This window comes from Mustela lutreola, chromosome 8, assembly GCF_030435805.1.
Source record: "Mustela lutreola isolate mMusLut2 chromosome 8, mMusLut2.pri, whole genome shotgun sequence".
Classification (NCBI taxonomy): domain Eukaryota; kingdom Metazoa; phylum Chordata; class Mammalia; order Carnivora; family Mustelidae; genus Mustela; species Mustela lutreola.
The window spans coordinates 130,841,930-131,938,056 of NC_081297.1; the positions used below are offsets into that span (position 1 = coordinate 130,841,930).

The 1,096,127-nt window shown below is 38.3% G+C and overlaps 8 protein-coding genes across 21 annotated transcripts; 5 read left to right on the top strand and 3 right to left on the bottom strand.

Moving 5' to 3' along the window:
- Window positions 1–61,947: 61,947 nt before the first annotated feature.
- NR1H4 (nuclear receptor subfamily 1 group H member 4) lies at window positions 61,948–125,114 on the top strand. 3 transcript variants are annotated; one of them, XM_059186639.1, is made up of 11 exons: window positions 61,948–62,136; window positions 71,506–71,636; window positions 72,292–72,436; window positions 88,515–88,880; window positions 103,703–103,855; window positions 105,763–105,896; window positions 107,484–107,582; window positions 107,911–108,010; window positions 111,946–112,092; window positions 122,328–122,441; window positions 124,501–125,114. In XM_059186639.1, the coding sequence occupies exons 3-11, from the start codon at window positions 72,370–72,372 to the stop codon at window positions 124,737–124,739; spliced, it is 1,419 nt and encodes a 472-aa protein (XP_059042622.1). In that variant the 5' UTR covers window positions 61,948–62,136; window positions 71,506–71,636; window positions 72,292–72,369; the 3' UTR covers window positions 124,740–125,114. The 3 variants fall into 3 exon arrangements, with proteins under 3 accessions (XP_059042622.1, XP_059042619.1, XP_059042621.1); XM_059186636.1 differs by lacking the exons at window positions 61,948–62,136; window positions 71,506–71,636; window positions 72,292–72,436 and adding an exon at window positions 81,806–81,933; XM_059186638.1 differs by lacking the exons at window positions 61,948–62,136; window positions 71,506–71,636; window positions 72,292–72,436 and adding an exon at window positions 81,806–81,933 and having other exon boundaries at window positions 103,703–103,843.
- A 6,899-nt stretch (window positions 125,115–132,013) lies between these two features.
- On the top strand, window positions 132,014–172,495 carry GAS2L3 (growth arrest specific 2 like 3). Of its 3 annotated transcripts, none has more exons than XM_059186641.1 (10): window positions 132,014–132,147; window positions 132,482–132,617; window positions 146,003–146,050; window positions 152,413–152,581; window positions 154,042–154,157; window positions 156,380–156,521; window positions 161,563–161,626; window positions 162,294–162,432; window positions 166,792–166,899; window positions 168,446–172,495. In XM_059186641.1, exons 3-10 carry the CDS (start codon window positions 146,027–146,029, stop codon window positions 169,751–169,753), a joined length of 2,070 nt encoding a protein of 689 aa, XP_059042624.1. In that variant the 5' UTR covers window positions 132,014–132,147; window positions 132,482–132,617; window positions 146,003–146,026; the 3' UTR covers window positions 169,754–172,495. The 3 variants fall into 3 exon arrangements, with proteins under 3 accessions (XP_059042624.1, XP_059042623.1, XP_059042625.1); XM_059186640.1 differs by having other exon boundaries at window positions 132,104–132,208; XM_059186642.1 differs by lacking the exons at window positions 132,014–132,147; window positions 132,482–132,617 and adding an exon at window positions 132,639–132,829.
- Window positions 172,496–191,531: 19,036 nt separating this feature from the next.
- On the bottom strand, window positions 191,532–191,993 carry LOC131838003 (guanine nucleotide-binding protein G(I)/G(S)/G(O) subunit gamma-12-like). Its single transcript, XM_059183647.1, has one exon. The coding sequence runs from the start codon at window positions 191,946–191,948 to the stop codon at window positions 191,751–191,753; it is 198 nt and encodes a 65-aa protein (XP_059039630.1). The 5' UTR covers window positions 191,949–191,993; the 3' UTR covers window positions 191,532–191,750.
- Window positions 191,994–252,923: 60,930 nt separating this feature from the next.
- On the top strand, window positions 252,924–722,330 carry ANO4 (anoctamin 4). Of its 6 annotated transcripts, none has more exons than XM_059186643.1 (30): window positions 252,924–253,146; window positions 266,918–267,001; window positions 275,110–275,361; window positions 471,054–471,245; window positions 490,293–490,397; window positions 505,651–505,787; window positions 508,790–508,948; window positions 550,740–550,840; window positions 554,817–554,861; window positions 565,220–565,351; window positions 601,130–601,236; window positions 625,827–625,882; window positions 628,805–628,926; window positions 633,273–633,407; window positions 634,482–634,578; window positions 639,072–639,132; window positions 663,655–663,737; window positions 666,153–666,293; window positions 669,437–669,601; window positions 675,759–675,795; window positions 678,084–678,195; window positions 679,184–679,241; window positions 679,391–679,488; window positions 681,228–681,370; window positions 698,640–698,792; window positions 699,749–699,896; window positions 706,358–706,477; window positions 717,415–717,520; window positions 719,176–719,375; window positions 721,565–722,330. In XM_059186643.1, exons 1-29 carry the CDS (start codon window positions 253,026–253,028, stop codon window positions 719,365–719,367), a joined length of 3,462 nt encoding a protein of 1,153 aa, XP_059042626.1. In that variant the 5' UTR covers window positions 252,924–253,025; the 3' UTR covers window positions 719,368–719,375; window positions 721,565–722,330. The 6 variants fall into 6 exon arrangements, with proteins under 6 accessions (XP_059042626.1, XP_059042627.1, XP_059042628.1 ...); XM_059186644.1 differs by having other exon boundaries at window positions 719,176–719,371; XM_059186645.1 differs by lacking the exon at window positions 490,293–490,397.
- A 13,749-nt stretch (window positions 722,331–736,079) lies between these two features.
- Window positions 736,080–796,453, bottom strand: SLC5A8 (solute carrier family 5 member 8). Its single transcript, XM_059186650.1, has 15 exons — window positions 795,572–796,453; window positions 790,337–790,402; window positions 788,872–788,923; window positions 782,208–782,275; window positions 780,998–781,152; window positions 778,283–778,423; window positions 774,801–774,930; window positions 772,176–772,264; window positions 771,184–771,296; window positions 767,021–767,088; window positions 753,590–753,676; window positions 750,146–750,351; window positions 743,267–743,370; window positions 739,917–739,996; window positions 736,080–739,661 (listed from the first exon to the last, which is right to left on the bottom strand). The coding sequence occupies exons 1-15, from the start codon at window positions 795,920–795,922 to the stop codon at window positions 739,536–739,538; spliced, it is 1,836 nt and encodes a 611-aa protein (XP_059042633.1). The 5' UTR covers window positions 795,923–796,453; the 3' UTR covers window positions 736,080–739,535.
- A 67,516-nt stretch (window positions 796,454–863,969) lies between these two features.
- Window positions 863,970–961,134, top strand: UTP20 (UTP20 small subunit processome component). The gene is made up of 62 exons (XM_059186651.1): window positions 863,970–864,174; window positions 865,119–865,199; window positions 868,556–868,622; window positions 868,755–868,887; window positions 869,971–870,159; window positions 872,868–872,949; window positions 873,705–873,842; window positions 874,308–874,463; window positions 875,028–875,174; window positions 875,258–875,392; window positions 876,609–876,686; window positions 878,544–878,722; window positions 885,128–885,283; window positions 885,427–885,515; window positions 886,925–887,030; window positions 888,722–888,872; window positions 889,524–889,586; window positions 890,347–890,505; window positions 891,922–891,998; window positions 894,859–894,938; window positions 895,175–895,415; window positions 899,486–899,671; window positions 904,212–904,302; window positions 905,281–905,366; window positions 905,990–906,115; window positions 909,729–909,895; window positions 911,886–912,094; window positions 917,503–917,646; window positions 918,355–918,434; window positions 919,923–920,140; window positions 921,865–922,009; window positions 923,243–923,330; window positions 924,174–924,317; window positions 924,728–924,778; window positions 925,124–925,276; window positions 927,306–927,461; window positions 927,732–927,872; window positions 928,970–929,107; window positions 932,537–932,676; window positions 932,889–932,971; window positions 935,486–935,775; window positions 936,835–936,974; window positions 937,202–937,358; window positions 941,719–941,817; window positions 942,701–942,868; window positions 944,230–944,396; window positions 945,096–945,237; window positions 946,104–946,220; window positions 947,624–947,794; window positions 947,999–948,130; window positions 948,872–948,982; window positions 950,911–950,990; window positions 951,431–951,500; window positions 951,622–951,804; window positions 952,526–952,657; window positions 953,183–953,315; window positions 954,610–954,797; window positions 955,465–955,536; window positions 958,110–958,409; window positions 958,638–958,764; window positions 960,373–960,518; window positions 960,800–961,134. Exons 1-62 carry the CDS (start codon window positions 864,130–864,132, stop codon window positions 960,953–960,955), a joined length of 8,379 nt encoding a protein of 2,792 aa, XP_059042634.1. The 5' UTR covers window positions 863,970–864,129; the 3' UTR covers window positions 960,956–961,134.
- A 3,577-nt stretch (window positions 961,135–964,711) lies between these two features.
- On the bottom strand, window positions 964,712–975,088 carry ARL1 (ADP ribosylation factor like GTPase 1). Of its 2 annotated transcripts, XM_059186652.1 has the most exons (6): window positions 974,860–975,086; window positions 972,492–972,629; window positions 970,027–970,108; window positions 968,699–968,810; window positions 965,846–966,024; window positions 964,712–965,131 (listed from the first exon to the last, which is right to left on the bottom strand). In XM_059186652.1, exons 1-6 carry the CDS (start codon window positions 974,861–974,863, stop codon window positions 965,101–965,103), a joined length of 546 nt encoding a protein of 181 aa, XP_059042635.1. In that variant the 5' UTR covers window positions 974,864–975,086; the 3' UTR covers window positions 964,712–965,100. The 2 variants fall into 2 exon arrangements, with proteins under 2 accessions (XP_059042635.1, XP_059042636.1); XM_059186653.1 differs by lacking the exon at window positions 972,492–972,629 and having other exon boundaries at window positions 974,860–975,088.
- Window positions 975,089–1,018,243: 43,155 nt separating this feature from the next.
- Window positions 1,018,244–1,029,159, top strand: SPIC (Spi-C transcription factor). Of its 4 annotated transcripts, none has more exons than XM_059186655.1 (7): window positions 1,018,261–1,018,314; window positions 1,019,350–1,019,461; window positions 1,019,891–1,019,916; window positions 1,021,030–1,021,126; window positions 1,021,858–1,021,970; window positions 1,023,839–1,023,947; window positions 1,027,655–1,029,159. In XM_059186655.1, the coding sequence occupies exons 3-7, from the start codon at window positions 1,019,914–1,019,916 to the stop codon at window positions 1,028,080–1,028,082; spliced, it is 750 nt and encodes a 249-aa protein (XP_059042638.1). In that variant the 5' UTR covers window positions 1,018,261–1,018,314; window positions 1,019,350–1,019,461; window positions 1,019,891–1,019,913; the 3' UTR covers window positions 1,028,083–1,029,159. The 4 variants fall into 4 exon arrangements, with proteins under 4 accessions (XP_059042637.1, XP_059042640.1, XP_059042638.1 ...); XM_059186656.1 differs by having other exon boundaries at window positions 1,021,033–1,021,126; XM_059186654.1 differs by lacking the exon at window positions 1,019,350–1,019,461 and having other exon boundaries at window positions 1,018,244–1,018,314.
- Window positions 1,029,160–1,096,127: the final 66,968 nt, after the last annotated feature.

Consider the following 1,096,127-nt stretch of genomic DNA (forward strand, 5'->3'; position numbering starts at 1 on the left):
ACATCCCCCACCCCACCCCAGCTTTTCTAGTGTGCAGGTTCACCTGAACTGAGTAGCCTGTCATAATGGACGACAAAGTCCTTTTTACTTTTATTTTCACAAATTCTCTTGAACAGATTTATCTCTCTAGAGATAGTGTGGTAATAAAGCTCAAATCTCAGTGGCTTAATACAGCAAATGTTGATTTCTCTCTGATGTTGCTAATCGAGTGTGGGCTAGTTGGGTGGCCTGGAAGCTTGTTTCAAACAGTCACTCAGGTATCTAGGATGTGTCTTTTTCTCCACTCACATCTTACAGTTCACCATTTGGAACATATAACCTCTGTTATCACCATGCAAAGGGGAAGGAAGGCACATTGGCTATTTACTGCCTCACTTGGAAATGACACTGTCATTTCTTTTCTTTTCTTTTTTTAAAAGTTTTTTTTTTTTTAAGATTTTATTTATTTATTTGACACAGAGAGATCATAAATAGGCAGAGAGGCAGGCAGAGAGAGAGAGAGAGAGGAGGAAGCAGGCTCCCCGCTGAGCAGAGAGCCCGATGCGGGACTCGATCCCAGGACCCTGAGATCTCGACCTGAGCCGAAGGCAGCGGCTTAACCCACTGAGCCACCCAGGTTCCCCTAAAGTTTTTTATTTTATTTTATTACTTATTTTTATTAACATATAACGTATTATTTGCCCCAGGGGTAGAGGTCTGTGAATCGTCAGGCTTACCACTTCACAGTACTCCTCATAGCACCTCCCCTCCTCAATACCCATAATCTAACCACCCTCTTCATACCCTCCTCTCCCCAGAAACCCTCAGTTTGTTTTTTGAGATTAAGAGACTCTTATGGTTTTTTTCCCTCCTGATCTCATCTTGTTTCATTTTTTCCTTCCCTACTCCCCAAACCTCCCATTCTGCCTCTCAAATTCCCCATATTAGGGAGATCATATCATAATTATCTTTCTCTGACTGACTTATTTCGCTTAGCATAATACCCTCTAGTTCCATCCAAATCGTTGCAAATAACAAGAGTTTATTCCTTTTGGTGGCTGCATAGTATTCCATTGTATATACATATACCACATCTTCTTTATTCATTCATCTGTTGATGGACATCTAGGTTTTTCTGTAGTTTGATTATTGTGGACATTGCTGCCATAAACATTTAAGTGCACGTGCACCTTCAGATCACTACTTTTGTATCATTAGGGTAAATACTCAGTAGTGTGATTCCTGGTAGCTCAAATTTTTGATGAATCTCCATACTGTTTTCCAAAGTGGTTACACCAGATTGCATTCCTACCAGCAGTATAAGAGGGTTCTCCTTTCTCCGCATCCTCTCCAACATCTGTCATTTCCTGAATTGTTAATTTTAGCCATTCTGACTGTATGAGGTGGAATCTCATTGTGGTTTTGATTTGTATTTCCCTGATGTCAAGTGATGTGGAGCATTTTTTCATGTGTCTGTTGATCTTCTGGATGTCTTCTTTGCAGAACTGTCTGTTCATGTTCTCTGCCCATTTCTTGAGTGGATTATTTGTTCTTTGGGTGTTGAGTTTGAGAAGTTCTTTATAGATTTTGGACACTAACCCTTTATTTGATATGTCGTTTGCAAATATCTTCTCCCATTCTGTCAGCTGTCTTTTGGTTCTGTTGACTGTTTCCTTTGCTGTGCCAAACTTTTGATCTTGATGAAATCCTAATAGTTCATCTTTGCCCTTGCTTCCCTTGCCTTTGGTGATGTTTCTAGGAAGAATTTACTGTGGCTGAGGTTGAAGAGCTTGCTGCCTGTGTTCCCCCTAGGATTTTGATGGATTCCTGTCTCACATTAAGGTCTTTCATCCATTTGGGGTCTATTTTTGTGTGCGGTGTAAGGAAATGGGTCAGTTTCATTTTTCTGCATATGGCAGAAAAATTTCCCAACACCATTTCCATTGGACATTCTTTCCTGATTTGTTGAAGATTAGTTGGCCATAGAGTTGAGGGTCTATTTCTGGGCTCTCTGTTCTGTTCCATTGATCTATGTGTCTGTTTTTGTGCCAGGGCCATACTGTCTTGATGATGACAACTTTGTTATAAAGTTTGAAGTCTGAAATTGTGATGCCACCAACTTTGGTTTTCTTTTTCAACATTTTTCCTCTGGCTATTCGGGTTCTTTTCTGGTTCCATATAAATTTTAGGATTATTTGTTCCATTTCTTTGAAAAAAATGGATGGTATTTTGATAGGATTGCATTAAATGTGTAGATTGCTTTAGGTAGCATAGACATTTTCACAATATTTGTTCTTTTAATCGATGAGCATGGAAGGCTTTTCCATTTCTTTGTGTCTTCCTCAATTTCTTTCATGAGTACTTGATAGTTTTCTGAGTACAGATTCTTTGCCTCTTTGGTTAGGTTTATTCCTAGGTATCTTATGGTTTTTGGGTACAGTTGTAAATGGGCTTGAATCCTGAATTTTTCTTTCTTCTGTCTTGCTCTTGGTGTATAGAAACGCAACTAGTTTCTGTACATTGATTTTATATCCTGACACTTTACTGAATTCCTGTAACATTCTAGCAGTTTTGGAGTGGGGTCTTTTGGGTTTTCCACATAAAGTATCCTATTATCTGCAAAGAGTGAGAGTTTGGCTTCTTCTCTGATGATTTTAATTTCTTTTTGTTGACTGATTGCAGAGGCTAGGACTTCTAATACTATGTTGAATAGCAGTGGTGATAGTGGACATCCCTGCTGTGTTCCTGATATTAGGGGAAAAGCTCTCAGTTTTTCCCCATTGAGAATGATATTCGCTGTGGGTTTTTCATAGATGGCTTGATGATATTGAGGATGTACTCTCTATCCCTACACTTTGAAGAGTTTTGATCAAGAAAGGATCCAGTACTTTGTCAAATGTTTTTTCAGCATCTGTTAAGACTATCATATGGTTCTTGTTCTTTCTTTTACTAATGTATTATATCACATTGATTGGTTTGTGGATGTTGAGCCAATCTTGCAGCCCAGGAATAAATCCCACTTGGTTATGATGAATAATCCTTTTAATGTACTGTTGGATCCTATTGACTAGTATTTTGGTGAGAATTTTAGCATTTGTGTTCATCAAGGATATTGGCCTGTGATTCTCTTTTTTGATGGGGCATTATCTGGTTTGAGGATCAAGGTAATGCTGGCCTCATAAAATGCATTTGGCAGTTTTCCTTCCATTTCTATTTTTTGGAACAGTTTCAGGGGACTAGGAGTTAATTCTTCTTTAAATGCTTGGTAGAATTCCCCTGGGAAGCTGTCTGGTCCTGGGTTCTTGTTTGTTGGGAGATTTTTGATGACTGCTTCAATCTCCTTACTGGTTATGGGTCTGTTCAGGTTTTCTATTTCTTCCTGGTTCAGTTTTAGTAGTGGAATACATCCATTTCTTCCAGATTATCGAATTTGCTGGTGTATACTTGCTCATATTATGTTCTTATAATTGTATTTCTTTGGTGTTGGTTGTGATCTCTTCTCTATCATTCATGATTTTATTTATTTGGGTCCTCTCTCTTTTCTTTTTGATAAGTTCACCCAGGGGTTTAACAATCTTATTAATTCTTTCAAAGAACCAGCTTCTAGTTTCATTGATTTGTTCTACTGTTCTTTTGGCTTCTATTTCTTTGATTTCTGCTCTGATTTTTATTATTTCTGTTCTCTTGCATGATTTAGGCTTTCTATGCTGTTCTTTCTCCAGCTTCTTTAGGTGTAGGGTTAGGTGGTATACTTGAGACCTCCTTGTTCCTTGAGAAAGGCTTGGATCACTATATACTTTCCTCTCAGTACTGCCTTTGCTGTGTCCCACAGATTTTGAACAGTTGTGTTTTTATTATCATTTGTTTCCATGAAGTTTTCAATTCTTCTTTAAATTCCTGGTTGACCCATTGATTCTTTATTAAGATACTCTTTAGCTTCCATGTATTGAGATCTTTGCAACTTTCCTCTTGTGATTGAGTTCAGAGCATTATGGTCTGAAAATATGTAGGGAATGATCCCAATTTTTTGGTTCCAGTTGAGACCTGATTTGTGACCCAGCATGTGATCTATTCTGGAGAATGTTCCATGTGCACTAGAGAAGAATGTGTACTCTGTTGCTTTGGGATGAAATGTTCTGAATATATCTGTGACGTCCATCTGGTCCAGTGTGTCATTTAAGGCCTTTATTTCCTTGTTGATCTTTTGCATGGATGATCTGTCCATTTCAGTGAGGGGGGGGTGTTAAAGTCCCCTACTATTATTGTATTATTGTTGATGTATTTCTTTGATTTTGTTATTAATTGGTTTATAAATTTGACTACTCCCATGTTAGGGGCATAGATATTTAAAATTGTTAGATCTTTTTTTTTTTAAAATTAATTAATTTTTTATTTTTTATAAACATATATTTTTATCCCCAGGGGTACAAGTCTGTGAATCACCAGGTTTACACACTTCACAGCACTCACCAAAGCACATACCCTCCCCAATGTCCATAATCCCACCTCCTTCTCCCAAACCCCCTCCCCCCAGCAACCCTCAGTTTGTTTTGTGAGATTAAGAGTCACTTATGGTTTGTCTCCCTCCCAATCCCATCTTGTTTCATTGATTCTTCTCCTACCCCCTTAAGCCCCCATGTTGCATCACCACTTCCTCATATCAGGGAGATCATATGATAGTTGTCTTTCCCTGCTTGACTTATTTCGCTAAGCATGATACGCTCTAGTTCCATCCATGTTGTCGCAAATGGCAAGATTTCATTTCTTTTGATGGCTGCATAGTATTCCATTGTGTATATATACCACATCTTCTTGATCCATTCATCTGTTGATGGACATCTAGGTTCTTTCCATAGTTTGGCTATTGTGGATATTGCTGCTATAAACATTCGGGTGCACGTGCCCCTTTGGATCACTACGTTAGATCTTTTTGTTGGACAGACCCTTTGAATATGATATAGTGTCCTTCCTTATATATATTTTTTGGTAGAACAGAGTTCTATTCAAGTGGGTGAATAGAACAGAGCTACCCACTTGATTTTTGTTCTATTTTGGTCTCTTAGAAGAAACTACCTCCCAAAATATTAAAGAAAGAAAAACATATATATATATATACACACAAAAAAAAATAATGGTAAACATGATAAAGGGATGGAATATGACTGTAAAGATGAAAATTTAAAAAAAATACTAAGAAAGGAATTGATAAGATAAGTTGGTTGGAAAAAGAAAGAAGAAAAAAGAAAAAAAAAAAACCCAAAATCTAAACAGTGGAGAGTAGAGAATGTGCTCCAGCTGGAGACTTAACAAAACCCTGTGCTACATTTAGGGCATATTTTGATGTATTAAGAGAAATTGTATCCCAAAAAAGAAATTTTTTTGAAAAAAGAAATTCTATATGTATACAAAAAATTAGGTTAAATACAATGAAGGATGAAGTATGACTATAATAATGAAGGTTTTATTTTCATTTATTTTTTTAAAAAGATTTTATTTATTTATTTGACAGACAGAGATCACAAGCAGGCAGAGAGGCAGGCAGAGAGAGAGGAGGAAGCAGGCTCCCTGCTGAGCAGAGAGCCCAATGCGGGGCTCGATCCCAGGACCCTGGGAACATGACCTGAAGGCAGAGGCTTTAACCCACTGAGCCACCCAGGCACACCAATAATGAAGGTTTTAAAAGATCTTTTAAAGAAAGTTATTATTAAGATAAACTAGTTAAAAATGTTAAAAGAGGAAAGAGGGAAAATTAAAAAAAATTAGAAGAAGAAAAAAAATTAAAAAAATTTAATTTAACTTTGCAAGGCTAAAGGGTCATGGGGAGAAAGCCATGAATTCCATGCATTTCTTTCCCCTATCTCTGGAATTTTGCTGTTTTCCTTGATCAGTAAGCTTGGTCTTGGCTGGATGTTCTTTCTGATCTTCTGCAGGAGCTGCCGGTTGTAGTGAGTATCAGAAGTCTTTGCCCGAGGCAGAATTGCACCACCCTTGCCAGGGGCCACGCTCAGAAATCTGCTCAATTTCTCTCTTGGGAGTTTTTATTCCCTGAATGCTTTCTGTAGAGCTCTGGAGGATGGGAATGAAAATGGCAGCCTCCCAATCTCCAGCTCAGAGGACCTGAGAACTGGGGGCCCCCACTCCTCAGTGCACCTTCAGAGAAAAGCGCTCAATCCCTCCCATTTCCCTGGTCTCTGGTTGCACTCCGTGCTTACTTGGGCTTTGATCAAGCATTTCTATCTCTGACCCACAGCCCCATTTGGAGTCTCCAAACCCAGCAGATTTCTGCCTCCAGAGGAGGGTGAGTATCCCTGGATCTGCCACTTGTGGGGACCCTGCTGAAAGAGCAGTGACCCGACTATGCTGTGGATCACAGTTTAAGGTAACCCCCGAGCTGAGAGCTCACTCCTCAGCTCTGTTGCTGTAGTTGGCTTCCCTGCTCCAAAACCTTGGAGCTCTGCAACACTCAGATACCCCTGATCTTTCAGTGATCCCGCAGGTCATGAGACCACACTGTCTCTGAGAGGGCTCCACCCCCACTTAGCCTCTGGAGCAATATCCCTCAGTGGAACAGACTTCTAAAAGTTCTGATTTTGTGCTCTGTTGCTCCACTGCTTGCGCGGAGCCGTGGTCTATCTTCCTGTTGCTTCAGATTCACTTCTCTGTACATCCTACCTTGCAGAAAGTGGTCAATTTTCTGTTCCTAGAATTGCTGCTCTTCTCTTCAATCTCCTGTTGAGTTTGTAGGTGTTCAGAATGGTTTGATAACTATCTAGCTGAACTCCTGTGACCTGATGTCATTTCAGTCTGCTACTCCTCCACCATCTTGACACAGTCATTTCTGCTTCTAGTCCATCAACCTACACTAGTCATATAGTTCCAACCTAACTTCAGAGGTGGCTAGGACATGAAGGAGAGCCTGTGGATCCTGAGAATGAACACTAATTACATCTCTACTCAGCTCTAGCCTAGGTTCAGGGTCTTTTGAACTCTCAAGTGGCATGCTGAATTAGTTCCCTAACTCCAAGTGCCATAAATGATGTGACTCCACTTTGTGGCATTCTGGAGGATCTGAACTAGGTTGTAGGGAGCAAATTTTATAAGGGAGGGAGTTTTGAGCCCTATCCAGGAGAGACCACAAACATACCAGTTCAATCTCATTAGAGCAGAATAAATTCTGGCCTGATTCAAATCTGACTTAATAACTACATGGACCTATTTGAAGGACAAGGAAAACTACATCTTTCTTTAGATTTCACATATTACTATGTCCCAGACCTTATGCTAAGGCTTTTCCATACATGGTCATTTAGTTTTCATGACAATCCCATGAGGAAGGTTCAACTATTTATTTCAAACATTTGTTAATAAGCAAGTGGTGTTTCAGTGCAGAACTTAAATGTAAGACTCTAGTGGACATACTTTAATCTTAATTCTTAATTTTTAATCTGTTTTCCACTGCTTCTCCTGGGCTGCAGTAATTCCAGACAGTGGTGATTCTCAAAGTCAGGAGAGTGTCCCAGTTATCTCAGTGAGAATGAGCCAGCTGATAGAATGAGCCCTGGTAGCTTAGTCTAGACCCATGCACCAGGGACAGGTGAAACAACAGATGAACAGGTGAGATCCCTCTTCTCATCAGTTACTGGACTAAAATGAGATTAAGAATCAGAGGCCCTGGGGCGCCTGGGTGGCTCAGTGGGTTAAGCCGCTGCCTTCGGCTCGGATCATGATCTCAGGGTCCAGGGATCAAGTCCCACATGGGGCTCTCTGCTCGGCGGGGGGCCTGCTTCCCTTCCTCTCTCTCTGTGATCTCTTCCCTTCCTCTCTCCTACTGTGATCTCTCTCTGTCAAATAAATAAATAAAATCTTAAAAAAAAAAAAAAAAAAAGAATCAGAGGCCCTTGTCTTTTCCCTATTTCCCTGACTACACAAAGTATAACATGGGAAGTTTGAACCCAATGTTTACTGGGCATGTGTGTCTTGGGGAGTGGAGGCAGGTTCCAGAGGACTGAATTTCTCCCAGGCCCGGAAACCCCAGTTATGGAAACACAAACATAAGAAAGGAGGTGAAAATTGCATTTAGGAAGTTGAATGGGGATACATCAGTCTTAACTGAACTCAGTAGAACTGAAGGAAAAAGAAGGAAGCTGTTTTGAGTTACTGCACCCACAGTAGCTAAAGAATTGAAGGCACCAGCACCAAGTACCTCTGAAGGATGGGGAGGGGCAGGGGTAGAATGAGATCAGAGGAAGGGGGCTGAAAACAAGGATTGGTTGAAAGTGAGAGTTGCCAGATTTCCCAACCCTGCTGAAAATGCATATACAGAGCAGTTATAACCCCAGAGTCTGTGCCTGATCAGCTCAACCAAGGAACTGTTTCTATCCATACCTAGTGAAAATAGGAAGTTAATCTTCTGGACAGGAACTCTCTGGACTCAAGAACACCTGTCATAGTTCAATATAAGCTTCAAAAGGTAGTGATTTTAGTCTGTTGTGGTCACCGATATATCTCAAGTACCTAGAACAGTGCCTGGCTTTAATAGTCATTTGGTAAATATTTGTCTAAGGAATAAATTAATGAACCTTACTAAACACAGGGAAAATAATTAACGGTTTGCATACTCAACATTGAAAGCTTTCGACCACCTTTGGGAGCTGAACTTCCAGAATGCTGGTAGCCAGGTTTATAGTCCCTAGGTAGGAGATTAGAGGAACCCCGGGGTGAGGGGGGAAACTCACTAAGAGAATGCTTATAGCCATTGACATTTGGGTTTTTTTTCTCCATCAAAATAACTGCTCAGTCACTCCCTGTGGAGGCCACCCAAAGAGTCCTGCTATGGGAATAGAAATTCCATCATTCATTCATTCATCCTATAATTATTTAGAACTGATAATGAGCACCTCAATTATTGAGTACCTACGATGGTCCGGAAACTGGGAATAGAAAATAAATTAACAAAATAAGTATCTGTTCTTATGGAGCTTGCATTCTAGGGGGCAGACAAAAAAAAAAAAAAATAAGCAGGTTGATGAGTAAATCAAACACATAATATGTCAGAGGATGATAAATGTTAAAAACAAACATAAAACAGGGTATGGGGGATGTGGAATGTGGAGGTTGTTGGGTTATGTTGAGTGTTCAGGGATAAAATGAACTTTGAGCAGATAAAGGAAGGCAGTGAGGGAGGAAGGCAGAAGCATATTTGGGCAAAGAGTTTTAGGAATAGGAAAAAGCAAGTACAAAGGCCATTAAGGGTGAACACACTTGGCATATTCAAAGAACACCAGTTCCTTGAAGTTCTGAACACATTTTGAAGGAAGATGAGATATTTACTAGGAGGCAGAAGACTGGGGAGAATCAGGATTGGTAAAGAAGGGATTAAGAAGTTAGACATGTTTGATTTTGAAATTTTACTTGCCTATTGATATCTATGTGGCCTTATGAGGTGGACAGTGGAAACAGTCTGGGATTCAGAGCAGAGGTCAGATCTGAAGTTGTGTACTTATGCGTCATCATCACGTCTCACTGGTAGTTAAAGCCACAAGACCAGATGAGATCAACAAGATTTGAACATGACTGAACCTGGGGAGTGCTCCAACATAGAGAGATCAGGAAGATGAAGGGGAATCAGCAGAAGAGATGGGGAAATGGAGGACAGAGGGAAGTTGGGGAGTGGGCTGAGGAACCTAGTGTCCAAGTGAGAAAAGCATGGCTCAGAGGGAGACATAGAGTTAGGACATGATCAGTTGTCCTAAGGAAGATGAGGACTGAGAATGGATGTTTGAATTTAGCAACGTGAAGATTGTTGGTGACCTTGACTAGAGCAGTTTCAGTGTCATGGTAATAACAAAATCCTGGATGAATGGGTTAAATAAAAGGTGGGCCTTTTATTGTCTGTGCAGGGATTAGAATAAATCTTAATCTAAAGGGGAAGAAAAAATACTGCATGCATGACACAAAAATAGAATTCTATTTTTTAAAAAGGAAGAAATACCCAGAGAAGCAGATTGGGCTAGATAAACTCTTGAGTCTGGGACATCAGTTAGGAGTCTGCTATAATAATTTAGAAATGAAGGCAGAGCCAGGATTGGAGCAATGAAAATGGGGAGGAAAGGGTAGTTACAGAATACTTAAAAAACTTCTTTTCCCTAAAAAAAATATGAACACGCTCCTTTATAATATTATAGCAGATTTACATTATTTATATTAGCATATATATGCTAATATTATAGCAGATTTAATTATTCTTGCCATTCAGCACATGTGCCCTAGTCTTTCCTCTATACATATGTATTTTTCAACAATCTGGGATCATACTGTAAGACACAGTTTTATGTCCCGCTTTTTGCACTTAACCTTATATAATAAATTCCTGTGTCTTTAAATATTCTTTGAGAACATGATTTTAAAATAATCACTGAGATGCAATTTACATAGAGTAAAATATGCAAATTTTAGGTTTACACATGGACGGATTTTTACTCATGTATACATACCACCTGTGTACTGCCCCTATTGGTGATCCCTATTCTGATTTCTATTATTGTGGGCTAATTTTAGCTGTTTTTGAGCTTTGTATTAATGGAATCATATAGAATCAACTCTTTTGAATCCTATTTCCTTCCCTTAGTATAATATTTTAAAAATTGATAAGTGTTACTGTGTTTATCCGTAGTTTCTTTTTAAACAAAATTGGTATATAGTATTATTTTCTATGGCTATAACAAAAGTTGTTTATCCATTCTTCTATTGATGGGCATTTGGATTGTTTCAAATTTTGGGGAGAGGAGGCTACTGTGAATAAATCTGCTATAAACATTCTTGTCTTTTTGTAGGCATAGGTTTTTATTTCTCTAGTGGTGGGACTGCTGGGTCATAGGGTAGGTGTAAATCTTTGTAAGAAGCTGCCAAATATTTTTCCACAGTAGCTATTTCATTTTACTTTCCAATCATCATGAATATAAATTCCCATTGTTCCATATACTTGTAGATAAAAACATGGTTTTTAAATTATTTTTATTTATTTATTTCCTTTTTAAAAGATTTTATTCATGTATTTGAGAGAGAGCAAGCGAGAGCACAAGCAGGTAGAGCTGCTGGAGAGGGAGAAGCAGGGTCCCCGCTGAGCAGGGAGCCTGACATGGGGCTCAATCTCCGGATCCCAGGATCATAATATGGGCTGAAGGCAGAAGCTTAACCAATGGAGTCACCCAGGCACTCCCAAAACATGATTTTTAAAAATGGTTGATTGGTATCATTTCATCTTACGTGCCTAGACCAGTTGTTAGATGTTTTAGGCAATTTCTAAATTTTCACTATTTAAATAATAGTTCTTGGTTATAAATCCTTGACTTCATCTGTAAGAGATATTTTCCAGGGAAAATTAACCTGACTTTTCATTTCTATTTATCATTCTGTAAGTAACCAGTTAAGCTTATTAGCAGCAACAACAGAACAGATGATGCAAAAATGTGGCTGTCTGAAAAAAATTTCAAAGTGGCTTTGAAATGCATTTCTTTAATAGTTATATATAAAGAGACTAGGTAACTAAAATTTCAGGGTCTGAAAGTACTTCAAGCACAGGAATAGCATGTAGTACTAGTGTTTTCCTCTTATCTCTCCCTCCCCTTCCCTGCTCCGCCCCTCATCTCCCCTTACCCTTTGGTCTCTCTCCCACCAAATGACAAAAATAAGCAATTTATTTACTTTTATTTATTTATTTCTTAAAAGATTTTATTTATTTATTTGACAGACAGAGATCACAAGTAGGCAGAGAGGCAGGCAGAGAGAGAGAGAGAGAGAGAGAGAGAGAGGAGGAAACAGGCTCCCCACGGAGCAGAGAGCCCGATGTGGGGCTCGATCCCAGGACCCTGGGATCATGACCTGAGCTCAAGGCAGAGGCTTTAACCCACTGAGCCACCACCCAGGCACCCTTTACTTTTATTTTTAATTAAAAAAAAACAACCCTAAAACAATTCAGTAATGAGCTTGGTGTCCTTTATTCCAGGGAAAACAACCCAAAGATTGTGGGAGTCCAGTGTTCCACAAGCAGTTGGGACACTGTTCCTGAGGGTTTGGGCAAGCATGAGTTTTAGGGAACATTAGAAGAGGCAACATGGAAATAGGACATGACTGGCTAGGAGGTTAGGAATTTTCCTATAAGGCAAACAGGTCCTATTTTCTAGGGTCAGGTAAGCCGACTAACGCTGCATTGCAGAATTGTGATTGGTGTGTGTTAGGTTTCCCCAACAAGTGTTTTTTCTGGCAGGCTGGCTCGGGTTTAGATTTGTGGTGTGGGCTGGGCCACAAAAGCTGCCTTCATTTTTGGGGTCCTGATGTATGAATTAACTTTATTGTTCTACATATACACATCCACTCAAAATGTGTGAATTCTGAAATGAAGTTTGAGTTCCGTCAAATAACTAAGGCATCCCACCAACTTACGAGACTTTCAACTCTTTCAGCCCTCTGTGAGGCAGCTTTTATGGAGTTTGCAGACTGGCTTGAGATTTGCTGCCAGGTGATTCCACTTCCTTTCTTCCTTAAATTCTTCCAATGAGGGTGAATAGTACCACCTTTCAGCCATGGCCTGTGGCAGGACAAAAGTAACCGCCTTTACCTGGACTAGGGGAGGAGGCTGAGCTTTTCTGGCCAAGTGCTCACCTTGCCACAAACTTCATGTGAAGGAAGTATCACAAGGGAAAGAGTAGTAGTTATAGTTGGATCCTGAAGCCAAGAAAAGCCATGGTGGTTCCGGATAATGTTGGTGTGGGAGAAGCTACCTGAGCACCTTGACGTGAGACCTTAAAACTTCTCAATTTTGGATAGAACACCAAATAACATAGAACACCCTCAGAAAACACGAAGGAAATGGCAAGCTCAATTCTGCCCAGAAAGAGGATCTATCTATATTTTATAGCTGTCATCATATTCTCAAAGTTGTCCATGACTCAAAAGAGGCCAAGATTTGCCCAGAATGAGCTACAGGTGCTGAATGGAAGGCAACCTAATTGTTACACAACAGCTGTAACTGACATGCCGTTTGTGAAAGCTTAATTCTTTGGCTCAAGCATCTGGCCTCATCTCTCCTCTTTTCCTCATCTAACTTCCCTGGTTTATTCCCTCTCATTTCCCCTCAATTCCTTCCTTCACTTGGACACACCTTTCTTCATTTTTGTCTATTTCTATACTCCTTTTCTTCTTCTTTCTCTACCATCATAGACTGAGCAGGGGAGTTTGTCTTCAAATGGTGGGGCAATCAGGTAGGTCAGAACTTCTCTAATTTATTTCTCTCCCATCCTTTCCCACTTTTCTTAGAAGATATGATTATAAGACATTGGAGTTAAATAGGTAAATTCATTTTGAAAGTACTATGCATAGTTTTTTTTTCCAAGCCGTATACCATTTGACCACAATATGTGCTCAAACATGATGATGAGCACCCCAGGAAGATAATGTTAACATTCTTGATAAATTACTGGAAAATACTATGAGATACTGTGAATAAATACCCATAGAGCTTGGTTAAATATTATCACTTAAAGAGCCATTTACAAAATTATGCTATTTATATACCAAAAGTGAATTCCATTTCTTTGCAGATCAAATAATTATGCACAGCAAGAGCAAGCATCTTGGCTTTTACTAATTACACAAATAGCTTTTTGTATTTTAAGAGTGCTGGTTGTTTTAAAGTTCTTTCCGAGACTGTACGTTCAAAGATCTCTTTTAATCTTTTTTTAATCTTTTACATTTTTAAGAATGATGTAATCTTTCACATTTTTTAGAATAATGTAATGCTTCTTTATTTCACCATAACATGGAATCAAAGCTCCAGAGTTTAGGATTCACAGATACTTCCTTTTTAATCTTCTTTAGAAATACGTTTCATAATGAATTCTAGTCTAAAATGCTATCCTGGTTTTCATCAGATTTTTTCTCATACTATTCTTAGCTGAAATGGGGTAAAGAGTCAAACAACTTTTGGCTCCCTTTTTTGTGTAGCATTTGTGGTTTCACATGGTTTTAATACGCTTGAGGATAAGATTTTATTTTGAAGAGAAGGGTTTAGGCCCCTGTGGTCCAACATAGACCTGTAAGCAGCACTCTCTATAATGAAGGCCATAATATTTTTATCTTTTTAAGAAAGACTGAAGACCATGTTTTTTTAAAATTCTTTTAAATTATTTTTATTTATTTTTTGAGAGGGGGGGGGAGAGAGAGCATGTGCATGTGTAAGTAAGGGAGGAGGGACAGAGAGAGAGGGAAAGATTCTCAGGCAGGCTCCATGCCCATCATGGAGCCCATGTGGGGGCTTGTCGTGGGTCTCGATCCCACAACCTTGAGATTATGACCTGAGCCAAAATCAAGTTGGATGCTTAACTGACTGAGCCACCCAGGTGCTTGTAAGACCCTGTTTTTGGTTTTTTGTTTGTTTGTTTTTTTACAGATGGATTCATCAGTGTATCTGGGAAGAAATTGTTTTTTAAAATGATAAAAATCTGATTTTACTCCTTATTTAAAACTCCAAAGATTTTTGTAGTGCTTGTTATCACTGCAGAACAAGCTGCAACTGAATTTTTATGTTTTTAAAACAAAACTATGTAATGGCCCCAGTCCCATGGATCAGCAATTTGGGTTGGGCTCAGGCAGGTGGCTCCGTTGCTGGTCTCCCCTGGGGTCACTCACGTGAATTCAGCCATCTTGTGTTTGGTGGTGTTTGGATGGTCTCATCTTCCAGTTGAGAGGTCTGGGCTTCTTTTCATGGTAGACTCTGGGCAGCATTATAAGGAGGAGAATATGGAAGCTACAGGGCCTCTTGAGGCCAAGTCTCAGAGGTCCGACAATGCCACTTCTGCCACATCCCCTTGGTTCCAAGGCCAGCCTCCTCAGTTCAAGGAGAAGGAAAATAGATTTTGCCTCTGGATGAAAGAAGTCTCAAAGTCGTTTTGCAAAGGCACATCCACACAGGGATGCAAGGATTATAGTAGTTGTCTTTGCAAGCAATCTACCACACCTTCTCGTCACATTTAGAATTAAAACCCAAACTTTGCCATGACCTACAAGTTGCTACCTCATGTGCCTTCTTTATCAATCTTGTATTGTTCATTGCTTTCCTTTGTTTACTGCCCTTTTTTCTGTTATTCAAACTGTACCACATTGTTTTCTCAAAAAACAACTGTTTCTGAATTGCTCCTTCCTATTATCTTGGCTCCTTTCATTATTCGGGTCTCGGTTAAACGTCACTTAATATCTTTTTCTTCTTCTTAAAACCACTTTATTGAGGTATGTAAAAAGCTGTATATATTCAATATGTACAACTGTATGAGTTTGGGGATAGGTATAAATCCATGAAACCACCTCCGTAAGACCAAAGACATGTCCATCATCTCCAAAAATTTCCTCACATCCCCTATTGTTATTGTTATTAGTGTGTGGAACACTTAACATATGATCTACACTTAGCAAATTTTAAGTATACAGTACAATATTGCTGGCTAGAGGTTCTAAACTACATAGTAATGTCCAGAACTTATTCGTGTTGCATAACTGAAACTTTGTACCCTTCAGCCATCACCTACTTATTTTCCCTGCCTCCACCCCCAGCCTGTGGTAACAACCATTCTACTCTTTGCTTCTGTGAGTTTGACTCTTCTAGATTTCACATGTAAGTGAGAATTCTCATCATATTTAAAGTTACCCTGTCTAAAGTTGCCTCTTCCAACTCTCTTAGCTACTCTTCATTTTATTACCTATTTGCTTTTATCTATTTTGAAAATTACTCTCTGAAATTACCTTACTTTAAAAAAAAATGCTTATTTTCCCAGTGCAATATGAGTTCTATGGGAATTAAGGCTTCATCTGTCTTCTTTATTCCTACATATAACAGGATAAAAATATGCCTAGCGTAATGGGTTTCAACCTTGGCTACTCTTGAAATCCACCCCAGGGGGTGTGGGGGTAATGCCCAGATGACACTCTGGATAACTGGTAAGCCAGCAGATCCCAAAGAACAGCCAAGCTGAAGGACCGCTGGCCTAGCCTGAAAACTTCACAGTGAAGCAGGAATGAGGGCTGGGTCTTAGAATGAAGGCAAGATTCAGAATAGTGAAGGGAGGAAGAAGTCCTAGGGAGAACAGACATAGGAGGAGCAAGGAAAAAAGGAAATGGACGTTGCATAATTAAAAAAATGTCAGGAATAGGCTGGTATACTTGATTCAATAAACAGTTCATGCATCAACCACTCTTCCTGAATTTTCCAAGCTAGCTCTGATTTGAAATACTGTATTCCATATTTCATGTAAACCAACAAAACATCTTTTGACACTTTAGCATCCAAACACCACTTCTAAGGCAGAAGCAATATAAAAATCATAGTTAGATGACAGGTTTTTTCGTTTTCTGTTTTCTTTAGAAAATACATTCTTTGACATGGGATATGCATTGAGTAAACAACTTCAGATTCTTAAGCGGGGCACAGGAGTGATGAAAGTGGTGTCTTGTGATTGTTCTGTTAGAACAGATTGAAGATTAGAGACAGGAAGAAAAAAGAGGTAGGGGCTCCAGCCAGGCTGATGCATTTATCCATGTGAAGTAGATAAGGGTCATGGTGATAGGGACATATAGTCAAGGGTATATATGAGAGACATTTGGAGGAAAGAAACAAGTCACAATCACAATCCACTCTCCTGGATTAAATTATTCTGGCTGAGCATTGACTAGTTTCACAGAATTGACTTTGTTTAGTGCTGTGCGTTTCCTGAGGGGAGGAGGGTGACTGGGCAGAGAGCAGAGAGAAGTAATTTTATTGGCACTGCTTTCCAAAAGTCAAATCTCTTATTTAAAAATTTGAGATTAATTCACATACCATAAATTTTATTCTTTTAAAATGCAAAATTCAGGGGTGCCTGGGTGGCTCAGTGGGTTAAAGCCTCTGCCTTTGGCTCACGTCATGATCCCAGGGTCCTGGGATCGAGCCCCGCAGTGGGCTCTCTGCTCTGCAGGGAGCCTGCTTCCTCCTCTCTCTCTCTCTCTCTGCCTGCCTCTCTGCCTACTTGTGATCTCTGTCTGTCGAATTAATAAATAAAATCTTTAAAAAATAAAAATAAATAAATAAAATGCAAAATTCAGTAGCTTTTAGTATATTCACAAAGTTATTCAACCAACGTCATTATCTAATCCAGAACATCTTTCATCACCCCAAAAGAACCCCACATACCCATTAGCAGTTGCTCCTCATTCGCCCTTTCTCCATTTCTTGGCAACCATTAATCTACTTTCTGTCTCTGCAGATTTGCCTGTTGTGAACATTTCATATACCTGGGTTCATATATGATCTTATGTGACTGGCTTCTTTCATTTAACATAATGGCTTCAAGGTTCAACCATGTAGTAGCATGTTTCAGTACTTAATTCCTCTTTATGGAAGAATAATATTTCATTATATGGATATACCATTTTGTTTTTCTGTTCATCAATTGGTGGACATTTGGGTTGCTTCCACTTTTTGGCTATTATTAGTAATGCTTAAGTTCTGCATCTTTGAGATAGCCTTTACAACTTTCATGAGCCCTTTTTATCTTAATTTTTTTTAACAAAGCAATTTTGGAGTGTTTTTCTTTAAAAGATTTTATATATAAGTAATCTCTACTCCCAAAGTGGGGCTTGAACTCACAACCCTGAGATCAAGAGTCATATGCTCTACCAACTGAGCCAGCCAGCCACCCCTTCAACAGTGCTACTGGAAACATCACATTGCCTCACACAACTGTTAGAATGATGCCATTAAAATCGAAGAGCAAGCCTTGCTTTTCTCAAAACCCCTCAATGGCTCCCTTCTCACTAATCGTAAAAAATGATCCAGAGCACAAATCCAAGACTTCCTTTGATCTATTCTCCTAACTGTGTCTCCTGCTTCTGTCCTTTGTCTAAGCCATCCTGACCTTCTAGTTGCTCTCCAGAGATACTGGGCATGCTTCCTCCTCAGGGCCTAGTCCTCTTCTCTCAGATGTCTCAAGGGATCACTCTGTCACTTCCTCCAGATCTTTGCTCAGTTGTCACCTTCTCGGTCAGAACTTTTTCTAACCTCACCATTACAAAGAACAATCCCGTGCCCCTACTGTGTTTTGAGCATCCCATTTTCCTTCTTGCTATATGTTTCCCTTAGAACTTATGCTATCTATATATTTTATTTATTTATTTTTCTTAATTGTCTATCTTCATTAGAATGTGAACTCCATGGGGATAGGAATTTTTATGCATTTTGTTCACTGCTTTATCCTAGAATAGTATCTGGCAGATAAAAGGGGTTCATTAAGTATATGTTGAATGAATGAATGTACTTCTAATTAGGCTGCTCAGGCTGTGTAAAATATCACATTTCTTGGTTTGTAGCTCAAATGATAATCATGCAGTGTGAAAGTATGTCTGCTTCATGCTGATTGGAAGTTCCAATGAGCATAAGTCTTTGACTATATTCGCTAGTTTGACTAATGTAAAATACAGGAATTATCATTGATACATCAATTTTTTTGGTAGAGATAACTTTGGACACCAGGACATCTATGATGGAGGCTATAGGAAGTATTGGGGATGTCTAGTGGTAAAAAGTTTGATAATAACTACTCAAAACAGCTGTCTAGAAGGGTCTTGGTTAGTGCAGTTAGTTAATTTTGAGAAATTCCAGTGGAGGGGGTGGGGAGCTGCATTCTAAACAAGTTTATCAGCATGTGCCATTTGACTGGTCTCCTGTTCAAAGGTTCCTATTGCAACTCCTTTTGCATCACATGCATAAAACTGAGGCAGCAGTAAGTGACAAAGGTTTTATTTATCTCCTGTTATTATCTGTTGACTTTTAAAGGGCTGGGTAACGAACAGAGGCAGATTAGCTAACCCACTGGGAAAGATGAAGCAATGTCTTGTGAGGCCCAAGGTTTCTACCAGTCCCTTTGGAACTCTCCAACCCATGATCATAGGCTTCTGCTGAGAGAACATGGCAACAAACACTTTTGTTACATGGCTCTGTGGACCCAGGCTCTAAAGGGGAAGGAATGTGTTCAAAGCCATGCTGTTAAGTAAGAATCTCGCCAAGGAAAGCAAAACTGTTACTTGAGTATTAGTTTGAGATATTCACACTATTGTCAATCAATATTAATTATGCTTGGAATGCACCACCAGATACTGGCTATATATCACATCACTTTACCCGTCCTGCAACCTTTTGACATAGGTATTAGTTTTCCCATTTTGACATTCAAGAGACTTGAAACTCACAAGTCACTGAGTAGCTGGCCCAAAGCCCCAAATAAATGGCAGAGCTAGGATTCACATCTATTATCTTTGACTATGAAAATTTTTCATATACTTCTCTGAAGTCCAGTGTCTCCAAGTGAGAAAATCTCTTTCTCTAAAGGTCTCATAGTTCCTGCCCCTTGACATTCCCAAATAATATCAATAAAAATTATTATTATAATGATTATATATGCTGGGTGCCTACAATATTCCAGGTATTATTCTAGTTTCTGGGAATACATAAGAAAATAAGTGGAAGAAAGACTTTTGACTTTGTGGAAGAAGAAAGGCCAGGAACATAATATAGAAATAGTTTATATAGTTTTTTGCAAGGTGGTAAGTGTGATACAGAAAATAAACAGAGCATGGTAAAATATACTGGAAGTATCTGAGAGTGTGGCAAGTTCAAATAGAGTACTCAGGGCAGCCTTCACTAAGAAGATAATACTTGAGCAAAGACGTGAAGATGCAGATATCTGGGGTGAAATTTTGAGGCAGAGAGAAGAGCTGGTGTAAAGTCCCTGAGGTGGAAACATGCCTTATGGTTTGAGAAAGATTGAGAAGGTCAATGTGAATCAAAGAGGAGAATGAAGGAGAAGTGTTCAGGTGAAGTGCTCAGGAGGCCAGATTGTGAAGGGCATTGTCAACCAACATAAGGATGCTGGCTAGTTTTTACTGTCAGTGAAATGGTGGAGTCTTTGTAGGGTTTTGGGCAGAGAAGTAACAATATCTAACTTACATGTTAAAAGGATCCCTCTTGCCATTGTGATGAGAGAAGTGAAGAGGAAGGAGGATGGTAGACACCTAGACAAGAGATGAACAAGGGTTAGGCCAGAGTATAGCAATGGAGGTAGAGGGAGGTAACTGGGTTCTGGGTCAGATTTGCTGAGGGATTTGAGAGAAAGACTGGAATCAAGGGTGTCTACAGCTTTCCCACCAGGAGTTTCCAGAAGGAAACCTCTAAGCAACACTGTCACAAGAATGGAAAGTTCAGCTTTCACCCTGTGTGTGTGACATATGGCAAAATATTCTATAGTTTGAGAGGAAACCAAAACACTGAAAACGATTTCATCTCTATATAAGGAGATCTCTCTATACAAGTGACCATGTTTTATTTTTATTTATTTATTTTTCCAGAGGTACTTAGTTTATATTGGGCAAACTTGCAATCATAAGAAAAATAGGAAATATACTAAACCCCTATCACCAATACAATAATCATCTATATTACATTATATTTGCTTCATTGGCTTTTTTTCAATACATTTTTAAAATTAACATATGATTTATTATTTTCCCCCAGGGGTAGAGGTCTGTGAATCATCAGGCTTACACATTTCATAGCACTTACCATAGCACATACCTCCCCATTGTCCGTAACCCAACCACCCTATCCCTGCCCCCCCATCCCCCCAGCAACCCCCAGTTTGTTTTGTGGATTAAGAGTCTCTTATGGTTTGTCTTCCTCCCGATTCCATCTTATTTCATTTTTTTCCCTCCCTACACCCCATGACCCCCCGCCCTGCCTCTCAAATTCCTCATATCAGAGAGATCATATGATAATCTTCTTTCCCTGATTGACTTACTTCGCTTAGCACTATACCCTCTAGTTCAATCCACATTATTGCTAATGGCAAGATTTCATTCCTTTTGATGGATGCATAGTATTCCATTGTATATATGTACCACATCTTTATCCATTCATCTGCTGATGGACATCTATGTTCTTTCCATAGTTTGGCTATTGTGGACATTACTGCTATAGACATTCAGGTGCATGTGCCCCTTCAGATCACGACATTTGTATCTTTAGAGTAAATACCCAGTAGTGTGATCGCTGGGTCATAGGGTAGCTCTATTTTCAACTTTTTGATGAACCTCCATACTGTTTTCCAGAGTGGCTGCACCAGCTTGCATTACCACCAGCAGTGTAAGAGGGTTCCCCTTTCTCCGCATCCTCACCAACATCTGTCATTTCCTGACTTGTTAATTTTAGCTATCCGGGCTGGTGTGAGGTGGTATCTCATTGAGGTTTTGATATGTATGTCCCTGATGCCAAGAGATATTGAATGCTTTTTCATGTGTCTGTTGGCCATCTGGATGTCTTCTTTGCAGAAACATCTGTTCATGTCTTCTGCCCATTTATTGAGTAGATTATTTTTTCTTTGGGTGTTGAGTTTGAGAAGTTTTTTATAGATTTTGGATACTAGCCCCTTATCTGATATGCCATTTGCAAATATCTTCTCCTATTCTGTCAGCTGTCTTTTGTTTTTTTTGACTGTTTCCTTTGCTGTGCCAAAGCTTTTGATCTTGATGAAGTCCTAATAGTTCATCTTTGCCCTTGCTTCCTTTGCCTTTGGTGATGTTTCTAGGAAGAATTTACTGTGGCTGAGGTTGAAGAGCTTGCTGCTTGTGTTCTCCCCTAGAATTTTGGTGGATTCCTGTCTCACATTGAGGTCTTTCATCCACTTGGGGTCTATTTTTGTGTGTGGTGTAAGGAAATGGCCCAGTTTCATTTTTCTGCATGTGGCTGTTCAATTTTCCCAACACCATTTGTTGAAGAGACTGTCTTTTTTCCATTGGACATTCTTTCCTGATTTGTTGAAGATTAGTTGGCCATAGAGTTGAGGGTCTATTTCTGGGCTCTCTGCTTCTGTTCCATTGAACTATGTGTCTGTTTTTGTGCTAGGACCATACTGTCTTGATGATAACAGCTTTGTAATAAAGTTTGAAGTCTGGAATTGTGATGCCACCAACTTTGGTTTTCTTTTTCAACATTTTTCCTCTGGCTATTCGGGTTCTTTTCTGGTTCCATATAAATTTTAGGATTATTTGTTCCATTTCTTTGAAAAAAAAAAGGATGGTATTTTGATAGGATTGCATTAAATGTGTAGATTGCTTTAGGTAGCATAGACATTTTCACAATATTTGTTCTTTTAATCGATGAGCATGGAAGGCTTTTCCATTTCTTTGTGTCTTCCTCAATTTCTTTCATGAGTACTTGATAGTTTTCTGAGTACAGATTCTTTGCCTCTTTGGTTAGGTTTATTCCTAGGTATCTTATGGTTTTTGGGTACAATTGTAAATGGGCTTGACTCCTGAATTTTTCTTTCTTCTGTCTTTCTCTTGGTGTATAGAAATGCTACTGGTCTGTACATTGATTTTATATCCTGACACTTTACTGAATTCCTGTAACATTCTAGCAGTTTTGGAGTGGGTTTTTTTGGGTTTTCCACATAAAGTATCCTATTATCTGCAAAGAGTGAGAGTTTGACTTCTTCTCTGATGATTTGGGTGACTTTAATTTCTTTTTGTTGACTGATTGCTGAGGCTAGGACTTCTAATACTATGTTGAATAGCAGTGGTGATAGTGGACATCCCTGCTGTGTTCCTGATATTAGGGGAAAAGCTCTCAGTTTTTCCCCATTGAGAATGATATTCGCTGTGGGTTTTTCATAGATGGCTTGATGATATTGAGGATGTACTATCCCTATACTTTGAAGAGTTTTGATCAAGAAAGGATCCAGTACTTTGTCAAATGTTTTTTCAGCATCTCTTGAGACTCTCATATGGTTCTTGTTCTTTTTTTTTACTAATGTATTGTATCACATTGATTGGTTTGTGGATGTTGAGCCAATCTTGCAGCCCAGGAATAAATCCCACTTGGTTATGATGAATAATCCTTTTAACGTACTGTTGGATCCTATTGACTAGTATTTTGGTGAGAATTTTAGCGTTTGTGTTCATCAAGGATATTGGCCTGTGATTCTCTTTTTTGATGGGGCATTATCTGGTTTGGGGATCAAGGTAATGCTGGCCTCATAAAATGCATTTGGCAGTTTTCCTTCCATTTCTATTTTTTGGAACAGTTTCAGGGGACTAGGAGTTAGTTAATTCTTTAAATGCTTGGTAGAATTCCCCTGGGAAGCTGTCTGGCCCTGGGTTCTTGTTTGTTGGGAGATTTTTGATGACTGCTTCAATCTCCTTACTGGTTATGGGTCTGTTCAGGTTTTCTATTTCTTCCTGGTTCAGTTGTGGTAGTTTATATGTCTCTAGGAATGCTTCCATGTCTTCCAGATTGTCAAATTTGCGGGCATATAGCTGCTCATAACATGTTCTTATAATTGTTTGTATTTCTTTGGTTGGTTGGTTGTGATCTCTCCTCTATCATTCATGATTTCATTTATTTAGGTCCTTTCTCTTTTCTTTTTGTTAAGTCTGGCTAGGGGTTTATCCATCTTATTAATTCTTTCAAAGAACCATCTCCTAGTTTCATTGATTTGTTCCACTGTTCTTTTGGTTTCTATTTCATTGATTTCTGCTCCGATCTTTATTATTTTAGTTCTCCTGCATGGCTTAGGCTTTATTTGCTGTTCTTTTCCAGTTCCCTTAGGTGTAGGGTTAGTTGATGTAATTGAGATCTTTCTTGTTTCTTGTGAAAGGCTTGTATTGCTCTATACTTTCCTCTCAGAACCGCCTTTGCTGTGTCCCACAGATTTTGAACAATTGTGTTTTCATTATCACTTGTTTCCATGAATTTTTTCAATTCTTCTTTAAATCCTGGTTGACCCATTCATTCTTTAGTAGGATGCTCTTTAGCCTCCATGTATTTGAGATCTTCGCAACTTTCCTCTTGTGATTGAGTTCTAGCTTCAGAGCATTGTGGTCTGAAAATATGTAGGGAATGACCCCAATCTTTTGGTACCAGTTTTTTTGTGACCTAGCATGTGATCTATTCTGGAGAATGTTCCATGTGCACTAGAGAAGAATGTGTACTCTGTTGCTTTAGGATGGAATGTTCTGAATATATCTGTGATGTCCATCTGGTCCAGTGCATCATTTAAGGCCTTTATTTCCTTGTTGATCTTTTGCTTAGATGGTCTGCCAATATCAGTAAGGGGGAGTATTAAAGTCCCCTACTATTACTCTATTATTGTCAATGTGTTTCTTTGATTTTGTTATTAATTGGTTTATATAGTTGGATGCTCCCATGTTAGGGGCATAGATATTTAAAATTATTATATCTTCTTGTTGGATGGACCCTTTGAGTATGATATAGTGATCTTCCTCAGACCTTAGAATCTTTGGTTTAAAATCTAACTTCTCTGATATAAGGATTGCCACCCCAGCTTTCTTTTGATGTTCATTAGTATGGTAAATTTTTTTCCACCCCCTCACTTTTTCTTCATTTTTTTTTTAAAGATTTTATTTATTTATTTGACAGACAGAGATCGCAAGTAGGCAGAGAGGCAGGCAGAGAAAGAGGAGGAGGCTCTCTGCTGAGCAGAGAGCCCAGGAGTAGAGAGCTCTGAGATCATGACCTGAGCCAAAGGCAGAGGCTTTCACCCACTGAGCCACCCAGGTGCCCCGTCCACCCCCTCACTTTAAATCTGGAGGTGTCTTTGGGTCTAAAATGAGTTTCTTGCTGACAGTATATCAATGGGTCTTTTTTTTTTTTTTATCCATTCTGATTTCCTGTGTGTTTTGATTGGGACATTTAGCCCATTTACATTCAAGGTAACTATTGAAAGATATGAATTTATTACCATTGTAATGTCTGTAAGGTGACTTCTACTGTATATTGTCTCTGTTCCTTTCTGGTGTGTTACTTTTGGGCTCTATCTTTGCTTAGAGGACCCTTTCAATATTTCCTGAATGGGGGCGCCTGGGTGGTCCCGGGGTCCTGGGATTGAGCCCCGTATTGGGCTCTCTGCTCGGCAGGGAGCCTGCTTCCTCCTCCCTCTCTGCCTGCCTGCGTCTCTGCCTACTTGTGATCTCTATCTGTCAAATAAATAAATAAAATCTTAAAAAAATATATTTCCTGTATGGGTCATTTGGTGTTTGCAAATTGTTTTAGTTTTTGTTTGTCCTGGAAGCTTTTTATTTCTCCTTTTATTTTCAACGAGAGCCTAACTGGATATAGTATTCTTTTTTTTAAAGATTTTATTTATTTATTTATTTGACAGAGAGAAATCACAAGTAGACAGAGAGGCAGGCAGAGAGAGAGAGGGAACAGGCTCCCTGCTGAGCAGAGAGCCCAATGCGGGACTCGATCCCAGGACCCTGAGATCATGACCTGAGCCGAAGGCAGCAGCTTAACCCACTGAGCCACCCAGGCGCCCCTGGATATAGTATTCGTGGCTACATATTTTTCTCATTTAATGCTCTGAATATATCATGCCAGTCCTTTCCGTCCCTCCAGGTCTCTGTTGATAGGTTTACTGCCAATCTAATATTTCTACCATTATATGTTACAGACCTCTTGTCCTGATCTGCTTTCAGTATTTTCTCTTTGTCACCGAGACTTATAAGTTTTACTATTAGATGACACAGTGTGGGCCTATTTTTACTGATTTTGAGAGGGGGTTATCTGTGCCTCCTGGACTTGATGCTTGTACCCTGTGCCTAATTAGGGACATTCTCTGCTATAATTTAGTCCACTATACCTTCTGCCCCTCTCTTTCTTCTTCTTCTGGAATCCGAATTATTCATCCCTGCCGTGTTCCTGACGTTAGCGGAAAAGCTTTCAGTTTTTCTCCATTGAGAATGATATTTGCGGTAGGTTTTTCATAGATGGCTTTGATGATATTGAGGTATGTGCCCTCTATCCCTACACTTTGAAGAGTTTTGATCAGGAAGGGATGCTATACTTTGTCAAATGCTTTTTCAGCACCTAGTGAGAGTATCATATGGTTCTTGTTCTTTCTTTTATTAGTGTATTGTATCACGTTGATTGATTTGTGGACATTGAACCAAACTTGCAGCCCTGGAATAAATCCCACTTGGTCGTGGTGAATGATCCTTTTAATGTACTGTTGAATCCTACTGGCTAGTATTTTGTTGAGAATTTTCACATCTGTGTTCATCAAGGATATTGGTCTGTAGTTCTCTTTTTTGATGGGATCCTTGTCTGGTTTTGGGATCAAGGTGATGCTGACCTCATAAAATGAGTTTGGAAGTTTTCCTTCCATTTCTATTTTTTGGAACAGTTTCAGGAGAATAGGAATTAGTTCTTCTTTAAATGTTTGGTAGAATTCCCCCGGGAAGCCGTCTGGCCCTGGGCTTTTGTTTGTTTGGAGATTTTTAATGATTATTTCAATCTCCTTACTGGTTATGGGTCTGTTCAGGCTTTCTATTTCTTCCTGGTTCAGTTGTGGTAGTTTATATGTTTCTAGGAATGCATCCATTTCTTCCAGATTGTCAAATTTGTTGGCGTAGAGTTGCTCATAGTATGTTCTTATAATAGTTTGTATTTCTTTGGTGTTAGTTGTGATCTCTCTTCTTTCATTCATGATTTTATTTATTTGGGTCCTTTCTCTTTTCTTTTTGATAAGTCTGGCCAGCGGTTTATCAATTTTATTAATTATTTCCAAGAACCAGCTCCTAGTTTCATTGATTTGTTCTATTGTTTTTTTGGTTTCTATTTCATTGATTTCTGCTCTGATCTTTATGATTTCTCTTCTCCTGCTGGGCTTAGGGTTTCTTTGTTGTTCTTTCTCCAGCTCCTTTAGGTGTAGGGTTAGGTTGTGTACCTGAGACCTTTCTTGTTTCTTGAGAAAGGCTTGTACCGCTATATATTTTCCTCTCAGGACTGCCTTTGTTGTGTCCCACAGATTTTGAACCGTTGTATTTTCATTATCATTTGTTTCCATGATTTTTTTCAATTCTTCTTTAATTTCCCGGTTGACCCATTCATTCTTTAGAAGGATGCTGTTTAGTCTCCATGTATTTGGATTCTTTCCAAACTTCCTCTTCTGGTTGAGTTCTAGCTTCAGAGCACTGTGGTCTGAAAATATGCAGGGAATGATCCCAATCTTTTGATACCCGTTGAGTCCTGATTTAGGACCGAGGATGTGATCTATTCTTGAGAATGTTCCATGTGCACTAGAGAAGAATGTGTATTCTGTTGCTTTGGGATGAAATGTTCTGAATATATCTGTTATGTCCATCTGGTCCAGTGTGTTGTTTAAGGCCTTTATTTCCTTGTTGATCTTTTTGCTGGGATGATCTGTCCATTTCAGTGAGAGGAGTGTTAAAGTCCCCTACCATTATTGTATTATTGTTTATGTGTTTCTTTGATTTTGTTATTAATTGGTTTATATAGTTGGCTGCTCCCACGTTGGGGGCATAGATATTTAAAACTGTTAGATCTTCTTGTTCGACAGACCCTTTGAGTATGATATAGTGTCCTTCCTCATCTCTTATTATAGTTTTTGGCTTAAAATCTAATTGATCTGATGTAAGGATTGCCACTCCTGCTTTCTTCTGATGTCCATTAGCATGGTAAATTCTTTTCCACCCCCTCACTTTAAATCTGGAGGTGTCTTCGGGCTTAAAATGAGTCCTGGAGGCAACATATAGATGGGTTTTGTTTTTTTATCCATTCTGATACCCTGTGTCTTTTGATTGGGGCATTTAGCCCATTAACATTCAGGGTAACTATTGAGAGATATGAATTTAGTGCCATTGTATTGGCTGTAAGGTGACTGTTACTGTATATTGTCTCTGTTCCTTTCTGATCTACCACTTGTAGGCTCTCTCTTTGCTTAGAGGACCCCTTTAAATATTTCCTGTAGAGCTGGTTTGGTGTTTGCAAATTCTTTCAGTTTTTGTTTGTCCTGGAAGCTTTTAATCTCTCCTTCTATTTTCAATGATAGCCTAGTTGGATATAGTATTCTTGGCTGCATGTTTTTCTCGCTTAGTGCTCTGAAAATATCATGCCAGCTCTTTCTGGCCTGCCAGGTCTCTGTGGATAAGTCAGCTGCCAATCTAATATTTTTACCATTGTATGTTTCAGACTTCTTTTCCCGGGCTGCTTTCAGGATTTTCTCTTTGTCATAAGACTTGTAAATTTTACTATTAGGTGACGGGGTGTGGGCCTATTCTAATTGATTTTGAGGGGTGTTCTCTGAACCTCCTGAATTTTGATGCTCGTTCCCCTTGCCATACTTGGGAAATTCTCCCCAATAATTCTCTCCAGTATACCTTCTGGTCCCCTCTCTCTTTTGTCTTCTTCTGGAATCCCAATTATTCTAATGTTGTTTCGTCTTATGGTGTCACTTATCTCTCGAATTCTCCCCTCGTGGTCCAGTGCTGTTTGTCCCTCTTTTGCTCAGCTTCTTTATTCTCTGTCATTTGGTCTTCTATATCGCTAATTCTTTCTTCTGCCTCATTTATCCTATCAGTGAGAGCCTCCATTTTTTATTGCACCTCATTAATAGCTTTTTGATTTCAACTTGGTTAGATTTTAGTTCTTTTATTTCTCCAGAAAGGGCTTTTATATCTCCCAAGAGGGTTTCTCTAATATCTTCCATGCCTTTTTCAAGCCCGGCTATAACCTTGAGAATTGCCATTCTGAACTCTAGATCTGACATATTACCAATGTCTATATTGATTAGGTCCCTAGCCTTCGGTACTGCCTCTTGTTCTTTTTTTTATGGTGAATTTTTCTGCCTTGTCTTTTTGTCCAGATAAGAATATATGAAGGAACAAGTAAAATACTAAAAGGGTGGCAACAACCCCAGGAAAATATGCTTTAACCAAATCAGAAGATATCCCAAATTGTGAGGTGGGAGAAAGGGGATAAAAAGAGGTTCAGAAAGAAAGAAAGAAAAAAAGGAAAAAAAAGAAACGAAAAGAATTAAAAATAAAATGAATAAAGAAAAGTATAAAAAAGAAAAAATATATATATTAAACTAGTTAAAAAACGTTAAAAAAGAAAAGGGTAAAAGTTAAAAAAATTTTAGGAGAAGAAGAGAAAAAAAATGAAAAAGAAAACAATTGAATTAACTGCAAGACTAAAAAATCACAGGGAGAAAGCCATGAGTTCCGTGCTTTGCTTTCTCCTCCTCTGGATTTCTGCTGCTCTCCTTGGTATTGAAACCGCACTCCTTGGTAGGTGAACTTGGTCTTGGCTGGATTTCTTGTTGATCTTCTGGGGGAGGGGCCTGGTGTAGTGATTCTCAAGTGTCTTTGCCCCAGGCGGAATTGCACCGCCCTTACCAGGGGCCGGGCTGAGTAATCCGCTTGGGTTTGCTTTCAGGAGCTTTTGTTCCCTGAGCGCTTTCTGTAGAGTTCCGGAGGACGGGAATACTAATGGCGGCCTCCTGGTCTCTGGCCAGGAGGAGCCGAGAGCCCGTGGCCCCACTCCTCAGTGCACCCTCAGAGAACAGCGCCCAGTTACTCCCGTCTGCCTGACCTCCAGCCGCACTCCGAGCTCACCGAGCCTGCGACCAGTTCAAGGTAACCCTGAGCTGTGAGCTTACTGTCAGCTCTGTCTCTGTAGCCGGCTTTCCCGTTCCAATACCTGCAAGCTCTGCGACACTCAGACACTCCCTATCCTTCTGTGACCCTGCGGGACCTGAGGCCATGCTGACCCCGTGTGGGCTTCGCCCCGGTTTAGCCTCTGGAGCGATGTTCCTCAGCAGAACAGATTTTTAAAAGTCCTGATTTTGTGCTCCGTTGCTCTGCCGCTTTCCGGGAGCTGGCCCCTCCCCCTGGGGTCTATCTTCCCGTCGCTTTGGATTCACTTCTCAGCCAGTCATACCTTTCCGAAAGTGGTCGTTTTTCTGTTTCTAGAATTGCTGTTCTTCTTCTCTTCGATCTGCCGATGGATTTGCAGGTGTTTGCAATCTTTAGATAAGCTATCTAGCTGATCTCCTGCTAGCTGAAGTAGTCTCAGCCTGCTTCTTCTCCGCCATCTTGACTCCTCCCTCCCTAAAATTAAAAAAATTTAACTTTGAAAGACTAAAGGATCATGGGGAAAAAGCCATGAATTGTATGTGTTGCTTTCCCCTAGCTCTGGAATTCTGCAGTTCTCATCAATTGGTGAACTTGGTCTTGGCTGGATTATTCTTGCTGATTTTGTGGGGATGTGGCCCATTGCAGTGATTCTCAGATTTTTTTGCCTGAGGTAGAATTGTACTGTGCTTGCCATGGGCCAGGCTAAGTAAACTGCTCGGGTTTGTTCTCGGTAGCTTTTGTTCCCTTAACGCTTTCTGTAGAGCTTTCTAGAATGGGATTGAAAATGGTGGCCTCCCAATCTTTGGTGCCATAGGAGCCAAGAGTCAGGGGCCCACTCCTTAGTGAGAAAAGCAGTCAATCATTCCTATCTCCCTGGTCTCCACCTACACTCCAACCTCACCCAAGCTGTGACTGAGCATTTCTATCTCTGGCCCATGGCCCAGTTAGGAGTCTCTAAGCCCAGCAAATTCCTGCCACACCCTCCCATGTTGCTCTTCCCAGAGGAGAAAGGAGGGGTCTCCCTGGATCTGCTACTTGTAGGGTCCCTACTTAAAAATCAGTGGCCTGACTCTGCCTTGGATCATGGTTTAAGGTAACTCCTACCTGAGAGCCTACTTCTCAGTTCCATCTCTATAGCTGGCTTCCCCATTCTGATACCTGGGAGCTCTGCCACACTCAGAAACCACTGTTTTTTTGTTACCTCATGAGTCCTGAGACCATACAGTCCCTGCAAGGGCTCCACTCCCTGCTTAGCCTCTGGTGTGACATCCCTCAGTGGATCAGACTTCTAAAAGTTCCAATTTTGTGTTCTGCTGCTCTATCGCTTGCCAGGAGCCAACCCATCACCCTATGGTCTATCTTCCTGTGTGTTGCCTTGAATTTACTTCTCCACATGTTCTACCTTTCAGAAAGTGGTCAATTTTCTGTTCCTATAATTGCTGCTCTTCTATTCAATATCCTGTTGAGTTTTTAGGTGCTCAGAATTGTTTGATAACTATCTAGCTGCACTCCTGGGATTGGATGATATTTCAATCTCCTACTCCTCCACCATCTTGCTCCTCTCCTGCTCAAGTTACCATGTTTTAAATTCAAGTAGCAAGATTTAGAATCTAGTGCCATTATCTCTGATCATGATTAGAGTCTTTAAAGCAATCTGAACCTCAACTTATTTATCTGTGAAGTGGGAATTATTGTCCTGCTGTCTCAGTGGTGAGATCATGTGAACTCCATGGAGCCATGTCAGTGTTTGGATTACTGCTGTACCGAGGCACTTAGAGTGGTGCTTTGTGCATAGTAGGTGCTCAATAAATACTTGTTGAGTGAGTACATGAAAGAGAATGTACTCAAAGACCTTTAGGAAAACTGTAAAAATCTATGTTATGTTATGTTATTAGTTCTTAGGTTATGTTATATTATGTTATGTTAGGTTATGTTATTAGTGAACTAAGATAACTGTGGAGACCAGTAGCTTTTGGGGAGGCCAGAATTAACAGCATAATTACTTTGTTTTGACTTAGCCTGTCAATTCTAGTTGCCCATATAATAGGATAATGAGGACATCCCCTCAGCATTTCTAGCTTCTGGTGCTCATATGCATTTTCATAAGTCAACAGCACCTGGACAGCTTATGTAAGAACAGATTTGATGAGCATCCTATTTTTAATTAAGGATGTCTGCTTTTTAAAATCAGTCTCATTAGAGAGTTTTTTGCATCATGAGTCTGATCATTGGTGAAGCTGATAATGAAAATACAGAAGGTACATAAAGCCAGGGGGAATTGAATTCTAATCTTGAGTCAATGAGTTAATACATGAAAGTTCTTAGAATAGCACCTGGTATAGTAAATGCTTCAGAAGCATTAACCATTCTTATTGTTATCTATAAATTTATTCATTCATTCTTCTTTCCTCCTTTCTCTCTACCTTATTTCTCTCCTTCCTTTTATTTCTCCATATTTCCTCCCTCCCTCCCTTCCTTCTTCCTTCCTAATTCATTAATCTTCTCATTTTATGACTGTTTTCTGACACCTGTTTTGTGGCAGGATCCTGTGGGAAGTGTCAGATATATGAAGATTAACGGGGCACTCATGAGATAGTCACATGAAGCCAATTAGAAAGCAATGTGGAAATGGCATCTATTCAACCCATTTTTTCCCCTGATATTGTGTTAATGTAACATAATTGCCTGAGTGGATATACTTAAGTTCTCCAGACTTTTCTTTTCTTTCTTTCTTTCTTTTTTTTTTTTAAAGATTTATTTATCTTAGAGAGAGCAAGAGTGGGAGGGACACAAGGAGAGGGAGAGAGAATCTTAAGCAGACTCCTCACTGAGCACAGAGCTGAACATGAGTCTTGATTTCACGGCCCTGAGATCATGACCTGAGCCCAAACCAGAGTCAGACACTTAACCAACTGCACCACATAGGTGTCCCATGTTCTCTAAACTTTAGAGAACTTTTCTCTTCATATGGTAATAAGATGGCTCAATCAGTGCCCTACTTCAGTGCTTTCTGAAGATTCCTGGTAGTCACGTCTAACTCCAGTTTTTTTCCTGCTCTTCATTTGTCATCTTGTCTCCTACTTTCACTGTGCTAGATCTGAATGGATTTATTCCAAGCAACCCAAAGCACAACTAACTGAAGGTTACTATGGATAAGAGATTTTTATTGTGTTTTGAGTGGATAATGGGAAGTAGGAACATAACTTCATATGCAATGTCAGACTCTGGTATTTCTTGAAATGTATCACCTTTCCTGCAATTCCCCCATTAAAAATGCTCCTCTTTAGACTTTGGCTTGTTGTTCTATAAATGGAACCTTATTTTACTCTCCATAGTTTTCTCTGAAAACCCCTCCTCTGGTCCTTCTAGGGATGCGGATGGAAGTGGAGAGCAAGTGTGGAAACTAAAGACTGGAAAGAAGGCTAGGGTGGAAATTCAAGTGCCAGATGACAGTGATTTGGATTATCATAAGGGGAGGTTGTAAGCAAGCAAATAGATTCAGAACTCTTTTGAAGGTAGAGATGACACATCTGCTGATATGGGATCTTTCAGAAAAATGATTTGTGGTAGCTCCAAGATTACTGGCTTGAGCAACAGAAAAAATAAAATTATCAAAAGTGACTCATGCTTAATGCAGAATATCTGGGAAATATCTAAAATATAAGTAAGAAAACAATAATTACCTCAAATTCCTATTACCTAAAGATAAACATTGTTAAAAACTTGGTATTTCCATGTGCTCATTTTTTCCTCCCTTATTTACTATTGTAGACATTTTCCTGTGTGTGTATGTATACATAATTACAAAAATACACAAATATATATATACACTGGCACACACACACACACACACACACACATCCTGCTTTTTAAAACAAACAAACAAACAAACAAACAAACAAACATAGTGAAAATATATCTGAGCTATTGATACCCAAAATTTTTCTGCTAGTGGGCAGTGTTATGCAGGCAAACTTCCCTATAGTGTTATTTTCTAATATTCTGAGTATTTCCCCATGTCATTAGATGGTTTTGGAAAACACTTTATTTATTATTTTTTGGAAAACATTTTAAATAAATGCATAATATACCACAATACAGCTGTAATATAGCTTTAGCTATATTCTTTAGCCATTTCTTTATAGTTGGATGTCTAGGTACCTTCCATTACTGTGCTATGAAAAATCATGCTGCATTCCGTGTATGTAAACACTTGGTGTGTCTCTGATGACTTCCTTGTAAGAATTGTTGAGTGTAAAATCAGTAGGTCAATATTTTTAAAGGTTAAAAAGAAATGACTTCTTGATTATTGATTATTTCTCAGCATTATACCTAACGCATCATGATAAGCTGAGAGTTAAGGTCCCCAACAGTGAATCATTTAAGCACTCACTTACTCAGTGTCTCACCAGGCTTTTAAAACCTGTCCCTCTTCCACTTTTGATTAAACTGAAAAAGCTAACTATAATTAATCTTTGTTAATGAGCATGAAGAACATTCTAAAGTCATGTAGAAACTGATGATAATGAAATCTTTTCATCCAACATCATGCCTTTTATTTCACAAAAGAAGAATTTTCTTTTCCACCAAGCCTAGGCCGATCAATCTCTTTGGTAGGGCATACTCCTGATCCCAGTAGCAGATATTTCTAAAACTAAGAGCAGAATATAAAAATAATGAATATTTTCCTAAACCTATGTCATCTTCAAATGCTAGCTAAGGTTGTCACAAAGGATGATGACAAATAACTGAAGCCCAATAAAACAGAGGGCTCCATATACGCAGCCATGGAAAAGCATAACCAAGTTAGGTCTCTGGCTAGGAGGCAGTCTCAGGCTTGTTCAGTGGAAACTTGCTGTACAGTTTGGACTCTGATTTGACCTTGCAGAGATCCAGCAAGTGTGGCTCTAGTATTCACCCAATACAGTTAAGTTCTCTTGTACTGTTTACACCCCATTTTGGGTCCTCCTCTTCCCCTCCCCTCAGTTGATGTTAATTGGTTATTTCTCTTTTGGCTTATGAAACATGACAATGATTCTAGGAGTCAATGTTATCCAAAAGATGTATTCAGAGAAATGTCATTACCCTTATCCCAACCACCCCATGCCTCCTCCCCCATTCTTTCCACACCATTCTCACCCACTCTTCACAGGTAGTAATATCATTAGTTTCTGGTTATTCCTTCTTTTATTTCTTTTGCACAGATGAGCAGAAACATTTCTTTTCTTATGTACTTTTCTTTTTTACAGGAAGGATAGCATACTATATATACTTTTTGTACTTTTTTTTTCCAATTAGCAATATCCTGGAGATTGCTCCCTATCAGCTCACAGAAATCTTATCATTCCTATACTGAAATTACATGCTGTGATGTGGTTGTATCATAGTTTACCCAATCAATCCCCTATATATGGGCATTTAGGTTGTTCCATATATTTGCAGTTGTAAACAATGATGCAGTGAACATACATAGAATTGAAGATTTACCTTCAAGAAGTGAGATTGCTGGTTTGAAAGTTAAGTGCACATGTAGTTTTGTCATACATTGCCAAATTTCCTTCCTAAAGTTTTACCAGTTTACATTCCACCTGCATGTATGAGGGTGTCTGTATCTGTTTCCCCAGTCTTGCCATACTTTTTAACTTATGTCCATCAGATAACTGAGCAATGATGCCTCCCTAAAATGTGATTTCTATATCCTTAACTCAACCAGATTGCCAAGTGATTTCTGTTTGGCAGCAACCTCCCTGCATTATGGCCTGGAAATTGCCTCCCAACAGTAAGCTGGACTGATCCTAAGTCTCACCTCATTTGTTTCACTTTTCTCAGGGATGATAGTCCTAAATTCCATTATCCAATGTCTAATACCCACCATTTCTGATATTTTGTTCAGTTTTCTAGTCGTTTAAGGCAAAAGCATAAAGTCAGTCGCTGTTACCCAATCATGGGTAGGCGGGGAAGCTGGACCAACACTCGTCTGATAAGATTACCAGACAGAGAAAAGAGATAATCAAAGATTATCAAGACAATAAAAAAATTCTGAAACTGAATAGACATGTTACATTGAAATAGACATTCTTACAGAGAATTGTAAAAAAAATTTTGTAACAAACTCTATCTGGTGAGAATTCCTCACCCTAAAAGAATAAAGAAAAAGTTAGGAAACTTTTATAGGGGGGAAAGAATACAATAGAAAGGGAGGCTTTCTCTACAAAATGGATAGCAGCTAAGTAGTGACAGACTTCTCATTGGCAGAATGCTGAAAACAATGTACCAAATTTTCAAAGATCTGACAGGATTTGATTTTTGAATCTAACATTCTATACCCAGGCGAATTAAAATATGAGTGATAACTGAATTTTAAAAGAGTATTGTGAAAAGCTTAATAGGAACAAATTTGAAAAGAAAGTTGCAATGTACAATTTTCTTAGAATATATATATTAGGCATGCCAGGGTGGCTCAGTTGGTTAAGCCGCTGCCTTCAGCTCAGGTCATGATCCCAGGGTCCTGGGATCAAGTCCTGCATCAGGCTCCTTGCTCAGCAGGGAGCCTGCTTCTCTCGCTGCCTCTGCCTGCCTCTCTGCCTGCTTGTGTGTACTCTCTCTCTCTCTCTGGCAAATAAATAAAATCTTAAAAAAAAAAAAAGATTCTTTAAAAAAAATTTATATATAAATATATATATAGAAAATATATATATAAATATCTATATAGATATTTATATATAAATATATCTATAAATATATCTATAAATATAAATATATCTATAAATATAAATATATCTATCTATATAGATATCTATATCTATCTATCTCTATCTCTATCTATATAGATATTTATATATAAATCTCTCTCTATATAAATATATATATATATAGTTAGCAAAATTGACTCAAGAAGAAATAGAGAAATTGAATAGAACTATATTTACAAAATAAATTAAAAATTTATTTCAGCTATTACCTTTTAAAAGGCACCAGGCCCAGAAGTATCTATAGAAGAGTTTTATTAAACGTCAGGGAACAGATGAAAAAAAGAAAAACTTTCTAACTCATTCAAAGAGGTGACCAGACCTTGTTACCAAAGCCAGACAGGATAGTGGACCAGTGAAGGTCCAGTCAGGGGATAGAAAACTTGCCAGTTACTGAAAAACAATTAAATAATGAAAGAATGGGTAACTTGATATAAAATTGTTACCCAGGTAACTGAAAGGCTAGCAAGAGAACTATTAGCATTGTAGCTACAGCAGAAAGCAGGTTCCATACCAGGGCATGAAGAAATAAAGGGAAGAACTTAAATTTATTAAAATACAGAAGTTTAGAGGAGGGTCTATATGAACTGAAATTCAGATCTCTCCAGAGAAGCTACTGCCCCACTTGTCCTGGTGTCTGAGATGCGGTGGAGTGGAGATGTGGATCACGCTGAGGCTGGTTCTGCAAGTATTGAAAAAAACCCTACCAACTGGAGTCAGCCGTTGCTATGGGAAGGAACTGCTGCTGCCTGGGTCAAGAATCGTTGCCAGGATATCACACACAGGAAGAGGAGCAAACAGGAAGACCACAGCAAGCTGTCAGGAAGGAGTAAATCCCCTCTTCCTCTTCTAGCCCTGTAGTCTTCTTTGTTAGAGCCTAATAAAAAGCTAGCTGGCAGAGCAGAAATATGGCTTGCAAAATTCTAGCACCACGAATCAAAGTATGGAAGGGTAGCCTTGGACCTGAGCGACAGTAACTCGAACTATCACAGAGAGCACCCATGCAGAGGAAAATGTATTCCCACCCATTGATAAATGGATGAAAAATTCTTTTTTTCCCCCCAAAGATTTCATTTATTTATTTGACAGAGATCACAAGTAGGCAGAGAGACAGGCGGGGTGGGGAGTGGGGAGAGCAGGCTCCCTGCTGAAGAGAGTCTGATATGGGGCTCGATCCCAGGACCCTGGGATTCTGACCTGAGCCTAGGGAGAGGCTTTAACCCACTGAGCCCACCAGGCATCCCAGGATGAAAAATTCTTAAATAAAACACTAGCCTATTAAATCCAGCAATGTAGAGAAAAATAATATTTCACAAAAAAATTGGGTTTATCCTAGGAAGACAAGAAAGCTTCAATATTTGAAAAGCTGTTTACTAACAGGTAAAAAGTACATAGATACTGAAAAGGCTTTTCATATGTATGTAGCTCATCAAACCACTCAACAAAAGTAGGATTGGAAAAAAATCATTATCCCTAAAGGTGAAAATCCGAAAATTCCTGCTTCTGTCAGATACTAGACAAGGAAGCCCATTATCACTGCTACTATTCAACATTATTCTGGAGGGCTTAACACATATGTATAATGAGAAAAAGAAGAAAGTATGAATATTGGACTAGAAGAGATAAAATTGTCACTTTTCATAATTTTTTTAAATTTCAAGAGAACCAATAGAACAACTAGGCAGACTAATATGAAGATTCAGAAGATCACACATGATCACACAAGAAGCTAGAAACCATAGCTTTCTCATGTATAGCAGTGAGAACTAATTAGAAAGCATAAAACTCCTGTTTATCTTAGTGATAAAACTATAAAATGGGCATCAAAAAACCTAATAAGAATTGTGCTTATGACTTAAAAACTATTATACATATATATATGAATAAACCTAATTAACAAGAAAGGTGCAGAAAGCTCTTTTCAAGAATACAAAATAAAATATATATTTTTACAATATAAAAAGACATTTTGAATAGGTCTGGAAGGGAAGAGTGATTTTCATAAACATGTCAGTTCAGTCCAATCTCAATAATGTTTATAGCTGAATTATTTTTTTTTGAAAGAAAGCTAATAAACTGATTCCAAAATTCATCTGTTTGAAAAAAATTGGGCTAGAATAAAAAATATTTTGAGAAAAAAGAATAATGAGGATCTTGCCTTACCAGATATTAAAACATATTGTAAAGCAGTATTTTTTTAAAGAATTTATTTATTTATTTGACAGACAGAGATCACAAGTAGGCAGAGAGGCAGGCAGAGAGAGAGGAGGAAGCAGGCTCCCTGGGAGCCTGATGCAGGACTCGATCCCAGGACCCTGGGATCATGACCTGAGCCGAAGGCAGTGGCTTAACCCACTGAGCCACCCAGGCTCCCGTAAGGCAGTATTAATGAAAACAATGTGGTACTTAATGTGGAAATAAATAAATTGATCAATGAAGCAATAAGTTTAGAAATGGAGGCATACATTTACAGAATTTAATCTATGGTAAGGTTGTCATTTCAATAGTAAAGAAAGATTACTGGATATTGATTTGGAAAAGAGATCATAATCTAAAACAAAGTATCAGATTATTACATATATGTAAGTAAGACAGTATTAGGACAAAATAAGGAGCAGCATATTTAAATCTTAAAAATGAGAATGGCTTTCCTAAGTAAGACATAAACAGAGAAGCCCTAAGGAGAGAAAAATGGATGGACAGGACTCAGAAAAGTGGAAATTTTTTGCCCAAAGTAAAACACTATATATAAAGTTAAGAAACACAAGAATTCTTGGGAGAATGTTTTTGCAATGTAGTTAATAGATAGTTACTCTCAATAATCTTTTCCAATATTAAAAACAACTTGTAAATGTTTCATTTAGGATTTTTAATTATCAAAATGGACTATAAGCCAGGCACTGTGCTAGCTCTTTCCAGACATGATTTAGTCCTCAGAACTACCCTAGGGAGTTGATACTATTATCTCTCTGGCAGAGCAAAAACTGAGATTTAGAGAGTCTAAGTAACTTGCTTAATTTCTCACAGTTTCTAAGTGACAGGCTGAAATTCAACAGCAACTCTGACTCCTGAGCTCTTTCCCAGGCCCTTTCTTCTTTCCAGTGGTAATTAGTTTACCTTAAACATTTCTAAAATTGCAGTATTATCTCCCACGAAGTATTCCCTGACCTCATCTTTTACGCTAGATCTGGCAGAGTATTATTCCCTTAAACCACCAATAACACAATGACTAAATAAATGCATTATATGGACAGGGTAATGTCAGTGAGTGTACAAATATTTATTCTAAGTGAAGGGAAAGAGATAACCTTATTGTGTCCATTCATAATTAAAAACTTGGCAAAAACAGTAGCTAGTTGAGAAATCTGAAGTTGGCCAGTTCGCTAATTTGGTGTGTGATGTTGTCAGAATTATTCATCAGCCTGGCTTCATGCTGACAAGCAATGATTTCTCCAGGGCCAAGTGATTTTCATGACCCAATCCCATAGGAAACTCTTAGGCAAGGAATTTGAAGATGTTCACTTTATCTATCAATGAATGTCTCCATACTAAATCAATGGGATAATGGGGTGGGAAAAAAAAAGAATAAAGTTAAAGTTATCAGAATTTTAAAAAAAAGTTTATTTAGATAAAACCCTGTGGCTCCTGTTTTCCACCTTATCTTGGTCAAATATTTGAACAGATTGGCAATTAAAGAGCTAAACTGACAGTTTTCACTTACATTTCTTCCTTGTGTGCTGCTAGATTATGAGTACTGTTGCCATTGTTATCTGAGAGTGTTAATGTCTGAGCTGGTCTTTTAAACATCCCTTGATAGATTCCATTCCCTCCTGTCTGTACTTTTAATACTGGCTTTTTTCAGAGTCCTGCCCAAGGCTCTGGTCTCATCCACTCCTATAGCTTCAGTTACCATGGGTATGCAGATTATATCTGCATTATTTAGGGAGACTTTGGCTGCAGACATCAGAATACCCAATAATGGCCAAACAATGATGAACTTTAAGTGTCATCTCACAGAACAAGAAGTCTGGAGATAGTCTGTTCCAGGGTTGGTTCAGGGGTTCAGAGGTGTCACCAGGTACCAAGGTCTTTCCACCTTTCAGCTCTGCCATTCGAAAAAGGCTACCTCAGAGTTTCAAAATGGCAGCTAAAGCGCCAAACCTCGGGTTCCCAAATAACACATTTAGAGTGGGAAGGAAGGGGGTTTTGAAGGCAGAAGAGAGCTTTCTTCTCATGCTGCTCTATGTTTTATCAGAGAGAAAGATCCCTCCTAGAAGTTCCCCAGTAGACTTCCCTCTCCTTAAAAATGGGTAATATCTGCAAATTCAAAACTGCTTACCAGTTTTGATAAAAGATAAATTTTAGTTACTGATGGATAATACATGTTTGAAAAATTTAAGCAAGTGCTCTTAGTGTAGGATCCCCTGGAAAAGAGAGTATGAAGCAAAATTTCCATGCAATGCTTACTGAAGAGGGTGTAATCCTAAGAATGCTAGAGGGAGGGAAAAATGGAAATAAGACAAGGAAGGAGGGAAAACAATACAAGTTGGTATGTTGCCACACTTAGACACACTTTCTCAGGAATACATGGCTAGCTAATGTGGGACATCTCCTGAGTGGCCACATGGATTCATGATTTCTTAGAATAGTCCACTGTGGAAGAAGAATAAAGGCATGGCATTTATCTGCAAGCCTATTTCCATCTTCTGCTTCACTGGGGAAAGCCTGCCCTATAGGGCACCAAGTTTCACTCACTTGCCTGATGTTGCCCTTTTCAGCAACCACTGGCTGTGATAATCAGGTTGGGGCTGCACCCTAAACCTGCTGCTGTTCTCACATAGCTGGTGCAGAGAGGAATCTGTGGCTAAACCCAGCCCTTATCCCTGGGGAGGCTGAGAAAATTGGAGATGTTGGGATATGAGGTGATGGTGGCAGCAGCTGGGATGTGAGCCATCTCTGGGATTGCTCCAGCCTGGGAAGAAAGGCAAGTGGCCAAGGCTGCAGGGTATGTGAGGATGAGCAGATCTGGAGTGGAGCAGAAACAGAGCTCAATACACAAGCTGAAGATCCTATGTTGCATGAGAAATGGATGAAAGACTCTGAAGAGTGCTTTAACAGTGATGTAGAAAGAAAGAAATATGTATGACTTCTTTTCAGAGTTCTTTCAGCTACCTCTGATCTTTTTTCTGGACTCTCTTGGGTGTCCTTTCTACTTTTTCATAATTTTTTTTTTTCTTTCACAAGTCCTCCAGTTGTCATAAAAGCTACAATTTGGTATTCTTAGAGTTAAAAGTTTTTAAGTTTAAATTTAGATTTACTTCTCCATGGATTAAAGGCCCCTATTTGAAAAGAAAAACTATAAAATTAATGGAATAAAATATTGAAAGATATATTTTTATGGCTTCAGGTAGGAAAGGATTTAAGACATAGCCACAATTTATAGAGAAAAAAATTGACACTACAGTGTTCAAATTCTGTGCTTGAGAGTTTAAAAGACAGACCACAGAGAACATATTTGTAATGCATATCACTAGAAAAATTTAAGATTCCAAATATGTAAGGATTTAGTTATAAATCAATGAAAATCCAAACAACCCAATAGAAAAATGGGCGAAGAATATAAAGAGGCATCTCACAGAAGAGGAAAACTGAATGGCAAATAAACCTAAACAGTAATCAAGGAAATGCACATTAAAATGAGATACTATTTCAGTTTCATGATTTAAAGTAAAAAAGTAAGCAAAAAATAAGAAAGCTGACAAGATATGTTAGCGAAGATGTACAGAAATGAGAGTATAATTGGTAGAACAAGTTTGGAGAGCAATTCAGTAAAGTCTATTGAAGTTTAAAGTGTTCATACAGTACAATGCTACCATTTCAGTTGCACGGACATATCTTATGAACCTGTGCCTCTGGAGTTAGACGTGAGAATGTTCGCTTAAGCATTGATTGGAATATTTCAAAATTGAAAGCAACCTTAATGTTCATCAGTGGGAGAATGGATATATTTCAGAATAATTATAAAAGACAATGAAAATGAATGAACTAGAGCCTAATGTTGAAAGAAAAAGCAGGTTGTAGGAGAATATGTACAAAGTTTAAATGAACCAAGGATGAAAAAACCTTAAGATTTCTTGAAAATGATTTGTTAGTGATTCTTGGGGTTTGAAAAAGATTTGTTGTTTCTCTGTATAGTTGAAGATTTCATGCAAAAACACTTATAGAAGAAAAAATCTGAAAGAAATAAAAATTTTAAGCTTATTTAAATTTAACTGAAATGTAAACTAAAGCTAAATTCAGAAGCATGCTGTGTTAATTGGAAATGTTTGAAAAAAATCCCATTGCATATAAAATGCTGAACTTTTTATTTATAACCCAAAACAATAGAGATCTGTCCACTTGATAAGAGTTGGCAGAATGATTCTACATGAAAAAGGAAAACAAAACAAAAAAAGCAGTAGAAAGGAAATGAGTAGGGCTTACTCTAATGGATAATCTGATTAGAATGCCTGTCACAGTATTTACTGATGCGGCTTATGTTTGCCAATATCTGTATAAAGAGGTGTATTGGGCAGGATATAGTTTTAATAGCTGTCACAAAGAACCAAAATAAAAATTGCTTAAGCAAGGGAAAAGTCTATCTGTTCAATCACATAATAGCCTTCATGTAAGTGGTTCAGGACTAAAATAGCAGCTGTGTGGTGTCAAGGACCCAGAATCCTTCAATCCTGTTGCTCTGTCTTTCTCAGCACACAACCTTTTCTCATGGTTCAAGATGGCTGCTCCAGCATTCTCCATCATGTCCACATTTCAGCCAATAGGAAGCAGGAACAAAGGATGTACTAAGAGGTTGCTCGTATTAGTTCTGCTCATATTCCATGACTATACCTAGCATCAAGGAAGACTGAGAAAGTCTTTATTCTGTGTCTCCATGTACACAGCTAAATTTCAGTAGTTCTAATTTTAAGCTTATAAAAGGAGATTGGCTATTGGGAAAGAATTAGGCAACTTGGTCCAAGTGGTGAAAATCATTATTTTATTTATTTATTTATTTATTTTGAAAATCATTCCTTAATAGCTATGAGTCATTTGAGTTTGAAAATATAAGCATCAGGGCTAAGACTAGGAAGAGGAGGTAAAATAAAAGGAGTTTGGATATTTCTCTGCATAGGCAAATGAAGGTATTAGGAAGAAGAGAAAGGGAGGGGTACTAAGTTACTTAACAAAGAAGTCTAGACTCCCCAAACTTTTATCAGGGTGTTATTCAAAGAAAGGCTCTGTGAGGTTGGGTGTTATGTGTGAGTGGGAATCCAGGAAGGGGCTGAGTTTCACATGCAAATTGATATTGTGCGTGACAGAGAGACCATTTGAGAAAGCAACCAGTTCATGAGCGGAAATACTTAGCATCACCCCCCCAACACACACACATACACACAACTTTCCATGGGCGTGGTGTCCTCGAACCCAATTTTGGAAGAGTTATTTCCCAAGAGTCTCCTGGGTGTTCATAGATATTGAGCCCCTGGCAGGCCTCTTTCACGTCTTCTAGACATGAAGTAGATTTGAGTTCTAGAAAGAACACAGCTCAGTCTCCACCTGCAGGCCTTGCTAAACTCAGTCTGATTTTGGGAAAGTCCATTCACCCACCTCTGTCCAAGCTTTCCCTGTCACTGAGAGAAATAGTGCAATGCAAAGACTCCAATGTGAGAATTTCATAAGGTTTGTTTGAGAATTTTGATGAAAATAGTTACAAAGATGGCCATGGCTTTGAAAGTTCTCTAAAAAATTGACTCTGGATTTAAAAAAGTTATTATTTTGTGGCTTAAGCTGAAAAATTATATTTAAATTGTTACTATTCAAAAAGTTCTTTGTATCTCAAGTGGACTCAGCTAAACATTCATTTATTATGATAGGTGCTATGGGAAGATAACACAATGCATTAGATACGGTCCTTGGCCTCATGTAGCTTTTCATTAATCAGTTAGATCATTCATTGATTACGTGAATATTTATTGAGCAACTACTATGTGCCTGCCACTGGAGTAGGAAATGGAATGGAATGAATGGAAATGAGAAATACTGCCAGCCCTCAAGAAGTTTCCTATGGGTGAGGTAGACATGGAAATAAACCATAAGACAGTGTGATTTATGTCATCAATGAGGCAAGCATAAGGTGCTATGCTTGTTGATAGCAAACATACAACTTTTAAAGCCAGAGTCATTTGTGAGGTCTTTAAGATGAAAAAAAGTGCAGACTGGGAGGGCCCTTCCAGTTTCCAAAGCATCTGTGATTTCTCTGGTATTGTTTATAGAACAGAGCCTGAGAAAATCTTTTCTGCTAACAAGCCAGAATTTAGTTTATAATTAGACAAGAGGGCTCAACAACCAGGGGTGATGGAACATTGCCGAGAATCTTGGAAAGGACCAAAGGGAAGAAGTTTAACCTTAATTTAAATTTTGAGGTTTTAAAAATGTCCATTTATTTTCCATGGAAAGAAGGCTCACCCCACCTCAGAGACTGGGTATTTATGGGTAGGATTATTTGTTGTCTATTTATCTGCTTTAATCCCAAGTAGGAATTATTAAACATTTACTATGTGCTGGGCAGTGCCAGATGGTTTGTATATATTATCTTATTTAATCTTTATAGGCATCTTGTGTGGGAATTCTTAGTCCCATTTTATGAAACAGAGGTTCAGAAAGTGTAGTTTGTTTCAGTTTACACAGTAAGTGGGGCAGAACTGAGATTTGAACCCAGAATCTACAAGATTATAAGCCCTGTGCTCTGAGCCGCAGGATCTGTATTCCAGATCCTATGATTTTATTTTTAAAAGATTTTGTTTATTTGACAGACAAGAGATCACAAGTAGACAGAGAGAGGCAGCAGAGAGAGAAGAGGGAAGCAGGCTCCCTGCTGAGCAGAGCCTGATGTGGGGCTTGATCCCAGCACCCTGAGATCATGACCTGAGCAGAAAGCAGAGGCTTAACCCACTGAGCCACCCAGGTGCCCCCCATTTAGTTACCATTTACCTTTTATATTCTCCTGACTACTTCCAAAAACCCATGTAATAAAATATATTATAATAAACATAATAGCAAAGCAATTACAGTAAAGATAAAAAGGAAATCAAAAGCCCTTTGAAGTAGGGACAAATAATCACACTAAAATAATCACTTTTCAGAAATGTTTGTTGAATGAACAAATGAGTGAATTAAAGTAAAATCAGAAATTTTAAGCTTATCTAACATAAGAAAACATGTAATCTTGGCAAAACTAGTTATTGTGTGGACTTTAGTAACAGGGTAAATACAAATGGTGATATCTTTAACTATAGTATTTTAGAAGAAACAGAAGTGGTCTATATATAAAAGTTATTTTCATGGGACGCCTGGGTGGCTCAGTTGGTTGGATGACCGCCTTCGGCTCAGGTCATGATCCTGGAGTCCCGGGATCGAGTCCCGCATCGGGCTCCCAGCTCCATGGGGAGTCTGTTTCTCTCTCTGACCTTCTCCTCGTTCATGCTCTCTCTCACTGTCTCTCTCTCAAGTAAATAAATAAAATCTTTAAAAAAAAAGTTATTTTCTAATGGTATTTTTAAAAAAGACAATAAATCCTTATGAAGAATTTATGGAAGGAGCTAAGCTAATATGCTCTAGGTAGGTCTCTTTCTGGTATTCTAATGTAATGATTTGGGTTCTCAGAGGGAAAGTCCTCTTGCCAGAGAAGACGTTGCCATACAGGGGAAAGAGTGGTATTGGAAGGCTGTTGGGTTTTGGTTCAAACCCCAACACTTGGACTTTTCTGGCCATTTAGCTTTAAGCAAGCTTCTTAGCCATCTTCAGCTTCCTTTGCTATAAAGAAGGTAACAGGATCTACTTTGGAAAGTTTTTTTTTTGTATCAAGGTAATTATACGCAGAATGGCAGGTCAGGACATAACGAGAATGATGATTATTGTCTAGGTTTTTTATTACTACTTGCAGCCGTGGATGCCTGAATTTGTTTCACTTGCTTTTGTGCTTATACTTTTTTTCATGTTGTTTGTTTATATAAAGTAGATTTGGAGTTTGCTAGATAATCTATTTCGTAAAATAGGAAATGCTTCATTCTTGTGCACTGTTGTATACCTAGTGACTGGTGCAGAGCAGGGGCTCAATAAATATGTATTGAATGAATGATTGAATAAGTGAATGAATGAATGAATGAATTAGGGTGAAGTGGGGAGTGCTTGTGCCCCTAACTACTACTTATCCTCATTATACCATGCATCAAGGCTTCTGATTTGGAAAACATCTTTCTAAATCACATTGTGCCTAAGGATGAGTGGTCTGAACCCTCCCTGAGATCTCGAGGGTCTGAGTGATATTCATTTGCTCCCTTTTCTACTGTTGTTGAAGATCTCTTTGATTTTCATAATCACCTTCTCTGTCCTACTTCCTTTTACATGTAGGAGGGAGAAGAAGAACTCCAGCTCTGGTTATAATTTAGATTTCATGTAATATGTCTATATGTTATAGACATATTTTGCTTATTTTATCAAGTAGATAGTAGCTTTGCTTTTTCAATATAGTGCATTCATCAATTAAGCCCAGGGAAAGAAGCCTACATTTGTGGATATTAATATTATGCTATTGCTATTAATATTATGCTTTAACAAACTATCCATTATCTTCACAGAGAAGATATTACCAAAGTGATTCATAGAGACTGATGCTTAGGACTGAATTTTAAAAGTCAATTAAGAAAAAATGTTAATAAACCAGGAATTTAATACTCACAGATAAGAAATCATAAAATGAGAAAGGATGAGAGAACATCCAAGGATGGGTTTTAGAGGAAAAAAATGAAAGGAGGTGACATTGACAAAATTAAACCTAGTAATTAAAATCCAATGAGCAATTATCTATTTTTCTTTATAAAATTATACTGGGCCTCGTTCTGATGATAATCTGATTCTCTTTGGTAAGTACAGTAGCAGAGAGGGACAAAGCTTTGAAAATGGGCTTTGTTAAAGTAACAAAGCATTCACTCTTTTCAGCTTCATCCATGATATCTGATCCCCAAATCTGATACGGACACACTCCCTTCCTCTGCCTGCAAATAGAAAAGAGGGGGATGGGCTGACAACATCTTATGTCTGAACAATTTATCTTTTTGCAATGAGATTTGTTACCTTGTCTTATATCCTCTTCATATAATAGATGATGATGTATTATTGGAGTAGGAGTAGGAGTTTATTTCTGAAATGTAAAATCCCAGAGATGGGTATAGATTTTCAACCCAAATTTGCCTATTGCCCCAGTCCTGCTTGTAAGACACCAAACCAATAGCTTATACTTAAGGTATAAGCTTGCTGTGCTGGACAAGGGGAGAAAATAGCCTGATCTGGTAGAAGAAGTGTTCTCAAAGGCTGTAGACTCCATAGTCCAGGAAGGAAGATTTCAGCCCCATCTGCTGAGGTGCCACCAGAGTGTCAGGTCCAGGACCTAGAAGTTTAAATTGCTGGCCAGAAACTCAAGTGTATGAAAATAACCTATTTTCCATTCTGCCATGCTGGAAAGATATTCGATCCTGGTCATTATTGGGACTCTACTCCGGTGTGGTGTCAAGCTCTCATACACAGTAAAATTTCATCAATCATGGGACACCATCCATGATATTCACCCCTGGTGTGCCCATTGTCCTAGCCTGCAGGGGCCTTTTCTGCAGTTCCCTGGTTCCTGCACCACTCTGATGGTGCCCGAATCTTTGGAAGGTCTTGGAACCCCTGGGCCTAGAGCCCAAATTTTCTAGAAATACACTGGAGCCATTTCTTTGGAAGTCCCCCTATTGCTCAAAGCAGAGTGGGGGTTATTACTAACCTTCTCCTTTGCAGTCTTGGGAATATATTTCCTTTCAAGTATTAAGGGCTAGATAAACCCCAAAGTAGAATAGTCAGTTAGGGTACTTGCATTGCAGGACTTGGACACATACACACACACACACACACACACACACACACACACACACTTTGAAAATAATTGATACTACAAAAGATCATTTTATTGATCAAAAGAAATCTAAAATCAAGTAGATTTCTTCTTTAGGGAGGTTATGGGTTAGTATTGTTTCTATTTTGATATATGTTTGGAGGATGGTAATGTTGGCACTCCTTTCAGTCAGGATTTCTAAAATTTTTTTTTTAAGATTTTATTTATTTATTTGACAGAGAGAGATCACAAGTAGGCAGAGAGGCAGGCAGAGAGAGAGAGAGAGGAGGAAGCAGGCTCCCTGCTGAGCAGAGAGCCCGATGCGGGACTTGATCCCAGGACCCTGAGATCATGACCTGAGCCGAAGGCAGCGGCCTCACCCGCTGAGCCACCCAGGCGCCCCTGGATTTCTAAAATTTTTAATCTTGCTCCCAAACCACTTTTCTGTCTCTCTCCTCTCAGGTTACCATTAAAATCTCTTTGAAGATGTCCTTCAGGCATATTCTTCTTTCTTGTCAGTTGGATGTGTGGGGCGCTTGGGAGAGGATAGGCAAAGAAAAGGAAATACATGAGATCTATCTCCCTTAGTAGAATGGTGGCTTTTCTGGAGGAACTGGAGAAGAGAGCAACAACACATGCAAATGATCATTCCATTAATATCCTGCTTCACGGGTCATGGTAAGAAGTTATAATCATGATAGAAGCAAAATTTGACAACTGTTTATATTTAGTTCTTTTGGGGTCGAGGCAAAGAATTATAACTGCCAGGTTAAAGGGGGCTATGTTTACAGGTGAAATGTGCATCTCTTCTTCCTGCAAATTAATTGCAAATGACATTGATATTTCTTTCATTTGTCTTAGCTGAAGGAGGAGATCTTTTCATTAATTTTTCAGCACTCAAGATGTACTCTTTAAGAAACAATATGTTTAGTTATTTTTTGTATTTTTGCCACTTGGAACAGAATTTTTTTTTTCCTAAAGTGTATTCTGCTCTACCCTGCCTTTTAAATGGAAGAAGAGGACATAACATACCTCTCTTTGCAGCTCTTGCACACTCGTTCTCATCTGGGCTTTAGTATTAAGCACAGTCCATTCATGTTTTGGGGAATGCTTCAGTTTCTTGCATTGTGGCCACCTCTCACCTTGCTCTTCTGTTCTCTTCAGGTTTGCTGATGAACATTTGTTATTGGAAGGTAAACCAAGCACCTCGACTGGATACCTACCAAGTAAGAGCATATGGGCTCTGGGCCAGACCCTTTGCCCAACTTTAACACAGGAACTTCAGGATGACCATTTTAATGGCATAGTCAACTTTAATTGAGGAGGGCTATTAAATAAATGTTAGGCCCAGTGTTACTTAGTGTTCTAAATTAAACTTTATAAATTAAACTAAATTAAAACTTTATAAGACACCAAGATACTGATAATTTAATCCCTTTTTTCTAGTAGACCCTAGAACAGGTCAGAAACTTGCCCAATGGTCTTAGACTTAACATAAGTTTTTCAAACTACCTGTCACAATCCATGGATGGGTCATGAAAACAATCTAGTGGGTCAAGGTCAGTGTTTTAAAAATCAGAATAAAATTAAATAGAAAATATCAGTACAGATACACATAGAAAGCCTAAGCATTTTTTTTTTTTTGCAAACTTCCATTTCAGTTACACATGCATGAATGTGTGTGTGTACATTTGTGTACTGTATTGTGGTATGAAATTTATTTGTTATCATGGGTCACAATCCAAAATATTTGAAAAACTCTTGTCCATACTCCCCCATAGAATAAGGTTGTTAGAAATGTGCCTTCTGGGAATGGCTGACATCAGAACTCCTGACAACCAAAGCAGATGAGAAGAATAGTCTACTCGTTATTCCAGAAAGGGTAGAGTTTCCTTATAAAGCTGTGGACATGAAACTATTGATGAAGCACTTGGGATATTTGGTTGAATTAAAAAGGCCATCCGGGACCATCCCAAGGAATCATCGAAATCACTGAAGACCTTCACGGTTAGTAGACACTGTCTATCTTACCATAAAGGACAACAGCTGTTATTGTCCAGAATTTACTGTAGAGTAGACCCTGTTTTAAATGCTTTACATACAGGCTCTCTTTTCACCTTTATAGCAACTTTTATGAGGTTGGTGTTACTGCCTACCGCTTAAGGTAAAGACCCTGGGATACACAAAGGGTGACTAAGTTGGATGCAGCTTGGTGTCTACACCATCACGTCTAATTTAGAGGAAGGGAAATTGATACCCTATCTTCCCTCAGAGTCTGTTCCCTCAGTGTTTAACAACTTCGTATTTTTCCTGATGAAAAGATTTTCTCTGAATGTAATTCAGATTGCTCATGCGGCAGTTGAAGCCCTTTCCCTCTTTGTCTCCTTTGTGGCGGCAGAGAACAGCTGGTCACCATCCCACTGACAATGATATGCCGTCAAGTAGGGGACAGTCATTGTCCTCCTTCCGAACCAACAATATCAGCTCCTTGAACCATTTTTCCTCAGCCCCATTTTCCACCAAACCTTCAATTATTTCTTTGTTTCTTTCAGTTCTTTGAGAATGGCTCCACAGTTTAACTCCTTACCAGACCTGGATGTGAGCCAGGATGAGGTTCAGGCACTTCTAGTTCATGTTCCTCTGAATTTCCCTAAGATGGACACCACAAGCCTGATTTCTAATCTGCATTCAACCTCAGGAGCCCCTCCCAGAATGTCAACACCCAGATCTTGGCTTCCTATGCAGGCACTCACAACCGTAGAGGACACAGAGATCTTCAGTGACCTTCACTTCATTGTGTGCTAAAGCTTATCATGGTGTCCTTAGTTGTGCCCCCTTCCCTGGGGGTGCCCTCTCCTGCCTTCCAAATAGCCTCACAACTCTCCCTTTCTTTAAAGGCTCTGCTCTGCCTGATGACCAGGAGAGTGGACTCTCACTCACCTCTGACAAGATGCACACATTTTCTGTTTCCCTGTAAGCTCTTTTGACTTTCTGCCTCAGAATCTTTGTGTATATATCATTCATTTAAAACATTAATTTGCAGTTTAATTTTTAAAACAGACAGTATGTGCACATAGTATCCAATTCAAAAGGTACAAAGAAGTACACACTGCAAATATTTTTCCCTAATATCTTGTACCCCAGAGGTAGGCAACCAGAGTTACCAATTTCTTATGTATCATTCCAGATACATCCTATGTATCCCATTTGTAATTTTATGTGTGTGTATATGCATACATATACATATATATACATATACAAACATGTATGTGTATGTATATAATTACATATGCAAATGTGTGTGGATCCACAAATTGGATAACTACTACAAACATTTTTCTGTACCTTCTTTTCAATGAGTAGTTTAGCTTGGATTCTGTTCCATTATGAGTTCATAAAGAGCGTCCCCATCTTCTTTATGGCTGTATAAGTTTCTATTCCGTGGATAGACCCTAATTAATGTCAATCTCTACTGAGGCACATTTTGTTCTAAGAGCATAGGCTTCAGAATCAGACTACCTTGACAGAGTTCTGGCTCATCACTGATTAGCTATATGGTGTTGGGTAACTTCTTCGTGCCTCAGTTTTCTTCTCTGTAAAATGGGAATTGCAATAGTACTTCCTCCCTAGGGCTGTTGTGGGGATTAAATATGATAATCAGTGTAAAGTGCTTAGAACAGTGTGTGTCACATAGTCAGCTCTCCAGTAAATATTAGCTTTTGATTGTTTCCCAAGTTTTGCTATTGGATTTTATGCTGCAGTGAACAGCCTTGAATATAGGAGTGAGATCAATATCTAATAGCCCTCCCAGCACAAGCAGAGGTCAATCAGAATGAGGCTGGGCACGGGGCTGACGCATGGTCCTGGCGGCCCCTGCGGTATCAGGCATGACCTCTTGAGTTGCCCTGTTGCAGCAAGGTCAGGGGGTTTGAGAGGAGGAGCTGAATGACAGGGCAGAAGTGGGGTGCTGGGTGGGCTCAGGGCAGCTGTGTTTACCAATATATCAGGAAGAATTTCAGTATTTTAACAATCAGTGCAGCACATCTGGAGCATACCAGGTGAATTTAGCTCTATGTTTAAGTATCATTTCACACATGATTGTATGAGTATTTTTAGGATAGATTCCTGGAAATGGGATTACTGGGTAAAGGGTTATACACCCTTGCAATCTGTCCTTAGAGATTGTACCAACTGACATTCCTACCAGCAATAGATGGGAGTGCTTGTTTCTTTATCCTCACTGGTACAGTATGTTAGCAGACTTCTTTTTAATCTGTGCCCATCTGATGGGTGAGAAATGATATCTCAGTGTAACTTGCATTTCTCTTATTACAACTGAGTGTAGATGTCTTTTTATGTGTTACTGGCCATTTATTTGTCATTTTTTGTCTTTTATTAGGATTCTTATTATGATTGAGTCTCGATGTCATTTTATATGTGTAATGTTCATGTGTATATCTTTTCTATGTATCATATTTGCATGTGGTTTACCCATTTTTCTTTTGTGTTGTTGAACTTTTTTTTTATGGATTTGTAGGAGCTCTTCATATATCATATGTCATTCATTTGCTTACTTACCATGGACTTTTTTTTTTTTAAAGATTTTATTTATTTATTTGACAGGCAGAGATTACAAGTAGGCAGAGAGAGAAGGAAGCAGGCTCCCCGCTGAGCAGAGAACCCGATGCGGGGCTCAATCCCAGGACCCTGGGATCATGACCTGAGCCGAAGGCAGAGGCTTTAACCCACTGAGCCACCCAGGCGCCCCACCATGGACATTTTTTGAACACCTATAGTAGGCTTGGTTCTGTGCTAGGACTGGAGAGAGATTGAAAAAAAAAAACAACAAAACACTTCAGGACTTGCCTTCAAGGAGCTTACAAACTAGTGAGGGACATACATAAGGAAGTAAACAGTTGCAATAATGAATAAAAAATATGTTGAGGGGGTGAACATGGGGTGCTTTGAGGGTACAGAGAAGAGATAACATTCATATGAACTATGCTGATTAGGGAACTCTGCAAAGGGTAAACAAAACCTTTGAATAGCAGATGTTTAATAAAAGATTGTTCTATGTGTAAAGACTGATGTTTTAAGTACCTGGTTGGCTCCTGTGTTTCAGAATCATTTCTAAGGAGACCAGCATCATGATTTTCATCATATCTGATTCTGCTCCATAGTTATGGCCTATATTCAGCCTCTGAAACACAATAGGAATAGTGTAAATACAGTATCACCACCACTGTAGAGCTCTGAAAATATGCCTTCTTGACGATAAGTAGCCTTGTCCCCACTGAAGAAAGATAGCTTACCATTGAGCCATCATCTGAATTTCCCCAACAGATGGGGGCCTTTTCAAAATAAAATGGGCCATGTCCCCAAATGTGTTCTTTGTTCTACCTATTAATAATCTTTAGCAACCTTTGGGTTTAAAATGCAGGTTGGCCATAATACAACACTCAGGCCCAACACTGACCTTCATCTTTCTATTATATCTTTTATTGAGAACCTGCTGTGAATATTTCACATCCAATTAACCCATATAGCAGCACATGGCATTAAATGGGTCATCCTATTCTAAGACTTTTTTTTGGTAAGAGTTGAATGCAGTTTGGACAATCCACTCCAGCTGGGGCTAGAACAATTGAATGCAAGCCTCGGGCAGAACAAAAGTTCTAAACAGCTTCCCTTATGTGTTGTTCCTAGTGCACAGCAGACTTTTGAAACAGGGTAGGTCATAAACCTTCTAAGCAGCTTGTAATTTATCCACCAAGGGTGAAAGAATGCCATGTTCCTATTAGGAAGACTTCATGTCTGCATTAATAGACTGGACCAGTTACATAAATTGTGGGGCTCCATGGAAAATGAAAATATGAGGCCTTTTGCTAAACAATTATTAGGAATTTTTAAAACAATAACAATAGAGCATTCAAACACACAGGGCCTACTAAGTGAGGGACCCCTTGTAACTGCAAAAGTTACATGTTCATAAACAGCCCTGTTAATGAACTTCAAGAATCTGCAATGGGTTAGCACAGACCCCTGGAGCCACAGATGTGGAAGGGACCTTGGCTGTCATCTGGTTGAACATCCTCATTTGGTAGGTGGGGAAATTGGGTTTTAGAGAGATTAGATGAGTTGCCCCCAAATACCAGTAGGGAAAAGCAGAGGCAAATCTGTAACTATAGACCTATAGACATGATGTGCCCAAAATATGTGAAGAAGAGAGGTACAGATTACTTGTCACACCCTGAAATTTATAATTTCACCTACTATAAAACCATGACTTATGTTATAGCTAATTTTGCGTACCTTTGAAAGTTCTATTACGTTTCTGTCCATTGCATTTTCCTACCAGGGAATACAAATGGGATATGTGTCCCTTCTCTGTTCCCTGGGCTTCCTTCCCCACCAAACTATGCCCTGAATCTAAGCCTCATTAGCCCAGATTCTATGATCTTTTGACTAAGTAATGCTCAGTCTAGATCTAACCAGTGTTGAGTTAGATTTACTCTGTGATCTTACAACCGTGTGTGTGTATGTGAGTGTGTGTGTATAGTATATATTACATATATAGGCCTCATCAACACACACATATGTAAGTAAAATAAAAGCTCCGTTAATTGGTACATACCTTTCTACTTACAATGGAAATATTTGCTATGCTATTTTAAAACATATGCTATTTCATTGAAAACAAGCAAATGCTGGTCATCATCCACTAATTTGATTTTATGAACCACTAATGGGTCATGTCACACAGTTCAAAAGACACTGCTTGAATGTCCATGTTGCTTCTGTACTGGGAAGGGTGAGGACTGAAGACATCTCAAAGGACATTTCCTCTGAAAAAAGAAGCACCCACAAGGCCCCCAAGTGTTGAAGAAGGACAAGAACTAGACATATTGAGATCCTATTGGGAGAATATAAATTAGCATGATGTTTCTGAAAGCAGTTTGCTAAGTTTATTGTAGAATCTTAAAATGTGTTCACTCTGAACAATTAACTCTAGAAAAACAGGCTATAATCTTAGATATAGCCAAGGATTTAGCTACAAAGGATGATCATTGCAATATTATTTATAATGGAGGAAAATTGGGAAAAAAGTCAAAGTTTCAATAGTAGGCAATTGATCAATGAGGGCTTTATATCTATGAACTGAATGTTATATTGCCATTAAATTATGTTATATATGTAATGAAAGATTCAGTGATATTAAAATATTTCTGATATAATAAAAGAGGAAAGCATATTCAGAACAGTATATAGCACATGGTATTTTTTTATGAAAAGAGAAGATGTGATATATGATATATCTATTTGTATTAAAAATTAAGAAGAAAATAATATCAGTGTTAATAGATTATTCTATGATCCTGTGGATTGTAAGAATATAAGTAAATTTTATTTCTTTCTTTATGATTATCTGTATTTTCTGTTTTTACACTAACAGTTTCTACTTATCAGTTAAAAGCAACAATAATAAAGGACCTCTCCAAAAAAGGGAGGGGCAGGGAAGATATAGAATGCAAAGTGCATTTGATCTAGGATGAGTGGAGAAACTAGCTTCTAAAGTACAATATAGTAATGTTCTATCTTATGGGTTAAAACGGGTTGTGAATATATATTTTTTTATTTGAAGAACCAATATTGTTTCTTTTTAAAAGTTTTTTAATTTAGGGGTGCTGGGTGGCTCAGTTGGTTAAGCAACTGCCTTCAGCTCAGGTCATGATCCTGGAGTTCCCCGGATCGAATCCCACATCTGGCTCCCTGCTTGGTAGGGAGTTTGCTTCTCTCTCTGACCCTCCCCCTTCTCATGCTCAATCTCTCTCTATCATTCTCTCTCTCTCTCTCTCAAATAAATAAATAAAAATCTTAAAAAAATTTTTTTAATTTAAATTCATTTTAGTTAATACATAGGATATTATTAGTTTCAGAGATAGAATTTAGTGATTCATAAGTTTTAAATAACACCCAGTGCTCATTCCATCAAGTGCTCTCCTTCATGCCCATCACCTAATTACCCCATACCCTCCCCCACGTCCCCCTCAGTAACCGTCAGTTTGTTTCCTATAGTTAAGAGTCTCTTATGGTTTGCCTCCCTCTCTGTCTTTAATCTTATTTTTCCTTCCCTTCCCTGATGTTCATCTGTTTTGCTTTTTAAATTCCACATATGAGTGAAATCCTATGGTATATGTCTTTTTCTGACTGACTAATGTCATTTAGCATAACATCCTCTGGTTCTAGCCACCCTGTTGCAAATGGCAAGATTCCATTCTTTTTGATGGCTGAGTAATATTATGAATATTTTATTTTTAAAATGCTCTGATCATTAAGACTGGCTGTCCAGGTTTGGATGAGTGTCCTGCTGTGTATTTCACCATCTATAGGATGGCTATCCCTGCAATGTGAACCTAGTGAATTAGTGAGTCATTTAAAAGTTGATTGCAGAGAGATGGGTCAGACTCCCATGGTTTCTAGTTTCCAGAAGATTTTACATTTTATAGTGGGGGGCTTGCTAGTGCTTCTCTTTGCTGTTTTCATGCCATGCATTTCCATGTGATATTTCATGTTGATTTTTACAGTAACCCTAAGAGTCGGGCATTGTTTCCCATTATATTATTTTGGGGGAGGAAACTAAGACCCCAAAATTGACTTGCTTAAGGTCATGTGACAAGACCAGAGTCAGGACTCATACTCAGGTCCCTGACTCCAATACCCACACTTCTGGCACTGCCCCTACCATGTTGTCTTCAGTCTTACAAATTTTCTCTAGTTTTGAGAGCACAGCCTCTTTAGGGCTATAGTGCCTAACCAGAGAAAAGAAGTTACTTAAGGCGGTGGTATAAGGACTGATGCAGACTAACTTCTTAAAGACTTGGTTTTGGGACAAAGATTCACTAATAGCCAGGCCTGAGCCAATGGAGAAAGAGCCCAACTCAACTCTCCAGGCTTTCTTTCCTTCCCTCCCTTTCTATTTTACTGTTCTCTTTGTGGTCACTGCCCTGTGAAGCTGCGTGCCCTGTCTCTGTTCTCTGACTGTGGTGGTCACCCATGTCTCCTGCTCCTAGGTTAGGTCAGACCTTTGCTATTTTAACATTCAAAGTTTACCTGTTCTGCTTCGCATTTGCTTCAGGATCTTTGGTGCTTTTGATCTATGAGGAACTCATTCATTAGGGTGGGTTGGGGAATTTTCAATTAAAAAAGGAATCTTTGAGAAGATAAAGAAGCCAAAGCATTAATTTAAAAAATGGGAATTTCTAGGAATAGAGATTTTTTTTTTCAGAGTGGCTTTTATGTTATACATCTACTATTATACCAGAGTTGATCACTAACAATATGTTAATGACTTCCTTCATCTCTCTCTTATTCAGCAATTAATTAAAATATCCCAATACTGATAAGCATTTCATAAATATTTTGATCTTACTTTGCCAGCCGTAATAGTGTAATAAAGTAAAGGAGGACTATATTAGCTTTGGAGAAAACCAGTCCAAGTTTAAGGTCCCAGCTTTGTTGCTTTTGACAAGTCACTGATCACTAGGTCTTGGTTTCCTCATCTGTAAAATGGAGATAACACTTTCTATTTTCTAACTTACAAGGACTAGATGGAAGAGGCCCTCGTGCCCTTGGTGGACTGCTGAGTTGGCTTTCTCTGGCTCACAAGAGCCATTTGTTAAATTTTCAGGAACTTCTGAGTGGGTTGGTAAACATAGCCACATTAAAAAAATTAAAGTATAGAGGGGCGCCTGGGTGGCTCAGTGGATTAAAGCCTCTGCCTTGGGCTCAGGTCATGATCCTAGGGTCCTGGGATCGAGCCCCCCATTGGGCTCTCTGCTCAGCAGGGAGCCTGCTTCCTCCTCTCTCTCTCTGCCTGCCTTTCTGCCTACTTGTGATCTCTGTCAAATAAATAAACAAAATATTAAAAAAAAATTTAAAGTATATAAACTTACAATTAAATACATTGTTTTAATATTTTATTTATTTATTTATTTGACACAGAGAGAGAGAGAGAACAGAAGCAGGCAGAATGGCAGGCAGAAAGAGAAAGAGAAGCAGACTCCCTGCTGAGCAGAGAGCCCAGGACTCTGGGATCAGGACCTGAGCCAAAGGCAGACACTTAACTGCTGAGCCACCCACCCGCCCGTAAATATATTTTTTAAAAAGATATGATAAATGTTTAAAACTCCTCACCTGCTGGTTATTGTGCTGTATTTTGCAATTATATATGCTCCTGTGGTTATTCATATCTACTGTACCCATAAGGTGGAAATACTAAGTAATAATGTACCAATGAACCTGTTTCCCAACCTTGTGTTAAGTACCACCTGGTTGATAGTTTGACCATGATGAGAACATTTACATGACAGAAATGAGCAAAAAATCCATGAATTTGATTTGATTTGATTCATTGTTTTGTCTGAGGCAAGCAGGGCTGGCAGACAGAATTTGGTCCATTGATATTTTGGAACAACCTGCAAACTAAGAAGAGGTTTTCTATTTTTAAAAGATTGTAAACTATGACAGAGACCAGATGTGGCTGCAAAACCTAAAATATTTATTTTCTGGCCCTTGCAAGAAAAGTTTGACATCTCTGGGCTAGGTGGAATAAAGATTAGAAGTGTGTCCTTAGAACTTAGAAGTGTGTCCTGATTATAGCTTTACATTGTGAGGAGCACATACACAAAAATGAAGGCATGTCTTTCAAGGTCTGAAAACTATTATCTGATTCAGCCAAGAAGCTGCTCATGTTACTGATTAATGAAAGAGTTTCCAACATATATATTGGGACTGAAAGAGGGTGAGATTTAATGGATATAATTTGTTTGAGGGTAGCAGTTCAACAATATATCACACATGTGATTTCATGACAGCAAATGCATTGGGAAAAACATTCGTGGAACAGAATGCAGTTCCGTTAATCAAATCATGGTTGAAAATCAGTGAGCAATACAAGAGTTCGGCGAAGCTAAGTGAAAGCATTCTGTGAGGGTCAGTTGGGCTACATGGAATTTACAATATACAAAAACTTTGTGTGATGTTATTATTTGTGAAACATGTTACACATGTCTAATATCTAAAAAGTAACATGAGCGCGCGCGCGCGCGTGTGTGTGTGTGTGTGTTGTCTGTCTTTGAGAGAACGTTCCTGGCATACCTACCTCCCCATCCATATTTCTTCACAACTCCTCTGTGTTCTTAGTTGAAAAACACGGGCCTTCCCTCCTTCATGGGATTCTGCAAGCTACTCCAGGCTCAGAGCTTTTGCTGTTGCCTTTTTCTTACCCTGAAATTTTCTCCTTCTCAATACCTTTCATTCCCAATGCCAGAGATCCTTCAGATCTAGTTCTGGTTAGGCAGATATGATAGCATCAAATGCCCAAGGGAAAAGAGTAGTGACTAATGCTTAGTTGGCAAGTCTATGTATCAGACACTCTTTATGAACAGCACTTTGCACATATTAATTGATTTAATCTTTACAATAACCCTGTGAAATAGGTAGTAATTATATGTCCATTTTACAGATGAGATGTTAAGTAAAATCCTAAGGTCTAAGGTCATACAGCTCACAGGCAGCAGAGCTGAGATTTGAACCCTAGTGATAAGTACCTGAGTCTGCGTCCTCAACCATCAGCCTCCATGGCTGCTAGGGGGAATGAAATCACAATACAGGCTCTTGCCATCCAAGAAGAATTGGTCTGGGAATCATGCAGGAGTCCTTCGGTTATCCCAGAGCTGCAGAGCAGGGGGAGTGTCGTCACAGACTCTTCAAATGGGAGGGGAGGATTTATGGGGCTGGGTTCCCCCTCTTCCTGTGATGAAGAGTGTGTCTGGGAGCATGCTTCAGTACATAGGGAGTCCATGGGTTTAGGGAGTGTGAGCCTGGAGGACCCACAGAGGCTACTTAATAAAAGTAAAATGTAGCACTCCTAAGGGGTTTGAAGTAGTAGACCTTCCACTAACTTTACAACGGGGAACATTGGTAGATGCGCATATACAGACACACACACACACCACACACACCCATGTGTGCACATGCTGCCTTGGAAAGTTCTTCTTTTCCCAGCTCACTCATTGATTTTTGCTAACAAATAATTATGCAGTAGTTTTCCATGAAAGCACTATGAGAAGACCAGGGATGGATACAAAGGCAAGTTGACTACCATGCTTTTCCTCCAGAAATTTTGTTCTTTTAAAGGGGTATGTAGGGGGCACCTGGGTGGCTCAGTGGGTTGAGCCGCTGCCTTTGGCTCAGGTCATGATCTCGCGTCCCGGGATCGAGTCCCACATTGGGCTCTCTGCTCGGCAGGGAGCCTGCTTCCTCCTCTCTCTCTCTCTGCCTGCCTCTCTGCCTACTTGTGATCTCTCTGTCAAATAAATAAATAAATCTTTAAAAATAAATAAATAAATAAATAAATAAATAAATAAAGGGGTATGTAGGTAACTATTATATACAAGATCAGAGGAATTAAGGGACAATGAGAGAACTACAAATAAAGGATGAGAAAGGTTTGGTGGGCAGAGTAGGGGAAGATGAGGCATGGGGATGGCTTCAGGTAGAACACAGCACTTGTGGTGAACCTGCCAGACCTGAGAATATGAAAGGAAGGTGATTTAGGTAAAAGGAGGAACTTGAGCAAAGGCACAGAGCCAGGAGAGGTTGGCATAGGTGGGTAAGAGGTTAAGGTCTCTTGAAGAGACAAGATGTAAGAAAATGTTAGAAAGATGGATTAGAGCTAGACTTCAGATGATGAAAGGAGTTCTCAATGTCAGACCAAAGCATTTAAAATTTATTTTTATGGCAGTGGGAACCCACTGGGGGATTTTGATTAGCAGAACACCTAGGAAGTTGCTTGCTGGGTGCATAGTATGCAGATGACCATTTAATATCAGTTCAATTGATAAAACAATTAGTTCAATTGATAAAACAAAATTGAAACTTATTGGGTGCTTGCTGTAGGTCAGGCACCTTTCAAACATTTTGCACGTTTTTAACAATGCATGTAATTCTCACCACAGCCCATGAGATACTGTATCTCTACCCCATAGAGGAAGAAACTAAGACTCAGAGAGGCTATATGTCTTGCCCAGGGTTGTGACAAACAAGCCGGCATCTGACTGGAGCCCATGCTTTATATCGCCATGCAACTTGAGAAACGGAGGGAAAAAAAAAGTAAAGAGAAAAGAGGTATGAGGCCGATGCTGTTCTTCAGAAAGGAGGCTGTGGTAGGCCCAAATTAGCAGAGGAACAGGGTGGGTTGGAAATAAGAGACAGTCCAAAGATAGAATCCACATGGATCTGTTATTACTTGCTATAGGAGGCCCAGGAGAGGGAAGGGTCAAGAAGGCTCAGTTGCTAACCTCAGTCCCTGGGAGGTGGTGGAGCTATTAAAAGAAATTAGGGGGGAGGGGAAAAGACAGTTCAGTTTCAGACCAGCCTGCAGACACCTGGGGACTCAGAACCCTACCAAGGAGCCTGAGGAGATTCGCTTTAAAAGCTGAGCTTCAGGGTTTCTTGGACAGGTCCCATTCCTTTCTTTGGGGCTGTGGGAGTTTGTCCTGGGAATCTCGAGGCCCTCCCAAGGTTCCTTTCTATGTTTATATCATTTATCGGGGAAAGGATTGTTAATGACTAATCTGTGTTCATGAGGCACGGAGCCAAGGAAGAGATGTTGCTGCTGAGCCAGAAGGCCGTCGGTGATCATCCACAGCTTTTACTAGAACTCCCTCCTCTTTCTCCTCCTCCTCCTCCTCCTCCTCCTCCTCCTCACCCTGCTGTCTCCTGGAATCACCCCAATGCAAACCCAGGTTCTGAGCATTTGTAGCAAAAGTGCTGTGATTTGGAGAAGAAGATTGGCCTCAGAATCCTCCGAGGGCCTTGAGAGTTCATCTCCAACCTGAAACAATCTAAGTGAGTACCTAATTCCTCTGGGGCCAGGTATCCATCTGAAGGCAGCAGAGGGGAAGTTATCATTTAAAACTTCTCTTTAATATCAGGAAGTTTGATCGATGGATGAATTCTAAGCTACTAGAGTCTAATGCAAAATCCTGAAAACGAGAAGGGAAAGAAAAGGAAAGAAACTCTAAAAACAAACAAGAGGAAGCAGGAGTTCATGGGTCTAACAGTTGCTTACCTTATTGACAAATTATTTAGGAATATCTTTTAAACATTGTGGTTATCCAAGAGAATCACAGAGACAGTGAATTTCGGAAGTTTCTCTGTTCTGATTCCATAGACAATTTGACCTGAATAGTATGCTCTATTTTGGTGATTTATCAAATCTTGCTGTGAGTTTAGGAATACTGCTAATCTCAAATGACTTGAGATCTAGGGACAGGACGATGTTTAAGCCATGTGTAACTGAAATAAAATTTTTCCTAGAAGAAGAGTAGGTTTAAAAAGCTTTCTCTTTTGATTTTGGTTGTAAACTTGGTTTCCACTTATAGTATTAATATTGGATGGAAACACTAAAAAAGATGGAAAATGTTAGGAAGAACTTTGAGATTAAAATTGTCCAAGGTCTGAATCTACAGATAAAACATTGCCTTGTCCACTTACTGCCATAGTGAATTAGGCAACTAATTATAAGGTGATTCTGGATTGTTTCTCTTTATTGAGTTTTTATTTCAAGGTGGGGAGGGGATACTCATGACTCACTTTGGATTCTCTCCTTGGGAAACTCACCTGAGTTTTAAAGAAATCTGATATTGCCTCTGGGGCTGCCTTAGATAAAGGGACCTCAGAGTATCGACAAGAGAAGTAGAGCGAGCCATCACTGGGTTTCTAGCTGTGATTTTATGAAATGATAAACACTTCATCTTTGAGTCACCCCCTCCTCCAAATGATGGACCTATGCCATTTGCACCGTGGACTCTTCTGTTTTGCTGAGAATGTTGCAATGTGGCTGATGCAACTTGGAGGTAGCTGATAATTACCACTTAGGGACAGCACACACTTGTTCTGAGACCCTCCCTCAGTATCTGCAACTGTGTTTTCCTCCAGACTCCTCTGCCCTCTTTCCAGAGTCTGAGAGGGAAAAGAATGTACTCTGGTCTTCCCACAAGTTCCATGCCTCCCAAATCTGGCCAGATTGTGATGCAACACCTGGTAATACTTTGTAAGGAATGGAAAAGAAATATGTGTGTCCATGAGTGTGTAGTGGAGTTTGCTGATTTTGAGTGTCTACTAATATGTCACAGGCTTTCCCTCAACTGCTTGTTTCTTTCTCACAATGAGCCTGCTTGGGAGTTTTTCTTATATTCATTTTACAGATGAGCAAACAGAGGCTCAAAGTGGACAGCTCATTTTTTTGTTTGTTTATTTTTTGAGTAAACTCTACCTACAATGTGGAGCTAGGACTCACGACCCTGAGAGCAAAAGTCACATGTTCTACCCACTGAGCCAGGCAGGCTCCCCCTCAGAGGACAAATAACCTATTCATGATCACACAGTTAGGAAGTCGCAGGTACTGAACATGAGGGCAGGTCTTTCTGACTCCAAAGTCCTTTCCTTGCTACCCTGACTTTGTCAGAAACTGGGAAACGTTGACATCAGGACTAATGGGAGAGCAGGCAAAGCAGCCTGTAAACATTTTAGTGGGAAGGGGTGACGTGTTAAGCCCTAGCACAGCTGTGAGAAGTCCTAAAGCCTTGTAGAGTGTTTTCTAGTAGCTGCGCCATTAGCAGCGGTAACTGGAAACTTCCAACCGTATTTAACCCAGAGATTAGTCTAGGAGCACTGGTTGGAGACTTCAGTCATCAGTATTTTAATTAAAGACTCCATGAGCCCACCATGGTGCTATGATTAGGGATGTCCGAGAAGAGCTTAGCACTGCTGTGGTTCACAGAGTCTGAAGGTTATGAAAGCCAGGAGAATACACATCACCATGTGACAGATTCGAACAGACTCATGCTGTCCATAGGTGGGTGGATGAAGGAAAGCATGAAGGAGTATGTTCTTTTCTTTTCTTTCTTTCTTTTTTTTAAAAAAAATATATTTATTTATTTATTTATTTGACAAACAGATCACAAGTAGGCAGAGAGGCAGGTAGAGAGAGAGGAGGAAGCAGGCTCCCCACCAAGCAGAGAGCCCGATGCGGGACTCGATCCCAGAATCCTGGGATCACGACCTGAACCAAAGGCAGAGGCTCTAACCCACTGAGCCACCCAGGCACCCCGGAATATGTTCTTTTTTTGATAGTGAGAATTTTCCCCTTGTTTTTCTAAAGTCTCATTTTCCTCTTTCATCCTAGCAACAGAGAGCGTGAAGGGGCTAAGAGACATAGGAACAATTTTCTTCTTCCCAGCTATTTCTTATTGCTGTATTACTTGCTGCCAGAGGAGTTGTGGCCACAAGGCATCACTATATATGAGTCCTTAGTTACCCAGCTGCATGGGGAGGAAAAAGTTGTCCTTATCATTTCTTATAATTCTATGGGTTGGCTAGTTGGTTCTGCTTTTTCCTGGGCTCAATCATGCAACTGATTTCAACTGGAGTATCAACTAGGTCTTACTTCCACGACTGGGTCCTTGATGTTGCTGTTGGTTGGGATGCTTGCAATGGCTAAGTCTCTTTTGCCTGGAGTATTTCATTCCCCGTCTCTTTATGGTGTGATGGTCTCAGGACATCATTCCAAGAGGGTGAAAACAGAAGCCACAGGTCTCTTGAGCCTTAGCCTTGGAATAGAACAATTCTGTTGGTCAAAGCAAATCACAATAATAACAACTCATTAAAGGGGTGGAGAAATAGACTTCACTGCATAGTGGGAAAAACTGCAAAGTCAGTTTTTGGTTCAAGATTACATTGGTATCACTACAGCAATTTGCGTAACATTTTCTGGATCTTTTATGAGCCTTTTAAGGACTCACTCTGTGCCTGAAAACAACTTCTTGACCATTCTGAATATAGCAGATTGTAGGGAAAAGGAGACAGCTTTCCTGACTATGAAGAGTAAATATTAAGAAGACAAAACACTATTTCTGGTAATTCTCAGGAAAGAGAAATTAACAAAAGGAGATTTGGGAGGGTTATTAAAACTATTTCCTGGGGTGTTCAATTCCATGTATAAAATGGATAAGAGATTTTCAACAGGAATGGATACAGTTCACTAATTAGGGATCCATTGTGGGAAAACAGCCTCAGTTATCAGGTTTTGTATGTGATTTAAAAAATCCTTCTCCAGGGCGCCTGGGTGGCTCAGTGGGTTAAGCCGCTGCCTTCGGCTCAGGTCATGATCTCAGGGTCCTGGGATCGAGTCCCACATCGGGCTCTCTGCTCAGCAGGGAGCCTGTTTCCTCCTCTCTCTCTCTCTGCCTGCCTCTCTGCCTACTTGTGATCTCTCTCTGTCAAATAAATAAATAAAATCTTAAAAAAAAAAAAAAAATCCTTCTCCAGGAGCACCTGGGTGGCTCAGTGGTTTAAGCCTCTGTCTTTAGCTCAGGTCATGATCCCAGGGTCCTGGGATCAAGCCCCACATAGGGCTATCTGCTCAGCAGGGAGCCTGCTTCCCCCTCTCTCTCTGCCTGCCTTTCTGCCTACTTGTGATCTCTGTCAAATAAATAAATAAAATCTTAAAAAAAAAATCCTTCTTTAGTTTTTATGTGTTTTCTTGGACATTTCAATTCACTAATGATCCTGTGGCCCAAACAAGACTGATTCTAAGGTGGTTGGTTATCTGTGAAGGTATACTATTCAGTTTCCATTTGTGCATTCAGTTAGTTTATTCATCCATCCTCTAATGCATTCAATCAACAATATTTCTTGCATATCTACTATGTGTCTGGCAATCTGCTAGGCACTGGAGATCCTGGGTGAACTTTCCTAGATCTGATGGTACAGTGGGGAAGACAGACAATCAATCACCACAAATGAAAAGACAAAATTAAAACTATGACAAGAAGAAGTACTCAGTGGTATGAAAACCTCCTGAAGGGTAATGCTAGTCAAGAGAAGCTGGACTGGGGCTTGAGCAAGACAAGCAAGAGGCAAGTACAGAATAGAGGGAATACTTACAGTCAGGTTCATGGCCCTAGGGGACTCAACTTTTTTATCCAGTTGGAGATAAAGCTCAGCCACTCTTTAAGCCCCATTGTATAACTCCCATATGCAGAAACTCAAAGGGCTGTAGAGGCTGTAGGTATTTTTGGTTCACAATACCTGAAGGTAATATACTTTTAAATGGAGACTTGAGAAACACAAAAGAAGAATTAATATAATATAATATAATATAATATAATATAATATAAATATAACAGGCAAATCCTTTACAGGCTTAATTAATTTGTACATATGAATGCATTGACTGCCTTAGGCAGAAGTGACTTTGCAGAACTGCCGATTCACCTCACTAGGGATTAGTAAGTGGTTAGTTACAGTCTCGGTGGGAGAGCTGCATGAGTGAGCATGAATTTAGAGTTAGATGTGGGTTTACATCCCTGTTCTGCTTACCACTAGGTGAGAAGGTCAATGTGTCAGAGTGACCTTGAGAAGCATGACCTTGTGAAGTTTGCTGAATCTCTTTGAATCTCAGTTTTCTCATCTATAAAGTTTGTATGTTAATACTTGACTAATTATAGATTAAATGAGATAACATAGTATGGATGCTGACACATAGTAAGTACTCATAAAATGATAGATATTATTTTTCTATCTCCCCCCAAATATGTACAGTAATAAATACTGTTTTGTTCCTAGAGGGCAACACTTTCAGGGTAATGTGATCACAATGACCACACTGGCTCAAGGTCATCCTTCCTGACCTCTGGTTGGTACCGGTCGAACATTGTCTTATACATCTCTCTGGACTTTGGGAAGGATCAATGTACCTTACATTGTATTCTTGCCCTGAAAAGAATTACTTCAGTTTGAGTGCTTCTGGGAAGACCAGATTTTTCTTTTTTTTTTTTTTTAAGAGTTCCTTTCTCTTTTCTCTTAAGAACATTCTTCCAAATTTTAGCTGAATCCAGAGCTTCCCCTGGGCATGAAATAATGACATCTAGAAAAAGCTTACTTTTTTTTTTTTTTTTTTACTGTTCTTTAAGAATGCTTTACATATTTAACTTTGCCCTCAACAACTAAGTTCATCTGAGAAAAGCGTCACCAAGGATGGTGTCCTTGAGTGTGAACAGTTTATAGAGGACCAGCACATGTAACTGGTTTTTATCTTCATCTTCTGAGAACTGAGATTCTTCTAAATCAGAGTCAAAGCTGTTTAATTGAACAGGGTTTCTCCAAGGTATCTGTTTGTAAATGGTTTATGCTGCATCAGAGGAGATCCACACCATGAACTTCCAGTGACACAAAGTATCTAAACAAGTAAAAATTGATAACCAGAAATTTGGAGTCTAAGTTACCAGTCACTCTGTGTCTTATCACATTAAAAACAAACAGTGTGAATGATTTCTGAAACTGTTCTTGGGTCCTTAAGTTAAGACTTAGCGTACAGCATCATACAAATAAACATGAAGTAAAATAAACATTTTGTTCCTGCTTCTACTGATACTCAGGGCTTAAGCTTTGAATCATCAGGCTTTCTTCTCCCTGCCCCCTCTTTATGTTTGCTGTATTCAAGGCCCCTATTTTCCATTTCCCAAGACCCCATAAAGTGAAGCACGTGATCCCCTCACTTCAGCCACAGATGTCTGCCTTTCACTGCTTACCCTCCTCATCCTACCATCTCACTAGAGTACTCTTAAACATAGATCTCATTGTGCCATTCAGTGCTTCCAGTAGTGCCTCACTGGCCACAGTTAGAGTCCCCAAACATTCAATGGAAAGGAATACTTTTGGGGCACTTGGATGGCTCAGTCAGTTAAGCGTCTGCCTTCAGCTCTGGTCATGATCCCAGAGTTCTGGGTTTGAGCCCCATACTAAGCTCCCTGCTCAGTGGGGAGCTTAGTTTCTCCCTCTCCCTCTACACCCCTCCCCAACTCATCCTCTCTCTGTCTCTTTGTCAAATAAATAAATCAATAAATAATTTTTTTAAAAGAAAAGAATACTCTCTCCTCAGAGCCTTGAGAATGTGTAAGGAGGACAGAATCATGTATGAACTTGCATAACTTCACAGATGAGGAAGATTTTTACATATATAATTCCATTCAATCTTTTTCATCATGAAATATTTCCCACATGCAAAAACATTGAGTAGTATCATCAACCCCCTTGTATTTACCCTCCAGCTTAAGAAGGAGAGTATTACAGATGCTGTGGAAATTTCCTATGTATCCACCCAAGCCTTCTACAACACTACTCTGACTATGGATTCAACACTTCCATACATGTCTCTGTAGATCAGAGTGGGGATCACAAGTGTTTTCTATAAAGATCAGATAGTGACTATTTTAGGCTTTGCGGACCGTGTGGACTATGTTGAAACTTTTTTTTTTTTTTTTTTTAAAGATTTTATTTATTAATTTAACAGAGAGAAATCACAAGTAGATGGAGAGGCAGCCAGAGAGAGAGAGAGAGGGAAGCAGGCTCTCTGCTGAGCAGAGAGCCCGATGCGGGACTCGATCCCAGAACTCTGAGATCATGACCTGAGCCGAAGGCAGCGGCTTAACCCACTGAGCCACCCAGGCGCCCTATGTTGAAACTTTTTAACTCACCTATTGTGTGAAGACAACCATAAGTATATAAGCAAAGGGGCAAGCTTTAAGTGTACTGTTTGATTTTCCTACCATGTGCTTGTGTTACCACTATGAAAATTAGAGTTTCCTTTTCTTTAAGCCCCTTCAGGAATCATAACTCCATCCAACCTGGTTTGAGCAGACTCTGCCATGGATTCTGGATCTGGAGGGCTTTCTTGTTAGCTAATCAGGGGGAACCTACATAATGGATCTCCAGCCAGGGGTAATAACCCAATTGCTATAGAATTAGAGTAACTGGGCTTTCATTTGGGTAAGAGATTGATAAATTACGTCCTTTGTGCTAATAAGGATAATCATATCCTTATCTTTTGCCACTTCCAGGAAGAACATGACAAATGACAGGGAACTGGACAGAACAAAGTAGGAGAAACAGTTAATACAGGTTATTTAATTGAGCTAACATTTCTTGAGGGCCTATTATGTGCCAGGCACTTGAAGGTACCAAGTTATATGAACATATACAGGAAAATATAGGAATCCAACATGAAGATGAGTATACCTGGAAAACACTACAGAGTTATCATATGGTACAGAAGTATGAGGGAGCTTGATGAACATGACTAAAGATTAAAAAAGACAAGTGTGAGAAAAAGCACAGAAGGAAACCCAAAGGAAGAGACAAAGAACCAAAATCTCCTATTTTTTTTTTTTTTTTTTTTTTTTTTTAAGATTAGAGTATATGGGTCTTAAATTACAGGGCATACGTTTGGATTGAATATTAGGAAAATAAGAGTCTCTATATATTGTGGGTTCCTGGAAATTATTATTTTGGGAAACTGTGGGATTTTCTATTCCAGAAGAGGACCTCTATCTAGAATAATAGTTGTCTGAATTTGGGGGATGTTTTCAATCCATTTATTATACCATATGCAGACATGCACACACAATTATTACACATAATTAGTTGATATATTAATATATACACAGTGAATACATACCTATATAATTTATATACACATATTAAACGTTGATTCTCCCTAATCTGCAACTAGCTTGTGAGTCTGAATGAGGTCTCATTCAACTTTCACTGGTTTATTCCTTAGGACCTTTAGCTTTCTGTCAAAGTCCAAGTATTTCAGAAATGCCTTAGGGTATCCTGTTGGTTCATGATCAGGTTTGTTCTGGCTGCTGCTTCCGTTATTTCTTGTATCCATGAGTGAGAACGGTGGCCAACCAGTAGTCACGATTTCTCTGCTTTTCTGTGGATTATGGTGAGACCTAGCATGCTGCTCCTATTACACAATTTCCCCAGAAAGGCCCTGGTCCTCTTGGGGTCAAAGTTCCATTGTGATATGTGGCAGAGTGGTGTGAGAGTGAGGGTGGCTCTGAAGCAACTACTCTCTCCTACTTGTTGGAAGAATTCTGTTGGAAGGGTCTACCTCTACTTTTTACATCAATGTTTCTAGGTTTCATTTTTATTTATAGCTTTTCTTTTCAGCTTATAGCGGTAGGAAGGAGTTTTGAATCCAGTATGGATTGGCCAAACACTGTGCTACAGTGAGAATTACACATTTCTCAAATGACTAAGGTTTGCTTTAGGGTGAAGGTCATGGTTCTTGGCTCCACCTGCCTTTAGAATGGGTTTTCTCCCAGCAGGCTCCTTGGCTTCCTGGAGAATAGATTCTGGTAGGGCATGCCATTGGTTCACTAGATGGGCCCAGATCTGTCTGTATTCCCATAGTGGGTATGGTTTGTGTCCTGTAGCAGGAGGTTTTCTTTCTTTCTTGTGTCTTCAACCACCCCCTCTCTAGTGTCTTCTCATCAACTCAGATGTACCCTAGTCTTGACCGTCTTTAGAAACTGCCCTTAAAACCATATCCTTCATCAGCATTTTCCATATCTTGACTCCTTTTCACACTAAAACCTCTCTATTAGGGCCTTAATCTTGGGGTTATTGTAATGACAATCTGTAATCATCTGTGTATACATGTGATTTTAAAAAAAATTTTTTTTAAAGATTTAATTTATTTATTTGACAGACAGAGATCACAAGTAGGCAGAGAGGCAGCCAGAGAGAGGGGGGGAAGCAGGCTCCCTGCTGAGCAGATAGCTCGACATGGGGCTCCATCCCAGCACCCTGGGATCATGATCCAAGCCAAAGGCAGAGCTGCCTTCACCCACTGAGACACCCAGGCACCCCCGTGTGATTATTTTTAATGTCTCTTTTCTTTATTAAGCTTGATGTCATCAGTCATAGACATTTCTTTTTCCTTTCACTGTTTTATCTCCAAAGATCCAGCCCAGAATTTAGTACTGAATAAGTTCTCAATAAATGTTTTTTGAAAGCATGAATAATGGAATGAAGGCAGCAACATAGTCTCGTAGACTGCCTTACCAGTAGTAGCCCAGTGTATCTGAATCTCACTTCTGCTTGAACTAGAACATTCTGATGAGTGAAAGAACAATAAATAAAGACATAAATGGCAGGGACAGTCTAAAGAAATAAATATTTGCTCTACAGAAACCCTATATTATCTTCCTGAATAGCAAATATAGTTACTTATTTGTAAACAAAATGATTTCTTGGTGGAGACAAGATCAAGAGGTTTGAATATCATCCTTGGAAAACAGCCTTGGAAAAGAGATTCTGATAACACAAGTTTTCATTATTTGACCTTTTAAATTACTTCTGCAGGAAAGTGGGAGAAATATTGGAAGGCAGGAGGAAAAGAAGACCTAAAAATATAACTAAAAGTAAACATTGCTTCTCTTGGGCTCTTGGATTCATTCTGGACATTTCCTCATGATGAAACTTCAGACACTTTGGTGAGATCTAACATTATTTTTCTTTTTACCATAACTTTTTTTTAGCTCACATAAATATAAACCATGGGAGACCCCAAGAGTGAAAATGCAAGCCTCTGAAATTTTCTGACAAAAGCAAAAGTTAAGATTCTGAGACAACACTTTCTGAATTTTTGATTTGCCAACATAGTGCCTACTCAAAAAGATTCCAGCAGGAAGTGGTCTTAAATCACTTTTGTGTCTTTGTAAATACCTGCTCAACTTTGGAATAAGGTTTAAGATAATAAGTTATTGATTTATCACATTTTTGTCCATGACTTTCTATTTCTTTCTATTTTTTCTACTTGTAAAAGAAATAAAGAAATAACCAAAATGTCATCAAATCTTGCCCAAATTTCTCAAGTGCTGAAACTTAAATGAAAACATATGGTGTTTTACCAGACATTAGAGTCTCTCTTTTGAAGGCACATATCCTGGGCATTTGTGAGTCCAAATGAGGTGTAAAAATGATAAATATTGAAAGCAGATATGTACTGAAAGGCTATGGCAAAATGTCTACAAAGGTATCTATTTGCTATTTTGTGTGTAAGTTTTTGTTCCCTCCTTCTCTCTCACTCTCAACTATCTACACTGCCAATCCTTCCTCAAACTCTCTACTTATTGCTTTGTCTTTCAGAGTTTTTTTGGGTTTTTTTGAAGACCACCATAACGAAGGGGCGTTCTCTCCAATAGAACAATTTGGTTGGGATCAAAAATGAATCTCATCGAACACTCCCACTTACCTGTCACAGAAGAATTTTCTCTTTCTGACAATTTATTTGGTAAGTTGTCAAGTTCCCTTGAATTTAAATTAAAAAAAAAAAAGGCAACCTGGAAATATAGGGGGGAAAATGTCTAGATGATGAATCCAGCAGAGACTGGCAAATGTTTTTGTTCCTCCCAAGTACTCAGTAAACATTAAGTACTATGCCAGATTAGAGTTGGATCAGACCTTGGATTTATTGAACCTAATGGTCTTCTTTTTTATAGATGAGGACTGCAAGACTGAGAGCTTTGTGACTAGCCCAAGGCCATGAGGCTAGATAATTAACAGACGTGAGAGTAGAAATGAATTCCTGTTACAGGCTAATTCTGATATTATTATAGCATGTACTAAAGTATGAAATCATGCTTCTTATGGTTTAATATTATACCTATGAAAAGCTGAGATTACTTAGATTACAGTTTCCACTATTCATCTCATGCTGGGGGATATATGGCATAGTGTCATGATTAGTCATTTAAATTGGATTGAGGACAAACTGTTCTAGGTTATTTTCAGTAGATCTGTAACTAGATGACACCATAAAATGATATATTGCTTCACTTTATGCATTTATGAAAAAACTGTCATTATAAAGAGTTTTAATTGGGAACACCAGCAAACTCAACAGCAGCAATATTTGGGATGGGGTAGGGATGCCGCCTGCCACTTATAAAATACTTCCCTTTTGTACAATAGCCCTGCTGGGAGACTTAGATGCTCCCAGTTTTCTACTATCCTACTCTCCATCAATGCATGGAACATGGTAGACTATGATAGTGAAAATGCAAACATTTGAAATTCCACAAAATTCAGTGTTTGAAGGGATGATCCCCTATTTGGTTGCAGACATCCTTGAAAGAGATTCATTAATAGCTTATGCTATTATTTACTACTCATTAGTATCTTAGTGTACAGTGGTTTAGAGGGTCATTTCCAAGGAGAGTTCTTTTATTTGTATTACCTATTTACATATCTACCTGCCTCATGCAGTATAATAGCATTTAAAGGCAATGACCATATTTTATTAACCTTAGTTTGCATTTGTTAATAAGAACCAAGTAATAACTAATAAAAGGGAAGGAGAAAAGAAGTTTAGAGAAAAAAAAGAGATATTTATGAATAATGCTCAGAGAGACCTAAGGCAGTAGTATCTTTTATGAAATGCCAGTTGTCAGACATACTTGTCTTATTTCTTCCATGTACATGCATTCAAGGCCAGTGAGCCCTACCTCCATGGCCGGCTACCTGATTATTTGCTTCTGGTCTACCCTTCTATTAGTTCTTAAAATAAATGGTGCATGGACATCTTCATAATTCTTGTCTACTAATCAGAACTCAAGATAATTAGAACTATAAGTGCATATCATAAACTAAGGAAAATTTCACATAAGATTATTTTTTTACCTCACTGAAATTTTATGACTACGTGGTAAGACCCTCAAGCAAGCATGTTAGATTGAAGGCTAACCTCATCAGCCATGAAGTGAAAAAGATGTGAGCAGAGAGAGCAAAATTGTGGGGGTGCTGTCAAGTTAGAAGCATCTGGGAATGATTGCTTAAGGAAGCACTGTGACTCATGCCTCCAGTGTTGCTTTTCCTTTAGCTCTCCTTTGCTAGACCATATTCTCATCTTGTTTCCTAACACTGTCATTGAAGATTCCTGAGAGCACAGGCTGCACATGCTATAAGCACAGCTGTTATTCCTGGCTGGAGCAGTTTTCTCAAATATTCATCTGGTCTTCTCTCCTGGTACGCCAGTATCTGGGGTGGCCATGGGGACACTTTTTCTTTTTCTGCATTAAGTTCTAGAGCTAGCTCTAAGCATTATTATTACATCTCTTTCCTCCCAGGCCCTTGATCTCACTCTGCTTAACTAACCTGAGCTAAACATATGCCAAAGGGGTGGATAAAGACTTGCATTTTAATTTCTTTATTCCTCCTCCTCATCTTTTGTGTCCTGATGACACTGACGGATTCTTTGGACTTCCACCCTGAGCTTAGGATGCAGAGCTCTAGGGAAAACATTGTGGCCCATGGGTGAGTAACTGGCAATGCTGAACTCACCACTCCTGGATCTTGAGATATACCAGAGATTCACAAGTGTTAACCCATGGGCCCAACTAGCTGGAGAGTGGAATTCTTTTCTAATGGTCTGTGTAATGAATAATAGCTATCATGTCGTTACAACAAAGGAAAGTGAGGCTGATGGTAGAGAATATGGATAGCCATCCTTTCTTCTGCCCAAAAGTTGTTGAGTACCAGCTATATACTAGGCATTGGAAGAAAGCAGGGAGTAAGACAGGCAAAATCCTAGTGGAGGGTAGACTCACAATAAACATGCAAATAAATAAATAAATAAATAAATAAATAAGCAAACTATCATCAGGTAGTGGTGAGTGCTATAAAAACAACAAGACAGAGTGATATTAGAGTAACTGGAAGGATGGGGTTGCTCTAACTTCTGTGGTTGGGAAATGCCTCTGAGGAGTTGACAACTGAGCTCAGACTGACAGGCAAGAAGCCAAGGAGAACATTCTAGATGGAGGAAATAGTAAATGAAAAAGCTCAAAGTCTGGAATGGACTTCCTTGTCTTTTCATTTTTACTTAGGGCAGTTGAAATGGTCTAGAGAATGGGCTCTGGAACTTGTATTCTCATTGGACCCTTGTATTCCCAACTAGTATGGGTAATGGGAGATTATTAGACTACATATTCTGGAACCTCTGTATAGTTTTAACAATTGAGTCCACAAATTGCTACAGTTGTGTCAGAAAGTGGCAACTTGGATTCATTGGTACTCATCTGACCCACGATGTGACTCTTAAGGTGGCCTTAGGTATGGCTGTCCTCCCTGCAGGTGATTAAAAGAGCCATAATGAAATCCCCGTGTTGGGACATTAGGAAGGTGATATGAAGATTATTCTGCAAATACTGATGAGCACTCACTAATGGGCACTGGAGACAGTGATGACCTCTGGAGTGAAGACTTTCAGTGTCTTCCACAGATGGCTATGAACCCCTCACTCACTGAAGGCTTTGCTTAAGGTGAAGGGGAAGCAGCTCCACATGTATAAATGGTAGCCCTGAAGAGAAGAGCCCAACGCAGGGACTTGTATGCAGGTAATCCATGTGAGAGGTGATCATGGATAGTGGAAGCAAAAGACTGGGGTCATGAGACAGGGAGAGAGGAAAACCAAGACAAGATGAATTATGAGGGTCACTGCTGTGGAAGGGAACCTGACACCCCTGGGGGTAGCACAGAGAATTGTCTTCGAGGGACCAAGGGCTGGGGCAGTTCGTAACAGGTTGAATATCACCCCTGAAGACATAAGGTCTCCAGCACTTCTGGGTTGTGCTTCTATTACTCCTAGTGGAATCAGGCCAAGTGGTCTCTTGTGATGTTGGAGAAGTTCTGGGCAGAAAGCAAAAAGATGTGTGGCATGCTCCTGAAATGACAGACCGAATATGAGGTGAGTCTGAACTCAGGTGTGATCATTTGCTGTGGCTACAGCTGAAATGAGGAGTGGGCTGAAGGATGTGACACTGCCACCAGAGGGGTTTGCCACACACTATAAATGGGATTTTTCCCCAAATCAGTTTAAGTATTCAAAGGAAGGCTAAGATTTTGAGGGGGGATGGTACAGATTTGCTCTATAGTTCTGTTTCTTAGGCTGCTGTTTGCAGGAAAAAAAGGAAAGAAGCCTAGACAGAATAGAGTTGTAGAGAAGAGGCTGGAATGACCTTGTGAGGTCCTTTAATTTATTCTGCTGTCACACGTCCCTGACAAACTCAGATGGGAATCTAGCTCATTGGTAACTCAATCCACACACAGAACTCGGCATGGAAGGACATGGTGACCCCAAAGAGATAAGTCTCTTTTCCTTTGGGACATCCTGCAAGCCAGGAAGCTTGGTCAAAGATTAATTTAGTGAATTGAGAACGAGTTCCCTGATGAGTGAAGAAGGCAGGGCCTTGATGCAATTAGTGCATAATAAAAGGTAATGATGGCAAAGTCCATAGCTTCCTGTGGTTTGGTATGGAGAATAGGGTAGGAGATGGTATGTTAAATACAACCCATGTATTCTTTTAGTGAATTGTGCTTTAAGAACTCAAAAAAATCACAGAATTTCAGACTAATGGGAAAGCATTCTAACAATAGCACAGAATAAGCAATAGAAGGTACTGTCTTATGCTCCCGTATCTATCGTTCCCAGTACAATGAGTCCTGGTTCTTTTAGCTCAGTGATATTGGGGAAAATTCCCTGAATGTGAGTGGAAATAAGCAATGAAATTGAAAGAAATAGTCTTGGAGGCCATGGAGACACTCTGAAGTTTAGTTTTGTCCTTTGTAAACAAGGATAATGACGACATGTCACAGCTTGTTGGGAGAATTGAATGACTGTCTGGGAAAGTGTTCTGAAGGCATCACATAACATAATTAATCTAGAGTTAATTAATCTAGCAACAACGTAGTTGTTGCTACTTAAATCGTTGAAATGACAAACACCGCTCTACCCATTAAGGGAAGGAAGTTCTATTTATTTTAACATTGTTGAATGCAAAGAATCTTCATGGAGCCAACAAACCCCGACAGCATGGAAATAAATGTGTGGATGCCCTAAGAAAGGAAACACATACTCTATCTCATCTTGGTATTATGGCATTGCTAACAATAGCTGTGGAATCCATAGTTTTATATTATTTTTTATTAGGGTATCTAATACTCCTTCCAAAGACCCATTCTGAATGAAGTCCAGCAAGTGGTAGGAGGCCTATCTCTCATCGTCCCTTTCCTTTAGCTATTTTTGCATTACTTTGTGCTTCTCTCAGCTACTGATGCCTGTTTTCTCTGGGTAAAACTTTATTTTTATTAGAAGATACTCACTTTGGAATCTGATTCTTGTTTATGTATTTTGCTTAAATTGAAAGAATCTTTCAGATGTTACAAAATCAGCTAGATGTTTTAAAATACAACTAAAGAGGGGCGCCTGGGTGGCTCAGTGGGTTAAGCCTCTGCCTTCAGCTCAGGTCATGATCTCAAGGTCCTGGGATCGAGCCCCGCATCAGGCTCTCTGCTTGGCAGGGAGCCTGCTTCCTCTTCTCTCTCTCTGCTTGCCTCTCTGCCTACTTGTGATCTCATTCTGTCAAATAAATAAATAAATAAATCTTTTTTTTTTTTTTTTTAAATAAAATAAAATACAACTAAAGGTCTTTAGATGCAGTTTTGTGGAATATTTCTGAATTTGACTTCAGGTATCTGAAGTCACTGGGTTTATCTCACTGGGTTCAACTCAAGTGAATGTAGTTCTGTTCTAATGGGTAAATCATAAACAGAAGTTTCCAGAAGATGGAAGGATACTATTGGCTCACATAGCCCCCACAAAATGGGAGCTATGTTTTAGCATAATTTAAATATTGTTTCTTACCCACATCTTTTCTGCAGATTTATGCAATATATAAGATTCTTATTAATTCACTATGGGTTGGTTTTTGTTCTTCCAGGAATCTCAGATCTGATAACTCTTGTTAGTGGAGTTAAGAAATGGAAGAAGGTAAAGAACTAAGGACAGAGACTTTACTTATGACAAAATGGACTACTGCTTCTTTTGATAAGGCATGAATAGTTTGGAAAAGGCTGGAGAGAGATGAAGAATTTTAGACAAGTGGCCAGCTGGTGGATAATACCATCCAGGTCCTTGCACTCAACCTTGCAGACTAAGAAACAGATCTCAATGGAGAGTTCTAAATTCCAAAAGCTTTAAAAACTAAACATTTTAACCAAGCCGAGAAAGGTTGACTATGAAATCAGATTGCAAATGTATACATCTACAGGGATTTAAAAAAAAATTGTGACAATGGTAACAACTACTGTTTCTTGAGTGCTTTAAGAAATAGTCAGATACCATGCTTAAGCACATTTTAGACCTATTAGCAGATTTCCTGCATGCAAGTCCATCTCTGTCATTTACTGGTACATGGTCTTGGGAAAATTCCTCAACTTTACACGAGTGACTTGCTTTATTTAATCAAGTTCTCAGAAGAATGCCTGGCACATCATAAGTGTGCTATAACTATCTGCCATTGACATTAATTCTCGCAACACTCCTATGAGCTACATACAATTATTATTCCCCTTCTACTGGTGAGAAAGTGGAAAGTTAACAATGTTTAATAATATGCTTAAGGTTCTATAGGTATAAGTGGCATCCAAAATATAATCAAGACAAGCAATTAGAATTAGATGGTTAAGGATCCAGGCAAACAGAACACTCTTCTTAGCCTTCTCTGTGGAAAAAGGCTTTCCAATGAGATTACATTACTCAAAGTCTTTGGCCAACTTCTCAAGGATAGTTTTCAGAAAAGCATTGCCAATATTTGCTCTGGGACTTCCCTTTTTTCATGACTTCATAGCTGATGCTCCCACTTACCATGAATAATGCATCATTCATATTGCTCCCAAGTACCATAGGCATAGGACCAACAGAACTTTCCATGATGATGGAATATTCTAGATCTACTTTGTCCAAAATGCCATAGCCACTATCCACATGTGGCTATCAAACCCTTAAAATAAAACCAGCATAACTAAGGAATTTATTCTAATTTGTTTAAATTAATTTAAGTAGCCATCTATGACTAGTGGCTATTATTTCAAAATTCAGTACACAGAATGGCAGAGGAAAATGTATTTTTAGAAAAAAAAGCATGAGGCTGTTGGGCATCACTGAGAGAGAAGCAAAGGTGTCAAGTCCATCTTATGAGAATATCCTGTGTGAATTTTACTAAGGAACAACAGTTTGCTTGATCAGCTAAATTGTCCTACTCGTTTCCTTGTTAGTATAGCAATTTCTGAGGACAAGAGGTCCATTTGTTTGACCATTGAGGAAGTCAGTAGAGAATTCCTTTAAAACAAACAAAAAAAGGATTTATAAGGATGATTGGGTAGCTCAGTTGGTTAAGTGTCTGCCTTCAGCTCAGGTCATGATCCCAGGGTCCTGGGATTGAGCCACACACTGGGCCCATTGCTCAGTGGGGAATCTGCTTCTCTCTCTTCCTCTCCCTGCTGCTCACCCTGCTTGTGATTTCTCTCTCTCCATCAAATAGATAAATAAAATCTTTAAAAAATAAAATGAAAAACTCATAGATAGTTTATCCTGGTTTACATTCTCTGGGTAGCTCTCTCACTCATGATCCTCTCAAGGCAAGGATAGCTCTGGGGTTGTGAGGAGAAGATCATGAGGTCAGAAGTAGAGTGAAGATTGAGAATAGCTTTGCAAATGGTAAGCCTTGATTTGACAATCCAAACTAAAAAGTAACCATAGACCATCACTCTTTTCCTCTTTCTTGGCAATGAGGGCAAGTGTGCCTTAGTGTTTCAACCACGGGGTTTGAGTCAGAAGACCTGGGTTAAAGTCCTAACTTAATGCCTCACTAACTGCGTGACTTTCGACAAATAACTTAGTATCACTGGCTTGCCTTGTGGAGTCTGTAAAATATGGTAGAAGATAGAGGGCATCATAAATAATACCTTCCTCAGAGGGTACAAGTAGGATCAAATGATGTAATGCATATGGAACCACTTGTAAAAGTGTGAAGGCCGTAGAAATGTCTTGGCAAGGATGATTGCATTTATACAGATGACTTTTGCCTTTCAAATTGCTCTCATATTTACTGTATTTTTATCTTCACAACACATCTATGAGGGGAAATAGGGCAGGAACTATTATCTATGTTTTACCATCTGTTGATGGAGACAAATGAGGCCCACAGAACCTGAGACTGGCCTCAGGTTATACAGGGTGTCTGGCTGCATTAAGTCTGAGCTTAACCCTGGGCCTACCGAATCCTATTTTAAAACCCTTTCTTCCAAAAAATAACCAACAGTCACAAGCTTGATAGCCACAGATTATGCTGCAGAATTATTCCTACTCAGTAAGTAAGCCACCCTACAACCTGAGTCCAAAGCCAAATAATCATAACATTAATGTAGTGATGGTGGGTAGCCATTTACTGTGCTAAGCATTTTATAAATATTATCTTATTTAATGCTCATTGTAACTCTGTGAGGTTGTATGGTTATCAGCCCCATTTTACAGTGAGAAAATGGAGAAATAAAATGGTTCAGGAATTTGTCCATGTCCACAGCTAATGAGTACCAAGGGAGTCTGGAAGTATTAGTTTGTTAAAGAGGCTGTAATGAGGGGCACCTGGGTGGCTCAGTGGGTTAAGCCGCTGCCTTCAGCTCAGGTCATGATCTCAGGGTCCTGGGATCGAGTCCCGCATCGGGCTCTCTACTCAGCAAGGAGCCTGCTTCCTCTTCTCTCTCTCTCTGCCTGCCTCTCTGCCTACTTGTGATCTCTCTCTGTCAAATAAATAAAATCTTAAAAAAAAAAAAAAAAGAGGCTGTAATGAAGGACCAGACTGGGTGGCTTAAAGAACAGGAAAGGATTGGGTGCCTGGGTGGCTCAGTGGTTTAAAGCATCTGCCTTCAGCTTAGGCCAGAGTCCTGGGATCCAGCCCCACATCAGGCTCTCGGCTCAGCAGGGAGCCTGCTTCCCTTCTTCTCTCTCTTCCTGCCTCTCTCCTACTTGTGATCTCAGTCTGTCAAATAAATAATAAATAAAATCCAAAAAAAAAAAAAAAAAAAAAGGATTGTTTCACTGTTCTTGAGGCTAGAAAGAAGTCCAAAACCAAAGGGTTAGCATGTTGATTCCTTCTGAAGGCTGTGGGGTAAGGGTCTATTCCTGGTCTTGGGGTCTATTCTTGGCTTATAGATGACTGCCTTTTTCCTTTATCTCTTCATAGTGTCTTCTCTTGATGTCTGCCTGTCTCAGTGTCTACATTCCCATTTGTATAAGGAGACCAATTATATGGGATTAGGGATCATCTTCATGAATATTTTAACTTGATTACCTCTATAAAAACCCTCTCTCCAAATAATGTCACATGCTGAGGTCTGGAGGTTAGAACTTCAACATACCAATTTGGGGGGGTGGAGAACACAATTCCACTAACATTGAGTATAAACCCAGATCATTTGGTCTTGTACTGTTAAGCATTATGCTTTGGTGCTTTCTGACATAACAAAATTATATTATTCTGTACACTTTTGATAGGAACAAATGTCAAGACACAGAGTATGGCACTTGACCCCAAATCCACTTTTAGAGCCACTGAACAGAAATCTACTCTACCTATTAAGTTCTAAAACTCGAAAGTGCTCCCCCAAAATATTTAGCTAAAAGACTGGTTTCCAGCTACTAGGCAACTTGGCATCGAGGTCTTTTCTCATAAACATTTACAAATATTCTGCTCTGTAATGAAGTTAATCAGTAAGCCACACAACCTCTGGCCTCTATCGCTGCTTACCTGGTCTCATTTTCAGTTGCTGTGAGTAAGCTAAGAATGGTAATGCAGTTTCAGGGGTTAGAAAATCCAATTCAAAGTAGTCCTCACCATAGACACGCATCATCAGGATTTATTATGGAAATGATGAACATGAAGTCTGATAAAGGTAAGACACTGTTCACAGGTGCTCTTGACCAAACTTCTGCAACTGGACTGAGGAAGTGGAGGGCTTTTGTTTGAGATTTTAGCAACGGGTGTCTGTCAAAGATGTCTTAGTCAGAACCAGAAGGCTGGGGTGAGAAGTTGGGGCGGGGTGATTTTTGAGGATTTAGGGAGGTGAGTATCTCATTGAGATAAAATCTAAGTATGTTTCCCCTAAAATTGTTCATTAAATATTATGTAAAATTGCAGGCTTTTCTCAAGTTAAACACTAGGCAGTTCTAATTAATGCCTGTAGACACATGAAAAAGTACTTTGAAGTACGTACTTAATGCAGTGTTTTAAAAATGGCACGTCTCAGATCCCAGTGGGTTACGAAGTCTATTTGTGGCTATGACCACCATTAAAAAGTTAGAATAGTTTAGAATAGAATAGAATAAGAGTAGAGTAGCATAGAAATGTCAGAGTGCACTTCAAGAAGTAAGGATAAGTGTTATTTTGTGAAAATCTTGTTTCAATTACTTCTACATATGTTTAAGTGTATACAGGAGTTACGATATAAGATGTATTTCTTCTTCTTTTTTTTTAAGATTTTATTTATTTATTTGACAGAGATCACAAGTAGGCAGAGAGGCAGGCAGAGAGAGAGGAGGAAGCAGGCTCCCCGCCGAGCAGAGAGCCCAATGTGGGGCTTGATCCCAGGACCCTGGGATCATGACCTGAGCTGAAGGCAGAGGCTTTAACCCACTGAGCCACTCAGGTGCCCCAATATAAGATGTATTTCAAACTATGGGTTGTGATGAGAAAAGTAAAAAGAGAGATTGAGAAACACTGATTTACTGAATTGGTTTCATAGCAGATTTCTCCCAAATTGATGGAAAATCAGATAAGTAAAGAGTTCAGTTTTAGGCTTACACTATTTGTTTTCTCTGAAGTAAAACATAGATATATAATGAAAACATAGACCATAACATGTAATATTGTCTATTTTAATATTTTTTCAAAACAGAATCTTACCTCTTAAATTTTTAGTTAAAAGAGGAACTCTAATCATTTTTACAATAATTATAATTTTAAATATATGATTGTAGAGTTAGCAGCATACTATTTTATTTAAATATGTTTAAAAGTGATTGACACTGTATTTACAAAATCAGTTAGAAGGCAGGAAAAGCAAATCTTTGTATCATTTCCATTTAATAGGCATTTATTAAGCACACTGTATCAGGCTTTGTGTAAGGCACCAGGAATGAAATAAAAAAAGGGGGGGGGGAATATAACCCAATATATTCCCCAAAGAGTTCACAGACTAACCACAACAATAAAAACACATCACAAACTCCTTGGAGCTGTACTATCTAATATAGTAGTCACTAGCCACGAGTGGCTAAGTAATTTTTAATTTTAATTATTTAAAATTAAATAAAACTGGGTGCCTGGCTGGCTCAGTTGATAAACGTCTGCCTTTGGCTCAGGTCATGATCCCAGTGTCCTGGGATTGAGCCCTACCTCAGGCTTCCTGCAGAGCGGGGAGCCTGCTTCTCCCTCTCCCACTCCCTCTGCTTGTATTCCCTCTCTCGCTGTGTCTCTCTCTGTCAAATAAATAAATAAAATCTTTAAAAAATTAAATAAAACTTAAAACTCAGTTTCTCAATATCACTAACAACATTTCAAGTGTTTCATATTCCCATACAGTTAGTGGCTACCGTATTGATGGTATAGAATATTTCCATCACTTCAGGAAGTTCCCTTAGATAGTACCCCTTTAGAGAAACTACTGACTGCTAGAGACTCTACCCAGAAGAATTTTGTTTTCCTTTGCACGGGGTCTCAGACTTCCCAGGTGTCTATACATTCATGTGTTCCCATTTAAAAGCTCTTCCTCGGAGCGCATGGGTGGATCATTGGTTAAGTGTCTAACTCTTGATTTTGGCTCAGGTTATGATATCAAAGTCGTGAGATTGAGCTCTGCATTGGGCTCTGTGCTCAGTGGGAGTCTGCTTGAGATTCTCTTCCTCTCCCTCTACCTGTGCCCCTTCCCTGCTCACATACTCTCTCTCTAAATATAAATACATAAATACATAAATCTTAAAAAAAAGAAAAAAACACCACTCTTCCTAAACGCTCAGGGAGCATTTCCCATCATAAGGGAATCTAAATTCCCCCTCCCCCACTTTGGGATAGACTGATTCTGGAAAAGCACTGATAAATCCAAATTTATAGATATATATTAATATATTATTATTTACTTTAAATTGTAGTAAAGTAAAAATAAATTTACTTTTATAGAAATCATGTTTTAAAGTTGACCCATCTCTGCTCTTTCACATCTGTGCTTTATCAGAAAGTTCTGGTATTTGTTTGCTTGTTTTTATCCCAGTCCTTGATATCTCTATACATACACACACACACACACACACACACACATGCACACACGCACATGCCTGCATGTGTAGGGAATGACTGGGGCCCTTTTTATCTGTATTCCCTTTGTCTTGTTCACTGTTTGTATCCTCAGAACCTAACACATTGTCTGGAAAATAGCCATTATCAATACAATATTTATAAATGAAAGGAGTATCCTATAACTTATGTTATCAAAACAGACTAAGATAATTACTAATTAACTATCAGTTAACTATTAAAATCGGGATTTTGCTAGGTTTGCTAGGAACAAACATGTTTTTTCATGACATTCAACTTATCAAAACGTTTCCTCAACTACTTTATTTTATACTCAGAAATACCTTATAAGATAGCAAGGCTGGCTGTTAATAGTTCCATTTTATAGAAGAAATGAAAACAAAAAATGTTAAGCAGTTGTTCAAAGTCTTACAGTCAATTCATGATGGAAGTTGTTCTAATCCCACTATTTTGGGTGCTGTTGACCATGCTGGGCTTCTTATTATAAGTTGCCTGCATACTGTGGAAATTTGGTGGGGACACTGAAATACTACATGTGGATGTGCTTTGAGGATAGAAGCATTATTTAATAATATTATGTGCTATTCTCATATTCTTACCATGTTTTCTTGCTTTCGTATAATATTGTCAATGTCTTTGTGAAAGCTTTCCATTTTGCTTGAAATGATTCCAAAGGACCGATAAGATTTTGATGCCACGATCTGACTTTAGTCAGGACTACATGCTATCTATTGATTATAAGAATACTAGCTTAATTGAAACAATGATTTGAGATCTTGGAATTGTCACGTGAGGAGGAAAAATTACACATTTCCCTGGATTTTGTAAAATCCAGTGTCTGTCATTAATTGTTTGACCCCAGGCAAGTTGCTTTAACTTGCTGGATCTGCAGGGGTCGGGGGTGGAAACCAGTAATTGACAGTATAAGATCGGTTGGGGGATAAAATCCAGCAATAAGTATAAGTGAAAGTAATGCTTTTAATGCTTTTCAGTTCTTTTCAAACCCATTCACTCCACAAATTTTAGTCATATTTGGTTATAAAATAGATCAGAATTTTGTTTATATTTTATCTCTTCTTTTTGTTGTAATCATATTCTATTTCATATTCTTCTATTTTGTGGTAGTAAGACAAAGCACCATTGCCAAAACTTGGTCTTTCAGATATAATCACTTAATGTTGGTTTTATATGGAGAAGTCAGGCATAGAAGACAGGAAGTTAATTTTTTCCCAGATAGTATATACTTTGTGCTTCGACAATCTTTTTCTGGATCAATGCAGAAAGCATTCTTTTCAACAAACTTTTGGTACGCATATATTCTACTTTGCCATTGTAGAAAAGCCTTGAGTTCTCACGACCATAGTCTTTTAGTTATTCACTAATGGAGATTTTAGATATAAAGAAGAACTGTGAGGTTATCCAGCATGAAGTCTTTTCTTTAGAGATGAGCAAAGGGCAGCCCACAGAGGATAGGTAAGTACCGTGTAACTAAACTCAGAACACCCTGGAACCTAGAGTCAAGGAAGACTTCCTCAAAGAAGCTATCCTTACAAAGAAATTTAGAGATAGATTAAGTGTAGAATAGTGAGATGAAGCTCTGTGAGCAAATGGCTGTATTGTAGACAGTTCTAGGCTCAGGAAGCAGTGGAGCTAGGGGCAGGGAAGGGAGGTTCTGAGTCTGGAACCTGCAATGCAGATTCTAGGATTAGGTAACTCAAAACATGAGAAATGGCTGGAAGCGAAAAGGTAGGATCATGTGGCACCTTGCACACCTGATTGCAGCTTACCTGCAAGCAGAGGTATTGAAAGGACTCACCAGCTGAGGTATAGAAGGATGAAGAGAAAACTGTGTACTCTCATGCTTTAAAGCATCACACATCTGAAATTATCCCAGAAAGGAGTGATTCAGCACATGGTTTGGAAGTCAGACTATCCAAGTTCAAATCTCAGCGATTTAGGAATGTAGGAGTAAAGTTGCCTTCCTTCTCTGTGCCGCAAGCTACTCATTTGTAAATGAGGATACTCATGTTACCCACCTTGTAGGATTTTTGTGAAAAGAATTGCAAATATACAAGCGCCTGGCACTAGGATGGAGTTTCTCAGAGTTTTCTGACAGTAGTAGTAGCAATAATAACAACCACAGCAATTTTGGGGGGCACTGCAAATGTATAGATGCGGAGCTCTACAGTCCCTAATGGACAGTTCTAAATTCCAAAAGCTTTAAAAGTGAAACATTTTAACCAAAATTTTGACACAAATTTCTCTGGTGGCAAAAACCTGACCCGAATGGATGGGAGGATATTAATGGTCTTTATTTATTTACTTATTCTGCATCGTATGAATATTTATACATTTCACCATGGAAGATTGCTGTGTTTGATTCCGAGTTCTGTCCCAGACCACACAGGGAGAAAGAACACTGTGTTCTGTTCTAAAACACAGTCAATCAGTTCTGAATTCCAAAACACATGTGACCCCAAGACTTTCATAAAGAACTTAAGGAATAAGTGGAATAATCCTGTATTACCTCATTCAATCCTCAACATAACTCTGGATAGATATTTTCATCCCGAGCTTGCTGCCATTAAAACTCGGCTCGTCAGTAGTTCAGCAAGGCTCGTCAGTAGTTCAGCAACTTGCCCAAAGTTCCACTGTTCAATGGAAGTGGAATTGGAATTTTGGTCTAGGGTTGCCTGACCATGCTTTGAAGAATCAGACACATTTGTACACTCTCCTATATTTTATTTATGTTCGTTAAAATTTTTAACGTTTTGCATAGCTTAAATATTTTTTTTTCTAAAGAGTCATTGTTTGTGTTTCTAGGAAATAGAAGCACTTTCACAACCTGATAGTTTTCTAACATCTAGAGGTTTTATAGATAAAAAGCTCATTTTGTAATAATGGCAGTAGGAATAATGATTATTACTACTACTTTAATGGCAACTCTAATTTATCTGGCACTCTTTGTGTGCCAAACATTTAGCAAAGTGTTTGGCATACATGATCTTGTTTAATTCTTACATCAACCTAATGAGGTAGCTATTATTCTCTGTTTTATGAAGAGAAATTTGATCCCTAAAGACATTAAATAAATTGCCAAGATGCACACAGAAAATAAGTAACAGGACTAGAATTTGAACCATACTCACAATTCCAGGCACTGCATTCTTTTTTTTTTTTTTAAAGCTCCTTCTTTGTTTTATCATGATTAAAATACTAATCTACATGGCAAAGTTACGAACAACATAAACACCATGCAACCTCCTACCCCAGAAAACAATGGAACAATCTCACTTTCCAGTCACCATCATCCAGTTTCTTTTGTATCGTGCAGAAATTTGCCTTGTACACATGCGTGTGCACACACACATTGTTCTTTTAATACCCACATAAATATATATATTATTCTATAAGTTAATATTTTCAAATGTCATCATATCATAGAAACCTTTCTTTATCAACACCTATAGATCTAAATTCACATCTACATAATATTTGAGTGCATGGACATAATGCAATTTAATAAGACTCCTATTGATGGATATTTAAATTAGTTCCTGATTTATAGTTTTTACAGATTTTCCTACACATGGATATCTTTATAGAAGCCTTTCACACAAATACGTGCCTGTTTCTACAATAAAATTTCCTTGCAGTTTCTACAATAAATTTCCCTGCTTTAAAAGAGTATTTGAGTTTCAAATGCTGAAAGATAATGAATAATAGTCCTCTAAGAATGTTTGCTTTTCTGAGTGTTCTATTGAGCATTTTTAACCTTTACTTATTTGAGGATGAACATGGTCATATTTTATATTGCAATTTAAATTTAAATTTAATTGTTGATGAAGGTGAATGCATTTTTTTATGTTTATAAAATACTTTGTGTTTGTATTTCTAAAAATTGTCCTTTCATATCCTTTATCACCATCACCCATGAGGTTGTTGAATTTTTCTTATTGGTTTGCAAGTGCTCTTTATCTGTTAGTGATATGAGTCTTTGGTCTATCTTTTATGTTGTAGATATTTTTCTGAGTTTGTAATTTGTCATTATTCCTTTTTATAGTTTTTTTGTTTTTGTTTGCTGTAAAGAAGTTGTCAATTTTTATATAGTTAAATTTTGGTCTTTTCTTAGACATTAATTCCAATTTTGTTACTCTTGTCCAGGTGTACTAACAGAGCAAGCAGCAGGACCTTTGGGACAGAATCTAGAAGTAGAGCCATACTCACAATACAACAATGTTCCGTTTCCGCAAGTTCAGCCACAGATCTCCTCGTCATCCTATTATTCCAACCTGGGTTTCTATCCCCAGCAGCCCGAGGAGTGGTATTCTCCTGGAATATATGAACTCAGGCGAATGCCAGCTGAGACTCTCTACCAAGGAGAGATTGAGGTAGCAGAGATTCCTGTAACAAAAAAGGCCCGAATGAGTGCATCAGCAGGGAGAATAAAAGGGGATGAATTATGTGTTGTTTGCGGAGACAGAGCATCTGGTTACCATTATAATGCACTGACCTGTGAGGGCTGCAAAGGTAAGCACCTCTGGTTGGCCATTCTCTCCTTGAGGTTTTACTCTTTGAACTGATTGTTGAAATCCCTCAGACTGAATTCTTCCCTTTTTCCAGATAACTTCCCATTTTCTCTTCCTACATGCCTACCTGTTATAAATCTCTAGGAAAAGCCTTTTAGTGTATTTAGCTTATATATAAGTAAAATATTTTCTAGTTACAACCTCACATATGGTTAAAGAAATTAAATAGATTATGGGGTTTTTGTTTGTTTTTGAGAGAGAGAGAAAGCAAGCAGAGGAAACAATAAAGAGAGAGAGAGGTAGAGAGAGAATCCCAAGCAGGCTCCATGCCCAGCAGAGAGTCTGACGTGGGGCTCAGTCCCACAACCCTGAGATCACGACCTGAGTTGAAATCAAGAATCGGACACCACCCACGCTCACCTGTTGTTTTTTTAAAAGAAAGAGAAACGAACGCATCCCTTTTAAAACTGAGATAAAAGAGAATAAGACTCTATTAGTTGATGTGTTTATTAAACCTCAATAGTAAACTTACTAGTTCTAATACTTCATTCCCATTTTATAGATGAGAAAAGTGGGTTACTTCCTCAAGGCTTCACAGCTAATTAGGGGTGGAGCTTCCAATCTATAACTGATAGGCCTAACTCCAGAGCATTTGCTCTGGAGTTAACCACTAGCCTATCCTGTCTTTTGATCCTTGCCACTATGAGTGGTCATTCTACTCTTTGAGCTAGTTGCTCAGGACTAATATTGACTAAATCAATGGATAAACTATTGGTATTATCTGGGCCAGATAATAAACCTCTGAAGTCAGTAATCTGAGTCAGGTCACTTCCTTACTGGTGAACACTTTGTGAAACTTGGTCCTCCTGAGAAGACTCTGGGGCATCCAGTGTGAATGGAGTGAAATAAGTGTGCCTAAGACAACCCCCCAAAACACTGACTTTAAAAGTGGGCAGGGGAGGGGTGCCTGGGTGGCTCAGTCATTAAGCGGCTGCCTTCAGCTCAGCACATGATCCCAGGGTCCTAGGATTGAGTCCTGTGTCGGGCTCCTTGCCCAGCAGGGAGCCTGCTTCTCCCTCTCTCTCTGCCTGACTCTTCCCCTGCTTGTGCTGTCTCTCTCTTTCTCTGGGTCAAATAAATAAATAAAATCTTTAAAAAAAATAAAATAAAAGCAGGCAAGGGAAGAGTTGCCCCTAAAAGATATCCAAGGAAGCTAGAAATGGGAGGGGACCAGGAAAGTACAGGATCACAGAGCACAAGGGGACAGAGAAGGACTCAGGAGAGAACCCATCCTTGGGGAGATTCAGGAAGGAAAAGCTGGATCTGGATGTGGATATGATTTTTAAGAGCAGAGAAAGGTTGAGCTTTTTCATTGATTCTGACTTGAGACTTTGCCCCCATCATGGGAGCAAAAGGATCAGAGTGCAGGGAGAAGATGAGATGGAGTGAGGAAGAACCTGTGTTCTACATCAGAGGCTGGCAATGTTTTTTCCCTGTACAGAGAGAGTAAATATTTCAGGCTTTGCACCATTGCGGTTTCAGTTGTGATTACTCAACTTTGCAAACACACCCACATAAAGAAGGGGCATAACTGTGGCTTTATTTAACCTACAAAAATAGGCAAGGAAATTTAAAAAAAAAAAAAAAAAAGCAAATGGACAGTAGGTTGAATTTGGCCCATAGGCCTGGCTGTATTTTGCTGACCCTGTTCTAGACCAATGGCTATGGAGGTTGAGTGCGAGAAGTAACTAGAAGCTGAGTAGCGAGAGAGTACAACACTCAGGGCATGGATACGGGACACGTAAACTCATTTTGTATGGCTGGATTGAATGGTATAGCTGGATTGAAATCATGGAAACTATATTTCATTGAATTCAGGATTATTCTACTCATCCCCCCCCCCCCCCGCAAAAAAACCCTACCTTTCTCTGGGGTTTTGTCTAAATTCTATGATTACGCAGTGCCCTGCAAGGATTGAGCACTGCAGGGGAGGCTCTGGTTTTCACCGTTGTTCATGCGGTGCAGCATCTGCCGGGTGTTATTCTAGCTGGTCTTCAGTCACCAGTCGGAAGGGTTTCTGAGGCTCCATTCTGGGGTCTTGAGCACACTTCTCCTTCCTGTCTGCTCTGCCTGCTGTTCCGCAGCTCAGCTGGGTGGGTTCCTGATGCTCCTCCCGTGTGGTGCTGACATGCCTGGCTGCCCAGAGAGGCATTTCACCTGTTCCTATGCCGCCCTGAGTACCAGCAGACCCGGATGCCTCTCTAGGCTGTCTCCAGGAAAGGGCACAAGAATTCTTTTGTTCTAGGACTCCTGAATGACATGGAGTTGCTATATTCTTTCAATACACACATCCCAGGGTACAATCTGGGCTTGAAGGTGGGAGGGACAGAAGTCAGGGCCTTCTCATGAACTTACCATGACTTGGCTTTTTTTGACTTCTCTATTTGTCTATCTGTCCCAACTTGGGGAAATTTAGTGTCTGGGATCTTGATGCTTAGGCTTTTGTGACTGAAAAGCCAATAATGAGCTCCTTTATGCTTTGTATATGTTCTCCTGAGGAAACAAATGAAAATTATCCTAGCTTAGAGAATAGGAAGGAGGCTCACAACATAGGGTAGACTACAAGGGAAAGAACCAGTACCCCGTGCCAGGCAGGTCTACTTGGCCAACTTGGCCCCCCACTCCACACTCCTTGGATATCTGTGCTTACCAAATACAGAATGAGTCTTACTCCATAGCTTTCCATCAAAGGAAGGGTGTGGATTTTGGGGTTTCCTAGACTGTCATTCTTGGCTGAGTAAGCATGTTACTTAATATATTGGTCAGAGTTCAGTGAAATAAAACAAAAATTTCAAACAGTAAGGAATTAACACAGGAGAAGTTGGAAGGGTAGAGGAGCAGGTTCTGTGCTGAGTCTCCAAGAGGATGCTCAGGGTCACCCTGCAGAACTGGCCTGCCAAGGACTTGCTATGGTCAAGAAGATGGGAAAATGGGAAGCGAACACAGAGCTGCTGGCTCCAGAAAGACACCACCATAGCTGCCATCCAAGGATCAGAAAGATGCCTCCCCCATAATTACTGACTCCAGAGCAATGGCTTGCCAGCTAAACTTAATATACCCATGACGAATACCCTGTGCCTTGCCTTTCAGTGCCCTCGAAGTTAGCAATGGGAAACCAAGATGCTGCTATAGCTCAATTCCACAGCCCTGCTTGCCCGCAGAAACAAGTCTTACAAGGGCATCTGTCCTGCAGAGCTTAAATCATATCCACAATGTTAGCTGCAAGGGATTTTGGGAAAGATGGTGTCCAGTTTTCCTGCCTTTACAATAGAGAATGTACCCTAGTGTAGAAGTGGGTGCCACGGATATCCGGCCAGCCAATTCTTAGTTTGTGGAATACTTGGCTTCTCTGAGCCTTCACTCTGCAAAAAAAAAAAAAAAAAAAAAAAAAAGGGTAATATCTATTTCACAGGGTCTGTGTAGAATCAACTTAATTTTATATGTAAAGGTCCTGGCAGCTCTCTTTCTTTAGGACTTCACTGCACGTCTGTCAGATCTGTGATACTTACACACACATACACACAGGAGGAAGTTTTTAAAAACTTAAAAACAGGGACAGGGCGCCTGGGTGGCTCAGTGGGTTAAGCCACTGCCTTCGGCTCAGGTCATGATCTCAGGGTCCTGGGATCGAGTCCCGCATCGGGCTCTCTGCTCGGCAGGGAGCCTGCTTCCCTCTCTCTCTCTGCCTGCCTCTCCATCTACTTGTGATTTCTCTCTGTCAAATAAATAAATAAAATCTTTAAAAAAAAAAAAAAAAAAAAAAAAAAAACAGGGACAGACTGGGTGGCTCAGTTGGTTAAGCAGCTGCCTTCGGCTCAGGTCATGATCCCAGCATCCTGGGATCGAGTCCCACATCCGGCTCCTTGCTCAGCAGGGAGCCTGCTTCTCCCTCTACCTCTGCCTGCCATTCTGTCTGCCTGTGCTCACTCTCTCCCTCTCTCTCTCTGATAAATAAATAAAAAATCTTTAAAAAAAAATAAAAACTTAAAAACAAAACAAAGATCATGGCTAAACATCCTGATTTCATTAGTCTCATATCTATTTCTTTTTTTTTTTTTTAAGATTTTATTTATTTGACAGAGATCACAAGTAGGCAGAGAGGCAGGTAGAGAGAGAGAGGGAAGCAGGCTCCCTGCTGAGCAGAGAGCCCGATTTGGGGCTTGATCCCAGGACCCTGGGACCATGACATGAGCTGAAAGCAGAAGCTCTAACCCAGTGAGCCACACAGGAGCCCCTCATATCTGTTTCTAATTATAATGAATGTTTTATTGTCAACACTTATGGCATCAATGAGAGAAATTCTAATACATTTTTAAAGAGCAATGATTCTAAGAGCACAAGCATAACGCACTGACAATGTCTGCCATTTGCTCAGCATCAGATTACATCAAGAGTTTTCTTTTCTCCCTCTTATCAGTGGGGCATATGAAAATGTGCTCACATGTGGGTGAATTTTGATTCAAACTTCAAACCTCAGCTAACAAAACTGATCTGCATCTGACTGGAAGTTTCAAATGGCTGCATTTCCAAATAGGTCAATGTCAGTCACATCCATCTCCAGGCTGGGAGAGTCTACACTTGTCAGTGAGAGAATGGTAGAATTCTTAAAGGGCATTTTAATGAGTAAATGGGTGACCTATCGTCCTTTTGAAAATATTCTGACTTAGTTCTGAAGTTCTAGAAAAGACTCCATAGTTGTTGAGTCTATTCTGATGTGTGGAATAGATGCAGAGTGTTTCCAATGGGCCCTTTGTTTATGTGTCAGGGCTGAGGCGCCCTGACTCACACATGAACTTCCTGAAATCCTACTTGATTTTGAGGTCTGAGTTTATAAAATTTGGTCATGATCCTACTGAACTCTGTAGGTCCAATTGTCTTGGAGAGGGATGCAAGGGGGTGGGGCTTAAACTATTTCACCACATTGGAAGCCTTTTGTAGTTAAGTGTTATAAAAGTGGCAAGAGGAGTCATATTCTGATGGCAGACAACCCAGATTTCAACACCCTCTTCCTGTGCTGCTGATTCTCTTCTCAGATGTTCCAAGTTACTGAATGTGTCTGGGCTTCAGACTTCTCTCCTATAAAGTGAGGATAGTAATAAAGATGAGGAGGGGGAGGTGGAGGTTGAGATGAGGATGATGGTGATGCTGGTGAGAAACAGATAAGGTATATCAAATGATTATCATGCACAGGTTTTATCTGGGGCTTTACCTGTACTAGCTCATTTAATCCTCAGGACCATGCTTTGAGGTAGGCACCTAGGAGTTGGTGAGAGGATTAAAGAAGATAATATGTTTAAAGCAATTAACATAGTACTTGCTATGGTACTCAATAAATGTCCTCCAATAAATGTCCATTATTGGTTTCACTTATTTGTGGAGCATAAGAAATAACATGGAGGACATGGGGTGATGGAGAGGAGAAGGGAGTTGAGGGAAATTGGAGGGGGAGATGAACCATGAGAGACTATGGACTCTGAGAAACAATCTGAGGTTTTGAAGGGGCGTGGTGGGGGTGGGAGGTTGGGGGAGCCTGGTGGTAGGTATTATGGAGGGCACGGATTGCATGGAGCACTGCCTGTGGTGTATAAACAATGAATTCTGTTACACTGAAATTAAATTAAATTAATAATTAAGAAACTAAATGTCCATTATTATTACTATTATCATTAAGTTACTGTGAAGACAAAAATGAGACATTGTTTTTGAAACATCTAGCTCTATGTCTGGCACACTTGAATGTTCAGTAAGCATTAGTTTTTGCTCCTTTGTTGGTGAATTCTTATTATTTTATTGTTGTTATTCTTCTGTTCATCCAGACTCTCAAACTTTGATCATACACAGTCTTCGAAACTCTCTCTCTTCCTATTAGTTAATTAAGTAAGCCTCCAGCTCCTGAGCGTTTGAATTCATTAATTCAGTTCTTTATTCAGCAACTATTATTAGGTACCAACCATATGCCAGGTTCTATTCTAAGCATAGGAGATGCAGTGAACAAAACAGACAAAATTCCAGCTCTCTTAGTCACCATTTTAAAGCAAAGCAGGGAAACAGTTTATATAACCGAGCTAAAATAGACAAAAAGAGAAAACAGCAAGACAAAAAAAATAAAAGATTAAAAAATATAAAAGCAATGAAATAGTGTCAAAAAGAACATACAGAAAAATTAAATGGTAAAAGAATGATTTCCAGTGGATAAAAATTGAAATTTCAAATAAATTTATAGTTAATGTGCAAGAGAAATAGAGACTATAAAAATTACATTTAAACAAGAAGGCATGTTTAAAGTAAATACATAAGCAATATGTAAATATGAAAGTAGTTACTAAAAAAACCTCTAGTTAAGCCTCCAGCTCCTGGGAGTTTGCCCACCTGGGAGTCTGAATGGCTCTTAAAGAGATGCAAAATCAAGCTCACACAGAGCGTTATTACCCCTCCCCTCATTTTCACAATCTAAAAGCATTGACCTCCACCTCCATCATCTTTGAGATGATCCAGTGTAACCCTTTCAATGAGGGGTTGAAAACAAAAGCCCAATGCTAGAGTTATCTTATTTTAGAGGTAGACGACTTTAGCTTTTGTTTTATCAAGTGAACATGGAAAAATGGCTACCCTCTTGGGATGGGAAAGAAAAGTAAAAAAAAGGCAGCAGTGGGGAGAAAAGGTTAACCTCCCAAATAGGAAAAAGAACAAACAACAAAACATCCACGAAACACTCAATAAGTTATTCTTTCATATTAGCATTGCTAAAATTATTGAAAAACACATAAATGGATGCAAATTATTGGGGAAGGTAATGAGTCTCTGTTATGGGCTGGTCAATTCCCAGCACAGACTGTTTATTTCATTTACCTTATAATGGTTCCAGTAGATGGTATTATCATCTCCTTTTTTGCAAATAAAGATACCAATATTCAAAAACTTGTCCAGGCCTCATGGCTATGAAAGAATGGAGTAGAATTGATCATCAGATCATTAGGACTCCTGAGCTATATTTTATCTCTGTGCTGTCTTTTTTTGTATCCTTCTGTCAATGACTTTCCAAAGACAGCACGAAAGCATATGCAAGGAAAATGAGTGTTTTAAAAGTTGGTTCTGTTTAGAGAAAGAACACACCAACAAAGAGAAAAACAAACAAAATCTAGGTGATGGGGAATCCAAACCCATTTGTTATTTGACAAAATGATCTCCTGACACAGAAGCAGGCACAACCATAAATTATTGGACAATATTCATTTGTGTACAAAATAGACCATCTTCTTAATAACTAAGTAGGGTCGTCAGCCACTTTCACACATAGAAATAACAACCACTGGTCATATCACTTTTAAAAATAAAGAATGAGGCATCTAAGTATCTTCATTTCTAATTGTGATATATATGAGCATTAGAATATATAATTTAAGAATTGCCTTTGTGGGAGCTTACCTTGAACTGTCTTATACTTTGACCCTGCACCTTGTATTAATAGGTTATGGTGAAAGTAGGAATAGACCAAGAGCTGCCTCCCAGGCAAACCCCCACAAAGGTGATCCTCAAATGATTTTAGGAAAGAGAGTGGTTTCTTTAGGTAGCCTCTGAGATTCCCTGTTCACTCCTCTGAGATGCTGTTTGTGTTTGTGCAGCCTGCTTTTAGCAGTCTGGAGGGAGGACAAGACATCTGGCTGGATAGAATGTTTTGGTCCTTATCTTCTAGGCACAAAGACTCCCCATTCCTTCTGGGCATTGCCCTGCACTGTGGTTTATATTTATTGCTTGAGACTACAGGCAAATACACTGTTCTTGGGGCGCCTGGGTGGCTCAGTGGGTTAAGCCGCTGCCTTCGGCTCGGGTCATGATCTCAGGGTCTGGGATCAAGTCCCGCAACTGGCTCTCTGCTCAGCAGGGAGCCTGCTTCCCTGTCTCTCTCTCTCTCTCTCTCTCTGCCTGCCTCTTTGCCTACTTGTGATCGATCTCTGTCAAATAAATAAATAAAATCTTAAAAAAAAAATACACTGTTCTCCATGACTTAGATGGATGGTGAACTTTCGTAAAGGGCCAGATAGTTAATATTTTAGGCTTTGTAGGTATTAAGGTCTCTGGCACAACTACTTGGCTGCCATTGTAGTGTGAAAGCGGACATGCATGTAAATGAATAAGCTTTATAGTTGAATAAAGCTTTATTTACGGACACTAAAATTTGAATGTCATACAACTTTTACATACCACAAAATAACTTCGAGGTTTTTTTTTTTTTTCCACTCACTAAACCATTCTTAAGTTGCAGATCATGCAGAAATAAGCAGAAATGGAACTTGCCCTGCATTTCGTAGCACAGTGTTCCCGCTGAATGCTTACAGGCCATCAGCATCTTGTACCTGAACTCAGTTTCCTCCATTGCTCCTAATCCTGCATTCTCTGCACCTATTTTGGGCATGTTTTTCACAAATTTACTCTGTTCCCTGGCTTTCAGAGATTAATCAGCTTTTTTTATACACTGAGGTATTTGTATTCTAACTCTTAGAGATTATGCTGTTTCCATGAACTTTTCTCTTATTTTGTGGTATTTTTTTTGACAGAAGGGAGTATAGAAGTTTGGTGAATGCCCTTTGACTACTAAGTTGTTTGTAGATTTGTCTGCTCTGAAAGGAGGTTAGCCAACTTCTCAAAATAATTCAAAGTCAGTCTTTTAAAAATGTATTTAAGAAAAAAAATCAATACAGATTATAGTTGATAGAAGTTAAGTGTTAGAGAAGTCAGGTGAATTTTTTTTTTGTCTGTCTGTGGCTCTCCAATAGGTTAAAGGGTGAAAACCTCAAAGTTATCAGCAGGTACTAAATAGCCGATAATGATTTTTATCACAAGTAACAGCTGGTAGTGGTGAGAGTGTGGAGAAAACAGGACCCTCTTGCCGTGTTGGTGGAAATGCAAACTGGGGCCGCCACTGTGGAAAACACTATGAATGGCCCTAAAAAAGTTGAAAATAGAACTATCGGGTGATTCAGTAATTGCACTACTGGGTATTTACCTAACGAATACTAAACACTAATTCAAAGGGATACATACACCCCTGTTTATAGCAGTATTATTTACAATAGCCAAGATATGCAAGCAGCCCAAGTGTCCATCGGTAGATGAATGGATAAAAAAGATGTGGAATACGTATACAAGGGAATATTATTCAGCTATAAAAAGAATGAAATCTTGCCATTTGCATGGCATGGGGGGAACTAGAGAGTATTATGCTAAGCGAAAGAGGTCAGTCAGAGAAAAACAAATACCGTAGCATTTCACTCGTTTGAAATTTAAGAAATAAAACAAATGATCAAAGGGAAAAGAGAGAGAGGGAGAGATAGATGGATCAAGAAACCAAGAAACAGATTTAAAATTATAGAGAACAAACCAATGGTTACCAGAGGGGAAGGGTTGAGGGGATGAGTGAAATAGGTGATGGGGAGTAAGGACTGCCCGTATTATGATGAATGCCTGCTGATGTTTGGAAGTGTTGAATCACTCACCATATTGTACACCTGAAACGAATAGAACAGTGTGTTGACTAACTTGCATTAAAATGAAAGCTTAAAAAATAGTAAATTTCATCAACTTCATCTCAGAAGTTTGAGGGATGCTTTTTCAAAAATAATAGTCTGACACCGCTTTTGTGAGGTGATCAGGAGTCTATAAACAAATTCTAAAATGATTAATGTCTAAAGACAGTTTTTAGCAATGTAAGCTCCTTACTAAAAGGATAGCCTAAAGCACTAATTAAAGGCATAGAGTTTGCCAGTGAGCATATCAGAGTTCAAATCTAAGCTCTACTGTTTACTATCTATAGGATTTGGAACAAAGTGCTTCATCTCTGTGATACTCAGTCTCCTTAGCTGCAAGAAGAAAATAATAATAGAATCTACTTCATAGGGGCGCCTGGGTGGCTCAGTGGGTTAAAGCCTCTGCCTTGGGCTCAGGTCATGATCCCAGGATCCTGGGATCGAGCCCCACATTGGGCTCTCTGTTTGGTGGGGAACCTGCTTCCTCCTCTCTCTCTCTCTCTGCCTGTCTCTCTGCCTACTTGTGATCTGTCTGTCCAAAAAAAAAAAAAAAAAAAAATCTACTTCATAGGATTGATATGAATATTAAATGAATCACCATATGCATATGTTTAGAACAGTGCCTGATACAAAGTAAGCTCTAAGTAAGTGAGTGATGGAGTCCTTTTTATTTGACAATGTGCTTAGATAGACCTGAAGACTGATTCTATTTAGGCTATAGTGGATGTAAAGATCACTAATTATTCAGCTATGTGCATTTGTTGCTGTTTAAAAAGTGTGGAGACCCTGAAATGTTTTTTTAGGGTTTATTTATTTATTTATTTGAAAGAGAGAGAGAGAGAGAGAGCAAGCAGGAGAGGGACAGAAGGAGAGAATCTCAAGCCGACTTTATGCAGAGCAAGGGGCCTGACATAGAGCCTGATCTTACAACCCTGAGATCATTACCTGAGCAGAAGCCAAGAGTCAGATGCTTAACCCACGGAGCCACCCAGGCACCTCGAGACCCTGAAAATGTTAAACAACCAATATTTTACTGATTTCAAACAGTCATTACTGTCAGTCACTGGAGTCTGATGTGTGCATGAGCATGTGTGCTTGTGTGTGCACATATATGTATATATGCATTGGAAATAGGGCATAGTCTATGAGTTATGTCTATATAAAGAAGCAGAGAAACAGGATATGCAATATTTTGCACACTTGAGGGATCCATTTTCCTATCCTATAGACATTCTCCTGCCACCACAGGAATTCCCCTAGTGCTACACCTTCCTCAGATGACAATGCCAGCCCTGTCTACTCATCTTTCATTATCAGGGAGTCTCTGTTCCTCAGTGAATTTCCTTTCCATTCATCTTCAAATTACTTTTCTGGGCATTGTTGAATATGCTCACGATAGAGTCAGAGGTACGTGTATGGATAAATTTGCATAAGTATAAATATAGTATATGCACCCATATTTAAGTGATATAATGATAATATTGTGTTGCCATCTCAGAATGAAAGCTAATTAATTCAGCTAGCTATTGAGATGATAATGATTTCTTTCTCAGTTAATACCAAAGTTCAAGGAAAAAAAACAAACCTGCAGAATTGTCCTAGCACTGTTCCTTTGATCCATCTTGGAATAAGGAGGTTTATTTCTGTTAACTATTGTGCTATCAGTATCTACAATTTTTTTTAACATTTTATTTATTTATTTGACATATCACAAGTAGGCAGAGAGTCAGACAGAAAGAGAGGGGGAAGCAGGCTCCCCACCTAGCAGGGAGCCTGACGTGGGGCTTGATCCCAGGATCCTGGGATCATGACCTGAGCCAAAGGCAGAGGCTCTAACCCCCTGAGCCACCCAAGTGCCCCTGGTTTTTTTTTTTGTGGGTTTTTTTGTTTTGTGTTGTGTTGTGTTTTTTGTTTTTTAAGATTTTACTTGTTTATTTGACGGAGAGAGACACAGCGAGAGAGGGAACACAAGCTGGGGGAGTGGGAGAGGGAGAAGCAGGCTTCGCTCTGAGCAGGGAGCCTAATGTGGGGCTCAAATCAAGGACCCTAAGATCATGATCGGAGCCAAAGGCAGATGCTCAAGGAATGAGCCACTCAGGCACCACACCCCATGATGGTTTTTTAAATGGAATCTTTCCTGGGAGGGGCTAAATATTCATGTAAAGATGGACTCAGGTTGACTAAGGAACATCATTGAGCTCACTGATTTGGTACAAGGAAGAAAACTAACTAACTTCCCAACTTCTTAACTTCCTTCCCTCCCTCCTCCCTTCCTTTCTTTTTCTTTCTTCCCCCCTTCCTATTCCTTCCTTCCTTCTTTCCTTTTTTTTGCCTAGAGGCTCTTTTAAAATGCGTGCTTTGGTATTTGCACTTCCTGTATCAATGTTGATCTGAAGCACAAAGTCTTTTTTTAGACTTGGTGTGGTTGGATTTGACATTTAGGAAAATGGTAAGATCTTTCCTACTGAAAGTTATACCAGCTGACAGATTCACAAGCAAGTCTATGGCTTTTTTAAACCTTGCTATCTCTAACTTTTTCTTCAGGCTCTGTTTTTACGTTGAGTTAGTTTAACAAGTCCTGAGTTCCCCTGTTTCTTCTTCCCAGTTCTCACCATCTAGTTCAGGCACCAATCACCTCTCAGCTGTTTCACATTTTTCACTTTGCACCAAGGATCCTTCCCAAGATGCAGGCTACCCTCTTCTGCCAAAACCCTCTAATGGCTTCTCTCTTTCTGCATGGTAAAAACTCAGCAGTTTTGCCTTGTGTTGAAGGGCATTTAACCATATTCTGTCCCACTGATGCTCTTACCCACCATCCACTAATTCTCCCTATACTCTACCCTCCCACCAAAACAGATCATCTACCCCTCCTTGGTATTTCCATAACTTTCTCATTTCCCAGAATGCCCTTCCTCCCTCACAGTCCATGTTTTAAAACCCTGCTTATTTCCTAATGCCTGCCTAAATTCTACTTCTTTAATGAAGTGCTCTCTGATTTCCCCTCAAAGTTAATCAGGGCCATACCTAGCCATATAATGCCTTTTCCTCAAGACACTCAATTTCTAGCTATTGGGATATTGTCATATTATACTTATTTTACCAGAACAATTTTTATGGCCTTCTGCTGGAAAAAAATTGCCATAACTAATGTGCAAATCTCCATGTCTGTGATGAAATTCCTGCCTGAGTTTGAATCCTCCTAATCCCCTTATTAACCATGTGATCATGGCCAAGATGCTTAATCTCTCTACCTCTCTTCCACTTCTATAACATGGGAATATATAATATTATCTTCATCATAAAATTGTTATGAAGGTTAAATAACTCAATGCAGGTGAAGTGGTTAGAACAACAGCCAGTGAGTGCTTGATAAATGTTAGCTTTATTCCAACAGGCTGTTAAAATAAGAAGGACTCTTGCTGTCTCAGTTTCAGCATTCTTGAAGATTAGGTGCTATATCTGAAGTGAGTCCATCTTGCAGTGGGTAGTTAAGAAATAGTTAAAACCTTACCTACTTTGAGGGTATGAAGTGGTCAGGAGTTGGAAATTCTAGAGTAGTCTTTAAAGATTTTGGAGCATGTGACTAGTGCACCATAAATCCCATATCCCCAATGCAGAGGGGGAAGGGTGTGGGATGCAGGTATCTGTCTTGGGGACCACCACTGAAAGTATGGTACTTTTGTGAGGATTAGGAAAATGTGTCCCCCCTTCTCCAGGTGAAATCTATACACTAAGGAGGCCCTGCTGCCCCATGCCCAATGAAAGGGTCTTCAACAGGATCACATGAGGAGATTGATAAGTATCCCCTACAGCTGAGGAACACAGGAGACTGGCACCTGACTTTCACCTGAGAAGGGCCAGAGGTATGGCGACTGCTTATGAATAAGTGGGAGAGATTCCGCGACCTCCTCCCCAGTTTGGGGCACCAGAGAAAGCTGGCACAGGGTTATCTTAAGCTCATGACAAGAAGGCCACATGGAGGGACTTCAGAGTAGAGGATGGTGGTAAATTGCTAAATTCCTAGATGCAGAAGAAAGGGATACAAGTCATGGGCTAGAATAGAGATGTATTTGCCCCCATTGAGGAATTGCAAAGGAACATAAGGAACATGTCCCAGTGGTGGGCATCCTCTAAAGAACCCAACCCAAGGGAGAAGGAGTCAATTTCAGAAACTTGCTGGGCACAAGCCAACTTCTAGCAGTACAGGCAACAAAGCACTTTCCTATTACTTCTTCCCCTTGCCTCCCACAATCCTTTCCTTATTCACTACTTCACCTTGACTCTGGAAGTGTCAGAAATTGCAGTTATCCAGGTGGAGGAGAAAGAGTAGAAGTGGCAAGTGGGGAAAAAGAGAAAGGCCTTCCCGCCTGTAGCTTAACTGTGGTAGGCTGCCACTGCGGCCATATACATATTTGCATTTAAAGCAAGGTTGGCATCTGTATTATTACACTAGGCTGGGCATCTTAAATACTGAATGGAAGCCTTCAATGTGATCTCTCCCAGGATGCTTGGTAAATAGCAACTTGTTTTGCAAGGCTTAGCTCAACACTTACTTCCGAGTCTAATCTCTTCACCCAGAACTGACCATTCTCTTTGCTTCCTCAGCCCAGCCCAGCCCAGGAACACTTAATTTCACTTGTTTGGTTGTTTGCATGGGTTTGCCCTCAACCAGGCTATAAACTCTAAGAGGGCAGGGATGACTTCTTCATCGTTGTACCACTGGCACCTTGAGCTCACTGGCACACAGTTGTCTCCCTAAAGATATAAGGAAAGTAACCTGCCTTAAAAAAAATTAAGGGGCACCTGGGTGGTACAGTGGGTTAAATGATGGACTCTTGGCTTCAGTTCAGGTCATGATCTCAGGGTCCTAAGACTGAGCCCTGTGTCAGGAAGTCTGCTTGAGATTCTCTCTCTCCTTCTCCCTCTGTCATTCCCACTTCTCTCTCTCTCTCTCTCTCTCTCTGAAACAAATAAATAAATCTCTAACTACCCCTCACAAATTAAGATTTTTCTTAAGCGAGGCTATGATTCAAACATCTTTATCTTTGAGACAGACGTTAACAATAGTTGTCTTCTGGACGATGAAGTGAGGTTGAAGGTACCTTTGTCACCTGTACTCTCAAGGATGGCCTGGGTGCTCTCCATTGAGAAAATGCTCTAGCATCCCTTATTCCTAATGTGTTTTTCTGAACAGGAGTTGTTATGAGTCCTTTTACTCCTTTCTATGTTTCCTTCACAGGTTTCTTCCGGAGAAGCATTACCAAAAATGCCGTGTACAAGTGTAAAAATGGGGGCAACTGTGTGATGGACATGTACATGCGAAGAAAGTGCCAAGAATGTCGCCTAAGGAAATGCAAAGAGATGGGAATGTTGGCTGAATGTATGTATACAGGTATTCACATCAAGCAATTAAATTCCACTTAAAATCTCTTAAGGAGGCAGATACAGGTAACTCATCTGATTAGAATGGTACTTCACATACTAAAGAAGGGATGAACTAAACTGTGGAAGTTCTGGAAAAGGATAAGGAACGCCTGAAATTAACCAAAGTATCAGTGAAAAAGGATTTTATTCCCCTGAAAGAAGCAGCTTTTTGCTGTTCGTTGTTGCAAGGAATCATATACGGAGTAAAATGGCATTAATCTGCAGTGAAAATAGCATGTTGTAAGAAGCTACCAGGAATAAAAACAGCCAAAAATTTTCTCCAAATTTGATTTAGTATCTTTCTTATTGTTTAATTAGCATAAAAATTTACAGTTGTGGGAAATTAAGAATGTTTTATAAGGTATAACTGCCTCTGAATTGTCTAAATAGAGTTTTAAACCAAGTCATTTTATTAGAAGTCCTTCTTCTCTTAGTGCAGCTTTGAACCAATTTGTATAGGTTTACACAGGAAATTAACTACTGTGAGTTTTAATATAATTTGGCCCTTTGATCTGATAAAGAGACACTGTATTAACTGCTGGTTTTGTGAGGAACCATAATCTTCATCAATTTGGAATGCATGCTCATATATAACATATTAATTTTTCATTCTGCAAATTCTACAGACCACTCAGATTTTGAGATATGGCCTATTCCTCCTCAAAACACAAATGACAAACAAATGTCACCAAGGGGATGATAACATTCAGGGAGGGAATGCCACATGGAATAAAAGCCTTTGGAAGGTGACTCCAATTCTATTGTTTCCACACTGTACAGGCGACTGGGATGGACCCAGAGAAATAATGTGTGCAAGAGGGGGAAAAATAGGCCAGTGTAAATTATCCAGCTCTGGGTAGATGAAAGTTTTATAGTGGATGATCACTATCTCCTCTTAGCATATGAAACAAGAGACTGCAGTAGGAACGTCTGCTGGAATCCAATCTTGCAATGGAAATGCTTACTTTGATAGTGGGGGGTTCATGTTGCTCATCACTTATATATGAACTCGTTCCAATGGGAGCACTGAGGACATTTTTCATGATTCCGCCTACCAGAGTCTATACTATTATTAATGCAAACTTGCCCCATAACAGATGCAGAGTTTTATGTGATCTTACAAAATAAATTCCTGGACAAAAAAGTTCCCAGAGCTTAGTTTCATTAACATTGAGAGGATAAGGACGTTAAATGGGAATATGGAAGATTGTTCTGCATTATTTTTTATAGCTCTGTTTTAGTGTAAATTAATGATGATGTTATAAGATTCTTCAAAAGGAAATTTCAAAGTCCCTTTGAGTTATTTTCATCTCTGTGTTCTCAATAATGTACACAGTTCTGAAAAATGACGAGATTTAAAATTTTCCCTAAAGGATGTTGACATTTGTTTTGCTCAGCATGTGTTTACTTATGTGTGCTTAATGTGACATGGAATATACTTTTTAAGATACAGTTACATAAACATGGATGAAAAATAATATTAACATTATGTTATACAACACTAGCTCTCAGGGTCCCCTAGACCAAGAATGGGGACAGTGTCCTTCACTTTTTTATTGACTGAATACCATGCATTTGTACAATGCTTTCGTGTTACAAACTCTTTACATAAAATACAACTTTTTTTAAAAGACCCAATTACTCTTAATCTATACAAAACTCTTTGAGGTAGATATTTTTCCTATTTTATCAATGAAGAAACTGAGATTCACAGGGGGAAAAATTTCTTGTTCAAGGCCAAGTCTCAAAATTCAGAAGGATTAGAATTAGTGCTGTGCCAAATTGCAGAGATGTGAGCCAACTACACATCAGCTGCCTCATGACCACAGGCCCAATAGGACTCTGGGCTGAAATCTCTCTGTTTTATCTTTTCAGGCTTGTTAACTGAAATTCAGTGTAAATCTAAACGACTAAGGAAGAATGTGAAGCGGCATGCAGATCAGACCATTAGTGAAGACAGCGAAGGTCGGGATTTGCGACAAGTGACCTCGACAACCAAGTCATGCAGGGTAATAACGTGCAATGGTGTCCGCTGAAGCCCACAGCAGCTGAGCTTCTAGGCCTGTAGTGACCTGGCTGAGAGGCTTTAAAATTAGAGCCACCGTAAGCAGAATTTCATTCCAGTTGTGCATTAAATGGGTTTCTTCTTTTTAGTGGAGAAAGTAAAATCTGCTCTGGTGTAGAAATTCAAATACTAGCAGTAAATAAAGCAAAATGAATGCTCTCCGTTCCCCTGGCTCCATTCCACACTTACTCCCAAGAGAATCCCAGTAGAAATGGTTCAGTGTAGAAAATGGATTTTTCAGGTTGAGGGTTTTTTTTTTTTTTTTTTTTAACGATTTTATGTATTTGATAGAGCCCGCGTGCACAAGCAGGGAGAGGGAGAAGCAGGCTCTCAGGGAGCCTGATGTGGGATGTGGGCCTGGATCCCAGGACCCTGGGATCATGATCTGAGCCAAAGGCAGACACTTAACCTACTGAGCCACCCCGGCACCCCTCAGGTTGAGTTCTGATGACAATTTTCTTTTTTCTTTCATTAAGAAGGGAAACTTAAAAGTGGGAAGGATGTGTATTCAGTAGAGGTTTGTGGGTTAGTCCCTATCAATGGGTAAAACTGAGTCGATACACATCTGTGGAACAATAGAGAAAAGCCTTTCCCATAGATCTCACGGATTATGCAAGAAATCCTTTGAGCAACCTGAGACAAAATAGAGGAACAAAACAGCATTTTGGATGATTGGTTAAACACATGGTGATAATCCACAGAGTATATGGGGAACTTTAATTTGCCAAAAGCTGAGAAAACAAAAATCCATGATTGTTTAAATCACACTCTTCTTAATGCTTATGATACTACTGACAAGGAAAACTTCATCCACAATTAGTTTTCCAAGTATAGTATTTCACATTCACTTCAGAAAAAAATACTTTCATATTATCTTGCCGTAGGACATTCACACTTTGATATAAGGAAGCAAAGAGTTGACAGATTAACCATACTCTTCAAAAGATGCTAGTAGGGAGAAAGGGTTGTTCAGGGTCTGAACTGTGCAGATTGATGACTCTACTTCAAGGTTAGGCAAACACTTTTTTCTATAAAGAGTCAGATATTTTAGGCTTTGGCCATAGGTCTCCATGACAACTACTCAAGCCTGCCATTTTCGTGCAGAAGCAACATAGATAACACATAAACAAGTGAGTGTGGTTTGTTCCAATAGTCACAAAACCAGGTGGATTTGGTAGATGGGCCACAGTTTGCTCAGAATGCTCTTAAGTGTGGGACATTTTCCTTAGTGACTAAACCTTGAACTTTCACTGAACTTCCCTATGAATGGGCTTGATAGACTTCATATCCAGACTATCCTATATTCCCAAGAAGTACATGAAATGGATATTTTGTTACTCCTATTTTACAGATAAAAAAATCAACAACTTGGGAGACATTTAGTGAAAGGGTATAAGGCTTGCCCAAGGACCCAGAGTAAGCGATTACAGCACACAATTTCTGAAATTAGTTTATTCCAGATGGATGCACATATATGAAAGATGCCTTATAACCACCTTCCCTAACACCTTTTATTTTTTTGCCAGTGTAGGAGAAAACTGAACTCACCCCAGATCAACAGAATCTTCTGCATTATATTATGGATTCATATAGCAAACAGAGGATGCCTCAGGAAATAACAAATAAAATTGTATGTACAAATACCTGAAAATAGTTTAAAGTTAATGTTTTCTGGAGCATTTAGTATTTTGGAGATAGAATTTATATATGAATTTGTTATTTCTAAATGATTACAGCTGAGAATTTAGTTTATATGTTTAAACTTTTAGCAGCATTGAACAAAGAATAAGAGGTCTCATATCTGTCTAGGTGATAGTAATTGTTCTCTGGCAATCTGAAAAATATGAACTGAAATTTAAATTGTATTATCCAAATCTCATTCTTTAGTCTAATGATTTTGTGTTATTTATCCTTTTATCTACTTATTAATCATTTGATTTTTTTTCCTTAAAATTTAGTTGAAAGAAGAATTCAGTGCAGAAGAAAACTTTCTCATTTTAACTGAAATGGCAACTAGTCATGTACAGATTCTTGTAGAATTCACAAAAAAACTGCCAGGTATTTTTATATGTAGATACTTTTTTGTTATACTGTGCAATATTCTTGTGACATTGAGAGAATCAGTTCTGTTTATTGTAAAGTAGGGATTATTTTACATCCGATTTAAATTAATGTGTCTAGCAATTATAGACATGAAATGTTAGAACATTTCATGTTCTATTTCATGTGTTAGAACATAAGATATGTGAAATCATATATAATAATTCTTCTGAATTGATAAACTAAGAAATTGAGACTTTACAGATTTGTTATTCATCCATTTACTCATTTAAAAAGCATTTGTTGATACCTATTTCATGCTAAGTACCTAGCTATTACCTTCAAGGGGGTGTCTAAAGAAAGGCTATAATAAAAACAATTATATACAAAGTACTGTTTGAACAGAGAGGAAGTGGTTGCTAATTGTATCTGAGAAAGATAGGGAGACTTCAAAGAAAACAATATTTTTTTTTAAAAGATTTTATTTATTTATTTGTCAGAGAGAGAGCGAGTGAGAGCGAGCACAGGCATACAGAGTGGAAGGCAGAGTCAGAGGGAGAAGCAGGCTCCCAGCGGAGCAAGGAGCCCGATATGGGACTCGATCCCAGGACGCTGGGATCATGACCTGAGCCGAAGGCAGCTGCTTAACCAACTGAGCCACCCAGGCGTCCCCCAAAGAAAACAATATTTTAATTGGGTCTAAAAGATAAAGCATTGGGGAGGGTATGGGATATAATGAGTGCTGTGAAATGTGTAGGCTGGATGATTCACAGACCTGTACCCCTCAGGCAAATAATATATTATATGTTAATAAAAATAATTAATAAAAATTTTTTAAAAAGATAAAGCAGTTTTTTTGGTGGCACAGAAGAGAAGGAAACTTCCAAGTTGAAAAACCTGCTTGTGAAAATATAAAATATAAGGCATAAGCAAAAATAGGATTTTTAGAGATGAAAGAGGAAAATTCAATGGGATTACAGCATAATGTGGTGGGCTCCTTGGTTAAACATAATGTAGTTGGTACCAGACTGCTAAGGGCCTAACTAAGGAATTTAATCATCATTCCCTGGATTGTAGAGAGCTTTCGGTGCCTCTTTGTTGTTGTTGTTGTTTGTGTTGACAGGAAAGTTATGGATTTATGTTATATAGATATGACTTGATCAGTTTTATATAAGATGGATTTGAATAGGGAGGGACCACGGAGGAGGGGTCATTTAGGATGCTACTGCAGAGGTCAAGGCAGAGGGCTTGAAATAAAACAACAGCAGTGGGAGACTAAAGAGAAAACAAAATGAAGAGAGATGCAAAAATTGAAAGTACTTAATGAACAATTTTATTTGTGAAATGAGGGAGAGGAACGTATTCATAGTCATTTGCCAATACAGAAACTGGAATTCAAGATTCTTGTCTCCCAGCTTCCCAATTCTTCCAACAATACTACCAATGCTATCTAAGCCACTACATTTAAGTTGTTTCAGTGTTTTAAAAATATATTAGTACAATAGAATTCCATGATCTAGGAGAGTATAATTAATACCTTGTATAAGAGCATAACCTTGTAATATTAAATTACAGAAGGTAACTTCTGATGTAAGATTTTAATTAGGTTAATTTGTCTTCTTTTGCTGACATTATGCAGTTATTTTATTAAAGTGTCATGGATAGACATAAGCCTACATAAAACTCATAAAATGTGAGGAGAAAATGTTCATTATCATTTTAACATTAGTATTCTCTCATTTCTTTATTAACAACGAAAGAAGGACTTAATTTGTTATATGCTAATTAGGGCAGTCTTGATCAAAAGCAAGTGTATACAGGAGTGGAAAGTGTGGGAGGAGGAATTGGGAGAAAAGGAAAAATATGATGTTTTTGGTTGTTTGTGAAAAGAGAGTTTTTCAGTTCAAATTGTCTGTTGATCTTGAACCACAAAATAATTGAAGAAAAAATTCTTCTTCATAGAATGTAGCTTATCTGAAGGCAACAGCAATAACTGACATATCTCTTTATTCCCCATGCTTAGACTAGTTCATGAGGGGAGGAAAGAGTACAGTTAATGTATGTTTAATGGGTAAAGCAAGGGCACCTGGCTGGCTCAGTTGAGAGAGCATGTGACTCTTGATTTGGGGGTTTTGAGTTTGAGCCCCAAATTTGGGGTAGAGATTACTTAAGAATAAACTTTTAAAAAATGAAAAATATTTTAAAACTTTTTAAAAAGGAAAAAAATAAAATACAGGAGGAAATAAAAAAACACAAAACTCGTGAGAAAAATTTTAGCAATAGTAACAATATAGTTAAATTAATATTTTAACAAAAATAATGGAAATGGCATTATTATAAATAGTAATAATAGTGCTGTAACTCCAAAAATGAAGGGGTTTTTGTGAAAGATAGATGAATTGTTTCATTCTGTAGTTCATTGAGCATAAGCTGTGCCAGGCACTGTCCAGGGTGCTGGAGACCCTGCAGGCTTGGCTCCGGTCCTCAAAGGAGCTTTTCAATTCACCAACATAGTGATTCTTAATCCTTCACGTTTCTCTCTTTTCTAAACTTCCACTGTTATTTAATACTTTTCTAAGCCATTTGAACCCTGATGATGTTAGTTTATTTTTATATGTGTTGTGTGTGTGTGTGTGTGTATACATGTGCATAGGAGCTTGTGTTGTTTTCCCATTTATTCAGTTATCTAATTATTCAACAAGTAATTCTTGGCTGTCAATTATGTGCCAGGCACTGGGAATACAAAAATGAAGAGAACGGCAAAGTCTCTGACTCCAAGAAGTTTATACTCTATTAGATGTGGCAGACAATTAGCAAATATGAATAATTTTATTATGTGAGGTAGTGGTAAACTCTATGAATAGAAAATAAAGCAGGTAGGAACCAGCAAATTCTGGGGGATATTATTTTAGTAGGATTACCTTGAAGCAGAGATCTGCATACAGTACATGTCTGTATACAGTGAGACATGGGGATAGCTGGAGAAGAGCATTTACCCTTGAGGCAAAACAACATACATGTTCATAGTAGAGCCCAGGGTCAGTGTGACTAGAGTGCGGTCAGTGAGGGGAAGGAGGAGGAAGAAATGATGTCAGAGAGGTAGCTGGGGACTATGGCATATAAGCCAGGATAAGGACATGTTCCTTCAGGTTATCAACTCATTCCCATATTTCTCTAATTTTTTTCTACCCTGTATGATAGAGTGCTGAGCTCAGAGCAGATATCTTAACATGATCTTGATTGTTTTATTAATTTTTTTTTGAAAATTCCCCCATTCTCCAGATTGACTAATGAGCCAGACAAATAATCCCTTAAATGTCTGGATATATGTGAAAATTTTTTCTTTTTTTTCCTTTTTTTTTTTCTTTATAATTTATTTATTTGACAGCGAGAGAGATCATAAGTAGGCAGAGAGAGAGAGAGGAGGGAAGCAGGCTCCCTGCCAAGCAGAGAGCCTCACATGGGACTGATGTGGGGCTCGATCTCAGGACCCAGGGATCATGACCTGAGCCAAAGGTAGAGGCTTTAACCCACTGAGCTACCCAGGGGCCCCTGAAGATTTTTTTCTGTTTTGTGGATGCTTCCATTCTGCAGAGTTAACTCCAAGACACCAGATGCGACTAATATAATAGCTCAAAGAGTATCTGTTTGCTTCTAATTTCTGAGGGTTGCTTCATCTGGATCTCTGCTCTGCCATAATATATATTTTTGGTGTGGGTCTGACATCCTTTTTTACCCAATTTATTCAACAAATTCTGCTTAATAAAGATAAAAGTCAACATCTATTTGGGAGAGAACAATAAGCACTTAATGGCTCAAACTACCCAACCTTAAAACAATTATAAAATCACTTTATGGAAATGTTTTATCAATGGGAATGATAACGATGATGAAATACTGTTATATAAAATTCACAATTCCCTCACACTGATTTGATTATCATCTTCATCCAGGATTTCAGACTTTGGACCATGAAGATCAAATTGCTTTGCTGAAGGGGTCTGCAGTTGAAGCTATGTTCCTGCGTTCAGCTGAGATTTTTAATAAGAAACTTCCAGCTGGACATGCTGACCTATTGGAAGAAAGAATTCGGAAGAGTGGTAAGTGATTTGGCTAATGGTAAAGAGTTTGTTCCTGCAAGTAAGAATTTGTACATCCCACAAGATAGGCGTCTTGTCTGTCTTATGCAAAGTTATGTGCCCATTGTGATTAGTATGGAGAATGGCTCTAAAAAGATATGTGTTAAATAGATGAGGCCTTTAGAGGGTTGGTTCAAAAATCCTTGTTGTATTAGCAAAATACTAAAAATACTCTTTGCTCTATATTAAGATTAAAGGTCGAAGGAAAAAATTTTTTTTAAAGTTCAGAAAACTACTCTGATAAAAACAGCATACAGGAGCTGAGGTTATTCAGTCCAAAAAAGATTCATTTGTTCAAAACCTTCACGTCTGAATGACCATGGATCAAACTATTATCTATCTCTATTCAAAGTAAAATAAAAGGAACTATTAATAGCAACATTTATACACCATTTACTAGGTTTTAGACACTGTTCTAAATACTTTACATATATGATTTCATCAAATCCTTGCAAAGTCCTCTGAATAAGTACTATTATTATTCAAATTTAGTAGATAAGGAAACTGACACAGAGAGTGCCTAATAACTTTTCCATCGACAGACAGGAAGTCTGACTTTAGAAGCCCTGTGTCTAAACTACTATGTTACACTGTCTCTCAAGAGACAAAATGAAATAATAGTATGAGTTGAACTTATTACAGAGGAATACTGGGACAGAAAGCACTAAGAGATATTGGAATGAATTTCCAGGAATTCTGTGCTATTTATCTTAGAATCTGAGTCTTAAAATAGTATAACTTTTCATTTACCTGAGAGACTTTATATATGGATTGGGAGAGAAGGGATGAATGAGATGAAATGATGGCTTAAGATCCTTTCTTCCCAAAGTATTATCTTTTTATGAATTACTAGAACAAGTTTAAATATTTATAAAATTAGTGATTTAGAATAGAGATTGGAAGGAAAGTTTTTAGGAACTTCTGCATTTGCAATATAAGGAAAATAATTGAAAATAATTTTTTTAAAAAACAGCCATCCCATAATTGTTGTGTTTTCTTCTCTTAAACACTGAAAGCATAATTATCATCATTGTTAGATTTAAAGGATATACATTTTACAAAGATGCATTCATTATTCAAATAAATCCACTAATTTATTAGTTTAACATATATTTAAGGGCAAGACACTGTGGAGGTAGTGAGAGGAATCAGGCATCTTTCTTCTCTTAGGAAGCTTATAGTCTAGTAGGGAGATGTGATCTGTACATTGATAGTTACAATAAAATGTGGAAGAGAAATGAGATGGGGTGACATCTTGTTGGTAAGGCTCTGGAAAGATTTCATTGGCAAGCTGGGCCTTAAATGATATTTTATGTGACTATTCAGAGTGGAGGTACAAGAGAAAAGGACCAGCAGAAACAAAGGACTGAGGCAGGGGAGTTCAGGTTATACACACAAAGAAGAATGAATATTTGAGTTTGATTAGATTAAAGGTTACATCAAAGGGAAATGGAATTTTTTAGAAGTCAGAATCAAATGTTTGAGGACCTTGAATGTTAGGCTAAAAGATGTATCCTTCATTTTCTAAGAAACAGGGAGACATTAAAGATTTTTGAGAAGGAGAGGAAAAATGCCAGTCATGCTTTACAAATCTGCCAGCAATGTTAGGATAAACCAGGATGGGAGACGCCTCTCAGGAGGCAAGAGGTTTCAAGAATGTGCTCCCAGAAGAAATGAAGAGAAGGGAAAGAGTCTGAGAAATACATTGTCAGAGATTTCCGCCCTTTGAAAGACAGTATATTAGTAAGAAATATGGGTTCTGGTTCTGGACAGATTTTATTTTACATTTTCTGGAACATAGTGGTGTGTGTGTGTGTGTGTGTGTTTTCACTCATCTGTGCATCTGTCCAGGCAGCTGGGGTAAGGGAGAAGGGTTGAATCAGGTAACCTCCACAGTACCATCCAGTTCTAATTAGTTCTTAACCAATCAGTTTTTCTGATTGCTGGGTTAACCCGTCACTTGGGCAGCTACTGAAGTATCTTGATTTTTTTTTTTTATTGTGATAAGAACACTTAACATGAGATCTACACTATTAGCAAAAGTTTAAGTGTACAATACAGCATTTTTGCCTATAGGTATAATGTTGTAGAGCAGATATTCATCTCACTTAACTGAAGATTTATGCCCATTGAGTAGGAGGGGGAAATGAGTTACTAATTAGTAAGCATAATAAAGGAGATCTTTCTATTCAACAAGTATACATTGAATACTTGATTTGTGCCAAGCACTGCACAATTATTGAGGTATGGAGGTGAGGAATTATGATCTCTGTCCCCCGGGAGCTTACAAACTAATGGGGAAGATGTATAAGTTAAGAATTCCTAAACAATGTGCAGTGTAATAGGGACTATGAGGGATGTATATGCAAAATGAAACTGAAGCAGAAAGATGTGCTTGACTTCCCTGAGTCTACATGGTGAGTCAGAAAAGGCTTACAAAGTTGACAAGTGAACCATGGAGGATTGTTGTGAACTCATCATGCCACAAAAGTCTGAGAAGGGTACTCCAACAGCTATAGCCATTAAATAGTAATACAGAAATTTAAAGTGCAAAAATGTGGAGGTGTGAGAGCATCCATGTGTTAGATCCACAAATACTGTGACATTGCTGAAAAATAGTATTTTTGAAGGTGAAATGTAATAATGCTAGATTTTTAAGGACCTTGAACACCACAAAAATAGATTAGTGTAGTTCCTGTATAATGAGTCTTGTAATGGTCTGAGCATATATGACATGACCATAGAAGTACTGTAGAAAGGTCTTTCAAGCAGTAATATGAAGGAACTTTTACAGGGATTGAGACAAGTCTATAAGGAAATCAATGCAATAACTAGGTGAGAAATGGTGAGGATCTTGCAGGTTAAAAACAGGTAAAAAATAGGAAAAAAACTTGCTTGATTAATGTAGGTTTCAGAACTTGTGATTTTGCAAGTTTCAGAAAAGTTCCAGAATGAAGTTTTCTAGAATGCAAACTATATAAATAACTACGTGTGTCTCTGGTTCATAAATAGATTACTTTACCCAAACATCAACCACATATTGTGACAATAAAAACCATCGAAACTCACATTCTGCTTCATATTTTATTATCTATAATGATGCTTCCATTTATTAATATTTATGAATTTGCTTCTCCCAGTGGATTTTCAGAGCATTGCCTCTTCCATACACCACATAAAAACCTGATCTTGCAAGATGACCTTTCAGAATAACTTTTTATTCTTATGCAAATATAACACATTCTTCTATTGTACATTTAATTCTAGAGAAACATAGCATCTCAAAGTTGCCCTGACTATGCCTACAGAACTCTTTAAAGAATATAATGTGAAATTTAATTTCTTGTTCTTCAAATTTGTACTCTTTTGTTTGCTATTATTAAATAAGTGACTCTTAATCTCACGAAACAAACTGAGGGTTGCCGGGGGGAGGGGGTTTGGGAGAAGGGGATGGGATTATGGACATTGGGGAGGGTATATGATTTGGTGAGTGCTGTGAAGTGTGTAAACCTGGTGATTCACAGACCTGTACCCCTGGGGATAAAAATATATGTTTATAAAAAATAAAAAATTAAAAAAAAAATCTCAATTACATACACAAAAGTACTGTCTCCTGAGATACATTTACTTAATGAGAGCTATAGTGCTTATTTGTATTAATTGAAGCTTCAGAATATTATATCTGACATAACTTGTGGTTGGGTTATTTCTATATAATTCTAGTGCCTCAATTATATTATTTCTAATGTACTATTATGCAAACTAGGTTTTAAAGCTGAAATATTTGTTAAAACTAGAAATAATCATATGATACCATAAAATATGACAGCACTGAAATTGCTAACATTGAATGAGTTTACATTTTAACATTAAGGAAATTAGCAATAACTTTTCACAGACCATGAAACTTGTTCTGTTAACTTCAAATATAACCTCTGAAACATATTTTTTGGCTTTTTTTTATTCCCATAACAGACATAAATGAAATATCCAATCCCTAAGTGCTTATCAGGATGACAGTATATCTTAGGATTTTGCAGTTGTTAACTTATATACACATCATCTTACGTATATTCTCAATGGTCCCCAAAGGTGGGTTTTACACTCCTGTTTTATAGATGAGGAAACAGTCTTAGAGAAGCTAATTGACCTGCACAGTGTTGCATAGCTAATCAGCAGATTGCCAGGAGATGAATGCAATTGATCTAACTCAAAACCCGGTGCTCTTTCTATATGTTGCACCTGTCACTCACCATGGTCTAATATTTGCTCTACTATCCGCTAGTAGGGAATGCAAAGACCTAGTAAAACATAGTTCCTGCCCTTTGGTTGAGAGGGAACATATAAGGAGCAGGTAGCTATTTGAAATTGGCTTTAGGTAAATGATAAAGTGAATAGAATCAGGGAGATCAGAGAAATGAGAGATCCTTATCAGCATGATGGAGTTGTAGCTGGTTTATGGTAGCATGGTCAAGTGTACTCTATACCTTACTTATTTTTCTGCTTTGTAACTACACATAATTTCATTGCCTTAGCTTTGGCTACAAATGGAAACAATTCTAAGAACTAACTTTTCTAAAGAGGATGATGTAAGCTGATTGTCAGTTGAGATACTGACTTTGAAGAAAGGGCTGGAAATGTTAAGAACAAATAACAGAATATTTATAAGAAAAGTAAAATGCATAAATCAAAATTTGGAGCCCTTTACACCACATTTTGCTTTTCAAATTGATTATGTAATAATTATATTATTATAATAATTATATTGGCATAGACCAATGGGGGTTCAATCTGTAGGAAAAAGGCATTTTCAAAATAAAAGAAAGTATTAAATTAATATAGGAGTCAGCATTTTCATTGGCTCTCAGCTGTATTCAGTAAGCCTTTTATACTTGACCAGTATTGGACAATATGTATTTATTTATGTATCTGTTTCTTCCATTAGTCTGTTGACTGCTAGAATGTTATTCCCAGCATTATCACAGTGCCTGGGGCACCGCTGTTGTCAAAAATTGGTGAATTTTGTTGAGATGATTTAGAACCTGACGATCCAAACCCTGGCAACTCCTAAGCACCAGTGAAATATAATTTAGCCACATAACCTTAGCCACTAGGACTAATGGGAAGCACGTTATTTATTAAATATTTCAAATATTTTATTTTGAAAGTAGTAATTTTTTTGAATTGCTAATTTGATGGCAACTTTTAACTTAAAGCCAACAGCATGGCACAAATGACTGACAGGGTAGAATTTGGCAGTTGAAATAGAGGTTAGGGTCCAAGCTTTTAACATCTGAGAATGTTTCCATGTCCTAAGGGCATCCCTTGCCCCCATGATGTCTCACAACTATGTCACCTTTGTCACAAGGAACTAACAAAACAGAATATTGCCCAATTTAACAAACATTTGTTCGTCATTATCATGTCTCCAGCAGGATGCTGATTACTGAGTAGAGCACCTTTAAGTAGTCAGGCAGTGTGTCAGGCACAGGGAGTACGATGTTGGTTCCTATTCTCAAAGTTTTGTTTTTTCTGGTATTTCACACTCCATTGGGAAGGAGAGATATGAATTGTGATACATGCATAGAAATAAACGTAGAGAAGAAAACAACTAATTCTGCTTCACTGTGACAGGGAAAGCTCCACAGAGGAAGCAAAATTTGAGTGTTGTCTTGAAACATGAGTGGTGTGTCCTAGCCTAATAGGGATCCTGCCTTATATTTTAAGCAAAAAAGCATGAAGACTAAAAATGTATCTTATTTGGTAGAGGAACTATCTGTTAGGATGCCCTTGGCTGATGATCATAGAAAATCCAGTTCAATATAACTTAAACAGTAAGGACATTAGCTCAAATGAGAAACCCAGAGGAAGGGTGGCAGCAGAATTGGTTAATGAAGTTGCTCAGCAGGTTATCAGAAAGACAAGTCTTTTTCAAAACTTCTGCTCTGCGATCCTTGGTGTATTAGCTTTACCCTCAGGCTGATTCTCTTCCTGGCCACAGCATTTCCAGGCATCACATCCAGGGGCAACTGTGCCCAAAGGAAAAAGAAACTTCAGAAAGGAAATTAATGACCTCTTCCTGAATATAGAAATCTTTCTTGAGACCTCCCAAGTAGACTCTCCTTTGCCTCAGTAGCCAGAATTGTACTGTTGCTGACTATACCAACAGTGGCTGGACCTTGGGCTGGAGCTTCCATCTTTTCCTCTGCAATAGCACATTGGCCATGGCACTGGAGGGGAAGAGAGGTAGAGAAGTGTAGACTGACGTAATTCGGCTCCAGGAACCAAGAGTTTCTGTCATTACCTCACAGGGAAACTACTGGGATGGAGAGAGTTTTATAAGGAAAGTGGAAGGCAAACATTGCTTTGTGGGGCATGTCAGAGACTTATACCTTAACTTCTATGCTATGGGGTGGTGCCCTTTCTAGGAAAATGTCAAATTACATGGTTTTGAGCAAAAAGCATCATTTTTAGTAAGATTCTTGGTCTATCTTGATCCCATCATTTATAATAAATCAGATAGAGGTGTTTAAAATACCAGGAATGTTGTCTTATATACTATCTTGTATCACATACACACATCCCTCTGCTTTATTTTTTTTTTTTTAAGATTTTTAAAATTTATTTGACAGACAGAGATCACGACTAGGCAGAGAGGTAGGCAGAGAGAGAGAGGAGGAAGCAGGCTCCCTGCAGAACAGAGAGCCTGATGCGGGGCTCTATCCCAGGACCCTGAGATCATAACCTGAGCCGAAGGCAGAGGCTTTAACCCACTCTCTGCTTTATTTTTTGTCCCCAGTTAAAATTTGGAAGTTTAATTCGGAAATAAAAGACATTTACAATTCAAAATAACTTAAAATAGCATAGAGTTGATTCTATCAAGTAGTTTTTCTCTGACTGTTTCTGATTAATGAACAATTAATTGTTCAGTTACATACCTCTTTCTCTAGAAAGGTAAAACAAGAAACAGAGAAGCAGAGACACACTTTTTTTTTTTTTTTTTAAAACAACTATGCCCTTTTCCATAGTAGTCTTTGTTGTTAAATTAGAAAATAGCCCCACCTTGTGGCCAAAAATCAGCTAATTGGGTATAGAAACAAAAAATGAAATAGACTTAAATCTCCAGAAAGGAGGAGGCAGGAAAACAAGAAAAGATTGCCCCTTCGGAATGATATTATTATTACATTTCCTAAGTTAGAAATTGCTGGTTCATAAAACTTAAAGTACCCCTTTGTTGATTATTAACTTCAATTCTAAAAGCAGATTTATATTTGATCTATGCTATAAGAAATTATTTTTAATTCCACTATTTTCTATATTTTCACTATATTCACTGTTAGCTTGTACAATATATATAATATAAACAATCATAACAAATATCTTTACCTCTTTTTTGCTCAAAAGTATTAGCTATAGTTAGATAACTAATGGACGTAACATTTTTGTAAGGTTAATGGATATTTAGAAAGACAAAATAGGAAATTAGGTAGTCAAATATGTTTTCTAAAAATTAAATATTTTCAAATCAACCACCTTTAATATTATCATCAATCTTTGTATGCTATTTTAAAATATAGCATGGAGTTATTATTTCAGGTAGCCACAAATGATGGGTGTAGTCCCTGAATGCTGAGGAAAGCCTAAAGACTGCCATTTTTCTTTTTTAAAGTAAAAAAGAACATCCTTACCAGGAAAATATAGATCTTAGTTTAGCTTTAACAAGTTTTCAGTGTTTTAGAAAAACACTGAAGCAGATCACTGATCAGCCAATTTATATTAATCTCTAGGGAGGTCCAGAATGTAAAAATAAAACAAAAACATAGCTCTGTAAACACAAAAGTAAATGAGCTGTCTAACTAAAATTGAGATAAACTGAGATAAAAATGAATTAATGAACTAACATTGATCTAATTTCTTAAATAACAATAATAGTATTTGTGCTAACATTCATTGAGGGTTTGCTATCAACCAGGCATTATGCTAAGCACTCCACATATATTATCTCATATAATGCTATTGTTATAATTCACATTTCACAGATGAAGACACTGAGGCTTATAGAATTTAAGTATTGTGACCAACATGGAGTCATAGATCAGATTTCAAACTGAGCTGGCTCACCAACTCTTAACCTCCTCACTAATTCTTAACCAGGACTGATATTCCCAGGCTCGCAACCTTCTGGATTTTAAGTTGTGTCTAGTCTGGTTGTGGGTATTCAGCTCAATCTGTAAAAGCTGGAATCTTCCACATGATGCAATACCCAAGTTGCTTAACAAAGACACTACTGTTAAGAGAGCCCCCTGGGGTCGATTAAAGAATCAAAAGTCAAGGGGAAAGAAGAGTGTGGCATTTGGACTAAAAAGAGAGAAAGGCCAGGGATTCAGTTCCGGAAGACTCTTTAGATTATTCTAAAGGCAAGGATTTGGACTTTCTGATTCTGCGAAGCGTAATATTATATGAAAATTGTTCTCTTTAGGGTCTGGAATCCAGCTGCATTCTGGTTTGGTTTGGCCAAAGCTGTATGGCTCCAGGTCTGGTTGGAGATGGAATAGAGCAGTCCATTTTTGTGTGGACCAACTCTGGGAAATTCATCCTCATCTTAATTCATCCATAAATCACATCACAGTCTCTCTCTCTCTCTCTCTCTCTCTCTCTCTCTTTTAATTTCCATGGTCTTTTTCTTTTTCTTCTTCTCCTTCTCCTCCCCTTCTCTTCCTCCTGTTCCTTGTCCTCTTCCTCCTCCTTCTTTTCTCTATAATTCCTTAGTCACAGCTCTTCTGGAGTGGAGCCATGCACAGAACAGATCCAGAATTAATACTTGTTGAAAGACTGTAGGAAGTGACACAAAGGAGTCCTAAGTTACGAAGAAGTGCCAGCTAGATAAAGGAGAAGGAGACTATTCCAAGTAGAGAGAATGTGAAAACTGGGCGATGTGAGTTATTTAGAAAGCTCTGAGTAGCTAAACATGGCTGGAGTAAAGGCTGTGTGATAGAAAGGTCAGGCAGCTTAGTGACCGCTAAGAGCCAGAACTCTGGAGCCTGCTAGTTTCGAATCCCGCTTCCACCTCTCACCAACTGTGTGTCTTTGGGTGAATTATCTAACTTCTTGGTGACTATCTCATAGGGTATTAGGAAGACTGAATTGGGGAGACAAAATGTGATTTAAATGTTAAGATTCTGGGACTAAACTGAAGACAGGAAGACCAATGAGGAGGCAGGTGTAGTAATCCAAATGAAAAGAAAGGACTTAAACAAAATCAATTCCAGGTGCCACAGAAAGAAGAGAGAGCACCCAGGGAGAGGTAGCAGGTCAAATCATAGGACTCACACCTGCCAGAGTTAAGAGGGAGGACTGAGTCTCAGTTGTCAGGCAGGGGCAGCTGGTGGGTGAAGGTATCAGTAATTGAGAATGGGAATTGAGGAAGGGGATGGATTTGGAGGAAGATGGGGAGTTTAGTTCTGTACATGATATTTTTGATTTTGGATGTATTGACTTTGAAGAGAACAGCGAAGTACCCATGCCCTAGTAGGCAATGCAACTCTGAGAAGAACCCTAGCTGATGTATTAAATGAAGATGTTTATACCTCTGGACTTAGGAACAACAATTTTTGTTCCTTGTTTAAGATGCTGCCTATACCTTGATTATAGATATTAATATTAAAAAGATTAAACCATATCTAGAAAATGGTTGGGAGATTCTTTGGGCAATTTGAGAATATTGTCATTTACTGGCGAATAGTTGTGACTGAAACAAAGGCTCTGCTGAGGGCAACTGGGTGGCTCAGTCAGTTAAGTGTCCGTCTTTTGCTCAGGTCATGATCCCAGAGTCCTGAGATCGAGCCCCACATTGCTCCTTGTTCAGAGTGGAGCCTGCTTCTCCTGCTTCCTTTGCCTGCCACTCCTCTTGCTCGTGCTCTCTCTCTCTCTCTCAAGTAAATGGAAAAAAAAAAAAAAAAGGCACTGCTGAAATTAGGAACACATAAATCACTGATTAGGTGATATTTTGAGGATTTTGTTAATTGACCTTCTTTGCAATGACCTGCCTTTGACTGGAGCCATAATATACAGTCATTATTTATACATTTGTGCATAAATATTAACATGTGTGTATATACAAGGTGTCTATAGTTCTACACTTTTTTTCATTTAAAAATTTTGTTATGCCTCTGCAATTTTTCATCTTTCCACCATAGGTATCTCTGATGAATACATAACACCTATGTTTAGTTTTTATAAAAGTGTTGCAGAATTGAAAATGACTCAAGAAGAGTATGCTCTGCTTACGGCAATTGTTATCCTCTCTCCAGGTAATTTTGTTGCTACATTTTTATTTATTTATTTATTTATTTATTAAAAGATTTTATTTGTTTATTTGACAACAGAAATCACAAGTAGGCAGAGAGGCAGACAGAGAGGGAAGCAAGTGCTCTGTTGAGCAGAGAGCCCCGTGTGGGGCTCCATCCCAGGACCCTGGGATCATGACCTGAGCTGAAGGCAGAGGTTTTAACCCACTGAGCCACCCAGGTGCCTGCTACATTTTTATTTTTATGCCATTTGTTTGTTCTACTCCCTCTCCAATGTAATAGTAATAATGTTTCTTTAAAGAAAATCTGGAAGACACAGCAGTGCAAAGAAAAAGTAAAATGGCCTGTAATCCCACCACTCAAATGAAATCATTGTTAATATTTCAGTGTAGTTCTTCTCAACCTTTATTCTAAACATAGTACTCGTTCATTGAATAATTGCATTTTGAACACATACCATGCATTAAACATGGTTCCAAACACGGGGGTGTACAGCAGTAAAGAAACAGGCAGGAGACAGCTGCATGGAGCTTGCATTCCAATAGGGTGAGAAAGATAACGAATGAGTAGACAAAAATAATTTTCAGGAGGTGGTAATGTTAAATATATATATAATATAGATGATAAATTTTATAATTTAATTTATATATCATATTATAATTATATATGTATTTTCATATAATTTTTGTTTTATATAATATATAAAATAAGTAAGTATATATTTTATATAATACATACTTATATATAATTTAATTTATATATTGAGTTATAATTATATAGTATAAAATTTATAAATAATATTTATATAAAATATATAAAGATATATGTTTTATATATCTTTATTATATATTTATATTATATATATTTATATATATGTAAAGGTGAGGATATAAGGAAAGAAAGTGGCAGCAGGATGTTGCTATAATTAGTAGTCAGGAAAGGCTTTTCTAAGGGTTTGATATTTGAACAGGAACCTAAATGGAATTACATACTTTTTAACACAATAGAGCACATATTGTCTTTTTTTTTAAGTTTATTTTCCCATGTCATTAAAAATTATACTAGCAATGGGATGCCTGGGTGGCTCAGTTGGTTAAGCATCTGACTCTTGATTGTAGCTCAGGTCATGATCTCAGCGTTGTGAGATTGAGCCCCTGTTAGGCTCTGTGCTAGGCATGGAGCCTCCTTAGATTCTTTCTCTGCCTCTCCCCCTACCTCCTGTGTGCACACGCATGTGTTCTCTCTTTCTCTCTCTCTCTCAAAAAAAAAAAAAAATTTATATATATATATCAGTAAAATTTGTTGTAATATATGTCTCCATCATATTGATATACAATCATTTACTGGTTAACATTGTTGGGTCCCCCAATAATGGGTCCATGGTCAAAGGAGTGAGACTGATACAGAGCGAAGGTCAAGCAAAGCTTTATTTTGTGCCAAGCATCAAGAATCAAACCAACCATCAAACAGACCTTACAGATAGGGTGACCCCTCCCTGCCTCACAGACTAACTTTTATAGAGAAAAGGCTATGTTGTTGGGCCTGGCCACACACAGATGGCGAGTGAGATTGTAACACACAGAGAAAGCTGCACAGTCATGCTAGGTCACACATATGTGACCAATTGAATTACAATTTACCCTATAGTAGACATTTGAACTAGCCTATCACCTTGGTGTGAATTGGCGCCCAAAAGGTGGGGCCCGACTCCTTGGTAGCTAGGGAGACCTTATGCATGCTTTACTGATTGGATGTCTCCACCTGACCTGACTCATCCCCGCATTCGGGCTGTTATCTCCACCTGACCTGACCCACCCTTGTATTTGGGTTTTGTTACCTGGGACTGGTTTCTTGGACTTGCTTTTAAGTAAGGGCGGGGGGGCAGGGTCAGTTTAAGTTTTACTGCATAAACAACAAAATGGCTGTTTAACCGGGGTGGGGCCACTCTGGCTAAATAGGCCCTTACATTTACATCGCAAGCAAGTTACTGTTGCTACAGTTACGCCAAATTAATACTTCCCCACTCTTTAATTTTGTCTTTTTATCTTAAACCTCAAAACAGACAGACAATACATAAAGGACAGAGAAGCGGTAGAGAAGCTCCAGGAACCACTGCTTGATGTGCTCCAGAAGTTGTGTAAGATTTATCAGCCCGAAAATCCTCAACATTTTGCCTGTCTCCTGGGTCGCTTGACTGAGCTGCGGACATTTAATCATCACCACGCAGAGATGCTGATGTCCTGGAGAGTAAATGACCACAAGTTTACCCCACTTCTTTGCGAAATCTGGGATGTGCAGTGATGAACACTGCAGGGGCAACAGCATCTAGCTCTTGATTTTCCTCATAATATAAATCTGATGTACAACTTTCTTTTATTTCATTTGTACCTGGTCTCACACAAGAATTTTGACAAATATTTATGCAGTAATTCCATAACTTCCACAGTTGTAAATATAGAGCTAGATAGAATGAGTTTCTTTACATTGTATTTTATAAGGCTTCAGGAAATCTTTCGTTTAACTGGCATGCCCTGTTTGCCTAACTAAATGGATCACTCTTTACCTCTATCTGTTAAAATAGGGAAGATTTCATTTTGCTCTTTATCTTACCTTATTTGCATACATTTTATCAAAGAGCTGGTTTCAATTTTGGCAATAAACTGAACATAATGGCAACAGGCTTTTCTTCTGGAACAAAATTTGAAAAATATACAAACTCATTTCTTTAAATGGTGAATCACATCCTAAGGGGCCCGGTGTGTATCTGGGAGGTGGGGTGGGGGGTGGGTGGGTGAAGGGTAATTTACAAAAAGATAAACTCTCACAACACAGAGGGTGTTTTTCTCATCCCTGGAGAAGTCCTGGAGAATATTCATTTATTTGTAATAGCCCTTGGATTGGTTCATTTTCTTTGAAGTTCAAGGAGATAATATATAGAAAAGTTAATGATTCTCACATAAAGCATTTCCTCAAGCAAACCCTTTCACAGACAGAGTCTTGAAGCAGCATTTTCTTTTTCTTTTTCTTTTTTTTTTTTTTTGAAGCAGCATTTTCAAATACGGAAGACTCCCTTGATGGGATATTCCCTTTTCTCTCTTAAAAGTATTCGCTATTGGCTTCAGTGTTTATAATTAATCTCTCTCTCTCTCTCTCTCTTTTTTTTTTTTTTGGTTTGTTTTGTTTTTGGAAAACAAACCTACAGCTGGGTGCACAGCTGTTGTATACTTCCCCCAAAGCAGGAATTAGTTCATTTCCTTCATTCATTGTTATACTGTTGCATTCTTCTCCCCATTAGTCTTTGGTGAATACAATAAAATACCCTCTGTAAGTAATGGGCCTGTATGTTCCCTTCTCCTGGAATCAGAGAAAATGGAGCTAGCTAAGCATGCCAAAAGATTTTTTGTATTAAAATATTAGAGCAACCCCAAAGTCCTAAATATAGTAAAAGAGGGAATACGGTAGAGCTAGCTTTGATTGTATTCCATTTGATAGGAGAGGAAGACTTGAGTCCTTGCTAATTACAAGATGCCTACAGGGACACGGTAACTGCCTGGAGGGGTTTACAAAGAAGTGCTGCGGCAAGTTCTATGGGGTCACTGGGCAAGTCTCATGGAGGAGGTGACCTTTCCCTTGGGCTTGGAAGGGTATTCCAGACTTGGATCAGGGTGAGAGGAAAGGGGATTCAAGGTGAAAGGGGCAGCAGGAGCAAAAGCAGAGGCTGGTGAGTTGCGCAGCTGTTGACAAAGAACAAGTAATCTGGAGAGGGATCACCCTTAGCACAATCCTTTCTGACCCTTAGTTTCACCAGGGTGAGATGAAGATACCAGCAACTACCACCTCTAGGGATTGAGCTAATGAATGAAAAGTGGGAAGTTGCAGGCCCACCAAGGGAGAGGGGTGGTAAAGAAAGGACACTTCAGACGGAGAAATCAATTTCTGAATGCCTGAAGGAGGAGATCTAGTTTGAGGACCTGAATGTGGGTCGGTGTTGCCCAAATTATAAGGCATCTGTGGGGAAAGTGATGGGAATTGAGTTGGAACTGAGGGGGGTCTGTAGACACAGCTAGGAGTTTATAGTGTAGGTATGGATTTATTCACATAGTGAAGACCTTATAATAGTAAATAATATGCTTCTCCTGTGGAAAACTAATTGTGATAAAATTACAAATATATATATAGGCTCTTTGTCCCCAGTTCCTGACACAGAGGTTCTAAAACCTTTGGAATTTTGTGATAGGGGTGAAAGGAGCATCTTTTGTTATTCATGACAGCTCCTTTCAAAGGGCCTGAGTTTACAAACAAGTGATGGGGGTGGGACTATGGAGCTTCAGCATGGGGGGTGATTGCTAGAGTAATCAACCCTGTTGATTAGAGAGCTCCATCTTTCAGCCCCATTCCCAGAATCTGAGGAAAAAAAGATGATCCCAGAGATTGAGGTCAGTCACAGTGGCCAAGTATTTAATCAAATAATGCCTATGTAATGGATCTTCCATAAAAACACCTAAATGATGGGTTTGGAGAACTTCTGGGTTGATGAACACATTGAGGTCCTGGGAGGGCAGTGTGCTGGAGAGAGCATGGAAGCTCATGTCCTCTCCCCTACCCCCATACCTTACCCCATGCCTCTTCCATTTGGCTATTATTGAGTTGTACCCTTTATAATAAACCAGTAACAGTAAGTAAACCGTTTTCTTGAGTTCTATGAACCATACTAGCAAATTATCAAAATTGAGGAGGGGGTCATTTGTAAAGACCTTATTTCCAAATAAGGTCACATTCTGTGGTTCCAGATGGACATGAATTTTGGGGAGGGGAGACAGTATTCAATCCACTACATACATATAACACTTTACTATTAATTAGAACTGTTGTTATAAAGTTTTATAACATTGACTTACTTATATTAATATAAATCTGCAAGATTTCTTTAAGATAAGCTTAGTATTGTTTTTAATGTAGTTGGTTCTCAATAGATTATCAGGTGAATGAGTAGTTTAGTTAGTTATGGGTTACTCAAGCCCTCTGTTGCCCCCAAATTTTATTCCAATACTTCATACAAGGTATAATCCATAGACTGACACTCAGTAATGTCAAGGCATTAAATGCAACAGCAGCGGCAGCCACAAAATGCAGAACAAAACAACTAAAAAAAACATCAAAAGCAAAAAAAATCAATCAATCAATCAATCAAGAACTATTTCTTTTTTTTAATTCCAGTATACTTAACTTACAGTGTTATATTAGTTTCAGGGATGCAATATAATGATTCAACAATTCTACATATTACTCAGTGCTCCTCCTCAAGAATAGTATACTCTTTGGGGCACCTGGGTGGCTCAGTGGGTTAAAGCCTCTGCTTTCAGTCTGGTCATGGTCCCAGGGTCCTGGGATTGAGTCCTGCATTGGGCTCTCTGCTCAGCGGGGAGCCTGCTTCCCCCTCTCTCTCTGCCTGCCTCTCTGCCTATTTGTGATCTCTCTCTGTCAAATAAATTAAAAAAAAAAAAAAAAAAAGAATAGTATACTCTTAAACCCCTTCACCTATTTTTACCCAACCCCGCACCCTCCTGTCTTCTGGTAACCATCAGTTTGTTCTCCACAGTTAAAGAATCTATTTTTTGGTTTGTCTCTTTTTACTTTGTTCATTTGTTTTCTTAAATACCACATATGAGTGAAATCATCTGATAGTTGTTTTTTCTCTGACTTATTTTATTTAGCGTTATACTGTCTAGATCCATCCCTGTTGTTCCAAATGGCAAGATTTCATTCTTTCTTATGGATGAGTAATATTCCACTGTGTGTGTGTGTGTATGCATATCTATATATATAAATATATATGTATATTTATATATATATAGTCTACCTACCTATCTATTTCTCTATCATCTATCATCTATCACATTCTTCTTTATCCATTCATCTATTGAAGGAAACTGGGCAGCTTCCATAAATTGGCTATTATAAATAATGCAGCAATAAACATAGGGGTGCATATATCTTTTCAAATTAGTGTTTTTGTATTCTTTGAATAAATCTCCAGGAGTGTAATTACTGTATCATATGGTAGTTATATTTTTAGAACCTCCATACTGTTTCCACAGGGGCTTCACCAGTTTGCATTCCCACTAACAGTGCATGAGAATTCCTTTTTCTCCACACCTTTGCCAACACTTATTGCTTCTTGTATTTCTTGTGGTTCTTTGCTTTTTTTACTTTAACCATTTTTTTAAAGAGAGGGGGCTTTAGGGGAGGAGGTAGGGGAGAGGGAGAAAGAATTTTAAGCAGGCTCCATACCTAGTATGGAGCCTGATGCATGATCTCAACCCCTGAGATCATGACCTGAGCCAAAATCAAGAGTTGGATGCTTAACCAACCAGGCACCACAGCTTCAGCCATTCTGATAGGTGTGAGGTGATATCTCACTGCGGTCTTGCATTTCCCTGATGATGAGTGATGTTGAACACCTTTTCATTGTCTTTTGGCCACCTGTATGTCTTCTTTGGAGAAATGTCTGTTCATGTCTTCTCATTTTTAATTGGATTATTTTTTTGGTGTTGAGTTGTATAAGTTCTTTATATAGTTCAGATACTAACCCTTTATCAGATATGTCATTTGCAAATATCTTCTCCCAGTTCGTGTGTTGCCTTTTAGTTTTATTGTTTCCTTCACTGTGCAGAAGTTTTTTATTTTGATGTAGTCCCAATAGTTTATTTTTGTTTTCCTTGCCTCAGGAGATAAATCTAGAAAAAATGTTGCTATGGCCAATGTAAGAAAAATTACTGTCTGTTCTCTCTTCTAGAAGTCTTATGGTTTCAGGTCTTCCATTTAAATCCTTAATACATTTTGGGTTTATTTTTGTAACTACAGTATGTTTTAAAGCAATAGAGCATTCTTTCAGGGCTGTGAAAAAGCCAAATCATATCTCTACATCGAAGGGGTATATGATTTTGAGAGGCTCTTCTGTCTGATTAGTCAGATAAGTGATTATTCCTAATGTAATAACTTAATATTTAGATTTCCAGGCATGGTGCTTTCTTAAAATGGGGCACATCTTCACAATTCTGGCAAAGCCATAACTAATAGACTTTATCATCTGATGAAAACAGGCTGGTGAAACTTGCTCTGCATGTTGCAACCATGGCAATTTCAAGTAAAGTAAGAACCTCTAAAATATAGCTATTAGCCTAACCACCAATTAGAAAACCTACACATGAAAGTAGATTTCACCTCATTAGGTGGAACCCTCAATTACTAATTGTAGTGTTAAAATCAAGATAGGTAAGATGGTGAGTGCACTTAAGGAGTGGGGTACTAACCAGGAACTAATGTAAAAATGAGGTTAAGAAAGCATAAGAGAACTTTCTTATTTATAATACAGAAGGGAAAATCAATAAGAATCAAATAATTTAGAAGGAACTCCTCACCCAATGTACACATTTAACCAGTGAGGGATATTGACTTAAAGAAAAGTGATTTGCTTGGACTTTTTGGTTGCAGATTCATTTTCCTCCTGTCTTGTATCTTTATAAGGTACAGAAGTTACCAAGACAAACTACACAGACAATGAGAATAAAAAGAAAGCAAGCATAAAATGCCTTTCAGTCAAAGTTTCAGTAAATAGTTCAGAAATATTAGGTGGGGTGTGTGTGTGCGTGTGTGTGTGTGTGTGTGTGAGAGAGAGAGAGAGAGAGAGAGTTTATATATGTATATAAGTATAGCATCTTTCAATTTTTAATAAGTGGTATTCAAATGTTTAGGCACACAGTATGCATGTAAGAAAAAATAGTTAACTAATGACTCATCAAACAACTCTTAAATTTCTGTAGAGAAGTGTGCAGATTTTGATATTAGGTAAAGCCCAATTTAAAGCTACAACTCCACTTTGAAATTTGTCTATATGAAGTAATATGATAAATTGTCCTTAGTTTTAAACAGAAACACTATAAAACATATATTTATTTGAACAATAGGTAAAAATTGATTTATTGTAGCCAGGGGCACCAAAGGCTTCTGGGATCAACTGCAGTAAAAAAGGAAGGCCCACTATAGGGCTTTAGGTTCAATTACCTGAATATGTCCAGTTTTGGATGACCCTCTTATCTACCCCAGAATGTCAACTCTGTGAGAACAGGACCCTTTGTGCTAGGATAGAGTCTGGTGTTGGGGCACGTACTCAGTAATATTTGTTGAATTAACTTCTCAAATCTGTATCTCCTGCACCAACCAATTAAACCCCTCTGAGCCCCTCTACCTGCATGTTCCTCTCGCACTTCAATCTGAATACACCCCAAACCAAAGTGCAGTTTTCTTTTCCGATGGTTGTTTTCCTTGTGTTCCTTAGATTGGCACAATTATCACATGATTACTAAGTCCAGATAAGTCAGCTTCTCAGGTTATCTCCAGAGACCTCGTCCTCTCCATCCATTTTGAATTTAGTTTAGATAATTCTTAACTTCTAGTTTTTGGAATTGTTGCCAATCTCACTCTATTCTTCAAAAATCCTTGAAAAATTTTTTTTTCTAAAACACACCATCATATCATTCCCTTTTGATAACCAATCCCAAATAACTGCAAGAAAAATTCTGAACTCCTCAGCACCTACCAGACCTTTCATCTGTGCCTACTCTTTCAGCTTGATCTACCTCCCAATCTCCAGTCTTCAGTCTTTCAAGAACTACTATTCCCAGGACATTCCAGGTGCTCTCACATCTCTGGAACCATGTGTTCTTTGCCTGGAAAGCGCTCCTTATTCCCAATTATCCTTGCTTTTGCAAGATTCCTAACCATCCTTCAAAAACTCAGCACCTTTCAAACCTCTGACCATCACCTTCCAAGACTGTTAGGTGTTCCCTTCTTTGCAGACCCCATTAAACCTTTACCAAGGTACTCAGCACTTTAAAGGGCGGCATTGTCTTCTTCATTTTAGTCTCCTCAGCAATGCAGCAGCAGAATCTCATTTTTTTTTTTTTTAAGATTTTATTTATTTGATAGAACCAGCACAAGTAGGGGGAACAACAGGCAGAGGAAGAGGGAGGAGTCTCCCCACTGAACAGGGACCCCGTCACGTGGCTTGATCCCAGGACCTGGGGATCATTACCTGAGTCAAAGGCAGACGCTTAAGGACTGAGCCACTCAGGTTCCCCATTCTCATTGATTTTGATGAGTGAAGGAAAGAAGAAATTCTAGAGAGAGAGAACATCACTCCACATCAACGCTCTCATTTTACAGATGGGAAACTGAGGGCTAGAGAAGGGACATGATCTGACCAAATCGAACTAGAAGGGAAGGGTCTGGGCCTCCAGGCTTTTGACTACTGACCCCTCCCCCCCACCCAACTATTAACAAGTCACATTACAGTTGCAGTTATCAGACCTTTTTTTATTGCTACACTGAAGTCCAGTCTCTGCTCGATTTCAACCCTCCGAGCTAGTAAGCATCCCTCATTGTGATGAGGTGAATTTTTTTTACCCCCGCCCCCGTCTCTTGGGTTTCCTGAAGTAAGAGCCAACATCCTGTTTGCTTCCAGTTGTGGCCGGGAGCTCTCCATCTTTCAACACCGAACCTCACAGCGGGAGGGACCTCTCTCTCGGGAAGGTTTCTGCTTAGGACTCCTATTCCTATGGGTGACAGTTTGTCTCCGGAAACCGTGGCGCCCGCATTGCAGCCGGATCTCCAGCGGTTTACAGCTGGGAGGGGCTCTTAAGGGATCTGGGTACGACCCGGCAACACCCTTGTACTCTACCCGGCAGCTCTCCAGGATGTTTACAAGCGAGGTTGATTCACCTCTTCTGCCCATCGGGACAAATTTCGGGGCTGTTGATGTCGCCGGGATGCCAGATGGGGGGGAACCTGCTTCGAGACCAAGACACTTCCCTTTTCCATGAAAAGCGGGGTTGGCCACCAGACTTGGAAGGCTCCAAGGGGTGGAAGGCGGGGCGCCCCGGCTGACTGAGGCGCGCGCGCGCGGGTCGCGTGCTCCCTGCGGCCTGGGGCGGGGCCTCCAGCCACGCCCTCCCTCCGCCTTCTGATTGGTCCTTTCGAAACAGGCGGCGAACCGCGGCGAGACCGGAGACCCAGGCGGAGGCGGAGGCGGCGGCGGTTGGTCAGGGGCGTGCCGGCTTCGCACAGATTGAACCGAGATGTCACCCCGCAGGGAGAAGTGACCATCCCGCGCCTGGGCGCGTGAGTACTTCCCTGTTTGCTTTCTCTTTTCCTCGCGAGCCTTTCCTCGCCTTACTGGGGCTGTCGCGCCTCAGTCTGCGGGCTCGAGGACCCCCGGCGCTCCGCCGAGTCGAAGCGCCGGTTTGGTGGGATCTCTCCGCGGAATCCAAGACGCTCTGCGATTGGCCCGTCGCGGAAGCCGCGTCCTCTGATTGGTCCCTGGGGCTGTCAAGGTGACGTTTTGCCTGCCCCGTCTTGCCCACCTTGGTGCGGCTAGAGGGGCAACAGGTGTGCAGGGGAGGGGAGGGGGGGCAGCAGGTGCAGACGTTGTAGGCTGGGGAAGAGGTGTCAAGCCGCTATTGGTCTGCTTTAGAAAACGAGAGGGAGATCAGAACCTGAAGCTAGTTGAAGGTCTCCAGGGGCACCCTTCTCCGCAAGCGCCCGGCGCATATAGGGTCACTTGATTCCTCAACACCACCTTTTGGAAGAATTAATAAAGTCATAGACCTTGGAAAGAGAACGACACAGACGTTCATTTTCTCCTCTGGCAAAGTTTACAGCCTCTTCCCTATTTGTTCTCTTCAGTCCGGGCAGGGCTTTGCTTTCCCAGCTGCATCCCTTAGTTTGGAGGGCTGCCTTGTGGGGTAAAAGGAAGGGAAGGCTTGTAGATTGCCCTGGAAATCTGGGGAAGCTCTTGGAAGGTGTCCTTCCTGATGCAGTCACTCCTGGTTCCTAACTAATCTTTTCAAGTTGAATTTTACGGATTTAAGAGTGCTGTGGTATGCATGGCGGAGTTGCTGATCCAGTCCTTAAGTGAAGAGATGGTTTTTTGCAGGCACAGTCCAAGTCACACTTTGGGTTTTGTTTTGCTCGCGTGAAGAGCGCTGACAACTACTTTATCAGAAGATAAGCAGTTGGTGAGCTGCTATGTGATCACATTTCTTGGAATTTAAATTATTAGGAATTGGAATTCTAGCCACCTCAGATTTTCTTTGGGAGGGGATTGGGTTGGATTTGAATGAAAAAGTGGAAACTGATGAGAATCTTCTAGCATATATTCTGATACAAGTTGTCTGATTCATCTGTTTCAAAAATTCCTTAACAGCTTTGGATAGTAGGTGTCTGCTATTTTGACATTATTGAATTAAAAGTAATATTTCTTTTTAACATAGCAAAGTTGCTAAGCATGCAGGTTCTGAAATCAGGTTTACCAGGGGTATGGCCTTAGGCAAATTTTTTAATCTTTCTAAGCCTAAATTTCCTAATCTGTGAAAAAAAGTTAACAATAGTTCCTGCCTTATTGATGGGAGGATTGTCATGAGGATTAAATGAAATAAGTAATCCACGTAAATGGTTTAGTACAGTGCCTGAGATATAGCTATTATTATTTCTTGCTGTTTAATTTGGATTAAGTTTCAAGCTACACCCAAAGGACTGAGAGGCACAGCAGGTAAAGATAGTGATGAGTTCTTATTCATTGATTAATTTAATACCTGTAAGCACTAAAAATAGTAATTGTTGCTATATATCAAACACATTATTACCTAGATGGTGCAGGTACGTGTTTTAGGTGCTTTACTTATATTAATGTAATCCTGTAATGTAGTTGGTGTAATCTGCACGTTATAGGTGAGGAAAATTAAGTTCAGAGAAAGTAAATAACCTACTGAGTCCACTCAGAATTCAGTCCACCCCGTTTTTTGTGTGTGTCACACTGCCCTTCATTTATATTCCTAGTGTTACATAACTTCTCTGCACAGAGTTGTTTGTATAGCACAGGTTCATTTCTGCCATGTATAGTTTTATTTTTGAATACTTCATAATAAAAAAAATAGTAAATAATTTGTGATGGTAGATCAAAGTGTGTGATAAGAGAAGAATGTCAGCAACATACATGCTATTACTAAAAACTAAATGAGTCTAATGGTGTTTGGAGAATTCACCAGTTCAGAAGTAGTGTTTCCTAATTTGTACTTAGCTTTGGTGTATTCACTCTATTTTTACTATGCAGCACTCTTCTATTATCCCCACTCCAACCCCCTGTAAATCTCAAGTTTAGTTAAGAAAGTTCAGTTATTTCAATAATTTTTCTCAAGCCAACTATTGAGGAGGGAAGTAAAGGATTAAGGTTAATATGTATTGTTATAGTTTACTTTCAGTAACATGTCCGTGTATATCTGTGTTTATGTGTTTTATTTCCTTATTACCTATTGCCTTCTATACTTTGATATCAGATACACCTTTATATACCTAAAGAATCATGTTATGTACATAGAATTTGAGCGAATAGGTAATTTGAGTCTGTCAGTAAGTTTATCTCACTTCCAGTTTCACAATTTTTAATCAAAATTTAACTGCCATAAAGAAATGGCTCCGAAGGCATGTTTACACGATAAGGCAGTCAGTCGTTGCATTTGTATTTCTTTAGTGTTTCTCCTAAAAATACAAATGTTATTACATTGTTACGTACTAGGTTGTTTTAACAGAAAGTTGCCATTCATCTTATCAATAAATTACTAATTTCTAAAGAACTAGGATGTAATAAAATGTAGCATATGCACTAAACATTAGTTTCATCTTTGATGTTGAAAGCATCTTAGGAATTTATAGTACTATGACCATTAGTCATATGGTAGATATTGCTGAAGTGCTGACTGATGGAAATTTCTGCCCACTATCACACAACAAATACTTTTCTGTAACAGTATACAGTTAACTATGGTTGAAGAGCTCACTTTATGTAGTTTCAAACATAACGACCTTTTTTCCCCTCTGATGGGTGACATGTTACAATTTTGGATCCTAAAAATAAAATTGGCTGTTGAAAAACTTGTTTGACTGTGTTCAGAAGTTTTTTTTATTTTATACCCTCCCTCCCCCAATTTAGAAAACATTGTGATCCCAATAACATAATTATACATGCTGTTCCGCAGGTTGCTTTTGGTCACATAACATCTTTTCATATCAGTAGATATAGCTTTTATTTTTTCAAGTGGCTGAATAAATCCACTGAATGAAAGTATGATGACTTATTTGAGCAGTTTCTTGTTAATAGATACTTTATATTGTTTTTATATTTCTTTATATTAGTGTTTGTGTATGGGTATGTTTTCCGTAGAGTCTTTTAGTTTATCATATATAAAGGCAAAATGTTTTAAGTTCTTTAAAAGTTTTTTGATAAATGAATAGTTCTATTGAACATAAAATTAAGTTATTTAGGTTGAATCTCTATGAAATATTGCAAAAGGAAAATTTCAAATAGAAAAGCAAAGACTCCCCACAAATGAATAGTCTTTATAATTTTGCAAATAACATGTGATGTTTTTATGAAGCTGTAAGAATCTTATTTCTTTCTCTTGAAAAATCTTTATCTGCTTTGGAAGCTGCATTTTCCTTTAATGAGTATACCACAGATTTACTTCATTATTGTTTCATATTCTCTTTAGTGATAAATGTAACATTTACTGTATTTAGGAGTAATTCTGGTACTAATTTTAGCACTAATTTCTACACAGTAGTAGAAGAAGTAGAGAATGTTAAGGGTCTTATTTTAGAAAGTATAGAGTAAAATAAAAGCATATATTGCTGTGTAACCTAAATTAGGGAGGAGTTTGGGAGGTTTTTTTTTTTTTTTTTTAATTTTTTTAAATAGATGAATTGAATCTGAAATAGGTAGGAATGAGTCTGGAAGAAAGGAGGAGGAAGATTGTTGCATGTAGATAGATCATCACGCAAAGTCCCAGAGATGAGGGAGCATGCTTGAAGGGTCTAAAAGAAGTTCAATATGGCTGGAGTGTGAGGGTCTAGAAAAGAGGCTAGAGGGGATTTATCAGGCTTTGTTAGCTTTGTTGAGGAGTTGGGGCTTTATCCTGAAGGCATTGGAGGGTCATTAAGTGCTTTAAGTAGGGAAGGAGAAAGGTATCCTCAAATAAGGGTTTCTGAAGGATCAATCTGGCTGCAGCACATGAAGAACAGGTTGGAGGCTTGCAAAGCTGGGAGAGGGTGACTGTTTGGAAGCTGTTTCAGTAAACCTAGAGAGAGGGGTGATGATGACTTGAACTAGAGGCGTGGCCATAGATACTGAAGAGGAAATTTAGAGGTAGAAGCAACAAAGATGTGGTCACTATTTTAACTGACAAATGCAAGGACTCTGTGAAGGTGTGGGAGAGGAAGGAATCATGGATGATCTATTTAACTTGGTGACTGTTGGTGCTATTCCCTGAAATAGTAAACATAGGAAGCCTTTGTAAATATGTAAATGAGGAAATGAATAAATAATCTCAGTTATACAAAGGCAGGGCCATTTGATGATAGTGATGATGATGATGATGATGATGAGATGATGCTAGAGAGCACATAGCACAATGGGTTTTACCTATAAATTTTGCATTTTTGTTTGTTTGTTTGTTTGGTTTTTATTTATCTTTTAGCATACTATACAGACTAGTGTCATTTTTCTCACTGCTTCAGTATGTTGGATCGCTCTATCTTCCAGTCACGTTCTGGGTGCATATTGCTTTCTTGGGGCCAAATATCTTGACCCTCTGGGCATAGCTTCCTTTCTCTACTATTACTTTCCTATTATTGCTGGAACAAATTACCACAACTGTAGTGGTTGCAAACAACACAAATTTGTTATCTTATGGTTTGGGAGGTCACAAATATGAAATGAGCTAAAAAAAAAAAAAAAAGATGTTATTAGGGCTTCCTTCTTTCTGGAGGCTCCAGGGGGAAGTCCCATTTCTTTCCCCTCTCCAGCTGTGGAGAGCACCTGTGTTCCTTGTCTCCACCTTCCATCTCAAATCTGTTTCTCTGCTTCTTTGACTTTTCTTCATCCCTCTTTTTAAAAAATGTATTTTTATTGAGATACAGTTGACATGTCACATATTAGTTTCAGATGTACAACATACATGCTTGATATTTGTATATATTGCAAAATGATCACAATGAAAAATCTAGCTAGCATCCATCCCCATACATAGTTATAATTTTTTTTCTTGTGATGGGGACCTTTAAGATCTACTCTCTTAGCAGCTTTCAAATGTGTAATACAGTATTATAAACTACAGTCACCATGCTATACATCACATCCCCATGATTTATAAACTGTAGGTTTGTACCCTTTGAACCCCTTCACCCATTTTGCCCACCCCCTTAATTCCTACCTCTGGCAACCACCAATCTGTTCTCTTTATCTATCAGCTTGGTTGGTTGGTTTGTTTAGATCCCACATATAAGTGAGATCATATGGTATTTGTCTTTCCCTATCTGACTTATTTCACTTAGCGTAATGCCCTTAAGTCCTTCTATATTGTCACAAATGGCAAGATTTCATTCGTTTTTATGGCTGAGTAATATTCCATTGTATCCATACACCACCTCTTTATCCATTTATCTGTCATTGGACACTTAGGTTGTTTCTGTATCTTGGCTATTGTAAACAATGCTGTAGTGAACTTGTGGATGCATATAGCTTTTCAAATCAGTGTTTTGATTTTCTTTGAATAAATACCCAGAAGTGGAATTGTTGGATCACATAATAGTTCTTGTTTTCATTTTTTGAGGAACCTTCATACTGTTTTTCATAGTGGCTGCATAAATTTGCATTCCACTAAGAGTGCAGGAGGTTTCCCTTTTCTCTACATCCTCACCAACACTTGTTATTTCTTGGCTTTTTGGTAAGTCATTCTGACAGGTGTAAGGTGATACCTCATTGTAGTTTTGATTTGCATTCCTTGATGATTAATGATTTTGAGTGTCTTTCCATGTGTCTGTGGCCATCTGTATGTCTACTATGGACAAATATCTATTCAGGTCCTCTGTCCATTTTTTAAATTAACATATAATGTATTCTTTGCTTCGAGGGTACAGATCTGTGAATCATCAGTCTTACACAATTCACAGCACTCACCATAGCACATATCCTCCCCAATGTCCATAACCCACCCACCCTATCCTTCCCACCCCACAGGCCTCAGCAACCCTCAGTTCTCGGTCCAGTTTTAGACAGATTGTTTTGCTACTGAGTTGAGCTGGATATTAACTCCTTATCACATAAGATATGCAAATATTTTCTCCCATTCGGTTGGTTCCTTTTCATTTGTTGATGGTTTACTTTCTTGTGCATCAGCTTTTTAGTTTGTGTAGTCCCACTTATTTATTTTGGCTTTTGTTGCCTTTGCCTTGGGAGTTTGATCCAAAAAATCATCTCTAAGACTGATATCAAGGAGCTTATCACCCATGTTTTCTTCTAAGAGTTTTATGGTTTCAGGTCTCACATTCAAATTCAAGTCTTTAATCCATTTTGAGTTAATTTTTGTGTGTGGTATAAGATGATGGTCCAGTTTCATTCTTTTGCACGTGGTTGTCCAGTTTTCCCAATGCATTTATTGAAGAGACTGTCTATTTGCTCTAACATATTTTAGGCTCCTTTGTTATACATTGATCATAAATGTGTGGGTTTATTTCTGGATTCTCTTAATTTTTTCCATTGATTTATATATTTTCATGCCAGTACCATGCTGTGTGTTTTTTAAAGATTTTATTTATTTTTTGAGAGAGAGAGAGAGACAGAGACAGAGAATGAGCAAGCATATAAATTTTAGGATTGTTCTGCTGTGTTTCTGTGAAAAATGCCATTGGAATCTTGAGAGAGATTGCACTGAATATGTAGATTGCTTTGGGTAATATGGACATTTTAATTGATTCTTCCAGTTGAAGAGCATGGAATATCTTTTCATATTTTGCATCTTTTTCAGTTTCTTTCATCAATGTCTTACAATTTTCAGTTTGTACAGGTCTTTTACCTTCTTGGTTAAATTTATTCCCGGGTATTTTATTCTTTTTGATGTAACTCTAAATGGGATTATTTTCTTAATATCTTTTTCTGATAATTTGTTATTAATGTATAGAAGCAACAGATTTCAATGTATTGATTTTTAAATCCTGTGGCTTTACTGAATTCATTTGTTAGTTCTAAGATTTTTTGATAGTCTTTAGGATGTTTTATACATAATATCATGTAATGTGTAAATAATGACAGTTTTACTTCTTCCTTTCCAATTTGGATACTTTTCTTTTTCTTGTCTAATTGTTTGACCATGACTGCCAAATACTATGTTGCATAAAAGTAGTGAGAGTCGGCATCCATTTCTTGTTCTTGATCTTAGAGGAAAGCTATTCAGCTTTTGACCACATGATATTAGCTGTGAGGTTGTCATATATGGCCCTTATTATGTTAAATTATGTTCCATCTGTAACAGCTCTGTTGAGAATCTGTCTCATAAATTGGTGTTGAATTTTGTTAAATCTTATTTCTATATCTATTGAGCTGATCATTTGTTTTTTATTTTGTTAACATGGTATATCATGTTGAATGCTTTGTGGTTTGAACCATCCTTGCATTCCTGAATAAATCCCACTTGATCATGGTATATGATCTCTTTAATGTGTTGAATTCAGTTTGCTAATATTTTGTTGAGCATTTTTGCATCTATGATCATCAGGAATTTTGGCCATGGCATTCCCCTTACATAGACTCTTGTGATTTTGTTTGACCTACCAAGATAATCACTCATCTCAAAGTCTTTAATTTACTCAATCTGCAGTGCCCATTTTGCCCACAAAGTAGTGTATTCACAGGTTCTGGGGATTAGGATATAAACATTTTGGGGAACCATTATTCTGTCTACCACAAATGGAGTTCATTAAAGATGGGATAAAAGTGTACTTGTTCACTGAGACACACAAGTTCCTGAGTAGCTCATTGCTTCCAGAATTCATGCCCCTTGTCACAGCTATTCTATGCTTTTCACTTGGACCCTCTGCCTATACACCATTCTTTTTTTTTTTTTTTTTTTTTCCTTAGTGATTCCTTTGGTTATCAGGCATCTCAGTTGGCCTGCTGGTACTTTGACTAGTAACCATTGTACATATTCCACCTTGGAAATGCTGGCTGAGAGGCAAAATAATTTATCAGTTCATGTCACATGAAAATAATAAAGAATACCAAAAATTTAAAAAAAAAAGGTCTCCCAGTAGATACTTGTCTATGATTTAGCTGGTTCCAAGCTGCTGTCACATTTTGTTCCATAGCAGAAACACTGTGGAGAAGAGAGACAACCCAATTTTCCCTAGAGATTTACCAAAAATGTTTCCTAAACTTTAGGCTTAAATACTCTTTCAATACTGCTAGCAGCAGTCTAGGAACTTACAATATAGTTGGCAAAGCAATGCACAGAAATAACACAAAATGATATGAAGCAGTGTAAAGGCAAGATATTGGGGAAATGCTGTGTAAATTCAAGAGCTAAAGATAGAATCAGAAGTAATTCAGGCCAGTCAGGAAGGGCTACTGGGAGGAGGTTAAACAAATTATAAGCCTGGGTTAGTTAAGATGATGAAGAATCTTTTCAACTGTTCTTTCTCTATCTCCTATGCTAACTCCTTCTCAGGACTAATATTGGATTTTCTGTTTTTTCTCTTGTGCTTAGGCCCTTATTACTGCTTTCTTCATTTCTTTCTCAAGACAGAAGAATTATCTCATTCTTCTTAATAGCTTTACCTCCCAAGTATTTTCTGACAATTTCTACCTTCTCTTAAACTTTCTTCTCGGCTCTAGATTAGTATTACTATCTGCCAGACAAACACTTCCACTAGAATGTCTTTAAAGTCTTCTCAAATTAAACATGATCAAAGCACAGTGCTTTTGACCTGTCTGTATTGTGTTCCCTGCCTCGATTTGTTCACACTCTTATCATCCTCACCTCAATAAAAGCTCCCACTATGTATTTGCTCAATTGCTTAAGCCAGAAACCTGGGAGTCACTTTTGACCTTTCACTCTGCCCTTCCACTCCTCGTCTCTAACCATTATCAGGTCTTGGTTCTGACTAAAGTGGATATCAACTCCATCCGCTTCTCGAAAGTGGAGATAATGTTGCTGTTCTAGCTCACTCACTGTCACCGAACTACTGCAGTCCTGCAGATTTTCTAACTCTTCCTCTGCCAGGCTCCTCTCCATCTCTTTACCTGTGTGCTCCCATTTCCTATCTGGTCTCACTGTTTCTGTCCTCTCCATGTCTCCTCCTTTCATTGTTTGCCCTGGTTCTTTTCCCCACATCTCTAGCCACTCCCCTTTCTGTTTCTTTTCCCCTTTCTCTGTTAAACCCATCACTATTTCACTGCCGTCTTCCACTCTCCCCCTCAAAGAGCTCTTTTGAAACTCGGAATTAGATTGTCTCTCCCTTGGTTAAAGCTCTCCCATGGCTTCTCACTGCATCTAGAATAAAATCTAGTATCTTCAGGAGGCCTAGTGGGATGGGGCTGCTGCCTAACTTTTCAGTCCCCTTCCAAGCCACACTTTGTTCTTGCTGCAGCCATGCCTGCTTCTTTCGGTTCTAGGAATATGCCATGTTCTCTCCTCAGTCTTCGCAAAAATTATTCTCTTCCTCTCATTCCCTAACTCCTACCGTTCTTCAAATTCATGTTTTCCCTTCAGTTAAACCATTTCTAAGCATTCGATCTAAGTCTCAGGTAGGCCCTGCTGTTTCCTTCCCCGTTCTTTCCTTCAAAGTAAAATGGTCAAGATTTAACTCTGTGTATTCATTTGTGTGATTGCTTTTTAAAAATTTCCCAACTGGTGTATTAGTTCCATAAGAGCAGTCACATGTCTGTTACGTTCATTACTGTGTCTCTTGGTTGTGGTCCTAGTTCATTTAAGAGGAAGAGTAAATGCTTGTTGAATCAATGCACGAGTGTTCACCCCATGGAAAAGCATCCAGACTGAACAGTGATGTAGCCACAGAAGTGAACAAATCTGAGGGAGGACAAGGAGCAGACAGACTGAATGGAGCAAAGGGTTGATGTTAGATAAGTTCCTGAAGACTTGTATTCTAGCAAAGAGAACTGTGAGTCACGGATTCATATCTGAGTATCCTCCCCATGATGACCTGGCTATTTTAAAGCTTTTGCTTTCACTTATAACTATATTTATTTATTAGTAAAAGAAGCTTCCCATATTATGTTTAATGATTTCTAGGTATTACTGGCCTTATCTCTTTTTAATTTGATAAGTTATATTAAATGAACTATAATCATGTCTCGTCAAAATATTAATCATATCAACTCATTTGTTAAGTGGTAGTTATGTGTCAGGTACTTCATGTGTGTCATCTCATTTGTTAGAATAACCATGTGGAGGAGGTGGTGGTATCCCATTTTACAGATGAGAACACTGACAATCAGAAAAGTTAAGCACCCCAAGGTCATATAGCTAATGTGCTGGACCTGGAATTCAAACCAGTTGTATCTGCTACTTTCTACTACCAGAGCTGGTGCTTTTATGATGTGTTATTTTAGTGCATATTTTAAAAAATGAAATATCTTTGGTATGACTGTAGCATTTCTATTTTCCCTATTAGGCAATTAGGAAATATTCAGCCCAAACTTTAAAGCTAAGAAAGTCCCCCACCCCCCGACCCTGAAAAAAATCCAGATATCCTCTGCAGTTATTTTTCTAAATGAAGCATTAAAAAATGATGAAATGGTTTTTTACATACAGAAAGGCATACAGACTAGTATAATAACCCCTGTGTTCTCAACATTTATCTTGAAATAAAATCTTACCAGTGCATTTGAAAAGCTTCTGGGCATTTCTTCCCAGTCTCATCTTTCTCCCACTCCTCAACAGTAAGCATTATCCCACTATCCCAATTTTGGCATTTATCGTATCCCTAAAGTTTATGTATTTTGGCAATAATCTGGTGTCTGAGTGCTAAATGTGGTATGGTGGCAGTTAATGTCATTTTTTTCCTAAAAAAACTTACCTTGTTTCTTTGCTTTTTCGTCATTTTTTTCCCAAACTCCCCCTCCCCCATTTGTACCGGGAATGTACTATTCCACCTTATTACCTCCCGTCATATCTTACAATGTGGGTGGGGGATAAAAATGTACTCAGTTTCAAAGCCTACAGCTGTGGGAAGAAGGATCTGTTCAACAGGTTGGCATTTTCTGCCATCATGATTTTAAGTTAAATTGGTATGAAGAGGCTAACCATAAATGATCTTGAGGACCTCATGACTGAACCTGTTTCTAAGATGAGTAGGTTAGGCCCAAATTCTGTTCAGGTTTCAGGTGGATGAGTGAGTGCCTTTTGTGTTTCTGATTTCCTCAGACTGTAAAAGTTTAGTTCTCTTCCTTTAAGATCTCCAATCCTGGTCTTGTGAATGATTCCCAGCAGGGTTACAGTATAGTTTGGTCAAATCAGAGATCTTCTTGCCCAAATCTAAGGGAAAAGACTTCCTCAAGTTGTCAAAGAATTGAAATAGGCTCCTCCCAAAAGAGAGAAAGACAAAAACAAAACAAAATAAAGGCAATAATTTGCTGATTAAAATGCAGCTCCAAAAATGAAGTGTTGCTGATTCATCATATTTGGTTTATGTGAGAAAAATAGAGACTGAGACTTTTAGGGAAAGATAGAAGGGTAGATAGTAACAAAATGAATGGGAGGTAAGAATTGTGATTGTGATGCAGACTCGGGATAGGGGTAACTGTAGAATAGATGCTACTGTTGGGATTAAATACCTGAGGACACAAAAATGGTTTAGAAAAAGAATAGTAAATGACTAGAAAATATCAATAACTGGCTCTCAGGATCTGGAACATGATGAGTACTCATTAATTAATTGAGTCACTGATACAATCTCATCAGTTTATAGTTTTCCAATAAAAGCATGTATTTGTATATGTGATAGTTTTTCATATATGAAGTTACATTATTGCCTATTTGAGTACAATTTATTAGAAAATTTCTTTTTAAAGGTAATACAGGTGGTTATATTTTTATCATCCTAAGAGTAGTTCTTTGTATTACACAAGTAGAATGCTTTGAAAAATATGTATAAAAAAGACTGTTCTGCTAAAGCTCAAGTGACTGAAGGTTGTGCACAAATTCTTTATTTGTTTCGTAAAACCAGTTTTGTTGGATTTTCCATAAAAAGTGCAACTACGAAACATTTTTGTGATAGCTTCTTTGTGAATGTGTCACTGTTCTTGATTTGCAGACGCCTTATAATTTAGGCCTTCTTTTGTTTTGGGTTGGCAGTTCCAACTGTTAAAGCTCTTGTCTGATTATGTGGGACTCCTTATTTTAATGGGAGCAGCTTCTTTGCTGCATTTTTAAAAAATAGTCTCGGAAGCTTCTTACTGTGGATCTTTGTTGAGGACAAAGAATTATTTATGCCAAAGGAAAATGTATTCTCCACTGAATTAGCTCGTGGGAAGCATAACAAGCTCATTAGTAATGCTCAATTGTACTTTGGCCTTTTGCTATGGTAGAGAGAAGGAAAAATGACATCAAAAAGGACATTCTGCTGTCCTTTGCTTTCCTGCAAAGAAAACGTGATGTAATATTAGACTTTTCAGTTAGATTTAGCTCAAGTTCAACTTTGGTACCAGAAGAAATGTTCCTGAAAGGAAAGTCGTATGTGTAGTTGATACTGTGCATGAGGTATGTTTGGCAAAACTTAGAGGAGAAAATAACTTTTTCTTGGAAATTGACAGCATTATAGACCATTTTAATTTTTTTATAATGTTTTAATGGTAGTTTATAATAAAAAATAGACTAGTATATTATGCTGCCATAAGCAATAAAAAATCCTAGGTTTTATATAGTCTCTTTTATTCTGAGTGTTTTTAAGCTCTTCACCTTTTTTCCCTCTAAAATTACATTAAATAATTGTACTAACCTAATTAATTAAAATTGTATTTTTTTTTCAATAGATTCCAAAAGTAGTACTTTGGAGTTAAAATTGCTGTTTCTTTTTTTTTTTTTTTTTTGTCTTTAGTATTTTATGTAGAAAACAGCTTATGAAAATTTATTATGGGAAGGCATTGAGTATTGTTTTATAGTTAAAGTTGATATCTGTCTTTTCTACCTTGTTGTCTGGCAGAAGAGGCTAATGGCTAAGCTTGTGAATTTCTGCAGAGTCCAGATGAATTTATATGATCTCTTTATAAAAATCAGATGAGAGATACTTGACTTCAGTTGTTGTGCTGTTGGTGTTTGCATTATAGTTTACATTATGTTTACAGGGGAAATTTTGGGGAGACTTTTATATATGCTAAGTTTTATTGTCAGTTTTATTTTTCTAGCCAGATGCTTCCAGAATTCCCTTGATATTAGGCCAGAAACTGTTTCAGGTTTTCCTCTTTTAAATGAGGAGTACTTTCATAAGTGAGAAGCTAGGAGTGATTATTGATTTCTTCTACAGTCACACTGTTCTAAATAGAAGAAAAAGTTTGAAGTTTTCAGTCAAATAGGAGACTAAAGCAGATTCCTTAAAATTTGGGGTTTGGGGAGTAGGAAAGCTACCATTATTTGCATATTAATGTTTTGTTCTATTTTCAGAAAAGCAGTTTCATTTCAATATAGATGATCATGCAACCTGCAACTCAAGTAAGTGTTTTTCTTGGGAAAATATGTATTTAAATTACAAGATAATAATTATGTGAGGTTATATAAAATTATAATAATTAGAATACTAAAATTATCCCAAAATGCTTTTACTGTACTAGTTCTTTTAAGCATGAAATTTTAATAACAGAAATGACTATATTTTAACTTTCTAGTTCTGGAAAGATTTTAAGCTTTCACTTATACAAATTATTTGTAAAGAGTCAAAAATTCCTTAATCTCAGGAAACAAACTGAGGGTTGCTGGGGAGTGTGGGGGTAGGTATAGGGTGGCTGGGTTATGGACATTGGGGAGGATATGTGCTATGGTGAGTGCTGTGAATTGTGTAAGACTGATGATTCACAGACCTGTACCCCTGAAGGAAATAATACATTATATGTTAATAAAATTTTTTAAAAAGTCAAAAATTCCTTAGAATTGGTGTGTCAGCCCTACTACCCTGGGAAGGGAATTGGAACATTTTATAATTTTCCTTTCCTTACAATTTAGTATGTATTTGTAATTGAACGAGTTCTCAATGAAAACAATTATAAATTATTTTAGATAATTATGCCTGTGCCCTGTAATGCCTATAAATGACCAGACATTAAATCTTAAAATTTAAAGTGGTTTTTTTTTTTGCTTGTTTATTTGTTTTGGGTGAAGGGAAACAAGATGGAGATAATTAGACAAACCAGAATAATCTTACATTTGAATGATTTCCAGAAATGGTATTTGCTATATTACTCTTATATTCTTTTAAAAGTTTTCTTTTGATATAATTAGAATATGCTTGAATCTTAATTTAAAGATAAAAATCACATTGAAATTCTACCTATAAAGATGCAAGCCTCTGATAATAAAATTTGCTTTGTGAAGTGAGAACTTCAGAATCAATCATTTCTGGTTCTGGTTCTGCCAACTCTGTAAGATTCTGAAAGTTTATTTTACCTCTGCATCTTCACCTCCAAGATGAGGTTGTTGTTCAGGAAATCAATGGAATCGATGAGAGAACATGAGCAAAGTGCCTACTAGAATGTATGTTGCATAGTAGACACTTCAGCAGTTTGATTGTATCATTGGTATAACCAAACTCTCCACATATAAAACTGGAGATTATACCTATGTCATGAAACTCTTCCTTCCTTCCTTCCTTTCTTTTTCTTTCAAAAGAATGCTTATCACGATGACAGTGGTGAATACTAAAGATGATTTATTTATCAAATGTTAACAACAATTCTGAATATGATCCTGCTTATACTCCCTCCTATGTGTGCTATGCAGCTGTATTAATAAAGAGTTCTATTATACTCTTTCCCTTTTGGGACTTGGGAGTCCATGGCAGTCTCCCAAAAGGTCTTATGCTTGCTCGTTGGGGCCTCTCAAATCCCCATTGAGTATGCTCAAAACTCCTTTATTACTCAAAACTATTTTTTTATCCAATTATTTCAATTTGTTCTCTTTTGATCTAAGTCTCAGAAGTGTCATCAGTTTCATGTTAATTATATTTTCTTGATTCTTTATTGGGTGCTTTTTATAATTGCTGCATTGACTGTTTTTCTCATTCTACTCTAATGCCATTAATATTTTCTTAGCTTGGTGATTTTTCTTTAGAGTTTTGTTTTATAGTTCCATGAAACCTTCTCTGATCTAGAGTCTATAGATCCATCTTTATTAATTCTTTTCTAAGAGTACTCTTGACATGGATGTTTCTGCTTCTCTCTCTGATGAGTGTGAAAACTTTGTAGGATTTTCACCTCTTTCTCTGCTAATTATATTAGACCATTGTATAGTTATTCATAAGTGCCTCCTAGAGAGGAGACATTCAGTAGGTAGCTTATTAGCTGATTTCTTGTTAATTTAATACATTAAGATCTTCCTTGCTCCTTTTTTTTTTTATATCGTTCATTCTGATTAGTAAATAAACATACGGTCTAAAAAAAATCAATGAACAATTGTTCCTGATCTCTTTTGGGTCATACATAGTCCCCTTTGAGAATCTGACAAAAAGCTATGAACTGAGAAAAGGCCCATTTGTGTATGGGCATAAAAGTTTGCCTACTTGTAAGTTAAGTTTTTGTATGTACTCAAGCTCATCTATAGATTGCCTGTGGATTAACAGTCTTTGCAGTATGACAGCTTTGACATGTTTGAGGTCATTTATATATACAGTTTTTGCTGTTAACATCTAAATTTTAACAACATGAATTATGGTACTGACTAGCCCATGTTATTGTAGTCTTTTTTGGGCAAGAATAGGAGAATCCAAATACTCTTTTCCCTAATGTGGCAAGAAATTAGAATGGCTTCTGTTAATGTCAGCCTCTTCATTTTCACAAACAATTTTTTTCAAAACCACCCTTCTAACTGTATCACATCCTTCCTTGACAAACACTTGCAACTGCTCTGCCTTTTTTCAGCTCAGCCAAATTGTTAAAAGATAAATAACATTCTATTTGCTATAAAATATCTTCAACTGTAAGATACATCTTTATTTTGATGGTGCAAAGAGTCATTTGCTAATGTCTTCAATTATTTAACAAATATTTAACTGACTACCATGTGCTAACAAAAATAAGACATGCTTATGAAAGGAAGATTTAAATAGTCAATCTTTGCTATACTCCCTTTGAAATAATTTTAAGAGAATTCAGAGAAATAAATAAAAAAGACATCTTGTCTTTTTCCTATAACTTTTAATATCTTTATATATTTAGGATTTCATTCCCTAATCTACTCTTGGTTCCTAAAATAATGGCCCTCTAATAAGTTATTTATTTATTTTTAATCTTTTAATATTTTTATTGAGTTTTGCTACTTCTGCTTCCCCCTTGTGGTATGTATTCATGCCCCCCGCCCCTTGCTTTGGGATTTTTTTTAATGATTTGCTTCTCATCATAGGAACTTGGAAACAACTGTTTTTTTTTATTTTTCTCCAAAGTTTGTCTGGATTAACAATGGTGTTATGGATTTTTATTTTGTGTAGTAAGACTTGCCTTAAATACACTTCAATAAGTTTAATATATATATTTTTTAATTTTTTAATTTTTTATAAACATATATTTTTATCCCCAGTGGTACAGGTCTGTGAATCACCAGGTTTACACACGTCACAGCACTCACCAAAGCACATACCCTCCCAATGTCCATAACCCCACCGCCCTTCTCCCAACCCCCCTCCCCCCAGCAACCCTCAGTTTGTTTTGTGAGATTAAGAGTCACTTATGGTTTGTCTCCCTCCCAATCCCATCTTGTTTCATTTATTCTTCTCCTACCCACTTAAGCCCCCAAGTTGCATCACCACTTCCTCATATCAGGGAGATCATATGATAGTTGTCTTTCTCTGCTTGACTTATTTTGCTAAGCATGATACGCTCTAGTTCCATCCACGTTGTCGCAAATGGCAAGATTTCATTTCTTTTGATGGCTGCATAGTATTCCATTGTATATATATACACCACATCTTCTTTATCCATTCATCTGTTGATGGACATCTAGGTTCCTTCCATAGTTTGGCTATTGTGGACATTGCTGCTATAAACATTCGGGTGCACGTGCCCCTTTGGATCACTACATTTGTATCTTTAGGGTAAATACCCAATAGTGCAATTGCTGGGTCATAGGGCAGTTCTATTTTCAACATTTTGAGGAACCTCCATGCTGTTTTCCAGAGTGGCTGCACCAGCTTGCATTCCCACCAACAGTGTAGGAGGGTTCCCCTTTCTCCGCATCCTCGCCAGCATCTGTCATTTCCTGACTTGTTGATTTTAGCCATTCTGACTGGTGTGAGGTGATATCTCATTGTGGTTTTGATTTGTATTTCCCTGATGCCGAGTGATATGGAGCACTTTTTCATGTGTCTGTTGGCCATCTGGATGTCTTCTTTGCAGAAATGTCTGTTCATGTCCTCTGCCCATTTCTTGATTGGATTATTTGTTCTTTGGGTGTTGAGTTTGCTAAGTTCTTTATAGATTTTGGACACTAGTCCTTTATCTGATATGTTGTTGCAAATATCTTCTCCCATTCTGTCAGTTGTCTGTTGGTTTTGTTAACTGTTTCCTTTGCTGTGCAAAAGCTTTTGATCTTGATAAAATCCCAATAGTTCTTTTTTGCCCTCGCTTCCTTTGCCTTTGGCGATGTTCCTAGGAAGTTGTTGCTGCAGCTGAGGTCGAAGAGTTTAATATATTTTAGAAGGAAAAATGATCTACATTTAAAAATCAAGAAGAGAATAGATGCACTTGGTATTAACTATACTCATACCTCCTTTTTAAAATTAAAAAACCTTTATTTTAAGGTAATCACAAACCTACAAAGTAGCTGTTAAGTGTAGAACAGAGATATTTGTTTGCTAAACCATTTGAGAGTAAGTTGCCAGTCTAATGCCCCATTACCTCTCAATAGTTTAGTGTGTATTTCTCACAAATAAGGACATCATCCTACACAACAGCAATGAAATAATTGGAACCAGGATATTAACATTGGTACAGTATTGCCACCTAATGTCATGTCCCTTAATCTCTCTAGAACAGTATCTTTGCTTTCTTTAATGACCTTGACACTTTTGAAGATTAGAGACCATTTATTTTGTTAGATGTCTCTCAGTTTGGATTTGTCTGTTGTATTCTCATGATTAGATTCAGGTTATGCATATTTGGCAGGAATATCACAGAGGGATACTGTGTTTTCTCACTGCAACCTTTCGGGTAGAATGTGATTTCTGTTTGTCCCATTATTGATTGTGTTTACCTTTGTCACTTGCTTAAGTTGCCGACTGTCAGGTTTCTCTACCGTAAAATTACTTTCTTCTCTTTGTGAAAGTATTTTGTGGGGAAATACTTTGAAACCATATAAAAATCTCATTCTTCGGGGCGCCTGGGTGGCTCAGTGGGTTAAGCCCCTGCCTTCGGCTCAGGTCATAATCCCAGGGTCCTGGGATCGAGCCCTGCATCGGTCTCTCTGCTCGGCGGGGAGCCTGCTTCTTCCTCTCTCTCTGCCTGCCTCTCTGCCTACTTGTGATCTCTGTCTGTCAAATAAACAAATAAAATCTTAAAAAAAAAAAAAAACTCATTCCTCATCAACATCCCAGTTTGTTCATATATTTATATCTATATGAACTGATAGTTTTCTATTTTATTCAATGTCTAATGCTCAAGTTGCTCTTGATTTATCCAGTAGAAGTCCTTTCTTGCTGACCTATCATTCTTTGAGCCTTCTTTGCTTTCTGGTAAGATATTCCAGTCACCACAGGATTCATTCTAGTTTTCTCTTATTCTGAAAGAGTTGACCTTTTACGGCTTGTGAGAAACTTGGCTTCAGTTTGATAAATCCCTGTGAATATAACAATCTCCCATTGTTGCTACCACCTACTCCCTGAGTTGATGTTTTTCTCAGCTCAGTTGGGCTCTGACACCCTGCACTAGGATGTTCCCCATCTTCCCCTGGGGACGCCCTCCTCATCCTACTCAGGTTCTAATACTGTGCACAAGGCTGTCCCCATGTGTGGATACACTCTAATATCACTCAAGTTCTGGTCCTCCATTTCAAGCTTCCCTCCAGTGAGGATCCCTAATCAGTTCACTTGGGCTCAAATACCCCTTCCTGAATTGAGAAATTAAAGTCTTTTCTCTAAATAATCTTACACTAAAGCACTTCTAATTGTATTTCAAAATTTTGCAAGTGTTGGTTTGGTATTATGTTTAGGTCAATTTTTATTCTTAACATTGGGATTGGCCAGGTAGTAAATATTCTTGGCTTTGTGAGTAAGTAGGCAAAATTGAGGCTATTACATAGGTACGTAGATAACAACATGTAAAAACCATTCTTAGATTGTGGGCCTTGCAAAAATCAGGTGACATACCAGATTATTTAGAATTTTTTAAAGATAACACTGTTATTATGATCAGAAGTTATAAAATGCCATTTATGCATTTATTCATTCATTTATCCATTGTATAACAAATGTTGTTAGCCCCAGTGCTAGATGCTACAAAGATGTATCTTGTAAGGCAGATACCATTGACTGATTCTATAGCTGAGAAGCTGAAGCTGTGGTTCAAGTAATTTATTAAACTTAGTTAGCTAACAAGTGAAGGAAAAATATTATTTGTTGACTTTAATCCTGTAGTTCAATAGTAGAATCCATTCATTGATTAAGGATTCATTTATATTTACCACAGTATTGAATATTGAAAATGTCTCGAGTTTCTGGATTAATAGTTTGCTTCTACTTTATAACCTTTCTGTGAACTGCCACAGTTTTATACATGTGCATATTATGTATGGTCTATAATTCATCATATAAATATAAGTGTGGGTTTCACTAACTTTTAAAAAGGTCACATCCATTTGGTTGGTATTTTCTTCAGGTATGGTTTGGAGAAGACCTGCCTCTAAGTCCACGGAGTCCTCTGACCCCCAGACATGGGCCAGGTTTGGCTGATGTTTGTCAGTATGATGAGTGGATAGCTGTGAGGCATGAAGCCACCCTGTTGCCCATGCAAGAAGATCTGTCGATCTGGCTATCTGGTTTATTAGGTAAGGCTTAAAGAGATACTCAAAATTGTAGTTTTTTATTTACTAAATATTTGTTGAGAATCTTACTCTTTGTTAAGGAGTGATTGTTCCAGAGGCTGAGGATACTCTAGTGAATGGAATATTTGATATGCTTATTCTTGCAAGCTTACATTCCTATTGGGGAGATATTTCAATTCACCCCGAACCTTAGCGCTTGGATAGTAAGAAAGGTTGAGGCTTAATAGAAAAGGTATATAGTAATCTTTGAATAATCAACATTTTCACTGTTAATGTTAAAACCTTTTTTTTTTGTAAATATATAGGTCTGATTTGGTATCTCTATTACTGATGTGCTCCCCCCATCTCATATAAGCATGACATTCTGAGGGGAATATATATTGTAATTAAAATGATTACTACTTCTGAGGGATTGAGGGGCAAAGTCATGTGAAACCTAGAAGGAAGTGTCAGCTTGGAGAATATCTGGCTTCATATTTCTTTATCAGTTAGACTAGGAGTGCTCTGAACTATCTCCCAGAAAAACACTTTTTTAAAATTTAGATTTTTAGGGTGCCTGGGTGGCTCAGTTGGTTGAGCAACTGCCTTCGGCTCAGGTCATGATCCCGGACTTCCGGGATCGAGTCCCACATCAAGCTCCCAGCTCCTTGGGGAGTCTGCTTCTCCCTCTGACCTTCTCCTCTCTCATGCTCTCTCTCACTCATTCTCCCTCAAATAAATAAATAAAATCTTAAAAAAATAAATTTAGATTTTTATTTATATATATGCACAGAGAGAGAGAGATCAGAAGTAGGTAGAGAGGCAGGCAGAGAGAGAAGGGGAAGCAGGCTACCTCCTGAGCAGAGAGCCCAATGCAGGGCTCGATTCCAGAACCCTGAGATCATGACCTGAGCCGAAGGCAGAGGCTTAACTCGCTGAGCCACCCAGACGCCTCTCTTTTAAATACAGAATTTCATCTGTGGCCTTCCCAAGATAATTAAATACACTATACACTCTAATTATCTCATATCAGTTTGATGATTTGGATAGTTTTTTAAAAGCTTATTATGTAATAATAATCATCCTAAAGAAGGGATTTTAGAGGCAAAAAGTCTGGTATTCCCTAGGCGTTTGTTATACTATTATCTTTAATTTTAAAATCACAACAAAGGCCATGTTTTTTTGGAGAATCTTTTTCTTGTGCAAGCAGTAGTAATGTGCAGTAAATATTCTGGTTTTTAAGAAATGAAATAAAATGTCATTTTATTTTTTCTTCTCCATCACAGATATTTTTGTTTCTCTTGTCTTTCACTTAATTTCACATTATCTATTTTAACTATAACTTCTAAGAATGAATACTTGGAGTCCGATCTAATATTTGTCTTGTGTTTCAGCTATAATCTAATTACATTTAATTAAATTTTAACCATATTGTTTGAATTTACTGTTTCTAGTAGAATCTTGACTTTGAAATACGTTTTTAGGTATTGAAGTTAAGGCAGAAAGATTATTGGAAGAACTTGATAATGGAGTACTACTATGCCAACTGATTGATGTTCTTCAAAGCATGGTGAAAACTTTTGAGTCTGGAGAACCCAGGGTAAGAACATGTTTGACAGGAGGTGATTTTATCTATCTGTCTGTCATCTATCTATCTATCTATCTGTCTGTTCATCTGAGAGAGCAAGCAGGAGGAGGGGCAGAGGGAGAGAGAGAGTATCTGAAGCAGACTCAACACTGAACCAGGAGCCCAACGTGGGGCTCCATCTCATGACCACAAGCAAGGTCATGACCTGAGCTCAAACCAATAGACAGACACTTAATCAATGGTGCTACCCAGGTGCCCTGACAGTGATTTTATACTTTGGTACATATTAATTTGTTTTTGTACATTTCTTATCATATCTGAAAAGTTGCAAACTTCTACCCAACTATGTATAAGACCTTAGATAATTTACCTAATCTTGCAAAATGGGAGAGTTAATATTTATGTTGTCAGATTTATTTGCAAGGATTTAGTGAAATTAAATGAAGTAATGTATAAATGGTATTTAGGTTAGTGCCTAGTGTAAGTAAATATCCAGTAAGTAGTTATATCTCCTTGAGAACAATCCTCATATTCTCACTTGTTTTGAGAGTTAAATGAGAAAAGAGCTTGTGATGGTTCCTGGGACACAGTTATTATTTTTACTACTATTATTATTACCATTATCATCACCATCTTTATATTCCCCATATTTTGTCTTGGTGGTAAATTCTATAATTTGATTGAATGAATAATAATTTCTTTTAGGTAGTGTTCCTCCATTGACCCTGAAATGATTTGAAATATTCAAATATTCAAATGATTTTAACTAGATAAGGTTTCCTTTCTTTTTATTGAATGTGGGTCACCTATGAGATCTGGAGTCTGTGAGTGTGCCATCTGGATACACACGTAGGGTTAGTAGAAATATAAATTGCTATCATCTTTCTGGGGGGTAGTGGGTGATATATATCACATTGAAAGTAAAGTATATCTTTTGATACTAACATAATTCTCCCAGGGATTTATTCTAAGAAAATAACTACAAATTCACAAACGTATTGTGCAGAAAAATTAAAGAACAACATAAATGCTCATCAATAAAGAAGTTGTTAAAAATTAATTATGAGGGGCATCTGGGTGGCTCAGTGGGTTAAAGCCTCTGCCTTTAGCTCAGGTCATGATCCCAGGGGGATCAAGCCCCACATCAGGCTCTCTGCTCTGTGGGGAGCCTGCTTCCTCCTCTCTCTCCGGCTGCCTCTGCCTACTTGTGATCTCTGTCTGTGAAATAAATAAATAAAATCTTAAAAAAAATTAATTATGATGCCTAAACTGAGTGGAATGCTTATCTATTCATTAGAAATTACTATTTTAATCTGTTATTTTTCACCCCAAAAGATGCCTGCAGCCTTTAAGTGTGTATGCACACATACACATATAGATCAGATTGCAGACTAGCGTGTTTGTGTGGCATTCTGTATGTACAGATATGTGTACCCTTGTGTGTAGAGATGCTCACTAACATGTAAGTGAGAAGATTTCAGTTCACAATGAGAAGAACTCACAAGGCCATTTTAATTCTGGAAAATATAACAGGAAGGCTATATAAAGAACTGGTATTAGTGGTTATCTCTAGGAAGAGAGAGGAACTGAGTGGTAGAGGTGGGAGACAGACTTGTGCTCCATTCTGCCTACTGCAAAAAAATCTTAGCATAAATTGCTTTTTCAAGTAAAAATTTAAAACAGAACTAAAACCCCTGTCTCAGCAGGATTATCTAACTATTCTTGGTCCAGATAGTTAAAAACTTAGGTTTCTATGTAACTGTTAATTTTCAAAGACTTGAATTAAGAATGGGCTACTACTTCCTTATTTGACAGTCTCCTCAAGAAACTCAGAACCATATTTATGAATCTGTAAATAAGGAAGTAAGCAAAAATGAGTGTTCCATTAACCTTTAACATGGCAGTAATTTTGTGTTGTATTGAACTGTGTATGGAAAGACATTTAGAGATGTGCTTTGGAATTATTAGACTGTCATTTTTTGTTTTAATTAAGACTCTTGTGTCATTTTAAGAAGAACGAGGTTAGAGATGCTTGATCTTACTGCTAATTTTGACTTCCTATGAGTCATTTTCTGGAATATACTTAAAGTAATTTTTGAAGATACATTTCCTCCTAACGTGTACTTTTTAGTCAGATTCAATACACTGAACATTTATTTCGTAATATTAAAATGGATATCTAATGAAAATATCCTTGATATGAATTTTTGAAATTAGTCTTTCATCTTTTTCAGAATTTTCCAATGGGAAAAGTGCCTTGTAAGAAAGATGCTGCCTCAGGTTCATTCTTTGCTAGAGATAATACTGCGAACTTCCTTTACTGGTGCAGGCACATTGGGGTTGATGAGACTTACCTCTTTGAATCCGAAGGTCTAGGTAAGTGTTGGTGTGATCATTGTGTTTAATGTTTATTAGGGTATTTTTGTATGTCTCACGCCTAATTTTTTTTTTTTTCCAAATAAAGACTTTTTTCCAAATAAGGCCGTGTCTCATTTTCCTAGAAAAACTTATATTTCAAATATGTGTAAAACAATCGGAGAATCAGATTCTAAACAATATAGATTAAGCTTTTCATTTATAGTTAAATATCTTATATATTTAGAATGCCCTAGAAATATTTTACTTCCTAAATGAGTTGGCCAAGGAAAGGTTCTGGACTAATGCTTTGCTAATTAATGTTTTCATCAAGAATGACTCTACCAAAGTCTAAATTACTAGTAATTTCTTTTTGACTGGATAATTATAGAAATAACAAAAGGTCAAATGATGTATACTCACAGAATTTAGATTTACCTTGTACACAGCAGTTGCCAAGTTGATCATCTAAACCGATTCATGTTTTTGACAATTCATTTTAAAAGTCATACTTTGCCAAAGAATTATTGACATATTATCTCATTTTCTTTAAGTCAATAGAATCGTCTTTGCAGTGACTAATTTGAAAGCTACCTAAGTTTTAGACTACTATATATATATTTCCTTAGAGCATTTATACACATACATGCATAGAATTTGTAACATTTTGAAAAGAACAGTAGTATACCAAGTGTGGGCGGAAATCATGGGAGTAGTAGCATACCGTGGTAGAGAGAATTATGTTATCACTGATGTTGTTTAGAATTGCTGGTTCATGGTGATAATAAAAAAACAAATTTTTAGGTGGTATTATTATAGTTTGAAAATTCTCTGGGCTAAAGAAAAAGGAATAACCAGTTCACTGCCTTAAGCAAAGACTCAGGTTATTAGGTAACCATGTTTTCATAGTTCCCTACCAAACATAAATGGACAAAATGAACGAAAAACAGAACAAAATAAAATGAAATTTTCTGACTGTGCACACTGTTGTTTTGTTGCCTGTGTGTGGGGTCGGCTGCTCCCACTGCTACGCATTTGATATGCCTCTGGATATTCCTATCCAGTATACAATAAAAAAAAAATGTAATGGATTGTTATTTTACTTCCCATTTTGCACCCTGCTTTAATCCAGGTGTGCTGATTTTTATTGACAATGAGGTTGATTTAATGGCATATATAAGTTGTAGAGATCAAAGGAAAGAGGAAATGCTTTGAATTCTCTAGTTTCCAGCTTACTGTTTCTGAAAGGATATAAAATTGTATATTTCCAATTGTTAGTAGAAATTAGACAGTCATCTTCTGACTCTCCTGAAGGTCAACATAGGACTAAATAAAGCACTGCTGATAACAATAACTGCTTTCTAGGCATTGAACTGATGAGCTAATATTTTTACTTACTAAAGGTTTTCAGAGGTAAAGCTCTAAATTTTTACATTTTGCTAGGAAATCAAAGCAAATAAAAGACCCCAAGTATGCTGTGGTTAAAGTATGCTTTAAAGCTACTTTTTAAAAAACAAGTTTAATAAAAATTTCAAGACAGATTCCTTTTGGTATGAATTTAAGATTCAAATATAGGCCTTCTTATTACATTGGAAGGGTATACTTTGTGCTTTGGGTATATAATAGATAATATTCATAAATCAAAGGAGAACTGCCATTTTCATTGGGGGAGTCAGTGTGCATGTTATGTTATTCATCATACATGCCATTATTCTGTTAAGTTTCAGAAGTTTTCTAGAGCATTTAACTCAAGAACAGGAACAGAAAGGTAGATGAGCCACATCTGTAGATGGCATCTATGGGTTTGCATATTGTGGACACTTTGAATAAATAGAATCATACTATATGTGGCTTTTTGTGTCTGGCTTTTTTCATTTAGCATGTTTCATTTACGTCATTGCATTCAACGGTACTTGATTCCTTTATAGGGCTGGATGACTCGATGTATGGAGATACTGTATTTTTATTTTAAGATTTTATTTGCCTATTTAACAGACATCACAGGTAGGCAGAGAGGCAGGCAGAGAGAGAGAGAGGGAAGCAGGCCCCCCGCTGAGCAGCAGAGAGAGAGAGAGGGAAGCAGGCCCCCCGCTGAGCAGAGAGCCCGATGCGGGACTCGATCCTAGGACCCTGAGATCATGACCTGAGCCGAAGGCAGAGGCTTAACCCACCGAGCCACCCAGGCACCCCCCTGATGGACATTTTGATTGTATTTTCTTTTTGGTCAATATGAATAATGCTGCTGTCTACTACATTTGTTTACAGGTTTTTGAGTGAACATGTTTTTAATTCTCTCAGGGATATACCTAGAAGTGGAATTGTTGAATCGTATGGTAATTCTATGTTTATCTTTTTGAGGAACTACCATTCTTTTCACAGTGGCTACACAATTTCATATTCCCACTGGCAGTGCACAACTTCACATCTCTGCCAACACTTGGTTTTTGTTTTTTCTTTTTTTCCGATGACTGTCCTAGTGGATATGTGAAGTGGTGGCTCATTGTGATTTTGATTTGCATTTCCTTAATGACAAATGATGTTGAGCATTTTCATGGCTTATTGGCCACTTGGTGTGTCTTCTTTGGAGAAATGTGTCTTCAAATCTTTTGCTCATTTTTAGGGGCTTATTTGTCTTTTTTTGGTTGACTTGTAAGTTTTATTTATTCTGAATACTAGGCCCTTACCAGATATATGATTTGCAAATATTTTCTTTCTTTTTTTTTTAATTTTAAAGATTTTTATTTATTTATTTGAGACAGAGAGAGAAAGCATGAGCAGGAGGGAAGGGTAGAGGAAGGAGCAGGCTCCCCGCTGAGCAGGGGATCATGACCTGAGCTGAAGGCAGATGCTTAACTGACTGAGCCACCCAGGTGCCCTTGCAAGTATTTTCATCCAGTGTTTGGGTTACTATCACTTTCTTGATAGTGTCCTTTGGTGCATGAAAATTTTTAATTTTGATGAAGTTCAATTTATTTTATTTTATTTTTTAAAGATTTTATTTATTTATTTGATAGAGAGAGAGAGAAAGATCCCAAGTAGGTAGAGAGGCAGGCAGAGAGAGAGGGAGACACAGCCTCTCCGCTGAGCAGAGAGCCCAATGCGGGAGGCTCCATCCCAGGACCCTGAGGTCATGACCTGAACTGAAGGCAGAGGCTTCAACCCATTGAGCCACCCAGGTGCCCCTGAAGTTCAGTTTATCTTTTCTTTGACTGCTGTGCTTTTGGTGTCATATGTAAAATACTATGGCCTAATCCGAGGTCACACAGATGTTCACCTCTTTTTCCTCCTAAGAGTTTTAGAGTGTTAGTTTTTAAGTTTAGGTCTTTAATCCATTGGAGTTATTTTTTGTATATGTTGTGAATTAAGGATCTAAATTCATTCTTTTGCATACAGATATTCAGTTCTAGCACCATCTGTTGAAAAGACTGCTGTTTCCTTACTGAGTTGTCTTGCCACTCTTTTTAAAAATCACCTGAACACAAATGTCTAGGTTTATTTCTGGACTCTTAGTCCAGTCACTTGTCTATATGGCTGTCCTTATGCCAATAACACACTGTCTTGGTTACTGTAGCTTTGTTGTATGTTTTGATATGGGGAAGTGTGAGTCTTCCAACTTTGTTCTTGTTTTGGCTATTCTGTCTTTTATAATTCTGTATGAATTTCTGTAAAAAAAGACTGTTGGAATTTTGATAGGGCTTGCACTGAATCTGTAGGTCAGTTTGAAGAGTTTTGTCATCTTAACAATATTATGTCTCCCAATCCATGAACACAGGATGTCTTTCCATTTATTTGTATCTTACTTAATTTCTTTCAACGATATTTTGTAATTTTCCATAAACAAGTCATAAAATCCTTTGGTGAAGTTTGTTCTTAAGTACTTTATTCTTCTTGAAACATTGTAAATTGAATTGTTTTTTAAATTACATTTTCAGATTGTTTATTGCTGGTGTATAAGGTGAAATGATTTTTGTATATTGATCTTGTATCCTTCAACTTTGTTGAAACTAAGATTGCTCTAATACTTTTCTTTTGTAGATTCCATAGGGGATTTTTATACAAAGGACAGTGTTACCTGAATGGAGTTAGTTTTCCTTCCTTCTTTCCAATCTGGATGTCTTTTATTTGTTTTTCTTGCCTAAATGCCCTGCCTAGAACCTCCTGTACAATTTTGAATAGAAGAGGTGAGAGTGGACATCCTTGTCTTCTCCCTAGTCTTAGGAGGAAGAGTCTCAGTCTTTCACCTTTAAGAATGATGTTAACTATAGGTTTTTCATAGATATCCATTTTCAGATTTCCTTCCATTCCTATAAAGTTTCCTTCTATTCTAATTCGTTGAGGCTGCTTTTTTTTTTTTTAATTGTGAAAGGAAGATTTGATTTTTGTCAAATGCTTTTTCTGTGTCTCCTGAGATAATTGCACATTTCTTTTCCTTTATTCTGATAATATAGTGGATTATATTGATTGATTTCATATGTTGAACCGACCTTGCATTCCTGGGATAAATCTCACTTGCTACTGGATTCAGTTTGCCAGTAATAAACTGAAGATTTTTACATCTATATTCATAAAAGATATTAGTCTTTAGTTTCCTTGTGATGTATTTGTTTGGCTTTGGTATCAGGATAATACTGACCCCAGAGAATGAGTTAGGAAGTACTCCTTCTTTTCTGATTTTGAAAAAGTTTGAGAAAGCCATTAACACATAGTCTTAAGCTAAAGATAGTTTAGAATAAAATTGAGGTGGTATATCTCTTCAAATAATAGCTCCTGTTGAGAGATCTGAAATATAAATAATTTAATGTTATTAAGCCCTTAGTCTTTTAGACTTAAAATGCTACCAGTTAGGGTACATGCTAAATTTTCATCCTCTTCTTATTAGCCAGTTTTTTAAAAAAATTATGGATGATGATGATAATATGTAGAGAAAATGTCTTTTCTAAGTCTCCAAACAAGTAAACCTACTGTCTTCGTTATTCTTTTTTTTTTTTTACTTCTCCTATGCCAGAAATTTATTTCTCTATTTAATTTGCCCTTTAAAATATGTGGTCTTATTTTTTTACAGTTTTGCACAAAGATCCAAGACAGGTGTATCTTTGTCTTCTTGAAATTGGTCGAATTGTGTCGAGGTATGTATTCCACATTATTTCAGAATTTCAGTGTCACTAATTTTATAAAAGCTACTTTATTTTAGATAGAGCACTATTTTTTATAAATAAAAGAAAATAATTTTGATTGAAATAAAACAACTTAATTTCCTTTTCTTTCTTCCTTTCTAACTTTGTTCTGTTTGCATGAGCTGTGTCGTGTGTCAGCATCTGCTCACCCATTTAACTTGTTGTCATTTAGTATTAAACTATAAAAGTCATTGCTTAAATTTTTTAAACTAAGAGTAAGGTAAGAGCATGTAAAACTCTCGTAGCAGTTGAAGGCAAGGCAAATCTTCTGGACACAAAGAGGATCTGATAAGAAGGCTTAGGCTTAGTGTCCTCCATACCTGACTCAGCCCCATCTTTACTTTCAAGCTAGCTTTAAAGGTGGCTGACTTTCAGGATCTCTAGTTGAATACTGGAGCATCCAGTAATCCCAATAAATGCTATAATGTGAAGATTATATGTTGAATTTTTGATGGTCTGTGGGATATTAAAAAGCATTTCCAAATGTCCCAGGAAACAGTTGGTAGAAGAGAATCAAATAGACTTCACTTTAAAAATAAGACATAACCTATTGTGATATGCAGGGAAGTGAATGAGTCAAACTTTCCTTGAATTATGAGATCTCCTAACTGGTTTTCAGATATGGGGTTGAGCCACCAGTATTAGTAAAACTTGAGAAAGAAATCGAACTAGAAGAGACCTTACTTAATACTTCTGGGCCCGAAGATTCCATTAGCATTCCGAAATCGTGCTGTCAGCATGAGGAGCTACATGAGGCTGTAAGTAATCACTGTATTTTCTCAGTTGTGATGTGTCAGAGTCTCAGTTTGCTGCAGGTGATGCTGTGTTTAAAAGAGAATGTTTCTTATTCAGAACATATACCAGTATTAACTACCACTCCCTGGCAAGTTTAGGGCACTGTATATTAAAGGTGATGCGTTGTTCGTGTATGATGAGGAATGGATGTGTATGTAGTTGAGGAATGGGGAGGTAAATAGGCTGGAATCCATCATGAAGGGAACTGGAGGTCACAGGAATTCATTGATTGTTTTTTTAATCATGGTAGTGGTATAATCTGATTTGCACATTGTAGGGATTACTCTCATGGTCATGTAGAGGTCATATTGGTTTTGTTGTAATAATCCAGGCATACAATGATGAGAGCCTGAACTTGAGCAGCAGTAGTGAAGGTGAAGTCAAAGGGACAATAACAGGACATATTTAACAGGTAGAATTGGAGAATCCTAATTCTGATAGGGAGGGAGAAAATCTAGGATGATTTTTGAAGTTTCTAAGTAAATAGTACACTGATACGTGGAGAATATAGGAGGCGAAAAAGTTCTGAGAGCGAATTGATGGGGTTTGGGGAATATTCCCCTGACAATGTATGCAGACTTTTAGATGATGGGTCTCAGCTGGGAAGTCTTTGAGCTTTACCTGGTCGTTGTTATGTAGAGGTCACTAGAGCTGCAGTTGTCCTTGGCTGAATCTTCTGTAGTGACTCTAGTCTAGTAAGTGATGGAGGTGAACTGAGTAGCAAACATTTTTTTTGCTTACACTGTTGTTTAGAATTATGGTCTTTTTCAGACTGTTGTATTTTATGAAAGTGCTTAATGTACAAAATTATTTAAGAAATAATGAGCAAGTCAGTACTGATAAACATTTGGAAAGTGTTGCTTTGATTGTTTTGTTTAATGTAATGAAAGTCTATAGTAAAAGATTTGGATATCCTTGCAAGACAGTTTAAGAAAATGTCAGCCTGAATATTCTTTACCAGGCCAAAATATACTTACTTATATTATATTAATGATTTATATGATGACTGTCAATGTCCATATGTGACACAGTGATAATGCAATAGGTTAAAAAATAAAGCTTACTTTAAATCTTATATAAACTAAAATATTGATAATTAAATAAAAAAGAAAACATTGGCAAAATATTTTTTTAGGAATTGGAAAGACTATATACAGTTTGATAAGAAAAGCATTTCCAGGGGCACCTGGGTGGCTCAGTGGGTTAAGGCCTCTGCATTCGGCTCAGGTCATGACCCCAGGGTCCTGGGATCGAGCCCCGCATCGGGCTCTCTGCTCAGCAGGGAGCTTGCTTCCTCCTCTCTCTCTGCCTGCCTCTCTGCCTACTTGTGATCTCTGTCAAATAAATAAATAAAATCTTTAAAAGAAAAGCATTTCCAGAAGGTAAATGGGCAAGGACTGTTGTTCACACAAGAGGAAAATATAGTGTTGAGTCTTGCTGAGAATGAAGGAATTAAGATACACAACTTGCCTCATTAGTAAAATTTCTTAAAATTATAAAACCTGGTGCTGGTAAATTTTGTAAAACTATACTTAGGGATTGCTACTGGTGGTGGAAGATGATGTAAACTTTGAAAAACAGCTGACAAATGGTTATCAAATACCACAAAAATGTTCCTCTTTAATTTTTTTACAATTGAAGGGGAATTAAAAAGTAGAATAAATGAAAGTTTTTTTTGTGCTATATATAATGGTGAAAATTAAAAGCAGTATGAATACTCTCAGAGCAATGGCTAGGTGAATTAGGATTCATTATCTTAACAGAGTAATCATTATATGTGATCATTATGAAGACTGTGTAGCAACAAGAAAAATATTTTGTGAAAAGTATGTATATATGGACAAACTGTAAGAAAAAGAAGGAAAATAATCGATAGTAGATTAGTGCTTTTGTAGATTATTTTAATTTATGTTTCCTTTAGTGTTTTTTTTTTTAAGATTTTATTTATTTATTTGACAGACAGAGATCACAAGTAGGCAGAGAGGCAGGCAGAGAGAGAGAGGAGGAAGCAGGCTCCCTGCCGAGCATAGAGCTCAACATGGGGCTAGATCCCAGGACCCTGGGATCATGACCCGAGCCAAAGGCAGAGACTCTAACCCACTGAGCGACCCAGGTGCCCCCCTTTAGTGTTTTAATATTAATAATACAGTAGATAAAACCAGAAGAGAACATTCTTTATCCATAGCTCTCACTTCTTTTAGGCTTACTCCTTTCTTTAGATTGTGGGTTAATGCTAATTTTTACTGCTGAATGTAAGTGGTATTTGGATATTTTAAACAAATAAAGCAAGTGACTTTTCATGTCTACATTCTTGTTGTGAACACTAAAAAAGAACACATTTCTTTAATATGCATATGGTATTTGAATACATTCAGTGTCCACCTCTATATCCATGATCTACAGATTTTGCAATTGTGTTTAATGTAAGGAGTAATTATCATCTGATTCATTATTTAGAGTGCTGTATTCAGCTATATTTCTGATGCTTATGAAACTTTTATTGATAGAAAGTAGTGACTGAAAAAATACCTCCTTTCAGATTACTTTGGTTAACATGTGTAAATAGTTCTAATAATTGTGAATTCTGTACCCATGTTCAGTTTACGTTTAGGCATTTTATTTATGCCTGTGCTGTGTGAGAGCATGAATGTGTGTGTACACATGCATATATACTAGGCTATGAACAAGAGAAACATAATTGAATGGCTTATGATAGTTCTATTTATGATCATATTATTTGTTAAATGAATGATGTGGGAAGATAAATTCTGGGACCTTGTGATCATGTCCTGGTGAATCCACCTGTGACTGTTCATTTTGGGTAGATAATGAAGACAGTCATGGATTTCTATCAGTGCTTAGCTAAATTAGGTGTATCTGAAGAGACTTTGGTTTAATATCATATGCAAATTCAATTAATGAGTTTGTGTAGATATAGTCTGTGTGACAATTGAGAAAAATATTCATGGCCTTGCTTTTTCCAAAAATGTAATTTTTAGGAAAACAAAATATTTTCCATGGTGACTGATAGCAACTTTTTTTTCAAACATCTCAACAGATGTTTTTATTTTTATTTTTTTCAAAGATTTTTATTTATTTATTTATTTGACAGAGATCACAAGTAGGCAGAGAGGCAGGCAGAGAGAGGAGGAAGCAAGCTCCCTGCTGAGCAGAGAGCCCAATGCGAGGCTCGATCCCAGGACCCTGGGATCATGACCTGAGCTGAAGGCAGAGGCTTAACCCACTGAGCCATCCAGGCACCCCAGATGTTTTTATTTTTTAATCAGTTTATAATAATTTCCTTATTTTAAATATAGAACTCCTAAACTTCTTTTTATATTCATTTTTATAATTTTTTAGATGTTTACTGCAGTTAAAAATTCTGTAAGCGCCTTGAGGGATAGAAGTAAGGACTTGTCTCCAGTTCTCATCTACTTAGCAGACTATTGAAGCAAAGTGGGCACTTTTAGAAAAATGCCTCTTGAATTGAATTGTTTAGAATTTCATCCAGTCTTGGGTGAATAGATATAAAATTGCCTCTGGTTATTTTAATAGTAACTTTGGAACAATCTAGATATCCCCCTCCAAATGTTTAGCATAGTGTTAAGGGACAAGTGCGAATTCCTACTTTAAGTTTATCTGACTGGCCTGTCTTTGACTTGACACAGATATATTAATCCAGGGCATAAAACAATTCAAGTTCAATAATAAACTCTTGTGTTTCCTATGACTTAATGAATGTGCTTTGAATTGACCTTCCTGTTGTTCAGATTCACAGACCTCCAGTGCTCAGTGAATCCACTAGGACCCTGATTAGACTTGGGCAGAGAGAGGGAGAGAGAGGGAGAGAGGTGGGGTAGGGAGGGAGAAAGGGAGCCTCAGACTTCATCCCTAGGGTTCCTGGCTGGCTCAGTCAGCAGAGCATGCGACTCTTGATCTCAGGGTCCTGAGTTTGAGCCCTACTTTGGGTGTGGAGCCCACTTTGAAAGCTGAGAGGAAAAAGGCTGTCACTGTCAGCTTTTATTAGATTAGTTAACGTCTAACCTCAGTATCTGTCCAGGAGCCTGGCTGGCTCAGTCTGTGGAGTATGTGACTCTTGATCCTTAGGGTCATGAGTTCAAGCCCCATGTTGGGTGTAGAGATTATTTTCTAAAAAATCCTAATTTCAGTATTTGTCAACAAGTAAAGGAGAGGTAATAATAAATGGTTCAACTGTCTTTAAATTTTTATCTTTTGATTTCCCATCTATCAAATAAACCTTGCATTTTAATGTTAAATATTTTTTGTCATAAGCACTAAATTTTGTTTGTTTTTAATCTTAGGTTAAACATATTGCTGAAGACCCCCCCTGCAGTTGTTCCCATCGATTCTCTATTGAGTACTTATCTGAAGGACGGTACCGACTTGGGGATAAAATACTCTTTATAAGAGTGAGTCCACCATTTATATCCTATTTCCATAGAGGTCTTATTTTGAAATTGGATTTATTGTTTAACCAAATTCCTTTTGCTTGCCTTTTACTTTTTAAAAAAATTCAATAGGGAGTGTTATTGATGGAAGAATTTTACTGTACAGGAAAAATATGGAATACTTGCTTTCACGAGTACATACGAGTTTTGGTAGACACCTTTAACACAATAAACTACTAAGGATAGCGAAGACTATTCAGACATTTAAAATAATTGTGGGGAAAAAAATCTTTATGTACCCAACCTGTTTTATTCCATGTTTCAAATTTTCTAAAAAGGCATGATTTCCTATAATAAGAAGAAAAAACTAAAACAGTACATGTAATAAGATTAAATATCAGTAATAAGAAAAGGAAGTTGAAATGTTGCAGTTTATAATAATGTATAGATTGGGTCTTAAGTATCAAACCTTTTCTCTTTGACACAGCATCAGTGTATTTCCCAATATCCTGATGTGCATATTCATTTCCTTCCTTTGTCCCACCTGTGATCTGCAGTTGATTAACTGTCCCCTTTATTGGTAAAGAGATTGAAGTTTCACCTGTTTGGCATTCTGTCCACTTTTATTTCCAATCTAGGAATATAATATAAAAATATTTAAAAATATTTCACCATCCATATTTAAAAATTTCATATGTTATCATTACCTCCTCACACCCTGCCCAACTTGCTTAGAAACATTTCCAAGACTTTTTGTTTTTTAATTAGCTTTCTTTTTTTAAGGCAGTCTGATATAATGATGGGAGCATGGGATTTGGAGTTAATGTTTGCAGGGCAATCTCCTACAATGGTGAAGAATTGCTTGCCGAGTGGATAGGGACCTGAAAATCAGCTGGGACTATGCTGGCCTACCCAGGATGCATCTTGGCTGCACAAAAGCGCCATTTGAGTTGTGCAGCCTGGTATGTTTGAGGCCAGGCTCAAGCTGTGTGATTTGAGACAATTTCTTCAACTTTGCAGAGCCATAATTTTCTTGTCGGCAAAGAAGGACTAAATTGTAAATTATATTAATTTTTTTGAAAGGTTAAATTGCTAAATTATATATATGAAAGTAATTTATTAATTTGCAAAGTACAAGTTTTAGTTGTTTTTATCTTTCCTCCATAATTTTTTTCTTTATTATGAGGCATATTTTCTGTAAGTCCTCATTTCTCCTTCTCTTCCTTTCCTTCTGCCTTTCCTTTCTCTTTTCTTCCTCTTTATTGAACAATATTGCCCTTGCAATTTTGTATATTTGCAATTTGGATTTTTAGGATGCAGGTTGTGTGCAAAAATATTTCTTACAAATTAGAGGACCTATTTTAATTGCACAATTCAGTATGAATTAAATTGATAATTTTAGTAATGTAAGAAATAGACTATCAATTTATATTGAAGCTGCTGGCAAATACTCTCAATTTCATAGATCATAAACATCACAGGTTGTGATTGCTAATGAATTGGAACTGTGAACCTTATGGGCTTTTTGTTTATTTGTTTGTTTTTTTACTTTCTTTTGGGGGAAAAGATGCTTCATGGAAAACATGTCATGGTCCGTGTTGGTGGAGGCTGGGATACTCTTCAAGGATTTTTGCTTAAATATGATCCCTGTCGAATATTACAATTTGCTACACTAGAACAAAAAATTCTAGCCTTTCAAAAAGGAGTTTCCAATGAAAATGTACCTGATTCGTCTGCCAGGACACCTCAGCCTCCTGAAATGAATCCTTTGTCAGCTGTTAACATGTTTCAGAAACAAAAATCAAAACCTGGCATGCCAGTTGGTATTCCAAGAAGCAAAGAAAAGCAGGTACGTCCACTGGATGGGTTGCTGCCAGCATCTTCCCTGAAAGGAGGGAATCTGGGCTCTGTGTCAGTCCGTTCCAAATTGCCAGATTCTCCAGCATCATCTTCTCATCTTAAGCTCAAATCTTCAAAAGGCATCACAAAGAAACCACAGGCCCCTTCAATCAAAGCAGTAGGTAAAAGCACTTCTTCACCAGCTTCATCCAGAACCACACCTTGTGAATCTCAGTCATTGAGAAAACTTATCTCATCACACGATACTTCTCAGGCCAATCTTGTTATGGCCCAGAAGCCCAGAGATGTGCCTGAGTCTGCACTTGTGCCAAATAAGTCTTCTGGAAAAACTGAACCAAAGCATTTGAAACACACTCTGAAATCTTCCAGGGATAATGCAGAGTCTCCTTCAGCGGCACATTCAGATTCATCGTCAAAGCATCCAAAGCCACCTATGGCAAATATACATGTAAGGCCTAAACCTTCCCCCTCTCTCCATTCCCCTGCAAAAATAACAAAATCCAGTTCCAAAACTATACCCACAAGTCTAGGAACACCGTCTCAGCCCTCTGATAGAGCCCCACAAGCTGGGGCAATGCCAGCACACAAGCTTAAGTCAGCCTTAAATTTAAACCAGCCACTGTCTGTATCCTCAGTTGTACCTACAAAAACTGCACAGGAATCAAAAGATAAGAATATGGTTTCAGTTGCCAAAAAGCAGCCTCAGAATAAAAGTCCATCCCAGAAGATAGGACCCAGCTCCTTGAAGTCCCCTGGCCGTACCCCACTGTCTCTCATGAGTCTTCCCCAGTCCTCTGTCAAGACACAACCTGTATCAAAGTCAGCACAGATGGCCACTAAGAGCCAGTATTCAGCAAAAGGGCCTCCAAAAAGTGGCAAAGCCCCAGCTGCAGCCAGGAAACCACCCTCATCTGGTAAGGAAGCAGTTAGTGGAGATAAAAAACCTACCACAAAGAAAAAGGAAGACGATGACCATTATTTTGTTATGACTGGAAGTAAGAAACCTAGAAAATAAGTACAAATGCATCCTTTAAGAAAACAGGAAAAGAAGAGAGTGAAATATGTTAGCATCACATCTTAAAAGTTTTCTCCTGTGGGTGTTTGTCCAAATAGGTTCAGATATTAGGCACAGGAAGGTGAGGGTTGGAGGTTGGGGATGGGTAGAGTGTGCATCAGAATTCACATTTCTGAATTCGCCAGAGGTACCCTTTTGAGGCAGACAGTTGTAAAATCATCAAAATGTTCTTATTAATAATAGATATTGATATGATTTTTAATACATAGCATCTTTGTTAATGTCTGCCCTTTAAGGGAAATGTAGAGCTAAATAACACTACTAGAGTTATAACTATAGTTGTTGAATTTTTGAATATGTATTAAATATGGAGGTTTTATACTGGCTAATAGCAACAGTGGTGCTCTTAATCTTAATATTAGTTATTGCATTTTGATAAAATAGCAACGGTTTGGCACTTGTCTTACAAAAGGCACCTAATTTAATTTTTTGATCAGGATTACCTGATTGAACAATACTAAGTACCAATAGCTGCTGCTGATTAGCTTGACATTACTCTAGGGTTGGTAGAATTCTATTACTTAACATTTTAAGCTTTCCAAATCAGAAGGAATGGTTTTTAACTGGCTTATATTAAAGTTGTTAATATTTTATTATATTTTTGGTAAAAAAAAAAACCATTAGATATTGACATATAAACTGAAATTGGTAAAAAAACAAAAAGAAACCCAAGACTTTTATATGTTATTTATAAGAATCTACACCTTATATTTTAGATGAATGCTGTGCAATGTGAAAGGGGAAACTGAGTTAGTAACTTTTCGCATATTAAAAATATTTTTACTATAGTTTCCTCTGAGTACAGATATGAATTTTTACATTAAAATAATGTTTTATATATCAGAATTATGTGTTAACAATCCTAAAATTAAGGTGTTACTAAAGCATCTTATGGTGATGCTATATAAAAATTCTATCATGTGATTATTATTTTTCTTTAGAGAGCACAATGCCAGTTTTAATTAGACCCTTCCAATTATATTAATTTTCTTTCATAAAATCATGCTGCTTTCAGTTTTTCAATGGCAAGTGGACAGTATAAATGCAGTGTTTTCTGCTCTGTAGGTAGACTCTCCAAGGAACATATCCACATCATGTAATGACTGCATAGGTTCCACTGCTCTAAGATATTTGTAAATAATTTGTTTTTTAAGGGATTATGGCTATTTAAAAAAATCATTAATGTACTTTCAGAAGTTTTGGGGTGTGTTTAATGACTTTATAGTATTATCAGTTATCATAGGTTATTATATTCAATATTGAGGTTTGTGTTTCCCTATTAAGCTAAAATGTGTTTTCTAAAGAAAAACAATGGTTTACACAAATGTGCAATTATAAGATAATCATCTTAAGCTCACTAACATTCTGTAGATTATAAAGCAAGAAAACTTTGTATAAAACGAAGTGATCTTTTGTCTGAGGAATACAGTTAAAATCAGAGATATAGGCAAGCTAGTTTTTGGAATAATTGATATTTCTCTTCTTAAAAGAGACAGTCACCAAATACTTGGTTGAGTTCTGTTGCTCTGGGCATTGAGAGAATATTTACATTTTTGGAAAGTGAAATCAGTGTTCAAGAAGTGCTAGAAGCTTTACATTTTTAGTAATCAGAAATGTTTAATGCATCTTTCAAAGAGAAAAAATTTAATGTTCAAGAAGTTTATTCCCTCATAAGATCAAATAATATTTTGGTATTGGTAACTTCTAGAACTTAAAAAATAATGCTATTCCAACCAACCTATGAAATAAAGTAGATTTTACAGTATTAAACAGTAACTTTTGTATTGAGAATAATCAGGAATAAAAGTATCCCATAGGCATCTGGCATAAATTCCAAGAATTTTTTTTTAGAAAATTGGAAGTTAATTTATAAATGACCCTATTTTTCATCAGTAGGGAATTTCTCCAATTATATTGATGTTGCATGATCCCTTTCAAGATACCTTTGAAGCTTATCCTTCCAAGATAAAGATTTTTAAAAATAAACAACAGTTGAAAAATACTTTCTTCAAATATATTTTGAAGTGCTCTTAAAGACCTTCAAATATATTGTTTTTGATCATTTTCACAATTATTAAAATACAGTGTTGAAGTTGGAAAGAAGTTTTCACTTCTTCTAACTAAGAGTGCAAGATTTTATAAGATTTTTCATGCTTCATATTTAACAAAATGAATTAAGCTTAAATTACTAAAGCAGCTGGTGGAAGAAATAACATGTATTTTCAAAAAACAATGGAACGAGTTTTTATTTTGCTTTGCCAAAATTTGTGAACATGACTGGTATATCAATTTGATCTTAGGAGGAAAATGAAATGCTGGTTATTTTTAGATTGTTTGGGTTTACAGTGGGCATTTATGTCTTACGTCTTCAAAATATCTTGATGCATTATGTGACCTCTAACTTTCCATGTCACACAGAGTTTACAATTCCTAGTGGACAAGGGAAATTTTTTGAGAAACAGTTACTGTTCCTTCTGCGATCTTTTAATCCTTATCTGATTTAAAAATCTCTTACTTCCTTTAAGGCCTTCAATAACAGGTTGTTTTGATACATTTGTACATCCAGGTTCACATACTGACTCTATTGATATTCAAATGTGTATATATTCTTTTCTTGTGCAGCAGTGTTTGTATCAGATTTTAACTTTTGTTTTCTCAAGTATTAAAACTTAAACATATGCACTAAGTTTTCAGTGTGCTTTTTTGTGTGTTGGAAATGAATTCTGATCACTCGGTTCATGTGAGAAATTGCATATATCAAGCACTCATAATTTGAGAATAGTTTTGATTTTGCTACCTAAACTGCCCTTTTCATACTCGTGGAATTCACTTCACTGCTTCGAGGAAATTGTAAGATTCTGCCATTAAATAGCAGAATTTGTTCCCTAAGTTGCTGTATCTGTTAGAAGTTTGTCTCAATAAGGCTCATACTTAATAATTACCAAGATAATAGAAATAATTATTAGAGTTATTAGAGTACAGTTCAGTAGATTACACCAGTCTTATGTTCATGGAAGGCTCCTGACAGTAGGAATTTCCAGTGCCTTTGTCTTGATTTCACACTCAGACACAAGTGAAAAGAGTCTTGAAATACTCATGTTTGTATATTCACGATCAGAGCAATTATAAAAAGCAGTTCAATATGTGTTCATTAAGTATTTCCTGTGATATTTCAAAAAAGAAAACAGGAAAACACCACTTGGGCAAAATTCTTATTATATTTTTCTAGCTATTTGTGTGTGTAAAATTTTAAACTTAAATTCATGAGTTTATGAAATTTGGGGGAATATTATGAAAACATTAAAAAACAATTGCCAGTAAATATGAAAATATAAAGAAATGTTTTATTAAATTTAAGCTGCTTTCCTATAAATATACTGATTTTTTTCTTATAGAAAAACACAAGACTTGATCTTGAAGAAATAATACATGCAAAGATTTAGCAGTAAGTTTGTTAACTATAGCACATAGTAATATTGGTATAACCATAAAACAGAATACAAATAGCCACTAAATATGATGTGGACATTAACTTGTCTTTTTTTTTTTTTTTTAAAGATTTTATTTATTTATTTGTCAGAAAGAGAGAGAGAGAGAGAGCACGAACAGAGGGAGCAGCAGGCAGAGGAAGAAGCAGGCTCCTTGCTGGGAAGGAGCCAGATGCAGGATTTCATCCCAGGACCCTGGGATCATGACCTGAGCCAAAGGCAGATGCTTAACTGATTGAGCCATCCAGGCGTCCCTACCATGATTTATCTTAAAAGAAGTATGTATGGTGGTGAAGTGGTTTGTTTTTGCAGGACTGCTGTGATACAACATTAATTCAGAATATTTTCTTTATTTTGGGTGTTCAGTCAGGGTTAGCACAAATCTTATTTCACGGGATGTGATATCTAGGTTAATATAATTAATCTCTTGTGGATAGTCCCTTAGAGTTTCATATAATACATTTTATTTAATGTAACCAACTTTCTTAAGTTGCTTTCGGTAAATTATACTGGAATGAATGAATATAATACACTAATGTTGGGTATGACTGTGGAGGACCTCTAGTGGTCAAATGTGATAGTATTGGGTACTTGTATCTACTCAGATCATCATTTAGTAAAACCTACTGAATGGTGGAGATAGAATGAAGAAAAAAGTGGTTCTCACATTCAGGAGCCTTGGGTTTACAAAGCACTTTGCAACTCACAGAACGCTTGATTATATTAATAGCCAATCTTCCAAGCATTCCCATATTAGTATTATTATCTTCATGAGACTGTTAACACCATACAGACAGGAATTGCGTCTGTTTTGTTTACCACTGTGTTCCCAAAGCATAAGCCAGTATCTAGCACATAGTAGGCATTTGGTACATGTTTGTTAATAAATTTAGGAGTGAACTCTCTTTTTATAGATGAGGAAACTAAGGCTCAAGAAAACTGACAGTAAATATAAAAATACCTACTAGGAGTGATGGATTGAGCTTAAAGGATAAATTTATTTTTACCTATTTACCCTTCTCTACACATTTGATTTGTTATCTATGTTTATATGATAAGGAAATCAGGACTTAGGTGGCATCTTTTTAAAAAATCCATGGAAATACAACATCCTGCTTTGTTTTATTTCTTCTGAGAAAAGTTTTCTTGATTTAATTGTTTTTGGACTTTTCTATAAGTATTCTAAACTTGAATAGATTTAGAGATTAGTATATTTTTATATCTTTAGTTTATAAAGCTCTTAACTATGTTCAAAGCATTGGATGTAGGACAAAGTGATGAAGTAGAGGTGCTCTATAAATGTTTGCTGGGTGAAGGAATGAAAGAAAATTAAATTTAGTACAAAATAGTAAAATTAGCAATTAAAATCAATTTCCTGGCAGTGCAATGGAAGTAGATATTGGTAAAAGATACCACATTGTAGATGGCCCTAGGGGCTCCATTAAAAACAAAACAAAACAAAAAACTTTTGAAAATAAGTGACTGTCCTCTGAATGAACAGGTTTCATATGCTTCTTCCAGAATGAATAAATAGATCTCTCTCATGCAGCCCTGCAAGTGTGCTACAAAGTCACGCCATGCAGATCTCTCCAATAATTCATTGCCCTGTGCTGGGTGCTCTGGGACCCAATAAGTAGCTGTGGAAGAATAGGCCAACCTGTGGTGTTTATTGGAAGAGGAGGGGAACGTGACATTTTAAATTTTAATCCCAAGCACTGAGGTAAAATGAAGGCAAGTGCCTTTATTTATTTACTTTTAATTCTAGTGTAGTTAACACACAGTGATATATAGCTTCAGGTGTACAATATGGCAATTCAACAATTCTGCACATTACTCAGTACTCATCGAGGTCAGTGTACTCTTAATCCCCTTCACCTGTTCCCCACCCCCCTTTATTCACCTCCCCTCTGGTAACCATCTGTTTATTCCTTATAGTTAAGAGTCTGATTTTTGGTTTGTGTCTTTTTTTTTCCCTTTGTTTGTTCTTACATCCTATATATGAGTGAAATCATATGGTATTGTCTTTCTCTAGCTGACTTACTTCACTTAGCATTATACTCTCTAGATCTATCCACTTCATTGCAATGGCAAGATTTCATTCCTTTTTATGACTGAATAGTATTCTGTGGTGTATATACCATGTCTTCTATATCCATTCATCTATCAATGGACACTGGATTACATAATTTGGCTACTGTAAATAATGCTGGAGTAAACGCGAGAATGCATGTATCCCTTTGAATTTGTGTTTTTGTATTCTTTGGGTAAACACTCCATAGCATGATTACTGGATAATAGGATAGTCGTATTTTTAATTTTTTGAGGCCTCCATGTTGTTTTCCACAGTGGCTGTACCAGTTCACATTCCCACCAACAGCGCACCAGGGTTCCTATTTCTCCGCATCCTTGGAAGGCAAGTGCCCTTAAACAGCAACATGCAGTAGTTTCCATTTACCTTAGGCATCAGCAAAAATGTTTTTGATGTCCATGAAGTCCCAGGTCTCCTTAGAGGTTAAAAAAAGTCAATACTGAAAATTATAGCCTTTGAGATCAGCAAAGCTCAGAGAACAAGTTAAGCAGAGAGCGTAGTTCGGTGTCTTCAGAGAGGGGAGATGCTATTCCCTTGACTACCCACACCTTCCCTCACTCCAGCCCCTCACCTGGCTCACAGTTAACCTTCATGTCACAGCACAAGCATCACTCACTCAGAAACCCAGACCTTCCAAGCCTGGGTTGGATGTCTCCAGCGTACTTTCTCCCCAACTCACATTTTGTATCATTACATTGCACCAAACACCAATCTCCTGCTTACTTGCCTAAATCCCTGACCAAACCCAGAATAGGAACCCCATATCTCACTTGTTCATAGTTGCATCTCCTGCAATTAGTGCCTTCATTTAGTGCCTAAATGCTGATGGAAGGAGGGAAGGAAATACCCTTTTACTGAGGGAAATAAGCATCAGTGTGTATAAAGGGAACCTCTAGCTTAATGTTGTGGACCCACCTACTGTGAAAGGAGTGTTTTCCAGAGAAAATACCAGGGTAGAGTTTGAAGTCTGCAGACATGACCCGCTCATTTTGGAAGAAGAGAGGGAAAGAGAACAGTAATAAGAGGGGCCTTAAACTTACTGATTTCTTTCATTACATTAACCACAGACTGCTACAGTTTCACAGAAGAAAATGTTAGAAACTTCCCTACTTACTAGCCAGGTTTTTGTTTAAAAATATGTATTTTCAAAAAAAAAAAATGTTCAGGGATGTGAGAGAACACTCAGAGTGAACAGAGATTACTGAGGGTCCTGCAGCTAACTACTTCAGTCCTCACACTAACAGATGGGGAAACTCAGGTCAGGGAGTTTGTTGTTGGTAGAGCCCATTAGCTGCACAATTAAGCCAATCCTTTAAGCAGCAGAGTGAAGTCAAATGGCATAGGTAGTTGTCCCTTGGGTGTATGAATTATCCCAGTTCAATGGCCCTTTCAGTGGGTCCTAAATGCATTGGGTCCAGCCCAGCAGATTCTTTGTATTACCTATAATTGTGATTGCTTTCTAAAGCAATCTATGCAGCCACAATGCAGCAAAACATTTATTCATTTGCCAGCTAGCAAACAGTTTTTCTGAGTGCCTACTCTGTGCCGGACACTAAGTTGTATGCTGGGGACCCAGTGACAAGACCGGCCACTGTTCTCCAGGAGATGACAGTCTTCATTCAGGTCACTTTAAAAAAAAGTGCGATTTTTAAAAAAAATTTATTTTATTATTATTGTTTTTTTACTATAGTCCACTTGATTCTTTCCTTGTGATTTATTTCACCCATGGGATAAAATACCTTGATGAGAACATCTTATCTTCTATTGCTTCAGACCAGGAGCCTATAAAAGAAAATGGAAATTTGGTATTTGTACCTGAGCCTTGAGGACAAGGGTCATTTGCCATGAATTGTTACTTGGAAAATAGAGCAGTAAGAATCAAGTCTAGGGGCGCCTGGGTAGCTCAGTGGGTTAAGCCGCTGCCTTCGGCTCAGGTCATGATCTTTGGGTCCTGGGATCGAGTTCCGCATCGGGCTATCTGCTCAGCAGGGAGCCTGCTTCCCTATCTCTCTCTCTGCCTGCCTCTCCATCTACTTGTAATTTCTCTCTGTCAAATTAATAAATAAAATCTTTAAAAAAAAAAAAAAGAAGTCTGAACAAGGGATTGGAAACAGAAAGAGACCTGAGCTTTTGTTGGGTAAGCCATTACTTAAAATCAAGAAACATACATCTTTAACACAAGGCTGCTTCTCTTCTATAGTATTTCCTTCCTACCCTTTCCACTAACCTCCACCTCAAGTCTTAAGTGTACCACAGAACAGAGATGAGCTCTCCACATGGCTGCGTGGAGAAGAAGGCTGGTCACCCTCCAGGTACCTCTGTCATGTCTAGAGAGTGCAGTTTAGAGATGCTTCCTGGGATTGGACTTCTCAGTGCCTTGCCCTACCTGATGACAGAAGAAACATGCTCTTGCTGTATATTGCAGAACAACACCTTCTGGGCCTTTGCTGCATCTTGTCTGCTGACCTATAGCTCCACAGAACCCAGAGGCATCCTGTAAAGACCTGGTGTATTGGCCACATATCCAGCAAGTCTGGTCTGTGGTATGCTGGTGTACACAGGAATAACACAACATTTCACCCTCTCCCAGAACCAAGACCAACAACTATACCCTCTCTACATCTTCAGTTTCTTTTGCCAGTTTTCCCCCTATTCCTACAAACATGCTATGGTCTCAGATTATGCTTTTTCTCCTCACTCCCTCATCCCCAAGTGGCAACCATGAGTTGGTCAGGGTGAGCTGGGCTTTGCTGCAGAAACAAGAAAACACTCGTCTTGGCTTTTAGCAACAAAGGTAATTTTCACTCATGCTAGATGTCCTTTGGGTCATTTGGGGCTCTGCTCATTGTAGTGGTTCAGGGACCCAGGCTGATGGCTTATTTTATTTTATTTTATTTTCAGAAAGGGAGTGAGAAAGAGAAGGGGGAGGGGCAGAGGGAGAGGGAAAGGAAGAATCTCAAGCAGACTCCAAGCCCAATGAGTAGCCGGACATGGGGCTCGATCTCACAACACTGAAATCATGATATGAACCCAAATCAAGAGTTGGATGCTTCACTGACTGGCCCTCCCATGTGCCCCTTGACAAATACTCCAGCAATTACTGTTGAGGGAGAAGGGGGTATGGGAATGGCCAGCCCCTCCTTTCTGAAACTCCTCCTTGGTCCTCCTGACATGATCCTGAATTTTCTCACGATTCTTTGATTCCTCCCTCATCAGTCCCATTTTCTGACTCATGTGCCCTCTCTGCGCTTTCCATGTAGCTAATCCCTAAGGAACATTCTTTGGCCCTCTTCTAGCACATATTTTCTCTCTTGCCAATTTCTTTCAAACTGTAATTTCCAGTACCATCTCTGTGTGAATGATTTCCAGATCTGTATTCTTAGCCCTATTTCCCTAAGCCCCAGTTCCATTGTCAGCAGCCACCAGCCTCCTCCCATTACTGCCTGAAAATCTCTTGTCTGAAAAGGAATTTTCTATCTCCACCAAAGCTACTCTTCCTCCAAACTGCCCTCTTTCTGTTGACACCTCTTCCTTTCCCCACACTGAAACTTTCAAATTATTTTACAGTGTGTCTTAAGTGTCTTAGATCTGCTGCCTTCCATTACAGCCCAAATTCTTGGCACTTCTCTCCCAGAGGGCAGAAGCTCTTTGGCCATGTTTTCAGCTTTTCTCCATTGCTCAAGGCTGTACATGGTGCAACTCCAGGGAGCACCATTCCAGGTGAATGGCATGCCCTAGAGTTGTGCAATGCAGTGGCTCTGCAGGCCACACTGTGTCCGTAGTAATCTGCCTACAGCTCAGCTTAATCATGACATACCACTGTTCAAAAACCTTCCTTGGCTTCCTAGTTCAACCTGAATGCCTTGGCTCTACCCCCACAGGTCATGATGGAAGTCACTCTTCCTCTTCTGAACTGACATCTTTCCTATAACAAATAATATTTTCTATCCTGCAATATAGTGATTTAAGAATAGTTTTTCCTCTTATATGCTTGCTAAGTGAGAAATTACTTCTTACTTGAGGTATTAAATTAATAAATCAAAATGGTGAAAAAAGTCAAAATGGCTTATTGTGAAAAAAGTCAAAATGGTTTACGTTTTAAAAGAGAATGCATTGGCTCACATACATGGGAATGGCAGAGGTTACACCTATTGTTTCAGGCATAGCTGAATGCAGGGCTCAAGTGAGATTCTTGGGATTCCTTCCCTCTTTCCATCCAGGAAGCTGAAATTACAGCAGGCTTGTCTGGCGGCAGCTGGAGCCAAGGAGGAGATGTGGCTACTGCTAGAGATGCTGCCCAAGGCAGATAGGGAGAAGAAACATTACAGCTTCTTCCTTTTCCTGTTCTCTGGTGCCTCCCTTTGGCTGACCCCAGAGTCCAGGAACTGTAGGGCTCAGATGAGATCAGGGGAAGACAAAGGGGGGGGAGTGGTGTCTCAGAACAAACAGGCAGACCACCAGCACAGGTAACTCACTCAAAGCTAGACAACAGTAGGTGGTGGAGCCTATCTTGAACCGTAGCAGAAGCTCTGAGTCCTCCCTATGCTGCAGCCAGCATGAAAGGGCATTCTAGTTGGAACATCTGTGTGAGCAAAGGCACAGGGGGAAATTCTAGAACACGTATGGAAATAGCAGGGATTTCCCTTGAGCTGCAATATGGGGTGCTCTCAGAGGAACAGTGGAGGAATAGGATGCCCACTATAAAGCCTTAAGTCTGGCTCAAGAATTTGGCCTTTGTTTGGAAGCAAAGGGTTAGTTTTTGAGGGAAAAGAAAGAGTTAAGATAATTTATTTACAGCTATAAAAGCTTCAGAAACAAAGGAAATGCTGGGACTCTCTTCAAACAAAAGCAAGTACAAAGTGAAATAATCTTCAAGAATAAAGATTACAAATGTGGTAGGGTTTATTTTTCCCTAATTTTTGTATGGTTGCCATCTTTGATACTTATAAGAAAAATTGGGAAGGAGCCCTCATTCATTCAAGTTGAGGACCTGCTGTGAGCTGGGCCTTGTACTGGGATTTTAGAGTAGGCCAACCGGAGTCATTTGTTGGGTTATTCTCATATTTCTCTTCTGGAGTTGCAGGAGCTCAGTCCATTTGGTCTGAAAAGAGATCTGTGGTGTCCAGAAATTACATAAAGATGGTTGTTCACTTTGTACTTGTTTGTGGTTTTTAAATCTCAAGATCATAGGCTCTGGCTGGCTTTGAAGTTAAATGGCTTGAGCTCATTTGCAATGATATTGGCAGACTGTGAATAAATACAGTATGGACAGGAAAGGAAAATGCCTCTTGGGGAAAAGCATTTTTGTGGGGTGAGATTAAGTTAGTTATTAAGCCCCTTGACATTTCCATTTCTTTAACCACAAACTGAAGACACTCACTATTTAATAAGTTTATTGTCACCATCTTCAAAAACATAGATGCAACAGCTAAATGCCTGATTGTGAGCTGTACAACATAAGGCACATCACCAAGGGGGACATCTTATCATAAAAGCTGAGTTTCTACAGAAAGCTAGCTTTGCAATTTTTAATCAACAGACAGTACATAAAAAAGTATGAATCCCTAGGTGTTTGGAAAAGTAAGTTCAATTCCCCTCCCATGACCTAACACTTGCAATTCATTCATTCAGTGTTTATTAAGTACTTTCTATCTTCCATGAATCCAGCAAAGATTGATTGTTTATATGTATTCGTCCTTGGATAATGGTGAACAAAATAGTTATGGGTGGACCCTTTGTGGAGCTTGCAGCTAATGGAAGTACAATGTCCTACAGAATAAAAATCTGGTGAATATATACATTTTAATATACTTAAAAAATAGTGGGGAACAATCTAGAATTTTTTTTAAAAAAGAAAACAAAACAATCAATCAATCAGTCAAACTAGAATCTTAGATCTCTTAGATTTCAACATTTTCAAAATCGGATAATAGTAAACTTTGGTAAAGACAGGCAGCAACATCAGCCCTCAAACATGGTTAGTGGGGAGGAAGATTAGAGCACTTGCTTTGGAGAGCAAGTTTCTGGTTATTAGTAAAGGTGAAGATGTGCATGCAAGACAGGCTAGCAGTTCTACCTCTACCTGGAAAAACTCAGACATGTGCATAGAGATACAATAATACCCCTTGCAGCATGGATTGAAATAAACAGCCAGAAACAACCAAGATGTCCCATCAAAAGCAGAATGGATAAATAAATTGTGGTGTATCCAAGCAGTGGAATCTTCTGGAGCTGTAAAAATGAATGAACTTGAGCTATAATTATGCACATGACTCAGTCTCACAAATATTATATTTAGCTTTTAAGAAGGCAAGTTGTAGAGTGATAAGGCAACATGATTCCATTTACATAAAGCTTAAACATAAAATATACATGATTTGTGAATTGTTACATATGTAGAAAAAGTATAAAATATGTTTGATAGGGTGACCAACCATCCTGGTTTGCCTGTAATTTTTACTGTTTTATTACTGAAAGTTTCATATTTTGGGACCCACCCACTGGCCCCCAGTTCCAAGCAAATCAAGACAATTGGTTACATCACTTGAAAAAAGGGAAACATCAAGCTTAGAATGGTGGATTATTTCTTTTTTTAAATTTATTTTTATTTTTTAATTTTTAAAAATTTTTTATAAACATATAATATATTTTTATCCCCAGGGGTACAGGTCTGTGAATCGCCAGGTTTACACATGTCACAGCACTCACCATAGCACATACCCTCCCCAATGTCCATAACCCCAACCCCCTTCTCCCAACCCCCCTCCCCCCAGCAACCCTCAGTTTGTTTTGTGAGATTGAGAGTCACTTATGGTTTGTCTCCCTCCCAATCCCATCTTGTTTCATTTATTCTTCTCCTAACCCCTTAACCCCCCATGTTGCATCTCCACTTCCTCATATCAGGGAGATCATATGATAGTTGTCTTTCTCCACTTGACTTATTTCACTAAGCATGATACCCTTTAGTTCCATCCACGTCATCACAAATGGCAAGATTTCATTTTTTGATGGCTGCATAGTATTCCATTGTGTATATATACCACATCTTCTTGATACATTCATCTGTTGATGGACATCTAGGATCCTTCCATAGTTTGGCTATTGTGGACATTGCTGCTATAAACATTAGGGTGCACGTGCCCCTTTGGATCACTACATTTGTATCTTTAGGGTAAATACCCAGTAGTGCAATTGCTGAGTTACAGGGTAGTTCTATTTTCAGCATTTTGAGGAACCTCCATGCTGTTTTCCAGAGTGGTTGCACCAGCTTGCATTCCCACCAACAGTGTAGGAGGGTTCCCCTTTCTCTGCATCCTCGCCAGCATCTGTCATTTCCTGACTTGTTAATTTTAGCCATTCTGACTGGTGTGAGGTGATATCTCATTGTGGTTTTGACTTGTATTTCCCTTTTGCTGAGTGATGTGGAGCATTTTTTCATGTGTCTGTTGGCTATCTGGATGTCTTCTTTGCAGAAATGCCTGTTCATGTCCTCTGCCCATTTCTTGATTGGATTATTTGTTCTTTGGGTGTTGAGTTTGCTAAGTTCTTTATAGATTTTGGACACTAGCCCTTTATCTGATATGTCGTTTGTAAATATCTTCTCCCATTCTGTCAGTTGTCTTTTGGTTTTGTTAACTGTTTCCTTTGCTGTGCAAAAGCTTTTGATCTTGATGAAATCCCAATAGTTCATTTTTGCCCTTGCTTTCCTTGCCTTTGGCGATGTTCCTAGGAAGATGTTGCTGTGGCTGAGGTTGCTGCCTGTGTTCTCCTCAAGGATTTGATGAATTCCTTTCTCACATTGAGGTCCTTCATCCTAGAATGGTGGATTATTTCTTTTTTTTTTTTTTTTTAAGATTTATTTATTTATTTGACAGGCAGAGATCACAAGTAGGCAGAGAGGCAGGCAGAGAGAGAGGAGCAAGCAGGCTCCCTGCTGAGCAGAGAGCCCGATGTGGGGCTCGATCCCAGGACCCTGGGATCATGACCTGAGCCGAAAGCAGAGGCTTTAACCCACTGAGCCACCCAGGCGCCCTGGTGGATTATTTCTTGATGGAGGAAGAAAATGGGATTGGGTAAAACTACACTGGGTATAATTCAACTGAATTTGTAATCTCTTTTTTTAAAAATCAGATTATGGATATGCAAGTGTTTGTTATATTATTCTCCATTTGTATATCTGAAGTATTTCATATTTAAGAAAACCCAAAAAATCTTTTGTGGATGCTTTGGTGTGCCACCCAGATTCACCCCTGCCTTTTGGGGCTGGAGCCCTCACTCTTCCGGCTGCCCAGAGTGCTGGCATGTTTACCATCTGACTCCCAGTTGAGGTTTGAAGTTTCCCAAATCCCGATTGCCTTTGTTTGTCTAGAGCACTTCACTTACGGGGGCAGTCTGCAGTCAATGACTGACTAACACTTGGGCATAAGGGTTTATCCCTCTTTCCTTAATTTGGGACCCTTCTGAAAGACAGTCCAGGCCCCAGTGCTCCCTGTGGGATCAACTGAGATGTCAGTAGTGACATCATCACAGTCCATCTACTACTTCCACCCACTTGTGCTTCCTTCCTTTCCCTTCCCTTCCAGGTGCTGATCAGGGAGCATTCCCCAATAAGCAATGATGCATGCAAATCTCCACCTCAGAGTCAATTTCCCTGGGCCGCTTGACCTGCATTAGTGTCCTTCCAGAAAGGGATAGATATAAAAAGAAAGAGAGACTAAGATCACCATTAAATTGTAAATATAAAGCCCCTGCCTCTGTTTTTTTCTTTAACACCTCCCCCCCCCCCCCCCCCGCCTTGTATCCTATTTTATTTTAAAATCTCAAGCTGACATGCTACACAGAATTTGAGGTGTGGCTGAACAGAGTCTGGCTATAAAAAAGGCCCTCAGTAAATTGATTAATTTTCAATGAACAATAATAAAATGATACAATTTTTTCTTTTCATAGAGGGATTTTGTGTTAGAGAACATTCTGGCACAGTTTTTTAATTTTTTAATTGTTGTTCTTGTTGTTTTGTTTTTGTTTTTGGCACATGATTTTGTTGTTCCCGCCAAATGAATCATTCAAGGAGGGCAGGTGATTTTTCCATCTGAGCAGAGTTTGTCACTCTGCGAATAAAATAAAGCAGTCTAAAACAATATATAATGAATCACCAAAAAAAAAAAAATCACTAACTTGTGTAATGTAGATAATAAATACTCTTAGGATAGAGAGGAGAAGAAAATCAGAGATAATGAATGTGGTCAGGCTTAGAACACAGACATGGAATAAAAGTAAATGGGAAAAAGAATGAGCATCTCAGTGCGGTCCTCTATAAGCTAACCAGATCTTAAAGAAAGGTCAATTGCTTGATCTTGGACCACAACCTAAAAACTGCCAAGAGCACAGGCTGCCTCATCTGTCACCACCATCCCCTCCTAGTCCTGGCTCCTGTAACCCTGCACACTCCAGAAGGACACACACACACATATACACTCCCTACAGTGGTTCCTAAACTACCTGATTCTATCTCAAGTGTTCCTAGCCAAGTTCCCTGGGGGCAGACACGGTTTGGTACTGCTCTCTAAATTCTGCTGTCAGGAAAGGCCCCTGGAAGCTAGATTTAAATCACAGCACAACCAATTACTGGCTGTGTGAACTTGTTCAGGCACCACACCTCAATTTCCTCAATTATAAAATGAGAATATGGGGTGCCTAGGTGGCTAAGTCGGTTAAGCCTCGGCCTTTGGCTCAGGTCATGGTCCCAGGGTCCTGGGATTGAAACCGACATCCAGCTCCCTGTTCAGCTGGGAGTCTGCTTCTCCCTCTGGGCTGCCTTTGCCTCAGCTTGTACTCATTCTCTCTCTCTCAAATAAATAAGTAAAATCTTAAAAAAAAAATAAAATGATGATTAAGCCAGAAAATGTTTCCAAATCATTGAGTGCAATGCTTGGAAAACATGTATAGGGTTTAATAAATGGTCCATAAGTTGAATTTTAAAAAATTAAAAAATAACAACTCTAAAAAGGTGTAGGAATGAAATACATATTTCAATACTATGCAACTTATTTTAAACTGACTGTGATGTAGGATTAAAATAAATCTAGTGAGGAAAGAAGGGAGAAACAAATCTCACATTCTTCCCAACCCATCTGTAGAAATGTTAAAATTAGAGCATTCTTATGACAGAGAATTGTCATGATAGTTGAACTAAATTGTGTGTGGAGCGGGGAATGGTCAGGTTCTGTTTAATGTAACAATTCCTATGAGAGTAATTAAAATCTGAAGTTCTGTTTCTTTTTTTAGAAGTGATGTCTGCTTGAAATGAGCTCTAATTGTCCCTATTTACACATTGACTGCTGAACGCCCATCTTGCTGCAGACATCTCTGTAATTAGCTCCATTCAGGAACAAAGCAGTGACCATCTCTCAGCTGCTTCCTGGCTTTTGAGCTTCGGAGGCAAAGGAGAGTTTTTGGCAGACTTGCAAAATGGAATTTAAATCTACCACAAAGCAGTCAGTCGCAAGGGTGATAATTGCACAGTTCGTTACAATTGATTTATACAGGCTCCAGGAAAGAATGATCTTCTGGCTAAAATTATCCAATGAATAACAGTAATATGTGAAATTTTCCCTCCTTGGAATTCGAATGGCTGTATTTAGAATAATGCGGTAATGTTGACCTATTTCTGATGCAGTGACTAAGCCAGCTGATACTTGGGGGTGTCTCTTAATCATTCTCATAGATAACACCTTTTTGAATATTCACTTTGATCCGCTTCACATTCAGTATTTTGCACTTTTCAGAGAAGCTTTCAAGGAAAAAGAATGTAACTACCTGAATTACACCTTGTAAAAGAATATAGGCAAAAGTTAACATCGGGCTACTGGGCCCACAAAACGTTGAAGTGCCACCAAAACCTTTTACAAAGAGCCTATAGACTGAATTAGCATCCTCTCTCTGCCCGCAACACACACACACAGCACAGACATACACATATACACTCAGAGGAAATGGAAAGTGTGTCACACGGTCACACGTAGATATCTTATTTTGTTTGTTCCAGTCAACCGAGGAGTTTCTTTATCCTGTGAATTTCATCCATCTACACTATTGTGATTGCTGATATATTTGGACTATCTCAGGTATTTTACCCCGAGTTTCTATTTTCAAACTTTTTCTTTTTCTTTTTTCTCCTTTCCTACCTTCTGCTCTCTTTACCCCTTTTGCTTTGTACCAGGTTGTGAACATTCTGGTTTTATTCTTTTAATGGTTACATTAAACATTTGAACACATGAGAAAAAATACAACTCTCAAAGGAAACAAGGAATTAGCTATGTTTATTTTCCCTCCTAGCCCCACCCATTGTTATTTTTCATGCTACTAACTAGAATTTTAGGTACCATCTTGTCTCCAAATAAGAAAAAAATAATTATTATTTCTATCTTTCCTGCCAATAACTATTTCTATTTTATAGGCAATAATTGTGCTCCTCACCTTACTTGTGGATTTATTACTTGGGATTTTTCTTCTGTTTTGTTGTTGTTTGGTTGGTTTTTGTAATTTTGTCAGGGAAGATCTTTAGATAATAAACTAGTCTTTGCTTGAGAATATCTATTTTTTTTCTCTTAAAAATTTTTTTTTTTAAATTATACTTACTTTTGGGAATGAGGAATACTTATTTTCACATGACACAAACTTCAAGTGAGCCAAATGTTTTAATTGGGTATAGAATTCTGGATTGAGTATTGCTTTTCCTTGGCACTTTGCAGACAGACTTCCATTTATTCTCTCATGTTTCTGCTGATTAGAAGTTTTGAATTAGTCTGATTGTCATTCTTTGTAGATTTTCTATGGTGGCTTTTAAGAATTTTCTCTTTTTTGATGTTCTGCAGTTATGCTTCTACAAGGTATTTAAGAGTAGAAGTTTTTTTAAAAGTTGTCCTGCTTGATATGCCTTGATATACAGTTTTATATACCTTTCATAGACCTTCTTAGTCTGCAGACTTATGTTAGAACCTTATAGTTTGTCAGGTCTCTTTATTTCACTTTTAATTTCCTGTCACTTCATCTCTCTGTGTTGTATTTTGAATGATGTCCTCACTTTTAATTACTGCTTTTTTAACTGAATCCAGTAAACTGTTTTACTTACTTAGGTCAATGACTACTTTTTTATTTTCCAGAATTTTTTTAATTGGTTGTTTTTCATAATTCCTTCACCTTAATTATAACCCCCATCCTTTATCTCTTTCAAGATTTTAAATGTAATTAAAAGTCGCTTCTGTATATATATTTCTTTGAGTATATACTTTCTTATTGGTTTGGTTTGTTGGCTGTCTTTCATGGGTTTGGATCCTTGTTTCATTTGTAAGCTTATAGTCTCAGTTCTCACTCATTACTATGGATGACTCTGTTCCACAGAAACTTTATTTTTAATTGTGACTATATTTTTAAGTTTAAAAATATATATAATTTTAATATTTTGGAGTTAGAAAGGAAAGATTCCATATACTCTTACTTCTCTATGTGACTGGAAATCAATTAATTTGAAATCAATTAATTTTTAATTAAAAATCAAAGAGTATAAGAAAAGATAGAGCTGAAAAATGTATAAAATGCATTTGGGTAGAGTTAAATAGGATACAATGAAAAAAACTATAGACAAATTATAACTATAAGACATTTCTATATAAACCTGAGGTTCTGTCTGTGTTGGATATGTGTATTTAATTGCAATATTTCTCCAAAGATAGATAATTAAGAATTATGAAGTCACTTATTTATATTTTGAATTCAACAATTATTGAATTCCTTGGCCCAGAAGTGTAGTAAGTGTAGTTATACAGAGGCCAGTAAGTTTAAGTTTTGCATCTGTAAATGGGGATCATAGTATATACCATGCAAAGCAGTTATAAAGAGTGGAGATGAAGATGATAAAGTTCCTAGGGGAGTATCTGGTAACATGGTAGGCAACTAATAAATTGGAGCTTTCCATACTGCTATTATCATCGACGGACGCTGTCATCATGGAGATCATGTTGATTTGGGAAAACAAACAGGTAAAGAAATACTTAAATACACAAAGTCTTATGAAACGTAAAGAAGGGACCAATCAACTGTGCGTAGGATGGCTAGGAGACCTGTGAGGAGAAGACACATGAACTGGGTCTTGAAGATTGTGCAGGTGTTTGCCAGGGAAAAATATTGGAAAAAGTGGCAAACCATGCAAACTTGAAACAACGCATTATATTCTGGGAACTGAAAACACTCGATACAAGTGGAGGACACAGGTGAGCAGAGCTAGAGGAGATACATTTGAAGAGGTGGGCAGAGGCCAACAAGAGAGGGAAGGGCATCTCAGTTACAAGCTGTAACGATCTGGAAAAGAGATGACCCCAGTTTAACAAAGACGGTAGGAGGGAAGAGATGGGAACAGATTTTGAAAAATAGGAGAACACACGTGCAGGACTTGGCAACTGATAGAATGTGGAAATTCAAATGCTAGGAAGGCCACTTACCAGCTGTGGGACCTGCATAAGTTATTTTACCCTCTGGGCCTTAACTTCCTCACCTGTGAAATGGGGAGAAAAGTTAGGGCCTATTTCATGAGACGGTCCTGAGCATTAAAAGACACAAGACACATAAAGCATTTAAAAGAGCACCTAATTCATAGAGAGTATGAATACAGGATAACTTTTATTTTCATATGGGAAGTAGAGGGTGCTGGAGGAGCCACAGTGAAGCCCAGATTTTTCTGGCTTAGCAACTGCAGAGTTGCGGCTGCTACTTTCAGAGCCTGTGACAATGGAGGAGGAACAGATTTGCCTTGGATTTCCTGCTCATCAATGAAGAAGAGCCAAGCTATTGTGAAGGATCAGCTATAACAGGTCTCCAAGGAGTGGGTTGTTTCCTTCATTAGAGAACCAGTGCAGAGCTTACTCCTATACCCTGTGGGAAAGCAGAGTGCAAACACAGTGCGAGGAGTGAGCTGGGGGGCCTGAGTCAGAAATGTCCTGGAGGTCCCTGGGGAATCTCTTGCCAAAAAGAAATGCACAGGAGGTAGGGGAAGGAACTTGGGAGCATTTTAAGAAACAAGTCCACAAATAGTTGCATGCCGCTTAAAAACTGAGAGAAAGAGACCATCCACTAAGAGATCAAACTCTTGCTCCTGTGATTTTCAGTTAGGAGCTTGTGTAAGTTTTTCCTCTGCTAATATCATACTGTCCTGCTGAGAGTCTCTTATGTTACATTACTTTGTATCATCTCATAAACACTTTGAAGAATAAGAAGAGCAGTTATTATTTTACTTTCCAGGTGAACAAACAGGCTCAGGGAGATGCTATTTGCTCGGGTCTCCATGCCTGAACAACAGGCAAAATCCAGACTAATACCAAATATTTTGACTTCTAGTCTCTCTTACTGCTTCTCAATATGCCTCGTTTTAGTGGGGACCTCTTTTTTCTCATCTCCCATTGTTTCTTTCCCATAAAAGCCAGTCAGTCATTTAACCCGGCCTCTCCCTTTCCCCACACCATGCTAGGGAAGTAGCAATTTACCTGATTGGTAAACTGAGGAAGAATTCTCCCTTCATTCGTCTTGGGAGGGAGTCTGCCACCCAGAGCAAATTTCTATGCTGCACTGCAATGCAGGAGCTATGGGAGGCAGGGTGAGAGTTTTTTTCTGGTTCATTCCTGCCTGGAATTTGGGCTTGAAATCATCTAATCCAGGCCTCAGGCCCACTTGGTTAATACCATAAATATTACCCTCCCATTGAGCTTCTATTATGAATAAGGTCAATACGATATTTTGGTTTCTATCTTTTTTTTTTTAAAGACTTTATTTATTTATTTATGAGAGAGAGAGAGCGCGTGCACACAAGCAAGCAGAGTGGTAGGCAGCAGAGGCTGAGAAAGAAGCAGGCTCCCTGCCGAGCAAGGAGCCCAATGCGGGACTCAATCTATCCCAGGACCCCAGGACTGTGGGATCATGACCTGAGCCAAAGGTAGCAGATTAACTGACTGAGCCACCCAGGCATCCCTTTGGTTTCTATCTTTACTCGTTGTTTTATTTCCCAACTTTCTCAGAGCCTGAACAAAGAATAAGGTTACTATTTACTGGGGACCTGCTACATATCTGCAACAGTCTCGAGAGTCTGGAAATAAGAATGAAACCCTATGACCAAGCATAAAATAGCCACAGGAATATTGCGTGACTCAGAAAATGCACTGGACATCTACAGAAGTTAGCTTGGAGAATCTGCTGATGGTACAAGTAGCAAGTAATAGTTGGAAATGCTGAAAATGAAACCCATTCTCTTAGGACAAAAATCAATGGATCAGATAACAAATTAACCTCTATTCACTGTTTAAGTCTCTAGGAGCAAAAATAAAATCAATATGTACCAAGTATGCAGTGGTTCTAAAAAAAAAACAGCATCAGAAATGAAAACTAAGGTGAAGCATGAGGCTTTCGGGGAAAAAACAATTTGTATAAAATAGGCTTATATGTGACCTTCTTTACTTAAAAATTAACTGAAGTTCCACTTCTTCAGTGCAGCTTGCCTAGAATAACCATACACAACTTTTTTTTTCTTTAGTGCTAACTATATGCTAGATAACTCCTGACACATAAAAATGTACACAAAAGGGCAGAATGGGGTTCCTTACTGAAGAAAGAAGTTTAGCAAACTTCTCAGTTGGGAATGAAGAATTTACAAGAGAAAGAAGACTCTGGACTTTGGACCAGGGCTGGCTAGACCTTGAATGTGTGTTTGCAGATCCCTGTTCTTGTAGATTCAAATGTTAGAACCCAAGCACATTCCTGCTCAGGCCAGAATAGATACCCCATAGCAAATTCCAGAAGAAGCAACTTGGTGTGTCTCTGGATCTTTCCTACTTTCCCGCTTCTCTGTTGGAACCCTCGAGAGTGTTAGGTCAATGCCTCATTGACCTAACTAAAAAAAGCCTAAAAAAAAAAAAGGCTTTTTTTTTTTTTTTAAAGAACTGAAGTCATTCTTGGCATTTTAATATAGACAGCTACTTAGGTAGCTGAGGTCTGGATATAGCTGGCTTTTTCATATATTTTAAAGTATATAATCGTCTTTTTTTCAAAGGCCCAAACCAGTATGACACCATCATTATCAAATGGGAAAGAGGATTGTTATTCTGGATGAAATCAGTAAAAGGTGTTTTAGAGAAAGGGCAATTTGGAAAATAAAGACGTCAGAGTCGATTATTCCAAGTTAGAGTATTTTAGTTATTAGCAGTGGTTACCAAATAAGCTGAAAGTAAATTTCTTCCAAGGAGCTGCTCAACATTTGCTTTGCTGAGAAGAGGCGAGGAGCCACTTCAGCGTTCCTCTATAAGATGATGCAAGTTTTTTTTTAATCCTTGAAAGGGTTTTCTGAGGTCGGTATCCCTATCAGCAAAGGGTCGCTCCTGGCGTGCTCCGCACAGTAGGACAGGAGGTCCGCGGACGCCTTTGAAACCTTTATTCTCTCAACGGAGGCTTCCATTCTCAACTGTTGCACTGTCCTCCTGGCCTGGGCAATGTTGTTGGTGCTTGCTGGTTTGCGGGACATCTTCAACTATTGTTTCTACCTGAAACCAGTAAGACTTCCTGGGGCCCACCATTTTCAGGTTGTAACTGGCAGAGTTCTGTATAACGAATTAATTGGATTTGATTGGTCCTTTCTGAATGGATTCAGGGTCAGGTAGTCTGAAGAGTCTCTTCTGTTTACATAGAGTTCGAACTATTCATACAAACAGACATTCAAGGAACATTCACTGAGCTCACTACAGCTGAGCCTCAGAGAAGAATGTTCACCTCAGGATGCTTATTTACAAAGACTCTCTCCTGAGTTTCTGTTGCATTTTCATTTACTAAGGAAATAATACAAGACCAGTACTCTATCATGATAGAAACTTGCTTTGAAAATGGTGTGATGAGCATGTACAACAGATATTTTAAAATAGAAGTGTTACATTTGGTACTTTTAATAGTGATTGCTTCTTTCCTACTTTGAATTTTTGTTTGGCTGTTCCTAAAAATGACTTACACACTCTTCTACTAGGCTCTAAACTTCCTGGGGGGCACGGATTGGGTCATATTAATCTATGTAGCCCTCCTAGTGGTGTGTGTACAGATCGTGCTCAATAAATATTTGCTAGATGAAAGCCCAGCCACATTACAAGAGAAGAAAGAACTCTAAGCCATCCTGAGGTTTAGTTGTTACTTTAACTTCCCATCAGGCTTACAATACTTCTGAGAATGCATTCATATGGAGAATAAAGATGTCTTGCTGTGGGCCACAGAAGTAATGGCAGCAGGAATTTTTTTCTAGATACCTAAAAAGTTTGCACATCTGCTTTAAAGTATATACTAGTGGTTGCAAAAAATGAGGACTTCTTTAATGCAACTAATCTTAAAAGATTTTACTTGTCAGAAATACCTTAATTTTATTAGGATTACTGGTCAATAGTAAATAAAATGTTTTTATACTTCTTGATAAATATCACCAACTGTTTTTGAAATAAGTTTTCTTGGTTTCTAATACCATCAGAGGGATAAGAACATATCTTTCACAGTAATCTTTCCCTTCCTCAACTCTGGGTAGTCATCTTTTTTCCCTTAAAGTTTTACTCACTTAATAAATTAAAATGCAATGTTTATTGTTCTTTTCATTTGCATTTCTTTTGAGGCTGAGCAATTTTTCCTATTTTTTAAAAAAAGATTTTTAAGGGGCGCCTGGGTGGCTCAGTGGGTTAAATCCTCTGCCTTCGTCTTGGGTCTTGATCTCAGGGTCCTGGGATTGAGCCCCATATCGGACTCTCTGCTCAGCAGGGAGCCTGCTTTCTCCTCTCTCTCTGCCTGCCTCTCTGCCTACTTGTGATCGCTGTCAAATACATAAATAAAATCTTTAAAAAAAGAATTGAACCTGACAGAATGGCCGCTCCCGGACCCCCCACCCGGCTCTGGGCCAAGAGATAGCAGCCATCTAGTGCCAGAGAAACCCCCACCCAGAATTGGATGTGACAGAATGACCGCTTCCATACCCCCCCACCCAGCTCTGGGTGCAAGAGATAATAACCATCTGGCACCCCGCGGCTTGACAGGGAGACCCTGGCCAATCCTAAGGTGACACATACCCTAGTGGCACCAACCAAGCAGTTTGAAGAATGACAGCCCTTTGACCTAACCAATAATCTGTTCCCAGCCTTTTCCCGCTCTGTAGCGCGCCAGTTATATTATAGAGTTGCTTTATGATTTTCCCGAGGTACGTGGCGATTTGTTACAAGATACTATGATGTATGCTAAGTCCCTGCCTCCCCAAAAATAGTGTATAAAAGGTGTTGTGATCCCAAGCACGGGACCTCTTAGCGTCACTGTGCATAAGGCTCCGCTTAACAGGTGCGCGGAGGTCCGGGTTTGAACTCGGAATAAACGACCCTCGCTGTTTGGCTTTGACTCTGGACTCTGGTGGTGGTCTTTGGGGGGTCTCGGAATTTGGGCATTTCAGAAGCAGGGTCCCTGTTGAGCAGAGAGCCAATGCTGGGCTTGATCCCAGGACTCTGGGATCATGACCTGAACTGAAAGCAGAGGCTTTAACCCACTGAGCCACCCAGGTGCCCCCCCCCCCCCAATAAATTTTTTTAAAATTTATTTTGAGAGAGAGAATGAGAGAGCACGCATGCTCATGAGCTGGGGATGAGGCAGAAGGAGAGGGAGAGAAGCCTAAGCAGAGTTCCCCTGAGCAGGAAGCTTGATGTGGGGCTTGGTCTCACCACCCTGTGATCATGACCTGAGTCGAAATCAAGAATCAGATGCTTAACTGACTGAGGCACCCAAGTGTCCCAGGAATTTCTCCTATTAATGTCCTCTGCTCGTTTTTATTCTTAGCAGTCTTAGTGGCCTTCTTGCTAATTTGCTTAAATTTTATTACATAAAGTTGAAAAATATTAACCCCTGCCTTTGTGCTTGTTGTATATGTAGTTTTTCTAGTCTATTTGTCTTTCGTCTTATTTTTTTTTATGTGAGGAAGTCTTAAATTGTGTGCAGTGAAATCTCTCACTCTTGTGATTCATTCAGTCACTCCCAAGTTTGGACTGCCCCTCAGAAGTTTGATAAATATTTGTTTTATTTTCTTCTGCTTTTTGAAAAATGGCCCAAGTTTTATATATAAAGACTAAATCTGTTTGAAATGTATTGGGATGAGTGTGTGAGATAAAAGTCTAAATAATTTTTCTACCAAATTGCTAACTATTTCAATACCATTAATTGAATTATTGTTCTCTTCTGTATTATTTGGTGATGTCTTTGTGAAAGATCACATATTAAATTCTTATATGTAATAGGGTTTATATCATCTTTTATTCTAGTCCAATGATCTGTCTGATTTTGAAAGAGTACCATACTATTTAAATACTGCTTTAGAATCTTCTACTATGTAGGACTCTTCTCTCTACCCCACCAGTGTTACTACTGCTTTTTTGGAAGTTATTTTATATTTTCACCTTTGTCTATTGTTTCACATGAGCTTGAAAATATTTTTGTCTTCTCTCCCTAAAAATAGTCCTGTTGGATTTTTGTCACTGATCTATAAACTAATTTGTGAAGAATTGACATCTTATGCTATTTACTTTTTCAATACGGTGTACCTTTCCATTAATCAAATATCTAAAACTCTCCTTAAATTTTTGGAATTTCTTTGTAGAGGTCATATACATTTCTCATAAAAATTAATCCCAAATACGTTTTCTTTTTTTTCTGTTTTTGCTACTGCATCTGGAATTTATTTCTCATTATATTTCCTAATAGCTTCTCAGTGATATATAGAAATGCTATTGATTTCACAAAACACATTTAGTTCTTACCCTGCCTTTTATTTTTTTTTTAAAGATTTTATTTATTTATTTGACAGAGATCACAAGTAGGCATAGAGGCACAGAGGCAGGCAGAGAGAGAGAGGAGGAAGCAGGCTCCCTGCCAAGCAGAGAGCCCGATGCGGGACTCGATCCCAGGACCCTGAGATCATGACCTGAGCCGAAGGCAGCGGCTTAACCCACTGAGCCACCCAGGCGCCCCCTTACCCTGCCTTTTAAATCCATGATTTCTATCTTTTGTAGAGGGATCTTAGGGGAAGCATTTATGAGAAGAACATTTCTATGTCATTTGCAAAATCCAGAGTCACCATGTGACTCAGTGCCCCTCAGAGGAAAGATGCACCTAGATTTCTTTTGGGGCAAAGAGATATATTTATGTCCTTTGCATCTCTGGTCCTCAAAACACTGCTTTCCTTCTCACCCCAGGGCCTCCCCTGGAATTCCAGCTGTGACCAACAGCTGTTACGCAGGAATGCTCTTTTGTCTCCTGGGTTTCTCTTTGGGGTCACTAGGCATGGTTTGCCCAGTCGGAATGCTTTTGTGACTTGCAGAGTGTGGCCTCTCATCCACATCCTCATGAGGCCACTCTTCTTGTTTTGATGTCTCCAGCTGCTGTCACTGAGTGACCCTTTGTTTCCATTTATCCTGCTCACCTGGGAGTCCTTCCAGCCAGACTATACCTTGGTGAGACTCCAGGAGCAACGGTCCATCTTGTTTCCTTTTGTTGCCCAAGAAACCCAAAGTTAAACTTGTGACTGTTTAACTTACCTCTTGCAAATCTCTCCTCTTGATAGTTTTTTCAATCTCAGAATTTTTTTATTGTCTTGCTTTATATAGGATTCAGTATCATAAACCACATCAAATCTTTTTAAGAAAATAGGAAAGATATAAATCATTAACAACTAGAACTATTAAATAAATTGCACCATGTACACTATTTGTACTAACAACATTTAAAAAAAAGAGGAAGTAGTGGGGATATGGTACATAAAAGTGTCACTACGTGGCTAATTTTCCATTTGAAAAACAAGGTAGAATACCTTCTGTGTATATGTGTGTGTGTGTGTGTGTGTGACTGTGTGTACCATATATATGCATGTGTACAGGTTGGTATTCAAGCATACATGTGTGCACAGGTGATGAAAACATTTCAAATGAAAATGAAAAATATTTTAAGCCAATATGGTCATTGACACCTGGAACTGGATTATTCTGTTGAATTCCCTTAAAAAGTTTTTTAAAAGAGGGGCGCCTAGGTGGCTCAATGGGTTAAAGCCTCTGCCTTCAGCTCAGGTCATGATCCCAGAGTTCTGGGATGGAGCCCCCACACAGGCTCTCTGCTCAGTGGGGAGCCTGCTTCCTCCTCTCTCTCTCTGCCTGCCTTTCTGCGTACTTGTGATCTCTGTCAAATAAATAAAATCTTAAAAAAAAAAAAAGTTTTTAAAAGATTCCAGCAACTCTATTTTAACAACATAATTTTTGTTCTGGAATGAAAATCACTAACCAATGCATCAAACTCTTCTTCCAAATACTTCCCCATTGAACTGAGGGACATTAGGTTCCTGAACCCCAGGACTCTGTGCAGACAGCTGCTGAGACCGCTGTCCCAGGAGGCAGCCCCTGGATGCCAGTGCTCCCCATGTGGACTCGACCCAGACTACCTTCACCTCAACCTGCAATTCTGCTTGGGAAGTAGGAAAAAGAAGAATGGGTCTCCTTGACCCAGATCCCGGGCCAGACCCCACAAATCGGGTCAAGGAAATGAGGTCTACTACCTGGAGCTTCCTGGAATCACTACGGAGAGGACCCAGAACACCACCATCCTTATTCAAGCTGAAGCAGACAATTACCGCCAGGTGGCGCCAACCGCGGCGTTCCGGACTTAGAATAGGTTTGGATCTTGCTGCTCTGTCAAAACTGTTAAATCTCGCCTTATTTAATTAGCCTGGCAATAATGACCCATTATTTACATGACTCGAGGGTTTTTATTTTATTTACTTCTCATTCTGTATTATGGATGGGAGAATTGAATTTTAGGTTATTATGAGACTGTACCTTACTTTTTTCCCCTTTCCATCAATATTTTATTTGGCAGCATTTGAAACCTAGAGAAAAATTACAAGAACAGTACAATATGTAATGAATACCCATATACCTTCCACCTAGATTCACTAATTCTTAATATTTGGCCTCATTTTCTCTCTCACCAGATCTATGTGTACATTTTTTTCCCTGAACTATTTGAAAATTAGTTTCATCGTCTTCACCTTTCATCAACTAAATATTTTAGCAAATTGTCTCTTAAGAACAAGGACATTTTTCTGCACAACGGACACACTCAGAAAATGTGACGTTGGTACGGTACTATTATTAATATATAGATCTTAGTATTGAATTTCCTAACTTGCCCTGGTAATGCCACTTAGAATTTTTTTTTAATCCAGGATCCAATCAAAGATCACACTCTATATTTAGTTGTCATAACTCCTGTCCTTAATCTGACCAGGCATGGCTCCTCAGCCTTCTTTTTTGGGGAGGGGGGTGTCTTTTATGAAATTGACATTTTTAGAAAGTCCAAGCCATTTGTGCCGCCCCCCCCCCCCCCTTTTTTGGCAGTTGTCTGATTCTTTCTTTTATTTTTTTCTTGAATAATTTTGGGCTAAACATTTTTGGCAAAACACTGCAAGGTGATGATTCATTGTCTTAAAAAATAGTTTTTAAAAGGGTCCAGCAACTTTATTTTAACAACAAACTTTGTTCCAGAAGGAAAACCGTAATTATTGGCGCTTGCTTTTTAAACACATAAAAACCTTATTGGTACTTCCAAGTTTGTCACTGCATCCCACTTCCATAAGTAGATAACATTACAGAGAGCATGTAAAACAAGAGGAGATTAACATTGAAAATTGGTAGACCCAAGTTCATTAGGAATTACCTATAAATTAAGTCCCAACTAGTTCTATTAAATTTTGTTTCTGATGGATACCTGCCTTGTTTGACCAACAAGATTCCTTTCAAAGAGCTACCACTTCCCTCTCTACATGGCCCTGGATGGCTGTCAGTCATGGGATTCAATCTCCCTCCTGTGGTGATTGGTTCAACGATAAGTGGGATTCAACCTGAGCAGAGCCAGTGTCTTCCCTGAGAAATTATGGATTCTGGAAAAGAAAGTCTCTTTTTCTCCCGGGATCATGAAACGAAATATAACACTGGCTAGACCCATTTGTGGTCATCTTTCTGATCTCAAGGGGCAGAGTCTACAGAAAAAGAGAATAAAATCCACACACACAAAATGAAACAGTGGCAAGCTGCTGGGATAAACAGATCAACGGAGAGGTAGATTTAGTCCGTGTAACTTTTTTTTTAGTCCATGCATCTAGCCATGTCTGACAGTAGTTAGATCATCTAAGAGTTCCTCTCTCTTACCCACAAGCTATTTGAGTTGGGTTTCTATCTGTCACAACTGAGTTTTGACTAATGCACTCATGATTAAAAGACTTGGTCAGAACATCAGGGGTATTTTCTTTGTGATTGTGAAAGCCACATCAAGTCACTGAGGAGCCCCAGGTTTCTGGGCTATACGTAGGGATGATAATAGCCACATCAGGACTGGGAGGAATAAGGAAGGAATTAAGTCAGTCCTTCACAGTGCCTGCATCATATTAGGGACTCGGTGAGCTCCAGACATGTATACAAAAGTGTAGAGCATCTGCCAGCCTTCTGCCATTTGCTCTGTGCCCTTGAATTTTCTCTCTGTCTGCCCAGACTAAGTCAAACTTTGCTGAGAACACTGCTTGGTCAGGTAATATTAATTGCTCACTGTCATCATCTTGGTCATATTCTCTCCATTTGTCCTATAAATGCAGCAACACGAACAGAGCGTTGAATATGTCTGGAGGGTATTCAGCATTTGTTAGGTTATTATTGTTCCAGGTGAGGGAGAAGCCGTGAGTGAGGCTAAGTGGAACTTAACTGCATTGACATTTTTGGCAGCAGGCACTTCCGGCATAAGCTAAACCTGAGGCTGGGGTGAGGGGTGGTGGAATGGAAGGGGAGGGGCAGTGAGAAAAAAATGTTAGGGTTGGTTTTTGTTTTTGTTTTTTTGTTTTGTTACCATTTGTGTTTGTTTTGATCTCATTTATTTTCTTCTGCAACAGTTTCCAGAAGGCAGATTCTTCTGTCAGCCACAATAGCTTGGGTTTGTTGCTGTCAAAGGGATCAGTGTCTAATAGGCTTTCAGAAAATAAAGGTCCCAGAGAAGAAATCATGAAGTTTCTGTAAGCACCTTCCTGACTCAGGCATATCATAGGGATTCAAGAATTGCAAAGACCCTCACAATTGCTACATTTTTCTTGGCTCTTGCTCTAAGTACCTTAACAACTGCTAAGAAGGGACCACCCCAGACAGGAACAAACAGATGTTCTGGTTGACGTTAGACCTGGATGATGAGAGGAGGTGACACAGAATTGCTGGCTGGGGCAGACTGTCCCATGGCATGAATTTCCACCCATCCTATGGTGTGCCTGGAGTAGGGAGCAAGGGTACAGCAGGGTCCACTCATGCCTGAATAATCAACCTCATGTGGAGAAAATCTGCTGGGTGTGATTTGTTGAAGTCAACCAATTCAGTTTGCTAGCAACTTCCTGTATGTTTTGGGGTTGAGTGATGGTAAAATCAGGGTTGGAAGCAGATGATTTGACTATATCAGTTTCAAGGGTCCTGATTGAAGAGTAATCTTTTTTTTTTTTTTTTTTTAATTGCATGGAAGAAGGACCATGGCATAAGCCTGGCAGAAACTCTTTGCTGGAGGGGCTGTTAGATCCTCCTGGGAAGGAGTTGGTGCTCAGGACAGGTGCAGCACACAAATTCTGCCCAAGAACAATGTCTCGATGGTCTGAGGCAAGAGTGGTTTGAGTATAGTGCAGTTTACCTTCCAGGTATTCCCAAGAGAGTCCTAGAGGAGAAGCTACAAGTAAAAACCCAAGAGCTTCTCTTACACATCTCTATGAATGTCTGGAACACGAGTCAGCAGAGTTTCGGGCCATGCTTGAGGAAGGACCCAAATACACAGAAAAAGCGTTTCCTCTTTCTAGCAGAGTAGCTATAGACATCACAGTGAGACTTCAAGGATCAATGCAGGGAGCATGAAGGATGGTGGCAACATTGGTGGTCATCTAGAGGGACCTGAGTGCAGCTTTTGTGGGTCCCAATACCTCCATGAACCAAGGCAATTCATGGTGTGATGGAGACAGCACTCCACATTGGTCCCAGAGAGAATAATGCACTGGCCTTGGTGGCTGAGACCTGGACAAAGACCTCTGTGAGGGGGGGGTGAGATGATGGGGGGAGAGGAGGAAGCACAGAATTCTGTATTGATGAGCTCAGGAGTGCTCTTGCCCAACACTTCCCAGTAATAATGGGGACAGGAGAGTGGGACAGATGTAGAGAAATATGGTTTGTCACAGTAAATGTAACCCCATTGTTACCCCTTTTCTCCCAGGAAGTGGCCGGGGATGAGGGGAGAGGGGTACGTGGGTTCCATCTGTAATTTCAAGTTGACTTTCTCCGATGATAAACAACTCGTGCTACAGAAGAGGAGAAATGATGCAGGGTTGTTGTACTTAATTGGCTAGGAAGCAGAATTTGGAGGAAGCCTGATCTGCTCTTGGGAAGATCAGCTTGTGGCTTTCCCTTAATTCCCCCTGAGGGCCCAGAGTCTAAAGGTAGATTTAGAAACATCCGGGGATTTTGTAAGCAAATCTTCTTAGGAGATTTGAGCCCAAGAACTAATAAGAGGAACGATCACATCTAAATCAACGTCATATTTTGGGGCAGCATTTAGTGGCCAGTCTCAGTAAAGGAACTATTACATAACTGACGATAAAGTGAAGGAAAGAGGAGAGAACAATACTCAGATGGCTCCGCTACAGGCTCTTCAGAAATACCATTTGCAAAAACAGTGACTGTCTTGGATTGCCTGTATATCATCTATTATTCTCTAGTGAGACTACTTTGTGCACAGAATTGTATATCCAGACCATGATTGCTGAAGCCATCAAACCTAGTTTTCTGATTTTTTTTTTTTTTTCTGATTTAGTGCTTGGGAAATTCAGTGTGGCAGAATACAAGGACATTTACATTTTAATCATAACCTGGTTTGCTCTACTTTTACCAGCTTGTGTGCCCTTGGGATCACGTGACACCGCTCAGCTTCAGTTCTATAGGACAGGGAAATGCAGGTAATAACATTTGCTGAGTTCCTGTTAGCGTGTCAGAAACACACAATTCTAAGTTTCAGCAGGAGTTATTAATACAGTATAACATTTATTGCGGTCTGATTCTAACAAAGAGTGTAAAGCAAAAATAGCTCTAATAAGCACACGTTGCAGACTGAGCCGGTCATGGAAGTGAGAATGAGAGGGGCTGACATCCAGAGACCCAGGTTAGGCCTGAGCTGCTTGCTCTTGCTTTTCTATTGATTGCAGCTCTGGGGGATGCTGAAGACGAAGCCCAGCAACTCCAATTTGAATCACAGCAGTCATGGTTTTAAATCATTTAAACCTTGGTTTACCTACTGAGGTAAGATGGTTCAACGTTTTAGAAAAAGGCCACTCCAGTACTTGAATTGAGGATTGTGATTATGCCACATCAAGCATCCAGAAAACACCAAACCTGATGGGGAAATGGACTGAGCTCTAGTTGTGCTGTTTCATTCCAGGTTCTACCCTTGATCACACATAAGGTCATCCTCCATGACTGCACTTTGTGGCTGAGGTCCCACAAAATCTGGGTCCACTCTTGATTCGGATATTCAGAGCATCATGAGGAGGAGGTAAAATTAGCAAATGAGGCTTAAAGGTTGAGGAGGGGCAGGTCCATGAAACGGGTAGAGCAGAGCAACATTCCAGACAAAGGGAAGTGTCCGTGTGAGCAAATGGATGGATGGATAGAGAGGAGGAGGAAGGGAGACATGCCCTTTGATAGAAATAAAGTTATCTCCAACATATGGCTGGAGCTTATGCTGCATAATAGCTACTACGGACTCTTCTCCCACTGGAAGTATCATGGCTAAAGTCACATCTATTGTATGATTGGCAAGACCCCTATCTGAATCGTGCCCGTGCTGGTTACGTGTTACCTGTGTGGTCTAGAGTTTGATATTTCCTGCAATCTCCTGGGCCTCAAGTGTCTCAATTAAAAGAATGAAGACATTAATATCCACTTCAAAGATATGTTCTAAGAATTAAATGAAAATTTGTAAGGCTGTTAGTGCAGTTCTTGGCCTGTATTAAGTATTGGATAAATGTTAGTTTTAATCATCATCATCATCATCAACAGGTAATTTCCATCCAAGAAAAAGCAGTGACTGATTACAATAGCCACCTGAACCACATTTAACAAACACCAGACTGAGCTAAATCATCTCAAAACCAGAGATTTCCAGGGGCACCTGGGTGGCTCAGGTCATGCCTTCGGCTCAGGTCATGATGTCAGGGTCCTGGGAATCGAGCCCCTCATCGGGCGCTCTGCTCAGCAGGGAGCCTGCTTCCCCTTCTCTCTCTGCCTGCCTCTCTGTCTACTTGTGATCTCTGTCTGTCAAATAAATAAATAAAATCTTTAAAACAACCCCCACTCCCCACCCCCAGATTTCCAGAAGAAATGCACAGGGATGTTATCTGAACATCTTCACTTGCCCAAACATATGACCTAGCCTGAGAGATCAGAGCCTGGTTTGAGATGCTGGTTACTGAATGGGGCACAGTGAATCAGACACCATGCACGGTGTAATCAAAGCTGGGTTCTGTCTGGGCAGTACAAACAGAACGGATCGTCTGGAAGAAGGTTCTAGGGATTGTGGTCCTTTGTAAGAGCTGTGACTCTGGACTGTAATTTTTGCCCTCCACAGAGAGTAGCAGCATGTTCAAAACAGACGAGTTGGAATACTGATTCCTGAGATTACTGGCTCTGTAACCTTTTGTACTATTTCTTGTGTTTCTTCATCTTTAAAATGGTGATGCTCTACTTAACTTCCAAGGTTGCTCTGCTCATTGGATAAATGACCGAAAGCAATGGATACAGAGGTTCTATGATTAGCGCTGGTGGGATTGTGACCCAAAGGTTTCCAATGTTCTTAGACAACGTGCATTTCTCAGAGAGCAGAAATGCCACCTGCCCATAATAAATAATTCAGGGAAGCTGAATTATTTATTTATTATATACTTGGGTTTACAAGGAAGGAAACTGGTTTCTTTAAAACAATAGCATTGATTGGCTTAAATGGCAGAAACAGCACTCTTCCATCCTTATTTACAGACCCTGGACTGAGTTCAAGCATGCAGTGGCACATTATGGATGTACCTTCTGACCTGAGTCCAATATGAGGGTCAAAAGATCAATTAAGTAATCTTAACTCGTGAGTGGAGGGGAAAATATTTTGGCTAAAACATTGATCTTGGTTCTGAAATGAAAGACAGCGGAGCTAAAGAAGTTCATGTATTCACAGGCAGTGGCATCACTTTCTGGCTCATATCCCGGCCGTGGGGATATATGACTGATGGAAGGCAAAGGGAACCCAAGGTTGGGAAAAGAGGGTGAATGGATATTTACTTAGCACCTATTCCGGCCAGGCACCCCTCCTGGCTGTTTCATGCAGGCAGCTCACCTAATGTCTTTTAATCTCTGGGTAGTTAATTTCCTTATTTCTCATTTTTAGGTAATACAACTGGCCAGTGGCCGATGTTGCAAAAACCAGGACCTGACTCAAAGACCAGTCAGTGTTCTTTGTCACACCCAGACTGACTATTCATTTAATCAGTCAACAAGCATCCATTGGGCTGCTTCTATGTCCTGGGCATTCAGGAAGCAAAGACACGCCAGGTAAGGTCTCTGCCCCCAAAGAGCTTATAGTCCAAGAGAGACAGACAATTAAATCTGTAATTACAAGGCAGGGTAGAAAGGATGGGGTCAGAGGGAGATTTATTCTGAATCTTAATCTTGAAGGCTGCTCATTTTTATGTGTCCCTTCTAAATAAGTAATCCACTTGTATGCCTACATCTGTAATTTTTAAAATTGTTTTCCTTAAAGGGGTTCCCTCAAATTGTAAAAGCTTCAGAACCCACTAAGCCTGGGTTCAGCCCTTGGCAGGATAGAGTGAGCACCACGGACATGGAGATAAAACATGTATCAGCCAGGAAGGGTCCTAAGAGCTGGCACATGAAATGAGACTTGAGTGAGAGAGGCATTTTTAGCTACAAGAAGTGGAGGTCAGGTGTGGGGTGGGCAAAGAGAACAACTGAGAGTGTGTTAACTTTTTCAGGAAGCCATGAGCTGGGTGGTCGTCGAGAAAGGTGTGTTGGCTGTGGGGTGGCCAGCAGGGGATGGGGTATTGGTGAGGAAGGGCCAGGTGAAATACTGGGCCAGTGTAGAAAAGAACTTATATTCTGAATTCTCCAGAATTTTAACTCTTATCCTTCAAGCTGGAAGGAACTATTGAAGGATTTTTAGGACTCCTTTTTTAGGTTTATATTTTGCAAGCATTCCCCTGGCAGTAGCATGTAGGATGACCTGGAATTAAGGTGACCAACAGTTACTCAGGACTCTACTGGTTTTAGAACTGACAGTTCTGTATCCTGGAAAACTCCTCAGTCCCAGGGAAACCAGGACCGTTGGTCACCCTACCTGGAGGAAGGTGGACCCAAAGCAAGAGAAGGTGCTTTTAGTGATCTCTGCTGAACTTCCGAGTTGTCATGCGTGTAGCTACCCACTTGGATGTCTAGTTGGCATCTCAAAATCAGTGTGTTTAAAACATTATGGCCTTTGACCTTGCTGTTTCGTCTGCCAGAAATGCTGTTCCCAGATACCTCATGGTTCACCCCTTCAACTCCTTCAGGCCCTTACTCAATCTTACTCTCCCAGGGAGGCCTTCCCTGAACTCCTACACTTGCTGTTTCCTATCCTTACTTTGAATGTCACTCTTTGAGAGAGCATGGAAACTCTATACCCTCTTGCCCATATCTGGCTGTTTCTGAGTTACATCCTCTGATAAACCGGCGATCTAGTAAGATGTTTCCCTGAGTTCTGTGAGCAGATTAACTGAACCTGAGGAGGCGGTTGTGGAAATCTCCGATTCACAGCCACTTGATCAGATGCACAGGGGACAACCTGGACTTGGCTGTTGGCATCTGAAGTAGAGGAGGGGGTGGTCCTGTGGGACTGGGCCCTTAACCTGTGGATTCTGATGCTATCTCCTGGTAGACAGTGCCAGAATTGAACTGAATTGTAGGACACCCAGTTGGGTGGGTTAAATAAATGTTGAATGAAGCATCTGCACAAGAAATGATGAAAATCTGAAGTAGAGAGGGAGAAGATGTAACACCTACTAAGGAGATCTGAACTATATGACTTATTGGAAAGGAAAAAAAAGACTCCAGACCCATTACAAATAAAATAATAAAAATAGATTAATTTAAAATTAATAAAAGAGCTTTCATTTCATTTAAAAAAATAGTGCTAACACCTTTATGAACCAATTTTTTTTCCCTCTTAGAAAAGGCAGGAACTTGGGTTTGCTTGTCATATTGAAAGAACTAATTACCCTCCTCACTGGTAAAGACAGTGAGTAAGCTAGAAGCATTATTTCAGAAAAAAATTTCAGGAAAAATGATCCTTTCTCTTCTCCCCTCTTTCTTGCTAGTGTATTTATAAACCTCCAGGCAAGGAAGCGTTTTGCTGTTCAGACCTTCGTGTTGACTCTCAAGAAGCAAATCTCTCTCTCTTTTATAAAGATTTTATTTATTTATTTATTTATTTTTTTTGAGAGAGAAAGCAGGAGAAGGAACAGAAGGAGAGGGACAAGCAGACTCTACACTGAGTGCAGAGCCCAATGTGGGGCTTGATCCTAAGACCTGAGATTATGACCAGAGCCGAAGTCCAGTGTCAGCCCCTTAACTGACTGAGCCACCCAGGCACCCCAAGAAGCAAGTCTCCTGAAGGTCTTTGCAGAAAGCCCTGTTTGCTCTTGAACGTGCTGAAGAATATTGCTTCTTTCACAAGGTCTGTTTTGTGTCTTCAATTGATAGATGTTACTTTTTTCCTATTTACCATTCCTTACTCCTTCCTCTTGGGGTTCCCATGTCCTTCCCTCTTCCCTCTCACAATGCTCATATCTACTGAACTTGCCGTGTTCTCCATGTGTGATGCAGGGCACATGCGTCATCTCTAATTTCTCCGCTGCTCTGTGAGGTGCTATTATGATTCCCATTGTACACATGGGGAAAGGTAATGCTTACAGAGCCAAGCAGTGTAGCAGGTGCTATCAGTACCCTCTCCCATGTTCCTCAGGTCTTCACCATCTTGGAAGATATTGGCTGACTTCCCACGGCAAGGGTCTGCATCTGTTTCCCTGGCCACCACAGTAGCCCAGAAGTGCTAGAGAATTATGCTCATTTCCCCATCCTAACACCCGCTTCGCCACCACCACTAGTCTTTAACCAATGATTGATGAGAATGGCTGTAGAAATACCCCAGCTCCAGGCCCCTGGGTGGCCCAGATGGGGAAGCGAATGCCTTTGGGTCATGTCATGACCCCAGGGTTCTGGCATTGAGTCCCACATCAGGCTCTCTGCTTGGCAGGGAGCCTGCTTAACCCTGTGCTTCTGCCTTTCTCTCTCTGTGTCTCTCATTAAAACAACCACCACCACCACTACCACCAGCACCTCTTCCCCCCCCCCCCCCCCCCCCGGTCCCTGGCTCTTTAAGTGGGATAGAACTGAACAGCATTTCTTCATGCTGCCTCCCAGGGACTTCCAGTAAGATTATGCTCCAGTGGCCTAGAGGTAACTGTTTTGGTAATGTACTTTTTTTTTTTAAGTTCTTTATTTAAGTTCCAGTTAGTTAATATACAATGTAATATTAGTTTCAGGTGTACAATATAGTGATTCAACAATTCCATACATCACCCAGTGCTCATTACTAGTGCACTCCTTAATGCCCTTCATCTATTTAACACCCCCACAACCTCCCCTCTTGGTAACCATCAATTTGTTCTCCATAATTAAGAGCCTTTTTTGGTTTGCCTCTCTCTCTATTTTCCTTTGCTTGCTTGTTTTGTTTCTTAAATTCCACATATGAGTGAAATCAGAGTATTTGTCTTTCTCTGACTGACTTATTTTATTAGCATAATACTTTCCAGCTCTATCCACATCATTCCAAATGAAAAAATGGCAAGATTTTGTTCTTTTTTTATGGTGTAATAATATTCCATGATATATGTAATTCCATAAAATCCATATAGACCTCACATCTTTACTCACTCATCAATCAAAGGATACTTGGGCTGTTTCCATAATCTGGCTATTGTAAATAATGGTGCTATAAACATCAAGGTGCATTGAATTAGAATTTTTGTATTCTTTGGGAAAATGCTTAGTAGGGCAATTGCTGGATTGTAGGAGAGTTCTATTTTTAACTTTTTGAGGAAACTCCATACTGTTTTTCCACAGTGGCTGCGCCAGTTTGCATTCCCATAATACAAGAAAATTCCCTTTCCTCCACATCCTTGCCAACACCTGTTACTTCTTGTGTTGTTGATTTCAGAAATTCTTACAGGTGTGAGGTGATATCTCATTATAGTTTTGATTTGTATTTCCCCTGATAAGTGATACTGAGCATCTTTTTCGTGTGTCTGTTGGCCACCTGTATATCTTCTTTGCAAAAATGTCTATTCATTTCTTTAGCACATTTTAAATCAGATTATTCATTTATTTTTAGTTGTTGAGTTGTTTAAGTTCTTTATATATTTTGGATCCTATCCCTTTATCAGATATGTCATTTGCAAGTATCTTCTCCCATTCTATAAGGTTGCCTTTTAGTTTCATTGACTGTTTCCTTTGCTGTACAGAAATGTTTTTATCTTTTGTTTTTATGTAGTGTCAATGATTTATTTTTGCTTTGTTTCTCTTGATTCAGGAGACCTATCTAGAAAAAAGCTGCTATGGCTGATGTCAGAGAAATTATTGCCTATGCTTTCTTCAAGGACTTTTATGGTTTCAGGTCTCACATTGAGGTCTTTAATCCATTTTGAGTTTGTTTTTGCATATGGTGAATTAGAATGGTACAGTTTCATTCATTTGGATATTCCTGTCCAGTTTTCCTAGTACCATTTATTGAAGAGATATTTTTCCCACTACATATATATATTTGTGCCAGCACCATACTGTTTGATCACTATAGCTTAGTAATATAACTTCAAGTCTGGAGTTGTGATGTCTCCAGCTTTGCTTTTTTTCTTTTTCTTTTTTTTTCTCCAATATTGCTTTAGCTATTTGGTTTTTTTTTTTTTTTTTGTGGTTTCATACAAATTTTAGGATTGTTTGTTCTAGTTCTGTGAAGACTGCTATTGGTTTGCATTAAATGTATAGATTTCTTTGGGTAGTGTAAATATTTTAACAAAATTCATTTTTCTAATCCATGGGCATGGAATGTCTTTTCATTTCTTTGTGCCATCTTTGATTTCTTTCATCAGTGTTTTATAGTTTTCAGAGTACAGCTCTTTCATCTCTTCTGGTAGGTTTATTCTTAGGCATCTTATTATTTGATGCAATTGTAAATGGGATTGATTCCTTAATTTCTGTTACTTCATTATTGGTATATAGAAGTGCAGCAGATTTCTGCACATTGATTCTTTATCCTACAATTTTACTGAATTTGTTTATTAGTTCTAGAAGTTATTTGGTGGAATCTTCTGGGTTTTCTACATATAGTATCATGTCATCTGCAAATAGTGAAAGTTTTACTTCTTTCTTGCTGATTTGGATGATTTTATTTCTCTTTGTTGTTTGATTGCTGTGACAAGGACTCCCGGGATTATTTTGAATAAAAGCAGTGAGAGTGGACATCCCTGTCATGTTCCTAACCATACAGGAAAAGCTCTCAGGCTTTCCCCATTGAGGATGATGTTAGCTGTGGGCTTTTCATATATGACCTTTATTATGTTGAGGTATGTTCCCTCTAAACCCACTTGTTGAGGGTTTTTATTATGAATAGATGTTGTGCTTTGTCAAATGCTTTTTTGGTGTATATTGAAATGGATTTTCTTATTCTGCTGCCTTCTTTCTTAGGAAAACTATTTTGGAACTTTCAATGGATGCCTCCATATCCCTCTCTCACTTCCCCCACTGGTGTTTCCTGGGATCACTTCCTAAAATTTCTCACAGTGGAATCCTCATCTTAAGGTCTGTTTCTAGGGGAACCAAAGATAAGTCCTTGCTTAAAGTTGAGTAGCTACCAGAGGGCAGAGCTGAGCTGCATACTCAAACTGTGTGATGCCAGAGCTTTTGTGCTTAATCACAGTGTTTTAAACCTTGCCTTCGCTTTATTATTTTTTCTCTTTATTCTATCTCTTATAGAGATAACTTTTTCCTTATGTGTCAAATCATAAGAAACAATGCTTTTTTTTTTTTTTTTAAACTATCCCGATAAACCATCTGGAATATGATAGCATTTTGTTCAGGTTGAAATTTTAGTTTATAGTGACAAATTTAGGTATGAAAGGACCAGTTTCTGAAAGTCCACAACCTAGCATTAATGGGAACACCATATGATATGAGTCATGACAGGAACATGAGATAGGGTAGACTCATGATAAGTTAGGGGTTCTTGTTAAGTTAAAACTGAACTTGCTGGAATGTCTTGGTCAGATTATGGAATTGAGAGAAAAGCTTCACAGTCAAGTCTCATAAAGGACAGAAAAATAGGGGTAGCTTTGGGGAATGAGAAACTCCTGGATAATCTTTTTGGTATTATGGTCAGGTTGATGAAGCTTCAGTCATTCTCCATCTTGGGGAAGAAGCTAATTCCTGGGAAAGAGGTGTGATTGGCTGAGCTGATAGATATATTACTGATTCATATAGCACTTTGATTAACACAAGCAATGGGGGGAAATACCATTTTCCCTGCAAAGAAATCACCTTGCTGCTTTAGAAAAGGAGTGGGATTCTGGGCAGTCGAAATGGCAAATGCTCTTCAGGAAGAAAGGGGAAAATGACTGTTATGTAAAGAAAAGAGAAGAGGGAAAATGACAGCACACAGAAGAGACAAATAAGGCACGGTATAACAAAAAGTGAGTGTGGATATTCCCTGCTGTCTACAAAGACCATGCAGTGTGTCAGTTTCCTTCTGGTGTAATCTCCTGCTATTCTCCCTTTTGTTCGTTCTGCTCCAGACACACTGGTTTTCTGGTGTTCTAGCATACCAGATACACTCCTGCCTCAGTCCATTTGTGCTTGCTCTTCCTGTTCTGGAACATCAACTATCAGCATGGCTGTTCCTTTATCTCCTTCAGACCTTTGTTCGTATTTCACCTTCCAAGAGATACTGTTTCTGTTCACCATGTCCCCGGACCCCCTCCTCTGCCTCATTTATCTCCATTTAAACTGGATGCTATCTACTACCATGACATGTTTATTTACTTTATATATGTATTCTTTCATGAGAATAAAAACTCCATGAGGGCAGAGATTCTGTAACCTCAGTTTTCTAGAGCACTCCTGACACATCATTAGTGCTTGATAAATATTCATCAAATGAATGATGAATGATCTCTCCCCTTTCCCTTCATTAAGTCTATCAACTTTGAATATCAGGTTTCAAAATGACTCAGAGAGACAAGGTCAAAATGAGGTACTAGGGCAGGCAAATGGGGGACAGAGGCTGTCTAGTAGAGGCCCCTGTGGGCCAGAGAATTCTCTACTCCTCCAACCCCTGAACACACAGAGAAGCCACAGGCAGATGCCATTATTCTCTCAGTGTTTTAATTAATTCCTGTTAAAGTTCGGTTTTATAACCTGTGGCAATAACAATATTAATTTATTTAATGATATATAAAAATAACAGTAACCCTAAGAGGAATGGTTGGATGATTATCTGTTATTTTATGGATGATTATCTGTTATTTTATATATTAATAGGGGCTCTTGGAAAGGAGGAAGGATAGGCTAGCCAATATATGAAATTAATTCGTGAGAAACTCATTAAAGTGTGAACTGACCTCAATCTTACTCAAATAAAAAGTAATCCTTATCAATCTTGAAGACCCATTTTCTATGAGGTTTTGCCATTTCTTTTATCTTAGAGTCTCCAAATATAAACAGCTGAGTTGTATTTCTTATTTTGCAAGTCACCAGACAACAGCATTAAAGCTTTTATTTTTTTTTGTTTTTTTTTGTGTGTGTGGAGGGGGTGAGTGGGAGAGGCTGATTTGGGTATAAGTCTGCAAAATAATGTTTCTAAGTTAAACACATCTCAATGTTTTGCTCCAAGTTTTCTGAGAATTAAGTAACAACAGATTAGTTAAAGTCCGGAATGATGAAAAATAAGTATAGGTCATCAAAAATTGGTTTAATGACCATTAAGACATTTATCGAGCACTTAAAATATACCAAGGCACTATGTTATGTGTGTATGGTTGACAGAAATCAGCTCATTTAGCTCAAAAGACTTTTCAGTTTCAGGTCTATAAACATTAAAAGGCTCTTGTGCCAGGCAGTGAATATACAAAAATAAACTACAATTTCTGTCTTCAATTTTTTTTGTGTTAGATTAATTTCTCTTATGTTAATGATATAGTGTGGAAAAATATCCATAAATTTGAAGACACATGTGCCCACGTGATCTTCATGTGGGCACACAAAGACCTTCATTCTGAATTCATGCTTGTTTATCTTCCCTGCCTCATTGTCTGTTTTCTCCACAAATTATATCTAAATCCTACTCATTTATCTAAATAAGCCATATGATTTCACATCCGTAGGAATTTATACATGTTCTTCTCTTTGCTTTAAATTCTCTGATCTATCCACTGAATGCTGAATACCCTTCAAAACTTATTTCCCATGTCAACTCCTCCATGAGATTTTCCTTGAAATCCTGTCCCCATGCCTTGCCCACTAGAGCTGACTATAGTTGTGGATGTTTTGCCTTTCCCATATCTAGTCTATCTTCATTTGGCAATAGCACCCATTTTTCCTGATGAAGCCACTCCTCCTACTTTCTGTCCATAAGGTTTAGGTGAGACTGATCCCACCTCCAGCTCTCCAGAGAGGGTAATTGAGTTTAAACTCCCAGTCCAGGGTCCCTGTGAGTGGCTCAGGGATGGGCACATGACTTGCCCAGACCACTGAGAACCAGCGTCAGCACTTTTGTTAGAACTGTTGAGAAAGAAGCTCCCGACTTCAGCTGAGGGTGCCCAACTACCAGACAAACCTGGTGGCAGTCTTGGGCCTATGCAAGGAGAGCCTGAAAATAAATCCAACACAGAAGAAAGCAGAGCTTAGGAGTAGACTGAGAGAGATTTCTAGAGATGAAGATCCACTTTTAAAATGCTTGAAAATTTTAACTGTAGATATTTCAGCATTTTCTTGTTGAATAAATGAAGGAATGAACCTATAAATTCTCCCTTTCTTGAAAGTTGAAACCCAACTAGACTGCGTTGGGTTTCAGTAATTTGCAACAGCAAGTATTCTGTTAAATATTCCCTTTCTCACTCTTATATGATAGATAGATAGATAGATAGACAATGTTATAGAAAACAACAAAACAACAACATTGTTTTCAGTATCCTGGATACCTGTTCTCCCACAAAATTGTGAGGTTCTTGGGGTGCCTGGGTTAAAGCCTCTGCCTTCAGTTTGGATCATGATCCCAGGGTCCTGGGATCGAGCCACAGGTCAGGCTCTCTGCTCTGTGGGGAGCCTGCTTCCCACCCCCCCTCTGCCTGCCTCTCTGTCTACTTGTGATCTCTGTCAAATAAATAAAAAATAAAATCTTAAAAAAAACAAACAACTGTGAGGTTCTTAAGGAAAGAGCATGTCTTGTGCCTCAGTGTATCTTTAATAGTAGCATAGTGTTTGTTGAATAAAAAAAGGAATTAATTCTTTCCTTTTTCTCTATACCAGCATAGTAGAATGCTACAGAACTTAAAATGGACATAGGAAATCCCAGGCACCTTCTGAATCATACTTAATGCATTTATGTTATGTCGATGATGACTTGTATAGGTATAACCCTCATAATCTCTGAGAGAAAGTATTACAATGATCACATCTATCAATTTCATAGGCTTTTGATGAGATATAAAAAAAAAAATCCCTGCCTCTAGAAAGTTATAGTAGCATGTGATATGGGTCAAAATTAAGTATAATAATAACAACAACATTTATATGGTACTTACTATATACCAGGCTCTGTTTCAAGAGCTCACAACAACTTTATAAGGTAGATACTATAATTGTCTCCATTTACATCTGGGGAAACAGAGGCATAAAGGGGTTTACAACTTACCCAGACCCACACAAAGAGCACATGGCAGGCCCTGCCTGCAGGAAAGGATCAGTTGAAGATGATAGATGGTGAGTCAATAAAGGCACCCAGAAAATGTCTTAACTGAATAGAAGGAGAAGAATATGAGGAAAAGGTTTAATTTTACAGGAAAAAAACCCCAAAAGACTCAGATTCTGTTTCATTAAAAATTCAGGGCCAACATTTTGCAAAATAAGTAATTAAAAGATGTTTGTAATTTGCACCTATATACCTCCTGTTCCAGTGTCCAACCAGGTACCCTCATGGCTCCATCACATTCCAGTGTCCTCTATGTATATAAACTTGGACAGTGTCTGGGCCGAACCTATGACTCTAGTCGCACACTTGGCTGAAATGTCTCACTTCTTTCCCTGGTTCCCAGGATGCCTCATACACACAAGATCAATGAATGCTAATATATTAGTCATTTCTCCCTTTTATTGGTTGCCCCTTCTAAAGGATGTTTGGATTTTAAACAGAGGACTCAAGAAAATAGGAATTTCTTAAGCTAAAGGAATATTTTGGCTTCTAATTTCCATGTAATTATAGGCATAGAGATACAAAATAACTTGGATGTTTTTTTAATCTTTAATTTTTAATTTTTTATAAACATATAATATATTTTTATCTCCAGGGGTACAAGTCTGTGAATCACCAGGTTTACACACTTCACAGCACTCACCAAAGCACATACCCTCCCCAATGTCCATAACCCCACCCCCCTTCTCCCACCCCCTCCCCCCAGCAACCCTCAGTTTGTTTTGTGAGATTAAGAGTCACTTATGGTTTGTCTCCCTCCCAATCCCCTCTTGTTTCATTTATTCTTCTCCTACCCCCTTAACCCCCCATGTTGCATCTCCATTTCCTCATATCAGGGAGATCATATGATAGTTGTCTTTCTCCACTTGACTTATTTCACTAAGCATGATACGCTCTAGTTCCATCCACGTTGCCGCAAATGGCAAGATTTCATTTTTGATGGCTGCATAGTATTCCATTGTGTATATATACCACATCTTCTTGATCCATTCATCTGTTGATGGACATCTAGGTTCTTTCCATAGTTTGGCTATTGTGGACATTGCTGCTATAAACATTCGGGTGCACGTGCCCCTTCGGATCACTACGTTTGTATCTTTAGGGTAAATACCCAGGAGTGCAATTGCTGGGTCATAGGGCAGTTCTATTTTCAACATTTTGAGGAACCTCCATGCTGTTTTCCAGAGTGGTTGCACCAGCTTGCATTCCCACCAACAGTGTAGGAGGGTTCCCCTTTCTCCGCATCCTCGCCAACATCCGTCATTTCCTGACTTGTTGATTTTAGCCATTCTGACTGGTGTGAGGTGATATCTCATTGTGGTTTTGATTTGTAGTTCCCTGATGCCGAGTGATATGGAGCACTTTTTCATGTGTCTGTTGGCCATCTGGATGTCTTCTTTGCAGAAATGTCTGTTCATGTCCTCTGCCCATTTCTTGATTGGATTATTTGTTTTTTGGGTGTTGAGTTTGCTAAGTTCTTTATAGATTTTGGACACTAGTCCTTTATCTGATATGTCGTTGCAAATATCTTCTCCCATTCTGTCAGTTGTCTTTTGGTTTTGTTAACTGTTTCCTTTGCTGTGCAAAAGCTTTTGATCTTGATAAAATCCCAATAGTTCATTTTTGCCATCGCTTCCCTTGCCTTTGGCGATGTTCCTAGGAAGATGTTGCTGCGACTGAGGTTGAAGAGGTTGCTGCCTGTGTTCTCCTCAAGGATTTTGATGGATTCCTTTCTCACATTGAGGTCCTTCATCCATTTTGAGTCTATTTTCATGTGTGGTGTAAGGAAAAGGTCCAATTTCATTTTTCTGCATGTGGCTTTCCAATTTTCCCAACACCATTTATTGAAGGGGTTGTCTTTTTTCCATTGGACATTCTTTCCTGCTTTGTCTAAGATTAGTTGTCCATAGAGTTGAGGGTCTATTTCTGGGCTTTCTATTCTGTTCCATTGATCTATGTGTCTGTTTTTGTGCCAGTACCCTGCACATCATCTTGATGATGACAGCTTTGTAATAGAGCTTGAAGTCTGGAATTGTGATGCTACCAACTTTGGCTTTCTTTTTCAATATTCCTTTTGCTATTCGAGGTCTTTTCTGGTTTCAAATAAATTTCAGGATTATTTGTTCTATTTCTTTGAAAAAGATAGATGGTATTTTGATAGGGATTGCATTAAATGTGTAGATTGCTTTAGGTAGCATAGACATTTTCACAATATTTATTCTTCCAATCCAGGAGCATAGAACATTTTTCCATTTCTTTGTGTCTTCCTCAATTTCTTTCATGAGTACTTTATAGTTTTCTGAGTATAGATTCTGTGCCTCTTTGGTTAGGTTTATTCCTAGGTATCTTATGGTTTGGGGTGCAATTGTAAATGGGATTGGCTCCTTAATTTCTCTTTCTTCTGTCTTGTTGTTGGTGTAGAGAAATGCAACTGATTTCTGTGCATTGATTTTATATCCTGACACTTTACTGAATTCCTGTACAAGTTCTAGAAGTTTTGGAGTGGAGTCTTTTGGGTTTTCCACACATAGTATCATATCATCTGTGAAGAGTGATAGTTTGACTTCTTCTTTGCCGATTTGGATGCCTTTAATTTCCCTTTGTTGTCTGAATGCTGAGGCTAGAACTTCTAGTACTATGTTGAATAGCAGTGGTGATAATGGACATCCCTGCCGTGTTCCTGACCTTAGTGGAAAAGCTTTCAGTTTTTCTCCATTGAGAATGATATCTGTGGTGGGGTTTTTCATAGATGGCTTTGATAATATTGAGGTATGTGCCCTCTATCCCTACACTTTGAAGAGTTTTGATCAGGAAGGGATGCTGTACTTTGTCAAATGCTTTTTCAGCATCTATTGAGAGTATCATATGGTTCTTGTTCTTTCTTTTATTGATGTGTTGTATCACATTGATTGATTTGCGGATGTTGAACCAACCTTGCAGCCCTGGAATAAACCCCACTTGGTCGTGGTGAATAAACCTTTTAATGTACTGTTGAATCCTAGTGGCTAGTATTTTGGTGAGAATTTTTGCATCTGTGTTCATCAAGGATATTGGTCTATAGCTCTCTTTTTTGATGGGATCCTTTGATGGGATCAAAGTGATGCTGGCCTCATAAAATGAGTTTGGAAGTTTTCCTTCCATTTCTATTTTTTGGAACAGTTTCAGGAGAATAGGAATTAGTTCTTCTTTAAATGTTTGGTAGAATTCCCTCTGGAAGCTGTCTGGCCCTGGGCTTTTGTTTGTTTGGAGATTTTTAATGACTATTTCAATCTCCTTACTGGTTATGGGTCTGTTCAGGCTTTCTATTTCTTCCTGGTTCAGTTGTGGTAGTTTATAATAAGGCCATCCATTTCTTCCAGATTGTCAAATTTGTTGGCGTAGAGTTGCTCATAGTATGTTCTTATAATTGTTTGTATTTCTTTGGTGTTAGTTGTGATCTCTCCTCTTTCATTCATGATTTTATTTATTTTGGTCCTTTCTCTTTTCTTTTTGATAAGTCTGGCCAGGGGTTTATCAATTTTATTAATTATTTCAAAAAACCAGCTCCTAGTTTTGTTGATTTGTTCTATTGTATTTTTGCTTTCTATTTCATTGATTTCTGCTCTGATCTTTATGATTTCTCTTCTCCTGCTGGGCTTAGGGTTTCTTTCTTGTTCTTTCTCCAGCTCCTTTAGGTGTAGGGTTAGGTTGTGTAACTGAGACCTTTCTTGTTTCTTGAGAAAGGCTTGTACTGCTATATATTTTCCTCTCAGGACTGCCTTTGTTGTGTCCCACAGATTTTGAACCGTTGTATTTTCATTATCATTTGTTTCCATGATTTTTTTCAATTCTTCTTTCATTTCCCGGTTGACCCATTCATTCTTTAGAAGGATGCTGTTTAGTCTCCATGTATTTGGATTCTTTCCAAACTTCCTCTTCTGGTTGAGTTCTAGCTTCAGAGCACTGTGGTCTGAAAATATGCAGGGAATGATCCCAATCTTTTGATACCCGTTGAGTCCTGATTTAGGACCGAGGATGTGATCTATTCTGTAGAATGTTCCATGTGCACTAGAGAAGAATGTGTATTCTGTTGCTTTGGGATGAAATGTTCTGAATATATCTGTGATGTCCATCTGGTCCAGTGTGTCATTTAAGGCCTTTATTTCCTTGCTGATCTTTTGCTTGGATGATCTGTCCATTTCAGTGAGTGGAGTGTTAAAGTCCCCTACCATTATTTTATTATTGTTGATGTGTTTCTTTGATTTTGTTATTAATTGGTTTATATAGTTGGCTGCTCCCACGTTGGGGGCATAGATATTTAAAAGTGTTAGGTCTTCTTGTTGGACAGGCCCTTTGAGTATGATATAGTGTCCTTCCTCATCTTTTATTATAGTTTTTGGCTTAAAATCTAATTGATCTGATGTAAGGATTGCTACTCCTGCTTTCTTCTGATGTCCATTAGCATGGTAAATTCTTTTCCACCCCCTCACTTTAAATCTGGAGGTGTCTTCAGGCTTAAAATGAGTTTCTTGTAGGCAACATATAGATGGGTTTTGTTTTTTTATCCATTCTGATACCCTGTGTCTTTTGATTGGGGCATTTAGCCCATTAACATTCAGGGTAACTATTGAGAGATATGAATTTAGTGCCATTGTATTGCCTGTAAGGTGACTGTTACTGTATATTGTCTCTGGTTCTTTCTGATCTACCACTTGTAGGCTCTCTCTTTGCTTAGAGGACCCCTTTCAATATTTCCTGTAGAGTTGGTTTGGTGTTTGCGAATTCTTTCAGTTTTTGTTTGTCCTGGAAACTTTTAATCTCTCCTTCTATTTTCAATGATAGCCTAGTTGGATATAGTATTCTTGGCTGCATGTTTTTCTCGTTTAGTGCTCTGAATATATCATGCCAGCTCTTTCTGGCCTGCCAGGTCTCTGTGGATAAGTCAGCTGCCAATCTAATATTTTTACCATTGTATGTTACAGACTTCTTTTCCCGGGCTGCTTTCAGGATTTTCTCTTTGTCACTAAGACTTGTATATTTTACGATTATGTGAGGGGGTGTGGGCCTATTCTTATTGATTTTGAGGGGTGTTCTCTGAACCTCCTGAATTTTGATGTTTGTTCCCTTTGCCATATTGGGGAAATTCTCCCCAATATTTCTCTCCAATATACCTTCTGCTCCCCTTTCTCTTTCTTCTTCTTCTGGAATCCCAATTATTCTAATGTTGTTTCATCTTATGGTGTCACTTATCTCTCGAATTCTCCCCTCGTGGTTCAGTTGCTGTTTGTCCCTCTTTTGCTCAGCTTCTTTATTCTTTGTCATTTGGTCTTCTATATCGCTAATTCTTTCTTCTGCCTCATTTATCCTAGCAGTGAGAGTCTCCATTTTTTTTTTTAAGATTTTATTTATTTATTTGTCAGAGAGAGATCATAAGTAGGCAGAGAGAGAGAGAGGAGGAAGCAGGCTCCCTGCTGAGCAGAGAGCCCGATGCGGGACTCGATCTCCGGACTCTGAGATCATGACCTGAGCCGAAGGCAGCGGCTTAACCCACTGAGCCACCCGGGTGCTCCGAGATTCTCCATTTTTGAATGCACCTCATTAATAGCTTTTTTTGATTTCACCTTGGTTAGATTTTAGTTCTTTTATTTCTCCAGAAAGGGCTTTTATATCTCCCGAGAGGGTCTCTCTAATATCTTCCATGCCTTTTTTGAGCCCGGCTAGAACCTTGAGAATTGTCATTCTGAACTCTAGATCTGACATATTACCAATGTCTGTATTGATTAGGTCCCTAGCCTTTGGTACTCCCTCTTGTTCTTTTTTTTATGGTGAATTTTTCTACCTTGTCATTTTGTCCAGATAAGAATATATGAAGGAGCAAGTAAAATACTAAAAGGGTGGCAACAATCCCAGGAAAATATGCTTTAACCAAATCAGAAGAGATCCCAAATCGTGAGAGGGAAGAAGGGGGATAAAAAGAGGTTCAGAAAGAAAGAAAGAAAAAAAAAAAGAAAAAAGAAAAGAAAAGAATTAAAAAAAGAAAACGAATAAAGTATAAAAAAGAAAAAAATGTATATATTAGATAAACTAGTTAAAAAACGTTAAAAAAAGAAAAGGGTAAAAGTTAAAAAAATTTTAGCAGAAGAAGAGAAAAAAAATGAAAAAGAAAAAAAGTTAAATTAACTGCAAGACTAAGGAATCACAGGGAGAAAGCCATGAGTTCCGTGCTTTGCTTTCTCCTCCTCTGGAATTCTGCTGCTCTCCTTGGTATTGAAACTGCACTCCTTGATAGGTGAACTTGGTCTTGGCTGGATTTCTTGTTAATCTTCTGGGGGAGGGGACCTGTTGTAGTGATTCTCACGTGTCTTTGCCCCAGGCGGAATTGCACTGCCCTTACCACGGGCCGGGCTGAGTAATCTGCTTGGGTTTGCTTTCAGGAGCTTTTGTTCCCTGAGCGCTTTCTGTAGAGTTCCGGAGGTCGGGAATACAAATGGCGGCCTCCTGGTCTCTGGCCCGGAGGAGCCGAGATCCCGGGGCCGCCCTCCTCAGTGCGCCCTCAGAGAACAGCGCCCAGTAACTCCTGTCTGCCTGACCTCTAGCCGTGCTCCGAGCTCACCGAGCCTGCGACCAGTTCAAGGTAACCCCGAGCTGTGAGCTTACTGTTGACTCTGTCTCTGTAGCCAGCTTCCCCATTCCAGTACCCGCAAGCTCTGCGACACTCAGACACCCCCGATCCTTCTGTGACCCTGCAGGACCTGAGGCCACGCTGACCCCGCGTGGGCTTCGTCTTGGTTTAGCCACTGGAGCGATGTCCCTCAGCGGAACAGACTTTTAAAAGTCCTGACTTCGTGCTCTGTTGCTCCGCCGCTTGCCGGGAGCCCCCCCCCCCCGCCCGGGGTCTATCTTCCTGTTGCTTTGGATTCACTTCTCCGCCAGTCCTACCTTTCAGAAAGTGGTTGTTTTTCTGTTTCTAGAATTGCTGTTCTTCTCTTCGAGCTGCCAATGGATTTGCAGGTGTTTGCAATCTTTAGATAAGCTATCTAGCTGATCTCCTGCTAGCTGAAGTAGTCTCAGCCTGCTACTTCTCCGCCATCTTGACTCCTTTCAACTTGGGTGTTTTTGATAGAGAAAAGACCTATGGGGGGGACAAAAGACCTATGGGTAATATTCACTAAATGTTTACTGTGAGCAAGTTGTGCCTAATGTTTATATTCTGTGGCAGAGACCATTAATTTTCTCCCAATATGTTATTTATTTCTTACATATTAAAAGGAATCTGGTTTTTAGCTAGACATTTGGCTGGCTGGAATAAAAAAAAAATTCCCAGCTTCCCTTGCAGTTGGAAGTGTCATACAATTACGTTCTGGCCAACAGGATGTTAATACATGTTAATGTGGTGTTTGAGAAGTATCCTTACAGGAAGGAGGCATGCCCTTCTGTGTGCCCGCCTCTTTCCTGCTGGCTATATTGTGCATCTGATAGGGATACTGGATATTGTGATATATAATAAGAAATATATATTTGGTCTTTATTATTGCTTCTGGCACAAAGCTCCTAAAACTTTTGGAATTTCCTAAGTGATGAGAGTGCTAACAGTGTCTTTTGTTATGTTAATAAGTGATTTTCAGAGCACCTAAGGATGGGGCCTGGTTGTCTGGAGAACCCTCCTTGTGTTTAGAGGGTTGGAACTTTCAGTCCCTCCCTCCTGACCTCCAGGGAGGGAGAAGAGGCTGGACGTTGTGAGGAGATGGTTGTGAAAACCTCTGATTCATAGCCAACTGACCAGAAGCACAGGTGACATCCTGGGCTTGGCTGTTTGCATCTGAATGGAGGAGGGGTTGATCTTGTGGGAATGGACCCTTAACCTGTGGATTCTGACGCTATCTCCTGGTAGATAATGTCAGAATTGAACTGGATTGTAGGACACCCAGCTGGTGTCCAAGAATTGCTTGGTTGTATGGGGACTGCCCACCCCTGCCTTGCACATCCACCCAGCTGGTGTCTAAGAATTGCTTGGTTATATGGGTACTGCTCACCCCTGCCCCATACCCCCACCCAGCTGGATCTGGGTGCAGAACCTTTAAATGCTCAAGCAACTATCTTGGCCAGTGATGTTTGATGCCATGTGCTAGGATGGCAGAGTCACACACGATGAGCTTCTTCTCCTAAATTCATCAATCACCTACATTACTCCTCCTTCCGTGGGGATCAGAGAAAAGCCAGGAATGTGAGCCTAATGGAAGTTTTCCAAATGGGAACATGAGCAATGGGAAATTGGTGTTACATGACACAGTACTTTTTTAAATCTTAATTTTATTTAGTGAAACTAAAGTAATACAATAAGTATTATTGTACAGTTCAGCCTGACTCTAAAACCTATGTCCTTAACCACTACAGAGACTGCATAGGTTACCATTACTAATAGTAGCATGCTGGTAAACAGTTAACAACCAGCTGCAGGTAGTGCAGGTACACCAGTTCCTTGGTGTACATATTCCCATCAAGTCAGTTTTAAGCTACAAATGGTTCAACAGTTGACTTGCAAAATTCCTAAAAATTTAACAGTCTGGGCCTTTATGAGCCAGCTCTGGAACCCATCTAAAGTATACTTACCTGAGCCTAAGAGGAATAGCTACAGGCAAAGAGCAAGATGTTTCCAGCTGTCCATCCTAAAATCCAGATTTTATGGTTCTGGGTCTAATTAAGATAATGGCATTCCAGAGCAAGTAGAACACCTCGTGGGCCCTCATGATGTTGGATAGGAAGTGATTAAAGCACAATAGCTTGCCCTTATGGCCTCTGAGGAACTACGTAACAGTGTCCTGGCTTACCTATTTCTTTTTGATGGGCAATCCATTTTCAGAGAGATAACATGTACCAAGTGACTCTTCTGGTCAAAAAGAGTTTCAAGTATTCCTCCTGTTGACAAAATGCTAAGAATGGCATCCTTTAAGAATGCATTGCCCGACTGAGGAATTGTAGTTCTGCAGAGAAAAGCAGGACCAGAGAGCGCTTGGGTGAGAGAGAGAGAGAGAGAGAGGGAGCGCTCTGTTGTCACAAATCCATAGTTGATATCTTGCAGGGCATGTTGGAGGGATGCAGTTCTTCCTCCAGTCATCAATGGAGGGCTGTAGCTCAATGAGGTCTGTAATTTGAGCAAGTGCTGAGAGGAAAGACTAAGACTCTTTAATAAGTTGTCTGTGGTGACAAGGGCAAAGCAGGGCATGCAGATGAGGATTTGGACAAAACTTACCCGAGAAAGTTCCCTTACTTACCACATCCTTAGGAGAAAGGCTGGAAACTGTTATTGGAACCCACTGTACATCCTCTGTAGTGTGTGGATGGGGAGTTTATGCCACAGCTGTAAATAGTTCTCCTAACAGAGTGGGCTCAATCACACTCAATAAATCATTTTGCTAACTACATAAATTCCTGAGTTGAAGAGGCTCTTCAGCTTCACTGGATACAGATTCCAGACCTGGAGGCCCCTACTCATGGATGAGAGGCTCTGCACGTGAATAAATCAAGGCCTTCAGCCCCTCCCAGGATTCTAGCCCAACTGAGGCCTAATCCTGTCTGTCTTCCTATGTTACATAAGCAGGATGTTTTGACCTGACTGTTCTCCTTCGCATCCCTCTGCTCCCTAAGAGAATCTGTTGCAAGGCCCCAGTGTTTTTGATCCACATCACTTGTTTTGAATCTGTTTTATTGCTCCCAAGGTTGAATTGCAAATTTCAGTTTTCTAGTGGTGACATAGTGGTTGTTCAGTAACAGAATTGTAGACTTCTTTTTTTTTTTTTTTTAAAGATTTTATTTATTTATTTGACAGACAGAGATCACAAGTAGGCAGAGAGGCAGGCACAGAGAGAGAGAGAGAGAGGGAAGCAGGCTTCCTGCAGAGCAGAGAGCCCGATGCGGGGCTCGATCCCAGGACCCTGAGATCATGACCTGAGCCGAAGGCAGCAGCCCAAACCACTGAGCCACCCAGGCGCCCCGAATTGTAGACTTCTTACATGGAGATATTAGAGAGTGAGGGTCTTGTCCTTTGGTCCCAACATGTCCCTACTTATGAGGCAATAATGCTCACGTATTAGTCCACAAACAAGCCTCAGAAGGACCATGAACTTCTAATTTGCATGGATCATGTCTCTAAGTCTGTTTTTTGGGGTAGTGGGCCTATCAGATTCTAAAAGTATTTTGTGACCCTTCCACCCCGAATTAAGATCTGCTGAAATTGTCCCTACCTTTTGAAAAATGTATTTGACTTTGAATTAGGTCTTTTTGATCCTCTCCTCATTGACATTTTCTTTAACCTTAAAAATGTGAGTTGTCGTCTTCTGCATTCTGTCTACATGATCTTCCTATCCCTATCCTTCTCCTCATCATCATTTTATTTTAGGGCTTTTCAGTGAAGGCTCTTGAAAAGTAAGTAACAGATAAATGGATGATGTTGAAATTAGTATTCCTGATCTGAGTCACAGGGTATGTCATATAAAAATATTTAGGTGTTAATGAGAAATCTCATTGTACTCTGGAAATCAGAGCAGGGGTCTGTGAGTGGTGACTATGTGCTGGTTTTATGCTAACACTTGATGTGGATTATCTCATCAATCTGGTAGTCCTTTGAGGTGGGTACTGTCACTAACCTTATTTTATAGTTGAGGGAAATGAAGCTTGCAGTTAGAGTAACTTGCATAGGTCTCCAGCCTGGGTCTGTCTGGCTCCAAAGCCTAAGCATTTAACTGCTGCCCTGATTAGAGCTTTTTCTGCATCTAACAAGAATCCCCTTTCTTTTTCTAACTTTAAGCTATGAGAGCGTGGATCACAAAAAGGAGCCTTGAAACTATCAGGTAGGATTTTTTTTCCTTGCCAACTTTTATTTTAAAATATTTCAGACTATGGAAATATTATGAGAATCATACAATGAACATCCACATATTCTTTATGTCAATTCACAAGTTGTCAGCATTTGCACATTGTGCTCTTTCTCTCTACGGAGAGATCTTTTCTTAACGATATGAAAATATGTAGCAGGTGTTATGACATCTCATTCCAAAGTTCTTTAACATGCCTTTCCTAAGAAAAGGTCGTTCTACTTTTATAGTGCCATGATCACGTATAAGAAAATGAACAATTCTCCGTGATCCAATATACAGTCTGTATTTAAATTTCCATAGTTTTTCTTTAGAACATCTTTAATGCCTGTTTTCATTCCTTTTTTTGATCAGGATCCAATCAAGTTTCATGACTTACATTTTCTTGTGATAAGTCTCTAGTCTGTTTAAATCAGAACAGAACTTCTGCTTCCCTGGTTACTCTATGACATTGACATTTTAAGAGTCTGAGCCAATTGTGTTGTGGTCTGTCACACATGGTGCATTTGTTTTGTTCTTTCTTTGCGATTAGATATTGGTTAAACATTTTTAACTGGAAAGTGTTATTGGTGGTGTTTTATTGTATCAGATCAGTAGGTACCTCATGCCAGGTTGTCCCACTATTGGTTTTTACAAAGTTTGACCACTTAGGTAGTGTGATGGTCACAGACCTTTCATTGTTAAGATTACTTTCCCAATGTAATTAATAACTTGTGATCATTTGAGAATTTGTGAATGTTCTCTTTCCCAACTATCTCTCATCCAATGGTTTTAGTTTTTATTAATGACTTGCCTTAAACAATTAATATATGGAAAATGACAAAACTGTGATTTTTTCCCTATTATTTCTTACACTTTCTTTTTTTCCTTTTATTTGGTGATATTATTCTTAAGAAACAAAACAAAACAAAACAAAACCAAAAACCTTCCCCCTCCTCCTTTTTTGAGTATCACTATAGAATCATAATTTCTTAAAACTAGTTCATTGCTTCTTTGTCCTTTTGACATAGCCCCATTAATCTTTGAGTACTTCCTTGACATCTGGCCCAAGATGTCTTGGTATCACCTTTTATGTTCCCTGCCCTGGGCCTGGAACCATGCCCATAAGAAACCCTGGTTTCCTCGAATGGGAAACGGCATTACAAACAAAAAACTCAGTGTGAGGTATACTCATTACTCCTGGAGTATTACTGTTTCTGGTTTTATAGAAAAAGCTAGAAAAAATATTAAATGATGAACAATAATGATTCCTCAACTGAAATAGAAACCAATCTAAAACCTTAATCCCACACAATATATATGTATTTTCCTTATCCCATAGTGAAAACCTTGGTTTTCAACATTAACATATTTACATGTTTATACTATCATAAACACAATAACACAATAAACACAATATGGTGTCAAAAACACAACAACCAATAACCCTGTCAATTATGAACCTATTAAGCTCAAGATGTCTTTGCAATTATTTTGATCTTAAAATATATTCTATTAAAAATGCACAATCTTAGTATTATATTTAAAAGTTACTTGAATTAATTTATTATCCTATTTGGTGATCTTATTGTAGATTCATTTCTTTCTGTAGTCAGTGTTAAGGTTTCTTTTTTATTAAATTTTATGATTTGACTACATAAAGTATTTACACATTAAACTTAAGACTAGTAAAAAGTTCTAATCAGAAGTCTTGCTGTCACCCTTATTCCTTATACCCCACCAGCTGCCCCCTATGGGCTCTTTTTAATTTACCCTCCCTGACTTTCTTTTTGCAAAAATAAGGAAATATATACATATACGTTTTAAGTTCCTCTTTCTTATACAAAAGGGCATACTATGAACACACTTGTACTTTGCTCTTTATCAGTCGCCAGTATTTTCTGCAAACTACTCCGTATCAGTTCATAGAGATCTTCCTCATTGTTTTGGATGGCTGTGTAATATTGTGTGGATTTACCATAATTTATTTATTATGCCCTGTAGATGGATATCTGGACTATCCTTAATGTTTTGTTATTACAAATAATGCAATAATAATGAACTTGCATATATATTTTGCTTTGTGAGGGTATGTTTTTCAAGGTAAAGTTCTAGCAGTGAGATTGATGGGTCAAAGGGTTAATATATATATAATTTTGCTAGTAGATGCCAAAATCCACCTCCTTTTGGGATGTACCATTTTTCTCTCTCACCATCAATATACAAAAGTTCTCTTTCTTCCCCATAGTCTTGCCCTAAGTATATTATCCAGTCTTGAGTTTTTTACCAACCAGAATAGTTGAGAAATGGCATCTCAGTGTAATGTTAATTTGTATCTCTTTTATTATGGGTAAAATTGAATATTAATATATATTTAAAGGCCAGTTGTGTATCTTTTTCCATGAACGGTCTGCTCATATCTTTTAGTATCCACTAGATTTTTAATGGATATCTTAGCAATCATCAAATTCTATTTATAATGTTGGAGTTTACAAAAGACTTTCACAAGTCATCCTATTTGATTCTAAAAGATTTTGAAAACCTCAGAAAGAATAAAGACAGCACTGGTGAAATAGAACAGTCTTGTTAATCTGGAAAATATGGGAGTCCCTGCAATTACATATGAACTATCTTGTCTGATGCTGATCGAGCCCTTGAGCAAAATGTTTCAAGTAGAAGATTATTAATGCTGCCCAAGGGAAGCTTGTAACATCTGTATAATCATTTAATGATCATCCTAAAACATCCAGAGTGGTCACACAAAGCTCCAGTTGTTTTCTGGTTACCGTACGCCTGAAAGGAACAGTGGGATGGAAAAGTGGGTCAGCAGAGCAGCAGCCACACCTGTGAAACACTACAGTCTTGTGTCTCTGGTCACTTGGCTGATTTTTATGGTTGGTTTTTGGAATTTTTGCTTTTATTCTCCCTTTTATTCAGAGAGTAACTTGAATTCTCCTCAATATCTAAGCAGTTGCTAATCCCCAGCAATTTTCCTTAAGAGGCTCCCTGCTGAAAACGTTCCATTTAGCAAAATGAACCACTAAATGCTATTGTTTGGCCAATATAGAATGAACCACCCTGCCATACTGTGACCCAGAGAAAGGCTTTTGGAAAATAAAGATCTTTCCTCCGTTGGAATAAAACTGCTCTGCAAGGAATCAAATTGTTCCTCTTGTCAGCATGATCTTCTTAAGTAAAGAGAAAGATGAATGTGTTCTGTCCACAATTGAAGTTGGCCAGGCAAGTTGGGGGGGTGGAGTGGGTGTGGAAAAAGCCTTACTAGCTTCCCGATTGATCTGAAAATCACCTTCTCGAAGAAGTAAGGTGAGAGAGAGAGCACACATCTCTACTTTACAAACCACTTTCACTCATGGGCAGGAAGAAAGATACAATATAGTGTCTCCATTAAGCTTACACTATCCTCAGAAATCATGCCAAAAATGAACACAGCGTTGGAAATGGAGGGAAATGGATGACTCAGGGTTTCTCATGAAGGATGCAAAACAGCTACTCTCAGACGCTGTCCCTTGACGAAGGCAGAGGTCAGAAATGACTAAACAGAGCACCTGGGTGGCTCAGTTGGTTAAGTGTCTACCTTCGGCAGAGGTCACGGTCCCAGGGTCCTGGAATCAAGTTCTGCATTGGGCTCCCTGATCCACAGGGAGTCTGCTTCTCCCTCTGCACCTCCTCTCACTTGTTCTCTCAACCTCTCTCTCCCTCTTTCTCTCTCATATAAATATAAATAAAATATTTTTAAAAAAGAGAGAGAAAGGACTAAACACAGTTTCCATCTGAAGTTATGCACCACAGACAATGACGTACTTGAGGCTTCCATATTTCTATAGGGTAGGTTGTTACAAGGGTAAACACCAGGTCCAATAATAAATATGAGAGACAAGATAGTGCACGTAGATCACAGGAGATTAAGAGGTGGGTGCAGGAGAGTTCATATACTTTTAAACTAACTTGACTAAAGTATCATTCATAAATAATAAAATGCATACATTTGAAGTGTAGTTTCAAGAGTTTTAACAAATGTATATACTCATACCACCACCACCACTGTCAAGATCTAGGATGTTTCCATCATCCCAATGATCCCAGTGATCCCTTGGGTCATTCTTGGACCCAAGCAACCACTGACCTGCCTTCTGTTCTATAGATTATATTGAAATTTTCTGTGAGTTTCATGGAAATGGAATCCTGTAGTATTTATACTTTTGTGTCATGCTTTTCACTCAGCTTAACATTTTCAGATCCATCCATGTTGAATTTTGTACCAGCACTTAGTTCCTTTTTATTTATCCATTGTTTGGGTATATGACACTTTGTTTATCCATTCACAATGTCAATCCATTGATTGACATTTGACCTGTTTACAGTTTGGGACTATTATAAATAGTTTGGAACTATTATAAATAAAGTTGCTGTGACCATTCACATACAAGTCTTTGTGTGGGCTTTTGTTTTCATTTTTCTTGGATAAATAATAGAAGTAGAATTTCTGTGTCATGTGGCAAGCATATGTTTAACTTTGTAAGAAACCACCAGACTGTTTTTGAAGTGTCTATAGCAGTCTACATTCCCACAAGCAATAAATAAGAGTTTAGTTACTCCACATCCTCACCAACACTTGGTATTGTTACTCTTTTAATTTTAGACATTCTAATGGTGTCTTGACTTGCATTTCTCTGTTAATTAATTATTTTAACATCTTTTCATGTGTTACTGGTGGTTTATATATGCCCTTTACATATTTTTTTGCCCATTTAAGAAATGTGGGGGGAGGTATTTGCATTATTGTGGTTGTTAAGAGGTCTTTAGAGATATTTTTGATTTCTTGGTACAAATTTTTTTTTCATCTACTTGTATTGCTAATATTTTCTCCTAGCCTGTGTCTTGCATGGAGTGCTATTGGTGGACCAAGACAAAACAAAAATAAACAAAACAAAACAAACCAGCACCCAAACAAGAGACAAGAAGAAACACTTACTGTAGGAGGAGGTGACTTTTGAATTCAGACTTGAAAGAGGAGTTAGTGGGTGGTTGAAGCCACCGTAGTGGAGGTTTCCCAAAGGCATCAAAAAATGACCGAACCTTACGTTGTTCTTTCCTTTCTCGTAGATAAAGCTCCAGTGTGGGCTGATATCATTAAAGTAGTTGATACTAATACTTGAGTCACTATTAAGGATATTCCTGCAAAGAGGTAAATACTAAAAATAACAATCTTCTTGCCAAATTACTTTCAGTCTACTCTTTTTTATAAATCTGAAACTGATGGAATTATAGTGGGGGAATTTTGGAGAAGGGTGACTTCTGGCTTTGTCTGTAAATGTTTGTCAATAAGTGTCTATCAGTAAACTGAAGAATATGCCAAGGCAACACTTAAACCATTTCTTTCAATTTCCTTTGTCCTATAAGTGGCAAAGTAACCATCCTTTGTAAATTGTCATTGTCAAAGTATTAAAGCAATCTATGAGTCACCTGGCCAGGTTATGGCCTTGATGGACAGTTGCTTCATTCCCTTTTCTGTAGTAACAGCTAGAAATACTATGAGGTGAAGAAACACAGTAGTTCCTGGTCACAGAAACTGAGAGATAATAGTGACTGTTTCCCTGGGATAATTGTTTTCTGTTGGTGTTTCCAGGGATTGAACTGGCCCTTTCCTTCAAAATGATGGAGATTCCTGAGATAGATAATGGGTATATAGGTGAATGGGTGGATAGAAGAATAGATAGAGAATAACTGGGCAGCCAGAGGGAATTTTACCCGTCTATCTGTGAGGATGATAGATGAAGCAGGAGTAGAAAGAGTGGGCATTGAATGGGAAGGAGTGAAAGGAGGAATCAAGAGATAATAGATCACTGTGGTGCTACTAAGGAAAAGCAGAAATAAAAGCAAACAGAAATGGGGTGCCTGGGTGGTGAAGTGGGTTAAAGCCTCTACCTTCAGCTCAGGTCATGATCTCAGGGTCCTGGGATTGAGCCCCACATTGGGCCCCCTGCTCAGAGGGGAGCCTGCTTCTTCCTCTCTCTCTCTGCCTGCCTCTCTGTCTACTTGTGAACTCTCTCTCTCTGTCAAATAAATAAATAACCTTAAAAAAAAAAAACAGAAGAAGCTAACTGTAAGCAGAGGACCACATGCACCTTAAAATACTCATAACTGGGTGCCTGGGTGGCTCAGTCATTGAGCATCTACCTTCGGCTCAGGTCATGATTCCAGAGTCCTGGGACTGAGCTCTGCATCTAGCCCTGCATTGGGCTCACTGCTCAGTGGGGAACCTACTTCTCCCTCTCCCCGTGCCTGCTGCTCTGCCAACTTCTGATCTCTCTCTCTCTCTCTGTCAAATAAATAAATAAAATCTCTTAAAAATACATATTACTGGAGGGACTATGAAAGGGTAAGATTTTTGAGAGTTGACTCCGCAGTGGCCTTGCCGTACAGCTCATCAGAGGGTGAAGCGCAAGGCTGCCAGGCAAGAGAGAGGAGCACCCTTGCCGGCCCCCTTCCCTCTAAACTCCACTCGCTCATATTCCACTGTCTCCTGCTCAAATGAAAAAAAGATGAGATCTTCTTTATACTCATTACGGGGTTTTATTTTGTTTTATTGACATATTCACATAATATGAAATCAACCCTTTTAAAGTGTAGAAGTTGGTGGTTTTTAGTATAGTCAGCAACTTGTACAAATGTTATCACCATCAAATTCCAGCACATTTTCATCACCCCCAAAAGAAATCCCAAACCCATGAGTAGTCACTCCCCATTTCTTCCTCTCTTCAAGCCCTTGGCAACCACTCTCTACTTAATTTTTTTTTTTTTTTTTAGAGCAGCCTTAAGTTTACTAAAAAAATTGACATGAAGATAAAGAGATTTCTCCTATACTTCCTGCCCCAACACATGCATGGTCTCCCATATTATCAACATCATCTACCAGAATGGAACATTTTTTACCAAGGATAAACCTACATTGATACATCATATTTGCCCAAAGTCCATAGTTTACATTAAGATTCACGCTTGGTGTTGCATATTCTATGGATTTGGACAAGTGCATAATGACATGTACCCATCATGATAATATCATATAGAATACTTTTGTTTCTCTAAAAATCCTATTCATCCTATTCATTTCCTAATACACACTATCTATCTACTTCCTGTCTCTATCGCTTTGTCTACACTGGGAATGTCATATAAATGGAATCAAGCATATGGCATTTTGTATCTGGCTCCTTTCACTTAGCATAGTGTGTTTTTTCTTTTTTTAATTAATAAATTTTATTTTTCGGAGCAGTTTTACAGAAAAATTGTACAGAAAAATTAAGAGGAAATAGGGAATTCTTGTACCTTCTTTCCCCATGCCTTACACAGTTTCCCTACTGCCTTTATTAATTTTTTTTACCATCTTACTCATTTTTACATGTACAGTTCAATAAAGTTAACTATATCCCAATAGTTGTACCAGTACAGTGATTTTTTTTTTTAAAAGGTTGGGACGGGGCACACCTGGGTGGCTCAGTGGGTCAAAGCCTCTGCCTTTGGCTCAGGTCATGATCCCAGAGTTCTGGGAACTGCTTCCCAGAAGCAGGGAACCTGCTTCCTCCTCTCTCTCTGCCTGCCTCTCTGCCTGCTTAAGATCTGTGTCTGTGTATCTCCTTAAGATCTGTGTCTGTCAAATAAATAAATAAAATCTTTAAAAAAAAGGGGGGAAAGCAGTCTTTTCTTTTCTTTTTTTTTCTTTCTTTTTCTTTTTCTTTTCTTTCTTCCTTTCTTTTCTTTTTTTTTTTTTTTAAGAGAAAGATAATAGGGTAAGGGGAGAAGGAAAGGGAGAGCAGGCTCCATGCCAAACCAGGAGCCTGATGCAGGGTTCCATCTCCCGACCCTGAGATCTTGACCTAAGCTAAAATCAAGAGTCAGATGCTCAACCAACTGAGCCACCCAGGAGCCCTGGAAAGTAGTCCTCTCAGTCAAGGAGAAAGAAATTGTGCTCTCCCTAGAACTGGGAGCTCCTGACCTTTATAAGACACTCTTATTATCATGTAGCACCCCAGAGGCAGCCCCATGTGGCTGGGGGTTCTCTCCCCCTTGCCAAGCCCCATTAAAGGCCTGAGGAGCAGTGGTGACTCTCCAAGTATGTGCATGTCCTTCCCTGACCTTGTAGCATTGATTTGTTCTCCTCCACTTTAGTAAATATTTTAAGGTATTGAATTGGATTTTAAGTATCAGAGGCTTATTTTTATCTTGAATAAAATTTAACTGAATTCATATCGAAAGCACTAAATGATTCAACTTTAAATACTTGTTGAGTGAGTTCTTCCTAAAGCAACTTCAACTGTTTATTTGTAATATATTTGTCTCTTGGTGCACAGAGGCCGACTGTTCTGGAATATTGATATTGATATAAGTTCTGGAAAATTGATAATACTCTTGAACATTGGAGATTTTTGCATGCATGCAAGGTAATTTAGGAATAATTCCCATAGGACTGCATTACTTTTCTATGAATATCAATGAAAGGATAAATTGAAGAAAAAGTATAAGGGCATAAAGAGCTCTCTGCATTTTTAGTTTATCTATATCCAGTAGGGAAAAAATAACCTCACTGGATTGGAAATAATAATTGTTACAATTTTTTGAGAGATTAATATGTACCAGGTACCATGTTAAGCATTTTTACATGTGTTTTCCTTTTTGAAACTCTTAAGAGTCATGAGTTAGATGTTATGAGCATTTTTTATTGAAATATATATATATATATATATTTTAAGATTTTATTTATTTATTTGACAGACAGAGATCACAAATAGGCAGAGAGGCAGGCAGAGAGAGGAGGGGGAAGCAGGCTTCTTGCTGAGCAGAGAGCTGGATGCAGGGCTTGATCCCAGGACCCTGAGATCATGACCTGAGCCAAAGGCAGAGGCTTTAACCCACTGAGCCACCCAGGTGTCCGTATTGAAATGTATTTGACATATAACATTTATATAAGCTTAAGGTGTACAACATATTGGCTTGATACATATTTGAAATATGATTGGCATTGCAGCATTAGTCAACACCTCTATCATAAAATAACCACTACATCTTTCTGCACATCTTTTTAACAATCTTTTGCATATGCACATTCTCATGGTGGGAATAATTAAAGTTCTGGTCTCTTACAAAATTTAATGTTTATAATATAGTTTTGTTGTCTGTCACTACTGTACTGTGTATTAGATCTCCAAGACTTATCTGTGCTCTAATTGCAAGGAAGCACACTTAAACATCTCATGACTTTTGGAGGTAAATTTAACTTCAGAGTCCAAGTGTTCAAGCACTTTGCTGACATGCAAGTTAGATCAAGTAAATTCTCATCCTGATTTTGTGGCTCAGTGTAATTGGGTCTCATTTTCCTCATCTGTAAAATGGCGATATTGGCTTATGTCCCTGATTCTTAATCTGTGGTTGCCTTGGAAATGTGCTGAACCATGCAGTAGGGAACATGGTTTACTAACAGTCCCCAGCTACTTCCTCTGTGAAACTAAGGCCATACTTTACCAGGCTGCTTTCAGCCAATGACTGAACATGGCAGGAGTACTAAGGCTGGCCCAATCTGGGCTTCCTCTGATGGGCAGGTTTGGCTCAGGGACTCCAACATCTGGGCAAGTGATCCTCAGAACTACACTGCAGTCTGAGTCTCTTCCTACCCAACCCTTTCTACCTTATACCTCCTTCCCTGATACTAGACCAGCATCATGATCTGCAACCTCTCCAAGCCTACTCTTGTCCACATCCCATTATCCTTCCAGAAATATCCTTCAATAAAGGATATTTTTTGCACAGCTAATCTGGTCTTGGTATCTGCTACTTCGAAGACCAACTTCCAACCTGGGTAGAAGGGTCAGGAAAATGTTTCAAAGGGTCCAGAAATTCCACACTCAATAAGCAATGTCTTTAGATTCTATGAATTCTGTGTATTACATTTTATGAACCATTGTTCTCCAAATGAATATGGATAATAAATATAATGTAGAAAATAATATAAGAAAATTATTTTATTTATAGTTATTTTTGTTACTATGCATGTTTTCAACCATGAATTTTAAAAGAAAGATAACAAGAGTCTTTTTGCTTGAAAATTTTGGGAGCTACTGGGCTCAGGCTCACTCAGGGCCTCTCAGATCTGATGTGCTTCAGTTCCCTATTTGGGCTGTACAGCACAGTGGTCACAGAGCAGGGCTGAGAGAATAGGCTTTGGCACAGGGCAGACCTGGGTTTGAATCCTTACTCTGTTTCTCACGAGCTGTATAAGCTCAGGCAAATTGCATAACTTCTCCAAATCTTTATTTCCTCAACTGTGAAATAGAGATCTTAGGATTGACTTCTGCACAGTATGGTTGTGGGGGTTAAATATGAAAAAAATGAGTGTAGAGTACTTTGCCTGGTGCAGAGTAAGTGCTTTGTAAAAGTCCACTTGAGTTATTAACATTACTCATTCTTAGTTTCATTTTGTGTATTCTTCTTCGCTTCTAACCAAAAGATCATTTGTAGTGTATTTCATAGGGTTTAACTCTACTTCATGAGAAGAGGAGATAGTGTTTCTTAGCTTCCTAAATTATGTGTTTCATCCTTCCAAAGAAAGTACATCTCATGTTGAATATACCCCCACTCCTTTAGGCTTAGACCTTTGTAACCAACTCTACTTTCATTTAATCATCTGGAATAATCTGGATCTTAGTGTTTTCCCCCATGTGGTTTCCTTTCACAGCCAATTTTGTCTTTAATGCTTCGACTGAATAATAACACAGAGAACTGAGGAAATCTATCGTTCACATAACCCCATCTCAAAGAGATGACAATTTCAGGCAGATGTCAGGGTTTGAGGTTTGGAAGCAGGGCAGCTTTTGGAATAATATAAATGATTGCTTATCTGAATGCTGATTTTACATTTGACAGCAAAAAGTCATCTGGGGTGGCTCATTAGTGAAACAGGTGCACGGGCAGCTGTTCTAATTAATGTGTTTGGAATCCCCACTCTTGATTTCTATTAAGGATTAGAGAAAAGCTTTGCTATCTACCTGATTATACAAGACTAGGATGAGGTCATATAACCACTAGGAATGTTGTTAGCTGAAGGTAATAAAATACATGACTTCAGTGGCTTAAACAAACAAAAGTTTATTTTTCCTATCAAAAACAAGGTCAAGAAGCAGATAGTTGTTTGTGCTGGTTTATCAGCTCAACAATGTTTATGCAGATCTCCCTGAGATTCTTTTGGCCTTTCCTTCATTGTCTCAAAATGGTTATAGGAATTCCAATCATCATGTTCACAGTCAAGGCAAGAAGAAGGAGGAAAGAGTGGGGAATGAGGAGGTCCAGCAGATTCCCAGCAGACCATTAGTATGAGCAAACCCCATGCTTATGTCTCATTGGCCAAGACTGTACGTGTGGCCACGGCCTTACCTGAAAAAAAAGCTGGGAAATGAAGTTTTCAGCAGAGCACTTTGCTATCTTATACACAATCAGGATGCTATCAGTTAGGGAAAGCTGAAGCAGGTATGTTGGGAGGGTTACCAATTCAAGGAGCTCTCAGAGACAAGTCTAAGAATGTTATTGATATTTATGTCTTAGATCCACCTTGTTTTCTTTGTGGGGAGAATGAGAGGACTAAGAAATGATGTAGTGAATAGCGATCAAAACATATCACAACAAACCTGAAAGAGGCGTCTGCTGCATTCTATTTAAGCTTCCACTATATTGAGAAATACTTGTGGTAAAACTTAGTCATCTTATCTTTAGTAACGAAGAAATGTTTGCGGTAACGATCTCATGTCAATAGGATTTACTGCAATCACAGATATAACAGAGATTCTTACAGAATTGCCTTGATTTCTCTGAAACAATGAGATATATTTAGGGGACAGTATATCCTGGAATGTGACAGGCAGTTGTAATTCACTGGAATTAGTTGTCCCCAAATTCACAATTTAGTTTTAAGTTATAAAAAAGATTCAAACTACATCAGGAGCTTAAGCAGAATATAAATAGATCTTAGAGTCCTGAGGTGTGCAATATAAAATAGGCCATGCCTCAGGAGTTTCTTGTGAAGATGCCTGCAACATGAACTTTTGGACCCTGATTCTGCAAAAATTACACATCTTCAGAACCAGGTAAAAGTGTGAAAGGTGGGCAAGTATCTATCTGAGCTCTTTCTTGTTTGTATGGTATTTAGCTGCCTTTGTCAGAAATTATAATGGATATATATAGTTTTCATTTCTATTTGAAATATTGCTTAAAATTAATTATATATTTGTCATGGGTAAAACCAATGTATCTACTTGACTTGTAGCATTTATTTGCATTGCTTAAATAATCCTCTTTCCTGATATCTTTATTATATCATCTTTAAATGATCTAGGCATCAGATTTCCCTTTAAAAATTAATGATATTTGGAAATTGTTATTCACGGAAAATTTGAAAATTACACAAAAGTAAAAAAGAAAACTTCCTATTATTTAAGACACATTTAGATGTGTTTATTTGATTCACGCCAATGACCACTTGTAGCAGTGTCCAGGATATCCAAGATATACACAGATACATAGTGATGTTATATGCCTGGAATGTACCAATACCTACTTAAATCTGGACAGATAAAATCATATTCTAACCATGTACCAATTGATGCATTTGGTGAGAGCGGTCATTTACAGGCCAATTTGAAAATGGAAATGAGGTTGAAGATGGCAGTTAAGAAGAGGCAGCTAGAAGAAGCATTTTATCATTTATCATACTATGAGTAGACCTGGTAATTCATTAATTTAAAAATATATGTAAATACATATAACCAGAGAAGTTAGGTGACATAACAGGACACAGAGACAAAGAATCAGAACTAGAACCTGGGCTTTCTTATCCTTACACTAATGAGTTCTCCCACTAAAAATGGATGTTCAGATCATGCAAGTGAACTACAAACCTATTCAGCTAAAAGCTCCTCTTTTTTATATTTTCATATTTCGTATATGCTTGAGGATATGTTTAGGAACTAGAACTATTTTAAAATAATGTCTGTATTTCTTGCTTTGTTTTCCTTTCTCTTCTCTCCCTCCTTCCCTTCCTTCCTGCCAGGTGAGTGACCAAGAGATTTGCATGGTCTTGGGAATCAGACTTGGATTTGAATCTTGGGTCAGCTGCTCACTAGATATGGGATCCTATGCAGTTTGTTTAAACTTTCTATGCCTCAGTTTTCTTCACCTACAAAGCTGATGTACGTGCACTTGTCTTAAAGTATTATTTAGTGTGTAATGGTGCAATTATCCTTGATTCTACTGCAGCAACAACTCAGGTTTGTTTCTTGTTCAAGCAAAGTCTATTGTGGGTCTGGGTGACCCAACGTTCAACATTCCACATTGCCTCATTTTTATGGCACTGGAATATTAACAGAGTCTTGTATGATCACCACAGCAATTAAATATTCAGCCTAGAAGTGACATGTATCATTTCTTTTTTAATTAATAAAGAATTTCATGGAAATTCCTGACTTGAACAAGCTAAAGAAGTGCAGTGTTCCCCCTGTGCATGTAGAATGGAAAGCACCACTTGTTGGTAAGCACCACTTACATCTACCCCAGCCTGTTTTCCTCATCAAGTTTTCTGTGTACTCTTCTCTGCACACAAAATCCATTCATTCTTCCCCATGTTGACAACCCAGTAGTTCCATCTCTCTGAGTCCAGGATGAAACACACTTGAGATCCAAATTTTGCTAATCTTAATCCAGAGCCAATGATTTAGAGTTCATGGAGTGCTTCGTGCCTGACACAGGGCAAATTCATTATGACTAGCAGTGGGGATAGCAGGTAGACAACAGCAGCAATTATAATATCTTTCCAATCCTGCTATGACATAGCAACCCCTTCTTCATCAGGGTATTTTTGTATTTCAAGATACCTTTTGTTTCAGCAGCTAAGTATCAAGTTCCCTTTCTTAGGGAATTCACCTCTTTTCAGTTGAGTCCATGTGATTTAGATGGGAGTGCTCCTGCACTCCTACCATGAGGGGTGGGCGTATGACCAAGTCCTACTAAAGAATCGATTTATTCTTGTCTTACTGGCCACTGAGATAGGTTTACTGAGATAAGTGCTCCACTCAACTTGGTTCAGGGAGTCTCAATCCTTAAACTTTTACTGGAAAGTGGGGAAAAACCCACTTTTTCTTTTAGGATGTTGAGAGGTTGAGATGAAAGTCTGTACCTGCTGAAGGTCATCTTGTGACCAAAGTGAGAGCCTTCTAGAAATGAAATAAAAAAAGAAGAAATGTCAAGGAGTCATGAGAACCAGTTCTGCTGGCAGTATTTGAACCACTGGATTCATGCACTACTGATTCTCTGGTATTTTCAATGACTTGAACCAGTAATTTCTCCTTTTGGTTAGCTTGGATTGTTTGGGTTGTGTTGCTGATAGTGGTAGATTACAAAAATGGCCACATATTCTTCCCCTCCTTATATTCATACCCACCTGCTATATAACTTTGAGAGTTTTCCCCATTGACTCTGGGCCTAGTTAGGTGATTTGCTTTGGACAAAAGATTCCCACAAACAGGACACAGAAGAGGTCTGAAAACCATGTATGCAACAGTTTTTCCTCTCTTGATGCTTTTTAGACCCCTCATCACTGCTGCTATGTGAATAAATGCAGACCACCTCCTTGGGGAATAATGAGAGATCATGAAACAGAGAACTGCCTTAGCTGAGCCATCTCAGATTAACCAGCCCAACCAATCTACTAACTAACCACTGACACATGAAAAATACAGCAGAGATCAGCCAAGCATTGTTCATACCAGAAAAACTTCCCAGAGGATCATGACCCAAATAAATGATTGCTTATTTTAAATTAACAAAATTGGGGGGGGGTTGTTAGGCAGCAAAATCTGATTGATACATTTGCCAACAAAAGTGTGCTACCTGCTATAACCACCTTATGATAGTCCTTTATACTTGTCTTGCCTTTTTGTTTTATTTTTAAAGATTTTTATTTCTTCATTTGAGAGAGAAAGAGAGAAAGAGCATAAGCAGGGGGTTGGAGCAAAGTGAGAGGGAGAAGCAGACTCCCAACTGAGCAGGGAGCCTGATGTGGGGCTCAGTCCTAGGACCTTGGGATCATGACCTGTGCTAAATAAAGGTAAATGCTTAACCAACTGAGCCACCCAGCTACCCCTTGTCTTGCCCCTTTTAAAGCATACCAATTTTATAATAGTTTAATGAGCATGTAAGTAAATGCTTGAAATGAATAGGGGAACTTAAGGGTCAATATCTTGCCCACAGAATTGATTCCAATGTTGAATGTTTTAGGAAGGAAAGAACTGTGGAGGGAAGAACTGTGGGGATGCTGACTATCTTTTTATGCATTTATTGACTATTTGCAATCTTTTTTTTGCAAAGTGTTCAAATAGTTTGCTCATTTTTGGGGATAGGTAAGGGAAATAGTTTATCTTATTATTGAGTTGTAAGAGTACTTTATATATCCTAGGTACAAGTCCTCTATTAGATAAAAATATTGTTAATTTTTTTTTCCAATCTGGGGCTTTTTGTTTTCTTAATGGTGTTTATTGGATAGCAAATTTTATAATTTTTAAGTCTAACTTATCAGTATTTTATTTTATGTTTTATTTTTTTAAAGTATTATCATTATTATTTTTAAAAAATATTGTTAATTTTTTTTCCAATCTGGGGCTTTTTGTTTTTTTCTTAATGGTGCTTATTGGATAGCAAATTTTATAATTTTTAAGTCTAATTTATCAATATTTTATTTTATTTTTTATTTATTTTATTTTTTATTTTTATTTTTTTAAAGTAGGCTCCACACCCAGTGTGGAGCTCAACATGGGCTTTGAGTTCATGACACTGAGATCAAGACCCAAGTTGAGATCCAGAGTTGGATGCTTGACCTACTGAGCTACCAAGGCGACCCCTAATTTATCAATATTATAAATGGTCCATGATTTTTATATCTTATTTTATAAATTTTTACTTATCTCAAGATCACAAAGATTTTCTCCTGTGCTTTTTCCTGGAAATTTTTATTGTTTTAGCTTTTTACATTTAAGGCTGTGATCCATTTCAAATTAAAATTCGTTTTGGTGTGAGATAATTTTTCATCTTTCCCTTCTGCTCCCTTCCCTCTCCTTCCTACCTTCCTTCCTTCCTTTGCATATGAACGTCCAATCATTCCAGAACCATTTGTTGACAAGACTATCCTTTCCTCATTGAATTACCTTGGCATCTTTGTTGAAAATCAATTGACCCTATAAGTGTGGATCTATTTCTCGGTGCTTTATTTTGTCCCATTGATCTATATGTCCAGGTTTATGCCAATACTACACTGTCTTGATTCTGCAGCTTTAGAGTAAATCTTGAATCAGATAGTATAATCTCCCAGGACGGTTTTTCTCTTAAAATTGTTTGACTCTCCATTGTCATATAAGGTTTAGAATTATCTTATTATTATTATTGTTTAAAAGACCTGCTGGAGTTTTCACATGGATTGCATTTAATCCATTGTTCAATTTGGGTAGAATTCACATCTCAACAATATTGAGCTTCTCAATCCACAAACATAATATATCTAATCCCCTATTTAGGTCTTCTTTACTTTCAGCAATGTTTTCTGGCTTTAAGAATACAGATGTTGTACAATTTTGACAATTTTATTCTTAAGCATTTTTAATGCTATTATAAGTGGAGCATTAAAAAATTATTGCTGGTATTGAAATAGAATAACTTTAGTTTTGGTAGTTTGTGTCTCTAAAGGAATTTGCCCTTTTCATTTAAGTTGTCAAATTTGTTGGCATGAAGTTATCATAATATTATTTTATTATTCTTTTTATTTTATTTTATTTTAAAGATTTTATTTATTTATTTGATAGAGATCACAAGCTAGCAGAGAGGCAGGCAGAGAGAGAGGAAGGAAAGCAGGTTCCCTGCTGAACAGAGAGCCCGATGCATAGCTCAGTCCCAGGACCCTGGGATCATGACCTGAGCGGAAGGCAGAGGCTTAACCCACTGAGCCACCCAGGCGCCCCCATTTTATTATTCTTTTAATATCTGTAAAATCTGTAGTCACTGTCCTTTCATCTCTAATATTGATCATTTGTGTCTTTTCCCATTTTTTCTTCATCAGTTTACCTAGATGGTCTCAATTGTATTAATCTTTTCAAAGAAACAGCTTTTGGTTTTATTGACTTTCTTTATTGCTTTTATGGTTTCTATCCCTTTGGTTTCAACTGTTATCTCTATTATTTCTTCCCTTCTACTTGCTTTGGGTTTAATTTATTTTTGTTTTGTAGTATATTTAGGTGGAAACTTAGATCTTTGATTTAAGACCTTTCTTATTCTTTAATATAAGCAGTCAGAGCTATAAATTTCCCTTTAATTGCTAATTGAGTGTACACTACAAATTTTGACATGGTTTTTGCCAATTTTTATCCAGTTCAAAATATTTTCTAATTTTGCTGATATGTTCTTTGACCCATAGGTTATTTAAAAGTGTATGTTTCATTTCTAAGTATTTTGAGATTTTCCACGTATCTATCTACTATTGATTTCTAATTAAATTCAATTGTAATTGGAGCACACACTCTATAGGATTCAATCAATTTTAAATTTGTTGAGACTTATTTGTACACAGTTGTGGTTTATTTGAGTGATTATTCCATATGCAACTGAAAAGAATATGTATTCTGCTATTGTTCAATGAAATGTTTTATAAATGTCACTTAGGTAAAATTGATTCATGTTTTTCAGATCTGTAGCCTTACCTTTTTTTTGTTCTACTTGTTTTATCTTTTACTGTGAATGTCAAAGTAGCCAACTATAATTGTGAATTTGTTAATTTATTTCTTTAGTTCTATCACTGTTTTGCCTCACCTATTTTATTATTAGGTCCACAAATATTTAGGATTGCTCTGTTCTTTTGATGAATTGGTTCACCCCCCCCCTTTCTTTTTAAGATTTTAATTATTTATTTATTTGAGAGAGAGCGACAGAGATAGTAACAGTGATAGTGAGAGAGAGTGAGCAAAAGCAGGGAAGAGCAGGAGAAGCAGGCTCCTTGCCCACCAGGATGATGTAGGGCTCCATCCCAGGACCCTGAGATCATGACGTGAGCTGAAGGCAGATGCTCAACTGACTGAGCCACACCGGAGCCCTGAATTGGTCCTTTTAACAGGAAATGTGCATCTTTGTTATTGGCAACAGTCCTTGTTTTAAAGTTTACTTAATCTGATGTTAATATATCTCTTCTAGCTTCTTATTAGTATTTCATGTTATATTTCTCTCACCTTTTAGTTTTAACCTATCTGTGTCTTTATATTTAAAACACATTTCTTGTAAATAGTATATAGTTGGGTCTTCCTTTTTTGTTTCATCTAAAAATCTCCTCTCTTTAATTGGTATATATAACATTTAATTGTAATTGTTTTTATTGCTGGGTTTAATTTTACCTTCTTGCTATTTGTTTTCTATTTGCCCAATATGTTTTTTTCTTCTTCTTCTTTGGGATTAATTGAGGTTTTGTTTTGTTTTGTTTCACTTTATCTCCACTATTGATTTATTAGCTATTATTCTTTGTTGTACTTTTTGCTTGAGAATTAGAGCAGGCTTCCTTAACTTACCATATACCAGTATGAATTAATTAATAAAATGCCTCTGCACATATAATGGAAGAATCTTTCAATACTCTATGTTACCTTTATCACCTTTTCTATTATTATATATTTTATATCTATTTTATAAATCCTGTAGTACATTACTATTGTTTTTTATCTTTTAAAGAAATTAAGAAACTATATCCTCATCCTTAAACAAATTAGCTCATGACTAGTTGAACACCATTAGTTGATTTGTTTAAGTCTGATTAACTGAATTAATCATTGTCCAAGGGAGATGGATTTATCTTTAGACCACTCAGACCTATAGAAACACTAACCTGGACACACTTTTTCTGACTAGCATAGGGTTTTTAGAGAAGAAATAGAAACACGAAGAAACAAATTTTGTCTGTTTTAAAAGGAAAAGGAAGTAATTGATGTGGTCTAGGTAGCCAACAATGGCCACTGGCTCGAGTTATTTGCTTATTTTTAATGGGTGTGGCTCCAATACTTTAAGTGGCTGTCATCCACTAGAAACTCACACAAACATACTCTAAGAAAGACCAGTTCTGTATGATTTGATTGATTAGGTTTCATAGGTATCATTTAATACCATTATTGTACAACACCAATGTCAATGCATTTTATATGAGTTGCAGTTAATTTTAAGGATGGCGGGTATAATGCCTCTGTTTTGAGTAGCACTCCTGGGAATCTATGACATATAGGACAAGAATCTTACCATAAAGTTTATCAAGAAGATTAACAGAAAATATTAAAATGGAATATCGAGGAAGTGGTGATGCAACATGCGGACTTAAGTGGGTAGGAGAAGAATCAATGAAACAAGATGGGATTGGGAGGGAGACAAACCATAAGTGACTCTTAATCTCACAAAACAAACTGAGGGTTGCTGGGGAGAGGGGGGTTGGGAGAAGGGGGGTGGGGTTGTGGACATTGGGGAGGGTATGTGCTTTGGTGAGTGCTGTGAAGTGTGTAAACCTGGCGATTCACAGACCTGTACCCCTGGGGATAAAAATATATGTTTATAAAAAATAAAACATTTTAAAAAATGGAATATTTGAATATCAATTAATGTAATCTATCGCATCATTAATCTAAAAACGAAAAATTACATGATTATATTAAAAATGCAGATTATACAAAAAATTCAGTAAACAGAAATAGAGAGGGACTTCCTCAACTTAATAAAGACTATATTTACAAAAACCTCCAGCGAATATCACACTTAATGGTGAGAAACTCAAAGCTTTCCCACTAATATCAGACACAAGGCAAGGATGTCTCTCTCACCACGACTTTTCACATCATATTGGAAGTTCTACCTAATGCAAGAAGAGGACACAAAAGGTATCTAGATTGGGAAAGAAGACTGTCCTTGTTTGCAGATGACATGATCAGCTATGTAGTAAAGTCAAAAGAATTGACAGCCCACCTCCCTCCAAACAAATAAAGTTCTCCTGGCATTAATAAGTTGTAGGATATAAGGTTAATATACAAAAATCAATCACATTTCTATATACCAAGATGAACAAATATAATTTGAAATTAGAAACACACATCCCCTAAAAATGAAATGCTCAACTGTAAATATGATAAATATGTGCAAGACCTATGTGAGGAAAACTATAAGGCTGGTGAACAAAATCAAAGAAGAAATAAATGAAAGTTTTTCCATGGTCATGGATAGAAAGATTCAATACTGTCAAGATGGTCAGTTTTTTCCAGCAAGTTATTTTGTGGATATTGACAAAGTGTATGGAGAGGCAAAAGACCCAGAATGGTCAATACAATATTAAAGGAGAAGAACAAATTTGGAGGCTGACATTACTTGACTTTAAGACTACTGTAAAGCTACAGTAATCAAGACAGTGGTATTGATGAAAGCATAGACAAATAGATCAATGGGACAGAGCAGAGAGGCCAGAAATAGACCCACATGAATATAGCCAACTCATCTCTGACAAAGGAGCAAAGACAATACAATGGATCAAAAATAGTCTCTTCAACAGATGGTCATCTACACGTCATCACAGGAAATGCAAATTAAAACAACAATGAGAAACCACTATATACTTATTAGCATGGCCCAAATCCAGAAAACTGACTATATCAAATGCTTGAGAGGATTTATGGAGCAACAGGAACTCATTCATTTCTTCGGGGCCGGGTGGGGGGGGATGTAAAATGGTATAGCCACTTTGGAAAATAATTTGGCAGTTTCTTACGAAACTAAATATACTCTTACTATTCATCCTTCGTATTTACCCAAAGCAGTTGAAAAATTATATCCACAGAAAAAAAACTGCACATGGATTTTTATTGCAGCTTTATTCATAATTAGTAAAATTTGGAAACAATCAAGATGTCTTTCTGTAGGTGAATGGATAAATAAATAGAAGTGTACACCTAGGCAATGGAATATTATTCAGCACTAAAAATAAATGAGCTATCAAGCCATGAATAGACATGGAGGAAACCTAAATGCATTTTACTAAGTGAAAGAAGCCAATTTGAAAGGGTTACACACTATGTAATCCCAACTATATAATATTCTGGGAAAAGCAAAACTTTGGAGACAATAAAAAGATCTGTGGTTGCCAGGAGCTGGGGCAGGGGGTGAGGGGAAGGATGAATAGGCAGATTATAGAGGATTTTTAGGGCAGGGAAAATATTCTGTATGATACCATATTGATGTATATAGGTCATTATACATTTGTCCAAACCCATTGAATGTATGCTATCAAAAGACTCTAATCTATGGACTGTGAAAGATTATGATGTGTCAATATATGTTCACTGGTTGTAACAACTGTATCACTCTGGTGGAGAATGTTGGTAATTGGGGAGGTTATGTATGAGTCAGAGTAGGGCTATATGGGAAATCTCTATATCTTCCCCTCAATTTTGTTGTGAACATAAAGATGCTCTAAAAAAAATGAAACCTTAGTGAAAAAAAAAAAGGAAGTCTCTTTCTTCTTTATTTCTTTCTCCTCTCTTTCTCTCCTCCCCTCCCCTCTCTTCCTTTCCTTTCCCTTCCCGTATCTTCTTTTTCTGACCGATGTACCTAAAAACCAAAAGCAAAACAAATGAAAAATGTTCCATTCCAAAATGAGATGTTATATTTCTCATTGAAAGCTTGCAAGTGACGTGGTTACACACTGGTTTTGCAACCTTGAAAATACAGTATTGAAAATGAGAAGGGTGAACTACCAGAGTCCTGAGGGCTGAGAGACGAAGTACTAGCAGCTAGCCAGAGGAGAAGATTGCCTGTGTTCTGAGAAGTTTAGATGGATATTCCCAGAGGGGAAATCTCTGAGGAACCTACAAAATGGTCCCACCAGGTACAGAAAGATCTAACCTGACATGAAAGGCTGTTGTCACCCAGTATTGGCTCTCTGGGCTTTTGGATGTTTCACCAAATGGAGAGCCATGAGTTCAAGACAATGAATGGAGAACCAGGGAGCTCTTTGATTTAACATGTTCTTTTCACTTAAGGACTCTCCTGCCACTGTTGTTTAAATCTTCTCTGGGTTTTGTTTACTTTTTATTTCTTAGTCTGCTTTTCTGCAGTGGAGGCAAATATTTTCCTCCCTAATGACCATATTCTTCTCACATGAAATTTATTCTCAGAAGACAGCTAGCAAAATCCGTTCAGCATTTCTCTTGGTTATTAGTTTTATTTTGAATGAGTAGATGTTATTTTAAGCCACTTTTCCTTATACATGTTGTATCAAAGAGATATTTAAAATATCATTTTTAAAGTGCTCATAAATAGGGGGTTTATTTATTTACTTTTAAAAAGACTTTTTAAAAATTTATTTGGCAGAGAGAGAACAAGCAGGAAGAGAGGCAGGCAGAGGGCAAGTGAGAAGCAGACTCTTCACTGAGCAGAGAACCAGAAATAGGGCTCTATCTCAGGACCCTGGGATCATGACCTGAGCCAAAGGCAGATGCTTAACCAACTGAGCTACCCAGGTACCCCATAGATAGAGGCTTTAAATGTCTCCCCCAAATATCAGTTTGTTATGTACATTCCGATAATCCCATTATGTTTGCTTTCACTTCTCTCAATAGGGACTTAGAAACTTAAATATGCTCCAGATGAGGTCTAATTTGTTCTTCAGAGTCATTAGGGAGTTCAGTGACTTGGATGTCTAGGGTGGGCAGGTGTGAAGCAGAAAGATATGCAAAAAGAACACATTGCTACCAGTCATAAAGTATTAAAATACCTCCATCCTTGGTTGGTAATAAACAGGCATTGCCCCCAAGACCACCATTGCTTGGCATCTTGGTTTCCCTAGACTTCTCCAGCAGCAAAATGGGTAAGCCAGGCAAGCTTGGGGTCCCTGTTTGACTAGTGGTGCCTGCACAGTATTGTCTGTTCAATATTATGAATGCCACCACTTGATGAAAGAAACGGAAAGGAATTACTCCTTGATTGGTATTCTTAAGGGAATCCTGAAAAAGTGGACATGATAATCATAACTCATTTAAATCCTATGCTATAACTATTATTATTATTACCTGCATTTCACAGATGAGGAACTGAGGCCCAGGATGGGTTATTCGCCCAAGGTCACACAACTAATTAGTGGAGGAATTTAGAATTTGAACTCAGGCTGACCCCAGAACCAGTGTTTTTTTGTTTGTTTGTTTGTTTTTAAGTCTCCTCATGGCTCTGACCTTCTGTGAGTCTCTAAGCAATAAACATTTATTGGGCTCCTGCCATGTAAAATACTGTGTAAAGCACCATGGGTGAACTAAAGAAAAATAAGACGTAATCCCATCTTTTCATAGTTTACCATCTAGCAAATTTGGTCATGCTCTTTTTCTCCCGATTGGGACAACACAAGTAGGGCATAATCCCTTTCTGTGTCAAAGAGACCATGTGAAGAACAAATTCCAGAGGAAACGTTGGGTGCATAGGACTCTTGTTAAATGGCGTTCACTGAAGATCAGAAAGGTGATATTTTCAAAGGTTATTTTCTGGGGCACAGGAAGTAGTTTTTTAATGTGGACATTTTGGTTTTTCACATTGAGAAGGAAATTTGTGATAATGTTTTTCATGAATATGAATTTAGAATAAGGTAGATCAAACTGCATCCAACCAAAAGGGTTTGAATATAAAACATTTTCATCTATCTGCAATCATCTATCTGTACAGCTATTACAACACTCAGAATTTTAGGATGAGATACATGTGCCTGTTTTCAGAAAAATTCTGTCATTTATTTAACAACATAGAGTATATTTAAGGTAAATGTGATGGGATCCCCCCATCCAAGTACTAACCAGGCCAGACACTGCTTAGCTTCCGAGATCAGATGAGACCGGGCACATTCAGGGTGGTATGGCCATAGACTGTGATGGGATCCTATCTTAAATTTTCTCTGTATTAATGCATGGGATTTGATAAAGAGGTAGTGTCCCCTTAAAGCAAGTTCTATTAGTGTGATATGTTATGAAAGGCATTCACGCAAGGACAGAATGCCTGAAGCAGACTCCAAACATTTATTATTGGCAAAATTTTTCTGCTTTAAATTGAAGTGAGATCTTCATGACACTGAGAAATGGAGACGAGGAAGACAGAAATAAAATAATCTACTCTCAATAAAAAAATTATAAAAAAAAATAATCTACTCTCTTCTTCGAGATAAGAACTCACTGTTCAGGGGTGCCTGGGTAGCTGAGTGGGTTAAGCCCCTGCCTTTGGCTCAGGTCATGATCTCATTCATGTCCTGGGATGGAGCCCTGCATCAAGGCCCTCTGCTCAGCAGGAAGCCTGCTTCCCCCCACCCTCTGTCTACTTCTCTGCCTACCTGTGATCTCTGTCAAATAAATTAAAAAAAAAAAAAAAAAGAAGAAGAACTCACTATTCATGTTTACTTTTGCAGGGTTATTCAACTGGCTGGCCCTGATATACTTAGGAAAACCTCACGTAGCCTCTTCTAGACCATCACACCTTCTACCTATCAGTGCAGGTTACCTATTTTTTCTTAAGGGAAAAACTATAAATAAAATGGTATTTTAAATAGATTTAGAAAACAAGACAATCAGATGCTTTATATATATTCAACAACATTTGGGAACAGGCTATCATGAGCTCTGGAATCTGGTTTCAAATCTTGGATCCATTCTTACTAACAGTTAATTAGTTACTCTGGGACTCAGTTTCCCTAACTGTCAAATGGTCAATAGTATCTATTTTGTTAGTCTTAATATTTGTTAAGACTATATATATATTATATATACATATATAGGACTTTACATATGTACTTAAATATATATTAAAATGAATATGTATACACATATGTAATTAATTATATGTAAATAATTGTACCATTAATTGTTACAAATTTGCCACATTTTATAGAATGTGTTATAAACATTGATTTAAAGTCCTAAAACATGAACTTGATGTATCTGTTTCTTTGACATCTTACGTTACTGGGTTTTTGTTTTTGTTTTGTTTCAGAAAAATAGTATGGGGATTTTACATTTCCATTTGAAAACCCCAGATTTAAACATCAAGGATTAAATGCTTTATATAATTTAAATTTATTTAATTTTGGAATTTTGAAAAATGAGATTGTTATTTCACTTTATCTATATGTATTTTTCAAGTATGACAAATTAAAGCATGGGTCCAAGGGAGTCAGATTGTTATAACAAAACGATCTAATATGTAGTTATAATTCTCTATTGTTGCTATAATAAGTGATATACAAGTATATTAAGTGTTACAGGAATACAGAAGAGGTAGGGACATAAATTTTGATCAATCATTAACAGTGGTATTTTAAAATGTCCAATTTGTTAAATTTTGATAATGGACCAAACTCGGAGTCAAGTTGATCATGGGCAAATGAAAACTAAATTATGCTTCATAGTTTAAAGAATGAGTATTTACAGAGTAGCTACTAAAATCCAGAATTAAAATATTATTAAAAATGTTTATCACAGAGAGTCAGTCTCTTCCACTGTCAAATGCAATATAATCACATTCAGGCAGTTAATAGTGAATCGAATAGTTCTAGCTCAGGGCATGCTGAGAAGAAAACTAGTTTTCCTCAGTCTACTATCTGAAAAAAAGCATTTCCTGGAAAGATTTAGAACACAGCTTTCATCAAGGTTGTGGCAGTTCATACTTTACTCCCCAAAACATGGCAGATGAATAAAACATAAGAAAATTTGAATGACAAGCCTGTCTTTAAGAAATTTTCCTGGCAACAACACAAATTCTGAACCTCATCTTTTAAATTTCATTTCCTTGGTGAAGTCATTTGTGAATCCTGCAAAGACAGAAAGAACCACTTGCTCCTGGTGGCCAGGTTTCTTTCATAGCCTATGCTCCATGACAGTATCATAATTCTTTGTTGATATTTGTTACCCTCAAGAATGTGAGATAGGGAGACCACCCCCTCCTGCTCCAGACTGGGAGGCAGGAGGCTGCTTAAAGATGTCAATGTCACCAGACAGCACAGGATTCTTAACAAATCTAAGATGTATTTGTCCATCAATTCCTCAACCAAGAGGCCTGGTATTTTCAATCTTAGTTTTATTGAGGACACTGAATATCTCAAGGACTTGGAGTGGTATTGTTTGGGCAGAGGTTCATTTGGCCTTAAGAGAGGTTAATTAATTAGACACTATATTTTAGTTCTTGCTAATTAGAAAGAGCTGCCAAGAAGAATTAAAGTGCAATTTGTAACTCATTTTGATTGTCCTTCTTCATGACCCTACCTGAGCTAAGATGTGGAGGTAAAAGGAGAGGAAAGCTGGAAGTCAGAAGACAACTTGAAAATGGCCTTGGGTAGCAGCAGTGACACAGAGAAGGACCAGAGTTGGGAAAGGCTGACACCTGCTCCCAGACTCAGGTGCTAAGGAGCTAGGAGTTTGGGGGATAGGGAGGCTGCTGAGGTCCTGGAGGATGAACTGGGGGAGGTCCTTGGGGTGCACTGGGGGAGGCAGACCTGCTCTGAAGCCCACCTTCCGGCTACACCGGTGTCCTCATAGAGGATCTGAGGCAGGTTTCCACATGCTCTAGGCCTGGGGACAGCAATTCAGTGTGGGAGCAGGTGAGTGAGAGGTTGAAGAGAACTAAAGGGAGAAGCATATGGCAGCTCTCAGGAGGCAAGTTCAAGGCAGGAGCAACGTCCAAGACAGTGCCTCAGAGGCCTCAGGGATGAAACCACCTGCATTCCACCTAACCCCAGCTGTCGTCCTGTGAGGTGGGCATGGCAGTAACAATGGCTACCCTCACTTTAGGGATGGGGAAAATGAAGGTTCAGAGCGAGTGTCTCGACTAAGCGTCCACGCTGGTGGTTGGTTGGCCTAGCCAGCATAAACTGTCAGATCTATACGCTCTCACTCCCCAGGGCGCCCTTTCCCCGACGCCCTTTCCACTTATTACAAAGGCGAAGGAAGTGTGGGCACTGATATTTCATCCCTGAGCCTCCACCACCACGGGTCACCTAGCTGCCCTCCCAGAAGAGCAGGAGAGGGGGAGGGGCAGGAGGGTCGTCAGAGCAAAAAGCAGATGATAGGGTTAGACCGAGCACGCCCAGGGTCTTCAGCCGCCAGAGCAGGAATGTGCGGAAAGCTTCCTAAAGAAATGCCCAGTCTTGCGTTCCATAGATTTCTCTGCCCTCTCTGTGCCTCCATCCGAATTGGTACAACCCCAAACACAGTTGATAGCCTCGACCTCTTCGCCATTCAATTTGTTGGACGCTGGTGGATTTCAAGGCCGCTTCCCTTGGTGACCAGGCCAGTGGAAAGCCCTCCCGCTCCGCGGAGGGGCACTCATGGGCTTGTGAATTCACTCTTGGGACTAGCGAAACTCCAGTCCTCTTGACCTCAAGCGCGTGCGTCACTGGATAGCCTCTCCCTTTTTCCTGTTCTCCCAACTTCTTACCAGTTTGTTCTTGGGAATGGCAAAGCTCCACGTGCTTCTGGGTCATTGGGCGGCCTTCCCTTTTTTCCTGTTCTTCCTTGCCGCCTTACTCGGGATCCCAGGGCTTCCCACTCTCTTTCTCCTCCCGCTTGCCCCTGAGCTGATTCCAAAAGGAGAACCCACCCACGCAGTAGGATGGGTGGGCTTCCCGGTAGGGAGAGCTGGGCGGGGCTAGAGCATTCAGTCACTTAACAAATAACTGCGTTTTTGCTCTGTTTGAAGCACGGGTAATCACTGTGGAACAGGGCACCGATCAGAGCCTCGTGGGGGAGACAAATGCACCAATGAAAGTGACAGGATGGTGAGCTGCGACAGGTCTGGGCTGTTGGGGTCAGAATTCTGTACTTGGTGGTGAAGGAGTTCATTAATAAAAATCCACAGGACTCATTTGCCACTCTCGTCTGGGCTTTGGCCTCAGAGGCAAACCCTTCCTGAGACTGTCTGTCCTCTAGGCTGGGAATTGCGCCCCAGAGTTATAGGCGGTCAGTGCCACCACCTGCTTCTTTAGGAAAAGAGCTGGAGGCTTGAGGTCCGAGAGGCTATGGCGCTGTGGCGCGCTCCGGACTCCCCGACCCCACGTTTGCCCGCGTGACTCTACCGCCTCCACCTGGAGGGGCACCCTGCTTGGAGTGGATCCAGTCGGGTCCCGCCCGACGTCTGCCCGTAGGGGCCGCATCTGCCGCGCGCCCGGCACCTCCCACGGCTTGCTTCGCTCCTCCTCTCTCCTGGTCGCCAGTCCTGCGCTGCAGGTTCAATCCCCGCGGACACTGGAAGTGCGGGGACCGAAGCGCGGCTGACCGTCTGCGCCCTCGCTCCCCACGCCCTTGCAACCGAGACCCGGCCGGGGGCACCTGCGAGCCGCGGGCACCTCTCCGGGGCGACCGCGGCGGGCTGACTGGGCATGCTCAGGAGCGGGGCGGCCGGGCGCCGCGGGAGCCAAGCGCATGCACTCGCGGGGCCAGGGGCCGACCGTCCAGGGGCGCGGCGTGCAGGCGGCCGCTCTGGCCGACGCCCTGGCCAGCTTGGGCAGGACGCGAGCCAGGATGGCCTCCCTCACGGCATACGGTAACGGCGGGCGGTCGCCGACTCTCGGGGAGGCTGGAGCGGGCGGGGCCGGGAAGCCGTCCGAGCACCCCGGGGAACTTCGGGGTTCGGCTCCCGGGAGGGTCAGGACGGAAGGGAGGGGGGGGTGCAGCGCACGGGGGCGTGGGACTGGGGGCGGGGTGGCGAGGCTTTGCGGGGTTGGAGTTGCCTGAAACCTGGGAAGGGGGTATTAGCAGAAGGAGTTGATGGAGTAAAAACGCCTGAAATGTAGGTGTCTGGGAGCTTTGGGTCTCCAGAAAAATTCCACTCGCTTCAGACCACAGAAGGGAAGGGATAAGGGCGTTAAGTTCGTTTCTAGCGGTGCGAGGCTTGGAATTAGGAGGTCTTCGTTCAGTCAGGGCTTATTCTGTCCCTGACTGACCTTGGGCAAGTTATTTAAACTTTTTTGTTTGTTTGTTTGTTTTTGTATTTCTCCATCTGTAAATTAGAAATGAGAACATCTCTGACAGATGCTATGGGGTTAAAATAATATGTACCAAAATACGTTTTTAATGCAAAAAAAAAAAAATCAGCTTGGAAATAAAAGTTCCATGGAAATGGAAGGCATTACCCCCCCCCCCACCACCCCATTTTGGCTAAAGAAATATATATTTTTATTATTTCTTTAAAGGCATTGCAGAATTCTAAGGAAAGCAAAATCAAAGTATGAAGGTTTCCAGCTCAGCTAGAAATCCCAGCACACTGGGGAAGCCCACAAGGCTTTTTATCAATATTACTGCTTGTGTGAAAAAAGCAATTCTGTGTAGACCTTTGTCAGAGATGCTGCTGAGATTGGTTATAGGAGGCTGAAACTCAAGTAGACCTCCCCCACCCCCTTCCCGGGCTTGCAATCAGTTGCTGTGATAACATCTAGTTTTGGCGTTTTAAACGTGAAGATAATGAGAATTGTTGGAGAAGGTTTTGCGGGGACCTCTCCAAGCCTGGAGTTAGTGGGAGGGAATTTGCTGCTTTTTGGTGTGGAGACTTCATCTCCAGGCCAGTGATGTCACCTGCCATTTTCCCAAGGTTAAAGCAGTTGGTCTTTCTTTTGGGGGGGGGGGTGAGGGGTAGGGGAGAATCTAAACTGTTTAAAATGACCACTCAGGTGGTCCTGAGGGTTTGCAGTTGATCTTTGTGAACTGATAAAGAACTGTGAGAAGATTACAAACTGCATACTACTGGTGTGTGTGTGTGTGTGTGTGTGTGTGTGTGTGTGTGTTTTAAACTTAATGCATCTTCTGCTGGGCTGTGAATTGTTCTTATTCCTCCTGCACATTTAACACATAACATTGTTATTCTTGGGTTGCCATCTAAGGATAATCCAGCATTCTGATAGTCTTTTAGGTATATTCATTGGCAGATATCTATTTTTACACTTCTTTTCTATCAGAAGTATCCATTATGTTAGATTTCGCATGGTGCCCTGTGGATACTGTCAGTGATAGTAATAATCAGTTCTTTAAATTTCTAGAAACTTCAAAAGCTTAATTGGGCACCCAGGTAGAGAAAATGAATTCAGAAAGAGTGAAATTGTTTTTTGAAAAGCAAGTGTATTTCAGTAATTAAAAGTGTGACTTTTGTGGGGGTCAACTTACACAGGTTTCTCTTTAGGACCTTAAAGGGAACTAAAGTAGATTTAAATAAATATATCAATTAGAATTTGCACTATTTTAAATATATTCTTCACACTTGTCTTCCTTCCTCATCCCTAGAGTGGTGAATACATTTGACCACAGAGTAAACATTAATTCTTTGGTCCATAGCGAAGTGACCCAAGACATGACAAGATAAGTTAGTTCATCAGGGATTCCATCCTGGTGAATGAGTTAAGGAAAAACAAATTTGAGCACAGTCAACATATTCCTTATCCGCTGAATGCTGTTGAGATCATTATCTGATGAGAGCTTGGTCCAGCTCTGGAACATTCTACAAATCATCTCTGACAACTGAACTGCTTTAAAAAAATGTTCCCTTTCAGTTCTGTTGGATTTGGGTTTAGCTATCATGATGGGGGATGATCTAAGTTTCTTACCCGGGATTTATAGGTTTCAATTTTTATATTCATTTGACTGATTTAATAAAGGCCTTAGTCCTATCTTTAGCACCGGGGCTGCCAGGAGAATGAACAGTTATACTGTAGACTGTGTGTTTTAGGATCCTGAGGGAGAAATTTGGCTTATGTATGCATTTCATTAGCAGCAGCCTCCAGTAAACCTCATTAGCTTCCCATCTAAATATGCATTTTTGATCCTATATTGGAACTTGTTCTTTCACATTTTAGCATGAATTTTTACTTTCAGACAACCATCTAGACTCCTATCTTCTAGAAATGTGAAATGAAATTCAGGTAGTCAGTAGCTGTAATATGCACTCTAACAAATATATGTTCAATGGATGATGCAGTTTTAAAAATTCTGGATTTTTAATGCCTCAACCTTTTGTACTCACTGCTGATTTTTCTTTCTTTGTCCTTTAAATGGTTTGGGTTCTTAACCACTTTTAGCTTATTATATAACCATGTGCATGAGACGAAGGATGGGTGACAAGTCTCCTTTAGAGAGAAATGACTGGGACTTGATTTGTTCTTGGCCATCCAAAAGAAGGCAGAGGGGCTGTGTTCTAGTCTGAACAAGAAAATGACTTGTGGTTGGACCTGTCAGCTTCGGATCTGAAGATGCTTAATATGAGGCTTGAGGAGCTTACAGAGCATAGTGGGGCTATTTAGGGAAAGTGTCTCTGAGGAGATATTTGAACAGAAGGGACAGAAACAGAATTTGAAATGAAGGGATGGAATGAACCATTCCGTTATGTAGGGAAAGACTATTCCTGGCAAAGGGAATAGTAAGGGCAAAGGCCCTGGGGTAGGAATGAGATTGTCATGTTCAGAGCTAGCTAGAAGGTCAGTGTGGCTTGAGCAGAGACAACAAGTAGAAGATCAGAAGGAAATGTAATCAGAGCCAGTATTGTTCTTAAAACTATTCTTTCCTCATTTTCCTCCTACCTCTTAAGTCGCTTCTTTGTGGAGTCCCTCTGTTTATGTTGGTGTTTTCCTGGGTTCTGTCTTTGCCTTTATAATCTTACTCTCAACCATTTGGAGGACATTAATTAGACACCTACCAAATGCTGGACAATGACCCTAAATGCAGAGCTAGTCCCTTGTTGGGAGACCTTTAAATTAGAGTGACAAAGTTTTCTGCATTTTAAAGTGGAAGTGTGGGGCATGCTGGGACATAAATAATTGATAATGGTACTCTATATGAATGGCCTTGGTGAAATTTCACAAAAATCTTTAAGAAATTGGTCCAGTGTTACCCTGTTATCCATTTGAAGAAATTGAGGTATGGATAGGTCGAGGAACTTACTTAACCTCACATAATAAATAGGGAGCCCAAATATAGATTTAGAGAGTTTGGCTCTGGAGACTTGGGCTAAGGGTAGTTAGGATGAGGAAGAAAATGAACAAATGTGTGTGTGGGTAATTCCAGACAGAAGGTGTGGCTTAAGCGAAGTTTAAAGACCACTGGTGACCAGAAGTTCAGTATTTATGATTAGAAGAAGGTATGGGAAATGGGTATAGTAAGAGCCAAGACTAATCATACAGCTTGAGTATGAAATGAAGCAGAGAAGGGATGAGAGCATGGGACACAATTTTTCTTCCCCTGACTTTGTCTTTATTCAGGTGATTTCCCAATGGAAATCTCCAAGTCACCGACTCGGAACTTTTTTGTGTGTGTTAGCTTGTATAACTAGTTGTAGGCTCACCTTCTCTATATATGTCTCTCTAGCATCTCAGTTTAGCTCAGTGTATCCAACACAGAATTCCCCCCCTCCCCCCAACATGTTTCCCAGAGAATAACTTCAGCTCTTCAGCTGCTGAGCTCAAACTATGTTTCAGGCTCTAGCCTGGACCTTGGACGGCCTGGATGAGTGAGATTTCATTCTTTCTCTCACAGATGGCGCTATCAGCTGGAGGAGACAGACTTCTAAACTGAGGATTATAATGCATTGCTGGGGGATGATGGGGACGGGGAGAAGTGAGGGATAGGTCAAGAACAGTTCCCCGGGGGCGCCTGGGTGGCTCAGTGGGTTAAGCCGCTGTCTTTGGCTCAGGTCATGATCCCAGCGTCCTGGGATCGAGTCCCGCATCGGGCTCTCTGCTCAGCAGGGAGCCTGCTTCCTTCTCTTTCTCTCTCTGCCTGCCTCTCAGTGTACTTGTAATTTCTCTCTGTCAAATAAATAAATAAAATCTTTAAAAAAAAAAAAAAAAAAGAACAGTTCCCCGGAGGAGACAATGTTAAGAGGCTAATTGGGAGAAGGAGGGCATCCCAGGAGGGAAAATAGTGTGAACAAAGGGGAGACATGCTAGGGGGCATAAAGGCAGGTACCAGGAACACATGTTGGTAGAGCTTGACAACCTGGAGAGGTTGACAGGGGCCATTGTGTTCTCTCTAGGCACCTAGGCCAGAATTCTGGGAGCCCTCTTTGAGTCCTCTGGAACATACTAATCATAATACCTTGGGTAAAGGGATTCATCTCCTGTGTCTTATTTGTAAAATGGGGTCATTGAAGTAGTACTGTAGTTGCATATGGCTGGTACGAGGAAGCATTAGCTAGTTGTCACTGTCAATGGCTCTCCCAGCCAGTATACTCTCAATCACCAAGTCCTGTTGATTCTTCTTCCTTAAAATCTTTCTACTGTATTTTCTCCTCTCTGTGCCCACTGCTCTTACATTAGTTGAGACCAACATCATTGTCATTCTGACTGTAGCAGCAGCCTCCCAGATGGTTTCTCTGCCTCCAGTCCTGTGTCTTTTGGTCCCAATGGCAAATCTCATCCTGTATTCTGCTTATAACATTTTGGTAGCTCCCCTCTGCTCATAAGTCAAAGTTTAACTTCTCTCATTTGGCCAACACGGTTCTTAAGGAGCTGACCACCCTTCTCTCTTGTGATCTCAGCATCCCACCTTTTAGGGACATGGGTTGTTTAGCATGACTAATTACATCAGGCTTTCTCAGGTGTCTGGACCTTGGCCCATGCCCTGAAACATAGCCCCCTCCTCCCTTACAAGGTTCACTTTTCTTCCCTTCCTCTTGACTTGAGATGTCTCATGGGAAGTCTTCTCCCCCCAACTTTTCATGTTGTCCTATGGATTTTCCCCTCTGTGGGCTGTAATATCCCAAAGGACAAGGAACATATCTTGTATCTTTGTAATCCTGCACTGTGCCCTGCACAGTGCCTGACGCATAATAGGAGATCAATCCTTGGCTGTCTGACTGACTGAATGGACTCTATCAGGGGGGCAGTGCACTACATACAAGTTTTTAAAACCTCACTTTCCTATGCAACTAACAAGCAAAAGGACTTTTACCCTTCAGAAAAGAGGAACAAGCAAAAGACCAAAAGCATCGACACCATGTGGTACAATCAGATGTGTGCTAACTAACTGGAACTCATGCTTTATTTACAAAATAAATCCAAGGAGGTATTTGATGACTCCTCTTATTTTTGCCTTCTACCACCTGGCATGCTTGTTATTATGCAATGCAGAGACTCATGGTCAACATTGATTAGGATCCTTTTGATTAAGAAGCTGCAGCAAAACATGTACACATTATTCTTTGGCCTTCAGTCTCCACATTTTAGAAGTCTCTTTCTGGGATAAGATCAAATTAAATTTTTATTTTGATGCTGTGAAGAAGCATTTTAATCTTTTCTTTCAAAACACTATGTTCTTGGGGTTTCTGGGTGGCTCTGTTAGTTAAGTGTCTGCCTTTAGCTCAGATCATGATCCTGGGGTCCTGGGATAGAGCCCCATGTTGGGCTCTCTGCTCAGCGGGGAGCCTGTTTTTCCCTCTCCCTCTGCTGCTCCTTCTGCTTGTGCTCTCTCTCACTCTCTCTCTCTGTCAAATAAATAAATAAAATCTTAAAAAAATAAAAAGCCACTATGTTCTTTGTAACAGTCATGTGAAGTCTTCTATTAGAACATAGTCCTAGACAAGTAGTTCACAGCTACTAAGGACGTTTCTAGAACAGACAATTGAAAATATGTTTTGTGAGTGCTCACTCTGTGTCAGGCACTGTTGTAGGTTCTGGAGGTAAACGAAAACCAAAAACTACTTGTTTTCCTCAATCTTACATTTACTAATAAGAAATGGATCTTTACCTCCTGGCAAAGTGAAATAGAATGTAGGATTGTCAGCACTGAAGCAAATAGGTAAAGGGGGAAAGAAAGGAAAGGAAAGGATTTTCTCTAATTAGGCTTCAAGACAGGGCTTTTGTAGCTGTGGAGACTGTGAGAGTGGAATCAAAGGGAAGCTGAGATAATGAATATCAGGCACAGTGTTTAAAATTCAGGAACAGTGATTAAAATTTTTGAAAGCTTACTAAAGGCTTTGGCAAACATTCATTGTGCCTTCTATGCATTAGGCAGAGCTAGGCACTATGGCACAAGACACTGCCGTCTAGGAGTTTGGGTCTAGCTCAGTTCCCTTGGGCGATGCAGAGGCTGCTACTACCAATATTGTTACAACTAGTGCCTGTCCTGCTTGTCTCCTAGTGCTATTGCCAAAATCACATGAAAGAGCAAATGCAGACATTTATGAAAACAAGAAAGCCCTATAGCAATTTAATATACAGCATTATGTGTTGCTTTTATTGTAGTAATAAAGAGATCTGGTCTAGGATCTGGTATAGGTTTATAGGAAGTGCTGTGTTGAGTGGAAACACACTTACTGCACTTTGACTGATTCATCAGCACCTTAGTGAGACCTCCCAAGACACCAGTTCCTGCTGGGGGCCAGCCTTGTCTACTGTATGTGGTGGGCAGTCAACACTTTTTGAATGAATGAATTTCAGTCACAGTGTAAAGGAGGAATTTAAAGCCCAGGGAAGTTAGCTGATGATATACAGGTTATATGGCTAGGAGGAAAGGCTGGGTCTTGAATATTAACTTTTCTGTAAGCCTATAAAATATATAGCAAATGTGGAATAGATCACATCAATATTTCTGAGCAATAGATACATGCATATATACATACACATATTATATATATATATACGCATACATATATTCTACTAGTAGGTTCTCTAGAGCCTTTTACAAACAACATAAAGTGATTCTTTAAAAATTAAGATGCAGTAGGCAGCTCATGCTATACAATGAATATGTATTTTATAAATTATTTCCAGTGCACTAGTGTGGATAGTTACAAAAGGAATTGTATAATGTTTGTTTTTGTAGAGCTTGTAGTTATGTATCATTTTTCTTTTTGGTAAATTCTTGTTTCATCTGTTCACATGTATAAGTAGATTTATGATATGATTTAAAGGGTTTGGTGAAAATATTTTCTTTCCTTTTTAAAAAATCCCCTTCCTTTAATTGTTGGCGAGATATTTCCCCAGGCTTTGTGGATTCCAGAGGGGGGCTATACCTGTCTGCAGTCCCTCTACCAGCAACGTTGGCACTAGCTGAAAGTCTTTTCAAAATACAATTGTCAATTTTATCTCAGTAAAACTTAAAGGAAGAAAAAGAGAAGAAATACCAAATTAAAGGCCCACCCAAGACCTACTAAATCAAGATCTTTATTTTTTTTAAGATGATTTTAATAAAATGCTCAAGTGATGTGTAATCTTAAATTTTCCTTTTTAAAAGAGATTTTATTTATTTATTTGACAGAAATCATAAGTGGGCAGAGAGGCAAGCAGAGAGAGAAGGGGAATCAGGCTCCCTGGTGAGCAGAGAGCCCGATGTGGGGCTTGATTCCAGGACAGGACCCTGAGATCACGACCTGAGCTGAAGGTAGAGGCTTAATCCACTGAGCCACCCAGGCACCCCACATTTTCCTTATTTTCACTAAATTTTTGCTTGCTCAACCAGTTATTGTGTATTGAAGTCTCTCCATATGATGGTGAATTTGTCAGTTTCTTCCTGTAGTTCTATTAATTTTTGCTTCATGTATTTTGAGGTTATTTTATTTTGGGCACACAGAGGTAATATTTTTCATACCTTCCTGAAACATTGAGCCTTGAACCTTTTATCATTATTTATTGACCCTTTGTATTCTTAACAATGATTTTTGCCTTAAAGCCTTTTTTATCTAAAAATAACATAGCTACTCTGGCTTTATTTTGGTTAGTATTTGCTTGCTATTTTTAAAATATTTTTTACTTTTAACATTTCTGTGTCCTTATGGTTTAGACATTTCTTTTATAAGTAGCATTTGATTTTTTTAAAGAAATCTTTCTCACAATCTCTTAAATAGCAAATATCGACCATTTACGTGTATTGTGATTACTAATATATTTGAATGAATTCTGCCATTTTACTTTGTATTTTATTTGTCTTGATTTTTATTCTTGTGCTTTATTCCAATTTATTTCCTTTTCCTAAGTTAACTTTTCAAGAAAAAAAAAATTTATTGTTAAATCCTCTCTCTCAATTTTCCCTACCATCTATCTGTCTCTCCCTCTAACACAATCACCTGGCTTGAAATGCAGTTTATTTCTGTTGTTTCAATAACTACTCTTCTACTTTCATTTAAATCATGCCTAACAAATCTTATACCTACTCATTACACATTAACTAACTCTAAATTTAATATGTTGACCTCACCCCTGAATAGTCCTTTGCCTTTGAGGGTCCAGCTTCTGGATTGTGTACTATTATTATTTAGTATTTGATTCCTATCCTTTGTTTTTAAGTCTCCCAAATTAGACATCATAATGATCATTTTACACTGAAAGTTTTTGTTTAGGTTTGCCTATGTATTTCCTAGAATTCTGCAGTCAGTGGAAAGACATAAGTAGGTGTAGTGCTTTCTTTTTCCCCCTGTGGTTAAGATGAAGGTAAAATACATTAAGTGTTGAAATGGGTGAGGTTTTCTTTTGTTATAAGAGGGTTCTGTTAATGAGTATGCCTAAAATAATTTGAGACAAAAAAGTGTTAATTTTGTCATAAAATTTCTGTTAAGAGAAATATATAGGATGATGTCCACCTTGTTCCCTGTAGACTCTCAGTGCTTATCACATCAGATAAAGGACTCTCAAAGATATAGCACCAGATACCAGAAGAATCCTCCTAACACAGCTTGTGATATTAGTCTGTCCTCCTCCTGTCTTCCCCTCTGCTCTCAAATATTTGTCTAGTGTTAGACAAACCTGGGTTTTAATTCCAGCCTCATGACTTCTCAGAAGTATGAGTCTGTGCACATTCCCTAATTTTGTGAGCTTCTAGTTCCTCATCTGTGTAGAGGAATAATCAAAGAGTTGTTTTGGAGCTTAAGTGAAATATGGATGTAAATTAAATAATCAGTGTTTAGCGTAGTGCTTGGTAAAGAGCCAAGCTCTCAATAACTGGTATTATCTGATTCTACCACCATCTCCTTTTCTTTTTTTCCTTAAGATTTTATTTATTTGTCAGAGAGAGAGATACAGAGAGTGCACGCACTAGTAGGGAGGGTGAAAGGCAGAGGAAAATCAGGCTCCCTGCTGAACAAGGAGCGCCATGCAGGACTCGATCCCAGGACCCTGGGATCATGACCTGAACCAAAGGCAGTTGCATAACCCACTGAGCCACCCAGGCGCCCCACCATCTCCTTTTCTTGGATTTTTTTTTTTTCAGAATTTTCATTACTGGTTTGCCCTGTCATGATTTCTTTTCCTCTTTATTTCTTAAAAACAATTACTGTGAGTTAAAACACATATAAAAAAGGAGGGGAGAGAAGTTTGTAGTTTAACAAATACTTACAAAATAAATATTGTGTAATCACTACCTAAATCAAAATACAGAACATTTCCAGTACTGCAGAACCTACCCCCCTCCCCATCCCCCCTCCAAAATCAAAGTAGCTTCTTGTCCACCAAAAAGAACCACCATGCTGAGTTCTGTCCTAATTATTTTGCTACTTCTCTTTATTGTATTACCATCCATGTGTGCATCCCTAAACGATATAATTTAGTTTTACTGTTAAAATTTTTCATCAGTAGGATCATGAGTTTTGGGGTGGTTTCTTTCATTCAACAGTGTTTGTGGGATCTATCCATAATATTTTGTGTAGCTTTACTTCATTTCTTTTCTTTACTATATGACATTCTGTTTTATGGATATCCTTGCTTTTTTGAAGTATAAAATAAATCATAGCTAACACTAATTGAACACTTTCTATGTGCTGCCTTACAAGGTAAGTGCCTTTATTATTCTCATCGTACATATAAGGAAACAGAGCTACATAGAGGTGAAATAATGTGCCCAAGGTTTGGAACCAGGTGTCTAACTTAGATATTGATTCCAGAACCCATAAGTTTTATTAATCTCAATTATAGTCTCACATTTTCCCACTAGTTAACCTGATTTTTTTCTTAACTACAATTATCCCTAAAGGATTAAATGATATTTAGACACTCCCTTCAAAAATTTAGCATTTTAATTTTAATTCCTACACGGGAGAAGTATTTTTTTACACAGAATGCCATAACTTGTGCCGAAACTACCACAGTCTTTATACTTTTGTGTTTTGAGTCTTTTCAGACTATTGCCACCAAAATTATGCCCCAGTTTTACCATTCAGCTTTTATTCAAATTTCAGTAGCTTTACCATTAAGTTTTATTTATGGCCTCTTCCTGAGCATTCATTCCTTATTCAAGCATCCTGCTTCTTTGTTGATTGCTGATTTCTGAGTATGCTTTTCTCCTTCATTTCTTTTCTTTTCTCCCCATGCATAGCCACTTCTGGACTTACGAATTTCTCTTTATATGTACTTATTTATATATCAGCTTTGATGCTGTTGACCTTATCCCTGGCAGTTCTTGTCTCTTCCAAAAATCTTTTAAGGACAGATCATTAGCAAAGGGTTTACAAAGAAATTAGGAATGACAACTTTAGAGCAGTTAGATACGTTTTAGGTCTGGATCTTGTTGATTCAGCTGATTCCACAAATGTGTACTGAATTATTTGCTAACTATGCATTTGTGTAGCCAATTTATTTTTTATTAACCATATCGTATCAACTCCCCCACCACTAGCAAAAAAAGAAGTGAGATAAGCATTATTGTCACCATTTTCAGGTAGAAACAGCTAACAGTTTGACTAAATTCTAAGAGTTCTTGTGTAGCAGAAATGGGCTTCAAACATAGGCCTATTGTCTCCCAGCCCAGTGTTCTTCCTCTAATGAAGTTACACTAACAGAAAAGGGAAATTCATGCATCCTTTTAAAGGATTTAAAAAATTTAAAAAATTTCATGCATCCTTTTCTCTTTCTTTCAACCAACAAGCAGGTACTGAAGAGTCAACTGATGGCAGGCACAGCACTAGATTATGGAAATCACAAACTGAATAGTGCATGGCTATTCCCTTGACAAGCCCACAGTTTAGATCTGTGTAAATCAGTGCAATTTCTCCTGCTCAGTGCTGGCGTGGGGGCGAGGGGTGTCTGAGGATATGGGAGTACCCAGACATGCTCAGGAAGTACCTTAGAGAGTGCAGATGGTTTGGGAATGTTTCTTGGAGGAGGAGTTGGCCACATGAACTTGCTGAAATTATGTCTCCCACATTAAAAATAGTTCAAAACATTTTCTAGCATCATGTTTGTGGATGTACTGTGGCCTTGACATAGTTTCTGAGGGCCACCACCATTTCTCTGCCCTCTGGATCACCATCTGCTTTTGTTAATATTTCCCAACTGCTCTCCAACCACAGGTATATAGGGATACCCCTGCAGGGGCCTCTCATTTCCTTCCTTCTGTCCACGTATCCGCTGTTCTTTCCTCCCAAGAGTGTTCACGTACCATACCATCTTCTCTACTGGTCTGCATCGTGGTCTCATTAAAATATGATTCTCAGAATGTATCTTTGAGTGCAATTGACTTATTCTTTTTTTTTAAGATTTTATTTATTTAATTGACAGAGATCACAAGTAGGCAGAGAGGCAGGCGGAGGGAGGGGCGGGAGGCAGGCTCCCCGCTGAGCAGAGAGCCCGATGCAGAGCTCAATCCCAGGACCCTGAGATCATGACCTGAGCTGAAGGTAGAGGCTTAACCCACTGAGCCACCCAGGCACCCCGCGATTGACTTATTCTTAATAATTATGTCCCCTAGCCCGATAATTTTCACCATTTATAGATCAGAGTTTCAAAGTTTTCCTAATATTGGGTGCCTGGGTGGCTCAGTGGTTAAGCCGTTGCCTTCGGCTCAGGTCATGATCTCAGGGTCCTGGGATCGAGTCCCGCATCGGGCTCTCTGCTCAGCAGGGAGCCTGCTTCCTCCTCTCTCTCTCTCTGCCTGCCTCTCTGCCTACTTGTGATTTCTCTCTGTCAAATAAATAAATAAATAAATCTTAAAAAAAAAAAAAAGTTTTCCTAATATTATATAACTTAATATTCCAATAGTTCCTTTATATCAGTTTGGTAACCATTAGTATAATGACTCTTTGTCTCTAACCTATAGAGTTTCATATTAGAAAATCTATATTTACTTTGATATTTTAAAATCACATATTTATGCCCTGCTGTGTTTCCTAAACAGTTTGAAGTAGTTCTGATCTCCATGTGGTATCTGTTCTGCTTCATGCTGTGGTGTGGCCCTGGGGGCCAGAGCCATCTCAGCCTTCCCATCAGAGACTGGGGTTGGGGTGGGCAGGGTTGATGCCTGCTTGTTCTACCTCATGCGTGATGCGATGTGGGTGAAAATGCTGGGATGCTATGTCAGTGGAGCCTTTGGGTTTCTTTTGTCCCGAATGCCTGGAGCATTTTCTGTTCACAGTCATGAAGAATTTAGTGTGGTGTGTTGTACTTTTAGCCTCAAAGGGAATTGTTTCTATGTCTCTCGTCCCCACTGACCTTCTCCCATGGCTCGGTCACCCTCACTTCCGGTCAGGATGATTGCAGCAGCCACAGAAAGAAGACTCTTTGCCTCTTATCTTGCTTCTTCCAGTATATTCTCCATAAGGTCACAGAGTGATCTTTCCAAAGTGAAAATGGGATCCTTGTATCTAGGCAAGATCCACACTGGTTAATGTGGTTTATAAGACCTGTCATAGACTAGCTGCTATTTATCTCTCCTCTTCCTGTGCTCAGCTGCCAACTCAGGAGGCTGCCTATGGCCTCAGCCTCCATTCTTGAGGAAGCCTCTCTGTTTGGATCTTTTCCCTCAGTTCCTCCCCCTTTGGCCTAGTCAGGCAGTACTCACCTTTAGGTTTTAGTTTATTTATTTATTTTTTTTTTAAGATTTTATTTATTTGCCAGAGATAGAATGAGAGCGAGCGAGAGAGAGAGTGAGTGCACAAGCAGAGGGAGGAGCAGAGGGAGAGGGAGAAGCAGATTCCCAGCTAAGCAGGGAACCCCAATGCAGGAATTGATCCCAGGACCCCAGGATCACGACTTGAGCCCCGGGCAGATGCTTAAAGGCGTCCCTAGGTTTTAGTTTAGATGTCACTTCCCTGAAGCCTTACCTGCTACCCTCACTAGATCAGAGGTTCTCTCACCTGTCCCTGCACCTTTGCCAGCATCCCTTTTCACCCCCATCATAGTAACAGTGGCACCCCACTGAAATCGCCTGTGTGGGGCAGTCTAGGTTGTTTGCTGAATGTTCCAAATGCCTGGCGCTGAGCACTAGCTAAGCATCAGTGAATTGAATGAATGAAGGAGCAGGAGACTGCCCAGAACTGGGGGCTGGCTCATCTACCAATAGATGACATATTCACACTGTGTTCATGGTGTCTACCAGGATATAACCAACCTTCTCTTTTATTTTCTTAACAGACAGAGATGTGAGCAGTGGGAGTTATAACCTTTCCTCTGCAACGACAGGCAGCTACTACAGTTGTGTCAGCCAGATCACCATAGGTGAGCAATTTTGACATTTTGTTTTATAAAAACTATTATTGCTTGGAAGTGCGTGGGGTGGAGGTGCTGAGGAAGAAGTAAGTAGAAAATCTAAAGGCGCCTGTATTTTCAGAATCAGAGCAGGTGCTCCTGGTTCACCTTGCTGGAGCACCCTCTTGTGGATTCTTACTGCTTTTGCATAGGTATTTTTGGAGGAAATGTGGTCCAGAGAGCCAGAAAAACAAAAACAAAAACAAAAACAAAGAAACCTCTATGTTTTCCAAACATTTCATCATTTGCTTTAACTTTTTAATTTGTATATAACCTGTTTTATTATGTATACTTGATATTAAAATTGACTTCCTTTTTAAGGTTTATATTTATCTACTGCTTCTGTTGGCCATTAACATGCATTATTTTGCTTCATCAGGGCTCTATGAGGAGGACACTGTTACTTTCCCATCTCACAGATGAGGAAATATGATCTTTTCCACCTAGGCAATAATGAATGTATCCATGATTTCAATCCAGATTTGTTTGACACTGAAGTTCATGCTCTTAAACACTATATAATGGTTTCTCAAACCTCCGTAATGTGGACTCCAGTGAAAAGAAATAATAACGATGAACCCCTAAAATTGATTTAAATTATTTATATTATAATGATACTTAAGTATGTTCAAACATAAAACTAAGTATAAACACCTTATTCATACAAATATCTATGTAAATCAAATCGAGTTTTAAGTTTTATTTAAATAAATAATTATTTGTTTATTATATTTATTATTTATAATAATTATTTATTTAAATAAAACTTAAAACACTGTCAAGCAAAAAATTACAAATCTATCACATTAATTTACTATGATAAATATTGGTATCTTGCTGACGTACAATTACTTCTTGTAATGCAGCGTGGTATTGGCTGCAGCAATGTGGGATCTTTGAGTTTAGTACAGCTTTACAGCTAATTCATGATATCTCTGCTCTGCCATTTGCTTTCTCTGCACAGCCCACTATGAAATCTTTGCTGCTGCTGAGGTTATTGGATCTTCCTTTGGCATGAATGCTCCTTGACATATCCATCTCTCTTCTTTTCTCATTGAGTGTAGCAGTTAGTGCCAACTTGCTGGAAACAGAGAAGAAAATCTAGGCCCTAAAATTAGATGGTGGAACTGGGTCCACAATACGCATCTATTAATTTTTAACTGGCTATATTAACTTTAAAATGAAAAACAAAAACAATTAAAAAATTCTTGTGGAGACTTCATGGACTCTGGTTTGAAAATACTAAATACCTACAATGACATTCCTAAAGACATTTGTTAATTAGTGGGAGGTTCAGAGGAGAAGGGTGACAAGATGAATGCATGGATGAGAGAAGGGATTCTGTTGATGGATTTCACGTGTGTGTGTGTTGGGGTCTGGTGTTATAACAGAGTAAGTGGCTGTGACTTTATCCTTGACATGAGACAGTAATGAACTTGATAGGTGGGATAAAGAGCAGGTCTGGAGGGACAGATGTGGGAGAGCTGGCAGGACTAGTCATTGACTGGATAAGTGGAAAGACAGGTGTGTTTGAGTCAGGTGACAGGGGGTCTGAGCCATGCCTAGAAATACAGCAATCAGGAAGAGGACTTGATGGCTATAGGTTAGATACATTGGGCTTGAGGTGCCTGTGAGACTCCCACCTCAGAATGACCCACAGGAGAGAATGGGCAGGAGATGAAGATACTGGAATTCTCTGCATAGAGAAGTCAGTTGAATTTTTGCAAGAGGGTTAGATCATAAGAGTCAGTACATGGAGTGAGTAGAGGGGATTTCAACCTAGGTAATCTAGCTCTCACTGGATGACACTCTTGCTATTTGCTATAGGCCTAGTGCCCTTTCTTGATCCTTTTTGGGTTCCTAGACTCAAGTCCAGTGTGTGTGGAGGTTCTCCCCGGCCCCGCAGTACTAAGAAAATTTCAGACACCAACAGAGTGTCTGAGATTTCAGTTCAGTTCTGACACCAAAGCCACTTTTGTTAATAACCATGTCACATTTATGGCTCTGAAACATTTTCAGCAACGGTAGATGAAGACCAAATAGACCTGGAAAATATGGTCTCAATGGCCAAATATATATTTCTTGTATGTCATTTTAGTGCACATAGTCAGCTTCAGTCACTATGTTAAGGTATTATGGGTTGAATTGTGTCCCCTGAAAAGATATGTTGAAGTCCTAACCTCTGGATGTGACCTTATTTGGAAATGAGATCTTGGTAGATGTAATCAAGTTAAGAAGAGACTCCATTAGGGTGGACTTCTAATCCAATATGGCTGGTGTCCTTACAAGTAGGGAAGAAGAGGCACAGACACACACAGGGAAACATTACGTGATGGTGGAGGCAGAGATCAGAGAGTTATGTGTATAAGCCAAGGAACACCAAGGATGGCTAGTAATGTCAGAAGCTACAAGAAAACCATAGAACAGGTTCTCCCCTAGAGACTTCAGAGAGAGCACGGCCCTGCTGATATCTTTTCAGACTTCTAGCTCCAAAGCTGTGAGAGAATAAATTTTTTTTTTCCACTCTGTTTGTGGTACTTCATTAACAACCCTGGGAAACTAATAACAGTAGGTCTGTACTATGCAGTCACCTCTGAAGGGGCGGTGGGTATGACAGACAGTTTTCTCAGAAGATGACAGCATAACTGAAAGCCTCTTTAGTGTTTCTTCAGTTCCCTAACTCAAAGTGGCTGAAATCATAAGGAAATTTATTTCACATAACAGGAAGACCAGAGGCAGGTCCGTCCTCAGGATGGGTTGATTAAGCTGCTCAATGATGTTGTGAAAGACCTTCTCCTCTTTGCCTTCTGGGAGAATTTATCTTAGTGTGGCAGCCAGATGGCTGCTATGGTTCCAGGAATTACATCCAGACATGATCAGAGGGAAAAGAGCTTTAGTGGCTTCCTCAGCCTTTCATTTGAGGAGCTGACACTTTCTCCTGAAGCCCTCAGACACTGCTCCTATCTCATTGGGCAGGATTGGGTCACATGACTCCCCCTTAAACCAGTCATTGGCAGGGAAGATGAGACAGGTCAGAGTGGTTGGGGGGAGGGATGGGGATGATGTCAGGTTGCCCTCATTGCTTTGGCTGAGTGGGGGGTACGCTGAATTCCCAAAGTAGAACTCTGTTGGGAGGAAGGAGAGGGATGGATTCTGTGCAGGCAACAGGCAATGTCTACTATCCACAGTTTTTTAAAAAAGATTTTATTTATTTATTTATTTGACAGAGAGAGAGAGAGAGAGCGCGTGTGAGTGCGCACAGGCAGATGGAGCAGCAGGCAGAGGGAAAGGGAGAAGCAAGGAGAGAGAAGCAGACTCCCCACCCAGCAGGGAGCCCCACATGGGGCTAGATCTCAGGACACTGGGATCATGACCTGAGCCAAAGGCATATGCTTAACCATCTGAGTCACCCAGGGGCCCCTCACCACCCACAGTCTTTCTAGTACAAAGCACATGGGCAATATTTATAGTAAAACCAGAAAATAAATAATTAATGGCCTTATACTCAAATTACTAGAGGGAGGACAGATCTGTGGATCACCAAGCAGTTCTTTTTTTAAAAGCTCTTTTTGGTCTCTTTCATCTCCTATATTTCAGTCCTTCTGTTATGGAGTACTTACTCATCCATTCCATTGTAAGAAATAGCATGCCTGTGGACTTCCTGTTAATAGTTCCTTATAGGAACCTATGTCCTACCAAAAGAAGAATTGCTAAACCAAACAACAATAACAAAACAATTAAGAACCAACAACAATAACAAAAACAACTAAGGAACAGAATATAAAGACTCCTGAAATCTTTCTCTATATCCATGAAACTCCTGGATAACTCCTTATTTTCTGATAGTAAACTCCCACTCTACCTAAGTATGAGAGATTTAAACATGTCATAGTTAATTAACATTTTCAGTTTACATTAACATTAATATTAACATTAACATTTCAAAACAGCTTACATTTTGAGTGTCCCTTACATGCCACTTCTCATGATTTTGGGTGATACTTTGACATAGAACTCCAAGGGAACTGAGACCCCTGTTCCTACCCCACTCGTCATCAGGGGACAGGATGGTAGGTAAGGGAGGATGGGTCGGCTACTAATGTGACATTTCTGTTACTTGCTTCTTGGACATTTGGATGCCAGCTGTTCCCCTGGATGGTTGGTTATCCTCTCAAAATACTTTGACCTCATTGCAAATTTAGGCTGGTCCATTTATATTCCATTATAATCACACAGATATGATTATAGTTAATTTGTATCAATAGCATGGATTAAAATATTTGCTAATGAACTCCATTTCTGGAGTAAATGATGTGGTAATTTTTGAAACTAAAAAAAAAAAAAGGGCTTGCTAGCTATGTGAATGATGTTTCAAAAATTAACTGTAGGGGCAACTGGGTGACTCAGTGGGTTAAGCCTCTGCCTTCGGCTCAGGTCGTGATCTCAGGGTCCTGGGATCGAGCCCTGCATCAGGCTCTCTGCTCAGCGGCGAGCCTGCTTCTCTCTCTCTGCCTCTCTGCCTACTTATGATCATTGTCAAGTAAATAAATAAAATCTTTAAAAAAATTAACTGTAACTATAAGTCAGTTCTTTTATAAAAGAAATGGTAAAATCTGAAATTGTGGAGAATTCAGATTTTATTGGGACTTTAAAACATAACACTCTTGCTCTGTGCTTTATTCTGTACAGTGGCTCCAGAGAAGCTTGGGAATGTGGAAAGAGAAGAGGGGTTTAAGTAAGGTTCTGAATGAAGCGACAAGCAAGGGAAAACAATTAAATAATAAAATAACAATAAATAATATGTAGAATATGTATATAGAATATTATTATTAATAAACGAACTATATTCTTGTAAAAGGATTGTCCAGTGTAAATAGAAGGTACTACATCTTCAAGTTTTTTAACAAATCATAATGGAATGTCAAGTTAAATGGAGAAATCAGGAATTTCATTTCTATGGTCCAGTGAGCTGTGGGAGAGTGTTAGTCATACAATCAACAAATTTGTGTCAGAAATTTAGTCCAGGGCACCTGGGTGGCTCAGTCATTGGGCACTGGCTTTCGGCTTGGGTCGAAATCCCAGGATTCTGGATCAAGCCCTGCATTGGGCTTCCTGCTCCACGGAAAGCCTGTTTTCCCTCTTCCACTCCCCCTGCTTGTGTTCCCTCTCTCGCTTTCTGTCTCTGTCAAAAAAAATAAATAAAATCTTTTAAAAAAACGTAGTCTAACAAACATGATAAGGGCAGGCCTGGGGTCTGTAGCATTCAGTTCAGTCCTCTACAGCTTTGGCTCCATTGCAGTTCTAAACATTGAGAATTCGTGTTCCCTTTGATTATCTTCAGTGGCTCCAAAGCCCACACTCCCGAGAGATGCACTCACCTTCATCATTACATTCTGCATAGTAGAACTCACCTTTTAGGAAGGTGACCTACCAAGAAGAGTCCAAACAATCCAGTGGGCAAGTTCTCATGTTTGTAACCACTTCCTTTCCACGATCATTCTGTCCATTGGGATTTGTCTAAAGTTGTTGAGGAAGGAATAAATAATCTAAGAGTGATTTGTGGGGCTGGGATTGGGGGGGGGGGATAGGCCCCATTTCAAGGCCCCAGAATCCCTCTTGCCACCTCCTCTCTTAGGCACCCGTGTTCATCTTTAGCGAGCCTGGCCTTAAATCTTAACTGTTGCTTCTGTAGAGCTATTGATTTTGAGGAAGTTATAATGTCCGCTGGCCTCATTTTCCTTATCTGTCAAATGGGAATATTAGTAGTATCTGCCTGACAGGGTTATTGTGAGGTTAAATGAAGTGTTGCTGGTAGGTCCCTTAGCACAATGCCAGTAAAAATTAGTTAGTGAATTTATTATTTTATTACAATGATGTTACTTTTTCCTAGGCCTCACCTATGATTTCTATGTGGGTAACTACTAAATTTATGGCTCTGGTCTCAGTTCTCCTGATCCCACTTCCATTTTTCTCCTAGCTACCTGCCAGATGTTTCCACATGGATATTTCCATGAAGGCTCAAACTCCTCATGTCTAAAAACACACTCAACCTTCCTCAGCCCTTGCAAGCCAGTCCTTCTGATTGCCACAGTTAGGATGAGGAAGTCTGTTTTCGTTTGTCACAAGTCTTCTCTGATATCTTGCCAGGGAGGGACTGAACTACCCCAAGCTCTTTCTTTGGTCAATATCATGTATCTCTCTGGACTTCTTTTCCTTTCCTGCTGCCAACACTTAAATGTGGTCCCTTAGTAATACTCCCCTAGCCTCTCCCTCACAGCTTTTTGCATTATCTCCTTGCTGCTGGCATCGAGGAACTCAGTGAACAGTGGGTATCCATTGAGTGCCATTCCTAAGTCTAGCTTTGTGCTAGGGACTGGTAGAAGAGGAAAGAGGGAAAGAGCCAAATAGACATTGGAAGGGAGTTTCAAAGATGACTAAAACATCCTTGAACCTTGAGGAAGGCTCAGTTCATGAAGGACCCATGTATGGAAAGAATAAAATGCTTGGGTGTAAAGTGTAGGCATTGATTATTTGACACATACCCTGTTCAAGATGGCCCCAGACACCATGGTTGGGCTGTAGAATCTACATAGATGTCCTCCCTTGTTACCTCCTCTGGGCTTTCTTTTATTTTCCTTCTTTTTAAAGATTTTATTTATTTATTTGACAGAGAGAGAGATCACAAGTAGGCAGAGAGGCAGGCAGAGAGAGGAGGAATCAGGCTTCCCGCTGAGCAGAGAGCCCAATGCAGGGCTGGATCCCAGGACCCCAAAGTCATGACCTGAACCAAAGGCAGAGGCTTAACTCACTGAGCCACCCAGATGCCCCATCCTCTGGGCTTTCTTGATTCTTCAACCTGCCCTCCCCAGTTTGAACTTTCTCTTCCAATACCTCCAGTACCCACACACCAGCACTCTGTAGTGGGCTATCCTTCACAAATGGTTTAAAAAGCTTGGGGGTGTCAGTGGAGGCCTCCCAGAAGAGACAACCACCACAGCAAGAAGGGACAGGTTCTGGCTACCTTTGTTTTCTTTAATTTGATTATGCTAGTCCTCACTTCATAGACTTTCAGGAATATTGTTTTACTTGCCAAAAAATTAAGTTTTTTTACATTGGCATTTAAGACCCTCAACTGTCTTGTATCAGCTTACCTTGCCATTCTTCTTTTTCCCCTGGATTATACTTATATTCCTAAATTCTATATCCAGGTTGCAAATGTAAAATCCTGGAGAAGTTAAGAATGTAAGACAAAGGAGTAAAACAGGCTGGGAGTAAGGTATTAGGGAGTGGTGGGGACTGTGGCAGACTGGAATTCCCTCACTCCACCTGAAGAAAATAGCTCCTGGAGTTTCTCCAGCTGACACTTGCCATGTGGTAATGTGGTCCAGTTTCACTTGCTCTTGAGAAGAAGATCAAGAGATTTTTCAAGAGAAACTAGAAAGCTGGATTCTCTTGAGAACTCTCTAGATTTTTATTGTTGTTAATTTGAATTTGACTTTTACTTCACCTTAAGAAAAGAGTGGGCCAGATAAGACACATCTGCAGAACCGATCTGTCCCTCTATTTCCTCTGGCCTCTAGGTTGCAACGCTTGCTTATAAGGCCAAGTTTATACCACCTTCTTCATGAACTTCCCTTCACCAAGAAGAACTTTCTCCCTTGAGATCCTGAGGGGGTACATTTCTGTCCTACTTGAAACTATCTCTTTCACTTTATTTTGTACTGTAGTCCGTTGTGGTTTAGAGGAAAGAACACAGATTTTGGAATCAGACAGATCTGGGCTTAAATTCTGCCTCTGGCACTTCCTGGCTGCTTAACCGAGGGCGAGTTGAGATCCAGTTTCCTCATCTACGGAACTGAAATAGTAACAGTCTCCTTGTACAGTGGCTTCCTAAATATATGTTGAACGGTGAACATGACCCATGAAGTGTGACGATTCCTGCTTCTTTGTTAGTAAGATGCATCCTTATCTCAAGTGGTATTGGGTTTGATTCACAGCTACGACTCTGAGAAATACGAAAGCGGATATGGTAAGAGGCGTTGCTTGCTGCTTCTAACCTAATGTGTTTGTTTCGCCAGGTTATGATGTTGCTGGGCCTGTTGCAATTGGGCTCACCCACTGGAAAAATCCATATGCACAAGGCAGACCTACCCTTCCATCAGATCTGCCTCTCTTTGTCTCCAAAGATGCGGGCCTCCCTGTGTACCACCGATCCTTCACCCGCAAGGCTGAGCTGGCTACACCTTTGTCTTGTCCAGCCTCACTGTCCATCACTCCAGTGCCTTCTTACAGCAGCAGCAGCCAGGAAACCCTCAGTCAAGACACGACAGGTAATGGTGTTCGTTCCCTGTTGGAGATTCAGGACTCAGTGTATTTAAGGTTCCTTCACCTGTTTATTTACCTGCTGAACAAATTGCATCTGCTTTCCTGATTATATGGTGCTGTGGACTCCCAACAATTCCCCTGTATTCACTGGTCTTTAATAGCTTGGCTGTACCTGAAGGAAAGATGTGTTTAGAAATATTTGATCTAAGTGTTAGTTCGATCATCTGGAAATCAACTCTGAATCAGAATTCCAAGTTTTGTCATATGAATTTTTGTTTAATGTCTTTAATTTTATGTTTAGTGGCAAGCCATCTTTCTTGGGCTAAACTTTTATATTCAGAAAAGTTATCAATAAGTCATTTATGAATACCTTAGTTACTACCAATTCATGTTGCTCCAAAACTGATCTTTGTCACAGGTCTGCAGACTGCTGCCAATGGGCCAAATCTGAGCCATCCACCCGTTTTTGTGCAACTCAAGAACTGGGAATAGTTTTTACTTTTTAAAAATGATTAGTGTCTTTGTTCATTCATTATGTCTAATTTCGTCTTAGTTAGAGTGGCTGTAACAATACCTAGACCAGGTAGTTTATAAAGAACAGAAATTTATTTCTCATAGTCATGGAGGCTAGAGGTTTGAGATCAGGGTGCCAGCATGGTCAGGTGAGGGCCCTTTGTCAGGTCTCAGACTTCTAATAGTATCCTCATACGGTGGAAGGGACGAGGGATCTCTGTGGTGTCTCTTCTTTGAGAACGCTAATCTCATTCTTGGTGGTTCCACTATCATGACCTAAACATCTCTCAAAGGCCTCATCTCCTAATACCATCACTTCAGGTATTAGGATCTTAATGTATGAATTTGGAGGTGGAGGGGGCAAACAGTCCAACCATACAGTTAGAAAAAATTAAAATAATAATAATATTTTGATACATGTGAAAGTTACATGAAATTCACCTTTCTCTGTTCCACATTTCAAAGTTTTATTGGGACATAGCTACACTCATTAATTAATGTATTGTCTCTGGCTGTTTCCCTGTGATAGTGGCAGAATTGAGTAATTATGACAGAGGCTGTATGGCCTCTGAAGCCTAAAATACTTATGATCTGGCCCTTTGCAGAAAATGCTTGCCAGCTGCTGATCTATGTGATCTTTGGGAGTCATGACTTAACCAGTCAGGGCAAGAAAAATGCTCACAACAACACATTGCCTTAAAATTTATCACTTACATTTCACTTTAAATGTTACAGGAAGCTTTATGCAAGAATAACCAGTTAATTGTTTTTATTTCTAAAGTCTAAGTTGGAACTTTAAATTATGAAAAAATCTATCCTGCCACATTTTTCTTCCATAGATATAGCACTTAGGAGTAATGGCTTAGTTGGACAAACCCAATGTGTAATTCCTGTTCTGGAAATAAATCTTTGAAGTTGACAGACACTCAACAGTTGCAACAACATGTAACAGTTCACGGATGCTGCCACCTAGAGGTGAGATGCTGATGTTGCAGAAGTTCCAGATCAAAAGCAAACTGAAGCAGTAGATTGCTGACGTAGCACGAAGTGTGTAGGCTCACCATTGAACTTGTTAAAAATGAAGATTCCTGGTCTCCTCCAGAGGATGCTGTGTCCATGACACAAAGTAAGCTTCAGCAGTCTGTATTCGGCAGACTAATCTCTCCTGGGATTTTGGTTTCTGAGGTTCACCCCTCCAGATGTCTTTGGTTAAGTGGCTAGATAGTACTGTTCACCATTGAGCGTGGAGGGACATTTGCATACCGTTAGCCCAGCCATGGCAAAAACAAACTATCTTTCTACGATCAACTTGATAGTAGAAAAATTACAATCTGGGCTGAACTTTGAAATCCTCTAGGATTTGAAATTATCATGAATGAAAATGGATTCTGTTTGCTTTAAAATTTTAATACAATCTGAAGTTAAAAAATGAAGTGCTGCCTTTGGCTGGGGTAGCTGCAGGGTTCTGGTATTTCTTGGCAAAGAAGAGTGTGAAATGGCAGCTGCCAGATTAACATTTTATCACGTTTCTCTGTGAGTTGACTTCTTTCTTTCCATAGAGTGCCATACTCAGAAGCAATCCAATTTCTAGAGGAGGTTTCTATTTTTAAAATGCAGATTTTCAAAAACAAATTAAGAGCCCATAGTTTTCTTCATTCCTGGGAATTTTCCATTAGCAATAAAATACTGTATTTTTTCCAAGCAACTGTTTATTATTTTTATTTGTATACTATAAATATTTTTATTTGTAGCCTCAACATTTAAAGATATATTAAACAAGGATGTAGTATTTTTTAGTTAACATATAATGTATTATTTGCCCCAGAGGTACAGTCTGTGGATCATCAAGCTTTCACATTTCACAGCACTCACCATAGCACATACCCTCCCCAATGTCCATAACACAGCCACCCTATCCCTACCTCCCTAACCCTCAGTAACCCTCAGTTTGTTTAATGAGATTAAGAGTCTCTTATGGTTTTTCTCCCTCCTGATCCCATCCTGTTTTATTTTTTCCTTCCCTACCCGTCAGACCCCACCTCCGCCTCTCAAATTCCTCCTATCAGAGAAATCACATGATAATTGTCTTTCTCTGATTGACTTATTTCACTCAGCATAATACCCTCTAGTTCCATCCATGGCTATTGTAAATGGCAAGATTTCATTTATTTTGATGGCTGCATAGTATTCCATTGTGTGTGTGTGTGTGTGTGTGTGTATCACATCTTCTTTATCCAATCATCTCTTGATGGGCATCTAGGTTCTTTACATAGTTTGGCTATTGTGGATATTATTGCTATAAACATTCGGGTGCACGTGCCCCTTCGGATCACTACATTTGTATCTTTAGGGTATATACCCAGTAGTGTGATTGCTGGGTCATAGGGTAGCTCTGTTTTCAACTTTTTGAGGAACCTCCATGCTGTTTTCCAGAGTGGCTGCACCAGCCTGCATTTTCAACAACAGTATAGGAAGGTTCCCCTTTCTCTGCATCCTTGCCAACATCTGTCGTTTCCTGACTTATTAATTTTAGCCATTCTGACTGGTATGACGTAGTATCTCACTGTGGTTTTGATTTGTATTTCCCTAATGCCAAGTGATATTGAGCACTTTTTCATGTTTCTGTTGGCCATTTGGATGTTTTCTTTGCAGAAACCTCTGTTCATATCTTCTGCTCATTTCTTGGCTGGATTATTTGTTCTTTGGGTGTTGAGTTTGTTAAGTTCATAACAGATTTTAGATACTAGCCCTTTATCTGATATGTCATTTGCAAATATCTTCTCCCATTCTGTCAGTTGTTTTTTGGTTTTGTTGACTGTTTCCTTTGCTGTGCAAAAGCTTTTGATCTTGAGGAAGCCCCGATAGTTCATTTTTACCATTGCTTCCTTTGCCTTTGGTGATGTTTCTAGGAAGCAGTTGCTGTGGCTGAGGTTGAAGAGGTTGCTGCCTGTGTTCTCCTCAAGGATTTTGTTAGATTCCTATCTCACATTGAGGTCTTTCATCAATTTAGAGTCTATTTTTGTATGTGGTGTAAGGCAATGGTCCAGTTTCATTCTTCTGCATGTGGCTAAGCATGTAGTGTTTTATTATAGAAAATTGAAGATGCTGGGGTGCCTGGGTGGCTCAGTGGGTTAAGGCCTCTGCTTTCGGCTCGGGTCATGATCCCGGGTTCCTGGGATCGAGCCCCACATTGGGCTCCTTGCTCAGCAGGGAGCCTGCTTTCCTTCCTCTCTCTCTCTGCCTGCCTCTCTGCCTACTTGTGATCTCCGTCTGTCAAACAAATTAAAAAAAAAAAAAGAGAAAATTGAAGATGCTGGTATAGCTTCTATAAACTCAATTATGATTTTATATAGGTTGATTATTATATTTATTTGATTTCATACAGTAATTTATTGATTTTATTATGTATTTTCTGTGTGAAAGCATCCAGTTTCCTTTCTCCTTCCTTTTCTTTTTTTTAAGTAGAGTTAATGTCATTATTTTCTTATATTTTATTTTTCGCTTCTCTTGCTAGTTTGAAGAAACCTGTGGGGTGAGATAAGTCAGTTCTGCTACACCAGGATTTCTTAAGCGTTCCAGATTTTGCCAGACATCCCTTCACATTTCTAAGTCATCTTTCTTCTGCACAAACTGTCTAATGGGAGGTCAAATGGGAGGAGCTGACAAGTTTTAGTCACAAAATCACTCTACACTTATTTATTGATTGTTGGGATTTTCTTATGTTTAAGAATTTCTCCAAACATACTTAAAAATAATATTTCCATTTTATAAACCCCACCACTCTACAATTCTAGAAGCAACTAAAAGACACAGAATGCCTAGAACTTACCTGGGATTGTCATTTTATTGAGCTGTTTTTACTCTTGTCACTGCCCTATGCTATTATCCTTTCCCTTCATTGTATGACTAACCTATACAATAGCTTCTCTTGATTTGACTTTACTTAAACCTGTTTGCCACCTTGCACAGTGAACAACCTGTGAAACTCTGCATGGTGGCCCTGGACATGGCACTCCTTCCTCATGGTGGAGAATGTTTTAAACGGTAAATCAACTGTAGCAGGTTAAGTTGGAAAAGCAGTCTCCATTGTTCGGCTGGCTCCATCCATTCATCCTTCCAGCCATCCATTCCTCTGATACATACTAAGTTCCCACTCTGTGCCATGTACTGTGATAAGTCCTTGGAATAGAAAGCTGAGTAAGGAGCTCAGAGTCTACAGGAGGGGGCATATAAGTAAATCAAGTATTTTAATTCAGCATACTAAGTGCTAAGAAGATTTCACAAAAGTGAATAACAAGTAAATAACAAAGGAAATAACAAAAATAACAATACACTTTTTTGTTATTGAATTATTTCATTAATATACTATTAAGGGGCGCCTGGGTGGCTCAGTGGTTTAAGCCGCTGCCTTCGGCTCAGGTCATGATCTCAGGGTCCTGGGATCGGATCCCGCATCGGGCTCTCTGCTCAGCAGGGAGCCTGCTTCCCTCTCTCTCTCTCTCTCTGCCTGCCTCTCTGCCTACTTGTGATCTCTCTCTGTCAAATAAATAAATAAAATATTAAAAAATATATATATATATACTATTAAAATACAAATGAGGTATTAAAATATGCTGTTATGAAAATGTAACATTAAAATATATTTATCAAAATATATTGAGTACAAAAGCTGTTATTGAATATTTCATCAATCAAAAGAAGGTAAATTTGAGAGAACCAAAGGAAGGAAGTCTGAAACTGGCTCTCAGATATTCTGTGTAGGTTTGATACTCAGTTTTTGATGATCAGGCTTTGTAACTTGCTTCGCTACCTGCACATGGCTTGCATTTTTGGTCACTCTGCCCTCAGCTAATTCTCGGTCACTTTCTCCTATTGTATTCAGTGCCTCGCTGCAAGCTCATGACTCTTAAGTGCTATTACCATGTCTGGTTTCCCTGCCAAGCTTTAAAGATGTATTTACAACTGCCTTCCAGAACATTCAGCCTGGATATATCCCAGACATCTCAAAACTATGTGCCACAAAAAGAACTTGCTTCTGGTACCTCTCAGAGTTGAATTTCCTACTCTATTTAATGGTGTCACAGTCTGTCCAGACTCCTAAGCCAGAAAGTCAGTGTCCTCATGCTCAACTCTCTGCTGGCCATCAGCCTACACAGCCAGCTGGCTGACACATGCATTATGTTCGCCTTAGAAATATCTCTAATTAAGAGCATTCTCATCATCCCTGCGGACACTATCTCCGCTCCATTTCTTTTTTTTTTTTTTAAATAGGTAGGATGATTTTTTTTTTTTTAAAGATTTTATTTATTTATTTGTCAGAGAGAGAGCGAGCGAGAGCAAGCATAGGCAGACAGAGTGGAAGGCAGAGTCAGAGGGAGAAGCAGGCTCCCTGCGGAGCAAGGAGCCCGATGTGGGACTCGATCCCAGGACGCTGGGATCATGACCTGAGCCGAAGGCAGCTGCTTAACCAACTGAGCCACCCAGGCGTCCATTTCTTATCATCTCTACCTGCACTAGTATAGCAGTCTTCTTAATTCCTAATTGATTATTTAAAAAATTCTTAATTCTTCCATATCCACAGGTGTCACTTTTCCAAATTCATCTGTCTGTGTTTCTCTCTTGCTCTCCTCTTTCCCTGCTCTATTACTGCCCTCTCCTTTCACTTGGGAAAACTTCTCCCATTGTCGATTTCATATATGGTACCGGAGGACTTTTCTAACTAGCGTACCAGACCCCCTAACACCTCTCACTACTCTCTTCAGATGTATCCACACCGTGGTTACAGGTGGTTCTTCACTGAAACTCAGAGATTCATGGTTTTACACACGCCGTGCCATCCGCGTGGAGACCTTTCTTTACACTCTCCTCCTAGAACATTTTCTCTTCAAGCCTACCTACAAGGTGCCCTTCTCTGTGAATTCTTTTCCTTTTCTCCTCAGCGTATTTAATCATTTTTTTCTGTTTCTGGCAATTTCTGTTGACACTTTGAATTCTGTTCTTGTTAGATTGTAAAATAGGTTTTTTTTTTTTTTTTTTTTTTTCCATGTTGGCCGGCTTAGTAGATATAAAGATCTTGAGTTGAGGATTAGTGTCTTAATCATGTATTTGTTTGGTCAATGGAGATCCTGGTATATGGGAAGTATATTTTCTATGACCATTTCAACTGCAGATTAGACGCATTTAAGAGAGAACTAGGCCTGAAAGATAAAGCTGAAGGAATTACCCTAAATACAAAATAGAGGGGATGTAGTAAAACAAGGAGGAGGAGATTGGAATATAGAAGACAGAATGAGAAAGTCCAAGATACAATTAATAGAAATCCTATTCTGGAGTAAGAGACTAGGAAGAGTGGAGACACATAGAATATTAAAAAAAAAAAAAAAAAAGACAATGAGAATTTTCCAGAATTGATGAGAGACACAAATATTTTGATTCCTGGAACAGTGAATACCAAGCAGAATAAGTAAAATAAGCAAAATCCACTATTATTATAAAATAAGTAAATCCACTATTATAAACATATCGTGGTGAGTCAGCAAAACACAAAGATAAAATATTAGAATTCTGAGGGGGGAACAACAGATTTCTTGCAAATGAGAAAAAAGTGAGGAAAGCCTTTCCAGTAATAATGATAAAGGCCAGAAGACAGTGGATTAGTATCTTAGAAGTGCTGAAGAAATAACAGTCAATTCAGAATTCTAAATCCAGCAAAATGATTATTGAAGAGGGAGGTCAGTATAAGAACATTTTTGGAAAAAGAATGGGAAAGTGTACCCAACACAAGCCTAGTGAAAGAATGACTGAAAAGCCCGTTATTGAAAAGAAGGAAATTGAACCTAGAAGAAAGATGAAAGAAATAATGAGGGGGGAATATATATGTATTTTTAATTCAGGAAGGTCCCTCTAAAAGAATGACTTTCAACCAAAAATAATTTGGTTTCATGGTGGACATTTGGCAATGTCAGGAGATATTTTTGGTTGACACATGTGGGCAGGAGGTATTACAGGGTTTGAGGCCAGGAATGCTGTGATACATTCTGCACGTGACCTGGTCCTTAACTTATTGTTCCATTAATTCTTTTTTAAAAAAAAAAATTTTTGTTTATTTATTTGACTAAGAGGGAACACAAGCAGGGGGAGTGGGAGAGAGTGAAGCAGGCTTCCCGCCAGCAGGGAGCCCGATGTGAGGCATGATCCCAGCATCCTGGGATCTTGACCTGAGCCACCCAGGCTCCCCTCATCACTAATTCTTAATGCTCTTCCTCCCTTTGAGTTTCTCTTTCTGTGTGTTATACCATGACATTGCAATGGGCCCTGCCTTTGTGGCATTTCCAGGACTCTTCGTGCTGCTCTATCTGCGGCCGTTCTTAATAAAATACATCTTTGGCACTTTTGATTTTCCCTTTTCCATACTTCTTCCTGTCCTCTAACTCTTCCTAAATTTTATTTCACGCTGCCCCTAGGCCTTTTCTCTTCTTGTTCACTTACATCAGTTTCTCAACCTTGGTATTATAGACATTTTGAGCAGAGTAATTCTTTGCTGTGGGAGCTGTCTTGGGCACTGTAGATGTTTAACAGCATCTCCGGTCTCTATCCAACTGGGTGCTGGTGGGACAACCAAAAATCATCACCAAACGTTGCCAAGTATCCCTGGGTGGGGGGTGCAAAATTGTCCCCAGTTAAGAACCACTGATTCACATCAATTAAATCTGGTCCTATTCTTTGGAGTTCTGCTTAGTGGGAGTAATCTGGTAACCTAATTGTTTAGAATGTGTCTGTGGGTTGTAATGGATTTTACCTTATATTTAATAAGAGCCTTTGCAAATCGTATCCTAGTTGAAAGCAAGGAGGGACTTCCTTTCTGAAGATGGAGATTCCCACCCCCAAGTTTAAAGTGTCACCTTTAAAAAAATTTTTATTTATTTATTTATTTATTTAAAGTTATGTATTTATTTATTTTTAAATTTCTTTTCAGTGTAACAGAATTCATTGTTTTTTGCACCACACCCAGTGCTCCATGCAATACATGCCCTCCTTAATACCCACCACCTGGCTCCCCCAACCTCCCACCCCCCCCCCCCGCCCCTTCAAACCCCTCAGATTGTTTTTCATATTTATTTCTTTATTGAGAAAGAGAGAGAACATGAATTGTGGGAGGGCCAGAGTGATAGGAAGAGAGAGATTCTCAAGCAGAGTCCACACTGAGCACAGAGCCTGATGTGGGGCTTGATCCCACAATCTGGGATCATGACCTGAGCTGAAACCAAGAGTTGGATGGTTAACTGACTGAGCAGATTTTCATTTGTGACAGGAAAGGAAGGTGTGAAATGACTATTGTGTTTCAAATTGGTAATCATTTCCCAAGAGTCGAGCTTTTACCTGTGTGCCTGCAGTCTAAGCAAAACACTGTGTCTCACCATGGGATGGAAGGTGTTCACTTATGTTTCCTAGCGACCTCGTAAGCTTACCAGTGCTTCTGTGTGTGGACTCTGACATCTAGAGATATGCCAGACTCGTGATGCTATGAATTTGTCTGAGATAGAGAGTACCTTAGAAGAGGTATCTGTTTGTGTGATTTAATTTCTTTCAACAAATTGTGACCAGATACATTCAAAAGTGATGCTGAAGAAAACAGGGGAGTTTTAAATTTCAGAGGTAAGGTGCCACAAAAAAGTGACCCTGCAACTTGAGCTCCTGATGTGACCGTGAGCGTAATCTGACCCAATTGGGAGCTCAGTGGTCTCCTTTTAGAGATGCCTAGAGATGCCCATTGGCCTGCTCCTGCTTGTGCACTGTGTGCCCAGTCAGGCAAAACCCAGAATTCTGCTTGAGTGTCAGCCCAGCTCAATTCATGATACAGAGTAATGGAAGGATAACTATAAAAAACAGGACCATATAAATTAGACATAGTTTTTCTAAGCCATTATATTTTTTAAATATGAAAAAGTTTGAAAGGTAGAAATGAAAGGAAAGAAAGAAGAGAAAAAAGAAGGAAAGAGAGAAGATTTCTTACAGACAACATAGAGTTGGGTCTTGTGTTTTTATCCACTCTGACAATTTGTTCTTTAATTGATGTATTAGACATTTAAAATGATTGCTGATACAGTTGGATTAACATCTACCATGTTAGTAGCTGCTTTCTACTCATTGCATTTGTTCACTGCTTTTTTTTTTTCCTTTCCTTCTCTGTTTTTTGTTTGTTTTTTCCTTCTCTGGTTTTAATTGAATATTTTACATACATCATAATAGAATGGGTACCTCCCTGCTTCTGTCTCTGCTTTCAAAATTTTTCCTCTTGTCAACATGTCCCTGAAGGAGTGTTTCAGTTTTGTAAAAACGATATTTATCTACTTAACTTTTCAGAGCACTATGCACACAGTGGGAGGGGTAGTAAAAGAGGGAAAAGAATCTCAAACAGACTCAGTGCTGAGCCTAAGGGCTTGATCTCATGACCCTGAGATCATAAGCTGAGCTGAAACCAGGAGTCGGATGCTTAACTGACTGAGTCCCCAAGGTGCCCCAGGAGTGTTTCAGTTTTAACTTTACACTGTGGAAAAGATCTCCTGATAAGGGTTATGTGAAATGTGGGTCTGATGATTAACCTATGTAAGTTGGGTAATTGTAACAAGTAAAAAACCACTTGTCCTGGCTTTTTGGAAGGTGATTTGTGGTTTTCTAGAATACTGGTGGGGTAGAAGATATCACAGTAGAAGGGCAGGCGTTTGAGGAGAGGTTGTTCAGATAAGGGACTGGTGTTTGAGGCAGTAGGACAGTGTATGGAGGCTGATTCCAGAGCAGCTGGGAATAGCTGTATTGTTCTATTCAAGGTTGAGCACTGAATGCGTTGTCCATAGAAATACTGTTACATGTGCTAGCTGGGTTCTCTCAGGCTAGTACTCCGGTATTTCCAATGTTTTTTGGCATTCAGTGAATTAATTGACATTTGTGATTAGGTCCAGAATCTTAATTACCATGTATATGCCACTTCTCTGAGAAAAACTCACATGGAGTTAGGGACTACTTGCACTTTAGGACTAAGAGGATCATTGGAAATATTCATTTGACAAGAGAATTGGCTAAGAGAAATAAATCAGTGAACTACCTTCAAGTTTCTGAATTTCCCTACGTTCTCTTATATTTGGCTGTATTGTTCTTCTCAGAATTCAAGGCCATGCCCTGTCACTTGATTTCTGATTCTAGCACAATCCTTCTCTGTTAATTCCTTCTCTGTATGTGGTGGTTATTTAGTTTTAGAAGATTGAAGCATCAGTGAATCAGGAAATGATTAATGGCACATGAAGACAAAGTCAATTAAACGATGCAGCTATGAAGTTACTTGAGGATTTCTGATATAAGAAATTGAAAAGCTTGACTTAAAGCTGTGTTAAATCTGATTTGCAAAGAATAATATACTTTAGAATCAAAGACACGCAGATGCTCCAAAAAGCCATTCATTCATCTAGTCATCTAAACTCTTGCTACTCCCAGTTTTGTCCTCAAGAGATAAGAGGGCCTGATTGAAATAGTTCCAAAGGCATAGAAATGATGGGCATTTTGGAGATAGCTTCAATTGGACTTGTGATTGGTGGATGAAATATGTGAGTGAGTGGTGATCCCAAGTATTTCCATAAAGTTAATATATAATACTGAAGCTTGGAAGCTTAGACCAGTGGTTCTCAAACTTTAATGTGAGTAAAAATCACCTGGAGATCTTGTTAGACTGCAGATCCTTCTTAAGTAGGGGTGTATGTGGAGGGGGGAGGGTGAGATTCTGCATTTCTTACAAGCTCCCATGTGTTGGTTGTGGAGCTTGGAATTTAGTATGAGATGCAGATAACAATATTATACCAAAGAAAGTATGGTTACCAACGGGCAGGTGCTGTGTGAAGAAAAGGATCTTCTTAAAGATCCTTGATAGTATTGTATTGATCAAAACATGTGTCTGAGTTCCCAAAACAGCACTGCATAACCACCAGTTGTAAGTGGGAGGTCTCTGATGAAGGGAAAATTATTGACCTGTGAGGTATAGATGTTCTCAGTTTTTCATATACATTGTTTAGGTCCTAAAAAGCAAGCCAAAAAACCAACGGCCCTGGTAAGAACTTGAGAGGGAGCTTAGTTATCTTAGTTTGGGTTCTCTGGGAAATGGATTCTGAGCGGGAGATGTACATGTAAGAAATTTGTTAGGGAGAGCCCATGGGATCAAGGTTGTGTGTGTGTGTGTGTGTGTGTGTGTGTGTGTGTGTGTGTGTGTTTAGGGGGGATGGAACAGAGGAGGATTAGGCAGAGGTGGATCTGGACTGTAATGATGCACAAAGGCCTCAGTCCATTGCAAAAAAAGATCTGGAGCTGGGATGACCCTTCAAAATGGTCCCATCCTGGGGTTTTTGGACACTCCCATCATTGCCTGAATGCAACCTGCTACAGGGAAGGGGGGGAAGGGGGGTGATCTTGAGAAATTTTGTTTGGGAGCAAGGTCTGGAGGCAGACACTCAGCCGAGAGCCATACAGTGTCAACACCGGCAGCAGCCGGGGGAGTAAGAGGACACAGGCTGGCCTCCACTATGTGGGCTGGTTGAAATGAAGGCAGAGGATATAAATAGGAATGAGGTGGAGGAACCTTGCTGCCCTCAAGCTTTGGGTAGGGTAAGTCTCTGCAGATCTTGGTGGGATCGGGAGGAGATGACTTGCTGCCTGTTTGTTAGAGTGCTGGGTGGAATCGGGTTGGCGTTTTTGAGATGAGGTTCATCAGAGTACATTCAGGAGGTTTGTGAGTACCAGCTGATTTGTAAGTAATTTGGAAAGGCAAGACCAGGTAGAGGATCAGGGCTTAGCTCTGTGGAAAGAGGTCCGGCGTCGGGGCAGATTTTATGAGCACCTGGATTCAGGTTCAGTATGTAGCTCTCTCCAGCAAGGAGGAAGCTAAAATAACCCCCTTCTGTCACTGTTCACCTTGTTATGAGCCTGTATATTTGGAAACTTGGTACAGTTTTTTCTTTTTCAGGAAAATAGGATACCACTGACTTAGGGTTGTAATTGGAAAATGGGAGAGTTGGCTGTAGTTTTCTCTTTAGAGGTAGAGTGATTCGTATTTATTCAAGAGCTGTTCCCTCAAGTGCCTCCTAATACGCGCCACTGCCGCAGGTCCTGGGGATACCGTAGTGAACCCTGGGCAAGGCCCCTTTCTTTGTGGAATGATGGTGATGCGGGCTAGTGGATGCGACCGATATTAAGTCATTGCACAAACAACGAAAATCTGGTCAGCTCAATGAAAGACAAAGACACTCCCCGGGATTTACGGAGGGTGCTGCTGGTGGGGCGCTGCGCAGCCCCTAGCCCAGGTCCCGGCCTGGACTCGCAGCGGCGGCGGGCAGCGTGGGCGGCGCCTGGGGCTCCGGGGACTCCGCGGTGGCTGCGGCAGGCTGGGGCAGGCTGGCGGACGGCAGAGCGCGGCCGGGGAGCGGAGGCGGGCGGCGGGGGTGTCGCCGGGGGCCCGAGTGATGGAGGCGGCAGCGGCGGGCGGGCTGACGGTAGGTGGAGGCGGTCGAGGCGGCGCAGGTGGAGCAGCGGCCGCCGGGGAGTCTCGGCGCGGCGCATACAGCAGGGCCGCCCCGGGCGAGCCCGGCCACCTGGCGGCGCAGTCAGATCCCGGCTCCCACAGCGGGCGCAGAGCCTGCTCGCCCCCAGCAAACGGAAGCGAAACCCGACTAGGAGTGTAGCAAGAAGGGGTTTAGCTTAGATTTTGGAAACCGGTGCAATCTCTGAGTGTGGCAGCAGGCGGAGAGCGATCTCAAAGGTGCACTGGAGCTCGGGAATGTGGACCTGGCTTCTCTCCCAAGCTGTGTCACTTACCATGTTACCTTCGCATGAAGGGCTTGACCTCTTAGAGCTTTGATTTCTTCATCAGTGAAAGGTGCTATTTTGAGACTCAGATGAGGTGCAGTAGGCAAAAGTGTTTTTAAAATCCTAAAATGTGAGTGAAAGCTGCTATTAATTACCCGGGCTTACCGATTGCTTCTCTTCTCTTACGAGTCTTATTTCTCTTGGGCTGGGCTTGGATGCCCAGTTTGGTGGGCTGTAAAATGTTATTCAGCTGTCTTCTTTCAGCTTGTGGCTTTCAAGTTTGGGGTTTTTTGTTGTTGTTGTTGGTGGTGGTTTTTGTTTGTTTGTTTTTCCTTTGCTTTGACTCTTACCTAAAGTGAGAAATACTTTTGTATTGTGATTCCCCCCTCCCCTATTGCCTCTGAAAAAAGTTTCAGAAACTATTTAGCCTTATTATTTGTCATGTATTCTGTTATCTTTCATTCCATTCTTACTTCCCCTCCCAAAATGCTCATCAAGATCTACCAAATCAGGGGCACCTGGGTGGCTCAGTGGGTTAAAACCTCTGCCTTCGGCTCAGGTCATGATCCCAGGGTCCTGGGATAGAGCCCCTCATTGGGCTCTCTGCTCAGCGGGGAGCCTGCTTCCTCCTCTCTCTCTCTCTCTGCCTGCCTCTCTGCCTACTTGTGATGTCTCTCTCTGTCAAATAAATAAATAAAATCTTACAAAAACAAAAAAATAAAAAAAAGATCTACTAAATCAATGTCATTCTTACTAATGAATTACAACTTATACATTGAACATTATTAACTTGATTCCTTCTGAAACCATATAGGGTTGTCATAGGAACAATTTTTTCCTGGGGTCTGTACAAGGTTTATTGTACAAGGAAATTATTTCTTTGAGGACTAATTATTAATGTTCCTTAAATCCTCTGTGATGCCTGTGATGACAGGACTATCTTGAAGCCGGATCCCACAAAGGGGCTCTAGGTTCCCTGATGTTTCCACAGTGTTGAGTCAACAAAGAACTGTGGTAAAGAAACTCGTTTCAGTTGATCATCACCATAATATAATACCATATATCGAGGGACAGCAGAACCTCAGTGGCCTATGACACTAAGCATTTACTGATACATCTGCGATGAGGTGGCTCTGTTGATCTGGGTGGAGCTCATTCAGTGTCTTAGCTGACTCTTGGCTGATCTAGGCTGACCTAAGCTGTAGCAACTGGATGACTGTGCTCTGTTCTCTAAGTCTTTCATCCTCTAGCAGGTTATCCCCGGTGTGCTGTCCTGAAAGAAAACTTTGCAAGCTTCTGATGGCAACATACTTGCTCATATCCCATGGAACAATCCATGTTAAATGGCTGAGCCTGGAGTTAAGGATGGGACAGAATGTCTCTCAGTGGGAGGCATTGCAAAGTTACATGGCAAAAGGATGCGGAATTAGGGAAAGATAAAGAATTAGAGCCAATGACCCCATTTATCACAGCTTATCTTCACACACTTTGCTTCCTTGATTCAAAGGAGGCCCTTTCTCCTTTCAGATCAGACTCCTTGGGCCTGGACTAATGATATTTGCCCAAAAGAGACCTAGTGCTGTCCTCCTCATACCCTGATTATATTGTTGTCCTTTACCTGAACTTCCTTTAGAAGCCCCTCTTTTCCAATGCAGATAATCTTAGAAAAGTATGCTTGCATGATCTACCAACATAAGATGTGCCTGGGGTTGCCTGAGTCCTAGCTATGGGCATAATTTAGATGAAGCCATGACCCACACCACTGATTTTACTCATTTTCCCCAGTACTTCCTAGGAAGTAACAGCATATTACTTATGACATTGTATTATGGTATTTTGAGTTAATCTGTGAAGTTAGATATCAAAATGAGAGATCCTAATGAGTAAGGCTACCAATAGTCTGTTTCAAAATATGGTCTTTTGTCCCGTGTTTTCCCCCTGAGACTTTGTTCTGAATTTCTAGCTGTCTACTGGACATCCTTACTTCTGTATTTCCATTAGCACCAGTCTAAACCATTTCAGTGTTCCCTGTTTCAACAAAATGTATCGCTATCCATTCTGTTCCTCACAGAGTAAGAAGTCCTTTTTACCTCCTCATCTACAGTCATGCTCTGTCATTTCTCTTACAAATAATGTCGGGTATCATTATTCAGACAAACACGACATTGTTCTTTGATTACCTATGGAGCAGGTTCCCTGTTAAGCACTGGGGATGAGAGGGTCACTAAGACATGACTCCTCTTTGAAGCACAGCATTCATTCAAGGACATGAATTGTCAGCATAGAATTCATGCTCTAACATAGAGCTATGAATGATTTCTTCCATCCATTCCCATGTTTAGTTGTTTATCACCTCAGAAACCTACCCTTTTCTCTTCACTCTTGTGGTCACTTCCCCTGCTGTGGATTAAAGTTTTCTATGCTTGACTAGGGCAGTAGCTTCCTGGATGGCCTCTTGGCCTTCACTCTTACCAGTCTCTTCTGTCCTGGCTGGCTACACTGGTTAAAACATCAGTCCCAACGTGCCATTCTTGGCTTGAAAACCATCAGTGGATTTGGTACTTCTACAATAACTGTAACAGTGAATTATTGTATGACCCAGGAATCCTCTTAGGTACATAATCAAAAGAATTGAAAACAGGTGTTCAAACAAAAATTGATACACTAGTGTTTCTGGTGGCAGTATTCACAACAGCCTAAAGGTATAAACAGTCTAAATGTCCATATGCTGATGAATGGATAAGCAAAATATGTTATATTCATACAATGGAACATTATTCAGTCATAAAAAAAAGAATTAAGTACTAATAGATGCTATAATGTAGATGAACCTTGAAAATATTGTGTTAAGTGAAATAAGCTGGACACAATAGGTCATATATTTTATGATTCCATCTATATGAAATATCCAGACTAAGCAAATCTATAGAGACAGAAAGCAGATTAGTGGATGCCAGAGGCTGGGGGAAGGAGAAAATGAAGAATGATTGCTTAATGTATATAGGGTTTCCTTTTGGAGTGCTGAAAGTTTTCTGAACTGGATAGTGGTATGATTGCACACATTATGAATATACTAAATGTTTCTAATGATTAATTTTATTTGTCACACAAATAAAAAATCAAACTATCTGTGGTTGGGGACCACCAGTAATTTGAGTCTGAACTTTATAGTATGGAGTTTAAGATTCTTATGCTCTTGCCTTGGCTGTCTTCTTATCTATGTTGACTTCAAATCTCCTATGTTCTGGCCCTGATGGTGTACGTAATGTCTTCCTGCCTTTACTTATGCCGAACTCTTACCAAGAATGCCCTGTTATTCCTTCTTTTCTCCCTGATAAAATTTAAGATCTGGATCAAATGCCATTTCTCTATGAGGACTACCCCACACTCCTTCCTCTGTGCTCCCATAGCGCCACATTCAGACAATTAACCACAGCAAGTCCTAGTTGAGTATATATCCTCACCCTGCCAGATGGTGAGTGCCAGGGAAGCAGGGAAAATGTCTGATTTGAATTTGGATCCCTATGGTCTTGGACAGTAAGTGATACATAATTGTTGATAAATATTTGTTGAATTAAAGACTTGTTTATTAAAGTCTTGGTTTTGTCCTTAAACTAAGGCTGTATCCCTAATCCTTAAAACTCTTTGTAATAATCGTTATCTTTGGATTACAGTCATCCTTGATTTTCTTGATTTAATTACAATTAATTGACTTAACCTTAAACTTGTTCCCAGTTTACTAGCTCCTGCTCAACACAACGATTGGTTTTCTTGGCACTTTGAGCATTCACTTCGCTTTTGCCGGCTCTCACATTTGCTAATATTGCAGCTGATGTTGTCTTGCTTCCCTTTCCTAGGCACAGAAATCCTTTTGATATTTTAACATTGAACCATTTTCTCTATTCTAGGATAAGTGTGACAGAGGACAGATCTTTTACTCCTTTATCAGAGCATCATTTGGTCTTAGAATAGCGTAGTTTGCAAAGAGGGTCTGTGTGGTCAAGCATGAAAAGGGTGGTCTTCTCGACTTTATCCCAAGTCAGGGTTTCAAGTGTCATTAGTAATACTAGTACCATTTTATGAAGCATTAGATATCATTTCTTTCCTAAATAAAATGCAACCAGGAAGATTTAAAAGTTCCATCTAAGTGATTTTGAATATTGTGCATTATCCATTATCCATCTGTGCTGCTAGCATTTTCCTCCCAGTTTTGAAATATAATTGTTGTATAACATTGTATCAATTTAAGCCATACAACATAAGGATTTGATACATGTATTCTATAGATTGCCTTTTCATTTTGTTGGTAGTTTTCTTTGGCTGTACAGAAGCTTTTAATGTGATATAATTCCACTTGTTTGTCTTTTGCTTTTGTTATCTTTGCAAATCCCCAACACCAAAAGGTCATTGTTTTGACTATTAAGGACCTTACCACCCCTCATGTTTTCAAGAAATTTTATGGTTTGTATTGATAGCTTCAAATTACAACATAGCAAAGACAGCTAAAGTTAATATTTTTGAGTTGAAGATTCAGGATGAAATTGAAGGTGTCACTTTAATTTGTGCACAGAAAATTATTTTATAATGAGGTTTAAAGATGGAATAGGGATTGACCAGAAAATTCCAAGAATTAACAAGGGACAGGGGAAGAGTTAGGTGATATACCTCATCTCACCTGACCCAACATTTGATTTTTTTTTAATCTGTCTTAAATCTTGAGGAAAAAATTGCTGTATAAATTCAGTTGTACTACTTACTGAGATATATTCTTATCATTTGACTAAAACACAATAGTAGCCAAAAAATGTGAACTTTCAATTTGGTCTTATTTGCTCTGAAATTTAAAAATAAATTAGGGATGATGATAATACCTACACTATAGTGTTTTTGTAAGGATTCAGAAAGTCACTCAACTTAAAGTTTTTAGGACCAACAGACACACAATTACTGCTATTCTCATGACCATAAATCTAGTTAGGTACTTAATTCATCTAATACTTTCTGAGTACCTCCTATGTGCCTGCCATTGTGTAAAGTATTGAGGATGTAAAAATGAAAATGTAGGGTCCCTAGCCTACATTTTGAGGCTTCCAGAAGAGGAGATTGTTATGTAAATAGTAACGATTCACTGGAATACACTCCTCTCTCATCAACTGCTTTCCTGCCATCCTTCTTTGTTTCATGGCTGCTCTTTACCATAGTGGGTTCTGTTCCTTTGGCCTTTTCAGGTATTTTACCTTTTCAGTTCCTCTTCTTCCCAATTAGCATATATATTCACTATATATATCCTATAAACAAAGAGACAAAACTCAATTCTCAATCTGTTAAAAAAAAAATGCACCCCCAAATCCCCCAACAAAATAAGCAAAACTCAACTCTTAATCCCCTCTAGCTACTGCCCATTGTCCCGCTCTTCAGAGCCAAACTCATCCGAGAGAAGCCAGCGCTCATTCTCTTCCCTTTTTTGATCTTCTATTCCTTAACTCTGTATCTGACATCCCCTCCACCCCCACATGAGATATATTCTTCTTAGGTCTTCAGTGACCACCTCGCTGTCAAACCCAACAGATATTTTCTCATCCTTACCTTTCCTTCTCTCTGTGTGGGATATTTTAACTCTTGGGATATCTCTTCCTTAGAGCGCTGTTGCTATGAGTTTTGTCATACTTCTCTGTCCATCACTAGACCTTCTCTTACATATGTCTCTTAACAGTCTACTCAAAGTCTGCCTTTTGCATCCTCTTACTCCATCTGCCTTTCTGGTCTGTAGCCACGAATCCTATTTCATCTGAGGTCTGTATTCTGTATTTTAGGCTCAGATCTTCCACCTGATCCTTTCTGACTTCTTTCTGGGCATGTCCATATAGATGTCGCACAGCACCCTAACTCAGGTTAACCAAAAACCATCTTTTACCTCAAATTCTTTTCTGTCCTGTCTGTATTTTCTATCTTGTTGAATGTACTCCGTTGTCCAAGGCAGAAAATTAAATTAATCCTAAGTTCTTTGCTTTGTCCTATTCCCCACATCCAGGTGGTAAGCCTTGCTGAGTCTGTGTCCTCATTTCCACTCTCCCTGCCTTGGTTCAACCCTTTGCACCTTGGTCTGGACTATATTTAGTTCCTGGTCTTCCTTGCAGTCTCTCCAATCCATTCTGTACATGGCTATTGCCTTAATCTTTCTAAAGGGCAAATCTGATTATGCCACTCCCTTTGTAACTTTACTGGTTTCCAGCTTCTAGAGAATAAAGTTAAATCTCTTTAGCCCTTTATGATTGGGTCTCTGCCTTTTCATCTTCTCTCTGATTACTGCTATATACTCTTCTTTCCCTGGTTTAGTTGCTAAAGTAGGCTTGATTGTGAGAGCCTTGAGTGCTATATGCCAAGAAACTTGACCTTATGTAGGAGGGAGTGACTGAAAACTTTGCATTTAAGGAAGGTGAATTTCAGAATTGAGAGAAACCTTTGAAGCCCACTGAGTCTACTCTGTTAATTCTTGATGAGTAGATGTCTCCTCTCTGAACACCGTTTGGCAGCCTGTCTCCTGTTCTTTGTTCTGATTTATAAAGTGGGAACACCAGCTTCTATTCAAGCATATTATGAAGTCAAAAGTTACCATTAAATTCATCAGAGATGACCATCCCACCGTTTTCTTCCATTCCTTTTCCTTTAGGGTTCCTCAAGAACTTTTTCCTTCTGTTTCTTCCATCCAAGATGTTCTTTCTGCCCATTTACACTGTATGTCTATGAATTTCAATGAATGTATATCTACTCTCCATTCCCTCAAAAACTGTAGATTTTGATATAAAGGAAAATAATAAACACCCAAGACACCCTGGATAATGTTATACCTGGGAATGTACTAGATGAGGTTTCTTGGATCTGAGATTGACAGTTAAGGGCCTTGCCTTGGGTCTGCCCTTCTTCAGCCTGGAGCTGATTTGCTCTGAAATACTCTGACCCAGATGCACTGTTTGCAGAAAGACTGGCCCCAGAGTCACCTGCCCTTGTTCTTGGCTCATTCAGGTTTAGAGTAAGGTTGACATTGAACTATACTTGGATGTGAGTTGTTGGTGCAGATGGTGACCTCAGAGTGGAATGCTTGCCATGTGGTCAGTGTCTGAAAGCAGATAGGTGCCTTCTTTGAGGAGGAGGCAAGTGTCAGCTGGTGCACAAAGGCATATCATACAAGTGGAGTGAGTAGGTCTGGAGCCGGCAAGAAAAGGAGGCAGATCTCAGCATTCTAACAGTCCTATCTGGAGAAAGCTGCTGGGTATCTGTCCTTAGGAGCAGATCTAGAATTTGTTTCTTCACAGAAGATAAGTTACTCTTCCAAATTCTGTGACTTAATGACAGCTACCACATTTAAATAGTTCACCGTGTGCTTTCACATGCATGATCTTATTTGATGTTCACACTGACCCTGTAAAGTATTGTATCACTTTCCTAGGACTGCTACAAAAAATTGCCACAGACTTAATGGCATAAAACCACAGAAATTTTTTTTTCTTCTAATTCTAGAAGCCAGAACCCTATGAGCAGGGCTGTGCTTCTTCCAGGGAACTCTAGGGAAGAAATTCCCTTTTCCAGCTTTTGGTGACTCCTCTTGGTTTGTGACAGCATAACACCAGTCTCTGGCTCTGTCCTTGCATGGCCTCCTCTGGGTGTGTCTTCCCTTTTCTGTCTCTTTATAAGGACAACTATTACTGGATTTAGGACCCATTCTTTCTTTCTTTTTTTAAGATTTATTTGAGAAAGAATATGTGAGCAGGGGAAGGGGCAGACAGAGAGGTAGAGAACCCCTAAGCAGACTCCCTGCTGAGCAGAGCCTGACATAGGGCTCGATCCCAGGACCCTGAAATCATGACATGAGCCAAAATGCAGTCAGATGTTCAACCGACTAAGCCACCCAGGCACCCCTTTAGGGACCATTCTAATGCAGGTTGAGCTTGTCTTGAGAGCCTTACCTTAATTATATCTGCAAAGCCCCTACTCCAAGTAAGGTCACATTCTGGGCTTCTAGGCGAACATATATTTTAAAAAGCACTATTCAACTTACTATAATTAGGTATAAATCAGCTCCTTTGAGGATGTGGAAACTTAGAGACACATGGAACATGTGTCTTTTGCTCAGGGACACATGGAACATGCTAAGTCTTCGGACAAGAAATCTCTTCCTTTCACTGGGTCTTCTTAGTCCTCCATCTCTCCAAACACGGGCCATCTGTATACAGTGGGGGTACTGATTTCATTCTGTGTATTTAAGAACCTACTGAATTCCTTGTGAAATGCATATATCCTTGTCAAATTAAGAACAGACTAATTTAAGAGCTTTTTAAATTTTGGCTAAGATCAGAATGAGGAGAGAATGAGTTCATAATGGATTCCTGTGTCTTGGCTGATTTGTTTTTTCTCCCCTAATTCTTTTTTCCTACATCTTCAGAGCTATCAGGAGGGGCTGGGCAAAGCCTAGCTGCTAAGGTCTGTGATCAGTGTGGCTGAGCCAACTCAGTGAAGACATGTGACCTTTTCAATGTTGCTGTTTTTGTTGTTGTTGTTCCTGGACAAAAGGCACTTACACCCCAAACCTGAAGTAGGAAAGGAATATAAATATAAGTAATGTTTTCTGTTTCTGTATACATTTCTCTGGGCCAGATGAAACTGTGATGGGGTGCAAGGTTGTCCTGTATCCTTCTTCTTGAGCCTGTTTCCCCAGGGACCGTCCCACTAACCCACCATTGCTGTTCAGGACCCTTCCCCTGGAGCAGTTCCCCATACCCCCAAAGTTTTCCCCTTTTTTTCCCTCTTGCATATAATCTGTGGTTCCATGTGCCATTTTCTCAAGGACTTATGTGTTTTACTTAAACAATTCATTATGAAATATTTCAGAGATGAGAAAACACTTTAAAATAGGAAACCCATATCCATGACTTACCCGAGGACCTCAAATATTGCTGGTACATTTGAAGCCCTTATGTATAGTTCCTTTCCCCCCAGAGATAAGTGCTATTCTGAATTCAGGGTTTTTTATTCCCATGCATTTCTTTTTTGAATAGTATTTTTTTTAAGATTTTATTTATTTGACAGAGAGATCACAAGTAGGCGGAGAAGCAGGCAGAGAGAGAGGAGGAAGCAGGGTCCCCGCTGAGCAGGGGACCCACTGAGCCACCCAGGCGCCCCTCCCATGCATTTCTTTACATGGTTACTCCATTGCTCTATTCCTGTGACACACAGTCTTGATCCCATGGGAATGCAGAGCTTCTCTGGGCTTTGAAGGAGGCCATTTGGGGTGATGTATCGGGGAAAGATAAGCTGCTAATATTGGTGCTTACTGTATATTGGGTCTTGTGTTTAGGGGTCTTTTGTGTGCTCATCATGACACTGGCAGCGTGGACATCAGCCATCAGCATTTGGAGTCATTATCCTTATTTTATAGCCATGAAAACCAGGAACAGAGATGGGAAGTAGTTGCCCTGAAGTCTCACAGTTAGTATCTGTCTAACTGCACCAGGTTGTTCCTCAAACTGCAGCTCCTCTCTCCATATAGGGTTCTAGTTGGGAGCCTGGCTGTATGACTCTGAATGAGTTTCCTCACCTCTCTGGTCTGTCTTCCTTTCTAAATGAGTAGCTCCTGCATACCCTCCGGACGTGGTGCAGGAGGATCTACTGGTACCCAGAGTGCTTCATCCTTAGTTCATGGGTCTGGGTGCTTTATTTTAGTAAGGAGGCCTTTTGTGAATTGGCCTTGAATTTTACCATGACTTATATACCCACTTTATTCACCAGTCTACCCCACATTTATTAAGCATGGGCCAGCACTGGGGCTTCACCCTGACAGTCGAAGAGGGGTACATACTCATTAGTCATGTGCTGAGCTTCCTTTCTGGGTTCTGAACAAAAGGCCTAGTAACTCCTTCTTTTCTAAACTGAGGACCACCTCTTAGCACCTCAAGGAGAAAATGCAAGGACAGTGTGTGGGACGTGCATATTTGGGCAAGAACATCCTCTAAGGAGACCTAATACATTTAGCTGCAGACAACTTTTTAAAAAATTTATTAATTATTTTTATTAACATATAGTGTATTATTTGCCCCAGGGGTACAGGTCTGTAAATTGTCAGACTTGCACACTTCACAGCACTCACCATATCACATACCCTCCCCAGTATCCATAACCCAACCACCCTCTTCAAACTCCCCCTCCCTCCAGCAACCCTCAGTTTTGTTTCATGAGATTAAGAGTCTCTTATGGTTTGTCTCCCTCCCAATCCCATCTTGTTCCATGTTTTTCCTTCTCTACCTCCCAAACCACCCCCTCTTGCCTCTCAAATTCATCATATCAGGGAGATCATATGTTAATTGTCTTTCTCTGATTGACTTATTTCTTTCAGTCTAATACCCTCTAGTTCCATCCACATCATTGCAAATGGCAAAATTTCATTCCTTTTGATGGCTTCGTAGTATTCCATCATATATATATACCACATCTTCTTTATCCATTCATCTGTTGATGGACATCTAGGTTCTTTCCATAGTTTGGCTATTGTGGACATTGCTGCTATAAACGTTCGGGTGCATGTGCCCTTTCAGATCACTACATTTATATCTTTAGGGTAAATACCCATTACTACGATTGGTGGGTTGTCAGATAACTCTATTTTTGACTTTTTGAGGAACCTCCATGCTGTTTTCCAGAGTGGATGCACCAGCTTGCATTCCTACCAACAGTGTAGGAGGGTTACCCTTTCTCCGCATCCTTTCCAACATCTGTTATTTCCTGGCTTGTTAATTTTAGCTATTCTAACTGGTGTGAGGTGGTATATCACTGTGGTTTTGATTTGCATTTCCCTGATGCTGAGTGATGTGGAGCATTTTTTCATGTGTCTGTTGGCCATCTAGATGTCTTCTTTGCAGAAATGTCTGTTCATGTCCTTTGCCCATTTCTTGACTGGATTATTTGTTCTTTGGGTGTTGAGTTTGATAAATTCATAATAGATTTTGGATACTAGCCCTTTATCTGATGTCATTTGAAAATATGTTCTCCCATTCTGTCAGTTGTTTTTTGGTTTTGTTGACTATTTCCTTTGCTGTGCAAAAGCTTTTGATCTTGATGAAGTCCCAGTAGTTCACTTTTGCCCTTGCTTCCCTTGCCTTTGGTGATGTTTCCAGGAAGCAGTTGTTGTGGCTGAGGTCAAAGAGGTTGCTGCTTGTGTTCTCCTCAAGGATTTTGACAGATTCCTGTCTTACACTGTGGTCTTTCATCCATTTGGAGTCTATTTTTGTGTGTAGTGTAAGGAAATGGTCCAGTTTCATTCTTCTACATGTGGCTGTCCGATTTTCCCAATGCCAATTGTTGAAGATGCTGTCTTTTTTCCATTGGACATTCATTCTGGTTTGTCGAAGTTTAGCTGACCATAGAGTTGAGGGTTTATTTCTGGGCTCTCTACTCTGTTCCATTGATCTTTGTGTCTGTTTTTGTGCCAGTACCATGCTGTCTTAATGATGACAGCTTTGTAATAGAGCTTGAAGTCTGGAATTCTGATGCCACCAACTTTGGCTTTCTTTTTCAATATTCTTCTGGCTACTCGGGGTCTTTTCTGATTCCATATAAATTTTAGGATTATTTGTTCCATTTCTTTGGAAAAAATGGATGGTATATTGATAGGGATTGCATTAAATGTGTAGATGGCTTTAGGAAGCATAGACATTTTCACAATATTTGTTCTTCCAATCCATGAGCATGGAATGTTTTTCCATTTCTTTCTGTCTTCCTCAATTTCTTTTGTGAGTACTTGATAGTTTTCTGAGTACAGATTCTTTGCCTCTTTGGTTAGGTTTATTTCTAGGTATCTTACTGTCTTGGGTGCAATTGCAAATGGGATCGACTCCTGAATTTCTTTCTTCTGTCTTATTGTTGGTGTATAGAAATGCAGCTGATTTCTGTGCATTGATTTTATATCCTGACACGTCACTGAATTCCTGTACAAGTTCTAGGATTTTTGGAGTGGAGTCTTTTGGGTTTCCCATATAAAGTATCATATTGTAAACTTGTATCTGCAAAGAGTGGGAGTTTGACTTCTTCTTTGCCAACTTGGGTGCCTTTAATTTCTTTTTGTTTTCTGATTGCTGAGGCCAGGACTTCTAATACTGTGTTGAATAGTAATGGTGATAGTGGATATCCCTGCCTTTTTCCTGACCTTAGGGGAAAACCTTTCAGGTTATCCCCTTTGAGAATGATATTCGCTATGGGTTTTTCATAGATGGCTTTGATGATATTTAGGAATATGCTTGCTATCCCTACACTTTGAAGAGTTTTGATCAAGAAAGGATGCTGACAAAGCAAACTGAGGGTTGCCAGGGGGAGATGGATAGGGAGAGGGTGGCATTGGGGAAGCTATGTGCTATGGTGAGTGCTGTGAAGTGTGTAAACCTGATGATTCACAGACCTGTATCCCTGGGGCTAATAATACATCATATGTTAATTTAAAAAAAAAGGGAAAGGATGCTACTTTATCAAATGCTTTTTCAGCATCTATCGAGAGTATCATATGGTTCTTGTTCTTTCTTCTATTAATATATCACATTTATTTTGTGGATGTTGAACCAACCTTGCAGCCCAGGAATAAATCCACTTTGGTGAATAATCCTTTTAATGTACTATTGGATCCTATTGGCTTATATTTTTGTGAGAATTTTTGCATATGTGTTCATCAAAAATACTGGTCTGTAATTCTCTTTTTTGATGGGATCCTTGTCTGATTTGGGGATCAAAGTAATACTGTCTTCATAAAATGAGTTTGGCAGTTTTCCTTCCATTTATATTTTTTGGAACAGTTTCAGGAGAATAGGTACTAATTCTTCTTTAAATGTTTGGCAGAATTCCTGTGGAAAGCCGTCTGGCCCTGGGCTCTTGTTTATTGGGAGATTTTTGATGACTGCTTCTATCTCCTTACTGGTTATGGTCTGTTAAGGTTTTCTATTTCTTCCTGGTTCAGTTTTGGTAGTTTATATGTCTCTAGGAATGCATCTATTTCTTCCACATTGTCAAATTTGCTGGTGTATAGTTGCTCATAATATGTTCTTATAATTGTATTTCTTTGGCGTTGGTTGTGATCCCTCCTATTTCATTCATGATTTTATTAATTTCAGTCCTTTCTTTTTTTGATAAGTCTGGCCAGGGGTTTATCAATCTTATTAATTCTTTCAAAGAACCAGCTCCTAGTTTCATTGATTTATTCTACAGTTCTTTTAGTTTCTATTTCATTAATTTCTGCTCTGATCTTTATGATTTCTCTTCCCCTGCTGGGTTTAGGCTTTCTTTTCTGTTCTTTCTCTAGCTCCTTTAGGTGTAGGGTTAGGTTGTGTACTTGAGAACTTTCTTGAACTTTCTTGTTTCTTGAGAAAGACTTGTATCACTATATACTTTCCTCTTAGGACTGCCTTTGCTGTGTCCCACAGATTTTGAACAGTTGTGTTTTCATTTTCATTTGTTTCCATGAATTTTTTCAAATCTTCTGTAATTTCCTTGTTGACCCATTCTTTAGTAGGATGCTCTTTAGCCTCCATGTGTTTGGGTTCTTTACAAATTTCCTCTTGTGATTGAGTTCTAGTGTCAGAGCATTGTGGTCTTAAAATATGAAGGAAATGATCCCTTTCTTTTGGTACCAGTTGAGACCTGATTTGTGACCCAAGATGGGGTCTATTCTGGAGAATGTTCCATGTGCACTAGAGAAGAATGTGTATTCTGTTGCTTTAGGATGGAATGTTGTGAATGTAACTGTGATGTCCGTCTGGTCCAGTGTGTAATCTAAGGCCTTTATTTCCTTGTTGATCTTCTGCTTGGATGATCTGTCCATTTCAGTGAAGGCGGTCTTGAAGTCCCTTACTATTATTGTATAATTGTCAATGTGTTTCTTTGATTTTGTTATTAATTGGTTTATATAGTTGGCTGCTCCCATGTTAGGGGCATAGATACTTAAAATTGTTCTTCTTGTTGGACAGACCCTTTGAGTAAGATATAATGTCCTTCCTCATCTCTTATTATAGTCTTTGGCTTAAAATCTAACTGATCTGATATAAGGATTGCCATGCCGGCTTTCTTTTGATGTCCATTAGCATGGTAAATTGTTTTTCCACCACCTCACTTTAAATTTGGAGGTGTTTTTGCATCTAAAATGAGTTTCTTGTAGACAGCATATTGATGGATTTTGCTTTTTTATGCATTCTGCTACTCTGTCTTTTGATTGGGGCATTTAGCTCATTTACATTCAGAGCAACTCTTGAAAGATATGAATTTAGTGCAATTGTAATGCCTGTAAGGTGTCTATTATTGTATATTGTCTCTGTCCCTTTCTGATCTGTTTCCTTTAGGCTCTTTCTTTGGTTAGAGGACCCCTTTCAATATTTCCTGTAGGGCTGGTTTGGTGTTTGCAAATTTTAATTTTTGTTTGTCCTGGAAGCTTTTTATCTCTCTTTCTATTTTCAATTATAGCCTAGCTGGATATAGTATTCTTGGCTGCATATTTTTCTCATTTAATGCTCTGAATGTATCATGCCAGTTCTTTCTGGCCTGCCAGGTCTCTGTGGATAAGTCTGTTGTCAATCTAATATTTCTACCATTGTATGTTACAGGCTTCTTGTCCCCAGCTGCTTTCAGGCTTTTCTCTTTGTTACTAAGATTAGTAAATTTTACTATTAGATTATGGGGTGTGGACCTATTTTTATTTATTTTGAGGGGTGTTCTTTGTACCTCCGGGATTTGATGCTTGTTGCCTTTGCCATATTAGGGAAATTTTTCTATTATAATTTGCTCCAATATACCCTCTGCCCTTCTCTCTCTTTTTTCTTCTGGAATCCCAATTCTAATATTGCTTCATCTTATGGTATCACTCACCTCTCAAATTCTCCCCTCGTGGTCCAGTAGTTGTTTGTCTTTCTTTTGCTCAGCTTCTTTATTCTCTATCATTTGGCCTTCTATATCTCTAACTCTCTTCTGCCTCATTTATCCTACCAGTACAAGGCCCCATTTAAAAAAAAAAAAAAAGATTTTATTATTTATTTGACAGAGAGCTCACAAATAAGCAGTGAGGCAAGCAGACAGAGAGGAACACAGGCTCCCCACTGAGCAGAGAGCCCGACAAGGGGCTCAGTCCCAGGACCCTGAGATCATGACTGGAGCTGAAGGTAGTGGCCCAGCCCACCGAGCCACCCAGCAGCCCATAAGCCTCCATTTTTTTTATTGTGCCTCATTAATAGCTTTTTTGATTTCAGCTTGGTTGGATTTTTGTTCTTTTATTTCTCCAGAAAGGGATTTATTTTTCCAGACATGATTTCTCTGATATCTTCCATGGCTTTTTTCAAGCCCAGCTAGCACCTTGAGAATCATCATTCTGAACTCCAGATCTGACATATTACCAATGTCTGTATCGATTACATCCCTAGCTGTCAGTACTGCCTCTTGTTCTTTTTTTTAGTGATGAGTTTTTTCACCTTGTCATTTTATCCAGATAAGAATATATGAATAAGGGAAAAAATAATTAAAAGGGTGGCAAAAACCCCAGAAAAATGTACACTAACCAAATCAGAGGAGACCGCAAACTGGGGGGCAAAAATGGAGGTAAAAAGAAATAAAAAAAAAATATATATATATATATTTATATATTTGTTTATTATTAGACTGGTAAATAGTACAGAGCCACCCACTTGATTTTTGGTGTATTTTCGTCTCTTAGAAGAAACTACCTCCCAAAATTTTAATGAAAGAAAAACATATATATATATATTTACACACACACACATATATATAAATAAAATAAGGGTAAACACGAGGGTTGGAATATGACTATAAAGATGAAAATTTTAAAAAATTCTAAAAAAGGAATTGATAAGTTGGTTTGAAAAAGAAAGAAGAAAAAAAAGAGAGAATGCGTTCAGGCTGGAGACTAGAACAACGCCCTGTGCTAGATTTAAGGTATATTTTGATCTATTAGAAGAAATTGCATCCCAAAATTTTTTAGAAAAAAAAAAAACCCTATATGTGTACAAAAAAAATAAGGTTAGATTCAAGGAAGGATAAAATATGACTATAATAATGAAATTTAAAAAGATATTTTTAAAAGAAAGGTATTGTAAAGATAAACTAGTTAAAAAATGTTGAAAGAGGAAGAGGCAAAGTTTAAAAAAATTAGAATAAGAAAAGAAATTATAAATTTAATTTCACTTTGCAAGACTAAAGGATCATGGGGAGAAAGCCATGAACCCATGCATTGCTTTCTTCTCTCTCTGGAGTTCCACTGTTCTCCTTGATCAGTGAGCTTGGTCTTGGCTCCACGTTCTTGCTGATCTTCTGGGGGAGGGGCCTATTGAAGTGATTCCTAAATGTCTTTGCCTGAGGCAGAATTGCACTGCTCTTGTCAGGGCCTCCTCTAAGAAATCTGCTTGAGTTTGCTCTCAGGAGTTTTTGTTCCCTAAATGCTTTCTGTAAAGCTCTAGAGGATGGGAATGAAAATGGCAGTCTCCCATTCTTATGTCCTACCTTTCAGAAAGTCGTTGATTTTCTGTTCCTAGAATTATTGCTATTCTTTTCTTCTGTCTCCTGTTGAGTTTGTAGGTGTTCAGAATGGTCTGATAACTATCTAGCTGAACTGGGACCTGATGTCATTTCAGTCTGCTACTCCTCTGCCATCTTGCGTCTCTAAATCTGCAGACTAATTTTAAACTGGAAAACCATCGGATACCCATGGATGGTTGGGCTAATTGTCACTTGATCATTTTTGTTCATATGCTTCCTCAGAGCATCATTGAACCGAACATGTGTCCTGGAAAGTATAGTGCTGGCAGTGTGTAAAGTGACAGCTAATACTCTTGGTCATACTCTTATTGGGGATGACAAGAGGTGAGTCCAGAAGCCATGATTATAGGTGAGTTAGTGGTACTGCTTGCTTGATTATACCCTCATTCCCGCTATTAGGGTTTGCAAGGAGAAAGGCGCTTGAGAAGGACTTCAGTTAAAGTGAGTAAAAATGTCAAACTGCTTTGTTTATTTAAAGAAATGTACTGAGAAGGAATGAAAATGTGGTAAAACCTTGTTTTTCTAAAACTGGGAAGAATGAAACATTTTACTGATCTCTTGAGGGGTGGGGACAACAAAATAAACTTCTCTGGAGAGGGACTGACTGCTAGACAGTTTGAGTTTGGAGTCAGGCTTTAGGGGTCTAAGTCTTAGCTCTGTGACTGATTGGCCAGAGAATCTTACATCTCAGTTCTTGTTGGATAATGCCACACCTTATTCACATGAAGCTGCCTAGAAGGGCCTTTTTTTTAATACTGGAAATGTAAAGTTGTTTAACATGACATTAGGTAGAGATATTCAGGTAGGATTGGAGGAATGCCAGGACCCACAGTGCTTGAGACCATGTGGAATGGTAGTGATGGAAGATTTGAGTCTTATTTGTATGTACACTGTGTATAGTGCTCACCTAAGAGCTGTGTTCTCCTCTAACTTGGCCAAAAACAAGGTCCAAACCCACCAGAGGGACCAGACAGAAGTCCTCATGCTTTGTAATATACATATTTCACACGGTGGGTGGAATGAAGGTTGTGGAGATGAAAAATTCATTGAAACCCAGGGAAAATGTTATGACTCTGACTTTGTACATTTAACATTTATTTCAACCCTCCTCACACTGCATTTTAATTTATGTGCTTACATATCCAACTCTCTTGGGTCTCTGAGTGCTTCTGGGTCACAAACTTCATCTTATTCCTGTATTTTCAGTGTATTTTTAACACCACGCCTGGGCATCATAGGTCCTCAATGCGTTCATTGAATTTAATTGCTTTATTTCGTTTGTTACAGCTTTGAGCTGTAAATGCTGTATTTTAAGTTAGTTTTTGCTAGTATTTTTGAATGAAAGAAGACAGGATATTTTTCTGTGACTGCAAATGCTACAGTTTCCCCCAAATTCTCTGATTTCCCCACACTGAGTTCACATTATACTCAGATGTATTAGGTGGAGTGGGAGTAGCATTAATTTTAAAGGCAAAATGATGTTTTTATAGAATCTGACTTTGACTCCTTTAAATCTAAGTAATTACCAGATATTAAAAATGTCATGTCATGAATCTCTGTGCCTATGATAGCATCTAATGTGTGAGGAACCATCTGTTTAGGTAGCTATTTACAATGTGACAAATAGCTTCTCTCTTGAAACCAAGAAAAAACCAAAATATGTAGATAAAGAAATTTATTCATGGAGTCATTTTTTAAATGAAGAAAATACTCATGCCTTCACATAGGACTTCAGAAATCAATTTTCTTGGGTGCCATTGACAAAATTACACATTCTTGTCAATCTCACTTTTCTCATCAAAGATGCAGGGATATCCTGAGATATATTTGTGATTTAAAAAAAAAATGACATAATGTATTATTTGTCCAGGGGTACAGGACTGTGATTCATCAGTCTTACACAATTCACAGTGCTCCCTATGGCACCTGCCCTCCCCAGTGTTCCCCACCCAGCCACCTAAACCCTCCTACCTCCCTCAGTTTGTTTTCTGAGATTAAGAGTCTCTTATGGTTTGTCTCCCTCTCTGGTTTTATCTCGTTTCATTTTTTCCTTCCATTCCTCTATGATTCTCTGTCTTTTTTTTCCTCAAATTCCTCATAACAGTGAGATCTTATGATAATTATCTTTCTCTGATTGACTTACTTTGCTTAGTATAATACCCTCTAGTTCCATCCACAGCATTGCAAATGGCAAGATTTTGGGGTTTTGATGGCTGCATAGTATCCCATTGTGTGTGTGTGTGTGTGTGTGTGTGTGTGTATAATCACATCTTCTTTATCCATATTTAGAATTTTTCCATATTTAGAATTTATCCATATTTAGAAATTTATCCATATTTAGAATTTTTCTAAGAACTGTAAAGGAATATACAATAGAATTATCATAAAAGGGCAGGTCATCTGGATTGTAGATTACTTCTAGGAAATCTTTGTCAGTTCTGTGGACAAAAGAAAGTACAAGTACATCTAGAATGATACTCTCATCCCCTATGTCTAATATGACCTCTTTGTTTCCCACCCATAGGACTATGGTAGGGCTCCATTAAGTTTGTTGAAACTTAATGAAACTTAATGAAAGCCATGTCTTGGGGAGGCTTAGGAGCCAGAGCCAGAATTCTAATTGTTATAGGACATTGGCTTCACACATTACTTCCAGGAGTAAAATGAACTTCGAATTTTATTGACTAATACTATTTTTACATTTTTTTCCTCAGCCAAATTATTCAAACTTTTAGGAGATAATATTTACATATTTCAAGTAATTCAGCTTAGAGACTGTTTATTATATAAATAGTAATAAAAACACATTATATTAATTTTAGAATTTATAAGATATTTGGATAAATATAGTGATAGTTATATAATATACCATGTTTCCCATTTTGCTTTGGCTACCAGAAAACACAAAGCTGAGCTTTCGATTATAATGCTCATTTTAGCGAAAGTCAGTTTTAAGAGGGCTGTCCTTAGACTACTAGCATCAGAAATCACCTGGAGTGCTGTTCATATGGACTCTGGACCTCACCCCAGATCTGCAGTAGATTTCTTGGACCCTGGGCCTTAATCTGCATTTTATTTTATTAATGTTTTTTAAGATTTTATTTATTTATTAGAGAGAGAGAGAGGAAGATCACAGGTAGGCAGAGGCAGGCAGAGAGAGGAGGAAGCAGGCTCCCTGCTGAGCAGAGAGCCTGACGTGGGGTTCCATCACCCTGGGATCATGACCTGAGCCAAAGGCAGAGGCTTAACCCACTGACCTGCCCAGGCGCCCCTTTTATTAATTTTTTAATTAAAAATGTTTATTGAGGACGAGAGAGCACAAGAAGGGAGCAGAGGGAGGAGAAGATTCCTCACTGAGCAGAGAGCCTGACATGAGGCTAGATCCCAGGACCCCAGGATGATGACCCAAGCTGAAGGCAGATGCTTGACTGACTGAGCCACTCAGGTGCCCCAGTAATCTGCATTTTAGATGAAACACTGGTTATTCTTAGGCACATTAAAGTTTGAAAATTCCTGGCTTAAGATTTCAGAATCTTGATTCTTCATTTCATTACATGAGTTTTAACTTTTAATAGCCATATTTTATATCTTATAATCACCCATAGCCTTTTTGGAATAGGCAAAGCAGAATAACTAAAAATATTTATCTGTTTGGAAAAGATTATTCTGTGTTGGTTTTTGTAATATACATTCTGCCAGTTTCCTTGTATTTCCTTTCCTGAGGTGTAAGGTCTTCAGATCAACTCCTGTGTTGAAGGAGGTGAGAAAGAAGGCTTGTGGGTAGGAACTGCTAGCTCCTATTTGACCCCTTTGTTTTGGCAGGAGGACCTAAAAAGGCTGGACATATATCTCATGGTTAAGAGTGTAAGAGGCCCTGTCTTGGGGTGGGTGCGGTGTGCATGTTGCATCTATTAAACTCTTTCTAGTGCAATGCAAGGATCCTTGGGGGCGGGACTTTTTCAGTCCCTTGAGGATGGCACAGAGCCTGGAACTAAGACTGCAGGGGGAGGGAGGGAGGAAGGAAGGAGCAGAGGTGCTGATTGGTGTCCAGAGCCTAAATTTAACCTATTGGTCTAAGTTGCTGAGAATTGTTATATCCTTGGATATGCCTATTTTTTAAAATATACATTCTGAGCCAAATCTAAATGATTTTAGAATATGATTGATTCTGTAGTACCCCCCACATCATGGACTCTATTGAAAAGGAATGGGTTAAATTAGCAGATTTTGGCCTGAAACCAAAATGCTCTTTGGTTTTCTTGAAATATTCCTATTATTCTGTCTGGCCTGTATTCCTTCACTCCCAAATCTCTGCACTCTTTCAGCACCCAACACAGATGGCATTTGAGTCACAGGGAGACCATGTGGCATAATGTAATGACTTATAGGCCAAGAACACCTCAACTCAGGGATGCCAAACCCTCAGGGAATATTGACACTTGGAAATCTGTGACCAGGCACACTAATTAATTGTAGATTTTTTTCCTACCTTGGAATCCAATGCAGCTGCAGAATCCCAAGGCTGTGCCACCAACTAGGTTGATAAAAAAGAAACCTATTGACCTCCTTTCCTATTCCTCCGTCAGAAGTAACCTCTCTTCCTTTAATTCTTTTTAAAAATAGGTTTATCAATTATTAAGTAGATATAAAATATTTATAAAGTATACATAAGGTAAAGAATGACACAGTCTTAAACACCTGTTTATCCACTACCCAATTTAAACAAAAGACCATAAACATTGCCTTTGAACACTCCTGTGGCCTTTCCCTGATTGTATTTTTTTCCTCTTCCATATTAAAAGTAACTACTCTAATAAATTTGGAGATTTTTATTTTATTGCTTTATTTTACTTATTTTTTGCTTTATTTTATAGTTCTACTATACATTCATATCCCTAAACAATACATAGTTCAGTTTCTTAATTTTGAAAATTTCTGTTTCTTAAAATTCAAGGATAACTAGCATGTATCATTATACATAGTTTAGTTTTTGAATTTTATATAAAAAGGAACAGTGTATTTTTGAGACTTTATTTTTCACCTGAAGATAAATTGGAGATTCATGTAGGTTGTTATGGACTGGTGTAGTTTATTTGTATCTGCTCCTGTATAGTATTTCAGCATACTAATATACTCAACATGTCTATTCTACCATTTACAGACACTTGCACAATTCTAGTTGGGACTATTAAGAACAATTTTTTTTTACATAGCCATCCAAGCCTCACTCAAAAAATTGAAAAATCCCCAAAACACCAGCTCTCTTTACACCATAAAGAACTGGAAAATCACAACAGATTATTTCCCTTCTTGTGCGTGGGGTTAGCTTAATCAAGATTAGAGCAGAGATCAATGAGTTAGAAACTAGAGATACAGTAGAAGACCTCAGTGAAACTAGAAGCTGGTTCTTTGAAAGAACCAATAAGATCGATAAACCACTGGCCAAACTAGGCCAAAAGAAGAGAGGACCCAAATTAATAAAACTATGAATGAAAGGGGAGAGATGACTAACACCAAGGAAATAGAAACAATCATCAGGCATTATGGTTAACAGTTATATGTCAATAAGTTAAGCAACCTGGAAGAAATGGAGGTATTCCTAGAAACCTATAAACTTCCAAGCCTGAAACAGGAAGAAATTGACAACCTGAATAGACCAATATCTAGTAATGAGATTGAAGCAGTGATCAAAAACCTCCCCCAAAATACAAGAGCTCAGGACCTGATGGATTCCCTGGGGAATTCTACCAAAAATTCAATGAAGAAAAAATACCTATTTGCCTGAAGCTCTTTCAAAAAATAGAAGGAAAACTTTTGCTATGAAGGCTCTTTCTATGAAGCCAGCATTACCCTGATCCTCAAACCAGGCAAAGACCCCTTAAAAAAGGAGAATTTCAGACCAATATCCCTGATGAATATGGATGCCAAGATTCTCAACAAGATCCTAACTAAAGATTATCTAGCATGACCAGGTAGGATTTATCCCTGGGATGTAAGGGTGGTTCAACATTCCCAAATCAACCAATGTGATAGAACAAATAAGAGAAGAGAGAAGAACCACGTGGTCCTCTCAACTGATGCAGAAAAAGCATTTGAGAAAATACAGCATACATTCTTGATTAAAACTCTTTAAATTATAGAGATAGAGGGAATATTCCTCAATTCATAAAATCCATGAAAAATCCACAGTGAATATCCGTCTCAATGGGGAAAAGCTGACAGCCTTCCCTTTGATATCAGGAACATAACAAGGATGCCCACTCCTGCCACTGTTGTTCAATATAGTGCTAGAAATCCTCGCAACAGCAATTAGACAACAAAAAAAGTATATATTCAAATTGGCAAAGAAGAAGTCAAACTCTTTCTTTACAGATGACATTATACTTTATATGGAAAACCCAAAAGACTCCATCCTCAAACTACTAGAAATCATACAGCAATTCAGTAATGTGGCAGGATACAAAATCAATGCACAGAAATCAGTTGCTTTCTTATACATGATCAATGAAAATATAGAAAGGGAAATTAGAGAATCAATTCCATTTACTATAGTACTAAGAACCATAAGATAGTTGGGAATAAACCTAACCAAACAGGTAAAGGATCTGTACTCAAGGAACTACAGAACACTCATGAAAGAAATTGAAGAAGACATGGAAGAGCATTCCATGCTCATGTATCAGAAGAATAAACATTGTTAAATTGTCTATACTGCCTAGAGCAATCTATACTTTCAATGCCATTCCTATCGAGATTCCATTGGCATTTTTCAAAGTGCTGGAACAAACAATTCTAAAATGTGTATGAAACCAGAAAAGACCCCGAATTGCTAAAGAAATATTGAAAAAGAAAAACAAAACTGGAGGGCATCACGTTGCCTGATTTTAAGCTTTACTTCAAAGCTGCGATCACTAAGACAGCATGGTACTGGTATAAAAACATACACTTAGACCAGTGGAACAGAGTAGAGGGCCTAGATATGCACCCACAACTCTATGGTTAAATAATCTTCAACAAAGCAGAAAAAAGATATACAGTGGAAAAAAGACAGTCTCTTCAATAAATGGTGCTGGGAAAATTGGACAGCTGTGTATAGGAGAATGAAACTTGACCATTTTCTTACAGCATACACAAATATAAACTCGAAATGTATAAAAGACCTCAATGTGATGCAGGAATCTATCAAAATCCTAGAGGAGAACATGGGCAGTAAACTCTTTGACATCGGCCACAGCAACTTCTTTTAAGACCCATCTCCAAAGGCAAAGGAAACAAAAGTGAAAATGAACTTTTGGGACTTCATCAAGATAAAACCTTCTGCACAGCAAAGGAAACAATCAACAAAACAGAGGCCACCCATGGAATGGGAGAAGATTTTTGCAAATGACACTACTGACAAGGTCTGATATCCAAAATCTATAAAGAACTCCTCAAATTCAACATTCAAAAAAAGATAATCACATCACAAAATGGACAGAAGACATGAACTGACACTTCTCCAAAGAAAACCTACAAATAGATAACAGACACATGAAAAAATGTTCCTCATCATCATTAGCCATCAGGGAGATTCAAATCAAAACTACATTGAGATACCACCTTCACCAAATGGCCAAAATCAACAAGATGGTAAACAAGTGTTGGAGAGGATGTGGAGAAAGGGGAACCATCTTATACTGTTGATGGGAATGCAAGTTGGTATAGCCACTTTGGAAAACTGTGTGGCGATTCCTTAAGAAATTAAAAATAGAACTACCCAATGGCCCTGCAATTGCACTACTGGGTATTTACCGCAAAGATACAGTTGTAGTGAAAAGAAGGGTCATCTGTACCCCAATGTTCATAGCAGCAATGGCTACAATTGCCAAACTGTGGAAAGAGCCAAGATGTCCTTTAACAGATGAATGGATAAAGAAGATATGGTCCATAAAAACAATGGAATATTACACCTCCTTTAGAAAGGATGAATACCCAACTTTTACATCAACATGGACAGGACTGGAGGAGATTATGCTGATTGAAGTAAATCAAGCAGAGAAAGTCAATTATCATATGGTTTCACTTACTTGTGGAGCATAAGGAATAACATGGAGGACTTTAAGAGAAGGAAAGGAAAAGTGAACTGGAGGAAATTGGAAGGGAAGATGAACCATGAGAGACTGTGGACTCTGAAAAACAAACTGAAGGTTTTGGAGGGGGAGGGATGGGGGGAATAGGCGAGCCTGCTGGTGTGTGTTAAGGAGGGCACCTATTGCATGGAACACTGGATGTGGTGCATAAGCAATGAATCTTGTGACACTGAAAAAAATAAAATTTAAAAAGAGAAATATACCATGCTACATGATTGTTGGATTCAATTTTATGTTGTCAAACTATAAATTCTTCAAATTCAATAAATACATAAATTTAGTCCAAAAAAAAAGAACAGTTTTGTTGGGATGCCTGGTGGTGCGGTCAGTTAAGTGTCTGACTCTTAGTTTTGGCTCAGATTGTAATCTTGTGGTCGTGATCTCAGAGTCATGAGATGGAGCCAGGCATTGGGCACTGTGCACAGTTCAGAGTCTACATAGAACCGTCTCTCCCTCTGCCTCTGCCCTCTCCCTTCTTCAAGTAAATAAATCTTTAAAAAAATTTTTTTTCCTTGTAAATCCTCTTGTATATGTTTCGAGGTGCAAGAGTTTCTTGAGGGATCTATCCAGGAGTGAAATTCCTGGGTCGTATGCATAAACCTGCTCAGCCATATTAAAGGCCATATTGTTTTCCAAATTGGTTATATCCATTTACACTTTGACCATCATACATAATTTCGAAGAGCATGATGATGATGGATGGCTAACTCACACAGTTCACTGTGCCTGGTAGTCCTCTGAGCACTTCACACCTATAAACTCATCTGGTCCCTGCAGCAGCTCTGAGTGTCCTCATTGCACTACATGCCTGCCAGCTCTGAAAGTGTCCTTTATATTTTGCATATCTAGTGGATGGGGATGATAAGTTATTATGGTTTTTATTTTGTATTTCTGTGGTTACCGATGACATGGAACATCTCTTCCTAGGTCTATGGAGTGCTTGTTCAAGTCCTTCCCTCATTTTTAAGTTAGGGTTTCTTTGGTTATCTTTAAGTCCTAATACCTATACTTTTTCTACTTTCTGTTGTAACTCTGAATCCTATCTTATTTCTTCCAATAAATTGTGAGCTCCCAAAGAGACTGATAGTGTTTTAGATGTTTGCGTTCTCACAGAGCCAAGCATTATGATTTGCACCTGGTCATTGCACAGGAATACTTACTTTTGAAAGTTTGTACCCTCTTACCAACCTCTTCCTATTTTCCTTAGCCCACAAACATCACTTTTCTATGAGTTTCTTCCTTCCTTCCTTCCTTCCTTCTCTACATATAAATGCTACCTTGAAGTATTTGCCTTTCTCTGGCTGGCTTTTTCACTTGTGTATTTTACTCAAGGCTCATGCATATTGTAAATAGCAGGATTTCTTTCTTTCTCATGGCTCAATAATATTTGTGTGTGTGTGTGTGTGTGTGTGTGTGTCTTGGTGTGTGTGTGTGTGTGTGTGTGTGTGTGTGTGTGTGTATCTTGGTGTGATATTGTGATTTATAATAAGAAATTTGGATTTTTTTGGTCCTTTTTTCTGGTACAGAATTTCTAATACTCTTGGAATTTTCTAAGTGATGTGAGCAATTAAGTTCTTTTCTTAATGAGGTAACTTTGGTAAAGCAAAATGGGGGCTGCTTGCCAGTGGAGTTAGCCATGTGATTAGAGGGTTGGAACTTACAGTCCCAGAAGGGAAGAAGAGCTGTAGGGTTCATCAGTTGCCAATGACCAATGACTTAATATGTCATGACTATGTAATGAAGCTTTCCTAAGACCCTAAAAGGTCATGGTTCAGAGAGCTTCTGGGTTGGTGAACACATGGAGGGACTGGAAGTGGAGTGCACCTAGAAAGAGAATGGAAGCTCTGTGCCCTTCCCCATGCCTTGCGCAATGCTTCTCTCCCATTTGGTGCTCCCAAGTTATATCCTTTTGTAATAACCCAGTAAGCAAAATGTTTCTATAGGTTCTATAAGCTGTTCTAGCAAATTAATCAAAGCCAAGGAGAGGGATTTAGAAACTTCTTTTTATTATCTAGTCAGTTAGAAGCACAGGTAATATGTAACCTAGACTTTCAATTGACCTCTGTGTGGAGGATTGTCTTGTGGGGCTGAGCCCTTTTATCTGTGGAATCTGATGCAGTCTCCAGGTAGTGTCAGAATGAAGTTAAATTGAGTTGAAATCTTGGACGCCCTGCTAGTGTCTGAGTATTGCTTGTTGGTGTGAGGAAACCTACACACAGTGCTGCAGTGAACATGAGAGAGCAGATTTCTCTTCAATATCCTATTTTCATTTCATTTGAATATACAGAAGTAGGATTGCTAGATCATATGGTAGTTCTATTTCTAATTTTCTGAGGAACTGCCATACAGTTTTCCATAATGGCTATACCAGTTTATATTCCTACCAACAGTGCGCAAGGCTTTCTTCTTCTCTGTCCTTGCCAGTACTCATTTATCTTCTTGATGTAGCCATTCTATTAGATGTGAGGTGATATTTACATTTTGATTTGGATTTCCCCGATGAGTGATGTTGAATACCTTTTCGTGGATATACTGCTTAGCCATTTGTAGGTCTTCTTTTAAATGTCTGTTCAATTATTCTATCCAGTTTTTAATCAGATTTTTTTTTTGACTATTGAGTTGTAGGATTTCTTATACTTTGGATATTAAACCCTATAAATACTTTCTCATCTTCTGTGGGTTGTCTTTACATTATGTTGATGGTTTGCTTTACTGTGCAGAAGATTTTAATTTGATAGAGTTCCACTTGTTTGGCTTTTGTTGCTTTTGGTGTCCATGAGAATATTTATTGAATGAAATAAAGACCAGTTTTGCTTTATAAAATGGTAATCCTTTCCCCCAGTCTAGCCTGAAACATTTTCCGTCACAGATTAACTGAATACTTGCCAGGGATGTTGCAAAAGAATTCCTCCATTGGGAAGGAGGTTGGACTATGTAACATTAACTTTCTTCCAACTCTAAAATTTTTCAATCTCTGTGAAAATCTTTGTCCTGTCTAGGAAAGTTCCCTTTGTATCTTGCTTCTAAGCCTTGACCAACCAGCTTCCTAGATCACTTAGTCACTTACTTAAAAACAAAACCCAACTTTATCATGAAATATAAACACAGATATGCAGACAAGTACATTAAAGTATATGGATAATTATAGTACTCAATTTTTAATACAACCTGTATTGTGATGTTGGGTAACAGGTCAGCCACCCTTAGAAATTCAGCGTCTTGGGATGATCTAGAGTGTTGGCAAACTGGTCTGTGGGCCACATGTGGCTCAATGTCTGGTTTTGTAAGTAAAAATTTCTTAGAACACAGTTATGCTAATTTGATTTCATATCCTCTATGGCTACTTTCATGTTACAACAACGGAGTTGAGTAGTTATAGCAGAGACATATATGGCTCACAAAACAGAAAATATTTACTCTTTGGTCCTTCACAGAAAGTTTGCCAACTGCTGTTCTAGAGTCTGACTTGGAAAAACGAAACTGCTTCTATGTCCTGTGTGGTATCTTCTTCTCAATAAAAGTAGTCTAGAAAACCTTTGTTTAAGAAGAGGAAGTGGGGTGCCTGGGTGGCTCAGTGGGTCAAAGCCTCTGCCTTCGGCTCAGGTCATGATCCCAGAGTCCTGGGATTGAGCCCCGCATCAGGCTCTCTGCTCAGCGGGGAGCCTGCTTCCTCCTTCTCTCTCTCTGCCTGCCTCTCTGCCTACTTGTGATCTCTGCCTGTCAAATAAATAAATAAAATCTTTAAAAAAAAAAAAAGAAGAGGAAGTTAAATAATTATAACATTCAAAAATGTTAAGCTCAAGGATCTATTTTAATGAAATCTTTTTTTTTTTTTTTAAAAGATTTTATTTATTTATCAGAGAGAGAGAGGGGGAGAGAGCGAGCAAAGGCAGACAGAATGGCAGGCAGAGGCAGAGGGAGAAGCAGGCTCCCTGCTGAGCAAGGAGCCCGATGTGGGACTCGATCCCAGGACGCCGGGATCATGACCTGAGCTGAAAGCAGCTGCTTAACCAACTGAGCCACCCAGGTGTCCCTATTTTAATGAAATCTTAAGAATAGCCAGAAACTAAACCCCAAGCAAATTACCTCTAAATCTTGACCTCCTTAAGGGTGTACTGAACTGCATCAACAACATTTTATAACGAAAAGACTGGAGCAACCCAATAATTTTTTAGGTCACAGGGTATAACTAATTGAATAGAAAGAGATCAACATCTTGAGATTATATCCCTGGAGAAGGCAACACCTGAAACAGATTGAGTTTTTTGATTAACTTATTCCTCCGTGAGTAGAGGTGAAACATCCCAAACAGATGAAAATACTTGATGGGAAATAGAGCTAGAGCATGCATCATTCTGGAATTGACATTTAGGACGTGCACATGCACACTGCCCCCTTCCCCACACCACACACACACATACACATGATGTGTTTAGTCAAATACAAACCAGGAGGAGAGGATCCCTGTCTGTATGTTTTCTACTTGGACAAAGAAAGTTTTGGCTTTAGTTCTTTTTTACAACTGTCAATTTCACTACAGCAAAATCAGTCTAATTTTCTTTGGACCATCTCACAAGTGAAAAAGTAAGGAATAATTTTTGCTTAACTGCCTATAGGGTAAGTGCAGTTGAAGCCCAATGATTGTGTCAAGTTAATTAAAGAAAAAAAATTCCAGTGTAATCTCTCCTCCAAGCTGTATTTCAGTCTAGAGGTCTGATATGCTCAGGGGTGGGATACCTTTCATTGTGTTTCTCTGAGGTGAAGAGTGAGTTGTAATTTGAGAAAGGGCTATACAATTCAATGCCTGATTATACCACCTTCTTCTCCTTCCTTCTACAATTAAAATACATATACATATATGTATCTTTCCAAATTTGCATTTGAAGAATGCTTGTGTAGGGTTTCTGAGTGAAAAACTAAACACATTAAAATAGCTGTCTTTGAAATAGAATTTTTTTCCCTTTCCTCCAGAATAACTACTGGAAGTACAGCTCTTTGGAAATGTATTTCTTTCTTTCTTTTTTTTTTTTTTTAAAGATTTTATTTAGTTATTTGATAGAGCAAGAGATCACAAGTAGGCAGAGAGGCAGGGGGAGGGGTTCGATTCCAGGCCCCTGAGATCATGACCTGAGCCGAAGGAGAGGCTTAACCCGCTGAGCCACCCAGGCGCCCCAGGAAATGTATTTCTTAAAAATGATGTGTGGAACATAGGTGAGCTGGAGATTAGAAGGAGGCCACAGACCCTCTCTTCTAAGAAGAGCGATCCATGTTCACGTGAATACGTATCTTTTGCATTATTAGTTCCTTTAATATCCTTCATCAAAGCAGGTATAAATGACAGGTGGCAGTGTGATACAGTGGTTGGGAGTTCAGTGTTCGTTATCACACCTGGGATCACTTCCTGATTGTGTGACCCTGGAAAAAGCTGTTTGTCCTCTCAGAATTTTAAGGAGCTCAGCTGAAAACTGCTAGCAATACTGATGTCTACCATAGTGTTGTTTTAAGTATTAAATGAAATAATATTTATAAAAGCCTTAAAGTAGTACCTAGAATATAGTAAAGGAGTAAGAGAAAAAATGAGCAGGACACTCACAAGCTTGTTAGTTGCTACTCCAGGGATGAAGCTACTGACAAATGGTATAGATTGTGTGTGTGTGTGTGTGTGTGTGTGTGTGTGTGTGATTGTCATTATGACATTTTAGAGGTAAGAGCCTTTTGTTTGTTAAGGAAAACATTTAATAGCTTTCTCCCACCTGTGTTTTCAGATACGTAGATTTTTAAAAATTTGCAATCCATACTGTAACCACAGACTTCTTACCAATCACTGATTAAAAGCAGCACTGAATAAAGGTGCCAAAAGGCTAAATGATGATAGTAAACATTTAGTGAGTGCTTGCTATAATGCCAGGTGCTACTTGTTAAAGAACTAGTTCTCTTAATCTTTGTAAGACCTTAGAAGATAAAAGTTATTATTCCCATTATGCAGGAGGGGAAGTAACCTATCCAGGTTACACAGGTAGGAATGGGTAGACCCAGAGCTCAAGGCCCCGAAGTCTGGCTCCCGAGTCTGTTCTGGGCATGCCATTGTGTCCTGGATGCTCAGATTTTCCTGACGTCTTCTCAGCAGTGAATAGAGTGGTTTCTGGGGCTGAGGCTATTAGAATGAACTCCTGGGAGAAGTGTGCAGAGATCTAGACCCATGTTCGAACTCACATAAGTTAATGGTTTGGTTCAAAAATCACCCTAGGGATTCAGCACCAGAAATGACTCACGGCCTCCCTACCTGGGAAGATGAGGTCTTGCTGTCTCAGTTTACTTTTTTTTTTTTCCTAGATCTTTCATTATGGGGGTCAAAGAGTATAGACTCTGATATAGTTGTTGGAGTCTGTTGATAGGATATCTTTTGACGACCTTTTTAATGTGAAGGGGCTACTTGAATTTGTCATAAAGAAATACTTGTAACCTTTAAGAGTTGTTTCTAAGGATTAATTTAAGACTGAAGAAAATCCCCTTCATCTTCAGGGCCCACCTGGTCAGTTGATTTTTTTTCTTTCTTTTTCTTTTTTTTTTTTTTTTGCATTTATTTCTTTTACAAATACTAATCAAAAAAGGAAGAAGGAATGCCTTTTCAAATAACTCCTAGCCTTTTCTTTTCCTTTGGGGTAATTTTCTTTGCAGACTACGTTTTTAAGAACTGGCTAGGAATGAATAGAAGATGAGCAAAGAATGATTACGTGGGAGAAAAATATCCAGGTAGTCCTATTTAAGATTATTCCTTAGGGACACTGCCAGATGTCTTAGATGAGACACACAGGTATTCATTTTTTTAATTTAATTTATTTTTTAAAGATTTTATTTATTTATTTGTCAGAGAGTGAGAGCCAACACATGCACAAGCAGGCAGAGTGAGAGGCAGAGGCAGAGAGAGAGAAGCAGGCTCCCCGTTGAGCAATGAACGCTGTGTGGGACTCGATTCCAGGACCCTGGGATCATGAAGGCAGTGGCTTAACCAAATGAGCCAACCAGGTCCGCCAACACACAGGTATTCAGTCCAGGATTTTAGCATTGTGAGGCCCCTCAAAGACCATGTAGTCCCCATTTTTGCAGGTAAGGAAGCTGAGAAAAAGCAATTGAGCAACATCTTTTCGTATTTTGAACTGATTGCTGGGAAGAGCAAAAAGCCATGACAAGAGGCAGCTCCCAGAATTTTCCCTAGGCTGGCAGATGCAGCCTTAACATTTAGTTTCCCTAAAATTTGGGATCTTTCACAAAGAGAGTCTATAAATTAGACATTTTCTAAGTTGTATGTGGGAGAAAGAAAATGTTGCCTTTGTTGCATGTAAAACTTGGCAATAAACAGTGCCTTATATTTTGCAATGATAGTGCTTGGAATTCAGGCTTATTTAATTTAATCCCTGTCTATCTACTTCCTTCCACAAAATGAATCTTTGTGTCTACAAAGATTTTCCAGCCTTTTACTTATACTAATATCCCCCATTCAGAAATTGCGATTTACTCTTTTTTTGTTGTTTTTTTATTACTTTTTTATTTTTTATAAACATATATTTTTATCCCCAGGGGTACAGGTCTGTGAATCACCAGGTTTACACACTTCACAGCACTCACCAAAGCACATACCCTCCCCAATGTCCATAATCCCACCCCCTTCTCCCAACCCCCCTCCCCCCAGCAACCCTCAGTTTGTTTTGTAAGATTAAGAGTCACTTATGGTTTGTCTCCCTCCCAATCCCATCTTGTTTCATTGATTCTTCTCCTACCCACTTAAGCCCCCATGTTGCATCACCACTTCCTCATATCAGGGAGATCATATGATAGTTGTCTTTCTCTGCTTGACTTATTTCGCTAAGCATGATACGCTCTAGTTCCATCCATGTTGTCGCAAATGGCAAGATTTCATTCCTTTTGATGGCTGCATAGTATTCCATTGTGTATATATACCACATCTTTGTGATCCATTCATCTGTTGATGGACATCCTGGTTCTTTCCATAGTTTGGCTATTGTGGACATTGCTGCTATAAACATTCGGGTGCACGTGCCCCTTTGGCAATTTACTCTTTTGATTTTCACTTGCGACTAGGAATGCTCTTTTTAAAATTAACATATAATGTATTATTTGCTTCAGCAGTACAGGACTGTGAATCATCAGTCTTACACAATTCACAGCGCTCACCATAGCACATAGCCTCCCCAATGTCAGGAACCCAGCCACCCTATCCCTCCTCCCCAACCCCTCAGCTACCCTGTTTGTTTTGTGAGATTAAGAGTCTCTTAGGGTTTATGACTAGGAATGTTCTTACATAGTCATTTCATTGCCATTCCTCATTGGCTTTAGAAGATAGTGCTTAATATTTTTGAAAATGTCCTTTTTCTTCCTCTCTGCCATAGCAAGGAGTTTCAATAGACTTTAATATTTTTGAAGGCAAATGAGGGTGAATGTATGCTTGAGTTTTCTGTGGAATCTTATAGTATTTGAAGGCAATGGGAGTCAGTAAGGTAGATAAGTATAATTTAATTAACATACACAAATTAGAGATTATAGCAGCTGAGTTCCAGTGTTGTTTTCTGCCGCAAGGAAGAATCAAAATAGAAGACTCCTGGTCATTTAAAGTCCAGAAAAGACAACTCCTGTGTCTCCTTTCCTGGTCTGCTCTGGGCCTGCCCCTCCTATTGGAGATTGCATGGTGTGCTGGAAGGAACACTGGACAGAAAGCTGTATGATCCAGGTTCGTGGGCTGACTCTGCCCCCTACACCCTGTTAGGTTTGGGGTGCATAACATTACCTCTGCAGTCCAAAGTTTTCTCATTTGTCAATTTGGGTTATGGCTAAGACCAGTGATTATGTCCTGGCTATGCATCTTGATCAGTTGGAGAGATTTTGTTTCCTGGATATTTTATTGACTGTATTAAAACAAATGTTGGTTGAATTTTATAGTGAACACTCACCACCTGGATTCTACCATTAACACATTATTTTAAAGACCCCACCCCACTAATAGATTAAACACAGATTCACTGACCAACTCATACATATTATGGAATAAATACCTCTGGGATTAGGGAAGGTGAAGAGGGGAAATTTCTTTATATACTTGTGTTTGAGATTTTGTTTCGTAGTGAACATGTATTACAACTGCTATTATTGCTATTACTAAAAACTTCCATAGCAAAACAAACACTTACACATATTATTCTTGGACTCCAACCTCCAAAGAGTGATACAGCCGGTCTGGGGTCAGTCTTTGGCATTTCTATTTTTCTGAAAAGTAGGCAGGATTGAGAACGCAGAACTATGCAGTCACTGAAGTGCCACTGAAGGTTTAGTATTCTAAGGGGCTATGAACTCCCTTTTTTTGTTTACCAGAAGTCCCCTCTATAGCAGATTGGTTTCAGTTTCCTCTACATTGGTTCCATATTTTTTCCTGGTTCATACACAGGCATGCAGCTGAGAGCTGCTATTGTCATAGTGATGAGTCTGCAGCATAAGGAACATCCCAATGTAAGTGGAGGAAACCTCAGTTTCAAGCAATGCAACTGGCTTCCTGCCCTCTTTTTTTACTTTTTTTTTTTTTTTTCCAATTCTAACTTGGGACAGTTTGATATCTCTCTAAAGCCCTTAAAACTACCTTCTTTTCCTCTTTCTTTTAGATGATTGCCAGTTTGTTATGATTCAGACCATTGCTGTTCTAGGTGGCTTCCTATTCTCCTCCATTGGTTCCGTTCAGACGTGCTTGCTCCCCAGGGAAACTCTCTTTAACCTCTAAGATCTGGGCTGGGTGCACTAAGCTCCCCAAACATCTTGGCCATTCCTCCTTTTGAGGTACTTTTCTCAGTCCTGTTGCAGTTGCTTATCTGTGCTTCTTTGTGTCTTCCTTACCGTGCTGTCTTATGTATCTTTGTTCTGTCTTTTGGTGGCATGCAGTAGGTGCTTGATATCTAGGTTCCAGACATTTCTCTCTCCGTATCAGTGACCTATGTCAATAGGAGTTTCTTGCTATCCTTGATGAGACTTTTGTGTTTCCAAAAGACTATGTATTTGTCAGCCATTTAAATACTAATATTTTATTCAAGTTACTAATTTAAAATTCTAGTTTTTCCCTAAACTTTTAAACTCGAACTTTTTATTCAATTTTAAATTTATAAATGTTAATAGTCACAAGGAATCTGGTTATAGTTTGGTCTCATTTAGTTAATTAAATTCTCTTAAACACTCTAATGCATTAATAATTCTAAAATTGTTTTGTTTTTAAGACCTCGTTTTCCTGCCTAATAAAAATGTTCTTAATTCTTACAAATCTAATAAGTGTATAATGTGGTGAAACTTCTCCTAAACCTTCCAATATTGTAACAAGCTTAGCAAAGTTCTGCCTTACTTTTTAATTTCAAGGCACAGAATCACATAATTTACATTGGAATTGCAATGGTCATCTGCTAGCTAATCCAATATGCCACACTCTCTTAAACATTATAAACACTTCAAATATTGAACTCAAAAATACTGATATGACAGATTTAATTTAAAACATTATTTACATGAATTTCTAGGTACTCCCAGCCTTAAGGGATGTTTGCCCACCAAAAAAAGGAATTCTACCATCAACCATTCCACTAGGTTTCAAGGTCAGGAGGTGCTGATGTCCAGGTGGATTTTTCTTAAAAATATGGGGGACATGTAGACTGCTCTTTCATAGTTGGTATGCCAGGGAGGTCTCCAAATCCATGTATCCACATGGAATGAATGGTTTTACAGTCCTCATCTGGTGGATTCTGGTTATATCTTCTGTGGTCTGTTTTAGGTCTATCATCCTCCATCCTGGTTGCTTCACTACTAGACTGGTTAAATCCGATCTATTTACTGCTTGATTGTATTCCATTTTCTCTTTTCTCAATCCAATGTTTGTAGCTATTTAGATAATATCTGATTGTATTCTGTGTGTTTCTGTAGTTCTGCTGACATAGTCTTTGATGACAGTTAATAGTTGTTTTGCTATGAAGGACCCTTTTATTATCCCCTACCACGGATTTTGGAAGACTATGGGGGAGGGGAAAGGGCAATATTTAATAAATGATAATTACTGATCACTTTATTTTGGCTGACCAAAGACAAATTTAACTTCCTATCAGAGTTTCTTATTTGCATGAGTTAACCGGTACTACAAAATGGATTGATAGAATTCCAATCAAAAGGAAAATTGTTTGTTTATTTGTAGCCTGATCTGTACATATGCCTAACATCTGTTGGGCTTATTGGCAAATGAAATCATTTCTCAGGTCCTCCTCATTTCCTCTGTAGGTATCAGGGGGTGGACTACAACTAAATCTTAAAAATTTATCTGTTTTCCTTCCCTTCTCAATGGCTGCTTCATTCTTTCCATCTTTTGGGGACCTTGCTTATTCACTGCCTTTACCCATCACATCTCTGATTTCCACCTTTCTCTCTTCTCTTTGGCCCATAAGCATCTTGCCCTTGTTAAAGAAGTTCCTGCTTGATTTTGAATTCCTGTGAGCATTTTTTCATCTACCCTAATTTATTGTTCTGCTTAATTGGCGATTATGTTCTAGTATTTTCTCTACTTCTCTTCTTTCCTCTCTGACCAGTCCTTTGTCACTTTCATTAACTCTTCTCATAGAGGCCGAGGGAGAATAATGAGCACAGGTTTTGGAGTCAGACAGATCGAGATTTGAACCTCAGCTCTGTCATCAACAGGTATGTGACCTTGGGAAGTGCCGTACTTTGCTGAGCTTCAGTTTCCTTCTCTGTAAATGAGAACGATAACACCTCACTTAGAAGTCATTATAAGAATTAAAGGACAATGTGCATATAGTGTCTTAAGTGGTGACTGGCATTTTATAGACTCTTTTTGTAGTTTCGTATTAATATGTGTATTAGCCAATCTTCACGGAAGCATGGTCTTTTCCTTCCTTCTTTATGAAGCATTCAGCTTTTATTTTGTGCAGTAATTCCAAAATTTCTGTCAAATCTATTTCCCAGCCTCCAGATTTCTGTGTCTACTGGTGTGCTAAATATCTTCACCCAGATGCCCCATCTGATCCAAGATTCAACATTATTCAAGCAATACTCAGCCTGTGATTACTTGGCTAACAGAATCTCATTCCTCACAGTTGCTCTGAGGCTGGAGATTTCCTCCCTCCCTTTTTACCTCCTCCCTTCTATCCACCCAACCGGTGTGCACTGAGCATTCTTTTATGGACTGTTCATTGTGCTCTGCGCTTAGGCTACAGCAAAGAGCCAGAAAGTCTAAAGCCTGAAGAGAAGGATGAATTTTAAGAAAGTGTGATAGGTCCTATGATGGTGAAGAACAGAGTACAGAGGACCCTGGCGGACTTGGGATGAAGTAGGGCCAAGTTTAAATTTCTTCTCCCATCTCCATTTTGAATCAACCCAATAAATTCTACTTAGGAAAATTTTATTTCCATTCCTTTTTCTCTCTTCCCACTACAACTCTTGTGTTCAGTCTCAGTATTCCAGACACATTGGTCAGGCTGGACATTCCTAAGAGTTTTGCAAATTTGTCTCCACTTTGTCCTGTAAGCAGCTGCCAAGGTCTCTTCCTGAAGCACAAATCCAATCATATCTCTCTTGCTTAAAACTTTTTTTGGCTATCTCTATCAAAATTCAGTATAGGAAACAGAGGTCACTCTAGGTATTCTAATCATGAAAGGATTTAACGTGGGGGATCAGGGATTATAAAATCAGAGGAAGATTAGAGGAGCAGACACAGGAAGGATACACCAAGAATCTACCTCTAAGGTCTCTACGAAAAGTCTGGAGTTAAAGAACCTCAGCCGTAGTTGTTCATCAATCAGGAAGCCAGAGGTGCTACTGCCGCTCAACTGCCTTTCCTTACCCAGAAAGACAAAGTACCCCAGACTGGTGCTGCTGGAATACATCATTTCTCTGTAATCTTACCAAATTGGAAAGCAGCCAAAAGAGATCAGAAAATGGTCTCCTTTTAATTTCTACCTTCCAAAGCTCATGCAAATACATCAAATTCATGGAACCTGATTTTTCTTCTGGGTCCTGGCTTCAAAGAGTCTGGTAAATGTAGGTTTTAATTTGCTAGCCTCTGTATGGGAAGAGAGACTAGAAAGAGGGAGGGGTTGAGGATGAGCAAGGCACTCATGGCATCCATCCTGCCAGGCTCTCTGCTGCCTATAACAATGCAACCTAATGTTCAAAGCTGTGTGCAGTTTCATACATGCCCATCATATTTTGCTTAACCTCTTATACCACCTATAATGTCTGCCACTGGCAGGTGCTAAAAAGATGTTTGTTGAATGTCTGAATGAATGACTGAATCCATTCATTCCTGATGCAGTTCTCTCCTGCTTCTGGCCATAACTTTATCAGGTGTGATCTTCATGGCTGGTCCCAACTTCTACCTGCAGAAAGCCTGCCATTTCTCTGAGGCCCAGCCAAATCTGCCCTCCTCAGAAGGTCTTCTAAAATTCCCCTGCTCCCTGCTTGTACCTGTATCTCAGAGCTCATCACCATCTATCTATGTTGCATATAGCTATGTACTCATGTTTTTTTTTTTTTAACTACCATGTTGTGAACTTCAGGAGAACAGTTATTGTTTTATTCATGAACATGGCATTCTTTCCCTCCATGCTTCTTCCCTTCCACTTTTCTGACCACCTTCCCCTTTCCTCCTCCTTTTCTCCAGATAGAGCCACTCCAAGACCCTTCTTGGAGATTTTCCTTTCACTTTTCTTATTTTCCCATATTGCAGTTGAAACTTGATAATTTATAGGTGTGGTTAAATCTTTGTAGCTGCCTTTCTCTTGTCTTGCATGAAGACCTACATGCCCATTTTTTCTTAACCTAACACATTTTTCCTGTTTTGCTCCAAGGCAGTAATACAGAATAAACCTAAAAGGGGAAGAGCCTTAGAAGGAAAGAGGATAAATTTTAAATTTCTTTTTAGTTTTTTAGTGGAATTCACAATATGTTCAGTGTTCTGGTTTTGTAGGCCTTGACAATAGAAACTGTATTAGTGGAACATTCCAGACATTATCATATTCATAGCTGGGATTCTGAGGTATAAAGACAGAGTCATGTGATTTGTCTGTGTTAGCCACAGTCAAGTTCTTAGAACTTTACTTTGTTTGGAGTATGGGAATCTTCTCACTATTCGTTCAAAAAGTTCATTTTCCAAAGACCTCTACCTCATAGGACAACTGAAATTTGTAAAACAAAACCTGTAGTCTTCAGGGAAAGTGAGTTTTTCTTTTTGTGCTTAAATAAACTTTTAGAGAAGTTTTAGGTTCCCAACAAAACTGAGCACAAGTACAGAGAATTCACATATACCTCTGTCCCAAATCCATTGCCTCCTCCCTTATTAACATACCTCACCGTAGTGGTACACCTCTTAAAACTTATGAACCTACATTAATACATCATCCCCCAAAGTCCATAGTGAATATGAAGGATCACCCTCAAGGTTATACTTTTGACAAAAACCCATGAAATATATGATGTATCTATCATTACGTTTTATAGAGTAGTTATAGGCCTTAAAATTCCTTTGTTCTCTACCTATTCATCTGCCTACTTAACCTCTGGCAACCACTTATCTTAACTATCTTCATAGTTTGGTGTTTTCTAGAATTTTATATAGTTGGAATTATACAGCATGTACCCTTCTAATATTGGCTTTTTTCACTTAGTAATCACATCCAAGTTTCCTCCATGTCTTTTCATGGCTTGATAGCTCATTTCTTTTTACTGTTTAATAATAATGTTCCATTGTCGGGATATAACACTGTTTTTGGACATTGACCTGCTGAAGGACATCTTGATTTTTTCCAAGTATTGACAATTATGAATAAAGCTGCTATAAATACTTGTATACTGGTTTTTGTGTGGACATGGGTTTTCAACTCATTTGATAAAAAATAAGCACAGTTTTGGATTGTATGGTAAGAGTATAAGAGTGTGTTTTAAAGAAACCACTAACTTGTTTTCTAAAGTGGTTGTATGACTTTTGCATTCCCACCAGAGATACAGATTAGTTTTTATTAGAGGTTCAAGGGGCCGCTTAAAGATTCATAAATGGAAAAATCCATCCCTACAAAGGTATAGAATGGTCAGTGTATGGCCTAGTTTCATTTTACCAAAATATGAGCCTGTCATAGTTATTTCAAATGCTCATTCTGTTTCTCCTCTCAACTCAAATAATAGAACTCAAGATTGGTTACAGGGAAAATTATATTTTAAAAAAAGGCAGACTAGATAATCACATCTGTAGCACTGATACTATGGTTCATTCTTGACTTTTTCTGCTTGTGGATAAGCAACTTTGGAAGAATGAGGAATGCAGGTGTTCTTCTGCTCCCCACCCCAGCTGACTTGGCCAGGTGTCTGCAGTCATTTGGGTGGACTTCCTTGCTGATGAGGCTATCACCCAGTTGGTCACACCAAGGGGAAACTAGTTCCTTAGGTGTTAGTGGACATTGCAGCTACAGACTGAATTTTATTCCTATTCTTTAGATCCATTGTAGCTAACTTTCTGTGAGAAATTAGATAATAGTCTGACTGGGGTGGAGGGTCCATTGTAAGGGCTAGATCTTGCCTTACTTCCTCAAGCCGCACCCCTTCTTGCAGTGGTGCCTTTATACTGGGTGGGGTACTGGATTTTCAAGTAACAGCCGCAGACCATTGGTAGCCTCACTGTTAAGAGTGAAATTCTGCACTCAGGAACACAGGACTCTGTCCCCTCCAAACTTAAAGGCTGGTGAAATTTCTCCAAGAAGGCCCTTCTGCTCAAGAAAATCAATAGCCTTTCCTCTTCCAGTTAATTCAAAGTAGAAATTATGTTTGGAATGCCTTATTGCTCCCAAGGTGCCCTAATTAGTTGGGTTATCATTAAAAGCCAGGAGTTTCAGAGGTTGAATCTTTGTGGAGTAAATTAATGCCTGTGGTGTTCTATAATTTCAAGGAGAAGGAGAATTCTTAAATAAAAAAGTGAGCTAATTAAAAATCATTTCAGAGGGATTTTTAAATTTTTTGAACTGAAAGATTTTTTCCCAATCATATGAAAAACAATTCCACAAATACACAGAGTATCCATATATACCAGTTAGTAAGCTGAGGGGCTAAAAAGACAAGATACTCTTACATCCCTCAGGAAACACAGACTCTAGTAGAAGAGTCAGATACAAAGAGGAGCCTAGTCTCCCTATTACCATTTATTTGAGTGTGAAGAGGGAGAGTTCATCTGAGGATGCAAAGATAAATAAAACTCAGGACTAAAACTTTCCTGAAGGAATCTGCTAGGAAGAGAGAATATCATGGGATCAGTGCCATAATGTAGAAATGGTTAACTCTAGCCTGTAGGGAGTGGTGTCTGGGAATGCTTCAAGGAAGAGGGAGATGTTTGAGTTGGGTCTTAATCAGTAGGAGTTCAGGAAGAGGAGGGCAGGGAGAAGAAATTCTCAGCAACAGAAAAAGCTTGTGACAAGACCCTGGAATTTTAAATAGCTTGGCAGGTCTGGAGCTCTGAATATTAAGACATAGATGAATGGGAGTAGTGAAATGGGAATATGAGAGTTAAGGAATACCCTTCATCCTGCACATGGTAAGAAGCAAGGAAGAGTTTTCAGTGGGAGAGAGAACAATGGTGTTTTCACTTAAAAATCCTTAGGTAGTTGTGGGGGATGGATTGGACAAAGTGAGATTGAAGTCTTCTGAGACCATCACATTAGCCCAGAGGAGAATTGGTAATGATCCTGGGGTGTGGCAGTGGGTTGCTGATGGACAGAAGAAAGAGATGTTTTGGAGTACAGTCAAGATGAGTTAAAGAATGATGCCTGGGGGCTGCCTGGGTGTCTCAGTCAGTTAAGCAGCTGACTCTTGATTTGGAATCAAGTCATAATCTCAGGGTTGTGAGACTGAGACCTGTGTTAGGCTCCACACTCAGTGGGGAGTCAGCTTGTCATTCTTTTTCCCTCTCTCTCTCTGCCCCTCCCTCTGCTTGCTTTTGCTCTCTCTCTAAAATAAATAAATCTTAAAAAAAAAAAAAAAGAATGATGCTGAGATATATACGTACCCTATAGAGTAGCCAAAGTAGTCTTCTACATAAAGGTCAATAAAAATTTTATTTGGTGCCACCAACGTTGGCTTTCTTTTTCAATATCCCTTTGGCTATTCGAGGTCTTTTCTGGTTCCATATAAATTTTAGCATTATTTGTTCCATTTCTTTGAAAAAGATGGATGGTACTTTGATAGGAATTGCATTAAATGTGTAGATTGCTTTAGGTAGCATAGACATTTTCACAATATTTATTCTTCCAATCCAGGAGCATGGAACATTTTTCCATTTCTTTGTGTCTTCCTCAATTTCTTTCATGAGTACTTTATAGTTTTCTGAGTATAGATTCTGTGTCTCTTTGGTTAGGTTTATTCCTAGGTATCTTATGGTTTTGGATGCAATTGTAAATGGGATTGACTCCTTAATATCTCTTTCTTCTGTCTTGCTGTTGGTGTAGAGAAATGCAACTGATTTCTGTGCATTGATTTTATATCCTGACACTTTACTGAATTCCTGTATAAGTTCTAGCAGTTTTGGAGTGGAGTCTTTTGGGTTTTCCACATATAGTATCATATCATCTGCGAAGAGTGATAATTTGACTTCTTCTTTGCCGATTTGGATGCCTTTAATTTCCTTTTGTTGTCTGATTGCTGAGGCTAGGACCTCTAGTACGATGTTGAATAGCAGTGGTGATAATGGACATCCCTGCCGTGTTCCTGACCTTAGCGGAAAAGCTTTCAGTTTTTCTCCATTGAGAATGATATTTGCGGTGGGTTTTTCATAGATGGCTTTGATGATATTGAGGTATGTGCCCTCTATCCCTACACTTTGAAGAGTTTTGATCAGGAAGGGATGCTGTACTTTGTCAAATGCTTTTTCAGCATCTATTGAGAGTATCATATGGTTCTTGTTCTTTCTTTTATTGATGTGTTGTATCACATTGATTGATTTGCGGATGTTGAACCAACCTTGCAGCCCTGGAATAAATCCCACTTGGTCATGGTGAATAATCTTTTTAATGTACTGTTGAATCCTATTGGCTAGTATTTTGTTGAGTATTTTCGCATCTGTGTTCATCAAGGATATCGGTCTATAGCTCTCTTTTTTGGTGGGATCCTTGTCTGGTTTTGGGATCAAGGTGATGCTGGCCTCATAAAATGAGTTTGGAAGTTTTCCTTCCATTTCTATTTTTTGGAACAGTTTCAGGAGAATAGGAATTAGTTCTTCTTTAAATGTTTGGTAGAATTCCCCCGGGAAGCCGTCTGGCCCTGGGCTTTTGTTTGTTTGGAGATTTTTAATGACTGTTTCAATCTCCTTACTGGTTATGGGTCTGTTCAGGCTTTGTACTTCTTCCTGGTTCAGTTGTGGTAGTTTATATGTTTCTAGGAATGCATCCATTTCTTCCAGATTGTCAAATTTGTTGGCGTAGAGTTGCTCATAGTATGTTCTTATAATAGTTTGTATTTCTTTGGTGTTAGTTGTGATCTCTCCTCTTTCATTCATGATTTTATTTATTTGGGTCCTTTCTCTTTTCTTTTTGATAAGTCGGGCCAGGGGTTTATCAATTTTATTAATTCTTTCAAAGAACCAGCTCCTAGTTTCGCTGATTTGTTCTATTGTTTTTTTGGTTTCTATTTCACTGATTTCTGCTCTTATCTTTATGATTTCTCTTCTCCTGCTGGGCTTAGTGGCATCACAATTCCGGACTTCAGGCTCTATTACAAAGCTGTCATCATCAAGACAGCATGGTACTGGCACAAAAACAGACACATAGATCAATGGAACAGAATAGAGAGCCCAGAAATAGACCCTCAACTCTATGGTCAACTAATCTTCGACAAAGCAGGAAAGAATGTCCAATGGAAAAAAGACAGCCTTTTCAATAAATGGTGCTGGGAAAATTGGACAGCCACATGCAGAAAAATGAAATTGGACCATTTCCTTACACCACACACAAAAATAGACTCAAAATGGATGAAGGACCTCAATGTACGAAAGGAATCCATCAAAATCCTTGAGGAGAACACGGGCAGCAACCTCTTCGACCTCTGCCGCAGCAACATCTTCCTAGGAACAACGCAAAAGGCAAGGGAAGCAAGGGAAAAAATGAACTACTGGGATTTCATCAAGATCAAAAGCTTTTGCACAGCAAAGGAAACAGTTAACAAAATCAAAAGACAACTGACAGAATGGGAGAAGATATTTGCAAACGACATATCAGATAAAGGACTAGTGTCCAGAATCTATAAAGAACTTAGCAAACTCAACACCCAAAGAACAAATAATCCAATCAAGAAATGGGCAGAGGACATGAATAGACATTTCTGCAAAGAAGACATCCAGGTGGCGAACAGACACATGAAAAAGTGCTCCATATCACTTGGCATCAGGGAAATACAAATCAAAACCACAATGCGATATCACCTCACACCAGTCAGAATGGCTAAAATCAACAAGTCAGGAAATGACAGATGCTGGCGAGGATGCGGAGAAAGGGGAACCCTCCTACACTGTTGGTGGGAATGCAAGCTGGTGCAGCCACTCTGGAAAACAGCATGGAGGTTCCTCAAAATGTTGAAAATAGAACTGCCCTATGACCCAGCAATTGCACTATTGGGTATTTACCCTAAAGATACAAATGTAGTGATCCAAAGGGGCACGTGCACCCGAATGTTTATAGCAGCAATGTCCACAATAGCCAAACTATGGAAAGAACCTAGATGTCCATCAACAGATGAATGGATCAAGAAGATGTGGTATATATACACAATGGAATACTATGCAGCCATCAAAAGAAATGAAATCTTGCCATTTGCGACAACATGGATGGAACTAGAGCGTATCATGCTTAGCGAAATAAGTCAAGCAGAGAAAGACAACTATCATATGATCTCCCTGATATGAGGAAGTGGTGATACAACATGGAGGCTTAAGTGGGTAGAAGAAGAATAAATGAAACAAGATGGGATTGGGAGGGAGACAAACCATAAGTGACTCTTAATCTCACAAAACAAACTGAGGGTTGCCGGGGGGAGGGGGTTTGGGAGAAGGCGGTGGGATTATGGACATTGGGGAGGGTATGTGATTTGGTGAGTGCTGTGAAGTGTGTAAACCTGGTGATTCACAGACCTGTACCCCTGGGGATAAAAATATATGTTTATAAAAAATAAAATAATAAAAAAAAATTAAAAATTTAAATTTAAATTAAAAAAAAAATTTTTATTTGGGCCACACAGTAGAGTGATGCTCTTAATTGGAAAAAAAAAAATCCAAAGGAAGAACAGGTTAGGAGGAAAAAATTGTTTGGTATCAAGTCTAGGATTTTTTTCCCCCTTTTTAAAAGACAAGACAAAACTACCTGATTCCTGCCAATGACAAATCCATATGCCTGTTCTGTAGATTGGCATGCTATTGCTAATTGAAAATATTCTAATTGAAAACGATGTCCTTCCGATGACCATTGGAAAGTAACCTTCATACATTATACAGGATTGCCATGGTTATTTATTTATTAGGCCTCCTCTCAGGCTGGGCTAATCAGAAACAGGGATGATGTGGTCAGGCTCGGGAGGATTTCTGTATTTTGCCTTCGAGACAGCTCCCTGGGAGGGGAGAGAAATTGCCTAGATTCCCGGACTGCTGGTAGTCTGAAAACCATTTGTTCTAGTTGATGCTTCAGAGATCAAGGACCTTGTCAACTTCTCAGGATGAGCTTGGACCAGAGTACTTTAAACATTAAAGAGAAGGAAAATGCAAAATAAGGATCTAGTAAAGCCCCTGATTTATGAAATAAACATAATTTAACATTTTTGCTCAGTTCTTTTGTTCCTGTGTATAGGTGAGGATCAATATGCCATTCTTGGTAATTTCTGTTTCTCATGGGGCAAGAGTTGGCATATGACATGTAGATGCCCCCATCCCTGAATAATACTTTAACGTCTGTTATACATTATTAAATATCTATATAAACTTGAATATTGTGGTATTGTCCTGAGTATCATATTAAGTGACTTCTGAGATTTCATTCCACCTCAATAATCATGGATGATTAGAACTTTGGATAGATGTAGTTAAACAATATATACATATTGGTCCTGCTGTAAATATTTAAAACATATATACTGAGTACTGAGTGATATAGAATGAGTACTGAGTACATAGCATGTTCTGGATACTTATTTTTAGGCTCTGGGGACATAACAAGCACATCTTGGCCTGAAGGGAGCCTTCGTTATAATGTAGAAGATAAAATGTTAAATCAATAATCATATAAGATAGTTACAGATAGAGGTAAATATGTAAAGTCTAGAGAGGAATGTGCTGAAAAATGATTGGCAGAGTTAGGGAAGCCTTTGCTTGGATCTGAGGCAGAGAAAACCCATACAGAGATCCTGTAGTGAAATGAGCTTTGTGATTCAAGAGACAGAAGGAGAGCAGTGGTTGGGGTATACGTAGATACCATAGAATGATGGAGAAACGGCTTTTTCCAACGAGCAATAGAATGCTTATTAGAGACTCAGATTTATGTATGCTGCATATAAATGCCTATCCCATCTCATTCAACAGCTTAGTGAAATAGGCATTCTGACTCCCATTTCTGAGATGAAGGACCTGGGTGTGAGGGACTAGGTTTCTAGGACCCGAGTCTGGGCATTCTGATTCTTCCACTGTCCCTAACAGCAGACCCGCAGGATTGAGCAAGGCACTTGGAAAGAAATGCTGAGTCACTGGCTTCCTAGGCTGCCTTTCAGAAGATATTTGTCTTAAATTTTGTGATGGCTTTGATGGGCTATTAACGATGATCAAGCAATGATAGTGGTGGCAGTAACTGCCAACTAGCATAGAGTTTTATAGTTTGCCAAGTATTTTATGTGGTTCCGCATTTGTGGCTCAGAAGAGCCCTCAAAGGTAAGCAGAACTTGTTTTATTCTTCTCATTTAGGTTAAGAGATTACCTGAGGTGACACAGGGGACAGGGCTGAGACTTGGCTCCTCTGATTCTAATTCAGGGCTCTTGCCTTAAACCACAGAAGCTCCTGATGGAAGGAGGAGATATATATGGCTCATAAGCCTGTAGTCCTTCAGACTTCCAGAAATCAAATTTGTGCTTTCTTTAGAGTGCTTTTGCCTGTGAAGAAGAAGTATAAAAAATGGACTCACTCATGAGTTTATTGAACTCCTATTGTGTGCCAGACACTAGGAACATGAAAGGATCTCAAATAGGTTAAAAAATACAAATTATTTTAGTACAGTGTTTCTGGCCCTATAATACAAGACTAGAAATAATGCTATGAAAATGCAGAGGAAGATGTGATTAAGTCACTTTGGGGAAAACTTCATCAAGAAAATAACCATAGGGCACCTGCGTGGCTCAGTCGTTAAGCATCTGCCTTCAGCTTAGGTCATGATCCCAGGGTCCTGGGATCAAGCCCTGCTTCGGGCTCCCTGCTCAGCAAAGAGCCTGCTTCTCCCTCTCCCACTCCTCCTGCTTGTGTTCCCTCTCTTGCTATGTCTTTCTCTGTCAAATAAATAAAATCTTTAAAAAAAAATAATCATAAACTGGCTTTAAAGGGTAAACAGTAGGGTTTTTTAAGGGAAGGAAGGTTATTCTAGGAAAAACAAATAGTTGGTGTTCCTCAGATACTCTATTCCTTTATCATGGTAATTGGGTGTATACAGAGCATGGAATATACAAGAAGGACTCATGGAAAACGATGAAGTTCAGTTGCAAAAGGCCTTGAGTGCCAGGCTCAGGAAGCTCTGTATTTGGTCTGAACTTCACAGGTGTTTTTAGTAAGGCAGTGGTATGATTATACTCACTGTGTTTTAGAAACCAAATGCTATTAGCAAGGGGATGCCAGGTTGGGACAAGGGAGAAGTCAGAAATTATCGTAATAGTTTGGTAGAAGGAACAAACACCTGAATTGGTTGTCATACCTAATTATACATTGAGGAGAACTGTAGGAGTAACAGTGAGACTTAAAGATTAATGTGGAGACAAACCAGTTGAGTTTTTGAATGCACACACTGTTTTTTTCTTTTTTTTTAAAGATTTTATTTATATATTTGACAGAGATCACAAGTAGGCAGAGAGGCAGAGTGGGGAGTAGGCTCCCTGCTGAGAAGAGATTCCCAATGCAGGGCTCCATCCCAGGACCCTGAGATCATGACCTGAGCTGAAGGCAGAGGCTTAACCCACTGAACCACCCAGGTGCCCCACACACTGGTTTTCTATCTGAATGCACAAACACCTTGTTTTGGTCTCCCTAGACTCAATCTAATTCTCTGATTCTTTAAGCCACTGTTGATTTATTTTTCTATCTTCAAAAAGGAGAGAAAAAGTTTTAGGTCGGTGATCTTAGGGATCCTTTCTGTGTGATGTGATTGTTGATTCCATAGGATTCCTCTGGCTGAGAAATGCTGAGTGCAAACACATCCTTGAAAATTTGGATGCTATGACTATATTTATGTATTGCAGATTATTTACCTTTTATGTATTTGCAACTGTTAATGCATATTTGAAAGCCCGCCTACTAAGCACTTTGGGGAAATTATTTTCATCCAGTGACCCCTGGTAGGTAATCATTAGCAGAGCAACATACTCTTTGAATTTCAGGCTTCCCACTGAAGACTGAAGGAGAATTTAGGTACGAAGTAAGGGATTATACTGCAGTATTTACGTCAGATTCCACACTTTTCTGGAATATTCTCTGCTCTTCTAGTAAGTAAGGACCACTCATCTTGGTTTTAACATGTAATGTAGAGTTAGATTTGAGAAAAAGAAATCAACAAATACCAATTGCTTGTTCTTCAAATTCTAAGCATCAAGAATTCATTTCTGTTGTGTAAAAGGGTTACACTTAATCTGAGGTAAAATTAGTGTTTCTCCTTTAACATGGAGTTGTCCCATTCCTACTCACCCAAATTCGCATAACACTGTAGGAAGAGTCCCTAAGGCATCTGGCCTGTTTGGTCAAAAAGATTTTAGGGGTTCTCCTATGCCCAAGTCCTGGGTGTCCATGGGGAAGAGGAAGCATTTGAGACTGCTCTGGTTGTTCATATGCTGGTATTAACACCTGGGCAAGGAAGCTCCTTCAGCTTCCTGGATTCCCAGTTACTGCACTGAACATAATCTTATTCATGTCCTGGGAATGTTGTGAAGACTAAGATATGTCAGTCCATTTGAATGAAGTTGCATACATAGTAGGGTTCAGAATATATTAGTTCCTTCAGACACTGGTTTATGGGAGTTAGGTAAGAGACAGGCTTTTTCTTTAGGAAGATTTTAACTTTGTTTTCAAAACCATTGATGGGCAACATGTTACTTAGAATTCGCTGGTTCTCATACCTCTGTAAACAGATTCTGATGTCAAAAAATGGCGGTATATGGCCAGTTACCCTCTTGGCAATCAAGAAAATAGGTATGTTTTTACTTTTTTTTCTTTAGACTGGTTATGGAAAATAGAATCATTTTAGTGTCAAAAGACCTATCTTTAGGAATCCTGGTCTTTCAGACTTTTTAAAGCTGTGTCAGCAGGCTTCTCTAAAGCAGATTTTCTGAAAAAGCTATCTTTTTTTCTTTTAAAACACATGGCAGGTATAGGTACATATTTCAAATTACCTTCCAGTTTTTGAAAAGAAGTGTTAGTAGTCCCAGAAATTGTCCCAAGTATAATTGACTTGGATATTTTGTCCTCCACAAAATTTAATTGGCATTTGTAGTTATCTGAAATGGAAGGTGGTTCTATCATCTTTTGAAGAGGGAGGAGTGGAATAGTGGCCAAACTTTAAAAAATTAATTGCATTATGGTAAGTGACTGGAATACCCATTTTCATTGACCTAATTGTATATCGATGTGCAAATATTTAATCTAAGTAATTTGTACTTCTGTGGTTTTATCGTTTTCATGCTTCATTATCACCCTATATAGTCAAGCTGTTGAACCTGTTCCATAAACAGTATTAATCTCAATTACTTTGGGAATTTTAAATAATATTCCCTTATTAAATATATTCTTTGTTATGCTGCCCATGTTTTTGCAGTGTCAGAGGCTGTTGATGCTGATAAAAGCAAACATTTAGTTAAAAAACCCTTTCATGTTTTAATGAGATTAAAAAAGAAAAACACACACATTTCTATTTTCCCAGGGTTTTGGTTATGGAAAACACCTTGTTAGGCTAATTTAGAACCTTGGAGTCCAAAATCCAACCTCATGGCTTGGTTTTATTTGAGGGACATTAAAATAGTAGATCATTTTCAGTCTTGGCCAGAATGACAGTGTTGATATTTTGAAAAGAAGAATTTTAATTTGGGGCACCTGGGTGCCTGAGTGGCTCAGTGGGTTAAAGCCTCTGCCTTTGGCTCAGGTCATGATCTCAGGGTCCTGGGATGGAGCCCTGAATCCAATTGGGATCTCTGCTCAGCAGGGAGCCTGCTTCCTCTCTCTCTCCGCCTACCTCTTTCCCTACCTGTGATCTCTGTCAGATAAATAAATAAAACCTTAAAAAAAAAAAAAAGAAGAAGAATTTAAATTTGTCCATGAGACTATAAACTTCTTGAAGGCAGGTTCTGTCACTTTCATCTCCCTACCTCTGACACATAGTTGCTTGTTTTTTAAGTGTTTGCTGGTTGGAGTTGAACTGAAGTGAATAACGAAACAGAATTTGGGACTCTATGTTCCAGATTTTCCTTATTTAATGTACATAAGACTACCCTGCAAACCATCCTTTCTTCATTTCAGAAATTCCATTTTATTATGTTCATCTTTGATGTGGAACATTTTTATGGCCTCCTGCTGTGACTCATTTGAGTGAGTTAACTGCTTCCTTGGAGCCCAGCCCTTCCTTTTAAGCTGTGGTATTCAGGTTCCCCAAAGTTAGTTTGCCTCTGGCTGGAGATCACAACAAAATGTCCAAATGATACTTCAACTTCTAGGTAAAGAAAGAACTAAATTAAAACTCTGCATCATGTAAGTCACCTGTAAAACAAAACTAGGAGCATTTGTGTCTTCCCATTAACTCTTGACTAGCACAAGAGAATTAATCTTTTGTGACAAGATAAAAAGGTGACCCAAGGCCATTCTACCTACATTTAAAAAATAGTTCTGAAGTTTTAGTATGGAGTCCAATTTGACTGGCATTTAACTTGAGAACCTACTCCTCTATCTAATTTAACTGTACAACCCCAAACAGATTCAGATTCTCCAGAAAGGGGTTTGCTCCTGTGCCTCTTCCATTAGTCTAGCACAGTTTGTCACACTTCATTGTGCCTATGAATTGTTGTACAGGGTTGTTTACCCAGTACCACACATTCTCTCTTACCAGTGATTTAAGAGACCTCAAAGGGAACTTTTAGCTATCTTCATACATTCATCTCTAACAACTACTTCTGTGCATATATTACACAAGAAAATGATGACATCGAGAAGCAAATTTCTGGGGAGAACTTTTCAGCCTTTTCTGCCTAAATTTTGGACTTGTGTAATAGGGAGACCAATCCTGGGTCTCCTCATCCTGTGCATTGGCCATAAAGAAGCTCATGTCCAAGTTGCCGTCCCCAAACTCAGGACGACCTCTCCGTGCACATGAGCAGGTTGTCTGGTCTGGATATGCCAGTAGATCTCATTTAGGGTGGGTTTCAAATCTGGATTCTTGCAGAGATGCTGTGGGATGCACAGGAAACTTCCTGAACGTCTGGCTCTCTATGGGGTTTTAGACCTTGTTTTTAATAACAAGCAAATATGAGCAGCAACTGGATGGAGAGCGAGATGCCAATCCTGCCAAACTTCTTTTAGAGGCAGGGGGCTGTCCTGCCCCTCTCAGAACCGGCTGACTTCCGATGCTCTCTTGTCACACTGACAAGGGCCCCGTGGCTGGGCTGATTGGTCACCGGCAATAACTGATATGGAATACTGATACATTCTCCCTGGCAGTTCCTTCCACTCCAAAGAGGCTCCTTTCCTCCCCTCTTCTCATGTTCGCGACCCCAGCCTGGTGCCCAGCCAACCCCGTCCAGGACGCCCCTGCACCCGGGGGAGGACAAGTCCTGGGCGTGATGCTCTGAGCCGGCGGCGGTGGCGAAATCCACCCGGCTGCTTTTCGCTCCAGCTCGCTCTCCGGAGAGTCCTGCTCCAGACTTCTCAGGGTTTTTACAGCACAAACAACTGCATGCGGGGCACAGGGGAGGCTGAAAAGGACTTGTGTGTGGTGGTTCTATAGCCTTTGCTGGCTTCATCCCGAGCCTTGCCTGGATTTCTTTCTGCCAAAGACACGGAGGAAAGATCCCTTCTCCTTCTTTTGACTCTTTCTATTTTTATGGTAAGTGCTTGCATTGAATGAGCTGCTCTGCTGCAGTGAACTGGAGGCTCTCGCTGGCTCCCTCTCTTCCCAGCTAAGCTTTAGTGACCTTCTCTTTGCGTTGCTCCCTTTTCTCACGGATCTGTGTCGGGGGTGATCCGGTTAACTAAAATGCCGGGGGTCATTGGTCTGGGCTGTTTGTCTTTTAATTTCAGTTTTATTTATTTATTTTTCATAAACCTGAGCTGCTCGGCTGTGATGGAAACATTAGCACTCTCTCTTTGTCCTTGAAGCAGCAGCCTGGGGAATGTGTTCACGGTGGTAAACTGCAGCAGTGTGCAGGGAGTCTGTGGAGGGTGGCTGACAAATTTGGGCAAGATGAATCCTTGGCGTGCTGAGGGGGCACTCTCGGAATCCAGAAGGGCTGGGGCTGGGCTGCCCACACAGCAAACTCTTCCCTCTTTCCAGGTGAAGATAGCACCCGTGTGAGTTACGTTGGAGTCTGCCCTAGGCAGCGGCACTTGAAGTACCTGTCCCCTGAGTCCCCGAGTCCAGAACAGCCCTGTATCTTGTGGGCTTTACAACTTGGGCAGGAACATTCACGGCAGGCGGAATCCTGCACTGGCAGATGGAGTAATTCATGACCTCATTGCTGCTTTTCCTTTGGAATCTCAGGGTGCCTGTTCTGCAAACCCTATTTTACGTCCTCTTCAGAGGCCGGTGGGGCAATGGTGATAGGAACGTTTTTTTGAGTTGACAACATAGTTTCATCCTCCTGGGAGAGAAAATGCTTTGAGGCTACTGGAATGGTCAGACTTTTCTAAGTGGAAAATGAGCAGGTTTCTGGGAAGAACGTGCATGTTGCGGTATCCACAGGCAGATTGTTTATTCCAGAACATCACTCTTAGAAGAGTGCCCTAATTTTTCACCTGGTCTCCCAAGGCTTGCTGCAGACAGAACCACAACTTCAGGTCTGTTGCTGGCTACCTGCCTCTTGCAGCCCATAGGAAACCAAGAACATTTTGGTATAGTTCTTACTGGTGGTTGATGGGAGTAGCTCTCTTCACAAGGGGGTTTTCTTCTCTTGTTTTTTAGTAGCAGGTGTGTTGAATTGTTTTGGCATTTCAGAAAATAAGCCTTACCATAGTAATGCTGCTTAGTTCTTTTCCAGCCTTGGGCTGGAGCTAGGTTGTCTTATTTGATTTTGTATGGGGTTTCCAGTTCTGGTCCATTTCACTCTGGGAAAGGTTCTGATCAAATGTAATTCAGCCTGTGATTTGTAAGATACTGCACTAAAAAATGTGATTTTTGGTAACAGATGAGAAAAAAAAAAGTGGGATAAAATGTCTGGTCTTTCCCCCTGTTGATTGGGAGTTTGGAATATAAAGTTCCTTAACTGTTTTGCTCATTCTCACCACTTTTATTTCTACTGCCTGTGTGGATTTTTCTTAAAATAGTGGTGATGACATCCGGCATATGCTTTTATTCTGTTCGTTGGGTTCAAAGTAGATATATTTGGTGGAAGGTTTTTACATGAAAGCATACATTTAAATAAAAAGCAAGAATTTGTGGATGTTTACACGATAGCCCAGTTGCAGAGTGAAACCCACAAATAGGTTAACTGCAACAACAAAAAAATTAGAACCCTTGCAGACTGTAGTCTCTGAATCCTTAAGTAATGTTTGAAATACTTTCAGCATTGTTTGGATTAGCTGTTCTAATATCTACTCTTTTTCCTACACTCAATTATGGCTCAAAGCAACGTCGTGATCTGACTGGTGGACTTCTTGGCTTCCTTTGATCATTCTTTCATGCTTACTTGTTTACTTTCATCCTTAATGGTGTTTTCTTACATTGTATATTCCTTTTTCCCCCTCCAGTTGTAAGGATTTTTATCAGGTGCCTGGCAACACAATTTCAGGTATTCATCAAGATGGAAAGAGAATCAGTTTGTATGTCATGGAAAGAGACTCCGTATTTCACACTGTGAACAATTTTGGATGCATTTAGAAAATATTTCCCTTTAATTAGTAGCAACTTAAGCTTTGAGAGAAAAAGCTCCTTAGGCTTCTTTATCTGGCTGAACAGAATGTTTGCTTATGCAAGGAGAATTTTGTGTGTGTGTGCATATATGTGTGTGTATATATATGTATGCAAACATATACACAAATGTACTGTTGGTCTATTATGTGAACATATTTTTAATAGTTGTAGCATGCCCATTTAGAGAATAGAACAAAATTCCCAAGCTATTGCTTAGCATCCTCTAGCTAGCTTTTTTTTTTTTTTTTTTGGTAGGGATTTCCCCACTTCTTACACCCCTCCTCCAGATAACGCCTTTGGGAATTTCTTTGAATTGGGGGAATGCATTCTACAGCATTTTTTTTGTCTCACAGCATGGTGTGATGTTAATTCCTTTGCAGGGTCTCTGAAGGCAGGAGAAATTGAAACTACTGCAGGAGAAATTGATAGAAGCGGTGCTGAGTGGAGTCAGTAGCCTCTTGGTGTGATGAAGTCACCACAACATTTTGTATGTGTTAACTTAGCTGCTTTACCTTGCAATGGATTTTGCTGATTGGAAATGGGTCTAGAAGCACCTAGATTGGTGTAGATGCACTTACTCATTTTTCATACTTCTTAATTATAGCTATTGTTAAAACCGTGCTTTTACTGTCCCTGTTAGTGGTGGTTTAATATGAAACCTGCAGCTTCTGTTGTCTATCAGTCTTCCATGTTTATCCTCTTCATTTCTGTGTTCTTTCCTACTTCTGCTTTGTGTATGTTTCTACGTGTGAGCACGCATACGTGTACACATAGGAACTCAGGCAGTGAAAGTTGATGACTAATGAAGAGTTGGTTACAGCTTCTTTTTTAGTAGCTGAACTCCAGAGTTCAACCTGCAGTCCTGTTCATGAGGGAAGAAATTGCCCCCAATAATACAAACACAACCTCATGCTTCTGCAAGCATTCTTGTCATTGAAACTACTTTCCATAGTTGATTACCAGTACCAGGAATAGAATCAGTTTTGCATTTTAATTAATGACATTCTAGATCTGTCTAGGTTGGACTGCCCTCAAATATTGACATGCTTACTACCTACAAGGTCTTTGTATTAAGAGGAGGAGTTTATGGAGTTCATTTTTATAAAGCAAAAAAAAATTTGATTATGTGACACAGCCTTCCTTTGGGAGTTAGATGAACCAGATTAAGGATGTTGGCTGAATTTTTCTGTTGCTTTTTCCAGTACAATTAATATACTTCCTTTACCATCTCTCTCCATGAGTCTTTTTTTTTTTAAACAGAGGATAGAGGGGAATGTACAACTCCCACATAAAGCTGTTTAGGGCGAGGACTGTTCTTTAACAGAGGTTCAAGACCACTTCTAACACCAGCTATGGTGATCTACTTTGAAAGGAACTTGCTATTCAATTGGCAACTTAGATTTTATAAAATAGAAGAAATGCTTCATGAGCTGTATCGAATAGTGCATTTTTGATCTGTGCCTCCCTATTGAATTCATGTAGGGCTATAGTCATTAGACAGCTTTGCAGAAGATAATCATGTCCTCAGTAGCATAATAATCTAGCCAGACTGTCACAAATGTTTTTGTTGCAAGTTATATTTCTTGGGTTGTAGAGGGAGATGGCAGAATTTTGGAGGAGAACCAAATCACAGCCCCCAAATTCTTCCCTTTATTTAGCATTTAATACTCCAGTCAAGCTGTTTGCTCTTAAGTCTGAAGATCCAATAAATTGTTAAAAACACATAATGACATGTTTTGAGAAGCCTTTCCACTAATAGAAATCTTTGACCCTTAATTAGGCATCTGTGCTAAGACATCAATGACCTTTCCGCTTGTGTGAGCCAGCAGCCATTCTTATAGAAAGCAGACATCTTGTAATACAGCAGGAATTTACTTACTTACATTTTTCCTGTTTGTCCCCTACTGGGGACCTCCTGTGAGTGTCAGAGGGAATGAGTGTCTGGAGATAGTCAGAGAAGACAACTAGTCACAGTGGGATGCCTTCAGAACCCAGGGTTCCAGTACAGCCCCAGGCACCAACTGCTGTGAGACTAAGACTCCTATTTGCCTCCTTGGGCTTGGGCCAGATAATCTCAGAGGGGTCTCTCAGCTATTGAAAACTATGAACTGTTATTTTACCTCTATTTTTTACTAGATGGATGGTACTTTTTAAGGCAGTTGATCCAGATTAGACATTCTTGGAGAGAAGATGGGTTATACATTCTCTCGATCCTAGAAGTTTGACCATGGCACGAGCATCAGTATTATACAGAAAAGTGTGATCATGGTGAGCCGTCACGAACAGAGCTCCTGTGTATGTGATCACTACCAGCTTACCCTGGGATATTTTGAAATGTTTCTCTTTATCGTCAATAAAGGACCTTGAGGAGTGTCTTATCAAACCTCTCATTTCCTAGATAAGGTACCTAAGGCTCAGGGAGGCTAAGTGCCTCCCCAGGGTTGGAGACCTGGTTAGCACCTGGGCAAGATATTTTACTGCAACGTGCATGAATTTACTCAGATCTTTGTTCCATTCCTGGTGCTGGGCCCTTTCCACAATACACAGCTGACACTTACTGTGTCATTCATTGCTCACAAAACTGCTTTGTGGCATCTAACTCACTGGTGTCCATTATTTCTGGGTTTGTTTCATGCAGATTACGTGGCTGTACCAGTCAGAGTGAGTCACATCAAGCCAATATTTATGGTAATTTGTTCATGCTTATGTAGAAATGCATTTTTTTTTTGTATTGAAGTTTTGCTTTTCTTTTGAACATTTAAAAAATTTAAAAACACTCTGCTGAGTTTTTTTCCGCCTGCGCTTCAACTATTTAACTGATGATCAGTTTTGTAGAGAGAATATTTATGGATTGAATCTTCCATTCATTCACCTAATACTTATTGAGCACCTATTGTGTCCATCCAAATGCCACACGGCAGGGGCGCCGTGGTGAAACAGCTGGACGCTGCCATTTCTGAGGTTATTCAGAGTCTAGCTACGTTTCATGGAGTTTGTCTTGACTCCTAGCCAGTGACCTGTTTCACATCGCTTCTCAAAGAATCCAGCTGAAAAGCCGTTTGCTTGGTCAGTTTCTGCCTTGCGATTATTCCACTGACAAGTTCTTTTCCTGAAAAGGCACCTTTGCTGTCATTGCAGCATGTATCATCCAGTTTTCCAAAACCCTGTTCTTAGCTTCTGTTCTGTTACCTGACTGAACAAAAGAGATTAATTGGCTAAACTTGTTTGTAACTGTTGTGATTCACAAAATGAGTGTTCCCTTCTTCGGAAAAACTGTTCCCTGGAATCCTAAATGGGTAGTCTAGATAGCATGGTGTCTAGGGAACTAATTGCAGGTTAAAGACCAAATCCCTTGGCCTTGCATAGCAAGCCCATTATTATGTACAGATATTTGCTTGTTTTATCTCTTGTTCTGAAGCTCCTGTGGAATGTTTCAGAAGCACCAAACCTATTGCAGTGCCTAGAGATATGCAGTGTTCTCCCTTGGATACAGTGCCTTTGCATGTGCTGGTTCCTCAGCCTGAAATGTTTCTCTTCTCTTCAGACTAACTTTCGAAGAAAGTTCGGATACCATCTCTCATGAATGCTTTGTGATGTTTACCCTCTTTACTGACCCCTGTTGTACAGAGCTGAGCTAGGTCGACGGTGTCTATCTTAACATCCCTTAGTACAAAGATCCCATAGGACTTGATAGACTGTATTGTGATTATTTGTCTATTGGTTCTCTTTCCCAAATAGGTATTTTGTTCCTTGAGGGCAGGGACTCTATTTTCATCTCTATATCCCAAGGCCTAGTTCAGTGTACTGCAGATACCAATAGCTAGCAGATTGGGAATCGCCATATGAAGCCTATGGTGCTGGTATTGGCAGCTACTGCTCTATGTGGAGAACTTAATTTTTCAAAATAATGTGACTATATGAATTAGGCTACAAAGGATAAAGAGATTGGCAGTCATCCTAATGTAATCCATTAGAAATTTTATGTAAAACCCCCCAGAAAATGATTATCTCCAAATCAGTTTCAGTAAAGCAAACAAGAATTAAGTGCCTTCTCTAAACAAAGCATTGTATTAGATCTCTGGGAATGAAAGATTTAAGAAAAACCATAAGCTAGTAAAGATTTGTTTCTTGTATAAATGGTCTGATAATAAGGCAGAGATTCTGCTAGGCTGGAGATAGGCATATAAGTTTGGAGGTAGAAGGTGCAAGGTGCATTCCAGAGAGAGGAGCTGGCTTGAGCAAGAACCTAGAGATTTGATGGTCAGCAAGAAGATGTCTTGGGTAGTGGTGGTGATGAAATGGAAAAGGCAGGGGAAGACCAGAGACCTTTGGGTGGGGGAGATGGGGATGGTATCAGAAGAGCTAAGTGACACCTTATTATTTCCTGAAAGACAGGAGATAATTAATGGGGCCTGGATAAAGCCAGAAAGGAATCTCTCCTCAGGTTTAATTAAATCAAGTCTGTATTCAGGGAAAGAGAGCAGTTGCTCAGTATATAACCACATAAAACGTTTGCTTCTCCCCCAGCCCGTTTACCCTTGAGGGTACACTTTGACATTCAAAGTCATCACAAGGAAATGAAACCAGGAAATCTAATCTGAATCAATCAGTTTAGACCTAGAGAGAATTTAGGATGGAGGTCACTGAAGTGCCTGTGAAAATACTGTCCAGAGTGTAAAGAACCCCATGGTCCTTTGGTGCTTCATTACTCACACCTTCTGTTTCTTTTTCTTTGGCAATTAGCTTTGTGCTATTTACAAAGAATACAATCATTTTATTAATTAATGAGGTTATGAATGGAGAAGCTGCTTTCATGTAGGTGAAAGAGTCGCTTATTAAAAAACTATCTGTAGGGCGCCTGGGTGGCTCAGTGGGTTAAGCCGCTGCCTTCGGCTCAGGTCATGATCTCAGGGTCCTGAGATCGAGTCCCGCATCGGGCTCTCTGCTCAGCGGGGAGCCTGCTTCCTCCTCTCTCTCTCTGCCTGCCTCTCTGCCTACTTGTGATCTCTCTCTGTCAAATAAATAAATAAAATCTTTAAAAAAAAAAAAAACTATCTGTAATCACTTCTATTCATCCCTAAGGTGTGATCTCTCCTATGCCTCTTCCCACTTTCCTTTTTTCTAAAAGAATCAGGGAACAAATGTTTAGGGAGTGGTAAGTTAAATTTTGTGCCTCTGAGAATTGGATCTGGTCAGATGCCTCTCTACCCTGGATGTAACCTCAGAAGATGGAATTGTAAGGATAATCTCTAGATCCCTTGGCCACAGCATGAAAGCAAAGAGATTCTGAGTGAGAGATGATGAGGTAGAAAAGAAGCTCATTCACTAAACAAGTGCTTATTCAGGCATAGTTCTGGGTAGAGAAACAGTGAACAAAACCACCTATATTTTGCTTTCATGGAGCTAACATTCTGGGAGAAAGGGGAGAAAGGGGAGGGGCCAATAGACAAACACATTAGCAGATACAAAGCATGTCACAATGGTGAAAATAAAGAATGTTTATGCTACTATTATAGTCATATTTGGGGTTTCCATTCATTGAACATGTTCATAATATTTAATTTGGCCCCATGCATTGTTTTTAGCTTACTGCTTTTATATTTACTTTCTGACTAGGCTACATAAACTGCAATCTTGAGGGGTTTTTTACCCCCCTAGGTAAGTATAGCTGTTGAAATAATTGGAGTACGGTGAACAGAAGTTATAATCAGGCATTTAGCTCTGGAATTGACTTCAAGAAAAAGTAAGATGGACATCAGAGCTCATGAGTATTTTTCTCAACAGTAGAATTGTCAGAATTCAGATGAAGAATATAGGATAGAAACAGACCTGTCTCTCACTTGAGTCTGAGGGTAGCAGATTGGACTGCTCTTCTGGAAGACTGGGAGCTTGAGTTTAGGGGGCTCTGGCACTGGGAGGGAGGCAAGGAAGTGGTGGACACCACCGGTGAACACAGCTCCTTAGGAAGAGATGAGAGTGATCTAGTAGGTGTTCATACAAGAAATTTAGCAAGAAATTTCAATTTGGGTGGGAAGGAAGGAAGATAAAGTCAGTGAGATGCATGTACCTCAAGGAGCAGCACTTGTAAAAACAGGTCCTGCCCAATTTAGAACATTTGGGTAATAAGTCATAGAAATGATGTCTTGAAACAAAAAGCAATATTTATGAATTTTTAAGAATTCTTACACTATTATGTGTGATCTTTAATTCAGTGTCTGTGTTCTATTATATTCCAAGCAAGATTTTGGTCAGTACTTTCTACCTTTCTTCTAAAATAATTAGGATTTAAAGGAAAATTTCTCCTGGTGGTGGAAAGAGACTGGGCTCTGGGGTAGACATTCTGGTTCTCATCCTGGCTCTACCACTTACTCACCTTTGGACTTTAGATAGGTTGCATAGTCTCCTTGTATATCATTGTCCTTCAATTGTAAAACTCAAACTAACAGTCCCTACCTGATAGAGTTATTGTGAGTGTTAAATGCAGTAGTACATGGAAAGCGCTTGACACAGTGTCTGTAAGATGGTTATGTTGCCCAACAATTGTTAACTCATTATTTGTCTCTCTTGTGTTAGGAATTTGTGTGTGCATATTTACCTGTTGAGCAGACTCTTTGAATGATCATGATCACACTTTCTTCTACATGTTTGGATGAATGATTTTATGATGAAGTTTTAGAAAGAGCTCTGTTTTTGCTATTAGTCTTTTAAATGCTGATTCAGTTTACTTGAATTGCAAGTCTGTATCACAGTGACCTATGAACAGGGGAATTGAAGGAGTGAATGACCACAGGGGTCCATGAAGGAAGACCACTAGACATAGTAAGTGACTTTCTGTCAGGAAAAGAGAAAAGGGGGGGGTAGGAGCAAGATAGCAGTAAATAAGATTAAATTCCTCTCACTGGTACAGAGGAGTTAGGGATCATTTCTCCTTACATGGTGCATGGTCTAAGCAAGCCACTGCTACAGTGTTGTTTGCTCTTTCTAGGAGAGAATAAGCAAGGAGATGGGATTGGTGTAGATGCAGGGCAGGATGGTCAGGGTGGTGTTGTTATGTGGCAGTTTGTAGGAAAGATTTCTAAAAGCAGAGTGCTTGGGTCACAGTGTAGATGGGTTTAAAATGAACTCTTATCAAGTAGCTAGTAACAGAAGTATGCCAATTTATATTCCCACCAGCACTGAATGAGAATGCCTGTTTCACCAAATGCCTGCTGCATCAAAATGCAAACATTTTGATCTCTGCTACTCTGCTAGGTGAAAATTAGTACCTCATAGTTTAGTTCGAGCATCTTTTCATGTGTTTAACCCATATTTTCTTCCTTTGTGAACAGTCTTTTAATGGTTTTTGCAAGCTCACTTTTGAGTTTTGGTCTTCTTGATTTGGAATAAAGAATTTAACATTTTCTTATGATTTTACCCCCTACTTTGTCATCTGTCTTTTGATATTGTTTGATATTGATATTGATATTTTGGGGATAAGAAATTAAGTTTTATGTAATGAAAGTTGTCATGTTACTTCTGTTGTTTTTGGGTTTTGTATAATAATGAAAAAGCCTAACCCACTTTGGTATCATAAAACTGATCCAACGATGTCTTTTTTGTATTTTAATGACTTCATTCTTATTCACACATATTTTAGTTTAATAAGGAAATAGAAATTTATTTATTCCCAATGACTACCTAGTTGCCTCCAAACATTTTTTGAACAATATATCTTCATATCTTTTCTTTGCCTGTGATAGCTTAATTCTTGAGAAAGTTGATATTTACTTAGACCAGGGTGGAGGTGACATGAAAGGGTAGCAGGAAAGGGTGGCATCATCTATTAAATCCCCTTCAGCAGTTTGAACTGTTTGGGGAGTTTGCTCTGTTTTATTAACTGTTAGTTTCTTAACTAGCTCTACACTGTTAATTTCTCTATTTTGTTTTCTCTACTTAGCCTTATTATCTGGTGTGGCTAGTCTCCTCTTATTATTCTTTGTTCCAAGAGGTTCCTGGATCTTCTTACATGCTTGTTTTTCTATATAAACTTTAGAAGTTGTTTAGTACTTAAAAAAAAAAAATGATGTTTTGGAGGAAGGGTTAAATGTATAGGTTAGTTTACCAAGAATTTATGAAATTGAACCAACCTGTGCCCAGAGTTCCCATTTATTCAAATCCTTTAGGATCTGACTAGTGTTCTCATAGTATTCTTCACATGTCTTGATAGTAGTTTTTTATTTAAATAATTTGATAGGTTCTTGTCTAATCTTCATATGTTTCCAGGTATTGAGGGATGAGAAGGGAATAGGAGTGTTCTTTAGGCACCATAGAATGAGTAAATAACCTAGGGGAAAAAAATACTGAAAATTTGCATAGATTGACTCATGTTTCTTTTACCCCTCCTTAAAAACCCCATCCTTTGAATTGTTGTTCTAACTAAAAACATGTATTTGCCTTGAATCTCTAACTGTGTTTAATACATGTTTTTCTCATTCCCAGATTGAGAACACCAATTGCTTGGATCCTTTTGCACAGCGTTCTGTAACATTGTCTTTTACTAATTTATTTACCCATTAATAAATTAATTAAGGAGGCATTTAACAAGTACTTACTATAGGTCAAACATTAAGAATATGCTAATGAGAGGTCCCTTTCATCAAAGGGTTTGCTGTTCACTAGTAGACTGGCCTGAAAACAAATAATAATAATGTACTTCTTGAAATTATATGAAGGGTGGAATTGAATCCTGGAGTTGGAGTGCTTAAGGCTATCCTGGGGCAATCAGGGAATGCTTCACTGAGGAAGTAGCATCTAAACTGGGCCATTTAAATGAGTTGCTGCCAGGTGGGCAGAGCAGGGGAAGCTGTACCAGAGAGAAACTAGCAAATACCAAGTCACTGGGATATGAGTGAGTTACAAGTATTTTAGTTTGAGACAGGAAGGAAATGACGCTTAGCCAATGTGCAGGTACTGCATTTCAAAAGACTTTATATAACATGTAGAAGAAGTTTTCCTTATTCAAAAGGCATTGGAGAGGATTTTTGAGCAGAAGAGACTAGGTCAGATTGTAGACTGCCTCACTTTGGTAGCTATATGGAAGATAAGTGAGAAGGGCAGGGGTATACACTCAGGAATACTCCTGTGGAGGTTACAAGACGAAGCACAGTGAGAGACTATTTTCTCTTAAACTAGGGCTGTGGCATTAAGAATGACAGGGATCCCATGTAATTCAATGATTCCACAGTTATTTATTACATTCACGTATAGGCCAGGCTTTGTACTAGGCTTCTAGGATGGAACAGCATATAGGATAGATATGCTTTCTACTTCTAATGAGATTACATTCAAGTGGGAGGAAACTGACAAAGAAGCTGATAAATAATCTGATATGACAGGCACTGGTAAATGGAATGGAGCAGAATGAAGGGGAGAGGCAGGGTGGTGTGGAGCATGCTGTTCAGGACACAACTTTCAGCAGAGTGATTGTTGAATACAGACCCAAGGTGGGGTTGGGGAGGGTGTAAACCAGAGGTTGTATGGGAAGGACGGTCTGTGCAGAGGGAATGGCTGGTGCAAAGGCCCCGAGAAGAGACTGTGGTTGGCATGATTAAAGAATAGCAAAGAAGCCAGGAGGGCTGGAGCTGAGTGACAAAGGAGGAGCTGGGAGCCAGAGGTCATTGTGGGAATTAATTAGATGTTAGAGTGAGATGGGAAATCTGGCAGTGGTTTGAGTACAGGGGTGTAATGATTTGTCTGGTAGCATTGAAAGCATCTTGTTTGTTGCTACATGGAGAACAGATCATTGCGGGTTAGGGTATAAATAGATCAGTCAGGAGGCTAGTCCAGGAATCTAGGAGAGGTGATGATGGACCAGGGTGGTGGCATTGGATGTGATTGAAGGATGGCAGGATTATGGATTTGCTTCCAAACCGAAGCTAAAAGGATGCTGCTAGAAATGCCTAGGAAGTGAAACTGGCAAGAATGGATAAGATAACTACTGCTAAGGAAATTTGCAGTATTTTCAAGGGAGATGAGGAAAGAATAGTTCGGAGCACCACTGTAGCACAAGCAGTTAACACAGCCAGTGTGGTGAGTGGGCCATGGTGAACTCTTACCGAGTCCTTCCATGCATCTGTATACTTGTAAGCCACACTGGAATGTGTGAAATGATTCAATAGAGAGTTCCTAGGATTGCCTTACTCTAAGAGGCTGTTAAATAGGGTTAATTGAAAGTATATAAATGGTGTCTACTTTCCTGGGCAATAAAATTGATAAAGAGACTACACTTAAAGTTAACTTTAAACAATTTCACAGGCTGAGAATTTTCAGCAAGCAGTAATCAGAGCTTTGGTAATGTAAGAAATTGGCAGCCCATTTTGTATTGACATGGGTCAGAGGAACATTGTGGGGGACACAGAAAAGGACCCACAGATCATGGATCTTAGGAGTGTGGGGGGAAATGAATTAAGTATGGTTGAAAATTATAAATTGCCTAACCTTTTATCCAGGTGCTTTTAGATAAGTGTTCTCTCTAAAGCTTAGGTACTTTTCTTTACTAGCAAAAAGGTTATAAAATGTTCCAGAGAGTCGAGTCAAGGCTAATTCCCTTATCTTTGGACGTTATCTTTGAGTGGTGCAGGGCTGTCTGTTCCAATCATAAGTATATTTCTGTAAATCATGTGGTGTGTTCTATTATGAAACAGAAAATACATTCATGAAGGTTTTTTATGGGTCCAAGCCAGGTACCCCTTTTTTCAGACCTTGCCTTTTGAAGAATTTTAGACTGTTCATAAGAATTCAGGTTCCCCTTGCTTCCCCTTGCAAAATTTAGGATGAAAACCATGCCCAAGGCTGTTGCAGTTACTGTGGATGGGGTAAATTTCCACAGTAAGACAAGTTAGAGATCAAAGCCATATAGGATTGAAGACTGTTCTCCTGGCCATAACTGATCAAGGGCTATAGTTCAACACATATTTTTCTCCAGTTAACTGTATATACAGTCAACCATGCACAATCCTCATTGAATTCGGTGGGTTCATTCTTTCTTAAATTCATCTGTTTTGTCATCATAAGTCACAAAATTAACTCACTATTATAGCCAGAGTAACGGATAAAAAAGAATCTCTTAAACCACAGCAGTTAATGTAAAAATCTTTCTTCTGTTAGTTGGCTTGTTTTTATAACTTTGTATAGGCTTAGGTAGACTTATATCATTGTGTTAATGATGTACTATGCATGTGCGTGTGCATGTGTACATGCATGCTGACACATATACATATGTAATTCCTCTCTTTTCCTCCCCAGACTGTAGTAGTCTTTCTGAAACATGAACTCTTCTTACGTTTTTAAATTTCTTTTCATCTAGCTTAGTGTCTGACACAAAGTAGGAGCTCAAAAAATGATTGTTACTCAAAACATAGAAACATTGTATTTTATTGTTCTGTTGACTATACGGTATACCTTGTTTACTTTTGAAATACTGATAGAGACTCTAATGATTGTACCCTGTGTTCTTGGCATCTTGGTTTTATGTGACAGTCTATGACATATTCATGACTCCAAACATTAAAAAGGCAGCCTTTTTAAAAATTTTTTTAAATTTTTAAAAAATATTTTATTTATTTGACAGAGATCACAAGTAGGCAGAGAGGCAGGCAGAGAGAGAGGAGGAAGCAGGCTCCCTGCTGAACAAAGAGACCCATGTGGGGCTCCATCCCAGCACCCTGGGATCATGACCTGAGTCGAAGGCAGAGGCTTTAACCCACTGAGCCTCCCAGGTGCCCCAAAAGGCAGCCTTTTTAAAGGGAAGTGACTCTGTGCATGAATGTAGAAGGAGCATATGAGATTATGAGACAAAACTCTAGTACATATGTACATATATAGGTATTATAGGCTTATTTTCTCCTATTAGAAGGAATTTTAGGCTGCTGATAGGAATAGATGATATTTGATGTAGTGAAAGTTCAAAAGCAAGGAGGACATAGTGGGAACAAAATGGAACCAGGTATGCAATTAAATTGCAGGTCAGAATGATCTAACTGTAGGATATAGAGGCCACAACTTTGGCTCTAAGCTTTCTGTCAGCCAGCAGGAAGAGGAAGTTCTTGACGAAGTAAAGAGAAGCCAGTTGCTCAGAATGATTATAACTATTCTTGGCACCAACATCAGACAAGAATTTCTCCCAAGAGTCCCCGTAAAGAGTACACTGTGTTTTGTTTTGAAAATGATCAAGTCTTGTAAGGCTGATTCTCCTGAAACACATTTGTTTTAATAGTGTTGCTTCAAAGCCGATTTTGTAAAAGCAACTGCAAGGTTCTGTCCAGGTACTCCATTCTCTAATGATGTGGTTTAGCCCAGAGATGTGAAGAGCAGATGAACTACTTGTCCTTCAATCTACCCTGTGTACTGTTTTTCTCAGCAGAGGGTTTGAGAATTATTCATTAACATCGAACTTAAAGGTGGCGTTACTGCCTCCTACATAGGCCTAGATTGCAGCAATTCCTCCTACATAGGCCTAGATTGCAGATTATAGAGAGATACGGTACCCTAGCAGAGTGTCAAGTTAAAACTGGGCTTTAGCATCCTTTGGAGTGAGCTGAGTTGCTAACAAAGACATTTGCCTGAATAGAAAGTTGCCCTCCTTATTTCCAAGGGTTGCGTGGTGGGGAGCCAAACAGCTAGGCCAGGATTATACACAGAATATTCTCTACTGGGGCACCTAGGTGGCTCAGCTGGTTAGGTGTCTGCCTTTGGCTCAGGTCATGATCCCAGGGTCCTGGGATCAAGCCTTGTATCTGGCTTCCCTGCTTTTCAGGGGAGTTTCCTTCTCCATCACTCTTTGCCCCTCCCCTAACTTGCGCACTCGCTCTTTCTCTCTCTGTCTCTCTCTCTCTCAAATAAAAAAATAAAATCTTTAAAAAAAAAAAAAAAGTTCTTTCGTACTTAGATAAAGGGGATGGTCTACTCCAGGGACTTTAAACAAGTATTCCTGGGGGTGTTTCTGAACAGTCAGGAAAGTGTGGAAAGTTCCAAGGGCATCCGTTTCCAAAATCTGGACTGTGTGCTCAGTCTTGTTTCTCCTCACCCTTTCACAGTTACTCTTTTCGCATTTTAGTGAAGAAAGGCATCTCTCTTATCTGTCCTAAATCTTGCTGTAATGTGTTGTGCATGGGCATAGAATCCACCTGGGCACTGAACAGAGCAGCAATTTGAAATATTTTCTTACAAAGTAGTATGGTAGTGTGAGCCATAAAAGACTCACTAACATAAACATATGCTGTCTCGGGATGAACTTCTGTGGGGAAGGTAGACTGATGTTAGAGCTAAAGAGAAAAGCTTGCCATATACGTTTTCCAACTAGAAAGGAGGAAATTGAATTTATTTATAAAGTTGATGCTGGTGCTTATATAAGGGTTCTCTAGAGAAACAGAACTAAATAACATACATAAACACACACACACACACACACACACACACACCCCTGGTTGTGGATAGGGCAGAGAGAAAAATGATAAGTGAAAAAGAGATTAAGAGATTATAAGGAATTGACTCATGTCATTATGGAAGCAGAGAAGACCCAAGTTCTGCACTTGGCAAGCTGAAAACCCAGAAGAGACAATGGTATAAATTTTATTCCAAAACCCAGCAGGCTTGAGATCCAAGAAGAGCCAATATTTCAGTTCTAGTTCAAGGACAGGAAGAGACCAATGTCCCAACTGAGGGCAGTGAGGAAAGGGTTCCCTCTTAGCCTTTTTGTTCTGTTCAGGTCTTCAATTAGTTGGAGGAGTCCCACAGGCTTTAGGGAGGACAAACTGCTTTACTCATTCAAACATTAATCTAATCCAGAAACACCTGTACCAGAATAATGTTGGACTGAAAATCTGGATACTGTGGCCCAGTAAAGTTGAAACAATAAATTAGCCATCATGGTGGGAAATACAAGTTATGTTATTAAAATTTAACTGTCTACTTATGACATAAATTATGCTTTTGTAATTCTATATAAGTTTATGATGATGTCAACTTTAAACTTCATGGGGTGAATTAAAACTTTGGGAGAGGATACTTAAGTTTTTGTTTGTCTTTTGTTTTTATTTTTTAGGATCTATATGAACAAGTATTTGAAGACCATAAATTACTCCCTATAGTATGATCAAAATAATTGCTAGCTTGACACATGCTATATCCAAAACAAAATCTCAAAGATAGGTCAAAGTTTAGTTCCCCTTTTTTAAGGTAAAGAGAATAGGTTCAAACTATGTCATTGCAGGAATTTTCATTATCACCATCTTGATCAAAGTCACAGTCCTTTCATGACTGGATCATCACAGCAGCTTCCCTGCTTGACCTTGACTGTTACCCTGTGTTCTCAGCACGGATGCCCAGAGTTATCTGGTTAAAACAGAAGTTGTGTCATGCCAGTCTTTTGCTCAAGGTCCGGTTTTGATCTTCCTTGGACCCAAATGATTTCCTCACTCTGTCTTACACTATTTCCCCCCATACTCAGCTGGCTCACTGTGCTCTAGTCACAGTGGCCACCTTGCTGGCCTGGAGCATGTCACCAGGTGATTTACATTCTCCCATCTTTGCCTTATTTCCTGTGCCTGGGAACCCTCTTCTGTTTCTCCTCTTAGCCAAGCCCTACCCTCAAGTCTTTGCTCTGTGAAGTCTTGCTCAACCACTCTCTGTACAACTGCATCACCTTTTACCTTTTCATATTCTCTGCATTGCAGCTTAACTTTTCTTCCCATATGCTCACTTCTCAACAATTTTGTGTGTCTTATTCACTGGTATTCCCCAGTGATTGGAATAGCACATAGCAGGCACATGGCAGCCACATAGTAGGCATAGAGTAAGTATTTATTCAGTGAGTAGGCCTATATTTTGTGTAGTTTTCATAGCTCAAGTTCATTATTTTATCTCCCTTTTGACAACTAACAAGATAGGTAGTAAAAAAAAATGTATAGAATCTTGAAAAGGCACAATTATTATTTAGTGTTTTACTAAATTTGAGTTGAAAATCTTTACTTACCCCTGTTTTCCCTGTTCCTTGATAATGATTTTATCTTAAATTATATTTTCTGTGCATTTATCCTGTTTGAATTTTTTATCAAAAAGTGTTTATTTTGAAATCTTGAATACCTGTATTTCTTAAAAAGTCAAATCCATTTTAGATGAATTGATGTAAACATAGCCATGCACAGCTGGGCTTTCTGGATGACTGCAAGGTCAGGAGGGGCTATTGCTCAGGGGTGCTCAGGTGTTGACTCTGTTTCTCCGACTCCTCCCCACTTTCTTACTGTGGCAATATGGCCTTGCACATGTGCAGCTGGGCTCACGAACCAGGAGATGTTTTTAGCACCACTTCAAAAGAACAGGTAATGTTGTTAGCATAAGTTCTTCCAGAGCAGTAAACTAAACCTGAGAAAGGAAAGGGAGGGAATCTGGTGAGATTTAGGTTTGTCTCTCAATTCTGGCAGTACCCTGCCCCCATGGAGAAAGAGGGTCATTGGTGGCACCAACATGCCCCATAGGGAATCAAAGAAGAAGAGAAACTCTGTGCAAAGATATGCTGCATCTCCCACTACTTCGTATAGGTACCTTCTTTTTTTTTTTTTTCCTGTTAAATTCTCTGTGCTTGCTAAATAAATTGGGAATTTATAGCCAAGAAGCGTGTCTATGTGTGTTGCTGGTGGTGATGGGGTTGTTGGGAAGGTTGATGGTATTGGAACTGTTGGTAGTAGACTGTTTTGATGGGGCTGGTGGTGCTGAAGGAGGAGGACGAGCTGGTGGTATGCAGAGTTTTTTCTATCAATCCATAGTAAGACCCATTGTGCCGTATGACCTAAATACAATTATTGCCATTTATATATATTTGTATATACATATATAAATAAATTATTTTGGAATAGCTATAAGGAGACTCTATTAATGTATCTTTCAAGACATCCTAAGATTTCTAGGAATTTCTTTGAGTCCAATAAAGCCACTTCTCTGTTTGAGGTCCTTTGGACTCTAGCCTTTAAAAAGTTGTTTATCTGGTGGTTGTTCATACACACATGCTCTCTCTTACTCATAAGGATTCTCTGTCAGGGTAAGATATTTTCAGCCTAGTGTGTTACCATCCTAAATTCTTCAAAGCAAAAGCAAATCTTTTGTTTCCCCATTAAGCCTGTTTTCAGGGTTAGCATCTTGATGGTACAATGCATTTTCCAGCTAACTTCACACACTCTGTCCTGTTGTGTCTTTACAATAGTTATGAAAGGTAGGCAAGGATTACTATTATCTTTATATGTCATTTGAGGGTTCGTTTTATAGATAACAAAAATTGAGACTCAGATAAAATGGATTACTCAGGTCAGTAAATCCCAAATAGAGTGAGGACAAAGACCTGCATCTTGCAACTCTTGATCTTTTAATCAGCCTGTTTTTCCTTTTCTGATCCCCAGTGGTTTCCTCTCATCCTCCCCCACTGACAGCAGACAGGGAACATCCTCCCTCTCAGTATTAGCTCCTTGCCTGGATCATTGAATCCTTGCTCTAGATCAATTCTCCAGTTTTTATATGAATACAGAATGTCAGGTCAGCTTCTAGCTCTACTTTTCCTTCTTGTTCCGATTAATACTTGGCTGTATACTTGCATATAATTCTAACAGATTGGATTGTGTCTATGCTAATTCTCCTACCAAATAGAAATATCTTTAGTTCTAGAAAACTGAGTTTGTTTTGTTTTTGTTTTTGTGACAGCTTATATAATACAGAAAGACATACTTAAAAACTTTATTGAGGTATATTGTACATAACATATAATTCATCCATTTCAAGTATGGTTGACCCTTGAACAGTGTGGGGTTAGGAGCACTGATCCCCTCTCTGCACAGTCAAAAGTCTGGTTATAATTTTTGAGTTCTTAGAAACTGAACTACGAGTAGCCTAATATTGATTGGATGTCTTATCAATAACATAAATTGTTGTTTAACACATATTTTGTGTATTTGTTTTATACTGTATTCCTAAAATAATTTTTTTTCTAAATTTTTTGTATTTCTAGGCTGTGCAGTTCATCTGAGTTTTTTAAATTATTACAAATCTCAATTTTCTAATATATTTCTTGAAAAAATTCTGCAGACAAGTGGACTCACACAACCCAAACCTGTGCTATTTAAGGGTCAACTGTAGAGAATTCAATGATTTTTAGTAAATTTTTCAAATTGTGAAATCATCACCATAAACCAGTTTTAGAATATTTTCATCAGCTCAATAAGACTCATCATGCCCATTTACATCAATATTCCTGTTTTTTTTTTTTTCTTCTATTTTTGAGAGACTGCAAGTTCACATGAGAAATGCCCAGGAACAGTTAGCTAAGGATGGAAGAAAGCAAGAATGGCAGGACCAATTTTATCATTTATCAAAATATGAATAATAGGATTGCCTATTTATTTTTTTAAATTTTTTATAAACATATATTTTTATCCCCAGGGGTACAGGTCTGTGAATCACCAGGTTTACACACTTCACAGCACTCACCAAAGCACATACCCTCCCCAATGTCCATAATCCCACCTCCTTCTCCCAAACCCCCTCCCCCCAGCAACCCTCAGTTTGTTTTGTGAGATTAAGAGTCACTTATGGTTTGTCTCTCTCCCAATCCTATTTTTTAAAATAATATTTCTACTAGTTTTTCATATATTTTTATAGCTATATAAGCAAAAAGATATTAAAGCAGGCTCTGTCTATCTCACTTTTGCCAGCGATCCCAAAGACCAAGACTAGTATAATAGGTTTGCCCATACCAGTTACCTATTCAGAAGATAAGAGCCAGAGGTTAAACGTCAGAATTAGTTACTGTCTGCACCATCTTATGCATGAGGTTAAAGTTGGGGTCCAGCTGACCATGTCGGGGTAGAAAGAGTGTGCTCATCCTTATGAAGTTCTGGAATCTCCTCTATATCCCAAACCAGAACATGTGAAAAACTGAGAAGAGTTTACATGAGAATGAAGTGGGAGAGGCGGCCCTAGGTACAGGACCATAAATTGGTGGGGCAGGATTGTGAGATTCTTTTCATAGATCAAGTAGATGCTCAGATTATTTATCTGAGATAAAGGAGTGCATGCAAGAGGATTGCCTGGGAGACTGGATGAGAAAGAGAGTAATACAATATACTATATATAAATATTTATTAATATAAGTAAATATTTATGATATATGAATATAATATAAAAATATAAGTGATTATAATTTCCCTAAGTATTCTGAAAAACATAGGAATGTACTCTAAACAGATCATACAAAAAGTGGCCCATTTGCAATTTGACCATTGCGTAGAGCTCTGGAATCTGACACGCCTGGGTTTAAGTCTCTCCATGGTCCTCACCAAATTACTTTGAGCTTTCAGAGCTGTTATGACCAGTATTTGTTGTAATGATACAGTCATTGACTTTGTTAATCCTGAAACTTGGATTTCAAATGTTGAAATTTCTGATATTTGACATCGGTTGTTGAAAGGCAAATATAACTATTCTATATAAATAGTCAATGTCCATGATTTAGCTAGAGATCTAAAGTAGTCATTAACAGATAACTTGAACATTTAGCATATAGCATTTCAATATTTAGCAAAACCCATGGTATTTCACTTACTGTACTGCCATTTACTTATTTGGATTAAATTTGTTACAAGTTTTTATAAGCTTGTATTCATATATGTTGAAAGTAGAAATAAATGGAGTATAAATAGTAATCCCATTTTGTCTAGACTACAATTCAGATTTACTAATTTTAAAATAAGACTATTTTAGGCATTATTGTTAGTAAGACTTCAGCAGATAACATTACATATATGAGTGTGTGTGTGTGAATTTGAGTGTCTATTTTTTGCCAACCAAGAGAAGAGTCATTTGAGGACAAGACTGAATATTTATGACCATGAAACTAAACAATTGAAAAATTTGGTATATTTAAGCATTGCAATAAATAAGCAAGAATACTTAACTATTTATGCAATTTGTGTATAGAAATGCATTTTGCATATTGGCAGATGGGATCCATGAATTTTAAGAGGAAAGTTTGGTTAGATTTAGAAGAGAATGAAGTTAATTTTAAAAATATATTTAATTCAATGTTCTTTAATTATCTTCCCAAAGCATTTAAAATATGTAACTGTCATAGCACCACCCACATGGCATAATATTTTTTAATTTAAAATATTTACTGAGCATCTACTGTATGCCAGGCAAACTACTAAACAGTGGGCATACAATACTGAATAATATGGTATAATCTCTGTCCTTAAAGAACCTAGAATTCGGTGTGATAGACATAAGAAATAAACATGTGACTGAATATATAATGGTCATTGCTATGAATAGTGAGAAGAAAATTACATGAGTGAGAATAACTGGAGAATCATAATTTGTGGTAGTAAGGAAAGCCTCTATGACAAAATGGTATTTACGTGAAGATCTGAAAGATGAGGAGACATTATGCAGTTTAGAGTAGGTTAAGAATAGCTCAGATGGAGGGAATAGCATCTGCAAAAGTCCCGTGTTGGGAAGGAATATGGACTATTTAAGGAGGGGGCAGGGAATGGATATGAGTAGCTCAGTTTGCAGGTTATTACAGTAATTCAGTTGAGAAATGAGGTAGTCTAGAGACTAGACTAGGTTAGTGACCATAAAATTATAAGTAAATGGCAAAGCAGTTTATGTGCTTATGATGATCACACTTTCTAACAACACTACTTATTTTTTTCCAAGCTTTTCAATTGTAAGCTTCTTAGAATTGAGGATTTGTATCTTCTTTACTTGTTATGTCTTCAGAGTTCTTAGCCCTTTAAACTAAGTTGTTGAGCCAATTTTTTTTTTAATGTAGAGAAAATAACATTTAATTTTAGAGAAAAAATCTTGATTATTTATTTGGTGGGGGGATGACTTAGGAGTTTTCTTGAAGGCAGAGCTATGAAATGTAAATCCTTTACAATTTGCCTTTGGGTTGTTATTTTGTAGGGATCTGGGAAAATATAAAATTCAATCAATGGACACGATTGAGCATACACTTTATACAATTCCATAAAGTGTATGTCATAGAGACCTTTCAAAAGATAAGTTAAAAGGTAAAAATTGCTTGATTATCTGACTCTTATAGAATATGCTTACTTGGTAACATCCAAACATGAAGGTACAGTTTATATTCCATTAGTAATTATTGTATCTGAGTAATTTAACTAGTTCCCAAGGGATGAAACAAAGACAAATAACCCCTATTTAGGGATAGCATCGTTAGAGTCTGGTTTAGGTCTTTTTGGTTTGTGTATGACTTGAGATTTTGAAAACAAAATGCTTGAGAAGAATCAAAACAATATTATAATGAAGATGACAGCAGGTTTACTGAAGAGCTCACTTAGCCATATAGCTAACAAATTATATGTGAAATGAAGATTTTATTATAATGTAACCACTACAAATCCTCACTAAAGTATGGGCAAACTTTATAGCCATGAGTGACAGAAGGAAACACTGTTATTCAGTTGTTGGGTCCCATATTTTTATCTGCTGAAGTGGCCATTTGACTTTCATACTGTACACTTTTTCTTTCTTTTTTTTTTTTAAACATTAAGAGCATTTTTAAGCTCACAACAAAATTGATCAGAAACTATAAAGAGTTATCTTATACCCCTAATCTCACACATGCTTAGCCCCTATCTTAGCCATTATCAACATCCCCCATCTGAGTGGTACATTTGTTAGAATTGATAAACCTATGTTGACCCATCATAATGGCTCAAAGCCCATAGTTTACATTATGGTTCATTTTTGGTATTGTATGTTCTCTGGGTTTGGACAAATGTGTAATATTATTCATCCTTATGGTATGATAGAGTGTTTTCATGGCCTAAATATCCTTTGTGATAGGAATCCTCTGACTGTTTAAATCTTCTTCACCCTGCCCCTAGCAACCCTGATCATTTTACAGTCTCCATAGTATTACTTTTTCCAGAATGTCCAATAGTTAGAATTACATAGTATGCAGCTTCTTCAAATTGTCTTCTTTTCAGTGAGTAATATGCATTTTAATGTCCTCCCTCTTCCCCCAAGTCCCCAATGGAATAGAATAATATTCCATTGTCTAGATATATTATAGTTTACTTACCTGTTCACCTACTGAAGGACATCTTAATTGCTTCTAAATGTTGACCATTATGAATAAAGCTGCCATAATATTTGTGGGCAGGTTTTTGTGTGGACGTAAAATTTCAGCTCCTTGGAGTAAATGCCAAGCAGTAGAATTGCTGGATCACATGGTAAGAGTATTTCTAGTTTTATAAGAAACCATTAAACCCTCTTTCAAGTGGTTGTACTGTTTTGCATTTCTATCAGCACTGAATGACAGTTCTTATTGCTCCATAGCCTCAGCAGTCATTATTCTGGATTTGAATGATTCTAATAGGTGTGACTGGAACCTAATTGTTTTAATCTGACTATAATGGAATGAACTTCCTTAATATCATCAGAGATAGTTAGAAGGCTTTTTAATTTAAAATGCTTAGGACTAATTTTGTTGGTCAATGGAAAAACATATTTAGATGAGAGAATAATTAAGACAACTTAATGTATGCATTTTTGAACATTTCACTTTAATTGAGAACACAGATTAGGCTGATTTGCTAGTCTTTTGTGTGTAGCCATAGGCATTTCTTCAAGTAAGAATTGTTAATTTAATCTGTTAATTTGTTCTATGTTATCTTGTATAAACCATGACTGTTTAATTCATGAATTAAGAGGACTTAAATACTTATGAAAATAATCTAAGTGCATAAGTCATTTAGTTTTTATGATTTTACTCATTATTACCATAGTTTCTTGTTTTATAGCAAGTTTATATATATATATGATTCAACTTTATCAAGTGTTTCCAAAGCTTTTAACTTTTTTCATAGAAGCACCAACTCTTCTTAAATAAATACTAAAATTTTATTGGCTTACACACTAATTTAAAAAGAAAAAAATAATCACAGAATTACAATAATTATGAATGGCATAAAAAGTTTTGGGGAGCAAGCACAGTTTTTGAAAATTATACAACTCCAAAGGGAGCAGAAGTAGATGAATATGCTAAAGATGAGCTAATTTAAACTCTGATTTTGGTGAACTGTGATATCAGTCTTTTTACACTTTACAGGGACTGAACATTGTTGTTTAAATTGAGGTTAAGTTGGTTAAGTTGGCAATGTCTAGAAATCATGACCTTGTAGATTGTGATGGGCATGATTGACTTGTGGGAAACTGAGGAAAACCTAGCCGCCTGGAAAATGATTGATTATCCAAGTTATTTTCTAGCTTCTTCTTTATGGTGACTCTGCCAAAACTCAAGACTCAGAACGTAGGGCTATGCTTTATAGGCAAAACATTTTTTTACTCTTTAACTATGTGTAGGTTTTATAATATACTCAATATAATTCATGTGTATTTAAAAAAATAAAAATAAAAACTAATCCTGCTTTTAAATGAGGAAATGTATTCTTTGGAATGTATTCATGAATAATTAGTTTTTGAAAGCCCTTGCGTCCTGGCCTCCTTAGTTCTCTAACCTAATCTTTGGTCATTCTTCTCATGGTTTGAAAAATTAAATAGTAAATTGCAGTTCCCACTGTTTCATGGTCCCTTGCCTTTACTTTTGCTTTTTCCTTTGTTGATACTCTCTTCCCACTTTTGATTGACTTTCTAATATATTATCCTTAAGAACTCAGTTCCCAGCAACTCAGTTTGGGCTCGTTATTCCTGAACTTTGATAATGTGGCATCTTTTTTGTAGAATTATTTTAAAATTGACTGCACATATTGTACATTGGATTGTAGGTCTTCCAAAGGTAAGCACTGTGTCTCTCTTTTATACACTGGATTTAGCAAGTGCACATGCTAAACCCTCAGTGCTTGTCGAACTAAAGAGCAGCGTGCTGAAGCTCATATTTTGTAAAGTTCAAAACAGCCATTCAGGCATAGAATTTTATAACTAGCCCTTGTAAAAGTTGGCTGTAGAGAGCAAACATTCGGTAAAGGACTAAAAAAGGGATAATGTGAAAATTGCATTTTAAAATTTCTGGTATAATATATTTGTATCTTGGCTACATACTGGTATTGTCATTTTAGGATTTGAAAAATTTGGATCACCTACAGTAGAAAAATGTACAAATGATAGAAGCTTAAATATGTTCATCTTAAATCATCCCAGGCTAGTTTTTTTTTTTTTTTTTTTATAAACCTTAGATTGCCCTCAAGTAGCTAAAGAAAATTGAAGGTGGGGGAAGTTTCATGTAATGCAGATAGAGTTAATTGATTTTTAAAGTTGTAAAAAAAATTGTTTATTATTAATAAGCTTCATCATTATAAGCTGAATGACCATCTAATTACCTAATATGGTAATACCTAATGGGAGAAACAGAGAGGCATTGTTGAAAGACTATTAACCTAAGATTCAGATAATTTGGTTCTATTCCCAGTGATGTTTTATTCTAGCTTTGTGGCCTTGAGTAAATTGCTGAAACTCTGATTCAACTTCCAAATTTGCATACTGGTAGTTCTCAAATGTGGACGATTTTGTTCCACAGCAGACATTTGGCAATGTCTGGAGACATTTTTGATTATCATGATTTGGGGGACGTTATTGGTATTTGGTGGATAGAGACCAGAGCTATTGCTAAGCATACCTATAGCACACAGAACAGCTGCCAACAACAAATTATCTATCCCAAATCTCAGTAGTGCCAAGACTGAGAAATTCTAGGTGAGATCACATATCCTAAGAGGGTGTTTTCCAACCTAATTATCTCTTATTCTCAAACTTAGGCTGATAGTGTTTTTTTGTTTTTTTTTTTTTGTCTGTTTTAAGTGACCTGAATAATATAAAGGTGACATTGAATGAATTCAGTTGTCTAATAGGTCTTTAATTGAGGTTTTAGTGATTTAGAATGAATTAAATAACATAAGTGGAGAAGAAATGTCAAAATTTACTACTCTGCACTTTATGTGATTCAGCATTCTCAAATGTAAGTTAATTATAATTATAGAAACCCCAGGATAGATGAAGATGATTATTTTTTCTGTAGTGTGACAGTTTTCCAATGTTAACTGTCAGAGAGGTACTATTAGTATTTATAGAAAAGGGGAGAAAACTATTTAATGTTGGAGAGCTTAAATGCTGTAATTTCTTTGAAAGTTGTATTTCAGTAAATACAGATTTTGGGGTGGATATGCATCCTTATGATTTAAAGTAAAATTCATCAGTGGTATAAAAATATTTTAGTATCCTGAATTTTATGGTGTGGGATAGTTACAAATGAGCATCAGTGCTAGTAGAATTCTAAATTATTTTGGAGGAAATGTGCATTTTGAAATTCTTGGTGGTGATTAGTGGTTATACCCCATCTGCTCCATATTTTTATGACATAAATGTTGGCTTAAAGAGCTTGAGAACAGGTTTCAAAAGCAACAACATAGGTACTCTCTTTTAAGAAGAGAGCTAAGAGAAGCACTCTCTTCTAAGTGTAGATAGTTTTTCTTTTGTTGTCTTCAAGGTCTTTTAGAGAGTGTAGTGAAAGCATGAAAGCCTTGAGGTAGCTATGGAAGGAGAAGTTGGAGGTGGGTCTCTGCCTTTTGTCTTGTCACTTCTCTCTTTATTCTTTCTTCCTGTTTGCCTACTCCAATCCCATGCACACTTACTTACCCTGCCTGGAACCCCAGTTGGAACCGATGCCAAGTTCTTTTGATGGTAGTGCCACGTCTGATTTGTCTTTCTATCTCTAATGTCTGGTATGTGGTGGCTCTAAATTATTTCTCTGTCCTTAGGCTCTTTCCCTCAGGCAGCAGTAGCATAGTTTCTCCTTTTTGTTCTGTCTTCTTTCCCCTTCTGCCTATCCCCCCCTTCCTTCCTACTTGGCTTGGCATTTAAAATTTGCGTGGTTGTAAAGCTACATTTTAGCATTTGTAGATGTTTAGAGCAGAAGAAAAACCTTCCCACCTGTCTTTAACCTGCCACACTGCTGGAACCCATTCATTCTTCAATCTATCTTACTCCTACCTTTTATTACCAAAGAAATTCTTTCTAACAGCTAACTTGTAGGTCTCCTGGTTTTCTTTCCACCCCAGTAAGAAGATCATTTTTCTCAAAACCAATGCCCCCTTTCCCTACCCTGATTATTATGTAGCAGGAGATTTGACAGAACAATGACAGGGGATGATTACAGAACAATTCTTTTACTGTTGAAATACATTTGTGGCATTACTGTCTCAAGGAAAACCAAACACTTCTCAAAACTGAGAAAAATGTAAGTCAGCAAGCTTATCTCTAATTCCCCATGATAAAAGAAATTGAGTGTGTTAGGGCTGTCAGTAGTACTTGTATAGTTCTTTCTCTACTGCTATGTCAATTATTTTTCTCCCCCTCAAAATAGAACTGGTATACAGGCAAAATTTAAACTACTGGTAGATTCTGGACTACTTCCACTATTGGACTTAAATTCATAGTGTATCCCAAGGGCCTGTTCATTCCTGGTTTGCAGTGCAGAGTTGAACTTTTAATCTTTTGTGTGTATGCTTGAAAAGGAAAATGATTAAAAAAAAGGGATACTTCTCTTCCTTCTGCTATGTCATCCTGACCCTCGTTGTTCTGGTTGACTTTTTTTTTTAAAGATTTTATTTATTTAGTTGACAGACAGAGATCACAAGTAGGCAGAGAGAGAGAGAGAGGGAAGCAGGCTCCCTGCCAATCAGAGAGCTCGATGCGGGGCTTAATCCCAGGACCCTGGGATCATGACCTGAGCCAACGGCAGAGGCTTTAATCCACTGAGCCACCCAGGTGCCCCCTGATTGACTTCTTTATTAAAGATGCAAGGTCCACTTAATCTGCATTGTGCTCAGCTGGGCATCGTTTTTCATATCTTACTTTTTATTGGTCAGCACTGTTATGAATAGTGTTGAAACTCATTTACCTAAACACTCTGATTATGCCATAGCCAGCACACTTTCGAATAAAAGTGCTTGCATTTGTCAGAACTGAAGGGACATACCTGTATTTCTGATTGGCTCCCACATTTATCTGTTGATGCCCTGAAGGTAATTGTCAGCTGTTTTATTTATAGAAATGGTTTATTCAGTATAGTCCTATCTAGTAAACTCCCATATGGTACCTTAGTATCAAATGGGTAATCAAAGCTTAGGGACTAATTTCCAAGAACTAATAAAACAAATGTGAGCTTTATTTGGGATGGTCTAGGCATCAGTGACGAGGATACTGAGAATGGTTTTGCCTTTCTCTCAGCTATTTGGTAGACAGGTAGACAGCAGTTTTTAAACAGGTATGCCCAGTATAGTACTTTAAAATGTTTTATTTTTATAATTAAAAATCTGTATGGACTAGAAGAATAAAAATGAAGTGACTCAATTTATCCTCCTACTACCTTTATATTTCTCTTGGCAATATGCTTTGAGATAATCACAAAAATAGAGATGGAATCATATATATTAAATTTAAAAATAAAAATGAATCTATATATGTATTTTTTTTTTCAGTTAATTTGTCTTAGAGCAGGTTACATGTTAGGATATGTAGGTCCACCTCATTCTTTACAACAACAGTGTGGTACTCCAGATCATAGATACAATGTGCCATAATTTAGGTAAGTTTTTCACTATTGATAAACACAAGGCTGGCTATTTCTAGGGTTTCACTGTTATAAATAGCAACTTAGGGAACATTGTTGTACCGATATCTTGGAGTAAATTGGCTGAAGTTTCTGTAGGATTAATATGTAGAAATGGAATTTATTGCTTAGCAGCTATATATGTTTTGAATTCTGATAGGTATTCACAAAATGCTTCTCTCCAGATAGTCTTTTTTTTTTTATTTTTTATAAACATATATTTTTATCCCCAGGGGTACAGGTCTGTGAATCACCAGGTTTACACACTTCACAGCACTCACCAAATCACATACCCTCCCCAATGTCCATAATCCCACCCCCTTCTCCCAAACGCCCTCCCCCCAGCAATCCTCAGTTTGTTTTGTGAGATTAAGAGTCACTTATGGTTTGTCTCCCTCCCAATCCCATCTTGTTTCATTTATTCTTCTTCTACCCACTTAAGCCTCCATGTTGCATCACCACTTCCTCATATCAGGGAGATCATATGATAGTTGTCTTTCTCTGCTTGACTTATTTCGCTAAGCATGATACGCTCTAGTTCCATCCATGTTGTCGCAAATGGCAAGATTTCATTTCTTTTGATGGCTGCATAGTATTCCATTGTGTATATATACCACATCTTCTTGATCCATTCATCTGTTGATGGACATCTAGGTTCTTTCCATAGTTTGGCTATTGTGGACATTGCTGCTATAAACATTCGGGTGCACGTGCCCCTTTGGATCACTACATTTGTATCTTTAGGGTAAATACCCAATAGTGCAATTGCTGGGTCATAGGGCAGTTCTATTTTCAACATTTTGAGGAACCTCCATGCTGTTTTCCAGAGTGGCTGCACCAGCTTGCATTCCCACCAACAGTGTAGGAGGGTTCCCCTTTCTCCGCATCCTCGCCAGCATCTGTCATTTCCTGACTTGTTGATTTTAGCCATTCTGACTGGTGTGAGGTGATATCTCATTGTGGTTTTGATTTGTATTTCCCTGATGCCGAGTGATATGGAGCACTTTTTCATGTGTCTGTTGGCCATCTGGATGTCTTCTTTGCAGAAATGTCTGTTCATGTCCTCTGCCCATTTCTTGATTGGATTATTTGTTCTTTGGGTGTTGAGTTTGCTAAGTTCTTTATAGATTCTGGACACTAGTCCTTTATCTGATATGTCGTTTGCAAATATCTTCTCCCATTCTGTCAGTTGTCTTTTGATTTTGTTAACTGTTTCCTTTGCTGTGCAAAAGCTTTTGATCTGGATGAAATCCCAATAGTTCATTTTTGCCCTTGCTTCCCTTGCCTTTGGCGTTGTTCCTAGGAAGATGTTGCTGCGGCAGAGGTCGAAGAGGTTGCTGCCCTTGTACTCCTCAAGGATTTTGATGGATTCCTTTCGTACATTGAGGTCCTTCATCCATTTTGAGTCTATTTTTGTGTGTGGTGTAAGGAAATGGTCCAATTTCATTTTTCTGCATGTGGCTGTCCAATTTTCCCAGCACCATTTATTGAAGAGGCTGTCTTTTTTCCATTGGACATTCTTTCCTGCTTTGTCGAAGATTAGTTGACCATAGATTTGAGGGTCTATTTCTGGGCTCTCTATTCTGTTCCATTGATCTATGTGTCTGTTTTTGTGCCAGTAACATGCTGTCTTGATGATGACAGCTTTGTAATAGTCTTTTAATTGACATGTTCACCAGCATTGAATGCAAGTGTTTATTTGCCCCAGACCCCAACTGGTGACCAGTGGTTTTCTTGATGTAAAAAATTTTAAGGTTCTTTGGTGTTTGGCCACATAATTCTCAACCCTGACCACACTCACTAAATAGAATCCTATTGTACTCCATGAAGAGTACAAACAAACCAAAAAGCCATGGATATGGATCTTTTGAGCAGCTTAACTAAACCTAGGCAAAACAAATGAAGTGACTGTTAGCAGCAGAGTCCTCTGCTCACCCTGTGCTAAACAAGCAGGCAGGCTGGATCACATGGAGAATTGCACAAATCAGGATTGTTATGAACCAGTTGGCAAGTCAAAGGTGTTTTTCCATTTCTTCCTCCAAATTCCCAGGCTGAGTCTTGGATCTAACAATCTCCTTTGGAAGAAAAAGTCCACATCTACTAATGTTCAAATGATAGCGAGCATTTACTTTGAGACTTCACAGTCACCCTTCTCAGATCTTCTCAAGTGAGACAGCAACCCCTGGACCTGGTAGCAAGTGTGTGAGAGAGAGTCTGGGAGAACAAGCACCCCCTCCTAACCCCAGGCACACATATGCACACAGAGAGAGCGGGACAGAGGGAAACATTTCTCCAAGGGAGTCCAAAAAATAAGCAAAGAGTATGGATAAGAGAGTGTTAACTGGGCATTATCCCAGCTATACTTGGTGGGTGGGGGATTTTTTTTTTTAAGACAAAGTCTTAAATCTTGATCAACTTATTACTTGATGGAGAGAGGAGCGGAGGGACAGTTGGTAGAAGAACACAAACTTCCAGTGGGAACCATTACACATTGTATTAGATGTGTATTGCTTATCCTCAGCATTCTTACCCATACTATCTTTGTGGCTAAAATTTGAACTCTTTCTATTTGTTATTTCCTTTCAGATCTTACCACTTAGTACATTATGCTTTGTTTTGTATTTTCCTTCTCTTGATGTATTTTTTGCTTGAAAACAACAAATCTAGTTGAAAAAATTCCAACTTCAACTTTTTCGTTATTTTTTTTTTTATTATATTTATGGATAATGTACAGAACTAATTTTATGCTGCAGTTATGTCTAGGTTCGATGTCATCTTTACCACCTATTTATTGCATTATGTAAATATTAAGGCATAGAAATACTTTTTTTTAAACTGTGCCTTAATAGGAAATTGGCAGCCAAATTATGTCTTCTACTTAAAAATTAATTTACTTAGACACATGGTAAATTCTTAGGTAAGCCAGCTCAAATTCTATACCAATTCAGGAAGTCCTCTATAAGTAGGTTATCATGAGAATTGGTAAAATATGTCATATCACTTAAAAGTAGAGGGTCACTCCTTTTTGTTAAACATTTATCTCTTCTTTTCCATACCTCCCATTTTCCCCATTTTCCCTTATTTCTTGTTGCATAAAAGGCATTTGGGACATATATTGCTGCTATTTTTTACTTCCACATGTAGGACAGAACTTTGGAAAATTAAAGACTTTGTAGTGTCATCCTTGACTTAAATCATGAGCCAGGTATTTTGAAACAACTTTATATTAAACAATTTTAAAAACCAGTTTATTTGTATAAATCAAGAAATTTCCTTTTTTCATAAAGTTTCTAGTTTTTTTTTCCCCTTCGAATGGAAGCCACTTGGAATTACAAACTGTACAGTCTATAAGTATTTTACAAGTCTGATAAAGCTATGTTTTGTAGTTTGAGATGACTCTGCAGGTAGCAACAAAATCTACTTGGAGAATGAGCTATTATACACCCACAGACTGGATTTGATGAAATGGTAGGCAATTAAAGTTTACATAAACATGTACTGTATTAGAATAGTTCACATATAGTAAAGATAATTGGATTTTTTTGGTACAGTAACCAACCAGTTAGACAATAGGAATAAAAGTGCTATAAAACTTATTTATGAAGAATGTCATTAAAAGACAGCCCTTGTTAATATTGAGAAGTTTCGGGGGTGTGAGTGGGCAGATGAGGAACTAAAAAAATAATGTCAACATAAAAATCAAACCAAGGGTTTCTGAGCTTGTTTTTCACAATTGAGAGCTTTTGAGACTGTGTAGGAGACTGTGCACTTTCGAAAGAGCCCTGTATTAGAAGCAGGAAAATCTGGCATTGGACTTGGCTCTCCTGTATATTAGTCATGTTACTTTGTCCTTCAGGTCTCCAATTCCTCACTTTATTTATTTATTTTTTTTTCAGTTTCTCACTTTAAAAAGGACTGTGCTGCAGAGGAAGGACTTAATAAATGCTTGCTAAATGAAAAGGATTTTTAAAAGAATCCTTTTCCAAGATTAGGAAATTCCATTGGGAATACAAAAAATAAACATGAAAAGATAGCAACAAAGATTTTTAAAAACCCTCCAACCAAACATTCTTTTTTTTTTTTTTTAGCTTAAATTTGTAGATTTTTGAGATTTTTCTAGAGAATGCATTTTCTTAGATGGGCACAAAATGACTTCTGGTCTCAGAATACCATGCCATATTAACTGATTTACAACGAGTCTGGTATCCTACAGAAATACAACTCTGGATAATGCCAAATTGTCACAGATGGGAATGAATTAGTTGTCCAAAACATCCAAGTATGTGATACATAAAGCAACATTGGCAGCCTGTGGGAAAGATCTTATCAATGAAGTACACAAGACAGTGAATGTTTACTTCACAGAGGAAGTGGCTTCAGAGACCAGAAAACTAAGTTGTCATAGAAACTCCCATGACAGATATTTTAATTCTAGTATTGACACATTAAGTGGAATCAGAAACAAAGGAAGTATATTCTAAAAACTAACTTAGATATTGTGGTTTTACTTTTAACTTCCTTAATTGTCCATTTTCAAAAATATTCTTCATATCTAGAAGGGGGTAAAATATTTCTCTGCAACTCATCCGTAGATTTTTACAGAAAAGCTTTATGACATTGAATCTTTTTGTCAAAAATGGTGAGCTGTCTCATGTTTCCCATCATATATTATCTTTTTACTTGAATTAAAAATAACTTCACTGGTATCAATAGTGACATAGGAAAGAATATGTCTCAACTGTCTACATTTTCATACACAGGATCTTAAAATTTTTTACTTAAGGAATCAAATAGTAGCTATTATTGGTTTGCAAGTAAAAAGTATTTTAATCACCTTAATAGTCAGCCATTTAGTAAAACCGACATATGGAATTACTGAATTATCCGGAAAACTAGTATTTATTGAGGGCCTATTATGTGCCTGGCTATGCTAGACTATGTATATAATTCTCATTTAATCTTCTAACTACTCTGCAATATATCTTTTTAATTTTTGATGTATAAGCTGAGGCTAGAATATACAATGATGTGGCCAAGATCACATACAGGTAGATAAGCTAAGGTGGAATTTAAACTCATTGGGCTTCCAAAATGGCACTATGCTGCTACATATAATTAACTGGATACAAAATCTAAGGAACAGAATGGACTTCTAGAATAAATAATATGTGGCTTAGATAGGATAAAGACTAGGATAATATCTAGGCTTCACATATGAAGGACCAAGTTAGATGGAGTTAGACTTCTCTAATTGGATTTCCAGCCTGGTGTGAAAATTTGAAACCCTTAATTATGGACATGAACATATTTCCACATAATTTAACTAATGTTACTTTGGTAAATAATCCAAAGTATGCCTATCTGTGTTTTCAGCTTTTATTTTTTTTTAAAGATTTTATTTATTTATTTGAGAGAGAGACAGTGAGAGAGAGCATGAGCGAGGAGAAGGTCAGAGAGAGAAGCGGACTCCCCGTGGAGCTGAGAGCCGGATGCAGGACTCAATCCCGGGACTCCAGGATCATAACCTGAGCCGAAGGCAGTCGTCCAACCAATTGAGCCACCCAGGCATCCCTGTTTTCCGCTTTTAAAAGGGAATGACGTGGTTCTAGGTTTTTGGTTATTTACAACCTATTGACTGGATATTTTCAGATGTTTTCCTGTAACATTTATGCGTTATTATCTATAACATGTTAGATATTATTAAACAAAATTAGTCCTTAAATTCCACAAAATTACTTTATCATAGAACTTGTTACCAATATTAACCATCTTGGAAATATGTATCACTGAGGAATTTGGACCAGTCAAATCATTAGGAAGAAAAATGTAATCATCTGGACCCTAGCCAAGCACCAGTGATGGGCAAATTAGTTGCACCATGCTCTGCTGTGGCTGATGTAATATTTTATATAAATGAACATAGATTAGTTGAAAAAGAGTAACATTTAGAAGTGAAAGATAATGTAATAGAAATTGAAAATTTGAATTGGAATGTGAAAAATGTCTGAAGAGGACAACTTTGGTAAATGTATAAGCATATTTTTCTGAAGTATGTGTTTAAAGACAGAAAAAGTATGTCTGAAGTTGCAGTTGGGAAAGAAAGATATGGAAAATGGTGACTGGCCATCGAAAAAGATTGACAGAAGTCATTCAGTATGATATGATCTGATGGATGCAACTAATAAAATGACTACAAATAACCAAGATGATCCATTAGTATTGACACATTGAGTTCCACTAATCTAACTATGGATGCAGTATGATGAATACTTCCCCTCCACCCCACCAGCAACAATATGTCAGGTACTGTCCATGGTGCTGAACTTGTGTTGCATGTGAGAAATGGTAGGGATGTTTTCCTTCTTCCAACTGCAATGCTGTTTCCTTACCTTGCACTGTTTTTGATTGTAAATGCAATGTATAAATCTTTCAGTAATATTCCTTGTTACTGCCATTTCCAAGTATGGTATTTTTTCATAGAGATTCCAAACTTAACATCGCTAAAAGTTAGATCCTGATATTTTTTCCAAATTAATTCCTCTTGCAGTCTTCCCCATCTCAGTTAATGGCAGCCTTGTTCTGTTACTCAGGCTGAGACCTTTGGCATCATTCTTTACTGCACTATTTCATATACCACATCTATTGGGTCTAACCTTCAGAATAATCTAAATTTAATCAGAATCTAACCAGTTTTCACCACCTTACTGTGACCATCCTTGTACAAGCCACCATTATCTCTCTCACTGTTCAAACTTTTCACTAGTCTTCCTGCTCATGTCCTGCTCCCTCTTATTCTCACTTTCAAAGTCTGTTCTCAGTCCAGCAGCCAGAGTAATTTTGTAAGATGTTAAAGTCAGATCATATCACTTATTTTCTGAAATCCTATGATGGCTTTCTGCTTCAGTCAGAATAAAAGCCAAAGTCCTTCTGGTACAATGTGGCTTTCTTTACTGCTGTGTATTTAAGTTATCTACTTTTCACCACCTCATGTATCCTATTTCATCCACACAGAAACCCCTCCTCTATAACAGTTTGTCTCCTCTTCCTTGGGTTTTTCCCCTTTAGCATGTTTATAATCCAAGAAACTATATATTTTAATTAAATGTATTGTGTTTCTCTCTTAGATGTAAACTTAATGAAAGTAATGATTTATTTTTGTGCTTTGTTTACTCCTATGCCTAGAATAATGCATGGCACATAGTAGGAGCTCCAGAAATATTAATTGAATGAATGGGATTCACAAATGATTGGTTTGGATGATAATTAAATGTCAGTATTTGATTATATACTTGGATACATCTCATTCTGTAAGATTATTTAGACAATAAAATGTTCTTAATATTGATTGTTTTATGGTTTAGATTCTTGTTTCTATGTGTAATAAACTAGGTATGAAGTCCAGCCATTTAAGATGCAAAAGATCTTAACAGAAGTTCCAGAGCTGGTCAGTTCTCCAGCAGAAATCTTACATGAAGTCCCTTTATCCTATATATCTCGCCTTCATTATTTACCCTATTTCTAACATATATGTCTTAGAGAAACTGAAGGTTTCTAGTGGTATAGGGCTAAGAGGTGTATTCTTCTGACACGATTTCAGGTGGAAAGAGGTAGGTTGTATCTAGTCTTACTTTTAGAAACGATTTAATTTGTGATCTTACTAAAAAGAAAAAAAAAATGAATGTGCACCATCCACTAGGGGGTGCTGAACATTTATATTCAAAGTAGGGTCTACAGTCTCATTTGTCTTGCCCAGTTAGGATGTCTAGTCTAACTTCAGACCATTTCCTTATTTGTGTTCCTTTTAGTATTTTGTATGAAACTTACATATATTTAATACTTAACCCACTCCCCTCTTCCCTAATATATTCTCCAGTCGGAGAGAGCACTCATGGGATTGTTTGTCTTTTCACCTTTAGATACTGTGTTTAATTACTGATAATCTCATTCTCATTTGCCTGGTGGCAGTGGCTCATGCAAGGAGGCTTATGGCACTACAGGTCTGCTATGGTCTTCCCACCTTTAGTAATCCTTCACTTTCCTAAAAATTGGCAAAATCTTTTAAGTGAATTTTGCTTATGCATGTAGGAGACTTCAGGAATACATTTATGAGTCTGTTTTTTCAAGTTTTTGATTTTGTGCTGTTTTAATTTAGGAAAATAACAGCCCACACAGAACCACCCTACTCTTAGTAATTTCTATACATAATTGATTGTAAAGGAATGGGAAGACCAATATCCCATTGCCAAGAGTTAAGCAGGAATCAGATAAGAATAGGGGCAAAAAGTGGAGGTAGAAATACATATACGAATAACTTTCTTCTCTCTAATGTAATATAGCTTACTAGGTCCTTAAGTTAAACTTTGTTCTTCTTTAGTTAGGACAAAGTGCCCTTATTCGAGTGCTGGTAGAGATCCACGTGTGAAAAATGTATCTTGATTTCTTTCAATACATTACTATCTGGAAAAAATGAGTCAATGTATGTTGTAATGCAAAGGTTAAAATCAAGTTTTTTGGTGTTATAGACCTTGGCTTGTAACTAACTCTGTTGCTGTTAGTTCATCTGCATGGTTCCATCAGTTAAGCATCTGACTTTGGATCACATCATAGGTCTTAATCTCAGGGTCATGAGTTCAAGCCCCACACTGGGCTCCACGCTGGGCACAGAGCCTACTTAAAAAACAATAACAACAAATAACTAACTGCTGCTTATTAGGTGAGTTAATTTAAGCCTCAATTTCTTCATCAGTCCAATAAATTTAATAATCTATACCCCATAAAATAAGTGTGAGAATTCCTAGAGACTTATGTATCTATATCTATATCATCAGTAGTGCTTGTGTAGTTCTTTATATATGCATATAAAAATGCACGAATGCACATGTATGTGTATAATGGCCAACACACAGAGTATAGCATACAGTAGCTGCTCTGCAGAAGGTAGTCCCTTTCTATTTTCATATTAAGATTCTTAATTTAGTTTTTAGATTATCCCAGTCCTAGCAGAAAAGTTAAAAATTGGCTTCATTCTCCCTTAACACAGTAGAAATCACTAGTAGGAATTCTGTCATTAGAATTTTTAGAAAGTAAGTAAAAACCAATATTTTGCTTTATGAAGATATTTTTATTACTCCTGGGTGGAATTCAGAGAAGAAATCAGGACAAGGTAATTCACTCAATATTAAAGTCATGCCTGTTGAGTTATGCTTGATTGCAACACTGCAAGAAGAATCAACTTTAAGTACAATGAGCTACACAAAAAACTCTGTATGCAGTCCTTTCTTTGGCATAATGAATCCCCAGACCTATTCCTTTGTGAAATGGGTGCCATAGCTTTCCGTGATGCAGTGTCTCTGTAAAATTACCTGTCACTCCTCCATATTTTGTATAGTTTTCACAGGTCATGTGTTGACAATTTGTCTAACATGATGCACCATGTTAGAGAGAATTAACAGTATTATACTTAGTCCTGGCTCTTCTACTCAATATTTGTGTAACATTGGACAATTCCATACAGTTCTTATCTATTAAGAGAAATAGTAATTTTACCTATTGCATATCCTTGTATTGGTGCTTAAGTAAAAATGTAGACATAAGGGCTTTATAAGCTGTAGAATGCTCTCCAACTGTAAGGTAGTTTTTATTGCTGGACTGGTGGCTGCTGCTTCCACTTGCCAACCATGTTTCTGAAGCAATATAGAGTTGCTGTTTAAAGTAAGAATATTTAAGAGGCCCCAGGTGTTGGGAGGAAACCAGCATTTATATTTTTTCAAATGGCAGTGGTAAGAAGTCTGAGACAGAAAATCAGGGGATTAATTAGGAGATGATTCTCTATCTGTTCAGGGAAATGAATGGTCTTTTTAGGATGCTTTGGAAATTAAACTTTATTTAGGATTATGTTACATTTTCTACATGAGTGTTTCCAAGTATTCCTTGAGTAGGACCCAAACAGATTCTCCTACCAACACTAACATGCTTTTTCCTTTACTTGGAAGGACACCATAGTGTAGGTCCTGTTACCTGGGATCATCTGATCTCAGCCTTGACAGCAGATGACACTTAAGGGCCTGCTTCTTGGGTCATAATGAACATCATGTGGGCTCTCCAGCCTCTCTTTCAGGGCTCTTTTTTTTCGTTCTTCCTTGCTTGAACAAGAGTTTCAGACAATGCTCTGCTCCTGTCATCAATGGTGACCTTGCTGCTGAGATCATGTTTCTCACATTTTATTTCACTACTCCAGCATATTTATCTTAAGACATAGTTAATGCTAGTTGTATTTATTGGTGGCTTATGTATCTACTTTGAGCACCAAAGTCTGGATTTTTTAAAAAAAATTTTAAAAAATTTTTCATTTTTGTCTATTTCAGTGATAGAAGGCTTTTGTAAGTGCTATAAGAAACCTGCTTCATGTGGAAAGTAGACTAGAACCTATGTCTTAGTAACATAAAAATATATTTCCCTTTCATGAAGAGCTCAACATGTGTATAGTACATTTTAAAATTTTAATATATTTACAACTTGTGTTTTACAGTGCCTTTTCTATTGCATTGTAACTTGGCCAAATATACCATTTTATAATTTTTTTTAAAGATTTTTTTTAAATTTATTTATCAGAGAGAGAGAGGGGGAGAGAGCGAGCACAGGCAGACAGAATGGCAGGCAGAGGCAGAGGGAGAAGCAGGCTCCCTGCTGAGCAAGGAGCCCGATGTGGGACTCGATCCCAGGACGCTGGGATCATGACCTGAGCGGAAGGCAGCTGCTTAACCAACTGAGCCACCCAGGCGTCCCCAAATATACCATTTTAAACTGATATTTAAAACTGTGAGAAGAAAGGGTGCCTGGGTGCCTCAGTCATTGGGCATTTGCCTTTGGCCCAGGTCATGATCCCAACGTACTTGGATTGAGCCCCACAGCTGGCTCCCTGCTTGGTGGAGAGCCTGCTTCTTCCTCTCTCTCTCCCTCTGCTTGTGTTCCTTCTCTCACTGTGTCTCTCTCTGTCAAATAATAAATAAAATAAAACTGTAAAAAGATCCTGTGGCTATTGATAAAAGTACTTTAGTAGAAAACACTGACATTTAAAACATTGCCACGCCGTACTGGTTGACTTTTCTTTGACATTATTGCAAACATCCCATTGTTGATATTTAGCCATTTTCCTGATGCCAGGTTCCTTGCATAAGGCCTTTTGAGTTTATTGATGCTTGTGAATTATGCATTTCAGAGGTACCCAGAGAGGGCCCCCTCCAAAAAGAAAGTGTTTCTTCCATCAGTTTTCTGATGGAGATTTGCTATAATTCCAGATAGTTTCCTTTTGAGTTTTTGTTTTTGAACAGGTAGCTTCACAAATAAAGTCACTCAATGAATATTTGTGTGCCTACTATGTGATATGTACCATAATTAATTGTTTCTACTGATGGGAAAAGTGATGAGCTGGTTTTGATGGGAATGGAGAGGAAGAAAGCAATCTAAGAACACTGGGCTCCTGAGTCTAGTAATAAAAACTGGCACAGAAATAGGGTATAGGCAAGTTTGACCAAAGGATATGTTTAATAAACTTAAATAAAATGTAGCTACTGAAATAATTCTGTGATCCTGGCATCATCAAGTTGTACTATAGTGGAATGCCTAGTGACCTCATGGTAGGTAAACATGGGTTTTACCTGGTTGTCTGCCACTAAACCACTTATTTGTGACCCTTGAGAAAGGCCCCTCACTTCTCTGGGCTATAACTTATTAGTGGAGTGATGGAATGGGACTAAATAATTTATAAAATGAGTCTTTCTTCTTCTCTGAATGCCGCACACGTGAATTTTAATGAAGATATTGCTGGTTAATATTTATTGGGAAGTTAAAATATAGCAGTCACCATCTTTATTCCCATATGACAACGGATATGATTTGTAAGTTATCAGTCCAGTACTCGGTTCTGGTGTCAGAGCCAGGATTTGAATGGAGACCCATCAGTCTCTGCAGTCCTTGTGCTTAGCTCTTACGCTGCGCAGCCTCTGAGTGAAGACTGAAGAAGAAAGGGAGCCTCTCCTCCCCTGCTTCTCTAAGATTTCAAGATGCCACTTACCATGAAAGATTGCAGATGATCTATGCAGGAGAATTATGTTCCCTTATATTTCAGGATGCCCAGCAGGCCTGCTAGGGTCCATACTTATTTTTTTGGTTCAACGCAGGAATTCTTTCTATAAAATCTATGACCAAAACTATTTTTGCTAAAGGGTGTGTTGGGGTAGGTGTTGGGATCAGTTGGCAAAGAAGCAAGGCCAATAGTTTCTCTGAAACACCCATTAGGGAGAATTAGCAGTGACAGAAGAATATCTCTTTAAGTAATCCCTCTTCTAATTCACATAGAACAGATGACATTTGTCCATGTTCACTTATCACCTCAGGAGTCATTCTGATTTCTCAGAAACTTGTGTAAAGTGTCAACTTAGGTGAACATTATTTTATGTTGCTAGTGTTGGAACATTTGCTTTAGTCAGGAATATTCAGCTAATAGTTCTTTTTCTTGTTGTGCTTATTGCGTGTGTGTGTGTGTGTTCAGATTTACTGATCAATGATTTCAGGTAGTCACCTGCCAAGTCTAAACCATTTGCCTCTCAAGATGTGCTGAGTTAGTTTTATCTTATCACAACAGAAATGAATTTATTGGACCATTTTCTGTTACATGATCTTAAAGATACCATCTTAAATAAAGAGAAGGTAAAGAAAATAAGATTTCAATCCTAGGTTTCTTTCCCAGATCTATCTCATTGCCTTTAGTATATTGTTCATTTCCTGCTAATGCTTTTAACATTTAAGCTCAATAAATATTTAAACTCATGTGTAAGCAACTGATTTTTAGACTTTTAGAAGACTGATTGCTTGGGACTGACCCTTCCAACCAAGTAAAAATTTTTTTTTCTCAAAATAGTCTATAGTTGGGACACCTGGGTGGCTCAGTTTTTTAAACATTTGCCTTCAGCTCACGTAATTAATCTTGTGGTCCTGGGATCAAGCCCCACGTCCAGCTCCTTGCTCACTGGGGAGTCTGCTTCTTCTCTCCTCCTCATGCTCTCTCTCTCGTTCTCTCTCTCTCTCTCTCAAATAAATAAAATCTTAAAAAAAAATATTCTGTAGTTTATTGTCTCCATTTATTTGTGAACACCAGAACTAAGCCCAGATGGGGGAAGGTATGCATGTTTTCCAGAAAAGTATTGAGGAACTAGATAGTGTAATTAAAATGGAATATGTAGCTTATGGTGGCCAGTCTCTATTTTTAACCAATTGAGAAATGAAAAACTAACACTTAACACCTTCATTCCAGCACCTGATTAGTTGTTGGGTTTTGTGGTAGCTCAAGGAAAACATTGTATGAAAAGAATAATAAACAAATGGAACATATTGTTAGTAATATGCATATTTACATTTGTTTATTAGTTTAGATAATTCATTTACTATTCCATGAACAAATGTGATAAGAAACACATTTTTTTCAAATTTGTGTTTCTTAACAAATTTGTTTCTAACCTCACTTTCATTCCTGAATCCTATTCAAAGATGAGTAGTCATAACCTGAAGATTTAAATTGAGATGTTCTACCATTTACTACTTTACACTTAATCTCAGATATTTTCAGCTCTTCTCTAATTAAGCAGTTTTTCTGTTAGTCACTTAATCTTACATCCCCTTGAAACCACACTTTGATATTACCTCCAGTCCAAGTTCCACCACTTTCTGCTGGTTGTGGGTTCTTGTGTCAAGTGCCTAGCAAAGTACCTGGCTCATAAGAGTTCTTTAAATCATGGTTTTGATTCCCTTGCCTCAGAGCCTCACCCTTTTTAAACATCCAGACTAGGTTTGGTCACATCTCTTACATGAAGCCCATGGGACTTATATCCTTCTCTGAGCCAAATAAGGAAAGTTATTTGTCACTAAATAGATACCACTGTGAATTTTTTTTTCATGTTGTATCAGTTGGGGCTCTTTGGCTAGAAGCACTAAAAATGGATTTGGCTAACTTGAGTGAAAAAAGAAAATTTGGGAGTAAGCTGTGCATAGCCCACTAAATTCACCAGAATCTGGAGAACTAGGGCTGGAAATGAATGGAAACAACACAGTATCACATGGATGAAGAATGAAGAATCAGGTGAATGGTCTCATAGCTGGAACAGTCTGATCAGCAAGCCACTGCTGAGATGAATGAACTCTAACCACTTCTCCCACTGTTGTGGCAGTTTCTCAGGATGCAAATAGAAGAGAAATAACCAAATAACCAAGGCAATGAGTTAAAGAATTTGTCTTTTTTATTGCACTAGAAAAAGGCCAGGTGCCTGAACTTACCATCCCCAAAGACAGCATGTAGTGGGAGATAATAACCCCCTTAAAAGAAAAAGGTGATGCTGTTAAGAAGGAGAAATAGATGGTTAGTGACCAAATAGGGTGTTCTCTACCAGTTTTGCCCTTTAATCTCCAGAAATTTTTATTTCTTTGAGAGCACATATTGTATTGTACTATTTTTTTTAGCATTCCTATAGTTTATTCATTACATATTAATCCCTTATGTGTGCACCAGTACCTATCTTAGGTGTATATAAATACTATATACCATATATATATATATATATATGGTATATACAGGCGTATATACTGTATTCAGTAGTATACACATAAACACTTCTTCAGAAATCTTGCCTTTTGGTGAGGGAGTGAGACAGTGAGCAAAATGAGTAAAATTTGGGTTGTGTTAGTAATAATGTCAGTTATGGAGGAAAAATAAGGCATGGCAGGGTGGTAGAAAATGCTTTGGTACAGAACTTGCAGTTTCAAAAAAGAGGCCAAGGAAGGTCATACCAGGAAGTTGACCTTTGAACAAAAACTGGTTTGCACAGGTAGCAAGCAATGCAGATATGCAGGGGAAGAGTGAGACATCAAAGGGAACAACAAATGTAAAAGGACTGAGACACGTGTTCCCTAGGGAGGCTGAGGAACAGCATGGAGGCTGGTGTGGTTAGAGTGTAATGAAGGAGAAGGAGTTGAGATTAGAGATGTAGGTGAGAACTAGACCACCATGGAGGCAATACATGAACAACACATGGCCTCTGTTTCCATGGGTCTTATGGTCTAATAGGCACAGATGCGTGAAGACCTACATTACAGTAAGTATCTACATTAGACATATGGGTGGGATTCACTGCACCCAGGCAGCAGGACAGGCCTGGCTAGGTGTCTACGAGCCTGTGAGCTCTTTCATGGAAAGACCTGTTTTATTCATTTTACTTCCTTAACTTCTTACAGAGTGCCTGATATGTATCTTTTTTTTTTTTTTAAGATTTTATTTATTTAATTTAGAGAGAGAGAGCATGTGCAGGGAGGAGCAGAGCAGGTGGGAGAAGGAGAAAGAATCTGAAACAGACTCTGCACCCAGCACGGAACCCCATGCCCAGGTGGATCCCTTGACTGAGATCATGATAGACTGAGCCACCCAGGTACCCTACTGGCATACACCTTTTATGTATATATTTTAAAATTCATTTTGAGTTACTGAATAATGAATAATTTGGGCATAATACTCTAGGAGGAACTTATTTTCCTTAATCACACATAGGTGAGGCTTACAGAGATGACTGGGAATAAGGGAAAGTCACAGAGGATGGAAAAGCTGGGATTTGAATCTCTGCAATTTATTCTCTACTCAGTATTTTTCCTGTCCCTGGCATCATTGCTTTGATGTTATGAAATACTGAAAACAAAAATCACTGAAAAGAAATTTTTAAAAGGGGGGGGGTACTTTCCAAAAAAAATTGCTAAAAAAGATTATGGAGAGATACACATAATATCAATTTTAGTTGTGTGATTTGTAATGCCAATGTAGTTGACTATCTTGCTGCAAAATAGGGATTAGATTTATTGGTTTATTTGTGCTGTTTTATCTCCATGTGGAAATTTTTGGGCTTGTTATTGTAATTTTTCTCTGCAGTGTACCCAACGAACATCCAAATGTAAAATGAAACACATCCCGTATGGCTGCAGGCGGCTATCAGGCACCTGATAATTTGAATTTTTCTATTGCAGCTGGTGATGTCAGTATTTTCAGCTATTTAGTATTATTTAATGCTGAGTGGCTCCTTCCACCATGGCCCCTTGAATTGTGAAGTGGAAGTTTGGTGCCCTTATGTAACCCAACACTTGTATTATTTAATTAAGCAAGGTGCTACATTAATCAACAAAATAATCCAAGCAGAAATCAGGAAAACACATTTCAATTAGTGACAGCAGGACCACTGCCTGAGGGCCCCATTCATCCAGCAAAAAATATGACAATGCCAGAAAAATATAAAACATTACTTATAATATTTTCTGCTAAACCAGTATTTTTTGGAGTTGATAATTTTTGCAACATACCTCTCACTTACTTCCCTTCATATTCCATCTGTCATTAAATTTTTGGAGTCCTTACAGATAAAAATGTAAATTTGTGTTAAATATTTAAAACTCCTAGTAAAGGCTTGTCTGGGTTCAGAAGCCTATTAATTTGAAAAACATTTTGTGTCAGGTATTGTACTAGGCATTAGGGATACAAAAATGAATTTAAATACAAAGTCTTTCCTTAAATTTTTAACAAGAGAGTGAGAAGCCATTAACTAACATACCACGTGAAAATGGCTATGTTAGAATATTTGGAATAGAACACTTTGAGAGTCTAGAGGAAAGAGAAGGTATTCCATCAAGGCACAGAAAATGCTTCCAAGAAACTTTTATGATAAAATGGAGAAAAAGGGAAGAGATTTCCAGGTGAAGGAAACAGCATGAGCCAAGATCTAGATCATTGTTAAAGTTTAACACTGTAATAGAGCCATATGAGATGCATACTGAAGGATTGAGATTTATTCCGTCGGTCAAGGAGAGAGATTATATGTGAAATTCTTGTGGAATGTTTAAGTGAAGATGTCAGAAGACCTTTAAGAGATAATAGGTGTGGAACTCCTGAGGGGAGTTGGATTGATATCCCTAGAGAAGAAATTCACATTGAAAGTGAAAAGGGCTGGTAACAGGAGGTCAGAGAAAAAAGTACTGTTTGTGGGTGGGAAGAAGAGAGGAAATCAAAGGAGCAGGCTTTGCCTTGTATTTAGACCTGGTCTGCCAGCTATTCTTTTAGTAGTAAAAGATAATAACAATAACAAAAAAAAATGATAATAGTGATAATGGTAGCTAATATTCATTGACTACCTATTCTGTGCCAGGTATGTTCTAAGAAATTTTTGTTTAATCCATATAGCAACCCTATAAGATAAGCAATATTGTTGTCATTCCCATTTTACAGATGAGGAAAGCCAAACACAAGGGTTTAAAGTCATTTGCCCAAGGTCACTGAGCTACTAAGCAGTGAATCTGGGACTCCAACAGAGGCAGCCTGGCTCCAGATTCTGTACCGTATTATATCTCTGAATTCTAACCATTTTTCGGAGAAGAATTAGGAATAAAAATTGGTTTCTAATGCCCAACAGTCAGGGCCCAAGAGTTCAGTGAAGTTACATAAAAGTATGGCTTTAACAGATTTTTATCTTTAGATTTCCAAGTCAGCATGTGATTGTCTGATAGAAGCATCGTAGACATATTGAAGCAATTCCACTTCTCAGAAAGTCCCCATGCCCCCTTGTAACTCCCCTTCCTTTCTAGCAGACCAGCTGATTCTGTTCAACATGAATGAGGCTTGGGTACTCAGTATTGCACTGGAACATATCTGGCCTGTTGGTGGTCAGGGTAGGCAGCATGTCTGATTAGCTGATCCCTGTGATATTAATCATGGAATAGAAGACACAGTGGTGCCAGATGGCTGAATTTGGTGGTGGTGAAGATGAGGGGATACAGTAGCAAATGGTTGGAAGGAGCATGGAATAAAAATGAGTTGGGTGCCAACTTGATAGATGACTGAGCCCCAAGATTTTTGACGTTTTTGATGATTCTAAGATGACAGTCTCCTAGGGAAAAGGAATAAAGTGCATATTCAGTAAAACCAAGAAATACCATTAGTGTAACAGGGATACAGAAAAAGAGGAAGTTCACAGGGCCTGACAAAGTCAAGGAATTCTTTGCCAAGAGAAAGGGATTAGAACTCAGTAAGTGTGCAATAGCTTGAGCAAAGAAATGCTGGGAATGCATAGGGTGGCCACAAAAGTTAGAACAGCCTAAGTATCAGGTCACATGTGTGATGAGGAAGGTGGGAAATAATTTGAGTGAGGTCAGATTATGGGGGCCTTCAAGGGAGTTTGGTGTTTGGGCATCTCCACTGGCTCCCTTTTTCTTAAACAAAGAGTTAATAAATACAAGGGTGTTTTAGGGTCATTGATTCTAATACATTGCATTACAGAGAGACTGCAAGAGGGAAGGGCAGTTAGACTGAGATCCTAAAGTATGTGTGAAATGGATGGAGGCCTGGAAGAAGGTGGACCTATGGGATTAAGGAGTAATGTACATGTCCATCAGGTAGTGTGAAGGGAGGATTGAAAATACAGTTAGAGTAGATGGAAGAGAAGGGACATGATAAGTACATTCCAAACGCAGCCTTGAGGAGTGGAAGGCTGAGAACACCATGGATGAGGTACATGGTCAGTTTTTTTTCCTCCCCTTACTTTAAATCTCAAGGTGTCTTTGTGTCTAAAATGAGTTTCTTGTAGACAGTATATCAATGGGTCTTGTTTTTTTTTTTGTTTTTTTTTTTTTTGAGTTTTTAATTTTTTATTTTTTATAAACATATATTTTTATCCCCAGGGGTACAGGTCTGTGAATCACCAGGTTTACACACTTCACAGCACTCACCAAATCACATACCCTCCCCAATGTCCATAATCCCACCCCCTTCTCCCAAACCCCCTCCCCCCGGCAATATCTAAAGAAAGAGGGTCTTGTTTTTTTAAATCTATTCTGATACCCTGTGTCTCTTCATTGGGGCATTTAGTCCATTTACATTCAGAGCAACTATTGAAAGATAGGAATTTAGTGCCATGTATTGCCTGTAAGGTGACTGTTACTGTGTATTGTCTCTGTTCCTTTCTGGTACGTTACTTTTAGGCTCTCTCTTTGCTTAGAGGACCCCTTTCAATACTTCTTGTAGGGCTGGTTTGGTGTTTGAAAATTCTTTTAATTTTTGTTTTTCCTGGAAGGTTTTTATCTCTCCTTCTATTTTCAATGATAGCCTAACTGGATATAGTATTCTTGGCTGCATATTTTTCTCATTTACTGTTCTGAATATACCATGCCAATTCTTTCTAGTCTGGTCTTCTGGGTCTCTGTGGATAAGTGTGCTGTCAATTTAATATTTGTACTTTGTACATTACATATCTCTTGTCCTGAACTGTTTTCAGGATTTTCTGTTTGTCACTAAGATTTGTAAGTTTTACTATTAGATGATGGGTGTGTGTACCTATTTTTATTGATTTTAAGGGGGGTTCTCTGGCCTCCTGGATTTTGATGCTTGTTTCCTTTGCCATCTTAGGGAAAATCTCTATTATAATTGGAAAATCTCTATTATAATTTGCCCCAATATACCTTCTATCCCTCTCTTTCTTTTCCTTCTTGTGGGATCCCAATTATTCTAATACTGTTTCATCTTATGGTATCACTTATCTCTCGAATTCTCCCTCATGGTTCATTAGTTGTTTGTTTCTCCTTTGCTCAGCTTCTTTATTCTCTGTCATTTGGTCTTCTATATCACTAATTCTCTCTTTGACTCATTAATTCTAGCTGTAAGAGCCTCCATTTTTTATTGCACTTCATTAATAGTTTTTTTAAATTTCAACTTCGTTAGATTTTAGCTTTTAATTCTTTAGAAAGGGATTCTTTAATATCTTCCATGTCTTTTTTCAAGCCCAGCTAGCACCTTGATAATCATCATTCTGAACTCTAGTTCTGACATATTACCAATGTACGTATTGATTAGGCCCCTAGCCATAAGTACTGCCTCTTGTTCTTTTTTTTGTGGTGAATTTTTCTGTCTTGTCATTTTATCCTGATAAGAATATATGAATGAGAGAGTAAAATCTAAAATGGTGGCTAAGACCCCAGAAAAATATATGCTAACCAAAGCAGAAGAGACCTAAAATGGGGGGGGGTCATGGAAGAACAGGGGAGAAAAGTAAAAATAAAACACACACATATATATATATATATATATATATATATATATATATATATATATGTATGTATAAAATTAGACTGGTGAATAGAAGAGAGCCACCCATTTGATTTTGGGTGTATTTTGGTCTCTTAGAAGAAACTACCTTCCAAAATTTTAAAGAAAGAAATTTTATATGTATACAAAAATAACGGTAAACATGATGAAGAGATGGAATATGATTGTAAAAATGAAAATTCAAAAAGATTCTAAAATAAGAATTTATAAGTTGGTTGGAAAAAGAAAAAAATAGAAGAGAGAATGAGATCAGGCTGGAGCTTGATTTAGGGTATATTTTGATCTATTAGAAGATGTTATATCCCAAAACTAAAAATAAAAAACCTATATGTATACAAAAAATAAGGCTAAATAAAATGAAGGGATAAAATATGACTATAACAATGAAAAGTTAAAAAAATTTTTTTAAAAAGCTATTGATAAGAGAAAATAGTTAAAAACATTAAAAGAGGAAAGAGGAAAAGTTAAAAAAAATAAGAAAAATAATTTAAAAAATTTAACCTTGAAAGGCTAAGGGATCATGGGGAAAAAGCCATGAATTCTATGTGTTGCTTTCCCCTAGCTCTGGAGTTCTGCAGTTCTTGGTGAATGTAGTCTTGTTTGGATGTTCTTTCTGATTTTCTGGGGGAGGGGCCTGTTGCAGTGATTCTCAAAAGTCTTTGTCTGAGGCAGAATTGCACTGCCCTTGCCAGGGGCCAGACTAAGTAATCTGCTCGGGTTCACTCTTGGTAACTTTTGTTTCCTGAATGCTTTCCATAGAGCCTTGGAGGATGGGAATGAAAATGGCAGCTTCCCAATTTCTAGCCTGGAGGAGCTGAGAGCTCGGGTCCCAACTCCTCAGTGCTCCCTCAAAGAAAAGCAGTCAGTCCCTCCCATCTCCCTGGTCTCTTGCTGTACTCTGTGCTCACCCAACCTGTGACCGAGCATTTCTATCTTTTGTGCACAGCCCCATTTGGAGTCTCCAAACCCAGCAGATCCCTGCCACATGCTCCCACACCAATCCTTTTGAAGGAGGAAGGACAGGGTCTCTCTGGATCTGTCCCTCGTGGGGTCTCTGTTCAAAGAGAAGTGGTGCCACTGTGCCTTGGCTCATGGTTTAAGGTAACCCCAAGCTGAGAGCCCCCACCTCAGCTCTGTCTCTGTAGCCAGCTTCCCCTTGATACCTGACAGCTTTGCTGCACTCAGACATCCCCAGTATTTCTGTGACCCTGCAGGTCCTGAGACCATGCTCCCCACAAGGACTCCATCCCTGCTTAGCCTCTGTAGCAATGTCCCTCAGTGGAACAGACATTTAGTTTTGTTCTGTTTTTTGCTCCACTGCTCCACTACTTGCTGGGAGCCAGCCCCTCACCCTGTGGTTTATCTTCCTGTCCTTTCGTATTCAGTTCTCTGTGCATCCTACCTTCCTGAAAGTGGTTGATTTTCTGTTCCTAGAATTGCTGCGCTTCTTCTCTTCTATTTCCTGTTGGACTTGTATGTGGTAAGAATGGTTTGATAACTATCTAGCTGAACTCCTGGGACCTAATGCTATTTCAGTTTCCTGCTCCTCTGTCATGTTGCTTCTTTTTGTTGCTTGTTTTTAATTCTCAGTACATATAATGGGCATCTTAAAATCAGAGACATTTTCTGTTCATTGAAATAAGGTAAAATATCCAGGACCCACTGCTTGTTTGATATTTGCTTACTGTGGATTTAAGACAAACATTTTAGAGACTTCTTTAGGCAGAACTTTGTTTCATTTATGTGGATTGAGTGGATTTGGATGCTGTTCACTGGTTAATTTAGGGTGTCAAGAAATAATGATGCTGTGTCTATGAGCTTAAACTTTGAGAAAACTAGTGAATTATACAGTAGCTACAGTGTGTATTGGTCTTCTCTGAAGTCTGAGTAAGTAGTGCTTTGCACATTCCTACACTGCTTCTTTTCATCTGAACATGGATCCATTGCACTTTTACATAACATTTCTAATACTCAAGAATAGGATAAATGACTTCTCAAGGATAAATTACGTTAGCCACATTGATAATCTGTGTCAATTTCTGTCAGTTTCTGTTTGAACTTCCCCAGTTTGAAACAGTTTGTACTACTGGGTTAGTTCAGAAAAAAACAGGCATTGTGCCACTTACATTTGGGAAGGTGAGACCCAGAGAGGGTAAACAACTTGTTCAGGTCATGCTGGTTAGTACAAAGTGTCAGAGAAGAGATGGACCCAAGTTGGATGGCTTCTTGTTCAGTGCTCTTCTTCTCCTTTGTTCCTATTGAGTTGTTCTAGAGGTTGATTTGAGAGCAAAATAAAACCAAATCCCTTTTTCTGAGTCACAGCCCCGCAGGTATGTGAAGGCAGTCCTCACAAGTTGTCACTTCATTTCTAGGCCACACATATCCTTTTTCCAGACTGGAAGTATCAGAACTCCCCCAAAGATCATTGAAGTGACATTTATGTAGGAACAGGTCAGATTTACTCAATTGTGGATTGGCCAAGGGGGTATGTTGGGCTATGAAATGTTATTTCCTACATTTGTCTTTATTTAGCCTCCACTCAATTTACTATAAAAGTACCTTCAAATCTACCACATCATGTCATTTTTTAGCTGGGTCTCCAGACCCTTTTAGAATCCTTTAGGTATATATACAACACTGTTTGACAAAATCCAATGAAATGACCATCTCCATTTGTCTAGCACTGGTTCTTAAAGGAAAGTGAGAAATGACAACTCTCTCTTAAAAAACAGCAAAAACAAAACACCCTTACCACATACCTACTGGAACAGAAATTTGGGGAGAGCAGCCCAATAAAGGTATCATTAAAGTAAATACACTTGAGAGATTCTAATGTATCTTTGAGATATTACTGTTATACTAATAAGTTCTAAAACGACATTTAAGAAATGCTCCCACATAAGTTTTTTTGCTCATACTAATCTCGCGCTTATTTGATATCATCATGACTTTTTCCATAAAAACTGTTACTGAGCTAGGTATCCCTACTCATGCACATATTCATGTATTTATTCCTTCATTCAACAAATACACATAGAGTGCCTGCTATGTTTTATGTATGGTAGTTAAAGTGGTAAATGAGCAAAATACATATTGCCATGGAGCTTATATTCCATTGCAGAGGCAAGCAACAAATAGGTGGAAGTCTCTCTTCAGAAGTGGTAAATGCCATGAAGAAAGATATAGCTGTGTAAGAGAATAGGGAATAATGGATAGGAGGTTGAAACTATACAAATAGAATGTCAGAGAAGGCTGAGGTGGTATAGTGAGGAGAGTTTGGAATAAAGTGAGAGAGAAAACCATTAGAAGATCCAGGGAGAAAGGTAGTCCAGGCAGAGGGAATAGCAAGTGCAAAGGCCCTGAGGCAAGGAAGAATTTGGACTGTTACATTTCGTGTTAGTATACAACTATTTTTGATTCTGCAATTTAGTTGGGCTAGTCTTTCAGAAACTTAGGATAAAACTTAGCAGAGCCTTGTCAAAGATTAGTTGACCATAGAGTTGAGGGTCCATTTCTGGGCTCTCTATTCTATTCTATTGATATGAGGAATTTGAGAGGCAAGGTGGGAGATCATAAGGGGAAGAGAAGGACAAAATGAAACAAGTTAGGGTTGGGAAGGGATAAGAGGCTCTTAATCTCAGGAAACAAACTGAGGGTTGCTGGGGGTGGGGAGAGAGGGATAGGGTGGCTGGCTTTTGGACATTGGGGAGAGTATGTGCTATGGTGAGTGCTGTGAATTGTGTAAGACTGTTGATTCAGAGACCTGTATCCCTGAAGCAAATAATACACTATATATTAATAAAAAAAACAAACTAAACAACAACAACAACAAAAACCTAGCAGAGCCTGAAGGTTGAACTTTATTGAAATAGTTTAGGGGTTTCTCATTTTCATTTTCTTATCTTAGTCAATGTCTTTTAAACAATATTTAGTCTACTTTTTTCTATTTGCTCTTTGTAGAAGATAATAATTGAAGTTGGATAATGGTGTATCTTCAATGACAGTTTTGTTAGTGTGTTTTAAGAAAGGTGTGTTGCATTCTTGTGGATGTCTAGAATTTTCCTGGTAACTGATTCAACCAGACTGGTGGACATGACACTAGCATATATTTCAGCCAAATATACTGTATATCTTCTGATGTATGCTTATACTATAGTGTCCTCCCTCCCCGCCCGCCCCAACCCAAAGCCAAGGACATAATATTCTTACTCATTTTCTGGCTCTGAGTGTCTTTGTTTTTGCAGCCTAACCTTTTGTCATCTTTGGCATTTTTCATAGGCTCCATATCATTCCTGGCTTTAGTTAAACTTTACTGACATTCTTACAGATCAGTGCTTTTGTCTATTTCTTTCCTTGTTACTTGTTTTCCCTTTCATCTTCTGTGTGCTTATTTTAAAACCTGATGTTCTCAGAAAGTTCTCTTTATGTTATTTTCTTTAGAATTTTGCTGTTTTGCCTGCTCTTCAGAGCTGTTTGTGCGTGTGTGCATACCCAAGCACATCTGTGTTATGTGGATGTCATTCTTAGAGTCTCTGGTTCCTTTTGAGGGAGGTGGGTTCCTATTTAGAACATCCTGAGTATAAAATCATGCTTACTTTACTTCAAAGATTGATGAGCACTTTTATTAAAATCCTAAGTACATGTCTTAATTCAGGCTTTCTCTTCTTTTGTGAACAAACTCATATGATACAATTTCTTTTTCCCAAAGTTCCTGTTTCACCAGCATCACTAGCCAGTGATTCTTTGTTAGAATTATGGTAAAGGAGCAGTTGCTCTTCTGTTAGCGTAGTGATTAAGAGCAGGGCCAAAATATGGGTTCAAATCCTTCTCTGTCACTTACTCTCTGGGTGACACTAGGAAAGTTGTAAGGAAAACAGAAGTAATACACTCTAGCTGCTTTGGACAGTGCTTGGTACATGGCCATCACTTAGTAATTTTAGTGATCTCTGAGGCCCGGGTGCCTCAGTCGGTTGGGTATCTGACTCTTGATCTCGGTTCAGGTCTTGATCTTAGGGTCATGAGTGGAGCCCACTTAAAATACTAATACTAATACTACTACTACTAATAATAATAGTCACTACCACCACCACCACCATCGTTATCCTCCTCCTCATCAAACCATGTTTCTGAGAAAGTGAATTGTCAAGGCCAGTCAAGAATTACCAGGTTCTCTAAAGAGGTGTCTGGATTGATAAAATTTACCATCACTATGATATTTTAACTCTATAAAAATATTTCCCATCTACATTAAGAAAATATACTTCACACCTCTGTTCCTAAGAACTTCAATTTCTTTTTATATAGCAGTTTAATTCTCCTCAACTTCTGGTCCCAGACTTATAAATCCAAATCCTCATCCTCATCAAAGTGTTCAACAGAATTGGAGGCCTTACTGGTGTCAAAAGTACCCTGTAATGTAGACAAAATAGACAAATTACTTTTAACTTGATTAGAATTTTGAACAAGGAGAAAGAAAGAGCTTAATTAGTCATTTTAGGGTGAATAATTCAACCATGCTGATAGAGTGGCATGTAATAATCTGACAGTGGTGGTAAGAATTTAGAGTTTCATCTGAAATACATAATGTTGTTCATATTGAAAAAGTGGTCAGGGGGCACCTGGATTGCTCAGTGGGTTATGCCTCTGCCTTCGGCTCAGGTCATGATCCCAGGTCATGATCCCTGGATCCAGTCCCCGGTTGGGCTCTCTGCTCAGGGGGAGCCTTCTCCCCTCCACATCCCACCTGCCTCTCTGCCTACTTGTGATCTCTGTCAAATCAATCAATCAATCAATCAATCTTTTTTTTTAAAAAGTGGTCAGAAGTAAAGAATATTGATTGTTAGACACTTCTCTTTGGATAGAATTTAAGCTAATAAACTTACTACTTTATTTCTGTTTCTTCCACTTAAAGTCAGAGACAAGACAAGGCACATCAAAGATGTTAATGCTGCATTCATTCATTCATTCATTAGTTACCTCTTGGGTGGCCTCTGTACATCAGGCACTGTTCTGGGCATTAAGGTTATAGAGGTGAACAAGATAAGGTGCCTGCCTTCACAGAGCTTATATTCTGGAGGAAGGAATTAGATGTTAAATAAATCAGAATGATAATTTCAGCTGGTGCTAAGGGCTGTGAAGAAATAGACAGACAATATAATGGAATGGGAGTACTACCAAGGGGAAAGAAATGCAATACTTATTAGAGAGATAGGAAGGTTGAAAAGTTGCAGTTCTGTGTGGGGGTAGTACTTACTGGTGCAACTGGGTTTTCTATTTTCTCCTATATGGATTGGGAAGCCATTTATGGGTTTCTGGCAGGAGAGTAACATGCTCTGAATTTCATTTCACAGCAATTTCTCTCTCTCTTGTCAATAATGTATTAGAAAGAGATGAGAATTTATGTGAGAAGACCCATTAAGAGTTGGGACTATAGGAAGGAGGATGGTGGTTTGGACTCAGTGGGGGAAGTGGACTTGGAGAGAAGTGAATAGGTTCAAGATATATTTTGGGAGCTGAGTTAACAAGACCTGCCAGTAGACTGGCTGTGTGGGATGATAAGACAGAAGGATGTTTCTGGCCTATCTAATGGGTAGAGGATGGAGCAAGCCCTTTACTGAGAAAAGCGGAAGAGAAGCTGGCTTTGGAGAGAGTGGGGATAGAGAAAGGATGATGAAAATGAAGGTAGGTTTTATTATGCTTGAAAAGCCTATGAGGCATCCACATGGAGGTATAGATAGCCCACCAGTAGAACGATCAAGAGAAGAGTTAAATTTGGGAGGTTTAATACTATGGGAATGGGAAAGAAAAGAGCCCTGGACAAACCTTGGTGAAATCCAATTTGGTAGATAGAGAAAGAAGAGATTATTAAAAATAGAGCTTTTTCAAAAACAATAGCAATCTTTTTTGTTCCTCATGATTCTGTGGGTTGAGTAGGCTCATCTAGGTAGTTCTTAGTTGTGGTTTCAAGCAGCAGCTGGGGTCTTGGGTCCCCTCAAAACTTTTTCATCCCACACAGATTGCCTGGCTGGAAAGACTCCAGTGACTGGGGCTCCTCAGGCAACTCTCTCTTTGAGGTCTATCCATATGGCAGCCTCAGGGATCTGATCTCCTTACACGACAGCTGAAGTATTGAAAAGGAACAGCCTGAGCGGAAGGGGGAAAACCAAGAGAATATTTTATTGCTAAATCCAAGAAGAGAATTTTGAGGGAGGTAGTTGTCCATCATGTCAAGTTCTACTGGAAGATTAAGCTGAAGGCACAGAAGGTGCATCATATTGGCAAGATGGAAGTCCTCATGCCCTAAGCATAAATGGTTTTGGTGGAATATGTGGGGTTGGGGAAGATTGGAGGGATTAAGGAGTGAACAGAAGGAGGGAAAAACAGATGGAGATGGTGAATGCATTTGATTTCTCTAAAGAAGCTGTAAAGGGGCCAGAGAGAGTAGGACCCAGAGGGGGATGTGAATTTAAGGGAATCTTAGACATTTGAGATGATACCTAAAAGAAAAGTTCATCTGGGCAGAGGACTGGCTGGCATATGGTAATTCTGGGGCTTATAGGGTGGAGATAGCTTGGAGTCAAAGTCTCTGTTTCCTTTTCAGTTTAAGGAAGTCTCTCTCCCTCTGTCTCTTGCCAGGGGCTTTTTGAGTATCCATCTGTGACCTGAAATTAGCCTGTCCCTACATATCTTAGTAACATGAGCCAATAAGTTTGCTTCTTTTTTCATGGCTTAAAAATACTTCCTATAGAATCTTTTTATTGTCTATATGGTACATATATCTATATATGAAACATGTCTATATGATGAACTTCCAAAGAATTTAAAAAAGCACACTGTATAGTTCCCTTTAACAGCCATCCAGACTAAAGAAGGGGGGGGGGTGGATAGGAAAAAGTAGTATTTTATTATAGAGTTGTTTTTTGGATAGCATATATAACATTTACTTTACCATTTCAATGTAAGTTACTAGGTATTTAGAATTGGAAATGAAATCTGACACCATCTGGTTCAAATTCTTCACTGAATAGAAGACATGGTTGCCTCAAGTGAGTGAATGACCTGTGGAAGAAAAAAAGCTAGGACCTGGGTTGTAACTAAGAAACCAGATTTTGGAGTCACACAGATATGAATTTGAATATGAATTTGACTATGAATTTGATATGAATTTGAATATGAATTTCCTGGCATTGACCCTCACAAGTCCTGAGCTTATAAAAATTATTTAACTGTTCTGTTTGTTTTCTGGTATTTACTCTGAGTTAGTTAATTCATTGACCTCACCATTATTGTGAGGCATAAATCAGATTGCAAATTAATTAGTAAGGCATCTCGCACCTACATAACCTTTGTTTAGTGTTAGCTCTATATAGTCCCAATTCCTTGAGTGAATTAATACTCTAAACACTGAAAAATTGAAGATCACAATAATAAGGGTCCGAATTTTCTCTTGTCAGCTTATTGTTTGCTTTGGCTAAACCAGTAATTTGACTTTTCACTTGAAATTATTATTCAGATAAATTGTAGATTCACATGAAATCATAAAAAATAATACAGAGAAAACCCACATACAATTTATTCAGTTTCCCCAATGGAAGGACTTTGGAAAAATTATATCACTCACAATTTGGTGTTATAAAAAGAAAAATTTTTTAAATTCTATTTTGTTTTTTTTCCAGTGTTCCAAAATTCATTTTTTATGCACCACACCTAGTGCTCTATGCAATACATACTCTCTATAATGCCCACCACCTGGCTTACCTAACCCCCGACTCCTTCCCCTCCAAAACCCTCAGTTTGTTTCCAGAGTCCACAGTCTCTCATGGTTCATCTCCCCCTCCGAATTTTTCCCCATTCACTTCTCCTTTCCATCCCCCAGTGTCTTCCGTGTTATTCCTTATGCACCACAAATAAGTGAAACCATGTGATAATTGACTGTCTCTGAAAATTTTTAATTGATGCTAATATCTATTAAGATACCAGAAGTTATTCCTTAATACACAACCCTTCAATAGAAAACAAAAATTACGAAGCTTCCAAATTCTATCTTTGTTCAAATGGAATTGTGGATAGCATGCATTTTGATACTCTTTTTTTTTTAAAATACTCTTTTTTTAAAGTTATAATTAATTTTACATAATTTGGAGCTAAAACAATGTCCTGATTTGAACATCTGATAGAACCATTAGACAAGAGGATTTATTGCAGCAGACTTCTGACTTGGCTTTCATTTGGTGACCTTGGCCAAGCCATTTAAATTTTATATTCTAGAGCTAATTATAAACTTGGGCAAAAGTATGTATCTCTGCCTGATTCATGGGAATATTCTGGAAGAATTAGATACCATGTATATCTATCCCCTGCCTATCTTTTCATCCTCCTTTCTTGATACTCTCCTTTTGTCTTCTATACTTGGCCATAAGAATGTTCTCAGTTCCTCAAGCACAGCATGTTCTATCTCATTTGCTCTCATTTTCCTATGCTTTTCCCTTTACCTGGAATATACCCCCATTCCCTCTCTGCCTTGCCTCCCAATCTATTCACACACGCGTTTTCTCCCTCCTCCCCTCCCCAACCCTCCCTAAGTCCTACCTATTTTCCTGATCATATCTTTAACAAAGTCTATAGGGGAAGCTCCCCATGACCTCTCAGCTGGATTAGGTTCCCATATTGTATGTTCCCTTAGCATTCTGTGCCCTTATTTCATGGGACTTAAGCCCATGTCCTTTCTGTGTTTTGTCTGGTGCCTATTTTCACCAATATACAAAGGCAGGAATCCATCTGTGACCTGTCCCTACACATCTCAGTAACATGAGCCAATAAATTTTCTTTGTTGCTAATCACATCTATCATAGTACCTGCTGCAGAGTGGGTTCTCAATAAATATCCATGGAATGAGTAATTAAATAAATTTAATAAACATAGGCTTAGCTCTTTTTTTTTTTTTTAAGATCTTATTTATTTGACAGAGGGAGATCAGAAATAGGCAGAGCAGCAGAGGGGTCCGGGGGGGAAGCAGGCTCCCCGCTGAACAGAAAGTCTGATACAGGGCTGGATCACAGGACCCTGAGATCATGATCCAAGCCAAAGGCAGAGGCTTAAGCCATTGAGCCACCCAGGTATCCGTAGGCTTAGCTTTTTGGAAGAAAACACCACACAGGACAGGTGGAATTATGGGTGGTATTTATTTAGTATGTGATCATCTAGATTTAAGACCATTAAATGTTTAGAACTCTATCTTTATAGGGTGGTTTGGTTTTCCCTTTTCTTTTGTTTCATGTTAGAATTGTTGTGTAATTATCTTGCAAAATCCTCAAAGTGTGGCTAAGATGAATTTTAAAAAGGAAGACAAGCCCAAAATAGAAAGGAATGTTTACTTTAATGCATTAGAGTTGTGAATGTGAAGCTCTTGCCAGTCCTCAGTAAAAAACATACAGTAGCAAATTGCTGCTTCTCATTCTGCCTCAGATGGTGAAAATACCTTGCAGTTTTCAGGCGAGTTGAGGTTGTATGTGCTGTATGCATCCAATTGCCAAATATGATGCTGTAACTAATTTTGTTGTTGAGATAAAATAATGCTAAAATGTGCTGTGTGCTTTGGTGTCTTGTACTGACTTAAAAAATAATCAAAGGAGAAATTTTTGTGTCTCTGTCAACTGAAATCTCAGTGCTTTTTTTCTCTCCTTGTAAGAGGTGGTAAATGTTACCTTTTGGGGGACTCGCCTTGATTTATCTCATTGTTCCTACTTTCCATTTTCTCTGTCTTGTCTTGGGAAAATCCCAGTGAAGCCAGCTTTCTGCTTACTCAACACTTAAATTGGAAGGGGGGAGCCAAAACATCGCTGTGTCTCTTTTTCAGTCTTCAGCAAAGTATTTTGAATTTCTGCCAGGAGATCCTAGATCCCAGTGGTTCTCATACTTGGTTTACCATCAAAATCACCAGCCAAATATCTTAAAAACTTAAATTTTCAAAGCGTCATGCTCTAAAATCCTCATTCAATATGTCTGGAGTGGAACCTGAAAATCGAACTCTTTGATGATAGTCATGTACAATCACATTTGGAAACTGTGGGAATCCCAAATGCTTGAAAATGTTTCTGTCCTTTTGATGCTTTTGGGCTAACATCTCAATGCATTAACTTGGTCCTTTGTGGTCTCACTTCTTCTCGTCCATTGCTCCTAGGTTCATTTCTCTTCATGACCTTGCACTTTCTCTCAAACCAAGCCAACCACTGGTAGGCTGCAGAATGTACCACAGGTTTTGTCTACATTCGGACATGGTAGAGAGTTCTTATCCCCTCCATGCCCTGGGTAATTCTCACTTACCTCTTAGACTTCTCTCTCACCTCTTTTGATTGAGTGGAGCCCCTTGGTCTGGGCTGTCCTTGGCCTTTGTTCTTCCCTTCCCTTCCATGCTTATCACATTGTATTGATTTGCCCAGCACAATGTAGATGCTTAATAAATAGTTATGGACTGATTAAGTTGCCTGTTTGCTTCTGTCTTTCCTACTGTATAGTGAGTATCTTAAGATATGACCTGTGTCGGGAGGTCTGGATGGCTCATTCAGGTAGGCTTCTGACTCTTGATTTCTGCTCAGGTCATGATCTCAGGGTCATGAGATCAAGCCCCACATCTGGTTCTGCATTCAGTGGGGCGTCTGCTTGACAACACTCTCTCTCCCTCTCTGTCTGCCCTTCTCCCCACTAATCCCTAGGCTTGTGTGTGCATGCACACTCTCTCTCTTTCTCTCTAGAAGGAAAGAAGGGATGGAGGGAGGGAGGGAAAGAGGAAGGAAATTAAAAAAAAATAATAAGACCTGTGTCTTTTCCGTTTTGTAACCCTAGGACATGTGTTGGTTAGCTCATGGAGAGTACTCACCCAATCATAGTTAAATCATGAATGAATGAATTAACTGTTAAGGAAAACAGAATAATCCTGACCTTTGGCTAGAAAGATATTTTGATGTTTGTCATTGTTCAGAGTTGGAGAGCATTTGCCTATTACAATACATATATATTTTAGTAGAATAAAAAAAGACCTTGGGCTGTTAGCAGTAGTTGTTTATTGTGCATATTGGAGAAACAGGAACATAATGGTAAATTGTCTTGTATTTTTCAAGTGTTTTATTTTTATAGATGTAACACCTATATAAGCTGTTAAAAATTTTAAAGATACAGGTAAGTATACAGAAAAGTTTCCTTCCTGCCTCTGTTCCCCAGCTACCAATTTCTTCAACCAAAGACAATCAGTGTTGCAGTTTTATGCCTCTTAAAAGATAAATGATACCATATGCTACATATTTGTTCAACTCTGAAATTTTTTTACTTACGGCTGTGTTTTAGTAAACATCTCATGTAAATGAATACACAAGGACCTTCTTTTTATCTCTTTTACAACTTCAAACTAATCTACTTTATGAATGTATCCCAATCTACACATTCACTTTAGTACCTTATTGATGGATATTTAGGTTCCTATTTCAAACTCCCTATCTATGAATTAGTTTCCTTATACATGTTATTTGGGATATTCATTTGTATATGCAGGAAAATTTTTAGAGTTATATTTGCTGGATCATTGAGTACATACCTTGTAATATTGGCAGTGCCAAAAATAGGGATCGTCTTAATTGTCCTGTTAATTGTCATCACAAAACTCCTACAGTACCTTGACTATCCAGGACTTGTGGCTCTGACCATTAAGGACATGGTCCTTTCTTAATAAACAGAGTTGGTTGAAATTAGTTGGAAGTATCTGAGGGCAGTGGGAACTTGGGGAGCTTCCTGTAAGTTAGCATTGAGGCTGAGTTTTTAAAATGTTCGTGTTTATAGATTAAATATTAAATAATTTGAGGATACTTGTTTAAATACTGTTAATAACTATAATTAATCATGTTCTCATCAGAGTTTCAATACTGTTCTGCCATGATTCTTAGAGAGGGGACTGTGTGTGTGATTAACGGAAGGAATTTGGAAATGGTAGTAAGTAATAGCAAATAGTTAAAAGACTGACCTGGATGGGAATGTTCTTCCCTGTATATGTACCATCTTAACTACTAAAGAGAATCATTCTTCTTCTATTCTTTCCATTTTAATAAGAGATCATGACAATAGCACTTTCTGGTAGGATTTCCCATAGTACTCATGATAGATTCAATATTACTTTCTTTTGTTTTTCTGTTTTGGAGCTATTGATTTTGTCTTAGGTGATTTTTTCTGGCATTACAAAATGTGAGTCTATTATTCCTTATATCTAAATGATAAGCATAAATTTTACCTGAAATACCCAATGGCATGATTAATATTCACTATAACTCATAATTGCACTGGCAGAACTTAGATCATGAGCACTGTATTTTAAAACATGCATTTTTATTATATTTTAAGTAAGATTCATTTGTTCTGATTTTTTCCTAATCATTGATCAAAATTTAGGAAATACAGAAATCTATTTTAAAAAGGAAAAATTCCTAATCTTGTAATATAAATGCAGAAATTATTGATATTTGGTCTATTTCCTTTGACCTTTTTGATGAAACATTTATTTTCAAATACTCAAAAGTTTACTCTGTGTAATCTATGTGGCATCCTGTATTTTTCAACCACCATATTATAATATACATTTTTCCAGATTGTTAAATTTCTATAAATTATTTTAATAGGGCACCAATAGTCCATCATATGTATACGATATAATTAACCATCCTCTTATTGTGGGATATATGTTTCTGATTTTTAACTTTTATAAAATATGCTACAGTGACATTATCTTTGAATGTTAGTCTGCATATACGATTACCCTAGATATATACCTGAAAATCTCAACACTGGATCATAAGATATAAATATTTTTTAAACTTTTGATACAAACTACCAAAATGTTTCCAGCAAGAGTTTAATTTATAGCTTCCCTATCAATTGTTGAGATTGCCCATATCACTATATTCTTTCAATACTGCTATTTTTTAAAACCATGCAAAATAAATCTTCCTGATTAAATTTTTAATTTTATTATTAAATAGAGTATTTTAGAAGTTTGTGACCCATTTTTTCCTCCCTTTTTGTTAAATATATATTCTTACCTGTCCTTTTGTATTTCTGTCTTTAGGTGATTTATACTTCATAAATTTTTAAGGTTATTTTCATGTGAACCATGTTTCTATGTCCCAGATTTTTTTTCAGATAATTCTGGTTTGCTTTCATTGAACTTTTCTTGAACTAGGCAATTTCAATAAATTTTATTTAGATCAAATCTATTGGTGTTTTTCTTTGTGAATCTTCCCTAGTTTTTGTGTTTGGAAATCATTTCCACATCCACAATGCAGACAGATATTTAGCTATATTTCCTCCTATATATTTTAAAAGTTTCATTAAAAGTTTGAAATTTCATAAAGGAGTAACTCTGAAATGCATCAGGTGGTGTGTAATAAAAGAAGCAGAGTATAACAACCACAAGGGATATTTGAAGTGAGGCTGTTAGGGAAGGCCTCACTGCTATGTCCACATTTGAGCTGAGACCTGAGGGGGCCAGGGAGTAAGCCAGCCAGGTGTGTGGATGTACATGTTCCAGCAAGAAGGATTAGCAAATATAAGGGTTGTTGATGGGAACATGCCTAGCATATACACTGAGGGAATATTAAAAAGGCTAGTGTTGTCGAAGCAGAGTGAGTGAGGGGGAAGCAGCCCGAAATGAGGTCTGAAAGAGAATGGGCTAAAAGCAGGAGTGGTCCAGCGCTCATAAACCATTGCGAGTACTTGGGGTTTTACTTCTAATAATATGGGTACTATTGCAAGGGCTTAAATAGAGGAGTGATCTGGTATGACTTGCTTTTAAAAAATTACTCTAGCTGTTTGATAAAGCATAGATACCTAAATGAAAACATCCAGGAGAGGGAAGGTCCTAGCACGGACCCTGAAGTGGAGCAACCTGGCATGTGTGAGGAAAGGCAACAAGTCTAGTGTGGCTGAAGAGGGGGGAGAGGAAGGTGGAGGGCAAGGTCAGAAAATGTCGGAGGTCAGTGAGGAAAATTTCTTCCTTCCATTTCTTATTTTCTTATTGGTTATCTAGTTTTCAATTCTTTTTGGGTTGATTTTGCTGGTTTATAGTTTATCAGAAAATTGCTTACATTTCTGTTTTCAGTACTCAACTGCTTAATTTTCTCTAAAGAACTTTTCATCCACCTGTATCTACCATACCTTTTCTTTTGAATTTGGTGTTTTATTGCTTATAAACTTGCTAAAATCCATTTGCAACATTAATTAATGAAAAGAGTAGTAAATTTTTTAAAAAAGCTTATTCCTATCCCTTTTTAATTCATCTGTGATATCAGGCTGCATTCACATGCATGTGATAAACCCTATTGCAGAGGTTCGATATAATGGGGCTTTATTTTTCTCATGTTAAAGAAAGCCAGGAGGTGGGTAATTCAAGGCTAGATCAGAAGTTTCTAGTAAGGCATCAAGGATCTAGTCTTCTTCTATCACACTAAGCATGTATGTGGCTGCCATATTGTTTATAAAATTGTCCTCTAGTCATGAAATTCTGATTCCAGACAAGGGGAAGAAGGGGAAGAAGCACAGAGGGCAGGTAAGACTGTCCTTTGTCATTAGGAAACAAATAATTTTTCTGTAATATCCAATAGTAAGCATCTGATTATTTCATGGTCAAAATTGGGTCACATACCTGCTCTTAACTTTAGGGGAGTCTTTAGAAGGAAATATTTTGAATTGGGTACTTGGCTGCTTTGACTACAAGCTGCACTTTCTTAGTTAAGAAAGAGGGAACTAACAGTGTTTGCCACAATGGATAGCCTATAGCAGAAGCAATACAGATAAGTCTCAAAAGAAAAATATACATGGTCTGGTCAATATATGTGTAAAAATGATAAGATCTATAAAATTCCAAAAATGCAAGTTAAAACTGTGATCACTCTGACTCATTAAGTTGGCCAAATTAATCATAGTTTTCAGTACTCAAACTTAGTGAGCATAAGGTGAAATGACACTCCTTTAGGACGTATAACTTGGTATAACCTTTCTGGAAGCAATTTAATAATACATGTGCTGTGTGTGTAAGAGTATCTTAGTGAGGGTTTGTTTTGCATTTCCCTGATGGCTAATGAAGTTGAGCACCTTTCATATGTTTCATGACCATTTGAATTTCCTCTTTGGTGAGTTGCCTGTTCAAGTCTCTTGCCCATTTTTCTACTTAATTGTTATCTTTTTCTTATTAATATGAAGTTCTTTTTATTTTCTGGATACAAACCATTTGTCTGGGATATGTGTTGAAAAACCTCCCAGTCTGTAGCTTAATTTTTCAGAGCTTTCTTAATAATATCTTTATATACAGAATTTCTTAATTTCAATGTTGTCTAGTTTAGCAGTCTTTTTCTTTATTGTTAGTTTGTAGTTTGTATGTCCTGTTGAAGAAATTTTTCCCTTACCTCAAGTTAAGATATTTTCTTTTAAGATGTTCTGGAAAATTTACTGTTTTTATCCTCATATTTAGATCTAAACATACTTATTTAAAAGGTTTCTTTTTCTCAATCATTATCTTTGCCATAATTTAAATATCTTTATTCACATCCATCTTCTTCTGAGCTCTTGCTTCTGGTTGCTCTATTTATCAATCACTGCACTAATACTATTCTTTCTTATTTACTGTAGTTTAAAAATAACTTTTGATATCAAAGATTTGGCAAGTTCTTCTATGGTTTTTTCCCTGTTCATTTGAAAGTCCTTCATGTGTCTTTACTATAGAAACTGCAGTATACTTCCTTGACCTATTAAAGTCTACTGTTAATTGAGGTACACAGAAGTGTTTTATATGTATACTTACTGAAGGTTAAAGATAGTTAGTGTCTCTATCCCAAACAACATAAGATTCTTGTTTATTTTTTTCAAGAAGGCCTCCTGTTCTGCCTATTGAGTTTACATATCAATTCTAGCATAATCTTGTCATAAAAAACCTGTTAAGATTTTGACTAAGATTGCTTTATATTTAGAGACTAATTTGGAGAGAATTGATAAACTTTCAATATGTAAACACAGTATAGCTCTTTATTAGATTAAGGCTACTTAGATGTTTAGGCATGTTTTTCAGTTTTCTTTATAAATAATAATGCATAATATTATTTTTAGCTTTATTTGTAGATATGTGTTATTTTAATGCTCCTACAAAGACATTTTCTTAATTTTCATTTTATTACTGGGATTAGAAATACATTTAATGCTTAAATTACTAACTTTATATTCAGCAACATTGCTACATTTATTTGTAGATCCTTGGATTTTCTATGAACATAATTATATCATCTATAAATAATGATAGTCATGTTTGTTTCCTTTCAAACATTTTATCTTTCTTGTGTTACTGTCCTGGCTAATTTCATCTGTTCATTGTTTAACTGGTGATAGCATGTGTATGTATTTTGTACTCTATCTTAAAGAAAAACTCTCAGTAATTCACCAGTGTGATGTGTGTTGCAGATTAATCATCAGATTAAGGAATTTCCCATTTTCCCCTAGTGTACATATGATTTCCCTTTCATTCTGTTGACTTTTAAGACTTTTTAATTCTGAAAAATTTCAAACTTACAGAAATGTTGCAAGAATAATGCCATGTATTCCTTAATATTCTTTATTTAGATTCACTCATTGTTAATATTTTCCTCATTTATTTTATCACTGTCTAGTCACATTTTCATTGTAACTGTTCCTGAACCATTTGGGAGTCAGCTGCACTTATATGACCCTGTAATTCTAAATATCTTCTAAGAAAAAGTATAACATTTTTTAAGCCTCTGTATAAAGATCAAATTTATGAAATATGACATTAGTTTGATTCTATAATCCAATGTGCAGTCCATAGTCAAATTAACCCAGTTGTCTCAATAATGTCCTTACAGCAAAGTTTTTCCTCTCTGGGATCAGGCATTGTATTTAGTTGTCTTATCTCTGTAGTTTCCTTTAATCTGGAACCTCAACTCTTCTTTGTCTTCACTTTTACTATGTGCTTTCTATTCCTTTTCTGTATTCATTTTTCCCCCCTCTTCCTTTCTTGCTTCCTTTTGGTTTGGGCATTTAAATAAATTGTTTTTTTATTGTTAGTAAAGACTGTAGTCTTTCATTACCTTTACCTTATATATGAATTATGTCATTTTTCCTTGACTTACTAAAGCCTAGTGTTAGTAGTAATATCCATAGAGGTTTAACATGTATATTAGTCAAGGGCTAAAGATAATATTTCTTTCCTCTTTCCCAATAGCACAAGGATCTAAATACTAAATCTTCCCACATTTTTATGTAATACTTCGGTTTAGTATTTTACATACACCTGCTTTCTGGTCCTCTTATTATATTAACTAATATTTCTTGTTGTTTTTTATACTCAGTAGTTTTGTATAGTTTTACCAGCATAATAACCAGTTTATTTCCTTATTATTGCTTTCTGCATCTCACTTATTCCTCTGGATTCTGCTTGGTTCTTAACAAGGAGCATCTTTTTTGGCTCTATGCATGGTAAAATCTTTCATGTTTGCTTGAAAATGTCTCTTTTGCTTCATTCATGAATCATAGTGTTGCAGAGTATAGAATTCTAAAGCAAGTTATTTTTCTTCAATTCTTAGAAGATAATTTCCTAGACATTCTTAGAAGATATTTTTTCATTGCTTCCTGCATCTTTTGTAGCTGATGAGAAATGTATCACTCTACTCATGCTTTCTTTGTTATCTATTGTCTTTATTTGCTTTAGCTACTTCCTCTTTTCTTTGAAGGAGTGTAGTTTTAAGTTGTGGTAACTGTGGTCAAGTTAAGAAGTATTAGAGACCTGGGGTGCTTGGGTGGTTCAGCGAGGTAAGCCTCTGCCTTTGGCTCAGTCCTGATCTCAGGGTCCTGGGATCAAGCCCTGCATTGGGCTTTCTGCCCAGCAGAAAGCCTGTTTCCCTCTCTCTCTGTCTGCCTACTTGTGATCTCTCTCTCTCTGTCAAATAAATAAATTAAAATCTTTTAAAAAAAGAAAAAGAAGTATTAGAGACCCACATCTTCTTTCAATTGTAAACATTTTTCAATCACTAGTTTGAATTTTCTCCTTTGCTATTCTGTCTTCTTTCATTTTAAATCTTGTGTATACACAGGTTGACTATTCTGTGCTTCATGTTTCCTAATGGATCCTGTATATTTTTTCATTTCATTTCTCTGTGCTGCATTCTGCATGGTTTCCCCAGTACTATCTTCTAGTTTATTAACTCTCTCCTAAGTTGGCTTATTTTTTGGTTCTTTTTCAGAACAACCTTTTATGTCCATAGAACTACATCCTAGTCCATTTTACTAATTTGATATAGTAAAACATTATCTCTTTAAAACTTTTCTATTTCTTTAGTTCTTGGGTCACAAATTATTGTTTTTTATATACTTAATTTTCCTTATCATGTTCCATTTCCTTATGTGTTTTGTAGCTTTCCTTTGTGAACTGATCTTCTGCAGGAGTTTTGACTGTTGTGGTTGTTTATGTGTGCGTTAGTGAAGGGGTTCCATATGTCCTGGCTCCTACATGGGTCCTTTCAGAAACATTTGAGGATTACCCCTAACGGACTAGATCTTGAACCAGTTTCTCAGTTAATTTCTCAATTCAGGAATCTCGATCCATGCAAATATGAATTTGAATTCTGTACCTATGCATGATCAAGCCTAGGGTTTGGATTTCTCATAGGTGGCTTTTCTTTTTTCCCTCTCTCATTGTTCAATCAGCAGGATTCCTTGCTACTTTCTTGAATGAGTGGACACAGTTTATCTAGTGCCTTTTTCATGGACTGGGTGACATTTTGAGTTCCTGGGGTTTGTTTAGGGAGACTTAATACTAGCTCTTACCTCATGTAGTCCCAAGCACATTTTCTTTTACCTCCTTTTATGGGCTATGACCCAAGTTCCTAGGTTCTTATGTCTTAATTTGAACTCCATTTGGACCACAAGTGTATCAGTTTCTGCTTTCTTATCAGGAATTGAGTTCCTTCTTTGTTTTTGTAGCTTGAGTATTCCATTTCTTATTTTCAGACGCAACTCTGATCACTTTATTTGTTATATCTGTATGCATAGCTTCTCTGTGTGAATAGTGTCAGCTTGGTTCAGCATATGCTTTTTTCTCCTTTATTTCTGTTTTTTAATCTTCATTAACTTCTGCTTTCTGTCCTTAAGCTTTTTGTTATTATCATTATTTACCAAAACAATTTTATGTTAACATTGGAGGAGATTTATTTTTAAAAAAGGAAAGAAAGAAAAAGAAAAATTTCCCCATAATCTCACAATTGGGGCAGAATGGCTAATTTGTAGTATCTGGATATTCTTCAAATCTTTATTCATAGGTTTTTTTTAGTTACGACTATGCCACATATTTAATTTTGTGTTTTAACTCTCTGGTTTACACTTTTCCCCACATTTCTAAGTAATCCTCAAATTACCACTTTTAATGGTTCTGTGATACTTTCTTGAATTGATGTACTCTATCATGCTTAGAGAATTTCTTATTTTCAGTTTTTCATTGTTTTAAATAGTTTTCCCAGAATATTTTTTGAAGATGTAACTTTTACATTATTTCCTATTTCCTATTTCCTATGGCTGAAATCTCAGTTAGGAAGATGTTCAAATAAAAATCATTGGTCAGGCATTGCCAATTTGTCCTTTGAGTAGACCTTCTCATCTTATAGTAACATTAGGAATACATTTACATAGCAACCACAAGCATTTATTTAACACCTACTGTGAGGACAGCTCTGGTTTTTGAACACCATAGTGATGAAAAAGACCTACTTCATGTTTCAAGTAACTTACAGTGAAGTCAAGGATGTAGCTGTGTTAAGTTTTATAATATTATGGCAAAAGGAACAAATGCTATAGTCAAATCTAATCAAGGAAGAAATTTCACAGAAGAGCTTGCATTACAGTTAAGGATAGAGGAGAGAGTGGGATCTCCCTGGGCAAGGAGAGGCTGGACAATGTTCCATGCTGAGAAAACTTAATGGACAAAGCCAGAGGCATGGAAAATTCTACAGTGCATTTAGAAAACATTGAAATTGATGGTGTGGCTGAAACAATGAGTGAGAGAGAGGATCAGGTGGCAGATGATGTTAAAGGAGTGTTGTTGGATTGTAGATCTTGAGTACTTTGCTAAATGGTTTTGAATATAATCAGCCAGAGTGTTCATTTCTGCCTCTAATTGCAAATGCTGGGTTTAGAAAAGCACGCACTGTAGAATCATGGTACCTTATGGTATGCAGAGGTCTTAGCCAGTTCTCTATTTTTTAAATGAGAAAAATAATTGCTATAGAATTTAGGAAACTTTTTCAAGTTTATACTGATACATTGAGGTATATCGGAGGGTAAGCTTATTTCCCTTTTCCATAAAATATTTGTTGAATTATCTGTTCATGGCTCTATACTAAGCGCTGCTTCTGAAGAGAAGAAAGTGAATAAAGTATACGGCCTGCTGTCATAGTTGGTCAGGGAAAACAGAGTGGGGACAATGATACTGATGGGTAGAAGGTATTCAAAAAACATAGAAGAGGGGCTGCTATTTTAGCTTGGCAAGGTGGGTGGGAGAGAAATTGTGGAAGATGATGTCTTATTATAACATATCATGAAGATGATGTCTATATTGTATCATAAAGAGTGGGTAGAAAGAAGTTTGCCAGTTATATAAAGACCATGGTGAAGGAAAGGTGTTCCAGCATGAACAAAAGCATGAGGTTGGAAATAGCAAGGTGAATATGGGAAACAAGGCCATTTCTTATTGTAGGAGAATCTGTTGTGAGGCAGAGGGTGTCAGGATCTAAAGCAGTGACTAGATGGCTAGATTGTGCTTGTCATGGTAAGCAGTATGAGCTTTGTCTTTCAGGATAGCAGAGGATCTTAAAATACTTAAGAGGGAAACTTGGCAGGACTTTCTGACTGATTGGAGGTAGGGGCTAGGCTATGGGAGAGATGAGCAGAATATGATTCTCATGGGAACTTACGTTCCTTCTCTAGTTAGTTGGGTTCATCAAGATTTAAGGGGATGGTGCTTTTGTTTCAGTAGAAGCAGTGGTGTGGCGGTATGTGGTGTCTATGGCAGTGGAGCAGGCTTTATTGGGCATATGGCGGCTCAATCATTCTTGAAATACCTGAAAGGACATCCAGGTACATTTGGAGGTCACTGCCAGGGGCATGGACATTATCACATTTTTTAAAACCCCTCTTCATTGCTAAGAAGTTTGCAGGTATCAAAAACAACAACAACAACAACATAAGATTCAGAAAACTTTAAATGGATGATTTCAAATGTACAACAGACAAAGCAGAACTAGAAATTCTTATGGGTAGAGCAGCTCCTCGTTACAGAATGACAATGCTAAGTGGTAATAGTAACTAATATTTATGGCGCACTCATTTTCTACATGTGGTGCTAAATGTTTTGCATTCATGATCTTATTGAATCCTTACTACAGCCCTTAAATGAGGAAAAAAGAGCACAGAGAATGTAATTACTTGCCCAGGGTCACTAATTAATACACATGCTGAGGGATACCAACTCTAAGCCCCTCACTCACAAACTAACTCCAGGCCATCCTTCTTCCTTGTGAAGCTGATAGGCAGAAAGTTGTGGTTCCACATTGAGATTTTCAGGGTTCGGCTGTCAAAACAATGGTATCATTGGTTCACCCATGTGAAATAAGAGGTTGAGTGCTTTACATCAGCTGTTTGAGAAGTGGTAGATGTGGGATGAAAGAAAGACATTAGATGATCTCTGAAGCTGAGTCTGTAGCAGAACTACAACCTCCTTAAACCAGAATTATAAAATCTATGTCATTGCTTCTCTTATGAAAGATTTTTCTTACTAAATAGGTCAATGGGAGAAGACAAAATGAAACAGATTAAATATTAAAGGCCTCCATTTGAAATCAAACCATTAGAACCAGCAAAGAAAATTAAATATAACCATTCCTTAATTTCTTGGCAGGGATATATATATGAAAAACATAAATTCTATCATCAGAGATAGAAGTATTTGAGATTGAGGACTTCATGAGTTGAGGAGAACAATTTTTTTTAAAACTGCGCCTCTGGAAATCATATACATAATTTATATTTGCTAAAATAAAGCCATAAACCTCATACTAAATATAGAAAATAGACATTTTCTGTATTTACATGGGTGTGGATTATATAATTAATTTACTTATTCTTTGCTTTTTAGACACTTTATGCTCCTCCATAGTTCATAGTTCCTTTTAATTTCCTCTGTTTACATAAAACATAAAACATTTGCACAGAAAAAGGATTTTGTCTTATTTGAAATGGAGACCAGGCACAGAAAGTGTGACTTACCTATCTCTCTTCTTAGAGATAGAAGTGGAGTTTCAGGATTTGGGGTCTATTTTCCCTTAGCTTCCTGTTTCTTGCCAATAATTGCATCACAAAAACCACTTCTCCTCTGCCATCCGTCCTTCTTCCTTTCTCTATTTTCCACCCCCGTTTCCTCTTTTTTCTAATTGCTCCCAATAGCAGTGACTCAAACATATATTAAAAGCAAGAGTCCCACAATTGCCAAATAGGAGTAAGAATTTCACAAAAGGAGTCATTGTGCATCTGGATTTTCATCTCCCAGAGAAAAAGAACAAGGACCCTTAAGGAAAGATAAGCCTTAGTGTACAAAGTAACATTATAAACGAAACAAATTCAGGAAAAACACTTTCCTATACTTCCACTTCTGTTACATCTTTAAGGTAACCTTCCAGGCTGTTTACAGTTACTTGATTCTCTCCCTCTTTGGGATACAGTATCATAGAGTGGCTCTTCCTTACTCAACTGAACTCAGATATGGCCCTATGACTTGTCAGAGCCAGCTAAATTCAAGTGGCAGTGGCAGATGTCATTTCTGAGCAGACGATTCAAGAGTCAGTGCATGCTTTGATGTATTGTAGTTTTTTTTAAAGATTTTGAGAGAGAGAGAGTGCACACAAGTGGAGGGCAGGGGCAGAGGCAGAAGGAAAAGCAGATTTCCTGTTGAGTAGAGAGCCTCAGTGCACTTGATACCAGGATCCCAGGATTACTGCCTGAGTGGAAGGCAGATGCTTAACTGACTGAGCCATCCAGGTACCCCAGTGTATTCTGATTCTTGACAGTAGCTCTTTTCAGCTTGAGTTTCTTTAGGGATGATATGAACAGTCCCGTAGCTGACTCACAACAGGATATGTAACTTGATCAAGAAATAAATCATTGTTGTTTAAAGTCACTGAGATTCTGGGGGTTGTTTCTGTGCCCAAACCCAATTCATCTTCATATATTAAAGTCTTCCAGCATCTTAGGCCCATTAAAAAAAAAGTATAACACTGGGCACCTGGGTGTCTGTCAGTTAATCTTCTACCTTCAGCTCAAACCATCGATCCCAGGGTCCTGAGATCCATCAATCGATCAAGATCACATGGGGAAAAATCCCTGCTCAGTGAGGAGTCCCTTCTCCCTCTTCCTCTGCTTCTGCCCCTTCCTCCAGCTCGCTCTCTCTCTTTCTCTCAAATAAAAAAAAATCTTTTAAAAAACATGTATACTCTTGGGAATACAAGTTGGTGCAGCCACTTTGGAAAACAGTATGGAGATTCCTCAAAAAATTAAAAGTAGAGCTACCCTATGACCCTGCTATTGCATGGATATTTATCCTAAAGATAGAGATGTAGTGAAAAGAAGGGCCATCTCTACCCCAATGCGCCTAGCAGCAATGTGCACAGTCACCAAGTTGTGGAAAAGGCCAAGATGCCCTTCAATAGATGAATGGATAAAGAAGATATAGCCCATGTATACAATGGAGTATTATGCCTCCATCAGAAAGGATGAATACCCAACTTTTGTAGCAACATGGACAGAGCTGGAGATTATGCTGAGTGAAATAAGTCAAGCAGAGAGAGTCAATTATCATATGGTTTCACTTACTTGTGGAGCATAAGGAATAACATAGAGGACATTAGGAGAAGGAAAGGAAAGGTAAATTGGGGGAAATCGGAGGGGGAGACCAACCATGAGAGACTGTGGACTCAGAAATAAAGTGAGGGTTTCGGAGGGAAGAGGGTGGGAGGCCTGGTGAGCCTGGTGGTGAGTACTAAGGAGGGCACGTATTGCAGGGGGCACTGTGTGTGGTGCATAAACAATGAATGCTGGAGCACTGAAAGAAATAAAATAAAATAAAATAAAATGGTAAAAAAGTGTATAATCCTATATGTAAATCACAGATGATTTGCAGACTTAAAAATTTAAAGTATTTTCAGAGCATTAACTTTGAGAATGCACTTTTTCTGCATTTCTACAGTAGTGACTAACCTATTGCATGATAGTTTAGTGTTTAGAGATCCAGAGGCTTCTTAAGGACAGGATGATGTCTTATTCTTTCTTAACCCTAGGCATCTAGCATTATGTGTGACATTTAGTGGGGACTAGATGATGATAGATTAATGAAAAAGACTAAAAAATTGCCTGGCACCTAATAGGTGATCAATAACTATTTGGTGTTAAATATCTTTGTATTTGTGGTTGCACAAAGTTCATTCACCTCCTTGGTGGTAGCTCCTTGGCTTATTTTCCAGGCACAAAGGAACAGTGTAATGTGATTTCTCAAGTTGTATTTTCCATGCCAACAGGGCCTTTAAAAAGCTTTATTTAAAGTGCAGCTTTGGCTGGAGGGTTGATGAATTTGCATACAAACTTGTTTGGACCTGGATGCTGCGCTTCCATCTTGACCGTCTTTCCACTGGGCATTATAATTACGAGGAAATCCTGATGCTAAAGCTTGACTAGTGCATAGTTTGTGATTCAAGGTTTGTTATTTCACCAGGGATTGTGAAGAATTTTATCTGGTTCAAAATGTGCCTAATACATGTTATTCTGAATGTTGAGGAACTATCAACATTCTGCTTTATGTGCTTGCCTTGGTCCAGTGAAAGCTCTGCCTCAGTCCCTTTGCTCCTCCCACCAACCCCATTTTATTTGTTTCCTCTCCAGAAGGATTTCGGACATCTGGGAAAACATGCATACACAAGCTGTTGTGATCAGGTTCCTACTTGCCTACCCTTCCATTTGCTCCCACCTCTCTAAATTTAAATTCCCTAAATGGAGCACACTTGGTTCAGTTGCCTTTTTTCTAAGCAGGTTCTCCAGTGTCCAAAAAGCCATTCTCCAGGTTTGTTCATTTATTCTTAAATATTTATTGAGAGCCTACGCTATACCAGACATTGTTCTAAGCTTTGTAGAACAGCTTCTTGGGAGCTTACATTCTGTTGGAAGAGACCAATGACTAGCAAATAAGTAAATAGATAGTATGCCAGGTAGTGACAATGAAGAAGATAAGCGAGATCATGAATGTGGGCGTGGGGCAGGACAGTGCTGCTAAATTTTGCAGGGAAAGGAAAACCTAAAAGTGCTTATTAGGTGCCTTAAGCAAGGAAGAAAGCTGTGAGTGCAGGGGATAAAGGGGAGCTGGAAGGGTTCACAGTGATAAATGCAAATACAAAGGCTCTGAGGCAGGAGCATGCTTGCAGGGGAGACACAAAGAAAAGGAAGGAATCCTTGTCCAAGTCAGAGGGGTAGGCTGGAGATGGGCTGCACAAACCACGTAGGGCTTTTTGATCAGTGTATTTTTATCTTTTTTTTTTTTAAGATTTTATTTATTTATTTGACAGACAGAGATCACAGATAGGAAGAGAGGCAGGCAGAGAGAGAGGGGGAGGCAGGCTCCCTGCTGAGGAAAGAGCCGAGGATATGAGATGCGGGGGCTTGATCCAGGACCCTAGGATCATGACCTGTGCCAAAGGTAGAGGCTTTCACCCATTGAGCCACTCAGGCGCCCTAGTGTATTTGATCTTCAGTCTGAATGAAGTGGGAAGCTATTGGGCATTTTTTGGGCAGAGGTATGTCTTAAAAGGATGGCTGGCTGATGTGATGAAAATAGATTGTCAGGTGGGTAGAAAGGGAAAGGGTAACCAGTTAGGAATCTCTTAGACTTATTTAAACTTGATATGAAGGCATTGACCTTCAATACTCAACTTAAGTGTTGGCTTTTCTAGAAAGCCTCTCCTAATTTCCCTAGACTGAGTTGGGGCCACTTTTGAGGCCATAATGAATTTATTTTTGAAATGAAGGTGTGTACTTGAGCTGGCTTAAGTCTGGAAGTCAACTGTAGAATTGAGAGTTCCCTGAATTCATTGCCAATTAAACACTACATTTATTTAAAGATAACAAAATAAGGTAATTTAAAACATATATGTATGGTATGTTATCATACTTTACAGTAACTGCCATAATTATTTGGAACTTCAGGGAAGGAATATTTTGATAAGATTTTAAATTACCAGTTAATGGTAATAATAAAAAGCAGACTGACTCATAGTGGGTTCTATTATTGTTCTTAAATTCTTTATAATCTACTTTTTTAGTGCCTGTACCCAGGGTTGGCTTTTTCTACCATGTCCTTCGTTTGTCACTGATGGTAAAAATTTTATCTATTGTAGGTGACAGAGCACCCAACTCAAAGTGCCTTGAGCAAAACAGAAGTCCAGAGGAATATCTAGCTTTAAGCATGATTTGGTCCAGGGATTCAAAATTTTCCTCTGGGCTGGCTTCCTTCTCAGGCAGGCTGTCTACTCTTGGGTACAAGGTGGCTGACAGTGTCGCTCCAGCCCTGTGAATCCCTTGCTCTGGGTCACTCCAGCAATAGTCCCAAAATATCACTCTAATACCATTATATGCTCACCATCGAGTCAAAAACAGTGGCCAAGAGGATATGAAATTCAAAGTGACCAAACTGGTCTAGGTCTCTTTTCCCCTTGTCACTATAACTTCCTCTTCCTTTAGGGTTAGATTTACGAGTGCAACGCCCCCCCTCCCTCCTCCTTCTCTCCCGTTCTCTCTCTCTCTCTCTCTCTCTCACACACACACACACACACACACACACACACACACACCCTTTCCTAATCTCTGCGTTTGCCTCAAAGCCTTTACTTGAGCAGATCTCATATTTCATGTGTGTGTGTGTGTGTGTGTGCGTGTGCATGTGTGTGTGTGTGTGTTCAGAAAAACAAAATAATGCCTCACAAAAGCTGCATTTTATTTTACCCTGTTGATGCTATATAAATCTGAGTCTCAGCATGAAACAGATGGAACACTCAAATTAGGATAATTTGAGAAGAATGTAATAAAGGGACCATTTGCAAAGGTGTAGGCAGGGTGTAAGGAAACCACAGGAACAGTATAGCACTCTGGGGCTTGTAAGTGCAGCTCTATTTACCTCCCCTAGGCCTGAAGGGGCGGAGGTAGATAGAAGCCTCTGGCAGACTTGTGCAAGAGGACACACCAGTTGTTGCTAGAAATGAGGATGTATGTTTGAGTCTGTTTAGGTCTAGAGACCATCTATATAACTGGCCTCCTGATGGCAGCAATTAACAACCTGACATCGCTCTCCTTTAGCTTTCCTGTCTTCTACTGGTGGCTCCCATTGGCAGAAACCTACCAGAAGCCACAGGGCAGAAGAGCCCATTGATATAACCCATCCAGGTCAGCCTCTTAGTGCATAGGACAGGATGGAGAGGGTGGAGAGAAGATCTGGAGGGACAGTGGGTGATACTCGGCACAGTTCATGCCTTTGGCCTCTCTGTATATCTGTTTATCTTTTGTCTAAGTGTAATGTTCTTGTAACCTTCACAGGGTTCTCAGCGAGTCTCATCCTATGGTTCATTGTTGAATAATGTCACTTCAGTGATGCTCCCTCCTCAAACCAGGAGCAAGGGAATAAAGGAACAACGCAAAGCACAGCTGCTGCAGTGCTGGATTCTGTTGCATGAGTTGTCTTTCCCCATGTCATGCTTTCTGACGCTTATTTCCTCCAGCTTCTCAGCTAGATAGGATAGGAAGAGAGAGACCCAAAACTTTTATTCCTGCAGAATCTCAGTTTTGGCAGTCTGTTTTTTCTTGGGTTGCTTCAGTGTTCCCTGGTTCCATGGAGGAGCACAATTCTCCGTGTTATATTAACAGCCCAGTTTCTACCCACTAATTGGGATTAGTCAGTGAGTCCTCTTGCCTGCTTAGTCATATGGCCAATTCAAGTGACCCAGAGCCACCTCAGCTTCCAACTCAGTGGAACTCTGGCGGTGTTTCCCGATTAGAAGCGTGTCACTAGGCTCTAAGGCTTCCCAGGTCAGATAGTCAAAGTTGTGGGGATGAAAAGCAAAATTTCTAGAAGTGGATTTTTCGGTATTAGGGTGGGAGTTAGGACAAGAATACTCTCACCTCTCTTCCTTGTTTCTGGACCAGTATATTTTGGGGGAGGAGGAGATAAATTATGTAAAATGCTGTTTACATGGGAAACATGGTAAGATCAGTAGTAGATCCATGGATGAGCGCGCAATGCTGCCCTTCTTTTGTCTCAAAATACATTCCTGGGACATAGGCAATGTTGGATAAGAGAACACAGCAATGGATAAGTCATGCTTCAAGTCCATGAGAGGTGGTACCGGCAGAACTGTTCTAGAGAATAATACGACAGATCTGTTGCCTCAGTAAAGGTATATCCTGTTTTTCCCAATAACTGAAAGCAAATTAATTCTGATTTTCTTTACTATGGGGATGGAGGGAAATAGCATTTTCCTGGTTAGTAACTGCATACCATATGCCACAGTCTGTTGATTTCTACAATAAAATACTGCGCCTGGAGCCGCAGTTGTGATTGGCAACGCCACTTGGTTCAGTTTGTGATTGTCTCCCAATAGTCTCCACAAACCATCTGGCTTTTTCTGAGTTAAATAAAGATAAGATAGGAATCCCCACCCTTTAATTCTTCCAGTCTTGGGTAGTAGCACCAATCCCTGCAGTTCCCCTACTTGTATGATTTTAGTTTATTCTTTTGGATGGAGTAGTCCTAGGAGTGTCTATGTAGCCCTCACTCAGTGAGTCAGTGAAACGGTGTGAGGGTTTTGCTAATTGATAAATATATCTGTCTCTGCTATACATTCCAGATCTGGGGAAATGGCCCTGGGATAAGTGTCTGGTCCACTGGAGCTACTGTGAGGTAGACTGAAGCCAAGACTCTTACCACATTATCTCCACAAGCTGCCTTACTTTGAATGAGGCAGTATTTCAGAGAGTGTTGTAATTCAGATCTGGTATCTAGTTTGTGGAAGTTCTGAGTATTTTTCCTTTCTCTAGTGCATAGTCACCTTAGAAACAGCCACAGGATCCTCCAGGGGAGGTCAAAGGGATAACTGAGGCAGCATTATAGGGTTATCCTCAAAAGGACTCAGGCTCTCCCTCTGTTGGGAAGCTGTGTGTTAGTGAATCTTGGTAAGAGGGTGAGAAGCCCTACTGTAATGACTGTATTAAATCTCAGCCTATCAGACCTAGAATTTTTCCTCTCCTATGTGTCAAGTAGCACCTTCGTAGGTCGATCTGATTTTCTTTCATTTCTTCAAATCTTGATCCTTGTGGATCAAGGCTCTAATTACCACTCATTCCTGCATTCATCTTGTCACTCTCAGTCAAGTACCACCATCTGGCTTCTACCATTCTTGGATCCCTTTATCTCCATTGAGATCAAAGAACTTGATTTCTTTTCAGCATTATCCCTGCCACTTTCCGTCTTCATCTTCAGAGGACAGCCACCATGAGCTTTTAAAGGGTGCCTCCCTTCCCAATCTTGGTGAAGGGTGGGAGTTCTGGTTAGGGATTGGTGATTGTTCATAACAAGGACACTTTAGCATCCCATCTCTTTAAGGTTTTAGACTCTTTCCCCTACAGTAGAAATAAGCTCCTTCAACTTCTGTCTAGGGCCAGATGGTATGTATTTTCTCAAGACACAAAATTTAGCAAATGTTTTTGCCAAAGACTAATAATTTTTGTTGTTCTGGTGGCGGTGGTTGTGGTGGTTTGTATGCTTATATTTTAATATTAAAACAACTAAAAATTATTCTTAGGTTGTGGACTATACCAAAACAGACAGAAGTCCAGATTTGGCCCAGAGGCCACAGTTCGCTGACCCTTACTGTACAGGATGGCAGGGAGATTTAAAGTGACATCATAAACTTAGGGCACCTTTGGGTCCAGGATTTAATTTGATGATATGTCAATTCACTGATGCCACTCTCTGATGCTCAGATAAAAACATGAAATCCTAAACATTGAGTGAGTGTACACTGTTGCTGAGTTAAACCAGACCAATGAATGTCCTTAGAAACTCAAATCCTCCCCTGGCTCCTGACAATACAGATTGGCAAGGTTCTAGAAGTGTTAAGCCATGTAAGCTGTCTGATACTTCTCTCTTCAGGCTTTACTAGGTTAGGTATAGACCTAGAGGTAATAAGAGGTGGTAGAAATGGGTTCTGGGAGAGAATGAACCATAAACGGCTTATTATGCAGGGAGAGGCTGATTTTGTTAGGGAGGAAATAGCTATCCCCATGTGCAGAAGGATTTTGTGGATTCAAAGTTTTTGCCTTTGTCTATGACCATTTATCAGGGTCACACACCCTGACCACCAGGACCTTACCTTAGTATCAAACACCTGTGTACAACCTTTATAATCTGGCCCTAGGCTTGTTCTTCAGCCATGTCTGTCCTGTGACTCTAGAAGATGAGTGATTGCTGTACTGTAGGAGATGTGTGGCTATGAGAAATTTCTCTCTTATTCACTTATGCTCTCGATTGTATAATCGCAGATTTCAATTTCTCATTTTTCCATTTATACACCTTCTAGGGCTGCGAGAAGAAGCAAGAGACTTGATAATATTTATAATCACTGCCATCACCATAGTAATAAAGTGCCTTGACTTCTTAACCTCCCAACACCTTCCCTTCCACCTGTATTTCATCTCATGCCACCACTGGTGACAACTTGAGTAACTGATGTCACCCTTGGCCTGGGTTGTTGGCCTTCCCTTTCCTTCTTTCCCTTTTCTCAGGTTTTGCCTGCATTTCTCAAATACACAAGAAATCTGATGCCAGAATCCCACTTCACAGTCTTTGTAGAAAGCAAATAGCTTGTTCCGATTAGGATAATTTGAGAGGAATTTCATAAAGGGATATGATGGGAGAGAGCAGTTGCTGGAATCTAATGCAGTTGTTACTATGTAGGAAGGGTTCCCAGAAGGGAAATAAAAAGATCCTAAGTTAAGGGATAGAGTCCACACCTTTGACATTGTCCTGTAATATTTGATGCAGTTATGCAGCCAATCTCATTTTAAATGTACCTTATATATAACTCCAGAGCATCCTATGACTCCTGTTTCTAAAAGTTCACAAAATAATTTTTTCACTTTCTTTAGACATCCTTATCAGGTTTTTTAGCTGATGGAATTCAGTTAAACAGCCTTGGCTGTCTATTGAAAAACTAAATGAATACAGTGAGGATTTTTCAGTTTTCATTAACTTTTTTTTACAGCATAGTCCTTGAAACATGACAGTTTGTCATTCCATAATTTGTAGGAATTTTTTTTTAGAAAACCATCCCGATCTATTTTCTTCAAATACCATCATAGCATAATTTATTTTAATCCCTTAGCCTGTGGGTCATTTTTATCTGATGATTACTTTCATTTAAATTTTAAATAGGGTTTGTAAGCTCTTCCCTTAGATACTGCAGGACAATAAATAAACTTTTATAGTGTGGCAGTGTGATCCATAGCTCAGGAAATCAATATCCTGGCTTCTATATGCATTAGTTCAAAGCAAGAAGTATTTTTTCATTTGTTCTTGAATAACTTTAGATTTCCAAACATAAAGTTCTACATTCTGTAAGTTAAAGATGTAGGTTCATTGGTTCTAAAGAAGTCTCCTTCTTCACAGTGTTGTTTTTCAGGTATTATTGGGATATGTTCTTATTTATCTGGAGAATGGGTCCTCTTAACTCTTCTGCATATCTCCTACCCAGTACTAGGAGATGACGAAAAACCTCATTTAATAGGTGGCATACAGGCCTCGTAACATTATTGTCCCCATATATGAGGTTATTAATTATTTCCTGGAAATCATTTTACTAGGGCAGTTCCTAGTCACCTCTCTCCATCCATCACTTTGTGATTACTGAGTTTTTATATCACCTTAAATTTTGATGAGCTGTTGCTAAAAGAAAGAAGGTCATTTATCATGTCTGTTTTATTGAAAGGACTAGACAAGACAAAGAGGAGCTACCTAAACCATTATGCCCATGAGACTTTCTAAGCCATGTTCTTCAAGAGATGAGAATTTTTTTAATCAAACTTTGTACAAAAATAAATGAAGGGGCGGGGGATGGGAGGTTGGGGGATTCAGGTGGTGGGTGTTGGAGAGGGCATGGATTGCATGGAGCACTGGGTGTGGTGCAAAAATAACGAATACTGTCACGCCGAAAAAATAAACAAACAAACAAACAAATAAATAAATAAATGGGGTGTTTGTGAGAAGCCCCTTTCTCTCCATGCCAAACTTTTTTGCACCTTTCGATATATAGCTTAAAAGTCTGCTTCTCTATGAAGTGTTTTTTTTTCTTTTTCTTTTTCTTTTTCTTTTTTTTTTTTTTTTTTTGAACCTGCGAGAAGCAATTAGCTGTTCCCAGAGCTGTGCACCAATGCACCTTGTATGCATTTCTGTTATAGCACTAAACACCTCTTGGTTTGTTAATGTATGTTTTTACAAGTCTTTCTCCTCCTGTAGAGTGAGCGCCCTGAGAGCACAGATTGTTAATTATTTACCATTCTGCACACAGGGCTGCTCAGTGCTTGATGCCTGGCTGAGTAAATTTTGAGCAGCAAGCTTAGCTGACATGTCTTTGCATTTATGTGGGATTGCTATTAATAACTCAACAGAATTTATGATGCATTGAGGATGTTGTTTTCCTAGTCTTGGCAGCCAAATGGTTACTGGATGAACTTTTTCAGTATTTTGCATTCATTCATTCATTCATTCATTTAGCATTGATTAAGCACCTATTAAATGCCAAGCTCTGACTTATGCTTTGGGAATTATAGAAGAGTAACTCCTTGTGCTGTCTTGCCCTTCTTTTAGTTAGGAAGAAAACATAAAAACAAAAAGTTGTATCACTGCACTATAGATGCTATCACAAGTCAGAGTGGGAACAAAGGAGTTGGAATGGAGCAGGGCAGCTGAAAGACAGGCACCAGCCCCCAAAGGAAAGTAAATGCATGATCATGAGGTCAGTTCCATTTTCTGAGCAAACCTGGCAAGCTGGTATAGTCAGGAACATGGGCTCATGTGTCCAGGTAACCATTTGTTTTTCACTGTATAATGCCAAATGATAATGAGGATTAGCTGCAGAACTAATACATATTATCAGCTAAGCAAGTCATTAAACATAAATGTAAATCCAATTAAGCTACTCTTTTAGCTTTAATAAACTAATATGTTACCGTAAGAACCTTGTTAATTTGTATGTTGATAGGAAAAAGCTACAAAAATGACCTGATTTGCACTTTAATTTATATTCAAGCAGCAGTGATTTTATAAAAATGGGACACATTGGCCATCTACAAAGTACTTAATATATGATTTCTACAAGTCATTTAAAGTGATTATCATATAATCCAAATGTTTCCCTGAGGTTCCTATAGGAAGTAAAGAATGTTTAGTACTAAGTACATAGGTCCTTTTTTCCCCCACCATCTATTAATGTAACAAACACTTACTAAGTGTTCACTATGTCCCAGCAAACAAAAAGACAAAAATCCTAAATTTACTCTTGACCTGACTCCTGAGGTCACATAGAATAATTACTGGAAAGGATACTTTCAGAGGCTCCTTTCAACATCCTGCAGCTGGGACACCTAAGCCAGTCTTTTGTGGGGCTCTCTCCTCTTGAAACTACATACACTCCAGAGATATGCTGCCAGAGAAGTGAGTTTGTGTTAATTAAAGTAACTGGTATGGCTATAGCAGATAAACATCAAAATCCCTGGCAAGATGGTGGAGAAGGAGGAGACCCTGTTTCAATAAAGTGAGCTAATTATCTACCAGAACACTCTGAACACCCATGAAATCAGCCTGAGATATAAGATTATACACTTCTGCATCTCTACAGGGGCAGAAGACGTCAGTGGGGAGGGAGTGGTGATTCCGATTGCTCAGAAGTGTTTCAGGGTGAACCTTGCCAGGATTGCGGTTGATATATTCAGCTATACATCCCCTCAACCACCTTTCACCAAAATTACTAGGGGGAGGAGCACCAAACAGGAAAAATTCAGCAACTGTGCCCTCTCCATCAGAACTATTGGTTATGGACATAAACAGTATGTCAGAAAGGGAATTCAGGGTAACAATTATCTGGGCAATGGCTAGGTTGGAGAAGACCATTAGTGACAATATAGACTCTCTAAGGGCAGATGTGAAAACCGCCTGGGAAGAAGTTAAAAATGCTATCAATGAGGTCTAATCTAATCTAAATACTCTAACAGCTAGGGTAACTGATGCAGAAGATAGAATTAGTGATCTAGAGGACAAACTGATAGAGAAAAATGATCAGGAGGAGGCATGGAAGAAACAGATTAGAAACCATGAAAACAGAATTAGGGAAATAAATGATGCCATGAAACGTTCCAATGTCAGAATTATTGGGATCCCTAAGAGGAAGGATAAAGAAAGAAGACTAGAAGATAGTTGAACAAATTCTAGATGAAAATTTTCCCAATCTAGGGAATGGAACCATTGTTCATGTCCTAGAGGAAGAAGGATCACCCCTCAAGATCAACAAATATAAAAAGACCTTGAGACACTTGATTGTCAGACTGATGAATCATAATTTTATTTTTTATTTTTTTTTAAAGATTTTATTTATTTATTTGATAGACAGAGATCACAAGTAGGCAGAGAGGCAGGCAGAGAGAGAGGAGGAAGCAGGCTCCCCACTGAGCAGAGAGCCCGATGTGGGGCTCGATCCCAGGATGCTGGGATCATGACCTGAGCCGAAGGCAGCGGCTTAACCCACTGAGCCACCTAGGCATCCCCATAATTTTAGACAAGAGCTCCTGAGGGTAGGTATAGGGAGGAAATTCCTTAGGTACAGAGGAATGTCTATCAGAACAATGTCAGACCTGTCCACAGAAACCTGGCAAGCCAGAAAGGGCTGGCAAGACATATTCAGGGCCCTAACTGAGAAGAAGATGCAGCCAAGAATAATTTATCCAGCAAAGTCGACATTCAGAATGGATGGAGAGACAAAGAGCTTCCAAGACTGGCAAGGTTTAACAGAGAATATAACCACCAAGCTGACACTACAAGAAATATTAAGGGGGGGGGGATCCATAAAAGAAGAAAGAACCCAAGAGTAACGTAGAACAGAAATTTACAATCTATAGAAACAAGGACTTCAGAGGCAACATGATGTCAATAAAAAACATATCTTTCAATAATCACTCTCAAGGTGAACGGCCTAAACACTCCCATAAAATGGCACAGGGTTGCAGATTGGATGAAACAAAGTACCCGTCCATATGCTATCTACAAGAGACCCATTTGGAACCTAAAGATATATCCAGACTGAAAGTGAAGGGATGGAGAAGCATCTTTCATGACAACGGGCCAGAAAAGAAAGCTGGTATAGCCATTCTTATATCAGATAAATTAGATTCTCAACTAAAGAGTGTAGTCAGAGATAAAGAAGGACACCACATCATTCTTAAAGGGTCTATCCACCAAGAAGATCTAACAATTGTAAATATTTATGCCCCTAATATGGGAGCTGCCAACTACATAAAACAACTGCTAATCAAGATAAAGAGTCATATTGATATGAATACATTAATAACAGTGGATCTTAACACACCACTCTCACTAACAGACAAATTATCCAAGCAGAAAATCAATAAAGAAACAAGAGCATTGAATGACACATTGGACCAGATGGATTTCATAGATATATACAGAACATTCCACCCTAAAACAATAGAATACTCATTCTTCTCAAGTGCACATGGAACTTTCTCCAAAATAGACCACATACTTGGTCACAAATCAGGGCTCAACCAATACCAAACGATTGAGATTATTCCCTGCGTATTCTCAGACCACAATGTTTTGGAACTGGAACTCAACCACAAGGAAAAGTATGGAGGGAACTCAAGCACTTGGAAACTAAAGACTACCCTGCTTAAGAATGTTTGGATCAACCAGGAAATCAAAGAAGAATTTAACAATTCATGGAAACCAATAAGAATAAAGACACATTGGTCCAAAACCTGTGGGATACAGCAAAGGTTGTCCTAGGGGGGAAATACATAAGCATCCAAGCCTCACTCAAATAAAAAGGAAAAATTCAGAATACACAGCTCTCTTTATACCTTAAAGAACTGGAAAATCAACAACAAATTAAGCTAACCCCACACACAAGAAAGGAAATAATCAAGATTAGAGCAAAGACCAATGAGATAGAAACTCGAGATATAGTAGAACACATCAACAAAACATCAGAAATTATTATCAACAGAAATTATTATGAAGTCATATTCCAATAAATTAATCATCAGAAATTATCATCAACAGTTATATGCCAATAAGTTAAGCAATATGGATGAAATGGATACATTCCTGGAAACCTATAAACTTCCAAAACTGAATCAGGAAGAAATTGACAATCTGAATAGACCATTATCTAGTAAGGACATTGAAACAATGATCAAAAACTTCCCCCCAAAGAAGAGCCTAGGACCTGAGGGATTCCCTGGGGAATTCTACCAAACATTCAAAGAAGAAATAATACCTATTCTCCTGAAGCTGTTTCAAAAAATTGGAGCAGAAGGAAAAATTCCTTTCTTGTTGCTATTATTATTATTAATTACATTATCCACAATTACCATTTATTGAGCACCATCTTGCAATAAGAATTTTACACTAATTGCCTCAAAATTTTCACAACATCTCCATTTACCCCTTGGCTCACTGGCACGTATATATTGTGCTGCTCTCATTAGCCAAGTATGAAGCTAGGGTGGACACAGTAGTAAAAATTTGATCATATTAGGGATATATATTTTGATAGGATTTTTTTGACATACTACATCTGCTATAAACAGTAGAGGAATCAAGAATGACTTTCAAGTTTGGGCATGAGAAACTGGAAGAATGTTGTCATTTGCTGAAATCAAGGGATTGAGGCAGGGGCAGAATATGGGGAAATGCAGAAGTTGTTTTTTGGGGGGCGGGTGCTTATCAAGTTTGAGATCTCTCCTAGTCATGCTGCCAAGGTGGCAGTTGGATAAAGAAGTCTGGAGCTTAGGGGTGCCTGGGTGACTCAGTTGGTTAAGTAGCTGACTCGATTTCAACTCAGGTCACTGTCTCAGGGTTGTGAGATCAAGCCCGGCATCAGACTCTATGCTACTCATGGAGACCGCTTAAGATTCTCTCTCCCTCTGTCCCACCCCCACCCCTGCTCACGTCCTCTCTCACTCTCTCTCAAAAAAAAAAAAAAAGAGGAAAAATTCTGGAGATTAGCAAAGGTTGGGACTAAGGATTTAATTTAGATGTCATCAACATAGATATGGCTATTAAGCCAAGAGAGCAAATGAGAGCCTTAGAATAAAGGCATAGATAGAAGAAAATGGTTTGGGTTGGTGTTTAGGGATCCTCTAACTTTGAGGAAGGAACCAGAGCCAGCTTGGGGTATGTGACTTTCACAGGTGTGTACACAGGGCTCCTAAGCTTTAAATGGTCCATGTTTGGTTTAAAGGTTTACTATTGCTATCTGGGAATTCTTAATTTTTTAAGGACCCCACATTTTGATTCTTCAGTGGGTCAAATAAATTATATATAAATTCATCAGTCCTAGGAGAAATTCCATGTGAAGCAAAGGAAATTGAATGTGGGGTCCTGAGGACAAGGCAAGAAATGGCTTTTAAGGTGGAAGATGTTGTGAGAGAATCAAGGAAAATAAAGACAGAGAAGTAACTATGGGTTTTGACAAGATGGAGATTGCTGGTGACTCTGACAAGAGGCACCGAGTGGAGTGAAAAGGGCAGAAATCCCACTGATATTGGCTGAGAAAAGAATGGTCTTAGAAGAATAGTCAGGTAGCTGACTCTACCTGCAGGTTTGTGGTGGGCAGGGTGTAGGGAAAAGTGATGGTAGCTGGAAGGGGATGCTGAGTCAAGGAATGTTTTTGAAAGTAAAGGATGTTTATCTGCAATGTGAAGAACTCAGTAGACGGGGAGACACTGGTGATGCAGTGAGAAAGGGAAGAATGGTAGGGGAAAGTTCTTGAGTAGGTGAGAGGGAGCATGTGGAGGACAGGTGAGGGGTGATTTTAAGAATAGACATCTTCATTTCAAAAGCAGAGAAGGCCTAGCCCATGGATTCCGGTAGGTTGTCAATTGAGAGTTGGTTCTAGGCTGAGTACCTCTTTTTTTTTTTTTTTTTTTTTTAAACAGAATCTGTGGTAAGGTTAGTAGCTGAGGTGTTGGTAGAAGGTATCATGGGTTTGGTGAGTCACTTTGGAGAACTGACAAGTTAGTTTACTATGAAAAAGTAGGATCTGGGGGAGATCTTGTGCTGAGGTCCCATTTGAGATTTTGCAAACATCCATGTCAGTCAACATGGTTGAATGACCTTTTTTCAGCATCTTTCAAATTGTTCAGGTGCAAGTCTAGAGTAGAAGAATAGTGGGATTTAGACAGAATTGGTTGTTATTGTCCTTGTTTTACAGATGAAGAAACTGGGATTCAGAAAACTTGCTAGTGATTGGCAGAATTCAAATGTAAATCTCTGACTCCAGACCCCAAGTTCTTGAGTACTATGCCATATTTCAGAGATGTTCTTGTTAATATGCACTAATCAATATAGGTTCTATAATATTTTGCTCCTCCCCCAGCAGTGAGTAGGTGGGTAATAGCATAGTTTGTATCTCAGTTTTTTTCTAGTGTTATCCAAAATGTCATGCTTGGGTGCCTGGGTGGCCCAGTGGGGTAAGCCTCTGCCTTCGGCTCAGGTCATGGTCTCAGGGTTCTGGGATGGAGGCCCACATCAGGCTCTCTGCTCAGCAGGGAGCCTGCTTCCCCCTCTTTCTCTGCCTGCCTCTCTGCCTACTTGTGATCTCTCTTCCTCTGTCAAATAAATATATAAAATCTTAAAAATAATGTCATGTTTTTCAGCTAGTCAACAAATCATGGGCTTTAGAATTAAAGGATCCATTCAACATTTATTGAGCACTTGTGGTATGCCAAGCAATATGGAAGGTGCTGAGGAGATAGTAGTGAATTAATCTTAGTCTTATCCCCATGGAATTATAGTCCATTGAATTCAGTGATATAATATATGGACAGTGTTGTGTCCAACACAAGTTGGGCACTTGATACACGTTAACCTTTGCCTTCTTTATGTGGTTGTCTTCAAGTAACTGATGATACTTCTTGTTGAGAATGTAAACAACCAGGGGGAATTTGTTCCATTTCCTGATCAGATACTAAGTGAGGGTCCCTATTATATGTAAATATCCAACTGTGTTACCACTTAAAAATTGGTTCCCTCCCAGCCAGATCATAATCAACAATTTGGAGCCAAGGCAAGACTCCTACTGAGTTGATATTCTCTCTCTCTCTCTCTCTATATATATATATATATATGTATAAATATATATATATATATAAATATATATATATACACACACACCCCTATAATATATATTATATATATAAATTATATATAGAGAATATATGTAATATATATAATTGTTATTTTGTATATTATATATAAAATAACATTTTTTAAAGCAATAGGAATAAACACAAGTTAGCATGATTGCCTGTTGGCAGTAATCCCTGAATAGTGTTATTGTCTAGTTGGCAGTTAGGTATTTTATTGTATTTTATTTTATAATGAAAGAAGCATCAACTTTTTGTGGTTTATTTGATCTCTTAGCCCAATGAGAATTCTTTAAGTGAAGTGAATCAACCATCGATAGATCTTAAATTTTACCCTCTCATGCTGTGATTCATCGGTCAATATTATTTCTGAGCTCCAGACCTTGAAATCTCTGTCTGTGGTACTTGAATTTATGTTTCCCAAGAAGCCAAGCCTTGGGATGGTGATTGTTTTATAACACAAATGAGGGTAGATTTTGTACTCCCGGAGGAGGAAGTATTTTGTCTTTCAGCCCTGCATCAAAGGGTCTATTGCAGGAAAGTTTGTAAAATGAATGAAGGAATGGACTCACAGTGGGGAAAAGGGCCCATTTGGTATTAATGTTTTTGAGTTCAATGCCATAAATCTCACTTTCTAAAAGTGCTAGTACTGTTAAAGTTTCTGATAGGGAAACAAGCCATTGAAACATAACTTCGTCAATATTAGAAATATTATTCACTCTGCTTAGCTTCTTATTTTATACATTCCTGGTTTTGTAGAAATCATGTCGTAGATAATGTAGTAAGAAATTAAGAATTTTGGAGACCTATAGATTAGTCTCAACCTCCTCTAGTGGAGCTGATGTTGATAGTTTTAGATAAATAACTGTGAGCTCCAGCTTCATTTGGGAATCAGGGGTAGGATTAGAGCATATGAATGTATTTGTGCTCTACCTGTAAGATCAGGCATCCCTCTGGGCTGAGATCAGATCGTCTTCTTTTGCATCTATTATAGCACTCAGCACAGTACTAGGCACATTGTAAATATGTAATAAATATTTGGTGGATTAAAAGTTAAATTTTGAGAAAGATATATATATATATATATATATACTTTCAAGTACACAAAAAGTGTCTATATATATATAGACACTTTTTGTGTACTTGAAAGTTGCTGAGATCTTAACCATTCTTACCACACGTTAACTATGTGATATCATGGATGTGTTAATTACATCTTGGTAATCATTCTATAATGGGTAATACTGAGTGCTTACTACACACAGGTACTGTTGAAGGCACATGACACAATATTGTGAAGGCACAAGCTTCACAATAACTCTTTTGAGGTCGATTTTTTCATTATCTTTTGTTGACATATGAGGAAACTGAGGCATAGAAGTGCCAGGCCACAGTCCAGACTTGAATCCAGAAAATCTGGCTCCAGAATTTTGTCCTAATCACTATGCTCTATTGCAGTATGAAAAATATATTGTAGTATTGTAAGTCTGAAGTTAATTTATAAAATAAAAAGTTACATCAAAACTTAATTCTCATTTCATATCTAAAGAGCAGCATGGATCACTGCTTCTCCACTTCAGATTAAAAAAAAAAAAAAATGCCTTGACTATATTTCTTCCCAGTGATGTGATTTTTTTGTGAGGTGAGTAATTTAAGGTCACTGCCAGTGGATCCTCACCACCGCTGTGCATTTGCAAGACCTCACTAAAACTCATTGGTATGTTGAGACCCCTGGGTGGCTCAGTTGGTTGTATGCTTTTGGCTCAGGTCATGATCCTACAGTCCTGGGATCAGGCTGCCTTCTGGCTCCTTGCTCAGTGAGGAGGAATCTGCTTCTCCCTCTCCCTCTGCCCCCCCCCCCATTCTCACTCTCAAATAAATAAATAAAGTCTACAAAAACATGTGAATATGTTTAGTATAACTTCCAGCCAGGCCTTTGTGCTGCAACAGTACCTACTCTGTCTAATCTGTGTAGACATTTATGTGTGTGACCATTTTCTCTGAAATTCCCTTCTTTATATCCCTACACCCGTCATGCATCCACCCAGTGCACTTCCAGGAGTCAGATTTTGTGGAAGAGTATGCCTTTTCATGAGTTTTTTTGCAGAATATCCTCAAGCATTGATTGACTGTGCTTATCAAATTCTCCACTCTTAATAATATGTAAATCACATTGTAAAATGATTTCCCATTAAGTTTATGTTGTTAAGTCTTAGCAGTCTGTTGTGATGGGAGAGTTTGAGACCAGAAAATCTGATTTAGTTTTTACTCTACTTCTGAAATTGTGGGTGTCGTCTGGGCCTATCATGGAACTGTACTAGACTCCATTTTCCTCATCTGGAATATGAGGTTGTTGGAATAGATCTGTAAGCTTTCTCCCAACTCTAATGTTACATGTTTGTAGAATTTTATAATCCAGTACAGTTGTTTAAAAGGGGGAAAAGCAGTTGTCATAGCAACAATAATTTAATATACAATAGTTTCTTTTTTTCTTACCTTTATTGAGGTATAATTTAAAATATTTAGGGGCATCTGGGTGGCTTAGTCGGTTAAGTGTCTTCCTTTGGTTAGGGTCATGATCCCAGAATTTTGTCTTAATCACTATGCTCTATTGCAGTATGAAAATATATTGTAGTATTGTAAGTCTGAAGTTAATTTATAAAATAAAAAAATTTTTTATTATAAAATAAAAAAACTGGCATTGAGCCCCAGTTCCGGCTTCCCCCTCAATGAGGAGTCTTCTTTTCCTTCTCCCTCTATGGCATACTCTCTCTCAAAAGTAAGTAAGTGAAATCTTTAAAGAAAATTAAAGTATTCAATGTGATGATTTGATACATGTAGACATTGTAAAAGGATTTCCACCATCAAGTTAATCACCACATTCATCATCTCACAGATTACTCTGTGTGTATTATCTCTCTCTGTGTCAAATAAAATCTTTAAAAAATTATACAATATATGGTATGTGCCAAATTTTCTTTATCCATTGATGGACATTTAGGTCGTCTCTATGTCTTGGCTATTATAAATAATGGTGCAGTAAACATGGGGGTACAGATATCTCCAAGATAATGACTTGATTTTTTTGTTTGTTTGTTTTTGGATACATACTTAGAAGTAGGATTGCTGGATCATAGGAGTTCTAGTTTTAATTTTCTGAGAATCTTCCATATTATTTTCTATAGTGGCTGTATCAATTTACATTCTAATGAGTAGTGTAAAAGGATACCATTTTCTCCATATCCTCACCAATAAGTGTTATTTCTTACCTTTTCCATAATAGACACCCTAGCATAGTGTGAGGTAAAATCTCATTGTGATTTTGATTTGCATTTCCATGATGATTAATGATATTGAGCATCTTTTCAGGTACTGGTTAGCCATTTGTATGCCATCTTGGGGAAAAATGTCTATTCAAATTTTCTTCTGCCCATTTTCAAATTGGATTGTTTCCTTTTTGTTATTGAGTTGTAGAAGATCTTTATATATGCTGGATATTAGCCCCTAATAAGATATGTGATTTGCAAACATTTTCTCCCATTTAGTAAGTTGCTTTTTCATTTGGTTGATAGTTTCCTTTGTTGTGCGAAGCTTTTTAGTTTGATGTAATTCCACATATTTATTTTCTTTTGTTGTCCTTGCTTTGGATAATAAATCTAAAAGAACATTGCCAAGACCACTGTCAGGAGCTTGCTTACCTCCTATGTTTTCTTCTAGGAATTTTACAGTGTCAAATATTCCATTCAAGTCTTTAATCCATTTTGATTTTATTTTTGTGTATGGTTTAAGATAAAGGAACAGTTTCATTCTTTTGAATGTGGCTATCTTGTTTCCCTAGCACTATTCATTGACGATATTGTCCTTTCCCCCATTGTATATTCTTGGCTCTTGCATGAATTTATTTCTGGATCCTCCTTTCTGTTCCATTGATCTATGTGTGATTTTTGTATCAATACCATATTGTATTGGTTACTATAGCTTTGTTATATAGTTTGAAGTCAGGAAGTGTGATGTCTCCAGTTTTGTCCTTCTTTCTCTAGATTGCTTTGGCTATTTGGGTTTATTGTGGTTCCATACAAATTTTAGGATTGTTTATTCTATTTCTATAAAAAATTCCACTGGATTTTTAATAGAGATTGTATTCAATCTGTAGATTGTTTTGGATAGTATGGACGTTTTAACAATATTCTTCTAATTCATTAGCACAGAATATCTAATCACTTATTTGGGTCTCTTTAAATTTCTTTCATCAGTGTTTTGTGGTTTTCAGTGTACAGATCTTTCACCTGCTTGGTTAAATTCACTTCTAAATATTTTACATTTTTGATGTTACTGTTAATGAGATTATTCTCTTACTTTCTCTTTCAGATAGTTTGTTAGTGTATAGAAATGTGGCTGATTTTTGCATGTTGTTTTTGTATCCTGCAACTTCACTGAATTTATTAATTCTAACAGTTTTGTTGGAGTTTTTAGGGTTTTCTATAAATAATACATCATTCAAACTGAGGAAATCTTGCTTGTACTTTCTCTTTTTCACTTTGGATACCTTTCAATTTTATTTCTTACCTAATTGCCCTAAGACTTCTAGCACCATGTTGAATAAATGTGGTCACAATAGGCATCCTCATATTTTTCCTGTCATATAGGAAAATCTTGCAGCTTTTCACTTTCAAGGATGATGCTAGCTGTGGCTTTGTCATATGTTTTTATTTTTATTATGTTGAGGTACATTTTTTCTATGCTCAGGTTGTTGAGAGTTTTATTATGAAAAGATGTTGAATGTCAAATGCTTTTTCTGTATCTATTGAGATGTCATATCATTTTTTCTTTCATGTTGTTATTGTAGTGTATCACATGTATTGATATGTTGAGCTATCTTTGAATTCCAGGAATAAATCCAACTTGATCTTGGGTATGCATGATCCTTTTAATATGATGTTGAATTGAATTTGCTTATATTTTGTCTGAGGATTTTTGAAAATGTTCATCAGGAATATTGGCCTATAATTTCCTTTTCTTGTAGTATCCTTGTCTGGTTTGTTATCAAAGATAATGTCGGCCTCATAACATGAGTTTAAAAGTGTTATTTCCTCTTCAGTTGTTTTTTGGAAGCATTTGCAAATGATTGGTACTTAAAAAAAAAAAGACTTTTGTTTCTTAGGAGGTTTTTAATTACTAATTTTTATCTCCTTATCAGTATGTATGTATGCACTCATTCATTTATTCATTCATTCAGATTATTTGTTTATTCATGATTCAGTTCTGGTAAGTTGTACATTTCTAGGAATTTATTCATTTTTTCTAGGTTATCTAATTTGTTGGCATACAACTATTCATACTAGTGTTCTTTTGATTCTTAGTATTTCTGTGTATCAGTTGGAATCCATCTTTCATTTCTTAGTTTTCTTTCTCTTCTTCTTAGTCTAGGTTTGTCAGTTTTGCTGATCTTTGCAAAAAAACAGCTCTCCATTTCATTGAACTTTTGAGTCTTATTTCTTTTCAGTCTGATCTTTGTTCACCTCTACTTCTGCTAACTTTGGCCTTAGTTGTTTTTCCTTATCCAGTTTCTTGATGTGTAGAGTTAAGTTGTTTATCTGAGATGTTTCTTTTTTCATCTTTTTAAATTAAAAAAAAAATTTATTAACATATAATTTATATTTTGCCCCAGGGGTACAGGTCTGAGAATCATCAGGCTTACACATTTCACAGCACTCAACATAGCACATGCCTTCCCCAATGTCCACCACCCAGCTGCCCAATACCTACTCCACCCCCAACAACCCTCTGTTTCATGAGATTAATAGTCTCTTATGGCTTATCTCCCTCCCGATCCCAACTTGTTTCATTTTTTCCTTCCCTACCCCCCACCAACCCCCATCTGCCTCTCAAATTCCTCACATCAGAGAGATCATATGATAATTGTCCATCTCTGATTGACTTATTTTGCTTGACATAATGCCCTCTAGTTCCATCCACATCATTAAAAATGGCAATATTTTGTTTCTTTGATGGCTGATAATATTCCATTATATATATAAACCACATCTTTATCCATTCATCTGTTGGTGGACATCTAGGTTCTTTCCATAGTTTGGTTATTGTGGACATTGCTGCTATAAATATTTGGGTGCACATACCCCTTCAGATTACTATATTTGTACATTTAGGGTAAATACCCAGTAGTGCGATTCCTGGATTGTAGGGTAGCTCTATTTTCAACTTTTTGAGGGTAGCTCTATTTTCAGCCTCCATGCTGTTTTCCAGAATGGCCTCACCAGCTTTCATTCCCACCAACAGTGTAGGAGGGTTCCCTTTTCTCCACATCCTTGCCAACATCTGTTGTTTCCTGACTTGTTAATTTTAGCCATTCAGACTAGTGTGAAGTGGTAGATCACTGTGGTTTTGATTTGTATTTCCCTGATGCTGAGTGATGTTGAGCACTTTTTTATGTGTCTGTTGGCCATTTGGATGTCTTCTTTGCTGAAACGTCTGTTCATGTCCTCTGTCCATTTCTTCACTGGATTATTTATTCTTTGGGTGTTGAGTTTGATAAGTTCTTAATAGATTTTGGATACTAACCCTTTATCTGATATGTCATTTGTGAATATCTTCTCCAATTCTGTCAGTTGTCTTTTGGTTTTGTTGACTGTTTCCTTTGCTGTGCAAAAGCTTTTGATCTTGATGAAGTCCCAATACTTCACTATTGCTGTTGCTTCCCTTGCCTGTGGTAGTGTTTGTAGGAAGGAGTTGCTGCAGCTGAGGTTGAAGAGGTTGCTGCCTGTGTTCTTCTCAAAGATTTTGATGGATTTCTGTCTCACATTGAGGTCTTTTATCCATTTTGAGTCAATTTTTTTGTGTGGTATAAGGAAATGGTCCAGTTTAGTTCTTCTGCATGTGGCTGTCCAATTTTCCCAACACCATTTGTTAAGGAGACTGTCTTTTTTCCATGGGACCTTCTTTCTTGCTTTGTCAAAGATTAGTTGACCTTAGAATTAAAGATCTATTTTTGGGCTTTCTGTTCTGTTCCATTGATCTATGTGTCTGTTTTTGTGTCAGTACTATACTGTGTTGATGATGACAGCTTTGTAATAGAGCTTGAAGTCTGGAATTGTGATTCCACCAACATTAGCCTTCTTTTTCAACATTCCTGTGGCTACTCAGGGTCTTTTTGGTTCCATATAAATTTTAGGATTTTTTTTTCCATTTCTTTGAATAAAGTTGATGGTATTTTGATAGGGATTGTGTTAAATGTGTAGACTGTTTTAGGTAGCATAGACATTTTCACAATATTTGTTCTTCCAATCCATGAGCATGGAACGTTTTTCCATTTCTTTGGGTCTTCCTCAATTTCTTTCATGAGTACTTTATAGTTTTCTGAGTACAGATTCTTTAGCTTTTGGTTAGGTTTATTCCTAGGTGTCTTATTGTTTTGGGTGCAATTGTAAATGGGATTGACTCCTGCATTTCTCTTTCTTCTATTTTGCTGTTGGTGTATAGAAATGCAACTGATTTCTGTGCATTGATTTTATATCCTGACACTTTACTGAATTCCTGTATTAGTTCTAGCAGTGTGGAGTGGAGTCTTTTGGGTTTTCCACATAAGGAATCATATCATCTGCAAAGAGTGAGTTTGACTTCTTCTTTGCCAATTCAGATGCCTTTAATTTCTTTTTGTTGTCTGATTGCAGAGGGTAGGACTTGTGGTACTATGTTTAGCAGTGGTAATAATGGACATTCCTGCCACGTTCCTGACCTTAGGGGAAAAAAGGTTTTCCCCACAGAGAATGATATTCGCTGTGGGTTTTCATACATGGTTTTGGTGATATTGATGTATGTACCTTCTATTCCTAAACTTTGAAGAGTTTTGATCAAGAACGGATGCTGTACTTTGTCAAATGCTTTTTCAGCTTCTACTGAGGGTATCAAATGGTTCTTGTTCTTTCTTTTATTAATGTGCTGTATCACATTGATTGATTTGCAGATGTTGAACCAAACAGCAGCCCAGGAATAAATGCCACTTGGTTGTGGTGAATAGTCCTTTTAATGTACTGTTTGATCCTAATTGGTCAGTATTTTGTAATAATTTTTGAATCCGTGTTCATCATGGATATTGGTCTGTAATTCTCTTTTTTGATGGGATCTTTGTCTGGTTTGGGGATCAAAGTAATGCTGTCTTCATAGAATGAGTTTGGAAATTTTCCTTCCATTTCTATTTTTTGGAACAGTTTCAGGAAAATAGGTATCAATTCTTCTTTAAATGTTTGATAGAATTCCCATGGGAAACCATCTCGCCCAGGGCTCTTGTTGATTTTTGATGACTGCTTCAATCTCCTTACTGGTTATGGGTCTGTTCATGTTTTCTATTTCTTCCTGGTCCAGTTTTGGTAGTTAATATATGTCTCTAGGAATGCATCCATTTCTTCCACATTGTCAAATTTGCTGGTGTATAGTTGCTCATAGTATGTTCTTATAATTGTTTGTATTTCTTTGGTATTGTTTGTGATCTCTCCTCTTTCATTCATGATTTTATTAATTTGGGTCCTTTCTCTTTTCTTTTTGATAAATTTGGCCAGGGGCTTATCAATCTTATTAATTCTTTCAAAGAACCAGCTCCTAGTTTCGTTGATTTGTTCTACTGTTCTTTTGGCTTCTATTTCCTTGATTTTTGCTCTGATCTTTATGATTTCTCCTCTCCTGCTGGGTTTAGGCTTTCTTTGCTGTTCTTTCTCCAGATCCTTTAGGTGTAGGGTTAGGTTGTGTTTTGGAGACCTTGTTTTTTGAGAAAGGCTTGTATCACTATATTATTTCCTCTCATGACTGTCCTTCCTGTTTCCCACAGATTTTGAACAGTTGTGTTTTCATTTTCATTTGTTTCCATGAATTATTTTCAGTTGTTCTTTAATTTCCTGGTTGACCCATTAATTCTTTAGTAGGATGCTCTGTAGCCTCCATGTATTTGAGTACTTTCCAACTTTCCTTGTGTGATTGAGTTCTAGCTTCAGAGCATTGTGGTCTGAAGATATGCAGGGAATGATCCCAATATTTTGGTACTGGTTGAGTTCTGATTTGTGACCTAGGATATGATCTATTCTGGAGAATGTTCCGTGTGCATTAGAGAAGAATGTGTATTCTGTTGTTTTGGGATGGAATGTTCTGAATGTATCTGTGATGTCCATCTGGTCCTGTGTGTCACTTAAAGCCTTTATTTCCTTGTTAATCTTTTGCTTAGATGATCTGTCTGTTTCAGTGAGGGGACTGTTAAAGTCCTCTACTATTGCTGTATTATTGTCAATGTGTTTCTTTGATTTTGTTATTAATTGGTTTATATAGTTGGCTGCTTCCATATTAGGGGCATAGATCTTCGTGTTGGACAGACTCTTTGGTATGATATAGTGTCCTTCCTCATCTCTTATTATATAGTCTTTGGCTTAAAATTTAATTGATCTGATATAAGGATTATCACCCCAGCTTTCTTTTGACGTCCATTAGCATGGTCAATTGTTTTCCCTCCCCCCACTTTAAGTCTGGAGGTGTCTTTGGGTCTAAAATGAGTTTCTTGTAGATAGCATATCAATGGGTCTTGTTTTTTTTATCCTTTCTGATATCCCGTGTCTCTTGATTGGGGCATTTAGCCCATTTACATTCAAGGTAACTATTTAAAGATAGGAATTTAGTGCCACTGTATTTCCTGTAAGGTGACTGTTACTGTATGTTGTCTCTGTTCCTTTCTGGTGTGTTACGTTTAGGCTCTCTCTTTGCTTAGAGGACCCCTTTCAATATTTCCTGTAAGCCTGGCTTGGTGTTTGCAAATTCCTGTAATTTTTCTTTGTCCTGGAAGCTTTTTCTCTCTCCTATTTTCAATGATAGCCTAGCTGAATATGGTATTCTTGGCTGCATATTTTTCTCATTTACCGCTCTGAATATATCATGCCAGTCCTTTCTGGCCTGGCAGGTCTCTGTGGATAAGTCTGTTGCCACTCTAATATTTCCACCATTGTATGTTACAGATCTCTTGTCCCAAGCTGCCTTCAGGATTTTCTGTTTGTTACTAAGATTTGTAAGTTTTATTATTAGATGATGGGGGTGTGTACGTATTTTTATTGATTTTGAGGGGGGTTCTCTGTGCCTCCTGGATTTTGAAACTTGTTTCCTTTGCCATATTAGGGAAATTCTCTATTATAATTTGCTCCAATATACCTTTTTCCCTCTCTTTCTTTCTTCCTTCTTCTTCTGGGATCCCTATTATTCTAATATTATTTCATCTTATGGTATCACTTATCTCTTGAATTCTCCCTCGTGGTTCAGTAGTTGTTTGTTTCTCCTTTGCTCAGCTTCTATATTCTCTGTCATTTGGTCTTCTATATCCCTAATATATCACTATATCACTAATATAATCACTTCTATATCACTAATTCTCTCTTCTGCCTCACTTATTCTAGCATTAAGAGCCTCCACTTTTGATTACACCTCATTAATAGCTTTTTAAATTTCAAATTGCTTATATTTTAGTTATTTGTCCAGAAAGGGATTTTATTTCCCCAGAATGGGATCCTCTAATATCTTCCATGCCTTTTTTGAGCCCAGCTAGCACCTTGATAATCATCATTCTGAACTCTACTTCTGACATATCACCAGTGTTTTTTTTTTTTTTTTTAAATCACCAGTGTTTTTATTGATTAGGTCCCTAACCATCAGTACTGCCTCCTGTTCTTTTTTTTTGTGGTGCATTTTTCTGTCTTGTCATTTTATCCAGATAAGAATATATGAATGAGAGAGTAAAATACTAAAAGGGTGGCAAAGACCCAAGAAAAATATATGCTAACCAAATCAGAAGAGAACCAAAACTGGGGGGAGGATAAAGGAGGAAATAATAAAAATAAAAAATATATATATATTAGACTGGTGAATAGAACAGAGCCACCCATCTGATTTTGGGTGTATTCTGGTCTCCAAGAAGAAACTACCTCCCAAAATTTTAAAGAAAGAAAAACTTATATATATACACAAAAAATAAGGGTAAACAATATGTAGAGATGGAATATTACTGTAATGATGAAAATTTAAAAAGAGTCTAAAAGAGGATTTGATCATTTGGTTAGAATAGAAAAACAATTAAAAGAAGAGAGAATTTGTTCAGGCTGGAGCTCGATTTATGGTATATTTTATCTATAAGAAGAAGCTATATCCCAAAATGTTAAAGAATATAAAACTTAGATGTATACAGTAATAAGGTTAAATACAATGAAGGGATAAAATATAATAATGAAAATTTAAGAAGATTTTTTTCAAAAGGTATTGATAAGAGAAAATAGCTTAAAAACATTTAAAGAGGAAGGAGGAAAAGTTTAAAAAAAACAGAATAAGAAAGAAATAAAATAAAAAAAGTCAACTTTGAAAGACTAAAGGATCATGGGGAAAAAGCCACGAATTCTATGTGTTGCTTTCACCTACCTCTGGAGTTTCGCAGTTCTCATTGATTGGTAAACTTGGTCTTGATTGGATGTTCTTGCTGATCTTCTGTGGGAGAGGCCTGTTGCAGTGATTCTCAAATGTCTTTGTCCAAGATGGAGTTGCCCTTGCCAGGGGCCAGGCTATGTAATCTGTGAGATTTTGGTCTTGGTAGCTTTTGTTTACTGAATGCTTTCTGTAAAGCTTTGGAGGATGGGAATGATAATGGCAGCCTCCCAATCTCTTCCCGTAGGATCTGAGAACTTGGGGCTCTACTCCTCAGTGCTCCCTCAGAGAAAAGCAGTCAAATCCTCCCATCTCCCTGGTCTCTGGTCATGCTCTGTGCTTACCCGGCCTGTGACTGAGTGTTTCTATCTCTGGTGCCTACCTCCATTTGGGGTCTCCAAATGCAGCAGATTCCTGCCACATTCCTATGCTGCTCCAGAAGGAAGAACGAGGGGCTCTTTGAATATGCCAGTTGTGGGGTCCCTGCTTTAAGTGCAGTGACACGACTGTGTCTTGGATCGTGGTTTAAGGTAACTCTGAGCTAAGAGCCCCCACCTCAGCTCCATCTTTGTAGCCAGCTTCTCCGTTTGATACCTGGCATCTCTGCCAAACTCAGACACCCCCAGTCTTTGTGTGACCCTGTGGGTCCTGAGACCACACTGTCCCCACAAGGGTTCCATCCATGCTTAGCTTCTGTAGTGATGTCCCTCAGTCGAGCAGACTTCTCTAAAAGTTCTGTTTTTCACTCCACTGTTCCTCTGCTTACTGGGAGCCAGCCCCTCCCCCCACAGTTTATCTTCTCGTACTTTCGGATTCACTTCTCTGCATGTCCTACTTTCCCAAAAGTGGTTGATTTTCTGTTCCTAGAATTGCTGCTTTTCTTTTCTTTGATCTCCTGCTTTGAGTTTGTCGGTGTTCAGAAGGTTTGATAACTATCTAGCTCAACTCCTGGGACTTGATGTTATTTCAGTCTCCAATTCCATATTGCTTCCTCTCCCCCTGTTTCTTTTTCTTAATGTAGGTGTTTAGCACTATAAGCTTCTTTTCTAGAACTGCTTTTGCTGCTTCCTATACATTTAGTATGTTGTGTTTCCATTTTATTTGGCTCATATTTTCTGGTTTCTTTGTTGATTTCTTCTTTGACATATTCAGGAATATGTTTTTTAGTCTTTACATACTCGTGACTATTCTTTTTTTCATAATTTGTTTCTAGTTTTATATCATTATTTTCAGAAGTGATGATTGATAGGGTTTCAGTATTCCTAAATTTATTTGGGCCTGTTTGTTGCCCAGCTTATGATCTATCCTGGAGAATGTTCCATTGCTCTGGAGAAGAATTTGTATTCTGCTGCTGTTGGATAGAGTGTTCTGTATATATCTATTAAGTCCCTCTGAACTAACATGTTATTTAGGCTAATGTTGCCTTTTGAACAGACTTTCAACACTGTGTAACAAATGACAAAACAGTTTTAAAAGATCCCTTAGAAAAAATATATCTTGCTTTGAGTTATCTCAAATCCTTTTCCTAAATATTTTTGCAATGTAAGGGATAGATTATTTTAAATGTTTAAGGAAAAAATAATCATTTACAATTTAAGGTATCTCAGATGGGTCTTAAAATATAAAAATTGTCTCCTAGGAAAATTTTCATTAATTATTAACTGTATCAGAAATTAATACTGAAATTAGTCAAGGTCAATTTTATAACTCAAATCACATAAATAACCTTCACTGTTCTTTTGGAAATAATCATTGTAAATTTGATTTAAAAGTTCTATTTCATAGTGCATGTAACTTAGTGTCATTTTGCTCCTGTTTTTCAAACATTTGTTAAACCAAGTGTCTATGGAAGCACATTATATAGCTAGAAATCTAATTGCACCATTATTAGCATAGAGCTGGAATCAGTAAATAATTAGTGGGCTGTATTCTGAAGTTAGTTTTGATAAATTTTTAGACATTTTTGAATTAACATTTGTTTTATGGTCAGTTAAATTAAATATTGATTAAGGAAATTGATACAGAGCCATCTGTCTCCTTCCCTGTTCCCTCAGTACACTGCCTTGAACATCTGGGAGGCCATACTGACTCTGGGAAAGGCTCATTGTCAATGAGGGCGACTTGGGATTGGCCAGTAGACCAGGGTGTTGGAATTATTAGCAAAAATATTAATCAGATTAAGAAGAGCTGGGAACCTGGATTAGTGTTTTATTGCTATGGTAACAAATTTCCACACACTTGGTGGCTCAAAATGACACAAATTTATTAACTTAAAGTTCTGCAAGGTAGCAGTTTGACATAGCTCTCACTTGCCTAATTAAATTGTTAGCAGGACTGTGTTTCTTTTGGAGTCTCTAGGGAAGAATTTGTTTCCCTTCCTTTTCCAGTTTCTAGAGCTGCCATATTCTTTGCTTCATGTCCCTTCCATGAGCCAACAACTGAGCATCTCTCTCTGACCCCAGCCACAAAACAGTCTCTGTTTTTAAGGCCTGATGATGGGATTGGGTTTCCTTATTTCACCCAGCATAATCTCCCCATACAAAGTCCTTAATCAAATTTGCACACTCCTCTTTGCCATGTGTATGGTTCTGCCTGCCATAGGACTTGAATTCAGTGTATTGGATTCACTGTCTTCACTTTCTGTGTTTACTGGCCATCTTCTCATTCTTTAGCTTTTTGTGTTTAAACTTCCATTTCTGTCTCAGTGTACTTTGAACTCTTCTCTTCTCCGTTCTCAATTTCCTCAGCATTCCCTTAGCAATTTGGTACTTCTCCTACTTCTCCTTAGAGCAACATTGCTGTGTAGGCTAGTCAGGCTGCCTGGGTTCAAATCTTGGCTGTGCCACTTATGTGTGGCCTTTGGTAAGTTACATATTATTTCTGTACCTCAATTTTCTCATCTATAAAATGGGAATAAAGAATTTGTATGTCTCATGTGTGATTGATACAATGATTAAATGAGTTAATGTATTTATTACTCATAGAATGATGCCTGGCACATAGTAAACCCTCTACAAATGCTAACTATTGTTGCTTTTATTTTGTTTACTCCTTTCTAGAAATTCCATTAAGATTTATCTGAGATCTCACTTCTTTTCTACAAAAAATTATTTTCTATAGTATCTCTCAGAGCTTTAGCATTAATCTGTCTCCTTCACTCACCCCCTCAGTGCAGTTGTGGACAAAGAACTGCAGCCAGAAACATTTCCAAACTCCACACCTCTATTTCTGGCAGTGCTGGGTGAACATTTTATTTGGTTGTCCAACTCCAAAATCTGTGGCTTAAAATTAATACCTTGGAAAAAGTTATTTTTCCAGGGGGAGCCAGAAACCTAACATATACAAAGCTTAACCCAACATCTTGCCTATCAAATATCCCATCTGTTTTTATTTCTGCTAACCATCTTCAGATCCAAAGTTAATTTTGATTCTTTCCTCACACCCCTAAACCTCAAAAAGTTTATCAAATTCTACAGAATCTACTTTCAGTCTATTCTGAATCTGTTTGAATCCTTATTGCCACTGTTCTGATCCAGGCCTCTGTGGTTCTTAGCCTGATCTATTTCTGCAGTTGAAGTAGTCAATATCTTCTTAAATCCCTGTTCTGATGATACACCCTCCCAACCTTGATCACATAGCTTCAGTGATTCCTTGCTGTCCTAAAATGAAGATGATACTCTTAGTGCAGTGTTCAAGGCTCTTGACAAATTGTCTAAACATTTTAAAATTCCATATAAAAGTCAGTTATCTCAGTCTAAATAGCCAGTGTTACTGCTCACGTATCTTAAACATACTTGAAACTGGACACCTCTTCCTCCCATGAATTCACTCTGTTCTTTCATACCCTCAATGCCCTTGTTTCCAAGAATGCTCTTTCCCTTCATCTTTGCTGATTAGAAACATACCCATCAGTATAGACTTAGTGACACCATGTACTGCCCTCTTCACTTGATCTTAGCCAAAAGGCTGAGAAGCGATGTACTGCCATCTTCATGAAGACTTTCCTAATAGCCGTTCCCCCATAATTCTGGGTGGGAAAAACTATAGCCCAAAGACCAAATCTGACCTCCTGCCTAGTTTTAAAAGTAGAACTTCATTGGAACTGAGTCACATTCCTTTTTTTATAAATTGTCAATAGCTTCTTTGGAGCTATATGAGCAAAGTTGAGTAATTGCAACAGAGATCATATGGCCTGCAAAGCCAAACTATTTACTATATGGCTCTTTATAGGAAAAGTGTGCTTGGAGTGTATATATTCTGAATCGTACCTCCCTTGTGGCCCTTTCATCTCCCCCTTCTTTTAGAGTTACTTCCACATACTTTTTTTCCTTGCCAGAACACAGATTCTACCTTCATCATCCTTATTTCTGTCATTGGAGGGTGTAGAGCTCAGTCACTGTCAGTAGAAATGTTATTTTGTAAGAAGGAATTCTTTTTAACTAAATTTTTGCTCACTTACTTAAATGACCAAAATCTTACATAAAGCACTGTTCCTTTTAGGGGGTTAGTGCTTATCATTTGATGTTACTGGCAATAAACCATTTTGTTTCACTTTTAGAAGTGTCTTATTGATTGCCAAGATAAATTAAAGTTGAGTCCAAGGATTTTAAGGAATAATGTTCTTAGGCTATTTAAGTTGCTCACTTGGAGATACCACTTAATAAGTGATTCCACTGAAATTTAGCAATTGTGGTGTTTACTGTTTCACAAAGTGTGAATTTTACCATATAAAGGAGATACCTAGTTTCTTCATTATTTTTGTTGTCTACTGTGAACTGTATGTATTTGGGATGTGGCAACAGTTGACTATACCACTCTATTATGAAAAATGTCAATTTGTTAAATTTGTTTTAGGAAAAACAGAGATGCCTTTTCACTTGTTGCTTAAGGAAAGACAAAATGACCTGATCTTTTTTTATTTTTTTTTAATTTTTTTTTTATAATTTTTTTATTTTTTATAAACATATATTTTTATCCCCAGGGGTACAGGTCTGTGAATCACCAGGTTTACACACATCACAGCACTCACCAAATCACATGCCCTCCCCAATGTCCATAATCCCAACCCCTTCTCCCAAACCCCCTCCCCCCGGCAACCCTCAGTTTGTTTTGTGAGATTAAGAGTCACTTATGGTTTGTCTCCCTCCCAATCCCATCTTGTTTCATTTATTCTTCTTCTACCCACTTAAGCCTCCATGTTGCATCACCACTTCCTCATATCAGGGAGATCATATGATAGTTGTCTTTCTCTGCTTGACTTATTTCGCTAAGCATGATACGCTCTAGTTCCATCCATGTTGTCGCAAATGGCAAGATTTCATTTCTTTTGATGGCTGCATAGTATTCCATTGTGTATATATACCACATCTTCTTGATCCATTCATCTGTTGATGGACATCTAGGTTCTTTCCATAGTTTGGCTATTGTGGACATTGCTGCTATAAACATTCGGGTGCATGTGCCCCTTTGGATCACTACATTTGTATCTTTAGGGTAAATACCCAATAGTGCAATTGCTGGGTCATAGGGCAGTTCTATTTTCAACATTTTGAGGAACCTCCATGCTGTTTTCCAGAGTGGCTGCACCAGCTTGCATTCCCACCAACAGTGTAGGAGGGTTCCCCTTTCTCCGCATCCTCGCCAGCATCTGTCATTTCCTGACTTGTTGATTTTAGCCATTCTGACTGGTGTGAGGTGATATCTCATTGTGGTTTTGATTTGTATTTCCCTGATGCCGAGTGATATGGAGCACTTTTTCATGTGTCTGTTGGCCATCTGGATGTCTTCTTTGCAGAAATGTCTGTTCATGTCCTCTGCCCATTTCTTGATTGGATTATTTGTTCTTTGGGTGTTGAGTTTGCTAAGTTCTTTATAGATTCTGGACACTAGTCCTTTATCTGATATGTCGTTTGCAAATATCTTCTCCCATTCTGTCAGTTGTCTTTTGATTTTGTTAACTGTTTCCTTTGCTGTGCAAAAGCTTTTGATCTGGATGAAATCCCAGTAGTTCATTTTTTCCCTTGCTTCCCTTGCCTTTTGCGTTGTTCCTAGGAAGATGTTGCTGCGGCAGAGGTCGAAGAGGTTGCTGCCCTTGTACTCCTCAAGGATTTTGATGGATTCCTTTCGTACATTGAGGTCCTTCATCCATTTTGAGTCTATTTTTGTGTGTGGTGTAAGGAAATGGTCCAATTTCATTTTTCTGCATGTGGCTGTCCAATTTTCCCAGCACCATTTATTGAAGAGGCTGTCTTTTTTCCATTGGACATTCTTTCCTGCTTTGTCGAAGATTAGTTGACCATAGATTTGAGGGTCTATTTCTGGGCTCTCTATTCTGTTCCATTGATCTATGTGCCTGTTTTTGTGCCAGTACCATGCTGTCTTGATGATGACAGCTTTGTAATAGAGCTTGAAGTCCGGAATTGTGATGCCACCAACGTTGGCTTTCTTTTTCAATATCCCTTTGGCTATTCGAGGTCTTTTCTGGTTCCATATAAATTTTAGCATTATTTGTTCCATTTCTTTGAAAAAGATGGATGGTACTTTGATAGGAATTGCATTAAATGTGTAGATTGCTTTAGGTAGCATAGACATTTTCACAATATTTATTCTTCCAATCCAGGAGCATGGAACATTTTTCCATTTCTTTGTGTCTTCCTCAATTTCTTTCATGAGTACTTTATAGTTTTCTGAGTATAGATTCTGTGTCTCTTTGGTTAGGTTTATTCCTAGGTATCTTATGGTTTTGGATGCAATTGTAAATGGGATTGACTCCTTAATATCTCTTTCTTCTGTCTTGCTGTTGGTGTAGAGAAATGCAACTGATTTCTGTGCATTGATTTTATATCCTGACACTTTACTGAATTCCTGTATAAGTTCTAGCAGTTTTGGAGTGGAGTCTTTTGGGTTTTCCACATATAGTATCATATCATCTGCAAAGAGTGATAATTTGACTTCTTCTTTGCCGATTTGGATGCCTTTAATTTCCTTTTGTTGTCTGATTGCTGAGGCTAGGACCTCTAGTACGATGTTGAATAGCAGTGGTGATAATGGACATCCCTGCCGTGTTCCTGACCTTAGCGGAAAAGCTTTCAGTTTTTCTCCATTGAGAATGATATTTGCGGTGGGTTTTTCATAGATGGCTTTGATGATATTGAGGTATGTGCCCTCTATCCCTACACTTTGAAGAGTTTTGATCAGGAAGGGATGTTGTACTTTGTCAAATGCTTTTTCAGCATCTATTGAGAGTATCATATGGTTCTTGTTCTTTCTTTTATTGATGTGTTGTATCACATTGACTGATTTGCGGATGTTGAACCAACCTTGCAGCCCTGGAATAAATCCCACTTGGTCGTGGTGAATAATCCTTTTAATGTACTGTTGAATCCTATTGGCTAGTATTTTGTTGAGTATTTTTGCATCTGTGTTCATCAAGGATATCGGTCTATAGCTCTCTTTTTTGGTGGGATCCTTGTCTGGTTTTGGGATCAAGGTGATGCTGGCTTCATAAAATGAGTTTGGAAGTTTTCCTTCCATTTCTATTTTTTGGAACAGTTTCAGGAGAATAGGAATTAGGGAGGAGTCAAGATGGCAGGGGGACCTGATCTTTTTTTAAATCCAAGAAGTGTTGCTATCTTTCTCCAGATGACATTGGAATCCCTAGCTCTTTGCTTCTTTAGGACTGGGGTATGCCTCCTCTATCAGACTCTGAGCTCCATGAGTGTAAGGACTTTATCCTTTAATCTTTGAATTCTTGAATCCTCAGTGCTTAGCAGAGTGAGTTTTAACAAATGTTTGTTCCGTGCATCAATCAGTAAACAATTGAAGGTCTCACAAAGAGCTCTTTCCCAAAGTATTAATTTTAAACCATACTCTTGTAATTGCCTACTTCCATCTTGTTTATATCCTTAAATATAACCTATGACAAATTTCTGGTTAGAAGTTTTATATCTGTGTGTATGATGGCAGGTTGGGGAGGGGGGTACATTTTGTCTAAGGCCACACAACACAAGGAAAACCCTTAAACTTTCATGGAATGACAAGAATTCCATAGCCTTTTTCTCAGTGCTCACCAGTGTGAGAATGTAAAGATTTAGGTTAAGTTAAATATTGCTAGATGAAGTGAAGGTCTAGATTAGCATTCAGAGTAGTGAAGAAAAAAAATAAAGATGACCAAAATGTCACAAAATGAGAAAATCTTGGGGAATAAAGATGAAGGATAACACACATGAAGTTTTTGAGAACCTTCCAAGGAAGTTCTCAGTGATATTGTTGTTGACTTACGAGGATGTAGTACCTTTACATGTTAAAATTGAAAAGGATGGATTTCCAAGTCTCTAATAACCAAAGTGCAGGAGAAAACAGAATTCTAACAAATGAAGAGACTAATAAAGGTGATACTTTGCATGTTTCATAGGAGGGATTGTGTTAAGGAAATTAAGAGGTACAGAAGCACTCAGGGTCTAGCAACTGTGAAGGCTTCACTATTTTTTTTTTTATTATGTTATGTTAGTCACCATACAGTACTTCCATTAGTTTTTGATTTAGTGTTCCATGATTCATTGCTTGTGTATAACATCCAGTGCTCCATGCAAGATGTGCCCTCCTTAATAACCATCATTGGGCTAACTCATCCTCCCACAAACCTCCCCTCTAAAACCCTGTTTGTTTCTTGGAGTCCATAGTCTCCCATGTTTCATCTCCCCCTTCAATTTCCCCCTCCTTCATTTTTCCCTTCCTTCTTCTAATGCCCTCATGTTATTCCTTATGTTTCACATATAAGTGAAACCATATGATAATAGACTTTCTCTGCTTGTCTTATTCCACTCAGCATAATCTCCTTCAGTCCCAACCATGCTGATGCAAAAGTTTGGTATTCATCCTTTCTGATACCTGACTAATAATCCATTGTGTATATGGGCCACATATTCTGTATCCATTTGTCTGTTGAAGGGCATCTTGGCTCTTTCCACAATTTGGCTATTGTGGACATTGCTGCAATGAACATTGGGGTTCATATGGCCCTTCTTTTCACTACATCTGTATCTTTGGGGTAAATACCAGGTAGTGCGATTGCTGGATCAAGGGTAGCTCTATTTTTAATTTTTTGAGGAACCTCCACATGGTTTTCCAAAGTGACTGCACTAACTTGCATTACCACCAACAGTGTAAGAGCATTCTCCTTTCTCCACAACTTCTCCAACACTTGTTTCTTGTCAATTTTTGCTATTAACTGGTGTGAGGTGGTGTCTCAATGTGGTTTTGATTTGAATCTCCCTGATGGCTAATGATGATGAACATTTTTTCATTTGTCTCTTAGCCATTTGTATGTCTTCTTTGGAGATATGTCTGTTCATGTCTTCTGCCCATTTTTTGACTTAATTATTTGTTTTTTGGGTGTTGAGTTTGAGAAGTTATTTATAGATCTTGGATATCAGCCCTTTGTAGTATCATTTGCAAATATCTTTTCCCATTCTGTGGGTGACCTCTTTGTTTTGTTGATTGTTTCCCTTGCTGTGCAGAAGCTTTTGATCTTGATGAAGTCCCAAAAGTTCATTTCTGTTTTTGTTTCCTTTGCCTTTGGAGACATGTCTTGAAAGAAGTTGCTGTGGCCGATGTTGAAGAGGTTACTGCCTATGTTGTCCTCTAGGATTTTGATGGATTCCTGTCTCACATTGAGGTCTTTCATCCATTTAAAGTTTATCTTTGTGTATGGTGTAAAAGAATGGTCAAGTTTTATTCTTCTGTATATAGTCATCCAATTTTCCCAGCACCATTTATTGAAGAGACAGTCTTTTATCCATTGGATATTTTTTCCTGCTTTGTTGAAAATTAGTTGACCATAGAGTTGAGAGTCCATATCTGGTCTCTCTCTTCTGTTCCATTGATCTATGTGTCTGTTTTTGTGCCAGTACTTTACTGTCTTTGTGATCAAAGCTTTGTAGTATAACTTGAAATTATGCAATGTGATGCCCCAGCTTTGTTTTTCTTTTTCATCATTTCCTTAGCCATTTTGGGTCTTTTCTGGTTCCACACAAATTTTAGGATTGTTAGTTCCAGAACTTTGAAAAATGCCATTGGTATTTTGATTGGGATGGCCTTGAAAGTATAGATTGTTCTGGGCAGCATGAACATTTTAACAATGTTTATTCTTCTTATCCAGGAGCATGGGATGGTTTTCTATCTTTTTGTGTCTTCTTTGATTTCTTTCATGAGTTTTCTGTAGTTCCTAGAGTATAGGTATTTTACCTCTTTGGTTAGGTTTATTCCTAGGTATCTTATAGTTTTTGGTGCTATTGTAAATGGAGTTGATTCTCTAATTTATCTTTTTATAGTTTCATTATTAGTGTATAAGAAAACAACTGATTTCTAGGCATTGATTTTATATCCAGCCGCAGTACTGAATTGCTATATGAGTTCTAATAATTTGGTGTTGGAGACTTTTGGGTTTTCCACATAGTATCATGTCATCTGTGAAGAAAGAGAATAGTTGAACAATAGTGGTGAGAGTAGGCATTCTTGTCATGTTCCTGGTTTTAAGGGAAAGGCTCTCAGCTTTACCCCCTTGAGAATGATGTTTGCTGTGCGTTTTTCATAGGTAGATTTTATAAAATCAAGGAATGTTCCCTCTATCCCTATAGTCTGAAGAGTTTTGATCAGGAAAGGATGCTGTGTTTTGTCAAATAATTTTTCTGCACCTATTGAGAAGATGGGTTTCTTGAGAGACTATGGGTTTCTTCTCTCCTCTCTTATTTATTTGTTCTATAACATTGATTTATTTGTGACTGCTGAACCACTCTTGCACACCAGGGATAAATCCCACTTGGTTGTAGTGGATAATCCTTTTAAAGTACTATTGGATCCTACTAGCTAGGATCTTGCTGATAATCTTAGCATCCATATTCATCAGGGATATTGGTCTGAAACTCCTTTTTGATGGGGTCTTATCCTGGTTTTGGGATGAAGGTAATGCTGGCCTCATAGAATGAGTCTGGAAGTTTTCCTTCTGTTTCTCAGGACAATAGCTATTATTTCTTCTTTGAATGTTTGGTAGAATTCCCCAGGGAATACGTCAGGTCCTGGACTCTAGTTTTTTGGGAGTTTTTTGATCACTGCTTCAATCTTGTTACTGGTTATTGGTCTATTCAGGTTGTCAGTTTCTTTCTGTTTCAGTTTTGGTAGTTTATAGGTTTCCAAGAATGCATCCATTTCTTTCAGGTTACTTAATTTACTGGCACATAGCTGTTGATAATAATTTCTGATAATTGTTTCTGTTTCCTTGGTGTTAGTCATGATATCTCCCCTTTCATTCATAATTTTATTAATTTGGGTCCCTTCTCTTTTCTTTTGGATAAGTCTGGCCAGTGTTTTATCAATCTTATTAATTCTTTCAGAGAACCAACCTCTAGTTTCTTTGATGTGTTCTACTGTATTTCTGGTTTTAATTCATTGATCTCTGCTCTAATCTTAATTATTTTCCTTCTTGTGCATGGGTTAGGCTTAATTTGTTGTTGATTCTTCAACTCTTCAAGGTGTAAAGACAGTTTGTGTAATCAGGATTTTTCTGTGTTTTTGTGTGAGGCTTGGATGGCTATGCATTTCCCCCTTAGGACTGCCTTTGCCATATCCCATTTGTTTTGGTGTTTTTGTTCTCTTTGGTTTCCATGAATTGTTTAAGTTCTTCTTTAATTTCCTGGTTGACCCAAACATTCTTGAGCAGGATGGTCTTTAGCTTACAAGTGTTTGAATTTCTTCCAAACTTTTTCTTGTGACTGAGTTCCTGTTTCAAAGCATTGTGGTCTGAGCATATGCAGGGAATAATTTCAGTCTTTTGGTGTCAGTTGAGACCTGATTTGTGATCCAGGATGTGGTTTATTCTGGAGAAGGTTCCATGTGTGCTTGAGAAGAATGAGTGGAATGTTTTGGTTAACAGTTGGCTTATGTAGTTGACTGTTCCCATGTTGAGGGCATGGATATTTACAATTGTTAGATCTTCTTGTTGGATAGACTCTTTAAAAATGATATTATGGGGACGCCTGGGTGGCTCAGTTGGTTAAGCAGCTGCCTTCCGCTCAGGTCATGATCCCAGCGTCCTGGGATGGAGTCCCACATCGGGCTCCTTGCTCAGCAGGGAGCCTGCTTCTCCCTCTGACTCTGCCTGTCATTCTGTCTACCTGTGCTTGCTCTCTCCCCCTCTCTCTCTGATAAATAAATAAAATCTTTAAGAAAAATGATATTATGTCCTTTTGTATTTTAACTACAGTCTTTAGTCTAAAATCTAATTTGTCTGATGTGAGAATTGCTACCCCTGCTTTCTTTTGAGGTCTGTTGGCATGAAAGATGGTTCTCCATCTCTTCATTTTCAGTCTGGGTATATCTTTAGGTTCAAAATGAGTCCCTTTTAGGCAACATAGGGATGGATCCTGTCATTTTATCCAATCTGCCACCCTGTGCCATTTTATAGGAGCATATCGGCCATTCATGTTAAGAATGAGCAACAACGTGGATGGAACTAGAGCGTATCATGCTTAGCGAAATAAGTCAAGCAGAGAAAGACAACTATCATATGATCTCCCTGATATGAGGAAGTGGTGATGCAACATGGAGGCTTAAGTGGGTAGAAGAATAAATGAAACAAGATGGGATTGGGAGGGAGACAAACCATAAGTGAATCTTAATCTCACAAAACAAACTGAGGGTTGCCGGGGGGAGGGGGTTGGGGAGAAGGGGGTGGGATTATGGACATTGGGGAGGGTATGTGATTTGGTGAGTGCTGTGAAGTGTGTAAACCTGGTGATTCACAGACCTGGGGATAAAAATATATGTATATAAAAAATATATGTTTATAAAAAAAAAAAAAAAAAAAAAAAAGAATGATTTTTGAAAAATATGATTTTATTGTCATCATGTTGCCTGTGAAGTCTTTGTTTCTGTAGTTTGTATCTGTAAATTTCTGTTTTATATCACTTCTGGGGTCTTTCTACTTTTAGAGAACCCCCCTTAATATTTCTTGCAGGTCCAGCTTAGTGGTCACATATTCTTTCAGTTTCTGCTGGTCCTGGAAGCTTTTTATCTCTCCATCCATTCTGAATGACAGCCTTGCCAGCTAAAGAATTCTTGGCTGCATGTTCTTCTCATTTAGTACCCTGAATATGTCTTTCCAGGTCTCTGTGGACAGGTCTGACGTTATTCTAATATTCCTCCCTCTTTTTGTAAGGAATCTCTTCCTCCTAACTGCCCTTAATATGGTTTCCTTGGTTCTAAGATTTGTGAGTTTTACTATTATATGCTGGGGCATTGGTCTGTTCTCCTTGATCTTGGGAGGGGTCCTCTCTGCCTCTAGGACATGAATACTTCTTTCATTCATTCATTCTTGGCTTTGATTTGTTCAAATATATCTTCTAATCCTTTCTCTCTCTCTACCATCTCAGGAATCCAAATAATTCTGACATTGGAACATTTCATGGCATGATTTATTTCTCTAATTCTGTTTTTATGGATTTTATGCTGTTTGTTCCAGGCCTCCTCCTGTTCCTTCTTTTCTATAAGTTTGTCTTCTGGATCACTAATTAGTTCTTCTGCCTTGTTTACCCTAGATGTCAAGAGTATCTAGATTAGACTGGATCTCATTGATAGCATTTTTAAGTTCTGCCAGTTCAGCTCTCACTTCTGCCCTTAGAGAATCCATGTTGTCATTAATGGTTTCCTCCATTATAGCTATTGTCTTCATAACTGTTACCCTGAAGTCCATTTCTGACATCTTGCTTATATCCATATACATTTGTTCTGTGGTAGAGGTCACAGTCTCTGAATCTTTCCTATGTTGGGGGTACCTTCTCTTAGTCATTCTGTTGAGAGGTGGTTGAGGGAATGTATAGAGTCCAAATTATTGACCACAACCCAAGCAAGATGCACCTGTTTGTTGGCCTCTTGTTCTTCCAGCCTACCTTCTGGGGGAGGGCCCTGCCATGCTATTACTTAGGCAAACCTGTTTGGGCAGAGTTGCCCTGCCCACTGTGGGAGTGGGGTAGGGAATGGGCTCAGTAAAAACCAGTTTGGGGGGCTTTTGTTCCCTGAGGTCTTTCCCTGGTGGCTTTCTGTGTCTCTTCTGAGAGTCAGAGTAGAAGTGACTATATCTAAACATGTCTCAGAGCAGAGAGATTGCAGTCTGTTCTTCAGTGAGCTCTCCAGGCCACACTGTCTCCATTTCCATCTGTGCTGCTAAAAACTGCAGTGTCCTGTGTTGTACACCCCACAGCAGCATTCCCAGCCCTCGCTTCCAGGTCTGGGCATGTCTCTGGCCTTTGTGCTTCTAAAACTGCCAGCTACCCCCTGTTCACATGTGCACCCTGACAGCTCCAGCTTTCAGTCTGGGAGGCTGCCTTAAAGTCTTTTTCCCGCAGTTACTGGTCTGCGAGTCTGTGCCAGGTCCCCAGTGCAGGAGGCTTTTGGGCTCTGGTGGTGCAGGATCCCAGATTCCACCTCCCCCTTCCATTTATCTTCTGATATCTGCCTGCAGAATCATAGCTCCCCACTTTATATCTTGAGACCAACCGTGAGGTATCCCATTTGTAGAGATCCAGGTGTATCTTTTTACATCACAGGCTGATTTTGTGGGTGTTCAGAATGGTCTGGTAGATATCCAGCTCAATTCAGGGGACCTGTTGAAATAGGGTGCTTACTCCTCCACCTCTTTGCCTCAGAGGGGTTTAACTATTTGTAAAGAAGCAAGGGTAATATTAGAGCCCAGCAGAAAGAGAGCCATGTAAAAGGGGCCATCCAATAGGAGTAGATCTTGTAGAGGATCCTCAGAAGTGTTGAAGTAGGGAGGGAGCAGGGAATAAGTAACTCAGGCAAAGCAATGCAAGCACATTTCATGTCTCTGTTTTCATTATGTCCTGTAGCATCTCATTAACTGAAGCAAGTCATGATGACCAAGTCCAAAATCAACAGAGCAGGAAACATACTTTCTCTCCCTACTGGGAAGAACTGATGGATCACATGATAGAGAGGAGGTATGAACTGAGGACAATCATTCACTGTGTCACCGTGGTTTCCTGAAATGAAGTGCTTCTGGTAGAATTCTGTAGGGGGGTGGGTGGGAGAGAAACTCTAAATCAGACCCAGGCACAGGAAAGAAAGTAATTACAAAAAAGGTTATCTAGAATCTTTAGGTGGGTTTGAGGGAGAGAAACCTGGTAATTTATCTCCAGCACTTTATTTGAATTTAGTAATGCTGGCTATACATTCTTATAGTCTCCTATCCTTTCTGGTTCTATAAATTCTTTATGTAGACATTGAGCTAAAAGTTAAATCTGGGTAATATTATATCTAATCCTTAGCATTTTTGTCTCTTACCAAAGTGCTTGAATGCCAAGTTCATGTGCCTTTAGATAGAAAACTGTCAAAAAATTCCAAATAACAGTGTCTTGGCAGTTTTGATATGTTTTGATGTGTTGGTGCTGCTAGATTTTGCAACATGTTGATGCCAATCTGTCAAATAGCCTGCTACAAGGCAGGGAGACCAAACAGGTGACATGACACACGCAAGAACCTGGTATGATGGAGGAAGGTTGGGTTGTAGCAAATCCTATCATCAGGTCTACTAAGACTAAATAGTCCTCCATCTTCAGACCCCCAGAGAGGTCTCATATGAGTTACATCTCAGCATCTGTGATTGCTCCCTAGAATGTACCCATATTCAGTTGCCCACCATTTCTCATACTCAAAGCTCCTCAGAATGTTTGCTGTGGGTCCACCTGAGTTCATCTGACTGAGGTTGCGCAAATTCTGCCCCTGTGATGGGATTTGACCTAAGCTAAGAATAATTGGGGTACATCCTTGGCTATGTGCAATCTATGTGTTTGAATTTTCTTCCTCCCTAGGGTATGGGAGGGTATCAGCCTATTTTATAAATATTTTGTAAAATGTACTTTGAACCCAAAAAAGAGGATATTAGAAAAGCTCCAGAAGTTTGGGAAAGCAGTTCTAAGCCTGAGAAGCAGCCAGGAGAATTTTCATCTCTGTTCTCATAACTGTTTTGGTAAGAGGAAGTGTTGGATTCGTTCTCTACATTGTAGTTAAATCTGAGAAAAAAAGAGAAAACTAAAAATAAATATCCCCTTGCATAAATTACTTTTTTTCTTAATCAGGAATAGGTGAGTTTTATGTTTTGCTCATGGTAGTGACATTCAAAACATAGGTTTTCAGTGGTTTGAAAAGTAATTTATCTAAGAAATGACAAGGAGAGTGATGCAACCCAGAGATGCTCTGGCTGCAAGTTGTAAAACATCGACAGAACTTCAGATGTTCCCATGGCACTGAGCTCTTCTGAATCACAGGAGTGACATTTAGATGAAAGCGAATCGTTTCTACATGGGTGTACTTCTACTGCGCAATGCAGCCAGAGCTAGTGAACCTTGGAAGTGAGCCAGAAAGAAGGAGCACCAAAGAATTTTATTTTATTGAGAAAAATATTCACATTTTAGATAAGATTTTAAGGAACTGTGAGGTACTTAAAAGAAACATGAGCTTGTTTTTTCTTATCAAAATATTAAACATTTATTGTATTTCTGTGGAGTCATCGAATTTCTCAGGGGAAGGCAGACCAAGTAAGAAATATGGGCTTGAAATTTGGGAGACAGAGCAAGAGTGACTTTGGGAGAGGATCACATGAAGACAAGAGCTGGAGACATGGAATCTTGAAGATTGCTTGGCTAGGAGATAGAGAGAAAGAGAAGATCAAAGTTAAAACCTTGGGAAACAACCCACTGTGGTAGACTGATAATAGTCTCCAAATATACATCCATGTTCTAATATGCAGAGCTTGTGGAAGTGACCTTATTTGGAAAGAGTTTATAGATGTGATTAAGGACCTTAAGATAAAGAGATTATCCTGTCTTACAGGTGGTCTATAATGCCATCATGCATGTCCTTATAAGAGAAAGGCAGAGGGAGATAGGAGGTGATGAGACCATGAAGACAGGTATTGGAGTGATGTGGTCACAAGGCAAGAAATACCAAGGAATGCTAGAACCCATGAGAGGCTGAGAGAAGCAAGGAGAAAAGGTTACCTCCAGAGCTTCTGGAGGGATCACAGTCCTTCTTGACTTCAGATTTCTAGCCTCAAGGACAAAGGAATAAAATATTTTTGTTGTTTCGAGCCACCAAAGCTGTGGTAATAAGTTATGGTAGCCCAAGGAAATTAACACCCCCACCTTTGGGAACAAGTTAGAGAGTTTCCAGTTAGGAGAGGGAGTGGTAACAAGCATGAGTGTCATGGAAACCAATGGAAAAATTTAAAAACAGATGAGCAGAAGCAATGGTGTTAAATTGTAGGGCCTAAGGAGTGAGAGAGGAAAGTGCAGAGAAGTCACTGATATGATAGAGGCAATGATGACCTTTGCCTTGCACTGAACACTTGCTGTATGCTGGGCACTGCCCTAAGCACTCTATAGGTATTAACTCATTTTCATGACTCTGTGAGGTAGAAACTGTTATTGTCCCCATATCACAGGTGATTAAGCTGAGGCACAAAAGACTAAATAACTTGTAGTAAGGAAAATAGGTAGAATATGGTATGACCCAGAATCGAACCCAGAAATCCTGATTCCAGCACTCACATTTTAACACCAACTATGCTTGCCCTCTTCATCCCTAAAGGATGTGTTTCTCAAGGTTCTGCCTGCATATCTTTTATCAAGTAAGGTAGATGATAGGTCTCAAGAAAAAAAGATACTTTTTTTGAAAGGTATTTTGAGGTGGAAAGGTGGTAAGATTAGAAACTTGACATTGCCTGGGCTCCATCTTCTCAGCTGCATTGGGGAGGAAGCTGTCTGCTAAAGCTGAGGAAAGCAACCAGGTTTCAGGCCTTAAGGTGTCTGGGAAAGATGATGAATATATAATGATATAGGAAATATGAAATTAAAAATTTGTTGCACAGGTCAACATACTCAGTGTCATTTCCTTGGCTGGCTCTTAACTCTGCTCTGCCTATTCCTGAGGAGTCTTTGCACCATATAGAATGCAACGTGCAGAAGGAGAAGGAACTGAAGGCAAATATTCATCCCATACCTCTGTATGGAGTGTACTTTTTTCAGAGCTGAGGAAGGACTCTGAGAAGTACACAATAAGATCCTTGCTCTTAGAGACTCTTGAGCTAGTTGGAGAAATAGGATAGCCATGTGCTGACAGGTGAATGAGAGTATAAGAGTACTTACTGGCTCTTACTAAGGTATTTGGTAGATGGTCGAAAACCAGGAAGACATTACAAAATGGATAGAAAAGAGAGAGAAGAGATGGTTTCATAAGAGTTTGTGTCCAAGTCATGTCAGCATAACATACCTTCTAACGCTGCCTTGTTAAATTATTTAGAACCACTATAGACTTAAAACAGCCTATTTAGGGGCATCTGAGTGGCTCAATAAATTAAGCATCCAATTCTCGATTCTGGCTCAGGTCATGATCTCAGGGTTGTGAGATCAGACCCCATGCCATGCCCTACATTAGGTGTGGAGCCAGTGTAAGACTGTTCCTCTCCCTTCTTTCAGCCTCTCCCCCTCCCTCTCTAAAAAGCAAACAGAAACCCACACACAAAAAGCCTATATATTTGTATATAATTAATTAAGTTCATTAGATTGCATGCTACAGTGGAAAAAATGAGGGTTAAAATTTCAGTTACTCACTTATGTGACATTGGACAAGTAACTTTGCCTCTTGAGCCTCAAGTTTCCTATCTTTAAAGGGTGGATATGACTTCTCTGTTTTGTAGGGTAGGGGTGAGGCATTAATGGTGTAATGATCAATATTTAACACAGTGCCTGACATTTAATAGATGACTAACATCAACATTTTTTCCCAAAGTAATTAAGAATTAAATGGACCATGCAATTTATTGACTGATAATTTATTTCTGAGGATGTAACTGCTGAGTCTTCAGTAAATGTTAACTTTTCATATCTGTAGTATATTTGATGTCTTATGTGCTATTTGTTTACATATCTCTCTCCCCCATGGACTTAGCCATTGTATGAAGAGAACTCTGGTGGACCAGGTCCTTTATCTATACCTCTGAGAAATCTTAATTTTGGGGGGACCATATGAATTTGCTGAGCCAGTAAGGATTCCTCATGAATTTCCTTATAGCATACCATCTTCCCCATATTCATCCTCTCATGGCAATACTCATGAATTTTTTTGACATTTTCCCCATGATCTACATTTTATATATTTTAATATGGAATTTAACATTCCAAGTACCTATGCCATTTATTTCCACAGTGTTATTTTTATTATCATTTATTTTATATTTATTTATTTATTTATTATCATTTACATTTTATACTTCCTTGAAAGGAGTTTTATAAGAGCTAGAAGTGCCACACTGACTCATAGTTCTGGTTCCTTTACCCCAATAATCCTCTACAAAAGGGACAAGGAGAAATGTTTTTTCAAGAGTGGTCTGTCTCGTGGTAGCAGACTCAGACTGCATGTACTGTCTGATGTTGATTTAAAGCATCTCCTAGCCCTTTCATTTGTCACCTGAAAATTGTCTACTTTCTTCTGGAGTCTTGTGGGTCTAGAGATAACTCATTTTGCATCTCTCTGGAAGTATGGAACATATAGCCATGGTAGGGAGCATGACAGAGTGGAAGAAAACCAGCTTGATGCTGTTATGTTAGTTCTGCTCACAAACACCTAGGAGTAAAAGACTCACAATTGGCCAGGCATCTGAGTGTCAGAGTGGGACAGGCATTGTGAGGGGAAGGCTGCCTGTGGTCTCCCAAGGGGTTACCCTGCATGGCTGGCCTTACCTGGGTGAATTTCCCAAGAACAAGTCTCGGGCTCATAGCATTATGGACTTAGAAACCAGATCCGTGGGCAGATTCATTCTAAGCCATCATGAGGAGATATAAGTGTAGAAAGAAATTCAGGGTGCCAGTTTGTTAGGCCACACTGAGAACCTTGGTCTCTGGGTCCGTGGGAACATTAGTATGATTACTTTCTCCCTGCAATAGAAACCAAATCCTAATCTGAAGATTGTCAGGTGAGTGCTGTTAGAGCAAGGGCAGTTAAGTGGATAAAGGAAAGTAAAATTGTGTCTCAGGACTGTCTGGCTCTTGGTATACTTGAACTTTTAGACTGTTGTCTGGATGGGCACTACTCATGTTTGTTTATTATGAGCTTTATTGTTTTTGTTGTTGTTTTGCCTGGCTGACCAAACCTTATTCTGATTTGAATCATCGTTTCTTAATATTTATTAGAATTTACTATTTGGCCCAGTTCACATCGTTTTGCTTTTATTTCCCTCATTTCCGGTTTTTTTTTTTTTTTAAGATTTTATTTATTTATTTGTCAGAGACAGAGAGCTCAATTAAGGGAACAGCAGGCAGAGGAAGAGGCAGGCTTCCCACTGAACAAGGAACCCTATGTGGGACTCGATCCCAGGGCCCTGGATCATGACCTGAGCCAAAGGCAGACACTTAACCAACTGAGCCACCCAGGATCCCATTTCTGGATTTTTAATAGACTTCTTACTGTGGCCTTCCAGTACTGATAAGTAGACTGATTGTTTTTCTTTGGCAGACTCAGTTTTCTCATCAATATAAGGCACCAGATTAGTTAACCACTAAAGTAACTTCCAACTCTAGATTTCTACCTTCAAATTATAAGATAATTTCTCTTCTTAATAAAAAAAAATTCTGCAGTTGGGTGAAGCACAACTTTTCTCCCTCAGATAGCATAATTCCTGACCATGTTCCACTCCCCTGGCTTCTTGGCATTAAATAAGGCTAACAGGCTTTTTTTAAAGATCTGGATTCAGTTTTCCATGAGTCTGAATTCTACTCTGTCCTCGCAGTGCTTCTTTAGACAAAATTTATCCTTCATATTTCAGTGAGGCCTCTAAAATAATTTTCCAATTCTTTTTTTCATCAGTAATTTATTAGTTGGAAATATGTAGTGAAAATTTTATCAACTATTTGGTTACCTTCAAATATGGTTAGTAAAGGAAAAGCAGTGAGCTTCTTTCCCTATATCAATTTTCTGAGTAATGAATTGGTGTTTTAGCAATATTTAATGATGAGCAATGAGTGTTCTTTTTTAAAAATCTTTGAGTATTAATAATTTATTATTTTAAAATATCTTCAATATGTTATATGGTTCATATGTATCAGTAGGTGTAGTCCATATTGATATAAACAACACAAGCCAATACAGTCAATATTGTTTTTATGAGATTGACATAATGTCTAGAGTTTGCTTTAAACTACTTTAGCATCTAAAAAGCATATCAACAACAGAGGGAGTAGAGTATGTTGAAACAAGATTAGAAAAATCTTTTTTTCTCTCCATCTTTATGGAAAAATCTGGATATTTTTTGAAGTTAAGTGATGGGTACATGGAATTTATTATACTAATCTTTTTGCCTTTGGTATGTTTGAAATTTTCCTGGATAAAATAGCTCTAAAAAGGGACATAATTCGAATATTATCAGAGGTACAAATCTGAGTTCAATCTTCAACTCTGGTCTATACATGAGTCCCATGGAAAAGTTGCTTTTTTTTTTTTTAATTAAAAGTTGCAAATATCTTCTCCCATTCTGTCCGTTGTCTTTTCATTTTGTTAACTGTTTCCTTTGCTGTGCAAAAGCTTTTGATCTTGATGAAATCCCAATAGTTTATTTTTGCCCTTGCTTCCCTTACCTTTGGCGTTGTTCCTAGGAAGATGTTGCTGCGGCTGAGGTCGAAGAGGTTGCTGCCTGTGTTCTCCTCAAGGATTTTGATGGATTCCTTTTGCACATTGAGGTCCTTCATCCATTTTGAGTCTATTTTTGTGTGTGGTGTAAGGAAATGGTCCAATTTCATTTTTCTGCATGTGGCTGTCCAATTTTCCCAGCACCATTTATTGAAGAGGCTGTCTTTTTTCCACTGGACATTCTTTCCTGCTTTGTCGAAGATGAGTTGACCGTAGAGTTGAGGGTCTATTTCTGGGCTCTCTATTCTGTTCCATTGATCTATGTGCCTGTTTTTGTGCCAGTACCATGCTGTCTTGATGACAGCTTTGTAATAGAGCTTGAAGTCCGGAATTGTGATGCCACCAATGTTGGCTTTCTTTTTCAATATCCCTTTGGCTATTCGAGGTCTTTTCTGGTTCCATATAAATTTTAGAATTATTTGTTCCATTTCTTTGAAAAAGATGGATGGTACTTTGATAGGAATTGCATTAAATGTGTAGATTGCTTTAGGTAGCATAGACCTTTTCACAATATTTATTCTTCCAATCCAGGAGCATGGAACATTTTTCCATTTCTTTGTGTCTTCCTCAATTTCTTTCATGAGTACTTTATAGTTTTCTGAGTATAGATTCTGTGCCTCTTTGGTTAGGTTTATTCCTAGGTATCTTATGGTTTTGGGTGCAATTGTAAATGGGATTGACTCCTTAATTTCTCTTTCTTCTGTCTTGCTGTTGGTGTAGAGAAATGCAACTGATTTCTGTGCATTGATTTTATATCCTGACACTTTACTGAATTCCTGTATAAGTTCTAGCAGTTTTTGAGTGGAGTCTTTTGGGTTTTCCACATATAGTATCATATCATCTGCAAAGAGTGATAATTTGACTTCTTCTTTGCCGATTTGGATGCCTTTAATTTCCTTTTGTTGTCTGATTGCTGAGGCTAGGACCTCTAGTACTATGTTGAATAGCAGTGGTGATAATGGACATCCCTGCCGTGTTCCTGACCTTAGCGGAAAAGCTTTCAGTTTTTCTCCATTGAGAATGATATTTGCGGTGGGTTTTTCATAGATGGCTTTGATGATATTGAGGTATGTGCCCTTTATCCCTACACTTTGAAGCGTTTTGATCAGGAAGGGATGCTGTACTTTGTCAAATGCTTTTTCAGCATCTATTGAGAGTATCATATGGTTCTTGTTCTTTCTTTTATTGATGTGTTGTATCACATTGACTGATTTGCGGATGTTGAACCAACCTTGCAGCCCTGGGACTAGTGTCCAGAATCTATAAAGAACTTAGCAAACTCAACACCCAAAGAACAAATAATCCAATCAAGAAATGGGCAGAGGACATGAACAGACATTTCTGCAAAGAAGACATGCAGATGGCCAACAGACACATGAAAAAGTGCTCCATATCACTCGGCATCAGGGAAATACAAATCAAAACCACAATGAGATATCACCTCACACCAGTCAGAATGGCTAAAATCAACAAGTCAGGAAATGACAGATGCTGGCGAGGATGCGGAGAAAGGGGAACCCTCCTACACTGTTGGTGGGAATGCAAGCTGGTGCAGCCACTCTGGAAAACAGCATGGAGGTTCCTCAAAATGTTGAAAATAGAACTGCCCTATGACCCAGCAATTGCACTACTGGGTATTTACCCTAAAGATACAAACATAGTGATCCAAAGGGGCACGTGCACCTGAATGTTTATAGCAGCAATGTCCACAATAGCCAAACTATGGAAAGAACCTAGATGTCCATCAACAGATGAATGGATCAAGAAGATGTGGTATATATACACAATGGAATACTATACAGCCATCAAATGAAATGAAATCTTGCCATTTGTGACAACATGGATGGAACTAGAGCATATCATGCTTAGCGAAATAAGTCAAGCAGAGAAAGACAACTATCATATGATCTCCCTGATATGAGGAAGTGGTGATGCAACATGGGGTCTTAAGTGGGTAGGAGAAGAATAAATGAAACAAGATGGGATGGGAGGGAGACAAACCATAAGTGACTCTTAATCTCACAAAACAAACTGAGGGTTGCTGGGGGGAGGGGGATTGGGAGAAGGGGGGTGGGATTATGGACATTGGGGAGGGTATGTGCTTTGGTGAGTGCTGTGAAGTGTGTAAACCTGGTGATTCACAGACCGGTACCCCTGGGGATAAAAATATATGTTTATTAAAAAAATATATGTTTATTAAAAAAAAGAAGGGAATCTTTCTGCCCTTCAACAGACGAATGGATAAGGAAAATGTGGTCCATATACACTATGAAGTATTATGCCTCTATCAGAAAGGATGAATATCCAACTTTTGTAGCAACATGGATGGGACTGGAAAAGATTATGCTGAGTGAAATAAGTCAAGCAGAGAGAGTCAATTATCATATGGTTTCACTTACTTGTGGAGCATAACAAATATCATGGATGACATGGGGAGTTGGAGAGGAGAAGGGAGTTGGGGGAAATTGGAAGGGGAGGTGAACCATGAGAGACTATGGACTCTGAAAAACAATCTGTGGGGAATGAAGTGGTGGGGGGGTGGGAGGTTGGGGTACCAGGTGGTGGGTATTATAGAGGGCACAGATTGCATGGAGCACTGGGTGTGGTGCAAAAATAATGAATACTGTTATGCTGAAAATAAATAAATTTAATTAATTTTTTTAAAAAAAGTTGCAAAAAAAAAAAATAGAAGTTGCTAGGGGAATCCTAGGGAAGATGGCTAAGGAGCCTAAGTTCACTTCTCACAGATACAACTAGATACTACTCACTTCAGAACAAATAACCCAGAAAAGGAACCAAAGACTGGCCAAACTCCACAACTAAATGTAGAGAAGAGGCCACATGGAGAGGGTAGGAGATGAAAGGACTTGGTAGGAACATAAACCCCACGAATTTGATTTCTTGAGGGAGGTTAGCCACAGGTACAGAGAAGGGTGAGAAACAGCTTAGCACTCTGGGGAGCCTATAAGCAGAAGAGGAGTCCCCACAGCATTTGGCTCTGAGAATCAGGGACTGAATTTCATGAGTACTTACAATCAGCAGGACTTAATGTTTGGAACTTTAAAAATCAGCTGGCTGAAGTTCTCAGGGTCCCAGGGGCAAAAGGAAGCTGAGCCCCTATCCTTAAAGACAGCAGAGCAAACAGCCTCTCAAAATGCCGCTTGGAAGAAGCAGTTAGAAAGACACCTGGAACTTAAAGGAAGGAAAGTTAGTTACTAATCTCAAAGTTCGCTGAGAGATTTTCCAGGAACAAAGGAGCTGGCAGGTGTCATTTTCCTCCTCTACCCCTCATGATAAACACACAGCCACCTGTGGGAAGCAGCTGGACACCAGCACACCCTACCTAACTTGCTTATACTGCTTCCTGCCCCTCCATCAAGTCCTCCTTCAGTACTGGTGATGTATATCCCTTTCCTGAGAAGAACCATAGAGACCTCACCAACACTGTATCTCCCAGCCACCCGTGGAAGATGTGGGCACCTTGTTAAGAATGCATCTCTCACCTGTGGGTTAAGAATGCATCTCTCACCTGGTTCTGTAAATACCTTCCCTGAGAAGAACCATAGAGGCCTCACCAACACTGTATCTCCCATCCATCTGTGGAAGATGTGGGCACCTTGTTAAGAATGCATCTCTCGGGACGCCTGGGTAGCTCAGTTGGTTAAACAGCTGCCTTCGGCTCAGGTCATGATCCCAGCGTCCTGGGATCGAGTCCCACATCGGGGGTCCTTGCTCGGCAGGGAGTCTGCTTCTCCCTCTGCCTCTGCCTGCCATTCTGTCTGCCTGTGTTCATGCGCTCTCTCTCTCTTACAAATAAATAAAAAAATCTTAAAAAAAAAAAAAAAGAATGCATCTCTCACCTGTGGGTGGTTTGTGGGGTGACCAGTCTAACCCAGGTCTCTGCTAAGGCTGTGTATTCCCTGTGGAGGAGAACCAGCACTACCTAGTTAAAAATGCACAGCTGGCCCACTACTTTCAAGAGCAAGAGATGTAGCTGACTTCCCAAACACACAGAAACAGACACAGAGAACCAGACAAAAATGAGGAGACAGACAGAGGAATATATCACAAATGAAAGAACAGGACAAAATCAGAGCAAGAGACTTAACAGAAATGGATATAAGTAACATGCCTGAGAGAGAATTTAAAATAATGATCATAAAGATACTCACTGGACTTAAGAAGAGTGGAGGACATCAGTGAGGCCCTTAACAAAGAGGGAGAAAACATAAAAGAACCAATCAGAAATGTAGAACACAACAAGTGAAATTAAAAATAAATTAGATGGAAAAAATAGGCTGGAGGAAACAGGGGAATGAAATCAATGAACTAGAAGACAGAGTAATGGAAAGTAATAAAGCTGAAAAACTGAGAGAAAAATTATGCAAAATGAGAATAGACTTAGGGAATTCAGCATAGTTCCATCAAGCATAACACTGAATTATAGGGATCCCAGGAGAAGAGAGAGAAAAGTGGGCAGAAAATTTATTTGAATAAATAATTGCTAAAAACTTCCCCGATCTGGGAAAGGAAACATATCCAGCTCCAGGAGGCACAGAGATCCACCAATAAAATCAACCAAAGGTGGTCCATACCAAGATACATAGTAATCAAAATGGTAAAAAGCAATGATAAAAATTTTTAAGAGCAACAAGGTAAAAGAAATCAGTCACATACAAGGGCATCCCCATAAGGCTATCTGTGGATTTTTCAGCAGAGACTTTCCAAACCAGAAGTGGATGGCACAATATATTCAAAGTATTGAGAGATAAAAATCTATAACCAAGAATACTCTATGCAGCAAGGCTATCAATCAGAATAGAAGGAGAAAGAGAGTTTCACAGACAAAAAGTAAAGGTGTTCATGACCACTAAAGTAGCCCTATAAGAAATAATATAGAGAGGGTACCTGGGTGGTTAGGTTGTTTAAGTGTCTGCTTTCAGCTCAGGACATGATCCTGGAGTTCTGGGATGGAGACCAACCCACATTTGGCTCCCTGCTCAGTAGGGAGCCTGTTTCTCCTTCTCCCTCTGCCCGCTGCTCCCCCTACTTGTGCTCTCTTTTTGTCTCTCAAAATAAAATCTTAAAAAAATAATAATAATAAAAGGAACTCTTTGAGTGGAAACGAAAGACTATAAATCAGAGTATGAAAAGTGGGAAACACAAAAGCAGTAAAAATAAGTATTTCTGTAAAAAAAAGTCAAGGAATCCATAAAATAAAAGGATGTAAAACATAATATTATGTAAATAAAACATGGAGAGGAATAAAGAATGGGTTTGAACTTAAGTGACCATCAACTTAATATGGATTGCCATATGCAGAAGGTGTTATCTACAAATCTAATGGTAACCACAAATAAAAGCCGCATAATAGAGATGTAAAGAATAAAGAGAAAGGAATCCAAGCATATCACTAAAGAAAAGTAGCAAGCCATGAAAGAAAGAGAAGGATCTGAGAAAAACTACCAAAAAAAGTAACAAAATGGCAATGAACACATATCTGTCAAAAATTACCTTGAATGTGGGTGGGGTTGTGGACATTGGGGAGGGTATGTGCTATGGTGAGTGCTGTGAAGTGTGTAAACCTGGCAATTCACAGACCTGTACCCCTGGGGATAAAAATATATTATATGTTTATAAAAAATAAAAAAATAAAAAATAAAAAATAAATTTAAAAAATTACCTTGAATGTAAATGGACTAAATGCTCTAATCAAAAGTCATAGGGTGACAGTAGATTACAAAAAACAAGACCCATCTACATGCTTCCTACAAAAGACTCATTTCAGACCTAAAAATACTTGCAGATTTAAATTGAGGGATGGAGGGGCACCAGGGTGGCTCCGTGGGTTAAGCCTCTGCCTTCAGCTCAGGTCATGATCTCAGGGTCCTGGGATCCAGCCCTGCATTGGGCTTTCTGCTCAGCAGGGAGCCTGCTTCCCACTCTATCTCTACCTGCTGCTCTGCCTACTTGTGGTCTCTTTCTCTCTGTCAAATAAATAAATAAAATAAAATCTTTAAATTGAGGGGATGGAGAAACATTTATCATGTAGATGGGTGTCAGAAGAAAGCTGGAATAGAAATACTTAAATCAAACAAAATAGACTTTAAAATGAAGACTTTAAAATAAAAATTTAAAAGAAGGGCATTATATAAATAAAAACAAATATAAACTATTGGGACTACATCAAAATAAAATATTTCCTCACAGCAAAGGAAACAATCAATAAAACTAAAAGGTAGCCTACTGAATGGGAGAAGATATTTTAAAATGATATATCTGATAAGGGGCTACTATCTAAAATATACTTAAAAACTCAACACCTAAAAACCCACAAGTAATTCAATTAAAAATGGGCAGGAGGCATGAATAGGCATTTCTCCAAAGAAATAGGCACAAGAAAAGATGCTCAACGTCACTCATCACCAAGGAAATGCAAATCAAAACTATAATGAAATATTACCGTACACTTGTCAGAATGGCTTAAATCAGTACAAAAACAAGTTTTGGTGGGGATGTAGAGAAAGGGGAACCCTTTTGCACTGTTAGTAGGAGTGCAAACTGATGTAGCCACTGTGGAAAACAGTATGAGGGTTTCTCAAAAAGTTAAAAGAGAACCATCCTATGATCCAGTAATCACACTTCTGGGTATTTACCCCTCAAACAAAAAAACACTAATTCAAAGGGATTCATGCATCCCTATGTTTATTGCATCATTATTTGCAATAGCCAAGTTATGGAAGAAGCCCAAGTGTCCATCAGTTGATGAATGGATAAAGAAAATGTGATATATATATATATATATATATATATATACTATATATATATATAATTCAGCCATAAAAATATGAAAAATATGAATTCTTGCCATCTGTAGCAGCATGGATGGAGATAGAGAGTATATTACAAAATGAAATAAGTCAGAGGAAGTAAAATATAATGTGATTTCACTCATATGAAATTTAAGAAACAAAACAAATGAGCAAAAGTAAAAGAGAGACAAACCGAGAAATAGACTCTTAACTATAGAGAACAAACTGATGGTTAGCAGAGGGGAGGTGCATGGGGGATGTGTGAAATTGGGAATTAAGGAGAGCATTTGTTGTATTGGGCACTGGGTAATGCATGGAATTGTTGAATCACTATATTGTACACCTGAAACTAATATAACACTGTACGTTAACTCTACTGGAATTAAAATATTTTTAAGAAAGGGGAAAAATGCTCAATTTTTCTTGAAACTCCAGATACCCCAGTAGAAATTGCTAATCTAAATAAGTGCATATTTTCCCAGGATTTTGGTAAGAATTTTAATATTTGACTTCATTGGATCTCCATTCATGAAACTCTTGTCATGATAACTGAGGATGTCCACTCTTGAATGAAATAATGTTCAGTGAATAATCCAATGTGAAAGTCAATCAGTGTCAGAATTCCGGTGTCATTAACATCCCTTAAGAATTTGAACCATTGTAACTTAAACTGTCTGTATTTTAAGTCAGAAAGTAATTTGGTATTTTAACCATTCAGAACTGACTTTTTAGATAATAATGGTGCTATTTCTCATTCCAGGTTTAAGTTTATCTATTCATGGGGCTGAAAAGCATTTGCAAATCCATCAACGGCGAAGTGTGGCAAGACGCCCAGGGTCACATCGCCTGCCTGTGGTCAGGCATTCCTCACTTCCACCAGGCAGGAGGTCAATAAATATGGAGGCAAGCTCTTCTGGAATCACTAATGGGAAAACCAAAGTCTTCCACCCAGGTAATGCGTGGTAAATATTCAACAGAGACCCATTTTAGTAGCAACGTAGTACTGTCAACATTATATTTTTATTACAGTTAAACTTACTTTTTATTTTTTATGTTTATTTTTTTAAACTTGTCTTTTAGAGTCTTGTTTATTTCCCTCCTCTTTTCCCTTTGGTCAGTGGTAAATATCTCCAAGACCAATAAGAAGAGAAAGAGCTCAGTGTGTCAGAAAAAGGTTAAGACTATATTCTACCTACCTAGTGGAATCTAAGTGAAAATCTGAGTGAGTAAACTCTTACTCAGTTCAGAAAAGCTTACTGTATAATACAATAAAATAGAAATTTGGCCATTTTCTTGATAATTTGCTCTAAGATAGTCCAGGTAAAAATTCAAGCTAAAAATGCCCACTTCAAAGCCTACATTACCTGACTTGCCTTGGCTATATTGTCTGGAGATTAGGAGAGAAGACTGGAGTTATATTGAGCTTCAAGGCTCTGGAAAACATCTGTGATTTCTTAAAAATATTAAATGAGTCTATGTTAAAATAGGTAATCTCAACTAAAAGGTTTTATTTGCTTGTTTATATGAGAAGCTCATCTAAGCTTTCACTCATTCATTCATTCATTCAGCAGATTTTTTGAGTGCCTTCTATATGCCAGGCATTATTTTGGGTATTGAGAAAACATCAGTGAATAAGGCAACATTTCTGCCCATCTGATTCATAGAAACACTGAACTGTGAGGCAGTTCAGAAGTCCTTTAGTGTAACTGTCACCTGATCCTGATTCCTCTGAGTTATGTACTGGCTGGTGGCTACCCAACCCCAACTAAAGCCAAACCTCCATCTCTAGATCTATCACACCATCTCTCTCTCAACTGATAACCTTGTTTCCTAACCTCACTGAGCTACTCCTGGGCCACTGGGCATGAATTACTGCATATTCCTTACCCTCCTTCTCCAAATCTGCTTACTTTCATCCTTCTTCTCTTTCCTCCAGTTTTCAGAAAGTGCAGGTCCTCCCACTGTCCTTGCTCAAGCCTTCACCTGTGGTCTTGGCCACAGCTCCTCTCTTGAGCCTCACTCAGGAGAATGTGTACCCTCATTCTTGTCTTTTCTCCCTCCCTTGCTTTTGACTTAAGAAAACTTAAAAGTTTCTCCCATTCTAATCATTTTTATTTGAAATTGATCTTTTCTCTCTTCTGCCATGTTTTCTTCTGTAAAAGAATAATCTACTCCTGTTTTCTCTTTTCTCTCACTTCCCAGCCATTCTTGAACCTAATACAATCTAGTTTCTGGATTCTCCACTCTAGCACAGCTGTCTTGTGGTCCTTTGTAACCTTTTATCACAGAATACTGAGTGGCAGACTCTTCTGATGCACCAGATCAGGGTGGACCACCACTTCTTCCCAACACTGTTCCCTGGTTTCCATGATGACCTTCTTTCTTGGTTCTCCTCTTACTTTTCTCACAGGTAACTTGGATGGTTTCCCAACCACCAGTATCTCTCTCTTCCCCTTGCTTCCTATCCCATTATATCCTTTATATCAAATCCAGAAATATTTGTCTCAACCCTAATCGTGTCATTCACCTTGCTGATCCTACTGATTTTGAGGTAAAGTTCAAACCTCTAAGCATGTTAAAAACAAATGCCTTTTTTGTTCTAGCTCTACTACATCTCATCCTTTAGTTTTGCCACCTTCTGCCTTTACTTTATATTCTAGTATATCAGTCCCGGTTCAACCAAAAAAGCAGAACCCGTAGAAGATGGATATTTAGAGATTTTTATAATAAGATTTTGGCTTCCATAATTGGGAAGGCTATGTAGGCAAGTCTGAAATCCATAGAGCGGGCCCTTATGAATGGCATTCTGGAACTTTTGGGCACAGATGAAGCTTCTGTCTGTAGGAGAAATTTCTTCAGAGAAGCCTCAGCTCTGCTTTTGAGACCTTTCAATTGGTTGAATCAGTCCTACCCAGATTATTTAGGACAATCTCTCTTACTGAAAGAAACTAGCTATGTACTTTAATTATGTTTAGAAAACACCTTCACACCAACACCTAGATTAGTGTTCATTGAGTAACTGGGGACTGTAGTCTCTCCAGGTAGTCATATCAACCAGACCATCACATCGAATCAGACTGACTTTCTTTCAGCTCTCCATCACATGACGCTATTCCACGTCTCCAACCTTTGTTCATGCTGTTCTCTTTAGGGTGCCCTGTCTTTGTTCCATTATCTTTTAACATTTTGAAATTATCTGTGTATCTCTCCACTATAAGGTATTCAAGGGCAGAGATTCTGGATTATATATCTTTGTCCTTTCAATAAATATTTGTAGGGTAGAATTGAACTGAGTGTCCATTACTTATTTACCAGACTGTTACAGTAGTTTTATTGTACATTTTCCCAGATTTATTGGGATATCATTGACACATTACAATTGTTTTATAATTGTTCTACCTGACTTTCTATCAACAAATGTTTATTGGAAGCCTATTAAGTTACCAGGTACTCTTCAAGTATTTGGGATACATCAGTGAGTGAGGTGAGGGATGAGTCTGTAGTTTGAGGAACAGCACAGAGACCCCTGAGCCTAGAATGAGGGGAAACACCAGCCTAGATAGGTCAGATAGAGCAGGGCCTTGTAGGCCACTATAAGGACTCAGAGCTCTTTGCAAAATGAGAGTTCTTAAAGGTTTTTGAGCAGAAGAATCCCATGCTCTCACTTAGTTGTTTTTTTTTTTTCCTAAATTTACTTATTTATTCAGGAGAGAGAAAAAGAGAGCATGAGAGTATGTGAGGGTCGGGGGAGGGACAGAGGAAGAAGAGAAGGGGAGAGAATTCTCAAGCGGATCTCCCACTGAGTGCAGAGCTTGATGCAGGGCTTGATGCTAGGATCCTGAGATCATGACCTGAGTCAAAATCAAGAGCAGGATGCGTAACTGATTGAGCCACCCCGGTGCCCTGATGTGACATATTTTAAGAGGCCCACAGTTGCAGCTGTGTGAAAATACACCATAGATGGAGAGGGTAAAAGGAGAAAGGTCAGATAGGAGACCATCATTACAGTCTGGTAAAAGGGAAAGTGGTAACCCTAACTAGGTGTGGGAGAAATGGTATTAAGAATTTGGATTCTGGAAGTATTTTAAAGTTGGACCATCAGGATTTCACAGTGGATCAGATGTGGGGTAAGAGAGAAAAGAGAGCTAGAGATGGCTCTAAGGTGTTTGGCCTGAATAAATTAGATTGGTATCAACTGAAATGGAGAAGGCTGCAGGTTAAGTAGATTCAGTGGATTTTAGGGAGGAGGAGGGAAAAGATGAGAAGACCAATTGTAGACATGATAATATTGAGAACTAATGAGTTCATATGGGTCAGTGGAATAAGCATGTCTGGAGTTTGAGAGATTGATCTGGGAAGGGGAAATAAAATCAACTTTTGTTGACATATAAATGGTCTTTAAAGTCATATGATGAAAAGAGATGACTGAAGGAAGAAGTAAAGATGGAGAAGGGGAGAGGATGAAGGACTAGAATCTGGGTGACTCTAACAGTAAAGGTAGGAGAGAATGAAGACCAAGAACAAATGACTGTTAAGGATGTAAAGAAACTAGAAATTACATGTTTTGGAAGTAAAGAAAGTTTATCAAGAAGAGAGGAGTGGGGGCACCTGGGTGGCTCAGTAGGTTAAGCCTCTACCTCCAGCTCAGGTCATGATCTCAGGGTCCTGGGATGGAGCCCCACATCAGGCTTTCTGCTCAATGGGGATCCTGCTTGCCCCTCTCTCTCTGCCTGCCTCTCCCCCTACTCTCTCACTGTCAAATAAATAAACAAAATCTTAAAAAAAAAAAAAGAAGAAGAGAGGAGTGATTATATAGGTTAAATGTTGCTGAAACTCAAGTAAGATGAGAGATAAGAGTTGGCCATTGATTTTAGTAAAGTGGCAATCAATGATGACTTTGATAAGAACAGTTTTGGTGAAGTGGTGGGGATGAAACCCTAATTAAAGTGAGTTAAGTGGAGCCTGGGTGGCTCAGTCCTTACATCTGCCTTCAGCTCAGGTCATGATCCCAGGGTCCTGGAATTGAGCCCCACATCAAGCTCAACATCAGGCTCCCTGCTCAGTGGGAAGCCTGCTTCTCCCTCTCCCTTTCCCTTGCTTGTGTTCCCTCTCTCGCTGTGTCTCTCTCTGTCAAGTAAAATAAATAAAATCTTTTAAAATAAATAAATAAAGTGGGTTTAAGAGAAAATGGAAGGACATGAATTAGATATTGTGACTATTGATGACTTTTTAAAAGCAGTCTTGCTGTGCAGGCTCGTGAAGAAATAAGGCCTGGGCTGAAGATGAAGTAGTCAAGAGAGCATTTTGTTTTTTTCAAAATAGCACATCTCAGCATAATTTATGATGTTCAGGAGAGGGGAGAATTCATGATGTGGGTGTCAGTGAGAAATGAGAGTTATACACAATAGAATTATGAATAATTTATCCATGATAACAGATGGGAAGGGAGAGTGTGTGTGGCTGTTGGCAGTGCAATGAGGGTCTAAAAGGTTCTTCCCTATTCTATCAGTTTTATCTGTAATGTGGGAGGCAAGATCATCACTGAGAATGAGAATGAAATCTTGTTCAGAGAGGGAGGGAGAGGGAGATGTTATAAAGATAGGTTGTACGGATGGGGGAAATAAGATTGACAGCCAGCCTACATTAAAGGACTATTTGAAATTCATGGTCATGAAATTAGGACAAGTCATCATGGTTGTGTGTTTTTCTTTAACTCTGTTTAGGTATATGCATGAAGACATAGAATAGATGTACAGTTATATGTAGTCAGGGTTGTGATTTTTGCCAAGGAAGTAGGAAAAGAGAGAGAGAATCAAAGGTGTATGAGAGGGAATTATGACAATTGGTTATGTGATTCAAATGTGATAAAGAGGAGAGTGAAACCAATAAGGGAATGAGGGGGTAGTGGGAAGTTGAGAGAATCGGTTGAAGGTTCCAGATGGGTTGAAAGCATGTCAGGTTAGGGTAGGGTAGGGAGAAGTAGAGCTAGAATATTAAGAGGTGGTTGTAAAAGAGTGAGTGAAATGACTGGCACTGATATTATGGAGGATTTTGATTATTATTAGTAATGACAAGATCGATACTAGGATATGAAATGAATGGCTGTAATAGAGTGGAAGGCAAGATCATTGGAGGAAAGAATTCTCAGGGACTGAAAGGCCAGGGTTTGGGAAAGATCATCTATATAGATACTGAAACTGTCAAAGATTGAATAGTATTTAGAAGAGGAATAATAAACCATGACTTGAGCTCATCCAGAAATGAGGGAGCATGACTTGAAAGTGATATAACAACCTGAGATTCAATACTAGGGATGTTTAGAGAATAGGGAAAATTGGTGGTCTGAAGGTGTTATTAATATTCAAGGAAGATACCTCTTCCTCTCCAGGTCCATTGGTGTTAGGACTATAGGAGAAAAAATAGTACCATAGGAAAGAGCCACAGGGAAGCAGTGACTTCTGGAAGAGTCAGGCTTTGATAAGAGCAAGATGATGAGAAAAGTCTGAGAAAGACTGATGATGGGAGGAGAATTGTGGAGGGTCCAGTGGAAGAGATTTAGATGCGGGAGAATTGCATTCAACAGCTTTCTTTAATTATTTTTCTGAACCATCCCAAAATTTTCCTCCAAAGATCATTAATATTATCCCTCCTCTACTTAATAATCTTTATGGCTGTCCAAAAGAAAGTGCAACCTTATGAGTCCAGTTTCTCAGGCCCTCTACAGTGTAACCTCTCCCCTTTTTTTCCTGGCTTATCCTTATACCCCAGTCTCCCTTATTCTACTTTAACCACCTATGGCTCTTCATTATTTCTCAAATAAGCTCCTTCCACTTTTGGAAATGCTTCTTCCCCCAGTAAATCTCTACTTAGCCCTTCTCATTCCACAAAATGTAAACCAGTTCCATATCCTCTCAAAAGCCTTCCTAGATCTCATTGGTCAGAAAGCCCACTTTCTAGTACTTCTACAGAATTCAGAAGCCTTATCAAGTCCATGCTTTTTTATATTTCATAGTTCTCCTGGAAGTCAGGAACTGTATTCAATTTTTCTTTGTATTCTCCATCTCCACTAACCCCATGCTTTATTCAGAGAAAGTTTACTAAATGATTATTTGCTGTTTGTCGAAATCTATTCCACCCACTGCATACAGGTTTGCATACTGAAGTTACACAGGCTAAATCTAGTTCCTTCAAGTGATGTTCCTTTAAAAACTCATCTTGAGCTATTTCCCAACTGAAACATTTCCTTAAGTGTCTTCAATGCTTCCTTCAATGATATGGTATTCAGATTGTTTACCATCCTACTCACTCTACTATTAGAAACCATCTTATTTCAATTACTGCCTCTTTGACTATACAGTGCCCAGAATTACATAGAGTATTTTGTTTATGTGTGACCCAGGTAGAGTCAGTCAATGTTTAGTTGACATCCTATGCTGAAATAAATATAATAAAAATTTGAAGAAATATTTAAGTATTTGCTAATGGTATAATGTCAGTGTGAGATAATTTAGCAGATCTCAAGTAACTGATCTCACATTAAAAATATCACTATGGGGCGCCTGGGTGGCTCAGTGGGTTGGGCCGCTGCCTTCGGCTCGGGTCATGATCTCAGGGTCCTGGGATCGAGTCCCGCATCGGGCTCTCTGCTCAGCGGGGAGCCTGCTTCCCCCTCTCTCTCTCTGCCTGCTTCTCTATCTACTTGTGATTTCTCTCTGTCAAATAAATAAATAAAATCTTTAAAAAAAAAAAAAAATATCACTATGTTTATCCATACTTTCATCATAGATATTGAAACCTACTTGCATTGGGTAATGGTAGAAAATATAAATAAAGCCAATTCTTTAGCAATGAATTATAATTAAAATTATTTTAAATTATAATTAAAAACCTGTTTTTAAATATATATATATTTAAAACTATTCTGCAAGTTAGATGTAACTTCAGATACAACCTTTTATTTTTAGTATACTTACACTAATGCATCATAGCTCTCTGTTGGGAGATTATACAAGAGCTCTCAAACTTATTTGTAGTGAGTCATAGATTTTAGAAGCATCATGAACATTTTAGTAATATTAAGGCCTATTACGTGATCATCATCTTTTTACAAAGTTAATAATCCCAGTTCTCAAAGTGCTCTCTAAAAGCTCACTCAGACTGGTTGTGGAGTACAAAAAGGAAAAAATAAAGAGTCTCGTTGATCTTCAATGCTATCATCCCTGAACAATTTCAATTCATTTATTCCCCTTTGAGTTTACCAAAATTTCTGAGTTCCTACTATGTACAAACAAACATTTATTTGGAAGATAACTTGTTGGGACTGGAATGGTGTAGAACTCTATTACACATGGACCTTAGGAGGCTTACAGTCATGTCCAGAGAGAAATCAGCCTGGGTTCTTTGGTTATAAACAACTGAAACTAATTATTTAATCCAAGCAAAGAATGAATTTAAATCTGGAGGATATGTATGGAAATGGATGGAAACAGCCTTGGAAAAGGAAGAGAAACCAATAAATGAATTATTTGATTATCTGGAATAAATAAACCATTTGTTTTAGTTTTGCATTATTTGGCTGAAGTTTTGAAGACTTGGGAAAGCCAGTCTTACTGGCCGTGCACCTTTCCCTTGGCTGAGGTGGTGATGAAAGAAAGGATGGTGAAGGAGACTTCTCCAGCTGTTATAATAGGATTGTAGGACCACCTGGGCTACATATTGTAAGGGAAAGACACTGCCCCAAAAGTAGAGGGGATGTTAGAAAAGAGAAATGAATATACAAGAATGTCCACTACAAGGACCTCTATGTAACCTGCTGTATTAGAAGCCAAACTGTTTTAAGGGCTGGAACAAAGATAAAAATAAATCAATGGGAATATTCTTAGTGAGAAAAATTTAAGAATTCATAAGGTGTAAAGTCTACAAATTGGACTTTGAAGTCAACTAGAATATCAACAGGAGAATGGAGGGATGGCCATTCATATGTAGGAGAGTTATTGTTCTAATAACAGAGAATGTATTGTGCTGTTTATTAATGTAGACTTCGTTAGAGATTTTTGAACCCAGATATGTTAACTGATAGCTATGCAGACTTAGGCAACTGACTTAATTTCTGTAAATCTCAGTTTTCTGACCAGCAAAATGAGGATATTAATACCTATTTCATAGTGTTAGAGTTGCCAGCTGAAATACAGAGTTCATAGTTAAATTTCAAATAAACAGCAAATGCTTTTGGTGTATTTCTTGATACTACATGGGGCACCTTATAATAAAAAATTACTAGTTATTTATTTGAAATTCAAGTTTAACTGGGTACTTGTATTTTTATGTCCTATAGCTGGCAACTCTATATAACAGTGTTAGGACAAGTTAATAAATGTAAAATGCTCAATATGATCCTTGTCACGTAGTAAGTGCTCAGTAATAAATAGTAGTGATTACTTTTGTTTTCATCATCACAGACAAAATTCAGAAGCCTGAAAGTGAATGTGTCACAGGACATTTTCTGGCTCAGTCACTGTACCATAGAGCGGTTTTTCAACTTGGGCTAGAATGAATATTCTCATTGTGCTATACAACACAGGAGCTGTTTACCTTTGTCTTGTATATGTGTGGTTTTGTTTTTCTTCTGATTGTTTCAGATTATTTCTCTCGTGTGTTGATTTCAATTTGACCTTATCTTTTAGCCACTCATAATTAACAAATATTATTTTCTATTCCCTTTTATAGGCCAATAATAGAAGTATTAAATGGTACCAAGCTTGGGACTATAATTTAAGGATCAAGAGCAGAGTAAACTGAAGTATTGACTGCAATGTTTTTAATTTGAAACTGTAAAACTTTGTGGGTATAGATCACATTATCCCAGTTTAATGACTATGCCGCATAAAATAGAATTAGAAGCTTTCTGCAATCTTAAATACTTCTTCTATTGCTTTTCCTTTATCTGTTAGGCCTATCATATAGTCCCAGAGGAATATCATAAATCCCAGAATTTGTCCATTATTCTCTTTTAGAGTTTGTAAAATGGCGTTTTTACTGATATGTTTAATGGTTTTCCCAAGTAATTTCTGACACAATTCCTTTTTTCTTTTAATTTAAAACCTGAGCAGTCCTTTAAGCCTGATTATCATATATATATTATATATATATATATATATATATATGTAATATATGTATGTATGTGTGTGTGTGTGTGTATGGTATCTAAATGCTGGGACAAGTTGATTTCACACAAGAGACACTTTAGGATTTTGTAGTTCTGTCTGTATACGGAGGTGTTAAGTGTTTGATAGAAATAAAATTATAGCTACAATTTATTAATTACCATATTCTCAATCTCAAGAACTGTTAAGCTGCTTGCATCATTCCTTATCTCATTTAATTTCCCTAATATTCTCATGCAGTTATCCTTATTTTTCTGACTGGGGAAACTAAGGCACAGAGATGGTTAAATAACTTGTCCAAAGATGTATATCCGGTAAATGGCAGAAGCAAGATTCCACATGAGTTAGTCTGATTCCCTTGTTCAATGTGCTGATGTTACCTTCTTCTTTAAATGATGTGGTGGCAATATATTTCTAGCAAGTTAGTATAACAAAGCCTTGGAAAACTTAAATTACAAGTCCTGTAATAGTTCGTACCTTAGCATAAGAAGACTGTACTGAAGAAGGGATCAGTAAGATTCCATTGGAAAGTGATGATCCACTTTGTAGCTTTCTTTTTTGTTCTACTCTGCATTAGGCCTTCATTTATTTATTTACTTATTTATCCTCCCTTTTTCTGGTTCCAATTCTGGTTCTGATTATAGAACACATTCCCATTTCCCTGAGTTTTAACAATTACTTTCTGGCCCTTATGTCAAGCTCTGATCTCAAATTAGGGAACAGATTGAACTCAGCAAGTGGCTTTCATGTTCTCTTTCACCCCTTAAATGGCAGTACCAAGTACCAGGTGCTATGCGGAAAGGGACAGGGAAAGACAAGGAGCAAGTAAGGAGAGATTTTTTTTTTTTTTAAGCCAAGAAAGACTTGTGTTTTTCCTAAGAAGCCAAATGAATGTTGACTTACCTCTAGTTCTGCCAAAATGAGAGTGGAGATTCAACTCGTTCTTTAGGGAAAGAGTAAGGAAAAAGCAAATGGATGGCTATTCTTTACCACAGTAAGGATTATAATACAGCCACCTCACATTAAATGATGCTTCATTGTTTCCAAAGGGCTTTCACAAATATTTCTCCTACATCTCATTTAGTTCTTCCAGCAGCCCATGAGATGGAATTATTCCTATTTTACTGTGGCTCAGGAATTATTCCTATTTTACTGTGCCCAAATGTATAAAATTAGTAATTGGTGTACCCTAAGACCTATGTCTTTAATTTCTTATGAGTGGGTTTGTGTTTTTTTTTTTTTTCAGCTATGCCCTTTACCCCCCCTTGAAGATGAAAATTAGTTGAGTGTGAAATTTTAATGTTTTTCTCATCACTTTATCTGGAAACAAACATTGAGAATTGTGGCTGAAATTTCTTTACTGAACCTAAAGAACCTGGCTACTCTTCCTGAATAGATCTGAAGCTGGGTAAAATTACATGTTTGTTTTATCTGTGAAGTGGGTTTTTCATGTGACTGGAAGATAAGATCTTTCACATGGCTTTGAAATTATGTGGTAAAAAAACTGTAAGAGTTACTTTGGGCTTCTCTTTCATTTCTCGTTGCGTTGAAGGTAAATGAGGTATCTTTCTTTCACAACAGTCAATGGTATGATTTGGAAATAACCCTAATCATCCTTCATTTTAATCTCTTCTGCTTTAAGTATTTTTTTTTTTTTAATGTGTGATGTGAGTTTAGTAAATATGGGGTGCTTAGGAAAACAAGCTATTTTGGGCTTTGTTATCTGTGTTCCTTGCTCTCACTTGCTGAGTAACAAAATTGTGTTTGCTAAAAATATGTGCCAGATTCTTTCCTTAGATATTTACATTTTCCTTTCTCTTTGCTGAGGGACATATGCACATCTTTTGACTTATATCATGCATGTAGAGAGAATTTTCTGAGGTATCTTTTCACAACCATTTGAACACACGAAATGAAGAAAGTTGAAGAAAAGCCAGCTACAAGGAAAGCCAAATGACTAATTTCTGGAACAAGGATTGTATTTTGTGGAACATAAAAATCTATCTTCTGCCCAAGGTTACTTCAAAAATTTTATATTTAAGAAGGAGAGATTTAAATTATAATTTAGCTCAAGACCATACAAATATAACTAGTGACCTTACCCCAACCTAAGCCCTTAATTGTGGTATTTAATAATAAACTTCTACTATGCTTAATTTCCTCAGTTAGAGGTGAGAGTCATGTACAAAATGGACAGAATCTTAGCTCTTATGAGACTTGTTGTCTTTTAAGGCTATGCTCTCATACATTCATCTCAAGTTCTTCTGTAGATTTATTGTGCAATTTAAGAAAATAAGCAACATTATAGTAATGCTGAAGGTCTCATGGTTTCTATTCTGCAACCTCTCCTAAAGTCCTGAGGATTTTTCCTTCCCTTCTTGTATAAGAACACATTTCATCATAGCAACAGAACTCAGTGGCTAGGAGATAGGAGGACACCCCCCCCCCGCCCTTTTGCCCCCCACCCGCCATGGAGCCCTTTCTATAGGACTCCCAGATCCTTCCTGCCCTTTGGAGCTTTGCAGCTCTGATTTCTAAGCCCTCTTTGGAACATCTAGAGCAAGGATGCCCTATAATTTAGGAGACACTGTTTACCAATCCTGAGAAACATGAAAACAATTTTGTTGAAAGTCAGCCATTACTGGCTCAAGTATTAGAATTATTCTTTCCATTTTAAACCTGAAAAGCATCTATCTGCTATTAGCCAAATGTGGCTCTCTGTCAGGACCCAGTCCAGAATTAAGTCCTTAGATCTGCTCAGTGTTAATCATTTTGGAAAAAATATCTAGCTTTTATAGTGACTGGTGTCAGTGAATCTGTCTGTTTATTCCTTCTAATACAATGCTGGGCTTTCTTTTGTAAGACAATGATCTTGAAATATCACTAGATTTATAGTTATACAACACTAATATGAAAGAGTGATTCATGTATCTTTTTACAATAGCATTTATGAAGCATCCTCTCTTGCGAAGCCTTTTTAGCTTACAGCATGCTAGATAGATTATTGGTAAGCAATATAAATGAAATTAAGAAACAGAGATAGAAAATTTTTCTAGAACTGGTGGAATATCCCACATGTGAATCTAGGGTTTCCAATTTCAGATCCTTCAGAAGAACTGAATTTATTTTCTTCCTTCTTAAAAGATATATCTTGAGCATTGTCTGATGCAGGGAAAGTTTGTAAAGAAGACAGAACGTACCTCCCCCCCTTCTTAATATTGTGCTTCATCTTAACACTGTCATAAAAACACTGAATTCACTACAGGGAATTGAAAACAAACTCTCAATTACAAGAATGTTGGTTTTTTTGCAGCCTATTAAGTCCAAAAATATTCATGTGAGGATTTATTTTAGATTTTGTTATCATGTTTTGATATATCACTATTTCCTATTCTGTAAAAATGTTGCATTTGATAATTTGTATTAAAAATACCTCTTGGGACAGGAAATACCAATTTTTATTTGCAGAGTATAAATAGAATGTAGATAGATGCTCAGATCAAGCATCATTCATTATGAGGAAATCATAGAAAATATCATTGTCCCTTTTAGCCCACTTTACAGAGTTCCCCATCTTGTATGTTGTATGGCAAAGGTAAGATTTAACTTATCACACTTCTCTTTATTTCTGTTTCAACATGAAATAATTATTTCAAGTCTAATTAGAGGTTTTTAATGCATTTTTAAATTTAATCCAGACCCTAAACTTGGAATTGGCCATCATTTTTCAGAGAACAGAATTTGTCATTATAAAATTAGACAGTTGAGACATAGAAAATAGATCATCAAAAAAAAAAGGAAAAAGAAAATAGATCATCACTTGATGATCTAACACTATGAACCATATTTGCATGCATGTAAACAATTGTCAATAATTTTTTAGAGCTTCTCAAAAATTTCCTCCTTTCCATTTTATAAATGAGAAAAATAAGGCTCATTATTTAATGGCTCAGGTCAATGTAGTATCAAAATCTGCTTTTCTAGACCATTATGTATAAATTTGCAAATATAGGATCTATTTATATTTGAACAAGATATTGAATTTAAAGTCATTTAGAGTTATTGAACTGAGACAATATAACAGAATAACTAAGAATAATGATTGGATGGGTGGGTGGAGGGCAAGAGGAAGTGGCAGTCTATCATATAACTTATATTGTCTGGTATCATAGCAGGAAGTAATAAGTAATATATAAAATTGATCAAGATACAATGGCATACCCACATGGAAATAGCTAAAGAAGTAAAAACAAACTCTTGAGAGTATTGATGCTAAAGGAATGGGTTTGGGGTTAAGAAGGGGGTAAGGTTGACAACTGTTGACTTTCATTATAAGATTTAAGATGTTGGTACCTTAGCCTTTTCTTTATTACTTGACAGGATTTGAGAAGAGTTCACAAAAAAGTGTTTGATTTAGAACATGTCTCTCACAGTTATCTATAGATAACCTATCAAGAAGTCTTAAAATTATGTACAATGAAAGAAAACTGGGATGTTTTCTCAGTCTGTTTCCACTGTTACTAGTAATATAAAATTGCAGTGTAAGAACTTTAATTGAGAAATTAATATGTTCAAGGCATTGATCTAGATTCTGTAGGAGATAAAAAGGTAGATGCAGTTTGGTCCCAGGCCTCCATCATGTTATAGTTTAGTTGAGGGTGCTAGAGATTTAGAAGAAAATCTAGATGGGGAGAGATAAGAGCTCACATGTTATCTGTGTCTACTCCATACTGTGCCAAATACTTTACTACCTGATTTTTGATGGAAAACATGTACCATAGAAAAGATAAAATATAAGTAGCTATAGAAGTTCAAAATAGAAATATAGGAAATGGTGTTTGCTTGTTAGGGTCAAGAAATGCTTCCTAAAGCAGAGCATTTAGGAAGGGCCTTAAAAGTAGAAAGGGAGGAGAAGGGAATTGGGGGAAATCGGAAGGGGAGGTGAACCATGAGAGACTATGGACTCTGAAAAACAATCTGAGGGTTTTGAAGGGGCAGGGGGTGGGAGGTCGGGGTACCAGGTGGTGGGTATTATAGAGGGCACAGATCGCATGGAGCACTGGGTGTGGTGCAAAAATAATGAATACTGTTATGCTGAAAAAAAAAAAGTAGAAAAGGATTTCTATGGGCAGAGATGGAATGGGAGAGGTATTGACATATGTGTTAATTGAGACTCCTATTTAGAATTTTTTTTCTTTTTTTGATTCCTTTTGTATATAAGCATTTAGCTAAATCCATGTAAACTAGTTCTAAATCTAAAATGAATTTTTAACATTTTTTTTTTGCTCAGCTGAAAATCTTTTATTAAATGTAAGCACTGTTATTATGGTTCCTTTTTATTAGAACTACTTTCAACTTGACTCACACAACAGAATCACAATTAAGATTTGAGTATAATCATTCAATCAAGTGTGAGAAAAGCTCAAGGTGGATTTGGATCACATGAATTTTGTGGCTATTTTTGATTTTTAAAATTGTTCATTATGTTCTCCACATGGTCAGGAATCTTTTTAAAGTTTCCCCTCTTTAATATAACTTATTGGTTTAGTTTCCTTGGGATTACATTTGGTTGCATGCCAATGACTGAGGCCCAGTGGTGTTATATTTTATTTTAAAACTTCATCATTTTGAAACCATGACATTTTCACCATCTTGCCTCTGAAAAAGAGCTTTGTGTTTTGACTCAAAGTCAGAGGCATCTCTGACTGTAGAAAGAGCTTTGATTCTTTACTTTTTAGAGATCACATCAAAAATGTAGGACTAACAATAAACAAATATCAGAAGTTCAAAATAGACATAGAACTTTCTGTATTGAAGTGTTTTGTCTTGTTCACTGGGCAGTGTGCGCTAAAGGTAAAGATTGTCACCTTGAAGGATTCATTTGAAAATGTCCTTGAACAAGTGATCACTTTCTATTTAGAAAAGTTTACAAAAGTCCTTGTTTTATAACATCCTTTACTTTGTCATGTTGGACTTTAATGAATGACTTCCTGCCAGAAGTTCCAGACCCTTATATTACAATTTAAAGTGTATTTTATATTTCTTTGAGAGCAGAGGAAGGAAAATACCTTTTGTTTTAGGGATTCTAAATGTGATCTTACAATTTACCATAAAGAGAATGTTGCATCCCGCAATTTGGAGCTATTTAAATTACATATTTTAAGAATTAATTTATTCATTAATTTACATTTAAGAATTTAGAAAATTATATGTTAGATTTTATGTTAGATTGGTCCCTTATTAGCAACTGTAGTCTTTAAGTCTTGAATCCTGAACTCTCGATATTTAATGTTCTCCAGCAAGTGTAGTCTTTAAGTTTTGAATCCTGAACTCTCGATATTTAATGTTCTCCACAGTCTGAATTTAATGACTTCAAAATTACAAAAATATTTTGTTTAGTGTTAAAAAAATAGAGAAGATAAAGAATTAAACAAAATATATGAATGTTTTACAGGTGAGAGATAGCTTCTTTGCCCATTTGGACTATTTCTTACTGCCTTTTTTTCTAGTATATAAGGATAATTTTTTTAAATTTATTTTTTATTTTCAGCATAACAGTATTCATTATTTTTGCACCACACCCAGTGCTCCATGCAATCCGTGCCCTCTATAATACCCACCACCTGGTTCCCCCAACCTCCCACCCCCCGCCCCTTCAGAACCCTCAGATTGTTTTTCAGAGTTCATAGTCTCTCATGGTTTACTTCCCCTTCCAATTTCCCTCCACTCCCTTCTCCTCTCTAACTCCCCAAGTCCTCCATGCTATTTGTTATGCTCCACAAATAAGTGAAATCATATGATAATTGACTCTCTCTGCTTGACTTATTTCACTCAGCATAATCTCTTCCAGTCCCATCTATGTAGATACAAAAGTTGGGTATTCATCCTTTCTGATGGAGGCATAATACTCCATAGTGTATATGGACCACATCTTCCTTATCCATTCATCCATTGAAGGGCATCTTGGTTCTTTCCACAGTTTGACGGTCGTGGCTATTGCTGCTGCTATAAACACTGGGGTACAGATGGCCCTTCTTTTCACGACATCTGTATCTTTGGGGTAAATACCCAGGAGTGCAATGGCAGGGTCATAGGGAAGTTCTATTTTTTAATTTCTTGAGGAATCTCCACACTTTTCTCCAAAGAGGCTGCACGAACTTGCATTCTCCACATCCCCTCCAACACATGTTGTTTCCTGTCTTGCTAATTTTGGCCATTCTAACTGGTGTAAGGTGATATCTCAATGTAGTTTTAATTTGAATCTCAATAAATCCATTTATCTCTATCCCTGTATCCATTTTCCTTACATTTTCTTGAGATCTTAAGCATTAAATATTCTTTAAAAACAGACTTTAATGGCCTGAATGCCTCTTTTATGTTGTTTTTTTGGTGACTTTCATACTTCTATACTGTTCTCAAACCAAAATAATTACTAAAAAATTGTGGAATTTTGGTTATTAGAAACTATAGCTATTAGTCAAAACTACTTCTACATGAATTTATGAGCTCCTGACTAAGACAAAAAAGATAAACAAGTTGGGCTTCTGTTTATTAGCCTCTTTAGCAAGTCATTTGTTTTTTAGTTTATGTAATGGTATTTGTCATGATCTGAAGCACTAGAACATGGGACTATTGGTAAATCCATTTCCCTTAGTCCCAATAGCCTATATTTTTGACTGCTTTGATATGAGGGGTATTCAAGACTGGTAGGAGCATGTGTTGAAGTTGCATCTTGAAAGCTTAGTAGATGTGTGACTTTGGGCAAATTATTCCTTTTCAGTGCACCTTCATTTCAAAGGTAAAGACTAAATGAGATGATAAAGTACATAGCCCAGAGCCAGCCTATAGGCAGTATTGAATATTTATTTTTTGTCATTGTCATTATAAGGCCTTTGATTATTGAGCAGAACAAAGGCAGTTAGCCTTAGCAGAAGTTGAAAAGCAGTAGACTGTCTTTGTACTTATGCACATTAGCTGGCCATTGGGGGAAAAACCAAATAACCCATTTTAATTCCTGTTGAGAAGCTTAGTCTCAACTGTTAACTTCAGTGAGACAACTGCATGCATGCATTTGAGAAGTTCACTATGTCTGCAGTGCTTGACAATGCTTGATAGTCACTGAAATGCATGCTGGTATCCCAAAGAATAGGATTGTGGCTTCCTTCTCATTATTCAGTAGCTAGTTTCTGTATAAATGTCAATGTTCCTTTAATACATTATTATGGATGATAATAGTAGTGGCTTCCACTTACTGAGTGCTGACTATTTAACAGCTAAGAGCTGTTCATGCATTATGTCATTTAGTCTTCATGGCTGTTTTGTGAGACTGTTAATATCACCCCTATTTTTTTTTTATTAACCTATAATGTATTAGTTGTTTCAGGGGTACTGGTCTGTGATTCATCAGTCTTACACAGTTCACAACACTCACCATAGCACGTACCCTCCCCAGTGTCCATAACCCAGCCACACCCAATTCCTCTCCCACCCCCAAACAACTCTCAGTTTGTTTCCTGAGATTAAGAATCTCATACGGTTTGTTTCCCTCCCCAGTCCCATCTTGTTTCATTTTTCCCTCCTTTTCCCCCACGGCCCTCTGTCCTGCCTCTCAAATTCCTCATACCAGATATAATTTTATAGATGAGAAAACCAAGATTTAGAGAGACTCTGTTTCCTAATAATGATTTGAATGCTGGTTTGCAGGACTCTAGAATCTAAGTTTATAGATTTATTTAGAGCTGTATGGCCTTTGTTTCAAAATTATCATGTAGGCTTAGTCATTTGTTCAGCCTTCCTTTGTTGAGGGCCTGCTAGGCACTGTTCTAGGTACTGGGTGATAGCTCTTCTAAAGCGTACCTTCTATTATATTAAGTTACTTCTGTCCACGTCCCTCCTAGAATGAGTGTCCTTATACGATAGTGACTGTGCCATATTCTTTGAGTTTTAGGGTTGTAACTAAAATTTATTCAAGGCTAAGAATAATATCTGGGCTTATGAAATAATTATTTCTACAAAAATATTAGAAGCTTAGGCATGCTCCACTCTATTTATCAGGCTATCTTTTTATTTTAGCACTGGCTTTTTAGCTCTTCGAGACTCCTCAGAGTTAAAGATGTTCTTAGTGATTATTTTAAGAAACATTTAAAGGTTTATTATTATTAGTGATAAAACTACTTTTTGAGGTCTTGGTTTCTTTGACATCTTTAATGTTCTATAGATGTGTGGAACAGCACACACACACACACACACACACAAATTCTTCTTTAGAGCACACCAAAAATACATGAGAAAAATATAGTACAACAGGTTTAATTATATCATAGAAAAAAAAGTATTCTGATAGAATTGAAAAATAAATGATGTAGCAGGAAAGTCCAACTTGAGGGGAAACACGATGTCTATTTTCCTGTATTATCAAGAATATTAAATCCTTTTCTGTGAATGAATCATAATTTTAGAGAAGATGATATGAAGTATTTGTGTTGAATGTCACTTTTTAGCCATATGAAGATGAAAATAATTTTAAACGACCTTGGGTGGAGGCTAACATATATCTTCACCTAGATCAGTAAATACTGTGAAGTGTATGATATTTTAGTAGAGTAATTGCCTTATTTTTTACATTGGAAATACAATTAAACCATTTTGGTCCCATAAGGAGCAAATGGTTGGTAATGTTTCTCATTTTTTTTTTAAGTCCTTTTTCTAAGAGGGAGGATCATTGGTGAATCAGCTGGCTATTTGTGTTAGATTTTGACATTGCTTCTCCTTGGGACCCTAATGCTGGGCTCTCTGATAACCAGTGCAAACTCCATGAATATCTTTCATTTCTCTAGAAGGAGGTGTGGATTTGCAAGGCTACCAGCTGGATATGCAAATACTACCTGACGGCTCAAAGAGTGATGTGGACTTTTCAGAGATTCTTAATGCAATACAAGAAAGTAAGTTTCCCTCAAATTTTAATTTGACCATGAAAGGAGAAACTATTCTAGTACTTGGGAGGGATGATAAAACTAGAAGCCTTAGATGCCAAGTTTAAAGAAAATGAAGGAGATACTGTGTAAAATAATTTTGAGTCCAGAAGAGATGGTTAGTGAAATGCAGGTTTAGTTTGTGAAACTAAGCCACACAGTATTGGGGCCTTTGAAGAGGCCTGATGGTAGAACTGGAGTTCCATATTTAGTATACTATAATACATCGTGAATCACTAGGTACTATAATATTTAGATTCATTAATTAATCATAATCAAATACATTTTCAAGAATACTATTATTAGAATACTATTCCTTTGCTCAGATGTATGAGTAGTAAGAAGTAAATGGTGATGTAGTGGTATCATGAATTTATTCTCCAAAAGTGTGTATTTCAAGTCACTGATGATAGGCTATAACTTGAGAAGTGACCTCTCTCTTCTAAGCATTTTGATTAATTTTAACTCTTCTTACATTACTTTGTTTTATAGATTTTACTAAGAATTTGATCTTAATACATTTACTCAAGTTGTAGATTTAGCATTGAGGATGGATGATGTGGTATCATAGACTAAGTCATTAAAATTTGTGTTTCATTATCAGAGCCCTAATACTAGATAATGATACTCTTTTAAGATCAAATAGTATTCTACAGTGTTGTGCTTAAAGGGATTAGATCTGAAGAGCACTCCAGGAAGAACCACTATAATTTTTTGCTACTTTTTGGTGACATTGCATTTCTATACTAAATTTTTAATGAGAAATTTAAAGTATTTTCATGGCAGTTATCCCCTTTTGTCATCATACTACCCTCCCAACCTTCTGAGATAATTAATACTTCCACTTTATAGGTAGAACTGAGGGTGGAAGAAGTTATGTGCCAGGCTAGTATGATCAAGAATGGAGACCAGCTAGAATGGAGGGTCTCCTACCCTTTATCTAATTCCTTTCTGAATGTGCTCAGTATGGGCTTGAAACACATCAAGCGGAAGGATCCTAAAATTGAAGATGAGGCTGGTTCTAAGAGAAATATTTTTAGTGAGAAAGACAAAAGGACCAGCTATTTGTTCTGCTTGGGCAATCCCTTAATATAAGGTTAATGAATAAAAGAGAAAAAAATTTCCCCAGGAGATTAAAAATCCAATTAATAGACATGGGGGAGAAAATAATTTTTTCATGGAAAGTTATAAAATTCTGTAATTACTTCATCTGATTTGAAAGATGATAGATTATAGAGTGCCGAAAGGATTTTTTTTAATTTTTAATAAGTGATAAAGTTGACTTCTATGCAAGTGCAGATGAACCTAAGGCTTTTTTAGGGCTGCATGAACTTATATCAAAATGACTTAAATGGTTATGAGAGTATTTTTAAATAATTTTTTATTTTTTTAATTAACATATAATGTATTATTAGCCGCAGGGGTTACAGGTCTGTGAATCACCAGGTTTACACACTTCACAGCACATTAAGAGACTATTTTTTTAAAGTAATTTTTATTAGCATATCTTACTAAAGGCAGAGTTGTATATGGTATTGTTTAGAACAGTGAGCTCTTTGTGATCTAATAGAAGCATATAAGTTTGAGTAGTTAATATTTAAGTTTAAAATTAAGAAAAGGGAAATATTCTTTCATGGTTTGTCTCCCACTCTGATATCCCCGCATTCATTTTTCCCTTCCTCCTCCTAATGTCCTCTATGATATACCTTACGCTCCACAAGTAAGTAAAACCATATGATAATTGACTTTCTCTGCTTGACTTATTTCACTCAGCATAATCTCCTCCAGTCCCATCCATGCTGATGCGAAATTTTGGTATTCATCCTTTCCGACGCCTGAGTAATATTCCTTTGTGTATATGGACCACATATTCTTTATCCATTCGTCTGTTGAAGGGCATCTTAGCTCTTTTCACAGTTTGGCAATTGTAGCCATTGCTGCTATGAACATTGGGGTGCATATGGCCCTTTTCACTACATCTGTATCTTTGGGGTAAATACCCAGTAGTGCAATTGCTGGGTCATAGGGTAGCTCTGTTTTTGATTTCTTGAGGAACCTCCACATGGTTTCCAAAGTGACTTCACCAACTTGCATTTCCACCAACAATGTAAGAGCGTTCCCCTTTCTCCATATCATCTCCAACACTTGCCTTGTCAATATTTGCCATTAACTGGTATAAGGTGGTATCACAGTATGGTTTTGATTTGAATTTCCCTGATGGCTAATGATGATGAAAATTTTTTCATGTGTCTGTTAGTCATTTGTATATCTTCTTTAGAGAAGTGTCTGTTCATGTGTTCTGCCCATTTTTTGGACTTATTTGTTTTTTGGGTGTTGAGTTTGAGAAGTTCTTTATAGGTCTTGGATATCAGCCCTTTGTCTATAGTCTCATTTGCAAATATCTTCTCCCATTCTGTGGGTGGCCTCTTTGTTTTGTTGAATATTTCTTTTGCTGTACAGAAGGTTTTTATCTTGATGAAATCCCAAAAGTTCTTTTTTGCCTTTGTTTCCCTTGCCTTTGAAGACGTGCCTAGCAGAAAGTTGTTGTGGCTGAGGTCAGAAACGTTGCTGCCTCTTTTTGCCTCTAGGATTTTGATAGATCCCTATCATACATTTAGGTCTTTTGTCCATTCAGAGTCTATTTTTGTGTATGGTGTAAGGAAATTGTCCAGTTTTAATCTTCTGCATGTGGCTGTCCAATTTTCCTAACATCACTTGTTGAAGAGACTGTTTCTCCATTGGACATTCTTTCCTGCTTTGTCAAAGATTAGTTGACCACAGAGTTGAGGTTCCATATCTGGGTTCTCTATTCTGTTGCATTGATCTATGTGTCTGCCTTTGTACCATGCTGTCTTGGTGATCACAGCTTTGCATTATAGCTTGAAATCGGGCAACATGATGCCCCCATTTTTATTTATTTTTTTCTTTTTCTTTTTCAACATTTTCTTTGTGATTCAGGGTCTTTTCTGCTTCCATACAAATTTTATGATTATTTGTTCCAGCACTTTGAAAAATGCCATTGGTATTTTGATCAGGATGGCTTTGAAAGTATAGATTCTTCTGGGCAGCATAGACATTTTAACAATGTTGATTCTTCCAACCCATGAGCATGGAATGTTTTTCCATCTTTTTGTGTCTTCTTCAATTTTTTTCATGAGCGTTTTGTAGTTCCTAGAGTATAGATCCTATAAAACACTGGGTGTTACATGCAAACAATGAATCATGGATCACTATATCAAAAACTAGTGAAATACTGTGTGGTGACTAACATAATATAATAAAAGGGAAATATATTATTTCACCTTCAAATGCAAATCAACTCTTTTTAGGTTTAAGAATTTTCTAATACTTTGGAACCAATCTGTTTTCTTGTTAAAAAAAAAAATAAGTTTTTTGTTAAGTAGTTTTAGGAAACTGCCTACATGGCTTTGGTCATTTCTGGTAGGAAAGATTTGGGCCATTTATCTACCTTCAGTTTCACCCTAGATTCCAAATGTGATTCAGATATTTAACAAATTAGTTGAAACTTCTAAGTATAAATACACATAGTTTGGTTCTTAAAGGGACTGTACCTTAGACTATTATTTATAGGAAGCTTTGAGAGACCAACTTACAAAAATGTAAAAATACATAGGATTTGGACATCAGAAAAACTCCTCTCTCCTACAGACATTTTTGTTGAGATGACAGAAAATTTTATTATTTTCTTGGAATTTTGTGAATATATATACACACACACACATACACACACACACACATACACACACATATGTTACATATATATAAAGGTTATATTTATATAACCTTTAAGATCAAGCTAGGAGAGAGACAGAATTTGAAACATTTTTTGAGTTTCTAAGACAAGCCAGCCATTGTAATAAGTGCTCTTCCCTTACTATCTCTTTTCTTAAAACAACCCTACAAGAAATAGTAGATGTGTTTTCTCCATTTTAAAGATGAAAAAACTGAGTATACTTCCCCAAGGCTCTATGGTTAATATTTGACAGTCAGTATTTAATCATATGCTGGCCCTTGTTCTGATAAATAAAAGATTAAATAAACATGATTAGGAAAAGTGAGCTACTCAGTATTTTTTTTAATTTATTTTTTATTTATTTTCAGCATAACAGCATTCATTATTTTTGCACCACACCCAGTGCTCCATGCAATTTGTGCCATCTATAATACCCACCACCTGGTACCTCAACCTCCCACCCCCCCACCACTTCAAACCCCTCAGATTGTGCTACTTTAATTTTAATAAAATTATTCTTATTTTGTTATATCTTGATGCAAGAATTCTTCCCCATGCTTCTATACTGTAAAATACTTTACATTTTTTTTTTTTTCCTATACTGTTTAAGCCCTAACAATGGCTTCTCCTGTTCAAAAGATATCTTAGAGTGGCTAGCCACCTACAGGTTGTTTCTCAGATTTCCCCATAACAGACGTACAGCTTATAAAGAAGGAAAGTTATTTCAACCATTCATCCATCTCTCCACCTGACCTGTCATGTACCAGGGCACTGTGTTATGCATAGTATCTTAAAGCAATGGTGAAAGTTTTTGTGCACAGTTCAGTTCAAAAGAAATTAAAACAGAGATCACATTTGTTTTATTGTTCAAAATGAAAGCAACCTGATTGTTTTCTAAGAGGAAAACATTCCTATATGACAGTATAATGTAAGGGTGTATGTGTGTGTGTTTTCCTTGATGTAATTTTTCCCTCTCTCTCTTCTAACCCATTGTTTCCCATCCCAAGGTGGTAGCTAGGTGCCCTGAACTCCTTTGTTTCAGCAGAGTTCTGTGTTTCCTAAAGTTCCTGGCTTTTGTTTTCTGAAAGTCTGAGCTTCGAGAGGCTAATCCTTGGTAAAAAGAGACAGACACACAGAGAAATACCCACACAGAAACAGAGTGGGAGAAAAGGAATTTCCTGTCCAGCTCCCTTAGACTGTCTTGCAGTGGTAGCATGGCTTCCCATGGATGGGGGAAAAGGGAATGAATGGCTGGGTTGTATGCTAGGAGCCAGCACTTGAGCCCCCTGAAAGCCAGCATTGGCTAACATTCTCCAACCTGAAGAGATCTTCCATATTTCAGCAAGTTTTGGGGGTTCTGGGAAGGAGGCAGTCTCATCTTCCTGTTTCATTGTTGCATATCTAGTACCTTAAGCAGAGTACAGAGTATAGTAGCTGCTCAACAAATTTCTTTCGTGAGTGAATGAGTGAATTTTACTCTAAACTTACAAAGTAAGTGGCTCAGCAGTAGCAGTGTGGCTTGGAGACCTGAGTGGTCTCTAAACATCCTTTAGATGTCAAAATCTTTTACAGTCCTACATATGGTGGGTAGAGGAATGGGAATGTCAACAATGACTGAAATTAAGTGGTCTACCAGGCCACTTGGGGGAGGGACTTAATGTAATGATGACAAGGTCATAGGGGCAATGCTTACTCTTGAGTTTGTCTAATAAGATTCATATCACCTTAACAGTCCAAGGATTTTAGTGCCTACTGTATCATGTACAATAATAGCAATTAAAACAAAAAATCCTGCTTTTTTAGTCACTGGATTTTAAAAATCTGGACATTTTTTTGAAAAGCAGACATTTAGAAATATTTCATTGTGACATCAGATTGAGAATCAAGTCTTAAAGCCCTATAGTCCATGTCTATGTGTATGTACATTTATTATATTAGCAAACCATTAAGAAAGATATTATTCAAAGGCTATATTGAGCCTCTTAATTCTTGCTTTAAATTATTACCAGGGCCCAGTCTTTTCTAGGGATCAGTTCTCTCCCCTCCCCCACTTCTTGTTGCCCACCCCTCCTGCCTTGTCTTTTTTTCTTTTCTTGATTCCTAATATATGCAGATACAGATTGTGAGGACTGTCAAGTGGCATTCATACCATAGCACATTATTGTGTTATGGTCTGTTAGGTTCTAATGAAGGGAAGAGAGCAAAAAGCAAAGTGTCTGAAACGAGGACTTGCAGGTTGGAAGGATCTTGTTATCCTGTAGTTGGACCCTCTGCCCTTGCATGTGTGTCTGTGTAATCCACAATGCTGTTCCTGCACTGTGCTTCTGCGTCCGCAAGACTGAGTCATTTCTCGGTGACATCCAGTGAGTCATTTTGAATCCAATTACTTGAGCCCTGATTTCCATTTTTTTTTTAATTCATATGGCCATGCTGTTTCAAAGGGGAAGATGGGGAGGATGGAGGTGCTGACATATATTGAAGACATAATCTTGCCTGGCAACTCTGTGGTTGACCTTTTACTCATATTACTGTATTTAGTTTTAGATTCTGCTTGCCGTAATTTCCACATCTGATGAAGGGGGGATAGTTCTAATAAACTGTGTAAAAGCCCTTAGTGTGGTGCCTGGCACATGGCAAGTGCTACATTAGTGTTGGCTGCTGTCTTGTCTTCATTCCTATCAAAAATCCTGTGTGAGACATTGTATTACACCTGCTGAAAATATAAAGACATTAAACCTTAAATAAATTAAATAATCCAATCTAAGAGCTAGTAGGTATGAGACTAGCATTTGAACCTAGGCTTGTCCAAATCCAGAGCTAATGTTCTTTCTGAAGAAGGGGAAGTTATGGTCAGGAGACTCGGAGGATCTTTAATATAGAACATCATTGATTTCATTTCACATTGTAAAAAGATAACCAAGGCTATTGAGCAAACCTGCTTTAGGTACTTGGTTCTTCTCTAAATATCATTCCCAGGTAGTTAAGAGGTACTATTATTATCTGCCTTGTTATAGAAGTAATTGAGATGTCTGTCCTTTTCTTGAGAACAAAGTTAATAGCAACAGAAGCTCTTCCTAAGAAACATGCTGTCCCAGGAATAAGTTAATGATCTTTGCCCCATTGCACAGTGTTCTGTAGATGCCCCATGCTGTGGTCTATGCTCTGTTTTATAAACTGTGTCATTACTGAGCCAGGAGATGCCAATGAAATTTTTTTAATGACCACAAATTAAAAAAATATATATGAGTTTTTTTTCTTTGCAGAGATCTATTTTCAATCTTAAAATATTTCAAGTAAACTTCCCATGGCAGAAAAAAGTGCCTACTCTCATAGCTATAACAATTAGAACCCTAGCTTTCTTTCCTCAGATTTTCTTTGGGGAGATGTTATACAATCATATAACCGTTGCTGTACAACACTAGCAGAGATTTCCAAAAATTTTAAAGCAGTAGAATCTATTTTTTCTTCTTCAAATATATTTTCACATATAATCTCAATATATAAAAAGGTAGCTGAGTTGTTTGGGGTAGCTGGGAGTGGAGGGTGCAGTGCTTTTCCCACTTAGTTTCCTCTTTGTCCTTTCCATTGCTCCTGAATCTCCCCCCAAAGGATCCTGCAGTTCTAGGGAACACACTTTAAAAGCCACTGACCTTTGGAAAGGAATAAAACTAGCTAAGGAGGATTTATATCTTTTCCAACTACTTTATTTATTTTGAATTTTCCAAATTGGGCTCTTTTTTTCTCTCATTGGCAAACCAGATAGTCTTTGCCTTAGGGGTGTTATAAGATTCACTTGAAGCATGTTGAGCAGAGTCCTAGGCTTGCTGGTATACACATGTTAAGTGGTGTTTCGTCTTTAAAATCCCTGTGCTCAGTCTGTGTGTTTCTCTGACTTTTTAAAAACATTGAATCTATCTGTTAAATTTTAAAAAGTGTCAGACCTATCCAGCAGCAGATGTAAAGTCTAGCTTTATTCAGATAAATATTACAACAGTGACAAGATAGTTGGTTGGCAACTAAAGGACTTCCTGTGATGGAAAGCCAAACATGATTTTTTTTTAAGATTATTTATTTATTAGGGACAGAAAGAATGCACACACACTATGCATCCATGAAAAGGGATGGTGGAGGGAACAGAGGGAAAGAACTGGGATGCAGACCCACTAAATTGGAAACCCAATGCAAGGCTGAACTCCAGGATCCAAGACCATGACCTGAGCTGAAACCAAGAGTTGGATGCTTAACCGACTGAGTCATACAGGTGCCCCAAGCCAAACATGATTTAGGAACAGTAGTATGCTTTCCACAGAAACAAGAGGCCAGCTAGAAACAGCATAGATTTGGGGGTCAGAACCGGGTTAGATTTTATCTCTGTCACTTACTAGCTTTGTGGCCTTACTTAGTGTCTCTGAACCTGGATTTTTTTCTCATAATACCCTTTTCCTAAGGTATTTTGAGGAAGAAAAGGGAAAACAGACCCCAAAATTCTTAATACATAGTCAGCTCTCAGTACATTGTATTGCTCTTGTTTTTGTCTTCCTTTCCACTGCTTCGTATTCAATCTCTGAGTCTGGGAAAGAAACAGACACTTTATTTATTTGGGGGGGGGTCTTTTTTTTTAAATTTCTTTTCATTTCAGAATTCATTGTTTTTGCACCACACCCAGTGCTCCATGCAATCTGTGCTCTCTCCAAAACCCACCACCTGGTTCCCCCAACCTCCCACCCCCCGCCCCTTCAAAACCCTCAGGTTGTTTTTCAGAGTCCATAGTCTCTCATGGTTCACCTCACCTTCCAATTTCCCTCAACTCCCTTCTCCTCTCCATCTCCTCATGTCCTCCATGTTATTTCTTATGCTCCACAAATAAGTGAAACCATATGATAAATGACTCTGTCTGCTTGACTTATTTCACTCAGCATAGTCTCTTCCAGTCCCGTCCATGTTGATACAAAAGTCGGGTATTTCTCCTTTCTGATGGAGGCATAATGCTCCATAGTGTATACGGACCACATCTTCCTTATCCCTTCGTCCTTTGAAAGGCATCTTGGTTCTTTCCACAGTTTGGCGACCGTGGCCATTGCTGCTATAAACATTGGGGTACAGATGGCCCTTCTTTTCACTACATCTGTATCTTTAGGGTAAATACCCAGTAGTGCAATGGTGGGTTCATAGGGAAGCTCTATTTTTAATTTCTTAAGGAATCTCCACACTGTTCTCCAAAGAGACTGCACCAACTTGCATTCCCATCAACAGTGTAAGAGGGTTCCCCTTTCTCCACATCGTCTCCAACACACGTTGCTTCCTGTCTTGCTAATTTTGGCCATTCTAATTGGTGTAAGGTGGTATCTCAATGTGGTTTTAATTTGAATCTCCCTGAGGGCTAGTGATGATGAACATTTTTTCATGTGTCTGATAGCCATTTGTATGTCTTGATTGGAGAAGTGTCTGTTTATATCTTCTGCCCATTTTTTGACATGATTATCTGTTTTGTGTGTGTTGAGTGTGAGAAGTTCTTTATAGATCCTGGATATCAACCTTTTGTCTGTACTGTCATTTGCAAATATCTTCTCCCATTCCGTGGGTTGCCTCTTTGTTTTGTTGACTGTTTCTTTGCTGTGCAGAAGCTTTTGATCTTGATGAAGTCCCAAAAGTTCATTTTCGCTTTTGTTTCCTTTGCCTTTGGAGACATATCTTGACAGCTATATGTAGAAGAATGAAACTCGACCATTCTCTTACACAGTATACAAAGATAAACTCAAAATGAATAAAAGACCTCAGTGTGAGAATAGGAATCCATCAGAATCCTAGAGGAGAGCATAGGCAGTAACCTCTTTGATATCAGCCACAGCAGCTCCTTTCAAGAAACAGATACTTTAAAGCAATCTCTAAGATAACTAGAAAAAGAAAACAAATTGGTGGGTATTAAGGAAGGCATGTATTGCATGGAGCACTGGGTGTGGTGCATAAACAGTGAATTTTAAAACACTGAAAAAAATAAAATTGAAGTAAAAAAAAAGAAAATTATAACATATAAAAATATTCTGAGTGAAATAAGTCACGCAGAAAGAGTCAATTATCATATGGTTTCACTTACTTGTGGAGATAAGGAATAACACTGAGGACATGGGGAGATGGAGAGAAATGAGCTGGGGGAAATTCGAGGGAGAGACAAACCATGAGAGACTGTGGTCTTTGAAAAACAAACAGGGTTTTGGACAGGAGGTGGGTGTGGGTGGGATGAGCCTGGTGGTGGGTATTATGGAGGGCACATATTGCATGGAGCACTGGCTGTGGTGCATAAACAATGAATTTTGGAACACTGAAAAAAAATTTAAAAAATATTGACTAGAAAAATCTTTTGGGCACCAAGATTTATCATAGTTCTAAATCAAAATGAGCTGGGACCCTCAATATTTGATTTCTATAAAATTTGTTCTTTAGTTTAGCATTGTGAATGCATAGTTAAAAAATAAAAACAAATTGATAGACTCTTACAACTAGTTTTTATTTACTTAAAAATGGGCACCAGTGCCTCCTATTTGCTAATCAGTTTTAGAGAACTGTGTTGGGCTTTCACCTGGAAGAGTCCCTAGGGCTAGATGTAAAGAGAACTTATTACAAAACAGACAGCTAAATGTTCAAATTAAGATGTAAACAAGTTTTTTGTTTTGTTTTGTTTGTTTTGTGTTGTTTGCATTTTAAATCATTCCTGAAGGTTTCCTTTTTTGTGTGTGTTTTCTTTTTTGTCTGTGTTTAAGGTCAATATGCAGTATTTTCAAAGTTCTGAATATCAGATGTAATAATTTGGAACTCGGGACAAAAATAGTAAAATGAGCTGGCACTCTGGAGGACAAATATAAATAAAGCATTACACTACACAGTCTTATGTTGTCTTCAGTGACCTATAATTTCACTGGATTTTCTCTGTATCAGAAAATACTGAGATTAAAGTACTCCTGTGCTGTTAATGCTACCGTGGGATTTTTCTGCTGCATTTGAGGAATAGGAGAGTTAAAAGAGCAGTGAGTCGAGTGCTTTGATTTTTTGGTATTTATTTCTTACTCTCTAAAAGATACAAGACACCCTTAGTGTTTGTTTTCCCTGCCTTTATAGTCCTGCTTCGATTTTATTCACTCATGTCTTGTTCATGTTCGTGCCTCTAGCACCTAACATAAATGTTGGCTCAGTGAACAAATGGCAGAAGATAATTAATTTATTTGCTTACTTATTTGAGCCCTTGAAATACATTTTTGGCCTTTTTCCCCTAGAGGTGAATAATGGCTAATAATCCAAGTGATTTACTGAATAATTTAAATAATTACAAATATTTAGTCAGTAGATTCAGTGCTGTCGAGGTAAACTTGCCTTCCCATAAAAAGAATGTCAGAATTGCCCTGTCTTCTGACCCTCTGACTTCTCTGCTCCGTCTCTATTCTGGGATAACAAAGCAAGTCAGCCTACAGAAATCTCTTACCTATTCTGAGTTTGATGATTTACTCAGACTCTAGCAGGTTTTTGGTCTCCCAAAATTGCCTCCCAGGCAATCTGAGGTTCTTGACTATTGTGTAGCTATTATATGCGAGTCTTTGCTACTTTGTTCCCTGTTCTTCTTAGGCTGAGTGCCTGCTTTTTGTGAAGGACAATCATTTGAGCCTCTCTCTTGCTTTCCACATGTGTGGTATCTATCTATTGCGACTCACCTTCCCAGTTCTGTTCACACAGCCCTTCCTGAGTTTATGCAGAGCCGGTCTGTTACTTGGGCTGCATGAAAGGTGAGGGGAATCCATTAAAAGTAACACTGTTTGAATGTAGAGTATCTTTGTGACATCCTTGCCATGGATAAAAAGGCCCCACTGTCACCTTGACTGGATGGTGAGCTCTGTGAAGACAGGGGCGATGGTTGTCGTGTCTAGTACTTGACCTAACCCAGCACAGTGCCCGGCCAAGATAGGTAGCTAAGTACTTGCTGAATAACTAAAGTAACTTGCTGAATAAACAGATTTTTTAAAATTGATTAACTCTGGAAGTTGGAGGTTGTTTTTCTCCTTAAAGAAATGATGTAAGTTTGCTTCAAAAGATATTATACTTTGTTTCTAAAACTTAGCTTGTATAGCTGATCTGTCAGTAAGAATGGTGGAGTATTGATAAAGGACAGGTGTTTCTTCTGTCTGTATAGCTGTCTACTTGTTCTACAGTCTTCTTACTGGCCATGTGTTCACCTGAGAATTTTGACAGATCAGCATTTTTAATCCCTGTTAAGACTCTTGGGAGGCTGACAGGTGATAATGAGGTCTTAATATCACTTAATTCTCTAAAAGTTCTCTAAAATTCAGATTGTATGACATACTGATTTCCCTTGAGCTCTCAGGTAGCATTAGCTGCATCACAACTTCTTCAGCAATAATGATGGGCAGAAGTAGGGAAAACAGACTTCTCTTCCTTTTTCCAAGCAAGCTGGTCCCTCTAGAATCAAAGACGTGCACCTTTAATAGAGCATAATTTTTCAGTGTCGACACTATTGATATTTTGGACTAGATATCTCTTGTAGGGGGCTTTTCTGACATTGGAGCATGGTTAGCAGTACCCCTGGCTTTCACCTGCTGGATGTTAGCACTACCCCCTCTTCTTAGCCAAAATGATAAAAAAATGTCTCCAGACAATGCCATATATCTTCAGGGTGACAACAGAGTCCCAATTGGGAGCCCCAGAATATAGAGGGCTTTAAAGAACTGGTTGTACCAACACCAGAAGGTGATACGAGCAGAAGATCTTGTAGTTTTCTACATTAGCAAAAGCAAAGGGGCAATTCTCATGGACAGATGAATGCAAGAGTTTGTCCCCAAGGAGAGCCAGTCACTTGGACATGAATCTCATTGTCCTCTTTAGCTTCTTTATTTCACACCTTACCCCAGTCTACCCTTCATAACAACCATTCCAACTTGTAAATGCCTGACCTGTCTTGTGCTGCTGAGACCCAAGTGCTGACATAAGGTCCCAGAGTCTAAAATTGGTAAGCCAGCATTCCTTGCCGCTCTGCTGTGGGTCAGACTAACATTTATATGATCTCAATGAATCCTCTTTTCAGCTACCCTGAGAGAGAAGTTTCCCATACCTGCCTCACAAGTGAGGAAATGGGAGCACACGTTCACACAGCTGAGGGGTGGAATTTAGAATCGTAAGCAGATCTACTTTGCTGAAATATTTTTATGCTATTGTTCAAATCTAATCAATATCTACTTGAAATTTAATCACTATGCACTTAAAATTTAATCAGCCTCTACTTGAAACTGTGGAGCTCCTGGCTCGTGAATAAGAATTGTGTTGGGAAAAATATATATACAATGTCCTAGAACCATAGGATATTGGAGAAAGGGGGGCTCTCAGACATCATGAAATGTGTCCACCTTGAGATCATTGTTCTGTCATTAAATATGTGTTGAGGGCTATGCCAGGACCTCTGTCCACCAGTCAAGACAGACAAGGTCCCTTATGGAACTTCTATCCTAACAGAGTAAATATCCATCACACAGTAAACAAACGAATAAACAGTATAATTGCAGTTTGTGATAAGTGCTGTGAAGAAATGAGCAGTGAGAGACGATAGAGAGTAAGTGGTGGAGAGGGACTTTCCTTATGCAGGCCTGTCAGAGAAGTTGTCTTTCCTCTTGACATCTCCCACAACACTGGAAAGACTGTGCTCCCTCAAAACTGTACCTTTCCTTGAGTTCCTGGCCTATCAGAGGTGCTCCTAAATCCCAGTTGTAGGAAAAGACCATGATATTTTTCCTTTGGATCTGCAGAGTCTAAAAACCTGTAACAAGTGTATTGGTTTACTCTTGCTGCTGCCACAAATTGTCACAAACTTAGTGACTTAACACAAATTTATTTTTCACTGTTCTGAAGGTTAGAAATCATCAAGATGCCAGCAAGACTGTGTTCCTTCTCAGGTATAGGGGAGAATCTGCTTTCTTGCCTTTCTCTACTTTCTAGGGCACCTGCATTCCTTGACTCATGGCTCTATCCTCCATTTCCAAAGCTGACATCATAGCATTTTCCAATCTGTCTCTCTGATTCTGACCCTCTTACCTCACTTTTAATTACACTGGGCCCACTCATGTAATCCAAGCTAATTTCCCATTTTAAGATCCTTGAATTAAGCACATCTAGAGTTCATTTTACCATAGAAGGTGACATATTCATGTGTTCCAGGATCTAGATCACCTTTGGGGAGCATGATTCAGCCTGCCACAGTAAGCAGTAAGTGTTAATTTATTTGCCATGCCGATTTTATTTTACAGAGGAAAAACTTGGATGTTAAATGAATTGCTTTAGAGCCTGGTCACACCAACTAAGTAGATGATCTCTATTCCCACTGTATCCAAAAGATGTTCTTTTCTTTATAGCACTTGATGCAATTTATAATTCTTTGACTATATGTTTTGTTTACCAGTTACCACAAGGGCAGGAAGACATGTCACTTTTGTTTATCAGGGTATGGCTATCACTCAACTCTGTGCACAAGATAATGTGCACCTCTCTAAAATTTTTTTAAATGAAAGGATGAATACTCTTGTATGTGATAGATAAATAGTACTGTATTGCCTACAAATTATTCTGCACAGAGGCTTGTGGTGGATTAAAAATCCTTAGCAATTTCTAAAGCATCAAAGGAAAAGGTGAACCTCAATGTTGGTCTGCCATTCGAGATGCTAAGGAAGGGTCCTGTACCTGGCACTGTATGTCTTCAGCCACTAGTGCTGAACTTTCATATCTGGTCCACTTCAAGGTGTTATGTATTTGAATGGTAAAGTCTTTATTTGGAAGTCTGATATATAGTTCTTTATGTATTGGCATCAACAATCTCTTGGGAAAGCCCTTGAATGGGTACCTTCATGATTTCAATTCATGATTAGAGAAAGAGAAAATGCAGAAAACCTAACTACATGCTTTATTACTGTATAAAGTTTTCTTTATTAGACCTTGGGAAGGAACAAAGGAATAAAATTACAGATCTTACTGAACCTTGACAGTTGGCACATAATATGGGTTCACTTAGCAAGTTGTAAGGCACTTTCATGAAAAATAAAATGAGATAAAGTAAAAGAGGTTAAGTCCAACACAGAGAATGAGTTCTTAGAAGTAATAAGTGAAAGTACTTGATGCTAAACAAGTAGGTGAAGGAAAACTAAACAAACATAACACCTCCTCTTGTCATGGAAGGCAAGTTATATTTATATTATGGAGGAACTTCACTTTGCTTCACATTTTCCTTGCCTTAACAAGACACTGTTTGATCAACATGTTTTACATCTGACCTTATTTTCTCATACAAAATAATATACCTATCATTTAAGGTGTTATTGAAACAATGAAAAAATATGAAGCCAAAGGGAGTGTCTTCTATTTTGGTATTGATTTTAAGATCCCAAGTTCTTAACCCCACTTCTAATGAATTTGTTTTGGTTTTAGTGGCCAAGGATGTCAATATTCTTTTTGATGAATTAGAAGCTGTCAACAGTCCTTGCAAAGATGACGATTCTCTGCTTCACCCTGGAAACCTGACCAGTACTTCAGATGATGCTAGTAGATTGGAAGCAGGGGGAGAGGTAAGTGTATGATTTCTTAAAAATACAATATTTCATCCAGGTAGAAGCCTGTGAAGCGTATTCCAGCAGATTGTGTGAAGTCATCATCTCGTTGAACTGTGGGTTTCCAGAAAACAAGGGACAAGTTTTATAGTCTTTTGATTTCCTCCATAGGTCTAGCAGATTTTAGGGATCCTGAATCTACCTATGCTTAAAACAGACTTTCACTAAGTGATAGATTTCCCTTCTTATACCTAGAGACATTTCATTTATATAAAGGGAGACACTTAAAATCACCTGTCATTTTGTCATAATCTACATTCTGAGTGTCACTACTAGAAAGAAAGCTTTACAAGCATGGACTTCCTTGAATAAATCTCCCAGCACATAGAACAGTGATAAAAAATGGACCAGCTCTCAGTAGATTATGTTGTCCAAAGCCACTCGCCAGTTTCTGTTTGCCTCTGTAATCTGGAAACATTGCAATTGTAAATAGATCCATCTGTTAATATGTCATTTTGGAAGAAAAGTCTTTTGTTAGAGGCATTCACTATTGCTTAGATCTTGTCTCAGTGGAGTTTAATACCTTCTTTGTATATGCATTAGGTATAGGTAATAGGAACCAAAATCAGTCATTTATGCATATTCCTACTGTTATTATTTGAGAGGCGGTTAACCATTGACAGGATAACACCTTTGAACAGGAAAAATTGTTTACTTCTACCAAGCTTCCCGGACTTCTTTCTACCAACACCATATGCTACTATTCATGTATTAAAACAAAAACAAAAAACCTCATTCCTTTCCATCTCTTCACTTAGTTACCTTGAGTGCCATGATGTGACATAAAGGAGGATTCTCAAAAGGGACCTCGAAGAGCACCTAGTCTTATCTCCTTAACTTACAGAAAAGGAAACAGCCTCAAGAGAGTTAAGGCTTTGGTAACCCTCCTTCTGATGCTGTGGCTGAAACCTTATTTTTGCAGACAGATACTGCTGTGCTAAGTCTACAGAGTGGTTCCCTTTTCTGGTAAATAATTGTGAAGAAAGTGTTTATTTGGATAGACCTCTGAGTACCTCTTAAAGCAAAAGTAAAATAAATAAATAAATAATAATCAGTGAGGGCTGGTCATCCATTGAGAATGTCTGGACCAAGACATGGGATGTGACATTTCCATTCCTCCTAGCTGACACTTTCCCTTTTGGATGAGACAGCAGGCATTGCACTTGTGCAAGAACGTACATTCTAGCAATGACCTTGGAGGCCTGGCATGTTTGCCTCCCATATACCACTATTTGAAAACTGATGTAAACTGGGCCTAAAGAAAAGGCAGCCAACCCCCATCCCCCCATTTCCACTTTCTAGGTTCATAGACATGTTTTCGAAATCTATCAGCCTGAGAAACTGGGCTAAAGCCTAACTGGCCTGTACTTGATGTCTCTTTCAGTGTTGCACATGATTATAACAAGCCTAGGGAGCCTGGAAGAAAATTACACCTACTGTTTTGTTCTTTAATTTTTTATGTGTGATGACTACTAAATAATATTTGTAACTTACATGTAAGTTTTGAAAATAACAATTGAATTACCATCCAACGGATGAACTAAGTATTTTTTTTAAATTATGATGGCAACCTAGTTTTGGGTTACTAACTCCCAATTATTTTTAGTGGAATGGAAAATTAATATTAGCATGTATGCAAATAGAAAGGATAAGTTATCTTGTGAACTTTTGTCTCAGATACTTGGTATGTTTATATATGCACACAAATATCACAGAGTAAGCTTTTTTTTTTTTAATTGTGAACAAATTTCTGAGGAATGTTGAACTAGAATAATACTAAGACCACCAAAGCAACTTTAATCTCATCCCTCTACCATATTCCTGAATCACTGCTTTTTTTATTCTCTTGCCCTAAAAACAGCTTTACCATGCACATATATAGCCTTAACAGCTTCTTTCTAGATTCATTTTATTTTGTGCTTTATTAAAAATCATGTAGCATGAAGTCTTCTGTGATTTGTTTTTTTTTTCTGTCAATATTATTTTAAGATATATGCTTGCTATTAGATGTAACTGTAGGTCATTCGTTCTTTTTTAATTTTTTTCAGTGTTCCAAAATTCATTATTTATGCATCACCCCCAGTGCTCCATGCAATACGTGCCCTCCATAATACCGCCCACCAGGCTCACCCAACCCCCTACACCCTCCCCTCCAAAACCCTCAGTTTGTTTTTCAGAGTCCACAGTCTCTCATGGTTTGTCACACGCTACGATTTCCTCCCGCCACTCACTTCTCCTCTCCATCTCCCAATGTCTTCATTTTTATTGTTGCATAATATTCCACCATATGACTGTCCTATAATTTTTTTTACCTCTTTGCCTGTCCATAGACATTTGAGTTGATTCACATTTTTTATTTTCTATTCTTATGAACAATGTTGCTATAGATAATCATATACATGTCTCCTAGTTGCTTTTTTTTTTTTTAAAGATTTTATTTATTTATTTGACAGGCAGAGATCACAAGTAGGCAGAGAGGCAGGCAGAGAGGGAGGAGGAAGCAGGCTCCCCGCTGAGCAGAGAGCCTGGCCCCCACGGGGCTCAATCCCAGGACTCTTGGGATCATGAACTGAGCCAAAGGCAAAGGCTTTAACCCACTGAGCCACCCATGCGCCCCTCCTAGTTGCTTTAATAAGGATTTTTCTTGTTATGGGTTGTATGTTATGTAAATGTTCAATTTTACAAGATAATGCCAGTGTGTTTTCCAGAGTAAGTATATCAGTTTTCACTCTCACTTTTAGAATATGATCATTTTCAGTTGTTCCACATCCTTGCCAACATTTGGTATTATTGTTAGGTGTCTTAAGTTTTGTCTACTTCACTCAGTTCTTTTTCCAATTTTTATTTTCTCTTTCCTGCTGTTTACATTTTTCATTATAAAGATGTGATCTTGGTAAAACACAGTGAAAAATTCATTTACTTATAATTCTTTAAATTGATTTCTTCCTCTCTGTGTGCAGACAGTGCCAGAAAAACACAAATCGAATGGACTTTACTTCAGAGATGGAAAGTGTCGAATTGACTATATTCTTGTGTACAGAAAATCCAACCCACAGACCGAAAAGAGAGAAGTATTTGAAAGAAATATTAGAGCAGAAGGATTACAAATGGAGAAAGAGGTAATCTTTCTTGGATGAGAATCTCATCTTGGATGAGAAGAAACACAAATGTATCTATTCATACTGAGAGGCAATTTATGTTATGTTTGTTATGTTAATTGAACATTTCATTTGGTTGGAGTTCACCAGTCTACAGTGTTTGGGGATGTTCCAATAATTAATTTTTTGAAACACAGTTTGACTTTGAGAGCATTTTAATGCCAAAAGAGTCTATGAAAATCAAAATACTCTATTTCGATTAAATGAATTATTTCAAAGTGTTATGATTTACTTGAGTTCCTATGCCCATTTTCTATGTCTTTGGGAAGGGAGGGTTCTATTACATGGATTTAAGAAAACTTTGGATAAAGCACAATCATCCTACTCTGGAGCCTCTTTTGACATTTCAGGAAACATAATGAGCTTGGGCATCACGTACCAGGAGAGACTATCTTGCTGAATTGGCCAAAAACAGCTGGACTTTAGAAAATGATTCCATTTTAAGAGACATTCAGGTGTCTACCAAGTTCCATAACTCAAGATTTAACCTTACCAGTGCTTTGATAAAACACTCCTCTTTCCTTCTCTGTATTGGTATTTTTAAGAGAAAAATTACTAAGGAAGATACCAGAGGTCCAGCCACACCTCTGACCCACAATGAGATTATTGTGTACCCCCAAATACTGCACATTTATAGAACTTGGCCCTGTTAGCTAGATTACATAATTCTTCTTAGATTTTCCTTAAACATGTTGCAAAACTTCTGGAGCTTTTCATAGTCAATGAGAAGAACATATTGGCAGTTAAAAATGTTTGCTTCTGATTCTGCTCTTCAAGGCTGAGGGGATACATTTTGAAATCAGACATCTACATTCTTCTTTGTATGGTACACATGGGTTGCGTGCTGGTCTTAGGGAACTTTAGGTATGTGGGATTTTTCCAGATCTGTTTGACCTTAACTCTTAAGCATTTATGAAACAGAGTAGTAGTTTTCTGGAACATCTCCAAAAAGAGAACTAGAAAAATGGCAAGGCTGCCAGGGTGGCTCCATTGGTTGAGCATCTGACTCTTGCTTTGAGCTCAAGTTGTGATCTCAGGGTCCTGAGATTGAGCCCCATGTTTGGCTCCTCACTTGCTGCAGAGTCTGTTTCTCTCCCTTTATCTATCTCTCCCTCTGCCCCTCATCCTGAGAGCACGCCTTCTCTCATTCTTTCTTTTTTGCCTTCTCTCTCAAATAAATAATTATTTTTTTAAAAATGGCAAGATGACAGTGGCCCTAAGAGGTTGTCCTCAGGAAAGTGAATCTGGGTTTCTCCAAAGACTATCTCAGTTGGAGGCTTCCTTGGAGCAACACACAGGGTTAAATATGTTGTTTCCACTTTTTGGGGGCTTCAGGAAATCTTTTTTCTACTCATAGAACATATCTTTGATAAATCTTGTTCTTTAAGTGCTTATTGAGACAACTGTATACTCTTTTCTTAACATGGTAGTGCATTAATATTTTTATTTTTTATAAGATTTTATTTATTTATTTATTTGACAGAAAGAGAGCACAAGCAGGCAGAGGAGCAGGCAGAGGGAGGGATCATGACCTGAGCCCAAAACAGACACTTAACTGACTGAGCCACCCAGGCACCCCTTTATTTTTATCCTTGGAAATCATTCATTCATCTTTTTTTTTTTTTGTTTGCTTGTTTGCTTTTTCTTTTTTTTATTTATTTTCAGCATAACAGTATTCATTATTTTTTCACCACACCCAGTGCTCCATGCAATCCGTGCCCTCTATAATACCCCCACCGGGTACCCCAACCTCCCACCACCCCCGCCACTTCAAAACCCTCAGATTGTTTTTCAGAGTCCATAGTCTCTCATGGTTCACTTCTCCCTCCAATTTCCCCCAACTCCCTTCTCCTCTCTTTTTTTTTTTTATCCCTTCTCCTCTCTAACTCCCCATGTCCTCCATGCTATTTGTTATGCTCCACAAATAAGTGAAACCATATGATAATTGACTCTCTCTGCTTGACTTATTTCACTCAGCATAATCTCTTCCAGTCCCATCCATGTTGCTACAAAAGTTGGGTATTCGTCCTTTCTGATGGAGGCATAATACTCCACAGTGTATATGGACCACATCTTCCTTATTCATTCGTCCGTTGCAGGGCATCTTGGTTCTTTCCACAGTTTGGTGACCGTGGCCATTGCTGCTATAAACATTGGGGTACAGATGGCCCTTCTTTTCATGAAATCTGTATCTTTGGGGTACATTCCTTCATCTTTTACTCTTTTTCTTTATTTGGAATTTTTATATAAAGAAATGTGAATTGCCACCTGATCCTAAATAATGAAAGTCCTTCTTCTGATCCATTCTGACTCTGTCAGACAGTCTTAATTCTCATTAAAACTAGGAAGCTTTGTTCAGTTACTGAGAGATTTCTATTTTAAGCTTCATAGCTATGTACTCCATTCCTGGGGTTTCTTCTGCCTAGATCAATTTAATGCCATCTTATGACTTATTAGTTAAAACTCAAAAAGCTCAATACTTTTCTGAATAATACCCAATACTACAGAGATTGAAAATTTTCTGTGTCTCCTAAAATATCTTCTGTGCTACAGTATTCATCTACTGGAATTAACACAGGTAGCAGAGAATTGTTGTGCCTTTTGTTACCCAGTTGTGCTGACCATGGTGTGCTGGATGATTGCTCTATGATTTTGGTTGCATACAAGATAATATTATTTGGTTGTAATTTTTAAAAATTTTAATAGCTAAGTATTTGTTTACTGTATACTAGAGAAAAATAGCAAATAGAAAAATGGTCATGTCACTATATGGAAAACTTCATAAAAACTTATCTAAGCATTTCTTCTTCCTTTTCCCTCCAAAACTACTTCTCCAGATGGCAACTTTCCTATATCTCCTTTTCCCCCATAATCCTCTATCCACTACCAACAGCTAGATTTTTCCTTTTTCTGGAACCTTTGTTCTAAACAAACTTTCCCACTGCCCGGCTCCAGTCTTTTAGATACATGGCACAACTGGCTCTAATTCAGCTCTGAAATTAAAACAGCTAATTCTGCTTTGTGTTCTCATGGCCAAGCAGGCTCAGCAAGAAGAGTCTTCACAGGTTCTTCTCTGCCTGAGGGGTAGCAGGAAATTATAGATAAATTAATTTTTCCCTGTCACAAATAATTAAATAAAATATCCCTTAGTTGAACAATAAACTTGCATCTACTTAGTGTTATTAGATTTAGAAGCCTTCAAAAGCACTCTTACTTGGGACGCCTGGGTGGCTCAGTGGGTTAAGCCTCTGCCTTCGGCTCAGGTCATGGTCTCGGGGTCCTGGAATCGAGCCCCGCGTCGGGCTCTCTGCTCGGCGGTGAACCTGCTTCCCTCTCTCTCTGCCTGCCTCTCTGCCTACTTGTGGTCGCTCTCTCTCTCTGTCAAATAAATAAATAAAATCTTAAAAAATAAAAAGCACTCTTACTTAAATCAAGTGTTTTATAAAGAGCTACAGCCAAGAGACAATAATACTCATAGCTATTTCAGCTTCTGGAAGTTACTTCACTTTTTCACCCAGAAAACAAAGAACTTAGCTCAAGGTGGAAAAGAAAAAAGAAAACCTGGAAAGCCTACTATTGAATCCATTTACATCTGAAATGATTAACACTACATACATTTTATGATTAGTGGTTTTTCTTCATTAGCTGTGTGTCATGATGCCCAACAATTACAGAAAACATGTCTCATAGACTTAGAGGGTTTTGCCTTCAAATGGATAAAGACAGGCTCTGTAGTTAAACATTTCGACACTAAGAGAATCGTTATCTCTTTTAACACTAAATTTCAAGAAAGAACTAGGAGAATCTTTAATTCATGATAAAAGTGAAGACATAGTCAAATTTAATCTCCCCTAAAAAACTTTGCCACTGTCTGATTAGTCAGCAGCTCAGTGCTTACTTTTGGCACCCTGGGTCTTTAATATTCTGTAGCTCATCTTTCATATTTGACCAGAGAAAGCAGTCCACAGCAAAATTCCCAAATAAAGTATCATTAAGTCCAAATCATCTGCTTTTTTAGTGTGTATTGAAGGAAATCGCCCCCTTTAAAGGTAAACTCTTATTTACTTACTCACATTTTCCATTTCACATTTTTTTCATTTAAAATTTTATATCCATCATTGGCTATTAGTATTTGAAATGATTATCATCAATAAGTTTATCTTTTCCTTCATATAAATTATCAAATTGTGGATGATTTTTGAATTTCTTGGAATATGTGATTAGTAGTTATATTAATGAAGTGCTCTTTCTCTTTAGACTGATGCAGAACTTGGGGGAAAACCTCTATCATTGGTCATTACAAAATAACTATAATTAGATAAATCATACCATTTTGATGATACTTAATTCATTCAGTAAACACATACACTTTCTCTTTGCCAGGCACTGCTTCAAGTACGAGGAACTTAGCAGTAAATAAAACAGACAAAAAGCCTTTTTCTGTTGGAACTTAAGCACAAAATTAAAAAGTAAATATATATATAAAATATCAATAAACATCATATGGGAAAAAGTAAAGCAGAAAGTGTTGGATGGGATTTGTAGTTTTGTAGAAGTTGCTAAGGGTAAGCCTCTCTTTCATAAAAAGAGAATAGTAAGTTCAAAGGCACTAAGGCAGAAGTTTTCCTGGCATGTACATAGAACAGTAAGGAGGCCAATATGACTGCACTGAACAAGGTGCAGAATAGTTAGAAATTACTCCAGAGAGACAACGGAAGACATATAACATCAGGCCTTAGTGGTCTCTGGGAAAATTTAGCTGTTTTGAGTGACAAGAGCACCCCTGAACAGTTTTGAGCAGAGGCATGACAAGATTTGTTTTCCATTTTATTAGGGTCACTCTGGTTGCCTGGTGATTTTAGGCTATGGAAAAGGGAGTCATGGCAAGGGCAGAAGGAGGGAGATCAGTGAGGAGATTTGTTGCATGGATCCTGGAAGGACGGATGGTGGCTTGGTCAAGCACACAACAGAGATGTTGGGAAGAGTAGAAAGTAGACCTTATGGGAATTTCAGGTATGTTGGGTGAGCTATGTGAGAGAGAAGGGCCACAAGGCTATTTATCTGTTACATGCTATTTAAGGAATTGGAAGAAAGGAACTGTCATTTATAGAGATGCAGAGAAGAGTGGATCCTCTTGTAGACAGATTAAGCTTGATGTGTTCCAGGGGTAGAGATGTTGACTAGGACAGAAGAGCCTGGAATACGGAGAGCTCTGACTGTGAGATACACACTGGAATGAGCTCACTGAAGGAATAACTACAAATGGAAGAGAGATTGAACTGTGGGACACACCTGTGTTGTAAATTTGGAGGATAGAAGAGTCAGCAGAAAGCCAGAAGGGGACTCAGAGGGTGTGGAGCCTGGAGGAGAGTGTTTCAGCGGGGAGCAATTGTGTCATATGCTGCTGAGAGGGCTGGTAAGATCAGGACCAAAGTCAGCAGTTGAATTTAGCAACATGGAAGAGTTTGGTGAGCTGGGCAAGGGAAGTTTCTGTGGGGTGGTGGAAGCAAAAGCATGACCAAGGTATATTCAAGAGAGAATGGGAGGAGAAAACTTGGAGAGAGAAGTTATAAATAGCTCTTTCAGAAGAGAGAAATGGGGTGAAAACTGGAATAAGAAGGTGGGTCAAGAAAGAGTTCTTTCTATTTAAGATGGGAGAAATAACTGCATGTTTTCATGCTAATAAAAATCACTTACTTTCCAAAATTAACATTGTAGGAGAGTGAAGGAAGAATTTACAGTGCAGTGCCCTTGGAGCAATAAGAAAAGAATGACCACAAGTTCTGCCCATTGCAGGGACCCACTTGCTTTCATCTGTGCCCAGAAATGCAATCTTCCCTCTCATGATAAGGGTATCTTGACCATGTTCCTTGCTAAGACCAACTCTTAGCTTTGGGTTCAAGATCCTATTCGCTCAGTCTTATTCAACAGCATTGCCCCTAAATGTCATTAATTATAGTAAGCTTTAAAAACACAACAAAAATTGCAAAATAATGCATTCTGTCAATTTTATTTTTCCAGTTTTCACTTATTTCTAGAAGGGATTGAAAACCTAACTGCAATAATCACATACACAACATTTAAGGTTAGGCACCTTGGATATTTTCCTTTGAGATTATAACAAAAGCAGTATTAAAATGTTAACTCTTGTATTTATTAAGCACCTACTATTATCATCCCCATTTTATAGATGAGACAATTGAGGCAAGGCAATAATTTGCCTCAGGGGATGAGGCCAACAAGAAATAAAGCTAGGATTAAAACCTGAGCATACTTGCCCTTCATTTTTTATATATAGTGTTTATTTCTGGTATTTGAAGATGGATCTCAGAGTTGAGGAGATTAGGAGAAAGGCTGAGGGGACAGGTGGACTTAGGAAAAGGAACCAGGAAAGTTGGGATTCATAATGAAGTTGGGTGCTGTTTAGATTGTGCACTTTGGCTGCCATTAGCCATGGACTTGAATCTTGTTACAACCACTTACAAGCTGCATCATCCTGAGTGGCTAACCAAGCTTTTCTGGATCTCAGTTTCCATATATTTAATAAGGAGGATGATATTGCTTACTATGAATTGTGTGATGATTAAATGAGACCGTATAGGCAAATACATTATAAATCTTTGTTTTTTTTTTAAATATTATTTTACATTTTACTTTGCTTTGGTTTTACCTTCTATTTATGATAAGTAATATTGATTTTCCTATATGACTGTGTTGTAAAAGTTTTTTTATACAGACCTGTACCCCTGGGGATAAAAATATATGTTTATAAGAAATGAAAAATTTTAAAAAAATAAATAAAATAAAATATTCTTAAAAAGTGAGTCCATTTAAGGAAATATAGGAAATTAAAATATTGTAAATAACATATGTGCTTTTGGCAAAAATTGAGAAGTTGGCACAAGCATGATTCCATTTTGTTACTTGCCTAGTGGTTGTGGTGGAAGAACCTAAAACCTCTTGGTTTTCACACCTTTGTATAATTTCCTCCCCTTGAATGCAGGCAGGATTTGTGACTTGCTGTCAACCAATAGACTATAGCAAATGTAGTAGAAATTCACTTCTGTGATTATGTTATGGTATTTATGACCCCATCTCAGTCAACTGACATTAGAAAGACTCTTGTTTGTTGGCTTTAACGAAGTAAACTACCAGGTTGTAAGACAGTCTGTGAAGGGGGCCAGGTACAAAGAAAGATGGGATGGCCTCTAGGAATCAAGAGTTGCTCCCAGTTGACAGCCAGCAAGAGAACAGGGACCTCAGTCCTAAAACCATGAGTTCTGCCAACAACTGGGGGAATTTGAAAGATCTTGCCTCGCTTGAGCCTCTAATGTATCTGTAGCCCTAACCATGAGTTGTATTGGAACCTGGTGAGACTCCAGAGCAGAGAAGCCAGCTATGCCATGCCAGGGTTTTGACCTACAGAAACTCTGACATCCCCAATGTATGTTGTAAGCCTGTAAATTCATGATGTGATCTGCTATACAATCATAGGTAGCCAATAGAGTGATTAAAAGTCTGGGTCTAGACATTCTCAGTCCTTGTTTTTATTTTCCAGCATTAAAAGCTGTGTGCTCCTGGGGAAGTTAGGTCAACTACATAATGAAACTAATGAGATACACTTCATGGTTATTATGATAGTTAAAGGAGATAATTCATATCAAGTGTTTAGCTCTATACCTGTCATATTTTAAGCATTTAATAAATATTTATTATTATATCATAGTTATAATAGCTGAATAAAGTATATTAATACTTTAAAAATAGTTTTTCAAGGCAAACTTTAGAAAATTTTTCTTATAGTTTATAAGTTCCTTAAAATATAACTATTAGGAATAGTAACATTAACTGACCATTTGTTGCTAATGTATATACATTAATGAGCTTAATGGTTATCTGTAATGCTCTTGGAAAAACTCAATACATTGGGCAACAAGTTTAGCATTCTCAAGGTTCAGGTATTTATCTCCTTCCAGAGAATTTAGTTTTGGATTCATCAAGGAATGAAGTTATAGATCAATCCAGAGCTTTAAAAAACAAACACCTAAACCTAAATATTTTTCGCCCATCCTAATCTTGCTTTACCCTCTTCAAGGGAAAATTTCACAAAGATTTTCCCATTTAAAACTAATTTCACCCAGAAGTTCTTGCCTACAGAGACTTCCTGCCCATACCACATTTTCTCTTTTTAATCCCTGTTTATGTTCTACAACCACATCCAGCTAGTTGCTGTAAATGCGCTCTCAGGATCCAGAGCTCTGAGATATGAGGAGAAGAGAAACAGGGACTCCTTCCTTCCTTCATAGTTAAAACTATGATGATGAGTGTCAGGACAAATTGAACTATGCAAATTCCTGTCCTCTAGTGCTTTCTGGCCTTAAAAGAGAGATTTACTTTACTTAATAATCTCTACTTCTTTATATGTCACATATAGGTATTACCAAGGATCTCAGGTTGAGGAAAAGGGAAAAGAAATTTAAGGGCAATTGTAAGAACAGAGAAAACAGATTTTCTCTGAACATCAAAGCCCTAGAGATTCCTTATAGTTCTGTGTTAGTCCCTTCAGGCTGCTGTAACAAACTACCACACACTGGATGGTTTATAAACAGTAGAAATTTCTCACAGCTCTGGAGATTGGCAAATCCAAGATCAAGCAATCCACAGATTTGGCTTCCGCTGAGGACCCACTTCTTGGTTCATAGCCATTGCCTTCTCATTGTGTCTTCACATGGCAGGAGGGCTGATCTAGCGCTCTGGTGTCTTATTTATAAAGGCTCTAATCCCATTCATGAAGCCTCCACCTTTCTGACCGAATAACCTTCCAAATACTCCCATCTCTTAATATCATAACATTGGGGATTAGAATTTCAATATATGTTATTCAGACCATAATAGTGTCTATCAGGGGTTACTATTGGCTTTTTCATTAAGTTTTTAAATTCCACTATAGTTGACATACAGTATTATATTAGTTGCAAGTATACAATGTAGTGATTCAACAATTCTATACATCATTACTCAGTGCTCATCATAATCAGGGTGTTCTTAATCCCTTCACCTATTTTACCCATCCCCCCACCCACCTCCCCTCTGATATGCTTTGTTTTAAATGAGTACCCTCAATTAAATTTATTATTTTTTCAATGATAATATTTTTTACTTGAAGCATACTTCAGAACACATGGTTCTAAAAGATATATATAAACATTCCATCCAAGAAAAATAGAGTACAGATTTTCTCCAAGTACACGCAGAAGAATTCCCTGGTTAAATCACATAAAAAGAGGCATAACAGGGGGGAGGGGGTTTGGGAGAAAGGGGTGGGATTATGGACATTGGGGAGGGTATGTGCTTTGGTGAGTGCTGTGAAGTGTGTAAACCTGGTGATTCACAGACCTGTACCCCTGGGGATAAAAATATTTGTTTATAAAAAATAAAAAATTATATAAAGCAAAAAAAAAAAAGAGGCATAACAAATATTATAAATTTAAGAAGACTGAAATCATACCAAGTATGGTTTTCAACCACAATTCTACAAAACAAAAGATCAACAATAAAGAAGGCTGGAAAATCTACACTGTAAATATTAAATATTTAATATGTAAATATTAAACAACATACTACTGCACAAACCAGTGGTCAGATAAGAAATCAAATGCCAAATCAAACTATGTTTCAAAACAAAAGAAAAAGAAAATATAGTATTCCAAAATCTATGGGATACAGCAAAAGCAGATGTTAGAGTAAAATTTATGCTTGTATTTTAAAAAAAAGCTCAAATAAACATAACACCACAAAGAAGTAGAAAAAGAAGAAACTTAGCTGAAATTTAGTAGAGGAGAAGTAACAGAGAAAAATCAGAAATAAAATAGAGACCAGAATAAGCAATAACATAACATTGAAAGTAATAGCCAGTGCCCCTCCAAAAAAAAAATGGCAGTGCTTTTACTACATTAACTGAAGAGAAAAGAGAAGTCTCAAAAACCAGAATGATAAATGGAAGAGGAAACAATACAACAGATAACTATAGAAAATACATGGTGTCATAACAGATTATTATAAAAAATTATATACTAACAAATCAGATGACTTAGAAAAGAAAGGATTCTTTTTTTTTTTAAAGATTTTATTTATTTATTTGACAGACAGATCACAAGTAGGCAGAGAGGCAGGCAAGAAGAGAGAGGAGGAAGCAGGCTCCCTGCTGATCAGAGAGCCCAATGTGGGGCTTGATCCCATGACCCTGGGATCATGACCTGAGCCGAAGGCAGAGGCATTAACCCACTGAGCCACCCAGGCACCCCAGAAAGGATGATTCTTAAAAATGCACAAGTTACCATGATTGAATCATGAATCTTGAATCTAAGAAATAAGAAATCTTTTTAGACCAATAACAAGAATGAAAGTTGAATTAGGAACCAAAAATCTCCCAGGACTGGAAAGCCTAAGACCACATGATTTCATTGGTAAATTCTACCAAACATTTAAAAAAATAATTTATGACAGTTTTTACCAAATCTTAAACACAATGGAATAGAGGGAACACATTCAAAATCATTCCATGAAGCTAGTACTACCCTAATACCAAAGCAGGATAAAAACAAGGACAAGAAAGTCTATTTTGTCTGATAAGTGTAAGTATATCACTCTGACTTTCTTTTGACATCCACTTGTGTGATAAATGTTTCTCCACACCCTCACTTTCAAGCTGCAGTTGCTTCTAGGTCTAAAATGAGTTTTTTATAGGCAACATATACATGGGTCTTGATTTTTTTCCCCCCAGCCCATTTTGACACCTGGTGTCTTTTTTTTTTTTTTTTTTTTTTTATTTTTTATAAACATATATTTTTTATATACATATATTTTTATCCCCAGGTCTGTGAATCACCAGGTTTACACACTTCACAGCAGTCTTTTGATGGGAGCATTTAGTCCCTTGACATTCAAAATAATTATTGATAGGGATGTATTGTTTGCCATTTTATTACTTGTTTTGTGGTTGTTTCTGGACATTTTTTTCTGATCCTTTCTTGTCTTTGACACTTTTGGTCTCTCCTTTGCACTCAAAGAGTTCCATTTAACAGTTCTGGTAGAGCTGGTTTAGTGCTCACAAACTTCTTTAGGTTTTGTTTGTCTGGAAAACTCTCTCTCTCCTGCTATTCTGAATGATAGCTTTGCTGCATAGAGTATCCTTGGCTGCAGATTTTTCCTACTCAGCACTTGGAACATATCATGCCACTCTCTTCTGGATTGCCAAATTTGTGGTGGGAAATCTCCAGTTAAACTTACAGATTTTTCCTTTTAAGTTAAGGACTACTTTGGTCTTGCTGCTTTTAAGATTTTTTTCTTTATCACTATGTTCTTCAAATTTAATTATAGTATGTCTTGGTTTTGGCTTACTTTTGTTGATTTTGTTAGGTGTTCTCTACCTCTGGATCTGGCTATCTCTTTCCTCCTCAGGTTAGGGAAATTTTCTACCATTATTTTTTGAAATAAATTTTCTGCCCCCTTTACTCTTTCTTCTTCTTCTGAGATTCCTGTAACATGAATGTTGTTACGTTTGATGGAGTCACTGATTTCCTTAGGTCTATCCTATTGTTACTTAATTCTTTTTTTTCTCTTGTTCAACTTCATTGTTCTCCATTATTTTGTCTTCTAGGTCATTCACTAATCAGTTCCTTCACTTCTTCCATCCTGCTGTTCATTGCATCGAATGTGTTTCCAATCTTGCTTATTGTATTCTTCATCTCTAGATGAACTCTTTTTTAACTCTTTTATCTCTGTTGTGTTTCACTCATGTCTTCTTTTCTCAGGCCCAGTGAGTATCCTTATGACTGTTACTTTAAATTCTCCATCAGTCATGTTACTTATACTTGTTTCACTTAGATCTCTGCCTGTAGCCTTATCTTGTTCGTTCTTTCCTCTTTTAAAAAAAATTTTATTTATTTGACAGAAAGGGACATAGAGGCAGGCAGAGGGAGAGGGAGCCCAATGTGGGGCTTGATCTCAGGACCCTGGGATCACGAACTGAGCCCAAGGCAGACACTTAAACAAGTGAGCCACCCAGGTGACCCTCTTGTTGTTTCTTTTGAGATAAATTCCTCCATCTTGACATTTTGTTTAAGTCTGTGCCTTCTTCTCTGTGTTAGAAAAACCAATTGTGTTTCCTACTCCTAAAAGTAATGGCCTTATGAAGAAGAGATCATGGAGTACTCAGAAACTGGCGCCTTAGGGAGTGCCTCTGGTGTGTGCTGTGTGTGCTCTGCTATTGTGTTTTGACTGTTCTATCCTTTATGCCAATCACCTGCAGAGACTCTCCTTGCCAGATGCAGGCAGTGTTTGGTTCCTGGCCTGAATGTGGTGAGTTTTAACTAGGTGTGCTCTTGTCTGCTTGTGAAATGAGGCCTGACACAGACTCCACCAGAATGGAGGCCCTGCAGAACTCTCTGGGCAGGAGACATGGTGTAAGCAGGGTTTTGTGCTGGACTTCTGGGGAAGGGGGTCCACCATGCTGGAACTGATGCAAGCTTGACAAGACTGTTCCACAGCAGCATAGGGGTGGGTGGGGAGGGATGTGTTGTGTGTGTGTGTGTGTGTGTGTGTGTGTGTGTGTTGGGGGGGTGTTGATGTAAGCAAGTTAGGCAGCCAGTATCTGGGCTGGGCTGCTTCCCTCAGGTGACTCTGTTTATGCTCAGGGGTTGGAGACAGAAATGGCACCAGCCAGTTCCTTTGTTCCTGGAGAGATGTCTCCTCCAATGCTGCCTCTAGATTAACAAATTATCTCCCCACTGTGTGTCCCAGGCATTTTTCAGATCACTATTTCCATACTGTCTGCCCCCAATTTATTTGCCTGCCTTCTCTTCAGGAACAAGACAGGCCCTTTGAGCTCTATCCCAGCCATGACCACTGACCTTTAAAACTCCAGATTTTAAGCCCTATTGATTGCAAAATCTCACAAAATTCAGTCCCTCTCTTTTTCCAAACCAGTGGCTTTGGGGAAATATTCTCCTTGTGTGTTCCCTTGTGTGCTTCTCTTTCTCCTTCCTTTCTCTGCAATCACAGCTCCCTCCCCTCTGCAGCACCTATGATCTGTTTCTCTCTCTCTCTCTCTTTTATTTTTACATTGTTTTATTTTTATTTTTTTAAATTTTATTTTTATTTTATTTTATTTTTATTTTTTTCAGTGTTCCAAAATTCATTGTCTTAAACCACATCTCCACACCTACTTTCTTCATGTGGCTACTTCTCTCCCTTTAGTTGTGGACTTTGTCTGTCAGTATTCAGGCTAATTTCTGGGATATTTAGGATAAATTCATAGTTATCTAGTTGTGTTTGTGGGATGAGGTGAGCCTAGGGCCCTCCTACTCTGTTGCCATCTTTGATCGGGGTTACCATTGTTGATGCATGCTTTCACTTGCCCCTTTTTAAAAATGCTATCTTAGGGGGCACCTGGGTGGCTCAGTCTGTTGAGTATCTGACTCTTGATTTTGGCTCAGATCATGATCTCAGGGTCCTGGGGTCAGGCCCCATGTTGGGCTCTATGCTCAGTAGGGAGTCTATTTAGGTTTTCCTTAGCAGAAGCGGAACCTGAGGTAAGGATTTTGCTAAAGTTGATTGGCAGAGTACTCTCAGGAGAAAGGGAGGTGAGGAAAGTAGAAAAGGGCAGGGAGTAAAGCTAAGACAAAAATATGTTCTTTGATTCAACAGGGAAGCTCTGCAGCAGAGAGTGCACCACATAGCTGGGTGACTTTTAAACCAAGGGTCCCCATGTTAGTTACTGGCTGAGGTTTGTGGAGGTGGTAGGAGGTGGATGGTATTCGTTTTTGACAAAGGATAATTCTCCAACATTCATGGAAACTTGATTTCTGGGCCAGGCATCATTAGCATTCACTACCACTGATAATGAGTTTGTAGTTGAGATTTTAACAAGTCTTTGAGCTTCAGATGGCCTACTTTGAGATCCCAGTAACCAGGGAATTCATGAGGGTCCTTGATGGAAATAAAGAAAGAAGAAATTCACATGGACATTTTAATTTTGCCCAGTCAGTGAACAGCTGATTTCCATGGCTGTGTCTAGGTAACACCAATCAATTTAGGTCTAGGGTTTCTCAGTTCTGCACTATTGACATTTGGGGCTGGGTAAGTCTTTGTTGTAGGGGCTGCCCTGTATACCAAGGGTTGTTTAGCAGCATCCCTAGCCTCTGTCCACTAGATCCTAGTAGTGCCTCCCCCAAAGTTATGATAACAAAAAATGTCTTTAAGCATTGTCCTATATCTCCAGGAAGGGAAGCAGATGAGTGCCAAAGCATTCCTTGTTGAGAACCACTGAGTTATATACCCTTTGATTCAACATCAAATAGTTGCAGTGTTCATGAGGTAGTTAGAGGAACTAAAGGCAGCAATTTCATGTGAACTAACTAATTTAAACACTTTTGACATCAGACTCTTGAGTCAGAAAGGGCCTATGTATTTGAGCGGGAAAATAGGGTAACATTGGCCTTTCAGGGATTGTGGATCCAGTTACTACTTTATCACTTGTTAAATAAATAACTAGATATGGTTCTTAACCTCTTACTACCTCAGTTTCTTCATTTATTACATGGCAGATAATTCTCTCTTTTTAATCTTTTTAAAAGATTTGTTTATTTGTCAGAGAGAGAGAGAGAGAGAGCGAGCACAAGTAGGCAGAGTGGCTGGCAGAGATAGAAAGAGAAGCACACTCTCTGTTTAGCAAGGAGGCTGATGCAGAACTCGATCTTAGGACCCTGGGATCAGGACCTGAGCTGAAGGTAGCTGCTTAACCAACTGAGCCACCCAGGCATCCCAAACATGGGAAATTCTAATGGGGTTATTAAAAGGAGCAAAGGAGTTAACACACTATAATATGCTTAGGTAAGAGTCTGGCGCTCGTTAAGTGCTTGGTAAATGCTTGCTACTGGTATTGATAATGAAGGGAGTGACTTCAACCAAGGGTCACCGGTTTCCTTATCTCAGGCAATCAACCCTATCACCTCTTGGCCTGAGGGTCCTTGCCCTGATCTGTTAAGTAGCAAAGATATGGGTGGTAAATCCTACCTCATTGCCAGGACTCAGTCCTTTTTGGTGTCACCTACAACTACAAGCTCCATATCAGTCCATCAGAATCATGTCCTTATTCTCACTGTTCCATCTTCTTAAGACAGTTCTATCAGATTGTGGGAGAGTCCTCTCCTTCTCTATCTCTGTCTTACTCTGTCTCCCCCTCTTCTCTCTCTTTTATTTCTCTTCCTCTCTCTCCTTCTCCCTAACAACCCCTTTACTTTTACTATACTTTTTGAGACCAGTTAAAGATCTGAGGGCCTAATTATTATTGCCTCCATTGCTTTTGCTTGTTTACGCACTTCTGTTGCCAGGTCAAGATGACCAGTACAAAGTTATCTTGAACTGACTTACTCAAACGTTTATCTAAATAAACACACATTTCTTACAATTCATGCATATTCCTTTGCTAGACACAGAATAATATTAACAGAGAAAAACACCCATTATACAAAGCACAGCTGAAGAACTGAGTTGGTATTATCCCACAAGACAAAATAATCTGAAAGACTTCCTAAGTGATCTAAACTGAACTTGTCTGATATAAAACAAAATTTGCATTGTCATCCCTTACTTTGTACCAAATGTGGGCATTGCATTGTTGCACTTCTGAAAGGAACTGAAGCCCTTTCTTTATGGTGTTATTTTTGTTCCTGTTGTTTTTACTGCATGTTATATGAAATTGCTGAAGGTGACTCAAAGTATATACTGGAGATAAGGCATACTTATTTATTAATGAGATGGAGAAATTTCAAAGCTTTGAAGCAGTCCAGAGAACTATAAGTTCATCGTCTCCTGCCTATAATCCATGCAAGTGGAAACTTTGAAATGATGAATTATATGCTGAATTTCATTAACCAAGCCTGATATACTTTGGTTGCAAAAGTGATGATGCAACACTGTCCCTGGAGGCAGGGACCAAGGTTTAACTCATTTCCTATTGTGTTTTAGGCATATTTTAAGAGCAGTTGTTAGTGTCTGATGACTTCATTTCCAGATGGATTCATTCTTTATTCATTCATCAAATAACTAATGAGTATCTGCTCTTATTGAGGGAAGAGAAGCATAAATAAACAAATATGTCAGATGTTATGAGTACTATGGAGGAAATAGGCAAGAATACTGGGAGGGAATCACTAGTTCGTTCCAGAAGTTCAGAGAAGTTCTCTAAAATAATGGGAGAGCTGATAAGCACAGAGAAATTGGTATTTGCTTTCCTAAGTTCTACGCTCTGAGGCAGTTTAGAGTTTTCCACTGTTTTACATTTGTTTTGCATTTTTGTTTGTATGGACAGAGATGAGGTTGGGAAGACTAAATCGAACTGACTAGGGAGGGTATACTACAGGAAGGGGAACCAGCTGGATTTGGCTGGAGGAAGGATCTGGAAGGACCACAGTGTTTTGTATCTAAATGGGTTCCCCCAAAGTTCATTTTCGCTTTTGTTTCCTTTGCCTTTGGAGACATTTCTTGAAAGAAGTTGCTGTGGCTTATATCAAAGAGGTTACTGCCTATGTTCTCCTCTAGGATTCTGATGGATTCCTGTCTCACGTTGAGGTCTTTTATCCATTTTGAGTTTATCTTTGTGTACGGTGTAAGAGAATGGTCAAGTTTCATTCTTCTACATATAGCTGGCCAGTTTTTCCAGCACCATTTATTGAAGAGACTGTCTTTTTTCCACTGTATATTTTTTCCTGTTTTGTCGAAGATTAATTGACCATAGAGTTGAGGATACATATCTGGGCTCTCTACTGTGTTCCACTGGTCTATGTATCTGTTTTTATGCCAGCACCATGCTGTCTTGGTGATCACAGCTTTGTAGTAAACTTGAAATCAGGTAACGTGATGCCCCCAGTTTTAATTTTGTTTTTCAACATTTCCTTAGCGATTTCGGGTCTCTTCTGATTCCATACAAATTTTAGGATTATTTGCTCCAGCTCTTTGAAAAATACTGGTGGAATTTTTATTGGAATGGCATTAAAAGTATAGATTGCTCTAGGCAGTATAGACATTTTAACAATGTTTATTCTTCCAATCCAAGAGCATGGAATGGTCTTCCATCTTTTTGTGTCTTCTTCAGTTTCTTTCATGACTGTTCTGTAGTTCCTCTAGTACAGTTCCTTTACCTCTTTGGTTAGGTTTATTCCCAGGTATCTTATGGTTCTTGGTGCTATAGTAAATGGAATCTATACTTTAATTTCCCTTTCTGTATTTTCATTGTTAGTGTATAAGAAAGCCACTGATTTCTGCACATTGACTTTGTATCCTGCCATGTTGCTGAATTGCTGTATGAGTTCTAGTAGTTTGGGGGTAGAGTCTTTTGGGTTTTCTGTTTAAAGAATCATGTCATCTGTGAAGAGAGAGAGTTTGACTTCTTCATTGCCAGTTTGTATACCTTTTATTCCTCTTTGTTGTCTGATTGCTGTTGCTAGGACTTCTAATACTATATTGAACAAGAGTGGTGAGAGTGGGCATCCTTGTTGTGGTCCTGATCTCAACAGGAAGGCTGCAAACTTTTTCCCATTGAGGATGATATTTGCTGTGGGTCTTTCATAGATAGATTTGGTGAAGTTCAGGAATGTTCCCTCTATCCCTATACTTTGAAGCATTTTAATCAGGAACGGATGCTGGATTTTGTCAAATGCTTTTCTGCATCAATTGAGAAGACCATATGGTTCTTTTCTCTTCTCTTATTAATTTGTCCTATCACATTGATTGATTTGCAAATGTTGAATCATCCTTGTAGCCCAGGGATGAATCCCACCTGGTCATGGTGGATAATCTTTTTAATGTGCTGTTGGATCCTGTTTGCTAGGATCTTGTTGAGAATCTTAGCATCCATATTCATCAGTGATATTGGTCTGAAGTTATCCTTTTTGGTAGGGTCTTTGTGTGGTTTGGGGATCAGGGTAATGCTGGCTTCATAGAAAGAGTCTGGAAGTTTTCCTTCTGCTTCAATTTTTTGAAACAGCTTCAGGAGAATAGGTGTTATTTCTTCTTTGAAAGTTTGGTAGAATTCCCCTGGCAATCCGTCAGGTCTTGGGCTCTTGTTTTTTGGGAGGTTTTTGATCACTGCTTCAATCTCGTTACTAGATATCAGTCTATTCAAGTTGTCAATTTCTTCCTGTTTCAATTTTGGGAGTTTATAGTTTTCCAGGAATGCATCCATTTCATCTAGGTTGCTTAGCTTATTGGCATATAACTTCATCAAGATCAAAAGCTTCTGCACAGCAAAGGAAACAGTTAACAAAACAAAGAGGCAACCCACGGAATGGGAGAAGATATTTGCAAATGACAGTACAGACAAAAGGTTGGTATCCAGTATCTATAAAGAACTCCTCAAACTCAACACACACAAAACAGACAATCATATCAAAATATGGGCAGAAGATATGAACAGACACTTCTCCAATCAAGACATACAAATGGCTATCAGACACATGAAAAAATGTTCATCATCACTAGCCATCAGGGAGATTCAAATTAAAACCACATTGAGATACTACCTTACTCCAATTAGAATGGCCAAAATTAGCAAGACAGGAAACAACATGTGTTGGAGAGGATGTGGAGAAAGGGGAACCCTCTTCCACTGTTGGTGGGAATGCAAGTTGGTGCAGCTAATTTGGAAAACAGTGTGGAGATTCCTCAAGAAATTAAAAATAGAGCTTCCCTATGACCCTGCAATTGCACTATTGGGTATTTAACCCAAAGATACAGATGTCGTGAAAAGAAGGGCCATCTGTACCCCAATGTTTATAGCAGCAATGGCCACGGTCGCCAAACTATGGAAAGAACCAAGATGCCCTTCAACGGATCAATGGATAAGGAAGATGTGGTCCATATGCACTATGGAGCATTATGCCTCCATCAGAAAGGATGAATACCCAACTTTTGTATCAACATGGATGGGGCTGGAAGAGATTATGCTGAGTGAAATAAGTCAAGCAGAGAGAGTCAATTATCATATGGTTTCACTTATTTGTGGAGCATAACAAATAGCATGGAGGACAAGGGGAGATGGAGAGGAGAAGCGAGTTGAGGGAAATTAGAAGGGGAGGTGAACCATGAGAGACTATGGACTCTGAAAAACAACCATAGGGTTTTGAAGGGGCGGGGGGTGGGAGGTTGGGGGAACCAGGTGGTGGGTATTGGAGAGAGCACAGATTGCATGGAGCACTGGGTGTGGTGCAAAAACAATGAATACTGTTATGCTGAAAAGAAATAAAAAATTTTAAAAAATGGCTTCTCCCAGGGCTCAGAGCAGGGATAAATCAAATGCTTGAAACTACTTTCCTTGGGGAGACCAGATCTGGTTGCAAATCACCTCCTTAACTTTTTCTTTGCCATTCATCAGTTTAGCTGTCACCTCTGTTGGTGCAACCTCTTTTGAGTTCTTTCACCCTTTTGTCTATACACACACCAAAATTTCTTCTTTTCATGTCTTCCCTACTGCTTGTAACTGCTTAGAGTTAGGGTTCTGCATGAGAACAAGCCATTCTGTGTCTTCCAAGAATGAAGTGTTCAATATTGATGCTTGCGGCACTGCTGATAAGGCTACTGAGTGAAGTACAAACTACTTCCTGAAGTACCGTAGGGGTAGGTCTAGGAGCTGGTCTGGAAACCACTACAGAGATCTCAAGAATGTCTGACTATGGGACAAATGATTCTCAAAAAACTCACTGAAGCTGTCCTTAACTTACACCAATAACTTATACAGCTGCCTCTAACTCCTTACCTGGGGTGGAGAAATAGCTGCTTCTTTTCCATCTTCCAGATTTCACCTAAGCATCACTCATCTTTCCACAGGGAAGGGAATTCTGTAAAATGTAGTCCTAGCTTTTTTTTCTCAGCAATAGGGAGGGGGCCTTAGGAAGGGGCAGAGGTGCCAAGTTGACAAAGAACATTACAGGGCGGCCATCAGCCCTACTCCTGACAGGATTGATTAGCCACCTGTCCCTTCACTTAGGGCTATGCCAGCACCCCCTCTGTCATATCCAAATAGTTTTACAGTTGTAAGTCATGAACCTTAGTACCACCCCCACCAAGATGGTGGGGGGATAGCCCTTTCTGGTGTTTCACATGGGCATGGCTGGGTGAATTGTCTACAATCACAGTGCCTTCTCCACACCCACACCCTTGCTTTGATGCTAACACTAAATAGTTCTGTTTGTTCAAAACAGAGCTAAGTTCATTAAGACCAAATCTTTAATTTGAGAAACAGTAACTCAAAGCCTGCATAGACATCCATGTATTTGTGATGTAGAGGAAAGTGAAAGAACAAAGCAAAGACAAGCTGAAAACTCCTTCTCCCACAACTGCCCACAGGTGGAATAAAAGAGGAAGGTCATCTCCACCATATCCAACTCTTGTGATGTGTATTGATCATCATGCATATGTTTATTGAGCATCTATCATATTTTAGGCACTGTTCCAGGCAGTGGAAAATCAAAAATAAAAAAGTGTACTAGTTACCTATTGTTGCATAACAACTCTAGAACTACTGGCTTAAAATAACACTCCTTGGAGCCTGGTTGGCTCAGTGGGTTAAAGCCTCTGCTTTCATCTCAGGTCATCATCCCAGGGTCCTGGGATTGCGTCCCGCATTGGGCTCTCTGCTCAACAGGGAGCCGGCTTCCCCCTCCCTCTCTGCCTGCCTCTCTGCCTACTTGTGATCTCTCCCTGTCAAAGAGATAAATAAAATCTTGGGACTATGGACTCTGAAAAACAATCTGAGGGTTTTGAAGGGGCAGGGGGGTGGGAGGTTGGGGGAACCAGGTGGTGGATATTGGAAAGGGCACAGATTGCATGGAGCACTGGGTGTGGTGCAAAAACAATGAAAACTGTTACGCTGAAAATAAATTAAAAATTTTAAAACAAAAACAAACAAAAAAAAGCACTCCTTTATTTTACTCTCAAATCTATGCTTGAATAGAGCCAACAGGAATAGCTTTTCTCTGCCTCATGGGGTATCAGCTAGAACAGCTCTTTCTAGGGGTCTGGTGGATCCCTTTTCAAGATGGCTAATTCACAGAACTGGAAAGTTAGTGCTGGCTGTTAGCAAACAGTTCAACCTGGCCTGTGGGCTGTGGGCCTTGGTTCCTTTCCATGTGATCTCTCCACAGGCTTTTCTGAGGCTCCTTTGGTTCAGGCTTTCCTGTCACATGGTGGCTGGGTTTCAAGAGAATAAGGCGGAAGTGCATTTTTATGACCTAGACGCAGAAGCATTTCTTCTACTATATCCATTTGCAGATGGAGGATCAAAGGGAAGGGACAGATTCTACCTTTTGATGGAGAGTGAAAATGATCTAGAATATGTATGGAATGAAGGGTACTGTCAGGGCCATCTTTGGAATATACAGCCTCCCATAATATGCTCAGTGTGTTGAGAGGTCATTGATTGCTGTGAAATAGATGGTTGGTATACAGCATGAAAAGTTTCTGTGAAAGTGCTAAGGGAACTTCAAACTCTGTCCAGAGGTTTCAGGAAGGTTCAAGGAAGTGACCTGGGTCTTGAAGGATGAATAGATGAATAGGTATTTTCTGCATGGCATTGCAGAAAGGGAGCAGTTTGAGCAAAGGCATAACTTCTGATTGAGGCCTCAGGGCTTCTTTGTGCATCTCTGCTTCCCCATGTAATGTTCATGGAAATCTCATGAGGACTGCAAGGGTTTCCCCCACAGAGCCTAGCATAGTGCCTGGATCATCATTTCTTCTTGACTTTCACATTATTTATGCTCCTTCAGCAGTTTCCCCTGAATAAAATTCATGTCAGATATAATTGTTTTCCTAAGTCTTAAGAACTGGACTGATAAAGCCAGATATGCCTTTTTTAGTTATTTTTAAAAAATATTTGGGGCGCCTGGGTGGCTCAGTGGGTTAATGCCTCTGCCTTCGGCTCAGGTCATGATCCCAGGGTACTGGGATCAAGCCCCACATCGGGCTCTCTGCTCAGTGGGGAGCCTGCTTCCCTTCCTCTCTCTCTGTCTACTTGTGATCTCTGTCTGTCAAATAAATAAATATTTATTTATTTATTTGAGAGAGAAAAAGTAGAGTGAGAGAGAGCATGAGCAAGGGTGAGGGGTGGAGAGTGGGGGGGGAGGAGCAAACTCCACAAACAGGGAAGCCAATGTGGGGCTTAATCCCAGTATCCTGGGATCATGACCTGAGCCGAAGGCAGACACTTAACCAACTCAGCCACAGAGGTACCCCCAGTTATTTTTTTAAAGGTCTAACTTAATATTAATTAGCTTCTTTGCAACCAAATCCGTTTAAATAGAGTAATCTTATTGCTGGATTTCTTGTTGGCCTAGAGTTTTAGTAAACCAATGGTGCCAGCTATTATCTGCAGATTTAATTTAAACGAAGACTATGATGGTCTTCTAAGAAAATGATGTTTGTTACTCACTAGAGTTCTTTTTATTTTTTTTTTTAACTTCTGTTCTCCTCTGTTCTGACTTTTTCTACATGCATTGAAATTAAACAGAGCTTTATGGAAGGCTGGGAGTAGACAGGCAGAAGAATGAAACTGTACTACCAGCTACTTCCCTTGACCTTAGCAGTCCAGCAGGCAGGAAAGAAAATTACACACAGTGAGACCTCATGTCCATTAGTGTTTCAGAATTGCATTATGTCTCCTCTTGGGACCTCTCCTCCTCCACAGTCTGTAGGTTCCTTGGTTTAGCTAGGATATTATTTTGGAGTGCACAGCAGTACATCACTTCGGCATTCATTTGAAGCTGCCTTGATTCAGCTTTTCAGACTAATAAGTGCCTTTGGGTTCTTCTGAAATCTAGTTCTTCATTCAGCAACTCATGGATAACACGGTATACGTTATGTTTGAGGCATCTCCTCTTATTTCTGATGGCTGGAAGGGCTCTCCCACCCCGCAGTTCTCTGTACAAACTCTAGTAGAATGAAAACAAAACAAAACACAACACAACACAACAAAACTACTAGTTTTGATTCATTATGTCATACAGCACTCTGTTTAGTTGGCAAAACAAAGAAAAGTAATCAACATTTCAGTACTGAATTTTAGTTTGTGATTTTCCTTTTTTCCCCCTGTTTATACTCAGTGAAGTTGTACCTCTACCTCCCTTTAAAATCAAGTCTCTTAAGGCTTCTGGGTGGCTAAGTTGGTTGGACATCCAACTCTTGATTTTGGCTTTGGTCATGATCTCAGGGTCCTGATATCCAGCCCATGTCTGGCTCTGTGCTCAGTGGGGCATCTGCTTGACATTCTCCTTCTTCATCTCCTTCTGCTCCTCCCACCTCTAAAATAAATAAATAAATCTTTTTAAAAAAGATAAAATTAAGTCTCTTTAGGGAAAGAGAGGTCTAAGTAAACTCTTAAATATTTGGAACTGAAGCTTACTGTGAATGAATGTAAATGTTCTAAATTGTCACTGGGAAGTACATCAAATATGATAATGAGCCTGTTGAGTAATTGTCCCAGTCATGTTTTTAGCATCATTTCATCACCATCATCATGAACATCAGTGAACAAAACAAAGAAGCCCTATCCTCATGGTGCTCACATTCTAATGCAGGAGACCGTGAATAATAAACATAATAAATAAGAAAATAGCATAGTATATTAGAAAGTAGTAAATGATACGGAAAAGGGAAGAGTAGAACAGGATAGGAGAGTCCTGTTAAATTCTGATTTTAAATAGGGTATTGAGTAGGGGGCTTACTGAAGGTGACATCTGACCAGAGACTAAATAGATGAGGGAGTTGGCTACTTTTCACCCCTTGACTGTCTCACCTTTGTATCTCCCCCTACCACCACCACCACTCACACAGGCTTCCCTGATAACCTTGCTTATGCTCTGATAAGAGAATAGAAGCAGTTGGGCAGGATCTTCTGCATCTGTCCCTATTCCTGCCTTCCCTCTGTTGCTATGTATGAGTGTCTGCCACTTCCCAGGAGCACTTTAATTATGTGCTGTGTCCCTTCCCATTTCACCTTCTCAAGGACCTTGCTCCTGTAACCATCTCCTTCTTCAACATCATCAGTTTTTTTTTTTTAAGATTTTATTTATTCATTTGACAGAGATCACAAGTAGGCAGCGAGGCAGGCAGAGAGAGGGGGAAGCAGGCTCCCCACTGAGCAGAGAGCCCAACGTGGGGCTCGATCCCAGGACCCTGGGATCATGACCCGAGCCAAAGGCAGAGGCTTCAACCCACTGAGCCACCCAGGCGCCCCAACATCATCAGTTTTTGCTCTCTTCTCAGTCATTACAAATATGCTCCTGTTAACTCACATCTTAAAGAGAGAAATCCCTTAACCCCCTATGTTCTCCTCCAATGAATGCCTCATCTTTCTTCTCCACCTCACAGAAAATCTTCCTGAAAGATTTGTCTGGTATCACTCTCCCCACTTTCTCACCTACCATTTTCCTTTAAAACTACTCAGACTGAGCTTTCTCCTTCATTCAATAGAAACTGCTTTCATAAGTGTCAGTCATGACCAAATCCAGCAGTCATGCCATCTGTTATCTTACTGACATTGTCAGCAGCATTGCTGCTCATAGTTTGTTTGCGCCTTAAAAAAAATGTTCTTTTGGCTCTGGAGCATGTCATGCTCTCCTTGCTTTCTCCCTTCTTGATTGGTTCTTTCTCAATCTCCCTTTCTTTCCTACCTCTTCTCTTTGATCTCCAAATGGTAGAGCATCCTCAGTCTTGCTCTTGAGTTCCCTTTGCTTCCAGATCTCCTTGTGATCTCGTGAAGTTCCACGCAGATCTTTATATAACTTCTACATGTCACTCCAGGCTTTGTCATCTTAGAGGCATAAGGCAACAGTGTTTAGTTCTTGATCTCCAGATAATAGGGGAGGGTGAAAGAGACTGCTTTTATAGTTAGCAGGGAAGCTTCACACAGCAGTGTTCAAGGCTCTGCACACAGCTCAATGGCCAGAGCTCATGATATGGTTCTAGCCTACCACAGTGGGCCAGGAAGCTCAGAAGACCATTTTCCCTGAAGGAGAAGAGAACCTAATGTTAGGGACACATTAATGGAATCCACACAACATTATTTCAAATATATTATTTAATATGTTAACATTTATATCATCTAACATTTAATCTATTTAATATTTATATATTATATAATACTTAATAACATATATATCTCTATAGGCCAGTAGATAGATAGATAGATAGATACATAGATACATAGAGAGATACCTTAGTTCTATAAAGTAAGGCAAAGAAGTTACATCAGTTCCTCACTGGCATAATGTTGATATGAGTTAGGTAAAATGTATCAGGTACATTTCTTTTTTGTCAAAACTCATATGAACCTCATTATTGACAAATTTTTCATGACCTTTAGGTAAAAATCACTTTGAAAGCTATACAGCCTTGTGCCCTATTATTCAATCCTCCAATTTTGATTAGCATTTCTACCAAAAGACAAATAGAACAGGCCTAGGAAGGATGTTATAACCTTTCCAAGCTCATTAGAAGGTATTTCCAAAGTTAAATTGCTTCTTCACTGGCAGCAGCCACTGTGTGCATCTGTCCTTTCTGGGTCATGGTTATTTTATGACTGTTAATCACTGTAATTTAGTAAGGGCATAATGATACATGGGTTATTGACTAAGTCATAACTGTAAATAGTTATCAGTGGGTTGATCGTTAATGTTAATATAAAGCATAATAGTGATGATATAGATATTTTCATGTTCAACTTATCTAATATGCTACCTTGAAGGAAGAGGGAGATGTTATGATGATCTGTAACAAGTGAAAGGACTTTTCAGGGTATGTAGAACAGAAATGACATTGCTTACTTCCGAGGAGAGATTTAGTGCTACACAGAGAGAGCATCCACAAAGGGAGTGTTTTCACTCCTGTCCTCCCATAGTACATTAAACCAAATTCTGTTCATATCCATCAAATTATTTATAGTTAGTATAATAATGCCTCTACTAAAATGTGAGCTCCCTGAGTTGCAGGAACGTGTCTCAGGTTTCTCTAAATCCCTAGGGTCCAATATAGTGCTTGGGATGTAGTTAAGATTAGCTTTTATAATATTTGTTTGAATGACTTTATGATTCATTATGTTGTGAGGAAGAAAAGACATTTGCTTTACACACTCGGTTTACTGTGATACTAAGTAGGTGATGGAGGAAGGCTATTCCATATCAGTGTGTATTAATTAGCACTACTCATCAGATATAATCCCTCTTCCTGATGGTCTTATAGACAAATGGATCCAAATGACTATTTATGTCCAATGGGATGGGCACAGAAGTGGCATGTGTCCTTATGAGATTCTTATGTCCTTATAAGATCTTATGAGATCCTTATGTCCTTATGAGATCTTCCTTCCCTCTGGCACAGTGACCCATCGTCATGAATCACTGAATTATTAAAGTGAGCTGACCTGTAATGAATAGGTAGCAAAAACAAATTAGCCTTTATCATTGCACCATTCAATAAAAATTATGTAATCTAAAATTTTCTAACAGTCACATGTGAAAAGTAAAAAAAAAAGCAAATTAATTATAATTGTTTATTTAATACAATAGATTTAAATTATTTAAACATGTAATTCATATAGAAATTAGGCATTTTACATTCTTTATTTCAGATATTCTAAGTCTTTAAAGTTTAGTGTATATTTTCTACAGGCAGCACATCTCAGTTTGGATTAGATATATTTTAAGTGCTCAGTAGCCACATGTGGCCAATAGCTACCTTGTTGACAATATAGCTTTACCATTTTAAGTCACTGATATTTGGGGTTATTTGTTGTTGCAGCATCACTTAGCTGATCTTGACTGATAGACCAGACATTGATTTTCTTCAGATATCCTGATGAAGTATGTTTCCTAAGCTTGATGTAGAAATCACCAGGATTGATGCAGAGTAACCAAGAGTAGGTTGCATTGGTGTTCATTTAATGGCAACAGAGGGAACTTTTGATGAACTGTGTGAAGATCAGACTTTAGCTCCTTAGTGCTGTATCTCCTGATTATGACCTAGAGGAGTGTTTACTTGAGCTCCTCATGTGTTTAAGCCATTTTGAAACCTTTGTGGTAGGAAAAAGATGAATTTTTTCTGAAAGGGTTTTAACAAGGTAATCAACAACGTGAAAAAGCCACTTGTAGTTTAGATCCCAAGATGTTCATAAATTAATTTAGGGAACATTCACTTTCAATGACTATGTGCTAAGTAACATACTGTATATTGGGAATACAGCTGTAGAAAAGATGAACAGTTTCCTAGAGACAACAGGGTAATATGTAATTACAGAATTAAATCATTGAAATGTGACCTGTATTGGTTTTATATTGCTGCATAAAGAGATTACCTCAAATTTAAAAGAATTTAAATAACCTATGTTTATGCTTTCATAGTTTCTGCAGGTGTCAGGAGTCCAGGTATAATTCAACAGGGTCTTTTGATCAGGATCCCATAAGACTGACATCAGGTGTCAACCAGGCTGCATTCCTTTCTGGACCTTACGATTCTCTTATGGTTTTTAGCAGAATTTAATTTCTAGAGGTTGTAGGACCAGCACCCCCATTTTCTGAGGGACTTCTCTCAACCACACATGATTCCTTCCCATCATAGACCCTCTTAAACACAGCATCTCACTTCCTCAAAACCAGCAGAAAAATCTCTCTGATCTTGAGGATAATCTGTGGTAGTGATTAACTTAAAGTCAGTAGGTCAGTATCCTTATCCCTGAAGTGATAGCTCCTCATATTTACAAGTTCCACACACCCTCAAGGAGAGGAGTTTATGCCAGATGAGTACATTGGGAGGGTGGGAATCTTGGAAATAATATTAAAATTCTACCCACCAAACAACTTGATACCTGAAAGAGTTGGAATCTATCAGGCAGAGAAAATAGCATATGAGAAAACCCTGAGACTATCAGAAGCTTGGTGATGAAGAAAGAAGAAGAAAGGCCCATGTGACTGGGAATGTAGAGAAAGAAAGAGTGGCACTAAATAACCACTTTAGTGATTTTCTGGAGAGCCATGGGAAACCATGGATCACAATGCATTTTTAAAGGCATTTCTGATGCCAGTGAGAATACACAAGGAGGAATGGAAGTGGGAAGGGGGGGAAAAAAAAGAATGGAATCGGAATGAGCCCCCCTAAGAGGCTGTTGCAGTCTTTGAGGAGATAGATGATGGTGGCTCAAAGGAGGATGGTGGCAGTGGAGATGGAGAGAAGTGGGCAGATTCAAAGGCATTTAAAGAGGGAGAATCAATAAGACATGGTGAGTAATTTTATGTGGGGTAAGGAAGGAGTCAAAGACAACTCCTGTACTTGAACAGTTTGATGGGTGGTTTTAACATTTCCTGAATCTAGGGATACTCAGGAGAGGAACAGTTTTGCCAGAGAAGTGGATCCATTTTATGGATCTTATGTGCCAATGAGACAGCCAAGGGCAGGTATCATGGTGATCATTGGCTAGGCTGATCTGGAACTCTGAAGAGTGGTCTGGGCCAGAGATAAGAATGTGGAAGGTTTTGTATGATAGGTGACATTGAAAGCCATTGGGAAGGGATGAGATCATCCAGGGAAACAAGGAGATGAGACTAGAGCATGAAATGGACAACCCCATTTAAAGGTCTGCTGAGGAGGAATGAGCAGTCCTTTCACACATATATTTCCTGTTGCTGATTCTAACATCATTCTTAGGGAATGAACATTGAGGCCATTTAGGAGTACAGTACCTCAGAGGTTTCTCTCCATCAGGGCATAGTGACAGTGTGTATGTGCATGAGTTGTAGAGAGAGAATTGCATCATAATCAGCTGAAGAGCCTTTTTGAAGTACACTCACAAATTCTCCTGTGTCTGTAAGGGAATAAAGTATAAAAAAATGCAAAAAAGGAAAAAAAAATCTCCTTAGAGATGTATGCCCTTATTTTTCAGAGAAAATGGGAGCTCAGAAAAGTGCAAGTAGCTAGATGGCATGACACACAGCTGGCTAGATGCCAGACCAGCTGAGAGGAGCAGAAATTGCTTGGTGATTACCTCCAGCCCTTCACCCCTCCAGAAATGTACAATTCTCCGTCAGTTTCAGAGCATAGATTACTGATCCATCAAGAACTTATAGCATCAGCTAGGGGTTAGCAGAATGTCCACCAAGCATTCAGGAACTCTAGGAGCAAGAAGAAATCCTTATTCAACCATTTACAGCACAACCATATCAGTTTTAGAACAACCTTGCAAGGTGTTTATTGTTATCCCCATTTTACAAATGAGGAGATGGAGGCTCATGAGCTAAGTAATGTGCCCAGAAATATACATTGTGAGGGGAAGAACTGGGTTTCATATTTGTTTTTGTTTTTTTTAAAGATTTTATTTATTTATTTGACAGAGAGAGATCACAAACAGGCAGAGAGGCAGGCAGAGAGAGAGGAGGAAGCAGGCTCCCTGCTGAGCAGAGAGCCCGATGCGGGGCTCGATCCCAGGACGCGGGGCTCGATCCCAGGACCCTGGGATCATGACCTGAGCCGAAGGCAGCGGCTCAACCCACTGAGCCACCCAGGCGCCCCTCATATTTGTTTTTACTATTGGCCTTACATTCATTTTAAGATGTATAGAGGGAACTGTATGCACTATTCGCTGGATTCCAATGTGTCTCTAAGCATTTTTTCCAAAAAATAAAATGACATTGGAATTGAATCCATGAGAAAATACATTCACATGAGCCCCAGCTCTCCTTAGTCCAGCTGCCTGGATGACAACCTAGGCTCCACTTCTTACTTACGCTGTGACCTTAGCAAAGGTACTCTACCTCTTTGTGCTTTGGTTTCTTGTGTGCAACAAATCAGGATAACAGTAATGCTTGCCTCATAGGGTTTGGTGAAGGTTATATTATTTAATGTGTGCAAAACCCTAAAAATATTTCCTAGCATGTGGTAGCACTATGTAACTGTTCCCACCTCTACCACTGTTTTTTTTTTTTTTTAATTGAACTCTAGTTGACATACAATGTTATATTAGTTTCAGGTGTGCAACATAGTGATTTGACAACTCTATACATTATTCTGTGTTCACCGTAAGTGTAGTTACTATCTGTCACCATAGAATGTTATTATAATATTATTGACTGTATTCTCTTTGCTGTACTTTTCATCTTCATGACTTATTTTATAACTGAATGTTTTTACCTGATTATCCCCTTCATCCTCCCCCCACCAACCACCAATTTGTTCTCTGTATTTATGATTCTGTATCTGTTTTTTTAGATTCCATATATAAGTGAAATCATATGGCATTTGTCTTTCTGTGTCTGACTTATTTCATCTAGCATAATACCTTCTAGGGTATAATATAGGGTCACACACACACACAGCCCACATCTTCTTTACCCATTCATCTATCGTTGGACACTTAGGTTTCTTCCATAACTTGGATATTGTAAATAATGCTGCAAAAAACACAGGGCTGTGTGTATCTTTTTGAATTAGTGTTTTCATTTTCTCTGGGTAAATACCCAGTCGTGGAATTATTGGATTGTATGGTATTTCTAGAGGAACCACCATATTGTTTTCCACAGTGGTTGGACAAATTTATATACTTGAGTCCTCTCTTTTTGTCTTGATGAATCTGGCTAAAGGTTTATCAATTTTATCTTTTCAAAGAACTAGTTCTTGGTTTCATTGATCTTTTCTGTTGTTTTCTTCTCCATTTTATTTATTTCTACTCCAATCTTTAAAAGATTTTATTTATTATTCGAGAGAGAGAGTACAAGCAGGGCAGGGGTACTAGGAGAGAGAGAGAGAGAATCTCCAGCAGACTCCTTGCTGAGTGCAGACCCTGACGCAGGGCTGTATCCCACAGCACTGAGATCATGACCTGAGCAAAAACCAAGAGCCAGATGCTCAACCAACCCAAACACCCAGGCACTCCTCTATTCTGATCTTTATTATTACTTTCCTTCTACTAACTTTGGGCTTTTCCTTTTTCTAGTTTTTTTTATGTGTAAGGTTAGATTGTTTGAGATTTTTCTAGTTTCTTGAGATAAGCCTGCATCACAATAAATTCCCTTTCAAAACTGCTTTTGCTGTGTCCCAAAGATTTGGGACAATTACATTTCCATTTTCTTTTGTCTGCATGTATTTTTTTTATTTCCTCTTTGATTTCTTCACTGTTTGTTTAGTAATGTGTTGTTTAGCCTCCATATGTTTGTGTTTTTTCTGTTTTGTTTTTTGTTTTTTCTTGTGATTGATTTCTAGTCCTGGCATTGGCATTTTGCTCAGAAAATATCCTTGGTGTGATTTCCATCTTCTTAATTTATTGAGACTTGTTTTGTGGTCTAACATGATTTATCCTGGAGAATATTCAATATGCACTTGAAAAAAAAATATGTATCCTGCTGTTTTTGGACAGAATGTTCAGTATACATCCCTTACGTCCATCTGTTCTAATGTGTCATTCAAAGCCACTGTTTTCTTATTGATTTTTCTGTCTGGATGATCTACTCACTGATGTAACTGGGGTGTTAAAATCTCCTACTATTATTGTACTACTCTCAATTTTTACCTTTATGTCTGTTGATATTTGCTTTATATATTTAGGTGTTCCTATGTTGGGTACATAGAGATTAACAATTGTTACATCCTCTTGTTGGACTGATCCCTTTATCATTATGTAATGCCTTTCTTTGTGTCTTCTTATAGTCTTTTTAAAAGTCTTTTTATATAAGGATTGCTATCCTGTCTTTTTTTTTTTTTTTCCATTTCTATTTACACGGAATATCTTTTTTATCCCTTCACTTTCAATCTGTATGTGTCTTTAGGTCTGAACCACTGTGGTCTTTTTCTTCAAGAGGCCTGAGGGGCGCCTGGGTGGCTCAGTGGGTTAAGAGGCCTGAGGTCCTTGCTGAAATTAATATCTTTTTTATTTGACCCAGCATTTTAAGGGTTTGCTTTGTTTTCCTACCAGTAAAGTTATGAGAAAGTGACATCCAGCTATTTGCCTAAGGGGATACAGAACAGGTGCAAGTGACTACCCTGATTTGACCCTTTGTGCTCAATAAAATGAAACGTGAGGCATATTTATGCCTCAGGCCTTTTGGCTTTGACTCTTCTTGCTGCCTGGAATGTTCTCTCCCTGGATAACGAAACTGCATTCTTATGCACTTTCTTCAGGCTTCTGCTCAAATGTCACCTTATCAAAAAGCCTATTCATAATGCTCTATCTAAAATAATATCTTCTTCCTACCATTACTTTCTATTTCCTTACCCTTCTTTTTTCTTCTTCAAAGCATACTATCAGATATATTATATACCTGTTTACTGAGGGTCTCTCTTTCCCTGGTAGAATTCACAGAAATAATGATTCAGTCTGTTTTATTCATGGCTTTCCTCCTGATACCTCATAGGCTCTCAGCAAAGTTTTGTAGAATACAAGAATGTGTAAGTAAGCGAGTGTTAAATTATAGATCCCAGGATGAGATTCGTGGTCATCTGCAAAGAGCACCATGATTTTCAGGTGCACTTCCCCTGCACACGTTTGGAACAAACTGAATGATTCCAGACCTTCCTTCTGCAGGTGAGGAAACTGAGGGCAGAGGGGAAGAGGCCTGTTTCCAAATCTAAGGTCCAGTCAGAGACAAAGCCAAGACTGTGTAGTTTTCAATGTGCTTTCACAGCTTATGCCAATCAATGCCTCAAAACAGCCCTGGAAGTTGGCAGCTCAGGGCTCATGTTATCTCTGCATGGTCAGGGGGGAACTGAAAGTCAGAGGAGCAAAGTGATTTATCCTGGTGTGCAATGGAGAGAGCTGTGGCAGGACCTGCACATGTGTTCTTTCCACTGCACAGCACCACCAAGCGGGTTGTTGGCCAATGGTTACCTTTCAAGAGAAGCCAAAGATACTTCTGGATACTTTTAGAAAGTATGCCTTGGTCTTCTTTAGTCTTTTGTGTCCTAAGTTCCAGCTCTTTTAAGCCCATTTCTTTCAAGTTAAAACAAACAAACAAAAAAGGATTTGGTGTCATCTTTTGAGTTCAGTTAATCTAAGATGATAAAGGGGCCTTTTTAACTTTGGCAACCACTTGTAGAACCCCCAAGACTTCTCAGGGTGCTGTGGACAGTCCTAGACCTATGGAGACTCTTTCCAATCAGACCTCCATTTCATTTTTCTCATTCCACCTGTTCCCTCTTCCTTTTGGGTACAGACGTAACCCCAATCTTACTTTTTATTTTAGACGAAACCAGAATCTAATGAGCTTGCAAGTAAGAGAGGCAGGCTCCCTTGAGCCAACCATTCACTCCATGATATCCATGGAGAGGAACAATCTTCAGTTCTCACATGCAGGTGCCTTTCCTAGTCCCTCCAAGCAAATACCTCTTTATTCCTAATGTTCCATCACTATATATTCATGGCCAAAATTTGCAAGTCAGGCTAGAAGAAAGTGACCTTTTTTGTTCCTCAGTCAAAGCTTTAACTATGAAAATTTTTCAAATGTCTTTGATGATGCATCACATACCCTCTTCCCCATTTGAAGAGCGCTTTAGTGCACAAGGGAGTAACTAAATACTTGCATGCATTAAAACATGTAGCCCTCAGAAAAAATCTGAAGTAAATTCTGTTATTCACACTTCACATATGAGAGAATGGAGGCTTACAGAATGAAATATTTTGCTCAGCCTCACCAGCTGCTAAGGTAGCATTTCTAGCTGTTGAACCTTGGATTCCAAAGCTTAGGGATTCCAAATCCAGGACTTAACCATTACACCATGTGGTTCCACTACTCTATTTTTTTTTCAATATATAGAGAAAGGTTACATGTCATGCCTTGTTTATTTCTTATTTTATAATTCTCCTCAAATTCTCCTAGCCATGAAGATCACATGCAGTTATTATTTCTTCATGGCTAGGATACTAGTTTCTCATGGATAGGAACTCTCTCCTTTTTTGTGTAGGCCAAGGCACATCAGAGTTAGTTGCCTCATTAGAACACAAATGACCCTTTCTTAATGCGAACCTAGTGATTAACAGACATGTAATAAATGTTTGGTAAATAAGTGATTAACCAAATCCTTTTAAATTACTTTTCTTTCTCCTGCTACTTTTTAAGAATTGCCACCATCCTGTTTTAATATAAACAAATTAGTGAACATGGACCTGAAATGAAAATAAATGGATAAAAATTTCTCAGAATGAGATTTCTATGGCAAATGTGATTTCTGGTATATTTCCTTTATGTAACACACACACACACACACACACACACACACGCGCGCGCGCGCGCGCACTATCCATGTGTGACTGTGTATAAGATCATGATCTCATTCAGACCTGTATCACAGATATAAAATGAAACTCAAATTGCAATGAGCTTTTTCTTTGAAATCAGCATATGTGTGTGTGTGATGAGGGCATGGAGGTAGAGTGGAGGTCAGTCGGCATGTCCATCTCAGAAATCCTAGGAGGTCGTCAGGAGTTTTTGCCTGAGAATTCCTGGGAGAAGTGTGGAGAGCATGCAGTCAGAGACCGGGAACTCCAGGTACAGTGCACAAACTCAAGTCACTTCTGACTCCTTGACAAAGTTCTCTGAGAGGACTGACAGCTGTCCCCAGTGGGAAAAGGGAGCCATTCGTGGGCTTCATTCTTTGCTGCTGGTTTGCATGAGGGCAGGGAGAGGCACTTGGGAGAGACCTGGCTTGGTACTGGTGTGCCCTCCTTGAAATTAGCTCTAACTCCTCATGAAAGCTCCTGGCTTCCTTTCAGGAAACCAGCTGAACGCTGTTGGACACAGTTCCACCTGAGCTCTGCAACCTCTTCAGAGCCAGGGCCAGCAGCAGTGTCAGCAAGCTCAAAGAGGCAGCTGCAGCAGCAAAGAAGAGACAAATGGCACTACTGTGTAAGGCCAACTTCAGGCAGCAGCCTGGGGTAGCTGAGGGAAGGGCTCCTGAGTGTCATCCTTCTAGAAACCTCCATCCTTCCCAGCTTCTATTTTGTCCCTCTTCTTGTTGTTTCCCATCTACCTCTCGGGCAGCACTTTCTTAGCCTTCTTTGATGGTTGCTTCCTCCTTTCTCAGACCTTCTAAATGTTGATGTGCCCTAGTGCCTAATCTTTGTTACTTGCTTAGGTAACCTCATCAAGTTCTGTGCTTTTAAATATCAATGGTGTGTCTGTAATTCTCAAGTTAATAAGTCTCATCTCCCCCCTTCCACCCTGAGCCAGATTTATATACTCATTTGTCCACTTCACACCTGTATGTAAATATCTCCCAGGGATCTCAAATATAGCATATCCCAAAGTAAACAGAAACTTTTCTGTGATTCTTTTCTAATTCATTGTGTTGTACTACCATCTATCCACTTCTCTCACCTGTGAAATTCTCTCATCCGTGAAATGTGAGTAACAAAATTTACTTCAGATTTCTGAAGAAATAGCATGCATACTAATCTGGACACTGGATTTTTTTTTTTCCTCTCCTCATTTGACCAATCCCAAATCCTTTGAAATCTACCTCCACATTAATCTGCACTGTCCCATTTTTTCCTCACTACATCTACCTTCTGGTTTTAGCTACCATCTTGTCTCACCTGACCTACTGGAATAACTTTCCTATTGACCTTCCAACTCTTGTGTTCCCTCCGGGACATTTTTCCACAGGACATTCAGAGTACACTTTATAAAAGAAGAAATTTTCTTCTCCTTCTGCATTTAACCCATTGGTGACTTCTTAGTAACCTTACAAAATAAAATCTGAACTCCTTACCCTATTGAACATAGCCAGGCATAATCTGTCCATAGCCATTTTCTTTAACTCCATCTCAGGTAACTCTCCCAAACTCACACTACAAAGTCCAGTCACCTGAGTCTTTCAATTTATGGTACAATCTCCGTGTCTTCCTACTTGCTGTTCCGTCTGTCTGAAATGCTCTTCATTTGGTTTCTCCATGGTTAGCACTTTCTCATCTTTTGGATCTCAGGTTAGATGCCATACCTTCAGAAGTCAACCAGGCAATCTAAAGTCAGGGGCCTCCAGTTCTTCTCTCCCATAGCATTATATATTTTCCTTTTTGTCACTTCTCATAATTTTAAATCATATGTTCATTTGTTGTTTAATGTTTGTTTACTGCTCTAAATTCTGTCTACTTGGAGATTGAGCAGAGTATCTGATATGTAGTACTCAAGGAATGTCTGTTGAATCTTATTGAATGAATGAATGTTCTTAAAGGTACATGTAAGAGACCCTGGGGGCCATGGAGCCACCTGAGACAGGAATTAGGGGCTTGCCTCTGTGGGTTTCTTCAGACTTAGACTTGTAGTCAAAAATTCTCTTCAGGTATTGGTTCCTTATTTATAGGTTGTAACTTGGATGATTAGGAGTGCTGTGTTCTTCCCAACATCATCAATATGACATGGCCCTTCTTGGAGATCATGATAACTAACATGTTTTACCTATGCATCTTATCCATATTATGCCATTTAATATGATTCCATAGTTAGATTTTGCTATCATTTTCCATATTACAGTTGAACAAACTAAGGCACAGAGAGGTTAAACAGCTTGCCCAAGATCACAGAGCTAGTAAGAGAGACACATAAGAACATGAATATGTATAATCTGACCTCAGAGTCTGCATTCTTTTTTTTTTTAGCTTTTTTCCTCTTTGAATTTATTTAAATTCAATATAGTTAACATATAGTGTAATTTTAGTTCCATAGATAGAATTTAATGATTCATCAGTTACATATAACACTCAGTGCTCATTCCATTCTGTACATTCCTTAATTCCTATTACTCAGTTACCCCATGCCCCACAGCAACCCTCAGTTGTTTCATAGAGCTAAGAGTCTCTTATGGTTTATATCCCTCTCTGATTTTGTCTTATTTTATTTTTCCTTCCCTTTCCCTATGTTCATCTGTTTTGTTTCTTAAATTCCACATATGAGAGAAACCATATGATAATTGTCTTTCTCTGACTGACTTATTTCACTTAGCATAATACCCTATAGTTCCATCCTTGTTGTTGCAAATGGCAAGATTTCATTCCTTTTGGTTGCTGAGTAATACTCCATTATATATAAATACCACATTTTCTTTATCCATTCATCTGCAGATAAATATCTGGGTTATTTCCATAGGTTGGCTATTGCGGATATTGCTGTGATAAACATCAGGGTGCAGGTACCTTCTTACACTACTGGTGAGAATGCAAACTAGTGAAGCCACTCTAGAAAACAGTATGGAGGTTCCTCAAATAATTAAAAATAGACTTACCTTATGACCCAGAAATTGGACTACTAGGTATTTACTTCAAAGATTTAAATGCAGGGGCTGCATTCTTAAATTAACCTCTGATTTTCAACTACCCATGTAGCCCTGCACTGGCTCTCAAAGTGACCTCTTCAAATCCCATAGATTTAAATACCATCTATGTCCTGGCCATGCTTGCTTTATATCTCTGGCCCAGACTGCTCCCCTGCACTCCAGACTAATTTATCTTAACTACCCACAGGCATCTTTTCATAGGTAACTGAAAGTTAACATTTCCAAAACTGAGTTTGTACTCTATCTCTATCCCCCACTTCCAAACTTGTCACCCCAGTAGCATCTCCTTCTCAGCAATGGTATCAAGGGTCATGAGATGTAAATATGTGTACATCCATACATGTGTCTTAGAGAGATGGCCTGAATTAGAAAATGGCATGATATTTCTTCTTTTCCTTGCTATTGCTTGATGTAAATTTCCCTTACTAAATCATGGCCTACCCAGGACATACCCAGGACCAGGACATATATTATCCTGCATTGCTAGCATCAAGTGCCTAGAAGGTGTTGAAAGGATCTTGTTGAATGAAGGAAAGAAAGAAGGAATGTTTTCTGTGAATGTTATCTATTTCTACTGCAGGTAGTTTCCATTCTACTTCTTAATTTCTCAGGATGTTTTCTTCTTCCCATGTTTCTAACCTAAGGGATGGGATATTAATGAAACTCTGTTTCCAAAAATCATTTTCATTTCTCTTCGCTTTGTCACTTGCACCCTAGGATTTATGTGGAAAGGAATGCTAAATAATGAGGAAAAACCCATTTAGAAATGTAGTGTAATCATTCAGTGGTAGAGAAAAGAGTGATATATGAGCCATATAATTAGCAGTAATCTGTTTCATATTTATTTTTCTGGGCTGAAGTTCAGTTCCTCCTTGAAAAATTGAATGCAAGTAATAAGTTACACACACACAGCCTATGAATAGTCATCCATCGTCATCCAAGGGAATTCAGCTAACATTTTCTCAAGATTATAAAAATAACTTTTAATTGTCTCAAATAAAATTTCCGTTCTTAATAGCTTAATATTGCTTCATTTTTGTTGCTTTGTTTTCTAAGATATAGAACTCAGTTTATTTTTTATAAACTAATAAATGAACAGTTCAGAAATTAGGTATCTTCAATGTATGTACAAAGCCATGGATTTATTTATTTATTTAAACCTCAGAATTTATTAGGTAGAATTGACAAGGGAGCCAAGGGATGTGAGTGTTAACTGTATCTGGGATAAATGTTCAGTTTGGCTGTGAGTGAATTACTTGGCCACTCTCTCTCTCCGCCTCTAAGAAATTGAAAGAAAAAGCCTCTCTTACAAGGTTTATGTAGGAGTAAAATGAGGTAACAATGTCAAAGTGCTTCCAAAATTACAAAGGTCTAGAAGATAATAGTAAAGTGATGGCTTTATAATTATTGTTATAATTGAAATAAGCAAAATGAAGTTGTTTTTATCATGCTGAATAAATCAAAACAGCTATACTTTTATGCAGAAAATGGAAGAGATCCCACATTAGAATTTTAGTTGATTTTGTGTGCATTCAGATAATGAACTTGGCTTTTCCATGCACAGAACTGTAGCATTTAAAATGTGCCCTAAGTAGAATATTTTAATGATTTCTCTTTAATGTTTTTATATATTCATGGAGATATACAAAATGATTTGTCTTCTACTATATTTACTTTCTGTAAACCTAGCAATTACAATAATTTCATGGAGAGAGTATATCCTAAGATGATATTCTGCTATAAGTCATAGTTCAGTTGAGTCTTTGAATCATTCACATTAACATATTCCTTGTGCAGTTTCCCTCTTTGTATCATAGGAAGATGAGAGAAGAAAGAACAAGTGAATGTAGAATCTTGTGGAAATCTGAGTTTAAATTCCCATTACACGATTAACATTTTAGGTGGGAGAGCCACAAAACCTTCCCAGACTCTAAAGTATGTCTTTAATATAAACAATAAGATCCTTTTTTTAAAAGAAAATGAAGTCTTTCTTTTGTTTTATAACTTAGATAACTATACTATATATTGGAAAACAAGTGTCAATATTTTCTGATGTACAAAAAACTCAACTTATAAGCTGAGACCATCTCAGATCTGCATCTGCAGACATGAAAGGGACAGGATGGAGATTTTCGTGGGTGTGTGCTATTTCTCCATGTTCTGTATGGACACTGACACCTGTGAGCTCATTCCCACTCACCCTGGCTACAAAGCTCTAAGCACCCAGTACAGAGAGGATTGGATATAATGAGTTACTAAATAGAAAATCAGTTCATGCAAAGAGACCCAGCACTGGTCCATTACATCTTCAGTGTGTACTAGCTTGTCTGTGCTCTGGCTGGGCTCCTCATTTGCAGTTACCAGATATGTTGGTTCTAAGAGTCACTTCATCTGAAGTTACTTCTTGCTTCACAGGACAAACAACTTTCATCAGGGTCAGGACTAACTGTTCACATTTCACTAACCATATTCTGAATTAGAAAAGTATTGGTTGTGTGCTCCCTCTGGACCAGGCATTGTGCTAGACCCAGAGGATTTTACTGTGAATAATAGAAACTTTCCTTGTTTTTAGGAGACTTACAGTCAGAGGTCTGCTTGTCCCAAGCTAGAATATACAACTTCATTTTAGCCTGAATTGCCAGAATGTTTGGTTTTTTAGACCAATATCAAAGGGTGCTCTTCACCATGGTGGATTTGGGCCCAGGTCCTCCTCCTTTTGGGAAATTTAGTCCTGTCAGAGTCCCTGGGAAGTTTGTAGTTGATACCAATTTGATTTTCATAATATCTTGAAGAATTCTTATAAATTAAGTACAATATTTATAAGCCCAGCAAGATGACTTTGAATGAGAATTTGAGCAATGAATTGTAATTGCACATCATCTGGAATTTAAAAACAATTCTCTATAGTGCAAATTTACCCCATAAATTTGGGCTTCTATTTTTGCCAGCATGTTAAACTATTGGACTGTTTATGAATACAGTTACAAGGAGAGGTTAATCACAAAAGCCTAACACATCTGTTGACATTCTTATACTATAAAAATTTAAATGGCATGCAGTCCAGAATGAGCCGTGTGAAAAAGATACGGATAAATAATAGTCCATTTTGCTGGTTTAAGCTGGTTTGGCTCACTATTTTCTCATTTTTCTTCTACCTCCTTCCACAACCCAGCCCTCCCCCTGGGAAATAACTTCCAAAGAAAATCTAATTGGAGAAGTCCTTTTGGTCTTGTTGGGTGGTTTTTAAAATGCAAAGTCCTTGGTGGTTTGGTGGCTCAGTCAGTTAAGTGTCTGCCTTCAGTTGAGGTCATGATTCCAGAGCCCTGGGATTGAGTCCCACGTCAGGCTCCCTGCTCAGCAAGGAGGGCCGTCTCCCTCTGGCCCTCCCTCCGTTTACGCTGTTTCTTGCTCATTCTCTGTCTCTCAAATAAATAAAATCTCTTAAAAAAATAAAATGCAAAGTCATCATTTACTTCCCTCTCTATGTGTTGTATTGATTAAAAGCCCAAGAGGAGGCAGAAGTTTTGGGCCAAAGAACACAGTCCTTTGAAAAAGCCTTCCCTGACACTGACCCCGAGTCAAGACTCACATCAAGTTCCTCCTTCTGCACCACCACCAATTTTTGGCTTTTGCCTGGTTGGTTGAAAGCATCTTTTCTCTCTGATTTTGCTGCAGCTCTCCTTCCTTACATTATTTTCTCCATGCAGCAGCCACAGTGATCTTTGAAAGTCTAACTCAAAATGACTTCCCAGTGTTCCTAAAATAGGGTTCAGTTGTTCTGTTGGGGCTGGTAAAGCACTGCACAGACTGATTCCCCTCACCTTTTTAGCCTCTTATGCTAATTTTCATGATGTATACACTCCAGCCACCCTGCTCTCCTTACTGCCCCTAGAACATCAGACACACCAAGCAATTTCCCAGCTTAGGGTCTTTGTACCTAGATCACTCATCCCATGCTTTCCCCCAGTCCTGGCTCCTTTTTGTCTCAAATTTGTATGTCCTCTTTGCAGAGGAGCCTTTTCTGAACCCCTTGCCCAAAGTAGTGTGACCCCATCCCTATAACTTCTCCCATTAACTTCATTATCTTCAGAACATTCATCATTACCTGAATTCATCCCTTTCTTTTAAACTTTTTTTGCCTATTTCTTTTTTTGTTTGTAAGTTTGCAGAATGTAAATGTCATTCATATCTCTTTTGTTCACAGCTGGGTTTCCAGTGCCTGACACACAGTGGTATATTTTTTGAATGAATAGATGCACATGTAAGGACCCAGTTTTTTGCTGAAGAATGCCCCAAATCTTAAACTCCATATAGGTTCATGTGTTCTAAGTTCCAATTCAATTTAAGCCATAGGAGACTTGGATATACTTTTCAATTTAGTTTCTTTTTTCTGTTTCAGTCCTCTCTAATAAATAGTGACATTATCTTTGTGAAGTTGCATGCCCCATGGGAAGTGCTTGGAAGATATGCAGAACAAATGAATGTAAGAATGCCTTTCAGGTAGGTGTAAATATGTATTTCCCTACTCTCTGCTGCTTCCTTGTAAAACTAATATGCTCCTCTGTTGAAACAAATAAAACTGAAATGCAGACTGGAGTAGTATTAGAGAGGATTCTTAAAATATCTAGGAAATGCGTTAAGTCTTCATGACTTCTAATGACTTCATGACTTTTTGTGAAAATTCCTGCCTAATTCAGTCCTTAGTAGGTAGATATGTCAAGTGCCTGTGAGAAAGAAGCCTTTTCCAAGTAGGATTTTCATTTCCAAAATGCCATTTTCAGAAGCCCTGTGTGTTGTTGCTTTGAATGGCCACACTTCAGACATCAATGGTGCAGGTCTTTACTGACATTCAAATCTGCTTCCAATAAAGCAAGTTCAAGAAATTTCATAAAAATGTGATACACTTTTAAAATTTTTTTAAATTTTTAAATTTTTAAAAAGTCGGGTCATAAATGCTGTACAAGCACAAGCATTGGTATTTTTCCCAAGGGTAATTAGAAAATACTTTATGTGGATTGCTTAGTTATTTAAAGTATTAATTTACCTTCATCTCATAGTGAATATTCATATTTTCCATAAAGATTAAGGAAAAGTGATCTGCATTTGCTAAAGTATTAAACTTGAAATTATAAATGCCAAGATATATGGAAAGTAAATAATGGAATCTTCTAAAGGAGATGGAGGGATTTAGTACCAAGGACAGTTCTAATGGGAATAAAGAATTAAATACTTTTGATCCACAATTTGCCCATAAGAACAAGTCAGATGACAGAAACCAGGCAAACTGGTGCCAATTCTAAAATATACCACCTAATGAGCTGTAGAAAATTATAGAGACAGAGAGGCGCTAGGGACCCATTTAGAGAAGGGCAATTTCTATTCAGAGGTCTGTAATGTATCTCCCTGGTGTATCTTGTTTTCTTTGTTTATTGGCCTTTATATTCTGATACCAAGTCAAAATACAGGCTGGGATTTCTAGCATCTGTTTATGTTGAGGCAAAATTCTCAAAGGAATTGAGATAACCATAGTTCTGAACTTTCGATTTATTTATTTATTTATTTTCAGCATAACAGTATTCATTATTTTTGCACCACACCCAGTGCTCCGTGCAATCCGTGCCCTCTCTAATACCCACCACCTGGTTCCCCCAACCTCCCACCCCCAATCTGAGGGGTTTGGTTTATTTTTGTATTTAAAATGTAACAAAGACATCTGAGAATCCAAGAATTAAAAAATATATAAAATCACTTGAGTCATTTATCAATTTAGTTTTCATTGAAACTTATTTACTATAGTTATAATTAAAGCCAGTTATTTATCAATGCTATAAATGTCCACTATGGATTAATGCTATATTACACATAAAAGCCAAAAGGAAAATGAAATCTGTGCTTAGATACAGTCATATATATCAGACCAACATCTTATAGCCAACAATCAAAAGTCTACATTCTGATGTAAGTGTGATAGTAAAACTTAGTGAAATTGATACATTATCCCTCTGAGCAATCTCACAAAACCTTCTGCCAGAACACACTTTTCAAGCCAAGAACCCAAGCAAATTGTAACTTGAGCGGTGTTAACGCACAGCAAGTTCCTTGTACCTGGAAGCACATCATATATGAAGGGCCTGACTGTATCATAACTAACACTCCTATATGCTCATTACATAACAAGGAAGTGCTGCCTTCAAGAAACATTAATACTTCCTTTATTAAGAGAATGTGATCCAGGGAATAAATGATAACCACAATAACTATGAATAATGTTCTTTTTAAATGTAGGGGTTTCTGCAAGACAGTTTTAGGAGACAATACTGTTTATGTGTGGACACTAATTGCTCTCATAAATATTGATGTGATTTTACCTAAGCATAGCTTCACTAGCTACAACCTGATGCATTTAAAGTGTGTGCTATTATTTTATCCAGTGTTTCAGATAAATAACTGTAGCCTAAGAAGATCTATGTATTTCCAAAGGAGGAATTTTTCTGCCATATCACTTCAACAAAATGTACAAATATCAGTTTGGCTACATGTGGATGCCTCAAAGAATGTTATATGTATTTATTTTTTTTCTGTAGATTACACTTTTGAATCCCAGGTTTAGTATTCTTGGATTTTTATCCCTATAATGTTTGAAACAAAGTTGAAAAATAATTTTCTTATGGGAAGTTGTAAACAAAATTTGCTTCTTAAATACCTGTATGTCCATGAATATGGACTCTTTTTAATTAATAGACTAATTTTAGGGCATTTTTAAGTTTACAGAAATTTGAGTTGAGAGTACAGTGTTCCCATATATCTCTTCTCATCCCATTCACAGTTTCCTTATTGTTACTATGTTGCATTAATGTGGTATCTTTGTTACAATTAATAGACCAATGTTGATGTATTATTATTATTATCTAAAGTCCATAGTTCAGTTTAAGGTTCACTCTTTGAGTTGTATATTTCTGTGGGTCTTGAGAAATCCATAATATCATGTATCCACCATTATGTATCACACAGAATGATTTCACTGCCCTAATTTCATCTGTCCATCCCTTGTGCTGCCCACCCCAGAACAAACCCTTAACAACCACTGCTTCTTATTGTCTCCATTGTTTTACCTATTAAAAACATGAATATATTTTTAAGTTTTCACAGATCTACAAAGAAAGCTGTATGTAGACTTCCCATTTTCCATAGTATCAGAATACATATAAACCACATCAGTTTCATTACTACTCCATTGGTGGAAGCCCTAACTATGAAAAGGCTGACTGCAGTTTTTTAAAAATATCTAATCCATATGCTCCCCATTCAAATTACATCCTAAATTTTATCTGGAATGCTTTAAAAATGCAGATATAAAGAAGTACAACACATCCTTAACAGTCTCACATTTTTTTATGATTTTTTATTTTTTTATTAACATACAATATATTATTAGCCCCAGGGGTACAGATCTGTGAATTTCCAGGTTTACACACTTCACAGCCCTCACCATAGCACATACTATCCCCAATGTCCATAACCCCACCACCCTCTCCTCACCCCCTCTCCCCCCCAGCAACCCTCAGTTTGTTTTGTGAGATTAAGAGTCTCTTACGGTTTGTCTCAGTCTCACTTTTAACGGATTTTTTCCAAGATTCTTTGTTTTGTTTTGTTTTTTGTATTTTTTTAAATAAATTTATTTATTTTCAGCATAACAGTATTCATTATTTTTTCACCACACCCAGTGCTCCATGCAATCCGTGCCCTCTATGATACCCACCACCTGGTACCCCAACCTCCCAACCTCCGGCTACTTCAAACCCCTCAGATTGTTTTTCAGAGTCCCTAATCTCTCATGATTCACCTCCCCTTCCAATTTTCCCCAACTCCCCTCCAAGATTCTTTGTTTTATCTACTTAACTCACCTATATTAGGGCCAGTGTTTAGGTAGTATTCACTAGTGTGGTTATTTGCAGCAGGATGTTGATCCTGATTAGTGTTCTTCCCATACTAGTTGTAAAATACATCTTTTTATATTACCTTGTCTATATCAAAGGAGAGAAGGGTTCTGTAAACTAAAGTGCTCTGTAAATATTAGCTAATATAATAGTATGTCCATTAAATTGTGCATGTTGCCAGCCAGATGGCAATCCATTTCTTCATTCCTTGAAAAAAAGCTGACCTCAGCTAAATTCATACAAATACCAGTTGCCCCAAATCATTGCTCTGCACTGGCTATGTAGGCAAGGAGTGACCAAGAAAAAAAAAAATATGATAATGAGATGAAATATCAATGGACAGTATTTCATAAGATTTCATGACTCAAATGCATGCCCTATGTTCCCACTACATTTCTCACTGTTAATCTCTTTTTAGTTTTTTCTTCTTCACCTCTTACAGGCTTCTATCTTCAATCTCCTTTCCTTCCTTGCTAGTTCAAACTGTAACTGACGATGGGTTTTCTTCTCGACTGGCTTCATTTTTGCTGTTCTTCCAGGAGAAAAATCTATTACCTGCCCCGCCGGTACAAGTTCATGAGCAGGTTAGTAGCATGCTTTGTCATGATGTGTTTGATATGTTGGCCTGTTTGTTCCAACAATGACAAGGAATACGAGCTGGGGAGGATGAGCTTTTGTCCCATGGCAAAAGTGATTTCCAAGGGCAATCCAAAAATCGCTATTTCAGGTTAGCCTGAAAAGAAAAAAGCAAGATGGGAATGTTTCTCTCAGAATCTTTCCTATGATTTCTCCACACTTGGAAGGACAGCATTTATCTGCAGTTCTGTTGGGGCTGCTTTTTGTCTTTAGCCTATTCTCTTAGACAAATTACCAAAAAACCCAGATGTTCAGCACATCTTTGGTCTGAATGTTATTTTTTTCTACATAACCCCACCCTCCACCATAAGTAACTTGAAATCTTGAAGTGTAAATAATCAACATCTCAAAAAGCTGATAGCTGTCTAGCCCACCCCATGGGTGGGGCCCTCCTATGTTAGTAACATTTTGTTAATAAAGTATGCAGATGTATTACCTTATCAAAAGCCCTTTCTACCCCCCCTTTTTTTTCTTTTAGCCTTCCCCACCCACCCAACATTCTACTGGCTAAAGATTGCCTTTAATGTACTATGTATCTTTCTAAAGTTTGTTTCTTAATTTTTTGAGACATTAGGGAACAAGGGAGAAGCATCAATGATGTCCTATAATTCAATTCTATTGTGATCACTGGAAATCTAATTTTAAAATTTTAATTGGTCTTATGTAATCATTTACCCTGAGCTGAGCTAATGGTTAAATTTGGAGACCATTGCATTTCTCTGAAAATCCTTTTTGTTCAGTTCTGTGAGAATTAAGATTTATGTTTGCTCTGTTTATGTGCTGTGCAAAATATAAGAGTAATTGACATGTTCTAGTGGGTTTACTCAAATGCATGTACATTCAATAAAGTATGATATAAGAATTGACATCCAAAGAAACCAAGATGTGTTTTCCAAAATTTCCCTGTGCAATATCTTTACTGAGCAGTGCTTCTTTGCTTAGACTGTAGCCATGGCATTTGGATTCACCATGATTTAGATTAGTCCCTTGTCATATAATGACCCTCTATAAAATCCCAAGATAACATATTAGCCTATATCAGTAGTCCTCTATAGTTTTCAAACTTTAACCAGCATTAGAATAACCTGGGGGGGGGGGGGCGTGGGGCACCTGGGTGGCTCAGTGGGTTAAGCCTCTGCCTTCGGCTCGGGTCATGATCCCAGGGTCCTGGGATCGAGCCCCACGTCGGGCTTTCTGCTCTGTGGGGTGCCTGCTTCCTCCTCTCTCTCTGCTTGCCTCTTTGCCTACTTGTGATCTATGTCAGATAAATAAAAAAAAAAAAATCTTAAAAAAAAAAAAGAATAACCTGGGGGGCTTATTAAAACACAAGATTGCTGGACCTGTCCTCTAATCTATGGTGTTGATGTCCACCTCTCCACCTGGATGGTATGTGAAGGCAAGGATGGCTTATCCAATTCTATATTTCTGGTACCTAGCACATAATAGATGGGGTGAGTGGGAAAATGAATCTCTACACATGTGAGAAGATTTGAATGAGGAAAAAGGAGATCACAAAGAAAAGCATAGAAAAACCAGTGTGGCTGAAGTGTCAGACACAGACTTGGAACTGAAACATTTGCCCTCACTATGGAGGGGAGGTAAGCAATGAGGGCTTGAAAGAAAATGGTGTAAAAGGAACCATAAATCTCAAACTTGGATTGGACATCAAATGTCATCAAGTCCAGCCATTCAGCAGATACCTGAACCTCTGCTATATGGTCAGCCAGCCCATGTTTGAACATCTGTGGAGACAGGGAATTTCAGAACACAACTGTGGGTACCTGACTTTTAGGAAATTCTTCCTTAAAATAAGCCATAATCTCTCTGTCCCTTCAGTTTTTACTCCAAAGAACGTTCAGATTACAGTTCTCCTTGGATAGATGAAAAATAATCTACAGAGCAAAAAGGCAAAATGTATGAGAAAGATTGTGAAATTATAGGCAAAAAGACTTATTATTTGGAAATGGGGGGGGATGAGAAAGAGGTTTCCATATCTAAGGAATTGGAAAATTGTTGATGGTAAAAGGAGAGTGGAAATTCAGAAGAGATATGGCTATGGTGAGAAAGATGATGATTTTTGTTTTAATAATCTTGTATTATAACTCACAGTAGGTCTTTGACACATAGGTGTCCTGAGGCCCTCTGGAAATGATGGCAAAGCAATTGAGAAAAACAAGGCTATTGATGGCAAAGCAATTGAGAGCAAGGCTAGAGAATCCAGTTTGGGAGTCTGAAGTATAGAAGTCATGACTTGAGTCAGAGGAGTGGATAGAGTTCCCCAGGGAAGGACTAAAATGCAAAAAGAAGGCCAATGGCAAGTCCTTGGAAAATCTCATTAAGAAGGCAGGAAGAGATGGAAGAAAAATGAAAAATAATAATTTAAGAAAGAGGCAACCTAAGGGAGGACAATGTCAAAGAGACCAAGAAAGAGTTCTCATAAAAATGGGTGTTCTTCAACTTCTGATGGAGGCTGAGAGATGAGAATCAATTTTTAATATTTAGAAGTTAGTGATAACTACCATGATAGCAGTCTCCATGAGAGATGATTCTCAAAGTTGAGTGGACCTCAGGATTATCTTCAGGGTTTTTTAGTACTCAGCTTATCTAGCCCATTCCACGAGTTTCTGAGATGAGGCACAATATTTTGCACCTCTATCAAGATCCTAAATGGTGCTAATGTGGCTGATCTGGGACTATGTTTTGAGAATGAGGACTGCAGAGAGGAGGGTAATAGAAACCAGATTACAGCTGGTGGGGGATGGAAGGCCCTGATGAATTAGAGGCAATGAGGGATCAATACTACCCTCATAAATTTTGAGACAGAGGAAAATAGAGGAGGGACAGGCTTAAGAACAGTAGCCAAGAAAAGGAAGCAGAGGAGAGGAGACTGTGTGACAAGGGACCAATCACATATTCTCCATGAGCAGCAGAGAGGTTTTGAGTGAGTAGGAGTTTGGGAAATCCTTGTTTCTTGAACTGAAAGTACAATTTACTGAACAGTCATCTTTGGCCTGAAAAAGTCAGGCCATAAGAGTGCATAAATCATAACTATAAAAGAATTCGGGCATTGGAAGTCACTGGAAGACTCAGACAAATGAAGGGAAGAGAAATCCTAACTAACTGGTAGTATGACCCATCAATTCAGATTACCTTTTAAGACATTCATTGCTTACCACATCACTGTAGTGGTATACCTTAGTGAAGCCCAATGTCCGGTGTCATTTTTAAAGTGCAGTTTGTCAGAAATTTTGGTATCTATTTTAAGTCTTGTTTCACCTCAGGACAGATTTAGACAATGGAAAGTATCCCTTTGTAGACAGCTCTGATAGGCCAAATTGAAGGGCATATCTATATCTGGCTGTCCTCGTTGTACACCAGTAATAAAACATTGACTCAGTATTCTAAAATTCTCTTGTCATACTAAATATGGATATTCAATTTAGGTTTTAGTTTCATCCACTTAAATAATAATTTCATTGCTTTGCAAAAGCCTCCCTGAAACAACCTTATCTCCTTTAAAGCCAAGGGAAATTATATTATAAAATTTCTGAGCAGGCAGAGACATAAAGCATCTTTTCACAAATATCTTTATTTTTGAGAATCACCTGACTCCCATAAAATACACTCATGTAATTCAGATTTATATTTTTCGATTAAATGCTATTTTCATCATGTACTTGGTCCATTAAATGCTCCTTTGACTCTTTGGGAAGATTTATAGGCCTTATAAATTGTCTATTCAATAAAGAAAGAGAATTTATCATCCGTCTTTCGCCCCCCACCCCCATTTTTGCCTCTGCTAAATACTGCAAATAGAGTCAGTAGAAGATGTGATTACAAAGGAACAAATTGGATTATGGTCAGTGGTTTGTAGCTAATGTCTCATTACTTCTCATTCCTTTTCCGTCCACTCCCCCATATGCACCTGCCTGATGTTATCCTTTGCAGTCATTGGGCAAAATGTCTGCTGCCCCTGCTACATGATACATTCAGTGCAGTTGTAATCTTATCAGTTGCATATACAGATAAATGACAAAATGACTTATATTTTATATCCTAGTATTAAAAAATTAATATATGTAAATGTTCCAAAGCCTTTGGAATCTGCTATGAGATATTTAGGTTGTGCCCCAGTTAGTAGCCTTGTGACCTAAAAGAATCCTAACTCCTATCCAAGAAGAGGCTATAAATATAGGAGACTTGGCTCTCAGAAGAGGAAAAAGAAATTCAAGGCTCCTGCTGTCTAACTGTTATCAGTCCAGGAGGGCTTCATTTATTACAATGTAGGGCTCTGTGTGGTGCCTCCACCTTAAAAAAAAAAAAAGAAGAAGAAGAAGAAGAAGAAGAAGGAGAAGGAGAAGGAGAAGGAGAAGGAGAAGGAGAAGGAGAAAAAGAAAGAAAGAAAGAAAGAAAGAAAGAAAGAAAGAAAGAAAGAAAGAAAGAAAGAAAGAAAGGAAAGTTTATCTGTATGTTCCCTCTAGGTATATCATCCCTGAAAATGTAATCTGTTAGAAATGTGATGCTATTCTAATATTCTGGTCTGGGGAAAAGCAGGTGTCTCTGGAGTAGCCTATTTCATTTCATTTAGCCTAATTAAGTTGTCAGTACAAACTCCCTCCTGGGTCCTGGTGGCTCAAGGGAAAGGCCTTGTCTTCTTCAGGGTATACCCACAGCATCCAGGTTGGGGCTCTACACACAGCAGGTAATTTATAAAGGCCTATTGATGGCTTAGTATGCAGGGAGTGAAGCCCTTTGGCATGTGGCCTTTAATTATCACCACTCCTAAGGTGAATAGGATAGTCTTCCCTTTGCAGCTGAGGGAACCAAAAATCAAAGAGGTTCAAGCAGAACCTTCCCACAGCACATTTCCAAGGCACAGCTTGGGAAGGTGCAGCACACCAGAATGGGCAGTCTGTGCCCATCTGCCTGTGCTGGGCTGCCAACTCTTTACAGCCACGCCGGATCTGACCTGTCATGAACCAGAACTTGGCAGGGGTGGGGTGGTGGGGTGGTGGTGGCTGAACTTACTGTAATACTTTCTATAAAAATATCCATCTTTTAGTCCAGATACTAGCTTGACAAGTTAAGGCTAGAAATGCCCAAGTGCATGACTGATCAATTGTCTCCTTACTGATTTTCCTATATAGTCTATAATACTCAATAAATGAGCCTCTATAAGGCTCAATAAACGGCAGAAATAGAACAGTGACAATGTGTCCAACCAAAATCAATACTAAATCAATAAGCCAACATTTTCTCTTTGCTTTTCCCAGTCAGTGAAGACTTTATTAAGTATGCCCAATTCCTATATTTAAGAGACAAATTGGATACTTTCTAGTTAGTTGGTTCCTCAACTCTGTAACTAAGAGAATTTCAGGATTGCCTCTTTAGGGAAGTTTATTAGATGGAGATAGGGGCACAGACTTCAATATAGAAGTGAGAATCTTAGTTCTTGAATTCCCATTGATAACTCTACATAATAGTTTATCATCCTCATCATCTTCTTCATCGTAGACACCACCACTGAACTGAGCATTTTGTACATATAAGGCAATGAGCAGACACCTGATATTTGTTATCTTGTGTAAGTCCTCACCACTGACTCATGAAATGGGTGCATTCACTCAAAGAGGTTTAGTCACTTACTCAGCATAGGACTTATCACTAGAGAGATGTACAACAAATTGTGAACCTACTTTAACTTCAGAGTCCTTCATCTGTATGAAAGGTTATCCATTATATTGTGAAAAGGAAAGCTCTCTATTAACTTAAGTTTGTTTAGGATATAGCCAAGATACTATTGCCCAAATCACCAGCAACATGTAATATCTAAAAAACAGCAGAATCAGAAACCCAACGTGGGTCTCATGCTTTCCAGTCTGGTGGTTCTTGCACTATGTGTTTTTATCTTGCACTGTTGAAGAGGATCCTCAGTGAATCCTAAGAAGCAAGTTTGGTATGAGAGTGTTTGTTGAAGAGTGGCCAATAGTCATCCAGCCACAGAGAAACAGATCCTTGTTCTCAGAGCTGGGAACTGGCAGGTGGAGTAGCATGTGGAGTGTTAGCCTCAGCATAGGGAGCCTGACCAGCCATGGCCAGGTCTCAAGGAGAAGATCAGATCAAGACTGTTTTCAGAGGTGTATTAATTTCCTATTACTGTTGTAACAGATTCCTGCAAATTTAGGTGCGTAAAACAACACAAATTTATCATCTTATAATTTTGCAGGTCAGTAGTCTAGGGGAGGAGGCTTAAATGATTTCTCTGCTCAGGGTCTCTCAAGGCTAATGTCAAGGTGTTGGTTGGCTAAGGCTCTTCTTGAGGCCATGAGGGAGTATAATCTTTAGGCTTGTTCAGGTTGCTGGCACAATTCAGTTCTGTGCAGATTCTTTAGGACTCTTAGACAAAGGTAATTTTCAACTTCTAGAGGCTGCTTGCACTCCCTGGCTGCTGGCTTTTGAAAGCCAGCAATGCCCAGTTGAGTCCTTCTCACACTTTGAATCTCTCTGATGTCCCCTTCTGCCTCCTCTTTGCTATGTCTACATAGAGAAAGTTCTCTCCTTTTATTTATTTTTCTATTTAAAATCAATTTAATTAACATATAGGGTATTATTAGTTTCAGGGGTAGAATTTAGTCATTCATCAGTGACTTACAACATGCAGCGCTCATTATATCAAGTGCCCTCCTTAATGCCCATCACCCAGTCCCCATCCCCCCCCACCTCCTGTTTATTTCCTAGAGTTTAGAGTCTCTTATAGTTTGTCCCCGTCTCTGATTTTATCTTGTTTTATTTTTCCCCGCCCTTTCCCTATGTTCACCTGTTTTGTTTTTTAAGTTCCACACATGAATGAACTCATGTATTTGTCTTTGACTGACTGACTTCACTTAGCTAGAGGGTATTATGCTAAGAAAAGTTCTCTCCTTTGAAATGGCTCATATGATGAAGTTGGGCCCACCTGAGTAATCCAGGATGCTCTCCCTCTCTAAAGGTCTATAAACTTGCTTACATCTGCAAAGTCCCTTTGCTGTGTTGCATGACATATTCACAGGTTCGAGTGATTAGGATACACACATCTTTCAGGAGTTGTTCTGCCAAACAGAAGAGGGTACAAGCTGCTATCCACATTTGAGTATTTGTTTCTGTCATTTTGAAGAGCACATAGCATGGACCAGCATATGTGGTAGAACCTGTACAGTCCATGATTTGTCCTCCTGCTTCTCCTCAGGTTACCCCACTGAAGGCCTATTCACCTACCCCAACCCTCAGCCAGTGTCTCAGGGGTTTTGTTTTTAAGATATTTTTTGAATATCTTTTTTTCCACCATAGTGTTTTAAAAGCCCAGGTCCTCTGCTTTCCATCACTTTTATATTAGCCTCCCTTGTCCTTAAGAAGTTGCTAATGACACTGTTTACCTGGCAGTTTCTGCAAAGCATTGCGTGCACACCATGTGTAGGCTTCCTAACAACATCAGTAAGATGGTTGATGATGATGATTAGTACATTTTAAAATAAGGTTTAAACAGGTGAGTGATTCCTGGAAGATCACACAGCTGATAAGCAACAGATCCAGGGTTTAAGCACCCCATTTCCACACCCCAGCTTCTTTTAGGAGCATCCCTTCTCTTCCCTCCACTTCTGGCCCCTCCTCATTTTTCAATGAATCATTTTCATTACCCTGTTCCACTCTCTTTTCACCATCTCCACATTTCATTTAAATTGTGGTGCTATAAGCTGTTGCCGAAAGCTGCCATTTCATTCCCATAGAGTATTGATGCCTGCTTTTTCACAGCTTTATTTGTTTTTATCCACACTGAGCACTGTACCCAGCTAGATTTAATTCATAGTCGTGGCACGCAGAGCCCAGATTCTGTAAGAATGTGAACCTTGCAAAGTGTAATCCGATTAGTGCTGCAGACTGGAGATGTGTGGGAGTAAAAGCTCTATTATGAAAAGCTCTGGGCCAATGTCCTTTTTCTTGAATGAGTTTAAAGGCAATCAGATGAAATAAAGCCAGGAGTTATGGGGAAGACCACCAGCTTAGCCTAGGAAGTATAGTTTATGAGTCAATTTAAGGACTAAATCATTGAACTTAGACAAGTTGTAGATGCCAGTGAAACACAATTAACTTTGAATTGAAAAAAAAAAAAAAAAGAAAGAAAGAAAAGAAATGTCAAGAGGCAAGCTGGTTGTTCAATTCTTATTTGGGGGGGAAGTTAGTAATATTAGCAGGTACTCAGTGTACACTATATTTCTGGAGATTTTATGTATATACTGATTAATCACCATAACCCTATGAATTGAGTATTATTATGCCCACTTTTTTAAAAAAGGAAATTAAGGCACAACAAAGTTAAATAACTTACCCAAGGTCACACTGCTAATATTTACAGAACCAGGATTTATTTTTTTTTAAGATTTTATTTATTTATTTGACAGAGGGAGAGAGGCACAAGTAGGCAAAGAGGCAGACATGGGGGTGGGGGTGCGGGAAGCAGGCTCCCGGCTGAGCAGAGAGCCTGATGGTGGGGCTTGGTCCCAGGCCGCTGGGATCATGACCTGAGCCGAAGACAGAGGCTTAGCCCACTGAGCCACCCAGGCGCCCCCAGAACCAGTATTTAAATTCAATTACTGCAACCCCATGTTCTCAGTCACTGTGTTCTACTGTGTCTCTGATGCACATTATGTCACTGTACTTCAAGTTTTTTTTAAAGAGTGGTGAGGGAGGGAGGACCAGGAGAAGGAAGGATGGAGGAGATGGGAACTGTTTCCTCTCATCCCACTTTGGGCTCTTCCAATTTGCTCTTCTTTTCTGGGCACATGACCTTTAGTAGAATCTTGATTTCTGTGCGTATATATGTGGTAGCTATGAGTTGTCTTTGAGAGGAAGGGCCTAGAAAAGTTGTGAGAATCTTTCCACTTTGAACTTTCAGGGGTTCTGAAGAAAGTCCAGCCACCACTGGGCAGAAGGGGGTTATAGTGAGACTGGAACCCTGCAGAGAATAAAAGAAGTGGTAAAAGAGTTTCCTATTATTGTTCATCTTGGAGCTGATTGGTTATAGAAAAAGCAATTCCTTAACCTGGAAATTTCATTGAAAATGATAAATTGCCTTGTAAATATTTTTTGAATTGGAAAAAAATCCACCCAAATTCCATGTGTAATTAATAGACTTAGAAGGCATTTAGATATTTTCTTCATTAGAAGACTCCATCTCTTCTGTAGTTCTTAAGAACTACATAAGTTCTAGTAGTTCTAGTATCAACTGTTTTGATGTGGTGATCACTAACATCAAGAGCCCCAAACCTGCATTCCATTCCTGGCTTTATTCACTGGCTGGGTAATTTGAGCTGGATACCTAACCACCATGGATTTCTTCTGTGATATGTAAAATGAGTATGGTACCTGTTCATTCTGCCTTACTGAGATGCTATTTGATATGTGCTCTTGGAAGACACTTGCTTTAGTGGATATAGATACCTGATATAGCACAGTTGTTTTTAAGTATGCTGTGCATTTTGTTCCTTCTGGTGGTTTTCTGTGAATAACTGACAATCTGGTCACTTGGAAGTCAGATGTTTTCATAAGCAGAAGCCAGAGGAAATCAAGAGGGGGCCAGGGGAAAACTGTCTTGTAAACCACCTTCACAACACTGTTGTTTTCTGTGACTTTGCATCCTTGTGCACCCTGGCCAGAGTGACACATGCGTCATCGTGCCCCTGTACCTTGAGAGCCATGGAGTCAGCTTAAAAGAATGAAAGCTGAACTGCCTGATGTCTGAAGAGAGGCAGCTCAGGGAAGGTGTGAGAGGCAGGAAGCAAATCATGACATCATGCTCTGTGCACACAGGCAACCCATTGGGATGTGCTGTCAGCTGCCCTGCTGAAAGTTAACTACAGCTAGAGCACTTCCCTAACCAAGAGAAGATGGGGAAATTTTCCAAATACAGAATGAATTTCTAGAACCTGCAGAATGTAAGCAGTTAAAGTCTCTGCTGCTTTGCTTAAGGGGCTGTCCAGTTCCTTTCCAGAGCCTTCCAGGCTTGGTCATTTATTGGCATGTTGGTGAACATATAACACTCAGTTACTATTTCATAGACAATAATTTTGAGGTCCTGTGATGAGACTGAAAAAACACTGGAGTTGAGACTCTCTTCTTTCTGTCTGTGAAATGGGGTGTCATGTACTCATGTACAATGGGAGTGTCTGGGGTGTCTGGTGTTATAATTATTGCTCTGTGGAGGCTTCCTTCTTATTTTTTGGGGCAATGCTGACATGCTGTACCCTTTGGTCTTGCCTTTCGTGTACCACAGGATCGATAAACAAATAAGCAGGTTTCGGAGATGGTTACCTAAGAAGCCCATGAGGCTGGACAAGGAGACACTGCCAGACCTGGAGGAGAATGACTGCTACACTGCCCCTTTCAGCCAGCAAAGGATCCACCAGTGAGTGTTTCGTGTGAAAGCCTTTGTCTTACTAAGGACATGCAGCTGTGGTAGACCTTCTCCTGCACGCCTTTGAGTCCTTGGCATGTGGAAGGAACAGCTTAGTGCCCTTCTTCCCTGAAAGTCCTGTGAGTGTTCATATCCCTTTTGTATTTGGGTAAGCTAACTATTCTAACGAACAATCTCCATATCTCAGTGGCCTGACACAGTAGAACATGTGTTCATATATTTGTTGGGTAAATGACCTTCTCCACAGTGATTTAGAGACCCAGGCTCCTTCTATTTTGTGGCTCTGCCAGTCCCCATGCTCAGAGTCCCTTCAGGCTCATCATCATCTAACCAAAAGACAGGGAAGTTGGTCTACCCTTGACCCTATTGAAAAGAGGTGTCATTGGTTTGTTTTAATCAATATCTGTTCACTTCTCTTTTTCCTTTTCTTCAGCAACTCACCAGGTTCCCCCAGGAAAAACCACATTCTTGAGTAGCCCACTTGCTGGCTCTTCCATCAGACAGTCTCTGAACAGTGATTTTTCACTTTTGACGTGCAGGGGGAAAGGTTGGATGAGTAATTGAGCCTTTGGGGTATTGCAAAAGTGATAGAGAATTGACTCTGAAACTTCTGCAATGACAAGAAATTGCGATGGTGGGGTCAGTGGTAGGAGAGAAAAGCATGCCAAAAACTGTAAACAACTAGGCAAAAACAGCCTCTCAAAAGACAAATAAGTAAGTTTGGCCCAACCTTTCTCTCAGCCAGACTTCCAGAATTCCTGGCTCTCCCCACTCCAGCCATAGAGACAGCCTGAGTAAAAAGGACTTCCCCAAGGGGAGGAAGAGGGTAACAGATTTTTTGAAAAAAATAGGTTGCTAACTTTGAGGGAAAAAAACAACAACAACAACAAAGGGCAGTCATCAAGTTGCAGGGAATATATGGTTGGGGCATGTTTTGGCAACAGAAAATCAGTTAATGTCTTTGGACTTCTAGAAGGTGAAGGAGAAAAGAAAAATCGAGGAGTAGATGTTCTGCATCAAAATATATAATGTATAACGCAAGGGAAACAACTTTGTAAGCCTCTAAAATAGCAAAACTTTTGATCCCCAAAAGTCAGATTGATGCCAACCCAGCCACATTATGGGAATATTAAAAAAGGTCATTGAAAAAGACATGAAACTCATAGCCTGGCCCCAAAATCCTAGTTAGATCCTCTGCAGGAAATAAGAAATGGAAATGTTTCACGTTAACTGCAAGATCAAGACTGTGTTGTTTATCGTAAAATTTCCTGGACAAGTGATTGGATGTTTTAAATTTTTCTGAAGTAGAGTCTGGTTTACATGCAGAATTTTCTCTTTGCCTCTCACCTGCCCAAGAGAACACCTAGCACAGTACAGGAACATCTCACAGTTTTCAGATGGATTACTTATCAGATGGATAAGTAGGTAGTTAGAAAATAAAAAAAATATAGGGTATGTGCATAGGGCTTTGCTTTGCTTCAAAGAGATATATGTAAATAGAAGAGGAAGATTTTCTACTACTCATCTTCATGCTGGTTACATTTCCTGATGTTCTTTCTTGCTTTAGAACATATTTCTTAGCAGAATTCTCAAGTCAGAAGCATCTAGGCACCCATTAGGATTTCTAGAAAATAGAACCAAGATTCATATCTTTATAAGTATTTTAAAATATTTAATAAATGAGGAATGATAGCCTGTGAGATCACAAAAGTACTCAGCCATCTCCATCACAAATATACGAGGCCCTTTTTTGTTATGTTTGGGCATTGGTTCACTGAATAATTAATTCATTTACAGTCTCTGATTTGATGTCTACTTCTTGCCAGGTACTGTCTGGATACAGAGGATATAAAGATAAATGATAAACAGTCTTTACCCTAGCCTAAAGACAGAAAGACCATTTTAAATAATTGTATACAATATGATGGGTGTTACTTAAAAGAAAGAGTGTTCCATACTGCAGATTTGGGGAGAGGTTCTAAAAAATAAGAAGTGAACACACTCAAAAATGCTTGAGACGGGTCTTAAAGATAACATTTGTCCAGGAAGGTAGTGAGGGGAACAGATATCAAGAGAGAATAATTTATGTGTAAAAGTATATGGGTATGGGGCGCCTGGGTGGCTCAATTTATTAGGAGTCCCATTCTTGATTTTGACCCAGGTTGTGATCTCAAGGTCATGAGATCAAGTCCTGCCTTGGTCTTCACCCTGGGCATAGAGCCAGCTTGAGATTCTCTGTTTCCGTCTACCTCTGCCCCTCTCTACCCTCACTCCCTTCACCACTGCCACCACGGGCATGAAACAGGAGGGAGTATCTGAAGAACTACAAGTAGTTTTCTGTGTATAGACATAGGGTATGAGAAAACCTGGCATTATTGTTTGAAATAGGAGAGTGATCAGTGAAAGATGAGCTTTCAAGACAGGAGAACCAAGAAGGATAAAGCAAAGGGATAGCTGGAAGGAAGGAAACCTAAGAATCTGGCCTCCGGCCATTATACAGTTGGGTGGTGAAGAATTAAACAAGGGTCTTGAACATCATGGGCAGTGGGAATTTTTTTCGCTTTGAGAATTGTCATGCCGCATGAATATGTGTAGAAGTAAGACTTGAGGAGTGCTGGCTCTCCATTTGGAAGTGATTGGTGTAATCAGAAAAAAAAAAAAAAATCCCTAAAGATAGATGTTTCCCTAAGGTGACACTAATGGGTTTAAAGTAATCAGAAGTAGCTGGTTAATGAGCTCTAGGGTTTATAATATGTTTAGCTAGTTTTCTAAATGCAATCCAAAATCCCATGTGACTTCTTGGTTTTGCAGAATGTTTGATATTGTGTTTGTCTAGGAATAAAAGTGACTAATAGATGTGTGTGCGTGTGTGTGTGTACATGAATGTAGAGGAAAAAGAAAAATTAGGAGTTCAATAAATACTGACCAAAGTGGAAAAGAAGTCTTAAAAAATTCTTTGTGCTCAGGATAAAGCCCAGAGTCTAAAGCTGGCTGACTAGCTTCTACTTCCATTCTCTGTTGAGTGCTTCATCCACAATGAACTGCTTTAACCTTAACTCACAGCGCCCTTTTGACTCCTGTTGTACAGAGTCTTCCCTTTGTCTGGAGCACTCTTTCCCTTAGACTTCTTTCTTTCAGGTTTCATCAGAGGCATTTCCTTCAGAAAACATCCCAAGATTTCCAACCTTATATGTGCATTTCAAAAACATCATTCTGTATGCACTTGGGAGAATGGGTTGGAGGTGGACAAGTATAGAACCAGGGAAATTGGTTATATTATTTCTAGGTTTAAAAGTAAATTCTGGGTGAGGTGCATTCTTCTGTATCTTGATAAAATTTATTTTTTTCTATCATAGCTCTCAATATAGAACCGTATAGGCAGTAAAGTTATTGAAAGTCTATGTCTACATCATCATTTTTTAATCTCATAGTTGGTGCTTAATAATGATTTGTCAAATGAGAAATTAATAGATGAAATAGAACAATCATGTGAAGAACGAATAGAGATGGTGTGAAGTTCGCTCACTGCACACTCCTCTCAGGCCAAATTCAACCCATTCTCTCCTCCAGTGTGGTCCACTTCCATTGTTCCTGGTCTAGTTAATGGCACTTATATTTGTGCAGTTGTTGAAACCAGAGTTAGGAAGGTATTCTAGACCTCTCCTTCACCTCCACTTTCTGCATTCACTGCATCTCCAAAGTCTGATGATTTTCCAAGCTAAGTGTCTCTGTAATCTAACAACTTCTCTCAATGTCCACCATCATTATCTCATTTCTGAAACCTAGAAGTACTGTTTCAATCCTTGCCTGTCTCCAATCCATTCTCCCATGTGCTAAAGAATGATGTTTTCGAAATGCATTTCTAATCATGTCACTTGATCTTGTTTAAAAACCTTAGAATTAGGGTGCCTGCATGGCCCAGTCATTAAGCATCTGCCTTTGGCTCAGGTCATGATCCCAGGGGCCTGGGATCGAGCCCCACATCGGGTTCCCTGCTCAGCAGGGAGCCTGCTTCTCCCTCTCCCCCTGCTGCTTGTGTTTCCCTCTCTCTCTTATTTGTCAAATAAATAAGTAAAATCTTTAAAAAAAAAAAAACTTTAAAATAAATATCAAAATTATTGAAGTGAAAATAAGGTCTTAGGTGGCCTGACCATCTGGCCACTCCTCTCCAGCCTTATCTGCCTTCACTGTCTTCTACCCTCTCTTCTTATGGTCCAGACATATACAGCCTCTCTCAGATCTTTGGATGCACTCTCCCTCAGAGAATAAGCACATGCTGTTTTCTCTCTTGGAATTCTCTTCCCACTTCTTCCCCCTTCCTCTAGTTTACCCTTATTCAGTCTTTAAAATCCAGCTCTAGAACTATTCCCAGGGAAGCCCTTCTCTACTCCTTCCAAAGACCAGGTCTCCTTGCTGTATTCTCTTTAAATCATGTTTCCTATATAACATTTTTTATTTGAAATTCTATAAATTTGTAATTATTTGGGTATTACATCATAAATCCTTCAGCCCTCCAGGTAAACTAAACTCCATAGAGGCATATACCGTGTCTGTTTTTGCTCACAGTTATATCTCTAATACTCAACACAGTGCCTAGCTTACCGTAAATGTTCAGTATTTGTCTATTAAATGAATACAGTAAGGATGAGAGTAATAAAGACAATATGGGAAAATATAATTATAAACCTTTATGCTCTGAACTACATTGTACAAAAAAATTTAAGTTGAGAATCAATTAAAAAACAAATAGCCTAGCATTATATTTGAACATATATTAATGTTTGAGAAGCAGTAGAGGGAAACCAGTGAGTACACATGTCTGCAAGTCCACATATGATGCCATTGGTCATTTTATATGGTACTATCTGTAAGCAGATAGAAAAACTCTCCTAGATGTCAGAACCTTAATACTTAAAACAACCCTATGGCAGAGGGAAAATTATTGTCACCATTTGCAGATGAGGAAAGTAAAGCACAAAAAGTTAGTTCACGTAGCTAGGTTAGTCCACCTACTGAAACAACCCCCAAATATCAGTGCTTTAACACTATAGAAGTTCATTTGTTGTTCACATCATTGTTTAGTGTGGGTTACCATGAAGAAGGAAGTACAATGTCTCTGCTCCACAGAGTCATTCAAGTACTCAGGCTGCTTCTGTTGTAACTGCCAACCCTTAGGTCCCTTGCTAGGATTGACATGAAAAGAGGAATGAGAAATTTTGTGGGAAGTTTTTAATGGGCCAGGCTAAGAAGTGGTGAACAACACTTAAACCCACATTTCATGGACCAGAATTCAGTCATGTATTTGTCCCCACTCAAGGGATGCTAACATAACTAGTCTATCTCTTTGCCCAAGAGGGAAAAGTTAGCAGGTTTTTTGAACAACTCAGCAGTCTGTCTCAGTGATGGAGCAGGAATTCAAATTCAGACAGGGAGGCTCCAGATTCCACATTCTTTTTTATTTTTTAAAGTATTTTATTTATTTATTTGACAGAGATCACAAGTAGGCAAAGAGGCAGGCAGAGAGAGAGGAGGAAGCAGGCTCCCCACAGAGCAGAGAGCCCAATGTGGGGCTTGATCCCAGGACCCTGGGATCATGACCCAAGCTGAAGGCAGAGGCGTTAACCCACTGAGCCACCCAGGTGCCCTCAGATTCCACATTCTTAAGCATTACACTCTACTGTGGGATTTTTCAACTTTTGTGCTATTGACATTTTGATCTGAATAATTCTGTTGTAGAAAGCTGTCTTGTGTGTTATAGGGTGGTTAGTAGATCATTGTTCTCTATCCATTTGATGCCAGCAGCAGTTCCCTCCCCCCTTGGTTGTGAAAATTAAAAATGTTACAGACATTGCCAAATTTTCCTAGAGTGTGGGGAGGATGGGCTCAAAATTGCAGCACTCTCACCACTTGAAAACCATTGCTTTACTGGCTTTTAATACATGATACCTTTCGGGCAAGACCACTCACTTTTTGACATCCATTAAACTCTAGTTGAATCTGATAATTATGACAGAACTCTGTTTAAGATTTAAGTTTTTTCCTTGTCACCTCCTTGCCTGTGAATGTTGGCCTGCTTAAATATCATCACCCTTCATTCTTAAAATGGCATTTGCAGTAATATCCTGAGGCAGTTACTTTTTAAGGCTGATACTCAAAATAAAGGTTTATGCTGGTAGACCGAGGAGAGGAAATGTAGATAAGATGCGTGCCAGTTTTTATAATAGATATGTGATATATTTTTTCAAGAACTAGATCAATTCTGAATTGCCCTTCAGGAAATGTTTGTGTTAGATATAAGCATGAAAATGTTTCTCCCTGTAGTTTTATTCCTGTTATTACCATTAGTTTATTTTTATGAAAACCTATAAAAATGAGGTGAAATTAACCATTGACCATTTCCTAATAGAAGATTCTGAAATTTGTGTTTGTTGTAGGTGCCTGTGATTAAATAGGTACTCATTCATGCACATGCCCCATGATTGTTGTTGTTCTGAGTGCTTGGGAATCAGCCGTGAACAAACAGGCCAACATCATTGTTCTCCTAGAGCTTACCATATAGCTGGGGCTAAGTGGCAAAAAATTATAAACCAGTGGTTCTCAATAGGTGAGTGATTTGGCAAGGTCTGAAAATATTTTTGGTGGTCACAAATAGAAGCCGAGAGTGCTACTGGTATCTAGGGGATGGAGTGCACAGGCAGTTCCCATAACAAAGAGGTCTCCAGCCCTGGATATTCGTAGTGTTGAGGGAAATGTTTAAAAAGAAAAATCAATCATAGTACATGTTAGAATGGGTTAAATATTATGGACAAAGAGAAAAAGAGGAGTAGGGGTTAAAAATGAAGAACCCTGGCATGGGATGTGTGTGCAGGTTAAATTTCCAAAGATGGTGTTTATATTCTTCTGTGGACCTCAGAAAGAAGGTGTGATTAGAAAAAAAATTTAAAGAAGGTGAGGAGGGGGAGGGAGGAGTCAAGATGGCGGAGAAGTAGCAAGCTGAGACTGCTTCAGCTAGCCGGAGATCAGCTAGATAGCTTATCTAAAGATTGCAAACACCTGAAAATCCATCGGCAGATCGAAGAGAAGAAGAACAGCAATTCTGGAAACAGAAAAACAACCACTTTCTGAAAGGTAGGACTGGCGGAGAAGTGAATCCAAAGCGACGGGAAGATAGACCCCGGGGGGAGGGGCCGGCTCCCGGCAAGCGGCGGAGCAACCGCGCACAAAATCAGGACTTTTAAAAGTCTGTTCCGCTGAGGGACATCGCTCCAGAGGCTAAACCGGGGCGAAGCCCATGCGGGGTCAGCGTGGCCTCAGGTCCCGCAGGGTCACAGAAGGATCGGGGGTGTCTGAGTGTCGCAGAGCTTGCGGGTATTGGAACGGGAAAGCCGGCTACAGAGACAGAGCCGACAGTAAGCTCGCAGCTCCGTGTTACCTTGAACCGGTCGCAGGCTCGGTGAGCTCGGAGCGCGGCCGGAGGTCAGGCAGACGGGAGTAACTGGGCGCTGTTCTCTGAGGGCGCACTGAGGAGTGGGGCCCTGGGCTCTCGGCTCCTCCGGGCCGGAGACCAGGAGGCCGCCATTTGTATTCCTGTCCTCTGGAACTCTACGGAAAGCGCTCAGGGAACAAAAGCTCCTGAAAGCAAACCCGAGCGGATTACTCACCCCGGCCCCGGGTAAGGGCGGTTTAATTCCGCCTGGGGCAAAGACACTTGAGAATCACTACAACAGGCCCCTCCCCCAGAAGATCAACAAGAAATCCAGCCGAGACCAAGTTCACCTACCAAGGAGTGCGGTTTCAATACCAAGGAGAGCAGCAGAATTCCAGAGGAGGAGAAAGCCAAGCACGGAACTCATGGCTTTTTTCCTGTGATTTTTTTTAGTCTTGCAGTTAATTTAATTTTTTCTTTTTCATTTTTTTTTTTTTTCTAGCCTTCGGGTAAAATTTTTTTTTTTTTAACTGTTACCTTTTTATTTTTTAACGATTTTTTACTAGTTTATCTAATATATATATATTTTTTTTACATTTTTCTTAGGTGTTTTCTTTTTTTAAAAAAAATTCTTTTCTTTTTTTTTTTTTTTTTTTTTTTTTTTTTTTTTTCTTTTTTCTTTTTTCTTTCTTCCTTTTTGAACCTCTTTTTATCCCCTTTCTCCCCACTCACGATTTTGGATCTCTTCTAATTTGGCTAAAGCATATTTTCCTGGGGTTGTTGCCACCCTTTTAGTATTTTACTTGCCCCTTCATTTACTCTTCTCTGGACAAAATGACAAGACGTAAAAATTCACCACAAAAAAAAGAACAAGAGGCAGTACCGAAGGCTAGGGACCTAATCAATACAGACATCGGTAATATGTCAGATCTAGAGTTCAGAATGACAATTCTCAAGGTTCTAGCCGGGCTCGAAAAAGGCATGGAAGATATTAGAGAAACCCTCTCGAGAGATATAAAAGCCCTTTCTGGAGAAATAAAAGAACTAAAATCTAACCAAGTTGAAATCAAAAAATCTATTAATGAGGTGCAATCAAAAATGGAGGCTCTCACTGCTAGGATAAATGAGGCAGAAGAAAGAATTAGTGATATAGAAGACCAAATGACAGAGAATAAAGAAGCTGATCAAAAGAGGGACAAACAGCTACTGGACCACGAGGGGAGAATTCGAGAAATAAGTGACACCATAAGACGAAACAACATTAGAATAATTGGGATTCCAGAAGAAGAAGAAAGTGAGAGGGGAGCAGAAGGTATACTGGAGAGAATTATTGGGGAGAATTTCCCCAATATGGCAAAGGGAACAAGCATCAAAATTCAGGAGGTTCAGAGAATGCCCCTCAAAATAAATAAGAATAGGCCCACACCCCGTCACATAATAGTAAAATTTACAAGTCTCAATGACAAAGAGAAAATCCTGAAAGCAGCCCGGGAAAAGAAGTCTGTAACATACAATGGTAAAAATATTAGATTGGCAGCTGACTTATCCACAGAGACCTGGCAGGCCAGAAAGAGCTGGCATGATATTTTCAGAGCACTAAACGAGAAAAACATGCAGCCAAGAATACTATATCCAGCTAGGCTATCATTGAAAATAGAAGGAGAGATTAAAAGCTTCCAGGACAAACAACAACTGAAAGAATTTGCAAATACCAAACCAGCTCTACAGGAAATATTGAAAGGGGTCCTCTAAGCAAAGAGAGAGCCTACAAGTGGTAGATCAGAAAGGAACAGAGACCATATACAGTAACAGTCACCTTACAGGCAATACAATGGCACTAAATTCATATCTCTCAATAGTTACCCTGAATGTGAATGGGCTAAATGCCCCTGTCAAAAGACACAGGGTATCAGAATGGATAAAAAAACAAAACCCATCTATATGTTGCCTCCAAGAAACACATTTTAAGCCCGAAGACACCTCCAGATTTAAAGTGAGGGGGTGGAAAAGAATTTACCATGCTAATGGACATCAGAAGAAAGCAGGAGTGGCAATCCTTATATCAGATCAATTAGATTTTAAGCCAAAGACTGTAATAAGAGATGAGGAAGGACACTATATCATACTCAAAGGGTCTGTCCAACAAGAAGATTTAACAATTTTAAATATCTATGCCCCCAACGTGGGAGCAGCCAACTATATAAACCAATTAATAACAAAATCAAAGAAACACATAAACAACAATACAATAATAGTAGGGGACTTTAACATTCCCCTCACTGAAATGGACAGGTCATCCAAGCAAAAGATCAGCAAGGAAATAAAGGCCTTAAATGACACACTGGACCAGATGGACATCACAGATATATTCAGAATATTTCATCCCAAAGCAACAGAATACACATTCTTCTCTGGTGCACATGGAACATTCTCCAGAATAGATCACATCCTCGGTCCTAAATCAGGACTCAACCGGTATCAAAAGATTGGGATCATTCCCTGCATATTTTCAGACCACAATGCTCTAAAGCTAGAACTCAACCACAAAAGGAAGTTTGGAAAGAACCCAAATACATGGAGACTAAACAGTATCCTTCTAAAGAATGAATGGGTCAACCGGGAAATTAAAGAAGAATTGAAAAAAATCATGGAAACAAATGATAATGAAAATACAACGGTTCAAAATCTGTGGGACACAACAAAGGCAGTCCTGAGAGGAAAATATATAGCGGTACAAGCCTTTCTCAAGAAACAAGAAAGGTCTCAGGTACACAACCTAACCCTACACCTAAAGGAGGTGGAGAAAGAACAAGAAAGAAACCCTAAGCCCAGCAGGAGAAGAGAAATCATAAAGATCAGAGCAGAAATCAATGAAATAGAAACCAAAAAAACAATAGAACAAATCAACGAAACTAGGAGCTGGTTCTTTGAAAGAATTAATAAAATTGATAAACCCCTGGCCCGACTTATCAAAAAGAAAAGAGAAAGGACCCAAATAAATAAAATCATGAATGAAAGAGGAGAGATCACAACTAACACCAAGGAAATACAAACTATTATAAGAACATACTATGAGCAACTCTACTCCAACAAATTTGACAATCTGGAAGAAATGGATGCATTCCTAGAAACATATAAACTACCACAACTGAACCATGAAGAAATAGAAAGCCTGAACAGACCCATAACCAGTAAGGAGATTGAAACAGTCATTAAAAATCTCCAAACAAACAAAAGCCCAGGGCCAGACGGCTTCCCGGGGGAATTCTACCAAACATTTAAAGAAGAACTAATTCCTATTCTCCTGAAACTGTTCCAAAAAATAGAAATGGAAGGAAAACTTCCAAACTCATTTTATGAGGCCAGCATCACCTTGATCCCAAAACCAGACAAGGATCCCACCAAAAAAGAGAGCTATAGACCGATATCCTTGATGAACACAGATGCGAAAATACTCAACAAAATACTAGCCAATCGGATTCAACAGTACATTAAAAAGATTATTCACCACGACCAAGTGGGATTTATTCCAGGGCTGCAAGGTTGGTTCAACATCCGCAAATCAGTCAATGTGATACAACACATCAATAAAAGTAAGAACAAGAACCATATGATACTCTCAATAGATGCTGAAAAAGCATTTGACAAAGTACAACATCCCTTCCTGATCAAAACTCTTCAAAGTGTAGGGATAGAGGGCACATACCTCAATATCATCAAAGCCATCTATGAAAAACCCACCGCAAATATCATTCTCAATGGAGAAAAACTGAAAGCTTTTCCGCTAAGGTCAGGAACACGGCAGGGATGTCCATTATCACCACTGCTATTCAACATCGTACTAGAGGTCCTAGCCTCAGCAATCAGACAACAAAAGGAAATTAAAGGCATCCAAATCGGCAAAGAAGAAGTCAAATTATCACTCTTCGCAGATGATATGATACTATATGTGGAAAACCCAAAAGACTCCACTCCAAAACTGCTAGAACTTATACAGGAATTCAGTAAAGTGTCAGGATATAAAATCAATGCACAGAAATCAGTTGCATTTCTCTACACCAACAGCAAGACAGAAGAAAGAGATATTAAGGAGTCAATCCCATTTACAATTGCATCCAAAACCATAAGATACCTAGGAATAAACCTAACCAAAGAGACACAGAATCTATACTCAGAAAACTATAAAGTACTCATGAAAGAAATTGAGGAAGACACAAAGAAATGGAAAAATGTTCCATGCTCCTGGATTGGAAGAATAAATATTGTGAAAATGTCTATGCTACCTAAAGCAATCTACACATTTAATGCAATTCCTATCAAAGTACCATCCATCTTTTTCAAAGAAATGGAACAAATAATTCTAAAATTTATATGGAACCAGAAAAGACCTCGAATAGCCAAAGGGATATTGAAAAAGAAAGCCAACGTTGGTGGCATCACAATTCCGGACTTCAAGCTCTATTACAAAGCTGTCATCGTCAAGACAGCATGGTACTGGCACAAAAACAGACACATAGATCAATGGAACAGAATAGAGAGCCCAGAAATAGACCCTCAACTCTATGGTCAACTAATCTTCGACAAAGCAGGAAAGAATGTCCAATGGAAAAAAGACAGCCTTTTCAATAAATGGTGCTGGGAAAATTGGACAGCCACATGCAGAAAAATGAAATTGGACCATTTCCTTACACCACACACAAAAATAGACTCAAAATGGATGAAGGACCTCAATGTACGAAAGGAATCCATCAAAATCCTTGAGGAGAACACGGGCAGCAACCTCTTCGACCTCTGCCGCAGCAACATCTTCCTAGGAACAACGCCAAAGGCAAGGGAAGCAAGGGAAAAAATGAACTACTGGGATTTCATCAAGATCAAAAGCTTTTGCACAGCAAAGGAAACAGTTAACAAAATCAAAAGACAACTGACAGAATGGGAGAAGATATTTGCGAACGACATATCAGATAAAGGACTAGTGTCCAGAATCTATAAAGAACTTAGCAAACTCAACACCCAAAGAACAAATAATCCAATCAAGAAATGGGCAGAAGACATGAACAGACATTTCTGCAAAGAAGACATCCAGATGGCGAACAGACACATGAAAAAGTGCTCCATATCACTCGGCATCAGGGAAATACAAATCAAAACCACAATGAGATATCACCTCACACCAGTCAGAATGGCTAAAATCAACAAGTCAGGAAATGACAGATGCTGGCGAGGATGCGGAGAAAGGGGAACCCTCCTACACTGTTGGTGGGAATGCAAGCTGGTGCAGCCACTCTGGAAAACAGCATGGAGGTTCCTCAAAATGTTGAAAATAGAACTGCCCTATGACCCAGCAATTGCACTATTGGGTATTTACCCTAAAGATACAAATGTAGTGATCCAAAGGGACACATGCACCCGAATGTTTATAGCAGCAATGTCCACAATAGCCAAACTATGGAAAGAACCTAGATGTCCATCAACAGATGAATGGATCAAGAAGATGTGGTATATATACACAATGGAATACTATGCAGCCATCAAAAGAAATGAAATCTTGCCATTTGCAACAACATGGATGGAACTAGAGCGTATCATGCTTAGCGAAATAAGTCAAGCAGAGAAAGACAACTATCATATGATCTCCCTGATATGAGGAAGTGGTGATGCAACATGGAGGCTTAAGTGGGTAGAAGAATAAATGAAACAAGATGGGATTGGGAGGGAGACAAACCATAAGTGACTCTTAATCTCACAAAACAAACTGAGGGTTGCCGGGGGGAGGGGGTTGGGGAGAAGGGGGTGGGATTATGGACATTGGGGAGGGTATGTGATTTGGTGAGTGCTGTGAAGTGTGTAAACCTGGTGATTCACAGACCTGGGGATAAAAATATATGTATATAAAAAATATATGTTTATAAAAAATAAAAAATTAAAAAAAAAAAAAAAAAAAAAAAAAGAAGGTGAGGAGGGGAATGGAGAGGGGAGTTCAAGATAAGGGAACAGCCCTAATCTATGAGCACATGTGGTTGAAAGTAAGATCTTTGTGGATGGAGAGGAAATGATGAGACTGGCAATAGGGATGAATTAGAAGGGAAAGAGGCTTGGCTTTTACAAAGAGAAGCTAGCTATGGTCTAATTTAACTATTGAAAATATCATTGCAACTCTTTGAAGAACAGACTGTAGGAAGCAAAAGTAGAAACGGGAACTAGTTAGGAGGCAACTGCAGACATCCCAGTGAGAGATGATGTATTTATTTATATATGTATATGTATTTTCACATTTCTACTTTTTAAAAGTTTGTAGTAACAATGGATATCACATATAACTCAATATCAACCCATTTCCTTGCAAAGCTTATTTATGCACAAAACATTTTAGCTAGTGTCCTGTGAATGTATGAAGTAGACATTATACAAAGACCTCTTAAGATGACTTTTGCTTATATGCCTTTCTCCACCCACTAGACTGTGAGCTACTGAGGGCCAGAAGTTCCTGCCTGGCAGCAAGTGACACCCAGGGTATGATTATGATCATAAGACTTAACAGAACAGGAAAGAGCACAGCAGAGTTGGCACTGTTGCCACTGTGGGAAGACAGAGCCAGGACTCCAGAGTCTGGTTCTCTCATTTTAAACCTGGAACATCCATATGAAAAGTTGAAAACCATAGTCAATTAGTCAGTTGTGATCTCCATGTTCTACTTTAATTTACCCTTGACTTGTTGACTTATTTTTGGTCTCATTTTTACTAATAGACTATCTTCCCTATCCAGTTTTATGGCATTAAATTCCATTCTCAGGGCTAATGCCTGACCCCAAGACACTTAACTCCTACATCATACATTTTAATGCATATGTCATGTGCATGCGGGGAATGTCAAGTGTGTATATCAGAAGACAACTTGATGTGGAATTGGCTTACATGCTTTTTTCTCCCCTTCCAGACCATGGTCTAGGGAATAACAAAACAACACAGCTCTTTGTGCCCAAGAAAGAACTGACCACGGAAATCTTGGTGCTCGGATCCGTGAGGGCTGATAAGGACAGAAGAAAGTTGCTGAACAGTTGTTAGTGGGAGGTTCTTTGGAAACTCTCCTTGATTTCCTTCTGAATAAACCAGCAATGGCAATGAACCATGGACAGCAGTAATCAGTCAGTTCACTACCTAGCAGCTGTCTTCAAGTAGTGGTCACAAAAATTGTAATGATAAAAAGTGGTAGTAGCCACCATTTTTCTGTTATTGTATTCCAGAGTTGTGAAATAGACACATTACAACTCTGAGGGTACAGGTGTATGATGAAGGTCAAAGAGACTGAGTGGCTTGCTCATAGTCACTCTAATCAATGGCAAATTAGCCAACAGAAGTGTGTATTCTCCACAGTGCTGACACCTCAGGTGTGTGCCACATGGGCAGAGCCAAAGAACAGTTTACTTTTCAGCTGCATTACACTAGCATGAACAGGTGCACATAAATATACCTGATTACCTTTGGAATTAGTTAAAGCATTTGAGGTGGGAGAAACAGACAAATAAAATGGTAAAATATAAGTAAATATTCTGAACTAAGGGGAATATCATTTCTTCACGGGGGAAAAAAAGGGCTTAGATTTGCAACCTTCAGTGGCCTATCTGTAAGGGTTGATAAATGACCCAGCAAATTGGGCTTTAAGCATAGTAGGTAGAGCAGAGGGAGAAACACAGTTAAGCACATATTTCTGATTGCCCGAGAGGAAGAAAACCAACCGCTTAGTGAAGCAGGACTTTTCTTAGCATTTTCCAACCATTTTTCAAGAAATAAAATTCTTGTATAGAGAAAGGAGGGAGAGTTGTGAATAAAGCAGTCAACAATTTCCTTAGCAACCTACTTAGAGCAAACATCTTGTAGGGCTTTTCCACGGGCTGTTTTTTGTAGGTCCCTCAGCATGGTTCTGGAGAATTAATTGCTTGAGGCTCTAACATTTTGGAGGAGTTTAGATATCAGCAAAATACTGCAGTATATTCTAAACTAACCTCATGCAAATTGTTTTTGCCTGAACTACATTCTGCAAGAATTATAGCTGCAAATTGATTAAAAAGCAAATAAGCTCATGTTCCACTTCAATGTATATTTGTATTTGAGAAACAAAAGCAAACCTGTGGGTACACATTTTTATAAATCATTGTGCAATACCATTTGGCCATTTTACATGGTATCACCCAAACTGGATTTACACATTGTTTATCAGCCATAATTGTATGGGAGCCTAAGAGCCCTATCTCACAGAAAGCTCTCCTGCTCTAGCCATCTATGGGTCCCAAAGCTTTCAGCATTAGGGTCAGTCATTCATTGGAGCATTGTAGTTCCAGAAGGCCCCCTCAAAACTCAGACAATTTCAGAGAAAGTAATTCAATACAACAGTAGGGATTCTGTTGAATAGTAGGTCTGTGAATAAGGTATAATCATTATCCCTATATTTATAGAGGAGGAGACACAGAGAGAGTGAATACCTTGCCCAAGGAAACATGGTAAGTAGTGGGACTTGGATTCTAAGGTAAGGCACTCTGGCTCCAGTCTTAGCCTATATATTGATTCTCTATGGCTGCTATAAAAAACCACCACAAATTTCGTGGCTTAACACAACACAAATATACTAGGTTAGAAGTCTGCCGTGGGTTTCACCAGGCTAAAATCAAGGTGTGGCAACCTGCCTTCTATTTTAAAGGCTCCAGGGGAAAACCCATTTCTTAGTCCTCTCCAGCTTCTGGAAGCTTCTGCATTCTTGGCTCTGGGCCCCTCCCTTCAACTGCAAAGCCAGTGACGGTGGTTGAGTTCTTCTCACATCACATCATTTCACTCTGACCCGGCTTCTGTCATCTCACCTCCTTCTCTGACTCTTCTTCCTTCCTCTTCCATTTTTAAGGACACCTGTGAATACCTGGGACCTGCCTGAATGGTCCAGGATAATCTCCTTACTTTGAATTCAGTTGAGAAGTAACATACTTCTATCTGAAATAATTCTTTTTTTGCCATAGAGCTTAAAATAGTCATAGGTTCTAGGGATTAGGATGTTGACATTGTTTTGTCTAGCACAACTATATAAACTGACCAATCTGCATAACCCCAAGGGTCCAGAACAGAAGACAGGTAAATTTGGGCAGAAGGAAAATAAAGAAGGAAGAAAGCATTGTGGCAATAGGATTTAGGGACATTAAATGAAATGACTTGTGCAAAATATTTAGTCCAGTACCTGGCCCTTAGAAAACACTCAATAGTTAGTAGATATGTTTGGGAATGATGATGAACCACGAGTACAATGAAAATTCTTAGGATAATCTCTGAAAAGTTGCAGTTAGTACATAAAGGGCAAGTTATATAGTGAATAAAGGACAAAGACTAATTTTTGCAAAGTTAAATATCTGACGTGAACTGGAGTAGCATTCCTTTCAATCTAAATGTTTTTTTTTAATATTGTAGATATGTTATGGACTGAAATTTATGTCCCTTCCAATTCATATGTTATATCTAAGCCCTACTTTGATAGTATTAGGAGGTGAGTCCTTTAGGAGGTGATTAGGCCATGATGCTGGAGCGCTCATGAAAGGGATTAGTGCCTTAAAGAAGAGACCAGAGAGCTAGCTTACTGTCTGTCAACCATAGGAGAATACAACCAGGAGTCTGCAACCAGCAGAGAGGACCCTCACCAGATCTTGACCACACCATGATCTCAGATTTCCAATCTCCTGGAAATAAATTTCAGTTGTTGAGAAGACACCTCCCAGTCTATGGTAATATTTTATAGCTGCCCAAACTGACTAAATGCAGGATACACTGCCATTTCACATTTATTAGTAATATATGTACATTTGTTTTCTAACTCCTATTAACATGCTAGGCTGAAACTACAGATTCTTCCAGTATGTGCCTTTTTTTTTTTTTTTCCTGTTTGGAATTTTTCTGGTGTTTTCATCAATCTGAAATCTTTAGAGAGTCCTTCAGGCAAAGAGATACTGATATTGATTTAGATAGGATTAATGTTCTTTTCGTGCCCCTATGACTTACAGCAGGTCTCACAACACATGTTTTATTGCAATCACTTATTTGGCATTAGGATCCTCAATATGCATGTTGTTTTTATTGATCCATAAAGTCAGGGGAACCCTATCTCTGTCCTGGAAAGTTTTATACTGAGTTGAAAAATGAAACAAGCTGCACAGCCTGAGATTTAAGTTTTTGAAGATGACGTGGCTTCTTTTAAGTAGGACATAACTTAATGAGTTCAGTTTAAGAGTCAAAAGATGCACCTAATCTTGTGGGAAAATATAACTTTGGGTGTCTGGAGACCCGGTAGTTAGTTAGCTATGTTCTTTTAGTATCTGTAGGACCAACTATGAATAAGCCACTGAGAAGGTTGTTTTTTTGTTTTTGTTTTTTTGTTTTTGCCATTTATCCATCTGTAAATAGTTTTTTTCATTTGCTAACTCATTCATTCAACAATACATTTTTACCGAAGTATAATTAGCATACAGTGTTAGATTAGTTTCAGGTGTACAACATACTGATTCAACAATTCTATACATTACTCAGTTTTCACTATGGTAAGGGTAGTCACCATCTGTCACCATATAACATGATTACAATCTTGTTGACTATATTCCCCATGTACTTTTCATCTCTGTGACTTATTTATTTTATAACTGGAAGTTTGTACCTCATAGTCCCCTTTAATTATTTCATACATTCCCCCAGCCCTTCCCCTATGGCAACAACCAATTCATTCTCTATACTTAAAGGTCTGTTTTTTGGATTGTTTCTTTGTTAATTCGTTTGTTGTGGTTTTTTTGTAGATTCCACATATAAGAGGAGTCATGTGGTATTTGGCTTTGTCTGACTTATTTTATTTAACATAATACCCTCTAAGTCCATCCATGTTGTCACAAATGGCGAGGTTTCGTTCTTTTTTATGGCTGAGTAATATTCCTGTGTGTGTGTGTGTGTGTGTGTGTGTGTGTGTGTGTGTAGCAACTCTACTCATCTATGGATGAACATGAGTTGCTTCTGTATCTTGGCTATTGTAAATAATGCTGCAATAAACATAGGGGTACATATATCTTTTTGAACTAGTGTCTTTGTTTTCTCTGGATAAATATCTAGCAGTGGAATTACTTGATCATATGGTATTTCTATTTTTAATTTTTTGAGGAAACTTCATACTGTTTTCTACATTTTTACCAAGAGTACATGAAGGTTCCTTTTTCTCCATATAAACCTCTCCAACACTTGTTTGGCTTTTTTTTTTTTTTTTTTTTTTTTTTTTTTTTGTCATTTTGATTCTAGCCATTCTGGCTGGTGTAACATGATATTTCATTGTAGTTTTGATTTACATTTCTCTGATGATGGGTGATGCTGAGTACTCTCAGATGTGTCTTTTGACTATTTGTATATCTTCTCAGGAAGAATGTCTGTTCAGGTCCTTTGCCCATTTTATTTTATTTTTAAGATTTTATTAATTTATTAATGAGAGACAGAGAGAGAGGCAGAGGGAGAGGCAGTGGCAGGCTCCCCACTAAGCAGGGAGCCCAATGCAGGACTCGATCCCAGGACCCCAGGATCATAACCTGAGCCAAAGGCAGACACTTAACCAGCTGAGCCACCCAGGCACCCTCTTTGCCCACTTTAAGATCAGATTAGTTGGAGGTGTTTTTTTATTTGTTTGTTTGTTTGTTTGTTTGATTTTGGTTTGGGTTTCTTGTTTGTTTTTTGGTGTCAAGTTGTATCAGTTCTGTATATATTTTAAGATACTAACCCCTTATTGGATGTATCTTCTTCCATTCAGTAGATTGTCTTTTTATTTTGTTGATAGTTCCTTTGCTGTGCAAAAGCTTTTTATTTAGGTGTAGTCCCAATTGTTTATTTGTGAACTTGTTTCTCTTGCCCAAGGAGGGATATCTAGTAAAATGTTGCTAAGGCTGATATATAAGGTATTAATGCCTGTGTTCTCTTCTAGGATTTTTATGATCTCAGGTGTCACATTTAGGTCTTTAGTCTTTAGTCTTTAGTCCATTTCGTTCTCCTTTCTCAAGATTGGTTTGGATATTCAAGGTCTTTTGTGGTTCCATACAAATTTGAGTATTATTTGTTCTAGCTCTATGAAAAATGGTGTTTGTATTTTGATATGAATTGCATCAAGTCTGTAGATTGTTTTGGTTAGTATAGACATTTTAACAATATTAATTCTTCCAGTCCATTAGCATGGAATATCTCCATTTGTTGGTGTCATGTTCAATTTCTTTCATCAGTTTATTCAAAAATACTTTTAGTGTATTGTATGCCAAGTATTATACTGTAGTAGAGAGTGTCATTTTGTGGTCATATATATATTTATATATGTGAACATATTTTTTAATTTAAATTTTTAACTTGAGCATATTAAATGTGATGAGAAAGATATTATATAACTCATAAAATGGTAGAAAGACAATTTAAAGCATTCATAGGAAAAGGGAAGTTTTGCCAAATATATGTAAAATAAAATAAACAAGGGTTAACAAAAAGGGAAGCAAAGGGATGAGGACTGCATTGTGGATGGATTGCATGTTGAATAATCGTACTGTGCATTACGTCATCTGGACCAATGGTCAGAAGGAACAAGGGAGATCAGTGGGGGAATTCTGTGCCGCCCATTCTCCATTCATTGTCTTATCTGACCTTTGCAATAACCCTGCAACATAATTTCATTATCCTTACTTTATAAAAGATAGAACCCAGGCTCAGAGAAGTTAAGTACTTTACCCAAGGCTACACAGTAACAAGCAGACTTTGGGGTTAGAACCCAAATCTGCCTGATTTTAAATCCATGCTCTTTCTAAAATACCACAGCTAACATTCACCACTCACTCGATATCAGGTTACTCATGAGACTAGTAGTATTATTATATCCATTTAGAAATAGAGAAATGGAACAGAGAGGGTTAGCCTATTATCTGAGTTACAGAGCTAGCAGAAGCAGGAAATCCTCCTGAACAATGAGATTCCGTGAGCTCACTCTTAACCTACACTGTTAGCATACTCAAACCCAGGCTTTCATATTTATCTTCGCTAGGATTTGGGGATGAAAGACAATAGATTTATCTCTTTTAAACTTACACTCTTGAATCTAAGGGAAGGGCTGTCGTGATTCTAACAATTGTAAGGCTTGGGGCAAGAGTACAAATGAAGCTTATAGACCATATATCTAAATAATTAAAAGTAATACATCATTTTTAACAAGTACAACAGTTTCTTTTAAACTACCTTGACAAATACATCTGCACAAAGACCTGAAATTCTAAGTTCTCAGAATTCTTAGAAATCTGTTTCATTGGTGGGGTGTGGGGAGAAGGATTTCCCCCGACCCTCCTTTTCTCTTCCCATCCCTAGCTCTGTCTCACACTGAGGGGCCTCAGGCTCATGTATGTGAACACCCAGACCCCCTGTCCAGGTGCCATCCATTTCCCCTGCAAACATCTTGGCTACCTAGTAAGCATAGAACTGTCTTTAGGAGGTAGGCCTTAGAGGCCCACAAAGACCAGAAGTGGCCTTGGTGATTTGGGGAAAGGCTCCAGGTGGGCACAGTCTCTTGGCTTTGCCAATACTCTACCCCATGGGAAGAAATATATCTGGGGAGGCTGATTTATGAGTCCTCTAAAATCCAGAGTCTGGACAGGGTACCTCTTACATCTGAGAATGGCACTGGTGGGGGAATTCAGGAGTTAAACCTGTGGCCTTTGTGAATCGTACTTTATTCAAATGATTGCTAATTCAGAACCATGTCTTAGAAATATCTTTATCCTTGAAAACAAATTTGATTCTTCTCATTTTCCACTTCTCTCACCCCCAGTATGACACCCACAATATCAATTTTGTATTTTTCACTCCTGATTAATGGTATCACCACTGCATGTTGACCAAACTTGACACTACCCTCTTCCTCATTGTCTACCATCACCGCTTAGCTCCTCCTTTCTGACCTCATTGCCACTGCCTTAGTCAAACTGGCCACCAGCTCTTACATGAAAAATTGTAAGTCTGCTGAACTCCTTCCTATTTCCCAACTCCCTTATCCACCACATCCATGTAGCTGGAGCAGATGCAAGGCTCCTACTCATAGCTCACATAGCACCTTTGCACCATTAGTCCACCCTTCCTCTAAGAATTCACAGCCCACAGATTGACAAGCAGAGTATCTTGGTTTTCCACCCTTCCTTATCCCTTAGCCAGGCACTCTTCCTCATCTCTTAGCAGTAAATAAAATGCACTGCCACATGTGGTAGCATTGCTTTCTTAACAGCTTTCAAAGATAACCTAAGCCCTTTGGGATCAAGTTCAAACTCCTAAGGACATGGCACACAAAGCTGTTTTCTCCCCTCCTCCCAGTCTCCGAGGGTGGATATGCCGAAAGTTCTTACCACACAACACTGGAGGCTACCCTGTGACTCCTGTTACGTGTTCCTAAGGTGTGCTCTTCACTCTCACTATCTAGTGAAAGCCTGTTCTTCCCTCAGACGTTGTCATCTTTGTGAAACCCATTGTATCTCATGCAGATGGTGTTAGACTTCTGGGCCCATTAGCCTTTGTAAATACTGTGATTACAGGAATGATTATATTGTACCACAATTATTTGTTTCCATATCTTGCATAAAGCACAATTGAGCAGCCAAAAGTAATTAGAAGGGATTTCCAGTTTTCACTCGAGTTTCTCAAAGGACACAAAACAGCCAAGTACACGGTCTCAGCAACCGCTTGTTATCCTTTCTTCTTCCTTCACTCCCTTACTGCCTCTGACACAAATTTCTTTCCTCCACTGAAGCCTTCACAGCCTTTCACTCCTCTCCTCCCCATAAGCCTTTGTTACTGGGACTGGCATAGCTTTTCCACAAGGAAGAAAAAAAAATCCACCCTCTTCAGGACAGAGTAAATTAACTCATAAATTACAGGATTGCCTTTGTTGGTTTAGAGACGGTGCCAGTCAGATTATGCTAGGTTCTGCTACAGTAACATCCCTCAAACCCCAATGTCTTATTCAAGGCATCTTAATTATTTCTTGCTCACATAATATGTTAGCTATGGGCCAGCTGAGGCTCTGCATTACATGTTTTTTTTTCTTATGAGATATTGGCTGAAGATGGAACCTATACCTAGGACATACCTTCTCATGGCAGAGGGAAAAAGTAATGGTAGAGCCACACATTGGCTCTTAAAATTTCTGCTCAGATGTGCCGTAATCATTTCTGTTCATATTCCATTGACCAAAACACGTCTTAGGGCCAAGCATGGAAATGGGATGGGAAATGGTACTTCTCCCCAAGAAGAGGAACCACAAGTCCATGATAATGGGTAGGGATATGTAATCTTCACAAAGAAAAGCAGCAAATTGGGAATAATAAAGGATTGTGCCTAGGAATACCTTATGTTAATATTATTTTGTTCTGTCACATTTATATAGCACATTAGTCTGTAGCTCTACTAAGGTTCAGATGATCTCTTACACTGTTTTTGCTTTGTTTTGAACATCCTCCATATTTTTAGGAAAGAAAGTTCCCATACAAGTAAGCAAAGACAGACAGATAAGAGAAAAGCTCTGTAGGGTAGAAACCAGACTTGGAATTAAAATACTTCAAAATTCAAATTCAGAAAGCATTGTGATATTGCAGGTGATATTCTTATCAAATTAACGAGCAGGATAGGTAGATGGTTGTTTATGTTGTGTATGATTTCAAAGAGAGAGAAAGCCTTTTCCCTGAAGGGTGTTTCTCTTTCTAGCTCCCTGGACCTCTCAGGTCCCACTCAGGAAAACTGAAACCCAGCAGTTTTTTCAGCATGGAGGTTAATGCTGGGAATCCAGAAAATAAGGGTCAGAGAACTAATATGTCATAAAAGGAGCACTGAGTCCACACAGTTATTAACTGCAGGAGGTGTGGGAAGAAGCTACTGCCCCTAGGGCTAGGGTGTCTGAGGGAAGAAATTGATTTTATTAGAACCTTCAAGCTGGAACTGACCCCCATACCTCTGAGGAGGAAATGCTACCCTGCTGGTTGTGGGTTGTGGGACAATGTGGTGGGTCTAGTCTGGGGTGTTTTGTTTGTTTGTTTGGTTGGTTGGTTGGTTGGTTGGTTGTTTTAAGATGGAAATTGGAACCAACTGCCACTTTGAGATTGAAGAATCACTGCTGGATCAATGTTGTCAGGACACTAAGCAAACATGAAAGACCAGATCCTTTCACCTGCTGTTGTTCCCCTTCCAGTCCCCCTCTAGTGCCCCCAAGCAGCAGAACCTATCAGAGAGCCAGCCACAGGGAGAGCTGTATTTGGCAGAGTCCTTGTTCCAGCATACAGAAGAGGGTAGAGAAGAGGGAGCTAAGACAGTAGCATCCATGATGGTACAACTGATTAACAATGTGAACTTTAATCCTTTGGCTAAAGTCATCTGCATTTAAAATAAATGTCCCTGGGCAAGATGGAAGTTTTAATGTATTCATTCATAACCTATTATGAGTAAGCTCATCAGCTTGTTTCTAAAGATTTAAAAATAAAGAAGAGGAGGGGTGCCTGGGTGGCTCAGTTGGTTGAGTCTGCCTTCGGCTCAGGTCAATAATCTCAGGGTCCTGGGATCCAGACCCGCATTAGGCTCCCTGCTCATTGGGGTGCCTGCTTCTCCCTCCCCTCTCCCTCCGACCCTCACTCCTGCTCACTTGCCCCCTCACCCTCTCTCAAATAAATCTTTACAAAAAAAATAAAGAAGAGGAGGAAAGAAGAGCTAAGACAGAGTGCTTTGGCTGGAGCAGGGATAAATGAAAGATCTCACTAAGATGGAAGAGCGGGGAAAATGTCAAAAAAGAAAAAAGACCAGGGAATTATGGAGAATAAATTTTTACCAACTTCCAAGTTTTGTGGATGCTTGGCAGGGTTTCTAGGTCTTTGCTGACCACAGCAATATAGATGAACCTCAAGAAAGTAGATCTATCTGTTCCTTTGGTCAGCACACAGTCCTACTTAGCTCCAGTAAAGGAATATAAAAATAAGACCCATGACCAAGACCAGACTAAGACAGTAGCCACGGATGAGTCACTGAATGATCAATTTATGCAGTGATAATTGCCTCAGTAAATCAGGCAAAACCTTACTATTGACTCAATTACAGTAGCACCCTAATTAGTAGAGAGCTGAGGCCTGGGTTATTCTAAATTGGATTTTTCTGCTCTGAGGATTAATTGGGAAATCACTAGGTTTCCAAACTTGTTTTTTTATAGATTTTTAAAAAATGATTTCCTCTTCATTCTGGCTCACTTTTGAATGGGAAATAATAGTGGTCTCTACTAAATGTAAATGCTGCTGTGCTTTCATGTTTTCATCCTGCCTATTTATTCCGGTTTAGTCAGCATCAAGCACCTGTTTTGTGACAGGCATCGTGCAGGGCTGGACAAGGATGAATGAATCAGAGTGTCTGTCCTTAAGGCTTAGTGGCTGAGCTCTCATGGGCTCTGGAGTCTGTGAGACCTGGGCCCCCAATCCCAGCACTGCAACTCACAAGCTGTGTGGTTCTGAGCATCAGTTTCTTTATCTCTAAATTGGGATTCATAATAACACCCATGTATTGTGAAAATCAGCACAGTATATCAATGGCCATGGTAAATGTTCAGTAAATTTGCCTATCAGTAATACACATACCTGGTATATGAATAGATAATTTTGCTATATGTATGTTCTACATATATTGATTTTCTCAGTCCATTGCTAAAGATGGAGATAATTTAGGACTGGTCTGAGTTGTTAGCAAGTACAAGATAATGCTTTTTTCTCTCATCCTCTTTTCTCCTCTTCCCTTTTCTTGCCTTTTCTTCCCCTTTTCTTGCCTGCAATCTTTTGGGTTTATGAGAAGTATTTCCATCTAGACTTGAGACAGCTTCTTCCTCCAGAACTAGAGAAAATTAATTTCTTTTGTTTAAGCCACCCAATCTGTGGTACTTTCTTATAGCAGCTGTAGTACAAATATTTATTGTTTCTCTCTTCTTGATCATTTGAGCATAAGTACTTTTCCCTCAGAATTTTGAAGGTCTTGCTCCTTTCATTCCAAAACTCAGTATTGCTACTTGGGACTTCAAAAATATTCCAATTCTTAGTTCTATTATAATGTGAGTTTGTATGGTTTTCTCTTTGTCCCCAGTGTTCTGAAATAATCACAGTAACATATCTTGAGGTGGCTCTGTGTTCATTTGTTTTAATGAATCATCAGTGGACCCTTTCATCTTGAATACTCTTTTTCAGTTCAGGGAAATATTCTTGAATAATTTCTGAATTCTCTTTCTGAATTTACCCGTTTTCTTTCTTTTTAGAATTCCTAGCTGATCCTCTCATATCTGTCTTTTCTCTCCTTTTTTGTTCATCTGTAAATTTTTGCTCTAGGAGATTTTTCTCAACTTATTTTCTGGAAAATTTTAACTTATTTTCAAATGCTTCTATTAAGTTTTTAAATTATGCTATAATTTTGTTTTAATTTACAAGGGCTATTTTGACTTTCATAATGTTCTGGTTTTTAAAAGTCATATTTTGAGCTTTTTCCACCATTATAATATCTTAACTTTCTGAGCATAATGATTTTTTTTAATGTTTCATCACTCCACATAGCCTAATATCCTCTAACATGTTTCTGTTTATTTTTTACTATCTTTATTATTCTCTATCTTTCGTTAATGAATTTCTTCAGATACCCAGTGATCTTTGACTGACTGTCCATGTGGAAGAATAGGAGATGTAAAACTTGAGTACAGTTTCAGAGTAATGGGTGAGGTTATCAACTGATAGTTTTGTTCTAGGGAAATGGATGGGGGTGGGTGGGGAGTTCATTTTGGAGTCTCCAATCTCTCTGTCTTCAGATCTTTCATCTTACGCTGGTCAGATTCCCCAGAGAAGTCTCTGCCAGTGTCCTGCCTAGAAAGTCAAAACTTGGCTGCCAATGTTTTGGAGCCTAAGTGGATGGAGACAGGAATCTCAGCTTCCAGGATGCAAACATCCAGTTGGTCCTCCCAATTTTCACTATGGTTCCCCTACTCCTACCCATGTCTGAGGTTTTAAAGTTCAGGGGCTGTATTATTACCCTATGCAAAAAAAAAAAAAAAAAAAAAAAAAAAAAAAAAAAAATTCTTCACAAAAAAACCCCAAAAACCAAAGAACAAAACACAACTCTCCAGGCTTCTGTGTTAAAGTACAGGTGAAGATTTCGGGATCTAACTTCTTCCTAAGCAGCTTTCAACCAGTACTTATTTCAGCATCCCCTTCACCCGACTTCTAGAGGCCACTGATGCCCTGTTCTAAAATTTTGTGAGATATTATAGTATAAATATGATTGCTTTTGGTCTTGCACAGAGCTGGTTTGGGAATCTGCTAAGTCTGTTACTACCTGTTCGTCTGCTTCTCACATTCTAACAATTTTTTGCTGTTGCTTTCTGCTCTTTGTTCCTTGAGGGTTTATACCTGTATGTCAACACATGCAGCCCTGCATTGGGCACCCTGCTCATGGAATCCGCTTCTCACTCCCCCTCTGCCTTTCCCCCTGCTTGTGTGCTCTCTTTCTCTCTCAAATAAATAAAATCTTAAAAAAAGAAAAAAATAAGCATACACACACACACACACACACACGCAAACATGACTGTTATTTTCATGGGGTTTTGAGAGCCAAATTAAATATAAGTGTTTAATTTCCCATCTTTATCTGGAAGTCTCAAGAGCAAGTATTTCTTAATTTGTATTTAAGGTTTAAATAGAAAAGACTATGCCATGAAGTAGAATTAGAAATGACCAATGGAACAAGAAACATGTTTCACTTTGCCTTATATTTCAGCAGTTTGTCACCTTAATCCTATGAAGAGGCTTTAAAATCTTTACCAAAGGGTAAGAACTCTGAATATTACATGTATTATATATTTGGTCTGATAGTCATCTCATCCTTTTAGTCATAACAACCATACTTAACATAAGAAGCTAGTTATTGCACTACGGTGCCTGAAAACCAAAAAAAAACCTCTCAAAATAGTCCTTGTCACATAAAACTTAATTGGTTACTTTGTTCCTACTTAGATTTTCATTAATTTGAGGACATAATTTAAGTGACAGTTAACTGTATCACCTCTGCTTCTCCTTGTTAAAAAATAAATCTCTATTTAAAAGTCTAATTGAGAAAGTTTTCTGAAATATTTTCAAAGCATTAGCTTTCACTTTTCTTTGAAATAATATAATTCTAACCATCAGAAAAGACTGGCATATTTATAGGTCATCTATTGCTACATAACAATCTATCACAAAATTTAACTTAAAATATATCTTATTTGCTCATGATTTTTTTATTTCAGCAGCTCTGCTGCTTAAGCTGGCCAGTTCTTCCACTGGTTTCATGTGGAGTCAGTAAGTGGTTGCAATCACTCTACAGAGGAAGGTGGGCAGACAATGAACATGTAGATACATATCTCCCATCACCACCACCAAAAAAAGTTCAGAGAGTAAAACATAGGAAAAACAATAAGGTAATGAGAGAGAAAGAGAGACTTGAGGGACAGGTGAGTAACTATCCTGGCTAAGGTATTAAAGGTGACATTTAAATTGAGACCCAAATGTTGGAAAGAAACAGTTGAACAAAAATCTAGGTGTTGTATGAACAAAAGCCCTGGACAGTGTCAAGCTGGGATTTTTCAGGGCAGAAGAAAAGACAATGTTTCTGGTTTATAATGAGCAAGAGGAGGAGGAGAAGAGATAAATGCATTGGTGTAGGCAAGACCAGACCATGTAGCAGGAGCATGTGGACCATGGAAAGGAATATAGGTTTTATTCTAAATCCATGGGAAGTTGGTGAAGAGTTTTAAGCAGAAGAGGGATGAGATTTAACTTGTTTTAAAAGATCCTTGCTGGGGAGGGTATGTGCTTTGGTGAGTGCTGTGAAGTGTGTAAACCTGGTGATTCACAGACCTGTACCCCTGGGGATAAAAATATATGTTTATAAAAAATAAAAAATTAAAAAAAATAAATAAAATAAAAGATCCTTGCTATGTAGAGAATGAACTGATGGAAGAAAGTGAAATTGGAATAGTTGGGAAATTATTATAGTGATCTTGGAAACAACTTCAAAGGAAAGTGGGTAATAAAGATCAGATTCAAGATAACATTTGTGAAGAGGAGCTCAAAGAATTTGATTGCATATTGAAATGAGAGAAAGAGAGGATAGAGGTTGCATCTAAGTTTATGACTTGAGAATTTGATGTGTCACATGCTATTTTTTTTAAGATGGAAAAGGTGAGGGGGGAAGCAGATTTTTACCTTACAAGGGTATAGATCAAGAATTCTGTCTAAAACATGTTTGGTTTGAGTTGCCCAGTCATCTACCAACTAGGTTTGATGATCTGTCTCAGTACTTTATAGTCTCACTTTGTGATCCCTGTCCTTGGGCAACTAACACACCATAACCCTCATTTCCTGACAAGTTACTGTGTCCCAAAGAAACTCATTGGCTTCCCCAAAGCCACACAACTAACATGAAGAGGAAGACTTGAACCCAAGACCTGTACACAGTCTTTTAGAGCATTTTCACCCTTACTCATTCTCCTGCTCCAGTTTTGTAGGCAAAGGGAGATGCAGCATAAGGATCCCATTATTGAGGATTTGCCCACATGCTCAAGTTATCATTCACATTCGAGGCAATTGTCCATCTTCTAGCCATATGTGGCCTTTATATTTTAATTTTAATCAGTTAAAATTAAGTAAAATTTTATTTTCTCATTTGTGCTATCCCCATTATAAATGTTCAGTAGCTACATGTGACTAGTGGCTTCCATATTGGATAGCATAGATAAAGAATATTTTCACTATCTCAGAAATTCTTACTCAATAACACTGGACTCTAGGTCATTTGTACTAAATGTGAAGAAAGTGTAGTCATATCTTAATATGCCTAAAAGGAAAGTTTAAAAAAAAAAAGAGCTTATATTTGTTTAAAAGTAACACATTTAATGATAAGCTGATTTTTTACCTAGCTCTAATGAACACCTTTCCCCAATTCACACCCTCAAATGTTTGGGTGTTTCTCATTTTATCTAATAAGAATAGATGCTCCTCTGAGGAGAGAAACTAGATCGGTTCCACCTTTGCATTATCCTCCTTCAAAATACATACATGCATAACACCCACATTCCTTTGTACCCACTGCCCACCTCTTGTTCCACAGAACAAGCAGAACATTTACAGAATGTTTACAGCCAGCCTATCACAGAACTTGACAACACTGCTGTGGGTGGTTGGCTATGGCAGAACATATAACTGAGTGCAAATAACCACAGCCTCAGAGAGTCTGTAGCTAAAACATCATTTCATCACATATTCTCTTCCAATTTTTCCCCTTCGTCCTATGGAGGAGATCAGGAGGCTCACCAAGTGAAAACTGAGGGCTGCTGACCTCCAGAGAAGGCAGGAGAGTAGAGACCCTAGAGGGGAGTCTATAGGAACTTCAGGCTCGGGTTTGCCCGTTACTTGGTGACAAGTCAGCAGGGTCTTCCTCATGGGGCAAGATGAAAGCATCCAGAAAGTGCCATTCACACACACATGCATACAGGCAGGCATGTGCTCTCAGCAGTTCCTTTTACAAATGAATGGGAAAATTTGGAACTGACAGATGGGTTTTGAATCCTTCCTCAATTGTGTGACTTTGGGCATATTATATAACTGCTCCAAAGGGTCGAATAAGGAGACGTATGTGCAGAGCTTCAATCACAAAATTATTCCTCTGCCAATTCAGTGTATTCCTCTCCTTATCCTCTAGGGTGGAGAGAACAAACCTAGAACAGAAATTGCATTTTCTCTTTAAAATTTTCATGTTTTTTTTTTTTTCTTAAAAGATTTTATTTATTTATTTGACAGACAGAGATCACAAGTAGGCAGAGACAGGCAGAGAGAGAGAGAGAGGGAGGGAGACAGGCTCCCTGCTGAGCAGAGAGCCCGATGTGGCCCTCGATCCCAGGACCCTGAGATCACAACCAGAGCCGAAGGCAGAGGCTTTAACCCTGAGCCACCCAGGTGCCCCTTTCATGTTTTTTTATAGGTAGTACTTAATGTATGATAAAAATTTCCTAAATGTGTCAGTGAAGTTTCCTTCCTTTCCAGCCACCTAGTTCTCCCCAGAAGCAGTTAGTATTTCTGGATGTCTGTATGTCCTTTCTGTAGCCACCTGTGCATGTGCAGACAAATAAATACATCATTATATTTATATGTACTTCCTTATATGTGTATGTTTTTCTCTTTGATACAGATAGCCATGAGGCACCTGGGTGGCTCAGTTGGTTAATCATCTGCTGTTCCCCCAGGTCATGACCCTGGGGTCCTGGGATTGAGCCCCAAGTCTGACTCCCTGCTCAGTGGGGAGTCTGCTTCTCCTTTTGCCCTTCTCCTGCTTGTGTACTTTCTCTCTCTCTCTCAAGTAAATAAATAAAATCTTTTAAAAAAAAAATAGCTATCTATTTTGAACCTTTTTTCCTCTGTAGTATCTGGAAGATTTTCTTATATCTACACTGAACACCCTTAATCTCTTTACAGATGCAGAGTATTTCATTGTCGAATTGTACTATAATTTGTCTTTACTCTCACTGGTGAATTACTTAAGTCATTTTTAGAACTTTGCTATTATAAGCCATGCCATAATTTTATTATCTGTCATTTTGCACATGGATAAATATACTTGTAGAATAAATTTCTTTTTTTTAAGATTTTATTTATTTATTTGTCAGAGATCACAAGTAGGCAGAGAGGCAGGCAGAGAGAGAGAGGAGGAAGCAGGCTCCCCGCTGATCAGAAAGCCTGATGCGGGGCTCGATCCCAGGACCCTGAGATCATGACCCGAGCCCAAGGCAGAGGCTTTAACCCACTGAGCCACCCAGGCGCCCCTGTAGAATAAATTTCTAAAATAATTGCTGGTCAGAAGATATGTATATATGTATATTATAGCATAGTTATTAATATTATTATAAACACATATTTATATGTAATATATAATTTTGTTGGACTTGGCTAAATGACCATTATAGAATTTGTACTAGTTTGCTGATGTGCCATTAATGTATGAAAGCAGAGTTTCTAAGCCAGTACAGAGCACTGACACCTCAGAGACTGAGCCTCAAGTCTTTTTTTTTTTTTTTTACCATTTAATTTTATTTCTTTTCAGTGTAACAGAATTCATTGTTTATGCACCACACCCAGTGCTCCATGCAATACGTGCCTTCCATAATACCCACTACCAGACTCCCCCAACCTCCACTCCCCAGCCCTTCAATTTCCTCAGATTGTTTTTCAGAGTCCATAGTCTCTCATGGTGCATCTCCCCTCCAATTTCCCTCAACTCCCTTTTCCTCTCCATCTCCCCTTGTCTTCCATGTTATTTGTTACGCTCCACAAATAAGTGAAACCATATGATAATTGATTCTCTCTGCTTGACTTATTTCACTCAGCATAATCTCTTCCAGTCCCGTCCATGTTGATACAAAAGTTGGGTATTCATCCTTTCTGATGGAGGCATAATACTCCATAGTGTATATGGACCACATCTTCCTTATCCATTCGTCTGTTGAAGGGCATCTTGGTTCTTTCCACAGTTTGGCGACTGTGGCCATTGCTGCTATAAACATTGGGATACAGATGGCCCTTCTTTTCACTGCATCTGTATCTTTGGGGTAAAGACCCAATAGTGCAATTGCAGGGTCATAGGGAAGCTCTATTTTTAATTTCTTAAGGAATCTCCACACTGTTCTCTAAATTGGCTGCACCAACTTGCATTCCCACCAACAGTGTAAGAGGGTTCCCCTTTCTCCACATCCTCTCCAACACATGTTGTTTCTTGTCTTGCTAATTTTGGCCATTCTAACTGGTGTAAGGTGGTATCTCAATATGGTTTTAATTTGAATCTCCCTGATGTGAGCCCCCAAGTCTTATGTTTGCCAGAACAGCCCAGCTTACATGGTGCTTATGTGTGTGCATGCACATGTGTATGTGAATCATTTGAAGAAGGTTGTTTTGGCTAAGTGGCTAAGGAAAGCTTGAGAACAACAATGTCAAGAGTCATCACTGTGCCTTCTCTTAGCCCTTCAGTTTGAAAGAGAAAATGAAATTGTTCCATACCCAGTACGAAAATCCTTTGGCAATTCTCTCCTTTGTGGAGAGAATGGTTCAGGTGGTAGCTGAAAAGATGAAATGGGTAGAAATATTTCCCAGAAGAATTTGATGCCAAGGTATAACGAGACGATATTTAGTCACATAACCCCAGTGTTAGCAGGTGTTCTCCAGAAGGTCGGTTCATTTGAGCCAATTGTAAGGTCTGATCATGAGCCAAGACCTGTGCTAGAATACAGAAATGAGCATGGCTGGTCCCTGCCCTCAAGAAGCTCATCCAGAGAAGTCAAGTATGTAGGCAGACAGTTTCTATATGATGTCATAGAAACAACAACAATGATGACAGCTAACTCTGAGAGCTTATTAAAATCAGACAGTGGGGCTCTGCAATGCTTGTCATCTCGCCTGATTCTTCCAAACAAAAATGCTATGAAAGTAATTACAGTGTTATCCCCATTTCACAAATGAGGAAACCAAGATCTAGGGAAGTAGAGGGACAGTCCAATACCCATAGTAAGTGACAAAACTAGGGTCTATTCTGTGGACTGTCTCACTTCAAAGTCTTAAGGGGGAAGGAGGGGTAATGTTAGAACTTAAAGCTGCATTAAATGGTTTTATCCCTCCTTCTCTTATTGTAGCACCACATTACTTTTCAGAGGGAGGCCCAGGGGCTCAAGGAAGACCCTTAGAGGGAGATGTGCCCTGAGCTGAGGCTCAAAGAATTTGTGGAAACAAGGCAAGTATTCCAGACAGAGCAACTCTTGGGCTGATCTCAAGGAGAGTCAGCCTCCAGGAGTCAGGAAGTTTTAGCACAGGGAGACAGGTGAGTGGAGTGGGTAAGAGGGCAATCTCTGCAGTCAGACTGCCCGAGTTGAAATCCTGGCTCTCCTCCTTAGTTGAGTAACTTCGGGGGCATCACTCACCTCTGATTCTTCACCTGTAAGATGGAGCTATAAAATACTATGCCCTGTGTTATTGCAAGGATTTAATGGGTTAATAAATCTGGGGTGCTTAGAATAGTGCCTGGCACGTGCCCTATATATTTGTTCCCACTGTAGAATCTCCAGGCTCCAGGTACAACCTAGATATAAGAAAGAGGAAAACAAAATTTTGAAGCTCATCTGCAGTGCTTATTATAGAGAATGATTACATGAGCTCACAAAAGGTAATGTGGTGCTATAAAAGGAGAAGAAAGCAGAAAACCATTTAATGGAGGAGGGACATGGGCTTTTAGGCCAGAATTGTCCTGTCAAGCATAGTCATACTTATCATCTTTCAGTTATCATCTGGTATTGTGAGTCAAAAATAGACTTTTTGATTTGTCTCTCTTTTTTAATGGCACCTTTATTTGGTATTAAAGTGGAATGGTCTGTCTTAAATAAGGTGAAAAAGTAGAGAAGGATAAAATAAAAGGAACTGCATTCAGTGTAACTTTTGGTTTTCTTCTCTCCTTCTTTGGTGCAATAAAATGTTTTCAGAAAACCCTAAAGAAAATACCAGCTAAGCTCTGCAGCTTCCTCATTCACCCACATATCATTTATCTCTCATCTACCAAGTCAAATTACTTTTTCTGAGAATAGTTTTCTATAACAGAATCCTAGGGAAGTAAAAGAGGAAAATACTTCTCAGGGAACCAACTCATGTGATTTACATTTTATTTTCACATTCTCTGGACTTTATCCCCTTTTTATGTTATCTCAAACTCACATTCCCAGCTTGTTCCCAAACCAGATCCCATGCCCGGATGTCTACTCTGGGTCAGTTTTCTCTCTTCCACCTGGCATTTAAACAACTCTTAGGAATCTATCTTCTTGAAGAAAAACCTTTAAACGCAATTTCCCTAATATGAATCCCAATGGCCCTCACTTACTGCTATTCAAAAATATATACCTGTATTTGTATGAGCCACTCACTAGATACTGGGGCTATAGAAATTAGTATGATGCAGCCTTTGGTCCTGAAGGAGTTCAGTTTTGTGTGGTATCCAGACGTGCAAAGGGAGGTTGATTCTGCCATCTCTTCCATACAATCATGTTCACTTCCTTTATGGTTTGTCTTTCCTATTAGACTGTAAGCCTCTTAAGAACAAAGATTTTGTGTCTTGTATACTACTGTGTAACCAGTACCCTAGACAGAGCCCTCAATAAACATTTGCTGAATGACTGAGTGGATGAATGAATGAAAAGAAGTGAAAATACAGAATAATTGATAAATCAATGTACTCACAAGATAAGAAGTAGCACAGAGGAGGGCATACTGAATTATTTGTGGGAAAGGAGTGGAGTTGGAGTGGTGAGGAGACCTGTTGGGGGAGGTGGTTTCTGAGCTGGGTTTTGAAGGCAGTGGCTTGCACATTGATAATCCTTGCACAGTGTCCCCACTCTTAGGAGGTACCTCATAAAAATTTGCTGAGTTAATAAAGTCCACAATTTATGAAGCAATTATACTTAGAGTATGTCTAATATTATACCGTTAAACACATTCCTGGGAAGGGAAAACATGGCCTCTTCATGCTGGATGTTGTGGTCCTGGAAGCTCGGTCACCTAAAACCTCTTAGTTCTCAGTAGGGTAGGGGTATCCACTGGAGAGCCCAGTGTCTTGGTGTGTGTGTATGAGCTTTGTGAGAAACTTTAGAGGTTGGGTCATCCACTAGCTGATAAAGAAAGCAACTTCAAGTATATGCTTTAGGAAAGGAGTCCCATTCAGCAAGGAACATGGGAAAGGAACAGACAGAGGCCCTGAGCTAGACCAGAGCTTATTACCTAATTTTCATATTCACCATCCAAATCAGTTTCACATCTTAAAATTTCTTAAAAAAAAAACCAGGTGGTTATGACATGGAGGGGGTGGAGGTGGGAGATGAGAGGAGATAAAAACAAAATATATTTTTATTTGAATATATCTAATGACCTTATTGAGGAAAATTTTTATTTTATTTTATGGTTTTTAAATTGTATTTAACTCCAGCTCCTTCCTGGCACAATTATGTTAATGCTCAGGAGACTTAAGATCCCAAACTACTGAGGAATGTGAACCTCCTGCCCCTGGTGTGCTCTCTGGGCTCTCTCATGCTGTTCCAGACCTACCCTTTCTGTGATCGATTGAAGACACCTCTGTATGAGTAACACCACATTACGTCAAAGATTAGATTCAGCACCTACAATTAACCTTCAGCTTGTGTTTTTAATATGTGTGTGCAGCTTCATCATACACAACAAAGACACTTTCTTCAACAACGCCACGAGAAGTAGAATCGTACATCATATTTTACAAAGAATAAAGTATGAAGAAGGAAAAAACAAAATTGGTAAGTAGTTTATTAGTATAACAAGCTATATCTAATTTCTGGAATGACAGAATTTTTTTTCTTGGACTTTTTAAAGTTTATATCAATTCTAGAACTGTTCATCATTTATAAAATCTCTCCTCCCTTGGTGGGTAGCTCACAAGGTGTAAAAATCTTAATACCATCCTTAGATCTCTTTAAAATAGCATGTTACCTCATTTGCCTAAGATCATGGAGAAATTCTCTCAGTTCCAACAAATATTTATGGAACTTTCATTGTGTGCAAGGCACTGGGCTGGATGTTGGGGAGATGGGCATGGTTCTCTCCCGGGGCGCATATTCAAGAAGGTGAAAGCTTACAATAAACAAATAAGTAAATACGGTGAATAACAAGGTAAAAACTGAAATGGTGGGTTCAAGTTGAAATGAAGTGGTCAGGGGGAGCTTCATTGAGAAGCCAGGGTTTGAACTGAGACCTGATGAGAAGAAGGGATTGATGTAGGAAGATGGTGGTGGCAGGGGGATGGGGAGTTCTATGCAAGTGCAGAGATGAGCTGTCACACATAAATAAATTCTCCAAATAATCACCTTCGCCATTAAACAGCTTTTATAATGCACATATATGTATTTTTATTTAACTTGTTATTTAACTTGTTAAAGTTCAGCATAATTAATATACAATGTTATATTAGCTTCAGGTGTACAATATAGGAATTCAACAGTTCTGTACACAATGCTCATCCTGATAAGTGTACCTTAATCCCCTTCACATATTTCACCAACTCTCACCTCTGGTAAAAATGAGTCTGTTCTCTTTAGTTAAGAGTTTATCTTTTGGTTTATCTCTTTTATTCATTGTTTTGTTTCTTATATTCTACAGAGTAGTGAAATCACATGCTATTTGTCTTTTTCTAACTGACTCATTTCACTCAGCATTCCATTTTCTAGATCCATCCATGTTGTTACAAATGGCAAAATTTCATTCTTTTCTATGGCTGAGTAATAGTCTATTGTGTGTGGGGGATGGATGTATACCACATGTGTATACCACATCTTTACCCATTCATCTATTTGTGGACACTAAATTTATATTTGGAGGATTTTTATGAGAAACTTTCCATATTACCAAATTGTCTCCATTTTTTTATTAACATATAATGTATTATTGGCCCCAGGGGTACAGGTCTGTGAATCATCAGGCTTATACATTCCACAGCACTCACCATACATAGCACATACCTTCCCCAATTCCCATAACCCAACCACCCTATCCCTACCTCCCCATCCCCCAGCAACCTTCAGTTTTTTCATGAGATTAATGGTCTCTTATGGTTTGTCTTCCTCCAGATCCCATCTTGTTTTATTTTTTCCCTTCTTACCCACCATGACTCCCCGCCATGCCTCTCAAATTCCTTATATCAGAGCGATGATATGATAATTTTCTTTCTCTGATTGACTTATTTCACCTAGCACAATACTCTCTAGTTCTATCCATATCATTGCAAATGGCAAGATTTCATTTCCTTTGATGGTTGCATAGTATTCCATTGTGTGTATATATACCACAGCTTCTTTATCCATTCATCTGTTGATTGACATCTAGGTTCTTTCCATAGTTTGGCTATTGTGGACGTGGCTGGTATAAACATTTGGGTGCAAATGTCCCTTCAGATCACTACATTTATATCTTTGGGGCAAATACCCAGTAGTGTGATTGCAGGGTCATAGGGTAGCTCTATTTTCAACTTTTTGAGGAACCTCCATGCTGTTTTCCAGAGTGGCTGCACCAGCTTGCATTCCTACCAACAGTGTAGGAGGATTCCCCTTTCTCCACATCCTTGCCAACATCTGTCATTTCCTGACTCGTTAATTTTAGACATTCATATTGTGTAAGGTGGTATCTCACTGTACTTCTGATTTATATTTCCCTGATGCCAAGTGATGTTGAACAAGTTTTCATCTGTCTGTTGGCCATTTGGATGTATTCTTTGTCAAAATGTCTGTTCATGTCTTCTGTCAATTTCTTGATTGGATTATTTGTTCTTTGGTTGCTGATTTTAATAAGTTCTTTATACATTTTGGATACTAGCCCTTTATCTGATATGTCATTTGCAAATATCTTTTCCCATTATGTCAGTAATCTTTTGGTTTTGTTGACTATTTCCTTTGCTGTACAAAACCTTTTGATCTTGATGAAGTCCCAATAGTTCATTTTTGCCCTTGCTTCCCTTGCCTTTGGCGATGCTTCTAGAAAGAAGTTGCTGTGGCTGAGGTCAAATAGGTTGCTGCCTGTGTTCTCTTCAAGGATTTTGATGGATCCCTGTCTCACATTGAGGTCTTTCATCCATTTTGAGTCTATTTTTGTGTGTGGTGTAAGGAAATGGTCCAGTTTCATTCTTCTACATGTGGCCGTCCAATTTTCCCAACACCATTTGTTGAAGAGACTCTCTTTTTTCCACCAGACATTCTTTCCTGCTATATTGAAGATTAGTTGACCAAAGAGTTAAGGGTCCATTTGTGGGCTCTCTGTTCTGTTCCATTGATCTATGTGTCTGTTTTTGTGCCAGGACCATACTATTTTGATGATTACAGCTTTGTAATAGAGCTTGAAGTCTGGAATTGTGATGTCACTAACTTTGGCTTTCTTTTTAACATCCCTCTAGCTATTCATGGTCTTTTTTGGTCCCAAATGAATTTTCGGATGATTTGTTCCATTTCTTTGAATAAAGTTGATGGTATTTTGATAGGGATTGTGTTAAATGTGTAGATTGCTCTAGGTAACATAGACATTTTCACATTTGTTCTTCTAATCCATGAGCATGGATTGTTTTTCCATTTCTTTGTGTCTTCCTCAATTTCTTTCATGAGTACTTCAAAGTTTTCTGAGTTCATATTCTTTGCCTCTTTGTTTACGTTTATTCCTCAGTATCTTATGATTTGGGGTGCAATTGTAAATGGGATCGACTCTTGAATTTCTCTTTCTTCTGTCTTGCTTTTGGTGTAGAGAAGTGCAACTGATTTCTGTGCATTGATTTTTATATCCTGACATTTTACTGAATTCCTGTATGAGTTCTAGCAGTTTTGGAGTGGAGCCTTTGGGTTTTCCTCATAAAGTATCATATCATCTGCAAAGAGTCAGAGTTTGACTTCTTCTTTGCCTATTCAGATACATTTAATTTCTTTTTGTTCTCTGATTGCTGAGGCTAGGACTTGTAGTATAATGTTGAATAGTAGTGGTAATAGTGAACATCCCTTCCATCTTCCTGACCTTGGGGGAAAAACTCTCAGTTTTTCTCAGAGAATGATATTCGCTGTGGGTTTTTCATAGATGGCTTTGGTGATATTGAGGTATGTACACTCTATCCCTACACTTTGTTGAGTTTTGATCAAGAAAGGATGCTGTACTTTGTCGAATGTTTTTTCAGCATCTATTGAGAGTATCAAATGGTTCTTGTTTTATCTTTTATTAATGTACTGTATCACATTCATTGATTTGTGGATGTTGAACCAACCTTGCAGCCCTGGAATAAATCCCACTTTATCTTGGTGAATAATCCTTTCAATGTACTGTTTGATATTATTGACTAGTATTTTGGTGAGAATTTTTACACCTGTGTTCATCAAGGATATTAGTCTGTAATTCTCTTTTTTTTTCTTTTTCTTTTTTCTGTTTTTTTTTTTTTTAATTTTTTATTCTTCATAAACATATATTTTTATCCCCAGGGGTACAGGTCTGTGAATCACCATGTTTACACACTTCACAGCACTCACCAAAGCACATACCCTCCCCAATGTCCATAATCCCACCCCCTTCTCCCAAACCCCCTCCCCCCAGCAACCCTCAGTTTGTTTTGTGAGATTAAGAGTCACTTATGGTTTGTCTCCCTCCCAATCCCATCTTGTTTCATTGATTCTTCTCCTACCCACTTAAGCCCCCATGTTGCATCACCACTTCCTCATATCAGGGAGATCATATGATAGTTGTCTTTCTCTGCTTGACTTATTTTGCTAAGCATGATACGCTCTCGTTCCATCCATGTTGTCGCAAATGGCAAGATTTCATTTCTTTTGATGGCTGCATAGTATTCCATTGTGTATATATACCACATCTTCTTGATCCATTCATCTGTTGATGGACATCTAGGTTCTTTCCATAGTTTGGCTATTGTGGACATTGCTGCTATAAACATTCGGGTGCATGTGCCCCTTTGGATCACTACGTTTGTATCTTTAGGGTAAATACCCAATAGTGCAATTGCTGGGTCATAGGGCAGTTCTATTTTCAACAATTTGAGGAACCTCCATGCTGTTTTCCAGAGTGGCTGCACCAGCTTGCATTCCCACCAACAGTGTAGGAGGGTTCCCCTTTCTCCGCATCCTTGCCAGCATCTGTCATTTCCTGACTTGTTGATTTTAGCCATTCTGACTGGTGTGAGGTGATATCTCATTGTGGTTTTGATTTGTATTTCCCTGATGCCGAGTGATATGGAGCACTTTTTCATGTGTCTGTTGGCCATCTGGATGTCTTCTTTGCAGAAATGTTTGTTCATGTCCTCTGCCCATTTCTTGATTGGATTATTTGTTCTTTGGGTGTTGAGTTTGCTAAGTTCTTTATAGATTCTGGACACTAGTCCTTTATCTGATATGTCGTTTGCAAATATCTTCTCCCATTCTGTCAGTTGTCTTTTGATTTTGTTAACTGTTTCCTTTGCTGTGCAAAAGCTTTTGATCTGGATGAAATCCCAATAGTTCATTTTTGCCCTTGCTTCCCTTGCCTTTGGCGTTGTTCCTAGGAAGATGTTGCTGCGGCTGAGGTCGAAGAGGTTGCTGCCTGTGTTCTCCTCAAGGATTTTGATAGATTCCTTTCACACATTGAGGTCCTTCATCCATTTTGAGTCTATTTTTGTGTGTGGTGTAAGGAAATGGTCCAATTTCATTTTTCTGCATGTGGCTGTCCAATTTTCCCAGCACCATTTATTGAAGAGGCTGTCTTTTTTCCATTGGACATTCTTTCCTGCTTTGTTAAAGATGAGTTGACCATAGAGTTGAGGGTCTATTTCTGGGCTCTCTATTCTGTTCCATTGATATATGTGTCTGTTTTTGTGCCAGTACCATGTTGTCTTGATGATGACAGCTTTGTAATAGAGCTTGAAGTCCAGAATTGTGATGCCACCAACATTGGCTTTCTTTTTCAATATCCATTTGGCTATTCGAGGTCTTTTCTCATTCCATATAAATTTTAGAATTATTTGTTCCATTTCTTTGAAAAAGATGGATGGTACTTTGATAGGAATTGCATTAAATGTGTAGATTGCTTTAGGTAGCATAGACATTTTCACAATATTTATTCTTCCAATCCAGGAGCAGGGAACATTTTTCCATTTCTTTGTGTCTTCCTCAATTTCTTTCATGAGTACTTTATAGTTTTCTGAGTATAGATTCTGTGTCTCTTTGGTTAGGTTTATTCCTAGGTATCTTATGGTTTGGGATGCAATTGTAAATGGGATTGACTCCTTAATTTCTCTTTTTTCTGTCTTGCTGTTGGTGTAGAGAAATGCAACTGATTTCTGTGCATTGATTTTATATCCTGACACTTTACTGAATTCCTGTATAAGTTCTAGCAGTTTTGGAGTGGAGTCTTTTGGGTTTTCCACATACAGTATCATATCATCTGCGAAGAGTGATAATTTGACTTCTTCTTTGCCGATTTGGATGCCTTTAATTTCCTTTTGTTGTCTGATTGCTGAGGCTAGGAACTCTAGTACTATGTTGAATAGCAGTGGTGATAATGGACATCCCTGCCGTGTTCCTGACCTTAGCGGAAAAGCTTTCAGTTTTTCTCCATTGAGAATGATATTTGCGGTGGGTTTTTCATAGATGGCTTTGATGATATTGAGGTATGGGCCCTCTATCCCTACACTTTGAAGCATTTTGATCAGGAAGGGATGCTGTACTTTGTCAAATGCTTTTTCAGCATCTATTGAGAGTATCATATGGTTCTTGTTCTTTCTTTTATTGATGTGTTGTATCACATTGACTGATTTGCGGATGTTGAACCAACCTTGCAGCCCTGGAATAAATCCCACGTGGTCGTGGTGAATAATCCTTTTAATGTACTGTTGAATCATATTGGCTAGTATTTTGTTGAGTATTTTCGCATCTGTGTTCATCAAGGATGTTGGTCTATAGCTCTCTTTTTTGATGGGATCCTTGTCTGGTTTTGGGATCAAGGTGATGCTGGCCTCATAAAATGAGTTTGGAAGTTTTCCTTCCATTTCTATTTTTTGGAACAGTTTCAGGAGAAAAGGAATTAGTTCTTCTTTAAATGTTTGGTAGAATTCCCCCGGGAAGCCGTCTGGTCCTGGGCTTTTGTTTGTTTGGAGATTTTTAATGACTGTTTCAATCTCCTTACTGGTTATGGGTCTGTTCAGGCTTTGTACTTCTTCCTGGCTCAGTTGTGGTAGTTTATATGTTTCTAGGAATGCATTCATTTCTTCCAGATTGTCAAATTTGTTGGCGTAGAGTTGCTCATAGTATGTTCTTATAATAGTTTGTATTTCTTTGGTGTTAGTTGTGATCTCTCCTCTTTCATTCATGATTTTATTTATTTGGGTCCTTTCTCTTTTCTTTTTGATAAGTCTGGCCAGGGGTTTATCAATTTTATTAATTCTTTCAAAGAACCAGCTCCTAGTTTCGTTGATTTGTTCTATTGTTTTTTTGGTTTCTATTTCATTGATTTCTGCTCTGATCTTTATGATTTCTCTTCTCCTGCTGGGCTTAGGGTTTCTTTCTTGTTCTTTCTCCAGCTCCTTTAGGTGTAGGGTTAGGTTGTGTACCTGAGACCTGTCTTGTTTCTTGAGAAAGGCTTGTACCGCTATATATTTTCCTCTCAGGACTGCCTTTGTTGTGTCCCACAGATTTTGAACCGTTGTATTTTCATTATCATTTGTTTCCATGATTTTTTTCAATTCTTCTTTAATTTCCCGGTTGACCCATTCATTCTTTAGAAGGATGCTGATTAGTCTCCATGTATTTGGGTTCTTTTCAAACTTCCTTTTGTGGTTGAGTTCTAGCTTTAGAGCATTGTGGCCTCAAAATATGCAGGGAATGATCCCAATCTTTTGATACCGGTTGAGTCCTGATTTAGGACCGAGGATGTGATCTATTCTGGAGAATGTTCCATGTGCACTAGAGAAGAATGTGTATTCTGTTGCTTTGGGATGAAATGTTCTAAATATATCTGTGATGTCCATCTGGTCCAGTGTGTCGTTTAAGGCCTTTATTTCCTTGCTGATCTTTTGCTTGGATGATCTGTCCATTTCAGTGAGGGGAGTGTTAAAGTCCCCTACTATTATTGTATTATTGTTGATGTGTTTCTTTGATTTTGTTATTAATTGGTTTATATAGTTGGCTGCTCCCACGTTGGGGGCATAGATATTTAAAATTGTTAAATCTTCTTGTTGGAAAGACCCTTTGAGTATGATATAGTGTCCTTCCTCATCTCTTATTATAGTCTTTGGCTTAAAATCTAATTGATCTGATATAAGGATTGCCACTCCCACTTTCTTCTGATGTCCATTAGCATGGTAAATTCTTTTCCACCCCCTCACTTTAAATCTGGAGGTGTCTTCAGGCTTAAAATGAGTTTCTTGGAGGCAACATATAGATGGGTTTTGTTTTTTTATCCATTCTGATACCCTGTGTCTTTTGACAGGGGCATTTAGCCCATTCACATTCAGGGTAACAATTGAGAGATATGAATTTAGTGCCATTGTATTGCCTGTAAGGTGACTGTTACTGTATATGGTCTCTGTTCCTTTCTGATCTACCATTTGTAGGCTCTCTCTTTGCTTAGAGGACCCCTTTCAAGATTTCCTGTAGAGCTGGTTTGGTGTTTGCAAATTCTTTCAGTTTTTGTTTGTCCTGGAAACTTTTAATCTCTCCTTCTATTTTCAATAATAGCCTAGCTGGATATAGTATTCTTGGCTGCATGTTTTTCTCGTTTAGTGCTCTGAAAATATCATGCCAGCTCTTTCTGGCCTGCCAGGTCTCTGTGGATAAGTCAGCTGCCAATCTAATATTTTTACCATTGTATGTTACAGACTTCTTTTCCCGGGCTGCTTTCAGGATTTTCTCTTTGTCACTGAGACTTGTAAATTTTACTATTAGGTGACGGGTTGTGGGCCTATTCTTATTGATTTTGAGGGGCATTCTCTGAACCTCCTGAATTTTGATGCTCGTTCCCTTTGCCATATTGGGGAAATTCTCCCCAATAATTCTCTCCAGTATACCTTCTGCTCCCCTCTCTCTTTCTTCTTCTTCTGGAACCCCAATTATTCTAATGTTGTTTCGTCTTATGGTGTCACTTATCTCTCGAATTCTCCCCTCGTGGTCCAGTAGCTGTTTGTCCCTCTTTTGCTCAGCTTCTTTACTCTCTGTCATTTGGTCTTCTATATCACTAATTCTTTCTTCTGCCTCATTTATCCTAGCAGTGAGAGCCTCCATTTTTTATTGCATCTAATTAATAGCTTTTTTTAATTTCAACTTGGTTAGATTTTAGTTCTTTTATTTCTCCAGAAAGGGCTTTTATATCTCTCGAGAGGGTTTCTCTAATATCTTCCATGCCTTTTTCGAGCCCGATAGAACCTTGAGAATTGTCATTCTGAACTCTAGATCTGACATATTACCAATGTCTGTATTGATTAGGTCCCTAGCCTTCAGTACTGCCTCTTGTTCTTTTTTCTGTGTTGAATTTTTCAATCTTGTCATTTTGTCCAGATAAGAGTATATGAAGGAGGAAGTGAAATACTAAAAGGGTGGCAACAACCCCAGGAAAATATGCTTTAACCAAATTAGAAGAGATCCCAAATCGTGAGGGGGGAGAAAGGGGATAAAAAGAGGTTCAAAAAGGAAGAAAGAAAAAAAAAGTAAAAAGAAAAGAAAAGAATTAAAAAAAAGAAAACAAATAAAAATATTAAAAAGAATATATATATATATATATATATATATATATTTATTGGATAAACTAGTTAAAAAATGTTAAAAAAGAAAAAGGGAAAAGTTAAAAAAAAATTACCAGAAGGCGAGAAAAAAAAAACAAAAAATGAAAAAGAAAAAAATCAAATTAACTGCAAGACTAAAAAAATCACAGCGAAAAAGCCATGGGTTCCGTGCTTTGCTTTCTCCTCCTCTGGAATTCTGCTGCTCTCCTTGGTATTGAAACCGCACTCCTTGGTAGGTGAACTTGGTCTCGGCTGGATTTCTTGTTGATCTTCTGGGGGAGGGGCCTGTTGTAGTGATTCTCAAGTGTCCTTGCCCCAGGCAGAATTGTACCGCCCTTATCAGGGGCCGGGATGAGTATTCCGCTCGGGTTTGCTTTCAGGAGCTTTTGTTCCCTGAGCGCTTTCCGTAGAGTTCCAGAGGACGGGAATACAAATGGCGGCCTCCTGGTCTCCGGCCCGGAGGAGCTGAGAGCCCAGGGCCCCACTCCTCAGTGCGCCCTCAGAGACAGCGCCCAGTTACTCCCGTCTGCCTGACCTCCGGCCGCGCTCCGAGCTCACTTAGCCTGCGACCGGTTCAAGGTAACCCCAAGCTGCGAGCTTACTGTCGGCTCTGTCTCTGTAGCCGGCTTTCCCGTTCCAATACCCGCAAGCTCTGCGACACTCAGACACCCCCGATCCTTCTGTGACCCTGCAGGACCTGAGGCCACGCTGATCCCCGTGGGCTTCACCCTGGTTTAGCCTCTGGAGCAATGTCCCTCAGCGGAACAGACTTTTAAAAGTCCTGATTTTGTGCGCGGTTGCTCCACCGCTTGCCAGGAGCCGGCCAGTCCCCCCAGGGTCTATCTTCCCGTCGCTTTGGATTCACTTCTCTGCCGGTCCTACCTTTCAGAAAGTGGTTGTTTTTCTGTTTCCAGAATTGCTGTTCTTCTTCTCTTCGATCTGCGATGGATATTTAGGTGTTTGCAATCTTTAGATAAGCTATCTAGCTGATCTCCGTCTAGCTGAAGTAGTCTCAGCCTGCTACTTCTCCGCCATCTTGACTCTGCCCCCCTGTAATTCTCTTTTTTGATGGGGTCTTTGTCTGCCTTTCAGATCAAGGTAATGCTGGCCTCATAAAACGAGTTTGGCAGTTTTCCTTCCATTTCTTTCTTTCTTTCTTTTTCTTTTTTTTTTTGGGGGGGGGGGCAACAGTTTCAGGAAAATCGGTATTAGTTCTTTACATGCTTGGTAGAATCCCCCTGGGAAGCTGCCTGGCCATGGGCTCTTATTTGTTGGGAGATTTTTGATGACTGCTTCAATCTCCTTACTGGTTATGGGTATGTCGGGTTTTCTATTTCTTCCCGGTTCAGTTTTGGTAGTTTATACGTATCCAGGAATGCATCCATTTCTTCCACATTGTCACATTTGCTGGTGTATAGTTGCTCATAGTATGTTCTTATAATTGTTTGTATTTCTTTGGCATTGTTTGTGATCTCTCCTCTTTCATTCATGATTTTATTAATTTGGGTCCTTTCTCTTTTCTTTTTGATAAGTCTGGGCAGGGGTTTATCAATCTTATTAATTCTTTCAAAGAAGCAGCTCCTAGTTTTGTTGATTTGTTCTACTGTTCTACTGTTCTTTTGGTTTCTGTTTCATTGATTTCTGCTCTGATCTTTATGATTTCTCTTCTCCTGCTGGATTTAGGCTTTCTTTGCTGTTCTTTCTCCAGCTCCTTTAGGTGTAGGGTTAGGTTGTGTACTTGAGACCTTTCTTGTTTTCTCTAAAAATGTTTTTGCTGTATTGTATTGTATTGCTATGTACTTTCCTCTCAGGACTGCCTTTGCTGTGTCCCACGGATTTTGAATAGTTGTGTTTTCATTTTCATTTGTTTCTATGAATTTTTTCAATTGTTCTTTAATTTCCTGTTGACCCATTCATTCTTTGGTAGGATGCTCTTTAGCCTCCATGTATTTGAGTTATTTCCAACTTTCCTCTTGTCATTGAGTTCTAGCTTCAGAGCACTGTGGTCTGAAAATATGCAGGGAATGATCCCAATCTTTTGGTACTGATTGAGACCTGATTTGTGACCCAGGATGAGATCAGTTCTGGAGAATGTTCCATGTGCATTAGAGAAGAATGTGTATTCTGTTGTTTTGGGATGGAATGTTCTGAATATATCTGTGATGTTCATCTGGTCCAGTGTGTCATTTAAGACCTTTATTTCCATGTGATCTTTTGCTTAGATGATGTGTGTATTTCAGTAAAAGGGGTGTTAAAGTCCTCTACTATTATTGTATTATTGTCAATGTATTTCTTTAATTTTGTTATTAATTGGTCTATATAATTGGCTGCTCCCATGTTAGGGGCATAGATCTTCTAGTTGGACAGACCCTTTGAGTATGATATAGTGTCTTTCCTCATCTCTTATTATAGTCTTTGGCATAAAATCTAATTGATCTGATATAAGGATTGCCACCCCAGCTTTCATTTGATGTCCATTAGCATGGTGAATTGTTTTCCCTCCCCTCACTTTAAATCTGGAGGTGTCTTTGGGTCTAAAATAAGTTTCCTGTAGACAGCATATTGATGGGTCTTGTTTTTTATCCATTCTGATACCCTGTCTTTTGATTGGGTTATTTAGCCCATTTACATTCAGGGTAACTATTTTAAGATAAGAATTGAGTGCCATTGTATTGCCTGTATGTGGTAACTATTACGGTATATTGTTTCTGTTCCTTTCTGGTCTACTACTTTTAGGCTCTCTCTGCTTAGGACCCATTTCAATATTTCCCGTAGGGATTGTTTGGTGTTTGTAAATTTTTAGAAATTCTTTTAATTTTTGTTTGTCCTGGAAGGTTTTTATCTCTCCTTCTATTTTCAGTGACAGCCTAGCTATTTGTGGCTTTTTCTTGTTAACTGCTCAGAATATATCATGCCAGTCTTTCTGGCCTGCCAGGTCTGTGGATAAGTCTGCTGCCAATCTAATATTTCTACTTTTGTATGTTACAGACCTCTTATCCCAAGCTGCTTTCAGGATTTTCTCTTTGTCACTATGACTTGTAAGTTTTACTATTCGATGACAGGTTGTAGACCTATTTTTGTTGATTTTGAGGGGGGTTCTCTGTTTCTCCTGGATTTTAATGTTTGTTCCTTCACCAAATTAGGGAAATTTTCTACTATATTTTACTCCAATATACCTTCTGCTTCTTCTGTCTTTCTTCTTCTCCTTGGACCCCAATTATTCTAATATTATTTCATCTTATGGTATCACTTATCTCTCGAATCCTCTCCTTGTAGTCCAATAGTTCTTTGTCTTTCTTTTGCTCAGCTTCTTTATTCTCCATCATTTGGTCTTCTATACCACTAATTCTCTCTTTTGCCTCATTTGTCTTTGCAGTAAGAGCCTCCATTTTTTATTGCATCTGATTAATAGCTTTTTTAATTTCAACTTGGTTAGATTTTAGTTATTATTTCTCCAGAAAGGAATTCTCTAGTACCCTCCATGCTTTTTTCAAGCCAAACTAGTACCTTGAGAATTGTCATTCTCAACTCTAGTTCTGACATCTTGCATCTTGTCCATATTGATTAGGACCCTACCCGTCAGTACTGCTTGTTTTATTTTTTGTTTTGTTTTGTTTTGTTTTTGTGGTGAGCTTTTCTGCCTTGTCATTTTATCCAGATAAGAACAGATGAATGAGAAAACAAAATACTAAAAGTGTAGCAATGACCCTAGAAAAATATACACTAAGCAAATCAGAAGAGACCTAAAACTCAGGGAGAAGAAAGGAGAAAAAGTTTTAAAAATGTATATGTATGTGTGTGTGTGTGTGTGTGTGTGTAAATCAGACTGGTGAGTAGAACAGAGCCACCTACTTGATTTTGGGTATATTTTGGTCTTTAGAAGGGACTAGCTCCCAAAAATTTAAAAGAAGAAAAACATATATATACACAAAAATAAGGGCAAGGACAATGAAAGGATAGAATGTGACTGTAAAGATGAAAATTTAAAAAGATTCTAAAGGAACTGATAAGAAGTTGGTTGAAAAAAGAAAAATAGAGGAAAGAATGTGATCAGGCTGGAGACTAGAACGAAGCTATGTGCTAGATTTAGAGTATATTTTGATCTTTTAGAAGAAATTGTATCCCAACATTTAAAAAAAAAAAATTCTGTATCTATACAAGAAATAAGGTTAAATACAATGAAGAAATAAAATACTACTAATACAGTGAGAATTTTTTAAAAATGTATTGATAAGATAAAATAGTTAAAAACATGAAAATAAGAAAGAAGAAAAAGTTTTTAAAATGGAATAGGAGAAAAATAAAATTTAAAAAATTTAACTTTGAAAGACTAAAGGATCATGGGGAAAAAGCCATGAATTCTAGGTGTTGCTTTCCCCTAGCTCTGGAGTTCAGCAGTTCACATTGATTGATGAACTTGGTCTTGGCTGGGTGTTTTTGATGATCTTTTGGGGGAGGAGCCTGTTGCAGTGATTCTCAAATGTCTTTGTCTGAGGTGGAATTGCACCACCCTTTCCAGGGGCCAGGCTAAGCAATCCGCTCAGGTTTGCTCTCAGTAGCTTTTGTTCCCTGAATGCTTTCTGTACAGCTTTGGAGGATGGGAATGAAAATCGTAGCCCCCCAATCTCTGGCCCTGTAGGAGCTGACTCAGGGCCCCAATCCTTAGCACACCCTCAGAGAAAAGCAGTCAATCCTTCCCATCTCCCTGGTCTCTGGCTGTCTCTGAGCTCACCCAGTCTGTGACCAAGCATTTCTATCTATGGTGCATGGACCTCTTTGGAGTCTCCAAACCTAACAGATTCCTGTAGCTCACTTCTGCGCTTCTCCTTCTGGAGGAGGAAGGACAGGGTCTCTCTGGATCTGCCACTTGTGGGGTCCCTGCTCAAAGAGCAGTGGGCCACCTGTGCCTGGGATCATGTTTTAAGGTAATCCCGAGCTGCGAGCTTCCATCTCAGCTCTGTCTCTGTAACTGGCTTCCCCACTCTAGTACCTGGGAGCTCTGCCACACTCAGGCACCCCTGGTCTTTCTGTGACCCCTCAGGTCCTGAGACCACACTGGGACCACAGTGTGGTTCCCTGCAAGGGCTCTAACCTCCACTTAGCCTTTGGAGTGACATCCCTCAGTAGAGTAAACTTCTAAAGGTTCTGATTTTTGTGCTCTGCTGCTCTCTCACTTGATGGGAGATAGCCCCTCCCATCATGGTCTATCTTCCCATTGCTTCAGATTCACTTCTGTGCATGTTCTACCTTCTGGAAAGCGGTCTATGTTCTGTTCCTAGAATTGCTGCTCTTCTTCTTTTCTATCTTCTTTTGAGTTTGTAAGTGTTTGGAATGGTTTGGTAACTATCTAGCTGAACTCCTGGATATCATCAGGAGACCTGATGATATTTAGGTCCCCTACTCCTCCACCATCTTGCTCCTCCTCCCAATTATCACTGTTATTAAACAAATTATCATATATCATGAGAATTCAGGTGGCTTTGTCCTTATCTCTGTCCAAATGAGACTTTTATCAATAGTTTTAATAATGACCTAGTCAGGAGACAAAAAGCATTCATAATTTTTACAGAGAGAGTTTAATATAAATATATTATTAAATATTATTTATAGTAATATAAAAACTATGGGAGAGGATTGGAGTAATCAGGAATTGGCTAGTAGAGGTTAAGGAGAACTCTAGGGAATAAAGAAATAGCAGATATTAGGGGAAGCTACCACTTCTAGCAAGACTCTCCTCACAAAGCTGAGACCTATATTCTGTTGGAAATAGTATAGCTGTGGTTTAGTAGTTGGCATAGCCAAGTTTTCTGAGGGTAGTGAGGGGAACTGACTAGAGGGCCGTAGATTCCAGGGAACCCATTCATTGGAAGGAGTTGCACCAACAACATTGCTCTGTGAAGCTGTTCAAGGAGACATCTGCCCTTGGAAAGGTCCCATGTGCTACTGACCACCATGCCCTGTAGGAAATTGATTCCATAGAAGCCATGTGTTGTAGAAGCATGCTGAGGGGAACATATTGGTACCAGGAAGACATACTTTTCCTGAAGGGTCTTTCCAGTGCCTTCTGCTGACAAATCTTAACATTGTACAAACTGGTAAAGGATAAATATTTGCAAGGTCTAGCTCCATTCTTGCAAAGAAGACAATGAAAGTGTACTTGGATCAAAGGGACAAATATATTGATAACTGGTACTTGGCCTAAACAGCCTGCCCATCAAGCTTTCAGGTGGGGTGGACTTTGAAAGAATGCATTAAATATGTTTGTCACTGGAGTCAGGAGCATAAAAGATCTCAGTGATCTGGAAATCTGAGCCAAATTCAACAAGATGACATTTAATAGTTTGTAAATGTAAAGTCCTACACTCGAATTCGGCAAAACAACTACCCTGGTACAGTGTGGGAGAAATGTTGCTCAACAACATCAGGAGAGGAGCAGACTTGAGAGGCTTAGTTGAATGCAAGCTCAGTGTGAGTCACTCATATGTGAAGCTGCTAAAACTACTTTGATCCCAAGCTGCATAAAATTAAAATATAATAGAGAGAAAATGATAGCTATCTAGTCCAAATATGGATACACCTGAAATAATATGTTCAGTGAGAGTTTATGTAGGTGGTATGGTAAAATGAGACCTGATTTAGATCCTTCTTAATATCAACGGAGTTGTAGATTGATGTATCTTCATATTCTCTGCATCAGTCACCCATCTTTGAGACCCATCCTCTCCATAAAATCCTCCATGACCATTCCAGCTTGAAGGAATTCTGCCCTCTTCCAGTGAATCCCTATGGCAATTACTTTTAGAGTTTATTTGATAGATAATCATAAATAACTATTATCTTGAATTCTTTATTTTTCATGTCATTATGAAAATTCTATCCTTAAAGAGAACTACTGTTAAGCTTTGATGTATTAAATAATTTAATATTACTTTAATTACTTTTTTCACATTTATCCCCCATTTGCCCATGTAATTTTAACAGACTTAGAGTATACTACACAAAATTTCAACATACCTTTTCCAGTTAATATTATATCATGAAAATGCTAAAAAAAAATGAGTGGAAGTGAAATGATTATGGCAGTAGCTATTCTCAATTATTTTATAAAATGCACGTTTATTAAAAAACAAAAGTGAAAATGAACTTTTGGGACTTCATCAAAATCAAAAGCTTCTGCACAGCAAAGGAAACAGTCAACAAAATAAAGAGACAATGCACGGAATGGGAGAAGATATTTGCAAATGACAGTACAGACAAAAGGTTGATATCCATGATCTATAAAGAACTCCTCAAACTCAACACACACAAAACAGACAATCATATCAAAAAATGGGCAGAAGATATGAACAGACACTTCTCCAATGAAGACATACAAATGGCTGTCAGACACATGAAAAAATGTTCATCATCACTAGCCATCAGGGAGATTCAAATTAAAACCACATTGAGGTACCACCTTACACTAGTTAGAATGGCCAAAATTAGCAATACAGGAAACAACATGTGTTGGAGAGGATGTGGAGAAAGGGGAACCCTCTTACACTGTTGGTGGGAATGCAAGTTGGTGCAGCCACTTTGAAAAACAGTGTGGAGATTCCTCAAGAAATTAAAAATAGAGCTTCCTAATGATCCTGCCATTGCACTCCTGGGTATTTACCCCAGAGATAGAGATGTAGTGAAAAGAAGGGCTATCCATACCCCAATGTTTATAGAGGCAATGGCCACGGTCACCAAACTATGGAAAGAACCAAGATGGCCTTCAACAGATGAATGGATAAGGAAGATGTGGTCCATATACACTATGGAGTATTATGCCTCCATCAGAAAGGATGAATACCCAACTTTTGTATCAACATGGATGGGACTGGAAGAGATTATGCTGAGTGAAATAAGTCAAGCAGAGAGTCAATTATCATATGGTTTCACTTATTTGTGGAGCATAACAAATAGCATGGAAGACAAGGGGAGATGGAGAGAAGGGAGTTGAGGGAAATTGAAAGGGGAGATGAACCATGAGAGACTATGGACTCTGAAAAACAATCTGAAGGTTTTGAAGGGGTGGGGGTGGGAGGTTGGGGGAACCAGGTGGTGGGTATTGGAGAGGGCACGGATTGCATGGAGCACTTGGTGTGGTGCAAAAACAATGAATACTGTTATGCTGAAAAGAAATAAAAAAATTTAAAAATAAAAGAATTTAAACAGGAGTATTATTGCAGGACTTTGATTATGTAGGGATGGAGTTTCTTAGTTGAACAGGGGTTTTCCAGAGACTAACCACATCACAAAGCATTACCATTTTGGGGTGGGTGGAAAAAGAAAAAGTGCCTTCACTAATATTGATGCTATAGTTTGTAGCACACCTCACAATTTATTATAACACACTAGTGTGTTGAGAATCTGCAGCTAAAAATCACTAGTTGGACAATAAGCTCCTTCATTGTAAATAAGTTGCCTAGTCATCATAGAGAGAGAGAGAGAGAATGTATCTTTGTTATCTATTCATCACTTCAGTGCTTTGAAAATTGGTAATGATGATCTGGAGTAGTATCTAATTAGAAATGGCCAATTACAGAGTAAATTACTAACTTAGGGTAAGGCATTACACTAAAAAAATATGGAGTAAAAACCACAAATGCTTGGTTTACCTGATGTTTCATAGTCATCTTTGGTTTCATAAATAAAAGAAATAAAATTTTAGAAGAAAATTTAATTTGTTGATAGAATAGTATTTATCTAATGTTATTTCCTACCTGAAACTCTTTCTGAAAGTGACATCTTCCACAAAACCAACATTTTTTAGAGAGAACACCGAAATACTGATTTGTAAATGTGACTTGTAAGGACATTTTGCTGGAGTATATACTACCACTATGTAAGTTTTCTGGATTCACTCTGAATCCATTACAAATGTGAAAATCAGACCTGTTGAAATCCACTTCCAAAATAGAGCAATTAATAGATCAATGTAGATTTATTTAATAATATAAGTGCATAAAATAAATTTTTAGATTGACTAGTATTTTCAAAATTGGTACTCAAGGGGGAAGTTTCGTGAAGTGGTAGACTTCAAATATTTACTTTCTCACTTTGCAGGACTTTCATAAATTATGATAAACTTACTGGGGTCACCATCAGAGTCTCTTATTAGGTTCCTGTGAATTCTGTTTCTTTCTAATATCTGAGATGTTTTAAAGTTTATTGACAAGTTATGTATATTTCTCAATAGAAACTCCAGGCTATGAGACCTTGCCACATAATCATTTATTCATTCATTACAATGGTATTTATCAAGGGCCTTCTGCATGCTAGACAGAATACAAAAGCTGTATAAGTATTTGCATTTCCAATGTTTTTCTTAGACATTTATTATTAATATCAATCATCTTAATACACATTACTGTATTACTGTGATTAAAAATACCTAAACAATGATTGACCCTGCATCAATAAAAAGTAAATCAATGCATGGTCCATTTCCCAGTGAGGTTAAGCCTCTGGACTCTAATCAGGGTCTAAAGCATAGGGAGCATTCCTCTATTAGGCACTTGAGAGACATCCTGCTAGTCATTGTCTTTGAGGTACATTTTAGGAAGCAGCATAATTCTTGATTTGAAAGACACTTTAAAGACCAACACATTCGATTTCCACTTTTGGCCAAGACAGAGAAATAGGCACAAGATTTACTCTCCCACCTGAGATAATCAAAGAAAAAACAGAAAGAAAGAAAGAAAAAAAAAAAAACTGCAGGAGACTATGCTTTTCAAGACACCGAATGTTGGGCAGTCAAGAATAGAGATCCCTGGGAGACAGAAAACAAATGAGGCGAGTGCTATGATTACATCAGCTTAACTACTTTGACATAGTTTCTAGATGGCAGCCCAAGGAGGAAGAACCCAGGCAGAACCCAGTAGATTCCTTGAATTGAGAAGTTGTTGCTAAGAGTCCAAAGAAACCAATCCAGTTTGAGTTCACAGAACAAAGCAATGAAAAGTAGAAAGTTTTGCCAAGAGAGAACCCTGAAGATCATCAGACCCCTTTAAGTATTTAGCAGAGTACTAATTATTGCCTATGTATTAGGAAACTACCCAAAGGCAGTGAAAGAACAGCCCCCAAAGGATTTCCAGTGAAATAGGAACACCTTATAGTTCACAGAGCATTAAACATAAATGTTCTAAAGATCCTAATCCAAAATTGAGAAGTTAATACATGGAGTAAAAAATCGATGCCTAAATTCTTTGCTGCCTACAAGAAACTTTAAAGATGCAAATGGATTAAAAGTAAAAGGTTCAAAGAAGTTATAACATGCTTAATCAAAATAAAGCTGAAGTAGCTATATTGATATCAGACATAATAGATTTCAGAACAAAGAATATTATCAGGGATAAAAGTAAATTCAGGGAATTTATCAGGAGGATAGAACAATCCCACAAGCCTGGAGTTTCAAACTACATGAAGCAAAACCTGACAGAACTGCAAAGAGAAATAGACAACTCCACAATTATAGTTGGATATTTAAATACTTCTTTGTCAGTAATTAATAGATTAAATAGAAAATCTGTAGGGGTTAGAAAACCTGAACAATATTATCAGTGAACATAACTGATCTTTTAGATCACTTCCCAAAACAGCAGAATACCTTTTTTTTTTTTTTTTAAATGCATATAGAACATAACCAAGATAGGCCATACTTGGGGACATAAAATAAGACTTAGTAGATCTAAAGGGATTCAAATCGTACAGAGTATTTTTGACCACAGAAGAATTAAATTCAATGTTAATATGAAGGTGATCTCTAGGAATATTACAGATATTTAAAACTAATAGCTTTTAAATAACTCATCAGTGAAAGAAGAAGTCAAAAGAAAAATCAGCATGTTGTTCTCAATGAAAATGAAAATTAAATATCAAAATTTGCAGTATTTAGGGACTAATTTATAGTGCTATGTGCCTATATATGAAAAGAAATATCCAAATTAATTACCACCACTTCCACCTAAACAAGAAAAAGAAATTAAAGTAGGTAGATGAAAAGGAATAATAAAAGAGAAGAAATCAATGAAGTAGAAAACAGAAAAATAATACAGAAAATAAATGGGACCAAAAGCTGTTCCTTTGAAAAAAATTATAAACTTGTGACCATACCCAAGGTGACTTACCAGTGAGTCATGCCCAGTGTAATTCCTTTCCCTTAAGTGTAGGTAGAAACTGTAGCTTACATTTAGCCAACAGAACATTGCAAAGCTAATGGTGTCACTCCTGTGGATTATGTTACACTATATGGAAAAGTTCAGATCTTCCAGATGTGAAAGAGTTCTTAACCAGTTTGACATCAACTTAATCAAAGGGAAGATCATCCTGGATGGTCCCGACCTAATCAGGTAAGCCCTTTAAGAGTGTGTAGGCCTGTCCCCAGCTCAGAAACTTGCGGCAACAGGGACTCCTTCTCTCTGTTGCTGGTTTTGAAGAAGCAAATTGTGAATATAGCAACTGCAAGGAAATTAATTCTATCAATAATCAGTGGATCCTTTCCTAGTTGAATCCCCAGGTAAGAATGCAGTCTAGGCCAAACCTTTGCTTTGGTTTTGTGAGACCCAAAACAGAAAACGTAGGTAAAACATGCCCAGACTTCTGAACAAAAGAAACTGTGAGATAATAAATGGCTATTGTTTTTAGCTACTGCATTTCTCGTGATTTATTACAGCGACAGAAAACAAATACAAATTTCCAACCAGGCTTATCAGAAAGAAGAGAGTGGAGTGCACTATAATGAGCACTGGGTGGTATATGGAAGTGTTGAATCATTACATTATATACCTAAAATATAGCCCTGTATGTTAACTGGGGGTTAAATAAAAACTTAAAAAAATAAGCTTATATATATAAGCATGAAAAATAAGAAGAAAGAACCTAATTAGATCCATATGGATTAAAGGAATTGAATTTGTACTTGAAAATCTTCTCACAGAAATACCCCTGCAGGCCCAGATTATCTTACTGGTAAATTCCATCAGACATTCAAGAAAGAAATAATACCAGTTTTACAAAACTCTTTCACAAAATTGAAGTGTGGAGAATATGAGAGCCGTTTTACTCAGGTACCTAAACCAGGGAAAGACTGTACTACAAAACTGCAAATCAATATACTTCAATGAATATGGAGGCTAACATTGTAAACAAAATTCAGTCAATAAAACACAACAATATGTAAAAAGGATAATCCATCATGATCACGTAGGGCTTATCTAGGTCTGCAAGGTTGGCTTAGTGTTTGAAAATTAATCAACGTAACACAACTTTGGCAAAGTGAAAAAGGAAAATAATATGGTCATCTCCACAGATACAGAAAAAACATTTGGCAAAATTCTGCATTTGTTTGTGATAAAAACTCAGCAGACTATGAAAAGAAAGGAACTTCCTCAACCTTAGTAAAGTACATCTATAAAATACTTAGAGTTAACATTGTACTTGATGGTAAAAACCAAAGCCTCCCCTGAAGATAAGGAACAGAACAAGTATTTCTTCTATTATATTCATCATTTCACTATCCAAAATGCAGTAAGACAGGAAAAATAATAAGCATCCAAACCGAAAAAAGAAGTAAAACTGTATTTAGTCTCAGATGACATGATCATCTGTATAGAAGCTCCAACAGGATATACAAAAACACTAGTAGAATGAGTAAAGCTATGTTGCAAGAAACAAAACAAATACAAAACTCAATTGTAGTTCTATAAACTAGCAACTAACACTAAGGAATTAAAATTTTAAAGACCATACCATTTATAATAATATCCAAAAAATGGAATACTTATCTGACAAGAGATATGTAAGGGGTGTCTGGACAGCACAGTTTGTTGAGCATCTGACCCTTTTTGTTGTTGTTGTTGTTGTTTTAAAGATTTTATTTATTTATTTGACAGACAGAGATCACAAGTAGGCAGGGCAAGGGGGAAGCAGGCTCCCTGCCGAGCAAAGAGCTCCATGCCGGGCTCGATCCCAGGACCCCGAGCATGACCTGAGCTGAAAGCAGAGACTTTAACCCACTGAGCCACCTAGGTGCCTTGAGCATCTGACTCTTGGTTACAGCTTGGATCAAGGTCCTCAAGGTCCTGAAGCTGAGCCCTATATTTGTGACTGTGTTCACTGCAGTCTGTTTGAGACTCTCTCTCCCTCTCCTTCTGCCTCTCCCCATCTCTTTCTCCCAAATAAAATCTTTTAAAATTTTTAAAAGATCTTTTAAATCTTTTAAAAAGGTATGTAAGGTGTATACACTGAAAACTGCAGAACATTTGTGAGAGGTATTTAAGATTTTAATAAATATATCTTGATACAATCTGTTCATAGATCAAAAGACTCAATATTGTCAATTCTACCCAATTTAATCTATAGATTAAATTTGCAATCTCAGACTCCCAAGGTTGTGCATGTGTATGTGTCTATGGTAATTGACAAGCTGATTAAAAAATTTATAACCTAGAATAGCCAAAATAATTCTGAAAAGACAAAAAGCACAAATGGAGGGCTAACATTACTTGATTTCAAGAATTATTATAGATCCAAAGTAATCAAAAGAGTGCGGTGTTGAGGTAAATATAGACAAATAGATCTGTGGAACAGAATAGAGAATCTATAAGTCAATCCTCACACCTGTGGACAATTGATTTTGACAAATGCTTAAAGAGTCAGTAGACAGAGGATTCTCTTTTCAAAAAATGGTGCTGGAACATTTCGTACCCATATGCAAAAAAAAAAAAAAAAAAATGAACCCATATATAAAAGTTGACTTAAATAGATCATAGATCCAAATATAAAACCTAGGGGCCCCTGGTTGGTTCAGTCAGTTAAGCATCTCCCTTTGGCTCAGGTCATAATCCTAGGGTTCTGGGATCGAGCCTCACATTGGGCTCTCTGCATTGGGCTCTCTGCTCAGCAGAGAACCAGCTTCTCCTCTGTCCCTTTCCCCCAATTGTGCTGTCTCTCTCAAATAAATAAATAAATAAATAAATAGTATCTTTTAAGAATTCAAAAAATAAGTATAAAACCTAAAATTATAAAAACCCCCAAAGAAAATTTTCATGGCCTTAGGTTAGTTTGGAATTTATTGAAAACAATTCATAAAAGAAAAAATTGGATAAACTGGACTTCATCAAAATTAAAGCTTTTGATTTTTGAAATATATTTTTGAAAGAATGAAGAGAGTCCACATACTATGAGAAAAAAAAATTCAAAGCATATGTCTAATGAAAGACATCTAGAATATATAAAAAATAGCCATAACTAAATAAAACAATTAATGGACATAAGATTTTAACAGATATTTCAGAAGAGAATATATACAGATAGCAAGTAATGTTAAATATATACCCACCATATGATCTAGTTATTCCATTTCTCAGTATTTTCCTCAGAGAGCTAAAACCAGATATCTATACAAGGACTTTTACATAAATGCTCACAGTAACATTATTTGTAATGTTTCAGGACTGGAAACAAATATCAAGAGGAATACATAAACAGTTAGAGATCCATATGATGGTATACTCAGCAGTAAAAAAAAAAAAAAAAAAAAGAGTTACTACATGGAGGAATCTCAAAATAATTATCTTAAGTGAACGAATTTGGATAAAAAGGAGTAATGTTGTATAATTCCATTTATATAAAACTCTAGAAAATGCAAACTGATAATGACAGAAAAAAGATCAGTGTTTACCTCAGAGATGGCCTAGGGAGGAGTGCAGTTATGAAGTGGCATGAAAAAACTTTGGGGTATGGATACGCTTACTATCTTGACTATGCTGATGGTTTCAGGTATGCATATATAAGTCAAATCTCAAATTGTGTGTTTTAAATCTGTGCCATTTATGGTATGTCAGTTATGCCTCAATAAAGCTATTTAAAAAAAATCCACATATCCAGGGCACCTTGGTGGCTCAGTCAGTTAAGTGTCCAACTCTGGATTTCAGCTCAGGTCATGATCTTTTAAAATTTCAAGTCAAGGTCAAGGTCGTGAGGTCGATCCCTGCATCAGGCTCCATGTCCAGCTTGCAGCGTGCATGAGAGTCTCTCTCTCTCTCTGTCTCCCTCTGCCCCTCCCTTCCCTTGTGTGCTTGTGCTCTCTCTCTCTAAAAAAAAAAAAAAAAAAAAAGTCATAATCCCAGCACCCCTCCCCCCTTTTATGCATGAGAAAATTGAGGCCTGAGGACAAGAAGACTTTTTCAAAATCACACTGCTAGTCCACTGCGGAAGGGCTAGATTTATCCACATTAAACTTCTGAATAAAAATATAAAAAGAACTGGTAGAAAACCTTTTTTGGGGGGGTATGATAAATTCATCCACTTTCTCAGTATATTCCCATCTTTGTGCCAGACACTGTACTGAGTATGCTTCACTGTTTTGTTTCTATTTGAAAATCCAGTTTCCCAGCCCTTGATTCCGATTTCCTAGCAGATAGAAAAACTTTCTAAACTGTTGGAGTCCCCAGCTCGGTTTGAATCACATTTGAAAGCTTAGATTGTTTTCTCCAAAAGTATCACTCTTATATTAGTCATGAATGTTGTGAGAACTCAAACTCAGTATTAATTCAAAGTGAATTTTTTTTGTTGCTCTAGGTCTGAATCGTTTGCTTACCAATGGCTCCTATGAAGCTGCATTTCCTCTGCATGAGGTATTGTCCTGCGTTTCCTCCGTCAATTTCTTGTTATTAAATCAGCTTCTGGGAATAGTCATTAATTGAGTTTGTTGATATGACATTTGTTCAGAATGAATTGAATTTTTTCAATGGGTAATTAGGGAGGGCCTACTTGAATTGTGATATCTCTCCCCCAGCATAAGTTTATTTCAATATATATTTTTTATGTAATTGTAAGAGTACTTGAATCAAGAGTCACTCAGCATAAATTCAGAGGAATCAATGAGGGACTCCAAGTCGTAAAATAAAGAAGCATTGAAAATTTGCATGAGGCACCAGACCTGTGGGGAAAATGTTCCTGAAACATAGTCTCTGTAACAAAGAAGTTTATAGCTATTCCTTAGAGAGTAGGAGGGAGTCATCTTGAAAAGCCTCTGGTAATCAAAGGGTGGTGAATGGAAATGAATAATATTGTATCTATTATTTCTCGTTTAAGACATATAAATTTTGATATTCTCTTTATTTGCTACATGGGTTTTGTCATATATAAGGACTTTAGAAATATAACTCTGGTTATCCGTAACCTTACTTTCCCCCTTTAATCTTGGGTTATTTAACCCAGAATTCTCTTGTACACATAGGTTTTTGGGGATATAATCCTTGCCATTGGTGAGAGTTTGTTGTCATCTTCATGGTGTTGAACCCCTACTTTGTACCAGTCATTGTGTGACAAAGAGAGCACAGAGATAATTATCCTTGCCCATTCCCTGTAGGGCCTCACAAACTAGTGAGGCTGGACCTCCTAGGAGTTATTTCCAGAAGTCTTCTCCTGGAAGCAATGTTAACAGTTTGCCAGTAAACTTTGCAGAACAGTTCCAACAATTTGGAAATGGCAAGTCTTTCCAAAACATACCTTTTATTTGGCTTACAGTGCTGTTCCTGTTGTTTTAAACACCACAAGGATGCAAAGACAATGGGGAATTTTATAAATCTTGTTCATTAAGAAAACGAAAAGCTTTGGCCTCACAACTTATTCACAGACTTCCATAAAATATTTTTGGAATGACGAAAGCAAATTTTCATTTGCTTTTTGTCATATGAAATTTGTCATGTGAAAATTTTCATTTTCATGTGACAAAAGCAAATCTTGTTTCACCCAAAGGTTTTCTAAAGACACACACAGGTGATTCTGAAATTTCAAGACAGATTCTCACCCCCACATACACACACACAAACATCATGTGGCTTCCTGTAGTTATTCATTGGATTGGCAAAAAAAGGTTTCAGTGACAACTGCATCACCTCCCCACAGCTGGGCCCTTGCCCGTAGTGAGGGCAGGGTCTGAGCAATGGTAGGTGTGCAGAAATATCTGTGCAGGTGAGTAGGTGGCAGGTATGAGGATGTCTGAGAAGATGCAGCTCTGTAACCACTTAGAGTAATTCAAGGCCTCTTCTCTTTGGCTTGCACATCTCAGTAAAGCCCTGTATTCTATAAGAAGAGACCTTCCAAATTAGTAATACCAGCAATAGTAACATAATCACTTCTGAATCTTTACTCTCAGTTTAACATAATTGTATTATTTAACATCCTAATGACCTTCAAAAGCAGAAAAGCAAGAAGGGCAGATATTGTTGCCCTTGTTTCATGTTACAAATTTAAATAGAGTTTTAGAGAAAAGTTGCCCCCTCTAGTTATGGTGGGAGTTGTTTGTTGAGCTGAGGCTAGAACCTGAGTTTCTTGTCTCTCAGCCTCATTCACTTTCCACTAAGCAAGACCTTCTCACGTTAGTGTCAATAAGTAGTCCACTTCCAGAAAGTACTTTTTCTGTTTATGAAGCTAACATCACCACTAACTGAACTCAGAAAAACCTGTACCTGTCTGGCCCTTGGTCTTCTCATTTGTCCCATGAGGTGGCTGAATTAGATTTGAACTGTTGTAATTTTAAGGTTACACCCATCTTTTTTTTTTTTTAAGATTTTATTTATTTATTTTTTTTTTCAGTTTAAAATTTATGTTTTATTTCTTTTTTTTTTCATTTCTTTTTTTTTTAATTTTTTATTTTTTATAAACATATATTTTTATCCCCAGGGGTACAGGTCTGTGAATCACCAGGTTTACACACTTCACAGCACTCACCAAATCACATACCCTCCCCAATGTCCATAATCCCACCCCCTTCTCCCAAACCCCCTCCCCCCGGCAACCCTCAGTTTGTTTTGTGAGATTAAGAGTCACTTATGGTTTGTCTCCCTCCCAAGATTTTATTTATTTATCTGACAGACAGAGATCACAAGTAGGCGAGAGGCAGGCAGAGAGAGAGAGGAGAAAGCAGGCTCTCCGATGAGCAGAGAGCCCGATGCGGGGCTCGATCCCAGGACCCTGGGATCATGACCCGAGCCAAAGGCAGAGGCTTTAACCCACTGAGCCACCCAAGTGCCCCTGGTTACATCCATCTTTTTATATTTTAGGGGTTTTGTATGGATAATGTAGAGATACAGCTGTGACTGTTTACCAACTGCCCTGTCTTGAGACAAATGGAAAAGAGAGCTAAGTTTTGGGCATGGCCTCTAGGCAAGACACTTTATTCACTCAAACCATGAAAGAAACCTAATGAGGCAGAAATGATTAGTTCCATAATGAACTAGAAATCTAAGACTCAGAGAGCTTAAGGTCTCCTACCTAAAAGTAGTGGAACTAAATTTGAACTCAGCTCAAACCTGCCTGATTCCTAGCAAGCATGTACTTTTTACTACATACCACCATCAACAAGATTATGTCCACAATAACTGTTTTCCTTTTAATAGTATGGATCCATTTCTTTCTTATATCACCCCTACCACTACTCCTTCCATAAAAGACTAGTGTTACTATCAGCTTTTCCTTATGGCTTTTTTGGATATTACCTCACGAAAGTGGTTTTTTTTTTTTGTTTTGTTTTTTTTGTTTTTTTATCCCAGGGAAGTTACAGAAGTAAAAACTCCATTAGAACCCATGGAGCGGAAAACCATAGACATCTGCTCTATGAGTGCTGGGCCTCCTGGGGTGTGTGGTATAAATACCAGCCTTTGGATCTTGTAAGGTGAGTTCTTAACCAATTGCAAATGTAAAACTTGCACAGAATGGTTAGGATAGGCTGTCAGCTGGGACAAGGAAAAATTCTGAGTCACAGAGCTTTTACGCAAATCTAGCTTCATCTCAAGAAGGGAACTCATAAGAGGACATTGGTCATTTTCGGTAAATTAGATCTCACTCTGATGAGGATAGTGCTTCTTCCAGAAAGGTCTCAGGAAAGGGCCTGTGAGATCAGTTGGGCCTCCCACAGGATTTTATATGGAGCAGGTCATCCATGTGACTGTTACTGACAAATTATCTATAACAATTGCAGAAATGTGATGTGCTTACATATATTAGTGAAAAATGGACTATTAGGTACTATCTATGTAAGTAGGAAAAATGGAGTTCTATCACTCTAATAAATTTCAGACTTATTATAATTTTCAACTAATAACCTTTAAAGATTATTTTAATTCTGCAAGTCAAATTTGTATATCAGCTTTTAGCTGATGATAATTGTACAGTGGAAATGTATGTTTTTTTAACTATTTATGTCCAAATTTCTGCCATGGCAGCATTATACTCCAACATCTCGTTGCTTATTTAGAGACTGGTTTTTAAGATTGGGTGGCAACAATCCATACTTCATGGATTCCTTATAAAAAAGAAAATCATGTCTCATTTCCTAGACTAGATGCATTCGGCTTTCTTTCCCTAGTGCCCCTAAAAAAATGAGCCCAGAGGAAAATGAAATAATACAACAACTCACTTTACATTTTATCTCCCTGGGTAGTCATTCTTCCTGCCAGAGTCCTAGTTACTAAGTATTTATTCCTACTGACCCAGAGCCATTGATGAATTGTGTACTTCCCTTTGTATTAGTAACAAATAATCCAGATAATCTGGGTGAGTGGAAAATATTTCGTGAGATGAGATTTTTTTCTTTTGACCAGTCTCAATGCATGCTAAAACAGTGGAGGAAGAAAAAAAATAAATAAAAGTAAGTGCACTTCCCAGCCTCAGTCCCAATATTACAGGATTATACTGATCAAAAATTATAGAAGATTACTGCAGGCAAAATATCCACCCTCCTTGACAGTGTTTAGATTAAGACTTTATGAATATTAATTAATGAACATTAATTAACTACCCATTGTGTTTTTAGTATGATGCTAAATAATCTTGACAAAGACAAATGGAGCCACATATCTGAGAAACTCAGTTTCCTTCAGTAAAACAGGCTCTGCATACTTGAAACAACTAGAAAGCCATACAAGGCTATGTACAATTAGATAAAATGTGTGATGAAGGTGATTAGTTTTATAAAAATTTGGAAAAATGGAAAGGATAGATATGGGTTGGCACTTCTGTGGAAGGTTCTGTAGAGCTGAGCCTGGAAGAGAGTAAGATTTGTATAGGCCAAAGGAAGGAAGATGAAAAACATAAGCAATTTTCCAATAGAACAATGCAGTGGAGTATCTAGGAAATATCAACTCTTAAATAGCTCTCGTCCTATAGATTTTGCTTCCTCCATGTCTTTTAATTCAGGCCACACCCCAGAACCTCCTCAACCATACAGCCTCCTTCACCTAATAACCTGGATGATGGCTGTTGTCCCATAATTGGTCTCCCTTTTTCTACTCTGGTCCCTTCCAATCCATTCTCTACCCTCCAAATAGAGTGATCTTTTTAGTATCAGTGAAATTCAAATCAAAACCATATTGAGATATCACCTTACACCAATTAGAATGATGAAATTGACAAGGCAAGAAACATAAATGTTGGAGAGGCTGCAGAGAAAGGAGAATACTCATACACTGTTGGTGGGAGGGCAAGTTGGTACAGCCACTTTGGAAAACAGTTTGGAGGTTCCTCAGAAAATTAAAATTAGAACTACTCTGATCCACCAATTGCGCTACTGGGAATTTACCCCAAAGATACAGATGTAGTGAAAAGAAGGGCCATATGCACCCTAATGTTCATAGCAGCAATGTCCACAATATTCAACCTGTGGAAAGAGCTGAGATGCCTTTCAACATATGAATGGATAAAAAATATGTGATCCTTATATACAATGAGATATTACACAGCCATCAGAAAGGATGAATACCCAGCTTTTGCAAAAACATGGATGGACTGTAGGAGATTATGCTAAGTGAAGTAAGTCAAGCAGAGAAAGTCAATTATCATATGGTTTCACTTATTTGTGGAACATAAGGAATAGCATGGAAGACATTTGGAGAAGGAAGGGAAAAATGAAGGAGGGGAAATCAGAGGTGGAGACAAACCATGAGAGACTATGGACCCTGAGAAACAAACTGCATTTTAGAGGGGAGGAAGTGGGTGGATGGGTTAGCCCAGTGACGGGTGTTAAGGAGGGTGTGTATTGCATGGAGCACTGAGTGTTATATGCAAACCATGAATTAGGATCACTACATCAAAAACTAATTATCTCAACAGAACAGGAGCTAGATGCTGGTTTAGATTTTTGATGTGCAAGGTTAAAATATAAACTTCATTTTCTGTTGTCACACACACACAAAAAAAACTAATGATGTACTATATGGTGACTAACAGAATATAATTTAAAAAATTTAATAATTTTTTTGAATTAAATCTGATTATGTCCTTTGAATGTTAAAACTCTCTTATGATTTTTCCATTCTCTCAAGACAAGGATCAATGCATTTAGCGTGGTTTATAAGATTCACCAAGGCCCAGCCTCCGCCTGCCTCATCAGCCCATCTCTTGTTATCGGTGCACTGGGCACACTGCCCTTATTTCACCTGGTCCCTTCTGCCCTTCTGCCACAGAGTCTTTTATACTTATGATTCCTCTGCTGGAAACACTTGATCCTGTCCCCGTCTACCTAGTTAATAGTCACCTCCTCATAGAAGTCTTCCCCATGTAGGGTGGTCCCATGGTCTTGGTTGATACACTTGGGGAATTGTGTTCCTCTCCTTTTGTAGCCCTTTTCCCAGTGTTCTAATTATAAACTTATTTCTTTAATTGATTGATGTCTGTCTACTCTGTCAGCCTGTGAGCTGCACAAGAGCAGAGACCAAGCTGATTTTGTATCCTCAGTTCCTAGCACAATATTTGTCACATGAAACATATTTTTATTTGTTGGATGAATAAAAGAATATATCTGTTTATTTGAATGTACGTTGGAAAAGTCTTCGGAGAGTGGCAAGTTTCTGTTGGGTCACAGTGGAAGATAGGATAAATAATCTTTAGTCCACCTTTCAGAGCTTTTGGGAATTATTGAACATTCTAAGAGGAAAGCAGAAGCCAGGGTTTGGAAATAGGTGGTCAGCAACATTTATTTAGAATGAGAATGAAAAAATATTAGAATATTCTTACATTAGACTAAAAAGTAATTCACTTCTAACTAATGAAATCTAGCACTTGAGAGGCACAGAAAGCACAGCTCAGGTTGTATTCTAACATAAGTCAATTATATTATTAATGTGTTTGAGAAAGAAAAAGCAAAGAATTCCCTGAACATTCCTTAACTTTGTACACTTCAAGGCACTAGGCAGACCAGTTAGTCTCAGAAAAATATTTACTGAGGTAGATGTTGAAACTTGTGAAAAATCATCACTTAGAAAAGTTGTTCTCAGTATCAATCATTTTGAATCTCTGTAGAGTTCTTTTCTTTCTAATATCTTGTGATTCAAGCATTGTAAACATCTTAAAAAGCTACAAAATATTGGAAGAGGTGTTTACAATTTTTTGTAATAACTGTTTCCTATTTTTAAAGATATATGTAATGATAGTACATGTGTTACAAACAAGCACACACTCAGAAACAGCAAAGATGAGATGATGTGTTGTCACCACCACTTCAGATTCTCCTGGTTCTGTAGTCATAAGTGTTGTATCTTCCCGCATGGGCACTGGTTTATTCTGTGTTCTCAGAACAAGCTTGTATAGAATCATGTTCTTTTATGGAAGGGTTCATTCTATTTCTGATATATAATGATAGGAGAAGAAATTAAAGCCCGAGCCTTAGTTTGGTCAAGTGCTCTATTCTCTTGGATGCCTGTGTTATCAGCAAGGCCACTACAAAGTAACGTGACTGAGCAAAGTATTATAATGCCTAACTCTACACACTTCACTTTGATTTGTGAGGCTCCTGTGTCTTTTTTTTTTTTTTTTAATTTTTTATTTTTTATAAACATATATTTTTATCCCCAGGGGTACAGGTCTGTGAATCACCAGGTTTACACACTTCACAGCACTCACCAAAGCACATACCCTCCCCAATGTCCATAATCCCACCCCCTTCTCCCAAACCCCCTCCCCCCGGCAACCCTCAGTTTGTTTCGTGAGATTAAGAGTCACTTATGGTTCCTGTGTCTTAAACAGGCGGTACTTTGGAGAGAAGATTGGGTTGTATTTTGCCTGGTTGGGCTGGTACACTGGCATGCTCTTCCCAGCGGCCTTCATTGGATTGTTTGTCTTCTTGTATGGAGTCATTACTCTGGATCACTGCCAAGTCAGGTACGGGGAGCTCTGGGTAAGCCTGCCTTTGCTTCTATGTAGAGGTGGGTGGTGGTGCTTTCGGGATGTTCCCAGATTGTAGGACTTCTCTTCCATCTAACTTCATTCTCAGTCACTCCTGGGAAAAATTCAGAAGGCTCAATTTACTAGCTCTTCCATTTATTGCCCATGCTGCTGTAATCTTACCAGGGAAGCAAAATTTACATTTATGGACATATAAGCCACTCTGTGTCCAAAAAAAAAAAAAAAAAAAAAAAATTGCTTTCATTCACTGGCTAAAAGTTGCTCTCTTTATGACCTTTTACCTTTTTTTCTTTTTGCTAATCCTGCAAAATAGTGGGCTAATAATCCTTTTTATGAATTCTATGTTTTTACAAGGACCATTTAAACCTGAGCCAGAAAAACATCTTACCAACTTGTTGAGGTCTTGAGAATGATTCAGTGTTGAGGATTATTTCAGCTCTCTCACCAGAATATAGTTTAAGGTATTCATAGAGATTTTATTGCCAGGCTGGACAATGATCTTAAATAATAAAAGTAGCTTTTAAAAGTGATTGCAAAAGTAAAAGTGATTGATTGATTTTCCCACTTGTAAAAATATTTTACTCTGTGGTGGAGTTGTTAATAGGATGTAGTTTTCCCATAGAACTAATACATCACATTTTTATTTATCCCTCAATTATTAGTTTTCACTTATCATGCACATGGAGATTGAGGCAGGCACTTTTAGGTACCTGGTTGTTCCTATAATTCAGAATGAAATTGCTTCAAATTTCTACAGTGTTGTGAATGACTTTTGTTTCATTTAGGGTATAACATCCAGTGTTATGCTTCATGTATTTTTCAGAGTGTAACTTTTTAAAATGTAAAACCAAGAAACAACCTCATAAATAAGTAGGCTTATCAAATTATTAAAATGTGCAAGCACTTGTTTAATAAGAGATAAGGCTAGGAAGATTGTAAGGACAATAATCTACTGGGTCTTATTTAGTGGTTAAGGACTCTGGTGAAATTGGAGAGGAAAACACGCTCTTATGTCATTAAAAAGCAGTCCTTTTCTGTTCTCTTTTCCAGTAAAGAAGTCTGCCAAGCTACAGATATCATCATGTGTCCTGTGTGCGATAAATACTGTCCATTCATGAGGCTGTCAGACAGCTGTGTTTATGCCAAGGTAATTTCAAATCTGTAGCACTTTAGGTACATTGAATTTTCTATACATTTTCCAAGGAACAGGGGGTAACTATATTCTCTTTGTCATTTCTAGTCTTTGAGTCTCGAGTTTATGTTGTAGGAGAGAGTTAACGTTACCTCTGTCACTTGACATTCTAATTCAAATATGTTTTTTACTGTATATGTATTTTAAATGTATTAGCTCTGATCTTCATCAGAGGAGGCTGCAGTGTGCATACTGAAAAAATACAGTTGTTGGAGTCATGATGCTTATTTCACTTGATTATTATAAAGTGTATACTGAGCAAAGTACTCAGCAGATGGTAAGATCTTAGCAAATGAGAGCCACCATCATCTTTCTCTTTCATTATTGTTATTGTCCAAAAAAATTTAGATTCAGGACTAGTTCAACTACATGCCTCCCTGACCGTGCACATGGACAGTTTCTTTGAGATTGAGCTTTCTCATCTCTAAAATGCGTGCAGTGACACCTGCCTTCTCTGTCCCATGGCTTGTCATGAAGACCAAAAAAGATACTAATATAATACATATGTGGAAAAAATAATTAAAAAAAAACAAATACATAGCATCATTATGTCTATTATATGTTACTTCATGTTATGCCTTACTTTATTACAATTTTAGACACATGCATAGAATTCCTTACTTTTTACTTATGGGCCAGGTCACTAATACAAAGCAATAGCTGGAGTACAGGCTGTTGAGGACTTTTCCAAGACCACGACCTGTTAACTTGCCCTGATTTCAGATACAAGAAGGGTTGGCAGACTTTACTGAATGTCTGCAATCCCTGCAGCTTGGATCTATTTAATTATACTGTTGGTATGGCAGAGTTTTGCTCGTTTTAAATGAGAGAACATTTGAGAACAGCCCAGGAGCCCACCCATCCATGATATCTAGAGCATTGCAGGTGGTCGGTCTACGTGTGTAGAGCCCAAACCACAGCAGGCAGCTGTGATCTTAGAAAGATGTGCATACTTGCTGCGGGAGACCAAAAACGCACAAAATACTCTCCCCACCTTTGGAGAACGTACAGATAGACCCGAGTGAGTGAGGAAAATTTAACAGAACGAGCTTGGGAAATACAGATTTGGTGAGAATCAAAAGTATTTTCTCAGTAATATAATCTTGTTTAAAGATCATGAGATCATCATTGAGCTCGAATGACTCAGGTGCAAGAATTCTGCTTTCTGGGATCTCAGAAACCCAGTCTTTTGTTGTTACTGTTGTCTGGAGCTATTTGTTTTTTATGTGGAAAGATATGCCTTGAATGAAGTTCTCTCTTAAGAGATCCACAATAATTCCCTAAAAGGATCATCATGGATAGTTCAGAGTGCTCAATTTTATAGGAGGTAGTTAAGCAGTTATCCTACCGAAAGTGAGATCTAGAATAATCATGATTATAATAATAGCTGGGCTATAGATATAAAAGTAGCTAGGCAACTTACATTTTATTTTTAATCCTTACAGCAAGGTAGACGTTATTACTCTCATTTCAAGATAGATATTATTACTTCAAGATAGATGTTATTACTCTCATTTTACTCAGAGGTAGAATTACTCATCCATGGTCACACAGAAATAATTGGCTAGGCCTTGGCTTATCAGACTACAAAACATAATCATTGTGCCATACTGAGGCTACAAGATGTTTATATTCTGGATTTTAGAGTTGGTAGTGCCTTAAAAAACTTACTAAAATAAAAGCTAAAAAAAATGTCTCAGATGGAAGAATTGAAGTTCTATAGAGTTTCCTTTAGAAACTCTTATTAGAAATGCTAAACAAATTTCATGGGGTTGAGGATACATAGGGATATTAGATCCAGTCAGAGCCCAGGTCCAATCTAACCAAGGGCTGTTCTGCTGGTCAGGAATGCTTTATCACCACCTTTTACATTTGCTAGGTCAGAAACCCACCTCAAATTGGCATAAGCGGAAAGGGACTTATGGGCTCATTTAACTGGAAAATACACTGGAATAGCTCATGCTGTCTGAGAACAAGGGCCTCCAGGCTTAACCTGGTCCTCCAGGCCTCAGATGTCCCTTTTTGGCTCCCTGTCCACATGATCCTTCTGCAGAGAAGTTCTCCTCACATGATCGGGAAGCTGGCTGCTGACTGCCGCAATATGAGTCTTCTATCTTCTTCCTCTCTTTAAGCATGTTTTTATGCTTTTTAAAAATGCTTGGTCTGCTGGTTACATTGCTGTAACACTGGTTACAGAATGTCTGTTTCAAAACATGTGCATTACCTAGTTTGGAATTCTTTGGAGTCAGCTGTCTTCCCCCCATACTTCATTATTTTGACCTGTGCGTGTTTGTCCCCTGGAGGTGTCAACCACTTTGGGTAACGGTCAGAGGCCAGGCATTCAGCTCTCAGACCTGGAGAGCTTTAAAAAAGGAGAAGTTTGAATCCAACCTAGAGCTGCCTAACTCCAGGCTTCTGGTTTGAGGAAAAAAAAATAGTAAATAAATATCTCTATTTTTAAGATAAAAAAAAAAAAAAAAAAAAAAAAAGGAGAAGACAGTGTTCCCAGGCACCACCGTGTGCTGCACTTTTCCAGAGGACTTGTTTGGTCAGTGTTTCATTTTTAACTCAGCCAGGAATAAAACAGAATTAGGTGAAGCCACTCTCCCTTGACTGTAATCTATCAGCCCTGGAGTTTCAGAGGACCTGGACTGAGGAGAGAATACCTGAGGACAGCTTATGGCCAGGCTGCACCTTCTCATCTCCTCAATAAGGCAGAAGTCTGAACATCCGTGATATTACCCCAAGAACCAGCTCCTGTGGTTTGGCCTGTTGTAGCTGAATTGGTGGGAGACACTAATTTTCCAATGACCATTGAGGGAGAGGCTGGAGTAGGACTTGTGTATTGCTCCAAGCTAAGCTCCCAGTCTGCTTGGAAACTGCCACTAACTCTCCCTGTATATCACCACCACCTCCATCACACACACACACACACACACACACACACACACACACACAAACACACACACACACACACATCCAAGGCAACTTTCCATCTCCCCTGGGGTTTCTCACAGTCTTGTTTTTGTGTTTTGCTAGTTCCCAGAATCTACTATATTGCTTCTCTAGGGTTTATTTTGGCAAAGGGAGCCCTCAATCTATTTTAACTTACCATTTTATAGGAACCAGAAGTCCTTACTAACTCACCCCTCCTGATTCACATATTCCCAAGTAACTGCAGCAGAAAAAATGTCTCTCTCCAAATGTTTGTCTGTCAGTCCCAGGAAGGACTCTAATTGATTCTGTTTGAGCCACTTGCCCCCCAGTGACCTACATGAGAGACATCTATTACCAAGATAAGGAAGAAAGGTAAGGTGAACAGCCAAAAACAATGACCACCACAACTCATTCCATCATCTCCACCGATGATGCAGGCCACAACTTCCACCAGCTCCCTGCAAATACCCTGATAGAGAGCACAGACCAGCCACATACCCTGGAACTCTCAGGCTTGATTTAATGCTCGGTGCATTAATACAATATATAATACAATTTAACACTCCCTCTGGCATATGAAATAAATTAGGTTTTGCCTTTTATCTACATTTGGTATTTGAATGCTGCTCATCTCTCCTATGTTCAAATAAAAAGAAGGCATAAACTTTTGGAAAATTTTGAAATACTTCACACTCTGATATAACAGGAAAAGACCTGTTTATAGTTGGCACATTCTCCAAGGGATGGTAAAGTATGTTTTATAGAGAGCTATAGAACATCCAAAAAAGGTTATGCTTTATGAATGTATCAGTCATCATTTCAATTTAGTATGGCATTGGTGTGATTTATCCTGAAGGCGGAAATGAGCATAGCAGTTTTGCAGGATGAATATCTTTGCTTTCTGCTGTGGTGTTTATGTTAGAATGTATTATCTAGCAATAAAGTTTTTGATAGCTGTCTTTGTGTAATGTGTAATAGGTAAATACAGTGATTACCTGAACCTTTAATAAAGGTGGAAGTGGATTTTGTTAATGGTCCACTCTCTTTTCTTTGTAATATTAAAATTCAGAGGGCATCCCAGAAAATGTTTGCCCAAAAATACACAAACAAAATAGGCATGTTTTCAAAGTGAATAAATGAGCCATTAAAAATAGGAATCAGAAGTCTTTAAAGCAGCAACAATAATACCTCCCTCGTCTTAAATATAGTAAGTATAACCATATGTCCACTTATAACAGTATTTATGGTGCATAAAAGAAAATTCTTAGCACCCTTGGGGCTGCTGATAAATATTCAGCTGCGTGATGCCCACATACAGGGAACAAATTCTCTTTTGCATATCCAAACTACTTCATAGTTGGATGAACCCCCTTCTTGATTATGATCCAAAAGGAATAGCTCCCAAAGAAACCCTGCAAAATTCATTTATTTTTACAAAATCTGAAAAAAAAATGTGAATTGAAATATAGTATATGAGAACTTAGTTTAACTGTAATGCATAATGTTCCTAGGTAACCCACCTCTTTGACAATGGAGCCACTGTCTTCTTTGCTGTTTTCATGGCCGTCTGGGGTAAGTGTTCTGTATCCATGTCATTGGAGTTCCCTTTATTTGCTCTATAATAAGTTCCTTCAGAAATCTGACTTTGTCATGTGGCTATAAAAGGAACAGGCTCAAGTAATTTCATCTGGCCATTCTATTAGATATGAGCTGATAAAAAATATACTTAGTTTATTTAAAAAGTAATGTCATAGAGGAGAAATACATCTGATTTCTCTTAAACCTTCAACAATTTCATCAACATCCCATTATTAAAGTAAAATTCACCTCCTGTTGGAGATAAAAATAAACCTTATAGTATGTCAAAAAGTGTGGTAAAGATCTAAGTACTCATAGAAGTATACAGGACTTTCTGTTGTAAGTGGAATCTTTTCATCCAGCGAATGTATGAGGGCTCACCACTGGCTTCCTTCCAGTTTTGGTTAAAATGACCCCCCAAAAAACAAGAGCTACTTAAAAAACAGAATTGAGTTCTTCTAGATCAGCTAAGGTCCAGAGCTCTCATAATAACAAGGTATGATGGAGCATTCACTTAAAGAATTTCTTAACCCAAAGAAAGTACTTACCCTACTTCATTGTAAAATGGGTTTCTTAGTCTCTTTCTCATCAAATCATTTTATGTTTAGATTTAGTAGTACAAAAAAGAGTCTGGACAAAGTTAGAGTAAACAGTTAATGGTGGTTACTTTTGAAGAGAAGTTCCCCTACCAGTTTGGAAATGGTAAGTGAGCAGGGATGAAAGACAGATTTTTACACTATATATTTTTACTTTGGTTTGAATTTTTCACAATTATTATGTACTTCTTCTAGAACTTAAAATGCCAGAACCCGTTTTGATGTTGCAAAACTCTGCTAACTCAAGGGTTAGGCTCATGTTGCTTTTCAAGTCTGTTCTTTATGTTTGAATATCAGATCTTCTCTATCTTTCAAATACCAGCTGAATTGTGATCTTCATTCTTCAAACTTTGTAATATTTTATTGCTGGCATTCTTTGGACACTTAAAATGATATGCATACGCAATTTATCTTCCCTAGTAGGTTCATGTTCCTCAAGGATCATTACGGTTATTGGCAATTTCATACACTTGTTTTGAAGACAGATTCATATTTGTTGGATGGATGGATGGATGGATACATGGATGTATGGATGGGAACAAGAAAAGAGAAAAGGGATAGAGAAGCAAATTATCATAAGGGTTTCTTTCTAAGACAGGATTTATAAGTGGTCTCTTTGACAACTGAAAATATAAAAACCTTGTTCCCTTCTGAGGTGACTTGTTCTAGGTATATTCTGTCTTCCCTGCCTAGAGATCTTCAAAGGCAAATTGCCTCTCCCACTACAGCTCTGTTGAAGGAACATGTCTTGAAACCCATGACTCCAGCCCCTCTCAGTCAGTGGGCATTGAACCCAAGACCTTAGTCAAACCATAACATAGTAAGTAGCTTAGAAAAAGACCTGAGATTCTATATGAAAAGACACTGGAAAGATAACCCACAGCCTTATTCTCAAACATGTGGATGGAAAAGTGTGAAGAGAGACAGGGAGTTAACAGTAGGAGTTGAGACAAACCATAAGTGACTCCTAATCTCACAAAACAAACTGAGGGTTGCTGGGGGGAGGGGGGTTGGGAGAAGATGGTGGGATTATGGACATTGGGGAGGGTATGTGCTATGGTGAGTGCTGTGAAGTGTGTAAACCTGGCAATTCACAGACCTGTACCCCTGGGGATAAAAATATATGTTTCAGAAAAAAAAATTAAAAAATAAAAAAATAAAAAAAAGAAAGAAAGAAAAAAAAAAACAGTAGGCGTTGACACTGAAAAAATCCAGACAGAAGAGGAAGGGGGCAGAAAGAAGGAAATTGAGATTGACTGTGAGGTAGAAGCAGGGATCAGGAGAAATTAAGAACAAGTTGAAGTTATGAGAAACCAGAACCTAGAAATAAGCAAAAGCAAACTATAAAGGGTCCAGAACTCACTGGTAGCCAACCAGAAGAAAAATGCAGGACAGTCCCTCAAAGAGAAAGAAAGAACATAGCCAAGTCATGTTGTTAGTATAATATCGGGGTAAAGGTTTAGAATCTCTTATGGCTGGAGTCTCTCAAACTGCTAGCTTCTGCCTCCTTTTCTAAATAGGCTCAGTCTTTTAATTCCCTTGGGATTCTTGCCTCCCTTGACAGTACTTGTGAAAAGCCTTCATTATCTGTGCTATACCTTAGCACATGTACATTTCCTCCCTTGCAAACAAAGGAAGCTAATCATAACAGAATTTTGGGTATGGGACTGAGCTCTCAGATTAAGAACGTATGTAGGATTTTTCTAGAACATCTTCGTATTTGCAACCGTGATAGAAGTATAATAAGCCACTCAGTGCTGAAGTTTTGCCATAGTTACAATTGAGGATACTTTATAAAATGTATTCATTTACTAAACCAGTGATTCTCAAACTTTTCCCAGTCATGGCACACATATGAAATACTATTTGCACAGCATACTGATATACATTATGTGCATGATACTGTCCTGAGTACCTCTACCTTACCTGTCCCAAGAGATGAAGGTTTTAGTACCTCTTACATATCTATAATCATCCCTCACATACCCACTGGGCAGATCTGCTTTAGGCTATGGGTCTACTATGTAATGAGTTTATTCTTATGTATAGAGAGTAATTTATTGGAAGAATTAATACACTAAGCTCCTTTCCCCACTTTAGGATTTAACCAATTTTGACTGAAATAATGTTTTCTTCTCCGGGTTTATCTTCTGAGACTGTAGAGAAATGAAATTCTGGTATAATGACATTTGTCTAAAGGGCGGAGGTCATCATCTCCCTTACTTCTCACCCAGTACCACCATTATAAAGGAGATTACATCCCTTCTAAAAAGGTTGTAGTGTCTTGTTCTGGTGATAACAAATAGCTGTATTTTATCCTTACCAACCTCATTGATTGGTGGTGGCTGCGTGGAACATGAAGCTGAGTAACTTCTGAGTTGCAAGTGGGTGGATTAGAGATTTGACAGTCCTTGGGCTTGGAGAGTATCCAGTAAGAATCTGATGGATGTACTGTAATAGCCTTTGGGCAGAAGGGAACATTTTAGGGCCACTCCAGGCAAGGCAAGCCTGCAATAATTCATCCTCTGAATTGCTTTGTTTTAGTTGACAAGTTACTGCTTAAATCTTTTATGGTTCCCAGAAATGTGATAGTTTGAGAAAAAAGGACGAATTACCCCAGATGTTTCATTTTAGATGAGTCTATACTTTTTGCAGAAATCTGGAATGGCGAGGGGTGCCTGGGTGGCTCAGTGGGATAAAGCCTCTGCCTTCGGCTCAGGTCGTGATCTCAGGGTCCTGGGATCAAGCCCTGCATTGGGCTCTCTGCTCATCAGGGAGTCTGCTTTCCTTCCTCTCTCTCTGCCTGCCTCCCTGCCTACTTGTGATCTCTGTCTGTCAAATAAATAAAGTCTTTAAAAAAAAAAAGAAATCTGGAATGGCCAATAATAACAGCTGTAATAATAGCCTACTACTTATTAAGGGCATACTATCTGCTAGATACAATCCTATGCATTATACAGAATCATCTCAGTTAATTTTTATAGCAATACTTGAGGAAGATACTATAATTATCTTTATGTGATAGATGAGGAAGCTGGGAAAATAGCTAGAAAGTGGCAAAGCCAGGAGTCAAATTGGGGAATCTTAGCTTCTACACTCTCTTGCTAGATCATGTACTGTTTATAACCCTATTTACTTCTGCTTCAGAGATCTAAACTTAAAGGACTGTTAAACTTGTCCCAAGCTCCATTTATGCTGTTTTGCAATGGTGATATTCTATAAAAGTGTGTCAGTTCTAATGGATCTCAGTTTAATGGTCCCAGATTCATCTTTTATGATTGACAAGTTACATTTAAGAAAACAAATGCACTTTATTTTGGGGAAATTGCCGGATACAGAGATGTTGAGAACAGATGTGAGTGGTTTACAAGACTTCTGAAGGACAGGGTTGATGTGTTTGTTTTGTTGCCTTTTGCTTTGTGTGTTCACCAGAGAAAAACTAAGGGCTCCACTTGGAACCAGTCTGCAGCAGCTGGGAAGGGCCTTTGTATGGGGTTAAAAGCGTGACAAAACCATACTACTACCTTCGTGATAGAAGGGTCTCCCGGGGACCCTTAAGGTATACTGTGAGCCTAGGGCTCTGGGCTCAAACTACAGTGTGGCTCTTTCCTCAATGTTCATTTTTGTTCAGAACGATTCAAGAGACAGAACAATTATGGCCAAAATTAGCTTTTCTCCCTAAGGGGGAAAAAAAATGAGTCGTTAAGGAGCTAGATTTTGGCAGAGACTTGTCAGGAATCAGATTATCTTTCTCTTTTCTTCATTTCTGGGTTTTTTCCTCCTTTTTGTTTTTTCTTTTCCTTTTTACTTTCATTGCCAAAAATTAAATTGCCTTCAGTAAATAAACATATCGAAGTCCTCAGTTTTCTCCTATCAAACTAACAAGATTGTGGTTATTTTAATGGAAATTCAAAGATTCTTTATATGGTTCTATCAGTAATTTGTAAGTGAAATATGTCTCATTTTTGAAAATAAGTTTTATAATAATTTCCTTTTATTTCTAGATATTTACACTAATTTTATCTTTCTAGACATATATATATGTCCAACAAAATATAGTGATTATATAATTTAAAATATATCTATATCTATATTTACTAAATTGCTATTAGTTCTGTAGGTGTAGTCACATATGACACCTCACTTATTTCTTATAACCCACCAGAAAGAAATTATAATCTCTGTCTTATAGATGAACATTTTGAGGTTCAGAGAGCTTATGCAATTTGGCCAAGATTACCCAGCAACTGCTAAGTGGTGGAGTCTGGATTTTAGGCCCAATCTGGTCTGCCTAACTCAAGTCATTCCAAAGTTTGTATTCTATGTCATGCACCTTTTGTAGGATGTGTTAAGATTTTATGACTCAGTAGACAGTGCATTCTCACTATCACTTGGTAGTGGGTATACAAAAAGGAGTAAGATGTGATCTCTGCTCTCAAAAATCTCATTGGATGTTGAAGGACAGTTGGTAATTATAGAGTAGGATATAAAGTCCTATGTACAATGGGAAAATGAGGACCCTGCTGCCAGCTTCCCGAAGCCAAAAGGAAAAGCAGAAATGGTTTCATCCAAAAGAAAATCCTGAAACCAAGTCTTAAGTTTGCCAAGCAAAGGAGTGAGTTTGGAGGGAGGTGTGGAAAACATTCTGAAATGAGAACAGTGTGGGCTAGGTTCTGAAAAGGAAGGCCACTCAGTGGGATAGGAATATGTAGTATATATTGGTTTCCTAGGAGTGCTGTAACAAAGGACCACAAGGTGGGTGGCTTAAAATAACAAAAATTTATTCTCTCACTGTTCTGGAGGCTAGAAGTCAAAAATCAAAGTATGAAAAGTGTCAGTTCCTTTTGAGGGCCCTGAGGGGTCAACTGTCCCATGTCTCTCTCCTGGATTCTTAAGACAGTGAGCAATCCTTGATACTCCTTGGCTTGTGGGTACATCACTCCAATCTCTGCATTCTTCCTGTGTTTCTGTGTCTTCACATGGCCATCTTCTTACAAGGACACTAAATTGCATTGGATCAAGAGCCCATGCTATTCCAGTATGATTTCATCTGAACTAGTTAATCTGCAATTACCTTATTTCCAAATAAGGTCATATTCTGAGGTTAGGGCTTTGTTGAAACATCAACATATCTTTTATGGGAGACACAGTTCAACCTGTAACATAGAATATGTTGAGGGCTGAAGTTTGTTTATCGTAAGACATTTGTGTTTCAACAGGGAACCATGTCTTCACTCTGTAGTCAACAGAAGGCCAACTGAAGTTGTAAGTTGGAGAGTGACATCATCAGTTGTGTTTGGGAAGTAATTCTGGCAACAGCAAGAGAGGAGTAAAAATGGGTCACTTGGAAGGCTGTTCCAATATTCAGTCAAAATATTATGCAGATTCAGCTTTAGAAAAGATCTAAATCACAGAATAAAAACCTTATACATAAAGGTGTTTTCCTAGTTTCAGTTATTTATAATAAGCAAAATAAATATCCAATAACAGAAGAATCACTAAGGAAATTAGGAGCAGCCATTAAAAATTAGTCTTTCATAGGGTGTCTGGGTGGCTCAGTCATTAAGCCTGCTCCTCCCTTTCCCACCAACCCCTTCTCTTGGTGTTGCTCTGTCAAATGAGTAAATAAAAATCTTTTTTAAAAATGAGTCTTCCAAACAAGTAATAGAACACAAAGATTGTATTTTACAAATTGGTAAATACAGGATATAAAGTAAATAAATAAATATGACTTTGGGTATAGTAAATACAAATGAAAACAAAGTGATTATGCCACGATAGTAATGGTAGTTTTCTCCGGGTGAGGGGATTATGGGAAGTTTTATCAGCTTTATTTAGGTGTAATTTACATAAAATCCAGCAACTTTAAATATACATTTGACATAGCCTATAAAATTGTACATAGTCACTTAACCATCACCATAATGATGAAATAGAACATTTTTATCCTCCAGAAAATTTCCTCATGACTTTACAGTGAGTTGCTTGGCAACCTCTAACCTGCTTTCTACCACTAAAGTTTCACCTGTTTTAGAATCTCATGCAAATAGAATCATTCAATATTTAGCAATTTGTGTCTGGCTTTTTTTCACTAAGGTTAATGTGACTGAGATTCACTTATGTTGTTGCATATATCAGTAGTCTATTCCTTTTTAGTACAGAATAGTGCATCACTGCCTGGATATATTAAAAGGTATATATCTATTTACTAATTAATGAATATTTGGATCCAGTCCAGCTTTTAGCTCTTAAAAAATAAACAGAATCATTGTATATTAAAAACTTTTTGCATATTTGCATAAGTCCTTGTATCTATTTCTCTTGGGAAAATAACTAGGAGTAGCATTACTTGATCTTAGGATAAGTTTCTAAATTTATAAGAAATTGTTTTTCAAATGCTTGTATCATTTACATTCCCAGTAACATTATGTAAGAGTTCAGGTGTTCCACATTCGCACAAACTTGGAATTATCAGTCTGTATCATTGCTATAATTCTAGTAGATGTGCAGTATCTCATTGTGATTTTAATTTGCATTTTCCTAATGACTAGTGATGTTGAACATGTTTTCATTAGTTTATTTCAAATCTGCCCATCTTTGGTGAAGTGTTTGTTCAGTTTGTTGCCCATTTGTTATTGGTTTTCTTATTTTTAAGTTAAAAGCATTCTTTACCCACTTAAGCCTCCATGTTGCATCACCACTTCCTCATATCAGGGAGATCATATGATAGTTGTCTTTCTCTGTCTGCTTGACTTAGCTTAAGTGGGTAGGAGAAGAATAAATGAAACAAGATGGGATTGGGAGGGAGACAAACCATAAGTGACTCTTAATCTCACAAAACAAATTGAGGGTTGCTGGGGGGAGGGGGTTTGGGAGAAGGGGGTGGGATTATGGACATTGGGGAGGGTATGTGCTTTGGTGAGTGCTGTGAAGTGTGTAAACCTGGTGATTCACAGACCTGTACCCCTGGGGATAAAAATATAAAAAAAAAATAAAGAAAGAAAAAAAAAAGCATTCTTTATATTTTTTTTCAAATATTTTTCTCAGTTTGAGGCATACATTTGTTTCTTCTTAATGGTGTCTTTTGAAAAAGTAAAAGTTTTACTTTTTTTCTTTTCTGTGTGTGCATTTAATTTTTTATATAAGATGTCTTACCCAAACTCAAGGTCTCTAAGAGATTTTTCTGTGTCTTCTCATAAAAAGCTCATAGTTTTAACTCATGTATTTAAGTTCATGAGTTATTTCAAGTTGATTTTTATATAAAAGGTAAAGGTCAGATCTTCTTCTTTGCAAAAATGGATAGCCAGTTGTTCCAGTACCACTTGCTGAAAGATTATCCTTTTCCTCCTCAAAATCAATTGTTCATGTATGTGTGGATCTACACCTGGAATTTTTTTAAATCTACTTTTGTACTCTTAAAAAATTATTTTTATTAGCTATAGTTGACACATATTAGTTTCAGGTATACAACATAGCGATTCAATATTTATATATGTTACAAAATGATAACCACAGTAACACTAGTTAACATCCATTTCCACACATTGTGACAGATTTTTATCTTAAGAATTTTGAGATCTACTCTTTTAGCAACTAACAATACATACTGTTAATTATAGACACCATGCTATATATTATATTCTTAGGACATTTATTTTATAGTTTTATATTATATATTCAAAATATGTATATTTTATAGTAAAAATCTATACCATTTGACTCATTTTGCCCACCTCTGGAAACCACAATCTGTTTTCTGTACCTATGAACTTGGGGGTTTTGTTTCTTTCTTTGTGTTTAGACTCCATGTATAAATGAGATCATAAGCTTATTCTTTTTTTTTCTATTTTATTTTTATTATTTTATTAAATTTTTTATTTTTTATAAAAATATATTTTTATCCCCAGGGGTACAGGTCTGTGAATTGCCAGGTTTACACACTTCACAGCACTCACCATAGCACATACCCTCCCCAATGTCCATAACCCTATCCCCCCCACCCCCCTACCCCCAGCAACCCTCAGTTTGGATCATAAACTTATTCTAATGAAAATTCAGAGTTTCTATATATGGTAGTGTCAGGAAGAGCGATGCTTCTATCCTTGTTCTTATTTCTCAAGATTGCTTTGTGTATTTAGGGTCTCTTGCTATTCCTTATTATTTTAGGAGTTTTTTTATGTTTCTGTGAAAAATGCTATTGGAATTTTGATAGGGATTACATTGAATCTGTAGATTATGGACATATTAAAAATATTAATATTTCTTCCAGTCCATGAACATAGAATATCTTTCCATTTAGTTGTGTCTTCTTCAATTTCTTTCATCAGTGGTCTTACAGTTTTCAGTGTACAGATTTTTCAAACTCCTTATATATTTATTCTTATCTATTTTATTCTTTTTGATGCATTTATGTATTATATAAATTTTATATGTTGATTTTATATCCTGAAACTTTACTGAATTTGTTTATTAATTTTTTTATTAACCATTTCTTACTAGAGTCTTTGGGGTTTTCTATACATTATATTGTGTCATCTGCAAGTAGTAATAATTTTATTTCTTCCTTTTCAATTAGGATGCCTTTCATTTCTTTTTCTTAACTAATTGTTATGGCTAGGACTTCCAGTACTATGTTGCTAAAAGTGGTGAGAGTGGGCATCCCTGTCTTGTTCTTTGTCTTTGAGGAAAAGCTTCTAGCTTTTCACCATTGAGAATAATATTAGTTGTAGGTTTGTCATCCATGACCTTTAATAAGGTGAAGTCCATTCCCTTTATACTCACTTTGTTGAGAGTTTTTGTCATAAATGGATTTTTAATTTTGTCAAATGCTTTCTCCATATCTATTGAGAGGATCATAAGATTTGTATCCTTCATTTTGTTAATGTGGTCTGTCATGTTGATTGATTTATGGATGTCGAACCATCCTTGCATCCCTGGAATAAATCCCACTTGATCATAGTGAATGATCATTTTAGTGTAATGTTAAGTTTGATTTTCTAATATTTATATATTTTTAACTTTTTTTGAGTTTTTATTTAAATTCTAGTTAGTTAACATATAGTGTAATATTGGTTTCAGGAGTAGAATTTGGTGACACATATAACACCCAGTGGTTTGCTGATATTTTATTGAGGACTTTGCATCTGTGTTCATCTCAATATTGGCCTGTAGTTTTCTTTTATTGTGGCATCCTTATCTAGTTTTGATATCAGGGTAATTCTAGCCTCACAAAATGAATTTAGAAATGGTCCCTCCTAGGGGTACCTGAGTGGTTCAGTCGATTAAGATCTGACTCTGGATTTCAGTTCAGGTTATGGCTCCAAGTCATGGGATCAAGCCCCACATCTGGCTCCACACCCAGCATGGAGTCTGCTTGGGTTTCTCTTCCTTTGCCCCTCCCCCCACTCACTCATTCTTGTTCTCTCTCTCTCTAAAATAAATAAATCTTAAAAAAAAAAGAAATTTTTCCTCCTCTTCTATTTTTCTTCAAGAATTTGAGAAGGATTATTATTAATTCTTTAAATATTTGGTAGAATTCCACAGTGAAGCTGTCTAGTACTTGACTTTTGCTTGTTGGGATATGTGTACCTTTATGGCAATAAACACTCTCTCTTGATTACTGTAGCATAATAGTGGGCCTTGAAATGTTATTCTTTTTAAACATTGTTTTGGCTATATTAAGGACTTTGAATTTCCACATATATTTTAGAATCAATTTGTCAGTTTCTACCAGAAAAGATGTTGATACTTTGAGTGTAATAGAGTTGAATCAAGAGATCATTTTGGGAAGGTTGAAAAGTCAATATCAAATATGTCTATCTATGAACATTATTTAACTTTTTATTTATGTGATCCATAATTTCTCTGGGCAATTTTATATTAGTTTCAATGTATAGTTTGGAATATTGTGTTAAATTTATCACTAATATTTTTAATTTTTTCATAAATAGTTTTATTTCTATAATGTTAATTTCCAGTTGCTCATTGCTAATATGTAAAAATACAATTGACTTTTGTACATTTACCTCATATCCTGTAAATATCCTCACTTATAAGTGCTACTAACTCTCATAGATTCCTTAGGATTTTCAACATAGATGATTGTGACATTTATAAATACAATTTTGTTTCTTCTTTTCTAATCCATATGGGCCTAATTTTTTCTTGCCTTATTACAGTGACAGAATAATGTTAGATAGAAGTTATAATGTCAGACATCCTTTCCTTGTTTTCAGTGTTGAGGGGAATATATTAAGTCTTATACTATTAAGTATAATAGAAAATATAAGTTTTTGTAAATAACACTTTATCAAGTTGGGGAATTTTACTTTATTTCTCGGGGCTGAATTTTTATCATGAATGGGTATGGAGTTTGTTAAAAGCTTTCATCTGTATTAATAAAATAATCCTGTTTTTTAAAAAGATGGTTGATACATTCATTAAATTGATTTACTTTCAAACACTACAGTGACACTGAATTACAAAACAAACCCACTTCATTGTAATATACAGTTGACTCTTGACAGTGTGGAGATTAGGTTCACCAACACCTTTGCAGCTGAAAATCTACATATAACTTTTGACTCTCTCAAAACTTAAGTACTGATAACCTACTATTGATTGGAAGCCTGTCCAATAACATGAAGGTTTAATTAATACATATTTTATATGTTATATATATTATATGTTGTATTCTTATAATAAAGTAAGCTAAAGAAAAGAAAACATTATTTAAAAAATCATGAATTGCTGGCTTTGGCAGCACATGTACTAAAAAGTCGTGAGGAAGAGAAATTATGTTTAGAGTAACTGTATCCAAAAAGCTATATAGGTGAACCCATACAAATCAAACCCATGTTGTTCAAGAATCAACTGTATTATCTTTTTTCTATAGTTGTGTATTTGATCTGCTAAAATATTTTTAGGATTTTGCATCTATCTTCATAAAGGTTGTCTGTAATTTTCTTCTGGTGTTTTTTTTGGCTATGAGGTAATGTGGCCACATAGAATGAGTTAAATGTTCTTTTTTCTGTTTTCTGGAGAGGTTTATATAAAAATGATATTACTTCTTTCTTACGTTTGGTAGAATTCACCAGTAAAGCCACTTGGGCTTAGAATTTTCTTTGCAGGATAGTGTTTAATACAAACTTAATCTCCTTAACAGATGGAGCTCTTTAGATTATCTATTTCTTCCTGTCTTCAAGGATTCTGTCATTTTATCTAAATGTGTGAACTTACTGGGATAAATTTGTTCATAATAATCTCAGATTTTACCTTTCGTGGGACAATCTGTGATCTCATTTTATTCATTCCTGAAATTATAGTTCATGTCTTTCTCTTGTTTTCCTATTCATTCTGCATAGGAATTTATCAGTTATATTGATCTTTCCATGAACAAGTTTTTGATGTTAATGGTGTTTTTATATTGTCCTTATGTTTTCTTTTTTATTAATTTCTGCTGTTATGTTTCCTTCCTCATGCTTACTTTGGGTTTAATTAGCTCCTTTTTAAAAAAATTTCTTAAGGTGAATGCCTAGTTTGCCAATGTGAGATCTTTCTTCTTTTAAAATATGAGTTTAATGTTATAAACTTCCTCTAAGTGCTGCTTTAGTTGCATCCTCTGCATTATATTTTCATTTTTAATGAGTTCGAAATATTTTATAATTTCCATTCTGATTTTCTCTTTGACCCATGAGTATATAGATGGGTGTTGCTTAATTCCAAAAAATTGGGGAGATTTTATAGATATCTGCCTCCTATTGATATTTAGTTTAACTCAGAGAACATATTTTACATGATTTCAATCCTTTTAAATTTACTGAAATTTGTTTTATAGCCCTCAATATGGCATCTCAACAAATGTCTCATGCCCATTCGAAAAGACTATATATTATGCTGTTGTTAAGTTTTATGTTTTGTAAGTTTCATTTGGGTCCACTTGGTTGATTTTGTTTTAATCATCTATATTTATACTAATTCCAGCTTTATTTGTGGATTCTTCTAGTTTGCCTTTCAGTTATATCAAGATTTTGCCTCATGTATTTTAAATATAGGATGGTTATGTCTTCTGGAGGCCCCTTAGTCATTATGAAATTATCCTCATTATTCCCAATAATATTTCTTGTTTTCAAGTAATCTTTGATATTAATACTGCCATGTCAGTCTTTCTTGATTTGGATTTGTATGGTATCTTTTTCTTTCATTTACATACGTATCCATGTCTTTATATTTAAAGTGTTTCATACACAAATAATAGGAAGTCTTACTTTTTTTTCCAGTCCAAAGATCTCTGCTTTTTCATTAGCATTTTTATATCAATACATTCAATGTAATTATCAATATATTTGGTTTAAATACATGTTCTTTTTATTCATTTTATATGTGTCCCATATGCTGTTGTTTTATTTTCCATCATTTTCTCTCCTTTTGAATTAGATATTTTCATGATTTAATTTTATCTCCACTATTGATTTATTAGTTATACTTCTTTGTTTTACTCTTATAATGGTTTCAAGGATTTATAATATACACCTTTCATTTATAACAACCTATTTTCAAATAATATAATGCTATTTCACATGTGGTATGAGCACTTTAAAATGGTATGCTTCACCTTTTTTTTTTGTCCCTTGTATTATTATTGCCAAATATTTTACTGCTATTTTTGTCCTGTATCTTACTGCTATTCTTGTTATATATTTTATTCTACATGTTATAAACCTCTTGATACATTGTTATTATTTTGGCTTTCAGCAGGTAATTATCTACTAAAGAGATTGAAATGAGGAAAAAATTCATTTACCCATATATTTGTTTTTATGTGCTCTCCCTATTTTTATATTAATCCAGATTTACATCTAGTGTCATTTCCTTCTTCCTGAAGAACTTCCTTTAAAGTTCTTATAATGCAGGTCTATTGGTAATTAATTTTCCCAGATTTTTAAGGTCTAAAGATATTTTGCTTCACTTTAATTTTTTTATTAAATTGATTTATTTATTTTCAGAAAAGCAGTATTCATTATTTTTGCACCACACCCAATGCTCCATGCAATCCGTGCCCTCTATAATACCCACCACCTGGTACCCCAACCTCCCACCCCCCCGCCACTTCAAACCCCTCAGATTGTTTTTCAGAGTCCATAGTCTCTCATGATTCACCTCCCCTTCCAATTTACCCCAACTCCCTTCTCCTCTCCATCTCCCCTTGTCCTCCATGCTATTTGTTATGCTCCACAAATAAGTGAAACCATATGATAATTGACTCTCTCTGCTTGACTTATTTCACTCAGCATAATCTCTTCCAGTCCCGTCCATGTTGATACAAAAGTTGGGTATTCATCCTTTCTGATGGAGGCATAATGTTCCATAGTGTATATGGACCACATCTTCCTTATCCATTGATCCGTTGAAGGGCATCTTGGTTCTTTCCATAGTTTGGTGACCGTGGCCATTGCTGCTATAAACATTGGGGTACAGATGGCCCTTCTTTTCACGATATCTGTATCTTTGGGGTAAATACCCAGCAGTGCAATGGCAGGTCATAGGGAAGTTCTATTTTTAATTTCTTGAGGAATCTCCACCCTGTTCTCCAAAGAGACTGCACCAACTTGCATTCCCACCAACAGTGTAAGAGGGTTCCCCTTTCTCCACATCCTCTCCAACACATGTTGTTTCCTGTTTTGTTAATTTTGGCCATTCTAACTGGTGTAAGGTGATATCTCAATGTGGTTTTAATTTGAATCTCCCTGAGGGATAGTGATGATGAACATTTTTTCATGTGTCTGATAGCCATTTGTATGTCTTGATTGGAGAAGTGTCTGTTCATATCTTCTTCCCATTTTTTGATATGTTTGCCTGTTTCGTGTATGTTGAGTTTGAGTTCATTGTAGATCCTGGACTCCTAGAGGAGAACATAGGCAGGAATCTCTTTGATATCAGCCACAGAAACTTCTTTCAAGATATGTCTCCAAAGGCAAAGGAAACAAAAACGAAAATAAACTTTTGGGACTTAATCAAAATCAAAAGCTTCTGCACAGCAAAGGAAACAGTCAAAAAAACAAAGAGGCAACCCATGGAATGGGAGAAGATATTTGCAAATGACAGTACAGACAAGGTTGATACTCACTTTAATTTTTAAAAGACATTGTTGCTGGATGTAGAATTCTAGTATTCTAGGTTAGCAGGGTTGGTTTTGTGTTTTTTTTTCCTTTTCCCTTTCAATACTTTAGAGCACAGGAGTGCTAAATCAGGAGTGAAGTATGCCTCTCAGGAGACATTAGACCATGTGTAGACACATTTTTGGTTTTCATTACTGAGAGAAAGGAGTGATACTGGCATCTGAATTTAGTGGGTAGACATCAGGGATGCTGCTAAATGTCATACAAAGCACAGAACAAAATGCCCCCAAACAAAGAATTAAATGGTCTACAATATCAATAGTGTTGAGTTTGAGAAACATTGCTAAATTTACAGTCTTCCTTTGCTTGAAGTCATATGGCCTATGGCCTAGTTGAGTTTCTTTTGGAAAACCATCTGACAATTCTCTCAGATTCTCATTTAATCTGAAGATTAAAGTATCATCAACATATGGAATGTTTTGGTGTTGAAAAATAACTTATTTTTCGAGATAGTTGACACAATGTTAATTGTGTTAAGATTGAAAAACACTGCCTTAAGAGATGCGTTTTCATTGCGTGGAGACTTTCACAGTTTTTATAAGATGTCTGCATTTCTTCTTCTATAAGATGTCTTTTCTTTCTTCTTCTTTGTTTTTCCCCCCTATGTAAGATTTTCCTCCCTAGTATTTGCTTTGAAGATTTTTACTTCTTATTCTCGGAAATTTGACTGAGATGAGTTTTGATATAATTTTCTTTGTGTTTCTTATAATTAGGGTTTGTTAAGTTTCTTGCATCAATAGTTTAATCTTTATCAAATTTTGAAATTTTTCCAAAATCACTCAGCATTGTTCTACAGGTCACTTACTCCTTTTACACATTTTTCTTTTTTTTTTTTTATCTTTGTGTCATCTGTAATTGTTTCTATTGATTTGCCTTCAGATTCACTGATTTTTTTTTCTTCCTGAAATGTCTAGTCTTCTGTTAAACCTATTCAGTGTACTTTTCTTTTTATAACTTTCATTTTCCAATATCAAATCTCAGTCATTTAGGGCTTTTTATGCCTATATTACTCTTCTCATTGTATTCATGTTTTCATCTATCTTCTTGACATACAAAGCATACTTATAACAGTTGTTTTATCATCCTTGTTCTATCATTTCTGTCAGTTCTAGGCTGTCTCCCTGGGATTGAAATTTTCACCTGTTTATAGGCTTTATTTTCCTGCCTATTTTGTATGTCTGGGAATTTTTTTATTAAACAGAGAATAGTGTTGAATTTCATTTTTTGTTATGTTTCCTTACTGTTAGACTTTGTTCAGGTATACGATTAACTCTCTTGCAGCCCTATTAGGTCATCTCCAGACTTGTCATTAGCTTGTTAGTGTAGGTCCAGAACCACTACTAGGGGATGATCTTTATGAGGCCTCTTATAAGTTCTATGTGTTACAACATCTCTGTACTCTGACTAGTGGGATTGGAAATTTCTTTTGGCCCTCTGTGAAATCTGATGATTTTTTAGCTACCATCAAGCAGTTTCATGTAGTTTCACCCCATATACATAAAGAGCAGAAGGCACTTCATTGATTTTGAGTTTTCTTTCAGTATAGTTCCCTTTTCTCTGGTACTCTGCCCCACAAACTCTTGCCACCTCATTCTCCCCACTTTAATCTCCCAAGCTTAGTAAGACCACTAGGCTCTGTTTGGACTCCTCTACCTGAATTGTAGCCTGTAAATGGCCTCCAAATAATGAGATGGTGTGATCCTAAGGCTCACCTTACTTATTTCTTTACTCTCAGGGATCACAGTCCTGTACTATCTCTTGTCCAGTTCTGAAAACAGTTGTTTTTTTTTACATTGGAGCAGTTAATCCTTATGGGTAGAAGCAAGAATCCTCAGTCTTCTGTAGCTTGATGGCTTTTTATAGAAGGCAAGCGCACACTCAGGCAGGGTCTCAGAGCATTGTGTTTACTTGGGGAAACTGCCATTATCCACAGTGTCTCTTCCAGTTCAGAAGCTCTTTTGGAATACCCAAAGCTAATTGGACTTGGGCAAACAGAAACCTCTTTTAAACTGTGCAAGCATTAGGGCATAATCCAGAATATGAAAATGCAAGTATATGATAGAGAATATTATTTTATAATGACCATCTAGAACACCTTCTTCCTATGTCAGAATAATTAGGAAGCCAAATTAATCATCATATGTTGTTTGAGCTTGGAAATCAGTGCAGCTAGTGAATCCCTAGCACAACAAAGGAATGCAATTAATAACTTAAATGAATGGAAAAAGGGAGCAAGAACTATTTTTTTCTGCTGAATACTTAGTTATCTTTATTTCATTTCATGGAGTACCCCTAGAGACTGGTTTATGTCCAAATGCCCATCTAATAATCTACATTAGATCAAACTGCAAAATTTGTATTCTTAGACCTTGTTTTTTCTAAGTTACAAATTGGCCACCCCCTATTTGGATATATTTACTTTCTCCTGAATGGTTCTAAAATTAATAATTAAGCTTCAGCTTCTTAAAATAGAGTCACATTCCTGTTTTTTTCTTGGACCCTGAAACTAACTTTATCTTGGCATTTTGGGGTGTTTCACAAACTCTCTCGTCACTCATTTACATTCACTTGTATTATTATTGCCAAAGTCCATCTCAGATGTTGCAAGTTAGCAACCAGTAAAAATAATCTGTTCCTCACTAATTTAAAAATATGCAAATAAACTATTATTTTTACACTGAGATAGTTCACACGAAGATATATTTTTATGATTTCTCTTGAATAATTTAAAAATCTGGCCACAGTGCAGTCAATGGAAACTGAAGAATACCTATCACTTTATTTTGCGTACATACTCCCCAACTGGTCCTCTTTCCTGCCACTCCTTATCTTGCAGTTTCCTCTTCTAGGTTTTGTACTGCTGTGGTTGTTTTGGCATTTGAGTTTGTGATTCCTCACTAAGCTCATTCATTATGTGTAGATTTTATGAGTTAAAATCTTGGGAGGTGACCTCATTCCTCTAAGTTCTTAGGAAGCACATCTATGTAACTTCCCTGTACCTTCTCCAAATGAAAATTCTCAGAAAGTCATGAAGAACGGAAATAATGAAATCTGTTAGTATTATTCATTTCACTTTCTAAAAGAAGGAAATTAGAATTGGGAGAAAAATGACTGTGTAATTTCCTAGGAAGAGAATCATGTTGACTAGATTTCTGAAAATACTTTGAATCATCAGACAGCAGGACACTTTTCTGAAATAAAAATCACCTTTCCTTTTCCTATATAGTGCCCATTTTATTTTTGGCTCAATTCTTATTTTTATACAAATAGAACATAATCTTTTGACAAGTTAAGGAAAAAAGCCTATAGGGTCTTTAAAAGCCTTTGGGATTTTTTTCAAAAATAAGAAATAAACATGTCTTTATAATTAATTTTCTAGCATTAGACACAATTCTTTTCTGGACTCCCAGGCTAGAAATTTTCCAAATGAAGAATCAAATTAGGTTTTTGAATACCTATTGTGTTATCAAAGGGCAAGAATTAGCAGCATGTATTCCTAGCAGCTTTGGGAATAAATGTAGGTTTTGCCCACATTTATTCCCACAGGCCTCCAAAGAAAAGTATAGATCTAAGGGAAGGATAGAGAATAAATGCCAGGTTCTCACAGGGAACATATAACCTGGGGTATGGTACTTTGGTTTTTATAACTAGTTTAAGCAAAGTGCTCTTGTGGTTCAAAGAGTAAGCTTTCTTTTTCTTTTTATCTCTTCCTTATTCAGTAGAAATTAAAGGCCCCAGATTAGACTGTGACCTTCTAGCTACAAGGCAGATAGCACCCCTGGCTCTTACCCTAAATGCCATTTGCTCCTAGTCATTGTGATAGCCCAGATAATCCTGTTATGGGTTGAATTGTGTCCTCTGGAAGATATGTTTTAATCATAGCTTCCAGTACCTGTGGAAGTGACTTCATTTGGAAATAGGGTCTTTGAAGATGTAATCAATTTAAGACAATGTCATACTGTATTCCCAGTGTGGCTGGTGTCCCTACAAGAAGAGAAAATGGAGAGACAGACAATCACAGAGTAGAATGCCTTGTGAAGATAGGCAGGGAGATTGGAAGAGTGCTTCTGCAAGCCAAGGGATGCCAAAGATTTCTACCAACTACCAGGAGTTAGGGAAAAGTGCATAGAAGATAGTCTCCCTCAGAGCCTCCAGTAGGAATTAAACCTGCCAAAACCTTGATTTTGAACTTCTAACCTCTGGAACTAGAGAATAAATTTGATGTTGTAAGCTCCCCCACCAAATAATAATAATAATAATAATAATAAATAAAAGGTATATTAGGCCCAAATCCCAGTTGTCATTTACTAGCCATGTGACTTCTCTGGACCTCAGATTCTTCATTCATAGGATGATGAAAATAATACCCACCTTGACAGACTTTTGAAAAAATAAAACATAGTACCTAAAATGTAATAAATTGTTACTATACAGTGACTAAATAGTACCATATTTCAATGCTGCCATGGAACCCAAGCTATACAGCTTAAAGGGGATCTTTTTCCTGCATAAAATTCTTGAAATGCCTTAGGAAGATGACAAAAAATAGTAATTCAGTGGGTTTTTCCTTTCTGTTTGCAAAATGTTAACCATAGTTGTACTTTCAAAAAAACCTATATTATTTAGGATGAATACAGTTAACTGTGTAATACACAAAAATCCAAACCTAGATGTTTAATAGAACTCATGCACATGAGGTGTACCTGGGGTGGCACAGTGGGTTAAGTTTCTGACTCCTGGTTTTGGCTCAGGTCGTGATCTCAGAGTTCTGGGATCAAGCCCCACATCAACTCCCTTCCTATAGTCTCACACTCTCTCAAATAAAGAAATAAATCTTGAAAATAAAAAAAAAACATGCACATGAAACCCAACCAGGTATTTCTGGTTGTTAGCCTTCTACATGGTCATTTAAGTACCCAGGTTCCTTTTATTTGGTGGCTCTATGCTCTTCTGGATCCTTAGAATCTTCTCCATTCACCCCTCAAAAGGAGAAAAGAAGCATGGGATGATATAATTACTTTCTAATTTTTTTAGTCCCAAACTGACATACATCACTTGTGCTTAATTTCCATTTATCAAAATGTGGTGACATCTAATTGTAATAAAGGCTGGAAAATGTAATCTAACTATGACTAGAAAGATAAGAAGTTGTTTGGGCAAATACATAGAAGTCAGCTACAAATTGAAACTAACAATAATTGTTCTGCTTAAGAAAGTGATAGTAGAACATGGCCTGCTGAACACTCTGTCATGTCCTTTTTGTGTCCTTTATGGGATATATGTCACAATCTTCTCAACTGTGTACGATTCTGAGCCAGTGGTGTCCTGGTATTTGAACACAAACCTACCTGAACACTAACCTTGACCCTTCTTATACTTAAATTCAGAAGTCTCAGGTTTTTCTTTTCTTTTTTTTTTTTATTGACATCTTTTTTTTTTTTTCAGTGTTCCAAGATTCATTGCTTGAATGCAGTACTCCATGCAATACATGGGTATTAAGGAGGGCATGTATTGCAAGTCTCAGATTTTTCCAATGCTTCCACTAATATTGTGAGGGGCTTGCTATTTGGCACTGATGGTAATACATGGGATGAACTTCATTTGTACATAGGTTAGGTAGTAGTATGGGGTAGTATAGAGTAGAAAGGGGAGAGAAGAGAGCACACAAAACTCTGTCTTAAAACTAAGGACTTGATATTGCCCTATCTAAAATAGGTAAAGGAAGTAACTTGTAAGTTTTTACACCTTCATGCCTCATGCAATGTCTCAGTGAGTAAATGGGGTGAGCATTCCAGGTTGGGAGATAGCTCTGCACACAGGGTCATTCAGGGACTCATAGTCCTACAAACAAGTTGTTTGCAATCCTCCCAGGCCTTGACATCATTTGCATAATATCAGCTGAGTTACTGGGGCTCCATCTATCCAAAAGGGTAAAGAGAATGTGGAAGAAGCACCCTCATTGTCTTAAGATATCAACAGGCAAGTGGCATTTATCACACTTTTCTGTTCACATTCCACTGTGAGAACTGTCTTGGGCCATATATATCCAACAGCAAGGGGATCTGAGAACTACAGTACAGGTGGGCAGCCACCTTTTACTGTGGAACAAGGCAAGAATGCATCTTAGAGGTAGGTAGTCCTTGTCACAGGATTCATTCAACCAAGTAATAATTAGAATGATACTGGAGTGCTTGGTGGCTCAGTCCATTAAATGTCCAACTCTTAATTTGGGGTCAGGTCATGATCTCAGGATCATGAGATTGAGCCCAGTGTTGGGCTCTCTGCTGGGTGTGGAGCCTACTTTGGATTTTTTTTTTCTCTCTATCTCTCTGCCTCTCCCCCTCCCCCAGTGCTCTTTCTCTATCCCTCTCTCTAAAAAGAAAGAACAGAGTGATATTTTATGGCAAGGCAAAAGAGAAGTATAATAAGTTTCAATTTTTCATGTTTGTTATTATTTTACACTGCTGTATAAAGCATTCACAAGATATAATTAGATGTTTTTCAAACTTATACCCTAATTTCTTATAAGATTTAGATAAATAAGAAAAGAATAATTTGCCATATTGCTTTCATTTTCATGACATCATGTCATTTGTACATTTACTGTGCCTCTTGGATACCAGTCATTGTGCTAGACCCTGAGGAAATAAAAACAGCTAATATATATAGCCCATATTATCAAGAGCCCACAACTAGTGATAGAAATGATCAAGTTTCTCTATTGTTTTTTAAGTGCTGAATGCTATGCTCAGCACTGACCTAGAGGAATCTGCACAACTCAGCATGGGTATAGAGAAGGTTCAAAGGGAATGGTTGCAGAACACACAGAGCCAAATCTGGAAACAAGAGTAGGAGTTGGCCAAATGGACACAAATAGGGAAGAACACTATAAACCAATGAAATAGTGTGGGCAAAGCTAAGAAAGTCACACAACAGCTCACTCCAGGTAGCCTGGAGTCTAGGGTACAAGTTGGGACAGAGGGAGTTTGACACAGGCAGAGTCATTAGGAGCCTTGCATCCTGAGCTGGTAGTGGGGGTTTTTCTGTAGGTGGTGTGGTTCCTTGATACCCAGATATGGGCAGACCTTGTTTTCAAAAAAGCATTATCTACATAGATAGATTGGAATCTAAGGACTTCAGAATGCTGGCAGTAAGGTTAAACCTTCTGATACATTGAGAAAAAGATATTTTAGACCAAATTCTTGTGGAAAGAATTCCATATAGTAGAAAATCTTGCCAAACCCTTAGGAATTGTAAGTCTTTTGATAATCAACCCCTGAAAGAAATAACTTTTTTTATTGTGTTGTTAGTCACATCATTAGTTTTTGATGCAATATTCCAAGATTCATTGTTTACGTATAACACCCAGTGCTCCATGCAATACGTGCCCTCCTTAATACCACCACCAGGCTCACCCATTCCCCCACCCCCCCCCTCTAAAACCCTCTGTTTGTTTCTTGGAGTCCACAATCTCTTGTGGTTTGTCTCCACCTCCACCTCCCCTTCATTTTTCCTTTTCTTCTCCTAATGTCCTCCATGTTATTCCTTATGCTCCACAGGTAAGTTATACCATATAATTGACTTCCTCTGTTTGACTTATTTCACTCAGCATAATCTTTTCCACTTCCATCCATGTTGATGCAAAAATTGGGTATTTGTCCTTTTTGGTGGCTGAGTAATATTCCCTTGTCTGAGTAATATTCCATTGTCTTCTTTATCCATTCATCTGTTGAAGGGTATCTCAGCTCTCCCCACAGCAAGAAATAACTTTCTAATCAAACTTATAGTACTGAGTGGTTTAGTGGTAGAAGACAATTATATATATTAATGTAAAGCCATCTTCAAAGGAGACAAGTAGGAAAAATGTGAATTTGTGATGTGAGGCAGCATATAACTAGACATATTCAAAGTGCAGTGGGCTCCGAGGGCTGTGAGTATTTAAGCAAGGGAATTTAAATCATGAAGTAATAAGGGTATGGGATTGAATATTTGCCTTGAATGGAGGCAATCTATATTGGATTATATCCTCACTCATGGTTAGAGATAGCATTAGATTCTTCCTCAAATGCAAAACACAAGACAATAGCAATTATACAAGGAACTAATTTCTTCCCATCCTCCCAAGTCCTGGAAGGGAGGAAGATGAGTATTAGCCACAAAAGGGAATTATTGGTTAGAGCTTCTCTCTCCTTCATGTAGGATTCTGCACCTGCTGGGGAGAAGAAAGGTGGTGGAATGTTTCTGACAGCCACTGGTCTGTTTTAGAAGTCAGTTCCTTCAAATGAGACCCACAAGTGGGTTGGTAGGGTTTGCTGGGAGCAGCAACAGTCAGTGAGACAAACAGGATGCTTCTCCTGTGTCCTCAGGCTGTCCCAGAATGGTCTCCCTCAGGCTTCTCTGAGGTCACAGGCTACAGTTCTGACTTTTCATGAAGAATAGCCACACATTCAAGGACTAGCTGCTTTGTCGATTTAAGGCCAGGGGAGACTCTGGAAACAAAAAATAAAGTCTTTAGAAAGCATCATTTTCTTGGGGGGCCAGAGAACCTTATATAATAATTGTCCCGGGGGCCCATGGAAAGACAATTGGTAAGGCAGAAAGTTAACATAGCAGGCCTGCTTTAGAAAATCCTGCCTACCAGATCGGCCCTGGACTCTTGCCTCTGTAAGTCTAAGTACCATAGCAAGGCCCAGGAGAGATGGATCTACCAGTTCTGTCTCCTGGGTATTTCTGTGATATCTTTTGTTGCAGTCATCCTCAAAGTTTGAGTGTGCGTGTATGTGTATATGTTGTGCGTCCTATCATTTGGCTTGTGACTTCCAAGACAGCAAGGTTATGTCTTGATTATCTTTTCCCTTCTGTCATTTGTATAATAATTGAACTGTAGAAAGTTACTTTGGCTGAATGAGGATAAACTTCCATAATTCCCTGAGTGGGAAAGCCAGCTACCCCATACCTCATTTAAAAAAAAAGGATCTTATGGGGCGCCTGGGTGGCTCAGTGGGTTAAAGCCTCTGCCTTCAGCTCGGGCCATGATCCCAGAGTCCTGGAATCGAGCCCCACATCCGGCTCTCTGCTCCGTGGAGAGCCTGTTTCCTCCTCTCTCTCTCTGCCTGCCTCTCTGCCTACTTGTAATCTCTTTCTGTCAAATAAATAAATAAAATCTTAAAAAAAAAAAAAAGGATCTTAACAAAATTTGCACACGATTTTCCCTTTAATGTGACAAAAAGAGAAATAGTTTGGGGAAAATATTAAAATAATAAAATTATTTCTTTCAGTGAAATAGTAAAATATGTTTTACATAGATATTTGTTGGGAAGAAGATTTGGGAGACAATCTCTGCTAGTCAAATACATGAAACTGCTAAGTTTTATTTTGGCCTTTCTGCCCTTACCGCCCCCTCACTTTTAAAAATAAATATTCTATCAATGAGAAAGATGTTGGTAACCTAGTTTTCTATATTTTTATATCCCAGGAGCTTTGTTATTGTAAGTCTTTTCTGCCTCAACTTGCAAATCAGCTTAATTTAATTCTAAATGAAATCTTGAATTTTTCATTATGTTTGACACAAGCTTAGTAATTCTCTGAAAAGGTCTTTGTTAAATGAAGCTTAGCTAGATATTCTGATATTCAGGGATGCTTACACAAACAACTGTCATTCTCTGCAATGAGTTCATTATTCAGTGACAGTTAACAGCATTGTTTTATTTAAAAATGTCTTTGTGTTTCTCTTCTTGTTCCAGCGACAGTTTTCCTGGAGTTCTGGAAAAGACGGCGAGCTGTAATTGCTTATGACTGGGATCTGATCGACTGGGAAGAAGAGGAGGTTTGTATTATTTACCTCAGAATTTTTCAAAAAGCAAATCAACGAATATACAGTCCTCTTGAGTTATCACTCTGCTCTGTGACAGAAGCCAGGTTTACTCATAAAGCATGTCAATACCTGTGTTTGCAAAAAACTTCAGGTAGTATGAAAAAGAACAGACTATAAAAGAAAGAAGAGACAACATTGTGATCACTTACTGGATTAAGATTCCATGGCTAAGTAAAGCATTTCACTTGTAGGTGGAGACATCAGAAGCATTAGTAGTAAGATTTGTTTAGTTTTCTTTTTTTTTTCATTTATTTATTTTCAGCATAACAGTATCATTATTTTTTCACCACACCCAGTGCTCCATGCAATCCGTGCCCTCTCTAATACCCACCACTTGGTACCCCAACCTCCCACCCCCCCGCCACTTCAAACCCCTCAGATTGTTTTCCAGAGTCCATAGTCTCTCATGATTCACCTCCCCTTGTTTAGTTTTCTTAAATAGTGTTCTTTACTTTAACAGGAGAGTATTAATTAGTCTTACAGCTCTAGGAATATGGAAGGAAACGTCATGAGAGAATTCCAGGGAAATATTTCTGAGAGCTCTCCAGAACCCTGGACAGTGCTCAGAGCAGCAAAGGCTCAAATGCATGACCTCAAGTCCTTAAATACTGAGTAGAAACTACTCCTCAAATGTCCTCCATGGTGGAAGGGTCTAAATGCCACTTATTCTAGCCTGTGGCACTCAGATGGCTGTGCAGAAAAGCCCAAACTTGCTGCAAGCCTTCTTCATGGAAAATCCAGGGTATTAGGTTGCTGGGGCTCCCATAACAAAGAACCACAGACTGGGTACCTTAAACAACAGAAATTAGTTGCTCGTGTTTCTGGAGGCTAGAAGTCTGAGATCAAGGCATTGGCACAGTTGGTTTCTTCTAAGGGCTGTGAGGGCAGGATCTGTTGCAGGCTCCTCTCTTGGACTTGTAGACTGCTGTCTGCTCCCTCTGTGTTCTATCATCATTTCTCTGTGCACGTCCATGTCTAAATTTTTTATAAAAAGCCAGTCATATTAGGGGTCACTCTAATGATTTCATTTGACCTTAATTACCTCTGTAAAGACTGTCCAAATCAGTCACACTCTGAGGTACTCTGGCTTAGGACTTCAACAAATGAATTTGTAGGGGGTGGGGGAGACACAATTTAGCCCTTAACATGCAGAAACAGAGGTCTAGCTCCTGATTCACCACAAATCCCTGGATAATTAACTCAGCGACTCTTAGATGACACTCACAGCCTGATAAATTCAGAGTTTCCTAAAGAAACAGAAGATTCCAGGTCCTATTCTGTTTATATCTTCAAGTGTCACTTCCTAAAATAAGTGAAAGAAGGCAGAGCCTGTTTATTACTGTATCTCTTCTCTCTCCTTCCCCATTACCTGTCACTAAGTGAAGTCCAGCCTTGGGTGTATTCTGCAGCAGGAGTGAGGCTGCCCTTCCTTCTACACACACAGGCTACTGCCAAACTGTGCCCATTGTCCGGAACCCATTTTCTGTCAGCTTCTTCACTTTCCGTCAGTGTCTCCATCTGAGCCCTGAGTTTCTGCCTGGGTTAACTTAATCTCCATTTCACCAGACTTTCCTCTCATTTTCCCTCCTCTTGCAATACATTCATGTAGAATAGGTACTTAATTAACCAGAACCACTTTAGCATACCCTCTTGCTGATTTCCTGTTTCTAATCCCATAATTGCTTTTTAGTCAGAAGCTTTTCACATTAGATGGAGCTCAACTAAATGAAACAAAGCCTCAGCTTGATTTAGAATTCGAGCTGCCTTGATTTTAGCTGGCTTTGAAAGATGTTTACCTGGTTTTCAATAATGAGTAGTACATTTAAAATCTACTGGATAAAGGTGAATGACTCTTACAGGAGCTTATTAAAAAATAGGTTTACCATATTTCTGGCTGCCTCAATTAAAAAAAATTTAATTGTAGGAGAAAACTAAGAATTATATTTGTCATTATAACTCACAACATGAATTCTAGACATTTTGCTGTTCAGAAACTTTCTTTGCCCTTTACATTCCCTGGCAATAAAGTAAAAGTTTAGTAGTTATTTCAAACTGCTTAGAATAGTAGAGTCGGTCCCTTTTCTCATTCTCTTTGTTAAGCACAGTTTAATAAGATAACATAGACACTTAACTACTAGTCTAAATTATACCGCCTTGGTGATAATAAGTCTGAATCATTACCCTTTAGATTTTCTTTAATTTGCTAATGCCCAGACATTTAAACCTGGCTCTCTGAGCCCACCTCACTGATTGATTAGTATGGTAGCTGTTGATTCAGTTTATAATAGAGTAAAAAAAAAATGTCCTTTTATTGTGTGTATGTATTTCTCCAGTGCTTAAAAAAAAATGTGTCTGTCTGTTCTTCAGGAAGAAATACGGCCCCAGTTCGAAGCGAAGTACTCCAAGAAAGAGCGAATGAATCCTATTTCAGGAAAGCCAGAACCATATCAAGCATTTGCAGATAAATGCAGCCGACTTATTGTTTCTGCATCTGGGATATTTTTTATGGTTTGAAACTTTTCTACAAAACTCTTTGTTTCATAAAGTACAAACTTGTAGCACGGTATCAACAATAATTATATCGGGTATTTGCATAATTTTACAAAACATTTTTACACATTCTTTTATTTACTCCTCACAAAGACTCTCTGAGATAGTCAGAGATAGTACTGCTGTCCCGTGTTCCAAATGGAGCCACTGAGACTTTAGAAGGGTAAGGGGCTTGTTCAGGATGAGCCAGGAAACAGCCAAGAGCTCCAGTTCTTTCTGCTTGCCTCTCTGTGCCTTGCTGAAAGGAAGTAAGAGTTGAGATAGGACCTGCAGTAGTGTTTTTCAAACCTTTTGCTCACCATGCCCATATAAGAACTACATTCTCTGTCATAACCCAGTGCCAGGAGATGTAGGAGAAGAATAAATGAAACAAGATGGGATTGGGAGGGAGACAAACCATAAAAGACTCTTAATCTCACAAAACAAACTGAGGGTTGCTGGGGGGAGGGGGACGGAGAGAAGAGGGGTGGGGTTATGGACATTGGGGAGGGTATGTGCTTTGGTGAGTGCTGTGAAGTGTGTAAACCTGGCGATTCATAGACCTGTACCCTGGGGGATAAAAACATATGTTTATTTAAAAAAATTAAAAATTAAAAATTAAAAAATTTTTTTAAAATTTTAAAAAACTAAACAGAGTAACTGAAACAATGCTCATCTTTGCAATATGCAATACTCTGATTTTTTTTTGTTTTATTGTAGTCTGTTTTTTTTAATGCCAACCATAACCTCCTAAAATTGACTTCTAGATTCACTAATGGTTATGTCAGTTTGGAAAACACTACCTTGAACCTGGGTTGTTGGCTTTTCCTAAAAAGAAGTCTTTGGTGATCAACTTTGACCCTGTTAACCACCGAACAAAACTTATGCAAATTTTTCAGAAATGTCATATTTAGAACCTTAAACGGTGGTTACGATTCTCCTTTCCTGTTTTCAAATGATGAGTGTATAAACAGGTGTTGTAGATCAATAGATTATGAAGGACAAGATGGTGGCAAATCTAGACACATTACCCACCCTTTAGTCAAAGAAACTGGAGAGATGAAAGGGCAGGCAGCATGCCCAGTCTTGGCTCAGACCAAGATTCAAATCCACACCTTTCTGCAGACACTGCTCTGTAAGTAATTGTGTCATGCTTCGACTTTCATAAGAATTCACATTTATTGTCTTGCTTTTTGTTTTTGAAAGACCTGTAGATATAGAGTGAGCTTTTCTTACTCTGCAGATGGGCAACCTAGAGCAAAGGAAGCCAAAGCCACAAACTATGTGCCCACAGTCACAGTGCTAGGTAGAAGCTGAGCCATGACCCAGACCTGACTTCTGAGTCCAGTGAGCTGTCCATTCCACCACATTGCCACCCTGTCTGAAAGTCAGTGTAGATTTCACTGATCTCCCCATCAGTGATGGGGATTAAGATGTAGGCAATTGTTGTTGTTGTAATTTTTGCCAGTTCCAGCTCAAGCTTTATACTCAAGCTTTTAGAGCATGTCACTCATAGAAAGCCAAAAACAGTTAGTGTAAAACAGAAGAATGCTTCTAGCAATCTCTAAGTCAGTAGAGTGCATGCTGGTTCTCAGCTTAGTTTTTGATAACTAAGTTGGTAAAGGTCTTTACTCTGATACAGTGAGTCATCTAATGAAAGACACAAACATGTTGGGGTCTCATATTGCCAGTAGATAGAAGACATGTTGAGTTCTCATCACATACCATGAAATCTTCAGAGAAAGATAGCTCAGTTCAATGTCCATAATTGATTAATAAGAGATTATGTACCTATCACAGAGTTGGCTTATTCAGCAACAAATAGCTGAACATTTACTATGCACCTGTAATTATGCTAAGGCACTATAGAAACTATGGTGAGCAAAACAGATACCATACCAGCCCCGATGGAGATTATAGTGCACCCCCCCTTGATCTGAAGTTTTGCTATCTGGAGTTTCAGTACCTGCAGTCAGCCCCAGGCTGGAAGCAGACAATCCTTCTGACATATCATCAGAAAATCAGTAGTAGCCTAATGCTATATCACAGTACCTATGCTATCTGCCTCACTTCATCTCATTATGTAGGCATTTTACCATCTCACATCATCACAAGGAGAGTGAGTACAATACAATAAGATATTTTGAGAGGGAGAGAGACCATATTCACACAGTCTTTCTATCATATTGTTGTTCTGTTTTATTATCAGTTACTGTTATTAGTCTCTTACTGTGCCCAATTTGCAAATTAAACTTTCTCATAGCTATTATCTATAGGAAAAACCATAGTCTATGTAGGGTTTGATAGTATCCAAGGTATCAAGTATCTACTGGGGACCTTAGAAATATCCCCCATAGAAAAGGGGGACGGTCAACTATACTTTCTAATGGGGGAAACGGGCAACAATCAAACTGAAAAATTGTTAGAAATTATAAATTGGATACTAAAAGAAGAGTACAGGTATCATATAGCAGTAACAAAGTCTGAGGGTCATTAAAGCTTTAGTTATGAAGTGGTTCTTGAGGTGTGAAAGAAGAGTAGGTGTTAACTAGGCTCTGTGTGTGTGTGTGTATGCACATGTGCATACACACATATGTTTGTGTTTGGCATGGGAATGGGGGGTGGTCAGCCTTTTAGGCAAAGGAAATGGTCTTGAAGATTAGCCCGTTTGAAGCCAGGAGAGAGGTTCTTGAGTCCCCAGACTTAAAGGAAAATGTCATTCCACAAGATGGAGAAAGTCTTGCCACCATGAAGACTTTGCTTTTATCCTAAGAATAAAAGAAATCAATAGTTTTACACAGAAGAGTGACATCATAAGATATCCATAAAAATAATGCTCAGTCAAATACCCTGCTTAATAAAATATTACCCCAGAGCTTACATAGTTTATCAGCTTTCAAGCACTATGGTTGTTCTATTTGAATAACAAAGAAAATACAGGCAAGAGAAAGTATTAATCACAATGAAAAGTTGGGATTTTATTGTGATTTCTTGAGTCCATTCCGCTGTTGGTTTATTTCCTTTTCTTGTTTTCCAATGGTGGAATTTTACAGTGGTGGGGACCCTCCTCCTGGGACATTCCATCAGGGTGGGTGCTCACCGGCTTTCCGTCTTCCTCCCAGATCTGCGTGGTGATCGCTGCCGTGTTTGGGATCGTCATTTACCGGGTGGTGACTGTCAGCACTTTTGCTGCCTTTAAGTGGGCGTTAATCAGGAATAACTCTCAGGTGGCAACCACAGGGACTGCCGTGTGCATCAACTTCTGCATTATTATGCTGCTGAATGTGGTAAGTGAACTATAAGGTAATGAGCCTGATAGGTAAAAACTATGTGGGCTGTGGTTTTCTTCTGTTGCTAGAGGGACCCAACCTTGGAACAGTGAGTCTGTCATGCAGCACAGATGGCTGGGCAGCAAACTGCCTGGCAGGTCATGCACTCGGGTCTGGGGATTGAGAAGGCTTGAGTCAAATCCAGGCTCCAGGATTTGCTCCAGTGGAAGGCACTAGCTCTCTCCGAATTTTAGTTTCCTTATTTAACCAGTAAGCTAACAGTGTGTGTATACCCCTTGGGGAAACGTAGAGAAAGAACATTATTTTAAAGGCCCAACCTAGAATCTGTGACATAGTTCAACAGTGTTAGTTTCCATTTCTTTTTGATTTTGAATGTCAGGAAAGTGGTCAGTACCCAAAGCATTGTTTGAGATAACCTTGCAAGGCACACATCAGGATGGAACCTGTTGCTTGTGTTAATTTCGGGTGATTTTCAGTTCTATATTTCAGCCCAGGTGTCTCCTCTGAACCCCATACATCCGGCTGACTACTCCCACCATCCTCACCCAAACCCTTCTCTCCCCTCCAGAATCAGTTCCTCCACAGCTGCCTCCCGTGGTAACTGCTCAGGATGAAAACCTTGGCATTACCCTTGACTCCTCTGTTTCTCTCAGTGTCTGTTTCCAGAGTTTGATCACTTCTCACATGTCCCCAAGTCCCACCCTGGTCCAAGAGCGCAGTAGCTCCCACCTGGGTTATTGCATTGCCTCCTACCTGGTCTCTTGGCTGCCTCATTTGCTCCCTCAATTTAGACTCATCACAGCAGCTAGTGCAATCTGCTTACGGTGAGCGAGTTCCTGTCCCTGTTCACTCATCATGCCCGGTGGCTTTCCTCTTGCTCAGAATAAAAGTTCACATCTTCATGGGGCCTCCAGGCCTCTCCTTCTGGCCCCAGTGACAACTCTGATCCTGTCTCCTACCTACTCACCCTATTTCTCCTGCTCCAGCCTGGCCTTCCCTTTGTTCCCTGGATGTGCCAAGCATGCTCTCACTCTAGGGACTTTTACTTGCTCTTCTCTCTGCCTGGAATATTCCTCCCCATGGGGTCTGCATGGCTTCCTCCCTCGCCTCCTTCATTTCTTTGTTCAGAGGTTACTTTTCTAATATAAAATTTCTGTGGTCACTCAGGTTTAGAATCGTAACTGCCTCCTGCCATCTAACAACTTCCTGTCCCCTTGCCTGCTCTATTTTTCCCTGTGGTATTTATTACTATGTAATATGCTGTTTTTAAGTTATTTTATTATCTGTCTTCCCCATTGGAATGTAGATCCATTAGGGCAGAAACTTTTGTCTATTTGTTTTCTACTCACTATTTCCCAGTGTCTGGAATGGGATCTAGCACATAGTAGACTCTCAGTAAATTGTTTTTATTTGCAAAACAAATAGTATTATTTGCTGACATTGCTAGATTTAAGATGAACCTATGCATAAAAATAGTGACATTAGAGATTTGTAGCAGGGAATAAATAAGATCATGTATGTGGAGTCATAGACATGGAGTAGCTGTTATGGTTCCCTCACACTTAGTTATGTTGCATCTTAAATCTGGATATGATAATATCCATAATGCTGAAATTCTCTCATCATTAGAAAAGGGTGTTCCAAAGGCCAATTAATTTAATGTTGTTATCAATACAGTTTAATCCGTTTGGATTATCATTCCTAGCTCTTTAAATAATCCTAAATTCTATAACCAACAAACTCAGAGTGATTCTTAAGAGAATTCAACCTACCCAATAATAAAAAACTTCATTTAGGATTTCTTTTTAAAAAGATGTTATTTATTTATTTTACAGATAGAGATCACAAGTAGGCAGAGAGGCAGGCAGAGAGAGAGGAAGGGAAGCAGGCTTCCCGCTGAGCAGAGAGCCTGACATGGGCCTTGATCCCAGGACCCTGGGATCATGACTTTAACCCACTGAGCCATCCAGGTGCCCCTCATTTAGGGTTCTTAAGTGAGCAAGTCATCACTGAACTAATGAAATATAGTTGATTTATTATTATTACCACTATTACTATTTACCATTATTACTAAAATACACAGGAACTTCTTTATTATTTTAGAAAAAAGTTTCAGAATACGGAAGTTCCAAAAATGAAACAAAAGCAGTTGCTAACCACCTGAAATGACTGTAAAAGTATGTGGTCACGTGGAGGGCGAGAGCGGACATGTGGCACCTCTGGCCCTCTCTACTCCAGGACTCAGCTCCTCTCAAAGTTAATTGTGGAATATATTCATTGGGAGGGGGAGTGATTGATGGTGAAATTAACCAAACAACCAAAGTAGTGAAATAGTCTGCGTCCAGGTAGTTTGCAATGAATTAATGACCTTTTTCTCTCAAATGCCATATTAAAATTAAATTTATGCATCTTAAGAAATACAGTGAGTCTATAAATACATGGTTGCTCATATATTTTGAGCAGATATACCAGTATTGTCAGAGTTCGACTTTGTTGAACTGGAAATCACTTATCCAGCAATCTCTACTTCACGAGACACAGCCAAGAAAAGAGAAAATAAACTAAAAATGAAGAAGGTAGCATAGGGAAAGGGGAAACTATATAGTTATGGACATTGCAAACTATATAGTTATGGACACCTACTATGTGCTGGGAACTAGACTACTAGGCATTTCTATGCTTTATCTAACAGGCATTTCAGAGTGACCAAAATGGATAATGTAGAGTCTACACACTAAAGCTAACATGTATTATTTTCAAGAAGGCCCTTAATGAGTATTTTCATTTATTTTAGGTACATGTAAACACCTTTGCTGTTCTGATTTCTCATCAACATCAGACTAGAAAAACAGAAGGTCACTAAGGCAAGAATTCTTGCAAGAGAAGGAACTGATAAACCATAGCAAGGGAAAGAAAAGAAAATAAGAAACACATGTAAGAACTTTCAAAGCAGCACCATCCAAGACGCTACTGTGCAGGAAGCAATGCCCATGACATCCCCATCCCAGCAAACACATTCCTAGTCCTGTCTTGTGCCCTGAGGCCTTACAGGTTCCATTACAAAGGCAACTGAGTATGTAATATAGTTTGGAAAGATTTACATCAGAATATCCAAAAAATAAAAAAGTAAGTCCTTAGGCAAATAACACATAAATAACAGATGACAGACTAATAACTATGAGGTAGCTTTGACCAGTTCAGAACTAAACTAGCTAATGACTTCTGAAATTACTCAATTTAAGGTATTTTCATGACCCTACAATATACATTTTTTATAGCTACATAAATTATTTCCAACTACTTAAAATTCTGGCCATACTTGTCTTGCAAAAAAAAAAAAAAAGTCATCATTTAGACATGAATCATTAATACTTTCTATTAATTGAATATTAAAAACCTTGAGAGCTAGATTGGTTTTTAACTTCTGTTCATTACAGCCTCTAATTTTTTAATAGTATTGTTATAGATCACATACCCTGTTTCTGACATTCTGCTAGAGTTGTCCAACCTTAGCTAAAGAAGGAGACCTATAAGCTTATTTTCCAGATTTTATGATGTCTATTTACTCTGTTATGTTTTTGTTGTGTATTTACTCTTATGTAGTGTGTACTCTAAAAATAAAATACAATATATTTTATAAAAAAAATTATGCATCCTGGGGAACCTGGATGGTGAAGCATCCAACTCTTGATCTCAGCCAGGTCGTGATCTTAGGGTAGAGAGTTCAAGTCCTGTGTTGGGCTCCCAGCATGGGTCCCTCTTTAAAAAAAATATTCTGGACCCCAACAAAATATGATACTTCTTAGTGACTGGTTAAGGGATGCTTACTAATTTTCATTTTATTTCTTCTTGAAAAATAAATACCTCAAAGATGGAGTAAATAGGGAGGATTTTCTTGCTCCTTGATGTACTATTTTAATCCCATTCTGCCTCACTAGTGAACTAGGAACATCTCAGTATGGTGGTCAGAAACAAACGATGCCAACAAAGAATACATTCCAAGAGGAGATATAACCATCCTTTTTATGCAGCCATACCAATACAAATCTGATATTTCATTATACTCTAAACACTGAAGACCACAGGGTCTTATTCCCGAAAGAAGTGAACCAGAGAACATGGGATGCATCAGAACAGGCCCCCATACATTGTTTGGGTGGACAAAATCAAATTAGAAGTACTCAGAGCTTCTTTGGAAGTATACTTCAGATCAGAACACTTTCTGCCAGTTACAGATTTTAACTCTCACAATTTGTGGCATCCAGTTTGGAAACAGATTTTCTACTGCTTTTATCAGAACAAACCATCCATGATATCTATCTCAACTTCCTAATGAGAAATCAGACACTTTCCAGAAGCCACTCATCAGAAGATCTTTCAGTGACCATCAGGCCCTCTGCTTACGTGCCCTTTCTCTTTGTATCCTGCTGAAAGTTTCACTGTCCATTCCCTTGCATCTTTAACATTTATAGAATGGTCACAGATGCCATGGATCCTGACTGTGGATCCCCATATACTTTGCCTTATTTTTCAAAATGTTAATATTGATCATATTTTGATTACTGTGCTGTTCCTTTTTTTTTAATTTTTTATTTTTTATAAACATATATTTTTATTCCCAGGGGTACAGGTCTGTGAATCGCCAGGTTTACACACTTCACAGCACTCACCAAAGCACATACCTCCCCAATGTGCTGTTCCTTTTTTAAGTTTCATTTTTTTGGCGGTGTCTAAACTGAGATAACATGGACATGTCACCAGCTACCAAGACCTTTGAGACAGAAGTGCAAAGTGAGCCACTTGGATAAAAGCATATCAATGTGAAAGATCTAAAGGATAAACTGGACAGTCAAAAATTGTATTTTGAGAAAGATGATCTCAGTCAAATCTAATTTTCCTTGAAAATCACATAACTGACTTTAATAATAGAGTGTATTTGTAAAGCAAAATATATTTTATTAAAACATCTGTCCTAATCTGTACTTAACCAGTACTTTTAAGATAAAATGTATGACTATACTACTGGATTTCTTATTGAAAATTACACCAATCTCTTTTAACTCTGGACTCTTAAGAGTCTGTGGCTTCTGCACACAAAATATGATACTATGGCCATATTAGTTATATTATTATAGCAAATCATAGTCATTGTTCTAAGTTTTGAGTCATACAATCAGTATTTTACTTAACTCTGTACTTAGCAGAAGTCTCGGATAAGAAAATTCAGAAGTTTGGAAGGACCGCAAGATAAATGGTCCAGTACCCATTCTCAGTCACAGAAAAGAAAAACAGTGGTCTGAAGAAGAGATGAGGTGATGTGCCCAAGCTCTACAGCTTGCTGACTGGTAAAGTCATAATTCCAGCCTGGGGAACTTTAACCAGGGCATTTTTACTACTTTAAATATGATCTTAATTTTCATGTTGTTCCAATCCTTTTGACTAGTTTTCCTTTCCATTTTACTGTCTCATTGTAGAGAAGACACCTGCTCTTTTCCTCGATTTAGCCCTCTCTCGGGAATCTCCTAGATCTGGGTTTGCTCTGAACTGTGGCCTCTGCACTTCCATATACATATGCATACATGGGTGTGCATGCACACACACACACACACACACACACACACACACACACTTTCCCTTCCCTCTCAGGACCCTGCATTTACCAGATGGCTGGGCGAGTTAAGGATGCATCCAATGTGCTCATGGAAAAGCAGAATACCAAAAGCTTAGGGCTCCTAGTAAGTTTTCATCATCTCAGTATTTATGAATGCTCTAATCTAGAAAATACAGCAAGTCCATACACAATGAGTTTACAGAATCTTACCATCAGAATCAGTCTTAGAGATGCTAAGGTCCAAGAATGTTGTGATTTGCCCTGCATCACTTAGCAAGCTAGTAATTAGTCGCAGCTGGCCTTGTTGCCAATTATTTACTCTAACATAGGAAGTGAGATTTTAAAAATAGTAAAATGGGATCTTGTGCTTTTCTTTCTTGCCTTGAAAGGACACAGCTGTTTGTTTACAGTGTGTTCATTGTTGAATAATGTGTGGTTAATGAAATTATTTTTACTCATGACTTGATTACCTATTTCCTTTATAACTATGGATTTTATAGCATCCACAGCTTTATTATTCAATATATGGAATTTGTTTTACAGCTCTATGAGAAAGTTGCACTTCTTCTGACAAATTTAGGTAAGTGAGACCCTTTTTATTTCATAGCACAACATTGCAGTTTGGGAAGTATCTTTTCAAAGACTGATTTCCGAAACCCTGCTGAAGAGAAATATTCTTTTTGTTTTGAATTGCATACAATTATTTGCTCTTTGCCTTCAACAGGGCATTTTAAATATGTCTAGTAATTGGGGAGTCATTTCTGTTTTTAAACATCTTTATTTTTTTCTGTGTTCCAAGGTTCATTGTTTATGCTCCATGCCCAGTGCTCCATGCAATACATGGCCTTCTTTAATACCTACCACCAGGATCGCCCCATCTCCACATCCCCCTCCCCTCCAAAAGCCTTAGTTTGTTTCTCGTAGTCCACAGTCTCTCATGCTTCGTCTCCCTGACCAATTTACCCCACTTTACTTCTCCTTTCCTTCTCCTAATATCCTCCATGTTATTCCTTATGCTCCACAAGTAAGTGAAGGGGAGTCATTTCTACTTAAAGCTTTAAAACCTGTCATAAACATTACCTATCATGGGCTAATGTAATTTGAAACAGGTTTTCTCTTAATGCACAAAAAAATTATAGCATCATTAAAGTAGTAGATAAAGTGCCCAGAATCATTGAAAAAAAGTGTTCATTTGCTTTGCTTTCAATTTTTATCTAATTAAAAATGTATCAAGCTTTTGTGGTGTATCTAAACCACAGCAAGATGAGTTGCTTTGAAGATTGGGAGCCTTCCACCACAAATGTAGGTGGTCTAATCATTACTTATAGAAATAACAATCATCTGGATAAGTCACCCTTAAAGGTGACATTTCTCTGAATCCATAAAACAGACCAATCTGGTCTGTACACTGTACATTTTCCATGTTTTCAAGATAAAGAAATTGTCCCAATTTTATTAATGAAACATTGGTCATTTTACTCTATGCAATTTAAGAAAATTACATACTCCCACATATAAACCTATTTTAGCACTTTCCCATATGTAGCTTGTCGGGAGGGATCAAAAAAGTGCTTTTATTTATAATCATTATAATACAAGATGACATTTATTGAGCCTTCCTATGTGCCAGATACAGAGCTAGATACCTGGTATATCTCCTTTAATGTCATTAAAATCCTCCATCATTACCACCCTTAGCCCAGAAACATAGAAAGAAGTTTATATCCACTAAAGAGGTAGGTACATTGGCAGATTGTGTCCAGTGACCCCTTGATCCAGGCTGGCAAAGACGCCAGGGAGATACAGCCCTGGCCCTTATGTGGTTGGGACACCTGGGCACCTACCCAGCTGGCTAACAACCTGGGAGACCTTCCTATGTAACCAATAGTTCAGGAGCAGAAGTGAAGTAAAGATAAAAGCCCTTTTAAATCCTTTGTCTTCTCTTTCCTCAACAGCGGTACAGCCTTGTTAAATATGATTCTCCTCCCCCTTCTCAGATATGCCCTCAGCAAGCATTTTGAGGAATTAGGGGAAAAGGAATCGATGGGGTGAAATGGCAAAGAGCAATTAGAAGCAGGGACTATGGAAACATAGAAAGTACAATGGAATTAAACATATTCTCGTTGACATTACTTGAGATGAGGACGCAGCTCCTAGGGAAGGATACGTGCATTTGATATGAGATGTCAAGTTGGAAGTCTGATTCATATTTTGATTCATATCACAGTGTCCAAAGAGCACTTGCTTTATGGAAGTCAAATATAAGGAGATGAGAATTGGCACCTGACTGAGGTCAGAACACTGTAAGATGTAAATGGTGATATAGGTTAAAACTCTAAAATGAGGTCATCTCCTGGGTATTTGTCCATGAGAAAGAAAAATGATGCATGAGGGTGACAAGCAAAGAAGTCAGATACTCACAGCATTCTGAGAGGGGAGGGGTCTGACTCTCTCTCTCGTGCAGCAGCACCTAGCATTTCACAATAGAATTGAAGAACAAGGAATTAATTAGGAAATGGGAGGGGACCGACTCCACACCCTACCCCACAGACAGAAACTAAGAGCAGAAGGAGAGCAGCCCTAGCTTTCTCTCCTCTAGGCTCTCTGTGCATCCTGTCACAGCAGAACAACCTGGATATTCCATCCCCTCAGATAGGTCAGTAGCTCCTTCCCACCACACCCTGGCTGGGCTGGTCTGCAAGCTTGAGGTGGTCTATTCCATCATCCACCATCTATAGGAAAACTGGGGTCTCCTGAAGCCTTCTCAGGGCACCTCTGTTCCTATCCTGTGTGTATAGGGAGTAGGGCAGAGGGAGTTAAGAAGGGTCAAAGGCAACCTCTCAAACTCTACTCCCTTTTTGTCCACAGAACAGCCTCGCACAGAGTCCGAGTGGGAGAACAGCTTCACCCTGAAAATGTTTCTTTTTCAGTTTGTCAATCTGAACAGTTCCACATTTTACATCGCATTTTTCCTTGGAAGGTAAGGACCTGATCTCTCCACACTTCTGCAGGCCAGGGATAGAGCACTCAGAGGTCACTGACCAGGGTGACAGAGAAGCACCTCCTTTAGAGTAATTTATACAAAGAGTAGAAAGAGATTAGACCACTCCTTTCCTTTCCTGTTCCCTTCCTAGGGAATGGTCACTGCACTCAAAAGTTACCTGTGTGCCTTTTCTTGCTAAGGTACATAGAGGAAAAACATTGGCACAAGTGAAGGATGGATTTAAAACTTGTGGGCTCCATCCGCACCTGAGTCAGGCCCCCAGATCTCACACTTTTATGAGCAGTTGACCTAAGAGGTGGTAGAGAGGGTGGAGAGGGGGATCTGCAGCGTGTCCTGGATGCCCACCTTCATAGAAGAGGGAAGGACATTCAAACGGGAGAGGGGGTGATATAGGATGCCAGAGAAGAGTGGACAATTTCTGAATCCAGCAGTTACAAGGATTTGCAAAGGCTCCTGTGTTAAGTAGTCCTGTCCTATGAACTCTTTTGTGCCAGGAAGTAGTCTCTGAAGAGAGAAAAACCAGAGACGGGTGAGTGTTGGATTTGGGCGGGATGGGTGTAGCACTTCTCAGTATCGAGCTACTTCAGTGTGGAATTCTAGTCAAACAGTAAAGCTCTTTTTTTTTTTTTCAAATTAAGCTTCTATTCAAAAAGATCAGAACCTGTTTCAATCCAACATGCTGTTTGTTATATAGGCCAGAGTGATTGATATTTAGCAGAAAATGTTCAAAGTCACACAGAGCAGCAAGAGCTGGCCTCTGTGGTCAGCAGCCAGACAGTCCAGAAAGGAAATATTCCTGGAAAATTCTAGAAGTTGCAGTCATGGCAGCTCTGGAGAATTTCCTAATTCTCTCAGACCTGAGTGTACCAGTAATTTTCATTGGACATGTGCTAAGCTGAACACAATAATCACAAAAAGCTTAGACCTATAGGGTGCTAATGGTTTGTTTTTCTGTGTGTTGAAGATTTACAGGACACCCAGGTGCCTACTTGAGACTGATAAACAGGTGGAGACTAGAAGAGGTCTGTATTCTTCCATCACTCCTTATTTCCTACAGTCTTATATTAAATAGCCTAGGGCAACTTAGAAATAGCCTAGGGCAGATTAGAAACCAAACACTCTTTCTTCCCTGCCATTGATTCTGGAATTTCTATGTTTGCTTACCTCACAGTGCCATCCTAGTGGATGCCTTATTGATCTCTGTATGCAAATGGGTATTATAATGGTGCTAAAGCAGACATGGAATAATTTCATGGAACTTGGCTACCCGTAAGTACCTTAGATTTCTATAGTTGAGTGGGAGCATTGCTAATTATTGACTTTTCTAGGTGTGGCAAGTAAGATAAGCAGTGCAGACTCAGCCGTGCTGATACCTGGAGCTAAGTGTTCATGCTCAGTTATTCAAAGGCAGTCATGAAAGTAATAAACATCAGCTCTTAGGAGATTTAGTACAAGAAGTGTGAATGATCATGAATATTCTTTAAAAAGTCTCTGTGTGGCCCTAAACATTGAACACTTGCTTGCAGCTCCTTTAAATAATGCTTCTGACCCTCATGCTGTAGCATTTCAAGGCTCTCACCAGTTATGACTCATTAACTAGAACTCTACTCCCCCACCCCCATGGTAAATCAGGAATGGTAATTTTTTCAAACTACCTTAATTTCAAACTGTATAAAAAAGGAACTTCTGGAAAAGAGAAAAGTTTAGGGATGCAGAAAAGAAACTGGAATATTTCTAAGTCAATATATCTTGACAAGTAAAAATAGGATCGCCTGATGGTAATAGTAGATGTTGATGACAATAGACAAAAACTTCCATCACTTTTGTAAGGATATCCTTGAATTCTGCTATGTTTGCTCAGCTCTGGTCAGTTAAGTTTTAAAGGTACATAAATCAACAACTTCTATTTCTGCTTTAATTCCCTACCTACTGATTTCCATGTCAGCTTGCTGTCTCTATAGAGAACTCCAGGTTTCAAGGAGGACCACTCAGCCAGAATGATTAGCTAGAACTTGGATCACTTCGAAAAAGTCACTTCTTGGCTCTTAGTCGGAACCTAGGCCAGTAATTTTCTATCCTTAGATTTTTAGAAAACTTATTCCAAGTGCTTGATGTTGTCTGCGAAACTTTTTTAAATGCATAAAATTTAAAAATTAGCAGCATTATATGCTACTTTAAAGTATAAACCATAATTTATCAAAATGTCAGACATCAACAGAACTATATTTTATCTTCTAGTAGTATGGACAGAGAGCAAAACTGCAAAGTAGGTTGTTTATTTTTTTATACCCATCCCATTATTTCCTTATTTTGCCATTTGTTTTTGGGTTTTTCTGGCATGTCTAATCTTGGATACCCCTCCATTTTTCCTTGTCCCCTATAGCACACAGACCTGGTCCTTGCCCCCACTTTCTCAATCCTGTTCCATTTCATAAGATGCACTCCTGACCATTACTAAGGATTAATGTGCTAATCTCATCAGTGTGAGATGTATTTTACTGGGAATCAGAGTCCCTGTTGAGCTCAAGCTAAAAGCAGGCAAGTCCAGTTGTGGATGTGCAGGCTTCCATGTGCTAAGAGGGGAAGCATTTAATGGATCTGTAGAGCTTCCAGGCCCTCAGAATATGTAGGCCAGCACTCACATGATTAAGTTTGCCCATGCATCCTAAATCAAGTCAGCTAAGCCAAACCTTCCTCTACTCTGTGGTCTGGGTGTTGCCTTGGCGCTAGAGGAAAAGTTTATAGATGTTGTCCTCCATCCTACCCTCTGAGGCAACACAGAACATGAGATAATTTCATGAATAGTTAAAAAGTCATTGTGTTCATTTGCAAGTGCAAATGCATGAAGTACAGCCATTGATACGATCTTGCTAATCCAAGGTTTTATTTCCTTGGCAGCTGATCCTAAATGTTTTAAAATTATGGTTCTGTATTTGAAGTCTGTCTTATTGCTTAAGTCTTATGAACAGTCATATATTTTTTTTAAAGGAATTGATCTTGTTGTGCAGGTTAATTCAGAATTGGTGGACCAGAAGAAAAGTACGACAAGAACGTGGACCCGAAAGAAAAATAAGTTTCCCACAGTGGGAAAAGGACTACAACCTTCAGCCCATGAATGCCTATGGACTCTTCGACGAATACTTAGAAATGAGTATGCAAATATCCTATTTAATCCTATTAATTCTAAATGCCAATTCTAGAACTCAAGCTATATTCAGCTAGACAGGCATCCTCTATCATTGAGGCCAGCCATGTGGGAGAATTCTCCAGCCGAATGGAGAGGAGGGGAGTTTCTTGCTTTAAGAAGCTCAGTCCATAGAGATGGTGTCAAAAGCCTAGGCACTTTGAACTCTTCATGACATTGTGCCCTTTCCCTTGTCATCAATCACCAGGAAACAAAAATGATTTGGAAAACTTGGTGAACCAAAGAAAAGGGAGTTACCATGGCATGATTGATTCCCTCATTTAGCAGACATGTATTGAGCCATGTTATGTCCAGGCAGATGCTATGCTTGCCACAAGAGCTACAAGAAGGAATAAGGCACAGTCCCAGCTTTCAAAGAGTACATGAGCTAGTGGGGAAAGCCAGAGATATAAAGTGCCCTCGATGCTGCAGGATGCATCAGTAGAGGGGATCAGGGGAACAGCCATTTCTCTTGGGGAGGATGGCAGGAAGCTGGGAATGCTTAAGCTATACTCCACTTACATTCAAGGACTTAAATCTGTCTATTAATCAAACCCAAGTTATTTATCTTGTATGTTGTGCATGTCCCCAAGCATGTATTCAAGAGCATGGGCTATGGAACCAGATTACCTGGGTTCAAATCCTAGCCCTATCACTTATTAACTATGAAACTTGGACAGTTAATCCCTGTCTCAATTTTTCACCTCTGAAGTAGGGAAAATAATGAGAGTAACCACTTCATAAGGTCCTTGTGTGGATTAAATGACTTAATCAATGGAAAGGGTTTAGAACAATGACCGGGCTCAGAGGATACACTTGGTACATGTTATTTGTATTATCGTTATTATTTTCCTGTTCTTATCTCCCAGGAGAGAAAAGCTAACAAATTTGCTTAACAGATATATTGAGTGTATATGGGTTGCTGTTCTTTTTTTCTTTCAATTATGTTTAAGCTCTTTAACATTGGGATAAAAGTGGGGTAGGGATGAGCAAGATGCATTAGTTCTGAAAGAAACAGTTCTTTCTGGGAAAAATCTGAAAATTAAAGGAGTAGTAGAATTGATGCTTAATGTTCTTAGATTGCTTATATCTTAAGTATCTACTGTTGTTTTTGGAGTTTCAATTATAGAATGGCAGGATAATATAACTTAGAGGAAAAAATCAATGTAGGCATTAATAATAAAACTTAATAAAGGGAATTCATTAAGAGAACTAACCATTTTGAGGTCTCTTAATAGACTTTTCTCCCATAAAGAAGGAAATGAACAATAATGTTGGTATATTGAGTGCTTGAAAAGAATTTTTTATGTGGTTAGAATGAGTAGTGCTCCAAATACTGCAGTATCTGCAGCAAGAAACAAATCTCAGAAACATCACAAGCAGACTAGTGAATCCTGTGTCCTTTCATTCTTCTCATTTAATTTCTTAATGATTTCCTTGCTTTGTTATTTATATTTTTAATGTAATCGTTGCAGTATGATAGTGCAGAAAGTATATAACTAATTGTACAGATCAATAAATTTTTAAATATTTACTAATCTATGTAGGTGAGAATTTTGCAAACTACAGCACCCAGGTCAAGTTGAGTCCATTGTCTGTTTGGTTTTTTTTATTTTCAGCATAACAGTATCATTATTTTTGCACCACACCCAGTGCTCCATGCAATTCGTACCCTCTCTAATACCCACCACCTGGTACCCCGACCTCCCACCCCCCGCCCCTTCAAACCCCTCAGATTGTTTTTCAGAGTCCATAGTCTCTCATGGCTCACCTCCCCTTCCAATTTCCCCCAACTCCCTTGTCTTTGTCAGTTTTTATAAGTACGGTTTTATTGGTTCACAGCAATATCCAGTTATTTACATATTTTCTATTGTTGGTTTTACACAATAGTATAGTTGAATAGTTTTGGTAGAGACAGGCCTACCAAGCCTATAATGTTTACTGTCTGGCTCCTTAAAGAAAATGTTTGCCTTTCTGTATGGTCAATCAGGAAATAGGATATCTAAGAATCTATCTATCAAAGAAGATTCTTCGACTCAAAGAAGGCTCTTTGTTTTCTCTCCAAGTCCTAACATCCTCACTAATCATGCTACTGATTTCTAACACCATAGATTAATTTTTCCCCTTTTTTATCTACATGTGAGTGAAATTGTACAATACATACTATTTTGTAACTGGCTTCTTTCACTAAATATCATATTCATAAGATTCTTCTACACATAGTAAACTTTATTTTCATTGCCATATAGTATTCCTAGAATGTATACCTGGAGCAAAATTATGAAGCTGGTGGGGTTTCTCTTTTAGTATATGTGCTGCTGAAGCGAGCACTGGAGTTTCTCTTTGATACGGATCTCATCTTGCAAATGTGGTTGTTTTGTGTGTGTGTGTGTGTGTGTGTGTGTGTGTGTGTGTGTATGTGTGTGTGTGTGGTGTGTGTTTTGCATTTCTACTCCCAGACACTCCCCAACTTTCTCTTCTCCCCGCAACACACAGACCCCATCACCACCAATCCTTCAGTCCTCTCTCATATCATAAAATGCACCTCATGAGTATGAAACTTCATGAGCACTCCTAAGGATAAATGTGCTAGATAAAAGGGAGTTGGAGTAAATTGGAAGGGGTGGTGAATCATGAGAGACTATGGACTCTGAAAAACAACTGAGGGGTTTGAAGTGGCGGGGGCGGGGGCGGTTGGGGTAACAGAAGGTGGGTATTATAGAGGGCACAGATTGCATGGAGCACTGGGTGTGGTGAAAAAATAATGAATACTGTTTTTCTGAAATTAAATAAATTAATTTAATTTTAAAAACTTTTTAAAAATGTGCTAGATAAATGCTTTTTAATAGGAATCAATGCCTCTGTCAAGCTTGAGTCCAAAAAAAGGCAAATTTACTTGTGGAAATGCAGAGGTCAGTGTGCCAACAGATGAACTATTTTGTGAGTCTACAGATCTTCTAGGCTCCTGAAAATAGGTATGTGTCATTATTTATCCATGCTACGGGTGATAGACGTGGCTTATTACCAGGTTTGGGCTCTGACAAATAGTATTGTGAACATTTTTTACATGTGATTTGGTTAACATATATGCATATCTCAGAAGGGAACTTATGGAGGGGTGGACTTAGTAGGCCATAAGATAGGCATTTGTTGATCTTCAGATACTTTGAGTTTTCAAAACTGGGTTGTACCAGTTTACACTCCAACCAGCAATCTTAGAGCTTCAGTTAATTCCAAATACTCACTGAAACTTGTTAGGTCTTTGCAAATTTTAGCCACTCTGATTGGTACATAGTAGTATCTCGTGATTTTAATTTGAAATTTCATGGCAACTAGTAATGCTCAGCACCTTTTCATATGGTTATGGCCATAAGGCTATTTGATTTTTTTGTGAATTCTCATTTAAATCCATGTTCTTGTTTTGTTTGTTTGGTTTTTTGTGTGATTTGTAGAGGTGATTTACCTATTTTGGATATGAGTCCTTTATCTAATAGCTATGCTGCAAATTAAATATCCTTTCCTGGTTGGCTAATTGACATCTTACTCTTTTATTTTTCATTTATTTATTTTCAGCATAACAGTATCATTATTTTTTCACCACACCCAGTGCTCCATGCAATCCGTGCCCTCTATAATACCCACCACCTGGTACCCCAACCTCCCATCCCACCCCCGCCACTTCAAACCCCTCAGATTGTTTTTCAGAGTCCATAGTCTCTCATGATTCACCTCCCCTTCCAATTTACCCCAACCCCCTTCTCTCTAACTCCCCATGTCCTCCATGCTTTTTGTTATGCTCCACAAATAAGTGAAACCATATGATAATTGACTCTCTCTGCTTGACTTATTTCACTCAGCATAATCTCTTCCTCTTTTATTCACTTTAATACACCAACGTAAAAGTTTCAACTTCATTCTTCAGAATTGGTTGCCTATAACTTTTAGAATCAGATTTCTAATTTCTATACATAGCTCACTTTTCTATTGGGATTTTCTTTTCTCATTGATTTTTTTAAAATAATTTTTTATTTTTTATAAACATATATTTTTATCCCCAGGGGTACAGGTCTGTGAATCACCAGGTTTACACACTTCACAGCACTCACCAATGCACATACCCGTTGATTTTTTTAAGACTATTTTTTTAAAAGCAGTTTTAGGTTTACCACAAAATGGAGAAGTCTCAGGATTTCCCATATGCCTCCTATCTCCACACATGCATATCTTCCCCATTATCAACATCATTCACCAGAATGGCACATTTTTTTTTTTTTAATCAAGGATAAATTTACATTAACACATAATCACCTGAAGTCCAGAGTTTACTTCGCACCTGGTGTTTTACATCCTGTGAGTTTGGACAAATGTATAAAGACATTTATCTATCCTTATAATATTAAATGAAGTATTTTCACTGTTCTAAAAAGCCTCTGTGCTCTGCCTACTCGTTTTCACCCCAACCTTGCCATGTACATACCTTTTGTCAGGTTAAAGCAGTTTCCTTATATCCCTAGATTGCTGAAGTCATCATGAATTATAATTAAATTTTATCAAATCATTTTTCTAAAACTACTAAAATGTGAGTTTTTCTTTATTTAATGTGGTGAATTTCATTGATGATTTTATTGTTGTTAACATTGTTACAACAACCTAGCAAACTTGGGGGAAAAACTTACTTGGTCATGATATTTTTTTTTTCTTTAATTGCCAAATTTAACTTGCTAATATCTGTGTATAAGTTCATGAAACATATCCTACTACAGTATTTCTCTTTTGTAATATTTCTTTCGGGGATTGGTGTCATTGCTATGATGACCTCTGATTTGGATAATTTTCTCCTCTGTTTCTCTTCTTTTAAACTGTTTATGTAACATTATTATTTCTTACATACGTATTTGGAAAAGCTCAATGAGGTTGGTTAGACCTCAAATTTTCTTTTTGGGAAGATTTCTAACTGTAGATTTAATGTATTTAATAGATATAGGACTATTTAGATTTTCTGTTTTTTCTGGTATCCTTTTGATAGTTGGTTTTTTATTGTGTTTTTCAAGAAATTTATCCATTTTGTCTAATGTTGAAATTTAGTGGAATAAAATTATTTATAATACCCTTCTATTAACTTGTTATATGTATAAGGTCTGTAATAATATTCTTTTTCATGAATAATTCATAGTTAGTGCTTTTCTCTTTAACAGTGTGGCAATAAATTTATTAGTCTTTTCTAAAAAAATAGAAATTATGTTTTTAAATTTTTTTTCTCTATTATACATTTGCCTCCTATTTCATTCTTTCTGCTTTTATCTTTATTTCCATTCTTATGTGTTCTTTGGCCCAATTTTCTCTTTTCCCAACATTTTAAGAAAGAAATGTAAATTACTGATTTTCAGCTTTTCTTCTTATCCAATATAGGCATTTAGAGCTGTAATTTTCTCTATGAACACTGCTTAGCTATATCCCATAAGTTTTGACATGTAATATTTTCATTATCAAGATGTATTCCAGTTGCCATTCATTTTTGACCTATGAATTTTTCTAGTGATGTGTTGCTTACCCTCAAAGCATGTAGGTATTTTCTAGTTATCCCTCTGTCACTGATATCTAATTTAACTCCACTGTAGTTAGAGGATATTCTCTATGTTATGTCAGTTCTTCATTATATGTTGAGATTTGCTTTATGTCCTGGCATATTTTGGTGAGTGTTTCAAGTGTATTCTGCAATTGTTGGATATAATGCTCTATGGATGTCATTAATCAATGTTGTTTGTGCTGTTTGAATCTTCTATGTTCTTATTCAACTATTTTATCTACTAGTTACTAAGTATATTAAAATCCCCACATATGGTTATGAATTTAACTTTTAGTTCTGTCAGCTTTTCCTTTACATAGTTTGAAGCTGTGTTATTACATGCAAACCTTTTAGGATTTTTCTAGTTTATTGTCGAATTGACCTTTTTATGTAAATTCATTTTTTATCTCTAATAATGCAATATATTGAAGACTTGATGAGCAATAAGCTATGGAGTTAACATTAAAACCTTCCAAAGGACAGAACTGAGCCTCTTGCTGTCTTTTAGGACTGAGAAGATAAGGATTCACCACATTCTCAGTCAAGGCCAAGAAACAAGAAAAAAACAGAGATGGACCATGTTTTATACAAACTGTCCCCAACACCAGCACAGCTTAATCCATGACCAAATTGAAGTGATCATCTCCTTTATTTTTTTTAAGATTTTATTTACTTATTTGACAGACAGAGATCACAAGTAGGCAGAGAGGCAGGCAGAGAGAGAGAGAGAGGGAAGCAGGCTCCCTGCTGAGCAGAGAGCCTAGTGTGGGACTCGATCCCAAGACCCTGAGATCATGACCTGAGCCGAAGGCAGCAGCTTAACTCACTGAGCCACCCAGGCACCTGATCATCTCCTTTTTTTTATCTAATAACAGCACAAGGAACACTTTCTTGTAGATAAGAACGTAACTGAGAGCAGAGATCAAGAAACTTGCCCTTAAAAAGCTAGATAGTAAATAATTAAGGTTTTGGGGGCCAAGAGGCAAAATTGAGACTATTAAATACTTTATATTATATAAATACTTACAAATAAAAACACTTCAAATATAAAAAAATCATTTTTAGCTCAGAGATGATTTTAAAAGAAACAAAACTGTATCTGGCCAGATGTAGCCTGCAGGCTATAGTTTATTATTTCTTGATTTAGGGCTTCTACATGTCTGGCCAATAATAAAAATTATTGGGCATGTGGCCTATTGAGTTATAAGAAAAGTAAACAATTTCATAACAAAGAAAGGTGTCTATACTTCAAATGCAAAATCAGAGTTGCATACCATCAAATACTATGGAAAATCAAGCAAATATGGTATCACAAAAAGAAAATAATTCTCCAGCAATCAAACTCTAAGGCACAGAATATCATGATTTAACTGATAGAGAATTCAATATAGAGATTTAAATACAGAGAGTTAAATGCAGATTTAACTGATAGAGAATTCACAAAAACTCAGAAAGGCAATTCAATGAACTTGGGAATAAAATTAATGAACAGAAGTGGTTCTTTACCAGAAAGATTAAAATTATTTTAAAAAGAACCAAATAGAAATTCTGGAGCTAAAGAATTCAGTGAATGACATGAAGAATGCAATAGAGAGCATAGGTTAGGTGACAGAGCAAGTCAGATGGAAGAAAAAATAAATGACTGGGAGGAAAGGAATATAGAAATAATTAACTTAGAAGAGGATAAAGAACTTGGACTTTTAAAAAGTGAAGAAACCCTTTGAGAGGTATCAGATTCAATCATAATAACAAATATAAGAATAATTGGTATACCAGAAGGAGAAGAGAGGGAGAGGGTGTCAGAGGGCTTCTTTAAAGAAATAATAGCTGAGACCTTCATAAATCAGGGGAAGGCCTTAGACATACAAGTGCACAGAGCTAATAGAACACCCTGTTATCTCAATGCAAAACAAATGAAAAAACAAACCAACCTCTTCCAAGGTACATTATAAAGAAACTCTCAAAAATCAGTAATAAAATTAAAGGAAGCCAGGGGAAGAAAAGCAACCTACAAAGGAATCCTCATTAGTCTATAAGCAGATTTCTCACAAAAATTCTACAGGCCAGGGCACCTGGGTGGCTCAGTTGTTGAGCATCTGCCTTTGGCTCGGGTCGTGATCCCAGGGTCCTGGGATTGAGCCCCACATTGGGCTCCCTGATCATTGGGAGGCCTGTTTCTCCCTCTCCCACTCTCCCTATTTGTAGTTGCTCTCTTGCTGTCTCTTTCTTAAAAAAAAAAAAAAAAAAAAAAAAAAAAATCTACAGATCAGGAGAGCAAGGAATGACATTTAAAGCACTGAAAGATAAAAATTATCCACTAAGAATACTTTATCTGGCAGTTATCTGCCAGGGATGAAGGAGAAATTAAGACTTTCCCTAACAAAAACTAAAGGAGTACATCATCACCATACCTGCCTTGCAAGAAATGCTGAAAAGAAGTCTTGAAGCTGAAAAAAAAAAAAAAAAAAAAAGTTGCCAATTGAGGACTTAAAAATATATGAAGGTACACAAAACTCTAGTAGAGGTGAAAATGTATTTAGAACAGAAAAACCAACTTTATAATAGGTTGGTGGATGGTGTATTAACACCTTAACTATTGTATAAAAGCTAAAGGAACGCTGGATTCAGAGTCCAGAGTGCTCACCATTACACCATATGGTTTCACTTATTTGTGGAGAATAACAAATAGCATGGAGGACATGGGGCGTTAGAGAGGAGAAGGGAGTTGGGGGAAATTGGAAGGGGAGGTGAACCATGAGACTATGAACTCTGAAAAACAATCTGAGGGGTTTGAAGCGGCAGGGGGTGGGAGGCTGGGGGAACCAGGTGGTGGGTATTAGAGAGGGCACAGATTGCATGGAGCACTGGGTGTGGTGCAAAAATAATGAATACTGTTATGCTGAAAATAAATTTTTAAAAATTAATTAAAAAAATTAAAAAATTAAAAGAGAAAATAATAAATGCTATAATTAGAAAAAAAAGTTAAAGGAAAAGAGCATTAAAAATAACTATAGCTACTATAATTTGTTAGTGAATTTACAGCATAAAAAGAGGTAATTGTTACACCAAAAATATAAAAAGAGGAGTAAAAGTGTAGAGGCTTTATAGACAAAGATTAGTTGCTATTAGCATAAAATGGACTATTTTATATATATTTTATGTAAGCCAGAAAGAAACCACAAAGCAAAAATCTATAGTAGATTCATGAAACACACAAAAAAAGACTGAGTATATTGTGATGGAAAACACCAACTTTAGAGGTAGACAGAAAGAAAAGGAAAAAAATACATAAATACAAAACAACCAGAAGACCTATGGTAAGATGACAGTAATAAATCCTTACATATCAATAATCACTCTAAATTTGAATGAATTCAATTCAACAATTAAAAGGTACAAAATGACTAGATGGATTAAAAAACAAGAGCCAACTATATGTTGCCTGTAGGAGACTCATTTCAGCTCTACAGACACACAAAGGAATGGAAGAAGAAACCAAAAGAAATGCAAGTAGAAATCAACAGAAAGTGAGATTAGCCATAGTTGGGTCAGACAAAATAGAATTCAAGGCAAAAAATGGTAACAAGACAAAGCCTTAAAAGGATACTTCACCTTGACCAAGTGGAATTTATTCCTGGGCTGCAAGTTTGGTTCAACATCCGCAAATCAGTGTGATACAATACATTAATAAAAGAAAGAACAAGAACCATATGATACTCTCAATAGATGCTGAAAAAGCATTTGACAAAGTATAGCATCCTTTCTTGATCAAAACTCTTCAAAGTGTAGGTATAGAGGATACATACCTCAATATCAAAGCCATCTATGAGAAACGCACAGCAAATATCATTCTTATTAGGGAAAAACTGAGAGCTTTTCCCCTAAGGCCAGGAACATGGCAGTGATGTCCACTATCACCACTGCTGTTCAGCATAGTACTAGATGTCCTAGCCTCAGCAGTCAGACAACAAAAAGAAATAAAAGGCATCCGAATTGCCGAAGAAGTCAAACTCTCACTCTTTGCAGATGATATGATACTGTCTGTGGAAAACCCAAAAGACTCCACTCCAAAACTGCTAGTACTCATACAGGAATTCATCAAAGTGTTAGGATGTAAAATCAATGCACAGAAATCAGTTGCATTTCTATACACCAACAGCAAGATAGAAGAAAGAGAAATTAAGGAGTCGATCCCATTTACATTTGCATCTAAAACCATAAGATACCTAGGAATAAACCTAACTAAAAGCTAAAGAATATGTACTCAGAAAACTATAAAGTACTCATGAAAGAAACTAAGGAAGACACAAAGAAATGGAAAAACGTTCCATGCTCATGGATTAGAAGAACAAACATTGTGAAAATGTCTATGCTACCTAAAGCAATCTACATGTTTAATTCAATCCCTATCCAAACACCATCAATTTTTTTCAAAGCAATCCTAAAGTTTATATGGAGCTAGAAAAGAACACAAATATCCAGAGGAATGTTGGAAAAGAAACCCAAGCTGCTGGCATCACAATTCCAGACTTCAAGCTCTATTACAAAGCTGTCATCATCAAGACAGTATGGTACTGGCACAAAAACAGACACATAAACCAATGGAACAGAATATAGAGCTCAGAAACAGACCCTCAACTCTATGGTCAACTAATCTTTGACAAAGCAGGAAAAAATGTCCAATGGAAAAAAAAAAGAGTCTCTTCAACAAATTATGTTGGGAAAACCGGACAGCCACATGCAGAAGAATGAAGCTGGACCATTTCCTTATACCACACACAGAAATAGAGTCCAAATGGATGAAAGACCTCAATGTGAGACAGGAATCCAACAAAATCCTTGAGGGGAACACAGGCAGAAACTCCTTTGACCTCAGCCACAGCAACTTCTTCCTAGAAACATCACCAAAGGCAAGAGAAGCAAGAGCAAAAATGAACTATTGGGGCTTCATCAGGACAAAAAGCTTTGCACAGCAGAGGAAACAGTCAACAAAACCAAAAGACAACTGACAGAATGGGAGAAGATATTTGCAAATGACATATCAGATAAAGGGCTAGTATCCAATATCTAGAAAGAACTTATCAAACTTAACACCCAAAGAACAAATAATCCAATCAAGAAATGAGCACAGAACAAGAACAGACATTTCTGCAAAGAAGACATCCATATGGCCAACAGACTACATGAAAAAGTTCTCAATATCACTTGGCTTCAAGGAAATACAAGTCAAAACCACAACAAGATACCACCTCACACCAGTCAGAATGGCTAAAATTAACAACACAGGAAACAACAGATGTTGGCGAGGATGAAGAGAAAGGGGAATCCTCCTACACTGTTGGTGGGAATGCAAGCTGGTGTAGCCACTCTGGAAAACAGTATGGAGGTTGTAGTCACACCAAACTGCAGGATACACTCCCTCTTTTGTCCCGAGAAGGTTTTGTTGATGGGCAAGGCCTGAAGTCAGACCAGATGTCTGCCCCAGCCCACTGCTGGGGTTGCAGTTGGACTGTTAGGTGTAGTTTAACTTCCCCCTCCCCAGAGAAGAGCATGAGTGACTTTGAAGTGCTGCTGGCTACTGTGGAGTCGGCTTGCACAATGCCACTGCTTTCGATGGCTTCCTGCCAAGGGTGAATTGAATGGGGTATGTTCATAGGAGAGTGTGGAGGCAGGGTGAGTTGTTAGCAGGCTAGATGGAAGGTGTTCAGGATGATTTTCACAAGTGTCCATGTATCTAGGCTAGGGGACAGGGAGAGGAATGGCACCCACCAGTTCTTTTGTTCCTGGAGAAGTCTTCTAAAGATCCCTGCCCTTCCAGCACACATTTTGAGATTAGTAAATAAATCCTCCCGTATACTCCAGGTGTTTTTAAAACTGCTGTTTCTATGCTATATCTCAGTGGGGCTGTTTATTGTCCTGTCTCTTTAAGGATAAGAACTCAAGGTGGTGGGTATTAGGGAGGGCACATATTGCACAGAGCACTGGGTGTGGTGCAAAAACAATGAATACTGTTATGCTGAAAAGAAATTTTAAAAAATAAATAAATATAACTTTAAAAAAAAAGAAAGGATAAGAACTCAGTTTTCTATCACCCTCTAAGTCTCTCAGATCTGAGCTGCTAATTTTTAAAAGTTCCAGGTGTTAAGCTCCACTGATTGAAAATCAGAGACATTTAACTTCATGAATTTTTAGAAAGCCAAATGTTATGGGGATTTGTTTCCCAAAACTGGTCACCATTTTGGGGGTGCCTCATGTAAGTTCTGCTCTTCTCCCTTCTCTGTGCCTGTAATGTTTCTCCCTCTAGTAGACAGTCTCACAGGTCAGTTTGGCTGCCAATTGAGTCTTCACCCTTCCTACCATTTTTTGATATAGACTTTCCTCTATTATTAGCTGTGGAGAGTCTGTTCTTTGCATCTTTGGGTTATTTTCTGGGTTATTTACACTGATGTGGGTGTTGACTAGACATAGCTAGGGACAAGGTGAGCTTTAGTTCTTACTCTGCCATCATCCCCAGAAGTAACAAAAGCAGTTTGAACTATATAGCAATAAATGTATTATTAAGAAATTTAGAATATTTTGGGGTGCCTGGGTGGCTCAGTGGATTAAAGCCTCTGCCTTCAGCTCAGGTCATGATCCTGGGGTCCTGGGATTGAGCCCCACATCAGGCTCTCTGTTCAGTGGTGAGCCTGATTCCCCTCTCTCTCTCTGCCTGCCTCACTCCCTACTTGTGATCTCTGTCTGTCAAATAAATAAATGAAATCTTAAAAAAAAAATTTAGAATATTTCAAATACCCTAACTTTATACTTCAAGGAACTGGAAAAAGAAAGAACAAACTGCCCAAAGTGACTAGAAGGAAGGAAATAATAAAGATGAGAGCAGAAATAAATGAAATAAAGACCAGAAAAAAACAATAGATAAGATCAGCAAAATAGGGATGATTTGTTAAAATTGACAAACCTTTAGCTAGACTAAGAAAAAAGAAAAGACTCAGATAAAATTAGAAATAAAAAAGGAGATAATACAATGGATATTGCAGAAATGGTATAAGAGGCTATAATGAATAATCACATATCAACAAATTAGATAACTTAGAAGAAATGGATAAATTCTAAAAACAGACAACCCAGAAGAGTGCATCAGAAAGGAATAGAAAATATGAACAAACCAAAGACAAAGAGATTAAGTCAGTAATAAAAAATACCCCACGACAGTGAACCTGAGATCATATGGTTTCACTGGTGAATTCTACCAAACATTTAAAGAAGAATTAATACAAATCCTTCTCAAACTATTCCAAAAAACATAAGAAGAGGAAACACCACAAGGCCAGAATTACCTTGATACCAAAGCCAGTTAAGGATACTAAAAGAGGGGCGCCTGGGTGGCTCAGTGGGTTAAAGCCTCTGCCTTTGGCTCAGGTCATGATCCCAGGGTCCTGGGATTGAGCCCCACATCGGGCTCTCTGCTCCACAGGGAGCCTGCTTCCCTTCCTCTCTCTGTCTGCCTCTCTGCCTACTTGTGATCTCTGTCTGTAAAATAAATAAATAAAATTTTTTTTAAAAAAAGGATACTAAAAGAAAAGTATAAGGAAATATCCAGGATGAATATAAATGCAAAAATTCTCAATAAAATATGAGTAAACTAATTATTTTAGTGTCTTTCTGAATTCAAACACTGTAACCAAATGGGATTTATGCCTGGGATGTAAGCTGGTTGAAAACAGACAAGTCGAATGTAATACATTAGTAGAACAAGAGATAAAAATCATATGATAATCTCAATAGAGTCAGAGAATGCATTTGATAAAACATGACTTCTTTTAATTATAAAATTCCTCAAAAGGTTGGGAATAGAAGGAACATATCTGAACATGATAAAGACCACACAGGATAAACGCACAGCTAATATTATACTCAGTGGAGAAAAATTAAAGACTTTTCCACTAAGATCAAAAAATAGACAAGGATGCTCACTCTCCCTACTCTTATTCAATGTAGTACCAGAATTCCCAATTAAAACAATTAGGCAGAACAGAAAAAGGCATCCAAATCAGAAAAGAAGTAAAATTGTCACGATTTGCAGATGAAATGATTTTATATACAGGAAATCTCAAAAAGAGTCAACTAAAAAAACACATCAGCACTAGTCAACAATTTCAGTAAAGTTGCAGGATGTACTGTGCACTAAGAGTGAAATATCTGAAAGAGAAAGAAAGCTACCCCACCTAGAATAGCATCAAAATCTACACCTAGGAATAAAATTAACGAAGAAAGTGAAAGATCTGTACGGTGAAACCTATAAGACTTTGCTGAATGAAACTGAAAAGGCACAAATGGAGAGACCCGTCCTCTGTTCATGGATTGGAAGAATTAATGTTAAAATGTCCATACTGCCCTAAGCCATCTGCAGAGTCAATGCAATCCCCATTAAAATATCAATAGCATTCTTCAGAGAAACAGAACAAAAACAAAAAAACAGACAAAACAAAACAAAAGAAAACAAAAAGCAGGGAGCCTGGGTGCCTTTATCAGTTAAGCAGCTGCCTTCAGCTCAGGTCATGATCTTGGGCCCCTTATGAAGCCCTGTATTGGGTTCCCCACTCAGCGAGGAGTGTGCTTCTCTCTCTTCCTCTAACCTTCTGCCTGCTTGTGCCCTGACCCCTCAAGAAATAAAATCTTTAACAAATAAATAAATAAATAAATAAAAGAAAAAAAAACCTGAAATCTGTATGGAAATAAAGAAGAATTTAAATAATTAACACAGTCATGAGGAAAAAGAACAAAGCTGGAAATAGCACACGTTGCTGATTTCAAACTATATTATAAATCTGTATTAACAAAAACAGTATCTTACTGGAGTAAAATAATACACATAAACAATGGAATATAATAGACAATCCAGAATTAAATACCTTCATGTTTGGTCAACTAATATTCAACAAGAGAACCAAGAATAACTTAATGGGGAAAGGATAGTCTCTTCAACAAATGGTGTTAGAAAAAACTGGATAAACACATGTAGAAAAATAAAATTGAATCCCTCTCTTACATTACTCATGAAAATTAACCCAAAATGGATCAAAGACTGAAACATAAGAGTCAGTACCATATAGGGAAAGAGCCATAAAATCAAGACAAAATAAGTTCTCCAATATAAGCAGAGTTGTAGAAGCTACTAAGGAAGCAATAGTTAATTACAATTATGAGAGGTTCTAGCAGAGGCCACACTGAGTTTAGGCTTGAAGGAAGAATAGAACTTCACCAGGATATGAGTAAAAATGCTAAGTATATGACTCCATAAAACCAGAAGTTTGGTGTGGCCAAAGTAGAGGATCGCTTGGGAAACCTGGCTAAGGTATGTTTGGACATGAGGCTTGGAAGATCCTTGAATGGCACAGTGAAAAGTTTGGGATTTAGTCTATAGGCAATGAGAACCTTCTGAAATGTTCAGAATAGAGAGAAGATTGATTATTCTTTATGGGCTATAACCAATATTGACAGAAGTGAGATGGGGGAAGGAGGTGAAAATCTGAGAAAGAGAAGTCAGTTAGAACAGGAGTGAACTCCAGTAAGGAGACTGGAGACTTGGTTTTTGTGCAAGACAAATCTGAAGGGAAGGAAGATATGAAGGGAGAAACAGATTTAAGGATGAGGGATTGAGGTTTAAGATTGAATCAGGGTTTGGAGAGTGCTGCTTCTATAGCATAATAGGAGACAAGTGGAAACTCCCTGATAAGACTCAAGGTGCAAGATAGAGAATTGAGAATCCTTATCAGAGAGATAATAATTAAGTCATGAAAGTAGAGGTACTGACCCAAGGACAGAAGTCAACAAAAAGATGACGCTAAGGGGAAAACTAAGGAGATGGCTATTGGGGAGTGAAGCATAGGCATGGAGTATGAATGTGACCCAGGACAGGTGACACCCTGGAGGTGGCAGTGCCACAGAGATGAGGTAAATGGACTGACTCTTCAGGACTCTGGAACCACATTAGCCATGTTGAAATTGCTTCTTAGTTGTGTGTCAAGTAAGTTATTTGACCTCTTAGTGCCTCCGTTTCCTCACCCGTAAAGTAAGGGTAATAATAATGCCAATACAATAGAGTTATTATGAAAACTAAATGAGCTAATATATGTGAAGTAATTACAACAGTGGCTGTTACATAGAAATGGTATATAAGTGTTAGTCATTATTAGGTTCTAAAATACTCTAAAAAAGCAAAAACAAACTATACAGTCATTCATTTAGCCAAGTACTTTTTTGCAGTCCACAATACCCAATAAATTGTATTTTTAAATTTTCATTTATGCTGTCTGGTTGCTTTGCATCAGGGACTGCCTTTTTGTTTGTTTGTTTGTTTGTTTGAGTTTGTTTTTAACATTTTATTTGCAAAGTTGCAAAAATAATAGAGTTCCCCTATACTCGTCACCTTATTTCCCCTAATATGTTATATATTTATTGAAACCAGAAAATAATCATTAATACACTATTAACTAATCACAAACCTTATACTAATATTACCAGGGTTTGTTTATTTTTTTAACTTTTTCTTGTCCATGACCCATCCTGGATCTAACATTGCATTTAAATGTTGTATCTCCTTAGTTTCTTCCAACCTAGGACAGTTCTTTGTTTTTCATGATCTTGATACACTTGAAGAGTACTGGCCAAGAGTTCAGTAGAAGGTCCTTCAGTTTGGGTTTATCTAATGTTTTCTCATGATTAGGTCGAGGTTATGCCTTTTTGGCAAGATCACCACAGAAATGGTGTATGCTCAGTATTATCATAACAGGGGCATGAGATGTCAATATGTCTTATTACAGGTAATATTGATTACCAGGTTTTTCCACTGTAAAGATAATGGTTCCCCCTCCCCAAAAATATGGGTTTTTTTTTTCCTCTGTAATTACTCTCACATAGGGAGATACTTTGAGAATATACAAATGTCCTATTTTTTTAACTATAATTCCCCTATTAACTTTAGCATTCTTTGGTGGTTCTCACCTGTAATAATTACTGCAATGTTTTTGACCAACAGTGATATTGTATCTTTATCATTTCTTTTATATTTATTTTTATGCATTTATTTTCTAATTTATTAATTAAAATTCTACCATAGGGAGGAGCTATCCCTTCTCCCTCATTTATTCAGTTATTTATATCAGCATTATATTAGTATATTAGATATTTAGTCTTTAGATTTAATGCAATACTCTCATTTATTTTGTTGTATATATTGTTCCCACTCTTGCCATTGGTAGCTCCTTCAGGTTTGTCCTGTATCCTACTGACATGCTCCCCATTCCATTTCAAGGACTTCCTAACTTTCTGGCATTATGAGATATTCCAGCCTTCCCTTGTATTTTCCTGCCATGGCTCTGGAATCAAACCTTTTTTTCAAGGAGCTGTGTACCTTTTATTAAACAATGGTACTTAGAAAACAAGATCTGGATCCTAGGTATGGTCATTGCTCCTAGGATGTCATTCCTTCCAGGTCCAGGTAATGCCTCTTTTTCCAGCATCTTGGCCATCTTTGTGAAAGAGGTGTTTCCTGGGCTTCTATATTGGAAAAAAATAAGGGTGAAGACAAGGACACTTTCAGATTATTATCCTTTTGAAAGTAGTAATGGAAAACCAAGACTCTGTTCTTTTTCCTTTTTTCTTCTCTAGTTCTTCAATTTGGATTCACAACTATCTTTGTGGCAGCTTTTCCCCTAGCACCACTTCTGGCCTTACTGAATAACATTATTGAAATTCGACTTGATGCCTACAAATTTGTCACACAGTGGAGGCGACCTTTAGCTTCAAGGGCCAAAGACATAGGTAAGCTGGATTTGAAATGTTTTAAAGATATTAACCATATGGTGGATAAAGTAAAAACAAACACCAACTCTAGATTTTTACTTATGGTTTCCATGTAAGATGACTTAACTTATTCTTGCAAAAGAATAATTATGTTACCTTTAAATAACATGAGACAAGAAGTAAAGGTGCCTATTTGGAAATTCATAATTTCCAATACTAGAGACTTTGTGCTTAAATAGATTTTCAATTTTGTTATTTGAACTTGGAATCTATAATTTTGATTTATTATTGCTTATTTCCTTTTTAAAGTAATCTTCCATTTGCTTTATTTTGCCCAAATGTTTCCAAGTCACATAAAGCATAATCCAGTCTTTCTAAAGACAGAGATGGCCTTTGACAGGAGAGGCTGAGTCTAATCAAATGCAGCCTCTTGCGCACTGCCTGAGATCAGAGATGATCTTTTATTTACTTCTGCATCAATTGCTTGGAACAGAACCAGCAGGCACTCAGTGTATATGGAAGAGAATTGAATATAGATGTACATGGCTCACAGCAGTCTCTAACCTCCATATGAAAGAAACCACATTCAGTGAGCACCTATCCTAGGTCAGTGCAACAGGCCCTGGGCCCACCCAGATGTCAGCACCCTTCAGGAGTTCCCATTCTCGTAGTGGCTTGACAGTGGAAGTGCTCATCTTATTGGATAATGTATTGGTGCCTTATCACTGACTAGAACTCTCTGACTTAAGCCTGATCCTGACTGACTCATTAAGTTTTGAGCATTGATACTTTCCCAGAAACTCCTTCAATGCCAAGGTGTTTGCAAGTACAAATTCTTACTCTTGGTGACAAATGTATTTAGGAATTTGAATGGACCCATGGAAAGGACTATTGAAATGAGTTACCCCAGTTGTTTTCCTACTGTTATTCCTGCTGTTGTGTCTGGAACTAATATAACACTTCTCTTTGAATAGGAATTTGGTATGGAATTCTTGAAGGCATTGGAATTCTCTCGGTTATTACAAATGCATTTGTCATAGCGATAACATCTGACTTTATCCCTCGCTTGGTGTATGCTTATAAGTATGGACCTTGTGCAGGCCAAGGAGAAGCTGGACAAAAGTAAGTTTGTCATAAAACTGTCATGAAATCCCCATTCCCTATGCACTGTGTGATGCTGGTACACTCAGTCAAAAGCTTCTGCATTGGAGCAACCCAGGATGAGAAGGACAGTAGTCGGGGAGGTGAAGTTATGAGGACACTTGCAGCTAAGGAAAACACATCCTGATTGACTGAAGAGTTGGGGCTCAATACAGGTAAACTTTAGGTGGAATTAATCATTTCCCCTACCCCTAACCCCTGCTCACTATGAATTCAGAAATGTACGGTTTGCTAATATGTGTAAGCCAAAACAAGTAGCACATGATCTAGTATACAGTTATGTTATTTTTATAAGTTTGTAAGAGGACAGTTACAATCTGATTCCTCTTGTGACATCATATGGAGACTTTACAAATTCTGCACCAGAAATGTGCAACCATGTGATAAGTATCCTGTAGGTACTCAATAATTCAGTAACTGAATGATTCTTTCCTGGCTATTGACCTGACCAAGGTACATATTACCTCAGGCAAATTCAATTCTGTGGCATCACCTAAGTGATCCCCAAAAGTCATGACTTTCTGGGTATTTCTGGTCAGGTAAAGTCCAAGAAAAATTATAACACATCCCCTAGATTTCATTTCTATATCCTTTTTAATAGGAGAAAAAATTCTTCTTGGCTAAAGTAAAAATAATCCAGTTCTAATTGTGGAATTTAGATGTCTGTAAATCAGAGTAGATTATGTTTTGGGAGACTTTTCAATGTCCCAGAAATCATCCCACATGGGCCATGACTACTCACACAGGCAGCCCTGCTTCCTGGTTTACCAGTCAGAACAAAACTAATCCATATAACTACTGTAGTTAGATTAGCCCCAAGGAGTAATGTGCTACCAAATCAATTCAACCAAATTCATGTACCCCTGGCCTAGGTCCAATTTCATTATTAATCCTACTTAACTGCTCTAAGGCATGAATGGTTGAAAGCAGTAAAGCTTACAATCCCACTATTTGAAGAGGCTTCTATAAAATTCTTTACTATAATAACCATGTGGCCATTAGACACTAATTATCTAGCAACTTCAAGTGAACCATCCCATTTTAAGAGACTTAAAGACATACTATATTACTCATGTAGTCTTTCTAATTTTAACTGTTGCCAGCATATCCTCTGTTTGACTGAGCCTAGAAAAGCTTGCCTTTGTTTAAACCACTTTCCCATTTGTTTTGCATTTGATTCTCAAAACAACCCCAGGACTGGGACGTGCATTATTACCCCCACTTTGAAGAGCAGAAAGAGACTGAGAGATTAAATCCAGAATCACAAGGTGGAGTAACTGATGGAACCCCCATGAAGGCAAAGCCTAGACTCATACAGTTCTCGCCATCCTGAACCACACAGCCGTGGGGGCCATTGCCACATAATGTTTATCTAGCTTACCCAACAGGAGAAAATTTCTTGGGGGTTTAAGTCCCAGTGGTTATTTAAATTCTTCCTGGACCACAAATGTAATGAAACCTGTTTTGGTTTGTGGGGAAAACCCAAAACCTGAAAATAATATGGGAATATTTACATGCAGTTGATAATGAATCAAAGCTTATTGACAGCTTATTAGATTTAAAACAATGTTCATGGAGACCTAAGAGTCTCTTTGATTTAGGTTTATTGGGCTCCCTGGGCTATTTGTTATATATCATCTTCACATAAGAGCCTTCTGGCATTTTGAATACTTATAGTTCTACCTTCTATCTTCTAATCCATTGGTCATTTTTCTTGTTTGCAAATAGTTGCTTTGGTATAAGTTTCTTCATGAATCTTGTGTTCTGCCCCACCAGCTACTTTATTATCCTTTTTAAGGTTTGTTTGTTGTTGCTGTTGTTGTTGTTGTTGTTTTTCCAATTCGGAAATGCTTTAGAAATGAACTCATAGAGGAGCAGCATTGTCAAATTTTAGAATGTTTCAGGCTTTTGAGGTAGCATGTGCATAGTCAAATTATACTTATTATTTAATTCATCCATAGAAATGCCCTATTTCAATTGAGGCTGACTCTAAATCAAAAGTGCTCCAACCAAACCAACCTCCAGAACTCCAGAGTACCTCAGTGCCTCCTTCGGTTTTTTCAGCTTTCCCTGGCTACTCTAAAGATGAGAATTTCATGCATATGTCCAGAGTGACTCAGTTCACATGCCTCTATCCCTATGAAAGGATGTATCAGCCATTCCTGACTGTATTTCCATACTCTCATGAGTGCTCAGTGAAAGCATCTTAGAGGCATAGAAGGGAAGGTTTTCTCGTTGTCCAGCCAGATCTGAACATGGGAGGAATATTGTGAGTTGAGGCAGTGTTCTCCACACAGTGGGTTCACAGGAAATTTTTAAGTGTTTCATCTGTCTTCTTAAGATAGTTCTTTTTGGCTGCAGCCTGCCTAGGTAGATTCCTGAACCAAGGCCCATGCTCAGATTGTTCACTGTTTGCAAAATAAAGTGACTTCGTCTTTCCGGAAATTGTCACATGAGCCCTCTAGACAAGCACTTGGAGAACTAAAATCAACTTTGGATATGCATCAGGAGACAAATTATGAAGTAAAATTGAAGGTGTATACTATGAAATTTAACTCTGATTGACAGAATAGTTTTAATAAAGAAATTAAAATTATTTTTCAGATAACACCAAAAAATCATTTTGAGTCCCCCCCCCCCACTGAACATTTTAATAAACCAATTATTTTGTTACCAGGCTAGAGTTGGGGAACATTCTCTAAGAATATGTGCAGGCTTTAGGATTACTGTGAGATCTATATCTGTTTTAGTGATCTAAATCAAAGCTGGTTTTCATGTAGAAATAGTGAAATCATAAAGACTTAGAGACTTGATGAAGGACACGATGCTCAAACTGTCACAGAATGAACCACAAATATCTTAATAAATATATTTTTGTAAATTGTAATCTAATCAATAGATCAACAGCATAACCAATTATAAAATTGTATTTAAAAACATAAAGTGACTGTATAGAGATTTAATCTTTCTTTTTTCATAATGTCTGGCATTTTTATTGAAGTAAGTCAGGAGTCCAGTTTCTTCTGTCCTTATCTCATTAGCCTAATTATCTATAGATAAGTTTATAAATATGTCATTTATTATCTAAGGCACATTTGACTTTAAATGCATAAACCAGATCTTATTTCCTCTAGCTTTTTCATTCGAGCCCTATCCCATTCTCTTTGTGAATGATCTAGATCTAAAATCTCCAAAGGCAAATTTAATAGCAAAATTCACGACACTCCACAGTAAGTCTGATCTGGAATCTACAAATTCAAAAGTCAACTTCACATTCTTTTCTTTCCCTTAAAACTGACTAGTAATGATCACTAGTTCACTTTTTTCCTTAGAGTAAAGGATTAAAACAGTAAGTCATGAATGGTTTTAAAACCAGAATTCTCAATGAATATGGTCTTTACAGAAGTTCCTTGGAAAAGGCATGCATCCTAATTCAAACAATACTATCCTTACATAACATATTTTCTGAATCTCCTTTCTTGGAAATGCCTTCGGAGGCCCTCTACTGGCCCCTTAAGAAAATTAACTTGTTTTATATTTACAGAAACCCTTCCTTTGTCTGATAGTTTTTTCTATCTCTTACTGCCTGATCATCAGAATAGCTTCATCTTTCCTCTAACTTGGAGCTGGTGGTGTGCCACATTGAGGGTGTGGTGATCTCCTGCTAGCAGATTGGGAGACATGGATCTGCCGCTGTCTATGGCCTCCACATTGACACATGAATGCCCTTACCTGAACTTCATACAGGGAATTGTGAGAAATCTCATTTCCCTGAATTGTGACTACCTTAACTATTTATTGTGGGCAATAGCTAAGATTCTACCGCAGTGAAAAGGCTTTGAGAAATGCCCAGGCAGTTGAGTATTAGCAGCCCCTCTTCTTCCCTGATTATGGAAAGGATATAGAAGGAAGACTTATGCAGTGAATAACTGTATACATGTCCTACATCCATGTGTGATGCTTTGTACACAGGAGCACAGAACCAAACACACATTTTCAAGCTGGATTTATAACTGACATTACATGAATATGCTTAATAAATAGTTCAAAGATACATCCTCTTTTTTTCGAAAGGAGAGTGTTGTCCATGAGACTGATATTTTACTTAAATTTAGAATTTTCCTCAATTGAGTTTTTGGACAGAGCAGCCATTAAGCCACAGTTTTGATCTCAATAAAACTGCAGGGCTGCTTTGGGTAGTAAGAAAGAGTGCAAGAAGCTTATGAATCTTTCATTTCAAAGTTGGACCTGTTTTCTGCAAGTTTCCAGAGCACCTTTCGTCTCTCACTGTTTGGCTCCTGAGAAGACTCTGCTATATTCTATAGTTCACAAAAACTGTCTCCCTCTCTATGACAGCTAATAATCATCAAAGCACTCATTTGCTTTCATGTCATGCTCTAGGCAGTTCAAAGACAAGGGAGACATTATTCCAAATTAGCTTCTAAGGAGTGGTAGGGGAGACCTGCGGCCAGTTGGATTAAGGCATATTACACACCCACTGACCGTGGGTTTCACCCATGAGTGACTTGACAAATGGGTCCTTCTGCTTGGTTCATTTTTTTAAGGCCCTGATAAAACCTCAGTGATTTGTCTTGATCAAGACAACACACAGAACTTATGTCTTCTCAGAACTACCTGTGTGTCACCATTTTGGTGTTCAGCAGCTTGGAGTAATTATGTCAGACAAGTTAATGAAGAGAATTTGAAAGCTATGATTTATTCATTAAATCAATAATTATTTATTGACCTTCTGCAAGGTACAAGAAATAAAATTAATAGTAGCCACTCACATTTAATTAAGATCTTGCTATATGCTAGACACTCTATCACTCACTTTACATGTATCATTTTCTTTAATCCCCACAATGACCCTATAAGGTAGGCATGTCTGTTATTTAATGAAGTTACATAACTTGCCAAATTTGCATGGCTAGAAAGCAGAAGAGATACAGTTTGACCCTCAAACCTAAGTTTTTAGTATTATAATATACTGACTCCTCATACAGAATAGAAGATGTGTCCTCAAGAACCTTATTAGCTTTGGGATATGTAGGTAATAATTTTATTCCTATTTATTGATAGAATCTCTGATGCTTTAGTTTTCCTCAAATGAAATCAGTTGAATTTGATATTTAGTGGATTCCTACACTACACAAGACATAAAAATACTTATGACACCTGCTCTACTCCAAAAGCTAAAGGAGAAGGCCTCCATCCATGCAGGCACCTCAAGCACAAGCTGTATGGTAATGGTGCAGTTAGGTACAGCAGCACCATACAGAAGAGGGAATGAGTCTTTTTCTGGTGGGATTAGGACATCTCCCCAGAAGGAGTGCCATTTTAGTTGCTCATTGAAAAATGAGCACTATTTCTTTCTTTTTTTTTATATTTATTTTCAGCATAACACTATTCATTATTTTTGCACCACACCCAGTGCTCCATGCAATCCGTGCCCTCTATAATACCCACCCTCTCTAAAACTCCCCATGTCCTCCATGCTATTTGTTATGCTCCACAAATAAGTGAAACCATATGATAATTGACTCTCTCTGTTTGACTTCTTTCACTCAGCATAATCTCTTCCAGTCCTGGCCATGTTGCTACAAAAGTTGGATATTCATCCTTTCTGATGGAGACATAATACTCCATCGTGTATATGGACCACATCTTCCTTATCCATTCGTCCGTTGAAGGGCATCTTGGTTCTTTCCACAGTTGGGTGACCGTGGCCATTGCTGCTATAAACATTGGGGTACAGATGGCCCTTCTTTTCACGACATCTGTATCTTTGGGGTAAATACCCAGGAGTGCAGTGGCAGGGTCATAGGGAAGTTCTGTTTTTAATTTCTTGAGGAATCCCCACCCTGTTCTCCAAAGAGGCTGCACCAACTTGCATTCCACTATTTCTACTTAGAAAGAAATGAAGAGAAAATAGAAAAGATAGCCTGAACAGAGGCATGAAAGCATATGGTATATGCAGGGAATGTAGTTTAGCATGATTGTAGCAAGGGATGTGATTTGGAGTGGGAGGGTCATAGAAACACCAGTCACACTTGAGGGATTATGACAGAGTACAGATATTCATTAATAAAGGAATGTGTTTGTGTATGTATGTGTGTCTACACCATCAAGGAAAGAGACAGTGACTTGCCTACTAATCATGCAATGCTGTCTTTCTCCTATTTCTGAGTATTGATTGGGGTAGTGATGTTCTGGATGATGATTCTGAACTAGAAGAATGGAATAAAAGAATGACTTGTTCCTGATTCCACATAACCGGGGTTTTTCAGTAGATCCTAATTTGAGTGCTTATAACAAAGCTAAAGGCATTTTACAAGTATAAGAGCTTCTAGGAAGAGCTTCTAGGAATTGGATGCAGAGGTGATCAGAGCACTAATTATAGAATTCTTTTTCTCTTTTAGGTGCATGGTTGGCTATGTAAATGCCAGCTTATCTGTGTTTCGAATTTCTGACTTTGAGAACCGATCTGAGCCTGAGTCTGATGGCAGTGAGTTTTCGGGGACTCCTCTCAAGTATTGCAGGTGAGTATGGCACACTTAGCCAAACCTGGGCTGGCTCTGCCATAGGGAGGTTTTGCTCAGACAGCTCTTTCTGACTGAGTGGGTTTAAAGCAGTGGTTCTCAACCTTGACCGTGCATTAAAATCCACTGGAGAATTTTAAAATGTCCTCTTGACCAGGCTGTGACCTAAAAAAATTAAAACAAATCTCTGGGGTGGAAGGCAGACATCCAGATCCAGAGAGCCATCTAAGAGTAACCCAAAGAGACCTATACCAAGACTTTATAATCAAAAGAATATTAGAAGCAATAAGAGAAAAACAACTTGTTACATACAAGGGGAACCCTTCCTCAATAAAACTATCAGATTTCTCAGTAGAAGTTTTACAGACCAGAGGAAGTGGCATGCTCTATTCAAAGTGCTAAAAGGAAAAAACAAAACAAAACAAAACACCTGCCAACCAAGAATATTCTGCCCAGGAACAATGTCCTTCAAAATAGAAGGGGAGATGAAGAGTTTTCTAGACAAGCAAAAGCTAAAGGAGTTCATCACTATTTGACCAGCCTAACAAGAAATGTTAAAGGGACTTCTTTAAATTAAAATGAAGGAGGCACTAAATAGTAAGAAAACAGATGAAAATATAAATTGCACTGGTATGTATATAGAAAAGAAGTGGGAATGATCACTTACAAAGTTAGTATGAGATTAAAAAACAAAAGTGGAAAAAATCATTTTAACCACAATAATTATTTGAGGGACACACAAAATATGGACATTGTGACATAAAAACAAAATGGAGGGAGAGTAGGGGCACCTGGGTGGCTCAGTGGGTTAAGCCTTTCCCTTTGCCTCAGGTCATGATCTCAAGGTCCTGGGATCGAGCCCCACATTGGGCTCTCTACTCAACGGGGAGCCTGCTTCCCCCTCTGTCTCTGCCTGCCTCTCTGCCTACTTGTGATCTCTCTCTGTCAAATAAATAAAAATAAAATCTTTTAAAAAATAGAGGGAGAGTAAAGATACAGCGAATAAAGATATAGAGCTTCAGAATGTGATGAAACTTAAATAATTATCAACTTAGACTATTAGTTGTTATAGGTTAGCCTTGATTAACCACAAAGTTAAAAACCTACAGTAGAGATACAAAAGAGAAAGGAATCTAAGCCCACCACTAAAGACAGCTATCAAATCATAAAGGGAGAGAGGAAGGAAAAAAATAAACAGGAACTACAAAACAATCAGAAAATAATTTAAAAATGGCAGTAAGTACATATCTGTCAATAACTACTTTAAATATAAACAAAATAAATTCTTCAGTCAAAAGACATAGAGAGGCTGAATGTATAAAAATCAAGACTGATCTGTTTGCTACCTATGAGACTCACTTCTGATGTAAGGATATAAATAGACTGAAAGTTAAGGGATTGAAAAAGATGTTCCATGCAAATAAAAACCTAGGAAAGCTGGGATACCTATATTGTCTCCTTTAAATATAGACTTTTTTAAGAAAAGAATATAATAGACAAGATCATTTTATAATGATAAAGAGGTCAGTCAATCCAACAAGATTTCTCAACATACCCAACACAGGGGCACCTGGTATATAAAACAAATATTAATAGACCTAAGGGAGAAATAGATAGCAATACACTAATAGTAGAGAACTTTAATACCCCACTTACATCAATGAATAAATCACCCAGACAGAAATTCAATAAAATAATTTTGGCCTATATAGCATGTTATAGATTTATACAGAACATTTCATCCAAAAGCAACAGAATACGTACTTCTCAAGTGAACATAAAACATTCTCCAGAATACAAATCAAAGCCACATAAAATAACACTTTACACCAGTCAGAAAGGCCAAAATCAACAAGTCAACAAACAACAAATGTTAGCAAGGATGTGGAGAAAGGGGAACCTTCTTACACTGTTGGTGGGAAGGCAAGTTGGTGAAGCCACTCTGGAAAACCATATGAAGGTTCCTCAAAAAGTAAGAAATATAGCTACCCTACAACCCAGCAATTGCACTACTAAATATTTACCCAAGGGATACAAACATAGTAATTTGAGGAGAACCTGCACCCCAGTGTTTATAGTCTCAATGTCCACAATAGCCAAACTATGGAAAAAGCCCAGATGTCCATCAACAGATGAATGGATAAAGAAGATGTGTGTGTGTATATATATATATATACACATTGTTGCAAATGGTAAGATTTCATTTTTTTGATGGCTGAGAAAAATTCCATTGTGTGTGTATGCATGTATGTATGTGTATATATATGTACAACACATATATATACATGTATGCACGCATATATGTACATATATGTGTATATACACATGTGTATATATGTGTGTACACACACATACATACATGCATACACACAATGGAATTTTTCTCAGCCATCAAAAAAATGAAATCTTACCATTTGCAACAATGTGGATGGAACTAGAGGGTATTATGCTAAGTAAAATAGATGAATCAGAAAGACAACTATATGATCTCATATGTGGAATTTAAGAAACAAAAGGGGATCAATAGAGAAGTGGGGGAGTAAAATAAGATGAAATCAGAGAGTGCCAGTCCAGCCGGAGAACAACACCTGAAAGTAGGGCTGGGAGATTTAAGGAAAATAGAGAGAGAGATAGCGGGCTCAGGAGGACTACCCCATCTCAGGCGAGTAGAAACTTTATTTCTTCAGGTAACCACTTTTATACAGCTTCAGCACAATGCTGGTATCAATACTCAATCATATACATCAGTGAAAAATGAATCAGGCAGGATGTTAACAGGCTATTAACCTCCAAAATTTGTGATAATCTTAAGGTTCCAAGAATGTGTTTTTTCTCAAGACAAGTCATAAGTGAATCACATAAAACTATGCGAATGTTATTTTCACCCTGAATAGCCTTTCAGAGTCAAGCCATGCGAGCGTCCCCACTGGACTTGCTCCAAGTTCCCTTGGCACACAAGGGCGTCCCCAAGTGTGTCCAAGTTCACTTCTTATCCAGGCTTCCAGAGCCATAACAATGCAAACAGTTCCCAAAAAAGAGAGGGAAACAAACTATAAGAGAATCCTAACTATGGGAAACAAACTGAGGGTTGCTGGTGGAGGGGAGGAGATGGGGAGTGGGGTAAACTGGGTGATGGACATTAAGGAGGGAAGTTGATATAATGACCATTGGGTGTTATATGCAACTGATTAATCACTAAACTCTGACTCTGAAACTAAAATACATTGTTAAGTATATTGCATTTAATTAAAAAAAGAAACATTCTCCAGGATAGATCATTAAAACAAATCTTAATAAATTTAAGATTGAAATCACATGAAGCATCTTTTCTGACTCTGGTGGTATAAAATGAGAAATTACAAAAAGAAAACTGGAAAGATTCACAAGTATGTGGAGATTAAACATATTACTGAACATCTAGTGGGTCAAAAGGGAAATAAGACATAGCTTGAGACATTTGGAAATAGAAATACAGCATAACAAAACATATGGGATAAAGCAGTCCTAAGAGGGAAGTTCATAGCAATAAATGTCTACCTCAAGAGACAAGAAAAATCTCAACCTAACTTTATAGCTCAAGGAACAAAAATAAACAAAAAGAACAAATGAAGTTAGTAGAAGGAAAAAAATAACAAAGATCAGAGCAGAAATAAGACTAAAAACAAATAGAAAAGATCAATGAAACTAGGAGGTGGTTCTTTGAAAAGATAAATAAATTGACAAACCTTTAGCTAGACTCCCCAAGAAAACAAGATTCAAATGAATGAGAAATGAAAGAAGATGCTTTATAACTGACACCACAGAAGAACAAAGGATCTTAAAAGACTAGTGAACAATTATATACCAACCTAGAAGAATGGATAAATTCCTTGAAACATACAAATTACCAAGACCAACTCAGGAAGAAACAGGAGATTGGAACACACCAATTACTAGTAAAGAGAATGAATCAGTAGTCAAAAACCTCCCAACAGGGGCTCCTGGTGGCTCAGTCAGTTAAGCCTCTGACTCTTGATTTCCGCTCAGGGCATGATCTCAAATGGGCCTCCAAACTGGGCATGGGATTTGCTTAAGATTTTCTCTCTCCCTCTGCCTCTCCCTTTCTAAATGAACAAAAAAAAACTCCCAAGAAACCAAAGTCCAGGACCAGACAGCTTCACTGTTGGATTCTACTACCACATAGTCAAAGAATTCATACCAATTCTTCTCAGAATCTTCCAAATAGTAGAAGAGGAGTGAATACCTCCAAACTCGTTTTACATTACCCTAACTCGAAAACCAGACAAAGACACCACAAGAAAAAAAAAAAAAATTACAGGCTAACATCCTTGGTGATGTTCCTTACAAGAGTAGGGATGTATCTTAGTAGCATGGTCGTAAAAGGAAAAAAAAAAAAAAAAAGCAAGCCTCAGAAGACTATGTACAGTATAATATCCTTTCTAGAAAGTTCAAAACCAAAACTAAATAGTATGATATTCAGACAAATGAATATTGATACAAACTTTTGTTAATAATAACAATGAAATTCAGAATAAGGAAAGCAAGGGGATGAGGAGAAGGAGAATGGGGGTAAGGTATAAATTTTTGATACGGTTTTAATTCTTGTGTTACATGGTAGATATATGAGAGTTCATCATATTAAGTATTAAATATAAAGGTTAGAAAAAAGAACATGAATAGATCAATGAGATTTGTTTAAAAAAATTAAATATGATTAGGCCAATTCTGTGTACCTGAGGTTGAAAATAATGTTCTATGGAAATGCAAAGGATGAAGAATAGTCACGATGCTTTTGAAGAATAAAGTGGAGATTTTCCATACATTAGAATTAGTATAAAATTATAATAATCAGTATAGTGGTATGACTGGATCAAATAAATAGAAAATGGAATCGTTTTGAGAACTTAAAAATTGCACATTAAAGATATAATCACAAAATAACACATCCAGTATGATTTCATTTATATAGAGTTCAAAGCAGACAAAACGAAGCACTGTTTTATTCAGGAACACTTGTGTAAGTAGTGTAACTATAGAGAAAAGCAGGAAATTAAATAGCAGTTAACTTTCTGAGTGTCTGGGATTGCTTTTGAGGCATTTCTAAGTTATTGACTCCTGTTAATATGGTTAAGACACATGTTCTGTGTTTTAACGTGGATGGCAGTTATGTGAAGTTCACTATCATCCTTTTAAATGTATATATACTCTCTCACTTTTAAAAATGGGAGTAGATTAACTATACCTGTCACTGGAAAAAATATATATATTTGCAAACCAATAATCCATTTCCTGAGAAACAAAAGCTGCTTTAGAGAATGCACTAACTTAAGTGGGAACACCCTGACTTTCCCACAGGTAAAATTGAAGTCAAGAAATTACAAGTGTTACTTTATGAAAACAACTCTGACTTTCTTGAAAAAAAACTCTCCAAACATTAATTCCACTGGACCACTTAGTTTCTTTGAAGGTATTAAATGAAGATTAGAGAAGTAGCACATTGATTCACTTAGCTTTGAAACTTAGCTTTCTGTCTGTTTCTACAGCAGCACCAGGGTAGTGTTTTCTTTGCATAAATAAATAAATAAAATAGCACTGCATCAAAATAAATATTTGACATTTGGCAAATAAATAGCACCACGTCAAAAACAGAGATGAGCACAAAGACATCTGAGCACCTCTCAGACCTCTGCCTCGTTGGAAAGTCCAGTGGGATCAGTAGTAGGCTGGCACATCAGCTGAGAGCTCTACCTGAAGCATTCATCTGCAAACTCAAAGAAGAGAGGGGAGAGTTCAAAATTTTAGCACCTGGTGAGATGGAAAACATAATTGTGTTACTAGGGAAACCAATGTCCAAAGAAACTTCATGAATTACCTAAGATCATAAAATGAGGCAGACCCCAAATACAGTTTCAGTGTGCTTTTCAGTGCATAGTTCTGGAGAGAACTGAGGGCAGTGAAGCAGATGATAGCCAAACTCATTAGCACACTGCAATTTAATTGTCTTAGGGTAGCAATGAGGAGTCTTCTAAAGAGAAACTTGACTTTTTGATACAATGACTTAAGAGAGTAGGAAGGCCAGAAACCTGCTGCTTCTGAAAACTGAAACTTCTTAAAAATTTCATAGATTCTGAGAACAAGACTCAGAAGTGCCAATGTAGGCACATTGCATCCTTTCTGCACAAATTAGCAGAGCTCTGTGACAGATCCACAAATGGTTGTATACTATACAGAGGTTGAGCCAATAGATGCATATTCTCAACCACTGGATCTCTGTATAGAAATTATCTGATATTGCCATCTCACTGTAGCCACCAATGTAAGTGCTTTCTAAATATTAATAGTGTGTATTGCATGGAGCACTGGGTATGGTGCATAAACAATGAATTCTGGTACACTGAAAACTAATTTAAAAAAATACAAAATAAAAAATGACAATGTACATTTCATGCAGTCTGTAGTTAAAAACTCAAAATAAAAATATGTTTTACCTTCAAAAAAAGAATGTTAATTTTTAAAATGTTAATTTTAAAAATCCATTAATTAAAATGTAAGATCACCACCTAAAAACAAGTGTTTTCTTCTTTTTTGCATATTTCAGTAGTCCTTGCTTATCTGTGGGAGATACAGTCCAAGACCCCAAGTGGACGCTTAAATCTGTGGGTGGTACCAAACCCTGTATATGTTATGTTTTTCCTATACATACTTACATAATAAAGTTTAATTTATAAATTAGGCATAATAAGAAATTAGCAACAATAATAAAACAATTATAACAAAATACTATAAGAAAAGTTATATAGTATCTCTCTCAAAATATCTTCTAGTAGTGTACTCACTCACCTTTCTTTTGATGATATAAGATGATATAATTCCTACATGAAGAAATGAAGCAAGGAGAATGACATAGACATTGTGACCTAGCATTGGGCTACTATTGGCACCGTGACAGTAGACAGAAAGAGGACCATCTACCTCCTGACTGTGGTAGGGAAGGTGTGGTAACTGAAACCACATAAATCCAAACAGCAGAATGGGGTGGGGCGGCAAACTATGACTTGCATATATGTACAGTTTGATAAACAGAGTCATGTTTGGTACTCTCTGTCATCATTGGGTCATAAAAAGTGTTTCAATCTTTTCAGTCTTCATACTTTTATTTAATGAGTGTTTATATTTGATATAAATGAATTCATTTATTTGCTACAAATTTATAGTAGAAATTTAAGAATGATATGTCCATATTGTGTCTTTGGAAACAATCAAGGGAAAACCATGATTTTCCATCCAGTGAATTTAGGAGGGATCTGGGGAGGAAGAGATTTACTAACATTCTTCAAAGGAAAAGCTGAACAAGGTCTAAGAAGCAAAGAGCTGGGGCAATCACAATGAAGGGCAAAAGAGCAGTGTTGAGGCATTAATAGGAAAGGAGCAGTATGTTCCAAGAGTAATCTTGTTTTAATAAATGCTGTCATGTAAAAAAAAAGTTTAAGGAGTTAATGAGGGTAACTGTTGAAACAATTTTTATAAATTTTTTATAAATACAATAAATAATAATATAATAAAAGCATAGTCATTTTTCTTCTAGAATGTTTACTCACACTACATTTGAAATATAGGTAGCTAAAGAAACACAGAAATCACGTTTGTTAACTTAATTGAAGAAAGCACAGTTCCTGGTTCTTGTGCTCTGCAAAAGGTTAAAAAAAATAATTAAAAAAAAAGAATAGTTCATGCAGACTTTAAGCCCTGAATAGTTTAGACCTTTGACAGGAACCATTTATATAACCATATATTAGAATAAAATGTTCTAGACAATTACCTAATCATCATCATTATAGAGGGAACCAATGGCTTGAAGACACTAATAGATTAATTCTTAATTTCAGCAGATATGCACTATAAATATAATTTTACTGACAAAATAGATAATCATTATATACCATAAGCATTAATGATAAGTAAGATGATGATTGTGAAGATAATTTCCCATTTCTACAGCTCATTTCTACAGTCCCTGGTACTTTCCAAAGATGCTCTGCATAGGACAAAAATTGACATATTGGCCAATGGACTAGGATAGGCAGCCCAGAAATAAATGCACACCTACATGGTCAATTAATCTGTGAAAAAAGGAGGCAACTGAGAAAAGACAGTCTATAAAACAGATGGTATTGGGAAACCTCCAGTTATAAAACTGGACAGCTACATGCAAAAGAATGAAACTGGACCACTTTCTTATAACCATATAAAAAAAAATAAAGTCAGAATGGATTAATGACCTAAATGCAAATCCTGAAACCATGTAACTCTTAGAAGAAAACATGGGCAATAATCTCTTGGACATCAGCCACAGCAAAATATTTATGGATATGTGTTCTCAAGCAAGGGAAAGAAAACCAAAAATAAACTACTAGGACTACATTGAAATAAAAAGCTTTGGCATATCAAAGGAAATCATCAATAAAACAAAAAGAAAATTTAAAAAATGGTATCCTAGTAAATGGGAGTAGATATTTGCAATAAATCTGATAAGAGGTTTATATCCAAAATATATAAAGAACTTAACACCAAAAAAATTATCAGATTAAAAAAATAGAGTGAATAGACATCTTCCCAAAGAAAACATACAGATGGCTAACAGACACATAAAAAGGTGCCCAATATCACTATCAGGGAAATGCAAATCAAAACCACAAAGAGATAACACCTCACACCAGCCAGAATGGCTAGTATCAAAGAGACAAGAAATAAGTGTTGGTGAGGATGTGGAGAGAAGGGAATCCTTGTGCACTATTAGTGGGAATGTAAACTGATGTAACCACCGTGGAAGACATTATGGAGGTTCCTCAAAACATTAGAAATACCATACAATCCAATAATTCTACTACTGAGTATTTGCCCAAAGAAAATGAGAACAAAAATTCAAAAAGATACATGCGCTATAAACACTGGGGTACAGATGGCCCTTCTTTTCACTACATCTGTATCTTTGGGGTAAATACCTAAGAGTACAATTACAGGGTGGGAGGTTGGGGTACCAGGTGGTGGGTATTATAGAGGTCACAGATTGCATGGAGCACTGGGTGTGGTGCAAAAATAATGAATACTGTTATGCTGAAAATAAATAAATAATAAATTTAAAAAAATTTTTTTAAAAAGATACATGTGCCCTTATGTTTATTGAAGCATTATGTATAATAGCTAAGGTATGGAAGCAACCTATGTGTCTGCTGATAGATGAATGGATAAAGAAGTGGTAGTTTGGGGGTGCCTGGGTGGCTCAGTGGGTTAAGCCGCCGCCTTCGGCTCAGGTCATGATCTCGGGGTCCTGGGAGCAAGTCCCGCATCGGGCTCTCTGCTCAGCAGGGAGCCTGCTTCCCTCTCTCTCTCTCTCTACCTGCCTCTCCATCTACTTGTGATTCCTCTCTGTCAAATAAATAAATAAAACCTTTAAAAAAAAAAAAAGAAGTGGTAGTTTGTATGCCTCCAATGAAATATTACTCAGCCATTAAAAAGAATGAGATCTTGACATTTGTGACAATATGGATGGACCTAGAGAGTATTGTGCAAAGTTAATAAGTCAGAGAAAAACAAATACTATATGATTTCACTTATGTGTGGAATATAAAAAACAAATCAAATGAACTCTTAAACACAGAGAACAAAGTGGTGATTGTCAGAGTGGAGGTAGGTAGGGGAATAGGCTACATAGATAATGGAGATTGCAGACCTCCACTTATAAAATAAGTCCCAGGATGAAAAGTACAGTATAAGGAATATAGTCAATAATGTAATAATGCTGTATGATAACAGATGGAGGCTATACTTATGGTGAGGAATACTAATGTTTAAATTTTGTCAAAGCAATGTGTTCTATACCCGAAACCAATATAACATCGTATGTCAATTATACATAATTTTAAAAAAGATACTCCACATAGGAATTGTCTTGTATCCTCATAGACAAATTAGTGCCAATCCTAATGTTAGGTACTATCTTACTTGAGAGCCTGGATAATCATAACTTTTCCTCAGAGAAGGGAATTTGGTATGTTTACACACAGAACTGTTAGAAGAATTAGCATCTCCAGACCTTTCCACATTTCTAATGGGGGCTAATGAAAAGAACACTGGGTTTAAGACATGTGAAGACTCTATAATATTGAGAGCCATTTTTCAGTTTTCCTACCTGTGACAATAGTAATGATAATGGCAAAGATAAAATGGAGTCAAATGAATTTACGTTCCGAGGACAGGTGCCTGGTTCCTAATAGGAACCAGGTATTTCACAAATGTTTATGGGATTTGATGCTGACCCAAAAGTTATAGTTGGAGCAGATATTAGGAAGGCCTCCTCAGTGGCAAGTGGCAGTAATCTAGTATAAATGGACTTAGAAATAAATTTATTCGTTCAGGTAACTGGGAAGTTGGCAGGATGATAACTACACTAGTAATGGCTGGATCTCAAGCCTCCAGCTGTGTCAGGAAGACAGTGCCTCTCTGCTAGCTCTGTGTTGTTCAGATGACTTCCTTCACAAGCAAGCTCTCTCCACACAGTCTATGAGAACCAGCAACAGCTCCAGGATTTTACCTTCTGTGGACTTGTTATAATTTACTAAATGTTCATTCTAGCAGAAGTCCTGGTAAGGATTCTCACTCTCACTGATCAGGTCTGACTCATCTTTTGAACTGGGGTCAGGGGTCAGGAGGGAACCCTGCCTAACCCACATGGATAATTCCCCAGAGAAGAGATATTCTTTTACCAGAAGAAGAAAAGATGGACAAGTGACAGATAGGGATAGAGATAGACAGTCTGGGATAGAGAAACTTTTTGAACTATCTATGATGAATGAGTACTACATAGTGGGAATTGAGGAGATTTGGGAGTCAGGAAAGTAAGTTCAGAATATAACATTCATCCTCCTGTATATTTATAGATACCGAGACTACCGTGACCCTCCTCATTCACTGGTGCCCTATGGCTACACACTGCAGTTTTGGCATGTCCTAGCAGCTCGATTGGCTTTTATCATTGTGTTTGAGGTATGTTCTTTTAACCTATTCCTTTGCCATAATTAAGTAACTAAGAGTAATGCATAAATGTAAATGTGAGAGCTTTCAATGGGATTATGTATGTCCAGAAGTATTACAGTGATTTTTTTTTATATAGCCTCTTTAAAAAGTCTTTTTCTGGGGTGCCTATGTGGCTCAGTGGGTTAAGGCTTCTGCCTTCAGCTCAGGTCATGATCTCAGGGTCCTGGGATCGAGCTCATCAGACTCTCTCCTCAGCAGGGAGCCTGCTTCCCTTCCTCTCTCTCTGCCTGCCCTTCTGCCTACTTGTGATCTCTGTCTGTCAAATAAATAAGTAAAAATTCTTAAAAAAAAAAAAAAAGTCTTTTTCTTCCCCTTGAGTTGCCCAAGAAACAACTGAAAGTCTATTCTTGATTGTTTATGGGTAGGTCACAAATCATCAGTCCTAATGTTCTAGGGCGATTGTTCTTCATCTTTAGGAAAACTGCAGCTTTTTCCATCACTACTTCTGGAGAGTCAGATACATCATGTCTGTAATTTGCTTCTCACAAGCCCTCCGAGGTGATTCTTTCTTACGTAGATGTTCAAGGACTATAGTTTGGAAAACATTGAACTGGCTCTTGTATAAGTGGTAGCCTCTGTTGTGTTTATCACAGCATTACTCACACTCAGGACACAAGTATTAACTTAGACTCAAAACTGACTTTTAATCTACCTAGCAATTACATATATTATATATCAGCAAAAATACATCATCTATTTTTAGTCTTTAAGAAAATTGCTACTAGAAATCATTTGCATTTCTGTGACCGTACTTATATATGGAAATTCCACCTCCTGTCACATATGTTAAAGTCAGATTAATGCATACCAGGACAACTTCTTGGCTTGGACTGGACATTTCTTGTACCTCTTCTTCCATCATTTTTTCCTTCATTCCAGGTAACCAAGAAAAGATAAGCTGTTCTCCCCTGGGAATTCAGTTATTTAATACTCTAGAATAATGAGAGTCTTTAAATGATCATCTAGTGCTTTACTAGTCATCATATAGACAAACAGAAATGACAGTGTTTCTAGAGTTTCGGCTTTAAGTAACTCAGATAAAGAATTTGTGGCAGTTTACCAGAAAAAAAAGTTTCTTCCTGGAATGATCACTTCCTTTAGGCCTACTGGTCATTTTCGTAATCAAAATTTACAAAGCAAATTTGGCAATCTGCAAAGCATTTTGAAATGTTTTCTTATAATCTTCCCCCATAATGCCCATTTTATACACAAGCAAATTGAAGCTCCGAGTGACTTCTTCCCAGGTACGCAGACACCTCTTCAGTAATAAAAGCTACAGAGCCAGGATTCAACCCCGGGTTTCCTGACTCCATGGTGTAGGTACTTCTGGCTCACCTTTACATTCTCTGACCACTCCTTCTCTGCATTCTTTCCTGATTCCTTTTCTCATTCCCTGAGAATTGTCATCAGACCAAGTTTAGTCCTCACCTGTCCCTGTGATCATCTTTCCTCACATACTGCCCCTGGCCTCCTTGCACTCTCCAGGCATTCAAGAAGCTCCACATCCCTGGAGTGAGAGGAGTTCTTGCACCAAGTTCCAGAGCTCTTTCCAGCTAAGGATGGTAAATAGAGCTAACTTATTGTATTCTCTTTTATGTTTTTAGCACCTCGTGTTCTGTATAAAGCACCTCATTTCATATCTGATCCCAGACCTCCCAAAAGATCTAAGGGATCGAATGAGAAGAGAGAAGTACTTGATTCAGGAGATGATGTATGAAGCAGAACTGGAACGTCTCCAAAAGGAACGAAAGGAGAGGAAGAAAAATGGAAAAGCCCACCACAATGAGTGGCCATGACCAGGTAGGTGAGAACTGTGCTCATGGTCTAAAACCTCTCCTTGGGCTGAAGGAGGTGCTTTAAACTTCCTGAGTCAAAGCTTGTCATGTCCTACTAATAGAAATCAAACTCCTTAGAAGTTTCCCAAACCAGCCTGTTTCTAAATTGCACAATTTAATTTTATCTTCCCTTTGCACATAATTCCTGCAACTCTTCTCTACCTCCATGCCACTCTTGGTCTGGCAATCAAGGTCTTTAAGAGTTGGCCTCAGTGTTCCTGAAATAAACCTCCCTCTCACCCTTCCACTCTAGTCTGGAGATTCTCTTTAAACAGAAAGAAGAGACATGTTGTCTTGGGGATGGAAAGTCACCTTTTTATCTGACCCAAGATGGCCTTCCCTTCATCACCCATTTATTGTTTCCTACCAGGCTGGTCCATGTCACACCATACCCTCTAAGTTTTCCCCAGATTCATCAGCTCACTGAGTCTCACTTTTTATAAACTTCCCTGGTTATTTCATCAGTGTTACATGTATTGACACATATATGGATCTGTATTATTAATTTATGATTTTCAAATAGTTATCAGGCTTCTCCAGCCCAATTTTAAGCATATTTAGGAAAGTCCTTATGAACGGTAATTTTATTCTTTCAACTAGTTAGCATAGTGTTAAGTACAAGGCACCCTTTGAACATAATTAAGTTGATAAAGGTTAGGTGGATTAAAGCTGAAAACATTGTAAGAAAGTTTCATAATGTTCCCACATATCTTATCAGAAAGTTTTTCTGAAACCTTCTCTCTGACAATTCTATTAGCTGTGTGTCCTTGGGCTAGTTAGCTAAGCTCTGGGCTTCTGTTTCTTCAGTGATGAAATGATAGATGAGCTCTCTCTTTTGGTATTCTGGCATCCAATACAATAGCATTTCTTTTGCCTTCCTCACCCATCATTCCTCTGTCTCCACTCGTTTGAAGACTAACTTTGAAATCATTGTTCAAAATTTGACCTCCAAAAGAAAAATGAGGTATATGTGGGGGAAAAATTATGTTTTTCACTTTTTGTATTGGTTAAGATGTAGCAGATATCTGCAGAGATGTTAGTGAATTTGTGTCACACCAGATCTGTGTTAAGAAGTCCAGAAGGCTATTATGAGTTGGATATGAAGGTAGACTTGGAGGAAATCACCCAAATCCCGGACACAGGTAGTATAGTGGTATATAGATACTGAACAATGCTCTAACCCTCAATTCCAAAGTAGGCCTTTCACAATTCCAAAGTAGGTTTCACTTAAAGTCAAGACATTTTTTGCAGCATAATAATTTTGCCATTTCCCAAATTTGCCATTTGGTTCTGTGATTTGGGAAAAATTGCTTAATTTTTCTAAGACTTCTTGTTTGGCAGAGCTGATGCGCAATTCAAATAAGGCAATGTATGTGAGACACATATTAAGCAATAAAGTGCTATAGAATACTGTAGGGGATTTGTATAGTTAAACATTTTGTTGTAGTCTTTCAGATTCTAGATCTGGTTTTTCCATTCTCTATCTGTAGGACCTGGAAGGGAATATTCGTGTGGATTCGATTTCCACATTTGTAAAAGTAAAGTAGTTGGACTGAACAATATTTTAAGAGCCTATCCAGCTTTAATATTCTGAATCCTAGAATCTGTTCCAAGCCCCTGGTCCTGATACTCATTCAGATCACCTCTTCTGTGGCTCTGGTCAGCTGTCAGAGGAGAAAGACTGACTATCCAGATGGCTTTGTTTGGGGGTAGGAGGCAGACATTAGTGAAGAACATTGCTCCTAGGAGCTCCAGTGGCTAGAGACCAGGGTGAAGCAATGACATTACCTACACCCAGGGGCTGCACTGGTCTGTAGGGCTGGTAACCAACTGGGAGCTTCTTCTAGCCTCATCACAATGGGCTGCTCTCTCCCCAGAGGCCATTTCTAATTTTTGCTTGAAAGCATAGTGTTTATCCATCTGACTCTATGCCTGCAACAGTTGGCAGGATGTCACTTTGCTTCAGACTGCCTTTCTGACTCAGTCTGTTCATCTGTAAAGCAGACATAATAATGTTTGTACCATACCTGACTCGATTTGGGGTTACAAATTCTTTAAATGCTTTTGATGCATAGTCAATACAAAACAACCATTACACACTGTGTTCTTAAGCCATCACATGTACATAGGGTTTTAATGCCTTCTTTTCTCTTTCTAGGTAATAGTTTATTTCCAAACCAAGGACCTGAATTCTGTTTACTTCTCCCAGCTGTGCAAAAGCACATCCAAGTGAATGACTAAAACGCAGCCGCAGTGCATGTTGCAGACATTGGCATCAGCAGGGGGGTCAGCACCCTAAAGGACTACTGGAAAATCATGCTGCTGTGAAATCACATTGCAGCACACAATTGCTATCTATCCATAGACCATTCTTGACCAAGCAAGCATGCACGTCATGGGCAGTTACATTCTCAAGTTTTTAAAACCAAGGGGAACTTGTATACTGGGCCTGTTTTTCAGCCTGTTTGCTACCTTTTTTGCATTCTACCCCATGTGAATTTTACAGACACTGGGCTAATAAGGGTATTCAAACACCTGGACACACATTCTTAGAATGTCATCATATGGTCCTAATTCCATGTCACCAAACAATAGAGACAAGACCCTGTTTACAACTTTTTCTTTTTTTTTTTTTTTAATTTCAGATCTTTCTGAGGAGATTATTATATATGACATATCTATAGCTATATGTATGGCCATAGATGTATTTCTCTGTGTACATATGTATAGTCATGTATTCTTACATATGTACATACAAATACAGAGATATATAAAGTACATAGAAATTCCTTACTTGTAAATAGCCAAAGGGTACTGACATGAATGATAAATTTTCACATTTAAATAGTCATCAACATGAAGCCATGTTTAATGCTTGTATAATGTGATGCAATAAAATTTAAAATAAATTTATGCACATGGAATATTTTCAGTTGGGTCTTCTGAAATTCTGTTGTATTTTTTTTCTCATAGAACAAGAGAAATCAGAGTGGGATCTTTAAAGAAATGTTTATTACTCCCACATACTCCTGAGAAATCACTTCACCCTTCAGAGAGACTATTTTTTCTAAATCCATTTTTTCCATCTTGTTTCTGTACTACCTTTTCAGAGTACGAAGCCACCTAATTAGAAATTTCATAGAAGAATATGGAAAATACCATTGACATACTTTGTTGAAGAAATATGAAATATAGCCAATGATAATTAATGCTGTTTTGATTACCTTGCTTACTAGTCTGGTCTGCTACTCATAGGAAGAAGCCATTCTATCTGGGGAGAAAAAAAAGTTTCTAAGCATGCCTGTTGTGGTAACTCTTTTTCTAGAGATAGCAGAACTTGCCCTTGAACTATGTTATCATCTTGTCTATGTCAGGGAGATGAGAGTGCTCCCATTACCATGTCTAACAAACACTGTCCTCGTTCAGATGTGTTCTCTCTTAAGCTGATTGATTCCCAAATACCATAGATGTTTTCTTAGCTTTTATAGAAGCAGGCAGTCAGAGTGGCTTTGGGCAGGCCATAACTTCAACCATTTCTTATTTTTCTTTTTCCATGACCCGATGTTCATAGGAGTGAAATTCTAACCCCACCAGGGCCTAAACTGTAGAGAAGTACTTTATGGAAACTGAAGACAAAAGGCCATTGAAAGAGTTTTCTTTTCAATCTTTGGCTAAGAAGTCTGTGAAATACTTCACAGCAGCTGGGAGAGGAACTTCTATGAGAAGTCTTAAGAGATGAAATGCAAAGAGACATTCCAATAAAACAAAACTCGCTTTACTGACTTAGCTTGTAACTTCTGTTTGCTATGCCTCTCCAAGCTCCAAACATCATGGCCCAATAAATCCTTGAGGCAGGGAGAGCAGCAAGGGAAAAAGAAAGAATTGCAAGTCCTTCTTTGGGTTTGGAATGGGCCATGAACATTCAAAGCTAGGTAGAGGACTACCAAACACACTTGTCAGGACCAAGAAGTAAAACATTTAAGTACCACTTTCTACTGGTCTGAGCATAAATGAACTTAAGACAGCTCTATAGCCAGAATTTTTTTCTGCCTGTGGAGTTCTGCCTTTGCTATTCCAAGTGCTTCAGACAATCACAATTCCTGATATGTTTCTGGCAAACAATTCTTTTCTTCCTTTCTTCCTCTTATACTCTCTTCCTCCCTTCCTCTTTCCTCCCACCATTCTGCTTGCCCACTCTTCTTCTCTTTCTTTCTACAAATGCAGTGAGTATACTTATTCACCTTCCCCGTTTGGGGTACAAGGAAAATGTGGTGAATATCTTAAGGTGTTTTTAGGTTTGTTGTGGGGAGAAAGGCAAAGAAGGTGATAGAAGAGAATTTCTGATAGTTTATAAGAAATCAAGTGTAAGGAGTAACATCACCAAGACAGAGACATAGTTTCCATTTTGTGAGGAAGAGCAAAGTCAGGAACCTAACAACTATTCATGGATAAGGCCACTGAGAAAATTTAGAATGCAGGAGTGATGCTGAAGCACCCCCGTACAATGGAGACCAAAAAAGACCACATTAGAAGAGCAAGAGGAACAGCTACAGGCTGACGGCATTGCTCCTCCTCCAGGCCGATACAGTGCTATGCCAAGGTCTTTCCTGAGCCTCAGTTCCTCCAGGGAAGATGAAGAGTGCTGTGTGGACATTCAGCACCTCCAGCATTATGGGTCACTTTTTAGCAGTGCCCCTTCTAATTGTCCCCCACAGAAGTTACAGGAAAATCTGCAGGACTTGGCCACTGGGATTCTGATTATGACGGAGAGGAGAGAAAGTGCTTGCAACAACCAATAGTCAGATCTTGGAAAGCTGAGTTCTTAGCTCTAATGCCAAAGAAGTAGTCCCAGCCAGTGGCTTTATCTGCATGGCCATAACCAGGGAACTTGGATGTAGATCTGCCTGATTCAGGTCCCTAAAACACACAAAATGGCTGAAAGCACCCAAAAAACCCCACAAAATCCAATGATATGCTGCCTAAAAGACACACATAGACTGGGTGAAGAGATGGAAAAAGATATTTCAAATAAAGGTAGCCAACCAAACAAAACCCAAGTACAGCTCTAGTTCTAGCAAACAAAATAGGTGTTAAGCTAAAATGGTAAAAAGAGGCAAATAGGGTCATTATACAATGATAAAGGGGTTAATCTATCTATAAAATGTAGCAACTGTGAATATTTACACCCAACATCAGAACACATAAATATATAAAGTAAAAGTAATGGAACTAAAAGGAGAAATGAACAGCAATACAATACTAGTTGGGTACCTTAGCACCTACTGTCAACAGATAGATCATCCAGACAGAAAATCAATAAGGAAATGGCAGATTTGAATAACACTATAAACCTAATGGAGCTAACAGACCTATGGAGAACATTCTATCTGACAACACCAGAATACACATTCTTCTCAAATGCACATGGAACATTTTCTAGGATAGACTATATGTTAGCAAATTCAGAAAGCCTGAAAGCATACCAAGTATCTTCTCTGCCCATAATGGTATGAAACTAGACGTCAGTAAAAGGAGGGAAACTGGAAAGTTCATGAATGAATGGAGATTAAATACTCTCCTGAACAACCAATGGGTCAAAGAAGAAATTAAAAATATCTTGGGACAAATGAAAATGGAAACACAAAACACTAGAACTTATGGGATATAGCAAAGCAGTTCTCAGAGGGAAGCTCACAACAGCAAAGGCCTACATTAATAAATAAGATAGAACTCAAACAACCTAACTCTACACCATAATGAAATAGAAACAAGAAAAACTGAGCCCAAAGGTAGCAGAGGAAGGAAATAAATATTAGAGCAGAAATAAGGAACAAAAATTTTCAAAAGATTATCTTTTCATAAAACCAACTGTTGTTCGGGGGGGAGCAAGATGGTAGAGGAGTAGGAGACCTAAATTTCATCTGGTCCCAGGTATTCAGCTAAATAGTTATCAAACCACTGTGAACACCTACAAATTCAACAGGAGATTGAAGAGGAGAACAGCAGCAATTCTATGAACAGAAAAGCAACAACTTTCTGGAAGGTAGGATGTGCAGAGAAGTGAATCCAAGGCAATATATGGGAATATAGACTGCATGGGGAGAAGGGCCAGCTCTCGGCAAGCAGTAGAGCAGCAGAACACAAAATTAGAAATTTTAGAAGTCTGCTCCACTGAGGGATGTGGCTCCAGAGGCTAAGCCAGGGTGGAGTCCTCACTGGGACAGTGTGGTCTCAGGACCCATGGGGTCACAGAACGACCAGGGGTATTTGAGTGTGGCAGAGCTCCCAGGTATTGGAAGGGAACCAGCAGGGAAGGGTACTTGCAGGGAAGCCAGCTACAGAGACAGGTGTGAGGAGTGCACTCTCAGCTCAGGATTACCATAAACCATGATCCAAAACAAAGTGTGGCCATTGATCTTCAAGCAGGGATCCCACAAGATCCAAGGAGACACCCCCCCACCTTCTCCACCAGGAGGAGCAGCACAGGAGCTTGCTATAGGAATCTGCTGGGTTTGGAGGGTGCCAGCCAGAGAAAGAAATGCTCAGTCACAGGCTGGATGAACTTGGAGTGCAGCTGGAGACTAGGGAGAGAGGCATGATTGACTGCTTTTCTCTGAGAAGGCCCTGAAGGGGGGAATGGTCCAAGCTCTCCACTCCTGTGGGGCTGGAGATTGGGAGGCAACTATCCTCATTCCCATCCTCCAAAGCTATATGGAAAGCTTTCAGGGAACAAAAGATACTGAGAGCAGAACCAAGTAGATTACTTAGCCTGGCCGCTGGCAAGTGTGGTACAATTCCACATTGGGAAAAGACATTTGAGAATCACGCAAGAGACCCTTCCCCCAGAAGATCATCAGGACCATCCAACCAAGACCAAGTTTACTGATCAATGAGAACTGCAAAACAACAGTGCTAGGGGAAAATACATATAGAATTTATGGGAATTTTTCCCCATGATTCTTTTGTCTTTCAAAGTTAAATTTTTAAAATTTGTTATTTTTTCTATTTTTAAAAATTTTTTCCTCTTTCCTATTTAAACCTATTTCAACTATTTTTTCTTCCTAATGCCTTTTTTTTTTAATTTTTTAAGTTCTGAAAGATTTTTTTTTTTAAGATTTTATTTATTTATTTCACAGGCAGAGATCACAAGTAGGCAGAGAGGCAAAGAGAGGGGGAAACAGCCTCCCTGCCAAGCAGAGAGCTCAATGTGGGGCTCGTCGATCCTAGGACCCTGGGATCATTACCTGAGCTGAAGGCAGAGGCTTTAACCCACTGAGCCACCCAGGCACCCCTCAATACCTTTTTAAAAACCTTTTATAATTTTAACTCTTATATTCTACCTCTTCATTGTATTTAATCTTATTTTTTGTATAATTTTTTTATTTCTTTAAAATTTGGGGTTACAGTTTCTTCTAAAAGACCAAAATATACCCTGAATCTAGCATATGCCTTTGCTCTAGTTTCCAGCCTGATCACATTCTCTTTTTTTCTTTTTTCAACCAACTGCTTATCTTATCAATTCCTTTTTTTAAAATCTTTTTAATTTTCATCTTTACAGTCATATTCTAACCTTTCATTGTGTTTATACACACACACCCACACACACACACATACACACACATTTTTTTCTTTCTCTAAAATTTTGGGAGGCAGTTTCTCCTAACAAACCAAAATATACCCAAAATCAAGTTTGTGGCTACGTTCTATTCACCAGCCTAATAATATTTTTTTCCTTTCTTCTCCCCCTGGTTTTGGGTCTCTTCTGATTGGCTTAGTGTATATTTTTTTCTGGGGTTGTTATTATCCTTTTAGCATTTTGTTCTCTCACTTGTCTATTCTTCTCTGGATGAAATGACAAGGTGGAAAACTCACCTCAAAAAAAAAAAAAAAAAAAGGAATAAGAGGCAGTACTGACTGCTAGAACCCTAATCAATATTAACATTAGAAAGGTATCAGAACTAGAGTTCAAAATGACAATTATATTAACAAGACAGGAAACAACATGTGTTGGAGGGGATGTGGAGAAAGGGGAACCCTCTTACACTGTTGGTGGGAATGCAAGTTGGTGCAGCCTCTTTGAAGAACAGGGTGGAGATTCCTTAAGAAATTAAAAATAGAACTTCCCTATGACCCTGCCATTGCACTGCTGGGTATTTACCCCAAAGATACAGATGTTGTGAAAAGAAGGGCCATCTGTACCCCAATGTTTATAGCAGCAATGGCCATGGTCGCCCAACTGTGGAAAGAACCACGATGCCCTTCAATGGACGAATGGATAAGGAAGATGTGGTCCATATACATGATGGAGTATTGTGCCTCCATCAGAAAGGATGAATACCCAACTTTTGTAGCAACATGGATGGGACTGGAAGAGATTATGCTGAGTGAAAGAAGTCAAGCAGAGAGAGTCAATTATCACATGGTTTCACTTATTTGTGGAGCATAACAAATAGCATGGAGGACATGGGGAGTTAGAGAGGAGAAGGGAGTTGAGGGAAATTGGAAGGGGAGGTGAACCATGAGAGACTATGGGCTCTGAAAAACAATGAGGGTTTTGAAGGGGCGGAGAGTGTAAGGTTGGGGTACCAGGTGGTGGGTATTATAGAGGGCATGGATTGCATGGAGCACTGGGTGTGGTGCAAAAATAATGAATACTATTATGCTGAAAAAAAATAATGAATACTGTTATGCTGAAAATAAATTTTTTAAAAAAGGAAATCAAAACCCATTTATCCTTCCCTTGTTGATTCAGTGTCAGCACTCTAAATATATTATTCAAATGTACAGCAGGGACAGATTAAGAATGTAGTGAAGTGCCCCAGCAGACCCTTCTAGATTCTGGAGAAATAAAAGAACTAAAATCTAACCAAGGTGAAATCAAAAAAGCTATTAATGAGGTGCAATCAAAAATGGAGGCTCTAACTGCTAGGATAAATGAGGCAGAAGAAAGAATTAGTGATATAGAAGACCAAATGACAGAGAATAAAGAAGCTGAGCAAAAGAGGGACAAACAGCTACTGGACCACGAGGGGAGAATTCAAGAGATAAGTGACACCATAAGACGAAACAACATTAGAATAATTGGGATTCCAGAAGAAGAAGAAAGTGAGAGGGGAGCAGAAGGTATACTGGAGAGAATTATTGGGGAGAATTTCCCCAATATGGCAAAGGGAACGAGCATCAAAATTCAGGAGGTTCAGAGAACGCCCCTCAAAATCAATAAGAATAGGCCCACACCCCGTCACCTAATAGTAAAATTTACAAGTCTCAACACTCCAGAACCTCAAATGATTCTCAGGAAAGTGCTAGTAAAAAACCTAACATTGCATCTTGGCCTTCAGAGCTGGCCACCCTACTTACACAACTTTCCTCACTTTAGTCCAATCTCCATGCTAGCCAGGTCTACCTCCTCATATCCCCAAGAGGAGGAAGTGCCTTCACTCTTTCCAAAGCTTTCCTTATACTCTTTGTCTGTATACCACACTCCCTGACGAAACATATTTCCTCTCTTCTTTGCATATTCAAATAATCTCTAGCTTCAAGGTCTAGCTCAAATTCCAACTGTTCCACAGATACGTCTCTCAACAAGTCCTATCCCTCTTTACCGAAGTCTCCTATCAAACAATCTGCAACATTCACTCAGACTTTTTCCTCAGCTAGTACATGCATGTCTATCTTATGTCCTCACATAGCATCTAAGTGATAGAGGTCAAGAACCATACCTTCACCTTCCTAAATGCCTAACAGAGTGGGATGCCGACAGTCAAGTGATCAGTGCTTCTTAAAATAAATGAAACTAAAAGGGAGCCATTGTTATTATGACATGCAATCAATTTAAACTCACTTCCTGTAAACACATTTCATCATGAAGGGGACAAGTGTAAGACATTAACTTTAATACTCTAGTGAAGAAGTTAAAGTCACCAACATTTAAATGACAGCTATTGATTTTCCAACAGAGACACTGAGTAATTTCTCTAGATTTCCCATCGATTGTCCAAATTTGGATACCAGCTTTATAATATTTAACAAAAAAATTTTAAGAAGGCTTGCTTAACAACACTTTCATTATACGAGTGGTTTTGAATACTTGATATACTCAATCCTCAACTAGAGAAGGGTAAATACCAAAGCTGTTATTAATGGTAACTCTGTAGAGCTGCACTACAGCTTACCTAGACCTCAGCCCCCAACGAGGTAATCTTTAACTTTTGTTCATTCAGACCTCACTAATTAGGAAGTTGTGATGATATGGAAGGGCTGAAGTCAAATATGCCAAGAAATTACTGTGAACAAAATAAATATTTGAACAATTTTCAAAGGTATCATTCATACACAGTTTATTTACTAATCATAAACCCAGTTTGTTTTCCCAATTATCATTATCATCTAGTTCAGTAGTTCTCAAACTAATTCTAGTATGCATCAGAATCACTTGGACCCTACCACCACCATTTCTGACTCAGGTGAGCCAGAGAATTTTAATTATTACAAGTACCCAGGTGGTAGTAATACTGTTAGTTGGGGACCACTCTGAAAACTACTGATCTGGTGAATATTTTGCTAAAATTTGAACTCCTTTAATATACTCTACAATTCAAGCTGAATTTAATCAGTTTTCTCTGTGCAACATTTTAGAGAACATCTCTCTGGTGGAAAGTTTAGTGGGTAGCAATTTTAAACTCGGGTCTTAGTATCCTAGCAGTTACCAGTTAATTGTATCATTCAATACAAAGCACTGCTACTACAGGTTCCTAGCTAAGCAGAGCACTGGGCATTTCTTGAAGGATTGATCAGTGCCACAAATGGTCTTTCACCTTGACCTGCACTTTGTATCAACCCAGGAGCCTGAGAATAAGTTCTTCCAACTCCAACTGCTCACCCTCACAAATTTATGAATGAGCTTACATTAATATGCACAATGAGGAAAAATATTAAGATTATAGGCTCTGGAGTCAGACAAAACTAAGTTCAGATCCAAGGTGTATGAACTTGGGCTACTGATTTAACTTCTCTAAGACAAAGTTACCTCATGAAGTTCACATTGTAGTACACTGCTGAGATCCTCCTTCAGGAAGGACTTCTTGCCATTGTATTGGGAGTGGTAAAGCCAGACAACCTTTATACCTTGGCCCCTTCTTAATTGCCTCATTGCAGAGATCACCTGCTCCATGACCACACTCCTTCCTGTGACAGCCCCACTCAGTGACTGAGCGAATATGAAAGTTTGGCTGCTGGCTGTCTTGGCCCAATGTGGGGTAACTTCTCCTCACTTCAGAATCTCTGGGGGAAACTGTCTTTGGATCAATGCTGCAGCTCAAACTCCACCTCTGTCCAAATCTGCATTTTCAGTCTTCCTTACACAGGTTAATCCTAGAGGCTCTCCTTAATGAACATTAAACACAATAAACTTGATCTCGGACTCTACTTCTCAAGGAATAAAACAAGTGACATTCACTTAAAAACAACCCAAAAGGTGGATGAAAGTTATAAGAAGTAGGAATTGTATAGATTCATTCATTCAACAAGAATTTATTGGGCCAGACTTTTCTGGATGTTAAGATACAGCAGTGAACACAGATTATTAAATTTAAGAAAAGAGATCATGAAAAGCATTAAGAAACTGAAATCAAGTTTTAGCAACAGTGTTGACTACTTGCTATAAAAAGAGAAAGGTATTTCTGCCTACCATCACCACTTCTTAGTTGTTTTTATTTAATTGTCTAAGCTTATAATATTCGTGTTCTGTTCAGAAACCATAAAATCCTTTATTGCTAGTCTAAGTAGGTCTTAGCCTATGTGAGCCTAATTCCCAAAAGGGTTTCCTTCCTTACCTCCTTGTTGCCCTTGGGAGCTTAGAAATCATTATGTTGCTTTTCTACTACACTAGATTGTAGGAAATTGGGACACTATTTAAAGTCCTATTCATCTGGACACCTCATACAGTAATTCCTGCTTTAGTGCTTAAGAAACATGGTAAAGTTTTTTTTTTTAACATTCCAAGGCCCCGTGCCTGCCCAGACATATCACTTAGCTAAGTATGTACTGGGGTCTTATGGCTCTAAGCTCTAACCAGGAGCATGGGTTGTATTGGTTTTCAAACTACATAAGCCTATGGTGGTTTGCTGCTGCCATCCCTGGCTCAGCACAGAGAGTAGAATAGAGAAACCCTTCTCCAAGGTTCATCAATATAGTAATTCTCTTTGCTTCCTTCTGACTGTTGCAGCATAGGGGGGGGTCCATTTATACTCTAGGAGTTCCAGAACCAAGCTCTTACCTTCTAAGCTATTCTATCCTTATCAACCTAAGAGGCTAGACTTCTGACACTCAAAAGCCAAGAAGAAATACCTCATTTCTCTCTTTTTCAAGAAGAAAAAGAAATTCCCTGAAACCTCCCTTTCCTGAGTTATAAATACCAAAGACCTGATTATTTGGATGGGAAGAAGAGCCAAGGAGGCAACAGAATGCTCCAGAAAGTAGGGGAGGTCATTGGTTAATTTTCTGAATAACTCACCACTATACTTCCCTCAGAACCTCCTCACGTGCCTTTCTTCTTTGATTACATCCCCTGTAGATGGCCTCCTTGAGCCAGACCCTTGCCTCTCCAACATTGTTTTTCTTTTTTTTAAAGATGTTTATTTATTTATTTAAAGAGAGAGAAAAAGAAAAAGAGAAAAAGAGCATGAGCAGGGTGAGGGGCAGAGGGAAAAGCAGACTCCCCACTGAGCAGGGAGCCTGATGTGGGGCTGAATCCCAGGACCTGGAGATCATGACCTGAACTGAAGGTAGACACTTAACTGACTGAAACACCCAGGCATCCCAACTCTCCAACATTGAAACCAAGGAACTCCTTGATTCTTACCACTTCTTTGCAGCCTTGCCTTTGCCTAGGTATCCCAGCTTCTACCCAGTGTTACACAGTGATGCCATGCCTCTCTACCTCTTTTCTCCTCCGCCCACGCCATCTATCTTCACTACTGGGTCTATTATAAATTGCACTGTACTCTACATGCCTTACTTATTGAAACATCATGTTTTCCTACTCTGCCTTAAGTATATGAATAGGAGGCTTTATGTTTTTCTAAAATCATATTATATTTACTTCTATTTAGCTCGCAAATGACTTTTCTCTGTAACTCACTTTCAATTAAAATAAAATTCTCCTAAATGAAACAAGATGGAATCAAGAGGGAGACAAACCATAAGAGACTCTTAATCTCACAAAACAAACTGAGGGTTGCAGGGGGGAGAGGGAGAGGGAGAGAGGGGTGGGGTTATGGACATGGGGAAGGTATGTGCTATGGTGAGTGCCGTGAAGTGTGTAAACCTGGCAATTCACAGACCTGTACCCCTGGGGCTAATAATACATTATATGTTTATAATAAAAAAAATTTTTAAAAATTTTCTCCAACCCTTGGAATGGAAGAAATATTTGCAAATAATTTATCAGATAAGAGATAAATCTTGAATATGCAAAAAAACACAAAACTCTTACAACTCAATAATAAAAAGACAAGCCACTAAAAAATGGTCAAACGGTCTAAATAGACATGTCTCCAAAGAAGATGTACAGATGACCAATAAACATAAAAAGATGTTCAACATCACTATCAAGGAAATGAAAATCAAAATCATAATGAGATACCACTCCACACCCACCAGAATGTCCATAATAAAAAAGATAGTTAATAATAAGTACTCATCAAGATGTGGAGAAGTTGGAACCCTCAGTGGTGATAAAAATGGTGCAACCATTTTGGAAAACAGTCTGTCAGTTTCTCAAATGGTCAAGCATAGAGTTACTATATGACCCAGCAATTCCACACTAGATACATTCTCAAGAGAAGTGAAAATATATGTCCACACAAAAACTTGCACACAATGTTCAGAGCAGCACCATTGATAATAGACACATATTGAAACAATATGTATTTCAACTGAGAAATAAATAAATAAATAAAATGTGGCATAGCCATACAATGGCATATTATAAGCCACAAAAATGAAGTATTGATATATGCTATAACATGGGTAAGCACTAAAAACATTCTATGTGGAAGAAGCCAGTCACACAAGACCACATATTCTGTGATTTCATATATATGAAATGTCCAGAATAGACAAATCTGTAGAGGCAGAAATTAGATTAGTGGCCACTTGGGCTAAGGGGACTGGGAGAAAATGGGGAGTGATTACAATGGATATGTGGTTTCTTTTGTGGGTGATGAAAATGTTCTATGATTGTGACAATGGCTGTATAATTCTGGGAATACAGTGGCCTCTAAATTGTACGTTTCAAATGGATTGAATACCATACCATCAAATGGTATGATGTGTGAATTATATCTCCATAAAGCTTTTATATAAAAACAAAAGACTCTCCATGTACTTCACGATTCACATGTTCAGTTTATAACAGATTACCACATTTTTCAGATTCTTTTGGCACTGCTAGGCATGATGAACATCTCCTCATGCCTCCACAGCCCAGGATTAAGCAAATGAAAATAATAATAATAATAATAATAATAACAGAACCTTCAAAAAGTTGTGGTCTGTACTCACACAAATGGGGCCCCTTCCTGCTAGAAACATACAGAAATTCTGGATAAAATATCACAAAATAAAAATTTTAATAACATAATCAAACTTGTAAGAATGAAAGAGGGGTGCCTGGGTGGCTCCATGGGGTGAGCCTCTGCCTTCAGCTCAGATCATGATCTAAGGGTCTTGGGATTGAGCCCCACATCGGGCTTTCTGCTCAGCAGGGAACCTGCTTCTCCCTCTCTCTCTGCCTGCCTCTCTGCCTACTTGTTATCTCTCTTTCTCTCTCTGTCAAATAAACAAATACATAATTTTTTTTAAAGGATGAAAAGGGAAACACCAAATACCAATATTGAAAAGAAAAATGACTGATGGTTGTCAGACAGGAAGGGGGTTGGGAGGTGGGCAAAAAGGGTGTCGGGGCAACTGTATGGTGACAGAGAGTAACTAATTCTGGTGATCACTTTGCAGTATAGGCAAATGCCAAATTTGGTACACCTAAAACTAATTATAAATCAATTTTACTTCAATTAAAAAAAAATCAAACAGGTGTTGAATAACCTATGAAGGTATAGTTCCTAATGAGTTTATGGGTCCTCATGTGGACTAAGATGAGGTTTCTGCTTCCAGAATGTGAGAGTGAGAACTCTATTGCAAATATCACCAAAAGCCTGAAGCCTTGAAGAACTGCCCCATTATTTAAAAGGAAATTTTAAAGAAAGTTTGCCTCTTTCCAAGTCTTTGATGGAGAACAAATTACTTGAGGCTCCAACCCTAAACCCTGTGCCATCTATGGGTAGAGGATGAGAACTGATTCTGTGAACTTAAGACAGAAGTCCTAACCTGAGATAATGAAGTAAGATTGGTAGAAGGCAATTAAAACATGGGCACAGCCAAAGCTGATCTAAAACTTCTCTGTAAAGACTTTCACTAACTAGAGCCCAAGGAATGCTCACTAGAAAAAGTACAACCCCTACTGAAGATAAACTTCCAGTTAAATGTTCAACTATATCAGGAAAGAAACCACCATGGTGGAGAGTAAGCAAATGAACAAGTAGAAGAATTAGCACATCAAGAATTTCAAATAGATGGGGCGCCTGGGTGGCTCAGTGGGTTAAGCCGCTGCCTTCAGCTCAGGTCGTGATCTCAGGGTCCTGGGATCGAGCCCCGTATCGGGCTCTCTGCTCTGCAGGGAGCCTGCTTTCTCCTCTCCCTCTCTGCCTACCTCTCTGCCTACTTGTGATCTCTGTCTGTCAAATAAATAAATAAAATCTTTAAGAAAAAAAAAGAATTTCAAATAGCATAAGAGAAATAAATATGGTTAAAATTATTAGAGATAAAAGAATAGTTTGGGGGGCACTTGAGTGGCTCAGTGGGTTAAGCCTCTGCCTTCAGCTCAGGTCATGATCTCAGGATCCTCGGATGGAGCCTACATTGGGCTCTCTGCTCAGCAGGGAGCCTGCTTCCCCCTCCACCCCCGCCTACTTGTGATCTCACTCTCTCTCTCTGTCAAATAAATAAATAAAATCTTAAAAAAAAAAAAAAAGAATAGTTTGGAATCACAATGAAAGAATCCAGTTAGGAAAGAATAGGAAACTGAAAAATTTGAAAAAGCACATCCAACTCTGAAAATGAAGAAAATAAAGTCATTGAAATGGAAAATTCAATGGACAAATTAAATAGCAGAGTAGGGAAAGCCAGAAAGAAAGTGACCTTTCATGTATATGTATGTGAGGCATCCTGAAATTTTTAAATTTTATATAGAAAATATGAACCAGATTAGGAGACATGGAGGATAGGATAAAGAGGTATGCTGTTCCTCTAATAGGAGTTAAAGAGTTACAGGACAGAGAAAATGGGAGGGGGAGAATATTCAAAGAAATAATGGCTAAGAAATTTTCAGGACTGAAGACGTGATTTTTTATTTTCAAATACAGTGTTAATTACTCAATGCATAAAATATTCTTCAGCAACAAAAGTTCTGCATGTTTATTTGCTTATTCTTTTATAATCTGAATGTAGTATACAGAAAGAGTCCTTTTGTGGTAGAGTGGAAATAATTCTCTGTAAAAGCTGATAAACTTAATTATATTCATTTTGACATTTTCTTCCCCAAGAACAGACAACTGTAAAGACACTTGTGGAGAGTTTAATCAACAAGCTGGAAAATCAGAAATGCAAACTTGTTTTACATTATAATGTTCAATTCCCTCAAGATTTTTTTACAATGGGCAAATAACTTAAATATAAAAGTAAATTTTACAGTAACTAAATTATGTGGTGAATTTTCAGTAACTGCATGCACTCAGTTGACTCTGTATCAACAACTATTATTGGGAAAAACTAAGAATTTTCTATAAGAATTGACACAGTGAGTCATTCTCCTGATCTTAACCTTGTCCCTGTCCCTTGTGTGTATATCATGGATAAGTTGTTAACAAATAAACTACTTTCTGGGATATTCACAGGTAAAGCAAAATTATGAAATCTTCATATTCATGTATTTAATATTTCCTTCATCCTAATGTATGTTAATGTTGGAAATCATGTTGCAAAATGAAACCTTCATAAAAGTTGTTTTCATAATTATTCACATTTTATATTCTTAATATTTTCAAAATACTATAAAAATATATGGTTATTATCCTGTATCCTAACATTGTGTATGCCAGTGACACTTTAATTCTCCCCTGTAGATGAGAATGATCAGATAGAAGAGTCAAGGCAATTTCCCTAAAGGAATAAAACCAGCATGTGTGACTTCAGGAAAATCAAGATTGCAACCCTAACCTCTAGGGCAGGGTTTCTTGAACTCAACACTATTTAATACTTGGGGTAGGATCATTTTTTGTTGTGAAGAGGGGTTGTCTTATGTATCACAGGATATTTAGTAGTAACCCTAAATTCTATCCACTAGATGCCAGTAGCACCTCATCACCAATGTGACCACCAAAAATGTATCCAGATATTTCCAAATGTCCAAATGCAGGTGTATAACTGCCCCATTAGAACCACTGGTCTAGAGAAAAAAATTAATGCATAAGCAATCAAATAGATGCATATACATTTATATCCTACATGTAAAAGTTTCATTTCTCTATGGAGTGAATATGACTGGCCATTTCTCTACGGAGTGAATATGATTGGGTGCTTTTTTTAAAAATAAAGTTTCCATTCTCTCTGAATAATCCTGCTGATTCCTAAATATAATTCAGTTTTTCTACAGCACATATTTTTTAGAGATGGGACTATAGCCACATCATTACATTGCAAATTCTAAACAATTTTTTTTTTAAACAAGTGACCTTTGTCTCAAATTTTTATTTCCAATCATATTAAAATTTTAAGTAATATTATTTGAGCTAATAAAGTGCTATCTAATCTTTTATACTCACATTATTTCTGTGAGGTAGTTAAGTGTTTAGAGTTCCATCATTAGAGGAGATTAAGGATAAATTCAAGGTCATATAATCTGTCAATGACAAAATGAAAATAGACTACTTATGTCGCTTTTCCCTGCTGTTGGGACTGTTGTGATTCAGAAATAATTAAGAACATTAGATTATTTCATTCACACTATGATATATTAATGTTTTACTTCTTTGTGATTTTATACAAAGATTCAGATAAGATAAATGATTTTTTCATAATTAATAACAGCAATTTGATTTCTTAAGAATGCGGTCTGGCACTCTTATGTGTTCATAAAGGTAAAATACCAACAGTTCCCAAAGTCACAAAGATGTATTTGGTTAAATAAAGTGCACAAGAATAGAAGTATCATATCATTAAGAACACGTGGCATAATCTTTGTAGTTAGATAAGGAAAAATTTATATAACTGGACTTTGATTTCCAAAACTGAAGCATTCTACACTCATGTGCATTTACACTTACTAAATAAATAATAATAGTTCAAATCATACTTGCATGAAACAAATAAGGTGATATCTTCCTACTCATTAAAAATTGTAGAAAGATTTACAAAGTTTGATATATGCTTACAAACATGATTAAAAAAATAACGTCTATACACATATGAAATATATTAACACATCATTAATTTAAATGTTACATAAATCTTTCTTTAGATAAGTGCTACTTCCTATTTTTTTATTGCTTCATGTTTTCAGTTGGCAACCTTTAAAAGTACAGAGCATACTTACCTAAATATCAGAAAATAAGTAAAAAAGTATTTAATTCTAAAATCTATTTAATATACCTAAATGCTTCTCACATTATTTTAAAATATTGTAAGGCAAACAAACAAACAAAAGAAACACATTTCCAAACAGTATCTAATGCAAGACCTGTAGAAAAAAATGTTATTAATAAAAGTCTGTGACCAAACCCTTAGCTGGAAATGTAGCAAGATAAACAAAATAAACTTTGAGATTTCTACTTGAAATTTTAAAGCATGAAACAAAGCATATAGTTGGTAATTCAGAACATTAAAAAAAAGTAGTGTGTTTACTCTTTAAATGGGTGAATACACTAGAATTCAAGACTTCTAAGACTTCTAAGCATATGTATGTACCCTTAAATTCAAATTAGTATCATTCAACATAACTATGCAATTCCATGGAACTTAACTATTTTAATCATGTAAATGTTCTTGGGTGACCAAATCCATAAGTACTTATGTTGTAAATACTTTAGTCAGTAACAGGTTCACAGGATTTCTAATTTATAGTCTGTGACTTCGTAAACCAGAATCTGGGGTAGCATGATTCACATTGGGTGTTTCAAGACATATATAAGTCCAAGGTAACATAGTATTTTGAAAACTTGGAAGAGAAGAAAAGTAAAGTGTACAACAAAATATGAGCTGATGGGTCAGAAATTGGGATTGCATATAAGAACTGGGGTGTAAGGCAATATAAACAGCCAATGGCCAGGAGTTGTAGATAATTAGCAAAAAGGCACAAGAATAGATAAGTAGAACCAAAAAGCCCTTGATCACTGGGCCCATGTTCTCTCCCAAACAGGATACTTCTTGATTATCACCTTCCTGAGCCAGAATTGGTTCCAGATAATAATAAGCTCCCTGATAGGGCTGATACGGATCAGTGAGAAGCAAAGATCTAGACAACATGGATTTGTCACCTCACTGTTTCCTAAAAATACAGTATGTTATAGAAAGACAAAAGGTCTTTTCAGTATTATATCTGATTTTGGGAAATCCCAAAACTTATATGCTAGCAACAAATGCATGGAAAATATTTTTAATAATGCCCAAATTTAAAATACTCTTTTTTGACCATCAAGTATGTGTATATATGTGTATATTAATCCTTTAGCAATATGTGGTCATAACTTTCACAATGACATCTTCATTAAAATAAAAAAGAAATAAAGGAAAATGCTGATGCTGAAATTCTTAACTCCAGAGTAGCACCAGTTAATGAATATAGTAAGTGAAGAGTCAGTACTTTGCTTCAACAAAATTTTACCCCCAAAGTTTCCCCCAAAACTTCACTCATTATCAAACCCTCCCCCCAAAAAGAAATCCAAATCTGGTCCAATTATCTTAGGAAACATATGTAACTGAGTCACTGTTTAAGATCATTTAGTATCACAGACGCTTCACAAACGAGTCCCACTCATCTTGCCACTTTGATCTGGGAAGTTCAATTCAATATGGTTGAAGGCAGGATTATCAGTTCCACCATCTTCTACCGGGTGAGATTTATAGCTTAAAATATGCTCCTTCTAAAAGAAAATGTTAACAGTGATTAGCAAAAAAAGGAACTATTCTAAATATTCTAAATAATAGTTTCTGCTATTTTTCCTCTAAATCCGCTTTGCAGTCTATTGAAGACAAGATATACAATAGAAATCAAAGAATAGGGCAAATATTTTCCTTGCCCATCAGAGTTCAAAAGAGAGTCCAAGGACTAACTAGTATGCTATCCTGGTAATAAAAGCACGGTCTTACTAATGTAAGGAGAAAGAAAGCCAACTTACTTTCTTAAAAATGTCAAAATTGGATAAAAAGTCCTCTTTGGTTAATAGGAATCTGCGGTCTAAGTTTTGTTTCCTTCCTCCTGAAAAACATTTACATCATTTACAATGTTAAAAGGTATCTGTAACTACCCAGTGACGGCCCATCATACAAGCATTTACCTTGTGCACATTCAACTCTACACACTCATAAAACACGCAGAGAAAGAGAATCTTTTACGTAGTGCTGAAGACTTGGCTCACCATTTCCCTTTTCCTGGTCTTAGATTCTGCAAGCCTCTAACTGTGACAAATGAGTCTAGTGTTTGAAGATGAATGAGATGGTTCTTAAATGCAAGCCACCTACCTCATATGGTACTTAACCGAAGAACCCAAGACTCATAAGGAAACTGATTTAAAAGCAACCTCTTTGATCTACCAATAAAATATCAAGCCATCTGCCTCTGCTGCAGACAGAGGAGTTGCCTTTCCCCAGTTTAATGGCTATGAATGTAGAGGTGCATGAGGAAATGCAGGAAATTATGCAATGCTGAATACATTAGTTAAATGAAAATCAATATAATGATTGGTATTTGATTCAACTCTTCTTCCCTAACATTCTGTTTTATAAAAATTATTTTTTGTTTTGGTATTTTATTTGTAGATCAAAGACAAAGCTTTTTAAAATTGTGTGGTTCTCAAACTACTTTTATACAAATCATCTAGCAGACATACATCAAATGCAAATTCCTAGACTTCTACCTGGACCAACCCAGTTCGAAAGTCTGGAGAGGGGCCACTGAATCCTGATTTTTACCAAATTTCCAAAGTGATCTTCATGCTCTCTAATATTTGGGAACCACCACTTCAGTACAAATATTAGGCTTTTAATTATGGCAACCTCTGCTTTTCTGGAGATGAAATCAACTTAAAATTAATTCATTCGACATTGTTGAGTGCCTACCATCTGCTAGAGACTCTACTAGGTGCTGTAGAGACAGACATGAGTAAAACAATTACTATACTCATAGCTTATGGTTTATTTAGGGCCTTATTTACCCCATTTTACTGATGAGGAGACAGACCCACTCATGGTACACAGTACATGGTAGGGTGAAACTGAAATGCCAACCCAGTCTGTATGAACAGAATTCTTCCTGAATCTTCCTATTTATTTCTCAAATAGTGTTAGGATTTCATGTTTCTAGATTATTTTCTCAAGGTGCTCGTTGCTGCTATGAAGTGGAAATAAGTCATTTATGAAATTAATGAAGTTGAATTGTTTTTTTATCACTGGATGCCTGCTCACCTAGGTAAAGCATGACTTTATAAAACAAAAGAAGCAGGCATATATGGTTATCAGAATAAAAATTTTAAGGGAAATAGGGGGGAATTCTCAAAGGGAATGCTCCAATACTCCATTTTTTTTTTTTTAAAGAAAAAGGAATGTGTTGAATAGGATCTGAGGTCAAATAGTACAAGGAGACTGTTTAGGTGTATTCCTGACCTGAATCATCGGGTTACCAGTAAGAAACTTTAAAATCCATCTTAAAATATATCAAAACAGACAGAAGAATAAATCTACTGTGTTGGTAATTTTTTTTATGAAGAAAGGCACAGTCATTTTTGAAATGAAAGAGAATAGTTAAAAATGTGTTTAAGAGGTAATGAATAACAACAAACTTTATTTATAAATGTGTAATTATGCTTTGAATATATAATAATTTTAATTAATATAATTGTTGATGTCATTATATTAATATCACTACTAATTATTAATATAATTTGTTAATTGTAAATACAGGTATCACAGAAGTGTGAAAGGCAGTGCTATTCAGGAGCCACAAAACAATGGCTGAGAGAATTCCTTCAAGTGGCATAGTGCTGGTAGCTTTGTAGCATAAAGCAAACAAAGACATCAGACATACTAGGACAAAGTATAGGATTTCTGACTAGTGACTGCACCTTTGATGAAGAGGGCAGTGCAGCTGCCTTCCCCTCCTCTGGTTACTACAAATGTACATGGGTGAGGGAATGCAGGAAATCAGGAAGTCTGGCACTTCTCACTAGCTCTATACGCTACCCGGCTTTGAGCTACCACAGTCGCTCACCTGGATTACTGCAATAGCCTCCTACCTGCCCTCCTTCCCTTATAGACTATTCTCAAAACTGGATCAGAGTGCTCCTTTGAGAATTATTGGAAAAGTAATTGGAAAAGTATCCCATGTAGTAGACCTAAAAGACGTGATGGAAAATACGAGAGAAAAGAGAAGAAAATTAGAATAACTGTCTGAGACTAAAACATTTGACTAACAAGAGTTTCCAGAAAGTGAAAACAGGAAATTACAAAAATAATATAAGAAAATGTCCACAAACTGAAGGACATAGGTCTCCAGATTGAAAACACCATAACAAGGGCTTACGGCAAAGCAATCATTGTGAAATGAGTCCCATGCAAAGTGCCAAAAGGTAGCATGGCACTGGCATTCTCAGTAAAAATATAATCATTTAGGAGAAAATTAAGACATCCTTTCTGAAATAAGAAAGCTATTTTTTTAGGATTCTCTACTCAAACAATCAATCAAGTATAAGGGAGAATTAAAGACATTTTTTCAAAAGACACCACATCTTTAAATCTCTTGTCTACACTTTCTCAAGAACATGCTAAAGGATGTGCTCTATTCAATTAAGGGGATAAACAAAAATTATCAGTAATGGAATACTGGCAATAGAGAATCCAACACAGGAGGGAGACCAAGGGAATTCACAAAATGAAGTCCCAGGGTAACAGCTCTATAGCAATCCCAGAGAGCAGTGTATAAAATGTGTATTATCAATATGTTTTTTAAAATAACATTTTAAAATTTATGGACCTGTGAAAAAAGCCTCACACTATGTTCAGATGTAAAGATTATAATGATCATTCCTATTGTATACTTCTTTACAGTTTGCAAAAAGCCAGCATAGGACAATGAAAATATCATGACACAGGACTGCTGTAATAATACATGTAGAATCCTAGCATTGCAGTAGCTAAATACAATTTTGTCAAGCACTTTGTTTTTTCCTACAGTAACTTATGAGAAAGGCAAGTCAATTGCCATTATCCTCATTTACACATAAGATAGCTAAGCCTCAGAGTAGCCATATGGACTTCCCTAAGTTTATGCAGCTAGTAAGTGGTAGAACAAAGGTTCAAATAGGATCTTCTGCTTTCAAGTACAGGCATTCAAATTTCCCACGATGAAAATGGAACAGGTAATTAACCTAGTTGTTAACAGGACTATAGAAAAATAACATAAATAGCTATAAAAGAGATATAGCAAAAATTGATATCTAGGTAAATACAGCAATACTAATGTTTTGATATTTACCTGTTGGTAAACTGATTAGCATTCCAATGAATACCGTTACCAAAGTTCCAAGAGTGCTGAAGTATAGATATGATAAAGAATACCAGTTATCCATCAGTGGAGTCCTAAGAAAGAACAAAAACATAACTGTAAGATTTTATGTAATGCTACTAGCAACTAAAGCAGTGTCGATAATTTTCATGCATGGCAAAGTCAGAATAAAATGTTTAACAATGTTTTTAATGTTTTAACAAATGTTTTTAATGTCATAAACTATTGTTCCATCTTTATCTTATTGGATCAAGAATTAAAAGCCTGACTTATTCTTGACCATACACCATCATACTAAATGTCCATCTGTATTCATTCACCTCTGCTTTATGTCCCAGGCACTGTTCTTGTCATTGGAAAGTCTACCATAAGAAAAGCTAATAAGGCTCCTGCCCTCATAAAATTTGCATTCAAATGGAGAGAGAAATACAGTAAATAAGTAAACTAATAAATACAATCATTTCCACTGGTGAAAAGCACTATAAGGAAATAAAACAAGGTAATGTGAAACAGAGTGGAAAGAACAAACTATACCCTAATGTCAGAGAAAGCATTTGTGAAACGACATTTGAACTGAGATATGAATAACAAGAAGTTTCTGAGGAAAGCGTCCTAGACAGAGGTAAACACCAGCTGACTAAATCATAATTAGCAACATAAGAGTAATACAAGATGAGAGGAAGGCAGAGGTCTTTTGTGTTGTTGTAGTTAGATTTGTATGAAGTTTGGGTTTTTCTCTGGGCAACAGCACTTGTGGCAGTATTTTAAATGAAGGAGTAACATGACCTGATGTTTCTAAAATGATTGTTCTAGAATCCCAGTTTTAGCTTTAATAGAGTAGCTTGATTTAGAACACATCTGTCTAAGAACAATGGATAAAAAGTGGAAGAATGGGGCAGGCAGGAATTAGAAATTGAGAGGCCAAGATCCCAGAAAGAAGGGAAACACATTGAGGTAAGTTATTGAAATTAAGATCATGCACTATTACTGGTGGAAAAACAGACAAAATAGAACAGAATAGAGAATCAAGAAACAGACCAAGAAGATAGTATCTGGTTTAGTTAAATTTGATACTCATTTGCAATGGGGCAAAGGGAAGGTCTTTCCAATAAGTGGTATTTAGTTAACTGAATATCCATATAGGAAAAAAATGAGTCTTGATTACAGCACCTACAGAAATCAATTACAAAGTAGATTATATTTCATTTATGGAAATAGTTAACAATAAAGCTTTTAAATGAAAAATTAGAGGAATCTCTTTATGACCTCAGGATAGGCAAGGATTTCTTAATTGGAACACACAAAGGACTAACAATATAGGAAAAGACTGATAATTTATTCTTTAGTAGGATATTCTTTAACCTCTATGTATTTGAGGTCTTTTCAAATTTTTCTTATGGTTGACTTTACGTTTCATAGCATTGTGATCAGAAAATACATGGTATGACCTCAATCTTTCTATACTTATTGAGGCTTGATTTGTGACCTAGAATATGATCTGTTCTGGAGAATGTCCCATATCCACTCAAAAAGAATGTGTATTCTACTACTTTAGGATGAAATGTTCTGAATATATCTGTTAAGTCCATCTAATCCAGTGTGTCATTCAAAGCCATTGTTTTTTTGTTGATTTTCTGTTCAGATGATCTGTCATTGGTATAAGTGGGGTGTTAAAGTCCCCTCCTGTTATTGTATTATTATCAATGATCTCCTTTAATTTGTTATCAGTTGTTTTATATATTTGGGTGCTCCTGAGTTGAGAGCATAAGTACTTATAACTGTTAGATCTTCTTTCTGGTTAGACACCTTTATTATGACATACTGTCCTTTACCTCTTGTTACAGTCTTTGGTTTAATTCTCAAATGACATGATACTCTCTGTAGAAAACCTGAAATACTCCACCAGAAATTGATAGAACTAATACATATATTCAGTAAAGTAACAGGATACAAAATCAATGTACAGAAATCAGTTGCATTCCTATACCAATAATGAAGCAGCAGAGAGGGAAATCAAGGACCTGATTAATTTAAATTCCACCAAAAACCATAAGCTATCTAGGAATAGACCTAAACAAGGAAGTAAAAAAGATATGCTCTGAGAACTACAGAACACTTTTGAAAGAAACTGAAGATGACACAAAAAAATGGAAAAATATTCCATGCTCATGGATAGGAAGAACAAATATTCTTAAAGTATCTATAATTCCCAAAGTAATCTCACATTTAATGCAATCCCTATCAAAATATCACCAGCATTTTTTTACAGAGCTAGAACAAACAATCCTAAAATTTGTATGGAACCACAAAAGACCCCAAATAGCCAAAACAAACTTCAAAAAGAAAAGCAAAGCTGGAGATATCACAATTCTGGACTTCATGTTCTATTACAAAACTGTAGTGACTATGACAGTATGGTACTGATATAAAATGACATATAGATCAGTGGAAAAGAGTAGAAAACCCAGAAATGGACCCACAACTATATGGCCAACTAATCTTTGGCAAAGCAGGAAAGAACATCCAATGGAAAAAAGACTGTCTCTTCAACAAATTGTGTTGGGAAAGCTGGATAGCAACTTGCAAAAGAATGAAACTGGACCACTTTCTTACACCACACACAAAAATAAATTCAAAATGGATGAAAGACATAAATGTGAGACAGGAAACCATCAAAATCCTAGAGGAAAACACAGGAGCAACCTCTTTGACATCAGCCGTAGCAACTTCTTACTAGAGGCAAGGGAAACAAAAGCAGCAGAGAAAGACAACTATCATATGATCTCCCTGATATGAGGAAGTGGTGATGCAACATGGGGGCTTAAGTGGGTAGGAGAAGAATAAATAAAACAAGATGGGATTGGGAGGGAGACAAACCATAAGTGACTCTTAATCTCACAAAACAAACTGAGGGTTGCTGTGGGGAGGGATGTTGGGAGAAGGGGGTGGGATTATGGACATTGGGGAGGGTATGTGCTTTGGTGAGTGCTGTGAAGTGTGTAAACCTGGTGATTCACAGACCTGTACCCCTGGGGATAAAAATATATGTTTATAAAAAATAAAAAATTAATAAAAAAATTAACTATTGGGACTTCATCAAGATAAAAAAGCTTCTGCACAATGAAGAAAAAATCGACAAAACTAAAAAGCAGCCTTTGGAAGATATTTGCAAATGACATATCTGATAAAGGATTGGTATCCAAAATCTATACAGAATTTATCAAACAATACCCCCCCAAAAATAATCCAATTAAGAAATGGGCAGAAGACATGAATAGCTATTTCTCCAAAGAAGACACACAGATAACTAACAGACATGAGAAGATGTTCAACATCACTCATCATCAGGGGAATACAAATCAAAACTACAATGAGATATAACCTCACACCTGTCAGGATGGTTAAAATTAACATAGCAAACAACAAATATTGGTAAGGATGTGGAGAAAGGAGAACCCTCTTACACTGTTGGTTCGAAAGCAAACTGGTGTCTGCACTCTGGAAAACAGAAAGGAGATTCCTCAAAAACTTAAAAAGAAAGCTATGATCTAGCAATTGCACTAGTGGGTATTTACCCAAAGGATACAAAAATATGGATGTAAAGAGATATATGACCCCTTCAATGTTTATAGCAGCATTTTCTTTTTTTTTTTCATTTTCTTTATTTATTTGACCAAAAGAGATCAGAAATAGGCAGAGTAGCAGGCAGAGAGAGAAGCGAAAAAACGGGCTCCCCACTGAACAGAAAGCCCAACGTGGGGCTCCATCCCAGGACCCTGAGATCATGACTTGAGCTAAAGGCAGAGGCTTAACCCACTGAGCCACCCAGGTGCCCCATAGCAGCATTTTCAACTAAATAGCCAAATTATGGAAAGAGCTCAAAAGTCAATTGACCGATGAACAGATAAAAAAGATGTGGTACATATACATAACGGAATATTAACCATAAAAAAGAATGAAATCTTGTCATTTGCAATAATATAGATGGAGCTAGAGTATATTATGTGAAGCAAAATAAGTCAGCCAGAGAAAGACAAATACCGTATTCAGTCAGAGGTGGAATTTAAGAAGCAAAACAGATGAACATGGAGGGCGAAAAGATAGAAGCAAACCGTAAAACAGACTCCTAACTATATAGAACACTGAAGGTTGCTAGAAGGTAGGTGGGTGGAGGGATGGGTTTAATGGGTGATTGCATCAAGGAGGGCACTTGTGATGAGCAACGGGTGTTCTATGTAAGTGATGAATCAATAAATTCTACTCCTAAAACTAATATTACACAATGTGTTAACTAACTGGAATTTAAATAAAAACTTGAAAGGGAAAAAAAAGTCTTATAAGTTGAACTTAATTAAAATAAAGAAATTCTGACCACCAAAATAGTATCATTACAAGAGTAAAAAGGCAACCCACAAAGCAGGAGAAAAATATTTCAAAATATGTATTTTATCTAGAATATATCACAAATTCTCAAATAAATAAGAAATAAAAGAGAATCCATTTAAAGCTGGATTAAAGAATTCAACAACCAAGTCACAAAAGTACATATCCAAATGGAAATGGCAAACAAACAAACAAACAAACAAAAAACCCACCCCATGTAATGAATGGGGGCACCTTGGTGGCATGATTTCAGGGTCCTGGGATCCAGCCTCGCATCAGGCTCTCTGCTCAGCAGGGAGCCTGCTTCCCCCAACTCTCTCTGCCTGCCTCTTTACCTACTTGTGATCTCTCTCTGTCAAATAAATAAAATCTTAAAAAAAAAAAAAAAGGTATTGAATGTAGTTGATCATAAAGGAAATGCAAATTAAAACTATGATGGGCTACCAATGTATACCCATCAAGCATTAAGGAATTTAAAGAATAAAAACTGTATCTAGGTAATGGAAACATGTTATCCAGGCAACCAAAGAGTATTTTGTTTCATCTTTAGCTGTGTAGTTTATTCCCCTTGTACTCTAGGGACACTGAACTATGTATGATTTCCTAAGATACCACGTGGCTTCAGACTTTCATGCTTTTGGATATACTGTTTTCCCACTGAGCAATATGCCCCACTTCTGTCTGTCCCTTCTATCCAACCCTGGTCACCTGATTAATCTTCCTCTAAGAAGGTTTCTTTGACTCTACCAGGAAGGGTGCCTCTCTTGATCACCTATGAACACCACGTACCAGAGGGTATTGTTTAAGTGTTTATTTTCTTGTCCAACTTCCCTTTTGGTCATTTTCTGTGACTTTCCAAACCCTCTCCTTCCAGCCAACCTCTGTATCCTTCAAGTAGTACTACCTCTCTAAAGTCTTGATGCTAATCACTCCAACTTTGTTTATATTCACTCTTTTAACAGATCTTCATCAAGTATTTATTACTATTTACAATGTGCTAGTTTTATACTTACTGTGCTTACTGAATTAATTGTTTTGTGTGTATTAGCACACCCTCTCCAGCTAAACTATAACTTCCTGGAAGGCAGGAATCAAAGTGAGTAAGAGAGGACAACTTTCTTGTGATACTACATAAATGGCCAGCCCAGACCTAAGTATGTTATTTATTCTTAGAAATTCTTATTTATTACCTGTTATTTTATAAACAAGCTAACATATAAAAGTAATCATTATGGTACCAGGTACATACTAAACTTCAGCTAATTTATTTGTTTCAGAATCCAAATAACTATTTTGTCTCAGACTCTTAAATTAAAAGAGACATTTACATAATCAGGACAAATGCTAAGCAAAATTGTGAAACAAGAAGTATATCCTGAATGTCCTCCCACGTACCCTTCAATTATTTTTTTCTCCCTTTCTGACTCTAACAACTACCCCCTCCACACACAAACATTAGTGTTTTCATGCTTGTCCAAACCACTTTCGGCATTTCACTGCCCCTCACCCCATGGCACCCCACCTAGTCAAACCTCCCTCCAAAATGTCTCAGGTTCTGGAACTACCAACATTTATCAGCCTTGAATTTCCATTGGCAAGCATTCTCATAGTTAGGAACTCATGATTTGAACATGAATCACTATTAACAAGTCACATTCCTTCTCTCAGGAGTGCTTCCAGTTTAAAAGGGAGACACAGCACATCTTGACCCAAAGGGAATGAGTCTTTAATGATTTCATTCCAGGAAAACTGAAACTAGGGGCAATAATTTGGGGGCAGCAGCCTCATTTTTGTATTCCTTGCATATCTCCATAGGGTTTAGGTTTTAAGGCTAGACATTTAATTGTTCACTAAAGAAATATTGCTCTTATATCTACTATATTATAAAACACTCACCTACCTATAGATCTACATCATTTCATTAAATCAGATGAAATAAGGACCCAGAGCCCCAAAGTATACCGCATACAAAAAACTCCAACAAGTGAGTTGATCACAGCTGCAACTCATTGCCAGTGCTCTAAAGATCAGGAATCTTTAAATCTAAACAAACAGCAATGACCTAACATATTTAGATGATTGTAGCTTAAGACTATAAAGATTATACTTAAAGCCTATATAAGCAGTGTTTCTTTTATAATTTTGCTTTTCATTTTAAAACACTTTAGTTCACCAAGATGATTTTTTATTCAACTAGAGCTGATATTTGGTAGCATTTAACCATAACAGAATTTTTTGGTTATTATTCAATTTTTCTCCAGATCTGTAAGTGAGGCAGAGGTTTTTATTAAAATTAAGAACATACATCAATTTTTGCTGTTACCAAATAAAATACTATAGCCAGAAAGCCACAAGGGCTCTACCCATTTCAGAATTAGGGAAAATTGCAGCAACTGGGCAACTGGGGTTCTCTATCTGTCACATGCATTTCTTTAAAATATGACACTATAAAGCTTAATTCAATACCTTTCCACACTGTGTGCTTGAAAAGCACTAGTAGAAAATGGCATTTCTGTGGTTGTCACCCAATTTGTCACATTGTGTGTGCTGTTACAGCCATAGGTTTCAAGGATTAGTGGCATCGTTCTCTCAGGCAGTGGAGGATAAAGTTGAGCTCCAATCCCAACCCACAGAGAAACAGCAAATCCAGCCATCAAACCAACAATTGCTCCCTGTAAAACAAGAATGTTTTTAAAAGAAAAATAATGTAGTTTTCTTTGAGACAGAAATTAATGTCAGAAGATTAAGCTTAGCATGGTCCAAGCCAGATTTACCAGCTTCTCTCCTAAAATCATTCTCTCCCCACAAATCCTTGCTTCTTGTCCAGGGCAGCATGAGCCAGCGGTCCCTCATCTCAGAGTCCTGGGGATCCAGTAACTCCATTACTTTTCCATATCCTTATCTCAACCTGCTTTTTTTTTTTTTTTCTAATCTCATAATTCTATTCCTTCACTCTGTTTCCATGACTAGCAGTCTTTTCTGGCGTCCTCCTCTCTTCACACCCAAAAAACTACAACAATCACATGGTTGACCCCAGGCCAACAGTCCCCTTTATTTTTGCTTAATTTGTGAACAAACAGAATGCCAAATGCACAAAAGACTATGAAGGGGAAAGCAGACACAGAGTTTATTCCCATATTTAACAACATGCATGATTGTAATTGTGCTTCAGGGTAGCTAGGAGGAAAATAGGAAGCAGTTTTCACAAATGACTGCAACAGTGCATAATACCACACCAAGTATTTCTAAAGACAAAAAGAGATGTCTCCTCTGAAGACATTTGGTTTCTCTATCTTTGGAAAATGGGTTCCTCGCTTCTGCTTTTCACCAGCAGTCTAGATGCTCTGCTAGACCCTGAATAATTTAAACCCCAGTTCCAAATTATGGGGACAAAAGCGAATCTTGAGCTGGTGGGCCTCTTCCTCTGTGGTGAAAATTTCCCCCTTCTTTTAAGAATACTGACCAGATGGGGTGCCTAGGAGGCTCAGCGGGTTAAGCCTCTGCCTTAGGCTCAGGTCATGATCCCAGGATCCTGGGATTGAGCCCCACATTGGGCTCTCTGCTCAGCAGGGAGCCTGCTTCCTTCTCTCTCTCTGTGCCTCCCTCTCTGCCTACTTATGATCTCTGTCTGTCAAATAAGTAAATAAAAATCTTTAAAAAAAAAAAAAAAAAAAGAATACTGACCAGACAGGGCAGCTCCCCATAGAGAAGACAGGGGAGAATACTTGAAGTAAGGGAAAAAACAAGCAAAATAATAGGGTAGGAACAAAGAATGGTGTATTGATGGGATAAGATGAAGGCTGATGACAAGATCAGAAGATTTATGTTGGGGACAAACACTATGAGCTCTTTCATTAAGTTGTGAACCTTGAAAGCAGAATTAGATTTTTTTGGTTTTGGTATCTCAGCACTTACTAGAGTGCTGGACATATAGGAGGCGTGCAATAAATATTTTTTCAATAATATGAGATTGGAATAGTAGTGTGGCCAACTGTTGACAAGCCAGACTTGCTTCTCAGCATTGTACATGGCTTGATCAAAGATCCACAAAATTATAAATCCCATGAGTGCAAAAATATTCAGAGTTCTCTATTCCCAGGACAGTGTTGAGCTCATAAATATTCAATGAATGAATGACTGGAAGGGAGGGAAGGAGGGAGAAAAGAAAGGAGGAGGAAAAGCAAAGGAAGGGAAGGGGAAAGGGGGAAGGAGAGGAAGGGAGGGAAGGATGGAGGGAGAGAGGAAGGCAGGAAGTCCATTCCAAAGCAAGGGTAGATACTCTGCTGATGAAAAATGTGAGTATAGTTAAAAGAGGCACCTCCTATGACAGGAATAATAATATCACACTTCTCCCCAGAAAAGGTTATATGGAACCAAGTCTGCTATAGCTATTCTGGAGGCAACCCATGGTGGCAGTAAATGTCAAAAACCAAATCAGTCTTTCTTAATGTTTCAGACACTCAGTAAACCACTGTGCATTTAATAATGTAAAGAGTCTAATCAAAGCTTCAACATTCTGAGGTAGATACAAACTATTCTTTCATTGGGATTAATTTCTACCAAACTAGTTTTTCATATGATACTTCAATGACAATTATTTGAGAATAATTATTTTTAAAAAATGTTCATTTGAGTACAGTTGATATATAATGTTACATTAGTTTCAGGATACAACACAGTGAGTCAACATCTCTATACATTATGCTATGTTTACCACAAGTGTGGCTACCATCTGTTAAGAATTATTTTCCTTAAGAATTATTATTTTTTATTTTTTTATTTATGTTATGTTTGTTATGTTAGTTGCCATACAGTATAGCATAAGTTTTTGTTCCATGATTCATTGTTTGTGTATAACATCCAGTGCTTATTAATAATAATAGTAATGGCCTTTATGAGTAGTCATCTTACCAATCCATAATGCCTCATGAAGAAAATGGAATTCTAAATGTAAAGTCATAGTTCTGCAGTTATTCTATGACTGTATGAAACAACCATACATACATTATCAGTTTTTCCTGAACTTCAGCTTATAGCAGGACTACACAGTAAAGTCTCTCCTGGCTTTCAGAGAAATAATTTCAATTTCATTTATTCCAAACAAAATTTAGTATTTTAAAGCCCAAAAATGTCTGTGTAGAAGAGAGGTATTACCTCATTCTGGATACTATTCCAATTATGATCACTCCTTTAAGGACAGAACCATAATATTGGAACTATTGCTTTAAATATCAGGAGTATAGACTCTCTGGTCAAGATGGTGAGGAGCTTATATTATTACTTCTCTTTGCTGTACTCTGACTATTCACAGGTATCCTCAGCTCTACTGCTTTTAACTCTTTCACATCTGAGCCTGTTGATCTTTCTTTAAATCCTAGTGATTTTTAGAGGTAGAGTTTAGTGACCTCTGAGGCTAATAATACACTATATGTTAATTAACTTATTTTAAATTTAAAAAATGTTTATAGAAATCCTAATGACTTTCAAGAAAGGCAAAAAGATAAATCCACAAAAAATCTTCCTTTAGTTATGTAATATTCATAACATATATTACATATAATGTATAACATAATATGTATTGTTTCATAATAAATATCCTTTATTTACATTATATATTCTATTCTATTATATGCTTAGTTATATAGTTATACTGTAATATTATATGATTCAGCTATATAATATTCACAATATATATTATTTTGGCAGTTTCCATTTAGTTTCACATATGTAGGATCCCAGTGCATAGCACTTTATTTTATATTCCAGCAAAGTCAATATGAGTAATTTAAGCCATTAAGTCACTAATGACAGATATCAAAGGAAGTATATCTTTCAAATTAAGAAAAAATTAGAAAGCTGCTACTATAGTTGGGAAAGTAAGTTTTACACATATTCACTCTTTATACTCACAATTGAGTTGGCAAAGGGAACCAAAATGCCCAAAGCAAACAAGCCCAGAAGTGGTCCACCAACCATGCCAAATATGCTGAGTGCTGCCTACAAAAATAATAAAAAGTCATAACTAGCAATCTCAAATACCAAGTTAAAGTGTTTCAAAGTAATTTCATCAGAATGAGGATTTAGAGTTATCAATCTCCTCCCAAAAATCATGGCAGCCTTATCATTGACAAATAGGTAATCAGAACTTGAATGCTTCTGCTTCTCAGTCTCAACTATTCATTTGTTCATTCAGGTATCTTCAATAAAGGAAGCAGAATATAAAGAAGGTAGAGTCACGACAACACAGCAGGAACAGCTATATGAATTCATAAGCCCAGAAGGACACTACTTCTCCCAACTGTTCCTGCAAGTGATAATAATCAATCACACCACTCCTTTGTGCTTTAACAGTCTCAAAATCTTCTGTAAAACAAGACTGTGGATAAGTACTGCTAAGTGAACAGAGATGGCAATGAAACAATGCCATCCTTGATTCCCTAGGAATGGAACTAGAATGAAAAATATGATTATTTAAAAAAAATATTGCTCAAATCATTTTGATTTAAAATCTAATTGGCTAATTGAAACCTTTGCTTTGGTGTATAGATGCCAAAATCATGCTAGTGAAAAAAAAGTTATAATGTGAATAATGGAGAAATGCAAAACTTGAAAATTCCAAAAGATGTGAGTTCCCAGTAAGCCAATGGTTAATTTTTAAGAGTGGACAGAAGCATAAAAGAAGGATTAGAGAACATATTGTCTACAGAGTACAGGGGCTTGATAACAGAATCAGTAAATCAAAGAAAAAATATCAAGTCAAGAAAATTTTATAAGATATAGATGGCAGTTCTAGGTTAAAAAAATTCAGAAGTCTTCCTTGTGGTGGTGGTGTGGATAGAGTTGACAAAGAACTAGTGTTTGAGGAGGATATGGGTTCAGAATATAATCCTAGGGAGTGATTTCACAACTTCTCTTGACCAAAGCCCAGTAGGAAAGAAGACAGCCTTCACTGAAAAATATGAAATAAGTCACATGGCCCATGAAGCAGGCTGTGACAGTATGACCTGTGAGCCAGTTTTAGAGGTATAAGGAATATAACCCCCCCCCAAAAAAAAGCCTGTTTCAGGGAATAATACCTTGGTTAAAGATGAAGCAAGGAAGAACTGGCTTGGAGTTATGATGACACTATTAGGACACCTCACTACAGATACTCAGCCAGAATTGATAAGAAGGGAAAGAAAGAAGGGAATCAATCACAATAAGAGTTATAAGCAATAATGCAGACTATGGAGGAATAAGCAATAATGCAGACTATGGAGAAAAGCATATTCAGAGGAGTTTTATTGGTTATGGCTTAGATGTGTTGGATAAGCTTGGAGCTTCTGGATATCATTCATTCATTCATTCATTCATTCATATACTCAGGATGAGATCAAACTATTTTAACAACTGGTATGCCACAAGCAAACAAACCAGAATGGACCCAAGCCTTAGGTCTAAAGCAGGAGTTTGGAGGACCTGCTTTGCTCAACAGTGACCTTCAACTTTCTGGATCATGGGGAGGGCCAGGTGTGTCAGAGAGCCACGATAAAACTGCTTCAGTAATTAACATGTGCTTGAAATAAATTAAAAAATAGAAAGTCTTAGAGAAAAAATAAATAAAATGTCTCAACAAAAACACAGCAGATATAAAGGACTAAATGGAAATTATTAGAACCGAAAAATACTAGGTGAAATCTTGGTAGATAGGTTCAACAGCAGAATGGAGGAGATAGAAGAAAGAATTAGTGAGCTGGAAGACAGGCCAATAGAAATTACCTAATCAGAACAACAGAGAGAATATGGACTTTAAAAAAATGAAATGAGTTTCCAGGATCTGTGCAAGTATACTAAAAAAATCTAACACAGGTAATGAGAGTCCTAGAGGAGAAAAGAATGAGGCTAAAAAGCATTTAAAGAAATAATGTATGAATTTCCCAAATTTTACAAGAGATATAAACCTACAGATTCAAAAGCTGCAAAAACTCCAAACAGGACAAACACAAAGAAATAATGCCAAGACACACTGAAATAAATTTCTGAAAACAAAGAGAAAGTTCTAAAAGTGATCAGAGAAAAATGATACCTTTCCTGTAGGGGAAAATAATTAGAATGGCAGCAAATATATCATCAGAAATACTGGACCAGAAGAAAGTGGCACATATTTTTCAAGTGCTGGATAAAAAGAACTGCTGACACAGAATCCTATATCCAGCAAAAATATCTTCTGGAAATAAAGGGAAACCAATACATCCTCAGATGAAGGGAAATAAAGAATTTTTGCCAGCAGACATATCCTAAAAGAATGGCTAATGAAAGTTTTCTAAAAAGAACAGAAATTATTAAAAGAAGGAAACTTGGAACATCAGGAAGGAAGAAAGAATAAAATAAGCAAATATATGGCTAAATATAATAGGCATTCCTTCTCCTCTTGAGTTTCCTGAGTTATATTTGATTGTTTAAACAAAACTTATAATACTTTAATGTAATTCAAAATGCATGTAAATATTTGATAACTGTATTAAAAACTGGGTAAACAGACATAAAGGGAGATAAAGGTTCTATACTTTCCTCAAATTGGTAAAATGACAAAACAAGTAGATTGTATTCCGTTTATGTAATACCTAAAGCAACAATTGAAAATGCTATTCTAAGAGGCAAACTCAAAACAATACAGATAAATAAAAATGGATTCTAAAAAATGTTTAAGTATCTTATAGAAAGGTAGGAGGGAAAGAGAAAGAACAAACATAAAACAAAAAATGGCATACATACTCCCTAACATACCAATAATTACATTAAGTGGAGAAGATGGTCTAATACACCAATTAAAAGACAGAAATTGGCAGGATATATTTTAAAACATGGCCCAATTATATGCTGATTCCAAAAAGCTTACTTAAAATTTAATATAAGCAAGCTGAAAGTAAAAGGATGAAAAAAAAGGTGTATCAAGCAACCATTAATCAAAAGCAAGTAGGAGTAACTACATTAATATCATATAAATTATACTTTAGGTAAATAAAATTATCAGAGAGAAATATTATAAATAACAAAATAATTATTCACCAAGACACAGAAATCTTAAATATACATGCACCAAATAAGAACTTCAAAATACATGAAACAAACACGGAAAAGAAATTTAAAAAAAATTTTTTTAACTGATAGAACTAAAAGGAAAATAGACAAATACACAATTATAGTTTAGAAATCACCATTCCACTGTCACCAACTGATAAAAACAACTAAACAGAAAATCAGAAGATGTTGAAGAACTCAATGACACCATCAATGAGCAGGATCTAATTGATACTTAGAGAACACTGCACCTAACAGCAGAGTACAATTTTAAGTGCCAATGGAACATATACCAAAATGCCATATCCTGGGCTATAACACAGACCTCAACAGATTTAAAATAATCAAAATCATAGAGAATGCACTCTTTGATCACACTGAATGAAACTAGAAATCAATAGCAGAAAAATAATAGGAAAATCTCTGAACACTTGGAAACTAAGTAACATAGTTCTAAACAATTCATAGGTCAAAGGGACATCTCAAAGGAAACTTAAAAATATGAAAAGTCGTGGAACACAACTAAATTAATACTGACAGGAAAATTTTTGCAATTAGTACACACACTATAGACGAGGAAAAGTCTCAAATCAATAATCTAAGGTCCTACCTCAAGAACAGCAAAATAAACCAAAAGCAAACAGCAGAAAAGACTAAAGAACAAAAGGCAATAATTGCAAATAGAAAATAGAGTAAATCAGTGAAATAAAAAGGTAGGGGGTGCCTGGGTGGCTCAATCGTTGGGCATCTGCCTTTGGCTTGGGTCATGATCCTGGAGTCCCAGGATCAAGCCCCACATGGAGCTCCCAGCTCAGAGGGAAGCCTGCTTCTCCCTCCCCCACAGCCCCCATGACTGTTCCCTCTCTCATGGTCTCTCTCTCTGTGTCAAATAAATAAATAAAATCAGAAATAATAAATAAATAAATAAATAAATAAGAAGGTAGATTTTTGAAATTTTTATGTTTACAAACCTCTAGCAACACTGGAAAAAAAAAAGACAAAATTACCAATATTAGGAATAAAACAGGCAATAACACTACAGACACCAAACACTACAGACTACAGACACTGCAGACACTAAACATAGAATAAGGGAATACTATGAACAACTCCCCATACACAAATTTTACAACTTAGATGAAATGGACCAATTTTTTAAATATACAGCTACCATAATTCACCCAATATGAAACAGATAATTTGAATAGCCCTATAACTTATGGATATTTAATTCATAATTTTAAAACACCCAGAAAAGGAATACCCAGGCCCAGATGGTTTCACTAGAGTATAACTACCAAACTTTTAAATCATTAACACCAATTTTATACAATCTTCTAAGAAAATAGAGATTAATTATTCTCACTTTATTTTATGAAGCTAGAATGTCTATGATATCAAAACCAGACAAAGCCATTACAAAAAAAGAATTACAGATCAATATTTCTCATGATGCAAAAATCCTTAATAAAATATTAACAAATAGAATCAGAAATATATAAAAATAACTATACGCCATGACCAAGTTTATTCCAAGAATGCAAGGCTGGTTAAGCATTTGAAAATCAATCAATGTAACTCATCATGTCAAAGGACTAAAGAAGACTATCGTATTACCACATCAATCAAGGCAGAAAAAGCACTTGACAAAATTCAACATTCATCCATAAAAAAAACTCTCAGAAATATTGAAATAGGGAATTTCTTCAACTTTGTAAAGGGCATCTACTAAAATCTTACAGCTAGCATTATATCTAGGAGTGAAAGACTAAATATTTTCCTCATCCAGACTGGGAAATAAGGAAGGAGTGTCTACTCTTACTACTCTTATTCAACCTGATGTGGAAGTTAAAGCCAGTGCAATAAAGAAATAAAAGCTATACATACAGATTGTAAAGGAAGAAATAAAACTGTTGTTTTTTGAAGATGACATGACTATCTGTGTAGAAAATCCCAAGAACTAATAAATAAATTCAGCAGGGTCTCAGGATCCAGCACAAATATACATATATCAATTATATTTCTACATATTAACAAACATATGGACACCAACATTAAAAGTACAATATCACTTATAATCACTTTGAAAAAATTAAATATTGGGATAAGGAGGGAGATGGTAGCTGAGTAGGAGGACTCTAGGCTCCCCTTGTCCCGCGAATACAACTAGATAACTATCAAATCATCCTACATACCCCAGAAATTGACTTGAAGACTGGCAGAACAACAAATGCCACAACTAAAGGTAGAGATGAGGCCACATGGCAGAAAGTAGGAAGTGTGGAGACGTGGTTTGGGAGAGATAGATCTTGGCCATTGTGGTAGAGAGAGAGCTGTGGTCCCAGGGAAGGGCAAGAGACAGATAAGCGCACAGGGAAGATTTTGATTCCCTACAGCGATTGGTTTGGAAAGTAAAGGGGCTGAGTTTCATGAGTTCTTGCAACCAGCAGGGCTTAAAATGTAGAGTTTTAAAGACTAGTGTGTTTGGCTTGAGGTGAACCCAGGGGAATCGGGGTTACTCTTGGAAAGAGGGCAGGGAAAATAGCCTACGAACATACAGCATGGAAATAGCAATCTGAAGAGTGCCTGGGGCACATAATGGGGAGGTTATTTGCTCTTCTTGGCAGCATTCATGGAGAGATCCCTCCAGGAACAAAGATAACTGGCCTCCACTGCCCCTCAGCATAAGCACAGGGCCACCTGTGGGAACAAGTATGGTGCTGATACTCACTACCTAACTTGCTTACACCGAGGCCCATCCCCCACCCCAACTCCAGTGGAACTGCCCATCTCCAGTGGAACTGCCCAACTTGTTTTGGTGCCAGCACAGTGGTCCCTCTCCCCCAGGAGACTGGCCCAAACCTCTACCCACACCATGTCTCCCTACCCATGAATTCTGCAGGGCTTCAGTTTTGGCAGCTGTGACAACAGGACTCATTTCATAAGCAGAGTAGAGTACCAGTAGTTAAAATTCCCTACATTCAGGTCAGGGAACAAATACTCTCACAATAGGCAAAGAAAGCATCTGTAGACAATTGATCTGAAGGATAAAGTGGCCAGGGCACAACAGCAAAGTAAGCAAAGTACATGCAGCACACCGTGGAAACACTCTCTGGAGTGTAGGCCCTGGAGAGCAGGTGACATTATACTACCAACCAGTATATAACCTCTTCTTCATAAAGCTATTACCTTCAAGGGGAGGAAATGTAGCTGACTTTTCTAACACAGAGAAGGTAGCCCAGAGACTTAGACAAAAGAGAGGATAGAGGAATTTGTCCCAAATGAAAGAACAAGACAAGCCCACAGCTAGAGATTTAAATACAGATACAAGTAACACGCCTGATAGAGAATTTAAAGTAATGATCATAAAAATACTTGCTAGACTTGAGAAAGTGGAAGTCCTCAGCAAGAGCATTAATATGGAGATAAGGAATAACACAGGAGAAATAAAGGGCCCAATAAACAAGATCAAGAACATGCTCTATGGAAAGAACAGCAGACTGGAAAAAACACAGAAATAAATCAATACCTAGAAGACAGAGTAATGGAAAGTAATCAAGCTGTACAAAAGAGAAAAAAAAGAATGAGGAAAAATGACAATAGACTTAGAGAACTCAGTGACTCCATCAAAAAGAGTTACATTCATATTATAGGAATCCCAGAAGAAGAGAGAGAAAAGAGGGCAGAGAATTTATTTGAAGAAATAATAGCTGAAAACTCCTAATCTGGGGAAGGAAACAGATATCCAGATCCAAGAGGCACAGAGAACCCCCAACAAAATCAACAAAAGCAAATCCACATCAAGACAGATTGTAATTAAAATGGTAAAATATAAAGAAAAAAATCTTAAAAGCAACAAGACAAAAGACAACAGTTACATACAGGGGAAACCCCATAAGGCTATCAGCAGAATTCTCAGCAGAAACTTTCCATGTCAGAAAGGACTGTCATGTCCATTGGCCCACCTAAATAAATAAATAAAAGAATGGGCATGATATATATTTAAAATGCTGAATGGGAAAAATGTGAGGTCAAGAACATTCTATCCAGCAAGGCTATCATTCAGAATAGCAGAGATAAAGAGTATCTCAGAGAAACAAAAATGAATGGAGTTCATGACCACTAAACCAGCCCTGCAAGAAATACTAAAGGGAACTCTATGAGTAGAAAGGAAAGACTATAAGTAATGGTATAAAGATAGGAAACACAAAAACAGTAAAAATGAATATTTCTATAAAATATCAGTGAAAGAACTCACAAAATAAAGGATGTAAAATATGACAACATATACCTAAAACTTGGGGAGTAGAGGAGTAAAGAATAGGTTTAAACTTAAACAACCATCAACTTAATATAGACTGCTATATGCAGAAGATGTTATATACAAACCTAATGGTAACCACAAATCAAAAACTGGTAATAGATATGCAAAGAATAAAGAGGAAGAAATCCAAACTTATCACTAAAGAAAACCAACAAATCATGAAAGAAAGACAAGAAAGGATCAGAGAAAATCTTCAGAAACAATCACAAAACAAGTAATAAAATAGCAATAAGTACATATCTATCAATAATTACTGTGAGGGGTGCCTGGATGGTTCAATAAATTAAGCCTCTGCTTTCAGCTCAGATCATAATTCCAAGATCCTGGAAAAGAGCCCTGTGTTGGGCTTTCTGCTCAGTGGTGGGATGTGCTTCTCCCTTACCTTCTGCCCCACCCCCCTACTTGTGTTCTCTTTCTCTCAAATAAACAAATGAAATCTTAAAAAAATAATAATTATTTAACTATAAATGGACAAAACACTACAATCAAAATACAGGGTGACATAATGGATAAAAAAACAAGATTCATTTCTATGTTTCCTACAAGAGACTCATTTTAGACCTAAACACACCTGCAAAGTAAAAGTGAGAAGGTGGAAAAGCATTTATCATGCAAAAGGACATCAAAAGAAAGCTGGAGAGGCAATACTTGTATCAGACAAATTAGACTTTAAAAAAAGATTCTTGGACACCTGGGTGGCTCAGTAGTTTAAGTGTTCGACACTTGATTCCAGTTCATGTTCTCAGGTTTGTGAGATTGAGCCCCATGTCAGGCTTCATGTTTAGCACAGTCTGCTTGAGATTCTCTCCCTCTCCCTTCCCAAATAAATTAAATTTTTAAAAACAAAAATTAAAAAAGATTCTAACAAGAGACAAAGAAGGACACTACATAATAATAACAGGGATAACCCAACAAGAAGATATAAAAATTGTAAATATTTATGCATCTAACATGGAAGTGCTCAAATACATTAAACAATAAGAAATGTAAAGGTACTAATTGATAGTAATACAGTAATATTAGGGGATGTTAACACCCCATGAAATCAATGGACAGATCATCTAAATAGAAAATCAGCAAGTAAACAATGGTTTTGAATGACATACTACCAGATGGATATAACAGATATATTTAAATCATTCCATCATCAAACAGCAGGATACACATTATTTCATGTGCACATGGAACATTCCCCAGAATAGTTCACATATTAAGCCACAAAAGAAACCTCAACAAATTAAAAAGGATCGAAATTATACCATGCATCTTTTCTGACCACAACACTATGAAACCAGAAGTCAACCCAAGAAAAAAATCTGAAAGACCACAAATAGATGGAGGTTAAATAGCATGGACCCATGACTCTATGGTCAACTGATCTTTGACAAAGCAGGAAAAAATATACAGTGGAAAAAAGACAGTCTCTTCAATAAATGGTGATGGGAAAATTGGACACCTACGTATAGAAGAATGAAACTTGACCATTCTCTTATACCATACACAAAGATAAACTCAAAATGGATAAAAGACCTCAACATGAGGCAGGAATCTATCAAAATCCTAGAGGAAAACATAGGCAATAAGCTCTTTGACATCAGCCACAGCAACTTCTTTCAAGATATGTCTCCAAAGGCAAAGGAAACAAAAGCAAAAATGAACTTTGGGAACTTCATCAAGATCAAAAGCTTCTGCACAGCAAAGGAAAGAGTGGGAAGGAAAGAGGCCACCCATGGAATGGGAGAAGATATTCGCAAATGACACTACAGACAAAGGCCTGACATCTAAGATCTATAAAGAACTCCTCAAACACAACACACACAAAACAGATAATCATGTCAAAAAAATGGGCAGAAGACATGAACAGACACTTCTCCAATGAAGACATACAAATGGCTAACAGACACATGAAAAAATGTTCATCATCCTTAGCCATCAGGGAGATTCAAATCAGAACCACATTGAGATACCACCTTACACCAGTTAGAATGGCCAAAATCAACAAGACAGTAAAAACAAGTGTTGGAGAGGAGGTGAGAAAGAGGAATCCTCCTACATTCTTGGTGGGAATGCAAGTTGGTGTAGCCACTTTAGAAAACAGTGTGGAGACTCCTTAAGAAATTAAAAATAGAGCTATCCTATGATGCTGCAATTGCATACTCAGTATTTGCCCCAAGGATACAGATGTGGTGAAAACAAGGGCCATCTGTACCTGAATAGCAGCAATGGCCACAGTCGCCAAATTGTGGAAAGAGCCAAGATGCCCTTCAACAGACAAATGGATAAAGATATGATATGATACATATATACAATGGAATATTATGCCTCCATCAGAAAGGATGAATACCCAACTTTTGTATCAATATGAATTGGACTGGAGGAGATTATGCTGAGTGAAATAAGTCAAGCAGAGAGAGTCAATTATCATATGGTTTCACTTACTTGTGGAGCATAAGGAATAACATGAAGGACATTGGGTGAAGGAGAGCAGTAGTGAGTTGGGGGAAACTGGAGGGGGAGACGAACCATAAGAGACTGTGGACTCTGAGAAACAAAGTGAGGGTTTTGGAGGGGAGGAGAGTGGGAGGTTGGGTGAGCCTGGTGGTGGGTATTAAGGAGGGTGTAAATTGCATGGAGCACTGGATATGGTACATAAAGAATAAATCTTGGAACACTGAAAAAAATTAAATTAAAAAGAACATGCTACTAAACAATGAATGGGTCAACTAGTTGACTAGGAAGCAAAATGAGAAATTAAAAAGTACACAGAAACAAATGAAAATGAAAACACAATGGTTTAGAGCCTTTGGAATGCAGAAAAAGTGGTTCTAAGAGGGAAGCGTATAGTAACACAGGCCTACTTCAAGAAGCAAGAAAGGTCTCAAATAAACAACCTAACCTTACACCTAAAGGAGCTAGAAAAAAGAAAAACAAAGCCTAAAACTAGCAAAAGGAAGGAAATAATGAGGATCAGAACAGAAATAAATGATACAGAAACTTAAAAACATAGTAGAATAGATTTTAAAAAAACAGGAGCTGGTTCTTTGAAAAAATTAATAAAATTGATAAGCCTCTAGCCAGACTTATGAAGGAAAAATAGGAAAGTCTCAAATAAATAAAATTACAAATGAGAGAAGGAAAAATAACAACCAACACCACAGAAATACAAATGATTATAAAAGAATATTATGAAAAACAACAAATTGGATAATCTAGAAGAAATAAATTCCTAAAATCATGTAGTCTATGAAAACTGAAACAGGAAGAAATACAATATTTGAACAGACCAATTACCAGTAAAGAAACTGAATCATTAATCAAAAACCCCCCAAAAAACAGAAGTCCAGATGGCTTCACAGGTGAATTTTATCAAACATTTAAAGAAGAACTAATACCTACTCTTCTCAAATTATTCCAGAAAATAGAAAAGGAAGGAAAACTTCCAAATTCACACTATGAGGCCAGCATACCCTGACACCAAAACCAAATAAAAACACCACAAAAAAAAAGAGTACAGGCCAATATCTTTGATAAACATAGGTGCAAGAATATTTAAAAAAATACCAGCAAACTGAATCCAACAATACATTAAAAAAATCATTTACCACAATCAAGTGGGATTTATTCTTGGGTTACAAGGGTGGTTCAATATTTGCAAATCAATGTTTGCAAATCACAGCAATAAGAGAAAGGATAAGGGGCACCTGGATGGCTCAGTGGGTTAAGCTGCTGCCTTCGACTCACGTCATGATATCAGGGTCCTGGGATCGAGTCCCGCATCCGGCTCTCTGCTCAGCAGGGAGCCTGTTTCCCTTCCTCTCTTTCTGCCTGCCTCTCTGCCTACTTGCAATCTCTCTCTGTCAAATAAATAAATAAAATCTTAAAAAAAAAAAAAGGAGAGAGAAAGGATAAGAACTAGATGATCATTTCAATAGCTGCAGAAATAAGCTCATATATATGAGAATACTAGCCAGTCATAAAAAAGAATGATATCTTGCCATTTATAATGACAGGGCTAGAACTACAGAGTATAATTCTATGCAAAATAAATCAGTCAGAGAAAGAAAAATATCATATGATTTCATTCGTGTGGAATTTAAGAAACAAAACAAAGGAGCAAAGGAAAAAAAGTAGAGAGAGAGAGATGAACCAAGAAACACTCTTTTTAAAAATTTTTTATTTAATTTTTTCAAGGTTCTAAAATTCATTATTTATGTACCACACCCAGTGCTCCATGCAACCTGTGCCCTCCTTAACAGAAACAGACTTTTAACTATAGAGAACAAACTGACGGTTCCTAGTGGGGAGGTGGATGGTGGGATAGATTAATAGGTGATGGGGATTAAGGAGCACACTTGTCATGATGAACACCAGGAAATGTATGGCATCATTGAATCACTATCATTATATTGTATACTTGAAACTAATAGACCACTGTATGTTAACTAACTGAAATTACTTTAAAAAATTATGGAGCACCTGGGTGGCTCCGTTGGTTAAGTATCCAACTCGTGATTTTGGCTCAGGTCATGATCTGATGAATTGTGGGGCTGAGTTCCACTTTGGGACCTGTAGTCAGTGGGGAATCTGCTTGAGATTCTCTCCCTCTGCCCCTCTCCCCACTCATGCTCACACTTTCTTTCAAATAAGTGTCTTTTTAAAAAGCTTAAAACAATTTATTAATTGTAAGGTATAAATATCACTAAATACACACAGAACTTATATACTGAAAATTAAATAATGGTTATAAGGAAAATCAGAGATCTAAATAAATGAAGAGATATACTATATTCATGGATTCAAAGATTCAATTATAGTAAAGATGTCAAATCTCCCCAAACTGATATATAGGTTTAGTGTAATTTTATCAAAATCTAAGCAACATTTTTTTAGGTATACAGAAGATTATTCTAAACTTTATATGGAAAGGCAAAGGAACAAGAATAGTTAACATATTTTTGAAAGATAAGAATAAAGTGAAAGGAATTAGTTTACCTGATTCTAGACTTATTATAAAGCTACAAAAATCAAGACTGTATACTACTGGCAGAGAGACAGACACACAGATTAATAGGACAGAAAAGAGAAACCAGAAATAAGCCCACACAAATATGCCTAACTGAAAAATATTTTATTTATTTGAGAGAGAGAGGGAGCATGTGCATGCAAGCTGGGAAAGGTGCAGAGAGAGGGGCAAGCGGACTCTGCACTCAGTGTAGTCTGACAAGGGGCTCAGTCCCATGACCCCAAGATCAAGACCTGAGCTGAAATAGTCACACACCCAACTGACGGAGCCACTCAGGCACCATCCCTAACTGGTTTTTTATATAGGTGCAATTGAGTGGAAGAAACACATCCTTTACAACTGTACATCTATAGAGAAGCAGGGGAAGGAACATCAATCTAAGTCTCACACCATTGAGGAAAACTAGATAAAGGGTATATGGGATCTTTTTCTATTATTTCTTTTTTTTTAATATTAATTTATTTATTTTCAGCATAACAGTATTCATTATTTTTTCACCACACCCAGTGCTCCATGCAATCCGTGCCCTCTATAATACCCATCACCTGGTACCCCAACCTCCCACCCCCCCCCCGCCACTTCAAACCCCTCAGATTGTTTTTCAGAGTCCATAGTCTCTCATGATTCACCTCCCCTTCCAATTTCCCCCAACTCCCTTCTCCTCTCTAACTCCCCATATCTTCCATGCTATTTGTTATGCTCCACAAATAAGTGAAACCATATGATAATTGACTCTTAAAATTGCACATAAATCTACAATTATATCATAATAGAAAGTTTAATTTAAAAAAATTTTAAAGAATTTAGGCAATTCAGTTCCTTGCAATTGCTTTGTATAGATGACTAGAGAAGTCTGGAAGGATAGTCACATCAACATTTTAAAAAAGGAAGAATTCAGTGTTTGTGATTCAAACCTTGCAGAAACAGCTCTTACCTGCAACAAAGCTCCCATTAGTGATGCCAATGCAGCCATTCCAATGCAGAGAACTCCAAAGAGCACACCTAAATGGATGACATAAAAGCCAGTGTAAAATTCAGACCGAGAGGATTAGAATTCTCAATAGAACAAGCTACCTTGTCTTTGATTCAAAGTAATTGATATGATTGTGGTGAAAATTGGCCACAGACATCAGAGCCAGCCAAAAAAAGGGAGGGGGTGTTTTCCTACGGGATCAGCAGTGTGCAAAGGGGAAAGAAAACTCTGATATTGTGTACCGGGATTAGTGACAACATTAGGTTATATAAGTAAAAAAATCCCTAGCATTAACCAGAGAGACTTTTAAGCTAAGAACTATTATGTTATTAATCTAATCCTCCTTAAACATTTGTTTTATAAAGGAAGGCTCAGGTCTCTGTTTCCAGTTTGCCAGAAACAGGACACAATCTGTATGACATGTTGGGGGAGGGGAGTAATAAACATGAGAAATTAGAGTCGTCTGATCTGAAGTGTTCATTTCTTCTAGGAAGTGACGATCCACACCAAGGGATGGTTTAGGACCTTTAGCCCTCTTGTAATCTCCAACATCACTAAGTCTTTCCTGTTAAACTAGCAAAGAAAGATAATATCAAGTCTGATGTTACCCATTCTACCAACTTGTTTTCCCAAACTTTATAAGAATTCTCAAGCCACCACTGTTGCTCAGATTATAATTATAGGGTTTTTTTTTCCTTTGGTTTTTATACTTTCCACATTTTCTCCAAATACATGTTTTACCTTTTTTTTTTTTTTTTTTTTTTTTTAAGATTTTATTTATGAGTGCTGTGAAGTGTGTAAACCTGGAGATTCACAGACCTGCACCCCTGGAGCTAATAATATATGTTTATAAAAAATTTTTTTTAATTATTTAAAAAATTGAAAAAAAGATTCTATTCATCAGACAGAGATCACAAGTAGGCAAAGAGGCAAGCAGAGAGAGAGAGGAGGAAGCAGGTTCTCCGCAGAGCAGAGAGCTGATGCAGGCCCAATCCCAGGACTCTGGGATCAGATTTTTATTTTTGAATATTTTCATTTAGCACAAATCACCTGGAATCAGTCAATATAATTTCCCACACACACACAAAAAATCAAAACAGGGCGCCTGGGTGGCTCAGTGGGTTAAGCTGCTGCTTTCGGCTCAGGTCATGATCTCAGGGTCCTGGGATCGAGTTCCGCATCGGGCTCTCTGCTCAGCAGGGAACCTGCTTCCCTCTATCTCTCTCTGCCTGCCTCTCGTCTACTTGTGATCTCTCTCTGTCAAATAAATAAAATCTTTAAAAAAAATCAAAACATAAAAAGAGTAATAACTTTGCTCATTATAAAATCAGTGCATTCATTACATCTAATTTACACTAGAAGTCACATCTTTGTTAAGTATATTGGGTAAATAACCTTATTGAACCTGAATGGAAAACTTATATTAAGTTTTTACATAGAGCTCATGTCACAATGATTTTTTAAGCCTCCAAATCCTAGTGTAAATAGTATTTCCAACATATATAGTTTGATTCTTCTATATCTGATAGCTCATGAATGGTCACCACTATGGGGTTTTGGTATTCAAAGTTAATGGGAACACATACAAATTACTTTCCATGTTCTTCTTTATGATGTCCCTACTGTTCATACCTCAAGATAATGACTTTATATAATTCTTCAAAGTCAATGAAAACCTCATCTACACTAGTAGAGTTGATTTGTTATTAATTACCATCAACATCCTTCCTTGAGCACCAGCTAGTACTTCTTATTTTATACACATTATCTCTAAACCTCATAGAACCTGCAATATTAATACTTTTGCAACATTTTTCATACAAAAAAATTCGAGCTGTATTGAGTTATTGGGTCTGCTTGAGGCTAACAAATTGGTAAAGCAAGACGGTCTGTCTGGCTTCAAAAGTTTCTATTTAAAAGCATATAGCTTCAATAATCCTATAATGAACCAATCTAAATACTCTTAGGAAGCATTGTATCATTCTGAAATTATGCTCCAGGATGAAAATTAGGCACATAATAAGATGGTGCAATGTTATTTAAATTTAAGGGACACCAAAGAATATAAATTAAGTATTTATTCCAGGCTATAGTCAAGATGATTACATATAGAATTATGGTTCAAAATAGAATATTATTTACTATTTCTTTGACAGTCTATTAGTGTTACTCAGTTGAAGTTAAACATTCTTTTTAAAAATAAGTTTGTTACTCATTCATTCTAGAATGCATATAACCAAAATTTCAAACACAAAGAATGAAGTACAGTAACCGGATTCCTTTGAGTTCAGTTGGTACAGTTGGGACATCTGGAAACTGGGGTCTTTAAACCTTTCCATGCAACTGATATTTAACCCCTAATAAGATCCTATAACCTATCAATAGAAGTTGAACATTTCTTGTACAATATAATTGACTATCTCCAGGGCAATCTACATGTACAGATAGGACAGACAACCAAGATGGGTCAAAAATCCCAATACTTTGTTTCTTTATCTTCAATTCATACACACAGACTATTTACTCTATTTTGGGGGGGTTAGGTTTTCTTTTTTTATTTAAAATCCATTAGCTAACATACAGTACCTCATTAATTTCAGATGTAGTGTTTGATAATTTATCAGTTGCGTACACCAGTGTTCTGTCCTTTAAGCTGACGATGCTCTCTTATGTAATAAAGAAGAAAAATGTGGTTCTTGGCTCCAAACTAAGGGTATTTCTTAAAACTGTTGGCTAAAGTTTGGAAAGGAAAAGGGTTGAATTTTTTCTGTGGCTAAGAATTTTAACATAGATTTGGTATATGTGCTGCCGAAGCGAGCACGAATTTTAACATAGATTTGGGATAGGAAGAAGTGAAAAAAGGATAGCCAAATAAGGACCCTAAAAAGATGCTCAACATCACTCATCATCAGGTAAACAAATCAAAACCACAATGAGATATCACCTCACACCTGTCAGAATGGCTAAAATCAACAAAAAAAGAAACAACAGGTGTTGGCAAAGATATGGAGAAAGGCAAACTCTCCTGCACTTGTGGTGGAAAAGCAAACTGTTGCAGTCGCTGTGGAAAAGAGTATGGAGATTCCTCAAAAGGTTAAAATTAGAACTACCCTATGATCCAGCAATTACAGTACTAAGTCTTCACCTGAAGAATACAAAAATTCTGATTTGAAGGGATACATGCACCCCAATGTTTATAGCACCATTGTCTATAATAGCTAAATTATGGAAACAGCTTAAGTGTCCATCAGCTGATGAATGGATAAAGACAATGTGGTATACATACACAATATTAGCCATAATGAATGAAATCTTGCCATTTATAATGACATAGATGGAGCTAGAGTATATAATGCTAGGTGAAATAAGTCAGTCAGAGAAAGACAAATACTGTATGACTTCACTCATATGTGGAATTTAACAATAAAACAAACAAGCACAGAGGGAGGAAAAGAGGGAGGCAAATCAAGAAACAGACTGACAGTTACCAGAAGGGAGGTGGGTAGAAGGATGCATGAAATAGGTGATGGGGATTAAGGACTGCGCTTGTCATGATGAGCACTGAGTGTTGTATGGAAGTGTTGAATCACTGAAACTAATATTACACTGTATGTTAATCAACTGGAATTTAAGTTAAAACTTAAAAAAAAAAAATAAGGACCCCTGGATATTGTTCTTCGTGGTCCCCTGACAATTAATTGCTTGAAGTGTCTCTCAAATCTTGATTGCAAATACAGCATGACTACATTTAGGCATATATATATATATATATATATATATATATATATATATATATACACATTAACACTCATAGGTTCTTACTATATATCTTCCATGGAAAAGATTTCTGGTATTTCTTTTTTCTTTTTAAATATTTTATTTATTTATTTATTTATTTGAGAGAGAGAGAGAGCCAGCATGAGAGGGGAGAAGGTCAGAGGGAGAAGCAGACTCCCCAGGGAGCTGGGAGCCCGATGCAGAACTCAATCCCAGAACTCCAGGATCACAACCCAAGCAGAAGGCAGTTGCTTAAACCAATTGAGCTACCGAGGTGCCCAAGATTTCTGGTATCTCTAAAAATCATCTCCTCAAGGTAAAATGGGATCGTGAAAATGGAAACTCACTCATTCCTTGGGAAATCCAAGAGAGAGACCTTTCTGAGAGCGATCTGAAGTGAGGTTTAATTAGATCTTCCACAGTTACTGCTGCTAAAGCATTAATACTGGAGGACACTGTGCTGTAAGAGAAAAATCAATCTTTTGATTTACAATATTTTAACTTTGATAGTACTTTAAGTAGGAATAAGAAAGGGGGAACCAAACTGTCATTATAACCAGATTTCTACTATTTTTAATGATTACAACACCCTCTTTGTGGAAGCTGCTATCATCCAAGAATGATTCAGGCAACATCCAAAGGGTTGATAGTGAGGAGAAGAATTTTATGTTGCTTCCACTTTGCAATAAATCCTTAGTGTCTATGGAGAGAATTTACACAGACTACATAGTACTACTATATAATGACTTTAAAATATATTCCTTTTTGTGCATAGAAAGGACTGTCATAAATCCTCAGAAACATATGCCATAAATATCAATACTATTAATTTCCTGGATCCTCACTAACAAACACTGTACATGTTAGTAATAAGAATTCATTCCCTGGCACAAACACTGGAAAAAAGTACAATGAGTAAGCTGAAAGGCAGAACAAGATTCTTTGGACAGTGTATATTATTCAGCATGTAATAGGAGATTTAATTCTAATTTTCCATTTGACCATGTTTAGATATACATAAGGTTTAAACTAAGACTGTAGGCATCCCTTTTTGATAATCAGTGAACACTACCATCAATTGATCATTTTTATGATGACCTTACATAGCATGTGATGATGTATTGCAGTAGAGCCCAAGTTAAAAGTGGAGACTGAGGTTAATAGACTGATAGTTCACACGGATAAGAGTGAGACCAACAGAGAAAATACATGGAGTAGATTACCCACTTTGGGACACTGGTGCTCATATACAGAATTCAGCTTTATCCCCCAAAATATCCAATAACAAAAGAAAGATCCCAACAGGAAAACCATGTATTATTAGAGTCATAGTTTATACCTTAATGTTCCACTATAAGCACAGGCCACAAAAAGTCCAGGAAGTCCCGGAAAATCTTGCAGAATGTCCAGCACCAAATAAGGCATGAGCTGAAAAATTCCAAAATTTACTTCTATTTGCTATCAAATAAAATTAATTAATGCCTCATTTATCTTGTGTTCTTCAAGAACTAAAGGAACCTATTCCATATAATTTAAATTTCTAAATATGAAAAATTAAACTCTTATTGCTAATACTTAAAATAATAGCAGAGTAGTTAAGAACACAGGGTCTGGATTCAAACAGAAGTGGTCTTTGTTACTTCTCTAAGACTTAGTTTCTTCATCTATAAAGCAGGGGTACTAAAACTAACTTCACAGACTTGTTATAAAAGTTAAATTATATCATCTATGTAAAGCTCTTAGTATAGAACTTATCTCTATATGAAATCAAGACCCAGTGTTCCCAAGATATCTTAAAAGTGTAACTTCAAGCAGTATTCCATACTTAAACATTATTTCCATTGTTACTGTGATAACAAGACCCAAAATTCTCTACCCTAATATCAATTTTCTCAAAAGTCCTCGGGGGTGATATTTCATATTCCGACTGGCCCCCTCAGGTATAGGTCCAGTAAGGTAAGACTGATAGATAGAAAAAGAGTAAAACTCTATCTAGACACTAATCTTTCTTCCTCAGGGTGAGCTCCAGCAGAGTGTCACAGAAATACATCTTTGTTCTCCTTGGTTAAGATTTTGACCTGACTTTCTACTACTGGGCCTTATGTGCATTGTATCCCTAGGAGATGCTAATTGCATTAACTCCTCAATAATCAATACAATACCGGAATCATCCAATCAGGAGGAAACTTTCTTTTTCTTTTCTTTTTTTTCTTTTAAGATTTTATTTATTTATTTGACAGAGACAGCCAGAGAGGAAACACAAGCAGAGGGTGGAGAAGAAGAAGTAGGTTTCCAGTTGAGCAAGGAACCCTCCCTATGCGGGGCTTGATCCCAGGACAATGGGATCATGACCTGACTCAAAGGCAGAAGCTTGACAACTGAGCCACTCAGTGCCCCGAAAGCTCTTTCTTTTTAAAAAATTCAGTACAGGAGCGCCTGGGTGGCTCAGTGGGTTAAAGCCTCTGCCTTCGGCTCAGGTCATGATCCCAGGGTTCTGGGATTCAGCCCCGCATTGCATCAGGCTCTCTGTTCAGCAGGGAGCCTGCTTCCTCCTCTCTCTCTCCGCCTGCTTCTCTGCCTACTTGTAATCTCTGTCTAGTAAATAAATAAAATCTTTTAAAAAAAAATTCAGTACAGGCTTTCTAAAAGTGGATGCATGCAAGACACCCCTGAATGCATTCTAAGGCAAGGAGTCTCAAGGGTAGGAAGCTATAGATATTTTTTGTTGTTGTCATCTAGGGATAGGGAAAGATATATGAGAAACATTTTTAACATCCCTATTATCTTCATGATATAAACTACAGACAAAACATTCTTCACTAGAGAGCATATAAGGGGAAGAGTGCATCTACCTTCAAAGTAAACATGATTCTTAGATTCTCTGAGCAAATAGGAAAGATCTATTTATTGACAGGAGGACACATGTGAACATAGGGTTGAGACGCACAGCTCAAGGAGGTTCTCATTTTCTAGCCCCACAAAACTGCATTATTTTTCTAGGAGTATGTGATGCATTTATGTCAATACAAAATTCAGTCTATCTTCAATCTAATGAGTCTTCTGGGCACTTGATTTACAAGCAAGTCTTAGAACATAATTTTGGCAAGAACCCAAGCTTTGGAGTCTAGTAGTCCTGGGTTTGAATTCTAGCTACACTTTCTGAAAGGTGGTATACAGCATAGGGGTTCAAAGTTAGGACTCTGGTGGCAGCCTGCCTGAACTTGAATTCTGGTTCCAGGTTTACTAGCTATTACATAGCTTGTCTGTGCCTCAGTTTCCTCATCTCTGAAAGGAATATAATCAGAGCATCTATCTCAGTGTGTATCTTTAAGGATTCAAAGTTGAAGTTTATATAAAGCACTTATGACAGTATGATGAATTCTTGCAGCTATACCTATTTATCAGCCCTATGACCTTGAGCAAGTAATATAACCTCTCTGCGAGTCACTCATTTCCTCATCTCTAGATTTAGAATTACTGGGTTATGAGAATTAAAAGAGAGAAAGCACGCAGAGCTCTAGACACATTCTCTCACTGCTTGGTTGGTACTCTATAAATGTTCACTCACTAGATCTGTTTCTCTATCATTTAAAAACTGGAAGGTAAGCTGTTGATAAAAAAGTGATCGAAGAATATTCACAAAATGTTTTACACTACCATGGTTTGTATATAGTTTTTCTTCTTTAACTGTATTTACATTTCTATTTCCAGTGTTGACCTAGTTCTCTTTAACACTTGGCTTGGAATTTTCCAGGTATTTCAATATTTTAATCTTGGATACAGCATTCTTCCTTCTTGCTATATAAGCTAAAATAAATTTTTACCAAATGCTTTCTAGAAATTAAAGATGATTATATTATAGTCATTTGCTCTTTCTCTATAAAAACATGAATACTCTTTCCTCCCAAACTAATAAGCTTTCTGATAACATTAATACACATGTAAGAAAGACATGGTACTAAACCTGGTCTGGTGCAGATACTTTCTTGGCTGTCCAAGGATCACAGTCATGGTACCTGGAATACAGGGCAAGCCCACATAACACTGAGCAGACAAGGATTGCCCAGAGTCCCAGAAGATTGATGTAGAGAGACCTAAGGAAATGAAAACAAACCAGCAAATGATATTTGTAATTTCCATCCCCAAAATAGGAAACTTGTTACATATACAGAAGAGACCTTCATGATTACTCAATAAATGCACAGAATCTTTCAGTTATCAAAAATGCTTTCTATTTTATTCTAGCCTAACCTTCTGCTTGTGCTGTCAATCAACAATGTATTTCGAAATACTTGGAATAGATGGAGGCTTCTCTACTGAATAGATGTGTGTATCCTTCTGGTCAGAGTTCCACGGGCATTATCAGCTTTATAATGATATCCAGTTATACTACTTCAGGGCTTCCGGTCATGAAGTAAAGATTTTTAATGGTCAACAGACCAGTAATTATTACTCATTTTTCCTTTTTAAAGTAATAGAGTTAAAAACTGCTAACCACTGTTAGCACCTACATAGAAACCCACTGAACTTGTTTAAATGTGGTTTGCAATATCACCTAGTAAGTATGAGAGGCAAACCTGCATTCCTTGAACAGGTATCTTCTCCAACAATGTTCAGCATCATAAGACATGGTACGTGTTCCAGGAGAACAGTACTGGACTCGGACCTGAACATAAATCTTGGTTCCATCTACTATATATGACCCTGGGCAAGTAATTTAGCTTCTCTGATCCTCAGCTTCTTCATTTATACCTACAGATAATGATGCCTACCTACCTTGCAGAGTTTTAACATTAGATGAAATAGTATGTATTACATAGCACAGTGCTTGGCATGTAATAACATTTGTTAAATAGTAATTATTGATATTATGAGTGCTAATGGCACCGAATTCTATGCCTTAATAATCAAGTGAATAGTAAACATTGTTCTCACTATAATGTCCTCATTTCTTTTCCCCAGTAGTGCTGTAGTGAATACTGTAAAATGCTGCCTTAGGTGGGAGAGAGGTACCATCCTCAAAGTCATGCCTCCTTCCTTGGGGTACCTGTGTCCAGTGACTACTAGATTCAGAATTTTAAAGGATCAGTCTCCTTACCCTAACCTAGGACAAATCTGGAGTCAGTTTAGCATTAGGGCTTCCCCTAAGGCTTGGCTGAGAAACACATTACAATCCAACTTCTCTCTTTGGCCAATTCCGCTTCCTTCTCTTCTCTTTCTTCTACAGGTGGTGATTCCCCCACAGTCTCTGGCATGCCAACCTCCATTTCAGAGTCTGTTTCAGGAGAATGCACCTTCAACAGGTACCAAACAACAGATTGCTAACCTTTTCCCTTGATTGACTAAATTTACTCTGTTTTGCTATTGGCTAAAAATAGCCTAAGTAACTACAGCTCATCTCCAAATCACCAGAAAATATATCCAGACACTTTCCTGCTCACATACCCTTGTTCACAAAGGAGTCTAATACTTTACTATATGGTTTTATTTGACATTAATACCACTAAAATAGATCACTTATCAATAATATCTGATATTCTCCACAGTTGATCAATGTCAGTAGGTCTTAACTTTTTTTAAATTTTTATTTTTTAATTAATTTATTTATTTTCAGCATAACAGTATTCATTATTTTTTCACCACACCCAGTGCTCCATGCAGTCCATGCCCTCTATAATACCCACCACCACCTGGTTCCCCAACCTCCCACCCCCCCGCCACTTCAAATCCCTCAGATTGTTTTTGAGTCCATAGTCTCTCATGATTCACCTCCCCTTCCAATTTACCCCTACTCCCTTCTCCTCTTTACACTATGGAGTATTATGCCTCCATCAGAAAGGATGAATACCCAACTTTTGTAGCAACATGGACTGGACTCAAAGAGATTTTGCTGAGCGAAATAAGTCAAGCAGAGAAAGTCAATTATCATATGGTTTCACTTATTTGTGGAGGTCTTCACTTTTTGACTGGGATTCATTCTTCTCATGGAGCCACAGTTAAAAAGTAGGAGAAAATGGTTCCTCTCAGCTCAGGGAGTCAGCTGAGGGCCATTCCAAAGGAAATTGTTTCTTATTAAGAAAGCTCAAGGTTCTAATGCTGGTCTCTTAGTTATAAAATTGGACCTTTGAGTTTCATGTTCCCAAAGAAACAGAAGAGCACATGCGTAATTAATTTTGGAGACGCATTAGCTCTAGTATAGATTTAAAGTCCAGTGGATCACTGGATGTATAAATTACACTCCTTCAAAGTTCCTTAAAATACCAGAACACTTAAGCTCACTTAAGGGGGGCTCTATATTCAGTTACTGTGCTGATATTTGTGTAGATCTTTTACTATTGAATTTTCCAAATACAAATAATGTCTAAACCTATTTACTCTCAATATATTAGGTTATGACATGTGACATCACAATATTTTCATGTTCTTTGAATAGAAATTTAATTGCCATTCCTTGTCCTACTCCAACCACCCAGTTACTCTTAATCTATTTATAACTCTTAAGGTCTTAAATGCATATGGGCCAGTCAGCTTTATCTATCAGCATGGGGAGCAAGGGTCACCATACTGATCTAAGGTCTCCTGAGATAGAACCAGTCACCATTTATATTCTTTGCTCAAGCCAAGACTGGATTTAGAATTCCCCGATCACGTCATCCTTCTGACCTCTGGACTGTGTCCAAATAAATGTCTATATGGAATGCTCTCCCACTATTCTCTACCTGCCTGTATATGGTCATTATTCAGGATCTGCTTGGTTGACAGGAATCTCTCACCCAATCTCTACCTGCACATCCTATGATTGAGGTCACATTTACTGGACCACTACCAAGTGTGTGCCAGGCACATTTTACAATACCTCTCCTGAGATGTATAATATTTCTTATACTCATTTTGTAAATTTGGAAACTGGGACTCAGGGAGACCAAGTAACTGGCCACTCAAATGTATTAGAGTAGAGTAGTAGCAAGTATTAGAGCAGAGTTATAAACCCATGACTATGTCTAAAAATAAAATATACCAGCATATCTGGCAATATAATGCCCTTGACCATTTCTTCTATCATTATATTGTTCCATAGAACTGTGATACCTTTCTAGGGTTATTTCACTTTTTGCATACTTGTGTATGTTTTCATAACTAGATGTTAAGTTCCTTCCTTAGAAGAGCCATATAATTCTAATTTTTATCCTCCATAACTCCTTATACAAATAGATACACAATAAATGTCTACTTAGTTAATAGGATTTATTTTACTTAATAATTCATATAAATATTTCAAATATCTGATTTAAAATACACTTAATTCTTTTATAACTAAGTATATAATTTATTTCTTGGAATTTCATGATACAAAAGGCTTAAAACTGAGCAAAGCTTGACTACTTAACAAGTTTTGATAAAGACACTGAAGGTTATTAATGATTTCCATACCAGAGTTTGGCTTACATTTTTGCCTGGAACCTGCTTTTACAGGAAATATATCTCTGTACTTGGGATTGGTTGACACCATAGATGCTAGTCCATGTGAAGGTCCCTCCTATAATAATTGTCCAGAATGTATGTCTTTGCAAAGGATTGGGATCAAAACTAAATGAAAAGAAACAGAAAACAAATTTTAACTATAAGCAAAAAACTACAGAAAATCCTAGAATATCTTTTGGAAGCAAGCAATGTGTATCTATATAAATACGCATACAGATATAAATAGGTACAAATTTATTAAATAATAAAAAAGGCAAAATATTCCTAACTTAAGTTCAATGAAATAAAAATGGATACTTTCAGAGAATTGGAAATTCTGGATGGGACTGAAGGAAAACAAATGTTCTAATTATTCTGAGCTTTCATAAAAATTGTTCTCCAGTGGCCTTAGGAAATTGTTATTTAAATAAGTCTGCTGTGCTATAATCAGAGAAGAGCATGAAACTAAAAAGAGAGAGAGCAATAAAGGGAATAAGGTTCCTAAGTGCATCATAGCAATAGATACGGTACTGAAATGAACACAAAACCTACATACTTTGCATATATAATTTCTCTCCTAACACATGTACAGTCATATTTCTAATTTATATTCAAGCTCAAGAACTCAATTAATGCAGTTTAAAGGCTTTCATCTTCTAAAATTACCATGTCATTATAATCATACTTTCTTAAATGCTGTGTGCACAAGCTAAATGCTAATAGTGAAAAGTCACTAAATGCATGTACTTAAGTCCAAAATATTGTCACAAAGAAAGCTCAACTTTTGTATTGAATATGTGTTTTAACTCTTCTTAATGCATTATCTAGGAAGGAATGATCTGTTCATCCATGATACGCAATATAAGTTTGACAAATTTCTGAAAATTGGCTTTCATAGAAACTTTCTAAAAATTATGAAATTCTCAAAATCCATTTCAATCTTATATTTAAGATGAATTAAGTGCTCAGATTTCATGTATATCCCAGCATTCCTATGGAAATATAAGAGCCTCTACTCCATTATCTAACACTTCCTATCAAAGTTAAGTGTTTCAAGGGTGTTGACCCTTTAACACATAGAGAAAACAGCTACTATATTAACTGATTAGAGAAAACAGCTACTATATTAACTAATTTAGGCCATACAAAATATGTATGACAACTATAACCATACAGACAATACCAACACAAAATCCTTCTCTTGCTTTATCACCACGAGAGCAGGTATTTTGCCCACCAATATTCTCAAACATATCAGACACACAAGAGATACACAATAAGGCTTTTCATTATTATTTAATAGTTGGAATCCTCCAAAGTGAATGTCATAAAAGTGTCTAATCTTTTACTTTTAGTAATCTCTTACTGGTATATGACTTGTCACTTCAATGAAGCAATATGGGCTGCCTTTGTCCAAAGTGAGAGTTATCTTGCAGAAAAATTAATGATTCTACATCCTCTTCCCTCAGCCTCGCCTACTAGGAAATTTAGGAGTAAGCAAGATCTTCTGAGTGCCCATTAGTTTTTTCTGCTTCTCTGTATCCATTCTCTTGTCCTCTAGTAACAGCAACCCAATCTGCTTTGGGGAAATGACCATTTCACCATAAAGTAGTCTAAATGGTTGTCAATAATGTGTCCTGTTCTGCCACAACTAAGGAATGGAATAATGCCCAGACTAGGATAAGTGGAGGTGCTCTTCCTTGGAATCTCAGTATTGAAGTTAAAAATCAATTATTGAAAATAGTGGAAGTTGACACATCATAATTCAACTTATCTCTGCAATTAACACATTGTCCTTGACCAATTTCTGAAAAGGCTCTTCTCAAACATTAGCACCATTTTCAGAAAACTAGAAGAGAGTCACCAAGTAAGAAATGCTTTTTTCTTTCTTCTTGCCAGTGAGTTAAGCCTGCCACTCTCAAAATAAGACTGCTTGAAGAGGAAATAAGCCAGTCCATATGAAAATGAACCCCTTCCCACATTGAACATGATAACAAGAATGGCACTACTGCTCCACACCAAAAGGTGTTTAAATATTCCTCTAAGCTGTGTGATATATTTCTGATGAAATATCTAGTTTCTCCACTGCTCTTTCTCTAGGAAAACTAAATAGCTGTTGAGGATATGCTATATTGTACAATATACTGACACTTGAGGCATTAGTCATAAATTTTCTAGTCAATACTCTAGAAATAATATATAATATTATAAAATATTTGTACATATATAATTATGAAATATAATAATATATATTGACAGGGCAATATCAATAGAAAAATTCTCTAGGCTGCTCGAAACAAAGAACTGTCAGAATGACAGCATGATCCTTTAGTGTTTTTCTCTTAAGAGGTTTCCTTTTCTTATTTCTCTACTCCCTCTTCCCTAATTACACTACCCCATCGTTTGACCAATTCCAGATTTTAATATCTAGAAGAAAAATGCTCTTTTGCTATCAATCCTTTCTCAGAAGGAAGTTACATTCTATGTAACTAAGCAGCCATCTGACTGCTTTAACCCCTTAAAGACCTGGTAGAAACCCCCTCACACATTAACATACCAGCTTCAATTTTTCATACCACATTCTTAGCCATCTATTTGTTTTCTGATGTAAATCTACTACTTCAATGATGAGATTATTTTTATAGGAAAGAAAAAAACAAAAGGAGTGTTCTATTGACCAGGAGATAAATAGCAACTTACTTCCAGAAGTTTAATCTTCCACCATTATAACAATCATTTAGAATATTGCTGATTCCACCTTGAATTACTACAGCCCGTATAATCACAGATGCAAATCCAGCCACCATGATCCCAACTTGAAAAACATCTGTCCAGATAACTGCTTTAAGACCACCCTTTGAGGGAAAAAAAATATTAGGATTAATGCTCTTATCAGACATTATTATCATCTACATGCTTATATATAATGCTGGACAAGAATAATGAAAACATAGATCTTGGCCAAGGAATACACTTAAGGTAATAGACAGTAAGGTTGGGAGAACCTTCAAAAGAGGTGTGATTTAAGCCAACCTTTCAGACAGAAGTAGAGGTGAAGATGGAAGGTCATCCCAGAAGAGAAAACAGCATGGACAAAAGCACAAAGAATTCAAAGTCCATGACATGTTGAATGTGGCCAGAATGAAACTGCAAAAGGCAATGTCATAGATTTTACCTATAGGCAGGGCTGATATTCAATCAAGTATGCACACAGAATGTCATACCAGTTGTTGACATACTAAAATTGTTTTGTACTAGCCACTGACATAAACTTCCCAGTGTCTCTCTCCAGTCCCTGTGTCCTTCGCTGAACTATCCCCTTCCTGAGATCCGCATCTTCTAAAAGAAATCCACTAAAGTCTTAAGACTTATTATGTCAGATATGTCATAAGAGTTGCACCACTTCTAGAAACTAGCATCCATTATAATACCAGTGTCCATACTATCTGGTTGTTACATATTTTCACTGCGATTCCTGCCTTTAGGCAATGGGAAACTACCCTACATTTCTTTTTTTTTTAATTTCATTTTATTTTTTCAGTGTTCCAAGATTCATTGTTTATGCACCATACCCAGTGCTCCATGCAATATATCTTAGGTTTCTAAGCTGAGGAATAGTATGAACACAAATATAATAATTGAGCAATAGTAAGGGTGAATTAGGAGACAAGACTCAGGACCACTGCAATGGTTCAAGTAAAGGAAAAAAGTTTCAGTTATAATCAATGCTCTATAAAGAATCAAAATTTTCCCCAGCTGGACTCTTTCTTATAAAAAAGTTACACTGTGGATGGTAGGAGTAGGAGAGGACATACAAACAATCTAGTCTGCAGAACACAACTACTACTAGAATTTTCAACTTTGCAAAATAGTTGGTAGAGTGAAAGAAAATATAAGGTTCTTGACATACCAGTGTGCAGTAGAATGTACAGACCACCCCTGTTGCCACTACCGCACCCCACAGATCAAATCCCGTGACTGTAAAAAGAAAAAAAGAAAAGAAAATGCATGTATAACTGTGAAACATGTATAATAAAAATATTTCTCAAAAAATCATCAATAGGAAGTGATTTTATTTACGGGGCACCTATCTTTCTACCTACTTCTCTACTCCTGCCTAAAACTAGATCCAAATCTCATAAAATGCCCCTAAACAAATGAAGTTTAAAATTTTACTTGGTAAGTGAGATGGAACTAGTTTCTGCCCTTTGAGAACATACCTGGATCTACCACTGCCTACATTAAGTACATGAAAAAGCATTTATATTGTAATGAAGCTAAGAAACAACTTGATTCTGTAAGGTAGTTACCCAGACTGAATGGGGCCAGAAAGTGTGTGTCTTCATAGTTCAAATAAACACACTATTCTACCAGTCCTTGAAAGACAAGTTGTGCATGTTACTAAGAGGAGACCAAGAAAGAGAAAAGTCATATAATTTGCTACCATTTATCTAAGTGGAGGGGCATATTATATTCTTTCTAAATGGAAAAATAACAACTCTGCCCATATATGTGATCATCTATATAAAATGGGCCAATTCCTTGAAAGACACAATAGGCTAAAACACTCATGCAAGAAGAAATATACTATCTAAATAGGCCAATAGCTATTAAAGAAATTGAATCAATAATTAAAAACCTTCCAAAACAGAAAGCTCTAGGCCCAGATGGTTTGACTGGCAATTTCTACCAATTTAAGGAAGAAATTATACCAATTCTTTGCTATATCTTTCACAGAATAGAAGAGGGAATACTTCCTAATTCATTCTAAGAAGCCAGGATTGCTCTAATACCAAAACCAGATAAAGACATTACAAGAAAACTACAAACCAATATTTCTCATGAACACAGAAGCAAAAATCTTCAGCAAACTGAAAATTAACAAGTAGAATCCAAAAGAGTATAAAAAGAATTATATACCATGACCGAGAGGGATTTATCCCAGGTATGCAAGGCTGGTTCAAAATTTAAAAATCAATTAATGGAATCTATCATATTAACACACTAAAAAAAGAAATGTCACGTGATCATATCAAAAGATGCAGAAAAAACATCTGACAAAATGCAACCTCCATTTATTATAAAAACTCAGTAAACTAGGAATAGAGGGGAAATTTCTCAACTTGATAGACTATGTACAAAAATCCTACAGCTAACATCTTACTTAAGACTGAGAGAGTCAAAGCTTTCCCACTAAGATCAGGTCCAAGACAAGGATGTCCCCTCTCATTGTTCCTTTTTAACATTGTACTGGAAGTCCTTGCTAATGCAATAAGGCAAGAAAGGCAATAAACAGTATATATATTGGGAAAGAAGAAATGAAACTCTTCTTTTTTCACAAATGACATGATCACTGATGTAACAAAAACTGAAACTGGTAAGTGATTACAGCAAAGTTGTAATATACAAAAGTCAATTGTTTTCCTATATAATAAATTAGCCTCAAATGTGAGTGACATAATTGATAATGTTAAGATGTACCTTGATTCATTTGCAGTGACATGGATGGAACTAAAGGGTATTGTGATAAGTGAAATAAGTCACTCAGAGAAAGACAGTTATCATATGATCTCACTGATATGAGGAATTTGAGAAATGAGACAGAGGATCATCAGGGAAGAGAGGGAAAAGTGAAACAAGATGAAATCAGAGAGGGAGACAAACCATAAGAGACTCTTAATTTCAGGAAACAAACTCAGGGCTGATGGAGAGGGATGGGGTGACTGGGTGACGGACACTGGGGAGGCTATGTGCTATAGTGAATGCTGTGACTTATGTAAGACTGATGAATCACAGACCTGTACCCCTAAAAAAATACATTATATATTAATTCCCCCCCCCAAAAAAAAGATGTACCTTGATTCAAAGCCAGGGCAGAAGCACAACTGGAGTAACTTGGACATGCACACATTGTGGAGTGGGCATGTAAAATGATACAACCATTCAGAAAAATTGTTTTCCAGTTTCTCTTAAGTTTTATACATGCACCTGCCTTGTACTAGGTTATCATGGGTTTATGTTTAACTACACTGCTTCCAGGTATTCAACCAATAAACCAATAGAGATAAAAATATATGTCAAAAGCAACTCCGGGGCACCTGGGTGGCTCAGTGGGTTAAGCCGCTGCCTTCCGCTCAGGTCATGATCTCAGGGTCCTGGAATCGAGTCCCGCATTGGGCTCTCTGCTCAGCAGGGAGCCTGCTTCCCTTCCTCTCTCTCTGCCTGCCTCTCCATCTACTTGTGATTTCTCTCTGTCAAATAAATAAATAAAATCTTAAAAAAAAAAAAAAAAAAAAAAAGCAACTCCTCAGACACATGCTACCAGAATCTACAGGATGACCAAATCTGGTCTTGGTATTGATGAAGAGGACGCTACTTCTGATGCTGGCAATGTTGCCATAACCAAAGAGATGGTGCCCCTCAAAGGAGATGACAACATATCACGTATGGAAGAAGCAGAATATGTGCTGCCCCAAGAATTATTTGTACATATATTCAATACTTTATCGTTATTCCTTCTGGTAATATATTTTCTTTTGGGGGGGGATAATATATTTCAAGGATGTTGTTCTTTATTTTTTGTTAATATTTTAAAAATCTCGGGCGCCTGGATGGCTCAGTGGGTTAAGCCGCTGCCTTCGGCTCAGGTCATGATCTCAGGATCCTGGGATCGAGTCCCGCATCGGGCTCTCTGCTCAGCAGGGAGCCGGCTTCCTCCTCTCTCTCTCTCTGCCTGCCTCTCTGCCTACTTGTGATCTCTCTCTGTCAAATAAATAAAATAAAATAAAAAAATCTTTAAAAAAAATCTCTATGACATGGCAAGAACTATTTAAGGGGAAGATAAGATTTCTTTGTGAGTGAGATGCTGTGATATTTAGGAACTAAAGCCCAGCTCCTTTTTCATTCCTAGTTCCACACTGGCTTATTTTAATGGAACAAGGTAACATTTGTTTTAAGATGTATGTAAACTAATGTTGACTGTGTGGTCTAAAGTGTTTAGGAATCGGGGCCCCTGGGTGGCTCAGTGGGTTAAAGCCTCTGCCCTTGGCTCCTGTCATGATCCCAGGTCCTGGTATGGAGCCCTGCATCAGGCTCTCTGCTCAGCAGGGAGCCTGCTTCCTCCTCTTTCTCTGCCTGTCTCTCTGCCTACTTGTGATTTCTGTCTGTCACATAAATAAATAAATAAATAAATAAATAAAATCTTAAAAACAAAGTGTTTAGCAATCAAGCAGATTCCTTAGTAAGGACCAAATTTTTTGTCACTAAAGTGTTCTGAGCTATACCTTGATGTTTAAAAGAAAAATATTGGTTAAAACAACTTTTACCTTCTAGGATCTATTTTTTAAATCTTCTATCCCCTATAGTTATCAGCTGCATGTACCAGGCACCTAGAAACTCATATGTTAAACTGAACCAACTTGATGGGAATAATTATCTATAGGTATGTTTTCCAAAGAAGAGCGTTGTTTAGCAAAATTATAAGCCTATTTAGGTGTGTTGTAAAGCTGCTCAAAAAGTAACTTAGCAAGTTCTGTGAGTGGAAATGCAGTGTTCAAGTCACATTCTGCTTTAAAAGTTTGTAACAAATGCAAATGAACTTAAAAAACAGCAAAGCGAGACAAAACAAAACCTGTACAAGAATGATCTTAATAGTCTTAATTCATAATGGCCTAAAAGTGCCCAACGTTGTTGATGGATAAACAGACTGTAGAGATACAGATGATAAAATATTAGCAATAAACAGGAATTAACTCCTGAAAAATATTTTGTTGAGCAAAATAAACCAGTTACAAAAGAGGCACTACATGATTCCATTTATATAAAATCTAAGAAAAGGGAAAACTAATTCATGGTTGACAAAAAAGTCAGAGAGTGGCAGCTTGGGTTGGCAGGGGAATTTATTAGAAAGAAGCACAAGAAAATCTCCTAGGATTAAATGGTAAAAATAGTCTGTATCCAGTTGAGTGATGGTCACATAACTATGTACAATTGTTTAAAACTAGTTCAACTGTACACTTAATTTCTGTACATTTTATTGTGTATAAGTTGTGTTTCAACAAAAAATGGTTTTTAATTTCAAGAAGCAAGAGGGGGGCCACCTAGGTGGCTCAGTGGGTTAAAGCCTCTGTCTTCGGTCATGATACCAGGGTCCTGGGATCAAGTCCCATATCGGGCTCTCTGCTCAGTGGGAGCCTGTTTCCCCCCTCTCTCTGCCTGCGTCTCTGCCTACTTGTGATCTCTGTCTGTCAAATAAATAAATAAATTAATAATAAGAAAATAAGAAGCAAGAGGGGCGTCTGTATGGCTCAGTTAGTTAAGCATCTGACTCTTGACCTCAGCTCAGGTCTTGATCTCAGGGTTGTGATTTTAAGCCCTGCATTGGGATCCATGCTAGGTGTGGAGCCTATTTATAAAGAAAAAGGTTTTAAAAGTGAGAAAGAAAAATTTATCAAATCAACTAATTGCATCTGCATAAACTTATTTCAGTCCTGATTCTAACAAACACTGGAAAAAAAAATCAAGGAAAGCTGAACACTGACTTCATATTGATTTTTTTTAATAATGTTCATATTTTATTTATTTTTTCAAGATTATTTATTTGTCAGATTGAGAGAGAGAGAGTACAATCAGTGGGAACGGCAGGCAGAGGGAGAAGCAGGCTCTCCGCCAAGCTGGGAGACCAATACGGGATTCAATCCCAGGACTATTGGGATCATGACCTTAGCCAAAGGCAGACACTTAATCAATTGAACCACACAGGCATCCCAAAACTAATGTTAATATTTTAGATATGAATATGGTATAATTGTATGTACAAAACACATCCCGGTATGAACTTCTAGTTATAAAATACCTAAGTCACAGAGATTTAAGGTACATGACTATAATTAATAATCCTGTATTACACATTATAAGTTGCCAACAGAGTAAATATTAAAAGCTCTCATCCCAAAAAAAAGAGCTTTTGTAACTGGGTATGGAGACAGAGGTTAACTAGACATTGTGGTAGTCATTTTGCAATAGATACAAATCTTAAATCATTATAATATAATACAATGTTATAATTAGCACATCATTATTTTTAAAAGATACTGAATTCAGATGAAACTATGAAATACTTCAGATGTACAGCAAAATACTCTACTGAGGGAAACAGAGTGAACCAAACCAAGAGTTGATAATTTTTCGTGTAAAGTATACATTAGAGTTCAATATACTATTTTCTTTTTTCTAGCATATATTTATTTAAAGTTTTCAATATTTTTTTAAAAGGTAAAATTTTTTTAAGGTAAAAATGAATCTTAACACTCTCTAAGTGTTAAGATTCATTTCAGTTAAACAAGTTTCTATGGCACATCTGTTGCATACCAAGTACTATATTTATCTTTGGCCACAGTAATATATGCAACTGATATTCAAGTAGTCAAAATTCAGCAGCTTCTTGGGCCCTAATTCCTACGGAACAGCCCAGTAAACTGATAAGATCAGAGTCCTTGATTTCTTCATAGATGGAAGACAGAACTCTCTTACTGCCAGAACTGCACTTTAAAACCCTAAGGCCACATCTTTAATTATACTTACTGCCAATAGGTAACTTATGAAGTTTATAAGTTAGCTCTTTACACATGAAATGGCTTGATCATGATGTTGGTAATATTGACTTGGAACATGCCTGACATTCAGAATTCAAGAGCACGTTATATAATGGAATATTTTATAATGATACTGTTGTACTTTATAAACTTAGGTAATAATTATTATCCATCTGCCATGAAAGCAGGAAATTAGAGTGTGGGTTTAGCAGGGCTTTCCATTTTATATTAACTCCAGGAATTACATCACATTTTCCCCATCAGACTACACCTGTACATTTCATAAGGAAGCATAAATGATAAACTAACATCTGATTGATAAGAATCCAAAGGATATGGGGTTTTCCCAAAGCCTTCTAAGGATATGACTAACAGGCATCTTTGCCTCAGGAAACTATTCCAGTTCCATGGCTTTTATATACCCAAAACCAGAGAGTACAGGAGTATGTCAATCAGCACCATCTTCATATATTTGTTTAAAGAGGACACCATAGCCACTTTCATTTTGTCACTAGGAGTGAGCTGATATTTCAAATCAAACAAATCTCCTTCTCTTGCATTTTGGACAACAATAGAAATGGAAATAAGGAAAGCTCTCTCTCTGCCACATTTTACTATGGAGTTGAGCTGAGTAACACAGAAGCCTCTTGACTATGGACTTCCACCAAGGAAGAAAGCACAGCCATTCATGATTTAGACAATAGGGGGCGTTCATTCTGAAGGAATGGAGCATAGTGGGTTGGCACTTCAGAGATTCACTCCTCCGGGAAGTCGGCCCTTCTATTAATCATAGATCTTTTGGAGCTATGGATCCAGAAATGCAAAGAAGCTGCTAAATACTAAGCCCACCTTGCTCCCCTCAAGCTGATGAAGGTTACTGGAAACATCCCTCCAACTCCACAGCTCCTCAAAGAGAGAATAAGTTCTATTAAAAATGACCCCCAAAATGTAAGTGACATAACTGGTAACTCCAAAATATACCTTGATTCAAAGCCAGGGCAGGAGCATAAATAACAATTCCAGTATACAAAATCTACGAGAAAAAAGAAACAAACTGTATGAATTATAAAATAAAGTCAATTTTTTCTATAACCTCAACAATGAGTTAAAACAGTAGTTTCAATATACTTAATAAAATATGTTTGTAACTTGAAAATGTTATTTAAGTGGAGTTGATTCTCCTGTTTGTGGTGTGGTCATAGTTTACAAAAATCTTATATGACCCATTTTGTTAAAATTATGGACTTTTCACATGGTGCTTAGTGCAGATAATCACTGATTCATCCCCTCAAGCTTGAAATCAACTCTCCTCAATCTAAACAATTAGGAAGAAAAAATACAAGTTTAAAATGAGATGATTCCCCATTCACATGATTTCAAACTATTTTAATCACTACATAATTAACAGGGAAAACAGTGAAAATTTTGTAAACTGGTTTTAAAAAGTTTTCATGCTCACTAATTAAACAAAAGTATGTATTTACACTAAAAAATCCTGAAATCCAACAAAAATCATATTCCATCTTTTCTATATATTATTTTCCACTCACATACCTAACAAATATTTATTAATCCAGGGATGATAAATATGGTCTTTTTTCTCAGAACATCATTTCCACTGCATTTGATCTTTCAAATATATCATATATATTCTATGTGATTTTTTTCTATAAAAATGTATTATGGTTCTATGATTCTCTATGAGTCCATGTTTACTCTATAAAAACATATGAAAAAGCCATATTACAGTATTTGAATGATTGATTATATTACATAGGTAGATCAACGGAAATAAGTCCTTCAAGCGAGAGATGCTAAAGCTTTCCTCTTTTTTGCAAGAAGGAACCAGACTTCCACAGTCATTATCCTGACCAAGTTGAAGATTTGAAAACAAGGCCATGGACCATCTTTCTAACACCTGTTCTCCACTTTTCATTTCTGTAGGCATTTCTAAAAATTACACAAAGAGGGTCTGAACAGTTGGTAAATGCAAGCTACCAGCTTCAGTTCTTTGTCAGGATCTCTGCCAGACCCCAAAGGGCTCCTTTCTTTTACCAATGACCAATCTAAGTTATACAATTTACAGAAACATAAAATGGAGTCAAGTTAAACAATTTACAAAGGCACTCTGTGACACTGTTGCAAATGCTTCGGTAGCTTGTGATTGGGGAAGTGAATTACAAATAAGGATGAGAATGAAAAGTCCTTCCTGGACTTCCATGATCAAACCCATCCCTAAAGCACTCAGCTGCCAAGAGGAAGATGGATATAAATGAAGAGACAAGCCTCCAGCAACTTGGATGAAGAATGGAAAGTTAGTTTACTCCTGTTTTCAACCCCTCTTTTTTATCTTTCCTGTGCTTACCAAATAAGTTTAGCCCAGGTGCCTTGGCTGAAAACATTTTAGACAACAGAAGGTAAAGCAGACTAAGGGAGAGTGACTTACTGTTTGAACAATGAAGAGGACTGTTCCACAGAGACGGACACATTTGTTAAACCGAAGCTCTAAATACTGTTTCCAAAAAAGGGAGAAATGGTTAATATGTGAAAACTTTATATACCTTTTAAAAAATGATCTGCTTATGAAGTAAAGGGGTTAGAAATTCAAAACAACTTCAGTCATCAAAAAGAATGACATCTTGCCATTTGCAACAATGCGGATGGAACTAGAAAGTAGAGTGAAAGAAGTCAGTCAGAGAAAGACAAACACCACATGATTTCACTCGTATGTGGAATTTAAGAAACAAAACAGATGAACATCGGGGAAGGGAAGAAAAAATAAAATAAGATAAAAACATAAAAGGAGGCAAACCGTAAGAGACTTTTAACTATAGGAAACAAACTGAGGGTTGCTAGAAGGGAGGTTGATGGGGAGATGGGGTAACTGGATGATGGGCATTAAGAAGGGGACGTGAAGTCATGGGCACTGGGTGCTATATGCAGCTGATGAATCACCAAATTCTACCTCTGCAATTAATAACACATTCACTATATGTTAACTAAATTGAATTTTTAAAAAATTTAAAGCAACTTTATAAGTGATTTGTATTCTGTATTCCTATATTACTACTATTTTTCTTTACATATACCAAAATTGGCTCTTGCTTTACAGTACAGTTCATTGGATTTTCACACCTACAGGATAGTTCCATCACCCTCGGAGAACTTTGTTATGTTGTTCCTTTACGGTCAAACTGTTCCTAAACCCTAAACCTTGGCAATCATTGATCTGTTCTCCATCCCTAGTTTTGGCTTTCCCAGAATCTCACTTAAGTGGATTATATTCTGCAACTTCAAAATGAGTGAAGTGCTCTTCTCCCCTTTTCTTGCTATCTACTTCAGACATTACCCTGATTCACTTGGGACTCAGCCCTTTCCCACTGCAGGCAATTGTGATGGACTTGTCCATCAAGGTGTCCTGCCTCTTTTGACTAAGGGATGGTCACATGACCTAAGCTCAGCCAATCAGTTCCTCTCTCCAACGGGTATTTGGCTCTTGGATGTATAATATAAAGACAGAAAATGATTGAAGCAGAAGCAGACTGATCTAACAGTGGCCTATAGAGGCTTCACTGGCTTCTGTCCTTTTCACAGGCTAGTCATCCAGCTTTTCACTCTGTTCTATGGGCTACCCCTATATCCTTCCAAATAAATTATTTTTTACTTAAATTGGCCTAAGTCAGTTTCTGTTCAGAGCCAACAACCCTGCCAATTTTTTATACTCTCCTTGGTATCTGCTATATCTTCAAATATAGTCAGCTCATCTCCTATATTATATGTTATAATATAGAGTTAGAATCATAGAATTTTAAAGTTGGAAAGAATCTGGGGTCTCGAACATTCTTTAACTTGAATCCTATTACTCTCGTAGAGGGAATTTTAAAGCTGACAACAGTCTTCATACCAGAAAAAAAGGAGGAAGGAAAAACTGACATTAAGTAATAGTCTGGAGAAACGACACCAGATATTTTTGCTCCATAATCACAGGTAACAGTTCTAGAGTATTTGCTGTGTACACTGCCCTCCCAACAACTCCCTGAGGCCAGAACTACCTATTAGAGGAAAGGGCACCGGAGCTAAGAGATAACACTAGAGTTGCAACCTTATAGCTCTCAAAGCCGCAATGCAAGTCTAGGACTATTTAATGCATAAATCTGGACAGGGAACAACTATATTATTCCAAATAAGTAAGCAAGGAAACCGACCATAGCTTTGAGTAGGGGGACTGACACATAGTAGGACCTTCCAAAACAACTGACAGGTAAAAAATATATGCAGCACATTATAGTTTTGCGGAGGAGCTCCAGCCCTCAACCCAGTCCTACTTGTGACTGCACAAGCTTGGGGCAGTCACTGGAGATCTTGGGCTCCTCTTCTTGAAATTGAGGATCACAGTATTAATTCTTTTCGCTCTTACTTTGCAGGAGTTTGGAAACTATTGAATGATATAAATGGATGGGGAAATATTATAAACTGTAACCCAAAACTAAGACATTAAGAAGTTGGATCTAAATCCACAGATTAATATAATTCACAATTATAAGCATACATACATATTCACAAATAAATATATATGAATAATAAAGACAAATATAATCCAAAAATACATATTTTACACACACACACATATATGTACACACACAGATACATATACACACACATATATTCTGGATAACTCAGATCCAACACACAGATTACATGGATCCAGAAAGATCCTGAAAAAGTGGGGAATGAAACTGGATCCCTGCATTTTACTTCTTGTCTGTGGGTCTGGAATGGGCGAAACACCTATCAGGCCTATACTTTGAAGGCAGGGACAAATATATAACAAAAATGCTTCTGAACAGCTAATTCTAGTAAAGAAATGTAAGCAGGAAGAGATTTCACATTGAGCTAGAATGCCAAGGTATCCCTCGATGCTGGACTTCTTATTCTCTGTAGGTGGTTCCACCTCTCAGCACAAAACATGCAAAAAATACTCACAAGAAAGTGTTTGTTATGGCCAACTGTCAGGGACAAAGCATGTTATCTAACCTCCCTGACCCCTACTGCTGGGCACCCGCAAGTCATGAACACCCCCAGCACACCCAAATCCTTGGTGTTTGGTTCTACTTCTCTTGTTCTCTCTGCACTCTATTACCCTGCCTGGGTGTATAACAGACTTACCAGAGTTTTCAGAAGCAGACAGGAGGCACCACTGCATAGTCCCAGGCATGTGTCTACTTTGTCTCACACTCTCTCATGTAGCTTAATTTTGTCTGCCAACATGGGGCTTTCATAGTACCCCCCCTAAGGATGGTTTAGAGTATTGATTCAGATAATGCATGTGTAAAAAACATGCAGCCCAGTGCCACACATGTATTAAACATTTGGTAAACATTAACTTTTTGCCATTTTTGGCTGGAACCCTGCTAACAGGCTCCACCACGGGAAATGTGTTGGAAATCTGTTTCTGGTTGAGTTAATGTTGCTGCCCCTTAGGAGGCATGGGTCAGTGCTTATTAGAGGAGCATTCCTCTCTGGGGACTGAAGTCCTCTTGCAAGGTTCTTGAAACCTCTTCTGAGTTCTAGAGTTGGTTAACTACAAATCAGAGCCCATGGATGCAAACTGCCTAAGGGCTCATCAGGTAACATACACCAGTGGATCAGCCAGGTGTTCATATGTTAAAATGTTGAAATATTCCTCATATCCACTAAGAAATATGTCATCTCATCTCTCTCTCTCAAAACCAAGTACTCCCTTCACCCCTGTCCCTTTTCTCTTTCACATTTTTGAGGAAGACAAAAATGCAGATAAAGATCTCTCTATCATAAGAAAGTAACCATGCACCTATAATGATGAGGCCTCAATACAGAAACTGACAGGAGGTGAAATCAATGGCTTTAAAACGAGTTCCTGCATCACAGGGAATGTGAGCCCAGTGTCATCACTCTTCTAAATTTTTGTAAAGATTTTATTTATTTTTTTGACAGAAAGAGAGTGAGAGCACATAAGCAGAGGGAACAGCAGAGGAAGAGGGAGAAGCAGGCTCCCCGCTGAGCAGGGAACCGGAAGTGGGGCTCAATCCCAGGACCCTGGGTTCATGACCTAAGCCAAAGGCAGACACTTAACTGCTTAGCCAACTGAGCCACCCAGGCACTCCCAGGCTTCTAAATTTTCAAAAGAAACTATAATCTGGAATTTTATTTGACTTCTCAACATCAGAAATGCTAAATTAATTTTCTTTCAAAACACCATAAGGGTCAAAATAAAAAAAAAAAGAGAGAGAGAGAGAGAGAGAGAGAAAACAATTTGGTCTGGGACAGCCAGCTTTGTTACCTTTGAGCAAAACAGAGAAATTCTATCCTGCTCACTTCTGGGATGATGACTGAACTCTCCCAAACACAATGGCCAGTGAGTGGAAGGCATGCTGCCCCAGGGGTGCCTCGCCCTGGATGGCGTCACTATAGCCCAGGCGTTTGTCACCAACACTTGTGCCATTGAGGCCCTGTAGCTGGCACCAGTTGAACCAGCCTCACTAGGAAACCACCTTTCCAGTAGCTCTGGATTAGAGCACTCAGTACCTAAGCTCAAGGACTAAGGAATGAGTGTAATCACCCTTTGGATCATGACCTGTGAAAGAGGAAACTCTGCCCTATTTATCCGTGTTGCTCATGGGATAGTACCTAGGAAAAGGAGACCAGTGAGGGCACTGAACAGGCCCCTCCACACCTCAGAGCTTTTATGCCCCACCCCCAATTCCGCACTCCCATTCACAGCTCTTTACACTAAACCAAACATTCCCCATCTTTGCAAGGCCCTTTCCTGCAGACAACTGAAGAACACCTATAACCAGCGGAGCTGTGCACCAGGAAAGATCTTTTTCCTTAATCATCTTTTCAGATACAGAGAAGGTAGGCCTGTTGGATAACCTTGCAGCCAAGTCTTCCTAGTGACCCCAAAACAACCACCTCTGCCCCTACCACCACAAATACTTAGGGTCAGCGTTCGTCCAGCACTCACCCTGCTCCAGACACTATTCTGAATGCTACATTTGAATCATCTCATTTAATCCTCCCAACAAATGGATAAAGTAGTTGGTATCGTTTTCATTTTCAGATGAAAAAAAAAAAAAGGGGTGGGGCATAATGGTAAAATAAATCACCCAAGTTTACCCAGCTAGTAAATGTAGAATCTGGTCTCAAATGCAGGTACTGAGACTCCTTACAGCACCTTAACCATTGGGGAATCTGTCTCTCCAGGGAACATGCCTGTGTGGAAGCAAGGAGGGGAGAGTGCAAATTCTTCTCCAACTTTCCCGGAAAAGCGAATCTGGGACAAGGCCGTTCCTTTCAAGGAGGAGGGGCTGAGACTTGATCACTTGCCCTCCCCAGAATAAAAAGTATTAAAATCTTTCCCCTTGACTCCGAATCAAAGATGCTCAAAGCAGAAAGGGTCTTTGTGAGCACAAGTCCAAATCATTCCGTTTACATTGGAGATTTCTCTTTTTCACTGAGCTCATGCAAGATTCTGTTGCCTTCACTGGACGACTCTCCCCAAAAGGGGACCTCAGGGGAGGTCATGGACCTGGACAGGGAGGGATTTCGACATGGTGCAGAGTCGGCCATCAAGAAAAATCCCTCCAAAACCCTGAAAAGCCCTGCCCCTTTTTCTCCCCAGCGCCCCCTTCCCCCTTTTTACCTCGTAGGTGCTGGTAATTCCCAGTTTGTAGAACACCGGCAGGAAGACCTCCGCGCTGATGGCCACCACAAAGAAGTAAGTGATGGCAAAGATGCTGAATATGGCCCCAAAACGGTACACCTCCGTGGGGGTGCCCAGGACGGTGACTGCCGACATGAAGCTGGCGGTGAGGGACAGCGCCACCGGCACGGCAGTCATTCTGCGGCCGCCCATCAAGAAGTCCTTGGAGGTCTGCTGGCCACCCCCGGCGAAGGCGTAGTAGATGCCAATGGCAGCCGAGATGAGCAGCATCCCCGCGAACACCACGTAGTCCCACACCACGAAGGTGCCGATGCCCCGCGGCGGGTCCATGGTCGCTCGGTCGTGCGGCTGCCCAGGCCCTGCGTACAAACGGTGGCCCTGCGACGCGCTGCCCGGGCCCGCGCTTTACCTCTGCGGCCCGGCGCTCTCTACTTATTCCCCGCGCGGCCGCCGCCGGCGCGGCGGGCGTGGCGCCCGCGGGGATTGGAGGCGTCCTCCAGGTATCCGTCCCCCAGCTGGCCGCGAGCGGCCCGGAGACGGGGAGAAGGCGCCGTCAGTGGCCTCTGCGCCCAGGGGAGCCAGCGCAGCTCCTCTAACTGGGACTTCGGAGGGGAGAGGGGCACCTCCGCCACGCTAAACCCTCACCGGGTGCAGGGCTCGGGGTGGCCGCGGACACCTGGGAGAACCCGAGTCTTCAGCTGCGTTCTGCCGCGAACTGACAGGGGGTCTCTAGAGACCGCCTAAAGGTTACCAACTGGCACCTGCGGGAACGCACCTTTTAAATAAGCTGGCGACCCATGGGGGGTATGGGTCGAAGGGTATTTGTCACGCCTGCACTTTTAGCTTTCCAGTTCAACAGTTCGGGTCCTTAGAAGATACACCTGGAGTAACTAGATTGCCTTACTTGATAAATTAATGGGCGATTCCTGTGACAGTGCGCGTTGAGTTGAGCTTCCAGTTCCTAGACAGGTAAGCATTTACAAAGGACAGGAAGAAATCTGCGCTATTGGTGCCTGCCTTTTCATTCAATAAGCATTTCTGATCCCCGGTAGTCTCTCCTTAACATGACAGTTCCTATAGTATTAATAATACCTACTATTTAAGGAGACTTACTCTTTAATAATAATACCTTAAAAATAATACCTACTATTTAAGAAGTTCTATGTGACACAGAACATGCTTGGCACCTTATACATTAACTAGTGTAATTCTTTCAATTACCCTTGAGGTAGGAATAATCTCCATTTTTCAAATGGGGGAACTGGCATAGGAAGATGAAAACACTTGCCCAAGGAAATGGTGGCGGTTTAAGGTTTTGATCTCAGAATTTGTTCTTCAAATCACAATACTATATTTTGTAGAGTTCATGTAGATAGATGTTAAATGTAGTTATAAATACATACATTTAAGTGAAGACACTTGAAAGCATATGGAAAACAAGATCATATCCAGTATCAGTCCTCGGGTCATATTTTAACTGGCTTGCCTTGAAATATTACAAACAATACATGAGTCAGACTTGTAAAGCAATGTGACTCCAGGTTTTTCCTGTAAAATAGACCCTCCAGTCAAAAGTACCCTAGCATAGGTCTATTTCAGGCCACCTTGTTCATTGTCATACATCTGCATAATTTGCCAGGTGATTCTTGGTAAACAATCCACAGAATGCGTTTAGCCGAACCCACTATGTGAAGGAAGAAAGCTATTTCAGATTTTATGTTTTGTGAGCTGGCATTATTTGTATAACATTTTCAAAGGGAACTAAAGAAGGAAATAGAAGCTAAATCCAAGCAATGCAATCATTTAAACAAATATGTGGTGTGGAATTATGTCCCAACTGTGTAAAATTTGCTGTCTTTGCACTTATGACTCTCTTGGACAAAGACAGCATTTTCTCCTGTTCTTACTGCCTGGCACTCAAACTCACCAGGAAACATCATCTCCTAATCCCATCTGCTTTACAACCAGCTATACTTAGTCCTCTTAGTATGTTTATACTCATTTGTTGGCCTTCCTGGTGGTATAGTAGTGCAGTTGCTTTGATCAAGGCTCTTAATGTAGGAGTATTTTATGGATTCCATGATCCAAAAGCAGGAACTGGAAAGCCATTCTACATACTGCTTCATTTTTTTCCCTTTTTCTCCAGATGTGTTCTCTATTGCCACAGGCGCATGGTCAAAAATGCCCTTAATTCAGTGGAATGCAGAGACTAATTAGCATCTTTGAATTCTAATTCTAAATCCCTGCAAGGAGAAATCCTTCTGGGGTAGCTTTGGTCACACATCCCCAGACTTCTAATCCAATCATCCCTGGCCAGAAGGGCAGGGTTCTCACTGTGGGCTGCACAGATTCACCCTGACAGTAGGGAAAGGGGAATACTTCTCCACATAGGAGGGTGATAATGTCTGCAAAGTGTCTCCTCTATTAAATGTCCGTGTCATTTTATTATCTCCTCTGCATAGAAGATAAGCTTGGGAAAAGGGACTGTGCTTGCCTATCAGTGTAAACCCCCAGAACCTAGTTTGTTGCCTAAAAAATATGCTAAACCTACTGTATTGATCCTACCTTACAATGCTTATTGGCATCCAGAATTTCCCCCTAAACTTCTAAAAATGAAATTTGGAAATCTGATAGTGATCCTATTGAATCCTGAATCTAGATTACTCAGATGCTTACCTATGTTTTTGAGAGGAAAAGTCAAGGCAAGTGTACTACCAATAAAATTCTCTTCTGTCTGCCTATTCTTTACCTTGGAATCACAACCACAGTTACTAGAGAATATTCTTCTGAATTGGCAAAGGAAGATAAGAGCACACGAGCCTTCCTCTACAGAGTACTTTCTTAACATCCTTCCACCTAGGAACATTGAGTTAAGTTGGAAATTTCAGGTTAGTACAATGGCAAATGTCATCACATGGCTTGAGTTGGGAAAGAGGTCCATGAGTCAGCACCTAGCATCTATACCCCCACACACATATCTTCTTTTGTTTCTTTCTTATCCGGGTCCTACTCTAACCAAATCAGTGTCATCAATGCTGAGTTATAGTACTAGGTACTTTTATTAAGTAATGGGAACAATCAACCTAATAGATTTCGTAGAAGTTTTATCTAATGTTCTGTTATGATTCCTACTAAATAATAAGGGCTGTGAAACTCATCATATTTCTCCTTCTAGCAAAACTGCCATAGCAGCTCAGTAAGCCCAACTTTTCTACTATCATAGCCCAGACCCTTAGCTTGGTTTTCTGGCACAGATATTTCCCTCCTTTTGCTTACTTAATTTTTGTTGTCTTCACCAAGTTTCAACATTCCCTGCATATGTATCTTTTATTGCACGTAATCTCAAATCTTCTTTTGGATACAGAAAGTTATTCACAAAGAAGGAAAACCATGTACCAAAATAAATTCCTTGTGCATACCGCAGTACCTCCTAAATCATCACTAACATGGCATCAAAGAAGTAAAAAAGGTGTCAGCCCATAAGGACAGAGAGAAAGCAATATGAGATGACTGCCAATAAAAAGTTTGCCATAGTTTGGGAAGAATGAATGCAGAGAGACAAGCAGAAAGTGACACAGGTTTCAGTCCCCCCCCCCCCCCCGTGTGAAATACCCTAAGGAGAGGAAGCTGACAAAGCAATTTGTACAATAATACCCCTGGGAAAAGTCAGAAATCAGAGGGGCCATATACTTCTAAAGGTGAAGTATAAGGTAAAATGAAAACCAGAAGACTCCTATATGGAGTGCTTTGGGACTGGCAGTCAGGTAAGTACCTCTCCTTCTTCCTTGGTAGAAAACTACAGACACCTTCTGGAGAGGTTAAAGCAAAAAAAACTCTGGCTCAGGACACCTGTCACGGCTAACCACTAGAGTGAGGCATTTTCCTAGAAGACAGGGATTAGAGAAAGTGTCTACTGAATGGCAAGACACCCTCCTCATCCTTTTCCTACTAGGCTCCCAGCGTGAGGACATTGTGTATGTTCTCAAGAAGGACTGGAGAGGATTTCTTTCTGAAGACACCAAGCAGCCCAAGAGAATGTTGGCATTTAAAGGTTCTATAAAAAAGCAGAGCCCCCACCTGACCATCCTAAAGTGAGGCCCTCCCATCTATGAGCTCTACCTCCAAACACACTTTCCTGCTGGCTTCTACTGTCTCTCTCCTTAATATGAATGGATAGTCAGGGATCACTATCCCTTACAGAAAAACCTTTTTTTTTTAATTTTTTAAAAGATTTTATTTATTTATTTGACAGAGAGAGGGAACGCAAGCAAGGGGAGAGGAAGAGGGAGAAGCAGGCTTCCCACTGAGCACGGAGCCTGGGATCATGACCTGAGCTGAAGGCAGACGCTTAATGACTGAGCCACCCAGGTGCCCCACGGAATAACTTTTTGCAGGAAAGACAGAGACAAAAACAAACCATAAAAAAAAAAAAAAAATTACACGGTGCCTGGGTGGTTCAGTCAGTTAAGTGTCTGCCTTCAGCTTCTGTCATGATCCCAGAGTCAGGGGATGGAGCCCTGAATCAGGCTCCCTGCTCAGCAGGAAGTCTGCTTCTCCCTCTTCTTTCTCCTCCTCTCCGTTGTTCTCTCTCTCTCTCCCAAATAAATAAAATCTTTTAAATAAAAAAGAAACATTAAAAAAAGAGTCAATGAAGGAAGCAAAGGGAAACCCTAAAAATCCAGAGTTATTCTGAGAATACAAGGAAAAACCCAGTTTTTCTGAGAAAATAAGGAAAATTCTTCATGTTGTGAAATGCAAAGAGTTTGTTATTAATTTCATGGAGGATAAGAATGTGCTTTTGGACATCAAAAATATAGAAGCAGGAATTAAGAATTAGTAGAAAGTCAGAAGATAAAGTTGAAGAAACCCTCTATAAAGCAGAACAAAATATAAAGAGATGAAAAATGGGAGCTAAAAGAAAAATTTAGAAGTTCAGTGTTGGGAGTCTATAGCATGACTAAAGGAATTCTAGAGAGAGAATGGAGGAAAGGAAATTATCAAAAGAAAATTCAAGAAAATTTCCCCACATCTTAAGAACATGAAATTTTTTTAATTTAAATTCAATTAACATATAATGTATTATTGGTTTCTGAGGCAGAGGTCAATGATTCGTCATTCTTGTATAATATCCAGTGCTCATTATATCACATGCCCTCCTTAATGTCCATCACCCAGTTACCCCATCCCCCTCTGCCTCCTTCCCCTCCAGTAACCCTCAGTTTGTTTTCTGTAATTAAGAGTGTCTTAATTAAGAGTGTTTGTCTCCCTCTCTGATTTTGTCTTGTTTTATTTATTCCTCTCTTCCGCTACGATCCCGTTTTTGTTTCTTAAATTCCACACATGAGTGGAGATCATATGATAATTGTCTTTCTCTGATTGAATTATTTCACATACCATAATACCCTCTAATTCCATCCACGTTGTTGTAAATGGCAAGATTTCATTTTTTTGATGGCTGAGAAACATTCCATTGTGTATATATACCACATCTTCTTTATCCATTCCTCTGCCAAAGGACATCTGGGCTCTTTCCATAGTTTGGCTATTGTGGACATGGCTGCTATGAACATTGGGGTACAGGTGTTCTTTTGGATCATTACGTTTGTTTCTTTGGGGTAAATACCTAGTGGTGCACTTGCTGGGTCATAGGGTAGCTCTATTTACAACTTCTTGAGGAACCTCCATACTGTTTTCCAGAGTGGCTGCACCAGCCTGCATTTCCACCAACAGTGTAGGAGAGTTCCCCTTTCTCTGCATCCTTGCCAACATCTGCCATTTACTGACTTGTTAATTTTAGCCATTCTGACTGGTATGAGGTTGTATCTCATTGTGGTTTTGACTTGTATTTCCCTGATGCTCAGTGATGTGGAGCACTTTTTCATGTGTCTGTTGGCCATATATCTTCTTTAGAGCAATGTTTGTGTCTTCTGCCCATTTTTTTAATTTTTTCAGTGTTCCAAGATTCATTGTTTATGTACCACACTCAGTGCTCCATGAAATACATGTCCTCCTTAATACCCACCACCAGGCTCACCTATCCCTCAACTCCCCTCCCCTCCAAAATGCTCAGTTTGCTTCTCAAAGTACACAGTCTCTCATGCTTCCACTCCTCCCAATTCACTTTTTTCCCAATTTCTCCCAATTTACTTTCCCTTGTCTTCTTCTAATGTCCTCCATGCTATTCCCTATGCTCCACAAGTAAGTGAAACCATATGATAACTGACTTTCTCTGCTTGACTTATTTCACTCAGCATAATCTCCTCCAGTCCCATCCATGTTGACACAAAAGTTGGGTATTCATCCTTTCTGATGGCTGTGTAATATTCCATTGTATATATGTGCCATATCTTCTTTATTCATTTGTCTGTTGGAGGGCATCTTGGCTCTTTCTTCAGTTTGGCGATTGTGGCCATTGCTGCTATGAACAGTGAGCCCTTCTTTTCCCTACATCTGTTATCTTTTGGGTAAATACCCAGTAGTGCAAATGCAGGGTCATAGGGCAGCCCTGTTTTTAATTTTTTGAGGAATCTCCACACTGTTTTCCAAAGTGGCTGCACCAACTTGCATTCCCACCAACAGTGTAAGTAAGAGGTTTTCCTTTCTCTACATCCTCTCCAGAACTTGTTGTTTCCTGTCTTGTTAATTTTGGCCATTCTAACTGGTGTTTTCTTAATTGGATTATTTGTTCTTTGGGCATTGAGTTTGTTAAATTCTTTATAGATTTTGGATACTAGCCTTTGATCTGGTATTTCATTTGCAAATATCTCCTCCCATTCTGTCAATTGTTTTTGGTTTTGTCAACTGTTTCCTTTGCCCTGCTAAAGCTTTTTATCTTGATGCAGTCCCAATAGTTCATTTTTGCCTTTGTTTCCCTTGCCTTCGGAGTTGTGTCCAGGAAGAAGTTACTGTTGCTGAGGGCACAGAGGCTGCTGCCTGTGTTCTCCTCTAGGATTTTGATGGATTCCCATCTCATATTTAGGTCTTTCATCCATTTTTAGTTCATCTTTCTGTATAGTGTAAGAAAAGGTCTAGTTTCATTCTTCTGCATGTGGTTGTCCAATTTTCCCAGCACCATTTGTTGAAGATGTTATCTTTTCCACTGGATATTCTTACCTGCTTTGTTAAAGCTTAGTTGACCATAGAGTTGAGGATCCATTTTTGTGTTCTCTCTGTTCTGTTCCACTGATCTATGTGTGTTTTTGTGCCAGTACCATACTGTCTTGATGAACACAGCTTTGTAAGAGAACTTCAAGTTTGGAATTGTGATGCCACCAGCTTTGCTTTTCTTTTTCAAAATTCCTCTGGCTATTCAGGTCTTTTCTGGTTCCATACAAATTTTAGGATTATTTGTTCCAGTTCTGTGACAAAAGCTGATGGTATTCTAATAGAGATTTCACTGAACATATAGATTGCTCTAGGTAGCATAGATGTTTTAACAATGTTTGTTCTTCCAATCCATGAGCATGGACATGTTTTTCTATTTCTCTGTCTTCCTCAATTTCTTTCATGCATATTCTATGGTAAATTCTTCAGGTAGAAAGTTCTCACCAAGTATATAGACAGTGAAATTTAAAAGACCCACATTTAGGAGTTCCTGGGTGGCTAAGTGGATTAAGTGACTGACTCCTGATTTCAGCTGAGGTCATGATCTCAGACTCCTGGGATTGAGCCCCACATTGGGCTCCATGGTCAACGCAAACTTTGCTTGGGATTCTCTCTCTCCCTCTTCCTCTCCCCACGGACATGTGCATGCTTGCTCTCTGACTCTCAAATGAATAAATACAATCTTTTAAAAGAAAAGACCCACATCAAAACCCAACACTCTGAAATGCCAGAACCCCATATATAAACAATCCTAAATGCTTCCAGAGATTAAAAAAAAAAGAAAAGTCATGCTGCTGGGGGGAGGGGGGTTGGAAGAGGGGGTTGGCGTTATGGACATTGGGGACGGTATGTGCTATGGTGAGTGCTGTGAAGTGTGTAAACCTGGCGATTCACAGACCTGTACCCCTGGGGATAAAAATACATTATATGTTTATAAAAATAAAAATTAATTAATTAAATTTTTAAAAAAGTCATTACATACAAAGATCAGAAATCAGAATGGCATCAGACTTTCCAACAGCAACATTGAAAGCTAGAGGACAATAAAGTACCTTCAAAATTCCTTAGAAAATTATTTCCAGGGGCGCCTGGGTGGCTCAGTCATTAAGTGTCTGCCTTTGGCTCAGGTCATGATCCCAGGGTCCTGGGGCCAAACCCCACATTGGGCTCCCTGCTCCATGGGAAGCCTGCCTCTCCCTCTCCCACTCCCCCTGTTGTGTTCCCTCTCTCACTGTGTCTCTCTCTGTCACATAAATAAAATCTTAGAAAATTATTTCCAACCTAAAATTCTAACCCAATCAAACTATCAAGCATATGTGAGAGGAGAATAAAGATGTTTTCAAATTTTCACGATCTCCCAAATTGTACTCTATGCACCATTTCTTATAAAGCTTCTGGAGAAGTGCTATACAAAAACAGGAAGAAAATACTGAAAGGGAAAGACAAGGGAGTGAGGAAACAGGGGATCTGGGGAAACTAGGAATCTCCATGTGGAACATACTCTCCCAAAACAAGCAAAAAACAACGAGATGTCGTGCTCTCCCTGCCTGCAGAGATGACGCAACACCAACACACACACAGGTCGATGCACAAGCTCTTGTTTATTCCCTGGTCGATCTTTCTTCCCCCCTCCCCCACGCGGGGAAGTTCCCTTGCCTTATATAGGGCATAACAGCCAATCACAGAGGTGTTCACGTGAACAGGAGGTATCTGGGGCTCCTAGGCAGTGGTGGCATGTGGTGTTCATGTGACGAGCATGAGGTCACGTGTGGCCAGGGCCGATGTTTTTCAGGCTGTCCGTGCTGCTCGGGCTATGTAGCCGGCGCCATCCCAGGGGCGCTACTGGTGCCATCTTAGGGGCGCGACCCTGACAATGAGATATATGGATTGCCTTTCAGTTTGACCTTTATGACAGAGGAATTTTAAAAATTCTTTCAGGGGGCGCCTGGGTGTCTCAGTGGATTAAGCCTCTGCCTTCAGCTCAGATCATGATCTCAGGGTCCTGGGATTGAGCCCCACGTTGGGCTCTCTCCTCAGTGGAGAGCCTGCTTCCCCCTCTCTATCTACCTGCCTCTCTGTCTACTTTTGATTTCTCTCTGTGTGTGTCAAATAAATAAAATCTTAATAAAAATAAAAATAAAAATTCTTTCAAAAAGTGGGATGATATAGTGATGGCAGGTACATGGAAAACCAAGCAAAATATAGTTGACTCTTGAATAATATAGGAGTTAGGGGCACTGACCCTAACTGCAGGGTGGAAATCCACAGATAAATTTTGACTCCCTGAATAGCAGCCTACTGTTGACATGAAGCCTTACCAATAATATAAACAGTCAATTATCTATTCATCTGTTGAAGGGCATCTTGATTCTTTCCATAGTATGGCTATTGTGGACATTGTTGCTATGAACATTGGGGTCCAATAATGGCCCTTCTTTTCACTACATCTGAATCCTTGGGGTAAATACCCAGTAGTGCAATTGCTGGGTCATAGGGTAGCTCTATTTTTAATTTTTTGAGGAATCTCCACACAGTATTCCAAAGTGGCTGCACCAACTTACATTCCTACTAATAGTATAAGAGGGTTCCCCTTTCTCCACCACTTCTCCAACATTTGTTGTTTCTTGCCTTGTCAATTTTTGCCATCCTAACTGGTACAAGGTGGTATCTCAATGTGGTTTTGATTTGAATTTCCCTGATGGCTAATGACAATGAACACTTTTTCATGTGTCTGTTAGCCATTTGTATGCCTTCTTTGGAGAAGTGTATGCTCATGTCTTCTGCCCATTTTTTGACTTGATTATTTGGTTTTTGGGTGTTGAGTTTGAGAGATTCTTTATAGATCTTAGATAAAAACCCTTTGTCTGTAGCCTGGTGATGGATAATAAGGAAGGCACGAATTGCATAGAGCACTGGGTGTTATATGCAAACAGTGAATCATGGAACACTACATCAAAAACTAATGATGTACTGTATGGTGACTAACATAACATTAAAAAAAACAGTCAACACATATTTTGTATGGTATACGTATTATATACTGTATTTGTACAATAAACTAGAGAAAAGAAAATGTTATTAAGAAAATCATGAGGGGGGTGCCTGGATGGCTTAATGGGTTAAAGCGCCTGCCTTTGGCTCAGGTCATGATCCCCCGGGTCCTGGGATTGAGTCCCACATCGGGCTCTCAGCTCTGCGGAGAGCCTGCTTTCTCCTCTCTCTGTCTGCCTTCCTCTCTGCCTACTTGTGGTCTCTGTCTGTCAAATAAATAAAATCTAAAAAATAATAATAATAAATTAATTTAAAAAAGAAAATCATGAGGAAGAGAAAATACATTTACAGCACTGTTCTGTATTCATTGAAAAAATATGCATGTAAGTGGACATGCACAGTTCAAAGCCATGTTGTTCAAGGGTCAACTGTATTTCCTGCTAAGTATGTTAGGTTGTACAGCTACCAAATAGGTAAAAACTAAAGTCAGCTAATACCAAGTGTTGCTGGGAATGTGGAGCAGTGGGAACATGCATATAATGTTGATATAAATGCTTTTGGTAATATAGGGATGAAGCTATTCATGCACTGTGACACCAAATTTTCACATCCTGTTGTGTGACAAATGAAATTTATGTGTCTGTGCACCAAGGAGTATTCACAAGAATGTCTGTAGCTATAAGACTTAGTTCAAACTGGAAACAAGTACATCCACAAGAACATGGATTAAGACTCTGTGGTATCCTCACACAATCAAAATGGATGTGTGCAACGACATGGTACAATTTTATAGAGCTAACTAAAAGAAGTCAGATACAAAAGGACATGTACTGTATGACTCTATTTATATAAAATTCCAAAACAGACCAAACTATACTATGTTGTTTCACAATGACTGTAAACAGTGGTAAAACCATAAGGAAAAAGAAGGAGGCTGTAATCATAAAAGGCAGAACAGTGTTATCTCTGGGGAGAGGTAGCAAGTTTCCATCAGGAAGGGATACATAGAGAGCTTTCAGTGTGCTGGCAATGTTTTATCTCTTGATTTTAGTATTGGTCAATGATTGTTCACTTTCTAATTATTCATTAACTGTATGCAAATATTTTACAACTTAAAAGAAAGCTAGGTTTTAAACAGCATGACAGATTGAACACATATTCACTTTTTGCTCCCTCTCTGACCTCACTGACATGACTGCAGTGGAATAAAAATAGCATAAACTATAAAAGATAAACAGAGTGAAAGACAAAAGAAGAGGAATAAAACTTTGGAATCCAAAAAGCAGATGAATACATAGAAACTTCCTTAGAAAACCAGAGGAAGCTGAAATTCAAGCCAAAAGAATAGGAAGCCTAGGAAGAGGCTTAGCTGTGACTCAGAAGCTCAGTAAGATCAGGAATTGGAGATAACAAAAATTCTTGAAGGGGACAGGGTGCTGGGGAGGGGTGGCTGAAAATAGAATTCATTTAAAATCTATATATGAGGAAATTTTATCCCTACCCTGGTCAGCTGGGCAACAGCCCCTTCCCTACCTCAGCAGAAGATTTAATTTCACTTCCAGAAGAGGTTAAATCAGAGACAGATCACACTGGATACAACTGTAGCCTAGCTGTTATACTGAAAACTGGGGGACTAAGGAATATCTACATATGCAAAAAAAAAAAAAAAAAAAAAAAAAGGAAGACCCCTGGCATCTTTCCCCCAGTCATCTCTTTCCCAAACTCTTCCCCAAGACTGTAAATCTCCACTCACTACATCAGGTCCTCACTGAACTGTTTGTTGTCTAGAACTGATACGTAGTTGTTGCCCTGAGATCTCAGTTTATCATACCCCAGGGATTTTCCCAGTCTTTTTCCAGTTGATCTCTCTTTACCTTCTTTGGTACACTCCTTTGTCCTGGCCACATACACCACTCAGTAGCTTCCTGAACGACACTTTAGTCATATATATGATATATATAAAAATATATATAATATATATATAAATGATATATTTATGATATGTATAAATATATATAGTGATATATAAATGTATTAAATATATACATATTTAGATATTAATGTAATATATAAATATTAAGATATACATGATATATGACATAAAATATAATTGATATATATAAAATAGTATATACATATTAAATATATGTATTGATTATATATAATCATTATATATCATTATCCATATTATGATATATAATGTATTAAAATATATTTTATATATAAATATGATATATAATATATAATGTATATATATATAATGAAATATATATAATATATAATGAAATATATATAAATATGATATATATGATATATGTATATAAATATATAAATAAATATATGTGTATATAAATGAATATATATGTATTAATAAATAAATAATATGTATATGACATAAATATATATGTATATATGTATATAAATAAATATATATATGAATATATGTTTATATTTTATATATATGATATATATATATAAATGTATTAAGCTATATTTTTATTTTTGTTTTCTGCCATTTATCACTATCTGCCATTATTCTATTCACTCCTACTGTTCTGGATAGAACTGTGTTTGCAGTGGGGGTGGGGGATGTTACAAGTAGTAATACCTTCATTTCAGCTTATGAGTCATTTTTCACACTCAGTAAGACGGATTTGGACTTCTTCAGGTAGGAAGCCACTGGCATAAGCACCTATGTGTCATCCTTGCAGTCTTGAAAATAATGTGGATTGCTCTAAGTTTCTCCATTTAAAGTACTCATGGAAATATTCCTCCTGTGCATCATTTTCATTCATGTCTTTATTCTTTATTGCTCTTTTCTTCTTAAATATTTAATTACATAAACACTGGGTAGCATATAGTTGATTTGTGAGCACAGTCTTATGACAGTTATTTTCCTATGATAGAATTGGGTCTATGTTAATGGAACTGGCTCTGATTTTAGCATAACTGGGAGTTAGTTTAGGGGTTTTAGAGAAAATTTTTTTTCCAATTGAAATTAATGCTAGTTACAATTTCAGCTTATGGGAGAATGAGCTATATTTTCCCCCACAAGGGCCTTTATTCAGAAACAAATTACCCTCATTGGTTGGAGAATATTGTTCATTACTTTTTCATGTATGTATTCTATGTATTCTATGTACACTAGACTGTTAGTTCTGTGGGACAGAAATTGTGTTATTTAGAACAACAATACACTGGTGCACGTAAGCATTCAATAATAGATACATGATTTCACTCATATGTGGAATTTAAGAAATGAAATAGATGAACATAGAGGGAAAAAAAGAGAGGAAAACCCTAAAACAGAATACACTGAGGATTGCGGGAGGGGAGGTCCACTGGGGAGATGGGGATTGTTAAATGGTTGATGGAGATTAAAGACGGCACTTGTGATGAGCACTGGGGGTTGTATATAAGTGTTGAACTACTAAACTCTACACTCAAAATTAATATTACACTATATGGTAACTGGAATTTAAATAAAAATTTAAGTAAACAAAAAATAAACAGGAATGAACATATAAGATTCACTTAAACTTTAAGGGAGAAAAGTATTATTTTTTGGTTTTGAAAATGAGAAATATGATTAATGATTATAGTTATGTTAAAGACATAAAAATAATGACATGTTAGAAGAAAATAAAAATGACAACAGTTACTGGAAAGTTGTGATTATGAGTATTTTTTTTTTTTTGCTAAACTTTCCATTTTCTGAAATGTTACATTGTTTTATTTTTAAATAAAGGTAATAAATAATAAAGTACATTGTACTGGAAGTCCAGATTTCTGGACTTCCAGTACTGACTGTGCTGTGTGATATTAGTTAAGTCTCTGAATCTTTCTATGCCTCTGTTTCCTCTTTGGGAAATGGAAGGTCTTGGGACTTCCCAGCTTCAAAATTCTGATTGTCCTTTCTGCCAACAATAGCTACTCCTACTTCTTCCCTCTGTAGCATCTATTCTTGACTCTGGGCCAAAGTGGAGAAATGTTTTAGAATGTCAGTAGGCCAATCTAAACAGGCAGGATTGTTTTCATTGCTAATAATCTTTATGATTATTATTTCCTTTAAAGTGATAGATTCTGTTATATTTGCCGTGACTACTCCAGTGTCTGACAGTGGTGGTGTGACTTGTTTGCCCAAAGTTCCAGGAACTACCTCAGGAAGCTCTGAGTCCAGCTGGTGGTTGGCAGGAGGTATTAGCACATTCCATGGCATCAAACTCCTGCTTTTCTGGTTTGGGTAGGGTGATGGGTTGTCCTTGGGTTAGCACCAACTTCTCTGCTTTCATTACATATGACTTTTGCTTCCCTATAAACATTAGCGTATCTCAGGGAGCATCCACTGACTATCAGATGGGGGAATCCTCAGCTAGAAGGCCAACCTCAAAAACTCTGTATGTTACAGGCTATGCTTCACTTTAAATAGAATCATTTTAAGTGCACATGCGGTCACTCCATGCTCCTTAAGATGAATTAGTTAAGCATAGTGATACTTGGAGAACTGCCATCTAGTGAGCAAGTTCTTGTTATGCCATGAGGCAGTGATAAGGGACCCAGTAGACTATCAGTTTCAAAATCTCCAATGATTAGAAATAATTTCCTTAGTTAGTTTGCATTTATACTTGTGACATGTACAAGTCCCAATTTCACAATGGAGTGAAGGCACACCTTTATGCCAATATATTGATGATTTCCCTGAAGTCTTTCAAATTAACACAGGGACAGGTGTTACTGTACCACGATGACTAGGATTATAAAGTATGCCAGTCTGCTTGCGTAAAGTCAGGAAACAACCCAGGTTTTTAGTACAGGACAATGTGAGACATCTGTGATTAGACAGTGTGATACATCTGTGATTAAAAGAATGGTTTTTAGGATTAAATAAGCTAACACGTGTAAAGTACTTAAAGCAGCTCCTGGCATATAGTAAATGCTCAATAAAAGTTAGCTTTGGCTGTTTTTTAAAATGTATATAGTATGTACTTAGTTAATTTTATGTTCAAATACATTTGTGGCCCCTTTTCCTTTTAGGAGGGAAGAAAGTTGTTGAGGGCAAAGAATCTCCCCCACCCCTAACTGTAATAGAAAAATTAGAATATGCAGATAAGCAAAAAGAAGACCTACTATACTCATAATCTAATCCACATTTTTATGATGGCTATTCTTCAATATTTTGTACAAATACAATAGAGGAAAGTATTTGTAAATGTCATCATCAACACATAGCATATGTTGAGTATCAACCACTGTGAAAGATCTAGAGTAGAAACAGATAAAAAAGAAATGCATCACACAATCCTCGACTTCAAGGATCTTATATTCTCATTGTGGAGATAGGACTTAGAAAGAAAGTAAAGGGGCACTTGGGTGGTCCAGCTGGGTAAGTGTCTGCCTTCAGCTTGGGTCATGATCCTAGGGTCCTGGGACTAAGCCCCATATCCATCAGGCCCCCTGCCTGGCACAGAGACTGCTAGCCTGCTTCTCCTTCTCTGTTACCCTTCCCCCTTGCTTGCTCTCTCTCGCTCTCAAAATAAATAAATAAATAAATAAATAAATAAAGTCTTCAAAAAAAAAAGTTTAAAAAAAATCTATAATAGCAGAGGGCGCCTGGGTGGCTCAGTGGGTTAAGCCGCTGCCTTCGGCTCAGGTCATGATCTCAGGGTCCTGGGATTGAGTCCCACATGGGGCTCTCTGCTCAGCAGGGAGTCTGCTTCCTCCTCTCTCTCTCTCTGCCTGCCTCTCTGCCTACTTGTGATCTTTCTCTGTCAAATAAATAAATAAAATCTTTAAAAACATAAAAAACTCTATAATAGCAGAAAATCATCTATAGGGATAGTGGTCCTCTCACCAACAGAACTAGCAGAGAAGAATCTACTATGGCAAATGAGCACAGAGCATCAGGGATGAGGAGAAGGGCTAATACCACTTGAAATTTCCTTTCTTGTAAAGGTGGAAGAGAAGGAATATTTCCCCACATTATGAGTGCTCAGCTCACTGGCACTAGAAATATCCCCTCTGCCCCTTTCTTCTTCAAAAGGGCAGCCACCTGGACCAGGTGGTGTGCTGGAACTTTCACTGGCCAAGGGTTGTTTTATGCCAAAGGATAATTGGTTCCTGGGGGAAACATGGTTTAGTGCAGTTGTGAGAAATGCTCCCAGCCCAGCCCTGGCTGCCTTTCAAATTCTAGCAATTAGAGGAACTTTGCCAACCAAGTGGAAAGCACCTGCACCTCAATCTAAACCCAAGTGTAAACCCAATAGACAAAAAGCTTTCTCTTGTCCCCCCCCAAATTTGAAGCTTGACTGAAAAATCCTGAAAATTATTGAAGTCTCATAACCTGAATCTATTGTCAGTTTTATTTCCCATGACACCCTATGTGCTTAATCTGGCAAAAGTCTCCCTGTTCAAGTGCCATCACAAGGCCCTTGACCTCTCTGAAAAGAGCAAAGAAAGGAAGGAGGTTTGAGTTTCCCAACACATTCTCAGATCAGAAAAGGGCTCAGTAGGTCTCAAAACTTCATTCCCATGCTTATTTCTAGGAAAAATGAGTTAAATGGTCCTAGAAACATTAACTTTGTTAGGCTAGTACTTTGCAATACTGCAAAAGGCAATGCTATTCATCCCCAACGTGTACCGGGAAAGGATTGAACAAGGTGGGGGAAGCCAGCCTATATCTAGAATCTCTTAAGGCAGATCTCATACCATTATTGAGTTTGAAAGGTAGGAAGTCCCATCCTTATGAACAGGTTATGCTCCTAAAATCTATTTTCTGTATGTTTTTCAAATTAAAATATAGTTGACACACAATGTTATATTAGTTTCAGGTGTACAACAGAATGATTCAACAAGTCAACACATTATGCTATGTTCATAAGTGTTGCTGCCATGTCTCACTATACAACCCTATTATAATACAAAATTGGCTATATTTCCTATGATCCACCTTTTCTTGCTATGTCTTATTCATTCCATAACTGGAAGTTTGTATCTCTCACACCCCCTTACCCATTTTGCTCATCCACCCTTCCCTCTGGTAGCCATTAGTTTGTTCTCTGTATTTATGGGTCTATTACTGCTTTTTGTTTATTTTTTAGATTCTACATATAAATGATATCATATGGTATTTGTTATTCTCTGACTTATTTCACTTAGCGTAATACCTTCTGGGTCCATCTACCTTGTCACAAGTTGTAGAATTTAATCTTATTTATGGCTGAATAATATTCCTATCTATCTATCTACCCTCTATATATTTATATTATCTCTCTAAATACATTATCTATTCAGATATCAACCTGGATATCTATATTATATCTATCTATATAGAATCTATTGATGGACCTAAGTCTTACTTATTTACAAAATGTGTTTGGAACTAAGAATATATTCCACAACCTTCCCTGAAACAGTTCTATTATTTTTTAAATTTGATGTGTTTTGTTTGGGGAGGGTCCCTGATTTTATAAAACTTTTAATTTAATTAAGCTAAGACATATATATGATAAAAAGTCAAATGGGACAATAAGGCTTATAATCAAAATACCCCACTCCCCTCCCACAAGTTCTCATTCCTGAAAAACCATTTTATATTCTTTTAGTTGTTTCTTCTAGTTTTGACCTGCAGTTTTCTAAGTAGCTATGTATTATAGCTATTTCTTGATGTTTCAAGGCTTAGATATTTTCTGTTACCTCCCTACCAGAGAAATCAGGTTCTCCTTTCTTCATCTTCACATACACCCACACATACTTTCTGTTTCCAATTTCCCCAATAGAGATGTATCATAATTTTTTGTTAGAGAAAATTTCACCATATATTTTATTATGGCTATATGATTATTCATAGCCAAGTCACATAGTGTATTAAAAAGAAGTTTTATGTAACCTTTGCTTTTCCTAGAATAATTATTTCTCTCCCTTTTCTTTTTTATTTGCTTATTTTCTTTGAACCTCTTAACAACTTTTACCTTTAATGTCCCAATTACTCTCTATCCTCAGGCAAGATTTAGATTTGCAAGACTCAGATTTGCAAAAGCGGTAACAATCTTCAACTTTTATCCCAACTTCTAGGTATCTCACTTTGTACTCAGTGAGATACAATTCTTGAGAAAAATAAAATAATTGGCTAATCAAAGAAAGTCTAAGTTCTTAAAAGATACTTCCTATTGATAGAATGAGAAAAGATTCCTTATTGCCTTTCCTGCTTTTTGGCAAAATTCTTCTATTGATTACCATCCACAGAAAAGTAAGTTTTCACTTTTAAAATTAAACTGTAACTACTGAGAGCACAAAGAAATGTAACTCAAAGGAAATTCATGTTGAGTACAGAAGGCATACTGTGTCAGGAAAATACTGACTGTATAAAAGGCATTATTAAAATACTTAAAAGGATAAAAAAATTTCTGAAGGCATGCCTCATACATCACAGACCCAGCCCTCTCATGTCTGTAAGTCCTCTGTGTGCTGATGGTGTGTTACTGCTCGGGTTACGTAATAACAAGTTGCTATTACTAGATAATGGTTAAACAAGGCATGAGGCACTAGGGCACTCCCTTACAGATTCTTGTACCTCTCCACCACTAAGGTCAGAGGAAACAAAGTTGAAACCAGGAACCAGGCAAGGTTAAGGCTAATCTTCAACGGGAATTCCTCATTTCATCTGTTGTCTTGGTACTATAATGTTCCTATTTGTTTTATTCATTATTCCCTATGATATTTGGATAAAACCAGATGACCTACTCAAACTCATTGAGTTATATACATTAAATATGTATGGTTTTTACATGTCAGTCATACCCCTATAAAGTGGTTTGAAAAATAAAAAGTCAATCCGACTCATTAAATAAGCTTAGGCTGGGGCGCCTGGGTGGCTCAGTAGGTTAAGCCGCTGCCTTCGGCTCAGGTCATGATCTCAGAGTCCTGGGATCGAGTCCCACATCGGGCTCTCTGCTCAGCAGGGTGCCTGCTTCCTCCTCTCTGCCTACTTGTGATCTCTCTCTGTCAAATAAATAAATAAAATCTTTAAAAAAAAATAAGCTTAGGCTGACTTTAGAGAGGTTACAAGGAGCTCTTTATTAATTCGAGAGACTGTTCAAGGTGTAATAAACAACATACACTAATGAAATCCACATACTTTTTGTGATTTGTTACTCCTGATGCACACTTTTCTTTGCTATAATGTTGTAAAGTCTGATAATATGATAAAGTGATCATTTAAAAAAAAAACAGTCTTATAATTTAGATGTGTATTGTAGTTCTGTAATGCCACCCTTATACAAAACAGTTTTTAAAATCCTTTTCTTTGAATTATCTTCAACAATTTGGTAGGGATCACAGATAAATTATAAGATGCCCAGTTAGGTATGAATTTAGTATAAGCATGGAACATACCTATATTAAAAAGTATTTGTTATTTATCTTAAATTCAAATTTAACTGGGAATCAAAAAAATTTTTTTGGTACAGGTCTGTGAATCATCAGTCTTATACAATTCACAGCACTCACCATAGCACATACCCTCTCCAATGTCCATAACCCAGTCACCCTATCCCCACCCCCACCACTCCCCAGCAGTCCTCAGTTTGTTTCCTGAGATTAAGAGTCTCTTATGGAGCACTGGGTGTGGTGCATAAACAATGAATCTTGAAACACTATAAAAATAAAATTAAATTTTTAAAAAAGAGTCTCTTATGGCTTGTCTCCCTCCCTGGTCCCATCTTGTTTCATTTTTCCCTCCCTACCCTCCACGACCTCCTGCCCTGCCTCTCAACCTCCTCATAAAGAGAGATAATATGTTAATTGTCTTTCTCTGATTGACTTATTTTGCTTAGCATAATACCCTCTAAGTTCCATCCATGTCATTGCAAATAGCAAGATTTCGGGGGTTTTGATGGCTGCATAGTATTCCATTGTAAATATATATACCACATCTTCTTTAATCATTCATCTGTTGATAGACATCTAAGTTCCTTCCATAATTTGGCTATGGGCATCAAATTTAACTAGGTATTTTTTATTAATTAATTAATTAATTAATTAATTTTTAAAAATAAACATATAATGTATTTTTATCCCGAGGGGTACAGGTCTGTGAATCACCAGGTTTACACATTTCACAGCACGCATCATAGCACATACCCTCCCCAATGTCCATATCCCCACCACCCTCTCCCGTCCCCCCTCCCCCCAGCAATCCTCAGTCTGTTTTTTGAGATTCAGTCTTTTATGGTTTGTCTCCCTCCCAATCCCACCTTCTTTCATTTTTTTCTTCTCCTAGCCCCCAAGCCCCCCACATCGCATCTCCACTTCCTCATATCAGGAAGATCATATGATAGTTGTCTTTCTCCGATTGACTTATTTCACTAAGCATAATACTCTCTAGTTCCATCCATGTCGTCGCAAATAGCAAGATTTCATTTCCTTTGATGGCTGCATAGTATTCCATTGTATATATATACCACATCTTCTTGATCCATTCATCTGTGGATGGACATCTAGGTTCTTTCCATAGTTTGGCTATTATGGACATTGCTGCTATAAACATTCGGATGCACGTGCCCCTTCGGAGCACCACATTTGTATCTTTAGGATATATACCCAGTAGTGCAATCGCTGGGTCATAGGGTAGCTCTATTTTCAGTTTTTTGAGGAACCTCCACACTGTTTTCCAGAGTGGTTGCACCAGCTTGCATTCCCACTAACAGTGTAGGAGGGTTCCCCTCTTTCTGCATCCTCACCAGCATCTGTCATTTCTTGACTTGTTAATTTTAGCCATTCTGACTGGTGGTATCTGAGGTGGTATCTCATTGTGGTTTGGATTTTTATTTCCCTGATGCTGAGTGATGTGGAGCATTTTTTCTTGTGTCTGTTGACCATCTGGATGTCTTCTTTGCAGAAATGTCTGTTCATGTCCTCTGCCCATTTCTTGATTGGATTATTTGTTCTTTGGGTGTTGAGTTTGCTAAGCTCTTTATAGATTTTGGATACTGGCCCTTTATCTGATATGTCGTTTGCACATATCTTCTCCCATTCTGTCAGTTGTCTTTTGGTTTTGTTTCCTTTTCTGTGCAAAAGCTTTTGATCTTGAAGTCCCAATAGTTCATTTTTGCTCTTGCTTGCTTGCCTTTGGCAATGTTCCTAGGAAGAAGTTGCTGTGGCTGAGGTCGAAGAGGTTGCTGCCTGTGTTCTCAAGGATTTGGATGGATTTCTTTCTCACATTGAGGCCCTTCATCCATTTTGAGTCTATTTTTGTGTGTGGTGTAAGGAAATAGTCCAATTTCATTTTTCTGCATGTGGCTGTCCAATTTTCCCAGAACCATTTGTTGAAGAGGCTGTCTTTTTTCCATTGGACATCCTTCCTGCTTTGTCGAAGATTAGTTGACCATAGAGTTGAGGGTCTATTTCTGGGCTCTCTATTCTGTTCCATTGATCTATGTGTCTGTTTTTGTGCCATTAACTGGGTATTTTTATTAGCTAACTCTGGCAAATGTACATCAAGGGCATTTCTTTGTAAGAAACTTAAATGACAATAATCTTCCATGAAAGATATTGCTCTATCTTGCTCTGTAATCTTGTTTCAAAAACACGGTGTTTTTGTAAAGTGTGGTCCCAACAGGAGGACAGTTCATGAACTTCGCATCAAGACAATTCTTTATACAACAGTGCTAAAAATGGGACTTCTTTTCACATTCTTATAAATATGAAGCTCACCTGTTGCTTACAATTTTTTTAATTTTGTATTTTCCAAGTGTGCATATTGTACACTTTTTGGGGATATGCTTAGTAATGCTATGTGTGATTTTTCTGGAGGTTGATAACTTTGCTTGCAGTAGATTTTCTTTAAAAGAATGGGCAGTTACATGCATACTTCAAAAGTATTTTGCAACAACATGGATGGAACTAGAGCGTATCATGCTTAGCGAAATAAGTCAAGCAGAGAAAGACAACTATCATATGATCTCCCTGATATGAGGAAGTGGTGATGCAACATGGAGGCTTAAGTGGGTAGAAGAATAAATGAAACAAGATGGGATTGGGAGGGAGACAAACCATAAGTGACTCTTAATCTCACAAAACAAACTGAGGGTTGCCGGGGGGAGGGGGTTGGGGAGAAGGGGGTGGGATTATGGACATTGGGGAGGGTATGTGATTTGGTGAGTGCTGTGAAGTGTGTAAACCTGGTGATTCACAGACCTGGGGATAAAAATATATGTATATAAAAAATATATGTTTATAAAAAATAAAAAAAAAAAAAAAAAAAAAAAGTATTTTCCTGTAAAAAAAAAGTTATATAGGTTTTGTTTGCTATTTTAATTTTGGTTGTATTCTTTGATGTTAACACATTTTGTATAATTGTATCGTATAGCTGTATTGAATCATGTAGTATCAAATATTAGATGTGATTTAATAGTGCTAATCAATTTAAACCCATTTTAGTCACTTTTTTTTTCCGAAAAATACTGCCAGATGCTGATGTTCAGTGTAATTTCTTTGCCTGTTCAGTTACAGAAAGTGGTGCTCAGCTGTAGAATGTATTGTACCTTTTACCACCTGATGTGTACACCCATGTAACAGAAAAGGGCAACAGTAAGACAGCAATCCTACAGAAAGAAAGAAAAAAAAAAAGATATTGAAAGATATTGTGATTTCAGCCATAGTCCAAAGTCTTTAAAAGTGAGACAATACCAAGAAGTGTTAATGCCCCTTTTGTTTTAAAATAACATTAAAAAAGTAAGCAGACAGGTTTTCTGATAGGCCTTGTAAACTGTCTCCTAACTGTTCAAAAATGGCTTAAGTTGAACCATGAGAGACTGTGGACTCTGAGAAACAAACTGAGGGTTTTGGAGGGGAAGTGGGTGGGGTTAGGTGAACCTAGTGGTGGGTATTAAGGAGGACATGTATTGCATGGAGCACTGGGTGCGGTGCATAAACAATGAACCTTAGAACACTGAAAAAATATAATTTTTTTTAAAGAAGAAAAAAACAAAAATGGCTTAAATCAATAGTAGGCTTTGAAAAAGTAGCTACCATCCAAAATAATCAACAAGAAAGCCAGATTCTGAGCAGCAACTAACAAAACGGAGCCACAAATTTGTGTAAGGTATCAAATGTTAAGTGTCGGATTAAAGATTTACATTCCGACTTTTATATATTTCGTTCTATATTTGGCTTAGTTTTAATATCTGCATGTAACTCTATAAAGTCTTTTGTTATTCTTTGGGAAGAAGTATATAAGAAAGAAGATTTCTCTAGAGAAATTTAAATGAATTTACTCCCTGGTAAATTAACTTTCTACATGAAAAAAATGCAATCATCTTTCTTCCTGAAAAAGCTCAGGTTTATTGAAATAAGGAGATATCTGAACAGACCTCAACAGAATAGTGAAGGCTGCTGGCAAGCAAAACAACAAAATTATTGACCCTACTTCCTTTTTTTTTAAACATATTTTTAATTACTGAAGCATAATTTACAATTTATATTAGTTTCAAGTATGCGATATATTCAACAATTCTATACATTGCCCAGTGTTCATCGAGACAAGTGTACTCTTAATCCCCTTAATCTATTTCATCCATCCACCCCCAACTACCTCCCTTCTGGCAGCCACCAGTTTGTTCTGCATATTTAAGGCCCTGGTTTTATATTTGTTTGTCTTTTTCTTTGTTCATTTGTCTTGTTTCTTCAATTCCACATGAGTGAAATCATACGGTATGTCTCTTTCTCTGACTGATTTATTTCACTTTGCACTTTACCCTCTAGATCCAGCCATTTGTTGCGAATGCTTTCACTTTTTTTTTTTCAAGATTTCATGCTTTTTTTAATGGCTTTTTATATGCCTTTTTAAAACTTCCATTCCAGGGGCACCTGGGTGGCTCAGTGAGTTAAAGCCTCTGCCTTTGGCTCAGGTTATGGGTCTCAGGGTCCTGGGATCAAGACCCGTGTCGGGCTCTCTGCTCAGTGGGGAGCCTGCTTCCCCCTCTCTCTCTGCCTGCTTGTGATCTCTATCTCTCTCTCTATCAAATAAATAAACAAAATCTTAAAAAAAAAAAAACAATCCTCTCAATTGATGTAGAAAAAACATTTGACAAAACATAGCATCCTTTCTTGGTTGAAATTCTCCCCAGTGTAGGGATGGAGGAAATATAACTCAATATCATAAAAGCCATCTAAACAAAGCACATAAAGAATATCATTCTCAATGGAGAAAAAGTGAAAGCCTTTCCCCTAAGCTCAGGAACATGATAGGGATGCCCATGCACACCACTATTGTTCAACACAGTACTAGAAGTCCTAGCCTCAGCAATCAGACAACAACAACAACAACAACAACAACAACAAAAAAAAAAAAAAATCAAAGGCATTCAAACTGGCAAAGAAGAAGTCAAATTCTCACTCTTCACAGATGACATGATCCTCTATGTGGAAAACTCAAAAGACTCTACCCCCAAATTGCTAGAACTCATACAGGAATTCAGCAATGTGGCACAATACAAAATCAATGCACAGAAAGCAAATGCATTTCTACACACTAACAATGAGACTGAAGAAAGAGAAATTAAGGAATTTATCCCACTTACAATTGTACCAAAAACCATAAGATACCTACATAAACCTAACCAAGGTAGTAAAGGATTTGTACTCTAAAAACTGTAGAACACTTAAGAAAGAAATTGAGGAAGACACAGAGACTGAAATATATTCCATGCTTATAGATTGTAAGAATGAATATTGTTAAAATATCTGTGTTACCCAGAGCAATGTACACATGCAATGCAATCCCTATCAAAATACTTTTTTCACAGAGCTGGAACAAATAATCCTAAAATCTGTATGGAACCAGAAAGGACCCCAAATAGCCAGAGGAATGTTGAAAAGGAAAACCAAGACTGGGGACATCACAATGCCTGACTTCAAGCTCTATTTCAAAGCTGTAACCATCAAGACAGTATGGTACTGGCACAAAAACAGACATGCAGATCAATCAATGGAACAGAATAGAGAACCCAGAAATGGACCCTCAACTCTATGGTCAATTAAACTTCAACAAAGCAGGAAAGATATCCAATGGATAAAGGACAGTCTCTTCAACAAATGGCACTGGGAAAATTGGACAGCCACATGCAGAAGAATTAATTGAGACCATTTTCTTACCCCATCACAAAGATAAACTCAAAAGGGATGAAAGACCTAAAAGTGAGACAGGAATCCATCAAAATCCTACAGAACACAGGCAGCAACCTCTTTGACCTTGGCTGTAGCAACTTCTTGCTAGACACGTCTCCAAAGGCAAGGGAAATACAAGCAAAAACAAACTACTGGGACTTCATCAAGATAAAAAGCTTCTGCACAGCAAAGGAAACAGTCGACAAAACCAAAGACAACTGACAGAATGGGAGAAGGTATTTGCAAAAGACATACCAGATAAAGGGCTGGTATCCAAAAATCTATAAAGACCTTATCAAAGTCAACACCCAAAAAACAAATAATCCAGTCAGGAAATGGGCAGAAGACATGAACAGATATTTCTCCAGAGAAGACATACAAATGGCAACAGACACATGAAAAAATGCTCCACATCATTCAGCATCAGGGAATTACAAATCAAAACCACAATGAGATATCACCTCACACCAGGTCAGAATGGCTAAAATTAACAACACAGGAAACAACAAATGTTGGCAAGGATGTGGAAAAAAAGGAACCCTCTTCTTACACTGTTGGTGGGAATGCAAGCTGGTATAATCACTCTGGAAAACAGTAGGGAGATTCCTCAAGAAGTTAAAAATAGAGCAACCCTATGACCCAGCAATTCCACTACTAGGCATTTACCCCCCAAATACAGATGTAGTGAAATGCGATTTTGGATATCATACACAAACATATACAATGGAATATTACTCAGCCACCAGAAAGGATGAATACCTGTCATTTACATCAATGTGGGTGGAACTGGAGGGTATTATGCTAAGTGAAATAAGTCAATCAGAGAAAGACAATTATCAAATAGTTTCAATCATATGTGAAATATAAGAAACAGTGCAGAAGATCATAAGGGAAGGGAGAGAAAATTGAATAGGAAGAAATCAGAAAGGGAGACAAACCATAAGTGACTCTTAATCTCACAAAACAAACTGAGGGTTGCTGGGGGGAGGGGGGTTGGGAGAAGGGGGGTGGGGTTATGGACATTGGGGAGGGTATGTGCTTTGGTGAGTGCTGTGAAGTGTGTAAACCTGGCGATTCACAGACTTGTACCCCTGGGGATAAAAATATATGTTTATAAAAAATAAAAAATTAAAAAAAAACCCTGGTGATAAAAATATATGTTTATAAAAAATAAAAAAAAAACAAAACAAAAAACAAACAAAACAAAACAAAACAAAAACTCCCAAAATGGAATGGGATACATCATGAAGTTCCATGTCACTGGAGATATTCTGTATCATTACGACTCAACAAAGCAAACAAATCCAAAGCAAAGCAAATCAAAGCCAAACAATAATCTAATTGAAAAGTCCATGCTCCTTCCACCATGCCAAGCTAAATTTTCCAGTCTCTCTGATATAGATATATTTCCAATGGTGTTTGGCTTTTCCATGTCTCTCACTCCCCTTCAATGATCAAGGGTGTGTTTTCAAGATGGGTACCTAGTATGTGATCACAGAATGGTGTGGACTAAATTATACATAAAAAGATTGATCTAAGGTCATGAAACTCGACCATTCTCTTATACCATACACAAAGATAAACTCAAAATGGATTAAAGACCTGAATGTGAAATAGGAATCCATCAAAATCCTAGAGGAGAACATAGACAGTAATCTCTTCAACCTTGGTCACAGCAACTTCTCTCAAGACATGTCTCCAAAGGCAAAGGAAACAAAAGCAAAAACAAACTTTTGGGATTTCATCAAGATCAAAAGCTTCTGCATAGCAAAGGAAAGAGTCAATAAAACAAAGAGGCCACCCACGGGATGGGAGAAGATATTCGCAAATAACTCTACAAAGGACTGATATCCAAGATCTATAAAGAACTTCTCAAACTCAGCACCCCAAAAAACAGATTATCATGTCAAAAAATGGGCAGAAGACATGAACAGACACTTCTCCAAAGGAGACATACAAATGACTAACAGACACATGAAAATATGTTCATCATCATTAGCCATCAGGGAAATTCAAATCAAAACCATACTGAGATACCACCTTAAACAGTTAGAATTGCAAAGATTAACAAGGCAAGAAACAAAAAATGTTGGAGAGGATGTGGAGAAAGGGGAATCCTCCTACACTCTTGGTGAGAATGCAAGTTGGTGCAGCCACTTTGGAAAACAGTGCGGAGACTCCCAAAAAATTAAAACAGAGCTACCCTATGACCCGGCAATTGCACAACTGAGTATTTACTCCAAAGATAAAGATGTAGTGAAAAGAAGGGCCATATGTACGCCAACGTTCATAGCAATGTTCATAGCCAAACTGTGGAAAGAGCCGAGATGCCCTTCGAGAGACGAATGGATAAAGAAGATGTGATTCATATATACAATGGAATATTATGCCTCCATCAGAAATGATGAATACCCAATTTTTGCATCAGCATGTATGGGACTGGAGGAGATTATGCTGAGTGAAATAAGTCAAGAGAAGAAAGTCAATTATCATATGGTTTCACTTACTTATGGAACTTAAGGAATAACATGGAGGACATCAGGAGAAGAAAAGGAAAAACGAAGCGGGGGGTGGGGCAGGGGGATCAGAGGTGGAGACAAACCACAAGAGACTGTGGACTCCAAGAAACAAACTGAGGGTTTTAGAGGGGAGGGGAGTGGAGGGATGGGTGAACCTGGTGGTGGGTATTAAGGAGGGCACGTATTGCACAGAGCACTGGGTATTGTGCATAAACAATGAATCTTGGAACACTGCATCAAAAACTAATGATGTATTTTATGGTGACAAATATAACACAAAAAAATAAATAAGGTCATGCCTAATTCAAAACATAGTATCATAGAATTGTAGTTTCTTCATTAGTAAACCTGAAATAATACATAATCTGATGCCATTTTTTCAAAGAACTTTTAAGCCTCACCCTTCTTCCCTACATCTGGGAAAACTGGTAAGAGAGCCAAGACGCTCCCTTTTTTGATGTTGATGGGAAGTTCAAAATTCCCTAACCCTCACCCTGGCCCAATCCCCTAACTACCAAAACAAAACACCCAAGCCAGTCCCCTTTCCAAACTCTCTCTCAAGCCATCTCCTTGGGAGCCACCCTGCTTTCCCCAGAAGGCCTCATTATAGAATAAACTTTTTCATACCCTCTTGGTATATATGTGCCATTATCAGTCTTAACATGCGAACCCAAATTGGGGTTGGGTTTCCCCTTGCTTTTGAGGAGTGGTCACAACATTGGGAATAATATCAAGTAGCATCAAGAATTATTGTGAGAATAAGAAATAATATAATATAATAAAGCATAGTGCTTTACAGTCACATAGCTAATGAGCACCTACTAAAAGATAAAGTTGAAATGAGTTACTATAACAAAATTTAGAACAGTGTCTAGGACATGTAAGTGCTTTCTAAGTGATAAATAAAGAGCTTTCATTATTTCTTCTAGTGTAATCAATGCTTTAATTTTTGCACATGAAAGGAAATCCATTCTTGATATCCAAAATCGCATTTAGAAAGCATTTGCTTAAAATATGATACATTCTCAATGCACTTATAAGCTCATTTAAGAAAAACAAAATTTCTGATTCTTAGATGTTATTTCTCAGGTATAGATAGTTAACATTTTTATAAGAATGTGCATTTATATTCTTTCATAGTAATAAACTGGAGAATATGTAGAGTGGCCGGCATTGCCAGCCCTGGAAGAGTTTTAGTTCATTCAGGAATGGAGACCTCCCATCAGGATTCTGATGATAGTAAAACAATGGAGTTGGAATAAGGTTCAACACACCCCACTTGGGGAATAATTCATCACACACACACACACACACACACACACACACACCCCTAACAAACTGATCACTCTATGAAACTTAAGAGGAGAAAGGATATAATTGTAATTTTTTAAAGCCCCCAAGATTTCCAGAGTTAAAAGAACTGAGGGCAGCTTTATAAGAAGCCATGAGAGAGACCAACCATGGCAATTTGGGCATGCTTCCAATTTGTACTCTCATGCAAGTTAAATGTGCATTTAATACACCCCACTATTAGCAAGTCGTTGCTGTTAATCTGTAGTCCTTTATCAAGTAAATTTCTGCAGCCTTTGACTTGAAGTATCTATGAACTGCAGGAGAAATGAGATCTGCAGTGCTTCAAGGAGAACTAGGACCTATTTGGAGACTGTACTGATAGCTACAGATAATAGCCTGGAAGACCTCTAGGAAGAACTATTAAGTCCAAAAACATCATCAGCTTTGAGAGACAATGTTTGAGACAGGTCAATCTAATCATTATGGCCTTCCTTGCAAGTGATGGTAGATGCTTCTATGAAAGAAGATACCCTCCAAAAACAATAATTGATGTTATAACTATGATAGGTCATTGGTTCCTTATCCCCACTGACCCTCAAGAAGATTCCTTCTTTCCTTATAAGAGGTAAAGGGAGAATAAGACATTGTGGTCAGTGTGCATTTAATGGGAAAATCTCTATCAGACACATTAAATTGAAATGCTAAATAAATGTTAATTCTCTTACCCCACTTTCCTCCTTCCACATTCTCATCCTTCATATGAAGTGAAAAAGCCCCATGTATTCCTTTTAAATAAAAGAGAAAAGGAATGCGCTGTAGGATCCCCTTGGCCCTTCTAATAATGCAAGTGACTTAACAACATGTACAAAAGATTTAACTAGAATAGAGTCCAAATTTTTGAAGTAAATAATTTGTAGCCTCACTATCTCACCTTTAAACTAACTGGAGGGAAATTTTTAGAAAGCAGGACAGAGGCCACCCCATGGGAGGCCAATAGGGCAAATTCCAGGAACTGTATGTCCCCACACCAAGCCCTGTCCTGATGTCACCATACACTGCCAATGCTGGCAGTGTGGACTGCTGCACAAATGCATATTCAGGAAGAGCTGGCATCGGGGACCTCAATACACACCCCATATTATTCAATCTTACAAAGTGACAGTGTTCTTTTTTTTTTTTTTTTAAGATTTTTATTTATTTATTGAGAGAGAGGCAGTGAAAGAGAGCATGAGCGAGGAGAAGGTCAGAGGGAGAAGCAGACTCCCCGTGGAGCTGGGAGCCCGATGCGGGACTCAATCCCAGGACTCCAGGATCATGACCTGAGCCAAAGGCAGTCGTCCAACCAACTGAGCCAACCAGGCATCCCACAAAGTGGCAGTGTTCTTTGCAGGTAAGTTATAGACATGGTCAGACTTCCAGGATTTCTGCTTTAAATAATGGGACCTCTACAACACCAGCCATAACAGTTTTTAGGTTTATATTGTTGGGTTGGGTTTTTGGTTTTTTACAAAACGGAAAATGGGTATTGTGTTTTGTTATTGCCCAAAGGCTGGCATAGTACCTGATACATCTAGACATCCAGGATATCACATGTTGTTTGAATAGTAAATGAACCAACATGTCACTTAGCAAACTGCCAGTCCTGTTAGGACTCTAAAAGAATGATAACAGCTAACACTTACATAGTTTCTGCTACCCACCAGACCCTGTTCTAAGTGCTTGAAGTCACATTTTTTTTTTTTTTTTACTATTTTCTTACCCTTGAAATAGTCCTATGAGGTAGGTATAACAATTAATAGGAACAACTATTATTATATCCACTCTACACATGGGAATATAGAGACTCAAAACAATTAAATAACTTGTCTCAGATTGCCAGGTTATAGTTGAAGCAGCTGATTGAATTTAGCCCAGACATTCTGGTTCTGGAGTCAGTGCCCCTAACTACTAAGAAATACTGCCTCATAAGAATAGTAAAAGCAAAGTTTCCACTTATACTGGACCCTTCTTACAAAGAGATGCTTGAACCTACAGTCATGTGTGCTTTAATATACAACTATATACAACTATATCCTGTGGAAGCAACACAATATGAAATCCTGAACTCTCTTCTATCTAGTGAGGATCCAGAACTTAAATATATACAGTCCCTTTCAATTGGATTAGGAAGAAAAACCTCACAGTTCGAACTAAGCAACAGTTTGCAAATATACACTTTTACATAACAACCCAGTCATTAAAAATTAATGAGCCAGGTTTGGTTTGAGATCCTACTATAAAAAATAATCATATTTAATTTACAGAAGACCCAAGACTGCTTTCCTGAGTGCAGCCATTAACTCAAACAGGTCAGGTCTGATGCTGTAAGACATAGAAGTCCAGGCCATTATTATTCTGAAAGCTCTGAACTCTATAATGTAAAGAAATGCAAACATATGGCTACTTGATATGCAGGTTTTATTAAATATTTACAAGTTAATAATTTAACAAGTTAATTTTTATTACTTTTTCTTTTAGCTCTTTCTTTCTTTCTTTCTTTCTTTCTTTCTTTTTTTTTTTTTTTTGCAGTGGGGAAGGGTAGAGGGGAAGAGAGGGAGAGAGAGAATCTCAAGCAGGTTCCACTCCCAGCACAGAGCCCAATGCAGTGCTTGATCTCACAACCCAGAGATCATGACCTGTGCCAAAATCAAGAGTTGGATGCTTAACTGACTAAACTATCCAGGCACCCCTAACAAGTTAATTTTTAAACAAAACATAATATGGTGTACAAATTGTGCTATTTAAAGGGCAACTAAAGTATTTATAAAAACATTACTTCAAAATATACTTGATAATGGGACACAAATTTAAAGTTGCTGATGGAATCTTGGTGAATGTGGGTAGAATTTCATTTGGAGATGTGATTTTGAGACCCTTCTTAAGTGTCTTGAGCCAAATGGCCTTCCTAGTACCCCATGGTAGACCTTGGTGGAATCTAAACAGGTCCCTTCCTTCCATTTTTCCCTCCCTTCTTTAATCCACCCTTCTTTCCTTCAACTTATTTTACATTTCAAATAGATTATATATCATTTTACATTCACCTAATCAAAGATTCTAAGAGTCTAAAAATGATTAGAGTCAAAATTTTCTGTCCCATCTCTACCCTCATCTTTTAGTTTTTTAATATTTATTTATTTATTTGAAAGACAGAGAGAGAGAAAGCACACAGAGGGAGTGGGAGAAGCAAACTCCCCACTGAGCAGGGAACTGGACACAGGGACCCTGGGATCAAGACCTGAGCCAAAGGCAGATACTTAACCAAGTGAGGCACCCCTGCCCTCTCATCTAACTAGTTCCTACCTTCCCCCAATAAATGGCCACTCATACTAGCTCCTTGTATCACATTCCAGAGATTGCTTTTCTTCATGTACAAGTGAATATCAATATGTATCTCCCCTCCTCCCTCCCTTCTTATACTCACAGCATATGACAGATGCCCCCTGTACCTTTCTTTCTTCACTTAAAAACAGCATGTTTTGGGCCACTGGGTGGCTCAGTGGGTTGAGCCTCTGCCTTCAGCTCAGGTCATGGTCCCAGGGTCCTGGGATCAAGCCCCGCATCAGGCTCTCTGCTCAGCAGGGAGCCTGCTTCCCCCCGCCCTCTGCCTGCCTCTCTGCCTACTTGTGATCTCTCTCTCTCTGTCAAATAAATAAATAAAATCTTTAAAAACAAACAAACAAAAAGCATGTCTTTGAGATTCCTCCATATCAGAACATAGACGCTTCTTTACTCTTTGCACAGCTGTCTAGTATTTCACTGTGTGCTTGTTGTAACATATGTGGCCAATGCCATATCGATGAATACTTAAGTTCTATCCCACTATTTTCTTATTTCATACAATACACAAACATGTCTGTCCAACTTCTTTCTTGGTTCATCTACATCCTAACCATGCCTGTTTTCTTGCTGGATTCTCTCTGTTACTTTAAATACTGGTCTTCCACAGGATTTCTTTTTCTTCTAACACTGTAATTTCTCTTTAGGAAATCCCAACTACTTTCCTATCTCAACTTTCATATCTTGATACATGTTTAAGATTCTAAATTTATATCTGCAGCCCCTCTCTCCTTCCTGAGCATTCCACATCCAACCATCTAAAGGATACCCCAAACCCAACACAACTAAGTACAAAGATACCACCTTACCCCCCAACCTCATTTCTTCCTGTATTAATATCTCCATTAACTGACTTTATTTGGTAGACCACGTGATGAAACTGGTCATTAAAATAGGCAGCAAGGGGCGCCTGTGTGGCTCAGTGGGTTAAGCGTCTGCCTTCGGCTCAGGTCATGATCCCAGGGTCCGGGGATCAAGCCCCGCATCAGGCTCTCTGCTGAGCAGGGAGCCTGCTTCCCTTCCTCTCTCTCTGCCTGCCTCTCTGCCTGCTTGTGATCTCTGTCTGTCAAATGAATAAATAAAATCTTAAAAAAAAAAAAAAACAGGCATCAAATACTTTATTTTGCATCCTAATGGTTTCCAAATCCACCCCCTCCTCTTCATCTCTATATTTTTGCCTTCGTTCAGTCTCTGGTCCTCTTCCACCCAACTTTCATCTTCTCAACTGGCTTCTAACTCTAAACTACATGTTGCAAACTGAAATGCCAACAGGCAATGGACAAGTAACTTAACTGAATAAAACAGATCAGATATAGATATTTTGATGTGACGGCATCTTGGAGAACACATACATCATCCAGAACACTTCCAGGTCTTTTAATGCAGAATGTGGGTTGCTAGATTTAGCAAGTAAAAATTCAACTCTCCCATGCAATATTTGGGACACATTTACACTACAAAATTAGCCACCGTTTAGCTGAAATTCAAATTCAGTTGTGTGCCCTGTATTTTATCGAATGACCCTATCCAAACTCTTCGTCAGAGATAAGAGGGAGAAGACAAAAGAGATGACTGCTGACGTATGCTAACAGACAGTGGGGTTGAAAAGTCAGGCTGCTGGCATAAGAAGGTCTAGTTAATCCCAGGAGATAGGAAAATCAAAGAAGGCAGGAACAAATAAAAGTGAATTTTGTCTGTGGATACCAATTCACTCACCTACTATGTGTTGAATTGTGTTCCCCAAAAAGATATAGTCAAGTCCTAAGCCCCAATACATGTGAATGTGTAACCTTATTTGCAACTAGGGTCTTTGCAAATATAATAAGTTAAGATGACATCATACTGGATTAGGGTGGGCCCTAATACAATGACTGATATCCTTATAAAAATAGGGAAACGAACACAGAGACAGAGAGAACACCATGTAAAAACGCAGGCAGAGACTGGAGTGATATAGCTACAAACCAAAGAAGGCCAAGGATTGTTAGTTTCTACCAGAAGCTAGGAAGAGGTAAGGAAGGATTATTCCTTAAGGCCTTCAAAGAGAGCATGACGCCTTGATCTTGGACTTCAAGCCTCTAGAACTACAAGAAAGTAAATTTCGGCTGTTTTAAGCCACCCAGTTTGTAGAAATTTGTTATAGCAGTCCTAAGAAATTAAGCCCTTTCCCTCCAGAAACCACTTGCAGCAACAGTGCTGGTATGTGACTGCTCTGAAGCAGAGAAAACAGGAATAAAACCAGTGACCACAGCTGGGCTAGTGTCCCTTCCCCTGGTTTGGTACTATGAGATTTTTGTCATTCTCTGGTAAATGAATCTCAACTGTGTAAACTTGGGAGCCTATCTGTCCTGCTACAAGGTCTGCAAACTCAAAGCCATTTCCTCTGCAGAGACAGAGCCAGCCTTGATAATAATTGAGCCACTGGCTCCAGTCTGTCCCTGTGACCCAGCCTAGATCTTTGCCCTTGGGTTTCCTGGGTTTCTAAGAAGACCATGTGTCCTTATAACAAACCCCCATTTTTCGCTTAAACTAGCTTGTACTAGCTTCACTAATGGTCTCTCTGTTACCTGCTACCAGAAGACCCATCCTAAAGTTTAGAATTATCTCTGTGATGAATGGAAAAGAGGCATTCAGGTACTAGTTTTCTAGGACTTCTGTAACAAAATGCCACAAACCGAGGGAGACTAGAAGTCTAAAATCAAGGTGTTGGCAAGGATGATTCCTTCCGAGGGCCTTGAGGGAAGGATCCATTCCAGGCCTCTCTCCTTGGCCTGTAATGGCCACTTTCACATTCATTTGGCATTCTCTCCATGTCTCTTTCAAGCTTTTTATAAGGATATCAGTCATATTGAATTAGAGTATCCCCTAACGACTTCATTTTAGCTTGATCACCTCTGTAAAGATCCTCTCTCCAAATAAGGTCAAATTCTGAGGTACTGAGGGTTAGGACTTTGATATTTGATATTTTTTATAATTTATTTTTTTATTTATTTTCGGCATAACAGTAAATATTTGATATTTTTGTGGCCATATAATTCAACCCATAACAGTAGGAAGCCCATTTGAGACTATAAGTCCTGACATCTGCAAAACTTTATTAAGTTACTTTATACCCACTGGTCAAACAAAGGGCAGGTTATTCTTGGCAATGGCCCCACCTTGTTTTCAAAATACAGCTCAGATTCAGTCAAAGAAAACTGTGCCAACTCTAATTCCACTAAAGACTTAAGCACAGAAACTTGGTTTAATCCTCTTTGCTTCTCTCACCATCCACTGAAATTTCAGTGCTCTCAAACTACCCCCTCAGACCCAAGAGGTTGCATTTCCAAATTCACAAAGTTTCACTTGCTTTGGTCACCATCTTTGTTTTTTAAACTTATACATTCAAAGAGAAATATCAATGAAGGAGATATCCAGACAGGACTTTGCCAATTACTTTCAAAGACAAGGATAAAAGGGGTCCCTAGTCCAGGATTCATTTTGCATGGGTTGAAAACAACAAAACTTACAGTCTCAGTTTTTTTTTTTTTTTATGTGTATTCATTTTAAATTTTCTTGAAGATGAGTATATTTCTAAGAAGTCTCTATTACTCGGGATGCCTGGGTGGCTCAGTGGGTTAACCTGCTGCCTTCGGCTCAGGTCATGATCCCAGGGGCCTGGGTCCGAGTCCCGTATCGGGCTCCTTGCTCGGCGGGGAGCCTGCCTCTCTCTCTGCCTCTGCCTGCCTCTCTGCCTGCTTGCGTGCTTTCTCTCTCTCTCTTTCTGACAAATAAATAAATAAGTAAATAAAATCTTAAAAAAAAAAAAGAAGTTTCTATTACTCAAGAAATTCCATATTTATCATGTGATAGTTAAATGAAGAGGATTTCCAAATATTTTGGCAGGCTAAGATTAAAAATCTGGTTTTCAAATTTTAGGTTCAGAACCATACCTAGGCAAAACTCAGGTTCACCAATCTGATAAAGACGAATGTATAAAATAGAATGTCAAGGTATTCACCCATGTTTGGGTATAGACCTTTTATGGAAGAGTGCACTCATGCCTGCTATTCACAAAAGCCCCTTGGGGTGCCTGGGTGGCTCAGTGGGTTGAGCCTCTGCTTTCGGCTCAGGTCATAATCTCAGGGTCCTGGGATTGAGTCCCACATGGGGCTTTCTGCTTAGCAGGAATCCTGCCCCCTCGCACCTGCCTCTCTGCCTACTTGTGATCTCTCTGTCAAATAAATAAATAAAATATTTTTTTAAAGCCCCTTTATTGGAAGCAGGTAGCTTCCAGATGTGGACTATGATAGAGACAGGTGTATACCTTCCCATCTCCCTCCCCTTGCATTCCCTCAGCTGTAGAGACTATGATGGCTAATAGCTCACACAATCCTTAGCTAAAGACAGCCTCTGCATTCAAGATTATGCCCCTTTTCAGTGCAGTCTGCACATTTTGACTGAGAAGTCTTGGTGAGAAGGCTTGGTCTCTTGCTCCAATTCATGACAAGTCTGCTGGGCTATTTCTGCTCCAAAGGGATTAGCGTAGGCCTCTGCTGTGTCAACCTTCATTCTCCCAACTTCTTCCTCTGCCACACTCTTGCTTTGTTCATTACTCCAGAGATATTGATCCTGATAGCTCTCCCCAATTAATTTCCTGCACACAAAACTCCATTTCAGAGTCTGCTTGCCAGGGAATCTGATCTGCAAATATGCATAACTGGAGATGCCTGTACTGTCATTTTTTACAAAAGATAAGAAGGACAATAAATACAATCACCATGCAGCAAATACTTATTTGGCAGGGCCTAGACTAGATAAAAAGGGGTAAAAGGATGAATGGGTCTACCAGTAGATACTCTAACATAATTACATAGTCACGGGGTAGAGATGTCTCATGGAAGCTCCAGGTAGGATCAAGGAATGTCTCCTGGATATGATGCCTGATCTGACTTTGGAGCAATAAGGGAAGAATGATAAGAAAACATTCTAGGTAGAGGGAAGCATTTTCAGTGTGGTCAGGGAAGTCATAATTATTATTATATTTACTAGAACATGGAGTTGTCCAGAATAAGTTTTATACCACCAAATTTAACTCATTCAGTAAACCAACCACAATTACAACAGAAGTGCTTGGTGGCCGTGTGGGTAAAGTGGCATCATAGTATTCTCAGTGTTTAGATCTTAAATTTCAGAGTTTAAAGGAGAAGAGCATGGAGAAAGAGGGAAGTAGTATTACCATCCACTACATGACCTCCTCACTGTGTTCTCTATTTGAACACTGGAGGGAAGAATGTTCTTCTATCAAGCATGAGTAGCGATTTTTCCCTTGAGCAGCATTCTAAGTCCATACCACATTCTCAGCTATTGGGCAATCCTTTCCCTCTGGATGCCTTCTCTCCCCTTTATTTCTTTCTTTCAAGTACTCATCATTCTTCTTGGCCCTCTGTCCTACCCTAAGGCCTTGCTTATTTTTTCTAGACTATGGCTCAGGTGATTAGTTAATTTCCCTTGGTGGAGCCAGAGTGGTCTTTGGGTGCGGGAGAGAAGAGGCTTTAAGTGCTGTGCTTAGGTGAAGGGGTTGAAGAAAACAGCCTTTTTATTCCCAGCCTCTGAGTGAACATTCACAAGACAATCCAATTACCTGCTCATGTTGGCCATCTCCCATAATATAAATCAAACACTTTGGTAGGCAAACAGTCTGAATATTTTCCTCCTCTTTGTAACAAAGATGCTTTCTCTCTTCCCTTTCCTAAATCTGTTTGGTATGGGAAAGAACCCTCAAAGAGGAATACACGGGCACCTCACCCCAGGAATGGACATCCTGATACATAAAATGACACTCAAAGATACCCCAGCAAGTAAGTAATAAGCCAGCATTTAAGCCCTGGTCTGTTTGACTCCAAAGCCCATGGGTATTTCACAGTGTTCTGTGGAATAGGGAAAGGATAGGGATCTAACATGTACGGAGCATTTTCTATGTGCCAGTCCAGTGGGAGGGGTTTTACACTGGTCATCTCATCTATTATCACAAAAATATCTTTCATACTATGAAGGGGATATAAACTCAAGAGCGATTCTTCTCAAACAATACCACCAAGATGCACTCAACAGAGCTGGCAGAAGAGAGCCAGCTCTCATCTCATGTGATCTAGAGGTGTAGCTGTGAGCAGAAGCTGCAAATAAGAAATATTGATGTGGCCTTGTTTCCTGTATAATTTCATTAAAAATTTAGGCTTCAACTCCATAAAATTTTTGTTTTGATTTTAAGAAGTTATGTCCTTGCCTCTTAAATTCTCAAGTGAAATCAACCTTTCATAAAAATCTCCGTTTATGTTGTGGTTCCCTTGCTTCTAATGCATAACTATGTGGAAACCTTCAGCAATGTTTATTTTATCATACTTTATATCAACAAATACCAGGATGTAATTTGCATGGGGAGAGGAACATTGCCTGTCTTGTTTACCGTGGTAGTCCCAGCACAGAAAGCAGTGCATGGAGTAGGGGCTCATAGTACTTGCTGGAATGACAGTAAGAGGCAATCCCTGGAGGGTAGGCTTTTTGTAAATAGTCGGATCATTCTCTTAATCCCTATCTTCATGAGAAACTGAGGAAAAATCTATAAAACTGCATAATGTGCAAATTTTTTTTTTTATTATTATTTGTAAGAGAGAGAGGAGCTAGAGTGAGCACAGGCAGACAGAGTGACAGGCAGAGGCAGAGGGAGAAGCAGGCTCCCTGCCAAGCAAGGAGCCCGATGTGGGACTCTCGATCCCAGGATGCTGGGATTATGACCTGAGCTAAAGGCAGCTGCTTAACCAACTGAGCCACCCAGGCGTCCCCATAATGTGCAAACTTTTAATGTACTGTATGGGAAGGTAGGATTAGTCTAAAACTTGTCCATACTAGAGAAATGCCTCCTTTTATAACAAGACTTTATTTTGATTCCTTTTCTTCCTTTTAGTGAGAAGGATATTATGGACACAAGAGATATCAGAGGGACAAATAGTGTCATTCTACCTTGGTTCCATATAAAATGCTCTACTAAGTTTTATACCGATGTTAGTACTGCTTCCGTCTCTTAGTCAGAGGTAAGATTCCCCAACCATCCGAGCAGTAGACTGGTTGCCTATTTGAATCAATCAGTAATTTTTTCCCAACAAGATGGATCATAAAGGTATTTTGCCCCCTCCTAATATCTTCTCAAGGGCTGAAGTTACGGGTTTATAACATCTGTTATGATCTGAATGGTTGTATCCCCCTGAAACTTCTATGTTGAAGCCCTAATCCCCAATAGAATAGTATTAGAAGGTGGGCCTCTGGAGGTAATTAGGATGAGTTCATGAGGGTTGAGCCCTCATGGTGGGATTAATGTCTTTATAAGAAGAAGAAGAAACCAGAGCTCCCTCTTGCCATCATGTAAGGACACACCTAGAATGTGGCCATCTGCAAACCAGGAACAGAATTCTTATCAGGAACCAAATATGCTGGCATTCCTATCTCGATTTTAGTTCTCCAGAAGTGTGAGAAAATAAGTGTCTACTGCTACACTGCCTAGTCTATGGTATTTCGTTTCAGCAGCCCAAGCTAAGACAATATCCAATCATAAGTTTCTTTTTGCCTTGCTTTAAGTACAAGATAAGTTTCTTTCTAGTTATAAAACTTTTAAAAGTTCTCACAAAAAAACTGAGGTTTGCTTGGGGGAGGGGTTTGGGATAAAGGGGGTGGGGTTATGGACGTTGGGGAGGGTATGTGCTATGGTGAGTGCTGCGAAGTGTGTAAACCTGGTGATTCACAGACCTGTACCCCGGGGATAAAAATATATTATATGTTTATTTTTTAAAAAAGATATTAAATAAATTAGGAAAAGATTATTAAATAAATAATGTTTTATTTTTTTAAAAACTGTTAAAAGAAAACAAGCATGGTTTCTAAGTAAAGGGGCTTTTAAGATTTTATTTATTTATTTATTTATTTATTTGTCCGAGAGAGCGAGCGTGCGCTCTGCACATCCACACATGCACACAAGCGGGCAGAGTGGCAGGCAGAGGCAGAGAGAGAAGCAGGCTCTCTGCTGAGCAAGAAGCCCAGTGCGGGACTTGATCCCACGACCCTAGGATCATGACCTGAGCCAAAAGCAGTGGCTTAACCAACTGAGCCACCCAGGTGTCCCAGTAAAGGGGCTTTAAGATGGGATTTGTAGATGTTACTTGCTTTCTTTTCTTATAGTAGCTATACAGCCTTTCTCTGGGAAAGGGATGCCAAATTGTGGTATAACTTTTCTAGACAATTGTTATAGTGTGTTAATCTCAACTGCTTCCCCTGATAAGGAAAAATTGTTACATGGCCTTGTCATGAGAGGGATTTTCCCAAGGATTTCCCATGACCTATTGTATTGAGAAAAGCAGGTTATGAAATTACATGTATTGTATAGTTATATTTTTAGTAACATGCATATTTATAGGTATAAAAAGTGTTCTGGAAGGATATACCCAAAGGCGTTAATAGAAGTTATAGCTACATATGGAATTGTGTGTAATTTTTAACTTTTCCTTTTTGTTTACTTATTCTAAATTCTTATGCCACAAAAATGTACTTCTTTTGTAATATGAAAAAAATGTTTCAACTACTAAAATAATACAAAATTCAGAAAAGCTACTTAGATTCTATGGCTTTCAGGAGGAGGTAAGGAAACTTTTACTGAATACTTGCTATATTTCAGTAATCCTGCAAGATGAGTGGTAATTATTCCCATTTTACAGAAGAGGAAACATGAGGTTCAAGGTTACATAGATAATTTAAATTACATACTGGTACAAAGCAAAACCAGAATTAAACCAGATTCATCTAATCCCAATGGCCACACTCTCTCCACTTGACCTGACAGCTTCCAGCACTGCATGATAGAAAGCACTAGAGAGACCCAGTTTTACTCATCACCACTCACAGCAGCTTGTATACAACAGGCAGTTGATAATGGCTGCACCCAAGGGGCATCTGAGTCGAGTTCCTTTCTTACAGCTCAGGGCAGAAGAACCATGTGGGGCTCAGAGGCATCCACTCGCCCCTTTACTCACCTGAGTAAAGACTGTGAGAATCTTATTACAACTGCAGTGCAAAGTGCTGCATCTTTTAAGACTAAATATGGCTTTCATTCTCTCTGCTTGTGGTAAAAGCCCATTATTAGTGTGACTTAGAGCCCTTTGATAATTCTGAGATACATGTGCTCTTAAGGGAAGCGTCTCTACATCATGCTTGACGGACAATTGGCCTCTTTAACAACTGGCAAAACATCACAGTATTGCCTCAACTGCCCTTTGTTCCCTGTCCTGTTGGATGTTTTGTTAAGCATTAATATGACTTTGGTTTCCCATCACACCAAGGAACTTTGGACAAATTATTTATTATCTCTCCTTGCTGTCACATCATTTCTGTGAAGAGCATAATTGCTAACCATTGTTTTCCCATCATTAAAATGAACATAGTAGCATGCTGAATGTTGCACTTCATGGAATATGTTTAGCCAAGTGGCAAGTGATTGGCAAAAACCAACGTTATAGATGTAATAAAGGCAAACTATGAACAGAATGTGACTGAGTGGTGACACTTAGGGAGTGGGATGTGTGATGATGGAGGGAAAATATCCGTGTTACAACAAAGATTATTTATGAAGCTCTCATAATGGGCTGGACCCTGGGCTAAGTGCTTTACATATGTTGTGTGATTCATTCCCATAAGCAGGAGCTGATCCAAGCTGTGTGAGGCTCTGAAGCTCACACACTTTGGGGTGGGGGTCTTTTCGATTATAAAATTCAAAATACAACATGCCTAAAGACTCCCTAGGAGGGGTCCATACAAATGAGATTCTTTGATGCTCAAACTTTCTTAGCTTTGTGGTAAACCCATAAACCCTCTCAAATATGTACTATCCATTCTGTGTATGAGGAAGCTCAATGAGGTTAAACATAACCCCATCATAAGCTCCCAAGTGGCAGAGCAAGTATTCTAAGCAGGCTTCCAAAATCCTTAAAGAATTACTCAAAGCCACCAAATCAACAATTCATAAGGGCAAACTCCCCTGAAACAGCAGCACAACACCTTGATGTGGCTCTGAGGGTTTCCTGGCAGGGCCAGCCCCTGTCAGAACCTGCAGGGCTTAGAGTTGTGGAAACTTGCCTGGTTTCTGCAGGGATTTGCGTCTATTAGATTTACAGAATCTGTAAAGCTACTGCTGAGGGAGAGGGAAAGACAGGCTTTAATAACTCTGTTCATTGTATCCACAAACCAAACAGCATGGGGAAAAAAAGTTCCTTTTAAGACATATATATTTAATTTATCCATATTCCTGGATAAGAAGCTATTAGTGCTCAAAACTGGATCTAATGATGTGCTGTGAACCATCTCAAGGGACCAAAGAAGCCCCAATCTATTTGTAGTGTTTTCCAGTTTCTATGGTGTCAACACTCCTATCACAATTGGTTTCAAGCTACTAGGGGTTGCCTGGCTCACAAAAGTCTTGAATATTCAGCAATCAGCTCTTTCAGGCAGGTATAAGTCATTCCAGCACAACCATTCCAGCACTGTGATGCTTATGGACTCCAGTCCTTTGGGTATTATAAAGGCCTTTCTTAAAACTTAGAGGCAAGGGATGCCTGGGTAGCTCCTCTGGTTAAGCATCTTGGTTTTGACTCAGGTCATGATCAGGGTCCTGAGATGGAGCCCCACATCTGGCTCCATGTTCACCACAGAGTCTGTTTATCCCTCTCCCTCTGTTCCTCCCCCTCACCCAGAATAAATAAAATAATAATTTAAAAAGCCCTAAGAGGCAAATACTATTGGCCCTGAAATCTTGTCTAGTTGGCACTGTGGACAGAAGACTTGAGATATCTAAATCTCAAGAATGTTAAGAGAAATGAGTTTGAAGTTCTTCACAGTCCACAGGGACCCATTTAGAAAATCTTTCTGCCACGTGTACTCAACTACTGATATGGGTATGAACCCTCAGCCTCTGTCCCACCTTAGCCACCAGGCCTGTTGACCCCCTTCAAGCCTCTGCCCTCCCTCCACCCCAGGAATAACTAAAAGAGCCAAGGATAGGACCACTGATAAAGGTAAAAGTGACCAATTCAACTTCCTAATTTACAGATAGGAAACAGACCCAAGGAGAAGAAAAGTGGTAGGAGTCATACAGAATTTTAAATACTTTTAGGGAGACTAAAACTAAGTTACCTGCCTGTCTGCAGTTCTTTCTAATACCTTGGTGTTGAAGCAACTAAACCTTATAATAAACATTTCATGATAGTATCTTTGAACCACACCATATCTTCTAGATTAATTTTGTGGCAACATCAGGAAAGAGATAATTTGGCTGTTTGGGGCCCTGACTCATTTCCTCTGCCTCTGCATTTTTTAGTTTTCTAGAGCTGAAAACATTCTTCACTGTATAGTTAAGCTCAGGGCTATTCAACGGGCCAACAGCAACCAGAGCCTGAGAAGGGGCTTGCATGGAGGTAGTTTATTTGGGGCTGAAATCTGGGAAAGTAGGGAAGGGCAATAAAGGTGTGTTATTAAGATCTGGGCAACTGGGATTTGACCTCAGTGGACTTGACCTCACTGGGACCCTACAAGGAACCTTAAAGAATGCCTTTCAGGGTTGCCTGGGTGGCTCAGTGGGTTAAAGCCTCTGCCTTCAGCTCAGGTCATGATCCCAGGGTCCTGGGTTTAAGCCCCGCATCGGGCTCTCTGCTCAGCGGGGAGCCTGCTTCCCTTCCTCTCTGTCTGCCTGCCACCTCTCTGCCTACTTGTGATCTCTGTCTGTCAAATAAATAAATAAAATCTTAAAAAAAAAAAAAAAAAGAATGACTTTCAGAGTCAGGGGATTCTTGCAACATGGACTTTCAGTACAAAAACAAAGAAACAAACAAACAAAACAAAGTCAGTTCTGGGACAACCAAGATGAGTTTGTCATCCTATTAGAATTGTTGGCCCAAGAGTCAGAAGATGGGAACATTTATTCACTAGCTCCCATTCTTCACTGATGAAGTTGCCCTGTGACCTAGATGCCAACTCCCTTGCACTTGCATGTTTGCATATGTGGAAGCCAACATACATTTTTGCAGGTGTCCAAAGGAGAGTGAGAACAACGCTGGGGCAGAATGAGATGCAGTGCATCTGAGGTAAGGGACTGTAAGTTCTCACCTCTGGTAGCTGGATGCTGCACCACTGGCTGGAGTAAAGCTAGGCTGGGAGGATGGGAGGCAGTGTACAAGGGGCATCCAATGTAAGGCATGAAGGTGATGCAAACAGCCTTGGTCCTGAGCTGGCAGGAGTTATCAAGTGACCCTCCAGGCCCTGGGATTACTAAAGTTGCTCTGCAGCTTACTAGACTGACCTTTCATGAACCTACCCATGATAAGACATTGATCTTTACACGGTCTTCCTTCCTTTCCTTTTCCATCAATCCATCCATCCATCCTTCCTTCCTTCTGCCCTCCTTCTTTCCTTTCTCACTTTCTTTTTTCCTCTGTCAATAAATATTTAGTGAGTACCTATATCCCAGGGACTACCAGGTGCTAGAGATATAAAAATAACTAAACACAAACCTTGCCCTTAATAAGAACCCTCAATAAGAACCACCAATCATAAAACAGATGGTTACAATACAATACAACTCTGTAGAGAAATGGGCAAGAGGTGAGGCACCTGGGTGGCTCAACTGGTTGAGTGTCTGACTCTTGGTTTCGACTCAGGTCATGATCTTGGGGTTGTGGGATTGAGCCCCATGTCCGGCTCCACAGTCAGCGTGAAATCTGTTTGTCCCTCTCCTCTCCCCTCGGCCCCTTCCCCCCACTAAAATAAATGAATAAATAAAATCTTTTTTTTAAAAAAAAGAAATGGGCAAGAGGAAAAAGGGAGAAAAAAAGCTTCACACAGAAAGTAACATCTAAGGATTATAGTAATGGCAGATAGCTTCAATAGGATGCTGACTCTGTGCCAGAAGATGTTCTAAAGTCTTTCCAGCACCAACACATTTCATCCTTACAACTGCCCTAGGAAGGAGGTACAACAATTATCCTCAATTTAGAAATGATGAACCTGGGGTGCCTGGGTGGCTCAGTTGGTTAAGTGTCTGCCTTCAACTCAAGTCATGACCCAGGGTCCTGGGACTGAACACCATGTTGGGCTCTCTGCTCAGAGGGAGCCTGCTTCTCACACTCCCTCTGCCTGTCTCTGCCTACTTGTGCTTTCTCTCTCTCTTTCTAGCAAATAAATAAATAAGATCTTTTTAGAAATTTTAAAAATTAAAAAAATGATAAAGCTGAAGTATTGGTAAATAAGATTTCCAAGATTTTAGGCACAATAGCACACACTGATAGCTATTCATCAAAACCCATTTTCTCATCTTCAAGGGCACTCAGCTAGATTACATGCCAAGCCTCCTTTGCAGTGAGGTGTAGCCACATAACTGAATTCTAACTAAAAGACATGTACCATGTCAAGCCTGAGCAATAAAAACCTTCCAGATATATCCTCCATATGCTTTCTCCCTTCTGGATATCTAGAAAGAGTGATCTTGGAAAGCACATGTGGAAAAGGGTCCAATCTCCATCAGTCTATGTGCCTAAATAGAGGTGCTCTTGCCCCAGTGACTCTTCACCTGTCCAGCACTGTTACTTGAACAAGAAATAAATTTCATGGTGTTTGAGGCATTATGTATCTTTTGGTCTTTTTGTTAACAGCAACAATGCCACCTATTTTATGAATCTCTTTATTAATGCAGTTAGTCTACTGTAACATTGGCACATATGAGAAAGTGGCAGAAAGTAGAGTTGAGAAGATAAATCATGTCCTGTATAACATAAAAATGTCTTACCCTTTTTTCTCCCAGAAGTATAGAATAATTATTTTAAGATGGAGCAGAAGAAAATAAAAGGGTAGATATAGATCCAGCTGGGAAAAGAGGATAGTTGACAGAGGTCATATACAATGTACTCTTTTTTTCTGAGCAATATGAAGCAGAGTCATCTTCCAGAGGGCATGCTGGTTGTGCAGCTATGGGGTGGATTGTGAAGGAACAGGCTGGGAGCCTGAGAAAGGTGGCAAGGATTAATAAGGCGATATGCAGCAGTTAAGAGAACAGACTTTGGAGAGAGGAAGCAAGATAATAGAAGAGTGGGGACCTCGTTTCATCTGGTCCTTTGAATTTAGCTAGACTAATATCAAATCATTCAGAACACCTATGAATTCAACCTGAGATGTAAGAAAAGAATTGCTGGGGAGCACGTGGGTGGCTTGGTGGGTTAAGCCTCTGCCTTCGGCTCAGGTCATGATCTCAGGATCCTGGGATCAAGCCCCACATCGGGCTCTCTGTTCAGCATGGAGCCTGCTTCCTCCTCTCGCTCTGCCTGCCTCTCTGCATACTTGTGATCTCTCTCTCTGTGTCAAATAAATAAATGAAATCTTTTTTTTTTTAATCCTTTAAAAAAAGTAATTGCTGGAACTCTACAAATAGGAAAGCGACCACTTTTTACAAGGTAGGAGGTACGGAGAAGTGAATCGGAGGGGATATATTGGAAGATAAACAGTGGGAGTAGAGAGTCTCCATAAAGCAGCTGCCGGAAAGTGATACAGCCCCAGACTGCAAAATCAGAACTTTTAGAAATCTGTTCCAATGAGAGACATCCCTGCCTGAAAGGTGCTCAGGTAACAAAATGGAACAGAATCCTAGGTGGGAGAATGTGGTCTCAGGATCCCTAGAGTCACAGAAAGAACGAGCCAGCAGAGCCAGCAGAGTTCCCAAGCATTGGAGGGGGAAAACCGGCTATGGTCAGCAAACTGTGGAGTGGACTCTCAGCTAGGTTTGCCATAAACCATGACCTGGGGTAAGACCTGGCCACCACTCTCCATGCAGGGGCCCTGCTAGTGGCAGTCCTGTGGCAAGCAACCCTCTTCCCTCCCCTAAGAGGACTGATGCCTGTTTGCACCACAGGAGTCTGCAGAGTTGGGTGCAAACAAAAGTGAAGAATGCTATTCCCTGAGGGTTAACTGAAGAGAGGGGGACCTTAATCTATCAGCTCTGGGGCTGGAGATCAGGGAAGACCATTTTTATTTTATTTTCAATCTCTAAGGTGGCACAGAACTTCAGGGAGCAAAAGCCACATAGAAGAAGCAGTTTACACTGAGCCTGGCCCCCTGGCAAGGGGTGGTGCAACTCTGCCCAGGCAAAGACACCTGCGAATCAGCACAGCAGGCCCGTCCTCCGGAAGGCCAGCTGGAACAACATGTGAACACCAAGTTTACCAAGCACACAGAACTGCAAAAAACTCCAGTGCTACAAGGAAAATAGTATATAGAATTTGAGGGTTATTTTTTTCCTCATGATTCTTTTGTCTTTCAGTTTAAAAATTTCCTTTTCTGTTTTCTTTTTTTGCTTTTCAAGTAGTTTCTTATTTTATCAACTCTTTGTTTTTAAGTCTTTTTGAAGCTTTCATTTTTACATTTATGTTCTATAGATATATTTTGCAATTTTGTCTTCATTTCACTGTATTCAAATTTATTTTTGTATATATAGAAGTTTTGCTTTCTTTACAATTTTGGGATTTAGTGTCTTTTGACAAATAGACTAAAACATACCCAGGACCGAGTTTATCACCCTGTTTTGTCTACCTGGGACAGTATAGTCTCTTCTTTTTTTCCTTTTTTTCTTTTTTTTTCCTTTTTTGGTTCCTGACCTCTTCAGATTTGTCTAGTGTGTATTTCACTTGGGTAATGGTTGCTATTTTTTATTTTACTCTCTTGTTCATCCATTCTTCTCTGGGAAAAATGACTAGTAGGATGAATTCACAACAAAGGAAAAAACCAGAGGTAATACTGTCTGCCACAGATCTAACTGATATGGATATAAGTAAAATATCCAAGCTGGAATTCAGGATAATGATTATAAAGTACTAGATCAGCTTGAAAAAAAGCATAAAAGACACTAGAGAATTTCTTAGTGCAGAACTAAATCTAATCAGGCCAAAATTAAAAATATTTTAACTGGGATCCAGTCTAAATTGGATGTTCTAACATCTAGGGTAAATGAGGAAGAAGAGAGAGCCAGTGACATAGAAGACAGGATGATGGAAAGAAAGGAAACTGAGGAAAAGAGATAAAAACAACTAATGGACCATGAAGGGAGGATTCAAGAAATCAGCAATACCATAAAGCGAAACAATATTAGAATTATTGGGATCTCAGATGAAGAAGAAAGAGAAGGAGGGACAGAAGGTATATTTGAGCAAATCACAACTAGAACTTCCATAACCTGGGGAAGGAAACAGGTATTCAAGTCCTAGAGGTAGAGAACCCCTACTCAAAATCAATAAAAATGATCAACACCCCAAAATATAATAGTGAAGCTTGCAAATTTCAGAGAGAAAAAAAAGTCCTGAGAGTAGCTTGAGGCAAGAGCTCCTTAACCTACAATGGTATAAACATTAAACTGGAAGCAGACTTATCCACAGAGACCTGGCAGGCCAGAAAGGGCTGGCATGATATACTCAGGGTACTAAATGAGAAAATCATACAGCCAAGAATTCTTTATCCACCAAGGCTGTCATTCAGAATGGAAGGAGAGATAAAGAGTTGCCAGGACAAACAGAAACTAAAAGAATATGTGGCCATTAAACCAGCCCTATAAGAAATATTAAGGGGATCCTTTATGTGAAGAGAGAGCCCAAAAGTAATGCAGACCAGAAAGAAACAGAGACAATATACAGAAACAGGGACTTTACAGGTAACACAATGGCACTAAATTCATATCTTTCAATAGTTACTCTAAATGTAAATGGGCTAAATGCTCCGATCAAAAGACAGGGTATCAGATTGGATAAAAAAGCAAGACCCATCCATATGCTGTCTACAACAGACTCATTTTAGACCTAAAGACACCTCCAGATTGAAAGTTGGTGGAGAATCATTTATCACACTAGTGGACATCAAAAGAAAGCTGGGGTAGCAATTCTCTCATCAGACAAATTAGATTTTAAACCAGAGACTGTAGTAAGGGATGAAGAGGGACATTATATACTTAAAGGGCCTATCCAACAAGAAGATCTAACAATTATAAATACTTATGCTCCTAACTTGGAAGCAGCCAATTGTATAAACCAATTAATAACAAATTACAGAAACACATTGATAATCATACAATAATAGTAGGGACTTCAACACCCCCCTCACAGCTACGGAAGGATCATCTAAGCAGAAGATAAACAAGTAAGCAAGGGCTTTGAATGACACACTGAACCAGATAGAATGGTCCATCCTAAAGCAATAGAATACACATTCTTCTCAAGTGCACATGAAACATTCTCCAGACTTGATCACATATTGGGTCACAAATCAGGTCTTACCCAGTACCAAAAGAAGGGATTATTCCCTGATATTTTCATACCACTATGATTTCAAACTTGGACTCAATCACAAAAGGAAATCTGGAAGGGACTGAAACACTTGGAAGTTAATGAGGATCCTACTACAGAGTGAATGGATCAACCAAGAAATTAAAGAAGAATTTTAAAAATTCATGGAAACAAACGGAAAATGAAAATGAAAACACAACTGTTCAAAACCTTTGGGGGTACAGCAAAGACAGTCTTAAGAGCGAAGTACATAGCAATACAAGCCTTTCTCAAAAAATTAGAAAAGCCACGGGATGCCTGAGTGGCTCAGTGGGTTAAGCGTCTGCCTTTGGCTCAGGTCATGATCCCAGTGTCCTGGGATGGAGCCCCACATCTGGCTTTCTGCTCAGCAGGGAACCTGCTTCCCCCCCTCTCTCTGCCTGCTGCTCTGCCTACTTGTGATCTCTCTCTCTCTAATAAATAAAATCTTTTTTAAAAAAATTAGAAAAGCCTCGAATACAGAAGCTACCTTACACCTAAAGAAAAAAGCTGGATAAAGAACAGCAAATAAAGCTCAAACCAAGCAAGTGAAGAGAAATAATAAAGATTAGAGAGGAAATTAATGAGATAGAAACCAAAAGAATAGTAGAACAGATCAATGAAACTAGAAGCTTCAAAAGAACTAATAAGATCGATAACCCTCTAGCCAGACTTATCAAAAAGGAATGAGAAAGGACTCAAATTAACAAAATCATGAATGAAAGAGGAGAGATCATACCAACACCAAGGAAATACAAACAATTTTAAGAACATATTATGAGCAGAGCACCTGGGTGGCTCAGTCGTTTAAGCATCTGCCTTTGGCTCAGGTCATTATGCCATGTTTTGGGATTGAGCTCCATATCTGGCTCCCTACTTCTCCCTCTCCTTCTGCCTGCCACTCCCCCTACTTGTGTGCACTCTCTCTTTCTTCCCCTATCTCTCCCTCTCTCTCACTCTCCCTGTCAAATAAATAAATAAAATCTTTAAAAAAAAAGAACATATTATGAGGACTATTAGCCAACAAATTAGGGAATTTGGAAGAAATGGATACATTCCTGGAAACTTATAAATACTAAAACTGAAACAGGAAGAAAAAGAACACCTGAACAGACCCACAACCACCAAGGAAATTGAGCCAGTAATCAAAAATCCCCAATAAACAAGAGTCCAGGGCTGGATGTCTTCCCAGGGGAAGTCTACCGAACATTTAAAGAAGAACTAATACCTATTCTTCTGAAGCTGCTTCAAAAAACAGAAAGGGAAGAAAAACTTCCAAACTTGTTCTATGAGGCCCAAATTACCTTGATCCTAAAACCAGACAAAGACCCCACCAAAAAGGAGAATTACAGACCAATATCCCTGATAAACATGGATGCCAAAATTCTCACCAAGATACTAGCCAATAGGATCCAACAGTACATTAAAAGGATTATTCACTATGACCAAGTGGAATTTATTCCTAGGCCGCAAGGGTAGTTCAACACTTGCAAATCAAACAATGTGATACATACATTTATAAAAGAAAGGACAAGAACCTTATGATCTTCTCAGTTGATGAAGAAAAAAACACTTTACAAAATATAGTATCCTTTCTTGATTAAAACTCTCTACAGTGTAGGAATAGAGGGAACATACCTCAAAATCATAAAAGCCATCTAAGAAAAGCTCGCAGTGAGTATCATTCTCAATGGGGAATAAATGAAAGCTTTTTCCCTAAGCTCAGGAACATGACAGCGACGCCCACTCTCACCACTATTGTTCAACACAGTACTAGAAGTCCTAGCCTCAGCAATCAGACAACAAAAAGAAATCAAAGGCATTCAAACTGGCAAAGAAGTCATCAAACTCCAACTCTTCACAGATGACATGATCTTCTATGTGGAAAACCCAAAAGACTCTACCCCAAAATTTCTAGAACTCATACAGGAATTCAGCAATGTGGCAGGATGCAAAATCAATGCACAGAAAGCAAGTACATTTCTACACACTAACAATGAGACTGAAGACAGAGAAATTAAGGAATCAATCCCATTTACAATTGTGCCAAACACCATAAGATACATACTAATAAATCTAACCAAAGCAATAAAGGGTCTATACTCTCAAAACGATAGAACACTTATGAAAGAAATTGAGGAATACAAAAAGAGATGGAAAAACAGTTCATGCTCTTAGATTAGAATAATAAATACTGTAAAAATGGCTATGCTACCCAGAGCAATGTACACATTCAATGCAATCCCTATCAAAATACCATCAACTTTTTTCACAGAGCTAGAACAAATAATCCTAAAATTTGTATGGAACCAGAAAAGATGTCAAGTAGCCAGAGGAATGTTGAAAAGGAAAACCAAGGCTAGGGGCATCACAATGCCTGACTTCAATCTCTATAACAAAGCTGGAATCATCAAGACAGTATGGTACTAGCACTAACACACACACACATATATCAATAGAACAGAGAACCCAGAAATGGACCCTCAACTCTACAGTCAGCTAAGCTTCGACAAAGAGGAAAGACATGCAATGGAAAAAGGACAGTCTACTCAACAAATGGTGTTGGGATAATTGGACAGCTACATGCAGAAGAATGAAAAGAGACCATTTTCTTACACCATCACAAAGATAAACTCAAAATGGATGAAAGACCTAAATGTGAGACAAGAATCCATCAAAATCCTAGAGGAAAACACAGGCAGCAACCTCTTCGACCTCAGCCACAGCAACTTCTTGATAGACATGTCTCCAAAAGCAAGGGAAATACAAGCAAAAACAAACCACTGGGACTTCATCAAGATAAAAAGCTCTGCACAGCAAAGGAAACAGTCAACAAAACCAAAGACAACTGACAGAATGTGAGAAGGTATTTGTAAATGACATATCAGATAAAGGGCTAGTATATAAGATCTATAAAGAACTTATCAAAGTCAACACCCAAGAAACAAATAATCCATTCAAGAAATGGTCAGAAGACATAAACAGACATTTTTATAAAGAAGACATACAAATGGCCAACAGACATATGAAAAAGTGCTCAACATCACTCGGCATCAGAGAAATACAAATCAAAACCACAAAGAGATATCACCTCACACCAGTCAGAATGGCTAAAATTAACAACACAGGAAACGACAGATGTTGGCAAGGATGCAAAGAAAGGGGAACCCTCCTACACTACTGGTGGGAATGCAAGCTGATGCAGCCACTCTGGAAAACAGTAAGGAGGTTCCTCAAGAAGTTAAAATAGAGCTACCCTATGATGCAGCAATTTCACTACTAGGTATTTACCTCAAGAATATAAATGTAGTGTTATGCAGGAGCACCTGCACCCCAGTGTTCATAGCAGCAAGGTCCACAATAGCCAAACTGTAGAAAGAGCTGATACGTCCATCAACAGATGAATGGATAAAGAAGATATGGTATATATATACAATGGAATATTACTCAGCTATCAGAAAGGATGAATACTTACCATTTACATCAACATGGATGGAAACGGTAAGTGAAATAAGTCAATCAGAGAAAGACAATTATCATATAGTTTCACTCACAGGTGGAATATAAGAAACAGTGCAGAGGATCATAGGGGAAGGGAGAGAAATCTGAATGGGAAGTCATCAGAGAGGGACAAAAACCACGAGAGACTCTTAACTCTAAAAAACAAACTGAGGGTTGCTGGAAGAGAGGAGGATGGGGGACAGAGTAACTGGGTGATGGGCAGGTGATGGGCATTAAGGAGGGCATGTGATGTGATAAGCGCTGGGTATTATATGCAACTGATTAATTACTTAACTCTGCATATACATGAGTACTATATTGTACTCATGTATATGTTAGCTAATTGAATCTATATTTAAAAAAAGAAAGCCGACTTCGGAGCTTATATCAGTCATGCTGTAAAGAAAACAGATAACACTCTAAGTATGTATTTCAAGTAGAAGAGTACTTAATACAGGAAATACGTGCTGGAGCTGGCAGAAAGTCTTCCAAAGCTAAATTCAGGGATATCCCCATTAGATTTCAGCTTTGTTGCCTCAAAGCCAGAGAACAGCCACCCAAGAAAAGCCGAGTTGCCACCCAACTCAAAAGCTTTCAGGAAATGACTGACAACTTCAGATACCTCCACAGTCCCAAGGCAGGTGAAATGGCAGGGAAATGTAGTGACAAAAAATATATATATCACATTCGGGAAGTCCACTTGGGTGTTTTTAAAATCTAACTATAAATTCTTTGAAACTTTTTCCCTCAAGACATGTGATGTATGCCCATTCCCTTAGAAATAGAGTAGGCTTAAGACTGCTCCAACCAGGGACGGCTGGGTGGCTCAGTCAGCTGAGCCCAGGTCATGATCCCAGGGTCCTGAGATCAAGTCCCACATCAGGCTCCTTGCTCCTTGCTCAGCACCTGGATGGCTCAGTCAGTTCAGCCCAGGTCATGATCTCAGGGTCCTGGAATCAAGTCCCACATCAGGCTCCTTGCTCAACAGAGTCTGCTTCTTCCTCTTCCTCTGCCCCTGCTCATGTGTGTGTGCACATGTGCTCTCTCTCTCTCTCTCCACACCTCTGTCAAATAAATAAATAAAATCTTAAAAAAAAAGAAAAAAAAAAGACTGCTTCAACCGGCAGAATATGATGGAAATGAAGCTATCTAAGATTAGTGCATAAAAGGCATTGAAGATTCCTGTCTTGCTTACCAAGAAGAATCATTCTAGAAGCCCTGAGCTGCAATGTAAGAAGTCTGACTACTCTAGGCCACCATGCTGTATGCAAGCACAAGCCACAGGAAGAGGTTGTCCTCCTCCACATAAGAGGAAGCAGGAAGGTCAGAGAAGGCAATGAGCCCATGGAAACAGAGGAAGAAAAGGGGATGTGCTGGGTTGATACAGGCCATGAGCCAAGGAATGCTGGCAGCCTCAAAAAGCTGGGGGGAACAAAAGAAGTAGACTGTCTCCCTAGAGCCTCCAACACAGCCTGGTTGACTATTTAATTTTTTTAACTGTTCTATTTTTTTAAATTGTTTATTATATATTATTTTATTATTTATTTTTAGAAAGAGAGTATGTGGGCAAGTGGGGAGGTGGGCAGGGGAAGTGCAGAGGGAAAGGGAGGGAGAGAATCTCAAGCAGGCTCGACGCTCAGTGCAGAGCCTGATACAGGGCTTGATGATCTCAAGACCTGAGCCAGAATCAATAGTTGGACACTTAATTGACTAAGCCAGACAGGCACCCCTGGCTGACCCATTTTAGACTTCTAGACTCCAGAACATATACTGGAACATGTTTGTGGTAATAGGCTGCACTAGTAGCAAACATGCAGTGCCTGAGTCTGAGGACACCCTCAGTAAATATTTATTAGGAAAGAAACATGTGAACTAGGCTATAAGCATCTCTTCTCATAAGAAACATGGACTTGTACTCCTGCATAATTTTTTAAAAAGTTTTTTTACGGGGCGCCTGGGTGGCTCAGTGGATTAAGCCGCTGCCTTGGCTCAGGTCATGATCTCAGTGTCCTGCTCAGCGGGGAGCCTGCTTCCCCCTCTGTCTCTGCCTGCCTCTCTGCCTACTTGTGATCTCTCTCTTTCTGTCAAATTAAAAAAAAAAAAAAAAGTTTTTTTACTGTCTGACATCCAAATATTGGGAGTTATGATATTTTCAGTTCCCCTAAACTCCTAAAGCCAGACATAAAGTAGGCAGGAATAAGTCAAATAGAAAAGTTGTATTTTAAGAAACAATGATAGGTAAAATTATTTGAATATTTACCATGTGCTTTATTTACATCTTTCATTTAATCTCCACAACAGCCGTATGAGGTACCCACTACTATCATCATGCCCAGAGGAAGTAAATAATTGCTCTAAGGTCTTGTAGCTCATAAGTGATAAAGAAAGAATTAGAACCAGGCTGGCTGACTCCAGAGTTTGAATATGTAGTCTTCACTCTGTACTGCCTTGGTGTGGGAAGAGAACAGCACTAGATGATGGAGAGCCGGCTAGAAGTCCTAGTGTAAAGGTCCAGGCTTGCCTCTGTGTGCCTTTAGTTGGGAAGGTAATGTGATGACAGAAACAGAGAATGGAATGATGGCCCTAATTTGGGGTCAGGTTTCTTCTGAAAAATGTAGAGGTGGGCCAGATGGCCCTTCAGAACAGGGCTTCTGTATTTCCAAGTTAAAGAAAAATCACTCATGTTAAGTGAGTGAAATAAGGATAGGGTAGCATCATACCCTCCTTGATACACTGAAGGAATCTGTTTCCCTTGGTGAGCATCTGGGTAAGTTGCAGTGTCCATTTGCTTATGTTATCTCCTTACCACCACGCTGTATGAAGGAAACAAAGATGAGTGTGGTAGACTGATTACAAAAACAGCTCTAATTCTTCACTCTTCCCTGTAGCTAATGCTGTTTGCAATGGAAATTTGTAGCTCTTCTCATTAAGAGATGGAAACTAATTCCCTACCCCTTGAATATGGGCTGCTTTTGTCACTTGCTTTGCTCAGCAGAATACAACACTGTATGTTCTGGGTTGCTCCTGAAGGTTTCTTGTGCCAATAGACAACTGAGATGGCTAACTTTCAGACAAAGCAGAAAATATAGCAAATGAACAACGCCTGTGTAAATCAGAATAATTCATCAGGAAAATTAATCTAGGTTGCAAGTGACAGAAATCTGACCCAGACTTGCTTAAGCACACAAGGAAATTTATTGGATTATGTTATTAAAAAGTCCTAGGGTAGACACAGCTAGCTCTAGATACACCAGATTTATCACTGGGCACTTGATTCCCTCCATCTCTTCGTTCTACCTTTGTCTGTCTTAGCTTCATGCTCATGCATGCTTATCCCTCATTGGGTAAGATGGCCACAGTTTTCAACTTATACTCTGTTGTATTCATCATTAAGTAAAAAGAGGATTTCTGTTTCCCCATAATTCAAGTAAAAGTCCCAGGGACAACTTTCACTGGACCAACTAGGATCACATACCTACTCCTGTTTTTGAAGGAGGTATGTATCCTGGGTCTAGGCTTGAATCCTGCATCCAACCCAGAAGAAAGGGGACGTATTGGTCTTGAAACCACACAGACTAAGCATAAACAAAAGGGGGGTGCCTGGGTGGCTCAGTGGGTTAAAACCTCTGCTTTCAGCTCAGGTCATGACCCCAGGGTCCTGGGATCAAGCCCCACATCGGGCTTTCTGCTCAGTGGGGAGCCTGCTTCCCCCTCTCTTTCTGCCTGCCTCTTTGTCTACTTGGGATCTCTCTCTCTATGTGAAATAAGTAAAAAATCTTAAAAAAAAAAAAAAAAAGAATAAACAAAAGGGGGATTCCCTAAAGGAATGCTGAAGTAGTGCTACCAAAAGAATGGACAGTAGATGAAAACAGCATATGACTTCTTTACTCTTCAGTATTACTAATGAAATAAAGAAAATGAGAGTGAAGTGATGACTTCTTAACATTGATTCTTCTGCATAACAGAAAGTGGTTCACTCCTACCCATAAAAATTTCTCAACATTAATGTCAAAGTAGCTATTTACATGCACAATGTTTCCTCCACCCCACTCAGACAAATTGTCTAAAAATCAGATTTTGATCACATCTATCATGTAAGCAGATAATAAGATCAAGTGGCCAACACACCAAAGGAAGTGTTTGTGACAGCCATAGCAGCTATCAGGTATCTGAACTTGATCTCAAAGGCTCTTGAAGTGTGCCCATAAGCCACCTGAATCATAAAATTGGTTCGAAGTCCTAAATGGAGAGGTAGCATAGTGCAGTGGCTAAGAGGACAGACTCTGAATACAGTCTGTTATATTTGGGTCCCATCTCTGCCTGCTTTATGACACTATGTGATCTAGGGGGAAATTCCGTAGTTTTCCTGGGCCTGTTTTCCCATCAGTATATGGAGATTACAGGATTACCTCGTAGGAAGAGAAAATGAATCATTATGTGCAAAGCCCTTGGAACAGTATCTGGTATGTGGTAATAAGAGCTATAAAGTGTCAGCTATTAATCATCTGGAGGATGCATGTGGCAACAAGTCTTTTGAACCTGGGGTAAGAAAGTATGGCACAATAAATCAAAGATGTGTCACCTTGGCTGAGTCACTTACTGTTTCTGAAATTATTTTGTTTCTTCATTTACAGTAGGATAGAAATTAGATCTACTCTGCTTACCTCGCAGGCCTACCACAGGATCAGAGATTATGGGTTCTGACTGCTTTGGAAACTCAAGTCCTTTATTAATATTCATCACTGCCATCCAGATGATCTGATTTGTGTACTAGCAGGTAAGTTTTCCATTCCACACTGTTCTGAGTAAGGAATCATTAGGAAAGAAAATCTGCTGCTGAAATAAAATAATAGATTCCCCAACCAAACCAAAGTCAAAAGTCATCAGGATTATTTTGTGATCTAAAATACCCACCACCACATTGATACCTAGCATGAAGTTAAACTAATTGTAATGGAAGCTATTAAATTAGGGGTCAGGACATCTGGATTCCAGTTCCAAGCACTGTGCTTAACTTACTGTGTCATCTTGGGTGAATCATTGCATTTCTCTGGGTTGCTCCAGTCTATAAAATGAGGAAAGTCTGCAGTACTGTGACAGCATGGCTCTTTGGACAGAGGGTTCTGATCACTTCCAGGTAGAGTATTACCTATCATTTCAGCTAAATCACCACTGAATCTCTGGAAAATACATCTTTCCAGATGGCATTTTACCATAAATATAATATTTGATTAAGAGAATACATTAAAGAGTATATGTTGACACCACAATGACCACATGTATATAAGCACAGATCAACTTATAAAAGCTCCAATAGAGGTTGGCAGTCTTCCTTTCTTTTAACCTACAAGGCATCGGGCAATATCCTCTTCCATGGACTCTCTTCCATTCTCCTTGCTTTGAGACTCTCAGGTCTTTCTCAGATGGTGTTTTAGCAGTTTCCTACTATAGCATATAGGCCCTATGCAATCTGCTCCCCAACACCAACCCTGACTTCCTCTCCTCCTTACTCACAGTATACCAGACAAGCTGGGCTCCTGGCTAGTCCAGGACCAGACCAGAGCTTAATCCTGCCGCAGGGCATTTGTACTTGCTGTCCTTCTGCCTAAAATTATCATCACCATATAGCCCCATGGCTCCCTCCCCCACTCCCTTCCTTCAGGTTTCTGCTTCCCTAACCACCATATATAACACAGTAAACTCTCCCCACTTTTCTCTGGTGCTCTTTGAATTAGGTACCAGCTAAGCTGTAATAACCAAGAGATCCAAAAATGAAGTGGCTCATATTAAATATATGTTTATTTCCTTCTCATGCAACAATAAAGAGTTGAACAATCTAAACCTGGAGGCTCTGCCACCTTCCACACTTGGCTTCCAAGGATGGTTTAGTCAATGCCATTTACCAGCCAGTGGGATAAAGGATAAAGGATAAAGTGCCTTTATCCTTCAGCACATGACCTGCAAGTTACATGAAACACCTCCCTTCATAATCCATTGGACTGACCTTGGTCACAGTATATCCAGGAGCAAAATGGACTGAAGGAAATGTATGGCCACATTACCAGCTAAAACGCGAGATTGGGGTTCTTTTTCTAAAAATGAAAAAGAACAAATTCTGTGAAACAGTAAGAGTTTCTGTCACACACTCTCTACCTACTCTCTCTCCATAGTATTTATTGCCATCTAATGTTCTATAGATTTACATGTTTGTTTTTTGTCTCCCCACACTAGAATATGACCCCCATAAGGTTTTGAATTTTTTTACTGCTGTATCTTCAACCCTTAGATCAGTGCCTAATACATAGCAGGCACTCAAGACTTAGTAAGTGAATAAATTAATTTTTTCTGGTGTTCTGAGGCATTCATTTTTCTTTCTAATTAACTTTGGATCTCACAGATCCAAATTTTCTTGGTTTCTAGTATTGAGATTCTGGTCCAAATTCCTCCTGGCATTCCCAGGATTTAAGAGCAGGTGTTGTCCTTCTAGATCCCATCTCAGACAGCCATATTGTTCTCCAGCGGACTTTAGGTTTAGAAGGAGAAGTTAAGAGGAGTGTGATTTTTAGAAAATTAATGGGCTTTTTTTTTGGAGCAGTATTGTTGTTGTTGTTGTTTCTGTTTGTCTTCTTTTGTTTTTAGGGAGGGAGGAGGGATAGAGGGAAAGAGAAAACCCTAAGCAGGCTCCATGTTCAGAATGTGGCCCAACACAGGGCTTGATCTCACAATCCTGAGATCATGACCTGAATTGAAATCAAGAGTCACAATGGAGAAAAACTGAGAGCTTTTCCGCTAAGGTTAGGAACACGGCAAGGATGTCCATTATAACCACTGCTATTCAACATAGTACTAGAAGTCCTAGCCTCAGCAATCAGACAACAAAAAGAAATTAAAGGCATCAAATCGGCAAAGAAGAAGTCAAACTATCACTCTTCGCAGATGATATGATACTATATGTGGAAAACCCAAAAGACTCCACTCCAAAACTGCTAGAACTTGTACAGGAATTCAGTAAAGTGTCAAGATATAAAATCAAAGGAAAGAAATCAGTTGCATTTCTCTACACCAACAACAAGACAGAAGAAAGAGAAATTAAGGAGTCAATTCCATTTACAATTGCACCCAAAACTATAAGATACCTAGGAATAAACCTAACCAAAGAGGCTAAGAATCTATACTCAGAAAACTATAAAGTACTCATGAAAGAAACTGAGGAAGACACAAAGAAATGGAAAATATTCCATGCTCCTGGATTGGAAAAATAAATATTGTGAAAATATGCTACCTAAAGCAATCTACACATTTAATGCAATTCCTATCAAACTACCATCCATTTTTTTCAAAGAAATGGAAAAAATAATCCTAAAATTTATATGGAACCAGAAAAGACCTCGAATAGCCAAAAGAATATTGAAAGAAATCCAAAGTTAGTGGCATCATAATTCCGGACTTCAAGCTCTATTACAAAGCTGTCATCATCAAGACAGCATGGTACTGGTACAAAAACAGACACATAGATCAATGGAACAGAATAGAGAGCCCAGAAATAGACCCTCAACTCTATGGTCAACTAATCTTCGACAAAGCAGGAAAGAATGCCCAATGGAAAAAAGACAGCCTCTCCAATAAATGGTGTTGGGAAAATTGGACAGCCACATGCAGAAAAATGAAATTGGACCATTTCCTTACACCACACACAAAAATAGATTCAAAATGGATGAAGGACCTCAATGTGAGAAAAGAATCCATCAAAATCCTTGAGGAGAACACAGGCAGCAACCTCTTCGACCTCACCCGCAGCAACATCTTCCTAGGAACAATGCCAAAGGCAAGGGAAGCAAGGGCAAAAATGAACTATTGGGATTTCATCAAGATCAAAAGCTTTTGCACAGCAAAGGAAACAGTTAACAAAATCAAAAGACAACTGACAGAATGGGAGAAGATATTTGCAAACAACATATCAGGTAAAGGGTTAGTGTCCAAAATCTATAAAGAACTTAGCAAACTCAACACCCAAAGAACAAATAATCCAATCAAGAAATGGGCAGAGGACATGAACAGACATTTCTGCAAAGAAGACATCCAGATGGCCAACAGACACATGAAAAAGTGCTCCATATCACTAGGCATCAGGGAACTACAAATCAAAACCACAATGAGATATCACCTCACACCAGTCAGAATGGCCAAAATTAACAAGTTAGGAAATGACAGATGCTGGCGAGGATGCGGAGAAAAGGGAACCCTCCTACACTGTTGGTGGGAATGCAAGCTGGTGCAACCACTTTGGAAAACAGCATGGAGGTTCCTCAAAATGTTGAAAGTAGAACTACCCTATGACCCAGCAATTGCACTACTGGGTATTTACCCTAAAGATACAAATGTAGTGATCCGAAGGGGCACGTGCACCTGAATGTTTATAGCAGCAATGTCCACAATAGCCAAACTATGGAAAGAACCTAGATGTCCATCAACAGATGAATGGATCAAGAAGATGTGGTATATATACACAATGGAATACTATGCAGCCATCAAAAGAAATGAAATCTTGCCATTTGCAACGACGTGGATGGAACTAGAGGGTATCATGCTTAGCGAAACATGTCAATTGGAGAAAGACAACTATCATATGATCTACCTGATATGAGGAAGTGGAGATGCCACATGAGGGGTTAAGGGAGTAGGAGAAGAATAAATGAAACAAGATGGGATTGGGAGGGAGACAAACCATAAGTGACTCTTAATTTCACAAAAAAAACTGAGGGTTGCTGGGGGGAGGGGGGTTATGGACATTGGGGAGGGTATGTGCTATGGTGAATGCTTTGAAGTGTGTAAACCTGGCAATTCACAGACCTGTACCCCTGGGTATAAAAATATGTTTATAAAAAATAAAATATAAAAAATTAAAAAAAAGAAAATAAGGAATTTAACATTCATGGCAGAAATGCAAATGGTGAGTGGAAATGAGGAAGGAAAACGAGTTGAACATAGAAGACAATGATGTGTACACATGAGTGCACACATGCACGTATATGCATGTGCATGTGGGTGTACATGTGTATGTGTTTTGGAGGATGGAGAAGGGGATTACAAATATTTTAACACTGACTGGGAACCACATTAACTCCCCTGTAAATAGTTGAATCACTCACTGTATTCAACAAGAAAAGCAGCAGCAGCAACCTATTTGCAAGACATATGCTTAAAATCAAAGATAACAGCCTTCCTCTTGGAATAGTCTAATGCAGAGGCTGCAAACTGAAGTGCCTACAGGGCCAGGTGGATACCTTAAACCAATGTATGGGCCAGTGAAGGACCTCAGGGAGTCGTGGGAACAGGGACAAGGGGGCTGCCACTATTCAATTCCAGCTGACTGTTGCTTTTCCTTTTTTTCTTTCTTTCTTTCTTTTTTTTTTTTCTTTAGAGAGAGAGAGAGCAAGTGCAGCATGAGGTAGGGGGCAGGTTGGGCAGAGTGAGAAAGGGAATCTTAAGTAGGCTCCATGCTCAACAGGGAGCACAATGCAGGGCTTCTTCTCAGGACCCAGAGATCATGACCTGAGGTGAAATCAAGAGTTGGATACACTTAACTGACAGCCACTCAAGTGCCTTGATTGTTGCTTTTCCAAATGTAGGTGAGTTTCACAGATTTTTGTAAAAGAAGCAGGAATTCTGGATTTTCACCTGAAATTCCCAGATTTTTGACAAATTAAAATATTTTAAGAATATTATAAACAGAGTCACCTGGGTGGCTCGGTAGGTTAAGCATCTGCCTTTAGCTCAGGTCATGATCCCAGAGTCCTGGGATTGAGCCCCACATTGGGCTCCCTGCTCAGCAGAGTCCACTTCTCCTTCTCCCTCTGCCCACCCCGCTCACCACCCCCTTCTTGTGCTTTCTCTTTCTCTGAAATAAATAAAATATTTTTTAAAAAGAATATTGTAAACAAAACATACCACTGGCTTGAGGAACCCAACACCCTGTAATTTCTGATATTTCTGATGCCTGCATTTTAAACAAAAGAAAGGAAAACAGAAGCTCAACGGTCCCATGCTAAAATGTGGTCACATATTTGAGAAAGACAACTATAAAAATAGTAACTTCTAATGACTAAATAACTCTCTTAAGTTATAGGAGACTTTGACCTGCTTTACAACAAAGGATTTCCTTACCAACCAGGAAGTAAAAAGGCAGGTTGGGCTATTACACTTTTTTTAAAACATAAGGAAACTGAGGCTGAGTGGTTAAGTCACTAGTCCACTTATCAGCTAAACATGGAAAATCCCAACTGTTCTTCTGGATCTAACCTCCAAGCTCTTGATGCTTTCTGATTTCCACACAACTGTGAACAGTACATAGTTCTCTCAAGAACAGGATGACTTCTGGATCAGCTTGCCCTGTTACTTACAAGTCACTAAGAGATCCTCCTTGGTCCACTCTTTCTTCTCTTTCACTTCACTTGTCTCTGTTCATTTGAGACATCACTTCCTTATGCCCTTGTTGGGTTGAGATCATCTCTGATTTGAAATATTCCATCCCTTGAGCCCCTTTCTAGACAAGACCATGCTACCAGACAGACCCACCCCTGTATAGACCCATCACCTATAATATCTTAGCTCATTTTTCAGTAGCTTTGTATGACTGTTGTCCCCACTTTATAGATCAGGAAACTGAGGCTCTCCCCATATCTCAGCTTCACTGTGTCCCTTGTATTTTCCTTCCATTAGCCCAAGGATGATAGCGATAATGCCAGTGCCCAGGGCTAACTTGACAGGGTGTGGCTTAGGATGAGGAATTAGAAATAACCAAATGTATACCCAACCATTTTGAACCTTTTCATATACTATTCCCTTCCTTTTATACTTTGCCCTTTACCTAAATAACATCATTCATGTCTGTGCTCCTCCTTTGCCTGGCTGATTTCTATTTATCTCCTGAGTCTCAGCTTAGATGTCACCTCTACCCAGAAGTCTTCTCCGGATTCCACTTCCATAAACTCATGTAATCATATAGTTCCATGGGCTTGAAGTTATAGTGTAGTAGGTAATAAGGAAACAAAGTTTAAAAGGTAAAACTTCCAAGAATTCCCTATCAAGCTTAAGAAGGAAGGAAGGCAGGAACTGTAAATTTCCTGACTAGAATAAATGGATCAGGCAGAACAACAGTGGCGGAAAACAGAGGATGACATGGGGCATTCCAGGCTTTGGCACAGAGGAAATAAAGTTGAGGGCAAGGAGATAATCATAAGTAAACAGAGATGTTTCCTATGGCTGCTTCATAAACTTAAAACATAGAACCTCAGAAACTTAGCTTTGGGAGAGACTTAAAAATCACATGGTATAACCCACATCCAATGCAGGAGTTACACTACACTTGAGGTTTTCAGGGTTAAATAAAGTATTTAAATGTTTTAGTAACTCAACATTCACTAAACAATTCTTAAGTTTAAGAGATGTTCTTAAGTTTAAGAGTATGTTGGTGGTGCAGAGTTGAAAAAGTACATGGTTCCTGCCCTAAAAGAACTTTTTTGGTAGCTAGAATAAATGTTTACTTATTTATCCACTCAGCAAAAATTTATTCCATTTGCTATGTGTCAACACAATGACTTGTAAGATTGGTATTACTATCAACTCCATTTAATAAATCAGAAAGCTATGTCTCAGATAGATTAAATAATTAATCAAAGGTTGCACAGTTATGGTATATTGACACTGTCCTAAGTGCCACTCATCCATTAGCTTATTTATTCTACACAACAGGCCCCTGTGAAATAGGTGCTTTTGTTAACTCCGTTTTACATTTAAGGAAATCATGCTTAGATAGGGTAAGTAACTTCCCCAAAAGTCCTACCTCTAACAAATGACAGAACTAGGACATAAACACAGGTAATCTTTTCCCAGCATTCATGCTCTTAACCATCATGTTATATAAAGAGGTTGTTCAGCCAAAGTTATCAAAACAGGCATAACTCAGAGATATTGCAGGTTCAGTTCCAGACCATCACAATGATACAAGTATCGCAATAAATGATCCTGATGAATGAAAAAAAATCTTGCCATTTGCAATGATATGAGTGGAACTAGAGAGTATGATGCTAAGTGGAATAAGTCAGTGAAAGACAAATACTGTGTGATTTCACTCATACACAGAATTTAAGAAGCAAAACAAATGAGCAAAGGGAAAAAGATAGAGACCAACCAAGAAACATACTCTTAACTTTAGAGAACAAACTGATGGTTACCAGAGAGGAGGTGGATGGTGGGATGCGTGAAACAGATGATGGGGATTAAGAGTGTTGTAAGGAAGTGTTGAATCACTATATTGTGTACTTGGAACTAATATTAGACTGTATGTAACTAACTGGGATTTAAGTTAAAACCTTAAAAAAATACTTTATGATAAAAAATGCTAACCATCATCTAAGCTTTCAGCAAATCATAATCTCTGAGGACAGTTAACTATAACAAATATAGTAGTAATGAAACAATTTGAAAAATTGCAAGAATTACCAAAATGTGACACAGAGGCAAGTGAGCAAATGCTGTTGATGTGAAGTGTGTAAACCTGGTGATTCACAGACCTGTACCCCTGGGGATAAAAATATATGTTCATAAAAAATAAAAAAATTTTTTAAAAATGCTGTTGAGAAAATAGCACTGAAAGACATGCTCGATGCAGAGTTGCCACAAACCTTCGATCTGTAAAAAACAGTATCTGTGAAGGGCAATAAAGTGAAACACAATAAAATGAGGTATGTGTATATATGAAGATCATGTAATGGGTAACCGTGCAATATGTAACGTACAAGTGTCGGTTCTTTTAATGTCCTTGATTTTCATTTTTCTCTCCATTCCTTATAGTTCCATTAACTCCATTACAAAAAATAAGTAACAGAGAAAGAAAAGGATGCAATTATCTGGGGAGTGATTTTAGCAATTAGCTGAGAATATTGCTTAGAGTGGGGCCTCCTACCTTTAGATGACTGCAGACTTCTGATTTTCTGAAATTATCTCCACACTTCAGTGTGAATGATCTTATTTGCTCTTTTCTGAGGAGAAGGTCTACAGCTTTTACAGACTTCCTTAAGAGATTGGTGATGCATTGGGGTACCTTGGTGGCTCAGTGGGTTAAAGCCTCTGCCTTCAGTTCCGGTCATGGTCCCAAGGTCCTGGGATCAAGCCCTGCATCGGGCTCTATGCTCCACAGAAAGCCTGCTTCCCCCTCTCTCTCTGCCTGCCTCTCTGCCTACTTGTGATCTCTGTCTGTCAAATAAATAAATAAAATCTTAAAAAAAAAATAGAGATTGGTGAAGCATTAAGGTGAAGAACCATCTAAAGAAAGAAAAAAAGCCTAAAAAACCTAAAAACTTAAAAAAAAGAAAAACCTAAAAAACCTTAAAAAAAAAAAGCTTACTGGAAGCCAGCCAAATATTGGGCACTTCTCTATTTTATTATTAAAAAATCCAGGGTGCCTGGGTGGCTCAGTTAGTTAAGCATTTGCGTTTGGCTGAGGTCATGATCCCAGGGTCCTGGGATGGAGCCCCACACTGGGCTCTCCACTCAGCAGGGGGCCTGATTTCCTCTTTCTGCCTGCCTCTCTGCCTACTTGTGATCTCTCTCTCTCTGTCAAATAAATAAATAAAATCTTAAAAAAAAATCCATGAATGCTGGGGAGGGTATGCGCTATGGTGAGTGCTGTGAAGTGTGTAAACCTGGTGATTCACAGACCTGTACCCCTGGGGCTAATAATACACTATATGTTAATAAAGGTTTTTTAAAAAAATTTTAAAAATTCACATTAAAATAATATCTATGAATGCTATGGAGCCATTAAAAATATTTACAACAACCCCATAATGACATAGAAAATACTGATGTCGTAATGCTAATAGTAATACGAAAGTGTTACACCTACTTCACTTCTTCACCCAATTTCCTCCACAATCCATGCATATTTTGCTTCCTTTCTTCAGCACTGGACTGTACTTGTCAAGGTCACCAGCGACCTTCACCTTGTCAGATCCAGCAGCCACTTTCCTAGCCTGGGCTTTCAGCATAGTTGACCACTGGTTCTTCTTCCATGCCACGAGTAGTCTGTATCTACCTCACTGACTCTCCATCCCATTCCCCTTCCAGTCCATTGCTAAATGTTGGAGCACTCCGAGGTCCAGCTGGGTCTTCTTCATCCTCCTTTTCATCACTTTCTCCCTAAATGATCTCAACCAGTTCTGTGGCTTGAAATACCCCACACGGTTCAGCAATGGAGTATTTAAGGCATTTAAGCCACACCTCCAGCCCTGACCTATACATTGAACTCTGGGCAGGAATATATTCAATTGTCTACTTAACATCTCTCCATGTGTAAGATGTAAACATCTCACTAAATACCTCCAAACAGAATTATAGTAATATTATTGTCTGTCTTATTCAGCTTACAGAACAGGGCATGGCCCTTAGATTCTCAAGAAATACTTGTTGAGTGAGTAAGTGAAAAAGAAAATACATGTAACTGTTTGTACAATTATCTTTCACAAGATAAGAGTGATAGAAAAAATACCGAAATATCAACTGACAACACGAAATTATAAGATTTTCCCCCCTAAAACTCCTTTTCTGTTTTTCAATTTTATTTGAACGGATAGTGGTTAAGAGTATCAGTCTTTGAGGCTCGGAGACTTCTGCTAGACTACCACTTACCAGCTGCATATCCCTGCTTTCTTCGCATGCCAAAGGGGTTTAAAAATATGCTCCTTAATTATGCTCATGCAGCCTTCACAATGAGCCTTACTATGAAATTTTTGATGTAAAGAACTTTGCAGAGTGCATAGTTGAAGGGAAATGACTCTTAGCTAGCAATGCGGACTGGCTTGTTTTATCATAAAAAATACACGTTTCTCTAGAAATCTTAACTGAAAAGACAAAAAGAACCCTACACTAGGACCCACCACAGCTCTCCGCTTCCTCGCGGGGTTCCCAGGAGGCTGCGCCTGCTCTGTCACTTCTTCCGCCCACGTGATCTTTTTAGTCTCCTCCCCGCCTTCAACATGGCGGCGCCCAGAGGCAGAAGTCGCACGTGATGAAGTGTGAGCATCAGGGAATCCGGGACTGCGAGTGTGTGAGCTAGTCTCCCTTCGTACCGTCCGTTGCATACCCTACCCCCGCGACCGAGGTCCTCGCGGGCCCCTGCCTCTCTGCAGCCATGAAGATTAAGCCCGTTTCCCACAAGACCGAGAACACATACCGGGTGAGCAAAGAGACTTGGGCCCAGAGCAGTGGTGTGGGTCCCTGCTGCTTCAGCCTTGCTACTGGCTCAGAGCGGGATTCTCGGGGCTTCAGTCTTCTGGGCCGAGCCTGAGTCCCTTATCTGGCAAAGGAGGGAGACTTTCCGGGTGTAGTAAACATAGGCTGGGGAAAGACGTCTGGATCGCCGACTTCGCCCGCGGTTTGGGGGGCCTGGCCTGCCTGGGAATTCCCGTAGTCCAGAGTGAAATGCATGGTCTTAGAGAAGTGCTTAGGAGATGTTCTCCACTTCTCTTTTATCCTTAAAGACTAAATTGGGGCGCGAGCCGGCGGGAGGAAATGAGTGAATTCCAGCTAACGGCTGTGACATCACTTTCTATTTGTTCCCTTAGAATTATTTTGTTACTGTACAACCGTTTATCTGTGTTTAAAAACACTATTGCTGGAACGGCTTAGCCAGATCCCTGTGCTTGTAGCGGGTTATGAAATCTAACACATCTGGCGAGACCACATTGCCAACTTTCTCCTGGGTGCACCTCAATCTAGCATGGAAATTTTATTTGAAATGACATGATTGAACTTTTTGCAAATACATTCATGGAAGTATTTAATTATTTTCATAAAGTGGTGCAGGACATTTAAGACTGTGTCTTTGAGTTTGTTCTTACACTTTTGTGATTCATCAGTGATGTCTGTTTCTAGTTACAAAACACAATTATATATTTTATGATTGATTGAAAATGCAAGTCTGAAATTGCAAGCAAAGCAAACCATTACTTGTAATGATAGTACAAGAGTACTATCTTATAGTACAAGCTTATTGAAACTTTAAACTTTCTGTTTTCACAAGGAAATTGTCAACATGTGATTATTATACAGTACTCAAAACAGGTATTCAGGATGTGATAAGTATTAAATGATGATTGTATATTAAATATCCTCCAACAGTTTCTTACATTTGCTGAACGACTGGGGAATGTGAATATTGATATTATTCACCGGATTGATAGAACTGCAAGCTATGATGAGGTAAGAGAACATTGTATTAGCTAATCTTCTAGTATTCATAATTGGTTTTTTAGTCTCTCCTTTTAGTATAAGTGAATTGTTTTTCAGGCCATTCCTTTATTTACATGAAATGCATTAAACCCGTGTGATCTTATACAGTAGTTACACACAACAAATTAAATGTAAATTAAAGTAAATTAAAAATTCAGGGGCTCAGTAGCCATATGTGGCTAGTTGCTACAATATTAAGCAAGTGCAGATATGGAACATTGCTGTCACTGTAGAAAGTTCTATTGGGTGATGCTGTGTTAGACAGTTAACTTGACACTTAGGTGACTTCTGTGATTCCAGCTTCTTCCTTTCCCATGTGCATTCTGAGCTGTGCTGCAGATTCATATTCCTGAAGCTGCCATTTTAAAGAGACTTTGAGCACATCTTTATAAAAAGAAAGGGGCTAAACCACATATTTTTTTCCAGTTCTAACCATGCTCTCAGTCATACCTCTACTGAAAAATCTTGTTTTACTACATGAAGTCATTGTTCCCCTGTTAGCCTTTTAAGGTCCTGTATATCATGCCTTGAACTTAAGGGACTCATCTTCAGTTCTTACAGTTCTTCGCTTGGCTATAGTCACTACTCACTGTCTTTTTGGATATCTTATCTCCAGTCTGCGAATTTCTTTCTTTATTTATTTTAAAGACTTATTTATTTATTTATTTATTTATTTATTTGACAGACCGAGATCACAAGTAGGCAGAGAGGCAGGTAGAGAAGATGCGGGGCTCCATCCCGGAACCCTGAGATCATGACCTGAGCCGAAGGTAGAGGCTTAACCCACTGAGCCACCGAGGCGCCCCTCAGTCTGTGAATTTAGTATGTTAACTGATGTGATCTGGGTAAGCATATAAGGCTTTGGCAACTCATGCTGAAGGAGCCTAACCTAAATTCCTTGTAGGTATAGGGTGGGGTGTTGAAAAGGTAATGTAGACAAGATGATAGCTGAATTGAGTCTTGTTATTTGTATTTAGCATGGCAAAGAAGACAGGAAATGCTGGTTCAGGCTGAGAGAGATGCCTGTATAAACAGACTAGAAAATGCATGTCACATTCAAGAAACTGCAGAACATTTCAATGTGGTTATAATTGTATGTGTAATGTTTGTGTGTGTTGATGATTACTGGGATTGGGGAGGGACACACTGGTGAGAGACAGAGGTGAAGGTACAGTCAAGGAGCATAAAAGACTTCATATGTCAAGCTAAGTTTGCATTTTATCCTGAAGCTGTAGGAAGTCATTCTAGGACTGTAAGGATTTTAAGTCAGTGAGTGACATGATCAGGTCTAAGTTTTAGATCTTCCTGCTTTAATGTGGAAGAAAGAGTAGGATTGGAGTCAGGACAACCAGTTGTGAGGATATGGTAGTTACATAAGTAAGAAATTATTATAGTAGCAGCAGTCAAGAGGGAGAGAAGGGAAGGATTCCAGAGATATTAAAAAAGTAGGGTAGGACTTACAACCTGCTGGTTATGAAGGGAGGAAGGGAATTAAGGTTTTTGTTCTAAGAACTGAGTAGTTGAAAACATAACTTACCAAGATAGATTTATAGGAAGAGAAGCACAGGGTTGGTTCCATTTGGGGCTTGTTGAATTTGATATACCTACAGCCATCCAGATGATGGTATCCAAAAGATATTTGAATATATGGATCTGGAGGAGTACGGGTGACTTTGGAGGTAGAATTATAGATTTAGTGTTCAGTATATGGTTTATAGTTTAAGCCACAAGAGACATAGATGAGTAAGAGGTAGAATGTCGAGTTAATAGAGAAGAGATTCTAGGATAGGATCTTGTACTGGATGGTCTTCAGTGGTCTCAATCACATTTGGCTGGGACTTGTTAGTCTTAGTTGTCCTCATGGTCTCTTATTCTCCAATAAGCTAGACGAGGCTTCTTTTCATGATGGTAGGTTCTTTTCAAGAGAGGAAAAGCAGAGGCTACAAAGCCTCTTAACACCTAACTTTGCTGGTTGCATGTTCATTTCCATTGCACATTATGGTCGAAGGAAGTCAGAAAAGCAAGGCCAGATTCAAGGAGTGAGGAAGCATCCTCACTCCATCCCTTTGTGGTAGGGGCTATGAATAACAATGCAAAGGGAAAGTGACATATTTTGAGATCGTAGAAAATTTGGCATGCTGTTTGTGTGTGTACTAATTTGAACTCTCTCTCTCCATACACATACACACAGGGTAATAATTTATTGATTTTACTTTTCAAAGTATAATGTAGGGACACCTAGGTGGCTCAGTGGTTAAGCCTCTGCCTTTCGCTCAAGTCATGATCTCAGGGTCCTACGATCGAGCCCTACATTGGGCTTTCTGCTCAGCAGAGAGCCTGCTTCCCCCTCTCTCTGCCTGCCCCTCTGCCTACTTGTGATCTCTCTGTCAAGTAAGTAAATAAAATCTTTAAAAAAAAAAAAGTATAAAATAATATATACTGTGGTAATAAGCTAAATAACATGACAACATATTGGTGAACTTAGAAAAATCTGTTATCTCACCCCTACCATTCCTTATTGTCAAGGAAACTAATGTTGACATTTTAGTATATATGTATTCTTCTATACTTTTCTCTCTTATGATATGTGCAAATATGTATATTTATAGAAGTCTTTTTTAAAAAAATTGGTTCCTCCCATTTGCTTTATTATGTTTCTTGCTTTTATCACTGTGAGAGTTTATCATCAACATACTTCTAATTCAATATAGATAGAACTTTTTGATAGCTGTATAATATACCTGAGTATTTATGGGCCATAGGTTACATTAAGCATTTTCCTGTTGTTGCATAGTTAGGGTGTTTGGTGTTTTCCCCCACTACAATAGAGCTGAATGAACATCTTCATACTGGTATGTTTGTAAGTTTTATAAGAAATATCTCCAGAATGGGAATTGATGGGTCAGAGGACATACCTATTTTGTTGGTTTCCTTTTCTTTTTTTTTCTTCCATTTTAATAATTGCCAGAGTACTACCCCACAAGGTTATAATTCATATTTCTAAATTCATATGTTAAGAGCACCTTTTTTTCCTGGGCCTAAAAGTGTAGAAAACAGAAAAAAAAATTTTTCTCTTTAGTGTGGCTATTACTTAGGTTTTAGAGACTTATTTGCTACAACCAAATCAATAAAATACTGTTTTTATAAATCATATGCCTATATTGTACAGCTGATTGCTATTTAAGTTTGTTAATGCCCTTCATAAGAAATATTTTTAAACTCTTGACTATTATCATTGTCTCAAGGTATTACTATTTCATTATTCTTATTTACTTTGATCATAGTTTTTGAGTTGCCAAATTAATGGACTGCTTTAATCTTGGCAGGAAGTCGAAACCTACTTTTTTGAGGGTCTGCTGAAATGGAGAGAATTGAACCTTACAGAACACTTCGGTACATTCCATTTTGTTTCTATTTTATTCTCCCATCATTTGCACTTTCTGTGTTTAAAACAACTAAATAATGGTATGGTAGAAAAGCAGAATCTCTCTCTCTCTCTCTCTCTTTTTTTTTTCTTAAACCCAGGCAAATTTTACAAAGAAGTTATTGACAAATGCCAGTCCTTCAATCAGTTGGTCTATCATCAAAATGAGATAGTTCAGAGTTTGAAGACTCACCTGCAAATCAAGAACAGTTTTGCCTATCAGCCCCTTTTGGAGTAAGTAGTATGTTGAGAGAAAGCTCAATGACACCTACCTGAATTTTAAGTTTGTGTTTTAAAGGGTGCTGGGGTGACTCAGTTGGTTAAACGACTCTCTTCGGTGGAGGTCATGACCCCCGGGATCCTGAGATTGAGCCCTGTGTCAAGCTCCCTGCTCAGCGGGGAGTCTGCTCTTCCCCCCACCCCCGCACCTGTCCCCCGCTTGTGCTTACTCTCTCCCGGGCTTGCTCTCTCTCTCAAATAAATAATCTTTAAAAGAGGCACTTGGGTGGCTCAGTTGGTTAAGCATCTGCCTTCAGTTCAGGTCATGATCTCTGGGTTCTGGCATCAAGCTTGGCTCCCTGCCCTGTGGAGAACCTGCTTCTCCCTCTACCTCTGTTCCTCCACCAGCCCTGCTTATGATCATGATTTCTCTCTGCTCCAAATAAATAAATAAAATATTAAAAAAAAAAAAAAACCAACTAAGAAATGTTGTGTTTTATAGCTACATTTGCCTTAGATCTGGTGTTTGAATTTAAAAACAAGAATTTGCCTTTTCTGTTAGATTAGAACATTAGTGCTTTGCCAAAAAGCAGAATCTTAATGGTATCCTTTTTTTTTTAACTGTTTTATACGTTTAAGAAGATCCCATTTTTTTGCACACTATAGGAATGACTGAGTGTAACTCGTGATGAAGTGCACCTTCTTGCTCCAGCCTCATTTCTTTGCTAAAAAAAAATTTTTTTTGAGAGATTTTATTTATTTGACAGAGAGAGAGACACAGCGAGAGAAGGAGCACAAGCAGGGGGAGTGGGAGAGGAAGAAGCAGGCTTCCTGCTGAGGAGGGAGCCCAGTGCGAGCCTAAACCCCAGGACCCTGAAATCTTGACCTGAGCTGAAGGCAGACTCCCAACAACTGAGCCACCCAAGCACCCCACTTTGCTAAACTCTTAAAATGTGAAAAATGTTTTATGTCTCTTAAGACTTAGTTTGGAAGGTTTAATTAATCCTGGAGATCACAGGCAATCTGCTATCATTTGTGAAATAGATTTACAGACTTTGTGTTTTGATACACGTGTCTTGATCTTATGTTTTAATCCAGCTTGGTTGTACAGTTGGCACGAGATCTGCAGACGGACTTTTATCCACATTTTCAGGATTTTTTCCTGACTATCACCTCAATCCTGGAGACTCAGGACACAGAGTTACTAGAATGGGCTTTCACCTCACTGTCCTATCTTTACAAGTACCTGTGGAGACTAATGGTGAAGGACATGTCCAATATATACAGGTGACCCTTTTCTCTCTGTAATACAGTTTGGCTTAGGGGTTTGTGACTTTTAAATTTTCTTTTATCTGATTTACAATTCAGTGCTGTTTAGTAAATTTATAAAATTGTGCAAATATCACCATATCAGTTTAAGAACATTTCCATCATCCCAAAAGGTTTCTCATGGTTCGTCTCCCACCCTGATTCCCTGCCCCTTCATTTTTCCTTTCCTTCTCCTAATGTCCTCCATGTCAAGTTTTTATTTTTTGGTCAAGTGCAGTCTTTATCAATACTGACAACCAGGATTTCGCACTCCTACCCCATATTTAGTTAAAATGTACACAGTATCCATCATGTTTACCTGCTGATATGGCTGCATAATTCTGACATGCTTTTTTTATTGTTTTCTTTCTTGGGAGTCTGACAGATCAGACTCCACACTGCCTTTCCAACTCAGTCTCTAATTATACGAAATTGGTTCTCCAGCCATAGTGGTCCATCATCTGTTCTATTAGTCTGCATTGACCTGATCTTCTCTTATCTCCAGCTACTGATATCCTGCTTCCCCATCAAAGCCAAGCTTGGTTTTCATAACCTCCACAGATTTTTCTGGGCACCTTACCCTAAAGTGAAAACTTTGTACTCTGAACCTTTCTGGCATTCTACACATTTACATCACACAACTTCTGTTATAATTGTTTGTTCACAGTGTAATGATGTGTTTTATAAATCTTGAACTCTTCAAGAATCCAGTCTTAAATATCTGAATTTACCCAGCGCCTAACATATTTAGTAAGCCAAAAGAGGTACTTAGGGAACACTGAGCAAATGTGAACAGGGAAAGAGAATGAATTCCATAGTCGCTTTCCTGCTTAAGAAAAAAGATTGAGTATAGTCAATTTCAGTCCGGTACTTGATGGATTTTCCCCCTTGGTTTACTGGTTATTTCTGCATACTTTAGTTGCCACAAGAACATGAAGATTTATGCCCTCCTCCTAAGTATAGGTGTCGGTATGGGACAGAACTGTCGATTTTGTTTTTGTCACTGCCCCTTCACCCTCCCCTTTGTTGAACCACGCTTCCCTTTACCCCACTTTGAACAAAGAATGAGAAAGAAATATTTTTTCAGCCTTTACTAGTTTTCTGTGAAGCTTTTGGTAAAATGTATTAGAAACCAAGATTACTTCATTCAAAACCAGCAAGATCTTTGGGCAGTGTGCAGTATGTGAGGGGTTTAGGTTCCAAGATCCCTAGTAGATACCTAAAAGCATAGATAGTACTAAACCCTCTATGTGTTATGTTTTTTCCTACACACACGTACCTATGATAAAGTATCATTCATAAATGCAAGTAAGAGATTAACGGCAATAACTTGAACAGCTATAACGACATACCGTAATAAAAGTTGTATGAATGTGGTCTCTCTTCAAAAATACCTTATTGTTCCATACTCAGCCTTCTTCTTATGATGTTAGGTGATAAAATGCCTAAGATGACATGAGGAGAATGACAACTCAGTTCAGTGAGTGTTTATTGAGCACTACCTATGTGTTCAGCGCTTGAGATACAATTACAAATAAAACAGATAAAAATCCCTCTTTGGGCAAAGTTTACAGATTAGCAGGAGAACATCTTCGGTGCATGCCTGGCATACTCAAGGAACAGCAAGGAGTCCTGGGCCGTGGGGCAGTGTGTATAAGCAGAGGGTAATTAGGTGGTGCCACACTGCATTAGTAGGGTCCCAATCATATAAGGTTCTTGTGGGCACTGTAAGTTCTTGGCTTCTACTGTAAGAACTCTTGAAATGCCTCTTGGATCCATCTTTCAGCATTTCCCTCTACCATAAGCCTCTCTCATGCCTTGTTCTCTCTCATGCCTTGTTCACCCACATTCGCAGGACTTAAGCAGCTTTCTGGTTGGACTGCCAGCATCTTCATTTATTTCATCCTGCATACTGTTACTAAATTAATCTCTCCAAAACACTCATTTCCCACTCAGCCAATATTTATTAGTACCTTCTGTGGGCTACATACTGAGAATATGGCAAAAATAGGAGACCATGTTTAAACCATGTGACCAGTTTAAACAATGAGATTATACAAGTAATTATTTAGTTACAGCTAAGTGTCTTTATTACCTTGATCAGGTTGCTTGGCCTTTCTGTCTTGGGCTTATTATCTGTGGATTGGGGATAATAGTACCTATACTCCATGGGGTTGTGTTGGTTAGAGGAAGTAACACAGAGTAAGTGCTGACACAGATATAAGCTGAAGTCTAGATTCCTCTGTTTGGTGTTCAGAAGTACCTGTTTACCTGGGTGGCTTTACCTGCCGCAGTCATCCCCAACCCCACCACCCTTTTCCTTTCAGACAGACTGGCTTCCTTGTCCTTTGACTGTGATCATTTCTACACATCCTGCCTTTGTTCTCACTTTTATCTCTAATCATATGTACGCCAGTACCCACCTGAATTCTTCTCATCATTCAGGAATCACTACAAGTTTTAGCTATTCATAGAGTCTTCTCTGTAAAATCTGTACCACCAATCCTAGGATTTTTCTTTTCTATTATCTTCATCTTCTGTCTTGGTAAATGAACGAGATTTTAAACCGCTTGCTTTATACTGGCAATGTATTCCTCATATACCTAGCTCAGTGTTGGACATAGAGTTGATGCGGAGTGTGTATTTATTAAAATGTTATTAAACATGTCGTATTTTCTCATTTGTAGCATGTATAGTACACTCCTGGCTCATAAAAAACTACATATAAGAAATTTTGCTGCTGAAAGTTTCACTTTTTTGATGAGAAAGGTTAGTCTGATATCGTACGTGTTTATTGTTCATTAATCCTCAAGAATCTGATGAACAGAAACATATCTTTTAAATGTGGTTGCATGGACTAATATAGGTAGATAGATAGATAATATAATCTATATGTTATATAGATTATGAAATATGAATAATGAATTATGAAATATGAAAACAATATATAATATAACATATATATAAGAAAAATCTTTACTATTTTATTTCATGTTTAGGTTATCTTTGCTTATTAATGTGGAATAATTTAAGTCACTGTTTTATTGTTATTTAGGTTTATGGTAGCTTTCAGTCTAAATATCAGAAGTACCCTCTAATTCAAGTCAGTAAATATATGAATGGTGAGAGTAATAGAAACTTTTATAGTAATTTCACAGAAGAAACTCTTATCATGATGTCGCTTGTGTTTCCATAGTAAATTTTAGAGGATTCTTATAATGAAACAGAAACACTGGTATTAATTTCTTTTCTACTCCTAAGTGTATGATTTACTTCGAAAGGTAGAATGTTGCTTTATGTAGTTTTTCTTGGCACAGACATGTGCATTATTGCACTGAATCAGTGCTGTGTGTGAAATTAGAAGTGATATACTATTAGAATAGTTTGAAATCACTGTGTCTCTTCCTTTTAGCATTTTATCCTAATTACATTTAACTATGAATCTGTGCAGCAGTAAATAATATGTCTTCCTTTGGATTTCTTGTGTTGTAAATGTAATTTTCCATTTCTTTTATGTGTTTTAGGTTTCTGATAAAAATGCACTTTTCAATTTAATGTTTCTTGATCTTGAAGAACATCCAGAAAAGGTAGAAGGAGTTGGACAGTTGCTCTTTGAAATGTGCAAAGGAGTTAGAAACATGTTTCATTCCTGTACAGGGAAGGTAAATGACTGGGAGGATCTTTTGAGTCTGTATGAAAGAGATTGAAAGGAAAATGGACAAGATTTATGTAAATAGTATAGAGAGAGGATACTCTGGAATAAATAAAAAGCACTAGTGGGAAGCATTAGGGCTTTAATAACAATGCTTACCTAGGCTCTAGGTGATTAGGTATATTTACTTATAAAATTATATTTTATAATAAAATAAAAGCTGTTTTCTTTATCCTGGATCCTAGAAGATAACATAAATTGATTAATGAGTGAGGAGTGAGCATTTGGATGATAAAATTCTCCCTCCTAGTTTAGAAATTCCTTATGGGACATGTAGTTAACCATCAAAGCTGCCATATCTTTGATCATTCCAGATCAGATTTTAATATAGCTTAATCAGAGTGGGAAATAAGAGTATAATACTTTAAAAATAAGAGTGTACATGTCCATTTTAATGATTATTGGATTCCCACAGGCAGTGAAGCTAATTTTACAAAAACTAGGGCCAGTTACTGAAACAGAAACTCAATTGCCATGGATTTTAGTTGGAGAAACACTCAAAAACATGGTCAAATCAACTGCGTTCTACATCTACAAGGAACATTTTGGTACATTTTTTGAATGTTTGCAAGTAAGTTCTAATTTTTAAGGATTTGTGTATACTAAGGAACCCGAGATTTGATTGTTCTTGCTCATAGTTTAGCAGACCACTCCTGGAGACTGTATTTTATAATTGTTATCTTTATACTTTTACACACATAATTAGGATTTTTGTTTCCCTTTTTTGCCCCACTCTCTATCCCCTGTACTTTTTTGATATTTTGAGATGCCTTAGAGCACTATGGTTAAGAGCACAGCCTTTGGAGCCAGACTGCTTCTGTTTGAATCTTGGCTTTGTCACTGACTTGGGAAAGTTACTTAAATCTCTCTTCCCCAATTTTTTCATCTGGTAGGATTATGGGACAGTAATATTCTTTACCTCGTGGTTGTTATGAGGATTGTGAGTAAATACTTATAAAGCACTTTATAACCGTGCACTCAAAAGTGTTAGCTATTACTATCCTTAGTGACTTCTGGGAAGTGTGTCTTTCTTTCAAAATTGTGAAAATTTGAACCACTTCATCCAATACTTTCATTATTGGATTAACAGATGATATTTTATAGTTATTCTTTCTGTTATATTCCCCATTGACAGGAATCACTCTTAGATCTACATACAAAAGTAAGCACAAGTAACTGTGGGGAAAGTTCTGAACAGATAAGAAGGTTGTTAGAAACATATTTGATACTTGTGAAACATGGGAATGGATCAAAGATAACCAAACCTGTCGATGTTTGTAAGGTGAGTTCCCAGCTTCATTTGCTTAGTGTCTGTTCATTAAAAGCTATTGCTAAGTGTGCATTGTTTTTTCTTTTATTTTATAGGTATTATCTCAAACATTACAAATAGCCAATCTTTCTACAACTTGCCGGGAGACGCTCTTGGCTGTAATTTCTGCTTTGATCCTGGGTGAAAATGTTTCCTTGCCGGAGATCCTTATCAAAGAAACCATACAAAAAGTAATTTACTTCAACAGATATTAATTGAGTAGTTAATAAGATATTTAGCATTGAGTAAGCCTCCGGGGGAATACAAATGAAATGTGGCAAAGGCTCTGCCTTCAGGGAACCTATAATCTCATCAAGGAGATGTGAATTGTACACAATAATGGAAAGAGGCAAAACCGAAGGTGATAAAGTAAATGGCAAATATTCAGCAAACGTGTAGATTACCATGTGTTGGGTGTGGGCTAGGTATTCCAGGGTAGGTATTATGGTACCTGTGGTTTTTGATTGTTAGGGAGGTGGGGCCCTGGAAGTGAGTTATTATAATGTGTTGAATTAATCTGTTGTTGTCATATTGAAACAATGATTAATTCTGCACAGGGTTGAGGGACAAAGAATGCTTTCCAAAGGACTTATGTTTGGGATAGTCCTTGAAGGTTAAATAGCATCTGCCAGTCAATGAAGGGGTTAAAAATGGCTGGAGAGGGAATAGCACAAGATGCATCAAAAATCCATAAATGGGAAAAAAAAAACAAAAAAATCCAGAAATGTTTTCCTACTGAGTATATAGACACATGAGGAGGTATGGTGTATACCAGCGAGACTCTGCTTGGCTTTGCAAAGTTAGGTTGGGTTTTATCCTGTAAGTAGTGAAAAGCCCTGGAGAAATGTTAAGCAGGGTAATGATTTGATAAGATTTGCATTTTAATGAGTTTAGAAGATGGTTTGTAGGGAGGTGGGATTGAAAGTAGACCAGTTAGGTTCCTCCTAGACTCATGCAGTGCCGCAGTATATTGCATGGGAAAAGGGTATAAAATAGTACTGCTTGCCCTTTTGTAATTCTCTGTCCGTGGGAAAGAACTGAAGAGCTCTTAGGCAGAACCCAGCATAATCACTAGAAATCCAGGGCCCCTAACATTTGTAAGTAAATTCTTGCAGCCAAAGGGCAAGCATTTGTACAGAAAACTGGTTGAAGTGTGCCTGCCACTTCCTTATTCCAGCTGCTTTCCCAAGGAGAAGGGTTCAGTGCCATTGTCACACCTGGATGTGTCCTTCCGCACAGCAGCAGATTCAGCAGTCAAGTTCTTTTTTGCCTCTAGTAACTTGTACCGAGTGTCCCACCACTTCCTGCTTGCAAATGAGAGGACCTTGAAGGTTTAAGATGATTTTATTTTCAGGAATGGGGAAAGTACTCCCTGTGTACTTAATGTTCTTTACCTGTGGTCCACAGGTTTTTGAGAGCAGATTTGAAAGACGTTTAATTTTGGATTTTTCTGAAGTTATGTTTCTTATGAAGCAGTTTGAGCAGGTGAGCAACTAAAGTTTTGGATTTGTTTTGTTAATCTGTCAGGATAAAATAATCAAACTTAAAAGTCCTATGATTCTTTTTTTTTTTTTTTTTTTTTAAAGATTTTATTTATTTATTTGACAGAGATCACAAGTAGGCATAGAGGCACAGAGGCAGGCAGAGAGAGAGAGGAGGAAGCAGGCTCCCTGCCAAGCAGAGAGCCCGATGCGGGACTCGATCCCAGGACCCTGAGATCATGACCTGAGCCGAAGGCAGCGGCTTAACCCACTGAGCCACCCAGGCGCCCAAAAGTCCTATGATTCTTGTTTGAGAGGAATAGAATAAATATTTGATATTTTAGTCCATATATTTTAAAGCAATTATATTTCAGTTTTAGTTCACAAGTAAAACTTTATTCCATATGCTGGGGTATTTAAAGTGACATTAGATAATCGATTTGTTTTTAAGTAATCCTTGAGGAAGTTGTGAAACCATGTGGTAAAGTTGAAAAAAGACTATAAGGAAGTTTTATGTGAGTTTGAAACATAGAAAATAGTTTCTGAAACATTTGGATTGCAGGATAATTGCTAATGCACTTCACTGTCAGTATGTGAATACCTGATGTGGTGAGGTAGACACTTTTCCTGTTCAATCCTGAGTCTATTTCATCCCTGTTCCCTCCATTCTGTCAAACATTTGCCACTCCTTGTAACTGATCTTCCACAGCATACCTCATGGAAGCCTGTCTGTCTCTGTTCACTGATTTCCCCTTTAGGCATTAATACATTCTCATTTGCTTCAAGAAAAACCTTCTTCATTCGTGTCCTTCCTTCCTGTCCAATGAGAGCCCTTTACCTTGCTCTGGTTTTCTTAGCAGCGGCATCTTTTCCTTCTCCCTTTTTCCCTTTGGTCTTTTTATGAACATCTTATTTTTTCAGAATACTCTATGCAGTTTTAAAAGTCAAGCAGGGCTAAAAGTTAGACACTTGATTTCCACTCACACGTTCCTCGCCAAGAACAACCACATCTCTTGTTTATTTTTCTGTTACTTTATATTTTCTAATCATTCAGATACACTGCTTTTCCTTGATTCATTAGTTCTACTACTCTTCTGTAGACTTCCTCCTACGGTGGATATGTTCTTCTCAACAGAGTTACATCACAAATTTTGGTTGGTTTCCTATTCATCGTATAATTAATCCTTCTAAGCAAGTATTTTATATTCACATTTCTTTTTTATATACCTTTTCATTTATCCTGAAATTATAGATTGCCTCGTTCTTTAAAAACTGGAAATGATTTTTCTTGACTCGCTGGTTAGTGAGTCTATCTGCCATCAGCATTCTAAAATGCTTTCACCTGTCAGAAAATTTAGCAGCTCATTTTTTTTTTCTGTCCTTTCCTAGACACATTCCTCCTCGAGCAGTGTGAGTCTGTATGGGTTGCTTTCTCAGCCGACAGCACAGATGTCATAATAGGACTTCCTTTGCTTTTTTTCCTATTTCCTGGGTCCCACAACTTTCCCTTATTTTAGTTTACTCTCTTATTTTGATGGTACATATTTTCCAGAGGTTCTAGAGAAAGGACAAATGGAAGTAAAGTTTTGAGATTTAGTACCTTAGAAAATGTCTTTATTCATATTGCTAGCAAGATAGCTATAGAATTATAGATTTTCTCATTTCCCTCAGGTTTTTAGGTATTGCTCCATAGTCTTCTAGTTTTCATAGTTTCTGTGGAGAAGAGGTCTGAGGCCTTTGTGATCCTGATCCTGTATTTATGATTGATTTTTCCATCTGTGGAAGTCTTAGAATTGTCTCTTCCTTAAGTGTTATGAAATAGGTATGTGTTAATAAATGTGATTTCCTTTCTTATTTTTAGCTTTTTCTACCCAGCTTTCTCTTGTATATTGAAAATTGCTTCATGATTAATGAGGCTGCTGTCAAAGATGAAGCTCTAGCCATTTTGGCCAAGCTCATTCTCAACAAAGCAGCACCTCCCACTGCTGGCTCGATGGCAATTGAGAAGTATCCCCTCGTCTTTTCACAACAGACGGTGGAGTAAGTTCTAAGTTTTTATTCCCTGTAATGTTGGTAGGATTACCCATTTTATAATACATAAGAACACTGTAAAAAATGAAGATCTCTGTATATTAGCTGAGAAGATGTCCATGATATATTGTTCTGTGAAAAAAGGAAGTTGTAGAATAGTTGTTTAGTATGATACCATTTTGCAAAGTTAAAACAAAAAGTGTAAATAAGCAACGGAAAAGACATGGAAGGCTACATAAACAGGTTAACCTGGTTAAGGTCAGGAGGATGGTATATGAAAGAAAGAGGTGACTATTGATTTTTTTTAATCTTTTATTTTTAAAATAATTGTACATTCATTTGTATTTGAAAGAAATCCTACAGAGAGGTTCTAGGTACGCTTCAACCAGCTTCCCCTGGTGGTAACATTTTGCATAAGTTAACTGCGTATATCACAATGATAAAATTGACATTTTTCAGATTTCATCAGTTTTACATGCACTCATCTCTAGCTGTGTGTGTATCTGGTTATATGGCGCTATGCAGTTTATCACATGTGTAAATTGATAAGCACCAACAAAGTCAAGATAACAGAGCTGTTCCATAATCACAAGGCTCTCTTATGCTACCTTTTAATAGCCACACTCACTCTGACACTCTGCCCTCCATCCTTTTCTTTTTTTTTTAAGATTTTTATTTATTTGTGTGTGTGTGTGTGAGAGAGAGAGAATGAGAGAGAGAACAGGAGAAAAGGGAGTCACAGAGGGAGAAGCAGACTCCCTGCCGAGCGGGGAGCCCAATTCGGGACTCGATTCCAGGACTCCAGGATCATGATCTAAGCCGAAGGCAGTTGCTCAACCAGCTGAGCCACCCAGGCGCCCCATCTGCCCTCCATTCTTAACCACCGGCAATTATTAATCCGCTCTCTGTTTTTATGATTCTATCATTTTAAGAATATTATATAGATGGAATTAGAGAGTACACTTTTTTTTTTTTTTTTTTTAAAGATTTTATTTATTTATTTGACAGAGAGAAATTACAAGTAAGCAGAGAGGCAGGCAGAGAGAGGAGGAAGCAGGCTCCCTGCTGAGCAGAGAGCCCGATGCGGGACTCGATCCCAGGACCCTGAGATCATGACCTGAGCCGAAGGCAGCGGCTTAACCCACTGAGCCACCCAGGCGCCCGAGAGTACACTTTTTGAGATCAGCTTTCAGTCATGTAATTCCTTTGAGACCCATCCAAGTGGTTTGCATCAAGAGACCATTCCTTTGTTGAACATCTTTTCGTGTGCTTGTTGTGGAGTAGCAGCCCATGGCATGGATATAGTGTAGCCTATGTATTGATTTACTTGTTGAAAGACATTTAGGTCACTTCTAGTTTTTGTAGCTGTTAACGACCATTCATGTACGTAACTTTTTTTTTTTTTTTTTTTTAAGATTTTATCCATTTATTTGACACAGAGAGAGAGAGAGATCACAAGTAAGCAGAGAGGCAGGCAGAGAGAGGGGGAAGCAGGCTCCCTGCTGATCAGAGAGCCCGATGCGGGGCTCAATCCCAGGACCCTGAGATCATGACCTGAGCCAAAGGCAGAGGCTTAATCCACTGAGCCACCCAGGTGCCCCATGTATGTAACTTTTTGTTGCTCTGAGATAAATACCCAAAAGTGGAATTGTTGAATTATATCATAAGTATATCCCTCATTTCATGAGAAACTACCAGGAGTTTTCTAGAGTAGTTGGGCCATTTAATAGTCCCACCAGCAGGGGCGCAATAGTCCCACCAGCAGGGGCGCCTGGGTGGCTCAGTCGGTTAAGCGACTGTCTTCAGGCTCAGGTCATGATCCTGGAGTCCTGGGATCGAGTCCCAATGGGCTCCCTGCTCGTCAGGGAGTCTGCTTCTCCCGCTGACCTCTCTCCTTATGCTCTCTCTCTCTCTCAAATAAATAAATAAAATCTTAAAAAAAAGAAAAATAGTCCCACCAGCAGTCTGAATGGTCGTTTCTCTGCATCCTCTCCAGCATTTGGTATCATCACTGATTTTTATTTTTTGTCAATCTAGTAGGATATAGTAAGATCTCGTTGTGGTTTTAAATTGCATCTCCTTAGTGGCTAATGATGTTGACCATCTTTTTCTGTGTTTATTTGCTATGTGTATATCCTCTTTAGTGAAATACCTGTTTATTTCCTTGGCCCATTTTATAACTGGATTGTTTGTTCCTTTACTATTGAGTTTTGAGAACACATTATATATTCTAGACAAAGGGTTTTTTTGTCAGATAAATGGTCTGCAAATATATTCTTTTAGTTGATAGTTTGACTTTGTTCACTTAAGATTTTTCACAGAGCACTGTTTAAGATTTTGATGGGGTTCCATTGACCAACTTTTATGGATAATGCTTTCGATGTCAAGTCTAAGAACTCTTTGCCTAGCTGTAATTCCTAGATACTTTCTCCTACTTTTCTAAAAGTTTCATAGTTTTATGTTTTACATTTAAGTCCATGGTGCATTCTGAGCTAATTTTTATATAAGGTGTGAGGTTTAGGTCAAATTTCTTTTTTTGCCTATGGATACCCACTGTTCTGGCAACATTTGTTGAAAGGCTATTCTTCTTCATTGAATTGCTTCTGTACCTTTGTCAGATCAGTTGGACATATATGTATGGTTCTATTTCTGGTTCTCTGTTCTCTTTCATTGATCCATGTATCTATCCTCCTCTAATACCACTCTGTCTTATTACAATAGCTCCAAAAGAAGTCTTGAAACCTTGAAAAAAAAATTCCTCCCATTCTTCTGTTTCTTTTTGGATTATTTTAGCTATTGCTGGTCCTTTGCTGTTCTATATAAATTTTAGAAGAATCTCGTCTATGTCTACAAAAAAACTCACTGGGATTCTGTTTGGAATTGCCTTAAATCTAGAGATCAGTTTGGAGAGAACTGACATTTCCTTAAGGATACACAAAAGTTTTAACTTTATATCAGGAAGATGGGAAGGGGAAAAAAGAAGTGACTGTTAACTTTTAGATTATATACCTTTGCATTGTTTGAGTTGTTAAGAGAGACATGGATTATTTTCTTAATTTCGTTAAAAATAATCACATATACACTATGGAGTATTATGCCTCTATCAGAAAAGACGAATACCCAACTTTTGTAGCAACATGGACGGGACTGGAAGATATTATGCGGAGTGAAATAAGTCAAGCAGAGAGAGTCAATTATCATATGGTTTCACTTATTTGTGGAGCATAACAAATAGCATGGAGGACATGGGGAGATAGAGAAGAGAAGGGAGTTGGGGGAAATTGGAAGGGGAGGTGAACCATGAGAAACTATGGACTCTGAAAAACAATCTGAGGGGTTTGAAGGGGTGGGGGGTTGGAGGTTGGGGTACCAGGTGGTGGGTATTAGAGAGGGCACGGATTGCATGGAGCACTGGGTGTGGTACAGAAACAATGAATACTTTTATGCTGAAAATGAATTAAAAAATTTTAAAAATATATGATACCATGGGAAAAAAAAAATAATCACATACCCTGAGCCACCCAGGTGTTAAGTGTCTACCTCCAGCTAAGGTCGTGATCTTAAGGTCCTGGGATTGAGCCCTGCCTTGGGCTCCCTGCTCAGTGGAGAGCCTGCTTCTCCCTCTACCTCTGCTTGTTGCTCTGCCTACTTGTGCTTTCTATCTCTCTGTCAAATAAATAAGTGAAATCTTTAAAAAAAAAATTTAAAATAATACATACCATTCAGATATTGAAAACAGGGTTTGTATAAATAAGTAAGAGAATTCTGCTTATCATTTTTCCAGTAGTTGTGCATGTGATTTTAGAAATTATAGGTTAGGAAACCAGTTCCCTTGTCATTCCTGTGTGTTTATACTTAAGTTTTGTATTTCTTTGGGATTTGTTAGACTTGCTGCATTTGTGGTTTGCTTTGGGGCAGTAGGAATAGATGGACATTCCTTGAATTTTTGCTGAGTACTCAGTTTTGAAGCATCACAGCATCCCTTGAGATGCGTGTCATTGTCCCCATAGTCTCACAGCAGTTAGTTTTTGATTCTGGATCAGCATGAAATTCCGGAGGAACTCATCTTCTTCACATGTTGCTCTTCTGCAGACCTTAAAAGTAGCTTTTCTATCAAAACTTGCTAATAGAATCTGTTGGTTTTCCAGTTTACTGAGCTCTGATTCCTGAGGCAGGAAAAATTACTTATGCCTGTAGAATTATTCCCTTGGAACTTTCCTCTTGATTGCAACACCAAACCAACTCCCGACAGGCATATTCCTTGCCTGTAGCCAAATTTTATTCCGAAATGGGAATGAAGCTGCTTTGTTGCCTTGTGTGAGGCCATCTCAGTCATCTCAAATCCTCCTTGAAATATGCCCTGATAAGAGTAAACAAGTAAATGGAGGTATATTGGCTTAAGGCGGGTGCCACAGTTTCTGTCCTTTTTCTCTGAGAATATGTACCTCTGCACTCCCACAGAGATAGGATATATGTGAATCATCACCTTTGTCTGAACATTCTTAGTAATATTCCATCCATCTAGCTCACAGATTGTTGTGAGTTTAGAAAGAAATAATAGATGTAAAAAGATTCTTTAGAAGATGGATTTATTCTATCAATAGACACACGCTAATTGTATCAGGCACTACTCTAGGCTTTGGGATATAATAATGAATGAGAAGAAGTTTCCTTCTTTTTGGGGAGATGACATTCTTGGACTGGAGGGATGTGAGACAGATAACAAATAAACAAGAAAATTTAATGATAAAAAGAAAAATAAAACTAGGGTGTTGAAAGAGAGAATGAATGGAGAGGCAGCATGATTCCTCTCTAGGGAAGGGACCTTTGGATTGATTGTAATGATGGGAAGGATCCAGCCCAGCAAAGGTCTAGGTGAAAGGCTTTCCAGGCAGAGGGAGGACTTAGTGTAAGGCTTTGGGATAGGAATAAGCCCAGTATGTTTGAGGAACAAAAGAAAGTCTGTGTGTGTACAGAGCATCAAGTAAGGAGGAGTGTAGAATGAGAGGACATGAGAGGCAGGCCAGGGTCAGATCACATGGGGCCTTGTAAGGTAAATAGGGAGTGCGGATTTTATTGGAGGAGCTCATCAGCAGGTGTGATGAAGCAGCCAAGCTATGACTCACCTTTTTTTTTTTTTTTTTTTTTTTTAAGCATCTCGATGTTTTCTTGTAAGATTTTTACAGATTGTTGAGTCTTTACTACTAGAGAGACTTTATATCAAGGACTTTCAAAAATTGTCAGTGAAATTGACTAAACTGTCTCTTATAATTTCCAAACATTGACTATCTTGATAAGTATGAAACAAAAAAAAGAATAGAACTTTTTAGTTGATTTTCATAATAGGGACACGGGAATAAAAACCTGATCTTCCACTTCTGTTATGTAACAAGCTAACCAACTGGACATGGAGGCTAAATTATTAAAACAAATAATTTTACTTACTGTTTCTGTGACTTTTCTTTCAATTAGATTTCTGTCTTTCAAATTGAACTGAGGTCTAGTTCATTGGCAAAAGGGAAAAGAGGCAAACAAGAAAAGTGCCAAAGTAACAGATACCTAAAGCCAAATGTCATGTCAGAAAATGTCCTCGAATAGACTTTATGAGATTAAAGAAGCAGAGATGATTCTAAATTGTAATCACTTTAGTGGCATTTGTCAAATTTACCACTATGTGCAACATCGTTCTACCTTTGTAAAGTAGTAAAATTTCTGTCATAAAGGAAAGTGGGGTGGCGCCTGGGTGGCTCATGGTTTAAGCCTCTGCCTTCAGCTCAGGTCATGATCTCAGGGTCCTGGGATTGAGCCCCGCTTCAGGCTCTCTGCTCAGCAAGGAACCTGCTTCCCTCTCATTCTCTGCCTGCCTCTCTGCCTACTTATGATGTCTGTCTCTCTCTCTCTCTGTCAAATAAATAAATAAAATCTTTAAAAAAGGCGGGGGAGAATAGAGGAAGTCCATTCATTACAATAAGTTACCTCTGCAGTTTTTAAAAACATGTCCATCCGCACATCAGACAGAAAAAAAGGAATCTGAGAATTAGAAAATTCAGAAATAATAGAAAAAACTAGGAGAGACTTGCTTTAAGTTATGAAGCAAATTAAAATAGGAAATAGAAAAAAGTAGAACCAAAGGCACCGAAAAAGCTTCTTACCGAAAATCAGTAAATGACTCGCAGTTGTTTGGTTATTTATATTCAACCACTACCACCAGTTCCCTCCTCTCCACAAATCTTCCACGTGTGGAAAGGAATCAGTTTTATTTTAAATTTCAGAGGGCAAGAGCAATTATGTTCTCTTCTGTTTTAAACTTTTTTTTTTTTCACAGACCTGTACCCCTGGGGCTAATAACACATTATATGTTTATAAAAAATTTTAAAAAATAAATAAACATTTGTTTTTCTTCTCTTCCTTCAGATCCTATTTAAGGCAGAAGAAGACCAGATCCAAGGGAGGAAAAGAACAGATCCCAGTATTGGACCACCTCTTATCTATAATTCAGTTACCCCCAAATAAAGATGCTACTTACCTTTCACATTCTTGGGCAGCCCTTGTTGTGTTACCTCATATTAGGTGAGAAAATAAACTATGGTTAATTGTGAAAGAGTGACTTAGCATGCTGATTTAAACATTTATTAGCCCTTCCTTGCTATTCCCTGAAAAAGCATTGAATGCCAGTTTGAACTTTTCCCTTTGTCTCCCGACTTCTTGGACAGACCTCTTGAGAAAGAGAAGGTGATACCACTGGTCACGTGCTTCATAGAGTCACTCTTCATGAATGTTGACAAGGGAAGCTTTGGAAAAGGTCAGTTACAATCCCCGTTTGTTTTCTTCTCTTTCTTTTCTGGCACAGTCAACGTGACTGTCAACACATGGAATACTAGACAATAGAGCTAACATTGTGCTCTGATGCAAGGAAAAAGAGGAGAAGGTGACAGTTGCACTTGTGCCTCATAATGTGGTGAGCACAAGCTGAATCTGAGGACTCAATGTCAGAGGTTACCATGGTATCTAAGACCCCTCTTTTCCAAGCCCTCGCTTGTGTCCTGTTCTCTGTCTCCCGTTCACGCTCTGTATACACCTTATAACCCAGGCACTTCCATGTGCTTTACCCTGCTCTACTCAGAACACCCTTTCCTGCTCTATACTTGAATATCTCCTCTCACTAACCTGAGAACAGCAATTTGAAAGTAGGTATTTTGTTTCATTCTAGTACAGTATTTCTTTTCTAACATTATGTATAGTAGTTGTTCATTCATTTAGATATTACTGTGCTAGGTTCTCTGTTAGATACGAAGCAGACACATTAGAAAATAAAGTAGACTCACCGCAGTTCAAGTGCTCACTAGTCACATGTGGCTGGTGACTGCGGAATTGGACTGCAGCTGCATATTGGCACAAGTACAGAACATTTCTATCATTGCAGAAAGTTGTAAAGGACAGTCCTTTTCTAGTATCCAGAGCAGGGGTTGCCAAAATTTTTGCGTAAAGGACCAAATAGTAAATATTTTAGGTTTTCATAGTCAGTCGGGGCATATTCTTTACTGTTGGCTTGTTGTTTCAAACAACGTCTGGCTTGTGGACCAATGTTTGCTAGCCTCTGGTCTAAGATTAAATGTATGTCTAATTAAAAAAAATATAGTGAGGCACCTGTGTGGCTCAGTGGGTTAAGCCTCTGCCTTCGGCTCAGGTCATGATCTCAGGGTCTGGGGATCGAGCCCCTCATCGGCCTCTCTGCTCAGCAGGAGCCTGGTTCTCCCCCTCTCTCTGCCTGCCACTCTGCCTACTTGTGATTTCTCTCTCTGTCAAATAATTAAATAAAATCTTTAAAAATAAATAAATAAATAAAAATAAAAAATAAATAGCTTATTAGCTTTTGAAAAGTACAAGTGCGTCTCCTTTAAAATTCTAATTTGGATAATGCCGGTGAGTTGGACCATCAGACTTCCTCTTTATCCTCATTAATGAAACATATACTTTATTCTCTATTTTTTAATATATTTTTCCCTTAAGAAAGCTAAAATACAAGACTTGAGAACCTTTTCTTTTCAGTTCCCTCCTGTTATATTCTGACATTTGACAGATGATAAGGAGGCACAAATTCATTTTAATTTAAGAACTTCTACAAATAGCAAGTATTAGACAAATGAGATGTCTGGTAGTTTTTGTGTCAAAGGAATAAGTTATATAGTTTCTTCTTTTTTCTGCCCTTAGGAAATTTATTTGTTCTTTGTCAAGCTGTAAATACTCTGCTAAGTTTGGAAGAATCATCTGAACTTCTTCATTTGGTTCCTGTGGAACGTGTGAAGAATTTAGTATTGTAAGTAAAAATACCTCCCATTTAATCACAAATAAAATATAAAAGCTTCTGTTTTTGTGAAATCTTGGGCATAATGAAAGTCCTTGTTTTGATCTACTTTATACCTAAGTTGTATTCATATTAGAAATTTATTATTGATTTGAATCCTTAACGTAAGTTTATGTTTTACACAGTCTTTAAATGCATATTTATCTTTGTGGAGAGGTATTTTACCATGTGTGTAAACTACTGTAGTAGACTGTGTCCAACCCTAACATTGCACTATGTTGACCTAGAACTTCCTGAGTCATTCCAACATAATATTTCTACTACACTCCTTCTGTCTTAGCTTGGCATATTCACCATTTCAGAACACTTTCCTGTGGTACTTTTACTGCCTACCAGCACAGCCCAGCTTTTTGTTTTTGTTTTTGTAAGTTGATGTCAGCCAGCTCCCGACTTTGGTGTAGCACTGGGCTGTTACCAGGAAGCCGTTTTCTACTCAGCTTAGCACCCTTTCTAAAGGTCATACCTTTTCAAAACCTGGTAAAGCAGTTGACTTCTTTTTCTAGAATCTAATCCATTTTATTTTATTTTATTTTAGATTTTATTTATACATTTGAGATAGATACAGAAAGAGAGCATGAGCAGGGCGAGAGGCAGGGGAGAAGAAGAAGTAGACTTCCTGCTAAGCCGTGAACCCAACATGGGATTCAATCCCAGGAACCAGAGATCATGACCCAAGTCGAAGGCAGATGCTTAACCATCTAAGCCACCCAGTTGCCCCTAGAGTCTTAATCCATTTTAGCTCCATGCTTTTTAAAACAGATTTATTCATTTCCTTCATTCAGTAAATATTCATTTGCTTTTTTCACATACCAAGCCCTTTTCTAGGCACTGGGAAACACGGTCAGTGGCTGAAACACACAAAATACCCTGTCTTCATGGAGCTACCATTCTAGCAAGAAGAAACGCTAAACAAAATAAGTAAAATACATAGCACGTTAGATAGTGGTAAGAACATTAAAGCAGAGTCAGGATAGGAGAGTCTGGAGGTTGGGGACAACAACAGTTTCAAATAGGGAAGGACTCATCAAGAAGGAGACATTTGAGCAGAAGTAGCAAGGGAGTCAAGCATGAGGGGATCTGGGATCCGGGGCTCTCTGTGTTCCTGAACCGGGAAGACAAGAGTGTCACTGCTGTCGGGAGTGCCCCACAAGGAGCCATCGTGGAACTTTTCTCTTGATCTCAGTGCCAAGCCCACTTCCAACAGGCATATTCCTTGCAAGTAGCCAAATCTGTAGGTTCTAAGCAATGGGAATGGAGCTGCTTTGTTGGCTTGCATGAGGCCATCTCATTCATCCCAAATCCTCCTTGAAATATGTCCTGACAAGAATAAATAAATAGATGGAGGTATATTAGCTTAAGGCAGGTGCCACAGTTTTTGTGCTCTTTCTCTGAGAAAACATCCCTCTGCAACTCCCACAGAGATAGGATACATGTGAATGCTTGCACCTGTCATCCTCGACCGCATTACTCACTTTGCAAGACCTCAGATTCTTTATCTTTAAAATGACACTAAGTGTCCTCATTAAACTTTTACCTGGTCCCTTTTATAGTTTCTTCACCAGTCGTAATTTTCTGTAGTTTTATTATAGTCCAAATAATCGACTATATGGTGCAGGTTGGATCTAATAAATATCTTGTTGCAGAACATTTCCTTTGGAGCCATCTGTGTTGCTGTTAGCTGATCTCTATTATCAGAGATTATCCTTATGTGGCTGCAAAGGGCCACTTTCTGAGGAAGCTTTAATGGAATTATTTCCCAAGTTACAAGCAAACATTTCAAGTGGTATATCCAAGGTAATGGTGTTTTGTGATGTGTCCTCAGTCTCTCATCTTTTGATTCTGTATGTGTTGCCAGTGGTTGTCAGAATCCTTAATCAGAAAATGCTGCTGTGGGATGATTTCTTTTTAATGCAGTGATTCCTAAACACTGACCTTACAAATTGATTGCAACAGGTTTAATTGGGGAACTTAATGGAAATACAAATTCTGAGTCCTCGCAGGCTAGAATTCTGACTCAGTAGGGCTGAAACTGAAAAATCTGCATCATTTTTTAAAGCCCCCATGTGATTCTGCTGTGTGATCAGGTATACAAAAATACCTAAATATGTTAACATACAAATAAAAATCACTAGTTACATCAAAATTGTAAACTTAATCCGATTCTTTGTACTTATTGATAGAGATGCTTATAGTGTCATAGTTGAAAGAAAAACATTGTTCCATGAGCAACTTTATCTTCTAGTCTCTTCTGGCCATTAAATTGTTCCATATACTATTTGAATAAAGTGTTGGTTGGTTTCTAATATGAAGTAAGGGATAGAGTAACATGTATCTATTGACAGTGGAATATTTCCCTTATTCTATAACACTTAGATCTCACTGGCTGTAAATCAGTTTCTTATGTGTAAACTTTAGAATTTGAAACATGCCTTTTACTTTCTCCAGATTCGGCTTTTGACAATAAGGATCCTAAACCATTTTGAAGTTCGACTTCCAGAACCGATGGAGGTATTTTAACTGTTGATTTGGATAGCTTTTTAAAAATGCAGTTCTTTTTTATTTCCAAAATGACACTTTTGCAGAAAACTCAAACACTATTTTATAAATATCTATCTTAAAAACTGAAAATTTTGTTGTAATTCTTACTCCTGCCCACACTGAAAATTCACAGGTAATTGGTGAATATTCTTTCAGATTTTTGTATCCACATGTATATTTTAAATAAATGGCATCATGGAGGTTTTTTCATATAGCACGTCGAGGTTTACTTCCTTTCTTTTGAAGTTTGAACAGTATATCATAGTTTAAAATATCTTGCATAACCAGCTCTCTGTTGATGGAGATGCTTAGGTGGGACGTTTGTAGGTTTTCAGCTTTTCCAGTAAAAGGGGAGTGAGCATCCTTTTGTTGATAATAGGGAAATAATCCCATAAAGCAAATTACTACTTCTAAAAGTAGAATTGTAGAGTGGAAGTATATGTACACATTTTTATTTCAACAAATATGGCCAATCGATTTTAATCACTTTGAGAATAAGTTTCCTAGTTTTTAGTGGTCATTTCTATGCTAAACGTTAATCTTAAATTAACTACCAAAATGGAAATGCTATGAGGAAAAATTAATCATTTACCAAAAAAAGTGTTGCTTATTTAATTTAAAAACATTAACATAGCCTAGTTTCCCTTTTTTAGAACTTTGGCCACATTTCATGGTCTTTCTGCGAAGTCAAAGTACTGATCTACCTCCTTGGTTTTCTCCATTCACTTAGGATGATGGGCTCTCAGAGCGTCAGTCTGCCTTTGCTATATTACGCCAGGCAGAACTTGTCCCAGCAACTGTGAGCGATTACAGAGAGAAGCTTCTTCATTTGAGAAAACTAAGACATGATGTGGTGCAGGCCGCAATCCCTGATGGGCCATTACAGGAGGTATAAAACAGTGTCCATGTTTTTTTAAACTTAATTTATACTTTGTGGTCTGTTTTGCTGGCTTATTAAAAATAATTTTTTAAGGATTTTATTTATTTGTTTGACAGAGAGAGAGATCACAAGTAGGCAGAGAAGCAGGCAGAGAGAGGTGGGGAGCAGGCTCCCTGCTGAGCAGAGAGCCCGATGCGGGGCTCGATCCTAGGACCTGAGATCATGACCTGAGCCGAAGGCAGACACTTAACCGCTGAGCCACCCAGGTGCCCCTTGCTGGCTTTTGAAAAGAGAAGGCTATCAAGTAGTTAAAAAAATTTTTTAAACTAGATAAATCTCCAGTTTTCTTAGATGGTTTGAATTATATGGCTCTGCAGACTTTTTCAAAGTGGAATGAATTTACTCTCCTCTGTTCTCCTGAATAGGTGTAAAATATGTGAAGATAGGTAGGAAGTGGCAACAGGAGTTTAAAGTTTAAAACTTGATATTCTTCTCCAGATTTGTTCACCACCTCAGGATGTCAGGCCTCTACCTTTGGAATTGGGGATTTTTCATCCATGACCCTTGGAGATAGGTCACAGTTCCCTTTAGGAGGAAGGCCAAGTGGAAGCATTCCCCTTAGATCAGAGCGGTTCCGCTCTTAACCTGTTTTATATATTACTATCCTGTGTTGTTTCATTTTAGAAAAGGGCTCTCCTGCTAAAATAGTAATGAATATCTCACCCCCAAATATTATTAGAACTACCATTCTATATGATTCCTCCCTAGCATGACGGTTGTGCTCAAGGCAACTGAGAAAACTTCCCACCCTCTGAACTGCCTTTAATGCCTAGTATTGAAAACTCAGCCATCTGCTTGCAAAGCCCCAGCTGCCATTCACAGTGTACTGTCTTGGGTTTTTGTTATGTTTACTGCTCAGGTTTTGTCCTATATATAAGGTGAGAGTAAGAGCAGTGTTTGGTAGGTAGGAATTTAATTGTGAGTCAAGTCTGTTGATTCAAATGCTATGTCCTTTGTGAACATCTTGAGTGAGTTTGAATTTGCTTTAGTGATTCTTCTCTGTTAAATAGCGAGTGATATGGAGTGCCTGGGTGGCTCAGTGGGTTAAGCCTCTGCCTTTGCTCAGGGTCCTGGGATCAGTCGGGCTCTCTGCTCAGCGGAGAGCCTGCTTCCCCCAACCTCTGACTGCCTCTTTTCCTACTTGTGATCTCTGTCTGTGTGTCAAATAAATAAATAGAGTCTTAAAAAAAAAATAGCAAGCGATGTTTTGGGGAGGGTTGGAATTTTGGATTGGTACCTACAACTTGTTCCTTAAAGCACATGCTTCCTTACAACCTCCGGTTGTCTGAATTGGGATATTTGTATTTTGGGGTGTTCTATTGTAGTTCATTACCCATTTACTGAACTTGCCTCCTATCATTGCAGGTGCCACTTCGTTATTTAATAGGGATGTTGTATGTTAATTTCAGTGCCCTCTGGGATCCTGTCATTGAATTCATAAGGTAAGCATGGGTTAAACAGATGAAGTCGTTACATTTTTAACTATGGCAGAGTGATCAGGCCACTATTATACTTCTTCTAGGTGTGATTTAAATGAATGGGTGTGTATAGTATCTGTAGCTCCAATCCTTCCGGGGCAGAGTAAAGAAAAAGAAAACATCAGTTATTCTCTCTATTCTCTCCAAGTTTCTTAACAGTTCAAATGTTCTGTGAATGTTTCTTTGTGAAGTGAAATAACTTTGGAGGACTTTCTCTTTTTACTTTATATGATACATCTATATTGTTGAATTTTTTTTACAGTGACAAGATACTATAGAATAATTACAAAATTTAATTTTATATATATTGAGTCAGTGAGCCACACTTCAGTTCAAAAATAAGGACTTTTTAAAACCCTAGTTGTCTAAAACCATAAGTGACTCTTAATCTCACAAAACAAACTGAGGGTTGCTGGGGGGAGGGGGGTTGGGAGAAGGGGGTGGGATTATGGACATTGGGGAGGGTAGGTGCTTTGGTGAGTGCTGTGAAGTGTGTAAACCTGGTGATTCACAGACCTGTACCCCTGGGGATAAAAATATATGTTTATAAAAAATAAAAAATTAAAAAACAAAACAAACAAACAAAAAAATATCCCCTAGTTGTCTAGTGTCCAAAATTCCTTCAGCTCTAAAAAGGGATAATCATATAGAAAGTACATATATTGTGTCTCGTATGTAGTCTGTCCTTTTGTAGGCATTTGTCTTCAGATGGTACTCTGGCTTTTTGTCAGATTAGAAATACATCATGTGTGACTTCTCAGAACCCTAACCATTAGTTTTTATCTGATAGAAGTAGAGTAAACAAATCTCTTTCCAATTTGGAACTGATATGTCTGCCTTTAAGAACCATCAAACCATTATGCTGAAAACAAGGCCTTCCTTACATCAACTTCTTAATTTTGTTTATTGCACTTAAGGAAAAATCTGATACATGTGTTACCAATAGCCCACTGTCAAAAATGTTGGTTTCTCACTTACTGAATGCCTTTAATGTTCTCCATGGCTACTTGGCTGTCTCCCTCTTGGGTACATCTATCTGAAAACTGGTTTATTTGTCATGTATAGTCAACAGCATATATAATTCAGTTTTGTATAACAGTTATCCACCTTTCCCTAACAATCTCTGTTTTACCCAGGGACGTCCCTGTGGTCAGAGGCAGGGATGACTAGGAACTGGAGACTGATCTTTGCTAAGAAGCCCTTTAATCTGGACTATCATGGGCCTCAGAATGCATGAAAAAAGTAGCCAGGAAAAAGGGAGGCAGGAGTTCAGCCTGTGTCACTATGGAGACTGTCTTCAGTTGCTGCTCGGTAGAACTGTTGGCTAAGACCTGCGTAAGAGTCTCTACTGGCCCCTCATCTATTCAGGAACAGAAACACCTAACATAGACACACACACACACTCTTAATCACAACCCGGTATAGCAATAAAAAGGTATTGGGCTGTGGCATTATTAAAGATGGTATCTAATCTCCAAATGTAAAAAAAACAAAACAACAACAACAAAAAAAACGGGTGCTGGTGAATGTTGACCCCGTCCTTGGAGTCCATTTGGTTAAGTACAGGCCTAGAGGTAACCAATAAAATATTAGGAACAGGAAAAAAAAATCATATTCTTGGAAAATTATTGGCAGAAAGAATTGAAACATTTTGAGCTAATGTTGCTAAGATACGAGATAATATAAACATTTACGTGATTCTTCTCTTCAAATTTTGAAAGGTATGCATGTTTCATGTAGTTTTTATTTGCCTTTTTGTTAACAATAAATATATTTTGATTTGGTGGCAGAAAAACCAACACTTAACATTAGCTTTGAACAATTTTCTCTCAAGTCCTCTCCTTTCTTTACTGTGCCATATACCTCATGCCTGATGCCCTGTTCCCATTATATTGTACCTTTAAAAATAGTCTACTTATAGGAGTCTGCTTAGATTTTTAAAAATACCCTTTAGTATTTTATGAGTATAAAAATAATTCCTCTTCACAAAATTAAAAATAGAAATACCATATGATTCAGTGTTTCCACTACTGGGAATTTACCAAAGAAAACAAAAACACTAGTTCAAAAAGATATATGTTTGCTGCAACATTATTTACAGTAGCCAAGATAGGGAAGCAACCTAAGTTGTCCATCAGTAAATGAATGGATAAGAAAGATGTGGTGTATGTATACTATAGAATATTATACAGCAATGGAAAAGAGGGAGATCATGCCATTTGAGATAATGTGGGTGGACTTAGAAGGTCCTATGCTAAGTGAAATAAGTCAGACTGAGAAAGAAATATCAGATGATTCCACTTGTAAATGGAATCTTAAAAAAACAACAAAAGAAATAAACAAAAAGCAGAATTAGACCTATAAATACAAAGAACACACTGATGGTTGCCAGAGGGGAGGGAATGGGACTGAGCAAAATGGGTGAAGGGGAGTGAGCAATACAGACTTGCGGTTTTTGAATGAATAAGTCACAGAAGACAGAGCATAAGGAATACAGTCAGTGAAATTATAATAGCCATGTAATGGAGCAGGTGGCAGCTACGTTTGTGGCAAGCATAACATAAAATAATAAATTTGTGAAGTCACTAAGTTGTACACCTGAAACTAATATTGTGTGTCGGTTATATTCAAGTTAATAATAATAATTCCTGCTCAGTGCAAGCATTTTGAAAAATATAAAGAAGTACAAATGTTGTTTAAGCCCTATATTCAGGGATAACCTAATTAAGTTTTAGTTGTATCTTTTCACTTTTTTTTTTCTCCAGTGAGAGGTCTTTTAAAAAGGATTATAGCACATATTCTGTTCTGTGATCTTTTCTCTTAGTTCCCATGCATATGAAATGGAAAATAAGCAATTTTGGAAAGTCTACTATGAACATCTAGAAAAAGCAGCTATACATGCTGGTATGTAAGGGGAAGTAAAGGGTAGGTTGGGAAGAAAAGAGGTGGTTTATTTAATTGTTTACTCCTTTATTGCACATGAATGGGGAAACAAATGAGAAATAATTACTTGGTAAAAACCTTCAGATATAATTTATTGTTTCCTCATATATTAGAAAAAGAAAAGTCCTCACTTGAGGAAACACATAGGACAAATAATAACATTTCTCTAGTGGTTCTGATGACTTTTCTCCTTGCAGAGAAAGAGCTGCAAAATGATGTCAGAGATGAGAAGTCCATTGGAGATGAAAGTTGGGAGCAGACTCAGGAAGGAGATGTTGGAGCTCTTTATCATAAACAGTTGGCATTGAAAACTGACTGTCAGGAAAGACTGGACCATACCAACTTTCGTTTTTTGCTCTGGCGAGCTCTGGCAAAATTCCCAGAGAGGGTAGAGCCACGGTCCAGGGAGCTCTCCCCACTTTTCTTGAGATTTATCAAGTAAGTATTCCTTCCTAGGAACATCCCTGGTAGAGTGTGAAAAAAAGATATGAAGTCTTAAGCTTCTAAGTAGCCTGAGTGTTTTTAAATGTCAGTCATGTTTTCAAATCATGGACATATCTGTTTAGCACTGGCTCTCAGAGAACTAGTTTTTGTCACCACTTAATTTTAAAGGAGTCAGATTCTCACCAGCCTATAAATGATGTTAATAAAAATTCCAGGTTAAATTTAAAAATCTAAAAATAAAAATTACAGGTTACAAAATAAGAAAGGCCGTGTTGAATTCGATCAATGTATAATGTCCTTGTTGTTTCTTGCCCTGTTTGTTATTTTATTTCCTGCCTGGGGCTTTATCTTCCAGTAACCCAAGCCCAGCCACTCTGTTGTGAGCCTCCTGATGTTTCCCAGAATGCTGAGGGAATGTACTCTGAAAGAATAACAATAACTTTCTGGAGCATTGTTTAATTGTGACTAGGTAGGCTGTGTGAGAGTCGGATTACTTTAAAACTCTAAAGATAAGGGATGTGATGTACAGAACTGTACTAATCATTCAATAAAAAGTATCTTTTCTAGTAGCATTTCATTTATATGGGAAAATGCCATAGGTGTAGTTTAAGTGGGCTACAAAACACAACATGCTTGGTTTGTTCAAGGATCAGCCAGGAAGTCTCAGTGGCTGTAGCAGTGACCCTGGGGAGAAAGCAGTTGGAAATGAGGGCAGAAACTTAACAGGAGACCAAACTGTGTAGGGCCTTTAAGTGATTGTAAAGGACTTTGTTTTTTTCTCTTAGTGAAATGGGAAACCATTAGAAGGTTTAAATAGAGGGATGGCATGACTTAAATTTTCTTGAGGATTTTTCTAACTGTCATATTGAGAATAGACTGTAGGTTGGCCAGAGCAGAGAGATAAGTTTCAGAGATTATAAAAGTTTAGGCGAGAAATGATGGTGACCTGACCAAGGTACCAGGTACTAGTTAAACCTTGTACATAGCTCAACTGATGAAAGGTAGTTGAATTCTGGATATTCTTGGATTTTAATTCAGTAAAAAATATTTTTGAAGGATTGCAACCTGGTCAGCCTATGGGGTGTGGTCAGCCAACAGATTAGAAGTATGGGTGTTTGGGGGCAGGAGTATGGCCTGGAGGGTGGAAGGGAGGAACTAGGGATGTGTCTTTTTTTTTTTTTTTTTAAAGATTTTATTTATTTATTTGACAGACAGAGATCACAAGTAGGTAGAGAGAGAGAGGGGGCGGAAGCAGGCTCCCTACTAAGCAGAGAGCCCGATACGGGACTCGATCCCAGGACCCCGAGATCATGACCTGAGCCGAAGGCAGCGGCTTAACCCACTGAGCCACCCAGGCGCCCCTAGGCATGTGTCTTAAGGGTTTGATCTGAGTGACTGGAAGAAGAGAGTCACCATTTATTGAGATTGAGAGGATTGCAGATGTTTGCATGTTTGCACGCTTGTGGGGAAGATTGGGAGTTCATTTTTAGACGTGTTCAGTTTGGGATATTGAATAGACATCTAAGTAGGGGTGTTAAGTGGGCAGTTGAGTTTGGAGTTTTGAGCTGAAGGGACAGGTTTGGCCTAAAGATTATAAATTTGAGGATCATCAGTATACAGGTGATTTTTTTAAGTTAGGAGAGCCCGAATGAGGCCACACCTAAAGTGCAAATGCAGAGAGAGAGGACTTCCGAAGACTGATACTGATATTCAGAGGTTGGAGATAAGGAACCAGCAAAGGAAGCCAGGAAAGAGCGACAGAGGAGGAACCAAGACTTCATAGTACCTCAGGAGCCAAGTGAAAAAAAAGTATTTCAATGAGGTAGTTATCAGTTGGGCCGAACGTGTCTGAGGCATCAGTCAGATGAAGCATAAGGCTTGACCGTTGGCTTTAGAAGTGACCTTAACAAGAATTGTTTTGGTTAACCTGGTAGGGATGAAAGCCTGATTAAAATGAGATTAAAAAGAAATGAAGAAGAAAAATGAAAACAGCAAGTATAGACAGTTCTTACAGAAAAGAAGCAGACGAGTGGAGGGAGATGTGGGAGCAGAGAGCTGATTTTGCTAGGTTGCTATTTAAGATTCAGACATCATATATCTGTATAATACTGGTATGAATGATCCAGAAGGTGGGGGGGCGGGGGGACGGATAGGGGGGATATGTAATGCAAGAAAGGGAATAAAATTTCTGGAGTCATGTCATTGAATAGTTAAGATAGGATCCAATGCATAAGTAGAAAAGTTTACATGAATAATTCATTCTGGCAAAGGTTATAAGCAAAGATTCGGGCTGATCAGTAGATACCATGGGAGAAGAGTAATGGTTTTTCACCTGACTCCTCAGGCTTTAATAGTGAAAATAGTGATGTTTAGCTTCTTTGCCTTGTTTTGAAGATCATTAAAATAATATTTATTATTTGTTTTGTGTGCATAGAGCTATGCTTATGCAAGCTAGGACTAAGAGTGTTACTAGCAAATAAATTTCTTACCATGTTAAGTTTCCAAATTATTCCCTAAGAAAGAAGTAGATTACAAACGGATTATTAGAGATGGAGAGAGGAGCCTGTAAAAGCAAGTGGTTTTGAGTTTAAGAAGACTTAGAGACCAAAGACACAATTTTTTTTTAAAAGATACACAATTTTTTAAAATATTTAAAATTAGTTGGCAATGATTACCTGTAGCGAGTACTTTTATAGATGATCCAAGCCAAGTAAAAACTCAAATGTCACCTTTAATTCCAACTTCAAAATATATTATGGGCTTTTATTTTATTTTATATTTTAGTTTTTGATCTGACATTTATATATCTAAATATGTTTCAAATAATTCAGTATTAGAGCTTGTGAATCCCTTGTAACCGTTCTTTGAAGGAACCAAAGCAGAAGTAAGAATGACTAACAACGAATGACTAACAACGACAATAATACGCCGATAATAGGTGACGTTTAATGAGTACTTGCTGTGTACTAGGAGCACTCTTATAAGCACTCTGTGTGAGTTATCTCACTTAACAAACATGAGTGAACATGCTGTGCATGGAGAAAAGATTTAAACAAATATGTCCTGTAAGACTAATTGAGTGTTGAGAATATAGCAGGGATGTCATTAAGTAGATGATGGTATGGTTTATAACTGACAGAGCAACTTCGTTCATTTTAATTCGCTCATCCATTTTTAATGTGTTAAGTGCTAGATCCTGCTGGGTGAGAATACAAAGCTGAATATGGTTTAGCATCCCAGCTCTCCAGGTATCATTTAATGTACTAACCTGGAGTTTAACATGTGTTAACCTGGAGTTTCTTCTATGTGTTGATAAGTTGCTGTCCTCAAACATGTTATTTTATCAGTTTATTTTTGAGTGAAGACCTATGAATAACTGCTGAATGAATGAATTAAAGTGACACAAAACCAGAGCACTCTGTGACAGCCTTCAAGATGATCTTAGTTACTTAAAACAGTGGGCCACAATTAAAGGGATAGAATTTAATAAAAATAAATGTGAATACCAATTGCACAAGCTTGGTTTGAAGAGACAAAAGGTAAAAACTTGCTGATTTTCATGGCTTGTACGTTCAGTTTGAGTCTGTGTCATGTTGTGACTGCCCCCTAAAGCAACAGAGTTGACCATTCCATCTGTCTTACCAGACCACATCCAGAGGACTGAATTTCGATGCAGCACTGTATTTTTGCAGAAGGACATTGGCAAAGCAGAATGTTTCTGGTGGAAAGTGACCAACATGCTCTTAATGCTATACTTTAATTAGTTATTTAATATAATCCTACCCTACACCACTTCCTCCAGTTATGGTTCCAGAAACAGGGACACTGATTTCAACTCAGTCCAAAATATTTTTAACAGTGGGATTTTTAAAAGCATAACTGCCATTAGTGGTAGGTTTGTCAAACAGGGTACTTAAGCGGGGCTGAATAAAAAAAGACTAACGTGAGGAGGCATGGCTAAGGTGCCGCTGATGACTCCTCAGTGCCTGACTCTGAACCGTGGCCGTGCATCCAGCTGCCATGAACAGAGTGAGGAAATTCGGCTTCCTCTCTTTCCACTATAGCAATGAGTATTACCCGGCAGACCTGCAAGTGGCTCCAACCCAGGATCTGCGAAGGAAAGCCAAAGGCGAGGCAGCAGAAGAAGTAGGAGAGGAACCTGCTGCTGGAGATGCCGAAGAGCTGGAGGAAGAGGTGGCGCCCGTGGATGAACCCTCACAGAAGAAAAAGACAAGAAGAGCTGCAGCAAAGTAAGTTCAGCGCTGCTGACAGACCATAAGTCCAAGGTTCTAGGAGAAATGGGAAAAATCCTCTGATGGCCTGTGTGCGACAGAGCCTTGGACAAGGTGAACCACCCAGATAATTACTTACCTAAGTGCTATATATCCTGGAGACTGTCTTTTACAGTCTTCAGAGTTTTTTGGTTACTTGCTTGTTATTATTTTTTTCTTATTTAGCCTCAGACTGTTAGAATTGGAGGGAATTTGGGGGTCATCTAATCATAAGTTGTTTCTACATTGAGAGCAGTGGGCCTGGAGTGTTTGAATGCTCTTTGACCTTTGTCCTTCATGTTGATGGCACCAGGTGTCGTGTTTCTGTGCTGGGGGACCACATAATGGAACATCTCTTCTCTTATAAATAAACGTGTCAGCACTTTTACTTGGCCTTTTGAGTTCTTGCCTGGCTGCCTTTTTTTCCTCATGCTTTTACATTCTCTTTCCTGTTCTGTGGGTTGTTCATTTACCTAAATTGTTAAGAAACCTTGGAAAGAGTGGAGGTGATCAGGCTTTCAGAAGTTCTTGCAGCATACTTGAAGACTGCATTGGGGCAGCAAGGATGCAGTGTACTGGTGCTACCGTGTTATTTTAAAACTTAGGATCTCAGTCTGATGCACGCATTTGTTGAGTCTTCCCACAAGCCATTTATTGGTTCATCCATTCAGCAGCGGTATTGAGTGCCTTCTGCTAACAGTTGGGCTGCAAAGATGAAGGGTACTTAGCTTGCACTGCATAGGAAGCACAGTCTGATGCTTGGTCGAATTTTTTCACAGAAGTATTTCTAAAGGAGTTCAAGGACAGGACAGATATAAAAACAACAACAACAAAAAGGCATTATAGGAATGTACTAAAAAAGTGACTTATTTTACCACTAGAAGACTGTTAAAAAGGAGAGGGCCCCACTGAAGCTGAAAGATGAAAGTCGGCCAGGCAGCTGGGACAGGGACAGACTCTGCCAGCCTATGGAAACAGTGTGTAAGGCCCCGGGGCAAGAAAGAACGTGGCCGCACGTCCTGAAACTGTAGTTCCTTCTGTTTCTACCTGGCAGATCTCTTGAGCATTCTGTCCCCTCCTACTCCCTGTCAGACAAAGACTGCTATTTTGTGCTTCATGTCCTCAGCAAGTAGCTAGCAGAAGATGAGTCCTCATCTTTGATGAACAAATGAATAAGCTATCTATCCAGGCATGCCTCTTCGTTTCTCACTCCTAGACCTTTGCTGTGTGCTCCCCTTTCTGCTATGCTCTTGACTCATTTCTGCCAGCTGAAATTCTGCTTATACTTCCAGAAACAATTCCTGTGCTGCTTCTTCACTGAAGCTTTTCTTGTCTCCTAAACTGAAAGTTCTCTTAACTCGGCTTCAGACTTTCGAAGAGCCATCCATTGCCTCTATCATGGTGCCTCTCCTTTCCTTGGATATTCGTTAATTTTTTATAGATCTGCCTTGTAAATCAGAAAGTCTCTAAGGATGAGGTCCACATCTTAATTTTTCTGCACCTTGTAGCAAAACTTAGAATATTGCTAACATATGTCATTGAAAATGTAAGTAAATTGGTAATCACATTCCTAGGGCCACCTCAGTACATTCATAATCCCAAATTTATAATCTTTCATGGAATATGCTTCTCACTGGCAAGTATTTATTGAAAACATGGAAACTGGTTTCTGTTCTCTTTGACTTTTTTTTTTTTATTATAGTCTCCACCCTGGGTGTGGAGCCCAAGGTGGGGCTTGAACTCAACAACCCTGAGATCAAGATCTAAGCTGAGATCGCAAGTCAGATGCTTAACTGACTGAGCCACTCAGGTGCCCCTCTCTTTGGCTCTTTAAGGCTACATGGCTCATAAAAATATAATGTTGGGGGGAAGGAACGGATGTTTTGAAAGAAGGTTTTAAAAGTTTATTTGTAAAACTGTAGTGAAAGACAACTATCATATGATCTCCCTGATATGAGGAAGTGGTGATGCAACATGGGGGCTTAAGTGGATACGAGAAGAATAAATGAAACAAGATGGGATTGGGAGGGAGACAAACCATAAGTGACTCTTAATCTCACAAAACAAACTGAGGGTTGCTGGGGGGAGGGGGTTTGGGAGAAGGGGGTGGGATTATGGACATTGGGGAGGGTATGTGCTTTGGTGAGTGCTGTGAAGTGTGTAAACCTGATGATTCACAGACCTGTACCCCTGGGGATCAAAATATATGTTTATAAAAAATTAAAAAATTGAAAATTAAAAGTAAAACTGTAGTGACTCAGTGGTAAGTGTATAGGGACATTGTATCAGTCAGAGCTCTCCAGAGAAGCAGACCAAGAGGATGAAGGGGTGTGTGTATGTGTGGTGTGTGTGTGTGTGTTTGTATGTGTGTGTGTGGATAAAGAGATCTATTTTATGGAATTGACTCACATGATTATGAGAGCCAACAGGTCCAGAATTTGTATGGCAAGACAGCAGGCTGGAAAATTAGGAAGGATCCAGTGCTATAGTCTTGAGTACAAAATTCACAGACTAGGATTTCTATGCCAGTCTTGTGGCAGAATTCCTTCTTCTCTGGGAAACACCACTTCTTGCTCTTCAGACCTCATGGATGAGGCTGATCCACATTATTGGGGGTAATCCTCTTTATTTATGGGCCCAGCATACTTCCACTGTGCAACTCTGCTTAATCCTCTTTATTTAAAGTCAACTGATTTTAAGTGTGAACATCTACAAAATACTTAATTGCAATACATAGATTAGTCTTTCATTACATGTAATTTAATGTTCTGATTAAATACTATAATTTATACCAGTTGACACATAAGACTAACCATCATAGGCATTTAAGCTAAATATAAGCAGAAATGCTACCTTACCCCCATTTCTGTATCATATGTAAAAAGGTCATAACTTCCAGATTATTTTCCCTGTAATAACCAGTAGGATTTTTTTTTTTTTTTAAGATTTTTATTTATTTATTTGACAGAGTGAGAGAGTGCATGAGGAGGGGGCCTGCAGAGGGAGAGGGAGAAGCAGACTCCACACTGAGCAGGGAGCCTGACACGAGGCTCTATCTCAGGACCCTGGGATCATGACCAGAGCCGAAGGCAGACGCTTAACCGCCTGAGCCACCCAGGCGCCCCTAACCGTAGGATTTTTACAGTTGTGCATTTTTCTGCCCAAGAGCAAAGAAGAGCATTATTTACTAAACTCTTAGGAACAGAGGCCCTGCAACTCTTATTTTTTCATTCAATCCTTACAAAGTCCAGGTGATCTTGTCTTTGTCAAGATGAGGAAAATGAGACTCTGAAGCATTCAGCCACTTTCCTCAAAGTCAATACCACACAATGCTGCTTGGTTTCTGTCTCTTCATTCTCCCTGCTTTTGTTCCTGACACAGGGAAATAAAACCTCTCCAAATTGTTAAGAATTTATTCATTTGGGTTTTTTCTTTAAAGCCCTAATACATCTTATCAATTTTAAACAGAGAGAAAACAGTTTGTTTCCTAAGTATTTTTAAAGCTTTCTGGAAGAAGTCAAGTGAGTAATTATAGTAGAAGCTCTCTTGGTCTCTTGTAGTGGATGATGTCATTGGCTTGGAGTCACATCTCCATATTTAACTTTTGACCACAGTGTGTTGTTCTTTCTTCTTCCTTCTTAGTAAGCAAAAGCTGTGGTTATCAAAATATGGATCTCTGCTTCCTGACATCAGTGTTTATGTCATGAAAATGAGGAAGAATATATTTTACCACCTTCCTGTCTATTGCATAGAAACTAGATAAGGAATCATTCCAGAAATTTTCTGTGTTCAACTTTGCAAATATATCACTGTTTTGATTAATTCTTCCTGTGTCTGGTTTAATTTAAAGCATTCTGAACACATCCTGAATGATTTTCTGGAGTGGGGCAGCCTGGATTTCAGGGGAAGGCAGCCTGAGAGTTAGAATTTCTGGAGAATAATTTAAGCTTCTTTGTATAGTTAGCAGGCATTTGGTATATTTGTCAGAAAAGACTAAAATTGATGGGCACTGTCATCTTAAGAAAATCTCTGGGGATGAGGTGCCTGGATGGCTCAGTCAGTTAATCATCTGCCTTCAGTTCAGGTCATGATCTCAGGGGTCTAGGAATTGAGACCCACATTGGGCTCCCTGCTCAACAGAGTCTGCCTCTCCCTCTCCCTCGGCCCCTCCTCCTTGGCTCGTGCTCTCTCTGTCATGTTCTCTGTTTCCAATAAATAAATAAAATCTTTAAAAAAAAAAAAAAGGAAAGAAGACCTCTGAGGGCACCTGGGTGGCAGTTAGTTGAGCATCCAACTCTTCATTTCAGCTCAGGTCATAAACTAAGGCTCACAAGATAGAGCCCTGCATTGGGCTCCACACTGGGTGTTACACCTGCTTGGGATTCTCTCTCCCTCTCCCTGTGCCCCCACCCCACCCCGCATGCATGTGCTCTCTCTCCCTCTGGCTAAAAAAGAAAAAAAGGAAGTCTCTGTTCTTTAATTCTGTATTATCCTATGGTTTTTGGTTTTGTTTTTTTAGGCAATTAATTGCTCATTTACAAGTTTTCTCTAAGTTTTCAAATCCACGAGCCTTGTACCTGGAATCCAAATTATATGAGCTGTATCTTCAGGTAAGCAAAATAAATCCTTGTCACAGCCATTCTTTTTGACTTTTCTGTCATTCATTTACTTTACCAAAATCATTTTTAGATTTTTAATAATTGTTGGTGAGTAGGGCCCGTGTGTGCATTTTAAGTACAGTGTTTTAAAAATTAATAATTATTTTCTATGTCCTGAGAAACAGTTTTAGACTGTACTAATAATTGTTAATTTTAAAGAAATTTTGGGTGACTAAACATTGATCAGCTGTATTAACAGTGGAGGTTATGCCAGAAAAAGGTAGCTACTTTTCGCTTCTAGGTAGTGCTTATGCAGTGCTGGGATTTCAGGATCTATTACACTGAGTGAAAGCTGATAGTTGGAATAAGAATCTGTTGCATTCACAATAACAAGATCTTCAGTTACAGAAAAGATTGCAGAAAAAATTTAATGTCAGAAGCAGAGTAAACATTGGATGTCATTCTAAGCCATCTGGGGAAACAAAATTTCCTTTCTTCATCTGGATGTTTTTTAGGTGGAACTTACATGATTTCAGCAGAACTTATCTTTGTTCTGCCCATAATTCAGATACAGTTTGTTTATAAAGCTGGAGTTCAAAACTGCAAGAAGCAGAATTCTTAGGCTCTATCCCAGGGTCTTCTTTCCTGGCATCTTACTGACCGCTATAGCTTTCACAGCATTGCGGGAGCTTTCCCTCATCACAGGACCAGCCTTGCTGTAAACTCAAATTTATGAAGGGATTTGGAGGGTCTGTCATGTGGGATTCAGGGGTCAGAGTTTTGTTTCCATTTAGTTCTATTTAGCATGTATTCTATTCATGCTGTACCTCCAGGAAGATGTAAGGCTCTTGTCAGCAATCAGCTTTAACCCACATCTAAAAATTTAGATGATAAGAAACCTAGTTTAGCAAATTAACTCAAGTAAATTACTATCCCATGGTGTGTGTATATGTGACTTCATTAATTTATTTTATAAAATATCATTCTTAGTTGTTGCTACATCAAGATCAAATGGTGCAAAAAATAACCCTGGATTGTATAATGACATATAAGCATCCACATATACTCCCTTACAGGTAAGTTATTCGAAGCTAAAGAAATGCGCTTTCCTTGGCTGGTTTTTTATCTTTCTGCCTTGAGAGCCTTTTCTAAAATAATTTTCTGAAGGCCTGGAAATTTCCTTTTTCTACTATAGTCATAATGCTATTTTCAGATAAGAAATGAAAATTGAAAGTGTGTTTGTGTATTAAAAATTTTTCTTTTCTTGTGTTTTAAAAATTTTTCCTTTTTAGATAATAAGGTAGTAAAGAGACTACTAATTGATAAGTATGTGTTGAGAAGGTTATATCATTTCTTGTTGCTTTAGTAATGTCAAAATCTTAATGATTACTTAGGGAATCATAATGATTCACTCTCAATAAGAACTGAAGAAAGCTTTTATATTAATCTCTTTTAAACAGCTGAATTATTGCTAAGTCTTAATTCCTCATAATCACTTTTACCTTTTAAAATTTGAAAACTTGTCATTTTGTGAAAATTTTCCTTTACAGGTGTCAACCACAACATAGATATTCTTATTTCATTTCATGTCAACATAGATATTCCAATTTCTGTTATACATATTACTGTACTACATTGCATTTTTTTAAAGTACCATTGATTATTAAGTGATGATTTGTGCTGTATTCCATTTTTAAAGGGAAAACTTACAAAGATTGCTTCAAGACAAAAGTTTTAAGGAAGAGATTGTACATTTTAGCATTTCTGAAGACAATACAGTAGTGAAAACAGCCCACCGAGCCGATCTGTTTCCTATTCTGATGAGGTATTTATACTGTTTAAAACTGATTTGTTTACAAGTTGATTACAAAAACAATTGTGAATATACCGCTATGATTTTTGCAGGGATTATGATTTTTTAAATTTTATTTTGTTTATTTAATTTTATTATAAAAAAACTTATTTTATTTTATTTTGATTTTTTTAAATTAAACCTTTTGGGGAAATCAAATTGTTATAGAGACTTACTTTAAAATATTTTGTTCCTAACATAAAGAAAGATCTTGCCATGGAGTCATTTCAACAGTAATGTTAAAATTAAATCCTCTGTTCCTCTAAGCTTTATTATTGAGAAATAGTAAAAATAATTCATTGGGTATATAACTATGAGATATAAAAGCTATTGATTTTTGGTGTTGATTATTTAATCATCCACATTACAAACCTTTCTTATTAGTTTTAATTGTTTTTAATGGATTTTCTTGGTTGAAAAAGTAATAGTAACAGTCATCAAAGTGTTAGTTTCCTATTTAAAAAAACCCTTTGAGGAGGTGCCTGGGTGCTCGGTCAGTTAAGCATCTGCCTTTTTCTTGGGTTTTGATCTCAGGGTTCTGGGATCGAGTCCCAGGTTGGTCTCCCTGCTCCCTGGACACCCTGCTTCTCCCTCTTCTTCTGCCTCCCACTCCCTCTGCTCTCTCTCAAATAAATAAATAAAATCTTTTTTTTTTTTTCAAGGGGGGGGAGAAAAAGAAAAAACCCTTTGAGTTTCCATTTTAATGGGAATAAAGTAGAAAGTCCTTATTCCTCCTTCAAGAGCCTGGTATGACCTAGCTGCCGACTACCTGTCCAGCCACACCATGCATTTGCTGCCACCCCCCCGCAAAGCCCACTTCCGTGACAGTGGACCTGCTGTTCCCTATGCTTGGAACACATGACCACTAGCTCTTCTTTTTCACTCATTCTCCTCAAATGTCGTATTGTCAGGATGCCTTCCTCTATTACCTTGTGTAAAATTGCACCTTCCTCTATTCACCCGTTAGTCCCTGACCTTGCTTTATTTTTCCTCGCAATCGTGTGACATAACCTCCTACTTAGCAGTTGTCTCCCCTGCCAGAAGGTAAACCCCATGGCCTGTAGAAAATGTTAGTCAAGTTAATTTTGCGTTCTTTTATGATTAAAAAAAAAAAACCCTCTTTTTTTCTGTCTTTTAATTTACATAGGTAATCTACACAGCAGAGCAGAATTAGCAGTGGTGGTAGTGTTTGTAGTTATCCCTGTCTTGCTGCTGGATTTAACAGTAATGATTCTAGAGCAGCCCTTCTTAAAATTCGGTCTGCTCCTTCTTGTCAGGGGCTGTCAATGAGCTGCTTCCAGGGGGTACAAGAGGTTAGAGCTTTTTTTTAGAATACTACTAAGAATTTACCTTTTTCCATGGTGCCTATATTTGTGCTGAGATCACAAAACAAAGAGTGGGTAAAACTGGTGGTGCCTTAGCACTTACCAGGACAGTGGCTTCATTACCACAACCTGGAGTTAAAAAAAAAAAGAAAAGAAAAGAAAAAAAGCTCGTTTCATTTAATGTTCTTGGTGAATCTTAAGCCCTAAGTAGTTGTCTTTTTATTGTTTTATATGACAAAGTAGGAAGTGTGCATAACTCTGTGAATACGAGTTGTCTCATGGAATGGCATGTTTTCCAGATAACTGATGCAGGTTACAGAATCATTCATGGCTAAAGATCCATTCAAAGTGTAAGATAGGTAGGCGGATTTTAACGTAACAGATCACAAAGCTTCTTAATATGGTTTCAGATTCTGCATTGCAACCAGCCTTTAAGAAATAATCACTTGTTGGGGCGCCTGGGTGGCTCAGTGGGTTAAAGCCTCTGCCATTGGCTCAGGTCATGATCCCAGGGTCCTGGGATCGAGTCCCACATCAGGCTCTCTGTTCAGCGGGGAGCCTGCTTCCTCCTCTCTCTCTGCCTGCCTCTCTGCCTCCTTGTCATCTCTGTCTGTCAAATAAATAAATAAATAATATTTAAGAAATAATCACTTGTTGAAGTTTGGTGTAGTATCAAAGTGGGATATCCACAATGATCTCAAAGAATTACCTGAAAGCTTACAAAATATTTTTTCCTTTCTCCAACTGCATATGTATTTTAGGCTGGATTTTCTTCAACTATAGTATGTTACAGTTGATTGACTACAGAAACAGGAAAATCTAGTTATTTTCCAATAAGCAAGACAAAAAAGAAATGTGAAAAAAAAGAAAGTAAAACATGCCTTTAGACTCACTATTTTTGGTGGGGAGAGATTTGGAAAATAAAATTATTTTTCATTAAAATTTTTATGTTAACTCATTTTAATTTCTACCAAGATAAATATCGATAGATAAAACTTACATACACAAAAGCTCTTTGGAGACCTCAAAAATGTTTAAAAGCATAAAGGGGTCCTAATATTGAAAAGTTTAAAAAACCACTCTGTTTCAATTTTGAATGTTAAAGTAGTAACATTTATTATAAATTAACATTTGTCATACTAAGAAAGTAAGTCAGTCCTATCACTAGGCGGTATTTTATCAGGAATGGATAGTTGAATTTTATTAGAATGCCTATTAAGCATGTATTAAAATGATTATATTAACTTTTTCTGTGAGCCATTGATCTATATCAGCCCAATAGGCTTTACTAGTGATTCTTGCATTCTTGGGATAAATCTTTATTTGGCTTTAATATTGTTTTAATGCAGCACTGGATACTGTATTTAAAGAAATGGGTTTTACATTTGTAAGCAAATCAGTATATAATTTTATACTTTTATTTTTGTTCTTCAACCCATCTCATTATCACAATTATACCACCTTCATAAAAGAGAAAGGACTGTTCCTTCTTCCTCTTAGCTATGAAACTTTATAGCATGAGAATGTTTTCCTTGAAAATTTAAAAAATTCATTTGAAAAACTATATGGGTCCCATGTTTACTTATGATTAGTTCTATTCAGGTTTTCTTCTTAAGTTCCTTTTGCTTATTTGTTTTGTTTTCTTTTCTTTTCCAGAAGATTACACATTTAAGACTTTCAGGTTTCCTTATTTTACTTAACATTATATTCACTTATTTCCTTTTAATCTATGTATTTTCATTTTCATTTGGCTTGCCTATTTTACTGCTTTTTTCCTCCTACATAGAACCACCTTTCGGCTTTTATCTTTATTATTTCCTTCTTCCGGCTTCCCTCAGCCTTGTTGTTTGGGGTTTTTGTTGTTGTTGTTGCTCTTGTTTTTCTGATTTTTTTTTTTTTAAGATTTTATTATTTTACTTGACAGACAGAGATCACAAGTAGAGAGGCAGGTAGAGAGAAGAGTGGGGGGAAGCAGGCTCCCTGCCGAGCAGAGAGCCCAGTGCAGGGCTAGATCCCAGGAACCTGGGATCATGACCTGAGCCGAAGGCAGAGGCTTTAACCCACTGAGCCATCCAGGCACCCCATTTTTCTGATTTTTCTATGTTAAATATCTAATTTCTATTTTCATCCTTACTTGTTTTATAATAACCTTTTAAGTCTGTCTTATTGCTGCTATTCTAGCCTCTTAGGAAAACAGAATGACTAGTATTGTATTTTAGGATTAATGTGCAAACAAAATAATGTTCTTTTGGCTTTTTTAGAATTTTGTATGGCCGAATGAAGAATAAGACTGGCAGTAAAACTCAGGGGAAAGCCGCTTCAAGCACCCGCATGTCCATTGTCCTGAGGTTCCTTGCTGGGACCCAACCGGAGGAGATTCAGATATTCTTAGACCTGCTGTTTGAACCTGTGAAGCACTTCAAGAATGGTAGTTCTCAAGTTTCTGCTACTTTGAATGTGTATTTTCTCCTGCAGACTTAAGATGTCTCTGGCTAGGTTTTCCATGCTCTTAGACATCTTTCTAATGGGATTGTTCCTCCCAATCTTATTGGTGGCCTTTTGGCTGAAGTGGAGTTAGTTATTTTAAATTTTGATTGAATTAGGTGGAGCTCACAGTTTATCCTGGGGATTATCATCATCCATGGGTTAGTAAGCCCCTGCTTAGAAAATGTTTATTTTGGGGCATGCCTGGCTGGCTCAGTCTGTGGAGCATATGATTCTTGAGCTTGAGGTTGTAAGTTCGAGGCTCACATTGGGTGTAGAGATTATTTTTAAAAAATAAAATAAGAAAGAAAAGAAGTGGGGCACCTGGGTGGCTCAGTGGGTTAAGCCTCTGCCTTCAGCTCAGGTCATGATCCCAGGGTCCTGGGATCGAGTCCTGCATCGGGCTCTCTGCTCAGCAGGGAGCCTGCTTCCCCCACTCTCTCTGCCTACTTGAGCTCTCTCTCTGTGTCAAATAAATAAAATTTAAAAAAAAAAAAAAAGAAGAAGGAAAGAAAGAAAGAAAAGAAGTGTGCATTTTGTTGTTGTGCATTTAGGCCATTTGAAAAATAGTACTTACCCAGATAGAATGAATAGGTTTCTCCTTAGAAACTTAGGGCATACTGAGAAATTAATTTTAATTGTCTTAGTATTTATTTATTCACTGAGTCATTCATCTGTTGACTATGACTTGTTAAATACCTCCTGTACCCTGGATACTTTTGAAAATAGAAAAGTAATTATTTATTCTCTTAACCTCACCATCTAAAGTGAATAGTATAGGTATATCCAATGAGACAAAATGCTCTCTGGTATGCAATGTTAGTAGTTAATAATAATAGCTAATATTTATTGAGTGCTTACTCCATGCCCAACATTATGATGGGCCCTTTTACATCCAACTCATTTGATCCATAAAACAACCACCCGAGGTATCATTACTTGACTGTTCCCATTTTACCAATGAGGAAACTGAGGCTTAGAGAGTTTACTATTTTGCTTACCATTCAGCTAGAAAATGGTAGATCTTTCTGATTATAGAATCTCTTTCTCACCCCGTAATCGCTTTGCTTTAGGCAAACACAGGTATTTACTTGTACAGTTATATGTTGTATGAAATTTTGTGGGTTTTTTTTATGATAATGGATTCAGCTGTTAAAATGTTTTCGTTTAGTGTAATATTGCCCTGTGAAGGAAGCTGGCTTTGATGAAGACAAAGGCATTTGTTCAATGAAACAGCTTCCATTGTAAGAGGAGAGCTATATATGATACTGTTTTTGGATAGAGCATTTAGGTGTATGAATTAGCAAGCTCATGATTTCATACCAGTGGTTTGAAGTAAAGTTCAAGCAATAACAATTCAAGTCTTTTAAGTAAATTACGAAATCAGTTTGGTGCCAGTTTATAAAGGACTGTTGTTTTATTTATTCATCAGTGGTGTCGAGAGAAAACATTTGATCTTCAGTATTCTAGAAACTCCTAATGTAGCAGGCAGTACATTTTCTATGAAACTGCCCAAGTCAACATAGACAGTGAAAGCTGAGAGTGAGAAACATGCATGGGAGTTGCTAGGTGGAACAAAAGACTAATGCTATTTCAGGTTTGGGGGACTAGTCTAAATAGGATGAGAATGGAGATTTAGTTCTGGCACAAGTTTCTCCTTTATTCTCAGTTTCCTCGTCTGTAGTGTGGTAATACTAAAACCTCCCATGCCTAGTTCACTGAATTTACTGAATTTGGTAAGAGAATCAGAGGAAAATACATTAAGAAAGTATATTATCAGGTATAAATCATTGGAACTCTAGAAAATACTTTATCATTGAGGGAATTGAAAAAAAGAAGCTGTAATTAGTAACTAATATTTCCAATTGAAAAAAGGAAGCTGTAATTAGAAAGTAAGTAATACTTCCTTTTACATGATATCTTTGTTTCATTAGGAGAGTGTCATTCTGCAGTCATTCAAGCAGTAGAAGATTTGGATTTGTCTAAAGTTCTTCCTTTAGGTCGTCAGCATGGTATCTTAAATAGCCTTGAAACAGTATTAAAGAACATCAGTCATCTGATCAGTGCATACTTACCGAAGATTTTGCAGATACTGCTGTGCATGACAGCGACGGCATCACACATCCTTGACCAACGAGAAAAGGTGAGACAAACTCACTGTAGTTGCTTTTTTCTTGGGCTAGTAAGAGTCTGCATTTTACTTGGGAAATTGGTTGGGACCTGAATATCTAATAGTCTTCACTGTTTTAAATATTTATGAGCAGTTGGAGGATGCAAATTATAGGTGACCCTTGAACAACCTGGGTTTAAACTATGTGAGTCCACTTAAAAATGGAATTTTTTTTCTGATAAACATAGTGCAGCACCATAAATGTACTTTCTCTTTCTAATGATTTTCGTTTTGGTTTTTTTTTTTAAGATTTTATTTATGGGGCGCCTGGGTGGCTCAGTGGGTTAAAGCCTCTGCTTTCGGCTCAGGTCATGATCTCAGGGTCCTAGTAGGCAGAGGCAGGCGAAGAAGGAAAGCAGGCTCCCTGCTGAGCAGAGAGTCCGATGTGGGGCTCGATCCCAGGACCCTGGGATCATGACCTGAGCCAAGGGCAGAGGCTTTGACCTACTGAGCCACCCAGCTGCCCCCCTGATGATATTCTTAATAACTTTTACTCTATCTGACCTTATTTTAAAGTAAGAGTACATTATATAATAGATATAACATACAAAGTGCATGTTAATTGCTTGTTTATGGTATTGGTAAGGCTTTCAGTCAACAGCAAGCAATTAATAGTTAAGATTCTGGGGGGTCAAAACTTAGGACTATGCAGGGGTTCAATGCCCCTGACCCCTGCATTATTCAAGGGTCAGCTGTATATCACTTGTATATTTTAAAGAGACTTTAAATAATAGATGTGAGTTAGTTCTATATACGGAGATATAGCTAGTTTGTTAGTTCTATATACAGTATATATAGTACAGTTCTATATACAGGGATAGCTGATCTGGTATTTCACATTCTAATTTCAAGAGCCTAGAGGTATAAGACATCTTCCAACTTTATCCAGAATTCTTGGAGAATGAACAGAATACAGTTAGCATCACCCTTGTTACTTTGAGATAAGAGCTGCGCAGAGATCTTTGGCAAGTAAAAGCTTGCCTACTGTAAGTGCGATGTTTTGAGTAAAGATAAGTAGCAAGACCCAGCAGCCAGCTAACTGCCAGAAGCTTCACAAGATGGTGCTCAGTAAATATTTTCTGAATTGTATTAAAGACAATATATTTATGTTCTGTTGAAACAAGTTTGTGGGCATAAGTATTTGGAAAGCTTACGGAAACTTAATGTCTTTATGGACTAAAGGCCTCTTAGTGGGACTTGAAGTGAAGATCTAGACTCAAAGATTTTTGCTGTTGATTCTCAGTTAATGATAAATGGGCACAGTTTTAATTGGGCTCAAATTTGTTTCATTTGATTTGTTGATATGCCTGGTGAACAGCCTCTTAAATATGGTCATGTTAACTGAAAATTGACAGCCAGAATTTTATGCTGTTTTTTTTTTTTTTTTTTTTTTTTTTTTTGGACTACACATGGATATAAATTTCCTTTAGTTGATGAAATGCTGTCCTCTGATTACCAAGCTCCAGGGATTTAGAACATACCTTCTGTTTTTTAGGCACCATTTTATTTTCTTTATTCTTTCATTCCTTCAACAAATATTAATCGAGCCCCTGCTATGTGATAGGGACTGTTGTAAGCACTGGACATGGAACAGTAAACAGGGAAAACAAGAATTCCTCTCCCCTTATTTATTTAGTAAATATTTATTTCATGCCTACCATCTGCCAGACATCATTCTAGGTGGGGAATGAGACTCAGACAAGGACTCAATATAATGGGAGAAAAAGACTTAATAAATACAGAAATAATGAGAATAATGTCACTTGGTGGTGAGACCTGAAAGGGAAATAAATGAGAACCTCTGCAGATCTCTCTCTAGCTTTCGTCCCGCCAGTACTTCTGCCTATCAGTTCTCCCCAAGCCACACGACTCCATCTCCTCATCTTTGGAAGATGACTGGCCTGTACCTGGACTCTTCCTTCTCACACTTAGCCTGAAACTCCAAGCAGGAATCTGGGGAATGTATAGGATTCCCCTTATCAGTTTACCCCTTTAGGGCTTACTGCCCTTTGCTGCCTACTATCTAGTATCTGAAAATTATTATCTCATAGATTCTCTTCAGTTTTTTAGTTGCTTGAGAAGGAAGGCCAAATCAAGTCCCTGTTGATCCATCTTGAACAGACATGGAAAAACTATGAGAAAGGGGGAGGCTGAGAATAGTCCTCTGACAAATACAAGGCTAAGAATGGCTCCTGGTCCCAACAGCCAGAGCAGAAACCCCATAAAACCCAAGGCACCAGGAAGAATCCTAGGTAGGGGAGTGTCTCAGTAGTGGAACCAGATTAGCTCAGGAATAAAGGCTGCCCTGGCAACACCTAGCAAAGCTTACAAAGATCATGCTTTTCCCAAGTAAATTAATTACATCAGAGAACAAAACTCAAAAGCTTTCAAATGATTTAAATGAAAACAAAATTCAGTGTCTCTGACATCCAGTCAAGTTTTCCCAGGCATGCCAAGAAGGATGAAAATTTTACTCATAATAAGGAGAAAAATCAATCAATAGAAGCAGACCCAGCCTGCTTTTTGCTCAGATGATAGAATTAGCCAAAAACTTAAAATAGCTATTAGGGATACACTCCATATATTCACAAAAGTAGAGGAAAATATGAGCATGTTGAGGAGAGACGTGAAGATGTGAAGGTTTTAAAATAAAATCAAAGGATGTGATAGGAAGTGACCAAACTGGGAGTGAATGGGTGCTGCTTTTATTAGGATGGCCAGTGTCCTGTCTAAGGAAGTAGTATTTGAATTCCTCTATCGATTCAGCTGTGGGAAGAACATTTTTAGGCAGAGAAAATGACTAGTAGTGTTAAGTCCCTGAGGTAGAACAGTTTTGACAAATCTAAGAACAGACAGAAGGGCAAGTTGGATAGAGCACAAGGAGGGAGAAGAATCATATAAGATAAAGTCGAGAGGTAGGTAGGGCCTCATGGGCTCTGAGATGGATTTATTTCAAAGTGTACTGGAAAAACTGGAGAAGTTTAAAGCCAGGGAGTAATAAGGTCTGTTTGATATTTTTAAAATGTCACTCTGATTACTTTGTGAAAAAAAGGCTTGTGGGCGGCCAACACTGCAAGCTGAAAAGAGGTCTTGGAAAATTCTTTCTCTGTGTTTTATGAGAGCTTCGTGGTATTAGGGGGAATTCTGTGAGAAATTTTCATTTATGCCTTATAGTGAGTGATAGTAACTTCATACCTGGGTATATTAAATCATAAAAGGCTAGAGATTTTATAAACCCTGTATAATTTCTCTGACTTTTTGGTTAACTTAGAAGAAGTTACTCAGTAATGCAGCCTTACTTCTGAGTCAACAATCAGTGACTCAAAAGATCATTTATGCAATTTTATAGATCATTAGTTAGTGAGGTGCTAAGGTTTTTGTCAGTTTGGAGCTTTTTAAAAAAATTCATGGACAAGTTCAAAGAATTCCTTGAGGTACTGTAATGAATTACTGAATAGTAATACTGCTTAAGTAAGTTAAACTTCTACATGTGGGTATTTGAGCGAAATTATACATTTACTTTTTTTGTATCTTTTAATTCCTCCAAGACATTGACTGACACTGAAGTGTATATCATGAGGGTTATTTTAGTTTGATTTTATTATTTTGGAACATTTAAACAACGGAGTAACTTAAATGTACATGAAATTCAGTCATGTAGACTGTTCCTCTAGGAACTAAAGTCTACAATTTTCTTCATGATGTTGTGGCCATAAAACTTGATAGTCGTTATTTAGAGTATTGTGTTGTCTTCATAAATTTCAGGGTGTTTTTTAGATTTTGATGTAGCTCACTAAGGTCACATGTAAAAATATGTTGGCCACTTACATATCCAGAGACCACAGTATATTAATCGAATGGAAAAACATTTAGTGGTTGCGCCTTACCCCATTTGTTTGGTTTTTACAACATTCCTTTAAGATCTGCTAGAAATTATGCCTCTTCCCTGAAGCTTTTCCTTTTTCAAAAATTTTTTTTTTAAAGATTTTATTTATTTATCAGAGAGAGAGAGGGGGAGAGCGTGAGCACAGGCAGACAGAATGGCAGGCAGAGGCAGAGGGAGAAGCAAGCTCCCCGCTGAGCAAGGAGCCGGATGTGGGACTCGATCCCAGGACGCTGGGATCATGACCTGAGCCGAAGGCAGCTGCTTAACTAACTGAGCCACCCAGGCATTCCCTTTTTCAAATTTATAATCCGCCCCCCCCCATTGGATATCTTTGGCATTTCCAGTCTGGCACACTAGTTAATACATTTTCCTCCAGTGGTATTTTTAAGCTGAGGTCAGTGGCTGTCATGCCATTGGACTTAATGGTGGGGGTCACTAACTTATTGTGCTCTGAGCCTGAGCACACGGGCCACGTATTTGTGATTTTGTAACCAGTAGGGAAGGAGATGCCAGTAGAAGTAGCAAAGTCTGTTATGAAAGAGCTTTGCGGTTAACTCAGGCATCCACCCACTCCAGCCTGTGTGCCTCTGAACAGACAAATTATGATTTTTTTCCAAATTGCATTTTCCTTTGAACTATATGTTTTGAGATCTTCCCATACCTTGATTCAGTCGCCTCATTCTCTTATACTATATGAAGTATTCCACTATAGAGAGAGACCATAAATTCTTTAACTAGTCTCCTAGACTAATGTTAACAAAAATGATTGAAAACTCCTAGTTTTAGAAAAAATAAAAAATAATACAAGTTATGAAACAGTGAAAAAGAAAGTCACTTCATTTGAAATAAAGGTTTATTGCCAGGGGGAGGGAGGGGAGGGAAAGGGTGGCTGGGTTATGGACATTGGGGAGGGTGTGTGCTATGGTGAGTGCCGTGAAGTGTGTAAACCTGGCGATTCACAGACCTGTACCCCTGGGGCTAATAATACATTATATGTTTATAAGAAAATAAAAAATATTTTTAAAAAAAGAAATAAAGGTTTAATTTTTCCCCCTAATCTAAGGTATTTTGATGGCAAAAAATAAGAGAAAAAGGAAGGTTTGTTTTATTTAGAATGTTCTGTTCATAGGAAGGAATCAGGATTATATTTGAGACAATAACTTAGCTAAAGAAATACAACAATGTAGGACACCAAACAGCTGTTCCACTTGTGATTTTTTTTCCCCTGCAAAGGACACTTTAATGTGATTTTACTTGGCAGTGATAACGGAACACATCTCACCATTTGATTTTTTAAGTCTCTGCTTTCCTATCTTGTTCAATGAGAAAAGCAGTATGATATGATGAGTTGAATTTCCATGTAGATTAGAGCCACAGTCAATAGACTTAACAGGATGTCCAGTTTGATTCTTAGCCATCTGAGCAACAGTGCCTCCTTGAGGAATGAAGGATAAAAATGAAACATGTGTTTTTAAGAGAAGATTTTGTTTTACAGATACAGCTCAGGTTTATTAACCCACTGAAAAATTTAAGACGTCTTGGAATCAAAATGGTAACTGACATCTTTCTGGACTGGGAGTCTTACCAATTCAGAACAGAAGAAATTGATGCTGTATTTCATGGTGCAGTGTGGCCCCAGGTAAACTATTTTACTACCCTCTTCCCAGACACCTTCTGCTTCTTCCTTTGGTATGACTTCAACCAGCACAGTCTACACCCAGACATGAATGCCTATCCTGGCCTTTTCTTTTACATCGAGGCTTCCTTTGTTTCTGAACATTTTTGCTTTGCCTCCACTATCACCTAAAGCTCAAGAGCTGGTTTCTTTAATACCACGACATTTATAGTTAAGGTTAATTTGAATATGGTTGTGTCTCTTAAGCAAATGGAATATAACTGTTACAGCACCTCAGTGATGTGTCTCTGGATTTTTGACAAGCATAAGGGAAAATACACAGATACCTTTGTTACCTTGTTTGTAACCATTTTGTGATGACTCCTGTTATTTAACTATAGCTAAAAAGACTATGGAGGAGACTTGATTTTAGGAATTCTAGCTGCTTGAGCTCTGTCGCTTCTAACCAATTGAAACCTAAAGTACCTCATTCCTTCTAAGGGTCTAGCACTTCTTGCTCCATCTTTGCCATTTTCCCCCTGTAACCATTATTTTGGATTCCTTTATTTTTTTCTTCAGTCTGTCCTTTAAATGTTAACCTCTGTCCCTTGGCTGTTTATCCCTTGGCTGTTTATCCTCTTGGATTTCTGTACTTGCTCTGCTTTTTAGTTGTTTTTTCCCGACAATTCTGTATGTTTTTATTTTGTATTCTGTTTTTATTTTGTGTCCTAGATCAGAAGGCTTGGATCTGAGAGTCAGTATTCTCCTACTCCTCTGCTGAAACTGATTAGTGTCTGGAGCAGAAACGCAAGGTATGACCATTTTTCTCCCACCTTTAAAAAGGACAGTGTTTTAGACCATTCTAGTCAAAATGAGTCAAGTTACTAATAATATGATTTATGGTGAAATACTATAGGTGCAGTTAAAGAGAATAAGGTAGCTGAATTTCAGAATACACAGGTTTAAAGAAAAACACAAGCTGCCGAACAGTGTAACCCAAGAAAAATACCTGTGCATGTGTATAAATATAAAGTGAAGTAGAAAATGCCTAAAAGGATACATGAGAAACTGATAATGTTACTATAGCATGTGGAGGTTTGGGTACCCCAGAACAGGAAAGAGGTAATTTTTATGATATATCTTTAGAGTGTTCATTTATTATTTTTGAAAAAGGGAAAAATAGGGGGCACCTGGGTGGCTCAGTGGGTTAATAATAAGCCTCTGCCTTCGGCTCAGGTCATGATCTCAGGGTCCTGGGATTGAGTCCCATATTGGGCTCTCTGCTCAGCAGGGAGTCTGCTTCCCTCTTTCTCTCTACTTGTGATCTCTCTCTGTCAAATATAAAAATAAAATCCTAAAAGAAAAAAAAAGGTAAAATAACATTTTGCAATGGAAGTTAAACTTACACATATTTTAGTAAAACGCATTTTTGCTAGATTTACAGTTTCATTAAAACTTAAAAATCAGAAGTACTGTTATTGTTAGGGATGTACTTCCAACTTTTCTGGAAGAAAAGAGCTTAAGCACTTTTAGCACTAACTATGTTAAAAGTGCTTGAGCCATTTTCCAATGATGATAAAGTGGTAAAACTATCTGAATTTTTTTGGTTTTACCCTCCTGCTGATCATTAGAGGACTACATCCCTGAAGTAGAACAGTTGCTGGTTTGCCACTGGCTGGAAAGCCTTTGTGTACTCTATCCTTGTGGGTGTGTTTCCTCTGGGTAGGATGCTCCTGTCATTTGTGTGTGTCTTTCATCTTTCATACTGGGGGTGGATTCACCACCTCTCCCAAAAATGATGCTGCTCTCTGAATGTTGCATATGCTAACACGGTAAATGGTTCTTTGGTCTGTACTCCTGATTCCCATGTTGTACAGCATTGGTTTTTATGTGAGTATATATACATTCACATTCTAGAAGGTTTATAGTTGAAAAATAGCCTGTCTTCAGTACATTTCTTTTAGAAAAGGCTCATACCATGTTCACATCTCAGCTTTACAACTTAACTACCTCAGTGGCTTTAGAATCGTCTCAGTTTTTTTATCTGTAGTATAGGGACAAGGTTACCAAATTATAGAGATGTTATGAGGATTAAATGAGAGAGATACATAAAGTGCCTAAATAACAATCTTTGTGAGATGCCTGGAATTATCCATCAAATTTTAGATTTTAAAGTAATTTCCCTTTTGATGTTGGTACACACATATATTTAAACTCAATATGGAAATTCTTACTGAACTTGTTTTCAGAAAAAAATATATTGAGAAATAAGATGACAACTTCAGTGTTTTTCCTTGCAGATATTTCCCTTTCCTGGCTAAACAGAAACCTGGGTTCCCAGAGTGTGATATCCTGACCAACGTTTTTGCAATTCTCTCAGCAAAGAATCTCTCAGAAGCCACAGCCTCTATTGTGATGGATATAGCCGATGACCTTCTTAACCTTCCAGATTTTGAACCCACAGAAACACTTTTGAGCTTGCCAGTAACTGGATGTGTGTACATGGAAAGTGCAGATGGTATGTGTGCTGTACAAAGTAAATGATTCTTAGATTTCTGAAGCATTTGTGCTCTCAGAATGGAAAATTTCAACACAATTTGATTCTTTTAATTACTTTTATTATTAAAAGAATTTCTTTGCTATAGGAATTAATACCAATTCATATAAACTGAATTTTCTGTGTAGTAGTAGAAATTCGGATTATTTATGCTCCAGAAAGCTCAACTATCCATCAGGAAATTTAATAACTTCCACTGTCATGTCTCTGAATTCTTCTTGTCAAATTATCCTAACAGTTCTTTTACTAAACCAAAAATGTCTTACATAAAGCCTCAGGGGCTTTATAAATTTATAATTTAGCTAATAATACTGCTATTATGACTAAGAAAAAAGTTATTTAATCTTTATAGTTAAAATTTATTATATATATATTTTTTAATTTTTTATTTTTTTATAAACATATATTTTTATCCCCAGGGGTACAGGTCTGTGAATCGCCAGGTTTACACACTTCACAGCACTCACCAAAGCACATACCCTCCCCAATGTCCATAATGACACCCCCTTCTCCCAACCCTCCTCCCCCCAGCAACCCTCAGTTTGTTTTGTGAGATTAAGAATCACTTATGGTTTGTCTCCCTCCCAATCCCATCTTGTTTCATTGATTCTTCTCCTACCCACTTAAGCCCCCATGTTGCATCACCACTTCCTCATATCAGGGAGATCATATGATAGTTGTCTTTCTCCGCTTGACTTATTTCGCTAAGCATGATACGCTCTAGTTCCATCCATGTTGTCACAAATGGCAAGATTTCATTTCTTTTGATGGCTGCATAGTATTCCATTGTGTATATATACCACATCTTCTTGATCCATTCATCTGTTGATGGACATCTAGGTTCTTTCCATAGTTTGGCTATTGTGGACATTGCTGTCATAAACATTCGGGTGCACGTGCCCCTTCAGATCCCTACATTTGTATCTTTAGGGTAAATACCCAGTAGTGCAATTGCTGGGTCATAGGGCAGTTCTATTTTCAACATCTTGAGGAACCTCCATGCTGTTTTCCAGAGTAGCTGCACCAGCTTGCATTCCCACCAACAATGTAGGAGGGTTCTCCTTTCTCCGCATCCTCGCCAGCATCTGTCATTTCCTGACTTGTTGATTTTAGCCATTCTGACTGGTGTGAGGTGATATCTCATTGTGGTTTTGATTTGTATTTCCCTGATGCCGAGTGATATGGAGCACTTTTTCATGTGTCTGTTGGCCATCTGGATGTCTTCTTTGCAGAAATGTCTGTTCATGTCCTCTGCCCATTTCTTGATTGGATTATTTGTTCTTTGGGTTTGAGTTTGCTAAGTTCTTTATAGATTTTGGACACTAGCCCTTTATCTGATATGTCGTTTGTAAATATCTTCTCCCATTCTGTCAGTTGTCTTTTGGTTTTGTTAACTGTTTCCTTTGCTGTGCAAGAGCTTTTGATCTTGATAAAATCCCAATAGTTCATTTTTGCCCTTGCTTCCCTTGCCTTTGGCAATTTTCCTAGGAAGATGTTGCTGCGGCTGAGGTCGAAGAGGTTGCTGCCTGTGTTCTCCTCAAGGATTTTGATGGATTCCTTTCTCACTAAAATTTATTATATTTTTATGAAAATTGAGTGCTCTCCTTGTCTATCATTATGAAGATAGTATACGATTATCCCTTAATAGTTCATTAAAATCAAAACATTTATTACTTTTTTTTCAGATTCTATCACAATGGGAGGACGATTAATTCTACCTCATGTACCTGCAATTCTCCAGTATCTTAGCAAAACCACAATAAGTGCAGAAAAGGTGAAAAAGAAGAAGAATAGGGCACAAGTCAGTAAGGAACTTGGCATTCTGTCAAAGTAAGTGATATATTGGTCCTTAAAAGATAACATTACTATCCGTGGTTTTAATTTTTGCTAATTTTTTACCCAGTTTTTCAATTATTTTAATGTGGTAATAAGCTGAAAAGATTTTAAGTATTTTTAAATGCCCTCCATTTTTAAGATAACGTAGAATTCTTCTTCTCTGCCTGTATATTCATTAGAAAACTTTATGGTATCTATCTTCATTTTATTATGAGAGAATAAGCTTCAAAATTCTAAAGTAGGTTAATAGATTTGTATATTTTGTTCAGTTAGAATTTTGAGTTACATGAGATCGCATACTTTTCATTGTTTTTAAAGTTTAATTGATAAAAATAATTCATTTAAAAGAGCGTGTTGTGGTTGTTCTGTTTGTTTTTTAAGGGTCAAGATCTTGCAAGGATTTTTAAAGATTCTTTTTGACAATAGACCTAGTAATATAAAATCGTGTCTTCTGTAGCAGGGTTGTTAAACTAGAGTACAAAAAATGTTTGCATTTTAAATTATGAATTGTTACAGGACTTAACTGTTCAACGTTTATTTTTTCTGTTACCTCAACAACAAAATGATATATTAGAATCTTCCAGGAATTGCTTTGACATGTCTTATTCATACTATTGTATTTCTAAGTTATACAAAATGGGAAACCACACAAAATATACTCATTAAATTTTATCACAGGCTGTATGGTAGTGAAAAGAAAGTGAGAGATTAGGCACCATAAAGACTGGGTTTGAAAGGCCTGCTCTGCCACTTCTTAGATGTGACATCAGCTTCTCTGAATCTCAGTTTTCTTTGGGCAAGATTGGGCTAAACATTTCAACATGGAAGGCTATCGTGGGAGTTAAATTGAATACCGCATGTATAGCCTTAAACAAGTCTTGGCTCTTAAAAATGTTATTTTCTTTGTAAAGTGAGAAATTACTAATTGTCAAAAAATAGTAATAACAAAAATAATTTAAAAAAAGAAATTGCTGATATTCAGATTATAGCATCGGAGTTTCCTCTTACCTACAAAATCAGATGTTGCAAGAGAAATAGATTAGTAGCCATGAGCCTGAAGTTGGAGAGAAATAAAAGTGGACCCTGCATAGAAGTCAGTTAAACTTTTCCTACATGAACACATAAAAGCCACCTGTGTCTGTCACATGTTTTCTACAAAACGTTTAACTACTTAGAGAAATACTCTTCACTTGTGTATCTTACATATCAGTTTTTCACCTTCTCTAGGATCAGCAAGTTCATGAGAGACAAAGAGCAAAGTTCTCTGCTCATCACACTTCTTCTTCCTTTCCTCCACCGTGGCAATGTTCCTCAGGTAAAAATTCACAGGACATTGGCTTTGTCATTAAAGTGGTACTTGATTATTAAGGTTCATCCATGAGCAATAATTTTCATTGGGTAGATCCTGTGATGTATTTGCAAAAAGATTTTATACAGAAATATAAAATTAGAAATAGAGGAGACGCTTTGGGAAAGAGGTAGGAAAGGGGGGATCAAGAGGCTGGAAGCATCCTCATCAGTCCTTCATTTTTCTTTCTGTAGCTTCTAATCCATTTTTTTTCTCACTTCTTTTTTTTTTCCTCTCACTTTGATCAATAACAAATCTGGAACCCAAGAAGCGCATCATATAATCTTAAGTATGCATCACAGTTGCAGAACTGCTAATGAAAAGTCAGATTATATTAATATTACATGGAGCTAGGAGTTTCTAAAATGATTTTCCAACTTTTAGTTTAATCTCAAGTCAAATCAAATGGCTCAAACTCAGTGAGGCTTTAGTAGCTACACTGAACATCTCTTACTATACAGTAATTCAGTAGAGAAGACCACAGATCTGTAGAGAACCAGAAGTGAGGATTTTTCTTCAGCAACCTCATTTTTCTTGGCCCTTTTTGGACTGGACATAGAAGAAATTATGTTCCAAAACCATGTGTATTTTCTATTAGAATTAAAGGAAGAAACTGTTAATGGACATTATTGTGGATTTTATCTGACGTTAAAATGAAAGTTAAAACTTTCAAAGGCCTATGAAATAACTTTTCTGAATACTACTTGTGCTTATTGAAAGTTATTTATTTTTTGTGCTATAATATTAAAGCCAAGTTGACCAGTTTTCTAAATAACTAAAATGTGCTTTCTCTTAATGTTCCTTCTTAAGGATACAGAGGTTGATATTTTGGTGACAGTACAAAACCTGTTGAAACATTGTCTGGAGCCTACAAACTTCCTCAAGCCTCTAGCAAAGCTCTTCTCGGTTATTAAGAATAAGTTGTCAAGACAATTGCTTTGTACAGTTTTCCAGGTCTGTAGTACTCATTTTTACCCCAAACCACCTCTTTTTAAAAAGATCACTGTGACATTTAATACATATTGACCGCTTCCTTGGTGTCAACATGATGTTTCATATAAATTTGAGTGGAAAGAGGGAATTGAAGGGAGGAGGAGAGAAAAGTTAAGATTCGGGGCGCCTGGGTGGCTCAGTGGGTTAAGCCTCTGCCTTCGGCTCGGGTCATGATCTCAGGGTCCTGGGATCGAGGCCTGCATCGGGCTCTCTGCTCAGCAAGGAGCCTGCTTCCCCCTCTCTCTGCCTGCCTCTCTGCCTACTTGTGATTTCTCTCCATCGAATAAATAAATAAAATCTTTAAAAAAAAAAAAAAGAAAGAAAAGTTAAGGTTTTATTCAGTAATAATATGCTGTTTTCATTCCTTTCAGACTCTTTCTGATTTTGAGAGTGGATTAAAATATATTACTGATGTTGTCAAGGTAAGAAAGTCTTATATTTCTCTTTTGCTTCAAAAATATTGTCATTTTTGGGGATGCCTGGGTGGCTCAGTTGGTTGGACGACCGCCTTCGGCTCAGGTCATGATTCTGGAGTCCCAGGATCGAGTCCCACATCGGGCTCCCAGCTCCACGGGAAGTCTGCTTCTCTCTCTGACCTTCTCCTCGCTCATGCTCTCTCTCACTGTCTCTCTCTCAAATAAATAAATAAATAAATAAATCTTTAAGAAAAAAAAAAGGTATTGTCATTTTTTTTTTATTTAAGATTTGTATACCTTCATCTACATTTTCAGTGTTTCACAGTGTTTCAATGTTTTCATTTCTTGTAGCTTAATGCCTTTGATCAAAGACATCTTGATGATATCAACTTTGATGTTCGCTTCGCAACATTCCAGACTATCACCTCTTATATTAAAGAGATGCAAACTGTTGATGTTAACTACTTAATTCCAGTTATGCATAATTGTTTCTATAATATGGAGGTAGGTTTTTATAGGAAAAATTTATGAATTATTTTTCATTGTTTTGATAATACAACTATATGATTTCTTTTTTTTTTTTAAATTAACATATAATGTATTATTTGCCCAGGGGTACAGGTCTGTGAATCATTAGGCTTACACGCTTCACAGGACTCACCATAGCCCATACCCTCCCAATGTCCATAACCAAACCACCCTATCCCTACCCCCGCCCCCCAAGCAACCCTCAGTTTGTTTCATGAGATTAAGAGTCTCTTATGGCTTGTCTCCCTCCTGATCCCATCTTATTTCATTTTTCTCCCCCTACCCCCACCCATGGTCCTTCGTTCTGCCTCTCAAATTCTTCATATCAGAGAGATCATATGATAATTGCATGGCCTGATTTCTTAATTTGTGTTGTGAGCAAGACACAGATTTTTGTGTATAATTTCTTGTGGCTGCAGACTGTTTTGTTTGGTGAAGACCATATTGTTATTCTCATGATCTAAAAGACAAATATTTTGAATAAAATAATATGTGGAAGCACTTTGAAAAATACAAAAGCCATGTGCTAGAATAGGGGAAATTCATAGAGACAGAAAGTAAATCCGTGGTTACAAGGGCTGCCAGGGAGGGAGAAATGGGAATGGTGAAGAAGGACTTCTGATTGGCACAGGGTTTTGTTTGGGGCAGGGGGATAAAAATGCTCTGAAGTTAGATAGTGGTGATGGCTGCACAACCTTGTGAATATCCAAGAAACATTGAATTGTACACTTTAAAAGGGTGAATTGTATAGTATTTCAATTATATCTCAGTGTTTTGAAGTTTTGTCACTGTATTATTTGACAGTTTGCCCTCTTTTATTGATTCAGAAATATAAAGGGTTCATACTATTTTAAGTACCATGTTGCTGGACTGAATTAAAACCCAAAACTGGGGAAAATTAAACCTTTGATTTATAGTTAACCATGTAATGTCATCAGTAATCTCTTTGTGGCATTTTATAACTATTCATCTGATGTTAATGATTATGTAATATATGAAAAAGTAATCTCCCCGTTTGGGTCTGATTCTTTATATTTCATATCAAATTCTAGCACAAAGAATTCCAAATCACTGCCTGCTTAGCTGAGTTAGCAATACTTGCTCCACATTCACTACCTACATTGCTCACCCTAGGAATTGGAGCACAACTAACCAAAATTATACCAGCCAACTCTGTCGTTTTCAGTTACCACATGATACTGAATATTGAAAACAAGATTTAGTGAATCTTTTATTCTGTTTGCTTTGGGAAATAAAACTAAACAAAAAGTCTATTGCATCTTATTTTCCAAATCAGAGTGTGACTTCTCAGTAAGCATGATTTTTCAGTTATTTACTACAGGACTACCTCATTTTATTAGGCTTTGCAGATACTGTGTTTTTTGGTTTTGGCATTTTTTTTTTTTTTTTTTTTTTTTTTTTTTTTTTACAAATTGAAGGTTTGTGACAACCCTTCTTTGAACAAGTCCTATCAGTGCCATTTTCCAACAGCATTTGTTTATTTTATATCTCTGTGTCATATCTTGGTGATTCTCCTAATATTTTTTCATTATGATTATATTTATCACAATGATCTGCGAGCAGTGATTATGATGCACTAAAATAACAGATGATAGTATTTTTTAATTAAGGCATGTACCTTGTTTTTTTAGGCATAATGCTATTACACACTTAATAAATTATAGAATAGTGTAAACATACCTTTTATATGTACTGGGAACCCAAAAAATTCATTTGTTCATTTCACTCACTTTATTACGATTTTCATTTTGATCTGGTGGTCTGGAACCAAAGTCACAAGATCTCTGAGGTATGCGTGCATATTCCTCACAGCCCTACATTTAGTTCTTCCTTAGATGTGATGTACTTGGGGAACATTTCTTAGGAGGGATCTTTACATAGAGGAGTATCAACATTTTATAAACTGCTCATTGGGAAATAATATTCCATATTATAGTTATTACACAGAATAACTTTGTTTTGTTTTGTTTTTTCTTGTTTCAAGTTAGGAGACATGTCTTTAAGTGATAATGCCAGCATGTGCCTGATGAGTATCATCAAAAAGTTAGCTGCCCTGAATGTCACGGAGAAAGAATATAGGGAAATCATCCATCGTTCACTCCTAGAGAAGTTGAGGAAAGGATTGAAGAGCCAGACAGAGGTATTGTGTTTACAATGGGAATGTTTTATGTTAAAAGAAAATTGTAAACATTATAGTGGTTTTTTTTCTGTGTTTCTTTACATTATCTAGAGAGCAAATTCTTTTATTTTTATTTTTTTAATTTTTTTAAATTTAATTTTATTTTTTTCCAGCTCCAAAAATTCATTGTTTATGCACCATACCCCAGTGCTCCATGCAATACGTGCCCTCCTTAATACCCACCAAATTCTTTTAAAAAAAAATTTGTTTTTCTCAATTTGGCATTTGCAGAATATACAACAGGATTATACCACAGTGCTTTCCTGTTTAATTCAAACCTTTCCAGATCAACCAGAATTTAAAGACTTGGTACAGCTCACTGATTGCCATGATCCAGAAATGGACTTCTTTGAGAATATGAAGCATATTCAGGTAGAAAACACTTTCGTGTTGAGTTCTTTTTTCCTGCCTATAAATTAAGCATCTCAGGGGTGCCTGGGTGGCTCAGTGGGTTAAAGCCTCTGCTTCAGGTTACCTGGGTGGCTCAATGGGTTAAAGCCTCTGCCTTCAGCTCAGGTCATGATCCCAGAGTCCTGTGATCAAGCCCCACATTGGGCTCTCTGCTCTGCGGGGAGCCTGCTTCCTCTTCTCTCTCTGCCTGCCTCTCTCTGTCTACTTGTGATCTCTGTCTGTCAAATAAACAAGTAAATAAAATCTTTAAAAATAAATAAATAAAGCCTCTGCTTTCAGCTCAGGTCATGATCCTGGGGTTCTGGGATCGAGCCCCGCATCAGGTTCTCTGCTCAGCAGGGAGCCTGCTTCCTTCTCTCTGCCTGCCTCTCCGCCTACTTGTGATCTCTGTCTGTCAAATAAATAAATAAAATAGTTTGTTTGTTTTTTTTTTTTTTTTTTTTTTTTTTTTTTTTTTTTTTTTATTTATTTGACAGAGAGAGATCACAAGTAGGCAGAGAGGCAGGCAGAGAGAGAGAGAGGAGGAAGCAGGCTCCCTGCTGAGCAGAGAGCCCGATGCGGGACTCGATCCCAGGACTCTGAGATCATGACCTGAGCCGAAGGCAGCGGCTTAACCCACTGAGCCACCCAGGCGCCCCTGTTTTTTTTTTTAAATAAGCACTTCAAACTGTTCTATCTGATTTAAAAAGATATATTTTACTTTTCCAAAAAGTTTTGAGCCTCTCATTCCTTGGTCTTCGTGATTGTCAGTCAGATTAGCATAGGAAATGATCAATTTTCCTAGGGTCTGTTTTCTTTCATGGTATCATAAACCACAATAATAGTGTCACATTTCTTTGCCATTTCCTAAGTATATAAATGCTTTAGGATCCTTTGTTAAACAAATGCTATGGATTATATCTCTGGAAGCAAATCAAGGCACAGGTGTTTGTTTATGTAACACATGGACTGTATTTCACTCCTTTAATCTTTTCGTGGAATAATAACATGATACTGAAATGGAGCTGGTTGTAGGTGAGTGTATTCAGTAACTAATTCTTATTTTATCTAACTCATAGATCCACAGACGAGCAAGAGCCTTGAAGAAACTGGCAAAACAACTAATGGAAGGCAAAATTGTCCTGTCTTCTAAATCTCTTCAGAATTATATCATGCCTTATGCCATGACTCCAATTTTTGACGAGAAAATGCTCAAGGTAGGACATTAGATCAGGGAAACCATTAAACATCTACCTATACCATGACGTACATATGGGGTTGTGACATTCATATTGATGTCAACACAATTAGAGGCTTAAAATAGTTCTGAAGCCCTGAGAATGGTACTTGGCACATAGTAAATGCTCTGTAAATAGTAGCTTTAATCTTTATTTTCACTATTATTAGCCCAAAGAGGCCAACCACAAAATAGTTCCCCTCATAGAAATAAATGATCACATTACTAACATAGCATACTTTTATTTTTGTATTATAGGACTTAATTCTGATAATTACCAAAATCATTGTTTTCCCAAATGGCTCATAAGAAAGGAAGTTAAACAATAACTACCTTTTCTTTAGCACTATACCAGATACAGGAACTATTCTAAGTACTTAACATAATCTTACTTCATCTTCATCATAGCTTAACCCTATAGGTGCTGTTGTCACTATTTTACAGGAAAGTAAACTGGGAATAAGTGAGGTATTTAACTTTCTCAAAGACATACAGAATGAGAATCTGTATTTGAACTTAGGACTCTCTTCATTATTATACTACATAGTGCCAAAAACAGTGTTGTGCACATTGTAAGGCCTTAATATTTATTGTTTAGATTGATGAAATACAACACCCAAAAATTCAAGTCTAATTGAGGTGATACCAGGAGTTGTGACTTGAATTTATACTGTGTTGACCACATGGTATTGTGCAAAGTTAGGTTTCCCCTGTTGTTTCAAAAATTTTTAAAGAATTACCTAGGTAGGGGCACCTGGATGGCTCAGTGGGTTAAGCCTCTGCCTTCAGCTCAGGCCATGATCTCAGGGTCCGGGGATTCAAGCCCCACATCTGGGCTCTCTGCTTGGCAGGGAGCCTGCTTCCCTCTCTCTCTCTATCTTTCTCTCTGCCTGCCTCTCTGCCTACTGGTGATCTCTCTGTCAAATAAATAATAAATAAAGTCTTTAAAAAAAAATAAGTAAATAAAAAACATTTTTATAAGAAGAATTAACTAAGTAAATGAAAGAATACTCCCCAAAATTCCAGTTTAAAGAGTTAGTAAGCCCAGCCAACTTATACTTTGATGGCAGTAAAATAGGAAAGAGGTGTAGATGGAAAAAATAAATTATATTTAGTTTTGGTTGATGTTAACATGGTATACCCTTTTTGTGTTTTATTTTTAACATATTTGTGACTTTTTGATTTACTGTTAATTTCTGGTAGATAGCATATAACTGAGTCTTGGCAGTTTTGTCAAATCTGACAACCTCTGCCTTTTAATTGGTTTTAGGCCATTTACATTTAATATCAGTATTAATATGGTTAGGTTTAAATTGTTGATGTTTTTATTTATTTTCCATTTGTCCCTCTTTATTCTTTCCTTGTATGGAATTAATTGGATTTTTTTTAATGATTTTATTTTATCTCTATTGACTTACCAGTTATCATGTAGCTATTTTTATATAGGTTTTGGCTTTACATCAGTTTTAAACGACACTATCCATCGTTATTTTTGGTTTAAACAGTCAATTATTGGAGTGCCTGGGTGGCTCAGTCACTTAAGTGTCTGCCCTCAGCTCAGGTCATGATCTCAGGGTCCTGGGACTGAGTCCTACGTCTCCCTCCTTGCTCAGTGGGGAGCCTGCTTCTCCCTCTACCCCTCTCCCTGCTCGCCTTCTCTCTCTCTTTCTCTCAAATAAAGAAAATCTTTTTAAAAAATAGCCAATTATCTTTTAGAGAGAGCTTTCAAAATAAGGAAAGATCTTTTATATTTGCTTACATATTTGTGATTTCTGGTCACTTCCAGTTAATTACAGTTTTCCAGTCATTCCTTTGGGTAGATCCAGACATATTCCTGTTTCATTTTACTCCTAACAGGAAGACCTCCTTCAGATTTTTTTTTTGTGGCACGGGTCACTAATGATGAGGTCTTTCAGTTCGTATTTGTCTTTTCTCATTTTTGCTCTTATAGGTAATGTTTCTAGGTATGGAATTCTAGATTGACAGTTATTTTTTTTCCTTTCTTTTCTTTAAAGAGAATTGCTCTACTGTCTTCTGGTTTATATCACTTCCAACAAAAAGTCATTCCTATCTTTATTCTTCCTAGTGTAATGTACCCTTTTTTTTCAGCCTGCCTTGAAATTTTTCTCTTTATCACTGGTTTTAAGCCATTTGATTACAATGTGCCTTAGTGTAGTTTTCTTCATGTTTCTTTTGCTTGGGCTTTATTGAGCTTCTTGGAGCTACTGAGTTGTAGTGTTCTTCAAATTTGTAAATTTTTGGCCATTATTTTTTCAAGAATACTTTGGGTCCCCTTCTTGCTTTTGGAGACCCCACTATATATTAGGCCACTCAGAATTGTTCCAAACACACTGAGACTCTTCTTTTTTTTCTTTTCTTTTTTTTTTCCCCCATTACTTTTTTTTTCTGGGTTTCATTTTGTTTTACTTTTGTATCACTGTGTCTTCAGGTTCGTTAATCTTTTTTTCTTCCGAGTCTAATCTGCTTTTAATCCCATCTAGTGTGTCTTCCCTCCCAGAACTGTCTTTTCCATTTCTAGACATTCAGTTTGGGCCTTTTTTATACCTTACCTCTTTCTCTCTAACATGTTCTTGCTTTCCTGTCCCTTCTTGATCTTATGGAATGTAATTTTATCATATGTCTTACTGCCTTTGTCTACTATTTGTCTATCATATGTGTCATTTTGGGGTCTATTTCAATTGGTTGATTTCTCTTCTTGTGAGAGGTATTTTTCTGCTTCTTGGTATGCCCGTGCAACTTGCCTCTCCTTATAGCTCTCTCTTCTCTGGTGCTCTGCCCTGTGGTCTCTAGCTGCCACAGCCTCAACTCTGTCTCCTTGCATTAGGGAGACCACTGAGCCCCTTTTGAGTTTCTCCTCTTGTGCTGCAACACTGTGAATTAGGGCAATTATAAGACACGCTTCATTTGTTACCTTTCTGTCAGGGAAGACTGAACTGTGTTGTTTGATGTCCAGAGTCTGAAAACTGCTATTTCATATATTTTTGTTTAAGATAGTTTAAGTCCAGTCCCTGTTCTCTATGATGGCATGAAAGAGATGTCTCCAGTGCAGTGTACTGTTGAATGTTGAGCTGTGCATTAAAGTTAACTTTAGTATTTGTCAACTTTTACACTTGAATTTACTTCATTTATTGTTTGTAGACTTTAACCCATCAGAGAGGTCTGAGTGGGAAAAAGCCCAAAGTGTATTAATATCCTTTAAAGTATAGTGTCATTCCTTTAATTGATAGTGCCTTTTCTTAGAGCTAGGGGGAAAATGGAGTATACTTTGGGCATTCCTTCCTTATAATTACTGATCATCTACTGTCTAAGCTTTTTAATGTATGAAATTAGCTCTTGTGTTTTGTTGGCAAATGTTATTCTATGTTGATGATCTTGATTTGTTTTACAGCATGAAAATATAACCATTGCTGCCTCAGAAGTTATTGGAGCTATGTGCAGACATCTTTCTTGGTCAGCATATATATATTACTTGAAACATTTCATTCATGTTTTACAGACAGGACAGATCAATCAAAAGTTGGGTGTCAGGTATGTATGGTCAAACTTCTTATTTTTGTTTTGTTTTGTTTTTAAAATATCAGCATTGTATTATTTCTTGAAGTGGTCTTACTAATCTCAGTTTACTTACAGCTTGTATTAATGAGGTTATGCTAATGTTTGTAGGTCTTCAAATGTTTCCTTTTGATCATCAAATGATGTGAATCAAACAAACATTTCTGTGTACCTTCTTTTTTTAACAGTTTGCTAGTAATAGTGTTAGAAGCATTCCACTTTGATCACAAAACTCTTGAAGAACAAGTAAGAAAAATCCAGAATGATGAAAGTAAGTTTTTAAAACTTCTTTACTAAATTTTCATTATATTCTTGGATAACTGATGATGATGAATTAAAGTTAGCAAAATTCAGCTGACCACCTTTTTCTACAGTGAACAGTGAATGAGTCAGGAGGAAGTTAAAGCAGATGCTTTGAGTATTTGTGTAAAAATTTATTTAAGAATAGAGAAGGCCAGTCTAAATTGTATGATTAAAAAAATGAGCTGTAGATTATTTATATAGAAACCCAGTTTTACCACCTGCATTATGGAAAGAACATTAAGCAACAGATCCAAGAAAGCATAAGATAAGAATTTAAAGCAGAGTGATAATTAATGAAATATAAAGTAGATACAATAAGAAAAGTTCATCAAAGCTAAAAATAAATATTTGAAAAGATTATAAATTGGCAAAGCTCTGTCAAAATTTGTCAGTGAAAAGTGAAAATAGAAGGCATAATAAACAACATTGGGAATTTTAAAAGGTCATAGTTAAATGAAAAAGGTAAAATAATGTTATGATCTATATACTTATAAATTTGAATACTTGCATGAGACATAAAAATTCTTAGAAAAATAAAATACAGGGGCACCTGGGTGGCTCAGTCATTAAGCGTCTGCCTAAAGTTCAGGTCATGATTCCAGAGTCCTGGGATCGAGCCCTGCATCGGGCTCCTTGCTCAGCGGGAAGCCTGCTTCTACCTCTCCCACTCCCCCTGCTTGTGTTCCCTCTCTCACTGTCTCTCTCTCATTCTGTCAAATAAATAAATAAACTTAAAAACAAAAATACAAAATCTGGCTTTAGAAGAAATAGAAAATCTGGATGCATCTCTAACCACCAAAGAAATTGACTCTGTAGTTAAAAGCCATCTTCTGGGACGCCTGGGTGGCTCAGTTGGTTAAGCAGCTGCCTTCCGCTCAGGTCATGATTGAGTCCCACATCGGGCTCCTTGCTTGGCGGGGAGCCTGCTTCTCCCTCTGCCTGCCACTCTGTCTGCCTGTGCTTGCTCTCGCTTCTCTCTCTATGACAAATGAATAAATAAAATCTTTAAAAAAAAAAAAAAATCTTCTAATGAAAATACCATTGTTCACTCTGTTTTATAGGGAGGCTCTACAAATATTTAAGGACTCAATAATTTCAACCTATGCCTGCCATTTTAGATGATAGATAGAGGAGGCCTCCACTAACTCATGAAGTTGGTATAGTTGGTTAATGGAATTTAACATATTAACATCCAAAAAGCATGTGGTCTTCTAAAGAGACACAAGGGAAATAGTTGATTAAATTCAGCATCTATTCATGATATCAGATGAGAACTGATTAGAAATTTCCTTAACCTGTTAAAAGAAAAGAATGAACACTTAAATGGACCAGTGGGCTAATTATTTTTGCTAAAGACATTGAAATATTCTGGCCCTCAGTTTGCACGACTCCAGCATTCCTTCCTATTCAGAATTTTCTAATTCTATGATTCATAGTAAAATCACTGTAGAGTCACACTAATTAATAACAAAGACTGGCTTGAATTTGTAGGCACTATGTGTGTTTTAAACCACTAATATACTAAACTAAAGCCCCTTAACAGTTTTTCTTCAGGCAGTGGAATCTACATTTTGTAATTTTGCATAAACAGAAACATTAAAAATTAAAATACTTTATTTGCTTAACTATCTCTTTTCTTCTTAGATCTGTTTGGAGTATTTATTGAGCACCTACTATGACCTGGGCTTTTAAAGACATTGTCTTATTTGTTCTTATAAAAATCTTAAAAGAATCTTAGTTGGTAGTTACCCCATTATTTTTTATATAAAAAATTACAATTCAGAAATGTAAAGGAATATGGTAAGTATAAAGCTATATGGCCAGTAAACAAAATAAAGACTAATAGCTGCCATTTTTGAAAGTTAGTGAAGTGTCAGAAACATATTTTGGGTGCATTGTTGACTTTATCTCATTTAACCATCATAGTAGTCTTATAAGGTAGATGACATCTCCATCTTATTGATAAAGAATACAAAGCCTACTCTGGTCACATGGCTTGTTAGCAGAGCCAAGCCTGGACTTGCTTCACAGTACTGTACTGCCTAATTTTCTTTAATAAACTGAACCCTATAATCAGGGACATTTCCACATGAGAACTCTTGGCTGCCATTATGATTTTCATGCTCATGAGTATAGGTTTTTGTTTTTGGAAATCCCCAACCACAGTACTTTGGAAGCTTTTTTTTTTTTTTTTTAAGACCCCCCCCCCCCCCCCCGCTGGCCTAGTCGCCTCACATATTCCTGCACTTGCTCTTCCACCCTCATAATTGTGAGTTTACTTGTCTCTATTTGTCATTAGGCTCCAAACTGTAAGACACCAAAACACCATAACCCTCACATTTAGTGCTCTTTCCTCAGCACTTATCTTGCCTACCTGTAGTGATGATTCGTTTTTATTAGATGTTGGTGGGAAAGACTGTGTGACAAATTGTGTTGTTTCCTTACTTGATGTAAGGTGACTTTTGTTGTTTACTCAACATAGATGCAATAGAAGTGATTGAGTTGCCGGAGCATGAAACCATGGAATTAGAGCAAATGGATGAGGAAGAGAAGGAAAACAAATGTAAGAGTTTGTCAGACGACAGCAAAGAATTGCAAAATCCCGATCCACCTGATTGTGAAGAGACATCAGCTAGAGAACCTGAGTGTATCTCGGGGTCCATCTCTTTCCTTCCTCGGAATAAGGAAGAATTGGAGAGAACAATTAAAAATATCCAAGGAACCATAACTGGGGATATCCTGCCCAGGCTACATAAATGCCTGGCATCTACGGTAATCATTCTGTTTGGGACACAGGATGTCTGAGTGAAACTGGGTGTTTGGGGGGCCCTGTCAGGCTGAGGCTCCTAAACTGTTATTGACTTCAGCCTTGGGATTTTTCTTTTTCCTCAGCATTTCACAGCTTACCTCCCTTGATTTGTCTCATCATCTTTAGGTTCATCTCCTGCTGCAGCTAAGCAGTGGTGTTTCTTTGTTATGGTTTTCATATGGTAGACATACGCTTTCTATCTCCAAAGCTGTTAATTAGATGACTATCATTTCCAAAAAAAGAAAAGGTTTTTAAAAATCAGAATATGTTTCCCTTTACAACATCTTGGCTACTTTTCTGCTGTTCACAATTCATCTTCTTCCTGGTTAACAGGTATAACATTTAGCTGTGGATTCTCAATAAGTCAGAGCCTTTCCTTCTCAGTGTAAAACATGGATTGGCAAACTGTGGTCCATGGACTATATCTGGCCTGCAGCCTGTTGTAGATGAAGTTTTATTGCAACACAGTTACACTCATTGTTTTACATATTGTCTAATTCAGCTTTTGTGTTACTGCAGCAGAATTGAGTAGCTTCAGCAGAGACCCTAAAGCCCAAAATGCTTATTTATTAGACCCTCTATAGAAGTTTTCCAGCCCCTGGTATAAAATATTAAATAGATTACTTTGTATATTTGTAAATATAACTTCTTATTTGAGGCACTGTATTTCTTATATACCAACAGTATCATTCAAAGTCTGGAAAAATCCCAATTGATACAGATTTCTTATGATTTTTATATATTTCATAGCAGTCTTAATCTACATCAGTGAAAATATGGCTTTACATTTTTCTGGTTACTCCTTTGGAAAACATTTTCTTATTCCTACTAGTTTTATAAATTTTAGATGATTATTCTCAAATTGCATAATTTAATTTGTTTTTTAAGACAGTAGTTGTGGAAATGTAATGTAATGAAATAAGATGTATCAAAAGAGCTTACTCTTTAAATGCAAGGTTGCATGTTTGCAGGTCCCTGATCCATTTATTTCTATTTTAGTTTAACCTAAATTTTTCTTACAGACTAAAAGGGAAGAAGAACACAAGCTCATAAAATCCAAGGTTGTGAATGATGAGGAAGTAGTTCGAGTTCCTTTAGCTTTTGCCATGGTTAAACTAATGCAGTCCCTTCCACAGGAAGTTATGGAAGCTAATCTGCCAAGGTAATATTGTGTGACATATTAGAAAAGTTCAATGAAACTCAAAAATTGGTTCTTTCTTCCTGACTCTTAAATCTCTTTTGTGAGGAAGAGGAGAAGTACTGTCACAATTTGCTGTGATTTCAGATTTTAATTGGGAAATTTGGGTACTGAATAAGAGACCAAAGGATGGTTGTATTTTTATTTGCATCTGTATTTAGACTAGTCCTTTTCAACTTTTCATTTTCTAGTATTTTGTTGAAAGTGTGTGCCCTCCTCAAGAACAGAGCACAGGAAATCAGAGACATTGCACGCAGCACTCTAGCAAAAATCATAGAAGATCTGGGTGTGCACTACCTACAATATATTTTAAAAGAATTACAGACTACCCTTGTCCGTGGATATCAGGTAAATTGTATTATGTGCCTTATATTCATTCAGTTTGGACTGAAATTCAAATATTTACAATTTGAACACTCTAAGTGGTAATGCTTTTGGGTCTGTCTTCATTAAAGTTGATCCACTGTGGTAGCAATCAAGAATATTCACAAGTTTCTAATTTTAAAAATCTATGTTTTAAGAAAACTATATTTGATTTTTATAGACACTTCTAGGCCTGGGTTATATAACCTTTTTTCCCAAATCATTTGATATACCAAGTTTTGTATTTTTTGAGTTCTTAAAAATACTTTTGTTGAATCCATGTCAAATGTATTAACAAAAATGTAAATAATAAAGCACATATACCAAAAAATAATAATAATAAATTAAAAATTAATAAAAATAAAGAACATATACATTTGTTTCAGGTTGAACCATATAAGTAATAAAAGTAATAGGATCTCTAGGTGGAATAACAAAGCTCTTTGAGTAGTGACATGGCTGGTTAGCTACTCCCAAGTTTGGATCTTGGACAAGCACCATCAGCAACACCTGGGAGCTTGTTAGAAATGCACAATTTAGGGGCACCTGGATGACTCCGTGGGTTAAAGCCTGTGCCTTCGGCTCAGGTCATGATCCCAGGGTCCTGGGATGGAGCCCCACATCAGGGTCTCTGCTTAACAGGGAGCCTGCTTCTCTCTCGCTCTCTGTCAAATAAATAAATAAAATCTTAAAAAAAAAATGCACAATTTAGAGCCCTACACCTGATCTAACTATCTGCATTTCAGTAAGACCCCTGAGTGATCTCGAGTTTGAGAAACACTGTAGCTTGTTCTTTTCAAGTACCCAGTCAAGACTCCTGGTAGTTAGCCTTACTTCTGTACCTGAATTTGCTCAAAGATAAGCTTCCTGTTCTATAGGTTTTAAACCTAACACACTAAAAATATCAGTCTCTCTTTGTATAATTTTTTGATGGTTGCTCTAGGAATTACCATATACATACATACATTTAATATTCTACTTAGAATCAGTATTTTATGACTTCAAGTGGAATATAAAAATCTTACCACCATATGAAACCCTTTACCCTTTTTTTATTTTATAGTCGTTTGTCTGTTACCTATATATTGAAAAATTCATCAAGCAGTGATCGAGTTATTTCTTATAATTGTCAAGCATATTTTAAAGAGCTCAAGAGGAAAAACAAATAGTCTATTAGTTTGCCCAGATATTTATCATTTCTGCTACTCTTCTTTCATTTCTGAATTTCCAGGTTTCTTTCTGGTAATTGTTTCCTTTCAAGTCTAAAGAACTTCTGTCATCAGGGGCACCTGGGTGGCTCAGTGGGTTAAGCCACTGCCTTTGGCTCAGGTCATGATCTCAGGGTCCTGGGATCGAGTCCCACATCGGGCTCTCTGCTCAGCAAGGAGCCTGCTTCCCTCTCTCTCTCTCTCTGCCTGCCTGTCTACTGTGATCTCTCTCTGTCAAATAAATAAATAAAATCTTTTTAAAATAAATAAATAAATAATAAAGAACTGTCATCAGTCTTGTAGGGCAGGTATGACGGCAGCAGGTGCTCTTAGTTTTCTGTCATCAGACAGAAATTGACATCATTGACAATACTTTTCTTTCAGCACTTTAAAAATGTTGTATCACTTCCTTCTGGCCTTTCCTATGAATAATCCTATTATTCATATCATTGTCCCCCTCTAAGTAATGCATTGTTTTCTCCTCTGACTGCTTTTAAAGACTTTATCTTTGCCTTTATTTTCCAATATTTTGATTATGATATATCTGAGTTTGCCCTGTTTGAGATTTGCTGAGCTTCCTAACCAAATTTGGAACACTTTGAGCCATTATTTCTACATAAACTTTTCTGCACTGTACTCTGTCCTCTCCTGGAACTGCAATGAAATGAATATTAGACTTTGTTTTTTTGTTTTTTTTTTAAGATTTTATTTATTTATTTGACAGAGATCACAAGTAGGCAGAGAAGCAGCAGAGAGAGAGGAGAAAGCAGGCTCCCTGCTGAGCAGGGATCCCTGTTGGGATCATGACCTGAGCGGAAGGCAGAGGCTTTAACCCACTGAGCCACCCAGGCGCCCCCATTAGACTTTCTATTTTTGTCCCATTGGTTCTTGAGGCCCTGTTCGTGTTTTTTTATTTTTTCAGTTCTTCCTGGTTTTTTGGCATAAATTTTTATTGATTGTCTTCAAGTTCACTTACTCCCTTTTTCATCTCCATCCTGCTGTTGGGTCATCCAGTGAATTTCTTATTTTGGTTGTTGGGTTTTTAGTTCTAAAATTTACATTTCATTCTTTATATCTTGCTAGCACTTTAGATTTCTTTATATCTTGCTAGCACTTTAGATTTCCGTTCATTTCAGTCCTCCGGGTAGAAAGCTAGGGCTTTATTGCTCCCACTCTGCCATGGGGCCAAGAGGTGGTGAAACAGAGAGAAGAGAAGCTAGAGTTGGCTGCTCTCAGCATGCGCTTCTGCTGAGGCAGAGGAAGGTCCCCTCCCTCAGAGTTGTGGTTCCTGCCAGTTGCCATTTCTAGTCCCTTGCCACCACCACCACTATAGGATTGTAGGGGCTGGGGTGTGGAAGAACGGAAAAAAGAAAGAAAAAAACAAACAGGGATTCCTGTCCTCTCTTAGAGCATTCTGTGTTCCTGCTCGTACTCATCAAGCCATGGGGCTTCTCCTGGAGTTCCCTGCGTCCCGGCATCCACTTCATGTTAGCTGAGGGATCCTTTTTTTTTTTTTTTTAATTTATTTGACAGAGATCACAAGTAGGCAGAGAGGCAGGCAGAGAGAGAGAGAAAGAGAGGGAAGCAGGCCCCCTGCTGAGCAGAGAGCCTGATGCGGGGCTCGATCCCAGGACCCTGAGATCATGACCTGAACTGAAGGCAAAGGCTTAACCCACTGAGCCACCCAGGTGCCTCTAGCGGAGGGATACTGAACAGAAACAGTGATAAATGCCCTACAAGTTTGATGGTGCTGGTGTTCTGGTGTTCTTCCTCAGTAGCTATTCCATGCCCCTTTTCCAGGTGTTACAGCTGCTCTCAGTGGGAGAGACAGAGCAGTGTGTGCTTTCTCCATCTTACATGGAGTCAGAGCCCTAGTCAGTACTCATTTTTATTCTTTTCATTCAGCCAGCATTTATTTCATGGCTGCTTTATGTGATGTACTGTGTTAGGCCTGAGCATAGAAGGATAAATACAATATATCTCTGTCTTTTGGATTTATTCACATTTGAATGGAGCACCTGAGATACTTAAATGAATAACCCTTTTTTTTCTAACCACCTGTTTTTTAAGTCCATTCCATGATTTGTTAAAATAACTAAAATAGTGATGGGAGAACAACTAGTTTGAGTTTTAATGTTAATTGTGTAGACACTGTCAAAAGTGTATTCTTGAAATGTCGTTCTTCATCCCCCACAAAAGGACTTTTAAGTATAAAGCTCTCAGCAAACATTTTAAGTATATAAAAGTACATGAAGATCTCCAGTAGATATATATGAAATTATGCCTTTAGAATCCAATCGTGGGGTACCTGGCTATCTGAGTTAGTATAGCATACAACTCTTGATCTTAGGGTTGAGTGTGAGCCCCATGTTGGGTGTAGAGATTACTTAAAAAATAAAATCAAATCTGTATATTGATAACCAATTATGTACTGACAACCAATTATTTTTCCTTAGCCTTTGATCATTATCTGACATTCACTGTGATTATTTTATAGCATTAGAAGCAGCATAAAGAATGCAAAAAGCTTGAGAGGCAACATAACATAGTGATACAGAGCAGAGGCTCTGGCATGGGTCTATACGGTTTCAAATCCTGACTCTCCTCCCCATGCAACCTGTGGCAAGTTACTTGATCTCTCTGTGCCTCAGCTTCCCTCTCTGAAAAGTGATGATAATATAGCACCTACACCATAGATATAGTAAATGAGAATTAAAGGATTTAATACATCTATGTGTTGTTAATACAACAATATTAATAGCCAACAGTAAGCTCTTAGGAATGTTAGCTATGGTTACTGTTAAGGGCAAAAATGTGTTTCCTTCAGAACAGCTTTGGATTGCACTCAGCATTGGCAAGCTCCTTAATTCACAAGTTGGTTTTTAAAGTTCAAGGCTTTTGTGCCTTTCTTTATAAATCAGTGGCCTAGTTTAGTCACAGTAGTAGAGCCCAAGCACGGTAATGTTCAAAATGATCATTTGGTTAAAGTCTCTTACATGGTGATACTTGTCAAAGCTTCTCCCTACAGTAATGACAGATACTACTCTAAGTGGTCTCTGCAGTACATCTTAGATCTTACTTTTTTCCTCGTGTGGTATGCTTCACCATTCATATTCTTACTGTGCATTTCATTTTAGGTCCATGTGCTGACTTTCACTGTTTACATGTTGCTTCAAGGCCTCACCAACAAGCTACAAGTTGGGGATTTGGACTCTTGTTTAGATATAATGATTGAGGTAAGATTTAGAAAAAGGAAGTTCCACTGTTTTTTTTTTACTGGGCAAAGGACACAAAATCAGTTCACAAATTAAGAAATAATTATAGTCTTCAGAAATGAAAATAATGTACTGTTTTATCTCTTAGATTAGCAGAGATTTAAAAAGCTGATCAAATGGTGTGAGATGGGCACTCTGCCATTGCTAGTAGATCATGAGTTTTGGTATAACCTTTCTGGAAAGAACACTAATGTTGTGTGTCAGAAGCTTTAAAATAAGCAAAAATTTCAACTACTTCCAAGAATCTGTTTTAAAGGAATAGTCAGAGATATATTTAGTCTGGGGTTTATATAAAAGTATAGAGCTTTACCTATAATAATGAAAAATAGAATAATGAAAAATTAATAACAATCAATTTTTAAAATTGGATGATGTGATAATTGGGGGTGGTTAAAAAGAAACTAAATTTGCCACACAGTCTTTGTTCATTCATTTAAAAAAATGTAGATACTTAAAAGTATTTTGAATTAAATATATCAGTCTTGATAATTAAGTTGCAAATATCATATGAGTTTTTTAAGGAGAAATTACTCTTCGGTAAATCAAACAAGAATATCAAAGAAGTGCCTGTCTATATATTCTATAATTATGTATGTAAATCTATATAGTATTCTTCTTTTGTTTCCCCTTAGAAATAACCCTTCAGGTGTCTCTGTATTTGCTTGTCTTTCAGTAATTGGTCCCTGAACTACCTTGAAAAAGTGAAATCTAATAGGAATTCCTACCATCCAATTTCAGTCCTGTAAAAACTTGCTTTCCCCTGATCTAGATGTATCAGAGACTGCTTATGTTGACGTATCTTGCTGATTGCATTTAATTGCTATTTGGCTTTTTTCTCTCAAAGATTTTTAACCATGAGTTGTTCGGTGCCATTGCTGAAGAGAAGGAAGTGAAGCAGATCCTCTCCAAAGTCATGGAGGCACGAAGAAGCAAGAGTTATGATTCCTATGAAATCCTGGGCAAGTTTGTAGGGAAGGATCAGGTTACAAAACTTATTCTTCCATTAAAAGAGGTAAGGACTTGAATGTAATACAGGAGATCCCCACATTACATATCATGAGCTCTTGGAAGGAGCCATGCAGGATAAACCTTAATGCTGGATCTGACCACTGGGATTTCCTTTAGTGCTAAGAGCACCTGTACCATATAGCCACTAGCTGGCAGCCCTCGTTGGGCATTCTAAACCAAGAACCAGACTCCTAGATGTAAACCATGCAATGCAGAAGCAAAAAAATTGAAATGCAGGTGAACTTTATAGCTGGGTTAAGTCAGCAGCTAAGAACATAGCTTTTGTGGAGTCCGACTGCTAAGAGGGAGGAAAGTACATTTGTTGAACATGTATTATGTTCTAAGCATTGTTTCAGTATCACTTCTAATCTGCACAAGCACTCTGAGATCAACAGTACTTCTTTCATCTAACAGATAAGAAAATGCAGGTTCAGAAAGGTGGAGAAGTCGTGGTGAAGGAGGAAAATAAGGATTTAGCTGTAGATCTTTCCGTTCCAAAGCTCACCTTCTCTGCACTGTTTTCCTTCCGCCTCCTATTGGTCAGGGGCTGTAGTTTGCTGACCTTCGTAATGTTCTCTGTGCCTACCACAGGGGTGAGCACTCAGTAAATGTTAATAATTCCTTTTTTTTTTTTTTTTACAATATTATGTACTAAAACCAGCACTATTTAATGACATGAATTAACCATAATTCCGAATGTTTTGGTGTTAGAGGAACTCTGTAATTGTTTCTACAATGCATTAATCTTATCTAAACCTAAGAATGTTAGATATGTCTTAAGGATGAAAAAGAGTCAACAGAATATATTATCAAGTCCCTCCAAGGTAATTAAAGCTATTAATATCATGTCCTGTGCAAGGGAGTAGCTGTTACATGCTGAAGTATGTGTTGGGGTTGATGGTCCTGGATTCCCATTAAGTTTCTCTGATTTGGCCCAATGACTAATATCAAACCCTGAGGCGTGGCCATCACAGCACTTTATTAGTATGGTTTTAGATGAGTAATGACTGCATTTTGTAAATGTTGTGTATGTGTGTGTGCTTGCCTGTAACACACTTGGAGGGATGACATCTTCCAAGTGTTACTTCATTATCTCCAGCCCTGTGCCCTAAGGTCCCACCAAGAGAAAGCACAAGATCTCCAGAGGCACACTTGCTGCTGACAGTGGTTGTCTCTGGGATCGAGGTTATGTGTAAATAATACTTTGTATTTTCTGTTTGAAATTCTATTAAGAATGTTTCTTTTTTAATTAGGAGAAAAACAAACATATATTAAAACGTAAATACATATTTTAAAAACTACCATCGTAACAAATAAAAATGTAATTCTGTTTTACCTTCACATGATATTGATGTTTGCCTCTAGATCTTACAAAATACTACGAGTTTAAAACTGGCCCGGAAAGTTCATGAAACCTTGCGCCGAATCATAGCAGGATTAATTGTAAATCAGGAGATGACGGCAGAATCCATTCTATTGCTCAGTTATGGTTTGGTCAGTGAAAATCTGCCCCTGTTAACAGAAAAAGAAAAGTAAGTTTGAAATAAAAGCAAAAACAAAAAAACTATCCTTAGGTGCTTGCTTCTGATAAGCCATTCAGTTCTTACTCGTAAGTGGATTAATTTAATAATTTACCTTAGTTGTGTGTGTGTGTGTGTGTGTGTGTAATTTGCCTGAGTTATAAGATGGTACTACTTTGTGGTGTTTGGGTTAACATCCTTCCAAGTGATAAATTTCACCTCAAGATTAGTTTCCCAGTAAAGGAATGAGTTAGCTGTGACAGCGGTTAGGTATTTTGGCACTTCTCTGAGACCATTTTTGTTTTATTTACTGAATCAAAGTTAGGATAGATTTTAAATATATTCTGATTATATATTTTTATATATATAAATATATACAGGTTAAACAGATTTTTAGATCTCAAAAGGTTTTAAAATACCTTCCTTTGGATTTTACTTCTGGGTTCTAAAAGAAACTTCTTGCCATATGTTTCAAAATTCAAACGGCATGTCCCCTTACTATTCATCTTAACTGTGTGTTTGTCAATCTGCTGTCTCTTTGTGAGACAACCTAAGAATCTCTGTGTTTCTTTATGGTTAAAGGAGAGAAAATGCCCACAGTGAACATCACATTACTTAGTGCTGCGCTCCAGTCACCAGGCAGGGCCACTGTAACTGCTTGGAATGCAGCACACAGTGTTCCTCTCCCTGTTTCTCCTTTGTGATTGACAGAAACCCAGCAGCTCCTGCACTGGATCCACGTCTCCCACCCGAGAGCTGTCTTCTGCTCCCCCCAACTCCAGTTCGAGGTGGGCAGAAAGCTGTTGTGAGCAGGAAAACCAACATGCACATATTTATTGAGTCCGGGCTTCAGGTGAGCATTAAAGTGCAATTTGCTACCCACAGTGAGTATGCTAAATTTCCAGTACTGCTCATTTCCACTGTAAACGCCTTATCATAAGTAAATTATGAGTTTTTTAAAAGGCGAATTGGCCCATTTACCCTTTTCTCTCTTCCAGTACTTATTTTGATAATATAACTGTCTCAGAATTAATGATTCTGACCTAACATTTATTATGAGTTCGCTATTGTTTTGTAGAGGCAGCTCTAAATTTGTTTCGAATTTTTTTTTAAAGCCATGAGCTTCTAAAAACAAAAATTTGATCATTTATTTCCTTTTAAAAGCCTTCATTGGCTCCCAGTTTTCCTAAGAGCCCAGTCCTCCTTCTGGGCTATGAGGGCCTAGCCTCCTGTTGCACCACTGGCAACACAGCCCAACCCCCCTGGCTTCTGTTCTGTAGTCCCCACACTCTTCCCACTACAGGACCTCACCCCCTGCTCCTCCCTTTGCCGGAGTCCTCCCAGAAGTCTCAAAGCACACTGCGTTAACAGTTAATTAATTATTTGCTAGTCTGCCTTCCTGACTGAGATCCATTATGCAGGGACCATGTTCATCTTGATCACTGCTGTGTCCTGTGTGCAGAGCCAGCGCCTGAATCAAAGTAAATGCTGAGTAATCACTTGGCAAATGAACTTAGCGTCTCACCTGCACCCTGAGCTCCCACTTCCCTCACTTACAAGAGAGTCTCCCAGGCTCTTTCCCATTCCTTCAGAATTTCTGTCGCATTAGACAGAAGCATCTTAGTGTTTCATGCTTGTCTTTAAAATCATTTCACCTTTACCTAACTCAGTTGGTCTTAGGAGCAACTGGTGTGAAATATCGTTTTTTTAATCTTTTAGCTGCTACATCTGAGTCTGAAGACTTCCAAGATCAAGTCTTCAAGTGAACCTATTCTGGAAATGTTGGATCCTTTTGTCTCTCTCCTCATAGACTGCCTGGTCTCTATGGACGTGAAGGTGAGTTTTGTTCCTTCACAAGAGCTGTGTCATACAAAATATCCAGAACTTCAGGTCCTGTTCTTTACAAGATGATTGAGTTTTTAAGTGGATTTACGATATTATCAACTCCCTCTGTTCCCTGCATTACATTGCTTTTCAGTGTAATAACCCCATGTATTTGGAGAGCCGTTAACAGTTTTACCTGCCCTGGAACATCCATTACTTATTTCATTTGATCCTCAAAACAGCGTCATGAGGGTGAGCAGTATGGTCCCGAGTCAGCTGTAATCATCTTTATCGTCCTTGATACTACTGCCCCCCACTGCTGTGAATCCTCATAGTGACCCATGAGGTACATATTATTAATGCTTCTGTTTTATCAAAGAGAAAACTAGGCCTTGGGCTAAGTGACTCGGCCCGGATCACAGACCTCGTATATGAGCCTCAGTCTGTCAGACTCCAGAACCTACACTCCTCCCATTTCCCGATTTCCTTTCTTCCAGTGAAGGTGCCAGGAGGTTAAGTAATCTCTCTGTAGTCAAATAGCTAATAAACTGCAGAGCTTGGGATATGAGCCCTGGCCTTTCCGACTCCCAAGGCCTTTCCTTTGTCTTCATCTAATTCAGTCCAAAAAGACCATTACAGCAACCAGAAGGCATGGGTCTGTTAGGTAGAGCCGAACTAGGTGATGTCAGCAATCTCTAAGGTTTAGCCCAGACGTTCAGGGGTTCTCATGTAATTGCTTGGTTCCAGCATATGTTTTTCATATCTTTTGCACAGCACTTAACTATATTAAAGTCTGTAATGTATTGTTCCCATGCTTAGTTTCTGAGCCAGCTGTCTGTTCCTTAAATAGAGGGATGGTGTGGGGTGCCTGTCTTAGTTGGTTGAGCGTTCAACTCTTGATCCGAAGGTCGTGGGTTCAAGCCCCACACCGGGCATGGAGCCTACTTAGTAAAATTAAAAATTAAAAAAAGAATGAAAATAGGGGGGCGGTGTTCTCTTTATCTTTGTATTTCTAATATTTAGAATGCCTTATATACATATGCTTAGAATGGATTAAAGTACCAGTCTAGAAAATAGAAGTCATTTATAACGTATTTTTCCACACACAAAACAAAGGTGCTAAAATTGGCCAGCCCATCCAATCTTTTACTTGTACAGGTTAAGAATATACTGACCACTTTTTCTTGTTTGCTTGGGATATATCTTTACTTGCCATGGAGAAGCAGTAAGTTCTACCACAGAGAAAAGGAAACCTCCCTCTCTTCTTAGGCTTTTGGTACAGTTCTTCCAGACTGAGCTGGGCAGAGTATTTTACTCTTTCAACTTGATCACTTTTAGAGCCTACATAGCGTTGGGTGCTGGGCTATTGGATTTGGTCACTACACAGGTTGATTGGTTTTATTTTTGTTTTTCAGGTGATCACAGGTGCTTTACAATGCCTGATCTGGGTCTTGAGGTTCCCTCTGCCTTCCATAGAAACAAAAGCAGAACAGCTGACCAAACACCTTTTCCTTTTGCTGAAGGACTATGCAAAACTTGGAGCTGCCAGGGGCCAGAACTTCCACCTGGTGGTAAATTGTTTCAAGGTGAGGTGTTTTCAATTGTACTTAAAATAGCCAGGACCAGAATTAACATCAAAATTATAGTATTCCCCATTATCCTGTGTGGTCTTGGTCAGAATTTTTTCCAGATTAGTTTACTAAGGCCAGAGGGTTGTAAAGCCATACCATTTCAATGAATCTTCATTTGTAAGATGTCCTGGTTATTAACCTCACCATTGTAACTTGCAGTGTGTGACCATACTTGTGAAGAAAGTGAAATCTTACCAGATAACTGAAAAGCAGCTTCAAGTTCTACTAGCATATGCTGAGGAAGACATTTATGATACTTCAAGACAGGCCACTGCATTTGGTCTTCTGAAGGTACGGTATCACAGCATGTTGGATTTTATACTTTTTGAGTCTTGGGTTAGATACTTAGAATAATGTGGAACATAATGTTTTGACTAGCTATAGATTTCCAAAATTAATTTGTAAACATTATGATATTGGTGGATAACATTATGATATTGATGGATAAACATTATGATTTTGGTGGATTAATTGTAAGTTAATATATCTACTTATTAAGATGTTTGAATATAAACTCCCTATCAATACTTCCAGAGATTTTTATAAAGATACAGGAAAATACAGGAAAAAATACCATGCTTGTGGGGTGCCTGGGTGGCTCAGTTGGTTGAGCATCTGACTTCAGCTCAGGTCATGCAGCTCAGGTCATGGTCCTGGGGTCCTGGGATCAAGCCCCGTATTGGGCTCCCTGCTCAGTGGGAGCCTGCTTCTCCCTCTGCCTCTTGTTTGTCACTCCCCCTGCTTGTGCTCTCTCACTCTGTCAAATAAGTGAATAAAATCTTAAAAACTAAAACACCATGCTTGTATTCATCATATTGGACATTGGAGTTTTTTCCTTTATTTTTTAATATTGTAAAATATATATAAAACTTAAAATTCACCATTTTAAACATTTTTAAGTGTATGTTCTTTAGCTTTTGGCGATTACCTTCATTATTTTTGAGGTTGCCTATGACTGCTTTAACATCAGGTCAGCTTACACCCATCTGCAGTAGAAGATGAAATGAGATGTCTTTTCCTTTTGTATCTTAGGCCATTTTATCAAGAAAGTTGTTGGTCCCGGAAATTGATGATGTCATGCGGAAAGTATCCAAGTTGGCAATTTCTGCACAAAGTGAACCTGTCAGAGTCCAGTGCAGACAGGTTTGTCGAGACACTTTATTCCCATGGGAAGGGTCGGGTCCTGTCTTCTCAGTTTGGTTTTTAGAGACATGTCAACATTGGCTGAATTCTGAAGATTATTTTGTGTCACGTGGTTGTTACTTAATTCTAAGACTCAGGAACCCATTTACTTATCAAGTATGAGGAGCAACTCTGCTTTGTCCTAAGGGCATTTTCAGTTAACAAAGAGCACTTTGAGTTATAGCCCATCACAAGTGGAATGTTTCAAATAGGTGAAGATGTTTTCCTTCTACAGCATAGTAGCCTGCACCAAAGGTTTCCATCCCTTGGTTCAGTCAATTAATTGTGTGTATCACTGTGTGCCAGGTGCTGCTGGAAAAGCAGTCAACAAAATTTTTACAGTCTCTATCAATGAAATTTTTACAGTAGACAGCCACAAAGCAAAAATTCCACAGTTCTTTAATTACAGACCATCCTAAGTGCCAGGAGGGGGAAAGCACTGTCATATTTCATCTTTTACAAGACACACCATTATTTATACACCTCAAAGAAAAAAATCTATGACACAGTGTAAGATGCCATCAATTTCAAGACATAGCCCAATTTCAGAGATGTTAAAATGAGAAAAACTGTGCCTTTTAGAATTGAGAAAATATGGAGGAGCTTATGATCAGGTTGAGGACTACCCTAGTGTTAGAATCAGGGCTTTCCTGAGAATTGGCCTGTAAGCCAAAATGTGAAGGAAGAATAAGGCTTAGCTTTCTAGGTAAAAGGGGGTAGCCAGTGCCTGCAGAAGGTAAACCTCGAGGTCAGTAAGGGCCTCGCTTTTTGGAGGAGCTAAACAGAAGGAGCCAAGTCAGGCAGGATCTTATGCTCTTACTGAAGATTTTAGGGCTTTATACTACTAGCAGAAAGCTATTGAAGTCAAGGGAGGAGAATGATGTGAGAAGATCTATTTGTATACATTTGTTCATCCCTGATATATGAGTGCATATCACATCCAGGACGTAGAAGGGTCTGAACTGGAAATAAAAACTCAGGGTTGAAGGAATCTGTGGGCTGCTGAGACAGCCACATTGGAAAGGGAGGAAGCAGGTCTCTAGAAAAAGTCTCCTTGAGTTGGTTAGGAAGAAGGAGGGCCAGATGTTACTTATCAAACTCTAGCTATGTGTCCAGAACTTTACATACATGACTTCCATTTGTAGTTACCCTTCAGAAGAAATAATACCCCCATTTTATGGGCTATTATGAAAATTATTATGGGGTATTATGAAAAAAACGGGCCTTAAAAAGTATAATGATGTGCCTTAGCTTTTGCAGTTTATTAATAAAGGAGGCTGACTAGTATAATGGCTTGAAAACAGAGCCTTTTCATGCAAATAGACTAGGCATGGAATTCTGGCATTGTCAGATGAGCAAGTTAACTTGCCTCTCTGTGCTATCATGCTTCTCAGCATCTGTAAAATGGGGTTACTTATCCCCTACCTTCTAAGAGAGTGATGACAGTTAACTGAGAAACACTTAGTACAATGTTTGGCATATAGAAGAGATTTAATAAATGAAATAGTTACTCTGGTCAGTATTAATACTATCCTCACTGTCATTCTTATTCATGGGGAAATCCAGGGTTGAACCATAGTCCATACTGAATCCACCACAGCACGCCACCTATGGAAGAGAGGTGCTCCCTACAAGTGAGCGTAGATTTGGAGCCCAAAACAACCATGCCAGTGGTAGGCCAGGACTTGAGTCTTAAGCAGGCACGTGGGGTAGGACCTGAGTAAGCCAGGTCAGAGGAGAAAGGAAAGTACATTGTTGATTCTGAAGGCAGGCTTCACCTGATTGATTACTCTTACGAAAAGCCTTTATAACTTACCAGTGTGTCTTAGGAAGCAGGGATCCTGGAGAGACAGGACCCAAATAATCATCTGTGTGACTTCTGTTCCTAGGTTTTTTTGAAATATATTCTTGACTATCCCTTGGGTGACAAACTGAGACCAAACTTGGAATTCGTGCTTGCTCAACTGAAGTAAGTTTAAGCCATAAACTACACAGGGACAGAGAGATAGTATCCTCTCTCATTTTAATGTGGCAGCTGTCTTAAAAATGACAAAACCTAAACTTGATGGCACCTTCTCTAAGGGTTTTACCCTGTGCATCATTGACTTGATTATCAAACAATGTGCATGGCTTCCTTGACAGTTCTCTGAAGGCTGCTTTTCGAATTCAGTCTGAGCATTGATTTTTATTAGCGTCTACTTAAGGAGAATGGTAAAAAAAAATCTAACAAAATTACATTTAAAGCTGTATGGTAGCATGATATATATAAACATTAAAGTTGGGAAAATGGAGTTTTTTCCACTTTTTAAGAAATAGATGAACACCTTAAAACAATGTTTAAAATTTTTAAAAACAATTATTGGTAAATGTAAAAGATACTAACAAGTCTGTCTAATCTTCTTGCCCTAGTTACGAACATGAGACTGGGAGAGAGTCTGCTTTGGAAATGATCTCCTGTCTCTTTGACACATTCCCTCAGGTACCTTGAATCACAAACTGTGTGTGTGTTCCCCTTGAGCCCTGGGAGCCACAGTCCTCCCATCTGAGCACCTGTGAGAATCCCAGTCTGAGTATGCTCATAACTGCCTGTTTTCTTTTAGGGACTGCTCCATGAGAACTGTGGAATGTTCTTCATTCCTCTTTGTCTAATGATGGTAAATGATGACTCGGCCATGTGCAAAAAGATGGCATCCATGACAATCAAATCCTTACTCAGTAAAATCAACCTTGAGAAAAAAGATTGGCTTTTTGATATGGTTACCACCTGGTTTGGAGCAAAAAAGGTTAGTGTTGCTTTTAGTCATATTTCAATGAAAAGTCTTAGTTTTTGGTGTTTTAAGTAAGAATACATATGTAGTCCCACTACATGACTGTCGGCCAGTTACACTGCCCCATGAATGGATCATTTATATACTTAACTAGTCCCCATTGATGAATCTTTGTTTTCAGTTTTGCTTATTCAGCTAATGAAATATAATTTTTGTCAATGATTGTATCCCATTGCTGACTCTACCACCTTCATCAGTGGCCTGTGTTTGTGGAATATAAACAATGTATGTCCTATCTTAATATTGGCTTTAAGTATTAAAGTCAGAATGGGGAATGGAGGTACTGTATGAAATTTATTTCCTTTTTTTAATTAAAATTTTTTATTTCTGAAGTATAATTGACATACATGTTATATTAGTTTCAAGCATACAACATAATGATTTCATAGTTCTTTACATTATTTGGTACTTAACCATGATTTTTTTTTTTTTTTTTTAACTTAAAATGGGAAGGTATTAATAGGTAATGATGAGTTCCATTTTTTTTAAATGTTATTCTTGGGTATGAAGACTTCTCCATATTCTTCATGTTAGCCTCCAAAGATCCATATTCTGTTGATTTCTGGCATCATAAAGAGATATTGAGGATAAAGTCACGCCCACCTTCATTTTATGATTTTGGAAATGGCCTCCCAAGTTGTGTTAACATTGTCTTCTGGTGGTTTTTATTTGGTAGAGGTTAAATAGACAACTGGCTGCCCTCATCTGTGGCCTGTTTGTGGAAACTGAAGGAGTCTCTTTTGAGAGAAGACTTGGAACTATTCTTCCTGTGATCGAAAAGGAAATTGATCCTGAAAACTTTAAAGATGTAAGTAATTTGCCAAAGAATAAAACTTGTGCTAATTTTTGTAGTTTTATTTGAGGTGGCATAGCTAATAGATTAAATATTATTTGTGTTCAAAAAATGTTACTAATGAAAGCAAGAATATAGTGTAGTTGAGGGGGGAGAAGAATTGTGTAGTTGAATCTTTTTTTTTTTTTTAATGAGGTTTAAAGTAAGTTATCTTCCATAGTATATGAAGAGTGAAATTTCTCCTGCATGGTTGATTTCACCAGACCACCACCAACCACTCTACACTTAGCAACATATGGAGACATTTTTTTGTTTGTCACAACTGGAGGGTGGAGGCTGCCACTAACATCTAGTGGGCAGAGGCCAGGAATGCTGCAGATCATTCCACAGAGCACAGGGCATCTCCCATAACAGAATTATCTGACCCAAAATGTCAGTTGAGGTTGAGAAAACCTGGTACAGATCTACATGCTGGAGTAAAAACATCCATCAGAAACTTTTGAAATTATCGTACTTGATTTACATTCATCCTGTTTTTAGATCATGGAAGAGACTGAAGAAAAAGCGGCAGATCGCCTTCTGTTTAGTTTTCTTACATTGATTAGTAAACTCATCAAGGAATGTAATATCATTCAGTTTACCAAGCCCTCTGAGACGCTGAATAAAATCTGGAGTAAGTGTTTCCCTTTTATTTAAAGTTAAAAACAAACACATTAGTTGTAATAGAATTATTGAAAATGGATTTGGGAAATTAGAATATGAACACTTAGAAAGTATATAATGTCAGGGAAAAGGTCCATGAGAAAAAGATTTAAAAGGCCCTTTCAAATTGATTACAGTGAAAACGTTTCTTTGTAACAAAAGTTATACATATTTATGACTTCACAAGTAATACATTTAGTTATCTTGTTTGTACCTAAATAAGAATATTATTATACCATAACACACTTAGTAGCTGGTTTTTTAAAATAGCTATAAATAATCCACCATGCAAATGTGCCATGATTTAGTAAACCATTTAACTTCTCTGGGACATTTATTATATATCACTCTTTATATGAAAAATAAGATCCTAGAATTTTTTTGTTTAACATACTCAATTTTGATTGTCTATAGGAAATAGACATTAGAATGAAAGCTTTAAGTACAGTTGCAAAGTTACTATATGGCCCACTCTGGTATGACTTCACTGAGGCATGTCCAGATTGTTACAAAATAGAATACACAGAGAACAAAAGTAAAACCCTGTTAATGAAATAAAGCAGCATAGACTAAAACTCAGATATGACATGATTCATCCAGAAATTTAATCCTGTTCCCTAAAACCCATAAGGCTTTTCAGATTGGGCATGTAACTCAGGAGTATAAGCTTTAGGGTCAAATCAAGTTGGGGCCCAGGCCTGGTTTTGCCTGTTACAGTTGGCACATTAGCTAGCCCATCTGAAAGCTTTCCTCATGTTTAAAATGTGATTGACAATTCTGATGTCACATAACTGTTGTGAGGTCTAAACAAGATAATTTATCTAACACACTTAGTCCTGTGCCTGGCACACATAAAGCCTCAAGAAATCAATAATAACTTTCCACTGATTTCAAGAAATATTGGAAACAAATGTGTGCCTATATGCATTATTTATTTTACTTAATTTAGAAATTGTAAATGTTACAGCCACCTTATCTCCTTTGAACCTGAAACTAATTCTAATAGAACAGGTCTGTTTCTGGGCTTACTCGTACCTCTTTTGTCATTCACCATGTTAGGAGTTGGTTTTCTAGTTGTTTCCAGTGTTTCACCACCTCACTTACCCCTAGCTTCTTGAAAACTTCTGGAAAACAGTGACTATTTTGTCCATCTTTGGTTCCTAAAACCAAGCACATAATAGATAACGAATGCCTACACTAATCACATTTATCACCAAAGAGTCAGGAAAGTTGAAACATCTGAAAATGCATTTTGGTTCCCTTAGGTTATGTGCACTGTCACCTGAGACATCCACACAGCTGGGTGTGGCTCACTGCAGCCCAGATTTTTGGATTACTCTTTGCCTCTTGCCAACCAGAGGAACTTATTAGAAGACATAAGGCCAAAAAAACTAAAAAGAAACTCTCAGTACCTGTAGCAATAAGGTTCTTAACAAATGACCTTGAACAAAAGGTAAAGTTTCCCTAAAACCTTTTTCTTTTCTTTGTGATCTACATGAGATGTTCATTCTGCTTCATGTAACTGTCTTGGAGTTGGTCCTTGGGGGAAACTCTTTTTAACAGCTGACTTGTTGCACATGTTGTTCTATAGGAGTAGTGGGAACTAGAGAGTTCAAGGCCAAGGTTTTCCAAAATAATTTATAGACTATCCATCTAGTCAGACTTCTGCCTAATCGATCCTGCGTCCTAAATGAGTTGGTGTTCATGAAAATATTAGTGAGAAACCATGTTGTATCCATCTCCGAATTCCTAGGGCCTAAAACGATGCATGACTCATAGTAGGAACTTTATAAATACTAAACAAGTAGAAGATGGAAGGGAAGGAAAGAAGGGAAAAAATACTGGAATGTTGTCAAGTTTTCTACGAATAATCTGAGGGATTGTTATCACCCCAGAGCTTGAAAGTATCCCATTTTTTTGAGCTGAAGTCCCTTGGGGCAGGTAGAAGGAGACAGTGACACAATTTCTGATCATGGATCTTCCCTCTCCAGACTTGTACAAGTCATTCAGAGCAAAATCAAGCATCTCATTTGCCTTATTATGGGTAGTTACTTTGAGTTTTTAAAAACCATGAAAAGTATCCTGCATTGTGTCTGTCAATGTCCATTTTCTTTTCACAGATGAAAAGTATCTCCCTAGCCTCTTGCCATCAGTTGCATTCCAAATTCTTAGATCAGTCTCTAGGAGAGCAGGTAAGTATTGTCATCATTCTGGTTTAATATAAGGGATCTAATCTACCAAGTCTAGGAATAGGCTTACATTTCGTATTTGTATTTGTTTTCCTATATTTTTTTTTTAAGACTTTATTTATCCATTTGGCAGACAGAGATCGCAAGTAGGCAGAGAGAGAGGAGGAAGAAGGCTCCCCACGGAGCTTAGAGCCCAATTCGGGGCTTGATCCCAGGACCCTGGGATCATGACCTGAGCTGAAGGCAGAGGCTTTAATCCACTGAGCCTCCCAGGCACCCCTTGTTTTCCTATTTTAATGCTTCAGGTATTAAATGAAATAAAGACATAACACTGAAATACATGTTCAGTTATCAAATAAATCTAATCAGTTCCGGGATCCATGTTGGGGGTATTCTTGGCTTCATTTAAAATTCCCAATAAAGGTGATACAGTAGGAAGCTATTAATCTTTCCGTGTTCAGTTTTAAGAACTATTCCACATTGTGACCAAAGCTTTGAAGAGTATTAGTTGGTTGACTGAGTTGATTGATTGTTCATGTAATAACATGAACAATAACTAGATTTCCTTCCCTTAGCCCTGGAAGCTGAAAAGAAAGTCATAATGGTCATGATACAGTGTGGTCTGAGAATAGTCTATCCCTAACAGAAGGCAGATAAGTCACTAAAAAGTTTTAGGAGTTTTCATATGATAAAATGTTACTATAAGTAAAATGTAAATAGGGAAGCATTTATAAATATGCAACAGATATAAATAACTTTTGATTAGGGTCTACTGTTACCTTTTTTTTTAAAAGATTTGTTCCCTTTATTTTTAATCTCCTTTAATAAAGCCATTGGGCTGGTAGATGATGACATAGCTGTGGCATCTGGTTATGAGCAAGGCATTTGATCATGTCTCTTGTCGTTATGGACGAGATGGAACAGCAGTATAGATTAAGTGACGGGACAATGGAAACTGAACGCTGTATCCAAAGAGCGATCTCAAGTAGCATGCCTTGAGACCCTGACACTTCTACCACTTCTTCATGAAAATATAGCATGCTTCATTATATGGCAGGGCCAGAGAAAGAATGGAAAGCTGTTTGGTGGATAGCAAAGTGAGACCGGAGAAATCCTGCAGGGTAGTAGCAGGTGGGGTCTCATATAATACCAGTCTTTTTTTTTTTTTAAGATTTTATTTATTTATATCTAAAGAGAGAATAAGAGAGCAAGCATGAGAAGGGGGAGGGGCAGAGGGGCAAACAGACTCCTTGCTGAGGAGCCTGCTGTGGGACTTGATCCCAGGACTCCAGGATCATGACCTAAGCTGAAGGCAGTTGCTTAACCAACTGAGCCACCCAGGCGCCCCATACAATACCCATCTTTTTTTTTTTTTTTTTTTAAGGATTTTGTTTATTTAACAGAGATAACAAGCAGGCAGAGAAGCAGGCGGGGGGTGTGGGGGGAAGCAGGCTCCCCACCAAGCAGAGAGAGCCGGATGCGGAGCTCGATCCCAGGACCTCGGAATCATGACCCGAGCCGAAGGCAGAGGTTTCAACCCACTGAGCCACCCAGGCACTCCTACAATACCTATCTTAACAGAGGTTGACAGATACAACCGTAGAAAGTTGGGACAAGGATTTACTAGTACTGACCCAGGATGAAAGAAATTAAAGAATTTAGTTCCCTGTAATCTTAGGGTGAAATGGCTGCCACAAGGGCAAAAGGCCTCCAAAACTGGGACTGTCTTCAGGAAGGCCAATGTTCCAGAAAAAGGAAGTAATGATCTTGGTATGAATTCTTGATGGCCAGGCTAGCCTTGGACAATGCATTGGGTTCTGAGTCCTTCATTTAGGGGGAACTTTTGACACACAGCACCTCTAATAGAGCATCCAGGAAGATAAAGGAACCGAAAACCAACTTGGCTTCCTCCTTCACATAGTTAGTATGAAATATCTGTATCAGAGATTTCATGGAGTTCAATTAGGGACTCAATATATGGGTTCATTACTGTTAAGTCTAAAATTTAGGTCCCTGGGCTGTTTAACTGGATCAGATGGGATTTGAGGAGAAAGAGCTCAGTGCCTAAGAACGTAGGCTTTAATTCTAAAGACCTTTAAATCCTGACTGACCACTTTCTTTGTCTTTGGGGGAGTCATTTAATAATTCTGAGCTGTAGTTTTCTCTCCTGATAATAGTACCTAATAGTGATATTTTGGAGTTGAATTAGAATGCTGTGTATAAAGTCATTGCTCAATAACATGGAAACTTTTACATCTATGAAGAGATTTAATGGAGGAGGGATGAAAGCGCTCTTAAAAATGTAAATAGATAGTCTGGAATGAAATCGTTTGCTTAGTATTCTTTGTGACCTTAAGGGTAGAACTAGGCTAAGTAGATGAGTTAAATGAAAATGGGTTTGGATACACTATAAGGTAGATCTGAAGATTATCAAAATCTGGAACAATCATCAGTTTAATAGTATAATACCCACTTATATTTTTTCCCCTTATTGTAGAATACCTATCTTTTACTAAGCTGTATTTATTTCAAAATCAAAGTCCCAATCCCTCCCTTTATCTCCCCCCCTCTTTAAGGTTGTTAAGAATTTGCTATTTGTAGCCAAAGTCTTATATTTACTGGAACCTGAATCTGAAGATAAGCAAGGTGAGATAAAAGAAGACATGGAAGAACAAGAAACTTTAGGAGAGGGTGTGGCCACAGGGGAAGTAAAACAATCCAAGTCCTGTGCAGATGAGAAGATGGACTCTGACAAAGAAGAGAACGAGGAGGCAAAGGAAGAACACAGCAAGCCAGCCACACTGCTGTGGTTGATCCAGAAGTTGTCCCGGATCGCGAAACTGGAGGCTGCCTATTCACCTAGAAACCCCTTAAAGGTGCGATGAATGTACAGAGTAACTGAAAGTAGTCATTTTAAAACAAAATACATTTCAAAAAGCATTTTAGTGGTGTTAGTAATTCTCCCAAGTCTCTAGGAAATTTTTAACCCAAAACTGATTCAGTAATATCTGCCCCAATAGAGACCTTGTTTTCTAAGTTAACTGTTTGTATGGCTACAGTAAGACAAACACTTCAAATGAACAATGAATGATCTCTACTTTCAGAGAACGTGCATCTTGAAGTTTCTCGGAGCTGTAGCGATGGATCTTGGAGTAGACAAGGTGAAGCCGTATCTCCCAGTGATCTTAGCTCCTCTGTTCCGAGAACTGAACAGCACATACTCGGACCAGGGTAACTGCTGCAGCCTGTCTTTGAATACTTGCACCTCAGGAATCTTCACTTCTTTCCTGAATGCTTCCTTCTTCCTCCCTCTTTGCCAGAGTTTAAGAAAACTTGATAGGAATCAAAACAATTAGTAGCAAACAAATAAGGCATATTTGACTGTTTTCTATGTGCTTTCTTGTGTTGTGAATGTTTCTCTCCTAAAAGAGGTTTTATACCTAAGCATAGGTTAAATATTCAAAGAAATATATAACTTGAAGTCCTCATGCTGCTGTGGACAATAATGAGTAATAAACTGTATATTCTCTTATTGTGAATTATAAAGCCAAAGTTGAAATATTTTTTAAAAGATTTTGAGAGAGCACAAGCAGGGAGGAGGGGCAGAGGGAGAGCCGACTCCCTGCTGAGCAGGGAGCCCCATGTGGGGCTTGATTCCAGGACCCTGAGATCATGACCTGAGCTGAAGGCAGACACACTTGAGGCAGCAGCTTAACCCACTGAGCCACTCAGGTGCCCCAAAAGTGTGAAATATTTTTACTTTTCCTATTTTTCATTTTTCTTGCCTGGGCATTTGGTGCATTTCCCTCACGGATCCTAAATGGTCTCTCTAGATAGTAGAAAAAGAGACCAGAGGTAAAGTAGATAGTAAGTTTTAAAACAAAACAAAGTGAATGTCAAAGCAGGAGCTATTTCAGTCTTGCAACCTAGAGAAAACTTGTTTCCTCTCAAGAGGAAAAAGCAATGGTCAAGGCCAGGTCTGCTTTGGTTCTCCTCACCCAGCATTTTATTGAGTCCCTAATATTTGCCAGGCACTGGAGGTTCAATGGTAGAAAGGAGTCTACTCCCCATCTTCAAGAAATCTGTAATCTAGGGCTCCTGGGTAGCTCAGTGGGTTAGGCCGCTGCCTTTGGCTCAGGTCATGATCTCAGGGTCCTGGGATCAAGGCCTGCATCAGGCTCTCTGCTCTGCAGGGAGCCTACTTCCTCTCTCTCTCTCTCTGCCTGCCTCTCTGCTACTTGTGATCTCTGTCAAATAAATAAATAAAATCTTAAAAAAAAGGGGGGGGGGCTGTAAACTAGAACAGCTCCTGAAATTGAATACAAAAACCTGTGGGTCATTTGCATTTGGGAGACAGAAGGCAGGGAATGGTGGGAAAGCAAAGATTTTTGTCAGCTTCTCAGAGTCTTTGATCCCCCCTCGAGAAAAGGTTACGGCCAGAGCTAAACATCTATGACCCATGAATTAGAGAGAGCCTAGAGACACACTTACCTTTCCCCATCCACACAAAGTTGAGGAGGCCAACAAAGTAACCCCAATTGTTTGTCAGGTTCTCAAATTAGTGTCTTCCAAGCCAGGATTCCGCTGGAAACTGGGCTTCATGGTCTGTGATCTCTTGGTGCATCCCAGAGGAGTCGTGCCTGGGACTGTCAGGCCCAACACCTCCATCCTCCCACCTCAGATACGTAAAGGCTGGATTTAGATCAGTGTTTAATGTTCAAGTAATAAAAAGTGACAGTGCCGCAAGAGCTTAAATTTTGCATGTTGTTGGTTTTATAGATGTTCAAATGTGTCCTTTCCTACATGACTACCTCTGATTATTACTCTGTGTGTTATCAGATCCTCTGCTTAAGAATCTATCCCAGGAAATCATAGAATTACTCAAAAAGCTGGTTGGACTTGAGAGCTTCTCCTTAGCCTTTGCCTCAGTACAGAAGCAGGCTAATGAGAAAAGGGCACTCCGGAAAAAGAGGAAGGCTTTAGAGGTATGTCTGCTGTTTGAAACTATGGTGTTCCTTAGACTTAGTATTTTGAACCAGGGGTATGTGCATGCATGTGTGTCACACTTACCCAGGCAGGAAAGAGGAACTGCGTATGTTTGAGAAGTGGGGACTTTACAGCGGGGGCTCCAGATTGTCTTTAATGGGAATGTGTTACATGTGTGATATTTAAAGGTGAATAAAATGGCCCATTTCTGCATTTGATTTTTACTGGTTTAACATTTACTTTAGAAGTAATATAAAATTTCCTTTTTTTTTTCCCCAAGTTTGTAACTAATCCTGATATTGCTGCCAAGAAAAAGCTGAAGAAACACAAAAATAAAAGTGAAGCGAAGAAGAGAAAGATAGAGTTCCTGCGTCCAGGCTATAAGACCAAGAGACAAAAGCGCCACAGCCTGAAAGATTTAGCAATGGTGGAGTAATGTGCTCCCTCTGCTGATAAAATATCTCAGTCTACCCCAAAGCATGAACTTCTCCACATATCTGCTGGTCTGAAATCACAGCAGGTTTTATTATTTAAGTTAAACTGGCACAGATTGTATATTACACAGTTTCATATAATCATGCTCATTTATTTTTAAATTAAAACATCTTCATAATATTACTGTTACCCTTACTGTCTAAAAAACATGTGACACTTTAAGACAACAGCAAAACAGAACATGTAAGTTAGGAATAAAAGTGATTTGCAGTATTTTTCTGGGGAAAATTATAAAACCTTATCAAAAGGCATTAAAAGAAATCTGTGCAAATGGAGAAATAACCATGATCACGGTCAGGAAGATGTAGTATCATAAGATACTAGTTCCTCCCAAGTTGGATCCCACTGGTTAAAGGCATATCTGTGTATAATTGCAAGAATTCTTCATATTATCCTAACAAACTGATTCTAAAATTTATATGGAAGATAAGCTGAAAATAGCCATGATGTTCTTCAAAAGCGGTAACAGGGTTTTTCCCTGGTCAGATATCAAAAGTAAGTCACAAGAAGTGCTATCCATAGTGAACATGTGATAAATTCTACATGAATATTAAAAATTTCTGTTTGTGCAGACACAACTGGGATATGGTATGTAGCATATACGGATAAAGAATGTAGTACGCAGGTTGTATAGTAAGTATGAATCAACAAAGGCAATCCAGTAGAGAAAGTGTCAGGAAGGAGAAACAGGCATTGAGAGAAGAAAAATAAATGGCCCTTAAATATTAATACTGAGCATGTGGCTATACTGGTTCTTAAACATTCAAGTACTTACGTACTAGTTGGTACGTAGTCACTGCCTCCTGACACCAAGTGCCACCCTAACTAGGTGAGTCCTAGATTCCCTATCTCCCCACACCAAAAATTACAGAATTAATACCTGGACTGGCAGGGGTCCTCCCCCTACATCAGCTATGTCTGGTTATTAAATATTTTGAATTACTCCTGTATTCAACCTCAATAATTATAAAAATGCAAATTAACATCAATGAATCCATTTTGAACTCTTTAGGTTGATAAGGTTGACAATGCCAAGTGCTGGCAAGCTTGGTGAAGCAAAGGGAACTCTTATAAACCTTCACCTATGTGATATCTTTGTCTCAATCTACAACTGATGTGGAAGCAATATTTTAGTGCTTGATATATGTGGGGCAGGGAGGGATCTGGGTGGGCCGAGAGAACAATCCATCCTATGTGCCAAGCATTTGGCTAACATTTTATTTGGTCCTCATAGTATTCTGAAGAGCTGCCTAAAATTGGTTCTTTACAGATGAAGAAACTGAGACTGAAGTTAAATAATTCACCGAAGGGTAATAGGCTGTAGGTGGCATAATCAGGATTCACACCCAGGATTGAAAGCCTATGCTTTTTATAATTTCTAAGTATGGAGTCAGAATACAGCATATGGCATAGAAATCAAATGTTCAAACATTCCTGAACTTTAGCATCTGTGTTTTGATGTAGCTCATCTCAAACAGGAGTTCTCATACTTCCAAGGGGTTTATAATGTGCCAAAGGCATAAACACGGGGCATCACAGAAGGCTGACTGCAATTAATTCTAAGTGATTTAAAGTGCATGTACTAGTTTTATGAAAATTTTTAATATAAATAAGGAGTTAACACTAAGGCAAAAAGCAGAAAGAACAAGTATCTCAGGGATATTAAGAACAATTTAGTAAATATTTATTTAGTGCCTACTGTATGCCGAGTATACCACACTAGATGCAAGGGACACTAACAATAAATAAGGTATGGTCCCTACCCTCAAGGAGCTTACATTTCCACAACTTAAAGTGCATCTCAAGTACTCTAGTTATAAAATTCCACCACTCCTTTTTCAAATGTGAACACATAACTCAGCACAATTACCAACCAGGGTTATAAACAGAATATCAGAGCTAAAAGAAATTTTTGATATGATTTGTCCAAGTCTCTTGTTTTATGAAAAAACAGACAGACAGACAAACTGAAGGAATGGCCATTTGTGCCTAGAACTCATGCGTTCAGATTTTAAGTCTGGTGCTTTGCCCATTTTCATCGTTCTCCAAAATAATATTCAGTAGATTTTTATATCATTCAAACTCCTGTAATTTACCTATATAGTCATTTTCTGCTAGACAAGGACCTCATAATTTATACCATATTAAAATCAGTATATGCTCTATTTACCACATTCTAGTCTCTGTGATAAAACAAATAACGATCATTCACGTGGTGGTTTGGCTATTACTTCAGGTGTGCTCAGTGTTCAAGACGCCAAGAGCTATCTGCTGCCCAGCATCTGCCTGCCAGGGCCTCTTCACCCATACCTCTCAACAGTATTCCTAAAGTGGGCAGGCTGCGGGGGATGTACTGAGTTTCTTAGGTACAAACCCAGCCACTGACCAGAAAGAAACCCAAGAGAAGCTGAAGAGGTATTTTCCTAGCTGGCATATAACCTACTATTTCAACCATGCATATACTCTAAGTGCCACAATGTGCCAGGCACCACACTGGATTCCAAGGAGATAGATATATATATAGTCTATCAGGAGTGATTTGGAAACTATGAAACAATATTAATTACATGCTCAGTAACCGTAGGAGCAGCACTGAGAACAACTGGGCTTAGAACCTGTTCTTCAAAATAGACTTCAGAAGCCAAATTAAGAATGGGTGCTGGGGAATGGGTAAAAACATTGAAGTCCTGCAGCTGAAAAGAGAAAGCCACATTCCTTTGATCTAAATGATCAAACTATGAAACAAAGAGGCTAGAGGCCTCCAGAAAGGCAGTAGCAGGAACAGGGAATGGGCCACTAGTATGAGGGGCATCAAATTTTTTAAATGCTGGTTGTCCAACTTAAAGATTCCCCCCAGTTTAAGTAAATACAAGGGACCATATTCTGTCACCACCATAGCCAATTGTGTGGTAGACTGGATAGTTTGAAAAGTTCCTTTGAACGTAACTGTTTTTGATATCCTAGCACTAAGTCTATTTTTTAAAGCCAAGAATGCTCAGTTTCTCCCTGTACACCAATAATGTTTGGCTTTTCAAATTTACATGTCCAATTACAGATAAATAAAAGAAATGAAAGACAGTAAAGATACCTCTTACAGTGCTTCTTAAAATAGGTTTTTTTTTAAATTTCCTTTAATATGTTGTGGATTCCATCAAATATAACCCTTTAGGATTGTTTTTACTACCTCTACTAGTATAGACAAATTTATGGAAATTATTTTGAATATACCATGTCTACTTCAATTAGCATAATTTTATGTAGGCAATTAAGGATGTCTATCTTGCCAGTATTGCGTTTCAGGAATTATACAGTTTATGGGATAAGCTTGACACCGAAATCTAACTTTGAGCCCTGTTCTGACCTCACTAGCTGCTGACCCTGTGCAAGCCAACTAATCAGAACCTTGGGTCCATGTCCATAAAATAAAGACATTACAACCTGTCATACCTCTATCACAGGGTTCCTATATATATGAAAATTTTTTTGGCAACCATACAAGTACTATAAAATGACAATTACAGGCGTCAATGAGGTTAACCACCAAGATAATTTTTCAGCTTCATGCCTATACCCAAAAGCTTTTAAACAAAACAGCTTAAAGTGGTCATTAACCAAATGAAGACTCTGTTACCCAACCATGTCCCTACTCTACTAAGTCTAATCTTTGGAAGAACTTAATTCATTTTAGTGGAAAAAATCAGGGTTAAGATATTTATTAGTGTTTATACAAACAAGCTGCAACTACTAATTCAAAAATAGGAGGGTTTTTCCTCAGTAAAGAGTACATTCTTTAATAGGACTCTATTTGAATAAGAATTCCATACAAATAGAATATATACTTAACACAAGAAAGCAAGGGAGGATTTTACATTACACAGAACAGACATTCAGTTGGTTCAATCATGGGTGAGTTACCCTTCCAACCAAATACTTATTTTTTATATTTATTACAAATATTGCATTCAGTTCAGTATATGCCAACAATCACACAGTTTTAACATTTAGTAGCATGAAGCCCACTTAACTGTTTCCTTCCAAAGGGATATAGGATGTAGTCTTCATTTCACAAGGGTAGAAGTGACTGAACTACTGTCTGCTCTTTAATGTTTCAACTAACCTGTGAAGACAAAACAGTTTCATAACATTAACTTCAAACTTTCAGGTATAGAGCATGATCACTTATAGTAAGTTTTATGCTGACAGTGGATTTCAAAGCATTTTAAATGATGAAAGCTAAGACAGTTACACTGAAGAATAACATTATGGACCCAATTTCCATGAAAGCCTTTTAGCTTTCACTTTTATCTGTGCTCTGAATGAATAATCAAAAAGACCAAATATCTTTTTTCCGGGCTGTTAACTACTTGCAGCATGGCCAGATGTGCATAACTCAGAGGTGAAAACTAGTCTCAAATTGCACGAATCAATTACATGACAGTGTAACTACTGTATCACTGGTCTGTGACAAGGACATCCAACTATGTGTGTGTTAAGGCAGTGAGCATGGAGATATGTAAGGGAAGGTTCTTGAGAAGAAGACAGTCTTAACCTAAGTCCTGAAGGATAAGGAATTGGAGGATGTGGTAAGGAAGGGAAAAGTTTAAAAAAAAAAAAGGCAGAAAGCTGGCTTATCTATCTATAATCAGGTAGGTGTGGCTGAAATAATAGCCGATGTATATGAAGACCAGAGGAAGAAAAGGCTGGAAGAACTTAATATGATAAGCTGCAAAGTAATCTGAATTTCATCCATAAGACTAAAGGGAAAGCACATGTGTACAAAGAGCTACACACACAAACAAATGCACAGATGGCTTCTGTAAATATACTTTACCATTCCATTGCCTCATCAAGGCCAGTGCCTTTGGTTGCTGAAGTTTTGAATATTTGCCATTTTCGGTCCTTCAGTGCGGGTAACCCAAGTGAATTTGCCATCTCTGAGGGAGTCATGGCCTGTTCCATGTCCTGCTTATTTGCAAACACCACTAAAATGGCTTTTCTCAGCTCTTCTTCCTAAATAAAATAGAAGGTACTTAATTTTCTCTAATTAATTTGCTTCCTTGACTTTAGAAAGAAATGTCAACAACTATATTATTTTAAAAGTTTATTCTATAATTTTGAATCTACAATGTTCATTATAAATTATTTGAAATTATAGAGAAGTATGAAGGAAAAAAGCTTCATCCATAATCCTACCTCCCAAAAATGATCACTCTTAATACTCGATATTTTCTACTGCTTTATAATTCAGATACTTACAATTTATTAATATATACATTAACACATTTAAGATCACATTTATATACTGTTCTATACCTGCTCTAAAAAATAAACATTAAATCATGGATATTTTTCCAAACAATCAAAATTTTCCCAAAAAATGTAATGGTTAAATACACTCTATACTATGAATGCATATTACCATCAACTATGTAACTGTTCTCCAGTATTAGACTCTCACTAGGTTCTTTTTACTTGACTATTACAGAAACCCAAGGGACACAGTCATTACACAGAAATCTTTGTATGAATCTCTAATTCCTTAACAAATTCTCTAAAAGTAGAATCAAAGTATGAACTATATTGGGATTCTTATTATATATATTAATAAACTACCTTCCAGAAAGGTTATAATAATTTAGGCTCCACCAACAGTGTATGACAGCCTTGGAAGAATTAGAAATTACATATTCTTCCAAACACAGCATCTCATTAAATATTATCAGAGTATTAGAAATGCAAATGTTATGTGCAATACAGTTTTCTCCTGTGCACTTTACGTTCATGCCTTTTGCTCAGTTTTCTACTTATTTGCAAAGGGTCTTGATATGCTTAAGAACACTAATCCTTAATCACTGATTGTAAAACTATGTACTGCTTCCCTGTTTTACACTAATTTGTATTTGCACGGTTTTCGTTTGTATTAATATAATTAAATCTATCTTTTCTTTTGTAATTCCTTCCAATCCTTTGATTTAGAAAGATCCTCCCTATCTAGAAACGTTAAACATATTCTCTTACATATTCTTGGAGTTAATAACTTCAATTTTTTACATTCAATTCTTTACTCCAGGAAGAATGTATTTTTGTGTACAAAAATAACTTAAATTGGTTTTGCAAGTTTGAATGTAACAGAACAGACCTGACTCATAAGTTCCATGTACTTTATATTATACATTCAGTGACTGAATCAATTATAAATTACTTCCTAAAGAATGAATAATTTTTAGTTCTTACTCATAAAATTATACAAGTCAAATCCCAATTTCACAAATAATCCAGCACAACTCAAGAAACTGTATACTGAAGCTAATAACACATTTCTTTTATGTAGTACTTTTTATGATAAAAATCCATACCATTTAGATTATATCTAACTAAGTAAGCTTTTATTTTAAAAATCCATTACACTGAAAGCAGTTAAACAGTCCCTTAAAATTCCTTACACTTCAATTTGTTTTAAGAAGCTCTTATGATAAATATGATGCTACATTGTGAAAAAAAAAAGCAACATTTTAAAATCAGTGGGTCTGCAATTTATAACTCAGAAAGCATTAAGTCATTAGTAAAGAAATCAGAAGTCTGACGTATTCTGAGAATGCTTCTACTCTGGTAATCAAATGGCCTAGAAAACATTTAAGCATTCAATGATTGGCTAAGTCAGAATCATAGTTCTGGCAGGAAAAGGGAACTTACTCATCTAATTTTCACAAACAAAGGCAATTTCATTATTACTTAAATGAACCATAAGCACATTTGAAAAGCTTATTTAACAACTGGAGATTTTTTAAACTTGATTATTTAATGCATCCTCTGAATTCAGCTAGCCAATAAATTACCTTATGAATTTCAGTGACTACAATGTTTTGAGCTTTTAAGTGTTGTGCACTGTTCCACACATCAGGAGTATTAGGGTAAACTCAACTTACATTTTAGGGTGGGAGACATATATGAACAAATATATTTTAAAATACTGGAAAGAAAGAGTAAGTTGTACAAAAAATAAGGCAGAATAAGGTGTTAGCAAATAACTGAGGCTCCTCTCTGAGGCAGAAACATGAGATAAAACATGCCAAGACGGTAGCCATGCAAAGATGTGGAGGAGGAGCATTCCAAGCAGAAATATGAGCAGGTGCAAAAAGCCCGAAGCCAAGCGTCGAATGTACAAGCTTGGAGTATCCAAAGAACAGAGAGGTCAGTATGACTGAAGCTGTAAACACTGGAAAGAATAAAGAATGAGAAAGCTGGAAGAGATAAACAAGGGCCAGAGGTGTGCCAGAAACCCAGAAATTCCAAAACAAACAAACAGGCTTTGTTTTTATACCCTAATCTGCTTCCTTAAACTAAGTTATACAACTAGAAATAGATTTTATGAAAAAGTACTTCACAGGAGTAACTTAAAATAGTTTCTTCAGTTTAGAGAGAGTTTTACCTCTGAGCTTCCTAGAAAGAATCTAGTTTAAAGAACTTCCTGTTTGGATTTTTTTTTTTTTTTTTTTTTGGTCTTTTTGTCTCCATCTCTCTTCCCAACAGAATTTCTAGAATAGGAAGTAATTTATATAAAAGAAAATGATACTAAAGCCAAGGGGGGAAATTTTCCTGCTTTTAATTATTCCTGCAAGTAGTAACAATAAAAACAGCAAGCAGATGTAAAAGATGTCCCTACACTTGAGTAAAGTTTTCTTACCTCCAACATAGCAACTAACTCTGATTTGGAAATGCCAATTCGATCTCGGTCACAACTGTCTACCACATAAATGACTGCATCTGTGTTTGAATAATAACATCTCCAGTATGGCCTAAAGAAAATTCAGAAAGGGAGAATATATTATTATCTGGAAGAAAAAGAACAAGTTATGTTAATTTATATGCTAGGACTTGGCAATGATGGGGATTAGGAGGTTTACATGCCAATCTTGCCAGCCCCCCGTGTTAGAATCAATGTTTCTGATGGTATGTATCATATCCTTCAGATGTGGAATGATAAACATAATTCACAGGATCAGAAGTTTCAAAATGAGTTCAGACTTTAGGCTAAGAGAGGACTTTATAATCAATCTATGAAATCACTAACCGTACTGAGATAAAGTTATACGTAGACCATATTATGACATCTAATAATTCTCTAACTAGGAACTCCTTAAGGAATGGGTTCTTAAAAAAAACTTTTAATATGATTTTATACAGCAGACATTAAACTGACTACTGAAGACTTCATGAGCAGAAATGGCTAAAATTAGACAGGGACACAAAAGTGGTTCAAAAAATAAAACCAGTTAAGGGGCACCAGGGTGGCTCAGCCATTATTCATCTGCCTTCAGCATGGGTCAGGATCCTAGGGTCCGGGGATCCAGCCCCATTTCGGGCTCCCTGCTCAGTGGGAAGCTTGCTTCTCACTCTCACACTCCCCTTGCTTGTGTTCCCTCTCTCACTGTGTCTCTCTCTGTCAAATAAATAAATAAAATCTTTAAAGAAAATAAAAATAAAACCAGTTAAAAGGCAGGAGGATGTTTGGAGAATGTCCTACTTATGTTTTAAGATGGTAGGTACCACAGTGAGCAACACTGACAGTCACCAAACCCTCACAGTGGCCATGCCAAGCATAGAATGCAGGGCAGGAGACCTATGAAGACCTAAGTTCTACAGGGTATCTATGTTCACATTAGCCCTAAATGGTGGACTGAAAGTTATTTTTATAAAATCCAAAGCAGTATGTTTCAAGACAGACTGACAAGAACTAAATGGAAGACCCTTTTCAGATAAAAACTACGGAAGTAATTAGATCTTGAGATTTTCATGAAAAAACTTTTCATTAAGGTAATATGTGAAGAACAGGCTTCCTTAAATTTTTTTATTTTAATTCAACTGAGAGAATAAGTAGTTTTACCTCATTTTAAACCAAGTGGTTCCCATTTAAATTACAAAAGAAAACATATTTGACTTACTGCTCTTAACCTTTAAAGGGCTTACTAAATGTTCAGTACTACAAAGTAATCTGGTCTCCGTATACCATACCTGATACTTGTCTGTCCTCCTAAATCCCAAACTTGGAATTTAAGGTTCTTGTATGTTACCGTCTCAACATTGAATCCAATAGCTAGAAAAGAAATCAAAATCAGTAGTCTATGTAGACTAATGCATTCTACTTTCAAAGTATCCAATCCAATTTTAGCAATTAACAAATTACTACTGAATCACATTATTGGTTAAATTATTCCACTTAAGACAAAGACAAAACAGTTGCTGTGCTACACACACACACACCATCAATTAGGAATATCAGCACCACTTTCAGGTTATATAAGAATCCCTAGTCACCTCTACAAATATAGAATTTTTAGCTCAATGGAAATCATACTGTTAAACTCCCTGTATAATACAACCCTGGCATACAAGTGTTTAGGAGGTTATGTTTAGAAAGAACAGCCACAGATGCATTACAAAAAATGGAATTTTGACGGACAGCAAGTAAACAGGGAACAAAACCAAGAAAGCCTAAATTCTAAACTTCAGTAGGTTAAGGATTCGGCAATACCTATATACTACTTTATGGAAACTGGTTTCTCTAAGTGTGGCAATCTCACAGACCCTTTGCAGACTTCCTCAAGAGCTCATCTGTAGTAAGGTTGTGGCTAGACGGTCAATGGGAAGTGTCCCATCTCTCTTCCCTCCCATCCTTTTTGGGGGGAGCTCTAACACCACATGGCTAAGGCAGGATACTGTTTTCATTGAAAGGAATCTAAGGGAGGGTGGAGAGGATTCTGAGAAAACTGGTTTCCAAGATTTTAGAAGCTTAAAAAATCAAAGTGAAAAATGACTTATAGCTATAACTGGACAATTAACTTTTGTTTTAAATTTAAGTCTATGTTGGTAAATGCTTCTAATGAGTATACAGTAAACATTCTCTATCACAACTGAAAAATAGCTATACTACACCTGAGTGAAAAACTAAAAAAGCAAGTTTATGATATCTCCCTTGGAATTAGGTAGGAGTGTAATCACCATCTTTACCTCAATTACAAACACTGTTTACATGCACAGGACAAGAGTATGCTGTACAGTTTATTCACTGAAATGCAATTCACTGGGCTGTGTGCACTGCAAGGGCCAAGACTTAACCACAACAGAGATGGGTTACTTTGAAAAGCAAGAACCACGGGAACTAAAATTTACTGAAGATGGCACAAAGAAAATAACCAATGCCACGGGGCTTAAAAAGTTCGTCTTTCATGAAACCTAGACTTCTTTTTTAATCTGGAAATTTAAATACTACTAAATATAAAAATATCTTGAGTGACGAGTGATTTCAGAGGCATAATTTAATACTCTTCAGCAAATTCTACAAACTCTTAGTTTAAATATATTAATATTCTCTAAGTAAATTCACATCAACAAATTAAAAAAGTATAAACAACAGTATTCTCATGTAGTCAAACAGGACTGTTTGAGAATATCCTTCTAAGGTATCAACAACTGATTTAAAGTTGAGGTGTTTCTTCTCTTGATATAAAAATATCAGTAATACCTAAAAAGGTACCAGATTAATTCAAGAGTCTGTCTCTTCCACTCCATTCTTTATAAGCGATCAACAGAATTAAATAAGAGAAACAAATCTTAATTAAAATTGTAACAAATAGGGGGAAAAAAGCCTATCAGGGGGAAAAAAGCCTATCAGATGCAATAACACCACTTAACACTACATAATTCTTTAAACAGGTTTACAAAGTATTTTATGTACTTCATAAAGTCAGTGGGTGTTATCTTCATTTTATCAATAAAGATAATGGCTCTCAATGAAAGTGGCTTCATTTCCCTTCATTAAAGTGGCTTAATTCCAGCCAACTTTAAAAATAGCTCTAAAGAGCAAAACCCAGCCATGCACAGGGGTTTACAAACTGCCTCTAAACTTATGAAAAATAATGTTACCAAATATATACACAATGGAATACTATGCAGCCATCAAAAGAAATGAAATCTTGCCATTTGCGACAACATGGATGGAACTAGAGCGTATCATGCTTAGCGAAATAAGTCAAGCGGAGAAAGACAACTATCATATGATCTCCCTGTTATGAGGAAGTGGTAATGCAACATGGGGGCTTAAATGAGGGTAGGAGAAGAATCAATGAAACAAGATGGGATTGGGAGGGAGACAAACCATAAGTGACTCAATCTCACAAAACAAACTGAGGGTTGCTGGGGGGAGGGGGGTTAGGAGAAGGGGGGTGGGGTTATGGACATTGGGGAGGGTATGTGCTTTGGTGAGTGCTGTGAAGTGTGTAAACCTGGCGATTCACAGACCTGTACCCCTGGGGATCAAAATATATGTTTATAAAAAATAAAAAATTTAAAAATAATAATAATGTTACCAATATTATGTCCATACTAGTTTACAAGCCTTACTATATTAAAATGACCTAATCATTACATTAAATGGAAAACAAGAACCCCTACAATTAGTTTATCATAACAACACTTACTAGGAATAGTAGTAACGACTTCTCCAACCTGTAATCTGTATAAAATTGTAGTTTTTCCTGCTCCATCTAATCCCAAAATTAAAATCCTCATTTCCCGGGTTCCAAACAGACTGGAAAAAATACTTGAGAAAAACCCACCTGAAAAAGTAATAAAAGATAAAATGCATTCAATATCATTTTGTGAACTAAGTCCATAAAACATTTAATCTTGCCCTTTGAAAGTGATACCGAATTAAATAATACTGTTATATTCTCCTCAATTCTTAGGTGCGTAAGTTTGCTACCAATGATATATGTTAATCAAGATCAAACAAGTAATTACTGATTGTCACCAGTCCTAAATAATGTGTCAGGAAGGCACAAGAAGATATATTCCCGAATAAGAGAAACAGAACCACTGTCCTCATGGAGTTCACTGTTTTATGTAAATTGTTTTAAAAGATTTTACTTACTTATTCCAGAGAGGTAAGAGAGAGAGCACAAGCAGGAGGAGCAGCAGAGAGAGAGGGAGAAAATATAGCAAGGGGGGCAGCAGAGAAAAAGGGAGAAGCAGGCTCCCTCCAGGGAGCCTGATGAGGGGCTGGATCCCAGACACCTGAGATCATGACCTGAGCCAAAGACAAGTGCTTAACTGCCTGAGCCACCCAGGCGCCCCCTGGAGCTCACTTTCTAATCATGAGGAATATAGATAGCTTAGCATGATCTCCTCACAACCCCTAAACACTAAAGAACAAATCAGAATGACAGTGGGACAATAAGGTTCTCACATGTGAAAAGCTATTGTTTTCACTGTATTGCACCACCATCATCTCTCTAAGAAATATAACTTGCAAAAGAAATTGAAACACAGAAGCCCAAAATAACAAAACCTAGTTTTGAGAGAAAACTCATTTAAAAAAGTAATAAATGTATCAATGTATCATTAAACATTTCCAGAAAGTTTCCTATACATAAGGCATTGTGTAACATAAAAGCACTTGTGAACAAGAGCTGTGATTATCAGAATCACCACTGATTGGTGATTAAAAGCTTCTGTAGCACCTGGATGGCTCAGCTAGTTAAGCCTCCCACTCTTTTTTAAAATACATTTTTTTAATGATTACCAGAAAAAAAAAAAAAAAAACACTTTGGCCTCTTCCCACCAAAAGTCATCAGAGAAGATTAAAAGACAGTTACATGAACAATTAAAAAAAAAAAAAGTTGACAACTGAAGTGATGTCACATGCAATGCATGGTTATCTGACACAGAAATGACACAATTAGGAGCCTCAAGTCTAGAAAAATGAAGAACCATGGGCCAGAGAACCTTAGAAAAGTGTAACAGAAGGTGCATAACTTGACAAAATCTATTCTACCTTTTACACCTTAAAAAATAAAAAAATAAATGAATGAATGAATAAAACCTGGGGCACCTGGCTGGCTTAGTCTGTGGAGGATGCACTCATCTCACAGTTGTAAATTCGAGCCCCACCTTGGGTGTAGAGATTACTTAAAAATAGAATCTTTAAGGAAAAAAAGACTTAAGGGTGTTATGGGAAAAGACAGGAAAGCACTTGTGTTCCAAGACAAGAAGTAAATCCCCTGGAAAATGGAAGAGGAATTAAAATAATCCAAAGAATTTGCATCATTTGGACAGTTGTGAACCAATTTAAAAATCTGCACCTTCATTTGGGTTCCAGCCGGGAGGGAAGCTAGCGATAGCTGGTGCTTGTGAGGACAATGCTGTGACCTCAATTAGCACTCCAAATACCGATCTTAAAATTTCGCTCACAGACCAGTAATGACCAATACAGTCCCTATTTCCTTCTCCACCTTACTCTATCATTTCCATGAAAAGCTACAGATAAGCAAGCAAATACCAAGTTGGCTAGAAAACATTGGAGCAACATTCCCTTTGGATTTCTTAAACTGACGCAATCCCAGGGACCAGGACAAGAGAATCAAGCTTCCACTGTGAGGTCAGATCTCATCTTTAACGCAAGAAACCTGCGACTGACAAACTGCCAAGCTTCTCAAGGCCAACTCTGTCCCCCCAGTCAAGCTGGGTCTGAGGAGGTGAGGCAAAAGTTCATGGTCAGGGTTAAGGACTCAGGGCCGGGTTCCCAGGCCGAAGCGCTCTCCGGGGCCACGCTGCCCACACCCCCCGACCCTTCTGGGATTCAGGGGCCAAGAGTGAGAGCAGGGGCGAAAGTTCCAAGCAGGGTCCACCCCCACAGGTGACCAGCCAAGGTAAGTTAAGTCTTCAGCGACCCGCCCCTGCAAAGCTGACTACTCTGGGCTTCCCAGGCTGGCCCCCCTCCTCCTCCTGATCCTAGCCCTCGGCCGCAGCACCTCCATCGCTCTTGGGAGCCTTTCTCGGATTCCTCACCCATGGTGAACCGCCTGTCCGCCCTTGTCGGTGGTCAGAGACAGGCCCCGGCCTCGGCAGCTACTCCTATTCGGGCCTCGGCGCCTCCACCTCTGCTCGCCTTGGCCTCCGGGTCCGGCTTCGGCTCCCAAGCGAATCCCTTGGAAGTCCGGTCAGCCAGCAACTTCCACGTCGGACTCCCGGCGGGGGCGGGAGCGAAGGGCCGCAGCGCCTACGCGCCAGGAACGGCGACCTGAGCGTCCGCGTCGTCGCTTTCGACGAAACTTTTCGGCGCGCTAGGTGGAAGCCAGAAGATAAAAATATTCAAGGACCCCAAATCTCTCTTGATTCTGTCTTTTTGTACTTAAAGGGCTTCCAAATAGGGAAATTCGAATTTTCATTTTAAATTCTGACACCCAAAAGTGGCGAATCTGCCAACCAGAAATTCGAGTCCGGCCTCCACACTGCAGCCGGAATGGACGCCGGCACAGAGTGTAGCGTCGCAGAAGTTGTAGGTGCTGAACTACCCTGCGGGGAAGACGGACCTTTTCCTGGGTGCTTTTCCCACACGGAAATAGGACTGCGTAATAATGGTAGAAACAGCCCCGCGCGGCCAATACTAGTCAACCTTACACTTGAGGTCGCTAACGGGGTTTTTGGAGTCGCAGTGGCGTGCAGGGTCTGCGTTAGAGCCGTTCACCCCTTTCTTCCACCTGAGCACCTGACCCCTCTTCTGCGATGGGCAGGATGGACGAGCTGGTTCAGATCACAAGGACTGAGGACCTGTTCCCTCCATGAGCGTGAGAGTAATGCCAGCTTTGACAGAAAATTGTACTGGGAGGAAGGAAGTGATACTGGGAAGATGGGGAAAAGGGATTCCCCTAGATTCTGATTTTTTTTTTAAAGATTTTATTGATTTCCCCTAGATTCTGATTTTTTTTTAAGATTTTATTGATTTATTTGACAGAGATACAGAGAGAGAGGGAACCCAAGCAGGAGGAGTGGGAGAGGGAGAAGTAGGCTCTCCGCTGAGCAGGGAGCCCGAAATGGGGCTGGATCCAAGGTCCCTGGATGATGACCTCAGCCGAAGGGAGACGCTTAACCGCTGAGGCCCCAGGGGCCTTTAGACTGTAACCTTTTTAAAAGGTTGAGTGTGGGTCTCTTAAAAATTCTTAAGGGTGGTTACCTGGGTGGCTTAGTTGTTAGGCGTCTGCCTTTGGCTGTGGTCATGATCCCAGGGTCGTGGGATCCAGCCCCGCCTCCGCCTCCCTGCTCAATGGGAAGCCTGCTTGTGTTCCTATTCTCGCTCCCGCTCTCTCTCGCTCTCTCAAATAAATAGTCCTTAAAAAAAAAAAAAAAAAAAAAAAAAGTCTTACAGGCACACCGAAAAGTAAACCTATCTCTAGCTCTCAATCCCACAGTTCTTCACAGAAGTCACCATTGTATACATTGTCTCCTTCCAAATATAATTTTTGCATATTATGTTTTTATTTAAAGTAGAGATTTTCATCCATTCAAAAGACGTTTATGGACTGCTTCGTTTTTACTTCAATTTTCAGACCTCTCCAGCTGTCTAGGCATTGAACTAGATTTCCCTGTTGCTCTCGCCTCCCTTCCTGGCTTCTCAATCATAAATTCACAAAAATTTTCCTTCCAAGGAGAAGTTCGGTTTTATTTGTTATTTATTGTTTATTTATGGGAGATTTGAGCCACTCTTTAAACATCTAGACCTTTTTAAGGTTGTGCTTTGTAAGCATTATGTTATCCCAGCTGTTGGATCTCAGTGGGCTGAGATTCCACTGACCTTTTTCACCTGTTCTTCATCCACCTCCAGTCCATATCTTCCCACGCTGAGCTACTGCCACTTGGCAAAAGATTTATGTTTCCAGTATAATGCACATAATTGTCTGAAAATACGAATTCCTTTTAAGGGAGAACTGAAAGGAAAGATACACTGTAAAGTTTATATTTGCACCACATATTCTGAACCAGATAAGCAAATGAGACTTTTTGAGAACACTGAGTAAACTGAAGCGCTATATACAGATGAAAAAGCATTGTTAATACTATTAGGTGGCATTTCAGCCTTTTATAAGGTGTATTAAGCACCTAATTACAAGTCACGATGGAAACAGTATAATAAAAACCTTTTAGGTGATTTGATCAAAAACTTTATTTTTAGGGCACTTGGCTGGCTCAGTTGATTAAGCAAATGCCTTCAGCTCAGGTCATGATCCTAGAGTCCTGGGATTGAGTCCTATATCAGGCTCTCTGCTCATCAGGGAGTCTGCTTCTCCCTCTGACCCTCCCCTTCTTGTGCTCACTCACTCTCTCTCATTCTCTCTCTCTCTCAAATAAATAAAATCTTTTAAAAAGCTTTTTTTTTTTTTTCTTGAAGATGTATTTACTCATTTGGGGGCAGGGGTTGGTGAGCAGAGGGAGAGACTCCAAGCACACTCCTCACCAAAGGGCAGGGCTGGATCTCAGGGCCCGTGAGATCATGACCTGAGCCAAACAGAGTCAGATGCTTAATTAAGACTGAGCCATCCAGATGCCCCCAAACACTTTATTTTTAAAATTTATCCATTTAAGGGGCGCCTGGGTGGCTCAGTGGGTTAAGCCGCTGCCTTCGGCTCAGGTCATGATCTCAGGGTCCTGGGATCGAGTCCCGCGTCGAGCTCTCTGCTCTGCAGGGAGCCTGCTTCCTCCTCTCCCTCTCTCTGCCTGTCTGCCTGCTTATGATCTCTGTCTGTCAAATAAATAAATAAAATCTTTAATAAAAAAAAAATTTATCCATTTAACTCTTTGCCTTGTCTATTAAGATTTGATCTCATTTCCTGACTACATCAAAAACTTTATTCTCAGAAACATTTGATCTACAGAAGAATCTGCAAATACTGAGATATTAAATTTTTTTCTAATGTAGATTTAGAACAACTAAAATAACTTTTCCTGACCATGTTCAAGGCCTTATGCTGTGCCTATTAAATAGTCTATAACAATCCCTACTCTCAAGGTGCACTCATTAACCCAAGGATGCTTAAGATAGAAAATTTAAATTGTTTCACAAAGTGCTGAGACATTTGTAAAAGCAAAGCCATAAACCACTTGAAGAAACTTGGCTAGTCTTTATTGATGATAACATCACAGCTCTACCTTCTCCCTTCTCTCAGTTCCCAACTCCTAAGGCTACAGCAGTTCCTACTTTCATAGGAACACAGTTTTCAGAGTGTAAAGGAAAATTTAAGGTTGTGAAAAGTTAGATAACAAAACTTCCACTTCCTGTATCTTTTCTGATACCAAGGACAGTCATTATCTAGGAAAGATACTTATCTTTAGGGTAATATCATTTTTTAAAATGTAGTCATTCTTACTATATTGGCCTGGTATTACAGTTCCTGCTTACTAAAAAGAAATACTTGAGGAAACAATTTATAGTGGCATGCTGGAATTAAAGCTGAATATTTAGATTGTAGGTCTGTGGAATTTTATTATTCAAACAAGCACAAAGAATTGACCTCACCTTTTGAGTTTTGCTCAAATGTCATTCTATTTGAAATTGCAATGGGGGAGGGGGCTGCCTGGGTGGCTCAGTGGGTTAAGCCTCTGCCTTCAGCTCAGGTCATGATCCCAGGGTCCTGGGATCGAGTCCCACATCGGGCTCTCTGCTGAGCAGGGAGCCTGCTTCCCCACCCCCCACCCCACCTGCCTCTCTGCCTACTTGTGATCTCTGTCAAATAAATAAATAAAATCTTTTTCTAAAAATAGATAAATAAATAAATAAATAAAATTGCAATCTGGGGCACCTGGGTGGCTCAGTGGGTTAAAGCCTCTGCCGTTGGCTTGAGTCATTATCCCAAAGTCATGGGATCGAGCCCCGCATGGAACTCTCTGCTCAGCAGGGAGCCTGCCTCCCCCTCCCACCTCCCTCTCCCTGCCTCTGTGCCTACTTGTGATCTGTCAAATAAATAAATAAAACATTTAAAAAAATAAAAAATAAAATTGCAACCTACCCAACATCCTCCTCATCCCGATGTTCTTTAGAACTTGCCACTAAATATATTATCATTTATTTATTATACCTATTACATACTGTGAATGCCAATATTTCTTGTACTTGGGCACTAAAATATTTGTTGAATTATAAAATAAGTTTTTAAGGCCATGCCATGAGGTTAGTTAACTTAAACGTATATTGTGCAATATAATTAAATGTGTTTCCTAAAATAGCTACACCAGAACCTCTTGGCCAAACTACCATTTTCACAAAGGTTGTCTTATTTGAGGAGAGGCCACCAGGTGGTGGTATTGCTTCAGACTAATTCATAGACAGAATTCATTTGGTCCACTTAAAAGCCAAGTGGGTAATCCTTTTCAAATCTCATGGTCCAATAATAATTTGCTAAATTTTAAAATGCGAATGTTTTAATGCAATCCAAACAATTAAAACAAGTTCAAAAGTCCTTTTACTATAAAGTCATGATAAGATCAAATAAGTTCAGAATTTTAAAGCTAAGAGGAACCTCAATTCTATCCACCTCAATTACAGATGAAGTAGAAACGCAGCTGGGACAGCAACCCTGAACATTTAACTTCCAGACCTGGAGTAACTAGATGCTTTCTGTAACTGAGCCATGATCTATACATTTGGCAAATTGATTTTCAAACACATGACCATGACTCAAGCATCTGTAATTTCCAAACCTGGAAACTTAATATTTCTGTATGTTCCATTACCTAGTGGAAGCTATGTTTTTTGCTCAGATTGTATTCCATGAAGTGGAAACGTATGAAATATAGTAAATATGAATATATAATAAATATAAGCTTCAGAAGGGCTTATCATACTGTGTATTTATAATTGTATTTTAAACTAAGGAGCATTTTGCAATCATAACTAGGCACTGATTTTCACAAAGCAAGATGTGTATTTATATTTCAAATGTTTCCTTTCGATGGTATGTATTTTGTCAACAGAGAATTTCTCTTCAAAGGTTTTTTTGTTTCTTTGTTTTTTGTTTCTTGTTTTCTTGGAGTGCCTGAGTGGCTCAGTCAGGTAAGCACCCAACTCTTGATTTCGTCTCAGGTCTTGATCTCAGGGTCATGAGACGGAGCCCCATGTTGGGCTCCATGCTTAACAGGGAGTCTGCTTGAAGATTCTTTTTCCCTCTCCCTCTGTCCCCTCTGCTCTCTCAAAATAAATAAATCTTTTTAAAAAATAAAGGTCTTGGGCACCTGGGTGGCTCAGTGGGTTGAGCCGCTGCCTTCGGCTCAGGTCATGATCTCAGGGTCCTGGGATCAAGTCCAGCATCGGGCTCTCTGCTTGGCAGGGAGCCTGCTTCCCTCTCTCTCTGCCTGCCTCTCCATCTACTTGTGATTTCTCTCTGTCAAATAAGTAAATAAAACCTTTAAAAAAAAATAAAGGTCTATTTTTCTTATTGAGATGTAATTCACATACAATAAAATTCATAATTTTTAAGTACAATTAAGTGACTTTTACTATATTCACAAGGTTTGCAATGATCACCCAAATTTCAAAACATTTTCATCACCCCAAACAAAAACTCTGTACCCATTAAGCAATAATTCCCAGCTGACCCCACCCCTAGCCTCTTAAAACCTCTAATCTATTTTCCTATTCTAGATATTTCATATAAGTGGGACCACACAATATTTGTCCAATTTTTGCCTGGCTTATTTTACTTAGCCTAATGTTTTCAGGGTTCATTCATTTACAGCATTTATCAAACACTTCATTACTCTCTATGGCTGAATAATATTCTATTATATGGATGTACATGTTTTGTTTATTCATCAGTTGATGGATATTTGGGTTGTCCTCGCTTTTGGCTGTTTGAATAATGTTGCTATGAACATTTGTGTACAAGTTTTTGTAGGAATAAGTGTTTTCAGTTTTGTGGGGTATATACCTAGGAATGGAATTGCTAAATCATACAGTAACTCTTGCGTTTAACTTTTTTTTCTGTGTTTCACTTTTTGAGGAACTACCAAGCTGTTTTCCAGCTGCATTGTTTGCTGAAAGTATTTTCCACCATTTTACATTTGCACTAACAAGTTTGAGGATTCTTACTTTTCACATCCTCACTTATGCTTATTTTCCACTTTTTAAAATCTGGCCATCACAGTAGGTGTAGAGTGGTCTCTCATTATGGTTGTTATTTCAATATTTGTGATAACTAATAATTCCTGATAACTAACAACCTTTTCAGGTGCTTATTGCCTATATGTATATTTTCTTTGGAGAAATGTATATTCAAATCTGTTACCTATTTTTTAATTGAGTTATTTTTCTTTTTATTGTTGAGTTGCAGAAGTTTTCTATATGTATTTTGGATACCAAAACTGTATCAAATATATGATTACAAATACTTTTCCAATTCTGTGAGTTGTCTTTGCTTTGTTAATGGAGTCCTCTGATGCACAGTTTTTAATTTTGATGAAGTCCATTTTACCTGTTTTTTTCTTTTGTAGCATGTGGTTTTGGTATCCTATCTAAGAAACTATTGCCTAATTCAAACTTATGAATATTTACACCTACATTTTCTTCTAAAAGAAAAGTAAAGTAAAACAAACAAAGCCCCCTAAATCTGGTTCATTCTCCCAATTTCCCTGTTTCTCTGCTCAGTGATCCAAATTTTGTCTTGCCTTAACACCTCTGGTTAATGCAGACTTGCTCCTTTCTAGGCCATCCATCAGCCTCAAGTGACCAAACCCTATTCATTCTTCTTTTACTTCCTAATCTTAAGCAGTAATCACTTAACTGATTTATCTGTTTCTCCCCACTCTCAGATGCCCCTGAACGCCACCGTTTTGCTTCTAATGAAAGTCTTCCATGTACTAGGTACTCAGTAAATGTTAACAGAATAAAAGTCGTGTTAATTTCTCTGTCATAAGCCTTTAAAACTCATTTTAGAAAGATGTTTGTAATTGTTGGTTACTTACTTTTCCAGGAGACTGTGAGGCTTTTAAGGGCAGGGCCTTTCTTATTCTTCTCTGTATCCCCATTGCTACTACATTGGAGTTCAGTAAATGTCTGTTAAATTCATGAATGAATGAGGCCTGAGATTCTTTTTTTTTTTTTTTAAGATTTTATTTATTTATTTGACACAGAGAGAGAAAGATCACAAGTAGGCAGAGAGGCAGGCAGAGAGGATGGGGGGAAGCAGGCTCCCTGCTAAGCAAAGAGCCTCATGCGGGGCTCAATCCCATGACCCTGAGACCATGACCTGGACCGAAGGCAGAGGTGCCTGAGCCGCCCAGGCACCCTGAGGCCTGAGCTTCTTAACGGGGCATTCAAATACTTCCACACTCAGGTCCAGCTTATTACCCCTCTCTAGATTAGGCAAACACTATGAATTGGGGGGAAACTCAGTTTCCAGGACACTCTAATTTTGGTTCTGAAGTAAAGTTTAGCACTATTATCAGGGAAGGCACCCACTGCTCTGTGGTTCAGATTCCTCTGCAAAATGAAGGATTGGAGTAGATTACAGCTTCTCAACCTTTAATGTATGTATACAATGCACCCATAGATCCTGATCATGTGGGATCAGACTCTGATCCTGTGTTTCTGCAAGTTCCCGGGGATGTTAATGCTATTGGTCCACTGACCACCCTTCAAGGAATTATAAGACTGTCCTCTACAACTTTGTTTTATATTCTGGACATGCCTTATGTGTGACTGAAACTATAACATTTTCTATATTGCTTCTCCTCCCTGGGATGCTTTCTCCATTCATCCTCCTATATGAATCCAACATATCTTTTCAAAGCACTTACTCCTGGGCAAGGATTTCTCTGACTGCCCTAGTGCCCCTACTCAATCTTTTTTCACTCTATTAAAATATTTATTGTTAGGCACCTGGGTGGCTCAGTTTTGGTGAAGCGACTGCCTTTGGCTCAGGTCATCCCAGGATGGAGTCCAGCAATGGGCTCCCTGCTCAGCAGAGAGTCTGCTTCTCCCTCTGCCTGTCCCTCCCCGCTGCTGTGTGCTTTCTCTCTCTCTCTCAAATAAATAAATCTTTAAAAAAAATAAAGTATCTATTATGTTGGTGCTTGGTGTTTGACCCATCATCTGCAGATAATTGGTTCATTATTGGTTCTTGTATGTATGCAAGTACCCAGTTAGTTTTCTTTACTATAAGGCTTAACATAATGCCTCACATATGGGAAGTACTCAACAAATCATTGTTGAATAAATGAATGAATGAACGAATGACTCACTTCAGCATTACTACTCCAAAGAGAAATCAAATGTTTTACTGTACTATATTGTTTTCTAGAATAAGGAGGAAAGATCTAATATGGAATTTCCACAGTCTACTTACATGAGGCAATTCAATCTAAACAATTTGATCTTTCAAAAATAAATGATATCAAAATATCTAAAATGAGTTATATTAAAACTCAAATTTCTCTCTGCAGTTTCTGAAACGATGAAAATGGTTACCACTGGTTTCTGTCCCAATTCCCAAAACCAGATGTGCATAATATATTACATGTAGGAACTTGGCATTATATAGAATAAGAGGTTGGTCCTATAGAATAATAATTAGTATTATATCATGATTTCAATAGCCTGGTTAAACAACCTGCCTTACACCCAACACTATGTTATATATCAAGTAATGAAGCGAACTCTGGTGAAAAACAAAGTCTTTATTATTGATTTAGAGAAGTTGTTTTTTAATTTTAAAGTTAAAATAAGGAAGTTCTTTGAATATTGCCTAACTCACTATTGTGGGAAAAAAGTTAGAGGCATTTGAGAACATAGTACCCTACTTTGCATTTCTATTAAAGTGTTTTTTTTTTTAACTTGCAGTATTTGTTTTATAAGATAGACTTTAACTCAAATATCCATTTATTATTTTTGACAAAGAAAAGAGCTATATTGTACATTATCAAATTCCTGACCAGACAGATGTTTTGGTTGTAAGTTATCAAATTATAAAAATTTCTTGGTAGACTGTAAAGTGCCAGCTCCACAAATATAAAACACTTTAATCATGATTATGCATAAAGTATAACATTTCTGCAAAGTATAACATTTCTGCAAATATGAGTTGAATGAGCATACCTAGTAGAAGTACTGTATGGCTTGAGTGGAGATATTAATCACAATGAATCTCATTGTTAGTGGGTTTTAATAATCTATATGAGTTTGTTTTATTTAAACTCCAAACGATTTCCATTCTTAACATAGTTTACCCACCTCTGATGGAAACTCCTCCCCACAAAACAAATAATGAAATAAAAAGTCTCAGCAGACTTTTTATAAAATTTTAATCATCTTTTATTTACCACTCTAGCTCTGATAAAAAATTTATGGGAAGAGGTTATTTTTAGTTCAGACTTTGCAAAGCTCTGTCACCTCCCAATCTGAGTTCAGCAGAATGGAGCAACACAGGATATACAACTGATGGAAACCACTAGGACTAAGAAGGGGCTTTTGTTATTCTTAAAAATTGGTATCTCTCTTGAGGTACCTGGCTCAGGCAGTAGAGCATGCGACTCTTGATCTCAGGGTTGTGGGTTCGAGCCCCACGTTGGATGTATAGATTACTTAAAATGAAATCTTTGGGGGGAAAAGTATCATCTCTATAGAATCTGGAAGAACACTTGAGATCTCCGGGGCCAGTCTCCTAATTTTATAAATGGGAATATTGTGGCCCTGAGGTTACCCAGTTCATAGTTAGAGTCAGGCTTGAACTCTTCTCCTTCTCTTCAATCCATGATGGCCCTTTTCACCTTTTTAAGTGAGACATGGAAAAACTATGAGTAGTGAGAGCATCAGGAAACACACATAGATGAAAGAGGTGGCCCAGTCTCTTCTGGGCTGGCTGGGGAGCCCTGCCAGTTTATCCATACCCTGCTCAGCTCTCAAGAGTCGGCCATCCTTGATAGACTCAAACTTCAACCACTGGCTAGAAACGACTAGATGGTAATTACACAAATGGTACTTTTCTAAATGTGTCTTATTATCCATATTTGTCTCTGGATGTCCACATTTTTCAAAAAGGGAAACAAATATTGACTTTCCCCATGAATTTTTCCCATTATTGCCCTTCATCTTCATCATATGCACTTTCTAATATAAATTATCAAATATTTACTTTGGGTCAGTCAGTGTGCTAATCTCTTTAACTGTTTTACTTCATTCCATTTTCATAACTCTGTAAAAAGCATACTGTTTGTTATTCTCCCATATTTAAAAAAATATTTTATTTATTTATTTGAGAGAGAGAGTATGACCAGAAGGGACAGAGGGAGAAGCAGATTCCCCCACTGAGCAGTGAGCCAGACATGAGGCTAGATCCCAGGACCCCAGGATCATGACCGGAGCCAAAGGCAGAGATTTAACCGAGTTAGCCCACTCAGGCACCCCTCCCACTTTTTTTTTTTTTTTAAGATTTTATGTAATTATTTGGGGCACAGAGGGCACAAGCAGGGGGAGCAGCAGACAGAGAGGGAGAAATGGGCTCTCCACTGAGCAGGTGCCCAATGCAGAACTTGATCCCAGGACTCTGGGATGATGACCTGAGCCAAACATAGACACTTAACCAACTAAGCCACCCAGGCACCCCTCCCACATTTTAAAGAAAGAAAGAAAAAAAAATGAAGCTTAGATGGGTTAAGTAGTTTACCCATGGTACAGAGCTAGTAGTTGGTAGAGCTAAGATTGGATCCCAAGTTCTTTGGCATGAGAACCAGACTTCTTAAGCAGAATTGCTAGGTTCTGCTACTGAGAAAGAAACTGACCTACCCAAAATAAGAAATGTCCTTATTATTTATAATTTATATTTATATTTATGTTTATATGTATATGAAAATATTTACATATTATGTTCTTTTTTAAAAGACTTTATTTATTTGAAAAAAAGATTTTATTTATTTGAGAGACAGAGATCATGAGCAGGGTTAAAGGGAGAAGTAGACTCCCTGCTGAGCAGGAGCTCAATGTGAGACTTGATCCCAGGACTCTGCGATCAAGACCTGAGCCGAAGGCAGATGCTTAAGGACTGAGCCACCCAGGCGCCTTAAATATTTTCTAAATGGTGTGTTCTTTTCCTTTTATTGGGGATAGATAGTAGTAGTCAATATGAGGAAGTTTAGACCAATTTATCAGTCATTTTCAACTTAAATTTTATTCTTTGCAATGCATAGCTTTTTAAAACTTACATATGTTTATATATCCAAAAAAGTAAGTTCAAGTGTACAAAAGGGTAAAGGATGTAAAGTCTCTCTCCTACACTGACATCCATATCTAGAGTCATTTCTCAGAATTAATCACTATAAAGAGTTTTAGGAATCCTTCAAAATGTATTCTATGCATATACACATGTACAGGCACATCTCACTTTCTTGTGCTTCACTTTACTGCATTTGGCAGATATTTGTGTTTTTTACCATGTGAAGGTTTATGGCAACCCTGCATAGTGCAAGCCTATCAGCACTATTCTTCCAACTGTATTTGCTCACTTCGTGTTTCTGTGTCACATTTTGGTGTTTCTCATAATACTTCACACTTTTTCATTATTGTTGTATTTGTTATGGTGATCTGTGATCTTTGACGTTGCTATTATAAGTTTTTTGGGGGGGCCATGAACACTGCCCTTCCTTACAAGACAGCAAACTTAATTGATAAATGTGTACGTTCTGACGGTTCCATTAACCATGTTCCACTAACCAACTGTTCCACGTCTCTTCCTCTCCTTGGGCCTCCCTACTCCCTGAGATAACCATATTGAAATTAGGCCAGTTAATAACCCTACAATGGTCTCTATGTATTCAAGTGAAAGAAAGAGTCATATGTGTCTCATTTTAAATCAAAAACTAGAAATGATTAAGCTTAGTGAGAAAGGCATTGTCGAAAGCCAAGATAGGCCAAAAGCCAGGCCTCTTGTACCAAATAGTTAGCCAAGTTGTGAATGCAACAGAATAGTTCATAAAGGAAATGAAAAGTGCTTCTCTAATGACCACACAAATTACAAGAAAATGAAACAGCTTTATGGCTAATGTGGAGAAAGTTTTTTGGTTTTTTTTTTTTTAAGATTTTATTTGTTTATTTGATAGAGATCACAAGTAGGCAGAGAGGCAGGCAGAGAGAGGAGGAAGCAGGCTCCCCGCTGAGCAGAGAGCCCGATGTGGGGCTCGATCCCAGGCCCCTGGGATCATGACCTGAGCCAAAGGCAGAGGCCTCAACCCACCCAGCCACACAGGTGCCCCTAATGTGGAGAAAGTTTTAATGATCTGGATCAATCAAACTAGCCACAATTTTCCCTTAAGCTAAAGCCTACTCCAGAGCAAGGCCCTACCTCTCCAGTTCTATGAAGGCTCACAGAGGTGAGGAAGCTACAAAAGAAAATTTGAAGCTAGCAGAAGTTAGTTCATGAGGTTTAAGGATAGAAGGGATCTCCACAACATAAAATTGCAAGGTGAACAACAAGTGCCAATGCAGAAGCTTCAGAAAGTTATCCAGAGAATCTAGCTAAGACAATGAACTGCACTAAAAAGATTTTCAATGTAGACAAAACAGTCTTCAATTGAAAAAAGATGCCATCTAGAACTTTCTTAGCTAGAGAGGAGAAATCAATGCCTCACCCCAACATTTTTTTTTAATTTTTTTAAATTTTTTTATTTATTTGACAGAGATCACAAGTAAGCAGAGAGGGAGGCAGGGAGAGAGAGAGAGAGAGGAAGAAGCAGGTTCCCCGCTGAGCAGAGAGCCCGATACAGGGCTTGATCCCAGGACCCTGGGATCATGACCTAAGCCAAAGGCAGAGGCTTTAACCCACTGAGCCACCCAGGCACCCCTCACCCCAACATTTCAAAGAACAGGCTGACTCTCTTGGTAGGGACTAATGTAGCTCTCAGCTTTAGGTTGAAGTCAATATTCATGTATTATTCTGAAAATCCAAGGGCCCTTGACAAATATTCTAGATCTACTATGCCTGTGCTCTATCAATGGAACAACAAAGTCTGGATGCTAGCACATCTGTTTACAGCATGATTTTTTAAATATTTCTAGCTCACTGTTGAGAACTACTGCTCATAAAGAAAGGATTCCTTTCAAAACAGTACTGCTCATTGACAATGCACCTGGTCACCCAAGTTCACTGATGGAGATGGACAATGAGATAAATGTCATTTTCATGCCTGTTAACACAACATCCATTCTGCAGATCGGGAAATAATTTAGACCTTAAAAAGCCTTAGTATTGAAGAAATAAATTTTGCAAGTCTATAGTTGCCATAGTGATTCCTCTGATGGATTAGAGCAGAGGAAAGAATTCATCATTCTAGATGCCATTAAGAACATTTGGAATTCTTGGGGTGCCTGGGTGGCTCAGAAGGTTAAGCCTCTGCCTTGGGCTCAGGTCATGATCAGGACCCTGGGATTGAACCCAGCATTCGGCTCTCTGCTTGGCAGGGAGCCTGCTTCCCCCTCTCTCTCTGCCTGCCTCTCTGCCTACTTGAGATCTCTCTCTCTCTGTGTCAAATAAAATCTTAAAAAAAAAATTTGGTGGGGCACCTGGGTTGCTCAGTGGTTTGGGCTGCTGCCTTCGGCTCGGGTCGTGATCTCAGGGTCCTGGGATCGAGCCCCGCATCGGGCTCCCTGCTCCGCAGGAAGCCTGCTTCCCTCTCTCTCTCTCTCTCTCTGCCTGCCTCTCTGCCTACTTGTGATCTCTGTCTGTCAAATAAATAAATAAAATCTTTAAAAAAAATTGGAATTCATGAGAAGAGATCAAAAATAAACATTAACTGAAGTTTGGAAGAAGTTAATTCCACCCCTTATGAATGACTTTGAGGAGTTCAAGGCTTCGGTGGAGGAAGTAACTGCAGATGGAGTAGAAAAAGCAAGAGAACTAGAAGTGGAGTCTGAAGATGTGACTGAATTGCTGCAATCTTATGGTAAAACTTTATTGATGGGGAATTGCCTCTTATGGATGAGCAAAGAAAGTGGTTTCTTGAAATGTAATCTGCTCCTTGTGAAGATGCTGTGAAGATTGTTGACATCACAATAAAGGACTTAGAACATTACATAAACTTAGTTGACAAAGCAATAGCAGGGTTTGATAGGATTGACTCCAATTTTGAAAGAAGTTCTGCTGTGAGTAAAATGCTATCAACAGCATCACACGCTACAGAGAAATCATTTGTAAATGGAAGAGTCAATCAGTGTAATAAACTTCATTGTCATCTTATTTTAAGAAATTGCCACAGGTGTGCCTGGGTGGCTCAGTGGGTTAGGCCTCTGCCTTCAGCTCAGGTCATGATCTCAGGGTCCGGGGATTGAGCCCCGTATCCGGCTCTCTGCTTGGCAGGGAGCCTGCTTCCTCCGTCTTTCTCTGCCTACTTGTGATCTCTGTCAAATAAATAAATAAATCTTAAAAAGAAAAGAAAAGAAATTGCCACAGCCACCCTGTCTTTCTACAAACACCGGCCCGATCAGTCAGCAGTCATCAGTATTAAGGCAAGACTTCCACCAACAAAAAGATTATGACTTGCTGAAAACTCCGATGATGGTTAGGACTTCTAATCAATAAATAAGGTATGTACATTTCACCCTTGAACAACATGGTTTTGAACTACACAGGTCCATTTACATGTGGATTTTTTTGACAAATACAGTACAGTACTGTAAACAATTTTCTCTTCCTTGTGATTATTTATTTATTTATTTTGAGAGAGCTAGAGGGAGAGGGAGAGAGAGAATCTTAAGCAGGCTCCATGCCCAGCATGTGAGCCTGACACAAGGCTCAATCTCACAACCATGAGATCATGACTTGAGCCAAAATCAAGAGTCGACACTTAACCAACAGAATCACCCAGTAGCCCCTCCTTGTCGTTTTCTTAATAACATTTTCTTTTCTCTAGCTTACTTTATTGTAAGAATATAGCACATAATATATATAACATTCAAAATGTGTGTTAATTAACTATTGTTGTCAGTAAGGCATCTGGTCAATAATAGGTTATTAGGAGTTAAATTTTGGAGGAGACAAGTTATTTTGTGGATTTTTGACTGTATGGAGGTTGGTGCTCCTCAACCTCGCCTTGTTTGTAGCAAATATACATTTTTTTTTTTTTTTTTAGGACATAAAGCTATTGCCCACTTAGTAGACTATAGTATGATTAAACACAACTTTTATATAGACTGAGAAACCAAAAACTTTATTTTACTTGCTTTATTATGATATTTGCTTTACTGTAGTGGTCTGGAACTAAACCTGTAATATCTCCAAAGTATACTTGTATATGTATGCGTCCCTTAATCTACATGGTAGCATAATATTCACACTGTTCTGTATCTTTTAAAACTTAACAATAATGTATCTTGGCACATGCTCTATATCAATACACATAAATTTACCTCACTCTTTTTAAACAGCGGTGAAATGTTCTACTGCAGAAGAACAGGAGAAAAAAGTGAAATGAAAAGGTAAAAATTCATTAACATCAACAGACAGTGTTTCTTTGTCTCATTCTTTATATGTGACTAGAAGATTTCCAGCTCCTTGCCCTGCGTATCCCACAGATATGTCCTCTCAGACTCCAAGAGATGAGAGACATAGGTGAACCCTTTTGTGTCAGAGCAACTTATCTAGTTATTGGCTTTGAAATGATGCACAAGCCCTTCAAATCTGAGTGATAAACAACATGCAACACTCAAAATTGGCTTTCCTCTACAGTAATTTCCTTGGAATAAGTCTTCTATGAAGCTCAGGGGTTTTTCATGCAAGATCATCTCTGGTAGACCCTCTTCAGCTAAAGTCCAGATATTCCGAGTTAGGTCTCACTCCATTTAATAAAACTATATTCCTTCGTTTAAGACAAGTCACACACACCACCCCACTCCCACCGCTAAACACACACAATGAAGTGCTCCCATAGAATCCTCTTCCTTCCCATGAGCCTTATTGGCATGCATGGCAAAAAGAGATGTTTAGTAATGGACATCAAAATTGAGTTTTTTGTTTTGTTTTGTTAATGTTTATTTATCTACATAAGGAGTCTCCACACTGGTGAGGAGCCCAATGTGGGGCTTGAAATCACGATGCTGAGATCAAGACCTGAACTGAGATCAAGAACCAGATGCTTAACCAACTGAGCCACCCAGGTGCCCCTGTTTTGTCCTGTTTTTAAAGTTTATTTTTTAACGTAATCTCTAAACCCAGCGTGAGGCTCAAACTCACAACCTGGACACCAAAAGACACATGCCAGCCAGGCACCTTAAAGTTGACTTTTTATTAATGGATTTGAAAATTGATGTTATTATTGTCATTTACAACTGAGAAAAGTGAGGATAAGTATCAAAGATGGAAAAAAGTGGGTCTATTGTTTTCAAGCAGGAAGCTGATATTAACTGATTTTAAAGTCTTCTATTTCTCCAGATTCCCTAACCAGGGTTGGGGAACTCCTCCATTCCCAGCCAATACAAGCACAACCTGAACCCAAACTCCTTTTAAATTCTTTCTTTCCTTCTTTTTTCTTTTTTCATTTTTTAAAGATTTTATTTATTTATTTTACAGACAAAGATCACAAGTAGACAGAGAGGCAGGTAGAGAGAGAGGGGGAAGCAGGCTCCCCCCTGAGCAGAGAGCCCAATTCGAGGCTCGATCCCAGGACACTGAGATCATGACCGGAGCTGAAGACAGAGGCCCAACCCACTGAGCCACCCAGGTGCCCCTTTCCTTCTTTTTTCTATGTAATCTCTACACCCAACATGGGGCTTGAACTCAGGACCTGAGATCAAAAGTCACATGCTCTATCAAGCGAGAGAGCCAAATGTCCCTCCTTTTTTTTTTTTTTTTTTTAAGATTTTATTTATTTATTTGACAGGGATCATAAGTAGGCAAAGAGGCAGGCAGAGAGAGAGGAGGAAGCAGGCTCCCTGCTGAGCAGAAAGCCTGATTTGGGGCTCAATCCCAGGACCCTGGGATCATGACCTGAGCCGAAGGCAGAGGCTTTAACCAGCTGAGCTACCCAGGGGCCCCTTTCTTCCTTTTAAATTCTAAGTTCATCACAAGCAGGTGTGTGCACTTGGGCACTACACATGTTTAGTTATTTATTTATCCATTCATTGAACAGATATCATTGAGCCCGGGTGATAGGCCAGCCACTGTGTTTAGTCCTGGGTACTCCCCTGCAAAGGAGAATGTGTTGCATTCAGCATATAAACAAATAAATAAACAAGCTATATGTAGACTGCAATAAATGCTATGGAGGAAATGGGTAGGGTAATGTGATCAAATGTAACTAACTGGGTAGAAGGGGCTATTTTAGATGGAAGGGTCAGGGAAGGTCTTGAAGGAGGTGACATTTTAGCTGAAGCCTGAAGGGTGAAAGATGAGAAGGAGCCAGTCATACAAGGACTGGGGAACAGTGTCTGGGCAAAGTGGGCAGCCGCTACTTGATCCTTCCAGTTCGCTTCAGCACTGTTGAACTCAAAATACACTTCTCAAATGAAAATGAATTCACACTGCTTTGCCTCCTACCAAAACGTATTTTAAGGCCAACTATTACCTGGCCAATTGCTATTAAAAGTAATACACTAAATAATAGTTTCTATTATTAGTTATTTATTTTTGTAAATTGTCTAATGTATATTATAAGGGATAGCCTCTCTCTGTCATTGACTGAGGCAGGATAATATATTCCTTCAACAAATATATATCAAGGCCCTACTATATGCCAGATTTTCTGCTGGACTCTGGTGATAAACTAATGAATCAAAGAAATTTCATTTGAAGTAAGTACTGGATTGACATTGGATTGGGGCCCAATACTCTCTCAAGAGTAGTATTCATGTGTTTTATGTGTTGATCTTCCAGATGAGAGTTTATTATAGAAATCAGTTCCTCTGCTAAAAAATAAAAAAGAAAAAGAAAAAAAAAGATTGGAAAAATCACTGGATCCCCAATGTCCCTTCTGTAAAAAGACATGTATTGGGTGCCTGGGTGGCTCAGTGGTTAAGCTGCTGCCTTTGGCTCAGATCATGATCTCAGGGTCCTGGGATCGAGTCCCGCAGCCTGCTTCCTCCTCTCTCTCTCTTTGCCTGCCTCTCTGCCTACTTGTGATTTCTCTCTGTCAAATAAATAAATAAAATCTTTAAAAAAAAAATAAAAATAAATAAAAAATAAATAAAAAGACATGTATTATTATGGGGAAATTTTTTTCTTTTTTCCTTAAATTCCTTATAAGCTACATGTGGACCTTTCGTTTGAGACAACACAAGAATCATATGAAATAAAGTGAATTATTATGCTTCAATGAATGAAAAAACTCATACTTACTTTTAACACAATTACAACATTTTCCCCTAAGGATATAGAATATTAACCAGAGTTCCTTGCCTTCTCAAAACACAAAAAACAAAAACAAACACCCTGATATTCAATTGTTTCTGATTTTTAACATTCTTCTTGTTCTACCAGAATTCTTAAAGAAGAGTTTACATACATTTTAATTGAATTCTTCTCTCCTTTCAAAAATTCTGACAATCTTTTAAGCAATAAGGAAGGAAATACCAAACTGGCAAAATGTGGGATGTGAAAATGGTGCCTTGGGCATGAGAAAACTGCTCCTATTATGTTAGCAAGTTTCGAGTCCTTTACAAAAAGAAGAACTGACTTATTAATATCAGTTTTGCTTAGTCATGTATTTTTTTTTTTTTTTTTTTTTTTAGTTATTTTGCAGCTATGTATTGGCTTTTTCGCTGGCATCAACGTGGGAAACAAAGTCACATGAATTGAACTTAGTGCTAATTTTTTCTGTCCTTTTCCTCTTTGACACCTATCTAGGGTATACAGATGTTATGAAATTCATAGCAAAGACCTCCAGTCACTTCAGGGAAAAAAAGATCACACCCCTTTCTTCTCTGGCTTACAGTACTTAGACTGTATTTCTTTCCTTAGACTGTGTAAGACCAGTATTCCACATTATTATAGTGCTTGGTATTAGGTAATAAGTTAATTTGGTAATGAACATGCCAGGTGTTGATTATCAGCCCTTGGCAACAGTACCAAGTAATATTATTCCTTGATCCTTCATTCGGGTTGTCTCTTCTGCCTTGCAGCAAGGGCTCTCCTAGAGATACTAACCTCTGTGCATTCAGACCCAAGTCTCTGGCCAAGTCTATCAAGTTCTAGATCTTTCTGAGCTCTTTCCTTCGTTTATTCCTTAGTGACTTCCAACTATTACAAGACATTCACACTCAAGTATTAGGAAAAAAGAAATTATTAGTAAGTGTTCTCCCCAATTAATACTTTCATTGTAATTCAAACATTTTCTGAAATCATGAATATTATAAGGTTTCAGGTAACTAGTGGAGGAGATATTTCTCCCTCTTGCAGCTTTCTATTGGTACTTTTCAAATTCTACCCCAGAGAGGCTCATCTTTGCTAAATGGACATAAACCTCCTGCCTTTCTTACTCAATGAAACTTGCTTACTCATAGTTCACAAAGTTCCCCTGAAGATGATTAGTAAGCATTATTCCAAAGTTTCAGCAAAAACATTGAGAGATACTGCCTAACAGTATTAGATTTAAATTAGTGGTTTGAAAAGAAGTCACGTTGCCTTATCTGCTAGCCAGTGTTTCTGCTAAATTAGTTTTTTTCTGACTTAAAAAGCGTTCATACAGGGGGACGCCTGGGTGGCTCAATGGGTTAAATGAAGCCTCTATCTTCAGCTTGGGTCATGATCCCAGAGTCCTGGGATTGAGCCCCACATTGGGCTCTCTGCTCAGCAGGGAGCCTGCTTCCCTGCTTCCCACCCACCTTGGCTGCCAAGCCAAGGTACCCAAGCTCACCCAGCTAGTGATAGAGCACATTTCTCAGTTACAGACTCTCACAGCACTCTCGTCCTCTCTCTTCCTCCAAGCAGAGCATTTTGTAACTACTTATGTCATTATTCAATGAATGCCTGTCTCTCCCATTGGACTATTACTACCATGATTACAGGAATTCTGGTTTCACTTGCCACTTACCAGAACAATCAGGCTTGTAGTCAGCACTCAATAAATATTTGTTGACTATCAGTAAACACAGAGTCAACTATCAGTAAAGATAAAATCAAAAGTATACTTAGTCTTTTGAATAATTATCATTATTCACATTTTTGTGGATATTATATATATCCACACATTATGTGGATATTGCTTAAATTAATCAACAAAATGTTAGATTCTACTATAGTAAAATATAAACTTTGAAATTTCAGTGGCTTAAGGCAAAAGGATTTACTTCTTATTCATTTGAATCCTGTATGTGATAGGCGACCCATCCCCATCTTGTAACTACTCCACCTAGAACATACAGCCTCCAAGGTCATGATGGCAGGGTGAGAGCAAGATGGCGGCAGTACACTAGCTCGTGAGGACCTCTGTCCAGAAGCAGCACGCGGGACTTCCACTTGTAGTCTGTGACCAGAATTGATCCCATGGCCCCACCCCCATGACAAAAAAGGTTGAGAAAGTTTTAAGGGCCCACATTCTTTGTAACACTTTAAAACCTTGCTTCAAGGAGGCAATTCAAGATCACACATTGCCATTTGTGGTTCTTTTAATCCCCTTACGTCTGGAGGAGTTCCTCAGTTTTTCTTTATCCATCATAGCACTGGCATTTTTGAAGAGTGCTGGCCGGTTATTTCATAATTTGAGTTTATAAACTCAATTCAGGTTTTCTTTCAATTAGATTCAGATCAGGAACTTTGGGCTGAAATGTTGCACATATTGTGTTCTCAGTGTCTCATCAGGATACACATGGTCTCAGTTTTCTCCACTACTGGTGACATTAACAATAGACACTTTTTCAACTGAATAGCTAAATTGAGGTCATTTATCATCACACAAATGGATTTTATAATTCTTATTATTAAAAACCAATCTGTTGTTCTTCAAAGCCTTACTCTGATTAATCACATAGGTGAGATTAAGTCAGAGCGGCTAGGAGCACAGGCTTTAGCACCTGACATGTTGGTTCAAATCTCTGATCCCACTTAGCAATTGTGACCTTGAGCAAATTAACTAATCCTTTATTTTCTTCCTTTGGAAACTGATCATAATGAGAGTGTTGGCAGTTCATTTTCCTGTAATGAGGATTAAACAAAACAATGAATGTAATAAAGACTTACTAATTCTTGACCTCACAAAGTAAGTGTTAAACAAAAATTAGTTTTTGTTATTATTTTAATTAGTCCCTGCAGTGGATATCAGAGACAGCTGTCTGAAGGTCATCATATCAAGGTTGCTGAAAAGAAAAACCTCAGTTTTCCACCTATGTGTTTCTTCCCTGTGAGTCTCCTTTATTGCTCACAAAAAACACTTCTGGCTACCAGATGTGTGGAGATTTTTTTCCCCCACACCAAGTAATTCTTTGTGACACCAACTGAGTGTCCTACAATTTAACTCCATTCTGACACTATTTACCTGGAGATAGTGTCAGATCCCACATGTAGGGTTCAGTCCAGATGCCAATCATAAGCCCAGGCTGTCACCTGTTTCTGACCAGGCAGTTATACATTGGAGGTCCTGGTGACCCTCTCCTTGGATTTGATTAATTTACTAGAGAGGCTCACAGAATTAGGGAAACTCTTAACATTTATGAGTTCATTCAAGGATATTATAAAGGATACAGATGAATAGCCAAATGAAGAGACACATAAGGATTCTGATTATGAGCTTCTGTCCCCACAGCGTTGGGGTGTGTCACCCTCCAATGTGGATATGTTTACCAATCTAGAAGCTCACCAAACCCCATACTATTGTGATTTTTACGGAGGCTTCTTCACATGGGTATGATCAAATATTAACTCTATTTCTAGCCCCTATCCCCTCTCTGGAGAACTGGGAGTTGGGGCTGAAGATGCCAACCTTCTAAACAAGGCTAGGTCTTTCTTGTGACTACCCCTATCCAGGAGCCATCCAGGAGCCCACCCAGAGTCACTTCAATAGAACAAAAGATGTTCGTACTACTCTTATCACTTAGGAACTTATAATAGTTCCAGGAATTCTGTGTCAGGAACCAGAGGCAGAGACCAATATATATCTTCTATTTTCTCACAGTTATATAAGAGAATGTCTTTGTTTTTAGGACATATACATTGAACTATCTAGACATAAAGCCATGAGGTCTAAAACTTGCTGTCAAAGGATTTGTAAATACATGTGTAAATAAAAAAGATAAGCAAATATAGCAAGTCATTAACATTTGCCAAATCTGTAATATTCTTAAAATTATTTAAATCTTGACTTATTTCAAAATAGAAAGTTAAAAAAAAAAAGAGAAACATTTATTTGTGGTCTCTTTGGCACCAGGCACTACTCTGGCCACAGAAAATTAAGTTTTTGGCAAGGGTATGTACAGAATGCTACATAACTCACTGTAGATAATTCACTGTAGATTAGGCTGGTAGAATCCAAATGCAATTGTCTTTCTTTATCAAAAGGCTTTTGATTCACTAGGCTTGCTTTTCAAAGCAAAGTTATGATTCCCTCTCATTGGAGGTTTGAAGGAGTGAAAAAAAAGAAGTTTCTGAGTGGGGTGGTCAGAAGGGGCCATGGATTTTTGTAACCATTATTTCCATGGAAATATAAAAACTGAGGAGAAATGGAAATCCCCTTTGAAAGCAAAGGCATTCATTCTGGCAATAGACATCCAAGTTCTGGTGGGGGTGACTGCGATTTAGAAAAAACACCTCTTCCGTTCAAACTCATTCTTGCTTAAAGTATTGATGCACTGAATCAATCACTCAACAATAAACACAGATACTGGTGGCTTCCCATCCTCCCCTAAAGCATGGGGACATGTAAGTTACCTGAAAAAAAGCAAGCAAACAAATGGCAAAATTTCCCAATCTCCTTTCCCCAGGTCAGAAGAGTTTTTGAATCACCATTGTGTAGAAGACCTTAAACTGGGGGAGTAAAGTTTTGTTTAAAAGGGATATAAATAGGTCATAAATCAGAATATTACAAAGCAGAGAGAAACTCTGAGAAAACAAAATCACTTCTATACAAAAGAAATGTTTAACAGAGCATTTTTCCATGTCCTACAGATTTGTCCTACCTAATCAGCCATCATCATTTCTGAAAGACGATAGAAATCTTTTTAATACCTCTTTTCAGCACACATGCTTCTGAATAATACAAGAAGTTTAGAATAAATGATTTGACAAAGACAAGGTGCTCAGAACAATGCGAGGCACATACTACATTGCCAATAACTTATATTTTAAAAGAGATAAAAACTATTAGCTGAACAGAATTGAGATCGGCTCCCACTTAAACCATAGTTATATGGGAATAAGTCAGGCCCCACTACAGTATCCTAGGGGCCTAGAATTTCTTCTGAGAACAGTTCTGAGTATGATATTTTAAAGTGCCTTTCCAAGGTCCCTTCTCTCTGTGGCTTTTCCTGATTCATGCAGACCTTCATCTCATATCCACACATAACTAAACTTTCAAAATTCTTTTCCTGCGTCTATTGGTCTTGCACAACTCCTCCAGCTGTTTCCTCATATAGCTCCCTAAAGACTTTCAGGACTGAAAGGACAGAAGTCTTGTACTGTTTTTTGTATAGGCTCAATCATCAATGGGTTAAGCTGAAATTTGCTGAATTCCAGGTTTTAAATAGGAGGGTCAGGATTAATTTGTCTCTACATGGTGTCACCATAAAAGTGAAGATTTCCCACAGGTAGATACTGCTATGTGAACTTGGGCAAGTTATTTAACTCCTCTGGGCCATATTATAAGTAATGTCAGTGATGTCATTTTTAGTGTTATTGATATTAGGCACAGGAAAAATTAAATTTGGAAAATGGCAGAGGTGGGATTTCAACCCAAAAAGTCTGTCTCCAACCTTAAGAGTCTGAGCTCTTAACCATTGCTCTTGATTTCTTAAATTGAAAAAAAGACCCTGGATAGCTATTGATCTGGTCTGTGACACTATAATTTTTCTTGTTCTAGAATTTCATATAAATTGAATCTTACAGTATGGTGTCTTTTGTATCTGAATTCTTTTACTAAGCAAAATGCTTTTGAAATTCATCCATGTTAAGTGGGTGTATAAAATAGTTTGTTCCTTTTTCTCCTCAGTAAAATTCCATTGTATGGCCATACCGCAATTTGTTTATTCATTCAAGAGTTGATGGAAATTTGGATTATTTCCAGTTTGGGCACTTTATGAATAAAGCTGCTATGATCATTTTTATACAAGTCTTTGTGTGAACATGTATTCATTTCTCTTGAGCAAATATCTTTAAAAGTGGAATGCCTGGATCATATAGTAGGTGCATGTTCAACTTTATAAGAAACGAACAGACTATTTTCCAAATGGCTATACAATTTCATATTCCCACCAGCAATGTATGAGAGTTCCAATTGCTTCATATCCTTACTAACACTTAGCAATTTTCAATCTTTTAAATTATACCCATTCTAGTATGTGTGTAGATGTAGCTCTTTGTGATTTTTATTTGAATGTCCCCAATGATGAATGATGCTGAGCATCTTTTCATGTGTTTATCACTTATATATTTCTCTTTAGTGAAGTGTTTATTAAAATCTTTTGTCCTCTTTTTAAACTTGAGTTTTAGTCTTATTATTGAGTTTTAATTTTTTTCTAATGTTCTGGATATAAGCCCTTTATCAGAAATAAGTTTTTCATATATATTCTCCCAGTTTGTGGCTTGGTATTTCATTACCTTTTCAGGATCTCTTGAAGAACCAAGGTATAAATTTATATGAAGTTCAATTTATCAATTCCACTGTTTTAGGTTCTGTGTATTTTGTATCTTATTTTAGGAACCTTTCCCAAACATAAAGGCATAAATCTTTTTATGTTTTTATATTGAAGTTTTTAAGTTTTACCTCTTTATTCTAAATCTTCAAATTGTTTTGAGTTAACTTTTATATATGTTATAAGGTAAAATTCAGGGTTTTTTTTTTTCCCCTTATGTATATAAAGTTATTCCAGATTCACTTTAAAAAATTAGTCAAGGGGGCACCTGGGTGGCTCAGTGGGTTAAGCCTCTGCTTTCAGCTCAGGTCATGATCTCAGGGTCCTGGGATCGAGTCCCACATTGGGCTCTCTGCTCAGTGGAGAGCCTGCTTCCTCCTCTCTCTCTCTCTCTCTCTCTCTCTCTCTCTGCCTGCCTCTCTGCCTACTTGTGATCTCTCTCTGTCAAATAAATAAAATCTTTTAAAAAATTAGTCAACCATACATGCATAAGTTTATTTCTGGATGCTCTGATCTTTTCCACTGATCTATACGTCTATCCTTATGCCAATAGCACACTATGATACAAATTACTGTGAGTTTTTGGTAAGTCTCCAACATTGTTCTACTTTTATATAATTGCCTACTTTACATTCTTTGAACTTCTACATAAATTTTATAATCAACTTGTCAATTTCTACAAGTCATGTGCTGCATTTTGATTGACATCGTCTAGAATCTATAGTTAAATTTGAGAGTATTTGACTTCTTAATGATATTTAGCTTTCTAATCCATGAACATTGTATAACTCTCCACTCATTTAAATCCTCTTCAATATCTTTCAACAATGTTTTCAGTGCTCAGGTCTTAAACATATTTATCCTTAAGTATTTTGTGTTTTTAAAATGCTATTATAAAAGATACTCTCTTCAAATTTCAATGTCCAATTGTTTGTTGGCAATATATAGAAAATATACTATTAATTTTTTTATATTAGTCTTATATTCTTCCACCTTGTTAAATTCATGTATTAGTAGCAGTAGCATTTATATTCTTCCACCTTATTAAATTCATGTATTAGTAGCAGTAGCATTTTTGTGGATTTTTGAGTATTGTATACATAACTAATCACCTTTAAATCATCTTTAAGTAAAGACAATTTTACAGCTTCCTTTCCAGCCTGTATGCTTTTTATTCCCCTTTCTTGTCTTATTACACTGCTTAGGACTCCAGTACAATACTAAATTGAGCAAACTGAACACACTTGAAATGTACAGAGTTGAAGTGGGTACATTTTTTTTTAATGTAAATTATATCTGTTAAAGCAAAAAACAAAGAGACTATTAGACTGAGGTGACTCATGCCTTCCTTGATAGCCAACATAAGCAAACCAAAACCTAGGATACAATCAATCAGTGTAAATGCACTCTTATCCAAGAGGATGAAATTTAAGAACAACCAGGACATCTGGATACCTCAGTAAGTTAAGCTTCTGCCTTTGGCTCAGGTCATGATTCCAGGGTCCTGAGATGGAGCCCCACATCAGGATCCTTGCTCCTGCTCCAGGCTCCACTACCCCTGCTTGTGTATGCTTTCTCGCTCTGTTAAATAAATAAATAAAATCTTAAAAAAAAGAGAGAGAGAAAGACATTTTAAAAAACCAGTCACAGGGACGCCTGGGTGGCTCAGTTGGTTAAGCGGCTGCCTTCGGCTCAGGTCATGATCCCAGCGTCCTGGGATCGAGTCCCACATCGGGCTCCTTGCTTGGCGGGGAGCCTGCTTCTCCCTCTGCCTCTGCCTGCCACTCTGTCTGCCTGTGCTTGCTTTCGCTTCTCTCTCTATGACAAATAAATAAATAAAATCTTTAAAAAAAAAAAAAAAAAAACCAGTCACAAACAGCTAACTAGGCTTTCTTGTATAAAACAATCGCTTAAGCTGTAGCCAGTCAATTTCCTTGCTTTGCTTCTCTATCTGCTCTACAGGAGCCTAAGAACCTTTCCCCTAGCTTCTGTCAGGGGAGTGCTTTTAACCACTTTTGGTTTGGTGCTGCCCAGTTCAAATCGATATTTGCTCATATAAACTCTTGTAAACTTTAATGTGCCTCAGTTTATCTTTTAATGATTCTCAATAACTAATTAAAAAGAAAAGTAGGTTCTGTGTTCAATGTGGGGCTCATACTCACAAATCCTAGATCAAGAACCAATCACCCCAACATTGACTTTTTTTAATTGAACTGAATATATCACAAAAGTCAAAAGTTAAAGAGGCCTTTTCTTCTGTGATGGACATTAAATCAGTGATACAAAAGAGTTAAAAATTGCAATTCTTGATCTTGATCTGAAAAAAAATAATAAAAGGAAGACAATGATGGCTAAAATTAAGAAATTATTGAGACAATTGACTTGGAAATTTTTTCTTACTATGTTAAGTATGGAAATGATTGGAAAAGATGAAGGTAAAATTACTAAAGATTTTCAAAATATTTGGTGATGGTGGTACAAGATGCATAATTCAAAGAATTAAGGTATTAGGGGCACCTGGGTGGCTCAGTGGGTTAAGCCTCTGCCTTCAGCTCAGGTCATGATCCCAGGGTTCTGGGATCAAGCCCAGCATCGGGCTCTCTGCTCAGCAGGGAGTAGGCTTCCTCCTCTCTCTGCTTGTCTCTCTGCCTACTTGCGATCTCTGTCAAATAAATAAATAAAATCTTTAAAAAAAAAGAATTAAGGTATTAACTTCTGATGACCTTTAGAAAATGATTGAAGAAGCTGTCTGTAATGGGGTTAGAGCAATAAATAAGGAGGGATCACTGAGAATGATAAAAAGAAAACTATTTTTTATCAATATCAATATTCTGGTTTTTATTTTTTTTTTAAGATTTATTTATTTGTCAGAGAGAGCTCTCATGCAAATGTGAATAGGAGGAGGGGCAGAAGGAGAGAATCTTCAAGCAGACTCCCCTCTGAGCACTGAGCCTGACCCAGGCTTCGTCTCAGGATCCTGACTCCCCGAGATCATGACCAGAGCCAAAACCAAGAGTGGGGTGCTTAACCAACTGAGCCACCCAGGCGCCCCTGGCTTTTGGGTTTTAAACCCCATTCATGTACGATTTTTTTTTCTGTTAATATAGTGTTAGTTTATAGCTTGTAGAAGCAAAAATCAAGTTGACTTCCTTGAACTGTGAACTAAGAACAATACCAATCCCACTCAGTGTTCATCATGGTAAGTACCAATACCAATCCCACTCAGTGTTCATCATGGTAAGGACATTCTTAACTCATCCCCTCTTTTATCCCCAATTGTGAAAATTTTCTTTTACGAAGGAGGAAAGCATATATTAAACATGTGTTTTATGACAAAATGCCATCCTCTTATTTTTGAAAAGATTTCACTTTTTTTTAACTAGGTAATACATATGATAAAAAAGAAATTGAAAGAGTACCAAACACTACATAGTGAAAAGCAAGTCTTTGCTCTCTTGTACCCAAACTCTAGTGTTCCCCAAGATACTCATTTTTTAACAGTTTTTAACAGTTTCTTATGCATCCTTCCAGGCTAGTGTATGAAGCACATATAATACTAAAAATAGCCTTATAAGTACAATCAAATTCTTCTACATACACTAGTATTGTGCATCTTTTAATTTAATAATGTATCTTAGAATTCTACATTGATATAAAAAAGTATCTCACGGTAATAGTTACAGAATATTTCACTGAACACTGCGCAACAGAAACCATAAATTGTTCACAAAGCCTAAAATATTTATGACTTGGTTCTTCACAGAAAAAATTTACTGGTTTCTGTTTTTGCTACTGATTTTTCTTAATAGTGATTAGAGAGCATGATCTAATCACTCACTATTGAATTGGTAGTTAATAACAAAGAAGTTAATATTAAAAGACCTTGAGATACTGTATTACAAATTAAAAACATAGTTAGAAATAACTCCTGGGTCAAGGAGGAAATCATAATGAAAGTTAACAAATAATTAGGACAGGATGACAGTGAAAATATTCTGTATCCGAATTTGTGAGATAGAGCCAAAGTTATGTTTTTAGTCTTAAATAGGCTCATAGTGGTAAAAAAAAAAGAAAGAAGAAAAAAAAAGAACAACAACAACAACAAAACCAAACACAAATAAGTATTAAAGACAAATATCCCAAATAAGACATTAGAAAGGAAATACAGAACAAATCCAAAGAGAATAAATGAAAGATATATTAAATGTGAGAATGAATCAAAGAAACAATAAAAGCAAGTTGAAATTTTTTGAAAAGATCAACAAAATTATTTTTAGTTTTGTAAAATAGACAAAGCATGAATGGATGTATTTTGTTCTTATTTGTGGTTTTGCATTTTTCCATTCTAAAATGTCTATTTGGTCCTTCATACCTGCCAGCCCCCCCCCCCCAACTCTGCTTTTAACAAAAAATAACAATTGCCAGTTCTCTGGTGAGATTTTCAATCTTCTGTTTTATCTCCTTAAACACTATAAATACAATAATTTTTAAGTCTGGATTGAGAAGCCCAGCGTGAGAAGCCCTTGTGTGGTTATCTTTATTTTCTGTCATGAACTACCGGTTCTCCTTCTATTTGCCTAACCTATGTGTCTAATGACTCTGTAATGTCTGCTGAACATTTTACTTGAAACAATGTAGAAGTAATTTGAGGCTATGATGCAATCTTCTACTGAAAATGGCCTGAGGACATTAACAACAGGGATTGCCTTAATCCAATTTCAGGGATTGAAATGACAGGTACAAAATCAGGCTAAAATTCCTAGTAGGGCAAGTCTACCCATGGTTTTTATGTACTCCTGGTGTAAAGGCCTGCAGGAGAATTTAAATGCCTCGCCTCCCAAGAGCAAGCTGCAGTGAATGTTTAATGCAGCAGAAAAGATGTGAAACAAAAAGGGCATCCTACGTAGGCTCCTAATTTCGTGCACACTCAAATCCCTATCCCTAACATGTCTGACATTTGAAATATTTAAAGTGAGTTCTGACTGCAGGAAAGGTCAGATAAAGATCACTTTATTCAGTGCCTCAAAGCAAACAATATAATCCTTTAATTAAACGGGACCCTCCCTCCTAAGAAGCCCTTGGAGCCATTGTGTCTTTGAGCCCTTGACCTGCTATTTCCTCGATGGCTTTTTCTGCCCGGACTGTCCCACCGATGTCCATGTGTTTCACTTCCCCAAACTGCCCCACAGTTGATCAAACATTTTTTTTCCGACTTATTATAACACTGTCCTCAAAAGGAATTCAGGTAAATATATTTCCTTCACCGCTATATGTTTGTGATGATAGATTAGGTTTAGATATTGTAGGTTGTTATTCCTGGAAACTACCTGCCCAGCCCACCCTTATCTGTCTCTGCATCCCACCATGAAGAGGGTCTCCTAAGAGATTCCGGAGTGTTCTACCACACCCAGCATCCATCTCCACAATAGAGGTGGTTTTCCCCAGAAGCAGTTTACCTCTCCTTCTGTATACTTCTTGGATAGTTCTAGAATAGGCTTCTTTCTCTGAGGATTAGCAACATTCCCTCCTGAATGACTCAATCTCTTTTTGGCTATACTGGCTCACCCATTTCTTTCAGGAGGTTTTGAGCTTATTTTTATTCTCCTTGCGGTTTCATCTAACGGGAGCAATATTATGTTTCCTCTGTCCAAGCTCCTGAGAGACTCTTACTTTGAACCTCTCTGATGGCGATCCTTGTAAACACATGAATATTTAGGCACATTAGCACAAATCAGTACCACAGATCTGACAATTCAATCTGTGACTACTTCTTCTCCACAGAAACCGTGGGAGTTGGTGCCATGAATGCAGAAGTAAAGTAACCGGGCTTTTTGGTTTCTCATTAAACAAAATTAGAGAGCATAGATGCCTTACCAAATATATTTAAAATCAGGTGGGTCTGCTTTTATATTTTTCCAAAGTAGCATGCCAAGAAACATGATTCTAGAGTCCGTTTGCAAAGTGCACTGCTACCTGATGGAAAAGTTATTCCCATTTAACGAAGGGCTTCAAACAAGAAATTGCACTTAGAATTGATTGGAGGCTGAGGTGTGAGGGACGAAACTGGCTTTCTAAATGGTGAGACTTTTTCATTACTGTCATATTTCTAAATTTTTGTCATAAATGTATACTTTTTAAAAAAATGTACATTTAAAAGAATTTATTTGTTGGGTACCTGAGTGGGTCAGTTGGTTAAGTGTAGGTCATCATCCCAGGGTCTTGGGATGGAGTCCCACGTTGGGATCCCTGATCAGCAGGGAGTCTGTTTCTCCCTCTATCTTTCCCCCTGCTCGTGATCTCTCTCTCTCTCTCGCTCTCTCAAATAAATAAAATCTTAAGGAAATTATAAAGATTTATTTATTTATTTGAGAGACAGAGCACGAGCAGGAGGGGCAGAGGGGGTGGCCGAGAATCTCCGTTAGACTTCACACTGAGCACAGAGCCTGAGATGATGACCTGCGTCAAAACAAAGAGTTGGACAGTCAGCCTACTGCACCACCCAGGTTCCACTGACCCAGAAACTGAAACATTTATTTTTTTAGATTTTTATTTATTTATTTGACAGACAGAGATCACAAGTAGGCAGAGAGGCAGGCAGCGAGAGAGACTGGAGGAAGCAGGCTCCCCGCCAAGAGGAGAGCCTTACGTGGGGCTCGATCCCAGAACCCTGGGATCATGACCTGAGCTGAAGGCAGAGGCTTTAACCCACTGAGCCATCCAGGTGCCCCCAAACTAAAACATTTTTAATAAATTATGTACTACTTCCTTGAATCTCCTGGCTTTTCCATTCTCAGGAGTATCCACTGCTCTAAACTTTGTGCTTATTACTCCCTTTGGTTTCCAAACACACACACACACACACACACACACACACACACACACACACACACACCCATGGAAAGATAATAGGCTACATAAATGACAGAAATATAGATGATGGATAGATAGATAGATGATAGATAAGAGAAAAAATTAGGAAAGAAAGAAAAAAACCTGATTAAAATATATTGTTTAGTTGGTTTTGAACTCTAAAAATCTTGCTATATTTTAAGTGGTTATCTGGGTTTTACTCTTTTTTTATTTCGACTTTATTTATTTATTTGAAAGAGAGAGAGAGAGCTCGTGGGCGAGAGAGAACACGAGGAGGGTGAGGGACAAAGGGAGAAGCAGACTCCTGGCTGAGCAGGGACCCCAATGCAGGACCAGATCCAGGGACTCCAGGATCCTAACCTGAGCCAAAGGCAGAAGCTTAACCAACTGAGCCACCTCTAGGTTTTACTTTTTTTTTTTTTTTAAGATTTTATTTATTTATTTGACAGAGATCACAAGCAGGCAGAGAGGCAGGCAGAGAGAGAGAAGGAAGCAGGCTTCTGGCTGAGCAGAGAGCCCCAGATGCAGGGCTTGATTCCAGGACATGGGATCATGACCTGAGCCAAAGGCAGAGGCTTTAACCCACTGAGCCACCCAGGCATCCCTAGGTTTTACTTTTTTCACTGAACATTGTAGTCAAGATTCTTCCTTGTCATTGCATTTAGCTGGAGTTTATTCATTTTCATTCTTCTATATGATTCCATTATTTGAACATAGCACAATTTATTCATTCTCTTGCCAGTGCAGATATTCATGTGTGTATGTATGTATTTATCTTTGTGTGTGTTTGTGTATTTATATAAACACCTCTTTCTTTCCATCTCTGTAGAGATACGAGTTGTTGCAGATCTTTTCTATTGTAGACATGGCTGCTAACACCATCTTTGTACAGCTATCCTGTCACTCACGTATAAGTGTTTATATACTTACAGACATTCACAGAATGAAAAGAAGTTTTCCTAAGATTGTAATAGCATATCGAGATGGGTATAGTTAAAACAGAAGCAGACTGACACCTTGAATCAACTGCAAACCATAAAGCAGGATACCTGAGCATCATACTTTACATATTTGCTTCCAGAGGGCAGTCAGCCCAAATTGCAAATAAGAGGACATTGATGAAAAACATGAAGGTAAAAATTAAAAAAAGACAATGTTGGTATCTGCCAACATTTTCCAGGGATGATATCTGAAAGCTAAATTGCAAATGAGGAAACCTGAATTCTAAGTAACACTAACTCACTGAGTGATTTCTGATCTGTCAGTTTCCTCGTCAGCAATATGGTGGTAAGACTTGCCTTGCCAGCCTCATGGGCTTTTGTGAGTGAAAATGATACACGGCCCTCATTTATTCAGCTGACCTTCACTGAGGTCCCATGTTGGATTAGAGTGTTTTGCCACCTGCTTCAGGAAAGCAAAAGACATATGAGAACTATTCATTTCCTCTCTGGAGTTGTCAAAGTGCTATACAGCAGAGGTAATGCTGAAAATGACAAAATCCTTTTTTTTTTTTTTTGAAGATTTTATCTATTTGTCAGAGAGAGTGCACAAGCAGGGAGAATGGGAGAATGGTAGGCAGAGGGAGAAGAAGACTTCCCGCTGAGCAAGGAGACCTCTGTGGTACTTAACTCCAGGATCTTGGATCATGACATGAGCCAAAGGCAGACGCTTAAGCAACTGAGCCATCCAGGCACCCTGTAATTTCTCTTTTCTAACCATACCAAAGGTTTTAAAAAATGAGTATTTTCATTATTAATTTCAGTTATCTGATAAAAGTTTAATATAAAATATTATATATTTTCATAATGCATGCCAACTGGTTCTAGAAACTTAGAGCCAGTTATAGACACATACCTTAGCTGTAACTTATTAAGTGTCAGTTTCCCAAACTGCTTTGAGTTCAGAGTATCCCATCCCCAACTCCACCCCACTTTCCCTACCAGCTTCCTACCAGTTAACCAGTTAACCAGTTAACTTCTGTAGCAATGGGTTGCTGATTCTCCATATCCAAGGACATTGTAGCCTTGTTAATGGATTTTGTTAAAACATAGGGCTAACACTCATAAACTGCTAGGGAAAAAAAAAAAATCTAACCAAAAGGACCTAGAGATGAAGCAGAACCAATTGTAAGCCTATCTTCCTGGTGAACTAGAAAGTGAAATAGACATGATGACCCCAGTAAGAGGGGGGAGGGAGGTCATTCCTCTTCCCTTTCCCAGGCCAGTGAGCAGTTTGAGTTTAGAAGCTTCTGAGGCCAGAAGGGCTAAAGGGAAGAGGGATACTTGCTCTCTGGATTGAAGATAAGGATCTATTAAGAATTCAGCTATGGTTAAGTTCACCTAAACTAGGTTCACCTACCTAGAACGCAGTCAAGTGTACCAGTAGGTTGTCAGAGAGAGTGTCCCTGCACAAGATCAGTCATGATTTAGAACACAGGATAACTATCAAGTACATAGGGGGCAACTGGGTAGCTCAGTCAGCTAAGTGCTGCCTTCAGCTCAGGTCATGTTCTCAGGGTCCTGGAATCAAACCCCGAATCCCGCTCCCTGCTCAGCAAGGAGTCTGCTTCTCCCTCTGCCCCCTCCTCCCACTCATACTCTCTCTGTCTCTCTCAAATAAATAAAATCTTAAAAAAAAAAACAAACTACTATTTACATTGACATGGATGGAACTGGAAGGTATTATGCTAAGTGGAATAAGTCGATCAGATAAAGATAATTATCATGTGGTTTCACTTATATAGAATGTAAGTAATAGTGTAGAGGATCATAAGGACAGGGAGTGAAAAATTGAATGGGGAATGGGAAGAAATCAGAGAGGGAGACAAACCGAGAGAGACTCTTGATGCTGGGAAACAAACTGAGGGTTGCAAAAAGGGAGGCGGGTGGGTGGATGGGTAACTGGGTGATGGGCCTTGAGAAGGGCACATGATGTGATGAGCACTGGGTGTTACATGCAACTAATCAATCATTGAACATTACATCAAAAACTAATGATATATTATATGTTGGCTTAAATAATTAAAAATAGAACATGGGATAACAAATCACCACCCGTGCAGCCCTCCACTGAGACCATGCATGTACGTCTGTCGTCTCCCCTTCGCTATGGAGCCGGGTGGTTTTGCACTAGGTTTTTTTTTGTTTTTTGTTTTTTTTTTTTTTTTGTTTTGGTTTTTTTGAGAGAGAAAGGGAGAAAGCAGGTGTAGGGGAGAGGCAGAGGCAGACTCCCTGCTGAGCATGAAGCTCAACATGGGGCTTGATCTCAGGACCCTGCGATCATGACCCCAGAGGAAAGCAGACACTTAACTGAGCCACCCAGGCACTCCAGTTTTTCACTACTCTTATGTCAAAGAGTATGAACACTGATAAGAGCTATTTTACCATAAATACATAGGGACTCTGGAGAATATTTGTACCCTGGTTATTGGAAAGAGGCACCAGATATGGCAAGAGAAGATCTGGGTTTTGAGTCCTGGCTCTGATGCTTGCCAGCTAGGCTGTAGGTCCCAGATGTGGTAGAAGATGCACAGTTTTGGTGAAGGCACAGCTACCATAGGATATGTTTACTACTCTTCTCCACCATCTCAATAAGACCTCTCTAGAGCCACTGTCAAGTTTTTTTTTTTTTTTTTTTTAGATTTTTAAAATTTTATTTATTTGACAGAGAGAAACACAGTGAGAGGAAGAACATAAGCAGGAGGAGTGGGAGACAGAAGCAGGCTACCCACTGAGCAGGGAGCCTGACTCAGGGCCTGGTCCTAGGACTCTCGGATCTTGACCTGGGCAGCAGCCCAATGACTGAGCCACCCAGACGCCCCAAGCCATTATCAAATTCTTATTCTCATTCTCATTTTGTTCGTTTCACTCCAAAGATAAGGAAGCAAAGTCTGCTTGAATGGTTAAAAGTCTTCAATTGGAGTCAGATAAAACTGGTTTGAAAAACCTTCACCTCTCTACCACTCACTAAAGGTGTGACCTTGAGTAAGGCACTTACATTCCCAGAACCTCGATTGCTTCCTCAGTGAAAGGGGATAATTATAAAGCAGTACCTAAATTGTTGAGCATTTATTAAATGCCAGGACAGTCGAAAGTACATTATTACATGGATTCCCTCAGATTTTCAAAACTCTATGTGTAAGTAAAATCATTATCAGCATTTTGCAGAGAGGAAATAGAAAGGTTAAGTAAGCTGCCCCAGCTTACACAGATAGGAGATCCGGATCCAGAATCAGAACTCACAGGTAGGACACCTGGGTGGTTCAGTCGTTTCAGCGTCTGCTTTGGGCTCAGCTCATGATCTCAGGGTGCTGGGATTGAGTCCCCCATCAGACTCCCTGATCAGCTACAAGCCTGCTTCTCCCTGCCTATCGCTCCCTATGCTTGTGTGTGCTCTCTGTCTCTCTGACAAATAAAATCTTAAAAAACAAACAAACAAACAAACAAAAAAACCCCTCATATTGTAACACCACTTCATAGCATTATTGTGAGGTTAAATAATCTATTATAACATAAGTAGAAGTAAATATATGACAAGTTTAGCACAAAGGATAGAAAGGGATATAAATGAAATTACAGTTGACTTTTGAACAACATAGGAATTGGGGCATCAACACCCCCTGCATAGTCGAATATCTTTGCATAAGTTTTGACTCCCCCCAAACTTAATTACTGTTAAGCCTACTGTTGACAGTAAACCTTACTGATAACATTAATCAGCTGATTAACACATGTCTTGTATCATGTCCTGTATTCTTATAATAAAGCTAGAGGAAAAAAATGTTATTAAGAAAGTCGTTAGGAAGAGAATATACATTTACAGCACTGTACAGTGTTTATTTTAAAAAGTCTGTATATAGGGGGACCTGCACAGTTCAAACCTGTGTTTCTAAAGGGCCAACTATATACTGTGATAAGGTTCTTATCTGATACATGAAATGGTAGAATGGTAACTCAAAAATTACAGAAGTTGGGGCATCTGGGTAGTTCAGCTATTAACTGTCTACCTTTGGCTCAGGTCATGATCCCAGGGTCCTGGGATCAAGTCCCACATGGGGGGGGGGGTGTTTCCCTGCTCAGCGGGGAGCCTGCTTCTCCCTCTCCCACTCCCCCTGCCTGTGTTTCCTCTCTTGCTGTGTCTCTCTCTGTCAAATCAATAAATAAAGTGTCTAAAAATTTTTTTCCCTTTTAAAAAAAAATTAAAGAAAAAAATGAATTAAAAAAATTACAGAAATACCATAACATATAATCAAAATATAAAAAGCTAAAAGATAAAATAAAATGAAATAATAGAAATACCTGTTTTATCCAAAAGAAAGCAAGAAAGAAAGGAACAAGGAACAAAAAATAAATAGGACAACTGGAAAACGAATAGGATGATAGCAGACTTAACTTTCTTTCTTTTTTTTTTTTTTTTAACGATTTATATATTTATTTACTTTAGAGAAACAGTGAGTAAGCAGTGGGAGGACCACACAGAGAAGGGGAAAGAAAGAGGGAAGCAGACTCCGGGCTGAGCTAGAGCCCAACACCTGGCTCGATATTATGACCCTGAAATCACAACCCTCAGATCACAACCTGAGCTGAAATCAAGAGTTGGATGTTTAACCCACTGAACCTCCCCCAGCACCCCAAAAGACATATTTTAAATACAAAGACACAGACAGATTAGACATGTCAGAAGTAAAAAGGATAAGAGAGCTACTGTGGTTAATATCAAAGTAGACTTCAAGGATTACCAGAAAGGAATATTTTTAAAAAATACAGAAATTTTATGATGCTAGAAGATGCATTTCCAAGTGAGTATGCATCTAATAATAGAGCTTCTAAATACATGAAGCAAGAATGAACAGAAATAAAGGCAGAAATAGACAAATCCACAATTATGGTTGGACATTACTCCTTGTAATCTCTGTAATCTTCTGTAATCTTTATAACTGATAAAATATGAAGGCCAAAAGAGTAAGAATATGGAAAATTTGAACAATGTTATCAGTGAACTAGATCTAACATTTATTAGGCAATATGTATAATAATCGTAAAATATACATTCTTCCAAATACAAATGGAACATTCATTAATAAAGGCCCTATGTTGGGTCATTAAATAAGTCTCAAAAAATTTCAAAGAATCATCTAGTGTAATTAATTATTAAAGTGAGAGTGGGGACTAGTTGTCTTATAATCTGTGATTCTATGAATTCTCCTACTCTGATATGAGAAATTTTCTAGCACTTTCTCCAAATCTAGTAATATTATTTGCTTGCTAGGTTTTCAGAGATCTTACTAAGTTTTTCTTATTTTATTTTATTTATTTATTTGACTCACAGAGAGAGGGAGGGCACAAGCAGGAGGAGCAGCAGGCAGAGCGAGAGGGGGAAGCAGGCCTCCCGCTGAGGACCCCAGGATCATGACCTGAGCGGAAGGCATACGCTTAACCGATTGAGCCACTCAGGTGCCTGAGATCTTAATAAGTTTAAGACTCAGTTCTTTGATCCCCTAAACAATGGAAGATATTTCTTTATTATTATTATTTTATTATTATTTTTAAACTTGCAGTATAGTTAACATGTAGTGTTATACTGGCTTCAGGTGTACAGTAGAGTGATTCTGCAATGATATGCACTACTCTGTGTTCATCATGATACATGTTGATGTATCATATATACATGATACATGAATGAGCACCTGTTTCACCCCTGCCCCCCTCCATCTTACCTCTCCTCTGGTAACCATCGGTTTGTTCTCTATAGTTCAGATTCTGATTTTTGGTTTGTCTCTTTTTTTTTTTTTTTTGTCTTCGTTCATTTGTTTTGATTTTTAAATTCTACAGATCAGTGAAATCATATCATATTTATCTTTCTCTGACTATTTCACTTAGTTATACCTTTCAGATCCATTCATGTTGTTGTTGTTGTTTAAGATTTTATTTATTTATTTGACAGAGATCACTAGTAGGCAGAGAAGCAGGCGGATAGAGAGGAGGAAGCAGGCTCCTTGCTGAGCAGAGAGCCCAATGCGGGGCTCGATCCCAGGACCCTGAGGTCATGACCTGAGCAGAAGGCAGAGGCTTTAACCCACTGAGCCACCCAGGCGCCCCCCATTCATGTTGTTTTAAACAGCAAGATTTTTTTCTTTTTATGGCTGAGTAATATTCCATTGTATATTTGTACCACATCTTTCTTTCTTTCTTAGAATGAGAGAGTGCATATGTGAGTTGTGGGGGAGATGGTGGTTAAGCAGAGGGAGACGAAGAGAGATAATCTTAAGCAGGCTCCATGCTTAGCATGGAGCCCAACAGATGACTTGGTCTCATGACCCTGAGATCATGACCTGAACCAAAATCAAGAGTCAGATGCTTAACTAAGGCATCTCTCACCAAATCTTTATCCATTCACCCCTCTGTCGATGGACATTTGGGCTGCTTCCATAATTCAGCTATTGTAAATAATGCTGTAGTAAACATAGGAATGCATATATCTTTTTGAATTAGTGTTTTTGTATTGTTTGGGTAAATACCCAGTAGTGGATACTGAATCGTATGGTAGTACTATTTTTTATTTTTTTGAGGGACCTAACTAATAATGGAGTTATTCAAGTAGGAAGAATGGTAAGAGCTTGAATTTAGTCTCCCTTTTCCTGTCTTCTGAAGCTCTCTAGGGGCACCTGGAACTCTTGATTTCAGCTCAAATCATGATCTCAGGGTCCCAAAATTAAGCCCCATATTGGGCTCTGTGCTAAGCAGGGAGTCTGCTTGAGATTTTCCCTCTCCCTCTCCCTCTGTCCCTCTCCACCCCACTTGTGGGGGCTCTCCCCCTCTCTCTCTCAAAACACACACACACACACACACATACATACATATATGTGTATATATACATATATATATATGAAGCTCTCTCTTCTCAGAAAATGCAGTTTCCCACCTGAAGCTAAGTACCGTATGATTTAGAATTCAGAACATCTGTTGCTTAAGGTTCTCTATAATAATCTGTTACTGCTGAGGACAATGAACTTCTGCAAAAGAGACTTCATCAAGAATCCTCTCTTTAGGGCCTCTGTTACTTCAGCTCAGTTCTGGTGTTGAGGGAATCATTGATATCCACCTCAATAAAGTTCTGTTATGTGTTTGTCTATTGGGTATAAATGGTTTAAGAAGCAGTACTTAGGGACACCTGAGTGGCTCAGTCAGTTGAGGTTGAGCATCTGCCTTTGGCTCAGGTAATGATCCCAGGGTCCTGGGATGGAGTCCCACCCACTTCGGGCTCCTTGCCCCGTGGGGAGCCTGCTTCTCTCTCTGCCTGGTGCTCCCCCTGGTTGTCTTCTCTCTCTCCCTCCAACAGATGGATAAATAAAACCTTTTTTTTTTTTTTTTTTTTTTTTAAGGGAGGGTGGAGGGGAATGCCTGGGTGGCTCATTTGGTTAAGCTACTGCCTTCAGCTCGGGTCATGATCCCAGGGTCCTGGGTTTGTGTCCTACGTCTGGTTCCCTGCTCGGAAGTGAGCCTGCTTCTCCCTCTGCCTGTTTTGCCTGCTCTGCCTGCCACTCCCCCTGTTTGTGCTCTCTTTTTTCTCTCTCTCTCTCTGACAAAGAAGGTGGTTTTGAAAATCCAATATTGCAGGAGTTCCTAAATTGGACTCTCTTGGCCTTACTCGGAAGGTTGCCTGGTAATGTGTGCTGATAGCATTTTCCTGGGAACGGAACTCGCTGCTTTCAGTAGATTCTTCAGGAACAGAAGACTTAACCTCTAAAATGCTAAAAGGACCTGCATCATCTTTTCAAGTTGTTTCAAGTGTTTTAACATCTTAGCCCTACAAAGGACACAAAACTACGTTTCTGTTTTCTTCCCTGTAATATTGGGTTATGTCAAAAAAAAAAAAAAAATCAGTGTGTTCACTGCTTTGGCTAAAGAAGTTCTTAAAGATTTTTTTTTAAGATAAATCTTATTTATTTATTTTAGGCAGAGGAAGAATGTCAAGCAGACCCTACACTCAGTGCACCAGACTCAATCTCCTCATCCTGAGATCATGACCTGAGCCGAAACCAAGAGATTAACAGACTGAACCACATAGGTGTCCCAGATTTTTTTTTTTTTTTTTTTTTTTTTTTTTTTTTTTTTTTTTTTTTTAGGTACAATCTACCCCACAATGTGGGGCTTGACTCTTGACCCCATGGTCAAGAGTCACATACTCTACAAACTGAGCCTGGCTGAGGAAGTTCTAAACAGCAAGCTTGACTGCCACTCAATTCTTTTTCAGGGTCCATTTAACAATATCTTGCCGAATAAACTCTACAGACACCAGTTGGGAGAATACTGGCTTAGAAAGTTCTCTTATTTTTCCACTCATTTCAAATTTGTACCAAGCCTGCACTCCTGCAAGCACCTGCTGGGTGCTACAGAGACAGCCATGTGGGCTGAGAACCCTGGTCAGGGGGAACCTAACCTGCAGACACAGGGCTCCAGCATGGTGGCTGAGAGTGTGTTTATAAAATTACCCAAATCTAGACCCAGCCCGGCCTATCTCCCACATCTAGACCTGAATCTAGATCCAGCCCACCCACTCTCTCACTTGCAATTAGACCTTAGGAAAAACCATGAAGATTTTTTGAGCCTCGGTTTAGATTTCTAATCTGTAAAATGGGGCAAAGCAGGTAACTAACTACTATCACATGCAATTTTTAGAGTCTTCTGAAATATTTTTTTGGTTCTTCTGGCTTGATGTATGGGTTGTTCTGGACCCTCGTTCCTACTTTCTAACTTTGCCTCTCAGGCCCCTGGGTTCATTTTGCTTGAGCTTGAGCCCCTGGGGCTTTCCTCCTATGCCTGGAGGAAACCACACTCATTTCTTTTTTTAAGATTTTATTTACTTATTTGAGAGAGAGAGAGAGAGAGCCTGAGAAGGGAGGTCAGAGGAAGAAACCGACTTCCCATGGAGCTAGGAGCCTGATGTGGGACTCGATTCCAGGACTCCAGGATCATGACCTGAGCCAAAGGTAGTCGCTTAACCAACTGAGCCACCAGGGGACCCTAAACCACACTCATTTCTATCTAAGGTTCTTTACACCTGTTGCTTCCCCTGCCAGGAGCTACTTCCCTGGATCTTTGCATCCCGGCATTTCTTTCTTTCTTTTTTTTTTTTTTTAAGATTTTATTTATTTATTTGACAGAGATCACAAGTAGGCAGAGAGGCAGGCGCAGAGAGAGGAGGAAGCAGGCTCCCCGCCGAGCAGAGAGCCCGATGCGGGGCTCGATCCCAGGACCCTGGGATCATGACCTGAGCCGAAGGCAGAGGCTTAACCCACTGAGCCACCCAGGCGCCCCCCGGCATTTCTTTTGCTCACTATTTCTTTCCATTAGATTTCAGCTCACACACACATTCCCTACTCAGAATTTTTGTGACCATTCATCATGACTACATACTCTCTCCCTATCACCTTCTCTTATCATTCTCTTAGTACTCATTATCTAACACTTGCATAGTTTGCCCTGAAAAAGAAAAAAAAATCCTTCTCAATAGAACTTGTTCAAGGTTATAGTCCCTGGATACTACATAGTGTCCACCAGAGAAAAAAGCTCAGAAATACATACTTGTTTAATAAATGAATAGGATAGAACAAAGCGGAGGGCGTAGACAGGGAAATGGTACAGATTAAAACCTCATCAACATCAGTGATTACAGTGTTATACAGTCTTTACTATAACATCTACATTTCAGAAGAGTAGAAGTGTGTTTACATTTGCATAACAAATTGGGTCCAAAAAGTAGCCAGTCCAGAACAATACTCTCGTATCAAAGGTGAGCTCAGATTCCAGCAATGCAAAACAGAAAAGTCTCTCTCCCCACCCACGAGGTTTACAAAAAATTCTTACGTGGTTTTCCCCCTGGCGAAATGTGATATCTATTAAAATGGTAGAAGGCTGCAGTTAGGTAAGGTTGGTTCAGACACGTGTGTCAGAAAGGAAGTTACTTCTGCTGGGTCCTTGTGGATACTAGATCAGACCCTGATAGACAGGTAAAATGGAATGGGTAAGTGGGCCTGTGATGGACTGGGAAGGAAGAATTAGAGGTGGAGGGAGTACCCCACAATTTTCATCAGAGCCACCAAAATCCATTTCCAATAGAACTTTTAGCTAAGTAAGAGAACTGGACTTCTCTGCAAATCCGCAGATTCAAGTGTATCCCAGATCACCAGGCATGAGCCATTCCTGACTGTTGGGGAGCCTCTGCTGGATTTAGGTATGCAAGGAAGACCATAGCAATGGACTCCACTTCCTGCTCCTAAAATAAATTGTGGTAAATGAGGGTAAGGTTGGGATGAGGAGCCGGAGCACAAGAGCGGGAGCCTTTAGGATCTCTTAAGACGATGGGTAGGAGTGAAGAGGTTTGAAAGGAAGGCCAGAGTGAAGGGAAGGCCAGAGTGAAGGGAAGGCCAGAGTGAAGGTTGTTTATAGTCCCGGCAAGAAAAGCAATATAGGATCTAGAATCAGGGGAAAAACAGGAACAAAAAGGGATGAACGAGAGTTGTGCAGGTCAGAGGTTTCCAGTGTGTTTGCGGGGTCCAGAGGTGCTGCAGTTAATGCTGAGCGGGATTCATGGGGTCTATTTGGATGCTTTTGGCCCAGGGGATATCAACTTCTACGTGTTTCTTCAAAATAATAGCCCCTGGAGTCTGTTGGCCGTATCATGAAATAGAAATCGTGAGTACACTGTATCTTTTAAAAAAAATCCCCTTTTGTAGCACTTCCTTAAAAACAGCTATTTAATGCAACTCTGCCAGTGAGTTCTTGACAGTTCTGTCTTAACGATTCTGATATTAATGAAACATCTACTTTGTAAAGAGCTGAAGTGTCTTCCTGGTAAGTGTTTAGCTTCTGATTCTCAAAATACCTTGTGCTAATTTTCTCCTTTGGCCTAAAGAATGTTTCTTGTATCAACTGTTCAGATACAAGAAAGATTAAGCAATTGAAGTAATCAATAGCGTTTTTGAGCTTTTTTTTTCCCTTTGGGTTTGCTACTTTTAAGAGTTGCGATAGTTGTGTTTTGTCGTGTATTTTAGTCCAAGTTATTTAAGTATTTGATTGAAAGTACACCATTCATGTATTTGCTGTAGTGCATATGAGTTGAGGCATAATTAATTGAAAGTTCATTGACTTGCCTTTTTACAAAAACACATATACTGATAATATTTATTAGGGATCATAGCCCAGGCAGTGATTTATGGGTTTTCTTTATTTTTTTTCTCTTAAGTTTTTGCTAAATTGTTCAACATTTCTCACATAGGAAGCTGTCTTCCAGCTTTTTTGAGATATAATTGACATAAAAGAAAGTGTAAGTTTAAGGTGGAAAATGTGATACTCTGACATGCAAATATATTATGAAATGGTAACCACAGTAAGGTTAGTTAACACTGTTAACCTCACATAGTTGACTTTGTTTTTAGGGATTTTTTTTTTCCTCACATTTTCTTTTAACTGACTGGTATAGTGATTTCGAAGAGCTGAATAGAATGTTAGTGTCTGATGTATTATACTGATGTAATTATTATATTGATGGATATGTATAATAGTGTATTGGATTAAATCATCTCTGTATTCTGTAGTGTTAACAGGCTCACTGCATTGGTGGGATAAATGATAATGTGTAAACAGTTGCTTGTGCTAAATAAAAAAATAAGCAATTATGCCCCCCCATGCTCTTTCTTGTTATGTAGATATGTTTTTAGTCTGCAGAATGTTAATCTTTTTTAAAAAACCATTTAATGTTGGTTTTTTTTTTTTTAAATCACTGTTTGTTTAGAACAGAATCTAACAGGGATTAGAAAGTAGATCAGGGTTCCTATCTTTTCTAGTGAATGGATGGGTTTTACAGGGTAAATTTTATTTGTAATGTAGATTCACATTTCAAGAGAGAGAAAGCCTTTCTTCACCAGATTCTCAGTAGGCTGACACGAGAAAGACTGAGGGGAAAAAACCCACAACATTATAAATGGAGAGCTATGCTAAGGTAAAAAGGTTTCTGATTTTCAGAATTTTTAAATAACTTTTCTTTTTAAGAATTTATTACACCCAATGTGAGGCTCAAGCTCAAAACACCGAGATCAAGAGTCCCCTTCTGACCCAGCCAGTCAGACGCCCCTTAAATACTTTAATTATAAATACTCTTCTCAGTAATTTTTATTAAAACTCTCTTACAAGTTAAACAACTTTAGGTAATTAACCCTGTTGAGCTACTTTTAACATTTAAAAAGTTTTGTAATAATTAAAAAAAAATGTTTGTAGGAGATTTTGTAAGAAGAAAAATGTGTACTCATTAAAGAGACTTCGGATGGTACTTTGGTTTTTAAATGGTATCTTCAGAAAATATTTTGAGTAAGAGCTTTTAATTCAGAGGCAAATTAAATACACTACTAATTTTTTTATTAATCTTTTTCAGAATTGCCGATATATTAATGAAGCATGGTAAGTTGTCATTTTCCAGTCTTCCCTTGGATGATTTGGAGGATGAGCATCTCTTGAAGGATCAGTATCCTCCATTTTGAAAGTAATCTGTGGTTCGGATTATAAGGGTATGAAATGGTTTGCAGAACCGTTTAATATGGGGGCACCTGTGTGGTTCAGTGGGTTAAGGGTCCAACTCCTGGTTGCAGGTTGGGTCATGGTCTGGAGGTGGAATCAAGCCCTGCATCGGGTTCGTGCTCAGTATGGAATCTGCATCAGATTCTCCCTCCCTCCCCCTTTGCCCCTCCCTGCTCACACACTCTCTGTGTCTCTATCTCAAATACATAAAAGTTAAAAAAAAAAAAAAAGTTTAATTCTATGTCTCAGGGATATGTTTTTGAAATGAAGAGCATTTGCATTTTAAGTACCGATTCAGATTGTTCTGTGAAAGATAGTTCTTTTGTTTGTTCGTTTTTGTATTTGTTTTTTAATTTTTTCTTTTCAGCGTAACAATTCACAGTTTTTGCACCACACCCAGTGCTCCATGCAATACGCTCCCTCCCTAATACCCACCACCTGGTTCCCCCAACCTCCCACCACCCCCCTGCCCCTTCAAAACCCTCAGGTTGTTTTTCAGAGTCCATAGTGTCTCAGGGCTCACCTCCCCTTCCAATTTCCCGCAACTCCCTTCTCCTCGCCATCTCCCCTTGTCCTCTGTGTTATTTGTTATGCTCCACAAATAAGTGAAACCATATGACAATTGACACTCTGCTTGACTTATTTCTTGATCCCTTTTTCCAAATCCGTCTCCTGCAATACAACTCCTACTAAACTTGTAAGAGAATGTTAAATACTGTTTCATAGAATGAGGACTGTTCTCTAAATACTAGATGTTACAGAGCAGTGGATTTCAACCAGGGTTGAGAGAGTGCTGCTGCCATCCAGTGAGTGGGTGGAGACCAGGGATGCTTCTAGATTTTCTGCCGGGCACACAACAGCCCCCTGCAGTAACGACTTAGCCAAACTCGGGTATCAGTAGTGTCGTGGGTGAGAAACCACCCTTTACAGTAGAAAGATGAAGTTCAATTGATAATTTCTTGATAATTTCATAACTTGAGGATTCTGCCTTTCTAGCAGTCCTGCACTGAACAAGACAAGCTGGGACAAGCCTTTGAAGATGCTTTTGAGGTACTGAGGCAGCATTCAACGGGAGATCTTCAATACTCCCCAGGTACAGTGTCAGTCAGCTGCTTTCGGTACATCAAATGCCTTCTTCATCACACAGACACACAAATAATTGTAACAGAGAAGAGCATTTTTATCTAGTGCATCTAAGGTTTATTCTAACAGGCGAAAAGCTTGCAGGGTTAAACCCTAGCTTATGTAAATTTAAAGTGTCACATCTGAAAATGCAAAGAATCTAGAGAAAGACATTCCACATAGGAAAACTAGCACATAAAATACTAGTACATAAAAAAAAATACTAGCACTATTAAGTATATCTGGTTGATATTTATCTAATAATTTTAACTGTTTGGAGTGGGCTTTTTGGTTATTCTAATTTATTTTATAGACCTTCCATACAGGAGATACTCTATTCAGGAGAATATTCTTTTCTTTGAGAGTAAATTCTTACTGTTCCTACTGTAGATAGTGTAGGTGAAGTATAGGTATCTTGCCTCTTGAGGGAACACATGATGTGGTAAGTTCCAAGATAAAAGAAATCATGGGGTCTCTGCTTGCAAGGAACATGTGCTCCAGTAAGGGAAATGGGATATGAAAAAGAAGACTGTGATACCAACATAATGCAATAAACACAGGGAAATACAAAGTTGTAGAGAACACATCATGAAGCAACCACATACATAAGTATATATGCGTATATAAACATACATACATTAGGCACACACACACAGTTATAGACTTTGACTTCTGGAGTTTCTTTCTCTGTTTTTAAATTAGATTACAAAAATTACCTGGCTTTCATCAACCACTGCTCTCAAGTCAGAGGAAATTCCACCTGCTATGGTATGCTGCCTACAGAGGAACCTGTCTATAATTGGAGAACAGTAATAGTGAGTACATGTACCAGTAGATCATCTCCCGGTATCAGGCAAATTCCCTCTTCACACCTGCGTTCCACTTGGTGTATGCTCGCTGAAACCCAGCTTAGAGGCAGCTGGGCAGAGAAAGCTCACAGACATCAGTGGTGTAAATTGGACCTCATGGGTGGTCCTTGGTAATGCTGTCAAGAAGGAAACTGCCGTCGGTCATTGCTTTTCACCCAGCATCAGGGTTTGAATGACTTCTACAAGGAGGTGTTTTTAGGGTTCTTATATTACTGCTTCTTGTCCATTTGGAAAATTGAAAAATAATATGGTTCCCCTAAAAGCCATAGGGCAAAGGCCAAACTTCCCCTGCATTCGCTTTACCTATAATCTTGTATTAACCTGTTCTGTTGCCCTTTCTAAACGCAGAGCTAGCTACATCCCCCTGTAAACAAAGTGTTCCCACCATTTATCTCTCTATTCATGTGTTCTTTGTATTACTACTTTTTTAAAAATTGTATTTATTTGACAGACCACAAGTAGGCAGAGAGGCAGGCAGAGAGAGGCGGGGGGAAGCAGGCTCCCTGTTGAGCAGAAAACCCAATGCGACCCTGGGATCATGATCTGAGCCAAAGGCAAAGGCTTGAACCCACTGAGCCACCCAGGCGCCCCTCTTTTTTTTTTTTTTCTTTAAAAGATTTATTTCCTTATTTGAGAGAGAGAGTGGGGCAAGGGGTAGAGGGAAAGCAGAAAGAAACTCAAGGAGACTCTCCTGAGCACAGAGCCTTGTAAGAGCCTAATACAAGGCTCAGTCCCATGATCCAGAACACATGACCTGAACCAAAACCAAGAGCGTTAAAAACTTAATGGATTGGGGGCGCCTGGGTGGCTCAGTGGGTTGAGCCGCTGCCTTGGGCTCGGGTCATGATCCCGGGGTTCTGGGATTGAGCCCTGCGGCAGCGGCTTAACCCACTGAGCCACCCAGGTGCCCCAATGCCAGCTATCTTAATGTGGTGCAGTATAAATATGAAATGGTTTTTTTCTTTTCTTTCTTTTCGTTTCTTTTTTTTCCAGTCACTACTTTCAACCATGCTATGTCAGATGTCCTCTTCCTGACCCTCTAAATTGTTCCATTAGGGCCTTTCCACAAGACATTTCTTTGAACAGGGAATTTAGGTTCCAGCTTAACCTCTTCTACCTCCGCTTGGGGTTACCAGGTGAAATACAGCAGTATTTTTATTTGCTGAATCTGGCAACCCTGCTTCCTCTTCAACTTCCAGTCCCTAGGACATATCCCAGCATCTATGGTTGGGGACTTCTTGCCTGCTGGGAAGCCTCTTACATGGGATATGTTGGGGTGGTTCAAGTCATCTTCATTAGATGACCCCATGAAGACCTACATTTGCTTTCTGAATGTAATGGTAAGAGTTCGAGCTGCTTCCGCCTGTCCCCTCTCTTGGCTGTGCCCTTCCTTGGCTGCCATCTTTCTCCCTTTGTTTCTTCTTGCCCAGATGGACATCCAACAGAGGAGTGAAAGCCCATCTTCCCCTTTGTGCTGGCACTTCAAGTTTGTACTAATAATTCTTCAAAGTTTTCCTTTCTCACTGGTATATTTAGGGATAAGGGAGGAAGCAAGTCCCTCCTCTTTCTCATAGGAAGGGGATTGTATGAAAGTCTTCACAGGGCCAAAGAGTAGCTTCTGCCCCTTGGTCTTCTCTCCATGTGGGCTTGAGGCTAGTTCTGCTCTGGGAGATAAATCTGGCTGCAGTTGAGGATTCTGCTTTTTAGAATTTGGGAGATGCTTAGCACTCTTTTTGTCCTCAGCTTTTGCCTTTAGCCATCAGCTGGGGCCACATGGAAAGTCCCACTAACATCCTGCTGCATTATTTATATAGAACAGTGCTGCGGACCTCTATTTTGAAGGAAATACTCATCCATCTCTGCCAAACATCCCTGAAAATCAGATGGTACAACCTGCTGTTCTCCATCAAAAGGGAGGAAAAGGTATGTGGATCCATCAGTCTTTTTTAAATTTAATTTAATTTATTTATTTGATAGAGATCACAAGTAGGCAGAAAGGCAGGTAGAGAGAGAGGAAGGGAAAGCAGGCTCCCTGCTGAGCAGAGAGCCCAATGCAGGGCTCAATCCCAGGACCCTGAGACCATGACCTGAGCCAAAGGCAGAGGCTTTAACCCACTGAGCCACCCAGGTGCCCTGATCCATCAGTCTTTCTATAGGTAAAAGAACCAAATCATCTTCAAAGACACTTTAAAGGGATTTCATACCTGAATTTCGAACTGTGTTTGCAAAATACTCTAGTACTGTAATTAAGAATAATTGACCTCTGACAGGCTGAGCCACTCCAAGCCACTCATCTTGGGTGAGGATTCCCCTTGCTTCATAGAAATGTGAAGCTGTAGAGTGTCACTTCACTCAAGTAAATCTGTATTCATGAATAATGTGTCTATATTTGGGGTGTAGAAAGGGAAACTTTTCCATTAGTTGTTTTAGCAGTCTTAACACTAATTGTGAAGGGCTTGGTATGGAAGTTATTTTCTCCATTACGTTTCCTGCAAATGAAGTTTCATCATAATTCAGTATTTCATAAACTTGAAATCCTGATTTCATAAATTTAAGCTGATGGTGATCTCACCCAACAGATGGGTAAAGTGATAAAGCAGGATAGTAGCTTCTATGTTGCCATATGTTATTGGATTGAGTACAAATTGGTACAAAGTTTTGAAAGGCCGTTTGGCAATAACTACCAAAATTCAAATGTTAATATCTTTTGACTCTTAGGGACTACATAACTGAGTGAGTGTGAACTCTGGGTTAATTGTGTGAGCCTGGGAAAATGACTTAACCTTTTGTACCACAGTGTCCTCATTCAAAGAACAAATAATGATAATTGTACAAAGATTGTAATGACTGTAAAAATTAAATGAGGAAGTCCATGTAAAGCATTACATTCACAGCTTGGCTCTGGATTATTTCTCATAATACTGTAGGGTGTGTGTGTGTGTGTACACATGTGTACCCAATATACATTAGGATGTTCCTTACAATGTTTGTTAAAGGAAAAGAATGGAACCTGTTTACTGCATCGGTATATAAGGTACAGAGAAGTGTAAGATGCATCATAATTTTACAATGAAATTGTTTTTAATGATACTTTATCACAGTTTCTAAATTATTTTCAGTAAATTTTTTTTGAAAAACTACTTTCGTTCCTATGTCTGCATCCTAGCATACTGTATCCTAGAACAAAATTTTAAATATTCAGCAATAATCTAGCAAGGGAATAAGGCATAAAATCACACACGTAAAATAAATCTGTATCACTGGATTTTTGTATTGAATATTGAACTATTACTAGTAGTAATTTAATACAAGGAGAATATTACTTCTACCTCTGTCCAAGTGTTTAGCTTGTCACTATTATTATTTTTTAACTAAAAACCTGTATCTTTTCTTTGATGTTTTATGGTGTAAAGCTTTGCCAGTATGGGACATAACACCCATAATTTTTGGTTTTTGAAGTTTCTTCTTCCACCTGAAATTTTGAAATTACTTGGGGAGTCATTATCCAGAGAAAAATAGTACACGTATAAAACAGAACACAGAGCTGTTAAAAGGCGTGAAGGCATATCTTACGTGTTGATAAAGAACTCTTTTTTTTTTTTAAGATTTTATTTATTTGACAGAGAGAGATCACAAGTAGGTAGAGAGGCAGGCAGAGAGAGAGAGAGGAGGAAGCAGGCTCCCCGCTGAGCAGAGAGCCCGATGCGGGACTCGATCCCAGGACCCCAAGATCACGACCTGAGCCGAAGGCAGCAGCTTAACCCACTGAGCCACCCAGGCGCCCTGATAAAGAACTCTTAAAGTACAGTTTTTGGTTTTAATCCTTTTTAATTCCATGATTTAAAAGTAGTAATGCACATTATTAAAAGTTCACAGAATTCAGAAATTCACAAGGAATAAGTGGAAATGTTCTTCTTTCTTTCCATGATATGTCCCAGAAGTAACCGTTGTTACTTCAACAGCTGAGTATTTTACCCATCTGTAGCTAATTTCTGATTGTTCTCTGACTTAATGATCTATTACTTACTGAAAAAGCAAAATAATATGATACCTCTGACATTTTTAAAAGATATGCATATGTTTATGTGCAAATTTTTTTAATTTTAAAAACACGTATGAGAATAGACTGGAATTTTACTTTCACTATGCTTCTGTTTGAATCTTTTACTCTGAGCGCATGATACTTTTTAAAATAAGTTTCAGTACTTCTTTCAAAACTGAAAACATTTTAAAAGGTGAGGATCCATTATTGTTTGACCACTGGATAAGAGACAAAGTTTATTTAAGGCTGTGACTTTCAATTCATGATGTGTTTTTTGGTAAGTCCCTTTCATTTCTTAATTTGTAATTTCAAGATAATATAAAGCAAAAAGATAATCTTCTTAAAAACCTTTGAGGTTTTGGGATGAATGATGATTGATGCAAGAGTGTTACTCCCCAGAGACTGTTCAAAGCAGTTTGGGAATCCACTATTCCACACTCTCGAGGGGAAAAGGGAATTCGGCTGTGGTTATGTTAAGCTATTGGCAGATCTGATGAGGCATCGTATTTACAGGCCAATTCAGAAGTCACAAAATGGGCTGTCCCCCTTGGTTCTCTGTTAGGCCAAAGACATTCAGTCAACTGAACAAAAATCAAAGTAAATCCTCCTAAAGTTTTCTGTCTAGACATTATGAAATATAAAGGACTATATTCCGAAAGAGGGAAAAACTCTGGTAGTGCCATTTTATTTCACAGCAATGAAAAAATCATAGTACCCATTGTTAACTGCTCATAAATGATACCAGAATGTCATGAAGATGGCAGTAAAGGTGGCTTCTCCATTCCATTTTCTTCTGTCTGCTCTTTCTCGGGCACCTGAGTGGCTCAGTGGGTTAGGCCGCTGCCTTCGGCTCCGGCTGTGATCTCGGGGTCCCGGGATCGACTCCCGAGAGTCCTGGGCTCTCGGCTCAGCAGGGAGCCTGCTTCCTCCTCTCTCTCTCTGCCTGCCTCTATGCCTACTTGTGATCTCTGTCAAATAAGTAAATAAAATCTTTGAAAAAAAAATTCTCTTCTGCTCTTTCTCATTTCACATAACTAGGTAGAGCCACGGTTTTTGTCTTTTTTTTTTTTTAAATCTAAGTCTTCGATATTAGTTTCACTAACACTACTTTATATTTGAATACTATTTTGCATTTTTTAAAAAATACATTCACATTCCTTACCTCATTTGACTTAACTCATTTGAATAAAGCCCTTTCAAATGATTTGCTTTGTGAAAATGGCTTTTGAGGCTTCACTTTACTTAAAACCACTAAACTTCGCAGTTCATTTTCTCAGTTTTGTTGTTCTAAAATATGACCTGGAATGGGTAGTCAAGATTTAATTGCGAAGAAAGATCCCCTCACAGAGGGTAGATTCGGATAAAGAGGCATCAGGCTTCTGTTTTCCAGTAAAGGACAGTACAAAATTTTTTAAACATCCCCAACAAAGTATGGTCCAACTGAAACTTCAGTAGGGCCCCAAACAGATGTCTGACTTTGAAGTCCCAATGCAGCTTTTGAGTTTTGTAGCCACTCAACAGACCCTACCTGAGAATGTTCTTTGTGTGTAGCCACGGTGGAATATGACATTGTTTTTCTCCATTTTAGGCAGGAAGAAGCTCCGACTGTTCGAATACCTTCATGAATCCCTGTGTAATCCTGAGATGGCATCTTGTATTCAGTGGGTAGATAAAACCAAAGGCATCTTCCAGTTTGTGTCAAAAAACAAAGAAAAACTTGCCCAACTTTGGGGGAAAAGAAAAGGCAATCGGAAGACCATGACTTACCAGAAAATGGCCAGAGCACTGAGGAATTATGGAAGAACTGGGGAAGTCACTAAAATCCGGAGAAAGCTAACTTACCAGTTCAGTGAGGCCATTCTCCAAAGACTCTCTCCATCTTATTTCTTAGAAAAAGAGTTCTTCTACTCGCCGTATGTTCAACCTGAGCAAGGCTTTCTCAGCTTCAGTAACTGGAATGCAAATTATAATTGTCCATACGCTGATTACCATGAGCTAAGTCACCCTGATTGCTAAATACGCTATATTTCATGATTTCCTGACATCAGCAATCTGTACCAGTTTCAGGATTTTTCTCTTAAATGCTGGAGAGGGAAAAACAATGAACGTCATTGTTTCTAATCTTTTACTAAATGGTTTATAATCTATACAGACTTTGTGAAAAAAATCTACCAGTGAACAACTTTTAAATGTCCAGCCCCATTTGAAAATACAAACTAAATGCCCTCACTCTTACTGTTTATGCAGTACTTCTAGGTAAACAATGCTAGTAGAGATGATTTGATCTATATAGATTTAAATGTTTTCCTGTCATAAACTCAGGCAAAAAAAAAAAAAAAAAGTCTAATGTATTATCTGATAGCTTTAGCGACAGCAAAATAATTGCACATGATAGTCTTCATGCTAAAGTACATTTATGACTTTCAAAACTTTATTTTCACTGCACTTCAGACTTCATGGTCTGCAACTCTGTGGCGCTAAAAAAATGATCTAAGGAAAATGCCACCTACCTTAATGATAGAACTCCAAAGTTTATACTTCCCACACATCATTTCCTGGCATCTCTGTGGTGGGGTAGATCCAGAAGCCAAGATTTCTTGCTATCCTGCCACTCAGCCACAAGAAGGTGCTCTTGCCTTGTTATCTCTGGTCTAACTTTGGAAAACTGGACTTCCTCCTCCCTTAAACTAGCCCAGCTAAGATCAGGCTGGGAAAATTGGAGAAAAAGATAAAAGGATAGAGGCTAGCAGATAAATCCAGGGAGGAAACGGGACTTGAAAGCTATGGTTTATTCTGAGCATTCCATTAGGAATGAAAAAAGAAACCCTGTTTCTTAACTTCCTGCTTGGCAGATTGATTTGTATCCCATCTGTATTGCCATGATGGAGGAGAGCTTCCTAGACTGTATGGGCCATCTTCAGTCCAGGCCAAGAGCTTCCTGGAGCCCACCCAGTTTATAATTTGTTACCATTGCCCTTTTTCTTTGTGTCTTTCAGGGATTCTTTAAAAATGGCAGACTAAATGAAGGTAATGATATTGGCTATCTGCACATGTAGTCTGGCCTTCTGGAATAAACTGAATGTTTGCATCTTTCCCAAAGTATGTTGAAACCTAATCCCTAGTGTGATGATTTTTGGAGGCAGGCTCTTTGGAAGGAAGAGCTCTCACAAATGGGTGTAGTGCCTTGAGAAGAGGCCCAGAGAGCTTCCTCGCCCCTTCTGCCTTGCGAGGACATATGACGGCCTCCTGTGAACCAGGAAGCAGGCTCTTAGAGACACTGAATGTGCTGGTACCCTGATCTTGGACTTCCCAGGTTCTTGTCTTGGTTATAAGACACCCAGTTTACGGTATTCTGTTACAGCAGCCCAGAGGAACTGAGATGACTGTTCAATCATGCTAACCTTAAAAAGTAGGACCTAGCATTTATGTTCATTCTCTGCAAAGAAATACGCTCTGTAAATACAAATTTTACCAGACGTCGCAAAGAGGAAATGGTGAAGAGGTTTCACCACACAGCTCATTTGGCAAATAACTTAATAAAATTGTATTAACATTTTCTCTCCAAAGTCCTACCTACACCCAATGCCAGCTTGAAGGGTTCATCTTGCCAATTCTCCAAAAAGCCTCCAGTCAGCCCTGATTCCATCTGTATTCTGCAGAGTAGATTTCTCTTTGGCAGAAATCTGGGCTCTGCTTTTTACAAAAGTGGGCTGACCAAAAGCCATTTTAGTAGGTTGGTCCTTAAAGACCTGTTCATTCCTGCTGCTCAAACACTAAAACCTCCATACATTGTATGACACGTACCATACTTGAAACAGGGTGTTACTCCCTGTCACCACCCAAGGACCGGGGAGAGAGACTTGTTAGACTCTATTGTGGTCGGTCTTTTCCTGGTATATGGTATCCCAGTCTGTCCTTTGGTCACAGTCATCTGGCTGAATGACTCAGTTGAACTCTTCTCTGGTGAGCTGTGTTGTTAAGTGAAAGACAGGGCTGCTTCTGTTGTGAAACCTCAGTTCTATCAATGTGGATTTGTAAGTTTTATTAATACTTAACTAAAGTTTACCAAATACCTTACTGAAGAGCAATTTATTGGTTGGGCTCATACGGTGTTGTGAAGTATGTCAAGTGCATCAGTGTGGCAGCATTAGTTACATCTAACCTGTACAGACTGATGGATACATCCACTTAACCATTGTCTAAATGATGATACAGCATCTCATAACTGGTTTTTCCAAAGCCCACCTTGAACATCGCTTGAAATGAATCATACAGTTCGTATCCTTCTGCATTTGCTTTTGTTCCTTTTAATATATTGATGTTCATCAGTGTTGCTGGATATGAGGAATTTATTATTTTTCATTGCTTTTAGTTCCTTATTTTTAAAGGACTGTGCCTGAAATCAATCTCTCAATCTCCAGAGTTTACAAAAATTATACAAATACAATTACACAATTACAATTACACAGTTATAAAAGGGGCCCTGAATATTTTCAGATTCACATTGATTCACATGAATATTTTCATAGTCACATGTCTTATTATCAGACATGATGCCAGCCCTTCACGAGAGTTGGAGTGTTGTACACAGTCTCATAATCACAATTTATATTTAGATGTTTTGGTTCATATATTTTTACCTAACTCATGTATAATTTGGATGGAATTTCAGTGTGTATTTTGATGGTACAGGCTCTTGATAATGATACTGTAAAATAAGCTTAAAGCAATTTACTACTTTTTCGTGAATTGGTGAAAGTTATATTTTTGACAACTGAAAACCATTTCTTCCAAGTTTCCTGCCCCTCATTTCAAAGCTGGGGATACTCTGCCTTTGCAATATTAGTTTGGATTTGATGGGTGGCTGCTGCTTTAATTTAAACCTGGGTGGATTTTAAAAGCAGTGGGTAGTTACTTAGGAAAAAAAGGGGCTGCGGGTAGGGATTGTGAGTGCTTTGCCAGGCAAGCACAGCGAGGCATCCCATGAATATGTGAAATACACTACCTCAAGGAGTGTCGGGAGCAGCCCTAACTTAGCTTGGCCATGAACCAATTAAATAAAGGACTAAATGTGGAAGAAGAATGTAGAGCATCTAGGTTTTTTTCAGTAGTGGGCCCCAGAATCAGAAATCCAAATACAGAGAGCACATGAATGTATCCATGGTCAGATAAATGAACAATACATGTCAAAGAAATAGATGTGGTTCAAATACGAGAAGTTTGCAAATTATGCAAGAACAAAGCTTTGTACAACACTTGGATGTGCTATCAGAGAGAGCTTTATCTTCAACAGCTGTGGGAGTTCGTGAAGATTCTCTTTGATAAGCACACTCATCCAGGATTTGTAGTAGGGAATTAATCAACAAAAGGCTAGTGAGTTCATAGGCAGCTTAAGTGAACAATTTCCTGTAATCAACACTTTATAATGTAGGTGAACAAGTACAATTTTAACAATCATGCTTTACATAAGTAATTAAATTACCGTAATTTATGTGATGAAAGATGACATTTACAAGTTTTAGAGTGACTCTGCTACCTTTTGGAAAACTTCGTTTCTTATCAACTCTTAGTAAAAGGGAGACTTGTTGGAATGGGCTATGGGCTATGGGCTATGGGCTTCCAAGTAATGAAAGCCTTTGACTCAAACTAGTTTAAGAAAGAAAATTTACTGTCTCACAGATCAAGAAGTCCAAATGAAAAAGAGTAGGCTACAACTGTGATACATTATTGTTCTGGCTTTGTTTTCTGATGAGTCTTTGGTTATGCTTTCTTGCCATTGGCCTTATCCTCAGGTTTGCTACAAGTAAAGTGACTACTGCATTCCGGTTCTGTCAGCACAGCAATGTCCACCAACAGAAAGAGCCACTTAATCTAGTTCCCTCTTTGCAGTTGGGGAAATTTTCCAGAACCCCCCTAAAACATCTATTGTCCATACCTGCGATCCCTGCTCAATCCTGAGTCATTGACTGGCAAGGGAAAGAGACCATTGAGAATGGCTCAGACCAAATGGAATTTAATTCTGGAAGAGGAAAATGATCCCTTGAGTCCATGAAGAGAGGGATTAATACCTGAATAAAACTGGTGTTTTGCCTGAAAGGAGAGAGTAAAGATATTGAGTAGAAAACCAACAATGTTTGCTGTAGTCCACTTCTCTGATTGCCCGATATCTCTACATACACTTAAAAGGTGTTCAGGCCTTTGTTGAAATTATTCACGTACTCCCTGAGAGGACGTAATCTTAAGTTTCATCAGGTTACTACATGCAAGTCCAGGATTGTTGGGTAATGCAGTTTTAACACCATTTTTTAGTCATGGTAAGAGTGTCATCAAAGAGATAATTTATTGCACTCCAACAGTTCCAAGAGAGAGTATACATCTTGCCAAGGTGGCTTCGTGGAGAAGTACGTGGGTCAGTCATGAGGCAGATGGGAGGGGGACTATGGGCAAGAGGTTTTATTGTGGTTTCTGCAAGAAGAAATGGATGAGGCAGGTGAACAGGTTTAAGGTTGGCTGTTTTGAATAATTCAGTGGCCAAAGAGGCTTCCCCTAGTTGCCTGGTACCTGGCCCTGGGATGTTTAGGATGGGTATAGTGACCCAGGGTATGAGAACCCTACAAGGAAAGCAGTTGGGGTGTAGACTCTGGATTGATTGACTTGTGTTTAAAAGTCACACCCTAGGGAGGATTCCTGGAGGGGGGTGGAGAAGGTAACAAGGCAGGCAATTTGCCAAGGCAAGGTAACTCGGGCCTATTACCGGGTTGTCCAGAGCCAGGTCTGGCATATGCATGCAGGGCAGATGTTAAAGCATCAAGTTTACAGAAGCTAGAAGCATGTTCATTTGTCTCCTCTGATCCATTACTGTGTTTGCTCTTCATGGTTCAACAGTAGACTATAATACACAGTCTGATTGGGAAAGGGCAAGAGCAGAAAACCACTTCCCTATAACACATATATTACCCAGACTACACAGGGATGGTGAGACTCCTGCCTGGGAGAGGAGTGAGTCCCTCTCAGTCAATGAGGTTGAACGTCTTTCTACTCTACAGGGAATGCCCTTCATCCTGTCTTTCATGATCCCTGGTTCTGCCTCTTGGAATAATCTCCCAGTTTATTTTTCCTATGGTCGTTATCTGAAATAGGCATTTGAAAGATTTATTTTCTTAGTACCGAGGAGCAGTGTGTTGAGAAGTCTGGCATTTGCCAATTGCACATTTTCGCATTTGCTGCCGACAACACCCTACTTCCTGATACTGAATTTTGAACTCTTTGGGTTGTAGCTAGCTGAAATCAGCTTTGAAGCTTTACCTCACTGAAGTATTCACTAGGCTGCATTAAGAGATAACTGGCTTACAGAATTTCTGAGGAAGCTGGAAAGTAAGCAGCCAGACGTAAAACCCTAACCACTTCAAAGACCTGGCCAAGTGAGGACATCACATAACACTGCCGGTGTTACCAGTTACTGGATGCCTCAACTTACGTCATCTCATCTCACATGTCACTGAAAGAGCTACCATAGCAACACAATTGCCCCCAGAAACTATCTTGCTGCAACTGCCATTGCATTCAGAGATGGTTGTCTACCATTCCTGCTTCCATAAATCACGAGATTCCCCATTCAAATTTTGGGAAGGGAACAACTTCTTGGCTCATCCTTGGCCAAGTGTCCATACTTGACTGCAAAGAAAGCTAGAAAAGTGATTATCTGGAACTTTAAATTCTTATAGTGGGAGATTGTTTCTGCATCCTATCAAGACAAGGTCAAAAATTCCCCAAACATAGAATGGGGTTCAGATGCTGGCCAGCCAAAAGAATGACAAAAGTTCATTAGAATTTTTAACTACAGTAACAAGGATCAGAGCATGTATAGTTTAATTTTAAAGACCTTTGCCCTACCTGGCAAATCTCCAGAAATGCTCTTTGTTCTTAGTACTTTTGTGCTCATAGGAATTTAAATAGTCTCTAAACAAATTTTCCTTATCTGTCTGAGAAGGCAATTTCCACACAGTATGTAAATTATCCAAACATTAAATAACATTTTCACTCACATTTCTATAACTGAAACTAACGCAAGAAATTGAAGTCTGTAATTTCTAACTTTCACAATATGGAGGCTCAATTCATATCTGTTTTCCTTTGTTCAAAGCTCTCTTGTAATGTTCCAGTTTCATGATTTAATTTCATTGGGATTAAATTTGAAGAAGTCAAAATAATCAACCAGTTACAATTAAATAAGATAACCAATACTGATTTTTCCCCAAGAGCATTTTCTGGTTACCAAAGCTTTGAGGATAAGAGGGGGTACATTAGAAGTACTCAAGCTTTAATGGACCCTTAGAAGCAGTTCTCATTTAACGACATATGCGAATTGGTAGGTACTTACCTCTGCTTCTTCATCCTGTAGTTGGAATAATGCTGAGAAATACTCTTGCTGGTCCCTATTCCCCTATTGCTAGTTCCTGGAACCATTTCTCAAAGTACTAACTTTCACATTCTTGTCTTAGTGACAGTTTCTGGAGGAGGGGAAAGACCCAATAAGAGCCATTAACTGAATCAAGTTACTTATGACACTCAGTTGTATCGGTTCTGAATGAGAGCAGTGGACCAGAAGATAGAATTTACTAGAGTGCTAGCTAGTGTGTTTGCTATCTTCTCTTTCTTCCTTTCCCTTTCTCTTTCAGACTATACTATGAATCAAGGTGGGTGTTAGCACCCCCTTTTATAATACCAGAAGAATTTAAGTATCTTTTTCTGAGGTTATCTTGCTAATGAGTGTCCCATTGTCAGTCTGAACTCAGGTTCATCTAATTCTTTCTACTACACCATAATGGCCTCTGATGTAAATACTACGTTAAGCATGCATTAATACAGGTTCTCTCCTGTGTCACTCCTAGTTCTTCATAGCATTAGCATTTTGCAGAAAAGCCTTTGCTAAAATTATTCAATACTATTAACAAAAACCATATATAAAATAACCACCTACTCGCCATCATTGTTGATGGGAGAATTTAAGAGAATTTAACAGAATTTAAGCTTCAAATAGTTCTAAAAAGTTTATAATGGGAAACAGTAGTAACCCTGCTCTAACCCTCTCTTCTTCCAGACTTGTTCACCAGAGGCAACCACTTCAAGTTTTTTGGCTATTTCTTTTATATTTATGACACGTCTAAATAAATGCTAGTGCTACTATTTCTTGGTTTCTCAACTTTAGATATTATATACTAACATTACTTGCCTGCACTTTCCTATGCTGGGCCCCCACTTAGAGGATATCAGTCTTCCTCTCATTTTGCTAAGGAATATCTTCAAATGACTCCTTTATTTATTTATTTGATTTATTATTATTTTTTAGAATGAGAGAGGGAGCAAGCAGGAGTTGGGAGGGCAGGGAAAAGGAGTGGGACAGAGAGAGAATTCTGAGCAGATTCTGCCTGCCGCAGGGCTCTATCTCACGACCCCGAGATCATGACTTGAGCCCAAACCAAGAGTGGATCGCTTAGCCAACTGAGCCACCAGTCATCCCTCAAATAACTTTTTAATATTATTTCACAATAGACTAATATTTTTAATTCATGTATATGTAAAAGATTTTCCTTTTATCCTTAGACTTGAATCATAGTGTGATTGGGTAGCGAATTAAAGGTTAAAAACCAGTTTCCTTCTGAATTTTGAAGGTATTTCTTCCTTATCTTCTACATTCACTGTTTTTTGTGACACTACAGGCCCTTGAGACAGTAGCTCCTTTTCTTTTCTTTTCTGAAACTTTGAATCCCCTTTTAATTCTAGGTATTATAAAATTTCTTAACTTGTGCCCTGCCATGGGTATCTTTAAAAATATCCCTAGCATTTATGGGCTCTTTTAAGCCTGAAAACTTAAGCTTTTCAGTTACAGGATATTTTTCTTGTTATTTCTTTGATAATTTCCACTCCACTATTTTCTCTGTCTCTCACTTTAGAGCTTCTAACCTTCAGACTCTGTGAATTGATCTTGTAAGTCTTTTTTTTTTTTTTTTCTCTTCTCTTTTTCATCTCTCTTATTCTACTTTCTGGGATATTTCTTTAACTTCGTATTCTAATTCCTTTATTCCAATTAAATTTGATTTTAGCTATTCTATTTTAAATATCCAAATGTTGGGGCACCGGGGTGGCTCAGTGGGTTAAAGCCTCTGCCTCCAGCTCAGGTCATGATCCCAGGATCCTGGGATTGAGCCCCACATGGGGTTCTCTGCTCAGCAGGGAGCCTACTTCCCCTTTCTCTGGCTGCCTCTCTGCCTGCTTGGAATCTCTGTCAAATAAACAAATAAAATCTTTAAAAAAATAAATATCCAAATGTTTTATCTTTTCTTCTGTTTCATTTTCACTGTATCTTGTTTTTATTCTATGGATGCATTATCTTCTACTATCTCCCCAAGGTTAAATATATGTTTTCTTCCATTTCCAGCATAATTTCCTATTTTTGTTCCCAAGAACTCTCCTCTATTTTTTTCCTATTTACTTTTCCTTCTGTCTTGTGTTTGTGATTTTCTTCAACTGTCTGGTGATTCTTGACTCTCCACTAATATGAAAGGCACTAAAAAGCATTTTTTTGGTGGAATTTGCTAACTATGGGCTTCACTTTAAGATTGTGTGGTTGAGAAATGGCTATTTCTTTAGGAAATCCAAATACTGTCACCTGCAAAGAAATCTTCCCAAGAGCAGTACGGCTAGGGGAGACTGACAGGCTCCTGCGGTTCTCAGAGCAGGTTGAAAAAGGATCTAAGTGTCTCACATTCGATAAGCAGATGTTCATTTAATATCAGTGTTTTTAGCTTCACATTTCACTCTACCCTCCAACCATAAATTGGAACCATTCTGATTCAATTTCTTCACATAATAAATTTATAATTTATTATATATGTAATATATAATCATATAATTTATAAGTTGGGAGAGTTACCTTTCTGGATGGAGGAACTGGAGATGAAACCACTTCATTTAAAGACTTCCAACTAATTACTTGTTTTCAACCCTAAGTTGCCTTCCACTTTCTATGCTACCTGTGGCCTCCAAATCCTAAACTTCTCAGACAGAGGCAAATCAGCTTGCTTCTTAAGTTTCTCTTTCTGTATATATATGATTTGAAATTGACTCTTCTTGGTCAAGGCAGCTACTACCTCTCCACTGGATCATTTGTGGGTATATTTTTTTTCTTTTTTTTTTAAAGATTTTATTTATTTATTTGACAGAGAGAGATCACAAGTAGGCAGAGAGGCAGGCAGAGAGAGAGAGGAGGAAGCAGGCTCCCCGCCAAGCAGAGAGCCCGATGCGGGACTCGATCCCAGGACCCTGAGATCATGACCTGAGCCGAAGGCAGCAGCTTAACCCACTGAGCCACCCAGGCGCCCTGTGGGTATATTTCTGTTGCCTATTTTTCCTCTTGGTCCCAGTTTTTGGTATGTCTGGTAATTTTAAAATGAATGCTAGATATTTCTTTTTAAGATTTTTTTATTTATTTGTTCAACAGATAGAGATCACAGGTACGCAGAGAGAGAGAGGAGGAAGCAGGTTCCCTGCTGAGCAGAGAGCCCGATATGGGGCTCGATCCCAGGACCCTGGGACCATGTCCTGAGCTGAAAGCAGAGGTTTTAACCCACTGAGCCACCCAGGCGCCCCATGAATGCTAGATATTTAATATGAAAAATTGCACACCCTGAATGGTCTTATTTCCTTCAAAGAGATTTTTTTTCTTAGCTTTGGTTAGAATATCGAATATAGATTAGATCTATAGATCACCTCAGGTCATTCAGGGCTTGAGCCAATTCAAGACTGAGTTTCAATCTTTATAAGATAAAACCTATTCTTTTTAACACTATTTCTTAGAGTATAACCCTGCACATGTGTTATACTTAAATTTAAATTTTTTACTTTGAAAAATCTATTGACTGATTTTAACAAATAAATCAGATGAGAGTTTTATAAACATATGTTTTTGAAACTGTATATTTACTTCCCAGGAATAAAAGGAAATGTATGATGTTGGAGGAACATGGTGTTTAGTTAAGGATCAACATGCTACTTCATTTTGGAGAACAAATTCTATGCAGAGATAAGAAAAATCATTATTTTTTTTATTAAAACAAACTTGAATGCATTAATGATAGAACACAGTATTTCCATTAATTTTATTTATCTATTTATTTATTTATTTATTTATTTCACATATAATGTATTATTTGCTTCAGGGGTATAGGTCTGTGACCCATTGATTCTTATACTAAGTCATAAAATGATTTTCCATTTCTGCAAACTGTTTCAGTTTACGTACCCCAGAAATCATTCTCCTTGAACTTAAGTGGGGAAGTTTGAGAACAGTGATTGCATCTAATTTACTTTTTCCTCCTTTCTTATTGCTATAATGGCCAGGAAATTCATAACAAAATGTCATAAACATTCAATAACAATCAGTCCCTTTCATTTATTTATCCATTTAACACTCTAATTCATAAGCCTGATTTAATTATCCATCTTTTTTATATGTTTATTTATTTTTCTTATCTTCATTTATCAAGCACACTTTTTTTTTTTTTTTTTTTTTGAGAGAGTGAGCTCTCAAGCGGGGTGGGGAGGGGTAAGGGGAGAAGGAGAGAGAATCTTAAGCAGGTTCCATGCCCAGCACAGAGCCCCACACAGGGCTCTATCTCTCAACCCTAAGATCATGACCTGACCGGAAAACCAAGAGTTGGATGCTTACTGACTAAGCCACCCAGGTGCCCCTATTAAAGACACTTTCATGTGTACTTATTGCTTGCTTCTTTATAGCCTTCTTGGGTAGATTGGGGCATAGACATATCTATCTATCTATCTTTCTATCTATCCACTTATTGCATTATTTTATTCATTGCCTTTTTTTTGGTAAGCTACCTTTGAGTTTTCCTTGAAAGACAGTGACATGACTTACATACTTTGTGTGGCACTTCTACTAAAATCACTGGGAAATCAACCTAATCTAATCTAAGGAGCTTAGATAATGAACATAAGAGACATTAGTGTATCTTAGGCTATTCAAATGGATTTATTATATTGCTGTACTTTAAAATATGTAAGGTACTTTAAAATACAAGGAAAACCATTATTTGTATGCATTTGGTTAGAGGAAATTAGTATTTCTTTTAGGTTTCCTTATGTAAATTTTTTCAGAGGCAAAAACAACTCAACATTTATTATGGATATTTTTAGAAGCCTTATATGTAGGGACTACATGATATCAGGATGATGTAAAAACATTTTTGTAGAGCAAGAATATCCTATCATGTCCCCTGAGTGACAGAATGAATATGTCATTCAAACTCATAAAAATATTTTTGCTATCTTATTACCTCCATACTGAATAACTTATTCAGCTTATTTGACTTTGGGTCCACGGTCACACAGCTAAGAAAAGGCAGAGCTGGAATTTAAGCCTAGACTGTCTGACTATTGAGACTCTGATCTTAACTACCATGCCGGTACTAGAAAAATCGATTAAGTCATTAGGCCTAGGAATAAACTTGGAAATTTAATTTACTAACCTTACATAGAAACATTTCTTTTCTGTTGATTGTGCCAGATTTTCAGCCTAAAATGCATTATCATATATTAAGATTCCTCTACTTCTACATAGCACCATCATTCCATTATGTCTTTCCATACGGGGTTAAGGAAGAAACCCTTCAGCCTCTCATAGTGTGTGGTGTACCTGACTTTGTTAAAAATCTTCCTACTTCTACATTACTATTAAGAATTGGCATCAACAGAATTTGACTGCAACATCCTATAAAATTGCTTAACTTCTTTGTTAATTTACTTTAAAATGATCTCTTTGTTTATTCAGTAAACATTTATTGAAGGCTGCTATGTTCCAGACACTGTTGGGGATACAGTGGGGCACAGGATAGACAAGGTCTCAGTTCTCCTGGAGCTCACTTTCTTGAAAAGAGACAGATCATAAAAAAACAAACAAAAATGTTATAAATGTCTTGCAGAGAACTAAAACTGGGAACATAAAAGTGAAATGGTGGAGAGAAGCTCTGTCACTGCTCATAGATCCTTAAGACTTTTGATTTTAGATGATGGTTTTCTTCCCTTGGAGAAAACTCAGCAAGCACAAAGTCTTCCTTCAATTTATCATGTTACTGGTAATAATTGATCCAGGACTCTTTCTGCTATTGATGGGTAAAAGGTCTACATATCCTCAAGGGATTGGTTTGTTTGGGATAAATGGCTTTTCCATTTGTAATATCCTTCTAAAGATTGGATTGAGAACAGTTTCTGGAGGAACCCAGATATAGAAAGAGAACACGGAGATAACTTCCAACTTGGACTGACCTTAGTCATGCTCTTCTGGTGATATCCCCTATAAAAGAGGAAAATATGATGATCCAACTCAAATGTCTATTATTAGAATTTAACACACACATAGCATTAGGATATATTGTTTCTTGTATTCATTTGCTAAAGTTTCTGTAACAAAGTACACCAAATTGGGTGGCTGAAACAATAGAAATTCATTGTCTTTAAATTCTATAGACTAGCAGCTTAGAAATCAAGATGTCAGAGTTGGCTCCTTCTAAGAGCAGTGAGGGAAGAATCTGTTTTTGGTCTCTTTTCTGGTGTCTCTTTACATCATCTTCCCTTTATGCATCTCTCTGTGTCCAAATTTCCCTCCCCCTTTTTTTTTTAATAATTTCATTTATTTATATGACAGAGATCACAAGTAGCAGAGAGGCAGGCAGAGAGAGAGAGGGAAGCAGGCTCCCTGCTGAGCAGAGAGCCCGATGTGGGACTAGATCCCAGGACCCTGAGATCATGACCTGAGCCGAAGGCAGCGGCCTAACCCACTGACCCACCCAGGCATCCCAAATTTCCCTTTATTATAAGGACACTGGTCATATTGGATTAAAAGCTCACCCTAGGGGCACCTGGGTGGCTCAGTTGGTTAAGTGACTGGCTTCGGCTCAGGCCATGTTCCTGGAGTCCTAGCAGGATCAAGTCCCACATCTGGCTCCCTGCTCGGTAGGGAGTTTGCTTCTCCAGCTGATCTCTCTCATGCTCTCTCTTATTCTCTCTCTCTCAAATAAATAAATTAAATATTAAAAAAAAAAAAGAAGAAGCTCACCCTACAATGGCATGAACTCAAACTTATGTATTAATTCTATTTCCAAATAAGTTCACATTCTGAGATACTGGGGGTTGGAATCTCAACATACGAATTTTGGGAAGACACAATTCAACCCAAACCCAGCCACAGAGAACTTTGTGCTACATATGATAATTGCATAATATTTTTTTAAGTATTAATGAAAAAAAACCCTCTTTCCAATGAAATATTTACTCAAAATGTTACGCAGTTTAAATGCATTGACATCTAGGCAGAATATCCAGTCAAGGGGGTCTTGAGAGGAAAAAACCCTCCCTCTAAATTAAAGAGCTAAGAAAATTACATGTTGATTTGTGACACTAGCACATGGAGAGGTAAGTTTTATTTTCTCTCTGTAATGTGTCCATTGTATTAACTCTCGTGGTCAAGGTACCTGAAACTCTTGCAGCATTTAGTTTCTTTTCTCACAGAGCTCTCTGCCTTTGGTAGACTTCTATTACCCCTATGTAAATAGTGGTCCTGGTCCCAGCCAAAGCTTTCCATATTAATTAGTTCCCATGAACTGACTATAAATTTGTGGATATTATGGCTAGTTAATTTTTATTTCTTCTTTTTTCCTTCATTGACTTTTCAGATATTCTTTGAACCCAAAACTACACATCTAATCTTGATCTCACATGTAATCATCACAGTATAAGAAATTTTGGTATAATTTCGGGAATAGAACACTTCCTTTCATGATGATGAAAACCAAGCACATGCTAAGGACTTCAGCCTTTTCTTACCTAATCTTTACCTTACAGGATTCCCCTTAATCAGTTGGTCAGGGACCCCTTTGACCACCATCTTTTTTCTTCAAAATGGCAATTGCTTCATTTTTTTCTGGTTGCACACATATAGGGAATATGTCTGGTAAAAAGTTCATAAAATACAGGTATGAAGGCCCAATAATACCCAATACCTTTTAAAATTTCTCCTTCCAAACCTTTTCTATACACATATACATATGCATGTATTTTACAAAATGGTGCCATAAGTGTGCACTCTGTTTGCAATCATCTCTTTGCACAGAAAAATGTAGTATGAACATATTTCTTTGTTGGCAAATAGAGCTTCATATTATCGTCTTAATAGCTTCATGCTATTCCTTGTATAGATATGGCATGATGTATTTAATAGATTCCAATCTTGATCCATGACATTCCCAGAAAATTTTTCCAGATTTCATACCAATCTTTACCTATTTCTTAGGGACCAGCCTTTTCCAGTTCAAATTGCAAGTTTTAACAATAAAATTAGAAACCCAGGGCCCTGATGCCTGAGACAACCTCCGTCAGGTCACATCCTGTGCAGAGTGCCACCATTTTCCCACTGTGAAACGTTACTTGAACAGATTCTCAAAATAGCACTCCCTCTTTTTAGCATGCCAGCGTCTCACTTGTGTTATCTGGCCCTCCCAAGCGGCCAGCAAGAATTCTCAACTCCTCGGCCTCGGAGTCCCTCTGTCCGTGTGCCAGACCAGACTTAGCAATCAGGGCATAACGTCGGGGATCTGCAAGCAGTTGGACCTTTGGGACAGCAAGTGGGAATGTGGACACATGGAGCCGGCCAGCTCGCTGTCTCCACCCGTGACAAGAAATCCTGGTGTCATGCATAGTAGTGTTCTGAGTTAGGGATAAAAGGTCAGGGGTACAGGCTTATGGCACGCTCTAAACGCAACCTAGCCAACTCCCATTTTGTACTTGCTGTTACCTACAAGTTACAGAGCAAACCTAAGGAGATTACAGATTTTTCAATTCTCTAATTTTCACTAGACATAGTATAACTTAGTAAAAGAGCATTGGCTTCAGAAACAGTCTTCAGTTCAGACTAGATCTGCCACTTATTATCCATGAGAACTGACACATAAGGTACCCAATAAACACTTGAGTAAATGTGTTGAAGGTATGTCTGTGAATTTCAGTTTTGGTAAAAAGGGGATGATAATAGTAAAAAGGGGATGATAATAGCACCACTTCACTAGATTGTTGCGAGGACCATTAATGAATGCACAATTGGCATGTAAAAGGTGTTTCATAAATTAGAACTGCCACTTTACTATTCTCAGAAGAAAAAATAGAGCTCTTCTTACTAGAATCAGTTCTACAATGCCCTTGACCCATTTGCTTGTTCAACAAATAGCTATTGAATGGATACTATGATCATGCCATTCCTCTGCTAAAGCATAAAATCCCATTTAGAATAAAATGCAAATTTCTTATCTTGGCCCACATGGCCCTGCATGACCTGGCTCTTTCTTGCATCTCAAACCTCAACTTAGCTTTCCCTTCACCCTCTTTTTTTTTTTTTTTTTAAGATTTTATTTATTTATCAGAGAGAGAGAGGGGGGGAGAGAGCGAGCACAGGCAGACAGAGTGGCAGGCAGAGGCAGAGGGAGAAGCAGGCTCCCTGCTGAGCAAGGAGCCCGACGTGGGACCCGATCCCAGGACGCTGGGATCATGACCTGAGCCGAAGGCAGCTGCCCAACCAACTGAGCCACCCAGGCGTCCCTCCCTTCACCCTCTTATGCTCCACAGATTGTCAGCTCCTAGAACCAGCTAAGCTTTCTTCTGCCTCAGGCCTTTGCATGTTCTGTTCTCTCCACCCGGAATACCATCTCCTAGGCTCTTTGAATGACAGGCTTCTCCTCATCCTTCGTGTATCAGCCTGAAGGTCAGCTTCTCAGAGAAGTTATCCCTATGCCTAATGACCAGCATTTATCCCCTAGCACAGCTCTTAGCATCTTGTTTATTTCCTTCCTACTATTTTTTGCAATGTGTATATCATTTCTATTTATTTGCTTACCTGTTTATTGTCTATTTTTCCCACTAGAACACAAGCCCCATGAGCAGGAACCTCCTCTCTTAACCATTGTTTGCTCTTCCTTGCCTAGGACTGTGCCTGTCACATAAAAGGCACTTGGTAACTTGTTATATGGAAGAATGAATGAATGAATATTTATTATTTGAAACCCTTCAGGAATAGAAATTCTAAACCTCTATGTTGGCACTCTCTAGAGCAGATGTATTTTGATGTGAAAAATTATCTTTATGTTAGGATACACTTTGTAAAAAAATTCCAGTATAATTAATGTACAATGTCATAGTAGTTTCAGGTGTACACTATAGTGATTCAGCAATTCTATCTATTATTCAGTGCTCATTAAGATAAATGTACTCTTAATCTCCTTCTCTTGTTCCACCCGTCCCCACACCTGCCTCCCTGTGTGATACACTTTAAGAAATGGATAGATTGGAACGCCTGGGTGGCTCCATGGGTTAAGCCTCTGCCTTCAGCTCGGGTCATGATCCCAGGGTCCTGGGATTGAGCCCCGCATCGTGCTCTCTGCTCAGCGGGGAACCTGCTTCCTCCTCTCTCTGCCTGCCTCTCTGCTTCCTTGTGATCTCTCTCTGTCAAATAAATAAATAAATAAAATCTTTAAAAAAATAAAAAGTGCTCATTAAAAAAAAAAAGAAAAATGGATAGATTGTGACTTGGGGAGAAGGGACAGTCTGTATCCTTTAGGAGATAAGCAATCAGGAGGACATTCCAGCAGCAGAGAATTTGAAAGCTCATTTTTATTCAGGGACACCAAGAGTTGCTTCTCCACCATTTTCTGAGTAAGGGTTCATGGTTAAGAGGATGGGCTTTGGGGCCAGGAGCCTAGATTCACATCCCTACCACACCACGTAGTAACTGTGTGACTGTGGACAAGTCAGATGGTGGCTCCAAGTCCATTTGAGTGACAGATGGCCCCTGAGTCTACTACAGAGTAAGTGCTCAGTACATGTTAATTAATTATCCTTTTTATCTGCTAAAAGGACTCTTTTAGACATACAGTTGCAAATTTAAGATACACCAGTAATGGCGTACCTAGATGGCTCAGTTGGTTAAGTGTCCCATTCAGTAACTATTAACCGCATGCGGCTATTGAGCATTTGAAATGTGGCTAACACAGATGAAGCACCGAATGTTTACTGTTTAATTAATTTTTATTAATTTAAATTTAAATAGACACATACAGCTGGAAAAGCACAAATTTCTACTTTCTCCCCACCCACCCCCCACACCCCAGTCCTGGGCAGAGCTTCCTTGTGGCAGCTCTTTGGAGAGCTGACAAACACAGGGCAGTGTGAAGACCTGGGTGTGTATGGATCTACTACTTTCTAACAACTTGACCTTAACCAACCAACTCCATTTCTCAGCAACACAACCTCCTCTGTAATGTTAAAAATTTCCTCAGAAATTCTCTATTTGTTCTATTGTGATAATGTAAAATCATAAATGTAATACAATTGGAAGGATTTTTTTTTAATTTTTATTTATTTATCTGAAGAGAGAGAGCAAGAGAGCACAAATAGGGGTAGCAGCAGATGGAGAGAGAGAAGCAGGCTTCTTGCTCAGGACTTGAAACCCAGGACTCTGAGATCATGATCTGAGCCGAAGGCAGGCACTTAATCAACTGAGCCACCCAGGTGCCCCCACAAGGATTTTTTTAAATTAATTAATTAATTTATTTGACACAGAGAGAGAGATCACAAGTAGGCAGAGAGGAAGGCAGAGAGAGAGAAGGGAAGCAGGATCCCCGCTGAGCAGAGAGCCCGATGAGGGGCTCGATCCCAGGACCCTGAGATCACGACCAGAGCTGAAGGCAGAGGCCTCAACCCACTGAGCCACCCAGGCGCCCCAAGGATTTTTTTTAAAGCTTTATACCACCCTTTCAGATTTTCTCTCCTATGACCTGCTTTAAGGGGAATGGCTTTATCATCTTCAGTCTTCTGTGTCCATAGTGCCCAATACATGGTAGGTCCTGAGTTAAAATGCAGCCTCCATGCTGAATGTTTTCCAGTTTGACCTGCATGTCTTGGTGCCCCAGGACATATAGTAAAAAAAAGAGAATGTCTGTATTATTTTTATTTATTTATTTATTAGATTCCGTGCCCAGTGTGGGGCTCAAACTCACAATCCTGAGATGAAGAGTCACATGCTGTACCAACTGAGCCAGCCAGGTGCCCCTTCCCCTTTCCAAAAATATTTATATTATTTTAAATACACTAATATGCCTTAAACATTAATCATCCAGAAGTTTTTTTAGTCTTTATTTTGTCCCAATTGTAATTCATAGTTATTTTAAAGTTGGAAAATGCAAAATATTAAAAAGAAAAAATACAGTTCATCTACAATGTCTACCTCATTAACATTTTGAAGCACTTTTTCCTATTATATATTAATTTCTTCATTCATTTAACAAATATCTCAAGTATTTGCTATGCACCAGGCATTTTCTAAGTGATGATACTACAGCAATGAGCAAACTAAATAAAAAACTCTGCCTTAATAGAACTACATTCTAGTGCATGATGCATGAAGACTCAGTAAAACATATACACAAATTAAAAAACTAAATCAAGATAATATTGTTTATATTCTTGCATTTCCATTTGTTGTTTATTTCACTTTCTGTTAGGTTGGGAACGTTTCTAGTTTTTATTTTTTAAGTACGTCTGACCTTAACATCCATTGCCTGCTGAATCAACACATGGGGCTTGCTGGGGCAAAAGGAAAAATAAATACTTAAGTTATGTCTTTAGGAAATTTATCCAGAACATGATGTTCTTGGGGGAATCAATGACTGTCCAGGGAAGGTCCCATACTGTGTACCTTGGAGTATCCTGTTCAGAGAGCCAAAGAATCCCAAGTCCGGGACTTAATGTTCACCTCTCAGTTTCTGAGTCTTCAGGCATTACCATTTCATCTTGTGACTCTGAAACATTTCTTTAAGTCTTAAAAAGACATTTTTCTGATGTCATCAGGACCCACGTAGCTTGTGGTCCACCCTTTTCTATTCCTGTATGACTAACCTCTGGCTAATTACTCTCTCCCTTTGCAGACTCAGATGAAAACAACTAAAACATAAGTCCTGCAAGAGGTGGCCAAGTCAAAGTAGTGAGGAGATGGTGAATGGGGAAGAGAGCGCAAAACTCATACTGTGACCACTGGACAAAGAGACAAGGAGAGTTTGTCCTCTTTGTACCCTAGACCATGACCACCATGGTACCCTCCTCTTCAGGTGCAGTCCCTCTCTTCTTGTTTCTTTCTTCCTCTCTGCATGTCCCCACACCCACTGCCCCTTGGGATCTGCAAAAAGGGAGAAAAGGAGGCTATATTTCCTCAAAACATCAAAGGCAAGGATTTCATCTGACTTGGGAATAACAGACCAAATCTATGAATGAATGCCATTGCTAGGTAGAGAGAAACATTATGTTGAAGAGCCCCAAGGTAAATCGTCAAGAGGAATGTTTTGTTTTGCTCTGTTGTGTTTTTTCATTGTGTACAGGGAGTAGGGGAGATGTTAATTGGTTGCTGGTATCTACCCATTAAAGGCTTGAACCAGGATAGAGTCTAGAAATGAGTAGGCATTCCATACAACAAACAGTGCCACAGAGCTATATGTACTGAAGATGATAGCCAACATGTCTCACTGTTTTGACATTTTACTGCTGATGACTTAAAGTGACATCTCTGCTCCTCTTTTGTTTCTTTCCACAGTCCTCACAGCATCATTCATGTTTACACCTGATTTGCATTGCTAATGGTCCTATACAAAATGCAACCAATAGCAATGAAAGGCCTTGCTACCAGATGAAAAGACAGTATAATGCAGTTTAATAAGAGTATGGATCAGTGCTGTCCAATAGAAATAGAACACAAGCCATGAATGTAATTGAAAACTTTTCTCATATCTTCATGAGAAAAAGAAATAAATGAAACTAATTTTAATCATGTCATAATAAACCCTATCTAAAATATCATTTTAGCATATAACCGATAGAAAAATTTAATGAGATGTATGTGTTTTATACTAAGTCTTCAGGATCTAGCATATAGCGCATCTCAATTCTGACTGGCCACATTTCATGTGTTCAACAGCCACAGGAATTAGTGGGCACTATATTGGGCAGTGTGGGTACTCTGCAGACAGAGTACCTAGGGTATAATCTTAGGAAGGTTAAATAACCCTCTGTGTTTCAGTTTGTTCATCTATAAGCTGGGAGAAATGATAGACCCTACTTAATTTAGAATTGTTATATGGATTAAATGAGCACTTAGAACATTTCCTGACACAGAGTTGGTGCTCAGTAAATATTACCTTTTATTATCGTCAGATAACCATTTAACCACATCCTTATAATGATCAAAGAAATCTTTCAATAAGGTCCGGCTCTGAGCTTTCCAAATAGGGACTATATGTCTGACATTTTGCAAAGATAATCATATGCCACTCCAGAATTCCTATCTCACTTCAAATAAAGACTATCAGGGAGAGTTTGGTCTTGAGCTGTGCTTTCACAAAGCTGGGTAGCCTGTAACTCAACAAAGCTCCTTATATTATTATTTTGTAAGTTCCTTATACTATTAAGTCTGCAAAAAGATTTTTTTTTTTTTAAGTAGGCCCTAGGCCCAACATGAGGCTTGAACTCATGACTCCATGATCAAGAGTCATACTCTCTACAAACTGAGCCAGCCAGGTGCTCTTGCAAATAGACTCTTACTGGATTTTCTAAATAAACAATTTTTATTGGGATATAAAATTAGGCTCACAGCTATAAAAGTATTCCAGCTTGTTTCCGATGATCTCTTCAGAGACTGAAACCATGATTCACTATAGTAGAAGATAGCACTTGTCTTCTTGAAACTACAGCTTACAGCTACAAATCCATATTAATACCACAGGATATATTTGAGGGCCCAAGTACCATGATATATTAATTGTTACCTGGAGCACTTTTATGACAGTTTTTGAATAAACAATGGAGTAATTCTACAACAGTTATTTTGGGCCACTTAAAAGTATATTTTTGATGTCTCTAAATCTTTATTCTTCCATTTATTTACATGTATGGTCATTCAACTATCCATTTATTCAACAAATGCATATTGAAGGCTTACTATGGGCCAGAAATTTTGCTAGGTACTGAGGAGTCAATAGTAAGCAGAACATACCCTGTCCCATGAGCTTACAATCCAGTGGGGGATAAAAATGTTAACCAAACAGGGCGCCTGGGTGGCTCAGTGGGTTAAGTCTCTGTCTTCAGCTTGGGTCATGATCTCAGGGTCCTGGGATCTAGTCCCGAATCGGGCTCTCTGCTCAGCAGGGAGCCTGCTTCTCCCCCACCCCCTGCCTGCTTCTCTGCCTACTTGTGATCTCTATCTGTCAAATAAATAAATAAAATCTTTTAAAAAAGTTAACCAAATAATTACACAAATAAAATTGCCAACTGAACTGACATAATTGCTATTGAGAAGAGAAAGGATTGCTTTGAGAGCCTAGGAGGAAGGCATTTGATTTGGTCAGGGAAGTTTTCCCCAAGGAAGTGCTAATAGGGCTGAGAGCTAGATGAGTAGGAGTTAACCAAGTAGAGAGAGCAGGGAACAGCATTCCAAGCAGAGGAAACAATAGGAACATAAGTCCTGGGGTGGCAGGGACACAGTGGGGAAGGGACAGAGACTAAAACAGTGAGGGCAGGTTGTCTGAGCTTTAGCTAGAAGTAAGTAGGGCCCAGCATCTTTATATTTACATAAAGAACATTGGGAAGCTGTCATTGGGTCTCCAAAACTTAGGGATACTTTTCTTTGCTGGGTCAAACCTCACTTTGATTCTTTGTTATGATGATGAAATAAAATGTCAGAATACCAAGACATAGAGACCAGGCAAAGGGCTACACATGGTCTTTTTTCTTCTTTTTTTAAGATTTTATTTATTTATTTGACAGACAGAGATCACAAGTAGGCAGAGAGGGGAAGGGGGGAAGCAGGCTCACCACTGAGCAAAGAGCCTGATGCGGGGTTTGATTCCAGGACCCCGAGACTATGATCTGAGCGGAAGACAGAGGCTTTAACCCACTGAGCCACCCAGAGGCCCCCTACACATGGTCTTTATTTCTTTTCAAGTGCAACCCAAAATAACAGCCAATCCAACTCTGCCTCTGGTCCTCCCTTTAGCTGCTCTTTTTCAGTTATCCAACCAATTCTGAGCCTCAGGCTTATGCTTCTCTCAGTGTTTAGCAGAGCATATAATAGCGATGTTTTGATCACAGCTTATGTGAACTCCTAAAGAAACCAACTGTTCCAGAAAAGGAAGTGAAGCTCTTACATATTTAAGTCTGACCAAAGAATCTCCATTCTAGGTAAGATCAGAGGGAAGACATGATCATATTTATCTTTTGAAAAAAAATAGCTAGAAGGGTGCTTGGCTGGGTCCGTTGGAAAGGCATATGACTATTTTTTTTTTTTAAGATTATTTATTTATTTATTTGACAGAGAGAGAGAGAGAGATCACAAGTGGACAGAGAGGCAAGCAGAGAGAGGGGTGGAAGCAGGCTCCCTGCCGAGCAGAGAGCCCAATGTGGGGCTTGATCCAAAGACCCTGAGATCATGACCTGAGCCAAAGGCTTAACCCACTGAGCCACCCAGGTGCCCTGAGCATGTGACTCTTGATCTCAATGTGTGTTTGGGTCCCACACTGGGTGTAGAGATTACTTCAAAAAAAAAAAAAAAAAAGAAAGAAAGGAAAAAAAAGAAAGGAAAAGATAACTAGACTAGATAACAGGTTTAGAGTTTAGAGAAGGTTAAGAGAGGATGCAGGTTGATAGGAACACCACTGCTATCTCCAGGCAATAGGTAAAGTCAAATGTGAACACAAGTAGATGGATCTGAAAGATAGAAGGTAAAACCAACTGGGCTTAGAAATGTAATGGTTACAGGAAATAAGAGAGAGGGGCATGTCAGGAATAACTCCTGGAATTTAAAAAAAAAATTTTTTTTAAGATTTTATTTATTTATTTGACAGACAGCACAGTAGGCAGAGAGGCACTCAGAGAGAGAGGAAGGGAAGCAGGCTTCCTGCTGAGCTGAGAGCCCAATTCGGGGCTCTATCCCAGGACCCCGGCATCATGACCAGAGCAGAAGGCAGAGGCTTTAACCTACTGAGCCACCCAGAGGCCCCACCTACCAAATCTCTTATATTGAAACCTATTTTTCAAGTCACTTTTGCAAACTCCTACAATTGAGTCCTGAAAATATGGTGAGGAAAACCACTGTAGTCCCTTCCCTGGGTAGAGGGACCCTACATAACTCTCTATGCCTCGGTTTCCTCATCTGTCAAAGGAGAGGAACAATAATACCTATCTCAGAGAGCTGTTGCATAAATAAGTCAATCAACATATGTAAAATGTCTACACATACAAAATAGTTTTTATGTTTTGACCACTAAAAAAGCGTTAGTGATTTCTTTGTCATTATTATCAACACTATTATCCGACAGCTGGGTGGCTGGTAGGAGACATTCCTGGTCTAGTGTTCTCTTGAGATGGTATCAGAAAGAGAGAGTGAATTAGGCTTTGAGAGTTCCTGATCTGTCTGGAATGGATGAATGTGCTACAATGTCCTTTTTGTACCTGCCAAAGACTCATGTGGACCTTAAACACAGCTCCTGAGACTTTTCCAAGGTATACAGAGTTACCAAGCAGATTGAAGATTCCTTGAGATTCAAACCACCAGACATTTAAACCTATCAACCCAAAAGTTAAGGGGCATCTGGATGGCTCAGTGGGTTAAAGCCTCTGCCTTCTGCTCAGGTCAAAATCTCAGGGTCCAGGAATCCAGCCCGCATGGGGCTCTCTGCTCAGCAGGGAACCTGCCCCCCCCACACACCCTCTGCCTACCTCTCTGCCTACTTGTGATCTCTCGCTGTCAAATAAACAAATGAAATCTTAAAAAAAAAAAAAATCCAAAAGATAATACCCTCCACCCTTAAAAGGAACCCAAAGTAGAAGGATTTATCCATCCCTGCATCATAATATCAAGAGGACAAACAGAAGCAAAGGTGGCACCACTGTGATAGGGTAAGTGCCATGGTTGATGCAGCAAAGCACAATTTCACCAAAAAAGCCCTGATCAGATTTTTATTTAGAGAATGTTAGGCCTTGCTATTCCTGGAGCTGATCCATTTGCTCAGCAACCCTTGCCCCTTGCCCCTCACCCAGGGTGTGATTTATGCATGACTGAAAGCACACCAGCTAATTCTCTTTGAGCCTGTACTTCTCCCTAGCTTGCATTTGAAGATGGTTTATGGGCACAGAGCTCATTTCTGGAATGCTGAAAGGGCTAAATATTTGCCCAGTGGGCACTGCACCAAAGGCGGCTGCAGCTTTTTAGCTTTGATGGTTGCTTCAAGGTAGGATTTTACAAATCTGTTTCCCTGCACGCTTAACTATAGAGACAGAACGCAAGCCAATACACAAATTCCCTTACCCAAACTGAATGGATTCTCCCAGACTGCCCCAGCTTTCTGATTCCAAGTATGATCCTTTCACAGTACTCCTGTTAATTAACTATGGCTAGAGAGGTGTCAAAGAGCTTCAAATAATCTGAATTAACTTTGAAGTGAGGGATTCTCTTCACTGAGTTTGAGAAAAGGCCCATTCCCTTCAGCAGCAGGTGGTGTATTTTCGTATGTATATAAAAGCATTCTCTGGAAATGTCAATCCTACAGATCTGGGGGCAGGACGTAAGGTAGATTGAACCAATCGGGAGATATTTTTCATGCCATCTCAAAGTAACTCACAGATGCCTGACAGCTGCAGCTGTCCCGGCCCCTTGCGATGGCATTGCTCTATGACTCAGAGGGATGTTTATGCCAGAGAATGCTGCCACTGCAACACTACCCCAGAGATGCCCCAGGAGAAAATAATTTGAAAATAAGTGAGAGAGGAAGATCCTTGGGCAGATTTAGTCAAACCCAGCTCCATATGTAAGTGCAAATAGTAGTCTATGAGAAGGGGGAAAATGCGTAGGTTTGGGGATCAGACAGACCCGCCCATAATTCTGAGCTCTGGCATTTTATATTCAGCCAGAATGCATTCACCCACTCATTCAACTAACATTTATTGAGGATCTACTATGTGCCAGATATTATGTTCAGTGCTGAGATAAAAGATAAGCTACAGGGGCGCCTGGGTGGCTCAGTGGGTTAAAGCCTCTGCTTTCGGCTCAGGTCATGATTCCAGGGTCCTGGGATCGAGCCCCACATTGGGCTCTCTGCTCAGCAGGGAGCCTGCTTCCTCCTCTCTCTGCCTGCTTCTCTGCCTACTTGTAATCTCTGTCTGTCAAATAAATAAATAAATAAATAATCTGAAAATAATAAATAAATAAAATCAGGAAAGCTTTAAAAAAAAAAAAAAGATAAGCTACATACTTTGTGAGGCCAGTGAAAAAGGAAAATGCAGGTCCCTTGTTTAAAAAGCATTAAGAATTTCAAGATGGTGACCACAGAGCATTAAACCAAGCATGGGGCCTTTCTGAGCATAGGGACTATGTGACTACATTACATGAAGCCAGTTAGCCAGTTCTTATGATAAGCCTTAGGAAATGAGCATTTGTACTCTTGGAGCTAAATTCTGGAAAGGATTCATTAATCACACCAATTAACTGAAAATCATGACTCTCTAAGGACATCTGAAGGACAGGAGCATTCTACCATGCCTGGAAGGGAGCATGTCTCAGTCTGCTCAGGCTGCCACCACAAAATACCACAGACTAGGCAGATTTAACAACAGAGATCTATTATAGTTCTGGAGACCGGAAGTCCATGATCAGGGTGTCAGCATGCTCAGGTTCTGGTGAAAGCTCTCTTCCTGGCTTGCACATGGCCACATTTTCTGTGTCCTCACATGGCAGAGAGAGAGAGAGAGAGAGAGAGCTCTGGTCTCTTCCTCTTCTTAAAAAAACTAATCCCACCATGGGGTCCCAACTGTCATGACCTCATCCAAACTTAATTATGTCCCTAAACCCTATCTCCAAATACCATCACATTGGAGGTTAAAATTTCAATATATGAATTTTAGAGGGACACAAACATTCCATTCACATGGGGGTTTGATTAGTCAAGGAGACCAGGAAAGCCCTTCACCAAGGAACTGATGCTTAAAATGAGATTTGAGTGATAAGTAGGCACTAACCAGCAAAAATGAGAGCTGACCTGTGAAGGACACCCGTCATTCCAGAGCCAGTGATGAGCTTGCAAAGGAGAAAAAGAAGCAAATGTCAACACAGGAGGAAACTAGGAGAGGCATGAGTCATGGGAGCTAAGGGAAGGAAGTGTTTCAGGAAGCACAGAAATCCTGTGTGGGTGACCCTGGCAAGTGGTCTCATGTATCAAGACAGGGATATGCTCCCGAAGGTTTAGTGGAATTGTTGGCACACATCATTTTTTATTCCTTCCTGGTAATAGTGTCTATCCAAAAGCAGGTTCATCTTCTCCCAAATAGGTAGTCCAGTTATCAATCTTGGTGCATATTTCAGATAGGGAATGGAGGCAAAGAAAATCCCAGTTTAAGAGATTTCCAGGAGTGAAATAATGATCTGGGGACCATGTGAATACACATGGTATGAAGCCACCAGACACCACCTCCAACTCCAGCCCATCTCCCCACTCTTCATCTCATTCACCAGACTCTACCTTCCCTGTGCTTTCAATCCCAGAATGTAGCCCCATATTCCCCACTCCTTAACTTTTGCAGGGCTGTTGCTCTGCCTCCATTTCCACCCTCAGACATGGCTCAGCACCATCACTCATTCTTCTGATCGTAGTTTGATAATATTTCCTTAGAAAGCTTCCCTTCCCCAAGCTTCTGTCTGTTTTCCCCTTGTATGCCACCACAAATATGATATGGAAATAAATAACAAATATAAAATAGAATTCTCCTTATAGTCCCTGCTCTTGCTTGGTGCCATGTATCCTACTTATGCTTCTACTTGCTAATGACGGTGTCTTATTTCACCATTGACCCCTGGCAGGCAGGTATGTGTCTACCGTAGTAGATCAATTACCTACCACACTGAAGTTATTAAATGAATGAACATAAAAATGTGTTCATCACAAGCCAAGGGAGCCCAAAGTGATGTTCTTGCTCAAGTCTGACTTTGAGAGGAAAACGTTCTTGAAGATTACTTAAGCTTCATTTATAATCACTTCCACAGGCTCCTCCAATTCTGCCACTCTCCCATCACCATAGCAACTCACATATGAAAAGAGAAATTTTCTGAAGCTTGTACTCTGACTCTTCACTTACATTGTGTGTGTGTGTGTGTGTGTGTGTGTGTGTGTGGAGGGGAGTCTTTCAATTCATTGAACAGGACGTGGAGTCAAGATGAACACTGTGCTCTGAGATCTCCTGTGATGGAGAATTTACTTATCAGTCAGATTGTGTTCCTAACTGAGAGATGGCACCGGGGTAGGGCGGGGTAAAGGATGTAAACACTTGGGATTGATTATGGAAACATGTCTCAAGTTAGACATGTTCATGCCAAATTCCTAGCAAAGAATGGGGAAAAGAGCAGATTCCAAGTTTTCTGCCTCTCTTGTGTTCGCTCCAACACCATCTGAATATTAGACCTCCTTAAGAACAGTGTTGGGCTCAGCAGCATTTGTTTCCTGCAACTTACACTTGCTGATGCTATTCAACAAGTTCAGAAGCAAAAAATAAAAAAAAATAAAAAAAATAAAAATAAGACTAAGTTCACATGGAGAAGAACCTTGGCCATCTTCCTCAACAGAGTGTAGCCAGCAGTTCAAAAAGGGCCTGGTTTGAAGTAGATATTCCAGGAGGAAGCATTAATAAGGAGGCAGAGAAGAGAGACATGGAAGACAAGGCCAATAATGGTGTGTCACTGAGTACTGGACATGATCACATTGGGGAAATCTGGGAGACCATCTCAGAGGCATCTCAAAATTATTTGCCTTCCCCAGAGGGGAAGAAGCTAAGGTATTTATCCTCCAATTCTGAACCACTTAGCCTGCTTCCAGGGGACCAAGAACAGGCCCTTAAGGGAAGATGACTCCTACAGGCATGACTGGAATGGTTAGTGCCCAGGGGTCATGGAAAGGGCACCAACAGGATCTGTTAGGGAGAAAGAGAAAAGTAGAGTGAAAAGCAAAATGAAGAGAACACAAAAACAACTGTGTGCATACAGAGTAATATCTATAAAAAATTTTTAACTAGTAAGTAGAAACACCTCAAAATTAACCCATCTATACAACTCCTCTCTCTACCTTAAATAAGCTCTCTTACATTTATCAATTTATAAAGATTTATAAAGACTGCTGTTTTTCATTCATGGATTTTCAATTAGAGCAACACATTATAAAGCACTTATAAATAAAAATGTATTCATAGAAGAGAAACTTCCCTCAAGGGCTAATGAACATGATAAATACATGAAAAGATACTCTACCTCACTGATAATCATCAAAATGTATATTAAAACAATGAGATACCATTGGGGGGAGTACTTGAGGAAATATTAAAAATATTAGTAATATCCAATGTTGACAAGGATATGGGGGAATAGACATTGCCATGCATTGCTATTAAAAATTTAAATTACTAAAAAAATTTTGAATTACTACAACTATCAGGGAAAGAAATGTAGCAGTATACACTAAAATTAAAAACATTCATACACTTTGGTTCTTTCTGGAGTCTCTCCTAGATAAATAAAAGCACCAGAGTATAAGGATATTTATAGAAGGATGTTTAGTGTGACATTATTTGAGCAAAAATATTAATTCCATTAATATAAAAAAGAAAATTTGTAGTATATCCATACTAGTAAAAATAATACTGTATGTATTTATTTTAAGTACTATTCATGTTACAGTGAGAAAATAAGTTATACTATAATGTGTATAACTCAATCCATTCAAGTTAAAAAAGGTAAGAGGAAAAGCCTTCCATATGTATAAATATATTTGTATGTGACAGGGAAAGATATGGAATGATATATTTCAACTGTTACTATTAATTACCTTGAGATTTGAGGAAGAATGATGTTGTGGTAGAGGAAATTGTATTGTTGGCTTGTGGCAAAAAGCAGGCATTTCTTTTGAGACTTGAAAAGAAAATCAAATAAAGGGTGAGGGAAAAAACCCTCAAGGTTGGCAGGACTGTTGAGCAACAGATGTTGTTGACAGGTAATTGGGGTCTGTAAGAATCAGACATCATTCTTGAAAGGAGCTGAGCCACGTAAACAAATTTCCTAGAATAAATGGCACTCACTTTGAGAATATACCCTGAAGAGATAGCTACCTCTCCCCTCTTTATGACCCCTTTTATTTAAAAAAAATTGTATAATTTTTTCTTCAACAATACAATAGAAAACTCACATGGCTGAAAACCAGGGAGTAATTAAGCAAACCATAATGTACTAAATACATTTCAATACAATCATTAAGGCCGGAACTAGATATATACTCTGCTTGTGATTGAGTCCTGGGTCTATCTCTTGCTGGCTGTGTGACTTTAAGAATGTGAGTTAGTGGGGCACCTGCGTGGCTCAGTTGGTTAAGCCACTGCCTTCGGCTCAGGTCATGATCCTGGAGTCCCAGGATTGAGTCCCAGGATCAAGTCCCACATCAGGCTCCCAGCTCCATGGGGAGTCTGCTTTCCCTCCGAACTTCTGCCCTCTCATACTCTCTCTCTCAAATAAATAAATAAAATCTTTTTAAAAAAGGTCAGCTAATTTCTTTGGGCTTTAGTTTCTTCATTTTGAGATGGAGATAACAAGAGTCTCTAACAAATAGATAGCTAAGATACACATATCCTTATGGTTACTACTATTACTTCATAATTTATGAAATAAGTGAGAAGATGAATAGACAAATGGAGAACTCTGTATGGGATACGGCTAAGTGAAAAAGTAGAACAGGACATGTGTGTTTTATACTAGTTATTTAAAAATGATTTACACAATGATTAAAAGAAAAAAGAAAATTTATAATGCGAGTAGTTGGTATTTTAACACGGAATTATTTGCCTCTTTAATTTTTTTGACCTTTTACTTTCAGGTTAGTTAATTACATAATAACAAAAATATATATATATAATATTGAAAGCTGATTTTTTAAAAAAGATTTTATTTATTTATTTGACAGAGAGAGATCACAAGTAGGCAGAGAGGCAGGCAGAGAGAGAGGAGGAAGCAGATCCCCTGCTGAGCAGAGAGCCGGATGCAGGACTCGATCCCAGGACCCTGAGATCATGACCTGAGCCGAAGGCTTAACCCACTGAGCCACCAGGCGCCCTTGAAAGCTGATTTAAGAAACAAAATTTCTTAGATGTTTGTCCTTTGACAACAAAAACAATGTTTTCTGGTGTGCTTAGGACAAACGTTTATGATGTCACACACACGCACACACACATCTCCAGAATACCCTCATTGTTCTAGGCTTCTCATCAAGCTGTGGCTGGCAGTTGCAGTCTTACCGAAACAGAGTTTTCTAGGACTTCTTACCAAAAGGATCAAGGTACAGGCTGGTGGAAGCACTGAAGCAGATCCACTCGGAGACTAAAGAACAAGGAATGCACAGCTATATGTCTATGCAAGAAAACTATAGAAGTCTGGTTATTTAAAAAAAAAAAAATGTGGGGGGGGGGGTTGCATCTGGAGGACTCCGTCATTGAGAGTCTGCCCTTGGCTCAGGTCTTGATCCCGGAGTCCTGGGATCGAGCCCCATGCCAGGCTCTGTGCTCAGTCGAGGACCCTACTTATCCTTCTCCTACTGCCCGCCACTCCCCCTGCTCTCTCTCTGTGTCAAATAAATAAAATGTCTAAATAAATAAATAAATATTTAAAAATTAAAAAAAGAAAGAAAGAGGAAGCCTGAGTTCCTTAGCAGACCAGATAAGGCCCCTTGGAATCTGGTTCAGCCACCTGGTTGTGTCTGCCCCTGGCACCATGCAGGCTCCACCAGACACTTTGCACCAGCCCCACCAGCCTTTCTGCCAGCCCCTGAACCCAGCATGATATGTATGCTTCCATGCCCTTGCTTTGGCTGCTTTCTCTATCAGGAATGTCCTTTCTACCCTCTAGGATTCCTCTGCAAATTTTTCCCTGATTATTTTCTTCTTTCCCACAGAAGATGGAATTACTGTTCTCTGTTCCCAGCACTGGGCACACTTCTCCACCAGACCACCTACCATGCTGTACTCTTTGGTTCTACATTGTGATACCCCCAATGAGATTATCATTCCTAGTCATTTTTTGTTCCTCTTTTACCCTGCAGGGTCAGTCACTAGTAAATAAAAGGACTCCAAATATGCTGGTTGGAAAAATCCATGCAGAATGAAAGCCCAGAAAGAAAATTGGATATTCAGTGACATCTAAGGACGGCTTGATTCAACAGCTCACTGTTATGCAACCAAGTCTAACACAGAATTAGGCATAAATCAAAGCCATGTTCAGATGTCACCAAGGGGTTCTAGTTTGAAGAAGCACAGAAACAACCATGATAATAAATTCACCTAATTTTATCACTGCCTTCCATGAGTTCAAGCACAGTAATAAATACCACTTGCCAGCAATTTCCTTTCTTTTCTTCTCTCTCATTTAAAAAAAAAAAAAAAAGACTTATTTATTTATTTCAGAGAGAGAGAGAGCATGAGGGAATGGACGGAGGGAGAGCAAGAGTCTGCTTAAGACTCCATGCTGAGGGGCGCCTGGGTGGCTCAGTGGGTTAAGCCGCTGCCTTCGGCTCAGGTCATGATCTCAGGGTCCTGGGATCGAGTCCCACATCAGGCTCTCTGCTCAGCAGGGGGCCTGCTTCCCTTCCTCTCTCTGTGATCTCTTCCCTTCCTCTCTCCTACTGTGATCTCTCTGTGTCAAATAAGTAGAAAAAAGAAAAAGACTCCATGCTGAGCATGGAGCCGTGTGGTGTTTGATCCCACCACCATGAGATCATGACTTGAGCCAAAACTAAGAGTCAGATGCTTTACTGACTGCACCACTCAGATGCCCTGCTTTTCTTCTTTCTTTTCCTCTTTTCCTTTCTATCCATTTCATTTACACAAATTTTGACCAAGCATGTAGCCCCATGCTACCATGTTGTGTACAAGCATTAATAAGATGTCATTGTGGCACTATTTAGATTTAGAATCTTGGTGTTATCATTTAACCACAGAATGAACTTTGGGGATAGCAACTTCTATGACTCAGTTTCCTCATCTTTGAATTGACCTAGCTTTTCTTTCACCAAGCAAGAATCCTTCTTTTGGGGGGGGGGCTTTGAGGAAAGAGAGAATTCTCTTTGGTGAGACAGTGAGGGAAAAAAAGTTGTAGATATCCTGGCATCAATTTTTTTTTTCTTGGTCCCATCACAAGGGACCTTTCACATGCTTTTCCACTGCTAACTTGGTTCTCCTCTTCCATTTGACTCTATCATATTCCTTCCTGCAGGTTGCCAAAGGAGTAACAACAGCCGGTGGGTTGCCAGGACAGAAAGGAAGAAGGGGTGACTAACCACCTGACTGTAACTTAAAATATCTTTTTTACCCTACTGATATGGCTATTGGATGTTATTAGAATGGTAGAATTTGCGCAGCTGGTGAATGAATACTATCCAGAGGGATAAGATAATCTGGTATCTTTGGGGAAGATGCTATTGCTTCAATCTTTAAGTATTATGTGTGAAAGTGAATTATTGAAGAACTGTATTAGCAACAAATACCTCACTGAATTGTGCTCAAAATATATGAACAAGCTGACATTGAGAAGGGAGATAAAATGAAAGACTGAGGGTATTAGTGAGTTTATATTTTCTCCAAGCTTCAAACTACGGGCTTGGAACCTTATAATCCAGAATCAGATCTCATCTCCACCACTTACTAGCTGTGTAACTTGGGTGAAAGGAGTTCCTTCATCTGAAGAATAAAGTTGATAATACCACCTGCCACAAAGGATTGTTGTAGTGATCAATAGTAAGGAGTAATATTACATTAGCCCTCTTGAGATGGGGAGTTAAGAATGGTTTTCTTCTTACAGTCAATGTTTGATGAAATAGAACTTGAGCATTATAATTGAATCTAAATGGGATGAGCTTAGAAAGCAAAGGGGCTAGGAGAAATTTTCATTTGAATGACTTGTAATTAGCTTGGATAATAGAATCACAATATATTATAAGGAAAGAGAGCACAGCAGATGTTTTGCCAGGTCCTCACTGAAACTATTAGCACTTCGTATATCAGAAGTTAAACCTAACCCCATGAGCAAGGCAGTTTGAGACTATATTTATAACTGCCCTGGAAGTCTGTTGCTTAGATGAAATGTCCTCGTTCATTTGGGATCCAAGTCAAGTTCAGGCCATGAAGGAAGGGGGAAAAAACTCTAGGTAGCTGGTACTGACCTATAACAGGGTTTAGAATCTACATTTTAACTTGTTACAGCTTTTTTCTAGAGCGGATACTGAGTAATATTGAACTTGAAGGGAAGTTAATATTATCCAACTAACCACAGTGTGGTTTGTTTTTTATCATAAAGTGTTTTTCTCACTCCAGAAACCAATATTGCACTGTATGTTAATTAACTAAATTTTTTTCTTAAAAAATGTTATTCTCTGTATTAGTATTTAAAAACTTATTTTCCTGTAGGAAAGTCTTGAAGGCTTGAATATTCCTGAATTGCTTACCGACAAAGGAAAATGACTTTGGTCATGTGTTCTTGGTGGCACTGTTTTTCCTTTTCTTTTTTTAATTTTATTTATTTATTTGACAGAGAGAGATCACAAGTAGGCAGAGAGGCAGGCAGAGAGAGAGAGAGAGAGAGGGAAGCAGGCTCCCTGCTGAGCAGAGAGCCCCAATGTGGGACTTGATCCCAGGACCCTGAGATCATGACCTGAGCCGAAGGCAGCGGCTTAACCCACTGAGCTACCCAGGTGCCCCTGTTTTTCCTTTTCTAAATTCAACTCCCACCAGTAGCCAAGGCAGTGCCCTGAGGACAAAGTTGGCTATAACCAGGTGTAACCAGAGTTAGTGACATTTCCTTACTGTACCTGTCACCAGCTGTATCAGATGCCCACTCTTTCATCAGTCCTATCAAATGCCCCCTAAGGAGACAATTATAAATGCCACGAGAAAACAGGCCCAACATGCATTTGGGAACGTTACTGGTTTTTAGGAGAAAGGCAGGCCGAAAGAATGAAAAAGACCCCCATCCATTAGCCTTTTGGTTGGAGTTTCACAGTTGCTTTAGATTTGGGGCACTTGAAACACTTCACTCCCATCTGCAGGAGGATAAGGGAAGGAGAGGTTCTTTGTTCAGGGTTCAAGTACTCTTGTGACCATCCCAAAATAACTCCCAGTGTAATACAGTGGGGCCTCAAAACCCTCAAGCCTCCAGCTCCCTATCATGGTCTCCCCTATTGTTCTCTCCTTCTTTCTTAGGTGAGCCAGGCACTTGAATGAAATTTTCCGTCAACACTCAGGGTTGTATAAACCCCTGTTTCTGTTTTCCAAGCCTACTGGGAGCCTCCCTGTCAGTTAAAAAGAAAGTACATAAGCCGGACTTATCAAGTACTCCTCTAAGTAAGTTTTCCTAGTGGCTTACACTGTTCTTCACTCAGATTCGAACCAGATTAAGTCCATCTTCCCAGCTGGTTTCATTTCACCAAAGGATCTTATTTTCTTAATTGGTCAAATTTTGCAAGAATTGGGATATTTGCAACGAGCCCTTTATTTACGAGGCCTTGTGTGCCGCTCTTTAACATGCATTTATTTCATCAGCCAACTTATTATGCTGAGTTGAGCATTAAAGAAATCTGATCGTTTCCTTGGTCTCTATTTTGGAAGATGCCAGAGTTTTATCCTTAGTGATGGCATGAAAACAATATTTAAACTAGGTTAACAAAGAGAAGGGGCTGAAATGGGAGGGTAAAACTGTAAATACTTTGTTTGAAATTACCTCAGGATGCAGCATAAGAAATGAAAAGGAGCATCTTTAAAACTGGGCAGTTTCTAGAGTTATTGTAAAGTGGCGCAGAAAAATAGCACATAAACCGTGTGTATAAAAAATAGTGTGGAACTGATACCAAAAGGAAGGAAACAAACCAACAACATTGAATACTTGGGTAGTGGAATTTCAGGGGACTAATTTTTTTCTTTTGTATATCATGTGGGATTTTCCCCCTATTTCTATAACTTTTCTATAGCTGCGTGATTTTACACAATCTTTGCTATTTCATTCAAGTGTTTTATGTACAATAAATTTCTAGAAAAGGAAGTGCATATGTAAATCAAAATGTTTTAAAAGGGCACAAACCATTTTTATTTTAGAAATAAAATTTAAATAATAAAATATGACATAGCTTCATCTTGCAAACTTCCTACTTTCCTTTAAAAATAATTTGTGTTGGGTTTTTATAATCCTAGTTACAAATGGGACATGGTATAAGAACTGTCACTATTTTATTGAATAATCCTCCATATTATTATTATTTATAGAACAGGTTCACATTAGATATATATTTACATATATTTATACTTTCTGTTCTGCTTGCTAAATTTCCCTTGATATATGTCAAACATAACACTCCATGACAAACTGTTTAACTCTACTTCTTTCTTTTTGATGGCTGCGAGTTCCTTTGCATGTGCCCGCTCATTGTGCTGCAGACAAATATAATATATTTTTTTTTTTTAAATTACAGTTCTTTTATTTTTATATTTTTTTTTTATTTTTTATAAACATATATTTTTTATATACATATATTTTTATCCCCAGGTCTGTGAATCACCAGGTTTACACACTTCACAGCACTCACCAAATCACATACCCTCCCCAATGTCCATAATCCCACCCCCTTCTCCCCAACCCCCTCCCCCCGGCAACCCTCAGTTTGTTTTGTGAGATTAAGAGTCACTTATGGTTTGTCTCCCTCCCAATCCCATCTTGTTTCATTTATTCTTCTACCCACTTAAGCCTCCATGTTGCATCACCACTTCCTCATATCAGGGAGATCATATGATAGTTGTCTTTCTCTGCTTGACTTATTTCGCTAAGCATGATACGCTCTAGTTCCATCCATGTTGTTGCAAATGGCAAGATTTCATTTCTTTTGATGGCTGCATAGTATTCCATTGTGTATATATACCACATCTTCTTGATCCATTCATCTGTTGATGGACATCTAGGTTCTTTCCATAGTTTGGCTATTGTGGACATTGCTGCTATAAACATTCGGGTGCATGTGTCCCTTTGGATCACTACATTTGTATCTTTAGGGTAAATACCCAATAGTGCAATTGCTGGGTCATAGGGCAGTTCTATTTTCAACATTTTGAGGAACCTCCATGCTGTTTTCCAGAGTGGCTGCACCAGCTTGCATTCCCACCAACAGTGTAGGAGGGTTCCCCTTTCTCCGCATCCTCGCCAGCATCTGTCATTTCCTGACTTGTTGATTTTAGCCATTCTGACTGGTGTGAGGTGATATCTCATTGTGGTTTTGATTTGTATTTCCCTGATGCCAAGTGATATGGAGCACTTTTTCATGTGTCTGTTGGCCATCTGGATGTCTTCTTTGCAGAAATGTCTGTTCATGTCTTCTGCCCATTTCTTGATTGGATTATTTGTTCTTTGGGTGTTGAGTTTGCTAAGTTCTTTATAGATTCTGGACACTAGTCCTTTATCTGATATGTCGTTTGCAAATATCTTCTCCCATTCTGTCAGTTGTCTTTTGATTTTGTTAACTGTTTCCTTTGCTGTGCAAAAGCTTTTGATCTTGATGAAATCCCAGTAGTTCATTTTTTCCCTTGCTTCCCTTGCCTTTTGCGTTGTTCCTAGGAAGATGTTGCTGCGGCAGAGGTCGAAGAGGTTGCTGCCCGTGTTCTCCTCAAGGATTTTGATGGATTCCTTTCGTACATTGAGGTCCTTCATCCATTTTGAGTCTATTTTTGTGTGTGGTGTAAGGAAATGGTCCAATTTCATTTTTCTGCATGTGGCTGTCCAATTTTCCCAGCACCATTTATTGAAAAGGCTGTCTTTTTTCCATTGGACATTCTTTCCTGCTTTGTCGAAGATTAGTTGACCATAGAGTTGAGGGTCTATTTCTGGGCTCTCTATTCTGTTCCATTGATCTATGTGTCTGTTTTTGTGCCAGTACCATGCTGTCTTGATGATGACAGCTTTGTAATAGAGCTTGAAGTCCGGAATTGTGATGCCACCAACGTTGGCTTTCTTTTTCAATATCCCTTTGGCTATTCGAGGTCTTTTCTGGTTCCATATAAATTTTAGAATTATTTGTTCCATTTCTTTGAAAAAGATGGATGGTACTTTGATAGGAATTGCATTAAATGTGTAGATTGCTTTAGGTAGCATAGACATTTTCACAATATTTATTCTTCCAATCCAGGAGCATGGAACATTTTTCCATTTCTTTGTGTCTTCCTCAATTTCTTTCATGAGTACTTTATAGTTTTCTGAGTATAGATTCTGTGTCTCTTTGGTTAGGTTTATTCCTAGGTATCTTATGGTTTTGGATGCAATTGTAAATGGGATTGACTCCTTAATATCTCTTTCTTCTGTCTTGCTGTTGGTGTAGAGAAATGCAACTGATTTCTGTGCATTGATTTTATATCCTGACACTTTACTGAATTCCTGTATAAGTTCTAGCAGTTTTGGAGTGGAGTCTTTTGGGTTTTCCACATATAGTATCATATCATCTGCGAAGAGTGATAATTTGACTTCTTCTTTGCCGATTTGGATGCCTTTAATTTCCTTTTGTTGTCTGATTGCTGAGGCTAGGACCTCTAGTACGATGTTGAATAGCAGTGGTGATAATGGACATCCCTGCCGTGTTCCTGACCTTAGCGGAAAAGCTTTCAGTTTTTCTCCATTGAGAATGATATTTGCGGTGGGTTTTTCATAGATGGCTTTGATGATATTGAGGTATGTGCCCTCTATCCCTACACTTTGAAGAGTTTTGATCAGGAAGGGATGTTGTACTTTGTCAAATGCTTTTTCAGCATCTATTGAGAGTATCATATGGTTCTTGTTCTTACTTTTATTGATGTGTTGTATCACATTGACTGATTTGCGGATGTTGAACCAACCTTGCAGCCCTGGAATAAATCCCACTTGGTCGTGGTGAATAATCTTTTTAATGTACTGTTGAATCCGATTGGCTAGTATTTTGTTGAGTATTTTCGCATCTGTGTTCATCAAGGATATCGGTCTATAGCTCTCTTTTTTGGTGGGATCCTTGTCTGGTTTTGGGATCAAGGTGATGCTGGCCTCATAAAATGAGTTTGGAAGTTTTCCTTCCATTTCTATTTTTTGGAACAGTTTCAGGAGAATAGGAATTAGTTCTTCTTTAAATGTTTGGTAGAATTCCCCCGGGAAGCCGTCTGGCCCTGGGCTTTTGTTTGTTTGGAGATTTTTAATGACTGTTTCAATCTCCTTACTGGTTATGGGTCTGTTCAGGCTTTCTATTTCTTCATGGTTCAGTTGTGGTAGTTTATATGTTTCTAGGAATGCATCCATTTCTTCCAGATTGTCAAATTTATTGCCGTAGAGTTGCTCATAGTATGTTCTTATAATAGTTTGTATTTCCTTGGTGTTAGTTGTGATCTCTCCTCTTTCATTCATGATTTTATTTATTTGGGTCCTTTCTCTTTTCTTTTTGATAAGTCGGGCCAGGGGTTTATCAATTTTATTAATTCTTTCAAAGAACCAGCTCCTAGTTTCGTTGATTTGTTCTATTGTTTTTTTGGTTTCTATTTCATTGATTTCTGCTCTGATCTTTATGATTTCTCTTCTCCTGCTGGGCTTAGGGTTTCTTTCTTGTTCCTTCTCCAGCTCCTTTAGGTGTAGGGTTAGGTTGTGTACCTGAGACCTTTCTTGTTTCTTGAGAAAGGCTTGTACCGCTATATATTTTCCTCTCAGGACTGCCTTTGTTGTGTCCCACAGATTTTGAACCGTTGTATTTTCATTATCATTTGTTTCCATGATTTTTTTCAATTCTTCTTTAATTTCCCGGTTGACCCATTCATTCTTTAGAAGGATACTGTTTAGTCTCCATGTATTTGGGTTCTTTCCAAACTTCCTTTTGTGGTTGAGTTCTAGCTTTAGAGCATTGTGGTCTGAAAATATGCAGGGAATGATCCCAATCTTTTGATACCGGTTGAGTCCTGATTTAGGACCGAGGATGTGATCTATTCTGGAGAATGTACCATGTGCACTAGAGAAGAATGTGTATTCTGTTGCTTTGGGATGAAATATTCTGAATATATCTGTGATGTCCATCTGGTCCAGTGTGTCATTTAAGGCCTTTATTTCCTTGCTGATCTTTTGCTTGGATGACCTGTCCATTTCAGTGAGGGGAATATTAAAGTCCCCTACTATTATTGTATTGTTGTTTATGTGTTTCTTTGATTTTGTTATTAATTGGTTTATATAGTTGGCTGCTCCCACGTTGGGGGCATAGATATTTAAAATTGTTAAATCTTCTTGTTGGACAGACCCTTTGAGTATGATATAGTGTCCTTCCTCATCTCTTATTACAGTCTTTGGCTTAAAATCTAATTGATCTGATATAAGGATTGCCACTCCTGCTTTCTTCTGATGTCCATTAGCATGGTAAATTCTTTTCCACCCCCTCACTTTAAATCTGGAGGTGTCTTCGGGCTTAAAATGTGTTTCTTGGAGGCAACATATAGATGGGTTTTGTTTTTTTATCCATTCTGATACCCTGTGTCTTTTGACAGGGGCATTTAGCCCATTCACATTCAGGGTAACTATTGAGAGATATGAATTTAGTGCCATTGTATTGCCTGTAAGGTGACTGTTACTGTATATGGTCTCTGTTCCTTTCTGATCTACCACTTGTAGGCTCTCTCTTTGCTTAGAGGACCCCTTTCAATATTTCCTGTAGAGCTGGTTTGGTATTTGCAAATTCTTTCAGTTGTTGTTTGTCCTGGAAGCTTTTAATCTCTCCTTCTATTTTCAATGATAGCCTAGCTGGATATAGTATTCTTGGCTGCATGTTTTTCTCGTTTAGTGCTCTGAAAATATCATGCCAGCTCTTTCTGGCCTGCCAGGTCTCTGTGGATAAGTCAGCTGCCAATCTAATATTTTTACCATTGTATGTTACAGACTTCTTTTCCCGGGCTGCTTTCAGGATTTTCTCTTTGTCATTGAGACTTGTAAATTTTACTATTATGTGACGGGGTGTGGGCCTATTCTTATTTATTTTGAGGGGCATTCTCTGAACCTCCTGAATTTTGATGCTTGTTCCCTTTGCCATATTGGGGAAATTCTCCCCAATAATTCTCTCCAGTATACCTTCTGCTCCCCTCTCACTTTCTTCTTCTTCTGGAATCCCAATTATTCTAATGTTGTTTCGTCTTATGGTGTCACTTATTTCTCGAATTCTCCCCTCGTGGTCCAGTAGCTGTTTGTCCCTCTTTTGATCAGCTTCTTTATTCTCTGTCATTTGGTCTTCTATATCACTAATTCTTTCTTCTGCCTCATTTATCCTAGCAGTGAGAGCCTCCATTTTTGATTGCACCTCATTAATAGCTTTTTTGATTTCAACTTGGTTAGATTTTAGTTCTTTTATTTCTCCAGAAAGGGCTTTTATATCTCTCGAGAGGGTTTCTCTAATATCTTCCATGCCTTTTTCGAGCCCGGCTAGAACCTTGAGAATTGTCATTCTGAACTCTAGATCTGACATATTACCGATGTCTGTATTGATTAGGTCCCTAGCCTTCGGTACTGCCTCTTGTTCTTTTTTTTGTGGTGAATTTTTACGTCTTGTCATTTTGTCCAGATAAGAGTAAATGAAGGGGCAAGTAAAATACTAAAAGGGTGGCAACAACCCCAGGAAAATATGCTTTAGCCAAATTAGAAGAGATCCAAAATCGTGAGTGGGGAGAAAGGGGATAAAAAGAGGTTCAAAAAGGAAGAAAGAAAAAAGAAAAAAAAAAAAAAAAAAAAAAAAAAAAAGAAAAGAATTTTTTTTTAAAAAAGAAAACACCTAAGAAAAATGTAAAAAAATATATATATATATTAGATAAACTAGTAAAAAATCGTTAAAAAAGAAAAAGGTAACAGTTAAAAAAAAAAAAATTTTACCCGAAGGCGAGAAAAAAAAAAAAAAAAAAATGAAAAAGAAAAAATTAAATTAACTGCAAGACTAAAAAAAATCACAGGAAAAAAGCCATGAGTTCCGTGCTTGGCTTTCTCCTCCTCTGGAATTCTGCTGCTCTCCTTGGTATTGAAACCGCACTCCTTGGTAGGTGAGCTTGGTCTCGGCTGGATTTCTTGTTGATCTTCTGGGGGAGGGGCCTGTTGTAGTGATTTTCAAGTGTCTTTGCCCCAGGCGGAATTACACCGCCCTTACCCGGGGCCGGGGTGAGTAATCCGCTCGGGTTTGCTTTCAGGAGCTTTTGTTCCCTGAGCGCTTTCCGTAGAGTTCCAGAGGACGGGAATACAAATGGCGGCCTCCTGGTCTCCGGCCCGGAGGAGCCGAGAGCCCAGGGCCCCACTCCTCAGTGCGCCCTCAGAGAACAGCGCCCAGTTACTCCCGTCTGCCTGACCTCCGGCCGCGCTCCGAGCTCACCGAGCCTGCGACCGGTTCAAGGTAACACGGAGCTGCGAGCTTACTGTCGGCTCTGTCTCTGTAGCCGGCTTTCCCGTTCCAATACCCGCAAGCTCTGCGACACTCAGACACCCCCGATCCTTCTGTGACCCTGCGGGACCTGAGGCCACGCTGACCCCGCGTGGGCTTCGCTCCGGTTTAGCCTCTGGAGCGATGTCCCTCCGCGGAGCAGACTTTTAAAAGTCCTGATTTTGTGCGCGGTTGCTCCGCCGCTTGCCGGGAGCCGGCCCCTCCCCCCGGGGTCTATCTTCCCGTCGCTTTGGATTCACTTCTCCGCCGGTCCTACCTTTCAGAAAGTGGTTGTTTTTCTGTTTCCAGAATTGCTGTTCTTCTTCTCTTCGATCTGCCGATGGATTTTCAGGTGTTTGCAATCTTTAGATAAGCTATCTAGCTGATCTCCGGCTAGCTGAAGCAGTCTCAGCTTGCTACTTCTCCGCCATCTTGACTCCTCCCCCTCCAAATATAATATATTTAATCAGATTCCTGTTACTGGGCCCTTGGCTCATTTTCTTAGTCATTGCAAACAGTGCCACAGTAAATACCTTTTTACGTTATCTTTACCGTCTTGTGCACAGAGTTTTGTGAGTAAATTTTTAGAAATGGAAATGTAAGTTTCCAAAGCAGGCTGGCGAATGTGCTTGACAGCCTTTCCAGCTTATCATAACAGGATGATGATTTGTATATCCTGTAACCAGCTCCTGCACACTGCACTGTCTGGAAAGACACTTAAGTTTTGTTGGAAAAACGGGGAGTATTCAGTTTCTTCACCAGTAGATGGCACCTAATCTTCCTTTATATTGACTAAAATCCCCCCTAACTTCCACACATTCCCGAGGTGTCACTGAGCCCGCACTAACAAAGCGATGATCACATCACGTACAAATGCTCCTGTCTCATTCCACTTAGCCCATGTTTGTATTGTTCTGGTTCCAGGACGCTGAGACTTTAAGCCCGAGGCTCTAACTTGAGCAGGAAGAGTTTATTTTGGGATGAAGAATCTTCCCCCATAGGAGGGCCTCTCAACCAGTGTCTCTTGTTCTCTGCCTTTAGAAACTGGGAAATTCTGGAGGGGAGAACTTTCTTTAAATGCGCAGAGCTGTCCTTTTCTCTCTGAAAATTCCAGACTCCTGTGTTGGTCACTCAGTTTACAGAGGGGAACACAGAGCTGCAGGGACACTGAGAGGTCTCGAAGAGCAATTTCAGTCCATTATGCTTGGGAAAAGGACTCTATAAATCTCCTTAAGTCTATAGAGTTGGTGGGATAAATATATAGAGAGTATGCATTTCATCAAACCTATAAATATATGTGTTTAAAATGGCCAAACAGCATTTTGGAACAGCAAAGTCTAATTTTTAAAAAATGTGATGACACATCATTTTGCTTTGAGCAGGCAGCAGTGTCTTTTAAAATAAATGTATCAGAAAAGCTCAGCGTAGGAGTTTAATATTTTATTTTCTTTAAAAAAAAAAAAGCTATTTTGATCAGAGTGACTGTAAAGTTTTTCCTACAAAAAAAAAAAAAAACAAAAACAAAAACAACAACACATTAATATGACCTTGAATGTACCTTGAAGAAAAATAGAAGAGAGAACTGGAAATGTGTGATTTATTTTTTCTGTAAATATGGGAATGTCCCGACAGAGTTCTTTTCTCTCTTAAAGAACAATTCAAGCACATGGGATTTTCTCAGAATAGATAAGAAAGGCAGGCTTTTGGGTTTGGCAGGAAAGGGAAAATAACAATTTATGACATATTTGACTAATTGCACCATGTAGCACTATGAAAATTCCACTTTGGTCCCTCTGGGGCTGATTTTATATGGTTATGCTCATAATCAGCATAACCTGCAAAAGTATAGTCTTCAAAAAATATCCAGATCTTCTTTCTTTCTATTTCCCTTTCAAATCAATTAGAAAATGTAAAGTTAGGGTCTTTTCTAACAGACTATTTCATAAACAATCGGATGATGTGGGCCAGTGATATACCAAAAACACCTTTGTTTTGCTCTAAGTTGCTGAACATATCATTGACCCTTCCCCTGGAATATCATGATATTGTTATTGGGGAGGGGAGAAATGAATGGTGAATTTTCACGCATCTTTAAAAATTATATAATGCAGAATTATTAGGTTATTGCTATTTGACAAAGAAGCTGAAATGTTAGTGAGCAGCCATGAAAGAAAAAAATAGGCCTTTTGAAATTATAAAGTTAGTGAGCAAGGAGATGATTATAATTTTAGTGGCCTTTCAGGAATACCCGCACTGTAAAAGGGAGCTACACCTGCAGGAATCCTTCCTTTGGACCAATCAACCACACCACTTGGTCCTTAAAAGTCTGACTGTTGAGACCTATAGTTAAAGACTTGGCTGGGATGCCTGGGTGGCTCAGTTGGTTAAGCAGCTGCCTTCGGCTCAGGTCATGATCCCAGTGTCCTGGGATCGAGTCCCACATCGGGCTCCTTGCTCAGCAGGGAGTCTGCTTCTCCCTCTGCCTCTGCCTGCCATTCTGTCTGCCTGTGCTTGCTCTCTGCCCCCCCCCTCTGATAAATAAATAAAATCTTTAAAAAAAAAAAAAAAAAAGACTTGGCTGTGCATTTTAATCACCTGGAAGAATGTGAGTTAAAAAAAATCCTTATGCTGGTGCTCTCTCCTACCCACCCCAGTTAAGTCTGAATGTGGACCCAAACAAGGCGGTGAAAGGCCTGATATAGGTATTTTTTTCAAAGTTCCCCAGGAAATTCTGATGGATAGCAGGGTTGCAAACCCCCTAAATCTGAAAAAAAAATTTCTATTTCAAATTCCCCGAGCAACTTGCAAGCATCTGCTTAGAACTTGACATTTTTCCCCTTCCTTCCTCAGAAGAGGGCCATTGGGACTGTAATAACCAAGACAGTTGAGGGAGAGAAGAGAATCTGACTTGTGTAAAGATACCCATGGAAATTATTTAAGGAAAGTGAACTTGTCTTACTGACGGTGCCTCGCGGCTACTATTTATGACGTTGTGCTTACCAAGGTCATTTGCATCCTTCAGAACATTTCCTAAGAAAGGATGAAGCCAGTTGGCTTCCTCTGATGTCTTGCCCTCTCCCCTATTTAGTAAGCCCTCAAAATGTGAGTCTGTGACACTTTCAAGTGGAGGACATTTTTGGTCAAACGGCATTCTCCTCCTTTAGGAAATAGGGACATGTCTTAACAATTTCTTCCCAGCTTTTCGTGACTGACTGAACATGAGAAGCAGAGACCACAGCAGTTAAAGGGTGGGTGTTGGGGACAGACCACATAAGTTGAAATCCTGACTCTTTTACTTCCTAAATATCTGTATATTTGGACAAATGACTCAATTTCTCTCAAACTTGTTTTTTAAATCTGTGAAATGGTGATGATAATTTCAGGGATAGTGGAAGAATTAAATGAAATAGTGAATGCAGAATCCTTAATAAAGGATTAAATCGAATCATCTATGCAAAACGCTCAACATAATGCTTGAGTTAGATACCCTATCTAAGTAGTCAAGGAATAATAGATATTATTACCTTTTAAAAAATATTTTATTTATTTATTTGACAGAGAGAGAGAGAGAGGGAGAGAGAGAAAATGCAAAAAACAACCCTCAATTTGTTTCCTGAGATTTAGAGTCTCTTATGGTTTGTCTCCCTCCCTGGTCCCATCTTGCTTCATTTTTTCCCTCCCTTCCCCCCACTATACCCTGCCTTACCTCTCAAATTCCTCATAGCGGAGAGATCATATGATAATTGTCTTTCTCTGATTGACTTATTTCGCTCAGCATAATACCCTCTAATTTCATCCATATCATTGCAAAAAGCAAGATTTCATTTTTAATGATTGTGTAGTATTCCATTGTGTGTGTGTGTGTGTGTGTGTGTGTGTATACACACACCACATCTTCTTTATCCATTCATCTATTGATGGACATCTAGATTCTTCCCATAGTTTGGCTATTGCTGGACATTGCTGCCATAAAACTGGGGTGTTGGTGCCCCTTTGGGTCATTATGTATCTTTAGGGTAAATACCCAGTAGTGCAATTGTTGGGTCATAGGGTAGTTCTATTTTCAACTTTTTGAGGAACCTCCATGCTGTTTTCCAGAGTGGTTGCACCAGCTTGCATTCCCACCAACAGTGTAGAATGGTTCCTCTTTCTCCGCATCCTCACCAGCATCTGTCATTCCCTGATTTGTTAATTTTAGCCATTCTGACTAGTGTGAGGTGGTATCTCATTGTGGTTTTGATTTGTATTTCCCTGATGCCAAGTGATGTGGAACACTTTTTCATGTGTCTGTTGGCCATTTGGATGTCTTCTTTGCAGAAATGTCTGTTGATGTCTTCTGCCCATTTATTGATTAGATTATCTGTTCTTTGGGTGTTGAGTTTGATAAGTTTTTTATAGATTTTGGATACTAGCCCTTTATCTGATATGTCATTCGCAAATATCTTTTCCCATTCTGTCAGTTGTCTCTTGGTTTTATTGACCATTTCCTTTGCTGTGTAAAAGCTTTTGATCTGGGTGAAATCCCAATAGTTCATTTTTGCCCTTGCTTCCCTTGCCTTTGGCGATGTTTCTAGGAAGAAGTTGCTGCAGCTGAGGTTGAAGAGGTAGCTTCCTGTGTTCTCCTCAAGAATTTTTATGGATTCCTGTCTCACATTGAGGTCTTTCATCCATTTGGAGTTTATTTTTGTGTGCGGTGTAAGGAAATGGTCCACTTTCATTCTTCTGCATGTGGTTGTCCAATTTTCCTAACACCATTTTTGAAGAGACTGTCTTTTTTCCATTGCACATTCTTTCCTGCTTTGTTGAAGATGAGTTGACCATAGAGTTGAGGGTCCATTTCTGGGCTCTCTATTACGTTCCATTGTGGGTGTCTGTTTTTGTATCTGTTCTTGTGCCAGTACCATACTGTCTTGATGATTACAGCTTTATAATAGAGCTGAAATTCAAATTTGAAGTCTGGAATCATGATGCCGCCAAATTTGGTCTTCTTTTTCAACATTCCTCTAGCCATTCGGGGTCTTTTTTGATTCCATATAAATTTTAGGATTATTTATTCCACTTCTTCGAAAAAAACTGATGGGATTTTGATAGGGCTTGCATTAAATGTGTAGACTGCTTTAGGGAGTACAGATATTTTTACAATGTTTGTTCTTTCAATCCATGAGTAAGGGATGTTTTTCCATTTCTTTGTGTCTTCCTCAGTTTATTTCATAAGTGCTTTACAGTTTTCTGAGTACAGATTCTTTGCCTCTTTGGTTAGTTTTATTCCTAGATTTTTCATGGTTTTGGGTGCATTTGTAAATGAGATTGACTCCTTAATTTCTCTTTCTTCTGTCTTGCTGTTGGTATGCAGAAATAACAACAGATTCCTGTGCATTGATTTTATATCCCCACACTTTACTGAATTCTTGTATGAGTTCTAGCAGTTTTGGAGTGGAGTGTTTTGGGTTTTCCACATAAAGTATCATATCATCTACAAAGAGTGAGAGTTTGACTTCTTCTTTGCCATTTCAGATGCCTTTTATTTCTTGTTGTTGTCTGACTGCTGAGGCTAGGACTTCTACTACTCTGTTGAATAGCAGTGGTAATAGTGGACAGCCTTGCCATGTTCCTGACCTTAGAGGAAAAGCTCTCAGTTTTTCCCATATTGAGAATGATATTTGCTGTGGATTTTTCATAGATATTGAGGTATGTGCCCTCTATCCCTACACTTTGAAGAGTTTTGATCAAGAAAGGATGCTGTACTTTGTCAAATGCTTTTTCAGAATCTACTGAGAGTATCATATGTTTCTTCTTCTTTATTTTATTGATGTATTGTATCACATTGATTGATTTGCAGATGTTGAACCAACCTTGCAGTCCAGGAATTAATCCCACTAGGTCGAGGTGAATAATCCTCTTAATGTACTGTTGGATTCTATTGGCTAGTATTTTGGTGAGAATTTTTGCATCCATGTTCATTAAGGATATTGGTCTGTAATTCACCTTTTAGATGGGGTCTTTGTCTGCTTTTTGGGGTCAAGGTAATGCTGGCTTCATAAAATGAGTTTGGAAGTTTTCCTTCCATTTTTAGAAACAGTTTCAGGAGAACAGATATTAATTCTTCTTTAAATGTTTGGTAGAATTCCCCTGGGAAACCATCTGGCCCTGAGCTCTTGTTTGTTGGGAGATTTTTGATGACTGCTTCAATCTCCTTACTAGTTTTGGGTCTGTTCAGGTTTTCTATTTCTTCCTGGTTCAGTTTTGGTAGTTTATACATCTCTAGGAATGCATCCATTTCTTCAGATTGTCAAATTTGCTGGCATATAGTAGCTCATACTGTGTTCTTATAATTATTTGTATTTCTTTGGTGTTGGCTGTGATCTCTCCTCTTTCATTCATGATTTTATTAATTTGGGTCCTTTCTCTTTTCTTTTTGATAAGTCTGGCCATGGGTTTATCGATCTTATTAATTATTTCAAAGAACCAGCTCCTAGTTTCTTTGATCTGTTCTACTGTTCTTTTGGTTTCTTTTTCATTGATTTCTGCTCTGGTCTTTATTATTTCTCCTCTCCTTCTGGGTGCAGGGTTTCTTTGCTCTTTTCCAGCTCTTTTAGGTGTAGGGTCAGGTTGTGTTTTTGAGACCTTTCTTATTTCTTGAGAAAGGCTTGTATGGCTATATACTTTCTCTCAGGACCGCCTTTGCTGTATCCCAATGTGTTTTCATTTTCATTTGTTTCCATGAATTTTTAAAAATTTTTCATTAATTTCCTAGTTTGCCTATTCATTCTTTAGTAGGATGCTTTTTAGCTTCTATGTGTTTGAGTTCTTTCCAACTTTCCTTGTGTGGTTGAGTTCTAGTTTCAAAGCTGTGGTCTAAAAATATGCAGGAAATGATCCCAATTTCTGGTACTGGCTGAGACCTGATTTGTGACCCAGGATGGGATCTCTTTTGGAGAATGTTCCATGTGCACTAGAGAAGAATGTGTATTCTGTTGTGTGAGAGGGAATATTTTGAATATATCTGTGATGTCTGTCTGGTCCAGTATATCATTTAAAACCTTTATTTCCTTGCTGATCTTTTGCTTAGATGATCTGTCCATTTCAGTGAGCGTGATGTTAAAGTCTCCTACTATTATTGTATTATTGTCAATGTGTTTCTTTGATTTTGTTATTAATTGGTTTATATAATTGGCTGCTCCCATGTTAGGGGCGTAGATATTTAAAACTGCTAGATCTTCTTGTTGGACAGACCCTTTAAGTATGATATAGTGTCCTTCCTCAACTTTTCTTATAGTTTTTGGCTTAATATCTAATTTATCTGATATAAGGATTGCTACCCCAGCTTTCTTTTGATGTCCATTAGCATAGTAAATTGTTTTCCACCCCATCATTTTAAATCTGGAGGTGTCTTTGGGTCTAAAATGAGTTTTTTATAGACAGCATATTGATGGGTCTTGTTTTTTTATCCATCTTGATACTCTGTGTATTTTGACTGGAGTATTTAACCAATTTACATTCAGTGTATCTATTGAAAGATATGAATTTAGTGCCATTGTATTGCCTGTAAGGTGACCACTACTGTATATTGTCTCTGATCCTTTCTGGTCTGTTAGCTTTAGGCTCTCTCTGCTTAGAGGACCTCTTTCAATATTTTCTGTAGGGATGGTTTGGTGTTTACAAATTCTTTTAGTTTTTGTTTGTCCTGGAAGCTTTTTATCTCTTCTTCTATTTTCAATGAAAGCCTACCTGGATGTACTATTCCTAGCTACATATTTTCCTCATTTAGTGCTCTGAATATGTCATGCCAGTCCTTTCTGGCCTGCCAGGTGTCTGTGGATAGGTCTGCTGTCATTCTAATATTTCTACCATTTTATGTTACAGTCCTCTTGTCCTGAACTGCTTTCAGAATTTTCTCTTTGTCACTGAGACTTGTAAGTTTTACTATTAAATGACAGGGTATTGACCTATTTTTATTGATTTTGAGGGGATTCTCTGTGCCTTCTGGATTTTGACGCTTGTTTCCTTCACCAAATTAGGGAAATACTCTACTATAATTTGCTCCAATGTACCTTCTGCCCCTCTCTCTCTTTCTCCATCTTCTTATGGGATCCCAATTATTCTAATATTGTTTTGTTTTATGGTATCACTTATCTCTCGAATTCTCCCCTTATTGTCCAGTAATTATTTATCTCTCTTTTTCTCAGCTCCTTTATTCTCCATCATTTGGTATTCTATATCACTAATTCTTTCTTCTGCCTCATTTGTCTTAGCAGTAAGAGCCTTCGTTTTTTTATTGCACCTCATTAATAGCTTTTTTTAAATTTTAACTTGGTTAGATTTTAGTTCTTTTATTTCTCGAGAAAGGGATCCTCTAGTATTTCCTGTACTTTTTTCGAGCCCAGCTAGCACCTTGATAATTGTCATTATGAACTCTAGTTCTGACATATTACTAATGTCCCTATTGATTAGGTCCCTAGCCATCGGTACTGCCTCTTGTTCTTTTTATTTATTTTTTTTTTTTTGAGGAGAGTTTTTCTGCCTTCTCATTTTATCCAGATAAAAAATAGATGAATGAGAGAACAAATATTAAATGGTAGCAGTGACCCCAGAAAAATATACACTAACCAAATTGGAAGAGACCTGAAACCAGGCAGAGAAGAAAGGAGAAAGAAAAAACAAAAACATATGTATATATATATATATATTAGACTGGTGAATAGAACAGAGCCACACCCTTGATTTTGGGTGTATTTTCATCTCTTAGAAGAAACTGACTCCCAAAATTTTAAAGAAAGAAAAACTTATAGATAAACAAAAATAAGACTAAACATGATGAAGGGATGGACTATGACTGTAAAGATGGAAATTTAGAAAGATTCTTAAAAAAGGGATTGATAAGATAAGAAATTGGTTGGAAAAAGAAAAAAAAAAAAAGAGGAAAGAATGTGAATAGGCTGGAGACTAGACCAAAGCCATGTGTTAGATTTAGAGTATATTTTGACCTGTTAGAAGAAACTGTATCCCGAAATTTTAAAGAAAGATAAAGCTATATTTTTAAATTTTTAAAATTAAGGTTAAATTTTTAAATTAAGGTTAAATACAATGAAGGGATAGAATATGACTATAACAATGAAAATTTTAAAAGATTTTTTTAAAAGGTATTGATAAGATAAAATAGTTTAAAACATTAAAATAAGAAAGAAGAAAAAATTTTAAAAATAGAATAAGAAAAAATAAAATTAAAAAAAATTTAACTTTGAAAGACTAAAGAATCATGGGGAAAAAGCCATAAATTCTATGTGCTGTATTCCCATAGCTCTGAAATTTTGCACTTCTCATTGATCAGTGAACTTGGTTTTGGCAGAGTGTTTCTGTTGATTTTTGAGGAGAGGGGGCTTATTGCAGTGATTCTCAAATGTCCTTGCCTGAGGTGGAATTGCACCACCCTTGCCTGTGTCCAGGCTAAGTAATCTGCTCCGGTTTGCTCTGGGTAGCTTTTGTTCCATTAATGCTTTCCGTACAGCTTTGGAGAATGGGAATGAAAATGGTGACCTCCCAATCTCCAGCCCTGTAGGAGCCAAGAGCTTGGGTCCCCACTCCTTAGTGCACCCTCAGAGAAAAGCAGTCAATCCCTCCCATCTCCCTGGTCTCCAGCCACCTTCCAAGCTCACCCAGCCTGTGATTGAGCATTCCTATCTCTGCCTCATGACCCCATTGGAGTCTCCAAACCCAGCAGATCTTTGCAGTGTGCTCCCGCATCACTCCTCCCAGATGAGGAAAGAGGAGATCTCCCCAGACCTGCCACCTGTGGAGTCCCTGCTTAAAGAGCAGTGGCCCACCTGTGCCTTGGATCACAGTTTAAAGTAATCCCAAGCTGAAAGCCCACTCCTCATCTCCATCTCCATCTCTGCAGCCAGCTTCCCCCTCTAATACCTGAGAGCTCTGACACACTCAGACACCGCTGGTCTTCTTGTACCCCATGGGTCCTGAGACCACACTGACCCAGCGAGGCATCCACCCCTTCGCTTGGCCTCTGGAACGACGTCCCTCAGGGGAGCAAACTTCTAAAAGTTCCGATTTTGTGCTCTGCTGCCCTACCGCTTGCCAGGAGCCGGCCCCTCCCCACCGTGGTCTATCTTCCCATGTATCACCTCAGATTCACTTCTCCGCACATCCTACCTTCCAGAAAGTGGAACTTATCTGTTCCTAGAATTGCTGCTCTTCTTCTCTTCAATCTCCTATTGAGTTTGTAGGTGTTCAGAATGGTTTGATAACTATACAGCTGAATTCCTGGGACCCAGTAATGTTTAGGTCTCCTACTTGTCCACCATCTTCCTTCTCCTTGTGGTCTCTTCTGAATAACAAGTGGTGCTGCCTTAACCTACCATCTTATCATGTTGAATAAAGAAGCTTTTACCAAATTATTACTTTCCAAGTGTTTCACACTAGGAGAAAATGGGGAAAGGTGATTTCATTTCCTCCAGGCAGAGTCTTTCCAGTCACAATTAGCCTGAGATAGGTAGTCAGCTTTTTTCTCTGTTTTTTGTATTATTATAAAAAAATTTAAACAGAAGAATAAGATCATGAACTTTCATTCTATATGTATAATGATCCATCACCCACTTTCAACAACTATCAACTCATAGCCAATCTTTTTTGATTTATAGTCTACCAAGTCCCTTGCTTCCTGTATTATTTTGGAGCAAATCCTGTATTCCCAAAGTTGGTCTTTTTCATAGCTAAAACACTTATTTTATTATTTCCATTTAGAAATATTTTTTTTAAGATTTTATTTATTTATCAGAGAGAGAAGGTGAGAGAGCGAGCACAGGCAGACAGAATGGCAGGCAGAGGCTGAGGGAGAAGCAGGCTCCCTGCTGAGCAAGGAGCCGGATGTGGGACTTGATCCCAGGACACTGGGATCATGACCTGAGCTGAAGGCAGCTGCTTAACCAACTGAGCCACCCAGGTGTCCCTCCATTTAGAAAATGTTATTGAAATTTAATATGCTTATGGAAATGTGCATAGATCATAATAATATAGCTCAATTAACTTTACAGACACAATGCATTGGTGTAACCAGCATCTAGATTGAGAAACAGAACATTATAACTTCTAACAGTGTAGGTTAGCTTTGCCTGTTTTGTTCTTCATAGATGGAAATGTATAGTATGTTCTCTCTGTGTCTTTTGCTTCTGTACAGCTTTTGGTTAGCGTTAGGTTTGTGACATTCATCCATATCATTTATTCTCATTGCTAGCTAATATGTCATGACTTATCCATTATAGTGGTGGTGAACAACTGGATTATTTCCAATTTTCTTTATATTATGACAAACGTTATTTATCTTGTCAGGTGCATAAAAAATGCACTTCTATTGGGTATGTGACTAGGAGTGGAATTGCAAGGTCAGATTCAGCTTTTTATAAATATTGCCAAGTATTTTTCCAACTTGGTTGTTTTAGTTTCAGTTTTTAAGTATTTCTTTTGTGGTGTTAACCTGGGAAGTTCAGAGCCCATCCACATGGTCCTGAGGAGCTGAAGGGCCTATGTAGGAAAGTTCTTAATCCCTAGAAGGGAAGATCTAAGAGGTTTTAGATACCATATCTGTACCTTCTCCCTCTTTAGTAACTTTCTTTGGAGAAAATGTTTAATTCCTTAATTGGGATTATAGAGCAGACTTCAAGGGAGCTTGCTAACTAAGGTCCTGTGTAGGTGGCCCAGGATCACATACATGTTATTGTATTTAAAAAATGTTACTGGAAGTTTAGATCATTTATGTAATATAAGTTTGGGATATAACTCTGTAGATCTTCTACTTGGGAATATGTCCCAAGGGACAAATCATACACAAATAGAGACACATGGATGTAACAGGAAACTTGGTCTAGATGTGCAATGTGAAGATCTCCCTTTGTCTATAAAAGGGTAAATGGGGGTGCCTGGGTGGTTCAGTGGGTTAAGCCTCTGCCTTCAGTTCAGGTCATGATCTCAGGGTCCTGGGATGGAGCCCCACATCAGGCTCTCTGCTCAGCAAGGAGCCTGCTTCTCCCCCTCTCTGCCTGCCTCTCTGCCTACTTATAATCTCTGTCTGTCAAATAAATAAATAAAATCTTAAAAAAATAATAAATGGGTAAATGACCATGGTGTTATGGTGGAACTAGACTTAGTAGAGCTTGAAGGATAGTAGCGACAATGTGAAATCAAATACTCTAGCGTAGATGACTGGACTGGTGGTAGAGCTATTAACCCTGGCAAGGAATATGGAAGAAGCAATAGCCATGCTCTGTGGCTAATGCAACTTTGACTATAAGAAGTCCTTCATGCAGGTGGGGATAGATCCTTCTTCAACCAATGAAAGAAATTGTATCTGGCTTCTTGAATAGTTTCATGGTGTCACCAACAATCACACTAAATCAACAGTGGCATCAGAAACAGTGAGCTCTAGTCCACTAGATGGTATTGAAGAAGTGTCGACCCATCCCTCCACCATGAGTCTGACAATGCGGTGAACTGCCATGAGGTGAATTATTATTAGTGTCTCTCCCCAGCAAACTATAGGCTCTTTGAGGGCAGGCACTGGGTCTTTTCATTGTTGAAAACCCAGGCTAACACTGTGTTAGGCCCAAAGGAGATGCTCAATAAATAGACATAGAATTGAATTGGATTGAAGTCCCTTAAGGGGACTAGGGATTAGTCATAGGAGTCTTGGATGTCTCAGGAAACCATAATTGAATCAAATGATAGATAAGAGATGCTTCTTGCCCATGGAAGATTTAAGGTATGCCAGAGGCTTTTGTATGCAGAAAAGATTATTCAGAAACTAATTTGGGATAAACAATTTATTGTCATTGCACATTATAAATCTAGGGGATTTTTTTAAGCTTTTAAATTGAACTTACAAATATATTTTTACCTGTGGTAAAATTTAGCCATCATTTTCAAAGAGATAACATTAGATTGTTCTATTTGAAAATCTAGTGAGCTAAATCATCTTTCTAAAACAGGACATTACTCTAATAAGCTGTTTTATAAATTTATGTATTTGGTTTTCTTTTAAAAGATTTTACTTTTATTAATTAAATAACACATTAAATATTTAAATAACTTGTGTGTGTGTATAAAATAAAATTTTCTGAGATATGCTGATATAACCCAAAATCTCCATGAGGTTTCAACTTAAAACAATTACACATTTTACACTGGAATTATGAGGCTGTCTCCTAAATAGTATAGCACAAATGCCAAAGAGCAATACAAAAATATTCATACCATGATTTTGCTTCTCTAAAACTTTTCTACTCTTAGTTTTAAATATTTCTAGAGTTTAAAGAAACACATTGTCAGTTAATGAAGATGATTACTATGTTAGCTAACTAAGCTTGCCCTTTTTACCATGAAAAAACTATTCTAGAGATTTTGTCCAGACAGGAGACCTAGAACTCCAGAGGTATTCTGCACTCCACTGTCAACCTGGAGGTCCTTCTTGTAGTCATTATAGTTTGGGCTTTGGGAGGCTGTCCTCTGTCTTGCAGTACCCAGTTCTCCATTGTCAAGAGTCTGCAGCTCCCTAACAACTCTGAACCACGCTAATCAGACGGCTGTATTTTGTGTTTCTTCAGCTCTTAAGATATGTGTGTAGGTCTCTCACTTATGCTGAAGACTTTTGGACTTGATATAATTTGAAGATACATAAATGTTTTTCTTCTTAACTTTAAAGACTCAGAAGTTGGGGCTCCTAGGTGGCTTAATTAGTTAAGCATCCAACTCCTGATTTCCACTCAGGTCCTGATCTCAGGAATGTGAGATGAATCCCACACCAGGCTCTGAGCTGGGAGTGGAGCCTGCTTGGGATTCTCTCTCTCTCTGTCTCTCTGCCCCTTTTTTCCCTGCCTCAACCCAGGTTCATTCAGGTGCTCTCTCTCTTAAAAAAAAAAAAAAAAAAAAAAGATTTAGAATTTGACAAAGTCCTAAAATAGGAAAGCGTTTCTCTATTTAACTTTAGGAAATTAAAGACATCATACCCTTCAAGAATATTAAGATCGGGGGCTGCCTGGGTGGCTCAGTGGGTTAAGCCACTGCCTTCAGCTCAGGTCATGATCTCAGGGTCCTGGGATTGAGTCCCACATCGGGCTCTCTGCTAGGCAGGAAGCCTGCTTCCTCCTCCCCCCACCCTGCCTCTCTGCTTACCCCTTTGCCTACTTGTGATCTCTCTCTGTCAAATAAATAAAATCTTAAAAAAAAAAAAAAAAAGAATATTAAGATCGTGCTATGACTTTGATTTGTGGTCCTAACTCATGAAATCATTCTATTGATACGTTCCCTCAAAATGAAGAAACAAAGATCCGTTCTTATGGATCTTTCCACTTCATTATCCATAGATAGACATTCTGAAAGTCCATAGCAGGATTTGCTAATGGATCACTCCTTTTTCCTCACTTAGCCCAAATGGTATTCAATGTCCTTAATGTCCTGTTGCAGGTGACATTACAGAGCTCTATGAAGTAAGCCTACAGAGGGAATCTCTTTGTCACCCTCATTGTCATGCTAAAGGAACATTAAACAACTGAAGGTTGGAAAAAATGTGTTTTCAAAGGAATGATGTTCACCTAAATTTGAGGAGGTATAGTTTAATTGCTAAGACTATGGATTTCTGGGGTCCCCTGGGTGGCTCAGTCAGTTAAGTGTCCGACTCTTGATTTCAGCTCAGGTCATGACCTCAGGGTCCTGGGATCAAGTCCCGCATTAGTTCCCTGCTCATTGGGGAGTCTCTCATGCCCTACATGCCCTCACTCTCTCGGTCTTACAAAACAAAAAACAAACAAACAACAACAACAAAACCATAGATTCTGAGAAACAACTGCTTTCAAATACTTGCTTCACTTCTTATGAGCTTTGGAAAATTTTTAATCTTGTACCTCAGTTTCTTCATCTTAAAATGATGATAACAGTGTTACCCATCTCACAGAGTTTTTAAAGAATTAAATGAGATAATACATGTAAAATGCTTAGCAAGATGTCCAGGACACTGTAAGTGTTTACTAATAAATAGTGACCGTGATTGCCCTGAATTTTCTGGGAGACAGCTGAGGGAGGAAACACACCTTCACCCAGGGAGGCAAACTGAGGGCACTGTGGGGCAACAGCAGCAGTCAGGGCAGCTGAGAGGGACCAGAGTCTTTGCAAACAAAGGACAGGGCAGAAAATAAATCTGAGCCCCAGAATCCCATCTCGGAGGCCCCAGGGCTGCAAATAGCAGCTGCAGCTGCAGCGCCAGGACTGGCCATTACATGTCCACAGTGTCAAAGGACTCCCAGCGACAAAGCCGTCTTTTCCATCACACACACACAGCATCAGCAAACCCTCATAGGAGTCAAGTCTGAATATGAAGTGACCATTTTTAGTAGAATATAGCCACCTAACTGATAGTAGGGACTAGATGAGAAAGAGGGCTTGGCAAATTTTCTCAAGGGATGAGATGTTCTTGTATCTACCACAGGTGATTCTGAATCATTTCACTGCCAGGAATAGCCCCTCCCACCTGTAAAACACTTAGCAGGTCCAGACACGGAGCCACACACTTCACATGTATTAGCTCATTTAAGCCTCCCACTTCTCTGCAGGGCCGATGTTATTATTGTGTCCATCTAGATCTTGAAAGGGGGCCAGCAAAAGATGGAGGAATCTGAGGCTCAAGGGCAAATACTTTGTTCATTATTAGAAGATTCTAAGTACACGGCCAAATCTAGACCCAATTCTATCTGGCTCCAGCATCTTATCTGTTTAATACTTCTTTGTGTGGCCTTGAAATGGCAGTGATATTTCAGTCACAGATTATTCCATGTGTATATTTCTTGTTACCTCAAATAGTCCCTTTTGTGATGAGGCAGGGTGCTGCTCTTGTTTGTTTTGTATCTCTAAGTTTTCAGCAAATAGTAGAAGATGAGTAGATACTTACTGACAGATTTGGAACAATGTTACAAAGTGATAGGGGAATGGGAGGAATTGGTCCGATCTCAATGGCATACTTCAAAGTTACTTTAAAAAAATACTTGCCTCAGGGTGCCTGGGTGGCTCCATGGGTTAAAGCCTCTGTCTTTGGCTCAAAGGGAATCTCTTTGAGCCAAAGACAGAGCCCCGCATGAGGCGCTCCGCTCAGGAGGGAGCCTGCTTCCTCCTCTCTCTCTGCCTGCCTCTCTGCCTAGTTGTGATTTCTCTCCGTCAAATAAATAAAATATTAAAAAAAAAAAAATACTTGCCTCTTGGACCAGATGCATTTATTTTTTTCAGCTTCAAATTACCAAGTGTCTGCTGTAAGGCTTGATTAAGAGAAAATCCTGCCTCAATAATACTATAGTCTAGAAAAAATATTGCAAGTTCAAATGCCCACCTGGACCAGGCATGTAACACAAATGATTGAAGTGGCCCAAAAAACAACTAGGGTGGCCCTGTAAGTTCCACCATATTGTTTCTCTCTGGGCCAGATATTTCCAAGGGAAGCCATACATTCATATTTTATGTGATATTTATATTTTTTGTATGAAGTATGTGGGCCAAGCAAAATTCACCTGCAAACTGGATTTAGCTTAGAGGCTACCAGTCTGAGATCTCTGGCTTAAGCAATAAGACACATAAATAAGGACAATATAAGGTTAACAAGACTATAATTACCCTGCAAGGATTGTACATGAAGTATTCAGAGAAGTCAAATATAATTTGGAGTTAGAACATTAGAGATGACTCTGGAAGAAGTCATCTTCGAATTTATCCTTCCAAAATGGGTCAGCTTTGGAGCCACTGTGATGGGTAGGAATGCTGCTTCAGCTGCCGGAAACAGTAGGAATGAAGATCTGCAGATGGGAAGTGATGGGTCAACGTCAGGGAACTCGGGTTCCATTACACTCTACTTTGTTTTTTGTTTTGCTTTGTTTTTAGTTTCTTACTGAAAAAAACGTATTTTACACATCATCTACAGTCATCAAACTTAGGAAAAATTTTGTGTGTTTTCAGTAAGCACTGTAAGCACAGAGAAGGAGATACGGAGGCTGGAAATTGTTAGGGTCCATAAATCAATGGAGATTTTTGAGGCAGAAGAGCTCTCACTGCTTGTAGTCTACTGCATGGTGTGTGGTAGGACATGAAGCTTAAAAGAACATCTGAGTCTTGGAAGGGATCCAGCAGAGGCACCAGGACTAATTTGGGAGATGAAGGGTATGTCTTATGAGAAGAGGCTTAGAGAGCTTAACATGCTTCTGCTTTAAAATAAGGCGGGTGAGCAGAGTTCTATTGATAGCCTGCAAGGCTTCCAGCATGAACTTGTACTTGGTGTGAGATGAAATTCAAAGTCACACTAAGGAATGTCAAGAAGGCAGGTTTCTTTCTTTCTCGTTTCAAGAATGAGGAATCCAGGAGCATTTTGCTCAAGAAAGTTTTTAAAAATGGAATAGATTCCCCTTGAATATTGTGGGGAGGGGAAACAGCTTCCATTTATCACCATCTGTTCATTCGTGGGCTTAATTTAAAGACTGGTTATTCATAATATCAATTTACAATGCCGTGATAGAAACATCACTGTCCTGGTAGTTGTAAGGGCATATAGAACAAACTTCATACACACACACACACACACACACACACACACACGGAAAGAAAGAGAAATGAATTTCACTTTAGTCATCGCTTTGCAAAACTCTGCTAAAATTGTGCAAATTCGCCAAGTCTTCACCATCTTTGCCTCTTCTTCCTTCTTGTTTTGCATACAACGAGGCAGGTTATGATTGGGAAAACTGATGGACATGAGGATATCAGTAAGAATTCTGTGGGGTCAGGTTTCACATTTTAAATTACTAGATCACCTGCTTTCTGTTGTGTTTTGACTCACCTAATTTGGATCCTGGACCTGTGCTTTTCACAATTTACTTAAAACTCAAAATTCTCCATAAAATATGTATGGGAAGAAAATGGAAGGAAATATAACAAATATAACAAATAGGGCACCTGGGTGGCTCAGTGAGTTAAGCCTCTGCCTTTGGTTCAGGTCATGATCTGAGGGTCCCGGGATCAAGCCCCACATCTGGCTCTCTGCTCAGCAGAGAGTCTGCTTCCCTCTCTTTCTCTCTGCCTGCCTCTGCCTGCTTGTGATCTCTCTCTCTGTGTCAAATAAATAAATAAAATCTTTAAAAAATTTTTTTAAAAATCAGAAAACCCAAATATAACAAATAAACTAACAAATATACAATATGTATGGAAAGAAAATGGAAGGAAATATAACAATTATAACATCTCTAATGGATTAAATTTTTAATATCCAATACACATGGTAGGCTCAGAAGTGGAACTCGGGAATGAGGTCTGAGATGGGTTCTGGGAGTCATTCACACAGTAATAGCTGAAAATGCGAGATGGGATTAGCTCACCAAGGGAGAGAATGTACATAGGGAGCAGAGGGCCCGCAGCAGAATCTTGGGGAAAGCCCACCACCCCCAAAACCCCAAGGCAAAGAGAGAGAGGAAAATCAGAGGAGAGGTAGGGTCTGTTTCCTGCCACTTAGATATACAGACCCCTTCCTCCTGACCACTGTCCTCTTCTGAAATGGGCCATTTAAACAAAGCCTTGAAGCTATTTTGTTCACATACCTTTTGCTACGTACTGAACTGTGTGCCTCCAAAATTCATATGCTAAGTCCTAAGCCTAAGTTGATGGTATTTGGAGATTGGGCCTTTGGGAGGTAACTAGGCTTAGATGAGGTCTTGAGGATGAGATCGTCATGATGGGATTAGTGCCATTATAAGAAGAGACACCAGAGGGGCACCTGGGTGGCTCAGTCTGTTAAGTGTGCAACCCTTGATTTTGGTTCAGGTCATGACCTCAGGATTGTGAGATGGAGCCCCATTTCTGCTCTGCACTCAGCGGGGAGTCTGAGGATTCTCTCTCCTTCTCTGCCCCTCCCCACTCTAAAATAAATAAATCTTTTTTTTAACCTTTTTTTTTTTTTTTAAGATTTTATTTGTCAGAGAGAGAGAGAGCACAAGCAGGGGGAGCAGCAGATTGAAGGAGAAGCAGGCTCATTGGTGAGCAAGGAGCCTGATGTGGGATTCAATCCCAGGACCCTGAGATCATGACCTGAGCCGAAGGCAGATGCTTAACCAACTGGGCCACCTAGGTGTCCCTAAAATAAATAAATCTTAATTAAAAAAAAAAAAGTGGCACCAGAGAGCTTGATCTCTGTGTCTCCCTGCCACATGAAGACACAATGAGAATGCACCTGTCTGAAGATGGGGAAGAAGGCCAGAACCTGACCATGCTGGTACTCTGATCTAGACTTACAGCCTCTAGACTTGTGAGAAATAAATGTCTTCTGTTTAAGGTACCCAATCTATGGTATTTTCTTATGGAACCCTGAGCAGACTACCGCACCTTCAAAGAAAATTTTGGACAATCTTTACACATTTTCTAAGTGCTTTTTTTTTTTTTTTTCAGTAGGTCCATACTCAGTGAGGAATCCAAAACTGGACTTGAACTCATGATCCTGAGATCAAGACCTGAGCTGAGATCAAGAGTCAAACACTTAGAGGCACCTGGGTGGTTCAGTCCAGTAAGTGTCTGATTCTTGATTTTGGCTCAGGTCATGATCTCAGGGTTATGAGATCAAGTCCTTTGTTGGACACCACACTGGGTGTGGAACCTGCTTAAGATTCTTTTTCTCTCCCTCTCCCTCTGCACATATGTACACACTCTCTCTTAAAAAAAAAAAAAAAGATGCTTAACTAACTAAGCCATCCAGGCACCTCTTTCCAATTGCTATTTAAAATTTTCTGTTATAAGCTTAAATAGTGCAAAGAATGCCATTTCCAACCTTCCATAAAAGTTGGCGTCAAAAATAAAAATAAAACTGTAACCTCAGTGTTTTAAATATCTCCATGGAATAAAAATTTCAAAATGATACTACTAGCTATCATAATATATTCTAAACATATAAATAAGTTCTTTAATCCCTGGAAATTTAACATTATTCCCCTTCTCCCTGAGTAAATATTTTCATTCTATAGGATTCTACTCCATTTAACATAATTTCTTGACTTAGGTTTTTTGTTTGTTTGTTTGTTTGTTTGTTTTTAAGATTATTTATTTTACGAGGGAGGGAAAGAGAGAAAGTATGAGCAGGAGGGGCAGAAGGAGAGAGAAAGAGAATCTCATGTAGACTCTGCGCTGAGCACTGAGCACGCAGCTTGATATGAGACTTGATGGGGGGACCGTCGATCTCATGACCCTGAGAGCCAAAAGCAGGAGTCGCATGCTTAGCTGATGGCCCCATCCAGGCTCCCTGCCTTAAGTTTTTTGGGTTTTTTTGTTTTTGTTTTTTAAGATTTTATTTATTTATTTGACAGAGAGAGCTGAGCTGAGCAGAGAGCCCAAGGAGGGGCTCTATCCTAGGACCCTGAGATCATGACCCTAGCGGAAGGCAGAAGCTTTAACCCACTGAGCCACCCAGGTGCCTCGCCCTGCTTTAAGTTTTAAAAAATCTTTTATCTTATATATTTTTGCCTCAAAAGTTATGTAATTAGAAATTTTTAGAAACCTTTTTTTTTTCTATGACCACAGAGCTTTAGAGTGTTAGCAGTATATTTAGAATTAAATTATTTTTATAAGTATTGTTTATACACAATTGATTAAATCAACATAAAGGACACTACTCGATAAGCAATTATTAAGCCCAAAATAATATTTTATTGGAAATAAAATATTTTCCCAATTAATATATTTATTCATACTTGGATATTATCTATTGTGAGAAAGGGATCGAGGTCGGCATCAATATCAGAGAGACTGTTCCAGCCATAAAAGGTCACATACTGTATGACCATTTATATACAATAATCACAGGATAGGTAAATCCACAAAGACAGAAAACATATTGTTGGTTGCCGGGGCTGGGCCGGAGGGTGAATAAGGAGAAATGGCTTCATGGATTTAAAGAGAAAGCACACCAACCAGTGACAAATGTACACTGCATCTATGGATAGATTCAAATTTATGTGGGAACTGGACATAGAATCTAGGCAACATTTCAGGTCAGTGGTAAAGTAACAGTGACATGGTGCATAAGGCATGAGTCCCTGTTAAGCTGGGGGATGTGAACAAAAACAAGTTTATAGCCCCTAACTCACACAATAAAAATATTTTAATATTTAAAAGGACTTGAGGAAAATTTATAAGAGTCTTTGAATAATCCTGGGTGGAGAGACTTTTTTTTTTTAATAAGACAGGAAATCCAGAAACCATAAAGGAAAAGATGACAGATTTGAATAAATACAAATTTTAAAAATTTGTTCTATCAAAAGACACCATAAAATCAAAAGACAAAAAGGGGGGAGGTGATTTGAAACATATATTACAGAGTTAATATTGTTAATAAAAACTAAAGTATTTGAAAAAAGCAATTCACAGAAAAAGAAACAGATCACCAATAAACATGAAATATTGCCTAACCTTTTGGAAAAATGGAAATTTAGAGAGATAATAATAATTTCTTACACATTGAGTTGACAAGTTTTTGGGTTTTTTTGTTTGTTTGTTTGTTTTTTAAAGATCTTATTTATTTATTTATTTGACACAGAGAGATCACAAGTAGGCAGAGAGGCAGGCAGAGAAAGAGGAAAAGAAGCAGGCTCCCCACCAAGCAGAGAGTCCAATGCGGGGCTCGATCCCAGGACCCTGGGATCATGACCTGAGCTGAAAACAGAGGCTTTAATCCACTGAGCCACCCAGGTGCCCCAAGTTTTTGGTTTTTTTAATGATAACATCCAGGATATCAGAAAAATAGGCAATCTTATATATCGCTGATTGACCTGTTCTATAGGCAACATTTTTTTTCAGAAAATATTCTAGTAAAAATCTATTAAGATTTAAACTATGCATCTGAACCAGCCAGTTCACTATTAAGAATCTATCCTACTAATTAGAAAGTATCAATATACAAGGTTAATGTCTATAATGTTTGCTACAGTATTAACTGTGGTGGTGAAACACTGAAAACAATCTAAATGTCTACCAAAAGTGAAGTTAATTGAAAAAATAAGGCACATTACTGCACACCCATACCATGAATGATTATTCAGCAATTGAAAAGTTTGAGTTAGGAGCGTCTGGATGACTCAGTGGGTTAAACCTCTGCCTTCGGCTCAGGTCATGATCTCAGGGTCCTGGGATCAAGGCCCGCATCGAGCTCTCTGCTCAGCAGGTGGCCTGCTTCCTCCTCCCCCTCTGCCTGCCTCTCTGCCTACTTGTGATCTCTGTCTGTCAAATAAATAAATAAAATCTTTAAAAAAAAAAAAGATTGAGTTAAGTATATGTACATACACACATGTGTATATATGTGCATGCATGCACATACATATACACACATATGTATATATGTATGCATTCACACACACACACATATATTAGCATGAAGTGACAGGTTAAGTGGAAAAAGCAAGTAAATTAAAAAATAGATTAATAACTCCCCATATGTGAATATATAAGTTTGTACTTTTATACACAAGGAAATTTAGACCTTAATTCACATCATGGAGTGAGAACAAGGTTAGGAAGAGGACGAGGCTTACATTTATACTTCTCTGTATTCTGTGGTTGGGGCAGGAAACATTATTGCTTTTGTTTAGGAAGCTGTGGCAGAGATTGATACTTGCAGGTCCAACACACATTCTCTTTACTCTCTTTAGCAATAAAAGTCCATTGCCACTGAGAACAAAAAATCCACACTTCCCAAATTCTTTTGTAGCCAAAGACAGCCATATAATTAAGGTCTAGTCAACAGGATGTATTAGATGTTTTGTGTGGAACTTCAAAAAAGTTCTCTTAAAATGGAGAAAATGAGTTCTTTTTTCTTTTTTGCTGCCGCCTGGAATGTAGATTTAATGGCCAGAGCACTAGCAGCCAAACTCGGCCATGAAGTTACCTAGAGAATGGTGGAGCAGGAAGAAGCAGCTTGGATTTCTGATGACACTGTGGAACCACTCAAATGACCCTAATCTAGTTACTTTTGGATTTGCTTTATGTGAGCAAGAAATATCTTGGTTTAACTGCTGTTGTTTTAGAGCTATACTCACCCAAATATAACCCTAAATAATAAAAAAGGAAAAGCCAAAAAAAGCATGTAATAAAATTCTTTTTCTTTAATAAAAGAAAAAAAAAAGAGCCTTGTTGACCATTTTCCCCCACTTCCTGAGAGTGTTGTTGGATTGAAGTCTATAACCTACTAGATGGATATATAAGATCTGAACCAAGGATTATGTGTTCCTAAAACAATACAGTCCTAGCAAAATTACATATATCTACTTACTATTCCAATTTAAATCTTACTTGAACCATCTTGTACACTTCACAACCATTTGTCCTAGAATTTGTCCATACTCCAATTCCTCCAGTAAGTTCTTGTCTTTTTACAATCAAGTCCTGTATCACTAAAATTTTTGCAGGTCATAATTATTTTCTCCATGGGTTGCAATATATCTTGGCATTTGTTCACTTCAGTAAAATGATCAGTGCATTAAAGACCCAATGGAGTTTCTGCAGAAGCCAGTGATGGCATGGCACCTCTTTTGTGGCATGTGTGAAATCTCTCCATCACTGTAGACATTCTTCTGCAACATGACACCTTGTCCTTATGTCCATTTCATATGCGGTGTCCAGCATGCTGGGAATGTTGGGGGGAAAAAGATTCTTTTTAGGGGCCACTCATAAAGAATCACAATGTTAAACCTAGAAGGGGCCTCAGAGGTCATTTTTTTTCAACCCCTCATTTTACACAGAAGAAAGCTGAGGCCTAGAAAGGCCACCCCTTTCTTAGATTAACTCAACTGGTTAATGGTAGGTTGAAAAATAGAACCCAAGGGGGTCTGACTTCAGATTCTAGCCTCTTTAATTGGTTTCATCTGTGATAGATATTTTCATGGTAGACTCAGAAAAAAAAGTTACAGTTTCTTTCAAGGCACTTCTAACTTTATATTACAGAAACTTCTGTTTTCTGGCTGACGTTTAGCTGTTTCACATCTAAGAGCACAAGAATATCTTAAAAAGCAGAACAATGTGGTCGGTCTCATTATGTGGTTGAAAAAGTCTTTCTTTGTAGAAGATGTTCACTGACCTTCTTAACTGGCTTTCCTTCCCCTCCCCACCACATAGCTAAAGCATGATGCCATTGAGTTCTAAGTTGAGTTTCCATCCTTATATGAAAAGTTAGCTTGGCACAGAGTTTGGTAGAGCTAAGTCTGACCAGCTGTGCTCTTAGCCACAAGGGAAATTAAACGAGACAGTGTGGCTGGTTCAGTACAAATCAATCAAAGTCGCTTGAAAATAATCTCAAAAACACATGCCAATAAAGATACCTGAGCGGTTATCTTGTCACGTAAACTAATTTTAGTCCTGGTCTTTGAGGTGCCGTGTATGAGACAAAGAAAGCAAGGTGTGTTTTTTAATTTGATCACATGATAGTTCATATTTCTTCATCAGTTCTATGAGAGTTTTGGAAGAAAGTGGCCAAATCTGACACAGTCTGCCAATATGAGTTTACGTTTGTGTGTCTGCTTGCCATCCTGAAGCAAGACAATGGCTACTGGTCTATCTTTCCTCACAGCCCAAATATTTTTAAGTGTACGATTCCTTGGCTTTTAATATATCCTCACAGTTGTACAACCATCACCACTACCGGATTCTAGAACACATTTTCATCATCCCTCAAAGAAATTCCATATCTATTAGCAGTGACTCAAGGGAGCAAAGCTCCCTTTGGCCCCTGACAACCACGAACTGACTTTCTAACTCTATGGATTTGCCTAACACGGACATTTCATATCGGTGGAATTGTACACTGTGGTCTTTTGCACCTGGCTTCTCTCACTTGGCATATCACTCTGAAGCTTCACGCATGTTGTAACTTCTGTCGTTACTTCATTCTTTTACACGCCCTGTAATTTTTTTAAAGGACATTTCTTTTTTTTTTTAATTATTTTTATTAACTCATAATGTATTATTTGCCCCAGGGTGCAGGTCTGTGAATCACCAGGCTTACATATTTTACAGCACTCCCCATAGCACATACCCTCCCCAGTGTCCATAACCCAGCCACCCTCTCCCTACCCCTTACTCCCCGGCACCCCTCAGTTTATTTTGTGAGATTAAGAGTCTCTCATGGTTTGTCTCCTCCCTGAACCCATCTTGTTTCATTTTTTTAAAAGGACATTTCTTGAAAAAAGTAAACGCTACGTATTCCTCAACAGAAACACTTGGTATTCTTCGGTAAGAAAATGAGACAGGATCATCAGTATAGAAATTTGGCTTGATGGGGAACCTGGGTGGCTCGGTTGATTAAGTGTCTAAGTATCTGACTTCAGCTCAGGTCATGATCTCAGGATCTGGGATCGAACCCCAAGTCAGACTCTTTGTTCACCAGTGATTCTGCTTCTCCCTCAGCCTCTCTCCCTGGTTGTGAGCTCGCTCGCTCTCTAATAAATAAATAAAATCTTAAAAAAAAAAAAAGAAATTTGGCTTGACAAATTAATGTTACTGTGTTAATAAAAATGGGAAAGAAAATTAAAACCAGGGCGCCTGGGTGGCTCAGTTGGTTAAGCGTCTGCCTTCAGCTCACGTCATGATCCCAGGGTCCTGGGATCTAGCCCTGCATCAGGCTCCCTGCTCAGCGTGGAGTCTGCATCTCCCTCTCCTTCTGTTCCTCCTCCCCACTCATGCTCTCTCCTTCTCTCTCTCTGTCATTCTGCTCCCCCTCTCTCAAATAAAAAAATTAAAAATCTTTTTAAAAAGAACATTAGGGGCACCTGAGTAGCTAAGTGGGTTAATCCTCTGCCTTCGGCTCAGGTCGTGATCTCAGGGCCCTGGGATCGAGCAAGGCCCGCATGGGGCTCTCTGCTCAGCAGGGAGCCTGCTTCCCCCTCTCCTTCTGCCTGCCTCTCTGCCTACTTGTGATCTCCTTCTCTCTGTCAAATAAATAAAAAAAATAAAATCTTGAAAAAAAAATAAAAGAACATTAAAACCAATGATTGAGGGCGCCCGGGTGGCTAAGTGGATTAAGCCGCTGCCTTCGGCTCAGGTCATGATCTCAGGGTCCTGGGATCGAGTCCCGCATCGGGCTCTCTGCTCAGCAGGGAGCCTGCTTCCTCCCCTCTCTCTCTCTCTGCCTGCCTCTCTGCCTACTTGTAATCTCTCTCTGTCAAATAAATAAATAAAAATCTTAAACAAAAAACAAAAAACAAAAAACCAATGATTGAAAACAGATGAATATGAAAAGCTAATGGCAGCATAAAATTGTTCTCCAAACACAGAGATTTTTTTCCCCTTATAATCTTAGTGAAAATTAAGGTGTATGTTGAGCGAGCATACTATGATTTTAACTTAATTTTTTATCATCTGACAAAC

What these genes read in the sequence shown, in the direction of transcription:
- LOC131838003 (XM_059183647.1), bottom strand. Translation starts at nt 191,948, where the DNA reads ATGTCCCGCAAACCAGCAAGCACCAACAACATTGCCCAGGCCAGGAGG.
- ANO4 (XM_059186643.1), top strand. Translation starts at nt 253,026, where the DNA reads ATGCACTCGCGGGGCCAGGGGCCGACCGTCCAGGGGCGCGGCGTGCAG. An exon ending in AATGTAAGAATGCCTTTCAG is followed by an intron (nt 550,841 to 554,816) that starts GTAGGTGTAAAT and finishes CTGTTCTTCCAG; the next exon opens with GAGAAAAATCTATTACCTGC. An exon ending in ACTTCTTCTGACAAATTTAG is followed by an intron (nt 675,796 to 678,083) that starts GTAAGTGAGACC and finishes TTTTGTCCACAG; the next exon opens with AACAGCCTCGCACAGAGTCC.
- UTP20 (XM_059186651.1), top strand. Translation starts at nt 864,130, where the DNA reads ATGAAGATTAAGCCCGTTTCCCACAAGACCGAGAACACATACCGG. An exon ending in TTTCAAGTGGTATATCCAAG is followed by an intron (nt 888,873 to 889,523) that starts GTAATGGTGTTT and finishes TACTTTCTCCAG; the next exon opens with ATTCGGCTTTTGACAATAAG. An exon ending in TTCGTGCTTGCTCAACTGAA is followed by an intron (nt 950,991 to 951,430) that starts GTAAGTTTAAGC and finishes TTCTTGCCCTAG; the next exon opens with TTACGAACATGAGACTGGGA.
- NR1H4 (XM_059186636.1), top strand. Translation starts at nt 81,825, where the DNA reads ATGGTAATGCAGTTTCAGGGGTTAGAAAATCCAATTCAAAGTAGTCCT. An exon ending in GGCTGAATGTATGTATACAG is followed by an intron (nt 103,856 to 105,762) that starts GTATTCACATCA and finishes TTATCTTTTCAG; the next exon opens with GCTTGTTAACTGAAATTCAG. An exon ending in AGAAAGAATTCGGAAGAGTG is followed by an intron (nt 112,093 to 122,327) that starts GTAAGTGATTTG and finishes TTTCCACCATAG; the next exon opens with GTATCTCTGATGAATACATA.
- GAS2L3 (XM_059186641.1), top strand. Translation starts at nt 146,027, where the DNA reads ATGATCATGCAACCTGCAACTCAA. An exon ending in CTTTGAATCCGAAGGTCTAG is followed by an intron (nt 156,522 to 161,562) that starts GTAAGTGTTGGT and finishes ATTTTTTTACAG; the next exon opens with TTTTGCACAAAGATCCAAGA. An exon ending in ATGAGGAGCTACATGAGGCT is followed by an intron (nt 162,433 to 166,791) that starts GTAAGTAATCAC and finishes TTTTAATCTTAG; the next exon opens with GTTAAACATATTGCTGAAGA.
- SPIC (XM_059186654.1), top strand. An exon ending in AGATCTTCAATACTCCCCAG is followed by an intron (nt 1,021,127 to 1,021,857) that starts GTACAGTGTCAG and finishes TTTTTAAATTAG; the next exon opens with ATTACAAAAATTACCTGGCT. An exon ending in CCATCAAAAGGGAGGAAAAG is followed by an intron (nt 1,023,948 to 1,027,654) that starts GTATGTGGATCC and finishes TCTCCATTTTAG; the next exon opens with GCAGGAAGAAGCTCCGACTG.
- SLC5A8 (XM_059186650.1), bottom strand. Translation starts at nt 795,922, where the DNA reads ATGGACCCGCCGCGGGGCATCGGCACCTTCGTGGTGTGGGACTACGTG. An exon ending in GGAAGATTAAACTTCTGGAA is followed by an intron (nt 778,424 to 780,997) that starts GTAAGTTGCTAT and finishes CTTTTCATTTAG; the next exon opens with TTTTGATCCCAATCCTTTGC. An exon ending in ATTTTGACATTTTTAAGAAA is followed by an intron (nt 739,662 to 739,916) that starts GTAAGTTGGCTT and finishes ATTTTCTTTTAG; the next exon opens with AAGGAGCATATTTTAAGCTA.
- ARL1 (XM_059186652.1), bottom strand. An exon ending in AGTCGTTACTACTATTCCTA is followed by an intron (nt 970,109 to 972,491) that starts GTAAGTGTTGTT and finishes TTTCTTTTCTAG; the next exon opens with CTATTGGATTCAATGTTGAG. An exon ending in GGAGGACAGACAAGTATCAG is followed by an intron (nt 968,811 to 970,026) that starts GTATGGTATACG and finishes AATTTTCTTTAG; the next exon opens with GCCATACTGGAGATGTTATT.